This window comes from Neofelis nebulosa, chromosome 4, assembly GCF_028018385.1.
Source record: "Neofelis nebulosa isolate mNeoNeb1 chromosome 4, mNeoNeb1.pri, whole genome shotgun sequence".
Lineage (NCBI taxonomy): Eukaryota > Metazoa > Chordata > Mammalia > Carnivora > Felidae > Neofelis > Neofelis nebulosa.
In genome coordinates this window covers 92,137,474-93,206,600 of record NC_080785.1, presented here as the reverse complement: position 1 = coordinate 93,206,600, position 1,069,127 = coordinate 92,137,474, and the positions used below count along the sequence as shown (strand labels likewise).

The window sequence follows — 1,069,127 nt, the reverse complement described above, 5'->3', positions numbered from 1 at the left end:
AATAAAACTTTATTTCCAATAACAGGTGCGTTTTGTGCTGATCTCAGCCTACCCAAGGTGATGCTATCAGCTAGAAATGCCAGGGGCAAGAGATAATCCATTTCGGGGAACTGAAATTAATCACCTGAAAGTAATTTAAGGAGTGTCTCTTTAAGAAGAAAGTAATTGCCTGAAAGTTTTTTAAGAAATGTGTCATCATGATGCTCAGTGGGGCCAGCTGCCAGGGGGTGGGAACCTGGGTGGAAGTTCCAAACAATATTATGTTGGAGAGCCTACTGTTGATTCTCCCGAGAGGCACCCTGGTCAGAGCCAATAATGTCTGGTGATCCAAGGGAACAAGAATAAACTTAGTAAGGAAAGAGATGATCTGTTTTGAAGGAGTTCCGGGGGGGGGGGGGGTGCCAAAAGGAGTCCTGTGTAAGTATCCCTGATTGTGATGCTGTGTCTGGAAGCCCAGCGGAAAGGGGTGGTAGTTAATGAAATCAATCTGCCAGTAGGAGTGTGTGTGTCTCCTGGGGAAAATCCCCCTCTGGATCGCCTCCGCTGTTTGGTTTGGGAGCAGAGAATGCACTTGTTTGTCATAACCTTGGCTGCCAGACTGGGGAGTCCCCTCACTTGAGCCCAAGATGTTGAGGTACAAATTCCCTGATGACTCGGGGGTTGTGTGGGCCCATTCTCCACGTTAATGGGAAGGGTCGGTACCCTGAGAAGCCTGGAACAGGCAGAGGGTAGAGGGAGGGAGTCTGCAATGTTGAAAATGGTACCTAGCGTAAAGCAGTTAGTGTGTGTGGAAGCTGGAGTAGCAATGGTAGGGACTCTGCTAATTACATCCCTGTCTGGTCACCCCAGATCCGTGGTCTTGTATAAGGAACCTGTCCCCTAGTCATTGGCCCAAACAACCCATAAGGAATCTGTGAAAATGTGAAGCAATGAAAGCCCCCCTATTATAGCCTCCTTAAGGGCCTATAAGTTCTGCCAGATGGGCTGAGCTGGGAGTGCCCTTCTCCCCTGGAGAGATGCCTGAGGCCGGGCATAATGCCCTAGCTCTCCACCCAGCTGCATAGAGTACAATGGTGGTGGTGGTGGTGGTGAAGAACACCAATTCTTGCCCACCTCGGACCATTGGTCCCAAGGGCCTCCCCAAGTAGACAAAGGAGGAGGAAGCTGGGGTCACTGCTATCACTTCCTCAGCCTCTCGTGCAAGGGGCTGAGCATGGGGGAAGCCACATTTTCCTAAAATTTGGAAAGGCCTTTGACATTAGGTTTAGCCCTCTCTGAAGGTACCGTTTCTATTTTACCAAAGAGGCATCTCTAACCCTGTTTATTATAGGAATTATAGGAATTATAACAGTAGAGGCCAGTTAGGGCCTTGGTTTCTATGAGAACCCAATAGGGTACCAAAAGCTGGTGCCCAAGGGGAATGTTTTGGCCTGGAGTTAGGTGCTTAGTCCAAAATACCATAGGAAGCCAGGTGGACTCCTATTTGCTCCAGAGACCCCAGGAGGCATGGTCAGGTGAGGCCAAGAACTCAAGTCAGAATGGAGGGAGAACAGGGGAATTAAGCAGAGGGAGGTGGGGGGGAGGGGCTTCCAAAGTGCCCCAGTGGAAGATGGCTGACTTGGATGGGCTTGCACATGTAGGGCAAACAATAAGCAAAACATGAAGGGGGATGTGTTGCCTCCAGAACATGAGAAGACCAAGTATGGGTTGTACCTGAGTGTAGTGGATGGTATAATGGTGAATAATTGATGTTTTACCATTGGGGGAATTTCTCAGCCCTTGGAGGACCAGAAACTTGGCTGGTGAGGTGGGGCCTTAGATCTTGTGAGGGGCGGTTGTCCAGCTGCATTGGTGGAGATGGTCTGTGAAGGTGTGCAAATCTGGTCGGACCACTTCTTCCGAGGGACCCCCCCAGCATAATGTCATCAGTGTAATGCCAAAAGCCATACTTTCCAATTGTAAGGTATTTAAATCCTGGTGGCAGAGGTTATAGGCAATGCAGGGTTGTCTAAATATCCCATTGGGAGCTGCATGTTTGCTGAGCCCCTTCCAAAGTGAAAACAGCTGAGCCTGGATTCCTCCACAGCAAGAGCAGAGCAGAACATATTAGCTAGGTCAATGACCTCAAAGTACTCTCCTTGGGTCCATTGTATGTCCTCCATCAATTCCATGATATTAGGAATTGGAGCCGCAATCAGGGGAACCTGAGCCTTGAAGTTTCAATAGTCAATAGTGAGGCACCGTCACCAGTGGCTGGTTTAAGTATCTGCCAAATGGGGTATTCGATGACTCCTGTCTCCAGCATATCATTAACGACAGACATTCGGTGCCCTGTTTAAGTGAGTACCGGGGAGGGTTTTCCATCCTGACCTGAGGAGGAAGAGTCAACAGTGTCTGTTTGGTGAGTCCCACCAGGAAGGCCAAGAACTTGGGCTTGTTCCATGTGGAATGATGTCACATCAGTGCATCCATGCCTACAATAGGGTAAGAAAGAGCCAGGGGCCACCACCAGAAGAAGTGGTTTGAGATGAGTGGACCTAATAGTTACATCTAAATGGGTTATACACCTTTGATTGTCTTACTGGCGATGCCCTGTGGGTAGAAGGGCTTCCCTTTGGGGAATTTTGAGGGATTGCCCTGAATGACAGTGACTTGGGCCCTGGTGTCTGAAAGGGCCAAAAAGAATGGTGTATTTTTATTGCCCCAGTGGACCATCAGAGTGGTATAGGGGTGATTGTCACAGGATGTGAGACAAGCCCAGGAGCTGCCAGTTTCCTTGGGTAGGGCTTAGGTGACTTCCCCACTGGGGAAGGGGACAGAGGGAGTAGTGCAGACAGGCTGGCGGTGGGTCCAGGGGGCTGTGTAGCAAGAGGACAGAAGGGACAGTGGCTGGGAGAATGCTGGTTTTAGGGCCTAGAGTTTAGAGACTAGCTATGCAGAGACGAAGTGGCCAGGATCCCTAAGCTTTCATAATTCCCCATTGTGGTTGGTCTGTGCGTTCCCATAAGGGCGAAAACTAGGTTGGGAGAGAGTAGGGAACTCTTTCCATTGACAAAGACCCCCCTGGGGCAGTGGGCATGGAGTGGGAGTCTGAAGTGTCTGGGTGTGCGGGTGGGGACCTCTTCCATGTCTAGCAACCATGTCCACACCTTCCAGTGCCTTTTGGATGGTTTCTACCATCCCAATAAAATGTAGTAGCATTGCCCTATAACTGGGGGGTATAGAAAGAATTCTCTGGACTTGGGGTCAGATGGAACCTCTCCAGGGTTGGAAATGAAGAAGAGGTCATTTGGGTCACTGGTCATGGAAACCACAGACCCATCGGAGCATACCAATTTTGCATTGGAGATAGATCTCATCTAATGTATTCCACTGAATATAAGCCTTAGCAGGGATCACAGAGATTGTAGGATGTGCACAGTCCCAGGCAATAAATACCCAGATAAGGAAAAGGAGGGCCCGGGTATAAGGGTATGAATATCGGAGGCTCTAGCAGCCTTTGCCTTCCCTTCCCTCTCCTCCTTCTCTTCACTGGGACCCTCAATATCCTTTGGTGTCAGGGACCACCTCCTGAGGTATGTTTCTTGGTTCTGGCCCATTCAGGGGAAAGTCGAGGGGTCTAGGATCTTTGATATCTTGGAGGAGAATGAGCATATCACCTGGGTGGATCTTTGAGAAGTTTCTGGATTTTAGGGTCTTTAGAGATCCTGGCCAGTTAACCTGTAACACTTCTGGGTCTGGTCTAAAAACCCAAGGTAGACAACTGGCTCCCTACTCTCCTTCCTACTGCACAAAATCTTTAAGAAAGGTGTGAATTTCAGTTAAGGTATGGTTTTCAATCTCTGTTTCTATTTCTTGATTTTCTCCTGTTTAATTTTATGTGTTACTGGAAAAATATATGGATGTCACTGTGAGCCCTCCTCATAGGCAGCTTCTTCCCTTGCCAGGTTGTCCCAAGAGACCTCTCTGAGCCTGGGGTCTGCCTCGACTAGCATGATATGCACAGGGTCTTTGGGAGAAGCCCCTGGGCTTCTGGAGCTTAATGCCAGAGCCGTGGCATCTTGGTACACAGGCAATGTGTAATTGCCCAGGGAGCCTTATGGGGTTTGCCATTTAGCAAGGAGCTGGTATATCCCTCATAGTTCTCAGAAGACACTGGAACCAGGTGCTTAGGACACTTTCATTTGCCCATTCGTGTTGTAGCAATATCATGCCAAGGATTGACTGCAAGATCCCATCAGGTCAGGGTCAAGGGGCAATAGCAGGAAGTTGAAGGATTTTTGGCCTCCATATTTGCCCTCTGGTGGTGTCGCTGGCTTCCTGTTGCAAGGCTATTTCGCTCTTCTGGGGTAGGACACATAGTCCAGGCACGATCCACGGATCTAGTAGTCTCCGAGAGAGGTCTCCCAGCCGGCTCACCTGTGGGAAAATCCTCCCCTGGGCCTTTAGCCCAGAGCCTGTCTTTGTGTGGTGACAATAGCCTTGTGATCCAGGCCACCCTTCTTAGCCCTCCTCAAGGAACTGAGGACCCCGCATACAAAATGGTCAGTTAGGGCCTTTGTAATTAGTGGTCTAATCATCATGCTAGATCATGTGACCTTGATCCTGTGGCTCCAAACTATTAGGACAGCAGCGATATTTCTGCAACGGATACAGCAGGCGACACACAACAGAGTCAATGTGCCGAAGCACATAGCAGCGTGACAGACCTCCAGAAAGCAGAGTTTCCTTCCCAGAGTTCCCCACCTGGGTTAGCCAGTTAGCTTGGCAGTTGCAGCTAACGAGCACTTCCCTTAGTTCCTTGCAAGGGTAGTTCCGCATTCCTGCTGACCACGCCTATTGTCTTGGGTCAGTCTCGGCCAATCCATAGTGATGCTCTGCCTAGAAATGCCTGGGACGCTCGCCTGGGCATATGATGAGCCCCTACAGGCATTTCCACCAGAGCCAATCTTGTGGCTGGACTGGCCCTTGCGGTTTTTATTAGGACCGCAAAATGCGTCTCCACAACAGCCATCGTGGAACTTTGGAAAGACCAGGCTTATCGCTCACAAGTCCTGGAGAATACACAGCTTATCCAGGGCCACACAGGGAGATCAAGGGGGGAGAGAGAGAGCATAGACCCGGGGTTTTGCTTTTCCTGGGGCCGAGGTTGGCATACCTAGGGTTTCAAGGGGTCACTACCGGTAAATTGAAAACCTAAAAGTAGGAATGAAATCTCAAGAAAGGAAAAGCAAGTGGCCAGATGGTCCGGTATCTAAACCAGCCAGAGCTCTCTAAGAAAGAAACTTCACGGGCACGAGGGCCTGGCTCTCTATCTGGCACTGTGTTTACTTGGGATGGATATCTTTGGAGTGGAGATCCCAGCGATGGATTGAAAACTTCATGTCTGGCATTTGCGTTACAATCAAAGCCAGTCATCAGGTGCTTACACCGCAGGGTGACTGGCCCCGATTTGCTAACTTCTGTACGCCTTTAAAAGATGATCCAAATTTCCTGCCATAGCCCCTCCCTCCTTCTCTTCCCCTGTGCTCCAGCCACACTGGCCCCCTGTCTTTTCCTCCGCCTACCTTTTCTCTGGGCCTTCCTGCCCCAGAGCCTTTGTATTTGCTGTTCCCTTTGCCTGGAAGCTCTTCCTCCAGATCTCTGAGCGGTTCGCTCTCATTCTGTGGGCTGCGGCAGAAAAGAGTACCTTCTCTCCGTTCTACACTGGTAAATGCTAATGCCGCATCTCTGATGCACAAACCATCACTTGTTTTGTTTTTTTAATAGCATGACCACAGTCCAAAATCATGCGTGTATTGATTAAGTTACTTGCTGAGTGTCTGCAGTCCCCAGGTAGAGTCCTAGGAGGGCAGAGACTCCTGTATCCTCTCATTCATTCACAAATACTTACTCAGTGCCTAGGATGTAGCAGATGATGCTCTAGGCTCAAAGTGGATAATAAACATTGGTTGAGTGAATTGAGGAAAGAATGTGTGACTACTACCATTTCCAGAGTCTTCCTGGAGGCCTCACTGGGGTAGGCATGCGGCCATCTACCCACACACTTCAGCATTTCCAAAGCAATGCCTTTATGTCGCCATCACCCTGATGATGGACATCCGAGCTCTCTGTTGACTTTGGAACATGTGCCTGCATCTGACCGCCAGAGCCCCTTGTGAAGATACATGACCACCACGCAGGCTGGGACTTTCACATTCCCACTCGGGCTCGGGAAGCCCCAGGAGGCCATGAGCGCCTGCTCGACTCTGGCCATGCGAGGACTGGAAAGTCTCCGGCCGTGGGAAGACTGGTCCTCTGCTAACCTGGGAACTTCTCTCTTCCAGATGATTACGATTTTCCTTCCTCCTCCTCCCAGACAGCAGAGCTCGTGGCTTCGGGTACTGCTTTGCACTCCTTGGTGTCACTGATGAAAGCGACAAACCTCCTTCCCCGGATCGCCAGGGCAAACCTAGATGTCCCTCCCGTGGCAGCATCACTCACTTCTCACCACACCTGATTGTGGCTTTCCCTTCGGTCCCATTCTTCTCTGTCTTCTCTGGCTAAAAGAAAAAAAAAAAAAAGGCAATAATCCCCTAAATAGTAAAGATGTAATTTTATAGACTATTGCTGGATACTTTGTACAAGGAAAGAGGCATGGGGCCACTTTTCACAGGAACGTGGTGATCCCATGTATTTTCAGAATAAGGCACTGCAGCCTTATTGAGGATAAGTGAGGATACAGAGATATCAAAATAATCGATGCTGGGGGCACCCGGATGGCTCAGTAGGTTAAGCTTCCATCTTTGGCTCAAGTTGTGATCTCATGGTCCATGGGTTTGAGCTTTCCCCTCTCTCTCTCCCCCTTCCCTACTTGTGCCCCCCCCATAAATTAAAAAATAAAAATAATCAATGCAAATCAAAGTAGCAGCAGCTACTTTCAGTGGACACCTGCTTAGGGAGGAGGGACGGGGGCTGGGGGGTGATATGGGCTGAGAGTATGGGGTCTTCAGCTGGGACGGGATGTAGGGTTTGAGGTCTCTCTCACGGCTTCCTCATCTGCATGTCTCTGTAAACACACAAGGGCTGAATCCTGTCACTGAGGTTACCTTAGCAGTCCCATTTTATTTACGATGAGCTACGGGACGGGGATGCTCATGGGGCAGGTGCATCCAGGCACCAGTGAGAAGACCCCACTCATCCCCAGAGCTGCGGGGAAATGCCAAAGCAGGAGGGGGGCTGCCGCAGCCTCCGCTTTCCTTTCTGGCCACGTCCAGAAATGGAGAAGTGGGGCAGGAAGCGGTGTTATGGGTCTGAACACAATTGAAAATGCCCAGTGCAAAATCAGAAATAAAAGAAAATGCTTGACCTGTTATGGACTGAATTATGTCTCCCCCGAATTCTGATGCTGAAGCCCGACCCCCAATGTGATTGTTTTTAGAGGCAGACGTTTATAGAGGTAATTAAGATTAAACGTGGTCATGAGGGTGGTGCCCTGATCCACTAGGATTGGTGCCCTTACTGGAAGAGACAGACGGCAGAGCTTCCTTCCCACCTCCACCCCGTGTGAGGACACAGAGAGAAGCGGGGAAGCCAGGAAGAAGGATCTCACCAGGAACCAATCTGACTGGCCCCTTGATCTGGGACTTCCAGAGTTGTGAGGAAATAAATTTCTGTTGTTTAAGCCACCCAGTCTGTGCCATTTTCCCATGGCAGACTGAGCTAAGAGATAACCATTTGCAAATTTCTTCATATTTTTTCACACTTTGTCACCCAAACGCAAACGATCTTTGTGGTGGTTTCCTACTCTATACGCATTTTCAGCATTTAATCCTCTTGAGTTAGTAAGAATGTTTTGGGTTAAAATGAGGACAGAGAAGAAAAGAACTAACCCACCTTCAGTGCCTATTAAATGCCAGGTACTCTACGCAGCAAGACATATACATCACTCCCACTTAATATTCACCTCGGTCCTGTGAGGCAGCACTGCTTTTCTTTCCAGAGATCTCTCAGCTGGAGGAGAGATCTAGCGTGTGAACTCAAGTATGGCTGACTCCAAAATACGAGCCCCTCCGCCCCTCCTTAAATTTTTTTCTCCTTGCACCTAAACTACATAAAATAAAACTCCAATGTTTAAAGTAGGAGGAGAATAGGGCTAGGGATGGAGGTGTGTCCAGTTGTAAATGACCAGTGGTTAAAAATGAAGAGAAATCCTGTTTTTAAAGGTCAATCCAAAGGTTCTAAGAGAGAGAGAGAGAGTCCCGGTTGCCTGGGTACCTGGGTGTGGGCTGTCCACCCAGGTGTGGACCCACATCTCCCTCCTTTCAGGTCTGAGCATAGAGGGCACACTTCAGGATGGCCAGTTCTGAAGAAGAATCCAGCTCTCCTGGTTGTGAGGCTGCCTAATGCTCTGGAAGACAGAACCACAGCTTCCTTGACTTGCCCCACACTTGTAAGTGCTCCATAGAGTCCCTTAAACAGTGTTGGAACTCAGAGGTTGTCAGTGGCATGTCATGATTATTATTTGCCATGGAGATGGGAAGGACACAATAGGAAATGAATATGAACTTCCTGCCTAACTGCTTACCAGCTCCACTCTGGAGACCAAGTTCACAGGCAGACAACAGCTTTGGGATCTCAGCCCTCTACTTTGCTCAGCCAAGCTTAATCTTACCTCTATCTTAAGTGAGCAAGAGGAGGAAGAAAGGGCATATTGGGAGGTCTGGATTTGCTGCTCTGCATAAGAATGGATCCTGCCCTCAAGCAATTTTTGTATCGATGGGAGCATGGCCAGTGTCCAGTGAGACAATGTCCAGTGGATAGACAGACAGAGACAGAAACAGACTTCACTGTGGGCTGAAGCAGAGGAGTTCCAGAAGAGGACCTTGGAAGATGAATGGAATTTGGAAGGGATGAGGATGGGAAGAGGCAGGGGTAGTCAGAACGCTGGCCCCCAAAGATGCCCACGTCCTAATCCCTGGAACTATGTTATGTTACGTGGTTAGGAGGACTTGGCAAATGTGATTAAGTTGAGGATCTTGAGATGGGGAGATAATCTTGGATTTTCGAGTGGGCCAAATATAATCACAGCATCCTTTTAGGAGGGAGGCAGGAGGGTCAGATGAGGAGTAGATGTGCCAACAGAAGCAAGAGATTTGAGTGAAATGAGCAAGGGGGCACAGAATGTGGGTAGCCTCTCAATGCTGAAAATGACAAGGACATGGAGTCTCCAGAGTCTCCAGAAGGCGCCTGGCCAGCTAATACTTAGACGTTAGCCTGACGACCCTGACCCTGAACTTGCGAACTCCTAACTGTAAGATGATCCATTTGTGTTCTTTTAAGCCACCAAATTTATGGTAATTTGCTATGGCAGTGACAGGAAACAAATATAGGGGGCCATTCAACTTGGAAAAATAGTCAGATTGACAAACCCGAAAGGCAGTGACTTGTGAGTGATGATAAAACCCCGCTCCCAATACTGGGGTTACAGAGAAGGATGAAGTAAGATAGATGCTAAGGTGTGTGAGTTTGCCAAGGCACTGAGTACCACCAACCGAGCAGCTTACACAACAGAAATTTATCGTCTCATGGCTCTAGGAACTAGAAGTCCAAGGTCAAGGTATTGGCAGACCCATGCTTTTTTCCGAATGTGTTCCGGGCCTCTCTCCCAGCTTCTCATGGGCCCTTGGCTTGCTGCAACATAACTCTGGTCTTCATGAGGTGTTCCCCCTGGGCGTACCCCTCCATATATCCCAATCTCTCCTTTTTATAAGGACACCAGTCACACTGTTTCAGGGCCCCACCCTGAATTGAAACCTCGCCAACGCCAACACCTCCTAAAGCTTCTGCCGCATGCTAGCTATTCCTTAACGAAAGGAATGCAAGGAAGTCCCTGCCTTCAAGGACTCGACATGTGCACCTTGGCTTATAGTACCTTGAAGTGGCATCAAACTCCACATGGTCTCAGGTTTGAGACTAGAGAGTTCCTAGGTCATCCAAGTGATGACAAATCTTGTGCCAGGACAAGGTGAACAATCATGCTGGGACTGAGAAAGGGAATCAAGAGATTCGGGGAAGGGTGCCAACCAGCGTTGGGGGCCCTTGCCACGGTGCAATGCTTAGCCCCTTCGAAGAGCTTGGAGTTTTCTGCCAATGTTGTTCCGAACTGTATGGTCATTCCCTCTGCTGTTTACTGACTTCACTCCGAACTGATTATTGAACATGACCCCTTGGCTCTTATCACCAACAGTGCCTTCTGAAAGTGGAAATTCAGAGCAGTCGGGAAGAGCTGCCATAAAAAGACAGAATTGGACTCCAGGGAGTGTTGAGCTCAAACACACTGAGTGATACAGGAGGCCATGGGCATGAGGGAGAAGTTTCTCTCTGTGGCCAGGACAGAGCAGGAAAAATAACCAAAGAATCAGCGCAGATGGGAAAACAAGTAGGAGAGGCTTCGAGAGCCACGCACAAGCAGGTAAGTGGAAAATGAGAAAGGGACGCATTTGCCCTGAGAAAGGGACTCAGCCTGCCTGCCCTGCCCGACTTGGGATGTGAAGCAAGGCTGGCCAGTCGTCCAAAGCTTCTTGAGCCTATGATCTCACTGGGCTCGTTCCGCCTTCACAGAGCGCCGTCACCCGTGTGAGGCCAAAGCCAGCTTGCCTTCATTACTTCTACCCCCACTGCTCCCTTGCTTTATCATTTCTTATCAGGGGAATTAAAGAAGTCATGATTTCTGTCATTTTATTTTATTTTATTTTATTTTATTTTATTTTATTTTATTTTATTTATTATTTTATTTTTGAGAGAGAGGGAGCATGAGCAGAGGAGAGGGGCAGAGGGAAAGAGAGAGAAGCCCAAGCAGGTTCCATGCAGTGAGCACAGAGCCCAACACGGGGCTCCTTCTCATGAACCGTGAGATCATGACCTGAGCTGAAATCAAGAGTTGGACACTCAACCAACCGAGCCACCCAGGCACCCCTGTCATTTTATTTTAAAAATAGATTAGTTCTTATTGCTTTAGCGCCCCCCCCCCTCCGCCCTCCAAATAAAAAATAAAAATAGGAGCGCCTGGGTGGCCCAGTCAGTTAAGTGCCTGACTCGTAAGCTCAGCTCAGGTCATGATCTCAGAGTTTGTGAGTTCGAGCCCCACATCGGGCTCTGCACCGATGGTGCGGAAACTGCTTGGGATTCTGTCTCTCCCTTTCTCTGCCCCTCCCCAGCTTGTGTTCTCTCTCTCTGTCATTCTCTCTCTCTCAAAATAAATAAATAAACTTAAAAAAATTCAAATAGGTTGATAGCCAATTGTTAAATACTTACAAGGCCACGTGGTTGACAGGTGCTTGCTCGGAGGACAAGAGAAGCCTTCATTCCACAGATGTGGAGTGCCCATCATGTGCCAGGCACTGTCTTGGGCACTGGGCATGCAAGGACGAACAAGACACAGTCCATGTCCTCAAGCAATGTACAGACTGGTGTGAAGGCATGGGGGGGTGGGGGGTCATCCATAATCACAACTGCTCCATAGACAAAGTGCAGCATAGACAAATTATCCACGCACCCTGTGGGGAAAGCCAGTCCAGACTGGAGAGTGAGGAAGTGTCCTGGAAGAGGTGCTGAGACCTGAGTGGCATTAAATAGATCATGGGTGTCTTCGTCCGTTCGGGCCGCGATCACAAAATACCAGAGACTGGGTGACTTATAAACAACAAATTAATTTTTCACACATCTGCGGGTTGGAAGTCTGAGATCAGGGCACCTGCACGGTCAGCTTCTGGTGAAAACCGTCTTCCCGATTGCAAACTGCCAGGTTTCTGTGTCTACATGCGTTGGAAGGGGCCAGGGATCTCTGTGAGGTCTCCTACTGATGGGCACGAATCCCATTCACGAAGGTTCTAGCTTTATGACAGAAGCACTTCCCAAAAGCCCCACCTCCTAATACTATCGTTTTGGGGTTAGGATTTCAACATATGCATTTGGGGGGAACTCAGAGATTCAAACCACAGCAAGAGGTTAACGAACGTTTTCTGGAAAGGGCCAGAGAGCAACTGCCTTGGGTTTTGCGGGTGATATGTTTTCTTTCCCGACTTCTGACCTCCGTCACTGCATCTGCAGACAGTGTGTGAGCCAATCAGCATGGCTGTTTCCATCGAGCTTTATCCGTGAACACTAAAATGTGTATTTCATACCATTGTCTTGTTCCACAAGTGATTCTTCTTTTATGATTCATCTTTTGATGTGTCATCCCTCTTTTGATGTTTTCACGTTTTTATTTATTTTCAAATGTTTATTTATTTTCAGAGAGAGAGAGAGAGTGAGCACAAGTGGGGGAGGGGCAGAGAGAGAGAGAGAGAGAGAGACAGAAAATCCCAAGCAGGCTGGGTTCTGTCTGCCCAGGGCCCGATGTAGAGCTTGAACTCACAAACTGTGAGCTCATGACCTGAGCTGAAATCAAGATTCAGACGCTCAGCCTCGCAACCTGAGCCACCCAGGTGCTCCCTATGTTTTTTAATCCTAAAAATGTGAAAGCCAGTCTTAACTCACAGGCCATTACAAACGCGGCAGGTGGGACAGGGCCCGTGGTGTGGGGATCGCCAGCACCTGACCCAGATGAGGAAGTGAGCACAGCACTTACGTGAAGAGGAGACAGCTCCTGACAAGGCGCGGAGGCACATCCAGGACCCCGCAAGCTGTGGTTAAGATTAATTTTTTAAAACGGTAAAAGTGATGACTCTCCTACAAATGTAAAACAAGAATGTGCCAGAGATTAACTCGTTAATTAGGGAACTAGTCAAATGTTAAGTCAGGAAAATTTCCTTAAAAAAAAAAAAAAAATATATATATATATATATATATATATATATATATATATATATGGCATCAGAAATGCTGAAATCAGTTGGTCAATATCTACAAGCAAGAAGCAGTTGTATCCTCACAGGGCACACTTTGCATCTCTATGGACAAAACAATCATTTTCATCACTATCAGTGTTCGAAGACTTAAAGTTGCAAAATAGCTCAACGACCATGAAAGACAAAGGTAATCCAGAAGGATATATTATTACCGGGGACACCAGCAATTTTTTTCCTCATTTCAAAGACTTTCACCATTTTTCTTGGCACAGTTCAGTGCGATTGGAGGGAAGGGCTCTGGAGGATTGGTTCTTTTCTTTTTTTTTTTCCCTTCCCAGAACATTCGAGAACCAGCTGACTTTAATTTAGAATGTTTGGCTATTGACGTTCAGGTTTAAGGCACGTGAAAGTCAGGATATTTACCCAGGATAGGCGTCAACAACCTGGTCTTCACTACTTTCCTTCCTCTGCTTCTTGGTTATATCCGTTCACTTCAGAAGAATTAAGGGCAGTGTTGCTGTTGGTGTCACCATGGGCAAGTTGCTTTGTTGTGCCTCAGTTTCCCCATTTGCAAAATGAGAATAACTGAGCACTGACCTCACAGGGTTGATGTGGGATTTAAGTGATAGAGTGTGCCTCATTCTCCCACAAAACGCTCCCATTTCTCTGGACTCACTGAAACCTTGAAGCGTTCCCGTGTGAAACTGTGCCACCAAGTCACCACACGGAAGGATGAACTAAAAGAAACGCCATCCACCGTGGGTGTTAGGGCAGGAAAGATGAAGGACGGCTGTGAACCAGAGTGTGGCATTATCTGAGTAGTCTAACTCCCTGGATTTTAGTTTCCTCATCTTGAGAGCAAAGAGAACTTCAATTATCCAGCAGTCTGTGTGAACAATGTTTGCATAGAAATGACCCAGCTTGTACACAGTAATCGACGACTGAAAATTTGGTATATTTCAACATTTTCCTGTAAGTATTGAAATGCGTTTTAAAATTCTGATAGGATGGGGTGCCTGGGTGGCTCAGCCGGTAGAGCGTCTGACTTGGGCTCACAGTCCATGAGTTCGAGCCCCGCGTCGGGCTCTGTGCTGACAGCCCAGAGCCTGGAGTTGCTTTGGATTCTGTGTCTCCCTCTCTCTCTGCCCTTCCCCCAGTGGTGCGCTCGCGTTCTCTCTCTCTCTCTCTCTCTCTCTCTCTCTCTCTCTCTCTCTCATAAATGAACATTAAAAGAATAAAATAAAATTCTGATAGGAAATATAAAAACTCTTCAGTGGACTTGAGTCCCCTGGAATGCTCTTGAATGCCCTGTGAACTCCATCTACCTCAGTCTGGTAACTGGAACATCCCAGGGCAGATTCTGAGGTGGGAGTCCCCAGGATTACCTCAGGCCCAGGTCCCTGAAGGCTTAACTTAAGGATCTTCTCATCTTCCTCCATAAGGAAAGGAACCTGGAAAGTTGCTTAGAAAAGAAACCAAAGGGTAAATCTATCTTCTCTCCAGGTGCCCATGGCTCTCTGCCTGAGGTCACCCTGAGGTAACACGGGGTGGTTGACATCAGTCCTGTCAGGGAGGGTTTTGCGGCTTCCTCACTGCCTGAGGACTTTGTAGGCAGGCCCACACCCTTCTGTTCTTTCAGGGTTTGGGCAACATGTGTCAGCTCTGTTAAGCATGTGATCTGAGCTTCTTTCAGATCCACTGAATCTTATTAAAGGCTCATTCGCTGTCTGATGTCTCCTGAGATTTGGTAATCCTCCGCATGTCCCATCAGGGCTTGTAAGCCTCCTTGTGCCCAGTGAAGACTTCTGAGCCCTTGTGAAATCTTGAGTCAGGGCACACCTGGGTAGGTGCTCAGCCCCGCGGAGTGGAGGCCACCACTGGACAAGGCTCATCCAGGAACTTCTTCCCAGGCTGCCTTCCAAGGAAATACCCTGTTCTAGAGCTTTGAAATGTTCACTCCCCTCACCTTTATTTTCACTGTATGATTCCATTTACAGGAAACATCCTGAGTAGGCAAATTTATGGGGATAAGAAAGTAGACTAGTGGTTGCTTGGGGGCTGAGGGAAGGGTTAGAGGAAGAACGGGGGGCTGACAGCTAATGGGTATGGAGTACCTTTGTGGTGGGGAAAAAATACTCCAAAATTAGATTGTGGTGATGGTTGTACAACTTTGTGATATGTTTGAAAACCATGAGTTGTACACGTTAAATGGGTGAATTGTAACACATATGAAGAAAGTTGTTCTTGTTTTTCTTTTTACTTTATATTCTTTTTTTTTTTTAAGTTTTAGTTTTAATTCCTGTTAGTTGACATACAGTGTTATATTAGTTTCAGGTGATTCAACACCTCCATACAACACCCTGTGCCCATCACAACAAATGCACTCCTTAATTCCCATCACCTGTTTCACCCCCCCCCCCCCACCTACCTCCCCTCTGGTAACCATCAGTTTGTTCTCTATGTACTTAAGAGTCTGTTTCTTGGTTTGTCTCTCTCTCTTTCCCTTTTCTTATTTGTTTTCTCTCTTAAATTCCACCTATGAGTGAAATCGTGGTATTTGTCTTCCTCTGACTGACTTATTTCGCTGAGCATGATACTCGCAAGGTCCCTCTCTGTCCTTACAAATGGCAAGATTTCATTCTTTTTTATGGCTGAATAATATTCCATTTTTTATATATACCATATCTTCTTTATCCATTCATCAACTGATGGATACTTGGGCTGCTTCCATATCATGTCTAATGTAAATCATGCTGCTATAAACAGTGGAGGGCATGTATCCTTTTGAATTAGTGTTCTTATATTCTTTGGGTAAATACCTAGTAGTGCAATTGCTGTATCATAGGTAGGTAGTACTATTTTTAACTTCTTGAGGAAACTCCATATTGTTTTCTACAGAGGCTGCACCAGTTTGCATTCCCACCAACAGTGTGCAAGGGTTCCTTTTTCTCCACATCCTCTCTAACACCTGTTGTTTCTTGTGTTGTTGAGTTTAGCCATTCGGACGGGTGTGAAGTGATATCTCATTGTGGTTGTCATTTGCATTTCCCTAAGAGTAAGTGACAATCTTTTCATGTGTCTGTTGGCCATTGGGATGTCTTCTTTGGAAAAATGTCTGTTGATGTCTTCTGCCCATTTTTTAATTGGATTCTTTGGTTTTTGGTATTGAGTTGTAGAAGTTCTTCATAAATTTGTATCCTGTGACTTGACTAAATTTGTTTATCAGTTCTAGCAGTTTCTTGGTGGAATCTTTCGGGTTTTCTACATATAGTATCATGTCATATGTGAAGAGTGAAAGTTTTACTTTTTCCTTACCACTTTGGATATCTTTTATTTCTTTTTGTTGTCTGACTGCTATGGGTAGGGCTTCCAGTACTATGGTTAGGTTGAATAGAAGTGGCGAGAGTAGACATCTTTGTCTTGTTCCTGACCTTAGGGGGAAAGCTCTCGGTTTTTCCTCACTCAGGATGATGCTCGCTGTGAGTTTTTCATAGATGGCCTTTGTTATGTTGAGGTGTGTTTCCTCCAAACCTACTTTGTTGATGGTTTTAATCATGAATGGCTGTTGTGCTTGTTGTCAAATGCTTCTTCTGCATCTGTTGAAATGATCATATGGTTCCTTTCCTTTATCTTATTGATGTGATGTACCGTGCTGATTGATTTGTAAATACTGAACCACACTTGCAACGCAGAAATAAATCCCACTTGATCATGGTGAATGAGTTTTTGAAGGTATTGTTGAATTCGGTTTTCTAGCATTTTTTTAATGTATTGTTGAATTTGGTTTCCTAGTATTTTATTGAGGATTTTTACATTTATGTTCATCAGGGATATTGGCCTGTAATTCTCCTTTTTAATGGTGCCTTCATCTGGTTTTGGTATCAGGATAATGCTGGCCTTATTGAATGAATTTGGAACTTTTCCTTTCTTTTCTATTTTTTTGAATAGTTTGAGAGAAATAGGTATTAACTTTTCTTTAAATGTTTGGTAGAATTTACCTGTGAAGCCATCTGGTCCTGGACTTTTACTTTTTGGGATTTGTTTGATTACTGATTCAATTTCTTTGCTGATTATCAGTCTGCTCAAATTTTCTATTTCTTCCTGTTTTGCTTTTGGTAGTCTAAATTCTGGGAATTTAGTAGTCTAAATTCTGGGAATAAATTCTGGGAATTTATCCATTTCTTCCAGGTTGTCCAATTTGCTGGCATATGGTTTTTCAGAATATTCTCTGATAATTGTTTGTATTTCTGTGAATTTGGTTGTTATTTCTGCTCTCTCATTTGTGGTTTTATTTATCTGAGTCCTATCTCGTTTTTTCTTGATAATTTTGGCTAGACGTTTATCAATTTTATTGATTTTTTTCAAAGAACCAGCTCCTGATTTCATTCATCTGTCCTATTGTTTTTTGGGTTTTTGTTTTCATTTTTGTTTTTAGTTTCTATATCTAATCTTTACCATTTTCTTTCTTCTCCTAGTTTTAAGTTTGGTTTATTGTTCTTTTTCTAGCTCCTGTTGGTGTAAAGTTGGGTTTTTGTGTTTTTTTTTTGACATTTCTCTCCCTCTTGAGATAGGCCTGTCTTGTTATAATTTTCCCTCTTAGAATTGCTTTTGCTGCATCCCAAAGGTTTTGGACCATGTGTTTTCATTTTCATTTATTTCCATGTACTTTTACATTGTTTTTAATTTCCTGGTTGACCCATTATTGTTTTGTGGCATGTTATTTAATCTTCATGCATTTGTAGTCTTTCCAGATTGTTTCCTGTGGTCATAGTGTTGTGGTCAGAAAAGATACACCGTATGACTCCATCTTCTTGAATTTGTTGAGGCTGGTTTTGCGGGCTAATGTGTGATCCGTTCTGGAGAATGTTCTGTGTGAACTTGAAAGCTGCTTTAGTATGGAATGTTTGAATACATCTGTTAATCCTTCTGTTGCAGTGCGTCCTTGAAAACCATTGTTTCCTCGTTGATACTGTTGAGATGATTTGTCCATTCATGTAAGTGATGTGCTAAAGTCCCCTGCTATTATTCTGTTATTACCACTACTCCCACATTTAACTTGAGTTCAAATGAATACATTGAATGATGCACCTAAAACAAGTGGATTTATGGTATGTAAAGTATACCTCATGAAATTTGCCAGTTTTGTAGGTTTTCTAAGGAAATAGGGCTAAGATTCCACATTGCTGAGTTGGGACTTGCTCCTGCCCTTCAGCCTGCCCTACCTCTATTTCTTTTTTTTTTAATTTTTTTTTTTTTTTTTTTTAGACAGAGAAAGAGAGAGACAAAATGCAAGCAAGGAGAGGCAGAGAGAGAGAAAGACACAGAATTTGAAGCAGGCTCCACGACCTGAGCTGTCAGCACAGAGCCCAATGCGGGGCTCGAACTCACAAACCATGATATCATGACATGAGCCGAAGTCAGTCGCCCAACCGACTGAGCCACCCAAGCACCCCCCTACCTCTATATCTAAGAGAAATAAGAGAAAGAGAGGAGATATCTGGGAAGATGTTTACCAAAAAATTTTAGGCTTTCACCATGTTCAAGTAGGATTTATTCCAGGGATGCCAGAGGGTTCACTATTTGCAAATCAATCAACATGATACATCATATTAACAAAAGAAAGGATAAAAACTATATGATCATCTCAATAGATGCAGAAAAAGCAATTGACAAAGTACAACATCCATTCATGATAAAAGATCTCAACAAAGCAGGTTCAGAGGAAACATATCTCAACATAATAAAGGCCATTTGTGAAAAAGCCACAGCTAACCACATACCCTGTAGGGAAAACTGGCAGCTGTTCCTGTAAGATCAGGAACAAGACAAGGATGTCCACTCTCTCCACCTCCATTCAACATAGTACCGGCACCCCTAGCTACTGCACTCAAACAAGAAGAAGAAATAAGAGGCATCCCGAGTGATAAAGTAAAACTGTCACTATTTATAGATGACGTGATACTATATGTAGAAAACCCTGCAGACGCCACCAAAACATAAATAGAATTGATAAATTAATTCAGTAAATTTGCAAGGTACAAATTAATGTACAGAAATCTGTTGAGTTTCTTCACACTAATAAAGCAGTAGCAGAAGGAAAAGCCAAGAAAACAATCCCATTTAGGATCGCACCAAAAGAACAAAATACCTAGGAATAAACTTAACCAAAGGAGTGAAAGACCTGCGCTCTGAAAACTATAAAAGTGACAGAGACTGAAGATGAACAGAAACAAATGGAGAGGTGCTCCATGCTCACCGGGAGAACTAATATTGTTAAAATGTCTTGACAACCCAAAGCAATCTACAGAGTTAATGCAATCCCCATCAAAATTCCAACGTTTTTCACAAAACTAGAACAAATAATACCAAAATTTGTATGGAAGCACAAAAGACCCCGAATAGGCAAAGCAATCTTGAGAGATGAGAGCAAAGCTGGTGCTATCACAGTCCCAGATTTCAAGATTTACTGCAAAGCTGTAGTCATCACAAACAGTATGTACTGACACAAAACTAGACACATCGACCAATGGACTAAAATAGAAAGCCCAGAAATAAACCCATGCTTATATGGTCAATTAATCTGGGACAAGGCAGGCAAGACTATGCAATGGGGGAAAAGACAGTCTCTTCAGCAAATGGTGCTGGGAAAAGAAACAGGCCACTTCCTTACACTGTACACAAAAATAGACTCAAAATGGATTCAAGAACTAATATGTGAGACTTGAAACCATAAAGGTCCTAAAAGAAAACATAGACAGTTCTTTGACATCAGCTGTAGAAACAGTTTTCTAGATCTATCTCCTCCTCAGCCAAATGAAACCAAAGCAAAAATAGACTATTGGCACTACATCAAAATAAGAAGCTTTTGCACAGTGAAGGAAACCACCCACAAAACAAGATGGCAGCCTACTGAATGAGAGAAGATATTTGCAAATGAAACATTCAATAAGGGGCAAGTATCAAACAACACCAAAAAACCAATAATCTAATTGAAAATGGGCACGAGGACTGAATAGACATTTTTCCAAAGAAGAGATACCAATGGCCAGTAGACACATGAAAAGATACTCAACATCACTCACTCATCATCAGGGCAGGGCAAATGAAAACCACAATAAGATATCACCTCACACATGTCAAAATGGCGAAAATCAAAAACACGAGAAACAACAAATGTTGGCAAGGATGTGGAGAAAAAGAAATTCTCTCTCGCAATATTGGTGGGAATGCAAACTGGGATGGCCTCTATGGAAAACAGTATGGAAGTTCCTCAAATAGTTAAAAATAGAACTACCCTATAATCCAGCAATTCCATTACTGGGTATTAACAAAACAGTAACTTGAAAAGATACATGTGCCCCTATGTTTATAGCAGCTTTATTTATAGTAGCCAAATTAAGGAAGCAACTCAAGTGTCTATCGATAGATGAATAGACTAAGAAGACATATTGTAATATCACTCTGTCATTAAAAAGAGTGAAATCTTGCCATTTCCAACAACATGGACAAAACTAAAGGGTATAATGCTAAGTGAAGTAAGTCAGAGAGAGAGAAACACCATATGATTTCACTCATATGTGGAACTTAAGAAACAAAACAAATAAAGAGACAAACCCACTTTTTTTTTTTAAAGCACACTCTTAAATTTAGAGAACAAACTGGTGGGGGTGGTAGGTCAGAGAAGGGGGAAGTAGGGGATGGGGATTAAGAGCACACTTAGGACGAGCACTGAATGTACAGAACTGTTGAATGACCATGTTGTACAAGGGAAGCTAATATAACACAGTGTGTTAATCACACTTCCAAAAAGTTAATTAAAAAAAATAGTGTGAATAATGTGATGACTTGAAAAAAATCTAGGCTTTCAGGTGATTTTTTGTTTTCTATTTCATAATTCTTTTTCTTTTAATTTTTTTTAACATTTATTTATTTTTGAGACAGAGAGAGACAGAGCATGAACGGGGGAGGGCCAGAGAGAGAGGGAGGCACAGAATCTGAAACAGGCTCCAGGCTCTGAGCTGTCAGCACAGAGCCCGACACGGGGCTCGAACTCACGGACCGCAAGATCATGACCTGAGCCGAAGTCGGACGCTTAACCGACTGAGCCACCCAGGCGCCCCTTTCATAATTCTTTATATTGTCTGATATGGGGTAAATGAGTATATACCATTTTTTTTTTTAGGAAAAGCAGCAAAGCTGTTTTCTTTTTTGGAAAAGAGAACATCCAAAGCCGAGATCTTTGTTAAAGAAAATCTGAGACTGCTTCTGATGAACTAAGAGACTTGACCTTTTGGTTCAGTGGGCAAATTAGCATTCTTGACAGTCCCTCCTGGCTGACAACACTCTAGCCCTAGCCATAATCCTAAGAGGTGTACAATTCAGCCATTCTGAGATGAAGGCAGATATCCTAAGAACACAGCATCAATTTTTCAGGAAAGTGATCCATGGTCCCCAGTTATTTGAAAGCAAGTTTCTGAAATCTGAATGATATTGTCATTTTAATTTCATTATAAAACTGGAGATACATAGTATCCAGGGAAAACCCTTGAGATATAATAAAATCGCCCAAGAATGCAGCAAGCCTTTTAAATTTACATATTTCAAAAAGAAAAAAAAAGACATTTTTATGGAATCCGAATGTTTACAGTAAGCTTCAAATATGCATAGATGTTTAGGTCTAGGGCTTTGTGTTTTGCACAGTAAGATAAAGGACTACAGAGGGAAATAGATTAATAAAACCAGTCAAAAGCACAAACTGAGAAGTCCCTCCATTTCACTCAACCCCCCTACTGAAGTTTCTGCCTAAAACCAATGTCACTCCTGGGTCTCCTACCACCTGCTGCTTTGTGGCAGTTGATGGTTTATAGCAAGACATGAGCCAAGTCAATTCAGCAGATTCTGACTACAAAAGCTTCCTCTGTGCTTAGTCCTGAAATGGAAAAGATGTGATTCTAGTCTTCTAGGATTTGCTTTCCAGGACGTCAGAAGTGAACAAATAATCTGGCCTCTAGGGAACATATTAAAAGCAAATGGAATCAATTTATTTATTTATTTTAAGTTTATCTATTTATTTTGAGAGAGAGCAGGGGAAGAGCAGAGAGAGGGAGAGAGACAGAATCCTAAGCAGGTTTCATACTCTTTGGGCAGAGTATAGGGCTTGAACCCACGAACCCGTGAGATCATGACCTGAGCTGAAATCAAGAGTTGGACGTTCAACCAACTGAAGTGACCCTAACAACAATTTAAAATATAGCAATAAATACACAGGATTAAACAACAGATAAGAAACTTTGGTAAAACGCTTCTAAAAGTGCTTAAAGGTCTATAAAATTAATGTTTGAAGAATGTTCAATCTATTCCTTCACTAGTCAATATCGTATAAAGAAACGAATACCAGGGCGCCTGGGTGGCTCAGTCGATTGAGCGTCTGACTTCGGCTCAGCTCGTGGTCTCACGGTTTGTGGGTTTGAGCCCCGCATCGGGCTCTGTGCTGATGGCTCAGAGCCTGGAGCCTGCTTCGGATTCTGGGTCTGCCTCTCTCTCTGCCCCTCCCCGACTCATGCTCTGTCTCTCTCTCAAAGATAAATAATAAACATTTTTTTAAATTAAAAAAAAAAAAAAAAAAAAAAAAAAAACACGTACAGCCTAGCTCTGGCGCAGGCGGTGTGGAAAGCGGCGCTGGGGCCAGGCTGTAAATCCATTTTGTTCCGCCAGCTAAGAAGCTCGGATCCTGTTAAGTGAAAGGGAGCCAGTGTACGTTTGTAAGCAAAGAAGCGACAAGTATAAATCTGTGTTCTCTGGTGACAGTGAGGAAGAAGCAAGGATAAAACTTAGGCCACAGAGACTGCCAGAAATGATGACAGCCCCAACGAAGCCGCTGATGGAAGGCTATAGAAGAAAAAATAAGCGGAGTAAAACAGCTGACTTATCAGCATTTGGAAACTGGGGGAGTTCCTTCATAAAATTATTTGCAGTCTCATCCCGGGAAGAGCGAAGTTAAGAGTCAAACCGAAAATGTAATGTTTTACAGTGTGTTCTATGTTGAGTCACTGAGGTAGACATAACTTTGTTTTGGTCATCCAAACCTGGCCACGAAATATTAAGTTGAATATGGTCTTCCTAAGCAAAATGAAATAGTTCAGTCAGTAGTATTTAGCCTTCTTCCCCCCAGCACCCCCGTCCCCCAGCACCATACTTGAGAAGATCTTAGTAAAACCAGTGGAACGTATGACCTGCTGAATGACAATCCAGGGGGGACTGAACGGTGGGAAACAGGGGCTGTTCCGAATAGACCAGAACAGGAAGGAAGCCCTGGGAGGACTGAGCTTTTAAGTCTTCCCATTGATGACGCTCTGAGATCCAGTCTGAGCCCCACATGTGCCCTCTGAAAGGACATGACGGTGTCCCAGCCCAGCAAAACCAAGGCCTGAGGGAAGTTAATAATACTGCCCTGACCACCAGCCACGTCTATGCTTAGGGGAAAACCATGGGAACTTCCAGGGGAAGCAGCAGCAGACTTCCCTCTTTGTCACTGGACCCCATCAGGTAAGTGTAGGGAGGCCAGGCTCAGAGATTCGGATTTTCTGTCTCAGGGCAATGGGAGAGGGAGAGATTAAGCACAGCTGAGGCTTGGCTTGAACAAAGAGACCCGAGAAAGATGCCATTAACGGAGAAGTTACGAAAATGAGGAAGATGGAAAGGTTTGAATAACAGAAGACGTCGACCGTGAACGGTGAGCGTCATGTTTGAGGTCCTGGCGGTCCATGGTTTCTCTTTGACGAATGGCAATAATATAAATCAGTGAAACACGTTAGTCAATTTTGTCCACATGTTGCATTTCTGGAGGAATAAGCTTACTACTTATATTGAAGGAGACAAAATATTCCACGGACTGTTGCTCGCTCTTTCTCTGTAAGTTTTATCACACATGGATTCTCCTCTCCGGACCACCAGAGTCCTGGGGTCTGAAGGCCAAGTTGGGCAACAGACTATACAAGTTAGTGAATAATAAAAACGTCTGCATTTATCAGCAACTCTCTTCCAGGTTGAGATCTGCTTTGTAAAGCATTATGATTGCAAGTAGTAAGTGAAACGGGCTTGAATATGCCCACAGCTTTCATCTAAAGGAATTTAGAGCTGCTCTCACAGGCAAGCCATTGCTAGAGAGAGTGGGGCAGCTGCCTTTGATTGTCTGAGTGTTTCTCCTTAATTTCACACTGTGGGAGGCGCTAAGGGGAGCCTGGAACTTAGTTACAAATTTGGTAGAAATGTTGCATTTGTTGCTGCTAACCCTGATCCACACAACTCCGGGTCACTGTTTTCAGAATTCTGGCACATCAATGAAAGATATTTGCTGTAAAAGTGAGCTCGTTCCCTCTGTACACAAGGGGTGTGTGTGTGTGTGTGTGTGTGTGTGTGTGCGCGCGCGCATGTGTGTGCGCATGTGAAAGTCAAAACCTAAGGCAAGTAACTTCACGACTCACCTTTTATGGCAGGTTCTAGAATACCTCTCATCTTTTCTTCCCTCCCCACAGGTGCCTCGGGGAAGACGTTTTCTGCTTAAATTGACTCTCACTTTCAGGTGTGCCTTTACACGCCCCGTTTGTTGCCTGGGCCTCTCAACACAGCCTCACAAATCCCGGTAAGTCTCGCCTTCTGTCTCACTGACAACTTGGTGTTTTTTGGGTTTTTTGGATTAAGTGAAGGAATCAGCAAATTCAGAATTTGTTGGGTACATGGGGAGCCAGCATAGAGCATATATCAGAGAGTGATTATCATTACTTTCACATGAACGACAAATAATCAGGTAACGTTTATACAGAAGACATGTATACACAAGACAATATCCAATGGGAAAAAGTGGTGCTTCGTGCACAGTGCAGCCCGTGACTTGAGCTTTTCTGCTCCTTGGAGGAAGCTTCCATGGATGTAATGTTCAGCAGCACAATTTAAATTGTGTATTAGGCGAATACCTGTTTTATCACGGTGCTGTAACTTGTGACAATGGGGGGCAAGTTCCAATTCTATGGAGCCACCCATATCTTCAAAATATACTGTTAATATCTTAGGTATGTATAAATCAGAAGCTTTAAGGGAAAACCTGGGGTCTGCTGGCATGGAAAGAAAGAGCTTTCTCGCTTCGCGTTCTGTGTTCCTCACTGCGATGCAATTTAGGCGACGCAATTTAGGCGACACAGTTGAAATCTCTAATGATTCCTGATGTAACATGGGGGAAAAGAAAGCACGAACTCGATGGATGAGGGAAAGTTACGTGTAAGATTTCCATGAGAACGGTCATGTGTAAATGTGTAAAATAACCCATTCGAAGTGTGCCAGAAAAATAATTAAGGACTGATATCAATATATAGATTATAATGTCCCCCAGTGTTGGAGATTACTGTACAATTTGCAGAAGGAAGGCTACAGGCGGGCTGTTTACCAGACACTGGCTGCACGTGTGGGTCGAGCACCGTGTTGGGAAGCTTGACAGTAAATCTCTCTCATGTCTGCATCTGTTTCCTCCACATTTTGACGACAAAATAAGAAACTCTTTGACAAGATGTCGGCTTGAGCACAGCCTGCAGGTGAGGACAGATGAGGTAATGTTCGTAGTCAGTAAATTAAAATCGATCAGCAGTGCTGGGAAATTAGTTACTGTCAGTTTCACATCCTTGACTGTTGATTGTGATACTGGGTAAGGTTTAAGGCCACTATCCTGTAGCAGCATCTATGAAACAATTAGCAAAATGCAATCACAGCCTTTGTAAGTATATTTTCATGCTCCTTGTCCAAATGAGGGGTGATACTCTGCTTATTCATCCCAATTCCTTTTACAAATGCCACGTAAGCTCACCAATGGGTTTAGCAAGAAAATGTTTTCAGGTAGCCCCTGTGAAGCTTTGCAACATTCAGTCCTGGCACACCAACCAGAAAAGCAGCACTAATTAGATGGCAAGCCTGGTGAAGGAGGGTGTAGAGAAGATGACCGCTGAACCTACACATGTGTTGTGTGTGTAGACGTGGGTTTTACAGTGACTGGGCGATTTCAGAAAGCAGAATTTGTAAATGTCGCCAGACTATGTACTCCAATACCCCTCAAATTTGGGACTTAGATCATCTAAAATGGGAAGCAGAAAACTGGGAGCAAGACCAGAGCCGTGCAACTTATGGAAATGGAATGCGGGGTGACAAGGCCCCGGCTAAGGGCACTGTTGGTAATTCTTCCTTAAGGGGATGGGGCTGCTCTGTGCATTGTAGGAAACTCTTTAGAGCATCCCTGGTCTGCCCACTAGATGTCAGTAGACCCACCTCCTCTACGTGACAGCCACAACTGTCCCCAGACTTGGTGTTCTCTGTGGAGCAAACGAACACTTTGAGAACCATTGCGTGGGTGACAAGTAGGAAAGCTGATACGGGCATTTCCAGTGTAATTACAGGGATCAGCCATAATCCACCTTCACTGAGAAGGAAGGGGATTCTATTTCGGGAGATAGAAGGAATTAACTGGTAACAGGATGCCAAGAACCCACTTGCAAAGTGACATAGGGAAGTAAGAAAATGAAGGATGATTTCAGTCACCCTTTACCACATTTTATTGGACACTTCAGGGAGAATAATTTTAGTAGCCTAAATTAACCAGAATTAATTCACCTCTTCATTGCCCGTGCCTCATGGATTTCAGAGATAGCTGGATCAAAGGATTTGAAACCCCAGTGTTGCCACCACTTGGGTGGAGGAAAGAAAGCTGGGGACTCCAGCTCATTTTCTACCCATCATGCCTCTGTGCCCTATAGAATCCCATATGTGAATGCTTCGGCCCCAGGCCAGCTCTTCTGTCCTGAAAGCTGTAAATCCTTCACAGAATATGATTCAGGATTGGTTCCCTAAGGATCGTTCTAGATCAGTTCTAAATGGAGACAAGGACCGAGAATGGATGAGCTCCCTTAGAGTTTCTTCCAGCTGTGACATGAAGACGAATTTAGAAGTGCGGAGGAATGATTACACCTATAGCCCTATTTATCTCCCAGGTGCCTCCTATCACAATATTTAACTCTTCAGGTTTAAAGACACCCTTAGATTCACACTGGGACTCTGGAAAGCAAAGAAATGTGGAAGTGGGGAAAAAGTCAGGAACTAGAAGCCACAGAATAAGGCTGTGGGGAAAGAAGCAGGAGAAAGATGAGCCCCGGTGAACACCCAGGATTGGGAATTGACATGAGGATTATGAAACCAAGGCCAAAGCAGCCCCAGCAGGGACGGGCCCCTCCAGGGCACAGTCAAGGCCTTCAGGTCAGGACAGATGAGGTGAAGGTGGTGGAAGATCCAGTAATAAAAATCAAGCTACAATATGCTACACATGCATTTAAAGTCAAGGTCAGACAGTGATGTATTTTTTTTTAATTTTTTTTAATGTTTATTTATTTTTGAGACAGAGACACAGCATGAACAGGGGAGGGGCAGAGAGAGAGGGAGACACAGAATCTGAAACAGGCTCCAGGCTCTGAGCTGTCGGCACAGAGCCCGACGCGGGGCTCGAACTCACGGACCGTGAGATCATGACCTGAGCGAAGTCGGACGCTCAACCGACCGAGCCACCCAGGCGCCCCTAAAAAATTTTTAAATGTTTATTTATTTTTGAGACAATGAGAGAGACAGAGTGCAAGCAGCGGAGGGGCAGACAGAGGGAGACACAGAATCCGAAACGGGCTGCAGGCTCTGAGCTGTCAGCACAGAGCCCGCCGCAGGGCTCGAACTCATTAACTGTGAGATCATGACCTGAGCTGAAGTCGGATGCCTAACTGACTGAGCCACTCAGGCGCCCCTATAAGCAAATATTTTTAAAGAGGAGTCATGAAAAAAAAATCTTCCCAGGTGCTTCTAAGGTGCCACCAGGGCTGTGACGGCGCTCAGCCCACAGGAGAATTATCGAGAAGCTCAATGATTGTGTCATTCATGCCTTCACTGAGAAACTGGTGATACTCCTTGAGCTAGTATTAATAAGAGAGTATCAATTATTACTAAAAGAAGTATCTATTCTAGTCTAGTTTGGGTTCCTCTTCTAGTGCTCCTCCTCCTCTTTTTTTAAAAATATTTATTTAGAGAGAGAGAGAGAGAGAGAGGGAGGGTGAGCGTGTGAGTGGGGGACAGGGAGAGAGGGGGAGAGAGAGGATGCCAAGCAGGCTCCATGCTGTCAGCACAGATCCCGACGCAGGGCTCGATCTCATGAACCCCGAGATCATGAGCCGAAATCATGAGCCAAGTTCAAGAGTTGGATGCTTAACCGACTGAGCCACCCAGGCGCACCACCCCACTTCCTTTTTTTCAGGGCAAGTCACTCTTGAACTCGGCCGATGCATGCTGGGAAACTCACTGTCTTGTATCATGATCTTTGCTGTAGCTTGAAGATAATTCTAGGACTGAGAAAATTCCCAGAAGTCTATTTTCATCACAGATATGTGATGAACTGTGATACTAAGAAAGTTTGTCCCCCCGAATGCCCTGAAAAAGGCACTCCTTTCATGCAATCTTTTGTTCTGTGATCAGCATGGTAGTTCTGCCTCTTTCTCTCTACACCTGGGTCCTTAGAATTGTGCAGTCTACATCCCTCCCACCTTCCCCGAAGGAAGGAGATTTTTGCCCATGGTCTGTAGTTGGAAACAGTCTTTCAGTTTGGAATATGCCTTGGGAATGGTCCCCGCTGGAGAGAAACAGGGATGCCTATGATATTGCCAGTGTAACTTCTTCGATTGCCTTCAACCCAGAGGCCAGATCATCTCAAGTCCTGAATTGTAGGTCATTCACATACATCAGAATCTCACTGAATTCGGTCTCTTGGGTTATAGAAAATATTTTCAAACTTTGCTTATATTGCCCATTCTTATTAAAAGAATAACTAAGCTGTTAGTCTTTCTGGGCAACATCAGGCTGGGACAGGCGGTTCATGTTGTCCAAAGTGTAGCCGAGTGAATGACCAAAGCCACATGCTCTGACTGTGGAAAAGGCGACAAGAAAGCGCCACCTAGAAAAAGTGCTCAGGTGACCCGTACAGAATGGACTTTCTGAAGGCTCCATTCTGGATTCTCCTGTGGGTCTTAACAAGGTTCTGTATACAGTCATCAGCCCAAAACTGCAGACTTTTATAAGAGAGAGAAAGAGAGCTCATTTTCAGTTCGAGATGCTGCAGGGGGCCCACTGCTTCTCAGTGAGTCATTTCGTTGTGATGTTAGGCGTCACATTGTAGCCCAGGCTGCATGCGCTAAGAACTTGGATCGCAGAACGAAATTCACCTAAGATCAGGCATTTAAAAAAAAAAAAAAAGACTTCATAAGGAGGATGGTGTTTGAGTTTAGGAGAGTGGCATTCAAGGCAAAGGAAACAGCATGAGAAGAGGGTTCAGAGAGAGGTGATGTGCCAGTGGAGTGCCAGGCACGTCAGATTAGAGGGACTTGGAACGTGAAGGAGGGAGGAAAACACAGGATTCGCTAGGAAAAGCCTCGAAGGATTGAATGGCAAAAATAATTCTCACCTGTAAATACATGGAAAAGCATTTTTGTACTCACTACTATCCAAATAAAAACATTAAAATAATAATGAGGAGGACTGATGAATGGATAAGATGTGGGGGGTGTGTGTGTGTGTATACATACACACACACAACGGACATTACTTGGCCATCAAAAAGAATGGAATCTTGTCATTTGCAACAACGGGGATGGAACTAGAGTGTATTATGCTAAGCAATATAAGTCAGTGAGAGTAAGACAAGTATGATTTCACTCATGTGGAATTTAAGAAACAAAACAGACGAACATAGGGGAAGGGAAGGAAAAATAAGATTAAAAACAAGGAGGCAAATCATGAGAGACTCTTAAATACGAACTAAGGTTGCTGGAGGGGAGGTGGGTGCAGGGATGGGCTATGTGGGTGATGGGCATTAAGGAGGGCACTTGTCAGGATGAACACTGGGTGTTTATATGTAAGTGATGAATCACTGGGTTCTATTCCTGAAATCAATACTACACTATATGATAACTCAAATGAATTTAAATAAATAATAATGATGATGAGATGTAACGTTTTGTTCTTTAAATTGACAAAGCTTTAAAAATTCCTAATACTCAGTGTTGGAAAGGGCTCAAGTCAGCAGCTGTTCTCATAGGCTGCTGGTAAGTGTGTACATTGGGATGAAATTTGCACATGGCAGTAACATCAACAGCTTTACACACACACACACACACACACACACACACACACACACAGTATGCATATATGCATATGTATGTACTCTTTATATGCATGCATATATGTTTGTATACACTCAGACACCCAAACACACACATGCTCTTTGAGCCATTATTTCCACCCCATTTAATTTATCCTGGGGAATAATTAAGGATGTGAAGAAAGAATTAGCAAAATTATTTACTACAGGAAAATATTAAAAACAAAGTACACATCAACCAATAGGGTATTTATTAAATAAATTCTAGTCCCTGCATTCAGATGAAGATAATTTAAGATACTGGTGCAAAAGAGTATTTTACCTTCTTTCCACCCAACCCCTAAGGGGCATATATACTCCTGTCGATATTAGGCTTCCCCACACAGTGACTTGGGGGGCCCTCTATCTAGAAGGAATCTACAAAGGGGACACAAATTTGGCCTGTGGAAGCCCCCATGTGATCCTGATGTCCCTCACTAGGTTGAATACTACTGATGTAAAATTATATTTGTTGGTACAGAGAGATGTCTGGGATGCATTGATTAAAACAAGCATACAGTATGATATCATTTCTGAGAAATACTTTTATGCAAGGGGAACAGTATGGAAGAATGTATACCAAGATACTAACCACTTTTCCCTCGGTGGTAGTCCTACAGATAATATTTCCTTCACTTTGCCTGTCTGATTTTTCTATTTCTTCAATAATGACTACAGACTAATTGCATAATGAAACATTTTTTCTAAATAATAAGAGGACAAAAATCGATTAAAATAAAAATTTGCAGGGGGCACCTAGGTGGCTCAGTTGGTTAAGCACCTGGCACTTGATCTCAGCTCAGGTCTTGATCTCGTGAGTTCGGGCCCCACATTGGGCTCCATGCTGGGGGTGGAACGTACTTAAAAATAAATAAATTAAATAAATACATACATACATACATAAATACATAAATACATGAAGTTAAAATATGCACAGGAAATTATATTTGTTTCACATTATTTCCTACAAACTATTGCATTCTCTGATTTCAAAAAATGGCAAATATTGGTAAAAATGTTATATACCACTCTTATTTTGAAGGAATTGGGGACTATAGATACTTTGTGTCTTCTTACTCAAGAATCATCAGACAAATTTTCAAATCGTTGAAAATCGATGGCAATTATTGATTCTATCAGCGGCTGACTTTCACCTCCCTTTTTTTTTTTTACCTAGAAAAATTGAATTTAATCATTTCCTGACAGAAGGATGCAATTTCCCCTGACCTTTCTTTTACACCTTGGTGAGTATTAGTCGTCAAAATCCATTTTCCGCTTGTATTGAATTGCTCTAAAATATTCAGTAAAAATATTTTAAAACCTATCCACCTCTTTTTTCTGTACTACTATATATTTTCATGGTTTTTGTGCCGTATCATTGTGTCAAGCGACTAGACATGTCAACTCCCACACGTTTACTATCCACACATAGCTGTTTCGATCCTCTTTCGTGGAATATAGTATTATCAGCAGATAATTAAGTAAATTTACTAAAGAAAGTAGACATAGTTTCAGATTCTTAATTTAAAAACATAATGCATTTTAATTTCTTTTTAATTTTTTTTTTATTTTTATTTTTAAGAGGGAGAGAGACACTGAGAGTGTGAGTTGGGGAGGGGCAGAGAGAGAGGGAGACACAGAATCCAAAGCAGGCTCCAGGCTCTAGGCTCTGAGCTGTCAGCACAGAGCCTGACATGCGGCTCGAACCCATAAACCACGAGATCATGAGCTGAGCCGAAGTCGACGCTCAACCGACTGAGCCACCCAGGTGCCCCAATGCATTTTAATTTTTAAGCATAAATCTGTTTTGAATGTAGCACTTGTCCCAGTAACAAGACACAATTGCTTGTGAAGAATTTACAGACAAAATTCCCTCTGACTAAGCAGCGGCTCTTTGCTAAACCCTCCATGCGTCTGCTGTCTTTAATAAGCTGAGAATAATTTACATTAGTCATCGAGAGGATGTTTCCAACAATTACTCTCTTTGATCCTGACTTTTCAATAACCGCCCTGCTTCTGGTTCCTAAGTACTAACTAAATTGCTTAGAATCTTCTCTCCAAAGATTCATGCTGAGTTTCTTCATGGCAGCAAACTTTAAGAATCTCATTTTCTAATTTTGCAATTCCCAAGCCCTGAGGCAATCTCCCCGTTAGATTTGCTGGTGATGGAGGAAAGAAGAATACTTCGAAATAGAAAATGCTCATTTGTTCTCTGCTGAAAATTCTCTGCCACCGAGAGGTGAGCCGCAAGCCAGTGGGAGCAGAGACTGGTGACACATTGTCCCCTAGGACAATGAAGCTTAGATCTGGCCTCAGATGGCCAGAGAAGAGTTGTTGCAATCTATATCTGCCTTGGATGCTCTCTTTGGAACTAAACTAGTGTTCAAAATCAGAAGCAGCTACTGAGAATCGCTGAATCTCCATTAGGATAACTTCCTCACACTTTGCCAAAATTCTAAGCCATTGCACAGTGGCTCAGAGATTCCCTCCTCATTCAGGAGACCCTTCTCTCAGGATGAAAGAGCTTCAAAACTAAATTCACCTGGGCAGAACAAAGTCCTCACTGCAGTAGATCCTGAGTTTCTAAATGTAAACTTACTCTGATCTAGCCCAAATCTCTAGGGTCGCCTATGGTCAAACTACCACATCATGGTTACCATAATATATTACCATATATGGTTAATCCCATATCATCGGTTGAACATTTTCTGGTTTGTAGTTCAACCATAGGCATTTATATGAAAACTGGAGCCTATTGAAACACTTTGTCTTGCATTCTGACTAAGGAAGGTTAGGGAAAAGAATCCTAAAATGTGCATTGGCCCCAGGTTTTGGGAACTGGACACGAAGTACAAACCTTATCTAACATTCATTCTTTGTAAGTTTTCTTGCCCTTAATAAATAATGTGTGTTTGTGCATGTGTGTATATATGTGTGTTTACAGCCTCTAGAACTCTGAAGTGATCTCTAAAGTCTATGAAAACATCTCCTGGGTTTAAGAACATGAGAACGATATGCCAAGTTAGAGATTATATAATAATGGTTATTTCTACAAAATGATCCCTCACTTTACAGAACTTTTGCTGTACCTTTTCTTTAAATGACCAGGTCTCCTAAGTTGGTGTTTACTAAGATCATATCTTCAAGTTGTATGTCGTCTTTGAAGAATGCATTGATTCTCTAAAGACACAAGCATCTTTATTTTCTGAACCAATTCCAACTTGTTGCTGATGTGATAATCTGGCAGTTGAAAACTTCAACCCAGGAAGGGTACTGCTAAGGCTATCTGTGTTCAGGCATGAAGCTTTAACTGCTTAGGTTTCCAGCCACTTTGGGCCAAGTATTTGAGGCCAGAAATTCATATTTGCATTTAGAAAATTACATGAATAATAGTTCAATTTCCCTAAGTCCTGGGATACTTTTGTTTCTGAAAAGTACACATCTGATCAAAACAAGTTAGGCCAAGTCGGGTTATAAAAACATGTTAGATCTCTAAGGCAGCAATTCCAATAAAAGAATTCAGGATGGAACTTGTCTAGAAGAATAAATCCCTGGAAGGGAAGTCTTAGCTAATCCACACATAGCATTAGCAGAGATTTTTATACCTGACTTGTTTTAAAAAGCCTCCGCCTACAGGAGCCCAAACTTCTGATTAGTTATTTATCTTACAGGTCAAGTCTAGGAAATAAAAGGAGATCTGGGTTTGGATTGTTGGGTGAATAAAAGGAAAAATCCATGTTAAGCAACTAGGACCATTTATTATACAATGAAATGAAAGTGTAGATGGAGCTCACTTTCATCACATATCTGTCTTCAAGGAGAAAGCAGAGCTGTCCCTTTGTTCTGGAATGATGGTAATTTTGCAATGAGAGTGAAGACCGAAAATTCCTTGTCCAAACAGGTATTTGGCAACCTGCGTGGAAGGAGACATTACGTATCATATTCTTAGCTGTAGAACTATGATCTGTTAATGCCTGATGATAATCACAAAATGACCAGATGAATAGAATAGTTCATGTGGGGACTGTGCACATAAGAGAAAAAATATTACTTTTCAGTGGCTTATGGTTTTGGAGGGCACGTTGAAGGAAAGAGATCCATTAAATGTGAAAGAAGACCACAAAAAATTCTTAGAGTTTTACCATTGAGAAAGCTGGAGAAAAACAAGCTTCTTCCACAGTTGGGAGTAATTTTCCATCTTCTGCCCATCCCCCTCACTCCTGTCTGCTGGAATCCGCTGTGCTTGGCATAAGTCTTCATGTCTCAAGGGTAAAGTATATAAGAACAGGTAGAGCGGGCTGTGTGTGTGTGTGTGTGATGTTGGTGGGGGATTTACTTGGTTCACCATCTAGAGGCCAATGGGGTAATTTTGAAGGGATAGAGGAATCTTTGGGTTGTTCACTTTTTATTTTGAGATTACCGCAGGTTCTCATGTAGTTGTAGGAAATAATACAGAGAGATTCCCATATACCTTTCACCCAGTTTCCCTGGATGGTAACATCTTGCATGACAATAGTGCAATATCCCAATCAGGAAACTGACATTGTTATAGTCCTTGACCTTCTTCGGATTGCACCAGTTTTACATGCACGTGTGTGTGTGTATTTAATTCTATACAATTTTATTCATGTGGTCATCATCAAAATTAAAATCCTGAACAGCTCCATTACCCTCCAGGAGCCCTACTACTACCCTTTTATATCCGCACCTTCATCCCTACCTCCTAATCCCTGGCAGCCACAAATCTGTTCTCCATTTCTAAAATTTTGTCATTCAAGAAATGGGGTCATGTAGTGTATAACCATTTAAGATTGATTTTTTTCTGGGCTCCTGGGTGGCTCAGTTGGTTAAGCATCTGACTTAAGCTCAAGTCATGATCTTGTGGTCCATGAATTCAAGCCCCGCATCGGGCTCTGTACTTTCAGATTCTGTGTCTCCCTCTCTCTATGTCCCTCCTCTGCTTGCACTCTGTCTCTCTGTGTCTTTGTCTCTCTCCTTCTCTCTCTCTCAAAAATAAATAAAACATTTAAAAAATTTTAAAGATTGGGTTTTTTCCACTCAGTGTAATTCACAAGGTTTTAATTTTGATGAGGTCCAATTTACCAATTTTTCCCTTTTATGGATCATGTTCTTGTTGTCAATCCTGAAATTCTTCACCCCGTCCAAAGTCTCAAAGACTTGCTCCTATGTGTTATAAGAGTTTTATAGCTTTACAGTTTTATATTTTACATTGAAGTCCATGACCCATTTTGTGTTAATATTTGTGTAAGGTGTGAGGTTTCGGTTATGGTTCATTTTTTTTTGTCTATGGATTTCCAGTTACTTGAAAGTAACCTTTCTCCATGAACCTGCCTTTGCACCTCAGAACGAGTTGGGCATATTTGTGTGGGTCTGGGACTCCCGAGGGGGCACGATCTGTTCCGTGGTGAATCTGAACCCAACAATCCAGGTTTTAAAGGAGGTCAATTGAATCTATGTGTTTTAAGAGAAAGTTATTTCCCAAGGATTTCTTAAATTCTCCAGTTGAGTTTGTACTGGTTAGAACAATAGGTAGAAGAGGCCACATTGAGATTTTCTTTCCTCAGGTCTGTGCATTAGTCTTTGTTATTTGCCCTAAGATGACACATAGAGAATTTCTAGTATATGGGGCTATCTTGGATCAGGCTTCCTAGATGCAGAGCCTGATGCATGGGTTTGTGTTATTGAGGGAGGGCTCTGAGCAGTAAGAGACTAAGGAAAGTGGAGACAGGATGTGGTCCCAGCTAGAGTCTGGCTTCAATCCCTCCCCCCCCATCCAAAATGTTCTGAGCATAAATTGCACCACACAGTTGATCCCAGGCTGAGGCAATGGTGCCACAGTCTTTTGAACTGTGTCCCCATCAGTCACTGGCTATGGACTGGCCCAGGTGGGGACGTGAATGCAGAAGGTATCACCTCCCAGGCTGAGAGATTTCCATTAGGCCAAGGGCACCAACAGCATCCACAACTGGATGGTCTTAATGATCAAGAAAACTGGCTTTAAAAATAAATGGGCTATTAACTTCCCAACTTAACCAGTTGCTTCTTTAAGCCTTCTGCTACCCTTAGACTGCCTTCTAAGTAGCTGTGTCTGTTATGTTCAAGGGTTGCTCAGTTTCACGAAAGCCCAAGATAAATGTCACAGGAGTGCCTGTCATCCTACCACTGGCGATCTCCTGGTGGGTCGCAGCGCACAGCTCACGGCTTCTTCTACCTGCGGGCTGGATGGACCCCAGAAATACTGCATCCTCAGCTACCTTGAGGTGGGTTGGTCCTTTGTTTATTTGTTGGGACATTATTGAGTCGATGACATAGATTTTTCCAAGCATGGCGGGGGCCAGCCAGGCAACATAAAAGGAGGACACATCACTCTTTCCTGAATATCAGAGGCACAGGTGATTCAATTCCTAGTCCAAGAAACCTTGATTAATCAGAAAATAGGGAAGATCTGCCACATCTATTTCTTGTTACCTTTAGAATTGGACAGAAGAGCCTCTTTGGTTCCGTCTTCGAAGGGAAGTACTCTAAAATGTACTATTCTACTTAGCCACAGGAGGAACTCGCAGGGAGTGAATTCAATTGACCCAGCAGTGAAGAGGGACGATCCCTCAGGGTCTCAAGGCCGTTATACTGAATGTGGGTTCTCACTGTCCTGCGTTAGGTGGGGGATGGGGGGGGTGTGAACTTTGAATTGATTGCATGCCAGCCTCACAAAACCACTTGGAAATTGTCTTGTCTAAAAACCGTAAGATCCCAGTGTCAACAGATTTGGGGGCCTTTTTTCTTTCCCTTAAAGACCAGTTTTAGAAAAGGATCAGCTGCTTTATAGTTTTTTTCTTCTCCGTGCTCGGGGACCTGAACAAGCATCCAAGGTCATTTGAGTATCATACCTGCTGAAAAGCCCAAGGCAATCACGTCAACCCCTTAAACGAGAGGATGTGCAGGCGGGAAGTTGGACGGAAGCCCGATGTTAGAGGCCCAGGCTTTTCCACGTATTGTTCATTTAAAGCAACTCCTCGAGGTCTCTGGGAAATGCTTTGGATTCTAATTGGTTTCTAGTAAAAGAGGATGATTATAAATAAGTGAAGACAATACCTGAGGGCTTAGCACTGTTCTAAGTTTGGGAAGTACTTGTGTAAGAAAGCAACTTCTCTGTGTGTGCAAGGAAATGACACTGTAGACGTTTTGTTCAACTCTAGGCCAGGTGGGATGTGGCACCCTACAAGTGACTTTCCAATTCCGGGTCCTCTGGACAAAGAAACGTTTCTAAACTCTAATATTAGATACTTTCCAACACTGGCATTGCCCTTCTAGTTCTTAAACCACTGACATTTGCGTACTGTTGTCCCAGCCAACTCATGACCTACTCTGGCAATGATTAGGAGTTAATATTCCTGACTTCACCACCCAAAATAGAAGTAAATCAAACTTCAAGGTTTCTTTTGTCTCAAGAATCCCAGAAATCTTAAACTCCTAGACCTGGGGGAAAAAAATCTCAAGATATCTTCAGGCTGACAAAGTGTTACAGGTAGGGCTGTAAGTCTCAGTCTACTTAAACATTTGCGTGTCATGAAGGAGGACTTGTTTCCCCATGATTATCTAAAAAATTGCTACCAAGCAACACATTCTCCTCGGAAGCTTCAAATCAACATTGACCCGTAGTGTTACCCAAGTTGGGACTTCCACATCTCATCATCACAAACAAGCATCCCCAGTCAGGCTCACCAAAGACTATGCTTCTAAGATATTGACAGTAAAGCGTTTCCCCCAGTAATTTCCATAGTAATACTGGACATCTTTTGAAGGCTTGACACCTTTTGGTGGAATCGTAAAGCTTCTGCTCCTCTTTTAGGGGCAAGTCTGGGGCAAGCCTCCCCATATGCAGAACAGATCTCACTTCCATTGCTCCTTAATTTTGAAAGGGCATTTTTTTTTCGGGTATAAGACTTATGGTGGCCAGTGTTTCTAAAAAGATTATATGGATCTCTTGAAAGTCTGGTCTACTTTGACAGACTCTAGCTGAAATAGTTCTCAAAATCACCATGCATTCATTTGGCAAATTTTATCCAGCCTCTACAATGTGTGAGACACTGTTCTAGGTCAGGAGGATGTGGCCTTATACAAAACAAAGTCCCATGGGGCACCTGGGTGGCTCTGTTGGTTGGACGGCCAACTTCAGCTCCAGTCATGATCTCATAGCTCGTGCGTTTGAGCCCCCCATCGGGCTCTGTACTGACAGCTCAGAGCCTGGAGCCTGCTTCGGATTCTGTGTCTCCCTCTCTCTCTGCCCCTGCCCTGCTCATGCTCTGTCTCTGTCTCTCAAAAATAAATAAACGTTAAGAAAACATTTAAAAAAAACAACAAAGTCCCACCCTCATTGGACTTAAATTCTAATGATGGAGACAGACAATAACCCAACAACTATATAATATAGTCTCAAGTGGTGATAATGGCTTACAAGGTATTATAAAGCAGGGTAAGGCATAGAGAGTGGTAGAGGCCATAAGGAGGTGGTGATATTTTAAGTAGAAGTCTCTCTGAGAGGATGGCCTTTAAACAGAGACCCAGAAGAAGGGAAGGAGCAAGAGATAGGAATATTTGAGGGTTGGAGGAGAGGGAAGCAGAGAATAGCTCGTGTCAAGATGGCAAGGCAATAGAGTTCCCGGTGAACTCAGGGACGAGCAAGGAGTGAGTGTAGCTAGAATTGAGTGAATCAAGGGAAGACTCGTGGAAGGAAAGGCAAAGAGATGGTCCTGGTCAGGTTGTATAGCCCTTGTAAGTAACGATCCGGACGTCAAATCGGTTTGCTGAACACCTACCGGTGCATCTGTTATAGTCAACTTCCAGTATGGAGGATTATAATAAACAGTCCCCACTTCCTGGAAGTTTTGCAAAAATGCTCCTCCGGGGTCCCGCAAGTAGTAGTAGCCAGGAACAACTGTGAAAGCCATTGGAAGTCCTTTGGGAGTCTTTGGGGATTTCCTTGGGGGCTTTAAGTAAGTACAGCCACAAATGGGTGCATTAAACTAGGCAAACTCAAAGGCCACTCTTGGCTGTTGCAACCTTGGAAAGTCCATTCCAAGTAAAGTAATTCCAATTCACTAAGACCTTCCGGTCTGGAAGACAAGAGGGCAGGCCTCTCTGTTACAAGTATAATGAGAATCTTTTACAACATCCACATGGCGGTGATGGAGAGGTTTTGGTCATGGAAATTTTCTACCAAAAACTATGTCTGAGAGAGAAAAAAAAGGATGGTTGCAGATAACCTGGTGGCCGAGTGTTGCATTAGTTTCTTGTCAAATATTTGTTTTTGACTACAGAAAGTAATCCCTACTCGAAGAACATATCCTGATTACTTCTCTACGGTTTAACATAACCTCCAGGTCATCTGCCTCTTGTGCAAGACAAAAATTATTTCCGCATAAGTTTGCATTTTTGCCCCCAATGTACAAATTCATAAAATTTCTAGGTCCTAATTTTTATTTTGTCTGTTATTGTATTTAAGCACCTATTGATGGAAAAATTAATGTCCTGTTATTTCCTCTGCTTTTTATTTTTAGCCAGATTGAAAGACAAATATAGTAAGTACAGCTTGTTTTCAAATTGATATCAACAATAAGTAATTATGGGTCTTTATTTTTTACTGAAATGATGGTCTTTTCCAGGGGGAACAAAAATGTTTCATCTGTGACTCCAGATCTCCCTATGACCCATACACGCGATCCCAGAGCCACACCATTGAGAATGTCATTACAAGTTTTGAACCAGGGAGAGACAAGAAATGGTGGCAAGCTGAAAATGGTATGACCGAGTTCCTTTCCAGATTATCCATTTCTTTACGTTTTTAATCCAATATCTTTCTGTACGATCTTAACAATTTCACAGCAAGGAGTTATACTGGAATGGAAAAGTATCCCCTAGCACTGTTAAAGCCTGTATAAGAACAAACTTTATTTTCATTTCAGGAGAGATTATTTTCCTTCAGAGAAATCCAAGTGTATTTTAAGCACATAACCCTGAAAGCTTCACGCATTAACCCTAATACGAAACACACTCCTGTAAATGGAATTAACACCGCCAGGGGAAATCTGAGAGTTTCCACCCTGTACTTTGTCCCTCGGCAACACATGCAGGAGAGAGGAAAAGAGCATTTCATTTCTTGCTGCAAGCCAAATATTTTCATATAAAAATTGAATTGAAAGGATAGTTGGCTACTGGCTGACGTTCTTTTCTGCCTGGATTTATGCCCTCCTCTGCTCATGAACAATTGTGATTTTGAAACTCGCATCGGCCCTGACCATCCATATTTCCTAGGTGCCCTGATCAGGTCCCAACTGGGGATGCCTCCAAACTCAGGCGTGGGCCTTACGTGCTTGAATGAATGTAGGCTGACTCACCCATGACAGCTCCCCTTCAGCACCAATCTGGAACCCTTACCCCACAAGATGATTCCCTTTGTTGCATCTCTATATGTTGTACCTGGGCTACAATCCCTCTATTCTCTTCAGATGCCTAAACCTATTTCCCTCAGGGGGTCCTAGACCATTAGGGAAGTGTGGGAATTGTCAGAATATATAGGATCATAACATATGAGGCAAGCAGAATATGAGGCTATTTTCCTATGCCTTCCATTGGACAAGCACGATTGGTGTATCTACTAAAATGCCAATTCATGTTGGATCCTAATCCTGAATCTCTAGTTGGGCCCTCCTTAGTGCATGTATGCGATGCCTTTGCAGGAGCCACCTGCCTTCGCTCAGGCCATTTTTGCTTAGCAGCAGTTTTAACCCACATGTCCAGCATTTGCTGCACATAGGCTCACAGGAGCGCCCCTCCACCAAAGCGGATCGCATAAAACAAGGGTTCTCAGCCAAGAACTTTTGAGAGGGGAAAGGCGATCTCCTTTCCAGAAAGGGTGAGGGACCCTTGACCCAGAGCCAGGAATGGGGCTCCCCTCTCAGCGGCGAACCCTCCCAAGTGATGCACCCACAAAAAAAAAATGCCTCCGGTTCATGCAGCCCGGTTACTGACTGCTCTCAGAGCTGCTGTCCAGTATGGGAGGGAGCCCAACGCCACATGCGCTACTGGGCACTTAAAACACGGCTAACCCATGGGGCGCCTGGGTGGCTCAGTCGGTTGAGCGTCTGACTTCAGCTCAGGTCACGATCTCGCGGTCCGTGAGTTCGAGCCCCGCGTCAGGCTCTGGGCTGATGGCTCAGAGCCTGGAGCCTGCTTCCGATTCTGTGTCTCCCTCTCTCTCTGCCCCTCCCCCATTCATGCTCTGTCTCTCTCTGTCTCAAAAATAAATAAACATTTAAAAAAAATTAAAAAAAAAAACACGGCTAACCCACACTGAGATGTGACATCAGTATAAAACCATTCCAGGTTTCTAAGACTTACTTTGGAAAAAAAAAAAAAACAGGCATTGGTAGTAGCAAAATAAAACATTAGTAATTTTTTAAAATATTGAGTACATGTTGAAATGAGATGGTTTTTGGTATATGGGGTTAAAAATATTAAAAGTCGTTTCACCTGCTTGCTTTTATGTCTTTTAAATGTGGCTGCTAGGAAATTTGAAATGACACAGGTGGCTCGTATTCTGTTCCTATGGGACAGTGCCGCTCTAGAGCGATCGGGGCTTCCTCGTGTCCAGCTTGGAGCCGGTCTTGCACATCCAGGCTGGAGGTGAATGGCAGCTAACTCTCTCAGGATAGGACTTTCTTCTCCTCAGCCCCAGAGGAGCTGCAGATTCTCACTCCCAGGGGAATATTCCAGGCTGTGTCTTACGCTAAGTGACAATAGAACTAGTCCGAGTGGTTATCAAGCAGATGCTGGAAGAAAAGGATGCTTCGATGTTTACCATGCACCGGTTTCCCAGCACACCTTTACGCACGTGCACAGTCAGGTTGTTCAAGGAAATGTTCAAGTTCAAGGAAATGAGCTCCCTCCCCGCCAAGTGGTGGCACTTGCTGCTTAGGACCTATGGGAAATGGGCGAACTTCCTTGGTGGTAGGTAACACTGCCACACAGTGGCCGTGTGCACCGCCACCATAACATGCATGTGGGCACAGTCCGAGTAAAACCTGTACCGCTCTCAGATAGACCTTCTCCTGGGTGTGCAGTGTTCTGGGAAACCACTGTAAAAGACGAGGAAAGAGTGTTGATCCCCAGCCATGTAGTTTCACACGTTTTTATTTTTTACAGACAAGCCACAGTGAAGGATTAAATAGGGGTAAATAGGGGTCTCTCAAAATCACTGATTCCTTCTTTCTGGATTTTTCTTCAGGTCTTGATCATGTCAGCATCAGATTGGACCTAGAGGCGTTATTTCAGTTCAGCCACCTTATTCTGACTTTTAAGGTACAGATGTGTGGGCTTGTCACCCCTTTTATCTACCTACCAAGTGCTGGGCTTACCCGGGATTTCACTTCCTTGCTTCTGGGTAGAGCACAAAATCTCTACTCGAACTTTGTGCAGAATTTGACTCTTTGTTCCTGAGTGGAAAACAAAACAAGTAAAAACTCTACTGCTCATTAATTAATAACTTATATGGTTAACAGAAAAAGGAAGGAAGGAAGGAAGGAAGGAAGGAAGGAAGGAAGGAAGGAAGGAAGGAAAGAAGGAAGGAAGGAAATCTTACAAGATACAGCAAAGAGGAAAATTCCAAAGCCTAGGGTGAGAGGGACCACAAGAGCTAGAAAAATGATTTTCAGGAGAAAAAAAAAAAGCAGAAACTGGACATTATTTTGGGAACCATGGAAAGATTGTGATCAAAAGAGGCAGAAAAATGAAAGAGTCTTTACTAAGGATAGTTAGGTGCCAGAGAAATCCTGTGCTGTAGTTATTCTCAAATATTTCATCAAAATTCTAATTTTGTTGTCAGCCCGGAAGCTGAGTTACAGTAAAAAAATAAATAAAATGAAAAATGAAAAAAATCCCACAAGTCTTTGGCCTCAAAGAGCTCACAGTCTAGTCAAGGATACAAACATATATAGAAATTTAAAATCATAATACAAAATTGTCAGTGCGGGAACCGACATACAATCACAATGCTGATAGTTTCCTTGATGAGGCTAACACTGCTGTAAGAAATCAGAAAAAGCTTCACGGTAGATTCTGGAGGATGTGTAAGAGTTTGCCAGAGAAAAGGGTTCTTCTAGTCAAAGAAAACCACATACAAATTGCTGTAACATATCAGTTACACTGACTTTTTAAAAATTGATATGCTCTCCTTTGATGAATAATTCACACAGCCCATACACAGTTTTCAAATGGAACCAGATTCGAGGCAAAGTATGTGCTCGTGATTGCTCGCCCACCGACTGGAAAGAGATTTCTGTGTGTTCATTGCATAACGGATTTCAAGAGATACAAATAAAGTTTGAAAAACTGAGATTTGGGAATACAAATATTCAGTCTGCAGTGGATAATGAAATCTGCCTTTGCGAAGCATTACAAGTTTCCCTCCCGTTTTCCTAGACTTTTCGGCCTGCTGCAATGTTAGTCGAACGCTCCACAGACTATGGACACACCTGGAAAGTGCTCAAATATTTTGCAAAAGACTGTGCTGCTTCCTTTCCCAATATCACTTCTGGCCAGGCCCAGGGAGTGGGAGACCTTGTCTGTGACTCCAAATATTCGGATATTGAACCCTCATCTGGTGGAGAGGTAGCATTTCCTTTCTTGGATTTCTCAGATAGAGGTTACACCATTTTTTTTTTCTAATGCGGTTCATTTAAATGAAAACAATTTAGGTAGTGTTTACTGAAATATAACTTGAGTTCTGTTACTTTTGTTTTAGAGAAAGAGAGCGTGAGCAGGAGAAAGGGGTGGGGGGGGAGAGAAAGAGAGAGAGAGAGAGAGTGGGGAGAGAGAGAATTTCAAGCAGGCTCCACACTCAGCACAGAGTCCGACATGGGGCTCAATCCCACGACCCTGGGATCATGACCTGAGCCGAAGTCAAGAGTCAGACGCTCAACTGACTGAGCCACCCATGGGCCTCTAGCTGTTGGTTTTTAAAGCAAGAACGTGTTTAAATTGAAATGAGTCCTGAATTAATTTCAAACTCAGATAAATAGTAAGCATCTTACAAGCAATACTCCTGCATGAGAGATTACATCTCTCATTACATCACCTGCTGAGGGTGAGTGGGGACTAAGACCCAGCCTGGGCACTAGGACACAGGACACCCAGAGGGAGGAGCATCTGTTTCTAGCCCTTGCTACATAGCTGTGTTATCTCATGGCTGTGTGCCATAGCTGTGTTATCTCATGCTCTGTAAACCACCACCCAGGCGGGATCTGCCAGGACCTTCCTCTGAGCAAAGCGGGTGACATGCAGAAGGGCAGGGTAGGAGCGGGGTTGGGAGGTATGACTCTTATCAGGCAGAGTGAAAGGGTTGGTGGCAGAAGGTGTCTCTGGAATCCCTGGCCAGATCCAGTTGATGACCTACTGGATTGTGACCCCGTCCTTCCCTCCCAGCCCCAGTGCTATCACCTACATGGACCATGGGGGCATAAAGAACCAGAATGACTAAGACGTTTGATTCATTTCCACGTTGGCCCTTTTATTCACAAAAGAACCCAAATAATAATCTGTATCCTACGCCAGCTGGGAGGCAATGGCTCAGCCTTTTCGTGAGGTCAGGATCTCTTCTTTAAGAGTATACTCTTTAAGAGTTACTCTTTAAGAGTAACAGGGCGCCCAGGTGGCTCCGTTGGTCGAGCATTCAACTTTTGATTTCAGCTCAGGTCTTGATCACAGGGTCATGAGTTCGGGCCCTCTGTTGGGCTCCATGCTGGGTGTGAAGCCTACTTAAAAAAAAAAAAAGTATATTTCACAATGCTGTTTTGGGTGAAATGCTATACATTTACCTGCATTTGTTTTGCAGGTCGTTTTAAAGGTTTTGGATCCCAGGTTTGAAATAGAAAACCCCTACAGCCCCTACATCCAGGGTATGAGATACTCTCTATTCTTGCACAAATTCTTTTTCTAAAATTCTGTGTTGGGGGCATCCCTTTTCATTGCATGTCCATAGCCCATGAAGTGTGCTTTCCTTTGCTGTTATCATTTCTCCAGACCTTGTGACATTAACAAACCTGAGGATCAACTTCACCAAACTCCACACCCTGGGGGACACCTTGCTTGGAAGGAGGGAAAACGGTTCTCTGGATAACTACTACTACGCTCTGTCCAACATGGTGGTTGGGGGCAGCTGTTTTTGCCACGGCCACGCTAGCCAATGCATCCCCATGCAGAAAGTGCGGGGAGATGTTTTCAGCCCTCCTGGAATGGTAAGTCACTGATCGATCCCAGAGGGCAGCTGGCTCTCTTCCCTTTCCTTCGCAGCACTGGTGCCAAACGTGGATCAGAGCCTCTCCATGGGGATCCATAGTCGAAGTGACAGCTCTGTGTTGGGGCAGGGATCATTCAACCCGCAGTTCTGCGGGCTCCGCCCCAGATGACTCCATGAGCAGCATTTCTCATCTGTGAGCTCAGGGTAGCCCGTCGTGCTCCCTTCTTGTTTATTTGCTTTTTAGGGAATGGAGCTTTAGTGGTGAGGACCCTGTTTCGCGTGCATTCTCCCACAAAAAGTTCTCGAAGGTCTCTCGTGCGAGAGAGGGTGTACTCCACGCCGGGGTGTCCGAGGGATGCCTGCCGCTGTAGAAATTGTCACTCCAAGTAGCACTCTTGTGCCGGGAATGGCTGTTCCTGGTGTTGATCTCTTCCATCCCTGGGACGAGTCTTAAAAGAGCGATGCGGTGGAAGAAATGCCTGTTTGCGCAGAGTCCTGAGGGTGTGTCTACTACATAATTTTAAACTATGAGCCACAAGCAGACAAGGCTGGATGCCGAAACTCTGCACCTTCCCTGTCAGCCAGCTCCTATTTCCCTGGAAGTACAAGTTTCTGTCTTTGAACTTGGGTATACAGTGCATTTTGTGGACAAACCGAGAGAATCATACGCTTTGCTCCAGGTTCTTTCTGTTTTCTAATTCCCTCTTTCCCTTAACCACCCTTCCCCCCCCTTCTCTCTCTCTCTCTCTCTCTCTCTCTCTCTCTCTCTCTCTCTCTCCCCCTCCCTCCCTCCCTCCCTCCCTCCCTCCCCCTCCCTGTCTTTCCCTCTCTCTGCCCCCCGATCCTGTCTCTCATTGTGTGTTGCCCTGAAACTAGAATTCAGAAATGCCAAAAAAAATGTAGATGGTTCCCGAACATCTTAAACTTTTTCCAAACGTGGAAGTTGGTTAAGCAGATAATAGAAGGTAGACAAGGAAAAGCTAAGACCCGAAGAGGCATCTGGCGTGGTATTGCCTTTTCCACCTTGAGAACCCCAGTCCTCAGAGTAAAGCCCTCTTTTCACACCACGCAGGTTCACGGCCGGTGTGTCTGTCAGCACAATACAGATGGCCCGAACTGTGAGAGGTGCAAGCGCTTCTTCCAGGACGTTCCGTGGAGGCCGGCAGCAGGCCTCCAGGACAGCGTGTGCAGAGGTATGTGGGGAAGGTTCTCAGCCTGTGTCCTTAAGCTCGAACAACATCGAGTTCATTTCAGTGGAGCTGTGGGCATCAGAGGCCGCAAACTTGTGGCTCCCAGCTCCAATCGTGGGATATCCTAATGTGTCCCATTACCTCCCATAGAAGAATACCAACTTCTCAGACCCTCACACCACAAAAGGCACGTTAATTCACAAAACGAAACCATCCGCGTGTTGTGTGGTCCCTTCCCTGAGGAGGGGCAGAGCCAGGTAACGGCAACATCAGTGGGGACTAGATTTGGTACAGAGATCCCTACCCTTTTCCTGAAGAATCACCCATTCCATGAACGGAGCCTTAAACACATGTCAGAGGATAGGAGAGGTGAGGACTGGGACAAACTTTGACAGGCTATTGTAGCTTTTATAAAATATTTAGGCTAATAAGGTAGAGGGTTCTTTGGCAATGCGTTTGCTGCCTCTGAATTTTGAGGAAAGTCCATACAAACTTGTTACTCAGCTTCTTTTCCCAGACTGGGGGAATATGGGATTGGGGCAGTGAGAGGTGAGTGGAAGAGGTCTCTAAAAAACATCCCACCCAGGGGAGTCCCAGTGTGCGAGACCCAGCAAAACAGAGCCTAAGATTTTGCTGTTTACAGGGAAACCCCAACAAGGCACACAGCACAGACTTCACCACCAAGGCAAACAATAAAGTTCTCCAAGCAATAAAGCTGCACTCTAGGGCTCCCAGATCACCCAAATGATTTACTTTTGTTTACCTGATTGTAAAAAATATAGATAGATAGATAGATAGATAGATAGATAGATAGATAGATGTGAGCAGAATCAGAGTACTATCAGTGTGTGTGTGTGTGTGTGTGTATTCTGTGTGTGTATATATATATATATATATATATATATACACACACACATATATATACACAGAATAAGAGTACTAGAAAGATCCTTCGAAAGCACCTGCTTTAATCCTCATGTACTTGGTATATTTCTAACAAGTCGGCGGAGCACTGAGGCTGCAGTGATTTGTGCCCAAACAGCTGCCTGGTGGTCCCCCAGACCTTGGCCAGTCTCTCCTAACCCCTCTCCTTCCTCAGCTTGTCGCTGCAACGGCCACTCGGACCGCTGTCACTTCGACATGACCGTGTACCTGGAGAGCGGCGGCCGCAGCGGGGGTGTGTGCGAGGACTGCCAACACCACACGGAGGGACAGCACTGTGACCGCTGCAGACCCCTCTTCTACAGGGACCCGCTCAGGGCCATGTCCGATCCTTACGCGTGCATCCGTGAGTCCCCGGCCTCTGGCCTGTCTCTTCCACACGTGTGAGGCCGACGGAGAGGTCTCGCTTGGGCTGCAGGCACCTCCCGCCCCCACTCGGTTTAGCAGCATTTAGGGGCCTGGGGGGGGGGGGGCAGTCTGAAAAGGCACTCGGTTCTGAGAGCTTTCCTTTCTCACGACAGGTTGGGCCAAATAATCCGGGTCCATCCCGCAGCCCCGTGTGGGTGGCCGACACTGGTGAATCAGGAAACTATTCCGGATTCAGCCAGCGGAGGGGGGGGGGGGTGGTTCAGGAGGTGCTGCAGACACCTGAGTGTCCTGTGGGTCCCCTGGGGGAAGTAGCTGAGCATGGGAGACCCGACTCACTCTGGCCCGCTCCACTTCGGATGTTTCAACTTTGCCACGGTGCCAAAGCAATGGGCATTTAGTAGAAACCTGCTTAGAATTTTGAACTCGGATCTTTTCCCAGGCCAACCCATACGCAGATGATCCTCTTTCCCAATGCTGGGCCAGGTAGCTAGGGACAGTTCCCAGTCAGACCCCTGGTCAGGAGCCTCAGCAACCCATACGCTTGCAACCATTCTGGGGGCGCCTGGGTGGCTCAGTTGGTTAAGCTTCCAACTTCCGCTCAGGTCGTGATCTCGCAGGGTTCGTGGCTTCAAGCCCCGCATCGGGCTCTGTGCTGACAGCTCAGGACCTGGAACGTGCTTCAAAGTCTGTGTCTCCCTCTCTCTCTGCCCCTCCCCCACTCATACTCTGTCTCTCTCTCTCTCTCTCAAAAATAAACATTTGGGGAAAAAAATCACTTAAAAAAACCAACCATTCTGGGCCCACACAACAAGTTTTCACTATCAGTGCAGTATTCAGGAAATTACACGAGACATTCAACACTTTACTGTAAGACAGGCTGTGTGTAGGAAGATTTTGCCCAACTGTCAGCCAGCGTAAGTGTTGTCAGCGAGATTAAGGTAGCCGAGGCTGAGCTGTGATGTTCGGTAGGTTAGATGTATTAAGTATATTTTTGACTTAGGAAATTATCAGCTTCCGATGGGTTTATCAGAGTCTCGCCTTAAGGAGAAGGTCTGTAGTGAAATGGGCTACATTTGACCAGCTGTAGACAATTCATCTTTGCTGAGAAGACACATAAGCTAACGATTACCATCTTTGTTTTAATCTTTAAAAATCTTTCTTCTTGTCTTTAATCTCAGCTGTTGAAAATGGAATGTTTTGTGCATATAAAAATAACAGAGAATACTGTAATAATATGCCCACCAGCAATTGTGTCAAAATGTAATGTCTTACCCCAGGGCAACTTCAGGACCTTAATAACACATGATGGCAATACAGGTGACTCAGGTACCCCACTGTTACCTTCCTTTCTGGGGATAAACTCTCATATAACTGGCAATTACCAGTACAGTGCTGGCTTTTACACTTTTACATGTTCTTGTCTACAAACAACGTATGTTGGCATGTTTTCAAGCTTTACATAGATGATACTACGCTGTATGTATCCTTGATTATTTCACCCAACGTTGTTTTTGAGATTTGTCCATACCAGGTAGCTCTAATTCTCCAATTTTAAGATCTATGTGTAATGTCTGTATAGAACTCTTTCTTCCTATAGATATGACAGAATCTATTTGGCCATTTTTCTTTTGATCCCCCCCAAAGCATTCTTGTATGTGTGGCCTTGTGCAAGTGCACAAAACCTCTCCCTAAGAGTCCTACCAAGAAGTGGGACTAATGGATCATGGGGTATGAACTTCTTCTAGGTGATTAGATGGTACCACATTGTTCCCTAAGTGGGGGTACCAGTTAGCACCCACACCAGCAGTGGTTGAGTACTCTCATTGCTCTATACCCTGGCCAGCACTTGGTTTTTTCACACTTCGATTTTTGCTGATGAAAACCTGTCTCATCATTATTTAAAATTGAATTTCCCTGGAGGAATGAGACCAGAGTGAGGCAAGGGAATGACCCAGATCCCAACATTTCAGGTAGCACACTCTCTCAGAGTGATGTAAGTGCGAGGTTATCACCTGCCATTTGCATTAACCAGACAGGGAGCACCTCCTTAAATTTTGGCCCTAGGCATCTTGCTGGTCTCAACTCTGGTCCCAGCACTACTGTGGATTATCTCATAGATAAACTTGATTTCAAGTACTGAGCACGGGTAACTACTGGATGTAAGATCTCACTCTACTTGCAGACTGACAAGCAGCTTGTTATTGTTTCGTGGATGCTGGCAGAAGACACGAAACTCCCCGGTTAGAGACAAAGGACTTTAGTACTCATGGCACAGGAAGTAACAAGATGTTTATATTAGTGTGTGTTCCCATGTCTCCAAGCCCTTAGTCCCATGGGGCATCTCAAAGGATGCCAGGTGGATCCCACATACAAATGAGTCTGTGTCACAGCCCAGGGACACAGCGCTTGGAGCATTCATTGCTTTTACAGCAAGGAGAAGCGTGCTTGTTCTTTGTCCAGGGGAAGACGTGACCTCATCCCTGAAAGTAGCTTGCTGACAACGCAACCTTGGGAAAGGGCTGGGTGAAGAGCCATCTTGCATTGCCGGGACACTGAGTAAAAATTGCGCGGGTACCCAAGACCCATGGAATGTTGCCTCTCCCCATACCCAGAAATCCTGCTTCTTACTCTCTGTCACCAGTCTATTATTATATGGGGGGGGGGGGGGTTTGCTATAAAACTACAACTTCCAACTTTATGCGATCATCATACTTAAAATGAAGTCCTATACAGAAGTAATTCAGTAGCCACCAGAATGTATACAACATCCTAGATTTCAAACTTTAAATCCTCACAGCGTAGAAAAGGCATAAATGAAGTTTTTGTTCAGATTGCGGAGTGGGCGCCTGACAACATAAAAGTTTACCTTTTGTGATCTGTTTAAAATTTAGACAAAGAACTGAATGCTCAGAAAAAAACAATTTCTTTAAATCAGTGTCCTAAGTGTCCTACTTTGTCACCAGAATCTATATTCCGCCCCCCCACACACACACACATACCTTTTATTAATGTTTTAAACGCTATGCATTTATAAAAGAAAAAGGAATTGCTCTCTGAGGTGGAATCAGGGGAAAATATAATGTTCCGAAGGTTATCTAACCTAGGAATCTGGAAAGAGACTGCAAGTAACCAAGTCAGATATTCACATTAACCAACGTCTTGTTCCTTAAGAACCACTTAGTATCCGGGTGCCTGGGTGGCTCAGTTGGTTAAGTGTCTGACTCTTGGTTTCAACTCGGGTCAAGATCTCGTGGTTTGTGGGTTCAAGCCCCACATCGGGCTCTGTGCTGGCCGTGCAGAGCCTGCTTGGGATTCTCTCTCTCCCTCTCTCTCTGCCCCTCCTGCTCGCTCGCTCTCTCGAAATAAATGAATAAACTTTAAAAAAAAAAAAAAAGAGCCACTTGATGGCACTTCTAAAGGAAACTGAGTCAAGAAAACTGGTACCCAGATGTAAAATTAAGAGGCTATTCTATATATACAAGGAGGTTTTTTTTTTAAAGTAAAGACAAATGAGCCTGTAAAAACAATCTTCAAGAGACTCCCCAGTTTCCCTAAACGCATGTTTGTGTGTGTGGAAGTCTGTGTATACAAATGGCATTTATTAAGACTGACTAGCAGTCTCCTATAAATTTTCTCTAAATTGTCCTCGTTTGCGCCTAAATATTTACATGATCAGATTCCAGGCATAGGGGTTGACTAATCTTAAGTCTGCTGTGATTAAAACACAGCCAAATGTGATACAGGGGAAAAACAACAACAACAACAACAACAAAAAAGATTTGGTAGATTCAACTGCCGATAATAAGAGTTTGCTGGAGTTAAGTTGTGTGATGCCAAGAAGTTTTATTGGACTTCTAAGGCCATGACTTAGGGTTATTTCAAAGTAAAATTACTACCCATTCACCCACATCCCTTCCCTAAAGGCTACTTCAGTGCGTAATTAAATTATACTCTGGAACTCAGGGCTGACCCTTTGGAGTGTCTTTCAGATAAAGTTGACATTTTTCCTTTTGGCTACTTCTAAAATGACTCCAGCTTGTTCCTTCCTTTCTAGAAGCAACTGTATTTAATTAGAAGAAAATTCTGGTTTTTCCAAACTAAGCCAGACCGAATGCTGTTTTTCCATAATAAGATTTCATTACCAGTCACAATCCAATAACAATTGAAAATCGAAAGATTCTGTCAGACAACCGAGTGTTTGCTTCAATAAACCAAACAACTGGTGGGAGTAGGTTTTTTCCATCAAACTCTCTAACCTGAACGGTTGTTATATAAACCTACATAACATGGCTTTAGATATGAGGAGTTTGTTTTTATGAATCCAAAGTAAACAGGTATAAATGCGAACATAACTATTTCTTAGAATCAGGATATTCTTTTTTGAGAGAGAGAGGGAGCATGAGCAGGGGAGGGGCAAAGGGAGGGAGAGAGAGAATCCCAAGCTGACAGCGCAGAGCCCGATGTGGGGCTGGAACTCACAAACCGTGTGATCATGACCTGAGCCAAAATCAAGGGTCAGACGCTTAACCAACTGAGCCACCCAAGCGCCCGAGGATAGTCATTTTTTAATCTTTATTTATTGCATTCCTTAAAAGTGGCGTCCCTTGGAAACACAGCACCAAGTGGTCATCTGATGTCCACCAACAGACCTGTCCTCTCTACCAGAGCCGCAGTAGTCAATACTACTGCCCCAGCCTCTCCCGGGTACCACCCCTCAACACTGAGGGGCGTTGGGCCCCTCGAACTATCAGAGAGTTCTTCCTTGTATCACATCAAGCTCTGCCTTTGATAACTTCTCCCCTCTGGAATTATTCACAGCATCAGCATCCCTTTTCATATTTGACTCCTTTCTTGAGTTATTCCAGTTTCTGCTGAAAAGAAAAAGGGTGGCCGGTGCTTCTGCTGCTCCTTGGCTACAGGTGATCGTTTATCTCATTTTGCAGAATCTCTTCATCCAAGCTTTTGCCCTGCCAGCAGATTTCCAAAAAGAAAACAGTGGTATAAGCCTTTCTTGCTCTTCTTCCCCTTTCTTTCTTATACATGCTCCTTCCATGAAGAACTAAAGAATGATCACACTTATCTTTATTTTTCTGTGAGGGGGGGGAAGGGCAGACATACTTTCTTAACCACATTTCGGAGTTTTGATAGACATGTGATTTTTTTTCTCTGTCTCACATCTGTATTTGTATATTTCATTACAGCACCCCACTCCTACTTGCCTCTAGACATTATTCTCACCTTTGGAGTCTTATTTTCTTTCTTTAATCTTTTATTGAAGTGAAATGGACATAACATAAAACTGACCATTTTGCGATGAACAGTTTCCTACCACAAAGCTGTGCGATCAGCACCTCTACCTAGCTCTAAAACATTTTCATCACCCCCCAAATTAATCTATTCTTCACACGCAGTTTTCCTAATAGCAGTCTTCCTCTGATCCTCTTACTTTAGAATCACTTAAAAGTCTCTCTCTCTCTCCCCCTTCCTCCCTCCTCTCTCTCGATAGATAGATAGATAATAGATAGATACAGATGGAATTGTGCAACATTTTCCAAGGCCGGAGATCTGGGAGACATTTCTAAACAGTCCTCGCCCACTGGTCTAGTTGTTTAAACATATTTAATTATTTAAACAAAATAAAGTACTATAGCATGAGTTAACGGCTATGTTTATATCTCAGGTTTCCCACAATTTGCAATTAAGATAATGCATGTCTGTGTCCCCAGCTTGTGAATGTGACCCGGACGGGACCTTATCGGGTGGCATTTGTGTGAGCCACTCTGATCCTGCTTTGGGGTCTGTGGCCGGCCAGTGCTTGTGCAAGGAGAACGTGGAAGGAGCCAAGTGTGACCAGTGCAAGCCCAACCACCACGGACTGAGCGCGGCTGACCCCCTGGGCTGTCAGCGTAAGTCGGCAGCGGCCGGACGGCCAGCCCGAATGCATTTTAAAGCTTGGGGCCCTCAATTTCGGTCATTGTAAATACCCAAGAGTATTGCCGGCCTCTGGGTTTTTAAAGGTGATTCAAGACCTTCCGCAGATTTTAGTTAAATTAATGGAGACTTTTTTTTCTTGGCGATTAGCTGAGTTTATCATAAGGAACCAGCAGGGGGCGCTCACATTTCCCCGCTGCAGCAAACATGAGAAAATGCCAAGAAATTTAATGCCGAGTTGCAAAACCTTTCTAAAAATGGTCTCGACTTGGACTCCCTTATACAAATTCGTGAAGTTACATTACGCATTTATGCATAGATTGATAACTTCTTAAGTAGATTTCAAGGGGTGGTTTCTTTTCTTTTTCCTTTTTTTTTTTTTTTCAATTACTTTTCTCCTTTGTTCTCACACCTCTCCTAAATTGGTCCTATGTTCTCTGACAAAGAGAAGAACAAAATTAAAGAGCCAAGGGAGGGGTTGTGAGGAAACAAAGAAATTCAGAGTTTTCTGGGGCCAAATGGGAGACCTTTGCTTCTAGGATCATAAAAACTCTTAGCTGCCTGGGGTCTCATAGAACTGTAGATTCCTCAGGGAATCCGGGTAAATAATTTCCCTCTGTCATGCTCTGTGTTCTTGCCCATATAAGGAACTGTGGATTGTTTGCATGTTTAGAGAGAAGCATGCTGAATCCTTCCTTCTCCTGGAATTTAATGGCAACATTAAATCCCAGGACAATGGATCATATAGTCAGACCAATTCTCATCACACCTCTCAGTACTCCAAGTGTTTCCCCTGGGTCAGCCCTGACCTGATGTCCTCCTAGAATAGGCCAAATATTGTTTTCTGTTTTCTTTTCTTTTCTAATAGCTTTAGTAAGGTATAATTCACATGTCATACAATTCACCCTTTGAAGTACAAGTCCGTGACTTCTAGCATATTCAGAGTTGTGTGACTATCACTACAATCAATTTGAGGACATTTTCATTACCCCCAAAAGAAACCCTGTACCCTACTTCTGGCTATATACCCAAAAGATTGGAAACAGGGGCTTGAAGAGGGATTTGTACACCCATGTTCATAGCAACATCATTCACAGTATCCCCAAAGTGGAAGCGACCCACATGTCCATCCATGGATGAATGGGCAAACAAAATGTGGTACATACGTGGGGGAGGAAGGAGTTGGAAGAGATGGTGTTTAATGGGCACAGAGTTTCAGTTTTGCAAGATGAAGAGTCCTGGAGATTGGTTGCACAACTGTGGGGCTGTATTTAAAACCGTCGGTGTTATGTTAAATGTATTTTACCATGAGAAAAAAAAAGCAACCCCCTGGCCTTTAGCTCCCACCTCCCTAACCCCTCTTAGGCAAGCACTAACCTACTTTCTGTCTCTCTAGATTTACCCCTTGTGGATATTTTGTACAAATGAGATCATCCACTATGTGGTCTTTTGTGACTGGCTTCTTTCACTAGCATGAGGTTTTCAAGGTGCATCCATGTTGCAGTATGTGTCAGTATTTTATTCCTTTTTTATGGGTGAATAATATTCCATTGTGTGGCTACTCCACATCGAATGCGTCCATTCATCAGCTGACAGACATTTGGGTTGTTTCCATGAACACTGGTTTGTCCCACAGGGGAAATGTGTATGTTGCTCTGGGAGCGTAATTTCTTCACAGGACTCAGGACTCAGGATAACTCGGGATAATGGTGCCAGATGCTCCAGCCTACATGACTTCTACTTCTACTCTCTAATTACCATCCAGTAGCACCGCATGAGGGCTCTGGAAATGTCTGGCACTAGATTTCCCACACAGAGTTGTATGCCATACAAGAACCGTGAGGCCAGGCAGACGATAGACTTGGCAGGGCTGGATGTCGGGTGTTCTTGTGGCCACGCGTTTTGCTCAGCGTGAGCTATTAAGGACAAGGGTGGGGAAATAGAATAATTGTGTTTGCTCTGCTTGCAGCCTGCAACTGTAACCCTCTTGGGAGTCTGCCTCTCTCAGCCTGTGATGTGGAGACTGGCCAATGTGCATGCCAGTCATTTGCCACCGGACCACACTGTGAAGAGTGCACTGTATGTATTTGCGTAGGATTTCCCTTTCATGTGGTCGTGTAGATTTCTGCCGCCATTGCCCGGAGGACACTTGGTCTCGTTAATTTCTTTCCTTGTGCGGATGTATTTCGGTCCTCCCCGGTAAAAGTATTTACAGGACAGAAATCAGCAAACACTAACCCTTCTACAGAGAGCTAGCTGGTTGTTAAACATTTACCAGCACACCGACTTTTCCCAGATTGCGCCAAATGGACCCAGGCACTGATGTCAGAAGTTTTATCCACTGTTCTCCCCAACGTACCAAGCAGTAGAATATGACAATTTATCTGCTCCCTTTTTTCAGCCCACCAGATTGTGGAGCCTTTTCTTCTGTCTCTTGCGTATAGTCTCTTTATCACCCCTACCACCCTTTGCCTAGAAATATTTTGGACGAGCTCATTTAAAAAAAAAACAAAAAACAAAAAAACAAACCCGCAGGTTTAAATGGACTGTAGATTCCTGTGGGAAATAAACTCCTGGATTGTTCTAGACTCCAAACATGTGAGCATGTATGTCTAAAATTAGTAAACTAAAGCCTTTTTTACGCCATAAGAAATGTGTCATGCAGTTAGGGAGTCCAAATCCAACTTTTCCCTTTGTTCTCCAATCCTGGCAGCCCACCATGACATTTTAGAAAGAAAAAACCCCAAACTCAACCTAGTAAAAGAACAGTGACCTTGATGTGTCTGAACAAATGTAGCTGCTAAATAAGAAACATATGCCTATTACAACATCGTTCTGTGCTAATATTTTAAGTCATTTTACTGGAAATATATGAGGCCGGGGCACAGGAGGATGGGGAAAGAAGGCGAGAAGGTACCTTGAAGAGGGAACTCTGGGAGACGGGGCAGGTAACCTGGACATGTTATGGAGGAAAGTGAGCCACGCCAGCTCCACGGCTGTGTGTGGGCAACACGAAGGATGCCGGGCTGGTTGGCAGGATTGACGAAGATGCCGCGTCAGATGATTCTGGAGAGACCTTAGACTCAGGCTGACTTTGTTGGTTCGCAGTTTGACAGCCACTGTATATATAGGTCACTGGATTGTGTTTGCAGGAGGAAAATCCCTGAGCAGGGGCCACAGTGGTGGAGGGGGTGGGGGGAGGGGCGGGGCAGAAGAGGGTTGCCCATTGTGGCTGCACCCACATGTCCACCAGGTACCCCACCTCGTCCTCCGTCCGGCGGTGCCCCAGATCTGCTCTGAGCCCCATGTGCCAGCACCCCTGGCCTAGAGGGAGTTTTCACAACCACATCCTTGGCGAAGTCTGTCGTTGCACATTGTTTCTGCCCAGACTGAAGTTGGGTTTCAAGAAAGATACCAAAAGTCTTTTGCTGTGTTTTGTAACAAATTCTGTCAGGCTTTAATGTTTAAAATCAATCTTTCTGAGTAAAATCAGGCGGAAAGTTCTATCAAGATAACAACAACAACAACAACAAAAATAGAGACATAACAAACCCGTTTCAAATGAGAGTGCCGTGCCTATTAAGACCTTGATTTTGTCTGAGCATGTTAAATTGAGGTTTGAAAGGGAAGTCGTTTTTGGAGCGTTTTATAGTAAATGTTATCAGATTTAAGAAATAGTTGTTTGTATCTCCCCAGCTGCTTATATCAAATAAAGGTCAAGATGTTGCAATGAAGAAAAGTCTTGAACAAAACGGACTCTCTCCTGCAGAGTTTGTTATGACAAAACAGCTTACTTACAAACATAAGAGCCTGCTAAACTGTGATATGCAAATAAGATCTCAAAATCAACTTGAATTTTTTTTTTACCCCCAAACATTTTAAGACTGAGGAAGTAAAACCCCCTTAAAAACCCCTTGGGATTTTTGTGGTGAGAGAATCTACTGGCTTTACAAAAGCAGTTGCAAATAGGCTAGTTGAAGACCTTCTCCCCAGACTGGCCTTAAATAACTCACCGTGAGGCTAAATTGGTGTGGTCAGAGGAACTGTGTAGTTTTCACCATATTTTTTAAAAATTTATTTTGAGAGAGACCGTGAGTGAACGAGTGCTGGGAAGGGGCAGAGAGAGGGAAAGAATCCCAAGCAGACTGCACTGTCAGCACAGAGCCCAGTGCGGCCCTTGAACTCCCGAACTGTGAGATCATGACCTGAACTAAAATCAAGAGTCGGACACTTAACCAACTGGATCCATCCAGGCCCCCCTGCATTTTTTTTTTTTTTTAAAGAGAGAGCAAGTAGGGGAGATGGGCAGAAGGAGAGAGAATCTTAAGCAGCCTCCACACTCAGGGCAGAGCCTGACACAGGGCTCGATTCCATAACCCTGGGATCATAACCTGAGCCAAGATCAAGAGTCAGACGCTCAACCGACTTAACCACCCAGGTGCCCCCACTGCATTTTTGCTTGGAATAGTATTCAGGCAACCTGCCTGTCCCCTTCATTCCAAGTCCCAGGAATAGGAGAGATGTGTCCTCCAAGGTCATTACCAAGTACACAGGCAGGAAAGGTGACTGTGTGATTGCCCAGGCTGTGTGGCTATTTGACGTGTGTCGACTGAACTGTACTGATTTTAATATTTACCCTTCAGAGCAGTACGTATCTTCATAGCTGGATTTAGCTGAGCATTTTCTCTTTATAGGTTGGATACTGGGGACTGGAAAATCAGCTCCATGGATGTTCTCCCTGTGATTGTGACATTGGAGGTGCTTATTCCAACGTGTAAGTCACTAAATGAATGACACAGTTCTGTGGCTATAGTCTCCACTCACGTTTCCACATTTTATTCTGACCGGCTTCTAGTCATCGGTGATGGACTTTATTCCATGACAAGCAAAGGGTGTTGAAAAGCAATGATCCTGAGACATTAACTACAGCCCAAATGATTTATTTTGCTCGAAATATTTCCAAGGAAGAGATCAACAGTCCCATTGCTTAGGTAACCCACAGGTGGTGGGATAGATGCCGTGTGTGACTTGACCTGCCTAAAACACCAACTTTTTGCCACCCTATAAGGAGAGGTCCTATATACTCCTTTTTGCAGCGTTTAGAGCAGAATCAGAGGAAAGAGGTGGCTACTTGGGTTCCATGGATCTGGATTTGCTTTTCAAGACCAGACATGTAGAGCCCATGGCCTCCTAACATCCTCCTCAAGACCATTGATTGATCGATTCAAGGAGCGGGTCCAAACTCAGAAGGAATTTAGCTCAGCACCTCCATGCCTCCGTTTTATCCCTCCCCGCTCTCCATCTGTGCATGATGGGTTTGTTTCTCCCCAGGTGCTCCCCCAAGGATGGCCAGTGTGAATGCCGCCCGCACATCACTGGCCGCAGCTGCACTGAATCAGCCCCCGGCTACTTCTTTGCTCCTTTGAATTTCTATCTCTATGAGGCAGAGGAAGCCACCCCTCTCCAAGGACTTGCACCTTTGGTTCGTATTTCATTTGGTCTCCTTCCAGACTTGATTTGATGGGGCGGCGGTAAATACATATAGCACACCCTTGAGATCATGGATAAGGTACCTGGAAAAGAATGGTTTGGCCACCCGTGCCAATCAGAACAGAGTTTACTTAGCATGGAACTGAAGGTTATAGAAACTCTGGAGGCCAGAGCCTGCATTTTACGTGATCTTTATATTACAAGTCTAGCGCAGAGCCTGGCACGTAAGTGGGAATTGGTTGAGGCTGTGGTCAAATGGACCTGACTTTTGCTCTTTCAATGTGGCTGTCTGCTAACACGTGTTCATTGAGTATCTACTTCTCTGCCTTCCCCACGACACTATAAACCACAAGATGGACAGATAGATGTGTATGCCGTTCACCACTGTTGCCCTAGCATCCGCCACAGTGTCTGAGCCACAGCGGGAACCTCACAGACCTCTGCTAATGATGAGCAAATAAGGTTCAAAACGGAAGTATACGATGTCCTCCTGAAGCTGATCATAGACTAGTCGTTCTCACTGATGTTCACTGGTGTGGGTGAGGGCAATTGTCACTCGGTGCCCTACTTCATTCCCTCCAAGTCAGGGTCCTGTGGGATATTTTCCCTAAAAACGTATTTCTTTAAAGCCTTGTTAGAGGAGCAGACACACACGTGTGGAACGATTAGAGAAGTTAGACTCCCATGACACTCTCAAGCATGTGACCCCAGCCACAGGCAGGAATGTGGCAGGGGAAAAGGGGATGTGCGGTGAAAGTCTTCAAGAGAGAAGGCATGTAAAAGTCGGTTCTGAAGACAGGGTTTGGATAGAAAACGGGAACTCGTCCAGGTTCCAGCAACTAAGTCGTTTCCTGAGATCTTTTCTTTATCTGGACACCATTGATGGGAGGGATGAAAATGCCCCTTAGGAGGCTTGGAATGTTCTCTTCTGCTGACTGGAATCGGGGGGAGGGGCGGGAGGCTTTCACTGTCCCTACTTAAACTTACAACCATGGTGGGTGGGATCAAAATGAAACTTTCTATGTCTGCATTCTTCTTCATGATTTTTAATTTTGTACCTTTATGATGGTGACTTAAGAAAACACTTTGGTAAGATAATATTGGTATTTATATTTAGGCTGTAACTATCGTAAAATAATAGAAGATATGTATTGGTCCCTACCCCTGGTTCCTGGTAAAGAGCTCCTAAATCCTTTGGAATTTTCTGGTGGATAAGGATGTCTTTTGTCCTAATTGTGTGACTTGATGGGCTTCTAGATGGGGCCTGGCCTGGTCACCAGAAAGACCAAGCTTTGATTAGAAGCTTAGAATTTTCCATCCTCCCCACCCCATTCTCTGTGAAGGGAAGGGGAACTAGAGATTGAGTTAATGAATGACCATGCCTATATGATAAAGACTCCATAAAAATCTCCAACATATAGGGTTCAGAGAGCTTCCAGGTTGGTGAACACATCCATGTGCGAGGAGGGTGGTGCACCCCAACTCCAGGGGCCAGAAGCTCCTGATAGAGAACCCTCCCAGTCATAACTCTTCATCTGGTAGTTTGTATCCTTTATAGAATTCTTTATTATATAATAAACCACCAAACATAAGTGTTTCCCTGAGTTTTGTTCTAGCAAATTATCGAGCCCAAGGAAGGGGTCATGGGAATCCCAGTTTATAGCTGGTTGGTCAGAAGTACTGGGAACAACCTGGATTTTCCATTGGCATCTGAAGGTGGGGTTGCGGGGACAGTCTGGTGGGACTGAGCTCTCAACCTGTGGCATCTGACACAAAGTCCAGGGAGATGGTGTCGGGACTGAATTAAATTACAGGACACTCAGCTGGTGTCTGAGACTTGGCGAGCATGGGAATAAACCACACACTGGTGTCCAAAGTGTTGTGAGCATAGTAACAGTGTGACAGTAGAGGGGCCACACGAGAGTGTCTTTCCTATACAGCTCTAAATATAATTGTTCCCACTATTTTAGGTAAGAAAACACAAAGCAGCTGTAATATCTAGAGTAGACGGACTGATCCTTAACGTATATTCCCTGTGCGCCATGCCGTAGCTGCTGAGAAGCAGTTAAGGAGAATGTGCTAATGTGCTAATACAGCTCCAAACCATGAGTGTAGTCCGACGTGAAGCCTTACTCCTCTCTCCATGGTTTAAAGATCAAGGACAGAGAATGGGCTTAAAGGGCCAGGAAAATTGTGCAGAGGATCAGAAAGTAGTATCTATGACAATTCAAGCTGGGACTGATGTTGTGTTTAAAATACAGCACGAATAATTTCCTCTCCACTAAAAAGATGATCCTTAATTGTAGTAGGAAGAGTTTAAGCTAGACCCTCTTTGTGCATTCATTCAACAAATATGTATTGTGTGCTTACTATGCTCTTGCTTTTGATATTAATAAAACTTCCAGGGCCACCTGACAGGCTCAGTCAGTGGAGCATGAGACTCTTGATCTCAGGGTCAGGAGTTCGAGTCCCATGTTGGGAGTAGAGGTCACTTAAAAGAAGAAAAAAAACAACTTCCACTTAGAGCTCTGTCCTTTGCACTTTATATACTTTACCTCATTTGACTTCCCGAACAACCTATCACCTTTAATTTCCAGATTAGGGAGACATTAGAGAAGTTACCTAACTTGCCCAAAGTCACACAGCTGGTGGGCAGTGGACCCTGGATTGAAACCCGGGTGCATCTGGTTCCAAAGCTCTTGCTCTTAACCCATCAATAGGTGCCACCCACATGCATAACGTTGAGCTCCAGGCTAAGGGCAGCATAGAAAGCAATTAGTCACGGTCTCTGCCCTCCAGGAATTTTTAGCTATAGCTAATGCACTTACATAGATACCTCAGGATGGGGGCAGAGACATATGACAAGAAGGGTCCATATGTGCCGTGTGTTAAGATTTCAGAGCCAAAAGTGATACTTTATGAACAGGCTTAAGGCACAGAATAATGTGGCCTGAGACTTGAAAGCAATAAGCGTTCCAGTTGGTGGCCTCAGTGAGAAGACAGTCCAGCCAGGAAAAGTTATAAATCATGGCTCAGAGGGGAGACAGGGTAGGTATATTCCCAGGTAGAACAGGAAGTTTATATAGGGAAGAAGTATTGGAAAAGAACAATAGATCCTCCTATTAAAGAGCCTATATTTTACTTTTTGGGCAATGAGAACTCGCTGACGCTTTCTGAGCCAGAGACTGACCTGACGAAGACTGTCCTCAGTGTTCCTGTAAGTGCGGTCTAGTCGCAGGGAGGTCTGGGATGGAGGGAGAGCTTTCTGCTGTAGTCCTGGCAGGCATAAGGAAGGAATAAGGAAAAAGTTAAGAGGTAGCAGAGAGAGGAGAAGGTATGGAGATGATGTGAACAAAAAGGATGTGAACCCAAGACCATGACTTAGGAGTAACTCTTTGAATACTCAAATCGGAGAATGAAGAAAAAGGACGGTTAACTTTCTTGGCGGGTCTTCAAAAGATGTGTGTGGGTATGTGTGTATCTTAATTTTTTCAGGCTGCTGTAACAAAAGCACCACGGACTAGGTGGCTTATAAACAACGTAAATTTATTTCTCACAGTCCTAGAAGCCAGGAAGTCCAAAATCAAGGCACCAGCAGATTCATGTCTGGAGAAAGCCTGCTTCCTGGTTCGTAGATGGCCGTCTTCTCACTGAGTCCTCACACGGCAGAGGGGCAAAGGAGCTCTTTCATAAGGACACTGATCCCATTCCTGGGGTGTGCTCTCATGACCCAATCACCCCGGAAAGGCCCCACCTTTAATCACCACCACTGTGGGAATTAGCCTTCTCTATGTGGATTTTGCAGGGACACAAACATTCGGTCTATGGCAACATCCTTGCTACTCACATGTGGTCTATGGACCAGCAAGACTGCATCACCTATGAGTTCACTGGACTTAAAGAGTCTCAGGTCCTGCCCCAGACCTACTGAATCAAGTCTACGTGTTAACAGGATCCCTCAGTGATTCATAGGCAACTTGGGAAGCACTGGTTTGTTTTCTTATAGAAACTACCTGTGGTCACAAAACTTAACATTGATTGGATTTAGCATAGTGTGGAATTTGATACAGTGTAGTATAAAGCTAATTCCATAATAGGCTTTCTGCATAAAATCAATAAAATGGTTTCTAATTTTGTGTTGGACGCATGGACATAATCCAGCGTGGCCTGTCTGAGGTTCCTCATCGCAGAGGTCAGGCAGCTGGACAGAGAGTGTGGCTGAGAATCACTAAAATAAGCGAGTTCCTGAAGCGGGCCTCCGCTGACCCGAGGGCTGCATGCTCTTGACGAACAAGTAGGGCACCTGTGAAATGAAAAACTCTTGTTTGTAAAACCAATAACGAAACATCAACCAAGGAAACACCCACGTCCAGAGGACCGCGAAAATCTGGAAATGAGCAATTGGCGATTCCGACTGGGTCCCCGTTGAGGGGGATGGTATGAAAGGGAAGCCCGTGAGACCAGGATTTTAAGGAAATGGGAGCCACAGGAATGCAATTCCTCTGCTTCATTTGGGAGGTGGCTCTCCTGGTATAACCTCTCACGGGACCCTGCGAGGTCAAATCCCACAAACTGTGAGAACTGCCAGGAATTGACCTCGAGAGTGTCCACAATGACAATAGCTACTGAAACTGCATCTCTACACCATGTCTGCTGTTGATTTTCTACAACTTTCTTCTTGAGATCTCACGTTAAAACATAGCATCTGCACTTTTTTTTTTTTTAACACCACGAAACTAGGAGATAAGCATAAATGTTTTCCCAGGTTCGAATGTCACCAGCACAGCATCGTTCAAAAAGAAAACCCGAGACGTCATAGGACTACCAAAATTTTCTCATTTTCACGGAGAAAGAGGAATTATAAAGTGCTTCACGACTCCTTCCTGAGGCTATGAAATGAAGATCGTGATTACCTTTTAAGTTATCAGATAACCCGAAACGCTTGCACTGTGGTAGAATTGGAACTTCTGTGGGTTACTGACGCTGTAATTTCTTTTCTTTTTAAGATAGCAGCAACAGCTTTGCCTACGTGTGATGTGTACTTCCAGCAACAAGGGAGTGATTTCATAGTTGACAACGGCACGATAATACTGAAGAGAAATCAGAAGCAGAGTGTACATGCTGACGAGCAAAGTGAGGTAAACCACTTCTCCATGGCCGTCGTCTGTCCTGCCTGAAACAAACAATCCGGTAATGTGCTCAGAACCGTGTGGGGCCCTTGTGAGTACTCAGTCCCTGTAAGCTGCCAGTGTCCTCGAGGATGGGATGGAGGAAAGGAGGGCACAAGCTCAAAGTAATTAGAGCTTCTGGGCAGAATCCCAGTAGCTTTCTTTGTTTCAAGACAGAAGTTTCTGGAAGGCTGGATTCTGGAGTCAGAGTCAGGTATTGCAAATTCACAAGTTTTTGTCATTTTAGGGACATAAGGAGAGCTGAGGAACGGCTCTCCCCCTAGTTGGAAGGAAGAAGACATGCTGATATCCCTGGGGGTGGTGCATGGCGTCGCCATGTCTAGAATCTGAGACAGTGGAAGCTGGTCAGTGCTAGTGTGGGTGCAGGATGATGCCACCTCCACGGGACCCTGCTCCAATGGCTTCAGAAGGCCAGAGGAGACCTGAGGACCTTGTAGCCAGCCAACTATATTAGTTTGGATAATAGTCATCCAACTCTATTAGTCAAAGTTGGGGATGCCTTGGGTCCATTCCTTCCTTCATTCAGTACCCTGGGATCTTCACTGAGTTTCCCACATGCGTATGCATGAAGGGGCATGCTGGAAAGCCAATGAAATCAGGGCTCACAAACCCTGAGTCAGTTCCTTAAACATAAGAGACCTCCTTGAGTGAATGAAACGGTTGAATCAATGGCAACAAGAATATGTCAGCACGAATGAAGTCTGCCCTTAAGATCGTTGTTGTGGAAATGAGCCATGTACACAAACCACTAATGGTGGCTGGGTGGGGTAAGTATCATAGAAGAGGTACACATGACACGGACTTCAGATTCAGGAGAACTACCTCTAGGTGAGAGAATCAGAGAAGGCTTCCTGGCTGGTGTTCCTCGTCCCCAGGTCCATGCACACCAGTCATGGCGGCCTTGCTCTTTCATCCGCCTGTTCCTGTGCCCACACCATATGCCCAGGAAGCCTTCTCTGACTCTCTGGGCTTCTCATTGTAAGTCCATCTGAAAGATAAGAGTGGGAAATGAGTCACTACTCCCATCTCCTGGCTCTCTATAAACAGATAAGCGAACCTGAAATTTTACTGTGCGGAAGCACTGACTAGAGGGATCATTTAGAAAGCAGGTTCCAGGTTCTTACCCTCAAGATCCAAATCAGAGAGTCTGGGACTGGTCAAGAAATCTGCATGTTTGCCACGCACCCCAAAGTGATTCTGATACAGGTGGCCCATGACTGTTCTTTGAGAAACACAGCTCTAAATATCCACAAACTACTCTCCTGACTCTTGTCTGAAATGACCACCTCTGTACTATTTCTTGATTTGTAAAACTTCTACTCATCCCTTACAACCCAATGCAGATTTATCTTCCTACTCCAACATCTGGACATAGTTCGTTGTTTCCATCTCTGGGGTCACACAGATCTGTAATCTTCAAACTGGGGGTCCTGCCTGTTAGTAAGTAGGTTATGAAATCAATTGGCTGGGCCCAGCTTAGTACAACAGAGGAATACAAAACAAGGGCATATTTTCTTGGTGAAAACTTTGTTTCGGTTTGTATAAATGTGTATGGGTTCCCTGGAAACAGACATTGCAACAGAGATGTGGGTGCATGTGCCTTACGGAGGGGAAGGAACACTCATCAGGAGAAGTCTGTAGGGGAGGGAGGGCAGGAGGCTCGGGAGGGGAAAGTGAGGCAAGGATGAAGTCTGGGATAGATGTAGCCTTGGCCTGATCCCTTGCGAAGGTTGGAAGCATAAATGGCACAACAGAATTGTCCCCCATTGAGGGTCAAGGGCAGGCCTGTTATGTCCATCAGCCTGTCATGGTTGTGGGCTCCCAGGGCAGATGCTGGCAAGCTCCCAGGTGAGGTGACTCCGATCCAAGGGCAGTTCTCAAGAGAGGGGAGCTGTGTCACAGCAGCTGGTGGCTGGAGAGTGTGGCCCAGCCGAGGGGACCCGGCAGCGCACTCACAGCGAGGGCTGGCGTCTGCTCTTTGCATGCTCAGCCCCACATGCCGGGCCCTTTGTTCAAAACTTAGGGAAAAAGAACATTGAAGGCACTGAAACATATAGCATCTTACTTTCTTCCATAGTCTCTTGACTTCCCGGTGTTCTTTTATTTGCCATCTAATGTCGTTTGAAGTAAAGAAATATTAAAAATATAAATTACTGGCACGAATGGTACCATGCATCTTTATATCGTGCAATTTTCACTGCAAACATAAGGGCGTTTGGCTCATGTAAAATCACTGAAATTACACGGGTTGTATTTTGTAGTTATAAATGCATATGTATTCTGGCCTTCCCAGGACAATGGAATGTGCAAAACGAACACAACTGTTTCTGTTTCACTCCTCGGTATGTGTCCTACCAACACTCCCTACCTTCAGCATACTAACCAGTAAGGGAGGGCTGCAAGAAAGACAGCCAGAAGTCGCCCTATCTTTCTTTCCTTCTGGTCATCCTTTGGTGTATGCAACTGGCTAATACAGGGAAGCAGCATGAATAACGTCTTTCTCAGAATGCCTTTGCCTTCTTTCTGCTTCCAAAGCAAGTTCTGGCTGGAACAGAAAAAGCCTGGCTTCTTGGAGCTGTCGGCACCCTGCTTACTCAGGCATCAACATAACCCACTTACCTTAGATGCACTCTTAGTTTCACTGAACACGTGCGCATAGTAGGTCCACTGGGATGCTGTGTTCACCGGCATCGTGTGCACTATTTGCAAATGGAGGCAAGGAAGCACACACATAGGGGGCATGTCTCTTCTCATATGCACGCGCCATTGTCCCAAGAGACTTCACTCACAAAACAATTTCAAACATAACATTATTATCTCAAGATGGTGATGGCAGAGCATTAAACCAAACATGGGGTCCCTTCTGAGTGTGGGACCCTCTGGAAGTACACGTTTGCACGCCCATGAAGCTGACCCAGCCCATCTGCCCGTTACATTAAGTTCATTCCATGCACGCACGGGCTTTCCAGGATTCTCCCGGGCCACAATTCCTGGGGAGATTTACAAAAGGAGAATCGTGAGACAAAGGCAGCCTCTGGCTGCCACAATTAGTCCCAAAGGTGGTAACCGATACTCACTGTCTCCCTCCTTCCTTGCCACCCATTCTAGATTCCCTTCATGCTCAACTAGCACTTCTGCGGGTTGGGATGACCTAAACCTTCATCCTTCCACGACTGAGCCCCTGGTTTCCATGGTCTTCTCAGGCTACATGTAGGGGAACACCACAGGTGTCTTAGTGGGCCACCTCAGTGCCACGCATATTCCTCATATCCTGATTAAATAGGATCAGCCCTTCCGGTTATGTCAATTTCGTCCCAGGCCTCCTGGTCTACAGGCATGAGAAGCCCTGGTGGCCATGCAGCAGCCATATCTTTAAGGTTAGTGGAATTCTTTGTTCCTGGCCAAGAATCGAGACATCTAGACCCACAGAGCCTAAAGTTGCAAGCACAAGAAGCCCAAATTCCCTTGGTCACCACCTGTGACAGTGAGCTTGGCCACTCCTACTAGATTTCCAAACCCATGTCTTCTACCCATTGGGAGCACAGCATCACATAAAGGCCATTGCCATCATTAAGGAGCAAATGACATCCTGAAGAATACTGTCCCATCTCACAGGGTGTCGTTCCCAAGCTAGTGAAGCTGATGCATTTTTTCGGGGTCCCATCCCACTGCCATCTGAGGTTAACATCTTCTGGATGGCACGGTTTGTGTAGAGCAATGGATCGCAAAGTCACATGACCACTGCGATCCTTCTTTTGCTGTGAAGTGGGTCCCTTGAGCTGAGGACGGGTGATGTGGTCTTCTGACAGAGGCCATAGAGTATCTGATTCACACCGTGGGAGACCACACGACATTGGCTTGGACCAAGGGACCCACTTCACTATCCTTTAATATAGGAAATCAGTGTGACATTTTGTGGCACATCTAGATGGTTCAAACCCCTTTGGTCTATCCTGTTACAGAGAGTGGGAGAATGAACAGTCTTGGGGCAAGACTGAATATACATTACCCGAGAGAAGACAGCCTGCTGCTTCTCCTTCTTCTCTGTGTTTCTGGAGAACACATTTTGCATTTCCATAGCTCCATATCCTGGGTGAGGGTGGTGGAAATCTGCTCTGGTAAAGATGCTCCCTCAGGCACGACAGCCACAGATGGGACTACAAGCTGGTTAAGTCTGTATTAAGCGTATGATGGGGACATGATGGGAACCACCATCGAATCCTGAGAGTGGCGCTTGGAGAATGTCTCAGATTTGTAGTACTGTTTTTCATTTACTATCTTGACTTGGTGGAGAGAAAGTGGTTGCAAATGGATGTTTCACAAGCTTTTACTTGGCATTTCCTACTAGAAGAGCTCTTACCTTTCCTTCCAGGTCAAAGAATCAATGCCCACTGCTAAGCAGATCCATTCCAATTATATAGTCAGGAATTGGAGGAAATAATCAAGGGACGGTTCAGTAAATCTGTGAACCCATTGTAAAAAGGACTTAGGCCAGGACTCCATATATTACCTGACCCTCAGATGCCCTTCTTCTAACAAGGGGACCATGATGGCATTTTGGGTACCTGATTTACACTTGCCATGGTGTTCAAGAATCTTTCTTCATGGGGATCTGGTCTCTTATTCAGTCACTGGGTTCTGGATCCAAGAAATGGCTCAGGTCTAGGAACTTGACAGAACATCACGTCTTTCCATTGGGGCAGCTGACCTCAGCCTTTTGCTAATTCATATCTGACCGCTTTTAATAATATATGTTAAGCAATACTTTTGTTGTCTTCTCGTCTGTGTTGCTCCTGGGAATACCATGTTCTATTAGTCATCTCCATTGAAGATTCCTATGGGTCAGGCCCCCTTGTCTCCTTCTCTAACCTTGCTGCCCCCTATAATAATTATGCCCATCTTGTTTTTGAGAGTTAAGTGCTACCCAGTCTTCGATAGTCTGGGATCCTGTCCTCCACATTGATACCAAAGAGCTCTGTTTCCCAGTGATAGATCCTACCAGCCTACAGAGGACACCCGACACTCAGCTTTTCAGTGATGCTGTTGCCCTTCTCACCAGTTCATTGCTTCTTGTCCCAATAAATAAGGTGTCCTCCAGGCCTTCAAAGAACATAATTGGCTGGTGGGTTTCCTGGTCCTGTATCTTAGATCCATTCTAGAATGCCTGCTACTCTGAGCCTTGTATCCCTTCCTCCACAGTCTGCTATGGCCATTCTGGAACCTCCACTCCCTCTCCTTAGGACCACAGCTTTTGCCAAGCTTCCAAGAGCTACTCCAGCCAATATATTGGACCCATCTCCCAAGGCTCCAGAGCTCTTGCCAGGCTATTAAATCCCATATTACTGGTGATCCCAAATCGACAAACTCTCTCTATCCAGTTTCATGTTCTGCCTCCTTATTCTAACAACCTCAGGACGCAGACCCATTCTCTCTCAGTTGCTACCTGTACGGGTTAGCCAAGTCCCTCTCAGAGATCTAGCACTTTCCCAGTCAGGTCATGCTGAAACTTGACTCTAATTATCAGGCACGTGGTCGGGGGGGTAGGATAAGCAGATCCTCAGGAAGGTACACGTTTTCTTCCAAGACAGCTGCATCATTTGAGGTTTCCACGTCATCCTCAAATGTGGCAGGGGGGTGGAGTGGAGGGGCTCTACTCCAGTAAGAGTGGGTGGATTACGTCTATGGTCCACGAGCGCTCAGGAGAGCCTCAGAGTTCAAGGTTCCCACGTGCATCACCCATGTCTTAAGGTCCCTCTTCTTCCCCGTGAAGGGCCTGACTTGGGCATAGGTGACTTACCTAGGCTGAGAATGCAGGCTTCTCCGAAGTTCTGCAAGTCTTAACAATGAGGTCCTGTGCCTGGTCGTCAACTCTTCCTGCCATCTGCCTAAAGGAGATGAGGCTCTTTAAATCCCCCCAGGGAGGCCCTCTGACTCTCACACTCGGCTTTAAACTGGTGATTGATTGCCCTGAGCCCATCCTCCCTTGTCACAGCATCAGTGGCATTCAACAACTCCCACCTATTTCCACAGTCCTTATAATTGCTGTTCCCCCATATCTCTCAATGCCAGAAACATGGCTGCAGTCGGTGGCTCCCCTCCTGCCTTTATCCTGTCCCAGTTCTCCACAGCTGACAGCTTTAGCAATTGCTCTGCTGCCACATCCCAGGGATCATCAGGACATGTTGCACACGGGGGTCCCCGTTGCCAGCTGAACCGAAAACGCTCCTCCTCCCAAATTGCATCTGGGAGTCTGCTTTTGGGTAAACTGGCTGGCACCAACTGTCTCAGGTCAAGTGCCCTAGAAACAGAGCCCAAGACTGGATTCAGGTGCATGTGATCCAGTAAGGAAGTGTTATTCAGGAAAGCTCTGTAAGGGAGTGAAGGAAACAAGAGGAGGGAGTAAGATGTAGTCTCAGGTGAAACCAACATTGGATTGATCCATGAAGGAGCTCAGAGGCATAAACCGCAGGCAAGGTTGTCCCCTCTGCTGGGAAGACAGGGTCAGCTTTTTATAGCTCTGATCAAGAAGCCACTGGCTGTGAGCTACCCTCGGGGACAGGGGTGGGGGGGGGAGGGGTTGGGGAGGAGGTATGGGAGGGCAATTCTCTAGAGAAGGAGGCAACCGTGAGCTCCTAGAAGCCACACACACAGCAACTGCGGGTGGTGGTGCACCAACCAGGTAAAGGGGATCCCCGAGGGGCATCTAGTGTCTACTGCATTTGTGAGAGTGTTTCTGAAATGTTTGAAAGACATTGCATGTAGACAAGTTTACACAGATATCTGCTGAAACCTAATCTGACGATATAGTTTCTTATTTACGTTTTGGTCTGCAGTGCAAGGTTCTAATCTCCTCCGTGGCCAGGACTGTGTCCTATTCATCTTTGCATTCCTAATGCAGGGGTTGGCGTTGAATGGTTGCTCAATAAACACTCACCAAATGAGGACTGGTTTGGGGTAGATCGCAGAGCAACTTGAATCCCAGGCTAAGTCATATGGGCGTGATTCCATTGGCAGTTGGGTAAGAGTGTGAAACGCTTATTGGCAGCTGTGCGTCATGTGGGTTGGATTAGGGAAGGGGTAGAGAGAACGGCCAAGGCACTGTTGTAGTGAGACAGGCAAAATGCAACAAGAGGCAGAATTCTGGTGGATGCTGTGAGCATGGGGAGACAGATGCAAAAGTCATTAAAGTATTATCTCCAGGTTCCAGATGGCCCCAGGCTGACATCCAGGAGAGACCATCCGGGATGCAACCCAACGTGTTACGCGTTTCATACTTCTGTGCCTCCAAGCAGATAGAAGAGCATTTCTCGTGTCTGCATGGAAGAAACATCCAAAAAAAATAAATAAATCCATGTGGGTTTTCTCACTGTCGTGCATAATGAGGCAAAGTCCACGAAGGAAGCATGGGAATATTTTCTATCCTTCCTCATTTTGGCCAGAATCCCACAGTCGTATCTGAGAAAACCCCAGGTCACCAGCGTGGAATGTGTCCAATTCATTAGCACGTGGGGTACTTAAGTTTAAAGTGGTTTCCAGTGACACGGCTTGGAAATCAATCACTCTATACGGTAACATATGTTCCAAAGCTGCGGATTCAGCACATCTCAGATGCCTTCTGGATCGTATCCTGGCTGGAATAATTTATCTGTGACTCAGATGGATCATGTACACATCAGGAAATATGTACTTTTTTTTTTTTTCCTGAACTCTTTTTTTTCCTGCTAGGACTCGACTCTAGCAAAGCTGAGTGCATTCTTCTCCAATTTTAGGGCTCAGTGACTTTTGGCCAGGTGCCTGCTGTTCACGGTGTTTTCCGAGAACCAGTTCCTGGAAGCCCTACTGCGTGGACTGGACCTGGATTCGCCCGGGTTCTCCCTGGGGCTGGCTTGAGATTTGCCGTCGACCACATTGCCCTTCCCATGGACTTCACCATCGCCATTCGCTATGAGATTCAGGTATCCGACTTCTTCTTCAAGGGTAAAACCTGCCTGAGGTAGTACATTTTCAAACAAAGACTTTCCATTCCGGTCTTGCTAGATACGGTCGGTCGTCAGAAAATGATTTGCAAAAAAAAAGAAAAAAGAAAAAACCACACCAAAAAAAAACACACACACACACACACACAAAAACACAAAAAACAGAACATCTGGAGGGCATTATAAATCAAAGGGTTTCCTAATGATATTAAAACAACACACTAAGCCAGAGGCATGTGTGCTCTATTCCATGGAGAGAGGCTAGAGCGGGGTTATATACTGAAGGTACAAGGTCTGAGGAAGTGGTGATGGAATGTTTGTATAAGAACAATAAAAAACTAAAATAACACAAATTCTGCCCTCCTTGGGCTTTTTTCTAAGAACTTCACAGGCTCACCTGTGTGAAGAGATTCTGACTCCTAGGGATACAGAAGAGGCGTTTATTTGCACTTGGCTTTTACCCTGAAACAAGAGCAAAACTAAAAGCAGGCTGCACCTCGTGGCTTCCCTGGCCTTCCCCCCGCCCCCGGCCCCACCACCACCCTGTCCCCCTCCCCACTGCCTTTTGAGAAATATCTAAGACAGAAAAGAAACCAAATTAGAAAAACACTTGATCTAGAGCAGTGGTTCCTCACTTTTTCTTCGCAGAATCTTTTCAATGATAATCTGACACCCCACAGACCATCTGCCCCAAAAAGTATTTTGTGAGGCTGGGGGTGGTCTCAGGGTCCCCAGAGTCCCTCCAGGGACCACACTCTGGAAGTGCTCATTGTGTGTTACACGACCAAAGCTGCTGACCCGCTTTGAAATTCTTGATATGACATAATTCTCTGTTTCTCACTGATAAACAAAAGCCAAGGGACTTGAGTGAACTCGGACCTGGTGAGTATAAGAAGTCATTAAAAATATAAGGTACAAATTTTTCCATAGAACACATCTCTGACATCTTTATTTTTTTAATTTTTTGGTTTGATTTTTATTTATTTATTTTGAGAGAGAGGGCATGGAGCTTGGGGTGGGGGGGAGGGGCAGAGAGAGGAGGAGAGAGAGAATCCTGAGCAGGCTCTGCACGGCCAGCACAGAGCCCAGGGCAGGGCTCAGTCTTACAACCCACGAGATCATGACCTGAGCTGAAATCAAGAGTCAGACGCTCAACTGACCGAGCCACCCAGACGCCCCTCTGACATCTTTAAAAAGCATTTCTAGGGTGGCTGGAAATGCCCGGGTGGCTCCGTCGGTTAAGAGTCGACTCTTGGTTTAGGCTCAGGTCATGATCTCATGGCTCCTAGATTCGAGCCCCACATGAGGCTCTGCACTGACAGTGTGGAGCCTGCTCAGGATTCTCTCTCTCCCTTTCTTTTTCTGTCCCTCCCCCTTTTGCATGTGTGTGTGCTCTCTCTCTCTCTCTCTCTCTCTCTCTCTCTCAAATTAAATAAACTTAAAAAAAAAAAAGCATTTCCAAATTGCATGGCTTTCAGAATATAGCTAATTATTATATGCTATAAATATCTATACATATTTAGATACATATAAATAGGTTTAGTAATATATTTATTTTAGTAATAAATGTAAAATAAGAAAATTTATGTAATAATATATTTATATAATATTTAAATTTTTAAATGTTTACTTATTTTTCAGAGAGAGAGACAGAATTGCCAGCAGGGGAGGGACAGAGAGAGAGGGAGACACAGAATCCGAAGCAGGCTCCAGGCTCCGAGCTGTCAGCACAGAGCCCCACGCACGGCTCGAACTCACAAACAGCGAGACCATGGTCTGAGCCAAAGTCGGACGCTTCACCGACTGAGCCATCTAGGCACCCCTAATATTTACATGATAAGATGAAAAACAGTATATATCTTTTTGTGAAGGATTTGAAATTTTCATTTTTGTTCAGTGATCCAGGGACAGGATGAATCAATGGACTTTGGGGGAGACAGACGTTAAAGACCAGCCCTGTCCAGAGCACCAGAGTCTTTCGAGCCTATGAACTAGAGCTATGGCTGGAAACAACATTCTGTCTACCCAAACCGCCATTCAGCTGCCAGCGTGTTAGACCTGATGGCCAACCGCTAAGACTTCTCTCAGCTCTAAAGTTTCCTGTTCTGAGGGGGTCATGGGTTATAGATTTGATGGCAAGGGCTGTCCGTTAGGCATGTGTTGTGTATACGTCCTCACGAAAACATGCTTTTATGTCACGCCCGTGTAGCCCGCAGCCGACTGGGCTGTCCAGATCCTGGTTAACCCCCTCGGAAAGAGCGAGCACTGTCCACGTGAGACTCCATGGCCACGACCTCAGTCCTTCCCTTTACCGGCGACTTCCAGGTATGCTTGGGACCTGTCCTCAAACACAGAAGCCTTCTTAGAATTTTAGGCCTCTATCAATAATTTGTTGCAAAGAGCTCAGCAGGAGAAGAGGTGTATTCAAGGAGACTGTGACACTTATTAAGCGCTTGCTGTGTTACACTAAGCTTCACGTTTAAGATCATATCTTGCTGACGACTCAGCGAGGAAGACTTTCTCTTCGTCAGGCGAGGAGGAAATTCAGAGTGAGAATACCTGGAGACCTGCCCCAGCCTCGGAGCTGGTGTATAACAGAACCAGGATTCCAGCCCAGATCTCCTGATTCTCGGTCTCGAACGTTCCTTTCCCATTCCCCAGATGGCCTTGAGAGGTGAGAAAGTGAAACGCTCCAAGAGTAGGAATAAAATACTCAGCTGGCAGTACCTCAACAGCTGAGAGTCTCCAGGGTAAAAAGCTGCTTATTTGGAGGCCACTAATTTTACATCGGAGATTTGTGGCAAACTAAAATGGAGACCCTGTTGAGAGCATGGGAGACAGGAGGAAGGACTTCCGTTTCCATCCTTTTCCCAAAGCACTTATGACAACACGTGGCTGATGGTTCCCAAGGCTTTGCTACTTGGCACAATCCTATGGAAGAGCCACAGAGAACCTGAGTGTGATTTTGCTTTCCACTCAACCCACCCGAGGTGGTCTAGACCTGGCCTCTGCTCTGAGGCAGAACCCACTTCAACGCTGGGAGAAGCAGCTATGGCCGCTTAGGTTATATAACTGTACTTTTGTCACTGAATTTCTGCTTTATTTCTCTTAATACAGAATCGTGCTGCTTCCCACGCCCATCTGTTTAGAACCAGATGTACAATATTCCATCGACGTCTATTTTTCCCAGCCTTTGGAAGGAGGGGCCCACGCTCATTCACACATCCTGGTTGATTCAGTAAGTATCACGAAGTGACGTGGGTGCTGCCTTCTAAACTGAGCCCCATGATAATTCTACTTGCAGACTCGATGGTAAAATGTTTCTTTAGAAGTATAAATGAAGTGGTTGCGTTATAAGAAAAAAATCACGCGGTCTCTATAAACGTCACCAGCACTGAGTGCAAACCTTACGGCACAGCACGTGTCAGCAACGGTTTGCAGTGTCTTGCATAGTCTATTAGTCTTCACGACAGTCTGTGAGGTAGCTACGGTCATTGTCCCTAGTTTACAGACGACAGAAATGAGGCACGGGGTCACAGAGCTAGTGAGCGAAGAGTCAGGAATGACAGCCAGGCTCCCTGGTGCCAGAGCCCCTGCTCTGAGCCACCACAGCGTGCTGGCACCACGGAAAGTTCCGGGAGACATTCTCCCACGTTCACGGTCACCATCTTGGAAGCTCCGCTTTATGTGCGACCGTGCTGTCATATTGTCGTCATCAGGGTGCTCATGTAAGTATGTACACAGGTGTTTTTCAGTTCACATTGTATCACGAGCGTTTTCTTATGGTGTTTCTGTAGTCTTCTTATTTTTCGGAACGATGCACAATATTTCCTCGAATGACTTCTTTCAATGTCTTTCCCCCACAGAGTTGGGCCATAGATGTTTCTTCCAATCCCTTCATTCTGTCCCCAGCTTCGGGCCCAAGGTAGACACTTGGCAGAGTTTGGGCACTGACAAAATTTAAGCTTTCTTTTACCTATCTATTCCCTACTTGCCAAGGTTTTCTGACTCTTGAAATAACCTGTCAAATGAATTTCTGGAAGGTAGTCTCCAATGTACGCTCAGGACGATTGGCAATATGTAAAATTACCAGTTCATCCCACCCACAGGAGAATTGTATAGAATTGTGTGGGATCTCTTAGAAGTAATTTTGTGGATAAAAGCCAAATTATATTTTTTTAATGTTTATTTGTTTTTGAGAGAGAGAGAGAGATACAGAGTGTGAGCGGGGGAGGGTCAGACAGAGAGGGAGACCCAGAATCCGAAGCAGGCTCCAGACTCTGGGCTGTCAGCACAGAACCCGACGCCGGGCTCGAACTCACAAACTGCGAGATCATGACCTCAGCTGAAGTCGGACACTTAACCAACTGAGCCACCCAGGCGCCCCAAAACCAAGTTAATTTGTTACAGTTGCATTTTTAAATATTCGTGAGAATCTTCTAATATCACGATTTCATTGGCAAACTACTGCCCTACAGGGTTTTATTGGCACATGAGCACGGTCATGGTCATTTGTTTATATATTATCTACAGCTGCCTTTAAGCTACAAAGGCAGAGCTGAGTACTTGTCACAGAGAACTCAAGGGCCACAAAGCCAAAAATATTTATTGTCTAGCCTTCTACGGGCAGCTTGACAACCCCTGACTTAGTTGTATGTCCATATTTCATGAGTTGTGTTTTCAATGTTCAATTCTTAACCATCAAACATTTTAAATTTATACCTGGCACTTTGCTACTTTATCATCTACTATGGAATTCAGTATGAGACAGGTGTACCTTGAATTGTATTCAGTAAGTTCAGGTATTGTAACATCAAAAAAAAAAAAAAAACTGTGTAAGATTATTTGACCAGATGTAGGATTGCAAGATTTAGCAAAAAGGAAAAGAAGGAAAGAAAGCAAGCAAGCAAGCAAGAAAGCAAGAAAGAAAGAAGAGAGAAAGAAAAGGGCAGAGAAGGGAGTAAATGATGGTGGGAGGGAGGAGACAAAAAGCACAGTGCCCAGTTAGAGTTGAATATTGTATAAATATGTCCCAAATATTGCTTTCAAATACTATATGAGACATAGTAAAAAATTATCCATTGTTTCTCTGAAATTCAATTCCACCTGGGTGATTTGTATTTAATCTGGTGACCTTCACCAAAGATGGTCTAAATCCTGCACCTGGAGGGCCACGGGAGATTGCAGTGAGGTTCTGCCCTGTTACGGTAGAAATGAAGAGGAAAGTTGAAACAAACTCTTGAATGAGGATTTGAATTCTCGTGATTTCCCTCTCCGTGTAAGTCATATTGTCTCCTGAGGAGCTTTATAGAACTGCACTCTTGGACCACCACGTGAGTCACAAAGTAAGAAAATCAAATCCAACAGATTTAATTTAGGGGGAAAAAGCTAAAAGTTGGGAACCCAGGCAGACTAAAGAAAGGGAAAGGAAGACATTAAGTAATTCCCAAATCACAAAGGGATTTTATTATTATAATAATAGCCATGAAACTCAAATTGATAAGAGCCAGGATATGCCTCAGTTTATTTTTTTTAAGTTTATTTATTATTATTATTTTTTTAATTTTTAATGTTTATTCTATTTTTGACAGAGAGAGAGGCAGAGAATGAACAGGGGAGGGGCAGAGAGAGAGGAAGACACAGAATCTGAAGCAGGCTCAAGGCTCCAGGCTCCAAGCTGTCAGCATAGAGCCTGACGCAGGGCTTGAACTCACAGACTGCGAGTTCATGACCCTAGCCGAAGTCGGACGCTTAACCGACTAAGCCACCCAGGTGCCCCAGTTTATTTACTATTGAGAGAGTGAGAGAGAAAGCACGAGTGCACATGTACTAGTGGAGGAGGGGTAGAGAGAGATGGAGACAGAGAAAGAATCCTAAGCAAGCTCTCGTCTGATGTGGGGCTCGAACCCACGAACTGTGAGATCATGACCCGAGCCAAAATCAAGAGTCAGACACTTAACCAACTGAGCCACCCAGGCACCCCAAGATACTTCTCATTTAAAACAAAAAAATTTAAGTTTATTTATTCTGAGAGAGTGTGTGAGCAGGGTAGGGGCAAAGAAATGGGAGAGAGAGAAAATCCCAAGCAGGCTCTGAGATGTCAGCACAGAGCTCAATGTGGGGCTCGAACTCACAAACCATGAGATCATGACCTGAGCTGAAATCAAGAGTCAGACACCTAACTGACTGAGCCACCCAAGTGCTCCGATATTTCTCATTTTAAATCCACATCTTGAACATTTGGAATTTTGTAAATTCCAAAGATGATGGCTTGATGCTGTATTTCATGCATCCATGCAAATTACCCACTCGTCACCTATTCACTGAGCACACATGAGCTGACAATGGGCAGATTCCTGGGGGTGTCAGATGTGGTCCCTGCCCTCAAATAATTCTCAGCCTGATACAGAAGACAGATGTGTAAATGAAGTCATTGCAATGATATTTGCTAGATACATAATATAAATGGATAATTTGAAATTAACTCAAAAACATTTGATCAGTTTTCAAACACGCCTTCTCTTACGTATAGCTATGAAATCCACGAAACCTGCATGAAAAGCAGGAGAGCAGCCTGATCTCTGCAAACTGCCAGAACCTCAGAAGAGATGCTAGATCCCTGTTTCAGGTCAGATTCCCCAGAAGCCGAAGCTGAGCCAGGGACTCAAGTGCACCTGATTTATTGAGGGCATGCTCATGGGAGAAGAGGAGCAAAGGGACAGGGGAAGGAACCGAGCAAGGATGGGATCTGCACTGAAGTGCAGCTGATCCCACAGGGAGCTCTGGAGCATAATTGTGCCACCGAGTTGGTCCCACCTGGAGGCAACAGGGTGGGCCTGTGTGCGTCCACCTCATCCACCTCACCCGGCTCATGAGTGCATGAACTTCTGGACAAGTGGCTGAGTCCAAGTTTCTGGGAAAAAGGACAGCTGTGAGCCTTCAGCAGCCAATGCCACAGCAGCTGGTGAACGGGAAGATCCGGGCAGGGCACCCACAGTGACCCTTATAGTCCCTGACCCAGGATGTCCAGTAGGAGAAAGTCCATGCGCATTCTATGATTACAGACTAATGCAGTTACTTCCATACCACTGATTTCGCTGCTCTGGGAAGATGTTTGACTGCCTAAGACCTAGCCCGTTCAACGTCCCTTCTTCTCTGCAGCCAGATTAACACTTGCATCTAATGCTTTACCAAGAAGCCCGGACGAAAGCTTTGTTCAATCCCGGATGTTCCTCCTGCACAAATAGCTTTTGTTTGGGGAGCATCGTGAGACAGTTACAGATTTCCTTCACTCACCCTGATTACATGATATATGCTTCCGTAAAAATGTGTTTAGAGACAAAAGCTGTATTAGACATTCTAGACTATAACACTGTCATTCTTTTAAACCATGGGATGGACTGCACTTGGTCAACAAAGTCTTTACAAGCTTCTAGGAGAAGAAGGGAGTCAAGACATTTCAAAATCCTATAATTTGACAGGGACTCTTATCATCTGGTCCATCTGCTTTGGTGCCAGGAATGGCCTCCTCTAAGCTGCCTCCAACCAAGAACTGTAGGTAGTTAGTCCCCGGTTGGATGCCCTCGTCCCCAATCCTAGCCTCTGGCTTCTTTCTGCGGGACTCTTCACTTGGTTTGTGTTTGGAGAATGTAGTCATTTTAGTATCCACTTGAAGGTACCACGCTAGACATGTCTAAGTACTTCTCTACTGAGCAAACATTTATGAAGTGTTTACTGTAAATCAGACACTATGGTAGGCACAGGTGTGACTAAGACCAGCACCTGCCCGGACATGCTGGGCTCACTCTCTAAAGGAGAGATGCAGACGATCACACGGGAAATGGCAACGTGGCAGAGGAGCCACTACGAGCTGGGACAGGTCACTGAATGGAAAAGCTCATTGTGACTCCAGCAGTGATTCTCAACATCCCCTGACCCAACCTCCTCTTTTTTTGTTTTTAGTTTATTTGTTTATTTTGAGAGAGCGTGCACGCACAAACTGGGAAAGGACAGAGAGAGGGGGAGAGAGAGAGAATCCCAAGCAGGCCCTGCACTGTCAGCACAGAGCCCGATGTGGGGCTCGATCTCACGAACCGTGAGGTCATGACCTGAGCTGAAATCAAGAGTCAGATGCATAACCGACTGAGCCACCCAGTCGCCCCTTCCCAACCCATTTGTACTTTATGACAAATATTTTGTAACCCTCCACCAATTTAAAATGCAATTCATAGGTGTTATAGCCTACACTTTCCAAATAACATCAATGTGATGTGCAAATACAAAGAGACCTAAAAGGAGAGTAATTTATAGAGAAACACTATGTATTTCAATATGTATGTGCACAGGCATGAATATGCAGAAGACATAATGAGGCAGGGACATGCTCATATGTGCAGAATCACCCTACACGAGACAGCCATGAAAGCAGGTGTGTTACAAACATGTGTAACATGTTTGTTTAAAACATAGAGCAGGGCTTTCAACTCAGAATTGTAAACAAGGATTTCTCCTTCATGGATTTTTGGTGAGACATTCGAACGCTATAGGAGCCATGCGATGAATTTCTTATTTGTCAATATGTCTGGGGTTTCTGATCCCCACTCACTAAAAGCCAGTTAACACACCTCATTCCAATGGCCATGACAACCAAAACCACCCCCTGGAATTTCCAAAATGCCCCCTTAGGGGGCAGCACCTCCCAAACAGAACCACTGAGCCAAGAGGTTGGGGGATAACAGAATGAAAAGAGATCGAATTTAGATTTTATCCTGAGGCAATAGGAAGCCACTGAAGGTTTTAAGGAGGGGTTATCTGAAGAAACTGGCTTTTAAGGAATCACTGTGACTGCAAGGTAGGAAATTGATGGGGGAAAGGAGTAAGAGTGGAAGATGGGACGTCTGTTGGTCTGCCACCATGGCGATCCAGATGGCCTCAATTAGAGCAGCGATGGGGGAATGAAGACACATTTAAGAGGTTAGATGGATCGAGCCTGTGATTGACTCGATGTTGGGGGAACATGGGATGGGTGGGGAGTGTTGATGACCAAGAGGCAAGTATCAAAGATGATCTTTTTGAGGTGCCTAAGTGACTCAGTCATTTGAACATCTGACTCCTGATTTTGGCTCACGTCATGATCTCACTGTTCGTGAGTTTGAGCCCCACATCAGGCTCTGTCTTAATAGCAAGGAGTCTGCTTGGGATTCTCTCTCTCTCTCTCTCTCTCTCTCTCTCTCTCTCTCTCTGCCCATCCCCCACTCATGCTCTCTCTCTTACTCTCAAAATAAGTAAACTTAAAAAAAAGATGACCTCCAGTTTTCTACACCGAGTACATTGGCAGATGGTGACATTATTTCCTACCAATAGGAAAGGAAAGTGGGTTTCAGGTGTGTTGGTTTGCAGTGCCTGTGGGACAACCAATAAGCCTGTCTGTGCAGATCTAGAGCCCATAATTGAGATGTGGGCAAGAGACCTAGATCCAGATGTCAACAATGTATTGATGGTAACCAAAGCAACATCATTGTCAAGGTCACCTAGGAAGAGGATGTGGAGTAAGAAGGGGGCTGATGAGAGAACCTTGAGGATCCCAACATTTAGGGGTGGGTGGGCAGAGAGGTGTTGCATAGGGGAGAGGTAGGAGGAGAAGAGGCAGTGAGGGTGGCCAGGAGACCGTGTTTCGAGAAATTTGACTATCAAGGAATTAGTCAAAGGGCAGAGGTAGGGGGCGGGGGCAGTGGCAGGAGAAATATATGTGATCAAGGAGGTGATTTTACAAATGGGAGAGATTTAAGCACATTGACATGCCGGTTGAAAGGAAACGCTTAACGAAAGCATAACCTACAGAGAAGTTTCGCAAAGGCTGAGGGCAGAGTGGTGGACACCTCTTCCTAAGGGCTGAGCCAGGAATGGGGCGGGGGAAGTACCTGTGAGCTGAGAGTTTGGGACGCAGGAAGTCGGAGGCTCCATTTTCTCTGTGAAGTAAGAGGAGAAAGAGACAGTGCAGGGAGGGTGAGGATAGAGTTTTGAGGAGTGGAGACGCTGTGAAATAGGCATCCAGGGTTGAGGTTCCACTTGCTGGGGTGTCAAAGGACAGAGAAGGACTGGGGGCGAGGGTCTGGGGGGTGCTGAAAGAGGGTCAAAGTAAAGGATCATGGGAAAGAGGTTCAGAATGGACAAAGGAAGAAGGCCAGGGGAGATACCCAGTTCACTCTTTTAACCTGACCTGGTGAATTAAACCTTAATGTCAGTGCTGCTTTTTCTACCAGTTGTTCAGAATGACCAACTTGTGATCAGTTCCACTGTACCAACGTGTTCTCCGCTGCATCATCCAAGCCATTCAAAAACATTTTAGGGGCACCTGGGTGGCCCAGTCAGTTAAGCGTCCGACTTCAGCTCAGGTCATGATCTCGTGGTTTGTGCGTTCGTGTCCCGCATCGGGCTTACTGCTGTTGGCGCGGAGCCCACTTGGGATTCTGTCCCTCTCCCTCTGTCTTTCTGCCCCTTCCCCACTTGTACATGCTCGCTCTCTCAAAATAAAAAAAAAAAAAAGCTTTAAAAAATGTAAATGGTAGTAGGTTATAACTTAGATAAAATCTTCTCAAGAAATATAACTGTATGGCTTTTCTTCACATCAAACTACAGACAAGTCATCTTTGAGAAGACGCTTAGAACAATGCACTTGTCCCTCTAACCGCTGTATGGTCTAAGCCAGAAATTCCCAAAATGCATCTGTGAAATATTGGGTTTATGGGATGTTAGTGTTATTTGAATATAGGAGCAAGTGGTTACGTAAGTATGGAAACACAGAGTTTAAAAGTAGCTTTCTTGTAGGACTTCTCAGAGCATTAGTGTGTTAATCTACACTGTGACTCTCCAAGAGGCAGCCAGTTTGATGTAGAACTGTTCATATGTAATTGAAAAGAACAAAACTTTAAAAGGAGAGTTTTGTGGAATTAGAGTTCCCCAGTGACACAATGGGATGCACTGAGCCATAATTTCTGAATTTATCACACATCGCCTAGTTAAGAGTCTTTGAAACCTAAGACAAATTTATTAGCAAGCTAATAATATATTAAGGAGGGTTAAAAAAAAAAAAGTCCCATTTTCTTTGTCCTAAGTCAATAGATGTGCCTATTTGAAGATTTCTTAAATAAAATGAAAATCTTAAAATCTTGTTTTAAAGTATTTTCTCATAGGTCTCATTGTTTTTATAAGTAGAATCTTGAACGGGAGACCATTATGAATGTATGTTTTCCTTTCGTATTATTTCCAAAGCTTAGTCTGATTCCCCAGATCAATTCACTGGAGAATTTCTGCAGCAAGCAGGATTTGGATGAATATCACCTGCACAACTGTGTTGAAATTGCCTTGAAAACAGGACCTCAGATGCTCCCGGGTGCGTGTGAAAGGCTTATAGTGAGCATGTCTGCCAGGCTAAACAATGGGGCAGTAGGTGAGTAGTGGCTTAATGGGCTCTCCCGATGTGCTGCTTTTTGGGACGTGAATGAATGGATTTAATTCATTTTAGCATCTAGTCCAAATGATCAGTGTCAATACCAATTGCCCAATGATTAGGTACGCAGAGCAGTCTCTTGATGTGTCAGAATCACAACGCACAGTACAGTAAATGTACAAAAAAAGGAGCCTGGCAGCGGCCCTGGGCAGTTCAGTCGGTCAAGCGTCTGACTCTTCATTTCGGCTCAGGTCACGGTCTCTCGGTTTGTGAGATCAAACCCCACGTCGGGCTCCGCGCTGACAGCGCAGAGCCTGCTTAGGATCCTCTCTCTCTCCCCCTCTCTCTGCCCCTCCCCCACTCGCATTCTCTACCCCCGCCAAATAAATAAAGACAAACATTTTTAAAAATTTTTAAAAATTAAAATTAAAAAGGAAACTTGCAGTAGTGTTGGGATGCTAGATTCCTGGAAGAATGCTCCAAAAGTACTTATTCAGAATCCTGGAATTTCAGGGTTGGAAGGAACTCTAAACAACTTCTTTCATCCTGCATCCTTTATTAAACCTTCATTTAATAAACAAGGCTATTGGGGTCCCAAAACACTAGGTAACTTGTCCGTTTCACTAAGCTCTAGAGCAGTATTTCTCACCCTTTGCACTTTTGAAATTTGGGGCTGGATAATGCTTTGTTGTGGAGGGGAGGTCAGCATGGAAGGCTGTTCTGTGCATTATGGGATGTTTAGCAGCCTACCTACGTGCTACTCACCTGATACCAGGAGAACCTTCCCCCAGGTGCAATGTTCAAAAAAGTCTCCAAACTTTGTCATATGTTCCCTGAGGGAGCGAAATCTCCCCCCAGTTGAGAAACACTCGTATAGAGTGAGAGTTGCAATGAAAGCCTGGGGTTCCTGAATTCTGAGCAAAGGTTTTTCCCATTACCCGGCAGGACTCTGCCTTCAGGATGCCTACCATCTCGTGAAACATATAGAATAAGGGAAATCAAACAAATAGTCCAGCACCAACATGGATCATCAGGAATTGAAGTAATTGGAAATAATAATAATTATATTGGGACTATTATGAAAACAACTTATTTTAAGCCTTTCATTAACTTACTGAGTAACATTTATTGTTAAGATCTGTTTATTACGTAATGTTTACTGAGGACTTCCTACATGCCACACAGTTCTAAAGACTTCACAGGCATTATTGTCTTTAGTCGTTATAATCCCCTGGGGTAGATCCTGTATTCTCCCCATTTAACAGATGAGGGAGTTAAGGATTAGAGAAGTATCTAATGAAAGAGAGGTGAACTAAAGCTCCCACAAGGACCAGGTGCACCCCTGTCACTTCCCGCACCTCTAATTGTCCCCTTTGTCTCCCCACAGCCTGCAATTGTCACCCCCAGGGCTCGGTGGGGCCCAACTGCAGCCGGCTTGGGGGCCAGTGCCAGTGTAAGCCCCACGTGGCCGGGCGCTGCTGTGACAGGTGCTCCACAGGAAGCTACGGTTTAGGACATCATGGCTGTCACCGTACGTAGCAAAAACACCGTGGGGGGAAAGACATGCATGGGCACAACCTTGGAGTTTTGAAGGCAGGAAAACCAGAGGGGGAAATGAAAAGAGGGCATAGGGATTGGGAATTTGGCCACACGACTTAGGCTGTCTGTCCGTGTAGATCAAGAGTACAGAAAACTTTTCCATCGTATTTCATTCCTCCATTTGGTGGGTGCCAATGTGTACAGAGCTCCGTTAGGAATCGTGAGTGATGATGAAAACATGGCCTGTGATTCTCCCAGTCCAGGGAGGATGTGGGAGCACCAGGAAATGAGTTGGCTGTGCCCAACCAGCTTTAGGATCTGGCACAGACGCCCCGTGGCTGGCCAGGCTAAGACAACGATGACATTGGGAAGTCAAGAAAGGGGACAAGACTGTCACCTAGATATTACCTTCTGTGGTGCTGGGGTCACAAACAGCCATGGAACTCATTCTATAATCTCCCCAACAATCAGGGTTTAGACGGGTCTTTGTCCATACATGGTGACACATTCTCATGGGCGTCATGTTCAGGGTATATAGTTCTCTGTTCATGCTGTAAACCAATAGTGAAAATACTGTCCCCCACAGAAACCTATCATAGGAACCATGTTCCTAAGGTAAAGGAGCATATATTTTCAGTCATGGTTCAGAAAGATAGTGCACCTGCAACTGGCTGTTCAGCACACAGTGCTTAGGTCCGTTATTACTACCCCCTTCCCCGCTCCCTTTCTTAAAAAAAAAAAGTGCTTGAGATACACAAAGGGGTATACACAAAGGAGCAAACGTGTCTTCCATATCCCGTTTTTGTATAGGGAAGATTGGCTCAAAGGATCCACTTTGTCAGAAAGGGATTGAGCCTTTCTGATTGAGCCCAGGAAAAAGAAAAAAATCCAACCATCTTGAGAAAGGTGTCATTTTTTATAATCTTGAAGTTTTGACTCACGTGATAAATGGAAGCTTAGGTCATTAAAAACACACTACTTGTTGGGCGCCTGGGTGGCTCCGTCAGTTAAGCATCCAACTCTTGATTTCAGCTCCAGTCATGATCTCACGGTTCATGAGTTGGAGCCCCACCTTGGGCTCTGCGCTGACAGCACAGAGCCTGCTTGGGATCCTCTGTCTCCTTCTCTCTCTCTTTCAAAAGTAAATAAACAAACGTTAAAAAAAAAAAAAAAAAGCATGTTCCTTGTTCAGGTCCTCTGTATAAATATATGTGCTGATGAGACCCAATGGCTCACAGCATCCTGTTCATTGGGTGAATCAGTGAATTATTTAATAAACATTGACCTGGTACTAGGTATATGCCAGGTTCTCAGACTCTTTATTTACCTGATTGGGATGCTACAGTAATTTCAGGACTACAAAATCAGGACCATAACTCAATTCGCCAGCACACCACGTGCCCCCACCCAACATGTTCTCTTTCTTTATCTAGCATGTCACTGCCACCCTCAAGGCTCAAAGAGCGCTGTATGTGACCAGATAACGGGACAGTGCGCCTGCCAGGGGGAGGTGGCTGGCCTCCAATGTGATCGGTGCCTGGCAGGCTACTTTGGATTTCCCAACTGCCGCCCTTGCCTTTGTAATGGTTTCGCTGAACTTTGTGATCCAGAGACAGGGTCATGCTTCAATTGCGGGGGTTTTACAACAGGAAGAAACTGTGAAAGGTATGGAATTCAGATGCACTTTGATTTTTAGTTTTGTTTCTTTTGTTCTGGTCTCACAACACTGTCTGAAGGACCGCTGAGTAGATTCTCAATAGTATTTAAGCGTAGAATGATCTCTGGGTGGGGGATGGCCGAAACAGAGTATCAGTCCTGGTGTCCTTCAGAATCTTGTTATGAGATAGACGTTGTCTGATTAAATAAAAGCTAGGCATTTATTTGCCTGACACCTTGCTTTTTATGTCCCTGAAATATGACATGTAAATTAACTGCTACTATATTGAGTTTAATGGCAATACCTTGGGACTTTTATATCGAGTTTAATGACTATATCTTGGGACTTTCAATATAAATTTAAAAAATCACTTTGGGGCACCTGGGTGGCTCAGTTGGTTGAGCGTCCGACTTCAGCTCAGGTCATGATCTCGCAGTTCGTAAGTTCGAGCCCCACATCGGGCTCTGTGCTGACAGCTCAGAGCCTGGAGCCTGCTTCAGATTCTGTATCTCCCCCTCTCTCTCCGCCCCACCCCTCCTTGTGCTCTGTCTCTCTCTGTCTTTCAAAAATGAATAAACATAAAAAAAATTTTAATAAATAAAAATTAAAAACTCACTTCACAGAGCAAGCAAGCATCTTCTAAAATGTTGACTTTTGAGAGTTGCACTGTCCTCAAGCATGGCAAATCCACATCGGCTAATGTGAGTTTTTCCTGTGAACACTTGGTAAAAACAAATTGTCTCGACAGGTGCATTGATGGTTACTATGGGGATCCTCCTTCAGGACGCTCCTGCCGTCCTTGCCCGTGTCCGGATGTTCCCTCGAGTAATCAGTATTTTGCTCATTCCTGTTATCAGGATCCTTGGAGCTCAGATGTGATCTGCAATTGTCTTCAAGGTTATGCAGGTACACAGTATAGTTCATGATGGTGTTTTTCTTCCATCCCATACTGCTATCTCAAAACATGATTCCATGCTTGTAATTTATCTGCCTCGAATAGTTGGGGGGTACCGAATATGAGTTAATAGCAAGAAGACACAATTTGGGGAGTGCCTAGGTAGCTTAGTCGGTTGAACATCTGACCCTTGATTTCAGCTCAGGTCACGATCTCATGGTCCTGGGATTGAGCCTGGCATCCAGCTCCCTGCTGAGTATGGGCTTCAGCTTGGGATATTCTCTCTCTCTCTCTCTCTCTCTCTCTCTCTCTCTCTCTCTCTCTCTCTCTCTGCCTCTCTCCTTCTCCCTCCTTCTGCCCCTCTCTCTTGCTCTCTCTCTCTCTAAAAAAAGAAGGCACAATTTAGTACACTGATGCTTTACTGAACAAAGAATTTGAATGTTTCAAAAACCAACGACAATTAAAAGCTCATTCCTCTGAGCTATAACTTTTTAAATAATGTTCTGGAAAACTGACCAAATGAGTTCAAATCAAATTGATTTCTTTCAAATAAAATCATCACATGTTAAGTAAGATACATATGTGATTAAGTAACATGTATGTCTTATACAACATCTAACATAAGCAATTAAAAATTAAGAAATTTTAATCAAATGCTTTCTTTATATAATTCCAACCAATCCATTTGGCTGATATTTCAAAGATATAACTTCTTTTTTTCAGACGTCTCGAAGCACTGATTTGGGCATCGCACAGACACTGTAGAAGTCAATTCAATATTTTTGTCTGTCTCTCTACCAAACATTTTATTTTGAAGAGTTTAAGCATGAGTGTGTGCGTGTGTGTGTGTGTGTGTGTGTGTGTGTGTGTGATGCAAACAAGGAAAAAAACATAAAAGCCACTTGACTTAATCATATTTTGAAACTATGGTGCCGAAGTTTTCTTCAATGATAATTACCGTGATGATAATAAATTATATGGCTAATTTTGTCTTATTTGCTGCCTATGTCTCTACATGATTCTGATCTCGTCCATGTACATTTTGGCTTGGTTGGTCAGTTTTTAAGAACTCAGGCCATGACTGGGCAACAAGAGAATTCCTAACTAGGATGACCCAAAATGAGGGGAGCAGACCCAGAGTTGAGGCACCTAACTGACTACCATTGCCCGGTGGTTGGAAAGGTAACAGGGATGGTTTCCCCAGACAGCGCTTGATAAAGACACCCTCCAGGGTTCGTACATCAACAAAACCAGTGTCACCATCTTCACTGCTAGACACACATCTCAGGGCGCTGCACGTTCACCTCCAGGACCAGAACAGGGGCTCAGATTAGCTTTGGGTCCCAAGGCGCACTCGGGTCACCCCCATTATATAAGGATCCAGGGATCCCTGTGCCCACCACTCTGTGGTTTTTGAAGAAAGACTAGAATGCACTCTTGCATTCTTCACTAGGGACTTCTTAGTTCTGAACAACCATTTTACTCTCTGAATGGATAAGAAATTAAAATGAATGTTTTGCTTTAATTCAGAACACGTTTTCTTCTTCATCTCCAGTGTGTGACCTCCCGTTATCCCTAAAAGCGCCTAATTATTCATTATTCTCTATAACAGTCTCCATCCCTGCTCCCCCAACACACACACACACACACACACACACACACACCTCTCTTCTTACTCCCTTTGCCTCTCTCCTTCTTTCAGGTAAGCAGTGTGGCGAATGCTCTGCGGGTTTCTATGGAAATCCCAGAATTTCAGGAGCACCTTGCCGGCCATGTGCGTGCAATAACAACATCGATGTGACTGATCCAGAGTCCTGCAGCCGGGTAACAGGGGAGTGCCTTCGATGTCTGCACGACACTCAGGGACCCAACTGCCAGTTCTGCAAACCAGGTCACTTTGGATCGGCCATCAATCAGACCTGCAGAAGTAAGTCTGCTGGGCTTCCGGCAAGGTGGGGGAGGGTGGGGCTATGGCAGTGAAGTGTGGCCCACTGTGCACTGTGCCAGAATCACCTGGGGACTGGGCTGGGATATTAACAGGCAGATTCCTAGACTACCTCAGACCCACTGAATTGAATCTCCAGGAATCTGCCCTGGAACTAGTTCATCCAGTGTCTTTAATGTATAAATTCAAGAATCACTGATGAAGAAGAGGGCAAGGATTTGATTCTGTGATTTAAAAAAGAAGGCGGGAGGGGCGCCTGGGTGGCTCAGTCGGTTAAGCGTCCGACTTCGGCTCAGGTCATGGTCTCACGGTCCGTGAGTTCGAGCCCCGCGTCGGGCTCTGTGCTGACAGCTCAGAGCCTGGAGCCTGTTTCAGATTCTATGTCTCCCTCTCTCTCTCTGACCCTCCCCCATTCATGCTCTGTCTCTCTCTATCTCGAAAATAAATAAACGTTAAAAAAAATTTTTTTTAAATAAAAAAAAAGGGGGGGATGCCTAGGTGGCTCAGTCAGTTCGGCCCAGGTCATGATCCCACGCTTTGTGGGTTCGAGCCCCACATCGGGCTCTGTGCTGACAGCTCAGAGCCTGGAGTCTGCTTCAGATTCTGTGTCTCCCTCTATCTCTGTCCCTGCTTATTCTCTCTCTGTGTCCCTGTTTATTCTCTCTCTGTCTCTGTCTCTCTCTCTCTCTCTGAAAAATAAACATTAAAATTTTTTTAAAAACTACTTGTTTTTAGGAGATATTTAACTGTGTCAGTGGACCCAAGTCAGTTTAATAGACTGTTTATTTTCAGATCATGAATAGCATGAGGAAAAAGCAAGGTTTTCAGTCATCCTAATTGTGAGCTCTTAGAACACAATTGGCCAAACCACATGAAATTGCTATTTGGGGAGACCAAAGAGAGTTGAATGGATTCAGCTTACTTAGATTCTTTGATAAATCTGAAATATTGCCAGGTGTTTCTGCCTTGAGCCCTTTGGAGGAATGATACGTCCAGGTCTGAAAAGCTGTCTGTACGGTTTGTTGAAAGCCAGTGTTACTGCCGAATTTACCTCCAGCAATGGCTCTGTTGTCCCAGGGTGTTCCTGCCATCCTTCCGGTGTGACTCCTGCTGCGTGTCCCCCTGGTCAGGGAGCTTGCCTCTGTGACCCCAACACTGGCACATGTCCTTGTCTCCCCAACATCACAGGCCAGACCTGTGACCGTTGTGCTGACGGATACTGGAATCTTGTCCCTGGCAGAGGATGTCAGCCATGCAACTGCGACCCCCGGACCTCTCACAGTGGCCACTGTGACCAGGCAAGACATTTGGAACTTACCAGGGTGCTGGAGTGGGAAGTGATGGGGAGACGTGGTTTCCAAATTTGTAAACGATGCTTTCTTTATGGACTGTTGCTAGTTAGTGTTTTTAAACAGGATTGGCCTTCTATGGGGAGAGATGCATTTATCAAGGAATGGAAAGGACTAAAAAAGAGAATGAGGGTCTCAAGGTTAAGTTTTGCCCGCTTCAGTTTTCTCCACACCTCTCTGTGACTGGGGAAGTTGGATTCACACGCAGCGAAATACAGACGACCTTTTCTTTTTCCCTGTATCATATGTATAATCCTAGGGAAGCTCCAAGAAATTGATCATTGGTCAGAATTATTTATCAGAATGAAAATCAACAGGTGCTTCCAGAGCCCACAGTTCCATTTTCAAAACCTGAGCTGTCGGGACGCCTGGACATCTGACTTGAACATCTGACTCTTGGTTTCAGCTCAGGTCGTGATCCCAGGGTCATGGGATCAAGCCCCGCATCAGGCTCTGTGCTGAGCCCGGAGCTTGCTTGTGATTCTCTCTCTGTCTCCCTCTGCCCCTCTACCCCACTCATGCTCTTTCTCTCTCTCTCAATTAAAAAAAATAATAATTAAAAAAACAATTGAGCTGTCGTTCCCTACCCTTCACCAGTTGGTTTACATATGGGTAAAATAAGATGTCCTCTTTACTTACCAGACCAGCATTAATTGTTCCTGAAGAATGCAGGGTAATACACTAGGAGCAAATCCACATTGCTTAACATGTGATTAATGCTACTTAACTGCACATGTGATCTTTAGTCAATAAAACAATGAGCATACAATTTTTTTAAGTTTATTTAGTGAGACAGAGAGAGAGAGAGAGAGAGAGAGAGATATCAAGTGGTGGAGGGGCAGAGAGAGAATCCCAAGCAGGTTCCACACTGTCAGCATGGAATCCAACGTGGGGCTCAAATTCATGAACCATGAGATCATGACCTGAGCTGAAATCAAAAGGTGGACGCTCAATCGACTGAGCCACCCAGGTACCCTGAGCATGTTTAAAATTAGTATGACATTATCTATTTATGGAAAAACACTATTCATGCCATGATTAGGGCTTGGGGCTTAATATATTCTTTGAGATACTTTTCACATTAATAGAGATTGGAGGGAAGGATGAAACAGTGACAAGAAATTTAGAGTGAACCCACAATATAGGGACCAGGGTATAATTGGAATCAGAATGCCAATTTTAGAAGCTGGAGTTTTCCCAACTAATAATAATCATAATGATAACCATGGCTCATCTCCAATTTCGCCTCTGCTGTTCAACTTATTCAAAGGTCAAGTCTAATGCAAGTAAACCTTTGAAGGGTAGTTCTCATACACAGACTGTGTTTTCCTTTCTCTTTTTTTCTTTATCTTTCTCTCCCACCCTCCTGCTCCAACCCACACCCACACATTCACCATGCCCTTTTTTTCCTTAATAAATTGTTTGTTTTAAAATAGATTTACAGAAAGGCCGTGAAGATAGTACAGAGAAGATGTACCCCACACGAGGTTTCCTCTATTTTTAACATCTTACATTAGTATGGTAGATTTACCACAATCAGTGAACTAATATTGATACATTATCATTAACTAATGTCCGTAATTTATGCAGGTTTCCTGAGTTTTATCCCTAACATTCCTTTTCTGTTCCAAGATCCCATCCAGAACATCACATGACACTTAATCGTTCATGTAGCCTCAGCTCCTCTTTGTCATGATGATTCTCAGGCTCTCCTTATTTTTCTTGAATATAATTTATTGTCAAATTGGTTTCCAAACAACACCCAGTGCTCATCCCAACAGGTGCCCTCCTCAATGCCCATCACCCACTTTCCCCTCTCCCCCACCCTCCATCGATGAAGCTCTCCTTAGTTTTGATGAGCTTAACAATTTTGAGGAGAATTTTGTAAAATGTTCCTCTATTCAAATTTACCTGGTGTTTTTCTCGTGATTAGACTTGGATTATGGGTTTGAGGATGAGGCCCACGGAGAGAAAATGTGATGCTCATCACATCCTATCAGGACTCGACACTGTGTGCATGTCTTATCACTGTAGACGCAAATCTCGATCACCTGGCTGAAGTAATGTTTGTCATGTTTCTCTGCTGTAAAGTTACTCTTTTTCCTCCTTTCCATACTATGCTCTTTGGAAGAAAGTCACCATGCACTGTCTATGCTTGAGGAGTGGGGAGTTTCATACTCCTGCCTTGAGGGCAGAGTGTCTCCGTAAATTACTTGGAATTCTTCTGCACAAGAGATTTATCCATCATCCCCCCTTTCTTCATTTGTTATTTTTTAACATCCATATGGAGTCATGGGTATTTATATTATACTTCAAGTTATAATCCAATACTGCTTTATTTTGCTGTTCAGGTTATTCCAGCTTTGGTCATTGGGAGCTATTTCATTTAGTTTCTGCATCCCTTTTACCCTATCATTGTTGGGTTTGGGTTTTTTTAAAGCCCTTTCTGCCTGACAAGATACTCAAAACTCATCTGATGTGTTTCCTGCCCCCATCCTAGAATCAGCCATTTCTTTTTTTTTTTTTTAACGTCTTATTTGTTTTTGAGACAGAGAGACAGAGCATGAATGGGGGAGGGTCAGAGAGAGAGGGAGACACAGAATCTGAAATAGGCTCCAGGCTCTGAGCCGTCACCACAAGCACAGAGCCTGACGCGGGGCTCGAACTCACAGACAGCGAGATCATGACCTGAGCCAAAGTCGGCTGCTTAACTGACTGAGCCACCCAGGCGCCCCAAGAATCAGCCATTTCTTAAGGGAGTGCTGGTTCCTTTTATTGGAGAGTGGTATCTGACTACTAGATGACCACACCTGTCTCATATCCCCCTCCACTCCTCACACCTGCAGCCAGCAATCATGAAACAAAATGGTAGCTCTCCCCATGACTTCTTGGCTTCCTAATTCAAGAGGAACTCCCAATGTTCATGACATCACTGTCTGGCATGCTTCTTAGACCTTTTAGGAAGTATATTTGCAACAGCACTCGACAAAGACCACAGTTCAGTCATGGAGGCTAAGGGAAGCTCAAGGTGAAAGTCAGATGGCATTGGTTTAACCAAAAAGTCCTCTTATGACAAGGGTATTTGGGATTGTCTGGTCCATTGGGGATTCCTTGGGGAAGGTTGCTCTTTAAATTTTTTTTTAATGTTTATTTATTTTTGAGAGAGAGAGAGACAGCGTGTGAGCAGGGGAGGGGCAGAGAGAGAGGGAGACATAGAATCTGAAGCAGGCTCCAGGCTCCCAGCGGTCAGCGCAGAGCTCGACGTGGGGCTCAAACCCACATACTGCAAGGTCATGACCTGAGCCGAAGTTGGACGAAGTTGGATATATAACCAACTGAGCCACCCAGGCGCCCCGGAAGGTTGCTCTTTAAAATCAGGGAACACTTTTAATGGAGTATAGAAGAGACAGGTAGATATTTCGATTTCCAGCTGTTTAAACAACCACTGATAAATGTCTCTATGTCAACCAGTAAAGCATCCCTAGTGCCTTATTACAGAGAGATCCAAATGCGCCATCCAATACTTTCATCAACAGTTTAGATGGAGTTGGAGAAACATGCTTCTCAAATATTATCAAATTTGCAGATATTGCAAAGTGGGATGCCAATGTGATAAAGCCAGAACAAGAGGCAAGATATCCCGACGGGCTGTCCCGTTGGCTGCAAAGAAGAAGATGAAATGTTACCAGGATAAAAGTGAAGTTTTGCAATTGGGTTTTTAAAATCCATTGCATAAATACAGGGTGGGAGTAATAGCTTGGCACCAGCTTGCATGAAAAACATCTGAGGATTTTCGCTCTGTGCTTCAGCTGAGCCAGCAGTGTGGCCAGGCTGCCAAAGAGACAATGTCCATTCAGGCTGGAGTAGTGGGAATGCCAGGCCCAAGTTCAGGGCAGTCATTATCCCACTGTCCCCTGTGCGGGTCAGGCAGCTGTAGGAACATTGCTGTTCTCCCTGAGAACCACGTTTTAAACGTCATATTGACATACAGACTGGTGTGTGTCCAAAGGAAGACGGCCCGGAGAGTGGATAGAACCATTGCTATTCTGTGATGAAGGCTTGAAGGAATTATGGGTAGTCAGCCTGAAGAGAAGAAGCAAATGCAAATTGAGAGCAGCCATCTCTAGCTGGGAGAAGGGCCGTAAGGAGAGGAAGTGGGAGACCGCTTGTTTTGCGCGATTCCATAAGACAGGACACTGAGTGATGGGAGCAAGTTACGAAGGAACAGATTCTGCGTCAGAAATCATCGTGTGAGAAATGTGCGAGAAATCTCACTGTGTGAGAAATCATTGTGCGACAGTTAAGAACAACCAGAAGAATGACAGGCCTCCGGGACAGTAGGCTCCCCATAACTCCTTACATTTGAGCAGAAGCTCATGGGAACCCCAAAGATGGGTAGAAGCTTGGTAGATCCAGCCATTTTATAAATTGAGCGACTTACAGAGTTGTTTAAGCAGATTTATTTGCTCAAGAATAACCTAGGACCGTGACAATAATGATTTGCTTCTGTATTTTTCTACGGTTAATTTTCTAACCTCCTCCATTTTCAGAAAAGCTGGTCAAGGATCCAGTTGGGAGGATGCACAAAAAAAATCAGACCTCTCCCCAAAACACAGTTCATAGCTATCATTAAATGACTGGGGTGCCTGTGTGGCTCAGTTGGTTGAGGGTCCGACTTCGGCTCAGGTCACAATCTCACGGTTTGTGGGTTCGAGCCCCGCATCAGGCTCTGTGCTGACCACTCAGAACCTGGAGCCTGCTTCAGATTCTGTGCCTCCCTCTCTCTCTGCCCCTCCCCCACTCGTGCTCTCTCTTTCTCTCTCTCAAAAATAAATAAACATTAAAATATTTTTTTTAATGATTAAGCCTCAATTGCAAAAAAATGTTGTTTTGTTGAGCAAAACACGAACCCAGTTGGGAGAAACCCCATCGCACATGCCGTAATGGAATCACGATTTGCCAGATTAATTGATGAATGTCAGTCCAGGTCCGTGGCCTCTCTGTGTTAGGAGTGAACTCCCATAACACTGTAAAGGAAAAGAATGCGGACCGTTTCCCATTATGTGTTTTGTTTTCATTTACATCTGTGTATATTTCCCAGTTTGGGGCCACCTGTCCTTGAACAGCTGGAAGCAGGCGGTATATTCAGGGGCCCTGAGCCAAAACACATTAGCTCCTGATCCTTGGTGTTGTCGAGGGTGGTTGCTGGCCGTGGGAACCATCATCTTTCCTCTGCCTGTGCACAGCTGTATGTTCTAAATCACTGGAGGGAAAACTGTTTTGTATTAAAATGCATTATTTTTTTTAGATCGCAAAGCTTGTCAATTCCTCACCCATGACTGTTCTCACAGCTTACAGGCCAGTGTCCGTGTAAATTAGGCTATGATGGGAAACACTGCAGTGAGTGCAAGGAAAATTATTATGGTGATCCACTGGGACGATGCCTTCGTAAGTATGGGTAATTCTAAAAACATGAGGACTGTCAACCTGGTCCTTCCATGGGTATGCTATGAACCAGCTGAATTTTAAATGTCTTTATTTGATAGAAAATTCACAAACTTTAATCTTAGTTTTGAAAGTAATATTTTTTGTAGCCTTATAAAAATATTTTTTTTCTCCTGTACTAAAACTTTGTGCTAAGGGCACCTGGGTGGCTCAGTAGGTCGAGCATCCGACTCTTGATTTCGGCTCAGGTCATGATCCCAGGGTCGTGGGATCAAGCCCCGCATCGGCTCCACACTGAGTGTGGAGCCTGCTTGAGATTCTTTTTCCCTCTGCCCCTCCCCTGCTTGTGGTCTCTTTCTCTCTCTAAAATTAAAAAAAAAAAAAAAGTAAAAAAGTAAATGAAACTTTAGGCTAGATTAAATGTTAGTCTATATTAAAAGTTGAAGCCTGTATTGCAATTTTTCAGTCACTAAAACAGAACAGACCTCAGAGGTCATGACTTGTAGCCAGTTTTCTGCTATTCGGAAGCATGTTGACAAAAACAGTTTCTCGATGGAAGGACAGGAAGCCAGCAGCCTGTGCGCTTCATAGGAAGCCAGCAGAGGGGGTGTTTCCTCGCCTTGGATCTCATACCTCTGGGCCTTTCACATACTCACTGATGATTTATTTTAAGATACGCATCGCATGCCTCTAAGTCATGACCAGTAAGGCAAGGCCCCCCCCCCCAGCCCCCCGATCTCCCGGAGTTTGTGTTCTAGTGCCCTTTGTCCCTTGTCTTAGCACTGATTGTGGGATTTAGAGCAGCACCATCCCGAGGAACTTTCTGCAGAGATGGAAATGGTCCGGTGGGCACTACCCAGCACAGGAGCCACCAGCCTGTGTGCTGGTGGGTGCTTGCAATGTGGCTGGTGCAAATGAGGGACAGAACTGCGTGTGTCATTCATTTAAATTCCAGTAGCCACCTGTGGTAAGTGGCTACCATATTGGACAGAACAGATTAAAAACAATTTTTTAATGTTTATTTATTTTTGAGAGAGAACAGAGCACGAACGGGGAAGGGGGCAGAAAGAGACGGAGACACAGAATCCGAAACTGGCTCCAGGCTCCGAGCTGTCAGCACAGGCCCCGATGCAGGACTTGAACCCGTGAGACGTGAGATCATGACCTGAGCCAAAGTCGGATGTTTAACCAACTGAGCCACCCCAGGCGCCCCTGGATGGCACAGATTTAGAATATGTGTTGATTCTAGGAGGAGGGATTTTTGAATCTCTAAAGTCTGCTGTTGAAAGAAGTCAATCCAAATAAATATCGGATGTGGTGGGCTTATCACGTGCACCTCTACATAGCCACACGTGGTAACTCTTTCCTCCTTTCTATTCCTTTATAAACATGCTTTTTTTTCTTTAGATTTATTTATTTATTTTGAGAGAGAGAGAGCAGGGGAGAGGCAGAGAGAGCGGGAGAGAAAATCCCAAGCAGGCTCCATGCTGTCAGCCCAGAGCTTGATATGGGGCTTGATCTCACGAACATGAGATCATGCATGACCTGAGCCAAAATCAAGAGTCGGATGCTTAACCGACTGAGACACCTAGGTGCCCCTATAAATGTGCTTTTGTGACCAAAATAAATTGCCTTTATCTCCTTGCCCCATTCAAATACATATGCTCAGCGGTTTCCCGGTCCCACTTAGTTTTCTAAGTGTAATTGCTACATTAAAAACCAGGGAGGAATTTTGGTTCCTGGAAAATCCGTCTAAGCCTCTTCCTCTGTGCCCCTCTAATATTTCAATAATCTTATTTTCTGAAAAGATTTCATCTTTTATAGAGAAAACTTTGCAAATGATCAGCTCAGGCCACAGACCCCCCTGACGCTCCTGGGGAAGGGTAGTTTATAAGAGGAACTTGGGCCTCCAGCTGGTGAAGTTGACCTAGTGTTGCCCCCGAGGGGGTTCCTGCTGAGGCCAAAGTGAACGTGCTGGACAGATGGTATCTAGTTAAGGAGCCTAGCATGTTAATCAGCTTTTATTTGTCATTGACATTTTTACTCAGGCTGTAAAATGCATTTTGTAAGTTTTTAAAATTATTTTTATTTTTTAAGTGTATTTATCTATTTTTTTGAGAGACGGAGAGAGTGAGCAAGGGAGAGGCAGAGAGAGAGAGAATTCCAAGCAAGCTCCGTGCTGCCAGCACAGAGCCCCATGTGGGGTTCAAACTCACGAACCGTGAGATCATGAGCCGAAAACCGAGAGGCCGATGCTTGACCTACTGAGCCACCCAGGTGCCCCAAAAATGCATTTTAAAATCACTTGTTCCTTGCAGTTAGGCTAATGATTCCCTGACCTTTTGGAAATTGCTGTAACTTCCATAGCTCTGTCCCTCCTCCATCTTCCGCCTTTATCAGAAACCTACTCAAATGAAGTACATGCGGCATTAGTTTTGTTTTTTGTGGGTTTTTTTTTAACTAAGACAAAATTAATTTTTCCTTTTCTTTTTTTTTTCAACGTTTTTTTTTTTTTTGTTTTGTTTGTTTTTTTTGTTTTTTTTTATTTATTTTTGGGACAGAGAGAGACATAGCATGAACGGGGGAGGGGCAGAGAGAGAGGGAGACACAGAATCGGAAACAGGCTCCAGGCTCTGAGCCATCAGCCCAGAGCCTGACGCGGGGCTCGAACTCACGGACTGCGAGATCGTGACCTGGCTGAAGTCGGACGCTTAACCGACTGCGCCACCCAGGCGCCCCAATTTTTCCTTTTCTAAAAGGACTTTATTTTTTTGGGGAGCACTTTTAGGTTCATGCCAAAATTGAGAGGAAGGTACAGAGATTTCCCGTATGTCCCCACCACCCCTCCATGCATAGCCTTCCCCATTATCAACATCCCCAAGACAGTGACACATTTGTCACAACTGACGAAACTACAAACCATAACCACCAAAGTCCATAGTTCACTTTACGGTTCACTCTTGGTATTTCCCATCCCGTGCCTTTGGACAAATGTATAAGGACGTGTATCCACCAGTATGGTATCACATGGAATATTTTCACTGCCCTAAAAACCTCTGCCCTCCACCCGTTCTGCTCTCTCCACCCCTCTTCCCACAGCCCATGCCAACCACTAGTCTTTTTACGATCTCCATAGTTTTGCCTTTTCCAGAATGTCTGGTAGTCAGCATCCTACTGTATGTAGCCTTTTCAGATTGATCTATTCCACTAGGTAATATGATGCATTTAAGGTCCCTCCATGTCTTTTCATGGCTGGATAAGCTCGTGTCTTTTTAGCCCTGAAAAATATCCCTTACACCATGGTTCATTTATCTACTCACCTACTGCAGGACATCTTGGTTGCTTCCAAGTTTTGGCAATTATAAACAAAGCTTCTGTAAACACCTGTCTGCAGGTTTTTGTGCAGACGTAAGTTTTCAACTCCTTTGGGTGAATCCGAACGAGCAATATCCCCCCCTTTTTTGAGAATGGACTAATTCACCTTATAGAATGGAAAACAGCATGGGTCCACACACCCAGGCTGGGTTTTACTAAGACAGAGGGTGTTCAGGAGAATTCTGAGAGAGTCTCTGACATGCCTGAGCCACCCGTGGGGGAGTATGTGTCAACCACCAGTAGATCCATGTTACCCGAATTGGTAAAGAAGCCCGAGCATGAACACTTGCACAGTAAAGACGGTCCCTAAGATTTTCCAGATAGAAACCACGAACTAGGGGCGCCTGGGTGGCTCAGTCAGTTAAGCATCCAACGTCAGCCCAGGTCATGGTCTCACGGCTCGTTCGAACCCTGCATCGGGCTCTGTGCTGATGGCTCGGAGCCTGGACCCTGCTTTGGATTCTGTGTCTCCCTCTCTCTCTGCCCCTCCATAGCTCATGCTCACACTGTCTCTCTCTTTGTCAAAAGTAAATAAACTTTAAAGAAAAGAAACCATGAACTGGTTTGTTAGTGGAATGGAAAGAGGGATGCTGTATTTAATGACCATTGCCTGGATCTCTATAATTATACCAATTTTAAATGTTCACCTCAGAAATGGGCATGGGTGTGGAGTGGGGAGGGGTGTGCCTGGGTGGTTCAATCAGTTAAGTGTCTGACTCGATTTCAGCTCAGGTCATGATCTCAAGGTTCATGGGATCGAGCCCCAGGTCGGGCTGTGTGCAGATAGCACAGAGCCTGCTTGGGATTCTCTCTCTCTGTCTCTCTCTCTCTCTCTCTCTGCCCCTCTCCCCACTTGTACATGCGTGCGTGCTCTCTCTAAATAAATAAATAAATAAAAGAAATGGGAACTGGGGACATTCTCGGGAGAGAGGAGTGTACTTTATTCTTGAGCTAGTCCTAAACAAAAGGTCAAGGGACTGACATTCTCTGCTCCTTCTCTCTTGTGTTTTAGCATGTGACTGCAACACAGAAGGTACCCAGAAGCCCGTCTGTGACCAGAACACAGGCATGTGCCGCTGTCGGGAGGGTGTGAGCGGCCCTCGCTGCGATCGTTGCGCCAGAGGTCACGGCCAGGAATTCCCTGCCTGTCTTCCGTGTCACCAGTGCTTTGATCAGTGGGACCGTGCTGCTTCTTCCCTCTCCAAAGCAGTGCAAGGGTTAATTGGGCTGGCTGCTAACAGGGAAGATAAAACAGAGACCCTGCTTGTCTGTGAGGCGGACTTCAAAGGCCTCAGAGAGAACATGTCTGAAATAGAAAGGATTTTAAAACATCCTGTTTTCTCATCTGGGGAATTCTTAAAAGCCAAGGATTATCAAGACTCTGTTCGGTAAGATTTGTGCATAAGCAATAGATAGCCAAGTTCCCGATTTACCTGAACTCCTTTTGAACTTTAACAGCTTTCAGCTGAGAAACATACCTATGTGGACGCTAGGGAAATAATTCAGTTAATAACCAGGCTGGCGATCATGGCTGTCTGTCTCTTTCTTACCTAGTTAGGATTACACGTGATCTTTCCAGATGCCATTGATTATAACAAAAAGGCAATCGTTAAGAGCTTGCTTTGGGAAAGCCCAAACCCAGCAGAGCTGAAAGATGCAAAATTGGCAATAGGGTAGTTTATAATACAAATATATTTTTTTCAGTCATGCACATGGGAAGATTTGCTAAATCTTCCCAAATTCTTCAGTTGTCGAGAAACGCCTACATTAATGCAAAGTCCTGTAATAAGTATGACAATTTCCTCCAAATGCATAGTCATTTTTATTAGATGTCGTTGATTCCTTTTTTTCATTCGTCAAACATTTCCGGAAATTATGGGCCAGGGGTCAGCAAACCGCAGGCAAAATCCAACATATCCCCTAGTTGTGTAAATGAAGTTTCACTGGAATGCACCCGAGTCCATTTGTCGCCATATCCTCTGTGGCTGCTTTCCCAGGACCATGGCAGAGTAGAGTAGTTGTGACAGAGACTAATGGCCCCCAAGGCTTAAAATGTTTACTATCTGGACCTTTGCAGAAAAAAGTTTGCCAAGTGCTCTGGGCATAACCGGAATGCATTGGATATAGTTTCTGCCCTTTCCTGAGCATATAGTCTACTAAGAAACCAAAAAGATTGTGCTTATATAGCAAACTATCCCCCGCCCCCCACAGAAGGTCCTGGATTGAGGAAGAGTTGAAGCTGAAGAGTTTTGTGTTATATAAAACACAGGTGGAAGTAAAAGGCCATTCATTATCACCAGGCACAAATCCCAGAAGTAGATGGTAATTGCTTAAAAGTTAACACAGGGAAGAGGGCAGGCGCCTGGGTGGCTCCGTCTGTTAAGTATCCAGCTCAGGTCACGATCTCACCGATCTCACCATTTGTGGGATTGAGCTCCACTCCACGTCCGGCTCTGTGCTGACAGTGTGGAACTTGCTCGGGGTTTGCAGGAGTTCTGCTCTCCCTCTCTCTCTATACCTCCCCCATTCACACATGTGCATGTGCACTCTCTCAAAACAAAGTGGTAGAAGGAAGAAGATACAGTCCCCCCAGACAGTTCAGAGGAAGGGCCATGCAGCTAAGGGGCCCAGGGAAGTCACGTGGCCAGGTCAAGCTGGCAGGTGAGAACCGGCACATCCAGAGTCTTGTAAGGACCGTTGTCCCACGGGATTAGGGCCCTGGGTCCCCAGATCTCCCCACTTTTCAAGAGATGTCAGACATCCAGATTTTTATGGACATATACCCACTTTAAAATATAGCCAGCTCACCCAACAGTGCTTTTAAAACGCACCGTATAGGGGCGCCTGGTTGGCTCAGTTGGTTAAGCGTCCGACTTCGGCTCAGGTCATGATCTCACAGTTTGTGAGTTCAAGCCCCGCGTCGGGCTCTGTGCTGACAGCTCAGAGCCTGGAGCCTGTTTCAGATTCTGTGTCTCCCTCTCTATCTCTGCCCCTCCCCTGCTCACGCTCTGTCTCAAAAATAAATAAACATTAAATAATAATCATAATAAAAAGTACCGTATAGGCTAAATAAATGTGTCTTGAGAATGCACTTTGCCCACGGACCACCGGTTTGTGGTTATAGCAAATGGCAAACGAAGTGGAACCGAGGAAGCAGAATGAGCCAATCCACAGTGCACATACTGAACAGAGACTACAAGAACCCCCCTCCCCCGCCCCACCCCAGGAAAGCAGAAGAGAGCAAGAGAAGCAGGAGTGCCAGGGCCAGGCCTGGAGTGATGAGGAAATCAGTGAGCACTGAGCCGCTTCTGCCAGAAACCAGCATGCCTGCCCTCTCTTGCTCTGCCTGCTGAGCTCCTATTCCTCGTTAGCAACCACCAAAACACCACCTCCTCCTGGACGCCTTCCGTGATTTCTTCAGAAAAAGACATACGTTTCCTTCTCCATCCTTCCACCTCTTTGTACTTCATTGGCCATTGCCTCGCGGAGGGACCCCCAACAGCAGAGGCCACCCTCTCCCAGCTGATGTTCTCCAGGCTGGGTTTAGTTGTACAGCAGAGGTCGGCTGGGCAAATTGCAAAGGAAGGGGGAGGGGAGGACAGGGAACCCAGGGCGTCATGGGTATAGATTCCATGACTGAAATCACTTACTGCTGTGTGGCCGTGGACAAGTTATTTAGCTTCTCCAACCTTCTGTTTCTTCATCAACAAAAAGGGGATACAGTCTCTATTTCAAGGTTTCTTGTGAGAATTACTCAGACAAGCCACTTAGCTCGATGTCTGATGCATTATAAGTGCTTCAAGAGTACTAATTATAATAACAGTAACTACATTGTATTGCACTGTTGTTATTGTTGTTATTATTATTATTATTATTATTAGCCTGGTGAACTGTAGTCCTGACAGTTGGCCCCCGAAGGAAAAGTCTGTAAATTAGAAGGGAGAGTTAGAGCAGAAAATGCTCGGAAACGTTAGTTAATGCTTGGCACTTCCACGGAGATAAATTAGCGCCGTGGATTCATATTGTAATTTTCCTCAACTGTGCTTTTCAAGATTTGCACTGAATTTCCTGATCACGAGGGATGTATAGCAATTATTCACTTGAACCCACTGTGGGTGCTGAACCCAGTCAATTGAAGTGGAACCAAGATGTGTGCCATTGAGAAGAAGGTGAGGAGAATGAATGTACCGAGGATACTCACAATAAGGAAACCTCCTTGTCACTCATGGGAATTAAAAATTAAGACCTTTGGGTGGCTTAGTCAGTTAAGCATAGAGTCTTGATTTCAGCTCAGTCATGATCTCACAGTTCAGGAGTTTGAGCCCCACATCGGGCTCTGCATTGACAGCACAGAGCCTGCTTGGGATTCTCTCTCTCTCTCTCTCTCTCTCCCTCTTTCTCTCTGCACGCCCCCCTCAAAACAAATAAATGTAAAAAATAAAAGTTGAGACCTTGTACAGAAGTGGTACTAGAAGGAACCTGGCTGCAAGCAAGATTTATTCTAAAGAAAGAACTGGTTTTTACCGCAGGCGGGGTGAGGACTTCTGTGTTGAAAACTGAATATAGGGGCGCCTGGGTGGCGCAGTCGGTTAAGCGTCCGACTTCAGCCAGGTCACGATCTCGCGGTCCGTGAGTTCGAGCCCCGCGTCAGGCTCTGGGCTGATGGCTCAGAGCCTGGAGCCTGTTTCCGATTCTGTGTCTCCCTCTCTCTCTGCCCCTCCCCCGTTCATGCTCTGTCTCTCTCTGTCCCAAAAATAAATAAAAAACGTTGAAAAAAAAATTAAACTTGTTTAAAAAAAAAAAAAACTGAATGTAGATTGGATCTCATTGATTTAAATGAACTATGTCTGAATACCTGTTTTTGAAAACCCAAAGCAAAGGGAGGCAGAAAGAGTATAAACAGTTGAAATTGAAAGATTCAAAGCCTTTGTTCTACTAGACCTTGTATGCTGATCTTATTTTGAGTGAGTGATGAAACAGTCCAGGCAGCTGAATTGGCAACAAAGAGGTAAACCATAAACAGAGCTATAAGCTGTCAAACAACACATCAGGGAAGAGGGATGCATTCTAACAATGAGGCTACCTAATAACGAGGGCAATTTTTAGGTGTTTTTCACTGATCTATCAAAAGTAACACAAGCTTTGCTACGTTTACTCTCATTTTGCCTCTAGGGAACAAATCATGCAGCTAAGCCTGCAACTGAAAGCAGTACATGAGTTTCAAGATCTGAAAGAAACAATGGTAAGAATGAAGAAGGAGGCAGACCTCTTACTTGAAGATCTTCGGAAAGAAATTGATTTGCGCTCCCGGGCCCATACTGCAAACATCATGGGTAAGAGAGAAAATGCACATCAACGTTTATGGACAAAGGTTGATGAAATCCATAGTGCATTCCATTAGTGAATCACCCTGTGCTCATTGCCATAGTGTCTGAGCACTTTAGGACGTGAAAACACACCCATTAAAGGTATTATTTGCACATGAGTATTTTGACTTTGTAAACCTGGCAGAGCTTGGGTAGCATTTGCTGAAAATAATGAGTAGAGCTAACAATGTGTGATACTCCATTTCCAGCAACCCGAAAGGCAAAGGCGTATGAGGCCAAAAGGACTTCAGCAAACGTTTCTCGTAAGACCTTTGTAGAGATTTGGAGTCTTGTAATGTACTAAAAGTCCTTAATTCATCTTATGCTGTTAAAATGAACGGGAACCACGCCAGAGCCAAGACTGACTTGGAGTCAAAATGGAACACAAAAGCAAAACTTGGATTAGTTCATGTCCTGATCTCTGATGAGATCCCCGTTTTACATCTAGAAGCAGATAACTTGTCACTACCGGGAGAGGCAGCCCTGAACATCCGCTCCCCTAACCCACCTAATGGAGAGGCAAAGAGAAAATGTGCACGAAGCACGTCTCAAGGCAAAGTCGTCGGGAGCGTCTCCTTACCCTGTGTGCATGCTCCAGGTTTTCATCTGATCTCCACCTGAAAGAGAATCATGACCCTCATGGAAGGTCTAAATTTAGTGAAGTAACTAGGGATGGTGCTCAATAAACTCTCTGAAGAGTAAGGGATTTGGTCTGATTCCTATCTGGAAGAAGGTGCCCATTGAGAGGATTGAAAATGCATCAGTGGATTGCTGGGACACGTACACTCTGGCGAGGGCGGGGGTGGGGGGGGAGGGCGTGCATTGGGCGGGGGGTGGGGGGGTGGATATTTCCCAACTCAGGAAAGCTGTTGTAAAAGGCAGGCAACTCACGATCATCTCACCCTGTTGCAAAGCAAGCAGGCCAAGCCCCAGCACCTCAAGCCTGAGCCCTGTGGGAGTTCCCAGAGGCTGCCCCCAGAGTGGAGGGGGTGCCAGCTTTAGAACTAGACCCTGATGTTCCAAAACCAACTTGTCCCTCCACAGACATCAGTGATGCCCAGAAAGTCTTGGCTCTTCCCTCAGAGTCAAAGGAACAAACTGTGAGACTCAGAGAAAGGACATTTCAACTGTCGCCATCCAGATTGCCGCCTCAGAACTGATGGCACGAAAGATCTGGACCGGCATCTAGGAATCCACACGCAGACACAGAGAGAGAGTGTAGATTAGTCTGTGAGGACAGTGTCCATCTCAGGGGAAACTGAAGGCTGCTCAGCCCCTCCCAGTGTCCCCCAGAGTCAGGGCTCTGTGCCTTGTGGTCACCTGCCCAGGACCCGGCCAGCGGAGCGGCCTCTGTCCGGAACATGCCAGATAAAGGCCGTCTGGACCTTTTTTATACTGTGGACTCCTGGCAATTTTATGAAGCTTATGGACCCTTCCCAGAATGTTTTGAAATGTAGTAAAATCACCCTGAGCTCTATTTCAGTACAATTTCAAAAAGAAAATGCCTCCGCGGTCACCGGAGCCAAATAGGAGAATACTGCCCCCAGGTTAATCCTCTCAAGCTCACAATCCAGCAGCAATTCCTGAAGCTTCCTCGGGACACCTGACGGTGTGCAGGGCAGTAGAGATGGGTCAGGGAGAAGGGCGAGTTCTTGCCCCGAGTTACTCCGGTCTAGTGGGGAGGACAGGCATGGAAGCAGCCCCAAACAGCGACAAGACTGTATTACAGCATCTTCAAGCCACGCTGGGAACAGAGCAGGGGGAACAGAATTAATTCTCGCTGGGTTTACTGGGAAAGGCTCTGGGAAGTAGGCGACCTCTGACTTGGAGTTCACAAATGAAGATAAAGTTTGCCAGAGAAATAAAGGCAGAAAAGCATCTCAAGCAATAGGAAGGTGTGGTTGTCTCATGCCCAAATTATAGTTGTGTAGGGGGTCAAGATCAGGACCCTGCCCTTCAACATTCCTAAAATAAAGAGTTATAATTTCAAGTCCTGCTACACTGTCCTTTGCAGTAAAACGTACCATATCCCTTTCATGAATTTGTATTTTACGGTAAGTATGGAAAATACAGGGACGTGCTTAAGAACATAGTTTCTGGAATCAAACCACCTGGCTTCACATCCTGACGTTCTCTCTTACTATCAGCGAGACCTCAGACAAATAACTTACCTCATCAGAGCCTCATCTTCTCACTTGTAACATGGTGGGGGGGGGGGGGTTAACACCAGTGCGACCTCACAGTGTTCTGTGAAGAGGAAGAAAGAACACTGACAGGAAGTGCAGGCACGTAGAAAGGACTCCACCACGAGAGCTGTTGCCATCGGCCTCAACGTCAGGGGTCAAAGTGAAGTTTCGTTAGGAGACAGCCTCACCTGTTTGTTGACATATTGCTTGTGGCCGTTTCACTCTACAGTGGCAGAGGTGAAAAGTTGTGACAGACACGCGGTGGCCAGCAAGCCTAAAACATTTATTCCCTGGCCCTTTCCGGGACAAATTCGGCAACTCCTGTTCCATATGGTTAGGTAAACCGGGTTGGTTTCTCATGTCAGGGTTAGGTACTAATTAATACATAGCTAATGCATTTGTGGAACACTTAACGGAGTGTTCTCGTATCATTTCACTTAATCCTCACAAATTACCATCAAACAAACACAATCTAAGCAGTTGACTGATTTGCTCCAGGACAGACTCAGACGGTAAAGGGTAAAGCCAACACTCACACCCATGTCTGCAAGATCAACCTCAGTGCTGTGTACCTATTCTATGGATATCTGTTTCACTATCTCTTATCCTTCCCCATTGGGTGGAAATTCAAGGAAGAGGATGGCAAATTTTTGTATTGACCTTTGAGACCAAGCCCATGGTCAAACTGTGGAAGGACGGTCTTGATAACCAGCATATAATTGCATTTGTCTTTGCAAAATTTATCTGACCTCAATTTGCATTAATATAGATCCCTCAGAGACTATCAAGAAGCATTATCAGAGGTCATCATCTGCTGAAAAGAAAATTACTGAAACCACTTCTATCATAAAAAACTCTGAAAAAACCAGGAATGACTTACATAGCATGTTTGATATGCTAAGCTCAAAAGAAAACTTGTCATTGGAAAAATTAAAGCAGATTACAGTCCCGGATATCCAAATACTGATTGAAAAGGTAAATATTCATGATGGTGTCGTAAAAGTGTTTGTAGTTTCTATTTGGTATACAGATCTCTTCAGTTGTATGTCCCCGTCTTACATTTTATTTTCTTATTTATGTTTTATAAGTGTGTAAATATAAATAACATATATACGCTCTGTTCTATAAGATAGAAACAATATAAATACATTTATTTATATTTTACTTTTTATATCCTAGGTCAAAGTTTGAGAAAATTCAGAGTAAGACTGTGGCTTGATTTTAGTGTTTTATCTTTACTTATATTATTTGCTATTTCCACAATGGTACAGATTATGATCATTTCCTCCTCCCACTCTACTATAAGTAAAAGGTAATTTTTATTTTAAAAAAAATGAAATTAGTGAGAAATGCTAGATATTTGACTGTTTCCCCCCAAAACTCTCAGCGTAAAAATGGCATTGATTGACACAATGCTGATAACAAAAGATTCAGATATTTAGGTACCTAGAAACATTTACTGGGTTGTATCCATGAACCACTGCTGAAGAAATACATATGCACAGAGCAGTGCTTTGCCTCAGTGACCCAGGTGGCATTAGAAGAAACTCTGCCAATATGTTGCTTTTCAACATAAATCATTTCTCCTGTGAGGTGTGTGGGGTAACAGGGGACATGCCGTGCATGCTTCCGTCCTGTGGGGACCCCAGCTGCCGTGGCTCCTGGACCCTCTCCGGCCATGCCCTCCAGCAAGCTCAGGAAGCAGAGTCTGTGATTCATAATTTGAGCGACCAGGTTCAAGGTTGGAAGAATCAGGTAAATATGTCTTCTCTTGTTCCACTTGTAAAGCTGTAGCAGTCAAAAGAGAAAAGCAAACTGTTTGAAATTTTTAAAACTGCCATTTAAGGGAAAGGACAGCTTCTAAATATTAGGTGTTCATATGCTTGGAAAGATAGGATTAAAAAGACAGATGAGTGTGGATGTAAATGTACATTTAGAAGTACATGTGAATATTGATGTATTTTCTATTATATATGTATTATCTGTACATGTGTAAATATATTTTTTATGTATGTGTGTATATTGTGTGTGTGTGACAAAGAAGTATATGCTTGTAGGACATAGACCTGTGTGGAGTTTTCTCTTTTATAGCAAATACTACGTAGAAATGTGAAGACTTCTAGCTTTAAAGTTTTGAAAACTATAGATCCCTCAAGGTAAAGAAAAAATTTTATAAATTCAAGGGTATATTTGAAATTCTACTAAATATGCAAATTTTAATGTTCGAGGTTCATTTGAAACCCTTTTTTAAATGTTTATTTGAGAGAGCACACAAGCAGGGGAGGGGCAGAGAGAGAAGAGAGAGAGTGAGTCCCAAGCTGGCTCCTTACTGTCAGCACAGAGCCCGACGTGGGACTCAGTCTCACAGTCCTCAAGATCATGGCCTGAGCCGAGATCAAGTGTCTGACACTTAACCAACCGAGACACCCAGGCAGCCCTGGAATTTAATTTTAGAAAATATTTTACTTTATTTAAAAACTTTTTTTTTAATGTTTACTTATTCTTGAGAGAGAGTGTGTGTGTGTGAGTGGGGGAGGGGCAGAGAGAGAGGGAGACACAGAATCCAAAGCAGGCTCCAGGCTCTGAGCTGTCGGCACAGAGCCAAACGCGGGGCTCGAACTCATGGACTGTGAGATTATGACTTGAGCCAAAGTCAGATGCTTAACCGACTGAGCCACCCAGGTGTCCCCAAAAATATTTTAATAGGAATACACCCTTGGGCCTTGTACTCCTTCCCATGTTGAGAGATATGATGCAATCGTTTTAATATTTAAGTACCTGATAATTGAGTCTCTAATAATTTTAAATGTTTTCATTTATTTTTCCAGTCGTGTTGGTAAATGAGAGTAATATTTAATTGCTTAGTTTTCTTTAGGTTTCTTTTTGTGAATGCATTATGTTCATCTTGAAATGATGAATGCAATTTTAGGTATTCTGTGAGTACATTGGATTGATCTTGTAAACAAGATGACGATGTGTGGCCTCATTTGGTCCGTTTTTGACGATATACATAGTCTTTGATGAAGAGAAAAATCAAAGAGCTGAATTTTTTTTTATAATATAAGTTAAATATTATACCAGTTAGCATTCCTGTTTGTAAGCAACAGACACCAGCTTCTGAAAAACAAAAAAAAGGAAGTGAACACAATTACTTCTGGGTCTCAGAATCGACAGAAGGACAGAGGAGCAAGCTTGAGAATGGACTGAGAGCCAAGGCTAAGCTGTGTGTGTGTGTGTGTGTGTGTGTGTGTGTGTGAGATGAGTGTGCATACACACACATACACGTGCGCTTGCACGTACGCGCGCACGCACACACACACACACACACACACACAGAACAACAGTCTCCTTCTTGAGCCTCACCTGCATGAACCTGAGCCCCAGCTGACCCTAAGCCCTTGCTCCACATGCTCCAGAATCCCAAGTTCTGGAACAAGCCTCCGATGAGCCAAGCCGGAGGATATCCCTGCACATCCTAAATGTTGAAAATTTGTATTTACATAGTCTAATTCTGCATTGCTATATAGTTTTCACTTATTGCTGTTCCTCATTCTTTAACAAATGTTCACTGAGTACCTATTATGTGCGAGACATTTATCTAGGTGTTGGGAACACAGCAGTGAACTAACAAATACAAATCCTGGTGCTGCATCCTGGTGGTTAAAATAATCTTCAATTGTTTAATGTAATTATTACACCTTACTTAAATTATTACACCTTAATTAAACTATTACACCTTACTGCCCCTTCTCAAAAACACAGAAATCTTACCCCGTTTATATAAGCCCTGTGTTCAGCTTTTACTTTTAAAAGATAGCCCCTGAGGGCACCTGGGTGGCTCAGTCAGTTAAGTGTCCATCTTTGGCTCAGGTCGTGATCTCACAGTTCATGGGTTCAAGCCCCGCATCAGGCTCTGTGCTGACAGCTTGGAGCCTGGATCTTGCTTTGGATTCTGTGTCTCCCTCTCTCTCTGCCACCCTCCCATTCGTGCCTGTCTCTCTCAAAAATAAATAAACATTAAAAAAAAATAATTAAAAAAAAAGATAGCCCTTGAAGTGTGTTTTAGCAGAATCTGGCTTAATCAGCACATCCATGGAGAACTGAAAAGGATTGGGGCAGGGGTTTTGTGTTGATAAAATGGTGTGCTATTTTCCTCTTGATTAGAAGGGGGAAGAGTGCCAGAAAAGATTGTAAGAGAATTCTCAGGAGTGAATTGTGACAGGAGATGGATTGCAGAGAGATGTTTTAAGAGTGAAGTAATTTAGCAGTCTCTTTCTTTCTGAAAACAGCATCGACTAATCCACACAGATTCCATCTCTATACTTTGGTGTTTTCCCATCCAGAGCATTTATTTCTGGAATTCTCATTTTACTCCTATGCATTCTTTCTTACTGTTAACCATTTTATTTATTTACTTTTATTGAGATATAATTGACACATAACATTGTATTAGTTTTAGGTGTATGACATATGGTTTGATAGATGTATATATTGCAAAACGATTAACACAGTAACTCTGATTGACATCCAACACCTCATATAGTTACATATTTTTCTCCTGATGGGAACTTTTAAGATCCCTCTTAGCAACAGCTGACCATTTCAAGGTTTTCAAAGTTCTAGAGAATTAAGGAATAGCTCTCCACAAAGTGAAGATACATATCTTTTTTAATCATGGAAATATTTCTTTTCTCTTTCATCATTTGCCAATGACTGCAATTAAATCCTTTTCCACAAAAATCCAACAGCTCACATTAAGCTGGCTCCTTTTGTGGGGAAATAAAGGGAGATTTTTTTTTCCTAATTGTGTTTGATCCTAATTAGCCCTACTTCTGTCACAATTAATTTATTCAGTACAGCTCAGCTTACTGGTGATATTGTCCTATTGCCTTCTGTTGTTTTTTTGTTTTTGTTTTTTTCCCCTTTCTCTAATTTGTTGGAATCTCAAGAAAAGCCCAGGACCTTTCTCAAATCACATAATTAAGAATTTGCACTTCTGGGGGGCAAGCCTTTTAGACCTATCATTTCTCCACCAAGTGTACAAAGTGTTTGGGATTTTTCTTTGTAGCCTGCTCTGAGTTCAAACTCATTTATTAAAAGGAGGAATGCTTTCTTTTTAGCTTTTAAAGAAAGTACGTTATTTGAACTTGAGGAGTGTTGAGAAGAGTAACTATTTGAACTTACCTAAAAGAAAATGCTCAGTTTATTAAGCATAATGGCCACTGAAAGGAGTCCTAAGTGATTTGCTGATGATATAGAATGCAAAAGTCTCATGAAAACAGCATTTGAGTTTTACATTTGTGTCAGACAAAGTCATTAGTACTAGGTCAATATTGTTTTCAAATAATAATGTTGCTCACTAGTAATGTTTTCAGAGAAAAATCACATTATTTTTTTTTTAAGATTTTATTTTGTAAGTAACCCCTACATCCAACCTGAGGCTTGAACTCACAACCCTAGGATCAAGGGTTCTGGGCTCTACCAACTGAGCCAGCCAGGCGCCACCAGATAAATTCATGTTATTAAGAAAACATGATAATGAAAACAAATAATACCACCTTTTATTTTATTTTTATTTTTTTTTCAATATATGAAATTTATTGTCAAATTGGTTTCCATAAAAGGAATCCTTTAAAATAAATCTTTTGTTTCATTATCTAGACTTCTATTTTGTTTTTAGGGGCGCCTGGGTGGCTCAGTCGGTTGGGCGGCCAACTTCGGCTCAGGTCATGATCTTGCGGTCTGTGAGTTCGAGCCCCGCGTCGGGCTCTGTGCTGACAGCTCAGAGCCTAGAGCCTGCTTCATATTCTGTGTCTCCCTCTCTCTGACCCTCCCCTGTTCATGCTCTGTCTCTCCCTGTCTCAAAAATAAATAAACGTTAAAAAAATAAAATAAAATCTTTTGTTTCATTATCTAGACTTCTATTTTGTTTTTAGTGAATTTCATTTGGGTCAGCTAAGTAATTAAACGTTACACAATGTGCAGAACTGTTGTATTTTTTCCCTTGTTGCTCTTTCCTTATTCCAGCTCAAAAATGTAAGCAAACTGGCAGAAGTCTCCAAAACCAATGCCTTACAGCTGAGTGAGAAACTGAGGAATATGAAAAACCAAAGTCAATCTGAAGAAGAAAAAATGAGTCTTTTAATCAAACAACTGAAAAAGTTTTTGTCAGGTAATAATATATATATATATATATATATATATATATATATATATGTATATGGGGACTAGTTTTTGGTTTCTTTTCCTTTTCCTTTTTTTTTTTTTAATTTAATGTATACTCAAACAGCACAACCAATTCCAAATTACATTTAGTGGGAATGAAATGCATAAGTCAGAAACATGATGTACTCCTTGATTTAAAATTTCTTAGTGAAAATAATCCCAAAATAGTACCTCTGCACCAAAAACATATGGCTCTCTGTATAAGAGCAATTTAGTAATACAAAATTTTTAAAAATCTAGTATTTAGTTAAAATTTCAAGCAACAAACTCGGTGTTTAAAGTTATATGTTTTATTAAAGAAAAAAGTCTACTGTAATGATTCTGTCAGATTCCCTAATGCTAGGAAAATCTGACATGATTTTCTCTGCTGGCAGACTGTATTAGATCTGTTATGGACTATTTTCCAAGTTTCATAATGGTTCTCTGTGATTGACCAAAAGGAACTATTTGTGACTCATTATTTTTATAATTATGATTTTTATCCCTCATTGTACCTTATTTGGGGAGAAGTGTATTTTATTTTATTTTTTAGGAGATTATTTTAAACTATAGAGAATTATTAGTTGAAGGTAAAAAATCTCATGGTACAACTGAAAATTGACCTAAAACCTCGCACTCTGCAAGTAATGCAGTTCGGATACAACTCTACACAGAATTAATCTTAAGAGGCTTTCTATCACCATCTTCCAGATTCAATAATTTAATGCACCTCACGTGAATTAACTGACAACTGGGATGTCTGTTACAATCTTTGCAACCACTTTGTTCATCTGTTTAATATTTGTAAGAGACCCCTGTGACCAATTATTTTTTTCATCTCAGTGTTTCTAGATATTGGATTAGCAGCTCTAGTCCTGATTTTCGAAATAAGAACAAAATTAGGCAGTACAAATAATCGGTGAAAATAATCAAAATAATCCGTAAAAATAAATGGGGGTGCGATGGTCCCCTGGATGATCGTTCAAAAACAAATTTGCCGTGAGTTAGCTAGATGGACTGCTATTGACCAGACACAGATCCAGGAACTGGTGGGATTCAGGAATGCGTTAGCTATTTCTACAGACACGGGTCAATCCAGGCACGAAAACCAAAACTAAACCGAACTGCCAGACCCATAGTGTGACAATGGTGCACTAATACACCTCTGGGCCCCAGTGACGGTTCTGAAGGCAAGTTCAACTGCCTTCCACCTCATTCCCTGGGTCATAGAGCCTACTTCCTTACCAGTGGTATTTCTCATCGCTGCTGAATACATTTCTAATTTTAAAAAAAAGTTTAATTACGCTAAGGAAATGAAAAACAAAACTGTGTCCAGATTATTACAACAAAAATTAGGCAAAGGGAGAAATCCTATTCCATGAAAGAAACTTCCCTGATCTGGGCCCCAAGACCCTTGGTCACTGGGAAGCAATACCCTTCACTCACCGATTTCTTCTCTCTTTTCCATAAAACCCAAATGAGAGTATTATTAAATTGCATGGTGCCTACACTATTTAGCTATTCTTGACCCTTTTAATATTTTCCTTGTGGTCTGAATTCCCTATTAATGAAGTCCCATATGAAAATTTTGAATTTATCCTCTCATGATAAATGCTAATAAATGTTTGATGACAGATATGTGGTTCAACGAAATTCACTTACTAGAACTTTTTTTTATAAAAGGAAATACTATTTCTTACAAGAGCCAGCTCCCCGAGTACAGTACATTCTGTTTAAAGTATGATTTGAATTTATTCACCAAATTGTTGCTTTTTTTTTTCCAAAAGCATGACAGGAAGTAAAACATTCCTTTTATATTAGACAAAACAGCTAAAGCAAAAATGATTACCAAATGGATATATACTCATGTCGTGTCACTCAAAAGCTAAAAGCTGTCTGTGGTGCCCACTGTCTCCAGAAGAAAGTCCACGTTCCTTAGCCTCACATTGAGAGGTTCCTGTGTCCTGCTCCCAGCCCTTGGGGACTTCCGGTCCCTCCCACCCCCATTTAGACTCCACTCTCCTGCCAACAGTGATCTGATCATTGCTCCCAAGCTTTGGCTTTGGCGGTTCCCTCAATTTAGAATGCTTTGACCCCTGCCTTCGCCCCACATTTCCCTGAGTATAATCTCGCTGTCCTCCAGGCTCAGTTTATGTGCCTTTTTAAGGTTCTTCCTGAAATATTTTCCCCTCCCTCTGGGCCGCATATCATTTCATCTTATATTTATTGCTTCTGTTCGTATGTGATCGGTATTTGTATGGAACAGCTTAGATTCCCCCACTTGATGGTAAACCCCTTGAGGATTAGAGCTCCAACTCCCAATGTGGGATGTAGCATTCTGCCTCAGTAAGGAGCCAGAGAGTCACAAAGAGCTGTCATCCCGAACCCTAATGGCCGATCTTCTGCTGCACTTCTCAGGGAAGGCCAATTTTATTGTAATGAAAAGCAGGGCATGGGTGCATGTAACAGTTTCTTTATAATATGTTATTCATCCGGTACTTGCCTCTGTACTGTCACATCGCCTTCTCAAAATAGGACTTCGGTGGTGTCCAGTTATAGAGATGGGCAACCATTGTGTGCCTTTTTAAGGTCATGGAGAATTAGAATCGAGTTTTGTTGAGTCCAAACCTGGTGCTTCCCCGATACCTCATTCACTGTATTTGAATCTTCTCTTTTTAAGTTTATTTATTTTTGAGGAAGTGTGAGCAGGGGAGGGGCAGAGAGAGAGGAGAACAGAGGATCCAAAGTGGGCTCTGTGCTGACAGCAGACAGCCTGATGCGGGGCTCAAACTCACAAACCATGAGATCATGACTTGAGCCATAGTTGGATGCGTAGCCAACTGATCCACCGAGGCACCCCCACTGTATCTGAATCTTAATGACAGGCATCTGAACATTTTAATTGCTTTTGAATCGGTGCTTAAATAGTTCTTGGGAGGATGTTTTGCGGAACATACACAGTATTCCAAGTCTGTAGTTTTTCATTTTTCCAACAATCATTTGTGCAGTGTGTATTCAGAGAGAAGGGGAAACTGAGGATGAAGAAGAATCCATGGGGACATAGGCACTCTAATCCCTCTATTCTAGGGACACATAATCAAGTGCAAGTACATTTGACTTAGAGTTCGTTGTGCTTGTATTTATAAGATTCAGTGTTGAATAAGGAGACACAATGACCTAAAACCCACCTTCTTATTTAAGAGGAAAATGTGCCTCCGGAGGACATAGAGAAGGTTGCAAATCGTGTACTTGACATCCATCTACCAATAGCATCACAAAATCTAACCCGTGAACTTGACAAGATACGAAAACTGACGCAGCTCTGTGAGGACAACGGAACAGATGCGGGCAGGCTAAATAAAGCGGCAGACGAAGCCCGAAAGGTTTTGGTGAAAGCAAAAGGAGCTGAGTAAGTACAACATTAATAATCCCATTCCTGCTCTCACAGACCATCTGCTAAAAGACCATCTGCAAAATATTTGCGTGAGGAGTTACTTAACGTCCAAATGAAATTACCCTCCAGTAGTTCAATGCCCACAGTGAGGGCTAAGCCCTTTGCAGGTGTCTCAGGAAGCTGGGCAATTGGGAGGCAATGGGCGAGCATACATATTTTCAATTTGCCTTTCATAGAGTCGGAATGCCCTTCCAGTGATCTGGTACCTCTTCATGCCAATAAATGTCACAGACTAGTTATATGCCAGTATCTTAACAAGTGGTGGGAATATCGGTGTATTTTCCCTTTCTTGTTTACCTATGTCCGGGACTTTCTAAATTTACCATAATAGACAGTACCTTGAAGATCTAAATTTTTTTTTAAAAAGACCACACTAAAAAGATATGGTGGCGAGGGATAGAAGAAAGGAACACTAGTGCCCAGGAGTAACACAGGAGTAAAATTAGAGAGGACGCAGAATCAATTAACTCTTGCTTCCCCTTGTCCTTTTTGACTTCGCCAAGTGAAAAGGAAAAGACCTCTTGATGTTTTTATGAGCGTGGGGTGCTGTGGGTCAGAGTCATGGAGTCACTTGGACAGTGGCGACATCATCAGTATCCACCACCATTTTTGGGTGCCCCGCAGTTGAGCCCTGAGCTGCCTTCACTGTCTCCACACCCACTTGTGTAAATGAAGTGTACCAGACTCAGGTGTAAGCCCAGCCCCTTCCAGGGTTAATATTTAAAACTAGGAAGATTAAGTAACTGCAGTATAATCACTTGGCTATTAAAAATGATGCTGAGGAAGATTCTTGATAACATGCAGAGATTCTTGGAGTATAATGCTATTGCTTTTAAGAAGAAGAGAAGAGCTTATACACTGAAGAGGACCTCCATCATGAAAGGAAAAAAAATGTAGGATAAAAATACTGGACTACGCTGCTATCTTAAAAGGTGGTAGGATTAGTGGTAAATTTTTCCCTTCCTGATATAATTTTTTCTTTGTTTTGTGTTTCTACCTCCTCCTCCTCCTCCACCCCTCCCTCCTCCCCTCTCTCCTCCCCCTCTCTCCCTCCTCCCCTCCGTCCTCTCCTCCTCCTCCTTCTTCTTCTTCCTCCTTCTTCTTCTTTCTTCTTTCTTCTTCTTCTTCTTCTTCTTCTTCTTCTTCTTCTTCTTCTTCTAATTTTTCATATTTTCTAAATTTAATAAGCAGTTACATTGAAAACCTAAAGGAAAAAGAGGGGCGCCTTGGTGGCTCAGTCAGTTGAGCATCTGACTCTTGATTTCGGCTCAGGTCATGATCCCAGGGTCATGGGCTCAAGTCCCATGTTGGGCTCTGCACTGAGTGTGAAGCCTGCTTAAGATTCAATCTCTCTCTCTCTCTCTCTCTCTGTCCCCTCCCCCCCACATGTGTGCACGCTCTGCTTCTCTCTCTAAAATCTGAAGGAAAAAGAATATAATAAAAAGATACGGTGGTCAGGGAGTGTTAGGAGAACTTTCCTGAGCCCCTCCAGTAACTGTAGAGAAAGAAGTTATAGAAAGGGAAGTCTACATATTGTATGGTTCAACCAAAGGACATTCTGGAAAAGGCAAAACTGTGGAGACAGTGAAAAAGATGAGTAGTTGCCAGGGGTTGAGGGGAGGAATGAAAAAAAAAGGTGGAGCAGAGAGAAATTTTAGGACCGTAAAAATATGCCGTACGACACTATAATGATGAATACGTGGCATTGTGCGTTTGTCCAAACTCACAGAATGGACACCACCAGGAGTGAGCCCCAATGTAAACTATGGACTTCAGTGTCTATGATGTGTCCATGTGGGTTCGTCAATGCTAACAAATGTACCAGCCTGGCAGGGATGTTGATAACTGGGGAGGCTGTGCCCGCGGGGGGGTGGGGGAGAGGGGCAGGGGGCATAAGGGACCTCTCTGGACCTTCTGCTTAATTTTGCTGTGAACCCAAAACTGTTTTAAAAAAATAGCCTTTTTAAAAAAGTGAGTGAGAGATTCCACTAGGAGAGGTGGGGTTGCATGGGGAAGGCGGATGTTTTGCAAGTCAGTTTTTCTTGCTGTTCCACACGCACTTGTGATTCTGCCTCTGCAAAGGTCTATCTGATATTCCACTCGCTTGGTACATTCTTCCCAAGGTACTTCTGAGCCCACAGATCTAAGTATCTGCTGACTGTTGACTAGAGGTGAGCTTATTTCTGTAAAACAGACTATCACTTGGAATGCTTGTGATTTTAACCTCTGACTGGGCCCCTGGAAGCTAGGATGTCAGTGAAGCTTAAATAAACCTGAATAAACACAGCCTGAAAACGTAGGGGTTTTAGTTCTCTTTGCTGTCTGTGGAGTCTCTTGACTATCCCACCCCCACTCCGGTGAGGATTTAGAGAGTAGTGCTTAAGTTTGACAAACCAGGGAACTGGAATCGGCTGAGGAGAGTTATTTTGTTCAAAGCTGGGCAGTGAGAGTCCTCAAGCCTCTCTGGTTATGACAGATCAAGAAGGAACAAGGCCTGTGTCATTGATTTCCATATCTGCCGAAATCCGTATCTATTTGATATGTGTATATGTGCATTCTTATTGGCATGTAAAGATACCTATTTCTCAAAATAAAGATTTCCGCACTTTGCCTTGCTTAAGAGTAATTTAAATTTACTTTATAAATAATTCAGCCAAGTTTTTCCGTTGAGTCCAATGAACTCCTAAGGTGAAATAAATGAATAATTGTATATTTATCTAATCTGACACATTAATATCTTACCTTAGAAAAGCAGCAAATGTTCTATTAAATCTTGACAAAACGCTGAATAGATTGCAACAAGTTCAAACCACCCAAGGACGGATAAATTCTGCCATCACACAGCTGACTGCAGAGATAACAAAAATTAAAAAGAACACTGTGCAGGTATTTCTGTACCCTCTTTGAAACTAACCTGAAAAAAATTTTGAATGTGGACACAGCATGGTTTTTTTTTTTTGTGCCAGTGTGATGCTTGCCCTAACCCATCTGATAGGATGATTTTAGGATAAAATAAAATGATGGTGGCTTTATGCATTTAATTGATGTTCTTTTTTTTAAATGTTTTATTTTCAAGAGAGAGAGAGAGCGTGAGCTGGGGAGGGACAGAAAGAGAAGGACAGAGGATCTGACATGGGCTCTGTGCTGAGAGTAGAGAGCCCAGTGCAGGGCTTGAACTCACAAACCGTGAGATCATGACCTGAGCCGAAGTCAGATGCTCAACCAACTGAGCCACCCAGGCGCCCCAATGTTTTATGGAGCTCTCACAGTATCACTTCATTCATTCTTGACCCCTCCCGGGGGAAGAAGCAGGTGCTACTGTCTGCTTATAAATGAGGAAACTGAGACTTAGGGAGGTTAAGTGACCTGCCTAAGGTCACGCAGCTTATTAAAGGTAGATTTGAGGCCGGAGTTTAATCCCTTCTGATTCCAGGGAAAGCCATAGACTTGTGAAAGCTCATGAGGCAAAGAAATAAAGCTAATTGTTGCCAGGGTTTTGTAACTCCCAGGTTTTGCATGAGAGCTCATCAGACTATCCTAAGACTGAAAGAATATCTTACCCTAAAGAAAGTGTCCCGTCCAGAGCACGGGACAGGGTGCAAAGCCATGGTTTAACCCACAGAATGGATCCGGGAGAGGAACCTAGCAGTGGAGGACAGGACAGGACCTAGTCCCAAGGTGTGTGAAGTGTCTTCCTCCAAGTCTCCACTCTCCAGTCTATTCCCTTCTCCATAGAATGCTGGTTCCTCGGTCTCTGTTCTGCAGCCAGGCTTTATAGGTAAATACATGCAATTTGAAAAGAAAAGCAGAAACAGACAGAACAGGAAGCAGTGCACCAGGAAGTAAAAGGGTTGGATATGAACCCGTTGCAAATATTGGGCAGCAGAGAAACCAAAGAAGGGCTCCAGGATTTCCCCTTCGAGGCATATACTCTAGAACAGGGGATGGCGAAATAGAGCCCACGGGCCAAATGGGCTCACTAACTGTTGTTTTTTTGTTTTGTTTTGTTTTGTTTTTTTTATCCCAAATCATGAAGTCTTAGTGGAATACAGCCACACACTGTCGGTGGCTGCTTCTGTGCTACAGTGGCACAGAGTTGCATAGTTGTAATAAAGACTTTATGAACGACAGAGCACAACAACATTTACTACCTGGTCCTTTACGGAAACAGTCCGTAGACTTGTACTCTAGAAAAATTTCCTCGTGTGTCCAAGGGCACAACAAGGGACTTCTATTTCTACAAATATGGTGCACCCGGGACCCCAAGGAGCCCTCCTAGTAGAAAAATACCCAAAATGTTGCATAGGATTTTTTTTAATTTTAATACACAGCTGAATTAGTAAGAAATGGATGAACTCTTCAGAGGCCAACAGTGACAGGGAAGTCTGACGCCAGAGAGGTAATAAAGCATGAACCTGACAGCGAGCAGAGTGTATCTGCCAACCCCTGGTGCATGAGAGCTGTTGGTCTTAATGCTCACCAGGCAGAAGAGACAGAAAACAAAGCCCATTCAAGGAGAGAATAAGACCCCAAATGGAAAGGCAAAATTCTCAGTGAAATGTTAAACCCCTCCCCCCAACACACACACACACCCTGGGAGGGCAGCCCCAGTAAGACACTGGGGCTGTAGGGAAGGAAAGTCTTGACTAAGAATTTCTACCCCCAAGCTGGCTTTCACAGGAATTTGAGGGTCAGATTCACACTACCTGTGTGGCCCCCCACAACCTAAGCTGAAAATGTCCCTTAAGGTGGTCCTGGGCTGCCCTCAGATGCCTGGCAGAGACAAACAAGGGAATTCACCTTAAAACAAAGACTCAAAAAAAATTCTCCCCAAACACATAAAAGAACAAATTGCCTGCCTCAAGCAAGAGTCATCAGAAATAGTAAACAACAGAATCAGAACACAAGAGACTGGGGATATACCATCATTGGATACAGAATACAAAATCATAATGTTTATTATGCTTGGGAAAATCAAAGAAGGCATGAAAGGACGACCAAAGAATGAGATACAAGAGATAACAGGGGCGTCTGGGCGGCTCAGTCGGTTGAGCATCCAACTCTTAATTTTTAATTTCGGCTTAGGTCATGATCCCAGGGTCGTGGGATTGAGCCCCGGGCTGAGCATGAAGCCTGCGTAAGACTCTCTCTCTTCCCCTCTCCCCGACTCATGCTCTCTCACTCTAAAAAAATAAATAAATAAAAAGGATATAACAGATGACCAGTCAGATTTGACTTCTATATATGACAAATGTAGTCACGGAAATAAGAAACAAGTATAAGATGTTCATTATTGTTTGTAAGGGGGAAAAAAAATTAGAAGCCACCTGCAATAAATAACCGGAGAATAGGAATATCAATTGTATATCCGAACAATGGAATGCTTTAAATTGCTAAAACGGAATAAACAAGAGCTATGCAAACTAGCCAAGATGAAGTATACAAGCATAACTTTGAATTAAAAATTTAAGGTGCAGAAAGAGACAGTGTCATTTATTTGCATACAGTAAAAAAAAAAAAAAAGAAATACCGCAGGTGTTAAAAATACCGACTTTGTAATAGTAAAAAAGCATGTAGAAATACACGGGGTGACGCATGTTAGATTCAGGAGAGTGGTTCCCTTTAGGGGGACAGAAGGGATGGGATGAGGGTCTTCACTCACTGGCAAGCGCTTTATTCTTAAACGGGCTGGAAAGTGCGTAGATACGGGTCATATTTGCTTTCACACCCACGCGTATGTCTAGGAATATTTTATTACAACTTTCTTTTGGGTGGAACTGAAAAACTGAAGGAATGATTTACTTTCCCTTCACACCTAGCTTATTTTCTGAAGGGCATAATTAGATCATTTGTTTTTGTGTGGTTTGTTACACGAAGAGACTTTCTCCTTTCTGGTCTTTCAATCGACAACAGGCTGAAAAGGAAGCCAAGGACACCGAGAACAAGCTGGACTCAGCAAAGCAGCAGTCGGTGCTGGAAGCTGGACTCTCCCAGCTGCGGACCACGTTGCAAAGGAACAGGGGGCGAGCGGCCCGCGTGAGAGCTCAGGCTGCATCGGCCCAACGCCAAGCTGGGGGCCTTGAACAGGTCAGTGGCCCCACCAGTGCCACCAAGAGCAGACAGTGCTTCTTTGAAGGATAATCCTTTAACCCCACCTCATGGTGCCATTTGTCAGCAGTTCCCTTAGTGCTGGACCCTGCTCGGTGGTGTGTGTTAGTCGGGATTCCCATGGGCATGAAGGCTCTTCTGTAACGGAGGGCTGTCTCCGGGGAAGACAAACGTCCTTTGACCATCCTAGGAGTGTTTCCTCCCCCTCATCTACTCCTCCTAGTACTTCTAGTGGTTTCCTGGTCTATTTTTTCCCTCCCTTCCAAACATTCACAGTCTGTGCCGTGGGTCTATCTTGGGCGTATTTACCCTTTACTCTAGATAAATCACATAACCTATAATGAAAACAAGTGAAAGTCACCTGCCAAAGAGAATAGATCATGTTACAAAAGTCAGAGTGAGTTAATTAAACAGTTGTGGAAAATACCCTACTAATCTAGTTTGCTGAAAGAAACTATCAACTCATTTTCTTAGCAGGATATCTCTGGTTGGCTGCATTAATAGAGTAGCTTACACAAAGGAAAGATGTTCAAGTGTTTTTACAATTAGTCGGTTCTCTTGCTTTTAATTTCTAATGGGCAGGGTCACTCCCCCCTCGCCCCGCCCCCCACTTGGGACTTGAGCACACTTTCTATGAACAGAAGTGGAGAAAGGTACTTCCCGCCCACCCCCTCCCCATCTCCATGGGGCCTTCCTGGCCTTCACTCATCTATTTAACATTCTAGACTGTCAGCCACGCGGGCTGACCCCAGAGATGTCCATTCTAACACTGAGGGAGCTCTGGACACTAACACATATATACTTCGCTTCCTGCCTCATTTCTCTCTTACCTATTTGCCAGCCAAATAACGTATCGTTGCTACTAAATCTTTGCCACTAACTCTGCCCTTCATCCTGTACAGGCAGCTGTCTGATCCAGCTGAACCAAAGATTTGTCAAAGGCAGGATTGCGTCAGTTCTGTCCTCTGTATCTCCCACCTTAGCTAGTTTAGCACAAACAATCGGTGCTTCCTAAATCATTGCCTTAACATGGAATTAACATTGCTATTTTGTAACCAAGCAGTTTTATGTTTAATTAGCTAAAGCTGAGGATTTTTTTTCAGTCTAAAAAAAAAAACATTGCAAATAAAAGCCCTGTTGGAAATATCAGGGTGACTCCAGCATATTGATCAGATCATGGTTTCCGCTTGCACCTTTTGTGAACGGTATCAGGCAACTATCACACCCGTATACACGCTTTATAAATATTTTCTGGTGATGGGAGCGTTTCTCTGTTATAGGAGTTTGCAGAGCTAAACAACCAATATGCTGTTCTGCAGCATAAGACAAGTGCCACAGGACTGACAAAGGTAACATTAGATAAAGTGGAACAGCTGAAAGAGGCGGCAGAAAAACTGGCCACAGATACAGAAGACAAGATAAGAAGAATAGCAGGTATTTCTTCCTTTTTTGTAGCTTTCTGGAGGTCTAAGTGGCAGGTGAAATTGTCTATATTTAAAGTGTACACTGTGACAATATGATGGGCATATATGTTGTAAAATGATCGCCACAATTACGTTAATCAACAGCAGCCCACATACTTTTTATGGTAAGAATGTTTAACATCTACTCCTATATGCAATAGAATATTATTAACTAGACAGCGCCGCACTGACCATGCGATCCCCAGACTTTTTCATCTTAAAACTGAACCCTTTTACCAAGCTCTCCCCATTTCCCCAACCCACCAGACCCTGGCAGCCACCATTCTCTCTGCTTCTAGGAGTTCAACTTTTTTTTTTTTTTTTTTTGGATTCCACATGAATCTATGAGTGAGATCATATAGTATTTGTCTTTCTCTCTCCAGCTTATTTTCACTTAGCATAATGTCCTCCGGGTTCATCTATGTTGTTGCAAATGGCAGAATTTCCTCCTTTTTTTATGGCTGAATTACACACACACACACACACACACACACACACACACACACATTTTCTTCATTCATTGATGGACACTCAGGTTGTTTCCATAGTTTATTTATTGTGAATAATGCTGCAGGGAACATGGGAATGCAGATATCCTCTTTGAGATATGGATTTCATTTCCTTCAGAGAGATACCCAGAAAGGGGATTGCTGGATTATATGGGAGTTCTCTCTATTCTATCACATGCTCCACCACTGTGACAATAACAGAGTGCCGCACTTCCCTGGTAGAATGTATACCAATTGATCATGACACAGTTCAACCACATATGAGTCCACTGAGGAAAGGAAGGAGGAATGGGGTCAGTGCCTTGGGGACCGCAGTGTAACAAGCCACTTACATGGTTTTACTTCAAAGGGTATCATCGAGCCTGCATTTCTGTGTTCATCAGAACAAACTGGCATGGCCTTTGGTCAACCTGAAATGCCCTTTTCCGAACCCACTGTTTCTCAACCCAGGGTGATTTTATCTCCTTCCCTGGGGACAAAAACGTCTGAAAACATTTCTGCTTGTCACACCTAGGGGGTTCCACCGGCATCTAGTGGATGGGGGCCGGGGGCACAGGTAATCATTCCATGATGCACAGGACAGCCCCACAGTGAACAATTATTTTACCCAGAGAATCAGTAGTGTGGATATTGAGAAACTTGAAACACCCCGTCCTAACCTATGCTTCCTATTTCTCCTCTCATGCAAATAACTGTTTTGGAGTCCATGTGATCTAGACCCCAAGGCACTGGTCATCCTACAGAGATCTGTAGGCAGCATTCCAGAAGGAATCATAGTCCAGACAAGGATTTTGATCAAAAATGGACATTCAGATGCGCACAAAGTGTAGTAAATACAGAATGCATACAGTCAGAAAGTTCATCAGAATCTTCTTCCCCTACAACTTGTACTCATGGTTTTTCTAGGCAGTCATCATGCCCTTAACTGCTTCTAAATCATCAAGAAATACCAAATGATGAGTGGTCTAGTTTCACTTTTGGTTGTATTTGTATTGTCTCCAAAACTTTAAAGTGAATCATATTCATTTGGAATGTAAATAACTCTCAAAATATTCAAACAACCAAGACTCCTCCTGTATAATGCTTCTTTGTTATAAAATGAGTCTTTGGCCTTAGAATCACTTATATTCCCACTATGACAGGGAACAAAATGAGAACACACCATTGGTGTGGGCCAAAGTCAGGAAAAATACATCCCACCCTGTTACCATTCATTATCTCTGGGGAGGGGGAGAGTAAAGAGGAAAATGCTACTTTTTCTATTAATGTAATTGTTTATATAATTTACATCTTTTACATTTATGTAATTTACACAGTTTTCACTTTCCATATTTTCCTAACAATTTTGAGAAGAAATTAACTAGGAAAGAGTCAAAAAGACAGAGCGGTTTTTATTGTGCCCTCCATAAGCAATACCATGAAAATCAGTTGCTGTTATTCACACAACTTCGTCCTTACTGTAGGAGCAAAAACGTGGGGAGAACATTTTCTGTCTTGTGTTTTATGTTGAGGCCCAAACTGTTTCCACGTATTCCCATAGCCTCAAACTCTCAACAGTTTTTGAAATTCGCTTGGAAGAGAAGTTAGGGGCCTTCTAAGAGAAGTCTAAAATAACACACTCCACTTTCTTGGCTCTGTTTTGAGAGCTGTTTTGACAGCTCAACAAGGTAGGAAAAGAAGACATTGGTTTGGCCACCTTCCTGATTCTGCCACTCGAGAAGGGTCTGAACCCCAACAGCTGTGCTCTGGTCGTACCTGTTAGGAAGAAGTGCCCATGGGACCCCAGAAGGGAGCCCTTATTTACGTTGGCAGGGTCAAGGTTGAGTGAGAATGGACCCCAGTCCACAGCCAGGGTCCCTTTATAGTCCTTTGGGTCATTCAGGGTCCCAGCGAAAAATAGGAAGCACACCTGGATAGAATTCTGGATCATATATATATACATATATATATATATATATATATATACACACATACATATGTATATATGTACATATTCTATATGTATGTGTATATATATATGTGTGTATATATATATATATATATATATATATATATATATTAATGTTTATTTCTGAGAGAGAGAGAGAGAGAGAGAGAGACAGAGCATGAGTGGGGGAAGGGCAGAGAGAGAGGGAGACACAGAATCTGAAGCAGGCTCCAGGTTCTGTCTGAGCCGTCAGCACAGAGCCTGACACAGGGCTCAAAGCCACGAACTGCAAGACCATGACCTGAGCTGAAATCGGATGCTTAACTGACTGAGCCACCCAGATGCCCCTGGATCGCATACTTATAAACAGAGTGGGCTCTGTTATCTATTTGTTGTGTAACAAAGCACTCCCAAATGTAAGGGCTTAACACAGCAGCCGTGCATTATTTTTCTGTGGCTTTCTGGGTGGCTGTTCTGTGGGTCTGTCCTGAGTTCTTCAAGCAGGTGCTCTCAGCTCCTGGGTCAGCTGGCTGGTCTGCCCGGGGCCGGGCTTGACTGAGATGCTGGACCGTTTTCTCCAGGGTCTTTTATCCCAGGCTGCCTTACGGCTGCTTGTATTGAATTCCATGAGAATGAGCACAGAAACTGCAAGGCCCCTGTGGTCCTGTACGTTTCTTTCCCTTCATACTGGTCAAAACAACATGCGGTGCTGGACCTGGTTTGAGGGGGGAGGGCAGATAGCCTCTACTTCTTGATAGGAGGAACTCTAAAAACCACCCAGGAATTCAGAGAATCTAGTAAGGGTGTGGAGGTACCTGGTGACAGGCAGCAATGAGAAGCCATCAGTGTCCCTGGGCCTGAAGGGGCAGGGGAAGCAGGAGGGCCAGAGCCCTGAAGTAGCTCTATGAAGGCTGGAGCCAGAGGCGGGGGGGCCACCTTTGCAGGCTGGGCGGACAGATGCATAAACTGCCTGCTTCTCCACGGGGACTGTCTGCTCGCCCGGCCCTCCCCCTACCATCACTTCCCAGAACTGTCCAGGGGCCAAGTGTGAATGAGACCCAGAGATCAAGGGAGCTGGATGATGTCACCCACTGAGGCCAGCTTTCCAGGACAGAGCAGGATGGAGAATGGATGTGGTCAGGCAAACGAGGAGTAACCCGCATAGCCTCACTCACTTATGTGGCGGAAACAGAGGGGGCTTTTCTCCTTTTAGAACAAGTCCCCTTCCAGTGCTGGATCTCCTTTTCATTCCCAAGTGACCTGTATTTAAGTTTCTAGAGACAGAATGCTCGCCACCTTCCATAACAGCTCTTTCTTTGAACAGCTGCGACTGCTAGAAAGTTCTTTATAAATCAGACAAAATCTTCCTTCCTGGAACTTTCACCTGCTGGTTTCATTCTGTTTCCTTAGGATGACAAAAAACACCCACATTTCAGATGTCTTCAGCACTCTGGTTCCTTCCTCTAGACACACGCTCCAGGCTAGTGTGACAATTCCCCCAGGCCACCCGATCACCCAGGTGTGATCTGTCCAGGTGAAGCAAGACATTTATTTTCCTTCTTTAAGAAGTTCCTCATCAGGGGCACTTGGGTGGTTCAGTCAGTTGAGCACCTGACTTCGGCTCAGGTCACGATCTCATGGTTTGTGAGTTCCAGCCCCATTTGGGGCTCTGTGCTGACAGCTCAGAACCTGGGGTCTGCTTCCGATTCTCTGTCTCCCTCGCTCTCTGCCCTCCCCCACTCACCCTCTGTCTGTCTCACTCTCGAAAATAAACATTAAAATTAAAAAAAAAGTGAAGTTAAAACAGCAAGAACAAACATTTGGAAATATGCACCAAATCCAATCAAGGCTCATCATTTGTCTTTTCATTTCTAATGAATTCTAACTCGCTTTAGACTGACATTGATAAATGCCATTAGATAGAAACTACTTTTTAGACAAAAATATCAACTTTTCTGCCCTGATTTGTGTGAAAACCTCAAGAAGTCTGGTGAAAATAAACGTTTTGTCCGTGGAATCAAAACGCAAAGCTAAATACATCTTTAAGAGACCCGTAAATCCCTGTGTAAGGTATAAGGCAGGTATCCAGATTCCAAACCAGACCAAAACCAAATACATCCTGTACTTCATTTTCTTGTTTCAGATTTAGAAAAGAAGATCCAAGATTTGAATCTGAGTAGACAAGAAAAAGCTGACCAACTGAAAGAGTTGGAAGATCAAGTTGTTGCCATTAAAAATGAGATTGTTGAGCGAGAAAATAAATACGCTGCTTGCTACAGTTAGGCAGAGGGGAAGTACGAAGTCACCTGTGCCTTCCTTTCTGGCTTCTGACAAGTAAACCTGAGGAGCTGTGCTGAACGTGAGAAACAGAAATGGTCAGTCCTGCCTGCCTCCCTGTCCCGAGCCCGGTCCTTGCCAGAGATCTGAGCTGGGCCCAGGCAATGCTGTTCCGCATGGAATAGAAAGGGGGAAGCAGAGAAATCGCCTCTGGCTTGAGAAACCTTTCCTCTTGCCTTCCTTTCTCTTTCATAACCTAAAAATAATTTGTTACATATGGCAAGCACAAATCTAAATAAGTATTCTATTTACTAATCATCATTTCAGTCAAGCGAAACTAAATGTGAAATGACTTGCTAGGGGCTGGGGGACAAGGGGAAAAGTGTTACTACTAATCAGTGGGCATAAAGTTCCAGTGAAGCAACGTGAATACGTTCTAGAGTTCTGCCTTACATTACACGTAAGTCAAGGATAACGTATTGCACACTTACAAGTGTGTTAAGAAGGTAGATCTCACGGTGCCTGCATGGCTCAGTCAGTTGGGCATCCAACTCTTGATTTCAGCTCAGGTCATGATCTCATGGTTTGTGAGATCCAGTCCCACGTCAGGCTACCCATTAGCAGTGTGGAGCCTGCTTGGGATTCTCTCTCTCCCTCTCCCTCTCTGCTTTTTCTCTGCTTGTGCTCTCTCTCTCACTCTCGAAATAAATAAATAAACTTAAAAAAAAAAAGGTAGATCTCATATTAAATGTTCTTACCACAATAAAGTAAAATAAATTTAAGCAAATGAAGTTAAAATAAGTCAATGTCTCTAACACTAGAATGGAATAAATTTGGATGGCATGTGTTAGCTTGTCCTGTATTTGATTTTTATTTGGATTTGCGCTATGTACGAAACTATCACTCTATCGTGAGTAAAATGCATAGAATTCAAAATGTAATTAAAAAAAATTTTTTTTTACATTTATTTATTTTTGAGAGACAGAGAGAGACAGAGCGCAAGCAGGGGAGGGACAGAGAGAGAGGGAGACATAGAATCCAAAGCAGGCTCCAGGCTCTGAGCTGTCAGCACAGAGCCCAAAGCAGGGCTCGAACCCATGAACCGTGAGATCATGACCTGAGCCGAAGTCAGATGCCTAACCGACCGAGCCACCCGGGCGCCCCCAAAATGTAATTTTTATACCCGCTTCCCTATATATCCATTCTCTCAACCAAAGAATTCCGCCCTCCCCAAATGGCACTGGAACAAGATTCAAAAAGATAAATATTGAACTACTTTTCATAATTTGTCTGTAAGCATTTTTGCTGCAAAATCTGATTTTTGAAAGAGTAGCAATCCTGCTGTTATTGTTTGGTATGAAAGACCGGGTTGTCTCATTTCCAATTAGGTCTATGAGTCCACATTAACTTGTTTTGCATGTCTGCTATATAACAGAGCACAGTGCTTCTATTTGTGAAAGTTGTCCTTCAGCAGGGTTATTTTAAGGGAATCTAGCCCCTCATTTTTGCATAAGAAATAATGGACACTGACACTGCCATATGAAAGAGGAAAGCAGCTGGAACCATGTCCCTTAAAGACTGACTCATAAAAACTGGATTTAAACATTTAACGAAGGGGGCTTTAGGATTACACAGAATTATGACATTTCTTAAAACATAGATTATTTAGGAAAATTGCAGTTTCCCTGGAGATCCTGAAGAATGGAATGACATTTTTCTACCGGAAAGACCCCCCAGAAATCTCTCTTGAAACATGATTGTAATGTTCTTACACTTTTGGAAACTTCTACGAAAACAAATGACACACGGAGTTGAACACTAGACTGTCACAATGTCTACGTTGTTTGCTCCAACATACAGAGTGGAACACACTCCAGCTTTCCCACCAGGACACTGACTTCCACCTTTGAACAGGTGGTTGACTTTCCAAGCATGGGTATCTGTTTGCAACAGCAACATTCAACCGTTTTACCTTTTTAGTGGTTGGAGACTATGCAAGTACCAGCCAGAGAGTGTGGAAAGGGTTGAAGAGGAAGGAGTTTCTGTCTTCTGACCAGGAGGCTATTGAAGTCACCCCGGGCAGCAAATTCCCCAGCGCTGAGGAAAGCATGGGAATCAAGTGCAAGGGCAAGATAAACCCACCATCTCTCCTCCAGGCCTCCGGGGATGAGGGATCCCGGTTGGAGGAGGTTAGGAAGTATGTGATGTATTTTGGAAAGACTGTAATCAAAAAGTGGTTATGCTTTCTAAACTTTGGTGTTTAATAAGCCTTGGTTATCTTAAAAAAAATGGGCATATGCAAAAAATCTTCTTCCTGAGATAAATCATTTGTAACTTGTACCGTTTGCTGTATTGGTTGTTCAAGAAGTGACCCAGGCAAAGATTCGGTGAAACGGTATCTTTTATACGTTGCAGAGTCATCTGAAAATGTGTGGCAAGATCTACTGTAAGACTTAGTTGAACCTGCATATTAAGAAAATAATCTTGGGGCGCCCGGGAGGCTCAGTCAGTTAAGCGTCCGACTTCAGCTCAGGTCACGATCTCACGGTCCGTGAGTTCGAGCCCCGCGTCGGCTGATGGCCCAGAGCCTGGAGCCTGCTTCCGATTCTGTGTCTCCCTCTCTCTCTGCTCCTCCCCCATTCATGCTATGTCTCTCTCTGTCTCAAAAATAAATAAACATTAAAAAAAATTTTGAAAAAAAAAAGAAAATAATCTTAAACAGAGGGGCAGAAAAGCTTTGTGAATAATTTGTTATAACACTCCTTATATTAAAAATGCGAAGAATCCAAATAACCAACAATAAAAGACCAGTTAAATATTATGATTTTACCAGTCTGGTTCTTGGATGCAAACATTGAAAACCAACACGAGCTCATCATGCAGGAAACGGCTTTATTTAAACGTAATCTAACAGCACATAAAATGGGAGAAATGGCTGGAGAGACTGCAACCAAGGACAATTATGCCTCGGGAACACGTCTGAGATCACACTCCCAGAAATCCCGGGTGAGGATGCTAATGCTGTCCCTACTAGACACTCTAACCATCTAGTTAATTCTCCACTGTCTTGCATCTTGCATCTTGCATCACTCTCTCATGACTCAACATCCCTGGGAACACTTTCCAGCCTGAGCCTCTTCATGTGCCCTGGCCACCGGAGAGAAGAGAGAATGTCCGCCTCCTTTAGCTTGGGTAGTAGGAGGGGGGTTTCGCCTCCACCAGTCTCTGGAATCTTCCAAGGTAGGAAGTATTTTGATGCCAAGCATCAAAAAATTATAAATTTCCATTATAATCTGACTCTTCCTAATATCACGATGCATTCTTCATCCCCCTTTTGATTCTAAAACCAAAACAAATGCTTCCAGGGGCACCTGGGTGGCTCAATCAGTTAAGCATCCAACTTCCGCTCAGGTCATGATCTCTTGGTTCATGAGTTCGAGCCCTGCGTCTGGCTCTGTGCTTACAGCTCGGAGCCTGGAGCCTGCTTCGGATTCTGTGTCTCCCTCTGTCTCTGCCCCTCCCTTGCTCTCTCTCTCTCTCTCTCTCAAAAATAAACATTAAAAAAAATTTAAAAACACAGATTGAGATTGCAAACTTCGTCTCTGTGACTCCTCAAGAGGATGTATTAGGATTGATGGTTTTCTTCCCTTGCTACTCATTCCACGTTCCCTCTGCCTTCAGCAAGCATCTCTTTGCCAGTTAGAGTGACCCAAACCTCCTTTCCTGAGGATTCTGTCTTTGAAGGTCCTTCAAGTACAGGGGTAGAGTGCTCTTACATTTTGCCCTTGGATGTGGCAGGACTGGATTGTGGAGATTGTAGTCACACGCCTCTAGGCTGCCACTGTGTAACAGCAGCCCTTTAAGAGTTGAGATCAAGTACCCCAATCCAAAGCATAATTCCCCCCCTTTTTAGCCTGTTTATCCTCTAGCATGAGGACCCAGAAATAGCCGGGTATTGGCGTGTTTTCCAATTGAATGGTGCAACTATTGTGTCGTCTAGTAAGAACGTACTTCCTTAGAGACCAGAAGCCAAAGTCAGGTATAGGAAGTAACATTTGGCCTGCGAGTCATTTGGATGTAACTGTGAACAGTGTCACACAGACTTTCACTCTCTGTTGGTTTTAGATCCATGTATACTGCATAGGAGAAGGCTCCATCAGCTTTCATGGAAGCAGGCATGGCTCTGTCTGGCATCTGCATGAATACATTTTCTTTTTTTTTTTTAAGTTTATTTATTTATTTTGAGATGGGGGTGCTGTGAGAGAGGGGGAGGGGCAGAGAGAGAGGAGAGAGAATCCCAAGCAGGGTCTGCACTGTCAGTGCAGAGCCCGATGTGGGGCTCAAACTCACAAACTGCGAGATCATGACCTGAGCCGAACGAAGTTGGATGCTCAACTGACTGAGCCACCCCAACATGATATACATTTTCTTTGCTTTGGTTACAATTTTTCTAATTGTTTCCTAAACTTGAGTTGACTGAATGCTACATCTACCCAGCACTGGGAAGTCTCTTGAGGTGTGTGAGGGACCAGTAGAGAGAAGTCTAGATGAATTCTGTGCATCTCAGAGCAGGGGTTGAGTGAAGGGCAGGAGACAGCCAAGACGGAGACCGAGAGTAGTGGCCGGGCTTATAGAGACTGGGACCGGCAAGACCCAATAACAGGGCAGCAGACAGGATCTAAGACTCTGAATGTGGAAGGGAGAGCAAGATGGTGGACAGCGCACTGGGTAGGTCACACACGGTGTGGGTCAGAGGTCAGAAACATTTGTAAACCAGCTAGTCTCAGCAGAAAATCATTACGGAATGGGAATGCAATCTGGTGCAACCACTCTGGAAAACAGTATGGAAGTTCCTCAAAAAACTAAAAATAGAACTTCCCTACGACCCAGCAATTGCACTACTAGGCATTTATCCAAGGGATACAGGTGTGCTGTTTCAAAGGGACACACGCACCCCAATGTTTATAGCAGCACTATCAACAACAGCCAAAGTATGGAAAGAGCCCAAATGTCCATCGATGGATGAATGGATAAAGAAGATGTGGTGTGTGTGTATACACACACACACACACACACACACACACACAATGGAGTATTACTTGGCAATCAAAAAGAATGAAATCTTGCCATTTGCAACTACGTGGATGGAACCAGAGGGTATTATGTTAAGTGAAATTAGTCAGAGAAAGACACAAATCATATGACTTCACTCATATGAAGACTTTGAGACAAAACAGATGAACATAAGGGAAGGCAAACCAAAATAATATAAAAACAGGGAGGGGGACAAAACAGAAGAGACTCATAAATATGGAGACCAAACTGAGGGTGGCTGGAGGGGTTGTGGGAGGGGGGTGGGCTACATGGGCAAGGGGCACTAAGGAATCTACTCCTGAAATCATTGTTTCAGTATATGCTAACTAATTTGGATGCAAATTTTAAAAAATAAAAAATTAAATTAAAAAAATTAAAAAAAAAATCATTATGAAAGATCAGGACACAGACCACATGAGGCAGCTGCTGTGGTCCATTAAGGAAACCACTCTATCTTCTCCTAAATTAGAAGCCGATCTCAGGTGAAGGGCAGCTCAGGGCCAATAGTTACTTGGAATTAGCCCAAAACACCAAGATGCAAAAGGAAGTGAGGGGAAACCAAAAGCAGATCTTGCCAAGACCAAACAAGCCCGAGGGGGAACAGGCTAGAAATTGCTATTCAATATCCCTTCTCTCCCTTCATTCTTTGGGTAATAGGACTCCTCCACGTTTTAACTGGGTCCACGGCTGCCTAGTTCGAGAAACCGTACTTCTCAACCTCCCTTGCAGTTCAGTGTGACCATGTGACTGAATTCTGGCCAGGAGGATAGTAGGGGAGAGTGTTGTATGCAACCTCAAGGACACAACCTTAAAAGGAAGTTGTTCACCCGCTGCAGTAGGCAGAATAGTGACCCTCAAAATGTGTCCATGTCCTAATCTCCTTAGCCTGTAACTGTTACATCATATGGCAGAGGGAAATTAGGGCTGCAGATGGAGTTGTGGTACTGACAGCTGACCCTGAAATCTGGCAATTAGCCTGGATTATCCAGGTGGGTCCAATGTAATCGTAAGAGTCCTTAAAAGTGGAAGAGGGAGGCGGAAGAGGGAGGCGGAAAAAGGATTCGGCGAGATGTCAGCATCAGGAGGGTTTGGGCTGATGTTGCTGTCCTTCAAGATGGAGGACAGGCACCACGGTGAACGTAAGTGGACCTTAGAAGCTGGAAAAAGCAAGGAAAGGGATTCTTCTCCACTGCCTCCAGAAAAGAGCACAGCTATGCACGCCACACTTTGATTTTAGCCCGGTGAGATGTGTACCAGACGTCTAACCTACAAAAATGTAAGCTAAACATGCCCTTTTAAGCTACTATGTTTGTGGTAACTGGTTCTAGCAGCAACAGGAAACTAATACAGTCTCCATTTCTTTTTCCCCTTCAAGTGGGTTGCAATACGGTGAGCCAGGTATAACCCTGTAGATGAGGATCATACTGGTGGGAAAAAAAGCAAAAGAAACTTAAGTCCCTAATTGACTAGCAGTCAGGGTTCCGGCATGATGCAGAGGGTACAAGCGGGTACCGTTTCATCAGGGAATGGTGGACAAAGATGTGGTCAGAGTGGAGGAAAACCATAAAAGGACAGCATGAGACGGGGGTCATCAGCACACTTGGCCGTGGGTGAGGAAAGATGGTAACAACTGGGAATCAGAGAGCGTGTGTAGGAAGGCCGCTCACCAGGCTCCATGACCCTTGGTAAAGGATGGTGGCCTTTACCACCTGCATGGTGGCCAGTCATGACCACCTTGCAGAGGATGTTGGGGCATAAACACCTGATGCCACCCTCCCCAGTCACAGCCAGTCTCTCGTTAGTGCTTCCTGTTTGCGAAACTAAGATATCAGACTGATGCTGCCCATGTAGACCAGCCTCCTGGGACTTAGGGGAGACACAATGACCATGTGCAGTACAGCTGTCTATGCCTGGCTCCTGTGGGCTACCTGCCAGCTTGAACTTGTACCAGATAGAAAAGCAAACCTCTCCTGTGATGTCACTAGGACCTTGGTCTCTGTGAAACAGCTGAACCAACATCCCCTTTAGGATCTCTGGGACACTCGTGGAGTCCAAACCCTCCCCTGACTGCTACAACAGTCCCCTCTCTGTCCCACAGCATGGGGACAGTGGACTAAATTCTGGAGTGTCCCCTACGTGACTTCTCACGATTCACAGCCTCTCTGAATTTCATGTCCTTATTTCCTGCAGCTGTGAAATGCTAATGACTATACCTGATCTGCCTCCCACGGTCACTCACATGGGAAAGGGCTACAGGAAGAGAAAGGTATTCCTGAAATCCTTCAGGACCTACTTCTGGTCAATCACCCCATGTATGTTACATCTCCCATACTTCTTTCTAGTGGCTCCTAGAGTGAGCGCTGGCTTTCTTGAAAGTCCCATTGTTGTCGGTCCACCAAATCTGATTTTTCCGTGAGGAAAACCTCCCTTCAGCCAAAGTCCTTCTCTTCTCTGGCCTAGCTGAAAACACTTTCTCTGAAATGTCCTCTTACACTACCCGTTCGCTGATAAGCCTTATCTAACCAGATAGCAAGTTCCGTGAGGACACAGAACATATGTTCAGCCACTTCTATAGCCTTTATAGAACTTAGCACAGAGTGAAACATGCTAAATATTTGTGCACTTACGTATTCCATAAATCGACTCCCAATTGTTGCAAATCAGACAGTCCTCGGACCATCCCTGAATGAAAATGTTTTCCGCTGCAACATGAAACTGGCTTACCATGTGGGTTGGCCCCTCTAAAAATGTAACTGAGAACAATGCAAGTCTTTAACTCCATATTTAGAGGGGGAAAATGTCCACTGGGAATTGAGTACATGCATAGGACAAAAGAAATCCTTTTCTCCCATCCCTCCCGCTCTCTGTAACTGACACCCTATAGCAGCTATTGAAAATCCCCTCCTTTCTCTGGAAAAAGTCTCCACCGGAAAAACTCTCCCCCCCCCCCGCCCCCCCCCAAGCAAGGTCCCTGCTCTTTCCTCTCAAATCTGGTTCTTCCCCCCGCATTTGGACACTCTCGCCTTTCCTTGGCCATGGATGTTTGTTTACAAGATTGTTGATATTTTCCAAGCCACAGGGCCATAAATTGGAGTGCACCACTCCCAAATGAAGGTCATGGCCTCACAGACAGGCGACAGCTACAATTCCCAGGCAGAGCTTCCTGAGCCAAAATGAAGGACAGCTTTGCGTTGCATTCAATTAGGCTTTGTATAGAAAAAGCGACTGCTAAGTGGCTAAGCAGAAAGCCTTAACACATTTGAAAACATTTTTATGTGTTCATAAAACATATCTTTATACAACATAAAGGTTTATATATTTATGTATATTTAAGATTTATGCAAAGTTTATGTAAAGACAGCTACAATTCTTAGGTTCCTCAGTAATCCTTAGCCATTCAACAAACTAGTTGAATCAAACCCTCCTGTGTGCAAACCCTCACACATACATACCCATTCTTCTTCCTCCCTTGCCAACAATCCCCGCCCCCCCCCGCAAAATAAACCTGAACAGAAGGTTTTTTTCATCACTTTATATTCCTCACTGAAAGTTCTTTGCCAGCCCTGAATCTCCTGCTTCAGAGAAGTGACAAACTTTGGTGACCAAAGTTTTCACAGGCTCTTTCCATTATAAGCATTAAAGCTTTTAGGAACAGAGATGCCTGCTTACAATTTACCAGAAGACTGCTCCGTTTGTTCTCTCCTGTTTCCTTCCCTCAAGGTTCTGTTTCTTCTCTTGAGAGAGAGAGAAAGAGAGCAAGAGAGCACGCGAGTGAGCATTCTTTTTCCCTCTCCCTCCAACATAAAGCAGATGAAGGATGACTTCTCTTAACACCTGCTCATCTATCAGCATCTAGCTTTTCTCTTCTGGGAAAGAGCTTGAAACTACATATAATCTTTAGTTTTACTCGTTAAATGCTCTGAGTGGCCATTCTAGAGGGCTCCTTGTGCCCTACCAACCTGTCTGACTCAGCCTGCTAACTGAACAAACTTTGACACAAAACAGGTTTATCACAGCCTCTAATTAAACATATTAATCAGAATGCACAGGATTTTGAAGATGGTTTTCTTCATGTTCATATAAATTACGTGCTTTTTGTTTTTAAAGGTTAGCTGTTTGATTCATAGCCATGTCTGACGTGACATACCTCCATACTTCTTTGACAAACACGGAAGTCTAGGAAATAGAGGGCTGGCTACACTTCATCTCCCATTTACCAGCTGGTAATAGACTAAGTTTACTGCAAAGTTCTCTTGCTCTCCCTCCCAAGAATTAAAATCTAGTCATTAGTACGGTTACTTGCTTGCAGGGAAGACTTGGAAATAGATCACAAAACATTTACAGTAAAAAAGAAAAATTAAAATCTACCAGTGGAAGGTATTCCCTGTAAAGGACTGTCCAAAAAGTACTACATGGAACTGGGCAAACCCTTAGAGATGCTAGCTACGGACATCTCTCTGGGGCTGTGGCATGTGATCTTCTCTCCAACCTTGCCTCTCCTTCAGGAAAAAGGTTTAGGAAAGCCAAAACGCAAGAGATTTAAAGAATTCCCTCCCCCTCTCCCCTCATTTTCAGAAGAGTACTGAGGTTACTTTAGCTGGGGTCACATAGCTAGTTGACAGAAATGTTAAGGCAGCCGTGATAGAAAACCTATCCCAGGACAATACTCATTCTATTGAACCCTCTTTTTTTTTTTTTTTTTTTTTTTGTTTTTTGTTTTTGAGGGAGAGAGAGGTGGGGAGGGGTTCTGGGGTGGGGTGGAGAGAGAAGGAGATACAGAATCCAAAAACAGGCTCCAGGCTCTGAGCTGTTAGCACAGAGCCCGATGTGGGGTTCAAATCCACGAGCGTTGACATGGTGACTTGAGCCAAAGTCAGACACTCAACCTACTAAGCCACCCAGGCGTCCCTGGACCCTCTCTTTCAAGACCACTTGTTCTTTTAACTGGTCTTAGGCTCTATTAAACAGTCCATCAAATACAGTAGAACATTTTCTTAAAATTGACTACAACTTTTTATATAAATGGCCTTAGAAATTATTTCACCGAAAGTGACTCTGCTAGAAAGAAAACAAAAGTCAAAATGGGTCACCAAATAGAAATATTTTATCATTTTTTTTAAGTTTATTTAGAGAGAGCACAAGCAGGGGAGGGGCAGAGAGGGAGAGACACAGAATCACAAGCAGGCTCCGTGCTCCCAGCACAGGACTTAAACCCACAAACCATGAGATTATGACCTGAGCCGAAGCCAAGAGTTGGACGCTTAACCACTGAGCCACCCAGGTACCCTGAAATACTGTATCCTTAATGTTAGTGAACAAACATGTATCCTCTTGTGGGACTAGTAGGTCTTTTAAGAACAGCCAACTAAAGGAGCATATGGTTGTCCCCAAACATACTCAACAGAATTCTTTTCAGTCCTCAAATCTTCCACGTAGTTTTTAAAAATAGGGCAACAATGTACCTTACAAATAATGAGGTAGGCCAGATTTTAAGTAGTAAGTTGTATTATTTCTACAACTTATTACAATATGTGTGTATTCAACAAAATTCATTTGGTCATGTAGAAAAACAAACCCAACTACTATAGTCCATCTATAGGACATGCAACCAATTTCCAGGACTCTGTAATAACCAAACTCCTACCTAGACTCTTAGCTCTGTGAAAGTGAATATTTAACCCAAGTTGTTGTTTTTTTCCTTGACTCCCCAATGGAGCCTATTAAAAGCATCACTATACTGTGAACTTTCTAGAAAGGAACAGGAATGGAAGTTTCATGGAGCCTGAAAAATCTAACAGCCAAACTAGTGTTTGAGGATTCCAGACATTCGTACCATGGGAAGAAGCTCAAAGCTTGGAAAGGCTGTATAAACATCCCATATCTAAAGATAAACACTTGGGGATCTTTACGACACTGACATTTAGCTTTGTGTTGGCCATACTGCATGAGGACTCACCTAGGAAAGCAAAATACTAATGGAGAAGGTCACGTATTGGGGATTAAAAGAACAATTGCTTTCATCTGGAAAGAAGTCTAAACTTTATTACAGACCAATATAAAAAAGTGAATGTATTTAGATAGGATATGTTTGAAGTGGCAATTTTTCCTTTTTAAGATCCCAGTTCTTTTCTTAGCTCTTCAGACCATACCATCATGCATTCTATACAGCAGATATACAGAGATGGGTATACTAAAATTCCTCCATAACAAATTCCATTTTTCCTCTCCATCCACTTGGGAGGGCAGCTCCAACATGCAGACAACCTGAAGGATTTAAACATTTATAAACATGTGTCTTTGTCAGAAAAAAAAAAATCCACTCTCAACGGTGAACACAGTTTACCATATTTTGTTTGGAGCCTAACAGCAAAGGAGGCAGTTAAGAAGAATTTTAATCCTGGCTACTCTTAACATTGCAAACGCAAATTGACCATAACTGTTTCTACTCTACTCAGACTCAAGTTTGTATCAAATACCTGCATCTTTTAAGGGATAGCAGCAAGATTGATTTGTTTCTCTTCTGTTTTGACTGTGCAGAAGACAGACTTTTCTCTCAGGGATGTGAACATTGCAATACTTTGATCAAGGTTACAGAGTTTATTAAAGTGAACTTCACTTCTGCACATAAAAGGTCACTTTGGAGCAGGCGATCACAGGAAACTCTCCTAATTTTGAAATGATTTTTAGAACAAAGCCTTGACATGTTCATTATGGAGAAAACCCTAAAATAAGGGGAAACTATCATTTAAAATTTGGGGCTGTCTGTAGGCAATTCCTGTATGGTTTCCCTTTTTAATCCCTCAAGAAATATAATGTACATATATTACATTTATTTTTCATAATTGGAGCCTACTTTCTCCCAGTTATGCCCTAAAAATGGGACTGCATCTTTTTAGGGAAATGTCTAGTATTCCATTACAGGGGTCTAGCATAATTAACCTAAATGATCATCAATAGGGGGTTGGTCATTTCCAGTTTTTCTCTTATTTAAAAACAACAGTGTAAACCTCTTTATCTGCATGATTTGGCATATTTTCCCTGAGTCAAAGTTATATATAATTTAATATTTCAGATTGCCCTCTGGAAAGGCACGCGTTTACCTTTCTAGCAATCAGTTCTGTTGGTGCCCTTATGAACCTCGTTACAGGTGACACGGTGAGACCTGGGGATGTTGACTTACCATTCTGTCAACAGAAACGGTGAAAAGTATGGTGCTATATATACATAGTACTAATGTATATTGGGTATGACTCATTCTGGCTGAAGAATTACCTGTGAATTATTTCTCCCCGGAAAGCACACTGGGCGTAGATCCAGGCATTTATTGAATGAACACATTCAACAAATACCTGATGAGCTCTGTGCTCAGTGCTGGGCAAATTCGGATGTTCTCCATGCACTCGCAATTTAGCAAACACAGAAAATCCCCTACGCTAACAATCTGCTTGGTGGATATTCGTCGGATACCAGCGATGTGCTCTGTGCTGGTGCTAGGGATACAGTGCAAGAGATGAGGCGCCTGGCCTCGTGTGTGGCACAGCTGGTCCAGAACAATCTAGAAAGCTCTTTTCCAAGAGGTGTCTGTCCAAGTATTGCATCTGGGCAGTGGAAACTGAGAAGGTTCCACGTGCAAAGTACCATCAGAGCTGGACTTTGAACATAAGTAGAAGCTGTCTTGGCAGAGAAGACCGAGAAGGCATTCCAGGCAGAAGGAACTGGATGAGCCAAAAACCAGGGTTTAGCTTTTGCGAATGGTGAGTATATTCAGGCTACAGCTTGTTGGGGGGTGAGAGGCTGCTAGCTCAGAATGCAGAATTGGGAGTAATTACAAGGGGCCACATTTCGAAGAGCCTGTATTGTGTGCTAAGGCACGTGACCTTTGTACCTGTTTTACAGATGAGGAAACCGAGGCATAGAAATGTGACTTACATGGTCCCAATTTGTTAAGAGCCATGTTGTCTCATTTAGTAAATTCATTGGTGACTAGAAAGAATGGATTTTAATTTCCTAGGTCTTTCTTTGAATTTGTATTGTAAGGTAAAAACCCAGACTTAGCCCAAATTCACCATATGCTGTATTCAAAGTAAAACAGACATTTATATCTAAAACAAACAAACAAACAAAAACCTGGGGTCAAAATTTTTTGGTCTGATTATACCAGCTACAGACATTAGATTATCATTTAAAAAGTTAAAACGTTATTTAACCCCCATCCCAAACATAATGCCCGTACCTTCCCTGAAAGTACCCACCATCTTGCTACGCCTCTTCCTAGAACTTTCTAGAACTTTGCCTATTCATGTATGCATACATGTATATGTGTATAGAAATAGAACATTGTAGTGTTCGTTCTTCATCTTAGACTTTAACGCTTGTTACTCTTCTTGCTAATAGTATACGTATTTAAGACAGCCTTGGCCTTCTCTAAATGTAGAACATATACCATTAGTACATAGCAGTGATTGGCACATAGAAACTACTCAAGAAATGTTAAAGAATGAGACAGAGGTTGCTGCTAAGGCTTAAGGTACTAACCAGGTAGACAACTGGCGCTTCCAAAGTCGAAGGCCACCGACCAGCGACGGTCAGCACTTGGACGAAAAAGTCCTGAGTAGATGACTGAATTATCAGCCCCGTATTCCATGTTTTCCAGATAGGATCACAGAGAAACCATTTACTCAGAGGTTAATAGCAGCATCCCATTTAGCCATCTCGGAAAGGGCAAACACATCCTCCAACTTCTTTGTCTGGCAAACAGCCTGATACGTGAAATAGCACCTAACCCTGGAGTGAGGCCGAGTGCTGGCTTGTTTCTGATGGGATAAAAATGCAGCCACTCGCCTCTGGGTGGGCTGCCCTTCACAAGTCTGATTACCAGCCTTGGCAGCCTCAAGCGTGACGGCCTTGATGAAATAAATACTCTTTCCTGAAGATCGGGCTTATTCTAGAGGGACCGCAGTTGTACAGTCAATTCTTCTAGAAGGCCAAGGGCATCGTGGTGGGGGATAATGAGGCAAGGCTGTGCTACACGACAGAGGTGATGGCTTCTGAACTAGCATTTCCATCACTTCTGACACGTCCTCAGATCAAAGGTTCCATCTTCTCAGGGAAAAGACCGGATTGGGAATCAGGATCCCCTCCGAGTACAAGCCATGGGTAGAGCATTTAACTTGCTAATTAAATCTAGTTTCCCAGATCACCCTAGGTAATAATTAATAACCTAGAACTATGCGATAGGGTTGCAGCAAGAGAGTAGGTTAAACTATCCCTTCAAGCCTCTGGTACAAAGATACTGCCTGAACCTTATTGGGCTCAAAATAGAGGTTAAATAAGTGCTTTTTCATTCCCTAAGCATTTCCTAAGTACCTACTGTATGCCAGGCATGTGACTGGGGACTCCTAGGGAAATGTGGTGAGGACTTTAGGGACTTACTGGGAAGTGAACTGGACATTTCAAATGGAGAAAGACAGAATCTGGATTAAAAAAGTGTAAAGGAAGAGTTAAAAAAAAAAATACAGAATGCCCTTTTCTCCTCATCGGGCTATTGACCAAATTTCAGCATCCTTACAAAGCCAAGGGAAGTAACACCAACTGAAATAAAATTTTCAGAAGAGTCTTTAAAATGTAATTTTAGGGGGCACCTGGGTGGCTCAGTCCATTAAGCATCCAACTTCGGCTCTGGTCATGATCTCTTGGTTCGTGAGTTCGAGCCCCGCGTTGGGCTCTGTGCTGACAGCTCAGAGCCTGGAGCCTGCTTCGGATTCTGTGTCTCCCTCTGTCTTTGCCCCTTTCCTGCTCAGGCTCTGTCTCTCTCCCCTGAAAATAAACATGAAAAAATAATACAGTTTTAGGCAGATTTCCATAAGAGGTGAACTGAGTTTAATTAAAAGTGTTTCTAAAATGCAACTATCAAACTCTCAGTGCTAGCTTCTACTCAATTGGATGTTTGTGATTTTCAAGCAAGCAACCGTTTTAAAACAAAAAGCAGGCCTCAAATTTTGGATGTCGATGTATTTTGTCCAAGCACATAGCTCATCTGAAAATTTTTTTTAAGTATTTATAGAGCAAATAGTTGTGATAATTTCTTAAACTTCCAGTTATACAAATGTTTGTGAATGTAACTATCAAAGTTGACAAAAGCTGACCAGAGAAACAAAAACCTTTACTTTTAAAGGTCTTAAACTGTATTCTATGTGAACGGCAAGTAGTTTTGTTTTTCTTTTTTTTTTTAATTTATTTTTTTAACTTTTATTCAGTTTTGAGAGACTGAGAGAGACAGAGTGCAAACAGGGGGAGGGGCAGAGAGAGAGGGAGGCACTTAATCCGAAGCAGGCTCCAGGCTCTGAGCTGTCAGCTCAGAGCCCGATGCGGGGCTCGGACACACAAATGATGAGATCATGACTTGAGCCGAAGTCGGATGTTTAACCGACTGAGCCATGCAGGCGCCCCTTGTGTTTTTCACATTCTTACTGCCCCTCCTTCTTACACAGGACACTCCTGAATGAAGGTAAAGATATGATATGCCAGAAAAATGAAACTAGTTCATGACTAGTATTCAAGTCTAAAAATGTTTAATTGACTACATCGAGGTTAATCCTGCTATGAATCTAATTTGAAAAAAAAATTTAAGAGCTTTGCCAAGGCTCTTTATCCTTACCTCAAACATTAATCTCTCTCCTACTCATTTTTAAAGTGCCAGGTTAGCAACCAGATGCTAAAATCCATAAACAAAGAATAAATAGCTGAAAATGTGTCCCACTTAGAATGTTTCTACGGCATTCTTGTTAAATATAGACAAACAACTTTGAGACGTTTGGAATTCACAGGCATCTCTGGGTAGAAAGTGCCACCCTACCCCTGCTGGGATCTAAAGTGTCTTCTTGGCCCCCTTGCTGGAGGTGAAGTTCGATGGGTATGCAGCCTTGAGAGAGTCTGTAAAAAGCATGGATGTGACCTTCTTATACCTATTTTGGTGACTACCTTAAAACATTCAAATATAGACTTGGGTACTCATTTGTGACCTTTCTTCTGAGCTCTTTAAGAATAGACAGACGGCTGTTTTTAAGATCGTATTGATAAGGGTCTGCTTGGATGGTGATAAAGTAGGTCATGTTGCAACTGAAAACAAAAACGTCCCAGATCTCAGGCTACAAACAACAAAGCTTCGTAAGTCTGACGCTACATGTCCAGAAAAATGTATTGGCTCGGGGAATGTCCACTGGCTTTAGTCATAGCTGGATCAAGATATTCTAAGGTGGTACTTAAGGATCTTCCCTATTGCTTCTTCTCTGCTCTTCTCTGTGGTCAGCCCCAGTCTCCAGCCGCCACCAGCTCCATCCATATAACTTCAAGTCCAGGGAGAGAGCGCTTTTTCTCTCCCACAAAAATCCCAGAAGTCACCTCACTGGAAAACTTGAGTTGTATACCCATCCCCAACACTGGGTTTGGGTTCCCTGAACCAAACACTGGGAAGAAGAAGAGAAAGGGGTACTGATTAGCCTGGAGCCCATGGAGGGATTAGCCCCATCCAAATTCTGTTGGGCTGACAACATCAAAGGACTAGTCCCCCCAAGAGAGTCTGGGGACTGTTCCCAGACAAAGGGATGTTAATACAAGCCCAAATAGCAGCTTCTATTGTATAGTCCGAGACTGAAAATGCTGTGACGCCCTGCCTGATTCAGGCCTTCCATATTCTAGAAGGTGATGGTATTCCTATGGGCTCCCTTAATGGTCATAAGGAACGGTTATTCAGTTTTAGTCATTCATCCAACAAGCAGATACTTAGTGACTCTGTACACCGAAAACTCTGCCCTTGGATGAGAATACAAATTTCAATAAAACACAGTGCCTGCCCTCAGAGAGCCCCTGAGGGCAAGGGCATTTGACACAAAATTACAAATTACTGTCCCGCATATTATGAGAGGTACTAGATGGAGAAAGTGCCACGTGACATTTGTTCTAAATTTTCCTGGTCATGGAACTTCTTGAGCTCATTTCTGATTCTCACAAAGTACCCTTCAATCTAATTTTCAAAACAGCCCAAATCTAGTATTTTTCATGAGAGCAGAGTTAGGTAGACAGCCAGGTTTTAGAACCTAAAGGTCAAAGCCCAGAATGTGACCTCCTTGTCGTTATGCTGTCAATCCAGGACTTAAAACGAGACCCATAAGTGGCATTTTAAGACTGTGACGGTAACCTTGAAAGCAGTTTTTGCTTTGTTTTTCCAAGCAAATAATCAAGGTCTCGGGGAGACAACTGTTGCACATTCTTTGAGACTGAACGTCCAACAGTTTGCAGTCACATCTGCTATTCAAGATGCTGCAGAACTTTCCAGTAAAAGACTGCCTTGTGCTGAAGCAGGTAGTGCCAGGGGGGTACATGTGTGGAATGAATAAGAGGGTAGGGGTGGTGTCAGCAGGAGTAAAGCCTCAATGAGCTTTACTAGCAAGAGTGATTCATGCCTCCTACATTTGTAACATCAGAGAGGAAGAATTGGTTCATGAGCAAAATTTGGAAGTGTTCCTAAAATGAACTCCAGTCTGGTGATATTTCTTTTGCTACTTGACTAGAAACTCATGTTGGGTAGAAAGTGGACATTTAAGATTTAAAGAAGTTTTTAGAACCTAGAGTCCAGTCTTTATTTACTTCCACTCAAGAAACATTTATTGAGCACCTACAACGTGCCCATGTCATATTAGGCAACGTTTGTGCATAAATCGGTGTTACGCAATACTTGGCCTGGACTCACTGTCTAGTGGAGATAAGGGCATAAACAAATAGTTACAGCGTTATGTCATTTACGCCGGAACAGGCTTTTACAAGGTGCTGGTGGACAGAGTTGGGGGTGGAGAGGGGGTAGAGACAAAGTCTATTTAAGTGGATGCTTCAAAGATGCGTGGTAGTTCACTACACTGATGAGCTCAAGGAGGGTCCATGGGACAGAGAGGCACAGTATTAAGCATGCCCTGTGTTGGGAACTTCAGGAAGCTCACATGGGCAGAGGGAAGCCATTGAAGGCTTTTGAACAAGGGAACGACATGATCAAAGGGGTGCCTCAGAAATCCCTCTGGTGATGTTAGGGAGGATTAGACCAGCGGAAAGGGAGAGTTTGGAATCAAAACGGCAGCCAGGGAGGCTCCTGCAGGGTTCAGACCAGATGCGAGGGCAGACTGAACTAAGGCAGGGTGATGAGGTTGGAGCGAAGGGAACGTGGTGGCTGGTTGCTGGTAAGATAGAAATGACAGGAGCTAGTGATAGGAAGAGGTAAGGAGATGGAAATGTCCAATATGAGTCCCAAGCTGGGCTGGTTTTAAGGAGGATGTGTACAGTCTCTGAAGGGTCCCGGGCTAGGTTTACTGCTCTGTCACCATCTTGAAATCATTAATTTTTGAACAAAGGGTCTCCGTGCTCCTTTTCCTTTTTCACTGGGCCCTGCAAATCATATAGCCAGTCTTGTTCCCAGGCTCGTCTTGAGCTCAGAGGTGGATCATGGGGCCAATAACAGAAATTGGAAACAGAAGAACACATTTTGTTCCCTGAGGGATGGATGGGGAGGTGACTTAGGTTTTGCAGCACATGTACTTATGGGCCATCAAAGCAGAGATATTCAGTAGGCTGTTAGAAACTGGATGTAAATTCCAAACAAGGTAGAAGCTAGAGTTACAGATGTAGGGAGGACCAAGGTGAAAGTGGTGGAGAGGCTGGTCACAGATGAGAATGGTTATAGAAGGAAGAGAAGCTGGAGACAAAACCTTTGGGAGCACCCTATGTTTAAGGGAAAGAGAGAGGAAAGAGAAATGGGAGAGAGCGAGTCAGTCCTATGGTGAAATTTTGGAATGGTGTCCTGGGAGTCAAGGAAGAAAAGTCTCAAGAAGGCCGTGGTCGGGGTGCCTGGGTGGCTCAGTTGGTTAAGCGTCCGACTTCGGCTCAGGTCATGATCTCGCGGTTTGTGAGTTCGAGCCCCGCGTCAGGCTCTGTGCTGACAGCTCAGATTCTGTGTCTCCCCGTCTCTCGGCCCCTCCCCTGCTCATGCTCTGTCTCTGTCTCTCAATAATAAATAAATGTTAAAAAATAAAAATAAAAAATAAAAGAAGCGCGTGGTCATGGGAGATAGACCACAGAGAGTTCCACTAGGGAAAACGGCCATTGCACTTGGCAGTTGGAGGGCCAGCAGTCATCACTGAGACCAGTGGCGGAGATGGGAGTTCTGTTATAATGGGATGAAGGAGAAACCGATTGGAAACACAAGTGCGAACTATCCTTTCAAGCACCTGGGCTAAGAAGTCAAGCGGAATAAAGGAGTAGAGAGTATATAGCATAAAGAAGGGTTTTGGTTTTCTTCCCTTAAGATGGGGAAATGGAGCAGGTTTGCATGTGAGAGCATTGTGCTTAGCCGGTCAGAGGAAGACACATGCTTCCAGGACAAAAGTACGTTCCAGGACAGGGAATGGAGACAAATTCAGCAATGGAGTGGTCAGATGGTGAAGGTGTGTTATATACACTAGCCCCTGCACATACATGTTAAAAAAAACAAAGAAAAAAAAAAAACAACCCCCAAACAAACCACTCAACAAATCTCTTAACTGTCTCAGTAATGTTTACTCCTGAGAATGAGGTGAGAGCCTCAGGGCTGTAGGTAACTCTTTGCAATCTATGAGAAGACACTGACCAGGGAAAATGATCACCACTGAGTAGCAGGGAGGTCTTGTGAAAGAGGCAGGAGTGAATGATGCTTGCAGTACGTACGGATAAAAAACTAATAAGCAACTTTGACCCAGGGTATTAAGAGCTCAACAAGGGGAAAAGCATTTGCCTCTGAATGTTTTTTAATTAAGCTCTGAAGACCCTCCGTTGCAAAATTAAACCCTCACAACAGCACCTGCTTTCTCTTGTGTTTTCAGGGCTGCCCAGCCAGCACCAAGAACCCTGGACGTTAGCTGGAGGCAAAAAAATCTCCAGAGGCTGCAACAGGGCAAGTGCTGATTTAGTGAATAATTAATGCATCACCAAGACCTGAGGCTCCTGCCTTCCTCAGCAGAAAGGAGGTTTATAAACCCATAAAGCAGCTTTACTTTGTGGTCTAATGATTAAACTTTCCCTGGGTCCTGTTTCATTGCAGCTAAGTTTAAAGCTGACCAACTAAACCCTTCTCCCTGGGGTAATTAAAAGCAAGCAAAATCTCCTGCCGGGACTACCAACTAACTGTACTCCCCTTATTCAGGGCACTTTTGCGCAAACCCCAGCTTTGACTCCATCCATCCACTGCTAAGGCAGCAGAATTGGGCCAGTTCACTGGAAGGGCGGCAGTCCCGCCTGCCTGCCTCTCTTCCCGCCCCCCTCCCCAGCCCCCAGGACGTGGGCGAGCTCTGTTTACCCCTTATTCAACCAGACAGGTCGCACACAAGGCCATTAGAAGCCCTCTCTCCCCATAGAGTTCCTCTCTGGAATTGCCCAGGTGGCGCTTTGTGGAGACCCTGAAGGGGGTCTCATTCGTGGTTGAATCAACCCTGTCACGGTGAGATGGGAAACACGCTTCACCAGCAATAGTGTCGTTGGAGAAACGACCTTAATTAGAGCCATCGTCTGGATTTAGGTAAGTAGATTTTTTAAAACAGAATTAAACGGGCAATTCGATGCCGTGGCCACCTCGGTGGCAGGTCCAGAATAAATGTGCGCGCAAAGGAAGCCTAGGGAATAGCAGTTTCGTCGCCTCGCGTGGTGACATTAGAGACGTCGCGTCCAGCCCAAGCTTCGCGATCCTGGATTCGCTTCTTTGTAAGGCAACAAACCTGACAGGTCGACCTTCTTTCTAAAGGGTTAACCCGCCTTTCCCGGGCGCTCGGGGCGGGAGTTTGTGGCCCCGGGTACCCTTTCGTGACTCACCCCTTGCAAATGTAAACGCCCGAGTGCGCGGTAGGTCCCGCCGGGGAGGGGGTGGGGGTGTCTCTCGCCGCGATCCCGACACCTACCTCCGCCACCAGCCCAGACGCCTCCCGCCCCCCCGCGCTCCGGCAGGCGATGCGCACCCCGGGGTGGCCCCGCCGGAGGCCGGGAGAGCCTGACGCCCGCGGCCACCGCAGGCGCGGCCTTAAAACAAAAGAGGCGCCCCGGGAGGGTGGGACCCGGACCTCACCCCCTCCCCCCGGCGGTGGCCGCCCGCCCCCTCAGCCCCTGCTCTGCGTGTGCGCATGAGCGGAGGCGCCTCCCCCGGTTCCTCCCAAGGCTAAACTTTCTAATTCCCTTCTTTGGGCTCGGGGCTGCGGGGAGAGCGCTCGCACCGCCCGGGCAGGAGGACATAGTGGCTGAGCGCTTTTTCCCCTCCGACCCCCCGCTTCCGTGGGAGCGGCAGGAAATGGAAGGGCCCCTCTCCTCTCTCTGAACAGTTGCTCTCTCTTTTTGTGTTTCTTTCCTCCACCTCTCCAGAAGGGAAGACGGGGAAAGCGGGCAGGCGGCTCGGCGGGTGCGTTCTCCCCTCCTCCGCCGTGTCCCCTCGGCTGTGCAGGGACTGGCCATGGGGCTGCTCCAGGTGTTCGCTTTCAGTTTCTTAGGTAATTGCGCCGCGGCGGTGGGGAGAGGAGTGGGCTTGGGAAGAAACCCCACAAGCCGTTGGACCCGGCTTCGCGGGAGCCTGGGGGCGGGGGGCGGGAGAGGGGCTGGGGTGGGAATCGCGCCCCGGGATTAAACGCCAGCGCCCTCCGTGGCGGCTGAGGACTGCGCGCGAGGATCGCCGCGGACCCGCATCCCCGAGGCTGGGTGCCCAGAACTGGGGATCCTGCTCGGGCTTTGCACCTTTGGCGTGTTCACCGTGGGTCTCTCCACTGCGGGGGGCGGGGGGCAGGCTGCCTGGGATGGGCTGGGGGGCTCGCCGCGGGGGGCTCCCCTGGAGCCCTTTTCCCAGCCAAGTGACCAAGCTGAGCACAGGCTTAGTCCTGGGAACTGACTGGGGCCATGTGGCTTCAATTAACCATCGCTGTTTGCCCCCGGATGGCGCCAGAAACAGCTGGGCCGGGTGCTTCCCTGGAATGACGAAGCGTTGAAGCCACTCCAAAGCCACAGGGACTGTTCACTCACCCCTTGCTCGGGAAAGCGGCGTCCCCTACAAGTCCCACCACCTCGCCCCCAACCGAGCGCCCGGGACCCCCAAGCGTGCACGCACACACATCCGTGACCCCACACTCACAGATCTGGCACGCACACTCACGGTTTCACACTGAGGGTCCACAGGCTGCCGCACGCACGAGGTGCATACACTTACCCACCTACTTGCATGCACATAGGCGTTTCGCCTGTCGCCTCCCCGCACACAGGTCCAGGCACAGGCACGTCAAGGTGGCTGGTCTGCACATCTACCTTTTGTGACCAGAGCTGCTTGCCCGGGACGGATGAGGGTCTCCCGGGAATGATATGGGCTGCTGGACAAATTTGACATCGTGTCTCTTTCCAAACCCTCTCCACGTCCTGGCCTCTCCCGCGCTCATCTTTCCATTGTGCCTCTATTCTGTGCATTCTGCTTTCTTCTGAACCTACTCTCTTCCCGCCCCTGCTTGTTCGTTTCGCTTGGGCTCGCTCCCGGCTTGTGCCCTCCTCCCCACCTCCCCTGTCGCCTGCCCTTTCCACAGCCCTGTGCGGAGCCCAAGTGCGCGCTCAAGAACCCGAATTCAGCTACGGCTGCGCGGAGGGCAGCTGCTACCCCGCCACTGGCGACCTTCTCATCGGCCGAGCACAAAAGCTCTCGGTGACCTCGACGTGCGGGCTGCACAAGCCTGAGCCCTACTGTATTGTCAGCCACCTCCAGGTGAGGGCAGAGATCCCAGCCCTAGGCTTTGCGCGCGCGCGCGCCTCCTCCAGTCCAGACCAGAGGGGCTGGGCGCTGGGGACTCCACATCCTGCCAGCTATCCAGATAGGAAGCGCGGCCAGTCGGGGAGTCCCGGGATTAGATGGGCTGCTCGCCCTTTTTTTGCTCCATCCCCGTTTGCACAGTTGCATCCGCCATACATTTCCTGCCGCCTCCACCGCCCGCATAGTCCCTATATGGAAAGTCAGGACCACCCGGACCTGGCCCCTGCCCGGGATCCTGACCCCAGGCCTCCAGAAGTCTCCACTGTTGTTGTTTTGTGATCTGTCCTCCTTGGAAATGTGCATAAGAGATAGTCCATCATCTCTTTCTAAGACTGAGTAGTGATCTTGGGTTTTTCCTAAGTCTTGTGCTTGCGGGAGGGGTATTGTAGCACTGACAGATGTCTTGTGAGGTCACTCTAGCCACTGAACCTAATATTTTCTGGTGTGGTGCTGTTCCCATCTATCCTCCAGTAGATACTTTTTCAAATGCCCTGGTTGCCATGGCACCCTGGTAGAGGAGGACCAAAATGAAATTTCAGGGTGTCCTTTCTAAAAGTAGGCCTAGATCTTAGATTTCTAAAGTCCTATTTTTAAAAAGTCCAAACTAATTTTAAAAGAAGACAAAGCATAAGCTACCTAGAATCAGAAGCCTTTTCCTTGATTTTTTTTTTTTTTTTTAAGCGGATATTTCTGGCCTCAAAAGCAAGCCAAAGGCGGCCTAGTCTCACATGCAGGGCAAGGGCCAGAGGCAATTGCTATAATTTTGGCCCATCCGCCTACCTGTACACCTGCCCTTTGGGAAAAGGATGATGTCCTATGGTTTGCACCACAGATGCCTTAAAATGGAGTCACTTTTCCAAAGCAGAAAGGGAGCCCATTCTGTAGACCTGATAAATTAAACCAGAGGAATGTGGTCAAAGTGGATTCCGCTCATTTGCTTCCAGGTTTATACAGAGATGTCTAGACTGTTTCCTCCTGATTAGAAGGGTGGCTATAATTAACCTTTTTTTTTTTTTAAGTTCTGGTAATTGTTCTCCAGTATTAGTTTTCTTGACTACAAGTTAATGAAGGCCGTTGATGTTACCTTTTCTAATAATAGCATGTAAATTTTACCTAAAATATTATGTTAACATTCACCTCAGAGGCGAGGACATCCTGTAAATGAGTCACCAGATTCTGAGACCGGCTTTGACCAGAATGAGAATTGAACTGTTTGTCTTACAGACCAGCCAGAGCTAAACTCTCTGGTTTACGTGATTAGTCGTGAAAGCGTGGAGTGCTCTCTGTAGATACCAGAGCCGAGAGAAAGGGCCTGGGTGTGCACTTTTCTGAAGCATTTAATGGGTCTGAAAACTGAGGCAGGAATCTTAAGTATTTTGTCCAGTATTTGGTCCCATTGCATTCCTGACTTCTCTCTCTTTGTCTTAGTACATCTCACTAGTCCCTGAATCCTTTGGGGAGGAAGGTGATAACTAATAGCTAAATAAATACAAACATAAGAGTCCAGTCCGTGGGTATTGTCCTCCTCACAATATCACCCCCTGCTTAAATGTTGTTTGTGAGGTGTATGTGGACCTCTGTGGGTGTCCATCTTAGTGCATGTTGGCCTTGTGTGAGTTGGTCTGTTTATAGTGGGTTCACCCCGGCAGGTACCCACTTCCCCAATATCCTGAGTAGTTTGTAGATGTCCCCTACAAGCTGCCACCCTTGATTCACTGCTGGGGCAGCACAGAGGCTCAGAAAACTGGTTCTGTATTTCCCAAAGCTTCTTAAATACATTCGCCTAACACTTGGCCTCTGCATTATGTTGGTTTTAGAAAATCAGGCTGCGTGAGTTGTTTTTTTTTTTTCCTTTCATTTTTCAGTTTGCTTTAAAGCATGTCAGCAAAAATTTTCTAATACCTCTTCCACATCTCGCTTTAAGTGTAAGCTTCTCTAGCTATTATTCATTGAGATGAAGGCTTAGGCCTAGAAATTTCATTTTGATTCAAGTACTAGCTTGTGGAAACAATGCCTTCTTTTACTTTTGACCTTGAATTTACAAGAGTGGAGGAAGTTTTCAGGAGTAATTCATACTCCATGAGTTAAAAAGTGGAAGGCATATTATATGGCATGTAAGTAATTTGGACACATTTATTGTTCTTGAAGCAAGCAGGTTTGATTTTTGTATTCTGGGCTTGATTTTTGGTGTGTGTGTGTGTGTGTGTGTGTGTGTGTGTGTGTGTGTGTGTGATTGCTTCCTACACTCATGAAACTAACTTTGCTTTCAGGAGGACAAAAAATGCTTCATATGCAATTCACAAGATCCTTATCATGAGACCCTCAATCCTGACAGTCATCTCATTGAAAATGTGGTCACTACATTTGCTCCAAACCGCCTTAAGATTTGGTGGCAGTCCGAAAATGGTATGTGGTTGGTGTGGGAACAAGTTCTATAGAGTGAGATTGGTCACCTGGAAGGGGCTCGCAGGCTCCTGGGTATTTGTAATCTCGATTGATTTCTCTGCCCTGTAATTATGGTTTTTGGCAGATTTACTGCCTGAAGCACTAACTTCTCATGGTAAAATCTGATCCTCCTTCCTGAAGCATGCACTTTCTATAAGAAAGCAGTCTTTCATGCTGGACCAAAGGGATATTTCCTGGTCCTTCCCCTGAGGGGAGCCTTTACGGGGGCAGGGTGTATCGGGAGGATGGGGCTGGGGTGGGGGGAGACCCTGCGCTATTTCAGGCCCTTAATCTTCCCCAAAATAGAGCATCTTTCTTTGGGATCGACCCCAAAAGAAAGGGCAGAATCAGCCCCCACTTCTACCAACACCTTCCTTCCATCTCGAGAAAATTCAGTAATAGTACTGTGAAGCAACACTAAATCTAAATTTTCAATGACTCTGTCAACATGGATATGACCCCAACTCAATTCCTTTAGTGAGTATGGGAATTCAGCCCTTTTTCCTTCCTTTGCCTTTTGGGTTTGGGTTTAGTAAATTCATTAAACTTGATGTTACTTCACTGGGAAACTAAGCCCAAATTAGTTTTGCATTTGTTTCAAACTTGAAGACTGAACTTTAGGAAATAAAGGTAGAGTTCTTGTGTCTCTTAATTAACAGTGGATCATTAGATCTTTCAAAAGAGTATGAGAATTTTGGCTGTCAAAGAAGTGAACCTAGGGATGGTCATAGAAAGCATCGACTGTGCAAGATCTTTTTATTATATGCCCTACACCTGGGACATTTTCAGATGTTTGCCGTCATTTAACATTCTGTAAAGAGGAACTCCCTTAATAGACTTCTTTGTCATTAATTATGAAGTTATACATGCTTTCTAGAAAACTGTTGGTTTCTAGGGAGGATTGATTATAGGTCAGCCATGGGACTGCATCGGTTACCAGACTGAGACAGGCTGGTCCTTAGAAAGCATGTAGATTAGAGCCTTATCAATTCTTTTAGGAGGTTATCTTGGTTCAGTGTGAAGGAGAAGGTTCTATAAATCTGTACCTAAGTCACAGAGGACTTCTGAAATAGCATAGAGCTTATTCCAAACAGGGAGCGGGAGCATGTCCTGACTGCCCACATTTTTCCAGTGAAATGAAAAGACAATTAGAAGGATGCCTCTAAAAAAATTAAAAGTAAAAGTAAAAAAAAGGATGCCTCAACATTAGTATCAAGTTGATAGACAGTAAAGTTGTTCATCATGTGCTGTCATTCTAGAGAACGGTTTTTCTTGGTTATGTCAGGACTTCATCAATTTCTGCAACTTTGAATTTGTTGGACGAGAGAGTCCCAAATGTCAGAAGGAAGGGATCTTCAAGTAGAGGGGCTTGTGTTGTCTGTCACAAGAGATCAGATGATGTTGGGCTGGAGTTTGGTCTTCCGAAAGTCAGACTGATGAGTACTGTCCCCTCCGTGTTGTCTGATAACTCACCGTTGGGGATGTTCTTTATGGATGTGAGTTTATCCATTTTCTGTGGGTTTTGTCCAGTGTCCTGGTGGCATTAAATTATCGGTGCTCAGGCATAGAAACAGGGTTGGCGTGTACAGCTACTTTTCACTTACCCTTCCTAACGATCTATTTCTAGGTTGGACAGAAGTCAAATACTCTGTAGAAGAATGATCTGGTTTCTTTGTGGATTTTTCTTCCCATATTGAAACACACATGCGCGGGCGCTCGTGTGCGCGCGCGCGCACACACACACACACACACAAACTTTACTGCTTTTATCAGGTTATAAATCTAAAGTGGAATGTGCTTTTAGTGTACCCATTGTAGCATATTTTCTTCCATTGCAGAAATGGTACTGGTCCTGTTGGTACTTTACATTATCTTTTGTTATCTCTTCATTTTGAACAAATCTTGCAGGTTTTTAAAAGCCTGGGAGAGAAGAGCTGCGTAGTTGCTTAGCTAACATTTCACTCAGAAATGTCCAGAGTAGGTTTATAAGACGGTTCTTTTTAATAAGTTAGATAAGGTTAGTTAGTATGATTATAATGTTTTTCTTTAACATTCCAACTAACTCATATCCGTTTCAGTGACCACCCCCACCCCCCACAATTGCCTTGGCGGTTTTCCAGTGGGAGAGTTTATTTCAAAAGTCCTACTGATTTCCTGAAACTACACCAGCCTGTGACATGATTCATTCTGACACATTCCTGTCTTCCTGCAGTTAAGACTTCTTAGGCTCTAGAAGGTGGACCCCCAAAGTGCTCTCAAGCACAGGAAACGGGGGAAATGCTCTCCTTTAGCAAACAGGTGGGCTTGAGGGCCCAAGATGAGAGAGGGGGTCGTTTCTATCTCTGGAATTCCAGTGGTCTTTTCTGTGTGGCGGGACTGACCGACCCTCAGGGGACGTCGCAAAGGCTCATTTGTTTGTTCAGGCTTTCCCCTGAAAGGGAAGACGCTAGTATTTGTTCTGGGCTAGTTTATTCATTTGGCCGATTCTTTGTCTCTGGCATTGTTTTTCGGTTGTGGCGATGCATCCAAAGGCTTCCCCATCAGGGATACCTCTTTCTAAATGGGAGTATAAGTAACAGACGCGGTAGGCTCTGATTTTCTTTGCTGCTGCATAAAAAAAGGAATATTTGTGTCCCCCCACCCCACCCCGCCAGGAGGATTAAGTCCCCTGCTTTAGGCTGCAAACTGAACCCCTGCTGTGCACAGGAAGCGGACCCCTTCCTTCCCCCTTGGAGAGTCCCTTGGCTTAGATTTGGGAAGATGTTTTACTTTGTCCTAAGCAGAAGCTGTCTGTCTTGACAGCAACTCCAGGCTTCCCGCCAGGTGTCTTGTTCCGGTGAGCAGAGTCCATATGTGGAGCTCCAGAATGAGTTGAGGAAAACTGAAGGTTCATTCTGGCCCGGGCCTCCCCACCTAAGCCAAGACCAAGGGGTCTTGTCTTCAGCTCACTGTCAGAGCGCCGAGAGGGGTTCTGTGCGGGGCGTAAAGAGAATTCAAGAAAAATACTCCCGACCGTTCACAGATGTTCCTGTTTTCCTTACTATTTCCTTTTTGAATTTTGAAAAAATCTCCTATAGGCGTGGAAAACGTAACTATCCAACTGGATCTGGAAGCAGAATTCCATTTTACTCATCTCATAATGACTTTCAAGGTAAGGAATTCATAACTTTCTTGCAAATGACACGTTGAGAGCGCTGTGTAATTCCCTTTTCGGTATGGGATGTCTGTTGTGAGTTGGCCTCAGTGGGAACTTAAATATTATTGTTGCCATCAATTGGGATAATTGATCAGCTTTTTAAAGATGGACGTGAATAACCGTGTTTAACAAATACTCAATCTTCGTGGCAAGAAGGAGAGAGAGAGCCACTATTCTAAGGTAATTCAACTGTAAACTTTTAATTAGATCTCGTTTTATTTCCCCACGGAGAGAGGCAGCTTTGACTCTCTCCCAAACCACAATAAAACATCTGGAGAGTAAATCCCTGATCCCTTGTGTTGATGTTTTAATGCTGAGCTTGGTAACTGAAAAGGAAGTATATTATCTTTAGTTTTCAAGGTTTTGCAAAATTTGTGGGAACAGTTTTACAGTTCCTTAAGAAATGTGTATGCCTTCTTAAATGTGCATTTTTCGCATCCTTTTTCTTTTAGAGATGTAAAATGACTCCAGGGCTAGGGAATTTCTCTGTACAAAGTCCCTTTGTTTCTTCATAAGCAGCTGCCTGGAAATGACCGACTTCACATGGCTTAAAGTACATGTTGATGCACATAAAACCCATAATTTACTTATGGCTTCTCAGATTAAAATCACTTTTGAGTGGGCTTGGGTTGGAGTTGGGGGCCTTATCTGTACCCCGTCAGGTTAGCAAAAGGTGCCAGGGAAAGATTTAGCATGTGGGCAGGTAGCCACGAAAGTCCCACCGTGTCCTCCACCAAAGCCTGGGAGGCCAAGAGCACAGGTGGGCGTGGAAGTCCGAATATGACAGGAAGGATGTAGACTGCTGGTTCCCAGGCCTGAGCCCCTCTCCTCAGTCCCCCGCCCAGAAGTGCTGTTGCTGCTGGGGAGGAAGGTTTATACTGTGACATCGGATACTGGCGGAGAGGGTAGGGGGCTTTCCCTAGGCAACTCGACACTATGCCCCCTCCCGTCATTGACCATGCCCTCTGCTTGGTGGTTAGAAGCAAAACTCAACCACGCATGAGGATGTTGCCTTCATGTTATGTGACACCTAAAAATACACAAAACTATCATTATTCATGTTGATGGTCCTAGCTTTTCCTTTGGAAAGGGCGTCTGTTCACATACGTGGGAAGTTCTGAGTTTGCTTACATCCAAGTCCTTTGGGTACACACTCTGTCATTACTCATCCAGCTGAGTACAGTGGGCCATCGATGAAATTCTGCACACAAATGCTGAAGATAAAACAGGAGGCAGGGGGACTGAACTCAGACAAGAAGAATAGGTACAGGTTGTCAGACTGTAGTTAGAGAGAATTCAACCTCTGGGCTTTAGATCCTGTGCAAAAAGCAACATCTTATGGGGTTGGACAGACTTGGAGATAAATCCCCATCCTGCCCCTTATTGGCACATGTGGCCAGAACTTTGGCTTCCTCTTTGGAAGGGAGAGTGGGAAGAATAAGGTCACCTACATTCGAGGGCCATGTGACCTTGCCCTCTGCTCTGGAATAGGCATAATCTTGCCACCTGGCACATAATGGGAATATGATCGCTCTTCTCTCTGCTGATGCTTGGCAGGTAGTGATTGCTCTACAAATATTTACTGAATGAATACATGCATAAAGGAATTCAACTGTCTTCTGTTTGTAAGAAACTGCCCCGGGGGGTGAACGACACTTGCAGATAACTTACATCACGAATGTGCTAAGAGCTCTAGCAGAAGTTCAGACGATGTGCGGTAGGAGCACCGAGGACGGGGAGAGTAATCTTAGCCTGGGATAAAGCAGAAAGCTTCATCAGGAGCGGTCTGGGACTGTATGTGACCTGGGCCAGGAAGGGTGAGCAGGATCTCAGTGGGAGGAGGTGGAAGAAAAGCCGTTCTTGGCAGAGGAAACCGTCTGAGAGCAAAGCTCTGGTGGTGGACAGTTCAGGCAGAGTTTGTTCAGCGTAGATTAGCCTTGAGCTCAGGGCAGTGAGGGGGAAAGGGAAGTAAGGTTACATACAATCAGAAAGTCCCCGGCTCCTGGCTGAGGGGTGTTAATTATATAGGAAACAGGGAGCCACTGACAAGGAAATGAGACTGGATTTCAGGAAGATGGCCAAGGCGAAATACAGAGGAGGGGGTGGGACAGTGAGAACTGACGGTGCGTGGGGAGGCCCTTGTTGAGGTCTGTGCTAACGGGGGGCTCACCTGAGAGGGTGCTGGTGTTAATGCAGAGCCGGGCCTGATTCTCAAGTAGGAGGGAACCACCCCAGCAACCCAGGTGTCCTGGAAGTATTACCAGAAAAGCTTTTGCAAATCACGTATATGCCCTTGCTGCCAGCTCTGTTACCTGCCACTGATAATGCCTTTGAGAATCATTGCCCACTTTCCATGGGAGTCGTCAGTTGGACCCTCTGGGATCAAAGGTTCAGCCACAGGGGCGCCTGGGTGGCTCAGTGGGTTAAGCATCCAACTTTGGCTGGTTAAGCGTCATGATCTCACGGCTCATGAGTTGGAGCCCCGCGTCGGGCTCTGTGCGGACAGTTCGGAGCCTGGAGCCTGCTTCAGATTCTGTGTCTCCCTCTCTGTCCATCCCCTGCTTGCACTCTGCCTCCCTCTCCCTCTCTCAAAAATAAATAAACATTAAAAATTAAAAAAAAAAAAAAAAAGTTCAGCCCCGAATCGGGGGAAGATGAGAAGCAGAGCAGTGGAAGGGAGAGCAGGAAAGGGGTGAATCCAAGATCACTTGGATGTCCAAGCTGAGCAGGCGGGAGGGTGGTGATAGAGTGACAGTAGCGAGACGGGGGTGGGGGGGGGTGGGAGTTGTGAAGAACACCACCCGTGGAGTGGCCGTGGAGATGGCTGCTTGCTAAGTGGACTGGGTTTTCATGGGCTAGTGAAGCTCATGTAACGTATACATGGTTTGCTTTTGTAGGCAGCCAGATGTTTCCAGAATCGTAGCACTTCTGCTTAGTAGACATTCAGAGGTGGCAGGGCGCCTGGGTGCCTCAGTTGGTTGAGTGCCTGACTTTGGCTCAGGTCATGATCTCGCGGTTAGTGAGTTCGAGCCCCGGGTCAGGCTCACTGCTGTCAGCACAAAGCCTGTTTGGGATCCTCTGTCTTCTCTCTCTCTGCCTCTACCCTGCTCGCACTCGCTCTCTCTCTCAAAAATAAATAACATTAAAAAAAAATTAAAGGGGCACCTGGGTGGCTCAGTCAGTTAAGCGTCGGACTTCAGCTCAGGTCACGATCTCCCAGTTCGTGAGTTCAAGCCCCGTGTCGGGCTCTGGGCTGACAGCTCAGAGCCTGGAGCCTGCTTCGGATTCTGTGTCTTCCCTTCTCTCTGCACCTCCCCTGCTCAAACTCTGTCTCCTTCTCTCTCTCTTTCTCTCTCAAAAATAAACATTAAAAAAATTATAAAAAATTAAACAAACATTAAAAAAATCAGAGGTAGCCATGCACCAGTATAAGTCCTGAGCACGTTGGAGACTCAGGGAAGAGTGGGAAGGGCCTCCATTCTCTACATAGAAGTGTTGTCCTGGTTTCCAACAGCTCTGGAAATCCACAGGAAATTGGATAATTCTTCAGTGACCCTTTGGGACTCAGGAGTTTCCAGAAGGGAGGGAGAGAAAGCACAGCCAGAACTGCCTGTAAGGCTTTTCCTCTCTGCTCTCTTGTGACACAGAGACATTAGGCTAGTCTGTCCCCAGATGTCACCACCCAGGAGGCAGGTCTCATGGTGAGTTTGTCTTGGCTGACTTAGTGATTAGGGTATTTTTTCCCCCCTTACTTTCAAATTCTTCATCTCATGCTCTGGAGTTTAATAAAGTATCCTTTTCTTCTATTCCTGAATAAGTAAAAAAGTAAAAATTCAAGTACCTAGTAAGTAAGTCAAAGAGTCTGTCAAAACATGACCTTTCATTTTCTTAACCCTTGTCTCCTTTTTGTTTTTTTAACGTTTATTTATTTTTGAAGGAGAGAGAGAGAGACAGAGCATGAGCTAGGGAGGGGCAGAGAGAGAGGGAGACACAGAATCCCAAGCAGGCTCCAGGCTCTGAGCTGTCAGCACAGAGCCCGACACAGGGCTCAAACTCACGAACCGGGAGATCATGACCTGAGCTGAAGTCGGACGCTTATCCAGCTGAGCCACGCAGGCGCCCCACCCTTGTCTCCTTTTATCAGTGAAGAAGACCATCAGGATTATTAAGGAAGGCAAAGTATGTCTGGGGATATACGAGTTTCACCATTAGTGATCACCCCGATTTCTCTCCAACATTGGTTTTAACTCGGAGGTGAGCATGTGTCCGGGATGGGTTTGTTCAGCCGGCTCACCTGGCCTGTTCTCCCTCCGCCATAATGTGCCATCCATCTCCCAGGTGCACGTACCCCCTTCTGTGGCATCGAGGCCTGTGCCCAATGGTAGTGCTCATTCTGCTTCATCTCTTATTTCCAGCTCACCCCCTCCACCACACCCTCCGAAATCTCTGTCCTGCCTGTTTCCAGGATTCTTGTCTTTTTACTCTTTCCTCTCTGACTTCCGTTTGTCAGCCTGCTATTATGCTATCAGCCAGTGAGGCAGAAAGATGGGTTTGGGCCAAGTTCAACGTGGACTGGGATCTAAGCTCTGCCTTTAGGTAGCAGGTCAGTTAAGGTGTCTGAGCCTCTTTCCTCTACTGTAGGAAAAGTGTGTCGTGAGGGTATATTAGTCTCCGAGGGTGGCCATAACAAAGCACCACAGACTCAGTGGCTTAAACAACAGAAATGTATTGTCTCATGGCTCTGGAGGCTTGATGTCTAAGACTGAACTGTGGGCAGAATTGGTTTCTCCTGTGGCCTCAGTCTTTCCTTGGTGTGTAGATGGCTGTCTTTATCTTCACATGGTCTTGTCTTGTACATTTCCATCTCCTAATTCCTTCTCCTTAGAAGGACACCAGTCACATGGGATTTAGGTGGACTCTAAGCCCTCATTTTACTTTTTTTTTTTTTTAATATATTTTTTTTTACATTTATTCATTTTTGAGAGACAGAGCACGAGCGGGGGAGGGGCAGAGAGAGAGAGGGAGACACAGAATGAGAAGCAGGCTCCAGGCTCTGAGCTGTCCGCACAGAGTCCAATGCGACGCTTGAACTCACGAGCTGTGAGATCATGACCTGAGTCGAAGTCGGATGGCTAACCGACTGAGCCACCCAGGCGCCCCTCATTTTACTTTAATTAATCCTTCAGAGAGCCTGTCTCCAAATATAATCACATTCTGAGATCTTGGGGGTTAAGTCTTCAACATAAGAAGTTGGGGGGACGCCGTTCGGCCCATAACAGAAGGTTATGACATAATGGAATTAAAGCTCCAGGCACCACTCTCCTTTGTCTAGTCCTGTGTGGATGCATTTTCTGGAGCAATGATTGCAGCTCCTTCATCTTGCCCTTTGCTCTCTGGGAGGACATTCTACCCTCTATATTTGGAGGTGTCAAGTGTTTTATGCCAACAGTGATTTCCAGATCCACGGTTCAAGCTCTGTTCACGCAGCTGGGTGCCAGACCACTGTTTCCAGTTGTCTGTCCAGTGGGTGTCCCCTCACATGTAGCTAGTCCAAAACCAAATGGCTTCTTTCTCTTCTGTGGCTTTGCTCTTAACCACAGTTGCCCCCGCTACTCAAACTCAAGCACCCGTGGTTCTTTCCTCTCCATCCCTTTCCACTGAAACCAAATTGATCGCCAAGTGCAATTCTTTATATTTGGCTAAATTCACTAAGTTTTCAGACGGTTGATTGCATCCTTTCCATCCACCCATACTGTAATGCTTGAGTTAAGACCTTCGTCTTTTTTTTCTCTCAGTTGGTTTCCTTGTCTCTTGTTTTTTGTTTGGTTTTGTTTTGTTTTTCCATGTCTGATAGCTGTGCCACGGGGTTATTTTTCTGACGTGTAGTCTGATCATTTCATTCTGCCCACTTAAGTCTTCTGGTGTTCCCCTTTCATGGTGTAAAAATAAAGGAAACCCCTTAGCGTGGCGAGCAAATTCCTTACTTCCCTGCCCTAGTCAAACTCTTCTGTCACGTGTAGCCACCTTCACTCCCTGCCTGGAAAACACCTACCCTTTTAGGATCCAGTCTGATGCCGTCTTCTCTCTGAAGCATTCCCTGGCTTGTGTGTGTGTGTGTGTGTGTGTGTGTGTGTGTGTGTGTGTGTGTGTGTAGGTGGTAAAATGTACCTAACACAAAATTTGCCATTTTAACCATTTTTAAGTATCCAATTCAGTAGCATTAGGTGTATATGTTGCACAGTGTTGTGCAACCACTTCCACTATCTGTTTCCAGAACATTTTCATCACCCCAGATACAAACTCTACCCTACTCTACTCTACTCTATTAAGCAATAACTCCCCGTTGGCCCCTCCCCCCCGCCGGTAACCTTTAACTTGTTGTCTCTATGTGCTTTCCTATTCAAGACATTTCCTTGTAAGTGGAATCCTATACTGTCTTTCCTTTTGTCTGGCTTCTTTCACTTAGTGTAATGTCTTTAGGGTTTATCCATGACGTAGGAAGGACTAGAATTTCTTTTTTATGGCTGAGTAATATCCTTTCGTATGTGTATACCGTGTTTGGCTTATCCATTCATCTTTGATGGATACTTGGGTTGTTTCTGCCTTTTGGCCATTGTGAATTGTGCTGCTACGAACATTCGTGTACAAGCACCCATCTGAGTCCCTGTTTTCAGTTCTTGGGGTGATGGAATAGCCAGGAGTGGAATTATAGGCTTCCCCAGCTTCTTGAGTTAGTCATTCCTTCCTCTCGTTTTCCCTGAGCGCACTGCATGAGGCTCTACTCTGGTGTTTCGTGTTGTAAATGATTTATACCTATATCTACACTTCATTGGGCCGTCTATAGCATGTGGACCACCGCGCGGTAGTGAGCAGGTGTCTGTGTGCAACTGCTGAATGAATGAAGACCAAACACTCAAACTAGCCAATCCAATTATGGGTGGTGACTGACTAGACCAAAGCTTGTTTACTGTAGGGTCCTGGTTATAATCCACTCCTAAAGAGAAACAGTTTACTAATCTCTCTCAGGGTGGGAGAAAGCGCAACATTTCAAGGCTAGACCCTTTCCTACAGGAGGAGTCTCCATGGAACAGCCTGAAGTATTTGAAATCCAGCCACAGTCTGAAATACCAACCCCACGCTGTCAGCATTTGTGCTGCACAGTGGAGTGATACCTTTGTCTGAGATTTCTTGAGAAATGCAGATCACCAATGCAAAACATCAAATGAGCCTTTTCTGCCCTGCCTTTAGACATTCCGTCCGGCCGCGATGCTGATAGAACGATCGTCTGACTTCGGGAAAACCTGGGGTGTGTACAGATACTTTGCCTATGACTGTGAGGGCTCATTTCCAGGCATTTCAACTGGGCCCATGAAAAAAGTGGATGATATAATCTGTGATTCCCGCTATTCTGACATTGAACCCTCGACGGAAGGAGAGGTCTGTTTGCTGTTTTTGTTTTACATTCTATTTACAAATCCTTTTTGATCGTTGCAAAAATACCCATTACTCTTCTGTCTATTTTTAGGTGATATTTCGTGCTTTAGATCCCGCGTTCAGAATAGAGGATCCTTATAGTCCAAGGATACAGAGTAAGCTTGTTTTCACATAGCAGCTTTGATGGAACACCGCAATCACGGAAGAACTCTTACCCAGAGCACTGCTACACAGAATCTAAATATTCAGTGCTAAATCCACCGTCTTTATTTCCTTTTTTTCTTCGCAGTACCCAATCAGAGGCTCTTGAAATTGGCAGGAATCAAAAAGGTTTATGTCCTAAGTACTCAAACAATTATGCTCGTCATAATACCTTATTTATTTTATTGCTCAGTATAATATATATTATATATATATATATACACACACTATATTATATACTATACTATATATTATATATTATATATGTGTACTCTCTATATATACATATACACGTATATGTATATATGTATGTATATATATATAGAATGTACATACATGTACATATGCATGTATATGTATATATAAAATACATATAAACTAGGGTATAGATTAAGCTGTTGTAACAAAGGGTCCCCCCAAAAATACAGTGGTCAAATAACATAGAAGTTTATTTCTCTCTTAGGAAATCATCCAGAGGGATGATACAAGTAGACCTACTTGTATAAAATACAGGATGATGCCCAGTTAAATCTGAATTGAAGATAAATAGCAAGTTATTTTTTAGTATAACCGTATCCCACATAATGCTTGTGACTACTATAAGGATATCCCATGTAATACTTGGGTTGGGGTAACTATGTCCCCTGTGACGTATTTGGGATAGACTTTACTAAAAACACTATTAACTATTTATCTGAAATTCAAATTTAACTGAGCATCTTGTATTTTTATTGCTAAATCTGGTGACCTTAGCAACCCAGTTCCCTTCTGTCTTAGAGTCATTATCCACATGGTTGGGGCTGGACGAACACTACCACGTTATTATCCCAACCTATAAGATGGGAGGAAGAGAGGGGAAAGCGACATGGAAACTGTACGTGGCCCCTATCCATATCCCATTGGCCAAAATTAGCCACATGACCCTACCTCAAGGCACACTGGGAAACCTCTCTAGGTAGGCGGCCATGTGCCCTCTCACACTCTTGCCTAAGGTTCTTACTATCAAAGGAAGAAAAGAGAGTTCTGGGGGAGAATCCGAAGTCTCAGCCATGCTCCGTATGCTGAGTAAGGTGGCGGTTGTCATTTCCATTTAACAGATAAGCAAACTGAGGCTCAGAGAGTTAGAATAACATGCATGTGGTGACATGACCATTTAGTGTCAGGCAGGTCCTGAAGCCATACGTTAGGATTCTAAATTTAGAGTTCTTTCCAGCATTTAACAACCATGCTTCTGCTGTTAAAAAATTACATTTCGATCATCTTCAGAGGCAAAATGTGAACTACTTAAAAGAGTTCAGAGTCCGACAGACCTGGGTTTAAATCCCATTTCTAGCATATCCTAGCTCTGTGACGTGGGGCAAATAACCTGCTTAAACCTGGTTATAGTTGGGTTTTTTTTAGCCTCTGTTTTTTCATCTGTCAGTGGAGATAGTAGTGGTGACCTGAGGGTCATTATGGAGGGAAAAGGAGTTCTGTAAACGACTTTCCAACGTGCCTGACACACGGAAAGTGTTCAGTGAGTCAAAGAAGCTGCTGTTGATGACGGTGCCATCAGCCACGGCCTGGGTCTCACCGTGGACCCAGTCCCCTTCCTCAGAGTGAAGGGATGAGACTCTCTCTCCTGCGGATAAGGTGTAGTCTGCCGAGCAGAGAGGCAGGACCGATTCTTGGTGCTCCTTCCTCACTGAGGATGGCCTTGTTTGGAACCACGGTGCCATGGAACCTCCCAGCATGAAGCATGAAAGAGTAGAAGGGAAAGCGTCCAGGAAATATTGCCAGACAAGTGCTATTTCCCCACTTAAATTAATTTTATGTGTGGCCCAGACTGTCTCTGGATTGTAATTCACTCATTCATTCTATTGTGAAACAAATATTTAATGGCACATCCAGTTCTGGCATTTCGGAGTGAGCTCTGTGAGGCCTGCCCTCCCTGCTCTCCAAATCCAGTTGTGAGAAACGTCCACATGGTCTCCAGGACAAACACCTCATGGGGCCCTAGAGGAACTCGTGGTCTGCTCCTTGTTGGGTGAAATTTGTGGGACTTGGAAAATTGGCTGCCATTATAGTTCCTTGTTTTTCATTGTTAAATGGCCTCAGAAAAATTCAAGAGGCGTCCATTTTAACTGATCACGTTTTCGATTGACCTTGTACTCGCGGGAACAACGTCTCTTTCATCGTCCCTATTGTAGAGAGCTCAGAGACTCTCTTCACAAGTGGTTTTGCCTCAGTATACAACAGCGGTCAATATACAAGGCTTAGTTGTTGTTAACTGTGGTAGGAGAGAGTGGAAGGAGCATATTTGCTCTTCTGAGGCCTTCCACAAAGATCAGTTCAAGGGCTTCTAAATACTCCAGCTGCTCTCCAGCTTTGTTGTCTGGCCTCTTGTCAATAGGCGCTTGTGCTCGTTCTGTGCAGGAGGAAACGTTGGCATTCATAAATTCCATTCAGCTAAGTCGTACCACGGTTTCTCTGTTTTGTGTTTGATTTTTACAAAGAGCCTAAGTTTAATGCATGGACTCATGGACTTTCTCTTTCAACCCACGGCTATTTCTATAGTCTTCATTGTAAGCTCTGCATAGATTTTCAGTAGTTAAAATTGTATCAGGGCTTTGAATATATCTGACGCGTGGGGCCAACACCCCGTGTTCGGTTGTTCCCTGTTGTAACTGATGAGAATGTATCAGCCCAAATGAAAGTAAAGCTTGGGAGAAACCTCAGGCTACACAGGGCATAGGAGGACTGATGGACTCATCGGTGTTTTAGGGTCCACTTAGTAATTGATGAAAGCATTGGTAGAGAAGGTTGAATGGCTTCTGGCTTATCAGGTTACTAATAGAATGTAATTGCTAGCCAGCTTCTGTAGTAAGCATTCATCTATAGACCCAGGAGAGAGAAGAAAAGATCTGAGAAATTGATCTACAAGTAACTTACATTTAGGGGGGAAAAAACAAAAACTTGCCCAACCTCCTGATACTGAGCTCCTTTATCCCTATGCCTCGCTGTGGATGGCAAACTAGGACAAAAAAGTGGGAGACTGTGACATTGTGTAGAAATTTGGTGGAGACCTTCTGTCCCTGGATAGTAGTTATTCCATAGTGTTAAATCTATTTTAGCAACTTGGATTTCATCTTTGTGGTGGGAAATTTCAGAGAGTATTTTCCTCTCCAAAAATAAACACAAAAATGTTTCGTTCTATCTTACAATAATGAAGACAATTGGAGTGTGCCGCTCAACCCCCTCCTACCTGAATAGAACTCTCTGATTTTGAGACCGACGCTAGTTGCTGTGGGCACCGCGTGGAATTGCGATGGTTCAGATTACTCTGTGCCAGTGGGTTCTTGCAGTCCTGCAGCCGTGTTCTTAAATTTCTCTGCTTTTGCGCTTTTTCCTGAAACAGTCTGCAAGCACATCCGTAGCAGAATAGATATTCTTACTAAACTAGTAAGGAGGCAGCAAACCTTCTTTCTTCCAGAGACTCACAGTCTTGATATACTTGTTAAACTTTACTAGCATGGTCATCTAGATCATACAAGGGGGTAACCTTTCCTTTACTTCGGCATTTTTATCTGCCGTGCCTTTCTATAAAGAGAAGAGGTGTTGTATAATTGCAAAACAAGTCTTGCTTGTGTGATCAGACTTTTCATCTTCTTGGTGACCTTTGTAGATCTCTTAAAAATCACCAACTTGAGAATCAAGTTTGTGAAGCTCCACACTCTGGGAGATAACCTTTTGGATTCCCGGATGGAAATCAGGGAAAAGTATTACTATGCAGTTTATGATATGGTGGTTCGAGGAAATTGCTTCTGCTACGGTCATGCCAGCGAATGTGCCCCTGTGGATGGAATCAATGAAGAAGTAGAAGGAATGGTGAGTGAGTGCTGTGGGGGGGCTTTCTCCTTCATACAGATGATTCCGGAAAGCAATTTGAATCTCGTCTTACCTTAAACCTTGCACAATTTCTAGGGGTTTTACTTTTCCAGACTGACTTGGAGCTCTTTCCGCCATTACTGGTGGTTGATGGTTTTCTCTTTGTTAACGTTCTTAGACTGTGAGAATATAAAAGCTTTTCATTTCATGGGCGAAGAACTAGTTTGGGGAAATTGTTGCAGCAAGCTGCTACTACAATAGATATTTTTTTGTAGTCAGTAAGGAGGAAAAAGCTTTCTACGTAGCCAGTGCATCTTCTTTTCCTTTAGGGAAGATTAGACACCACAAACATCCCCATCTTTATGCTACAAGGCATAAAGTGATCCCAGTCCAGAAAACCTGGACATTTGAACCTGGAACCACGAAATATGATTTCGGAATCCATTGGGCTTTGTTTCTTTATATATTTCTTCTAGTTTCATTCTTTTCCCACTTTTATGCCAAATATACGTGTTGTCAAACTACGTACTTCTAAAAATTGGGGGTTTGGATGATTTGCCAAATGGAGAAAGTCGGGGTTATTTTACCAGTCTCTAAGTAAACTGCTAATTCTTATAGACCCACAGGATTTTACAGCTAAACAGGATTTATTCAGCCAATTATCCTTGTAAGAAGAGAGCAGGGATTAAATAGTTCACCAAAGGGCCCTAAGTAAATGGCAGATGGAAATTCAAATCTTACCCTCCTGGACTCTGCCCCAGGATTCCTTCCATTAGACATCGGGCCTCCCTCGTTGAAGAGTGTAAGGCTTCCTTACTTGCCGTTTGCTTTTTCAGAGATCATTAGTCCTCATCAAAGAAGGTCCAGGATTGAGTGTATTCAGCTGCCTGAAACTTCCGCCTTCATTCGCTCCAGTTAGAATATTTGCTACGTAGATAAAGTGGCATTTTCAATGGGGCCTCAAGGGAGGACCTATCCTTGTAATCTCTTGCTACATCTTTCAGGGAATGCTAGGTAGATAATGTTTACTTTGCAGGATAACAAGCCTGGCATGTAGCTAAGTCCTACAGGCCCGTCACTGTCACGGGTCTCTGTACATTATGCTGTTAATTCAGACACTGTAGGGTCCTGTGGCATGTGCTTTGGGTCTGTTTTTCAGTCTGCAGAAAACTAGCTTGTAATGAGATGATTTTAGTCTTTTGCTCACTGCACTCTTGTCAAGGTGAGTCCAGGGCGGACCTGTCTGTCCTGTTCCTGAATTCCATTCTGTAGAAACTAGTGTTAAGGTGAGGTGCCTAAGTACATGCATATTTGGTAGACTGAAAGAATTTATCATTTACGTGCCTCAGGGGCTTAGGCATATCTTGCCAGAGACACGGTGCAAAAGAGTGCATCCTAGGCCCTTCACAAAGCAAAATAATTTATATTTTTTCCCCCAAGATTTTAGATTTCCTTTCTTAAAGAAAAAAAGCAAATGTGAATGTGGCAAATGATTAATATTTTGAATCTCATTTCGGTTGGGGAAAAAAAATGAAGTGCTTTGCCTGAAGTCAAAAACAAAACAAAAGAAGCAGAAAAACCCATTCTGTTCTGTGACTTAGTGGTAAAATTTGCAGTAATGTGAGTTGGTTTCCAGTGGTATGCATACATTTAGTTCTGCATTATAACTTTTGTTGATTTCTCTTATAATAAGTTTCTTTTTGACATAGATTTTTTTTTAACTCTTAAGTACCTAGTTTTTGTGTTTTGTGGGGCTTTTTTTGTTTTTTTGTTTTGTTTTCTAATTTTTAAGTGACCGATTTTATTCATCTGGGTTCTTTGATCCCTACTTCAGTGACATATTTATTGAGTATCCATTATATAATAGGAACTGTTCCTAGAGATGGGAGTTCAAGCCACCAAAAAGACAGAACCCCCTTCAGGGAGGGACAGAATTAAAACAAATCTTCATTGCGCTGAGCTAGAGATTCGGATTAGTAGGAAAGGGGTTTATCGCTTCCACTGATTGTGGAGAAAACCTGGCCATCAGGTTGCATCTCTAACTTTGCTCCTTCCTGTTTGTGTAACTTTCAAGGTTCATGGGCACTGCATGTGCAGGCATAATACCAAGGGCTTAAACTGTGAACTGTGCATGGATTTCTACCACGATTTACCTTGGAGACCCGCTGAAGGTCGAAACAGCAATGCCTGTAAAAGTAAGTCTCTGTCAGAGGGATGTCCAGACTCCAGGACCCATTTTCTGATTAGAGCTACTATAAGAGTACGTGACTTTTGCAAAAGGAAGAAAAGTTAATACCCTTTTGCCAGCGTCACCCAGATACTCTTAGGAAACCAATATCCACTCAGTTCAATCAATACATTAGCATTCAGAGCAGTAGCCAGGGGCTTGGCAGACTTAGAAGTTGGAGATGTTGTCCCTGACACTGTACCTGTCTCAAAGGCAAGAGGAGCGCGAGAGAAAAATGAGAGAAAAATACGGCACGGTAGATCACTAAGGTGTAAGAGTTGTTGGCCCTGTCTCTGTGCCAGTCTGGCTGCAGCCCATGGCATACGTCCGGCCAGCTGGCCAGCCGGGTGGCATTCTCTGGGCAGACATGTAGTTTGAAACACCTCCCCGCCCCCCACAGTGATTGCAATGCCTGCCCCTTCCCCCACTGAGGCCTGTTCTAGAAGTTCAGAAACCAGTGAGGGCTGGAGTGGTCAAGGATTGTTATTAAGTACAACACTTTGATGATAGCTGAGATTGTTGAGGTAAGAAGAAGAAAGGGAGGTGGTGGGGGGCGGGGAGGGAGAGAGGGAGGGGGAGGCAGGAAGGAGTTCAGATAAGGAGAACCGAGCAAAGCCTAAAGCCCCAAGGACATTCTTCTTAGGACCAACGCCGAGTCTGCCCTGGGAGATGATTCCGACATTTAATTCAACAGGTGTGTCAAGGGCAGTTCCCTGCTAGGCACCCAGCGTCTGTCGGTGGATACCTCGCAGCCCCTCTGTACAGGAGGTTGTGTTGCAGGAGGGAGAGGATGAGGCCAGAGTGTAGAGCCCTGTGAGGGCCAATCGAAGTTAGGCTTCGTTGTGAGAAGACAGAGGAGTCCATGTGGGTCACAGAGCAGAGAGTGAAATGATGTGACAGCCGGGTTGGACCAAGGGGGCTGCCCAGTGGGCCAGCAGAGGGTCAGAAGGCCGGCCAGATGGCTGTTGCACAGACCTTAATTCTCACTGAAGAGCCTGGTCACGTGAGCTGGTGGGAATGCGAAGGAAGAGCATCACCTTGACACCACACTCCCCAGAGCTGGCGGCCCAGCCAGGCTTTCCCAGAAGTATCGCCTAGAAGGTCCTCTGGAGGGGTGTGTTCCCACCCTGAGTGGCACCCAGAGGCGTCCTCCACATCGTGGCTACCAGGGGCAGTCCTTTCCCCCAAGTTTTCCACTCTTTGCTTCGTAGCCCGTTCTCTTCCAAAACGGGCAGGTTGTTCAGTTATTTCATAAAGCTTACCCTTGGAAGGCTTCCAGCATGATGTCAGGCGGACATGTCCTTTTCCACGGGCCCCTAAATGTTAGCTGCCTGAACTTCATCCCTGCTTTCCAAAATGAGTTTCTTCCTGGCACTCCCTCCTCCATTGGTAAGTAGATATAAAAAAGGCTTTACTTGACATTGGCCTTGTCACACAGAGTGTAACTGCAATGAACATTCGAGCTCGTGCCACTTTGACATGGCCGTGTACTTGGCCACCGGAAATGTCAGCGGAGGGGTGTGTGATGACTGTCAGCACAACACCATGGGACGCAACTGTGAACAGTGCAAGCCGTTTTACTTCCAGCACCCGGAGAGAGATGTCCGAGACCCTCACCTCTGTGAACGTACGTGGGGGAATTTCATGACGTTTTCCGTCCTCTTTCAATTTGATTTTTTTTTTTTGATGTTTATTCATTTTTGAGAGAGAGGGACAGAGCGTGAGCAGGGGAGGGGTAGAGAGAGAGAGAGGGAGACACAGAATCTGAAGCAGGCTCCAGGCTCTGAGCTGTCAGCACAGAGCCCAGTGTGGGGCTTGAACTCACAAGCTGTCAAATCATAACCTGAGCTGAAGTCGGACACGTAATCAGCTGAGCCACCCAGACGCCCCAGTCACCTTTCAGTTTGAATAGGCTGGTGACCACCATCCTCTCGGGACTCCTGGTATGAGCATGAGACTCCGCTTTATTTTAACTGCTACATAGGATGCTGGCAGCAGAAGCTGCCTGGCACCCTCTCTTCTTTAGTCTATTTCTGTGACCTTCCGAGGGGCCGACGGGAACGTGTGTTTATACAAACACTCACATCATTACCTGGTGCTTTTTATTCTTCTTAGGATGTACCTGTGACCCAGCTGGATCTCAGAATGGGGGAATCTGTGACAGTTACACCGATTTTTCTGCTGGCCTCATTGCCGGCCAGTGTCGGTGTAAATTACACGTGGAAGGAGAACATTGTGAACTCTGCAAAGAGGGCTTCTACGGCTTAAGTGCTGAAGATCCATTTGGTTGTAAATGTAAGCGCATTTGTGAAAAAGTTGGGGTGTTCTCGTGGATGCTGTTCCCGTTTGACTTTGCAGTTCTAAATCCAGACCACCTCTTGGCGCTCACTTGGTTTGTGTTTCTTTGCTTTATTTTATCTTTAATTAAGCTTGTGCCTGCAATCCTCTGGGAACGATTCCTGGCGGGAATCCTTGTGATTCTGAGACTGGTTACTGCTACTGTAAGCGTCTGGTGACAGGACAGCATTGTGACCAGTGTCTGGTAGGTAAATCCTGATTACATGGGATGAGGAGTTCGTGAAGGTGGCAGGTTTTAGTGGAGAATGCCTTTTGCTACTGCAGACCCTACCATCAATCACCCTTATATATAAATGTTAAAAGACACAAGCCATTCACAGAAGAATTGCCAATGAATCTTCGCTGTTAGAATTATAAAAACCACAGCGACATCCCATTTTTATAGACAGAACTGACGAGTTTTTAAAAATGGGGATGCTAACTATTAGAGAGGACATAATGAGGGGCTGGTCCTCTAAGCTGCTGATGGAAATGCACAGTGGTTCATACTTGGCAAAGAAAGCATTTTAGAAATATGTTATCAGTAGCCTGTAGAAATGCACGTACCCTTTGACCCGGTAATCCCCCTTCTGGGAATCTTTCCTAATGAAATGAGCAGAAAATTGGACAGAAATGTATTCGCCAGAAGACTCATTGCATCTTGTACTAATCATAGCCAAAAACCATGGAAGCAACGGTGGGGAAAATAGTAAACTAAATTTGGGGGTTTGTATACAGTGTGATACTCAGCTGCCATTGAAAATGACAGTAACATGAGGAAATGCTTATGCTGGTATTAAAAAATACATAAATAGGATGTGAGTAGTACCTTGACTGTGTAGGAAAAAAATTCATCAAGAAAAACAAAATCTGGGAGGAAATACACTAAAAAGTTCACTGTGGTGATTCTGGGTAGAGTAATTCCGAGAGTAATTTTTTTAATTATTCCATGTTTTATAACGTTGTTATGAATCCCTTTATAATTTGTGAGAGGGGTTCCACTGACCCCAAATTATGTTTATGACCTATAGGCACATTCGCCTATATCCAGATGCTTAAAGTAAATTTCTGGAAGTCTGATTTAAATCAATGGACCTGGTTTTTATGTGTTCATTAGGAAATAGATATTTATTAAGGTGCAGAGAGCTCTTCTCCCCTACATGGATTCTGTTCCATTTCTTTTTATTTCCATCTCCAGTGCTCTCAGGATTCAGTGATTTTCTCCCCTTTCAGTTGTGAAAATACTTGCTTTATGCCATTTGGACACAGATAAATCCTTGAAGAGGTTTGCTTATGAGGTTTTTGACAGGCTGAACTTATGGAAAATTTAAAGCCTGCCAAGTAGTTGCCAAAAGTCTCTTACTGCCAGAGTACTTCTAATGAACAAGATTGGCCTCTTAGCTGCTTGCTCATATTAATAACTGGACAAAGGCTGTTGGCTTGGAAAAGCAGCTGTTCTGATCTGGCGTTACATGATGATGGCCCCAGCAACCTGCAGCTTGGGTTTCTTGAATTCAGAATGTTTATACTCCTTCCCCTTGTAGGCTTTGTGCTTTCACGGTACAAAAGTGCATTTGGTGGATCAACCCAGACACGCCATAACTTGTTCCTTGTTGAGTCTATTGTGTAATTACGGGAACCCACCTTTCAATGTTAAATCTTTTATTCTGCAGCCGGAGCACTGGGGTTTGAGCAATGATTTGGATGGATGTCGACCTTGTGACTGTGACCTTGGAGGGGCTTTAAACAACAGGTGAGTGAAGCTACACTTTCGCTCTGGTGCTCAGTCCCCTCAGTAAGCCCTCCCGACCTCTAGGAGCCGTGGGATGCTCTGTGTCTCTGAAGGAGGCGAAGTGCGTTCCCCTTGACTGTGAGGGGCCGGCCATCGCTTTCACCTGGGGTCTTAGTGTTTGCAAAGATCAGTTGTCCCAAGTTAGCTTTGAAGCCCTCAAGTACGTTTCTGTTTCTTGGCTTTTAATAATGTTGTGGTTAGTTTTGTACTTTACAGTGTTTTTAAAATTTTGGATGGGCGCCTGGGTGGCGCAGTCGGTTAAGCATCCGACTTCAGCCAGGTCACGATCTCGCGCTCCGTGAGTTCGAGCCCCGCGTCAGGCTCTGGGCTGATGGCTCGGAGCCTGGAGCCTGTTTCCGATTCTGTGTCTCCCTCTCTCTCTGCCCCTCCCCCGTTCATGCTCTGTCTCTCTCTGTCCCAAAAATAAATTAAAAAAAAAAAATGTTGAAAAAAAAAAAAAAATTTTGGAAACAATGTATGCCCATCGTTTAAAAGAAAAGCATTCCAACAGCTAAGGCAGATATCCTGCCCTTCCCCTCCCCCACCCCCCATCCGCGGCTGCAAGTGCCACTGTTAGGAGTTTCCCATAGTCGAGAAACTAATAATAGAGCTCAGAATACCTATTAAAAATGGCAATATCTTGTCATCCTTTCATTTCTTCTTAGTTACCTACAAATTTTAGGATTGGTTGTTCTAGCTCTGTGAAGAAAGCTGGTGTTACTTTGATAGGTGTTGCGTTGAATATGTAGATTGCTTTGCATAGTATCGACATTTTCACAACGTTTGTTCTTCCAATCCAGGAGCATGGAATATTTTTCCATTTTTGTGTGTGTGTGTGTTTTCTTCAATTTCTTTCATAAGCTTTCTATAGTTTTCAGTGTATGGATTTTTCACCTCTTTGGTTAGGTTTATTCCTAAGTATCGGATGGTTTTTGGTGCACCTCTCATTTCTTTTTAAATAACATGTTAGATTAAAAAAAATACATTTCAACATGTATTCATGTGCCTCTTTTTAACAGCATATATTCATCTACCTCTTCTTTTTTTCTTGGTATTCTGTCATGGGAAATTGCCACAACTTATTTCCAGTTTTTGTTTTGTATAGATGAGGTTCCCAGCAATGGAACGGCTAAGTCAAGTACATGTGCGTTTTTTATTTTTATAGAGATTGTTAGATTATCCTCCAGATTGTGCTAATATTTTTCCAGCCACCTGGTTACAAAAGCAAATTTTTCCCCAGCCCCACCAGCAGTTGGTATACTCCTTTTTCACCAACCTAAAAGATGGAAAGTGAGAGGCACTTGGCTGGCTCTGTTGGTAGAATGTGTGACTCCTGATCTCAGGGTCGTGAATTTGAGCCCCATGTTGGGTATGGAGCCTACTGTAAAAAATTAACTAATTAAAAAAAAAAACACACACAGAAAATGAACTCCCATTAAAATTTTTTTTTTTTAATGTTTATTTTTGGAAGCGAGAGAGACAGAGCACGAGCAGGGGAAGGGCAGAGAAAGAGGAGACACAGAATCCGAAGCAGGCTCCAGGCCCCGAGCTGTCAGCACAGAGCCCAATGTGGGGCTCGAACTCATGGATCATGAGATCCTGACCTGAGCGGAAGTCAGATGCTTAACTGACTGAGCCACCCAGGGGCCCCAAAGAACTCTCGTTTTGATTTGTGTTAAGAATCTTTTCATTTTCTTCTTCTTTCTGGTTTTAATTTTTTTTCCAACCTCTGAGTCTATTAACGAAAATTGCATGCAATCACTTTTAGTTATCAAGACACGTTGGTATCCCTTGAATAGATGAGGTGAAAGCTCTACCAAAAATTAATCCCTGTACACATTTGGCAAGATGTAGATTTGTAGGAGTTACATGAACCACCTTTGAGTCAAAGAGAATGTTGGCCTCTGTAAGTGGGTCGGACTAAGAACATCTGGTAGAGACAGTGTTAAGTGGCGTCTAAGGGGATAGGCAGATGTTTCCTTGTGGCCTGAATCTCCCCTGAGAGAGCAAGCTGAAGTCATCAAGCAAGCTCCGTGTACTCCCCAAACTAACTGTCTTACAAGACTGTTTCCCAACACTGTCGTAGTCTGCTGGGAAGGAATGGGATTTTAGGCAGCAAGAACATGTTCTGTTTGGCGTCTGCGTTTGGGTTGGTTCCATTCCAGACGCTGCAGTAAACTCAGTACAGCATGTAGCCTCTGGGACTCCAGTGTGAATTTCTGTTCTTAGAAAACCTCCAGAGGGGAGGAAGCAAGGACAGTTCCATAAAAGCAGGGAAGAAAAACTGTTAGTCTGCTTCTGGAATCACATCTCCCCGACTCTCCTTTGTGACTCCCAGAACACCTGCTGATTCCTTTAGTAATTGATTGCTCAATTCAAAGCTGTCATCATTCCTAAAATCCTTCTTGATTAGATGAAAGTGGCCTACATTGTTCTCCAAATGATGTCATGAATTCAAGAGTGTCCTATGTGCCTTTACCCTAAATGGTTTCTGTTACTTACACTCCCTTCCTCTGTTTCTCTATTGCACACACATTTCCTGTCTCTAAACTGCCCACACATGGCCCCTGGCCTGTTCCTTTGCCTCTCCTGCAAGAATTTATAGAACTCAGACACTCTAATCGAGAGTTTATGAAGTAAAAAATTTTAGGGAAGATTTTAAAGCAGGTAATTTGAACTTCCTAGCATGATTGATGAGATACCCTATTTTTTTTTGGCATCACTGATGAAAAAAAAATAAGAGCCTTTTTTTTTTTAACGTTTTATTTTTGAGAGAGGGAGCGAGAGAGACTGAGTGTCAGTGGGGGAAGGGCAGAGAGAGACAGAGGAGACACAGAATCTAAAGCAGGCTGCAGGCTCTGAGCTGTCAGCACAGAGCCCAATGCAGGGCTCGAACTCACGAACTTTGAGATCATGACCTGAGCCAAAGTCGGATGTTTCACTGACTGAGCCACCCAGGCACCCCAAAAATAAGAACCTTTAAATATTTCTCTACCTCTGTGACTCTGCAGTGTTTCGTAGCGATCCTTTTCGAAGTTTGCCCCCATGAGGACTTTCTCTAGGAGCCCCATACAGTGATAGAAGATCCAATTAAGTCTTGGGAAACACCAATTCTGCTAGAAGAATGCTTGGTGCATAGTGGGCACTGAGGAGAGATACTTGCTGGGTGATTGTTTTATTGCAGCCATGCATAAATATCTTCTACCTGGTAATATTCCTTTGCTCTGCCATAGGTACATGGTAGGTAATGGAATAAACGTTGATCAAGAAAAAGAATTTGAGAAACAGAAGATATTTATGAGATAAAAATAAATTATGCACTCTTTTGGACAGGCAGTCTCTGGTTGTGACCCCAAACGTTCCTCAGGTACTTTGGCCAGGAGCAGAATTAAACGTGAAAACCATGTCAAGTGGAAAAATGTTTTGTGTAATGAGTCAAATGGTTTTGTTTGTGTGGAATAAAATTTTAGCAATCCAGGTCGATCACATTGACAGGTAATCTGAATTGTGGAATATTTTAGAGAAGACCCATTTTAAGCAATGTGGCTTAAGCCAGGCTAACGAAGCTTTGCCTAGTAAATAACCTGCTTAATAAATAGGAATGGTTGCTAGGTAAATGCTACTTGCAAGTGTTGGAAAACATTGAAAAATAGAAATGATTTTATAGTATCCTTTAAAATTTATTGCCTCGGTTAAATTTAGAGCTTTGGTGTCTGGCTTGAAGCCCACCACTCTTTTGAAGATTTCTGCTTCCTGAACTGACGACCCCAACCTTCCTTGGATGTTTCAACAACACATTACTTCTGTACTGCTTTTAGCACTTAGTGAATTCTGCTCCGTGTTATCGCTATTTGTATTTTAAAGGCCTCTAGACAGAGATTGGGTCTTTTTTTTTTTTTTTTTTTTTGAGAGAGAGTGAGAGTGTGCATGTGTGAGTGGGGGAGGGGCAGAGAGAGAGGGAGAGTGAGGATCTCAAGCAGGCTCCACGCTCAGTGCCAAGCCCCGTGGGCTCAATCTCCCGAACCATGAGATCATGACCTGAGCCAAAATCAAGAGTTGGACGCTTAACCAACTGAGGCACCCAGGCACCACACAAAGGATTGTGTCTTGTTTGTTTTCTCATCCTTCTCCATACTCAGCATCGGTGGCCTTGTGGATGCCCAATAAGTGAGGAGCTGAAATTCATTATACTTTGAAACCAGAGCAGAAGTTAATCCATGTTTTCGCCCGTGTATTGAGTGATAATGGTATCTCACCAGTTGTTAATTACTGTGGTGGCTGGATGTAAAGAGATTATAGAACACATTTAAGAAACTATCCTCATTGGTTAGGAGGCTGGGAGAGAAGGCCTGGACTGCTGGACCCTGGACTGCTGACTGCTGATCAGTGTGGAATCAGAATTATGGAAGAGATACCAGTGTTGAATAGAGTGGTGGTTCTTATGAATGATGATGTTTTCCCCTTTTTTGTGCCTAATTTCTTAGTAATAGAGAAAAGTTGAAGCTAAACAGTATTGTCTCTGCTCATCGCTATTTAAATGAAATAGAATTTCCCTTCCAGTAGAATTTTTGTAAACAAGTGGCTAATTTCTACATTTATGGGAAATCTGTTTTTAATAATCTAGGCCTTTAGCCACTGGGGAAAAAAAATGGTCTTGTATTAGTTTTCTTTTGCTGGCATCGTAAATTACTGCAACTTCGTGGCCTAAGATAGCATAAGTTTATTATCTTACAGTTCTGTATGTCAGACACGGCCAGCCTTTCTGGAATAAAATCAAGATGTTGGTAGGGCTGTGTTTATGTCTGAAGGCCCTAGGGGAGAATCTGTTTCCTGCTCATTGGAGTTGTTGGCAGAATTCAGTTTGTTTCAGCTATAGGAGGAGATTCCTGATACCCTGCTGGCTGTCAGCGAGGGGCCATTCCCAGCTCCTCGAGGCTGTCCACATCCCTTGACTCACAACTCCCATCTTCAAAGCCAACAACGGTGGGTCAGATCCTCTTCAAATCCCATCTCTCTGACCCACTTCTCTGCCTGCCTTTTCCACTTTTAAGAAATCATGTGATTAGATTCAGCAACTCTGGATAATCTCCCCATCTCAAGATCCTTAACCTCAGTCACATCGGCAACCCCCCTGGTGCCATATGAAATCACCTATCAGCGGATTTGGGGGATAATGATCAGTTATTATTCTTGGGGGGGGAGCCGTTATTTCTGCCTGCCACGGGGGCTGACTTATTTTGTCGTCCATCATTATTCTACCTTACTGATGCAGCAAATGGAATCTAGTTATAGGGAAATTTCGTGGTATGGGGGTCAAGTGTACCATTTCTGCCTGATAGGGTTTTTACTTGAACACAAGAAGGATGATTACATGTAATCTTTTGTCTCACTATGGAGGAGGTAGGATTTGAGCTTCATTTTGGAAAGCTGAGAGAGGTTTGGGAGGTGTGATGGGTGGGCAGGGGGACCTTCCAGCTGGGAGGGGGAAGACAGACAAAGGTCCGGAGATAGAGTGAGTGCAACATATGCTCAAGACCTGGTCTGACCGTGACCGTCTCCACTCACATTCCCCCTCTTTCAGCCTGTCATTCCTGTCCTCTCTTTGCCTGTCAGGATCCCCTGCCACCTTCAGAGCATGGCTTCTATGACGCTCCTTATAGAAGCCTCCTCTATGGACGCACCCTCAACCAGGTGAAGGGTGGCTTCCTCTGCAGCCTATATCTTCACTGTAGCTCTGTGTAGGTACTCAGTGCATTTTGCTTTGCTGCAGTGGTCCCTTGCTTTACAGTTTATCCCCCACCCCACCCCACCCCCAGTTCGACTGGTAGTTCTTCAGGGCAAGAACTATTTTCCTCCCATTTTTCCTTCTCCATATCCTTCAGAAATAATAGACTCGCCAAGGAGGTATAGATGGATTCAGAGGAAAAGTGACAGCGGGCGAAAATGTGAGAGTGTTGGCACCAGGGCCAGTATTGGCTCCATAAGTACTTGTGAAAGAAGGTGAGGGGTCTGGCTCACCGGAAAACGAAGGGTGGCCACCAGAAAGAGTAGCAGTGGTCTTCAGAGGATGGCTGTGGAGGCTGCTGGAAGCCAGGCAGAGGCATCAGGAGTGGTGGGAGGCTGCTAGAGGGACAGGTATGGCACGATGACATGCTGGACGGTGGTTGTGGCAGTGACAGCAAGATGACACTTCTGAGCTGAAAGACCTCTCGAAATAAGACTTGGATATCAAGGATGAAGGACAAGGAAGGTCTGTTTCGCCCCAAGTCAGAAGAATTTTAAATGTGGCAGTAAGAGCAGAGCTGAGGGTAAGTCAGTGTGAGAGGTGACGAGGTGAGTTAGAGATGACAGCAGGATGGCCGTGGTCCCCTTCGTGGCTGGAAATGGACGAGTCGAGCAGAGCTGAGTGAGGGCCAGAACTTAGGTGCATATAGGCAGGTGGAGCCACAAGAATGCATTCACTAGAGGAGTAAGTGTCCAGTGGAGCCAGGCCTGTCGGAGACCACGCTTCACGTCTGTGGGCACAGAGGCACGTGATCGCCAGGGCAGATGTTACGGGAACTCCTTCCATGTGACCGGGTTCTCGTGAGTGGTTTCGTCTTCAGAATTAGGAATCCTGCGTCTGCTCGTCTTTATCCTTCACCGTCATTTGCTTGTTCTCTGGTGATGGCAGGTGAGGAATCGAGTTGTTTTCTTCTTTGGTGGTTCCTGTTTTACACATTCATTCCCTCAGGAAGGAAGGATTTTCTCTTGTCCATATGACGTAATGCCCGATGCCTAAGTTTTTGAAAATGACTCTGTTGGTGGACTGTGCCAGAAGATGGCTAGGTCCCAACTACAGCAAGCATTCCTCCTCTGGGAATTGGCTACAGGAGGTTAAGTACTCATGCCTCTGGGTTAGAAGCCATTCACGTGATCTGCAGGAAGAAGACTTTGCGGGGGGACCATGGCAGGGCCGTTGGGGACATTGGTAATAAGCCTGGAAGCGTTCCGTCTTCCCATGAGTTGTAACTTGCCTTAGGTACTTGGTTTAAAATGCACTTTGGGAGGCACCTGGGTGGCTCAGTCAGTTGAGCATTTGACTTGATAGCAACCCAGGTCACGATCTCATGGTTGGTGGCATCAGGTCCCGCATCCGGCTCTGTGATGACAGCACGGAACCTGCTTAGGATTCTGTCTGTCTCTCTCTCTTCCCCTCCCCCACTTGCACGCATGCACTTTCTCTCAAAAATAATCATTTAAAAAATTAAATAAAATGAACTTTGGGATGAGGAAAAATTTGAACTCTGGGAGTGGGTTTAAAGTAACAATTCCAAACCCCATCTTGACTTCAACAAAGTAAAAAATGGCCACCTATAATTTGGTTTTACCTTGTGCACAAGAGAAAAGAGACATAGCCTGAGAACAAACCGAATATGTTCTAGTCTATCCAGAGGGCTTTATTTGAAACAACATGTCAAATTAAAAAAAAAAAAAAGTTTGGGGTGCCTGTGTGGCTCGGTCAGTTGAGTGTCTGACTCTTGATTTCCCAGGGTCAGGGGAGTAAGCCCATGTCATGCTCCACGCTGAGTGTGGAGCCTGCTTGGGATTCTTTCTCTCTCCCTCTCTCTTTGGCCCTCTCCCCTGCTTACACTTTATTTCTCTCTCTCAAAAAAAAAAAAGTTCTATCATTTACATTAAATCTATTTTATTCATATTTTGTATTCAGAATGCCTATCCCTACGCATTCTGTTTGTTCAACCAGTGTTTGAGTGTGATCGGTGTGCAGAGGGCTGCGCCAGGTCCCAGGAGGGGGACAGGGGCGTGACCGAGGTGAAGGAGGCATGGTTCCGCCTTTCAAGCAATCTGCCATCTGGTAGAGGCTCAGATGGATATAGAGAGAAAGTGTCAAGAGAGAAAGTGATAACTGTCTTGACGGTGCAGGTAGAGAAAGCACCATGTGAGAATAGCGGGGGACCAAAGCAGACGCCATGACAGAGACAAACTGGGCTTGGAAAGGCAGGTAGGATTTGAAGACCGGTTCTTGCTTTAATGACCAGTTACTATGTGACACGCTTTGTTGTACGTGTTGTGACTACATCGTTTCTCCTGCAGGGAGGTGGTGGCAGGAAGGAGAAGGTGGTTCATTCTCTGGGGTGGAGAGTGATGGTCAGGAGATGTGACAGCAGGAGTCCTTTGTGAGCTGAATCTTTGAAAAATAGGTGGCTCTCTGCTGGGTGGATAAGACACGAGGGTATTCTCGGCTACCGGAACAACATAAGCCAAGAGAAGGGGTCATGAATCACCCTGTGCGTTGCAGAAATCGTTCATATGGTTGGAGAAGCAAGGGGAGCGGTGGGGCTGGAAAGACAAGGGCCAGGCTATGGAAGGGCCAGCAGGAAGTGATGTGGTCAGTGCATCTTAGGAAGGTCATTTGGGCAGCTTTGCGGGTGGTGGTGGTTTAGCTTGGGAAGTTGGAAGACTGGCAACAAGAACACTGATGGGAAGACCGATTTTACCGTGAGTGAGAGAGCGCAGAAAGGCATAGCCCAGCTGGTGCGAAGAGCGAGACAAAGCGCAAGATCCTAGACCAAGAAATCACATAATTGGGCTCCTCCTTAGTTATGAAAGACTTGAGAGAAGAGCTTCTAGGTTTCTGACTTGGTTGACCTCGTGGCTGGTGGTGTCCTCTCCCCAGTAGAGGACAGGGGAGGGATGGAGTGTTGCCCTTTGTGATCTGTCATTAGCTGCTGGGACAGCTACATTGGAACCATCCTTCTGGGAGTCGGATATTTGTGTCTGAGGCCCAGGAAAGAGAAATCAGACATAAGATACAAGATACCAAGCAAACACATTGGTGATACCTACAGAAAACCTCAATAAGGTGTGAATGGAACACAGTGAAGAAAGGCGAGCAAGATGAAACCAAAAGAACCAGCTCATGGGGAGCCTGAGCTCCAGAGTTTGCAATTAATTCGTAGGCAGTAAATTTTTTTTTGCACGTACTTACTTTCTGAAGGAAATAAGTAAACACTACCTGAACATTTCACCCATTTGATGTTAGTGGGAAATGTAGACGCGTGTCTGGTGGGTTCATCTGCAGATGGGGTGGCACAGCTGACTTGGCTTTGCCCCCCTTTGCAGCTGTTCCCCTGAATCGGGCCAGTGTGCATGCCGACCGCACGTGATCGGGCGTCAGTGCAACGAAGTGGAGTCTGGTTACTACTTCACCACCTTGGATCACTACATCTACGAAGCAGAAGAAGCCAACTTTGGGCCCGTAAGTAGGGGGGTGCTGGGCAGATGGGAAAAGCCATGTTTGGGGAGCAGTAATGGCATATGCACAGTTCATAAGGAGTCCGTATAAAAAGTATTTTTACAGCTCTTGTCAGTGGTGGGATCAGGACCATGCCTTCTTGGAAGCTGTTCTATTTATTTTTAAGCTTATTGATTTATTTTGGGGATGGGGGACGGCCACGAGCAGGGGAGGCGCAGAGAGAAAGAGAATCCAAAACATGCTCTACACTGTCAGCATAGAGCCCAAGGCAGGGCTTGAATCCACGAACCATGAGATCATGACCTGAGCCAAAACCAAGAGTCAGACGCTTAACTGACTGAGCCACCCAGGAACTCCAAGCACAGTCCTATTTCAAGCCAAGTAAATCTGTAACTCACAGAGACTTTGGAACATCATTAATAATGCTTCTGGTAGGTTTTTTGGTGGGGAGGGGTGAGTAGTTGTTTTTCATTGGTCCACTCCTCTACTTATGCTCCAAAGTTCTTGTTGATCTAGTATAGCAAATACTCAGAGAAGACATTGCTTTCTGTTGCTGTCATTAGCCATCCCAAAATTCAGTGGCTTGAATGTACGTCTGGCACTTCAGCTGGGGTGGCCAGAACAGCTGTAGGCTAGCTGGGCCTTTTTTTCCACATGACCCCACCCCCAAGAAGCTGCCTTGAGCTTCCTCACAGCATGGTGGATTCAAGACCATGAGACTTATTACATGGGGTCTGGCGTCAAGGAGGAGGAAAGAGAGAGACACTGCCAGGTCTCTTAAAGACTGGGCTCAGAAGTTTCAGAGGTCCCTTTCTCAAATTCTCTTGGTCAGAAGTCACAAGCCCAGAGTAGATCCGAGGGCAGGGTAACACAGGTTCCAACTGTTGGATGGAGAGCTGAACGCCTATGCAATGCATAGAGAGAATGAAGCACTTTGTCTTTGGAGGCAACTGATCACAGTGGTTCTACGTGATCCTGTGAACACACTCAGATGGGTGCTTGGGGTAACAGAAACTGATCGATTTTTAGTCTCGGTGACCATCAGAATGAACTCCTCTGCAGTGAGCCCTCGTGATGGTATCAAGTTTCTTCGCTTGTACTTGGAGCTTGAAACGAATGCCAGTGAGAAAGGCAAATACATCCACTGGATACTGGACGAGCCTTGTAGAAAATCTGGGAAATGGCTCGTCACTCCTCGGCTTGCTTATGAAAGCATTTGGGACATTCCCCCTCCTTCCTTTAGGCTCATTCCTGATTATATCATAGAAGGTGTCTTCCAGGCCCTCGGAGCCTCATCTCCAGTGTTCCAAGACTACCTCAACCACAAAACCAAAGGGAAACTGATTCCTCTTTATATGTCAAAAACTTACACACTCTACTGAAAAACGTGACTGCAAGAGATGGGTGTAATGCCTATGGTTTGGACCTTTGGGTGACTTCAGATTTCTTTAACTGTCGTATTTATTTGAATTCCATTTCAAGTAAAGCCTAACTACTGCCCCCCCTTGTCCGCAGGGGATCAGCATCGTGGAGCGGCAGTACGTTCAAGACCGGATTCCTTCCTGGACGGGAGCCGGCTTCGTCCGAGTGCCTGAAGGGGCTTATTTGGAGTTTTTCATTGACAACATACCATATTCCATGGAGTATGACATCTTAATTCGCTATGAGCCACAGGTAAACCTTCCATGGACTATCGGGGGTGGTAGAAATCTCTTCTTCTAATGGACACGGTTTTTGTGAAATGTGGAGGTTGCATTAGCGTAGAGGAACCCCTCTGACTTCATACCCCCGTGGAAGTGAGAATGTACATTTTTCTCGAATTAAGCTTCGCAAACTTTTAGTGATTCGTTAGGCGCTCAGCCTTGCTGACGCCTGAGGTGGTGATGTGTGAGACCCCTCCTTGACGTCACAGCCTGCGTAGCCCAGGCTTGGATGCATACCCCACCTTTAGCAAAAGGCTGAAAGTGGAAGGTGCAAGAGCAGAGAGGCAGACAGTCCTGGAAGACAGACAGGCTCACAGCGGCCCAGCTGTGCCAGCGGGTGCCAACACGTCCCATAAAGAATCGGTTCTAGGCCTTAAAACAGAGATGGAATTTTGACATAAAAGGAAGTGAGGAATGGTGTGGCCAGGGGGAGAGCTTTGAGAGTGTGGAAATGCAGCTAGATAAGGGCATAGGATTGGCAAGGATGCTAGGATCAGCAAATGGGCTTGGACACTATATTAATAGGGGTTTGAGCAGGGGATTGTCCTGATCTGAGCTGTGTTTCCAGACCCAGCTGGAAAGAGGATTGGGAATGGCGGGGAGCGTCGGGAGGCTGTGTCTCGTCCTGGTGAGACGAGATTAGGGCTGGAGCTGAGACAAGAGCAGAGGAAATGGTAAAGAGGGAAAGGAAATGCAAGCAAGTGTTTTTCATTTAAACTTGGCAAATGACCGATTGGGAGAGGTCTTTGTAAACAGACAGGCAGCAGCGGCCAGTGTGGATGCTCCTTTGATGGCTTGCTGCTTCTTCTAGCTCCCCGACCGCTGGGAAAAAGCTGTCATCATGGTGCAGCGACCTGGAAAGATCCCAACCAGCAGCCGATGCGGTAATACCATTCCCGATGATGACAACCAGGTGGTGTCCTTATCGCCTGGCTCAAGGTCAGTGTGACACTGGTTTGCAGCTCAGGAGAATGAATATGCAAATTGTTTTTTTGTCCCTGGTATCTTGCCTTGTGTGTTGTCCAGTTAGCATTTCCGAGCCACAGCCAAACATGGGCAATTGCCTTTCTTCCTTGGCAAGGATCTATGTAGATCTTCGACTGATGGACTGATGGATTGGACACTTAAAAGCTGACTTTCTGTTGTTATTTTTCCCTCCCGTTTTGGGGCAGGTATGTCGTCCTTCCGCGCCCCGTGTGCTTTGAGAAGGGTGTGAATTACACGGTGAGGTTAGAGCTGCCTCAGTACACGTCCTCTGACAGCGACCTGGAGAGTCCCTACACGCTTATCGACTCCGTAAGTGGAAGGTCATTTCTGACGTGAAGGTCATGGGGGAAAGGCTGGGCAGAGAGGGTTCATCTATTCCCCCAGAGGATTTGATGGAGGGGTAACATGGAGAGCTTAGGTACAGTCATTCTTTCTTGCTTCCAATGCCACTTTGCTTATTTATTTTACTTTATGTTATTTTATGTTTGTTTTTTTGAGAGAGAGAAAGATCACACACGAGCAGGGGAGGAGGAGTGGGGGTGCGGGGAGAGAAAGAGAGAGAGAGTGAATGAATGAATCTTAACTAGGCTCCACGCCCAGCACAGAGTCCAGCTCCTGTCTTGATCCCACGATCCTGGGATCATGACCTGAGCTGAAATCAAGAGTCTGATGCTCAACCAACTGAGCCACCCAGGCGCCCCTGATTTTAATAAAAACTCTGCTGCCTGGAAAGGATTTACTCAAGCTGATTGTTGATGAAAATAAAAAGTATCTTAAAAATGGCATTGCAAAAGCCATCAGGCTCTGTAAGGTATCTCTAAATTTTTTTCTGGCAAGACTATTTACGAGTGAAGAGGTATTTACTGTATTGAATGAATCTGAGTGTTTTCATTGCCGGAGTCAAAGCATTTGGGGCTTTCACGTGTTGGCTCTTTTCAGTTGACGACACAGACACCACCGTAAGAACGCTCTGCTGTTCCTCTTTCTCCGCAGCTTGTTCTCATGCCGTTTTGTAAATCACTGGATATCTTCACTGTGGGAGGATCAGGGGATGGGTTGGTCACCAACAGTGCCTGGGAAACCTTTCAGAGATACAGATGTCTGGAGAACAGCAGAAGCGTTGTGAAAACACCAATGACCGACGTGTGCAGAAACATAATCTTCAGCATTTCTGCCCTGTTACACCAGACAGGCCTGGGTAGGTATCCCCAACCCCTCTTTCTTGACAGCTAGGAGTACTTGGCACCGCGAGGTGTGTTGGAAGGCATGCCCTCTAGTTCTGTGGCAAGCAGGTGGCAAGCACAAAGGAAGTAGTGTCTCAACTGTGATTTGTCTTTTCTCTTTTTCTTTCCTTTTTTTTTTTTTTTTTTGGAGAATATTTTAGTGATGGGGCACCTGGGTGGCTCAGTCGGTTGAGCATCCGACCCTTGGTTTCGGCACAGGTTAGGGTCTCCTGGTTTGTGAGTTCGAGCCCCACGTCGGGTTCTGTGCTGACGGTGTGGAGCCTGCTTGGGATTCTTTCTCTCTCCCGCTCTCTCTGCCCCTCCCGTGTCTCTCTCTGTCTCTCAAAATAAATAAACAAACTTTAAAGAAAAAAAACCAAAGGAATATTTCAATGATAGAGCACCACTATTTTAGTGATAGATGCAATCGATATTCAGGAAATACACACGGTGACGAGGGGCAAAGCCATGAGGACACTGCATTTCTGTAGGCAGGTGGGGACTTGGGATGGAATCAGGGAGCATCATACTACTGAAGTTTGCTTTTCTCCCTGAAAGGTCATACCGCTCCCAAAGGTCACTGGCTTTTGTCTACAGTCCTGTGCTTATTTGACCTTTGAAGGCAAGGGGAGAAAAACCTTAATGACCTCCTTCCCCTCCTTCCGAGAAAAACTGCTTTTATCTGCCAACTCCATCTCCTGTTGGTTCCTGCCTGCTCATCATAGGGATGACATTGTTTGAAATGGGAATTCTGAATAAGCCAAGGTGGTGAAGGGGAAGGATCAGGGCAAGCCCAAGGAAAGGGGTGGTCCAGTTCACAGCCAGTGTGACTGGCTACATGCATTGCTTTTTTTTATATATATATAATGTTTTAAAATCTTTATTCATTTTTGAGAGAGTGTGTGGGGAGGGGCGGAGGGCAGAGAGAGAGGGAGACACAGAACCCAAAGCAGGCTCCAGGCTCTGAGCCATCAGCACAGAGCCCGACGTCAGGCTCGAACTCACATAACACGAGATCATGACCTGAGCCGAAGTCGGACGCTCAACCGACTGAGCCACCCAGGCGCCCCATGCCACGCTCCTCTCTCTCTCCTGGGGTCGGCTGCTCCGTGTCTCAGGTTCTGACCTCTCTCTTCCCTGCAGCTTGTGAATGTGACCCCCAGGGCTCCTTAAGTTCCGTCTGCGATCCCAATGGAGGCCAGTGCCAGTGCCGGCCCAACGTGGTTGGAAGAACCTGCGACAGATGCGCCCCGGGCACCTTCGGCTTTGGCCCCAGTGGCTGCAAACGTACGTTAATCAGAATTGTCACGTATCCGTTGAGATGACCTGGGAAATACCGAGCTGGGCTTTGTGGCTTTGGAAGGCAGGGCTTCCCTCCGCAAAACCCATCGCCTGAGTCATGAGCGTTCTGAACCGGGCACGGGGGTGCTTCTGTTTGGGGGTGTGTTTGCATTTAAGGAGTTTCTCAAGGCGGTTCCACCCTCGCCTGTTCCTTCAGCTTGTGAGTGCCACCTGCAAGGGTCCGTCAACGCTTTCTGCGACCCCATCACTGGCCAGTGCCACTGCTTCCAGGGGGTGTATGCTCGGCAGTGTGACCGGTGCTTGCCTGGCTACTGGGGCTTCCCCAGCTGCCAGCCCTGCCAGTGTAACGGCCACGCCGACGACTGTGACTCTGCCACCGGGGCGTGCTTGGGCTGCCAGGACTACACCACGGGGCACAACTGTGAAAGGTACGTGCTCACCGCCTCTTTTTTTAGTTTTTTTTTTTTTTAATGTTTATTTATTTTTGAGACAGAGACAGAGCATGAATGGGGGAGGGTCAGAGACAGAGGGAGACACAGAATCCGAAACAGGCTCCAGGCTCTGAGCCGTCAGCACAGAGCCTGATGCGGGGCTTGAACTCATGGACCACGAGATCGTGACCTGAGCTGAAGTCGGACGCTTAACCGACTGAGCCACCCAGGCGCCCCTTTTTTTTTTTAATTTAAATTTTTAATATCTCTAGAGGAGTATAGATGTCTAGAACACGTATAACCAGAAAAGAGTAAACGTGAAGGTCTAACATTTCACATTATCTTACGATGCAAATCACAAAAAGGTTTTATTGTGTCATCATCAGAGATTATAACCACTGCTGGATGTACATATAAGATTATTGCTGCATGAGCATTTTTGGAGTGATCAACTCAGCAGATTTTTAGTAATCCAAAACTTCACAAAATCCCCTTTTTTATTTTTATTAAAAAAAGTTTTTTAATGTTCATTTTTGAGAGAGAGAGCAAGCACAGAGCCCGACACAGGGCTGGAACCCAGGCACCCCAAATCCAGTTTTTTTTTAACCAAGTTAGTTAACGTAGTATAATAATGATTTCAGGAATGAAATTTAGTGGTTCATCACTGACATATAACACCCTGTGCTCATCCCAACAAGTGCCTTCCTCAATACACATCACCTGTTTAGCCTATACCCCTATCGACCTCCCTTCCAGCAGCCTTCACTTTGTTCTCTGTATTCAAGAGTCTCTTATGGTTTGTCTCCCTCTGTTTTTATCTTAGTTTTGCTTCACTTCCCATACGTTCACCTGTTGTGTTTCTTAAATTCCACATTTGAGTGAAAGCATATGTTTATTTTTCTCTGACTAACTTATTTCGACACTGTAGATCCATCCACATTATTGCGAATGGCAAGATTTCATTCTTTTTGATGGCCAACTAGTATTCCATTGTATATAAGTACCACATCTTTATCCATTCGTCAGTTGATAGACATTTGTGCCGTTTCCATACTTTGGCTATTGTCCATACGCTGCTGTAAACATTGGGGTGCATGTGCCCCTTCAAATCAGCATTTTTGCACCCTTTGGATAAATACCTAGTAGTGCAATTGCTGGGGCGTAGGGTTCCCGGCCTCTTGAAAGCGAAGAGAATGAGATCATTTTTGGCTGAGCAAACAGTATCTTAGACCAACACCAGGCAAAAGCTCCGGCAGACTCCAGAAGGTTTCATTTCTGACCACCTCAGTATTTCCTAGGAACTCAGTCCTTTAGCTAGCCCGTAGTTGATTCCTTCTATGCGCTGGGCATTGCGCTGGCACTGCAGAGGCAGCAGAGAACAAAACCATCGTGAGCTGCCCTCCTGGGGTGCCATCCTAGAGGTCAGCACAGACCTGGACGGAAATCCTGTCTCAGCAGATTCTTGCCCAGGACCCGAATTCTGAAATGTTAATGCCTAAATTGGGTCAAGGTAGAAACCAAATCCGAATAGAATTAATCAAATTTTAGACAGCTTTTTGGTTTGAAACACATTATGCAGCTAGAGGTTCTGGGAGACTGTAGAAAATGTGCATCAGTATACCTGTTCTCCAGGTAGCAAATGAATTGAGTAATTTTTATGACTCTAAAGCATACCCCACTGGGTATAGTAAAAGAGGACCTACCTAGAAAGTACCCCTACTAACGGTACAGCCAAGCTCGGTAGATGCGAAGTAATCCACGTGGAAAAATCACATGCTGGTTTACACTGTTCATCACTAAATAAAGGCAGATGTGCTATGAGAACCTGATTTTTCTGGAGTAAATAGTCTTCACCTTTTACCCCAATAGATTTTCTGTCTTTTAACGTCCATCCACACTATCTGGGACTTTTGTTTTTAAAATAGCAACAAATGCTTCAGTCAGTGGGAAAATTGCTCATCGGATGAGAGAGAAATTGTCCATGGAAAGTGAATACGTGATTGACTTATGGCGGAAAGACGTGCCTGGAAGCAAATACACGGTTCCCGGCTCTGTGCTAGAGTAGTTGGTAGTCAAGAATTTGGAGGTTCCGGTAAACTACTCCTTCAAATAAAAGTTACTCCTTCCAAGTACAAAAGTGCCTTGTAAGAAGATAACAAGGAGACAGTTATACAAGTCTTGAAAGGAAGAAATTAATATATTGATGGTGTCGGTTTTTTGCATTAAGTTTTTTGCATTCTTGTTCTTTGGAAGATGGAGAATAAGTTTGAGAAAGACCGACAGATGAGAAACTTAGATTCAAAAGGACAAGGGGGGGCCTGGGTGGATAAGTCAGCTAAGTGTCTGACTTGATTTCAGCTCAGGTAATGATCTTGGGGTTTGTGGGATCAAGCCCTGCCTTAGGCTCTATGCTGACAGTGCGGAGCCTGCTTAGGATTCTTTCTCTCCTTCTCTCTGCCCTCTCCTGCGCTCTCTCTCTCTCTCTTTGTCACTCAAAAATAAACTTTAAAGGGGAGCCTGGGTGGCTCAGTTGGTTAAGCGTCTGACTTCGGCTCAGGTCATGATCTCACGGTCCATGAGTTCGAGCCCTGCATCAGGCTCTGTGCTGACAGCTCAGAGCCTGGAGCCTGCTTCACATTCTGTGTCTCCCTCTCTCTCTGCCCCTCCCCTGCTCATGCTCTGTCTCTCTCTGTCTCAAAAATAAAAAAAAAACATTTTTAAAAACTAAAAAAAAAAAAACTTTAAAAAGGACAAGAGAGTGGGGCGGGGAACACAGGTGGTTACCCGCCCTGCGGGTGTGAAATCCAGCATGCTGGGCAATAAAGTGGGACGAGCATCTGTGAGAAGAGCCTACTTGATATTTGGGACTGTTTTGGGTTTTATTTGTAAAGCGTTTTGTTTCTTTTAGGAAAATGAGGGTGTGGGAGGGGGAAAATTTTTAGCCCTGCGTTTGGATGACAAAGCTTTATTAAAATATCTGGGATTCTGTAAACCAACTTCTCATCTTTCTTTTTTCTTTGCTTTTCTCTTTTCTCTTTTCTTCATTCCAAGAAGATCAGAGTTTCAATCCTGTGAATTTAAGAAGTAGCCCTTGGTTCAGCTCACTCCCAAGGGGGGAAGTGGTGGGAGAGGCAGGAAATGAACACTCAGTTTCTATCATGAGGTAGTTGGATGTATTTCACCTAGAAAAGCCTCATAGAAAACTTTTTCAGAGCCTGTCATGCAAAATTGCTTCACCTCTGCTGACTTTCCCAGCACATAATCTGGGAACATGTTCTTGTATCGTGTCTGTGTCTAATTAAATAGAAGGTTAATTTCCACTAAACAGCTTTGCCTTCTATTTCCTCATCTCCCTCCCTCTGCCCCATTAAAAAAAAAAAAAATTCTGTCTCAAAAGGAAAAGAGCAAAACAAAAACAAGCCATGGAAAACAAAATGAATTGGCAATGTTTAGACCTGAGTTCCAGGCTCAGCTCTGCTTCTAACCTGCTCCATGACCCTGGGGGAGTTAGCTCACCTCTCTGAGTGTCCTGCCGTCGGCAAGTACCATAACCAGGTTGGGTTAGATGATCTCCAAAGTCCCTTCAACCTTTTACGTTACAGGAAGTGAAAAAGTAACCCAATTAATCACTCATGTAGAGAAGCAGCATCACATAGAAGAATTCTTGCTTCAGACAAGTCAGGAGGCTGAATTCAGATCCTGGCTTATCAGTAACTGGCTGTGTAGGCCTTGCGAGTCATTTAAGCTCCATGGATTCCTGATCTGTAAGGAGAGGAGTTGGGAGTTGATAAATGACATCCCTTGTGCATCTCTTGTTTGAAACCACCTGACAGGGGCGCCTGGGTGGCTCAGTCGGTTAAGCGTCCGAGTTCAGCTCAGGTGATGATCTTGCAGTTTGTGAGCTCGAGCCCTGCATCGGGCTCTGTGCTGACAGCTCAAAGCTTGGAACCTGCTTTGGATTCTGTGTCTCCCTGTCCCTCTCCCACTCCCCCACTTGTGCTCTCTGTCTCTCAAAAATGAATAAATGTTAAAAAAATTTTTTTTTTAAACTGAAAAAAAAAAAAAAAAAAAAAAAGAAACCACCTGGAAGGCTCAAGAGTCCTGCTGCTGGAGCGCATCCTTATCAGCTTTGTTACTGGTAAAGGCTGGATTGCAGAACATTCCACCATGGGCTTGCTAACTGATTCCTCACACCTCCGGGGCATCGACAGACGATCACATGCTGTCTTCCCACCCTGCACCCACCCCCTTCTCCAGACCCTTTAATGCAAGGCAGAATGCTCTGGAAGTCAGGCAGCTGGTAGGACAATAGGGTCACGTGAGGAGATGTATCTCTTCTTCTGGGGGCGGGGGAGAAGGGGAAGTGAGTTAGGGTCCTACTGCAGTGACCCTGCAGGTGTTATCCCGAGACCAGCAGCATCAGCATCACGTGGAACTTACTGAGTTAGAAATGAAGGGATGAGCTAGCAAACCGTTTTAGCAAGCCCTCCAAGGGATCCTGATTGGTGTTACCGTTGGAGAACCAGCGCCCTAATGGAAAGTTCTCCAAGTCAAAACATGAGGAATGGGGAGTGAACGTTCCCCAAGCAGAGAACACAGTTTCTAAGACTCCTTCTTGTAACAGGTTTCTTACAACTGTGATTCATGGCCCTCTCTCCTCTGCGACTGATGCAGGTGCTTGGCCGGTTACTATGGCGATCCCATCATTGGGTCAGGAGATCACTGCCGCCCTTGTCCTTGCCCAGATGGTCCCGACAGTGGACGCCAGTTCGCCAATAGCTGCTATCAAGATCCTGTTACTTTACAGCTTGCCTGTGTCTGTAATCCCGGATATGTTGGTAAGTAAGGTACAGACTTTTGGAGGAAAGGATGTGTCATATTTATGAGTCTGGTTGTTGGTAAAGAAAAAAGATGAAGAGGGAACCAATTGAGTTTCATTTTTACGATCCTTAGTTACACCTGAAGGGAAGGTGAAACACAAAAGATGCTCTTTTCCTGTTGGGCATGTGGAGAAGAGAATTCTCGAGTCTCCGTGATGATGTTATAATACAAAACAGGATAGCAAGTTCACTTAAATCCATGAGTGAATCCCTCGGAATAGTTTTCCCTTACTAAGCAGTAGGAAGATTATCTTCCATTTTACTTTTCCACTCCCTTATCCAGGTCCTGGCAGAAGGGTCTCAAGGTAGTGGTGAAGTGGCCAAACAGTGGGCGGAAGGAAGACAATTGCCATCCCCAGATGGCCCCCAGATAATGGAATTGGTCAAAGCTAGATGTGTTCTTTGTGGTTTATTATACTCACCATGATTTGTCAACACTCAAGGAGGACAGTTCCTTGTGAAAATAAGCTCCCTTTCATTTCACCCTTGATGCCACGGTTTCAGATACTAGTTACCCTTATTCTTAGCGGAGAAACATTGGCACACGTGTCAGGATTTCAGGATTTCTTAGGGAAATCTGTCATCATGAGGCACCCCATTTTGCAGGTTGCTCACACAGGAGCGGTGATTTTTTTCCGTTAACGTAATGTTTGCATTAGGAGCTAAGATCAGTGAAGCTTTAGGCTGTTAGGTGGTGATTTAGCTCCGAATCGGCTCCACCTATGGAATGAGAAGCTGAAATGTCCTGTTACAACTCTTGCAGCTGGCCATGTCCCCGCTGTGGCCTCTGAGCCAGGGTGCCGCCATGTTGCAGACTACAAAATTCTTCTTGCCCCTGGCATCTTGTCCCTCCTAAAGACGGGGTCATCCCAGGCTCTGGGAGGAACATAGCACTGCCTGGGGGGGTGCAGGGATGTCGGCGGGGTGGGGGGTGGCTGGACTTTTCAGTCAGCAAGCTGAAGGGGTTGTGCTTGGTCACCAGGCTCCAGATGTGATGACTGTGCCTCAGGCTTCTTTGGCAATCCCTCGGACGTGGGGGGCTCCTGTCAGCCTTGCGAGTGTCATGGCAACATTGACACGACAGACCCGGAAGCCTGTGACAGGGAGACCGGAAGGTGCCTTAAGTGCCTGTACCACACGGAAGGGGACCAGTGCCAGCTCTGCCGACTCGGGTACTATGGGGACGCACTCCGCCAGGACTGTCGAAGTAAGATACGGATTCATCTTGCCCGCTTAGAAGGACTTCTGCCTTCTTCTTCGTCATCGGGGGATAATGACATCTTGAGGTGTTTGTTTCGTTTGGGAAAACCCTTTTAGAGTTTTTCCTCTGACAAAAGAAAGATGAGATTGACTTTTTTTTTTTTTAACATCCTCATTTTCTGGCAAGACTGAAGTCCCAAGATGTAACTCAGTGCCTGAGGGAGGGAACCGGAAAGAAAACTGTGTAGCTGTGTCACCACAATAAGTGCCACCCAGTAGAGTGTATTGATTTTATATTCTGCCCGTGAACTTGCCGATGGGCTGGGGCTCCTAGGTCCTAAATACCTACCGGGGTCCGTACCTTTCCTCGTGTCACTGATGGGGAGAGCCTTCCCGCTTAAGGGGAAGGAAGGGACATCTCTGAAGTGTCTCCAGAACATCTCCTTCCTCTCTTATCAGGAATCAGCCAGCATTTCTTCCTCTGCTGCTGCTGCACAGCCCGGGGCCCCATAGTGTAGACGCCAACATGCGTGGAATGTCGAGGGCCACCGGGACTGGATTCCCCCACCAGCTTAGAGGGCTTCTACCTGCTTTGTCTGACACGTTCATTACCACTGCTCCCTGCCAAGAATTTGAAATCACTAGATATCTCAAGTCCCACAGCAGACTTCTTGTTATTTCCAGTTAAATCCTCAATTTTCAAATGATTTGCCAGCAGCTTGTTAAGTCTGAGTATTTCAGAAATGCTGTTAGGCAAAATGTGTCATGGTGCCCATTCACCTGGAATATGTCGGAAAGGTCTGCGTCATAAGAACTGCGAAAGGACAGCAGTTTTAGTGTTTGGGGGGTTTTTTTGGTTTTGTTTTTTTGTTTTTAATCCCTCCATTCCTTTCCTTACTTGTTTGCATCTCCAGGCCAAAATCTGGAGAGGGAAAATCTTAGCCATGAGAAGGTAGCGAACTTTTGCATCGCACTGGGTGTTTTGTGAATTTTAGGAACTTGATGCATGTGAGTAAATCTGATCCCGCTGTTCCTTTACAGAATGTGTCTGCAATTACCTGGGCACCGTGCAGGACCACTGCAACGGCTCTGACTGCCAGTGTGACAAAACCACTGGTCAGTGCTCATGTCTTCCTAATGTGGTCGGGCAGAACTGTGACCGCTGTGCGCCCAACACCTGGCAGCTGGCCAGCGGGACCGGGTGTGACCCGTGCAGCTGTGATCCTGCTCATTCCTTTGGGCCATCTTGCAATGAGGTGAGGCACTGTGGCCGGGGGTGAGGCTGTCATGGCAGAAGGAAAGGGTCTCACCTGTAGGAGTCCTGCCCGTCGGGTGGCTTGGCCCCAGTTAGAGAAGGGCACCCCCTCCTCACGCTCGCAGCCTCACCTCGGAGCACACGGCTTGGCAAACACAGCGCAGACTGAATATCAGCTCTCACTTGGTGGCTCGTCGGGGATGACCTTTCAGTCCAGGGCCCCCGCTGTGGTGTGGACCCCCATGAGCACGGACAAGGGTGTGCTATATCTCCTCCATACCAGGCTGCTAAATCAGACCCTTTTCTTAGCTGTCCCACCTGAAAGGAAGCCAGTAGCTGTTTCCGGCACTGCAAAAGGTGCTGTTGTTTCCTGATGCACCCTGAGAATGAAGGGCTCCCCGCGGCAGGTGACTCTCTCAGGGTGGCCTAGGTCTTTAGCGGTTTGTGAAGAAACCTGTAAATAAAGCCTAACGTGCTCTGGGCCTTTCCAGCCCGTGGTACAGAACAGCAGGGAGGAGACGCTGGCATGGGGGCCCGAGCACCCAGGAGAGAAGTGAGATTCGCTTCTCCCGTCAGGATGTAGGGGTCTTTTCAGGCTAACAGTCCAGTCCCACCTGCCCTAACCGGCAGCCAAAGAAGAAAACACACGCTGCCTCCCGCCCGGCAGCCCGTGTGACCGAGGTGTGTTTTCTGGCCGCAGTTCACGGGGCAGTGCCAGTGCATGCCCGGGTTCGGAGGCCGCACCTGCAGCGAGTGCCAGGAGCTCTTCTGGGGAGACCCCAACGTGGAGTGCCGAGGTGAGGCCGTGGGCATTCTCGGTTGGCGTTGGATCAGGGCGGAGGGAGCAGACAGGTGTCTCCCCGAGCTTTTTGTCAACTCTAAAGTAGAACACCAGTGCATTTATTTCTGTGCTTCGTTACAAAAGAAACTCGCACTCGTTGTTTGAGAAATGACTGGGGCGCCTGGGTGGCTCAGTCGGTTGAGCGTCCGACGTCGGTTCGGGTCACGATCTCAGGGTTTGTGAGTTCGAGCCCCGCGTCAGGCTCGCTGCTTTCAGCCTGTCAGCACAGACCCCGCTTCAGATCCCCCTCTGTCTCCTCTCCCCCACTTGTCCTCTCCCAAAAAATAAATGACTATTTTAAAAAATAAGAATAAAAATAAAAATCTAACGAACGTAGCCCTATTGAGAGCGTAGGTAGTAAAAGCAGGCCTGCATTCCCCAGGGGGTAACCTTTGTCTCTGCACAAAGCCGTGCACACACCATGAAGACACACAGAATGGCTTTTTTAGGTGCTTTTAACCAAAACGGGCTCATATTAACCATGTATTTCCGCAGACTGACTTTCCCCCCTCTGAACAGTATCTATGGCCAGCTTCCTTACCAGCACACACGGAGTTAAATGCCTGCTCTGGTAAATTCGTCCAATTCCAATGTGTCAAGTGCACTCTGCTGACAGCGAAAGCCATCGGTGTGTGTGCCCCTGTGTGATGTCCCCACCAGTGGGAAGCAGAGGGCAACGTCCTCACATCTTTATGCACAACAAAAGAATAGGTGACAGGCACTCTAGGTCTGTTACATGTGAACAAAAGCCAGATTTTCACGTAGGCTTATGGTAAAACTGAGTACGAGGGAAGACTTGACATTTTCTTGAGAACAAAAACTTGTTGAAATCATGTGAATCGTAAGGGTTGCTTAATTTTCATGCTGTTGCAACTTCGGTTTGGACCTGCCAGATATTTTCAAATGTTTTCAGATCTTAAAGGGAGAGCATTTGTGGAAAGGATTTTAATGGACTGTTTCTATTCTGTTTTCCTATTTTTTCTTTCCTACTTGGGTTTTCTTCCCCATGTTCCACACTTACAAGTATGGAAACTATCTCTGCAGTTTCTTCACTGGTCTTGGATATATTTTCCTTGTTACACGTCTGAAATTCTAGGTCCCTATTGGACTCTAAATAAAAAGTGACCTTTTTGTTTTTTGGATGCGACTATCACAAGAAATGATACAGATGTTCAAGTTAGTGGTTCCCTGAGTATCTCCTATCCAAGGTCAGAAACCGAGATACTAAGTGTTCCTTCAGAGTCTGCCCATCTGTTCCTTAACAAGGGGGGAGAACCGACCCGAACAAATATCAGATGATTTGTTTTTCAACTGAGGCTTGGTCAGAAGGGTTCGTACCAACATCATAGGTTAAGGTCTGTTCCACAGAAGAGATGATCCTTGCAGTGTGGATGGACAAGGCCTTCTCCACGCATCGTTCTTCAGTCCAGATGTCGGTTCCTCATGGGATCTGATTTTCTCACTGCCTTTAGAAGGTCCGTGACATTCAGTGAGCTACTTGCTCTAGGTTGTCTCCCTCAAGTGAAATCCTATTTAAAATACGGTTTCTCCAGGGCCATAATCACTCTTCTCTCAGATCCCTCAATCTCATAAATGCCCCCAGGGCTTGATTTTCTCCAGGTAATGGTTTTATCATGGCTTAGAGCCTGATTCTCCCGGCGTGGGTCATGGGCAAAATAGCATTGGCCGCCGAAGCTTGCTGACCTTTGGCTCTGTCTAAGCTTCGTGCGCCCGAAAAGCCTGTTACCCGGAGCTAGAGTCAATCAGAGAATTGTTCACTTGGTGTGCAGAACTTTACTCCTCACCCTTTCATCTTTAAACTTTTAGCTCTCCATCTGCCAGAGGAATCGTGGCTTATAGGAACAGTGTTCTCTTATTCAGGTCAAAAGTTAGATCCTGTTTTAGAAATTTTGCAAAGAGTGAAGTCCGTGACATCTGCATCCACCGGTTACTTTGTTTTATCCAGCAGAGAGGTCAATCTCGAAAGTGTTGGGACCCAAACAGCTCCTAATCTGCAAAGCTTCCAGAGAGAGAGAGAAAGAAAGACGTTACTTAACAGTGGCTGGGGGCGGGGAGGGGGCTGGTCACCGCATCACAGGGCCTTGTGTGTCCAAGATGGCAGTGCGGCAGGACTAGTGTGATCGGATGAGACAGGGGCAAAAATTTAGCAGCACCTGGAGTTTGGGCTTTGGATGGACTAGACTATCCTCACAAATAGAAATAGGGGGTGGACAAGTTCTAGAAGGGACGGGGTCCAACAATGAGTAGGGACAGGAATAGGTATCGACTAAAATTAGATGGAACCGTGGGGGGAAAATATGTGACCGCTTTTCTCAAATTAGGTAATTAACTGCCAAAGAGTCTTCAGTTTCAAATCTTTTGGTTGGAGCAGGGCACACATTTTGACTTTCTGGTGCCACTTTGTAAATAGCATGCTTATAGGAAGACCCAGGTCATAGCTAAGTTTTCCCCTTATGGAAAAAAATGTGGTTGTGTAAAAGACAAATGAGTTGAGCCTCAAACTTATAACTTGTTGAATGTTCCTATTGTCCAGGCGGGTTGGGGCTCTTGGCCAGTCGTCTGAGTCTGAACAAGCCCACCACTGTGCTGGGGATGGAGAGAATCTCGTCCACCCACCAGCAAATGTGCCGGAGAAAGCCTCAGCTTGGAGCGCCACATTGTGCCCCCTCAGGAGTCAAAGGGTCACATGTGGAATCATTCTGTTGATTCATAGATCGCGAAGGGAGGGCTTCTGGCTTTTGGAAAAGGCCAGTGTCTCTTAAACCAGCGCAAATTGGAAATGTCAGGCATAGGTGAGAGGTTCTGGGTAGTGGCCATGTTCCCATCATGCTTGCTTCTCATTTCAAAGTGTTTTTAATAGAAAAATTAAGTGCATTCCTTTGCTCAGGCATGAGTTTTTAGAACACTTGTGCTCTTAGGCTGGGATTCATTTATAATTACCCACCTTGTACTTTATTTGCTGTGTGACTTGGGAAATCAGACTTAATTTGATTCTTTAGAGAACCACAAATACTCTTGTTAGTTGAGGGAAGCCTCGTCTTCCATGATCCTCAGCACAGCCTGTGTCTTCTGGAGGGTGGGCGAACCAGGGCTCAGTCAGCAAACCCAGCCCCCTGCCTGGACGCGATTGTTTATGTACCGTCTGCGGCTGCCTTCGTGCTACAGAGCCAGAGTTGCGTAGTCGTGACAGAGACCATACTGCCTGCAAAGCCTAAATATTTATTATCTGGGCCTTGAGACAGAAAGCCTGCCAACCCTTTGACCAGCCAGCCAGCTCCTTTCTGCAGGTAAAGTCGCTATTGCCCAATTTTCATCCCCAAACCGAAGTTATGTTAGCAAGACCGAAAAACAGGTGGGGCCGAGGAGGCGGAGAATTTAAAGCGAAATCACATTTAAGAGACTAAAATGTTTAGATGTCCCTTGTGGTGAAATGGAAGTTCCTGGGTAAAGAATCAGCAAACCTTTCGGCATTATAGCAAATCCTGGAGCCCCGTGTTACTTTGAGGCAGGGTGCGAGACAGAAGAAAATAACCCCGTTGCCTGAATTTAGGATAGAGCATTTTCTTTGCTTTTTTTTTTTTTTTTTAATGATTATTTTTGAGAAAGCGCAAGTGGGGAGGTGCAGAGAGGGGGACGGGATCTGAAGCAGGCTCTGTGCTGACGGCAGCGAGCCCAGTGTGGGGCTCAAACTCATGAACTGCGAGACGATGATCTGAGCCCAAGTCGGACGCTCAACCGACTGAGCCCCCGGGCACCCCAGGATGTCGCACTTTCTGTGTCCCAAGGCAGATTTAAGTTTTAGGAAGAAGGCTGGATATGAACACAGTACTGAGCATGGCCGTCCGGTGGGGAGTGGACGCAGCAGAGAAGCGCCAGGCGCTGGCAGGCCGCCTGAGGAAATGGCGCACGTAGAGTAACCTGACGCAAGAGGCAGGAGGAAAGCGGTACGGACCTTTCCGCCTGTCAGAGGAGGCAAGAGCCGCAGGATCTGGAGCCCTTCAGCAAGGGGCCGGGGAGAAGGTTCGCACTGATGGCCATCCGCAGAGAATCTGCGGTGTGTGGAGTGCTTGTGGGGACATTCTGTGCCTGCTCTTGGTTCTATCCTGACAGCAGAGAATCTGTGAGAACACATGTAACCTCCACTTCACAGCTGAGAAATCTTAGGTGCAGAGGGGTTAAGTGAGTTGCCCAGAGACAAAACACAGGTGAGGGCAGATCTGGGCTCTGAAGTCAGGTCCACGTGACCCAGTGTCCCTGTTCTTTGCCTGGGCCTGTGATTCCTGATGAAAGATATTTAGAGAGAGGAGTTCATGTCCTGGTTCAAGGACAAGAATGTAGCAGCGAGGCTGTGGGGGGCGGGGGTGCCCTCAGGAAACCATGGGGAGATTTGGTTTTACCAGACTGTGAAAGCCTTGAACGCTAGGCCACTGGGGACAGACTTTGCTCAGTTGCTGGAGGGCCCCAGAGAAGATAGTTATACCTACTGATAAAGAGACTGAGGTTTCCTGTTCTGACATTGACCTGCCAGTGTGTTCCTCCAGGCCTCAAGATCTATAAAATGGGTGCATTATAGGTCATTTACCTATCTCTTAGAGATCACATTTTTAAATGAGGAGAAAACTTGGGAAAAACAGAGGAGACCTACTGACCACATAACCGAGAATGTATTTACAGAGGAAGGTGGAATTCTTATGGCTCATCAAAATTGATGACAGTCTTGTTTTATTTTATTTTTAATGTTTATTTATTTTGAGAGAGAGAGAGCAGGCAGTGGAGGGGCAGAGAGAGAGGGAGACAGAGAATCCCAAACAGGTGCTACATTGTCAGCACAGAGCCCAGCTCGGGACTTGAACTCACAAACTGTGAGATCATGACCTGAGCCAAAACCAGGAGTCAGACCCTCAACTGCCTGAGCCACCCAGGCACCCTGATGACCATCTTGGTTTTTTTTTTTTTTGTTTTTTTTTTTTTAATTTTTTTTTTTTAACGTTCATTTATTTTTGAGACAGAGACAGAGCATGAACAGGGGAGGGGCAGAGAGAGAGGGAGACACAGAATCCAAAACAGGCTCCAGGCTCTGAGCTGTCAGCACAGAGCCCGACGTGGGGCTCGAACTCACAGACCGCAAGATCTTGACCTGAGCCGAAGTTGGACGCTTAACCGACTGAGCCACCCAGGCGCCCCCCCATCTCGTTTTTAAAATGCTAGTCTTCATCTCTGTGATTTGTTCACCTTAAAGGTGAGGCCACAACTTCTGCTAACCGCTTTCTTCTTCTCTCCAAGAGAAAGTTTTTGGTCCTCTGCCAGAGAATCCCATTTGTTAGAGCAGTGCTGAGCTATAGGTCCACCCGCGCCCCGAGCCCTTCCTCTGAAGAGAGGACACAACCCTTGGCCCTCGTCAGAGATCGCCTGCCTGGTTAGTGTGGGAGTCTTAGACCCCAGCGTATGTGAGCCAGGATTGGAGTGTCTCCTTCACAATTTCGGTGTCCGTGAAGTTGTCAGTGGACAGGTGAGAACCAACCTTGCTGCTTTAGCGGGATGTGCTCTTAGGGTAGGTCCTTTTACGAGGTTGTAAATGTGGGCTTTGTAGTGCTTGCCTCGCATGCGTCCCCAGGAGTCAGGGAGGGAAGCACGCGTCCACAGGAGCTTAGTGGTTTCCCTGCTTCGGTTTGAAATGAAAACCTGATGCATGTAGTCTTCGGGTGCCTTTCCGGGGTTGAAGTTCTCAGTAATGAAACTGCAGTCTGTGAACTCCATCTGTGAAATTTGACTCTTTCCAATCAGAGGAAAGGAATATTGGTCAGTTCAGCTAAACTTGTCCTGTCACTCCACTCCTTAGAGGGCTGGCCTGGACTATGGCCCTATCCCCAGAGAAAGAGGAAAGCCCTCAGGGGAGTGCCTTTTATTTTTATTTTATTTGACTTTATTTTTTTTTTTTAAGTAGGCTGCACGCTGGGCATGGTGCCCTCATTGCTAGGGGGCTTGAACCCACAACCCTGAGATCAAGACCCAAGCTAAGATCAAGAGTCAGATGCGTAACTGACTGAGCCACCCAGGCACCCCTGCACTTGCCTTTTATTTATTTATTTTTATTTAATTTTTTTTTTAACGTTTGTTTATTTTTGAGAGGGAGACAAAGCGCGAGAGGGGGAGGGGCAGAGAGAGAGGGAGACACAGCATCAGAAGCAGGCTCCAGGCTCCGAGGTGTCAGCACAGAGCCCGACACAGGGCTCTAGCTCATGAGCCGTGTGATCGTGGCCTGAGCCTAAGTCTGATGCTTCACCAGCTGAGCCACCCAAGCACCCCTGCACTTGCATTTTAAGTCCTACAGTTTGGGGCCAGGGTCTGTCCCTCAAAGATGCCCACGACAGAATGAGAGCAAGAAGTGCCTTTATCACTGAAGTAAATAAAAAATTATTAGAGAAATTAAAAACTAAATGCAACATGTGCACCCATCCCTTGCCCCAAGCATGAAACCAGTAAAAACCTCTTTAGGACTGAATGAATGTGTGCCTTTGCACTATCTATGGGAAAGAAGGAATTTTCGAAGCAAAGTGAAAGCGTAAGCGCCATCTGCCTCAGGTGTCCCACGCCTGGGAGAGATGACCAATCAGGCACAGGTCTACTGGGCCACCTAGGGCCCCCATGGGTCTACCCATTGGGATGAGCGGGGCAGGAGCAATCCCATTTTTACAGATGGTGTCATGTATTCCTCTTCTTACCCAGGTCGCTAGGTTTGTGCGTCAGCCTACATCGGTCAGCTTCCAAGGTCATGACTCTGCCCCGGCTCCACCCTTTGAAGGATGAACACATCTCTCTCTCTCTCTCTCTCTCTCTCTCTCTCTCTCTCTCTCTCTCTCTCTCTCACACACACACACACGCTCTTGCTCTCTCCCGTCTCCTTCCTCCCTGCCCCTCCCTGCCCCATTCTCTCCCCCTTTGTCACCCCCCACCCCCCCTCTCTCTCTCTTTCTTCTCCCTCCCTCCCTCTGTCTTCCTCTCACCCCTACAAGCACACATTCACATACAAAAAGAAAGCTAGAACAGGTAGCAAAGTAACACCATCCGTCCTCCTCAAAATGGGATCCAGTGACCCTCAGTGTCAGCAGCACCTGACATCCATTAGAAACACAAATTCTCAGGTCCCATCCCAGACCCACTGATTCTGAATCTGGGTCTGGGGAGTTGGGGGAGCAGTCTGCGTTTTTGTGAACCTCCAGGTGATTCTGATGTACAGCCAAGTTTGACAGGCTAGGACTTAGATGACCCATGTAACTTTCAGCTTTCTGAAAGATGGCTGAATTTTACCAAAATGACATGGAAATCCATTCCTAAAACTTAAAGAATGTAAACTCTTCATTATTCAATTTCTTTCCATTCTTCTGATCTCCAAAACTGGTGAAGGCTGTGGTTTCCCACACCTTCCCCGTTGTTTCTCTGGGGTGTCACCTGGTATTCCACTAGAAGATTCGATGGTCAAATGTGTTTGGGATACAACTGGGTAAAAACATGAAACAAGGCTTCTCCTGTAGAATTACTCTGAATCTTCAATACGCTGCTGTTTGTTTGGAATCTTCAACAGGATGATTTTTCCTGAATTTACTGATCATGGAACCCTTCTCTCCGGGAACATCTCCTGGAAATAATGGTGTAGGGAACACATGTAAAGTTATTCATAGCTCATTCAGGCTGCTCCCTGACTCATGGGCATGTTCCCCCCAAAAAACAGGAAAAATGAAACATGCCTGAAATGCCTGGAAAGAAACAATATACTTAATGGGAAAAAAAAAAGTTTAGTTTTGAGAACCCAAGGCACTAATGGAATGCTATGTTTTAAATCCCAAAGGTTGAGGACTAGAATATTCCATAGTTTAAATCTTTGAAAAACTCATGTTATTGGCAAATATACAAAGATAAACACAAGGCCGTGACAGGTTTTCTTTTCCTCCCCTGCCCACAGTGGAAATGCGGTCAGGCAACACTCTGGGCAGGAAACGCCCAGACACTTGCACGGAACACAGAAAGTGATGATGATAAAAATGTTTGAGTGCTTGCAATGAGCTAGATATTCCTCTAAGCGCTTTGGAATTAAGCTGTTAATGAAATCCTGAAAGCGATCCTGTGTGGTAGGTGGGATCCATCGTACCCATGTGGAGGCCGTGACTCCCGTTTCCTCAGCACCCGGAGTTGCATAGCTGTGGTGTGGAGAAGGCAGGACTCGCAGCCAGGCACGCTGACCGCTGCACTGCTCAGGCTTGCCGCTCAAGGACGTGGAGTGGTGTTGGCCAACAAAGGCCGTGAAAGATAAATGATGATAAAAGGCAGAAGGCGGGGCGGGGGGGTGGGGATCAGAAAAATGGGCCACAAACGCATCTCTCTGGGTTTAGAGCATGGAGGTCAGCGAGCAAATCTCAGGACCATCCGTGAAACTGGTTGTGGACGATGTTTGATGAGAAAGTCTTGCAGGGACCAATTGCAGCTAGGGACCCAAATAGATCACAGTATCTGAGAGTATGAATGTGTTGTGTTTTGCCACAGTTGACATCGCATTTTTAGTAGGATGATTTTGTTTTCATGGGGGTGGGGGTGTAAATGTCCCTTGCGTGCCTGTACGGAAAATGAGGTTAGAGCCTCGGTTGGCAGAGACTGTTGAACTCCAGTTGCAGGTTAATCCTGGGCTTGGTGCGGAGGATGGAAAAAATGGTCTAAGATGTACTCCTGCCTTGGGCGCTGGGGTGGCTCAGTGGGTTAAGCGTCCAACTTTGGTTCAGGTCATGATCTCGTGGTCCGTGAGTTTGAGCCCCACATCGGGCTCAGTGCTGACAGCTCAGAGCCTGGAGCCCGCTTCGGATTCTGTGTCTCCCTTTCTCTCTGCTCCTCCCCCACTCGTGCTTGGTCTCTCTCAAAAATAAACATGAAAAAAATTGGGGGCACCTGGGTGGCTCAGTGGGTTAAGCATCTGACTTTGGCTCAGGTCATGATCTCATGGTTTGTGGGTTCAAGTCCCGCATCAGGCTCTGTGCTGACGGCTCAGAGCCTGGAGCCTGCTTTGGATTCTGTGTCTCCCTCTCTCTCTCTGCCCCTTCCCCACTCACTCTCTCTCAAAAAAGAAATAAACATTAAAAAAATTGTTAAAAGAAAATAAAATTTAAGATGTACTCCTGCTCTTGGAGTCTTCGGTCTATTTAGGGAAATAATATATTTGTTTTGGGGGACTTTTGGGGGGTGTTTTTTTTTTCTTTTTTTCTTAATCCCTTACCTTTTCCCAGAGAGGATTTAAGGCCAGAGATGTTTGTACAGGCCTTGTGTTTTTTTAGATAGTATACAAATACTGCAAGCATCAGGTGTTGATACAGAAATAAGTTGGCCCCCTGAGATTTGGGGCTCTAAGCCAGGGGTCAGTAGCACATGCACCGTGATAAGTAATGTCAGCCAAGCTCCACTAGCCAAGATCACCAACGTTAGTTACCCTTTCCCATTTGGTTCTGGCTGAGATGCCAGCCCTACTGGGCCAGTGAGCAGTTGGGGCTGACTGGCTCCCAGGTCCCTTCTCTGACTTCTGACATTTCACGAGCCTGCGGTCTCAGTGCTGGGGCGGGCTGGTCATCACAACGGCAGATGTCCACACGTTACACTTAGTGGAAAGCCTTTAAACTAGATACTTAGGATTCCTAGGACTTTTTTCTCAATTGAGTTTTCTCGTTATCAGGTTCATTGCATTTCATCGCGTAGTCACCAGTTCTGTGACCAGGTAGGGCAAGGTGTGTTAGCAGGTGTTCATGTCGTCAGGATGCCACCGGAATTGCCTGTGCTGCTGGCATCTGGGGGGGTGGGGGGGAGTCAGAGTAAGAGGGAGACAGAGGCAGGCCAGAGGTTAAGAGCGGACGGGAGTTGTAATGTGCTCAACTGGAATCCGGGCCCAGCCATTTCCTTGGTGTGAGACTTGGGGCAGGTCCCCCGTCCCGTCGGGTTATCGTGAGAGTTCGGTGACAGGCACGTAAACCATTTCTGCGCTGCTGGGTACCATGAGTGTCGACTGGAGAAAAATCAATACTGTCGCTGTAAAGGGGTTAGCGGGTGTCAGGGTAACACGTGCTCCAGGAGGCTGGTCTAGTCTCCACCAGAGCCGTTGGTAAACTGCCCGGTTGACGCCTTCCCATTGTAACATGACTGAGGATTCTGAATGCCAGGTCTTGTCGCTGAGGTTCGTGATCTAGGGGATCATACAGCACTGCTCTTTCCCTCCCAGCCTGTGACTGTGACCCCAGGGGCATCGAGACACCACAGTGTGACCAGTCCACCGGCCGGTGCGTCTGCGTGGAGGGTGTCGAGGGCCCGCGCTGTGACAAATGCACACGCGGGTACTCGGGGGTCTTCCCCGACTGCACTCCCTGCCACCAGTGCTTTGCCGTGTGGGATGTGATCGTCGCCGAGTTGACCAATCGGACCCAGAAGTTCCTGGAGAAAGCCAAGGCCCTGAAGATCAGCGGCGTGATTGGGCCTTACCGGGAGACTGTGGACTCGGTGGAGAAGAAAGTCAATGAGATCAGAGACATCCTGGCCCAGAGCCCAGCCACGGAGCCGCTGAAGAACATCGGGGATCTCTTTGAGGAAGCAGAGTAAGTAGTTCCTGAGCCAGAGAAGGCGCCCACGGTAGTGTTTCCACTTGGGGAATAAAGGGCAGACATGCCCGTTGGGTGCCTCCATTGGAAGGTGTGGTTAGTCCCATGAGTGAAAACAGATGCTGGGCACTGGCTTCCCGGCAGCCTTTACTCCGGGCATGGGGCGAGTGAACATTGAGAAAGCATGTTAGAGCCACTGCCCCCCTTTGTAGCCAACGCTCCAAGGGAGTAGAACGGCAGGAGCTTTGAGTTCGGAGACCAAGGATCCGTAACGGAGCCGTAGTTTGGTTACTTGCTGGCTTGAGAACTTGCATGACTCACTTACGCCCGCGTCTGTCTCCTCTCCTGTGGACCAGGGAAGGACAGTACATTGTCTGTACCTTGCAGCAGAAGACTGATCTGTGAAGTGACCGTGTCATTGCCGAACGCACGATGCATACAAGGGGAGGTTTTCTCCTCCCGAGGAGATGGGTTACCCCCGATTTCCAAGCGATCTCCGCAGCTTCACTAGGGCAGTGCTTCCTTCATTTAATTGTAACAAATTCTCTACAGTGAAAAATTCTCTTCTTAGCCCGTCTCTGGGTAACGCTGTCTCTGCATAGTGTTGATTTTGCCAGTGAGAGCAGAGAGAACTGAGTCGTGCTGAACTTCTGGGGGATCATTTTTCTGCATGTTTCCTGCTTCCAGACATTGCAACTGCTTTTCCACAACGGGCCCACCAAACGGGGGAACTCTTTTCTTTTCTTTTCTTTTCTTTTCTTTTCTTTTCTTTTCTTTTCTTTTCTTTTCTTTTCTTTTCTTTCTTTCTTTCTTTCTTTCTTTCTTTTTTAACGTTTATTTTTGAGAGAGCAAGAGACAGCACACCAGCGGGGGAGGGGCAGAGAGAGAGGGAGACACAGAATCTGAACCAGGCTCCAGGCTCTGATCTGTCACAGAGCCCGATGCGGGGCTCAAATCCACGAACTGTGAGATCATGACCTGAGCTGGCTGGACACTCAACCAGCTGAGCCCCCCAGGCGCCCCAAGGGGAACTCTTTCGTAGCTAAATCCTTGTACACTGAGGTGACTCTAAGTTATGACAGAACCATAGTAAGATTTTCTGTTTCATGGGACTTGAATCAGCCTGAGAAGACAGATGGACTTTTCACCTCTGCGCTGTAAACAGCAGCAAGGGAACAGCAGACATGCGCTTAGGCACCTTGTGGGGGGTCCTTCCTAGACCTCCTAGGTTTCAAGTAACGGGTCCTTGATTCCAGGCTGGAGGTCTTGTGTCCGGGACACAGAACGTTCGGAAATGTCTGCTGCAGGGCGATAATGCATTCAGTGAGGGATTTTACCTCATGAAAGAGACGGTGATGCCCTCAGCCTCCTAACACGTAGCAACAAGCTTGAGAAGGCTGTCGGCCGAGTGCAGGCCACTTAGGACCTGATTCTTGGCCTCGGTCTCCTGCACCTAAGGGAGAACAAAACAATCTGGGTGTCCTTTGAGAGCCTGCCAGAAGAGAGGTTACATTCCTGAAATGGCTCTGTTTCTACCCTCACTATTCATCTAATCGGGTAGATTGTAATCGCTCGGAGAAACTGGTTTGATTAATCTTGTGTCAACACAACATCCAAGGACACAGGTCTTAGGATCCAAAGTGGCTGTTATTAAAAAATATACAATGTTAGATTTGATTCCTTTAAAAATTGTAACATTGTAGGAGACCTGGGAAGAAATGAAAGCCTGCTGAGAACCAACACATGAATAAAAGAGCACTGAGAAAAGAAACTATATTATAATTGCTTCAGGAAAAGAAGGTTGAGTTTATAAAATGCAATTTAGCCTACAAATCCTTTTAAGCACTTTTCCTTTGAGTCGGGTCATGATTTTTATCTCCGCTTTAAATAGCATTTTTCTAACAGCCCCCAGCCTTTTGGCCTTTGTACATCTTCCCCATGTTTTATACTGACTCTTACCTCCCTGAGGAGACAGTTATATTCAATTAGGTGACCCAGTAAAGCCCAGAGCTAAGGTCTTCTCAAACATTACGTTCTTTGTGATTATCTATGTACACACACACACACACACAGTATATATAAGTAATATCCAAATAGATGCCTCAGATACAGCTTTGGAGATGTGACAAACGGAAGAGAATGCAGTTGGGTTTAGATTCCACATGAAATGTTGTGAAAGCTAAATGTGTTTCCAAGTCCATTCTGGGAGATAACTACTTTCTTTCTTACGGAAGATAAAAGGGTTGCTTGTCGGTGGACGAGGAGCCTCCTTTGATGGGACCTTGCTAAGGCGGAATGTACGGAGAGCTCATGTGGGTGGCTCTTTGTCTTCCTGGTGGCTGTGGGGCTTCCTCTCTGCATGTCTCATCTTGAAGGGGATCCCTGAGGTTTGGAGAAGAGCCTTTTTGGCAGGTGGCTGGGAGGCACAATTCTACACTGGCGTCAGTTAGGTCTTTTTGAGCTGTGGGGTTGTGTGGGCTTGGAGCCTGCCCACATAGGGGGCAGGAACTCCATGCTCTGGACCTTTGCTCAGAAGACAGCAGGTGTTCGGAATCCCTCTTCCGACGCATCCACCACAACACCGCTGATTGGCGCTTCTAGGCTTTTCTTCCAGGTCTTCGAAGAAAGGAAAATTGGTGGATTTGATACAGCTTCCTAATGTTGAAGAGAATAAAAACTAGTATTTGGAAGCAAATAGTTAACAAAGTACTGAGTTGGTTTGAAGTTACAGAGTAATGGGGACAGTATTTGTAGAAAATGTTAAAAAAAAAATGAGACTTCAGAATTCCCTTTGGTTGCTTTTACTTCTGGAAACTTACCCTTCTCTTTACAGGAAATTAACCAAAGATGTTACAGACAAGATGGCTCAAGTAGAAGTGAAATTGTCTGACACGGCTTCCCAAAGCAACAGCACGGCCAGAGAACTAGATTCTCTACAGACAGAAGCAGAAAGCCTAGACAACACAGTGAAAGAGCTTGCTGAGCAGTTGGAATTTATCAAAAACTCAGATATTCGGGGTGAGCATTTTTTGTGCCAATGTGCAATCCTGGACAACAGGATTTAACCCCCTCTGTCTAAACTTTTACTACAGCACTTTGAGAGTAAAAGTTAATACTTTCTAGTAATTTTATTTTATTTTAATTATTATTATTATTTTTTTTTAGCATTTATTTATTTTTGAGACAGAGACAGAGCATGAACAGGGGAGGGGCAGAGAGACAGGGAGACACAGAATCCGAAACAGGCTCCAGGCTCTGAGCGGTCAGCACAGAGCCCGACGTGGGGCTCGAACTCACGGACCGTGAGATCATGACCTCAGCCGAAGTCGGCCGCTCAACCGACTGAGCCACCCAGGTGCCCCGCTTTCTAGTAATTTTAAGGCTTTTTCTCATTGAGTCTCTGGCACAAGTAAGGATTACAGTCCCCATTTACAAATGTGGGAGCCGGGGCACGGAGAGACAAAGGGAGACGCCATGGAGTGAACAGCAGTCATCGTGTGTGAGAATGGCATCCCTTTCCAGGCTTTTTTCAGTGAATGGTTTAACCTCCTTGTCTTTTCTTGAAAATGGGCTCTCCTGAACAGTTAGGAAATTAAATTGGTACTTTAGCAAATTCTTTTATATTCAAGAATGTTGCCTGTTCAGGGAACAGTTTCTGCAGTGTTAGATAGCACTGACCATCCTATTGTACGCACGATCATTTATTTTTCTGGCTAGGTCCTTAAAGCCAAAACATGCCATGCTGTTTTACATATGTAATACTAGTCATTTGAGTGGATCGAAATAGTCAAATGACCAAGAAAAGATTAAAATACATCTGGACGTGTGATCTGCAGGCTGCCTGACACCACTAGCTATTGAGAAAGAACTGGAAAGTTGCCTGTATGCAGACATGTGCATGATTGACTTGATTTGTCATCCAGATGTTTGGCCAGAAATAGCTGTTAATAGGACAAAGTGTAGCCATTGCTCAGGAGAGGAAAGTTCCAGGTCTTCGTAAAGATTTTGGTCCTTGAGTTTTAAAACAAAACCACACAGTAAACTGAGGGCTGGAAGACACCAGATACGGGCATCCCTTACGGGCACGAGGACGAGAGGTTTAACCGCAGGCCATTTCATTTGATGCCCTAGGCGCCTTGGATAGCATCACCAAGTATTTCCAGATGTCTCTAGAGGCAGAGGAGAGGGTGAACGCCTCCACCACAGATTCCAACAGCACTGTGGACCAGTCGACTCTCACTCGGGACAGAGTAGAAGAGTTGTTGTTGGAACGAGAATCCCAGTTCAGGGAAAAACAAGAGGAACAGGCCCGCCTTCTGGATGAACTGGCAGGCAAACTACAGAGTCTAGACCTTTCAGCCGTTGCCGAGATGGTAAGGTTTTGAGGGTCTGGTCTCCAGGCTCTGATGCAAATTAGGAAGGAAACCCACCCTGTGTTGTCAGTCGTACTGTTCGTTTTGCAAATGAACCAGCAGGAGTGAACCTGGCCTCAGGTCTCTGGACCCCCTATGGGTATCCACCTTCAAGCCAGATAAAAACAAGAGTGGGTGCGGGTGCCTTTCCAACCTTCCCCCACGTCCAGCTAGCTGGTTCCACTGTGATACAAAGAATCAAGACTCCTTTCCCAGACTGTTAAATTGAATCTACGGCCATACCACCCTGAACCCGCCTGATCTCGTCTGATCTCCGAGGCTAAGCAGGGTCGGGCCCGGTTAGTACTTGGATGGGAGACCAGACTGTTAAATTGAATCGGTGACTTCTTATTCAGATTTTAACCTTTTTTAAACTGTAGACATTTTTTTTTCCACATAGTTCTTTATTATTTTTTTTAAGGTTTATTCATTTTCAAGAGACAGCAGGGGAGGGGCAGAGAGGGAGGGAGACACAGAATCCGAAGCAGGCTCCAGGCTCTGAGCTGTCAGCACAGAACCCGACATGGGGCTTGAACTCACAAGCTGCGAGATCATGACCTGAGCCGAGGTCGGACACTTAACCAACTGAGCCACCCAGGTGCTCCCTTTTTCACGTAGTTCTGATTCCAAATGCAAACTCCTTCACAGTGGAGCCATTCAAGAATATTTGGGGGCGGGGGGGGGGGGGGGGGGCTTCTTCAAAAAAATTAAAGGAGCAAAAGAATGTTTTCCCTGGGTGTAAATTAAAAATGTTCCTTTGTTCCAGTAACTTTACCTGGTGAAGATTAACCTTGAGACCAACCTCGAAAGTAGATTCATTTCCCAGAAGCTTTTAAAAAGTAACTCTGGAGCCAAATGAAATTGAGGAGTGAGTTTAATGAAAATCTGGCAGAGGGCCAAAAAAAGCCAAACTCTGCCTGTTTTCTTCCTCTTGCTTCCTTACCGTTTTTTATGGAAGGATACCTATTGGGAGAATTTGGAGCGTATTGTTTATAGACTCAGGCTTGTGCTCTCTTAGCTTAGGAACAGTAGAAAGCAGGAGGCAGGTGGTGCACAGAAGACCATGAACCGTTCAGGCTTCCTTACGATTTGGTTTTAGTGCAAGTCCCCTCCCTCCTGGCCTCCTCACCTTCCCCCCATCTCGCTGTCTCTGAAATTGGCAAAAACACACTGTCATGACTGTATTGTGCCCAACGTAATTGATGCCTACAAGGTGATAGATTATTAAGCATCATAGCATTTAGTGGAAAGAGGGAGTAAGGCGGATCACTCCTGTCGTGGCTTATTAGAAAAATCGAGGCCCAGAGCAACGTGTAGACTTCACAGGGGACAAAGTACATATAGGCGTGAAATGCCAATTCTCTCTTTCCTTCCAGGATTGAGTGCTACATTACAAATTCTAGTGAAAACCAGTAATCACAGATAAAATCTCTGCAAACTAAAATGAAAGCAGCTATCATGCTAAAGGAGGTTTGCTTGTTGCAACAGGTGTCTAGGAAGGGAGGACATGAAGGGTCCCTTGCCTGATCAGGCCATACGATTGGGGGCCCTTCCTGGTACCTGCTTTTCCATTGGGTGAACTGCCCAGGGATGAGCTGGCTTCTGTTCGCTCACTGCAGGTATTTAATTCTCCTATGAGATCTCCCTTTACAGGTTCCATACTGGTATTTCTTGGGTAGAGAGGTTTTTGTCCCTTTGTGTTTTTTGAGTACCTTCAGTTGTTTTTGCATCTGGTTTTTTTCCTGCTTGCAGGGTTGAAATAGAACAGATCTCCTAGGGTGTCGTCAGGTTGTTTTTAGAAGGCCTCCCTGAGGCCTTCTGCTTCTCTTCTTGATTACGGCTCATGTTCTCCTACGGCAATGCAGAATAAACTGTTTTCTGAAGCTTTTAATGTTCTGTAAGCCAGCTACATGAAAGACTATTTTTTTTAAGTATTTATTTTTGAGAGAGAGAGAGCACAAGCGGGGGGGGAGGTGCAGAGAGAGAGAGAAATACAGAATCTGAAGCAGGCTCCCGATGCGGGGCTCGAACCCACAGACCGTGAGATCATGACCTGAGCTGAAGTAGGTAGGACGCTTAACTGACGGAACCAGCCAGGTGCCCCAAAACTATTTGTTAATTTGAGATCTAATGGGATTGTAAGTACCAGAAAATTATTAGTCTAAGGAGTTGACTATTTATTCAAAACCTACCTTATTTCTTAAAAAGAATACCTTCCTTGTTTGGGATTATTACCTGCTTCTCACTGCCTCTTCTCAATATGAGAGGACGGTTCTGCAGTTTGCTCCCTGCTCAGCCTTTCCCATCACACACCAGACTTGTAATTTATCAGTGTGCATGTGCATGCAGTGGCCAGAGGATTATGGGGCGTTGCTTTTTGTAAAAGTGAAATCCACCTTTGCCACTACTATTTTCTGTTTTCCTCTCACGTCTGGAATGTTCTCCCACTTGCCCTGCTCAAACCCCACCAGACAACAAGGACATCCTTCCCCAACTACAGCTGCAGCCGTCAGTAGTCTCTCCTCTGTCTGCTTTCCTCCTTCCTGACAGTACCTGACCTATTCTTGGCTGTTTTATGCACAGTGAGCCTGTCTTCCCAAGATTTGAAGGTACTAAAAGGCCAGATAATGGGCCTTTTATGTCACCCTATTGACCAAAACAGACCAGATGCCAGGTCTAAAGAAGTTTGTCAATACCTCTTGTTTGTGTCAATCCAATGGTCTAGGATCAAGGGGAAGCATTCTTTGGTTCCCATGTTGGGCAGATTTCAACTTGACCCAGCAGATAACATTTGCACACCACATAGCGCCCATATGCTATTCCAGTTCATCAGGGCAGGAGGTATTGATGAAGCATCCTAAGTTTTCATGGCTCCCCTGGCCATGATTCCTGAGCTCTCGGCTCCTCTCTCCATCCTGAACACTATGTTCTCCAGCACCCTTGCTGAGGACCACCTACATGCTCTCTGGGGCCCCCTGGGCCACCCAGGCCCTGCACAGCTGTTGCAGACTCCCTCTCTGAAGGCCCGTGCCTGCCTCTTGGCTCGTTGCAGACCTGTGGGACGCCTCCGGGGGCCTCTTGTTCCGAGACCGAGTGTGGCGGCCCGAACTGCAGGACTGACGAAGGAGAGAAGAAGTGTGGGGGACCCGGCTGCGGCGGCCTGGTCACGGTCGCCCACAGTGCCTGGCAGAAAGCCATGGACTTTGACCGCGATGTCCTGAGCGCCCTGGCCGAGGTGGAGCAGCTCTCCAAGATGGTAATTAGGCCGACGGCCCTGGCGTTTGCTCGCAGTGACCGACTGGAGGAGGATCGGGAGGGGAGAAATCGGTTCTAAATGGTAAAATCAAAAGCGAGTGTCACCATCAAATAGGAAAGTTCAAGTTTTTGTGAGGTCAGGGAAATACACGAGGCGGTTTTGTTCAGAGATGATTTAGGAACGTGCTTTCTCCTCCTCACCGTAATCTGAGATTTACTGACCAGGGGGCCAGGCTTCTGAATACATTCAGCTGTGCTGTAAAAATCTCATCCTGAGCAACGAACTGAGCATTGACTTTTCCAAAGTGACAGAGTTAACTGAAATATTTATATTGATACCCCCCAAAAAATATTTTATAGGCCACCAGATGTTCTGGAGGAGTTAAACACATTAGAACAAATGTTTATACCCTAGCCCTGTCTGTAGAAGACTATCATGTAGCAATCTGTATACTGAGTACTTCCAGCCTCTATGGGGATACACTGCGGTTGAATGAAAAGCCATTTGTTTCTAAAAGCCCGGATTCCAAATGCATAGTTTCTCAGCATCATTTTCTGGACCATTTATAGTATTCTGGTCTGCTTTAGAAAGAGTGAAGCTGTTCCCTGGGTAATTTATTCCTCCTATTTAGGTCTCTGAAGCGAAACTGAGGGCAGACGAGGCAAAACAAAATGCTCAGGATGTTCTACAGAAAACCAATGCCACTAAAGAAAAAGTGGACAAGAGCAATGAGGACCTGAGAAATCTGATCAAGCAAATCCGGAACTTTTTGACCCGTAAGGAGTTATTTTCATTTTACTTTTAGATATTTCTTCCTATCTTGGAATATAAAAACTGGTTTTATTTACTTTTAACTTTTGCCAGGCTTCTATAAGCCATTTTTAAAAAATGTTTATTTTTGAGAGAGAGAAAGAGCACGGGTGCACGAGCAGGGGAGGGGCAGAGAGAGAGGTGGGGACAGAGGATCTGAAGCAGGCTCTGTGCTGAGAACCCAGCGCAGGGCTGGAACCCACAACCCAAACCATGAGACCGTGACCTGAGCTAAAGTTGGACACCTACCTGGCTGAGCCACAGCACCCCTAAAAACTGTTTTCTAAGAGTCTGTGTTTGAGAGACCAGAATTCAGGTCTGCGTTTTAGATAAAATCAATTTCTGCTTGGGAATAAAAAGTAACATTTCCCAAACCAAAACAAAAAAAAGTTCATGTTAAGAAATGTTGGCATTTCTTAAGCTTATGTGCACGTAAGAATCTCTGATGTTGTGCAGACACAGATGGGAAACCCAAGTAGGAAATCGGGAAGTCAAACCCATAGTGTGAGAACTGAATTTGGAATCTGTTCTAGATTACATAGAATGTCACTAGATCCTTAGAATAGTGGCTTATTTTGACATTGCCGGCAAAGCGTTGTAATCCTGTCATTTACAGGATCTTGTATTTATGGTCAGCTCTATCCCTTAGTGTTGTATCTAGAGGAAGAAAATCTCTAGAATTGGTGGTTCAGCGCATGTTTCTGGTCAACCATCTAAGTGTTACCAATAAGGAAGGTTTTGGCTTCTAGTTACACAAAACTTTTAAGTGAAATGGACTTAATAGAGATGCATATTATATCACATAACAAGTTCAGTAGTAGGATAGCTCCATGGTTCTGGGACCCAGGGAGTAAGAATATCAGGCTTGCTGTCAGGCCGGCTCCTCCTGGTTACAAGGTGGCTGCCAAAATTTCAGACTTCACATAAATACTCAATAATATCTAATGGAAGGAGACCCCACCTATTCCCATTGTACCTTTTTTAAAGGGAGGAAATCTTCCCCAGAAGCCGTGAGCAGTCCTCTCCATAATCTCACTGGCCAGAAATGCATCCCATGACGATGCAGAAATGTCACTGGCAAACAGAATGGGATTACCCTAATTGGCATGCCAATCTGCATTTAACTCTTGAGTTGCTAGGTTTACCTTACCTTAGAGGTAGGTGCCTGAACAAAATCAGTATTCTGTTAGCAGGAAAATGGGGAATAAGAAAGGAGCCAGTGATATCCTACGGGTATCTTATGAAACATCCTGTGGAAGCCATCGCTTGATCAAATATTTTCCTGTGCTCAAATCCTTAGGGGGTCCATTTTTGTATTAACAGTGAAAAAGAAAATCAAAAAACCTTCAATCAGTGACCTATTTAAAGCTTAACCTCTTGAGCATTTTTTCAACCACCTTTCACATTTGACATTTGAAATCCTTTGGCTTCTTTGATAATACACAGATTTTCCCCTTTTTGGTAATTTCCAAAATCCAGATCATTTGTACAAGGAATATGGGTTCCTTACATCTGCATTTATAATAGTCTCCTAGCTATTCTTCCAACCCCTAATAAATGTTTTCATTGCCTTTTAGAATCAAGTCCCAGATGTACATCCTGGGGTCCACTCTTTTCTGTAATCGGGACCATTCACTCTGTTTGACTTTCCACATGACATGCTCAGCCCATACAGTCTCTCCATCCAAAGATGTCCCTCTCTCTCCTTCCAAATCCTATTATCCTTCAAAACCTGATCAGTTCCTCATCCTCCACGAAGACTGTCCTGACTTTCTCAGCCTATGGGCAAATTCTAGTAGTTAACTGTTCCATGTGTAACTACTCAACGAGACTATAAGTTCTTAGACTATGTGTATACCTTGATGTCGCCCCAGAATGCTCTTCACCTGGTGGGTGACCAGAAGTGACTGAGTTAACCATCTGTGACTTTCACCTCTTTATGGGGACATCTTTGCTTTTGACAGAGGATAGTGCTGATTTGGACAGCATTGAAGCAGTTGCTAACGAAGTGCTGAAAATGGAAATGCCCAGCACCCCAGAGCAGTTACAGAACTTGACAGAAGACATTCGGGAGCGAGTTGAAAGCCTTTCTCAAGTAGAGGTTATTCTACAGCAGAGTGCTGCTGACATTGCCAGAGCGGAGATGTTGCTAGAAGAAGCTAAAAGAGCCAGGTATCTGAAGACGTTGTGGCATTTAGGGGGTTTATTTTGTGTATCTAGCAGGGAGTAAAAGGGATTTCTTCAACCAGTGAAATTTCTAAGTGTGACCTGTATGAGTCCCTCTGATTGATTCCAAAAAGGCTGTTCTTGGAAAGAAAGGTATTTTTAAATGCCCCGAGAGGAAGTACTTTTTCACATAGATTGTCTCATTCTTTTCCTCAGCAAAAGTGCAACTGATGTTAAAGTCACTGCAGACATGGTCAAGGAGGCTCTGGAGGAAGCAGAAAAGGCCCAGATTGCAGCAGAGAAAGCAATTAAACAAGCAGATGAAGACATCCAGGGAACCCAGAACCTGCTGACTTCGGTAAGATCCTTGCTGTACGTGGGAGAAAACAGGCACATAAACCCTATCAAGGTGCATTTGACAGTTACATGAAAACCATTACAACTAAACACTAAAGGATTCCTCTAATTTACATAAATCTGAACTACTCCCTCAGCACAGATGCTAAAAGTGTTTTTTGGGCGGGGGGGGGAAAGACCCTGAAGACACTGGAACATGAGGGCCCCCTTTACGTTCACCCCTACAAAAAGCCTAAGGAAGATAGTGTATATTTTTGTCTCCTGTTCAAGGACTCTATTTAAAATTTTTTTTTTTTTTAAACGTTTATTTACTTTTGAGACAGAGAGAGACAGAGAGAGACACAGCATGAACAGGGAAGGGTCAGAGAGAGAGAGGGAGACACAGAATCCGAAACAGGCTTCAAGGACTCTATTTAGTAGTATGAAGGATACTATTAATTTCCAAATTTAGTTTTAGAAAACTCATTCTGCTGTAAAGCGGCCCAAAAGTAACCTACATACTTAAGACCAGGATCTCAAAATTGATGAGGTGGGGGGCATCTGAATGGCTTAGTCAGTTAAGCATCTGATATCAGCTCAGGTCATGATCTCACAATCCGTGGCTTTGAGCCCCACATCAAGCTCTCTGCTGACAGCTCAGAGCCTGGAGCCTGCTTCAGATTTTGTCTCTCCCTATCTCACACTCTTTCTCTCTCTCTCCCTCTAAATAAACATTAAAAAAAATTTTTTTTTTAATGGATGGAGGAAAAAGTGGACTCAGGTGATCCTTACACATCTTCTCAGAATATATTTTGAAATTAGATGCTATTAGCCCTTCTCAAGCCAACAACCCATAATGTTTAAAATCTAGGAGGTGGTTTTTCAACCTGCTTTTCTTACCATTGGTTGATACAAACCTGTCTTCCCCTACTCTATTGTTCTTGAGACTCGACAGTTCCTTCAGCCACATTTCCTTCTTAATTTTGAGTAAACAAAAGGCCCTTTCTTCAGGCCACTTGTTCAAATGTAGAAAAAAAATATGACACTTTCCCACCAGACTATGTTCTCTTTGATTATTCTGACTTTTCTATCTCTAGGGTTTTTCAAATTTCTCACTGTGCTGTTATCATTTTAATGAACTTTAATTTAGGTGACTTGATAAAAAAAAAAAATTACTAAGTTTGGAAAAGCCAAATGGGAAATATAGGATTTAATCAAATCATACGTGGGATATTTGGCTTGATGATGTAAGTGAAAACTGGTTTTGTTTTTCTGGGGTCCCTGGGGGACAGGAAGCACTTTAGGTTAAGAATAAGAAAGAAAAAGCAACTCTAAACTATGCTATTAATGAAAGGTTGTCAAAAACTATTCACGCCTTTAAAACTATAGAGCTTATCCTCTAAGAACGATAAGAATACTTTTATGTTAATTAATAGGTGAGCTTTTAGGTTAAGAATCATTTAGCATGAAATACCTACAAATTTTACCATGTATCCACAGTGACTCCTTAGTTTAGTTATGACACTGTTATTATTCAGACCTAATTCTAAGGTGCTCCGTGAAATTGTTTCTTCAGTCATGGGTCAGACTACTTACTTGGGCTAGCTGTTAAAAATTGATGTTCATTGATTATTCTTTGAAAAGCGATCACATGTGGACCCTCACCAGTTACCCAAATAGATTTTCCTAAATGACTTTGAGTATTTATAGGTTCCAGCTGTTGCTTCCCCAGACTACGTGACCTCTCACGGTCCTATAGTAACTTTTCAGTTTTCAGAAACATTCCTGGCCTGCCTTACCTGAAAACACTCAACTTTCCAGGTAGTTGCTGAAGACCCATGACCTCCACTAGAGTTGAATATATTTTAATGTTTATTTTGTGACAGCACACGTGGGAGCAGGGGAGGGGCAGAAAGAGGGGGACAGAGGATCCAAAGCAGGCTCTGTACTGACAGCAGAGAGTTGGCGGGGGGGGGGGGGGGGGGGGGGGGGGGGTCAAACTCATGAACTGTGAGATCATGACCTAAGCAGAGTCAGACACTTAACTGACTGAGCCACCCGGGTGCCCCTTGGAGTTTAATATTTAGGGCTGACAGGAAAAACTAAAGGTGACTTGGGAGTACTCATTTTCCCACCCACAGTAATTTGGAAATTTATGTGGCAATCCTTTTCCTCACATCTGCTTATTTGTGAACATTGTTTGGCCAAAGTTTGCAGGTGTCCTTAAAATGCTTTCTCAACACATCAAGCTGTCTGGGGGTGGTTCAGTGAAGAATTTTACATTTCAGCCTAGATCATCAGAATTAAGAATAAAGATGGGCACTTTATATAAGCTTTCCTGAAATTATATTTTCCTTTTGGTCTAAAGTGAAACGGCAGAGTGGCCTTTTAATCTTCCTGTAAACTCGTATTCATAGCATGTCCTACCGCTTACTGATGGCTTGCTGGGTGACTGACATTGTACTTGTAGATTGAGTCGGAAACAGCGGCTTCGGAGGAGAACTTGCTCAACGCCTCCCAGCGCATCAGCGAGCTTGAGAGGAATGTGGAAGAACTGAAACGGAAGGCTGCCCAGAACTCTGGGGAGGCAGAATATATTGAGAAAGTAGTATACACCATGAAACAAAGTGCGGATGATGTCAAGAAGGTAAGTAAATCCTTGTGACTTCACAGCTGTGTTTTGTAAAGGAGCAATGAGCCTCCTCAACCGCCTTCCCTGGGATTAGTAAGGGATGTGGACCTAAGAGTTACTTATCAGAAACATCCCAAGTGACCGGTTTTGAAACAACGGTCTTTAGAGACACAGATGGAAAGGGTGGGAGTGGATATGGAAGTGTCCAGTAAGTGTCACCTAAGCCCTCATATCCAAACTTGGATAAGGGTGCAGAAAAATGAAAGTAACTTGGGGGCAGGGGGGTCTTTTATTTAACTGTTTGATTTAGAGAGAGAGAATCCCAAGCAAGCTCCACACCGTCAGTGCAGGGCCTGACACAGGGCTCAGTATCACAAACTGTGAGATCATGACCTGAGCTGAAATCAACCGACTGAGCCATGCAGGCGCCCCAGGGGCAGAAGTCTTAAAACCGGCGTACTGAGCTTGTACTTTATGGCATAATTACCTGGCCTTTAAAAGCAAGGTAGAAAAAGCTTAAGGGGTTCATACCAGAACAGCTGGCAGGGAACTAAACCTCACCCCTTCTTCTCGCTGGAAGGTGCTGTATTTTGCAGAGAAGGTCTCCTAGGATTCCCATTTGTCATTAGAAGCCAAGTTATCACTGAAACATGTTTAGTGGGCAAATGTCTCTCTCCAAAGGAACCTTTTAAACTTCTGAGGGGAGCATTCAACCCCTGACATCTGGTTAGGGAAGAGAACCGAACAGCGAGAAAAGTGTTCTGCCATGGTTTGTACTTTCTTGCAGCTCTGAGAGCATAAATCTCTCAAGCAGTCTTTACAGAGCATTTTTGCAAAAATATAGCACTTGATTACAGTAAGAACAAAACCCTGAAATGAAATCCCTCTATCAAATGGCTGTTGTTGGAACCGTGTTCCCCAAAAGCAGCACTTGCAGTGCCTTTTCAGTTTCACAGCTCCTCGCCCACCCCTGTGTGCATGCTAGTCTCCCCTCTCCTTCCTTAACTCTCTACGCACCCGGGTCCAGATCCAGATGGCCCTTGTCTGAGATCTAAATGATTGGATCTCAGCAAATCTACTTTAGAGAAAAATATACTTCTCTACCTCCATATAACTGTCCTATAACATCTCCAGAAAAGTGCTAACCTAAAGGCTTAGCCCTAGAGACCTGCTTACAACTCCAAACGTGAGTTTAAAAACTCATGTTGGTGTTACATTTAATTTCACTGTTGCACAATATTTTCAACATATTTACACTGAATAGCTCAACGCCCGCCCGAGTACGGTTCCAAGCTTGCTCCAATTACACTAGGCTCTTAATGTCCGAGATTACATTTATCACCACTTTGTGTCTCTATGGAACTACAGGCTCTGGATGGTGAAGTTGATGAAAAGTATAAGAAAGTAGAAAAATTAATTGCCCAAAAAACTGAAGAGTCAGCTGATGCCAGAAGAAAAGCTGAAATGCTACAAAATGAAGCAAAAACACTTTTGGCTCAAGCAAACAGCAAGCTGCAGCTCCTGAAAGGTAGGGCTTAGGCTCGTGCTTTCGGGACGTATTTAACAATAAGGACACCCATAAAGTTTCTTCTATTTAAAAGGCGGAAATCAAACGACCACTGTTAGATTGAGGTCAACCGAGAATAAATTGCTCAGACTTTTTTCTTTTTCTCTCCCACAGATTTAGAAAGAAAATATGAGGACAATCAAAAATATTTAGAAGATAAAGCTCAAGAATTAGTAAGACTGGAAGGAGAAGTCCGTTTGCTCCTCAAGGATATAAGCCAGAAAGTTGCTGTTTACAGCACCTGCTTGTAACAAAGGGCTGCAAGGTGGCTGAGGTGACCAAAGTAAAACAGCTACATTTTAAAAACTGACAATGATCTTCAAAACTAAAACTGATTACCTATTTAATGTTTTTAATCACATTTTGTATGGAGTTAAATAAAGTACAGTGCTTTTGTATAAATCTATATTGAGTATTCTTCTTACATTGTTTTACTGATTTAGTGTTCAGGAATCCCTTTAACCAAAAACATTTGCAATGTACAGATGGATTTATAAACAAGCCACTTGCCTCTGGGACCCCGATTTCTGTTTTGTCTGTAAACAGGCTGTAATCTGTCTGCTACATCAATATCCTCCACAAATCTGCCCCTGAAATCACCTCCCTGTGGGACTCCCAAGTGGAGGGGAGGAGAAAGGCTACAGCCTGAACCACCTTCACCATTTCAATGGCTGCTCAGGCAATCCAATCTCTGAAACTCCTCTAAATACTCCTCGGTCTGGGAAAGAGAACAGAAGGCAATTTTTAGAGAATGAGGAGGGTAAATTGTAGCTTTTAAGGGTTAGCAATCCCGGCCCTACTGTAGATGGTGAGGGGAGGGTTTAAACTGTATGCAGCCAGATATAAACATTGTTCCTGCCAGCTGAGCAGGGCACAGTACAAAGGGGTGCTGGAACTGCTCACCTTTATATTCTTTATTAGATTTCACAGACTAAAGATTCTCCACGGCAATCTGCAGGTGAGGCCAAAACAATCACAGGATGACCATTCCACACACTAAAGAAAATAGCGGGAGTACCGCCAGACCTGCGTCAACTTCACAGCCGAGCTAGCTGGGTAACAACAGGCCCCAAGTGGTTTTCTCACACATTCTCATTACAGCAAGGCCATGGCCGTGTACCACTACCAGCCACCCCCACACACAACACAGCTGCGTTTGAAGCTAGGCCCGAACAGAAGCTAAACGGACCTAATTCAAACAATAAGGCAACTTCCTCCCTCAAGGCAATGATGTCAGTTTTCTTTAGGTAGAGATCCCAATTTCTTTAGGTAGAGATCCCAATACCTAGCAAAGTAGTTTCACCTCATCATCTACTAGAGCAACTGTTCTCTTTCCTTAATTTTAAGTACTTTGTTTACTATTCATTCCTTTTCAGTTTAAAGACTCACTTTGAAATCACTCATTTTAATCAGCTCAGTGATTTGGACAACTGAGTCACACCCTTCACAAGCCAAGAAAATATTGAGAACTTAATAAATAAGTGAATATTTAAAATTCGTTTTACACCCACAACTTTGTTCCCACCTTGATATATGTAACCATTTTGTTTCTACAGCTAGGAATTCAAATTAAATTCTACTTCACTCTTCCCTAATTAGAAACTTTTTCCCTAGAGGAGGAGACAGGTTTTGAAGTTTAAATAAGCTGGCACTTCACATAAGATTGGGATTTCAGATTTTAAAGCACAAGAGGTCATTTCCAATAATGGCAAAGTAGCACATATCAGGACAACCCTCCTAATATCAAATGCAAACTCTGGACAAAATATATACATATTTTTAAAAAGTACAGGTCCGGGAAAACAACCAGAAGCAGGCAGAAGGTACAAGGGAGGTGACCAAGAACAGCACTGGGTGTAATTCCCATTTTTAACGGCTTTTCACTTGAGGGTAGGTCCCAGGAAGTGGCAACTTGGGCAGAAGCCAAGTTTTTCTGGTTACAGGATTGGAAGGACTGAATTTAGGGCAATGAGGAGAACTGACATAGGAGGAAGGAACCCCAGAAGAGCACGGCACGATGGGGAGGGCCACCCAACTGCACATATAATCTGCCCGACCTCTGGTTGGCCTGTGCCCCCAGCAAAGACAACAAACTTGGAGTCGGGAGTTTAGCCAAGTTAACTGCCTACTGAAGAAAAATTCCCTAGTTTTCAGAGGTAGGTAACAACCCAGAGCCTTTACAATGTCACATTCATAATGACCACACCACAATCTACGACTACTGGACGTAGGAAGAAAAAGGGGGATGGGACTCATTATGTGTGTGATGCCACTAAAACCCGAAGACTACTGAGCGTTTTCAGTAACAAGATACTGACGGTATCTTACTCCACACAGCTTTCTGCTGATAGATTACATTCTAAATTTTCCTTAGACTATGATCTTTAAATTGCAATCAAGTATCTAGTTTACATATTTCTTCTACTTCAAGATAGTTTCTTTTCCTTTTCAGAATACACTTACCTAAATTTAAGAAGTACTTAATCTGAATACTTAAATTTAGCTAAAATATGCAAAAGCCCATTTAACATTTAATTATTTGAGAAATGGCCATTTTACTTTTTCCTTCAAAGATTTTAAGTAACCTCTACACCCAGTGTGTGTGGGGCTCGAATTCACAACCATGAGGTCGAGAGTCGCATGCTCTATAGACTAAGCCAGCCAGGCGCCCCAAGCAATGGCCATTTTAAACATTAAGTCAACAAATACAAAGAAATAGTCATTTACCCAGCCAAGGACACACTGGAAATCCATAGAAGACAGCAGACTAAATATGCTATGTCTCCAAAAGTCTATGTTCCACATAGAGCTGGAATCACTAACACAGACATAAAGGTAAGGACTTTACAGTTGTCCCCCAGTGTGGTAAAAAGATACATCCGGGCCTCTAAAAGGAACAACAAAGAGAAATAAAAATACACACTAGCAGTAGTCAGAGAAGAACTAGGACCATCTTGGTATCCATTCAAAACAACCAGTAAATGTATATTTAAGACTGTTTATTTCTGGATTTTCATTCCCTGCTGTAATACATGAGTCCTCATTTAATATTTGAATTTCACAGATGTATCTCCTTAATTTGGATAACTAACTACAGACTGTAGACCTCAATGGGTCCTTAAAAATTTAAACATTCTACCTCTAAACCGTAAGAATTTGGGGATTAAATAAAACAAGTGAGAGACCATTTATTTACATTGGTTTGGTTTATACATATTTTAACCTTATTCTAATGACTAACTCTGTTTCCAATATGAAAACCAAGTTTAAAATAACTTGATCACCTTGCATCAAACACAGCTGGTTCACATACCCTACCTCCAGCTCCATCCATGTAAGTAAATCCAACTTTACAATAGCAGAGATTAAAAGCTACATAACATAAATTTAGTGAAGGTGAATTTTTCAGAAACAGCATGAAAATATGGGTTGAAGAAAATGTTCCAGGAAGCTACTATAAGTAGCTTCTTTCTCCAATATTAATGTGCTGAAACAAAATATTAAATTTATTTAAAATAGATGAGATTATTCCATTCCATCCAAACTTACTAAAACCTTCCAAAAGTTTCATAATTCAGTCCTAGAAATTCTTGGAGCTGTGAGCATTTCCTGTTCAGAAATGTGACCTCTACAAAAGCTCCCAGGAGATTTCAGAAAAATAGAATCTTCTATTTTAAAAGTTGATTGATTTGCCAAATGATGCAGCCAGGTTTGCTTCTCTAAATGCTTCTGATAAGGTCTGTAAAGGAAGAAATTTGAAATTACAAAGCAAATTATTTGCAGGTGAGACGAAAATCTAGGTAGGCATTATTCCGTACACTGTTGGTAATTACCGGGTGCGCGTGGCAGACTCTAGCTATATCTTCACAGGATGCTCCGTACTCCAAAGCAAGAGCAGCTTCATTTATCATCTCACCAGCACCCTTGAAAATAATAAACCAAGAAGTCATTTATGCCCCAAGGCAAAAACTACAAGCTAACAAGATTTGCTGTTACAGCAGTTAACCAAAGCCTCAGTCAGGAAAAGCTTCACAGAAAAGGTGGCACAGAAGTTAAGGGCCTAGGCTCTGGAGCCGGCTGTCCTGGATTCAAATCCTACCACTTACTACCTTAAGTGCTCATGCTGTCTGCTTCATTCCATTTATTCACTTCAGAAATGGGAACAGTGACTCCTACCTCCCAGAATTGGGAAAACTAAAGTTACTAAATGTATTCAGAAAAACGTATTCCAGAGTAAGTGCTCGAGGGGCCTATCATCGTGATTACATTGGATACCTTGGGGGAGGCCATACTTCAGATTCAGTGGTAGGAAAGGCTTCTCTTAGAGGCGCCACGTGAGCTGAGACCTTGTAGGAGCCACTCATGCAAAGCCCGGGAGGCCCAGCTCTCCAGACAACAGGTTCTCCAAGCCCAAGGGCTCTAACCTGGCAACACTGGCCTGCTAACAACCTGAGAGAAGGCCCACAAGACAGGAAATCAATGAGCAAAAGGCAACAGTGAGAAGACATGAGGTCAAAGGCAGACAGGACCAGATTTAGTGGGGCCTTGGATATAACAGCCCAAAGCTGAAAAGGGCCACTGGAGGGTGTTAGGCCCAGGGCCTGGTGTAGGTTTTAAAAGGATAACCTTAGTTGCGGTATGGAAAGCTGATGATGTGACAGCCAAGACTGAGTGCTGCCTTATCAGAAACCACACACAAATGTTTGCCGGTAAATAAAAAACTCAGGATGTAAACAGCAGGTGGTTTTAAATTCATCTACACAGCAACGCTTTCCAGAAATCACGATGGGATGTGGGGTCTAGAATACTCACTGGCCCGAGAATATGTGCTCCCAGTACCCTGTCTGTGGATTTCTGTCCCAGAATCTTCACCAGGCCATCTGTGTCAGCATTGGTCTTCGCCCTGCTGTTGGCAGCAAAGGGGAACTTGCCAACTTTGTACTCGATGCCCTGGGAGAGACAGAAAAGGAAAACCTATGTCAACTCTGAAACAACGCATTCCCATTGGTGAAATCATCCGTCATTTGTTCAGAAAATAAGCCCCAAGAAGGCAATTCTTCAGAGTGTGTTGAAGGCAAGACCAAAGCCTCTTGCTAATGAGATACAGTTTGGGTACAAACATAAGCAAATGCAAATGCCAGTCTACCTGGGGATATTTCAAGGGAAATTAAAAAGCTCTGGAATTACTATTTGAATACAGGCAAGTGAATGATCTCCTCTATGCTACTAACAAAGGGAAAAGTATAGAAGCTATAACTTCTACATAATTTCAAAATGCATTAATGCAATAATAAAATGATTCTCAGCCACCAGGGTCATTAACACAGTTCATACGCTATACAGTACAACTACCCTCGCATTCAGAATAACCTCTTCTTTTGGGGCTCCTAGATGGCTCAGTTGGTTAAGCGTCCAACTTTGGCTCAGGTCATGATCTCATGGTGTGAGCTCAAGCCCCGCATCGGGCTTCTTGCTGATAGTGCAGAGGCTGCTTGGGATTCTCTCTCTCTCTCTCTCTCTCTCTCTCTCTCTCTCTCTCTCTCACCCCCTCTCTCTGCCCCTCTCCCACTTGCTTTGCAACCTCTCTCAGAATAAACAAACTTAAAAAAAAAAAAGATAATTACCTCTTCCTTCAACTGTTCTTCTGATTTGCCAACCCAAGCAACTTCAGGGTGCGTGTAAATCACCGATGGGACACAGTTGTAGTCAATGTGCACAGCGCCACCAGCCATTCCTTCAACACAGATAATGCCTTCATCCTCCGCTTTGTGAGCTAGCATCGGACCAGCAACCACATCACCAATAGCATAGATGCTACCGCACAGATGAAAAGAAACATGGTGAACTTCGGCCACCACAGATACTCATCTTCAGTCATGCCGTAGTAATAAAAATAAAAGTCTCTAGTTATTAAATAACCGATAAGTATATAAAATACAGCTCTTCATAGATCTGTGAGTTCAGGTTCTAGTCTTTGGGTAATGAAAAACTTCCGTTAGTTTTGTTTTCACATAGAAGTTTACCATTCTTCCCCAAAGCCAATGGCATGTTTTAAGCATGGCAAAAGTCAGATTTTCAACAGTGTTTGAAATAAATTAAAACATTTTTGAAAATGCAATTAACTATCCAACTTACTTTGGAATTTTAGTTTGGAATCTGGTATTGACTGGAATTCTACCTCTAGGATCTAGTTCAATTCCAAGCTCTTCTAGTCCCAAATTCTGAGTAAAGGGTCGTCGGCCAATGCAAACCAAGAGCACATCACACGTGATGACTTCAGCTTTACCACCAGAAGCGCCTTCAATACTAGACAATGAACAGTGTATGACTATTAAACACACATCAACATAAAAAACTCACAGACTTAGAATTAAGACCAGACATTTCTCAAGTGTTGCCAACAATTCTAACAGGAGTCAGGCAATGAAAAACTGTACATATCCCCTGGAGGTCTATCAATAGTAAGCAATCTAATATTATGGATTTCCACATAGATCTAAAAATACTGAGTTTCACTGAACACTGAGAGTTTAAATACTTCTGAATGTATACTATGAAAAATCACATTACAGTGAGAACACTGGGTTAATTTTCCTAGCATCAACTTAACCATGAATTTCAATGGACTGATTTAATAAGCAATATGGAGTTATACTAAGCAGTAAGATGGCCCTAAGTTCTAACCAAATCTGATTCTGCAAAAGGAGTGTTTTTCTTAAGGATATCATATCAAAACCAAATGTAGCATACTTACGAAACATCAATTTTTCCATCTGACTTCTTGGTAGCACCAGTAACTTTTGTATTCAATTTAAATTTAAATCCTTGTTTTTGAAGGATGCGTTGAAAGTTTTTAGATATCTCCATATCAATTCCAATTCCACCAACATGACCTAAAAACTCAACTGCAGTCACATCGGCACCAAGTCTTTGCCAAACTGAACCCTGTAGAGAATAGTTTTTAAAAGTCATAAAAAAAAAAAAATTAAAGTTTCTATAGTAGATATTTACCAAAGCATTTTAACTTATTGTCAGATATTTTCTTTTATTAATACGTTCCTATTAGAAGCTCTGAGGTTTAAAATTAACCTCAAATTAACCTGTGGTAAACATATTTCATATACTATTCATTCCTTCAACAGTAATTGAGCACCTACTATAATCTAGGCACACATCAGCGAACAACACGTTGCCCCTAGGGATCTTAAACTCTGGTAGGGGAGGCATATGAAGTAAAATTCAGAGGATAATAATGTGCTCTGAGAGAAATAAATGAGGAAACAAAACCAGGACTACTGGAGGAGTAAGCCTGCAATTTTAAACCATGGGGTCATTGGGGAAAGCTTCACTGGGAGTGACGTGTGCACAAAGACTTGAAGAAGAGAGGGAAAGAGCTATACCGGAACTGGTTGGTCCAGAAGGAGGGGAACAAGTGGGAAAGGAGGTCCTGAGGGAGAAGAAAAAGCCTCTTGTTGCTACTAATTACCGATGTTTGTAAACTATTAAACTGGTTTCCTATTTTATTTTCTCAATAGAGACATGTTTACTTTTTAATTCAAATTATAATTTAAACAGAACGCTGGTTTTATTTTAGCAATTATCACTTTGAGTACCTATTTGTGAAATAGGCAAGATGAATATAATTTTACAACATTAAATAAAATATGAAAAACTATGAACATATCCTCTGCAAGAATTTGTATCAAAATTACCTGGTAATTTAAAATTCACCATTAAGAGGTTTTACCTTTCAATTAGGTTTATGCATTCATTTTTAAAAGTTTCAGGAGTTTTTGGAAAGCTGAGTTAACTAAAGCCAATACAGTAACACTAAAAATTCAACCACAAGCATATACAAAAATTAAGCCAAAATGAAGCATGGACCTTAAGGTAAAGCCCAAGATTATAAAACTTATGGAAGATTGAAACGGAAGATGGCAGCATAGGAGGACGCTGGGCTCACCTCCTCCTGCTGATAGCTTATATTCCACCCACATCGGCCTAAAAAACCCAGAAAACCGCCAGAAGACTAGCAAAATGGACTCTCCAGACCTCTCAAGTGTAGACAAGAGGCCCACGGAAGGTTGTTAGGAAGGGCGGAAAGGTGACGCGGACTGGCGGGAGGGAGCCGGGGCAGTGGAGGGGCAGCCCGCCCAGCAAGGCAGGGCCCCCGAAGTCTGGCTTGCAAAAGCAGAGGGGCTGGACCGTGTGAGTTCTGAGAGCCAGCAGGACTTAACATCTGGAATGTTAAAAGTGAACAGCTCTGCTCTTGGAGAGAGGAGAGCGGGAGGGTGAGAGGACAATGGGAGGGAGAGGTGTTGAGCCCTGGAAGGCAGAGCTCAGCTCAGCAGGGAACAAAGGCGCTGGGAAGCGCCATCTCTCTCTCCCATCCCCCACCTGAAATCCCAAAGGGAACCAGTCACCATCACCGAACTTGCTTGCACCTCACAAACACCCAACGCTGTGCTTCTGTGGATCCATCCCTCCAGTGGGTCTGCCTCCCTCCAGGTAATGCAGGGCCCCTCCCACAGGGGACCACCGACAGCAAAGCGAGCTAAGCCTGCCCCTCCCACCCCTGTGCACCTTGCGGATCCACCCTGGCTAATATGCTGGATCCCACTGAAGGAGCACCACAAGCCTGACAGTGTGCAAGTAGCCCAGACAGGGGCCACACCACTCCACAGTGAGTCCTGCCCCTGGGAGAGGGGAAGAGAAGGTACACACCAGTCTGACTGTGGTCCCAGCGGTGGGCTGGGGGCAGATATCGGGTCTGACTGCGGCCCCGCCCGCCAACACAAGTTACTCCAGACAGCACAGGGGAAGTGCCCTGCAATTTGAAGCCACCCTAGGGACTACCCAAAATGATGAAACGGAAGAACTCTCCTCAAAAGAAACTCCAGGAAGTTGCGACAGCTAACAAATTGATCAAAAACGATTTAAGCAATATAACGGAACAAGAATTTAGAATAATAGTCATAAAACTAATCGCTGGGCTTGAAAAAAGCATAGAGGACAGCAGAGAATCTATTGCTACAGAGATCAGGGGACTAAGAAACTGTCATGAGGAGCTAAAAAAATGCTATAAATGAGGTGCAAAATAAAATGGAGGTGACCACAGCATAGATTGAAGAGGCAGAGAAGAGAACAGGTGAATTAGAAAATAAAATTATGGAAAAAGAGGAAGCTGAGAAAAAGATAAAAAAATCCAGGAGTATGAGGGGAGAATTAGAAAACTAAGTGATGCATCAAACGAAACAATATCCGTATAATAGAAATTCCAGAAGAGGAAAAGAGAGAGAAAGGGGTTGAAGGTGTACGTGAACGAATCATAGCAAAGAACTTCCCTGATCCAAGGAAGGAAAAAGGCTTTGAAATCCAAGAGGCACAGAGAACTCCCTTCAGACATAACTTGAATCAATCTTCTGCATGACATATCATAGTGAAACTGACAAAATACAAGGATAAAGAGAAAATTCTGAAAGCAGCTAGGGATAAACAGGCTCTAACTTATAAAGGGAGACCCATAAGACTAGTGGCAGACCTATCTACTGAAACTTGGCAGGCCAGAAAGGAATGGCAGGAAATCTTCAATGTGATGAACAGAAAAAAATAGGCAGCCGAGAATCCTTTATCCAGCAAGTCTGTCATTCAGAACAGAAGGAGAGATAAAGGTATTCCCAAACAAAAACTGAAGGAATTCATCACCACTAAACCAGCCCTACAAAATCCTAAGGGGGATTCTGTGAGTAAAATGTTGCAAGGACCACAAAGTACCAGAGACATCACTACAAGCATGAAACCTACAGACATCACAATGACTCTAAACTCGTATCTTTCAATAATAACACTGAATGTAAACGGACTAAATGCTCTAACCAAAAGACACAGGGTATTAGAATGGATAAAAAAACAAGACACATCTATTCGCTGTCTACAAAAGACTCATTTTAGACTTGAGGACACCTTCAGATTGAAAGTGAGGGGATGGAGAACTATCTATCATGCTACTGGAAGTCAAAAGAAAGCTGGAATAGCCATACTTATATCAAACTAGATTTTAAATTAAAGGCTGAAACAAGAGATGAGGAAGGGCATTATATAATAATTAGAGTGTCTATCCAACAGAAAGAGCTAACAATTATAAATGCCTATGTGCCGAGTATGGGAGCCCCAAAATATATAAAACGATTAATCACAAACATAAGCAACCTTATTGATAAGACTGTGGTAACTGCAGGGGACTTTAACACTCCACTTAGAGCAATGGATAGATCATCTAGACACAGGATCAATAAAGAAACAAGGGCCCTGAACGATACATTGGATCAGATGGACTTGACAGATATATGTAGAATTCTGCATCCCAAAGCAACAGAATATACTTTCTTCTCGAGTGCACATGGAACATTCTCCAAGATAGATCACATACTGGGTCACAAAACAGCCCTTCATAAGTATAAAAGAACTAAAATCATACCATGCACACTTTCAGACCACAATGCTATGAAACTTGAAATCAACCACAGGAAAAAGTCTGGAAAACCTCCAAAAGCATGGGTCAACCCATGAATGGCTCAACTAGGCAATTAGAGAAGAAATTTAAAAATATATGGAAACAAATGAAAATACAACAATCCAAACGCTTTGGGATGCAGCAAAGGCAGTCCTGAGAGGAAAATACATTGCAATCCAGAAACAAGAAAAATCCCAAATACAAAATCTAACAGCACACCTAAAGGAAATAGAAGCAGAACAGCAAAGACACTCCAAACCCAGCAGAAGAAGAGAAATAATAAAGATCAGAGCAGAAATAAACAATATAGACTCTAAAACAACTGTGGGGCAGATCAATGAAACCAAGAGTTGGTTTCTTGAAAAACTAAACAAAATTGATAAACCTCTAGCCAGGCTTCTCAAAAAGAAAAGGGAGATGACCCAAATAGATAAAATCATGAATGAAAATGGAATTATTACAACCAATCCCTCAGAAATACAAGCAATTATCAGGGAATACTATGAAAAATTATATGCCAACAAACTGGACAACCTGGAAGAAATGGACAAATTCCTAAGCACCCACACACTTCCAAAACTCAAACAGGAAGAAACAGAAAGCTTGAACAGACCCATAACCAGCAAACAAATTGAAATCAGTTATCAAAAATCTCCCAACAAATAAGAGTCCAGGACCAGATGGCTTCCCTGGGGAGTTCTATCAGACATTTAAAGCAGAGATAATACCCATCCTTCTCAAGCTTTTCCAAAAAAATTGAAAGGGAAGGAAAACTTCCAGACTCATTCTATGAAGCCAGCATTACTTTGATTCCTAAACCAGAGACCCAGCAAAAAAAGAGAACTACAGGCCAATATCCCTGATGAATATGGATGCAAAAATTCTCAACAAGATACTAGCAAATCGAATTCAACAGCATATAAAAAGAATTATTCACCATGATCAAGTGGGATTCATTCCTGGGCTGCCAGGCTGGTTCAATATTCGCAAATCAATCAATGTGATACATCACATTAATAAAAGAAAAGATAAGAACCATATGATCCTGTCAACCGATGCAGAAAAAGCATTTGACAAAATTCAGCATCCTTTCTTAATAAAAACCCTCGAGAAAGCCGGGATAGAAGGAACATACTTAAATATCATAAAAGCCATTTATGAAAAGCCCACAGCTAACATCATCCTCAACGGGGAAAAACTGAGAGCTTTTTCCCTGAGATCAGGAACACAACAGGGATGCCCACTCTCACCGCTGTTGTTTAACATAGTGCTGGAAGTTCTAGCATCAGCAATCAGACAACAAAAGGAAATCAAAGGCATCCAAATTGGCAAAGATGAAGTCAAGCTTTCGCTTTTTGCAGATGACATGATATTATACATGGAAAATCCGACAGACTCCACCAAAAGTCTGCTAGAACTGATACATGAATTCAGCAAAGTTGCAGGATACAAAATCAATGTACAGAAATCAGTTGCATTCTTATACACTAATAATGAAGCAACAGAAAGACAAATAAAGAAACTGATCCCATTCACAATCGCACCAAGAAGCATAAAATACCTAGGAATAAATCTAACCAAAGATGTAAAAGATCTGTATGCTGAAAACTATAGAAAGCTTATGAAGGTAATTGAAGAAGATATAAAGAAATGGAAAGACATTCCCTGCTCATGGATTGGAAGAATAAATATTATCAAAATGTCAGTACTACCCAAAGCTATCTACACATTCAATGCAATCCCAATCAAAATTGCACCAGTATTCTTCTCAAAACTAGAACAAGCAATCCTAAAATTCATATGGAACCACAAAAGGCCCCGAATAGCCAAAGTAATTTTGAAGAAGACCAAAGCAGGAGGCATCACAATCCCAGACTTTAGCCTCTACTACAAAGCTGTAATCATCAAGACAGCATGGTATTGGCACAAAAACAGACACATAGACCAATGGAATAGAATAGAAACCCCAGAACTAGACCCACAAACGTATGGCCAACTCCTCTTTGACAAAGCAGGAAAGAACATCCAATGGAAAAAAGACAGTCTCTTTAACAAATGGTGCTGGGAGAACTGGACAGCAACATGCAGAAGGTTGAAACTAGACCACTTTCTCACACCATTCACAAAAATAAACTCAAAATGGATAAAGGACCTGAATGTGAGACAGGAAACCATCAAAACCCTAGAGGAGAAAGCAGGAAAAGACCTCTCTGACCTCAGCCGCAGCAATTTCTTACTTGACACATCTCCAAAGGCAAGGGAATTAAAAGCAAAAATGAACTATTAGGACCTCATCAAGATAAAAAGCTTCTGCACAGCAAAGGAAACAATCAACAAAACTAAAAGGCAACTAACGGAATGGGAAAAGACATTTGCAAATGACATATCGGACAAAGGGCTAGTATCCAAAATGTGTAAAGAGCTCACCAAACTCCACACCCAAAAAACAAATAATCCAGTGAAGAAATGGACAGAAAACATGAATAGACACTTCTCTAAAGAAGACATCCAGATGGCCAACAGGCACATGAAAAGATGCTCAACATCGCTCCTCATCAGGGAAATACAAATCAAAACCACACTCGGATATCACCTCACGCCAGTCAGAGTGGCTAAAATGAACAAATCAGGAGACTATAGATGCTGGAGAGGATGTGGAAACGGGAACCCTCTTGCACTGTTGGTGGGAATGCAAACTGGTGCAGCCGCTCTGGAAAACAGTGTGGAGGTTCCCCCCAAAATTAAAAATAGATCTACCCTATGACCCAGCAATAGCACTGCTAGGAATTTACCCAAGGGATACAGGAGTGCTGATGTACAGGGGCACTTGTACCCCCAATGTTTATAGCAGCACTCTCCACGATAGCCAAATTATGGAAAGAGCCTAAATGTCCATCAACTGATGAATGGATAAAGAAATTGTGGTTTATATACACAATGGAGTACTATGTGGCAATGAGAAAGAATGAAGTATGGCCCTTTGTAGCAACGTGGATGGAACTGGAGAGTGTTATGCTAAGTGAAATAAGCCATACAGGGAAAGACAGATACCATGTTTTCACTCTTATGTGGATCCTGAGAAACTTAACAGAAACCCATGGGGGAGGGGAAGAAAAAAAAGAAGAGGTTAGAGAGGGAGGGAGCCAAAGCATAAGAGACTCTTAAAAACTGAGAACTGAGGGTTGATGGGGGGTGGGAGGGAGGGGAGGGTGGGCGATGGGTGTTGAGGAGAGCACCTGTTGCGATGAGCACTGGGTGTTGTATGGAAACCAATATGACAATAAATTTCATATTAAAAAATAATAAATAAACAAATAAAACTTATGGAAGAAAACACAGGAAAGAATCTTTGTAACCCTGAGTGAGGCTCACACACCACCACAAGCACAATCCATGAAAGAAAAAAAAAGATGAAAGATAAAAGAGACGTCAAAATTTAAAACTTCTCTCTAAAAGCTAATATTAAGAATACAGAAAAGGCAGACTGAGAAAAAATATTTGTAAGACAGCTATATGATAAAGAATTTATATTCTTTGCACAAAGATGTCTCAAAATTCAATAAAACAAATTGAAAAAAAAGAAAACATTTAAATGCCAGGAAAGACAATACAGAGATGGCAAGTAAGCACATAAAAAGATGCTCGATGTTACAAGCCACTAGGGAAATGCAAATGAAAACCCGAGACCCCAGAGCACACCTGTTAGAGTGGCTCGAGTCAAGAAAGCAGCGCCAAAATAGCGATAAGGAGGCAGAGCAGCTCACGCTGCCAGCGACTGCACGACAGGGCAGCCGCGCTCCACAGCACAGCTCCTTGGAAGGCTAAACACTGAATTACCGCTTGACCCAACGACTCCACCGCCAGGTACATGTGCAAGAGAAGTGAAAACACGCGTCCAGACAAGAACCTGTACACAGACAGTCACAGCAGTGAAACACGTAGCGTCAAAGTGGAAACAAGCCCTATGTCCATCAACTGATGAATGGATAAACAAAACGTGCTAGGGCCACAGGATGGAATACTTGGCTATAAAGAGTTATCAAGTATGGGGCGCCCGGGTGGCTCAGTCAGTTGAGCGTCCCGACTTCAGCTCAAGTCATGATCTTGCAGTTCGTGGGTTTGAGCCCTGCATTGTGCTCTGTGCTGACAGCTCAGAGCCTAGAGCCTGGAGCCTGCTTTCGATGCTGTGCCCCTCCCTCTCTCTCTCCCTCCCCAACTTGCACTCTGTGTGTGTCTCTAAAATAAACATTAAAACAAAAAAAGTTATCAAGTATATATAAACCTTGAGAACATTATGCTAAGTGAAGAAACCACAGATTTAAATGCCATGAATCCCATTTATACGGAAAGTCCCAAACAGGCAATTTCAGGGTCAGAGAAAGTAGGTTAGCAGTTTCCAGCTCCAGGGAGAAGGGAGGAATGTAGAGTCACTGCCAATGGACACAAGGTTTCTTTCTGAGGTGACGAAAATGCTCTGGAATTAAGACAGTGGTGACAAGTGCACAACTATGTGAACATCCTAAAAAACCACTGAATCGTACACTTTCTTTTTTTTTTTTTTTCCAACGTTTTTTATTTATTTTTGGGACAGAGAGAGACAGAGCATGAACGGGGGAGGGGCAGAGACAGAGGGAGACACAGAATCGGAAACAGGCTCCAGGCTCCGAGCCATCAGCCCAGAGCCTGACGCGGGGCTCGAACTCACGGACCGCGAGATCGTGACCTGGCTGAAGTCGGACGCTTAACCGACTGCGCCACCCAGGCGCCCCTGAATCGTACACTTTCAATGGGTAAAGGATACACAAGACTGTATCGCAATAAAGGTGTTAAAAAAAAACACTTCTTTAAACCTAAATCAGAAAGTAAGAAACAGTAAGAGTATGTCAAATCAATGCTGTACACCTGAAACTAATACTATGTCAATTATACTTCAACAAAAAGAAAAAATAACAACACGTGTGATATATATCCATAAAGGAATACTATTCAGCCACAAAAAAATGAACAAAATCCTGACATTTCCCACAACAGCAAAAAGAAATAGGAAGAACCATGGGAAATAATACACATCATCTTGAAGTCTATAATTCAAAGTAGGGGACAGTGACCATAGCTAGCTAGACAAATGCCTTACTCTTCAGGAAAATCTAAGAATTTCAAAATCCTTAGAGATGGGAAAACTCCAATAGTATCTACCAGTTATTAGACATTAGAGCGTATTGGATGTTTGGTACTGGATTAAGTGTATTACAGGTTACTACTTTACTAAGTCCCAACAATAATCCCGTAAGGCAGAGCTGAAATTCAAATTTGTATCTGATTCTAAAACTTTATACTAAACTGGAACGGGAAAAGGTAATATAGTCTACATATTATATACATATAGACATATGTAAAAGTCTATATACTATACGTATATAGTAAAACATATATAGTCACGTGAGTAATCTTTATGATAAAAAGGTAAATAAGACTACACAGTAAGTTACTTCTAATAAGTTTAAATTAGAAAAAAAAGACATCTGTGAAAACATTCAATATAGTGACACCTAAAACATGAAGATGTTTGAAAAGACCCAAGACTTGTAAAAATACCCCAAAGTACTGAAATGAAAGACAGAAGCATTGCTTCAGATATTATTATACTTAGCAACAAAAGAAAGTAAATCTATATTATTTTCTTCTTGCTCGTTTTATCCACCCATGAGAACAATTTTCAAAGTGGAGTGAATAGAGGAAATACTAAGAAACTAGTCAATTTTTTTAAGTTAACTCTCCAGTCAAATCAGATCATAATGTGATAACAGAGACACTGTCAGTAAACTCTGGGAACTTAATCGGCATAAGGGAAATGTCACAAAGGGTGCCAGACAGGCAATACATTGCCTAAAATTTTGCAAAGTGAAAAGAAAATATTCTGGAAAATAGATTCTGAAATTTATTTCAGAGGTCAATCCCCACTAAATACTAGAAGACATTATTCAACAGCTGGTTTGAAAATCATTAGATACTACCCCAAGTGTTCCAAACAGGTCATGTCAACATTTTTCTGAAGGCTTTTCTGGAGTGGATAATAATGCAGGATATTTTCATCATCAGCAAAGTTGTCAAAAAAGAAAAAAAAAATCTCATATCCTATAGATGTGACAGATCAATGGAGATTCAAATACCTTTATAAGCAGCTTAAAAAGTGTACCGTCAGATGGCTCTCTATACTTCATACTGACATGAATGACACCAGAGATGGATTCATTAACCAATTTAGACAAATCAGATGATAGACCGCATGCCTCAGTCAACAGTCTTCCCAGATCTATTTACCCATGGCAAGAAAAAGCAGGTAAGTGTAAGGATGCAAGAATCAAGAAAGAGGAAAGGACTGGAATAAGGGTACAAGTGAACATTAAAGCAAAGATAAAGGTTCATAATCCTTTATTGAGGTTTATTTATTTATTTTGGTTTAAAAAATCAGAATTCCTCAAGCAAAAGATGTGAAGTTTTCAACTAACTACAAACTCGATAGTCTTTAAAAAAGAAAAATAACTCAACCAATCTTAAAGGACGAAGAAAAGAAGTACATTACATTAAAAGTACATATCAAAAGAAGTTTTCTCCATATCCAGAATATAATGCTTAGTTTTGATTTTTTTTTAAGTTTATTTTGATAGAGAAAGATGGACAGAGAGAATCCCAAGCAGACTCCACTCTCAGTGCAGAGCCCAACATGGGGCTTGATCCCATGTGAGATCATGACCGGAGCTGAAATAAAGAGTTGGACAGACGGTTAACCAACTGAACCACACAGATGCCCCTATTATGCTTAGTTCTAAACACCATTTACAAGTGACCCTGACAGACCAGAGTGGATCAGAAGGATGACAACAAAATAATGGATCCGGTACCTACAAGACCTAGGTAAAAAGCATTAAGGAAAGCAACAGAGATTCAAATATGAATGACACTCAGTCTTTGCCTTCAAGGAGCTTACAGTCTCGTAGTAAAGACAGACATAAACAAATAAATGCAATATACTGTCAATTAGTAGGCGATACAAACGCAGACATACCATACTAAGACTCAAAGACAGAAAGACTTGCACTTTCTCAGAAAAAAGGAAGTCTTCGCTAAAAAAGTAACTTGTAAGGTGACTTTTGAAAAGTATTTATTATATTAGCAAATGTTTACTCAGCAATAATAAAAGCTAACATATGACGACTTATTTCATACCAGCCACTGTGCTGCGTGAAGATGCACAGAAGTGCAGCCACAACCTCCGCCTTCATGCAGTTTATGACTTAACAAAGAGACACAAGTGAACCAGTAGTATCAGTGAACTGAGATCAATTCTGTAACAAGCACAGGGTGCAAGGGAACACTCAGTGAGAGCACTTAAGGGCATGTAGGGCAGTGGAGGAAGGCTCTGAGAGTGCAGGGACCAGGAGAAGGAATACATGTTCTGAACAGAAGGCCTACAGATAAAACAGAGTGCAGCTGGTTCAGAAACTGGTATTTCGCTCTACATGGAACGTAGTTTGAGAGACAGAGTGCCCAGAAATGAGGCTAGAGACGTGAGCCAGTGCCACATCATGCTAGCCTTTCAATAACAGTAAAGATTTTGGATTTATCCTAATGACTATAGTTAGTGAAGGATTTTTAGCAGGGAAGGGACAGGATTACATTTGCGTTATAAAGGACTTCAGCCCCTATGGGAGATTAGATTAGAAACGACACTGGCCTGAACAAGGATAAGCAGATGTGTGAAAAGGCGGCTACATCCATGACATCTAGGTCTCACAGTATCACATTAGGACCCAGTGACTCGGTATGAGGCACGATGGCATCAGAGAAGTCGTGTCATTCCCAAACTTCCTGCTCAAGCCACTAGATGTGCGGTGGTATGACTCACTAAGATGAGAAATACTAACAAAGAAACGGGTTTTGTTTGGTTTTTTGGAGGGTGAAAAGAGGGAAAAGGGGGAGGGAAGAGTTAAGTTATAAACGTACTGAAATGAGTGTCTGTGGGACCTACAAGTAGAGGTGCTAGTTGGCACTTAGATATAAAAGTCCTGAAACGTCCAAGATGGCAGCACAGGAAGACCTTGAATTTACCTCCCACAGACACAAGAAATCCATACCTGCACATACGGCAATCCCTCCTGAAGAGCTGAGAATAGACTGAACAGCTTCCGTACAACAAAGGGTAGAAGGACCACACAGAGGACAAGAGGAGAGCCTGAGACACGGTAATGACAGGAAACTGACCCCAACATTAAAACTGCAGCAGGGAGAGACAGGACTGAGGAGCCAAGTGCAAATTCACCCACCCAGGGTCACAACAAAAAACACAACAATCTTTTAAAGAGCAGAAAGACTCTAGAAGTGGAGAAAACTCATTTACTAACCATACAGCATGGGCCAGACGGTGGGGACTGCTGGAAAGCCCCCCAGAGATGGAGACGCTAAGAGGCACCACTGTTTACGCTCTCCCTTCACCTTGGTAGTGCAGACAGGAGCAGGGTCCAGGCGTTCTAAACGGACTGCTGACTCAGTGGCCCTGGGCTCCTGGCCCACACCTACCATAGCTCCAGCTGTCCAACTAGGGCTGCCCCAGCACAACACAAGAAACCCCCCAGCCTGTGCCCACTACAACTCCATCTCCAGCTGTCCTGCCAAGGCAACTTGGGTGCAAAGCACCCCAGGCATTCTCACCGATCCGGCCAGGGAGCCCCCTGTGGAGTGCTGCAGCTGGCACCCACCCCAGCTCCAGCCATCCCACCAGGGTAGCCCAACACAGAGAACCCCAGGACCTGCCAGACCACATCTGATTCAGCTCCAGCTGTCCTATTAGGGTGGCCCTGGCACAAAACAGCCCAAGATGCCCCAGCCTGTGCCCGCTCCAGCTCCAGCCAGAAAGCCAAAGCCATCAGGAACATGGAGTCTACACAGGGGAAATTCCTATACAAGGCCACTCCTTCAAGAATGGGAGAGGTAGCCCTTTCACCTAATTCACACAAACACAGGAAGTCAGATAAAATGAGGAAACAGAGGAATATGCTCCAATCAAAAGAACAAAAGGAAACAGCAGAAAACAAACTAAAGAAAACAGACAAGCAATCTACGTGATAAAGAGTTCAAAGTAATGGCCATAAAGGCGCCCACAGGACTACAAAGAAGAGTGGATGAACTCAGTAAGGACCTCAACAAAGTGATAGAAAATATGAAAAAGAACCAATCAGAGTTGAAGAACACATTAACTGAAGTGAAAAATACACTAAAGGGAATCAATGGCAGATTAGAGGATGCAGGAGACCAGTTCAGTGATCTGGAAGACCAGATAGTAGAAAGCACCGAAGCTGAACAGCAAAAAAATAAATGACAGGTTAAAGGACCCCTGGGACAACATCAAGCGGAAAAAAATTTACATTATAGGGGTCTGGGAGAAGAAAGAGCAAAGGGCAGAAAACTTATTTGAAGAAATAATAGCTGAAAATTTCTCTAAACAGACATCCATGTCCAGGAAGCAAGAGAGCCCTAAACAAAAATGAACCCAAAGAAGTCCACACTAAGACACATAATCATTAAAATGTCAGAAATTAAAGATAAAGAGAGAACCTTAAAAGCAGCAACAGAAAAGCAACTAGTTACACAGCAGGGAAACCCCCATGAGGCTATCAGCTAATTGATCAGAAGAAACCCTGTAGGTCAGAAGGGAATGGCTGGATATATTCAAAGTGCTAAAAAGACGAAACCTACAACCAAGTATACTCTACCCAGCAAGGTCGCCATTTGGAACTAAAGGCAAGACAAAGAGTTTCCCAGACAAACAAAAGTTAAAGCAGTTCATCACCAATGAACCGGCCTTACAAGAAATGGTAAAAGGACTTCTTTAAGCAAAAAGACCGTACCGAGAAGAAAGCATGACCCAAAAAAATTTCACTCATAAAAACAAACATAGTAGAGGTAGTAGTTCAATCACTTACAAAGAAAGTTAAAAGACTAAAAAGCAGCACATTTATAAATAAAATATTAGTTAAGGGAACTCAATTAGAAAATGTAAAATATAACAACATACACATAAAACATAGAAGTGGGCAGTAAAAATACAGTCCTTTTAGAAGGTGCTCAAACTTAAGTGACCATCAACTTAATACAGGCTGCTATATACTTATTATGTTATATAGTATCATTATAAGTTAGACAGTATCATTATAAGTATCATTATGTTACTTAGAATCCTATATACTTAGGATGTTATCTATGAACCTCATGGTAACCACAAAGCAAAAACCTGTAATAGACACACAAAAATTGAGAGAGAAAGCCAAGCATAACACCAAAGAAAGTCCTCAATCACAAGGAAAAAGAGCAAGAGAACTACAAAAACAATGAGGAAACAAGTAACAAAAGGCACTAAGTACATACCTATCAATAATTACTTTAAATGTAAATAAATGCTCCAATCAAAAGACATGGCTGATGGAACGGATAAAAAAACAAGATCCATCTATATGCTGCCTACAAGAGACTTGCTTCAGAAAATACAGACCAAAAGGGAAGGGATGGAAAAAGATATTCCATGCAAATGGTATCCAAAAAAAGCCAGGGTATCAATACTTACATTATACAAAACATACTTTAAAATAAAAAAAAAAAATTAAAAATAAATAAAATATAAAGACTGTAACAAGAGACAAGGGCACTGCATAATGACAAAGGGATCAATCCAACAAGAGAACGTAACAATTTTAAGTATCTATGCAACCAATATTGGAGCACCTAAATGGATGAACATAAAAACAGACATACACAGAGGAAATGACGTAACACAGTAACAGCAGGGGACACCCAACTTGCATCAATGGAGAAAATCAAGCAGAAAGTCAATAAGGAAACCGTGTCTTTGAACAAGACATCAGACTAGATGGACCTAACAGAACATTCACAACATTCCATCCAAAAGCAACAGAAAACACCTTCTTTTCAAGTGCACATGGAACATTCTCCAGGATATGCCACCAAAAAGGTCTCACCAAATTGAAGATTAAAATCAGGGGCACCTGGGTGGCTCAGTTGGTTAAGCATCCGACTTCAGCTCAGGTATGATCTCACGGTCCGTGAGTTCGAGCCCCGAGTTAGGCTCTGTGCTGACAGCTCAGAGCCTGGAGCCTGCTTCAGATTCTGTGTCTCCCCTAAGCCCCCCTCTCTCTCTCCCCCCCAACTTGTGCTCTCTCTCAAAAAATAAACATGAAAAAAAATAAAAATAATAAAAATTAAAAACAAAAAAAAAGGATTCATCATGATGAAGTTAGATCTATTCTGGAGACGGTTCAGTATCCTCCAATCAATCAATGTGACACGCCACATTAACAAAATGAATGAAGGATGAAAATTGGTATGATCATCTCAACAGATGCAGAAAAAAATTCGGCCAAAATTCAACACGATAAAAACTCTTAACAAAGTAAGTTCAGAAGGACAATACCTCAACGTGATGAAGGCCACATATGACAAATCCACAGATAACATCATACTCAACAGTAAAAACCTGAGAGCTTTTCCACTAAGATCAGGAACACGACAAGATGGCCACTCCCACCACCTTCACCCCAGCCACAGCAACCAGACAAGAAATAAAAGGCATCCAAACTGGTAAGAAAGAAGTAAAACTCACATCTGAGGATGACAGAACACTATACACAGAAAACCCTCAAGACTCCACCCAAAAACCATCAGAAAAAATGGATTCAGCGAAGATGCAGCATATACAAAACCAACATATACAAATTGGTTACACTTCTATACACTAATAACTAAGTGGCAGAAAGAAATTAAGAAAATAATTGCATTTACAATTGCACCAAAAAGAATGAAATACCTAGGAATAAACTTAACTGAGCAGGTGAAAGACATATACTCTGAAAACTTTCAAACACTGATGAAAGACATACCATGCTCAGACTGGAAGAATTAAGATTGTTAAAATGTCCATACTCTCCAAAGCAATCCAAAGGCTCAATGCGATCCTACCAAAATACCAGAAGTAATTTTCACAGAACTAAAACAAATAATCTTAAAATTTGTACGGAACCACAAAAGACCCATAACAGCCAAAGCAATCTTGAGAAATAAAAACAAAGCTGGAAGTAACACAATCCCAGATTTCAAGATATACTACAAAAATACAATAATCGAAAAAGTGTATTAATGGCACAAGAGAGACACACAGACCAATGAACAAACTAGGAAGCCCAGAAATAAACCTATGTTTATATGGTCTATAATAAAGAAAGAAAACTTATGCAATAGGGAAAAGACAGTCTCTTTAATAAATGGTGTCAGGAAAACTGAACAGTCACATGTCAAAGAATGAAACTGGACCACTTTTCTATACCATACACAAAAATAAACTCAAAATGGATTAAAGACCTAATGTAAGACCTGAAACTATAAAATTCCTAGCAGAAAACAGGTAGCAATCTATCAGACATAAGCTTTAGCAACATTTTTCATAGCATATTGCAAATACCATATGATTTCACTTGTATGTGGAATCAAAACAAAACAAAAAAAAGAACTAAACACAACAAAACAAACAACACAGAAAAAGACCCATAAATACAGAGAACTGGTGGTTGCCAGAAGGGAGCGGAGGGGAGTGGCAGAATGGGCAAAAAGTGACAGAGTGGGAGGTACAGGCTTCCAGTTACAGAATGAGTAAGTCCTGGGGATAAACGGTACAGCACAGGAAGTAACAACAGTACTGTCATAGAGTCTTATGGTGTGAGGTGGGGCTGCATCTGTGGTGAGCACAGCATGATATACAGAACTGAGGAGTCACTAGGTTGTACACCTGAAACTAACGTCACACTGTAGGTCGACTACAATTTAAAAAAACAAAGAGCAGACAGCTGAATTTCCTCAGGACTAGAGCTCTGCCAGCAGGGATGAGGGAACAAGGAGGCAAGGGACTCAAGAAGAGTGGCTAAGGCGATGGACTATGGAATCTAAGTGGATCAGGAAAGCAGTCAAGACAGGACGTGCAGAGAGCAAAGACACAGAGGGACCCAAGGACTAGAGCACCTGATAAACCACCTGTGTGCTGAGAAAACCTGAGTAAGAGAGGAAAGAAGGTTATGGTTAGAGAACACAACGTCTGAATTTGTGATTTCACAAGTGAAGCAGTTCTTTGTGCTATCAAGATCCAGCAGCCCTGGGAAAGGATACCTGAAAATGGAGAGAAGAGGTTGCTGGTAATACAGAAAAGTCACCAGATGGACAGGAAGGGAGAACGAGGAAGGCAGAAAAGCATGAAACAGCAAGGTTCTCAGGAGAATTGCAAGCAGTCTGACAAAACTTAAGAGGGATCAAGATAAGGATGGAGAGGGAAGAGCCAGACCACAGAAGTCATATCTGAAAGCTAATTTGCTCAAGATGAGAACTGTCTTCTGAAGGACTGAAGAGCTGTCAGATTTTTTAAACATCCATCCTAGGAAACAGAAAGGGTAGAAGATACAGGGAAGCAGATTTCAAAATAAAAGAGAATGTTCTAATGACTAACGATTATATAAATTGGTTGTCTTAAAAATTAGTAATTCTAGTAATACTAGAAGTGTTTAAGCAAAACTCAATGTTGATCTGCCTACAATGTTGTAAAAAGAATCAAACAGGAGACCATTAAGTTCCTTCCAACTCCATGAAGGCAGTAAGAGAAGAAAAGGCATTACTTACCAATTCTACACCTATTACTCCTGCACCAATGACAACCATCTTTTCTGGAACTTTTTTTAAAGATAAAGCACCTGTAGACGACACTATTGTATCTTCATCAATCTATAACAAAATATATACAATCAAAATGATTTGGAAAAACCTACTGCCTTATAAATGAGCTCACAAAAAATACTAAGACATTCATCTGTTCTGAGGTATCTATGACTTCTATCCTTACATTCAATTCTTTTTAATATAATTTATTGTCAGACTGGCTTCCATACAACATCCAGTGCTCATCCCAACTAGTGCCCTCCTCAGTGCCCATCACCCACTTTCCAAACCTCTCCCCCATCCCTTACAGTCCATTTTAACAAATCCCATTAAAAATGTTCACTTGAAATTTCATCATTCAATATTTCAAAACAAAATGGTCCATTTTAACTACAAAATGAACCCAAGTCTATCTTAATATGAAATGTTCTATTTCTGGTCAAAATCACTGCAAAATAGAGATAGCTTCCCAAAGCTGAGTGTCAACATACGGTATTTCAGTTAGAAATTTTTCATTCAAAGTGCATAAATAGCATGAATAAAGTAGTTTATAAAAGGTCTTCCTGAAGGAAGGTTATAACAGTTGTAAAAAGCATACCGTGATTCCAGGAAAAGGAGTAACTTCTGACCCTGTAGCTATAAGAATGTTCTTTGTATCAATAACTTGAGTGCTGCCATCGGCTTTCATAGCAGTGACCTGATTTTTGCCCGTTATCTTTCCATATCCATTTACGTGAACAACCTTTAATAAAATAATATTTATACATTCACAAAGTTTAAAATGATGTTTGCAATGAAAAAAACATGGGGCGCCTGGGTGCCTCAGTTGGTTGAGGATCCAACTTCGGCTCAGGTCATGATCTCACAGTTTGTGAGTTCGAGCTCCACATCAGGCTTTGTGCTGACAGCTTACTCAGAGAGCCTGGAGCCTGCTCTGGTTTCTGTCTCCCTTTCTCTCTGCCCCTGCCCTGCTCACACTCTGTCTCTGTCTCTCTCAAAAATAAACATTAAAAAAAATTTTTTTAAATAAAAATAAAAAAACATGATTAATGGGGAGGAAAATAAAAGCACTCTATTAAATAATACACCCAGTACAAAATACTTCCTTACTTAATAAGGTTACGCGTAGAGGAGCAAAAAACTTGTTATATACGTCAGGGAATCTATTTCAGGTTAGCACACAGTTTTAAATTAATATCCCCAGCAGGAAAAAAAAGAGATAGGGGTGCCTGTGTGGCTCAGTCAGTTAAATAGCCAACTTCTGTTCAGGTCATGATCTCATGGTTTGTGGGTTCAAGCCCCGTGTCAGGCTCTGTGCTGACAGCTCAGAGCCTGGAGCCTGCTTCAGGTTCCGTGTCCCCCTTCTCCCTCTGCCCCTCCCCCACTCATACTCTGTCTCTCACTCTCTCTCAAAAATAAATATCAAAAAATATATAATACCCCCAAGCATTAAGTTCTAAGGGCATCACTCTATCAGCAGAATGTTTCATATGAACATAAGACAAAGTAGGCATCTGAACATTAAAACACTGACCTTATTCTGTTTGAATAAGTGGGCAATTCCACCAGTTAAAGCTTTTACCGCTGTACTCTTCTGCTCCATCATCTTCTCTAAATTCAAGCGAACTTCAGACACTGTAATTTGTTAAATAAATCTTTAGTCCTTAGCTAAATTCTTGACGCAACGTGATATTTTTCACTAATCAGGTCTGGAAAATTTCAGCTTAATGCTTACAGAACTGTAAAAAAGGCAGTGTTAAAACTTCTCATGTAGTAACTGCTATAATAATTGTAGCTCGCAAACAGGCCAACAGCAACACATCACGGTCAATAAAACTTATCAAACACAGTAAAAAGTCCACCTTTGGGAAAAATGCAGTCCAAAATACACATTACATCCCACGTGGCAACATACTCATTCTCCGAACACATGATGATGATTATAAATCTGGATAGAATTAAATAGAGATGGCAAAGTAAAACATCAGCTGAAATTTTAAATAGGAACAACTTCACAAAACAAAAACAAAAATACTCATCTGAAAACTTTAAATATAGAAACTTAACATAAAAGAGTTTAATCAACTGGATTTAATCCCTCATTTGGGTCGCCTGGGTTGCTCAGTTGGTTAAGCGTCCGACTTCAGCTCAGGTCATGATCTCATGGTTTGTGGGTTCGAGCCCCGCATCAGGCTCCACACTGCAGAGACTGCTTGCAATGCTCTCTCTCCCTCTTTCTGTCTCTGATTCTCTACCACTTGCGTGTACTCTCTCTCTCAAAATAAATAAACTTAAAAAAAAAAAATCCCTCATTTAACTCCTAACTCTGAAGCAACAACATAACAAAGCAGCTCAACTCAACAGAACTTCAAAAGAGGGAGATCTTAGCAATCTGCACATGCAATCAACCCATATCTCAGAGATGAGGAAACAGAGACCCTGAGAGATCTGATTTATGTAGGTCATAGAACTAGAAGAGGAAGCTTGGTCTACGATGCAAGTCTCTTGACTAAACCCTGTTTCTTCTTTCCTAAGTCAGGAAAGTGGGTTTTGATTCTACCTTTCATCTACTTTGATATGTTTGCTTTAATGTGTACATATCACCTCTATATCCACTGGATTGCCTACTACAGCCCATTCTTTCAGAAACTACTACAACAAACGAAAGAAAAATGATTACCCCTCCCTCCATACCCACTGGTATGTTTAAGCTCTTTCTAGAACAGACTACCCTTCTGGATGAATCTGTCAACAATTGGTGAAAAAGGATGAAATGAAAACAGCCCAAAAAGAATGGTGGGAGACAAGATTTACCAAATTAAAATGAAATGCCCTCCTTTTACACTGGGTTACATTCCCCATTCTCTCCTTTGTTCTTGCCACACTACCAACAACCTAAGCAGTCTGTCCATCCTTCCTTCCTTCCTTCCTTCCTTCCTTCCTTCCTTCCCTGCCTAGAGCACTCAGGAATCCAGTGCCAACTCCCCACCTCGAGATCTCCAGGTTTCAGGGAAATTGAAACTGACTCTTCATACACATACACACACACACACACACAGCAGACTTCACACAAAAGTTGTCAAAGGAACAGAAGATGTCATAATAGAAATCTGGATTTAAGCCTTAAGTAAATCTCTATTTTTAATATCTTTTTTTACTCTTTCCTCAATGAAACAAGTATTACTCATTAGACATACAGAAGTCTTTAACTGGAAGAGTCAAGTATGGCTGGTAATATTGCTAAATATGAAAGGTATACTTACTTTCAATTCCCCTAGATGCAAAATCTTTTCCGTGGGCCATATGGTAATAATGAGAGTTATTTAATAAAGCCTAAATAGACAAAATGATGAAATGTTAATAAGACTATATATGATAAAAAAGCACTTAAGAAATGACATCCCCTGCATGCAATAGTACAAAGGACTACAACAATTCAGTTTCTGTTCTTATGTAATTAATCTAAGTCAAATAATGAAACAATGTTCAACAGCAGGACTGAAAAACAAAACACCTTTACTTTCTTTAAAAGCAAAGGAATAGGTACCCTCTTCAGGGGGCAGGTGAAAAGGGCAGTCCTGTCTACATCCAAAAGCACCTAAAAGAATTTACTGCCTATGATCTGTTTCGTTGGTAAAGGAGAACTAAAGAGAAAAATGGAACATAAGAGTCTGTTTGAATGGAAAGGCTAAGGATTCCAAAACAAAGAAGCAATTTCAGGAATGTATGGCAAACCGCTGAAAGCACTGCTTAAGCTTTACCAAGGATAACATGTTTTTTATCAACCTTGGGTTGTTTATTTTTTAGTAACTGTATTAGTCTAATATTCTAGTCTTAACATATCCTTCTAGCTGGTGGCTAATGACAGAAGCCTTTGCACTGTATGAAACACACGTTCACCTTAGAAGGGATACAACCGACATTCAAGCACGTTCCACCAAGCGTTTCATTTTTCTCAACGCAGACTGTCTACAACCAAAGAAAATATTATTTAACGGCACATAACCTGCAGAGTTTCAGTTCACTAAAATTCCCATGTATCTGTCCTAATTCTTGTACAAAATAAGTTTGCATTTGTGAGAATGAAATAGAGTCCTTTAAAATTTATCATCTGAGTAATACTAAATGCAGGCTAACCCAAATGTGAATTATTCTAAGACATTTTTGTTTAACATTACCAAACACATACTTTTAGTTCTATTACTGTTGCTTCCAAAGTGAAGTTAGTAGCCAAACGTGCGAAGCAGTGTGGGGAGTTGGGAATAATGGACTCTGCTATTTCATGAGACTATCACAACTGAATAACACTCTTCACTCGTCTCAGGCCTGAATAGAACTTATAAAGACATTATTTACCACTGTTATTTAGGTGCAAAGTATTTTGTGAATATGATCAAGTCCTTCCAAATAAAAATAAATCAACACCTCGTTTAGTCTAAACTTTACCTTGAAGCCCAACTGGGCAGCTTTAATAGCGGCAACATATCCTCCGGGACCAGATCCTATCACTGTTACATCAGCATCAACTACAATAAAAGCAAATTGATATAAACAGTAAATTGCTTAATATGGACCAAAAATAGTACATTAAAAAAACAAACAAAAAATCTGATACTTTAAACCTCCAAGAAAGTACAAGGAACCAGAATTTTCTACCCAGTACTATTTTATTCCTAGGTACTTAACATTCTTTGATGCTAACTAAAACTGGCATTTTTAAATTTCATATTCTATTTGTTCATTATGACATATGGAAATACAACAGAGTTCTATATCCACTGTATCCACTGACCTTGCTAAATTCCACACCGTTTTACTTAATAACAACAAGACAGGCTTTTAGTGACACTAGAAGACACATCTGCATGAGGGAGAGAACTTTGGAATCTGACATACTTGTCTTCAAATCTCAGCTCTAACATTTATTAGCTGTGTAACCAAGTGACTTAATTTTTCTGTCATAAAAGAAATAACACTACCTTAAATGACTAATGTTAGGATTAAATTTTGTACATCCTTAGAGCTGTCAATAAATTTAAGAATGATATGATTCCAGGTACTGTACTTGAGATACAGGGAGAAAAACCAGCTTCCCTGTAATAGATGGCAAACACGTTTTGGACTTTATTTGAATGCTGATAAATTTCATATAGTTTATAATAACAGGCTAACCAGAACATTAAGTGAACCACTCTGGACATTTACCATATGAAGATAGAAAAGGAAATTAACTTTTATCAGCAGCCTTAGTAATATAATAATTATAATGCAAATGGAAAAGAAGTCCAATTATTCCCACTGTTCTCAAGCCAACTTCAAATAAAAATACACTGGCTTGAAAGAGTTAGGAGACAGTCTCCCTTCTCCTCCGCCTCTACTATCCTTACAACCCCAAGCATTTAGCAGTTTATAACACATTTTCACATCTATTATCCTGTTTGATTCTCGAACTTCTTATGAAGACGGTAAGGCTGGCATATAACTGACATTTCACAGATAAGAAACACTAGGTTCAGAGAGGTCAGTTAACTTGCCCAAGGTCATATAGCAAGTGACTGGCAGAGACAAAATGTAAGCTTTTTGTCTCTATTTCCAATGGTCATCCCATTATTCAACGGTATTCTATTCCTCAATTTCAACTATCATAAACGAAAATCCTAAGAGCAATAATCAAGCTTTATAATTATTAGACATCTAACCTTAGGAGAGTAATTTAACCTGTTTCACTTCACCTTCAGTTTCTCTAACTGCAAAATAAAGGCTACAAAAAAACCTACTTCATAGGGGCATGATACAAAATATGTAAATAGCTTAGCACAATACTTGGAGCGTACATAATAAATATTTGCTATATAGTAGCTATATTCTGACCTCTGAAGATGGCAGTTTTAATTTCTGATCATCCCTCCTCAAGAAAACACCCACCCCTCCAAGGGATGGCAGTGCTAGTATCATCAAAAAACTTCTGCAGGACTGAAAAGAAACACAGAACCCCTGTGTTGAAAGAGAACTAAGAAGTTATCCAACCCACAAAACCTAAGAATCCTTCCTACTGAATAAATAAAAGTACTGATTCTCCTTGGTTATATCAAATGATAATTAGGATTACTCAGTACATGAAAAAAATATATAGCTAGTCCAATACATGAAAAAAGGATCGTTTCAAGTTTCATCGATCCACTTGTGCTCTTTGGCTACGCTGTCTGGTTCCCTGATTCATGTTCAGAATTAAGTACATAATAAAGCGTATATCTATTTTCAAGTTTTGAACCAAATGATGGCCTAAACAATATTCTTTAATTTGGATTCTAATTTTTAATTCACAGTAATGAAACACAAGCTACAAAAAACAGGTTTCTTTGCTGAATTTTTAACATCTTTTCTGATTAAAGTATATGTTAATTAAATAAATTTAAACACAAAATAGCCAAAAATTTTAGTTTCATTTCCCATCGTGCTCTTAGATTTTTTTTTAACTATACAAAATACCAAAACCAATCACCCCTCACTGAAGATATTAGATGTACCGTTCCATCAGAACACCACTAAAGTCCTAGGGAGAACAAAAAAGAAGGGAAAAAGGAAAATTCTCTGAAGATCAGTCAGCTGAGACTATAGGAGGGTGTGATCCAGTAACAAACCTTCAAAAACAAGCCAGTATTTAGGGGATGTCTGCGATTTACTTTTAAATGTGTCAAAAAAGTAAGGTGGACTGATGGGTGGCTAAATGGATGAACAGATACATGACAGTTTAAGTATAGTAAAATGTTAGTAGAAGTATCTATGAATGTTCACTGGAAAATTCTTACAACTTTTCCGAACATTTGTGATTTTTCATAACGAAAGGTTGCAAAGACAAACCAGTTGGCTCTCACCTATACAAAGGCTGCACGCAGGTGAAGAGTTTACAACACACAATTCTGACTCACCACCTCCTTGTCCAAAAGCATTTCTCAATTTGATTCCCACATACACTTTTAAAAACCAGGATACAGACAAATAATTAAATGAAACACACTAAGGAACACTTGATGGTTAATTTTACAAAATTAGCTCTAGCCTTTAAGAGTGAAAAAGAAAAACCAAACAGAACACACAAATCAGTATCATGGGAGAAAGATGACTAAGTTAGAAGTACGGCAGAAGACAGCTACATAGCAATCTGCATTTTAGGTGGCAGTGAAATATCAGGAGAAAGATATCAGGCTGATGCTTTAAAAAATACTGGGATACAATTAGGTGTGATGGACTTCAACAGACATGGCAGTTAATGCCATGAAATGAACTGAAGGAGAAAAAGCAGGAAAAAGTGTTCTACGAATGTTACTTACTATATCACTGTGAGGAAAATAAGTACACCGTGTCATCAAGGCTACCACTGAAATACAGGTGTTGAGTTACAAATAAATGATAATCATCAACAAAGTGCAAGACGTATTTTAAGGAGTCAGTTTGCAATAACATCTACCATTTTGGTAATTTATTCTGTGCCAGGCAGTGAGCTGAGTATTTCATGTCATCTCATTTAAGCCTCCTTATGTCTCTATGACACAATTATCAGACCTCCATTTCACAGGAAGAAACTAAGGCTGAGAGTGACTAGACAACCTGCATAAGGTTGCACAACTAGTAAGTGATGCAGCCAGGGTTCAAAGCAGGTTCCTTCCATTCATAAGCCTCCACTCACTCCTATACCTTTCTGTCCTAATGCCATGCAGAACACTCAGATGACCCCATCATCTCCAGGGCAATCAGGAACTCCAACTAAAATGACAAAAAGCTCCTTCATTAACATAACGAAAGCAACAAGTATTTATGAACACCTACCCAAGAGGAAATCACTACCTTCAGTAACCTGACACTACAGTTAGGGAAAACACGCATGTTTCAAAATATACATAAATCAAGATTATTTTTAAAAATAAAAAAAGGGGTAAGAAAAAACATATCATAAGGCAGGAATTATTAATTACCAAATTCACTAAATGAGTATAAGAGCCAGTTGGCAAGGTTTATTTGTTTTGGGGGGTAGAGGGGTCCTTTTTAAATTATCAACGGCCTTAATCTCCAGTCTATTTTAGTGACCCTTTCATAGTAACATCCTATACTTGTCATCACCCAAAACTGCCCAGCCTCTAAAATCCTGAAATCTATAAGAATTCTTTACTTTCTGATCATTACCCTACAACCTCCCTAATCCATAAAGGAGAAATATAGTAAAAGAAAAAAAGATTTGAAATTGAAAGAAAGAAAGAAAGAAAGAAAGAAAGAAAGAAAGAAAGAAAGAAAGAAAGAAAGAAAGAAAGAAAGAAGAGAAAAGAAAAACTGGTGTTCAAACATGAGCTCTACCCCTTCGTAAATTCTTGGGCAAATATTTAATCTCTCTGGTTTTGATGTAACATAGGAATAATAGTGACAGTAATACCTACATCCCAGGGTTTGAGGTCAAAGATAACAATGCATGTCAACATCCTGGGATGATGCTAGGTGCATACAAGGCACTCAACGGATGTTTCTTCCCTCCTCAGATCCACCTCCCAATCTCACAACCTCCAATCTTCGTAACACCAATGCTACTCCAGTGTTCTCTCCCACTAAAACCCGACCCAGACATTACTCTCTCCTTCTTCATTGGTCTTTTCTTTTTCATTCAACAAACATTTATTGAGCATTAGACACTATTCTAAGGTCTTTGGATACCTATAATGACACAGCCCTGGTTCTTCTAGTCTAATAAGAGAGAAAAAGCAAAAAGCATTACAATAAAAACTCCAATCTGCAGCAAGAATGATCTTTAAAAACAAATATCAGGGCACTGGGTGGCTCAGTCGGTTAAATGTCTGATTTCGGCTCAGGTTATGATCTCATGATTCAAGAGATCAAGCCCAGAATCAGCTTGGCACTAACAGCATGGGTTTCTCTCTCTCCCTCTCCCCTCTTCCCCTGTTGGCATGCGCGTCTGTGCTGTCTCTCAAAAATAAACTTAAAAAAAAAACAACAAAAAACAAATCGTATCAGGCCTCTGCTTAAAACACTCCCAATGACTTCCAACTGTCGTTAAAATAAAGAGTTAGGGTCTTTCATTATCTGCAGAGGTCAACTCTCAATCTTCAACACACTTCAGCCACACTGGCCCTTTTCAAGCTCCTTAAAGGCACTGTGCTCCTTCTCACATCAAAATACGCCCACATGCTGCTCCTTCTACCTGGAACACCTCCTCCCATACCCACTCCCACCCCAACCCTTTTCAGATATCAACATCGTTTCCTTAGAATTCTGTGACCATTCTCCATCGGGACACAGATTTCATAGCTCCCTTATATTTAGCCTATGGGTCTTTACCACAATTTTTTTTTTTAATGTTTGTTTATTTTTGAGAGAGAGAGAGACAGAGTGCAAACAGGGGAGGGCAGAGAGAGAGAGGGAGACACACAAAATCCAAAGCAGGCTTCAGGCTCCGAGCTGTCAGCACAGAGCCCGACCTCACACCTGAGCTGAAGCCGGACTCCTAACTGACTGAGCCATCCAGGCTCTCCGCTTATCACAATTATTGGATGGATGCTTGTCTTGCCCAAATGGACTATAAACTCTATAAAAGCTGCATCTTGGGGGCACCTGGGTGGCTCAGTCGGTTAAGCGTCCAACTTCGGCTAAGATCATGATCTCGTGGTTCGTGAGTTTGAGCCCTGTGACAGGCTGTGCTGACAGCTCAGAGCCTGGAGCCTGCTTCGGATTCTGTGTCTCCCTCTCTCTCTGCCCCTCCTCCATTCATGCTCTGTCTCCATCTCTTTCAAAAATAAATAAACATTAGGGGCGCCTGGGTGGCGCAGTCGGTTAAGCGGCCGACTTCAGCCAGGTCACGATCTCGCGGTCCGTGAGTTCGAGCCCCGTGTCGGGCTCTGTGCTGACAGCTCGGAGCCTGGAGCCTGTTTCCGATTCTGTGTCTCCCTCTCTCTCTGCCCCTCCCCCGTTCATGTTCTGTCTCTCTCTGTCCCAAAAATAAATAAAAAACATTGAAAAAAAAATTTTTTTAAATAAATAAATAAATAAACATTAAAAAAATTTTTTTAATAAAAAAATTTTTTTAAAAAGCTGCATCTTGTCTGGCTTGTTCACTGCATCATCCCAGTCACTAGCACATAGTATATATCCCATAGTTGTTGAACTGAGGAATGAATGTAGCTAATATGAGTGATTAAGTGCTGTGAGTCTACTCCTGTCATGAAACAGAAGGTCCTACCACAATAACACACATCACTCTTCAAATCTTGATGAATTTGGTTCATACAGTTATTCAAACATCTTCCAGATGTTGTAACAGGGACTGTATTATAAGAAATTGTGAACTCCTCCAGGTGCTCTCATCAACAAATACTCAACAGAAGCTGACCAAACAGAACAGAAATTAAAAACGTAGGCCCTAGGAGCGCCTGAGTGGCTCAGTCGGTTAAGCGTCTCACTTCGGCCCAGGTCATATCTCACGGTTCGTGGGTTTGAGCTCCGTGTCAGGCTCTGTGCTGCACAGCACAGAGCCTAGAGCCTGCTTCGGATTCTGTCTCCCTCTTTTTCTGCTCTTCCCCCGCTTGCACGTGCTCTCTCTCAAAAATAAACAAACATTAAAAAGGTTAAAAAAAAAATGTAGGCTCTAGGGTCAGAAGAATTTTCCCAATTCTGTCATTTCTTAGCTGAACCTCTTTTCACTTAGTTCCTCCAGTTATAAAATGGGGAAAATGGAAACACATATCTTACAAGATGGCAACAAGGATTAAAGACTGCTTGAGACACAGTAAGCCCTCAGTGAATCAGTTACTATTACTGTTGTTGTTGCTGGTTACTTACTTTGTACCAGGTACCATACTGGATGGTACCATAGAAAAATTAAAAAACCAAAACCAAAAACAAAAAAAACAAGCCTATTAACTTCCTGTTTTAAATAGCTGAAAAACAAAATATGTGTCATTTACAGAAGCTTCAAAAATATTTTTTAAAAAAGAGGAAAATATCCATAATCCATAGCTTTCATAGCTTCCTTTCAGGGTATATCCTTCTAGTCCTATAATATGTTTCTGACAAGCCCATCAAAATCTTCGCTCAGGATGTCAAAAAGTCATCTTACCATTCTAAACCATGTCAAATAAACACCACACTTAACCTCACCCAGTGGACAGAATTAACTTTTTCTTTCTTTTTTTTTTTTTGATGTTTATTTATTTTTGAGAGATAGAGACAGAGTGTGAGCAGGGAAGGGGCAGAGAGAGAGAGAGAGAGAGAGACAGACAGAGACAGACAGAATCCAAAGCAGGCTCCAGGCTCTGAGCTGTCAGCACAGAGCCCCACATAGAGCTCGAACTAACAAGCCATGAGATCATGACCTGAGCCGAAGTCAGACGCTTAACTGACTGAGCCACCCAGGCGCCCCTAACTTTTTCAATGTAAACATTCAAAAATCATCCCCTGCTCAAAACCCTTCATTGGCTTTCCCACCACTTGGGAATAAAATCCAAACTCCTTCACCTGGCTTCTAAAACCCTCCCACCATGAACTGATCCCCGCCTACCTCTCTGATTTTACATCCTCCAGCCACACCGGCCTTTTCTGCAATGCCTTAAACCTCACAAGCTAGTTCTCACCTCACACCCTTGTCATAGTTGTTTCTGTCTGCCTGAAATAACCTCACTCCCTCCCTTCACTCAGACATCATTTCCTTAGAAAAGTCCTGACAGCCTATCTAAAATAGTCTTTGTTCCTCTCCGTTGCCCGCTTTAATTTTCAATCACTACCCAAAATATTTACCTATTACTTCAGTATTGTCTTTTGTCACCAGACTATTAGTTCCAAAAGTACAGGGCTTTGCCTTGTTCACTGCCTGGAGACACTAGGTGCTCAATAAACATTTAAGTGAATACACAGATGAACAAATGAATTCTATGACCCACTATTTTATTACCAGTTACTCTAATTCTATGACCCGCTATTTTATTACCAGTAACTCTAATATCCACTTACTTTTACATTTAAACACAAAGGAACCATGAAATAATGTGAGGAAAAACTGTTTTACTATGTACTTACTTGGTTGATCAGCATAAGTTCTCAGAGGAACTGCAGAAACTCCCTGTAAGCCATGAGATATTCGATTGAAATGGCCTCTCTGGAAAAGAAAATTGTTCATATGATGTAAAATGTGAATTCTAAACAGTGAACTACTGAAGGTCCATGAAAATGTAATAAATGGAGCAAACTTTATCAAGCACTTATTATTATTAATATATCTTCCATTGCCACATAGAGATTACACATTAATTTCTCCTCTTTCATAACAATTAAACTCTCCACCTCAGCTCACCACACTATCTTTTCATTATGAATATTCAATAAACTATGTCATAGCCCAACAAAAAGTGTTATTCAGTGGCGTGAAGTTTTCAGAAAGTTTCAGAAAGCACGGCTCATTTCTGGCGCCAGGGATCATTTTAATGTCACAGTTAAAGTTCTTAGAGTTCTAACTTAAGTACCCAATAATCTGTATTATTACAATCCTACTTGTAACTGCTGTTCCTAACTCAAACTACCACGTACAACCAATGAAGATGCTCCTGAACAGTTAACTAGGAACAGAAATTAGACAATGTCACTTTGGAAAACGCAGTTACTGACATTCAACAGCTACTCAGGTTTCAGAGACTGCATCACAACCTCCATAAAAATCTCTATGGATGTCTACTCTCTCCTACGCTAAGAACAGGGAGGCACAAAGAAACAAAGCAAATAGCTCCTATCACAGCAGGCAAACGGGAGGCAGTGATGAAACCCACACTAATGCAGTCATGTTCTCTACTCCAAGGTAACTCAAGGCACCTGAGGTCAGGACGGTAGGCCAAAGTGGAGCAGACCAACCAAACGTCAGTCCTGACTTTTAATCCCTGCTCCCCCTCTAACTAAAAATGTAACTCCTAGCATATTACATTAACTCTCAGGAACACAGATTACTCATCCTAGACACAAAGAAGTTTGATCAGCATATGATCTTTAAGGTATCCATCAGCACAGTACTCAGCTACGATCCCACATACGTACAATCTGGCTGTATTCGACACGGAGATGAAATGGGAGAGCTGTCGTAACGAAAGATAACCTGCTGCAAGCCTCTAGGAGGAAAGGCAATGGACACTACCTTAAAGCTGCAAACAATGAAGAGGCCTCTGAGGAATTCTTAGGGTTACCTGCCGGGGCTGACTGCGTCTGGCTGTTTCAAGGAGCAGCCGCAAGGTTACCTGCCCACTGCCACTCTAGGGCTGAGAGTAGGATTCGAGATAAAAGGTAGAACGTATGAAAAGCCAGACCAGACGGGGCAAGTGCTATTTCTACTTCCTCTGCCAACGTGGAGAAGCCTGTGTGCCCAGGGCCCAGGCTTGGGAGTAGACAGTGAGTAACTGCTGGCCGTCACACAACAGGCGGGGCCTCTCCGCCGCCCGGGTCTTTGCTCCGGTCGCGGCCCGGGCAGAGCCTGCTCAGGGGCGGGGCCGCGGGTGGTCCCGGCCCGACCGCCGGCCTCTCTCGCCGCACCAGTTAGGCCGCGTCCGGACTCCGTCAGCAGGCCCTTCTGTGCCTCTGGTTCCGCACGACCCCACCCAGCCGGCCCTCACCTTGGCCAAGGAGCAATACACACGACTCCAGCTCTGCATTTTACCGCTCAACTTTCCTCTCCGCCAATGCTTTCACCTCCGCTAAGCTCCTCTGCCGCCTCGCCAAGGTCTCCCCGCCCTGCGCATGCACAAGAGCAGCTTACGTCATGGATCGGGAGCAGTGCGATTGGCTGGAGCGGTCAGGGCCCACGGGACTAGGCGTTCCTGTCAAGCGCGGGGTCGCACACTGTCGTAAGGCGCCTAGTGCTTTGTGGCAGGGAGGGAGTGCCGTACCATTTTACCGGTGATAGGTAAACGTGGGGGCTCGTAATGTGATCTTATACTTGGAAGACGAGCTAAATTAACAAGGCTGTCGTTTGCTTGGTGCAAGCTGCAGAAAGTAAGGCTTGACGGGTCCTTGATTGTGCTAAGCTGAGGAATCTCAGCACTTTCCAGGCATCGTCTCACTTCACAGGAAGTATATGAAAGATGATGAGTTTTACCACTTCATCGGATGAGGCCTGAGAGGTTAACTATCCCCGAGGTCGCGCAGAGGAAAGATGACTGCTTTATAATTTCTCTCCTCAAATCAAATACTATATAAGGGATGGAACCACAGACTTTGGCATCACCAGCAGCCTACTCTAATTAAGCTAACTGGCAAAACAGAAAACACTATCTTCCTCCTCTGTTAGAGCAAATTAGGATGGGTTGGGTGGGGGATAAGATTTTAGGTTTTTATAAGAGAATGAAAAACATTGTCTTCAAGATTGAGCACAGAGCTCTAAGGTCTGATTCATGCTTTGTGATAACTATATAGTGTGAATGAAACTTAATTCTACATTTCTTGAAAGTTTACTGCCCAGGCACCATGCTGGGGTCTGTGGATTTAAACACCAATTAAAAATTATTCCTTACCTAGCTATACTCGGCTTTAGGGGAGAAGAGAATGCTGTTTAGTCAGTGTTACTGTATACAGGCTGCTAGTTGTCCTCCAACATCCATTTTCCCTGTCCTTTACTCTGTAAATAAGCATTTTGGTCATCTTAGCCATTTTCATGGCTTTAGCACCTGCCTACGTACACTGATAACTTCTAGACACTTATCTCCAGTCTGTACTTCTCTAATCTCTAATTCCATATTTTCAGTTGTCTACAGAGCATGTCCCCCTGGGTGATCCTGTCAGCACCTCAGTTTCAACTATCCAATTTCTTATTTAAACATGCATATTTTCTCCCTTATATTTATGATTAGTGAATATTTCCAAATATCCAGTCATCCCTAGTGAAAATTGTGTAGCCATTCCCAACTCCTTTAATGGGTCACTGTTTTAGTTGACCAGCCCTAGAAGCAGTCCCAGAAATAAGCAGTTGAGTGCAATGAGTTTATTTGAGAACTGATCCAAGCAAGCATTGATAGAGGATGAAAAAGGGATGGGAATGCTTTCAGATACATTAACGAGTAGATTACCACTGTGAACAATTGGTATTCAGACTCACTGGAGACCTCTGGGAGATAATATAGAACATGCTTCAGTTTTCCTATTCAAAATACATCCATCAACTTCCATCAGTCATTAGTTGAGGATTGCTCCCAGGGACTTTAACTCCCCGGCACTTCTGGGTTTCCCCATAGGTGAGCCGAGTGAGCACCAGCAGCCAGAGAAGTCTCTCTAGCAGAGTCTCTAAGAAGGCTTGTAGTTGAATATACAGAGGAAAAGTGAATGCTAAAAGGATACAGGTGAGCCACCAGTAAGGTTGGCAATAATCACCAACTTCTATCAACTCCGAATGTGAGAATGAGAGTGAGAGAAACACTGAAGATGGCTCCAAAATTTCTGCCTTAGATGGCTGGGTGGGTAGTGAAACCATTACAGAAATAGGCAACATGGAAAGAAGGATGACTTTGGGGAGAAGATAATGAGACAACTTCTTTGAATTTCAGATGCCAGCTGGACAATCCATTTGAGATCTTCAATAGTTACTGGAAACAAATGTCTAGAGCTTAAAAACTCTAGACACAGATTTGAAAGTTTGCTGGCATATGGACAGTGATGGACACTTGTAGCATAGATGCATTCTCAAAGGGCCACACTTATCTTTTCTTTTTTTTTAATTTATTTATTTTGAGAGAGAGACAGCATGAGTGGAGGAAGGACAGAGAGAGACACAGAATCCAAAGCAGGCTCCAGGCTCTGAGCACTCAGTATGATACAAGAAGATAGGATTCAGTGGGAGGAGAAGGAAAGATTAGGGCCTAAGGTCACTGGGTGGGGAAGAGTGTCTGACCACAGCAAACCCCCCCAGGCTTAAGGTCCCTCTTAAGAATGTAACAGATCTAGGGCGCCTGGGTGACTCAGTCGGTTAAGCAAGCGACTTCGACTTCAGCTAAGGTCATGACCTCGAGGTTCGTGAGCTTGAGTCCCACGATGGGCTCTGTGCCAACAGCTCAGAACCTGGAGCCTGCTTCAGATTCTGTGTCTCCCTCTCTTTCTGCCCCTCCCCTGCTCACACTGTCTCTCTCTCAAAAATAAATAAAAATTTAAAAATTAAAAAAAAAAAAGTAACAGACCCCACCTACTCCCCCTCAGGTTTCCCTCAGGAATTTGACAAAAGACCTAACTAAAAATAAGTAGTAGACCATAAAATGTATAGCTCACAAGGACTGATATGGCCATAGACCACTCCTCATATAATGGAAATGATCCAATCAGGAAGAGACAGCTCACCTCTCTGCTCTCTAGCTCACCAGCACCTAGAGGTATCAAGCCAATGAGCGTAGGACCTGAGAAGTAAGGAGGGGAAGGGAACAGGGGTGGGGCATGACCAGACCTTATAAAACAAGGACCTCTTGCCTATAATATAGTAGGTGGACATTCACTTTAAAATGTTCCCTCTTGGTAAAGAGGGCTTTCATACTATTCTTCCTTTCTGATCTTATACTCTAGTAAACTTTTGCCTGCCGCTCATTTTGTGTCCCCCTCTTCATTCTTCGAAGTGGCGAGACAATGAATCCCGGGTATTGAGGTAAAAAAAAAAAAAAATCCTGCAGCAATACTTTCGTTATAAAACTGAGAAGTGTGATTCTGAGAAGGGCTACGGTGGTCTAATAGGGGATCTGAACGAGTTGGACAAGTTGGAAGGAATATTGTGAGGTATACTGGACTGACAATTAGGAGACCTAAGTTCTAGACCTAACTGCTCTTCACTTTCCGTGTAATTTAGAAGTCATGTCTTCAGGCCTTGGTTTCCCAAACTTTAAAATGAAGGGCCACAAGCTGCCCTCCAGCTGTAAAGCTATTCCACCAGGTTGCAAGGTCCCCACATAATACAGTAGCTATCTTTATAGTAGATGTTTCTTGCTGTGGGGCTGTTGTTTATTGGAATCCCCTTTTTATGTTTGAAGGACCCACCACAGGGTGAGACCAGACCCTACTAGGAAGCCCTAGTGGCCGCCCCTGTGTCTCCTGGCCTCCAGCAGGTGCAGCAGACACAGAACTTAAGCCGATCCAATGCTCCCACCAGGACTTGAGTTAAGAGGGGTGGCTCAAAGATACAATTTGGGATTCACTCTGCTGGCAGGTGCAGTGACTCCAGTATTGGTGGTCGGTAGTGGCAATGGCGGTGTTATTGGTGGTCGGTAGTGGCAATGGCGGTGTCCTATTCCAGCCCTTCCTAGGGAAAATCTCATCTAGGGCTGTCTAGCTCCCGGCCTCCCTCTCGAAACTCTACATTGGTTCCGTGCTTATCAGCTCGCCTATAAATTCCTTTTTGCAAAAGCGAGCTGGATATTATTTCTGAGATGGCCTGCCATCCAGAATCATGACTGGTACACAACCACGTATTGAAAAACTACTGTGTACAAGACACTTCAAATGAACTTTTCTTTTAAGTCGCATGACACTGCAAGACAGGTGTTATTAATCTCAGTTTTTAGAGACAGTAACGGAAGCACAGAGCGTTTAAATAACAACGCTAAGGTCATGAAGTCAGTAAGCGGCAATTCTCTGCTACATCGTGGTACTAACTGGTAAGGAACAGGGTTCCTTGGCACTTTCTTTCGCCCGTCTGTTGCGAAACGAAACACCTCAAATGGTCTCAGAGTTGCTGCTATACAGCCCTCTCCTTTGGAGATGTTGTGGTTTTATAGAGGAAATAACTGTACTTCATTTCTTAATCATCTACTTTTTCTCCTGAGTAATTTTATTTACGTAGATGATGCTTAAACAGCAACGATAAAATTGTATTCAAATGCTAACCTAAGCTTTCGTGGTTGATTGAGTAGGAAATAATGAGTTACCACCTAGTAAACAGTGTGTAGGTACACAGAAAATAGTCCACCGTTCCTGCTTCAAAATGCTCCTAAATACGAAGATATTAGGCCACTGGTGCTCAGAATTAATAAGTCAGCAAGGACCAAGTGTTGTTTGTTGGGCACCTAACACAGTGCAGAATTTTGTGCAGGACACTGAAAGGAAGACAGGCGCGTTGTCATAAACGTCCCTGATCTCAGAAAGCTGACAATCTAGTTGAGATCAGGCAATGCCTTTACTCCAAAGTCTTTACTCAGAAGTCACTTTCTCGGCGAGGCTTGTCCTGACACCCCTAATCAACACTCTTTCTGCCCTCACACTCATTCTCTGTGCTCTGGCTTTACTTTGTACAAACCCACAGCCCTTACCATCTTCTAGGACACTGTATAATCGTTTCCCGTTTATTTCGTAAAGTTTACGGCTGCCACAGGGATCTAAGCTCCCTGAGATTTGAGATTTCTGTTTTGTTTGCTGATAGACCCCCAAGCCTAGAATAGTGACTTGCACAGAATAGACACTCCAAAACCATTATGACGACATGGAAGTAAGCAGAAAAGGTAAGAGCTACAGAAATTTGGACGTGGAAGGATCAGAATGGGCTGAGCACCCGAGGGAAGTCTTCTGGCAAGATATAATTACTTCAATAGGTCTTTGAAGGTGGGCAGGATGTCGACAGAGAGGAAAACCAAGGAGCCTGTGATATCTGAGGCATGGAGACAACTGGGCAAATAGGAATAAAGGGCAAAAAAAAAATCACAATAATTTACAGCGTGGTGGAGGGAAAATGGCGTAGGCTTTAGGGTCATGAATCCTTCCGTAATTCATTTTGCTTGTGCTCTCCAGCAAATTTGCTAATCTCTCTAAATTGTTTCCTTACCTGTGAAATAGAATGATGCAGCGATGAATCAAGGGAATCTACCCCCAAACCCAAGGGCACACTGTATACACTGTATGTTAGCCAACTTGACAAGAAATTATATTAAAAAAAAAAAAAGAAAAGAAGAAGAATGTTTACATCGAAGCTGGTTAAAAGGATTTTTAAAAATTTAAATAATGCACCTGGTACATAGGAGGTCCTTGGAAAGGGAAATTGTTATCACACTGCTATAACTTGGGACACTTATCAAGAAGATTTGTTGAATTCCCGTGCAAAATACATTTTGAGTCACTCAACTTGCGTTTCTGCAGGTCTGTTTTCCATACAATGGATGAAGGTGGGTGGCCATGAATTCAAAGCATGATTCAAAGCATGAATCTTTAAGGATGTCTAAGAGTGGCTGGGTGACTGGCATTTTACTGTTTATAAAATTCTGCCAGACACACACACTAACACTGGTCTACATAGCGCCCCTGACATGGGTATTATTAATATCATATCAGGGGTTGTTTGTTGTTTTTTTAAGAGTGGGGGGAAGGGGCAGAGAGAGAAGGAGACAGAAAATCTTAAGAGGCTCCACAACCAGTGGGGATTGATCCCACGACCGTGGGATCATGACTTCAGCCGAATTCAAGAGTCAGACGCTCAACCAACTGAGCCACCCAGGCACCCCGGTATCATCATATCTGAAAATAACTTTCTGCTCTAGAGAGATGAAGCTACTTGTCTAAACTCAGAGATCTATGAAGTGATTAAGGCAGGACTCATATCCAGGGTTCCTGATTGCAAGTTCGTCACTCTTTTCATTAAAGACTTCTCTACTTCTAACCACTATTATGGATTTGACCCACACAATTGTATTGTTGATCTGTTCAACCAATTGAAAAATTCCTCATGCTTCTCCAATCTGTAGCTGCTTAGACGTCATCCTCTCTCCCTCTCTCCCTCTCTTTGTGCCTCTCTCTGTCTCTGTCCCTGTTTCTCTCTCACTGAGGCTGAGATAAGAGCCATTGGAGAACTGGAGTGTATCTCTCAAGGCCATCGTCTGCCAGCTTATGAAAGATTTCCTCTTCATAGTTTTTGTTCTCACAGAATTTAAACCCCTTCAAGTGGAAATGGTACTTGAAGGGAGATGAGTCGGAAATACCCATCATCTCATTCAGCGTATTTCATTTAACGTTTCCAGCTAAGGAGTGAGTTCATCCTAGCCATTAAGAAATTGAAAGAAAAAGATTCTAAATGGCCAAACACTTAGGATACAAGGATAAATACACAGTGAGGTGAGAGGATTTTTGCTCTATCCAAGGATTAATAGAGCTAGAAATAATGTGGGAGAAAACCGTGGTGACATGTTAGAAAATGTATTGAACAGGGAGGACCTTGTTCTTGACATGACTGTGTGAACAGGGACAGAGGGGCGGGTTAATGAATGAACTTGATGTAATGGGATTAAACGGAGAGTGTCTGTGGAAATTCGACTACTGTGGAAATGTAGCTTGTCCCTGCGATTAAGCGGGTTTTCTGATACACTGTGCTCAAGAACGTCATTCTCATCTGCACAAATCAGGCATCTTTTTGATTACTATCCACAGGCCAAGTAGGTATTTTCTTCATTTACTTACTAGAATCAAGAAGAAAGATGCTCAGCGTCATCTCTGCCATCCATTCTTCCTGCATCTCTTAAAAAACTGCCAAATTTCCCTGTGCTGATGGTGTTACAACGTATCACGATTTTTCTGAATACTGAATACATTAATTGTTAAGTCAAAACATGCACCCACCTAACATTTTTCTGGAACCATGGGCTGCCAGTTCTTTTAAGTTCATCTTTTTTTGTTTTGGGATTTTGTGTTTATTTCAAGCTTTGATTTAAATTCCGGTTAATTAACAGGCAGTGTAGTATTAGTTTCAGGTGTAGAATTCAGTGATTCATCACTTTCATACAGCACCCAGTGCTTATCGTAACAAGTGCCCTCCTTCATGCCTGTCATCCATCCAACCCATCCCCCACTGACCTCTCCTCCAGCAACCTTCAGTTTGTTCTCTATTGTTAAGAGTCTGTTTTCTGGTTTGCCTCTTTTTTCCCCTCTGTGTTCATCCATTTCCTTTCTTCAATTCCACATGAGTGACATCATATGGTATTTGTCTTTCTCTGACTTATTTCACTTAGCATAATACTCTCTAGCTGCATCTATGTCGTTGCAAATGGCAAGATTTCATTCTTTTTGATGGCTGAGTAATATTCCATTAGAGATTTGATAGAGATACAGATACAGATACAGATACAGGTGATAGAGATAGGTATATCACATCTTCTTTATTCATTCATCAGTCCATGGACATTTGGGCTCTTTCCGTAGTTTGGCCATTGTTGATAATGCTTCTATAAATATCAGAGTGCATGTGTCTCTTTGAATCAGTATTCTTGTATCCTTTGGGTGAATACTTAGTAGTGCAATTTCTGGATTGTAGGGTACTTCTATTTTTAACTTTCTGAGGAGCCTCCATACTGTTTTCCAGAGCGGCTGCCCTCACTTTCCCACCAACAGTACAAGAAGGTTCTCCTTTCTCCACATCCCCATCAACACCTGTTGTTTCTTGTATTGATTTTAGCCATTCTGCCAGGTGTGAGGTGTTATCTCATTGTAGTTTTGATTTGCATTTCCCTGATGATGAGTGGTGCTGACCATCGTTTCATGTGTCTGCTGGCCTAAATCCGTCTTTTAACAAGACAGTAACTCTCTCCTAAAAATGCCATAATTCTATCCCATGATAGCAATTAATCACCAAATCAAGTAGTAGTAGCCGCAGTACATCTAACACTGTATACAATGCTGTGAGCAACAGAAAAACTTGTTATTCTTTTCATTCAATTTCCATGAACAATTTCAAACACATACAAAAGAGACAAAAATCACATACCGAATCCCATCTATCCATCACCAGCTTCAAAATTCTCAAAGTTCATCACCAATATTTTTTCACATATATCACCCTCCACTTCCCTTCTCCTGTTTTGTTTTAAATCAAAACCCGGAGTCAAATCACTTCATTCTGTAGATATTTCAATATGTGTCTCTAAAGGATAAGGATTCTCTAAACAAAAAGATTAAAAGAATAGAACATAAAAATTAACTCGCTGACATCAAATATCAAGTCGCTGTTCAAATTTCCATTTAAGATGTATCGTGAACAGTAGTTCTTACAGAGTTCTTTATATATGTTAGTCACCATGCCAATGCTTGACAAACAGCGTGCAATTTAATCTTCTGCTACATTTTACAGCTAAAAGAACTAAGGCTTAGAGATGTTAAGAAACTTGCTCTGGCCACTGCCTTCACGAGGTGTACAAGAAGAATGAGAGAAGCAACCTGCAGAAGCAGAAAACAACAGTAATTACAATAAATCACTGACCTATATGGATAACAGGGGTTTTAAGGGAGAAATCTGTGTGCTGCCGTAGATTGAAAAAAATCATCCTGGGAAATGTAAGTCTGAGAATCCATAATATAAACCATTAAGGCTTTCTGGGCTCTGGTATGAATGGAAATTCCAAAGGAAAGTCATCTCAAAATACAGATGGAGAGGTGTGTTGCCAGAAATGTCAAGGGCTCACAAATGACCAAAACCTGTCCTGTTGTTTATTGGCTGCAATATATGTTATGACCAACAGGTGGCAGCAGTATGCAACCAGTGTTCGGTGTCATCCTTGATCTAACAAGTAACAACGCTGCGTTCAGTTCTAAATTACTCAAATATATTTCAGATCACTCAGTACTCCCACCACTATCAGTGTGATTCAGGGAACATAGGAGAAAGAAAAGAGCCTGTAGGACAGTGTTTCTCAAAGTTTGTTTCAGAGATACTTTCCCCCCAACCCCCTAAAAACACACTATCATCACTTCGAAGTCTTGCTAAAATGCTAATTTTAAAGACTTAGTATAAAAAAAAAAGTGGGTAAAATAATTCATTAGTAGTATCTTATATTTATTAAATTATAATAGTTTGGATATACACTATTAAGTTTTATTTCTTCTGTTTCTTTTTACTTTTAAAATGTGGCTACTGGGGCGCCTGGGTGGCGCAGTCGGTTAAGCGTCCGACTTCAGCCAGGTCACGATCTCGCGGTCCGTGAGTTCGAGCCCTGCGTCAGGCTCTGGCCTGATGGCCCGGAGCCTGGAGCCTGTTTCCGATTCTGTGTCTCCCTCTCTCTCTGCCCCTCCCCCGTTCATGCTCTGTCTCTCTCTGTCCCAAAAATAAATAAAAAAAAAAAAACGTTGAAAAAAAAAATTAAAAAAAAAAAAATGTGGCTACTAACATTTAAAATTACATGTGTGGGTACACCTGGGTGGCTCAGTTGGTTAAGCATCCGACCCTTGATTTTGACTCGGGTCATCACACACAGTTTGTGAGTTCAAGCCCCGCATCGGGTTCTGCTCTGGCAGAAATCCTGCTTGGATCCTCTCTGCCCCTCCCCAGCTCACTCTTTCTCTCTCTCTCAAAATAAATAAAGTTTAAAAAAAATTTCTAATAAATAAAGTTATGTGTGTGGCTTACATCTGTGTTTTACATTTGTGACTCCCATTGTAAATTTTTTGGACATCTCTGCTCCAAAGGCTAGAAATAGAGCATGTAACTCAAGTCTGGCCAATCAGCATAACACATTCTCAGGGCCACAGTGATTGGTTCAGGGACTTTGGACACAATTAGAAAGGGAAACATGCTTTTGTTCCTTCTAAATGTCCAACCAGCTAAATAGAGGAACTGGAGACATTGCAACTGTCTTGCTCCCATGCAAGGCTCTAATATGAAGCAAGCACTAAGGACTTACAGCTAATAAAAGGAGAAAGATGACATCTTGGTGATTTTTTTTTTTTTTTTTGAGTCTTGGATGAAGCCATGCCTGTATTTAGTTCAAGGGACTTCTCAGCCATAGGAGTTAATACACTCCCTTTTTTGCTTAAACCAGTTTGAGTTAGAAATTCTATCACTTGCAACAGAAAGATTCCTAATAGTTACACCTTTGTATTTGACATTGATATCCTGGGCTTTCCCCACCCTACAAGACCTCTTGAAGTAACCCAAGCAACAACTGGCACATGCTTGAGGTGGAGAGAAAAAAAGGGATTGAGGAAATTATAAAAACACACAACCAAAGGGCTAGTGGCTGACTAGAGATAAGGGATAAAAGAGAGGAAGACGGCAATGACCTTCAGTTTCCGGACTTGGAACACTTCCAATGGTGGTTTGTGGTGATCGTTTTCACCTACCAGGAAGCATATGAGAAGCAACAGATATGATGGAGGAGTGAGGGGCTACATATGCGCTTTCATCTGAGTACTCTCCAAGAACCACAGGATACGGGGATGAGAATGCCTCCCGACCTTTTTTTCCCAGCCACACTACACCACAATCTTTTCTGGCCCTGCCCAAGGGACTACTCCAAAGAGCCCTCTGCCTTCGGAGATCTCTAAACAAGAATTAGCCACCAGTCTCTGTGACGCGGAAAATTCCTTACCCTCAGAGGACATTCAGGAAGCTGAAAATGTTCAGCTGACTCTCCACCCATAGCAGCACCACATAGAGGGCACTACGTGTGGCTACCCAGCTAGTATCTAGCCGGGGATAAGAGGTGGGTCTTGGGGCGGCTGGGTGGCTCAGTCGGTTAAGTGTCTGACTTCAGCTCAGGTCACGATCTCACAGTTTGAGAGTTCGAGCCCTCTGTCGGGTTCTGCACCGACAGTGCGGAGCCTTCTTGGGATTCTCTCTCTCCCTCTGTCTACCCCTCCCCTGCTCGCTTGCACTCTCTCTCTCTCATAAACAAACAAACAAGCATTTTAAAAAAGCCCTTTCCTTATTTCCAGCCCTTTCCTTATTTAGAGGGTGGGTAGTACAGGGATGGTAATCAGCGCCAATAGGGCTGTTTAGCTTGCCTCTGATCATACTCCTATATATTATATATAATATATATTATAAAATAGATGTAAAATTGTATGCATATCCTAGAAGTATGTATGTATGCATTAAAAGGTATTCACCAAAATGCTAACAGTGATAATACCCCTATATCACTCTTTTAAAAAAATCCATTAGAACAAAGATTCAGATATAAAAATTTTTAAAGTATTAGAAGAAATATAGGTGGAATACGTGAAAGTATTCTTGTGCTTTGTGTGATTAAGAAACTAAAATAATACAAGAATAGATTGAATACATGAACCTTTGGAATTTCTAAATGAGATAAATTCCATAAACACCATTAAAAAGCAAATTAAAAGCTAGGAAAAATATTTGCAATGCCCATGACAAAGTTTTAATATTCATAATATTCAAAGGAAAGCCAGAAAACAAAAAACGGAACATTCCAGTGGAACGGTTGGTGAATAACAACTGTGACAAAAAAGGTAACTCACAAAGGACAGAAAACAAATGGTCAGAAACACAGGAACCTCCCACCAAAATATAAACATCATGAAACATGCCACATATCCAAAGTTATTAACTGAGACTTTTTAAGCTCATTTTATTTTTTAATTTTTTTTAATTTTTTTTTAACGTAGATTTATTTTTGAGAGACAGAGCATGAGTGAGGGAGGAGCAGAGAGAGAGAGAGAGGGAAACACAGCATCTGAAGCAGGCTCCAGGCTCCGAGTTGTCAGCACAAGCCAGGGCTTGAACTCACGATCTGTAAGATCATGATCTGAGCCAAAGTCGGATGCTTAACTGACTGAGCCACCCAGGAGCCCCTAAGCTCATTTCAGAATGAACTTATTTAATCTTTAAAACAAGCTGATTATGTTGTTATTATTTATTATTCTTTATATTTAATATAATAATTATATTTGTATTATATTAATACAGTATTTCTATTTAAATATAAAATAATATCAATATTTATATTTAATACATTTTGTATTGTTATCTTTCCCATATTATACACAAGGAAGTTGAGGCTCAGGGAGGTTCACTAACTTGCCCGAGGTCCGACAGGTAGTAAGTGATGGAGCAGGGATTTGAATCCAGATATTCTTGTTCCAGATTCCATCCCTTAATGTCACAGCATATTTAAGTACAGATCACCAAGCAACATCCAATAATACTGCCTCCCTCTCCATGCTAATCTCGTTCCACGATTCCCCCGTTCCATGTTCTCCAGCCACACTGACCTTTCTGATTCACAAGCATGCCAAGACCTTGCCTACCGTGGGATCTTTGCATTGGGCTGATCCGTCCGCCTGAAATACTCTTTCCCCAGCTCCACTTAGGTTGCTGGCTTCATTCATTTATTTATTCATTCTTATGCTCGTTCATAATACATTCAAATCTCTGCCAAGCACTGTTCCAGGCGTTGGGAATACAACAGCAAACAGATCAGAAGAAAATCCTGGTTCTTTTTCATCCATTAAGTCTCAGTACAAATGCTAAGTCTTCCTTGATCACCACTCTAGAGAGACACTATGGATGAGGTCATGAGGACAGAGCCATCATGATGGGATTGGTGCCCTTACAAGAAGATACACCAGAGAGCTTGCTCTCTTTTTCTCCCTCTCTCTCTCTCCTCACCTAGGGAGGACACAGAGGGAAAGTGGCCAGCTACAAGTCAGGAAGAGAGCTTTCACCAGGACCCAACCGCACTGGAAACTTGATCTGAACTATGAGAAAATACATCTCTGTTGTTTAAGCCCCCCAGTCTATGGTAGTTTATTATGGCAGCCCAAGCAGACCAATAAAGACTTTGGTACCAAGAATAAGGTGCTGTTGTAACAAATACCTAAATGTATGCAAGCAGCTCTATAATTGGGCAATGGGTAATGGATGGAAGAGTTTTCAGGTGCGTGCTAGACATGTGGGCATTGATAACATTTCTGGAGAGGTCTCAGACAGAAATGAGGAACACGTTATTGGAAACTGGAGGAAAGGAAGTCTTTGTTATCAAATGGCAAAGAACTTGGCCGAAATGTGCTCCAGTGTTTCATGGAGGGTGACATTTGTGAGTGGTGAAATTGGACAGTTAGATGAGGGGATTTCTAAGCGAAATGTTGAAGAAGCAGCTTTGTGCCTCCTGACTGCTAATAGCGAGATCCAAAAGGAGAAAGATGAATTGAAGAAGGATGTTGTGACTTTCTTTAATTAGCACTTGGGGGTTTTTAATGTTTATTTATTTTTGAGAGAGAGAGACAGAGACAGAGCGTGAGTGAGGGAGGGGCAGAGAGAAAGGGAGACACGGAATCCGAAGCAGACTCCGGGCTCTGAGCTGTCAGCACAGAGCCCGATGCAGGGCTCGAACCCATGTACTGTGAGATCATGACCTAAGCTGAAGCCAGACACTTAACCGACCGAGCCACCCAGGCACCCCTAATCAACATTTGTTAAGCAGAGCCCTTGGGTGTCAGAAGGTGAGCCACAATTCAAGTAAATACTGAAAGGGATAGCACAATAGGTAAGTTTATTGTTCACAGGTCCTGAAGGAGGTACACAGAACATCTTGAGGGGCCACATGGGTAGGTCAAGGCAGGATACAGGTAGTAGAGACCGCAGCAGTACCTGAGACACATGCCTTTATTAGGGCCCTCGGGTAGAGTGCTTTAAAGTTCCTGGGCCAAGACCAGATTGATCGATTCATACCAAAAACATGTAGGTTTTGGTAAGCTTGGATGGGGGGGATCTTATCTAAGATGTGAATAAGGGGAAGGCCCTAGGGTGTGAGGAGAGTGATGAACACAAAGTCACTGGGAGAGTCCTATCAGGAACCTACACTGCTGTGTGACTCTGCAGGCTGTTACCTAGGACCTGTGCTCAGGGAGGGACTAGGGTCGGTTAAAGCCCCTGCATGAGGTTTGGCCACACAGAATGGATGCCAACGAGCAGTATTACAGAGTAGTTTAGCTAAATTCTGAATAATGCAACTGTTAAGCAAAAAAGAAACAGAACTTGAAGATTTGGAAGATTCTCAGCCTATTCATGTTGGAAAAAATGAGAAATCATGTTCTTAAAAAAAAGAAAATACTAAGGATGTGGCTGAACAACCATTTGATAAGATTAACATGAACAGGAACCATGAGTCTAATTATCCATCTCAGCAGAAGCTAGGAATAGAGATGAGATTGTTCTAAAAGAAACTCTGCCAGGTGTGACTAAAGAAAACAGAGAAAATAGGACGGAGCAAAGGAGGGCTGCAAACTTACGTTATTCTTCAAGATAAGGGAAGAATAAAACCAAAGGTGATTCCAAGATCATCTGAGCTGCTGTTCCCACCACAGGGACCAGGGACGTGGCTGCTTCCTCCTTCCAGAGAGTGAGGTCCTGTCAGAGAGCCTAGCAGAGATCCCTGCTGGGTTGCAGGGATAGGAAGATTCTGCAGAGCCAAGGGAGTAATAATACCACCCCAGTGGGACTGCAGGGCGGAGCACTGAACCAAAGAATATTGTTCTCGAGCCTTAAGATCTAAGGAATGTGACTTGCTAAGCTTTGGACTTGCTTGGAACCCATCACTCCTTCCTTCTTTCCTATTTGTCTCTCTGGGAATGGGAACGTTGGGCCTCTAGCCTCCAGAGAGCTGTGAGGAAATAAATTTCGGTTGTTTATTTTTTTTAAGATTTATTTATTTTTGAGTGAGAGACAGAGTGCAAGGGGGAAGGGGCAGAGAGACAGGGCGGGGGGGGGGGGGAGGGGACAGAAGATCCCAAGCAGGCTCTGTGTTGATGGCAGCGAGCCCGATGTGGGGCTCAAACTCATGAGCCATGAGATCATGACCCAAGCCGAAGTCAGATGCTCAACTGACTGAACCACCCAGGTGCCCCTAAATTTCTGTTGTTTAAACCACCTGTTCTGTGGTATTTTGTTATGGCAGCCTGAGCTGACACAGACAAGGGGCCTCCTCACCTTCTCTTTGACACGTCACCCATCACTCATCGCTCTCTGCAATCATGTCGCTTATTTCTTTTTACTCTGCCATTATCAACTCCACTAGGATGGAAACTGTAAGAGGGCAGGGGCCTGGTCTGCTCAATCCTCAGAACCTAGAACAGTGCCTGGTATATAATAGATACTCAATAAATATTTACTGAATTAAGCGATGCGAGATAAGAGCTAAATATCTAGCATCTTTAGTTTTTCAGAATTACCTTTTTAGCTTTTATGAGGTTATAGACTCCACGTATCCACACTGCTTCCACTTATTTTCTTTCCTTCTCCCATTCCTCCCTCTTCTGCTTTCCAGAAAAAAAAAAAAAAACAACTTTAAATAAGATTAACTTGGAGTGGTTCCAACTGGGAAGCAAGAGGAAACAGATGTGACATCCAGAATCACTTCTACCCCTTTACATTTATGTTTGACTTTATTAGGAAAAAAAATCCAGTTCTGCAAATAGTGAACAAAAGCCAAGAGTGAGGAAAAGGCCAAAGATTATAAGTTACGTAAGGTGTAACACAACGTAGTTTTATGTTTACTATAAAGTTCATATTTCCTTAAAATAGGATCAATAAACATTCATCCAACAGCGTAATTCACCTATGATTCTCCTTGTATACACCTAAATACACAAAGGCTTATTATGGAAAAGACAATAATGTTTTTCAAAGAAGAATCCTAAACTTTTTTTTCTTCTTCTGAGTCAATCCTGACCAAAGGGTACTCAAAACAAATGAGAAATTTCCGCACTTTTTCCAGTGAAAGCTGAAGAAGGGGCTTAGAACACAAATGAGCAAACTGTCAGCCCTTGGCCCACACCCAGCCCATAATCCCCAAATCCAAACTTTGAGATTCTTTCCAATCTGCTTTTCTAAGGGAGACTATTGGCTGGTGCTGAGGAGTTCCTGTCCTCTGTGTGTAATGATTGTTGAGCTTTAAAGCCTGACCAGATCTCCCCAGTTTATATTTGCCTTGCACTCAGCCCCCTTCTTTTATGCCTATCATTTCCTTGGCTCTTCTAAGTTTTCAAGTTTGAAATTGCTGCCTTAAAATAGAAATCAACAGGTTCTAGTGGAATGCTATGCTAAAGTCAGGGGAATATTCAGCCAGGACACAGAGGCAGGTTGTATCCATAACGTATGCCCGATGACCTTCCTGACTGGTTAGGACTCGCATAGTACTGATTATTAAACATTTTGAATATAAATAACTTGCCTGAAATCATTCTGGAAAAAAAAACATTTTTAAGTTGGAAATACATGTATTCTTAAGCTGACAGTCATTCAAGTTGGCATGATGAATAATAGTCATGTCAATGAAATATTTTATTATATATTGGAGGCAAAGAAATTAGATGTACAGGCAAGAGTTTAAACCTTGTTCTATTTGGCCCCCCCCAAAAAAAATCAAACTGTGGGTGAATCAAAAATATTAAGTGGAAAAAAATCTGATAATATTCTAAAGTAATTCTCGAGGTTAATCCTGTTCATGCTTATCAAGGTAATAAAAACATTACAGGTTAGGCGCAACTGATAACTCAGTATTGAAATTAGATCTCACAATCGCAAAATATTTGCAGTGATACCCAGTCATCGTACCTGCTTGACTAGGTCTCATTATTGTGAAAAATCCTTAATAATCAATAAATACATACATAAGGAAACTTTACAATGGCAAATGGACTCTGTTTCCGAAGAGGTCTATATTTCACTCGAGTTCGTGTCACTTTCCACCAAGTAACTTGAAGGCATTTCTTTCATTCCAGGATTCTCATTAATACCGTGCTTGGCTCTAACATTGAGAGCGAAGACTTTTGGAGAGATTTAGGAGAAATCTCAACATATGTACACTATGGCACATGTAGTATGATAGGAGGAGAAAAATAGGAGACTGGTGGCTGGCTGGGGTCAGCAGGGACAATGCAGGGATGCAGCCGACAAATCTCTCATCCCCTTCTCTTGAATTCTTCACGGGTCTGACTTCACCTGCTATCTAGAATTCTTGCTCCGGACTCTCTCCCGAGCTCTAGAATCAGGTCCTTTATCATATGGTGGACATTTCTACTTGCACAAGCACATTAAGGAACCAAAGTGTCCAGCAGTTCTCAAACCATGATCTATCTACCATTGTCCCCATCAAAGTATGTTCTACCTATTTAACACCTCCTGCGGGATGTCCCCAAAACACACCATAAGAAGCTTCCACTTTTATTCCCTACCCACCCTAACCTCCCTCTTGGCTCTGCTGTTCCTTCTGTAAATCTCATCTGTCTCAGGGAATGGCAATACCAGCCTTCTGACTTGATGACTCTAGCCCCAACTGTAACTCCAATTCCCCCACCAGCCAGCCCCACTTTAAGCCATGCTATCTCACCTCTTACCTGGCATACTGTAAAAGCCTCCTAATGTTTTCTCTGCCTCCATTCTTGCCCCCTCTTCACTTCACTCACAAACCAGCTCCAAGAGTGACTTTCTTCAAACACAAATTAGATCAGGTTATTCCTCGGCATAAAAATCCTGCTCTGGCTTCCCAGTGTGCTTGGAATAAAATCAGGGTCAAGCTGTTTAGCATGGCCTTGAATGACACCACCATGAACTCCCCACACTTCATTCACGCCTCTCTCCCATTCATTCACCACTCCCTGACCCTGGCTTCCTTTCATTTCCTCGACATGCGACATGCCCGGCTCATTCCTGCCCAAGGCCTTTGCATAGGCTGTGGTCTCTGACTGGAAGTCTCTTTCCCTCCACTATTCCCAGAGCTGGCTCTTCAAGTCTTGGCTTAAAATGACACTTTCCCAGAGGCAGTTTCTCTGGCCCACTCTTATTTTTTTTTTTAATTTTTTTTTTACGTTTATTTATTTTTGAGACAAAGAGAGAGCATGAACAGGGGAGGGTCAGAGAGAGAGGGAGACACAGAATCTGAAACAGGCTCCAGGCTCTGAGCTGTCAGCACAGAGCCCAATGCGGGGCTCGAACTCACGGACTGCGAGATCATGACCTGAGCCGTAGTCGGTTGCCCAACCGACTGAGCCACCCAGGCGCCCCTGGCCCACTCTTATTAAAGTACAATCACCTATTGCACTCTGTCTCAAAACCCGATTTTCTTTCTAGAATTTGTGACAACTTACAATTATCTTATTTGCAGCGTTTGCTTTCTCTCTGTCTTACTCACTAAACCGTAAGTTTGAAGAAGTCTGGGACCTGACCGTCTTATGCGGCTTTTCATCTTCTAACTCCCTAACGTGGTGCCTTGCCCGTAGGAATCACTTATTGAGTTTACATAAATGGGTGAGTGAATAAAAGCCTATTTACTCCTCAGCATCTCCTCCCTTCCCAGGAGACTGCAAAGTCTAGGAGGGTAGCAGGGTGGCAACTCTATCTTGTTATCAAGACTTCTTTCCCCAGAGCCTAGTACTGTGTCTGGCACACGGTGTATACCCAGTAGATATGTGCTGAATTAAAATAAAATGTAGCAGACCAGGGAAAGAGTATGCACGGCAGCACTGGAGAATGAATTAGAAACGGAAGGTCACGCCTTATTACTGAGAAGACACCTCTGTTGGTTTTGTCTTTCCCAGGCATTATGAGGTACTGCCTTGTGAGCATTCCCAGAGCCACAGCAAACCAGCAGACTAACGAGCTCAGGGGAGGCTCCTTGGACATTTATTACAAGGAACCTAGTCTAGAATTTTGTTTTGTTCTGTTTTTACAAAGCTCTCGGTAAAGGGATTTTCCTGCAGAGCTAAAACCAGTGCTGTTTCTAGAACACAGATGCTCCTTCACCATATCAAATGGAACAGTGGAAGCACCAATATCTCTTGGCAACTGTGACAACTACGTCCTTCAACTTTATGGCCCTGTGATGTTTGCCTTCTGTTTTGTAGTCCTGGGAACTCCTCCCAGGCAAGGAGCAAGTTACAACCCTCCCCACCCCCATGCAACGAATCTCTTCGGGTTGGGAGAAGTCTCTGGATATCTTTGCCTGTTTTAACGGTTAAAGTATCCAGTTCAATATATTTCTACAGGTGCACGAAGATGAATGTTCAGAGATCTTCTCTGCGGTGTTGTATGTAATTGCAACCGTCCAAACGTCCACAGTGGGGCTGGGGCGTCCAGACCGCGCCATGCTAAGCCGAGGTGGTAAATCTTTGTTGAAGGTGCCTGCTGATGTCAAGGGAGTCAAAACAAGCTAGTAAGTAAAAACGGCAAGATGAAGAACGATGTTTGTTCTTTTTTCTATAGAAATGGAGTTTGTTCCTCGTTCTATAAAGTATATATCTACCTACATATAGGTACAAAAAATTTCAAGATACTCAAGACACTGTTAACAGTTGTCTCTAGGGGCACCTGGGTGGCTCAGTTAGTTAAGCGGCCGACTTCGGCGCAGCTCATGATCTCGCGGTCCGTGAGTTCGAGCCCCGCGTCAGGCTCTGTGCTGACAGCTCAGAGCCTGGAGCCTGTTTCAGATTCTGTGTCTCCCTCTCTCTGACCTTCCCCTGTTCATGCTCTGTCTCTCCCTGTCTCAAAAATAAATAAAACGCTAAAAAAAAAAAACAACAACAATTGTCTCTAGGGGAAGAAGAAAGATGAAAAGAATATCTACATGTGAATAGATACTCTCATATTATTTAAGTTTTTTTTTACCATCTGCCATATAGTACTTCTTTTTTCAACAAAATGAGTAGTTAATTTTTTTAACTGATAGTTATTGTCTTATGAATTGTAGAAGGCAATTCTTTTTTAAAAAATTTATTTTACTTTTTTTTGTTTTTTTTCTTTCTTTTTTTTTTTTTTTTTTTGAGAAAGAGAGAGCAGGGGAGAGGCAGGGGAAGAGAAGAGAGAGAGAGAATCCCAAGCAGTCTCCATGCTCAGAGCCGAGCCTGACACAGGACTCCATTCCACGACCCTGGGATCACGACCTGAGCCGAAATCAAGAGTCGAACACCTAACCGACTGAACCACCCAGGTGCCTGAAAATTGCTACTTCTTACGAGCATTTGTCTTAGCGCTGCCAGTGCCAGAGTAGTAAGAATGGGCATTTGATAAAAGTTCCGATCCTACTGACAAATTTTAGGAAGGTAAGCCTGGAAGAGGTGAGGAGGCAGATTTATTTAAGAAGCCTGCATTGTAAAACACTTCCCACAACCTAAGCACTGCTCTAAGTGCTTACATAGAGTAACTCAATTAATCCCTATTATAACTTTTTGAAGTAGGAACTATTATCATCCCCAATTTACACATGAGGAAACAGGCACACAGAGATTATGCGAGTCAATTGAGGTTGTATGACTATTGAAGAACAAAGCCAAGATTTAGACCCAGACAGTTTGGCTCCAGAGTCCACGGCATAGTACCATCATGCTATAGCGCCTCAGGGAGGGAGAGGGGGGAGGAGGGCGAGCCAGTTACAAGGCTGATGTAATAATCCGGAGGAAATGGATAGCCTGTATTTAGGAGGTGAAACCAACAGCAAAATAGACTGAAGCTCACTCCCTGATTTCTGGCTTGGGGAACTAGGTAAATTATTAAGCTTTCTACCTGACTTTAGGAAAGCTAGATGTACAAGTTTCAGATCTAGAGGCCAAAAGGAAAAGGAAAAGAGAAATTTTATAAAATAATACTTATGCTCTAAGCATTCTAAATTTTCATTAGATGAGCTATTTTGTTTAATTCTTAAATATTTTAAGTTTATTTATTTTGATAGAGAGAGAGAGAGAGAGAGCATGAGCAGGTGAGGGGCAGAGAGAAGGAAAGAAACATTCCCAAGCAGGCTCTGCACCATCAGCTCAGAGGGTCTTGCCGGGCCGGAACTCACGAACCACGAGATCAAGACCTGAGCCGATACCAAGAGTCAGATGCTTCATCGACTGAGTTCCCCAGGCACCCCTATTTTGTTTAATTCTTGTAATTCTGAGAGGTAGGTATTAAATATGAGGGGACTGAGGTTCAGACAGTTTTAGTAAGGTTACACAATATACTGGACGTTGCTTACTGTTGCCCGGAATCCTGAGAGCAGACTCGTCTTCTTTGGGGGAACCACATATCTCCCACTGCATGTAGTCTTGGTGGGTGCATAATCCCAGGTATCTGCCTCCCAGTATGAGTTGAGAAGCTGTGTCTTTCCGCTTTCCAGCTATTGGTGTAGTCAGGGGTGGGCAGGCTAGGCCAGAGCTGGTTTTGATAACTTACAACTAAGAAATCCTAACCAAAACACACAGTGATTATTGTGCTGTTGTGGGAAAGCCACAGTTCAAACTGAAGTCCATCTGATGGATATCTACTATCCACCTAATGCTTTTCCATGACACCATGCTGTTCCCAAGGTATCTGAGAGCAGGATGTATACACACGGTGATTGTTCACCGAACGTTCAATAGAAGAGACTTTCTGCAAACCGTGAAATGTTTATTCCGCCTAAACTGGTGCAGCCACTCTGGAAAACAATACGGAGGTTCCTCAAAAAATTAAAAATAGAACTACCCTCTGATTCAGTAATTCCACTTTCGGGTATTTATCTGAAGAAAATGGAAACACTCATTGGAAGCGATATCTGCACCTCCAATGTTCCTCACAGCATTACTTACAATAGCCAAGATGTGGAAACGACCTACGTGTCCGTCAACAGAAGAATGGATAAAGAAGCCGTGGTACGGACACGTACACACAAAATGGAAAACTATTCAGCCGTAAAAAAGGGGAAGTTTGCCATTGGCAACGGCATGGATGGAGCTCAAGGGCATCATGCTAAGTGAAATAAGTCAAACAGAGAAAGGCAAATACTAAATGGTTTCATTTATGCATGGGATCTAACAAAAAAAAAAACCACGCTCATAGATACAGAGCATGACTGGTGTTTCCCCAAGCATGAGGGCGGGCAAAATGGGTGAGGGGAATGAAAAGGTACAAACTTGCAGTTTTAAGATAAGTAAGTCATGTGCATGTATATAAGGTATAGAATGGTGAACCACATTGAAACCGTATTACATACTTAAAAGTTGCTAAGAGAGCAGATCTTAAAAGTTCTCATCACAAGAAGAGGAATCTTTATAACTACATGTGATGGATGTTAACTATACTTATTGTGCCGATCCTCTTGCAATATGTACAAATATTGAATACTCGTGTTGTATACCTGAACTAATATAAAGTTCTATGTCAATTAGAGCTCAATAAACAAGTAATAAAAAACTAAAAATTAAAAAATAAAATTAAAGGATTCTTACTTAGGGTGACCGAAGAATTTTGCCAGGCTATTAAATAAAATCAAATTAACCGAGGTGTAATTTACAGATAAAAAATTAATCCTGTGTGGTAAATGATTTTCATATGGTTTTAACAACACGCACCTGTGTAACTGCCATCAAAATCGAGATACAGCGCTCCCTTGTGACTTTGTAGTCAACCCCCACCACCCCAACCCCAACCCCAGCCGCTGGTAAACACTGATCTTTTTTTTTTTTTTTTTTTTTTTTTGTCCCAATAGTTTTCCCTGTTCCAGAATGCCATGTAAGTGGCATTTCACAGTATGTAGGCTTTTGAGTCTGGCTTTTTTCATTCAACACGGTGCATTTGAGAGTCATCCATGCTGTCTCATGATCATTAGTTCGCTCACTTATTGGATACGTTTTATTAAATATTAAATTTGTTACACGGTCAGACAGTTAATAAATACTTGGCAGGCTAGGCACTGTTCCAGGTACTGGTAGGAGAGCAGTGGCTAAGAGAATCTGAGTCTGAGGAGTCCCTGCCTCTGAGGAGCTGATACTCTAGTGTTGGGTAGGAAGGCGGGCCAGCAACAAACACATAAACCAAACTTTTAGGAAATACCAATCAAAACCACAATGAGCTACCTCACACCTGTCAGAGTGGCTCAGATGAACAACTTCGGAAACAACAGATGTTGGCGAGGGTGCGGAGAAAGAGGAAACCTCTTGCACTGCTGGTGGGAATGCAAACCAGTGCAGGCCCTCCGGAAAACAGTGTGGAGCTTCCTCAAAAAATTAAAAATAGAGCTACCCTACTACCCAGCAATTGCACTACTAGGTATTTGTCCAAGGGATATAGGTGTGCTGTTTTCAAAGGGGCACATTCACCCCCATGTTTATAGCAGCGCTATCGACAATAGCCAAAGTATGGAAAGAACCCAAATGTCCCTCGATGGATGAGTAGATAAAGAAGATGTGTTATATGTATACAATGAAGTATTACTCGGCAATCAAAAAGAATGAAATCTTGCCATTTGCAACTACATGGATGGAACTGGAGGGTATTATGCTAAGTGAAATGAGTCAGTCAGAGAAAGACAGATATCATATGATTTCATTCATATGTGGAATTTAAGAAACAGAACAGATGAACACAGGGGAAGGGAAGGAAAAATAAGATAAAAACAGAGAGGGAGACAAACCGTTAGAGACTCTTGAGAACAGAGAACAAACAGGGTTGCTGGAGGGGAGGTGGGTGGGGGATGGGCTAATGGGTGGGGGGCATTGAGGAGGACATGTGTTGGGACGAGCACTGGGTGTTATATGTAAGTGATGAATCACTAAATTCTACTCCTGAAACCATTATTTCACTATATGTTAACTAACTTGGATTTAAATAAAATAAAAAAAAAAAAAACTTTTGGGGCGTCTGGGTGGCTCAGTCAGTTAAGCCTCCAATTCAGCTCAGGTCATGATCTCGCGATTCATGAGTTTCAGCCCCGAGTCGGGCTCTGTGCTGACAGCTCAGAATCTGGAGCCTGCTTCGGATTCCATGTCTCCCTTTCTCTCTGCCCCTCCCCTATTCACGCTCTGCCTCTCTCTCTCTCAAAAATAAATATTTAAAAATATTTTTTAAAAAACTTCTGAAATAATTTCACTTGAAGTGCCTACAACTGCTACAGTGGGGTATGGGATAGAGTGGCAGAGGTGGGCAGGGGCTGCCGATTTACCTAGAATGGTCTTTTAAGTCCCTCTAAGAGATGTGAATTGACGTCCTCATGAGGTGGGGCAGCCAAGCAGAGATCTCGGGAAACTGCAAATGGCAGGAAGGGCAGCAAATGCAAAGGCCCAGAGGGAGACCAAGCTTGGGGTGTATTTGGGGACAGAAGGAAGGCTGCAGGGACTGGAGAGGTGGGCGTCAGGGGGAGCTGTGGGTTAGCTGGAAGAGCTGGTCGGGAGCCTGGTCAGGTGTGGATCTTTTTTTTTTTTCAAGTTTATTTATTTATTTTGAGAGAGAGAGAGAGCGCGCACACGTTGGGGAGGAATGGAGAGACAAGGAGAGAGAGAGAATCCCAAGCAGGCTCCACACTGTCAGCTCAGAGCCCAACGAGGGGCTTGAACTCATGAACCGTGAGATCATGACCTGAGCGAGATCAAGAGTTGGACACTTAACCAACTGAGCCACCCAGGTGCCCCTGTCAGGTGGATCTGGTAGGCCCATTGGAGCATGGGTTTTGTTCTAGTTGTAAGGGGAAGGGTTGGGAGAGTTTTGAACCAGAGAGGGATGTGACATGATTTACTTTTAAACATACCTCTCACGGGGAAGGAAAAAAAAGAGAGGGAGGGAGCCAAACCATGAGAGACTCTTAAAAACTGAGAATAAACTGAGGGTTGATGGGGGGTGGGAGAGACAGGAGGGTGGGTGATGGGCATTGAGGAGAGCACCTGTTGGGATGAGCACTGGGTGTTGTATGGAAACCAATTTGACAATAAATTGCACATTAAAAGAAAAACTAAATAAAAAAATAAACATACCTCTCACTGCTGGGAGGGGAGCAGGGTAAGAGTAGAGGTGGGAGAGGTGTGTCTGCGGACTTTCTCTGTGTTTGAGAAGTAGCTGGCAGTGACTTGAACTAGGATTGGAGCCGGGCAGATGGTGAGACACTCCGTGTAACATAAAATAGGTCAGCGGCTGATCTGTACAGTGCAGGTAAACTAGTCTTGATAATTGAGGTCAATTTATCCCAAATTGGGGGATGTGAATTGAGGTCCTCCTGATGAATCAGTCTCATTTAGATGCTCTGCAGGAGATCACGGGGCTCCAAGCTGCTTGTGTTGCGAGAATGACGGGTAAAGGACTCACAGGCACCGTGGTCCATGTGTACGTACATGACCCCACATTCAAAGGGCTCTCTACGTGGATTGGATTCCAAAGTAGAGAGTTAGGAAGAGACTCATTGCTGAGGTCAAATACCTGGTCAAATCTCCCCACAGCCACACTTGTGAAGCTTTTGGCCCAGAGACAGGAAACATAGAGTCAGAGACATGGTGAGCCACTTACCACAGCGAACTAGTTTAAAAATTCATATTTCCCTGTGGCCTCGGGACATGAAGGCCCATGCAGAAGACACTCAGGCCACTGATCCATATCTGACCACCGTTTTTCCGGCCAAGGCCAGCCTCCCTTGTGATCAACTCAGTTCAGAGGAGAGAGAAGAGTACATCTTCATGCAGTGTTCTGTTCCTTTAGCTGTTCAAAGGCTTCGAGGACCTTGTTTGTTTTGAAACAAGTCACCAGCCTCCTCCAACCACCTCTTCCCGACCTCACAGGACAGCCTGGCAGAAAGTCCGACCTGAGGACCTGAGGAAGCGTCGGACCTGGGCCACCGTCTGTCACAGCCCTGCCCCATCCTTGTCCTGCTTTCTGGTTGCCAGTTTGCTTGTGATTTTAGGGTGAGTTCACATCTGACCCTAGGGCCCTCTGCTCACCTGACTTTCTGTTAAGGTGAGATATGGTTCCAGTGCTGGACAGCAAGGGGGTCCAGAACACAGCCAGCAGCCTTTCAGAGACGGTGAGTCATTTCTATGTTCGTTCAGCCAGGAGGCAGGGGACTGGGGGATGGAAAAAGAAGAGTAAACAGGATTGTCTACAGGCTCCTGTCCTCCTTCTCATCGTGAGCCTGCCCCCAGGGAGATGACATGGCCAAGGCACTGGAAAAAATCTCTGTGGGGCTTAGGAAGACCCCAGAAGAGGATTACCCTTTGAGAAAAAAATGGACCGGGGTGTGTCCACTTAAATAAAGAGGTAAGCTGAGGCAAGCTCAAAGAGATGAGTTTAGTCAGAAATAGCAGGGGGATTGCCATTTGGGACACACAAACAGCAGCAAGCTACAAACAGGTCAGCCGCATGTTTGGGGCGGGCTCTATTTACGCGCGGAAATCGCAAGGGAGTTCAGTTAGAGTCTGTTGAAGTCAAAACAAGAGGACACCAGCTTTGAAAATTCCCTGGGCAGGTAGAACTGGTCCAGTCATACAAACAAAACTCAATTTAGCTCATTTTGTAAGCCCAGCCCGAGCTGGGTCATTTCTTGTTCAGGTCCTGGAAACCACAAGCAAAATCTTTCCAAGGTCAGTAAGAGGCAATCTCTGATTAACTCCCTATCATTTAAGAAAATTCCAATATTTTCAATTTTGTATAAATCAAGCATTTACAGGAAATCAGTCTTTCAGTCAAGTTACGTTTTCCTTTTTTTATTTATTTAAAAAAAATTTTAATGTTTATTTATTTATTTTTTTGAGAGAGAGAGAGAGAGAGAGAGAGAGGGCATGAGCAAGGAGCAGAGAGAGAGGGAGACACAGAATCCAAAGCAGGCTCCAGGCGCCAAGCTGTCAGCACAGAGCCCGACATGGGGCTTGAACTCAAGAGCTGTGAGACCATGACCTGAGCCAGTCAGATGCTTAACCGACTGAGCCATCCAGGAGCCCCTTAAGTTATGTTTTTCTGAGGGCACATGCGTGAGACTTCCCATTTGATATCCTCTGATTCAATCTCAGATTGAAATTCTTCGCCAGGGTGGGAACGGCTTCCCCGACCCTTCACACAGGTACATAGCCATTCTCTCTCTCCAGCCCCAGCTCCTGTACCCACACCATAAAAACAACTGTGCTCAGGGGCGCCGGGTGGCTCAGTCAGTGGAGCGTCTGACTTTGGCTCAGGTCATGATCTCACAGCTCATGAGCTGGAGCCCTGCATCGGGCTCTCTGCTGTCCGCCTGTCAACACAGAGCTCGCTTCGGATCCTCTGTCCCCCTCTTTCTGCCCCTCCCCCAGTTGCATTTTCCCCAAATATATAGTTTAAAAAAAAAAAAAGTGTGGTCTACTATGAGGCATTGCACAATAAAGACTTTCTTCTGAAACCTTTTCATGATATGAGAAGCCTCTCTGAAAGACAAAGGCACTTGCGACTAACAGCGTAACCATGGCTAATCAACTTTCTAGATGTTAAATAGCTTCTAGCTGAGGACAAGCGTGGAACACCAGAGACGTACCCAGAGAAAGAGAGAAGAGAGCCAAGAAGGTGTATTCACTGATGGGAAGGCATCGTCCCAGTGTTTCCTTGGGGTTGCCTGAGCCACACTCTTCAAAAACATCTCGGGAGCATTGCTTGGTATCCATTCATTTATTCATTAAATAAAACTCTTTGTCTTGTGCCTGACAAGATAGCGTATCTCTTGGCACAGAGCAGATGCTCCATGAATGTTAGTTAAGTTATTATCGCGATTGCTTCCAGAAGTGCAGCTGCTGCTACTACCGCATATCATGTTAGACACTGTGCTGCATTCTGGGGACAGAGAGGGGCAAAACCTGTCCTCTGGCCTCAGGGAATTATAGTCTAGAAGAGGGGGCAGGGAGTCGAGCGGCAGGTCAGGACACAGCCTCACCAGTGCTGAGCCACGGTAGACCAGACTTCCACGGGAGTCCAGAGAAGACTGGTGGCCAGGGATGGGTGCTGCTTCTAGACAGAGTCATAACTAAGCGCGGTCTTGAGGAACCAATCGACGCTGGTCGGCGGAACTGTCAGAGTTTGTTTTTTTTTTTTTTTTTTCGACGTTTTTTATTTATTTTTGGGACAGAGAGAGACAGAGCATGAACGGGGAGGGGCAGAGAGAGAGGGAGACACAGAATCGGAAACAGGCTCCAGGCTCCGAGCCATCAGCCCAGAGCTTGACGCGGGGCTCGAACTCACAGACCGCGAGATCGTGACCTGGCTGAAGTCGGACGCTTAACCGACTGCGCCACCCAGGCGCCCCCAGAGTTTTAACTGCGAGCAACAGAAATAGACCGGAGCCGGAAACCGCAGAGCCGTCAGCTGGCAACACAGTCTCTAGGAAGGCCACAGAACCATCGGGAAAAGCAGTGCCGAGGTGATATGAGGCTGTTGGTGGTGTGGCATTGGAGACGGCCCCGGGAAACTGCACGCTGCTGCCATCGCCCCCACCACGGCCAGGAGGGAGTCTTCCCTGCCCCGCCTCTGGGTGGCATTGCTTCCAGAATCCACATCCCAGGTAGGTGCAAGCTGATGCACCAAGATTGGGCTCCCTGCCCACATCTCATGTGCCAGGGTAGTCGGCAAATTGCGTATGGGGTCTTTCTGACTTCTGTAAAAGAAGACACGTGTTAAAGGTGCTATTTCCCAATAGGGTTTATAAGATGAGGAACATCCTCACACATGGGAAGAAGGTTCAGAGGCTGTGGGTCAAAACGTGCTGAATGTTTTCTACAACTGGGTGAAAAGCAGACAGGAAAGGCCATTGAGGCAGAGAAGCCAATATATGCAGAAGCCTAATCTGGGCTGAGGGACAGCATGGCGCTTTTGAAGGACTGGGAACTTCAGTGTGCCTGGAGCATGGGGTGGGAGAGGGAGATGTCCAATGCCAGAGCTGGCACACAGAATCTAGATCAAGGGAAAGCCTGTTATGTTTTATGCCTGCTAAGGAGTTTGGTCTTTACTCTGGGAATGAGGGTATGATAAGGTTCTAAGTTTGGGGGTAGAGGCCAGGGTAATAGAGGTGGGAAAGGGACCGGCAGGGAAGATCAGATTTTTGAAGTCTGAGCTATGTTGGGGTGCCTGGGTGGCTCAGTCAGTTAGGCATCCAACTTCAGCTCGGGTCGTGATCTCCCGGTTCATGAGTTCGAGCCCCTCATTGGGCTCTGTGCTGACAGCTCGGAGCGTGGAGCCTGCTTCCAATTCTGTGCCTCCCTCTCTCTCTGTCTCTCAAAAATAAATAAACATTAAAGAAAATTGAAGTCTGAGCTATGTACTTGAGGGTCTTGCCAGAGAGTCTCTTCTTTATAGTGTTAGACCGGGGATATTTATTTAGCTTTTACGGTCATTTTGCGAACCACAGTCTTTCGTTCTGTCTATGTCATAGGGTATATCCACCTTTCCCAGGTTGCATCTATCACAGAGATTTTTCCTGGGCTGTAAATCCCTTTTACATTTGAGGGAAACATAGATACAGGCAGGAAGAAACTGACCAGGGTTGCAAGGAATTAATTTGTTTAGATCCTGCCCAGTTAAACTTGGCTACAGCTAATTTCCTCAATGGTATAAACACCACGGAGGCGAATCACGAGAAACAGACATCCTTCAGGTCTCCTGGCACAAAGATGTCTGCAGATTTCACAGCATTGATTGGAAGTGTGTTGACATTCTGGTTAATTCGAGGCTGGTGTTCTGATGGCATTTTAGGTTGGTATGGGAATTTCGGAGCAGGAGAGGAATGCCAGGCATCTGGAGCAACTTGGCTCTCTGACTCTCCAGTTGGAAGAAACCCTGAGAAGGAATGATGTCCAGGGTCAGGAAAGCTCTGGTGAGGTGCCAGGAGTTGTTCTTGCTACAGATATTGGTGTCTTCGGCACTGGTGGGAAAAGGCAAAGGGAAAAACCCGTTTCTGTCCTTATGGAAAAAAGAAAGAAAGAAACAGTAATTCAAGGTGGCTCAGTCGGGTGAGCGTCCAGCTTCGGCTCGGGTCATGAGCTCATGGTTTGTGAGCTCGAGCCCCATGTCAGGATCTATGCTGTCAGCTTCAGACTCTCTAACCTCCTTTCTCTGCCCCTCCCTGCCTTGCGTGTGCACACACTCTCTCTCTCTCTCAAAAATGAATAAACATTAAAAAAAATAAACAGTAATTCAAACTTAGTGCAACATGCCTTTCCAGTTCACCACCTGTTCCCTGCATTCCCCATCATGCCTGCCCACAGAACCAATGGCAGCAATCTTTGCAAAATGATACCTTTTCAACAAGCCCTCCTCCCCACTCCCCCACTTCCCTCCCCCGCCCCCCCCCCCCCCCCCCCCCCCCCCGCAGCAGGTCCTTTACCACTGAGGACAGTCCTATTCGTTGATGTCTGGAAATCCTTGGTAGAGTAGATGTGATAGGATCACAGTAGCTGAGGGTGATTCTTTCTTTTTTTTAATTTTTTTAATGTTTATTTATTTTTGAGAGAGAGAGAGAGAGAGAGAGAGACGGAGCATGAATGGAGGAGGGGCAGAGAGAGGGAGACACAGAATCTGAAGTAGGATCCAGGCTCTGAGCTGTCAGCACAGAGCCCGACACAGGGCTTGAACCCACGAACCGTGAGATCATGACCTGAGCCGAAGTCGGACACTCAACCGACTGAGCCACCCAGGCTCCCCAAGGGTGATTCTTACATAGTCCTTCACAGCAAAGGATGCCAGGGATACAAGTGATTTTTGGATCTAGAAAACTTGGTGATTCATTAGTGTGATCTCACAAAAGCTTACAGTGCACACATGCTTTGAGTAACATGGCTCAATCTTTCTGTATGATGGAGGATTTGTGAATTTTAAAAAATTTTTAAAAATTAAACCAGGGTTATGTAAGAGTGGGGAGACTTTTCCCTAGATGAATGTCTTCAGCTCTAATTGAATTATCTGACTAACTAAGTTAAACTAGCTAAGATTTCAAAATGTCAAAATCACTGCTCCCATCATTGTGGGTAAAATGGGACTTAAGGGAATTTCAGTCCCACTATCTGAAAAAAGTTGCAATGACCTTGAGAGAAACATGGCTGATGGCATATTGAATCAGCTTGCATTCAGTTTTGTGGATACAGGCACAGCCACATGAAAGCTGGGTTTTTTGTTGTTGTTCTATTAGAGTAAAAGGCATCCCCTCCTCTGGAATATTCTGGCGTCATTTTGGGGCAATTCAGAGACCACGTCATATATGCATGCTTTTTCACATTATGCAGTTAAAAAATTATTTTTTCTGTATACTTTACATTGAATACTTCAGGAAAGAAAATAAATACAGCGATTTTAAAAGGCAGTCCCCAGACTCAATAGATATCCTTCATAATTACTCCCAATCAATATTTAGAAACGCATAACACGAAGTCAATTAATAAACAAAAATAGGTAAAATAACCATGTAAATAAAAATCTCAGAGGTGGGGAACATACACTATCAGTGAAGTCATTTTGCCACTTTGTTTTTGTTTTTTTTTTCAACACTGTCCACATGTGTTTTAATCACATATCCATCCATCTCAAGAGTTAAATTAGACTGTGGGTGCCCTCATTTAAAACTGAGTCTTGAGGGGGCGCCTGGGTGGCGCAGTCGGTTAAGCGTCCGACTTCAGCCAGGTCACGATCTCGCGGTCCGTGAGTTCGAGCCCCGCGTCAGGCTCTGGGCTGATGGCTCGGAGCCTGGAGCCTGTTTCCGATTCTGTGTCTCCCTCTCTCTCTGCCCCTCCCCCGTTCATGCTCTGTCTCTCTCTGTCCCAAAAATAAATAAAAAACGTTGGAAAAAAATAAAAAATAAAAAAAAATAAAACTGAGTCTTGGGGCACCTGGGTGGCTCAGTTGGTTAAGCAGTTAAACATCCGAACCTTGATTCCTGCTCAGGTCATGAGCTCATACTTGTGAGAATGCGCCTCATTTTGTTCTCTGCACTGAGCATGGAGTCTGCTTAAGATTCTCCTCCACTTGTACCACCCTGTCTCTAATAAATAAAAAAAATTACGATTAAAATTTAAAAATACGGGAATGCAAGCTGGTGCAGCCACTCTGGAAAACAGTATGGAGGTTCCTCAAAAAACTAAAAATAGAACTACCCTACGGCTCAGCAACTCACTACTAGGCATTTATCCAAGGGATACAGGTGTGCGGTTTTGAAGGGACACATGCACCCCCATGTTTATAGCAGCACTATCGACAAGAGCCAAAGTATGGAAGGAGCTCAAATGTCCATCGATGGATGAATGGATACAGAAGATGTGGTATATATATATACAATGGAGTATTACTCGCCAATCCAAAAGAATGAAATCTTGCCATTTGCAACTACGTGGATGGAACTGGAGGGTATTATGCTAAGTGAAATGAGTCAGTCAGAGAAAGACAAAAATCATATGACTTCACTCATATGAGGACTTTAAGAGACAGAACAGATGAACATAAGGGAAGGGAAACAAAAATAATATAAAAATAGGGAGGGGGACAAAACATTAGAGACTCATAAATATGGAGAACAAACTGAGGGCTACGGGAGGGGTTGTGGGAGGCAGGATGGGCTAAATGGGTAGGGGGCATTAAGGAATCTACTCCTGAAATCATTGCTTCACTATATGCTAACCAATTTGGATGTAAATTAAAAAAAAAAAAACTTAACATAAATAAAGTAAAAAAAATTAAAAAATAAAAAGGAAAAGCTTCACAAAAAAATAAGTCTCAATACCAGTGTTCATAGCATAATCCACAATAGCCAAAAGGTGGAAACGGCCCAAGTGTCCATCAACACATGAGGGGACAGACAAAATGTGGTATAACTACACAGTGGAATATATGCAGCCTTAAAAAGCAAGTTCTGACACGTGCTACAACATAGATGAACCCTGAGAACGTGATGCCAAGTAAGACAGGCCAGACACAAAAGGCAAATGTATATAATTCCACATATGTGAGGTACCTAGAGAAGTCAAATCCATAGAGACAGAAACTAGAACATTGGTTGCCAAGGGCTGGGGGACCAGGGGACGGGAGTTAGTGTTTGATGGGCAGTTTGCATTCGAAATGATGAGAGAGAGGATGCTGGAGCTGGATGATGACAATGGCCACATAATGACGGAACGTATTTAATGCCACTGAATTGTATACGTAAAAATGGTTAGGGGCACCTGGGTCGCTCAGTCTGAGTTTCAGACTCTTGATTTTGGTTCAGGTCATGATCTCGTGGTTCATGATCTCTGTGCTCACTTGCGGAGACTGCTTGGGATTCTCTGTCTCTCACCCTCTCTCTCTGCCCCTCCCTCGCTTGCTCTCATTCTCTCTCTCTCTCTCTCAAAATAAATCAATAAACTTAAAAAAAAAAAAAAGGTTAGTGCTAAATCTTTTTTTTTTTTAATTTTTTTCAACGTTTTTTATTTATTTTTGGGACAGAGAGAGACAGAGCATGAACGGGGGAGGGGCAGAGAGAGAGGGGGAGACACAGAATCGGAAACAGGCTCCAGACTCCGAGCCATCAGCCCAGAGCCTGATGCGGGGCTTGAACTCACGGACCACGAGATCGTGACCTGGCTGAAGTCGGACGCTTAACCGACTGCGCCACCCAGGCGCCCCTAGTGCTAAATCTTTTTATGTATACTTTACCACAATTAAAAAAAAATTAAACAAAGCAAATCCAAGTGTCAGGAGAAAAGATTCCCAGCCCACTGGCCCTTTTTTTGTTGTTCCTCAAGACCACCTGGCTTTTTCTTTAAAAGAAATTTTTTTAACATTTATTTATTTTTGAGAGACAGAGAGAGACAGAGTGCAAGCGAGGGAGTGGCAGAGAGAGGGAGACACAGAATCCGAAGCAGGCTCCAGGCTCTGAGCAGTCAGCACAGGGCCGGATGCAGGGCTTGAACTCACAGACTGTGAGACCATACCTGAGCCGAAGTCAGACGCTTAACCGACTGAGTCACCCAGGCACTCCTTTAATTTTTTTAATGTTTATTTTTGAGAGAGAGAAGAGAGAGAGAGAGAGAGAGAGAGAGAGAGAGAGAGAGAGAGAACGAACATGAGTGGGGGAGGAACAGAGAGAAATGGAGACACAGAAACCGAAGCAGGCTCCAGGCTCCGAGCTGTCGGCACAGAGCCCGACCCGGGGCTCGAACCCACAAGCTGTGAGATGGTGACCTGAGCTGAAGTCAGACGCTAACAAGCTTAAACAGCTTAAACAGCCACCCAGGCGCCCTACACCTGGCTTTTTCTTTGTACTCACCCTTCTCTCTTCCTGCGGTGTCTTTACCAGCATTTCCCACAATTGGTTCCTTCCTGACACTCGAATGTCAGCTCAAGTTTCTCCTTCTCCAGTCTATCACTTGATCCCGTTATTTCTTTTTTTTTTTTTTATTTTTTTTTTAAATTTTTTTTTCAATGTTTTTAATTTTATTTTTGGGACAGAGAGACACAGAGCATGAACGGGGGAGGGGCAGAGAGAGAGGGAGACACAGAATCGGAAACAGGCTCCAGGCTCCGAGCCATCAGCCCAGAGCCTGACGCGGGGCTCGAACTCATGGACCGCGAGATCGTGACCTGGCTGAAGTCGGACGCTTAACCGACTGCGCCACCCAGGCGCCCCAATCCCGTTATTTCTTTACTTTTTTGTGATCTGTCTCCCTTCACTAGAATATAAGCTTCCCCCCAGATTCCATCTGTCTTGTTCTCTAGTCCTTGGAACAGAGCCCGACCCTAAATTGGTGCTCAGTAAATATTTGTTGAGTGACTGAGCCTGTGACTCGGGCACATAAAGCATCAGTGCATGTTCTTTATAAACAGAACCTATTTGAAGTCAAGTGCACGGATTCAGGGCTGTGCCTCTATTTTCTGGAGTCTGCATTCTTATGCTCTCTCTCCCTTCCCAGGCTCCCCTCCCAATTTTCCAAACCCTACTTCCAGTTTAATATCATTTAAGTGAGTAATATCAAACCTCTGGACATGGACCCCACCCATGTTAAAGTCCATTTGGTCCACACCCGCCATGCCGCCCTGCCCACGCTGGAGAGGCTGGAGCTCTGGATTGGGGAAGTGATTTGAAAGTTGGCAAAATCAAGCAGCCCAGTGCCTGGGGCCTTGTGGCATGATTCTGGAGTGAAATGAAGAGCAGCTAGTCTCGCTCCCATGTTCTCATTTTATTACTGTCGTCCGCTTGTGCAAGGCTCACTGCCAGCTGTGATAGGCCAAGGAAGCCATTAGGTGAGAAACACCAGAAGCCACCAGAACTGGTCTCCATTTGAGCTTCTGTTCTCACACAATGGTGCCTTCGGCACTACCATTCTTGGGTCTCTGGAACAGCGCCTTACCAAGCATGGCCTGAGAGCTGGGGGCTGGCTACTGCTTCGAAGAGCCCCGTGTCATTGGGAAATATTTTTATCCGGTGAGCTCATGTTTAAGCCTTCAAGTTTCACTGGCAGAAAGTTGCGTTTGTCTCCACCAGCTATTAATCCAAGCGATCACAATCCCCAGGGACCCTGGGCAAGGTCAAAGACAGAGATCTGATCTGCCATTGGTGGTAAACAGTAGGCGAAGTAAGTGGAAGAGAACATTTATTTCTTATAGTAAACCTTTTTCTACCATAGAGGTTTTACCTACCCTCATTTAAGGTACCTGTGATCTTTCCTTCCTTCTCTAACCACAGACTGCACACCCCCTCCAGCCGGTCATGCTGCAAATATAGGTTCCTGTCATGGGGAATATTGGGAAAAATATGAATTCGAATGCGTCACTCTGGGAAAGATGATTCGAGGCACAGATTGGCAGGAGGAATGGACAATGACATCCATATGTGTTTATTACAGTAGTAAAGAATGGTACGTGAGGAAAATAATATGTGTTTCTGGATGATTTTGCCCAAAAGCATGGAACTAATCATGAGTTTATGCACATGTGCCTCTTTCCACAACTGCCCCCCCCCCACCTCCCTGCCTCTTTGTTTTTTCCATGAATCAGGTTGCTATGACTGTCACAGGAACTAGGAACTTCTCCCAAGCTCTGCTAAAGCCGTTGAAAAAAGAAAAACAATCTAATATGCCGGGAATAAAAGCAAGCGCAGCTCATTCCTCATCAACTACTCCAACTGAGCCTTCTCCACATCTGTCAGCTGGGGGATTCCATTCTCTAGCTGCAGTCCACCGAGACTCCTCGAGTGTAATGCCATTACAAGGAATTTAAAAAAAAACCACATCATTGAATTTGGTACAGTTTGAGTGGCCAATGCGTTTGTCTTTGAAGCATTATTTCAAGTGGTTACATTTTTAAGTATTTCAATGATTGGGTTATTTGGATAGTAAATATAAGAAAATTACTCATGTTGGAAAAATTCTGTAATAAAACTAATGGAGTTAAAAATAGTTAATTATGGGTACTTGGGTATTCTGCTGATTTGGGAGCTAATATATAGGCTATAGATACATTCTCTCTCTATATCCTCTCTTCTCTTATTTAGTTCTCTGATTGTATTTTGAATTTACTACTATGGTAGGCAGAATAATGCCCCCTGTATTTACATCTTAATCCCATGAACCTGTGAATATGTGACCTTACGTGGCAGAGGGACTTTACTGACATGATTAAGGTCAAGGAGCTTGAGAGGAGATGATCCTGGATTCCCCAGAGGGGCCCAGTTTCATTGCATGAGTCCTTAAAAGTGGATGAAGAAGGCAGAAAAGTGGGTCAGAGAGACGTGATATGAGAGGACTCTTCTGGCTTTGAAGATGGAGAAGGGAACCATGAGTCAAGGAAAGCGGGCAGGCTTAAGAAGCTGGAAAAGCCAAGAAAGGAGTTGCTTCCCTAGAACCTCCAGGAAAACAACAACAAACAAACAGAGCCTTGTCAACATCTTGATTTTTGCCCAGGACTTTTGACTTACAAAACTGTACGATAATAAATTTATGTTGTTTCAAGCCACTAAGTTTGTGGCAATTTGCACAGCAAAAACAGAAAAGCAATATAGTGGGCAATTTCCAGACATCTTTAGCTGTCAAGTTAGGGAAAAAAGTTGAAAATTTGGAAGCTCTCATTGTACAAAAGAATTCCTCTAAAACTGATGTGTGTGTGTGTGTGTGTGTGTGTGTGTGTGTATGCATGTGTGTTTAATTTTTTTTTTAACATTCATTTATTTTTTGAGAGAGAGGGACAAAGCATGAGCAGGGGAGGGGCAGAGAGACAGGGAGACACAAAATCCGAAGCAGGCTCCAGGCTCTAAGCTGTCAGCACAGAGCCCGACGTGGGGCTCGAACTCACCAACCGCGAGATCATGACCTGAGCAGAAGTCAGATGGTCAACTGAATGAACCACCTAGGTGCCCCAAATTCTTCTGTACCTTTGGTACAAAAATCAGCCAGTCTTGGGGCGCCTGGATAGCTTGGTCGGTTAAGCGTCTGACTTCGGCCCAGGTCATGATCTCGCAGTCTGTGAGTTCGAGCCCCGCGTCAGTCTCTGTGCTGACAGTTCGGAGTCTGGAGCCTGTTTCGGATTCTGTGTCTCCCTCTCTCTCTGCCCCTCCCCTGTTCATGCTCTGCCTCTCTCTGTCTCAAAAGTAAATAAACGTTAAAAAAAAAAAATCAGCCAGTCTTAAATTTCACCTTCCCTTCTCCCTATATATTTACAAAAAGAAGAAAACAATAATAATAATCAGTATCATCAACTGAGGTCTTGCCTGTATCATATACCGCACTAAGCACTACAAATACTACCTCACTTCATGACCACGTTAACCCCGGTGAAGAAAGGGAGGCTCCAAAAGGTGAAGAAAGGTACTCAATATCACACCGTTAGAGGAGGCAGAACAAGGTTGAGACCCAAGTTCCTTTGACTCCAGAGCCTGTAAGTGCATGACCGTAACTCTGAAGTTAGGTCCACTGCCTCTAGCCCCACCTCTGTTATGACGGTGGCAAGACGAGTAGCTCTAACACTGATCCGCTGGGCAAGCTTGCATCGTGGATTTTCCAGGACCATCCTGCTGATTTTAAATATCCTGTCTCATTGTCCTCAAAAGTCACCAAAATGTCCCAGAAATTCTAATTGCTCTTCAAATAGTAAGTAAATGTTATAATAAAATACACAGAATTCCCCCCCCGAACCATTTATCAAATCATATTTCCTTATTCGTTATTCAGAAAATATGGCCCAGTTACTGCTGCGTCCCTCAGATGGGTTACGGTGGTTTGATATCTACTGTATTCATTAAATTCCACCCTGCCCAAATGAGCTTAGTGCAGCACTAAGTGAAAGGTGAGGGAGACCACAATCATAGTCATTTGATATTTAGGGCACCTCATACTGGATGGCAACTCCAGAGACACAATTTAGGACCTAGGGAAGGTATGTAAATTACATCCCAATTAAGCTGACTTTAAAAATAAGCAATAACCTGGGCTGCCTGGGTGGCTCAGTCGGTTAAGTGTCTGACTTTGGCTCAGGTCATGATCTCATGGTTTGTGAGTTCAAGTCCCACATCGGGCTCTGTGCTGACAGCTCTGAGCCTGGGACCCGTTTCAGATTCTGTGTCTCCCTCTCTCTCTGCCCCTCCCCGCCTCACATTCTGTCTCTCTCTCTCAAAAATAAATAAACATTAAAAAGATGTTTTAAATAAGTGATATGCCTTCTTCATAAGGTAAAGGCAAACCCCATTCTTTTTTTTTAATGGTTATTTATTTTTTGAGAGAGAGAGAGAGAGCAAGCAGGGGAAGGGCAGAGAGAGAGAGGGAATGTATTCTGACAGCACGGAGCCTGATGCGGGGCTCAGACCCACAAACCACGAGATCATGACCTGAACCAAAGTTGGACACTTAACCAACTAACCCACCCGGGCGCCCTGAGGCAAACCCCATTCTTGGCTCCTGCAACATAATTTGCATCCATGTGGTCCATACAACAAAGGAACACTGCTGACTTGGGTGTCCTGTACGAAACAGTTGATTGGTGGCCAATCATGTTGTTCCTCACAGACTCGCCACACTGTGCACGCTGGCCTCCCACAACCTTGGACGTGGCTGCCTTCCCACTGCCGCCCCTCTGTGCCCGCTCTTCCCTCAGCGGCTGCTTCCCTGAGTGTCTCCTTCGGATGCTGTGGATCTCTGCTTAAAATGTCACCTCCTCTGAGAAGCTCTCCTTGATTTTCTGGAACCACATCGAATGCCTGCTGTTAGGCTGTCACCATGCCCCACTGGTTTGCTTCACTGACCTTTCCCTTTTTGCTCTCTGCTTATTGACTTGTTTATCACCTGTATTTCCCTGGGGGTGGGAGCCCCGCGAAAGCAGGTTCTGTCGTTGCTTTGTTCACCGTTGTATCCCCAGCACCTCATTCGGTTCCTAGCACAAAGTGGGTGCTATAGACCACATGTTTATGTCCCCTAAAATTCATGGGTCCAATTCTAATCCCCATGGGATGGTAATTAGACGTGGAGCCTTGGGGAGGTAATTAGGTCATGAGAGTGGACAGTCTTTTATAAAAGAGACCTCAGAAAGCTCCCCCACCCCTCGGCCACGTGAGGACGTATGTTGAACTGCACTGAAACCCAGGTTGTGTGAAGAGTATTTGCAAGTACGTTTCTTCTCTGTGTCGAGACGCTTCTGGGGTGATTCCATGGGGTTTGTGGAACCAGGTCGTGTCCACTGTGACCAGAACATCGGGGTGTGCCCCAATACCTTTACCCCGTGCTACCCCAAAGCGCGAACTCAAACACTTCTCAAATATGAATCAGGTTTGATCAATACGTTATGCAAGACCTTCTCCCAGTCAGTGAATTATTAATTAATCAGTTAAAGCTTTTCCTAATGAAGAGGTGATTTAAAAAGGTAATTTCCTACTTAAACCATAGTCCAAGATTCAAATATTGATTTCTTCTTGGGTAATTATAGGCCAAATGTTTAAATGGTAGGTTTATATATTAATTAATTAAGTATTTATCTCCATTAATCAAAAACCGTGTCCGCAGGAACCACCAAATAACATTTCTCCCCCGGGGTTTTCTTAACACACGTGATTCGGTGCATGCACTGGACCCTTCGCACCCGATATTCTCTCTGCCTGGGACAGTCCTCGCCCACAGCCTCATAGCTCACTCCTGTAACGCCCGGGACACCTGCTCAAAGTTCATCATATCGAGAAGTTCATCCCCGACCACCCGATGCAGCAATCTGTCCATCAGCACCCCCCCCCGCCACCGGACTCTGCCTTTCCCTTCCCTCAGTCGTGTTTATTTCCACCTGCCCTACTGAGTATGTGCTTTATCTGTGTGGTTCATGGCAGGCTTCTCTTTGTTAGAATATAAGCACAAGGGGAAGAGAGGGGTTTTTTTTTACTCTTTTACATACGGTTATATCCCCAGGGCCTAGAACGGTGCCTGGAACATCATAGATGATCGATCAATACGTGTTGCATGGATACTCGATAGTTTCATGTCATTTACAGTTTCAGCCACTTCCCTGTTTCCCCTCTGGACAGGACGTGCGTGTTTTCTCAGCTGGTGTCACTGGCACGGGAGAGGTCAGAACTCAGGAGCCGCATGGCGTGAGGGGGAGCTAACATTCCCTGAACTATGTGCACCCACCTGGCGTGTCTCCAAAATTCTCAGCACAAACCCAGCAAGTCCCGGGTGGAGGCAACCTGATGGAAGGACCATTGCCCTGCGTCAGGCGAGGGGCTTATCTCCCTGAACCGCAACGATCCCGACTGTAAAATGGAGTCAGCACTGCCCTGCCTCCCTCATCAAGCCGTGGTGTGGGTGCGGTGAGAACCCTCTCGTCCTCTGTACCCTCCCCCACTCCCGGCCCCCACTCCCTCTTGCCTCACTGCTTACCCTACCCTCTGGGTCCTAGTCAGGTGCAGAAATCTGATAAACTAACCAGAGCTAATGGGTGTTAATGGGTATAAAAAAATGTTTAATGGAGGCTTTAGAAAGCCCTTTGCTTTAATCAGGAAGAACAATTTCAGATTACGCCAAGAAGGGAAGCATTTCAGCTAGAGTGTGTGGGTGGCGGTTAATGGTTTCAGGGCCAATGTTCCCTTCGGCATGCCCTAAATCAGACTTCAAAATGACCCAGGAAGCAATAACTGCAGGCTCGGGAGAATTATTTATTGGAGTCTGCAATTTGGTGAAATGTCCTGAGCACGTGAGCAACATACGTACCTGGTACTCCCTCAACACAAGGCTTCACCCACATAAGGTGTTTGCCTTCGCGGTACATACGTGCATGGTGATGGGTCATGTCCTAGGGTTTACAATCCAGTATTTTCCTGCTGCAGAGCAGCAGATCTCAGGACATCTAGAAAGAGGAGGCCTCCCCTGCCCTCAATAAACTCTGAGTGTCATCGCTAGATAATAGGTGTCCTGTCTCCAACCCTTGGGCACTATCACTACTGTCCTCGTACATCAGAAGGTACGGTGATTAAAATTTAGTCACCAGCTTCTACATTCCTGTCCTTTGTGTCATGTGAACCTTCCCCTTTCCTTCTGGGTGTTTTCCTCCTGCTCCTAAGTTTGAGTCTAGGTTGGTGGTTGATTTATGCTGGAAGGGGAGTGCTGGTGCTGGTGGTGGAGGGGAGCTGTCTGGGACATGGCTGGCTCAGTCAGTAGAGCAATGACTCCTTTTTTTTTTTTTTTTTTTTCTGAGGTGGGAGAGGGGCAGAGAGAGAGAGAGAGAGAGAGAGAGAGAGAGAGAATCTTAAGCAGGCTCCACACCCAGCGCGTCACAGGGAGGGGGAGGTCCCCCAACACGGGGCTCAACCTCATGACCTTGAAATCATGACCTTGAGACCATGACCTGAGCCAAAATCAAGAGTCAGACGCTTAACCGACTGAGCCACCTGGGCGCCCCCAGAGCATACGGCTCTTGATCTCAGGGTTGTAAGTTCGAGCCCTGAGTTGGATGCAGAGATTACTTAAGAATAAAAGCTTTAGAGATAAATTACACACTCCCTCACCATATGTCTGTTACAGTCTCAGAGTCTCTGTGGTGTTGGTTCGGGGTGGGGCTTACCGCATTCTTGGCCGGTTCAGCCTGTGCTTCATAAGGAATGTACCTGATGTGAGTCTGTGATATGGATCTTTGCCCTTTATTAATTCTCTAAAGACCAGTTAGGGCCAAATCTTCCACGACCTCCCTGAGAGAAAGGTTTAGGGAAAAAATGCCTTACCTCCTCTCTGGTCTTCTAAGACTTTACTTGTGGGGGGAAAATATATTTTCAACTATAAACCTCACTCTTCCCAGGCTTTCTGGTGAGCACACACACACAACATGCAGTTTTAATCCACAGAGCCTCAAAACCCAAGTTCTTTCATTCATTCGACAAAAAGGAATTGAGGTGTTCCTATGCACTTGCGAGTAAGAGTGAGTAAGACAGAGTGAAGGTCAGGGAGCCCAGTACAGGACGCAGATTGTCACTGCAGAGAGTAGAGCAGGGTCAGGGGAGGCTCTCCAAAGTACCCCCTCCCCATCACAACCAGTTTCCTCCCCAGTGCCTTTGGGACAGTGTGCTAGGAGGGGTACCTGGGTGGTTCAGTCAGGTAAGCATCGGACTTCAGCTCAGGTCATGATCTCACTGTTTGTGAGTTTGAGCCCCGCTTCAGGCTCTGAGCCCAGGGCCTGCTTCTGATCCTGCAATTTCCTCTTTCTCCTCCCCTCCCCTGCTCGGGCTCTGTCTCTCTCTCAGAAATAAATAAACATTAAAAAAAATTTAGGAGAGTGTGCTGGGACACAGAGGTGTCCCCTACTTTCATTTTTCAAGGCAACACCCATCCCTTCCCTGCAAGTGAGGTGCCCATGCTGACTCATCAATTCGATGAGACCAAAGAAGGAGTCAGGGTACAGAAATATGGGAGATGTGCAAGAAGCATGCTTGACGTTGAATCATTAGTTCAATCCCAGTGGAACTCTGTTCAAATAAAAAATGCACCTGCTGGCTCCAGATGGGCAGCAATCTACACCTGGTGCCACTACATATCACCTGAATTTCCCCTCTTTGCTCCCCCACACCTCCTGCAAGCATCTTTTTCTTTTATTTACCCTCCGATTAGATCTTATCTCTAAATGTGGTGTCAGGATCACGAGTAAAAGCTGATGTGCCCTGCTGAGGTCAAGCCCAAAAGACAAGACTATCTTTGCTTCCTCCCAGCCCTCCCCCTGCCCCCACCACTGACCTCCCTCTCCCAGGTGACCTTGGGATATCACCTGGAGAGAAGCAGAAGCCAACTTTAAGAGAGGAGAGATGCTCCCTTGGCGAAAGTCGTCACAGGACCAGCTGGGTGGTAAAAATACAGGAGTGATTGCATGACACCCCACCATCTCCCACACCAGAGTCTGGACTTGGCAGGTGTTAGCAGCCCTCCTCCCTGGATTATCTCTGGAAAATGCTCTTCAGGAGTCTTCACATCCCTTTGGGAAGCTCAGGCTTCCACATATAAGGTGGAAGAGGTAGATGGTTAGTAGTAACATTTCATCAGTAATCCCAAGCCACTTGACATGTGACCTTGATAGCAATTCATGAACGATAACTCAGAACACGCACGGTACACCCTTTCAAAAGATAACCGGATTCTGATAAAAGCAATGTGATTCACACATTGCTGCATTCACGCCAAACTTGATTTCTCCTTGCACAGTGGAAAACATGTCCCTCCATTCTAGGGTGGACACAAAGTTTTCAGATGAATACAATAGCAACTATGTATATATTGGCTGCTAAACTGGAGACAGAGCCTGGGCGCACCACTTTGTCTCATTTCACCATCTTGTCTCATCTCCCCAGCGACCCTGTACAGTAGGTTCTATGGCTATCACTATTTTCGACATGAGAAAAATGAAGCAAGGAGAAGGGCATGAAAATTGTGCAACTTATACCCCTACTGAGTGTGAATGTGCCCACGTCAGGTAGTGAGACACCTGCACCATGGGCTCATCCCTCCTTTAACTATTTACATAGCATCATCTACATTGGCCGGCACCGGAGGGGATCTGTCTTGGCTTCTTACCATCCCCTGAGCCGGGCAGGAGAGGCAAGTGGGAAATCACGGGAGGGTAGAGGTGATCTAGAAGCTGCAAGAAGTGGAAGGAGGCGTCTTTCGTGCTCTGCTCTTTGCAGGAGCAAAATTGCCGGCCAGAGCTCTCCGTATTCATTCATGGATGTCTCTCCACTCGGGATTTATGCCTGCCCAATATTTGACTTTGGGCTTGCAAGAATTGTGCTAAAATTTTGCTTTTTTTAATTATCAAGCTTTGGTTCCAGGCAGCTAATGAAGTGTATGAAAAGGAAGAGTGTGTCTGTGTGTGTGTGTGTGTGTGTGTGTGTGTGTGTGTGCGTGCACACGCAAGCATGTTTGGTATATACCCGCCCCCTGTTAGTTAAGGGGAAAGGGGCAAAAACACTTGCCTCACTCTTTCACTCCATGTTCTCCACCCAAACCACACTCAAAAGTGTGGACACTGCAGTGACCGTCCAGTTATTGGGCTTTACTGGTATTGACTTTAATTTCCATCCTCTTAGATCTCTCTTCCGGGTTGTCATTTTCATCAACATACTATGCATATACCACCTCTAAATTCCAAAAGTTTTGAGCTTTGGATGCTGTTGCAAAGTTAACCATGAAGACCTTAGACTACTCTTCAGATTTCTTTGGGAAAAAAGCAACCCACTAAAACCCTCCTCCCAGGCGGTGCTCCATCTGGGAGCACACAGGTTTGGCCCAGGGCCAAGTGAGACCAGGCTATGGATGGAGGATCCAAAGAGTCTGGTCCAAGTGGATTTGGATGTGCCCTGATGGAGATAGAGAAGAGAAGTTAGAAGTCGCCATTCTTCTCCCATCTGGGGCATCTGAGGAGTTGAAACAAGGGAAAATGATTCATAGTTTCTGAGTGCCTGCCTCTTAAGTCAAGCCCTGGGCTGGGAGCTTTTACAAATATTTTACAATCTAACTGATACAATTTTATAGCTAATGGCTAACATTATCAAGCACAGTCTTCACTTGCTTTACAAGTATTAACTCGTTTAAGAGTCACAACAATTAGATAAAGCAGATTCTGTTACTATGCATGCTCTAGAACAGAAGGACATAGTCATTAAGAGGTTAAGTGACCTGCCCAAGGTCATGCAGCTGCTCCAGGGCAGAATCAGGACTTAAACCCAGGTCCAGAAACTTGGCTCTTCAACTCTGTGCCAAACCACCTCTCAGGATGAGGGAAATGAAGCTCAGGGAGAGAGAGAGAGAGAGAGAGAGAGAGAGAGAGAGAGAGAGAGAGGTTACCTGGCTCCAGGTCACACAAGTAGAATGGCAGAGCCGAGGCTCACAGCCCAGGTTGGTCTGGCCCCCACTGCATGCTTCCTGCTACACCTCACTGCTGCCTTGATCCTGTGGTCACTAGAAATATTTCATTCTACCCTTTAGGAGCAAATTCAGATAAACCGCTTCCTTTTCTGTTTCTCTGTTCTTCTCCTCTCTCCTTGCTTTCTTCTCTCCTTTTCTCTTCCTCTCCTACCTCTTTCCGTGCCTTGTTTTCCCTCCTTCTTTCCCCCTCCCTTGCTCATGCCTCAGGTCTGCCAGTAACACTCAGAAAAGGCAACGAAGGTGCATGAGGTTACTGAGGCCTGACCTCGTTAATTTAAACATGACGTGTATAGCTTGAGAGCAATTGCCAATATGACCGGAAGCCTGTTAATGACTGAAAAATTAAACGCTTATCTCAAGAAATGTCGACATGATGAATTGGTTCAATTGTTGTGACAGAGGGGGATTTTTCTTTTCATTATGGTCAGCCTATTGACCAATTCAATCAGATCATTAAGTGCTCGCTGGATTAATTGTTTAATGATTTGGTCAAAAGTTCGGTTTTTATAGGAGTCCAGGTTAACCAAATTACACAGCCTTATCCTCAGGCCAGATCCCAGCAAGCCGGCAGGCATAGACATACAGGCTGCTGACCAAGTTCCCAGTTTGTTAGCCTGGGGACAACTCGAGTTTCTAAGATGCCCAAAAGTCTTTCGAAAAAAGGCAATTTACAGAAATCATCAACACCTCCGGGACTCCAGAATACTCACTCATGTCTACAGCCCTTTCGGTACATCACACAGTTTGTATTTCTTCTCCCATTCAATTAACTAGTACCATATAGGGCTCTGACCTCGATCCTTTTCTCTTGTCTCTGCCTGTTCATTCCCTTTCATGCCTTCAAATCCCATCTCTTGTTGATGACCTCCAGATCTGCGCCTCTAGACTCAACCCATGTTTCTCACCACCTTCCTGAAGTCTCTACTTGGCCATCCCTCAGGCACCTGAAATTCAACAGAACTAACTCTCTAGACCATTCCCCTGTACAATTCTGTGAGGGATATTTCTCTGCCTCACCAGCTAAAATCCTCAGTGCACCCATAAGTCCTCCCTCTCTTACGCTCCACAGTCAGTGGTATCTCCGGGGTCTGTCAGCTTGTAAACGAAGACGCTGTCTCCCAAATATCCCCATGTTTCTATCTCTGTTCTTACTGCCTTAGTCTCTCATCTCTCACAGGATTCTGCCACAGCCTACCATTATTTGCTCCCCTGTTTGTTTTCCCTCGTAGACTCTGAGCTGGTCCGCTATTCATGTTGCTGTGGAACCTCATTTGCCACAAGTCAGTCATCCCCATATTTTCATCAGTTTCCTGTCAGTTACAGAAGAAGGGGTAAGAACAGGCAAGGCCGTTCAAAGTCTGGTCACAGTTGGATTCTCTCTCTTCTTAATTCCCCCCATTCTTCATCTACCAGCTCAACCCAGATGTTCCAGTTCCCTGAACCTACCATGCTCCGGGGGCCCCATGTCTTTACACACACTGCTGCTTCCCCCAACATGGCCTCCCCATGCACCAGCCTTGGCCACTCCCTGGAAAACAGTTGCTTACCTTTTAAATCCTGCGTCAACGTCCCTTCCCTTGCAACACTTTCCCAGACAGCTCTTTCCTCTGCAAGCATACACCACCTTTGTTCTTTTTTTTTTTTTTAATTTTTTAATGTTTATTTATTTTTGAGAGAGAGGACAGACAGAGCATGAGTGGGAGAGGGACAGGGAGAGAGGGAGACACAGAATCTGAAGCAGGCTCCAGGCTCCCAGCTATCAGCACAGAGCCCCACGCGGTGCTCAAATCCACCAACGGTGAGATCATGACCTGAGCTGAAGCCAGCAGCTTAACTGGAGGGAGCCACCCAGGTGCCTCTACACTACCTTGTTTCTTACCTCAATATGTGATACTGTTTTTGCAAGGATTTGTTTATTTGTATCATCCTCTGTGCTAGTTTCCTGTGGCCACTGTAACAAATTACTACAGCCCCCGCCAAACAATAGAAATGTATTCTCTATTAGTTCTGGGGGCTAGAAATCCAAAGTCCGTCACCAGGTAAGATCAAGGTGTCAGCAAAACCACGCACATTCCAGAGGCGATAGGGATGTATGTGTTCCTTGACTCTTCCAGCTTCTGGTGGCTGCAGGCATTCCTTGGTTTGCAGCCACGTCACCCCAATCTCTGCCTCCCACCTTCACATCACTGTTCCCTCCTTGTGAATTGTACAATCTCCCTCTGCTTCCCTTTTATAAGAACGCATGTCATGACACTTAGGGCGTCCCAGATAATCCATGATAATCTCCCCATCTCAAGATCCTTAATCATATCTGCAAAGACCTTTTTTTTCTTTTTCAAATAAGGTAATATTTACAGGTTCTGGGGACTTGGATTTAACATTCTGAGGGTCAACATTCAGCCTACTACCCTGTCCCAACAGATTGGGACCTCCAAAAGGGCAGGGGATGTGACCTAGTCATTTCTCATTCCCGGCAATAATAGGCAGTCAACAAATGTTTGATGAAAGGTCGGGGAATACATTGAATTAAACACTCTCATCTTGCAGATGTTGGCTGTTTAATGTATTCAACAAAGCACTTATTGATTGTGATTATGTGCCAGATGCTGTACTAGACATAAGAAGTACAGCCACAACACAAAACAAATGTGGCTCTGCCCCTCGTGGAGCCTACATTCTGGGAGGGAGTCAAGCATAAAAAAAAAAAAAGGCACATATGAAGAAATACATAATAACACAGTGTTATAAGGGTTAGGCAAGAAAAGAGCAAGGGTCAATGAGAAAGAATAAAGGTGTGGAGATCAGCAAAAGCCTCTCCTGGAAGCAACATAAGCTGAGATTCGAAGAATGAGTAACTGGCAAGTGAGGAATTGGTGGGGCAGGGCCGGGGGCGTGGGGGGACAATTATTCCAGGTAGAGGAGACCATAGATGCACAGGCTCTAAGGCAGCGAAAAGCTTGGTGAGTTCAAGGACAGCAAGAAGTCCAAGAGGCTGAAGTGGGAGGGGCTGGAGCGCGAGGAAGGTTAGCGAAAGGATATTCGTCAAATGTTTTGTTGTGCAGACCCCAGATTTCTCGTTATGCTGAGGAACAATGGCATCGTAAAATGACATGCGAGTGATCCCACAAGAGAATAAAGGGATTGAATATAGAGGCCGGTGCATATCAATATTCGTTGACTGGCCAGAGGAGTAACAGCGAAATATGCCAAATTGGCAGGGGATGGAGTGACAGGAGAGGGTAGTACGTCTGGCTCTATACCCAGGTTTTGGTATATTGCTCACAGGGTTGGTATATTTGCTCACAGGGTTGAGGGAGCCTCAGGGATGAGGGATGGACACAGAGGGGGGTTGGGCGTGGAAGATAATGCTTGCTTGTTTCTAATTCCACGATTTTACCAACTGCTCAAGATCTATTTCAGAAAACTTAAAGAATAATTGTTAGGACAAATACTGAGTTTGGTATTTACTGAGCACATAAAGGAAGGAAGCAAAACAGAAGCAAAATTTAGGACCAGCCTAAGATGTGATTTCGAGTAATCCCTTACTTTACTATCTCTGGCTCGATCATGACAAATGGGGTTAATCTGCCTTTAGTTATTTATTCTTGGTAATGCAAACTAATTTATTGAGCAAATGCCATAAACTCAGATACTATTCTAAACATTCTACATACAGTATCAGATTTTATCCCCTAAAATATCCTTTTAGGTACATATTGCTTACATCTTCATTTTATAGGTGAGAAAGGTAAACCAGAGAGGGTAACTTTACCTGAGCAGTGTGATTCCAGAAGCCTTGTTCTGAAAACCACTTCACGAGACTGTCTACTCCTTACTTACATTTCTGAGATTTAGATTTTATGTTAGTTCCTTTCAGGAAAATTAAGATACATAATAACACATGAGGAAATCTTCTCACTCAAAGACTCATTAAAACCCTCTATTTCAAATTTGTACTAGAATTAAAATATATCAGTGTAAGGGCACCTGGATGGCTCAGTCAGTTAAGTGTCCAGCTTCGGCTCAGGTCATGATCTCACAGTTTGAACCCCATGTCGGGCTCTGTGCTGACAGCTCAGAGCCTGGAGCCTGATTCGGACTCCCTCTCTCTCTCTGCCCCTCCCCCACTCACACTCTATCTCTCTCTCTCTCTCTCAAAAATAATTAAACATTAAAAAAATTTTTTTTAATCAGGGTATAACCCAAAGAATAAAATAAAAGCAGGTGAGTCTATAGTGATATAAATAAACAATTGGATAAATAAATAAATGGAGGAGAAAGACCAACTCTTTCTTAAAGAATATTCCAATTAGTAATATAGAAGGAATGAGGGGGAAAAGAAAATCACCATTTGAACACCAGAGTAATAAGGGCTGTAGGCAAGATCCACCAGTGGATGCTAAAATCAGTGGGTGAAAATTTTAAAAAATTTAAGGTATTTGCATAGTCTCAAATTATCTCCTCCCCAGCAAAAGAAATTATTAACTAAAAGAAGAAAAAAAAATTTCACTTCATACAGGGGTGAAAACTGGCAGACACCATCTTAACCAAGCGATCAAGGTTAACATATCATTGGTCAGAGATAGCTATATCGTGTGGCCTGATATGATACATTAAGAAAGAACATCACTTCTGTGGTATGGTTTCCAATAATACATAATTTCAGTCTAAGCATAAAATCACAGAAACATCAGAAAATATCAGACACACCAAACCAAGGGACATTCTACAAAATAATCAACCAGAACTCTCCAAAAGCGTCAAGGTCATGAAAGACTGAGAAACTCACGGATTGAAGAAAACTGAGGAGACATGACAACAAAATGGGTGTCTTCCTGACCACATCCAGGAACAGTAAAAGGACAATAGTAGAAACATTAGTGAAATCTGAATAGGTTTACAGTTTAGTCTTGTACTGGGTTAGTTACCAGTCTTGTACAGTTTACATGGTCATGTAAGACATTAACTTTAGAGGAAGCTGGGTAAAGTGTCTATAAGAATTCTTGTACTATTTTTGCAACTCGTTATAGTGTTGATAATAATAGTTTTTTTTTTTAAGTTTAAATAATAACAGTCAGCGTCAAATTGAACATCCCAGCAGAACACAAATGGTAGACCAGAGCAGGAATGTATGTATATTCCAGGGCCCGGGCCAGGATTGTATTTCTAAGGACCCTATTTCCAAACGACCCAGCCACAGTCACTCCTCAGTCCATTGACCCATAAAATCCAGTTCATCCAAAAATATATAACCCCACTCTAATCATGAGAAAACACAGTCAAATCCCAACTGAGGAACACTGTACAAAATATCTGACCAATACACCTCAAAACTGAGGGTCATGGTGATGCTTAGTTTTCTGTATCAATTTGGCTAGACTGAAATACTCAGTTATTTAATCAAACACCAATATGGGTGTTGCTGTATTGAGATATGGTCAACATCCACGATCAGTTGACTCATCTTTAATAAAGGAGATTATAATGTGGACAGGGCCTCCTCCAATCAGTTGAGGGCCTTAAAAGGTTTCCCAGAAAAGAAGAAATTCTGCCTCAAAGCTGAAACATCAACTCCTATCTGATTTTTGGAGGGGGTTGTTTGGTTTGTTTTTAGAGAGAGAGTGTGAGCAGGGGAGAGGGGCAAAGGGAGAGAGACTGAGAGAGAATGAGAGAGAAGAGAGAAGGGAGAGAGAGAGAGTGAGAGAGAATCTTAAACAAGCTCCACGCTCAGCGCGAAACCTGATGCAGGGCTTGAGTCCATGACCCTGGGATCATGACCTGAACCGAAATCAAGAGTCAGACGCTCAACTGAGCCAGCCAGGTGCCTCTCCTGCCTGATATTTTAGCTTGCCAGGCTGTTCAACAGATTTTGGACTTCAGACTTGCCAGCCTCCCCAGTCACATCAGCCAATTCCTTAAAATAAATCTCTTTGTGTGTGTGTGTGTATGTGTGTGTGCAGTACATATATTCAATTGGTTCAGTTTCTCTAAAGCACCCTAACTCATACAGTCATTGATATAACATTATATGTTAATTATAGCTCGATTTAAAAAGAGACAGAAGCGGGGAGCCTGGCCAGCTCAGTTGGTGGAGCATCTGACTTCGGCTCAGGTCATGATCTTGCAGTTGAGTTCGTGGGTTCGAGTCCCGTGTCAGGCTTCGGGCTGACAGCTCAGAGCCTGGAGCCTGCTTCAGATTCTGTGTCTCCCTCTCTCTCTGCCCCTCCCCCACTCACACTCTGTCTTTCTCAGTCTCTCTCAAAAATAAACACTAAAAAAAAAATTAAATAAATAAATAAAAATAAAATCTTTAAAAAATTATACAAATAAAGAAGAGAAAAAACCCACGAAGATTCAATAAACAAACAAATACATAAGTGGAAAGTCTGAGAAACCACCACAATCCAAGAGAAGAATCTAAAGAGACATGATAAGCAAATGTCATGTGGTATCCTGGGTGGGACACTGGAACAGAAGAAGGACATTAGGTAAAACTACAGAACTCTGAAGAGAGTACAGACTTGAACTAATAATGTACTAATATTGTTTATGAATCAAAACAAATGTACCACACTAAGTTAAGACGTTAATCCTAGAGGACCTGGGTGTCAGGTATATGGGAACTCTCTGTACTAACTTTGCAATTTTTCTGTAAATCTGAAGCTATTTGAAAATAAAAAACTCAGTTTGAAAAATATAAATGAGGTCCACCCTTTCCAAGGAACCAAAATATAGTTTGAATTCAGACATACCTTCCAAAGGCTATGGCTATCATGCATCCAACAAAAATGAATAAATAGAAAAATATGCAATATGTGGATTTAACATAATAAACAAAAAATCATGGGTTACAGTAATGTTTAGACCTATTTAGGAGTCCACTGAATCAAAGTGACAAGAAAAATTGTTGTGGGGTTTAAGACCCTAAGAATCCTTTCATTTACTGTTTCTGAGTTCTGTCCCTGAGAGAAGGATCTCTCCTCTTTATATCTATTTCTTCGAAGACGCATAATACTGACACAGGGTGTGTGATTAAATGCATCCACAGAATGGTGTGATTTCAGCCCGGGTGAAAGAAAAGCAGAGACAATTTCAAGCCAGTGGTCTCAGGGAGATCCAGAACCCACTAGAAGCTATGGCTGGATAAGGCTCTAACAATGAAGCTCCTACTGACCTCTCAGCCAGGTCTCTGCCCATTTCAGGAGCCAGAAGACAGGAGAGGTGGCAAAGACAGAGACAGAATGTGGCAAAGCAAAGTCCAGAGAGCCTCAGACAAATTAATTATAGTTACACTGACACTGTCATTATCAAATGGCATTTTCTTACCTTTTTTTTAGAATATTACGTGATAAATTTTATAAATGGTTCATAGTTTTATATTTAAAGCCCAGGAGATAAGTAGAAGAAGAATGTTAGCTTTCCATTATGTGAAATAATAAAAATAATAATGTTTGAGATTAGTTGTAGTTAATTCTACTACTGCTGCTCCTCGTTTCGATGCAAAGGCTTCTCTAGAGAGAGACGATAAGAATACTCTTAGCCCGAATAATTTTTTTTCCATCTAGATGAGGCTTTCAGGATCATCTAGTTCCATGCTCAGATTTTGAAGATTAAAATAGGTGACTTACCAGTCTGGGCGCCTGGGTGGCTCAGTCGGTTAAGTGTCTGACTTCAGCTCAGGTCATGATCTTGTGGTTCATGAGTTTGAGCCCCGTGTCAGGCTCTGTGCTGACACCTCGGAGCCTGGAGCTGCTTCAGATTCTGTTTCCTTCTCTCTGTTCCTCCCCCGTTCGTGCTCTGTCTCTCAAAAATAAGGGTTAAAAAAAATTTTTTTTTAAATAGGTGGCTTACCCAAAGTCATAAAACAAGTAAGAAACAAAGGGAAGAGTAAGACCCAGGCCTCTGACTTCCCTCCAGTACTTTTTCATGGCACTCTGCTACCAAAGTCTGGTTCAGCACCCTCCAACAGAAACCCAATGCAAACCACACGTGTAACTTTATTTTCTAATCACCATAGTTTAGAAAGTAAAAAGAAACAGGTGCAATTAATTTTAATGCATTTTATTTAACCCCATGTATTCGGGGTCATTTCAACATAAAATCCATATTTTACAATTATCTGTGAGATAGCTCACATTATTTTTTCTGTTCAGTCTTTAAAATCCAGTGTGTCTTTTATACCTAACAGCACTTACCAATTTAGACACATTTTAAGTGCCCAGTAGCCTCACCTGGCTAGTAGCTCCCATGCCAGAAAGAACAAGTCTAGTGAAATAATGCGTGGGTGGGTGCATTCGAGAATTTTGTGACTGAGGGCAAGCCCTTCATCTGACCAATTGGGGAAGGTTACCCTGTTATCTTTTCCATCCATGGCTTCCTAACTGGAGTTTTCTGCTTCTATCAAAATACAGTGTCCACGTGGAGAAAGTCAATTGGGAAGTTAGCACTGGCAGGTGTTGTCCATGGCTTCCTAACTGGAGTTTTCTGCTTATATCAAAAGACAATGCCCACGTGGAGAAAGTCCATTGGGAAGCAGGCACTGGCAGGTGTTGTCCAACATGTCTTTAGACTGGCTTTCTCAAAGCCCTGTGAAGTTGATGCCGATAGCCTAGATTTTCTCTTCAAACGATCATTACTGACATCATCTTCAGGCCTTCCACACTCGATCAATTCCTTCTCTAAAGTCTGTTCAAGCCGCCATGATGCTGGGCCAAATGTTGAACAAGGGGGGGCTTTCATGCCATCCAAAGCTTCCCCTTAATCCAGCTTTTCCTCTTACCCACACTCCGATAGCTCCTCTTTCCTCCTGAGAACATGTAACAGTCTTCCTATATTCTGCCCACTATAGTCAACCAAGAATCAGAACTTTATTACAATGCAACTGTAAAGGCTGCTAAGTGGAACCATTGCACTGGGCAATTGGGAATTTGTATCTCCTGAGAACAAAAACAAAAATAAGAAATCCTAAGCTAAAGGACTCAAATACCCACTGTGGACTTGCAGGGTTTTGGTGGAAGCAAGTAGAAAGAGCCCTCAGTGTTTCCAAAATGACATTGTATATCAGGGGTCAGCAAACTACAGACCTGGGGCTAAATGTAGCCCACTGCCTTTTTGCCCACATTTTTAACTGGTTGAAAAAAAATCAGAGGAGAAATGTACTTCACGACTAGTGAAAATTATATGAAACTCCAATGTTTGTATTCATAGATAGTTTTAGTGGGACACAGTCATGCTCATTCGTTTGCATACCATCTATATCTGCTTTCAGCTACAACAGCAGGGCTGAGCATTTGCAGTAGAGTCCGGATCACCCACGAAGCCTAAAATATTAACCATCTATCCTTTTACAGAAAAAGGGTGCCAAACGCTGATATAGGTGATTGCCTACATTGTCTCTTTATAGGTATGCATTGTGCGTCTAAAACACTTTTCTGTGAGCTACAGAACAGGTCCATATTAGTTGCAGAATCGTAATTTCATGCCTGTTTTACAGAAGCTTAGGGAATCTGTTAATTGAATAAAGTATGTAAAAATCTGAATTGTCCATTAAAGACTCCCACAATAACCAGACTGCCTTCCCATTATGTGTAGGACGTTTCTACTTAAGGGTGACAGCAGTCTTCTACTGGTCAGCCAAATTAGTATCAAAGATTATAATAGGGGTGCCTGGGTGGCTCAGTCGGTTAAGCGTCCAACATCAGCTGAGGTCATGATCTCGCAGTTCGTGGGTTTGAGCCCTGCGTCAGGCTCTGTGCTGACAGCTCAGAGCCTGGAGCCGTCTTTGGATTCTGTGTCTCCCTCTCTCTCTTCTCTGCCCCTCCCCCACTTGTGCTCTGTCTCTCAAAAATGAATAAACATTGACAAAATTTTTTTTAGTTAAAAAAAAGATTATAATGATGCTGCTCGGGACTCCCTCTCTTGCTTCCCCCTTCCCTCCCTCCCTCTTTTCCTCTCTCCTTTCTTTCCTTCCTTTCTTTCCAGTCTCACTTTTCCATCACTCAAGAAGGGGAGTGACCACTTTTCCACCTGGTAAAGATGTCCCTGTAGACTCAGAGGTCTCATTTTGCACTGTCTGTAAGAATTGGAAAGAACTGACCGAAAAGCAAAGTGCTAACAAAGTGGCTTAACCAGTCACTGAGTAACATTTCCTCACAGTACGAACTGAGGTCCACTTCATCCTGAACATAGACTAACACAGCTAATTTGAGAACAAGGTGTAGCCTGAGCCACAGGAGCATGTCTGTTCACAGGGCAAGTGCTAGACCAAGTGAGTATGTAAATGGGATTTGCAGGCATGTAAAAAACATATGTGCTCACAATAAATATATAATTGTCATTTATGGAACACCTACTGGGTGGCAGGAACTCTGCTAAGTGCTTTATGTAGCTTACCTCATTTTACCTTAACAACCAATCTATGAAGTAGATACTATTGTTTTCTCTGAATAACAGACGAAGAAGCCAAAATTTAGAGATGTTAACCTGCCCAGAGGTATACAAGTAATGGGTAGCGGACCCAGGATCCAATCTGGGATTGTCCATGTCTTGGGATAAACTTACTAGGTGTACGGCTGTACCTTTTCCCCCCACGTACATATTTTCATGTTGTATTCTTTTCTCTCAGATGTATACAATCTTCCATCCAGAGCACCCAAGGCATATCCAGGAGTGGTAGGAGTATGAGTTTGGGATTATTATAACAGGAATGCAGAGAGAGAGCGAGAATGTGCATGCACACGAGACAGAGAGAGACAGAGAGAGAGAGAGAGAGAGAGAATATTCAGCTTCTAACATCCAAAATCAGATTTTCAATTCCTTAGCAAGACAACAGGTTTGAAAGTCAGGTTTTGTCAATAGAGAAAAGGATTTTTCTAAATTCTCCTAGGTCCTCCTTCGCCACATCAAGAACCATGACTGGAGGACTTGATCACAGACTTTCACGAAGGAGAGGTCTCTATAGAGAAAAGCCTGCTCTTTCTCCTCTCAATGGTCTATGGAGAGAAGAGTGGAATCAGAGAGGCAGGAAGACACATGCGTCCCAATCTTCCTTCTGTGTGTTAATGTCCTTTAGAGAATAGTAGTAGAAGATAAGGTGAAGAGAAAGCCTAAATCTGAGGGGCTTCTGCTCTGCTTTCTGCCAAGGACTCTGGGAAGGAACCACCTCATGAACTGCCCTGCACCAACGTAGAGGCAGCCATGTTGGAGTAAATTCAGAATGCAGCATGGTTAGGCAGGAGGAGGGCCTCCCTTCAGTTCTCCTAAGGACTTCTGCTCCCATGTGGGATATTTGGGGTCGGAGGGCAGGAGTGTGTGACAGGAACATGAGTTTAGAGTCTGGTTGAGGACTTTGCCAACAGCGATCATGTCCATCGTGTCCTCAGGCCGACTACAGACCAAGGTGGGGGCCACCTGGGTGGCTCAGTCAGTTAAGCATCCGGCTTAGGCTCAGGTCATGATCTGGCAGTTCGTGGGTTCGAGCCCCGCATTGGGCTCTGTGCTGACAGCTCAGAGCCTGGAGCCTGCTTCGGATTCTGTGTCTCCCTCTCTCTCTGCCCCTCCCCAACTTGAATTCTGTCTTTCTCTCCTTCAAAAATAAATTAAAACACTAAAAAAGCAAAAAGACCAAGATGGGGGTGAGGTGTTCATGAAGAGAAGGGGGACTTAACCAAACCAATGAGAAGACCACCCTCCCACTTCAGCCGCAGACACCCACAGAATACCTAGGGGCCGGTCCAGTCACCCTCAGCCAAGGCCAGTCCAGGATGTGGTTCTGAGGCTCTTACAGTCCTCCACCACAGAGGCTCCAATCACACTCCTCCCACCCTTTCCCCAAAACACTTAGCACTTTCTGGAAGAGGGGGCCAGAAGCTGACAAACTTGAGCACGGTCCCGAAAGAAACAGAGTATTTAACTCTAAAGAGACTGTTCACATTGTTGACTTCAATTATACTATTTAAGCAGAGTAAAATATAACTCTTCCCCACTAACAAATACCATGGGGCAGGGGAGTTATAAAGGATATCATACAGGTTATAGATTAAAAACACTAGTATTTTCTCAGTCAAAATCTGAGCACAGTGTGAGAACATCGGTCCTATCCCAAAGCCTCTGCCGTAAACTCTCACACTCTACTCCTGGCCTTACGTTAACAGTTAAGCTTCGGTCAAAATCTTAGGAAAGTCAAGCGTTTGAACACTCCTCAAGCATGTTTCTTTTTTTCATTTTTTATTTATTTTTTAATGTTCGTTTATTTTTGAGAGAGAGATGGAGAGAGGGAGACGCAGAATCCAAAGCAGGCTCCCAGCTCTGAGCTGTCACCACAGAAGCCCCACGCAGGGCTCAAACCCACGAACCGCAAGATCATGACCTGAGCCAAAGCTGGATGCTTAATTGACTGAGCCACCCAGGTGCCCCTCCTCGAGCATATTTCTGAGCTGACGTGGTGGCAGAGGGTATATCCCATATCACGATAAATAATAATACCTTTCTCATTCAGTGGCTGTGAGAATTAACTGAGGACTTAGAACAGCCTGACAAGAAATGCTGTGTGTTTACAATCATCATTATTACTATTTTGTACATTAACTATTGTTGGCTGACGCCCCGGCATCCGTATGTCCCCTTCTCCGACGATGTAGCAGCCACACAGTGTAAGTGGGATCGAGCCCAACCCCAGCTCCGGGCCTGGGCCCTGAGTACTGAATCAGAGTCATCCCTCCTCTTGTCCCAGTGATTGGTACAAGAGTGGGCAGAGATCCTAAGTTTGGTTCAATCAGAGTGAAAGCTGGCGCATCTATTTGATGTTTGGGGAGGAAAGCCCTCTCTTTCTTTTGTAGAGCGTAGGGAGTGGATTTGTGACCTGAAATTGCAACAGTCAGTTTTGGTACTACGTGATTTAGGGTGTATTAACGGTTCTCAGATTTCCTGATCTAAGATCGTTTGCATCCTTAAAAATTATTGAAAACCAGAAATAGCTTTCATTTATGTGGGTTATATTTATCAGTATTTACTGTACTAGAAATTAAAACTGAGAATTTAAAAACTATTAACTCATTTAAAATGAAAACAAAGAGACCTCTCATATGTTAATATAAAGAAGTATTTTAAATGAAAAATAACTAAAATTTCCCAAACAAAACAAAAATTAGTGAGAGAAGCGGTATTGGTTTTTATATTTTTACAAACTTCTTAATATCTAGCTTAGTAAAAGACAACAGGATTCTCATGTTTGATGTGCTCAAGCTGTTGTGATAAATAAATAAAATCACGAATGAAAGAGGAGAGATCACAGCCAACACTGCAGAAATACAAACAATAATGAGAGAATATTATGAGCAATTATATGCCAATAAAATGGGCAAGCTGGAAGCAATAGACAAATTCCTAGAAACATATAAACTACCAAAACTGAAACAGGAAAAAATAGGAAAATTTGAACAGACACATAACCAGCAAAGAAACGGAATCAGTAATCAAAAATCTCCCAACGGGGCACCTGGATGGCTCAGTCAGGTGAGTGTCCGACTTCAGCTCAGGTCATGATCTCAGGGTTTGTGGGTTCAAGCCCTGCATCGGGCTCTGAGCTGACAGTGCGGAGCCTGGAGCCTGCTTTGGATTCTGTGTCTCCCTCTCTGTCTCTGTGTTTCCCCTGCTCATGTTCTGTTGCTGTCTCTCAAAAGTAAATATATTTTTTAAAAAGCTTGTTTTAAATCTCCCAACAAACAAAAGTCCAGGGCCAGATGGCTTCCCAGGGGAATTCTACTGGCATTTAAAGAGTTAATACCTATTCTTCTCAAACTGTTCCAAAAAATAGAAATGGAAGGACAACTGCAAACTCCTTCTACAAGGCCAGTCACCTTGATTCCAAAACCAGACAAAGACCCCACTAAAAAGGAGAATTATAGGCCAATATCCCTGGTGAACATGGAAGCAAAAATTCTCAATAAGACACCAGCAAATTGAATCCAACCATACATTAAAAGAATTATTCACCACGATCAAGTGAGATTTATTCCTGGGCTGCAGGGACGGTTCAATATTCACAAACTAATCACCGTGACACACCACGTTAATAAAAGAAAGGATAAGAATCATATAATCCTGTCAATAGATGCAGAAAAACCAGTTGACAAAATAGAGCATCCATTTTTGATTAAAAACTCTCAACAAAGTCGGGATACATGGAACATACCTCAACACCAGAAAGGCCATATATGAAAGACCCACAGCTAATATCATCCTCAATGGGGAAAAGCTTTTCCTCTATGACAGGAATAAGACAGGGTTGTCCTCTCTCACCATTACATTTAACATAGTACTGGAAGTCTTAGCCTCAGCAATCAGACAACAAAAAGAGATAAAAGGCATCCAGTTCAGCAAGGAAGAAGTCAAACTTTCACTATTTGCAGACTACATGATACTCCATGTAGGAAACCCAAAAGACTCCACCAAAAAATTTCTAGAACTAATACATCAATTCGGCAAAGTTGCAGAATATAAAATCAATGTACAGAAATCTGTTGCATTTCTATACACCAAAAGTTAAGTCACAGAAAAAGAAATCAAGGAATCAATCCCACTTGCAAATGCACCAAACACAATGAGATATGTAGGAATAAACCTAACAAGAAAAGTGAAAGATCTGTAGTCTAAAAACTATAGAACGTTTATGAAAGAACTTGAAGAGGACACAAAGAAATGGAAAAACATTCCATGCTCATGGATTGGAAGAAAAAACACTGTTAAAATGTCTATATTACCCAAAGCAATCTACACATTTAATGCAATCTCTATCAAAACACCACCAGCATTATTCAGAAAGCTAGAACAAACAATCCTAAAACCTGTATGGAACCACAAAAGACCCCAGATAGTCAAAGCAACCCAAAGCTGGAGGCATCACAATTCCAGATTTCTAACTATATTACAAAGCTGTAGTCATCAAGACAGTCTGGTACTGGCACAAAAACAGACACTAGATCAACGGAACAGAACAGAAAATGCAGAAATGGACCCACAACTATATGGTCAACTAATCTTTGACAAAGCAGGAGAGAATATCCAATGGAAAAAAGTCTCTTTAATAAATGGTGTTGGGAAAACTGGACAACAACATGCTGAAGAATGAACTTGGACCACTTTCTTACACCATACACAAAAATAAACTCAAAATGGATGAAAGACTTAAACGTGAGACAGGAAACCATCAAAATCCTAGAGGGGAATGCAGGCAGCAATTTCTTTGACCTCAGCCAGAGCACCTTCCTACTAGACACATCACTGGAGGCAAGGGAAACAAAAGCAAAAATGAACTATTGGGACTTCATCAAGATACAAATCTTCTGCACAGCAAAGGAAACAAACAACAAAACTAAAAGGTAGCCTATGGAATGGGAGAAGAGAGTTGCAAATAACATATCTTATAAATGGTTAATATTCAAAATCTATAAAGAACTTATGAAACTCAACACCCAAAAAACAAATAATCCAGTAAAGAAACGGGCAAAAGACATGAATAGACACTTCTCCAGAGAAGACATCCAGATGGCCAACCGACACATGAGAAAATGCTCAACATCACTCAGTATCAGGGAAATACAAATCAAAACCATGATGAGATACCACCTCACATCTGTCAGAATGACTAAAATTAGCAACACAAGAAGACACAGGTGTTGGCGAGGATGTGGAGAAAGGGGAACCCTCTTACACTGTTGGTGGGAAAGCAAACTGGTTCAGCCACTCTGGAGAACAGTATGGAAGTTCCTCAAAAAGTTAAAAATAGAACTACCCTATGATTCAGCAACTGCACTACTAGGTATTTGCCGAAAGGATACAAAAATACAGCTTCAAAGGAGTACATGCACCCTGATGTTTATAACAGCATTACAATAATAGCCAAACTATGGAGAGAGTCCAAATGTCCATCCATAAAGAAGATGTGACATATATACAATGGAATATTACTCAATCATTGAAATGAATGAAATCTTGCAACAACATGGATGGAGTTACAGTGTATTATGCCACGCAAAATACGTGCAGTTAGAGAAAGACAAACACCATATATTTTCAACCATATGTGGAATTTAACAAACAAAACAGATGAATATATGGGAAGGGGGATAAAAGAGAGAGGAAAACAAACCATAAGAGACGCTTAAAGATGGAGAACAAAGTGAGGGTTATGGGTGGATGGGAGGTCGGCTAGATGTGTGATGAGTATTAAGGAGGCACTTGTGATGAGCACCAGGTGTTGTATGTAAGTGATGAATCACTGAATTCTACTCCTGAAACCAATACTGCACTGTATGTTAACTAGCATTTAAATAAAAATTTAAAAACAGCAAAGCAGCATCATTAGCTGCTTCTCTGACTCAGCTGTCCTGTCTCCACCTTATAAGGTCCCTGTGATGACACTGGGCCACCCAGATAATCAAAGTAAACTCCCATCTCAAGATCCTTAATCACATTTGCAAAGTCCCTTTTGCATTTCAAGTAATGTGTTCACTGGTTCCAAGAATTAGAATGTGGATATCTTTAAGGGACCATTATTCAGCTTACAACCGTATTATTATAATAGACTTGACCTCAGGGATCTACTAAAAGGGTCTCAGAGACCCCAAGGGTCCTTCTTGGCTGTTCTACAGAGATTCAAACTTGTTTAAACAAAATAGGAGTATTTTCTCCCCCATTTTACAGTTGAGGGATAAGTAATTCAAGGCTGGCATGGTGGTTCCACAGGGTCAGGAATTCAGAATTGTTTCCTCTTATTCCACCTTAATCTGTAGGATTCAAGGTGGTTTGTCTTCAAAAGTGTTGCCTTCATCTACATGATTCAAGATGACTCACTGCCACATCCAAAATCCAATGAGAAGAAGAAAAAGGTGGAAGGAGGACTCTATCTCTAAAAGTCAGGCTTAAAAACTGTTTCCAACCCTTCTGCCCTTACCTGGTTGGCCAGATCTGATCATGTGGTCACACCAGCTGGAAGGGCACTTGGAAAGATAGCTGGGCCATCAGGGATCCAGCTAAAAACACCACTGGAACTGGATAGTCTCTACATCCATTCTCCCAAGGAAAATCCAACCTGATGATGGAAATTACCAACGACAGCACAGCCAAGAAATTCTCAAAGAAATGAAACCAGACCAAACTTTACCTACAGCCTACCTCTGAGCTTTTCAATAGCATGAGCCATTACTTTTTCTTTATGTTGAAACCTATTTGATTTGGGGATTTATTTTGGGGTTATTTGCAGCCAAAAGCTATCTACTTCAGTAACAATATAGTATTTTCCCAACAAAAAAGTGGGAATACAGAGTTTTACAAGTTCATATGCACTAAAGGGACAGTGACACAGATGATTTAAAATTAGAATCATTGCAAAAAAATTGGGAGTGGAGTGGAGAATGGCCATTAGTTTTAATACTAATTTTAGTTGTGACAAAGCCTCCTTATTAGCTAAAAACCCAACAGTAAAAAAACTTTTTTGAGACGCCTTGAGAAGTATGGATTCAAGAGTCTAACTTCTTTACCTGGACAAGCTGTAAGACTGTAATAGAAGATGATATTGTTCGACACAAAATCAAAGATATCTTATGGGGGCTGGCAGAGAGTCTTTAGGGTGTCAGAAACCTTGGCTCTTCTACCTTGTTCTACTTCCCTAGAGCTGTTGCCTATATCCACATGGTCCAAAATAACTCACCACCACATCTGAAATCTTCTCAGCAAGAAAAATAGAAGCAAAATCATTCCCTGGCCCTGTAAGGGCCATGAATTTTAATCAAGGAAATTCATGTATCACTAATCCTTTAGATTTTCCTAGAAGAGGAAGGATAAGGAGAAGAAGAAAATGAAGAAGAAGAAGAAGAAGAAGAAGAAGAAGAAGAAGAAAGAGGAGGAGAGGGAGGAGGGGAAGGAGGAGGAGGAGGAGGAGAAGAAGAAGAAGAAGAAGAAGAAGAAGAAGAAGAAGAAGGGGAAGGGGAGGAGGAAGAGGAGGAGGAAGAGGAGAAGAGGAAGGAAGGCAATCATTTATATAATTTAATTTGAATTTTAAACAATATTTTTTCCTAATGCTGTAAAATAAGCTGGATGGATGGATGAATGGATGGATGATAAAAGACAAAGCGAAGCAAACTTGTTAGAAAATTACATCAAGAGCAAGAAGATACTGATTTTTGTTACATGAACTGGAGGTTTTGCAATGCACACCCTGAAACTCACAATAGATATGGGAATGTCCAATTCATACTCTTGGGTGTCAAACTTTTCCTTTTATAAACACAGGGGGGAATATCTAAGAACTTGAATATGAGGAAATGAGTTACCTCAAACTAACAGGAAAGAAAGGATAAAGACAAAAATGAATATCTGCAGACAGGAAAGGGTTAACCAAGGGGTCTTAGCCTTAATTGCTGAGTCTGGTCTCACCAAATACCTTAATATCAAGAAGAGGGACTAGACAGTCACAAGTTTATTTATGACAACATTGTTTCGAAGAGTGAAAGACAAGCCAATGGGACTTAACACAATTTGAAGATTTTTCAGGGCTCTATAAATGTTTGAAGTAGAAGATAACATTTGGGGGCTGATAACTCACTTAAATTAAATGTAAGGTAATGAACTTTGAGCTAACGATTATGTCTCTAAAGATAACAGCCTGTCCTCTGATCTTGGCTGCCTTTCCTTGCTAGGTTAGCTTCCATCACAGAGTGTGGCGGTAAAAAAAAATTTTTTAGTTTATTTATTTATTTAGAGAAAAAGAGAGAGAGCACAAGCAAGGGAAGGGCAGAGAGAGAGGGAAAGAGAGAGAGAATCCCAAGCGGGCTCCACTCTCTGCACAGAGCCCAGATGCAGGGCTTGATCCCACCAACCGTGAGATCATGACCTGAGCTGAAATCAAGAGTTGGACGCTCAAGCACTCAACCAACTGAACCACCCAGGCACCCCACGATAAAATATTTTTTAATGTTTACTGGCACAAAAGAGAAAAGTCGATGGGAATCCTGTTTTTAATTTTTTTTGGAGATAGAGCAAAACAGCACTAACTGTAATTAGCATTAGTGAATTTGTCAAGAAAACTCCTCCCTTTTCAATAAAGGGAGTCAATTTTTCTTCCCTTTCATACCCACGTGCCCATGATTTATATGTTCTTTTCCTCTATTTCTACAATTTCGATTACATGGTAAAGATTGCAATAAAGCTGGCTATACTTGCCTATTCAATCTCTTCATAATGAATTCAACAAATATCCAGTGATTATAAATAGTAATAACACTAGAACAAGCAGTTCTTAAAATTACAATGGGTTGCATTCCTCAAAAAGGTCTAATAAATCAAAAGATTGTCAATCAAATCTGATTTCCTCATAAGAACAATGCTTCAGTAGCAGAGTTATGTCTGTTTGTAACCAAATGCCTGATGCTATCTATCTATACATATATTTTTAGAAATGACCACAGCCATTCACATCTGATCAATTCGAAATTATATGCCTGTGTACTATTCAATAATACACTTTTCAATACACTTTTCAATGTGTACATAAATCAATGGCCAACACAGTCCAAAAAACCAACTGTACGGATGATATTTATTTGAGAGGGCCTATGAAGAATTTTGTCAAGATGATCAGTGAGGCTCGGAGGGCACTGTTGAGCACTCCTAGGAATGGTTGTGCCTGGGGCTCTGGAGACAGATGGTTCCTGGGAAATGATCTATGTCAAGTGAGGGGAGGTGAGCCCACCGCTCTGCCTCACACACCAGCAGAGGGGGAGGTGGGGAAGAAGAAAGAAGACAGAACCCGAGGGCATAAGTACCTGGTTACACCAGATGGTATCTGCTTTTACCCAGCCGTGGTTGGTTCTTCTGGGAAACTCCTATACAAGGCTTATCTGCTTTGCTTATTTTAGCCACTATTTGCTTCCAGTTCCTCTGTTCGGCATTTGCAGAGGTAGCAATGTCTACCTGTCCTATGAGCACATCCAGAGGAAAAATAGAATTTTTGTCTTGCACCCACCAAATCCTTTAAAAATCTTCAAAGGTCAGTGCTATTTAAACAGATACAGAAGGTAAAAGATTATTATAATTTCTCTTCTTATCTAAATCTATTGATATAATGGAAAATTCTATGCTCTCTCTTGATTAGCTTTGTTTGTTGAAAAACACAGTTGAAGTGGTGGAAGGGGACGTTCATTTTTATTCTGTGTATTTCCATACGATGTAACTCTCTCTATTTTTTTTTTTTTACAATGTGCATGCGTAACTTGTAAAAGTAGAAAGTGAACATGGAAAGGACAATAGACAAATGGATTGATTTGAGTCAAATTAAGGAAAAGTAGAAAAGAAAATGAAATAATATGATAGAGAGAGATATTGATGCAAATTCTTGGGGACTGAGTAGCACATTTGGGGCTTCATCCACTTACCTGCTGTTTTTTACTCAACTTGAATCAATGAGAATTTACAGAAAGGACTCATGGGTGAGAAGGAAAAGGGCTTGACTGTGGGAAAACTTTGCTTGAGGAGTACCCTGAACTGTGCTAGTATGGACCCATGGTAACAGTAATTTTAGATGTTCTTAGTTTGAGAAGCTGCAGGGTGGCTTAAAGGGAACATTCTTGTAGGCAACTAGAAGAATGAGATTTACACCTGAATGAGTAGAGAGAGAGATAGATGCTGATTTTGGAACCATGACTGTAAAGAGAATGAATTCCTCTAAAAGAGTGAATGTAGAGTTAGAAAAGCAGACGAACAGGGGCACCTGGGTGGCTCAGTCGGTTAAGCATCCGACTTCGGCTCAGGTCATGATCTCATGGTTTGTGAGTTTGAGCCCCGCATTGGGCTCTGTGCTGACAGCTCAGAGCCTGAGGCCTGCTTCAGACTGTGTCTCCGTCTCTCTCTGCCCCTCCCTCACTCACATTCTGTCTCTCTGTCTCTCTCTCTCTCAAAAATAAATAAACATTTAAAAAAAAAAAAGTGGAGGAACAAAACAAAGCCGAGGCAACCAGAGGTGATGGCCGATAGAAGAACAAGCCAGAAGGTGACTGCTCTCAGAGATAGAAGAATAAAGAGAACTTACGATCATGGACAAAAGGATAAGAATTCCAAAAAATAAGCAAAAAGTGTAACATGTGACATCAGGAACTAAGAAAATGGCCAAAAAGGACCCCTTTGTTTTGGCATAAAATAAAAATAGATCCATTCAGTCTTATGAGTGTCCAGATGTCCGGAGTCTTGGTGACTCTTACCGTTTCTTGTTGGAAACCTTTACTGTTTACTAGAAAATTCTACCATGATGAAGCTGGTGCGAAACCCTGCCAACTCTTTACAATCCTCCCAAGATGAAGTTGGCTTCCTTCCAAACCATTAAGGAATGTTGGCAATAACGCCCATTGTTGTACTGGGAGTCCCACCTCTGCAATGAAGATGGGGGATGGGAGGGGAGCCTGGAATGGTGAGGTCAGAAGGTTATAATATTATCTTCAAACATATAAAAGGTAATCCTTCAGTCCAATATTGCTATTAAGAAGTCTTATCACACCACCACACATAATAAAACAAACTGGTGTGACAATAAACAATAAAGGAAATGTGACTTAAGCTTGGAATCAGAGTTGTGAGCCCCAGGTGACCGTCTTCAAGTTTGGACAAAATGTACTTCCTGCAAATGTTTCGGCATCACCTCCCACTCCCTCTGTGCACCACGCCCACCCCTGGATTCACCCAGGATGACTTGGCCTCCACGAGGTCACTCTGCTCTAAAGGCTTCCACCCGACTGTGCTCTACGGGATTGCATCTCCTCTTCCCAGTGTGCTTTTTTCTAAACCAAGTCTCAAGTTGAACCAAAATAAAAGACATCAAAAGGTTTAATTTGCTTCTTTTTCTTCTTCTTCTTTTTTTTTTTTTTTTTTGAGAGAGAGAGAGAGCATGGGCTATCTTTTGAGTACATGGGCACATGAGGGCAGGTGCAGAGGGAGAGAGAGAATCTTAAGCAGGCTCCACGCCAAGCTCAAGGCTGATCTCACAACTGTGAGATCATGAGATCATGACCTGAGCCTAAATCCATTCAGTCGCTTAACCAACTTAGCCACCCGCACACTCCTGATTTGCTTCCGATTGCTGATTGCTGCTTTGTTGGAATCTTTTTTCTCCATTCTGAAATTCGAGTTTCCATTCAGTGTCTGGTCTCGACACTAAGAGGGATTAATAGAGATTCATATTAAACTGGGAATTATTTTCTTTGATGGATAGGAATCGTTTGGGGGTCTGTCTTTAGGAATAAACAAACAAACAAATAACTGTCTTATTGCCTAAATCCTGAAGGAAACAGAGAAAGATGCTCTGCATGGGCAAATTGAATCTGTGAAAAAACACCCTGGACTCTATTAGAAAAATCAGTAATGACTGAAAGTCAAGACCTAACAGTTAATCTAGAAGAGTTGAAGTTTTCTAGTTCTCTTCCCGACTGAGAGATTTGCCTCCTGGTGTAATTTCTGCCCATTTTCTCAATGACATCTGGGGATGCACCTTCATTTTGCCAGGAAATTTGTTTTCATGTACTCAGCCAAACACTTAAATGGTCAACTTTGAAGAAAAATCAGGTTACTTAAATAGTTATTTAATACAGTTATTAAATGAGTTATTTAAATGAATAAATATTTAAATGAGTCCGCTAATCGTTATATACAAATGGATATGTTTGACACGTCAATGTAGCCGTGATATTAAATCTATTAGTTCTGCTCTATAATTTTCATATTTCTTGGCTTTTGGGAATCCGATGAGAACTATGGCCACTGAAAAATTCATACTTGCACACTCACACACATGTTTTTACGGAGCGCTAATGGGGTTTCTGAATTCTAACCCAGACAGGCATTTCTGTTACATTCAACTTGGGTTTGATTCATGAAAATTTTATCCGGAGGCTCTTCTAATAGAATTCAGTACATTTCGTAGGCCACGCCATGTTGTAGAAGAGGGTGATACCAGGCTACTAAAATAAAAACACCCATCTCGAAAGTGTTATGAGTCACATGATACCGCATCTGAAACAACTTTGTGGATGGAAACTTCGTGGTTTAGAACATGAACATCAAATGTCTTCGACTTCTCTTTTTTATAAGTGCTCATTTTCTTCTTCAATTAAGCAGATTCTTCCACCATAAATGAAGAATGGGATAAAAAGGATTTATCTCAACCCAAATTTTTAGCTGTTATCAAATTATGATTTTAGTGCAAATTTGAAAGTCTGTTTTCTATTAAAAGAGGGATAGATAATGCTGGTCTTTCATATTCATGTTTTAAATCAATATGCGTATTTATTTGTGTTAGTCACTCAAAAGCCTTTTAGAGCACCGGTGATATTTCCAACACTGTGCCAGGGATAGAAAGATAAATAAATAAGACACATGTGTATTTATTTATTTATTTATTTATTTATTTATTCCATGTTCAGGAAATGGGAAAATGTTGAAAATCCAAGAGAAGTATTTAATTCAAGGCATCATGTCAATTGTGATGATGAAAAGATTATGAAGAAAAGATTTATTTCCTAGGATATGTGTAAATCAGTAACATTTGTTATGTTAAGGCTCAATAGCTGCTAATTTTTTAAGAGTGCTTCTAATTTATAATCATACAATGGCATTAAAAATAGTTAGCTAACGTATCCTCCCAAAGCTTTACACCCTTGAAACTTGAGCTAACCTTTTGAGGAATATTTCTTATTTTGTTGTTTGAGGAAAAACATTTTGCTTTAAAAAAAAAAAAAGGAATAAAACAGGCACTCATCTAATGGCTAAAATTGCACAGATCAATGATACGAAATGTTGGTGAAGATGAGGAGTAACTGGAATTGTCATACATGGACGGTGGGAAGTTAAACTGGTAAAACTACTTTTGTAAAACAAGTTGGTAGTTTCACATAAAGTTAATATATTCCTATGCCATGACCCAGCAATGCTTCTAAGTCATTATCCAATAGAAATTAAAACACGTGTCCAAAAAAGACTTGTACAAGAAAGTTTATAATCACCCCAGACTGGAAACAACCCAAATGTCCATCAACAAGAGAATGTACAAACAAATTTTGGTGCATTCATCCAATGGAATACTATTCAACAATTTAAAAATGGGCAGCTAATACGTGTAGCAACATAGGTGAACCTCAAAAATATCACACAGTGAGGGGCACCTGGGTGGTTCGGTCGGTTGAGCATCTGACTTCAGCTCGGGTCATGATCTCAGGGTTCATGGGTTCAAGCCCCACGTTGGGCTCTGTGCTGACAGCTCACAGCCTGGAGCCTGCTTGGGATTCTGTGTCTCCCTCTCTCTCTCCCCTTCCCCTGCTTGCACTCTGTCTCTCTCTCAAAAATAAATGAACATTAAAAAAAATTTTTTTAGTATTATGCGGTGAGACAGAAGCTACACAGAAAAGAGAACATACTGTATGCCCCATTTACATGAAGTTCTAGAACAGACCAAACTAATCAAAGGCGATAGAAATCAGAACAGAGGTTGCCCCTGGGGGTGGCTGAGATTGACTGAGAAGAGGCATGAAGACATTTTCTGGGGGACTGAAATGTTCCATACTTTGACGGCATGGGTGTTACATGGGATGGCAGGCAGAATATGGCCCCCAAGGACATCCATATCCTAATGCTCCAAACCTGTGAATATGTTATCTTAAGTGGCACAAAGGACTTTGGGAATTAGGAATATGATTGACGTTAAGGGCCTTGAGATGAGGACACTATTTGAGTGGGATCAATCTAATCATATGAGCCCTTAAAAGTAGAGAATCTTTCCCACCTATAGTCAGAAAGAGAAAATGGCAACAAAAGTAAGGGCACAGAAATGTTAACACTGCTGGCTTTGAATATAGAGGAAGGGGTTAAGATCCAAAGTATGTGGAATGTCTGGAGAAACTAGAAAAGGCAAGGAGGTAGATTCTCCTCTAGAGCCCACAGAAAGGAACACAGCTCAATCAACACCTTGATTTTAGTCCAGTGAGTTCTACAGAACTATAAGATAATAAATTTGTGCTGTCTTAAGCTACTAAATTTGTGGTTATTTGTTACAGGATCAATAGAACCTAATACAAGTGGGTATTTGTCAAAACTCACAAAACATACCTTTAAGATTTGTATATTTCGCTGCATGTAAATTACACCTTGAGTGGCTTGAATTGTCCTCCCCCCCCACAAAGATATGTTAAAGTCCTAACTAGGTACTTCAGAATGACCTTATTTGGAAATAAGGCCACTGTCATTAGTAAAAATGAGGTCATACTGAAGTAGGATGGGCCCTTAATCTAAAATGACTAGTCTCCTTATAAAAAGAAGGGAAGACAGAGACACAGTGAGAGCACCAAGCGCTGCCAGAGGCAGGAATCAGGACTACGCAGCTGCCAGCCACAGAACACAGGCTTGTGGCCACCCCCAGAAGCTAGGAGGAGGCAAGGAAGGATTCCACCCAGGGTCTCTCAGGGGACCGAGCCCTGTGACACCTTGCTTTTGGATTTCTGGCCTCCGAAACCGTGGGAGAATAAATTTCTGTTGTTCCAAGTCACTTAGTTGATGGTACTTTGTTATGATCACCCTAGGAAATTCATACCTCAAATTTTAACACAAAAGAAATCTGCAGTAGGAAAAAGAAATGTTAACAATGTTACAGATGCAGTTGAAGCCCTGTCAGTAGGTCTTCCCCGGTAAATTTCCTCCGACTCACCACAAGAGTAACCTCAATCCTTAATTTCTTATCATTCCATTGCTTGCTTTTAGACAGTTGCTATGTGTCTCTGAATCGTATGTATTTTTCATGTTTTTTTAGCTTCATACGAACAGAATCATGTTGCACTTACTTCATAACATTTTTCACTCGATTTCTGCTTACCAGATGAATTCGTGTTATGTGCAGCTCTAATACATTAATTTTCATCACTGTATGCAATTCCATTTTATGAACAAAGAATAATTTCTTTATCCATCATCTTATAATCGGACACTTAGGATATCCACCCCACCACCATTAAAACATTGCTGCTATGAACATTTCCGAACACTTGGCAACATTTCTGAAGGATATGTACTTCAGAGAACCGCCAAGTCTCAAAATACGTGTGCCCTCAACTGGACAAGACAGTGCCAAACTGTTCTCTGAAGTGATTGCCCCGGTTTATATGCACAACAGCAGTATAAGAGTTCCTATTGTTCCACATCCTGGTATCCTTGGCATTTTCAGGCATTGCAGGCAAAAGAGATTTACTACGAAGTAAATGGAGCTTAACTTTCAGAGCCCTTCATTTTCCGGGGGCCCTTTAAAGCCCCACAGCTCATTTCGTATTTGTAATTTTGTATTCTTTTTCTTAAAATGAACTCCACAAATTATATAACCTTCAGGCTCCACCAAATCTAGTTCCACCCCTCCGAATGAAAGGTGTGAAATGTACCTCACCGTGGTTTTGATTTACTTTTCCAGATTACTGGTGAACATCTTTTCATATATTAACTGGCAGTTCAGGTGCCCCGGAAATTGACAGTTCACATGGAGATTTTGCCTTTTGTCTTGTTGACTCGTAGAAGTTCTTTGTATATTCTGGACATGAATCTTTCTGAAGACTTAACTGGGGCAAATATCTTGTCCAGTCTAACAGCTTGTCTTCACTTTTGTTACAGTGAATTTCATTTTTAATTCAAACAAAGTAGGGTTTATTGATACCAAATTCCTTTACGATGTGCACAGTTTTGTGACTTGTTTAAGAAAATATGTCATCCCAAGATTTCGATGGTATTCTTTTTTTTTCTGAAAGTTTAAAAATTTTGCTTTTTACATTTAGGTCTTTCATCAACGTAAAAAATTTTTGTGTGTATGGTGTGAAATTGGGGTCTAAATTGTACTTGTTGCACGTGGATAGCCATCCTGGAGCAGTTCACCTCTTCTCTGCTATAATGCAGCCTCCATCGTATATTAAGTTTTAATATATGTTTCTGGCCTTCCATTCTATTCCATTTGTGTCCCATAGCACAACGAGAGCATGAATTAACAAAGCTTTGTAATACGTCTTTATACCTGACAGAGCGAGTCTTCCCATTTTTTCCTCACCAGAATAGTTTTGACTCTCTTGGCCCTTTTTTGCTTCCATACAAGTTTCAGGACAAGTTCCCCAAGTTCTATGGGGGGAAAACTTTTAGACTGGTATTGCAGTAACATTTAATGTAACAGAGTAATTTGTAATAGGTTAATTTATCTTTGATATTGAGCCTTTGCATTCATGAAGATAGATGGCTGTACATTTTTCTCAAGTTTCCTTTGGTCCCTAGTAATGTTTTGCAATTTTCTCTATAAAAGTCTTATGTGTCTTTGGGTAAAATTTATTCCTACCTGTCCTAATAGCTTTTGTTGCTGTTACCGATGACACGTTTCTTTCTTTACATTTTCTGTTTAGTTATTGTTAGTATGTAGGAATACTTTTGATTCATCTTTGTTCAACTTGTATCCTGTCACCCTCACCAAACTATTGTTTGTTCCAAAATAAATCATTTTTAGTCTGATTCATGGTCTGAGATCCTATCTTTACATGCACTATTTCCTAATTCTTTTAGCAACCAAACCTAAGAACACAGTTTGATCAATGCACAATAGTTCAAAAGCACTATTATATGCTCTAAATGATCCCATATCTAACTCAATTACACAGTTAGTATCTGGTTGAGCCAAGTTTAAAAACACAGGTTACATTGGGGCGCCTGCGTGGCTCCGTCAGTTGGGCATCCGACTTCAGCTCAGGTCATGATCGCAAGGTTTGTGGGTTCGAGCCCCGCGTCGGGCTCTGTGCTGACAGCTCAGAGCCTGGAGCCTGCCTCAAGTTCTGCGTGTCCCTCTCTCTCTGCCCCACCCCCGCTCACATTCTGTCTCTCTCTCAAAAATAAATAAACATTAAAAAGATTTTAAAAAATACAGGTGACATTAATTTAGAACAAACTCTAGTGACTCGTCCAAATTCTTTTGGAATTGTGTTGTGTGGAATATAATTCATCCATTTAACTGTCATTCCACCAGTTCTGTGATAGGTTTATTCTAGCTACTTATTCACAGTAGTGAATAAGACAGTCCAAGGTCCCTGCTTGTATGGAGCTTTCTTTCTAATGAGGGAGGCAACCATTACAAGAAGTCGAAAAACATTTATCTTAAAATTATGATGCTATGTTAGAAAAGTACAGGAAGCTATGGAAGAATACCACTAGAGTAGCTGCTTTAGATTCCGGGATCAAATGGGCTCTCTCTGAGAAACTGAAGCTGAGTAAAGCCAGAGAGGCAGGAAAGAAGAGCTTTTAAGCAAAGGAAACAATGTCTAGAAGGAGGTGGAAAATTCAGGGGACTAAAAGACGCCACTGTGGCTGGAGTGGCGAAAACAATGGAGAGAGCAAGACCAGATGACGTTGGAGAGGTGAGCAGGGGGGGTATCATGCAAGACTTTGGAGGCCTTTCATCTTAAGGATAATTATTAGCTCCTCGAAGAGTCTAGCAGAAAGAGATCACAACTATGGGTGGCAAAGAGACTTGAGAGGACCGAGAGGAAGCAAGGGCAGCGTGGGGCTCTAGCGAGAGAGGGTGGTGGTTCAGGTTAGGGAGACATGTGGAGATGGAAAATGATAGCTCTGTGATACATATTGGAAGTCGATTCATCAGGCCTTGATGATGATAGATTGGCTGGGGGTGGGGAGAGTGCAAGAGAAGAGTGTTTGCAACAGGTTTCTGACGTGAGTTCAGGGGGTGCTCTTTACTGGGAGGGGGAAGATTAGAGATGAAGCGGATTGGGGAGAAAAAAATCAAGTGTTCAGGTTTGGATGTGTCAAGTCTGACATGCCTACGGGGCATCCAAGTGGAGATGATGAGTAGGCAATTAAATATGTGGGTCTGGAGGGCTGGGGTTAGAAATTTGAAAGTCACTAGGACCTCCCTTCTAGACTGACAGGTCAAATGTCAAGGAGGTAACACTTGCAGAGATTTGTTTTTAACTTACATGTGCACCTCTCTGTGTAAATTTCTGCAAACCAATAAAACTCTCTCTCTCTCTCTCTCTCTCTCTCTCTCTCTCTCATGCGCACACACACACACACACATGCACACAGAGTGCAATGAGTGGTATAATCTCACAAGGAACTTGAGGAAACCGTTGTCACCATCCCTTCTGCTGATCGGAGTCTCAAAGGTCAAGACCACATTGGAGTCTTTCCATTGTTGTAAAAGTTAATGAAAGTTAATTATTAAAGCTGACAGAACGGTAATTTCCCCACTGCCTTACATAACCTACATATAGACATCTCCATACATATGGATGCGTTCAGAGCCTATAGACCTAAGTGGATGGACACTTCTGAGAACCTGACAACTTATCTCAGAAATTTTCTGCTGTCGCTGAAGTGATTCACTGAGTGTGTCCCAGGTAGGAACCAAACTTACGATCATTTTACTCCAACTGGTCTGCTATTTCTTGAATATGGTATGTCTTCTGGTCAAAACCTATTTAGAAGTTAGGGTTGCATGAGCAGGAATGAATGATTCCACTAACAATAGGTTTAAAATGTATGCCCAGAGCTCTAGCGTTGTGAAGTAAATATTTGAGTAGACTTTGATTTAACCAAATAAATCGTTGTCTGCATTGTTAAGCTTTAAATAGCCTTTTCAACAATAGTAGAGGTTTTTGCCTTAATTATTCACATAATTCTTTTAACTCCAGACCCAAATCTGACTTTATAGGTAAATCATCTATTCTGAAGTTTGGGAAAGAAAGCAAGCTTTTAGGAATGGTTTTTCTAGGAGATAGAATCAGCTGTTAGAAGGTGTTGAGAAAGACCTTTTGGTCCAGAGGTGAGGGATTTATCTGCTAGACACCCCCAGAAAGTCCAAGAAGGGAAGTAGAGGGAGGAGAAAAGGGAATGAAGCAAGTAGGAGAGAGAGAGAAAAAAAGGGAGAGAGGGAGAGAGAAGGAAATTGTCACTGGAAAGTAGTAGAACGCCATATGCCATGAGTAATGAACTGTGCATGGGTACTTATCCTATGGATTACCAGCCCTAATGAGATAAAATTTCTTTCTTTCTTTAAAATGCCAAGAAAAGGTAACCCAACAGGCTTTAAATATGCAAATGAGAGACTAAGTATTAAATCATGTGACTAAATAATTCTCTTTTCCCAAGTGAAATTGTCATTCAGAGAAACAATGTAGTGAAAGTTAGCCACAAAAAGATGGTCCCTATTGAGAATTTAGGAGACAACTATTTGATTTCAGAAACAAGTCTTTTACAGCGAGTAAATACATACCTAGCGTCTTCCATCTGGATAAATAAATGAGTATGTACATAAATTAACCAATGTATCAGTATCTACTAAATAGCTCGTATTCAACCAAGACACAAAACGGTTCACAAAGTGAGAATGGCCCGTATTTTGTGCATGTGATACTGAGAGTAGAGACATGGGGGGAGGGGCTCTAGGCTCAAGGTCCCCACCTGGAACTCTGTTCTCTGGCCTTGTCTCTCTTCGGAGTTAGGGCAATTGGGTGCCCCACGGCAACACGGCAGCAGGGGGTATGTTTCTGAGAGAATCACTCACAAGTCCTGGCTTCTTGTCCTGGCTCTGTCACTTACTAGCTGTGACAGGTATCTCCTCAGATCTCAATTTCTCCAGCTGTGAATTGGCAATAACAATGTCTACCTTCTGTGCCTACTTCTTAGGATAAATATTCAAGGGCAAAAAGTAAAAGTGCTTGGAAAAACTAAAGCCTTTATAGAAAGTGCAGGGATCCTCTTCATTCTTCTCTCACTTACTGGGTCTGAAACTCCTTGCTATGGCATATTTTAACATTTCTCTAACAACTTAGTTGTACGGCCAACAAAGAAGTTCTTCTGTTCCAGTTTTTGGGTCACTATCCTTTGAACATGGTTTGCTCATATCCTGTTGCTTTCCCATCATCTCTCCCAAACTTATCTGTTCTTTCAGGTTTAACTCAGGACCCACAGTTCCCTCATGAAAACTTCCTCAATTCCAACCCACATTCATGGCCCTTCTTCTTACAACTTGTCATCCGTGCCAATCATTCTGGGCATTCCCCCTGTAAATGCATATAAACTTTGGAGTTTACCATTACCGTCATTTACCATTTCTTCATCTTTTGTCCTCAGTCTAGTTTATGTAAACAAACCTTTTGGGGCAATTACTCTATGTTATAACCTATGCAAAGGGAAATAATGAGTAAGATTTAGGCCCTGCCGCTGGGAAAATGAGGCTAACTAGGGAGAGAAACTTGTAAACAAATCATGACAGTGTAGTACACTATGGTAGAGCAATACATACAAGGTACAAGAAGGAAATGATTAACTCTTTCTCAGGGATTCCATGAAGGCCTTTCCACATCTTCTTATCTTACACAACTACGTTAGGGACAGAGTTCCTGACAAACAATAGGCCGATAAATGCTCGTTGAGGGAAGTGAAGGGACAAATCAATGTTCAGGGACAGCTGACTATTTTTAAGGATGAGTAGGAATTCACCAGGGGTTGGAAGAGAAGAACACACATAAAAGAAACGACATGCATGAAGGCATGGAAGGTATGGTAAATATGGGAGGAGGAGGAGAAGTTGAGAACCCAGTGAGACAGGCCAGAGCCGATACGTAAAGGGCCTTGCACGCCATGCTATGAAGCTTAGATCGGCGCGTGCTTTCAAATATGTTAACATAAAACCAGTGAGAATGGACAACTGGTCACTCGGGATAAATGCAAAGCAGACATGAAGTCATAGAAAAGTTGGTAGCACTAACGTTTTCAGACAGGTTCTGGTAGACTTTTGTTAAACCCAATTTACAACTTGTCTACCCAGTCAATATAAACTCTGTCGTGAGGCCATTAACAATGCAATTAAAGCTAAGAAGTGTGTTGACAACAGCCCTACTTGCAATCCTGACGACAGCCCTACAGGGAAGGTAATGGCGTCCTCTTCCACCACTAGGTAAACAGAAGCTTGGAGGGCTTGCCCCTAGCAACAGGGTTAAGCAGCGGCGAAGCCAGGTGTATTTAGCTGCCAAATCTGTCTCCTACTGCACCTCCTAACTGCCTTGGGTTTGACTTCATTTTCAGCAGGATGGCCAATAATAATAATTGTGACTAAAAATGATTGTTAATAATGTTTAGTGCCTGAACTAATATGAAGCTAAAGTTAGGTTCCTAGAAGATGTTAAAAGGCCACTGTAGGGGTGGCTGGCTGGCTTAGTCGGGAAAGCATGGGACTCTTGACCTTGGGGTCACGAGTTTGAGCCCCATGTTGGGTGTAGAGATTACTTAAACAAATAAACTTTAAAAAATAAAAATATAAAACCGAAAGACCATTATAAATTAAGTAAGTCACAGAAACAAATTTCTCGAGTCAGCAATGCAAGACTCACTATGAGTGAGCAAGAGGTGTATGAATTATCCACGTTATTTTGGCAAAAAACAAAAAACAAAAAACAAAAATTCCAAAATCTTTTCTTTTGGGCATCTTGCCTTGCTTGGGACTCTCTGGGGAAACTGCTCCACATCCTTGGTACCCTCACCGTGATCCATCACCCCTAATTGCTTTCTATGTCACTTTATCTCCTCTCTGCAGGGAAAAACTCTGGCCTCAAAAACAATCTGGAAGTGTCTGTGAGATGCTGATAGCTTTCGAAAGATCATCACTAAGACATAGGGGAAAACAGGAGTGTTTTTCACGTTCTAAGTGATAATGGACCCATCTGTTTCTCCTAAGGAAATAGTTCTAGATTCAGATTTATAATATAGCTTAATTAATTACCCTGCCATGTTTCAAAAGTGACTGAAACACACAGGAGTCACAGCACTTAACCAGAAATTATTGCCTGCCTCAGCCCATGACCCCTTCTGACCTCTCCTCTCAGCACGGATCCGCCCTCCCACCCACCACCCCCAGCCCAGCTACTCCTAATCACCATCTGGCCTTCTCCAGTTCCAGTGCCGCCCTCTCCCTGCTTCCATCTGGTTTGACACCAGCCAGAATGGGGGGCTTTAGGTACCCTTGATTTCTGGTTCGTCTTCAGCTGTAGATTGCGGCTCCTCCTAAGTTGCTCACTGAATCAATTATTCTGCCTGTTCTTCTATATCTCCCTCCTCCCATAAGTATAGCTCTCAAGACACCACTGTATTTCCCATTGTCCAAGGGGCAATTCAGGAAACAGGGCTGCTTCCCCTGGTTTTTCCTGACTGGCGCAGGGGTACCCAGAGATCCTACTGAAGGATGGGATCATTGAGCATCCACTCTGGGCAATAGTGGTACGGGTATCTACCATGATGGGGGGGGGGTGGCAAATACTCTGCATACCTGCCTGCCTCCTGCTTTCAAATCACCACCAAGTAGGGGCCCTTGGGTGGCTCAGTCGGTTGAGCGTCCGACTTCAGCTCAGGTCATGATCTCACGGTCCGTTTGAGCCCCGCATCGGGCTCTGTGCGGACAGCTCAGAGCCTGGAGCCTGTTTTAGATTCTGTGTCTCCCTCTCTCTCTGCCCCTCCCCTGTTCATGCTCTGTCTCTCTCAGTCTCAAAAATAAATAAACGTTAAAAAAAATTAAAAAAACAAATCACCACCAATTAAAGAGAAATACTAGCACTGTTTTAGGAGCATCTGGGTTCAAATGAGCTGTTTCCTAGCAGAAAGGGCAGCGCTCGGAGAGACTAGAACACTTGGATAGATAAATGCTGAGGAGTCGAAAAGTCAAGGCCATTAGACACCTCTCAGCGGAGGGGGCAGGCAGCGCGGAGGTGCTCGGTAACTGGAAGGCAGGCGGTGACACTCAGTGCCTGGCTGCAGGGTGGAGATGGGTGGAACTGGGTGCAGGGTGGGGTTGGGGGGGTAATGCACATGATCATCCTTAATCACTAGAAATATCAAAAAGTTATTCATAAACCAGAATAGTTCAATTAAAAAAACTGAACCTCAGAAATCAAATCCAGGATTAAATTCCTGCTCAGAAAAAAAAAAAAAAAAAAAGCCGAGAAAGACGAGTGTGTATGACTGAGCCTCAGAACCAAGTAGGTCTATACATATGCATATATGTGAGTCTACGTATATGACATATATGTCACAAAGGCCAAAAAATTTAAAATAACACATCATCGGAAAGGAAATAAAAGTGGAAATGTGTACAAACAAGGCTTTGAGTTCTAAAATTATTAGGAGGAAAGATACCTAAGAAAAAATTTCAATCCCCTAAAAGCCACTGACACCCTAGGAAACCCAGAGAGAAATGTGAGGGATGACGATAAATCAGAACATGAAAAGGCATATATTAATATGGGTGTAATCCTGGAGACGAGACCGGAATTGTAATTCTAGGAACCAAGAAAAATTTTTTTCCAAGAATTTCCGAGGCAAGGTAATTTGTTCAGGTGAAAAAACAAACAAAAAAAAAAGTTAAGAAAATTGTTTTCAAATTCCTAACTAATGTAGGTCATACTAAAGAATCCCAGAAACAGGGGCGCCTGGGTGGCGCAGTCGGTTAAGCGTCCGACTTCAGCCAGGTCACGATCTCACGGTCCGTGAGTTCGAGCCCCGCGTCAGGCTCTGGGCTGATGGCTCGGAGCCTGGAGCCTGTTTCCGATTCTGTGTCTCCCTCTCTCTCTGTCCCTCCCCCGTTCATGCTCTGTCTCTGTCCCAAAAAATAAAAAATAAAAATAAACGTTGAAAAAAAAAAAAAAAAAAAAAAAGAATCCCAGAAACGATGAAATGGAGAATGACAGTAATTTATGACTATCTGGACCTTCTCCGGGCAGAATTGCCATCACAGTGGTTGATTCAGTGGCTCACATTGTGTGCTACGTGTGGACCAGGAGGCAGCAGCTTTGGAAGCAAGAATGGCAGCAAAAGAACAAACCACAAGACTGGAATGTGACCCTCAAGGTCTCTTTCTCTAAATTCTGGAAAGATTTCTTTAGCTGCCCTGATGCCTACCCTTGAGTGCTTCCCCTTGTAGTAGGTGCTTGGGGTGAGGAGGAACTTTCCAATGTGGGGCAGGATGGCGGGGTCCAGGCCCTTGATCCAGCTGGAAGTATGACGGAACCCACTCAAGAACCAGCCATGGTCATCCTCCGGCAAGGAAGCTAAGAGAAACGAAGTTATTTCCACCATCGATGTAACTGGAAAAAAAAACAATCAAACTGTGTCTTAGCAGAGAAAAAACATACAGAAGCAAAAGGAAGAAAAAGAAGTACTTTCTTAAGAAAGAGTTGATGACTTTTTCTGGACAACTTGGTGAAAATAGGAGTAAAGTGACAAAATAGTGGAATCTCTCTTTTCTGTCCACGGCAGCATCTGACATATGAAATAAGGGCACAGTGCTGGCGTCTTCTCCATCCTTAGGGTGGCTAGGTGGGATACCTCACAGGATGAAAGCTGTCCTTGAAAGACACTCCAGACAGCGTTTGCAAGAGATCTAAGGTGTCAAGAGTTATTGATGGGGATTAGCTGTGAAGTGTTAACGCCCCAGCTGTATTGTCGGTAATTGGCACAGAAGGACAAAAATCCGTGCCATGCATAGCAATAAGTGAGCCAATTCCATTTCTTGAACATTCTTCTGACAATGAGGAGTAGTGTGTAATTGGTGAGATTTGACACTTGGGGCCTGGGGTGGAGGGATGGGGTGGAGGGGGGGCGGATAGAGAAGAGGCCAGGAAAACAAGCAGCTCGTTTGGAGGGGAGACGTCTCAGAAAGAAGAACAGAGGAGGTCTAACAGTCACAACAAAGCTCAAAAATAACCCAAATTCTGGAGGTCAAGCCAGAAGATGAGGCAGAAGCACTCCACAGTGGTCAGAGAAGATCAATAGAGAGGACTTTAGAGGACACTAGGGAATAGGATGGGGGAGAGAAATGGGTGGTCAAAGACAAGACAGGTGGAACGGAAATTGCGGCCCCGTCTGATTCCCGGTTGTAACTTGAGCTCCGCAAACATGCTGGAAATCCCTTGAGCAGTGAGAGAGCTCCATGCCACAAGGTACGATCTAGTTTGAAATGATCCAATTAATAACTGTGATTGAGGTCAGGGAACAAAATTCTGGAGATTGTGGGTAGTGACACAGAAACAAGGTTACAGGGGAAAATGCTAATGGTAGTTGGAAAGGTTCTCACTCACCTGCACGTTGGACAATAGAGAAGCTGCACATGCTGTAGAAGACACAGCAAAGAAATCTGAAAACGGAAGCTGTGTTTTTGACCCTCCGCTAGCTCTCTTACCCGAGGAAGAGTACTTGGATTTTTGTGGTGAGGAGCATGCTATTATTTTCTCATTAGTAGGAAGAGGACAATAAGAACAAGAAGCGCCTTAAAGGAGTGTGAGGGCCAAATAGGTCAGGTGCATTAAAAAGATTTTGCAAAATTGTCTGAGATAAGAACAACAACAACAGTGAAAAATACAAACATCTTAGGCAGAAAACGCAAATAGCTAGGATATGAACTATCACTTAGCGAAAGTCTGTAGAGTGCCAGGCGCCATGCCAGATGCTCCAGATGTTGTAAAAACATTGTCATATAATCTTCAAAGTTCCCTTGAAACTTGAGTATTATTTTTAAAAAACTTCTAACGTACTTATTTTTGAGAGAGAGAGACAAGGTGGAAGCTGGGGAGGGGCAGAGAGAGAGAGGGAGACACAAAATCCAAAGCAGGCTCCTGGCTGTCATCACAGAGCCCAATGCAGGTCTCAAACCCACGAACCGTGAGATCATGACCTGAGCTGAAGTCAGACGCTTAACTGACTGAGCCACCCAGGTGCCCTGAACCTTGAGTATTATAAGCTCAATGATATAGATGAGGCTCAGAGAGGTTGACAAAGTTGGCCAAAATCTCTTAAAAAGATCTCACTGGTCAATGAAGTAAGCAAGTAATACTTGCTTTGTGCAATAGTTTCCTCAGCTACATGTCGGAAAAACTCTCCTAGAAACAATAGAAAAATAAATGGGCAATATCCTTGAATTTCCCAAAGTTCAAGCATTTCATAGGTATTACAAAAATTCAGATGTATAAAATGGAATAGCCTTGACAGGAAGGCAAGGGGCAATGAATAGACTTTAAATCTCAGCTGTCCCAGGACTCTAATGCCACAACTTTGGAAACGTTCCTAAGGAAAAAAAATTAAATTCCTTTTCTTGATAAGATCACACCTAACAAATAAAAAAAAACAACAACAAAAATGCACTCACTGATTAGTAAACTGAGTCCATTTTTATTGCTTTTTGGTGATCTTTTAAAAATAAATAATAAAAGCCCTTGTTTACTTACCCAAAGGAGCTGCGTCCAGCTCACTGGAGTAAAAAGTGATATCACTGTCGCAAAACACAATCTAGGTCCCTTAATCCTGTCTCTTTTGATCTCAAAAGGTGGTAACATTCAGTTCGGAGATCACTCATCTGTAAATTGCATCACATTATCTCCGAGTTATTTAAGAAGCAAGCCCTGTTTGGTTTCAGGCATTTGAACCTGCTGAAGGCAAGAACAGTTTGCCACACAGTTCCAAAGGTCTCCCACTTACCACGGTCGTCAGAGCAAGCAAAATGATCGAACCCATTGGGAATCAGTACATTGTAGCCAGGCCAGTGTATTCTGCGAATGCTTTTGGGGAAGAACATAAGAAGAAGCAGAGGCATCACAAGACCTTTCTGGATCATCTCAAAGTGTGTTGTAGGTAAGATACTTTTTAAGGTACTGGTATGAGGAATAAGTGAGACACCTTCTCCTTAACTTCTCCAGCTCTCCTTTCTGGCTTTAGCCCATAGCCTCCAGAGTCTTTTTATCTTTGGTGTCCAAACCTCCTACTCCCTGTCAGAGCTGGAAAGGGAATCTCTAAAATGAACATCGTCTCAGCTCTCAACCCCAACTTCCCTATCAGAGGACTAATAAATGAGGGCGGAGGAAAATTCTCCACTGAAACGTTGTAAAATCCAAGCTGAGGATGACACATAAGCTCTATTATGGCCAAAGAGAATCAGCATGTTTTGAAAGAAAGAGAGAAAGAGAGAGAGAGAGAGAGAGGGAGGGAGGGAGAAAGAAAGAAAGAAAGAAAGAAAGAAAGAAAGAAAGAAAGAAAGAAAGAAAGAAAGAAAGAGAAAGAAAGAGGGAGAAAAGGAAAGAAGGAAAGAAAGGAAAAAAATCCTTTGGTAGTGACCAGGAGGCAGTCCATATGGATAAGCAGGCGAATGTTAGTGGGAAAGGTAGTGAACGTGGTCGTTCATTCTTGAATATGGTATCACCTTTATCAATTTTCTTCTACAATTAAGTCCCAACGTTAAAATTTGATAATAATTAACTGAGTATGGTTTTCAATGTTTTCAGCTGTTCCACACAAAAGGCCAAGAGAATCGCCCTGTCTTTGTTCCCCATAGCATCTTGGTTACCAGCCTACCGGATAAAGGAATGGCTACTCAGTGACATTGTTTCCGGAATCAGCACAGGGCTGGTAGCTGTACTGCAAGGTAACTTTTTTAAATTGAGATGTGGGGCGCCTGGGTGCCTCAGTTGGTTAAGTGTCTGACTTCGGCTCAGGTCATGATCTCACAGTTTGTGAGTTCGAGCCCTGCATCAGGCTCTGTGCTGACAGCCCAGAGCCCGGAGCCTGCTTTGGATTCTATGTCTCCCTCTCTCTCTGTCCCTCCCCTGCTCGTGCTCTGTCTCTCAAAAATAAATAAAATGTAAAAAATAAAAATAAAAAAAGATTTAAAAAAAATTGAGATGTAATTTGGGTGCCTGGGTGGCTCAGTCGCTTAAGTGTCCAACTTGGCTCAGGTCATGACCTCACGGTTCGTGAGTTCAAGCCCCACATTGGGCTGTGTTGCTGACAGCTCAGAGCCTGGAGCCTGCTTCGGATTCTGTGTCTCCCTCTCTCTCTGCCCCACCCCTGCTCACACTCTGTCTCTCTCTCTCTCTCTCTCCCTCGCTCTCTCTCTCTCTCTCTCTCTCAACGGTGAATAAAAACATTTACAAAAAATAAAGTAACATTGACACGTAGTTCATATATCATAAAAGTCATCCTTTTAATGTATAAAATTCAGTGTTCTTTGTGTATATTCACAAGGTTGTGCAACCATCATCATTATGCAATTTCAGAACGTTTTTATCACCAGCACCATCCCCAAACCTTCTTGTCCATTAGTAGTCACTTTCCATCCATCCATCCATCCATCCATCTCCCTGGTAACAACTTTCTGTCTCTATTGATTTGCCTATTCTGGGCATTTCATATAAACAGAATCACAGAATTTTTTGTATCTGGCTTCTTCCACTTAACACAATGTTTTCAAGGTTCATCCAGGTGGTAGCATGTGGGGGTAATTCCCCTCTTTCCATGATGACTGCCATCCTATGGTATGGGTATACCACATTTGTTTATCCATTCATCAGTTGATGGACATTTGGGTTGTTTTCATTTTTTGGCTATTATGAATAATGTTGTTATGAACAGTTGTGTGCCAGTTTTGTGTGAACCTATGTGTCAATTCTTTTCGGTATATCCCTAGGAGAATAATTGCTGCCACATGGTAACCCACTAGCCACATACAAGGGTTCAAATTTCTCCACAGCCTTGTGGACACTAGCTAGTATCTGCCTTTCTTGTTTTAGCTATCCGAGTGAGTCTGAAATGGTATCTCATTTACTTTTGATTTTGATTTCCCTGACGGCTAATGATCTCGAACATCTTTACACGGGCTTACTGGCAATTTGTATATCCGTGGAGAAATGAATCTTCTGCACATTTTAAAATTAGGTTATTTTTTGTATTGTTGAGTTGCAAGAGCTATTTATATATTCTGGATATTAGACTCTTATCCAAGATATGGTTTGCAAATAATTTCTCCCATTCTGTGGATTGTCATTTCACTTTCTTGATGGCATACTTTGAAGCACACATTTAATTTTGACAGAGCTCAATTTTATCTGTTTTCAATTTGTTGCTCACGCTGTAGGTGTCATTTATAAGAAAACCATTGCCTCATCCAAGGTTAGGAAGACTTACGCCTATATTTTCTTCTAAGAGTATTATAGTTTGAGCTCCTACATTTACATCGTCAATCACTTTGAGCTAATTAAGTAACTTATTTTTAAGGTTCAGTCTGAAACACTTGAAGGACTTAATGAAGACTTCTATGATTCCCCTTGCATGAAGTAAAGACCCTGATGCTTGTGTATTTATAGGTTTAGCATTTGCTCTGCTGGTCACCATCCCCCCAAGCTACGGACTGTATGCAGCCTTTTTCCCAGTTATAATCTACTTTTTCTTGGGCACTTCTAAACACATATCTGTGGGTAAGTGAATTCTTCGGCTAATTAATGCTCACACTGCTTTTTCTTTGTTGACTCCATTAGCCACGCACGGGATTAATTTCCAATTGTGCATAACCCAGGACGGCAGTCACGGTTTCTTGTAAGAATTGGGACTGGGGGCTGGGGAAGGAGGCCAGAGCTACAGGGAGCAGTCTTTTTATCCGCTACATTATGGTTGAAAGATAATTGTGCCTTAGGGAGGCGTGTATTGACTACAATGCATCCTCTGCTAATTAGGTCCGTTTCCAGTTCTGAGTATGATGGTGGGAGCAGTAGTTGTGAGATTAACCCCGTCGGAGAGTACAGCTGCTCTGGAACTCTCTAATAGCTCGATGAGTAATGATTCATCAGCAGATGAGTATAAGGTGATGGTGGCTGCCACGGTTACAATCCTTTCTGGAATCATTCAGGTGAGCACGTTCTCGTGTGATCTGCCCTCCCCATTATGCTTGCCCTGCCTGGTGCACATCTTTCCGTTCTTTCTCCTTCCTGCCACCCCTCCACTCTTCCCTTTGGACTGTATCCCTCTTTCGAGAAATAAGAAGGGTCCCTCCCCCTAACCAGAAGCAGAAGAGAAGATCCACCTTGCAAAGATGAGTGAATGTGGGTCTAGAGAGAAGGAAAGGTGGGAACAGGGAGGCACCAGTGGCGAGGAGAGAAATGCTTAATGCAGTAAAATACCTGAAATTAATATAGTCACTAAATATAACTATTTGCAAGTAATAGTGACACTGGCATCTTTGGAACTTTTCTCGTTCTAATTCCTCAGGGACTGTAATCTAGCTGGAAGGGTTTGGGGTTTAGCACTTTGAACTGTCCACACCAGACTTTCGGGAAAGCTGTAGAGGATTATGGAGGGGCTAAAGCCTCATTCATGCCCCTGACACCATTGCTAGGGAATAGTGAAAATGTCATGGATTCCTCAAGATGTTGCCTACGTTTATGATTAGTGATATTATTGGCTAAGGCCATTCTTTAAAGAAAAAAAAAGTCAATTTAAACAAGGACATCAGCGGTGTGTCCAACTGACAGACAACACGGCCGGTTCTTTTAAATAAGTTTCTGCATCTAGTGCCTTTGCATGCCCACAGATCCGGCTGCATTCCAAGATGCGAATGGAAAGGCCATCCAGATATCCAAAGGAAGGAGAATCTGTCCATTCCTGTTACTGCAAAATACTGATGCTTTGGGGGAATTAACAACTGTGGCCCCTGGTTAAAACCGAGCACTTCTGAGGTTTAATACACAGTTGTGTCCTTCTTATGAAAGTAACTTGTTGGAAGGAACATGAATGGATGCTCACCCATGAATGCCATAGCAGCTAGAAAGTCACTTAAAATTCCATGGGAAAATTTATGAGCGCTGATTCTAGATAAGCTCTTGCTATGGAAGGTATGTTGGGTGAGTCTTCTAAAGGTACGGCATCTTAAAAGGTGGAGCGGGGAGGAATAAGCCTGCTACTTCTTGGGGTATACTAGACTCACACGCTATGTGAACACTATGTCATGATCTACCTTGCGGGTAGGATACGGGAAGGAAGGGGAGGGAGGCACCCTGAACCCAAGGTGTTCCAGGAGACAAGGACACCTGCTTCAAGACACAGACATACAGGCTGAACCTTTACATTTTGAATCATTTCAGCGGCTGGTGCTTTAGTTTGTTGAGCTGTGTCGGTAATCTACACTAACAAAGGCCTTTGCCCTTCTCTTCCCAGTTGCTCATGGGAGTTCTGCAGATTGGGTTCGTGGTGATCTATCTATCCGAGTCCCTAATCAGTGGCTTCACCACAGCTGCTGCCGTGCACGTTTTGGTTTCTCAGCTCAAGTTTATGCTTCAGCTGAATGTTCCTGCACACACTGATCCATTTTCAATTTTCAAAGTGAGTAGTCCTTTGGCCTAAAAAGTATCGAAGTCTGTGAAATTTACTATCATGTGTCTGGGAGAACTTTCCGGTAATGCCTTCGTCGTGGGGCTTGCCTACAACTTCCAAGAAGTCAACGGGTGGTGATACTTAGTCACATTAGGAAAAAATTAGTGGCAAAGGGGAGAACACTGAATATCAACCACGTCTACCATCCGGTCAATGTGAACAAAGGAAATTAAGTACGAGTGCTCTGAGATTTGACTCTTGAGTATTATTTAAAAGAAAAACTTGAAGTGCCTTATTAAAGGCTTTCCTATTTTGTCCCAAGATTTAAAACTTTCCTCAAAATTTTATTTTGAAAGAAATGTGCTAATTGAACGTTAACGTTTCGCTGTTTCTCAAAGGCAGGTCTTGTTCTTTTAAAATTGAGGTTCTGACTCTTTGATGCATCCCTGTTTATAAAGCAAAAGGACATTAACCAATGTGTAAATAGGGCAGTCGCTCTTTCTTCTACCTGAGGATGTACTGCAGAATGACTGTGTCCTTAGTGCTTCTGATTATTTAAAGCCCAATTTATTTTATTTTATTTTATTTTATTTTTTTAGAGAGAGAGAGAGCAGAGGAGGGGCAGAGAAATAGGAAGAGAGAGAGAATCTTAAGCAGGCTCCCAGTTCAAGGCGGAACCCCACATAGGGCTCTATCTCATGACCGTAGATCATGACCTGAGCGGAAATCAAGAGTTGGACACTTAACTGACTGTGCCACTCAGGCGCCTCTTAGCCCTTCTGATTTTATTTAAGTTCTCTCTTTTTGTCTTGCTGAGTCTAGCTAAATGCTTGCCTGTTTTATTTATCTTTTCCAAAAAATCAGCTTTTGGTTACATCGATCTTTTCTATTGTCCTTTTAGTTCTATTTCATTTATTTCCACTCTGATCTTTGTTATGACCTTGCTTTGATTAACTTTGGGCTTATTAGTTGGGCTTATTAGTTATTGGGAGTTGAGACAGAATTTGCTCCATATTGGAACCAACACTCTCTCACTCCCATCGAGAGCTATTCTAGAAGTGGAATGTTCGAGAAACAATTTGAGATCTATTTTGGGCCTGCTTGAGCTATATGGATCCCATGGATGTGGAATCCAAATGGCCTCAAAAATTAAGATTATGCAGGGGCTCTTGGGTGGCTCAGTCGGTTAAGTGGCTCTTCATTTTGGCTCAGATCATGACCTCACGGTTCATGAGTTCAAGCCCCAAGACAGGCTGACAATGAGAAGCCTGCTTGGAATTCTCTGTCTCTCCCTCTCTCTCTCTGTCCTTCCCCTGCTCATGTGCACACACACAAACTCTCTCTCTCCCTCTCAAAATAAATAAATAAAACTAAAAAAAAAAAAATTAAGATTATGCACAGTGCACAATTAGCTAGGAAATGAATTCCCAAAAGTGACACAGACAGTAAACCAAGAAATGTGAAGGGCTTTGACCTTTTAAAAAAAAAAAAAAAAAAAAAAAAAAAAAAAGGCCAGGAATTAAGGAGACACATGCTACGAAAACTTTTGGGGACCAGAGGTTATTCCCTGGATAGAGCAATGATGATGATTGTGGAATAATGGCCAATGAGACCGAAAAGCGGAGAGACCAGTTGTGAAAATGAAAATTTTGGACACCGGCCAAAGAGCTTCCCAGCAAAAATGCCAAAGCATCCCTAAGCCAGTGTGGTGCCAATACTATGCTAACCTACCTTTCTCCTACCTCCATGCTAGTAGCTACAATTACTGATTCATGGTTACCATGAGCAGAACAGAGGATTGCTATGCCATCTATGTCTGCCTTTTTGCCTCAATGTTTCTTGTAAAGCTGTTTGGAAATAATCAAATGTTGCATCCACACTGTACATTAATATAACACTTGGGGGGAAGCAAAACCAATGAACAAACAAACAAAAAGCAGGATCAGACCTATAAAGACAGAAAAGAAATTGATGGTTGCCAGAGGGGTGGGGCTGGGGGTTTGGGCGGAGTTGGTAAAGGGGAGAGGGAGATACAGTCGAGTTATAAAATGAATGTGTCACGGAAATAAAGGCACAGCATAGGGAATGCAGTCAGTGATCTTGTAATAGAGTTGCATGGTGACAGATGGGAGCTATGCCTGTGATGTGCACAGCATAACGTCTGGAGAGGCCGAATCACTGTATTGTACACCTGAAACTAACATCGTGTGTCCACTGCACTCAAATTTTTAAAAAGTTCACAAAAAAGTAAGAATAAAAAAGGTTTTTAATAAGAAAGAAAAAGTATAGCACTTGGCTGTCTTTCGCTTTTATGATTTTAGGTACTGAATTCCATATTCACACAAATAGAGAAGACTAATATTGCAGACCTTGTGACATCCTTGATTATTCTGCTGATTGTATTTGTGGTTAAAGAAATAAATCAGCGCTACAAAGCCAAACTTCCGGTGCCCATCCCAATTGAACTCATCATGGTAACTGATCATCTTCAGACTTTCTTCCAGAATTCATTAGTCTCCTGTTGTTCTGTTGAAAGCCCTTTGGCATTTGCAGATCAGGAGGTGTTAGTGGGACAGATGCCATCTCTGCATTTTCTGGGTGTAATCTTTAGTACGGCGTTCTCTTCATGCAGAATTAAATGACTTCCTTTTATGATTTTGGGTTCGTTCTCTCCATGTAAGACGTGGCCGGCTCAGAGAGCAAGGTCTCGGAGAGGGTGACAGACCCACGGGAATCAGAGCTGTGGTTCTTAACACTGGTGACACATTAGAATTGCTTCAGGACTTTTGTAAAAAGTAGCAAAGCCTGGGCTTGAGATTCTTATCTAAGCAGACTGTTAGTCATTATCTCATATTTCTAACTTGGGCAATTTGCAACTTTGCAGACTGTGATCGCAACAGGTGTGTCCTATGGCTTTGACTTCAAAAACAGGTTTGAGGTGGCTGTGGTTGGGGAGATGAAAAGAGGGTAAGTGTGTCTTTTATGATCAGTCTCCAAGCACTGATTAGAGAGTGGGCAGTAGCTATGGAGGGCCTCAAGCTGCCAGGCACTAATCCAGCTCAGAACCCTCCCTACCTCTTGGGAGGATGAGGAAGGCACGATACTCTCCTTCTAGGAAGGAGCCGCAGAGGCTCTGCAGTTCTTAATGTCAGAAAGTCTGTCCTCGTGGAAGAATGCACACGCCAGATGAGCAGGGCTTCACACGCAGGTAAAAGGAGAGCAAAGTAAAAAAATAGGAAAATCAAACCTGCTTTTCCTCCCAAAAAAGGAACCAAATGAAGCCAGATTTCCTTGTCCATAAATTACTATAACCAATATGCAGTGTTTTGTTTGAGGTTACTGGGGCCAAGTTCCAACAGTTCAAAAGAGACACAGAAGGAATACCTGTGGCACACTGCTTGAGCAATCCAGATAGGGCACACTCTGTCCTTCCTCGTGATCAAATTCAAAACAAGGCCAGAGCAACAGTTAACGCTGCAGATCAGGACGGGAGGTCCAGTTCATGCCAGGACATTGAAAATGTATTGATTGCATTGTATTTATCGGATTGAGAAGAGGGATCCAGTTTTGGGCTTTCTTCTCTCTGCCCTCTGACCATAACCTCAATGTCTTTCGATTTGCTTCCCAAGGACAAATTGTGTTCCTGTTAAAAAAAAAAAAAAAAAAAAAAGACTTCCCTCCCTCCCCATGCCTAAAGAGTTTTTGAGAATTCCAGGAATCAGCATTCATATGCTTTGTGGACTTTAAAATAACCATTTTTTTAAAAAAAAAGCAAGTATGTGTATTTTAAAGCAAAAATATTTTTATCACCAGAGAGTCATCTGTTACACTTAATGAATTTCAAACACCACTTTTAATTTAAAAGATTTTTAAGCAGGAATTAGTCTGAAACTGAAAGACCATTTCTAGGGTTTCTCTTCACTCTGCAACTTGCAAGTGGTTATACTTTATTTAAAAGTTTTAGAAGACATGAATTACGTAGACAGATGACAGCTATCTAGCTAGATGACAGATAGATAGATGACAGATAATAGATGATAGGTAGGTAGGTAGATAGATGATAGATTAAAATTAAAATAGAATAGAATAAAATTAAAATTAAATTAAAATAGAAAAATTAAAGAGGATTTTTTCATAAGGATTTGGGAAATAAAAGATAAACTTAAGAACACTTAGTTACAGTCTTAGAGGCTTTTCTTAGTGAATAAACCTTGAATGTCGGTGGACCTCTCTCCACAGTGTTTGTGGGGTGGGGGAAGGAATAACTCGCATTTAGGGAGACAGTGTAGCCTGGTAGGCAAGCTCGGCTGTTCTCGAGGCAGAGTGCCTCGGATTTACTTGAGTTATTTTTTGATCTTGGGCAAATAACTAAACTCTATGCCTCAGTGTCCTTGGCTGAAAACACAGGGCTAAAAATAGTAGCTCTCACATTGGCTTCTTGTAAGGATTAAGTGTGTTAATACATGTGACATGCCTAAGTGCCTGGCCTAGAGTAAGCGCTCACACTGCATGACTACTAACTGTTGCTAATTTAGCACTTAAATTAGGTGCTGGGCTCTTTACACTCCATTTTTTTCTGGGTGATAATTGAGTGGGCATTTAATTTTTTTAATTTTTTTTTTAAGAGAAAGAGCGCATGCGTGAGCAGAGGAGGGGGCAGAAGAAGCGATAGAGAGAGAGAGAATCTTAAGCAGACTCCATGCTCAGTGCAGAGTCCAACTCAGGGCTTGACCCCATAACCCTGGGATCAAGGGTCAAAAGCTCAACTGACTAAGCCATCCAGGACCCCGAGTGGGCATTTTAAATTTCTGATAACTGCAAAAAGAATACACCTGGAATACAATGATTATTAATTATTGCTCAGCTGCTGTTAATAAGTATGACACCCCAGAAATGATTTTGTGAAGTCACACCCACTGACTGAAAGAAAGTGATTATCGAAGCAGTAAAGGAGACACAGAGGACATACTCTGATTCCAGAGGGATCTTATAATAATAGCTAACAGGCACTTCGTACCTTACAGTGTGTAAATAGTATTCATGTTCTATTAGTATTCTAATAGTTCTAACAGTATTCATTATTTTACCTGACACCCCCCCCCAAAATTATGAAGTAAATAAAACAAGCATTATTATCTTCCCTTTACAAACGAGGAAACTGGCTCAGGCAAGGGTACGTAGCAGAGCCAGGAACTGAATCCAAGTTTTCAGACTGTAAATCTCCACCACACCACTCTGTCTAAGGTATTTAGAGGCCAGGACACAAGAATAATAGCAGGCCTCTGGTTATTTTGGTATAAAACACAAATCTTCATTGTATCATGGATTTGGGGTTTGTTTTGTAGAAAACAATATTCCAAGCTAACTTTCTGATTCATGGTAGCTGCAGAATTTGTGGTCATGGTACTTCTTCAAGATTAAAGCTGGGGCACCTGGGTGGTTCAGTCGGTTGAGCATCCAACTTCAGCTCATCTCATGGCCATGATCTCACGGCTCGTGAGTTCGAGCCCCACGTCGGTCTCTGTGCTGCGAGGTCAGAGCCTGGAGCCTGCTTCGGATTCTGTGTCTCTCTCTCTCTCTCTCTCTCTCTCTTTCTCTCTCTGCCCCTCCCCCGCTTGTACTCTGTCTCTTAAAAAATAAATGAATAAACATAAAAAAATTTCTTTTGGGGCGCCTGGGTGGCTCAGTCGGTTGAGTGTCCGACTTCAGCTCAGGTCACAATCTTGTGGTCCGTGAGTTAGAGCCCCGCATCAGGCTCTGGGCTGGTGGCCCAGAGCCTGGAGCCTGCTTCCGATTCTGTGTCTCCCTCTCTCTCTGCCCCTCCCCCATTCATGTTCTGTCTGTCTCAAAAATAAATAAATGTTAAAAAAAAAAATTAAAAAAAAATTTCTTTAAAGATTAAGGTTGAAAGTATATTAGCACAGATACTCACAAAATATGAACAGCAAGTAGGAAATTGTCCAATGGATCCAATAAACCTACTTTCATTAAGATTTAGGTCAGAAACAGATGTTGACAGGAGTTGAGCATGTCAGTAAATTGGCGTTGACTTGGAGATACTTGTACCTTTTATAATACAATTAGTAAGTATCACTGAACTGTTCTAAATTTATGAGGTACAAACACAGACGGCTCTTCTCTGAGTTGAACGTTTCCCTGGCCACTACGTCACTATAAATGCCCTTCTCCATCGGGGCTATAGCTGGCTCTAGCAGTTCTGTGGAACCTAGGGCAAAGTCCGAGGCCCATGTGTTTGCGAACAGCTTTTCATGAAAGGTATTGCTATCAATGGAGGGGAGATTTTCTCGCTTCCCTTGTCTTGAACTGTGTTCGTTCAAAGACCTTCATCCATGGATGACTGTTGGAGGGATTATGGGTGATGCTTTTCAATCCAGGGTAACAATACCAGTTGGATCTAAGACATGTTGCATGAAGCTTAGAGGGATACAAAGTGTACCTTATGGGGTGGCTATACTAGCAAAATATCAGATGCACCGTTATCATGGGACTGGATTGACATTCTTGTATCAAAATCGGGCAGCATTGCTTTTCAACAGTAAGATAACAGATTCCAAAGTTTGCGGTGCTGCTAAATTCTTGCTGGCCACACTCCACAGCGAGACAAAACTCAGCCTGGACTGCATTCATTCACTGATTCGCCAGACGATTATTGACGTACGCCATGATGTACGCCATGAAGAATGCTCAGTCCTGGTGATAGAATAATGAAGTAGTCATAGTCCCTGCTTTGTGTCGGGGTAGGGAGTTGGGGAGTGGGGGGTGGGAGGGAGGCATAAGGAAGGGAAGCATCCAGAGCTGGAGAAGCCTGGAGAATGTCAACTAGCCCTGACGTTGGTGGTGAGGGAGGACTTTCTGGAAGGAGGGAGGGAGGGGGATGAGGGGAAGGGTACGGGCAGAAGGAACAGCAAATTCGAAGCTTCCAAGTTAAGAGTACAGGTGATGCCTTTGAGAAACAAACAAAAAAGCTTGGTATTGCTGGAGCATAAATTCTGGTAAATGATAGCGATTGAGCCGGAGTTGGCGGGGGGGAGGGAGGGTTGGGGGCTTTGCTAAAGAACTCGGGCTTTTCCTGAGGGCAAATGGATGCCACTGAAGGCTTATTAGTAGGTTGGTGACATTCAAACTCGGCTCAATTTCCTTTTCAGATTTCAGCCCCCCAGCGCACCCGACATGCAGATTTTCCAGGAGACCATCGGGGATAGCTTCGGCATCGCCATCGTTGGCTTTGTGGTGGCCTTCTCAGTGGCCAGCGTCTATTCCCTCAAGTACGATTACCCGATTGACGGCAATCAGGTAAGTTTACAACCTATGCTGGGGGTCCTTTGGCCACTCTAAGTAATATTCAACGGTGCCACCTCTAAAAAAGATTCTCCTCGTCATTCTCCTGCCAGGAGTTAATAGCCTTGGGATTGAGTAACATATTCAGTGGATCATTCAAAGGCTTTGCCGCGAGTACTGCCCTCTCCAGATCGGGGGTGCAGGAGAGCACTGGAGGCAAAACGCAGGTATTTCAGGGTCTTTGCTGCCAGGGCCCCCTGGCGATTGTGCCGGGGGAAATCCAAGCCAGGGGAGAAGGCAATTCCATGATGAGCATCTTTTCGTCGTTAACAGATTGCTGGGCTTCTCTCTGCTATCATCGTTCTGATTGTCATTGTATCCATTGGATTTCTTCTGGAGCCACTACAAAAGGTAACACCTGTCTGCCTTTGGGTACTCTCTCTCTCTCTGTCTCTCCGCTTTGCGGGAGGAATCCAAGACCCTGGTTCTTCAACTCTGGAAGCACAAACTGAATGGGAAAATGAGCTCGCTGCAGACTCTCAAGCACTCTCCCCATTCAATACTCGTGGGCCAAAAATGCTTATTTTTTTCCACTGGCGGCATTTTATGAATGTTAGGAATGCAAAATGCCCCAGCTACCTTATCTACTCTACTCTCCGGCGTGTCCGTAGCCCCGAATATAACTAATGTTTGGACGGGAAGACACGCTGGCACCGCAGCCTCCATGTGCATTGACGGGAGTGAAGATCTTCCTAAAGGCCCAGGTAGCCGGGCCGCTATCAGCTTCCGGGAGTGGTGCTACCAGCCACACAACCGTCCTTAGGGATCCGCCTGGCAGCTCCCGGAGTTAGTCTGGACTCCAAGCCCGGCACCGTGTGACTGCGGGATGGAAGCGAGCGCCACACACAGGCCTCCCATCCTCACCCTCGTGCTCCTTCGTCCATCTCTGCTGTCATCTTTGAGGGTTTAGGTTCATGCTTTGCAACCTGCGACAGCACCCGGATTTTTAAAAACAGCAGCAGGCCCTGGGAAACAGAGGATCTCTAGGAGACCGACAATGGTAAATGCGTTGCTCTTCGTGGTGGTCATATAATTTTGAGGTGCTCCACGGAGCCCTGGCGCTCAAGTCCTGTAGGCCTACTTTTCTCATCCTGGCCCTGGCACTTATTCTCTGTGTGCTTTGGGGCAAATTACTTAACTTCTCTGAACCTCAAGTGCTCCGTTTGTAAAATAGGGAGGGAAACAGTTACCCACGTCACAGAGTCACTGTGAAAACGAAATGAAATATTGTACATTAAGGACTTAGCCCGGGGCCTGGCACGGGGCAAGCAGGTAATGAATGGCAGCCATTATTATTGATATTATTACCGTCGTATTGTTGTTACTCTATAAACATTATATTACACTTCTGACTACAAAGGGCATAGAGGTAGGACACGGGCCCCCAGTGTTTATTGGTTGGTATCTAGGCCTTTTTCCTTGTTGGTTGGTGGCTGGAAAGTGACGATGGTCCCAGGTTTCTGGACGAACAGTGTGATTGTGCCAAAGAGCCCCACTGGCCAAATCTGTCTTCAAGCATTGCGGAGTACTATTGGCCGAAAAGGTGCCTTCTCCACGAGCTGATTTCCAAAGGAATCAAGAAGTCCCTCAAAGAAATAGAAGAATGTAGATCTCAATAGAAACAAGTGTGCATACAGCCCCCCTCCCCACTGAGAATTCTGCCTTACTGTGCTTTTCCCGTGAATACGCTTGGGCTCTACCTCACGCACATCGAGATAGAGAACCTCAAGAAGTAATTGCCATTTAAAATCCTCTCTCTCTCATGAATAAAGCACACCGAGGACCTGAATCAAAGGCCCTGCTACAAAGGATCCATGTGACATGCTCTGCCATTGTGCGTGCAACATCTGTTTGCTTGGAACAGCTGGCTTGCTTCTCCGTGTCATAGGAAATATGCCAGTAGCTAATGATAAATGTCTCTTGAGTGCTGATTAAGGATCAGCGGACTTCGAAGCCTTTCATCCATGTTTAATGCTTTATATCAACTGCAGTATGGATGCCTGGTTCCCTCTAAGATTATCCCCCTTTTCCTTTCTATGGCTTCTCAGTGCTTTGTAATCTTTATTTTTTGAAAGGGCTCTGTTGTGTAGGTATCTCAATGAAAATTTTTAAAAAATTGTTTCTCTGTGGAATACTGACCAGGTGAGGGGGGAGAGCACATTGTACAGAGTCGGGCAGACCCCTCGCCCAGCCACCGCGGTGGTGACATCTTATGTAGCCACAGTACATTACCAAAACCAGTACAAAACCATACTGCTAACTAGATTACAGGCTCTATTTGGTTTTCACCATTTTTTTAACTGGCAATTTCCCTTTCATGCCACCAAGGCCATTATTTAGAGCCCTAAACAATGGCCTCTGTTCTCACAGTGAGTAAAATTCACTGGTTAGATATTAAGTTCTGAATGTTACTTGTGAAAATCAAAAAACACCTAGACCAGTCAAACTATCTTTGAGATGGGAAAATAAAAGCTGTCGGGCTCTTCTTCACGCACTGCGCCGTGATGGCATAACAGCGGTCGATACACAAATGCCATCGTCCATTCAGAACGAACAGCTTGAATTGGGGGTGGGGGGTGGGTGTTGGGAGCATGTTCTTACCATTGTGTTAAAATCCAAATAAGGAAGAGAGCATAGTTGCCTAGTCCGCATTTTTTTTTTTCTACCAGAACTATCCTAATTCCTGCAAGACAAATGATTTCATTTTGGCACGTGGAGAAGCAGAAGCCCCAGGTGTTGCTGGGGTTAGAGGAGAGTTTACCACCCAGATCATTCTTCGTGAATCTACTAATCAAGTTGTATCAACATCAGGGTTTCTTAAAAGAGGCTGTGTTAATGAGTGGTTAGGGCTGGCTAATATTGGGAAATATTAATTCATTAGCATATCCACTCACTCACCGAATAAGTATCAAAACCCATCCTATGTACATTTGTTTACCAGTCCTGGCGGTCCCGGGGATATAGCAGGGAACAAGACAGACATGGCTTATGCTGTGCCAGAGAGGGTGCCTCAAATCTCGGCTAACCTCAGCTTCCTCTTAACAAATGGCTGAATGCTGATCATCATCAAAGGCTTGAATTACGATTCCAGGTGTGCCAAGCTTCCCAAGGTTTTTGGCTTTTGTTTTTAACAAAAAGCAACCTGCCTCCCCATCACCAAACAGGTTATCTTTGGGAAAAATTATTCAAGGTGTAGGTCTTAAGAGCTGCCTGGCTCTGTCCCAAAGGACAGGCTAGTAAGTGCTTTCATCCCATCCATAGCCTGCAGCCGACACTATGGTGGAGACAAAGCCATGACTGGGAACAGGTCAGAGTCTCAGACCTGGTGCATCTTGATGGCACTGTATACTGGAAAAGGGTGTGTTCTGTGATAGGCTTCGAGGCCCTTTAAAGGACACAACTTATCTACAGCCTTCACCTTTGCTTTGCATGGCTTCTTTGATTATCTTTCAGTACATCTGCTGTTCAATGTTTTTTTGCAGTCTGTCCTGGCAGCGTTAGCACTTGGGAACCTGAAGGGAATGCTGATGCAGTTCACAGAAATACGAAGACTGTGGCAAAAGGATAAATATGATTGTGTGAGTAGAGGCAACGACATTTGAAAGAGGGAGGAATCGGGACGCCGTCCTGATGCTGATGGGAAGTGCGTGTTCGTAGTGTAAGCTAAGTGCAATGTTGTTTCCCTACGTCTGTTCAAATATCTGAGCTTATTTCACTTGCTGCTTTTAAACTGCATACGCTAACGATCATCCTCAAGGATTTTAATTTAAAAGAATGAGCCACTTGCAAGTAGGAAATGCCCATGAAACACTAGTACTCCTGTTCTTCATTAGATCACACGTTCGTTTCCAGAGGATCTGGGAGGAATTTAAATTCTGAACATTCCTCTTGGAAATACTCTAGAAAGGCTCCCCTCGCACTTGGCATGCCTTGTGAGGAGGAGAAGCAGAGTCCATAATTTTATCAGGATCAAAGTCTGGGGCATAAAAAGGTTGTTTACATCTCCTATGGTACTTAACAGGAATAAAGTAATCAGCTACACTTGGTTAACTTTAGTTCCTGATAGATAATTGTTGGGGATCTTAACACCCTTTGGGCAAGCTATGATTCTTGTACAGATAGTAGCCATTGATTAAAACAGCAGGCCACAAGTAAGAAATTAATTTGCTGCCCATTAGTTTGCTGACTGTAACCAACAGGTCCTGTTTCCACGGTGTTACACTCAGTCCTTTCCTTAACTGGCTCAGGGATGGGATTAGAAATGGACCCACTCTCTTCGGACTTGTAAAAATATTTGCATGCGTTTCTGCGGCTCCGAATGAACCCACAGAAATGACCTCTCGAGGCAGGTCCCTTGTCCTGCACACGTCCAGCCTCTGCTTTGACTTTAGAAGCTCATGCTTTCTCAGAGCTCCGGACCTAAGACACTGGACTTGAGTCGGACTAAATTGTGCTGCATGTGTTGTCTTCTCTTTACAGCTGATATGGATCATGACCTTCATCTTTGCCATTGTCCTGGGACTCGGGTTGGGCCTGGCGGCCAGCGTGGCATTCCAGCTCCTGACCATTGTGTTCAGGACCCAGTTGTGAGTGTTTGTCATGCTCTGCATCCTTGCAGACTTCAACCTGCCCTTGGAAGGGGAAAAATACTTGTCACTGATTAAGGGGAATGTAGTTTGGTTAACAGGCATGCTTATCTATCAAGATGGGCCAGTCTGTTCTTCCTCACGTCACTCGCCTCAAGGTGACCCCAGAACGTCAGCCCAGGTCCCACCAGCTGTTGGCGGGCCAATGGGTTTGCCACAAATTCAAAGAAATCATATAAATCATGGAGCCTGTTTGCCCAGCTGTAAACCGAAAGTCATTATCCTCTGAGCAGGTTTCATGTCTTTGCCCTAGCCTTGCTGGACATGGAAATGTGTTCCCACAAAGACTGTGGGATTCTCCACGTCTAGTGGAGGGCTGTTCCTCTTTAGGGGTTGCTAGATTGTGCTCCCACCCGAAAAACAGGGAGCCGGACTAGAGAACTTCTCCAAGTCGCCTCTTGTCTGAAAAGGACACAAAAGCTAGTTAGCATTCTTGATTCTTAACGTCCAGTCCAAACATCTTCCTGATTCTTACATCTCTGCCATACAGTGTCACCACCATGTGGTCACTCAGCCTGTGTTAGGTGACATGGTGTGACAGAAAAACAGGCTTCTTGGTTGCTTTAAGAGTTCTAGAACAGAAGGTGGTATAGTTAACGTTAATACCTGACTGGTGAAATACGTTTATGTTGAAATGTTCCTGCACTCTCTTATTCATTTATGTTTTCACTCATTTCTTGGGGACCCATCAATCATAGAGACAAACCAAGTGGTCACAGGTAAAACATTATGCTTTACCACGTCCTTATCACTACAAATGGGTAACCGCATCTGTCTATTTCACTGAATAACTGTGATATTCGGGATCCAAACAGCAAAAGCATATGGAAGCACTTTGTAGAGTGGGAGGTGGTAAGTGGGAGGCCCTGTTCTAGGAGGCGTGGGAGGGCAACGAGTTGTTTGCCCTCCAGGGTGCCTAATGGCATGATGAATCCCCAGCCTTTTAAATTTTGAAAGTGAGCCGTCTTTGATAGGCTGGGAAAGGTCCGTGTTAACAAACACGCACGAGTGATTCACTTGGTGTTGATTTTCCCCTACAGTCCAAAATGCAGCACACTGGCGAATGTTGGAAGGAGCAACGTCTATAAGAATAAAAAAGATTACTCTGATGTAAGGAAGATTCATTTTTGACTTTGACTTGATGAAAGATATCAATATGAACCCAATGGGCATCATCTCATAGTACTTCTCTGCCTTACAGATGTATGAGCCAGAAGGGGTGAAGATCTTCAGGTGTCCATCTCCCATCTACTTTGCAAACATTCATTTCTTTAAGCAGAAACTTATCGATGCTGTAAGGTTTGAAGTTGTTACATATATATATACTTTTTGTAACTCCACTGAATATCTAGGAGTGAAATGTTTGTTCTGCCAACAGAGGGTTAATGATTTCACATATGTTGACGCCAGATTGTGTTAGTATTTTTCTGTCCCGTGTTCCAGAGCAGGTGAAACTACCTTGTAAGGGGTCCATGCATATGTTGGGAAATAAGGCCCTTTGGATGAGATTCAATACAGAGCCAACTTTTATCCAACTTTGCTATAGAATGAAAGGACGCATCACAGGATTTGGGGTTGCTGGGTTTTCGTAGATAGTAACCTACAGATTTTCCTTAGGCACCAACTTCAGAAACAAGAGAGTACTTATTATTTGACTGTCATTGAAGATATTCAGGATAGCAAGTGAATATTTATGATCTAAATGGAAATGAGTAAATATAACTTACATGAATATTTAACACCAAAGGACAGATGAATGTCCCTGATGGGCTGAAGAGAAGATGACAGAGAAGCAGCCTTTAAGGTTAAGAAACAAAAGATCAGCACTTATTCTCTAACCTGCCTTTTGGTCTGCTCTGTACTTTGCATACAGCTTCTGCCTTAAGCCCTATTATTATTCATTTGGCGTGCATCAAATATTTTCCTACCCAGCTATTTTTTTTTCAAAGATGCTATTATATTGCTCATATGGCTTTTTATATTGTCCTTTTCACTTAATCTTATCTTCCATCTAACTACATTTTTTTGTCAAGGATTTTTTTTTATTACATAATGTGATTCTTCTTCCCTATGACTCTGGAGCTAAATATTGCCACAGAACACATTTACTTTGAAAAGGAGGAAACGAAGGTTGCCCTCAGATCTAATGCTAAAATTATAAAATCATAAAATGATAGATATCGTAAAATACAATCATATAAAGTTTAATAGAATCAAAATTACATAGAAGCAGAGTACTAATTGTCACCATATCCAACAAATAGAAAGTAAATAAAATCCCCCAAGGGTTGCATAAGCCAAACACACACACACAGATTTAAATAGAGTTTAGACCTACTGATGGATAATTTATAACAAACCTGGGGCGGCACAGAGGTTTTTGCATGTTGATAACAGCACACAGCCTGAGCAGACCAGAGTTGGACACAATGTCATCACTGACGTTGTTTGAACCATTTTAAAATTTTATTACAAGTATCTTTATTACGTGCCCCAACCCCAACCCATCCCACTTACAGTTATTAGAATTCTGCGCTATAATATTCAGCAGTATAATATCCAGCACTCTTGTAACACAGCAATGGATTTTTCAGGTTGGCTTTAATCCACTACGAATTCTACGCAAGCGCAACAAAGCTTTGAAGAAAATCCGAAAACTGCAGAAAAAAGGCTTGCTGCAAGCGACACCAGTAAATGTCTTTTTTTTAATGGGAAAAAGTTTTTTTTTTTTTTATATTTAACGGCACGTGGGTTATCATTTCAGCTATGCACTGATTCCTGGAACCAACAGAACCTTAGCCCAGCATTGACTGTGTATGTATACACCTGACAATTTGACCAAATTAGAGCATTTTCTCAAAAACCTTCTAGGCCTCCTTAATTCTCCTAAGGGCTTCTTTAGTCCCGTGAGAATCAGATCTACTTCCTGGAAATGAAACCAGTAAGTTTCTTGACCACATTTCTGGGTGTTATAGCTGAAGGTATATAAAACGTAGTAGTTCAAGGTGTTGGCTCCATTTCTTTAAATGAAATGCTAAGTAACAAGGTCTGTCATGTGTCAATTGATGTCATATCTTTAAATGGCTTCTTTGAGGGTCTCCTTAAAACTGTTGTTTTCCTGGGAATGTGTTTATTCTCCAGAGAAAAGGTCATTGCTTGACCTAACTTTGAATCTGTGCCTCAGAAACCCACTGGTTATTTTTGACATATGCACTGTTTTTCTTGGTCAGAGTTATCATACATATTATTGTCTTCTCTCGCAGAAAGGGATTATATGTACCAATGATGGCTTTAAAGATTCCGACGAAGAGCTGGACAACAATCAGATAGAAGGACTGGATCAACCCATCAATACCACCGACCTGCCTTTCGAGATAGACTGGAATGCCGACCTTCCTCTCAACACTATGGTCCCTAAAATCAGCCTGCATAGCCTCATTCTCGACTTTTCAGCTGTGTCATTTCTTGACATCTCTTCAATGAGAGGTCTCAAAACGGTAATTTCTTTTTTCCTAATAAAAACAACCAATCACTGGCGCCTGAGTGGCTCAGTCAGTTAAGTGGCCGATTTCAGGGCTGGAACTCACGAGCCGTGAGATCATCTCACGGCTTGTGATTTTTTTGGGCTCTGTGCTGACAGCTCAGAGCCTGGAGCCTACTTTGGATTCTCTCTCTCTCTCTCTCTCTCTCTCTGCCTCTCCCCCACCTGCACTCTGTCTCTTTCTCTCTTTCAAAAATAAATAAACATCAAAAAAAAACTTTTTTAAAAATGGGAAAAAAATTCAGTAACCAAAGGTAAAAAGTTCTATTTGTAGAAAGATGCTCCTTTAGGTAATACACACTTAAGTAGAAGTAAATCGTCAGGATTTACATCTCAGGATATTCCATGGAGAGAGAGGGAGTGGGGTGGGGCATGTTTAGTGAGGTCTTTCAAAGAGCATTTCCCAGGAGAGTGGCATATAATTTTGAAGACAACCACACCTACATGTCTAATGTATGCTGAAACTGTCACTAGACATTCCTACCAAATTCTAGTTCTGCAGGACCTTCAGACCCTTTTGGGCACTGGATCTAAGTTGTCCTGAAATACAGAATATTTGAGAAGGTCTTGGACCAAAGTAGAATCGTGGATCCTTTCGTTTTTGTCTTTACCCATTATACACCAAAGAAACTTGAGTTGGCTGTATAAAATCTGCTCCCCGCCGCCCCCACCACTCTGCCAAAAAAGTAGCTATGTGAAAGAAATGATGTCACATGTGATTTAAAAATAGGACTGGAACCTTCCAGTTGTACTCTGTTCTCTTTCCATGGTTCTGTCAGCGTTTCAAAATAAATTAGTTTCCAAAGGAGATGCACAAACAGAAGTAAAGAAAATTTAAGAAATTCCACATTTACCACTCTTTTTCTTGTTTTTTTCCCAGAAATCTGCCTACATAAAAGCTGAGCTAAGATAAGATCTATTAAACATGGGTGAACTGGATACAAAATTAGAAAATGGAATCAATTTTGTTTCCCTCAAGCTTGAAAAAAGAAAAATCTTAACATCACAGAACTCTCACAACTGCTTGCCTTTTATTTTCTTTCTCCGTCTTTGTGTTGGCTTGTTTTAGCTTTCAAGGAGAAACCACACACACACACACACACACTCACACACAAAATCCCAGCAGTTTAGCAGAAAGAACAGGGACTCTATGTTGTGATTTTTTAAAGCCCTAATTGTTAACTCAGAACCTAGTAGAAGTTCGGTGTTCACTGATGATGACAATAATTTATTGATCATCTAAACTGATCAATAGTACAAGCGACTTTTCCTACCTTTATATGACCTTACATCACTACTGGTATTTATTCTTAGCCTAGAGACCTGGAAAACATGACGATTCATTGGTGTTAGATACATCTAGTCACTGTGGGCAGGGACAATGATGTCATTAGGGCTTTGGTTTTTTCTAATTCTGTGTAGCTAGAAAACTCTGGCCAAGGTCATCCCATAAAAGAAACAGCTTTCAAGTTAAATCAGAGTTCATCTTGTGAGTTGAAGCAGAAGATTTCCCTGTTGTCCTTCCCAGCAAGAATGGTGATTTTTAACTTGTTCCTAAGGAAGAGAGTTCCTTCCTTCGGTTTTATTTCCTTCTGTCAGAGTCTCGCTTTTAACTTTAGTTTCTCTTTACAGTATCGTCGTTTTTCAAAATGTAAAAGGTTCTTTAAGCAACACATCCCCCATAAGGTATAATTATGAGAGTTTTCTTTATATTTCTCGCAAGTAACGCTGTTCCCTAAGGAAGATCTATTTTCTTTCTAACAGCTTTTGCAAGAATTTATCAGGATCAACGTAGATGTGTATATTGTTGGAAGTGACGGTAAGTTGTTTGGTTTTTTTGTTCTGACAATCACTTCAGGCTCATAGCGAACTGTCAAGGTAGACAGCCTCTCCAAAGTATAGAGCTTGTTTATAGATCAAGAAGGAAATCCAACATGTAGCCAAACCAACAGAAATCCCCACAGAAATAGCCTCTTCATATTTTAGATGTATTGATATGTAATTAAATCCACTTTACAAGGTGAGGCCTATTTCAATAGGCAGCAGAAGAGTGAAGATACAACCACTTTTAACCCTCATCTTCCTGAGAAAGCAGGCTTGCTTTCTCTCTTCCTCCCCTCCCCTGATTCCTCAGCCCATAATACACTAGTTTGGGGGAAAGCATTTTAAGGAGAGGGGACAAGTGCCCGGGTCCCGAGGGAGGCATGAAATTGGCATCTTCTGTTTTTCCTCTCTACTGGCTCCTGCCCGTAAAATCTATAGATATGTTCTAGTTTCGAGGCTTGCTTATAATTAAAAATACTCCGTTGAGCTCAGTAACCCTTTAATCTACTAAACAATTATACTCCTTCCCCATCATCACAGATCTCTTTGAAAGTGTCTTGTCCTGCTGCCTCAGCTGCCCGGCATCCCTCTCTTAGCCCTGAACTAAGATCATCACCTTCCTGCCCGTTGCGCACCACACAGTCCCATCCAGGCTCTGGAGACCACACTGTGCTCCTGTCTCCTCCCCCTGCAGGCACTACTAGGTCTTGCCAGTGTCGGAAGCTTGCCTGTGAACAGACTTGCCCACCTCCACGCCTTTGTAGCTTCCCTCCTCCATCTTTCTCCAAACCCTGGGCATTCTTGGCAATGGTATCTGCTCTGTCAGGTTTTCCCAGACGCCCATCAAGAAGAAACCATCTTTCCTCTCTCTGAGTTTCCATAGCACGTTTTCTGTACCTGTCTTGCTCGTTCAACAAAACCCCAGGGACCTACTATGCGCGGGTCATGATTTGAAGAACCAAGAAAACGTTCAAGAAAAAACTCTGATCGCTTCCTGTCTTTATTCTTCCACAACACTTTTCTGTTCATTACTATAGGTGTATATACAAGTTCTATCTTCCTTGATGGTGAGTTTCATATGTCTGTCTAAGTTATCTCTTCATCCTCCCCATTACCCAGCCAGGGCTCTGCACATAGTTCACATGAGGTAATCTTTGGTTGAGGGATCTGTACAAACAAGTGCTGGTTAGTGCCTATGGTAAGGGGGTTTCTCAAAGATAACTCGAGAGTTAATGCAGGGTGCCACGGAAGGTGTTTTCTGATGGAACACAGCAGCTTTAAGGAAACAGACTATGGTAAGTAACAGGTCCAGCAATCCAGAACAAGAGCATGTCACTGGTCTATGAGCATATGTTCTATTTTGGCAGAACCCCAATTTTTTATAAGCCACACTCACTGTTCTCGTCATTAGCCAGGGAGAGAATCCACTAGGCTCCCAACTAGAGCAAAAACAGATTGCTTTTCTTCTGAGAAGTACCAAAAGCCTTCCTCATTTCAATCTTTTCCTTCATTCTTTTAACAATGGGGCATTCAATGTATACTTTTACCAGAAAGGTATCCTTTCGGGGCACCTGGCTCAGTGAATTAAGCATCCAACTTCAGCTCGGGTCAAGATCTCACGGTCTGTGAGTTCGAGCCCCACGTTGGGCTCTGTGCTGACCACTCAGAGCCTAGAGCCTGTTCCGGATTCTGTGTCTCCCTCTCTCTCTCCCTTTCTCTCTCTCAAAAATAAAGCTATAAATAAATAAATAAATAAACAAATAATAAAAAAGTATCCTTTTGTTCCAGAAAACACTAAACTAATGGCACACTGGTATCACACCATTGCCATCCCCAAACACCTAACCGAATACAAATGAACTGCACCTTGGCGAGTGGAAGTTCAAATCTGCCGTCTCAGGAAGAAGCCCGTGGCCACACAGGTGCTTCTTCCTGTGATTCTTCCTTTCCTCTCTTTAGATGATTTCATCGAGAAGCTTGTACAGTGTGAATTTTTTGATGATGAAGTCAAGGACTCCATCTTCTTCTTAACAATCCATGATGCTGTTTTGCACATTCTGATGAAGAAGGATTACAGTGCTTCAAAGTTTAATTCCAGTCAGGTACCAGCTCTCTGGTGGTTTTCTTGTTTGTATAAAAACCATCTGTGATTACATTTGCCTTTCTTTTTCGACCTTAAAAAAAAAAAAATGTTCCTAATCCATAATTCCATTCTGGTTTTCTCAGGAAAAACAACCGAAATTTGATTTTACCATAAATACAAATGGAGGATTACGTAATCGAGAATGTCGGGTAAGATTCTTCAACAAGTGTAGCTTTGTCTGGACAACACAACAGCAAAGCTGAAAAGCAGTAAGGCCTCTTCCAGCATGCTGCAGAAAGTCCGGCACTAGTTTGAGCCCCTGTGCTTCTTCCCTAGAAAATGGAAACAATGCCAGTTTTCACAGGGACCTGGGGGGGGGGGGGTAGGAATAAACTCAGACAGGACAAAAAAAGGATAGAAAATAATGATATTAGATCTCTTTTAGTGCAATGTTGATCATATAGAGAGAGATCTCTTTGTTTTTAAAGTACTTACAACTAAAATCTTACTCTAGGCTTGGGGCAGAGAAAGGGATGCTGTTTCCACTTACAGATGAATTAGTGAGGGTGCTGAGAAGCCAATACCCACTTCCTGACTCCCAGATGCACCCAGGAAGTCCCTAGCACAGGGCCCAGTGCAGCAATGAAAGTGAGGTTCCTCTCCTTCCTTATTAGAAAGATTTGTCAAATCACTTAACTGAATAGTTCTATTTCATTTTAGAACATTCATTTCTGGAATATTCAGTCCTTTAAGGAAATGTCTCCAGTTTGGTAAAACCAGAATCACAAGTCAAAATGGGTATCTGCTCCAGGTCAGGTACCTGGTAGTTTACATTCAATATCTCATATCTTACAACAATACGCAAAGAAGATATCTTCATTTCATAAATGAGAAAATTAGGAAGGGCTCAGAGAGCTTAACTAATTTGCTTAAGGTCACACACCAAAGTGAGAGCAACACGATTTGAACCAAGATCTGTCTGATGCCAAGACCTGGGCTCTACTCACCAGGCCATACTGGCTCTATCCTTTGGTGAAAGACTAATGGAATTAGGGTCCTAAGAAAGAATCTAATGATTCTCTTCAAGTATGGGAGGTGGCTGGTGGTGTTTCTCTTATTTGAACAAAGGATTAAGAAGAAAAGAAAAAAAGGAATTTACATTAGAAATGAAGAAGTATATTTCATAAAATAACCCGAGACCATTATTAAAAGTTATGTCAAATAGGGGTGCCTGGGTGGCTCAGTCGGGTAAGCATCCAAATCTCGATTTTGGTTCAGGTCATGACTTCGTGGTTCATGAAATTGAGCCCCACTTCAGGCTCTGTGCTGACAGCATGAAGTCTGCTTGAGACTCTCTTTGCCCCTCCCCTACTCACGTGTGCTTTCTCTCTCTCTCTCAAAAAAAAAAAAAAAAATTATGTCAAATAGAAAAAGGTTCTATGAAAAAGCCATCCCAGGAGCTAGATAGATAGGTCTCAGTGAGAGCCCAGAGCCCAGCGTCCAAGAGCACCAGTCATGTTTCTAACCAGCCATGTTTCTCATGGCTGCATTCTAGAGAAATCCACATGTGGCACTTTGCCTGAGCCCCCTACAAGGAGAGCCTTACTAGAAATCCTCTCCCCAATGGCTGGATTCAGAATTGTTACCAAGTTTTACTTGTTATTCATTTATTTATCTTAATTTTTTTTTTCCATTTATTCAGTTTTGAGAGACAGAGTGCGAGCAGGGGAGGGACAGAGAGTGAGAGCCAGAGAGGGTGGGGCGGTGGGGGTGGTACAGAATCTGAAGCAGGCTCCAGGCTCCGAGCTGTCAGCACAGAGTCTGGCGAGGGGCTCAAAGTCACAAACCATGGGATTATGACCTGAGCCAAAGTTGGCTGCTTAACTGACTGAGCCACCCAGGTGCCCCAACCTGCAACCTGATCAAAGCTTCAGAACTAACTGTCTAGCAGAATGTGGTCAGTACCATCCTGTACCTGTTTCCCATATTAAAACTAACAAACAAAAAATTTAACACCAATTCCCTACCTCTTCACTTAGAGGAAGATAAATAAGGTCATCAGTGGTGATTCACAGAAAAGCTGAAAGCCAGTACACATAGCCCCTTGGGGCTTGTGTGGCCTCTGAAACAGTTGTGAAGGAAATATATTGCTACAACCATTATATTGATGATTAAATTAAATCAGGCCTTTGAAAGATACACATATCACAACATGGTATCCCATGGGTCTATATGAACCAAGTTGCAATGGAAGGTACATGATCATTAAAATTCAAGACGAGGGGCAACTGGGTAGCTCAGCCGGTTAAGTGTCCTACTTCAGCTCAGGTCATGATCTCACAGTTCATGGGTTCAAGCCCCACATCGGGCTCTGTACTGACAGTTTGGAGCCTGGAGCCTGCTTCAGATTCTGTGACTCCCTCTCTCTTTCCACCTCCCCCGATCACACTCTGTCTGTCTCTTTCAAAAATAAATAAAAACATTTTAAATTTTAAAAAATCAAGATGAAAAATTTGTCAATGACTCTGATAAATTCTAGGTCTTAATTTTAATAAAATGGACTGTAAATACAAGATAGGATTATTGAAAGGGATAGAAATTAACAAATCTTTTAAAACAAGAACTTTCTATCTTCTTCCAGGTACCAGTTGAAACAAAATTCTAATCAACACACAACTGGGAAGGACCCTCATCTGACTGTCACATAAAGAACAACCTTATACCCAGAAAGTTATTGATAAGTTCATACATTGTATGAGGAATATTTTTACTCAGCAGAATTATGTTTCAGACTTTGGAACGAGATTGTTCTAGCATCATATATTTTTCACCTATCTAGTATAAAATTTTGTAAATACTCTCAATTTTTTATCTTGTAGATTTCTCAAAGGAAGACAATTTTTTGTTTATATGTATTTTTATAGCACTGACAGATTTCCCTCCAGGTCACTATACCTTCATGCATATGTTTTGCACTGTATTTACACCACTGCTTTGAATCTCGTAATTTATACAGTTCATATTGTATAAATTCATACTATATACAGTTCATACTGTATACAGTTCATGCTGTATACAGTTTATACAGAACTGTATACAGTTCATACTGATATATCTCCATTTAAAAAAAATCCATTGTACAGTGGATATGTCTTGTTTTGTTAAATTTGTTAGCTTTCTGGAATATGCTTGTTGTGGGTCCCCTTGGTAGAGGTCTGGCTGGAAACCTGCCACATGAGAATCGTCTAAAACCTCTGCAGTGATCCTTAATTTTGCCCAGAGTTTGTGATTATCACTGTAGCTTTTTAACGCATTCAACAACCTCCTATCCAGACTTTGACACAATCCTTCTAATGTCATATCTGTAACTATAATAAGCTTTGGAGGCAAGTCCTTTTCTTCCACCTCGTAGTATGCAAATTGTATAAGCTAATGAAGATATAAAATGAAAAGGCAAGAAGGTGAAACACGAACAGAAAACATGATAGGTAAACAGTTCTTTCCAGTCTTAGAGAAAAGAAAAGATGGTAGGACCCAGTTTGACTTTTTCTTCACTGTTGGGCATTATTTGTAACACACAGGGCAGAATAATCACTCTAGAGCTCAATTTGGCTAGAGAATAAGATTCCGCATACATGCTTCTCTGTTTTGCTGGCATTGTTCTCGGTACAAATTTGTATTTATTTTATGTAACAGATAATTTTGTAACTTTGTAAAAAATAACTTTGTCAATGGGGAAATCCCAATTGTTCTAGATCTCGCCTTTGAAGGTTTATTGTCAAAGCTCCCTCCCACTCTTTATTACTGTCTTTACTGAAAGGGCTTGTCTATTAGACTTAAACCAATTACAGTAAGGTAAAACAAAGTTTATTTACATAGCTAGTCTTAAAAACTGGAACGTAAGCACTCTTTGAAGGCACGTTTCTTAAATTTCTGAGTCATGCATACCTTATAGAGCTTCCTGCGCCCTGCAGACTTTAGGGAAACACACACACATTTTAGACATGATTTATATATGATGCATTTGTATAGGATACTCCATGAATGTCAGATTAAGAGCTCTTTCTCTGTAGAGGTCAGGGAATAGGAATTGGAAACATAAGCCCATTTCATCCATCATTTGGGGGTGGGGCCAAAGCCCCACACGGGATCGTGGCTGATGTCTGCATCTTCCCAAGTAAAGGTACTCTTTACACCCTTCTCGCTAACCAAAGAGCCATGGAGCACTCCAAGCATGGTGCCCCCATTTCAGCCTATTCAACCTTAACATCTTAGAGGTTCCCTTATCCCCACCCTTAAATGTTTTTTTCTCCCTAGGCCTCTAAGGTGGATATGCTCTGGGTATACGTGGCACTCGGCCTCTACTTGCCTGCCTAAAAGCAATTATTGAAAATTGGTACAAAAATCTGATCCCTGATTTAGGAAGAGGCCAAGAGATCATGTTGGAAGATAAAAATAAAAGCGACATAAGTCAGAGCAAGACTGAAGGGGAGAAGATACCCAGTACTGCAACCAGGAGACAGAACAGCTTGGGAAGAGACAGACACATTACTGAAATTAAGAAAGCTTGAAGCTAATAACGTGCCAGTTTATCCTTAAAATTTTTTGCCAATAATTATTTAAGAATGCTACACATTCTTATCTAAATGCAGTAGCTTACCACTTAGTGATGCAAATGAGAGGTTTTAAATGCAAGCTTGGCTTTACACTGCATAAAGGACAGACAACAGGAACCTTTAATTCATTTTCTGCCATCTTCACCTGGACGTCTACATGTCAAAACTGATCTACTGACCTTCTCCCCCTAATCTGCTTTCCCGGCATCTTTTCCACCCCAGCTAACGCCAACTCCATCCTTCTAGCTGCTCAGGTTGAAAAATCTGTCAGGATATTCTACTGTCTCTACCCTTAAAATATATCTAGAATCAATTCCTTTCATTCTCCAAATAGACCGCATAAGGTAGGTACTAGGTTTAACCCCATTTTGGGGAAAAACAAAATAAATCAAGGTCCAAGGAGGATAAGTAATTAGTCTGTTATGTAGTTGCAGGTGGGAGAGCCCGAATTCAGTCTAGATGGTCCAACTCCAGAGCCAGGCTCTTAATCATTAGGAAATATTACCTCACAAAACAAATGAACACCTGTCTAAACACCGATCTAGCCTAAGGCAGGACTAAACTCAGGAACAATATAGCTGTGTTCTACAGATTTGTTTCAAAGTCGGTAATTCAGTACTGTACATTGAAAATGTACCCAGAAGAGCTTTTAGGAAACAGGAATGTCCGGAATCAAATAAACTTAATGTTACGCTCGCATTATGGCTGTACATGTATGTGTACTTTTGTAATCCATTTTCCAATGTAATTCCCTTTTTTTCTGGCCACTATCCTTTGGAAAAGAATTTAAGAAGTTTTTTGAGGAAAATTTAGGAATGACTACCAAGAACAATTCCTAGAAGAGTTAAAATGTAAGCTTCTATAGGTCAGTGACCATATCTATTTTGTTCATCAGTGGATACCCATATCTCACATATAGTAAGTGCTTAGTTGATATACATAAATTTATTACATTATAATATATATTTATTATCTTACATATTTATCCTTCCACAAGTACCACCATCATCTCTTGTGTAAATTATTAAAGCCCTCTGACTGGTCTATCTTTACCTTCTTCATCTGTTCCAAACACACAGCCAGAATAATCCTAAAAAGAGCCAGATCATTCCACACCTTTGCTCAGAATCCCAGGATGGCTTCCCAGACCAGAGTAAGGTCAAAGTTTACGATGGCCCAGAAAGCCTGTGATCTCATTCCCTCTGTTATTACCTCTGACCTCCTCTTCCTGCTCATCTCACTCATTCCATTCCCATTTCCTTGCTGGTCCCCAAATATGCCAGGTGCAGCCCCCATTTTAAGACTTTTACAGACTATGTCTGCTTAGAAAAGTCTGCCCCCAGTTACCTACATGGCTAACTCTCACCCACTTCAAATCGTGGGTCAAATGTCATCTCTTCAGGGGATTCTATCCAGACCTAATTAAAACTGCGAACCTCCTTCCACCCCATTATCCTTATTTTTCCTTCATGCCATAGGATTTTATCGTACTCCTAACATGTTAGGTAACTTAATGAAATTTGTTGATCGTCTATCTCTAAAGACTTGTGAACCCCAGGTGCTTAGAATGCTGGCACATACCTGAACGAATGAGTGCATGAGTGAATGATTTATATCCCATATGGTATGTGCTCATGTTTATGAGGTGTCGGTCATGAAGTACTCCCATTTCCCATGAATTAGGATGCTAAACCAGAGCATGGAGCCTACTTAGTTATCAGCTCTGTAACTGATTACTGATAACATACACCAAAATTATAACTACTTATTTCTGGAAGGGAAATATTCATTGCAAGGAGATCTATAGCTTTATTCGTAGCATTAACATATTACGCTTCCCCCAAGAGACTTATTACTTACGTAACTGAAGTGCCAATTTTAAAACAAAAGATTTTAAGTTTTCAAAGTTAACACTTGGAAAGAAAAGTAAAAGGGAGCAGAATCTTTCACTCTGAAGGCAAAAGGAGAACAATTTTAAAGGAAGATTAATAGAAATGGGCTTAATGCAACATGAAGTTAGTGCTTACAACTACTTGGAATAGAAACGGAGTATTCGGAGTACCAGAATCGATTAACATTTCAAAATACCAAATTTTTTAAGACAAGGTCCTGCCCAAGTGTGAGACCTAAACCCATGACCTAGCATTGCTCATTTCAGTTGTGGGATTCTGTACTGCCTAAAAAGTCTTAATTCTTAAAGATAGGGAGATGGGAAAATTAAGCTTTTAACACTAAAATCCTGCCCTCGGAATTGTCTTAGCACTTTTCCCCTCAATGGTAGAAAACTGAAGGGGCATGAATCAAAACAAAAAATGTTTGAAAATCCAAATGTTTTTATTAGTATCACTATCAAGTATTTTCACTGGCTTATCTCTCTGTCCCCTCGAAGTGAAGTATATCCAATATTGCTTTATTAGACTGTGCATATATTGTAATAAGTAAATGCTACTTAGTTTCTAGGCCAAAATTTAACAGATTAGTTACAAACCAGTGAAGAAACACAAATCTACTTTGGTCAAAATAGAGTATGATTATGTAAAACTTCCTCAATTGACATCAATATTTGGTGGCTAATCTAATAATTAGAAAAATATATTTTTTGTTCTTGGTGCTTGTGATTTTTTTCCATGTACAGCTGACCCTTGAACAACAGGGGTTTGAATTGCACGGGTCCACTTACTTATACACGGAGTGTTTTTCTACACAGAACTGTATTTTCTCTTCATTAGAACTTTTAGTAACACCTTTTCTAGCTTCATGGTAAGAATACAGCGTAGGATACATATAAATATATATAAGATGTACTAATCAACTACGTTATCAGGCTATTATTAAAGTTTTCAGTGAGTCAAAAGTTATACATGGATTTTCATCTGTGCAGGGGGGCCAGCACCCCGAATTCTCACGTTGTTCAGGGTCAACTGTACTTATAACATAGGACCTTTCCAAAATTTTCATGACATAGGAAGGACTATAGAACTTTTCAAAAAAAGAGGTATGATACCCTTCCAGTATGTTAGAACAGAAGTCAGCAGCTCTGTATACCTCATAAAGTCACTTAATTGTGAGTTTAAAAATACGTTCAAATGTCTTTTCCATTTACGTCAGTGGTATCTAGTTAGTATTTACACGATGATTTTGAGCAAATGATTTTTACAGGGCAAAACAGATACAGTTTCTTATGGTTTTTGCAACTGATATTTCCCAAATACTAGGTTATATTGTGAACGGGCACGCCACTGAAGAAACACTAACATTCAACTTGCTGGTTTCAATCTCAGCAAAAGTGAAGCTAATTTTACTGTAAAAGTTGTACCGACACAGACACACAGAAAATTTTGCATTCTCCCAAATGTGTCATCAGTAGGTAAAAATCCACCTAGGCAAAATAGTATTTATGCTTCCATTTTATTGTTTTTAAGAATTAAACTGCCACCTCAGTAGTCTTAAGAGCAATATAATGAAACATACATACATTTAATTTAGACTTATGTCCATCATAGCTTCAAAGGCTTCCCTGAAATAAGGCTGGGATTCACATCTTTTTCCTTGAGGAAATAAACACTAACAGTAATTTTGTTATCCTTCTACCCACCAACCCTCATTCAAACAATAACTGGATGAATTCAAGTCTAACGCCATTTAAAAATTTTGTCTGCTACAACACATTCATCTGATCTGCCTCCCTGCATAACACGTATTTTTTAAACCTAACTGAAAATAAATCATTTTTTAAAAAGTCTACAAGAATTCTCTTAAACATGTGGAAGTTTATCATGATACTAATTATTTTGTCCAATACATAGGCTAAGTGGTTTCATACCACATTCGACTCTAGTGAATTTCAATAAAAACAGGAGCGCTCCTCATAAACAGTTGAGAAGCCCTAAAAGGAATTTGGCTATTTTCTTATCACAAGAAACAAAGAATGGTATTGGATTTTCAACAGTAATATTTTAACAGCTCCTAAATAGGGGCATGAAAAGGAATCAAGTTTGCACCAGTCCAAGTACCTACAGTAATATGATAGAAGCACTCACCACCACCAGTTCATACTATTTATTTCACTCCCATGCTCCTAATAACAAGAATTTCTCACTAGATATATTGCATTAACACTGGACTCTCAAATTGCTAGATGTGAAAAATCACTCAACTTTAAAAAAAAAAAAAAAAAAAAAGAAAAAAGCATCTTAGTTATTTCCGGCTGGTCACGGTTGAAATAATCATTCCGCCTATCTCTAACTTCAGCTCTAAGTTCAGAGACGACTCTGCATCTCATTATCCAAGATGAGAAACTGTTTTGCCTGTGTCTGACAGAATCCAATGGTAAATTAGCCATCAGCTCACCCTTTGTCAAAAAGAAATGTTCTAAATGTACGCACTACAAACTATTTAATAAATGACATCTGCATACTACGTTTTTCATTTTTATATTATGCACCATTTTAGGGGGGAGGAAATACTTCACAGGGGTTTACTCAAAGGATATAGGACCATACCCTAAGAATGTTGATTTATACACATGAGTTCCATATAAAATGTAAGTGGTCATCTTAGCTGGACTGTAGCAAGCCCCTATAATGCAAATGCTGACTCTAAAGGCACGTTATAAAGCTCTGAAAATCACAATTTAGTCGTTACTTTTCTCCAATACAAACAAAATCATCTGGTAGTCTTCACTGGTGACTCCATTTTAAAATGTTCCCAGTTTCATACTGCTTAACCCATAAAAGGAACAGGAAATTATAGTCTTAAAATTTCAAGTTAGAGAAAAAAAAACCTTATCACACGGTAATGAAACCTGAGCAATGCAAGTCTGTGATTACAAGAATGTCCCTCATTAATACAATATTCCTCTACGGTGTTCAAATTGTACTTTAAAAACCCAATAAACAAGAACCCACCTAGAGCACAGGATCCAACTCCACCACGAAATGAGGAATTACATAAAGTCTATTCAGCCCTAAATACTTAGTTTGAGACAATGAGCAGAGTAGAACACTTTATCTAGAGAACACAATTTAAACAGTTCTATAAAATAATGTTACGTAAGATTAGTAAATGTGGTGCATCATGTGATTCCAACCATTCAGGAAAAAACGTTAATGAGTAACAGTATCCCCCAATAGCTTGGAGCCTGTAGAGTCAATTACTTTGGCCAGATCTTCCCAAAGAATTCCTAATGCCTTTTAATGTTATGAACATCAATATATCTTAGTACTGGAATTCCAATGTATTTTGGTGCTCCTGAGGCTGCCTAAAAATGAAAAGGCATCCAAGTGAAGTGCATTATATACTTAATATACCTCAAACTTTCAGTGCCTAAAATGTGAAATAATTCTCTACCACTTAACAGTCTGCCTTACAGTAAATTCTAGTAGATTTTTACTTTTAGGATTTTATTGTAACTTTGGGAAATTAGTGGTAAAACATATGGTTTTTAAAAAACAGTATGTGGCTGCACTTAAATTCACATAAAAATAGCATTTTTACAACCATTTTGAAATTTAATCCTTTTACACAGGTTAACAAAATGTATCACAAGAAAAACTGAACACTGGATTGAACAAAAGCACTATTTTTGAAAGTGGAACAATGAAAAAGTCTTCCCAAATTCTTTACAAATGGTCACCTCTGGGTCAATTTACCACACTAGGGGAACAAAGTTGTTAAAATATAGCTGTGCTCAACTGAGCCACTTATCTGCACTACAGTATAGTACTTGAAATCGATCCTAAGGTCAAGATTTAAAACCATTTTTAAGAGACAAGACCCTACGTGTTTTACGGTCACCTCAGGAAGAGGTGCTTCTCCTTCCCAGAACAGTCAAAGCTTAATTAAAAGATTGACTATACATAAGTTTTTGTTGGTTTTTTTCCTCCTCATCATATCTTCAGTTCAAAGCACTATGAATCATTGGTAATACGGTCTATATCTTGTCTGATCTGGATGATGTGGTCCAGGAAGTGGGGTTTGAGAAGGCGGACCCTGCATTCGTGGAGGAGGAGGTGGCCCTCTTGGTGCAGGCCATATACCAGGACTCATTCCTCCTGGTTGTGTAAATGGAGGGCTCAGAGTTCCTTGATCTTCAGTGAACTGGGGTAGAGAGTTAGGATTATAATGGTGAGGAGGGGGTGCAGTTACAGGTGGGCCGCCGTGCTGAGGCGGGGGAGGTCCTGGAGGAGGATGATTCATATAAGGTGGCATCTGGGCAATAATATGTCCAGGGGGAGGGGTTATTGGTGGTGGAGCAGAGGTCATTGGTGGAGGTGGAGCTTGGCTATAAACCAAGTGAGGAGTCCCTGTGGCCTGGGGAGGATGTGGCATTGGATGGCTTATTGGTGGTGGAGGAGGTGGGGGGGGTGCGTAATGTTGCTGTGGAGGCATAATATGATGAGGGTGCGAGACCACTGGTTGGCCCTGATATTCAGGATGGTGGTGAGCAGGTGCTGGGGCAGGAGGTGGTGGTTCTCTAGCACCTGAATTGGAGTCATCCTGAATAGGGACAGTTATTAAATTGCTGTGTTTTCTTGTTGAAATACGAAAGGTTTCCTGACTGACCGAACGAGGAGGAGGTGGAGCCATGGCCAATTCTGCTGGCGGAGCACGGATATCCTCGTGTGGCTGGTTATAGTGCTCGTGTGGCACGTGCTGCAACGGAGGTGGCGGCATCATGATGTGCTGCTTTGGCGGAATATGGCTCATGTGGTGCTTGTCTGGCGGCATTATAAAACGATCAGGGATTTCAGCTGGTGGTGGGGCGATAGGAGGATGGACGTTTTCAAGTGAAGCACGGGGAACAGGTTTTCCAGCTCTCATGTGGCGGTGGTTGATATGCGCCTGTAAGTCTCTCTGAGATAGGTAGGTTCTCTTGCACCCTTGAACAATGCTACACATGAAGAGAGAACCTCGCGTACACTGCTCGATCCGCTGAACGGGATCACTACAGCTGAACGAGAAGGGGAAAAAACGATTTACTAAAAGCAGACCAGAAAAATACTGCACAAACTCTCACAGATATGCCTGTTCTTGAAATCTGTTGTGGGAACTGCAAAAGTTCACAATTACAAGTTGCAGGGACCGTAAGTGAACCTTTAATCACTGCCACTCTGTGGTCTGTTGGCTTCACATTAAGCATCCACCCTTCTACCGACCTTGGAACTCTCCATACAAGTAAAAATTAAAAGTTGTTTATCAAACAAGAGTATGTTTTAAGAAAAGACCTATTGTTCCTAAGACACAGAATTATCTGATTGTCTCAAACAAACTCTATGCTTTGCATCCATTTGCAAAAACAGCCAGAAAGGATGAACCAAAGGTCTGTCATAGTCATGGAATTCAAACTTGTACAGTATTTACGGAGCAACAAGGATTTGCTGAGCAAACAATATGAAGTAAAAGACGCTGCAAGGACTGCAAAAATGTGTAAGATCATCCTCATCGACAGGGTTCTTGACATTAAGCAACGTAAACTATTTAAATTCAAACCCTGACTATCAGGAGTCCCTTAGGGAAGAATTATCAGACAATTTTACTACAAAAAAGTATGACCCCCTCCTTTCTAAACTGTAAGCACTAAATTTAACTCAGCATTTTCTTAATGACTCAGGGTCAAAATTATAACTCTTTCTCACTCACTATATTTAATCCACACTTGCCTTTAGAGTCTTTTGAAATAGTGGAAAGAGGACTGAACCAGGAATCAGAAGAACGGGGACCAAGTGCTGGCTCTGTAATCTTGGAGAAGTCACTTAATCTTTCTGTTTATTTCTTCATCTGCAATATGGGTTAAAATATGTACTCTAACAATGTTTTTTAGTTTTTGTTTTTTATCTACTTTGCCCTACTTAAAAGAATATCCTTGGGATAACTGAAAACAATGAAAGTGGCAGAACCGAATCACTAGTTAAGCAAGGAATCACTACATATGCATGGATATAGGCTATTATCACGGAATATGTGTTTCAGGTCATCTGAGACTATGTTAAATGGCTCTATATTCCTGAGTTTGAGCTGTGTCTCTATTTTCACCCTTGCTGTAAGGCTGGCACTCCTTGAGACTAGCAGGCTTCCCTTTAGTGGCCATTTGGCACAGTTCTCATTTGTTTGCTTCTAATATGCTGTAAACTCAGAAAGGTCTCCACTAACAGGAATGTAAGACACTTTCTTTTGGGTGGTGTTTAAAAGCAACAGTATATAATATTTGTATCAACTTGGGTTGCCATTTCTTCACTTCCTGGTCTGAGTCAGTTGAGCCAGATAGGCTTATGTTCTCAAATAGCTAAGTGCCGACCAGTGAGGTGCTTACTGGAGTTACTTTCAGTATCTTGAAAACTAAATTCCCTTTTCCATATTACCATTAGAACACTTATTGAATCATCCTTTCTCTCTCTCTCCGTGACGCCAATCTTCCTACACCATAAAAAGAAATCATCCCTTATAAGTGTCCATAATTGTGTTATCAACCCATACTACAAATCTTGGGATAGCTTCTGACACAGGTCATAAGGAATCTCAGAAGTCTACAACTGTTCCAAGGAAGTTGGTCTCAAAGCTTTCTCAAGTCTTCTATCAGGGGTTCTAAACTGGTATAAAAAGTTATCCTGGATCTTTCAAGACCATACCGAACTGGATCAGTATCAACCAATACCTCTAGATCTTTATAACTTGTCTGAGCCAATACCATGATGGTGCCCTAAGATATACTCAAGACATAAATAATAAGATTTGCAGGTAGTACATAAGAGCTTATACTTACCTAGTACTTATTATATGCTAGGTACTATAAATATAGATGTATGGACCTACTAGTTTAGTTCTAACAACACAGAGACGTAGATGCTATTTATTAACTCCATTTTACAGATGAAGAAACAATCTGTCACACAGCTAATAAGCGGCAGACTAGGGATCTGAAGCCAGGAATTGTAATTCCAATCGCTGCTTGATACTACCTCTCTAGTGTCCCATCAGAGAAACAAAACAAAACAACCGTTTTGGTTTATAACATTAATTTTGTGATGACACATGTACTTGTTTGGGTTAATGTGAACACTCAGATAATAGCTACCTAGCCTTATCCTAAGGAGAAGGCTAAGGCCAACTCTAGGCTCACAAAGAAAGGTTAGCCATGTCTACATATTTGATATCCTGCTGCTGACTTACATCATACTCTGATCTTCAACCTAGATTACAATTCATTACATCACAAACTTTTATTATTTAAAAATCTACTAATGGGGCGCCTCGGTGGCTCAGTCGGTTGAGTGTCCGACTTCAGCTCAGGTCATGATCTCGCAGTTTGTGGGTTCAAGCCCCGCTTCAGGCTCTGTGCTGACAGCTCAGAACCTGGAGCCTGCTTCAGATTCTGTGTCTCCTTCTCTCTCTGCCCCTTTCCTGCTCGTGCTCGTGCTCTGTCTCTCAAAAATAAATAAAAATGTTAAAAAAAATAAAAATAAAAATAAATCTACTAATAACCTTACCCTGGACACATCTTATCTCCTTTTTTTTCATGTAAAATTGCACAGTCATAGCAAAACACATGCTTGCACGGAATCTGTGAACAGAGACATATTACAGTTAAGCATACTAGAACAACTTAAACTATTTCCATAAAAAATAACTGTAAGCACAGTAACCTGGACATAAAAGGCACCTGAGAATTGCTCACTATGATAAACATTTATTAAGTACTAATTACAGAAAAGCAATAGTTAACCTTTTTTCAGTAACAGAGCCCTTTGAGATATAATGAAATATTTGGCCTTTCCCCCAATAAATATATACGTATGCATCTGCTTACATTTCTCCAAGTATAAATGCTATGAATTTCATCCGTGGTTCCTATAGAGGTAAAGCTCCTGAAGAAGCCCACACTATCCAAAGCAATCTACAGATTCATTGCAGTTTTTCACAGAACACAAAATCCTAACGTTTATATGGAACCACAAAAGACTCCAGATAGTCAAAGCAATCTTAAGAAAGAACAAAGCTAGAGGTACCACAATCCCAGCTTTCAAACTATACTATAAAGCTATAGTGATCAAAACAGTACGGTACTGGCACAAAAACAGACACAGATTAATGAAACCGAATTGAGAGCCCAGAAATAAACCCATGCATATACAGTCAATTAATCTACGACAAAGGAGGTAAGAATAAACAATACGGAAAAGGCAGTCTCTTCAGTAAATGGTGTTGAGAAAACTGAAGAGCTACATGCAAAAGAATGAACTGGAACTGGACCACTTTCTCACACCCAACACAAAATAAACTCAAAATGGATTAAGGACCTACATGTATGACTTGAAACCATAAAATTCCTAAAAGAAAACATACGCAGCAATCTCTTAGTAAACTTAATAACATTTTTCCAGACGTCTCCTCAGGCAAGGAAAACAAAAGCAATGGAAACCATTAACAAAATGAAAAGACAACCTACTGAATGGGAGAAGATATTTGCAAATGATATATTCAATTAGGGCTTAATACCTAAGATATATAAAGAACTCATACAATTCAACACCAAAACCCCCCATGCCCAAATAATCAGATTAAAAAATGGGCAGAGGACCTGAATAAACATTTTTCCAAAGAAGACATACAGGTGGCCAACAGGTACATGAAAAGACGCTCAGTATCACTAACCAGAGAAAAGCAAATCAAAACCACAATGAAGTATCACCTCACATCCGTCTGAATGGTTAGTATCAAAAAGACAAGAGAAAACATGTTGGCCAAGATGTGAGGGAAAACAAGAACCCTCACGCACTGTTGGTTGGAATGTAAATTGCTGCAGCCACTATGGAAAACAGTATGGAAGTTCCTCAAAAAAACTAAAAATTGAAGTACCATACAATTCAGTAATTCCACTTCTGGGAATTTACCTGAGGAAAACAAAAACACTAATTCAAAAAAAGTATATGCACCATTATTGCAGCATATTATAATAGCCAAGAAAAAAAAGATGCAGTACATATACACGATGGAATATTACTTAGCCATAAAAAAGAATGAAATCTTGCCATTTATGACATGGATGAACATAGAGGGTGTTATGCTAAGTAAAGTCAGTCAGGCAGAGAAAGACAAATACCATATGATTTCACTTATATGTGGAACCCAAGAAACAAAACAAACACAACAACAACAACAACAAAAAGAGAAACAGTCATAAATACAGAGAACATACTAGGGCGGGAGGCAAAAGTGAAGGTGATTAAGAGGTACAAACTTCCAGTTATAAAACAGAGAAGTCACAGGGATGAAAAGTACAGCATAGAAAATACAGTCGATTATATTGTAGTAACTTTGTATGCTGAAAGACGGTAACCACACTTATCACGGTGAGCACAGTGTAATGTACATAATTGTCGTATCACTATGTTGTACACCCAAAACTAATTTAATATTATAGATCAACCATACTTCAATAAAAATTTATAAAGTAAAAAGTAAAAAAAAAAAAATTAAAAGAAAACTCCCAAAGAAGAATACCATAACCATGTTCTATCTTATCCTGTTCCTCCTGAAACTGCCAAAGCAGTGAAATAACAAACACCTCCTACATTTAATGTAAGTAGCATTCTTCCCTGGCAGTTAATGAACTTATAAAAATCTAAATATAAATCAGAAGGACACAGTAAAATGATGTTAGACCATTTTAAAACTCATAGTCCATTACTCTTATTTAGCTACGCTACACAGCAAAGCAAGAGGGCCCGATCCATGCCCTCTACCAGGCAGACGTTACTGAATTCAATTTTTTTCAAATACAAATACAAAACTATCTTTTAAAGGAGGATATGTCAAAATTACTATAAAATTACAACTAGAGTTATAATTGTTTTTAATGATTAGAATTCAATTCTATTTGAATTATTAGTATTATTAGTTTTACATTAAAAATTATAGCTTTCGGAAATAAGTAACTGACTTTGTTGTTTAACAAGAAAACAATTTTTCCTTAATAAACCAGAATAAATATCCACTAACATGTATCAAACAGTCCAAAGAAATTCGTTTTCAGAAGTTAGTTAATTTTCAAGCAATTCAAGAATCTGTCAAGATAATTATATTAAATGCATGGTATCCCCAAATTTCCCTTGGCTATTCCATACTTAATTAAAATGTCACAAACTTAGTCATTAAACAGTGATAAACCCACCTACTTAAATTTCAGAATCTCATCTCTACACAAAAGTTTACATTTACTAAAACATTTAATTTAGTTATACTTACCATTCGCCCATAGATTTTAATAGGCAATCCACACTTGTCACAGAAGTGAACTGGCGTATCATCCTTTTCACCTAAGATGTTTATCTGTTGAATGATATAATTAAAATTTTCTTTTTAAGCATCTCTAAAAATTGTACTTATAATTTTTGCAATGAATTGGTTAGTATTTTATAAAAGTTGTTAATACAATTAGGAAATAAAGGTTTCTTGGCATAATTCCCACATATTCCCACATATTCCACATGATTAGCTGTGCCCCCATTAGTTTCTTTTTTCTAATGTTTACGGTTATTGATTTTACTTGACTTTACTGAAAATTATTTCAAATTATTTTTGAAAATAGTGGAAATAGGGCATTAATAAACAGATGATTTGAGTGTGCTTAAAAAAAGCGTAATAGCTGTAATAAAAGTTCATACCATTCTTTAAGTATTCTGATTATTCTAATAAAGTATTTAAAGTATTTTGCTGTTCTGGGGCGCCTGGGTGGCTCGGTCAGTTGAGCACCTGACTTTGGCTCAGGTCGTGATCTTGTGGTCTGTGAGTTCGAGCCCCGTGTGGGGCTTTGTACTGACAGCTCGAAGCCTGGAGCCTCTTTCAGATTCTGTGTCTCTTTCTCTCTCTGTCCCCACCCCTCCACTCTCTGTCTCTGTCTCAAAAATAAATAAACATTAAAGAAAATATTTTTTTATATAATAAAATATTTTGCTGTTCTAATAAACTTTTTTATTTTTAGTTTTACCTGGAAGTCCCAAAAAAGGTGTCCAGGAAATCTTCGCTGATTTCCAAACAGTTCGCCACCTTTACAGTCATACCGTTCTTCTTCATTATAATCAAATCCTTCTGAGAAAAGAAAGTGTTCTGAGAAAAGAAACTTTTCAAATCCTAAATTTCATTTTGGAAGTACATGTACATGGCACCACAGACCTGTTCACCCAAAAGCCCATCTGATGCCTTTCAAAGCTCTTCTAAGGACAAGATAATCAAGACTAGTTTAAGTCATTATAACATCAGCTAGAAATGATCTTGGCAACCATCTACTCCAACTCTCTTATTTTATAATTGGGAATACTGCAGTATGGAGACCTATAGTAACTCAATACATAGATTAAGTGGGAGAGCCAGGAACAGACTTCAGAACACTTCACTCCCATTCAAGTGCTCTTATTAATTCACCAAACTCTCTCTAGTATAAACCTTTACTAATTACCATCGTCACACTTGCCGCACAAACTTTTAAGATACTGATCACTTACTGTAATCTACCTACAAAAGTGGTATCATGCTGCAAGAGGCTGATTTTATTGCCAAAAGCATACAATGAAAATATAAAGAATTCTGCAGGTTTTTCTTCTTACAACTAAGCAAATTAGGTATCCTCTCCTTCAGTCTTAAAACTGAAACTGATTTTAGAAATAAGAACATATTCATACTTCATCTTTTCAATTAAAACCTCTCTCTGGTTGATCACCCAAACAGCAGAAGCCATATCATATCTAGTCACAAGTATCCTCCTCTCCACTATATGTATCAATAAAATTATGAAGATCATATGGGCTCAATTTCTCTGACCTTGATGGTAAGCATCTCATCTCATACAAAAGAAGAGAAAACCAATGGACAGTCCAATGGTAATTCTTGGTAGAATCCAATTACCTAAAGTAAAGGTGAGAAGGCAAATCTATCCCTCCAAAATGCCAGGCTTCTCATGACTCTTTACGCCCTAGAACTGGTCAACAGTGTAGACCAAGCGCACAAGTTTTAACTTTACCCACGTGGCTAAATTACAGTACCTGTGTATGGATGTACATATGGACATACACACAAATACAGGGAAGCAAGACTTTCCCAGTGCACTAATCATCTCCAATACAAAGTATACAGTTCAAGGAGTATTCTTAAAAGTTACAAATGAGTGACCCTCGCCTCTTGTATGGCCCATTTATACCTTATAAAAAGCTTCTGTCATCTAAAATTCAAAATAAGGAAGATCAGTTCTTCTTATCTAAAATGCTGAGTTATTGTGTTGAACAACAGCCAACAAAATGAGGAGCACAGTAATCATTTTTCAAAGTTGTTCAACCTGCACTCCCACCATTAAAGTATACATGTATAATTGTATAATACCATATTAGTACCCACATCTCCCTATTTTGATCTGCCTAGAAAAAACACCAATCACTTATTATTTTTTACCTGAATTAGTTGAATCAAAAGTAATCAAAAGTTATCTCCAGCCTCAGTTTGTTCTCTTAAAAGAGAAATTGGTAATAGTAGTTCCCTCTAGAAAGGGGTGTAAGCTTAGGGGATGAGAGGGGAGGGAATGAGGGGATATCTGAGAGGAAAAAGAAAGAAGGGGGATTTTAGCTTTTTTGCCTTGTTTGGATTATGATAACAAGAATGTACTTGCACGTTACTGTGTACTTTTTAAAAATTATTAAAAGAAACAAAAAGATCAAAGAAAGGGCACCCTACGTTATGAAGAGTGCAGCAATCGCCCTAAGTTACTACCACCACGATTTAGAACATGTGACTTCAAATGAACTTGGAGAGATACCCTACAATAAAAGGAACCATAAAATGAGGTATAATTAAAACATTTTGATTCCAAAAAGAAAAATAGATAGATTGCTGGAATAGAAGGGAAAAACTAGAAATTGACATAAATACTTTAGGCCTTTAATGTAGGATAATAGTGGGATTCTTATTCAGCACAGAAAAGACAGATTATTCAATGGTTAAGACAAACAGCTAGCTGTTTTAGAGAAAAAATAAATAGAGCCAGACTCCACTTTTTTCTTTTTAAATAACCAAATACACGTCCATAAATGTCCCACAGCAGGGATCAGCTAACTTTTTCTGTAGAAAGCTAGATTAGTAAATATTTTAGGCTGTGTAGGCCATATGGTCTCTTGCAATTACTCAACTATGCCATTATAGTGTGAAAGCAGTCATAAACAGTACTTAAATGAATGGGCATGGCTGTGTTCCAAAAAAACTTTACAAAAACAGGGCTGGATTTGGTCCACAGGCCATAGTTTGCTGACCCTATACTAACGGGTAAAATGGGAAAATTATTTTCTGTTCATGAAATAGAAAAAAGGCCCTTCTAAGAATTTTATAAAACCCAGAAGTCATAACAGAAGACTGGATTGGATATCTGATGACACAAAATCTTCAAACTTCACCACAATAAAAATTGGATATATAAAGTGCAAAAGGCAAATGGTGAATATACACAATATGTGACAAAGAGCCAATTTAATAATTTGTAAAGAACTCAGAAAAATCAAGAGAAAGACTACAATACAGAAAAAAATGGTTAAAAGATATGAACAGGTAGACCCTAGGCAAAAGAAATAACCGATACTATGTAAAGATATCCACATAACTCCATTCATAATTAAAGAAATGTGTATCAAAATGAAATTTTTAAAGGTTAATAGTCCCAATATTAGTGTGTGGGAATATAAATGGATTTTTTTTTCAGAGCCATTTGACAATATCTGTTAAATTCTAAGATGTACAGATGGATACCATCAAGCTGTAAAATACCCAAATTCATGCAAAGTTTAAATTAGACACCAAGCATACATGCTAAGCTATATGTACAAGGATATTTCCTGCATTGTTTTTAACAGCAAAAAAAAATCAGAAAAATTCTCGATACATTATAGTATATCTATAAATGAAGTACCTAAGCCTATTTTCTTAAATGACTACAACTGTACACACTGATAAGGCAAAATTTTAATTGCCATCTTACATGAAAAAAGGGCAGTTATATATTAAAAAGTTACTATAAAAAAGTTGTAAAAGAAATTATTTTGGTACAGGATTGTCAAGGTAGGGAGACAAATTTCACTTTTAATATTTTGCTCTCTGAAATGTTATTTAGGTTTTGTTTTTTTTTTTTTTTTTAATGATAGGCAGTGTTACTTTCAATAACAAAAGAAAAACCAAAAATATTATACAGCAAGAGAAAAGTGCATGAAAAATGAAACAGTAAGATAAAAAGATCTTAAATAAATAAGACCAGATGGAATATTTGGTGGAATCAGATACAATAGACTTTTGGATCTGTCAGTTTAAACAAATTACCTTCATCACCAGGTGGAGCCTTTGCAGGCATCCTGTTTATAGTCCTTGGAGTTCGAGGTGCAGTTTTGGCTTTGTTCCCTTGTTTGGAGATGAGCTTTATAGGAATTCGTCTTCGAACATCAAGACCACCCAATGATCCAGAACTATTAGTGCCTTGTAACTCATTGTCTACGTCAGAAAAAAAAAAAAAAAAAAAAAAAAAGTTGTAATTTCTTTCAGTTTTCCTTTTTGAAGATTATTCTGCTACAGGTATTAAAGTAACATATCCAACATTATCAAGGGCTGAATATGTGGGCTCTGATTTTAAATATTATATTATATATGTTTAAGCATTAATTTTCTCTATACTAGATAAACCCTTAAAGCAATGTTTTTTGAGATGGAACCCTTTAAAGAGTTGGCAAAAACTACAGAACCTCTCTCTAAAAGTAGACAATAGGGGCGCCTGGGTGGCGCAGTCGGTTAAGCGTCCGACTTCAGCCAGGTCACGATCTCGCGGTCCGTGAGTTCGAGCCCCGCGTCAGGCATCTGGGCTGGTGGCTCGGAGCCTGGAGCCTGTTTCGGATTCTGTGTCTCCCTCTCTCTCTGCCCCTCCCCCGTTCATGCTCTGTCTCTCTGTCCCAAAAATAAATAAAAAACGTTGGAAAAAAAAAATAAATAAAAAAAAAAAAAAAGTAGACAATAAAAATTTCCATGATTCCAGAAGAGTTTACAAAAACATAAAACCTTTGTAAGCCCAAGAACTTCTATCTTGAACTATAAGAGATTTTTAAAAAAAATAAATAAATAAAAGGAAGGAGGAAAAGAAAGAAAACCATCCACATCAACAAGCACACAAAACACTTGTTAAGTTAGAAAAGTGAATCTACATCAGGACAATCAATAAAACAAACAAAAAACTAACAGTGACAATAGCAAAATTAAAAAAGTAATGCAGGGGCGCCTGGGTGGCTCAGTCGGTTAAGCGTCCGACTTCAGCTCAGGTCACGATCTCGCGGTCCGTGAGTTCGGGCCCGCGTCGGGCTCTGGGCTGATGGCTCAGAGCCTGGAGCCTGCTTCCGATTCTGTGTCTCCCTCTCTCTCTGCCCCTCCCCTGTTCATGCTCTGTCTCTCTCTGTCTCAAAAATAAATAAAAACGTTAAAAAAAATTTAAAAAAAAAATAAAAAATAAAAAAATAAAAAAGTAATGCATTGAAAATGAAATTAGTTTTAAGGAAAGTGATTATTCCCTTAAGTGTAAAATAGCTTTTCTAAAAAGTATTCAGGAATGGTAAAGATTATTACACTATTTAGTAGCAGAAGCACACAATGATGTATTTGGGCTATAACCTTTATAGATATATACATGTGAGTGTGTTATTCTAAGCTGCATCGTAATGGAAAAATAGAGTTTAGAAGGATGCAAGGTTTCTGTAATTCAACTAGATCTAAACAAGGGACACTTTCTAAGGCCCTCCTTGTTATTAGCTATTAACTCATTTCCCATGAGTAACAGGAGGATTATTTCATAGAACTGACTCCATTTGAAGGTTAATAGTCCCCTTTTTTTTAAGTCTATGACAAAATATTATAATACAGAAAATATTCACTTTTACCCACCAAAGGCACAAAGGGAAATGTCCCAAAATAGGAAATGCAAATAATTTTCAAAAATAGTAACATTTTAAATATGACATACTGAATGAACTGTCCCTGCAGGAGATAGTGCAACCAAGATTGATAGGCCCACTGTCCACATTACATTCAGTAAAGCCAAATCTGAAAGCAGTAACCTAGTACTAATGACCTCCTCTCCAATGCTACTAGGTTTACAGACACATGTTAAATTCACATCAGTTTGCACTCTTCCTGAACAATTATTTTTTTAATTCAAAATAATTTTAATTCAAAATAATAATTTAATTCTTAATGATTAATTTAAATATCTTTCAGTCTACTTTCTACTATTACTTTTACAATAGCTAATCCTCAAAGAAAAAATTCATGGAAAGGAAGCATATGGGTAGCTAAAATCTTGAGTTAGGATAAACCCAACTGGATCAACTTTCAGCACTTCACCAAATGTATTAAACCAAGCTGAGTAATGTATTTCATCTGCTTTCTTCTAGTTACTTATGTAAAAGTACCTACAAGCAATGTAATAGCCAAAGGATGGATATGACAGAATCTTTTTTTTTGCTCAAAATGTATTCCTGATTTTTCAATAAATGAACAAAGCAAGCTGATGTAGACAGTTGACAGTTCAATGCTTTCCTTCTGATATTAGGACTCAATGGTTTTACAACTAGGTGAATGACCAAAATACCAACACTTCATCACTGCAAATCCTTTCCCTCCACCTTGAGCAGTTGAGATCACAACAGTTGCTTGCTTAGCCTACCACGACTTTCAGGAGTCCTCTGCCCTTTAACACCTTGCCACCTACCTCTCAGATTGCAAGTCCATAAACAAAGTACAGCATTCAATAGTGATATCATTCTGAGTTTGTCTTTTTTTTTTTAATTAAAAAATCAGAAAATACAGCACAATTTCTTTTTGAATATGTCAACTAAAAACATAAAGCCCATGGATATTGTTACACAAAAAAAGAGAACTGAAGACATAACTAGTCATTTATTTTTATTTTTTAAAGACTGTAAGTAATCTACATCCCACATGGGGCTCGAACTTACAACCCCAAGACTGAGTCGCAGGCTCTACAAACTGGGCCAGCCAGGAGCCCCTATAACTGGCCATTTAAGGTGAATCCACTTTAAAAAGGAGTAACACTTTTATATTATAGTTTTTTAAAGATTTATTTAGAATTTTATCCTGAATTAAAGGAACCAAGAAATATTTTATAAAATTTAGATTGCAGTTACAACTAAGTGCTAATTCTTAAAATGACCAAAGAATGAATCGAGTGCTAACTGGGCATTTCCTGGAGTAGTTTTTCTGGCAAAATTCTATTAGAACCCTAGAGGATAGCCTTCATTTTATGTTTGACTTTTCAGCATGATCATAAAATCAGTCACTTTTGCATAATATTCAAGGGTTTTATCAATTTCCCCAAGAGCCAGCCTCTCTTAATCCTTTGACATTAAAATCTTTCTCTTAAAATACCTACCCTGTCATAACATCCTCAATCAACTGGCTGACTGGAATTTCCTCATTGGCCAAGGATTTTATTTGTGATTCAAATAGTTATCAAATTCATGTTTATGAATCCCAAAAAAAACCTGAATCTTTTGCAAGGTTTGTAATCACAATCAATATACAGTATTTGACACTGTTTCCTGATATGAAGCAAAGATAATGACTTATAAAGAAATTAAACGAAGAGACAAAGGGCTGTCAGTACAGCATGTGACTCTTGATCTACATTGTAAGCTTGAGCCCCATGTTGGGTGTAGACATTACTCGAGACAAAATCTTAAAAAATAAAAAAAATAAAAAAAAAAAGAATAGAAAATATCTAGCAGGGATATCTTGAGTAGGAACTAATTTTTTTAAATGGTCAGCTCATTTGTGAATATTTTCATGTCAGGATGACTCTTACTTTCTCTGGCAATATTTTAACTTAGAGAACTAGGATAATAAATACTCAAGACACACACCCAGCGATACTACAACTTCTTAACGTAACATCCTGTAAACTGTGGAACAGGCTTAACTACCAATTCTAGTAATAGGCTCTAATGAGAAGTATTTTGCTAAAGTTGCACATTTGTTACTCTAACACCAAGGTCCCAGAGTTTCAATTCTACAAAATTTCCAAATACTAGAGATTCTTACAGCCTGATTCTAGGCCCTCTGTATTCTCATTCCTTGAGTGATCTCATCCATCCTTAAAATATTAACTCTCTGGTACTAAATCTCAAGTATGTATTTTTCAGCCCACATCTTTCCTCTGATTTCCACCTGACAACTTCCCTTGTATGTCCCAATACACAGCTCTACTTGGCAGCCCAAAATTTTGTTCCCAAATTCCCAGGTCTCACCTCTACCCCTTTTTTAAAAAATGTGTTTTCCCCAAATCAGTAATGGGCACTACCTAGGTGATCAAACCAGAAACCCAGGCATCTCTCCTTTCTCTCACAAAGCTCATATTTGAGTTCTACCACCAAAATACTGAATTTGTCCACTCCCCTTCTACTAAACCAAGCCACTTAACTAAGTCGAGTCTCTCTTCTGGTCTACTGCGATCACCTCCTAAATCGTCTATTTTCTATTATTTTTGTCTCCCTCTTTTACACCATCTCCATGAACAAGCTATTGTATTTTTAAAAGAAATTATGTTCCTCCTCCACTTCTGTTCAATGGCTTCGCACAGCACTTAGAATCAAATCTTTATCATGGACTTCAAAGTCTTGTAGGACCTGACTCCTGCCTTCCTTTTCAATCTCAGGGTTCCTTCCGTCTTGCTAACTAAGCTGCAGCTAACTGATCTTCTTTAAGTTTTCCTTCCTCAGAGTCTTTGTATTTGCTAGAAATGCTTTCCTCCTGATCAGTTCCATGACTGGATTCTTCTCATGCATCAGATCTCAACTTATAAATTCTACTTTTACAGAAAGACCTTCCCTGACCACTCTCTCTGAAGCCTCCTCCTATTAGTCTTTACCACAGAACCCGTTTATTTTCTTCAAAGCACTCACCATGATCTGTAATTTTAGGTTTTAAAAACCAAACAAACAAAAACAAAAGCCCTGTTTATGGTGTCTTCCCCAACAGAATGTAATCTCCATGAGGTCAGGGATTCAGACCGTCTTGCTTACCATTGCACCATTCCATCTCCAGACCTACAGGTATCTGGCATATATTACATTGACTAACACTCACTAAAACCATATAGATATAATTTTACATCTATATGTAGAAAACTAAGTAGGTATTTGATGACTGAGAACACCCTAACCAATGCTTAATACAAGAAATATCCTTTTTTTCCTACTTATGATATGGCTGACATAACTATACGGAACACTAACTAACTCCAAGTGCACTCTCATTCAATATCCAAAAACCACAAAGAAGAAAAAGCCAAACAAGACGTAACGAAGAGCGGAGTCATTCTTACTTGGACACAGAGACGAGAATATCTTGATTTTAAGCTCTCCTTTGTAAACGCCCCCAAATGATGGGTAAGGACCACAGCCGTAGCGCGGGGCATGCTTTGGGCTCAGGCAGAATAGCCGCTCCGAGTATGATTCCGAAAACCATATCCGACTCCCTTCTCCCACCTCTAATCCGTGAAGGACCGGAGAGACAATAACGACCGGCAGTGACCACCGCAGCACCCGCCCAAAACTGACTGAGACAGCAGGAAGTCTCTAACCCACTCCCGCGCATCGACACCCAGCGTAACAAGGCTTCCCCGACTCCAAAACTGGAATCTACCCGCCAGTCCCCCAAACTGAGAGCAGAGCACCCGGGACGAGGAAAAAAGGAGCAGAGCTCTCTCCTCCCCACGAGGCCCCCGCCTCCCACCGTCTGGGCTGGGAGCTCAGCAGAACCAGAGAAGTGGCTGTTGCCGGCACCGAGGCGGTAGGTACCGCACCGGAGGGTAGGCCGGGACGCAGCAGGCCCTTGCCGGGCACAGGGAGGGGTCTGTGAGATTTCCTTCTCACCGCCAGACCCCAGTGCTGTAGGGCGAGCGTATCCCCTCTCTGCCCGCTGGGCAGCAAGTCCCAGGCCGGCCAAGGGGGCATGGAACCGGGACCCCCACTGCCTCCGCCTCCTTACCAGTGTGATCCATGATTCGGCTCGCAGGGCACAGTGGGAGCGGAAGTCAACCGCGCCGGAGTCGCAGAGAGCGCGTGCGCGCTACCTTCCGGAGCCCGGGAGGCGGAAGTGCGACCAAGTTGCCTCGGCTTTGGCCTCCGAAAGCTTCCTTCTCTCGTCTACTACCCAACTCCGGTGAGGGAGTCAGGCATAGTTCGGGGAGAGAAAGGACACGCGAAGAGCTTCCAGGTCGAGGTTACTAAGACTCTTCCTCACGTGCTTCACGAGAAAGTAGCCTTTAACTGTGGAAAGGCGACCGACGGGAACGGGGGAGGAGGAGAGCGGTAGCAGCCGGAGGCATAAGCTCGCGGCAGGTAAGGCGGCCGCCCGCCCCCCGGGGAGCGCTGCCTTCTGGGACTTGTAGTGCGCTGGGGCCCCGGGGCCGGCCAGACTCACTGCGCAGGCTCGGCCGTTGGGCTGGCCCCACCCCGGCGGGCGGAGTAACGGTTTGGAATCCCCCGGAGTGCGCGAGCGCTGGTCTCCTGCACCCAGGGTAGGGAAAGTGTAAACACGCGCGCTCCGGAAGGCGTCCTCCAGTGGGAGGTTGCCCAGGGCATGGTCGAGCTACGAGAGAAGAGAAAGGCTCTCTGCGTATTGTCTAAATTTTGCTTTGTCCTGACCAGCTACGCAGAGCCAACTTGGTATATACCCCCGTTCCCACTAATTAAGTTTCTGATCGTTGAAACACAAAATGCTTGACTAGCACTCGTTTGTGTGTTTTGTTTTGTTTTAGAGCAAACGGTTGTGGCGCTGGGAGCCCCCCCGACCACCTAAGGACTGGGCTTAGGGCCGGGTGGCGGGTGAGTGCCCCGCAGCTGCCGCTTCCTCGGGGGACACCGGCTGTAAAGTGCGACGCGGAGCCGGGGGACGGGACGGACGCGGCGTGAGGTGGAGGGAGCGGCAGGGCTGGCCGGAAGGGAGAGGTTGAAAAGGAAAGGCCTAAAATGAGGAAGAGAGAGTTAGCACAACAGGCAGTACCTAGTTCCAGTTCTTGGTCCCCGGGGGTTGTGGCTGCGGCTGCCTTCATCGTCCTCAACCAAAACAAAGGAAAGTACCACAGAGTGGTTCCTGGGGACCTTCAGTGCGGTCTCCACCTCGCCGACTTGGCTCATTTGTGTCCACTCCCTTCTCCAGCCCTCTACACTTGATGCTCTCGGATGAGTAGAAAGGAGCACAATTAGTAGAAAACACGAGCTTGGGAGCCTAGGGATTTGGGTTCTATTCCTGTCGTCCCCTGGTGACGACATCAGTACCTTGGGTTGTTCACGCTTTCGGTGCCAGAGTTCCTGGATCAATAGGAGATTACTATATTGCCCTCTGACAGACGTTGTCACGGTGCCGAATTCTGGATTAAGTATGTGCAGCGATGCGTTGTATCTGTAGTTAGGCAGTAACAGCTTGGAGTCATAAAGATCAGCACTATGAGTGCTCTGTGCTGATCTGGGGCGTGTTGTACTGGGGTCTTTAAAAAGACTGCCCCGCTACACCTGAAGCTTTATGAACAAGTTTTTAGGTACAATTACAACCAAGGACCATTGTGAATCAGAATCACCCCTGCTTTTGTTTACATGTAGATTTCTGTATTAGTAAGTGGTTTCCAAGATGCTTTCAATTGCTGGGCTTATTTTTTGTTTTGGAGGTTTGGAGGAAGGAAGCTTAACCATACCTTCCCACTTCTCTAAATACAGTGCTGATACGATGGGTCATTTCTCACCTATTTGAGGTATAGAAGAAGGTAGTTTTCAGTACTCCTGTATCCCTTGGATAAATTCCAAGGGATACAGGAGTACTGAGAAACGTAACAGAAACCCATGGGGGAGGGGAAGGGAAAAAAAAAAAAAAAGAGGTTAGAGTGGGAGAGAGCCAAAGCATAAGAGACTGTTAAAAACTGAGAACAAACTGAGGGTTGATGGGGGGTGGGAGGGAGGGCAGGGTGGGTGATGGGTATTGAGGAGGGCACCTTTTGGGATGAGCACTGGGTGTTGTATGGAAACCAATTTGACAGTAAATTTCATATATTAAAAAATAAATAAATAAATAAATAAATAAATAAAAAAAAGAAGGTAGTTTTCACCTAGGAAGCGCTCTTTTTATTTTTTTCTCTCATATTTAGCCTGTCAGCCATACTTCAGATTAATGCAAATCCAGGTTCATAATGATATTATTCGTGTCTGCTGATGCTCATGTTTAAAGAATTAGAGCAAAAAAAGCATATTTAAGAATTAGAGCAAAAAAGAGGCTTCAAAGTATATTTTACATAGTTTAGTCTGTAAATCAGAAGTTGTGTCTGCATTCTTATGGTGCATGAAGTTATGAAAATTTACTGACAGGACACTCTTTTATTAGATTTCCTGTTGATAAAATGTTAGGTAAAGATCTGTCGAATTATTTGACATGTGTTGCTTTCATGCATTGCTTGCAGCATCTGTGTTCTATATTCATTACCCCCTTAGCTGTAGCTGCCTCATTTTACCAGGGCAGTAGCAGTGTGACAAATTTATCTCTTCACATAAACCGATAAGTGAAACTGTACTTACACTTTTATTACTGCCCTCTGGTATCCATTGCTGGTGATCTCTGTGCTATAACCAGTCACAATTTCTTTAAAAGCTGACATTCTTTTTTTTTTTTTTTTTAAGTTTACTTATTTATTTATTTATTTTGAGAGAGACAGCGTGAGTGGGGGAGGAAGAGAGAGAGAATCCCAAGTAGGCTTCGTGCTGCCAGCTGAGAGCCCAACCGCAGGGCTTGAACCCACAAAACTGTAAGTTCGTGACCTGAGCCGAAACCAAGAGGCTCAACTGAGCCACCCAGATGCCCCTAAAAGTCGACATTCTTATTAGTATCCCCTCCATGTGCCTTCTATGTAATAATCTATCATTATGTTGATTGTTACTTAATCAGCTTTTATAAAATGGAGAACATTAAATAAAAATAAAATTAGCATGATTTGAAACAACAAAAAAAACTGACATTCATATTCATTTTGTAGCATGGTGTTGCCCTAAGGTTTATAAAAACAAAACATCATAGTAATGGGTGATCTAAAGCACTGAGGTGCGGATATTCATCTTACGGACAAACTGTCTGCCAGCCCATCATTTATAAGCTGATGTTTTTAAGATGTTTTAATAGCCTGTCATTTATATAGCACTTAGTTTATGCTAAGAGAAAAGTACAGTGGGTAGCAGAGAGCTTGTTTCCCAGGAGCTTGTCTGAGACTCCTCAATACCAGGTCAGGATGTCTCCTTAATGCTCTTTCAGTAATACCACCCTGTTGTGCCTAACACTGCAAAGGGCAAGAACTGTATTAAAGGTCCCTACAACGACTACACTGGCTAGCATTTATAGAAATAATTAAAAACATATAATTTAAGTGTTTTGAGGGAATGCAGTGCTGCATACATTCAGAGAAAATAATGAGCAGTAGGACCAAGGGTAGTTAGGTAGACTCTGGAGGGATTTAAGCTGAGCCTTGATGAATGAGGAGGATTTGGAGAGTAGGACAGCAATAAGAGGCATATGAAACAGGTGAGAGCGAGGGCACAGATAGAGAATTATTGTAACTTCTGTAGAGGACAGCGATCAGCTTGACTTGTGTTGTTGGTCCTCGTTTCAGAGTACTGAAAAAGAAAATTAGGTGTGCTTATGCAGAACCTTGAGAAGTAAGATTCCAGAGTAACAGTTAAGAAAGCACACCTAGGCTGGCTGGCTCAGTTGGTGGAGCATGTGACTCTTGATCTTGGGGTCATGAGTTCAAGTCCCACCTGTGGTGTGGCGTTTACTTAATTTTTTTTAATTGAAAAAAAAAGGCACATAAACAAAACCTAACATGGTATATCATTCATATAAGCAACATAGTTCAGCAAGATACATTTGAAAACAATGAGCAGAACTTAAATTTTTTGGGGGGGCGGGGTGGGCAGGGGAGTGAATCAATACTATTGCCTGTAAGAGAAGAACAGTTCACTAGGGCGCCTGGCTGGCTTGCTTGGTGGAGCATGCAGCTCTTGATCTCAAAGTTGTAGGTTTGAGACCCATACTGGGCGTAGAGATTCCTTAAAAACAAAATCTTAAAGAGAGAGAACGGTTGACCAAGTAGCCAGCCAGAGACTCCTGTGATGTCCAAATTGCTAGTAAGTATGAATGGACTGTTAGCAAGAGAAGAACTGATCAGGATAGTGTCCACTATACATCAACAAGTTGGATCAGCAGAAGTAGACGGGAAAGGCAGTAGAACATAGTGATTGGCTAGATGAACTTGAGCGTTAACAACCGGGGGTTCTAAGTCCAGAGCCGTCATTTCCCAGCTGTGAGACTTTACGCAGATTACCTAATCTTTGTGGCTGATTTCCTTCCTTTGTGGAATGGGAATGATGATAACACCTATCTTTCGAGTTGTGAAAACTAAATGTTTTGACCTATCTGGAGCACTTAGTACCTCCTGGCACACAGTAGGCCGTCACGAAATAGTAGTTCTTATTACCGGGGTAGTTAGCTAGAGACATTGCTTCTTGAGGTGATAGTAAAGATTAAATGAGACAATACTTAGCATACCAGCTGACACATTATTAAATGAATATTAAATGTTAGCTACAATTTTATTCTTACCTATTAAAATGGTTGGCGATAGGTTTCAGAGATAGAGTTCCTAGGGCAAATTTGCACCTATCAGCATACTGATACACACACAAAGCAAAACGGATGTTTAGCTAAGACTCTGACTTCTCTATATTGGAAGCAGTTTAATTAAATCGGGTTAGTAACCTTAATTCTAGCCCCACACAGTCCCAGCTTCCTCCTCTCCCTACGGGCTCTTGGAACTGAACCCTAAATACCATATTACCCCAGGCAAGCCTTATCAAATATGGCAGCTGGCTTTCCAAACACCATCAAAAACTGAGCAAGAGACAGATTCAGGGAATAAGAAGGAAGTAAAGACTAACAAGGACTAAATATTGCTGATTGAAGGCATTTCCCCACTGTCATTCTGGAAATATATATACCCATTCAGAGAGGAGTACTTTAATCTAAAGAAGTCCTGCAGCCTCTCTCTTCTGAGAAGGCACATTTTGTACTCGGTAACCTTTGAGCTAGAGGGACCTACTCCTCCCTCCAGAGCCTCTGCTAAGAGATAATTGCCTTTTGTCCTCTACATTTCTGTTCAACTTACTCTTGAAAGAATGCTTAGGATATTAACACTGCTTGATAGCTGTGCCATGTTTTTAAGCAAGCAGTCTGTGATAACTTTCCTAGACTTGAGAAAGCTGTCATCTCAGGGTTCCCTGACCCTAAGCCCAGCTGCCACTCCATCCCAGTTAGAAAAGGATTTCAGGTTTCCCTGGTATACATGGTTTGTAAATAGGCCCTGTTACTGTTTAAACAAGAGTCTGTCACTATCAGAAATGTACTTTACATCATAGCACAGTACATAAACAAACTCACCTGCATATCACACATGTAAATGTTATAAGTAACTATATGCAGTTCCCTGTGCTGTTTGTTTTCTCTTCTGTCCCTTTAAAAAAAAAAAAAATGCTGGTTATGACTCACTAAAATGTCTAAAAGTGCACTAATGACTTGGAATTTAAGTTGGAAACCACTGCTTTATAGCTCCCATGGTGTTTTGAAGAATTTATGCTATTCTAGAAACGTCTGAGAGGAAGGATAAATCTTAACCCCAGGAGGACTTAATTCTTGTGTGGCTGTGCAGAGTGGTGAGGAGGAAGAAGATAGATATCCAAGACCAAAGAATGCCAGGAAGCTCAAGAACAAGGCTATTGGGAATTTCTTTCCTGTAACTGGTAATAGCTACCTCCTCAGAACTGGGCCTCCCCGTGAACAAAAACAATTTCATGACAGTAGATTTAACACCCACTTATATATACCTCAGTTGAGGAAAACGCCGGGCGTAGATTTAGAATTCTTACTCCTACCTTAAAACCTACCTACCCATCAAGGTTCTTGCTCGTATGCCACTTTCTTCATCAAGCCTTCTCTGACATTCTTGCCACAGGTAATATATATAGTAGAGAAAGTGAATGAGCTTTGGAATCAGGCAGAATTGGGTCCAAATCTCAACTCTCCCTGTGTGATACTGGACAACTACTTAACCTCAATGTCGGTGTCACCGAAATGGGGATAATGATCATTTTTCTTGCAGAATTGTTTTGAAGATCAAAGGAGATAACATCTATGAAGGCTCTTTATGTTGCCTTTACTCGCCAGACAACAGGCCTTCTCTAAGTGTTCATTTCCTTCATTCCTCTTGGTAATTACCGTCTCTTCAAAACATCCAGGAACTGTGTTTCTCCTAAGACCTCACTCTGCTTCATACTATAGCAGCAGGCATATTTTATCTACCCTCCAGGGACAGGCTCCTTGAGGATAGGGTCCATCGGTTATCTATATTTGCACATAATACACAGTATTTAGCAGAAGGCACTTACGAAATATTTTTTGACTTACCAAAGAATATCATCAAAGATAGTGTGGCCCTGTCAAAAAAAAAAAAAAAAAAAAAACACCAAACATTTAGAAGTTCTGCACACAAATGTGGCAAACAACTAGATAAAAGCTTACAGTATAAAATATGATAGGAGGGCACTGACCAGTAGGATTGTCAAGAATTAGTGACAGCTTATTATGACTGTATTCAGAGTTCATTCAATAAAATGAACAGAGAACACTAATGCCAGAAGACAACAGCCTAGGTCTTCAAACATGAAGAAACTCAAACAGCACTACATGCCTGAGTTTTTCCTGAGTGACAAAAAAACTATGTGTGTGTGTTATAATATACATATCAACATATACAACCATGAAGTCTGGCCAATTAGGAGGGAAATTAAAACTAAGAAAGTGAATAATTTTGGTAAATAATTTATTCAACAAGTATTTATTTGGGTCAGACGCTCTTCTAGCTGCTTTGAATATATCAGTGAACATGGGGCACCTGGCTGGCTCAGTCAGCGGAGCGTGTGACGCTTGATCTTGAGGTTGGGGATTTGAGCCCCACACTGGATGTCGAGATGACTTAAAAGTAAACTCTTTAATTAAAAAAAAGGAATCTATCAGTGAACAAAGTAAGTAAGCCTACTTGCCTGTGTGAAACCCAATTCCAAGTGAAATAGGAATTAATGATTTGAATATGTATCTTCACCAATACTGAGCAACTATGGAAATTATGGTTACAGAATAGAATACGAATGTTATAAACCTGAGCAAAATAAACATAACTGAAAAATTGTGAAGAGGTCACAGAAAGCATGTGAATACTAGTTTTCATGAATTGTCTACTTTAACTGTCTAAAATTGAAAAGTAGTTAAAAATATTAAGCCTAACAACTCCCAACTTCTGACAGCTTTTCAGAATTTCCTTTCTTAACCTAGAAAAAGCTTTTAGAACACAACACCCTTCACGTTAAAGGAAAAAGTTTTCTACTTCATGTTCTTTTGTTGCATCAATTTCAAGTAAAATTCATTAAAAGTAGAATATTTTCATTAAAAATGGCATCTATCATAGAGCAGTCAGGGTCTAACCAGAAACTGCTTCGAGTATTTTCAGTGAGGGAATTTAGTGCAAGGAATTGATTATACAGGTAAAGGAAAATCTAAGAAGCTAAATACGACCAATGAGATAATCTGGTGATTAGCACAAGAGCCAGAAGCCACCGAGGGTAGGCTGAGGGGACAAGGGGAGAAAGCAGCGTTACCTGAATCGTAGAGAGCTAGAAAAAACACAGCCGCTGTCAAGAATAGAGCCCTCACTTCCCTCTTTCTTGTGCCCTCTAGTCTCCCAACAGTCTTTCATTAATTGACCCCAGCCAGATGTTAGCCAACGTAGGAGCCCGGGATATGCAGCCTGGTAGGGTCAAAACCCCTGTGCTGATAGAGAGGGCAAGGAACAGCCACACAGGCCCTGCATTGAATATAGAGTACCATGTTATTTTTATAAAAGTATTGCTACCTATCTCCCTGTAGAGATGTATAGATAGCTACACGTGCTGTTTACCTAGTAGCAATAACACTTATTTATGGATAGACTGATTTTGAGTGATTCTGGCAACTTCATATTTTTCTGCACTGAGAATTTTTTTAGGTTGGATTTTTAAAAATTTTCATCCACATTTTGATGAGCTGAACCATCAATGAACATTGGTTTAAAACTATGGTAAATTTAGGCAGAGTTCTAGAATTATGTGTTTTCCAGTATTCTCACCATGTAATAATATGTCAGTTTCTGCAACTGATCAGCTTTTTTTTTTAATGTTTATTTATTTATTTAGAGTGGGAGAGAGAGTGTGTGCACGAGCAGGGGAGGGGCAGAAAGAGAGAGGAGGAGGAGAGAGAATCTCAAGCAGGCTCTGCACTGCCAGCACAGAGCCCCAAGCAGGGCTCGAATCCATGAACCACGAGATCATGAGCTGAGCTGCAACCAAGAGTCAGAGACTTGACTGAGCCACCCAGGCATCTCAACTGATAAGCTTTCAGATTCTACTCAGGTGAGAAGCCTAAATTAAATCTGAGGCCAGTTAAGTATGCATTGTATTTTTGTAACAGAATTTCCCCCATTTCACTGGCAAATATTTTTGTATATCCCAAAGAGTTAACATAGCCACAAAGCTATTATCACATTGTCTCTTCAAAAAGTCAGTGTCGGGGCGCCTGGGTGGCGCAGTCGGTTAAGCGTCCGATTTCAGCCAGGTCACGATCTCGCGGTCCGTGAGTTCGAGCCCCGCGTCGGGCTCTGGGCTGATGGCTCAGAGCCTGGAGCCTGCTTCTGATTCTGTGTCTCCCTCTCTCTCTGCCCCTCCCCCGTTCATGCTCTGTCTCTCTCTGTCCCAAAAATAAATAAAAAACATTGAAAAAAAAATTTAAAAAAAAAAAAAAAGTCAGTGTCGGACGCCTGGGTGGCGCAGTCGGTTGAGCGTCCGACTTCAGCCAGGTCACGATCTCGCGGTCCGTGGGTTCGAGCCTCGCGTCGGGCTCTGGGCTGATGGCTCGGAGCCTGGAGCCTGTTTCCGATTCTGTGTCTCCCTCTCTCTCTGCCCCTCCCCCGTTCGTGCTCTGTCTCTCTCTGTCCCAAAAATAAATTAAAAACGTTGAAAAAAAAATTTTTTTTAAAAAGTCAGTGTCGGGGCGCCTGGGTGGCGCAGTCGGTTAAGCGTCCGACTTCAGCCAGGTCACGATCTCGCGGTCCGTGAGTTCGAGCCCCGCGTCAGGCTCTGGGCTGATGGCTCGGAGCCTGGAGCCTGTTTCCGATTCTGTGTCTCCCTCTCTCTCTGCCCCTCCCCCGTTCATGCTCTGTCTCTCTCTGTCCCAAAAATAAATAAAAAACGTTGAAAAAAAAATTAAAAAAAAAAAAATAAAAAAAATAAAAAGTCAGTGTCATGGGGGGAAAAATGTGTAGGAGGGCTTTTCAGATTAACGAGACTAAAGAGCTGAACCAACTAAATGCAATGCTTAAAGCTTCATTTGATCCAGTGGAACTAGAATGTATTATGCTAAGCAAAATAAGTCAGAGAAAGACAAATATCATATGATTTCAATCATATGTGGAATTTAAGAAAAAAAAACAGATGAACAAGGGGAAGAGAAGGAAAAATAAGACAAAAACAGAGAGGGAAGCAAACCATAAAACTCTTAATACAGAGAACCAACTGAGGGTTGCTAGAGGGGAGGTAGGTGGAGCGATTAAATAGGTGATGGGCATTAAGGAAGACACTTGTGATGAGCACTGGTTGTTCTATGTAAGTGATGAATCACTAATTCTACTCCTGAAGCCATTATTATACTATATGTTAACTAACTGGGATTTAAATTAAAAAAAAATTTTTTTTTAAGTCTTCATTTGATCCAAATTCAGAGGGGAACAGGTATAAAAGATATTGGGGAAATTTCAATATGACTTGGCTGAAAGATGACATAAGGGAATTATTTTCTTAAGTGTAATAATGATGTTTTGGTTAGGAGATGTATGCTGACAGGGATAGGATACCATGATGTCCACAAGTTACTTTGAAAAGAAGTATGTAGCTAGGTAGGCATGTAGACGTATAGATATGGCAAATGTGGTAATTAATGAATCTAAGCAGGGATATACTGTTGTGTTCTTTCAACTTTTCTGGTGTTTAAAATACTATATAATGAAAAGTTAGAAAAAAATGAGACAGACTCATTTGCAATAAAAACAAATGTAAGCAATAAAAGCAATTAAAATAATATCTGGTGTTAGGGACTGAATGTTTGTATTCCCCACCCCAGATTCAAATGTTGAAGCTCTAACCCCCCAGTGTGTTGGTGTTTGGAAGTAAAGCCTTTGGGAGGTGATTAGGTTAGATGAGGTCATGAGAGTGGGGCCCTTATAATGGGATCAGTATCTTTACAAGAAGAGTCCTCAGAGAGTGTGTTCCTTCCCTCGTCACACACATACACCAGTGAAAGGCGATGTGAGCCCACAGTGACAGGGAAGCCAGGAAGAGGGCTCTCACCAGGGCCTGACCATGCTGGCATGCTGATCTCAGACTTCCAGACCAGTGAGGAAATAAATTTCTGTTGTTTAAGCCAGCCAGTCTGCCGTATTTTGTTACGGCAGCCCCAGCTGACGAGTGTAGATTTAGGTATCAGGACGTGGGTGCTGCTGTAACAGATACCTAAACGTGCAGAAGTGGCTTTGGCAGCTTTAGAAGAGCTTTGAAGTGCACAGTAGACACATGGACGCTAAGGGCAGTTCTGGTGAGGTCGCAGACAAATGAACGTGTTATTGGAGGAATATGTTTACAGGAGAAAAGGCAATCCTTTGTAAAGTGACAGTTTGGCTAGACTGTGGTTGGGTGTTTCGTAGAAGGTGGAACTTGCAAGTGATGAGACCGGGTATTTAGCTCAGGAGATCCCCAAGCAGCTATGAAAGGAGCAGCTCACTTCTTCCTGACTGCTCCTAGTGACGTGCAAAATGAGAGAGATGGAGTCATTAGGCAAAAGGGAACCGGAAAAGGAAGATTTGGGAAGCTCTCAGCCTGTTCGTGTTGCGTAAAATGAGAACTGGTTTTGAAGTGATCACTAAAGGTGTGGCTGAACAGCCGTTAGATACAGATCATCGGTACAACAGTTTATGGACTTAGCCGTCTCAACAGAAGCCACACGTAGAGATGGGATTGTACCAGCAGAGGCTCTGCTGGCGTGAGCGGAAGGGAAGGGAGAAGACAAGATGGAATGAGGGGTGGCTGTCGGGCTTCTTAGATTTACAGCACGAGACCATGGAGCCATTTGGCCGTGGATGTGTGTGCTGTCCTTCAAGAACAGGGAAGAAGGACCGCATGGGATTTCAGAGATCATTAAGGCTGCTACTCCACAGGCGAGGCCTCGTTTTCAAAGGGCGGGACCGCTCAGCAGTGCTGCGTGGACAGTGCAGTCACGGAGAGCCACGTGGGCAGGGCTGCTCCATGGCGGGGGGGGGGGGGGGGGGGATACGGTGGCACTGCCACCTCAGTGGACCTGGAGGGCGGGCAGAGCATTGAGCCAAAGTCGATTATTCTCCAGCTTTCTTTTTTTTTTTTTTAATTTTTTTTTTTTTTAACACTTACTTATTTTTGAGACAGAGAGAGACAGAGCATGAACACGGGAGGGTCAGAGAGAGAGGGCGACACAGAATCTGAAACAGGCTCCAGGCTCTGAGCGGTCAGCACAGAGCCCGACGCGGGGCTCGAACTCACAGACCATGAGATCATGACCTGAGCCGAAGTCGGCCGCTTAACAGACTGAGCCACCCAGGCGCCCCGATTATTCTCCAGCTTTAAGAGCTAATGGAGTTCACCTTGCTAAGTTTTGGGCTTGCTTGAGACCCATCACCCTTTCCTTCTTTCCTGTTTCTCCCTCTGGAAATGGGAATGTCTGTCCTCTGCCCGTCCCCCATTGTGTTTTGGAAGCGCGTGACTTGTCTGGTTTCCCGTGTTCACAGCCAGAGGGGAATTTCACCTCAGGATGAATCCTATCTAGAGGCTCATGCCTACCTGATCTAGATGATATTTGGATGCAACTCTGGGCTTTAGACTTCAGAGCTGACAGAATGAGGCAGGACTTGAGAGTTGTTGGGATGGAATAAATGTATTTTGCATGTGACAAGGATGTGGATTTTGGTGGTCCAGTGGCAGAATGTTATGGACTGAATATCTGTGCCCTCTCCAAAGTCATACTGAACTCCTATCCTCCAGTGCAATGGTGTTTGGAGGTGGGGCCTTTGAAGGGTAGTTAGGATTAGATTGAGGTCCTGCGGGTAGGGCCCTGGTGATGGGATTAGTACCCTTATATGAAGAGACAGCAGAGAACTTGCTCTCTTTCTCTCCTGGTACACGCACTCAGAGCAGGAAAGAGAGCTCTCACCGGAACCCAACCAACCTGCACCCAGTTCTCAGACCTCTAGCGTCCAGAACTGTGAGGAAATGAATTCTGCTGTGTAAGCCATAGTGTTTTATCATGGCAGCCCCAGCTGACTAAGACATCTGGGAATGACCTAACTTTTCCGAGTTACACAGAAAAGCCCTGACGGCACCATAAGGTCCGCTCCACAGAAAAAGTCCTCATGAGTGCATCGGACTTCTCACTGAGATGCTAGAGAGTGATACACTCTTCCCTTGTCAGGAATAGACACCAGGTTGTCAGCGTCTGAGCTTTCTGATTTGATGTGTGGGGAGGGAGAATATCCATCCTTCTTCACCCTACTTTAGTTGTCCCACTTGCTGTGAATATTTGCTTCTCTCTCATGATGAAAGGCAATAAAAATGATGGCTTGGTCTGCCTGCATCGTGGACACCAGAGGAATTTAGGACACAGAAGAATGAATCCTGTCTGCCCAGTGGCCCATGCGGGACGTTTCTTTGGCCCCTTCTTAATGCCTCAAGGGACACCTGAGCTACTTCCTTGGAATGTGTTAGTACCTAACGAAGTACTACGTACCTAAGTCTTCAGCCACCTCCTAGGTGCTACCCCACACCATCAACATCACCTCCCAATATATACACACATTGTACTGAAATCTCTCATTAATAGAATTTACTCGGTGTTTTGGCTCAGTTGTTAAGGGCTTGGACTCGGGAATTGTAGCTCTGCCATTTACTTCCTGAGAGGCAACTCTCAAGTTTTCCTTGTCTCAGTTTCTGTATTTTGCAAAATGGGAATAGTTGTTCCCTCCTCTTAGTTTTGTTTTGGAGATTAAATGAGCCGATGAATTTAAATAGATTAGCATCACCTCTCACACCATGCCTAACAAACAATAGAAAACTTACCGAGAGTGTTTGGGCCTCCCAGGTGGCTCAGTTAAGCTTCTGACTCTTGATCTCAGCTCAGGTCTTGATCTCAGGATTGTGAGTTCAAGCCTGCATTGGGCTCTGCACCGGATGTGGAGCCCTACATTCAAAAAACAAAAAACAAAAACAAAACAAAACTTGGTGTTAGCCACCTTCATCTTCATCACTACCTTTGCCAGGTAGATAAAAATCCTAGACTCTAAGCTGTTTAGGAGATGATGTCCACTAGGTGGCACCAACCACAGGTAAATAAAATCTCCCACATAACACTATTTCGTAAGTTCGGAAGTCCCGTGAGGAGACCAATAAAACTGTAGTGGTGATAAGGCGATGTACATATATAGATGTAAATGCAGTTTGGCCCCCAAACTAAGTGTTTGACTCATAATGATGTCCTGAAGCAATTGTCTAAAACCAGTACAAGTCAAATCGTTTTGGTTTGATTCCCTGACCGCAGGAGATTCTGATGCTGGGGATCAGCAGAGAAACTTTGAAAAACCCTCCTATTCTGTTTCCAGGTACAGCAGAGTGACGCTTGGTCAGGTTTAGGCAACAACTGGGTCTTTGGTTTTGCAGACCTCTGTTCCTCCAACTCTTGTTCTGCTGAGGTGGCATGATCGGAGGACCCTGCGGAAGGCCAGAGACTGCGCTGTGGGAGGGACCTTCTGCAAGGACAGAGAAGGGAAACAACAGAAATGACATGGGGACAGAAACTTGATTGGAAGTACGGAAGTGTTCAAATGGGGTTTTAGCAGATTTTTCTATGTGATAAGGAATATCAGTAGTGCTTTTGCAATGAGATCTGCTTTTCTGACATCTGAGAAAATGACCTCAAGGTACAGCAAGAACAAAATGGCCTGTACATTTGAGTTACAACACTTTTTTACTTTCTTGTCATTCTTTTCTGTTATCCCTAAGCCTTCAAATAAAATGTTTCAGATTTCTTAGTTATATTTTGGGGAAAAAAGGGAGAGGTTTGTCCATCTTTGGAATTTTTAGACCAGTTGGAACTGAGATACAGAAGTAGGGTGCTAAGAGTTTGTGAGATGTGAGGGCACTCCATGAGGATCCTCACCTGTACTCAGAGACAGCAGATAAAAGCCTGGAATCCCTACAGTTCCACGGGATGCAAGAGTTTGTCAATTGGGTATCAAAGAGCAGGACAATCCCAGACAACTGGCCATGGTAATACACTAGGCCAGTGGAAAACCTCGGGGCTGCAGGTGGATCCAGAACAGGGAGGAGTTGACAGATGACACATAAGTGGGCAGAAGTGAAGAGGGTCTGTAAACAAATGTGGAACCAAATTAAATTGGGGAAGAGGGCAAGTTGAAAAGAGCAGTTTGGAAAGGTCGCGCTTCAGCTCTTTGCGTTTGGAAAGATGATAGAGGCCACTGGCGGGCCCCCAACCCATCCTTCGTTTCTGTCCCAGGGGAAAGGGAATTCCTGGTTCTATACATGCCAGATCTCCTCTTGTCCACACATCATCAGCTGTCATTTCTAAGCCCCCTCAGTTCTTTCTTTGCTGGCTCTGTTCTCTACATATACAAAAGATGTTAAAGTCTCTACCTTTTTTTAAATTTTTTTTAACGTTTATTTTTTGAGACAGAGAGAGACAGAGCATGAATGGGGGAGGGTCAGAGAGAGAGGGAGACAGGATCCGAAACAGGCTCCAGGCTCTGAACTGTCAGCACAGAGCCTGACACAGGGCTCAAAGCCACGGACCACGAGATCATGACCTGAGCCGAAGTCGGATGCTTAACTGACTGAGCCACCCAGGTGCCCCATTAAAGTCTCTACCTTTTAAAACAAAACAAAATCTCTTGTTTTACCGTCTTGTTTTCTTCCCTTTGCTGCCAGCCTCTAGAAAGAGCAGTCTCCCCGGTTCCACTTACTGTTCCTTCCCTGCACTGTGGCCATTTTGCCAACACCTGACTGCAAATGCTCCCTCTGAGATTACCAGTGAACTTCATGTCAAAATCACCGGGGAGTTTTCAGCCTGAATCTAACTAAGCTATCCACAATACTTGCAACTTTGTTTATTTATTGTATAAATAATGAAATAATGTATGTTATATAATTATACATATTATAGCATAAATAAAATAATTTATGTAAGATTGTGTAAATACAACTTCAGTAATTATTGAGCACCTACTATGTGTTTGGCACCATTCTAGGCCCTGTGATGTATAGATAGACGAGGTCCTGTCTCAAGGGGGTACCCAGGTTGTAACATCATAGTTGTCTGTCCCGGGGCCATGTCGAGGGGGATGGTGAGCCCATGACTTTGAGGTGCCAAACTTTGACTAACTCCTCTGCTTGCTTCACAATCTGAATTTCAGACTGCTTGCTCAAATGTTATTTTCATCATATCGACAACTCTCTTATCAACACACTATCATACAATTGGTGAAAATGTGATACTTTGGAAGGAAATAACCACCACTTACGCTTGCCAATCCACATCCCTTCCCCCAGCTTAGCTTTCCTGTATCTTCCAGTAGCTTGCTTTGTGTTGGGGCTGGGGACTCACAGTATACATTATACATCTAATTAATAATTAGAATTGTAAATGCTGTAGCATTGCTTGGCCTTTTCTAAGATCAAGTGTTGAATTGTAAATGCTGCGAAGGAAACAGCAGGGCAGTGTGACGTGAAGCGCTGCTATAATCTGAATGTTCAAGGCCCCCCCCCCCCCCCCCCGCCAAATTCATATGTTGAAATCCTAACCCCCAAGGTGACGGTGTTAGGAGATGGGACCTTTGGGAAGCGACAAGGTCTGAGGGCAGAGCCCTCACGAATAGGAATAGTGCCCTTAATACAAGACCCCACAAAGATCCCTTGCCCCCGTCCACCATGTAAACACACAATGAAAAGCCACTAAAGCACGTTAAGTGCTAACAGCTCTAATTCAACGGAGAGACAGGAGTGGAGATACGGAAGGGGTAGGGATCCATCGCCCTGGTCGGAGGATTTTGCTCTGACAAGTTCAGAAGAAAGACACGTACCCTTTCAAGCCCTTTCCCCTTAGGTGTAACAACGTCACTCTTGATTCTTCCCTTCTGCGGTTGTTTCTTGTCTCCTTTTCAGACCCCTCTTTAATTTTGGTCGGCGGCAGGGTTCTGTCCACAACTGTCTGAATTGTCCTCTGCATCCTCCTTAGATCATCTTCTCCCCAACCACACCAGCCTAGACCCCTGTCCTGGACTTCCCACTCTCAGACCCAAATATACATAGATATTTTTTAAATCTCCCAAACTCTTTTTCATTTGTTTATTTTTGTTTCTTTTGAGAGGGAGATACAGAGCAAGCAGGGAGGGGCAGAGAGAGAGGGAGACAGAATCCCAAGCAGGCTCTGCCCCATTAGCACAGAGCCGATGCGGGACTCAAACTCGTGAACCATGAGATCATGACCTGAGCAGGAATCAAGAGCCAGACATCCCACTGAGTGAGCCACCCAGGCGCCCCAAAAATCTCCCCAAATTCCATCCCTAGCCCAGGTCTGTCCTCTGACATTTTCTTTTAGCTGCTTATTTGACACCCACTTGGATAGAGGCATCTTGAATTTAATGTGTCCAATATTGGAATTTTTCAGTCATCCCTACACACACACACACACACACACACACACACACACACAACACAGCACTGACAGGGAGGGAGGGGGAACGTGCTCATTGATGGCCCATGTTTCAACTCGCTTCATAACCTGTACCCCATTCCTTTTTTTTAAAGTAATGTCTACACCCACAATAGGGCTCAAACTCATGACCCCAAGATCAAGACTCACATGCTCTACCAACTGAGCCAGCCAGGAGCCCCTTTTTTAATGTACCCCATTCTTTGATACAAACTTTGGAAGTTTTTTCATTCTTTTTTTTTTTATTTTTTAATGTTTATTTTTGACGGAGAGAGAGAGAGAGAGACAGAGAGACAGAGCATGAGCGGGGGAGGGGCAGAGAGAGAGAGGGAGACGCAGAATCGGAAACAGGCTCCAGGCTCTGAGCTGTCAGCACAGAGCCCGGCGCGGGGCTCGAACTCACAGAGTGCAAGATCATGACCTAAGCTGAGGTCAGACGCTCAACCAACTGAGCCACCCAGGTGCCCCAGAAGTTTTTTCATTCTTATGTAAAGTATCATAGTGACAGCACTAGTGCTTTACCAATAAGTGTACTTCTAGCTCTCCTTGCTTTCCTAGACATTTGGGAGAATTATATTTATCCACCTCTTTGAAGGGAGACTGGGTGATGGCAGTTACTCTGACCACCGGAATATGAGGGGAAATTACACATCTCACATGTGGGTGGAAATATTTAGGAACAGGTGCACAATTTCTCTTTGCTGTTTTTCTTTCTCTTTTTCTTTTTTTTTTTTTTCCCCTTTCTTTGTCCCAAAGTTATCATGTGTTGAGATACAGATCCCTAAGATCAAAGCAGCCTGGAATGCTGAGCCATCACGTGCAGGAAAATTGCCCAGAGAGTCATTTGGACCTGTAGCAAACTTGGAGCAAGGAAAAAAACAAAAACGAAAACAAAAAAATCTCTGTTATATAAGTCACCGAGTTTTTTTGCTGTTTTAAGTTCTGAGGTGTGTGCATGTTGTGTGTGTTGTTTAGGTTACGGCTGGATAATCGAACTTATCCTGATGATATAAAGGCTACGCAAATGCATGTTGCAGACAAATCTCTTCCAGCCCCTGCTTCCAATTCGCTAACCACCCCTAAGCCACTCCTAATAGAAATTCTGCAACTGTCCGTGCCCCCAAACTGTCCCTCTTCACCTCTCTCCAATATCATTTATCATCACCATCCACTTAGTTGCAGGGATTATCTTAATGCCTCCCCCTTCTTCACTCCCACAGTCTGATCACCGAGTTTCTTGAAGTGTGTCTGAAATTTATTCTGGACATCTGCAGTAGCCTTCCTGTTCCTGCTCCCGGTCTTGGGATATATATGATACTGTCAAACTCAGAAGTTAATAAAAGGTCTGCAGTAAAACTGCCTCACACCCTTGTCCCTCAGCCGCCTAGTTTCTCTGCCTATCGGTAACCCGAATGACCAGATCCTTGTGGATCCCTTCAGATACAGCTGCACATAGAAACAAGTCAATATATCTCTCAGAGTAATCTTCCGGAAACACAAAACTGACCATCCCCCAGTTTAAAACCTTTAAGTGCTTTCCCATTACAGCTTCTTGAAGGCTTAGGACCCTACATTAGCAGTCCTCTCAGTCCTGCTGACCTCTCAATTCCAGACAACCATCTTCTCTGTTGAAATCATTCCCGCCTAGGGGCGCCTGGGTGGCGCAGTCGGTTAAGCGTCCGACTTCAGCCAGGTCACGATCTCGCGGTCCGTGAGTTCGAGCCCCGCGTCAGGCTCTGGGCTGATAGCCTGGAGCCTGTTTCCGATTCTGTGTCTCCCTCTCTCTCTGCCCCTCCCCCGTTCATGCTCTGTCTCTCTCTGTCCCAAAATAAAAAAAAAAAAAAAAAAGAAATCATTCCCGCCTCTGGACTCAGGCTGTTCCTCTGCTGGGATGGTTTCCCCACAGATCCATACACACTCATTCTTTCCTTACACGTTACTCCTCAGAGAGTGCACAGCCTTCCCACCCCTGTTCTTCTCCATTGCAGAAGTCCCTCCATTTGTTGCCTCCAAGCTTCTACCACAAGTAGTCACCATATATTTGACACCATATGTTTACTTGTGTATTGACCCTCTCTCAATTTAGAGTCTAAGTTCCGTGAGGGGAGAAATTGTGTCTGTTCTGTTTGGTTCACCATCACTATCTACCCAGCTTCTAGTTCTGTGCACGTCACAACATAGGTGCACAATAAACACTTGATGAATGCATGAATGAATGCGTGAATGGATGAATAAGGAACTAATGGGAAGACTAGTGTCCTGATAAAAAGGCAAATGAAACCAAAAAAAGAAACTACCCTCAACTACTTAAGTAGGCAGATTTGGTCTCCGTCTTGTTTCTTCCCCAACTATAGACTTTAGATTTTTATCCTGAGCTTCCTCACTGTATGGTTGGCTGTGTCTCTGGTTAGGCCAACCTCCCAATACGGAAAAGAGAAGGTAAGGGAGAGAAGAGCAAAAAAACATCACTCCCAAAGGGTCAGAGCCTCGAGCTTTCTGGGAAGAAGTGGCAGCAGGCACAGAGCTCTTTGCCAGACCTTGTATTTTGTCAGGGACGTTTAATAAGTGGTTTAAACAGAAATATGAAGCCAACACTTCTCCCTTTGTTTTAGAGACCAGAAGTTCTTTTTTTTTTTTTTTTCCTTTTTAACAAGCGAGCAACGCCAAAAAAGACAGTGACTCCCACACAGAAACGGCAACACGTTTGTAAGGAACGTTGACTCCACAGTCTCCAATCAGTATCCGCTTCTGCCTTAAATGTTTTAATATGGCACATGTTTTCCTAATCATAAAAGTAATGAGGCATGACTTTTATGATTACATTTAGTCATTATTGATAACAGAATGCTCGAGTTGCCTTCAGGATAAACGAGAGAAATAAAAATCACATCCCTGAACAAGCTTTTTAAGTCACAAAAGCTAATTAATGAGTCTGCTTTCATCTGTTACTCTCTCCTTGGAAACTAAACAACAAAGCTGCATTCACCTCTACTTTAATTTCACCTTCGGAATTTATCTCTAGGTGTCCAGGTCAGCTGATTGGATTAGCTAGGTAATGTGACCCAGCCATTTGGCCTTTATCTCTTACCAGAGCAGAGGATAAAAATCCAAGCTCCTTAATGTGCTATACAAGGCCCCTCATAACCGGGCCCAGTTCCCCGCCCCACCCCACCCTCACTGCCCACCGCTTCCTTCCCTTACATTTAGTGGAGAAAGGTCACAGGCTCACGGGCATGTTCTGATGGTGCAGATGTCTCGTGTGCACTTGAACACTTCTGTGCCGGGGTATAGAGGAACGCTCAGGCCTCCTTTTATGTATGGCACAGAGTCGAGGGAATGCGTTCCATGATTCTGCTGCGTGAGACTCACCACCCATAGACTGATGAGTGAGGAAGTGAATTCACCTGGAATGGATGGGGTTGGCTGCTTTGATCAACACGCAGGGCTCAGAACCCGTCTTCAGCTATGTGACAGTGCCACCTAGTTCACAGGCGTTCTGAAGAGAGCTGCAGTGAACCCAGCGCATCTCCCACAGATTCATGTGTTGAAACCATAATCCCAAAGTGATGGTATTTGGAAGTGGGCCTTTGGGAGATAATTAAGCCAGGAGAGTGGAGGCCTCACCATGGGATCAGCGTCCTTACAAGAAGAGGCCAGAGAGCTAGCCGGGTGAGGACAGAGCAAGATGGCAACACTCTGTAAACCAGGAAGAGGGCGCTCACCGAGAACCTGCCCATGCTGGCTCGCTGATCTCAGACTTCCAGCTTCCAGAACTCTGAGAAATCCATGTTTGTTGTTTAAGCCACCCAGCGTATGGCAGCCTGCACAAAGACAAGCCATACCTGGTCTCCCTCCCGAAGAGTCAGTCCCCACCAACTTGTCGCACTGGTTGGTCAGGGATTTGTACCATTCTTTGACATCTAAAGCTGACCTGCAGATGCTCCTGCTGTGAGGTGTAGACTTCCATGACTGGGGGCGGTAATGAGTAAAAATGAAAAAAAAAATGCAAACAAATTCTAAAATAGAATATGAGGGGGCCAACTTCTCTGGGCTGTGGGAAGTGCAATTATCAGAGATACCCCTTCTAAAGAAGGATTCAGGGGGCGCCTGGGTGGCTCAGTCGGTTAAGTGTCTGACTTCGGCTCAGGTCGAGATCTCACTGTTCATGGGTTGAGCCCCGGGTGAGGCTCTGTGCTGACAGCTCGGAGCCTGGAGCCTGCTTTGGATTCTGTGTCTCCCTCTCTCTCTCTCTCTCTCTGCCCCCTCCCCACTCAGGTTTTGTCTCTCACTCTCTCAAAAATGAACATTAAAAAATAAGTAAAATAAAAAATAATAAAATAAAACAATGACTCAGGATGCTCTTGTTCCGCCTTAAGTCTGAGGGTGGTGTAACGTGAAGAGGTGTATCTGCGATTGGAGTGCTTTCTAAAATGGGCCCTCAGAAGGGGTCTTGTCCTGAAGATACAGTTAAACATCTCAATAGTGATGGTGGTTACCTGAAACTATACAGGGGATAAAGTTGCATAGAGGTACACGCACACACACACACACACAAATGAGTATGTATAACTGGTGGAATGTGAATAAACTCTATGGTTTGTCCCAGTGTCAATGTCATTAGTTTTATATTATACTTACTATATTTAGGCAAGATGTTAACACTGGGGGAGGCTGGGTGAAGGGTACCTGGCCACACATTTACTTGCAAATTCGTGTGAATCTATAATTATTTCAAAAAGTGTTTTGTTTGGGTTTGGTTTTTTTGGTTTTTGTTTTTGTTTTTTTTTGGTTTTGTTTGTTTGTTTGAGTTGGGCAGGGGGTACTCAGAACACTGGAGCACTTGATCTAAAACAGTGCATTGCGGATGGCCTTTAAGCTAGATCCGATGCAGAGGCAGTTCCTGTGTGTCCAGACCCAAAGGTGTCCCTGAAGAAAAGGATGTGGGCAGATTCAAAATGAGTATGGAGTCTAGGAGGGCCTTCCGCTCCCGGAACCTCTGTGTGCGTCCACGTGAATACCCAGCCCCTTTTCTGGGGACCTGGAGGGTGAGCGGGCAAATGGGGAGGGGAGCTGTGGTGGGCCCCAGAAATAGGCCTGCAAGCCCAGGAAACTCTGAACAGCTGCACACTAATCCGACTGCCGGTCCCAAACCATACTGGCCTTGTTCAGCACCACCGCAGCTGAATTCAGCCTTCCAACAGTGTCGATCAGGCACCTGCTGTGCACCTGGCACTCTTCACTCCTTGCCTCACACCATATACAAAAATCCAACTCCAGATATAGTGTCCATCTAAATGTAAGAAGTCAAAGGTTTTATTGGAAAATATTTTCATTATCTTAGGCACAGAGTTCCTAAGCTATATTCAAAAAAAAAAAAAGTTAACTATTAAGGGGGAAAAATGATAAGTTGAACTACATTAAAATTAAAAAGGCATATTGGGGCATCTGGGTGGCTCAGTCGGTTAACTGTCCGACTTCAGCTCAGGTCATGATCTCACGGTTCATGAGTTCAAGCCCCACATCCGACTCTGTGCTGACAGCTCAGAGCCTGGAGCCTGCTTCAGATTCTGTGTCTCCCCCTCTCTCTCTCTCTGCCCCTCCCCTGCTTGTGCTCTGTCTCTGTCTCTCTCAAAAATAAACATGTAAAAAAAATTCTTTTTAATTAAAAGGCACGATTAAGAATGAAAAGCCGATCCACAGAATACATTGTGGGGCCGCAAGCGAATTGTCGAGAAGGAATTCTTGAGGCATTTTCAGTGCAAAAAGGTGTTTTTATCGTAGCACAGGGACAGGGCCTGTGGGCAGAAAGCTGCACTGGGATTGTGAGGAGTGACTGATAATATACCTTAGTTAGTGGGGGTTAGGGATAGTGTAAGCCAGTAAGGAATTTGGAAGCAAGGCTTCCAGGACCTTAAGGGGCTAGCTGCTGTTAAGATAAGGTTATTTAATACTGCCTAGTAAGTCACTAGTCAAGAGACCCTTCAAATGCGTACCAGTGGGCCATATATTTGAAGGATGATTGCTAACATATCTTGGTGGGGGGAGGGTTTACAGTTATCAGAGGGAAGTCACACCAGAGCAAAGCTAGAGTGGTAAAACATTAAAGGAAGTCCTTGAGGGAGCTGTAGGGATACTCGAATCTGCATGCTTCAGGAATCCTGCCTGGAGACTACGAGCCACAGCAAAGTCCTGCTTTGCCCTTTATGCTCCCATCAAATGGAATAAGATATATGCACTACATATTTCTGCCTGCTAGGAAGAACGAGTTTCCTCCGCCCTTCCAGATCCTTCCAGCTGGACTAAGAATCGAATCGATGCAAGACAAATCAACAGGAGAAAATAAAAATTAACTTCGTACATACAGGGAGTCCACACAGACACGGAGAGGCAAAAAGAGGTACCTGTGACATTCCGAACTAAGGAGAACTGGGTAGGGGGTCTGGTGCTTCAAGGGGACAGAATACAATTCACAGGAAGATGAAAAAGAGTAAATGTTTGTGAAGTGTTTGTGGGGCCACTCAGAAACAATGGGACATACAGTTGATCGAACAGCTGCTAAGTTTCTCACTGTCTACCCTACCTAGTTCATATCATAATACAATTATCCCTGGTGATACCTCTCTTCCTAGAGTAGGTCTTCTATCTCAATTCTTTTTGGGCTGTTGTGGGGCAGGTAAAGGAGCTTCTCCCGAATCTTCTGGGTTTTGATTGCTTTTAACTCAAAGATAATCTTCATGCCAAAGTGGCCCATTCTGAAGCAGCCTGCCCTTGGCCCCTACACAACAAAGAGTTTGTGTTCTAGGTGTGCTGTTTCAAAGGGGCACATACACCCCAATGTTTACAGCAGCTCTAGCGACAATAGCCAAAGTATGGAAGGAGCCCAATGTCCATTGACAGATGAATGGATAAAAAAGGTGTGGTATACACACACACACACACACACACACACACACACACAATGGAATATTACTCGGCAACCAAAAAGAATGAAATCTTGCCATTTGCAACAGCATGGATGGAACTTGAGGGTATTATGCTACACGAAATTAGAGAAAGACAAACATCGTATGACTTCACTCATATGTGGAATTTAAGATACAAAACAGATGAACATAGGGAAGGGAAGCAAATATATATATATAAACAAAGAGGGGGAGAAAGCATAAGAGACTCTTAAATACAGAGAACAAACGGGGTTGCTGGAGGGGTTGTGGTTGGGGGGCTGGGCTAAATGGGCAAGGGGCATTAAGGAAGATATTTGTTGGGATGAGCACTGGGTGTTATACATAGGGGATGAATCACTGGAATCTTCTCCTGAAATCATTATTGCACTATAGGCTAACTAACTTGGATGTAAATTAAAAAATAAATAAGTAAATAAAATTTAAAAAAAAGAAAGGATTTGTATCCTCCCTATGTAAACTCTTACAAGGCCATTCGAAAAAGGCAGATGATTGAAAAGAGAAATTGGCAAAGGGCTTGGGCTGATGATTCACAAAAGGGGATATTTAAATAATAATAAACATCTGAGAAGGCATTCAACTTCTTTAGTCATCAGCAACATGCAAATGTGGAGAAGACACAAACCAAGTGTTGACAAAAGCATGTGGCAACTGGAACTCTTAATGTCCCAGCTGATACAAGCATGCATTGGTGCAAGGCTTTGGGAAACAGTCTGCTGTAGATGTTAGATGAGTCCACTGCATTATCTACTGAAGCAAAACATGCATACACGGCCCCGCCACCCCATCCCCCGGCATATACTTCACTGAATTGTGCGTGCATGTTCACACACACACACACACACACAAAAATGAACGAGAATATCCATGAGAGCCAAAAAATGATGACACACACGTCCACAAACAGTAGGATGGATAAATAAGTGGTAGTAAATTCAGACAACAGAACACAGCAGTGAGAATGAATGAATGATTGCTATACGCAGTGACATGGATGAATCGCTCGTAATGTCGAATAGGGGGAGACACAAAAGAGAAGGGGAAAAAAAGAAACCAGCTTGTTTGATTCCTTGTTTGATTTGCTTGAAGTTCAAAAAACAAGTTGTAGAGGCCGCTTTTAGGCAAACAGGTTTGAGCAGTAATAGAATGCAGAGAGGGCCACAGCGACTACCTGGCTGAACAGACAGGACAATCGGGTGACCCACCCAGAAATACCCTTAATTCCTAACTGACCAGTGGACTACTTACAACCAGGCACAGGTACCAAAAAAGGGAAAGTTCCATAAGTCAGCATACTTTGTCATCTTCCCCCTTTCAAAACACCCCCCACCCACTCCCTCCTTGCAGACAGCCTCCCCCCTGCTGTCCTGCCCACCACTCCCTTGTGGTGTATTCCATAAACTTCTATTTCCTTTGGGCTGCCTTGGGTGAATCCTTTCAGTGCTCAGGCCGCAGGCTGAGCATGATTGTCACCTGACATTTGGGGGCCCCCCATCCAATCGGACAGACACCACACAAGTGTTAGTAGTTAGCCCTTAGGGCAGTTACTGGGAAGGGGCATGAGAGGGTTTCTGGGCTGCTGGTTATGGACCTAGATGGTGATTATACCGGTGTCCTTGCTTTGTGAAAATTCCAAGGGGTACATTATACTTTGTATCCTTTCGACATATATGTTGTAGAAACGTGAAAAGTTTGCTTAAAATAATCAACATTGCACAAAATAAGAATCACTTGGGTAAGAATTACAAGAATTAACTGAGGTTATTTATAACATTGTTTATTGCGTTGGTAAGTCTTTCCTAAAAGACACTGCACATAAACAGAACTGGAGCCATCAAGAATACATCAAAATGAGGGGTGATAAAAGTGATGGCAAACTTAAAAGGTAGCATTTTTATAAGATGTAATAGTTTTGTTCAGAAAGGACACATCGGAGTAGTTTCAAAGGCAACTTTACATTTAATAAAAAATATGTGCAAATATTTCCAAATGTACACAATTTGATTTTTTTATTTGTTATAGACATTCACATACAACACTGGAATCTTATCCTATAGGTTAAAAAAAAACATAACAAAAGACAACCTTAATTTCAAGTAAAATTTTCATTGACAACACAAATTTAAAAGTATGGTTACTATTCACAACATGCACAGAAAAGACAGCATCCCTAGAGTGTCCTTGGGAAACAAGTCAGATAGAATGTGGTCTTACGAGTGGGACCCAAGATTTTACAAAACTCTAGCCTTCTTGTAAAATTTAAGTTTGGTATGTCCTTCAACTAATGAGCAAAAGGGCAGTGCATATTTCCTCAATTGAACAGAGACATTCATCCATTTTTTGCAAGACTGTTATATTCAATCTTATAAGATTTGTCACTTTTATAGGCAGGTATTGATGTGGAAATGAGATAATATTATAATCCTGTTTAGGGTATTCCCAAAAGAGACATCATTCTAAATCAGTGGAGGACAGTACAACCCATGAGCGTGAAAGAATATTGCAACATCCCAATCCATTGCAACTCACTTGAATTCCAATACACAGAAGCAGAACGTGTGGGAGTTAGGGGAGATGATGGGGCCACCTTTAGGTAACCAGTGTGGTGTGATCACTGAAAATAATTCTTCCGAAGTAGATAACTTGTTTCTGATTGTATTTAAGAAGAAAAACGGGGAGAAGACACACTGCCTTTGAATAGCCAAACACATTTGAGAATTTCACACGTTTTGTGCCAGAGGTACAATGTAACTCTCAACCAGGCAAAACACCGTCTCAGTTGGGGACCTGACTATTTCTTTTCCCCTCAAATTTAAGTACAACTTCATTCATTCCAGTGTGAAATGTATGGTAATAGTCCTTGGGACTAAAGCCTATGTATTATATATAATACCTAGAAAATTGTTGGCACTCAGAAAAGATTAAAAATAAAAGACGCAAAATGTTCTGGTTTAAAATACGGATTTTTACGAACCTATGTATTTTCTGGATGTCTGGGTGGCTCAGTCAGTTAAGTGTCCGACTCTTGGTTTCAGCTCAGGTCATGATCTCACGGTTTCGTGAGTTCGAGCCCCACATTAGGCTTTGTGCTGACAGAGCAGAGCCTGCTTGGGATTCTCTCTCTCCCCGTCTCTTTGCCCCTCCCTCACTTGCTCTCACACACTCTCTCTCCCTCTCTCTCAAAAATAAATATATAAACTTTTAAAAAAACTATATATTTTCTATGTATATAGTCCAAACAAGTTTTTTTTTCTTTTGATATTGAGCTCATTTAGAATGTTCCATCTTTAAAAACTCATTTAAAATTTGTTTTATATTTATTTATTTTTGAAAGACAGAGTAAGACAAAGTGAGACTGGGGGAGGGGCAGAGAGAGAGGGAGACACAGGATTGGAAACAGGCTCCAGGCTCTGAGCTGTCAGCACAGAGCCTGACGCGGGGCTCGAACCCACAGACTGTGAGATCATGACCTGAGCCGAAGTCGGACGCTCAACCGACTGAGCCACCCAGGCGCCCCTTTAAAAACTCATTTTAAACATAGATTTATAATCAGGCTGTTCACTTTTTATTTATTTATTTTTGTTTGTGTTTGGAAAAGTGGTCAGAATTCTGTTAAAGATCACTTGCTTTACATCTTCCTAAAATTTTAGAGAAAAATATCAACTCAGTCTTATAAATGTATCAAAATTAGGGTTTTTTTGTTCAAAATAACACAATTTTTGCATTAGATTTTAAGTAGAACATACCTCTATAGACCTGTACACAGTGATCATTTCTATAAACTCAGGTAAATTAAAGCTGCATGTTTAAGCTAGAGATAGTCTGTCATACATTGTATTTGATCTTAACTGTGATCCATGATTATTATCATATCAAATATGATTTCTACAAGCCACAATAATCTCATTGCTTCACTTCTCTGAATCAGTGTTTCTAAAAATAGATCAGCCTGTTTCTGAAACTTTTATTATTATTTTTTTTAATGTTTATTTATTCTTGAGACAGAGACAGAGCGTGAGCGGGGGAGGGGGAGAGAGCAAGGGAGACACAGAATCCGAAGCAGGCTCCAGGCTCTGAGCTGTCAGCACAGAGCCCGACACGGGGCTCAAACCCACGAACTGTGAGATCATGACCTAAGCCGAAGTCAGATGCTTAGCCGACTGAGCCACCCAGGCACCCCTAAAATAGATCAGCCTGTTTCTGAACCTTTTAAGTGACCCTTTTTTTAAAAATCTGGTCACATATAATAACACTGATTATTGAGTACTAAATTTGCATTTTAAAAACTTTGTTGATGTATTCACTAAAAGTGGTTTTTGAAGACCTTTATTGACGAATGCATTAATGATTAAACTTCTTTATTTATTCAGTGCCACCATACACTGTGATCGATGCAGCTCATGGGAATCGAGGTCAGTCAGAAATTGATTTTTTCTTAGGATAATCCTTCCCGACTCACCTGACCACAGAGACTGTTGGGGCACACTTACCCCGACTAAACAGGGGTACACCAGTCCCCACTAGAGCACTGTTAGCAAATCTGATATGAAGGAACAGCAGCATAACATCAGCAGATCCTGGACATTGCTAAATCACCTGGATAATCTTCACCGTTTTGCTCATTGTAGAGGTAAGCTATTTACTTTATAAATCAAGCCTTAAAAATAAATCTTAGTCGTTCTCTTTCATTGGCTAAGAAGTTAAAAAAAAAAAGATTTTTTTAAAAAAAATCGAATGGAAAGAGAATGAGTGTCTCAAGTCCAAAGAAATAGTCCATGCAGAAAATGTTTGCATAGAATTACGTTGGTGGGTAAATTCTGCCTTGCAGTCCCGGCTTATAGCAACCTCCTGAGCCCACTTTCAGGAAGCAAGGCTACGCATAGCCTGTGGAAACAAAGGGGAAATGAAATGTTCATACAAATGAATTCTCCTTTGGTCTACATTATCTCTGTGTTTTACAAACAGGATTTCATAGTTTGGGTTACTCACGTCTACTCATCCTAGGTGTGCATGGGGTAAAAACTTAATTTTGTACCTCATTACTCTCCACTTGGATTTCTTTAGAAACAGTAAGTACTGTTTATTGAGCACTTACTATGTACAAGAGACTAGTATTCCTTTGCATGCATCCTTTAATTTGTACAACTCTGTTATACTGTTTCTATTTCACATGAAGGAACTAAAATGAAGACTCGGCAAGTAATTTTCCCTGGGCTACACAGCCGGTGAGTAGCAGATTTGGGACTAGCACACAAATCTGTCTCGTTCTAAAGCTCATACTTTTAAAACCACTCCACTGTACTCCTTTGCTAGCTACAGGTACCCTACCTGAATCCATTACCTGAATAAAGATGCCGTTAGTTTATAGGGCAATCCAACAAAACTTCTGTAATGTGGCAACTTCCTAACTTCCAATTTTGATGAGTGTTTACTCCACTAAGTCAGCCTTATAACCATAATCACAAACTGCTAAAGCCGGAAGTACTTCTAAGCTCAAGAATGACATCCCCAGGCACCTGGGTGGCTCAGTCAGTTAAGCATCTGACTTGATTTCAGCCAAGGTCTTGATCTCAGGGTCATGAGTTCAAGCCCCATGTTGGGCTAAGAATGACATTCTTAGACTCACTAAGCTGGTGGACTAAGGAGGTAGGACCTCTGATTTTCACCCTAGCAATGTATTTTCTCCACAAAAATCTCCGCCTGTCCTCCACACTACCTGATTTTACCATAGGGGTTCGAATGTTGAGAACAACATGTTTATCAAGATCTGGAATAAGGCAGAGAAGGCAAGCTGATCAGATTTGCATATGACGCCAGTAGGATGGAGAGATCGTATGCAGGTGAGGAGTTCAGAATTCGAAACTATCCACAAACTAGAACCAACAAGATGTAGTCTGGCAAAAATATGTGTAACCCTGCTTTAGGGTCAAAACTCAATTACATAAATATAAATGGGGAGCCTAGCTGGGCCATAGTTTGTGTAAAATGCCCAAGTTTGTTGTTGGCCCCTTGCTCAATAGTAGCCAAGATTTTGATGTGGGTGCAATGAAAATAAACACATTTTAAAGTCACAGTAATAGACATATCTTGACAAGATCAAGGTAGATTGTGGTTGCATAATCTCCATGCTGACCTGACTCCATCTGGGATCTTATGTCCCCTTTTTGACTAGAGAAGCATTGACAAATTTTGTGCCTGAGGAATAAAGGGAACTGGAGGAATCTAGCCTGAAGTAGAGTCTGATGGAACATGAGAGCTACCGTCAAATATATAAGGGCTGTTCAGTGGGAGGGTTTGTGTTGCTACAGAAGGCAGATCTCAGTCCACTGGGTAGTTACTAAAGAAAGGCTGCATCTAGTTTTGTAAGCAAAACTAACACTTGGAGACATCCAACCATGTAACAAACTCCCTTGAAAAGCTACCAGTTGCCAATATCTGGAAATGTTCACACAAAAGCTAAGTCAACATCCTTGGGGATGGACTAGGAGGGATCTCTGCACAGGGCTAGTATGTGGATGTCTTGATATTCCAAGACATCTTTCAACCTTAAAGTTTCTATGCTCTTCCTTTGTGGGCCCCATCTTACTTGATGGTGGAACCATAGAGTTCAGTCAGATACTACGCTTTGGTCAAGGTTCTTAGGAAGAGTCTGATGTCCCAAGAGCATGAGAAATACATGGCATCAGTCTTGAATGGAGTGTCCTCTTTACCATTGTCAGTCAGATAAAGAAAGGGTCCTGTGCCTCACATACTTCTCTTGAAGCTTATGAAACTCCCTGGCCTCAGGTAGGAAAGGAAGAGGATGTATGGGGAGGCTTAGGTAGAAAATCAGGACCAGTGTGCTGGCTGCTTCTAGTCACTGATCATGCCTACATACCTGGGGCAAAGGGTCCCTAAGTACTTAATGCCTCCAAGGGATAATTCTTGTTTTCCACCATTTTCCCCTTTCTATGAAGCCATCCTTCTGGTATTTTTTCTTAATTATTTTCCCTGAATTGTTTTAATCAGACGTAGTCACTATTTGTGTTATTCCGTTGATTCAAGATTTAATCCAAATTATTTTCTTTGAAAGAAACTAATGACCATACCTCATCCTGGACATCAAGTTCTTCTTCAATCAGCTCTGCTTCCATTAATTCAAGAGGATCTTTACAGTCTTGGATGAGTGTAATCTTGACCAAGAGAACAGAGAATATTTGTTGGAACGATAATGACATCAGCCCATCAGCCCACCTGATACCCCACAGAAAATTATCTGAGGCTTTGCTGGTGTTTCTCATCTATGATCTACATACCACAAAATCCTTCACAGCTTTCTGTTCTTCTGCATTTCCCACCTTAGAATTTTTCCCCATACTATTTTTTCACATTCAAGTGTGAACTGGCACCTTTCTCCACTGTCTCACCTCCTTTTCAGTTCTCTTCTCCAACCTCTGAAGTGTGTACCTCTTAAGAGTCACCCTGTCTGCCTAAATGACTCAGGACTCAGTCGTGTTTTTCTTTCAATGGCTGAGCTGAGAGCACTTAGTACACCCTCGAGTATACAGCGAATGCCCAGCGGAGGGCTTGTGACTGATGACAATGAACAGTCCCCCGCTGAACTGGATGGAGATTTTACTGGAGGTGGAAGACCAGAGTGTATGGACCCAGTTGGTTTTGGGGGAAAGTTCTGCTTTTTAGCAGTAACGTGCAATTTAACCTTCCACACAGAGGAAACCAATAGCAATTTGGGCTTTGTTTTATGTGTGAAGAAGGATATTTCTAAAGCAACTCCAAACGCATACCCAGGCAAGAGTGATGTTTCAAAGTGCTTTTCAGCTACTTTCCACCTCAGACATAAATAACCCAATTCTCTTTGCTCGTGCAGAAATGCATCAGGGACTTGTTGTCCTCTGTTGCGGATGGTCATGACATAATGGGAAAGTTAGAGGCTGGGTGTAACCACAAGTTGAGGCTATCCTGGGATAATCCCTGTGATGGTCAAATAAAGGGACAGGGAGAGGGTCATATCACTGCATCCGCAATCTCCATAATATGCAAGTTACACTTCCTGAAGGAAAGGAAAGTACCACAGGCAAGATTTATCATCATTTGCTAGACATCTACCACATATGGGACTTTGTGCTAGACACTGAAGTCACATAGAAGTAGAAGGTTCCTGGTATAATGGGTCACCAGTAGCGCTCATCCTCCTATCCAGTGACCTGGTAGGTGTATGATAGAAGCACTCATTTATATGCAGTCTAACATTTGTTCAGGGTCAAAAAATCCATCTCAGCCACTCTCAGTGCCTCCCTGATGGCAGACAAGATGGAGTCTAGCCCTGGGAGGGGCATGCTTGGTTAGTGGTTTCTGTGATACTCCTGGCCTGAGAGCTTGAATCAGAAGTAGGGTATAAACAAATAACAAAATAACCATTTTCAGGTTGAGAAAGAATTTGACACCTCAGGTCTAGATACTTTTAAGTGAGGTGCTTTTTTTGTTTTGTTTTGTTTGTTTGTTTTTTAGATGTTTTGGATGATCCTGCTTTGGTTTTGTTACCTGTGAGTTAGAGGATTTTAAGTTAGAAAGTAGAGGAAAGTTTATGAGTTTTCTAAGATGAGCATCTTGCATGTAGCTTGCTTTCCTTTTCTTCTTTTTTTTTTTTTTGAGATTTGTGATTTTACTACTTTTTTTTTTTTTTTTGTATGTAAGATCCATACCTTGGTATTTAGTGCTAATATCCACCCCCCACCCCCCAGCATTAAGAGGCCTCTCCACTAACAAGAGCTAAAAAAAATAATGCACTATTGTTTTCTAAGCTAGTTTTACTTCAAACATTAACTTCCAATATACAATAAAAACTTGCTCATCTGAATTTTAGAAAAGAAGGAAGCAATTAAAAATATAGTACATTGTGTCACTGGAATAATTACTATTGTTGCCATTTTATAAGTGTTTGTTTTAATTTTTCAAATTCACTGTCAGAGGGTCCATGAGAGAAGAGGTTCTTGGGCCAGGCCCAGTGACTCAGCCTAGTGACCCAGCCTGGAATGCTTGGCTGTCCGGAGTATGTGTCAGGATAGTTGACAAAATAAGGAAGCTCATGGGAAACCAGGGTCTATTCCATTTTCTGGGAAATTATTAACTCTGGGCTGACTCATGACTTTTCTTTTTTTCTTTTTCAAAGATCACTTATGACCTAAAGGATTCTATTTAAAGACATTTATCACTGAGGTTTTCCAGATGGCTGAAAATTTAAATTATATATACAATTGTGCATTTGTACACCCATATCACAGAAAATGTAAGATTCGCCACCTATATTCTAAAAAGACATTATTACAGTGAATGCCTACTTGTATTAGTAAGCTCACACGTTGTAAAATAAGTATGCACCAGGTACTACCAGGTGCCTTCCTACAAACTATCTTATTTAGTCATCCTATTAACCCCGTGAGGTAAATGTTTTTACTCCCATTTTACTGATGAAAAAATGAGGCCCTGAGAAATCAGGCAGATGGCCCCAAATCCTACTAGACTGTGATTCAAGTGTCGATTTGTGAAAATCTTTTGCTCTTTACAGAAATCATCATAGTTTAGGAAAGATACTTATGTAGAAAGCTTAAATGTTTACCGTTTCTAAAATGGAATCTTGAACCTCTTGGGATTTAACCTGGTTCTGTAGATGGAGGACAGCATCATGGACCGTCAAAAAGAATATGTCCTTTCTAATGTTATCATTAAAGAAACCACATTTCTCCAGTTTTTCTATCATATGATCTTCAAAAGAAAGAGATGATGTTCAGTCTCTAGCAAAACAACACATGTTCGTAACATCAACCGACACTAAATTTTGTCAGCCGCTCCTTTTCATTTTGTTCCCCTCATTTTCAAAATGTGACCCTGCTCTAAACTGACTGAGTTTCTTTTCCAGAAGCACAGGGAATGGTTATGCCATAACTGGTTGTGGGAGACAGCCTCGACTCACGAGCACGTGGTTTTGCCAGGGTACCCGTCCTCAGGCTGCCATGATGAGCCTGGCTGTTAATGACGCACAGCTGTGCCATTCTCTGAAGAACTTTCCTTGGTCACTGGTTTACACCCCAACCTTGGGTGGCCTACAGCCTTTTACTGACTGATATGAGGGTAAAAATGCTGGCCCCCTTACCTCAAGGAAGGGTAAACTTCTGATGCTTTTCCTGCTTTGTGTTCCTTTCAAACTCAGGCTAAGGTAGACTTCTAAAACAATGTCTTTGTCCAGCCTCTTTCCCTGCCCTATGCTGCCTCCAGCAGTCCTGCATGAATTTCTCATGTATACTCTCAATAAGTCACTTGCCCAAGAATCTTTATCTCAGGGCCTATTTCTAGAGAACTCAGTCTGAGCACTAGCATTTTCCTATACACATACACTCGTACATGGAGAGACACAGACTCAGACCCTAGAGGAGCCTCTGCTTCTAAAGAACCTAAGTCATCCCTACGGTAAATTCTCTCCATTGGCCCTGTACTGTTATCAGGACATACATTTCCATGGATTACCAGCTCTACTGCACAGATTGGAAGTAATATTTTTCCAGGTTTCAAAAAGGCCCTCCGAGTAATTGCATAATGGGTAGAGTTTTTGTCTGTGGCACTGAAAAATTTTGGAAATTGATAGCTGTAATGGCTGTGCAACACTGTGACTGTACTTAGTGCCACTGACTTAATTGTCCACATGAGCATGACCAAAATGGCAAATTTTATGCTATACATCTTTTACCACAATAAAAAATAGTTTGAAAAAAAGGCTCTTTGGACATCATGTACCCACACTCCCAAGGTAGAAGAAAGGGCTCAGCAGAAAGTCTTATAGGTAGATATGTTTGTGCATGCATTTACCTTGAAGCGATGCAAAGTACACATTTACATCAATTCTTTGAAATTCTTTGACAATCTAAAAATTTAAAAAAGAATTTGTAACAATGAGTGACTTCATCTGCCCATAATTCAGTAGCATTCAATTACTCGTTCAGGAGAAACTTGAACACTTTCATGGTTAATCAGGACTTTAAGGAAAGTTGATTACTGGAGGAAAGTCCATTATTAGAAAACCACAGAAGTTTTCAACCTACAGTGATGGTATGATTAGGGATGAAAAGACCATCTCAAGAGGTGGTAAATCCAGTGCACAACAGCACAGGGCTCAACAGCACAGAGGCGATTAAAGAATGTTTGCGGAAGAAAGGAAAGAGGGGCATACAGGAAGCTTCCTAACATAGTCCCTGCTGATTAGAGACAAGAGCATACATTTGTATCTTGCAATGGAAGATACAGGCGTATGGATATGTGGCCATTGGATTCCAAATGTAAAACTGACCTAAAAAGGTCTCTGTATTTTGACTGTATCAATGTGAATATCCTAATTGTGATTTCTGTTCTATGGCATTGCAAGATGTTCCCAGGGGGAGAAACTGGATAAGGGTTTCATAGGATCTCTCTGCATTATTTCTTTTTTTTTTTTTAATTTTTTTCAACGTTTTTTATTTATTTTTGGGACAGAGAGAGACAGAGCATGAACGGGGGAGGGGCAGAGAGAGAGGGAGACACAGAATCGGAAACAGGCTCCAGGCTCCGAGCCATCAGCCCGGAGCCTGACGCGGGGCTCGAACTCACGGACCGCGAGATCGTGACCTGGCTGAAGTCGGACGCTTAACCGACTGCGCCACCCAGGCGCCCCTCTGCATTATTTCTTAAAACTCCATGTGAATCCACAATTATCTCAAAATAAAAAATTTAATTAAAAAACTCAAGATACAGGCAAAGGCAATATTGGGAAATAAGAACAAAGCTGGAGGTATCATAATCCAGGATTTTGAGATATGCTACGAATCTCTAGTAATCAAAACAGTATGGTACAGGCACAAAAATAGGCATATAGATGAATGCCTATTTCATTCATATAGAAGAAATATGTATATGTATTCATATAGAAGAATACAAGATAGAGCCCAGAAATAACCCCACACTTAAATGGTCATTTTTTTAATGTTTGTTTATTTTTGAGAGAGAGAGAGAGAGAGACAGAGTGCAAGTGGGGGAGGGGCAGAGAGAAGAGGGAGACACAGAATCTGAAACAGGCTCCAGGCTCTGAGCTGTCAGCACAGAGCCCGACGCGGGGCTCGAACCCACAGACCGCGAGATCATGACCTGAGCTGAAGTCGGACGCTTAACCAACTCAACCACCCAGGTTACCAACACACTTATGTGGTCAGTTAACCTATGGCAAAAGAGGCAAGAATATACAATGGGGAAAAGACAGTCTCTTCAACAAATGTTGTTGGGAAAACTGGACAGCTACATGCAAAAGAATGAAACTGGATCCTACCTTACACCATACACACAGAAAAACTCAAAACCCAGCAACCTACTCAACGGGAGAAGATATTCATAAATAATACACCCAATAAAGGGTTAATATCCAAAATAGAGAAAGAACTTATACAACTCAATACCCAAAACCCCAAATAATCTGATTAAAAATGGGCAGAGGACCGGAATAGATGTTTTTCCAAAGAAGACCTACAAATGGCCAACAGACACATGAAAAGATGCTCAACATCACTCATCATGTGAAATGCAAATCAAAACCACAATGAGATATCACCTTCCACCTGTCAGAATGGTTAATATCAAAAAGACAAAAATTAACAAGCATTGAAAAAACTGTGGAGGAAAAGGAACCCTTGTGTACTGTTGACAGTGATATAAATTGGTGCAGGCAGCTACTGTGAAAAACAGTATAGAGGTTCCTAAAAAAATGAAAAATAGAAATAACAAATGATCTGATAATTCCACTACTGGGTATTTACCCAAAGAAAATGAAAACACTTGTTCAAAAAGATATACGCACCCCTCTGTTTATTGAACATTATTTACAATAGCCAAGATATGGAAGCAACCCAAGGGTCCATCAATAGATGAATGGGTAAAGAAGCGGTGTACACACACACACACACACACACACACACACACACACACTAGAATATTACTCAGCCATAAAAAAAAAATGAGATCTTGCCATTTGCAACAACATAGATGGACAAAGAGCCATGTGAAAAGATGCTCAACATCACTCATAATGCTAAGTGAAATAAGTCAGAGAAAGACAAATACCATACGATTTCACTCATACGTGGAATTTAAGAAACAAAGCAAATGAGCCAAGAAACAAAAAAAACCCAGAGTCTTAAATGCAGAGAACAAACTGGTGGGTTGCCAGAGGGGAGAAGGGTGAATAAAGGAAATTAAGAGTACCCTTATTGTGGTGAGCACTAAATAATGTATAGAATTTGTTGAATCATTATATTATTCATCTGAAACTAATGTTATACTGTATGTTAATTATATTTCAGTAAAAATTTAAAATTAAAAACAAAAAATCAAGACATGAGAACTATGGGCAATAATAAAAGAGAACTTCACATTTTAAGGGAAAAAAAATCAAGACCTCTGTATGGAGATATAAATAAATAGGTGTGGGTGTGGGAAATATCCTGGTATTAGATAAGTTAGTACTCTCCCCAAAAGTAATTCATTAAACCCTTTGCCCAATACAATCTACAATGGATCTGAACCAAAGACGAGAGTAAAGTGCACAGTAAAGAATAAGATTTATGTTTTCATTTATGTTCTCAAATGAGCATTATAATAGCCACGTTTTCTAAAAGAACTGGAATAGAACCTGTCAGTGTGTGTGTGTGTGTGTGTGTTTAGAGAGAGCACAAGCAAGGAAGAGGGACAGTGGGGACAGAAAGAGAATCCCAAGTAGGCTCCACACTCAGCATGGAGCCCAATGTGGAGCTTGATCCCACGACCCTGGGAATCACAACCTGAGCCAAAATCAAGAGTCAGATGCTCAACTGAGCCACCAGGTGCCCTGCAACTGTCAGCATATTCTTGAACTCTTCTGTCAAGTATAATCACTTTTTCTGCCTAACCTGCCTACTATCCACCCGGTGGAATCATTTCCTGCCCTTGCAGAGGTAGCCAGGAAGCCCTAACTAGGCTAAACCTCAGTAAGGGTTTCATTTCCGAAGTTTTTAAATAGACTTTAAACATTTTTAAATTTTAATTCCAGTGTAGTTAACATATCAGTTCCAGGTGTACAAAACAGGGATTCAGCAGTTCCATATATGCCTCAGTGCTCATCAAGAGAAGTGTACTCTTAATCCCCTTCACCTATTGGGGTCATTTCCATGTTATTACATCTGATTGTCAGTACCTTGACCCTGCTTTTGTCTCCAACCCTCTTACTACAACCTGCAGCTTCACCTAAACTTGACACTTGCAGTCAAGTTGACCCTAATTAGTCTGTTTTGGAGCACTTCACATGGTTGTCTTTATTTTATTTTTTTAATGTTTATTTATTTTTGAGAGAGAGAGACAGACAGACAGAGTGTGAGCGGGGGAAGGGCAGAGAGAGAGGGAGACATGGAATCAGAGGCAGGCTCTAGGCTCTGAGCTGTCAGCACAGAGGCCAACGCGGGGCTCAAACTCATGAACTGTGAGATCATGACCTGAGCTGAAATTGGTCCCATGACCCAGGAGCCCCCATTTTTTCTTCTTTTAAATATTCCATTTTCTATACTCAAAAAAATAAAACCTAATAAATATTAATATTTGCTGAGATACTTCTAAACATTCTTTCTTTATATATACATAGCATATATATATATTATATATTAGCTTTTTTATTAGCTACATATATAATATGTCCATATATATAAACCTATTTAATCTTCATAACAACCCCATGAAGTAGGTACCATCATTACTCCCATATTGCAGATTAAGAAATTGAGGTACAGACAGATTAAGCAACCTGTCCATGGACACACTGTGAGTAAGTGGGAGAGCCGGGATTCAACCACATGTCTGGCCTCGCAGTCTATGCTTTAAAATACTACACTGTGTTGCAAAAGCATTCCTCTAGAAAAATTACAGATCCGACAATCACCCTTTTGCAAGACCAGGTACCCCGTATCATGGTACTATGGCCAAAGCTCCAAATCTGTCATTCAAAGCACCAAAACCTTACCATTCGCAATGATCTCACTCCAACAACATCCAAGAAAGACACAGCTCCACAATCAAGCACGAGGCTGTGGATTGGCACTTTGGGAACATTCACTTTGACCGGAAGCTCAGAGTTCCAATCCACTTGAATCTCTATTTCCTTGGTTGGGATATCAAGGTCTTCTGGGTCTTCAACATCTTCATCAGGCTCAAAAGCATCATTTGATGAACCAGCATCCCTTATAATGCCATTCTAAACAAAGAAAACACTGCCAACTTAGTTGCCAATGACAGGGACACCTTGCAATAATGCATCTCAAATTACTTAAAAGTCCTATACACTTTTCCTTGGCGAGCAAAACATCAAAGGGATGAACTCTTAAGGAATGAGATTTACCTCAGTCCAAACTGTGATGTTCCCTAAGAAGAAAAATGGAAGAGCAGAGGAGCCAGGAAACTCTTGATTTCTGGAAGATTGTGGAACTTGGCCAAGAGATACATAGGCAGGAGAGTCTGAATAAAAGGTAATAGATCTAAAAGTTTATGAACTTAGCTGCCTTCTGTTGTGAGCATTTTTCTGGCATTGAATTAGCATTTATTTTGTTCCCTTCAGTAAAAATAAGGTTTATTTCTCTATGGGAAAAAGTATCACACTCTGTGTTTCCAGAGAGTTCTGCTGATTTTTTAATTCTCTCCCATTCCCTCTTGTCTACAAGAATAACTGTCGTCCAACATACATTGTCAACTGCCTGAACACATCTGGGTACCAAAGCAAATAAATCTAACTTTCAACTGTCTAACTGCTTTCATTTTCACATGAGAAGGAAAGGGATTTAACAAGAAAAAGAAAGATGTCGCCTCACCTTTGTTGCCCTTAATTGTCCTTTTTTGATGAGTTTCTGTATTGTCCTCAGTGCTTTCAGTCTCTTATTATACACTCTAATGGCATCAAATCCAACCTTTGGAAAGAAATGTCAAGTTACTTAAAACATCTGGTTCCTAATGCTCATTAACGGTAATTGTTATCTGGAAAGGCGATTTCCCAAGTGGTATTATTCCTTGAGACATCCTGCCAAAAAAGAAATTCTGAGGTCTAGTGGAGGTCTCCAGTATCACCCCTACCCCACCTAGCCAGAGACTCAGGGAAGACAGTCTCATATTAAAGGCTCTAAAAGAGTAAAATACAAACAAACAAACAAAGCAAAAAAAAAAAACAAAAACAAACAAAAACACCACACAGAATAACCTCTTTAGCTTTAAGTCTGTGTTAACAAATTTCCTTGACATCACAGAGCCCTTTTGCTATTGCAAAATCTATGACCATTCCCTTGAACCAGTTTGCTCTGGAACTCACTTAAGAAAAACACTGATATAGGGGTAAACCTCAGCTTCAAAGCTTGGCATGCCATTCTAGGCCAGAATTTCTGGCTTACATATTCCACTTACACTTTCTACTCTTTACTCCAACTGGGCAAACACCCTCCCTGCCCAAATACATGTCCTTACCTCTGACTCTCAGCTCACATAGTTTCCAAACACCTGACATAATCTTATGTGATTAGCCCAACTCACATGGATTTCTCCCTTCTCTGAACTCTTCACATTTACTGTCTAAACTACTGTTTTGGTCTTCCATAGTTATTGCTACCTGGATTTTAACGTATGGTATTTCTGGGTCCTTACCTGTTGCCAAACAGATTGTAAGTTACTTAGATGTTATAATTCTTAAAGCCCCATACAAACGGAATAGGGTGTAGGGTCTTGTCCAGTTTGAGGCAATAAATACCCGTAGAATGAATGAAGTCTCAAAGGAGGTTATAAACCAAATTTCTAGGGATAAAATACTCACTGTGGACTTGATACATTTTTTAAAACCATCAACGTTGCCGTAAAAAATGGGACTGGAAAATCTAAGAATCTTCACTCCTTCAGGTTCTTCAATCTGGCATTAAGAAAACAAAATGTGTGAAGTTAAATAATTTCAGCCTTCAAATATTTAATTAAATTTCTGGCTTTTCGGCTAGGAGCCAAGTTACAATTACTCTGAGGGGCTGGACGACAGCACTCACTTCTCCCTGAACAGGGTCTGTCTCCACTTAGGAGGCAATAGGTTATTCAAACTACTGGAACTTTACAGTCCCATAGAAGATCAAGTTAGGAAGGGCCTTCGTAAGCAATTATTCAACACTCTGATTTCCAGATGGAGAAACTGAGGCTGAGAATGAGGACGTGATTTGCCTCAGGTTCATACCACGGAACCCCAATTTGTTCTTTGGCTAAAATTCTTTAAAAAAAAAAAAAAAAAAAAAAAAGGAGTGTTGGAGCACCAAGGTGGCTCAGTGGGTTAAGCATCCAACTCTTGATTTCGGCTTAGGTCATGATCTCATTGTTTGTGAGTTCGAGCCCTGCATCAGGCTCTGTGCCAGGGAGCCTGCTTGGGACTCTCTCTCTCTCTTTCCCTCTCTTTTTGCCCCTCCCCCTCTTGCTCTCTCTCTCTCAAAATAAATATATAAACTTAGAAAAAAAGAAGGAACAAGAAAAAAGGTAGTAAACTGAGGGGATGTGCAAGAATGGAGGCCAACAATGTCGGTTGCTTGCTCTCACCCTGACACATGGTGGCCAGACCAAAAGTAGATCTTGCGAAATCCTAGACTTTTCTAGTCTTTAGGAATCATAGCAATTTCAGTCCGAGCCCCTGAGGTGAGAAAACAGGTGTTGGGAGGCTGAGTGATGTGGACAGAGTCTCCCCAAAGTGGAGCCTGGAACTGCAAACCCCAAACTCAGCCCATGATTCCCTGAGCCAAAAGATTCTCTACCATCATTGTTTAGCTCTTGGCAGTGCCGAGAAAGATGTGGAAATAAATTAAGTAGCAGCTAATGGAATTCCAGATTCTGTGTCCAACACTTTTTTACGCTAAATTGGTTTTTTTCTTGATTTTCTTTCTCTGCTTTTTCATCGCCGTTTCCCCTGGTGACCGCTAAGCTACTTCAAGGAACACAAGCCTATAAGTGGGATGTGTCTTTTCTTTATGTTTTCACTTCCAATATTATATGTCATTTCTTCCAATTCCAAGATTGGAGCAAAATGTCTAATCAGAGAGCTTAAAAGTCTTGTGTTAGCATTAAATGAAGATAATCTTACAGGGATTTCAGATGATTTCATGGGGGGTAAGGATTACATAGCAGAGAAATAGAATTTTGATGCAACTTCTGGAAATAATTAAACTGCTTATTTTTTAAAATTCCTTTTACAATGGTTTTACATTAAAAGGACATTCAGGGGTGCCTGGGTGGCTCAGTCAGTTAAGCGTCCAACTCCAGCTCAGGCCATGATCTCATGGGTTCGTGAGTTTGAGTCCCACATTGGGCTTTCTGCTGTCAGCACAAAGCTGGCTTCAGATCCTCTGTGCCCCTGTCCCCATCCCCCGCCCCTTCCCATGCTCTCTCTCTAAAATAAATAAACATTAAAAAACAAACAAACATTCAAACTAGCATGGACACAATTCATACAAACCATGGATAGCAGAGAGCACATTAGGTCAAAGTTTTCATGACACCCCCAGTGAACTTCTAAACTTTCCTGGAAGAAGCCTCCCCCTTTAGCTACCTTGTACCTAACACACTGAAAGAGAAATATGCTACCCCCTGAAAATCCAGGCTAGCAACCCAAGGGCAGCAACTGTCTCACAAAGGCACTTACATTTTTGTAATTCTTGGTACTTTTGTAAATGTCTGTGCTAGGAATGCTTCCAAGGCTGTTCCATGAGGGACTAAAAGAAGAAAAATTAGGTCAGGATTTTGTGGAACAGGCATACTTTGGAATAAAAAATGACAAGACATCACAGATCCGAAAGTGCCCATCATTCTTGGCTCTTTATTGCATTGTGTGTCCTTGTTAGCGATCACATCTTCCTGCAGCTAATTCTGAAATGAACACCTGGTGTTTGCGTGGGTCCTTGGAGAAGGAGGATTTTCCTGAGGGCTGAGAGAAGTCATGAACATCCCACTCCCCTGTGTACAACTCTTTAGAGGCCAAGCAAAGAGCTTTCACACATGTTAAGTTTTATCTAGGAGCCGCCAAACTTCTGGAAGGTCAGCAGTACTGTCCTCATTTTTATGGTTGAGTAAGCTGAGGTTCAGATAAGGCCAAAAAGGCCCTGGAGGTAAGGTTAGGTTAGGTTATCTTTAACCCAGGGGCCCTCAGTGCCTGGCACAGTGCCTGGAACTTACTCGGGAGTTAGAACAACTGTCTGATGAAATATGGCAAGTCTGCGGTGATCAGACTAGTCTCAATTTCTAGAAATGGGAGCCTGGGAGAGCCAGCAGTACATCCTTCCCATCAACCAGACTGTTCACTTCCTGTTCCTGGTACCATCAAATAACTTCCGTGATTCTTCAGGTGTGACTAGGGACAGGTGCTAAACATAATTCCCGAAGAAAGAGTGTCTGTTTGTGTGCCCTCTGGATCAGCCGTATAATTACTGGAAATGAAATATTGCGGAGGATACAATTTTTGGTTGGCGAAAAGCCTAGTTACCAAATCAGTGGCCAAAACGTACCACTGCTTTCTCCTCAGCTTACTGGGCTGTGCCAAATTTTCAGAGTGTTCATAAGCTATAGAGCCTCTCTCTACAAACCTTTCTCTCCCAACCACACCCATGCAAGGCAAAGCACACACTGTGGCATACAGACCATGAGAAGAAACATCTTCCAAGGACAGGTTCTGAGTTACTTCCCAGCAGCAAATTGGGTACTTTGGGAGCTTGTGAACTCTCCTGGGCCCTTGGGGAACCAGTTAAGAGTGCTGAGGCAGTGAACATAAGCTTTGGGGAAGACTCCAACGTGCCAGGGTAGGGAAGAAGTAGGAGAAGGAGAATTGGCCAGTGGAACAACAAGGGTGGGCTTATGCTAAGTTGAAGGTGTCTCAGCTGATGTTTTTCCAGATTCTTTTAACCTTCATGGCCCAAGCACAGGCAGAGAAGAGGCCAGAACTCTGGAAAGATCACAGAAGTTTTGAGGCAGAAACCTGGCTCTGCTTGCCTCTCTGTTCAGACAATTTCATAAACACAGAAGAGCACATACCAAAAGCCTCTTAAGAGTCAAAACAAAGGGTGCCTGGTGGCTCAGTCGGTTAAGTGTCCAACTTTGGCTCAGGTCATGATCTCATGGTTCGAGAGTTTGAGCCCCACATCGGACCCTATGCTGACAGCTCAGAGCCTGGAGCCTGCTTTGGATTCTCTGTCTCCCTCTTTCTCTCTTTGCCCCTCCCCAACTTGTGCGTTTGCTCTCTCTCTCTCTCTCTCAAAAATAAACATTAAAAAAAAAAAGAGTGAAAACAAAACCAACAAAAAACCATACACCTTCCGGCTCTCTCACAGATTGTTTTCCATGACATCAAGCCATGTCTTTGCTCTTTTCACTCTGTATATGACCTAATTACGTCTATTTCACATAATAATGTGGTTTCTTGGGTACATGTTTTCTTTGGCAGACTGAATGAAATCGGGCTACAGTCAACGCTTTTAAAATCTTCTGTTCTGAGTTATTAGCTTCAGGAGAAAATGAGCTATAATACACTTAGTGGCTATCTTGTCCCAAGCCAGTATGTGCCCCACAGACTGCATCTCATTTGCAGAAGGAACCACAGAGCCACGTCAGTCCTTACTGAGTCACGCATCTTTTATTCTTACTGTGACCGGAAGGAGAAGGCAGCAGTAGAGCATGTGACTAAATGCACAGATTTAGGGGTGAGATACATCCGGGTTCAAGCCCTGACTCTGCAACTTACTAGCTGTGTGATCTTAGGGAAGGTTCTTAACCTTTCGGAGCTTTGATTTTCTTTTCTGTAGAATGAGAATTAAAAAACCTATTCATGGGATTGTCCCAAAGACTAAATATGATCATGTGTGCCAAGCACTATAGGCTTAATTCACAGAAACCCTCAATACATAGTGACTATTATGAAAGGGAGTGGTTTCCCTATATTTTATTAGAATGGTATAAGAAATCTCAGGGTGTAGGGAGCCAGGGTGGCTCAGTCGGTTGAGCATCCGACTCTTGGTTTCTGCTCAGGTCATGATCTCACAGTTTGTGACTTTGAGCCCCACATCAGGCTCCGTGCTGTCGGATCGGAGCCTGGGAGCCTCTCTCTCCCTCTCTCTCTGGCCCTCCCCCGCTTGTACTCTTTCTCAAATAAATAAACTTAAAAAAAAAAAAAAAGAGATCTCAGGGCATGTTGTCTTCTTTTGGGGAAATCTGGGTCTTACATTACTCACAATTGAACTCTCAGGACCACAGTCAGTAATCCAAACATGAGCCCAGCTAGTAAACCGAGGTCCAGCCCCAGAATGATGGACGCTATGCACGTAAACACCCAGATAACCTAGGACAAAACAGAAATGGAAAGAACCTCGTTAATCTGTCAGGGACCATCAGGTGAGACACTACCTGTAAAAACAAGAAGATCAATTGTCCATGAACAAATTCCGCTTTTTAAAAATATTCTTACTTCATTTCATGTTTCAATGGAAGTAGAAACTGATGTTTCCAACAAAGACCAATTGTCCCATTTCAATGTTTTGTTTTTAATTTAAGTTTTGAATAGGGAATATATTAACGTGGTTCAAAATGGAAGTAATATTAAAAAGGTGTACAGTAGAAAACCTTGCTTCCGACCCTCTCCCCTCTTCACCTGTCCAACACCCTCACTTGTGTTCACATTTCCATGTGTCTGTGTGCATGTACATGTGCACACTTTTCACCAGTAGTTTTTGCAAGTACAAGCAAATACGACTGCATAGCATTATTTTATGTTCCCACATTTCTTAAATATTTTATTTATTTTTTTAATTTTTAGAAAATGTTTATTTATTTATTTTGAGAGAGAGAGAGAGAGAGCACAAACAGGGTAGGGGCAGAGAGACAGGGAGAGAACCCCAAGCAGCCTCAGTGCTGTCAAGGCAGAGCCCAGCGTGGGGCTATATCCCACAAACCGTTGAGATCATGACCTGAGCCAAAATCAAGAGTTGGAGGCTCAGGGTGCCTGGGTGGCTCAGTTGGTTAAGCATCCATCTTCGGCTCAGGTCATGATCTCACGGTCTGGGAGTTCAAGTTCTGTGTCAGGCTCTGTGCTGACAGCTCAGAGCCTGGAGCCCGCTTGGATTCGGTGTCTCCCTCCCCCTCTCTCTCTTTCTCTCTCTCTGCCCCAACCCCACTTGTGCTCTCTCTCTCTCTAAAAAATAAATAAACATTAAAAAAAAGAGTTGGAGGTTTAACCGACTGAGCCACCCAGGCACCCAGTTAGCTTCTGGCTTTTATGGTTCCTCAGAACAGTTCTGAAGGTTACTTAGGTCAGAGTTAAACTCAGTAAGGGTTTTGTATTTTGGTTTTGCTTTGTTTGAGTTTCGTTTGTCCTTCTATATTACAGAGGGGTTTATTTTTATTATTTTTATTTATTTTTATTTTTTCATTTTTATTATTATTTTTTAGAAAGCTCATTTCTTTTTATTATTTTTTTAATGTGTTTATTTGGTCTGGTGTTTAATGTGTTTATGTGGGATTCTTCCTAGATGGAAATACATCTTCCCAGGGATACAGGACCTTCCCAAAGCTTGATTCACCTGGCAGGCTTTGGCTTATCCATCCAATTCTAATTTCTGCTCTGGGAGTCCCACAGCGCAGGTGAGATTGAGGAGAGAAGGGGACACAGTGATGCGGCAGGAAGCACATAAGAAACAAACATTTCAGACAAAAATGGGCAGCCAGTGACTTACTGCATCGATCTTATTCTGTCTCCACAGACGAGGAATGTCACACACCTGCATAAACATCCCTTTCAGGTTGGCGATTACAACAGCTGCCAAGACCGACTGTCAAGAGGGACAGGGAAGGCTGTGTTATTCAGGGGAATGGTCTTCCATGTGAGGATTTGTAAATCTCCTGTTATTTCTCTGGTGACAGAGCAGTGAAGAGAAATTATGCAATCGGGCTGTTGGGAAGCAGGGTTATACCTTCTGCAAGGGTTCCAGCAGCTTCCCCAGGGCAACAATGGCGACCATCACAACCCCAGCCGAGATGATGCCGGCAATCTGAAAGACACACACCTGCCATGAACGGGGTCCATCCCTCTCCCTCGTGTCTTCCAGCTTGCTGGATGTGTGCAGGAGAGCCTGGCCGTGGGTGCACCCCCCTGCCTCCCCCCTTCTGCTCAGTACTGTTGAGACAAATGAGAATTATTTCTTACGACTCTACACAACTGAAGGAAAAACGGGAAACATATATATGGTAGCTCTGGCAGGGAAATTAAAGAAAACATGAAGCCTGAGCTTGCTAAGGGAAAGCCAGCTGGGCCTGGATGTATTAACTTGTAATTATTTGCCATAGCGGGAAACATGGACCTCTCCCCTGCCACAACAACAGATCGTGAATGTTCTTGGGCAATAAATTCCCAAGGCACACATCTAATTCCTCCTCATTACTGAAGCAGTAGTCATAATAGCAGTTATTCTGATAACACATCGTACGGACGGCACCGATTTGCACAGAAGTCTCAGAGAAAATAAGTGTACCGGCCCTTCTGCAAATTCAAAATGCTACAGGAGCATAATGAGAAGTGGGACCATACCCCCTGCCTCCTCCAACAGTCCCTGGGCGCAGGCTCAAGAGTTTTGCCCCCCAGCAGCCCAAGTGATGATGGGGCAACAGCAGGGGTTAAAGGACCTTCAGAAACTTTACCTTCGCTGGCAAAACAAAGCTCTCCTAAGATCCATAAATAGTTAGGAGAGGCTGAGGGGGTGGGGCTATTCTCTGGTTTGGTTAGCTGACCAATGAACTCTCTGCTGAGACAGCTGGCACCTGGCCGAGGTGAAGACCAGAAGCTCTGAAACAAAGGAGAAAAGGAGACAGGGCACCAGAAGCAAAGCCACGAGAGAAGAAGCAACAGGGAGGATTGTACCGGGCGCAGGGGGCCGCCTGGTACCAGAGGTGTGAGCTGAAAGAGACAGATAAAGCCAACATACGTAGGAGATCTGAAAACCACAGGAAATTTCATAGCCACCGTCTTTCCACCTGGCAGACTGATCATTCAGGTTCCCACCGTGGTTACCTCAGCCTAAGGCAACATCATGCAAATGATGGGCTGTGCACATCCGGATGCTTTGTACATTCAGAGCCCTCTGTTAGGCTCTTTGCTGCCCATTAGCACCACGGCTCCAGGATGCCCGTGCCTTGGTGGTTTTCCCTCACCTCTCTAAGCAGAGCAGCTGATGTCCTCCCTTCTTCCCTCCCTTCCTTTCTTTCTTCCATACAATCGCTTAGCAAACATTGTTGTCTATCATGAGCCACTTGCACCTTGCCGTGGATGTAGGGCTCTATGAATTGTTAAAGGAAAGGGAGATCTGGGGACAGAGATGACAGCCCATGTCGAGGGGAATGGCCACCCACTCGCCAAATATATGCAACACAAAGCTGCCAATTATGGGGACCGGGACAAATTTTGGTCGCTATATTAAAATCTGCGAGGGGTCCATTACATGTACTCACTCTATCAGGCTGGTTTGTGGGAGGTGCTGTACATTTTATATCTATGAGCACATTCAGTCGCTAGAAAATTAATTATTCTGTTACAAGTGAGAAGGTAATCGGAGCTGAGGGAAGTTTGCAATCAGAATTACTTTTTAGTGAGTCAGCAGGAGTCCGATGGGGGTGAAAGAAACAACAGGTTGCAATGTTCAGCTCTTCTACAATCTGAGGATGTGCTGCAGACAGTTAACGGTCACTAACCCTCATTATTCCATTCCTTCATTCAGGAAGTATTCGCCGGGGTGTTTCTTTTGCGTCAGGGCACAGTATATGCATCACAGGTACCACGATGCTTTTCCTATCGTGAGGAGTTAATGACGGGAACACTAAGCGTCTACAGGTATGTGCCAGCACCTTACAAACATGGCGTGTGTTTGTTTTTAAATCCTCACAACATCCCTATGAGGGGGATACGATTAATCCTCCCATTTTATAGATGCTGAAAACTGAGGTCCCAACATCAGAGAAAACATGAGAAGCCACACAACGAGGGAAGAGCTGCCAGTGTGTGTGTTTGTGAGTCCCTGGATTGTAGTCCAGGCTATTAGACTTTTAACCCTGAACTTAGTATACATTTCAGTAATTAAAGAGCAAGTCACATCTGTGCTTGCTTCGTTCTTCACTACTGAAATCCTGGCATCCTTCATTCCTAAATATAATACCTGCCAGTGTGTTACGGCAGGTGTCAGCTTACCAGAACACCATTACCCCCAGACCTCTGCCAAGGCATCACTTTACACGGGCATTCTTCCTGGGGCGGCTGGCCCGTGCCTCCTTGGAGGCTGGAGGGCAACAGCAGGAGAGTGGACCTCACCACTTGGGGACCTGCCCGCACCCGCATGCTGCCATGGGAGTCTGTCAATGCCCCAGCTCAGGTGAAAGCCGCAGGGACCCGCGTGCTGACAGCCGCCTGAACACGGGGGCAGCTCTGGAGTCCCCTCCGGCCTCTTCCCCGGGGACCTCAGAGCACGGCTCTGCCTCTTGGCAAGGGCTGCGCTGTCTTACCTGCTCCCTCAGAGCGAGAAGTGTTCGCATCCCCAAGCCCCCGAAAAAGGAAACTCAATTATTAAAAGCAAAATTTTAGGGGCACCGGATGGCTAAGTCGGTTGAGCGTCCGACTTCGACTCAGGTTGACCTCACAGCTCATGAGTTTGAGCCCCACCTCCAGCTCACTACTGTCAGCACAGAGCCCACTTCAGATCCTCTCTTTGCCCTCCCCCACTTACACTCTCTCAAATATAAATAAACATTTTTTTTTAAAAAAAAAGCAAAATTCTGAAAATTAAAATTAAATTTTGTTCCGCTGGAGCCAAGAAACTGGTAGAGGCTCATTCTTCCAAACCCGGCACAGAGATCCATTATAAATGGAAAGGGAGCATCATGTGTGCCTGGGGGGGAACAAAGCTCCCCCTGGGCCACCGCAGGGAGTCACTAATTTTCTCAGCCCATCTCTTTTATAAAACCCTGTCTGAAGACCGTGTGTGTTAAGGGTACTGCCTTTGGATTTGTTGTTCTCCTTTATAGCCTCATTACACTTTTTACTCTTAAATAATAGCTGTGTGTGGGGAGGGGAAAGCCCTCCAGGCATGGCAGAAACACCACCCCTGAGCCTATCCATGCCCCCATCCACTTATTTGGGCCTCTCTGACCCCATTTCCTGCTAGAAAAGAGAGTCTTTGAGAACGGCTCCTGAGCTTTCTGGCCTATGGAAGGCAGGGTTATTCAGGGATTTGGGGTCACTTTGTGAAGGCGACAACTTAAACCCACGTTCCGAACTTCAGGAACACAAGTTGTACTCCAGAAGAAATGCCGAAATGTTACGACAACAATACTCTTGGCCAACAAACTTGTTCTGTGGGCCCAAAGGCCTCTGGAGGAAGTTCCTGATCCTTGTAAAGGAAATGTAGACAGACACTTTTGATTTTCCTGAAAATATAATACCTCCTAAGCCATGACGTGCTTTCACTAGGCCTTCTTTATCCCCAGATAACAAATAGATAAAAATCAGTATTTTTCATTACTGATTCCTTGTCAGTTGTTTTTTTGTCCCTGGACAAGCAGGTAAGTATAGCTTTCTGCCAGCTGAGCAGTGACACAAAGAGATTAATTTGAGAATTTGTGCTTTAGGGAACCATAAATGTGAAGAAGATTTGGGCGGGGAGCCGGATCAAGGAGGCACAAACCTATGTATCCAAGGTAATCCCCTTGCTGACTTCTCCTGCCAGCCTTCCTGAGAGCCACTTCCCCGGCTCATCCCTTGCAGGAGACACAAGCCACCACGCCGCTGTTCCATACCTGTGTCTTTCCCCCTGTGCTCTCCTGGACGGCGGTGCGGGACAAGGCTGTGGTGGCCACAAAACAAGAGAAGAATCCCGAGAAGATGTTGCTGATCCCAAAGGCAATGAATTCCTAAGGCAGAGACCGGGTGGCAGTGATGCGAACACATACAATCTTTGCAAGACCCTCGCCAACTGTGTAAGGAAGAATAATAAGAAAGCAAACTCCCCAGACCACCTGTCTGGTAGCCCCAATTTAATCTTTACCGTTAAAGGTGCTTGGAGGTCTTGAAAGGCATTCAGGACTTGGGGCTCCACAGAGTCTAAGAGAGGCCTCACGGCTCTCAATCATTTTTAAGGTTGCTAAGGAATAGTCACTGGTTAAAATGCTGACTTCCCTTCCCGGCGAGTGGTTTATCTGTAGCTCTCGCAGAAAGCATTCTTCTGTTCGCACATAAAGCGTTTCTTCTGTGGTTGGATGTTTGCTGGGAAGCATATTATGACTAGGATGGCCATGATTCTGCCTGACCACTAATCATTGAGCTGCTGTGACTGCTATGCTGTGTTTTCAAAAACAAACCACACTGACAGATTTGTGAGCAATCTAAAACCGGCTCATTTTGCAATGAACGTAGCATATGCCTACAAAAAAGGTTTGTGTGTATTAATTGCAATGAGCCACCTCAATTTAAGGTGGTCACAACTCCCATCGATGGGGTTTGTTGCATTGTTTTGCTATACTATAGGTGCCATTAAATAAAATATACCAGGGGAGCCCGGACTACATGAAGAAATCTTAGGCTGACCCAACACGTTAGCTTTGAATGTTATTTATGACCTGACTAAATTAACTCTTAAAGTTCGGGTTACTTCAACTTCTTAAAAAGGAAAGAGATACAACATGCCTGTTTCCAATTAATTTCGAATTCGCATGCTTAAGAGAGAAACCCTAGCTTGATAAGGGCTAGTGAGAGGGACCAATCCCTTCTTTAGCAGACAACAGAATCTACCCTGTTTATGCTTTTTTCTTGTCTTCAGCCCTACAAAAGTGATTCAGCACACGGGGGACCATACCTGGTTCCCGTCGATGGTGTAATCATACTTGATGGCGTATACTTTTCCTACAGACACTGCAATAGCATAGGCCACCACGGCGATGGAAAATGATGCAGCCAACATCTCGGAAAACAAGCTCACAGGTGGAAGTACAGGAGGCAAAAACCTAGAGAGTTTTTAAACGAAAACTGCAGTGAGCATTTGACCATAATTCTCTGTTCCTACCTCGCCAGATGCTATATCCACCCAACCCCCAAGTCAGACGCAAAAGGGCAGGATCCTAAGGACAAAAAGCAGGAGACAAGTAAGTGGTGGCATTGCTTTTACAATTTTTAGTTAGAAGCTGGTGCTATCTCACTGGCTGACTTCTCTGCCCCTCTTTGAGAGCTTACAAACGCTGCCTTATCCAGACCTCTGACATGAATAAGCCTGTCGTTATGGATCCTATAATATCACACAATGCCATGCCATGCCATTTCACACATTAGTGTTTCCCCTTACACACTTTTATCTTAAAGGTCTTTGAATTTAAAAGATAGTCTGGCCATAAAATAAGATTTTCCCCATACGAAGAGATGTCAGGTCTATTAAAGAGACAAACAATATAAGATGCTGAAAGACCTACGTAGAAAATCCATATCTTGGGATGCCTGGGTGTCTCAGTCAGTTAAGTGTCCAACTCTTGATTTCGGCTCAGGGAATGATCCCAGCGTTATGGAATTGAGCCCCATATAGATAGGGCTCTGCACTGAGCATGAAGCCTGTCTAAGATTCTCTCCCTCCCTCCATCCCTCTCTCTCTCTCTTTCTCTCTCTCTCTCTCTCTCTCTCCCTCTACCCTTCCCCCCTGCTCTCTTAAAAAAAGAAAAATTAAAGGGGCACTTGGGTGGCTCAGTCAGTTGAGGATCCAACTTTGGCTCAGGTCATGATCTCACAGTTCATGGGTTCAAGCCCTACACCAGGCTCTGTGGTGACAGCTCAGAGCCTGGAGCTTGTTTCAGATTCTGTCTCCCTCTTTCTCTTTGCCCTTCCCTGTTCATGCTGTCTCTCTCTCTCAAAAATAAACATTAAAATTTTTTTTAATTTAAAAAATTAAAAAAAAAAAGATTTTCCATATCTTAAGAGCTATGATATTTAAAATCTTCTTGAGTCCAGAAAAGATTAAATTTATGTAGTTATCAGAATGATCCATCATCACAATGACTAAGACTTCTCAATGACTGTGGGGTTGAATGACTACTGTTTGACAAACTAGAGCTATTCTACAAACCATGTAAAGAAATAAACTTAGGGGTGCCTGGCTGGCTCAATCCATAGAGCATGTGACTCTTAATCTTAGGATCATGAGTTCAAGCCCCATGTTGGGCGTAAAAGCCTATTTGAAAAGAAGGAAGGTAGGAAAGAAAGAAAGAAAGAAAGAAAGAAAGAAAGAAAGAAAGAAAGAAAGAAAGAAAGAAAGAAAGAAAGAAAAAACAAAGAAAGAAAGCTATAAGTTTATAATGATACAGTTGTCCCCAAATATGAATATTGGGAGAATGACTTTCATGTACCTATATCTTGATGACTATCCATAGAGTATATATCCAGAAGTCCCTAAGCCAAAAACCTTCAAAACAAACAAACAAACAAACAAACAAACAAACAAAACCCACTAAAAAAATCTCCGTCACCTAGCTCACTTATGTCTGAGTTTCCTTTAAAAACATTTTTTTAATGTTTATTTTTGAGAGAGACACACACAGAGTGTGAGCAGGGGAGGGGCAGAGAGAGCGAGACACAGAATCTGAAGCAGGCACCAGGCTCTGAGTGGTCAGCACAGAGCCCAATGCAGTGCTCAAACCCAAGAGCTGTGAGATCATGACCTGAACCGAAGTTGGACACTTAACCGACTGAGCCACCCAGGTGACCCCTGAGTTTCCTTTAATAGGGAACTACATTCCCCCCCTCTAATTTAGAGGGAAGTGCTAAAACAGAATCTCCAATTCCAGATCCTTCTACCAGGTCCTTGATTCCCCAAGGTCACAATGTTCAGGGACTTGAAATCAAAGAACCCGAATGCTGGCTCCATCACTCTGTAAGTAACTCTCTGACTTTGGGCATATTATTTAAACTTACAAAGTCCCAGTTTCTTTAGCTATCAAATGGGAACTATATACTCTTCTCATAAGGTTATTGGAAGGAGTAAAGGAAGTATGGTATGTGTAAGTAATTAGTACCTACGAACATAGTGGGTACTCAGTAAATGTGGGGAGATCCTAAATCTGCCATGCACCTGCCATGCTTTTGTAGTGCCTTACAGGATCTTAGCAGTGGCAATTTTCTGCCCCAAGTCACTCACTTGGGGCCCTGGTTGGACATCTTCTACTGACTTCTTGAGTAGTCTTTCCCCTAGCTCCTGCCCCCTTCGGTGGCCCTGTTGGGCTGCAGCAAACTACACCAGGTGGTCTGTCAGAGGAGTCAACATGACTCAACCCAAGGGTCAAGGGGGTTAGAGAGATCCACTTCAGGAGGACAGCAGTCAGGAAAGCCCTGGACAGGGCCAGAAAGGAGGACTGAGGGCAGCAAAAATGAGTTCCTCAAACCTATTCATGGAACATGCATTTATGGCACAGGGCATTTGCTGTGGACCGCCTCTAAGTGTTACATCTTAGGAAGCCTGACAAAAAGGATCCATAAAATATATGTCTTATGTAGTTGTTTTATAACCACTCAAATCATGAAAATATTGTAAGACCGCAAATGGCCACATTACATCTTTTATCACAAAATGTCTTCCAGCATCAGGATTCATTACCAAAACATTGGTCATAAGAATCATTTGATGAAACACCTTTGGAAAGTAATTAAAAAAAAAAATGGGTGGTGGGGAGCACCTGGGTGGCTCAGTCGATTAAGCGTCCAACTCTTTTTTTTTTTTAATTTTTTTTAAAGTTTTCATTTATTTTTGAGACAGAGAGAGACAGAGCATGAATGGGGGAGGGTCAGAGAGAGAGGGAGACACAGAATCTGAAACAGGCTCCAGGCTCTGAGCTGTCAGCACAGAGCCCGACGCGGGGCTCGAACTCACGGACCGTGAGATCATGACCTGAGCCGAAGTCGGACGCTTAACCGACTGAGCCACCCAGGCGCCCCAAGTGTCCAACTCTTGATTTCGGCTCAGGGTCCTGATCTCGAGGTTTGTGAGTTCGAGCCCCACGGATCCTCTGTCCCCCCCCTTTCTCTGCCCCTCCCCCACTCATTCTCATTCTCTTTCTCTCACTCACTCGTTCTCTCTCTCAAAATAAATAATAAGAAAAGGAAACTAGTACTTGTTGCCTATCTAAAAGTAAGACTGGTCATAATTGCTAGAAGTTAGTGTTTCCAATCTAATAAACCTTTGGGCCTCCTTTTTAATGCCATATGATAAAATTACAGCAAAGTGTACTGGGCCATTCAGTGCATCTTCTGAGAGATCTTGTTGGCATAGCAGAATAAGTTCGAGTTAAGAATTCAGCAGTGGGCATTGCCCTTTTTTTATAGGAGCCCCCGCCCCCTGCCCTCTGTCACCCATCTAGACGGTGACAGAAGTGGACAAAGGAACTCTGCTCTTTACTCTTCTAACTCACCGAACTACCAAACATATATAAACCTTCCCTTGAAGATAATGAGTTTTATTCATGGGAACAAGTGACATAATTATTATTTAAGACTGATTAAACTAAATGGTAGAGAAGTTAAACCAGATGTCCCTTATTCCTTAAACAGATTGTTCTCAGTGTAATAAACGTTACTAACCATGATTCTATTTATATCATATTGCAATTCTACATATGAGCTTAAATCAGGAGTCTGGTGGTAACTGTACATGTCCTGCCATATTTTAAGAAAATGAAGAAAAGGACAGAGGGTATGGGAGCTGCTTTGAAACAAATGGCTTAAACTTTATCGACACACACACTGACAGTTTGCACAACTGGGTGTTTCTTTAAGATCACACACAAAGAAGACTATTGAGGGAGCACCAATGAAATGAGGCTTATAATAAAAGGTTTCCTTTAAATAGAAAATTCTGACTTAATATATTAGTATTGCCTAAGAGGAAGTCCGCACTTACCCCCGTGGGATGGATTTAACAATGCCAGCATTGTAATTTTTTTCCAGGTTGGCTCCATATGAAATGGCTGTAGCAATTATTGTCTGAAAATAAAACAAAAGAGATTTAAAAAAAAACTCCATGTTTTAACAACTCCTTTTTTATTTTTATTTTTTGTCTCCTCATTGGGAAGTCTTCCCTGTTGGCTTCTTTCTTTCTTTCCTTCTTTCTTTGTTTCTTTGTTTCTTTCTTTCTTTCTTTCTTTCTTTCTTTCTTTCTTTCTTTCTTTCTTTTATCCAAGTATAATTAACATATGGTGTTATATTAGTTTCAGGTGTACAATATCATGGTTCAACTTTTCTATACTTTACATCGTGCTCGTCAAGATAAGAGAGCTCTTGTTTTCCCCTTTATCGATTTTACCCATCCCCCCCCACCACCTCCCTTCTGGCAACCACCAGTTTGTTCTCTGTATTTAAGATTCCAGGGTTTTTTTTGTTTGTTTGCTTTTTCTTTGTTTGTTCATTTGTTTTGTTTCTTAAATTCCACATAGTATTTGTCTTTCTCTGACTGACTTATTTCACTTAGCTTATACTCTCTAGCTCCATCCATGTTGTTGCAAATGGCAGGATCTCATTCTTTTTCATGACTCAGTAATATTCCATTGTCATATATACATATATTACTTGATATGTAGATATATAGATATACATACTACAATATCATATATATGTTATGACTTCTTTCTTGTCAAACCGATTAATGCTGAATTTTCTAATTACATGTTTTACTTACCACAATTACTTCTATAGGAATAGGGACTGGAATTTTGTGCTTAAATCGATCATTTACTTCCTTAACTGCCATACAGATGATAATGGTGATTAATCCAGCAATAAAATCAGCAAGATTGGTGTGGCCAATATTTTGAAAAATCTCAATCAGAGTCTGTAAAAAGAAAATAATTTTATATTCTTCCCATGTGAAAAATCATATCATCATCGAAAGCACTTAAGAATTTCACATAAAATCATAAAAATGTGTTGGCTAACACAGAGACCATTAAAAACAGCCAGTATTTGATATATATGTACCAAGTTATTAGTGATGGTTAATTGGAGTGGTAAAACCATTTGCATTTTTTACAATAAAATGAGATGTTTTAAAAGAAAAAAATCATTATATGTTGAATTTTATTTGCATAAAAGTTTTAATGTTTATTGACTTATTTTGAGAGGGAGAGAGAGAGAGAGAGAGAGAGAGAGAGAGAGAGAGAGAGAGAATCCCAAACAGGCTCCATGCAGGGCTCGAACTTACAAACTGTGAGATCATGACCTGAGCCAAAATCCAGAGTCAGACGCTTAACCGACTGAGCCACCCAGGTGCCCCACTTGCAGAAAAGTTTTTAAAGTTTATGTCTTAAAATGGTTTTACAGGGGCTATTAAGTGACCTAATTTCACAATGTTGATGTGGTATTATTGAGACTAAAAACTGATAAACCCAAAAGTCCCAATTAGCCAGTATTTTAGCTAAAACTCTTCCCAAACCTGAATTATATGGGTGGTAATAAAAATACCTGAATACTTCATATGTAGATACATAGGGATTGATCCATTCTTCATGGCAAAGAAAAGCTACTGAATTGATATATAGTTCAAATATAATTTTTTTGGAAATTAATTTGGTACTTAGTTGAAACTTGAACTGAAATGACTTTAAAAACACAACTCTTTCCAAGTGCACAGATAAGCCACCTCAAGAAAAAGCTAGTTAACTCCAAGAAAAAGCTAGTTTTGTTTTGTAAATAGGAGGTTTCTGGGAATCAAGGAAGATTAGCAAGGGAGAATCCCAGGGAAGAACACTAATACCTTTGTTCCGGCAGCTTCAGTTTTATAGAAGGCATGACTTAGGAAGGTATTCTTTAATTCTTTGAGACAAATAATCTCTCAGTGAAGGTTACTCTTTTCGAATGGTCCTTTTATAGGTATATTTTATATGAAAATAAAGGAATGGAGCATCTGATCATTTATAACGTATTTGTTACTTAATTTTATAGGTAAGCTATATTTAAAATAATTATAATGACAATCCAGTAACAATTATGTATAATAAACATTAAGTGATCTAACAGTCATTTTGCTAGCAACTCCAACTCTCAGGAGAACATTCAAGAGTAAGGAAACGAGGGGAGACGCTTTCATGCCGGCAAAATACGTCCACCAAGTCCTTGAATGAGAGTTCAAGCAGGAAGCCCCTTGGACTTTCACTCAGAGTATTTTTGCTCTTGCTTTAAACCCAATACCAACAAATTCACGTTGCCTTCCAGAGTCAGTGAAAATTGCTAGAGGCAGATACACTGATAGCAAACGATGAAGCCAGTGATAGCCCGGTGAAAAAGAGAAAATGGAGGAGTACCACAAGCAGACACAATAACTCAGGAATTTAGGGCATCTGTCCTAGGAGCTAACAGTCCTACATGCCTCAGAGTCATGATGGTATTGCGTCTGGCCCTTCACATCATCAACTTTCTTTCTTCTTCTTTTTTTATTCTCAAGTTAGCTAACATACAGTGTAGTCTTGGCTTCAGGAGTAGAATCCAGTGATTCATCACTGACGTATAACACCCAGTGCTCATCCCAACAAGTGCCCTCCTTAATGCCCATCACCCATTCAGCCCATCCCCTCCACCTATCTCCCCTCCAGCAACCCTCTGTTTGTTCTCTGTATTTACGAGTCTCCTATGGTTTGCCTCTTTCTCTGTTTATATCTTATTTTTCCTTCCCTTCCCCTATGATCACCTGTTAAGTTTCTCAAGTTCCACATCATCAATTTTCTGATGACAAGCCTCATTAATTCATAAGCTAGATACAATATTTCACTTAACTGTCTACACAATAAAGGTTTACTTTCAACTCAAGAGGGGAAAATTCAAACTTAAAAACAATCAGATAACTACCCCAGTCATAGAAACATTTTCACCTTACAAAAATTATCACTCTTGGATTCCCATTTAATCTATGAGAGTCACTTAGATCTTTGAATAAAAAGCACTTCTAGTGTATTAAAAATGTAATATGAGTCACAAAAAACAAAATCAGTTTATATTATACAATTGCGTTAAACAAGCATATAAATATATGAGTTGCATATATATGAGTTATTTCTTCCAAAAAATTCTTCAATAAAAAGTTTAGTCTACATGGAAATAAAATTCACCCAAATAAACTGAAGTAGTCAGATTGTATTCAAAGACAATAGAAACGAGACTCTAAGAAAGTACTAAAAATTAGCTCTAATTTAGATTACTATGGAAATACTTATTAAATTTGTTTAAAAGGTGGATACACATATAAATCCATCTTTCAACCTAATATTCTGAATAGTTCAAATCATAATAATAATCATTTCTGTGATGGAAAATATTATACTATTTTCCTACCATGCTCAGAGAATTTTAGGACCATTTCACTTAGATAATTTCTTCCTTCTTTGCCTAGCATTACCTTGGGGTATGAAGCCAGAAGAAAAAAATATATACTTGATATTACATATGAAGAAGTTTGTCAGTTAACTTTTGGTGCGAAATTTATTTTTAATTCATCTTTAGAAATATAACAAACCCGTCATAATCACCCCCTTGTAGTCAGGTATTTCCTCCTACCAGAAACAACTTTTGCTCATATGTAGATCAACCCTTAGAGCTTCAAGTGTTCTTTCCTTATTATAATGGCTTGATTTTTATAAAATGGAACAGATTCAGAATAGTGAATCTGCTCAAGCTTAATGGTGGCTTTCAACACCTTCATCATCTGGGCAGAACTTTTCAGTGTGGTCTTTCTCCTCATTAGAGGAATAAAGGAGGAGGTAGGTATCACTTTAGTAAGCAAGCAGAAACTCTTCCTTTGTCTATTGAGACAAGCCTTTCAAAGTGAATGGTAGGAAAACATACTCTTTTTTTTTTTATATACAGTTGTTCAAAGTTTATTTATTTTGAGAGAGAAAGAGAGAGAGAGAGAATGTATGCAAGCAGGGGAGGGGCAGAAAGAGAGGGAGAAAGAGAATCCTAAGCAGGCTCTGTGCAGTCTCCATGCTGTTAGTGGAGAGCCTGAGGCAGGGCTCCATCTCAGGAACTGTGAGATCCTGACCTAAGCTGAAATCAAGATTCAGCTGCTCAACTGACTGAGCCACCCAGGAGCCCCAATATACTCACTCTTAAATGTGCTATGTGATTTGCTTACACAATTGAGTAGCTACATAGTGGGATGAGAAGTATTATTAATTCTGAATTCCACCAGCATCCTTTCATTCCCCCTTCTGCATCCTATATTCAGTGTCTCTGGCATTTGCTAATTAAAGTTTTAGTTTTTCATACTGTCCCAATATTTCCTCCTCCAATTCTTTGAATTAATCATCTTATTTCTTGGGAGGAGTTGGGGAAGGGAAACAATCCAAAGTACAACCTTATAACAAAAGGGATGTTAAGTTACTACATGCCAAGGAAATTATCTTACAACAATCTTCCAAATTTTCCTGGATGGAATCCATGACTACTCTGCATTTGTTGAAGGGTTCTTTCACAAATGATTGCTGCCAGTAATGTCATAAGTGAAATTGTCTGTTCAGGTACTGAGTGGTTCATTCAACTGTTATGCAACCCTTTCCAAATCTGCTGATCCTTTCTTTTCAGAAGAGCAAGCTTAGAGACATGATCACACAGGGAAGATTGAGATATATTCATCCAACTTGACTGGCCTGGAGGAATTCTCTCAAAATTCTATGATATACTCTAACCTGAGACTTCAAGAATAATGTTCAACAGAACATAAGTCACATAATAATCATGTCTGGTTTAAAAACAATTTTTGACCTTATTCTAGTATGTCTTGGTACTTTTGTCCATGTCTCAAAGTGGGGTCATTTGCAACAAGCTTCATCTTAAACGTAGTCCTAGGAAAGACACAAAGAAATGGAAAGACGTACCATGTTTGTGGGTTGGAAGAACGAATACTGTTAAAATGTCTGTACTACCCAAAGCCATATATATACATTTAATGCAATCCCTAACAAAATGCCAACAGTATTTTTCACAGAACTGGAACAAAACAATCCTAAAATTTGTATGGAACCACAAAAGACCCTGAATAGCCAAGGCAATCTTGAAAAGGGAAGAAAAAACTGTAGGTATCACAATACGGGGACTTTATACTATAAAACTATAGTAATCAAGACAACATGGTACTGGGGCACCTGGGTGGCTCAGTGAAGCATCTGACTTTTGATCTCAGCTCAGGTCTTGATCTCAGGGTCGTGTGTTCAAGTACCAGCATGGTACTGGAATAAAAACAGACACATAGAGCAGTGGAACAGAATAGGAAACCCAGAAATAAACCCACAATTAAACGATCAATTAATCTTTGTCTAAGTAGAAAGGAATCTACGATGAGAAAAACAGTCTCTTCAACAAATGGTGTTTGGAAAACCGGACAGCAACATGCAAAAAATGAAACTGGGCCTCTTTCTTATACCATATATAAAAATAAATTCAAAATGGATGAAAGACCTAAATGGGAGACTTGAAACCATAAAAGTACTAGAAGAGAACACAGGCAGTAATTTCTGACATCAGCCATAGCCACATTTTTCTAAATGTCTCCTGAAGTGAGGGAAATAAAAGCAAAAATAAAGTATTGGGACTACAAAAAAAAAAAAAAGTTTCTGCACAGCAAATGAAACAATCAACAGAAATGAAAGACAACCTACTAAATGAGAAGATATTTGCAAATGACATATCCAATAAAGCATTAGTACCCAAAATATATAAATTTAAAATATGAGCAGAATTTAAAATTTAATTTAAAAATGGGCAGAAGACATGAACAGACATTTCTCCAAAGAAGATACATATTAAGATGCTCAATATCACTCATCATCAGGGAAATGCAAATCAAAACCACAGTGAGATATCACCTCACACCTGTTAGAATGACTAAGATCAAAGAAGAAACAACAAATGTTGGCAAGGATGTGGAGAAAAAGGAACTCTCATGCACTGTTGGTTGGAATGCAAACTGGTGCAGCCACTGTGGAAAACAATATGGAGTTTCCCCTGAAAGTTAAAAATAGTATTACCCTATGATACAGTAATCACACTACTGGGTATTTACCCAAAAACCCCCACAAAAACACTAATTCAAAGGGATACATGCACCCCTGTGTTTATAGTCGCATTATTTACAATAGCCAAATTATGGAAGCAGCCCAAGTGTCCATGGACTGATGAATGGATAAAGAAGAGTTGGTATATATACATACAATGGATTGTTACTCAGCCATTAAAAAGAATGAAATCTTGCCATTTGCAATGACATGAATGGAGCTAGAGAGAATAATGCTGAGCAAAATACGTTAGAGAAAGACAAATACCATGATTTCCCTCATATGTGGAATTTAAGAAACAAAACAGATGAGCAAAGGTCAAAAAAGAGAGAGACAAACCAAGAAACACATTCTTAGCTGTACAGAACAAACTTACGGTTACAAGAGGGGATGCGGGTGGGGGGATGGGTAAAATAGGAGCTGGGGACTAAGGAGTGCACTTGTCATGATGAGCACGGGGCCATGTATAGATTATTGAATCACTACATTGTACACCTGAAACTAATATAACACTGTGTGTTAACTACACTGGAATTAAAATAAAAACTTAAAAAATAAAACGTAAAACATAGTCCTAGGAGACAGGAAGAACTATTTCATTCTCCTGTTGGCGAGGTCCCCCAGTGGCCAGGGAACCAGGTTAACCGTCAGCCTGAGCCTCCTGTGATCTGTGTGGAGGCAGGCCAAGCAATGTTCACGAAGAAGTGAGTACACTCAGTAAGGGGTCTCTTGGTGGATTCAGGGGTCAGTGGATTCGTATAGGGAGAAACTAGTTCCTAGCACATAGGAGGTGGTCAATAAATATTTATTGAATAGATGAACTGTATGAATGACAATGAAGGAATAAATGAATGAACAGCAGGCAGGAAATGTGGGAACGCAAGGAAAAGCAAGATGTGCCAGGGACTGCAAATGCGAGGGAGCCTGTCAGAGAAAGGGACTCAGAAGCTTTCAAAATGAACCAAGGACCTGGTTGCAAAAAAAGCAACGATGACAAAAATAATCCTGTGTAACAAAAAACAGCCTGTGTTAACAGTCTGGGTCCTTGAGAAGCGAACACTAAGCTCCAGGAGGTCTAATCACCATAAAAATAATGATAACAGTAATAACAACAACAATATTGGTAATAATAATAATAATAATTTACTGAACTCTTCCTAAGAGCCAGGTATTGTGCTAAGTGTTTTACACAGATTTTCCTTTATTCCTTACAACACTAAGAGGCAGCTACTATTATTATTCCCATTTTACATCTGAGGACACTGAGGTGTATAGGATGTTAAATTTAACATGCCCCAAATCATGGGTAGTAATCGTGGGTAGTAAGTAGGCAGTGGAACCAAGATTCCAGCTCAAGTCTACTGAAGTTCAAAGTCCCTGGTTTTTTAAAAAATTTGTTTAATGTTTATTTATTTTTGAAAGAGAGAGAGAGAGAGAGCGCGCATGGGAGGGGTAGAAAGAGAGGGAGACACAGAATCTGAAGCAGGCTCCAGGTTCTGAGCTGTCAGCACAGAGCCCAACGCGGGGCTTGAGCTCAAGAGCTGTGAGATCATGACCTGAGCCGAAGTCAGCCGCCCAACCCCCAACCGACTGAGCCACCCAGGCACCCCCAATAGTCCCTGATTAATCACTGGGTTTTACTATCTCCTCTACCTACTCCCACTGCTTAGCACAGTACCCGGCTTATAATAGGCACTCGGCAGTATTGGTTGAATGTATAGAAAACATGGGATTATGACACTGTTGTGAAATTGAGCAAATTCCTGACCACATCACTAATTTTTTGCATATGAACGCATGGCCTTACATTGTTTTAGAAGCTAATACATGGGTCAGTAAAGGACTGAAACCCCATTCTCAAGGCTAGCACATTTATTTGGCATAGTATCATCCTCCCCAAGCTAGAATGACATCATGTTACTATCATTATCATTTTTCAAGCATCAATAGCATGCTTTATATAGAACACAGATTTAGATCCAAGAACTTTTTCAAATCTAATTAGTGTGATCTACATCCTTCTTTTGCATCTCTTTTGCATGTTGATCACCTCCGATTCTGATGTTCCTTTTCATCTATAATTGCTGAGACATTTACATTATGCATTTTATGGACTCTCACAGTTAAAAAGGGCTTTAGAGCTACAGCTCCAGTCATTTCATTTTACAAATAAAAAAAGAAGCCTTGAAATGTGAAATAATAATTTCAACCTAACTACTTTTTTTGAGTACTTGTTAATGTGTCAGCCTCTGGGCCAAGTGCTTCTCTTACACCCTTATTTAACTTAATTATGAATACAGATATTATTACTAATTCTATTTGGCAGAGAAGGAAACTGAGGTATGGTGATTTGCTCATATAATTAATATATACCAGAGTCAGGATATTAATCCAGGATCCAGCTCTAAACATGAGCTTTCAGCCACTATCCCCCATGATGTGTCTAAGGCCACTCAACTTATCAGAGGCCACTTGGAAACTGGAACTCAAGTCTGTGGCATCCCACACCAGACTTCACTTCACTATACCACTTTATTTTCCTTCATATTTTTAAGTGCAGTGACACTTGTGGAACCATTTTGACCAGTTGAGAACGATGCTTTGTAAAATCTGCCGTCTTCAATGTTACTCCTGATTCTATTGCTTTCTTTCAGAGAAGAATGTTTTCAATGGCTTCCCAAAGTATGGCATGGAGGAACATATGCTCTCCAGACTCAGGGTACAGAGGAAAAGAACAGATTTTTCTCCGTGAGCCATCTCCAGAGTAAAAAGCCACACTTACATAGATAATGGAGAGAACGCCATTATAGTTTTTGGTCGAAACGTTGAGAACGATCTTCAGCTGTGAGACGAGCACTTGGAAGGCAGCAGCTGTTGTGAATCCGCCAACCAAAGGATCTGCCAAGTACCTCACTATGAATCCGATCTGCAAAGCTCCAAATATCAACTAGTATGAGAAGGAAAGAAGTTAAAGTTTGCCTGGAAGAAGGACCAATTCTCTTGAACTATTAACAAATTAAACCCAACACCATTTGGGGTGTCTGGGTGGCTCAGTTGGTTGAGCATCCGACGTCCACTTAGGTCATGATCTCATGGTCGTGAGTTCGAGCCCCACATTAGGCTCTGAGCTGACATCTCAGAGCCTGGAGCCTGCTTCCAATTCTGTGTGTCTCTCTCTCTCTGCCCCTCCCCACTCACGCTCTGTTTCTCTCTCACACACAAATAAATAAACATTAAAAAAAAAAATAAAAATAAACTCAACACCAGTTAAAACTCTGGTAACCTGCTGATAACACACAAATACTTGTAGGAAGCAAATCTGGATTTCCCAATGCCCCTCCTCTACCCTAAAATTTGAAAACTGTGTAACATGAACCTTGAAGTGTTTCTGGATATGTAATGTGTAAAAGCAAAAATCATAGGACTTATTCCTCTGACTTTCAGATCCCATGGCTCTGCTCACTAGGACACTTTTTGCTCCTTTGTGCATTCTGTATACTTCCCTTCCCTCATTCTCATTACAATCACACATGGGGCACCTGGGTGGTTCAGTCAGTTGAGCTTCTGACTTGGGCTCAGGTCATGATCTCATGGTTCGTGAGCTTGAGCACCGTGTTGGGCTCTGTGCTGACAGCTCAGAACCCGCTTTGGATTCTCTGTCCCCCTCTCTTTGCCTCTCTCTCTCTCTCAAAAATAAATATTAAAAAAAATTTTTTAATTAAAAAAAATAGAATCACACATGTTCTTCTGATTTTTTTTCTGTCTCTAACTTTGATAATACCTGAGCCCTAATCAGGGGGTCTTGCTGACTATTTCAGCATCTGACCTAAAACAGTAGAAGTTAAAAAATAACTTGGGGGGGGTGTCCAATAAATCGCTCTGTTGTGCTTTTAAATGAATCTTTAAGTCCACATGCTTTACACTCAGTAATTTCAAATAAAAATCATGCCAATTTACATTTTACTTGTCATCCCATTACCTGTATGATGCCAACCAGAAGAGTAAGGGTGCTTGCAATCAATACTCTTGTTGTGTCTCTAGCCTCAGAGTCTATCACGGTGGCATTGAACGCAGTGCCATTACTGCTGGATATGCGAAAGTGTTCGTCGGGGGCCATGCTCAGAACAACAGATCCCACCATTAAACTGACCACAGGGAAAGGCCCTGGGGAAGAAAGGCTCTATCAGTTAGTAATTATTCATCATACATGTTTAGGTTCAACAATATGTCTACATAGGATTAGAAAAATGTGTGAAATTATTAGCTGTGGTTGGGAAAATATTGCTTCTTCACAAAAGAAGCCCCAAAACACACGCTTCAAGGCATTCGTGACCCAGAAATGAGCAAGAGAGACATGTAGATAGGCAATTGTAAAATAGCATTCCGGATGCTTTGTGAATACTCAGGGGGGTTGTCTAACCAGTCTTTGTGGGGTCTTCGTGTGAACTGGGGTAGGGGTGGGGGAGTTTCCTGGCAGAGGTGGTCAACAAGCTGGATCCTTATTTGTTTCATCTTATTCCATATAAGCTCATTCCCTAGAGCATCCGGTGTCCTGATCCCTGCGGAGCTGAGTACCTTGATCCATTATCACAGGGTCCCAATTAGGGTAAAGAAACAGCAAAGAGAGTACATTGTTTCTCTTTTTCTCTTTTCAAAACAAATTATTTTTTTCATATCAAATGCCAGTCTAGAAGATTCTATGTTTTAAAAGTATTCCTTTTCTCCCATTCACTCCTGATGTTTTTATCCATGATGATGATCCTATCCTTTCATCATGGAAGGCTTTAACAGTTGGGAGGGCTCAGTACCAAAATCCAGTAACCTGGAGTGTCTAAATGGATAGAATACCAAAGAGAAAAAAAACAGCTTCTATGTTCCTCACACTGTCAAGCATTTGATACTGATAGATTCTCCCAGGTGAGGAAGTGTTCTCAATCAATAACCTCTTCCTGATCTCCTTCCATAGACAAGGCAATATGCTAGACACTGGGGACAATACAACTAAGGACAAGGATATGGGTTGGAGATACAATAGATGGTTGTATATGTTTCAAGAGGACTGTCCAGGTAGACATGTCTAGCCAGCAGATGGATGTAGGCGCAAAATTATCTCAAGTATAAATGTCAAAGTCACAAAATAGCATTAAGACATTCATTTACTAGAACATTCTAGCAAAAGAGAATTCAAATTTTAGGAACAGCAGAAAATAAGCCTATTTTGAGCCATACCAAGAAGGAAAGCCAAGCTTAGTTTCTAAATAGTTTTGGCACAACTTTGCTGGTCTTCCAGTATTAGTGACTTAAAATGAGTATAGTTTTTAATGAAATGATGAATATGGATTTGATGAACATTATTTAGTAAATGACAAGTTAGTCTAGTAAAACAGGAGGTTTGAAGACCTCTTGAAGATATTTTTTCCTTGTCATTTTCTATTTTGGAAGAGAACACTTTCTAAATATGGAGTCAAATTTATTACATTAAGAAAATGAAAATATGCTAGAATTTGAAGGTAGGCTGCCATTTTGACCAATCTCTCAATTTTCTCCTCTTTATAAAAAAAAAAAGTTAAGTATAAACTTAATACTGAAGAAATGGTACTTTGAAAGCTAAGAACCACTGTGTCATTGAATAGGAAAAGCAGGCAAAGCACTGAAGGCCTATTTTCCCGGAAAACATTATTAACAAAGATATGGAAGCATAATACACATACTAGAGCCGAAACACGTTAAATGTGAATAAATATAATTGTAGTATATGCTTATAATTACCAACTGAGATGTGTCTTGATGTTCCAAAGATAAAATATGTTAGGATAGGGAAAAAAGCAGAGTAGAGACCATATCCGACAGGAACGGCAGCCAGGAGAGCATACGCCATGCCTGAAAGTACATCCAAAATGATTAAATTCACCAACAAAAGTTATGGTATTATTTCTACTGTGCAAAGAAAGACCTTTTCAAAGATAGGCCCACTTTGCAGCTTGCCCAGAGTGGTCTCCTTATGTCTGAGGCCTCCTACAGTCTGGGGCTATGCAAGGAGGCCTCCTACAGTCTGAGGCTATGCAAGGATGCAGAACACGGTCTAAATCAGCTGAAATGATGATGGTGTCCACACATCGCCTGTGTAAATAAATTGAATTGACAGGTAATCCAAATTACCCAGTGATCAGACGAGTGGAAAAAAGAAGTCAAAGCAGTTGGTTAAAATTTTTATCAATTCATTCAGGGAAATACAAATCAAAACCACACTGAGATACCACCTCACGCCAGTCAGGGTGGCTACAATGAACAAATCGGGAAACAACAGATGTTGGTGAGGATGCGGAGAAAGGGGAACCCTTTAGCGCTGTTGGTCCCCTTTTGCGCAGCTGGTGGGAATGCAAACCGGTGCAGGCCCTCTGGAAAACAGTATGGAGGTTCCTCAAAATATTAAAAATAGAACTACCCAACGGTCCAGCAATTGCACTACTAGGTGTTTATCCAAAAGACACAAAAGTGCTGATTCAAAGGGGCACGTGCACCCCAATGTTTATATCAGCACTATCAACAAGAGCCAACTTATAGAAAGAGCCCAAAGGTCCCTTGACTGATGAATGGATAAAGAAGATGTGGTGTGTGTGTGTGTATATATATATATATATATATATATAGAGAGAGAGAGAGAGAGAGAGAGAGAGAGAATTACTTGGCAATCAAAAAGAATGAAATCTTACCATTTGCAACAGCATGGAGGGAACTAGAATGTATTAGGCTAAGCGAAATAAGTCAGTCAGAGAAAGACAAATATCATATGATTTTACTCATATGTGTAATTTAAGACACAAAACAGATGAACATTGGGGAAGGGAAGGAAAAATAAGATAAAAACAGAGAGGGAAACAAGCCATAAGAGACTCTTTAATTTAGAGAACAGAGGGTTGCCGGAGGGTTGTTGGGTGGGGGGAAGGGCTAAATGGGTGATGGGCCTTAACGAGGGCATTTGTTGGGATGAGCCCTGGGTATTGTATGTAAGTGATGAATCACTGAATTCTACTCCTGAAACATTATTACACTATATGTTAACTAACTTGGATTTAACTAAAATAAAAAAATTTTGTAATTTCATCAATTAGGTCCAAAGGCTCAGAGCAATTTTGCACATAGATATTTTGTGTGAATGCAGTGTTTCTCTGTGTTCAGAGGGACATAAGCATTGTTGCACTGCCCTTTCCACCTTTCTTGTTAACAGAAGTTAGGTCAAAACAAAGAAAAATATGGCAATTATACACAGCAGCAGGCAAGAAAACTCTGCGAGGTTTCCTCCGCTAAGCTGTCTGTCCCAAGAAGGCTCTGGGCCCATGTATTGCGGTATGGAGAAATCTCAACTCTTCTGTGTTCATGGGAATTGGAAGACCATGATGATGAGTTCTTTTCCCTGGTTAAGTACTTCTTAGGTAGTCAGCACATCTTACTTAAATTACTTTCTCACATTTCACTCACTTACAGTGAGAGAAAATCAAGCCCTTTGATCCCTGAGCCCTTAACAAAGGATTACATTTAGAGCAGTTAAAAAAACAAAAGTCGAAAACAACCTAAATATCCTGGCTCACAACTGCCCCACGTTAGCTACTGAATGAATGTCTCAAAATGGAAAGGTTAACTAAATTATACTTTGCATACTGTAATTCTATCACATGAAATTGATGTGATATGTAGAAATACATTTCCTAACATGGAGATATGTAAAGAACAAAGAAAAAGCGAAGAAAAAGCAGGATTTAAAATAGCGGTAAGCATACCTGCTCCCTCTTTTATAAAAGTAAACATGCATGTTGCATGCACAAAAAAATTCTCAAAAGATTTTAAATAATATACTAAGTCATTTCGATATTCAAAGACTATATAATATAATAAATACCCATGTATTCACCATCTGGCTTAAGAAATAAATTGCTAGGGGCGCCTGGGTGGCGCAGTCGGTTAAGCGTCCGACTTCAGCCAGGTCACGATCTCGCGGTCCGTGAGTTCGAGCCCCGCGTCGGGCTCTGGGCTGATGGCTCAGAGCTTGGAGCCTGTTTCCAATTCTGTGTCTCCCTCTCTCTCTGCCCCTCCCCCGTTCATGCTCTGTCTCTCTCTGTCCCAAAAATAAATAAAAAATGTTGAAAAAAAAATTTTTTAAAAAAAAAAAGAAATAAATTGCTAGTGGGGCACCTGGCTGGCTCAGCTGGTACAGGGAATGACTCTTGATCTCAGGGTTGCGGGTTTGAGCCCCACATTGGGTGCAGAGATTACTTAAAATCTTGAGAGAAAGAAAGAAAGAAAGAAAGAAAGAAAGAAAGAAAGAAAGAAAGAAAGGAAGGAAGGGAGATATCGCCAGTAAAGTTACAACTGTATATACTTTTCCTCCATCACATCCTCCTTCCTCCCTCTATCCCTTGAAGGCAACCACTATCCAGAATGTAGTGCTTATCATTCTGGCATTTCTTTATTCTTTTACATAGATATGCATTTGTGTGTCTAGTAGGACATTTACTAAAATATTAATGGGTTTTCTACATGGTAGGATCAAAGGAGACTTATAGTTTGTGGAAGAGGTATTTTTTTCATGTTCTTTATATGTATTTTCTAGTTTCCTACAATAAACATTCACGCATTCATTCAACAACTATTGATTATGTACCTACCATGTGCCAGCACTATTCTAGGTCTGGGAGTGGACAAAAGAAAGTCTCTGCCCTTACAGAATTTGCATTCTAGAATAATCTGTATGCAATCATTTTAATACATGAATTACAGCAAGAAATGGCAATAATCACTCATCCCAAGAAAATGGAGTAGAATGGTGGCTCCACAAAGGGAAGAAGGAGCAGGAGATAAAAACAACCTACTTTCTATGACTTTTTCCAAGTCTTTCTCAAGCTTCACTTCCCTACACTGGGCTCTGCAGTATTTACAGGCCTGACAAAATAGGGACTTTTTCTGTTTTCATACAGTGTCCTACTTAGGGACAACCGCTACCCAAATATATTGTAATCAGCTTTATTACAAAGGAATTTGGTGCAACAATTTTGAAATCACACCATTTGTAAAGAAATCGAAGCCATCGGTTTAAGCTGTGGAATCTCTGTGCTGGCGGCCCTCATGTGCAGGATGATGGCCTATGCCGACAATGGTGGTACTAACAAATGTTTGCAAGCATCTAGAAGGCAAAGTAGAAACTGGAGAGCAGTCTCCCCATAGTTGGGAATGAAGGTAGCCCTAAAATGCCTGCATTGATCTTTTGCTGGCTGGTGAGAATTTTTTTTATAACAAAAGTCAAAAAGATCCCATTATCCTTCTCAACAAGCGGTTTCTCAGTAAGTTGAGCCTGACCTCTCTGATGAGTTACTCTCCCACTCCTCGGCCATCCAGCCAGTGATGTGTCACGGACCGAGCCACCACTAGACACAATGGCACCCCCTCTGAAATTTGTTTTGAGTTCTCTCTCCCAAAAAACATCCTAGGCTTTCAGCTCACCTACTCCAGAATCGTTGTTGCAACATTTCTGTGTCCTCATCTGTGTCCTCATGAGGCTTCAAAATCCACTCTCTCCCTCTCTTTGGTGCCCTCCTGTCTTCTCTTGCCTCCTGTCCATGTAATTTTGCAAACACTCCGAACTCCCTTGCTTCTCTCTCTCACCTTCCCTTTTCTTGTCTCGTAAAACCCCAGTCTGGTTGAATCCAAACATCCACCTTTTGGGAGACATTTGAGCATTTGAGTGGCTAGAGAAGCTGGACCAGAGACCAGATAATTTGCTGACCCATCTCAAGGGAGCTATGTGAACAGGAGCCCCACGTGGGGACTCCGGACTGCCTGGCGGCCCAACTCCACATCCTTGTTCTGAGCAAGACTCAAACCTCCCAAAGTTTCCTCAAACTGCTGCCCTCCCCCTTCTGCACACAGACATGGTTCAGACATGAATCTCAGACTCCACCCAAAACACAGAATCCGTAAAGAGATGCTCTGAATTTGCTTTTCACCATAATTTCAAACCCCTCTATACTTGCACCATTTTTTCTTTCTTCCTCTAAAAATGGAGGAGATCTCCCCCTTGTCTTTAAGGAGCAACCCTCCTACTTCTGTCCTTGAGCCCCATTCACATTCACCCCTTCTCACCACTTTCAGTTTCTCCTCCACCTGTTGGGCCATCAATGCCTTTCTCTACAAGGATATTCCCACTAGTTCCCAAATATGTTCTAGTATCTCTTCAAGGAAAAGAAAATGAAATCTTCCCTCATTCTACCTCCATCTCTTTACCTCTCTAGAGTTGCAGCTATTTTTCTACTCTGGGTCACAGCAAACCTTAAAAGCATTGCCTTTGTCCCACCTTTAAGCTCTCCCCTGAAGAGTATTTGACACTATTGCCCCTCTGTCCTTTTTTTTCTTTTTTTAACGTTTATTCATTTTTGAGAGACAGAGAAAGACAGAGCACAAGTGGGGGAAGGGCAGAGAGAGAGGGAGACACAGAATCTGAAGCAGGCTCCAGGCTCCGGGCTGTCAGCACAGAGCCCGATGTGGGGCTCGAACCCACGAATCATGAGATCATGACCTGAGCCGAAGTCGGACGCTCAACTGACTGAGCCACCCAGGTGCCCCTGCCCCTCTGTCCTTTTAAAAACAACCTCCCCTCTTGGCTTCTGACCCCACATCTCTCCAATTCTTTCTCTCCAACCTCCTGAGCCTCCTTATGTTTCCTTGTGGCCCCACCCCCCTTATCTTTCTGACCTCTGGATGGTCCAGCCATCTTCTCTTCCATCTGCCCCTTCTCCCTGGGTTGTCTCAGGCATTCCCACTCTTTTATATTTTTTTAAAGTTGATTTATCTATTTATTTTGAGAGAGAGAGAGAGAGAGAGAGAGGCAGAGAGAGAGAGAATCCCAAGCAGGCTCCCCACCCCTGCAGCAGTCAGCACAGAGCCTGAACCCCACAAACCGTGAGACCATGACCCAAGCTGAAATCAAGAAATTAAGGGATGGAGGTTAAACCCACTGAGCCACCCAGGTGCCCCGCCTCTATTTTAAAGATCACCTCTACAGCAATGCTTTCCTGATTTTTCTGTCTAGCTCAGACGTCTCCTCTGCTCTTCACACTTGAAGTAGCTCCAACTCAATATTTAGCATTTCCACTTAGAGATCTCACCTACATCCCAAACTTAGCATGTCCAAAAGGACACTCTTCACTTTCCATCCCAAACTGCTCCTCAGCCAGCCTTTGCCATTGTAATAAGTGACATAACCATCTACCCAGTTGCTCAAGCCAACAACCTTGGAGCCACCTGTGATTTTCATCACACTAAATCCATCAGTAGACATCAGCGACTGCTGCTCCAAAATATATTTCAAATCTGTGTGGATCTCTCCATCTCCTGCCGATCTGGTTCCAGCTGACACACCTGTCCTCCAGGCTGGGAGGGGTGAGGCAAGCCAGGTGCCTGAGGCACAATACTTAAGGAAGCCTTCTGAGAGTCAGTGCCTCACTGTCTCATCCTAATCCCAGCCCTGCCCAACCTTATCTCATTCAGTTCACCAGCCGCCACCCCTCACGGCACCCACCCACACTAGAATTCTTGAAAATACTGAACTCCTTTTGGCCTTGGGCCTTTGTTTGGTAAACTCCCCCTTCTGCTCTTGTCATGGCAGTCTCTTCATCCTCTGGGTCTCTGACTGAATTTCACCTAATCAGTAAGGACTTCCTTGACCATTCTATCTAAAACAAACACTCCAGCGGCACCTGGGTGGCTGAGTTGGTAGAGTATCCAACTCTTGATTTCAACTCAGGTCAGAATCTCAGGGTCATGGGATCGGGCCCCGCGTCTGAGTGGGGAGCATGCTTAAGATTCTCTCTCTCCCTCTGTCCCTCTTCTCCACTTGTTCTCTCTCTCAAAATAAAGAAATAAACACTCCCTCTTCAAAGTAATCCTTATTACAGAGTCCAACACAATGGGTTAAATCTATCGCAATCTGTAATTACTTTTCTTTTTATCTTTTTATTTATTTAATTAATCCCTCTGTCTACATTCAAAAGGAACTCCATGAAGTCAGTATCTGTGCCTGTCAATAAACCATTTAATCCTCATGGCTGAACACCTGGCATCCAGAATTGGTTTTTAAATGTCATTAAGTGAAGGATGAATGAATGCATGAATGAACCAGGTTAGCCTCCCAAAAATCTCACCTTACAATGATAATTTTATAAAAATAAAGAAGATTTAATGGATTTCTCGTCTATGGAAAAGGAGTTAATAATAGTTTTTGTGAGGATTAAATAAGATAATTGGCCAAAGCCAGCCTAGTGTCTGGTACTTGATAGACAAAATTAAAAGTAGGGTTAATTCTTACAAGATACTTATCTATGAAAATTTGGGAGATATGGAAGTTGAAATATCATTTTTTGTATATAAAGATGATTCATTATCAGAAATGCAATTCAGTCCTCCTTTACCAAATGTTGCCATCTATTTTGTGCCAGCCTCCGTGCCAGGCACCAGCTACACAAACATTAACTTGATGGTCCCTGTCCCCCAGGAGTCACACAGAATTGCTCCGTCACAGCTGTTAAGAGTCCACAGTGCACATGCTCACGTGGCATCACCTAACTATGTACTGCCCAGCCCTACCTCCTCTCCCATCCTCCTTTGTGATTGAAAACATGGTTGGTCAGGACGGGGCTCCACATGAGGGACACAGAACATCCTCCTCTGTGGAAATCTACCTGTCCTGCTCTGAGTAATCTTGAGAGCTTTATGGGCAAAGGTTGGTTCATGACATTGCTCAACGACTATTACTAACTTCTGAAATAGTCCATTTTCAAGCCATCTTTCTACACACATCCCTATCCCATTCTACTTCTCATTATTCGGCAATCTCAGACTTAACCTTCCCAGAAGTTCTACTCTGACAGCTCAACCTCTAGGAAGCCATTCCCAATCCCCTAAGGCTGGGTTGTGAGCCTCTGTGCATGGTCACTTCTTAGGCCTTGTTGCCCTTGTCACAGCTCTTATTGAATGGTTATTATCCACTTTCCTATTGGACCATGAGCTCCTTGAAAGCAGGTGGTACACCTCATTCATGTCAGCATACCTAGGACCTGGAGCATATGAGGTGCCCTAAAAAATTATAATAAATAAATGATACTTCTGTTTCCATGGTCCAGGACTTTGTAGAGTTGGGGGGATAGCAGAAGCAAGGCAACGGGGATGGGGGCCGAGAAGAATGCCCATACTGCTATTCACCAACTATGCAACAGATTTCCAAGATGTTCATGGAAATATAGTATGAAGCCAGTTTAAAAACAAAACAAAACACCTCTGTTGAGACATTTTGCCAGAGATTAAAATAAGGTGATGGATTAAAAAAAGGAAGGAGGACAGAAAGAATGTTTATATATAACACTCCAGGCTAAAACACTTCCTTCACTTTCCCTTAAGCCATTAAAAAATTTTGTTTAATGTTTTACTTATTTTTGAGAGAAAGAGAGACAGAGCACAAGTGGGGGACGGCCAGAGAGAGAGGGAGACACAGAATCCGATGCAGACTCCAGGCTCTGAGCTGTTAGCACAGAGCCTGACGCAGGGGTTGAACCCACAAACCATGAGATGCTGAGCTGAAGCCGGACGCTTAACTGACTGAGCCACCCAGGTGCCCCCCCTTAAGCCACTTTCAAATTGCAGGTCAAGGCCCATGTGTGGGATGCAAAATAAATTAATGGACTGCAATCATCATTTAAAAAATATAAGCAGAATAGAACAGGACAGAATAAAAACTATCAGAACACATCACTTGTGGTGGGAGTAAATAACTATTTCACAAAACTTGAGATATGTGTGTGTGCAGATCACGATGTAATGTATATTTCTTACTGTAAGTTGTGGTCAATAGAGATTGGGAAGCTACTGCTTAGATGCTAGGACTCTAGTTGAAGCCATGCGGCTAGAGAAGCAGCAGGGTTTCCCAGGAAGAGAACTCTAAGGAAGAGGAGAAAAGAAGCAAATCTATCCACTAAGGGGCTCTAGAGGAAAGACGAAGATCTCGAAGGGTAAGCAAACATTGGGTACAGACCCCTGGGAGTCAGGAGGGAGTTACGAACTGCTGCTGGAGACTGTAACTCTCGATCACATGGGAGCCAATTCACCAACACTTACCTTGCAGGGTGCCCACCAGGCCAGTACTAACTCCCGAGATGATGTCACTAAGCAGCCATTCCTTGATTCGGTACTTGGGGAGCCAGTCCAGGATGGGCAAGAGATTCTTCAACACAGCCAGGCCTCTCTTTCTCGAACAACTGTCAAAGGGCAAGAAAATGGAGTTTCTAGTCCCATCTCTGTCATTACCAACAGCAAAGCACAACGTTTGAGCTGGACCCCGCTGATCTTTACAACCGTTTAGAAAAAGAGTAAGACTTGCATGGAAAATACTAAGCTTCAAGCGCTTACCATGCTTTTGCCAAGAACTCTATCTACTCTTTTAAATGCACTGTGCTAGAAAACACAGGATTAAGTGTCCCCTCCCCTCTCCCACCTTTGTAATCCTCTGAGAAAATATCCCTACACAAGGGCCCATTTTCTAGACCAGCCACAGATAGATCAATGTGGAGTCTCTAAGTGGAGATTAATTTTCAGACTTCTAACCCAGGCGCCTCTACTACTTGTTTGTCTTTAAAGAAAAACAAACATGCTCTGTTTATTTTGGCGATGCAAGCTCGGAGCCAGTGTATACAAAAATCTTAACATGATAAATGTATACATTTTGCTGTACCTCGCTACTTAGTATTTTTTTTTAATTCAGCATGCCATAGACAAAAGAAAACAAATATTAAGAGTGTATGGACACTTAACAGGAACCCATGGGGGAGGGGAAGGAAAAAAAAAGAGAGAGAGATTAGAGTGGGAGAGAGCCAAAGCATAAGAGACTCTTAAAAACTGAGAACAAACTGAGAGCTGATGGGGGGTGGGAGGGAGGGAAGGGTGGGTGATGGGTGTTGAGGAGGGCACCTGTTGGGATGAGCACTGGGCATTGTATGGAAACCTATTTGACAATAAATTTCATATATTAAAAAAAATAAAAGAGCGTATGGACATTATTAGACTCTTCATTCAACTAAATTATTTCAATTATATTTATGAGACAATTGGAAATTTTGATGTTCTCCATATTAAGGAATCATTTTTTAGGTGTGATAAGGGAATTGTGGTTATTTTTTCTAAAGAGTTTTTAGAGATATATACTGAAATATATACAGACAAAAAGATACACTCTGTGGGATCAGCTTCAAAAAAAATGGAGTGGAGGCAAGTGGGTGGAAATAGAGCTTGGTTGTTGAAGCTGGGTGGTGGGTAAAAAAAGGAAGGGGGGGCTTCATTATACTACTTTGTCTACTTTTATATGTGCTTATGTTCTGTAATAATTTTTTTTTAATTTTTTAACATTTATTTTTGAGAGACAGAGAGAGACAGAGCAGGAGCAGGGGGAGGGGCAGAGAGAGAGGGAGACACAGAATCTGAAGCAGGCTGCAGGCTCTGAGCAAGCTGTCAGCACAGAGCCTGATGCGGGGCTCGAACCCACAAACTGTAAGATCATGACCTGAGCCGAAGTCGGATGCTCAACGGACTGAGACACCCAGGCACCCCTGTAATAAAAGATTTTTAAAAAGAAAGAGAATCTGGCAGTAGCTGACAGTTCTAGTTTTTGTGGTGATATCTAATTATGGATGGCCTGTTTGGGTTTAGAAAGTGATGGAGGTCTCCCTGGGGGTCCCACTGCCTGACAGGAAAGAACTTGGAGCACGCTGTGCTCTCCTGGGTTCCTTCCGTGTCTCCGAGTGGCATCCTGCATAGAGGAGCTTGGGGCTTTCAAGGACTCCTGGTCAGGTGATGGCTTTACCCATCATCTCTTTTTAATCGAGCCCCTTTCTTCACTGTTCTCAGCCTGGCCTTCACAAGAAGACCATAGGAACCCTGTGTACCCCCAAGCGCACTTCAGGTGTCTCCAAGAGAGGAGGGAGGGAGGGAGGGAGGGAGGGAGGGAGGGAGGGAGGGAGAGAGAGAGAGAGAGAGAGAGAGAGAGAGAGAGAGAGAGAGAGAGAGATGGAGCTCTCGGAACACACTCTCCCCAGAGAGGAGTTTCCGGGACTAGGGTCCATCCGGGCCGAGAATGATGGAGCCACCCTGCGACCAGGCAGGACAGCAATGCGGACGGTAGAAGCCGGGGCAACCCGGCAGGGCTGCGCGACATCCCACGCCCGGTCCGCGCGCCCACACGCCCGGCCCGCCGCGGCCGCTACCTGCAGCCCTTGGCCAGACTCTCCCGCAGCGTCTTGCGCTCCTGCAGGCGCCGCTCGTACTGCTGCTGGAAGGCGAGCTCGCTGTAGACCGGCCGCGACACCACGTAGCTGCAGCTGTACTCGGGGAGCGGTGGCGGCTCCAATCTGCTGCCGGGCGCTTCCATGACCTGCGAGGCGGATGGCGAAGAGGAGGGACGAGATGGAGCGGGGAAGGAGGGAGAGGAGGCGAAGAGGAAGGGACTGGAAAAGGCGACCGCCCGTTAGCTGTCGCCCGGCCCCACCTGTTGCAGCCGATCCCGGAGCGCCCGGTCCGCGCTCTGCCGTCCTGGGCGCTCCGGGCCGCCACCCCCGGGCGCGCACCACCCGCCTGCAGGGGGGCACGTGAGGACCTTCGGGTCCCGTCGCTTGCACCTGCCGCCCGGGGCTCGCAGACTCTGAAGGAAGTGAGGCCGGCCTTGGGGTCTTCCGGAGCCCGACCCAGTCCCCACCCGCGGGCAGCCAGGGCGCTGTCCGCGTCCTGAAATCTCCCCAAACCCGGGCTGGATCCGAAGCGTGTGCGGGGCTGGAAGGGGACTCTGTGAGCGCTCCTCTCTGGTCGCACCCGACCCAGGGCACGTCCCCAGGCGCGCACCTGGAGAGAAGCACTGGCCCCCGGGCCGGGCGTGGAAACCCTAGGCCACGTTCCCCGGGTCCTGAGGCTGCGTGCACTGCAGGCAAATTCCAGCAGCAGGTCGCCGTTCTCCCGGGGGCAGAACTTTAGGGAGGTGGGGCAGACCTCTTGCCTGTTTTCCTAGCTCCCTTCTCGCTCTCAGCTTCTCAGAAAGAAGGCTGTACTGCCCCCTGCCCGCCCGCTCCGTGCCCCCACGCTAGTCCCTTCCGCAGCTAGCGCTGCCTCCCGGGAGTGGAGCCAGAGCCGAGTCAGGCCAGCTCACCTGTTTCGGCTGGTGCCCCGCCCGCAATGCCCCCGGGACAGCCGCTCCGGTGCCTTTATAGCGCTCACAGAAGGCAGGGAGACGTTTTTTATTTATGGAGCAACAGAGACACCTTAGTCGAAAAGAGGAACACAAAGGCAGCGGTCTTTCCCCACCTATCTATCCTACCGGGAAAGAAATGCTACTCCTCCTGCCCTGTTCTTTCCTTTTCCCGAAGTGGGAGGCCAAGAATCCTACTGGTTGTCACCAGGATCCTCACTCACCTCCCAATTACTAACGCGGGCTGCGAGGTCAGGGGCGGGATAGGGAAACTTGTTACAGGAGAGCAGAGCCCTGCGTGGAAAACAGGACTGCTGGGAGCCTTGACCTTGGCTCCTACGTTGTGTGAATCAAGAAGCACCACAGTCTGGCACACAGCTCTCCTACTGCCCTGGGGTGGAGAGGAGGAAAAGAGCAGTGGCCAGTTTTGTATTTAATAAATGCTCTGTATTTCTAGAAAGTGTTTCTTCAGAAGTAGTGAGTGGCTGATGGTTGTAGAGGGTTCACAACTTAATCATACATTTTAGATACATTGTGTACACTCTTTTCTCTCTGTGTGTGCCCGTGTGCGTTACATTTCACAATCAAAATCAGGTGTCCAGGTGGCTCACTTTCTTACCCTGTCAACTGTTCGGTTCTATCTTTCTTCTCAGTCATCTGGGCAATCAGGGAAGGAATCAGCTGGACTAGACAGGAATGGAGACTAGAAAGAAGTGAGGGGAATAGGATCTACCCTACCTCAGCAGGCTTCTGTCTTCTGCTGGAATGAATCTTGCTAAAACTGACTAATGCAGGTGTAGATGAAAGATGGGAGAGTTTAGCAAACAGGTGGATTCTCGCCCTATCATCAGTATTCTGGAGTAAATGCAGAAGAGACTCCAAAACTATGGACCTTCTGGACACCAGCCTGCAGTTACCTACCTAGCTGGAAAATACAGACCATGACAATTCTTTAAGCTCCAGGAAACAGAACTCCTCTTGGGAGAACCCTAGTGTAAATTCCCTGTAATTGTATCCTACGAGGTCTGAGCATGTGCATTTTTCCTAATAAATGAATGAGTCAACAGCTTTCAACAGATTTCAGAAACTTACTTGACCCTTAAATAAGGTTAAAGGACACCTGGCTGGCTCAGTCAGAAGAACATGCAACTCTGAATCTCAGGGTCCTGAGTTCAAGTCCCACCCTGGGTGTAGAGATTACCGAAAATAAATAAGATTTATTTAAGATTACTTAATTACTTAAGATTACTTAAATTACTTAAAATAGAATAAAATAAAGGCAAGAACCATTGCAGAAAGGAACCAAAAATAAAAATCCAGGTTGTGAACTTGAGAATTCTATCCATTTGCAAGGGAGGTTTTGCTTATATAGTTGATCCTTGAACAACAGAGGTTTGAACTGCACAGGACCACCTACCTGTAAGTGGATTTTTTCCTCGTAAGTACAGTACTGTACTGTAAATGTGTTATCTCTTCTTTATGATTTTCCTAATAACATTTTCTTTTCTCTACCTTACTTTATTGTAAGAATGCAGTATATACTACATAAATCACACAAAATATGTGTCCATAGACATTCATGTTGCCCGTAGGTAAGGCTTCCAATCAAGAGTAGGCTGTCAGCAGTTAAGTTTCTGAGAAATCAAAAGTTACTGGAGGATTTTTGATTCCACGCGGCTGGAAACACTTAACACTCATGTTGTTCAAGGACCAACTGTATATAACAGTGGTTCTTAACTAAGGGCTATTTTACCCCTCAGGGAACATTTGGCAATGTCTGGAGACATTTTTGTTGTCACACCTGGGGGCATGCTACTGAGATCTAGTGGATGGAGGCCAGGGATATTAAACATCCTATGATAGGGTTTGCTGTCCCTCTTAGGTTCTGTATAATATTCAAAATATACATCTATTAATAACTTGCCACACATACTAAACATGTACTAAAAATCTCTCCCCATATATATGTATATTCGTGTGTATATACAGAGAGAGAGAGAGTGCGCAGGCATTTTCTGTAAGTAACATATTATTGGATGTGTAACTCAACTACACTGACACAGAGGCAAGTATTTATCTTCAAGTAGATTCTGACTGTTTCCATTCTATACACCCTCACACATAGCTTTAAGCACCAGGTAAAACACTGTCTTCTGCATGAACATTCCTTGATGCTTTCAGTCAGAATTAATCCAGTCCCTTTTCTGAATTCTCTTGGCCCCTTATCTGATTTTCTCTTAAGATGTCTTTCACTATCTACCTTAGTATAGTATCATAATTCTGTTTTCATACAAGTCTTATCTCCCTCACTAGACCAAAACTTTTTTTTTGTCAGGCCAAAACTTCTTGAAGGCAAGCACTATGCCTCCCTCAACCATTATTACCTTTTATAATGTTTTCTAAACAGATATACTTAGAACCCAAACACATTTCTTTTATTTATTTATTTATTTATTTATTTTATTATTATTTTTTTAATGTTTATTTATCTTGAGGGAGAGAGAGACAGAGTGTGAGCAGGGAAGGGGCAGAGAGCAAGGGAGACACAGAATCTGAATAAGGCTCCAGGCTCTGAGCTGTCAGCACAGAGCTGGATGCGGGCTTGAACCCATGAACTGTGAGATCATGAGCTGAACCGAAGTCAGACGCTTAACCCACTGAGCCACTCTGACGTCCCTGGTCTATAACTTCTTTAAAGACTTAAGTCTATGTCACCAATATCTTCTAGGGTGCCTAGAATTTCAAAGCATCAACTCATATCATTGTTTCCACAGTAACTCACCTAGATGATTCACAATTCTTAATTGAATTAATTTGGAGATTTTACACAAATATAAATATAGCCCATATCGCATCCCAGAATTTCTGCTCCCAGTTACTTGCTATTTTGAACACTTTTAGTCTGGGACAGTCAGCTCTGTGGACCACTTGTATCAGAGCTTAGTGGTGGTTTTGGCAGTGGTGGTAGTGATTCAAAGGAACAACAAAGTGGGGTAGAGGTTTCAGAAGGACAGAGGAGAAAATAGACTATCAAGTAACACTAGAAGACAAGGGTTTAGTAACCTTCTTTAGAGAAGAGATTTATTCTCTGAACTGCATCTTTCTATGTAAGAATTTGGTTTAATAATCACACAGGGGCGCCTGGGTGGCTCAGTCGGTTAAGCGTCTGACTCTTGATTTGGGCTCAGGTCATGATGCCAGGGTCATGAGATCAAGAGCCCCATGTCAGGCTCTGCACTGAGTGTGGAGCCTGCTTAAGATTGTCTCTGTCCCTCTACACCACCCTCCCCCTATAAATAAATAAAAAACAAAACAAAAATAAATTAAACATAATCATCACACCATAATAAGTGTTGCATATACCTGGATAAAGATATTACTTTCTTCTGTTAAATCCCTTTTCTAAGGAAGAAACAAATGGTGCATGGACAGAATAGCCTCTCCTTTACAGATTTCTATAAAAGTAGAGAATTGCATTTCTCATAGGTCTGAATTTGGCTGTCTTTTAAAAACAGAGAAGAGTAGGATGTGATAACAGCTTGCTCTCCCTGTCCAATTTACTTGTTACATTAAACACCTCAAATTACTCACGTAGGCTTTACAAATCAAGTTTCACCTGGTTCACATAGAGGTGGGTGGTTCTTATTTATCAGAATTTAATCGTTTCTAGAACTTTTTTCCAAAGAGATAATGTGTCACTTCAAAATAAATGTCAATGTTATTGTTACTTTCCAGCACTTATTTAGCCGTTAATGCTGATTTAAAACGCATTTCAGGGTGCCTGGGTGGCTCAGTCGGTTGAGCGGCCGACTGCGGCTCAGGTCACGATCTTGCAGTTCATGAGTTCGAACCCTGAGTTGGGCTCTGTGCTGTCAGCTCATAGCCTGGAGCCTGCTTCAGATTCCTCTCTCTGCCCCTCCCCTGCTCCCTCTCTCTCTCTCTCTCTCTCTCTCTCAAAACTAAATAAACATCAAAAAAAAGTTTAATGCATTTCTTATTTATCATTTAGGCATTTGGAGTGTAAGACAAACCCCATTATTGAATCTACACATGCATTCATTCAAGAATTTATTCAGCATTTATTAGTGCTGGCCATGGCCATAATGATAAAGAAGCATGGACACAGGTCTCCTATCTGTGGGATGCAGCAGATATCATATGGTCACAAAATGTATACACTATTTCACTGATTCTAAAATGCACATTTTCCACGTGTTATCAGGACTCATCTTCCAACTGATGGTATGCTAGAGCTCAATTAACAGCAATTTGGGGGGGGGGGTTCCTTTTTTTTTTTTTTTTTTTTTTTTTACTCTTCTCTGATTTAGAGGGCAGATTTGTGGTATAAATTTTTACTTCCTTCTTTGCGGACAACTTAAAAGTTCCCTAATACAAGAACTACAAACTAATGGAAATGTGCAAACAATGCCCAAAAACTCTGTTTTCAAAAGCAACCTAGATTCCGATGTTTATCATCATCTACCTTTGAATAGTAATGTGTGTAGCCTATTCATTATTTTTTTCGGTAGAACTGAATGGAGTCACTTCTGTTTGGAGGCAGCATTTGGAAATCACTGTTGTCTATATTTCAAACAGAAACATTGTTCACGTTTTAGGCTGGTGTTGATGATCAGTAGAAACTCTGAAAAATCAGCTCCCTTGGGAGAGTGGTCATTTTGGCTGGGAAAATCAACTCTAATCCTGAGCTTTTATTTTCCTTTTACTTGCTAACTTTCTCAAGACAATAGACGTTAAATTTCTGCCATTTTTATACACAAAAAGAACTTCAACTTTCTCTCACCTTTTCTGAACAACTGATTGGGCTTCTTTTCAGTAACCATATAATGTCATATTCAATTGTTCTCTGTTTCCTGTATGTTACTTTTTTCCCTCTCCAGATATAAGATACGCTCTTTGAAGACAGAAAAAATATCTTATATGTCTTCTGTGGTATTAAAAAATAAGACATGCCTGTAAGTGGACAAGTTAAAAAATACATTAAATTAGCAAATAGCGATCACTTCTTATCTCATTACCTAGATAATCACTGTCAACCTTTCTGATATTTCCTGCTTATCTTTTTTTTCCCTATCTGTAAATAAGATTATATAATACCAGTCTTCTTTGTATCGCTACACAATACCTTGGCAAATCATGGCAATGTAATAGTTACTGAAGAAATACTTGTTAAGTTATTGATTGCTTGATCTTTAATGATGGAATATTGAGAAATTGTCAGGTAGGAATGAAAATAACTTAAAAAACTGAGAATCCATCCTTTAAAAAAATCGCTAAAAAAGCATTCTTTCTAAAACTGTGTGGCTGTGCATTCCAATTTAAAACAACTCTCAATGTTAATAAAAATTCATTTGTATATAGTTCAATAATGTCTCAGTAGAGGAAGCACCACATTCTTGAATATGACTCCAAATTTGGCATGTGGTTTGGAAATTTGTCTCTCACTAGCATGAAATAATAGCATAGTTTTCTAAGCTAAAACAATTTGAGTTTCTTATTATTTAAATGTATTTAGCTTTTAATTTTTGTTTGTTTATTTATTTGTGAGAGAGAAAGAGCACAAGCAGGGGAGGGGCAGAATGAGCGGGAGACACAGAATCCAAAGCAGGCTCCAGGATCCGAGCTGTCAGCACAGAGCCTGACATGGGGCTTGAACCCACGAACGGTGAGACCATGACATGAGCCGAAGACAGACGCTTAACCAACTGAGCCACCCAGGTGCTCCTAAATGTGTTTAGCTTTTAAAGTTAACCTTGCATATCTGTGGTTTGTCAGTGGAGGGAGAAAAGGGAAACTTGTGGAATGTTTCAAGTAAATGGTGATGTGCACTGTTGTCATGAGTTGGATGTTTAGGTACTTCATTCATTCATTCATTCATTCATTCATTCATCCATACACCTCTTTATTCATTCAGTGAGTATTTATTGAACCCCCTACTTGTATTAGACCCCATCTTAAGTGTTAGGGAAACAGCAGTGAGCAGGTTTGACAAAGTTCCTGCCCTCAAAGGACTTAAGACTCCCGTGGGGGACAGTGACTGTAAGCGAATCAGTAAATCAGGTAATCTTCCGTTATGATGAAATCTATGGGAGTAATAAACAGAATGATGTCACGTGGAATTCCTGGTGGGGAAAATGCAATGAACCAAGAGCAGGAGGATTGCTTTGAATGGGGTGGAGAGATCTGAATTGTGAGGAGACAGCCTTCCTGGAAAAGGGAACCACAAATGCAAAAACCCTGAGTCAGGAAAGAGCACGCTGTGCTTGAGAAACGAAAAGGAAGGCATTGTGGCTGAAGTCGAGATAAGGCAGATCTAGAGATAGCAAACTGGGAACCCTCCGTAGGTATGGAGCAATTAAAACCAGGCGTTTAGGGAGGGGGTAGGAGGTGCACAGATAAAAAGCCCAGCACCAAACCCTTGAGAGGTCATAAAGGAGAATGAAAGGCCTCTTTTCTTCTGTAAAATGCAGATAATCCTTGAACTCAGGTGGAGGTGAGGGTTGGGGGGTAGTCTTTGGAGAACTATTTTCTGAATAAAGTTTTGTTGGTAGCTATGTTTGTACTCTTATTTCTTTGGTAGCTGTGTTTTAAATGACATGTATAAAGGGGGAAAAGTTAATATTTAGAATTTATTCAATGGTTTCTAGTCATTGCACATACGATTAATAACTTAATTTTTGGGGGACTGGTGGTGCCTCTGCGCTCAGTAAGTTTTCCTCAGTCGTTAAGGTAACTCGTACAAAGCTGAGCAGAAATTGATCTGGACAATGACACCAATTGCTTTTGGTGGAAAACAACAACCTATCATCTGAGACAGTTTATCTTTCTCTTTTCCTTTTTTCTTTTTGGCTGGCTGATAGCTACTTTGCTTTATTAAGAAGGTGCTTTTTAAAATCATTTATCCCTCCTCTATTGAATTCTAAATTAGTGACACCACCATCCTAGAATCTATGAATTCTTCATTTAAAAGCAAATCTTAGGGGCGCCTGGGTGGCTCAGTCGGTAAGCGTCCGACTTCAGCTCAGATGATCTCACGGTTTGTGGGTTTGAGTCCCATATTGGGCTCTATGCTGACAGCTCAGAGCCTGGAGCTGCTTCGGATTCTGTGTCTCCCTCTCCTCTCTGCCCCTCCCCCACTTACACTCTGTCTCTCTTTCAAAAATAAATAAACATTAAAAAAAAAAAGCAAATCTTAAATGTCAACGGGGAGAGAAAGCCTATCACCCCTAAAGGGACAGATTGGTGCAATGCATAGGAGAGGAAGCTGAGGGAGGGTGAAGAGAAAGAAACAGAGGACTGGACCAGGAAGAGAGACCAGGATGGAAAATCATGGCGACATTTCCACTGGTTGCACAAAATTACCCAGTGTGTTCTGACTTGAAAGCTGACTTAACAAGTAACTGCTTTTGAGCATAAGGATTACCTTGAGGTGGATATTATCATTCCCATTTCATAGATAATTACACACAGAAAAGTTAAGTAATTTGTCCAAGGTCACCCAGTTTGGCTGAGCTGGAATATATAAACCTAAGCAGTTTGGCTCCAAAGCCCACCTTCTTAATTTCACCTTTTTAAAAAAAAATTTTTTTTTAGTGTTTATTCATTTATTTTAAGAGAGAGCACAAGAGGGCTGGTAGCGGAGGGGCCAAGAGAGAGGGAGAGAGAGAATTCCAAGCAGGCTCCGAGATGTCTGCACAGAGTCCTCCGCAGGGCTCGATCCCACGAATCATGAGATCATGACCTGAGCTGAAATCAAGAGTCAGACGCTTAACCGACTGACCCACTCAGGCGCCCCCCTAACTTCCACCTTCTTAAATTAAGCTCTCCAGGGCTTTGGCAACGTCAGATCTCCTCATCCCTATATATAGAATTTCTAGTCCTATCTTCTTCCCCCATCCCAGTCTTCATGGTTCCTGTGCTAAGTTTCAGCTTTTAACTCTTCTCTTTTGATATAATATTTTAAAGCATGATAAACACAGACAATAAAATACTATGGGATAGTAACAAAGTGGGTCAATATACATGGACATGGAAGGAAACCCAAAATGTACTATAGATGCAAAAAAGACAAAGTTCAAAAAGTGCATATAGCATGCTCATGGTTGTATAAACGAATGGAATATACATTTGCATAGGATATTAATCAGAGCCTTAGCAAGAAAAAGATAAGACACTATGATAGAGTTAATAAAGAGACTATATATAAAAGTGTAGGCAGGTCAGGGAAACCAACCAGGCAATGGTGAAACATTTCAGGGCTAGCCTGGGGACCTGTCAGCTGTCTACTGTCTGAGAAGACAACTGTCAGCAATCCCAGCCCAAGGGAAGAGGGGGCGGGAGCTTCGAGCACAACCCAGAGCCTGGAGAGGGCCTGCCCAATAAGAACGGGGGCCCTTGATAGAGGCATGGAAGCACTGCTAATTCCAGGCCCAACAGGGAAGGAGCAGGGGGAGTAAATATCCGGACTTCTCCCTTTCCTACCTCTCATCTTCTGCTGGTTGGATCTTCCCCACCCCTCCGTTTTTCTGTTGTCCAAAGCCTACTGGAAGAAGCCAGACAGCTAAGGAGCCAGACGGCTTGTTCGTTGCTCACAAGGTCAGTCCTCTGGGCACAGAGCAAAGTGGAGAAAGAATAGTGAGGGGTGAATTGACAATATCTCTGCATATAAGCATAGAGAATGTCTCAAGAGATTCATCAGAAACTAGGTTCTGATGGAAGCAAGAGACTTTTTAAAAATACATTTTATTTTTAGAAAAGTTTCTGATTTTCTAAATGTTTAGAAATGTTTAGTTTCTCCATTTTCTAAATGGAGAGGATAGTATGGGAAGTTCTCATATTTCCCCTGGCCAGTTTTTCCTATTAGCACCCTAAATTTGTAGAGTATATCTGCTGCAATTAAAAAGCCAATATTGATACATTATTTAACTAAAGTCAATAGTTAGTTCAGATTTCCTTGGTTTTTACCAAACATTCATTTTCTGTTCCAGGATACCACATTACCTTTAGTCTTCTTTTTTTTTGTTTTTTTTTTTATTTATTTTTGGGACAGAGAGAGACAGAGCATGAACGGGGGAGGGGCAGAGAGAGAGGGAGGCACAGAAGTGGAAACAGGCTCCAGGCTCTGAGCCATCAGCCCAGAGCCTGACGCGGGGCTCGAACTCACGGACCGCGAGATCGTGACCTGGCTGAAGTCGGACGCTTAACCGACTGCGCCACCCAGGCGCCCCACCTTTAGTCTTCTTATCTTCTTGGGCTCCTCTTGGCTTTGACAGTTTCTCAGACTTCCTTTGTTTTTGATGACCTTGACAGTTTTGAGAAGTATGGCCTAAGTATTTTGTAGGATGCTTCTGAACTGGAATTTATCTGATTTTTCTTATACTTAGACTGGTGTTATGATTTTTTGGGAGGAAAACCATGCAGGCCAGGAGCCATTTTTATCATATCACATCAAGGATAGACAGTATCAATATAACTTATCATTGTTGATACAGTGTTGACCTTGATCAGCTGGATAAGTTAGTGTTTGTTAGGTTTCTCCACTTTCAAGTGACTCTATCTTCACCCTACCCCCTTTCTATCACTGCACTCTTTGGAAAGAAGTCACTATATGTAGCCCACACTTAAGGAGTTAACCCCCATTTCCTTGAGGGTGGAGTATCTACATAGATAGATTACTTGGAATTCTTTTGTAAGAGAAATTTTGTCACCCCCTCATTTATTCATGTATTCAGTTATTTATTTATGTCTGTATGGGATCATGACTATTTTATACTTTGTATTAGAATCTAATACTACTTTATTTTGTTGATCAAATTATTCCAGCTTTGGCCTTGAAAGCTCTTTCATTTGGCTCCTTGTGCCCCTCTGACATGTCCCCACTGATGCAGGGTGGTTTTATGTTTTTGGAGCACTTCCTTGCTTTCTGGAATTGCAAGATGCTCCAGGCTTTTTTTTTTTTTTTTTAAGATTTTATTTTTAAGTAATCTGTACACCCAACATGGGGTTCAAATTCACAACCCCAAGATCAAGAGTCACATACTTTATCGATTGAGCCAGTCAGGTGCCTGTCTAGGCTGATCTTGTATATTTCCTGTATCGGTCCTTAAATCTGCCATTTCTCTAAGGAACCTTGCCCAGTTCCTTTTATTGGGGAACACTATTAGAAAATAAGATGTAAGCAACAGGTGTGCTCATTGCTGCTGGGATGTCATTGTTGATGGAGCAAAGAAATATATGTATGTATGATGAAGTAATATGTAACATTTTTTATATTATAAAAATATTATTTATATAAACATATCTAGAGTACTTTTATATGTAACCATCTGTATCTCTGTTTAGTTAAACATAAGTTCATACTCATGAAGAGACTTTTTATTGTACACTATTTTGAACTTTTTGAGGTTTTTAAAAATTGTATCAACATGGTAGTTTGTCAATCATTTTAAAAAGAAATAATATGCTGTTTGAAATGTCCTAGTGGTGAGATAAATTGTGTGTGTGTGTGTGTGTGTGTGTGTGTGTGTGTGTGTGTGTATTTAAAAACCTTATTAGTTGTGGATTACCAGATGAATAAGTTCTATCGAAAAGGTGAATATATATAAAAATTTTGTGAATCAATCTTTTAAAAATATATTAGGGAAAAACATATTAGGGGAACTGGGTGATTAAAATAATTCATGTGAGTTATTCTTTCATAAAAAATGATCTTCCTATGAATTTGTATGTTGCATGAGTACTTCGACACAGTCAAAATGGAACTAATTACCTTCTTTCAATGCCATTCTTGAATACGCTGCTCTTCCTGAATTTTCCATCTTGGTAAATGGCATCCCATCCATCTAGTTGCTCAAGGCAGGAACTTAGGAGACTTCCTTGATTCTGTCTTCTTTGTTGCCTCTGATGTCACCCTATTGTCAAGTCTACTTTTTAAACATTTTTTAAAGTTTATTTATTTATTTATTTTGAGAGAGAGACAGAAAGTCATCAGGGGACGGGGAGAGAGAGAGAGAGATAGAATCCCAAGCAGGCTCTATGCTGTCAGCACAGAGCCTAATGCGGGGCTCGAACTCATGAACTGTGAAATCATGACCTGAGTTGGAGTCAAGAGTTGGACGCTTAACTGACTGTGCCACCCAGGAGCCACTCAAGCCTACTTTTTAAATAACCCTCCAGTTCATCCACTTCTCTCTATCTCCACTGCTATTGCCTGGGTTTAGGCCGGGATTATCCCCAGGGCAATAGCCCCCTAATGGTTCTCCCTGTTTCTCTTCTTGCTCTATTCACAAGTTATTCTTCAAACTAGCCAAAAACAGTTGTAAAAATGTAAATCTGGTCAGGTTCATCCTTAGCTTAAAATTTCTCCAAATGACTCTCCATTGCGTTCTTCTATGCACCCATGGTACTGATTGAGCTCTCTCTGCCTTGGAGGCTTGTTTCTTCCTCGGCTTGGGACTCCTTCCCCTCTTGACCATCCCTAGCTTCTGTCTTGGTTTCCTTGCCCCCTTTGTGGAGGCTTCCCTAGTAGCCGAAGGCCAGGGTCAATGTTTTTCCTACCCAGGTTTTAGCACTCTTAATATGCATGCACTTACCACACTGAAGGGTGCTTGTCTCAATCTGCTATTCAGATTCCATATGATCTTTAGGATTATATGTGAATAGTACCTAATTCATAATGTTGATGTGAGAATTAAATGCAGTTCCTGGCACATAGTAAGCCCTTGATAAACGTTAGCTATTATGATTGAGTTTTGGAGTCTGGAGAGTAGTTTGAGTTAGGTCTTGGTATATTTTGAGCTTCATTTCAAAAAAAGGTACGTGAATGTATGTATATATGTTATTTGATGTTGCCAGGAATAGCTAATTTTATCCGTCAAAAATTTCTTCCTAGCACGCTCTTTTGAGTCATGGATTTTGGCTTTTAAGTAAGCTAAAGGTTGCTAATTGGGAGAACGGCCAGAAAAACTTCTCCTCAGCTTTTGAATCACATGTTGAACAAATCTGGCATCACAAGCATCAAGCTGCCTTCTGTTTCTAATCATTTTTCTTTCTAATTTAGTTTCTCCCACCAAAAGGGATTATAATTGATTTTCACCACAGAGTCCATGGAAGATGTCACAAGATGTAAAGGCAATTATTTTCAAGTAGATGGAACCCATATTTGTGAGCGTCCCCACTGGCTCTGTCCCAAATGCTAAATAGTAACAAGACTTTCCTGGATTGAGATGGTGTGTTGCTGATCTGAGGCAACTGGCAAAAGTCTTGGCTAAGAGACTATTCTTCTTTCTTTTCACCTACCCCTCTGACATTCTTTAAAACAACAACAACAACAACAACAACAACCAAGAAAAAAAAACAAGAAAAAAAAGGCAAGTAGCAGCATCTTATTTATGAAAGCCTCTCTAAGAGCATACTGGTCAGTGGTCTGGCCCATGAAGGCTTGAATCCAGGTCCTATCTCAAAATAGACTTCCCTTAGAGAAAAGCACTCACCTTCCTAAATTACATGTTTCCTTCCTTTCATCTCTTTGCTTCCCAATATCTCCCCTCCTTCCCTTTCTCTAACTTGCAGACAACAACCTCCCTCCTCTAGAGTTCCCACATTTGACTCTTTCCACCATTCTTACTGTTGCCTAAACCTAGGCATTTGTTTCTGCTTTGAAACTCCCATAAAAGGAGGGCAATCTGAAATGACTTTTTGCCAACACAAAATCCAATATATTGTAAAGTAATAAACATTTACAAAAAGAGGAAAACTGCAGCTACAGCAAAGAACAAAAATCAGGGGCAATGCCGTTCACTCCTCCTCTGTGTCTCCCCCAAATCAACACATCAAGCCTTCTCTAGGAAGCCTCACCAGCATCTGCCTTTGGTTGAATGCTCCTTCTTCCTTGGAGATCTCACTATACTTTTATTCTGAGCAACATTTGACATCATCTTGTAGTCGTGCCAATTCCTTCTGTGTGTGTGTGTGTGTGTGTGTGTTGAACTCCCAGTAGAAATAAGTTTCTTGTGGGCTGAAGCTTATCTCTGAGATTCTGGGCAAGTTTCCTAACCAATTGCACAAGTATAAGGAAGTAATAATCATTTATCACATTGTTGTGATAATTAAGTACAGTGAGAGAAGTTTCTAGACCACACTAAAGTATTCAATGGTTAGTTTCTTTGTTTTTCTTCTTTGGTTTTGTGGTCTCCTCCATGGTGACCATTGCTGTCCAATGGGAAAGGATACACAGCACTGACTCAGCACTGGATTCTGGATTTGAGTCCTATTTGCTAGGGAATTCTGGAAACATATTTCATCTCTCCATGTGTCATTTTCCTTGCTGGCAAATTGGGGATAATAATGGTATTTACTTCATAGGGTTCCTGCAATAATTAAATGAGGAGTAGGTAAGGCAATTAGAACCTAGCACATGGTGAGTACTCAGCAAATGTTGGCTGTTATTATTAGCACAATGCTCAGTGTAGAGTAGGCGCCTAAAAAATACTTAGGATGAATTGGAAAAAAATTCATAGCACAGTCCTTTTAACAAACAGATCAGCTGGGGTAACCTTCGTCGCTACCCAATGGTTGTCTACTTTTCTATTTAGTTTGCCAATTTATCTTACACCTGGGCCTTGTAAACCATTTGGGGGACCAGTTCAAATTGCATTCAGGTCATAAAAATCAAAAATCGTTTGGAAGACAAAAGCCAGAAGGAATTAGTAAGTGGAATTATAATCAAATAGGAAAGGTGTTCAACGTGGGTGAATGAGAGATTCCCACTGGTATACATCTTATTTAAAATCTTAATTAGAGTTCTGGAAAAAGCAAAGTCATATGCTAATGTAATGTTAATATAATTACGTTGGGGACAAATGGAAATGCTAATACGGGCTGAGGACCACTATAAAGAAATCTAAATAAAGGCTTTTTTTCTTCTAAAGAGCTCGTAATGTATTACAAACAATGTCACTAATCTGAATCTAAGTATTTCCATAAAAGTAGAATAGGATTGTGCATTCAGTAATATTGCTTTCTTTTTAAAAAGTGTTTTTAGGGGCGCCTGGGTGGCGCAGTCGGTTAAGCGTCCGACTTCAGCCAGGTCACGATCTCGCGGTCCGTGAGTTCGAGCCCCGCGTCGGGCTCTGGGCTGATGGCTCGGAGCCTGGAGCCTGTTTCCGATTCTGTGTCTCCCTCTCTCTCTGCCCCTCCCCCGTTCATGCTCTGTCTCTCTCTGTCCCAAAAATAAATTAAAAAAAAAAAAAAAAAAGTGTTTTTAATTGTATCTGTGTTACAATGGGAGGAATCACCTAAGTTTACAGGGGAATAAGATAAATAGAAATCCTCAGTCCTTTCTGCCAGGTTCCCTTTCCCAAAGGCGACCACTTTTCAGATCCCGTAACTGATTCTTTGATGTGTACGTCCACATCTCTACATCATATGCATGCATTTCCATTTATTTTTTTCAGTTTTCTTACCAGATGGGATGAGGAGTTAGCTCTTTCCTGTGTTCCCACTACTGCCAAACCCCTGCGTACTACGTTTCTCCACCTCCTGAGATGGGGTCATACTTTTGGTTTGAATCATAGTGATATTCACATTATTAGAATTTTATTTTCTATTCACAAAGGAGCTATGTGGTAAGCTTTTTATTTCCTGGGACTTCCCCCCGCTCCCTACCCCAGCGTTCCCTTAGTTTCAGTTGTCTTGGTTTTTTGTTTGTTTCTTTATCTTGCGTTATTTGTTTGGTTTGCTATGACCACTAATGCACATCACTGTGTAACCCCAACCCTCCTCCAGCATAATGGAAGTCTTCTTTCAATATGCACATCACGTCAAGTATTTGATTAACTTCATCTTGAAAAAGCCTCTCCCACGGTCATCTGAACTGCTTCACAGTCAGAAATCTGCCTTCCCCATCATCCTGTGCATTCCCTCTGCCTGTCCCCTGCGCACATCTTTTCCTGCCTCCTAACTTCCTCTCTGTTGGTGTATTCATCCTTTAGATGGAGCACATCCTCTATCCACCAGCTTCCTGACGAAGGGTGTGTGGGAGGGAAAATTTTTGAGAACTTGCAAGCCCGAAAATGTCTTTATTCTTTGCTCATACTTGATTTATAACATGATTGAGTTCAGGATTCTGGGTTGGAAATGACTTTCCCTCACAATTTTGAAAGCATTGCTTCATTGTCTTCCGTCTCCCAGAGTTCCTTTGGAGAAATCTGAAATCGCTTAACCTTTATGCTGTTAAATAACAAAAATTAGACAGTAAATTCTGAAGATCTAGTTGACTTTATTGATTCACGATTTGGGCAGTATCCCATCTTAGCAAGTAGAAGGGAGATCCAAGGGGCTACAGGAAAGGAAAGGTTTTCAAAGTTAGAGAGGGAGCAGATAAAAGGAAATTAGCAAAGAATCCATTGTTTTAGGCAAGGTTGCCCTCCTAAGGGGACATGAGGGGGTCTATCAGTAAATTTCCTCATGCTGATGTGCAATTCCCATGTTAACTGGTTAAAGGCTACATTTCTAGGGTTTGAAACCGTAGTTAGGCTAGGTATTAAGTCTTAGTTTACAGACTTGGGACTTAACCTAAGTTAACCATTTTGGACCTATGGTTTTCTTGTAAATGGTGTGTTGTGCTTTTTTGCTGGAAATTTGTAGAATCTTCTCTTTGAACTAAGTTCTGTGGTGTGGGTCTATTTTTGGGCACTGTGCTAGGAATTTGGTGGGCCCTCTTTCTACTTTTCCCTAAGGACTTTTATTTACTTTCTCAAAGAAATTTTTGATAGCTTCCAATTCTGATTTCACAGGTGTACTGAAATAAGAACCCATGGCTTTCCTCTGAAGACATTAAGGGTTTAGTTGTTATTTAAATTTTTTAAAAATGTTTATTAATTTTTTGAGAGACAGACAGACAGAGTGTGAATGGGGGAGGGGCAGAGAGAGGGAGACACAGAATCTGAAGCAGGCTCCAGGCTCTGACCTGTCAGCACAGAGGCCCGATGTGGGCCTTGAACTCACAAGCTGTGAGATCATGACCTGAGCTAAAGTTGGGCACTTAACCAAGTCACCCTGGCGCCCCTGTTATTTTTTAAATGTACATTTCTTCTTCCTGCACAGTTTCTATTTTCAACATAGGTTTTTTGTTGTTTTTTTTCTGTTTTTTGGTCTCTATGTTTTCATATTAGGGGCTCAGATCTTCTTGTGCTTGATTGCCTGCCCTTACTTAAAAGTTGGGGTCTCCAGAGCACCCTGGGAGCTCTGAGTGTGTGTGATATCCTGTAGGGCGAGCTGGATGGCTGTTTGGTGGGGAACCCCTAATGTTGTCACCCTTGTCAGCATCATTAGGTCTTTATCTTGGGCTGGATAGATTCCCATCTAGAGAAAGACTTGTCTTCTGCCTGGAAGACATTGGCTGCTATCAATCTGGGTCGAGCAAGTTCTGCAAGTTAGCATGCATACATCATTTACTAACTCCTCTGTTTTCTGTGTATTACAAAGACATTCTGCTGGCTCCTCTTTAAAGATGAAAACTGTGTTCTGCTGGGGCGAGGGAGGGTAATCACCAAGGAGTGTGCAAGAAGAGGGGGCCATCTAGAGACCTGCCATCCTTTGTCAGAAGGAGCTGGCCAATTTCCTGAGCCTTGATTATTCTGCAGTTTAGGTAGAATCTGTTCTCAGCTCTTCCCTCTGAGGAAACCACTCTTCATCAGTTCTGGTAAGGCAGCCTTACTTGCTCATCGGTTCTGTAGTTTTTAAAAAGTTTCTTCGCGTGCTCACTTTATCCCTGTAGGTTTATGCTTTAAAAAGCCCCCGTCTACTACAGTTTCAGTGCAGTTGAGGAGAGAGTAAAAGCATGTGTTCGATAGCTATCTTTTTGCCATTCTGCTTTCTTTAGGTGAAAATCCTACATCTGATATTTTCTAGTGTTTGGAGAATTTTGCAGTTGCCTTCAATTGGAGGAAAACCAAAGGCAGCATTTGGGCATGCCGAGCTTAGAGTTCCAGCTTCCTTTCAATTCTGAAATGTACAATTGTGTTTTGGCTTCCCTCATGGATCATCTAACTAAAAATAAAAATTCTTAGGGCACTTGGGTGGCTCAGTCGGTTAGGTGTCTGACTCTTGGTTTCAGCTCAGGTCATGATCTTGATGTTCGTGGGTTCAAGCCCTGTGTGGGGCTCCACGTTGACAGTGCGGGTCCTGTTCTGGGTTTTCTCTCTCTGTCTCTCTCTCTCTTCCCCTCCCCAGCTCCTGCACTCTCAAAATAAATAAATGGACTTTGAAAAAAAAAAAAAAGAAAAAAAAATTATCCAAATTGAGAACCAATAAAAAGTTATGAGAATCTGATTGCAAAAAATATTTTCAAAAGTACTTGGCACTCACGGGGCACCTGACTGGCTCAGTTGGTAGAGCATACAACTCTTGATATTGGGGTCATGAGTTTGAGCTCCATGTTGGGCACAGAGATAACTTTAAACAAAAAAAGGACTAGGCACTCAAATAATTTCCTATATTCTAATCCCCAGAAACAGTAAATATGTAAAGTCATGTGGCAAAGAGGAATTAAGGTAGCAGATGAAATTAAATTAGCAAATCAATTGACTTTATGATGAAGGAATTATCCTGGATTACCTGGGTGGACACAATACAAGGGCTCTCCTCTCTCTCTCTTTTTTTCTTAAGTAGGCTCCACACCCAATGCGGGGCTTGAACTCACAACCCAGAGATCAAGAGTCGCACATTCTACAGACTGGGCCAGCCAGGCACCTTTAGTCACAAAGGTTCTTAAATAGAAAGAAGGAGGCAGAAGGTCAATGTCAGAGTAATGTGGTATGAGAGAGACTGACTGAAAGTCTCAAAGACATTGCTGGCTTTGAAGGTGGAGGAAGGGGACCACGAGCTAAGGATACAGGCAACAAAGCCATGCAAATTTGGAGAAGGCAAGGAAACAGATTCTCCTGTAGACTCCCCCAAGAAGGGAGCAGCCTTGCTGATGCTGAGTTTAGTCCCATCACACTCATCTCAGACTTCTAACCCCCCAAATTGTAGATAGTACATTTGTGTGGCTGTAAGTCACTTAATTTGTGATGATGTGTTACAGCGGTAACAAGAAACTAACATGTCTACTATAAAATAAGTGATTGTGATTTACATTCCTTTATGAAGTCCTCATATTTCTCTTTGAAGTTTTCAGTAAACTGATTACATTAAATTTGCCCTCCCACTTCTTACCTAGAGGTAGATTTATACGGAGTTAATGAAGTTTAACTTCTGGGTCTTTTAAGGTACATAGGAGTCCTCGGAATGCTCACATTACATAATGTTTCTAGGTAGGAACTGGGGTGCATCCAGGAAGCATTCTGGATAAATCACCCAGAGACCTTAGAAGAAGGGGGGTCTGGATTTCCAAGGTTCAAGCAATTTGTTGTGATTGCCGTTCTCCATCTGAATAAATTCTCATGTTCAACCTAATTTGTCTCTGATTTTATATTCTTTTTCTTATAGAGAATATCCCAAATTGTATCAGCTCCAGGCACCACCCCCTCAAATCCTAGATTTACCTGTGTCTTTGTCTTTTTATTACTTATTTTAAAAAGTTTATTTATGGGGCGCCTGGGTGGCTTAGCTGGTTAAGCGTCCGACTCTTGATTTCAGCTCAGGTCATGATCTCAAGGTTCATAAGTTCAAGCCCCATGTTGGGCTCTGTGCTGACAATACGGAGCCTGCTTGGGATTTTCTGTCCCCCCTCTCTCTCTGCTTTTCTTTCAAAAATAAATAAACATTAAAAAAAGAGTTTATTTTGGAGCGCCTGGGTGGCTTGGTCGGTTAAGCATCCGACTTCGGCTCAGGTCATGATCTCATGGTCCGTGAGTTCGAGCCCTGCATCGGGCTCTGTGCTGACAGCTCAGAGCCTGGAGCCTGTTTCAGATTCTGTGTCTCCCTCTCTCTCTGCCCCTCCCCTGTTCATGCTCTGTCTCTCTCTGTCTCAAAAATAAATAAACATTAAAAAAAAATTAAAAAAAAAAAGTTTGTTTTGAGAGAGAGTGGGGGGAGGGGCAGAGAGCGAGAGAGACAGGGAGAATCCCAAACAGGCTCCACACCATCAGTGTGGAGCCTGATGCAGGGCTTGAACTCATGAACCTGCAAGATCATGACCTGAACTGAAATCAAGAGTCAGACACTTCACGAACTAAGGCACAAAGGTGCCCAGGTCTTTTTCTTTTTAAGAAGACTCAAAAACATATCTCTCTCTCTCTCTCTCTCTCTCTCTCTCTCTCTCTCTCTCTCTCTCTCTCACACACACACACACACACACACACACACACACACTTTAATTAGTGGGAAAAGAAAGAACTGCAGGGGGCGCCTGGGTGGCGCAGTCGGTTAAGCGTCCGACTTCAGCCAGGTCACGATCTCGCGGTCCGTGAGTTCGAGCCCCGCGTCGGGCTCTGGGCTGATGGCTGGGAGCCTGGAGCCTGTTTCCGATTCTGTGTCTCCCTCTCTCTCTGCGCCTCCCCCGTTCATGCTCTGTCTCTCTCTGTCTCCAAAAAATAAATAAAAAACGTTTTAAAAAAAAAAAAAGAAAGAACTGCAGTTAAGGTTCAGGTGGCTAATAAAGCCCCCACACCAGGGCCTTCCACATCAAATCCGCCAATGGGATCTGAAGGGAAATATGTTAGTGCCCAGGAAGAGGGGCTTACTAATGTTTTAAGAGAGTTGGTCAAAACTGTAGCTGGTTCTGTCATGATCTTAAGATAACAGGGCACACTCTAAAGAGAAGGAATGGGAAGAGTCATCTGGAGAGAATCTGAAGCATTAGAACTGAAAGGAATTCAATCCAAATAAACAAACATTTATTGCATTCCTCAGCAGACGGGCAGCATGCTTTGTCTGGGGCAGCAGGAGGATGGCTGCCTCCAGTTTTTAGGACAAGGCATCATTCTACACTGCCCCATGGCACATTGTCATATGTAGAGCAAGGGCATTTGCTTTTTTTTTTTTTTAATGCTTTATTTATTTTGAGAGGGAGAGAGGGAGAGCACAAGTGGGCCAGAGGCAGAGAGAGGGGGAGAGAGAAAATCTCAAGCAGGCTCTGCACTGTCAGTGTAGAGCCTGACTCAGGGCTCAAACTCATGGATCATGCGATCATGACCTGAGCCAAAGTCGGACGGTCAACCGACTGAACCAGCCAGGCAATTTACCTATGGGTACAAGTTTTTGTATGATGTTCAGAGTAGCTTATTGCCAGAAAAAGTTCTTTCTGTGCATCACCTCCCTTAGTTCTCTCTGCAAGTCCAGGAGGCAGAGTCTTGTTGTCACTTTAAAGGTGGAGAGATTGAGAGTCCAAGTGGGAACAAAGGAGATGAATTTGATCCCAGGTAGTCCATGCACGCAGTCATGATGCTCTAATCTTCCACCAGTATACATGCTCATGAAGTGACCAACAACAGTGGTAAGTTAAATGCTCTGTGTCATGGATGGTGGGTGTCATCCCCATGTCAGGCCCTCACACTGTGTGCTTAGGGCATGGTCCCACCACTGACACTCGTTGCCTGGGTCAGTAATTCTCTCTTTTTAAGTGAACTCTACCCCCGCCGTGGGGCTCAAACTCAGGACCTCGAGTTCAAGAGTCGTGTGCTGTACCAACTGAGCCAGCCAGGTGGCCCAAGTCAGCGATCTGCAGTGGTAGAAGTGGTGGACTGGGCATCTGAGGATGACTTTATGTGGCTTGAAAAATCCCTGCCTCCTCTGGTGTTGTTTATGTGACCTACTAAAGGTCCGATTGGAGAGTCCTGTTGTAGAAGAATACTTGCTGATGTGGGGGAGAGGGGATTAAAGCAGGTCACAGAATAGTATGTATGGTATAATTTCATTTTTGTCAACATTTATACGCGTTTGTTAAGACCATTAACCAAACTGCTAACTGGAATGCTTATGCTTTCTCTATTTGCCATCTATCTGGTTTCAAGAGAAAATAAGCAAACTTAAATGCAAACACTTTTTCAGGAAGTGAACAAACCCCCTGTGGAGGGTTATTTCAGAAAGTCATTGACTAAGAACTGGCGGTTGAAGTTCTTCGTGTTCCAGGAAATCGGCAACCCTTGGAAGAAGTGAGAGGGAAATTCTTTACCACAGGTGGTGCTTCAGGGAGAACAAAGATTTCTGGAGAAGCAATACACTTTCTGGAGCAATCCGGCTAACCAGGAAGGCATCTAGTTTGGGGGCAGGGGGCTGGTGGTGCAAAGCCCAAACTTCAGCTAGGCTCTTTGCTCAAATGTAGGAAAAGGAGCACTCACACTCAAGTTCTGTAGGAACTTAGACCCTTCCCAGTTTCTATAATTATAGTCCAAGCTCTTGGGCACTACGTGTGTGTACATGATGTAACAGAATGCTCTTGTGTTTATGTGCTGCTTGTTCACCTTGTGGCAAGAGCCACAGCAGAGACAAGAGAGAAGAGGCCGGAGGTCTGCTTCTCTGGTAAACTGTTGTGGAGTGGGACACACACATGTTGTGGGGGACACACTGCATGTTGCTGGTGATGATGATTAAGGTAAATATAAAAAGCTGAACATGCAGAGCAAGTAGAGAATATGATTTAACATCATGACGCTAACCTAAAAGGCAAGTAGGAAAGAGAAAGAAAAAAGCTCATGGTTTTGTGCTGTTTATGACAAACAACTTTTGACTTTTTTTTTAATTTGTTTTTTAATGTTTACTTATTTTTGAGAGACAGAGTACGAGAAGGGGAGGGGCAGAGAGAGAGGGAGACACAAAGTCTGAAACAGGCTGAGCCGTCAGCGCAGAGCCCGATGTGGGGCTTCAACTTACAAGCCATGAGACCAAGATGGGAGCCGAAGTCAGACGCTTAACCAACTGAGCCATCCAGGCGCCCCAAATTTTGGCTTTTTATCCATGACTAGGCCTTCAAGAGAGGACAACACGTTGAAAATACCTGATGTGATTTATTTATCCCACTATTTATTGAGCCGCAACTCAGGGGAGGTGTGGTGCTCAGGGACACATGTCAGGGACACAACATCCTTCTCCCTTGTCACTTTAGCTTGCGTGGCCTCAAGCTCATGCTCTAAGATGGCGACAGCTGTGTTTCATGTAGCAGGGAAGAGGAAGGAAAAAAAAAGAAGAGATTGATATCACGTGACATTCCTATTTCTACCTACAAGGAGGCTGGAAAATATCGTCCATGCTTGGTGGCTGTGTGTAAAAATATCGGGATGAAAGAATGGACACTGGGGCACAAGCAATGCTCCCTGCCACAAGCATCTATTGGCGGGCATCTCAGCCTTGGTAACATGACGCTTTGGGTCAGGTACTTTTGTGTATGCATGTTGGCCATCCTGTGCACTGTGGAGTGGGCTCAGCAGCATCCCAGGCCTCTACTTGCCAGGAGCATTCCCCGAGTTGTGACAACCAATATCTTGAAACTGCTAAATGTCCCTGGTAACATCTTTCCTGCTCCCTGTTGAGAAACACTGTTCCGTGGTGCACAGGAACTATGTTTGTCACTGTGCAGGAGACAAAACCAAACCAAAAGTGAAATAATTTCAGACGGTGATAAGAGCTATGATGAAAATAAAATCAGGCCGAGACAGATAGGGTTGGAATGCAGGATGTACGGTGTATGCAAAAGCCCTGAAAGAACAGAACTCGGCTTGTCATAAGAAGAATCAGAATGCAGGTATGGTTGGAAGGGAATGGGGAGCCTGGTGAGTCTCACGAGTCCAGTCTTCCATGTGATGGGAAGGGACTGGAAGACTTTAAGCAGGGAAGGACATGATTTACAAGAGCATGCAGTAGGAGAGCAGTAAGAGAATGCAGGGAGACCAGTAGGATCTGCCAGAGTGGTCCAGGGGAGGAAAGAGGGGCTTGGTGTGGTAGTGGAAACCACAGGAAATAAAATTGTCAGAGAAGAAGAACAGAAAGAGTGGGTGGCCATGGCAATCTTTGATTGACCCAAATAGCTACTGGGGAAACCAAGTGGTGTAAAACGGTGTCTATTTCCCACACGTTGTGAAATTCAGTCCAGCACAGGACAGATTTGTGCTGTCTGTTCCTGCATTAGTTTCCTACGGCTGTTGTAACAAGTTACCACAAACTTGGTGGCTGAACATAAATTTTATTGTCTCATAGTTCTGGAAACCAGAAGTCCAAAATCACTGGTGTCTGCAGGGTCATGTTCCTTCAGGAGGCTCTGGGGAACATGTGTTCCTTGCCTCTTCCAGCTCTGGTGGCTGTAGCACTTCAAACTCTGCCTGTGTGGTGGCAGTGACTTCTCCTCTGTGTGGTAATAGTTTCCTTGTCTCTTTCTTGTTAGGATATCTGTGGCTGTATTTAGGGCCCACCCAGATATTCAGGACAATCTCTCCACCTCAAGATCTTTAATCACATTGTTCACCATGTACTCACTTTTGCCATAGAAGAGAGTCTTTCCAGCTTCCAGGGGTTAGGACATGGATAATTTCTGGGGGGCTGTTTTTCAGTTCTGCAGTGCTAGAAATCACTTTGGCTATAGGGAGGAACACTAATAAGGTCATATTTGTTTAGCAACTAAGCACCGATGCGATATAATAAAATGTTTAGTAAACTGATTAGAGAAAGAAATGCCAAACAAACAAACAAAAAAAAGAAAATTGAATTTTTCTAAGTGGAGTTTCAAGAATTCTAGAAAAGGTAGGCCAAAGGATGTAAAAGTTCAGAAGAGCTTCCTGGACTTTAGACATATTCATTCTAGATATTAAACTCAGTGTTTATGAGGACTGTTATATTTATACAGTATAAAGTGGGTGTCTGAATGCAAGGTGCATCCCGGGGGCCTTGTTAGTAGTGCTGGGCACAGGCTGTCCAGCTGTGGTGGGGCATAGCTGGGGGGCGGGCACGGCCAGAAGACGGTGGACAATGGAATGGGAATGCAGAACCAGACCAACGCACAGAGATAGAGCACGACAACAGGGGCAGATGCGTGCAATCGGTTGTGGGTGGGAGGTCCCAGGAGGAAGCGGGAGTGTCACTTTAAGCAAGCAGAGACCAGCACTGGAATCGGAAGCATGGGTCTTTAGAGGTCCAGGCAGGCTGGTGGCATCAGGTAGTTAAACTCTAGGCTCTAGACTGGTGTTCAGGGTAACGCAGTTACTAGTACTAAGCCCAAGGTAGAGCCAGGCAGGCAACCAGGATGACTCACGCCAAAGTCTAGGGTGCTTGCTTAGAACTTCTTAAGCACTACTTCCTGCAGTCCAGAACCTCCACGGAATACTGTTTGTTTATAACAATAGAATTTGTTAAACTCCATGGGTGGTAAGGAGAGTAATAGGAACTAACAAGCATAGCTTGAGAGGCAGTTCATTATGGTGACTCTGGAGCCAAACTTCCTGGTTCAAATCCTGGCTAATACTAACGGCAATATTTTGTTTAGCAAATTTTAATCAATTTGTGTATAAACGCTAGAATAGTATTTGGGGAACTGGATTAGACTCAGATCCTGGCCCTGAATCTAACTATCCATGCTACTTTGGGGAAACTGCTCAAACTTTTAAGGCCTCAGGGTGCAGGTTTCTAAAATTGAGAGGGTTGTTAAGATTACTGAAATGTACACTTTAAGTGCTTTCTGGCAATCTTCCAAATCCTCATGCTCTTCAAAGGGTGCCCAGGCTTTTCTTGCTTTAAAGCCTGAAAAATTACTATGTAATCCTGACCTAAAACATTATTATTCCCATTGTGGAGTTGAGGAAATGGAAGTCTAGCGAGTTTGAATAATTTGTTTAAAATCACACAGCTAAATTAGTGGTAAGGTTGGGATTCAATTTCAGTTTTGCCAATTCTACAGCTGTGTATTTCCTACTTCTCTGTTATTTTGTCATTTGCCTTGATTCCTGTGTGGAAGCCAGGTCACAAATGCTCGGTACCTTCATATTTACCCACTCTGCCATTTCCAAGGCGATACTCTGAATTGTCATTTATTCAGCTCCCTCCCACTGAAGCATCCCCTTCTCTGTTACTCATGGTGCTGTCAGACCATCTGGTCTAAGTCCATCGCTCACTCCTGGTAAATGTCTCCTACATGTCTGTGTTCCAGCAGTAGCTCCTGACTTCTATCTGAAATAAAATTCTAATGTATTCGCTCATTTCACCTATGTTACAATGAAAAAAATTAAGTATGCATGAAGTTGGTGCTAAAATGATAATAAACAACAAAGGATGAAATAAGTATCAGGAAAGTAAAAACTCCAGTCATTATTTTCCATTCCATTATTTATATTTAGGTCTTTATGAGACAAGGAAGATGATTTTCATGTCTAAACACTGGAACAACCTAAATCATTTTAATATAACTACAGTCGTTATCATGTTCTAAAGGAGATTCTAAAGGAATATGAATGGAAAAATGGTACTTAATATTTAGCTTTCAGAATACAGATACATCTCAGAGAAACTGTGACCCCAGTGTATGTATATTTGAGGTAATATTTGTATACTTAGTAACTCTCACAGCGATGGGAAACATTGCTCTTTGGATATGCTCTACATTAGCTTTCTAAGTCAAGAATTCCACATTGTCGTAAAATAATTTTAAGTTCAGTGTATGGCAGTTATGCAAATAGATGTAAACTTCATTATCAGATGAATTTTAAAAAGGTATAATGCCTACTTATTATGTGGTATTAACACAAATGTCAACGGAAACAGTCCAACAGATATAGAAGCACAGTAACAAAAATATAATTATCAATATAGCTGTTTTACAAGAGTAAACTATAGTATCATCAGACTTATAAAAAAGAACAACAACTAAGGTCATTGTTTTCATTTTTTTGCTCTTCATGACTCTTCCCCATATATATAATGGCTAATTCTGATCATTTGTCCTTATTTAATCTATGAACAAATCTGCTGATACTGAATACTATTTTCAAATACATCAGCATTATCGTCATCTGATTAAATAGATTATTATTACTGAAAACACATCACAGCTTTTAAGGCTATTAATGATTTCATCAACTTAAAAATCAATTTGGGAAGTAACTGGCTATAAATTTTTCTTTTTATTAGTAAACAGTCACCATATAACCAGTGTTCCTCTCAATATCTTACTAGGGTGCTAAACACGCTTATATTTTACAGAAGAGCTGGAATATAGACTTGACGATGTATCTGAAACATCATCAACTATTGTGACAACACCGTTAGGATAACAGGCTATATGTGGCATTAACAAAATTATTGGCTGGTCATAAACGGTACCTTTTACTGAACTGAATTTTAAATTGTTCTACAGGCCAACACGATAACAAATTTGTCATCTTCACATGGTGTGTCGCCATCGTCTTTCAAAGTTCACAGGCCTTTCTTACTGTCTTTCCCCAAGCGATTCTGCAAGAAAAAAAATGACTCAAGTAGCTACAGCCAAGAGTGAAAAACAGATTCATTGATATGACAAGGAGTTTTTAAAAAAATTCTCTTTTCTGTGTATGGTTATTAATTATGAGAATAATCAAATATGAAAATAGGGATTGAGAACATTTCAAACTTAAACTACAAAGTTTGTGGGTTTTACTTGAAAAAGGGGGAAAAATAACATTCTTGATCAATTCATTTGTTTCCTTGCCTTAATCTACTTTGCTTTTGTTTCACAGGTTATACCAGGAAAACAAAATTTCTAAAATTCCCCTCTTACCAACTCAATTAAGATTTTTGGCAAGGAAAGAATGAGGGGAAACAAAAACCCCAGATGGGATGGCCTTTTGTGTGTGTGTGTGTTTGTTATGCAGATATTTGCCCATAGAATTGAGTTCTCAAATTATACTCTTTGCTGATCAGAGATAACTATAAAATATCATTTAAAACTGGAAGAAAATGGGATCGAAATTAACCTTTAGAAATCATTTGCGCTCGGGGCGCCTGGGTGGCGCAGTCGGTTAAGCGTCCGACTTCAGCCAGGTCACGATCTCGCGGTCCGTGAGTTCGAGCCCCGCGTCAGGCTCTGGGCTGATGGCTCGGAGCCTGGAGCCTGTTTCTGATTCTGTGTCTCCCTCTCTCTCTGCCCCTCCCCCGTTCATGCTCTGTCTCTCTCTGTCCCAAAAATAAATAAAAAATGTTGAAAAAAAAAAAAAATTTAAAAAAGAAATCATTTGCGCTCAAGAAAGCAAAGTCTACACTGAGGAAAAAAAAACCTCATCAAATGGAGTTGTAGCATTATTGCTCGTACATGAGAAGTTCATCTAGCTCTTGTTCAGGCTGAGTATTAATGCTTTCAGAGCAACTTTAGTAACATTAACATTACGCAACCAAATCAGGATTAGAGGAAGTATTTTGAATGATAAGGTACCACTTTCACATGTTTATATATATCTTACCACTTCAGATAAAAATCACAGCTTTAACTACTGAATGGGAGAAGATATTTGCAAATGATGTATCTGATAAGAGGTTAATAACTAAAATATATAAAGAACTTATGCGGGGCACCTGGGTGGCTCAGTCGGTTTAGCGTCAGACTTTGGCTCAGGTCATGATCTCATGGTCTGTGAGTTTGAGCCCCGCGTTGGGCTCTCTGCTATCAGCCCAGAGCCGGCTTCAGATCCTCTGTTCCCCTCTCTCTCTGCCCCTCCCCTACTCATGGGCTGTCTCTCTCTCAAAAATAACACCAAACTTCAACACCAATAAAACTAAACTCAATACCAAAAAAACTAAATAACCTGATTAAAAATGGGTGGAGAACCTGAACATTTTTCCAAAGAAGACCTACAAATGGCCAACAGACACATGAAAAGATGCTCAACATCACTCATTATCAGGGAAATGCAAATCAAAACCACTATGAGATATCACTTTACACCTGTCGGAATGATTAAAATAAAAACTACAATAAATAACAAGTGTTGTCAAGGAAGTAGAGTTAAAAGAGACCCCATGCACTGTTGGTAGAAAAATAAACTGGTACTCTGAAAACAGTACAGAGGCTCCTCAAAAAAACTAAAAATAGAAGTACTTTATGACCTAGTATTCCATTACTGGGTATTTACCCAAAGAACAAAAACACTAATTCAGAAAGATATATGCACCCCCATGTTTACTGTATTATTTACAATAGCTAAGATACATAAACAACCCAAATGTCCATCCACAGATGAAAGGATAAAGAAGATGTCGTGTGTGTATGTGTGTGTGTGTGTGTGTGTGTGTGTATTACTCAGCCATAAAAAAGAAGGGAATCTTGCCATTTCCTACAACATGGGTAGATCTAGAGTGTAATACTAAGCAAAATAAGACAGACAGGGAAAGACAAATACCATATGATTTCACTCATATGTGGAATTTGAGAAACAAAACAAATGAACAAAGTAAAAAAGAGACAAACAAAAATAGAGTCTTAAATACAGAGAACAATTGCCAGAGGGGAAGCGGGTGAGGGACGGGTGAAAGAGGTGAAGGGATTAAGAGTACACTTGTGATGAGCACCGAAAACTGTACAGATTGTTGAATCATTATATATCTAAGACGAATATAACACTGTATGCTAATTATACTTCAATTTAAAAAAAGGAGATAATCTTGTGTTTATCCAAAATTAAAGTGGACATAAAGATAAAAGTCACAGCTTTAATGGAGCTGTTATTCAGGACAAGTTCCTTAAGTGAGGGTGACTCTCCAAAATGAAATTTGAAAACTGCCAGATGCTGATGGGTTTGTGTTGCCCATAATCCTTAGTTAGTTTTGCTTTTCCTTTTCTAGAAGAGAGACACGGCAAACAAGGAAAGGCAAAGACTTTGTATTGACGAGATTGTTTTCTAATATTTATTTAGTATTTGTATCAGGGAAGAGACCAGATTTAAAATGGATTTAAATTATGCAAAGTGGAATCTGTTTATGCTAAGGAAACCAGCTTTCCCCCTTCCACTTTTATTTCTATAATAGTTTAAGTCATTTTATGATTATTTTATTTAAAGTAAATCAACTGTGTAATACTGAGAAGGCTAAATTTCCCAAGAACTTGAAGATATAATTCAATTATTAAGGTTGGTTTGACAACAGAAGTATAATTCACAAATGACAATTTGATACAGCTTTTTACTATAGATGGCCTACAGCAATCATTTTGCTTCTCAAGTAGCGTTAAGAAGGTAAATATAAAAGTGTAAGAGTCACTTTAAAGAAAATGGGAGTCATTTAATGACACTTAAATCTCAGAATCTTCTACAAGTTCTCATACCGGACAATGGAGGGTGAGTGGGGAAAAAAAACGTGTCCAATCAAGAGGCAACTACTAGTGTCTTGTAGGGCTATAGAGCTTTTCTTGTTTAAAAACATTTAAAGTGCCTTAGACAGGGTCTGGTTTAATGCTCACGTATTATAACCCTCATTTAAGAAACGAAGAAGTCAAGGTGCTGGATGCCAAGTCATCCCCCCGGGGTTTACAGAACTGCCAAAGTATGGGGCTGAGAGCGTTCTTTCTTTTTTAAATTCAAACAGGTATTTATTATGGGAAGCTGGTTTTACAGGTGGTGAAAGAGTAGATGCATTGGAACAGTGTGGTAAGACACCTCAGGGATTAGCACAAAACCACCATTCTTTGGGCTAGAGGGACAAGCAGGGAGAGCCGGTTCTGGATCCCAGGAGCTAGGGCCACCATGTGGCAGCTGCCCAGTGGGTACCAGGACCATGGGAAAAGATGGTGCTGCTGCTGCAGATGCTCCTGAAACAAAGCAGTGGGAAGTCCCCAGCACTGCCCCTCCTGCCTTCAGTCCCCTGCTAGTGCCTCCCACTGCTGAACCTGCCCAGAAGACAGCATGGGAGCTTGGGAAATGTGGCTCTCTGAGATTGAGTAGAGTGGAAGTGGGAAGACAATAGATCCAAGAGCAGAGTCTAGTGACCAACACAGGGAGTTCTTAATGATGGGGCAACTGGAGAAAAATTACTGGGTTTTGGATTTTATTTTTTTAAAGTTTATTTATTTTGAGAGAGAGAGAGTGCAATCAGGGTAGGGGCAGAGAGAGAGAGAGAGGGAGAGAAAGAGAATCCCAAGCAGGCTCCATGCTGTCAGAACAGAGCCTGACATGAACCATGAGGCCATGATCTGAGCCAAAACCAAGAGCTGGATGCTGAACTGACAGCCACCCCGATGCCCCCAAGGTTTCATGATTTTGAATTCAACTTTGAATCCTATCAATTTCTAGTTCAGTGACTTTAGGTACATTATATAACATCTCTGGGACTTGTTTTCCTCACCCACAAGATAGGGTATTAAAATATTTTAATTTAGTGGGCTGTGATTAAAGTAAACAGAATAATATATGAACCCACTAACTAAGTGCTTGGTCTAGAGCATATCCTCAGTAAATGTCATTCATTAAATATTTCAAAAATAAAAGAAGAAATTGGATCAAGACCTTAAATGCACTAGTGCACAAGGCCTAACTCTCAGCATGGCACCTGGCATATCCAGGATGGGTCATTTTTCAAAGAAATGGGAATAAAAACTACTTTCTTGGGAAGGAATTAGAGAAACTATTTAACATCTGTTAACAAGAATATATCAGCTCCAAGAAGAAGGAATTTGGGGAGGGGAAAGAAAATGGGTTGTCACATATACTCTTCAGGGATTAAGAGAAGCATGAGCTGTTACCACGATGGGACATTCAGCAATCACCACTGGCCATAACAAAATGAGAGAATATTCCTGCTTCTCTTTTCTCCATTCAGGGATCTAAACATTTCTGAAATTCTGGCAAAGTCCACTGGTGGGGATATGCATCCTTTTGACCTTACAAATGGGAGGGGAAAAAAAAGTTCCATTTCTAGGCAAAAGGCTTCTGAAGTGTTCTTCCATTTTCCATGGCAGATCTTGAAGGATGCCCTGAAGAAATACTCATCATGCCATGGTGAAGTCAGCAATTTTCAGGACCCGTGTTTTAGAGATGGGGAAAAGGTGGTCTTGCTGAGAATCTAACCATCTACTTTAGGCCATGTGAGCTGGGCTCTCCGTATCCTGGGTTTGAAGCACACAGGGGATACCTTTCTCTGGAATACCCTAATGTCAAAAGTTAGTTAAATCAAACATGCAACTCAATTAGGGATACCAGATGGTAAATGTGCTCTGGTTTCCTTCTTGATTGGCTCTAAATCAAGGCCAAAGTGGCTGGTTGAGAATAAGTCAGTTTCAGCAAAACTTCTACAGAGTAATGTATACTGATGATGATACTTATAATAAGTATCATTTCTTGAGTGTCTCCTATCAGCCAGGCACAGTGCTAAGTACCCTACACATTCTATTTAATTCTTGCCACAACCCATTGGGCCAGGTGTTACTATTATCCTGGTTTCATAAGTGAAGAAAAGTAAGCTGTAGAGGTGTATCCTAACATGCTTGGGATCATGTAGTATGAGAGTTAGAGTCATTCCAGGTCTGTCTGACTCTAAGGCCTATGGGTATAGCACCTGCTTGCCTTTTGCCAGGCAGAGTGATGGACCCTGGAGATTCAATGACCATGAAGAGGCAGTGAAGTGAGTCCTGGGACCAGGGGTTCTTCTACAGTGAAGTAACTGCACAGCTGTAATTGCTAAAAAACCCCGATTGAGGGGCACCTGGGTGGTGCAGGTGGTTAAGTGTCCGACTCTTGATCTCGGCTCAGGTCAGGATCTCACGGTTCGTGAGTTTGAGCCCCCATATCGGGCTCTGTGTGAAGGTATGGAGCCTAGTTGGGATTCTGTCTCTCCTTCTCTCTCTGCCCCTCCCCTGCTTGTGCTCTCAAAAAAAAAAAAAAAAAAAAAGACCTGATTGAAAGGTACAAAAAGCTGCCAAATTCTTAGGATAAGCCCATCCTGAAAGCAGGAGGGACAGGAAGGACCAGGGCTGCCTCGGGAATGGCGTCTCCCCTGAACTCTCTGACATGCAGTCAGAGAGTGGCTGGGAAATCAGTTCAGAGTAGGGCCTGGCAAACCAAGAGGGAAGGGACAGGCAAGCTTAGCCTGGATGAGTGCAGGGCAGAGACTCTTGCTGGACTGGAGGGGAAGAGAAAAAGAACTATTGCCCTGGACTCTGTGACTTTAACAACAAAAAGGTTTTTTCCATTTCTATCTTTTAAATCCACATTGGAGGTTAATCACGGATTTGAATGCCATAGGTTTTGACCTCAGATGTTTAAACAAAACACTGGGATAGAAGGAGTAGCGAGTAGTCGTGAAGATGAGCCTTCAATTTTTTACCTTATTTTGGCACGAATAGAGCAAACATTGCCAACAGCAAAACTGAATGTTTATAGAACCAGCTTGTTTTTCGATGCTGCCATTTTTGTGGCTCAGTTCTTGTGCTTACAATTCCACTAAAACTAGAATGCAATCAGTTAGCATGTCAGTAATTCTCTATGTGATGACTGTCTTGTGTTTTCAGGCGATATCCTCATCTTCACCCCCTTGGTAAAAATCTGGATTCCTTCATCATTTTTAAAAAGGCAGGACAGGGGCAACTGGGTGGCTCAGTCAGTTGAGTGTCCAACTTTGGCTCAGGTCATGATCTCATGGTTCATGGGTTCAAGCCCCGCATCAGGCTCTGTGCTGACAGCTTGGAGCCTGGAACCTGCTTTGGATTCTGTGTCTCCCTCTCTCTCTGCCCCTCCCCTACTTATATGCTCTGTCTCTTGGCCATCTCTCAAAAATGAATAAATGTTAAAAAAAAATTTTTTTTAAGGCCAGGATTGAATACATCCTCTTGATTTGGGAAGGGCAGATGACCCAAATGGTTGATTTAGTGATTACTATTTCAAAAAACTTAGGTCCATAAAGTAGATGTCACCCACCTGAAGTTCTGAGTGTTCTTTCAGAAGTCGATCGTATTCTTTTGAAAGTCGCTCTGATTGCATTTTCATTGTCATCACATCATTCTGTGCCTTAGAAAGGGCTAGAAAACATGGAATAGAATTTAAAAATTTTTACTTTGAAATATTTTTAAGTTTACAGAAAAGTTGCAAGACTTAAATAGAAAACTCCTTTGTAGCTCTTACTCAAGTTCACCAACTGTTAAGATGCAATACATTTGTTACTGTATTCTCTCACCACACATGCACAACTGTTTTCTTGAATCATTTAAGAGTAAGTTATAGACATCATGCCCCTTTACTCCTTAATACTTCATTGTGTATTTTTTGGGGCACCTGGGTGGCTCAGTCGGTTAAGTGTCTGACTTTGGCTAAGGTCATGATCTCAGTTTGTGAGTTTGAGCCCTGCATCAGGCTCTGTGCTAACAGCTTGGAGCCTGGAACCTGCTTCAGATTCTGTGTTTCCCTCTCTCTCTGCTCCTCCCCCGCTCATGCTCTGTCTCTCTCTCCTTCAAAAATAAACATTAAAAAAATTTTAAAAATAAAAATAAAAAAAAATATACTTCATTGTGTATTTCTTAAGAACAAAGCTATTCTGTAACATAATCAGAGCATAGTTAGCAAATTAGGAAATTTAACATCAGTACTTTTTATCTAATCTGCCATTCATATTCCAATCTTGGCTACTGTCCCAATTATGGGTTTTTTACTATTTTTTTTTTGAGTCTAGATCCAGCCCTAGATCAAAGATTAGCATTAAGTTGTCACGTTTCTTTGGTTTCCTTTAATCTAGAATAGTTCCTCAGCCTTCCCCCTGCATTCTTCTTCCCTTTCGTAACACTGACATTTTATTTATTTTTTTTTTTTTTATTTTTTTTTTTTTTCAACGTTTTTTATTTAGTTTTTGGGACAGAGAGAGACAGAGCATGAACGGGGGAGGGGCAGAGAGAGAGGGAGACACAGAATCGGAAACAGGCTCCAGGCTCCGAGCCATCAGCCCAGAGCCCGACGCGGGGCTCGAACTCACGGACCGCGAGATCGTGACCTGGCTGAAGTCGGACGCTTAACCGACTGCGCCACCCAGGCGCCCCAACACTGACATTTTAAATAAAGGCCACTTTTTTTTTTTTTTGAAAGAGACAGAGAGCATTGGGGAGGGACAAAGGGAGAGGGGAGACAGAGGATGTGAAGTAGGCTCTGTGTTGACAGCAGAGACCCTGACACGGGGCTCGAACTCACAAACCATGAGATCATGACCTGAGCTGAAGTTAGATGCTTGACTGACTGAGCCACCAAGACACCCTCAGGCCACTTTTTTCTTAAATGGAATGTTTTTCATTTTGGTTTTGTCTGATGTTTCCTCATGATTAAATTCAGGTTATGCATCTTAACTTACATACAAATGATGCTGACTGTCTCTCAAGGTATCACATCCAGAGACCCATCTGCCTCTCACTGGTTTTTCTATTTATACTTATTTTCTTCTTTGTAAACTAAGAAGCAGTGTGTGGGAAGAAAAGACTATGTAAGTATCTTGCTCCTTATGAAAACTATCCCCTCATAGTTAGCACCCATTGAAAATTCTTGCCTAAACCAACCTTTATTGTGATGGTAGCACACTGGTGATTTTCCAACTTCACTATCTCATCCACATTTACCAGTCAGCATTCTACTCTAAAGAAGGGCCTTCCATTATCCATCCACCCATCCATCCATCCATCCATCCATCCATCCATCCTAAGTATGAACACATAGGTTATGTTTTCAACAGTTTATAATTCATAACTGCACTAGCCAGATATGGCTAGTGGGAAGGCTGTCAAGCTGGCTCTTATGTCCTCTCACTATGTCCCTATCATTTTTTGAGTACCCTAGTTTCTTGCATAAGATGTTCCAGTCTTACCCTAACTGTTTCCTGATTCATCCTAGACTCAAGCATTATAGTACAGAATTTATTAGAATGGACTGCTTTTGAAAAAACTGAGAGGGGGATATTTTATTATACTAAGGGATGAACAGCCCATTTTCCTTAAAAGCAAAGACAATCACTTTCTTATATAAAATTGAAAAATTTAGGGGTGTGGGACACTTAAAGGCTTTACCTCAAGATGATACACAAAAATGGATCTATATTAGCCTCTGTCTACCAAGGAGGTATAGTGTAAGACAGCAGTTAAAAATAAGTTAAAAATAAGCAGTTAACTTCTAAGATAGAAGTTAAACATACATACACACACACACACACACACACACACACACACACACACTAACTTAGCACATTGTAGAGAAGGTAATGAGTAAATGTGTAGAAAGGAAGAGTAGCACAAGATGGACTGGATAAATTCTGGGAATCCTGAACTAACTCTACTCTACATACAATTCTGCATATGTAGTCTTTAGAAGTTCTGAATTTGTAAACATTTTAGGGTAGAAGTTTAAGTAAAAGAAAGTGGGATTTATAAATGTAAGAGTCATTTTTCTGGCACAGTTGAATGAAATTATAGGTTCTATTTATAAACAATCTGTTTCCTCTTCCTCTTGAAAAGCCATCATATGGGCATTTTTATATATAAGTATATAAGTCACTTTCAACTAAAGTGGCTTTTGTATTGGCACTTTCTAAGACAATGTTGTCAAATTAAACTTCTTGTGTTGTAGAACATTTAGTGGACAATACAGATGTAGAACATCTGTGCTAATATGGCAGCCACTAGCTATATGTGGCTATTAAGCACTTTAAATGTGGCTAGTGCAACTGAAGAATTTAATTTTAAATTATACTTAATTTTAATTAAATTTTGATTTAAACAGCCATGTGTAGCTAGTGGGTAGCCATATGGGATAGCTCTACATTATAATTTCTTTCATGATATTTTTATAGATCCATAACTAAGTTAGACATTAAAGGCTAAATTTAACAAATTTAATGTTGTCACTTGGTAAGGGTAGAGGTTAGGTATGGAAGAGAGATCTTTGATAGTGGTTAGATTTCACTGGAACCACAGTCACAACATGAAGGTTTTCATATTAGTCTTTAATTTGGGTTCTATAAGGCATTTCCTAGAACCTACTTGAAAATATGAAACACAGTGTTAACTTCAAGACCTTACCATAAATGTTTAAAAGCCTGGATTTCTGGTGTATAAAAAGCAAAGAAGATTCTACAACTTAATAATGTCTTACTAGCCTACAATGATGGTCCAAGACGGGTCCAAGAGGGTCCAAGATGGTAGGAAAGGAAGACCCTGAGCTTACCTTCTCCCGTGGACAGTAAATCTATAGCCACATGTGGAATAATCCCCTCTGAAGGGGGTCTTGGATGAACAGGATGAACAGAGCCTCTACAACAGGGGATAGTACTGAGAAGAAGCAGAGATACAGTCTCACTAAGGAAAGAACCATATTCTTTTTTTAAATATATATATTTTTAATATTTTATTTATTTTTGAGACAGAAAGAGAGGGAAAGAGAACACATGTGAGCAGGGAGGGACAGAGAGAGAGGGGGCCAGAGGATCCGAAGCGGGCTCTGCACTGACAGCTTCGGGGATAACAGCAGAGAGCCCGAAGTGGGGCTTAAACTCACCAACCGTGAGATCATGACCTGAGCGAAGTCGGAAGCTCAAAAGACTGAGCTACTCAGGCACCCTGAAAACCACATTCTAGGAATGGCATTCTATGATACAGAAGGATCACAAAAGCATTGAACTTTTCCGTGAGGGGCAAGAGATTTGAGTTCCACATCAGGTACCCAAACCCTTAGATCCTGCACAGAAGAGATGGGCCTCCAAAACACCTGGCTTTGAAAAGCAATAAGGAATACGCCTAGGAAAACTAGAATTGCAGAGGGAAAAAAAACCCACTCTTAGAGTTCACATGTAGACTTACTTGACCCCAACATAAACACAAAAACACTGGATCAAAATTACATAGACTACAGGTGAAGGGGACCCACTTACTAATCTTGGAGCGCCTGCTGGAGAGACAAAAGGCAGCTAGGCGTCTGCTTGGGGACTTAAGACACTGGTGGCAGCCATTTTTGCTGTCTTGTTCTGCTGTACTGATTCCGGCCCCGGCGGATGCCATGTGGGAATCATCCCTGCATACTGCAAATGCCAGAGGGTGCCTACCGCTGGTGTCTTGACTACTAGCACATTTGTAGCAGTCAAGGCCAGGTGTATAGCCAGCTGGACTGGGAGCCAGACCCACTTACGAGTGTGCACACAACCGTTCTGCCCTGTCACATCAGGAGGGCACATGCAGCCCACACGGGAGACCTGCTTCTGGTGACCAGAGGAGATTAGGCTTCTTGGCTCCACAGGATATCTCCTACATAAGGCCACTCCTTTAACACTGGGAAATGTGTGTCGTGATGGGCACTGGGTATTGTAGTGTTGAATCGCTGGATTCTACACCTGAAACTTATATTTCACTGTATGCTAACTGACTAGAATTTAAATAAAAACTTAAAAAATAAAAAGAAAAAAAAAGATTGGGAACTGTAGCTGAACTACTGAACACCTAAAAACAAATACAGAGCTAGGCCAAATGAAAAGACACAGAAATGTGTTCCAAACAAAAGAGCAAGGCAAACCTCAGAGAAAAGAACTAAATGAAAGGGAATTAAGCAATAAAAGTGATAAAGAGTTCAAAATAATGGCCACAAAGATGATTATCAAATTTGGGAGAAGACTAGATGAACACACAGTAAGACCTTCAACAAAGGGAAAATATAAGAAAGTACCAATCAAATATAAAGAATACAATAACAGAATAAAAAAATACACTAGAGGGGATAAACTGAAGATTTGATGATACAGAAGAACAGATCAGTGATCTGGGTAGTGAAAGTCACCCAAACTGAACAGAAAGAGAAAGAAAGAAAGAAAGGAAGGAAGGAAGGAAGGAAGGAAGGAAGGAAGGGAAGGAAAAGAAAAAAAAGGAATTTAAAAATAAAGGCACTTTAAGGGACCACTGGACAACATCGAGTACTCACATTTACATTACAGGGGTTCTAGAAGGAGAAGGGAAAGAGAAAGGGGCATAAAACATATTTAAAGAAATCACTGCTGAAAAATTCCCTAAGCTAAGGAAGGAAATACATGCCCAGGTCTAAAAAGCAAGGCTCCTAAACAGATGAACTCAGAAGAGATCTACACCAAGACAAATTATAATTACAATGTCAAAAACTAAAAAATCTTAAAAGTAGCAAGAGAAAAGCAATTAGTTGCATATAAGGGAATCCCCATGAGGCAATTAGCTAATTTTTTTTTTAGATTTTTTTTAAAGTTTATTTATTTTTGAGAGAGACAGAGACAGAGCTTGAGCGGGAGACGGGCAGAGAGAGAGGGAGACACAGAATCTGAAGCAGGCTCCAGGCTCTGAGCTGTCAGCACAGAGTCTGACACGACATGGGGCTCAAACCCACAGACCACGAGATCATGACCTGAGCTGAAGTCGGATGCCTGACTGAGCCACCCAGGAGCACCCCCCCGCCCCCGCTTTAAAAAAATTTTTTTTTAATGTTTATTTATTTTTGAGAGAGACAGAGACAGAGCTTGAGTGGGGGAAGGGGCAGAGAGAGCGAGGGAGGGCAATGAGCTAATTTTTCAACAGAAACTTTACAGGCTGGCAGGGAGTGGCACAATATATTCACAGTGCTGAAAGGAAAAAACTTATAACCAAGAATACTCTAATCGGCAATGTTATCATTCAGAATTAAAGGCGAGATAAAAAGTTTTCCAACCAAACAAAAGTTAAAGGTTTACCACTACTAAACCAGCCTTTACAAAAAAATATCAAAAGGTCTTCTTTAAGAGGAAAAGAAAAGGCCATAACTAGAAATAAAAAAATATATACGAAAGAAAAAAAAATCTCCCTGGTAAAGGCAAACATATGGTGAAGGTTCAGCCATGTATAAAGCTGGTATGAAGGTTAAAAGACAAAAGTAGTAAATAAGCTATATCTATAATTAGTTAAGGATACACAAAACAAAAAGATGTACAACATGATGTAAAAAACATAAAACGTCAGGAGTGGGGACAGTAAAAATGTAGTGTTTTTAGAATTTGTTCAAGCTTAAGTGCTCATCAATTTAAAATAAACTGCTATATACACAGGTTGTTATATATGAATCTCATGGTAACCACAAATCAAAAACCTTTATTAGATACACAAAAAATAAAGAGAAAGGAATCCAAACATAACACTAAAAAAGTTACCATATCACAAGGGAAAAGAGCAATAAGAAGGGAATAGAGAACTACAAAACAACTGTTAAACAATTTTTAAAATGGCAGTAAGTAAGCTGGGGCTCCTGGGTGGCTTAGTCGGTTGAGCGTCTGACTTTGGCTCAGGTCATGATCTCGCGGTTTGTGAGTTCTAGCCTCGTCTTAGGCTCTGTGCTGACAGCTCAGAGCCTGGCCTGCTTCTGATTCCTGTGTCTCCCTATCTCTCTGCTCCTCCCCTCTTCACGTTCTCTGTCTCTGTCTGTCTCTTTCAAAAAAAAAATGAAAACAATAATTACTTAAAATTATTTTTAATGTTTATTTTTGAAAAGAAAGCTGGGCTAAGCAATACTTCTATCAGACAAACTAGACTTAAAACAAAGGCTGTAATAAGAGAGAGTATTACATAAAGATAAAGGGATCAATTAGAGAAGGAATTATAATATTTCTAAATATTTATGCACCTAACGTAGAAGCACCAAGATATATAAAGCAAATATTAACAAATGCAAAGAGAGAAACTGAAACTAACACTAGTAGGGGACTTTAGCATCCACTTACATCAATGGATAGATCACCCAGACAGAAAATTAATAAGGAAATATTGGCTTTAAATAACACATTAGATCAGATGAACTTAATATATACAGAGCATTCCATCTAAAAACAGCAGAATACACATTATTTTCAAGTATACACAAAACACCCTCCAGGACAGATCACATGTTAGGCCACAAAATAAGTCTCAATCAATTAAGACTGAAATCGTATCTAACAAGAGATGAAGAAGGGCATTATATAATAATTACAGGGTCTATCCATCAAGAAGAACTAACAATTATAAATGTCTATGCACCGAATATGGGAGCCCCCAAATATATAAAACAATTACTCACAAACATAAGCAACCTTATTGACAAGAATGTGGTAATTGCAGGGGGACTTTAATACCCCACTTACAACAATGGATAGATCATTTAGACACATGGTCAATAAAGAAACAAGGGCCCTGAAGGATACATTGGATCAGATGGACTTGACAGATATATTTAGAACTCTGCATCCCAAAGCAACAGAATATACTTTCTTCTCGAGTGCACATGGAACATTCTCCAAGATAGATCACATTCTGGGTCACAAAACAGACCTTCATAAGTATACAAGAATTGAGATCATACCATGCATACTTTTGGACCACAATGCTATGAAGCTTGAAATCAACCACAGGAAAAAGTCTGGAAAACCTCCGAAAGCGTGGAGGTTAAAGAACACCCTACTAAAGAATGAATGGGTCAACCAGGCAATTAGAGAAGAAATTAAAAAATATATGGAAACAAATGAAAATGAAAATACAACAATCCAAACGCTTTGGGATGCAGCGAAGGCAGTCCTGAGAGGAAAATATATTGCAATCCAGGCCTATCTCAAGAAACAAGAAAAATCCCAAATATAAAATCTAATAGCACACCTAAAGGAAATAGAAGCAGAGCAGCAAAGACACCCCAAACCCAGCAGAAGAAGAGAAATAATAAGGATCAGAGCAGAAATAAACAATATAGAATCTAAAAACACTGTAGAGCAGATCAATGAAACCAAGAGTTGGTTTCTTGAAAAAATAAACAAAATTGATAAACCTCTAGCCAGGCTTCTCAAAAAGGGTGATGACCCAAATAGATAAAATCATGAATGAAAATGGAATTATTACAACCAATCCCTCAGAAACACAAGCAATTATCAGGGAATACTATGAAAAATTATATGCCAACAAACTGGACAACCTGGAAGAAATGGACAAATTCCTAAACACCCACACACCTCCCAAACTCAAACTGGAGGAAATAGAAAGCTTGAACAGACCCATAACCAGCGAAGAAATTGAATCAGTTATCAAAAATCTCCCAACAAATAAGAGTCCAGGACCAGATGGCTTCCCTGGGGAATTCTACCAGACATTTAAAGCAGAGATAATACCTATCCTTCTCAAGCTATTCCAAAAAATAGAAAGGGAAGGAAAACTTCCAGACTCATTCTATGAAGCCAGTATTACTTTGATTCCTAAACCAGACAGAGACCCAGTAAAAAAAGAGAACTACAGGCCAATATCCCTGATGAATATGGATGCAAAAATTCTCAATAAGATACTAGCAAATCGAATTCAACAGCTTATAAAAAGAATTATTCACCATGATCAAGTGGGATTCATTCTTGGGATGCAGGGCTGGTTCAACATTTGCAAATCAATCAATGTGATACATCACATTAATAAAAGAAAAGATAAGAACCATATGATCCTGTTAATCGATGCAGAAAAAGCATTTGACAAAATTCAGCATCCTTTCTTAATAAAAACCCTCGAGAAAGTCGGGATGAAGGAACATACTTAAATAACATAAAAGCCATTTATGAAAAGCCCACAGCTAATATCATCCTCAATGGGGAAAAACTGAGAGCTTTCCTCCTGAGATCAGGAACACGACAGGGATGTCCACTCCCACCGCTTTTGTTTAACATAGTGTTGGAAGTGCTAGCATCAGCAATCAGACAACAAAAGGAAATCAAAGGCATCAAAATTGGCAAAGATGAAGTCAAGCTTTCGCTTTTTGCAGATGACATGATATTATACATGGAAAATCCGATAGACTCCACCAAAAGTCTGCTAGAAGTGATACATGAATTCAGCAAAGTTGCAGGATACAAAATCAATGTACAGAAATCAGTTGCATTCTTATACATTAATAATGAAGCAACAGAAAGACAAATAAAGAAACTGATCCCGTTCACAATTGCACCAAGAAGCATAAAATACCTAGGAATAAATCTAACCAAAGATGTAAAAGATCTGTATGCTGAAAACTATAGAAAGCTTATGAAGGAAATTGAAGATATAAAGAAATGGAAAAACATTCCGTGCTCATGGGTTGGAAGAATAAATATTGTTAAAATGTCAATATTACCCAAAGCTATATACACATTCAATGCAATCCCAATCAAAATTGCACCAGCATTCTTCTCGAAGCTAGAACAAGCAATCCTACAATTCATACGGAACTACAAAAGGACCCGAATAGCCAAGGTAATTTTGAAGAAGACCAAATAAGGAGGCATCACAATCCCAGACTTCAGCCTCTACTACAAAGCTGTCATCATCAAGACAGCATGGTATTGGCACAAAAACAGACACATAGACCAATGGAATAGAATAGAAACCCCAGAACTAGACCCACAAACGTATGGCCAACTCATCTTTGACAAAGCAGGAAAGAATATCCAATGGAAAACAGTCTCTTTAACAAATGGTGCTGGGAGAATTGGACAGCAACATGCAAAAGAGTGAAACTAGACCACTTTCTTACACCATTCACAAAAATAAACTCAAAATGGATAAAGGACTTGAATGTGAGACAGGAAACCAACAAAACCCTAGAGGAGAAAGCAGGAAAAGACCTCTCTGACCTCAGCTGCAGCAATTTCTTATTTGACACATCTCCAAAGGCAAGGGAATTAAAAGCAAAAATGAACTATTGGAAGATAAAAAGCTTCTGCACAGCAAAGGAAACAATCAACAAAACTAAAAGGCAACCAATGGAATGGGAAAAGATATTTGCAAATGACATATCAGACAAAGGGCTAGTATCCAAAATCTATAAAGAGCTCACCAAACTCCACACCCAAAAAACAAATAATCCAGTGGAGAAATGGGCAGAACACATGAACAGACACTTCTCTAAAGAAGACATCCAGATGGCCAACAGGCACATGAAAAGATGCTCAACAGCGCTCCTTATCAGGGAAATACAAATCAAAGCCACATTCAGACATCACCTCATGCCAGTCAGAGTGGCCAAAATGAACATATAAGGAGACTATAGATGCTGGAGAGGATGTGGAAAACGGGAACCCTCTTGCACTGTTGGTGGGAATGCAAACTGGTGCAGCCACTCTGGAAAACAGTGTGGAGGTTCCCCCCAAAATTAAAAATAGACCTACCCTATGACCCAGCAGTAGCACTGCTAGGAATTTACCCAAGGGATACAGGAGTACTGATGCATAGGGGCACTTGTACCCCAATGTTTATAGCAGCACTCTCAACAATAGCCAAATTATGGAAAGAGCCTAAATGTCCATCAGTGATGAATGGATAAAGAAATTGTGGTTTATATACACAATGGAGTACTACGTGGCAATGAGAAAGAATGAAATATGGCCCTTTGTAGCAACGTGGATGGAACTGGAGAGTGTGATGCTAAGTGAAATAAGCCATACAGAGAAAGACAGATACCATATGGTTTCACTCTTATGTGGATCCTGAGAAACTTAACAGAAACCCATGGGGGAGGGGAAGGGGAAAAAAAAAAAAAGAGGTTAGAGTGGAAGAGAGCCAAAGCATAAGAGACTCTTAAAAACTGAGAACAAACTGAGGGTTGATGGGGGGTGGGAGGGAGGGGAGGGGAGGTGATGGGTATTGAAGAGGGCATCTTTTGGGATGAGCACTGGGTGTTGTATGGAAACCAATTTGACAATAAATTTCATATACTAAAAAAAAAAAGACTGAAATCGTATCAAGAATCTTTTCTTGGGTGCCTGGGTGACTCAGTCGGTTGGGTGTCTGACTTTGGCTCAGGTCATGATCTCATGGTCTGTGAGTTCGAGCCCCACATTGGACTCTGTGCTGACATCTCAGAGCCTGGAGCTTGCTTTGCATTCTGTGTCTCCCTTTCTCTCTGCTCTTCCCCTGCTGGCTCACTGTCTCAAAAATAAATAAACATTAAAAAAAAAAAAAAAAAGAAACGTTTCTGACCACAATGGTATGAAAGTAGAACTCCATTACAAGAAAAAAACCTGGAAAAAACACAAACAAATGGAAGTTAAATAATGTGCTACTAAACTACTAACAGGTCAATTAAAAAAATCAGAGGAAATAAAAAAAATACTTTGAGACAAATAAAAAGGGAAATACAGTGTTCTAAGATCTACAGGATGCAGCAAAAGCAATTCTAACAGGGAAGTTTATAGTGATACAGGCCTACCTCAAAAAAAAAAAAAAACCAAGAAAAATCTCAAATAAACAATCGAATCTTACACCTAAGAGAACTAGAAAAAGCAGAACAAACACTGCCCAAAATTAGTAGAAGGAAGGAAATAATAAATATTAGAGTGCAATTTGTGAAAGAGAGACTAAATAAACAATAGAAAAGATCTATGAAACTAAGAGCTGGTTCTTTGAAAAGATAAACAGAATTAATAACCTGTACCCAGATTCATCAAGAAAAAGTGAGAGAAGATTCAAATAAAACCAAAAATGAAAGAAAAGTTACAATCAGTACTACAGAAATACCAAGGACTATAAAAGAATACTATTAAAAATTATGTGCCAACAAATTGGCCAGCCTAGAAGAAATGGATAAATTTTTATAAACATATAATCTTCCATGACTGAATCAGAAACAAATAGAAAATCTGAATAGACCAATTACTAGTAGTAAAATTAGAGTAATAAAACTCCCAACAAACTAAAATCCAGGACCAGACAGCCTCACACGTGATTTCCATCAAACATTTAAAGAAGAGTTAATCCCTAATCCTCCTCAAACTATTCCAAAATAACATAACATAAAAATGAAGAGGACAGAAAACTACCAAATTCATCCTATGAGGCTAGTATTACCCTGATACCAGAATCAAAGACACTACAAAAAAAGAAAACTATAGGCTAATATTCTTAGTAAGTACAGGTGGAAAAATACTCAACAAAATATTAGCAAACTGCATCAATACTTTAAATGATCAGACACCATGACCCAGTAGGATTTATTCTAGGGATGCAAGGATGGTTCAATACCTGAAATCAATCAATGTGATACACCACATTAACAAAATGAAGGCTAAAAATCATATTATCATCTCAAAATATGGGAAAAAAGCATTTGACAAAATTCAGCATCCATTTATGATAAAACTTTCAACAAAGTGGATATAAAGAAAATGTATCTCAACATAATAAAGATCATACATGACAACCCCAGAGCTAACATCACACTCAACAGTGAAAAGCTGTTTCCTTCTAAGATCAGGAACATGACAAGGATGCCCACTCTCACCACTTTTATTCAACATAATATTGGAAATCCTGGCCACAACAATTAAGCAGAAACCCATTTCTTTCTCCCTTCCTCTCTTCTTTCCTCCTTCCTTTCCCTCCTTTTGTCCTCTCTCTCTTCCCTCCTTCCTTCCTTTCTCACTCCCACTCTCTCTCTCTTCCTTCCTTCCTTTTCTTCTTGTTCTTTTCTTTCTTTCCTTCCCTCTCTTTCTTTCTTTCTTAGAGAGAGAGAAAACACGACTGGGGGAGAGTGACAGAGGGGAAGAGAGAGATCTTAAGCAGGCTCCACACTCAGTGAGGAGCCTGATACAGGGCTCAATCCCACCACCCTGGGATCATGACCTGAGCTGAAATCAAGAGTCACTCAAATGATTGAGCTGCCCAGGTGCCCCAAGAAATGGCATTCAAATTGGAAATGAGAAGTAAAACTGTCACTATTTGCAGATGATATGATACTATATATAGAAAACATTAAAGCCTCCAAGAAAAAACTATACATAGAACTACCATATGATCTAGTAATTCCACTTTTAGGTATTTAGCCAAAGAAAATGAAAACACTATTTTGAAAAGACATATGCACCCTTATGTTCATGGCAGTATTATTTATAATAGCCCAAATTTGGAAGCAACCTAATGTCCATCAATAGACTAATGGATAAAGAAAATGTGGTATGTATACACACACAGACACACACACACACACACACACACACACAATGGAACATTACACAGTTATAAGAATGAAATGTAGCCATGTGTGATAACACAGATGGATCTAGAGGGTATTATGCTAAGTAAAACAAATTAGACATAAAAAGAAAAATACCATATAATTTCATTTACAGGTAGAATCTAAAAAGCAAATGAACAAACAAAACAAAAACAGATACAGAGAACATACTGAGGGTTGCCAGAGGGATGGGGATGTGGGGGAGATGGACAAAATAATTGAAGGGGATTAAGAGGTACAATCTTCCAGTTATAAAGAAGACATGGGGATTAATGTACAGCATAGGGAATACAGTCAATAATACTGTAACAACTTTGTATGGTGGTAGATGGTACCTAGACTTATTGTGGTGACATTTTATAATGCATATAAGTATCAGTTTATTGTATTATACATCTGAAACTAATACAATACTGTCTGTCAATTATTCTTAAAAACCAAGAATGTTGGCCAGGAACTTGTATTGAATAGGAGTTAGTCCTAATGTTAAAAATGATTTGTACTTCTGATGCATAGGGGCACTTGTACCCCAATGTTTATAGCAGCACTCTCAACAATAGCCAAATTATGGAAAGAGCCTAAATGTCCATCCACTGATGAATGGATAAAGAAATTGTGGTTTATATACACAACGGAGTACTATGTGGCAATGAGAAAGAATGAAATATGGCCCTTTGCAGCAACGTGGATGGAACTGGAGAGTGTGATGCTAAGTGAAATAAGCCATACAGAGAAAGACAGATACCATATGGTTTCACTCTTATGTGGATCCTGAGAAACTTAACAGAAACCCATGGGGGAGGGGAAGGAAAAAAAAAAAAAAGAGGTTAGAGTGGAAGAGAGCCAAAGCATAAGAGACTCTTAAAAACTGAAAACAAACTGAGGGTTGATGGGGGGTGGGAGGGAGGGGAGGGTAGGTGATGGGTATTGAGGAGGGCACCTTTGGGGATGAGCACTGGGTGTTGTATGGAAACCAATATGACAATAAACTTCATATATTGAAAAAAAATGATTTGTACTTAAATTTCTTACATGAGTAAATTACTCAGGAAATTCAATAAATCTTAGACATCAACTCATTAGTTACCTAAAGAGATCATTTTTCTCATGAATTTTTAGGAGACAGAATCAATCAGGTGGTCCTACACATCTGTAAAAGAAGCTGAAAAACCGATTTTCAGCCTATCTAGAAGTTTCTCCTGATCACTACAGGGATGAAGGTATGACAAATCAAATGCAGGCAAATCCTGTTTTTTTTGGCACTTATCAAGCCAAGGCATGAACTGTGTTTCCTATGTTGTTTTGTATTTCAGTAGATGTAAATAAGCTGTCTTATTAATATTAATAAACTGTCTTATTTAATTCACTCCAATTAAGAGAGGCTGTTATTGTCTAGGATCCTTCTGGACTGTTTCCCAGTCCTTTCTCTATCTCTTGTTTTATAAAAATTACAATATTCTGTTTTGGATGCCTTCTACCTCCTTCTGGAACTGCCTTCGTGACTAAGGGATTATATAAACTTGTTATCTGACATTTGCATTTGCTTATTTCATCTTGAACTATTTTATTCAGGAAGCAGCATTTATAGGAAAGACATTATTAAACAAGGAAGCTTGAGGTGATACAGCTAAGTCACTATTTCAATTTTCTCATCTGCAAAAATGAGTTGCTATCACTTGCTGGTGGCTTTCTGGAAATGTGGAGATATTTCATGAGAATACTGGCCAGATTCAGTTAGAAACGTGGTTATGTCCTAGTCACTAGGAACTTTCTGAGGCATATGCATTTGTTATTAATATAGAGAATAACCCCAATTAATGTTATAGTGACATGTAGTAAGCCAAAATGCTGTGTAAAATATTTGTGTAAAAGGACCAGTAAGTAGGCCAAAAATATTTGTGGTTTTACAAAATGCTAAACTTACATTTATGGAGCTATTTGCAGAGTGGGAGAAGCTGGTGAGACAAATACACTGTGTAGATGTATCACTATGATTTTTACCTGAGATTAACAGGAACTACTAGCTAAGCTCTGCCAGGAAATCGAAAACAATTTTTAGAGGCATTAACAGGACAGCTAAAGTTGGCTGTTGTACAACAGCAACAAGGATTGCACCAGAGGAAACCATTTTTAATTTGAAAATTTTCCACACATTCAGTGTTGGTTTCTTTTCAGTTTACTTGGTTTTATTTCTGAGACCTTGAGAGTGTGATATATTAGAGTTGTTTAATACTTAATTTTCACAGGTACTATTCTTTTACCAGTGATCAATGACTGGACCGTTAATCTATTATAATGCCTGCAAGATACTAGGAAACCAGACACACAAACTTTGGTTCAGTAAGAAACATAAACTGTGTGTGTGTGTGCTTTTAAGTTTATTTATTCTGAGAGAGAGAGAGAGAGCGAGCGAGAGAGCGCACAAGTGTGTGAGGGATGGGCAGAGGGAGAAAGACAGAGAGAATCCCAAGTAGGCTCTGTGCCCTCAGCACACAGCCTGATGGGGGGCTTGATCTCACGAATCATGAGATGATGACCTGAGCTGAAACCAAGAATTAGATGCTTAACCGACTGAGCCACCCAGGCGCTCCAGTGGTTTAAATTTTATTACTTTTTTTTTTTTCGTACATGCCTATATTGTCAGATATATGTAGGTCAGGTCTGTTTTATTCATCACTTCAATTGTCACCCACTCTCTTTTAAGCTTACTTACATCTGCTAAGCTTTTTGATTCTACTTTCTTTATAGCTCATCAGTCCATCCACTCTATCTCCATCACCACTGCCCTCATCTTTGGTGTATTATTTCTTCTAATATTTATTTCTTTGAGAAGAGCACGTGGGCAGGGGAGGTGCAGAGAGAGGGACAGGGAAAGAACCCCAGGCAGACCCTGAGCTGTCAGCACATGGGGAAACCAAGAGTTGGATGCTTAACAGACTGTGCCACCCAGGTGCCCCCCTCATCTCTAGTTTAGATTCCTGAAATGGATTCCTCACTTAGTTCCCTGGCTACTCGCATTCACTGGCCACAGTATTGTCAAAGTGATTGCTCCTCTGCCTAAGAACCCTCCAACAGTGCCCCCCGGTTGTAAACACATAAACATGAGGGCCTTCATGATGGATCCTAGGCCTACTGTTCCCCTCACCACTGCTGACATCTTATTTTATGCTCCAGCCATCACACTGGGCAACTTGTATTTCAAAAGTGCCATAGTCTTTTAGTTACATGCTGCTCATTTTGTTCAAACATCCGTGCTCATCTCCCTTCACCTCCCTGCCTCACTCATTTGCTCCCATTTCCTCTGGCTAACTAACATGTATCCTTCAAAATGTCAAGAAATTGTCCTTAGTTGGTTAAGCATCTGACTTTGGCTCAGGTCAGGATTTAGAGGTTCGTGAGTTTGAGCCCCACATCGGGCTGTCTGCTGTCAGCACAGAAGCTGCTTCAGATGCTCTGTTCCCCTCTCTTTCTGCCCTTCCGCCGCTTGTGCACTCTCTTTCTCTCAAAAATAAATAAACGTTAAAAAAATAAAAGAAAAGAAACTGTCCTTAATCTCCACTGTTGGCTCTACTTCACCCTGAGCTCACCTTCAGCATAGCACCCACCATGCTGGGGTGCAGCTATTTCCCCTAGAGTGTGGCCTGCTCAAGAAACAGAGCAGTGTCTTATCTCTGTTCTGAGCACCTAGCACAGTGCTTAGCACATGGAAGGTGCTTAAAATATGTTCCTTGAAGGAAGTCTAAGCTTTAAGCATCTGAAAAATTCACTTGTGTGGAACCAGTTCATTTCCTGAGATTGTGATAAATGTCAGGTAAACAATGAGGTGCCACTTTATTCACCTGACCGGAATCTTGGTTCCAACTAAAAACAATTCTATCTTTAATAAAAGAAAACAAAACATTCATTCCAATGATGGAATGAGTAAGTCACGGGGATGAAAAACACAGCATAGGAAATATAGTCACTGGTACTGTAATAGTACTGTATGGTGAACCGATCAGTGGTAGCTACACTTGTGGTAACACAGCATAAGGTACAGAGTTGTCGAATCACTATGCTGTACACGTGAAACCAATGTGACATTGTGTGTCCACTATACTTCAATTAAAAAAATCTTCAAGAGAGCTGGAGTCACAAAGCAAACAGACCATTTAAAAATATTTTGATAAAAATATAATCATGTTACAAATATCTCATGCTAACTGAAAATTAAAAACAAAAACCAAACAGTATTACAGAATCCAGTTCAATTAAAAGAAACAAACAACCTAAAACACTGACTCTAAAAATGAGGCTGGATATTGCAAGATCAGCCTGGAGCATCTTGTAGTGTCCAATAACAAGGAAGTACTCAAAAAACAAACCCAAGACAAAACAAATCCACAATAATGGATGGGGATATGTCAAAGGGATGCGGAAGCCAAATAAAAGAGCTCTCAATGGCCAGAGAGCTAGAACAACTTGAGCAATAAAAATAAATAATAAAGCAGTGTTAAATTACATTCCAAAGTATAAAATGAATACCCCTAACTCCATACTGGCATAAATAAAAGAAGAAATTAACAAATAAGGGTAAACACAAATCTGTGCAGGAGAATTCCAAATATATGTAGATACTCCACCCTCAAGGAAGGTAGCCGTTTCTTAAGGGTGGGCTGTGAACAGTGACTTCCTTCCAAAAAATACACTATAGATAGAGGGAATAAAAAGGGTGACTTTACAGTAGAGAACCCTGACAAATACCACCAAAGCCAGGTGATCAAGGTCAACACCAACAGTGATAAATCATGTTGGTATGTATTCTTAATGTAATGTGATGAAAATGGCACTTTACTTCTGTGACTTCCACCTCAAATCCCATAACCCTAGTCTAATCATGAGAAAAACATCAGATAAATGCCAACAGAGAAACATTGTATCAGTACTGGTTCATTAATTCTATATATGTACCACATTAACATATACCATCAATAATAGAGGAAACTGAGCGTGGGGTATATGGGAATTCTCTACACTTTTTTTTTTTGTAAATCTAAACTATTGTTTTTAAAAGTTTATTTACTTATTTTGGAGGGGGGGTGCAGAGAGAGAGGGAGGGAGAGAGAATCCCAAGCAAGTTCTGCATTGTCAGCGCAGAGCCCGACGCGGGGTTCAAACCCACAAACTGTGAGCCGAAACCAAGAGTCTGACACTCAGTTGATTGAGCCACCCAGGTACTCCAAATCTAAATTGTTTTAACATAAAAAATTTATTTAGGGGGCATCTGGGTGGCTCAGTTGGTTAAACGTCCAACTCTTGATTTCAGTTCAGGTCGTTATCTCACAGACTGTGGGTTTGAGCCCTGTGTTGGGCTCCATGCTGATGGTGCAGACCCTGTTCTGGATTCTTTCTCTCCGCTCCCTGCCTCTCAAAAATGAATAAAATTTTAAAAATATATTTAAAAAAAGTACAATGGGAATACAACACAACAAAACACGATGCATACAGGATCGGATAGAACATTCATTATTCATTATCAAATCTTTTGATGTTTTTCAATTATGTATTATGTATTATAGTATGTATTAAAAAAGACAAATGGCAAGTACCAAGTGATGATATTTTAAAAACTTAGTGAGCATGGAGAAGGTGAGTAATGGAAAAACAGATATTCTAGTAAAGAAACATGGGCTTAATACATTAAATATTTAGAATTCGGGTTCATAAGAAGAGTTGCTATGCAATCATGTATCAGGGTCATTATGTACAATAAATATAGAAGGGCAGTGAGCATTAAGCTCCTTAACAGTGATGGCAAATCTTTCCTGTTTCATCAAGAATAGGAGGAATAAATGGGGTACCTGGGTGGCTCAGTCGGTTGAGCGTCCGACTTCATCTCAGGTCATGATCTCGTGATTTATGGGTTCAAGCCCTGTGTCGGTCTCTGTGCTGACAGCTTGGAGCCTGGAGCTTGCTTTGGATTCTGTGTCTCCCTCTCTCTCTGCCCCTCCCATGCTCATGCTCTGTCTCTCTCTGTCTCTCAATAATAAATAAATGTTAAAAAAAAAAAAAAAGAATAGGAGGAACAAAGACGATGTTTCTTTTTGTCTCTAACTGCTGAGATTCCGGTTGTTTGTGACATAAAAGATGAAGTTGTTACAGAGATGAAACTGTCCCAAGACAAGGGAGTTACCCACGCATCTGTTCCTTCAAAAACTCACTAGGCATGAGGCATTTTTGTGAATGCTGAGGATACAGGGAAAAGATAGTTAGGGTCTCTGTTCTCACAAAACCCATTTTCTAATCTGGGAGGAAGACACACAATACACAGATCGATGAAGCGCTAAGTGTCATGCAGAAGTTAAGACAGAGGGATGGCACAGTGACTGCTTGTACAGTCACATTAGACTGGGCAGTCAGGAAGAATCCCTTCTTAAAGAGGTGGAATTTAAGCTTCTATCAATTCTGTCTGCCTGAGAGAACCTCTAAGTAATGACACCCCAGTAGTAACGGGCACATCCATGATCCAGATCTTATTTTCCAAATACCATTCTCCACTTAGAGGAACCAAGGCTCATTGGAGAAATGATTGATTCAAGGGCTGGAGGAGGAAAAGTATAAGGTGAGCTTGGAATATTTCTTTTAATACCAGAAAGAAAGTGCTTACGTCATGGGGACATGACAAGATGACACGAGGCCCAACTTGAGACAGTCTGCCAAAATCAGAGACAATCTGAACAAAAAGCATAATGCTCATAATGGGTTGTGACCCACCAAATGTATTAAACAAATACCTAGAGGATAAAGGAAGATTCCTCCTTATAACAGGGTGGCATCTCACAAATGTAGAAGGAATAAGGGAATTAGAAAATCAACGTTTGGAAAATATCCAAACGAGTGAGAGAATGCTACCAAGAAAGTGAGAGGAAAGGATGATGCAAATGTGAAGTGTTACCATTGGGTAACTGAGTGTGGGGTATAGAGGAATGTGCCCATCTATTCTTGCATCTTCCCTGTGAGTTTGAAATTATGCCTGAATAAAAAGTTCAAAGGAAAATAAGAAATTGAGTTATGAGTAGAGCAAGAAAAATGGGGCAGTAACTGGAGGAATATGTGATGAAGGGAAGTTTCTGTTTTTATTTTTTTGGGTAGGATATCCCAGAGGATGCTTGTAGGATGACACGAATTGGTGCTTGAATAACAGCAGAAACAAAGCCCTTGAGATTGGGACCCCTAGCACTACATGAGGGATGGAAACTGAATGTACTAGAACCCAAGGACAGGCATAAAGCTTGAGCCCAGCTGCAGGAGGATAGCAGTTTGATGGTGAGAAGATGAAGTTTTTGTCTGATTAATTCTTTGTGCTAATGAAATGGGGTGAACTTAGAATTTCAAAGTGAGAGGAGATCTGATAGTTTTGGGAGAGTGGAAAGGAGATTTTATATAAATGTAATAGGACTGCCAAGTAGTGTCGAGGGCCCCTTAGAATTTAGTGACCATTTATTTAAAGCAAGAAGTTGGTCCCTTCAGCAATGCTGATATGTTTGGGTGCAGGTGCCAAACAGGTGAATATTTGCTTATTACCAGGGTTAGGTCCTTGAGGGACCAGGGAGCAGAGAGCAGTGAAGGAGTAAGGAGATGAAGGAGATGAGTAGTTAGCAAGAACAGAATTAGGATAAGCTAAACTGGATAAGGGGGGGAAGAGAGGGCACCAAAGTCAGTGTTTGGAACACATGATGCATGCTGCGGACAGAGTTGATTTAGACGTACCCTGTTTCTTCACAGCACTCAGAATCTAGTAAGAAAGGTAAACGAATAAAAATATAATTTCTACAGAGCATGCTGTTAAATAAGCAACTATGCAGCAATACGGAAGCCCACAAGGTGGCCACTCGATCCAGCTGCAAAGGCGTCTCAGGGAGGCTTCTTAGACATGGCAACGTTGGAGCTGAAGGATGAGCACAGCTACCAGTGGGAATGAAGGAAGAAGGACGGAGACCCGCAGGCTTGGGCAAAGGTGAAAAGCAATGACACACCACTGTAAGGAGATCTATCAACTACGATATTTAATGAAGTAGGAGTATAAAATTTAGATTGGACAAGCCTGGGGGGACAACGCTGGAGATGATGGTGGGAGCCAGATCACAGAAGATTATGTGTGCCATCCTGGAGAGCTATAAAGGTGGTAGGAACCAAGAAAGAGTTTTAAATAGTTCAGAGGCATAGAATCTGATCTCCAGTGCCAAAAAACTACTCTGGTGGCAATATGATGAAGGCACACTAAAGGTATAAAGACTACGTGGGGACATGATTTAAAAGACTGCTCACTCTGCAAGAGGAGGATTAAGACATTTTTGGAATGGAAACAAAGCTGCACAACTAATTATATCATACAGTAAACATTAATAAATAAAGCCAAATATAGATCCATTTTTCTCCTGCAAAGAACAAAGAGGAAATGAATGATTACTTTGCATATACTACTGCCTGCCCATACATTCTGGGCTACTGGGAATATTAATGAGGTTCATGGAAAAGTGTTTTCGTGTTTTAGGAAACACGTGGACTTAGGGCATGTTAATACTTATGAAGATTACTGGTCCTCTGGACCAGGGAACTGATAAATAGACTTTCTAATTTCATAAATCAAATCAGCCCCACTGCATGTGCTGTTGGCAAAAGGAACATCAGTACGTGCATAAAGACTTCCTCCATTAATCTTAGTTAGGTGCTAATATGTTTAAGAAAACAATTATGGATCTGTTAGTTAGCAAAGGATAATTATAAACGATATTAATATGCTGGCTTTCCACTTAAAAAGCAGGATGTACATTGTAGGCAAGGCACTGTGTAAGTAGAGATTATGCAAACTGCTATGGAAAGGGTACGCTTTATAAAGCAATTTCATGTGTAAGCAGAGGCAATGCATGAAATCTAGAAGAAATGTCAACCTATCATATAGGAGAGTTGAAGGAGTCAACAATTTGCTTTGACTATAAACAGAGAACTAGCTTTACTATACATATGTATCTGTACTTTCTTAAATTATCTCATTAATATTCAACTAGCATTGATATGCACACCAAATTTTATAACAATATTGACAGCAGAAACAATTTTTTTTCTGCATCAGTTTTTTTGTCTCATTTACACTGGAAAAGGTACTCTTCTTTATTTGAAGACCTTAAGGACAGGTTGCCAAACTATTTCTATAAAGGGCCAGATAGTAAATATTTTTTTCTGTGCCATGTAGACTCTGTCTAGTCTACTCAACTCTGTAGTCATAGAAAATATGTGTACAAATAAGCGTGGCTTTGTTCCAGTACAATTTAATTTATAAAAGCAAGGCAGCAGGCAGGATTTGGCCCATAGTTTGCCAGCCCTTGTCCTAAAACAACACTTGTAAGTTTTATCAGTTTCTCTTAAACCATAAATTTACTCAGAAGAACTATAAAATAAAGTTTCAGAACATGAGAGGAGGGCCCAAATCATACCAAAAATTTTAAGAAGTCTCCTAAAAAGTTTCCTATTTTAACTCTATCAATTTTCCTTATAGAAAGAACAAAGGCTATCCTTTCCAGAAAAGGAGTGTTTCAAGGAGATTTAATTTTAGGAAGAAAAGGGTTTTTTCTTCCTTTAATTTTCCAGATTATTTTCCTTCCCGATTGCTCTGATCCAGGAACCTGAAGAGGGATAATTTGGAGAAGATGACAAATTTAATTTTGGAGGTTGATCTGAGACTCCGGGTGGATTTTCACATGGAGATGCCCTCATCAGACTACCCTCTAATGCAAAACTCTTGCTCCAGCTTCGGAAGCAAAAAGAAATCCATCTCCTTGGTGTTCATCACTCAGAAATACTGGGTATTTAAAATACGTGGGCCCAAGTGATATCTTTCCAAGATACCCACAGAAAAGAACAGTGCTATTAATTTACTTTGGTTTTGTAAACCAACCTCAGATCTGATTAGTAAATGAACAGCTCAAACATCTACCATCGCGTGTTATAGCACTGATCAGGCTCTGAAAGGTCTTTTACTCCTTTTCAGTTTAGAAGCTCATAAAAGATTTTATCTTCAATTTGATTGCCTTTTCATTATGATATATCAGAAAGGCAATATTACATGGATTTGGAAAGTAAGAGTCAGAAAAATTATCCCTTAACTTGAGTAAAATGCTTTAAATTAGGTTTCACAAAATTTTTTAGGTTGAAAATTAAGGAATAAACTTTTCTTTTTCGCTTCAGTCATTCCCTATTTCACTTGGAAACTCTTCTGACAGAAATAATAACAAAAACAACAGTAATAATGGTAAAGCCTAGTGATTTGAACACAGACCAGGCACTGGGCTGTGTGCTTTATATGCAGTGACTCCATGAAGAACTACAGCTTAGAGTAAGTACCTTCCCGAAGGTCACAGAGAGGCTAATACACAAAAGCTGGTCTCAAACAAAGCCTGAGTAACTTTAAACTCCGCACTTCCAAATATTACACACTTTCGGCATCTTTAAACAAACTGTGCAAGAGAATTCTTTAAAAAAAACACTTACACATTTAAGAGTTATTTTATTCTTTCTTCCCTATCTAAATCTTTGTCTACAAAGTATTTGGTACAAGACTATTTCTGGCTCTACATTGTCTTGCTAAAACTCTGCTGCTGCCTCTATGCCTACTTGAGAACAAATGCTGGATCTGTAAGCATGGTACTCACGGACCCCAGACCTTATCTCAGATTCCTTGCCAGCCTCATTACTCTTGCCACAAGCCTGGCCATAAACCATCTGCTCAGGCTCCGTGGCCTCTCATCCTTGGATTGTGTGCATTCCTGAGGCTAGGGGAAGACACAGCTCATCTCTGCTTCTGAAATCCCACTCATCTTTGAGACCAAGCTCAAATGACATACTCCCCCATGCATTTTTCCTCACCTCTGCCAGTGAGAATGAAGCACTCTCTCCTCTGTGCTACAACAGCCCTTTGTGTTAAACTCCCCTCAGTTCGGTTATCCCCTTGCCTCACCTTCTTGTTACCAGTTATCTACCTTTCTCACTAGATATCCTTGAAGACTGGGATAACAATGTATCCACCTTGGTGTCCCTCACAGCATCCAGCACAATACTTTGTAGGCAGCAGGTATGAGTAAAAGTTCATAGATGAAACTGAGCAAAAACTCCATCTTGCTAAAATCCTCTTAATATGTAACCCTTAGGAACATGTGGCCAACTGCAGAATCTCAAATCCTGGGAAGCGATCCCATAAAAACTGTTGAGTATTTGGTTCATGTAGGTTGTGAGGACATTCTATGAAGCAGAAGAATATCCTATGAATCTAGTGTAGAGGGCAAAGGGAGTTCTGGGAAAATCATTTGAAGATTTCCTGAAATACAAACCTTCAGAAGTGTTGGGAATATAAAATTGACCCCAACAGCAATCTCTTGTCAATAACTGAGAAGAAGTTTTCAAATTTGGAAGAAAAGATGAAACTGTGGAAATCCGTGAGGTAGTCCTGGGAGAGAGGAGGGAGCATGGCTGAACAAGAGCCTCTGCTTCCCAAGCTTCAGATTCCTCATATATCCTAACTTCTGCCAACTCACATTAGCCATACACTTCTCATATACTCTGTTCCTTCTTGCAATTTCAAAATATCTTTCAAAGATATTTAAAAATTTTAGAAGAATACACTTAGAATTTGTATTAGTAATATCTTCGTGGCCATCAGTAGGCTTAATATTATTAACACACACTGCAAAGCAGAGGTATCTGACTGGAATCCAGGGAATCTTTACTACTAGTTAAATGACTGAGAATTAAATGGTCGGAAGTGAATTGTTATCAGGTAGAACCTCTGATGATTCCTCTGATGACTATTCTCAGCTTAATCCTCAAAAGTTGGAGGTACCAGCATTCTGTGTTCAGACCTCTTCCTTCTCACTCAATACAGTCTTCCTTGACATTCCCGTTAACTCCTTGATTTAACTATCAGAGTTATCCATATGTATGATGGCTTAGATTCTAGCTTGAGAGGACCTTTCTTCCCAGCTTCCAATTTGTATTTCCAACTGTTCTTCGGGCATTTTCACTAGGATACCCATTTATAACCAAACTTATCTGCTTTCCCTCTCTCCAAATAAAAGAAAGAACCCCACATCTCTTTTGGTTTTGATCTAGGTTAATAGTATTACCTACCTAGTCAACCAAATTAGAAACGAGGGGTTGTCTTAAATTCCTAGTTTCTCTCATTTCCCAAATCTTGTTGGTTCTGTCTCCTAAAATCTCTCTCATGATGAAATTTTATAACCCTGGGGAAAGAAAGATTCCACAAGTTTCCAGAAGGCAAAACAAAATGAAACAGGCCATATATAAAAAGACTGGGATGACTCTGGCCATGTCAACAGAAACAACAGAATCAAGAAGGTAATGGAGCACTGCATTCAAATTTCTGAGGTTCAACATTTTTCAACCAAGGGTGAGGCTAAAATAATGATAGTTATTTCAGAAAATAATTATTTTCAGACATTCATGGCTTCAAATTGTTTATCTTTCATGTACTCTACTAGATGATATGTTCTACCAAAAGGAGAGAGAACATAAAAAATGGAAGGCATGGAATCCTGGAAAGAGGGTATCAACACAGGAAAAAGGCAAAGGGGTCCTCATGACGATGATGAATGATAGATATATAATCATAATAATGTAATAAAAATTATGATATGCTTATATGGGAGTGATGGGGGATGGACGTGTGTCTAAGGAATTGGGAAAGATGTAAGGGCTGAGTGCTTCTCTTCCACGTAAGAGAGTCAAAGATAAAATCCCACACACCGAAAGATCAAAAAATAGCTACCTAAACATTGCATTTAGAAATCTGGAGGTGAATATCAGAAGAAATCGCTAAATGAGTTGAATGTAGCTGTTTCTGGAGATGGGTCTCAGGGAAGTGCTGTTTTTCATTGTAAGGCTTGTAGTACTTTTGACTTTTAGGATTTATGTATATGGACATTCTGATAAAAGAAAAAAAGAAAAAAAATTCAGTACCCCGTTTAAGCCTTATAGAGACTTTGTGTTATAATTCCCTAAGGAAAGACGCTCGGAGAGAAAAGCTCTAAAGATCTACTCTCATTTTTTATTTCCTTAATATTTATAATGAAAAGAATGTAATGCTTTCTTTACTTAAATCATTTCTCCTTTCCAGCAGTTTGATTATTCCATATCCGTGTTCTAGGAGATGTTCTAAACAAACAGCCACACTATAACCTAGTGAGAAATAGTTATGTCCCACCCAAGAGGGTTAAGATTTGTAGCTCCTTTCCATACAACACACTTGGGCTATGAGCTAATGGGTGTATAAAACATGCCAGGCCCTGTCCTAATGATTCTAAGCCTACACGAAGCATTTTTCTCCTGTGAGGAATATGGCTTAATTAACCACCTGCTGAACTTCAGTTTGGGAGAAAGGTAACTTACGGTGAAAAGCTTTCTCGAATGAAAAATAAATACAATTTGAAGGGTCAAAAAGCCACAATGAAAACAGTTCTTGATGGTCACTTTTGCTTAATTACATTATTTGGAGATAACACAGACATTAAAGGTTAACAAGCCTGTTCCCTAACAGAAGAGAAAACTGTGGCCTAAAAAGGGTCAGTGACTTGACCAGAATGATCTCATGTATTTTCAGGTTTTGTACTGTGACCCAGGTCACTTAGTAAAGGTTACACAACTCCTAATATGTAGTATCTATTCCCAAAGTAGAGAATAAAGTCAATCGATTAGATAATTTAAGCTAAAAACTGAATGCCTTAGATTACCTGGATATTTGGGAAAAACAGTTTTGGGGTTTTTTTGACCCTTTCCACTATACAAGTAAAAGAAATTCATTACAGAAAATAATTTCAACTGCAGAAAAAAAAATTCTTTGTATATGCCAAAGATAACTGCTATTAATAGTTTGGTACACTTTTTTTTTTTTTTTTTTTTTGCTTACTTAATGTACTATTAGTTACATATTGCCTATTGTCACACCCATCATACAAACTGTACCATTATTTTTTAATATGGACTTTTCTTCAGTTATTAAGAGAAGGGAAGGAGATGGCAAAGAGGCAGAAACTTCCAGATGTGTAAGGAGAGGAGAAAAGTTTGAATTTCTCATTCAAATCATAAAAACTCATTAAAATAAAGCAAAAAATATGACCAAAACTAACAATTTTTTAAAGTATTAACTTTAAAATTAGATGGTGCCTCTGATATAGCTGCAAATTAAAGACAGTTGATGCTCACAAAAATTTTCAACTGTAAAACATGCTTATGTTGGACTTTGACAACTTATTTTTAGATAGATAGATGGCTCAAATAATTCATCTGTAAGGAAGTGGAAAGCCCTCAGTTTTAAATCTGTATAAAAAGCTTACGTCTTGGGGGATCTGGGTGGCTCAGTCGGTTAAGCGTCCGACTTTGGCTCAGGTCATGATCCCACAGTTCGTGAGTTCGAGCCCCGCCTTGGGCTCTGTGCTGACAGCTCGGAGCCTGGAGCCTGCTTCAGATTCTGTGTCTCCCTCTCTCTGCCCCTTCCCTGTCATGCTCTGTCTCTCAAAAATGAATGTTAAAAAAAAAAAAAAGTTGAAAAAAAAAAGCTTATGTCTTATTTTATGTTAAACGATCTCACAATAAATAATTGAAAAGTTCTTTAAAAAATTTTTTGATGGAATGAAAGAGGAAGGAAGAAAAGAAGGAGGGAAGGAATGAGGAGGGAGGGAGGATAAAGCCAGGGTCAAAAAATTTGCTCTAATCACTTTTTTGTCTTTTCTTCTTTTTTTCCCTTTATGCAGGAGATACAGGCTACTATTCAATCTCTACTGTAAGATTGGTGGCTCTGAGCACTCCTTTTAAAATGCAGCATGCTAGGAATACAGTCCTGCTCATAAAGGAATGAGGAGACATTTCCACATGAAACTTTTGTGGAAAATCACTTTCTTTTTTTAAAGTAAGCTCTATGCCCAATGTGGGCTTGAACTCATGACCCTGCTGTCAAGAGTCACATGCTTTACTGACTGAGCCAGCCAGGTGCCCCAAAACTCAACCGCTTTTAAAATCATATCTAACATTTACCATTGCCTGAATGTATGCAATGATTGAACAGCATGTTTCATCTTGTTATAAGAATACATACCGACAAGGTGTTTATTAATAAGAATAAATGCCAAGAAGGTATTTATTTGTAAGAATAAAAACCAGTAGCTATCTTGGGAAACTCTTTTGAAGTCAATCTCCTCAGACATCATAAAGTTTTCCATCACATACAAGATCTATTTTTATTATGAGAGCTTGTTTTTTTTTCTTTCTAATTTTGAGAGCTTTGTAAATTCTTCAAAGCTTAAGTTCTCATTTTTCATGGCAGTGCCCTTTCCCAATTATTCCACATACTGGGATATCAGAGTTATTGTTAAACAGATCATTAAAAATGACAGATCGGGTCCTTACACCTGACTAAGTTAGTCCTGAATATAAATTAGGTGCTTTGGGACATGCATGCTCTCTTTTGGATGACTAGGGCCGTGTTACTGCACTGAAGCACAGACAATTTACTAACTCCGGCCCAAATCTGAGCTGGTGATTAAAAACTGATGGAGTGTTTGGCACTACTAATAGAATATTCTTACCACTGCTTTTGGAACACCACTTTTCCAACTTGAGGCTAACCAGTTTAAATAAACACTTATATTTACGCTTTATCTCCACTAGTATACTTTGGAGAAAATGTTTCACTTGGATTAAACAAACACCAAGGGTAAGAAAATTCACATTGAAAATACTCTATTTGCCTCCATCAAAAGACAAACCACATTGCTTTTCTACTCAATTTTCAAATATAAAAAAAGAACTCTCTGAAACATTTCTTAAGCACTGTCAGCCTTAATACCCTCAATGTGAGAAATCAATGGCTATGTTTGAATGGTACCTGGTACAAAGCATTGTGCTAGTGAATTCATCTGAATCTTGCACTATTAATTTATGTAATTTCTTAGCTCTTGCTTTAATGAATTCGACTGGAATACGTCAAGAGACCATAGCCAAAGATATATCTCTTTCAGAAATGGAACTTTGATCTTCTCAAGGTCATTAATACTGTGTGTAAAATAATAATTTTGGGTAGATAAAATGTGTTCATAAAATATTACACATCTTGCAGAAACCTAACAGGACGTGCTCAAGCAGGTAAAATCTGCTTTGACCTCGACTCCGATTACTTTGAAAGTAGGTTTGCAGTCTACACTTTAAACACAGAATTCTGCTGGTATCTCTTGCTATCAGATTATAAACACAACGCCTATATTATCAGAGTTCAGCTGCTTCAAACATCTGAATTGTCTGTTGAAGAAGTCCCGAGTTTCTTCACATTACTTTAAAATAATATTAGGTGTAGAGTTATAACTCAGACTTATGCAGACTTACACAAAATTCAAAATATCTCAGAGTTGGGATTTTCAAAGGAAAAGGAAAAAGAAACTAAACTCGCCAAAGAGAGGTGTAGCAGAGCAAATACCCTATTGTCTGTCTTTTACTTTTGTACCACCCTTTTTACATTATGCCAGGGCAGGTATGAAAAAAAGCAAGATTTTGAAACAATTTTTTTTTTACTCTAATTAAAGGTATTTTGGAAATAGTTCCTTGCATTCTTCAAAAGGATTAGCAGCAGCAATATTTTATGCTGGGTAAAAAAAAAAAAAAGAATACTGCTTCTCTTCTTAAATGTCTAATACAGATGGTAGGTGATTACTACATTTATATTCATATAAATGTTAAAACTTCTTGATCATGTTCCAAATCTTTTGTAATGACAGAAGAGAGAACAACACCAACAAGGAATTTGGGGCTATACTATACCAACCACATAATACATTACCTTTGTCTAGAAGAGTAACCGATTTTTTAACTTACTGCCTCTAAAGAAATCTTTTTTCACTCTAAATAAGAAGTAGGAAAGTGATTAAAGAATTTTATATCATATGAAATATCCTATGGATTTTGGTTTTGTTTTGTTTTGTTTTTACAGAATAAGCTTTTATCTCTGGGCTTTTCATATCAAATTCAAATACATCTTGATAAAGTAAACTCTATCCAAATATTGTAAACGTATAATCAATAAAAGCAAGTTATATTATAAAAAAAGCTTTTACTAAGCCAAGATCTTTTTAAAAAAATATAAACTTACAAATGGTATAAAGCAGGTCCTTCATTCAGTCACTGAACATTTTTTTAATTTACCTCCCACATAAAGTAGTGGAAGAGATTTGAGATCAGAGAAGGTCTATGCACTGATCATTATTTTAACTCTGGCTGGCTGAGAGGTCCCCCATTGTCTGGACAACATCAACGAATATCTGTTATATGCAAGCATGCTGTCCAGGGGTCAAGCCACAAATTTTTATTCAGAGTTTCCTGGGATGACATTGGACTTGGGGTACCTACTTCTCTATGTTATGTGGCTACAAGAAATAACAATTTTTTCTTTGACAAAGAAAAAGAAAATACTGTCAAAATTATTTCTCAAAGACCAAAAAACAGCAGGAACAGCTGCCTTCCCAAGTCCTGACTGCAATGTATTTTGGAATAAGCCATTCAAACTGGCAGCTGGCATCCCAGATTGCTGTTGACTCTATACTATCCATCTCTTTTCAAGGAATGCTTTCCTTATATCTGGCAGGTAGGAAATATCACGGTATGAGATAAGCAATAGATTTTCCTGTAACCAAAACTGTCCTCATGCGATTGCTTCTTTCAAAGGAGCAACATACTATAATGGAAAAATGTGACTCATTTTCCAAAAATGTATTGACAAGCAACTTTTCCAGAACAGAGCTCTTTCACTAAGGCAGGAACATCTGTATTTACAACACAGATCTGAAACACCTACATGTTTTTCTGTATAACAGAGTATGTTTCTCTTGGCTGAAACCATGTTTTATCTTCATATTTGAGCAGGAACTTATAAATAGGTCACTCTTAGTCTTTTCTTCAGAAGAACACTGAGCCATTAGTTTTGTTTTAGGAAAAACAGTGAAGTTTAACAGCATAAGATATCATGCTACTCTTTCCACTTTTACACACGCGCACAAAGTTACCATCTGAAGTCTTGTTTAATTCAGTTTTCAGTTTTTCCTGGTCTTCTATTAGTTTTTTATTTTCTGCTTCCAAAATGTGTTCCTCTTCATTGACATAGTTTTTCAAGAGCTATCAGAAAAGAGAGTTATAGAAAGAAGTAAGCTTATATGGCAACAATGAGGTATTATTTCAGGACATAGGCTGAATAACGTATTTAAAATTATTGGTCTTTATTTTATTCTTTATCCTTTAAGTATTTTATAATTTTATACGATATACTTTTGCAGAAACTTGATATTTGGCAAAAAAACAAAAAAATATTTCTTCTTGCTAAGGTTGAATCTCTGAAATGAAAATAAGGATTTCTGGTTGGGCTATAATTAAATTATATTTTCAAAAAGTACTTAGGTAAATAATGTGATGCCTTTTCTTCCATTATGTGTGTGATGTAAATCTAAGGGAAAAAAACCAGTTCTGAGTATATTAATTGGTAAACCATTATGTTCCAATTACAGAGCTGTCTACTCAGACTATTTTTATGTAGACCCATCTGTAAAAAAAAAAAAAAAAAAGAAAAAAAAAAAAGAAAAAAGAGTATAATGTCAGGAGGATGGATAAGCGTAAGATGACAAGGCCAGCTCTATGCCTGGAAAATTTTACCAAATTTTGAATAGTCATTGAACAGTCCCCAAATTACTTTTATTAATCTTTTACAATGCTCTATTTTGAAATCTATGCTGGTTTTTAAAATGTTTATTATCTGGTTGTAGATTTTCTTTTTTAGGCAAGAAAAATTAAGATCTGAATATTAAAATATTTCAGAATTCTGTATATCTAGAAGGAAACCACCATTGTCAATAGAATTAAGAAGCTGAATTATCTTAAAGAAATTAAAAAAAAAATTAAGTTACCACGAAAGGTAAATTAGGTTAATGGTTGAAAAATAAAATACTTACACATTGGCATGGGTTATTTAAAGTGGAAGTAACTTGATACTGACAGCTTCCACAGTCAGGTAAAAAAGCAGCTTAGGACAATTTTTTTTTAATGTTTATTTTTTAATAATTTATTTATTTTTTAATTTACTTCCAAGTTAGTTAGCATATGGTACAACAATGATTTCAGGAGTAGATTCCTTAATGCCCCTTACCCATTTAGCCTATCCCACAACCCCTCCTTCCAGCAACCCTGTTTGTTCTCTGTATTTACGAGTCTCTTATGTTTTGTCCCCCTCCCTGTTTTTATATTATTTTTGCTTCCCTTCCCTTATGTTCATCTGTTCTGTGTCTTAAAGTCCTCATATGAGTGAAGTCATATGATATCTGTCTTTCTCTGACTAATTTCGCTTAGCATAATACCCTCTAGTTCCACCCACATAGGTGCAAATGGCAAGATTGCATTCTTTCTGATTGCTGAGAAATACTCCATTGTAAATATATACCACATCTTCTTTATCCATTCATCTGGACATTTGGGTTCTCTCTACAGTGTGGCTATTGTTGACAGTGCTGCTATAAACACTGGGGTGCATGTGCCCCTTCGAAATAGCATACCTGTAGCCCGTGGATAAATACCTAGTAGTGCAATTGCTGGGTCGTAGGGTAGTTCTATTTTTAATTTTTTGAGGAACCTCCATACTGTCTTCCAGAATGGCTGCACCAGTTTGCATTCCCACCAGGAGTGCAAAAGTTTGGATGTCTTTTCTTTCTTTTATGTTGTCTGATTGCTGAGGCTAAGGCTTCCAATACTATGTTGAATAACAGAAGTGAGAGTGGACATCCCTAAGGTCAGGAAAGCTCTCAGTTTTTATCCATTGAGGATGACATTAGCGGTAGTATTTTTTTTTTTTTTTTTTTGAGAGAGAGAGAGAGTGCGAGAAAGGGAGGGGCAGAAAGGGAGGGAGACACAGAATCCGAAGGAGGCTTCGGGCTCCGAGCTGTCAGCACAAAGCCCAATGCGGGGCTCGAACTCACAAAACTAGAGATCACAACCTGAGTTGAGATCAAGAGTCGGACGTTTAACTGACTGCACCACCCCGGCGCCCCAGCTTAGGACAATTTTAGACAAAGTGACAGAAAAGAATTTCTACTGCAAGGTGATTCCTTTTCTCATGTAAGCAATAAACGAAACTCACCAAGTTCTACTGAGCATGGGCCACATGCAAATACATTACAATTTTTACAACTAGATGATATAAGGGATAAAAATGTGAGAAAAACATGGACTCTGCTCTCACCTAACTTCAATCTAATGGAGTGGATGAGACAAGAACATAAAAATGGTAGCACAAGATCAAATACAGTATCATTGTGTTATAACAGATATTAGGCAGCTCAGAAGAACAAAAGCTCTAATATTGTTAGGAGACAAAAAACTAAAGTATATACTTAAGGAACTGCCTATCTTCAAAATTAAAAAAAATTTTTTTAAAGAGCAGAAACAAGAATTTTTTCAAATCTCTATAAATTTGTTGCCACTTCAAGTTCAAAATAATCCTAGCTGTTATTTCACTGATTTCAGTTCACACAGTCTTCAGTGATTACCCAAATTGGAAGAGAACCACTGAGTTGCAGGAATGTTTACACTGACTGCTTGAATTATTATGCCATTGACTTGGAAAAGGTGGATTTGTGTTGGTCTTGTAAATAAGCTTTCATTATTGCACCTGCAAACTTGTCTAAATTTATTATGTGTGACTTGATGCTGGAGAAAGACCAAGAGCCCTGGAACTGAAATTCAATAGCTAGCCACTGGCTACAACCCTGCATGTGCTCACTGTCCACCTACCTTATACCACCTTGGCAAGGGCTGGACAAAAAACTAGTAAGAAATAAAACTCCATCACTGTTGTCATTTTAAAGCAGTTAAATTAAAAGTTCATTGGTCTTTCATAACTGTTTCACTTAATGAACTGAATGTCAGAACAGAAAGGGGTCTCAGGCACCATCTGCAAGTCATTTTATAAGAGAGTAACAAAAAGTCACAAAACAATGTGGTTAAGGGTGTGGATTCTAGAGCCACTCTGCCTGGATTCAAATCTTGCTTTTGTGGTTTATTAGCTGAATGGTTTTGTGCAAGTCATTTAACACTATGCTTCCGCTTCCTCGTGTATAAAATGCAGATAATAACAGCACCAACCTCGTGGGGTTGTTGCGAGAATTGACACGTTCCTGTGAAGCATATGAAGCAGTGCCCAGCAGAATGCTAGCTGCTATTTATAACCCTGAAGCTCAGAACATACAAGGTGGCTTGCTCCAGACCACAATGCTAATTATTGGTAGAGTTAGGACTGGTACCTAAGTGTCTTGGATCTCAGGATAAAGTGCCTTCCATTCGATAAGGTGTCTCTGACACGGAATAAAGAATTGTTTCACTAATTTTATCTTTTCTGAGCTAGTATTTCAAAATCTACACGAAGTATCTTAAAACAGAAGTTATCTTTCATATTTTGACCTCTGGCTTTTCTTGGTCAATTAGTTACACTCTGGGCACTGACAGTATTGATGTACAACTCACAAATTTTCTCCCTCACATGTACTAGGTTTAGCTCAGCAAATCTGTACATCTCAGATGATCTAGGGCCATTGACTGGGTCAAGATACACAGGAAGCAGGAAACCAGGACAGCATGGAATCAAAGGAGAGGAAAACAAAAAACAAATAAGCAAACAAAAACAAAAAAAAAGAAAAGGGAGAAATTGTGGGAGAATCAAAGAATCTGTAGTCATTAAGTAAATTTCCTTGCAAAGCTAACTCATTGTGAAAACAATTCCAAAACAAGAGTTCCAAAAATGGTTTGAGAAAGGTTACTTTTTTTTGAAGGACAAGACTACTTTAAGGATGTTAATTATGGTGTATTTCAACATACTAGAACCCAAACTACACAAAAATGCTTTCCATTTTCTTAGAGCTGAAGAGTAAAACAACTAAAGAGTAAGAGGAAAAAGGCAGTGTTCTGTTGGTAGTTAGAACTCATAACTCTAACATGATGGGCACAATTTTAAATCAAGATAGGTACACAGTAAGTTTACAAATACAAGGCTGTGTGCTTTTGAGTTTAGCCATTATGTATTAATCAAAGCTTTGAGGGTTTTGTTTTTATTTTTGCCACTGTGAAGTGAGATCAAAGGATGGAAAATGAAGCAAGTAATATTGAGATACAAAATGAGGCTGATTTTGCTACTGAAACATTCTAAAAAAGCAAAAATGACTTATTGTTTGCTTTTGAATACAGAAATACCAAGAGCTTGATTTCCCAAAACTATATTTACTACAAAGGGAAATTTACAAGACATCTATGGACCAATGCCTTTTCAAAACAGAATAAAACAAAGTAAAAAAAACTGGTGCTCATTCTCTAAAAGTTTCCTTAAAAGATGCTGGTTTCAACCCCCTGCCCCAAAGAAACCTCCTTCAGTGCTGTTTTATATGAAAAAAGGTCTTTCTTTACCTTTTGTCTGTAGTGGAAAATAAGGCAGACAGCACTAGAAATAAAACATGGGTTCTAAATAGGTGATCATTATACTGTAGCATCAAACACAGTTTTTTTTGCAGTGAGTTCTGCCTTACCTATAGGTTCTGGAAAGCCTTGTGTCGTATTATGTATTGGCTTGTTCGTTTAGAATAGATACAAGGTGGTTCTTATAGTTCTTTCTATAGGAGGCTAGGCTTTAAGATTAAGTATTTTAATTCTCTACTGTTAAATCAACACTTTTTACATAAATATAACTTGGTATAATACATAATTGACTATTTGCATTTCATTAATTTACAATAGGAAAATCATCTTGTTGGATTATTTTAGGAATGTTTTTCAAGAAAATTTGTTTCACTTCTGAATGGTTCCATTGGCACTTTTTTCTAAGAAATACAATTAACAAAACTTACAGAGCTTAAGATGAACTACAAACATTCAAGCTATGAGATCTGACTCCTAAATTTTACACTTAACAAAAAAAATACCTCAAATAATTTTGTAGCTATCATTTATTTATTCATTTATTTTATTTAATAGCGAAAATATTAGTACCTAATATACACTCTCCCTGAATGGCAGGGCAATTACAACATAGGGTTCTCAAAGTAGTAGTATCAGCAGCATGGCCAAATTAAAGATTTTAAATACTATATGCAGGGGCACCTGGGTGGCTCAGTCGGTTAGGTGTCCGACTTCAGCTCAGGTCATGATCTTGTGGTTCGTGAGTTTGAGCCCCACGTCGGGCTCTATGCTGACAGCTCGGAGCCTGGACCTGTTTCAGAATCTGTGACTCCCTCTCTCTGTCCCCTCCCCAGCTCATGCTCTGTCTCTGTCTCTCAAAAAATAAGTAAACATTAAAAAAAAATACTATATGCAGTGATCAATCTTAGCATAAACTACTTTCCTCTGCTTCCTACGTAATGAACATTTATTTAAAACAAAACAAATTTTAAAAATGGCTTAAAAAATAATTTAACTGAAAAGGAAATGGCAACATAGAGACTTATAAAGATTTGCTTTAGGTTATAAACTAAAATTAATGGTAATAAAGGAATTAAAAACCATATTCCCAGAATATTTTTTTTTTCGATTATAGGAAACAGGTTCAATGGTGTTAATCTACAATAGAGGGAAACTGAGAACAAACAAATCTAAAGGATAATAAGACACTTTTGAAACAATCATTTTATAGAACAGTATTGCTATTTATGGTAATTTTTGCTTACAAATTATAAAAATGCTCTTTTTGATACTGAAAAATAATATACCTTGGGAAAACCAACAACATTTACACATATTAAAATTTTTTTTTATGTTTATTTATTTATTTATTTATTTATTTATTTATTTTCAACTTTTTTAAATTTATTTTTGGGACAGAGAGAGACAGAGCATGAACGGGGGAGGGGCAGAGAGAGAGGGAGACACAGAATCGGAAACAGGCTCCAGGCTCCGAGCCATCAGCCCAGAGCCCGATGCGGGGCTCGAACTCACGAACCGTGAGATCGTGACCTGGCTGAAGTCGGACGCTTAACCGACTGCGCCACCCAGGCACCCCTATGTTTATTTATTTTTAAGAGTGACAGAGACAGAGTGTGAGCAAGGGAGGGGCAAAGAGAGAGGGAGACACAGAATCCAAAGCAGGCCCCAAGCTCTGAGCTGTCAGCACAGAGCCTGACGCGGGGCTCAAGCTCACATAACGTGAGATCATTACGTCCAAAGTCGGATGCTCAACTGACTGAGCCACCCAGGTGTCCCCGTTTACACACGTTTTAAAAAAGCAAACTTAAAATAAATACCTGTTTTAGTCTTTCATTCTCTTCCATGAATTTTTTGGCAGCCTCATTAGTATTTTCTGCTTGAGTTTTAAGTACTCCTTTGTTTGACAGTTCTATAGCCAGCTGAGTAATAAGGGTAACCAGACGTCTCAACACACTAAACAAAACAAAACAAAACAAATCAGATTAATGTATAACTAGATTAGTCATTAGGAATTGCAATTTAAGATAAAAAGTCATTGTCAAATGATTCTCCTTTAGGTATGGATATGGTGGAGGGAGATGTTTAAGGAGGACATGTTTCTTTTTCCTTCCTTCCTTCCTCCTTTCCTTTCTCTCTCTCTTTGTAAATCCAAGTCTTTCTGTCAGAACAAGGCTGTGTCTCATTCCTTTGTAGTCTGTTACAAGACTAGCACCTGGAAGATCAGTTCAGCAGTACTTGTTCATTATCTTCTTTTTAGAGGCCATGAGGAGTAGAAACAGAATTTTATTTTACATTTTTATTTATTTTAGAGAGACAGAGCACAAGTGGGGGAGGGGCAGAGAGAGAATGAGACACAGAATCTGAAGCAGGCTCCAGGCTCCGAGCTGTTAGCACAGAGTCTGGTGTGGGGCTTGAACTCACAAACTTTGAGATCATGACCTGAGCTGAAGTTGGACACTTAACTGACTGAGCCACCCAGACGTCCCGAAACAGAATTTTAGACAGTGTGGCAGGTCAGTAAGTCCCGAAACACAATTTTAGACAGTGTGGCAGGTCAGTAAGTGAAGTCGTTTTTGCTCTTTTGGTTCTTTTTTTCCCCTACCACCTCAAAATCTGCTATTTAAAGAGCATTGTGTGAGGTTGGCCAAGCCTAAAAACTGGTCATTCACATTTGTTTATGGGTAACTTCCATTGTTAGAAATTAATATCTTCAAATATTCATTCAACAGGTATTTCCTTTGCTAGTAGGTATTAGGAACTGCTAAGTGTTAAACACTATGCTATGCACTGGGGACATAGCAGCAAATGAGACAAAGTCTTTCAAGGAGTTTGGGTTCTAGTTGGTGAGGCAAGAGTTACAACGGTATTCAATTGCAAACATGAATGATACTCAAAAGAGCACACAGCAGAAACTACCTGCTTTGGGGGCAATGATGGTCACACAAACGGCTTCTCTGTGAAAGGGGCTGAAGGATGAACAGAAATTAGCCAGGGAAGAGCAGGGAGTTCTGAGAGAAGGAAAAGCAGGTGTGAAGACCTTGAAGCAGGAAGAAGTTAGGTACTCAATAAATATTTGTTGCAAGAATGAATGAAAGAACAGTGACGGGCAGTGTGGGTAGAAGTGATGTAAATGTCAGAGAACAGTATGAGACAAGGGGCCAGATCATGAAGGGCCTTCTGCACCCATCTAGCCTACAAGTCATAATGGCTGTTGGTTATTTGGGTATATCATCGGCTTTCTTTTATGGAGATGTCAGTATACTAAACAGTGTAGAAAAAAAGATCTGTGAGTAGGAAAAATGAGTTAGAGAAACATAAATCATGTTCTAAAATTGTGCTTTTTAAAAACTTACAGCCAGAAAAATAATGAAAATCCAGAAATGTAAAGATTCCTTTGAGACCTAAAAAGTTTCATTTGTGCATGTTCATAGGCACCAGGTTTACTGCTTAAGCCTTTTTCAATGGCAGGTATAGAGGAGTATTTCCTTACTTCTCTCACAGCATCTATTAGAGAAAAAGGAAAAAAAAACATTACTTTTAGTTTTTAATAATATAAAATTGCTATTAAAATGGAAAGCAGTTTTGGAGTGCCTGGGTGGCTCATTTGATTAAGCATTTGACCCGTGATTTCGGCTCAGGTCATGATCGCAGGACTACATGGTCTAGCCCCATGTTGGGCTCCAAGCTGAGCGTGGAGCCTGCTTAAGATTCTATCTCTCCCTCTCTCTCTGCCCGTGCTCCCTTCTCTCTCTTTCTAAAATAAAATTAAAAAAAAAAAAAAAGAAGGAAACAAGTTTGAAAATAACTGAACTTTTAAATAATGGACTTTTTGGACAGGTTCTCTTTTCGTCTTTTCCTCTACAACACCTGGGAGGACACATGCTCAAAAGAGATGTTCTGTAAATGGATGCTAGTGGCAAACTTTGTAACAAGTTTTTTTGTTTTTGTTTTTGTTTTTACTATTCATCTGGGACTTATTATCATTGTACTGTCTCTCATCTCCAGCTACACTGCAAACTGTTATCCTTCACTCTTTCTATCCCTAATAGGCTGAATAAAATTCAACCTGTTGATGATAGTATATAGGTCATCTTCCATTGCAATCAATGGCAAGAGACTATCCTATTTTCCATTCTGTATTAGCATTTTATTATATCTATTATTTCTTTAATATCATCAAATCATTATGGTAATTATTAAAGTAATATTAAGTCACTTAAATTAATATTATTAAAGTAACATTGATATTATTAATATATTATTACTCATCAAGGTACCTGGGTGTCTCAGGCAGTTAAGTGTCTGACTTTGGCTCAGGTCATGATCTCACAGGTTGAGAGTTCGAGCCCCGCATCAGGCTCTCCGTTGTCAGCATGGAGCCCACTTGGGATCCTCTGTCTCCCTCTTTCTCTGCCCCTCCCCTGCACTCTCTCTCTCAGATAAACTTAAAAAAAATATATTATAACTTGTTAATACTAGTAATATTAATATGACTTCACTGAGATTTTAGAAATATTTGGCTACATTGACATTATATATATGGGTATATATATGTGTGTGTACATACACACACATATATATACCCATACATATATATACATATACCCATATATACATATATATACCCGTATATATACTTTTGTTTTAGTTTATTTTCAATTATAGAGTTTGCCTTTCTCTAGCTTCATAAAATTTAAAGTTTTTTCCTTCAAATTCTGGAACAGTTTAAGCAGAATTAATAACATCTGCTTTTTGAAAGTGGTAGAATTTCTCACAAAATTATCTGGTTTTATTCTTCTCTGAAGGAGGTAGCTTTTTTATAACTTTCTATAATTCTTCTATGGAAAATTGGTCTGCTTAAATTTTCTGTATCTCCTAGCATTCATCTGACAAGTTATATTTCTCTACAAAATTACCCACTTCGTGTAGGCTTTCAGATTTATTTGCATAGAAGTGTACAAAATAGTCTCTTAAATTATCCTTAAGAAATTTTCTTAGACAGGGTGCCTGGGTGGCTCGGTCAGTTAAGCATCTAACTCTTGATTTTGGCTCAGATCATGATCTCATGGTTTGTGAGACTGAGCCCTATGTCAGGTTCTGTGCTGGGCATGGAACCTGTTTGGGATTCTCTCTCTCCCTCTCTCTTTGCTCCTTCCCCGTGTGTGCTCCCTCTCTCAAAATAAATAAACTTAAAACAATTTTTTTCTTGGTCTTAATGGCCATTTCCCCTTTTCATTCCTCAGACTTCGCAATAATATACAAAGAACATATCAACAACCACTACAAAATAACTAAAAAACCCACCAATTAGTATTTTATTAAATAAAAAATAGTTTTTTTATTAAAAAACATTTTTTTAATGTTTATTCATTTTTGTAAGTGAAAGCGAGAGAGATAGAGTGTGAGCAGGGGAGGGGCAGAGAGAGAGGGAGATACAGTCTCTGAAGCAGGCTCCAGGCTTTGAGCTGTCAGCACAGAGCCGGATGTGGGGCTCGAACTCATGAACTGTGAGATCATGACCTGAGCCTAAGTTGGACGCTTAACCGACTGAGCCACCCAGGCACCCCCTTTGGCTTTTTTTTTTTAAGTTTATTTATTTAGTTTGAAAAAGAGCAAGCAGCAGAGGGGAAGAGAATGAGCGAGATAGGGAGAATCCTAAGCAGGCTCTGCCCTGCCAGTGTGGAGCCCAACGTGGGTCTTGAACCCACAAACCATGAGGTCATGACCTGAGCTGAAATCAAGAATCAGACGCTCAACCGATTGAGCCACCCAGGCGCCTCAAAGCTTCTTTGGCTTTTAAATGAAAATAATATTTCTGGATCTATTATGCAGAAATGCTGAAAATTAATCAATAATATCAAAGAAGTTTATAAATACAAATGGTCCTACAAACCCACCTGTAGAATAAAATCACCTGTAGAAAAGGAGACTGTGTGTGAAAAATGAAGTAAGGGCAACGATAGGGGCAGGGTGTAATACGTAGTCAATTTTCTATAAACCACGTGGAGATAGCCTTGTTTGGATCACTTGTGGAAACTTTCAAAACTGGGATGCATTTCTGCTGACACTAAACATATTCCAGGGTTTCCTGCTTCCTTTCTGCCTATTCCCACCCCTTAAAACACACATAAACACATTCAGTTAATACAGGCTCTAGGATGAAACCTGGTAATGATTACCTTATTAGAGAAACAAACAACAGGAAAAGTGAGATAAAATTGAAAGTAAAGTAATAAATTATACTTGAGCAATCTACTGGTTTTACATTATACTTTTGTCATTCTAGTGGCTAAGAACACTGGACTATATACTTAACATACGCTAATACATTTAAACCTTTAAACACCTCAGTGAAGCAGGTGTGATTACCCTATTCTGAGATGGAAACACTGAGGTTTAAAGGGTAAGTCCTGATCTACCTGCCTTTACCATCTATGGTCAAAGCTTCTGCATTAACCATCCTTGATGTCCCTATTCTCTGAGAATTAATTACCCATCCTACCCATGGATGTAGGGTCTAGTCAGTGGTCATGGTTCTGTGATTTGTGACTCCTATCCTTATTCCTTATAACTGAAATTCAGACTCAGAAGTGCCTAATTAATCCTTGCATATTTCTGGAGTGATGACATTTGGCAGCTATGTGGTGCCCACTTTCTGGTTTGGGAATAGAGCATCAGAGTCCATGGAGATAAGGAAGAATGAAGTAGACCCACAGAATAATGCAGGGCACGAAAGAGACACTTGAGTTCCTAGGACTAATCCCTCCCTGGAATCTGGCTTCCTTCCTTCCCTGAGCTGCTCTAAAACAACCCTGCATTTTATTCTAAGTTCCCCTTTCTTGCTCAAGTGAGGTCTGTTCATTTCTGATATATGTAACCAAAAGAACCTTAGAGTACCATTCTCCTTCCTTATATGGATATGTGGCAGCTTTTAGTAGAAATTCTTGTGATAACTTTACAGTTAAAAGATCACAATACCAGAGCCAGTAGGAGCTGCAGAAATAGTTGCCTTTTCTCTCTCTGTTCTACAAATGGATAAACGAGACTCAGAGAGATGACGTGCCAAAAGGCAAACAGCTGGTGGCAGAGTTGGGACCTGTTTTCCTTACTTTCCTTTGCTTGTTTTTTGTGGTTGTTGTTTTTTTATTAATTTTTTTAATGTTTATTTTTGAGAAATAGAGAGGAAGAGAGAGGGAGACAGAGGATCTGAAGCAGGCTCTGTGCTGAGAGCCGAGAGGTTGATGCAGGGCTTGAACTCAGGAACTGTGAGATCATGACCTGAGCTGAAATCAGACACTAAGCCGACTGAGCCACCTACGCGGCCCTGTCCTTTACTTGTTTAATGTTACTTCTTACGTGGCTGGAGATTTTTTTTTTTTTTTTTTTTTTTTTTTTTTTTTTAACGTTTATTTATATTTGAGAGACAGAGACAGAGCACGAGTGGGGAAGGGGCAGAGAGAGAGAGACAAAGAATCCGAAGCAGACTCCAGGCTCCAAGCTGTCAGCATAGAGCCCGACGCAGGGCTTAAACTCACAGACTATGAGATCATGACCTGAGTTGAAGTTGGACGCTCAACCAACTGAGCCATCCAGGAGCCCCTGACTGGAGATTTTCTTGATAACAATAGCATACCATGGAACAAATAATGACATTTTGAAATAATGCATGAACCCATTCACATCCTGATACAGTCATCTACTCATACCTTCTCACACCAGCTGTTCCTCATTTTATGAGAAGGAATTCATTTCAGAGGTTGGTGGTATGGAACATGGGAAACATTTCTTCATAAAACAGTGACATATATGGCAGTTAACCCAGGATGGCCCCTGTACAACCCACTATATATCAATAGCAACATTAACTTAGTTAATTAAAAACCCAGTGAATTCATTAACTAAAAAAACCCTTAGAGTTAAGCTTAGTCAAAAGAGGAATTCAGTACTTACCTAGAAATAGAACAATCAATAGGACTATAATAGTAAGGAAAGCCTTGTTCCAGAAAGTTGCAATTTTACCCCAGACATTAAATGAAAAAATTTTCTGCCATCTGTAAAGTAATACAATTACATTAGGTATAAAAAAAATCAAAAGATTCTGAAATGCTTTGCAAATATTCAATTAACATTTTGGTAACTGTATAGTGAGTGAAAAGAATTACAGAAATTTAATTTTTCATGTCATATCAGAGATTTACCAATTCTCTCATATGACATAAGAGCGTCTCGTGAAACAACTCAAGTTTAATGATAATCTGACATTATCTTCTGTCTGGTGGCTTAAATCTTCTGAAGCGAAAATAGCTAGATTTTAAAGTAAAGATACATGATCAAAACCTTAAAAAGGAATTCTTATAGTAATATGCTATATTGCTGATAGAAGTTATCACTTTGTATCTTTTTGCTAATCAGGATAATAACTCAGAAATAACAAAGGCCTATTGGTCTAATAATCAGCAGCATTTCAGGAGGAAGGGGTCCAACTCTGCATTATTTATTTTTACATAGTATACTTCTAACATCTACTCCAAGTAAAAGAACTCTCTATTTTTACAAGGGAACTAAAAATGTCATTGAGATGTTACATACATAAAGTGCAAAGAAGTTGAAATAGATTAATAGATTAATGAAGTTTTACATATGTATATACTCATGATTACCACTCAGATCAAGATGTGAACACGGGAAACAAAATGGTGGGAAAAAAGTCTAGATGGATTGAATGGCACAAAGACACAGAGGTAAGAAAGTATGGATTATAAATGACAAAGATGAAACCAATCCACCACACAATTGGGAAGGTAACAAACTTTGTACAGGGCATTTTATTTATTTTATTTTTTAAAGTTTATTCATTTTGAGAGGCTGGGAGGGAGCTCGAGCAGGGGAGGGGCAGAGAAAGAGAGGGAAAGAGAGAGAGAATCCCTAACAGGTTCCATACTGTCAGCACAGAGCCTGACATGGGGCTCGAACTCCCGAAACCAAGAGTCAGATGCTTAGCTGACTAAGCCCCCCAGGTGTCCCTGTACAAGGGCATTTTAAATGAATAACAGATGAACGAAGTCCAAAGGAGACATATGAAAGTAATAAGCACCTAAATAAGGTTCAAACACTAACAACCTAAAAAAAAGTTTTACTTCAAGATTATGACAAATTATTGGCTAATAACTTTCGAGAACAACCCTAAGTAGTAACTCGAAGTTGCAAGGAGAGGGAGACTGACATAGGTGAAGGAGGTCCTTCTGTCTCTATGCTTCCAATGCCAGAGACGCTATTCAAATTTTTCATTACAAAAAATTTTATATTTTTAGAAAAAGAACGTAAGTGGCAATACCTTCATCTAAGACCCACTGTAAATTCACATTTTAGGGGCCAGTATAGAAAGGAACACAAAAGAGAACTCCTACAGGGAGCAACTAGCAGTCTCTACTGAGACTCACTTCAAGGAAAACTGATAATAGCTATTATATTTTGAGTCCTTACCATACTATGGTTCTAAGCACTTGTATGTATTTTAGCTCATTTTATCACCACGACCACTATATGAGGTGGATACCAGTATTACCTCTATTTGACAGATGGGGAAACTGGCCAGAGATGGTAAATAATTTGCATAGGGTCATACAGTAACATGCAGAGCTGAAATACACACTCAGGCAGTCTGACTTCTAAGCATGTGTCTTTAACCAGTGGGTTCAGTGAGAAAATGATAGCCTAAATTAAATAAAATTGAATCCTTCTCTTTGACAACTATGGTGATAAATGCATAAAAGATGTGGATACACACAGTAAGGACTGTGTGTATATTGTAAATGAGTTGTGTACACATATATTTTCTTATGTATATTTGTACATGAGTATATAATCTGTGTACTTACATACACATCTATCCAAGAGCTACTTGAAAAAGACAGGAAAATAACTATATTTGGCAGGAAGAAAAATATCCATATTCTATGGATTTTTTTTACATTTATTTATTTTTGAGAGACAGAGCACAAGTTGGGGGGTGGGGAGGGTGCAGAGAGAGAATAAGACACAGAATCCAAAGCAGGCTTCAGGCTCTGAGCTGTCAGCACAGAGCCCGACTCGCGGCTGGAACTCACAAACCCTGAGATCATGACCTGAACTGAAGTCGGACTCTTAACTGACTGAGCCACCCAGGCACCCCACTATGGATCATTTTCATGGAAAAAACATTAATGGACAAAATATATATATATATTTTTGGAAATGCTTAAGCCTTATTTATAAATAACATCTTTCTTTCTTTTGAATACAGGACTCTCTTGTTGGACCTACCACCAAAAAGCTAACAGGGTGTTATAGAGATTTCAAACCAACAGGATAAGCAGTAGAGTAGAAAAAGCACCAGGCTGAAAGCCAGATTCTTGTCTAGAGTCAGCCACAGATCAGCTAGATGACCTTAGACTACTTTCCCTATATAAGAATAAGTGGGTTGGATAAAATGATCTCTAATGCTCCTTCCTACAGTGTGATTCAATTTTTTTTCTTTAGTAAGGAAGAAAAAAGTGATGGCATAGCTCATAGGCAAGAACAGGAGTAGAAATCTAGGTAGGTAAGAAGCAAGTTAATGGGGCGCCTGGGTGGCTTGGTCGGTTGAGCGTCCGACTTCAGCTCAGGTCATGATCTCACGGGCCGTGAGTTCGAGCCCCGCATCGGGCTCTGTGCTGACAGCTCAGAGCCTGGAGCCTGTTTCCGATTCTGTGTCTCCCTCTCTCTCTGCCCCTCCCCTGTTCATGCTCTGTCTCTCTCTGTCTCAAAAATAAATAAAAACGTTAAAAAAAATTTCTTATAAAAAGAAGCAAGTTAAGAGTTGTAAAGACCACCTGGACCCTGAGCCAAAGTAAAAACTTACGTAAGTCTCTTCCAGTCATGGGTTCTCACTAAACTTCTCTCTAGGATCTCATTTATGAAAGATTTTCTTTTATGCCAGGAGCATGAACAAAGGTGTTGCAACATTTTTATTACAAGTGTATTTCACCATCCATACTAATCAACTTTCTGGATCTAAAACTGAACTCATATGGTAGCTACACTTGTGGTGAGCACAGCATAGTTATAGAGAAGTCAAATCACTACTCTGTATACCTGAAACTAATGTAACATTGTGTGTCAACTTTCCAACCTCCCCCCCCCCCCCCAAATAAATAGGAGGATGATTGCAGGGGAAAAGTCAGCCAATGCTTCAATTGAAATACTTTTACTCTACTTACAGACCTTTCAAAGTTCCTTACTAACGAATTAAGGCTAATGTATGTATGGTTATGGTACGTTCCATATTCAGCACTTTAAATATATATTAATTCTGTCTACGGAAAAAAGCAGTAAAACATTAATGAAACTATTTTTGGGTTGCATAAGGCCAAAACGAAGAATCATTTACTGGCATAAGTCTCTACATTGTTTTTCGTTCCACTGCCCGAATGAAACATTTCTGCACCCATTTGGTGCTGTAAACATTTATCCATTTCCCTTTTTTGAGTTCACTGTTCCAAGTCAGGGCAATAAAAAAGGTTAAGTCTGATGACAGGTATTAAGAGCACAACCACTGCTATATTGTATCTGTAACCAAGAGAGTCAAGAGGACTGGGCCCTTTTCCTTTTAGAAGCAAGCGGAGACAGTTAATTCGTTTGTACACATAATAATATTTATATAACGTGATATTTTAACATCATTAGATATTACCTAAAATTTGTGAGTTTAAAGAGCACCTTGGATATAATCAGCATTCAAAACTTTTTAATCCTAAGGAAACTTTTTTCATATCACTCGTAACAGTCTAAAGTAGCTAATCATATGCTTATTGTACTTATTGTAACTTATTGCAACAATTTGCAGGTTTCCTACCTCTGAGGAGGAATAAAAGGAAGACAGAAGATTAAAATAAGTCCTATTTCAGCATAAAGAAAGGTTGCAACTGCCACCCACTGGAGTGTCATTTTTTTTCCTCTTCACACCTAAATAGAGAAACACTTATTTTACTTTACTGCCTTTTAGAGAAAAACTTGATTAAAGCCCTGGGGCGTAATGTTTTCGTCCAGGGGGGCAGACGGGGCCGGTCCCTCCTCTAACCCGTGGCACCTGGCCTTAACCCCCAGTGGGAGGGGCAGGGCAGGGGTCAAGGGTGGGCCCAGAGGTCCGCGTCTCCACTTCCCCTGCGAGCTGTGCGGAACCGGCCTGCACCGCACAGAGGACGTGCTGGCCCGCCACCCTCGCAGCGACAGAAGCCTAACGCCACCCTCCACTAACGCCCGCGCCTAGGCGCCCTCCTTCTCCGCGAACGCGCCGCGGGCACGGCCTGCTCCCGTGGTCCAACCGCGGAGGGCGCTGCGCGACCCCGCGCGGCCTGGCGCTCCTCCCCGCCGCGGGGACCGCGGCCCCCCGGAAGCCCGTCCGGCCTTACCCCGCCTGCGGCCCGCCTGGCTCCCCGCGCTGCTCCGCGCCACCGACGCGCGGGACGTCAGACGCCGCGGCGGGGCGGAGGTTGGGGGGGAGGGGAGCGGGGCCGGGGAGAGCGCCCCACCCCCTCCTCGTCTGCCCCCGCCCCCGCTCGGCCGGCTCCGGAGCCCAGCCCCCCAGCCCCGAACCTGGGGGCCCGCACCCCCCCGGCGTCGCTGGCGGCGCGAGGACGACGATTAGCAATAATTGTTTTGTAATTGATGGTGGAGTTGGAGGGTGACACACTTTTCGGGCGCATGCTTGGGGTTCCCGAGTCAACTTCTTGAGAGCCGACCTTAAATTTCTAATAAAGTGTGGTTTGGTTGGGAGGGGTTGCGGTTAATCGACGTTTTCTGAAAGGGCTTCGTGGGGTCCACGAAGGAATGGCTCCGGGGCGGCAGGGTTTGATGGAGTGATGCAATTCAGTGAACGTGTTTGAAAGGCATTCCTTTCCTGTTCTGTCTCTTGGGGTAGAAACAGTTTTATTGTCCGGAATTAAGCTCTAGTTAAATGGGAGGGCGAGGATTGGGTGGTTGTGCAGTATTTTTTTCTGAGAACGTGGAAGAAAATGCAGCTTCGAAACATATTTTCCTGCTCTTGTCCATAGGCTGGGAAGAGACTCTAGGGAGATATTTGGGACTGATAGGAATAGAAAACAGTGTGTGGGTGCATTCCTTCAGTTACTATTTTCCAGGTTTCCAAATTCCGTGAATAACAATTATTAACCGTTTTCATCATTGACATCAGGAATTGACAGTATTATCCTTCTGGACAGAATTATTTTGGGACTATTAAATGATGTAAATAGATAATTACAGAATATAAAAATACACTTACTTTTTAAATTTTTTAAATGTTTATTTATTTTGAGGGAGGGCTGCACACACTAGTGGAGGAGGGGCAAAGAGAGAATCCCAAGCAGGCTCCACACTGCCCACACCTTGGTGGGGAGGGGAGGAGAGTTGAGAGTCCTTGGAAGCCAACGGCTGGACCACCCAGGCGCCCCTAAAAATACATTTAAGTGGGTGCTTTTTCTTATCACAAGTATACTTGATCACACGGAAAAGAAAAAGACAACAGTAAATTAACTATAGGGAAGGGCTTTGTTTTGTTTTTTTACATCAATCGTGTTTAGAACTCGATGCTCTTCCACACTGGTTCCTTTGAAAGCCTGTGCACCTTATTCTATGCTCCTGTGCTCACACCACTAGTATAACTAACTTTAATTTGTAAACATAAAAATTACTAACTTAGACTATAGCTCCCTATTTCCTTATATACTACTTACATCAAATAAAAAAGCCAATTATCTTAAAAAAGATGTTAACTGAAAAAAGGAAAGCATAGAATGTGTCCCCCAAAATATGGCAACACAGTGCTTATTTTAAAATGGATTCATTTAATATTCTCAAAGTCTTGAACTAAGCAGTCTTAGATAGACACAGTTACCAGATTTTCATGTTTGTGTATAGACCAATATCTTAATTATGGAACTATTTTATTTTAACCTGAGAAACTTAATTCTTACAGTAGCACATTCACCAATAACAAAATTCTATTAGTAACACTACCACACAATGGAACTTAAAAATTAAAACTATTACAGGGGTGCCTGGGTGGCTCAGTTGGTTAATCCTAAGATGTCGGCTCAGGTCATGATCTCCCAGTTAGTGGGTTCCAGCCGGGTATGGGCTCTATGCTGACAGCTCAGAGCCTGGAACCTACTTTGGATTCTGTGTCTCCCTCTCTCTGCCCCCCCAGCCCCCAATAAATAAACATTAAAAAAATTTTAAATTATTACAAAAAAATAAAAATTATTATCATCTGCTGGGGGTATAAAAATAACATCATAAAGAAATAAGTACCCCCCCCCAAACCGTATGAAAATTAGGTTTTTAAACTAAAAATTAAATTCTTGGGGCATCTGGTTGGCTCAGTTGGTTAAGAGTTGACTCTTGATTTCGGCTCAGGTCTTGATGTCAGGGTTGGTGAGACTGAGTCCCGTGTGGGGCTCTGTGCTGAGAGCAAGGAGCCTGCTTGGGATTTTCTCCCTCCCTCTCTCTGTCCTCCCCCATGGGTGTGCACACACATGCTCTCAAATAAACTTAAAAAACTTTTAAATTCTCTAAGAAATATTTCAAATATATAATCATTTCCAGATTGGTTACCAAATTTTTTATACATAAGATGTGGGGGACTAAAACTAATTTTATCATGTTAAGTGCAGGTGTATTTACCAAGCTCTCTATCTTCTAAGGATCTAGAAGACTTGAAATGTAACAAAGTTAATGTCATTTAAAGAGTTTCATGGGGGGCACCTTGGTGGCGCAGTCGGTTAAGCGTCCGACTTCAGCCAGGTCACGATCTCGCGGTCCGTGAGTTCGAGCCCCGCGTCAGGCTCTGGGCTGATGGCTCGGAGCCTGGAGCCTGTTTCCGATTCTGTGTCTCCCTCTCTCTCTGCCCCTCCCCCGTTCATGCTCTGTCTCTCTCTGTCCCAAAAATAAATAAAAAACGTTGAAAAAAAAATTTTAAGTTTCATGGATCTTAGTTTTAAATTATAGAAAACATCACATGTAATTAAACTCAATTACACAATTTAAAAACAATACCAGTGCGTCATTCATGAATTAGGAAGTTCCAGTTTGATTTTCCAATTTGAATTTTGTTTTTTAATATTTATTTATTGAGAGAGAAAGAGAGGGAGAGAGCATGAGTGAGGGAGGACAGAGAGAGACACACACAGAATCCCAAGCAGGCTCCAGGCTCTGAGCTGTCAACACAGAGCCCTACACAGGGCTCAAACTCAAGAGCTGTGAGATCATGACCTGAGCTGAAGCTGGATGCTTGATCGACTGAGCCACCCAGATGCCCCTCCAATTTGAAAGTAATTCTATACTGAATTTATTACTTCTTTTCATTTTATATAGAAGTTGGTATTTGTTCTGTCACTTCTTTGCACTTATTATTTCCACTAAAATATACTTCATGTTAATTTATAGACACTATAGGAGTCATACTTTTAGTATTAAAATAAAAAGTTTTATTTATTTAAAAATATTAAAAACACAATTCCTGCAGGAAAAAAAATTCTGAGTTTTTTTTTTAATTCATGATAGGATTCAGAGCAATTATTTGTCAGTGGTTGAAAGGATGACTAGGATGTCTGAACCTGGGGTCTTCTTTAAAATTAAGTTTTGGTTCCACCCTATAGATCTATCGAATCACACTCTCTTAGGATGGGTCTAAGACTGACTTAGTATATATTATTTTAATATATATAAATTATTTCAATTTAGGAAGTCCAATCAAATCCCATAATGGTCTGTAAGGTAATCTAAGACTGCTGATGTGCTTGACAAAGCGTTAAATACTCTTTTTTCCTGCCTTGAGGTTATCTTTTCCATCATGTACATTAAATGTTGATGGAAACACATATAAGGAGTTCCAAGTTCAAGAGCGATGTCAACCCAGTCCCAGATGCATTTCAGTGGGGTTTCTTCATATCCAGCAAACATGGCCGGGTTTGCTAAGAGTCCTCTTGCAACCATCACACCTATGAATTAAAGCACATCACATTTGTCCACACATGAAGAACTCATGGTTATGAGGTCAAACCTAACGAAACAAACTGAGAATACTGAAAAATAAAGTATTATTACAAGGTTTCTCAATACCCGTATATTAGTCTAATTAAATTATAAAACAATTTTATGTTTGTAAGTCAAGAACGTTTGAACGTGCTTATAAGAAATAAAAAAAATCTTTTTTAAGACTTTTATATTAAATGATTAGTCTCTAGGGTTTTTTTTTTGGGGGGGTGGTTAATCCGGATTGTCATAAATTGGGTATGCTTAAAGTTAGGTTTTTCTGCATTCTCCCGTCTAGCAATAGTTATCACAGGCCTTGGTATGCCAATAATTTAAGGGGGTAATAAAACTATGTCATTGTATGTGCCTTTGGCTCCTATAACAACTTAGTGTTCACTAATTCTCATTTCGATTCCAGATGTTCTATTTTATTAATAGGCTATCTTCCAGATAGCCTTAACTGGTCACTCATTGGATATGATGGTGGCAGAAAAGTAACTGACTTAATTTACCCCAGTTAAAACAATCTACTGTTTCTAAGTAGAAGAGTTAATAAATGATTTAGCGTAAATCAGTACAACAGGAAAATATGGCTCCATTTTATGGGCCCAGCATGCTTCTGCTGTGCGATTCTGCTAATACGGCTCCATTTTAAAGACAAATAATGAAAACTCACATTAACATTACTCTCCTATGCCTACTTTTTTTTTTTGTAATTAAAAGACAAAAAGCTCAGGTACTTATTTCTTACCATCTGTCCCAGTAATATGCCACACATTTTCTGCTTCTTTTAAGCTTCTGATATCTCCATTAGCAATTACAGGTATAGACATATTTTCCTTAATTATTTTAATGGCCTCATAGTGAACTGGCTGATGTCTTTCTTCAACAGTTCTTCCATGGACTGTAATCCAAGAAACTCCTGTTGCTTCAGCCTTTCGACAAAGATCTACAGTTCTTGTAAGGTCATCATGGATCCTATAATTTCAAAATTAAATCAGTCTATTCACAGCACACAAATCTTAATGCTAAAACTAATACACTAGATAAAAGATTTCATCTGATACATTATTTAGTTAGCTTTGTTATATTATCACTACCTGCTACTATTAGAAAGGCTTTGTTCAGAGATCAGTTCCCACTTTAGACCTCAAATTTAGCTATTTCACTATTGGCAACAATAGGATGACAAATAAATTTTACCTTACCTACTCCTTCCCCCTTTTAGCTTTGATAACTGAAAAAGTCATCCAAGACTGTCATGGAGGAATTGGAAGATGGTACCCTAATATCTGCTGTGTATGCTCCAAACCACAAGTGGGAGAATAGAATACATTATTATGAAATGTTCTTAACTTTTCACCAAAAGACTGATTCCTGCCTTATTTTCTTTTCATTGTGAAATTTTCGTGCAAATATTATTACTGTTTTTTCTATTCTTGGTACCAGGAATGTTTCTTAGCATTATTAATTAAGCAGTATGTGAAAAAAATTGACGGTTTCTTCTAAGGGAAAGTTTTTAATAATAAAGGGAAGTTTTATTTTCTATTAAAAAATACAAAAAGGAAGTTGTTCTCTTTATAAATAAAAATTAAGGTACACATTCATTTACTAAATGCCCTGTTTCAACACTTCCATACATAAACTACCAATTTATTAAGGATGGATACCCCTATACTCTTAGACAAAAGGAATATATTTTTATTTTCTAAGTAATGGACTATCTTGTTAATAGTTTGAAATATTGTCTTTACCTTATTTTAATAGATACTGAAAATCTGGGATTTTCCACTTGATTTCTTACTTGTTTCACCATATCTCGAACAACCTCTGGCTTGTTTATTAAGCAAGCTCCATAACCTTCTGCCATTGCCCACCTTTATAAAGCAGACACATCAAATGAACTGTAAATAGCTGGAAGAGAAGACAGAATTCTAAAAGTACTGTAAATGCATCTATTTCTCTACCTTAGCAACCTGGAATGGAATCAGATTTTTATAATTCATAGATCCAACATTTTAAAGTGGATCAATATGAGATAAGGAAAGCATGTTCCCAGATCAAAAAGTACTTAGGAAAAATGGTTTTCATTGGCAAGTGAGAAAATTAAATTAAAATTCATTCAACCAAAACAGACTTAGGTATTTGTAATTAATTGCAATTACTTCAGATTTTTAAAATTCCAAATTTGATGTTTATTATACATAACAAGACATTTTATTAATCTTAATAATAGAAAGATATTTTTGGCTGACAGCATTCCAGTACCACTAAACAGCTTATTTAACTCTCCTAATGAGTATACAAATATGTCTAATCTGGTTTGGATTATGATGTACTTAAAACCTTGATTTTATTCTTTGGACATATTTTGAATCATTGACAGATAGTCTAATACAGTGCCAAGAACACAGGGATATTGTTGTCAAATTAAGCATCGCATCAATACCCAGTTAGACTCAACCAAATAACTATGGTATAGAAAGGAAAGGTAATTATAAAAAGGTATTCTTATAGAGCAAATTAATTAGGAGAAAACAAGTGGTCATCTCTCAAATCATAGAATCATAGTTTCTTGTTTGACATGGCAGTAAAAATTCATGTTAGGGAGGACCATAAATGGTCAAGTCTTATATAACTACTTATGGATGATGTTTGAGGCAGACCTACACATAGAAAAAATTCTAGTGTGAGGTGACACAAAACTTATCAAAGGTCTATATATTGTTTAAGGCATCAGAAAATACCTTTGCATATATATGTTCCTAAATTATCTTCCTTTATTTTTTCTTCTTATTTGGAGCTCAAGTGCTTTAACTCTATTTTCTTTACTTTCTAATTCTTGGAAAATTGGAGACATAGTTTACCATGTTCACATAGTTTTTCTCTAATTTTTTTTGAAAATTCTTCCAACTTCTTTGAGCTTTACCTCTGAGGGCAACCACAGTTAATGTCTATTCCATTGGCATAAGGGCAGACTATACGAGCAGCATCAGATAAAAGTCTTGCATCATTAGCAGCAAACTGAACAATCAATGGGCAATCACCTGATAAAACAAATAGCTCAACATTAAAATTCACAGAAATGTGCACACGCATGCACACACACACACACCACCAAACTCTTCATGTTTGTACGGAATAACGTAACTACATTTAGCCTAAAAAGCATCTGTTGAAACAAGAGAGCATTAAACTAATTTTAAACATTTTAAATTAAAAGTAATTTACATTTAGTACAAATTCAAACAGTATAAAATTTGATAAAATGAAAACTATAACACTCTTGACAAACATCCCATTTCCAAAGGTGAGAATTAGTTAATTGTATTCCAGAACAATTTTATGTATACCTGTAAAATTTAAACAAACGTGAACATGCTATACACATTTCTATGCCTACTTTTTTTTAATCCCCTAATGTATCTGGGAGCTGTACTTAGACCTATTTTCTTTTTTTTTTTTTTTTTTTTTTTTAATTTTTTTTTTTCAACATTTTTTATTTATTTTTGGGACAGAGAGAGACAGAGCATGAACGGGGGAGGGGCAGAGAGAGAGGGAGACACAGAATCGGAAACAGGCTCCAGGCTCCGAGCCATCAGCCCCGAGCCTGACGCGGGGCTCGAACTCACGGACCGCGAGATCGTGACCTGGCTGAAGTCGGACGCTTAACCGACTGCGCCACCCAGGCGCCCCTTCTTTTTTTTTTTTTATTTTATTTTATTTTATTTATTTATTTTTTTTTTTCCTATTTTCTTTTTAGTAGCATATTCTTCTGTATGGATGAACCATACAGTGTTCTTCTAGATTGTTTTTCATTTGTGGCTTTTGCAAACAATGCTATGATGAGAACCTATTACATACATGCTACTCTGAGTATATTCATCGGGTAAATTCCCATGAATGTAACTGCTGGATAGGCATCTAACATTTTGATAGACATTACAAAGTTTTCTTTCAAAAGAGTTTAACAATATAGATGCACAATGCTATGGATGAAAGTTCTTGTTTCCTTACAAACATAGTCTACATTGTATATCCAACAGTGTGTATTTTTATTTGTAGGCTCTTTCTCCATAGTCTTTGTCTATTTTTCTACGCGTAATTTTTCTTTTCATTGTTCCTCATTTTCTTTAAAAAATTTTTTTTGGTTTATTTATTTATGAGAGAGAGAGAGAGAGACATCATGAGTGGGGGAGGGGCACAGAGAGAGGGAGACAAAGAATCCAAAGGAGGCTCCAGGCTCTGAGCTGTCAGCACAAAGTCCGATGCAGGGCTCGAACTCACAAACCATGAGATCATGACCTGAGCTGAAGTTGGATGCTTAACTGAACTGACTGAACCACCAAGGTGCCCCTTTTGCTCCTCATTTTTCAATTATTCTTTTATAAAACAAAAGAAATCAGCTCTAAAATTATGAGTATCTATTGTAAAAATTATAAATATCTTCCCCAGGTTTTGGTTTGTCTGAGTACGTGCATGCTCCTTTCTTACATATAAAAGTTTACGTTTTAATATAGCAAATGTGTTAGATCTTTTCCTAGGTTTTAAAGGACATATTTTTATCATCTTTTTTTGGGTTAGTGTTATAAACTCTGCATAAATGTATTTTAATTTTTCTAAAGTTCTTTTGAGGACTACCTATATGAGATTCACTGAGTGTTTGACAAAATGCAGATTTCTGAGCGTCACCCTTGTTCCACTGATTTGGAATTTTTTTTTTTTTAACATTTATTTTTGAGATACAGAGAGAGACAGAGCATGAGTGGGGACCTAACTGACTGATCCACGCAGGCGCCGCCCACTGATTTGGAATTTCTATAGCAATTCACTGATTTACAGGACTATTACAAGATAGGAGAATTTGCTTTTCCCTGAGGATATAGGATGTTTTTCTTTTTATAACTCAGAGAGAGTTACAGAATTTCAATTTAATAATTGTTTATTGGTCTAATATATTTTCAACACAGGGCTAGAAGCTAAGGATACAAATCAATGAGAGATAATTTCAGACTTCATGGAGCCCATAGTCTAGTGGATGAGATACAGGCCTACAAAGAGGAAATTGTAATACAGTAGGATTAAGTACAACACAAAGTCTGTATTTAACAGAGGACAAGAGTGGAGGGTGATCAGGCAAGCTGCTTGGCCAAAAACTTTGAGAGCTGGATTAAGAAGCATGTAGTGTCGTTTGCCAGACAGCTCTGGATCTGGGGGACAGGCATGGCTGAGAAAAGGATATTCTAGGCAGAGAAGTATGAGAGGATGGGGCATATTCAGGGACTTAAGTTAGTATTTTTAAAGAATAAAGTTGGTGGGATGTGGAGAGAAACTAATGGAACATAAAGCTGCAAAGGTGTATTCAGAGGCTGGATCATGTGGAACGTTATACATTATTCACAGGTGTCAGGATTTTTTTTTAAAGTAATCTCTACCCACCTAACCTGGGGCTCAGACTCACCACCCTGAGATCAGGAGTCCATACTCTACCAATAGGGCCAAACACCCTGACAGGCACTGGAATTTTACTCTTTAGGTCACTGGTTGTTAATCTTTACTCAGGATCACCTGGAGGGCTTTTTAAAAAAGATTGCTGGACCACATACCCAGAATTTCTGATTCAGTGGGCCTGGGGCTTTTCTTTTCTTTCTTTCTTTATTCTTCTTTCTTTCCTTCCTTTTCTTTTTTTTTCTTTTCTTCTCTCTCTCTCTCTCTTTCTTTAAGTAGGCTCCACGCTGGAGCTTGAACTCATGACCCTGAGATCAAGACCTGAGCTGACACCAAGAGCTGAAAGCTCAGTAGACTGAACCACCCAGGTACCCCGGAAATTTCTATTTCTAACAAGTTTCCAAATGATGCTGATGCTGCTGGTGTGGGCCATTACCCTTTGAGAACCACTGCTTTAGGCCACTGAGAGGTCTAAGAAGGATTTTAAGCAGGATAGAGATGTGATCAAATTTACATTCTTTTTTTTTTAAATTTTTTTTTTTTTAACGTTTATTTATTTTTGAGACAGAGAGAGACAGAGCACGAACGGGGGAGGGTCAGAGAGAGAGGGAGACACAGAATCTGAAACAGGCTCTAGGCTCTGAGCAGTCAGCACAGAGCCCAACGTGGGGCTCGAACTCACATACCGCGAGATCGTGACCTGAGCCGAAGTCGGACGCTTAACCAACTGAGCCACCCAGGCGCCCCTCAAATTTACATTCTACAAAGGTCACTTTGGGCTATTTGGAGGATGGTTTGGAATGGGGCAAGACTGAAGGCAGTGAAATAGGAACCTAATAGCTCAATTGAGAGAATGGGGCCCTAAGGAAGGCTGACCTCACACTTAGATATATTGTCCATAGTTTACAAGACACTGAATAAAAACATACTTAAAAAACTAAAAGATTTAAAAATAAAATCTCTGAATTGTGTTGTTTCTGATTAGACAAGATTTTTTACTTTTTAAGTCTTATAAAGTCAGCAAACTCTGGGTTTCACATACCTTGGTTTTTTTTTTTTTAATTTTTTTTTTAACGTTTATTTATTTTTGAGACAGAGAGAGACAGAGTATGAACGGGGGAGGGGCAGAGAGAGAGGGAGACACAGAACCAGAAGCAGGCTCCAGGCTCTGAGCCATCAGCCCAGAGCCCGAAGCGGGGCTCGAACTCACGGACCGCGAGATCGTGACCTGAGCTGAAGTCGGACGCTCAACCGACTGAGCCACCCAAGCACCCCTCCCCCAACCCTTCTTTTTTTTTTTTTAATTTTTTTTTAACGTTTTATTTATTTTTGAGACAGAGAAAGAGCATGAACGGGGGAGGGGCAGAGAGAGAGGGAGACACAGAATCGGAAACAGGCTCCAGGCTCCGAGCCATCAGCCCAGAGCCCGATGCGGGGCTCGAACTCATGGACCGCGAGATTGTGACCTGAGCTGAAGTCGGACGCTTAACCGACTGAACCACCCAGGCGCCCCCACATACCTTGGTTTGTAGTAAATTCGCTGTCTCTGGCTTTTATAGATCTGACAAAATCAGCAGCAACTATCATTGGTGTATAACACAGATCACAACTGTATCTTCTTACTAGTGTTCTAAAAGCCAACCTGTGAGCATACAAGACTATAATTAGGCATTTTGAAAACACCATAATCATATGTACGCCCAAATTTAATTTAATTATTAAATATTTATTAGAAGAAAGTTCTGCCTTTAAAGGATAGAATAGATATACTTTTCCCTATTCTTGCTGTGAAAAAGAAAGCCGAAGTTGGAGTCATTTGCCCCCCATGACAGCAAACCAAAACTTACAGTTTCAACGTATCCCAGGAATGTGACCTTTTAAAAGTTAACCTGAAATTGCTTGATCAGCAATAGTAAGGTAATCTCTATGATAAACAAACAAACAAACAATGCTGTTGTTCCCTTTCCCACTCAAAGATTGGCCTGAACCAAACCTTTCTCTTCTTTTGCTAATAACTTCTTGTTCCACCCTCCTTCCCGTAAAAACCTCCAATTTAGTACAACTCCATGGAGCACCTCCTACTTGTTAAGTGAGATGCTGTCTGATTCATGAACTGCTTAATAAAGCCAGTGAGAGCTTCACATTTACTCAGTTGAAATTTTTTTTAACACTGCTCAGTATATTATATATAAAACAAATATTAGAAAACTCCGAAAGGTGGAGAGAAGACAGCAGACAGGCTAATAACCATGGGACCTGAGGAAAAAGAGTGGTAAGTTCTCTGGGTTTCCTTTTGGCCTCAAATATCCCAGATTTGGACTTGAAGAAGCTGGCAACCTGGAAATACCAACGAGTGCAGACAAAAAGAGCCCCACACGCCTGGGTGGCGCAGTCGGTTACGCATCCGACTTCAGCCAGGTCATGATCTCGCGGTCCGTGAGTTCGAGCCCCGCGTCGGGCTCTGGGCTGATGGCTCGGAGCCTGGAGCCTGTTTCCGATTCTGTGTCTCCCTCTCTCTCTCTGACCCTCCCCCGTTCATGCTCTGTCTCTCTCTGTCCCAAAAATAAATTAAAAAAAAAAAAAAAAAAAAAAAAAAAAAAAGAGCCCCACAAAAGTCAGCTCTCTCTAACCAAAGGACTAGGAAATGGGGAAGCCTAGCAAGACAGAACAATTTTAGAGAATGATGGCTCTACCCCAGCCAAACACCAGAGACAAAGCCGGGGCCCCACCTCTAGAAGCAAAGGTTGAGCGGAGAGCTTAGACTTTTACCTCTCCAAGGCTGTGCAGTAAAATGCTCCAACACCCCTCCTTCCATAGTGTGTCAGAGAAGGCCAGGTAGGGAGCTGGACTTTAATACTTTCTGGCAGGTAACTTTAACTTTCTCCCTTCCCAGTCTCAAGTAGTATCAAAGGATGCTTAGTGAAGGGGCTATGCCTTTCAACGTAGCAGAGCAGTTATCAAGCTCCCCCCTCCACGGTGAGCTAGAACTCTGACACCACCCCTCAACCTCAGCAATAATGACACTTTGTCCCCAGAGTGTCAAAGGAGACCAAATAGGGAATCTGGACTTCTACTTTCATACCACAGTAATGAGGTAGTGCTTTCTTATTCCTTTCCTGCTATAGTGATGTCGGGGAAAAAAAAAAAGTTAAAACAGAAGGTTCAATATTCAGAATCAATCTATATAATCTATCACATTAAAAGGCTAAAAGAAAAATCACATGATTATATCAATCAATGCAGAAAAAGCATTTGACAAAATAATATTCATGATTAAAAAAAAAACCCTCAGGAAAACAGGAATAGAAAGGCACTTTCTCAACTTGATAAAGAGCATCCACAAAACCTCCTACTGCTAGCATACTTAAAGGTGAAAAATAGAACAAATATCCTCTTGATCAAGAACAAGGCAGGGGCACCTGGGTGGCTCAGTCGATTAAGCATCTGACTTTGGCTCAGGTTGTAATTTCGCAGTTTGTGAGTTCAAGTCCCGTATTGGGCTCTGCTGACAGCTCAGAGCCTGGAGCCTGCTTTGGATTCTGTGTCTCCCTCTCTCTCTCTCTCTGCCCCTCCCCTGCTCATGCTCGGTCTTTCTCTCAAAAATAAATAAACAAGAAAAAAAAAATTAAAAAAATTCTTCTGGGAATTCCAGCAAGATATTTTGTAGATAAAGACAAGATCATACTGAAATTTATTTGGAAAGGCAAAGGAACTAGAATAACTAAAACAATATTGAGGAAGATATATAAATGGGAGGAATTAGTCTACCCAACTTTTATTAATTAAATGGCTACAGTAATCAAGATTGTGTAGTATTGGTGGAGAAACAGACACATAGATCATAGAATAGAATAGGGAATGCAGATAAAAAACACATGACTTTTTTTTTTTTTTTTTCAAATTTGAGAGAGCAAGAGAGGAGAGAGAGAGAGAATCCTAAGCAGGCTCCATCTCATGCTCAGTGTGGAAGCGGACATGGGGCTTGATTTCACAACCCTGGGATGATGACCTGAGCCAAAATCAAGAGAAGGAGGCTCAAATGACTAAGCCACCCAGATGCTCCTGCCCAGATGATTTTTGACAAAGATGCAAAAAAAATTTAATACTGGAAAGAAAGCCTTTCGCCAAATGTTGCTGAAGCAATTAGACATCCACAGGCAAAGAAACAAAACAAAAAATACCCCAAAAAACTCAACAAAACAACCCTAAACCTAAGCCTCACACTTATAAAAAATTAAGTAAAAATTGAATATGGACTTAAATGTAAAACAAAAAAACAAGACTCTGGGGAAAAAAACTAGGAGAAAATCTTTTGTATCAAGAGCTACACAAAGTTTTCTTACATTTGACATCAAAAGCACAATTTTCAAAAGGAAAAACTGATAAGTTAGACTAAATTATTAAAAAAAAAAACTTTTGCTCTGCAAAAGACTCTGTTAAGAGGACGAAAAGACAAGCTACATACTGGAAGAAAATATTTGCAAATCACGTATCTGACACAGTAACAGTATCTAGAATATATAGATAACTCTCAAACCTCAGTAGTAAACAAAAACTCAACAACAAAAACCTGATAGAAAAATGGACAAAAGTCTTGAGTAGACATTTCTCCGAAGAAGATATATATATATATATATATATATATATATATATATGGCCAATAATCACATGAAAAAGTGCTAAACATCATTAGGGAAATATAAAACTATGGTAGGATACCACTTCACATCCATTAGGATGGCTACAGTAAAAATAAATAAATGATATAAGAATTGGTGAGGATGTTGAGGAATCAGAATTCTTATATACTGCTGGTGGGAATGTAAAAATGAAAAACAATACAGCAGTTCCTTAAAAAACTGAAAATAGAATTGTCATATGATCCAGCACTCTCTTCTGGGCATATACCCAAAAGAACTGAAAGACATATTTATACATCCATGTTCATAGCAATATTATTTGCAATAGTCAAAAGATGGAAGCAACCCAAAATGCATCAATGCATATATAAAATGTAGTATATGCATACAATGGAATTGCATTCATCCTTAAAAAAAGAACGAAATTCTGATATATGCCAACATGGATGAACCTTTAGGATATTATGCTAAGTGCGATAAGCCAGTCTCAGAAAAAGAACTATTGTATGATTCCACTTATATGAGGTACCTAGAGTAGTCAAATTCAAAGAGAGATAAAGTAGAATGATGGTTGCCAGGGGATGGGGGGGGGGAGCGGGTGGGGGAAATAAAGAGCTATTGTTTACTGGATGTAGAGTTTCAGTTTTTTTAAATGAAGAGTTTTATGACAATGTGTATGCATTTAATATCACTGAATTGTAAACTTATAAATGTTTAAAATGGTAAATTTTAAGTTGAATTTACCACAATTGAAAAAAATTTTAAAGACTGACTCAGTAGTAAAAAAGCAAACAATCCTATCAGACCATTGGCCAAAGACATAAAGAAACATTTCTTTACCAATATACAGATGGTAAGTCAACACAGGAAAACATTTTCAACATCACTACCTGTAAGGGAAATGGATATTAAAACCATAGTGAGATATCACTACACACCTATCAGATGGCTAAAATAAAAAGTATGGTGAGGATTATTAAAAGTTGGTGAGGATGAGGAAAAACTAGATCCCTCATACGCTGTTGGTGGAAGTGTGAAACAGGATAGACACTCTGGAAAATTTGGCAGTTTCTTAAAAAACTAAACATATAGTTACCCCATGAGCCCAGCAATGTAGTTGTAGGGATTTGTCTCAGACATAAAGTCTTATATTCAAACAAAAACCTCTGCATGAATGTTTATATTTACTTAATATTCTTTTATCTAATATTCACTATATGTTTATAGGTGGGAGTTACAAGCACTATCTTTATCTATAGATATAAAAAGTGAGGTTTGAAGGGGTTAATTGTTTACTTGGGGCCCCACACATAACAGGTAAACGATAACACCAGCACCCAAGCCTAGATCATGATTTCAAAGCTAGGTGTTTGATGATCCTAATGTGGTGGGGTGGTCTTAACTTTAAAAGTCAGAGCATAAGAAGGAAATCAAATCTTAGTTCTTTAACCATTTAATAATACTTACTTTGAATACCGAACCATTGGAGCACAGACTTTCACCAGCTGCCCAGAATGAAACATTTCTATTGGATCTTTTTTTCTTTCTTGACATATTGTGTTTCGTATGCAGTCACTCTTCATGAATATAGATTTGTCTCAAATCTGAAAGACAGTTTGCATAGAGAAAAATTACTTTCATTAGATGAATTCCCATCATTTTAACAATTTCAGCTGCCAAGAATATATATTTTTCGTCAGGCTTGTGGGCTCAGGAATCTTTTTAGCTTCTTTTCACACTATCAAATAGGATACTACAGAATCCTGTCTCTGTAAGTCACTGACAGTTTTTAGTACACTATGAAATCATCACGTTTATATATTCAGTACAAATTATGCTTGTTCGTGTCAAACACTAACAATTTCAAGTTCTATACTTAACACACTAAAGTAACATTTTCTGCTCAAATTAATAAATGCTCAAGATGTGGAAAAATACCATGGTTTTTCGTGTAACATTTTAAATTTCCCATGTTGCTTTGTTTGGTATTACAAACCAGAAAAAAATTTAATTTGAATAATTTCATATGTATATGCCTGGCACTTTGAAATACCTTGTTTTATACGGGAAAGCTAAATGGCATTAACTGAACAACTTTAAGTAGTGTTTCAAAAGATTTACTGGTCTGTTTGAGGTTTATTCTTATTCACAAATCCTATTCTGAATCAGAAGGCAAACCAACCTTTACTAAAAAAAATTAAATGTGGTATCATCTAGCCAAAATTTCAATTATAATCAGATAATTCCATAGTAAATCACTTTTATACCCAAAGAGGTACAAGTGATTAAATTAGGTAGTTCATAAGTGTTTCTAAAGTTGTTATATCTAAAATCCTATCATTATATAGTGTTGGATGCTTTCCATATTTCAGTTTCTGGCCTTAATTACTTAGCAACAGATATGGGCAAACTTTAGGAAGGCCTAATTGCTCAACCAGAAAATATAGCTAATCCAGAAAATATTGTTATAATCTAAATAATTTCAGGTTTTTTAAATGTGTATTTATTTTTGTGTGTGTGTGTGTGAGAGAGAGAGAGAGAGAGAGCGAGCAGGAGGTGGGGGGGAAGGGCAGAGAGCAAGGGAGACACTGAATCTGAAGCAGGCTCCAGGCTCTGAGCTGTCAGCACAGAGTCCAATGCAGGGCTTGAACCCACAAACTGCGAGATCATGACCTGAACCAAAGTCAGATGCTCAACTGACTGAGCCACCCAGGTGCCCCTCAATTTCTTGAGGTAGAATGTATAGTTAAAATAAACTACTTTTACTGATCACTGCTGAGTCTGACTTAACAAAGTTACTAGCTTATCTCTTTTTTAAAAATAAAAATTATGATTAGAATGTAGGCCCACACACACAGGTAAAACATAAGCAACAAAAAGGCAGTTCCTTTTTATGAACATCTTCTCTCTTGCATTTCATATCCAGGTTATGCCACCCCTGCTCATTCAAGTCAGAAACCTGGGGCTTATCATCCTTTGCTTCTTCATCTCCCACAAGTGTGTCAACCAGGTAGTACTTTCAATTAAATCTTGAGCATATCTTCACTGCCCAGTCTGTGTACTTATAGTCTCCCATCTTGATAACTCTGATAATCTCCTCTGAATCCCAGATAGAGTTGATCTTACTTACCCACTGCACCCTAGGCTCTCCTGTTATCATAGGCACTTGTAATTACTTTTTATTTATTTTGAGAGAGAGAGCGAGAGAGCGTGAGCGAGGGGCAGAGTGAGATGGAGAGAGAGAATCTCAAGCAGACACTATGCTGTCAGTACAGAGTCTGACCTGGGGATTTATTTCATGAACTGTGAGACCATGACCTGAGCCAAAATCAAGAGTTGGATCCTTAACCAACTGAGCCACCCAGGGGCCCCAGCACTTGTAATTACTTTTATAGAGCATAGTATTAACACGTCAGTTTCTTCTCCAGTTTTTGAGGGCATGGGCATGTATTGATTCATTTAACAAATATTAAGCTCCTGCTACGTGCTGGGAAAATAAATGAAAATACATTTCCTGTGTCCTTAAAAATGTATGACATACTTACACAAAATAACAGTTCTGATACATAACGCTTAGACACAATTTAACTGTTGTGGGAATAATTGTCTAGAGAAAGCAGGGGAATCACCAACAGTGGCAGAGGGAAAACTTGAGCTGACATATGTGGGAGATGGGGGATTGTCCTGTTATAGAGAGCAACACACATAGAACCACAGAGGCTTGAAAATGCTTGATGTTTTCAGTGAACCATTAGTAGTCGTGTTATTTGATCAGACTAGAGAGGAAGTGAGGTTTAGATAATCATGGGCCTTATATTCCTTTATCTTAATATTTTTTTAAATTTTATACTGTAGGGTCTTGTTTCTAAACCATTTTTCCACCTCTACGGGTGATTTTTCGTATGTGCTCAACATGTTAATATGTGCATGAGATACTTCCATACACAGCAATTATTTTTTTACAGGCTGTACGTCTCTCCTTGTATTATTTGTCAATGAAACATTTTAACAGGAAAATGCCATGATTTCTGATTTAGAAAGATTTCACTGGATGGGGTAGGGCTTTTGGCAAAATATGAGAAAGGAGGCTATTGTAGTAAACCAGGACAAATGCATAATGAATGTCTGACCTGGGACTCTAGGAATAAGAAAAGAGAACACACTCAGGAGCTATTTAGAAATAAAAATAAACTGGCAAGATAGTTAGGAGGTGGAAATCACTTCAGGACAGTGAATGTTACATAGTATGAGAGAATTCTAGGATGATGTGTACAATTTGGCTTTTGAGGCTAGATGGATGGCAATTCCAATTAATGAGACAGAAAACCAGAAGGAGGAATAGGTTTTAGCAGGGAAACACGAGTTCATATTTGGGCACACTGAACTTGAGGTGCTCATGGGATTTCCAGATGGTGATACCTCAAAACTTTATACAGATATAGCTCAGGAAAAAGCTAGGGATATAGACTGAGGGTGGTAAACCTTTAGGTGATAAGTTAAAACTAAAAACATAGACAAAATACTTGAGGGTGTCGTATCTTGCAAGAAATCCTTAGAAGCACCAACATTTAAGTAAAAGATAAAAAGAATAATGCAAAAGGAGACAGAGAGATGAATTCTGGAGCTGGCAAGAATAAACCTGAAGAGTGATATTCAAAAACTGAAGAGAGGGGAGAGTACTAAGGAGGGTGGGGATAAGCATCTTAAACATCACAGAAAAGTAAAGCCTAAAAACCATCTAATAGGAGCTAAAGTCATTAGTGACTTTAGCAAGAACAATTTCATTCTCACTCATACTTGGTAGTTCCAGCACATGGCACAAAGACCTCCTTCACTACTTGCTGAATGAATAAACCAGTAGTTTTCAACCTTGGTTGTACATTAGAGTAATCTGGGGAGGTTTTTAAAAAATTTCTTTAATGTTTATTTATTTTTGAGAAAGAGAGAGAGAGAGGGCACAAGCAGGGGAAGGGCAGAGGGAGAGACACAGAATCCGAAGCAGGCTCCATCCAGGCACTGAGCTGTCAGCACAGAGCCCGAGTAGGGCTTGAACTCATGAACTGTAAGGTCATGACCAGACCTGGAGTCAGAAGCTTAACCAAGTGAGCCACCCAGATGCTCCTATCTGGGGAGCTTTTAAGAATCAGGATGCTCATACCATACCCCAGATCAATTAGATGTGAATCTCTGGGCTTAGGATGCAGGTATAAGTGGGTTTTTAAAGCTCTCCAGGTGATTTCAATGTGTAGTTATCTCAATAAACAAATCCATAAACTACAAAGCACCCGATACAATTGTTCACAGGGGTTTCTGCTTTACTTATGAGCTCCTTTGGGACAGCATAGGAATGGGTCTTGTTTGTAAACTCATGCAGGTGTGTATAGGCGGGACTCAAAACTCTTCCCTTAATGAACGAGTATTATGTAACTTTTCTAGAATCTTCCAACGTAAAAGCCAAGGAAAGAAAAAGAACTCATAATTCAAAGAGAATACTTATTCATCAACATTAAAGAATACTTAAAAATTTTGTGTATTATGGATAATGAAATTTAATGTGAGTCTGAGCACCCTGCCCTTGACAATTCATGTGACCTCCATTCAGAACCAACAATTCTAGTCAGACCGTGACTGAGACGAAAAACATCAGGGAAAAACCTGAGACAACGAGAAAACATAAGGCAGTATATTAAGAGACTTGCTCACCTGGGTGGTTATGAGTATTAAACGCACAAAGTATTGTTATAGCACCTTTTTGAAATACTGTTAGAATCGAGAGAATCATGTAGCTCTGGAATTAGGAAAAACTGGTTCCCTGTGTACAGAGAAAGTTATATTCGTCTTTTTATGTAGAAATGCATAACCTTCTTGCACAAGTGTGGTTGGCCTATTATCAGTATTCATCTTGGGAGAAATCTAAATGAATAATGCAGATATATTAGCAGAGAAGATAACGGGAATTAACTTAATCTGACAACTTCAATACTGATAGTTAAGATTTGGAAAATCCATCAGTTTGCAACAGGAAAAAGTTTGGTATCACTCATAGCATGTGGCTGAAACGGAGAGGAAGAGGAAGAAAAGCTTAAGTTCACGGGAGGGCAGAAACGGAGTCTGTCTTTTCTTGGCTCAGTCTTCCTTCTTCACCGACCTTTGGCTTTTCCTAACTCCTCACTACTCATTTCAGGCAAGCTTCCTTCCTAAGCTTTCCCTCCAGCCTTTACCCCAGGACAGCGCGCCAAGCCGTGTGACACATAAGGCTAGGGAGTTATTAACTCCCCCAGCTGTGCTTGTAGAGTGCAAGAGAAACTCCCAGAAACCTCCGCTCTTCTGTCCAGCCTCCACCGAGAGGCCCTGGTTGTTAGGTTAAATACTTGCATACGCTACAGCAAGGTTCCGGAGCCCACCTTTTCTTCAACCGGGGGAACGATGCCAGCCCCAGGAGTGCGACGAGAGAAGGCGCGCGGCGCCAACCCCGCAGCCTCGGCTTCCCTCGCGCGCCGGGCCTTGGGTGCCCGCCAGCTCCGGGACCCACGCTGCTCCCAGCCGGTGTTCGTCCAGCTGCGGCCGCTTAGCTGATTCTCCAAGCCAGCCAAGAGCCGCTGGCCGGGCGGAGCGGGCGCAGACGTTGTGCGTCATCACCTGGGAGGGGCGGGCCGGCAGCTGACGCCATCACCCCGGCACCTGCCAACATGGAAGGTGGTGACGGCGGCGTCGCTGTGGCTGGCCAAGGGGTTCTGAGCTCTGGGGCGGCGGCAGCGACAGTCCGGGAGCTTTTGCAGGACGGTAAGGAGTCTGGGTCTCGCTGGGTGGTGGGGCTAGGGGACTGTCCTGCTCCGCATCTGGGCCCGGGTGGTGGACTCAACCCGTCGCTTTGCAGAAAGTTTTCCGGTCTCGACGTGACCACTCCCCCCCGCCCGGCCCCCTGGCGTCTGGGTGGTATAGCCTCGAAAACCTGTGTTTCCACAGACTTGCTGTCCCCTTCCCTTCCGGGTGTCTAAGGGACTCCTGGTTTCTGGTTGCTTCTCATTTCAACTCTACCCTTCATGAGCCCGAGGTTTCCCTGAAGTCCTGGGACCCTGCCGTACTCCGGTGACCCAGGTTGATAGCTACTGGCTGCTGCCGCAATTCTTGATAAAAGGAGGAAGCGTTGGATCCCAGGAAAAGTGAAAGACCTAGAACAGATAGAGGACAGCTTTTAATGTCAGAGGGCCTCCTTTTTAAGTAGTGTCGGAAGCATCCTTTAACAAATTCTTGGATGACACAGGTGGCTCACTTGCAGGCTTGTTTTTTACAAGGCATTTGTCCATAACCATACACGGGGGAGAGTTCAGAGCATTAGTTCAGGCTGGGATTAACCATATGTATTGAATATAGAAATTCATTGATAGTTTTGGACAGGAGAAGACCCCGGGAAATATAGTGCGTTTGAGAGGCACATTAAATTGTTTTAATTCAGTTAACACGCCGCAAGTTTCTTACTCTTTAGAATAAAATTCAAATGTCTAAGACCCTTCCTCATCTGTTCTTACTTTTCTTCCCTAATGGCCTTCACGTTCTACCCTGTATTAAAATAATTTGTATATTTATCCTCTTCTACAGCATTGTAGAACCACTTTTTATATTCCACCGTGTTAGAAACAGTACCTTTCATACAGTAGGTGCAAAATAAGTATTTTTAATTGAACATCACAATAAGCCAAAGTAGGTTATAAACGAATGAACAGCCTAAATTATTGTTTTTCTCTGCGTGTTGTATATTTTATTATTGTCCTTAATTACTTCTGAAAATTTATATACTTTTGTCAAAACTTACTAAGGAGGTGGTTTTCTGAATTAGGATGTGTTAGATTCTCTAGGTTAGGATCTCTGTCCAATACATCATTGTATCTTAAATTCCGTTCAACCACGTTTTGAACTTCTAACATACGTGCAATTCCCCCCCTCAAGCAGCTTACCATTTTAGTAGGGGAAATAGTCTTGTAAAGCTATAAAGTTAAGCATTATAATGTAGTGTTTTTAGGGTAGCAGAATTGTGTATAAAGTCAAACAATGCAGAAGAGGAGGATAACTGGGAGTGGTTAGGGGAGTGTCAGGAAAGGCTTTCTAGATGGAATTGGTTTTGAAGTATAAATAGAACTTCGCCAGGTGAAGTGGAAGAAACAACACATATCAGGCATAGGTATATATTTCAGTAGGATGCATTCTGGAATTGTAATCAGTTTTTAAAGGGTAAATAGTCCTTAATTTTGCCTTCTGTATTGTCCTATTTAGTTATTTTTTCCATCTTCCACAGTGATTATTTAAATCTTACCCTTTCAAACCTCTTCTTTCAAGTTCAGCAAATGTCTTTAAACTTCCCTGAACGAAAGATCATCCATCAGATGTGAGCTTCCTCCATTTCTTGCCATTAAACCTAACCTTGTAACTGTCCTTTCTTTTCCCCTTGTATTTCCAATTACAGTACAAGTGGAATTTCTGCTTCTGAGGACAGTCCTCCCTCCTGTGCTCTGGATTTTTTTCCCTGTCTCTTCAAAGACCCAGTCACCCTCATTCTATGCTATTGAAATCTCTTTGCCAAGGTCTCTGATTACCTCCTTGTGAATATAGCAAATGGACACTTTGGTCCTATCTTACTTAAAAACTTTTAAAAAGGGTTTGACTCTTTTCTTTAAATACTTGTCATGTGACTTGTGAGTTCTATGCTTTAAAAAAAATTCCTAATTCTTTAAGGGTTCTTTTTTCCAGGTTCATTTAGTTGCTTGTCTTCTTCAATGTGCTCCTAATTCAGTGGTTCACTCCACCCATTCTCTTCAACATTACTAAAACATTAAACATTTTCTGTCCATAACAGTGCTTGATTATGTAAAGAATCTGCCAGTGGTAGAGGATAAGATTGATAGGATTGGTGAGCAGATGCAAAATTTGAATAATTTCTGGGGTGTTTCTGATGTGCCTCCTGTAGGAATGAGATAGCTATAAAAGAGAAGCATTATATGACTTTTCTCCTGAAGGATAAGTCCAGTAGCCAGTACTCAGCTTTTGTTGTATTTTATGTTTTTAAGGTCTTTGACACTACTTTCCACTTTCTCTAAACCATCCTTTGCCATTCTTCCTTGTTTTTCTTTCTCTTTGAATGCTCCTTAGTCCCTTTGATTGCTTTCATTTTCTCCATCTACTTCCAAATTTTTGGTGTTTTCCTGGCTTCTAACTCAGTCTTCTCCATTTCCCTTTTTTTGTGCATTCTAAAATTTATTCTAAACCATCTGGGTTTTTTTTTTTTTTCATGGTTTCAGAATTAATATGGATGCATACAAATACACATGATTCTTATTTCTCAGCTATAGAATTATTGTCTACTGGACATTTCTATCTTGATGGTGAACAGGCATGACTAGTTTTACATACAAAAAGTTAAATATGAACAAATAGTTCAGGTGCTATATGTGAAAAAGTGAAAGTACTTTTTTTTTTTTACCCCTTTAATCTTCACATTAATTGTATGTGGTTAGTTAGATTTGTGCTTGTTTCCCATATAGATTGTGAGTTCCTTGAAGGCAGTAATATGTTCATTTTTATCTTTACACAAAGATGGCTAGTGGTCCAGCTTAATGCACAGCTGAATTCCGTATGTCAGTTACTTGGCCGAGAATCTTGGGAATCATCCTTTTACTTCTTGCTCTGCCTAATCACCCGTCTTCAGCTTGTCACTAAGTCTCACACATTATAGTGTCTGAATATTTGTCAAATTAGTCACTTTATTGACGTTTTTATTGCCATTGTCTTAGGCCTTCATCATGTCTCTTGGGCTGTTAACACAGCATCTTACTGGCCTCTGTAACTCTAATAGAGCATGTGTTACTCATGTAATACCTGAGTGAGCTGGTAAACCAGCTTTCTGGTAAAGAGGGGAAGCCCTGGTTTTGTAGTGTATGCCAATTTCCATGGTATAAATACTCTCACCATGGTCAGTTTTCAGATACCTGTGATGTCTGCTGGCTCACACAATTCCTGAAAATTTAATAATTGGCTCTTAAAGGGGCCGGTCTGAGCCAGCTCCAGTACACTGCTGTGTGACTAATCCCTTTCAATCACCCTCCATACTGCTGCTGGAAACTAAAACAGAGCTGACAGTGCTCTTTCTTATCTTTTACCTCATGGGATATGGTCTGAACATTTTAGAGATGTTACCAGTCTTTTTTAACTGCCCCCAACCTTCCTTTGGAACCTTGACTCTCTCATTCTTTCCCACCATGTGCTCGAGACACACTGAAGTCAGCATTCCCCTTATTTCTCAAAATACGCTGTGGCATTTGCTGACTCTAAACCGTCACTCTTTATCGGAGTAGCTTTCTCCACTTTGCTGCCTAGCAGGATCCTTAATTCTGAAAACTACTTGGCAAACTGGAAGGAAATGGGGTTCCCAGAATTAAGGCAAAAGTATAAGTTTTTCTTTGAGAGTAGTCAAGAAAGAGTCATTGCTTTTTGCAGAATAATACTTCCAACTGAAATATAAAGTCATTCCTTCTACCAGAATCCAACCACGTATAACGCATTGTTCAGACTCTAAGGATGCGGTAGTAAACAAAACAAAGCCCTTGCCCTCATGGAGCATACGTTAGAGTGGAAATAGACAATTGAAGCTTTCTTGTAAGGACTCTGTTCTTTTGGTTAATTTTATAATCTCTGTCAGGGTAGTCTTATATCCACTATATGAGTGGAAGACAGCAGTTTTATATCTACATTGAGCTTACTTCTACATAATTATTTTTGACTCCTAATTATTTCCAGTTTTGAGTTTCACTACAGAAAGATACCTTCTTAACAGCTAGTATCACTTCTTTTTCCTGTTGATGAAGCATTTGTTTTGAATATAGTCTCTTTTTCCATTTACTTATTTTGCTCATAAATCCTTAATTTCAGTGATACCTGTAAGTTTGTATTTGCCAATTTCTATTAAAATTCCAGATCCACTGTATTATGATAATATTTGTGCATAGATTTAGAGATATCGGAGGCCATAAATATCAAATGTGGTAAATTTTCCTGTTGTCGTTGTTGGTGACCTTGTTTTCTTGCATTAAAGGCTGTAGTTTGTAGTTAATTTTTAATCTTCTACTTCATATTTTCCTTCCAACTCCCTGATAAAAGTTAACTTTTAGCAGTGTAATGTCGTGGTTCAGAGTGTGGGCTGTGCAACTAGACTGCCCGGATACAAATCTCAGACAAGTTGGACAAGTTGCATGCCCCTTCTTTACCTGTCTCTTCGTCTGTGAAATGAGGGAAATGATGGTTTCAACAGGGTTGTGTGAGGATTGAATGAGTTAACATGTTTAAAGTGCTGAGGTCATTGTATGGCACAGTATGCTCTCCACCAGTATTTCCACTCTCTTCTGTTGTTGCTTCCCCCTCCTCATTTACAACAGAAGCGTTTACACCAATTCTTGGTGTGTGTTATCTGTGGGTGTAATTGTTCTGTTGTCTAATATCCGTGCTTTAGTGCGGTATAATTAATAAAGACTTTTCCTTATTTTTTCCCCTAGAGTGTTACAGTGATTTTTTAAATGAAGACTTTGATGTGAAGACTTATACTTCCCAGTCTATTCATCAAGCTGTAATTGCTGAACAACTAGCAAAACTTGCCCAAGGAATCAGTCAGTTGGATAAAGAACTACACTTACAGGTATTTCCAATCTTCTGGATCATTCAGCCAAAAGTGATAATTTATCATTTTGTAATCTTTTTATTTAATCTAACTGCATATTTAAATGAACAGATGTATGATGTAACCAGTGTGGCTTCTTTTTTGAAGCATGTGTTTGAAAAGTTTTCTGTAAACTACTTTTTGTTAGTTGAAAAACCAACATATCCCCCTCTCCAAAAGCTTTTGTTCCTACTTTGTTTTCACCACCTTAACTGATGTGCAATGAATATAGGTGGGCAAAAATAGGAAGCATTTGATAAAAATAATAGAAAATGGAATTATGGGAGTAGAACAGTGTGAGTAGGAAAAATTGGGTGTTCACATAGTTCCCACTTTATGAACACAAAGTGTACCATTATGCTGAAATTACAGAAAGGTGATAAACTTCTGGTAGATAAAACACAAAATGGGGAATTAGGAGATAGGTTCTAATCTCAGGAGATAGGTTCCCTTTTAGATCACTTAATGTCTTTGAGTTTTGCTTTAAAAAAAATTTTTTTTTTTTTTTAATGTTTGTTTATTTTTGAGAGAGAGACACAGAGCGTGAGTTGGGGAGGGGCGCAGAGAGAGAGAGAGAGAGAGACGCAGAATCTGAAGCAGGCTCCAGGCTCTGAGCTCTCAGCACAGAGCCCGACACAGGGCTCTAACCCATGAGAGATCATGACCTGAGCTGGAGTCAGATGCTCAGCCGACTGAGCTGCCAAGGTGCCCCATGAGTTTTGTTTTTAAAAAGAAAATCTATTAAATGGGTTGGAATGAATAAGGAGGAAGAGATTCTAGTAGATCTTGAAGGTTCCTTTCTCTTTTACAATTCTGTAATTTTTATAGGGGGTTTATGGTATACTGCCTAGTTGTTGGTTTTTGTTTGTTGAGTAGGCACTTAATAAATATTTAAATGAATGAGCAAGTACGTGAATAAATGGACTGTTTACCAGGAAACTTAGATCTCGTGTAGCATGAAACATGTTCATTTAAATTTTTTGTGTTGTACTTTATCAATTAAGAGTAGTTAGGACTACTCAGGACTGAGATGACTTTTTTTTTTTTTTAAATTTTTTTTTTTTTTTTCAACGTTTATTTATTTTTGGGACAGAGAGAGACAGAGCATGAATGGGGGAGGGACAGAGAGAGAGGGAGACACAGAATCGGAAACAGGGTCCAGGCTCCGAGCCATCAGCCCAGAGCCCGACGCGGGGCTCGAACTCACGGACCGTGAGATCGTGACCTGGCTGAAGTCGGACGCTTAACCGACTGCGCCACCCAGGCGCCCCAGGACTGAGATGACTTTTAAGGTCATTTTAACTTTGATTATATAATTGGAGTTCAAAATTTATTGACAAATATTTATAAAACACTTTTTTAAAACATTTATTCATTTTTGAAAGGCAGAGAGAGACAGAGTGCAAATGGGGGAGGGGCAGAGAGAGAGAGAGAGAGAGAGAGGGAGACACAGAAACAGAAGCAGGCTCCAGGCTCTGAGCTATCAGCACAGAGCCTGACTCGGGGCTCGAACTCACAGACCGCGAGATCATGACCTGAGCCGAAGTTGGCCACTTAACCAACTGAGCCACCCAGGCGCCCCTATAAAACACTTTAAATTGTCAGGATTTGCATTAGGCTGTGGAGACAGAAAAGTGAACATATTTCTCAGCTCTCCAAAGACTCACAGACCAGTAGCAGATACAGACAGAAACAGTAACAGGCAAATGATGCCTGTTTTGTTTCGAGTAGTACAAAGCTTTCATAAAAGCAGGGGAGAATGCACTTAACTCCGCCTAGAGTTCTCAGGGATGGCTTTTTGTAAGAGTGCCTGAAATTCTTCTTTTTTGTGGTTGGTACTTTCTTTTCTCCCCACATTTTTATTTAAATTCCAATTAGTTAACATACAGTGTAATATTAGTTTCAGGTGTAGAATTTAGTGATTCATCAGTTACATACAACACCCAGTGCTCATCACAGGTACACTCATTAATACCCATCACCTGTTTAGCCCATCCCCCCACCCTCTTCCCTTCCAGGAAGTCTCAGTTTTTTCTCTCTAGTTAAGAGTCTGTTTCCTGGTTTGCCTCTCTTCCCCCCTTCCCCCCATGTTCATCTGTTTTGTTCCTTAAATTCCACATATGAGTGACATCATATGGTATTTGTCTTTCTCTGACTGACTTGGTTCGCTTGGCATAATACTGTCTGGCTCCATCCACATAGTTGCAAATGGCAAGATTTCATTCTTCTTGTGGCTGAGTGATATGGTTGGTATTTTCTTTGTTCCTTGCTTGTAGTACCTTCTCTGCAGGAATCAACAAAAAACTAAAAATGTATTTAACATCTCTTAGAGGGGGCAGGTTACACTGATAGTAGTTTGGGATATGAAGTAGAATACTAGTATGACATCTGAACCTGCTGTAATTGTTTTTCTGCAGAAGAAAATTAGGATAATTCTAACTAAACCCATAAAATTTAAAATACCACTGAGATGATTAAACTAACAGTAGATGTGGTGAAGTACGTACTCGTTGGGGCTTAGGATAGGACACAGAAACCACTCTAGTTATGTAAAGCAGGAAAATGTTTAATACGGAGAATTAGACGATTATGAAATCAGCCGGTGGACTGAGTTGAAGGATCTACCTTCATAGATGCAATGCAAAGGCCTGGCACTCCCATGCCAGTGCTAAAATTCCACCTGTAGGTATCTGGTGATGAAATTTTGGAATGATTGATGTGGCTATTCCAAATGTCTCTAAATTTTCAGGTCTCAGGACCTTGCTTATTACTAGCTGAAACAGTAACAGGAAAGTAGCTTTCCTTTCTTTTCTGTCTCTCAGCTCTCTTGGAAATTCATCCAGCTGGTGGCAGAGGAGTTTCTGAAAGTATAGTATTTTTCACACAGGAAAAAGAAGAGCGGAGAATTAAAATTAGTCTTGTTAGGATGGACGACACATTGATGGCCCTATCAGTGGACTGGGGGAAAATTCAGACATATTCTGGCAATCTTAAGAGATGTAGGAGACCGAAAGTAATTTCAGAAGCATGTGATAGAAAGGGACATGATAGAAAACAGTGATAACTGAAGCAGGACAAAATGGAGGACAATATAGGGGTTCCAGTGAATGAATTTTTGCTGACTAGGAGCTTCAGTTTACAGCCTTCTTATGGAACTTCTTATTCATTGGAATTGAAAAGGTACAAAATGGTAAGGATTCTTGCATTATTCTAGAGATGAAGGATTTCTTAATGTTTCGAGGAATCTCTTGCATGTGGCTTTTAACTCTTAACCTTTTTGGTTTTTTCATGTGATGGTTCACACTGCCTTAAATTTCATAAAAATATCAGTCATGTGCAAGGAAGAGGGTTTTCTGTGACCTTCGGAAACTGAAAGCAGAGAGGTGTTCAGGGATAGGTGGGTAGTGACTCCGCGTTATCTTTTCCGATTAGAATGTGGTCTTGGGGCACCTGGGTGGCTCAGTCGGTTAAGCGTCCGACTTTAGCTCAGGTCATGATCTTGCGGTCTGTGAGTTCAAGCCCTGTGTCAGGCTCTGTGCTGACAGCTCAGATTCAGATTCTGTGTTTCCCTCTCTCTCTCTCTCTCGCACTGAGAGAGAGAGGCTGGCTCGCACTATGTCTTTCTCTGTCTCTTGAAAAATGAATAAACATTAAAAAAAATTTTTTTTTAAATTAAAAAAAGAATGTGGTCTTGATGATGCTGAATTAAGTTCAAGAATTAAGAGAACCTTAAAAAAAAAAACAACCGAAACTAAGAGAACCTAATGTTTGAAAACATTCTTTACAGGGAAAGCATATAATAGCATGGCAAGAATAGGTTTTGTTTTGTTTTGTTTTTCAATTTTGGCACAGCTCTATTTGTACTTCCCATTAGGAAAGAAAAGGACTGGTGAAAAGGTTGTGTCTTTTTGGCTTTGTATCAAACTATAAGCATGTTTGTGTGTCTGCTAATAACTCCTTTCAAACACTCCTTTTAATCTGTACTTTATTCTTTTGGGTTAGTGTTTGGGCCTTCCTATATGAAGGGAGACCTTTAATTCTACATTGTGGTTACAAAGAAAAATACCTAATACTTAGAGCAAATTCTTGATTTTCAGGTTGTTGCAAGACATGAAGATTTATTAGCACAAGCAACTGGGATTGAGTCTTTGGAAGGTATGTTTCCATTAAGTACTATAAATTAGATTGAGCTAGACCAGGGGTTAGCAAACTTTTATTGTTAAGGGTCGGATAGTAAATGTTTGAGACTTTGCAGGCCATACCCCCTCTGTTGCAACTACTGAACTCTGCTCTTCCGGAGTGAGAGCAGCCAGATAATATGAAAATGAATGTGGCGTGTTCCAACAAAACTTTAATAAAACTTTGCTGACCTCGGAGTTAAACTGAGTTCAAAACCTTGCTTTGGCACTTAATAAATGTGTGACCATGGACAAGTTATTTCACCTTTGTGTGGTTCACTTTTATCCATAAAGGAGGAGTATTAATATGTACCTACATGGTGTTATTTTGAGGATGAAGTGAGTTAGAAAAATGCTTAGAACAATTCCTGGCACATATTTAGTGCCTCTAATAAAATTAACAGTTAGAAAATTGTTAATTAACAAAAACATCAATACCACCAGAGTAAGTAATAGTAGAAGTAGGCTTGAATGCTTTCCTTATATTTGGCTTTCTTTGAAACTCTTTTCAGTGCAGGCATAATAGAATAATAATAACAGGGAATTTTTATTTTTATAAGTCTTACTATTTTTGATTGGCCAAGTCTTTTGTGAATTTTCCTCCTCTCTTGATTGAATTAAACTACATCTTATAAATATGGAATTTTCCTTAAATTTGTTTATTTAAGTAATCTCCACATTTAGCATAAAACTCAAACTCACGATCCCAAGATCAAGAGTCCCAGGTGCACAAAGTATGGAATGTTTTATTGTCATAAAGTATGGAACGTTTTACATTGTCACTCGTGATTAGTATTATTAATCATTGCACATCAAAAGAAAACTAGGTGATTTTCCCTATGTTGATTGAACTCTTGAGGAGGAAGGATATGTTTTTTTGTGATACAATATTTAATGCTTCCCCCAGTGCTGCTTATGAACTCAGAGGTATTCACTTACTGTCAGTAGGTACATTGTTTCCCAGACGTCATGATGAAGAACTTAGTATTTGGGGGAATAATAGTTTGTTGCTTGAATATTTAAGATAGATATCAGACTATGTTCTTGGGAAAGCCAAGAAGCTCTAAGTACTGACCACTTACTATTAGAAATTATTTTTAATCTCATTTTAGGTGTTTCTGGAAGCAAGTAAATAATATCCTGTATTAATGGTGATTTTTAAAAAATAAGTGGTAAATGATTTTTTTCATTTGTAAAACCCGTAAGAATGGCATGGTAGTACACTGATTGTGAGTCTGTATAGGTGTAGATGAATCCTGTCAGCAGAAGTACTTCTTTTTCTTATATTCTTATATGCATTTTGGTCCATAATGTGCTTGTTTTCCCCAAAAAGCTTTTCAGTGATTATAGCATTTAAAATATACTGTTAGACTGAGTTAGAATGACTGTCCATTAGATGAGTGTTTGAAGTACAAAGGCAGCCTTCTTGGAGTTCCTGTGGTAATCTAAGAATCTTCTCCAGATTATTTGAACATAAAACGTCAAAGTCTAAATTAGTATTCATTTTGGCATGATGTGTATTTCTAAACACCTATTAGAATGTTGAGATGCTGAAAAGTATGATATGTTTTGGAAAACAAGTGTTATACCAACTTCTACTTCATCTAATTTTTCCCCCAAATATTGAAGATTTTTGCCACCTAAGTAGTTTGGAATTACATTTATTGAACCTATTTTATTAAAAGTCCCCTCTTATTCATTTTTCATTCGTTTAATCATTTATTTTTTTATTAAACTTTTTTTTTTTTAACATTTATTCATTTTTTTGAGAGACCAAGACAAAGCATGAGCAGGGGAGGGGCAGAGAGAGAGGGAGACATAGAATCTGAAGCAGGCACTAGGCTCTGAGCTTGACAACTCAGAACCTGATGCGGGGCTTGAACTCACAAACCATGAGATCATGACCTGAACTGAAGTCGGCTGCTTAACCAGCTGAGCCACCCAGGTGCCCCTCATTTATTCATTGAAATATTAGTTGAGAATTTGCTAGGTTCCAGACAGCTCTGACAGAGTCTTTGTTCTTATGGAATTTAGAAGTATATTTAATTAACCCTATTTTATTAAAAAGAGATACCCTCATTCCCTCATTCATTTGTCCACTCAAACAGTAATTTAGAACTTGTTTAGGTACCAGGCACCTGTGAACAACAGACAAAGTCACTGTTCTTATGGGACTTATGTTCTAATGTGGAGAAGCGGACAAAGAAAATAGACAAATTCAGATAATTGTAAGTCCTACAAAGAAAATAAATGGATGACGGTATGGAGGAAGGGGAGTCCCTTATTAGGATGGTCAGGGGGCGCCTCGGTGGCTTGGTCGGTTAAGCGTCCGACTTCGTCTCAGGTCATGATCTCACGGTCCATGGGTTCGAGCCCCGCGTCAGGCTCTGTGCTGACAGCTCAGAGCCTGGAGCCTGTTTCAGATTCTGTGTCTCCCTCTCTCTCTGCCCCTCCCCTGTTCATGCTCTGTCTCTCTCTGTCTCAAAAATAAATAAACTTTAAAAAAAAAAAAAAAAAAAAAAAAGGATGGTCAGGGAAGGCCCTTTTGAGAGTATGATGTTTGAACCGAGCCTTGAATGATAGAAACAACCACCACATACAAATCTGGGGAGAAGAGTGTTGAAAGTTGAGAGAGGAATAAATGGGGAGGTAGGAATGAGCTTGGGATGTACGAGGGGCAGAGAGAAGGCCCGTATGAGTGGAGTTTAATGAGTGGGGAAGAGAATCGTACGTGAGGTTCTTAGAAAGGAATTTTGATTTTCGTTTTAAGTGCAGTAGTAAACCATTGGAGGGTTTTTATTAGGGACATGATGTAATGAGATTAATGCTATAAAAGTTTTCTCTGGTGGTTCTATAGGAAAGTAACAGTAAAATCAGGGGTACCAATTTAGAAGGTGCTAGAAGAGTAGAGTTGATGGCGCATTGGATTAGAGTGGTAGATGGAAAGACAGGGAAGTGGGTGGGATAAAATGGGGGCAGAGCTGATAGAATTTATTGATGGGAGATGAAAGGGCTGAGGGAAAGAAGTCACCAAGTTTGATTCCTTATTTTTTAGTCTGAAAAATTGGATAGATGATGGTATGGGTAACTGAGCTGGGTTAGAATGGAGAAGATTGTGACTTTGATAGGGTGGGGAGGGCAGAAGTTATCCTGGACGTCTTAAATTTGACATAAGAAAGTTGAGGGGCAGGTGTGTGTGTGTGTGTGTGTGTGTGTGTGTGTGTGTGTGTGTGTATACACATAACTGTGTATATGTGTGTGTATATTTGCATATATATATTTGTGTATGTGTATGTATATGCATGTATACATCTGTATACATATATATGTGTGCACACACATGCAGATAGAAAATCTCTGTAGACATTTGTACATATGTATGGATATGTGTGTATAAAATCGGTATTTTATTGAATAGATAGTATTTAAAACATTGGGGTTGGGTGAATTCCCTAAGAGATACATAGATAGAGAAGAGAAAATGAGGATTAAATCTTGGAGTAGAACTCAAACAGAGGAGGAGTAGGAGCAGCTAATGTAATAAGAAGAAACCTAGGGAGTGTGATGACTTGGAAGCCTAGAGAAAAGAAATGTTTTAGGGAGGGAGTGGTTTAACTGTGTTGTGAATTTCTGGGGCGCCTGGGTGGCTCAGTCGGTTAAGCATCCGACTTTGGCTCAGGTCATGATGTCACTGCTTGTGAGTTCGAGCCCCGCGTTGGGCTCTGTGCTTACAGCTCAGAGCCTGGAACCTGCTTCGGATTCTGTGTCCCGCTCTCTCTCTGCCCCTCCCTCGCTCATGTTCTGTCTGTCTCTCTCTCTACAATAAATAAAACATTAAAAAAAAAAACTGTTGTGAATTTCTGAGAATTGGGACAAGATAAAGACAGAACTGACAATAGAATTTGGCATGTTGGAGATTTCTGGTGACCTTGATAAGATGTGTTTTGGTCGAGTATTATGAAAGTCTGTTGGAGAGTGGGTGGTGGAGAGAATAAGGAAGTGTTGATAACAAGGGCAGCTTATTCCTGGAGGTGTAAGATCAGTAAGACAGAAAACCAGCGGACAAATGAGAGTCCTCGGGTCCAGATGGGATTCTGTTGGACCGAACCATATTAAAGCATATTTGTATGCTGGTAATGCTTATTCTAGTATTACTTCATCTAATACATGACAGCATTCTGTACTTAAGTTTATTTAGAATATTATGTTTCAAAACTAAACGTAGAAACTGAGTTTTAAAGAATGGAGTTCAAAATAATTAAAACTGTAATATTGAAAAGCTTATTTTTAGGTCCATAAAGTAGTAAAATTTAAGATCCTTCTTCATGAAAATATTTCTACAGTTTTGTTAAAAAGTTCTTTATTACTTTGTGTATATTGAGAGTTAAAGGCAATGCTGTCCTTGCTGTCCATGTGTATTATTTATCTAGTTTATAATTAATTTAACAAATATTGCCATCGGAAGTAGTCTGCATTAGGCTCAGGTCATGCAGTACTGAATGAAAAGTATACTTTCCCTAATGCCCAGGAATTTATAGTTAGTAAAACATTAAACAGATATACAGCCGGATATATAATTACCTAATGTGATTAGTGCCATGAAGGAAATGTATGCTGTAGAAGAAAATAACGAGAGAATCTAAGTTAGATGGGGGATCTTTTAGTACTTGTGCCTGTTAGGGCGAGGTTTGACAAACAGTAGTGTTTATCCAGTAGGAACTTGAGGGTGGGGTTGGATGTTGGAGAGAAAGTACACCATTTCCAGATAGTACAGGGCTTTGTAAACCAAGCTGTGGACTTCAGTTTTGACATGGGAGAAAAGGGGAGACCAAGGAAAAGTTTTAACGGAATATTGTATACAATTTGCACCTTTAAAGATCACTTAGTCTTCTTCTTTTGTAGTTATAGATAAAATGCACATTAACACGAAACTTCACCATTTTAAAGTATGTAATTTAGCAGCATTAATTACATTTACGATGTTGTGCAGCCATTACTGTGTAGTTTCAGAACTTTTTCATCACCCCAAGTGGAAAACCCTATGCTCCTTAAACAGTCACTCTGCATTCCTTGTCACACTTATTTAGTGGAATAAGGATTCGAAGGGGGGGAACAGTTAGAGGCTTTAACAATAGTACAGGTAAAAGATACTGATTGGTTGCTTAGGTTATGATGGTGGCAGGAAAAATTGAAATTTTTCTGTATGTATGTATGAATTTTTTTCTTTTAATATAATTCTTTTGCCCTATTGGAGCCCTTGGAACTTTGTAAAGTAATGGAAATTATTGTGTTTTCCTAGGCGTTCTTCAGATGATGCAGACAAGAATTGGCGCTTTACAGGGAGCTGTTGATAGGTACTGTTGCTCATTTTGTAAACAAGTGGAAGGGAAAGAAGTTTAACCATTGATATTTGAAGATGATTTTATTGTTACTCCTCTCTTTATTTTTCCTTTAGGATGAAAGCAAAAATTGTGGAGCCGTACAATAAAATAGTAGCCCGCACTGCACAACTTGCAAGACTTCAGGTGGGTTGTCACTTTTCAGTTTTTAATACTCTGTATTATTGATTTTGTTTATATAAGTGAACACATTTCAAGAGAACGAATTCTGAGGAAATAGGGGAATGTGAGAGAAAAGGGGAGAAATACTAAAGAGCTTTAAAATAAGATAGGCAATTTAAAAAATAAAAACCTATTCAAGTGAATTATTTTCATTCTTAATACTACAGTGTATAATCATTTACTAATTTATTAATATTCACAACTATTTTTTCAGTAGAGAGCAGAAAGAAACCCAGCATTTATGCCAAATGTAAGGAACCCATACCTATAAGTTGTTCTAATAGGAGTGCTTATGTATTATAGGAGAAATTCAGTTTTGGACCAGAATTTTGTTATTTTTATGGCCATTATTTTTCCAGACATTTTTTCTTTTTCTTTTTTTTTTTTTTTAATGTTTTTTTAACACTTATTTATTTTTGAGACAGGGAGAGACAGAGCATGAACAGGGGAGGATCAGAGAGAGGGAGACACAGAATCTGAAACAGGCTCCAGGCTCTGAGCTGTCAGCACAGAGCTCGACGCGGGGCTCGAACTCAAGGACCGAGAGATCATGACCTGAGCCGAAGTTGGCCGCTTAATTGACTGAGCCACCCAGGCGCCCCCCCCCCCCCCCCCAGATAGTTTTTCTATTCCTCCCCTTTCCTTCTGGGATTACAGTTACAAATCTATTAGGTATCTTTGGGATGTCTCACAGACAACTGGATTCTCTGTTCATTTTTTCCCACTCATGTTTACCCCATGTGTTTTGTTTTGGATAATTTCCATTGCTTTGTCTTCATGTTCACTGATTGTTTCTTCTGTACTGTTTGATCGACCCCTAATCTCATTCAGTGTATTTTTCATTTCAGACATTTTTGTTTTAATCTCAAGAAGTTTGATTTGGATCTTTTCTATACTTTCCATTAATCTGCTTAACCTTTTGGACATAATGGAATACTGTTAAAATAACTGTTTTAATGTCTGCTAATTTATAGAATGTGCCAGTCATACCACAGTGCAGTTTTAGAAGATTTCCACCACCACAGAAAGATCCCTCCTGTTTGCCATTGTCTTCTTTCATTTGGACTACTGTAATGGAATATCATAGACTGGGTGGTTTATGAACTATAGAAATTCCTTTCTCACAGTTCTAGAGGCTGGACGTCTGAATCAGGGTACCAGGGTGCTCATGTCCTGGACAGGGCCCTCTTTTGGGCTGCAGATAGTCCTTTTCTTTTCTTTTTCAATTTTTTAGTTTTTTTTTTTTTTTTTTTTTTAATTTTAATGTTTATTTATTATTGAGAGACAGAGAGAGAGCATGAGGATGGGAGGGGCAGAGAGAGGAGGAGACACAGAATCCCAAGCAGGCTCCAGGCTCCGAGCTGTCAGCACAGAGCCCGACACGGGGCTCGAACCCGCAAACCACAAGATCATGACCTGAGTTGAAGCCGGACACTCAACCGACTGAGCCACCCAGGTGCCCCTCTTTTTCAATTTTTTAAATTGTCTTTAATTTTAATTTTAGTATAGTTAACATACAGTGTTCTATTAGTTTCAGGTGTACAGTTGAGTGATTCAACAATTAAATATGTTACTCATCATGATTACATAGTCATTTTCTATTGTATCCTCAAATGGCAGACAAGGCTAGAGAGATCTCTGGGGTCCCTTTTATGAGGACACTAATCCCATTCATGAGGGGTTCACTTTCATGACCTAATCACCTCTCAAAGGCCTCACTTGCTAATATTATCACACTGAGGGGTTAGGATTTCAACACATGAATTTTTTTTTTAATCATTTTGTTTTTTTTCCCACCCATCATGTTAAGTGTACTCTTTAATCCCCATCACCTATTTCTCCCACCCCCCCACCCTCCTCCCCTCTGGTAGCCATCAGTTTGTTCTCTATAGTTAACAGTTATAGTTAGTTCTTGGTTTGCTCTCTCTTTTTGTCCCTTTGCTTGTTTGTTTCTTATATTCCACATATGAGTGAAATCACATGGCATTTGTCTTTCTCTGACTTAGTTCTCTAAACATTATACTCTAGCTCCATCCATGTTGTTGTAAAAGACGAGATTTTAAGTCTATTGCAGCTGTCAGTACTTATTCCCACCCCCCAGTTCTACGGTGTTGCTAATCTATTTTATGTCTCTATTGATTTGCCTTTTCTGGTCATTTCATCTAAATGGAATTATACAAGATATAGTCTTTTGTGTCTGGCTTCATTCACTTTGCATAATGCCTTTGAGGTACGTCTGTGTCCTAGAATGTCAGTAGTTCATTCTTTTTTTTTTTTTTTTTTAATTTTTTTTAATGTCTATGTTTCAGAGAGAGAGTGTAAGCTGGGAGGGGCAGAGAGAGAGAGAGAGAGAGAGAGAGAGAGACATAATCTGAAGTAGGCTCTAGGCTCCAAGCTGTCAGCACAGAGCCCAATGCGGGGCTCAAACTCATGAACCGTGAGATCATGACCTGAGCCAAAGTCGGATGCCCCACCGACTGAGCCACCCAGGTGTCCCCATTCTTTTTTTTTTTTCTTTAACGTTTTATTTATTTTTGAGACAGGGAGAGACAGAGCATGAACAGGGGAGGGTCAGAGAGAGGGAGACACAGAATCTGAAACAGGCTTCAGGCTCTGAGCTGTCAGCACAGAGCCTGACGTGGGGCTCAAACTCACGGACAGCAAGATCATGACCTGAGCCGAAGTCGGCCACTTAACTGACTGAGCCACCCAGGCGCCCCTCCATTCTTTTTTTTTTAATTGCCGAATTCTGTTCTATTTTATGGAGCTAGCACATTTTCTTTATCTACTCACCAGTTGATGGATATTTGGATTGTTTCTCATTACTGGCTTTTGAATAATGCTACTATGAACATTTGCTTACGTGTATTTGTGTGGACCTGTGCTTTCATTTCTCTTAGGTAGGTTTCTAAAAATGGAATTGATGGGTTGTATGGGAAGTTTAATTTTTTAAAGAACTGCCATGTTGTTTTCCAAAGTGCCTATACTATTTTATATTCCCATCAGCAATATATGAGGGTTCCAGTGTCGACACATCCTTTTTTTAAATTATTTTTTTACTGTTTGTTTATTTTTGGAGAGTGAGAGCACGTGTGAGTGGGTGAGGAGCAGAGAGACAAGGGGACAGAGGATCTGAAGTAGGCTCTGTGCTGACAGCAGAGAGTCCCATGCGGGGATCGAACTTAGGAACCATAAGATCATGACTTGAGTCCAAGTCAGGCGCTTAACTAACTGAGCCACCCAGGCAGGCATCCTCCAGTGTCTACACATCATTACCAACACTTGTTATTTTCTCTTCTTTGATTATGGGCTTTCTAGTAGCCCACGAATACAGTGGTATTTCATTATAATTTTAGTTTACATTTCTTAAATGATGATTTGGGTATCTTTTCATGTGCTTATTAGTCATTAGTATATCTTTAATTTATTCAGTCTATAATATCTTTTAGGCATTTTAAAATTGGATTGTTTATCTTGTTAAGTTACAGGTTTTTTTTGTTGAAGAATAGTTGATGCACAATGTTTCATTACTTTCAGGTGTACAACATAGTGATTCAACAACTCTATACATTATGCTGTGCTCACTACAAGGGCAGCTGCCATCTGTCACAATACAATGCTATTACAGTACCACTAACTATATTCTCTATGCTGTACCTTTCATCCCTGTGACTTAGTCCATTACAGGAAGCCTGTACCTCCCACTCCCGTGTACCCATTTTGCCCATACCCCCAGCCCTCTCTTCTCTGGCAACCGTCAGTGTTTTCTCTGTATTTATGGGTCTCTTTCTGATTTTTCTGTTTCTTCATTTGGTTTTTTAGATTCCACATATAATTGAAATCATATGATACTTGTCTTTCTCTGTTTGAATTATTTCACTTAACATACTACCCTCTAGGTCTATCCAACTTGTTACCAATGTCAGGATCTCATTCCTTTTTATGGCTGCATAATATCTGTGTGTGTATGTATGCACACTACCTCTTCTTTATTCATCTATCGATGGACACTTGGCTATTGAAAATGATGCTCCAGTGAACATGGGGTGAATATATTTGAAGTAGTGTTTTGTTTTCTTTGGAAAAATACCCAGTTAGGAGCTTTTCTTTTATATATTATGATACCATATGTGATTTGCCAATATTTTTTTTCCCCAGTGTATGACTTATAAATATTTCTACCAGTCTGTGACTTGACTTTTATTTTTAAGTGATGTCTTTTGAAACAGAAAAATTATAAATTTTGATCAGGTCCAAATTATCAAATTTTCTTTTATGGATTGCTGGCACCATTTCTTGAAAACAGCTTTTCTTTCCCTGTTCAGTTTTTTTGTTGCCTTCATAATACTTAATTGACTTTGTATGTGTGGGATTATTTCTGGACTCTTTACTCTCCTCAGTTGATCTAGTTTTTTGCCTTTATATTAATTGTACACTATCTTGATCACTAAAGCTTTTTAGTAAGTCTTCTATCAGCCAAATGATCTTGAAAAAAGGATACCATTTTAGTATCTGCAATCCCATCTGAACTTTAGAATCAGCTCAATTTCTACTAAAAAGCTGTTTATGATTTTAAAAATTTTTAAGTTATTTTTAATGTTTATTTTTGAGAGACAGAGTGAGAGTGGAGGAGGGGCAGAGAAAGAGGGAGACACAGAGTTTGAAGCAGGCTCCAGGCTCTGGGCTGTCAGCACAGAGCCCGACATGGGGCTCGAACCTGCAGACTATGAGATCATGACCTGAGCCGAAGTCGAATGCTTAACCAACTGAGCCGCCCAGGCGCCCCTGTTTAGGATATTTTTAAATATATTTTTTTAAGTTTATTTATTTTTGAGAGAGAGAGAGAGAAAGAGCAGGGGAAGGGCAGAGAGAAAGGGAGACACAGAATCCCAAGCAAGCTCCATGCTGTCAGCGAGTCCCCAATGTGGGGCTCATCTCATGAACCATGAGATCATGACTTGAGCTGATGTCAAGACTCTGACACTTAACCAACTGAACCACCCAAGTGCCCCTAAAAAGATGGCTAGGATTTTGACTGGAAATGTATTATATCTGTAGGTCAGTTTGGGGAGAATTGATGTATTAACAATATTGCATCTTCCATGTCATGAATATGGTATATCTACATGTACGTAGGTCTTGTTTAATTTCAGCCTCACATTTTGGTTTCAGTTTTGTTAAACTTATCTTTAAATATTTGTTTTTGTGGGGAGCCTGGGTGGCTCAGTCGGTTAAGCATCTGGGTTTGGCTCAGGTCGTGATGTCGCGTTTCCGTGAGTTCAAGCCCCACATCGGGCTGTCTGCTATCGGTGTAGAGCCTGCTTCAGATCCTGTGTCTCCTCTCTCTGCCCTTCCCCTGCATTTTCTTTCTCGTTCTCAAAAATAGACAGACATAAAAAAAAAAAATAGGGGCACCTGGGTGGCTCAGTCAGTTAAGTTTTCGACTTTGGCTCAGGTCATGATCTCACAGTTCATAGGTTTGAGCCCTGTATTGGGTTCTGTGCTGGCAGGTCACAGCCTGGAGCCTGCTTTGGATTCTGTGTCTCCCTCTCTCTCTGCCTCTCCCCCACTCATGCTCTGTCTCTGCCTCTCTGTCTCTCTCAAAAACAAACATTAAAAAAAATTTGGTTTTGTTACTATACTAAATTATATTTTTTAAAAATTCTATTTTTCTGTTCATTGCCATTTTATATAGAACAGGTGTTTGAAAATTGCATAAAGAAGGTTTTTTTAAAAAAAATATGTTCTTTTTATATTGTTAGTAGACATAGTATGACTTAATGGCAATATTGTTTGAAAGAACATAAATAAGATAATGATGGATTGATAACTGAGGAGCCCTGATCTTCCAGTAAGCCATGGGAACATCTCATGTGAGAGATACTGTGTTAGTTATGGCAGAGAATACAAAGAAGGGTGAGGAAGTACTTTTCAAAAAGTTTACATCATGGTTAAAGGAAATAAGATAACCCTACACAATGACCTAATAAAATACTAATTACATAAATGCCAAAATAAAGAAACAAGTATTTAGAGTACAAAGAAATTATATGCAGTTGGATTGCTTTATGATGTGTTTAATGCTTAAGAAATGGTATTTGAGATGGGCTTAGGAGCAGTAGGTTGTTGACAGCTTTGAAGTAAATCTTTAAGAATGAATGGATTGATGAGAGTTTTAAAGGATAGGATTTGAGTAGGCTAAGATGAGAGTAAGGAATTATAGTCAGAAAGAAGAATATAACAAATGCATGGGAGGTGGAGGCATGCAGGGCATATCCAGAGAATGGCAATGAAAGTGTGCATTAAAAGGATTAACTCAAGCCATTTCCCCTTGTCCTTCTTACATATTACTTATATCTGTCAGCCTCCTTCACTAAAGACAGACCTGGCTCAGTTATCTTTTCAGTGAAAGCCTTTACATGATAGTTTCTAGCTTTAGTACCCATAGTAATCCACCCATCCATCCATCATTCTGTCCTCACTCTTCTTTGACTTTCTTAACTCCAGTTATGATCTTCATCGACCCCCATGACTGTACAGTTCACCTCTGAAATCTTAAACTCTTACATTCCATTTTCTGTTTTACACCTCCCCTGATTTTCCAGCTTTCTCAGTACCTTACCCCAAACTCATAGTTTTTTATAGCTTTATTGAGCTATAATTCACCTAAGTGTGGAACTAAATTTTCTCCACTTCCTACCCCCTAACTCTCCAAATTTGATGTGTAACTGTACATTTCTTTGTCTTCCTAATATTGCTTCTTTCTAAATCTTACTCAAGCTTTTCATTAAGCTATATATAAACTATAGTTACTTTTTTTTTTTTTTTTTTTGTCTGAAATTATCTTTAATTTTTGCAGGTAAGTTAGAGTTGCTGTCCAGGAAACATTTTTTCTTTAAGTTCATTTATTTTGATAGAGAAAGTGCGAGCAGGGGAGGGGCAGAGAGAGGGGGAGAGAAAGAATGCCAAGCAGGCTCCATGCTGTCAGCACAGAGCCCGACACGGGACCCCATCTCATGACCGGGTGATCATGACCTGAGCTGAAATCAAGAGTTGGACACTTAATTGGCCAAGCCACCCAGGCACCCCATCTTAATCATTTTTAAGTGTACTGCTAACCATATTCATATTGTTGTGTAACAGACCTCCAGAACTTTCTCATCTTACAAAACTGAAACTCTTTATGCCCTAAGTGTGAATTTCTCTTTCTCCCTCCTGTCTTCCTTATTGGCACCTACCTTTCTGCTTTCTGTCTCTATGATTTTGACTATTTAGCTATTTCATATAAGCAGAGCATATAGTATTTGTCCTTTTGGTTTATTTCATTTAGCATAATATCCTTGAGGTTCACCTGTATTTGAGTACACGTACTAAAGAAGGATTTCCTTCTTTAAGACTGCATAATATTCTATTGTATGGATATACCACATTTTCTTTTTTCATGAATCCATTGAAGCAACAGTAGGGTTGCTTCCCCTCTTGGCTGTTATGAAGAGTGCTGCAGTGAACATGGGTGTGCAAATATCTCTTGAGATCCATCCTGCTTTGAGTTGCTTGGGAGATACCAGATCATATGGGTAATTCTATTTTTAAATTTTTTGGATCCTCCATACTGTTTTCATTAGTGGCTGAAACCATTCTGCATTCCCACCAGTAGTGCCCAAGGTTTCCAACTTTTCTACATCTTTGTCAGCGCTTGTTATTTTCTGTTCTTTTGATATCAGCCATGCTAGTGGGTAAGAGGTGATATCTCTTAGTGGTTTTGATTTGTATTTCTCCTATGAGTGATGTTGAGCATCTTTCCATATGCTTGTTGGCCTAGGTATATCCTAGGAATGGGATTGCTAGGGCTATAGGATTTTTTATCTTTAGCTTTATTATGTAAAGTCCAACTATTTTCCCACATAATTCTGTCCTGCACACTGACAGTATAGAGTTGGTATTAGTTTGTATCATTGCCAACATTTATTGTTGTCAGACTTGCTAATTTTTGCCAATGTTTCGGTGCATTTTTCAGGGAATTAATTACTAAAGAGGCTGAATACCTGAGATGTGTCCTCTATTGTATGTTTCAAATATCCCTTTGTGTTTTTTTTTTCTTTATTGATAATATCTGGATGGATAGAAGTAAAATTTACCATTTTTTTCTTTTAGGGTTAGTGTTTTTCTGTCTTGATTAAGAGAACATTCCCTACCCTGGGGTCATGAAGATCTTCTATATTGCTCTGTGTCCTATGTTTTGGTATTTAATATACCTGAAATTATTTCTAAGTTTATGTCTTTCTGAAATGTCTAATCTGTTGTTACTTCCATCCTGTGTTTTCTATTTTACATAATGTATTTTTTAATCTCTAATGTTTTTGTCTTTTTATATCTTTCCTTTCTATAATGAAGTTTGTTTTCTTTTGAACATACAGAGTATATTAAAATATTTTTTTTAATATTTATTCATTCTGAGAGATAGTGGGGGAGAGAGAATCTTAAGCAGGCTTCTCACCCAGCGCAGAGCCTGACATGGGGCTTGATCTCAGGACCATGAAATCATGACCTGAGCTGAAATCAGGACTCAGCCACCAAGGTGCCCTGAACATATAGGTATATTTAGAATAGGTATTTTAGTATTTCAGTCTTCATTATTTCTTCATCAATCATTATTGATTGACCTTTCTTCTTGTTATGGGTTTTATTTTTTCACTTATTCACTTGCCTGGTAAGTGAGAACTGGTTTTAATTCTTTGTTAGAGCAGGTCCAGAGCAGCTTTTAGTCTGGGACTAGTTTATATGTTAGCCCTAATTATTCACTGCTAGGTCCTAATGCTGTGGGCTCTGTGAAGTGTTTCAGTAATTCTTTCCCTGAGTTTCCTCCTACATATGTACATGTTGGTGCTTGAGTCCGTCCTTCTGCAGATATCCACAACCTCTCCTTCCTGTCCAGTTTCTGTCCATAAACTCTAGCCTTTTTGGTTCTCCTGAAGTCACATCTCTGTTTTCTCATTGTAGAGAGACCGTCATGTTGTTTCTCTTTCCTTTCCCTTTGCTGGGGCCTGAAAATTGTCTCTCAGCAGTAAACTAGGGTAGTTAAGTTCATTTTCTTCTTCTTTTTTTCTTTTTCTAAACCATTTTCTTTTTTCTTCTTTTGAGAGAGAGGGTGAGCTGGGAAAGGGGGGGGGGGGCGGGGAGGAGGACAGAGGCTCCAAAGCGGGCTCTGTACTGACAGGCTGACAGCAGCAATCCCGATGTGGGTCTCCAACTCATGAACCATGAGATCGTGACCTGACCTGAAGTCAGACACTCAACTGACTGAACCACCAAGGTACCCCTAAAAGATTTTATTTTTAAGTAATTTCTGTATCCAACATGGGGTTCAAACCCACAACCTCTGGATCAAGAGTCACATGCTGCACTGACTGAGCCAGCCATCTGTCCCAAGTTCATTCATTTTGTTAATCCTGGGGATGATAGTTCTGTGCTGTCTGTTCAGTGTCTGGAAACGATTTCATGCATTTTGTTCAGCATTCTAGTTGTTCACCATGGGAGTGTAAATCCAGCCTGTCATCCCATCATGTTAGAAGTTACTTTCAGTTTTAAAAACTGAGTTGTAGGTCATATGCTATAAAATTTACCACTTTAAACTGTATTTTTAAGCGTAAAATGAGTAGTTTTTACTGTAGTCACAGGGTTGTGCAATCAGCACATCTAACGTCAAAAGATTTTCATTACCCCAAAGAAAAACTTGATGCCCATTAGTAGTCACTCCCTCTTACTTATTCCCCCACCAACTTTCTAATATGCCGTATGTCTCTATGGAGTTGCCTGTGGTGGACATTTCATACAAATGTATCATACATTGTGTGGCATTTTTTTTGTCTGGCTTCTTTCATTCAGCATAATGCTTTCAAGGTTCCTCTTGTAGTATGTTTCAATACTTCTTTCCTTTTTATGACCAAATAATACTACATTGTATGGATATACTGCATTTTTGTTTATCCATTCAATTTGTTTTCCTGTTGCTTGATGAATATTTGGGTTATTTCCGCTTTTTGACTATGATGAGTAACAGCTGTTATGAATATTTTTGTACGAGTTTTGTGTGGAAATTTTTCAATTATCTTGGGTGTTTACTTGAGAATATTTATGCTAGGTCATACGCTAATTCTGTTTAACATTTTGATGTATGAAATTAATATGGTACAAACTTAAACTTATACAGTAATATATGTCAATTATATCTCAGTCTCTGGAAAAAGAGACTTTTTTGAAGAATGCCAGACTGTTTTCCAAAGCAGCTGTACCATTTTCTATTCTTACCAGCAATGTATGAAAGTTTCAATTTCTTTATTTCTTGCCAATACTTCTATAGCCATCTGATTGGGTATGGAGTGGTACCTTGTTTTGATTTGAATTTCCCTACTGACTAAAGATATTGAGCATCTTTTATTGTGCCTATTGGCCATTTTTAAAATCATCTTATTTATTTTTATACAGTGTTATATTAGTTTCAGGTATACATTATAGTGATTGAACAACTCCATACATTAACTGGTGCTCATCACAACAAGTGCACTCGTTAATCCCCATGGTCTGTTTAACCCATCCTCCCACCTCCACCCCCTCTGGTAACCATCAGTGTTGGTGGGAATGCAAACAGGTACAGCCACTGTTGAAAACAGTATGGAGAATTCTTAAGAAATTAAAAATAGAATTAACCCTACAATTCAGCAATTGCACTACTGGGTATTTACCCAAAGAATACAAAAATGTTAATTCAGAGGGATACCTGCACTCCTGTGTTTTTAGTAACATTATTTGCGATAGCCAGGATATGGCTGTCCGTATCCTGAAAATGTCCATCAATTGGTGAATATATAAAGAAGATATGGGGGTGCCTGGGTGGCTCAGTTGGTTAAGCATCCGACTTTGGCTCAGGTCATGATCTCATAATTTGTGAGTTGGAGCCCTGCGTCGGGCTCTGTGCTGACAGCTCAGGGCCTGGAGCCTGCTTCACATTCTGTCTCTGTCTCCCTCTCTCTCTGCCCCTCTACCACTTGTAGGTTGTAGTTTTCTAAGATTAGCAAATGTTCTCAGATTAAAAGCAGATTTGCTTCTTTTCTCTCTGGATTCTCCTGTGCTTCACTTTAACTTGGTATTCCTATTTGTAGTCTCATTTTAAGATGCTTTTCAGACATTTTTACATGGCATATAACATTTTTAGTTGTTTTCAGTGGTAAGCTAACAATCGAGTCTGCCATACTGAAAATAGAAAACTCCCATGTTTCATCTTTTTTTTTTTTTTTAATTTATTTTGAGAGAGAGAAAGAGCAGGGAAGGGGCAGAGAGAGAGAGAGAGAGAGAGAGAGAGCGAGCACGCATGCATGAATCCCAAGCAGGCTCTGCACTTTCAGCACAGAGCCCGATGTGAGTCTTGAACTCATGAACCATGAGATCATGACCTGAGCTGAAGTTGGATGTTTAACCCACTGAGCTCCCCAGGTGCTCCTCATCTTTTTTAATAAAGCAAACATCAGGGGCACCTGGGTGGCTCATTCGATGTGCCCCCTTGTGCCCCCTCGTGCCCCCCTGCTCGCATTCTTTAAAAATAAGTAAACTTTAAGAAACAAAACAAACAAATATCAGATTATTTTATTCTCCTGATAAAATTATTCACTGGTTTCTTAACAAGAAATAGAATGAAGTGTCAATCCTTAATATGGCATGTAAGCCCCTTCATGCTTGCCTTCATCAGTTTTGCCTTTTGCTAGAATTTTTCTCATTCATTCCTTTGCACATTTTCTTTCTTCTCTAACTCAGAATATTCTTGTCATTCACTACATTCTCACTGATGTGTCATTCTTTTGTGAGGACCTCTCCTGCCTTTCTTCTGGCAAGGCAGAATATTTCTCATTTTTTTGTTCCTTTAGTATCCTATGCATACTTCCATTATAGTTTTTTTCTGCATACCTTTTACTTTCCTCATACTCTTCTGCAAGACTGAGCTCCTTAAGGGCTGTGATATATGTGTTAATATTTGAATCTCTAGCCTTAGCATAGTGTTATTTATATACCAGACATTTAAATATTTAAGAAATGAGTAAAATGATTTTTTCCTTAGTCTGTGCTCCAGCTGTAATATTTTTTCTAAGTACATAGCATATGTTACTGAACAAAACATGTATGGTACTAAAAAATTTTTTTTTAATGTACTGCTACATCTGTCCTGTAACAACTTGAAAAATAGAGCATGTGAAAAGAGTGTGGATGTGTTAGTCTTTTTCATATAGAGAAGAGATACTTTAAGGTTATTTCAGTGATAGCTACTTAGAGCATGTGGGGCAGCGAGGATGCATGGGAACCTGTCCTAACAGCCAGAGGAATCCTGGCATGGTGGGGCCTGCGTGCACAGTGAGATATAGCTTTGCCTATAATAGCATGCTAACATTTACACATTTCTGTGACTCAGGCTCTGTGCGTTTGCAGCTATCTGCTACTTTTTTCTTGCTGCCACTGTGGGTTAACTCTCATCCTCCTTTTCACTGGCTCATTGTTTCTTCTCACTCTAGCTGCTTTTGTCTCAGGGTTTCTGCTTATTGCCACTTTCCTAAAGTGAACGGTGACTGCCAATAATAATTTTGGGCAGTTCTCGTTCACAACAATGCCACTAGTGACAGACCTGATGTGGTTTCTATTGACCTAACACTGTTTCCCTGAATCTAATCAGTTACGGCTAAAGTCACAAGGTCATGTGACCTGAAATTTGGTGAACGTTGTGTAAGGACCTGCCCAAGCTACTTTCCTGAAGGAGTAGGGGTACTACCAGTACCCCGAGCACTCTTAAGAGTTCTGTCCTGTGAGTTCATGTTTTACTTGAATGTTAAAATATATGTCAGAACAATACTTCCTCATAGTTAAGTTGGAATTTAAATATCGCTTTTTAGGATAACTTTCTCATTTTGGACTCAAAATCATGGCATGTTTAGGGAAATTTTTTTTCTTATGAAGGAAAAGACTAACATGTAAGGATGGTAGATATATGTGTAATTTTAGGCAATGAATTAAAATTTAATTTTTCTATTAAAATCCTTGCTTTTGACTCCAGATCTTAAACCTGTCAGAATCATGCATTTCTTTTTTTCCCCTGTGGTTAATACACTCTTTGGGCAGTAAGTTTTAAGAACCTATTTATGTTTGCCTCTTAGCTAGCTATAAGTGATAAAGAAAATTTCATGTTTATGCAGGATTTTATAATTAATGAAAACTTTAAAGTATTCTGAATCATTGGACTGTTACAATAATTGTGTTTAGAAGTTACATATCTCAGGGTGCATGGGTGGCTCAGTCGGTTAAGTGCCCAACTTCTGCTCAGGTCATAATCTTACGGTTGGTGAGTTAGGGGCCTGCATTGAGCTCTGTGCTGATAGTTCAGAGCCTGGAGCCTGCTTCAGATTCTGTGTCTCCCTTTCTCTCTGTCTGTCCCTTGCTCTCTCTCTGTCTCTCTCTCTCTGTCTCTCTCTCTCTCTCTCTCTCTCAAAGATAAATAAACATTAAAAAATTAAAAAAAAAGTTGTATATCTCATCATTTTATGGACAAATAAACCGAGGTTCTGAAAGTTACTTGCTGGAGCCAGTGTGCAGCAGTGTTAAGACTGTGAAAGAAGATTTCGTTCTCTAAATTTAGTATTCTTTGCTTTTGATTCTGTAGAATACATAAAAAAGCTAGATAATCTAGTTCCTGTGTTCCAGAAGCTAGCTGGAGGTAAAAATCAAGAACAAACTCAGCTTTGTAAGTACAGATGAAGTGTAGTGGACTAGGAGTTAGGAGGCCTGACTGCTAGTCTTCATCACCCAGCCACATGATAGTAAGTGAACTTTAGTGTCTTTTGACCCCAGCTTTATTGAGATATAATTGACATATAACACTGTGTAAGTTTAAAGTGTATAACGTGATGATTTGATAACATGCATATGTTGTGAGATGATTACCACAATAAGGTTGGCTAACCCATCCTTTACCTCAGGTGATTACCATTTTTGTTGTGGTAGTAATGGTGGTGCATTTTTTTTATGATGAAAGTTTAGAGTGGATCTATACATTCTCTTCCAGCTCTAAAATACAGAATTCTTTCATAATGTTTTTATTTTTTATTTTATTTCTTTTAATCTAGATTTTTTTTTTTAATGTTTATATTTTGAGAGAGAGACAGAGTGTGAGCAGGGGAAGGGCAGAGAGAGAGAGGGAGACACAGAATCTGAAGCAGGCTCCTGGCTCTGAGCTGTCAGCACAGAGCCGGATGCAGGCCTCAAACCCATGAACCGTGAGATCATGACCTGAGCCAAAGTTGGACGCTTAACCGACTGAGCCACCCAGGCACCCCGAATGTTTTTATTTTTTATGGTTACAGAAGCATGAGAGGTCAGGATTTTTTGTGTTTGAGATAAACACTTTAGGGGTGCCTGGGTGGCTCAGTCGGTTAAGTGCTGACTTGGGCTCAAGTCATGATCTGAACAGTTCGTGAGTTCGAGCCCTGCATCGGCTCTGTGCAGACAGCTCAGAGCCTGGAGCCTGCTTCTGATCCTGTGTCTCCTCTCTCTCTCTGCCCCTGCTCCACTCGCCCTCTGTCTCTCTCAAAAATAAACATAAAAAATTTAAAAAATGAGATAAACACTTTATTTTTATTGTTGTTATTAAATATTAGCCCTAATTTTCTGCACCCTTACTGTAGAAAATACTATACAAGAGGGACAACTAAGTTGAATACCTTTGGCCAAAATATTACAAAGGAAGAAAGGAAGGGAAAGTAAAGAAAAATACTCTATGTACATTTTGGTATCTTTATTTCCAGTATTTAATTTTTCTGGGATTAACTCATATGCAGGCTTACCTTAGGAAGGAAATTCATCTTAGAAATTTGTTGTCTTTAGAACTATTTTGAAGTCTGGGGTGCCTGGGTGGCTCAGTTGAGCATATGACTCTTAAATTTGGCTCTGGTCATGATCCCAGGGTCATAGGATTGGGCCCAGGTCAGGCTCTGCACTGGACATGGAGCCTGCTTGGGATTCTCCCTCCCTCCCTCCCTTCTCTCTCTCTCTCTCTCTCTCTCTCTCTCTCTCTCTCTCTGTCTCTCTGTCTCTCTGTCTCTCTGTCTCTCTCTGTCTCCGTCTCTGTCTCCCCCTCCCATCTTTCTCCCCCCTTCCCCCACCTTGTGCACTCTCTCTCTAAAATAAAAAATAAATTGTGCTCGCTTCGGCAGCACATATACTAAAATAAAAAATAAATAAATAAAAACTATTTTGAAATGTAAGCCCTCTTTGGAAGCTTATTATGTTTTAACCATTTTCTGTTCACTTTGGTCATTTCTGTTTTGAACATTGGGGAAACTTTAATGTTCCTGTTTAATCCTTTTATTCCTTGAGCTCCTAATTCATTTAAATGCATGTGGTATAAGAAAGCAACAAAGAAAGAGCTACAAAGTTGTTTCTGCCTTGAACATAAAATCACTATGATTGTTCTGTCAATTAGGAGAAAATACTTTTACTTACATTTAATTCCCTTTGCTTTTTATCCCCATTTCACTCTTTACAGAAGCCTTTTCTTTCTCCAAACAGAGGCTTCTGACTTCATCTGTATACATAAATACATGAGTTGAATTTAATTATCACCCCAAGAATCATCCATCTTAGCTCATTTTAGTAACATTGTTAGCTTATGAACTGCTTCAGAGTTTTTCAGAAAGAAATTTTGAAGAGCTTATTATCTCTTACATAGAGTATTTAAATTTTTAAAATTTTAAAATTATATAAGAAAATGAGTTTTTTTAACTTTCAGTATGACAGCTTTGTTGAGATATAATTCACATGCCTATTATATAACATTTTTATCTTTTCAATTTATTTTTTTAACTTTTTATCATTTTACTTTTTAATTTTTTAAGTCATACACATATATTAGCTTTTCACTGGAAAGTTTTTAATTAAAATTTTTAACTTTGAAATTATATAAGTAAGAAAGTTTAAGAAAATGTTCAAACTAAGAAGGAAGAAATCATCTGACAAACATTTTCTCTGTGTGCTTATGTTTTATCGGTACATGGTTTTCATATACTTCAGTAGGGTCCTGTTAAAAATTTAATCTGCTTGTATAGATGATGACTTGTTTAACTGGCTGTGTAATTATCTGCCAAAAAAGTGAATATGCCAGGAAGGAAGGAAGAGGGAAGATAACAGCAACATAAAATGCCAGTGTCCCCAAATACTGTAAAAACAGCAGCTACTAGAGCAAAACTAAAAAACGTGTGCTGTGGGAGTGTTTTTGTGTTAGTTCTAGATCTAGCCTCCAGGGGGCGCAGCAGCTTCTGTTTCTGCTTGGGGAAAGCCAGTAAGACATCCCACTACAGGAGACCACTGTGCTGAGAGGCAGCTGGAGGCAAACATGCAGAGACGATAGGTACAGAAGCCTAAGACGTCAGACATTTGAGTGAAGCCTTCTAGTACTCTCCAAACCAGCCTCATTGCTAGCTGGGTGCAGCGACTGAGTAATCCCAGCTGATACCACATGCAGCATTTGAACCCTGCCTAAATTCCTGACCCACAGAATTGTGAGACATAAGAAATCATTTTAAACCACTAAGTTTTGAACTGGTTTTTGGTGCAGTGATAGGTAATTGGTAGACCTGCCAAACTGATTTTCAAGTATAGAGATAGCCATCCACATACAAATGCAGGGAAGATTGTTCCCCTCTTTCCTTAGGAATCTGATAGTGTGTTTGAGACAATCAGAATGACTAGAGAAATACCAACGTAAGACAGGTGATGAGCATAGGAGCTAATATTAAATGAAGGCTATTAATGGGAGTATAGTATGTCATGGCTGTATGTTTTGATAAATAAAAATTGTAAGAAAAAATGTAGGGAGCGCATGTGCAAAGCAGGTTTTAAGAACGGTCTTCAGCTATCATATTTGTATCGTTGGTTGTGTATTGAGATAATGTTTTCTGTATGTTGTGCAGCAAAGCAAATGGATAATGTTAAATTATTCTAATTCTGTTATGTCTTACATCTTTGAGAGCTAGAAGTATCTGTGTGGAAGAAATAATGTACAGATGTAAGTTAGAAGATCAAGCAAATGCCCTGTGCTCCTGATTTAAAAAAAAATTTTTTTTTTACTGTTTATTTTTTTGAGAGAGCACGAGCAGGGGAGGGGCAGAGAGAGAGGGAGACACAGAATCTGAAGCAGGCTCCAGGTTCTGAGCTGTCAGCACAGAGCCTGATGCAGGGCTCAAACCCACAAACTGTGAGATCATGACCTGAGCCGAAGTCAGACGTTTAACTGACTGAACCACCCAGGCGCCCCATTAATTGGAATTATCAGTATAAATTCATGAGGGATTTTAATTTTATTTTTATATATACATTATGTATGTACATATTTTTGTACATAGATATGTATAATATTAATCTGAGAATGTTTTATGTATATTATGGAATAAAGCAATGAATATGTGATGTTTTGATTGTCACATTTCCTATCTATGTCTGCTGAAAAGTCACAGAAATGAGCAAGTTTAGTTTCCAGGATGTGTTCTTGAAAAGCTGTTGACCTCTAAAGGAAACCAGGGCTTCCTTGATAAATCTTTGATTCCAGGTGGGGTTGAAATACATAAAATGATTCTGGAATATTTTTGTACTGTATATCAAGCTATCAACCAGGGCGCCTGGGTGGCTCAGTCGGTAAGCACCCGACTTCAGCTCAGGTCATGATCTCATGGTTCGTGAGTTCAAGCCCCACATCAGGCTCTGTGCTGACAGCTCAGAGGCTGGAGCCTACTTCAGATTCTGTGTCTCCCTGTCTGTCTGCTCCTCCCCCACTCACACTCTGTCTCCCTCTCAAAAATAAACAAACATTAAAAAAAAATTTTAAAAAAGCTATCAACCACTGCTAACATGAATCATAATGAAAGGATTTTGCAAAGCCTCTGGGGTGACCAACTATACTAGTTTTAGCACAGAAAATCCAGGGTTCTGGGAAACTTCTGTCTCAGGCAAATTGGTACAATTGGTCAGCCTGAGAGGCTCGCAGTGGCCACAGAGGGACAAAGCGAGCCTCTGCAAGGATAAAAGCTACAGTGGATTGGTATCCTTTATTATGGTTAAATCTCTGTGTTCATATTGATAGCTGAAATAAACAAACACCCCACTAATTGTTCATCTTTGGTGGGTATAGGGAAAGTAATCTTTTTTTTTAAACAATTGATAATTTATTAAAAAGTTGATTTAAGCATCTGCAATAGTGACTTCAGCCTCAACTCCTGGCTCAACACTGATGGAGATAATCTGTTTAACAATCTCAGAAGGACTGTGCAAATCAATGACTTGCCTCATTATTTCAATGACCCCAAGTCTTAGAATCTTTACCACAGGGAGTTTTTCTTGCAGTGATTTTGAGTCTTGGTAGGTATCCAAACTGTCCTTTCACTTTGAGATTCTTTTCCTTTGTGCCTCTGACGAAGTCAGCACATAACTTCTCCAAAGATTGCATGTTGTGCCTGGTTAGCAGGCTCCAGGCTCCAAGCTGTCAGCTTGGAGCTGATGAGGGGCTCGAACTCACAAACTGCAAGATCATGACCTGAGCTGAAGTCTGACTCTCAACTGACTGAGCCACTCAGGTACCCCTAGTGTAATTCTAATTGGGCAAATTGCCACCTCTGGTTCCCCGGGTGTCTTCCTGGTGTCTTTAAAAGTCATGGCTGTGGTGTGGCTTCTTGGCCTACTTGTTCCTTGGCAAGAATGAACAGCAGTGAGGCAGGAGCAGGAGTGGGGCCTCCAGAGCTCTGCTGGAGTTGTGATCCTGTCCTCCTCAAAGAGCAGGGAAGCAGTCTAATTTTGAAAACTGATAAAGCACGAGAAAGAATCAAGTATTTATTTTTATTTTTTTGTATGAACAGTACCACCAGGTAAACAAATAGTAGGTGGGGTAAAGTTAGAAATTTTATATGCTAATAAATAAAGACAAAATGATGGATTTGGAATAATCTCTATGTTTTAATGGATTTTCACATTGAATATCACTGACTGCTAACAACACAGAGAAAAATCCTACACGTGTTGCACATGCACCACTACGTAAGGAATGATTTTGCCTAAGATATTACGGTTGAGCTTGATGAAGCTGCCTACATCCAACTACTGATGTACGGGAAATATGGAAGACAGAAGAACGTGTTAAACTGTTCTCAACAAAACCCAGTCTGTGGGAAAATGTATAGGACAGATGATTGAATATATTTAGCAGATTGCAAAGAAAAAAATAAGATGGTGAGGGAACCTATATAGATTTTAAAAAAGGGCAAGTTTAAACTATAGCATATAAACTAGTGTATAGATAAATATACTTCAGTAATAAAAGCACAAAGAAAAGCAAGGAAGTGATTATCCAAAAAGCCAGAGTAGTGATTTCTCTTGGCTGGGATGGGAGAGTAGAAGGCAATGGATGGAAGGCGTCATGATTGGGATAGGGTACCTAGAGGGCTTCTGTAGTCGTTTCCATGGTTCTGTCTTCTGATCTGCATGGTGGTTCCAGGTTCATTTAGCTGTAATTTCTGTGTATGGTTTTCTGTGTTTGTAATATCTGTATTTATTTTAAGGACTATTTTATAGAGCAGTTGCAGGTTCACAGCAAAAGCAAGAGGAACAGGGCTCCTGGGTGGCTCATTTGGTTAAGTGTCTGACTCTCGATTTCAGCTCAGGTCGTGATCTCACAGTTGGTGAGATTGAGCCCCCTGTCAGGCTCTATGCTGACAGCCCGGAACCTGCTTGGGTTCCCTCTCTCACTGCCCCTCCTCTGCTTGTGTACGCTTTCTCACTCTCTCAAATAAATACAGTTAAAAAAAAAAAAAAAAAAAAGAGGAAGATAGAGGTATCTCCTATATCCCCTGCCCCTAAACATGCATGCCTCCACCTTAATCACCATTTGTTAAATGGTGTACCATTTGGTACATTTGTTAAAATTGTTGAACCTATAGTGACATATCATTATCTCCCAGAGTCCATAATTTATATCTGGGTTCACTCTTGGTGTACATTCAGTGAGTTTGAATAAGTGTATAGTGACATATATCCATCATTATAGTGTTTATACAGAGCATTTTCAGTGCCCTAAAAATCTTGTGTACTCTGTGTAGTCATTCTTCTAAACTTTGGCAGCCACTGATCTTTTTCTTTTCTCCATAGTTTTGCCTTTTACAGAATTTTAGGTAGTTGAAATGATACTAATACTTACAGCCTTTTTAGATTAGCTTCTTTCACTTAACTGATATGACATTACTCTATGTCTTTTCATGGCTTGATATCTCAATTCTTTTTAGTGCTGATAATATGTTGGTATTGTATTTGATTATAAAAGTCCCACATAAAAAATAAGGAAGGGAAATTGTCTGGAGTGGAGGCAACTATATTAGGAAATGCTGACAGTTGATGCCTTATAGATTATCTAAGACTTCTTGACTGAGGATTTTATTAAATGCTGTTGTGAGAAGATTCAACATAATCTGTTAGTAGAGAGCCATTGAAGTTTATTAAAAAGGGGACTGGAGTGCTGAAAACTGTTTCTAAGAAGCTAAATCTAGCAGGATGGATTTCAGTTAAGAGACTGGAAAGCTAGTTGGTAGACCACATTGTGAAGGTGAAGGTGGTAAAGATTTGGATTAGGTGATGCTTGTAGGACCAGAGGTAATGTAACTTTTGGGTTTTGCAACAGAAGAATGGTCAATAAGAGTTGGTGACAGATTAAGTATGGTTAAAAATAAAAGCATTAGAAATAAGCTCAAAGATTTCATGTGTGAGGGCATATCCTTTATGGGATAGGTACTGGGGGATTCTAGGTGATTAGACTAAAGTAAGATCTGGTATTTCTCCTCATGAAGTATTTGGAATCCCAGAGGAATGATTATTAGGGATACTGCATTCCAGATGGTTCATTTAAAAATGCTCTTCTGACAAGCAAGAAAAAACTGATAAGTGGTTGTTTTTGGTAAGTGCATATTTGGGACATAGAGATAAGAAGGTGACTTTTTAAATTTTCTTTTGCATCTTGAATTATGTGCTTATATTACTTATTCAGAATATAAATAAAATTTAATTAAAAGATAAAGATGCGCAAATCTTCCAGTTTCTAGGGACACATTTTATTTTTTTAATGTTTATCTTTGAGGGAGAAGGTGTGCCTGTATGCATGCACAGAAGTGAGTGCAGGAGGGGCTGAGAGAGATGTGGGCACAGAGGATCCCAAGCAGGCTCTGTGCTGTCAGCACAGAGCCCAACACAGGGCTCGAACTCAGGAAATGTGAGATCATGACCTGACCTGATGTTGGAGGCTTACTGAGCTACCCAGGGGCCCCCAGGGACATTCTTATTTGGCATTCTTTTATCATTATAATTACTTCAGACTAAAGTTACTGAGAAAAGCATTCAGGTAAACAGGTTTAATAATTGGTTGCCTTTGACTTACATGTTTGTAAGCATTATGCTTTTGATTATATGTTTGTGTGTCTCTGTATGTTGTGTGGGTATGTGTGTGGTTCTGGGTGTGTGTGTTTCATTGAGAAAACAGTGTTTATACTGGAGTCTCAGCTGTTTTCCTAGTGCTTTTAATTCTTATTGCTTCCAGTTAAGATTTTCCTCCTTAGATGGGAGATGTTCTTCTCAACCAGCTTGAGGGTCATAAAGATGGTGGTGATGCGGCAGCATAGACTGTCTCTCTTCATTATCGCTACTGATGCTAAAGGTCACTACATATCTACTATTCCATCAGTCTTCCCTCTCCTGTCTCTCCCTTGGGCAATTGCTCTGGAGCCAGCTTCTGTAATAAAGTATCCTGAAATACTTGGGTCTTCATTTCATGTCTTAGTCTTTTGGTTATGTAAAGACCCAGCATTAGGTCTGGTAATGAAAAAGAAATAGTAAGTGAATGTATATGTATATGATAGTTTTTTGTTTTGTTTTGTTTTAATAACTCTCTTTTATAATTTGTTATTAGTGATTTAAAAAAACATTAGAAAATTCAAGTAGGGCATACTTATTCTTTAAGATCTGGTGAAATTGGGAAAGGTTATGTTTGTTCCCCTATGGACCTAGAAAAGAGAAACCAGGATGAAAACAATAAGAGGCAGTAGTAGGAAGCTAAGCAGTCCTAGCACAGTGGCTATCAACCTTGGTTGCACATTGGATATTAAAAATACTGAGGGGGTGCTGGGTAGCTCAGTCTGTTAGGTGTCTGACTTTTGATTTAGGCTGGGATCCTGATCTCATGGTTCTTGGGATGGAGCCCCACGTCCTCGCTGACAGCATGAGCCTGCTTGGATTCTCTCTCTCTTCCCCTTACCCACTCATGCTCACTCACTCTCTCAAAATAAATAAACTTTAAAAAAAAAAATACAGGTGGTGCACCTGGCTGGCTCAGTTGGTTAAGCGTCTGACTTCAGCTCAGGTCATGATCTCACAGTTCGTGAGCTCGAGCCCCGCGTTGGGCTCTGTGCTGACAGCTTGGAGCCTGGAGCCTGCTTCAAATTCTGTGTCTTCCCCCCCGCCCCCGCCCCCGCCCCCGTTTCTCCCCAGCTCATGGTCTGTCTCTCCTTCTCTCAAAAATAAACATTAAAAAAAATTAAAAAAAAAAATACAGGTGCTCAGTATGCACCTCTAGAGATTCTGATTTAATTGGCCAGGGCTATGGCCTTGGTTTTGGAATTTTTTGAATTTGAATTTAATATGAAGACTGAGAACCACTGGCCTGGAGACTAAAACTGCTCAAGGATCCAGAAAAGAGTTCCCGAGTTTTATAGCACCTCATTCCCCATTCTCTTCTTATGGGGTAAATTGGGAGTTTTATTTTAAAATGATGCTTTCTAAGCCTTGTGAGTTTTTAGGTTTCTGATGGATAGGAAACAAAAGACATGAATGAATCTTTAGCATATGGAAAGAATGGAAAGAGTCACATGATAATAGTAATAAAACTTAATGGATTGACTATACTCACTCAACATTGTGATATTTGTGCAGGTTGCCTGTGATTTGCTTCGGAGAATAGTTCGCATCCTGTATCTCACTAAGAGACTCCAAGGACAACTGCAGGGGGGAAGCAGAGAGATAACAAAAGCTGCTCAGAGTCTTAATGAACTTGGTAAGTTCTTTTTTGATTAAAAAGTTAGTAGAGTTTTTAAGATTTTTCAGTCACTTGATTTGTTGACTAGTGTCACCCGTAACAAATATTATTGAACAAATTTATTTAATTATCCATATACAACTTTGTCACACTTTTCAAAATGAGTGAGTAAAATTAGTTGATTTCTTAGAAATGCGGCTTAGTTTTTTAATTCTTGTATGGTAAAATTGGCCTTTTTTTTTTTTTTTTTTTGGTATACAGGCATGTGAATTTTAATACATGTATAGATTCATGTAACCGCCAGCACAGTCATGATATAGAATAAATTCCATCACCCCCAAAATTCCCTCATGCTATCCCTTTACAGTCATACCTGCCCCCTCTCCCTTTGGCAACCATTGATTAGTTTTCCATCAGTTTAGTTTTCTTTTTAGGAGAATGTTAAATAAATGGGATTATAAAGTATGTGACATTTTAGGGGCGCCTGGGTGGCTCAGTCGGTTGGGCGTCCTACTTCGGCTCATGTCATGATCTCATGGTCCATGAGTTCAAGCCCTGCATCGAGCTCGGTGCTGTCAGTTGAGAGCCTGGAGCCTACTTCACATTCTGTGTCTCCCTCTGTCTCTGCCCCTCCCCCCACTCACTTTCTGTCAAAAAATGAATAAATATTAAAAAAAAATTAAAAAAAACAGTAAAGTATGTGACATTTTGAGGCTAGTGTTTTGTACTCAGCATAATACCCCTGAGATTCATCCAAGTTTTTGTATATACCATAGTTTGTATCTTGGTGTTTGTTGGAATATCACTGTGTGGTTGTACCACAGTTGGTTGGTTGACAGATTGAAGGAAATTTATGTTGTTTCTAGTTTTTGGTAATGATGAATAAAGCTACTATAAACATTTGTGTACAGGTTTTCATGTGAACTTAATTTTCATTTCTGTAGAATAAATGCTGTTTTTTAGGTGACAGATCCTGTGTTGGCATTATGCCTAGAAAATTTATTGAATTCATTTCTTCATATGCTCATTCTTTTCTCAGGCATTTAGAACAGACTCTTGACATTCAAGGGTTTAACATTCATGGTTTGGACTGTTAACAAGCTGCAAGGTCCATGATGATATAGTTCATAATATTTTAGGCAAATTTTTGAATAGGTACTGAGTATATGTAGAACTCACACCTGCATTTTAATGAGGCTTTGTCATTTTCTTCTTTTCATTGGGCACCCAGTAATTTTTCTGAAGTGGATGTGTTTAGTGATTTTGTACCTTTGTAGGTTCAGAGGTCTTTGATGATATCCAATTCAGATATCAAGAGTCTACTTACTGTTGGTGGTATGCTTTGAAAATAATATCAGAAAGATAGGCATTACATGTTATTTTTGAAATCTTCTATCTTTGATATTTCAATTGCATAGTCATGTTGTAATGCTTATTCCATATTTTTTACAAAACAAATATAACATTCTTCATACTTCAACATTTCAATTTTCAATGCCTGAATACATTGTTTAGGTGCATCATTAGAAATATAGTTAACTTGTGATTTAATATGCTTGGAATACATTGTTTAAAAAGTTAATGTTTATTAAAATTAAATTTTTTTTTAAAGTTTTTAAATTCCAGTTAACATAGTGTTAAATTAGTTTCGGGTATATGGTACAGTGATTTAACATCCGTATATCACTTGGTGCTCATCATGACAAGTGCTCCTTAATCCCCATCACCTATTACCTCTTCCTGCGTCCCCCACTTCTTCTCTGATAACCATCAGTTTGTTCTCAATAGTTAAGAGTCTATTAAAAAGTTAATTTTTAAGCAATTAGTAACGCTTGGGTATTTTTTTTCCACAGTATGTGCTAAATGTAGGAGTGTAAAAATCCTAGTATCAGCTTTTATTTTTGCTTTATCACATTTAATTTTTTTGTTCCAAAAATAATCTGTAGGATAATAGAATCATTAAAAACAGGCACAAATTAGTTCAAGGTTTATTATGTATATTTGTCATCACTGACACTGTTCCATTATAAAAAATTGCTAGATTTTGATTATGATTATCATTTTTTCTAGAAACAACAGATGCTGTAATACAAATGGTGATGGATTCTTTTTAAAAAAATAGACATGAGTATCAATCATAATGTTCTGAGTTGGTTCGATGTAGAGCATAAACCCATTATCCTTCCAATGAGGCATTGGCTTTACCCAAAGTTTTATAAATATTAAATGATGAGCATTTGTTAAGAAAGTATTGTTCATGGTGGAATTCTCTCAAAATGGGTTGTGTTAATTTAAATTTTTTTTAAAGCTTTGCTGATTATGTACCATTCAGAATTTGCAAAGGCATCATCTTTTCATCATTCACCACTGTGGCTCAGTCTTGGCCAACCCTGGCATTGATAATAAGGAGAAGCCAAGAGGAAGATAAAGTTTCTACATTTGGAACTAGTATTTTAATGAAAGTAATAACTTGGCAATCAGTATTACAGTTACGCATATATACTAAGTGATATTTTATGATTGGAACATCTCTGAAATTATTATTGTCTGTATCAGTATGGTTCTGATTCTTATTAGAAAGAATAAAATGATGAAAAGTAGCAGTGTTTACAGGCCATTGAAATTAACTTAAAACTAATCTCTTAAAAGGTCTTGGGGGGTGAATTGCAGAGACCAGATGAAATTCATTGTCATCTGGAAATTCTTTGTATTTTGAGGGACTAGAGGGAATGTGGAGTGACTGCTAATGGATACAGATTTCTCTTTGTGGTGATGAAAGTGTCCTGGAATTAAACAGTGGTTGTTGCACAACCTCATCAATATGCAGAAAAGCCTCTGAATTGTGGACTTTAAAAGGCTGGATTTTTATGGTTTGTGAATTACATATCAATTTAAAAAGTATATTCTGGAACCTGGGGACAGTTATACTAGTACTTCTTCTTTTTCTAAATTGAGGTCTAAGTGACATACAACCAACTGCATGCATTGAAAATGTGCAATTTGGTAAGTTTTGACAGGAAACATCACCAGGATCAAGGTAATGAACATAACTATCACTGTCAAAAGTTTCCTCATGCCCCTTGGCAGTTGTTCCTCAGGCATTTATTGAACTTCTTTCTGTCACTATAGATTACTTGGCACTTCAGAGAATTTTATATAAATGAAATCATAGCTTGTGTTTTTGTGGCTTCTTTCAGTGAGCTTAACTTTGAGATTTATGTATGTTGTTGTATATATCAATAGCTCATTCCTTTTTATTTCTGAGTAGAATTACCTCGTATAGCTATCCCATAGTTGGTTTATCCATTCACCTGGTGATGGGAAATTTGGGTTGTTTCTAGTTTTTGGCTATTAGAAATCAAGCTGCCATAAACATTCATATATAGAACTCTTTGTATGGACGTATGCTTTCAGTTCTCTTTGATAAATACGTAGGAGCGGAGTGGCTAGATCATATGCGTTTAACTGTTTAAGAAATTTTTCAAAGTAGTTGTAAAATTTTACATTCCTACAAGTAGTGTGTGAAAATTCTGCTTCCTCCACATGCCAACACTTGTTACAGTAAGTCTTGTTATTTTTAGCCATTCTGATTGGTATGTAGTGGTACCTTGTTTTGAGTTTACAAAAAGTTTGCTAGAACTATTAAAGGAGTTTAGCAAGATCTCAGGATACAAGATTATTATAAAAATTAGTTTTATTTCCATATAATTTACTGTTAAGCAATTAGAAATTGAAATTCAAAAAATGGCACTTATAATAGCATCAAAAGTATGAAACACTTAGGTTGAATTTGACAAAAGATTCCTATGACCTATATAGACTGAGAACTAGAAAATGTTGTGAACATTAAAAGAAGACCTAAATTAATAAAGTAACCCTGTCCGTGCAATGAAAGACTTAATACTGTTTATTAAGGATGTCCATTTTCCCTAAATTGATCTACATGAATCCAGTATGATTATCATCTGAATTCCAGCAAGCTTTTATTTAGAAATTGACAAGCCGATTTTAAAAATCATATGGAAATGCAAAGGATCCAGATAGACAAAGTTTTTAAAAGACGACAAAGTTGGAGAATAAATCCTACCTGATGTGAATACTTCTTACAAAAATTTATCGTAAACAAGACAAAACAATAGACAAATAGATCAGTAGAACAAAGTAGGTGAGCCAGAAATAGACCCAAACTCCTATGAACAACAGAAGAGGTAATCTTTTCAATAGATGGTGTTGGCACAATTGGATATCCGTATGCAAAACAGTGAACTTGTATTCCTACCTCACTTCATATAAAACAAATTAACTGAAGATGGATCACAGCCCTAAATGTAAAACGTAAAGCTATAGAAAACTTAGAAGGAAACGCAAGAGAACATTTTTGTGACTTTGAATTAGAAAATGATTTCTTAGATATATCACTCAAAGCACAATTCACACACACAAAAACTGATAAATTAGATTTTATCAAAATTTACAACTTTTGTTCTTTGAATGATACTGTTTGAAAAATGGAAAGGCAAGCCATTGACAAGGAGAAAATACATGCAAAATATGTACTTGATCAAGGACTCATGTCCAGAATATATAGCAAACTCTTGAACGATGGTAGGAACACAGACAATGCGATTAAAAAATAGGTGAAAGATTTGTACAGACACTTCACCAAAAAAGATACGTGGATGGCAGCTAGGCATATAAGGTTCTCAATATCATTAGGCATTAGAGAAATTAAAATTATGTTAGTGTCTTGCTGACAGAGAATAAGCAGAATGATTTTAGTGCAGATATACTTGTAACTTTTCATGCAGACTATTATCTAATGGTTTAAAAAACTACTTAATACAGGTTTCAGGATTAAATTGTATCATATTGAATTATGGCTTCTCTTCAAGAAGAGTCTTTGGACTAGATGCAAATTTAGACGGGCCTTACTACAAATTCGTGACATTTTTTGGAACATGAGTGAAATAAGATACTTAAAAGCGTATTTTTGATACTGTTACCAACTTTTTAAAAATTGTTGTTAGCCCATCAAAGCAGGGTCTCTACATAATTCATAAGCTTGATATCTTTTCAGAATTAAAAAAAAAAGTGTTTATTTTGAGAGAGTGAGCTAGCAGGGGAGAGACAGAGAGGGAGAGAGAGAATCCCAAGCAGGCTCTGCACTGCCAGCACAGAGCCTGATGTGGAGCTTGATCCCGTGATCTTGAGATCATGACCTGAGCTGAAGTCGTAGGCCTAACTGACTAAGCCACCCGAGCAGCCCTTTTCAGAATTTTTTGAGCAGTTTGGGAAGCTATCATTGTGAGGCAGAGGAAGGCACCTTTTTAAAAATTAGTGTTTGAAATCACTTAAGTTTAGAACTATTGAAAAGGTTCTTGTAATATCAGTACAGTGAGATCAGGTTGAATAACAGGTTTCCTTATTCTGTGGAATGCATTTGTACTTTTTCAATGTTGAATTGAAGCTATAGCGGTGAAACCGGAAAGTGCTCAACATTAGCACTTTCTAGTTTCTCCTTGGGAATATTAATGAGGTCGTCTACCCATGATATAAACATCTTGACCTATCAATTATAAGGTCATTGGTGAGGAATCTAGTGTACTCTTCCCTTTAGTGTTATCAAATGTTAAAATTCTGCTGGATACTATTAGATTAGAATATTTAAATGTAGAGAGAACATGGAAGATGTAATCTATATTATTTTGAATTTAGGTAAATGGTTCTTTTCTTGTATACTAGTTTACTTGGACTTGTTGAGAAAGTTTGAACCTAGTTCCTCTCTACTTGTGTTTTCATTTTGATTCCTTACATTTTATTTCTCCTTATTTGTATTCGATCCTTGCTTTTGAAAGTTAAAAAAAAAAAGAATCTCTTTATTATCTTAAGATTTACTGCACGTTTTTGAGAGTTATGACTACCAAGAGCCAGTATTTACCTTGTGAAGTTACCACCATTCAGGGTTTATTTCTTTCTCACTTTTTCTGGCTTAGAAACTTTATTTTGCCAACAGTGAGAGTTGAATTAATGATTGTTATGGATATTTTATTGTCTGACTTGTTTTAAAGGAGGTATTAATTTGACTTACAAAAATACATAAGAAGAACAAACAACAGATCAGAAACAATAAAAAGGGATGGTCCTTAGGGGTTCCTATAATAGCCCAGTTTTTGTGAGTCTTCGTTTGAGGCAGAGACGATTCATGATTTCTCCTGCTCCTCCTCCCATCGATAGGCATTCTTTTCACAGCTTTTGGGAAGAAATGGAACATGGGATTCATACATGGGTAGGGGTGATTGGAGCTCTCACAAACTTTAAAGACAACTTGTCTTTTTAAAATGTTCTTGATTCTGCAAATCCCAATTAAAGCTCATCTTTCCCTTCAAAGTAACCAAGTTCACAATAGACTGGTTTATAATCCAGAACACTCTTCATTAATTAGCAATGAGATATGTGCTATTCTTTTGGCTGAACACATATAATTTTCTCCCTGGACATATTAAATGGAAAAATAAATTTGTAATCACAAACTTGTTGGTAGAATTGGAGTTAGGTCAAGGGAAGCTGGTTGTATGGTTAAGATATTAAGATATTTATCACAAAGTGTGATAAGCCTGATGCTTATTACATCTTCACATTAATAATGTGCTTTACTTTACCTGGAGTGCTGAATAAGTCTTGGGTCATGGGGAACCCTCTGTTTGGTCACTGCCAATCTCTTGACTCTTGTTTTTATTTCTTCTTTTATGCTTCATGTTGTTGACTTTCCCTATTTATTTTATACAGTTTTATCCAAGTAGGACACCATAAAATTGATTAGGTTTTTGTTTCCAATTAAAACTCTGTCTCAATGCTGAGTACAGTTATATTCCAGATATGAATTGGGAGTTTGAGTGTTCCCTAAAATTCAGTCATGCATTTGGTCTCTTGAATTTTAGAATGATTTTGTACTAATCCCACTTACTAAAATGAACTTGTTAGTATTTAGATACTTCAGATTTATGGGTTAATATAAACTTTGTATCTTTTTATAGTATCAATGCTCTCTAAACAGAAATATAATGTCTCCTCATTTGTTCCAGTCTATATTTTCAAAGTTTTTTAGTTTTAAAAATGATATATGTACACCCTATATATTGTGTCTTATGATAACTCTTTCTAGGTAGTTATATTTTTTTTACTACCTAATTGTTTTTTACTTATCCTACATAAAGGGATTGAAGGGGAAAAAATTTACATAAAAAAGTAAGCAGGGGCTCCTGGGTGGCTCATTCAGTTCAGTGTCCAACTCTTGATTTCGGCTTAGGTCATGATCTCGTGGTTCATGAGTTCAAGCCCTGTGTCAGGCTCTGCGCTGCCAATGAGGAGCCTGATTGGGATTCTCTTTCTCTCCCTCTCTCTCTCTGCCCCTTCCCTACTCTCTGTCTCTGTCTCTGTCTCTCTCAAAAAACAAATGAAAAAACCAGACTAGAATTTCATGGATCCTCTCTAGTCTTTTTTGTGAAATCATGGCTTATAATTTATTTATTTATCAATTAGGTTTCAATACACATAAACCCTGTAGCTTGTTAGGAACCTGGTAAAAAAAAAAATGAGTAAATGTAGTTTTTCTGTTTGGGAAGTTTAATTTATGCACTTATATGAAACTAAGCATAAAACATGATTATGATGATGATGATATTGTTATTGTTATCATCCATGGAAGAAACCAGTCTTTTCTCTTTACAGCCTTCTCGTTTTGGCTCATCTGCATCTTCCATGAAATAATAAGATAAAAGCTCCAGTTAATCTCTCAATATAAGACTTAGATAAATTCATTAATTCATTAAGCCAGTATTTATTGAATGCCTACTAAGTGTACCATGTGTTATTCTTGATATTAAACATACACCAATGAACAAAACATAAACTCCTCTGCCTTTTATAAGAATTTATATTTTAGTGGTTCCTAAGGTCCCACACTTGTTATATCTGTAAAAATCTGATTCCAAAGCCTTACTCACTAGTGCTCTACTCCTTTCCTCAAACTCTATAGCAGCATTTAATTACTTTACGAAAGGCATTGCTGCCATTGGTAGGTCTCTCAGGGTCCTTTCAAAAGAAAAAAAAAAGGATACAACATATTTAAGATACACCGTGTTTAGGGCGTCTGGGTGGCTCAGTGGGTTGAGTGTCCCAACTCTTGATTATGGCTCAAGTCATGATTCCAAGGTTGTGGGATCTGGTCCTGCTTAGGGCTCCATGCCCTGAGTGTGGAGCCTGTGTAAGATTCTGTCTCCTCCCTCTGCTCCTCTCTATTGCACGCTCACTCTCTCAATCTCTAAAAGATAAAAAAAAAAAAAAAAAAAAAAAAAAATGCCGTGTTTATGTAATGAATGTATTTTATGTTGTGATTGTTGGTTAACTCATGTTAGTGACATCTGTATTAAAGCTTTATTGAGTTATCTTTTAAAGATTTTTAAAAAAGTATAAGAAAGCATTAAGTTGTAATTAAACAGTTGGATATGGTAGAAATTAATTTTTATTGCTTATGGTCTGTTTTCTGAGTTTCATAATTTTGTGGCTAAGCTGTGATACATTAATATCACATTGTGTGGTACATTAATACCACAGAAGCTGTGAAACATTAATACCAAAAAAAATTTTTTTTTAATGTTTATTTTTGAGACAGAGAGAGACAGAGCATGAGTTGGGCAGGGGCAGAGAGAGAGGGAGACACAGAATCTGAAACAGGCTCAGGCTCTGAGCTGTCAGCACAGAGCCCAACGTGGGGTTCGAATCCTCAGGCTGTGAGGTGATCTGAGCCGAAGTCGGACGCCCAACTGACTGAGTTGCCCAGGCGCCCCCATTTTTAATGTAGAAGGAAAAGATTATAGAAGTTTGTTTCATCCAGTACTGTTCTTATTGTAACTGTGATATTTACCCAATCTAGTAAGACTGTACTTACAGGTACACATTTCTGATTTATGCACAGGGGAGACAAGTATGATTTATATAACCTTTGCCACATAATAGGTGACCAATAAATACTGAACTGGTGAATATTTCTTGAGATATCTACAAGATGATGTAGTTGGTGACAACTTTGGAAAATTTTATTATTTCAAGCTTATTAAAATTATCTTCTGGTAGGAAAATTTGTACATCTGCCATATAACTTAAGTATTAAATTAGGTCTCAGGTGACTTCTTAAATGCATTTCATACATGTATAGGTTTTTTGTGACAGCTTCAACATGGAGAATTCAGTATACATTTTTCACCTTACATTGTAATCACCTGTGATGATAAACATTTTCAGAAGTTAGATTTAGATGGTCTCTAAATTACTTACATATGTGACTGGCTGGATTCAGCTACCACCAGGTGGGGGTGATGCTGTGCTCAAATCCAAATGTTCAGAATAATGGACTTCTGCTTAGGTATGGGTTTGTCTGTTGAAGAGATAAGCATCTTAAAATTATACATAATCCCTCTTTTTGTTAACTAATGGAATTTAATGTTACCAAAGTTTATATTTGACAGATGATACCACACAGCATCTATGATCCTATTTTATTGGTTTTATCTTTTATCACACAGTATCAAGGAAGTTGGATTATATACAGACAAAATAAGCAACTTACTTTTTGTAAACTTCAGAGTATTTTCATACATTTCAAAGTTACAGTAGCATTTCTAGGTGTATGTTTTATTCTATATGGTCAGTTAATGCTTATGGAAGCTCTGTATTATACCTTACTATTTGTCATCTCTTGCTGTAACATTTATGAGTGTTTGAGAATGATTTATTTAGTGTAAGATTGTTCAGACTGGTAATGTGTCAAATTTTTAAATTTCTTGGTTCTAAGGTTTTTTGTTTTTTTGTTTTTTTTCCATTTGGATGCTTAGCCCAATAGTTCTCAACCTCTTTTCTGTTCCAGTATTTATATCATTAATAATTTTGTTTTAAAAATCAAAATATATTTTAAATGAATATGAATAGTGCCTCAGAAATACAAGTTTATTATTTTATTAACTTTTTTTTTTTTTACTGATTATTTTATTGACTGTTTCTTAAAAATGGTATTAGCCTACTTCCTAGTGAATTGTATTTGAGCCTTAAAGTCTGATATTTGATGGGAAGATTAGGTGGGATGTTCTTCTTTTTATCACCATTGTATTTCATTACTTTATCTAGAAAAAATCCTAGAGCTGTATGAAACATCTTTTTATCAGTGTTTGGTTTGGTAAATTAAAATTATCTATAGGCTAAGTTAAAAAGGGTTTGATGTAAATTTCATTGTAGGTATACTTACAGAGTTTTGCATTTTAATACTATGTAAACAACAAGGCAGGGAGGCAGGAATGATACTCTGAGAGACCTGTTCAGTAAAACAGGATGCAGTTTCATTCATTTGTTATAATTTCTGTGTTACAGACTCAAAATCTGTTGCAGTGAATCAGAAATAGGTTTTCTACCGTATCTAAATGGAAGATAATGCTGATAATATAGTTTTATTATCACAGGTAGGAGTATGTTCAGTGGTCAGTGGTGATCTGCATTTACATATTAATACTTAAAATTAATGTATCAATATATTAAAATAATTCCACTTTGGGAAAAAATCCTGATATCATTCTATCTGGCAAGCCATTCTCTAAAATCCAGTTTGTTTATTCCATATAATAACTCACAATGGCAAAGTTAGTTAGCTAGGGATATATCTTATGGCTAATTTATTCTGGTAGGTACAATGACATGATCCTCAGAATGAGGTTGTACATGGAGATTCATGAAGTTTTTCTATAGCACTTAGAGGGATTGGTAACATCTGTTTTGAAAAATCTCCGTGTCTAAATTATATGGTCTTACGTGTCTGGAGATCCGGTTTTTTAACTTCTCAGGTTTATCCAGAGCTGCTGTTTGAGGAAAATGCTGAATTTGTCAACAACCATTCCTGAACACCTCCTTCATCTGTTTCAGGAAAGAATGATTGGATAGGATCTTTATTTTTCAAAAACAGTATGCTAACTCTTACATTTTAATTTGGTTTCCAAAACATATGGATCTATACTCAGTGTAATGAGTGTCTACTCATTATTGATTGTCTTCCCAAATCCTTTCTCCCCCTCTTCTTCCTTCCTGGCAGATTCCAAGTTTTGTGTTTTCATGTTAGTAACCCTGGGTTCAGGGAAGTTGGTCATGGTAGTTTCATTCTTTCTTGTAATTGTTTAGACATATGATCTCCCCTGGGCTAAGGAGATTTGAGGGAAGTGAACTGGGAAGTTCCAAACTCTTTGAAAAGGTTTTCTTTGCAAATAAATGCTGACAAAAAGAATAGGTGGTGACTAGATACTATCCCTGTATCTAAACTTTGACTTTGAGACCTACTACTTGCCTATTTGCAACAAATAAACACTGATCTCTTTACCATTTCATCTAGTTCTCTCATTTCACACACTTCTTTCTTTCTTTCTTTCTTTCTTTCTTTCTTTCTTTCTTTCTTTCTTTCTTTCTTTCTTTCTTTCTTTTTTCCTTTCCTTTCCTTTCCTTTCCTTTCCTTTCCTTTCCTTTCCTTTCCTTTCCTTTCCTTTCCTTTCCTTTCCTTTCCTTTCCTTTCCTGGATTTTAATACACTTTATATTGGTATGGTTTTTATAACCTGTATGTCCATCATATAATCTCATCAGATTATCTCCTTTTTTTCATTTCTCTTCTTCTCTCATTATTTCTCCCTTCATGTCCTCCATTTTCCATTTTTCCCTCTTTCTAATCTTTGCAACCCCCTCCGTCCTCTTCCTCCTTTTTTTTTTTTAAAGAACATTTTTGTTGTGCCTTAAGCATAGTCCCTTACTTTCCAAGTGGAGCTGGACTAATGATGGATTTGAATTGAAGAACTAGAAGAACTTGGGCACCAGAGTTATTAAATTGAGAGTGGGGTGGGTATTCCTAATTTGGGAAATATCAAGAAATGGATGGATTTAAATTCATTTATAAAAAATCAACTCTTTTTGTATATGATTTATATGCAATAAAATGCACCCATTTGAACTGTACACTATGATGGGCTGTGACATGTGTATGGTACCATCACTACTGCAGTCAAGATACACAACATTTTCATCACCCTGAAAAGTTGTCTGGTGCCTCTTTAAGTCAGTCTGCCCACTTCCAACACAACTTTTGGTTACTAGAGATTTCATTTTGCCCTTTCTTGAATTTCATATACTTGTAGTCATATATATACTCCTTTGATGAGTAGTATTCCACTGCATGGATATGCCACAATATGTTTATCCATTCACCTTTTGATGCGTATTTGGCTGGTTTTCGTCTTTTGACTATTGTGAATAAAGTTCTTATGAACGTTTATTTTCAAGGCTCTTGGGTACATACTTGAGTGGAATTCCTGACTTATCAGTATTATGATTAACTTCTTTTTTTTTTTTTTTTTCATTTTTTTTTTTTCCAACGTTTTTTTAATTTATTTTTGGGACAGAGAGAGACAGAGCACGAACGGGGGAGGGGCAGAGAGAGAGGGAGACACAGAATCGGAAACAGGCTCCAGGCTCCGAGCCATCAGGCCAGAGCCTGACGCGGGGCTCGAACTCACGGACCGCGAGATCGTGACCTGGCTGAAGTCGGACGCTTAACCGACTGCGCCACCCAGGCGCCCCTATGATTAACTTCTTAAGATTTGCTACACTATTTTCCAGAATGGTTGTACAGTGTGCATTTTCACTAGCAGTGCATGAGAGTCCCATTTGCTTTACATCCTTCAGTGGATGTCATTATGAATCCTTTTAATTTTAGACAGTCTAATAGATTTGTAGCGGTATCTCTTTGTGATTTGAATTTGCATTTATGTGATTACTAATGATTTTGAGTATTTTTGTGTTTATTTCCCATTTTATTTACCTTAATTCTTAGAATTTTTAATGTTTTATTTATTTTTGAGAGAGAGAGTGCATGTGTGCAAGTGGGGGAGGGACAGAGAGAGGGAGACAGAGGATCCAAAGTGGGCTCTGTGCGGACAGCAGCAAGCCCGATGTGGCACTTGAACTTGTGAACCATGAGATCATGACCTGAGATGAAGTCTGATGCTCCACCAACTGAGCCAACCCAGGTGCTCCTACCTTATCTTTGAAGTGTCTGTCTAGATCTCTTGCCCTTGTTTTATCTGTATTTTTTTTCTTTTTCAAATTTTTATTTAAATTCTAGTTAATACACAGTGCAATATTGATTTCAGGAGTAGAATTCAGTGATTCATCACTTAACATTCAGTGTGCAGTGCTCATCATAACAAGTGCCTCCTTAATACCCATCACCCACCCACCTCCCTTCATCAACCCTCAGTTCTCTAAGAGTCTCTCATGGTTTGTTTCCCTCTCTTCCCCGCCCCCCATATGTTCATTTGTTTTGTTTCTTGAATTCTACATGAGTAAAATCATGTGGTATTTGTCTTTCTCTGACTGACTTATTTCACTTAGCATAATACACTCTAGCTCCATCCTTGTCATTGCAAATGGCAAGATTTCATTCTTTTTGATGGCTGAGTAATATTCTATTGTGTATATTTACACCACATCTTCTTTTTTTTTTTTCTTTTTTTTTTTCTTTTTTTTTTATTTTTTATTTATTTATTTATTTATTTATTTATTTTTTAATATATGAAATTTACTGTCAAATTGGTTTCCATACAACACCCAGTGCTCATCCCAAAAGGTGCCCTCCTCAATACCCATCACCCACCCTGCCCTCCCTCCCACCCCCCATCAATCCTCAGTTTGTTCTCAGTTTTTAACAGTCTCTTATGCTTTGGCTCTCTCCCACTCCAACCTCTTTTTTTTTTTTTTTTCCCTTCCCCTCCCCCATGGGTTTCTGTTACGTTTCTCAGGATCCACATAAGAGTGAAACCATATGGTATCTGTCTTTCTCTGTATGGCTTATTTCACTTAGCATCACACTCTCCAGTTCCATCCACGTTGCTACAAAAGGCCATATTTCATTTTTTCTCATTGCCACGTAGTATTCCATTGTGTATATAAACCACAATTTCTTTATCCATTCATCAGTTGATGGACATTTAGGCTCTTTCCATAATTTGGCTATTGTTGAGAGTGCTGCTATAAACATTGGGGTACAAGTGCCCCTATGCATCAGTACTCCTGTATCCCTTGGATAAATTCCTAGCAGTGCTATTGCTGGGTCATAGGGTAGGTCTATTTTTAATTTTCTGAGGAACCTCCACACTGCTTTCCAGAGCGGCTGCACCAATTTGCATTCCCACCAACAGTGCAAGAGGGTTCCCGTCTCTCCACATCCTCTCCAGCATCTATAGTCTCCTGATTTCTTCATTTTGGCCACTCTGACTGGCATGAGGTGGTATCTGAGTGTGGTTTTGATTTGTATTTCCCTGATGAGGAGCGACGTTGAACATCTTTTCATGTGCCTGTTGGCCATCCGGATGTCTTCTTTAGAGAAGTGTCTATTCATGTTTTCTGCCCATTTCTTCACTGGGTTATTTGTTTTTCGGGTGTGGAGTTTGATGAGCTCTTTATAGATTTTGGATACTAGCCCTTTGTCCGATGTGTCATTTGCAAATATCTTTTCCCATTCCGTTGGTTGCCTTTTAGTTTTGTTGGTTGTTTCCTTTGCTGTGCAGAAGCTTTTTATCTTCATAAGGTCCCAGTAATTCACTTTTGCTTTTAATTCCCTTGCCTTTGGGGATGTGCCGAGTAAGAGATTGCTACGGCTGAGGTCAGAGAGGTCTTTTCCTGCTTTCTCCTCTAAGGTTTTGATGGTTTCCTGTCTCACATTCAGGTCCTTTATCCATTTTGAGTTTATTTTTGTGAATGGTGTGAGAAAGTGGTCTAGTTTCAACCTTCTGCATGTTGCTGTCCAGTTCTCCCAGCACCATTTGTTAAAGAGACTGTCTTTTTTCCATTGGATGTTCTTTCCTGCTTTGTCAAAAATGAGTTGGCCATACGTTTGTGGGTCTAGTTCTGGGGTTTCTATTCGATTCCATTGGTCTATGTGTCTGTTTTTATGCCAATACCATGCTGTCTTGTTGATGACAGCTTTGTAGTAGAGGCTAAAGTCTGGGATTGTGATGCCTCCTGCTTTGGTCTTCTTCTTCAAAATTACTTTGGCTATTCGGGGCCTTTTGTGGTTCCATATGAATTTTAGGATTGCTTGTTCTAGTTTCAAGAAGAATGCTGGTGCAATTTTGATTGGGATTGCATTGAATGTATAGATAGCTTTGGGTAGTATTGACATTTTGACAATATTTATTCTTCCAATCCATGAGCAGGGAATGTCTTTCCATTTCTTTATATCTTCTTCAATTACCTGCATAAGCTTTCTATAGTTTTCAGCATACAGATCTTTTACATCTTTGGTTAGATTTATTCCTAGGTATTTTATGCTTCTTGGTGCAATTGTGAATGGGATCAGTTTCTTTATTTGTCTTTCTGTTGCTTCATTGTTAGTGTATAAGAATGCAACTGATTTCTGTACATTGATTTTGTATCCTGCAACTTTGCTGAATTCATGTATCAGTTCTAGCAGACTTTTGGTGGAGTCTATCGGATTTTCCATGTATAATATCATGTCATCTGCAAAAAGCGAAAGCTTGACTTCATCTTTGCCAATTTGGATGCCTTTGATTTCCTTTTGTTGTCTGATTGCTGATGCTAGAACTTCCAGCACTATATTAAACAACAGCGGTGAGAGTGGGCATCCCTGTCGTGTTCCTGATCTCAGGGAAAAAGCTCTCAGTTTTTCCCCATTGAGGATGATGTTAGCTGTGGGCTTTTCATAAATGGCTTTTATGATCTTTAAGTATGTTCCTTCTATCCCGACTTTCTCAAGGGTTTTTATTAAGAAAGGGTGCTGGATTTTGTCAAAGGCCTTTTCTGCATCGATTGACAGGATCATATGGTTCTTCTCTTTTTTTTTGTTAATGTGATGTATCACGTTGATCGATTTGCGAATGTTGAACCAGCCCTGCATCCCAGGAATGAATCCCACTTGATCATGGTGAATAATTCTTTTTATATGCTGTTGAATTCGATTTGCTAGTATCTTATTGAGAATTTTTGCATCCATATTCATCAGGGATATTGGCCTGTAGTTCTCTTTTTTTACTGGGTCTCTGTCTGGTTTAGGAATCAAAGTAATACTGGCTTCATAGAATGAGTCTGGAAGTTTTCCTTCCCTTTCTATTTCTTGGAATAGCTTGAGAAGGATAGGTATTATCTCTGCTTTAAACGTCTGGTAGAACTCCCCTGGGAAGCCATCTGGTCCTGGACTCTTATTTGTTGGGAGATTTTTGATAACCGATTCAATTTCTTCGCTGGTTATGGGTCTGTTCAAGCTTTCTATTTCCTCCTGATTGAGTTTTGGAAGAGTGTGGGTGTTTAGGAATTTGTCCATTTCTTCAAGGTTGTCCAATTTGTTGGCATATAATTTTTCATAGTATTCCCTGATAATTGTTTGTATCTCTGAGGGATTGGTTGTAATAATTCCATTTTCATTCATGATTTTATCTATTTGGGTCATCTCCCTTTTCTTTTTGAGAAGCCTGGCTAGAGGTTTGTCAATTTTGTTTATTTTTTCAAAAAACCAACTCTTGGTTTCGTTGATCTGCTCTACAGTTTTTTTAGATTCTCTATTGTTTATTTCTGCTCTGATCTTTATGATTTCTCTTCTTCTGCTGGGTTTAGGCTGCCTTTGCTGTTCTGCTTCTATTTCCTTTAGGTGTGCTGTTAGATTTTGTATTTGGGATTTTTCTTGTTTCTTGAGATAGGCCTGGATTGCAATGTATTTTCCTCTCAGGACTGCCTTCGCTGCGTCCCAAAGAGTTTGGATTGTTGTATTTTCATTTTCGTTTGTTTCCATATATTTTTTAATTTCTTCTCTAATTGCCTGGTTGACCCACTCATTCGTTAGTAGGGTGTTCTTTAACCTCCATGCTTTTGGAGGTTTTCCAGACTTTTTCCTGTGGTTGATTTCAAGCTTCATAGCATTGTGGTCTGAAAGTATGCATGGTATAATTTCAATTCTTGTAAACTTATGAAGGGCTGTTTTGTGACCCAGTATATGATCTATCTTGGAGAATGTTCCATGTGCACTCGAGAAGAAAGTATAGTCTGTTGCTTTGGGATGCAGAGTTCTAAATATATCTGTCAAGTCCATCTGATCCAATGTATCATTCAGGGCCCTTGTTTCTTTATTGACTGTGTGTCTAGATGATCTATCCATTTCTGTAAGTGGGGTGTTAAAGTCCCCTGCAATGACCACATTCTTATCAATAAGGTTGCTTATGTTTATGAGTAACTGTTTTATATATCTGGGGGCTCCGGTATTTGGCGCATAGACATTTATAATTGTTAGCTCTTCCTGATGGATAGACCCTGTAATTATTATATAATGCCCTTCTTCATCTCTTGTTACAGCCTTTAATTTAAAGTCTAGTTTGTCTGATATAAGTATGGCTACTCCAGCTTTCTTTTGGCTTCCAGTAGCATGATAAATAGTTCTCCATCCCCTCACTCTCAATATAAAGGTGTCCTCAGATCTAAAATGAGTCTCTTGTAGACAGCAGATAGATGGGTCTTGTTTTTTTTTATCCATTCTGATACCCTATGTCTTTTGGTTGGCGCATTTAATCCATTTACATTCAGTGTTATTATAGAAAGATACGGGTTTAGAGTCATTGTGATGTCTGTATGTTTTATGCTTGTAGTGATGTCTCTGGTACTTTGTCTCACAGGATCCCCCTTAGGATCTCTTGTAGGGCTGGTTTCGTGGTGACAAATTCCTTCAGTTTTTGTTTGTTTGGGAAGACCTTTATCTCTCCTTCTATTCTAAATGACAGACTTGCTGGATAAAGGATTCTCGGCTGCATATTTTTTCTGTTTAGCACACTGAAGATATCGTGCCAAGCCTTTCTGGCCTGCCAAGTTTCAAAGGAGAGATCAGTCACGAGTCTTATAGGTCTCCCTTTATATGTGAGGGCACGTTTATCCCTTGCTGCTTTCAGAATTTTCTCTTTATCCTTGTATTTTGCCAGTTTCACTATGATATGTCGTGCAGAAGATCGATTCAAGTTACGTCTGAAGGGAGTTCTCTGTGCCTCTTGGATTTCAATGCCTTTTTCCTTCCCCAGTTCAGGGAAGTTCTCAGCTATAATTTCTTCAAGTACCCCTTCAGCACCTTTCCCTCTCTCTTCCTCCTCTGGGATACCAATTATGCGTATATTATTTCTTTTTAGTGTATCACTTAGTTCTCTAATTTTCCCCTCATACTCCTGGATTTTTTTATCTCTCTTTCTTTCAGCTTCCTCTTTTTCCATAACTTTATCTTCTAGTTCACCTATTCTCTCCTCTGCCTCTTCAATCCGAGCCGTGGTGGTTTCCATTTTGTTTTGCATTTCGTTTAAAGCGTTTTTCAGCTCCTCGTGACTGTTCCTTAGTCCCTTGATCTCTGTAGCAAGAGATTCTCTGCTGTCCTGTATACTGTTTTCAAGCCCAGCGATTAATTTTATGACTATTATTCTAAATTCACTTTCTGTTATATTATTTAAATCCTTTTTGATCAGTTCATTAGCTGTTGTTATTTCCTGGAGATTCTTCTGAGGGGAATTCTTCCGTTTGGTCATTTTGGATAGTCCCTGGAGCGGTGAGGACCTGCAGGGCACTTCCCCCGTGCTGTGGTGTATAACTGGAGTTGGTGGGCGGGGCCGCAGTCCGACCTGATGTCTGCCCCCAGCCCACCGCTGGGGCCACAGTCAGACTGGTGAGTGCCTTCTCTTCCCCTCTCCTAGGGGCGGGATTCACTGTGGGGTGGCGTGGCCCGTCTGGGCTACTTGCACACTGCCAGGCTTGTGGTGCTGGGGATCTGGCGTATTAGCTGGGGTGGGTAGGCAAGGTGCACGGGGGCGGGAGGGGCAGGCTTAGCTCGCTTTTCCTTAGGTGATCCACTTCAGGAGGGGCCCTGTGGCAGCGGGAGGGAGTCAGACCCGGTGCCGGAGGTTTGGCTCCGCAGAAGCACAGAGTTGGGTGTTTGCGCGGAGCGAGCAAGTTCCCTGGCAGGAACTGGTTCTCTTTGGGATTTTGGCTGGGGGATGGGCGGGGGAGATGGCGCTGGCGAGCGCCTTTGTTCCCCGCCAAGCTGAGCTCTGCCGTCCGTCCGGGGGCTCAGCAGCTCTCCCTCCCTTTGTCCTCCAGCCTTCCCGCTTTCTGAGCAGAGCTGTTAACTTATGACCTCCCAGACGCTAAGTCGCGCTTGCTGTCGGAACACAGTCCGTCCGGCCCCTCCGCTTTTTCCAGCCCGACTCGGGGGCTCTGCTTGGCCGGCGAGCCGCCCCTCCGCCCCGGCTCCCTCCCGCCAGTCCGTGGAGTGCGCACCGCCTCGCCGCCCTTCCTACCCTCTTCCGTGGGCCTCTCGTCTGCGCTTGGCTCCGGAGACTCCGTTCTGCTAATCCTCTGGCGGTTTTCTGGGTTCTTTAGGCAGGTGTAGGTGGAATCTCCACATCTTCTTTATTTATTTGTCAGTTGATGGACATTTGTTACCTTTGTTTTAGAGTGGGTATCTGTTGTCTTAATGAGTTGTAAGAAGTCTTTATATATTTTGGATACAAGTCTTATGTCAGATATATACATACATATATATGTGTGTGTGTGTATATATGCACACATACACCCACACATAATGTGTGTTTTCTTCCAATATATGGTTTGCTTTAAATATTCTTAAATTCCTGGTGGTATTTTAGCAGAAAATTTTAATCTTGATGAAGCCCAGTGTATCTTGTTTTGTAGTTTGTACTTTTTGGAGCCCTATCTAAGACGGTCTTTTCTTATCCTATGATGGCAAAGAGTTTTGCCTACATTTTCTTCTGGAAGTTTTATAGTTTTAGTTGTTGCATTAATGTCTGTGATCCATGTCAAGATAATTTTGATATGATTTAAGAAAAACATTGAAGCTCATTTTTTCCCCTAAAGATAAATAGCTGTTCCAGTACCATTTACTGAAAAGACCTTCCTGTTTCTACTAAATTACTTTGGGGCTTGTGTAGAAGATCAGTTGACCCCATATATGTAGGTGCATTTTAGATTCTGTTCTGTTCCATCCATCTTTGTGTATTTCTTTATGCCACATATATTTATATTTTGATTACTATAGCTATTTTTGAATTTGTATTTAAAGTGTATTTCATATAAAGGAATATTGTTGGGTCTTGGCTTTTTGAATTCTCATAATTCCAGTCTCCTTTTGTTTGGAGTGTTTAGTTCATTTATATTTCCATTAATTGTTGATATGGTTGGATTAAGTTTGCCATATTGCTAATGTATTCCATTTTTCATCTTTCTTTTGTTCCTGTTTTTCTTTCATGCTTTTTGTCCTTTTTAAAAAAGCCATTCTCACGTGTACAATTTAGAGTTAAGTACATTCACAGTGTTGTGTCACCTTCAGCACTATTTCTAGAGCCTTTTCATCATCTTAAAAACTCTACAGTCATCAAAGCAATAACTCCCCACTTTCCTTTTCCTCTACTCCTTAGTAACCTCTTTTCTATTTTCTGTCTCTATGAGTCTACATAGTCTAGATAGTTCATATAGATGGAACCATACAGTATTTTTCCTTTGGAGTCTGGCTTACTTGATGTAGCACAATGTTTTCAAGGGTCATCTATGTTCTAGCACATATCAGAGCTTCATTTCATCTTTATGGTTGAATAATGTTGCATTTTATGTATTGTCCATGTTTTGTTTATTCATCTGTTGATGGATACTTGGGTTGTTTCCTCCTTTGTGGAAATAATGTTGTAAATAATGCTGCTGTGAACATTGGTATACCAGTGTCTATTTGAGTCTCTGTTTGTGGTTTTTTTTGGGTGTATACCTAGGTGTTGAATTGCTGGGTCATATGCTAATTCTCTGTTTAACATTTTCAGGATCTGTCAACTATATTCTACAATGGCTGTCCACTTTCCATTCTCACCAACAGTGTACTAGGTTTACAATTTCTTCACATACTTATCAGCACCTATTATTTTCTTTTTCTTTCTTTATTTTTTGGAAACAGTAAAGATCATTTACTTCAGTCACATGTCTGCAATCTGGGCAAGGCTGGGAGGGGGACTTGGGGAGGTCTTATCTCTGCTGCAAGAACATCAGCGGGGGTAGCTTGGATGGGGCAGGAAGATGTGCTTCTTCAGATGGCTCACTCACAAGGCTGATGCTGGTGACCAGCTGTGAATTTAGCCAGGGCTGAGGCCCAGTAACCTAGGGTCCTCTCCACAAGGACCTCACCATCTGGCCTGTGCAGGTATCACAAGGAAAAGAGTGGGGCCAAAAGTTGCCTCTCAGGACCTAACCTCAGAAATCATGTAACACTTATTATTACTTCCTTTCTTTCTCCCTCCTTTCCTCCCTCCCCTTTTCTTTCTTTCTTTCTTTCTTTCTTTCTTTCTTTCTTTCTTTCTTTCTTTCTTTCTTTCTTTCTTTCTTTCTTTCTTTCTTCCTTCCTTCCTTCCTTCCTTCCTTCCTTCCTTCCTTCCTTCCTTCCTTCCTTCCTTTCTTTCTTTCTTTCTTTCTTTCTTTCTTTCTTTCTTTCTTTCTTTCTTTCTTTCTTTCTTAAATAATTGTCACCCTAGTGGGTGTGAAGTAGTATCTCATGGTTTTAATTTGTATTTCTCTAATGACTAATGATGTTGAGCATGTTTTTATGTGCTTATTGGCCATTTGTATATCATATTCGGAAAAATGTCTTTTCAAGTCTTTGCCCAGTTTTTAGATTGGGTGGTTTTTTTGTTTGTTTGTGTGTTCTTGAGTTCTAAATATATTTTGGAAACTAGTCTTTTATTAGATAGTTGGTTAACAAATATTTTGTCCCATTCTATTGGATGTCTTTCCACTCTGTTGATAGTATCATTTGATGCAGAAGGTTTTGTTTTGATGAAGTCCAACTTATCTTTTTTTCTTTTGTTCCCTGTGCTTTTGATGTAATACTTAAGAAACTGTTGCTGTGGTATGATATCACTTACACGTGGAATCTAAAAAACAAAACAAACCGACAAACAAAAACAAGAAGAGAAACTGAACAAACAAGTAGTTACCAGAGGGAGAAGGATGAAGGGATAGGCAAAATAAGTGAAGAGGATTAAGAGGTACAAAATTCCAGTTAAAAAATAAATCACAGGGATGAAAAGTACAGCATGGGGAATATAGTCAACAATATTATAATAACTATAGTTGTGATAAGCATTCTGTAATATATACGATTGTCAAATTACTACATGAAACTAATGTAATGTTATATGTCAATTATACTTGAATTAAAAAGAAGAATCATTGCCAAATCTAGGACATGATTTCACCCTAAAAATTCTGAGTTTAATGTTTAGATTCTTCAGTTTAGATCTTTGATCCATTTTGAGTTAATTTTTATATGTGGTGCAAGGTAGGATCTAGTTTCATGCTTTTGTATGTGATGTTCAGTTTTCCTGCACCCCTTGTCCAAAACACTCTCCTTTCTCCTTTGGATGGACTTGGCATCCTTGTTGAAATTTAATCAGCCACTTATGTGAAGGTTTATTTCTGGGCCGTCTTTTCTGTTCCACTGGTGTATATGTCTGTCATTTTGCTAATACCATATTATTTTGATTACTTTAGGCTTGTAGAAAGTTTTGAATGAGAAGATTGAATTCGCTTTGTTATTTTTGAAAATTGTTTTGGTTATTCACGATCCCTTGAAATTCTGTGTGAATTTTAGGACTGTTTTTTCTATTTCTGTAAAAAGGTACTATTGGGATTTTGATGGGGATGACATTAGATCTTTAGATTACTTTGGGTAGTGTTGTCATATTAAAACACTAAGTTTTCTGATTTATGAAGACAAAACTCTTTCCATTTATTTAGGCTTTTAATTTCTGTTGGAAATCTTTTGTAGTTTCCTGTGTATGAAGCTTTTAACCTCCTTAATTAAATTTGTTCCTAAGTATTTTATTCATTTTGATACAATATAAATGGAATTATTTTCTAATTTTCTTTTTGAATTGTTCATTGCTAGTATATAGAAATACAGCTGCTTTTTGTGTGCTGATTTTGTGTCATGCAACCTTACTGAGTTCATTTTTTAGCTCTCTACATGTGTCTTCTTCAGGATTTTCTGTATAAAAGAACAGAAATCATATTACATCTTCCTTTCCAGTTTGAATTCCTTTTATTTCTTTTTCTTGTCTAATTGCACAGGCCAGAACTTCCTGTACAACGTTGACTAGAAGTGGAGGAAAGCAGGCATTTTTTTTTTTCTGGATCTTAGGGAAAAATGGTCAGTCTTTCATCATTGAGTATGATGTTGGCTGTGGGTTTTTCTTATGTGGCCTTTAATATGCTAAGGATTTTTTTTTTAATTTCTTCTTAATTAAGTGTGTTTATCACAAAAAGATGTTGAATTTTGTCAAATACTTTTTTATGCAAACTGAGGTGATAATGTGATTTCTTTCCTCCATTATGTTAATATAGTGTATTATATTAATTTATTTTTGATTTTTTAATTTTTAAATTTTTACTTATAAATTTATTATTTTAAATGTTTATTTTTAAATTTAAATTTAATTTAAATTTTAGTTAACGTGATGTGCAATATTGGTTTCAGGAATAGAATTCATTGATTCATCACTTACATACAACACTCAGCACTCATCACAACCAGTACCCTCATTAGTACCCATGAACCATCCACCTCATCTTCCACCCACCTTCCTCTGTTAACCCATAGTTTGTTCTCTGTCATTAAGTGTCTCTTGTGGTTTGTTTCACTGTCTTTCTTTTACCAACCACCCCCCTCGCCGCCTTCCCTTATGATTATCTGTTTTGTTTCTTGAATTCCACATATGAATGAAATCACATGGTATTTGTCTTTCTCTGATTGACTTATTTCACCTAGCGTAATACATTCTAGCTCCATCCACATCCTTGCAAGTGGCAAGATTTCATTCTTTTTGATGGCTAATATTCCATTGTACATGTATATACCATATCTTCTTTATACATTCATCATTTGAGGGACATTTGGGCTCTCTCAATAGTTTGTCTATTGTTGATAATGCTGCTATAAACATTAGGGTGCATGTACGCCTTTGAATCTGTATTTTTGTATCCTTCGGGTAAATAATAGTTCAATTTCTGGATCTTAGGGTAGTTCTGTTTTTACTTTCTTGAGGAATCTCTATACTATTCTCCAGAGTGGCTGCACCAGATGGCATTCCCACGAGTAGTACAAGAGGGTTCCCTTTTCTTAGCATCCTTGCCGACACCTTTCGTTTCATGTGTAGTTAATTTTAGTCATTCTAATAGGTGTGAGGTGGTATCTCATCATGCTTTTGATTTGTATTTCTCTGAGGATGAGTGATATTGAGCATCTTTTCACGTGTCCGTTAGCCATCTGGAGGTCTTCTTCAGAAAAGTGTCTATTCATGCCTTCTTCCCATATGTATGTTTTTTAAGTGTTTATTTTTGAGAGAGAGAGCATGCGTGCATGCCAGTGGGGAAGGGGCAAAGAGACAGGGAGACAGAGAATCCAAAGCAGGCTTCAGGCTCAGAGCTGTGAGTGCAGAGCCCAACATGGGGCTCAAATCCACGAACTGAACCGTGAGATTATGATCTGAGCCAAAGTCAGACACTTAACCAGCTGAGCCACCCAGGTACCTCTCTTCTTCCCATTTCTTAACTGGATTATTTGTTTTTTGAGTGTTGAGTTTGTTTTAAAGATTTTAGTTTCGTTGATTGTTTCCCTTGCTGTGCAGAAGCTTTTTATCTTGATGAAGTCCCAAGAGTTCATGTTGCTTTTGTTTCCCGTGCCTTTGGCGACATGTCTGGTAAGAAGTTGCCTTGGCCAAGATCAAAGAGGTTCCTGCCTGTGTTCTCCTCTAGGATTTTAATGGTTTCCTGTTTAATATTCAGGTCTTTCATCCATTTTGAATTTATTTTGTGTATGGTGTGGAAAGTGGTCCAGTTTTATCCTCCTGCATGTCGCCATCCAGTTATCCCAGCACTATTTGTTGAAGAGACTTGTCTTTTTTTCCATTGGATATTCTTTCCTGCTTTTTTGAAGATGAGTTAACCATATAGCTGTGGGTACATTTCTGGGTTTTCTCTTCTGTTCCATTGTTCTGTGTTGTGTGTCTGTTTTTGTGCCATTACCAGACTGTCTTGATGACTAGAGCTTTGTAATATAAACTTGAATTCTGGAATTGTGGTGCTTTCAGTTTTTTATTTTTCAGGATTGCTTTGGCTATTCATGGTCTTTTGTGGTTCTCCACAAATTTTAGGATTGTTTGTTGTAGCTCTGTGAAAAATGCTGGTGGTGTTTTGGTAGGGATTGCATTAAATGTGTAGATTGCTTTGGGTAATATAGACATTTTAAAATAATGTTTGTTCTTCCGATCCATGAGCATGGAATGTTTTTCCATTTCTTTGTATCCACTTGATTTTCTTTTATAAGTGTTCTATAGTTTTCAGAGTATAGATTTTTACCTCTTTAGTTAGCTTCATTCCTAGGTATCTTACTGTTTTTGGTGTAGTTGCAAGTGGGATTGATTCCTTGATCTCTTTTTCTGAGACTTCATTAGTGTATAGAAATGCAACAGATTTCTGCATGTTAATTTAAAAAAAAAATTTTAATGTTTATTTATTTTTGAGAGACAGAGAGAAAAAGTGTGAGCAGGGAGGGGAAGAGAGAGCGGGAGACACAGAATCCAAGGCAGGCTCCAGGCTCTGAGCTGTCAGCACAGAGCCTGATGTGGGGCTCGAACCCACAAATTACAAGATCATGACCTGAGCCAAAGTCACATGCTTAACTGACTGAGCCACCCCGGCGCCTCTGCATGTTGATTTTATATCCTGTGACTTTGCTGAATTCATGTATTAATTCTAGCAATTTTTTGGTGGAGTCTATTGGGTTTTCTACATAGAGAATCATGTCGTCTGCAAATAGTGAAAGTTTGACTTCTTCCTTGCCAAATTGGATGCCTTTTATTTGTTGTCTGATTGCTGAGGCTAAGACTTCCAGTACTACGTTAAATAGTAATGGTGAGAGTGGACATCCTTGTCTTGGCTCTCAGTTTTTCCCCATTGAGGATGGTATTAGCTGTGGGTCTTTCATATATGACCTTTATGATGTTGAGGTATGTTCTGTTTATCCCTACCTTGTTGAAGGTTTTTATCAAGACTGACTGCTGTATTTTGTCAAATATTGATTGATTTTTGTATGTTGAACTATCTTTGCATTACAAAGTTAAATCCCACTAGTCATAGTATATAATCCTTTTAATGTGCTGCTGAATCTGGTTTGCTAGTACATTGTTGAAGATTTTTTGCATCTATATTTATAAGGGATGCCGGCCTATAGTTTTCTTGTACTGTCTTTGTCTGGCTTTGGCATCAGGGTAATGCTAACATATAGAATGAGTTAGGCAGTGTCCCTTCTTCCTCAGTGTTTTGGAAGAGTTTGGGAAGTTTTGGTATTCTTTAATAGTTGCTAGAATTCACCACTGAAGCCTTTTCATCCTGGGCTTTTCTTTATTGTAATTTACTACTTTATTTTGTGTTAATCAAATACTTGGCTGTATTCCATTTTATTTTGTCTGTGGATGTTTTACATTATTTTTGTAGGACTTCCACTAGGGATTACAACATGCCTCTTGAACTAAGCACAGTCTACCATGCGTCAAATCATTTCGGGTGAAATATTAGCTTCTTTGAAGTCACTGCTAAATCCCACATATGAGCTCACTCATTGAGTCCACTTTTATTGACTGCCTTCTTTTCTCCCATGAGTATGGGTCATACACTCATTTCTTTGCATGTGAAGTAATTCTTGAAAAAGTGGATATTGTGGATAATACATTATAGTCATTCTAGATTTTGTTATGTTCTTTGAGGTTTGCTTTTTTGTTGTTGTTTTAGCTGGCAGATAACTTGTCTCAAGCTATAGATTCTTTCCCCTCATACTCGGTTGTCTTTGTCTCTACTTAGTCTTTTAGCTTATGGCTCTTGTGTTTGTATGCTGGTGCTTGATGGATATCCCCTGTACCTCTGTAGTTAGCTGTTATGAAGAATTTTGGCAGAGTTGGTATTAAGATTGTGGGCCTCACCTCTATGTGTTTTTTTTTTCTTTCAGATTTTTTTCCCTAAATTTACAGCTGCTCTCTCAGCTGTAAGCTCTGTCCACTGACACTTCAATCTAATAAGGCCACAGCTTTCTGCTGCTTGAGCTGTGTGCTATTTGGGGGGTGCCAAAAAGGGCAGTAAACGTACATATCTTACCAGTCTTTTAGGGCAGACTCCCCTCTGATATTTGCGTGTCTTACTTGGCATCCCTTTGGATCTTGCCTCTGCATGTGTATTTCAGTGGTGCGCCAGGGATGTGGGTCTTGCTCCTTCTGTGGCTCTGTTGCTTTTAGAATGTCTCTCCTGAAACTTGTGGTGAAAATGTCTGCCCTGATTCCTGTCCTCTGCAACCTCCAGACTGTAAGCCTGTATTTTTCTGCTCCAGGAGCTGTGGATACAGGAATTAGGGGTGTTGGTGGGAGTAATGGTGCTGAGTGCCCTGAGACAAAAAAGCCCAAAGTTGTAATTCTTAACCATTGCATTTCTGTATTTCAAAGGTAAACCTTCTCTAGTCTGTTCCTGTCTATGGTCACTTTTCATTGCCCTCAGATAGTGTGTTTTGAAATCTAGTTTATCTAGATTTAGAAATTATCTTCAGGAAACCATGCCTGACCAACTCATTCTGCCGTTAATGGAAGCTAGACTAATAAGTATTTGCCTGTGTCTCATATGCAAAGTCCATAAAATTGAACAAGTATTTTAAATTTGAATTACCTTGAGAAAACTGTGTAGGTTGAGAATTCTTTTAGTTGCTTTTAGTTTTTAGGTATAATTAGGGGTAATGATAAATGCAGGACCTAAATATTATGTATATGAAATCTCGGGTATTCCAAATAATGAATGGATGCAAGAATGTTTAAGAGAGTCTAAGTAACCCCCAAACTTAGAACAATAAATTTTGGCCAGTCATTTTATCATTACTTTGCCTTTTGGAGTATTAGTAAAAGTTACTACTTTGTTTTGAAAAGATGACCTGTATTGTGGAAATCTTTACTTAAAGCCTGAAGTCAGGTTCATAGGCTCATTATTCTACCAATTTGTTTTCTAAGGTAAATGTTTACTTAGAAGAGCACATAGAAGGATGTCTGGGTGGCTCAGTCAGTTAAGCATCCGACTCTTGATTTTGGCACAGTTCATGAGATCGAGACCTGCATTGGGCTCTGTGCTTGGCGTGGATCCTGCTTAAGAGTCTCTCTCTTCCTCTGCCCCTCCCCCTGCTCATGCTCATTCGCACTCTCAAAAAAAAAAAAAAAAAAAAAAAAGAGCAGATAGAAATTATTCTTTGTCTTTGCCTAAACTAGTTTAAAGTAGCAATACCATTTCTTTAGTCTTTGAATATATTCTTTGAACAAAGAGGGGAGCCCAAAGGTTGAAATAAGTGCTATTTTACAGTGAGAAATTTAGTTTATTCAGCCTTGAGTAAGTTCTGTCCAGATATTTAGATATTTATCCATTTAAAAATAAGTAAGGATTTAGTGATAATAACTATTTAAATAGATGGATTCCCTGATAGTCGTCATGTTTTTGCTCATGAAGGTTGCTCAGCATTTGGAATTCTAATGTGTTTGAGCCTAATAACTTATACAGTTTAGTCAAAGGATAGTGACACACTCTGTGGTTTGGTTCCTGACTTCAAGTCAGAGTAGCTTAAATAAGTATGATGTGGTAGGCAAAGATTTAATGGGCTTCCAAAGACATTCACTTCCTAGTCCCTGGAACCTATGAATGTATTACTTTACATGGCAAAGGGACTTTGCAAATGTGATTAAGGTTATGGACCTTGAGATTGGAAGATTATTCTGGATTATCCAGGTGGGTCCATTCTAAATACATGAGTTCTTAAAAGTAGAACAGGAAGGCCTAAGAGTGGTCAGAGTAATGCAGTAATGGCAGAAGAGGCAGCAGAGATTTGAAGTATGCAAGTACTTAACCAGAGTCGATGGCTTTGAAAATAAAGGAAGGGGGCCATGTGCCAAGACATGGAAATGTCTTCTAAAAGCTGGGAACTGTCCTTAGTTGACAGCCAACAAGGAAGTGAGGACGACCTCAGTCCTACAACCAGAAGGAACTAAATTCTGCCAACAACTTGAATGAGCAAAGAAACATTCTCCCCTAGAGCCTCAAGAAAGGGATGCAGCTATGCCAACACCTTGATTTTATTAGCCCACTGGGACCCACTTTGGATTTCTTTTTTGTTTGTTTGTTTTCTTCTAATATTTATTTATTTTGGGAGAGAGAGAAAGAGAGTAAGTGTGCAAGTGGGGGGAGAGGGAGAGAGAGAGAGGGAGAGAGAATCTCAAGCAGTCTTCATGTTAGTCAGCACAGAGCCTAGCGTGGGTCTTGATCCCATGAACCATGAGATCATGACCTGAGCTGAAGTCAAGCGTCAGATGCTTGGGGTGCCTGGGTGGCTCAGTTGGTTAAGCGTCTGACTTCATCTCAGGTCATGATTTTGTGGTTTGTGGGTTCGAGCCCCACATTGGGCTCTCCACTGTCATTGCAGAGCCCACTTTGGATCCTCTGTCTCCCTTTCTCTCTCTGCCTCTTCCACACACACTCTCTCTCTTGAAAATAAACATTAAAAAAAAAAAAAAAGTCAGATGCTTAACCAACTGAGCCACCCAGGTGTCCTCCACTTTGGATTTCTAACCTCCAGAACTGTAAGATAATAAATTAGTAGTTTTCAAGCCTCTAAGTTTGTGGTAATTGTTATGCAGCAAATAAGAAATTAATAAATATAGCATCTGTACCAAATCAATTATCTGAAAGGAAAGTTACTTGTTCTGTAGGAAAGAGAATGATCTTTAAAAGTCTGCTCTAGGAAGACATTAGAGTCAAAACAAAGTAAAATATGCCCCCACTCACTCACCCACCCACCCGTAGTGTTTTAATGAATCATGTCTTTCCTCATGGAAGAAGAAAGTGCCAGAGTTATATGATTTTTTTTATTGGTAGGGAACAGACAACTTTCTTATATGCAGGTACACAATGTTAACTGGTGGTTTTAAAGTAGGCAGCTGCAGTGGGATCCTGCTTGTAAAATATGCCGCCTACTCTCCTGATATCATGGCTAGTGATACATTTTGTCCCCCTGTTGCTCTTAAAAAACAAGTAATGGCCTCAGGTCCTATTAAAGATTCTTACAGTCAGATAATTTGGGAATTAAAGAAAACTTTTTATTCTAACTAGATTTATATATTTAGCTCTATGCTGGTGCATATGTTTTAAACCCTACTTTGTGCTTATCTTTAAGACTGTTTTAGAGTTATGCAGATTGATAAAGTTCATTCTTGGTCTTTGGGACATACATAGGTTGTTTTTCCCAGATCTGATTACAGATGTGTCGTGGAGTCTGGTTATGAGTCATGGGTAACCCGTCATCTTAATTTCTAACAGATGTAAGAATAATAGGATCTCAATGCATGAGCAGAGTGTTTTCTATAAAGTGTCCTATTACGGTTAGTGGTTCCAAATCATGTTTATTTTAAACTATGTTCTGAGGAGTCCTAGGTATTTGGATGTAGGGATTGTCGAGTTTCTTGACTGATCCCTTAATTTAACTTTATTGAGAGTAATCTGCTTTTATCTTATTTATAAATTTGGGTTTGGTAAAATAATTTGTTTGAAGAAGTTAAATTGCTAAAAGAAGTTTGAAAATTGAAGTCATGCTATTTCTTGGGAGATGTATTAGATCATTGATTGAGTGATCTACAGAATCCAAATCTTTGCTTGGCAGAGACTTGAGGAAGAGTTATATCTTGGGACGGAGTGGAGAGCATAAATGGTTTAAACACATACCTACAGTTTCAAGAGTAATAAAATGGTGTTTTATTGGGATGTGCTGTATGATAACCTGCATCTTCCAGCTTGATCCAGTTACTTTTTGGGGATGGACGGCTATCTACGATGATGATCTCTTCCTTGGAAGATAGAGGAGAGAAGTAACCTCTCTGGGTTTTCTCCAGCTGTGATAATTGCTTGACAGAGGGTTAAGGATCGAGAGAATGTATTTTGCTTGTTTCTTTTGTTTTTAATGTTTGTTTATTTATTTTGAGAGAGAGAGAGAGAGAGAGAGAGAATATCCCAAGTAGGCTCTGTGCTGTCAGCGCAGGGCTCAGTCTCACTGATCTGTGATATCATGACCTGAGCCTAAATCAAGAGTCAGACGCTTAATTGACTGAGTCACCCAGGCGTCCCTTGTTGCTTTCTTTAACAGGTTTGCGGATACTTAAGAATAGTCACCTAATAGATACTTTCCACCTACAACTAAATAATGCAGTTGATATTTTAGAGTGAGCTAATTGTTCAGCAAAAATAAAAACTAAAAGGATTAGTTTAGAAGATTTCTACTGAGGGTAAATGACTTATGAATAAATCTTGTTAAATGGGTACACAGAGGCTATGTAATGTAATAACCAGAATAACAAAATATTCATCAAGTTTTCCTTCATCAAAGTAATACTCACTTTACTAACACTTGAGAGATTTTAAAACCTCATAAAATTATACCATAAAATATCTTAACTGTTCCTGCTATAAAATTAAAAGAACTTAGGCTTTGAAACCATCTAGACATTGGTTTAAATCCCATTTCTATCTGTCGTGATAACTGTGTGAATTTCAACAAGTGAACTTCACTGTTAGGTTTCAAAGGACTGTAGGGTAGATTTAATGAGTCAGAGTTTTTAGATTGCCTTTCACCTTGCTTAGCATATAATAGATCCCCCAAATATTGCTTTCTTCTTATTTTTCTTTCTTTAGAAATGGAAGTAAAGAGCAAATTTGCATGGTATTTTAAAGGTCACGTTGGGTATGAATCTTCATTTGTGGTTGTGTTATGTTGTAACATACAAAAATACTCTTTTTTTTTTTTCAAAAATCACATCATACAATGTACATTTATTGTGCATTTTTTTCTGATAACAAGATATTTAAATATTACTGTAAAGGTTTTCAATTTAGAGATGAGTACTGGAGGAGAATAAAAAACATTTAAGAATGGGTGCCTGGGTAGCTCAGTAGGTTGAGCATCTGACTCTTGATTTTGGTTCAGGTCATGATCCCAGGGTTGTGGGACTGAGCCCTGCCTTGGGCTCCATGCTGAGCACAGAGTCTGCTTAAGATTACCTCAACCCCCCCCCCCCCCCACCTCTCTCCTTCCCTCTGCCCCTCTCCTCTGTGCTCGTTCTGTCTCTCTCTCTCTCTCAAATTAAAAAAATTGAATTGGGCATATTGCATTTTCTGCTGACATTTTTCAAGGCTGTGTGTTTGTATAACTTTGTGGGATATCTCTAATTCTACATTTAACAATACTGAGTGGTTACTACTATTTGGATTTTAGTTATTTTCTTTAAAAATTTTTTTAAATTTTAAGTTATTTTAATTCTAGCTAGTTAACATACAGTATTATATTAGTTTCAGGTATATAATACAGTAACTCAACACTTCCATACAATACCCAGTGCTCATCACATGTGCACTCCTTAATCCCCATCTCCTATTTTACCCATCACCACCATCTCTCCTCTGGGTTTTAGTTATTTTCTTTTATTTATTTATTTAAAAAAATTTTTTTTAACGTTTATTTATTTTTGAGACAGAGAGAGAGCATGAACGGGGGAGGGTCAGAGAGAGAGTGGGACACAGAATCAGAAGCAGGCTCCAGGCTCTGAGCCATCAGCCCAGAGCCCAACGCGGGGCTCGAACTCACGGACCGGGAGGTTGTGACCTGAGCTGAAGTCGGACGCTTAACCGACTGAGCCACCCAGGCGCCCCTAGTTATTTTCTTTTAAATACTATGTTGTTTTGTAAGTCTCCGTGAAGAGTATCTGGTATCTGATGGAAGATATTCTGTGATCAGGGGATGAAAATGAACAGAATTGTGTTTTAGGAAGTGGAAAATGGAAATTGTGAGAGCTTGAGGTAGAGAGACCAGGTCAAAGGCTGACATGGTGGTCTGAGTATTGAGGGCTTACACTATGATGATTGAAAAGTGTAAGTATGTGTATATTTAGATGCCATCACACACTGTCAAATCTAGAAAGATTTTCACTGAGCTTTGGGTTTAAATTAAAATTTTTTTTGCCTGATAAAACATGATTATAGCCTTTTTTTCCAGCTTTATCTCTCCCTGCTTACATATTCATAGTCTGTGCACCAGCCAAATTGAATTGTTCCCTGGTCTGGAGACTCTGTTTTCTTGTTTCTCTGTAATTGCTCATGCTTGCATCTCTGCCTGATATACTGTTGTTGCCCAGAGGCTGTCAAAGTTCATTTCAATTGCTGTTTCCTTTCTGTAGTTTTTCCAGGTACAGTAGTCTCCCCCTCCCTTTTCTGTAGGGGGATACATTCAAGACCCCCAGTGGATGCCCGACACCACAGATAGTACTGAACCCTATATGCACCGTGCCTTTTCCTATACGTACATACCTATGATAAAGTTTAATTTATAAATTAGGCACAGTAAGAGGTTAACAACAATAATTTGAAAAGGGAACAGTTGTAACAACATATGGTAATAAAAATCATGTGAATGTGGTCTCTCTCAAAATACTTTGTTGTCCTGTACCCAGTCTTCTTCCTGTGATGATGAGAGATGATAAAAATGCCTACGTGGTGAGGTGAACGACATGGGCATTGTGATGTGGTGTTAGGCTACTACTGGCCTTCTGGCAGTAGGGGAAAATGAGGATCATCTGCTTCTGGACTACAGTTGACTGTAGCGACTGAAAACATGGAAAGCAAAACTACAGATAAGGGGGTATTACTCTACGTGTGTTCCCTTTCCTTTGTGCCCCATTGCTCTTTGTACTCTTAATTGTACTTAAATGTTGCTTGTGATATTGATATTGACAAACTTGTCTTATCGCCACCACTTTTGTAAGTTTATACAACCCAAACCTTTTATGAAATGTTCAAATTTGGGCAGATGAGGGTTAAGTGCTATTATAATGGGCCATTTAAAAGTGCTTTAATGATTTTTTTAATGCTTCCGAGATAACAGACTTGCTTATGATAGTAATTAGGATTTTATAGTTCTTGCTGCTTGGCAATTTCGTTCAGGCACTTTGTGAATCTGCTTGCTAGATCCTGTGACATATGTTACCAAGTTTTTAGAAACATTTATGTAAGTGGAGAAGTTAGTTGGATTTCATATGAATGGTATTGATAGAATAATACTGTATTTAAAAGTAGAAGCTACTCATACCTTATTTTTTGTATTTAATAACAGTGACGAAATATTTATATGATGTCTTTTATCATGTAGCTGAAAACTCAGCTCTTGTGGCTTTTATTATATCTGTTCTTACTGTACCTTTGAATCATGGGTAGGAAGAAGATGTTTTAATGAGGACGAGATATTTCAGGCAAAGTAGGTTTATCTTCAGTTGATGAAAATTCAGTTCTTTAACTTATCTTTTCAGAATTTGTCAACAGCCACCTCTGTGCAAGAGTGGAGTGTTGTCATGCTGGTCTTTCCCTCAGCCCAGATGGTTATTCATGTTTATGTCTTTGCACTTAACCTTTTTTCTGCCAGTTTTTTTTTTTCTAGAAATTTGATGAAAGAATATTTCAAGACAGTTTTCTGAAGGCTAATTAGTCTATCCATTTCTCTTGATTAGAAAATCTCTGAAAGTTGGGGATTAGGGGGAGGAGAGGAGACCTTTTTTGGTTTTTAAGAACATCTGTCTTATTTTCATTTGGAAGTGCCCCCTCTTTCTCCCAGCCAGTCTGCTTGACCCCTTAGATGTGTGCGAAGTGCTTGATATTCACTGCTTGAATTTTCTAGAGTCCATCCTTAGATTAAGCCAGAATTATATTACTACATTATATTATTGTTTCCTATATAGTTCTTTTTACAGAATTTCCTTGTAGTTTGATGCCTTTATTGTACTATGAGGAAAATTATAATCAGCCTTATTAGACTTCTTGCATTTTCCATAAGATCATTGTGGCCATTAGAAGGACATCAATGACTGTATGAGACTTTGGTTGTCTTTTTTTTTTTTTTTTAATGAGGTTTTGTTTTTTTTTTTTTTTAAGTTTTATTTATTTTTGAGAGAGAGAGGGAGACACTGAGTGAGCACGGGAGGGGCAGAGAAAAATCCCAAAGCAAGCTCTGCACTGTTAGGACAGAGCCCGATGTGGAGCTCGAACTCACGAACAGTGAAATTGTGACTTGAGCCGAAACCAAGAGTTGGAGGTTTAACCGGCCGAGACCCCCAGGCACCCCACTTCAGTTGGCTTTAAAGTTGTAAAGGGGTGCCTGGCTGGCTCAGTTGGAGGAGCGTGTGACTCTTGATCTCAACGTGGTAGATTCGAGCCCCACGTTGGGTGTAGAGGTTACTAAAAAAAAGATAACCTTAAAAAAAAGTTGTAAAAACATTGTTTAAACATTATGTACTTTCTGAGAAGATCCACGAAAGGCAATGCAATTTGGTCTCAATATTAGGAATACTTATCACTTCCACTGAACAGTAAGAGGATTTTTATTTAATTGATGCTAAGAGTCATGTAATCAATCCCTTTTCTCTCTTTATACGATCTTAGAGAAAATTTAGGGACAGTTTTTGACTCATCTCTTGTAAGAATGCAGGACTAAATGATAAGCATTTTGCATTGTATGTTTCATACCAGAGCTAATTTAATTTTTTTCCATTCTTTTAATCTATATTGCTCTGATTTTATTATTTTTTTCATTTAATTGTGTCTAAAATTGTATGTTTTTAAAAGTTGTCTTACAGTCTTCCTCAAATAAGGCAGGATGTAAGGTAGCATTTACCAATTTTGCTTTCCTACCTTCTTAGTAGATTTTTAGTTTTGGGTTATATACTTTTTTGAGGATCTTAATGAATTTGTAGCTCTTTGCTCCAATGAAAAAACACACATTCTTGTACCCATGAATATACCTGTGAATTTCATATATTCATTAATTTTCTAAACTGCAGTCATTGTTTATCTGGAATATATTATTTGGCAAATGTTTTTCTGTAAGGTGGCTATATCTGATCACCTGTACTGTTGTCTTTATATATTTAAATTGTATTCATAGCAGTCCATTTTCATTAACAATAACATGTTATGATTAGTTCTGTGAGTCAGTGAAAATGCTGAAAGGAAGAGTGATAACAGAAGATAATATCAATGTTGTTTGAAAGAATTCTTAGTGAAAAGGTTAATAAGAAATGTTCCTAGGGTTGAGTTTCTTGCAATACCATTTTGAAGTATTTATTATCAATGTCACTTAACTGTTATAAAACAGAATAGGAAATTAAAGTTGTCATAAATTATCAAACAGTAGATGAATGTTCCCTAAATTGTGTTGATGGCACAAAGGAAATTATAATAACAAAAGAAAATGTTTGACTGAAACCATCTAACTTGAGTGACATCTGTTCAAAAGATGCACCAAATATAGTTTTTAGTATTTTCACTGCAATTATTTTAAAAGTAATTTAAATTTTTAATTAATTAATTAATTAACTTATTGCCATTTTTTAAAAAGTAGGCTTCATGCCCAGTATGGGGCTTGAACTCATGACCCTTAGGTCAGGGGTTTCATGCTTTATCAACTGAGCCAGCCATGTGCCCCTTAAAAGTAATTCTTAATCCCGTATGTATAGTGTTACATTTTAATAGAAGTTTTATTTTGAAATGAGAAAAATATGCAAGTATAGTATTTGCCTTTAGGTCAAATTAAGGTAACGTTATAACAGACAGTAGTTGTGTAGTTTTATACTTAACTGGGTATTTTGTATGAATGAAGTAAAAGTAAGTAGCACTTTATAGTGTCCTGTTTCATATTTGGTACAATTTTATCTTCTGAGTGGATGATTTTTAAAGGAAATGTTTTCCCTAGATAAGTTCTTTTAAGGAAGTAAAACATAAGGAAGATAGCCTTGGCTCCAACTCTGGAGGAGAGCAGGCCACCTAACTTCTCTGAGCATGTTTTCTTTTCTTTTTTTTTTCTTTTTTTTTAATTTTATTTTTGGGACAGAGAGAGACAGAGCATGAACGGGGGAGGGGCAGAGAGAGAGGGAGACACAGAATCGGAAACAGGCTCCAGGCTCCGAGCCATCAGCCCAGAGCCTGACGCGGGGCTCGAACTCACGGACCGCGAGATCGTGACCTGGCTGAAGTCGGACGCTTAACCGACTGCGCCACCCAGGCGCCCTGAGCATGTTTTCTTATCCCTAGCAAAAGTGTCAGCAGGACTTCCCTCATTGTATTGTTGTGAGGATTTATAAGAGGAGAATCTAAAGAATTAACACAGCAGCTCATTTATTTAACACATTAAGCATTCAGTAAGTTTGGTTATGATTATGATTATTACTGAAAGGTTTCTCACAGGGAAAACTGAACACTGAGGACTGGGATAGTGTGTGGACTTCTGGAGGGAGAATAAATTTCAGTCCTATTTTGGTTTTCAGTGCTATAGGTCAGCAAGCCTTGTAACAATATACCTAGTATACACCAAACATTGTGCTAGACACTTTTCTAAGCCATTGATATTCATATTTCCATAATTAATTTGCTCCTAACATGAAAATAGTATAGGGGTGATTAACAACTAAATACAGTAAAAAGGAAATGCCTGGGGAAGAGGGGACCAGTTAAGTCATCAGGTCATCAATTCTTGAAGGGCCAGCTAACTGAATGAATGTAGGATTGTGGACAGCCGTGCTTATTCACTTAAGCAACAGCATTTACTGGGTGCCAACAGTGCACTTTCTTGACCATGCTGCACAAATAAACCCTCATCTCTCACTCCCTTACCATGCTTGACTTTCCCTTAGCACTTACCATCATCTGTAAGTTCACTGAAAGCCCAGCTCCATCGGTTCTTATCCCTACAACTAGTATATAGTAAATGCTCAATAAATACTTCTGGAATGAGTGAGTGAATGAATGAACGAATCAATCAATCAATAAAATTTTATTTCTTAGGAAGTGAATGTCCTGCTAGATTATAATATATAGAATTCAAATAAAATTTTATTATTAAATGAAGTAAGCTTAACATTTTTTACTTCAGGAAGGCATTATGGTCTGAGTTCTGAGCTGCTTCTATATTTTCATTGATTAGTTACTTGACTATCTGTCACTTTGATACATAGTCCATCTTCAAGTGTTTAAAGTAGTCATTCTGAAGTTTTAGCACACAAATCACCTGAGAGTACCTATTAAAATTTACAGTGAGAACTGCAACCACAGATATTCTGATTCATAAAGTCTAAGGTGGAGCCCAGAAATTGGAATTTCAAACAAACACTGTAAAAGATTCTGATATAGGTGGGATACATTTTGAAAAATACTCTCCTAAACAAGATACATGGGGTCAGAAATTTAAAAATTGTTCATTTCAGTTTCACTAATATTTACTGATCAGTTAGTATGTATCAGGCACTTATTGGGGAAGTATTATTAAAGGTTACAGTAGTTTATAGACCATTATTATATCATGTATCCACATGTATCATGTGGATTAAAGACAGCTTTTTTTAAAATAATTTTTTTAATGTTTATTTTTGAGGGAAAGAGTGCACACGTGTGAGTGGGGAAGGGAGAGAGAGAGAAGGAGAGAGAGGATCCCAAGTAGGCTCTGGGCTGATAGCAGAGAGCCCGATGTGGGGCTCGAACTCACGAACCACGAGATCATGACCTGAGCCAAAGTTGGACATTTAACCGACTGAGCCACCCAGGTGTCCCAAGACAGTTTTATACAGTTAGGTAGCTACAGTTTGCTAGCATTTTGTTGCTTGTAAGAAGTGATAGTTGGAAAAAATGTAATAGCAAAAGAAAGACTCCAGAATTGGGAAAACGGTTAAAGTGTACACTACGTAAATTTGATTTGTTACATTTTAACCTGTTTTAAGATATTAACAATATTGGGGTGAAACATATATCATTGGTTCTTCTTTACGCAATCAATATACAATATGTGCAATATACAGCATAAGACAATGGGATTGTATGTAATACTAATGGCTCCTGTATATATAAATCTTATGTATTTCTTACTCTTACAGTCTGTGTCTAATGTGGACAAGACTCTCATTTGTTAGCATTAACATTTTAAAATTTTTATGTTAAATTAAAAAATGTTCGTTTTGCATCTATTACTAGTATTGTATGTCCATAGTTGTCTGAGTGGAAAGCAATTATCTGTAATCTTAACAATAAGCTTAACAAGGTTCCCTTGTCCCTTTTACTTTCCACCGTGAAAAATTGCTGGATGTGCTTTGGTAGTCTACCTTGCTTAATGCCTCTCAAAAATATATGACATACTGCTTTCATGTAAGCAGGGTGAGGAAAATGACCTCAATTCCAGATACACTCTGCTCTCCTCCTTTATCTTACCTGATGCTTCAGGGTTTGATAGTGGTAGGAGTTGATATTGGTGGCAGTGACAGGAATGACAGCACTTTTTACCACCTGCTGGTGGAAGTACAAAGCTGTCATGCTTGAAAGCCAAGGATACAGCTTATAGAGGTCTGTTTAAAAAAAAAGTGTGAATAGAAGGGTAGGGATACTTAGGATTATTGCCACACATTATTTTATCATGAGCAGGGGGAGAAATAATTGTGTTTTAAGTTTGCTCAGCTCTTTTTCTCCTGCAAAAAGTGAATATTCTTTAATAAGAGGTGATAGCTTTTAAATTAAGATGAACCCAGTTTTCCATTTATTTCTCCATCTTAGTACCACTCTTTTCCAAACACTTGTGAGTTGTAATGTCCTGATAGTCTACTTTTTCTCATGCAATATGTTGTTATGTTACTAATCTGTCTAGTCTGTTAACTAGGGTTTCTTTTTAAAAAAAAAATTCCTTTCATTGTTCTGAATGCCTTTTACAAAAGGTCAGTCTTCAAATTAGTTTTCTTCTGTGAACTCTAACCCACAATTGTGTATTCACATTTCACTTCTCGAAGAGCTGAGCATCTCCGAGTATTTTAGATCTTTTTCCTGCCTTGTCTAGGTTTAATTATCTCCTTCCCCCCCCCCCCCCACCTTTTATATGGTCTGAGCTCCATTTTCCCCTAACATTTATTATTAGTCATCTCACGCTCAGCTTTCTTGAGTTCACTGCTGTCCCATAGGAGGCTTATGGGAGTACGTACAAGGACACTTTCCTGAGATGTAAAGAAAATAAGTTCCAGAAGTTTTCTTTAGTTTTTTTTTTTATTTCTCCTCTTACTTAGTGAAAAGGGAGAAAAAATACATTATTTTATGTTTTTTTCTTGCTTCTTCTCTCCATTTAGAAAACGTGTCTCAAAATTTGACAGGTTACCTTTCCTTCCTTTTTCAAGATAATCTTGAAAAATGTAGCTTGAAATTATTATAGAAGAGGGTTTATGTATTTGATACTTGTCATTGTCACATTTTAGAAATACTGCTAAATGTTTTTTTAATTAAAAAAATTATTTTTGTGCAGCCATTAACAAAGAATGAAGGAGACATGTATATAATGACTTCGATAGATATTCATAATTAGGAATAAAAGAGCAAAGGATGATTTTTATATTTTCTACTTTATGTACCTTGGCATTGTCCCATTGTTTATAACTGTATAATTAAAAAGTTACTGAAGAAGAAAATATGCATTCATTGGAAAAATGAATAAACCAATATGCAAAATATGAAGTGGATATTTTAAAACATTAGTTAGAAATTTTTATTTTGAATAGTTATAACCAGAACTTTTTAAAAAAGCCTTTATTTATTTATTTATTTGAGAGAGCACATGTGCACATGTGGGCGGAGGAGGGGCAGAGGGGCAGAGAGACTCTCAAGCAGTCTCCACGCCTAGCATAGAGCCCAGTGCAGGGCTTGATCCCACAAACGTGAGATCATGTTGTGAGCCAAAATCAAGAGTCGGGTGCTTAACCTATTGAGCCACCTAGGAGCCCCATAACTAGAACATTCTTGAATGTTACTTATTTTACTTAATTGAATTTTTTTGTCCTGCCAGAAATGTTTTTGTTTTTTTCCTCATTATCCATGTACTTTATGCATAACATAATTTAAAAGTTCTTAGATCATTGAGGAGAGTCTAGTTTCTTATGGTCCTTTTTTGGCCTTCATTTTTAATTCTTTAGTTTCTTATGCCAGTTGTTTTATTAACCAGTGACATACCATACCCTATTGATTCTGTGAAATGTGAAATTGCCTGACACATCTGTGTGCTCCTTTCTTTCCACAGCCACTGCCAGCACTTTTTGCCAGGCCTTTTGTTACCTGCCCCTGCAATGGCTGTGGCTTCCCATCTTCTGTGTCTTTTCCAGCCAACAGTTTGTTTTCTTAGCTTCCTATTTTGTGTCTTACCAATCAACCGTATCTACATATTGCTGATTGATTGATCGATTAATTGATTGATTTGTAGCCCATTTATCATTGTATTATTCCCCTGCTCAGGTATCTCTGCTGGCATTTAAAGCCCTCTTTCTGGCTTTTGGCTCCAGTTTAACTTATCAGATTAACTTCTCACTACTGTATTACTTGTCTTGTAAAGAGAACAATTTAGTCTTTCCAGATATGCTTCAATAGCTTTCCTCAACAGTGCTTTTATTTGTATTGTTCTTAAATCCCACACATTTCCTTTCTTGTTAAGTCTGTTAAGAACTTTACTTTTTTCTAAATAACATTTACTGCATTCTGCCTTTTTGTAGGTATTGCCAGACTTTTAACTACCTTGATTCTATATTAAACTTCCAGGGTAATAGCTTTATTTTATATGAGTATGTGTATCTGTCCTAATGCCCTCTACATTGTAAGGATCCAAGTTTAATTGAATTACAAATTTACAAAGCTTACTTAAACGTATCATCAAAATGTAATGAAACTCAACATTTTATTGACTTTGGAAAATAGTTTTCAAATTACTGTGTTGAATAAAGCCTGAAAAACACCTTTTTTTCTTATCTTTTAGGTTTTCACTTTTCAGTCTAACCTTAGGTAAATAGGAGTTTGGTTTTTAATGCCCAGGGAACTTAGATTTTGCTATCATTTCACGGCAGGGGGTGGGGTGGGGAGGGCTTCAGAAATAGACCACGTACCTAAAACTTGACTTGCCATGGTGAAAAGTACAGAAATACTATGAATGGCATTTTTAAAAAAACATAATAGTAAATTCTTACATTTTCACAATAGGTTTGAACATCTTTTGGGACTAATGCTAGAATAATAACCTCCTGAAACTAGCAAGCAAAAGAGTTCCATATCTTACTGAGCTCATAGTTGGTTAGTTTTTAAAAGAATAGTTTTTATTTAGATAGTTTTGAAGAATTAACCCAGTTAACTATATATAAGTTGATGCCAGTGTCTGTGATTTTTGGCATATGGGTTGAAAAATATTTTATGAAGGGTCCCATGTTGAGTTCACTGTTACCTCTATTGCTTTGGCATTTACAATTTTCATTCTAACATGAAAAATTGGCATTAATGCTTTTTTCCATAAAATTATTAGAAATGCAGTGAAAAACATACACATTTTGATGAGGTCCATCATGAGAAAAATAAAAGTATTTTACCTTTTCATAGAACAAACACCTAATGAAAAAAATTGTCTAAGCTTCTCATTTTCTCATTTAAGCTAAGGTCGGTAGTTGTAAGTGTATTTGCGACTTGTTTTCAAAAGCTGAACCTTTAACATAAATATTATTTTGGTTTACATACTACATACTATTTAACATTAGAAAGCTTTTAGAAGTTGTTTGGTAAGTCTGAATTTTCTTTGTTGTAAATCAGTGGATGTACTTTCGTATACCTGAAAGTTCATTACAGGAGGACAAAAAATGCTTGTTAATTGTCTGCTCTAGTGTCAAGTGTAGAAATAATAACAGTTTAGAAGGCAACATTATAATATTTGCCATTTATTACTTATTTTGTTAGGTTTCTTATTACAGACAACAAGAGGGCATGAAAGCAGTTTAGACAAATATATTTAAAAATATCTTTAACCGCGTTCTTTGGCATGCTTATAGACTTGAAGATTAAAAATATTTAAAACACAAAGGGTTTCTCTTAATATGAAAACTCTAAAAATAGTCTAATTTTTATTAAGATTATAAAATTGGAAACAATTATAATTTATGCTTGGAAGTTTAAGTATAAAATTAGTTTAAAAATTTTTAATGGCTATATTAGGAGATATTCTGTGTCAAATACGTTTACTGAATGAAAAATTTTTTAATATCTTAACAATGAAGAATTTCTCTAGGGTCCCCAAAATGTCTTACTTTCTTATGGTACATTTTGTTAAATTGAAGCATTTCTTTAATTTCATAAAAGTAGAAAACAAGGCAGAAGGACACTGTACCTTTGCCATGATTTGACATGTTAACATTATTATCAGAAAGAAATCTCTTATTAAATTTCCCATGTAACCTCATTGAATTCAAGCTATTGCATGGTGCTCACTTCCCAAGGGTTAAAGTATTCCATAAACTTCATTGGATCAATCTCAATCTCATTTAATTACATAAAAGTTATATATTATTGAATTGTTTGATGTAAAATTTTATTTAAAAATGAAGTGCTGCTTGATTTAATGGATACAGTGGTAAAAGAAATAGAATAAAAAACTGTCCAGTTAATTACTTATAAGGTAGCAACTACTATATTAGCCTATTTTTAAATAATTTATTGCTATTTTCCTGATACAGTCAGTGATGATTAGCACTCATTGACAGATTATTGGATTATAACAGTTGGAAGATATTTATTTGATATGAGATTCCCAAACCTGTTTTAGTAATTTTATATTTTCCAGCATGAATTGAAGAGGGCAGAATAAAGATTAAAGTTAAATTAAGTGGTGTAGAGTAAAAAATTGACAAGGTTTATTGTCGCTTTAATGATTTTAAGGGTGGAAATAGAACTATTGTATTTTGAAACATTTGGAAGCTACTATATATAGTATAGGAACTAGTATAGGAACATTGTGTAAATCATATTACTCTAAAGTTGCCATGTATCTACAGTTAGAAATAGTTGGCTTTGTGAATCTTCTCTACAGTGATACAAAGTTTTTTTCCCCCTTTTATTCAGATTTTAATAGTTCTCTGTTTACTGTTGTATGAATCCAGACCATTTGGCTTAGACTCCAGCAAAGTGAGGAAGAAAGAGGCTGGTGCTTTAGTTTTCTTCCTTCCCTTTATTGTCCCTTTATTTGTATGTTATAGGTATAGTGCCCTTGATCTTAGAAAATAAGTTTCTCTATCTCAGAGTGTATGTACAGGATTGTTTCTTGGTTGTCAGATTTTAAAATCCTGATAAATCCTACAATTTCCTGCATTCAAAAAGCAAGAAAAAGGATGAAGTTTCACATACAGTTCATTATTTTTGATTCATCAAATATTACACCAGGTAGACTATACCAGAAAACTTAATAGAGTGATACAGAAAATCCTGAATTATTTTGATTGCTTGGAGCCCATAATTTTTGTTCTTATGTTAAAGTGCTATTTCACTTGTCATTATATAAATCTATCTATAGTTTGTGGCTTAGAAACAAATACACTTTATAAAAGAAAAGAAAAGAAAAGATACCTGTGTCAGTTACGTTTTAAAGTTATACACTGTTTTAAGGCTATGTATTTATTATTTAGAAAATATGACTTACATGAATATCTTCTGATGGACATAATATTGACAAAATATACACATGATATTACTTTAACAAACTGCCATGCAACAAATACATTGTAATGAAGAAATTGAATATATATGACCTAATCTAATCTTGACATTTACATTGAAAATTTACAACATAACCAATACTTAAAATGTTTTTTTCTTATATTTGGCAGTAATTTCATTTTTTTACAATTTAAATTTAAAACTTCTGAATGTGGGCTTAGTGAAACTTAGATGTTTCCCTAGTCTGTGACAACCTGAGGTACTAAACATTTTTCTCTTATTTCACTATCTTCAAAGGTAAGTTTTTTGTTTCTCTTAGGATCTATCCAAGAATTGTGTATTACAGCATTGTTAGGCATAGGATCAGCTTCCACAATGGAAACAACTCTCTTTTTCATTTTACTTTTCAAGACCTTTTGAAATTTTTGTCTAGTGAATGCATATAATAATGGGTGAAATATAGTTGTTCCATAAGCCATGACTAGAAAACATAACCTTAATTTTACTAAAAGGTCACTTGGGCCTAAACATAAAATGGTGGTATTTAAGACAGAAATTGGTGTCCAGCAGAGAAGAAATGTAGAAATAATCAATAAAGACATCCTGAAGACTCTTTTTTGCCTTTCTCGTCGTTCGCGGTGTCGTTTCACAGCTCGCCGGAGGGCAATTATTACAGAGACCGAAGTTCTTACACCAAAGACTATGTTTCTCCCACCACTGCTTTGTGACATGTCTGTAGTCTCATGTTGTGTGGTTAGAGAAATTGTCTTTTTCTTTCTTGCTTTCTTCTTCTGCCCCGTTGAAAATCTTGTGCCTATTCGAATGTTAAGAGCCTGAAGGATTTTGGTGTATGTGATTAACATCACTATGACAGTGAAAAAGAATATTGGGATCTGTACTAGCAGGTGATAATACATTCCCAGTTCAGTGTAGTATTCATTTGTACTGACACACAAAAGTGTCTTGTTTTCCCACGTATTTCCACTTTGAAGACTGAAAAAATTTACCTCAATAAACGGAATCAGGAAAGAGAAAAATGAAAAAATCCAAATGGATATCATCAGCATTGCAGCTCTGCCCATTGTCAGAATCCGGTTTGCAGGTTTTACAGAGATGTCATACCTGTCCAGAGTGATAGCAAAAACGTTGATTGCTGTTGAGACACTTGCAAAAGATACGCAGGCCTCATGGAAACAGCAGATGAGAGCAGTGTTACTCTCCAGTGAAAGCAGAAGGATGACTATAGTTAGAGGGATACATCCCACACAAATGATGACATCAAGTACATGAAGATTCATTGTAATAATGTTACTGACCGAGTTGATTAAGTTGGATTTCATGCAGTAAAGGACCAACACGGTGAGGTTGCTGCCAAGTCCCAACACAATTTCTAACATAAGAAATCCGGTGAGAGACACTTGAAAGCTTAATGGATAGGAAAGTGGTTGGTACATATTGGTGTTGACGTCATCAGTGTCATCTCGCACTGTAATGTTAGATTCAGACTGCATGTTGATTTCCAGAACGGGAGAAAAACACATTCTTTTGGAGCAGTTGGTGTTTTCCCTAGAAAGTGAAATAGAATAAACTCTTTGATATTTGGCAATTTAAATGACGTATAAAGCATGTGTTCCTTGTTAAAAAAAATCTTTATTGTGTACTTGGTTTAACTTTAAACTTTCTAAACTGTTAACGGCAAAGGTAGAGTTAGGAGACATTAAGGTTGCATTGTTTCGATGTAATAGGAAGTTGGCTTCTCCCTTTGAAGATGACTGTGTGGGGAATACTCCTATATTGTTCAGAATTTCTTAATATTCTAAAAAGATAGTCCTCATTTGGGTTTTTCAAGCTTATTGAGATACAGTATATTTTTGTACAATAAAGCTACCCACTATGCAAAACTAATTTTAGCCCGGTGTTTTAAGATTTCATCTTAAAATGTTGTGAGTAGGTGGGTAATAAACGCTATTTTAATATGTTCTGGCATAATTAGTGTAGGTGTAATTATTCTCGTGAGGTTTCAAATGAACAGGACGAGTGTTCATTTAAAATGATTAATGGCACAGAGCACTAGTTGTTTAAAACCATTTTGTCCATGTTCTTGGTTGAAATTCATTTTCATGAGTCAACAGTGTGCTTGGGGATATTTGGGGTTATTTCCCACAGAAGCAGGCAAATGATAAATATTACATATTTCGTAGTGAAAATGCTCACCAAACTTTATAATGGGCAAACTTAATGTTATACAAATTGGATGAAAAAGGACATTATGTTAAAATATAACACCACAAAACTTGGTAAAAGAGCTGTAAATCACTCCAGTGAATGATTTATTTTGTGACCACACCCTCTCATGTTGTGGAAGGAGGAATTGAAATTTAATATCTTAATAAGAAATAACCATTTTTGGAGTGGTTTAAAAGAATATATCTCTTGATTTTATTTGTTCAAACAGGATTTTTAAAGTAAAATATGAAATTTTAGGGAAAAGGGAGTATCTGAAGCCCATTTTCTGAGGAATCTTTTAAAGTTACACATCCCTGTGAAACCTTTTGTATAAATCACCCAGTGTGTATAATCTTGAGGAAAATTAGAAAAACAACTCTTTTGCTAATTCATTTAAATCTGTATTTTAATGTATAGAGGTTTAGAGTAATTTATAAAAATAATATCTGATTTTCTGGGCTAATAGGTCAGGAGTGAGTATATTCAGTTAAAATATAAAATCAACCAACTATATTTCACATTTCAAGTACAGCATTTTGACTACAAAATCATAATTGAACATAAATTATAAAGGCTATATAATAATTTTCCACATTCATGTTAACCTTTCACGTGATGTAACCTCTGACAAGTTTTAGAATACAGTTTTATTTATGCATATTATTTTAGGGGTGATGTTTCAGAATCACGAATGATAACATTATTAATTACTCTTGAACTTGGTATGAAGTATTACTTAGAGGCATATACTCCAGTAAGTGAAAGTCTTAGCTAGCACTGAAATCCTATAAAAATGGAGACTTCTAAGTGTGCCAAATTTTTGGAACTGACAGATGAAACATCTTTGTCACCTCAGTGACATTTAGAATTAGATAAAGCAGACATGCCAAGTTAGACGGTAATTAGCTATGGTGCATCTCCTCTAGAGCAAGGTTGTTGTCTTTGGTAAGCGGTAAACAGCGTGGTGCATGCATCTTCTGACCTACCTGTTTGCTGTGGCCGTATGGGCCCTTTGGCTCACCACGGCAGGTTTTCACAAAGTGATACATGATGTCATTGACAGATTTTGACATGAATTTTTACCTGACAACAGTGAAGTAGCTGTGTTTTATTTCATGTCTTGTAGAAATTCTTTCATTTTCTCTCCAATACTTCAAACTGCATGAATTGTGACATTTAGTTGGCTGATGGATTTCTAAAGACCAGTACAAACATTTGTATTTGTTTTGCCTTAGAAAGTCACGACCAAGAGAAACTTCCTCAAATGGTAGGAATTATATTTCCCTTTGAGGGAATATGTGATAGTGTCTCTTTATTTTCCAGAATATGTGAAAACAAAAAAGGAAACATACGGTTTCTAGCTTCTAAAATGTATTTAGACATCCTTTTGTTATAAATGTAAATCTGTTTCTATAGCAGTCCTCATTATTTTGAAATGATTTCTTGATCACATAACTTGCTTTATATTCTAAATCCAGTCCATGTTCTTTTGATAAAAACCATCTGCTATTTAATTTGATTTGCTTTCATTAGAAGAGGATACATAGTCATAAAACTTAGATGGGAAAATCCTTTAGTAGTAATATCAGCTGCTGTGAATATCTGAATATTTAGTGCAGAAAAGACGTGGATAAAGCCTCATTTAGCTTGCTGCTAATGTGTGGCATTCTCTTTTTGGCAATCCGTGTCTCATTGTTTCTTCAGGAATCAGCTCCACAATCCTGGTATGTTAAAGTATAAACTCCCCCTTTAAAAAAGCTCACCATTTTGTTTTTAGGCTTTTGCAGTCAAATTGTTTTTCTTTTTATGTCTATTTTATAGAGCTTCTTCTTAGGATGATTACTGTCGATGTCTTGTATCCCGGCAGTAATGTGGACCTGTCTTTTCTGGTTTTAACTCCTTACTGTCTTAAATGCATATGTTAGAAGAATATCCTGCAGTTTATGGTTCAGTCGGCTAGGGAGGTGCTTGATCAGATGCATTCTTCATACTGTCACTTGTAAATACTGAATTAGCTGCCGTGGGCCCTTGTGAAAAAGAAAAAAAGTGGTTAAGAAATAAGGTTCCTAATAATTTCCAATTAACTCAAAGTTACTTTAGTTTTGTTTACTTTAGCACTGTACCCAGTATTTGTTATCAAAGTAAGCAAACTGTATTATTAGAGCCACAACTCATAAATAAATTTAAGGGTTTCTTTAAACGAAATTTTTTCTTTTCCTAACAGAGATTGCAAATACTACGTTATTTGGTAACAGAGGTAACATTATAAATACAACCATGAAAGAAAAGCTGCATTTTTAAAACTAATTTCTGCCCTCATTTTAGAAGCTAACCTGTGTTTTAGGAGATTATGAGCAATTAGCATACACTAAACATACTGTCATTCTCTCATGTCTTTACAATAAATTCAACACTATTTCCTACTGGAAAACATTATAGCTTGTTTAATTATTAGCACCTGGTTTGAATTTTAACTAATTAAAACAGATTCCATGATAAGATAGTAGACATTTCCACTGATGAATTGTTCATGTAGTTGTAATGTAAAAGGTAATGCAAAATGTAACTGCAAATCAAATAATTTTCAATGAACATGCTCAATAATCTTAACCTAAAACTGAATAATAAGTAATAGCTAAGTAGTAAACCTGGTTCTTTTAAGAAATAGAAGCATTTTTGAACACTTGGCAGAAACTGTACCGATGACATTAAGAATATTTTAGTAGGTCTGAAGTGACTTAAAAGCTGATGTCTTCATAGTGAATCAACAAAGAATATTTTTGGTATTTAACATTGCATCCTAAAAAAATTACATTTAAAATGTTATGTCCTAAAAGAAAAAGATCTAGAAAAGACATGTTTAGCAATAAATAGAATTAAGCAAATAAACTCTTAAAATTTAGGTTGACAATTTTCAAAGTAATTTTACCCCACTATGCCAGTTCAAAAGCAGCCGTATACTGTAATAAGGGAACACATCTTACCTCCGCTAAAGGTTTGATAAATTCCTGATGGAGTTGAAGCGTTTCCAGTTTTGATTGATTCATTTTGTTCACTTGTTAGCAGAGGACTTGGGGAAGAGGGTCATAAACATCTCTTCAGAAAAGCCCTTAATGAAAATATGTGTCTGTACTGTGCCATTGTCTCAGCAGTCCTGCTAATGTATGGAACGTGGAGTGCTGCCTAAAGGCTGCTGCAGTCTCTCACTCTTCCTACTGTGGAATCAATAAGCATCTGAAAAACGTAATGAAGTAATTGAACATACTGAAGGCTTCTTGTCTCCAGAGACATTTGGATTCAGTCTTTTAAAAAGGAATGGCACTGCTTTTCAGAGGAAAGCCTGTTCGGGGCAGCTTTTGCAGAGTGACAGCCTACCTTGTCGCCTCTCTCCACTGCAGAGAGATGCAGTGCATTCACTAATTTTGATTGGTCAGTTGTATTGGGCTTAAACTGTGCTTCATATGGATAGCAGGGATTTCTCTCCCCCCCCCCCCCATTTTATATAAGGATGCTTTTTTAAAAGGCTATATTTATAAGTGGTTGTATGCTGATCTTAAATAGACTATGAGTAAATTAGTCTTTTAAAAATGTGTATTCTATTCTGGTTTGTTGTTCACTTATGCCAAACATTAAAAAAAATGCAGCGAGGTGGAGGGGGGGAGAGAAAGCGGTTTTAGGGTATATTCTTTTTGAAGCCTAAATGATTGCTCTGGAGAATATTTGAGTCGTATATATGTTTTTGGTTGAGATTCTTTGTTCTACAAATAGAAAGCCACTGCATCTTTACTGTGAACCACATTGAATTTCAACTAGTTTGTTTGTATTCAAGTCCATCTTCTCTGTATTTCAAATTGTTGTGAACATCTCAAGGTGTTAAATAAACATTGTTACGACTGCAGTATTCATTCAGGTATTCATTCACTCATTCATTCATTCAAAATATTAACGAGATTAGTCCAAGGTGGTTCTACTTTAAATTATTTTTTAAAAATTCTACTGATATTATCATAGTCTCATTGTATAAAGACTTAGTGATGTGTGGTTCTTTTCAGATTACTACTCAGTCTTTACCATCGGTAATCCTTTTATTTAGTAGATACATACTAATCATTCGCTGCAATATTTTAGTTCAACTGGCTATTTCTGTTTTTAACCTGGGCACTTTTAATGGATTGCTATTCCTTAAATATTACATGTAGCCATATGCTAGTGTTACTGGGTAAACATTTCAGTAAAGGAAAAAGGAAGTTAGTTTGTCTTCCTAACTTGTCTTCCTTGTCTTATGTCTTCATAAGTTGAAAATCTAAATTATTTTAAATGGATATGTTGTCAAAAGAACAAAAACATTGGTGTAAGTAATTAACTTAAAATATTACTTTAAAATTAGATTTCTTTTATTTTTGGTTACCTATTCTCAGTATTGAGAAAAATGTTTTTTTTTTAGATTTGAATATATAAAGTGAGTGGATTCTATATCTGTTGACAAAATAGAAGACCTTGCAAATGACTAAATTATTAGGATATTGATAATCACTTATTTCCATTATTTTAGGAATATTAATTATGTTCATTTTTTAAAATGTATGCCAAATTTCTAATTTGTAACTGGAATTATTCCCTTGTTTAAAAAGCATTATACATTTTTGTAATCTTCTTGTACTGTTTAAATTTCACGGGGGGCTGGCTGAGTGGTATATGAATTTTAATTGTATTTGTATAGAAGTTGAGAGTGGAAAATTTTGTTGTGAATTCCTAAAATTTTATGCACAATTTGGGGAGGCAAGGCTTTGGTAATGCGAAGTATTAAAATGTTGTGCTACTTAACTTTTCATGCATTTTGAAAGTTGCCAAAAACGATGTCACTAGAATGCCAGCCACGTTCAAAGATAGCATGCACATGTGTGCACACACGCGTGCGCACACACACACACACACACAATACTACTTCAAGCTTCAAATATCACAGCTTCAAGCTAGAATCAGAGAAAAGATATTAGCATCAATTGAAACTTCAGGTGGGGAAAAGAAATCATTAACGTAGTGAAATACACAGAGTGCTTTTCTGCCAAAGAGTTCAAGTATGCTTGTGTTTATCATCAAGATATCCCTATGGAGTAGAGGAAACCAAGGCACAAAGAAGTTTAATGACTTGAAAAAGTCTAGGTAAGGTAGTAGCAGTGCCAGCGTTAGAACTCTGCTACCTCCGTCCCCCACCCCCGCAAATAGTTGGCCTTCTCTCTGGAAAATTCTGAAGATACTTGGGACTTAGAATTGGATGATCTGGGTTCAGTCACTGCTTATTAGCTGTATGACTTTTGGCAAGTCAAGCATTCTTTGGGACACAATATAGCTTTGATTCTTTCTGTTGAAGTTTATATCTGTGTTTTGTGTAATTCTCTGTAATATAGTATTTCCAAGTTATACTCAAACTATTTTGTAGAAAAAATTCTGGTATCTCTGTAAGAAATAATGGCAGCAAAAAAGCTCAGATTTGGACATTGCTCTTTATTCCCTGTGCAAGTGACTTGTGAATAAGGATACACAAGATATCACAAAAATTACTTTTATTGCACACAATGCTTAGTATAGTTTTTCTTTTAAAAACCACAAATTGGTGATTACAAGGTTCTCTGATTTGTTAGCTGGATAATCTTCACTTCCTTTGTTTTGTTTTTAACAAAGATGAAAATATCTAAACCATTGGATTCAGAATAGATTATGTTATTTTCATGAAAAAATTAGTGTCAAATTACATGTCAGAATTTATAAAGATTCTTATTTACATAGTAACAAATTTTTATACTTGTACGTTTTATACTTGTACATTTTATATTTATATTGGATACTAATTTTGAAAAATTGGTGATTTAAAACCAGATTTTATATTATAAAATAATTTCATAGATTAATTATTAGCTAATTAATAATCTGGAAAAACAGTTTTACCTTGCAAATGATAACTAAGCAATATATATGCATCAAACCCCCAAATGTCTCCATTAAAATTCTTTCCCCAAGTTCTGTTTTTGTTTTTTGTTATAAGTATTTTGATTGCCTAGGAATTTTAATCCCTAAAATTTTCGATATGGGAATCTTTGATTTTTAATTGTATACATTTGTTCCCTTAAGTTTGAACAACTGTGAATGTGAGAGAGTAGTTTGTTATTCACATTTACACTGCACTATTCATGTCCACTCACTCTTACCCAGCTTGTGTCCGGTTCTCATGCTATATTTTTGATGATTCTGAGTTTGTTAGTAAAATAAATAAATAAATAAATAAATAAATAAATAAATAAATAAATAAATAAATAAAAAAATAACTGGGTGAAATATTGAAATTAACCACAACTGAAAAGCGCTTTGAAACTTGTTTGCAAAGTGTATATACAAAAGCAGTTTCTAATGGCTGGAAAATCACATTTTAAATTGTATTGCTTCAAGAGTATTTTTTCAATGAATACTTAACAGAGCTCTCAGCTCGCTCTGATACTAAAGCCCAATGAAGAAAGGATTAATTATTTCAGTTTAAAGCCAATTCAGAAATTTCATTTGGCTCCTCAACTTTAAATTTCTTTCACAACAAATGTTTTACCAGAAAAATAGAAATGGACCATCTGCTGAAACCTCCATCAAGTGGGGAGTAGCCAAGGTAGTAGAGAGTCAAAAACATTGGTGATTCATTATTGGTATGAGAATAATTGAAAACTGATGGTAATGATTCGATGAAGTACATGCATCAGAATTGTATACTCTAACAGAAAAACTCCATGAAATGTTCTTCCCCAACCTTCCCTACTTCACCTAAGTTGGACATTTAAATTTTTTCATTTTTATTTTTTTATTTTTTTATTTTTTTATAAATTTTTTTTTTTCAACGTTTTTTATTTATTTTTGGGACAGAGAGAGACAGAGCATGAGCGGGGGAGGGGCAGAGAGAGAGGGAGACACAGAATCGGAAACAGGCTCCAGGCTCTGAGTTGTCAGCACAGAGCCCGACGCGGGGCTCGAACTCACAGACCGCAAGATCGTGACCTGGCTGAAGTCGGACGCTTAACCGACTGCGCCACCCAGGCGCCACATTTTTATTTTTTACACTATGTATTTTGTAAGTCAACTGTCAGCATCACATATATTATCAAAATAAATACATGGTTTTTGTTTCCATTTTATCATCCAAACCTAGATTTTGGATCCTGTGACTATTAACTACCTTTCTTAAAAAATATTTTAATGGACTTAATTTTCTTATTTTTTTGAGAGAGCATACGTGCACACGTGGACAAGAGGGGGAAGGTCACAGGGAGAGGGAGAGAGAGAGAGAGAGAGAGAGAGAGAGAGAGAATCCCAACTAGGCTCCACACTCAGTGCAGAGCCTGATGCAGGGCTCCATCCCACGACCCTGGGATCATGACCTGAGCCGAAATCAAAAGTCGGATGCTCAACCAACTAAGTCACCCAGGTGCCCCTATTACTACTTTTTGATCTCTGTTTGTTGTCCTAATGTTGGCTTGTTGTTTTGGGGGCCTGGTCCAAGTTGTTACCACTCCTGCCCTCAGTTTTTTGACTTTCTGTTTTCACTGCCTTATATTCCGCTTTACATTCTTAAATTTTATGGACAATTTTTGTTGATGTTTTTCTCTTATGTTTACATCAAAGAATTATACAGTCATGTTTGTGCTTTTTTTTTCCTCATTGGCTTCTCTTCTGTTGTTTCATTTTCTTTGTATAATTCTCCTTTGTAGTTGGTTATGCAGAATCATATTCATTTCTGTGTCCTGAAACCAAGTCAGGTGATGAACTAGATTATATATTTAACAAAGTTATGGCAAGTCCCCTTGTCTGTGCTGTTAATTAGTCCTGTGATCTAGTGGGAGATGTGGAATGATCATCTATGAACTGGTGGTCTGTTCTTGAATTGGTTAGACACATAATGGTTTTGTTTATGTGTAAAGCCAGAGAATGGTAGAGTTCCACTATAGATTCAGTAATTTCAATGTTACTGCTTGGGTATCCATTTGGGAAAATGAATACATTTTCAGAGTTTACTAATAATAGGTAAAGGCTATGCTCACTGGTGACTTTGTGCTATTAAAATAAAGCAATATATCTTCAGTTACTCCTACTTGTAGTTCTCATTTAGGGATCTACTATCTATAAAAAGTTCTGCTGTGGTTTTGATTGAAACTTCAGAGGATATATGGATCAATCTGGGGGAGAATTGACATCTTAATAATGTTGAGTCTTCCAATTTATTGATATGGTGTCTGTTTTTAGATTCATCTTTGATTTAATTTATCAGTGTTTTATAGTATTTAGTTTATAGATCTTACACATATTTTCTTAGATTTGTCACTAATTATTTCACTTTCTTAGTGCTATTGAAGTAGCACCTAACTTTTTGAAACAAAATTCCAATTTTTAAATTTGGTATATAGAAATAGGATTTTTTTGGATATTGAATTTGTATCCTGCAACTTTACTAAACTTCTATTGGGGACTTTTTTAATGAAGTTGATGGTGTTTTCTGTGCAGGCAATTAATATCATCTACAAATAGAGACAATTTACTTATTTTTGAACCATGTATGACTTTTACTTCTTGCCTTACTGCTTAGAACTTCTGGTATTAGATTTGATATGAGTGTGTTGGGAAAGGCACTCTGCCAAGGGCTTTGGCATTGCTGAAGGTCCTAGGATATGCTGGGCATTGCTGGCTCTACCAAGAATGCAAAGGCCTGACTCTTCTTTATCGGGTCCGTTTGTGTTTGAAGCTAGCAACCTTGAAGGATGCAGTAATAAGTCCCCAGGCAAAGAGCAGACTTGCTTCTGCTTGTTATAAAAACGGTAAATTTTTACACTCAGTGTTGTTTGGCTGTGATGCAAACCCACTGTGTACAGAGTACTCACCTAGGGCCCTCTGCCAAGGGACTTGGGTGGGACGGTGAACTGTCACTGACACGATCCTCATACTTACGTCACATGTGATAAAGTCCTTAGCTGGTAACCCAGGCATCTAATGTCTTTTGCCAGCATCCATGACAAGAGCAGACTAACTATATAGCTTGCAAATAGAGTAAAATCCTAAACCCTTCACGATTTTTGACAATTTTGGCAACAAGGATGTGATGTTGACAGAAACATGGCTTCTTGCAGGAAGAGACAAGTGTCCCTGTGGGCCGGTTTAGGGGATAGGAGATCCAGCAGCAAATGCTCCTGTTGAAATGGTAAACCAGTAGATCCTCTGCTGACCTACCTGTTAATGAATATTTAGAGGCTAAGTAGTGAGAAGTTGAATGGAGCTGCCTGAATGGTGCTTTGGTTGGTGCTCACTCTCTAGGCCGGAGGAGGAACGATTGTTATTACGTCAGTAAGGCAGTACACCGCTAGGCCCGAGGCAAAAGGCAGTAGCTGCTGAATCAGGGGTCCTCAGAACGAAAATGAAAGGTGTCAGCACTGAGCATGGGTAGACTGAATACATTCTAACTTTATTGGTTGAGGCCAAGTAGGCCGCTTGAACATAAATGCAAGTCTTGCTTATTGGTGCAGAGTTCCTCTTGTTTTCTGCCCTCTGATTCATCTCTTACCCTTTAATCTCAGCTGCTTCAGATCGAAGCTTGGTGTGGTTGGGAACCTCAAGGATGGGGGAAATTCAAACTTTAATAGCTGTCTTGGATAGAGTGCCCACGCACCATTCTACCTGGTTCTGTGGGGAGAAAGCACACTAGCTGGCGAAGGGCGGGTGGGGGGGGGGTGGATGGCAGGGTGCACAGGGCACAATAAGGACACCCAGGCTCTTGCAGGAGCTGGGAGGGATGAGGGAGGAAGTGGCACTGACCCTGGAGTGAGGACCCAAACAAAAGAGCCTCCTACCACATCAGCCCTCCTCTGCAGGCTAGCCTCCCCCACTACCCCACTGCCGTCTCCTGCCCCTGCTTCTGGTCAGAAAATAATGTCTTCTCCTGGCAGCTATGGCTGTAATCCCTTTTGTGTGTATGTCAGATCCCTTGGTCTATGTTCTTACAGGGGGGAAAGCAGTCAAATTCAAGAAAAGCTAGAGTGTGGGTGCAGTCTCTGGGCCTGTTCAATATACTCTTGTTCTGGCTTCCTCTGCCAAGTGTATATTTGGTATTGCCGTTTTTACTTCTACATGCTTACACTGTGAATGCTTGTAAGTTCACAGGAGATTTTCCCATTTGTGGGCTGCTGCATGTCCCCTCCCTGAGTGATCCATCACAAACAATGGATTATCCCTAGAGGAAAGAAAAGAAAATCACAGCTTTGGTTGAAGACTTTGTGGCTAAGGTATGCAGGCCTTTTCTTAGTACAGCAGTGCCACCTGCCTGACCCAACTACCAAGTGCACCTCTTTTGGAAGGGCCTACTGCTGAGGTCTTCTTAAAACTAAACACCTGAACCGTGCACTCCTTGCGACTCTCTGGCATGATATTGCCGTCTTGGGGGTATGTTATCTCAGACTTGACGGTTAACAAGGGAAGGACCCAAGAGACTGAATTGAGCAAATGAAAATGGTTTGTTTAGAGATGCAGGCAGCCTGGCCTTTGTGTCGTCTTGGTTTTGAATGAAGGGGTGGAAGTGACCCCTTTTGGGAAAAACTTTCATGTTACTCCTGAAATATCTCTCACTACTTGAAGCAAAGTTCCTGGCGTCCGTGGGACCCATGATTCACAGAAGTTCCTATAAATAGGTTGGCCTGGTTCACTGATGGTTCAGCCCAGATACAAGCTGATGGTATCCATTGTACTGCTGCAGCTTTTCAACCAGTGCCAGCTACAGAACACTGAGAGTGGATGTGATCGCTCGACTCCATTCTCAGAGCTCTGACCAGTACACCACTTGATGAACGTTAGAGTGTTTTTACTAAATCTTGGGTTTCTTGGGCTCTTACTGGTAGCCCAGCCTCCAGACGTGCCACTTGAGAGATCAGCAGATCAAAAACATCTCTCTCTGCGGCTGAAAACTATGGAAACAAATTGTGGTTGCCAGTCAGTTTGGGTTACTCAAGCCTGTACCTCCTGGATTGCTGCCATTTCTACTCAGAAATGGCATTCTGCATTCAAAATTGTTTTGAATGTAGCAGCATATCCATCATAATAGACTGGACAACCACTGTGTCCTGGGTTTGGGGAAAGGGGATTTCTCAGTGTTCCTTGCCCCACTTCCACTTGTAGGACTAATTCTTTTTTTATTTATTTTTTATTCTCAAGTTAGTTAACATGTAGTGTAGTTTTGGCTTCAGGAGTAGAACCCAGTGATTCATCACTTACGTATAACATCCAGTGCTCATCCGGAAGAGTGCCCTCCTTAATGCCCATCACCCATTTAACCCAACCCCCCTCACCCCCTGGGTTTGTTCTCTGTGTTTAAGAGTCTATTATGGTTTGCCTCCCTTTCTGTTTTTATCTTATTTTTCCTTCCTTTTTCTTATGTTCATCTGTTAAGTTTCTCAAATTCCACATATGACTGAAATCATATGATAATGTCTTTTTCTGACTGACTTATTTCACTTAGCATAACACCCTCCACGTTGTTGTGAATGGCAAGATTTCATTCTTTTTCATCACTGAGTAATATTCCATCATATATGTATATGTGTGTGTGTATACATATATACGTACACACCCCACATCTTCTTTATCCATTCATCAGTTGATAGAATTTGGGCATTTGGGCTCTTTCCATACTTTGGGTATTGTTGATACTGCTCCTATAAACATTGGGGTGCCCGTGCCCCTTCGAATCAGCATTTTTGTATCTTTGGATAAATTCCTAGTAGTTTCCAAAGAAGACATCCAGATGGCAAACAGACACATGAAAAGATGCTTAACATCACTCATCATCAGGGAAATACAAATCAAAACCACAATGAGATACGACCTGACACTGGTCAGAATGGCTAAAATTAATAACTCAGGAAACAACAGATGTCGGTAAGGGTGTGGAGAAAAGGGAACCCTGTTGCACTGCTGATAGGAATGCAAACTGTGGTGCAGCCGCTCTGGAAAACAGTGTGGAGCCTCCTCAAAAAATTAAAAGTAGAACTACCCTACAACCCAGCAACTGTAAGACTAATTCTTTTTCCTCCCCCAGGGGTAAAGCTTTGTTTTTGTTTTTTGTGTTTTTTTGCTGTTTCCTTCCCCTATCTCTAATGGGTTTTCAACAGTGACCAGAGGGTGATAGGATTTGTTGCACTGCCATGAATGGTTTTAGGCCTTTTCTCCTTCCTTGTATGAGAGAGGGTCTAAAGGATCCAGGTTGGGCTTTATGTCTTGCTGTCAGTGGCTGTTCCTCTTGCCATACTTGGACTAAGAGGGGTGCTTTTCTGGGCCTCTTACTCTGCACCTACTCCTTTTTCTGTGTGCATACCTGCTGAGATTTGTGAAGAACCAGTGGATAGGTATGCCTTCCCTTTTTTTGTTTGTGGTTCTGTATCTCTTGCTAGCACACACTCAGCCTCTAGCACTTCATTAACAATTTTAGCTGAATTATTTTTATTAGTATCTAGTATTGTTTTCCCAGGGAGCTCGTGTCCCGTGTGTCCTTCAAGGCACCTGTTTTTCCTTAGAGCTTGAGTTGGTTGGTTGCCTATAACCTCAGCTCTCCTGGCCGCTATTTACCATGATAATAGCTTAATTTCATGACCCTAGTTGGTTATGGTAGAATACCCTGTAAACTGTTGCTTGATTTTATTTGCAAGTATTTTGGTAAAGTCTTTGTCTGCATGTTCATGAGAGATGTTGATCTGCCATTTTGTTTTATTGTAATGTTTTTGTCTGGTTTTGGAATCATGACAGTGTCGGATTTGTAAAGTGAATTGAAAAATGTTTTCTCTTTTTTTAGTTAAAAACAAATTTGTGTAAGATCAAGACTAGTCTTTCCTCAAATGTTTGGTAAATTCCAAAGAGAAAATATTTGAGCCCAGGAGGTTTTATGTTATTTAAACCTTTTATTTGTAAATTCAAATAACTTAATAGATGATAGCTTCAGATTTTCTATTTTATCGTGTCTGTTTTGATGATAAGTATAGCTTGAATAATTTGTTTATATCATTTAATTTGCCACATTTATTAGCTTTGATTTGTTTTTAACATTTTCTCATTATATTTTAATATGTGTAGGATTGATACTGTATCTCCCTTTCATTACTGATGTTGGATATTTATATCTTTTTTTCTTGATCAGTTTGCCTAAAAGTATATTAATTTTATTAATCTTGAGATAACCAGTATTTGGTTTCATTGTTCTTAGTGAACAATGTTCTTATTATTTCTATTTTACTGATTTCTGCTTTTACCTTTAGTATTTCCTTCCATCTACTACTTTGTTGAAAGTATCTTTAATGTATTTAAATGCCTTTTTATCTAATATGGGCTCAGTACAGTTTTACTTGAATCCCACAAATATGATTATGTTTTATATCACTCAGTTTAGTATGTTCTTTAATTTCCCTTGTATTTCTTTGCTGAAACATGGGTCATGAAAAATTTTTTTCGGAGCACTTGGGTAGCTCAGTCGGTGAAGCCACTGACTCAATTTCAGCTCAGGTCATGATCTTACGGTTCGTGGGTTCGAGCCCTGCATCGGACTCTGCACTGACAGTGTGGAGCCTGCTTGGGGTTCTCTCTCTTCCTCTTTCTCTGCCCCTCCCCTGTTGGCGCGGTGTCTCTCTCTCTCTCTCTCTCTCTTTCTCTCTCTCTTTCACACACACACACACACAAAAGTAAATAAAAACATTTAAAAATTTAAAATTATTTTTTTCAATTTCTAAATATTTGGTAAGTTTTCTAATTTTTTTTGTTACTGATTTCATTCACATTTAATTTCATTAAGAGAATATACATTGTAAAATTACAGTTAAAAAAATTTGTTTAGGTATCTTTAATGGCACAAAATACAGTCTATCTTGGTGAATGTTCTGTGTACCTTTGAAAATAATGTGTTTTCTCCCATTATTGGGCATAGCGTTTTATAAATTTCAAACAGGTCAAGTTGACTGATAATATTGGTCACGTTTTCTCTCGCCATACTGATTTTATGTTTGTTCTATTAGCTTTGTACTGAAAGTAACTTTTTATTGAAAGAGGACTTGTAAAGTTCCCAGATACAATTCTGGATTGGTCTGTTTCTTCTTTGATTTTTTTTTTCCAGTTTTTACATCATGTATATTTATTGGATATATGCACATTTAAGAGTATTATGTATGTCTTTATTCCTGATAATCTTGTTTTGATGTCTCCATTGTCTGATTTCAGTGTAGCTACTACAGGTTTGTTTTGTGGCTTATATCATACATACTTTTTTAATCTTTTATTTTTAACTCTTCTGTATCTTTGTTTTAGAGGTTTGGTTTCTGTAGATTGTGATAATTTGGTTTTGCTTTTTTTCCCATTCTGATATCTGTCTTTTATTTGGAGTACAGAGCATTTCCATTCAATATAGTTTTCCATATCATTAGGCTTACACCCTCCACTTGGCATTTGTTTTGTTTGCTCCATGTATTATGAGCTCATTTTTCTTCCTTTTCTAACTTGTTTGGGATTTTTACTGTTCCATTTTGTTTGGATTTTTAGTAATTAATGAATAAATAAAATAGAATAATAACAAAACGGAGTAGTACATAGTCTACTGACTACCTCTGTTTTTTAGGTTTCTTATTTTATTGATGGTTTTAGGTTTTATGATATACACGTTTAACTTACATAGGCTATTTATAAATTATAGATCACATCATTTATTTCAAAAAATAGTTTTAAAAATATTTCTTTTGAGAGAGAGAAAGCATGTGCATGAGTGGGAGAGAGCAGAGACGGGAGGTGGGTAGAGAGAGAATCCAAAGCAGGCTCCACGCTATCAGCACAGAGAACAACTTGGGGCTCTGTCTCACAAACTGTGAGATCGTGACCTGAGCCTAAATTAGGAGTTGAATACTTCACCAACTGAGCCACCCAAGCGCCCTGATCACATCATTTATGATGGTAGATCCTTATTATCCTATCACTTCCTTTGTCCTTTTTCCATCTTCTGTACTGTTTCTTTTTTAAAGTTTAGTTCTGCTTTATAAACCTCATAATAGATTGTTACTTTTTGTTTTAAGCAGCCAATCATCTTTTAAATAAAAATTTAAGAATAATAATTTATGCATTTACAGTTGACTGTGAACAGTAGTTCACAGTGCTGACCCCATGCAATTGAAAATCTGTGTATAACTTTTTTTTTTTAAAATTTTTTTTTTCAACGCTTTTTATTTATTTTTGGGACAGAGAGAGACAGAGCATGAACGGGGGAGGGGCAGAGAGAGAGGGAGACACAGAATCGGAAACAGGCTCCAGGCTCCGAGCCATCAGCCCAGAGCCTGACGCGGGGCTCGAACTCACAGACCGCGAGATCGTGACCTGGCTGAAGTCGGACGCTTAACCGACTGCGCCACCCAGGCGCCCAAAAAATCTGTGTATAACTTTTAACTCCCCCCAAAACCTAACTACTAATAGCCTATTGTTGACTGGAAGCCTTAGTGATAACATACACAGTCAATTGACACATATTTTGGATGCTATATGTTATACACTGTATTCTTAAATTTTTATTTCTTTTTATGTGGGCTCCATGCCCAGTGTGGGGCTTGAACTCACAACCCTGAGATTTAAGAGTTGCAAGCTCTACCGACTGAGCCAGCCAGATGTCCCAATATATACTGTACTCTTAAAGTAAGCAAGAGAAAATTAAGGACATTGTAAGGGAGAGAAACTACATTTGTAGTACTGTCCTGTATTTAAAAAAAAATCTGGCAGAAGTGGACCCAACCCAGTTCAAACCTGTGTTGTTCAAGGATCAACTGTATTTACAGTGTCTCACACTTTAAATTTATTTATTTATTTATTTATTTACTTACTTACTTACTTACTTACTTATTTTACTTATTTATGTATTTACATTGGAGATTCTGGTATTTTCCTTCAGTTTGAAGAACTCTGACTTTTTTTGTAGTTTAGCGTGTCTGGCAACAAATTATGCTTTGTTTAGAATTATGCTATCATTTAGAAGCTATTTTGTTGTTTTCTGGCATGTGTATTTTCTGGTGAGAAGTCTGGATCATTCTTTGTTCTTTGCTATGTAATGTGTCTTTTTTCTCTGTCCCTTTTTAGGATATTCTTTTTATTTATTCTATCCATAGTTTCATTATGATGTGCTTTGGTGTGTTTTCTTTGTGTTGTTTCCCTTCCTTCTTTGCTTGGGGTTCACAGATATTCTTGGATCTTTGTTGCTGTTGTGCTGCTGCTGTTACTTGTTGGTTTTGGTTTTCTTATCAAATTTGAAAAAAAGAATTCATTCTTCAAATATTTCTTCTTTCTCACATCTTCCCTCTCCTCCTGGGACTCTGATAACATACATTTTAGACTCCTCGTATTGATACACATACCACTGATGCTCAGTTCATTTATTTTTGTAGTTACAGCTTGAGTAGCTTTGGTTTGCTCTGGTTTCAGGTTCTGCAGTCTTTTCTTTTGTGGTTTCTGATCTACCTGGAGCCTTTCCACTGAATTTTTCAGTTCAAATATTTTGTTTTTCACCTCTAAACATTTTATATGATCAATTTTTAGAGTTTCCATTTCTCTTCTCATTGTGTTCATGTTTTCTTTAAGTCTGTGCTCATAGTTATAATAGATATTTTAAGGTCTTTGTCTCTTAATTCCGTTATCTTTTTGCATCTTGGTAGTTCTAATAATTTTTTTGAAGATTTTTTTTAAGTAATTCCTACACCCAACATGGTACTGGAATTTACAACCCCGAGATCAGGAGTCACATGCTTCACTGACTGAGCCAGCCAGGTGCTGCTCTAATAATTTTTGACTGGATACCAGCCATTGTATTGGGTATTGTTGTCGTCCTTTAAAGAATGTTGCACTTTGTTCTGTCAGGCAGTCAAGTTACTTGCGGATCAACTTGATCCCTTTGAGGTTTGTTTTTAAGCTATACAGGGGCATCTTCAGAGGAAACTTACTGTAAGATTAGTTCAGCCCTACCATTAAGGCATGATCCTTCATGGGTATGTACCAAGTGCTCCTGTGCTCAATGGTGTCTCTTCATGTTGGCCTTCAAGCTGGAGCACCTTACGGTGCTCTCATTGTGAACTCAAAATTGATCAGTTTTCAGGCTTTCTGGTTGCTCTTTGCTTGGCCTCTTTGAGTTTCATCATATGCTTTTGTAACAATATTTTTTTGAAGATTCGAGAAACCCTAAATACAAATTTTGGAAGTGTTTCTGTTCTTAGGTTGTTTTTTAATGTTATTTTGACCTACCTTCCCTTCCATTTACTCAGCCTTCTTTGACTCAGATTTGTCCTTTAACCTCATCTAGACCATTATTTATGACTTGCTAGGGTTTTCCCTTATGCTGTCAGGGAACACGTATTTAGGCAGAGAGCCTCAACAATCCTAGAGCTCACTTCGTTTGTTTTCTAGGGAGTCACAGCCTTGCTCTCCTGCTGTCCAGGATCTGAAAATAGTATTATAAGTTTTGTCCACTTTTCTAGTTGCTAGGGTAAGTCCTGCACCCTAGAGTAATTTGGAAGCAGAAGTTCCAAATTTGTTTTAAAAACTAATTATTCTATAATTTCTTGTAGTAATTAATTATGCACTAAATCTTGGTGTTCTTTTTACTGCTGTTTTAAAGTGATTAAAATCTTTGTTTTACTTTTTATGCCTTATTATATTATAGTCTAATAATAGGCTAGTGATATTTTGTGTCCTGGAATTCACATTCTTTGCATTTAAAATATTTGCCCTGGACAATTTTCTTTCATAAGTACCTCTATTACTTTTTTTTCACCCTGTTGGAGAAAAAGATAACAGTGCTGGAAGAAAGATCACACAGCTACGCAGATTAATGCATTTGCAAATTTATGTCTTTTAATCTCTAGTCATTTCCCTTCTGTCACAGGTGTTATTATATTGACCAGGGAGTGGGAAACATTTTCTGTAAGGAGCCAGGGAGTCAATATTTTGGGCTTTGTGTGCCACATAGAGTCCATATTGCATATTCTTCTTTATCTTCTTTTCTGACTCTAAAAATGTAAAAACCAGTCTTAGCTTTCATCTTTGGTCTATAGGCCTTAGTTTAATCACCCTTGACATAGGCCACCACAACTTTCTTCAAGCAGCCTTCCCTTCTCTCCAGTTTATACCAGAAGACCTTAACTTTTACTTTACTGATGAAATGGAGTTTAGAACTTTTTTTTTTTCAACGTTTTTTTTATTTATTTTTGGGACAGAGAGAGACAGAGCATGAACGGGGGAGGGGCAGAGAGAGAGGGAGACACAGAATCGGAAACAGGCTCCAGGCTCCGAGCCATCAGCCCAGAGCCTGACGCGGGGCTCGAACTCACGGACCGCGTGACCTGGCTGAAGTCGGATGCTTAACCGACTGCGCCACCCAGGCGCCCCTGGAGTTTAGAACTTTTGTCATCTTCTTGCTTCCTATGTGGTCCTTCTAAAAGCCTGTCTAGACTTTCCATTATTTGTCTTCCTTTCACTGTGTGTCAAGAGAGGATATATGTACATATATGTATATATATATATATCGCCTTTCTTTTAAGCCTACTATGTGGATTCCTGTTTTTGTCCTCTTCCAAGTTCATTTACAACTTTTTCCATTTTGCTGTATTATTTTTCTTCATTCTTTCAACTGTACTATACCAATGTGTGCTTATTTGCTGTTCTGCCATTTTAAGTTTGGCTTATGACCTCTCAAAATGTTGATTTTTAAGGAAAAGAAAAATCAAATCACCACAACAGTTGATCTTAAGTACTTTCAGTTGCGTTTCAATTGGAAGTGGAAGAAGATTGCTTTTTTAAGCTATAGTAAAAATATATAGGTAAAGGTGTTTTTGTGATACATACTTAAGAGTTAGTTGATCTTGGCCATGTTTTTTTTCCTTAATTTCCCCCCAGTGACAACATAATAAGACTAATGAATTTGAACATCTCAAGGAAAAATGTTCTGTGTTGGGGAGTGATATAGTTCTCTAAAAGGCAAAACATCAAGTACAAGGTTTTTTTTTTTTCTTCTTTCAGGAATCAGACTAAATCTAGGCACATTGTGTTGCAGGCATCACCTCACAAATCTGCCAACGCATGTCCTTTCTGAGCTTCAACACAGCTGCTGTCCCAACCAGTTTTTCTTCTCTTTGATAGTGGTTTGCATTAGTGTTTTGGTTTATGATGGGGAAGGAAAAAATACAAAAGAATCCCTTCCTCATTTTTCTTATGATATTATGGGTTTTAAAAACAATAATATAAGTATCAGTGACTTCTAGATCATTCTCATACTAAGAAATATGAAGGGCATTAGGTGTTTTAAATATAGATGAATCCATTTATATAAAAAATGGACTTTAAGGAATAAGGTTACTTGTAAAGAGTAAAGACACATTAAAAAAACTACATGTTCTTACAACAACTTGTTCTATTCTTTTTTTTTTTTTTTTTGTAACATAGCTATTCCTCCCCCGCTCCCCACACAACAGATTTGTAATGTAAGAATAGAATCATGGTGCAGCCTGCAATTCCCAGAGGTAAAACACACAGTACTAGACTTCCATCTGTAGATTTTACTTTTTAGATTTTATGTATTTTTTGAGTTAAATTAAAATTTGAAATCATTTTAAGCTTTCAAGGACTGTATTTATGTTAGATTGTTCTCTTATAAGAGAAGTGGCTACATCATAGAGCAGTTATTGATGCTCTGTGTTAAGTAGATATTTTGTTAGGTGGTTACCCTTTGATTATTCTTTTGCAGTCCTATATACTACAATTTGGCAGTGCTTTGTGTCTTGAATTTCAATTGCCTGCTTTTGTCTTATTTGATTAGTTTTGTAATGGTCTTTTACTCTTGAATTTTCCTCTCCCTCCCTCTTCTTGTTGGACATACAATGGCATCATTAATGAGTGTTTTATCTATTTAAGTAAATCTCTAAAATTAGTTTTGAATTGGATGTTTTAGATATATAAATATAACTCATAATTATTCAAAGTTGAAGAAAGGTGCTCTGAATGACCCGGGAGTTTTCATATAATAATTTAATGTTCTTAAATGCATGTTTGACTTTATGCTTACATTTGAGTGTATTTGAGCCTATGATAAAAGAACTTTATTGGTATCATAATAACTGTCAAACATTTAAATCCATTGCATCGTAGATGAACTCTTCTTATACTAGTCGAATCAAAATTGTGCTGTGCTATTCTCTTTTTTTAAACATGGGATATAATAAAGATACTTCAATTAAGTTAAAAATACATTTGTTTCCACTAGCTTTGGAAAGGAGACCAGTAAAAGTGTTTTCACAGTGATTTGCATTACCTGGGGAAATTGCTCCCTGAAAACATGAGATGATTTAACATTTTCGGTTTTGACTGTTTTTTATTTGTCTTAGAAGATAACTTGATGGGGTGCCTTGGTGGCTCAGTCAGTTCAGCATCCGACTTTGGTGCAGGTCATGATCTTGCGGTTGGTGGGTTTGAGCCCTCATCGGGCTCTGTGCTGATAGCTCAGATTCTGGAGCCTGCTTTGGATTCTGTGTTTCCCTCTCTCTCTGCCCCTCCCTTGCTCACACTCTGTTTCTCTCTCTCTCTCAAAAATAAACATTAAAAAAAAAATTAAAGGGGCACCTGGGTGACTGAGTCTGTTAAGCATGCTCAGAGCCTAGAGCCTGCTTCGGATTCTGTGTATTCTTCTCTCTCTGTCCCTCCCCTGCTCATGCTCTCTCTCAAAAATAAACATTAAAAAAAATTTTAATTAAAAAAAGATAACTTGATTTGTAGTGATTTATTCATTTGCAGGGACAACAGTATAAACACATGTTGGCATTGCTGATGTTCAGGGAGTCAGTTAGCTATGTGTGAGCCTGGCCCTGCCCACTTTCCCAGTCTTATCTTGATTAGTTCTCTATATTTTCCAGATGTTCATTAATGGCACCATGTAGAATAACTCATAAGAGTCATTTTAAAAACCAGGAAATTCTTAAAATTCCTTATTTATATTTTCTGAATGTACCACATTAGTATGAGAGATTTGAATCTTATATTTTCAGCTGTAATTCTTACTTTTATGTTGTGGAGACATGACTGTTGTTCAGGAGATTTTTTTAAAAGTTTTTTTTTTTAAGTTTATTTTTTTTAAGTTTATTTATTTTTTGAGAGAGGGAGAGAGTGCATGAGCAAGAGCAGGGGAGGGGCAGAGAGAGAGAGGAAGTGAGAGAGAGAATTCCAAGCAAGTTCCTCACTACCAGTGTTGGAGCCCTGCACCAGCTCAAACCCACAAACCCAGAGATCATGACCTGAGGCGAAATGAAGAGTCATACATTTAACCAACTGAGCCACCCAGGTGCCCCTGTTCAAGAGATTATTTTAAATAAAATCAAAATCACCATAGAGAAAACCTCATCACTTGATTAGTCATAGTACATTCTGTGTGTCTGGTGGTACATAAGGTGCTAGGGAAACGATGATAAATAACGAGTTTGTAGTTTGGTAAGGAAAACAGACAAATAAATACCCCATGGTGGTATAGACAAAGTATAGTACTAAGGGTTGAGTATGCGGTACTAAGAAGGGCAGTAATCTGGATGGAGATGATCAGGGAACACTTTCTAGAGGAAGTAAATGAACTGAGATGTAAATGATATTTAGGTATTAGCCAGATTGATTGGGATGGGTGGTGTTTGTTCAGATCGGTGCCAGAGTACCAGATAAAAGAGACAGCTTTTCCTAGAAGTTTGAGGTAGGGAAGACAAAGGAGGAGGACAGAGAAGTGTTGGCTGATGGAGCCAGATAGTAAATGGTGATGCAAGCCATGTTAGAGGATTAGGTTTTACAGGAGGTCAATGATGACTCCAAAAAGGCCTGTAAGTAACATGATCAAACTTACATTGTAGAAAGATCATACTAACTACAATGTCATATGAGCTGGAAAGTTGGGAGCTTAATGAGATGCAGGGAAACTTAGTTTGTTAGACAAGAATTGATGGTGGTTTAGAATTATTGGGGTATTGAGGATTAGAACAAAGTCATAGGATCATTATGAAGGGGAGATAGAAACAGTGAGATTTGGTGAGAGGAGCAGGGCTATCTTGACAAGTGGATAGTAGGGATGCTCCCTGAGTTATAGCTCTTAGGAGCTATGAAGGATGATTGTAAGTATGTGGGGGGACATGTTGAATTAGAGATACTTATTGGACACAAGTGTAGGTATGCAAAAAAACTGTGTATGTGTGTTTGAAATTGAGGAGAAAAAAGGGGCATAAGATGCAGATCTGAAAGTTGCCTTGGCAATTGAATATGGAGAGCTGTGGATTTGGGTCCCCCAAAGGGAGTGGAAATCAGATGGACCCCTGAGAAACTGTGATATGTCAGGGATGGACATAGGAAGAGAAGAGCACAGACATGACTGAGAGGCAATGACTAGAGAGGTGGGAGGGTGTGATGGTAGCAGGGAAAAGAGAGTGTATCAGGGCTGGAGTAGTCAGCGGTGTTACATGCTGCTGAGACTTTAGGTAAGATAAGATTGAAAAGTGGTCTTAGGATATGCTCCCCTTTCCCCCCCAGAAAAGTAGGTGGTGACCTCAGCAAGCATAGGCACTGAGATCAAGCGAACACCAGTGTAAGCACATTTACTTCAAGAAGCAAGTTCAAGTGTCAAGTACAGTTATAAAGCATTTCATGTTTTGTGGGGGAGGGGAGTCAGAATAAAACTAATTGTGGAAAATTATTTAAAAAAATTTTTTAACGTTTATTTAATTTTGAGACAGAGCATGAATGGGGGGAGGGCCAGAGACAGGGAGACACAGAATCCGAAGCAGTCTCCAGGCTTTGAGCTGTCAGCACAGAGCCCGATGTGGGGTTCGAACTCACGGAGCACGAGATCATGACCTGAGCCAAAGTCGGACGCTTAACCGACTGAGCCACCCAGGCGCCCCAATTTTTAAAGACTATCTGCACCTCCCATGCTCGCGTGCTCTCTCTCTGTCTCTCAAAAATAAATAAATGTTTAAAAATTTAAAAAAAGACTATGATTAGAATAATCTGATATTTGAAATTTTATAACTTGAAACTTTAGTTTACAAAGGAGTAAGGGAAATAGGTTTCATAAGTATGGCTTGGATTTGAAATAACTGGCATTTAATCTCAACTCTACTAATTACTAGGACTTCTGTTTTGTAGATAATGATAAATGGTTATTGACAGAATTTAATGAGATAATATATGAAAAAATGTTTAGCATAATGCCTTACAGGTGTGCATGTGTGTATATAAAATGTTGAACGCCTTATATATAATTATACTGGTTAATAATTTCAGAGTAGCTTTTCTTTTGGTATCTTTGTTACCTGTTGTGTAATAAATTACACCTGGAAGGTAAAAGTTTAAAACAATAGACATTTATTAAATCACACTGTTTCTGATGGTATGATAGGAAGAATAATAGTCCATAAAGTTGTTCGTGTTCTGTTTCCCAAAACCTGTGAATATATTACATTATGTAACAAAAGAAACTTGGCAAATATGATTAAGATTGTGAACCATGAGATAGGGAGATTATTCTGGATTATTTGGATAGGCTCAGCCTAGTAAATGAGCCCTTAAAAGTGGAGAGCATCTCCCAGCTGAAATCAGAGGAGATGTGTTGGAAATGCGGCAGTCAGGGGTTCACAGAGGTTCAGAGTGTGAGATGGAGGTAGGGGCTATGAGCCAAGGAATGTGGGCAGCCTCTGGTAGCTGACAGCCAGCAAGGAAATGGACCTCAATCCTACAACTGCAGGGAACTGAGTTTTTCCAGAGACCTGAATGACTCTGGAAGCAGATTATTTCCCAGAGCCTCCAAAGTAATGCAGGTAGCCAGCACCTCAATTTCAAACTTGTGACACCCAGAGCAGAAAATACCAGCTGCATCCAATGTACTTCTCACCTACAGAATTGTGAGATAGTAAGTTTTATTGTATAGAGCCACTAATTTTGTAATTTATGGTAGCAATAGTAAACTATTGTAAAGATTACAGAACTAGAGGCAGGTTAGCTGGGGAGATTTTGATTCAGGGTCTCTCATGAGATTACAGAGAAGCTGTCCGGAAACTGTAGTCATCTGGAGGCTCGACTGGGGCTGAAGGATAACTCAGAGCTCACTCAAGCGGTTGGCTTCAGTTCCTCACCATGAGAGCTTCTTCATAGGGCTGCTTACAACATGACAGGTGACTTCTTCCAGAGTAATTGGTAAGAGGGAGAGAATGAACAAATATGAGAGCATGCAATATGCAAAGTAGAAGCCACAGTGTCTTTTAAAAATCAAATCTTAGATGTGCATATCATCGTGTCTGCCATATTCTGTTGTTCAAACAGACAAATCTTGATAATAGTAAATTACACTGCAGAAGAGTGTGATTATCAGTTGGCAGACAGAGATCATTAGGGGAGGTGAGCTCTCATAGTACTTATGTGCCCAAGATGACCAACTTCCAGTTCTAGATGACCTCATTAGGCATATATAGTCCCAGGTCTGCAGGGTAGTTTTATTATTATTATTATTATCTTTTTAATGTTTGTTTATTTATTTATTTATTTATTCATTTATTTATTTTTGAGAGAGCATGAGCAGGGGTGGGGCAGAGAGAGAGAAAGAGACAGAATCCAAAGCACGCTACAGGCTCTGAGCTGTCAGCGCAGAGCCCCATGTGGGGCTCGAACTCATGGACCGTGAGATCATGACCTGAGCCGGAGTGGGCGTTTAACCCACGGAGCCACCCAGGTGTCCCTGCAGTGTAACTTTATACAGGTTATTTAGCCTCTCTAAAACTGAGGTTATTCCTTCAGAATTGAAATTAGTTGAAATTGATTTCATGTGTCAGTACTAGAAATCAGCTTAAGCTAGCTTAGGCAAACGAGGTATTTCTTAAAAGTCCTGGCACTTAATATTTTAGAATGTGCTGTTTTAAGATTAAGGATGCTAAGGTATTTTTAAAAATTTTTTTTTTAACATTCATTTATTTTTGAGACAGAGAGAGACAGAGCATGAACGGGGGAGGGTCAGAGAGAGGGGGAGACACAGAATCCGAAACAGGCTCCAGGCTCTGAGCTGTCAGCACAGAGCCTGACGCGGGGCTTGAACTCACGAACCACGAGATCATGACCTGAGCCGAAGTCGGCCACTTAACCGACTGAGCCACCCAGGTATCCCGCTAAGGTAGGTTTTGAGAAATTCAAGAATGGTTGAAGGTAGAGACAATGACTGATGTATCTTGGTTTAGAAGACAGTTCTTGAACGAGTCAAATTTGGCCACATCATAGGAACATGACGTCTCCCTCTGCCAATTACATGGACACGAGGGAAGGTTCCTAGAAGGGTTGGTGAGAGTAAGTGGTGCCACAGCTTCAATGGGCACCGTTCTTTGTCTAGTGTGATGAGTGGCAATTGTTATACAGTGTACGGTTGGTGTAGCTATACACAGTGGCTCTGTTTTTTATTCTTGAGAGTTTTAGGACTCATTTCCATAGGTAAGTCTCTTTTGTCTATTGATGTGTCTCGTAGCATGGTGCCTAGCACATAATTACTCAATAAATATTTATTGAATGGATGAATGAGTCAGTGATTGTTGTGGCAATATGACCATTATTCAAATATTTAAATACTCTTCTGCATATCATTCTTTTTAGTCTTCATAATTAATGTTGATTTAGTACTTATTTTGTGATACCAAGAAGCTTCTGTTTGTACTAAAGAGTGAACTAGAGCAATTTTAAAATAATGGAATAAGTGAAGGTATAATTACTGGCTGGCTGATCTCTGATTTATTAAGGTGGTTTTTCAACTCATGTTTGAACAGCTAAATCCATATGGAAGTATTAGTAAACATATTTGCCAACAGCAGTTGTGCACTGGAGAGTTGCATACAATTTATGTAATCTCACCCTAAGTATAAAAAGTTTAATAATCCTAGGTATTTTATGGTTACCATGTAAAACTGGATCTTGAGGGGTCATGCTATTGTCTCAGTTAAATTTTTGGAAATATACTATGTATGGTTTTGAGCACAAAGATAACAATTGCAGATCTACTAGCTGTTTATTTTTCATCCACAAATATTTATTAGCTGTATTTCTAGTTATTAGCGTAAGATTTATAAGTAATTTTTAGGGTATGAATGTCACAAGCCGAAAAGAAGTACTTTTGCTGATTCTTATTATTTTTAATTTACTTTTAGTTCAGTTCTATTCAGTTCTATTAAGTGAAGCTGCTAACTCCAATATTACAGGGGAGGCATTCAGAGTTTAGAGTATTTGAATATTTGGGGTGAGTGAATCTAAAAAAAAAGTATAAAAATAACTTTAATACGCTGATGATTCTAAAAAAGGTATTAATGTGCTATGAAGGTTAAAAAGAAACCATCTGGTTTGAAGAATCTGAACAGGTTTCATGAAATAGGGTGGAGCTGTATGAATAATTCTGAAAAGTAGAGTTGGAGTGAGTGGTGAAAATCCAGGTATCTAATGGATTTTATTTTTGAGCTTGTAACTTTAAAATCCTGAACTATTTGTCCCATGCTGCTTTATATACTGACTTTTTACTTTTAATTATTATCACTGAAAGTGGTGATAAGATGGGCTGGAATAATTTAAATTCTATTAAAAATAAACCTGAATAATTTAGACTCTATTTTAAATACAAAAGTTACGATTAATTTAACTGTACTAGCATGCAACCAGCCAGTTTACCGAGAATAGGAGGACTGTGGTAGCATTGGCCGGACTAAGGGTGGCATAGAATTTACAGACTTATAGAACTGGAAGGGGCAATGAAGATCAGTCATCTTCATTTTCAAGAGTAAGAACCAAGAGCAGAGAGATAAATGAATTGCCTGTTTTTCTACATTTACAGTGATGGAGTTGGTGCTCTATAGAGCCATGTCTTGTAATATTTAGTCCATTAGGACTATTTGAAGTAGTCCCCTAATTCATTTTTGTTAAGGTTACTGAATCTGAAATATTTAATTTGTATGTAATCTGCAGACTCTTACAGACCTATCAGTGTAATATTTCCCCTGCTTCCTGCCTCCCTCAGAGATCTCTTTTATAGTTCACAGATAGAAGATGGCAAAGCACACATGAGACACATAATGTCAGAGAGTGAATGGGATGGATAGGAACATAATTATGCCAATTGGTAAAAGTTCTTCAAGTCCAATGGACATGACAGGAAATTCTAAACCATCTTGAATCTAAGACTAGTCTCTTTAACAAAAAAATTAATTTTGAACTATCAGCAAAGGCAATTACATTTTCAGTTTTTACTAGCAAGATACATTTTAGATCTCTCCTTTCTGGTAGCACTTTATTTTATTAGAGATACCATTTTGTCCAGAGGTAATTTTTTTTAACAGCTTTATTAAGCTTAATTAACATACCATGTAATTTGCCCATTTAAAGGGCACAGTTCACTATTTCTCATTTATGTTCAGAGTTGTGCAGTTGTAGCCACAGTTTAATTTTAGAACTCTGTACCCATTAGCAGTCACTCCCCATTTCCCCACCCCGACCATGCCACCCTATGCAACCACTATTCTACTTTCTTTTTCACGTAAATAGAATAATACAGTATGTGATCTTTTGTGACTGACTCTTTCACTTACTGTGTTCTTTCAGGGTTCAGCAGTATAGTAACATGTATCGGTATTTCATTTTTTTTTTTTAATGTTTATTTGAGAGAGAGAGAGCGAGCGGGGAGGGGCAGAAAGGGAGAGAGAGAGAATCCCAGGCAGTCTCCACATGGTCAGTGCAGAGCCTGATGTGGGGCTTGAACTTACGAACCATGAGATCATGCATGACCTGAGCTGAAGTCAAGAGTTGGAGGCTTAACTGGCTGAGTCACCCAGGTGCACCAATATTTCATTCTTTTTTATTGCCCAGTAATATTTCATGTATGAATACCAAATTTAATTTATTCATCATCTGATGGACATTGGAATTATTTGGGCAAATATTTTCTCTTATTGTGTTGGTTGTCTGAGACTTTTTGTTTTTGTTTTTGTTTTAATTTAAAGATAGTACAATATGAGAAATATAACTTAACCCCTTTTCATGGACTTGCAACAAAGGAAAACCCTTGATATTGCATCTTTTAAAGATACTAGAACTACTCTCAAAATTGGAGAGAGATTAGAAAGTATGAATTGAGGAACTGAAAAGTATAATTGTAAGGTCAGCAATATTATTACGTTCTCCAAACCTTGTGTTTGGATCGTCTTCTCTGTTTCTGGTTTTCCTTTCTCCAGCTTTCAAAATCTCACTATATTTGTGTTCCCTGAAGCACCTTTGTTAGAGCATATTATTGGGCTTCCCATCTACCCAAATGGTCTGTAATTCTAAATCATCTCTGTCTTGATGATGGATTATATGTTATAGTTTTCTCTTTCCTTATTGCCATTTGCAGGGTGGGGGCCAGTGAATTTAATTTAAATAAGTGAGACCATATTTGTGAAGGTAACATTCAGCCTGAGGCATATATGTTAAAGGAAGGGGACAACACTGTTGATGTGCTTTTGGCCTGATGTTTATCTTGAGTCCATGTATAAAAGTATTAGAAACTTTGGATTTTTGGGTGGGGGGGATACCTGAGGGTTATTCATAGCACTTCGATCCATATCCTTTCTACGTACTCCTTTTCTGGAGGCCTGATACCTAGTCCTTGAAATTGTGCAAGATTTCCTTTCCTTATTTATCAGATGCCACATTTACTCAGCTCATGGGTCATAGTTTGGTATAGGAGAAGAGACTTTATTTAACTAACATATAATATGAGCTTATTTTGAGGAATATTTTATATTGTAAAAGTTCACTTAGTTTACTAAATAAATCCCTGATTGATGGAATTTAAAGTGTTTTAGTTAAGTGAATAACTTTGGGCAGTAGGAGAGATTTTTGAGCATTAGTCATTAAAATTTAGCACATATGGTCTAAGTAAATGCCAGAAGAAATACAAGTAATATGCTGTGAAAATTCACAAGATAGATAAATTATTTACAGTTTAGGAGAGTAGATAAAATATTATGTGTAGTTAGCATTAGAGATAGGATTTGTTTGGGAAGTTTAGAAATTGGGAAGGTGCAAAAATTTAGGGTTAGAGGGGGATATTTAGTATTTTAGTTTGACCAAAAGGTAAGCTTTGGATTACTGGTTAAATACAGTAGTTGAATGCATGCTTTTATTTATACTTCTTTAAAATTCATTAAAATGACAATAAAGGGCTAAAAAGATATAAACTGACAAGGACAAAGAATGCAAAAAGAGATACAGCAGATGAGAGAAATTACAGAATTTTGGAATATGGAAAGCAAATAGATGAAGGGCTATTGATATTTTTTAATGTTTATTTTTGAGAGAGAGAACATGTGAGCAGGGAAAGGGCCGGGGGGGGGGGGCGGGGGTTGGTGGTGGAGAAAGGATCTGAAGCGGGCTCCACTCTGACAGCTGAGATACCCATGAAGGGCTTGAACTCAAGAACTGTGAGATCATGATCTGAGCTGAAGTTGGACATTTAACCAACTGAGTCACCCAGGTGCCTTAAGATGATTGATTTATTAAAGTGTAGAAAGTGGAGACATAAAGACCTGCAGAGGGGAAGCCAAGAAGAAGCATGTCACCCCACGGAATTCTGGAAGGCCTCGGAATTAGAAGCATTATAGGCTCTTGAAGATGGGGTAGGGAATAGAACTAAAAGGAAGAAGATAATGTTGAATTTCTTATAAGCTATCACTTAGAACTCTGAGGAAAGCAGTTTTGTTTGGAAAATAGGAGTGTTGACTGGCAGTACTCTGTTTATTAAGTATAAAACACCCCTTAAGATCCATTCAGTTGGTCAATTGAAGGTTAACAGGACAGAGCAGGGAAAATTGTGAAATAGGTGGTTTCACTAAGTCTGGGGAAGATAGAAAATAAGGTAGCATTTTCATACTCCTCTGTTCCCTGTGGGTAGAATCTTTTCTCCTCCATAGTGCCAAAGCCTTCTCAATTTAGCTCTGGGTTTTCTCTTTTGCTTTTCCAAATCTGCTTTGAATGAAGTATTTGCATGGTGAGTCTAGTCTCTAATTGTGTGTTGTGAGACTGTGCACTTGTTAAGGCAGTTCTAGGATCATCCATCATGATAATGGCCTCAGATATATTTTGTTCACTTTTTGTGTTTGTATGATTATGTGTGTGTGTATCTAAGTAATAAGGGAAACTACTCTTCTCTTTCTACTTTTCTACCATATTTTCCTCTCTGTTCCATACTGAGTATATGCATACATGCATACTCCTACTTTGCTTCTTATAGCTGCTAGAAATTTTAATTCTTTTACTGATTTCTGCAAAGAGTTCACAATTAAGACTTACCAGAATAAATCTTCTGGTAATTAATTCATTCAAGAAAGTATTTACTGGGACGCCTGGGTGGCTCAGTGGGTTAAGCATCTGACTTCGGCTGAGGTCATGATTTTGTGGTTTGTGAGTTTGAGCCCCACATCAGGCTCTGTGCTGATAGCTTGGAGCCTGGAGCCTACTTCAGATTTGTGTCTCTCTCTCTCTCTCTCTCTCTCTCTCTCTGTCCCTCCTCTGCTCGTGCTCTGTCTCTCTCTGTCTCTCAAAAATAAATGTTAAAAAAATTTTTTTTAATTAAAAAAAAGAAAGTATTTATTGAAGTTTCTCTATGTCCTAGATAGTGCCCTAAGCACAAGGGATTCAGCAACCAAATTTCTGCTTTCATGGAGATAATGAGAATATTTTATGGAACAGTTTGATAAATGAAATAAATATATAGTACTATTTTTTGATAGTGGCCATCCAGACAGGTGTGAGGTGATAATCTCATTGCACTTCTCTAATGATTAATAATGTTGAACATTGTTTCATATGCTAGCTGGCCATTTGTACACTGTCTTTGGAGAAATGTCTACTCGTCTTTTGCCTATTTTTAGATTGAGTTTTTTTTTTGTTGTTGAGATATAGGAGTTCTTTATATATTTTGAAGAGTAACCCGTTTTCAGCTATATGATTTGCAAATACCTTCTCCCATTCTGTAGATTGCCTTTTCAGTTTGTTGACTGTGTCCTTTGTTGCACAGAAGTTTTTAATTTTGAGGTAGTCCAGTTTTACTTATTTTTACTTCTGGTGCCATGTCCAAGAAATCATTGTCACATCCAATGTCAAGAAGCTTTTTTCTTAGTTTTCTTCCAAGAGTTGCACTTAGATTTTTAATCCATTTTGAGATAACTTTTTTGTATATGGTATAAGGTAAGAGCTCAACTTCATTCTGCATGTAGCTATTCGGTGTTTCAAGTTCCATTTATTGAAAAGTCATATTCTTTCTCCATTAAATGCTCTTGGCACTCCACCCTTGTCAAAAAAACATCTGACAATATATGCAAAGATTTATTTTGGGCTCTCCGTTTTATTCCACTGGCCTGTATGTCTGTCTTTATGCCAGTACTACACTGTTTTGAATAGTGTAACTTTGTAATGAGCTTTTTTAAAAAATGTTTATTTATTTTTGAGAGAGAGAGAGAGAGGCAGAGACAGAGAATGAGTGGGGGAGAGAAGAGAGAGGGAGACACAGAATCCAAAGCGGGGTCCAGGCTCTGAGAACTCACAGACTGTGAGATCATGACCTGAGCCAAAGTTGGACGCTTAACTGACTGAGCCATTCAGGCGCCCCTGTAATAAGTTTTGAAATTAGGAAGTGTGAGACCTCCAACTCTGTTCTTTTTCAAGATTGCTTTAGCTATTCAGGGTCCCTTAAGATTCCCTATGAATTTTGGGATGACTTTTTTTATTTCTGCAAATGTGACATTGGGATTTTGAAAGAGATTGCATTAAATCTGTATTCCTGAGAGTAGTATTTATATCTTCGCAATACTAATTCTTCCAATCAATGAACACTGGATGTTTTTCCATTTATTTATGTCATTTTTAATTTCTTTCATCAGTGTTTTGTTGTTTTCAGAATATAAGTCTTTCATATCCTTGGTTAAGCTAATTTCTAAGTATTTTATTCTTGTTTGAAGCTATTAGAAGTGGGATTTAAAAAATTATTTTCAGATTGTTCATTGTTAATGTACAGAAATGCAGTGATTTTTTGGTGTTAGTTTTGTAATCCTTGCAACTTGGCTGAATTAGTTTATTCTACAGTGTGTGTGTGTGTGTGTGTAATCTTTAGTTTTTTTTACATATAAGATCATATTGTTTGTGAGCAGAGATAATTTTACTTCTTCCTTTCTAATTTAGATGCCTTTTATTCTTTTTTCTTGCCTAATTGTCTTAGCTAGGACTGCCAGTACTATGTGGAATAGAAAAAATAGAAAGTTTTTTTTTTTTTTTGCAGAATTTTTTTACTGCAAAAAAAAATGATGCATCCTTATGTCTTTTTATAGTACAAGGCAGAGTATGTGTAATATAAATGTAATTGGACTTTAGAAATCCTTACTTTTCTTTTGATTTGTTTGAATTGTTACTTAAGGAGAAAAGACTTATTTCCAAGAGGTGGCTTTCTTACAAGGCTGTTTTGATACCTTTTTTGAAGTTGATCCTTGGTTAAAATGAAACTATTGCCTTTTAGTAAATGTATTAAAGTACTCTCCTTCTGGACTGTACTCATATTCTTGTTTCAGTGCCCTAAGATTGTATCCTCAATAGATTAGGTACTTCCAGTTTGTTAATTGTGTGTGTGTGTGTGTGTGTGTGTGTGTGTGTGTGTGTGTGTTGTGTGTTCGTTATATCATTTACTTTTGAATTGCCAAAATGTTTTTTAGCTTGGCATGTTTTATCAGCTTGCATTTTATCTTATCCTAGCTGTGCTTTGTCTAATCTCCTTGGGCTTAATTTTTCAACTGCAGTTAACTAAAAAGCAGCTATTTTTATAGCACATTTTGGTCTCTTCACTTGACATATTTCCTTGATGATTCTTTTCGTACTTAAAATCTAATGCTTAGGCTGAAGTATATTATGGGAGAAATAACTTGATTTCTGAGTCTCTCTGTGAAGTGCTTCAGCAAAACAAGCAAACAGTGGAGTGGGGGTATAGACAAAATAAGATTAGTAAGGTAAAGAGAGTTGTTGAAACTCACAGGAGTCAGGGGGCCCATTATACCATTCTCTGTTTTCTAATGACATTTTTATAATAAAATGTTAAAAAAAAAAAAAAGACCACATAAAATTACTGTCCAAGATAATAAATTTTCAGGCTTTGTTTGGAGGCCAACATTTATTTAAAATATGGCATAATGGGAGGACATTACTTATAATTAACAGTACCTTGATGGTAAGATCATCAGATTTGATAATGCCTCAAATAAAAAGTCTTTCATATACTATATACTCTGTACTTAAGTAAATTTTTCTACTTTATTAATTTGAAAAGTTTCAAACTAGGGAAAACTGGAAAGAATAGTGAAGTGAATACCCTTTTATGTATAACCTACATTTATCAGTTGGAAAATTTGGCTATGTTTGTGTTTTTTGTATGGATGCCCTTACTGATTTTCTCTCTGCCTGGTCTATCAATTATTGAGAAAAAGACCTAGAAATAACTAACTATAACTACAGATTTTCCTGTTTCTTTCATTTTTATTAGTCTTTGCTGCACAAGTATTGAGCTCTGTTACTATGTGCAAACCCACTTAGGATGTATTAGGTGTGTTGGTTTACTATGGCTGTTACAACAAATTCCCACAAATTTGGCGGCCTAACACCAATTTATTTTACAATTCTGGAGGTGAGAAATCTGAAATGCCTGTTATGGAACTAAAATCAAAGTGTTAGCAGGACTAGTTCCTTCTGCAAGCTAACAAGGAGATTCCGTTTCCTTGCCTTTTACAGTTTCTAGAGGCTCTCCTTATTCCTTCGGTCATGGCGGGGCAGCCCATCACCTTTTCCTCCTGGTGGTACCATTCTCACATTGCCTTCTCCTGTAGATGTGACCACATCTGACTACCTCTGGCTCCCTCCTTTAAAGGCATTTGTGATTACATTGGGCTCATCCAGATAATCCAGGGTAATCTCCCCATTTTAAGATGCTTAATTTAACACATTTGCACAGCCCTTTTACCATGCAAAGTAGCATATTTACAGATTGAAGATCAGGATATGGATATTTTTGGAGCATTGTAGATGACAAAACTCCCCAAACTAATCTAAGGATTCAGTGCTATCCTTTCAAAATCCCAACTGGTATTTTTGCAGAAGTTGACAAGATGATCCTAAAATTCATTTTGAAATCAAGTAACACAGAATAACTGAAATAAGTTTGAAAAAGGACAATCAAAATAAACTTGAAAAAGGACAAAATTGGGGAAACTTCCTGATTTCAAAACCTACTACAGGGTTACAGTAATTAAGATAGTCTGTTAGTGGCATAAGGCATATAGATCAATGGAGTACAATTTAAAGTCCAGAAATAAGCTTTCATACTCACAGAGAATTGACTTTTTACTAAGGTGTGAAGACCATTCAATGGGGAATGAATAGTCTTTTTCAACAAATGGTGCTGGGACAAGTGGATATCCATATGCAAACAAATGAATTTGCATCTCTTCCTTAAACCATGCAAAAAAGGCACTCAAAATGTATCATAGACCTAAATATAAGAGCTAACCCAAAAACTCCTAGAAGAAAACATAGGAGTAAATTTTTGTAACTTTGATTTCTTAGGGCACCAGGAGGATAAGTGACAAAAGAAAAAATAAGTTGTATTTCATGAAAATTAAAAACTTTTGTCTATCAAAGGACACCTTTAGGAAAGTGAAAAGCTAAGACACCATCGAGAAAGTAAAAAGACAATCCATAGAATGGGAGATAATATTTGTAAGTCATGTATTTGACAAGATGCTTGTATACAGAATCTATAAAGAATGCCTACCATTAAAAAAAAAAAAAAAAAAAAAAAAGACAACCCAACTAAAAAATGGACAAATAGCTTGAATTCAAAGGAAGGTTTCAAATTTTTCAAATTTCATTCCTTCATTTTTCGAAGGAAGATACACAAGTGGTCAATAAGCATACGAAAAGATGACCAACATTATCAGTCGTTAGAGAAATGCAGATCAGAGCTACAACAAAATGCCACTTGACACCACTTCGACCTCACCGCTACTTCCGAAAGAACTCCGTGCTTATTAACAGTCACTTCCTATGTCTGCTTCTCCCCCACAAACCCGCTGTGCCCCAGCCCCAGGCAGCCATTAATGTACTTTCTGTCTCTAAGGACGTACCTATTCTGGATATTTAATATAAATAGCACAACACAGTTTGTGACTTGCTTCTTTCACTTAGCATAATGTTTTCAGAGTTCATCCCTGATGCATCATGTGTCAATACTTCATTCCTTTTTATTGCCAAATAATATTCCGTCTGTAGATGTACTGTGTTTATCCACTCATCAGTCGATGGACATGTAGGTTGTTTCTACTTTTGGGCTCTGAGAATGCAGCTATGAATCCTCATGCATAAGTTTTTATGTGGACTATGTTTTCATTCCTCTTTGGTATTAAGGGTGGAATTGATGGGGTGTGTGGTAACTTTGTTTAACACTTTGAGGAACTGAAAGTTTAACTAAAATATGATTGTTCCATAAAGATTCTGTATTGTGTAATTTTTATTTATGTTTCTATATATATAGTCAATATATTTTAGGGTAAAATTTTGAATAGTACCTTTAGGAGTATTTCTAGTACTTAGTATCTTTCATTGTACAATTGGTTTGTTATGCGTAATTCTTGCATTTTTTTTTTGTAATACAGAGCAGGTAGGCAAGAAATGCTAATGTGGAATCAACATCATGATTTTAATTTTATTAGCAAAATATCTGATTCCTCTGCTTTAAGCTCAAATAGTTTTTGGTTCCACTTTCCTGACTCCTCTTTACAAGTATAATTCCTTCTTGGTGAAGATTGTATTCAGTAGCTCAAGAGCTCTTAAGCAAAGAGAATACAGAACTTGCTGGTAATGGGCCAGCACATGTTGTATGAACTAAATGGCTCATCCTGCAGCTGCTGTGCATGTGCAACCTTGATTGACTTTAATTCCCAATTAACTCATTTGGTCTATAGCTTCAGGCCTAAATCAGGGGTTGATTGAAGATAGGGAAAAATGACTGTATCAGAGAGAGGACGTATCAGTTTCCTAGGGCTACTGTAACAAATTACCACAAACTGAGTGGTTTAAAACAACGGAGATTTATTCTCTCACAGTTCTGAGGCCAGAAGTCTGAAATCAAGGTATTGGCAGGCCAGTGCTGTCTGTGAAGGCTCCAGGGGAAAGAATCTTTCCTTGCCTCTTCCAGCTTTTGGTGGTTGCTGGAAATCTTTGGTGTTCCTTGGTTTATGGATGCATCTTTGCCTCTTTCTTTATATGGCCTCTTCCCTGTGGGTCTCTGTGTCTCTATATGACATTCTCCTTTCTGTGTGTCCCAGTTTCCTTCATTTCATAAGGACCCCAGTCATTGGATTAAGGCCCACCTTAACTTAATACAACTTGTTTTTTAACTTGATTACGTCTGCAAAGAACCTTTTTCCAAATAAGGTAACATTTACAGGCACTAGGGGTTAAGGCTTTACTATATTGTTTTATGGGACACACATCAATCCATATATGTGTTGTTTCAAAGTATATTTAACTATCAAGTTGTGAAATAATTTGTGCGTGCTGTGTTTTCACACAGAGTTAACATGCAGTGAATTAGGAGAAATGAAAACTAAGAAGGGGCAGGAATTATCAAGCTTGGGCCATTGTCAACTTTGATTTATAGTCTCCGATCTCGAATTCCCTGTTAACTTGGACCCCTCCACTATTCTCTGAGCTCTCTACCCTCAGCCCTGCAGTTGGACTCCAGTGTGATCTATGTACATATAGTCTTGCTTTTGAAGAGAGGTTTTAAGGTGTTGATGGTCAGAATGGATGAAGTTACTTTGAGATGAGAGGAATTACCTTTTATGACCAGGTTTGTCAGGTAGGCCCTTCACTACCTCAGTACAAAACTCAACACCCATTTACCAAGTAATAGTTAGAGATGGTTGGGATATTTTTCTGGGTTCTGACCACTGTCAGATTCTCTAAGTCCTTCAGCTTTCCCCAGCTCTCCAGTTCCTAACTGGAGCTTTCCTTATCTGTCAGTCAGGGTTCCTAGTTGAGGCCAACTAAATCTACTTTAGCTAGTTCAAGCAGAAAAGAATAATGAGATTTTAGAGAGTGCATGAGAAGAACAAAGCTTTAGAAGGCCAGAGAATCAAACTTTGATGTTGAACCTCCAGACAGTTGAAATATTCAGCCACACTTATAGGACTGTTCTGTTAACCTTGTTTGTGTCATTTCCCAAATCCTGTCTTTACAACTTAATTGTGAAATTGGATAAGATAATTAACTGCTCTGTGTATCAGTTTTGTTGTCTGTAAAGTAGAATGGATGGCTAAAGATCTGTTGTATTAAATGATTAATGCACAGGTTTCTGGGGCACCTGGGTGGCTCAGTCAGTTAAGTGTCTTGAACTTCGCCTCAGGTCATGATCTCACAGCTCGTGAGTTCGAGCCCTGTGTCGGGCTCTGTGCTGACAGCTCAGAGCCTGGAGCCTGCTTCTGATTCTGTGTCTCCCTCTCTTTCTCTCTGTCCCTCCCCGTCTCATGCTTTGTCTGTCTCTCTCTCTGTCAAAAATAAATAAACATTAATATCCATTAAAAATGATTAATGTACAGGTTTTTAGTAACACTGGACACATAGTGTATTGATTTGCTGTAACAAAGCACTACAAACGGGGTGGTTTAAACAATAGAAATTTATTATCACAGTAATGGGGCCTGGAAGTCCAAGATGCCAGTGAGGTTGGTTTCTTCTTGGGCTGTGAGGGAAGAATCTGTTCTTTACGTCTCCTTTACTTATGGTGTTTTGCTGGTAATCTTTGTGGTTCCTTGGCTTGTAGAAGCATCTCCCCAATCTCTATCCTCACATGGCGTTCTCTCTGTGTGGGTGGGTGACTGTGTCCAAATTTCCCCTTTTTATAAGGACGCCAGTCATATTGGATTAGGGGCCCCATTTTAAATAATTACATATGAAACTACTCTATTTCTCCGTAAGGCCACATTCTGAGGTGCTGGGAGTTAAGGCTTCAACATATGAATTTGGAGGCGGGGGGGGGGGGACACATTTCAACCCATAACACATAGTAAGTGCTATATGGATGTTTGTTTGCTTGCTGGTTTTTTAATGTTTTTATTTTTGAGAGAGAAAGAGAGCGTAAGAGGGGGAGGGGAAGAGAGAGAGGGAGATGGATGTTAATTGTTGTTATTCTGATAACTAGTTGTATTATGATTGTAATCTTTTTTCTTCAGTGTGTTGCATCTGTATGGATTACAGAATAAATATTATTAGAGTTAACTTTAATTTTGTAAACCTTAGTAATTACCATTAATAACCTCCATGTTGTTTTTTCACAGTAAGGACTCTTTATCCTGTGGGTGTATGATTTTCCTATAGCCATGTATTTCTTGTGTTAGTAGAATTCAGATAGAGAATAAAAATTAATAATGGCAAAAAGTTACTATATCTCATAGATTGGAGAGGAGAGAGAGATTGATTCTGTGATCACAGATGTTTACCTACTGTAGATACTGTTCATACAAGAGCAAGATGCTCTGGAGCTTCCTCATCTTGTATATTACTACATCTTAGTGCTTTATACTATAAAAGTAAGATTCTTTATTGACCGGATATTTAGAGGGGTAAACAAAGGACCTCTATCAGTGGATTTACATGGATTTTGTTTCTTTTAAGTACTGCATCTAAACAGTATGGTGTAATTACTGTATTTTCTTAAGTGTGTTCCATGAGTGCTGGTTCTTACTATATATTATGCAATTTGAGGGAACAAAAACGGGATAAAGAGATTTGGGAAGTATTACGTATTATATGCCTCTTTCGGATTTTTCTACTGCCTATTTGTGGTTTTGAGGAGTACTATAGTAAAGAAACCTATTTTATTTTGTGTTCAACTTGGCATTTCCTAAATTTGTGTATCAAAACGCCTGTTAAAATAGTGCAGTATTTACTACACATTTAATCTTTTTGAGTGCTGGGATCTGAGAGAAACAGTCTCTCTAGTATCTATAACTAGGAATTATTTAATTGTTTTTAGGTATCTGAGAATAAAATCTTTTAATGGATAAGCTTATTGTTAAACCTTTTGGTTCAGGGACTGCCTAGATTATAGTTGTGTTTTCTAGTTTGTCAATGTAATTGTTTTTGAATGTGGGATTGTTGTCTGTTGTCTATAAATGGATAGTACTAGCACATAGGAGGCATTTAAGTGGCTGAAAGAGAAAATCAAAGTTGTACAGATCCTTCTTAACATATTTCGTAAGTAATATGAAGAGGGACAATGATTATGTTGTTGAATAGGCTCTGTAGTTCTGTTTGATGCATTTCTATTGTCCTCTTTCTTCATAAAAAAAACCCCACAGCTTTATTGACGTCTAACTGCTATACAGTAACATGCACATGTTTAAATTGTGCAATTTGATGGGGTGTCTCAGCGGCTCAGTTGAGCACCCGACTCTTTTTTTTTTTTAATTTTTAAAATTTACATCGAGGTTAGTTAGCATATAGTACAATAATGATTTCAGGAGTAGAATCCAGGGATTCATCCCCTATGCATAACACCCGTGCTCATCCCAGCAAGTGTCTTCCTTAATGCCCCTTGCCCATTTGGCCCTCCCCACCCCCCCAAAAAAACTCCTCCAGCAACCCTCTGTTCTCTGTATTTAAGAGTCTCTTAAGTTTTATCTTCCTCCCTCTTTTTATATTATTTTTGCTTCCCTTCACTTATGTTCATTTGTTTTGTATCTTAAATTCTACATGTGAGTGAAGTCATATGATATTTGTTTTTCTCGGACTAATTTTGCCTAGCATAATAAACTCTAGTTCCATCCACGTTGTTGCATATGGCAAAATTTCAGTTTTTTTTATTGGTGAGTAATACTTCATTGTGTGTGTGTGTGTGTGTGTGTGTGTGTGTGTGTGTGTATACCACATCTTCTTTATTAATTTATCTGTTATTGGACATTTGGGCTCTTTCCATACTTTGGCTGTTGTCAATAGCACTGCTATAAACATAGGGGTGCATGTGCCCCTTCGAAACAGTATCGTTTGGATGACTACTTAGTAGTACAATTGCTGGGTCATAGAGTAGTTCTATTTTTAATTTTTTGAGGAACCTCCGTACTGTTTTCCAGAGTGAGCTTCTGACACTAGATTTCGGTTCAGGTCATGATCCCAGCATTGTGGTATTGAGCCCCGCATTGGGCTCTGCGCTGAGCATAGAGCCTGCTTGAGATTCTTTCTCTGTCTCTCTCTCTCTCCCTCCACCCCTCTCCTTGGCTCATGCTTTCCCTCTCTCTCTTTTAAAATAAATAAATAGAAATTAAAAAATGTACATTTTGATAAATTTTGACATGTTTATATGCTGAGAAACCATCAACACAATCAAGATAACATATTCTTCATCTCCAAAAGTTCCCATGTCAGGACTCCCTCCTACTCTCCCTGAAATGCCCTCTCATCCCCAGGGAACTACTGACCTCCATTCTAGTTTGCACTTTCTAAAATTTTATAAATAGAATCCTACAATATGTGCTTTTTTTTTTTTTTTTTTTTTTTTTTTTGGTCTGGCTTCTTTCAGACAGCATGAATATTTAAAAGTCATCTATATTGTTTGTGGTGTAAAGTTATTCATCAGATTCCTTTTAAACCTTTTAATATCTTTGGTTTCTTTAGTGATATCATCTCGCAGTCCTGATATTGGTAATTTGTGTGTGTTCTTTTCTGTTTTTCTTACTCAATACAGCTTAAGGTTTTCAATCGTATTTAATATCTTCTAAAAGAATCTGCTTTTGGTTTTCTAGATATTCTCTACAGTTTTAGATTTCTGCTTTGTTCATTATTTCACTTATTCTGCTTGTTTTGGGTTTTGTTGGTTCTTTCCTAGTTTTTTAAGGTGGAAGCAAAGTTTATCTATTTGAAAACTTTCTTTTTTTCTGATATAGGTCATTAGTGTCATACATTTCCATCTAAGTATTGCTTTGGCTGTATCCTGCAATGCTGTGCTGGTGTTTTCATTTTTATTTAGTATAAAATGTTTTCTCTTTTTAATTTCCTCTTTGATGATTTTTAAAAAAATTTTTTTTTTCAACGTTTTTTATTTATTTTTGGGACAGAGAGAGACAGAGCATGAACGGGGGAGGGGCAGAGAGAGAGGGAGACACAGAATCAGAAACAGGCTCCAGGCTCCGAGCCATCAGCCCAGAGCCTGACGCGGGGCTCAAACTCACGGACCGCGAGATCGTGACCTGGCTGAAGTCGGACGCTTAACCGACTGCGCCACCCAGGCGCCCCTGATGATTTTTTTTAAAGAAGTTACTTTGTTTTGAATATTTAGAATTTAGAGTTTGAGTATTTAGAATTTTTAGGCATCATTATGTTATTGACTTCTAACTATTTCATTCTGTTCAAGACACATACGCAGTATGAACTGAGTCCTTTTAAAATTTATTGAAACTTGATTTAGGCCCAGAATGTTGTCTTATTTGGTAAATAATCCTTGTACACTTGAAAGGAATGTGTTTACTGATGTTGTGTGGAATGTTCTCTAAATATCAGTTGGGTCAAGTTGGCTGATAATCTTGTTCAGGTCTTTCAGGGCTTTGATTTATCCATCATTCTTGTTCTATCAACTCTTGAATGAGAAATGGTATAATCTCTCACTGTATTTTCCAAATGGATCATTTCTCCTTGCAATTCTATCAGTTTCTTCACTGTGTATTTTGAATCTCTTTTATTAGGGGCATAAATGTTTAGGAATGATGATTTTGATGATGTAGCCTTTTTACTACCATGAAATGAGAATAAATGATACCTTCTTTCTTTTTTTTCTTTTTTTTTTTTGCTTTGAAATCTCCTTTAAAAATTATTGTAATCAATCCAGGAGTTTTTGATTAGTATTAGCTTTACATATCTGTTTCTGTCATTACTTTGAACTTGCTGTGTCTTCATGTTTTCAGTGGGGTTTTTTTAGGCTTATACAGTTTGATATTTTTTTTAATGTTTTATCATTTCTGCGTTATAATTGGAATGTTTACAAAATTTAGATTTCATTTCATTACTGGTGTGATTCGGTTTAATGCTACCATCTTGCTAATTGTTTTCAGTTTTGTATCATCTGTTTTGTATCAGTTTTGTTTATGTATCATCTGTTCATTGCATTGCTTCCCTTTTTTTCTGCTTTGTTTTGGAGTATTTTTTTAGGAGACATTTTATTTTGTTGGCTTATTTGCTATAAAGTCTGTGTGTTATTTGTTGCTTTAGGTTTTCTAGTAGGCAACTTTAAATTATCAAAATTTATTTTCCTTGTATTCTAAGAAGAAACTGTGCTTGATAATGATGTGTTCTTCTGTTTATGTATTCATATATTCTGTTTGCTAATATTTTAAAGATTTTGCATCTGTACTTTTGAGAGAGATTATTCTGCAGTTTTACTATTTTTAAAATGTCATTGACTTTTGTATCAGGGTAATCAGATTTGCTAATATTTTGAGAATTTTTGTGTCTGTGCTCTTAAGGGAGAAGTACTTACTGTTCTTTTTTTTTTTTTTGTCTTCTTTTAGAAAGTATTCTTGTGTAGAATTGGATTATTTCTTTTTTCAATGACAGTGAAACACTTGGGCTTATAGATGTCTAATTTAAAATGTGCTGAATACAAATTCAGTTTTTTTTTTAAAGTTTATTCATTTATTTCTAGAGAGAAAATGCAAGCACGGGGAAGGGGCAGAGAGCAGGAGAGAGAGAGAATCCCAATCAAGTTTGCATTGTTAGTGCAGAGCCCAGTGCAGGGGCTCGATCCCACAAAACATGAGATCATGACCTGAGCCAAAATCAAGAGTCAAACACTTAACCGACTGAGCCACCTAGGCGTGCCCAAATTCAGTTTTTTAAGCAGAGATCTGTTCACATCATCTTCTAAGAGTTCTGATAGTTTGTTCTAAGTTGTAGTGTTACTCATAGTATTCCAGTACCCTTTCAATGCTGTGAGGTCTGTAGTGGGTTCTTTTTCACTCCCATTACTGGTAATTTGTTCTCCTTTTTTCTTTGTTGGTCTTACTAGGGCTTTGTTAATTTTATTGACACTTGAAAAGAATTAACTTCTGGTTTGATTGAATTCTGTTATTTTTGTTTTCAATTTCATTGATTTTCTCTTGTTTATTCTGTTCTCCTTTTTTATTTTGCTTTTTTTCCTGGTTTCTTGTGGCAATAGCTTGCATTACTAATTTGAGACCTTTCTTTTTTTCTAATTACACATTAAAAAAAACATTTTGAATTTATTTTTGTGAATGGTGTAAGAAAGTGGTCTAGTTTCATTCTTCTGCATGTTGCTGTCCAGTTCTCCCAGCACCATTTGTTAAAGAGACTGTCTTTTTTCCATTGGTTATTCTTTCCTGCTTTGTCAAAGATCAGTTTACCATACTTTTGTGGGTCCAGTTCTGGAGTCTCTATTCTATTCCATTGTTCTATGTGTCTGTTTTTGTGCCAATACCATGCTGTCTTAATGATTACAGCTTTGTAGTAGAGGCTAAAGTCTGGTATTGTGATGCCTCCCACTTTGGTCTTCTTCTTCAATATTACTTTGGCTATTCGGGGTCTTTTGTGGTTCCATATGAATTTTAGGATTGCTTGTTCTGGCTTCGAGAAGAATGCTGGAGCACTTTTGATTGGGATTGCATTGAATGTGTCGATTGCTTTGGGTAGTATTGATGTTTTAACACTGTTCTTCCAATCCATGAACACGGAATGTTTTTCCATTTCTTTGTATCTTCTTCAATTTCCTTCATAAGCTTTCTATAGTTTTCAGCATACAGATCTTTTACATCTTTGGTTAGATTTATTCCTAGGTATTTTATGCTTTTTGGTGCAATTTTGAATGGGATCAGTTTCTTTATTTGTCTTTCTGTTGCTTCATTATTAGTGTATAAGAATGCAACTGATTTCTGTACATTGATTTTGTATCCTGCAACTTTGCTGAATTCATGTATCACTTCTAGCAGACTTTTGGTGGAGTCTATCGGGTTTTCCATGGCTAATATCATGTCATCTGCAAAAAGTGAAAGCTTGACTTCATCTTTGCCAATTTTGATGCCTTTGATTTCCTTTTGTTGTCTGATTGCTGATGCTAGAACTTCCAACACTATGTTAAACAACAGTGGTGAGAGTGGACATCCCTGTTGTGTTCCTGATCTCAAGGAGAAAGCTCTCAGTTTTTCCCCATTGAGGATGATATTAGCTGTGGGCTTTTCATAAATGGCTTTTATGATCTTTAAGTATGTTCCTTCATCCCAACTTTCTCGAGGGTTTTTATTAAGAAAGGATGCTGAATTTTGTCACATGCCTTTTCTGCACCGATCGACAGGATCATATGGTTCTTATCTTTTCTTTTATTAATGCGATGTATCACATATATTTGTGAATGTTGAACCAGCCCTGGAGCCCAGGAATGAATCCCACTTGATCATGGTGAATAATTCTTTTTATATGCTGTTGAATTTGATTTGCTAGTATCTTGTTGAGAATTTCTGCATCCATATTCATCAGGGATAGAGGCCTGTAGTTCTCTTTTTTTGCTGGGTCTATGTCTGGTTTGGGAATCAAAGTAATGCTGGCTTCATAGAATGAGTCTGGAAGTTTTCCTTCCCTTTCTAATTTTTGGAACAGCTTGAGAAGCATAGGTATTATGCTTTAAGTGTCTGGTAGAATTCCCCAGGGAAGCCATCTGGTCCTGGACTCTTATTTGTTGGGAGATTTTTGATAACTGATTCAATTTCTTCGCTGGTTATGGTTCTGTTCAAGTTTTCTGTTTCTTCCTGTTAGAGTTTTGGAAGTGTGTGGGTGCTTAGGAATTTGTCCATTTCTTCCAGGTTGTCCAGTTTGTTGGCATATAATTTTTTATAGTATTCCCTGTTAATTGCTTGTATTTCTGAGGGATTGGTTGCGTCAAAACCCTAGAAGAGAAAGCAGGAAAAAACCCCTTTGACCTCAGCCGCGGCAATTTCTTACTTGACACATCCCCAAAGGCAAGGGAATTAGAAGCAAAAATGGACTATTGGGACCTCATGAAGAAAATAAGCTTCTGCACAGCAAAGGAAACAATCAACAAAACTAAAAGGCAACTGAAGGAATGGGAAAAGATATTTGCAAATGACATATCAGACAAAGGGCTAGTATCCAAAATGTATAAAGAACTCATCAAACTCCACACCTGAAAAACAAAAGGAGTGAAAACAGTGAAGAAATGGGCAGAAAACATGAATAGACACTTCTCTAAAGAAGACATCCGGATGGCCAACAGGCACATGAAAAGATGCTCAATGTCACTCCTCATCAGGGAAATACAAATCAAAACCACACCTATACCACCTCACGCTGGTCAGAGTGGCTGAAATAAACAAATCATCATACAGCATACAGCATATTGAACTTAAGAGTATTTGTTTTTTAAGGCCCTTCTCTCTCCCTCCATGAGACTATAGGTGCTGGTGAGGATGTGGAGAAACGGGAACCCTCTTGCACTGTTGGTGGGAATGCAAACTGGTGCAGCCACTCTGGAAAACAGTGTGGAGGTTCCAAAAAATTAAAAATAGATCTACCCTATGACCCAGCAGTAGCACTGCTAGGAATTTACCCAAGGGATACAGGAGTGCTGATGCATAGGGGCACTTGTACCCCAATGTTTATAGCAGCACTCTCAACAATAGCCAAATTATGGAAAGAGCCTGAATGTCCATCAACTGATGAATGGATAAAGGAATTGTGGTTTATATACACAGTGGAATACTACTTGGCAATGAGAAAGAATGAAATATGGCCTTTTGTAGCAACTTGGATGGAACTGGAGAGTGTGATGCTAAGTGAAATAAGTCATATAGAGAAAGACAGATACCGTATGTTTTCACTCTTATGTGGATCCTGAGAAACTTCACAGAAGACCATGGGGGAGGAGAAAGGGAAAAGAAAAAAGTTAGGGAGGGAGCCAAACCATAAGAGACTCTTGAAAACAGAACAAACTGAGGGTTGATGGGGCGTGCGAGGGAGGGGAGGGTGAGTGATGGGCATTGAGGAGGGCACCTGTTGGGATGAGCACTGGGTGTTGTATGGAAACCAATTTGACAATAAATTTCATATTTAAAAAAAATAAAAAATAAAAAAAAATTTTAAAAACCCACACATTCAGTGTTATTAACTGCTGCCTTAGTTGAATCCCAAAGATTTTGCTGTTGTATTTTCATTATCATTCATTTCAATATATTGTGAAAAAAACCTCCTTTGAGATCCTTTGAGCTAGTTATCATTTAGAAATGTGTTCTTTAGGGGCACTTGGCTGGCTTAGTCGGTAGACCATGTGACTCTTGTTCTTGGGGTTGTGAATTCAAGCCCCATGTAGGGTGTGGAGATAACTTAAAAAAAAAAACAAAAAAAGAAAAAAACCTTTAGAAATGTGTTAATTTACAAATGTTTGGAAAATTTACAGTTGTTTTTCTGTTATTCTTAGTTTGATACCATTATGATCAAAGAGCATACTTTGTGTGATTTCAGTTTGTTTTATGACCCAGGACATGCTCTTATTTAACATTCCACGTGTAGTTGAATAGAATATGTGTTCTCTTTTTGTTGTGAAGAGTGCTCTGTAGATGTCAATTAGATCCCCTTGGTCTTTGGAGGTGGTGGTTTTGTTGTTGTTGTTGTTGTTGGTTTGTTTTTAATATCCTTGCTTATTTTATCTAGTGCTTCTTCATTTGTTAAGGGAGGGATAGTGACACTTCTGCTTAGGTACCTAATGGAAGGTAGTCACTAACTAAAACACCTGACCTATCTTCCTGGAGGGCAACAAAGGAGGTTTTGTATAAATCCATGTTTTAGAAATTTGGGGGGAGGAGGGGGGGAAACAACAACTGTGCCCAGAGGAAAGATAGAAAATACACTGTTGGGTTTTTTTTTTTGGCACTAGGCAAGTTTTTGTGCTAGCTGAAACAGATGAGTAACCCTTAGGAAAGAAAAACTAATCCTTTTTTTAAAATGAGGTTTTTCCCAATCTTACAATGAGAGCTGGGGGCGGGGAAGGGAAAAGGAAAAGTTTGATGCTAAATTTTCATAAAGCTTTGAGGAGCAAGAAAGATCAACATACCCTGAGAACTGCTTTGGACTGGAAATACAAAGATTCAGCCCAAAGAGCTCACTTAAACCTGATGATAGTCTGTGCATAATATTACCAATAAGATCAATTAAGGCTTGGTTAGAAAAGTACAAATTTTAACATTATTTTTATTATTTGTAATACTGAACTTAAGAGTATTTGTTTTTTAAGGCCCTTCTCTCTCCCTCCATGGAAAAAAAAAAGGTTAGCAGTTAATACCCCATTTATAAAAATAGTAACTTAGTTGCATGTAGTTCTTGATTTTTTACAAAATATTGTTCATGCATATTATCTCATTTGATCCATACAAGCCTGCAAGATTTGTAACACAGGATTTTTCATCTTTACTCTAGGAGTCTTAGAGAGGTTAAGTGATTTTTCTCAGGTCATAGAATTGAATAAAGTTCAGGTGTTCTCATTCCTAGTTGATTGTTTCCTATCATACTCTTCCTTTGAAAGGATGTGCCTGCTGGGGCGCCTGGGTGACTCAGTCAGTTGAGTGTCCGACTTTGGCTCAGGTCTTAATTTCATGGTTCTTGATTTTGAGCCCTGCGTCAGGCTCTGTGCTGATGGCTCGGGGCCTGGAGTCTGCTTTGGATTCTGTGTCTCCCTCTCTCTCTGCTCCTCCCCTGCTCACACTCTGTCTCTCTCTCAAAAATAAAGATTAAAAAGAAAAATTGAAAGGATGTGCCTGCTATCTCTAATACTAGTAGAATATTGACTTTAATTAAAAGATTTTTATTTGACTTTATAAGTGTTCCCATGATCATGGATTATTTCATTTTACATAAAGATAAATTTAAAATATAACAGGGTCTAATTTTCAAACAATGGCTTAATTATTAATATTCTCATATAAACTTGTCTTTTAATATCCTTTGATTATTTACCAATTGAGAACTATAAATTCTTTATATTTTTCTTTCTTTTTTTTTTTTAACATTTATTTATTTTTGAGACAGAGAGAGACAGAGCATGAATGGGGGAGGGGCAGAGAGAGAGAGGGAGACACAGAATCGGAAGCAGGCTCCAGGGTCTGAGCCATCAGCCCAGAGCCCGACGCGGGGCTCGAACTCACGGACCGTGAGATCGTGACCTGAGCTGAATTCGGACGCTAAACCGACTGAGCCACCCAGGCGCCCCTAAATTCTTTATATTTTTAATGGTAACTTTTATGTGTTTGCTTTCAAATTTTTCTCCATTCTCTTTTTCTTTTGATTTTATTGTGTTTTATTAGGAAAATTGGAAATTGTATATATTAATAGTTGTGAAATTTCTTTAATGATTCATTTGGCTAATTTCTCCCATCGTTGAAATAAGTATTATATTTCGTTTAAAAATTTTTTTCTATGATGAGTTTATAATATTGAGAAGATTTTATTAGTTTTTCCTATTATGTTACGGTTGTCATACACTAAAATTTTTTACATTTTACCCATGTTATTTCTGTATTCTTTTTTTTTAAAGTTTTTATTTATTTATTTATTTATTTATTTATTTATTTATTTATTTATTTATTTTGAGAGAGAGAGAGGGAGAGAACGAGTGGGGGAGGGGCAGAGTGAGAGGGAGCAAGAGAATCCCAAGCAGATTCTGCTCTGTCAGTGCAGAGCCTAATTTGGGACATGAACTCATGAACTGTGAGATCATGACCTGAGCTGAAATCAAGAGTTGGATGCTTAACAGACTGAGCCACCCAGGAGTCCCTTTATTCCTTATGTCATCATTTCTACTTTTGTACAAATACACATTACTTTGTTCTAATTTTGCTTTATAATTTTATTATGTTTTCATTTATATTATACATTACCAAAATTACTCTGCAATTATACAAAAACATTTTTCTTTAAAATATTTTTCCTAAAGGCATGTTTTGCCCTCAGATTGAACATAGCTGCTTAAATATGATTAAAATCTGTTGTATAGGAAAATAAAACACTTTTTATGTGTAGAGTAAGAACATGAAAATCAAAATTTGTATGTAGTTGTCTTTGCTGGAGTTTCGTTGGAATTTTTGATTTCTACTTTCTCTCTAGCTTTTTGTGTTTTGTAATGTTTCTTTAGTGAAAAAAAATTTTTTTTAAATGAACAGAGAGGAGGCACCTGGCTAGCTCAGTCTATAGAGCATGTGACTCTTTTTTTTTTTTTTTTTAATGTTTTATTTATTTTTGAGTGAGAGAGAGAGATAAAGAGTGTGTGCACATGCGCTCGAGTGAGAGAGGGGCAGAAAGAAAGTGAGACACAGAATCCCAAGCAGGCTCCAGGCTCTGAGCTGTCAGCACAGAGCCTGACACAGGGCTGGAACCCACAAACCGTGAGATCATGGCCTGAGCCAAAGCCTGACACTTAACCGACTGAGCCAACCCAGGCGCCCCCTAGAGCATGTAACTCTTGATCTCAGGGTTGTTAGTTCAAGCCCCATGTTCTACATAGAACTTACTTAGAAAAAAACAACCGCCAAAAAAGAAAAAAGGAAAAAAAAAAAAAACCCAGTCAACCAAACAAAATGAACAGAGATAGGGGTGAGAGAGTCTGTGTGTCTGGACTATCTCAGATTGGTTGCAAATAGCAAATAAAGATCCTGTGATAATATTATTATTATCATTATTGATTTGAGTACCTTCAGTAATTAGAAGTCCAGATCTAATTGTTGATTGGGTAAATTAATTCTATCAGTACTGTAACCCTGCTGCATCCATGTTGTTTGGTGGTGTTTTATGGCTGTTGTTTGCATGGTTTTAATTTAAATTTGTTTGTTTAGCTCAGTATTCTCTAGTAATGGTGTTCTTTATGTAACATAAAATATGGTAGCAAAGAAGATTGATGTTCCATAATGAATTAAAGTGAGCCTTTGTGATAAACCCTTACCTTGATTTAAAAATAAAATATGACTTAATTTGATTTAAAGACACAGTTTTTATACAACGGATTTTAAAATGACAGCTTTCCTCTTCAGATTATTACTCACCAGTTTGCCAGATAATCCTTTATATATCACTGCTTTGCTTTTTGTAAAAGACACACTTTAGTCTGAAGTTTATAAATAATCAGGGCTATGTAGAAGAATCAAAAGTAGAACTTTTTAGATCGTATAATTGTATGATTGTATTCTGAAAATAGCCTTAAGTAATATATAAATAACTAAAAATAATTAAACCAGGAAGATACTCATAGCAAATATGATGGATAAACAGTGAATACTAATATATAATTAATACAGGGCAATATAAGAAAAAGATAAGGGAGTAAAATTATTTAGAGATTCTCAAAAAGAAATACAGCTAGTAAAAAAATAGTTATTTAGCTTCATCATTTAAAAATCCTATCAAACCATCCATAAGAACATACTTCTTCTAGCAGCATATAAAATGTTGAAAACAGAGATAATATCCAGTGCTATCTATGGTTAAGTGACTCTTGTAGGTTACTGAAAAAAAAATGTACAAAGTAGTAGAGTCATTTTGTAAACTAGTTTGATAATTTGTATCAATAATCTTAAAAGTATAACTTTGAGTCAATTCTTTCTTTATTTCCCAAGGGAATAATTCTAGATATTACAGATTTTATATTTATGATAAATAATTACTCCATCCTAGGTAAATGGTTAAATAATTTTTGGTTCATTTATTTGGTGAAATATTGGTCAGGTATCAAAAATTGCTATTTATAAGGACTATAATAGGATGGGGTGAATGCTTATAACATTAAGTTAATAAAGAACACATGGTAAACAAGTGTTAATTACAAATAAAAATAAGAACTCATGGGCATATTAAAAAAGAAACAACTCATGGGCATATTAAAAAAGAGGATAAGGGGCGCCTGGGTGGCTCAGTCGGTTAAGTGTCCGACTTCAGCTCAGGTCACGATCTCACGGTCCATGAGTTCGAGCCCCGCGTCGGGCTCTGGGCTGATGGCTCAGAGCCTGGAGCCTGCTTCCGATCCTGTGTCTCCCTCTCTCTCTGCCCCTTCCCCGTTCATGCTCTGTCTCTCTCTGTCTCAAAAATAAATAAACGTTAAAAAAAAAATTTAAAAAGGAGGATAAGATTTTAAAGGAATATAGTAGACTTTAATTTTCAATTTTAAGCCCAACCAGGATTTTAAGTATTTTAGGAACATCTGAAGGTTGCTTGAAATTTCTCGGAGGCACATATCTGAATTGTGCTCTTTGCAAAGTTGGTGTGTAGGAGGGAGTCACTTGCATTGGTAAGTGACTATAGCCAGCTGCCCAGTTCCTGTATGTCAGTTTTTGCTTTTTTTTTGCTGTTTCTCAGATAAACATCCAGGGGGAGGATGTATGCTATTTTGGTGCTACTTGAGAATTTGAAGATTCTTAAATTTCTCATACATGATCATATATATTCCAATGATCCACTTGGCTCTTGTGGCCTCTATGTTGTGAGGTTATATAATTACCCACCTTTTGAAATGTTTTTCCAGTTTCCAAAAAATCTTTCATGAGCATATTTTTAAAAGGAAAATACAAGACTTTATCCAGTTACCAGTTACTAATCCAAGCATTAAACTCTTCACATACAGTATCTTTTGTTTTTCTTACAGTGTCGCATCTTCTGTTAATCCCATCCAGACTTTGTCCTTTTTATCTCTAGAACTTCAGTTTTTTTATTACCTGATCCATGTCTTTACTAACATGTTCATTCTTTTCTCCTTTTGAACATATGAAATACAGTTATAACTGTTGTGATGTCCTTTTTTATAATACCGTAATCTGTGCCAGTGCTTCATACTTATTTAATATTTGATGGAAAAATATAAAAGGCAAAACCACATTTTTAATCTGTGTAGGCTATACCAATACTTCCCACCAAGTTTAAGAATTAGAATATTATAAGCATGTTGTATTCCCTGTCTCTCCTAACTTTTCTAAATGTTGTTAATGTTTGTATGTGTTCCTAAATCATATATTGCATAATCTTGCATGTCTTCATATAAATCACCTCTTGCTGTGTGTATTTTTCTAAAACTTCTTCTTCCTTAATAATATGTACTGATGTACACATCAATATTGATGTGTATACCCATCATTATTTATTTTTACTCCTCTACAGTAGTATTTTGAGTGAATGCTATGTTATACTTATCTCTTCTCCCGTTGATGGTCATTTTGGTTGTTGTCATCTTTGTTTTCTTTTCAACAATGCTGTTGGGAACGTTGTACAGGTCTTCCATTTGTACATACATAAGAATTTCTCTGGGTTATGTGCCTACAAACTATATATTTTGGTCATACAGTATTTGTATGGAATCTTATTAGATTATCCCATAAGCAGAATCATTGATTTAAAGGATAAGAATTCTCTTATTCTCTTAGGCTAGCCACCTTATTTTAATTCTTTAAATTATTTTTCTTTATTTCCCATTTACTCTTTAATTTAGTTTTATTTGTTATGAAAATTATACGTGCGTAACGTACTCAAATAGTTGTACAAGATTTGTTATTAAAATGCAGCAATCCGCTGCCCCATTTACTTTTCCCCAGAGACAGCCATTCTAACATTTTTGCTGATTCCTTTGGTATTTACATCCATATCTCTAACTAATCTGCCCATATTTCTACTGGTTAATTTGTTAAAAGCTTCTTTGGCTTCCTACAAAGAAGCATGAAGATTTAGCCTCTTTCATTTCTCCTGATTTTGAGCACCATCCCAGCTTTACACATGAACTCTTCCCCCATCTCTTTTTTTCCAAATCAATAATTTAGTGCTAACATTGTTATGAATAGTAAATGCAGAGCCGAATCATGTACCAAACTGTAATTACCCTTCTTTTTGTTTCTTTTAAACAAAGGAGGATGGTGGTAGAGGAAGAGGCAGTAAGGATTTTGGAATCAATAAGGAGGATTTGTGTTGCAAAATAGAAAGAGAAATTGTTAGCTAACAGGAAGCCATAGATTCCGTGAGTGGGAGAGGAACATGAGAACATTTATTCTGCCAGCCATGTGTAGTACCGATTAGAACACTGAAAGCCTGTTAAAATGACAAGCATATAACTTAGTAACAAATAATTTTTATGCCACTGAGATATTGGGTTAATCTTAAAACCAAAGAAATAAAAAGAAATGGGCAGTCCCAGGAAATAATATACGAATCAGTCACTGAAATCAAGTGACTGCCTGGGGTCAAAGCATATGAAGGTTGTTCTAAAGTTTTAGTATTTTAGACCAGGACAATGATAGTAGGGGAAACTAGAATTTATTTTTTAGTACCTTAAATATCAAAGAGTTGTGTACATTTGACAAAAAAATTGTTTATGTTTATATTACCCATCCTCTTGCTATGTGTCAGGTGTTTTGGTTGAATTCCTTTTTCTCTAATATTAGGCTAAATTTATCTCAGTTTAATTAAACAAAGGATGAGCATTATCATTTCTTTTCTGTCAAAATTAGTCTAATTGTTTCCTCACATGTGAAGGGATGATAAATATGTTAAATCCAAATGATCACTTTAGTTTCCTCATACATATTTTCATGCATGAATTCCAATAGGTATCAGTATTAAGTGGCTAGAAAGAGAATTCTGGCTGTGTAGTCCACATTTATTAAGGTTCACTTGTTAAACTGTGTTTAATGCTGGCATATTTCAAAATTTGGCATTTTAGCACCTTTTATATATTTTTAAAATTTTCCTCTTTTTATTAAACCAGAATATGAGTTTTTTTTTTTAATGCTGTCATTGTTATAATCTGGCTTAATTTAATTCCATGAACAGTTAATTCTGATGTGATTTTTACATCTTTATCCTTTCAACGAGCAAATTCGAAGACTGTAGGAGGAATACTATATATCCTTTGAGTGTAAGGTTTTCATTCTGAGGCTTCTGGGATTGTCCTGGATTGATCTAGTGAAAAGATTCAAGTCACACCTAGATTTGAATTGTTCTTTGCTGCCTAGTAGCCAGCTGAATTTCTTAATAATTTAATAATTTTAGCAAGGTTGTTTAGAATGTCACAAAAAATGTATGCATACATGAAAATAATAAAAAGACATTTTGTGTCCAATTTAATGCCCCCTACATATTATGTGTTGAAAAATTATAGTTATTTTTATTGGAACCATCTTCATCTTTTTGTCCTTGGCTCCAGTCCCTAGATGTGCTTTACAAAGAGCAGATGTAAAAAGATTTGAAACACTGATAGTGATTGTGTGCAACAGTTAATCAGGAGGGGAGAATTTAGTGTAATTTCTCTATTCTCCTGGGTAGGTGGATGGGGGGTGTTGCTACATTTTTTAACCTGTTGTCTCCACCCCCCCCCCCCATCACCCCAACCCCCGTCATTTGTACACTTACCTCTTTTGTGGAGTAATCGGTCAGGAAAATAATAGGGCTTTTGCTCCCTCCCAGCCAATAGAATCCTTTGTATTACAAATGTAGCATGTATTTTGGTTACTTTTTAGAACAGCTCTAAATGTAGTGTGGATAAGCAGGGGATGGGGCAGTGGGAGAGGGAGGTGGTTAGATAATGTGTTGTTTACCTTAAAAAGGTGTTGGAATTAATAATTTATATTCTTTATCCCTTACTAGATGGTAGACTTTGCAAAGATATACAGTGTATTTACTTTTTCTTTTTGTTCCCACAACACCTGGCATAATACATTTTATCTTTATCTTTCAGTGGTTATAACTTTGTGCTTTTTCTTCCTGTCATAGAGTTTGATACTTTGGGTCAGAATTTAGGTCTGATTCATTTCTGTGGTGTTTGTGACTAATAAATGTTTGATACCCAAATAAATGGTTTGAATGAATGATTTGAATTGTCTCCAGAGTGACAGATCAGCATTCACAAGAATAAAGCACCGTTTGGTTTTGTCTCTAGAGACATGTAACTGGAAGGAACCTTAGGGTTTATGTAGTCTAGCTTTTCATTTTTCAAATAAAGTAACTGGTACCAAAGATTGCAAGACTTAGATTCAAAACCATATATGGCAGAAATAGAATTAGAATCCAGCTATATCTCTTACTCATAGTGTCCTTTCCTTTATTTATTTATTTATTTATTTATTTATTTATTTATTTTTCTAGTATATGAAATTTATTGTCAAATGGGTTTCCATACAACACCCACTGCTCATCCCAAAAGGTGCCCTCCTCAATGCCCATCACCCACCCTCCCCTCCCTCCCACCCCCCATCAACCCTCGGTTTGTTCTCAGTTTTTAAGAGTCTCTTATGCTTTGGCTCTCTCCCACTCTAACCTCTTTTTTTTTTTTTTTTTTTTTTTCTTTTTTCCTTCCCCTCCCCCATGGGTTTCTGTTAAGTTTCTCAGGATCCACATAAGAGTGAAAACATAGGGTATCTGTCTTTCTCTGTATGGCTTATTTCACTTAGCATCACACTCTCCAGTTCCATCCATGTTGCTACAAAGGGCCATATTTCGTTCTTTCTCATTGCCATGTAGTACTCCATTGTGTATATAAACCACAATTCTTTATCCATTCATCAGTTGATGGACATTTAGGCTCTTTCCATAATTTGGCTATTGTCGAGAGTGCTGCTATAAACATTGGGGTACAAGTGCCCCTCTGCATCAGTGCTCCTGTATCCCTTGGGTAAATTCCTAGCAGTGCTATTGCTGGGTCATAGGGTAGGTCTATTTTTAATTTTCTGAGGAACCTCCACACTGCTTTCCAGAGTGGCTGCACCAATTTGCATTCCCACCAACAGTGCAAGAGGGTTCCCGTTTCTCCACATCCTCTCCAGCATCTATAGTCTCCTGATTTGTTCATTTTGGACACTCTGACTGGCATGAGGTGATATCTGAGTGTGGTTTTGATTTGTATTTCCCTGATAAGGAGCAACGTTGAGCATCTTTTCATGTGCCTGTTGGCCATCCGGATGTCTTCTTTAGAGAAGTGTCTATTCATGTTTTCTGCCCATTTCTTCACGGGGTTATTTGTTTTTCGGGTGCGGAGTTTGGTGAGCTCTTTATAGATTTTGGATACTAGCCCTTTGTCCGATATGTCATTTGCGAATATCTTTTCCCATTCCGTTGGTTGCCTTTTAGTTTTGTTGGTTGTTTCCTTTGCTGTGCAGAAGCTTTTTATCTTCATGAGGTCCCAGTAGTTCATTTTTGCTTTTAATTTCCTTGCCTTTGGGGATGTGTCGAGTAAGAGATTGCTACGGCTGAGGTCAGAGAGGTCTTTTCCTGCTTTCTCCTCTAGGGTTTTGATGGTTTCCTGTCTCACATTCAGGTCCTTTATCCATTTTGAGTTTATTTTTGTGAATGGTGTGAGAAAGTGGTCTAGTTTCACTCTTCTGCATGTTGCTGTCCAGTTCTCCCAGCACCATTTGTTAAAGAGACTGTCTTTTTTCCATTGGATGTTCTTTCCTGCTTTGTCAAAGATGAGTTGGCCATACGTTTGTGGGTCTAGTTCTGGGGTTTCTATTCTATTCCATTGGTCTATGTGTCTGTTTTTGTGCCATCCTTTTTTTTTTTTGTAAACTTAATTATGATATTTTTCTTCCCTAGATAACAGAAAAAATGCACACTGATAACCAGCTTGAAAAGAAAATAATACTTATATTCTATTGTTTGTATGTCTGTAGATTTTTAATTGACTTTTTCATGTTTTTAATGTTTGTTTATTTTTGAGAGAGAGAGAATATGAGACAGCGAGCATGAGTGGGGAGGGGCAGAGAGAGAGAGGGAGAGAGAGAATCCCAAGTAGGCTCTGTGCTTAAAACACAGACGTGAGGCTTGATCCTATCAACTGTAAGATTATGACCTGAGCGAGATCATGACCTGAGCCAAACTCATGACCTTGAGTTAGACATTGAATAGACTGAGCCACTTAGGTGCCCCTCTATGTCTGTAGTTTGATTGTGTATTGTCTAGTAAGAATTTTTAGGGTAAACCTAGCATTTCCTTGTTGATCATTATCATGACTGGGGTCAAATAGAGTTTCCTCAAAATTCTCTGAAAATTTTTAAAAATAAAAAATCAGAGTAGAAACATTTTATAATTATAATCCACCCTACATTTACACCTTAGATTGATATATAAAGTACTTTGGCATTTATTAGCTTATTTTGATTCTGATGATAGTCTTAAAAGTTATGTAGGGCATGACTTGTATATTGTTGGCATTTTACAGATGAAAAAATTGAGGCTCAATGAAGCTATGTCGTGTGACTGTGATCACCTAGTGAGTAAATTAGGAGGCAGATTCCTAAGCCCATAAATGTTTAAAGGTTTTTAAGACCCTATACACTGTGGTAAGCCAAAGTTTCTTTAGATATACACATTAAAAAAAAATGCTCATGGTTGAGGTCTGATTAGCAATAACCACTATTCAGCTGTCCTTTTATTTCATTTCCTTTTGTCATCTTGTGTAGAACTAACTGTATATCCCGTGTTCAATCAGTAGATATTTGAGTGCTGCTAAGTGGTTAGTTAGCATTGTACTGGATGCTTTAATGTAATTTGTCCTAGGTAGTACATATGACTCTAAGTGAAAAATGATAGTTTGTAGGTGCTAGGAATATATTTTAATAAGACTTTAAAATTCAGTTCCAATTAAGAGTATTTAGTGAAAAACACATTTGATATTCTGTTGAGTAACTAGAAAACAAAGTAATACTCTATCTAAAGCAATTCAATTTTTTAGAAATAATTTATTTTGTTAAAATAGAAAATAGAGTTTTATGGGGTGCCTGGGTGGCTCAGTCAGTTAAGTGTCCGACTCTTGATGTCAGCTCAGGTCATGATCTCACTGTTCTTGAGACTGAGCGCACATCTGCCTCCACACTGATAGCGCACAGCCTGCTTGAGATTCTCTCCCCCTCTCTCTTCCCCTCCCCCATGCACGCACATGTGCACACTCTCAAAAATAAACTTAAAAAAATTGAAAATAGAGTTTTAGAACTGTGTCTAAGCTCCTTAATGAAATCTTGACCTTAAATTTTAGCACTTTAGTTACCTTAGATATGTCCAAGATTGAGTCAAAAAATAAAGGGCGCCTGGGTGGCTCAGTCGGTTAAGCGTCTGACTTTGGCACAGGTCATGATCTCATAGTTTACGAGTTTGAACCCCAAGTCGGGCACTGTGCTGACAGCTTGGAGCCTGGAGCCTGCTTCAGATTCTTTGGCCCCCCTCTCCCTCTGCCCCTCCCCCACTCGTGCTCACGCTGTCTCTCAAAAATAAATAAACGTTAAAAAAATTTAAAAAATATATAAATAATTTTCTCAAATTCTAAGTATGCAGAGACAACTATTAACATCTTGGTAGAGATCTTTTCATGCTTCTTGCTCTGTATATGTAATTCTATAAGTAGAATATAATTTTATAAATATAATATGTCTGATTCTATAAAGAGTTAATTGTGTAAATTTTTTTATTCAGTGATAGGAAAATACTTCAATGTAAGTTGCTATTAGGTCTGCGATAATCATATAAACCTGCAGCATTGTAAGTGCTGGTTTGCTAAATTATTTTTATGATTTATTAATTTTTCAAATGGTGGATATTTGTTTCAAATATTTTGTTACTATAGAAAAACATTTAAAGCTGTCTTACAGCTTGAGAAATTTCTAAGATTATCAGGATGTTTCTTTATAATTAAATTTGACACTAATTTTTATGTAATGTGTTGACATTATTTAGAATTTACTATAATCATAATTTCTACTCTTTTTTTAGTATATGTGCTGCCGAAGCGAGCACCATAATTTCTACTCTTGCTTTACCAACTCATTCTTAACTTAGAACATTTTGCTTCAGAGTAAAGTTTTTTTATTTAAAAAATAGAAAATGTTTGGGTAACTGTATTTTTTTTTTAAATATAGATTTTGAAAGTGAATAGTGTTCAGCAAATCTATAATATTTTGAAGAAGTGAGACATGATATTTCAATACCTTGATATTCAATATTGAAATACTTAGATGTGTGTGTATGTTTTTAATAGATTACCTTTCTCAAGGAATCGATCTTTCTGGAATAGAAGTAATAGAAAATGATCTACTTTTTATTGCAAGAGCTCGACTTGAAGTGGAAAATCAAGCTAAGCGCCTACTGGAACAGGGTGTGGAGACCCAGGTAATGAAAGTAATACCACTTTTTTAATGTGAAAAATATGTCATAGAATTGATGAAAATTTGATTTTGAGGTTAAAAAACTAATCTGTGTCCTCATCCCTGAGGAACTGTGTCTACAGCTTGCATTGGAGAATAGGGTCTAAAGTAAGTACAGGGAAAATGTATTTATTAATACCTATTTATTTCATTCTAAAAATAGACTAAGATTTCTGGTATGTAATATATATGAGATATAGTTTCTGTAATGTATATATGTAGATAGAGAGTTAATACCTGTTGAATATGCTTATTTTGTCTGAGGAACTGTTACGTAATTAAGCCTTTCAGCAACCCAGTAAGGTAGGTATTACTATTTCCATTTTACAAATGAGGAAACTGAGAGCTTAAATAATTTGTCCAAGATCACACAGCTAACACATGGTATTGTTTGGAACATAGACCACTCTAACCCCAGAACCTTGCACCATTAATAGTCAATGTGCTATAGTTAAGAAAAAAATAAAAAGTACTTTGACTTGAGATTTCTCCGAAGGTGTCATTTTCCTGATGCTTAATGTTCTGAAACCCAAAGGTATTGATGTAGTTGAATCAGCAAATTAGATGTAAATCTCATTCGTTCTACATTTGTATTGCATTGCACCCAGACGTTTTCTCCATTTGTATTGGATCCAAATACAATTATTAGTGTCTGTTTTTTATTCACATCTTTTAAACCAGGAATTTGTTTTGTGCATTTATATTGTACAAAAATAATCTTATAAAGATTCTTTAAGTAGTCTCTAAGTCAGAAAGGTACTTATTTGACTTCTGATTCTTCATTTATAATTCAAAAAGCGTAACTGGATGTCTGTTACCGTTTTAAATAAATTTTTTATTATCTGCATAATGAAAAGTGAACAAATGATCTATACATACAGAATGAAATGCCACATACACATAAGGAGTGAAGTAGCACAGTGTGAACACATCTATGCAATACAGACCCAGGGCAAGAAGTAGGAAATTCCCTGTGCTCCTGGTCACTGCTCTCCTTTCCCAGAAGCCACCATGATTGCAGCTTCTAATACTGGAGCTTGGTTTTACCTCCTGTCAGTTGTTCTAACTTCAGATCTGTGAAGATAACACAGTTCTACTATTAAAAAATAAGGTACTTGTGTACATCAAATTAGAGAAGATACCTTTTCAAAGAAATATTCAGGGAATTCCAAGTCAACTTTGATTTAAGGTGACTATTTGTATAGAAAATTGATGTCGCCTGGCTCATTTAGTTGTGAGAAAGGTAGCAATTAACTTTTCAGAAAGTGCAGTATCACAAGCCTTTTGTATTCATCTAATGTCCATATTGTCACTACCTCAGAGATTTCAAGTTTTATATATAACTACTGTTTAAAATTTTTCCTGTGAAGTTCTATTGCTATATATGTATGTGTGTGTATATGCTTATATCTTTAATTTATGCAACCCTTAATATTTTATTATATTTCAGAGTTGTGGGAATGAAAGCAAAAATGGTTGAAAAGAAGCATTACTAAAGTTTGTTGAACAAAAATATTTTGCAGTAGGGGTGGGTGATTTTAACATGTTACAAAGGAATGGCTACTTAAAAAACAAACAAACAAAATTAAACAAAGGAATGGCTACTTTTAAAGGTTTATTTTTTACCATAGGCTCATATATTTTAAAAGCAGGAAAGTCTTTTCTAGGATAATTGTTCCTAATTAAACTTGATTTTAGATATGTTATTGTTTTGTGTACATTGTGCAGTTGTTGAATTTGACTTTCCATCAGTTTTTAAATCATATTAAAATTAAAGTAGAAGTGATAAAATTTTAGGAAATTAATATCCTTAAATGTTAGCAGAGTTATGTATTTGGATTGTATACAGTTAGTCAAAAGATGATTAAAGTAGATAGATAACTTGTTATTTAGCTAATGGCCTATGTCTAATCAATAAGATTAAGTTAGAAAGATAAGGAAGAAAAAAATACATAAAAATACTGTGTGTCTACACAAGTAGATGTGGAACGATCTGCGTGGATCTGAGGAGAACAGGGACCAGGGAGCTATAATTTTGTATGTCTCTGTGTGGTTTGGAGGGGGGCAGATTCTGCTCAATGGATGGGAATATCGTCTCCCTGTTAGGCTGTATGGATTATGTTAGCAGAGTTTGTCGTTTGCTGGTATCATCCAACTTGTTTGTCTTGTTTAGATTCCATAAGTATAAAGTAACTAACCTGAATATAATTGGGCTTCGTACATAATTTTCATAAAGGGAGAAAATGTACTGATCTGCCAGTAGTAACATTCTGGTTCATTTTGCAATTTATACAATATTTCTCATGTGTAAATTGACACTGGTGTTTATAACCTCATTTATTTTTGAATTCAGTCATGTGTGTGTGTCTCTCTCTCGGACCTGAGTCCTCTGGGTTATTTTTACAGTGTTAGCTTTCTGGCTTGGCAGAGCTCAGAAGATTAAACCCTCATCAATAATGATGCTACTGAGATAATGTTTCTTGGGAAGCAGGGTGTCTCAGTGGAAGGAGTCTGTTTGGAACCCCCCCTCCTTTCCTTTTAGAAAGCAACAAGACAGAGGTATCATCCAGCTGTGTCAGCAGGCAGTTCAGGAATTCAGAAAGAAACTAACCTTTATTGAATGCATATTCTTTGCCAGGATTTGTGTTAGTCACTTTACATTTGTTATTTCAGTCACGGTAACAAATGTGTGAGGAAGATGCAATTATCCACTTTTGATAGTTAAGGAAACAAAACCCTGGAAAGGTTAGGAAATTAGCTGAAGATTACACAGCTAGCAAGTGATAGAGACATAGTCTGGAATGCCTGCTTTCCACCTTGCTTTATTAAGAGCAAGCAGTTTATTCTAATTTTGTTAAATAATCGTATTTTAAATTATTTGACAATTTGTGAAGCAGTTTATATTGAAAAAGGAATTTTTATAGCCTAAAAATTTCTTTGGGAAGTCTCCATGTGATGACTAATTAAACCAGTTCTTCTGTATTCTTCAGAATTTTTATGTTTCTCTGGCCAACTTTATTTTCCTATTATCTGACATTAGTGTTTCAGGCCATCAGTCTTCCCCACCTCACCCCATTCTACAGTTTACCTTGAGCAGATGCCCTTAATTTCTACTTTGTACAGGCACCTTTTGCACCACCTGTGGTGTGGGTACTGTTTCTTAGGAACCTTATCTCCTCGTATTTCCAGCTCTCCTTTCTGTTATTATCCTCTCCCTTGTGCTCTTTTCCTTGTCATCAGCATTTCAACACGAATGCTTGCTGCCAGTGTCCCCTGTGTTCTCTGCTCTTGAGGGTCACACACTTGTTTTTAGTCCTTCACGTGCTTGCCTGCCTGCCTGCCTTCTTTAGGGCTTTCATGTTCCTTTTATGCCTGGAATACTCCTTCCACTTCCCATTAAAACAGATGCTGCAGCTTATATCTATTTTATTCTCAAATCTTATTCTCCCATTTGTCAGACATCATTGAAATAGTTAAACATACCATTAATATTTATTGTAAATAGACTAAAAGAATGGCAGCATTTTAATTTGAAGTACTACTGCATTCATGAAATATTGCTCACTTACTGGTTTATAAGCTTATAAACAGAGATTTTCAACAAATAAGGAACTTGAAAAATTACATGTCACCGATCGCATTTAATAATCAACTTCTGACATTGGGTTTCTCAAAAATGTTGGTGACATTTTTTTGAGTATGTAGTTGATGGCTACCATTTTCAGTCTCAGTTAATTGTAAAACTTAACTTTATTAAAAGAAAGTTAGTGCATTTTCTTTTCCAAAACCAAAATGTTCATAAAGATAGATAATTTTGCTTTGATCATTACTGTTTTTTCTAGTTAATTGCTTAAATGTGCTGTTTTCATTTGTAGATTTTAAATAGCTTTGTAGGATCATAAAGACTCTACTACAGTAGTTAAAAGTTTCTGTTTTTGAAGCTTAAACTAAATGGCTACTTAGATAATACTGAGAAACCGTTGTGTCTTCCTACATGAAAAATACGGAAGTAGACTGCCCTCACAAAAGCCGTATTATTTCTATATGGAAAAGATGCATAGTGGTATCACTACCATTTTCTTCACTAAAGGTTTGGAAGGATTGATGACGTGATGTGCATCCTCTGGTGAAGCATACCATATCAGCACAATACAAAAAAATATTCTTTACTTCACGTGGCCGTCTTTGTCACAAGTGTGGGGCTACACATGGCCTCCATCTACAGCTCTTCGTTGACTCCTATTTCTCTCTCTTTGCTACTGATCCTTAGAATCTTTCACTGACAGAAGCCAGACAAAGAAAGAGAACCTTATGATATTTTCAGGATTGCAACAGATTCATTACCTCAAGCTGTAACTAGCTTTCAAAAATAGGTGACAGAGATTTTGATCTGGACGAGTTCCTGCATCACCATAGATACCAGGCCTCCACAGTGAAACGATGACATTTTAATTAGAAAGACGGCTTTAACTTGTGAATTAGAAGCTTTCTCAGTAAACAAGTGCAGGACTTTCTGAGGGTCTAGGATGGGGGAAGATGTTGTACTTGCTTGTCTTTAAAAGTCATCAGGGAGAGGGTCTCTGTGATCTGTTCTTTCACAGCTCAGTACTTGGCTATAATCTCCCTATGGTAATTGTTGTCAGTGCTAGGAAGAAAATGTCTGTGAACCTGCCTTTTCCCTGGGGCAGAAAACCTCCTTGATCCTTGATCAAGCCCAGGATTCTGGTGCTTACCAGTTGACAGCTAAAAGTAGATCACAACAGCATGATCTTGACAGACTTTCTAAGATGACAGTGTAGAATTAAAGTTGAGTAGATAAATGTCTACATAGCACACAGTAAGTGCTTATATTGTGAACTTTGTGCTTTTGTAAAAAGAATTTTGTAAAATTCTCCGTGCTTCTAGCATAGAGAGGGTACCAATTCAAGTGCATTGTGTTCAAGATCTATAGAAGTTAAACATTTCCTAAGCTTCAAAAACACTGGCAAAGTTGAACAATGAAAACATGACTCTTTTTGTAGCTAATTATGGTAGTTTAGTATGCAACACTTCTTTTGTGATCTTTTTCTTCTTTATGAGCCTGGCAAACACCAATAGTAGACTCAGTGTCAGTTAATTTGTCAAGCTGATAATCTGCTTTCAGAGGTCTACTTTTCTTTCCTTGGCTGCTGGAAGTTTTCCTGGCTGGTCCCATGAATTGTAGGACAGATCTCACCTTTTGCATGTTTTGTCCCAATGTAGTTTTTGTTATTTTTCCATTTGCTAAGTATAGAGTGTCAATAATTTTTCAACTCTTGTTGAAGCATTATTTTATTTATTTTTAAAATTGAATTGACATACCATATCCTATTAATTTCATCTGTACATCATAGTGATTCAGTATTTTTAAATGTTATGAAATGGTCACCGTGAGTGTAGTTACTGTGACCATACAAAGTTATTACAGTGTTACTGACTATATTTCCTATGCTGTACATTACATCCCCATGACTTCATTATTTTATAACTGGGAGTTTATACTTCTTGATCTCCTTCACCTACTTCACCTGCCCCTCAATCCCTCTCTCATCTGGTAACCAACAGTTTGTTTCCTGCATCTGTAAAACTGTTTCTGTTTTGTTTTGTTTTTTTTAGGTTCCACATATAAGTGAAACCATGTGGTATTTGTTTTTCTGTTTCTGACATTTCACATAAGGTCCATCCATGTTGTAAAAAATGGCAAGAATTTTTTTTTTAGCTTTTTATTTTATTTATTTTGTTAAAGTAAGCTCTATGCCCAATGTGGAGGTGGAACTCCTGACCCCAAAGTGCTGTTCTGACTAAGCCAGTCGGGCACCTCAGATTTCATTCTTTTTTATGGCTATTCCATCATATATATATACCACATCTTTTTAATGTGTTCCTCTCAGTGGACACTTAGATTCCTGTTGTATCTTGGCTGTTGCAAATAACGCTACAGTGAACATAAGGGTGCGTATTTCTCTTCAAAGTATTTTTACAGTGGAGAACAGAGTCTGAAGTTTGAGGTCAGCACGTGGTGGTCCTCCTGCAAGTAAGCAGGGCAGAGACCTGGGAGTGGACCTTGAGGCCTGAGGATCCCTTGGGTTGCACAGGAGAAGTATTTCCCCTGCTTGGAGTGCATTTGGTAGAGGTGGTACAGCTCTCTGTGGGCAAAAGACCTGGTGAGCACCATCAAGCTACCACATTCACCAGTATGGGAACAAAGACACCTGCTAAGTACAGCAAACCCTGGTGTTGGTTGTGTGTTGCAATTCACCATAAACTCTGAACTGCTGCTGCTTTGCCTGCAGCATGAGTATTTCCTGGGACAAGCAGACCCTGGCCACAGTGCTGCGACACTGTGGGTCTATATAGATGCCCAGAAGATCACTGTGGGTCTGAACTGCAGGGGTCTGAAGTATGGGGTTTTGAAACATAGCTGGACCTGAGATAAAATCCCAGAGAGAGGTGCCGCCTGGTAGACAGACAGCTCGGAACCAGAGAAGGCAGGGAGCTGTCAGAAACAGGAGACACCGGAGGGGTGACTTATTGCATGTCTGTGAGGGCGTGAACTTCCTGCTCTGGAGACAAGAGCAGGGTGAAGCCATTTTCTCCATTAGCCCACCAACACTGATCAACCCCCACTAGGCTAAACAGCACCACCAAGTGGAGAATGGCGCTGTTACACCAGCCCCCACCCCCTGCCATGCCCTCCAGGCACATCTCCACTAGGGCAAGTCTGCCTTAGAATCAGAGCAGCAGGCCCCTCCCCCAGAAGACCAGCTGGAATCACTTCCAGGAGTTTAATCCACTGGCCACAGACTGCTGCAAACTTTCAGCTCTAGGGGAAACTGGATCTAACTTCATTTGGGTTATTTTTGTTGTTGTTCATTTGTTCATTTTTGGTGTTGGCTTCTGTTTTTGTTGTTGTTCTTTTGTTCTTGGATACAGAAAAAGCAACTTATTTTATTAAAAAAAATTTTTTTTCTCTCTTCTTTTTCTCTTTTCACTTTTTTCTATCAAGCTTCTCTTGACAAGCAGACCAAAACACACCTAGGATCCACCTTCCTTTAATTGAATAAAAAAATATTTTTTTTAAGTTTATTTATTTTGAGAGAGAGCGCAGTAGGGGAGGAGCAGAGAGAGATGGGGACAGAGAATCCAAAGCAGTCTTTGGTGCTGACAGCAGAGAGCCTGATGAACCATGAAATCATGACATGAGCTGAAGTCAGATGCTTACCCCACTGAGCCACCCAGGTGCCTCAGTTTTTTTTTTTTTTAATTTTAATTTTTATTTCATTCTATTATTATTATTACTGCTTTTTCTTTTTCACTTAAAATGACAAGATGGAGAAATTCACCTCAAAGGAAAGAAAAGGAAGAAATGATGGCCAAGGATTTAATCAATGCAGATATAAGTGAGATGTCTGAACTAGAATTGAGAACAGTGATTATAAGAATACTAGCTGGGCTTGAAAAAAGCTTAGAAGGCACCAGAGAATCCCTTTCTGTAGAGATAAAAGGACAAAAATCTAGTCAGGCTGAAATTAAAAATGCTTTAATTGAAATTCAAACCCAAATGGAGGCCATAAACACAAGGATGGATGAGGCAGAGGAAGAAATTAGCAGTAGAGAAGATACAATTATGGAGAATAATGAAGCTGAAAAGGAGGGAAACAAAATTCAGGGATCAGGAAGGAGGACTTAAGAAAGTCAGAGATTTATTAAAACATAATAACATTTGTATCATAGGAGTCCCAGAAGATGAAGATAGAGAAAAAGGGGCAGAAGGTTTATGTGAGCAAATTATAGCTGAAAACTTCCTTAATATGGGGAAGACACATCAAAATCTGGAAAGCACAGAGAACTCCCATTAAATTCAACAAAAGCTAGCCATCACCAAGACATATCATAGTCAAACTCACAAAATACACAGGCAAGGAAAAAGTCCTGAAAGCAAGGGAAAAAAAAAGTTCTTTTCTACAAGGGAAAACAAATCAAGTTTGCACCTGATTTGTCCACAGAACCTTGGCAGACCAGAAAGGAGTACCAAGATATATTCATCGTGCTGAATAGGAAAAATATGCAGCCAAGATTACTGTATCCAGCAAGACTGTCATTCGAAATAGAAGGAGAGAGAAAGAGCTTCCCAGGCAAACAAAAACTAGAGAAGTTTCTGGCCACTAAACCAGCCCTACAAGAAATTTTAAGGGGTATTCTTTGAGAGGAGGGAAAAAAAACCCCATAAGCAACAAAGACTAGAAAGGACAAGAGACCATAACCAGAAACACCAGCTCCACAGGTAACAGTGGCACTAAATTCGTATCTTTCAGTAATCACTCTGAATGTGAATGGACTAAATGCTCCAATCAAAAGACATGGGGTATCAGAATGGATGAAAAAAACAAGATCTACCTATATGCTGCCTAAAAGAGACTCATTTTTGACCTAAAGACACCTACAGATTAAAGTCGAAGGGATGGAGAACCATTTATCATGCTCAGGGACATCAAAGGAAAGCTGGAGTAGCCAGCCATACTTATATCAGACAAACTAGATTTGAAAACAGGATCTGTAATAAGAGATGAAGAAGGGCATTATATCATAATTGAGCGTTCTCTCCATCAAGAAGATCTAAAAATTGTAAATGTTTATGCTCCAACTTGGAAGTGCCCAAATATATATATCAATTAATAACAAACATAAGGAAACTCATTGATAATCATACAATAATAGTAGGGGATTTAACACCTCACTTAAAACAATGGACAGATCACTTAAGCTGAAAATCAACGAGGAAACAACAGCTTTGAATGACACACTAGACCAGATGGACTTAACAGTTATTTTCAGAACATTTCATCCTAAAGCAGAATACACATTCTTCTCAGGTACACATGGAACATTCTCCAGAATAGATCATATTACTAGGTCACAAATCATCCCTCAGGTGGTACAAAAAGATCAAGATCATGTCATACATATTTTCACATCACAACGATTGAAGTCAACTGCAAGAAAAAAAAATTGGAAAGCCCTCAAATACATGGAGGTAAAAGACTATTCTACTAAAGAATTAATGGGTTAGCCAGGAAATTAAAGAAGAAATAAAAAAATATACGGAAGCAAATGAAAATGAAAACATGACAGTCCAAACCTTTTGGGATGCAGCAAGGTTAGTCCTAAGAGGGAAGTATATTGCAATTTAGGCTGCTATAAAGAACTAAGAAAGGTTCCCAAAACACAGCCTAACTTTACCTAAAGGAGCTAGGAAAGGAATAGCAAATACACCCTAAAGCCAGCAGAAGAAGGGAAATAATAAAGATAAGAGCAAAAATGATATAGAAACAAACAAACAAACAAAACCCAGTAGAACAGATCAACAAAACTAAGAGCTGATTCTTTGAAAGAATTAGCAAAATGGATAAATCCCTAGCCAGACTTACCAAAAAGAAAAGAGGAAGGACCTAAATAGACAAAAATTATGAATGATAAAGGAGACATTATAACCAGTACCACAAAAAGAGACAATTATGAGAGAATACCGTGAAGAATTATATGCCAACAAACTGGGCAATCTGGAAGAGATGGACAAATCCCTAGATACTTCCGTACTACCAAAACTCAAATGGGAAGAAATAGAATATTCGAACAGACCAATAACCAGCAAAGAAATTGAATCAGTAATTAAAAATCTCCCAACAAGCAAGAGTCCTGGGCTAGATGGCTTCCCAAGGGAATTTCCTCAGACATTTAAAGAAGAGTTAATACCTATTCTTCTCAAGCTGTTCCAAAAAATAGGAGTAGAAGGAAGACTTCCAAACTCATTCTATGAAGCCAGCATTACCTTAATTCCAAAACCAGAGAGCCTAGTAAACAAAATTACAAGCCAGTATCCCTGATGAACATGGATGCAGAAATTCTCAAGATATTAGCAAATCAAATTCAACAGTACATTAAAAGAATTATTCACCATGATCAAGTGGGGTTTATTCCTGGGCTGCAGAACTGGTTGAATATTCACAAATCAATCAAGATGAATACACTACATTAATAAAAGATAAGAACCATATGATACTTTCCATAGATGCAGAAAAAACATTCGACAAAATACAGCATCCATTCTTGATAAAAACTCTCAATAAAGTAGGCATGGATTGAACATACCTCAACATCATAAAGACCATATACAAAAGAGCCACAGCTAATATCTTCAATGAGGAAAATCTGTGAGCCTTTCCCTATGGTCAGGAACAAGACAAGGACGTCCTCTCTCACTGTTACTGTTTAGCATAGTACTAGAAGTCTTTAGACTCAGACATTAGGCAACAAAAAGAAATAAAAGGCATCCATATTGTCAAGGAAGAAGTCAAACTTTCACTGTTTGCAGATGACATGATACTTTAGGTAGAAAACCTGAAAGACTCCACCAAAAAAATTGATAGAACTAATACATGAGTTCAGCAAAGTCACAGCATATAAAATCAACATGCAGAAATTTCTATACACTAATAAAGCAGCAGAAAAAGAAATGAAGGAATCAGTCCCATTTGCAATGGCATTAAAAACAGTAAGATACCTAGGAATAAAGCTAATTGAAGATCTATAAACTGAAACTATAGAAAACTATGAACTATAGAACACTTATGAAAGAAATTGAAGAGGACACAAAGAAATGGAAAAGTATTCCATGCTTATGGATTGGATGAACAAACATTATTAAAATGTCCATACTGTCCAAAGTAATCTACACATTTAGTGTAATCCCTATCAAAATACCACCACCTTTTTCACAGAGCTAGCACAAACAATCCTAAAATTTGTATGGAAACACAAAAGACCCCAAATAGCCGAAGCAATCCTTGAAAAGAAAAAACTGAAGTCCTGACTATTCTGCATTTCAAGCTATATTACAAAGCTGTAGTCATCACGACAATATGGTTCTGGCACAAAAACAGACACATAGATGGGTGGACATAACAGAAAACCCAGAAATAGACCCACAACTATATGGTCTGCTCATCTTTGACAAAGCAGAAAATGACATCCCATAGAAAAAGGGCAGTCTCTTCAACAAATGGTGCTGGGAAAATTGGATGGTGACATGCAGAAGAGTGAACCTGGACTACTTGTTACACCATACACAAAAATAAACTCAAAATGGATGAAAGACTTAAATGTAAATAGGAAGCCATCAAAATCCTAGAGGAGAAAACAGGCAACAACCTCTTTGACCTTGGTGGCAACTTCTTACCTGACATGTCTCCAGAAGCCAGGGAAACAAAATAAAAAAATAAACTCTTGGGACCTCATCAAGGTAAAAAGCTTCTGCACAGCAGAGGAAACAATCAGCAAAACTAAAAGGCAACCGACGGAATGGGCAAAGACATTTGCAAATGAGAGATAAAGGGTTAGTATCAAAATCTATAAATAACTTATCAAACTCAACAGCCAAAAAACAAATAGCCCAGTTAAAAAATGGGAAGAAAACATGAATAGACCGTTTTCCAAAGAAGACATCCAGTTGGCTAACAGAAACATGGAAAGATGCTCAACATCAGTCATCATCTGGAAATACAGATCAAAACCACACTGAGATACCACCTGACACCTGTCAGAATGGCTAAAATTAACAACAACACAAGAAACAACAGGTGTTGGTAAGGATGCCAAGAAAGGGGAACCCTCATGTACTTTTGGTGGGAATGCAAACTGGTGCAGCTACTATGGAGAACTGTATGGAGATTTCTCAAGAAACTAAAAATAGAACTATGCTGTGATCCAGCAATTGCACTCTTAGGTATTTACCCAAAGGATATAAAAATACAGAATAAAAGGGGTACATGCACCCCAATGTTTATAGCAGCATTATCAACAGTAGCCACACTGTGGAGAGAACCCAAATGTCCATTGACTGATGAATGGATAAAGAAGATGTGGTGTGTGTGTGCACGTGCGCGCACAATGGAATATTATTCAGCCATCAAAAAGAATGCAATCTTGTCATTTGCAATGATGTGGATGGAACTAGAGTGTATTATGCTAAGTGAAATAAGTCAATTGGAGAAAGACAAGTACCATTTTGTTTCACACATGTGGAATTGAAGCAAAACAGATGAACATATGGGAAGAAGAGGGGAAAAAGAAGAGAGGAAAACAAACCACAAGAGACTCTTAGTGACAGAGGGAGGTGGGTGGCAGCTGGGCTAGATGGTGATGGGAATTAAGGAGTGCACTTGTTGTGATGAGCTCTGGGTGTTGTATGTAAGTAGTGAAACACTGGATTCTATATTAAAAAACTGAATATAAGAAAAAGAACCAATCACAGCAACCAAAAAATAAAATCAAAAGCTTAAAAAAAAAATTAGTGTTTTTATTTTCTTCGGATAACTACCCAGAAGTAGAACTGCTAGATCATATAGTAGTTCTATTTTTAACTTGTTGAGGAACTTCCTTACTGCACTCCCAAACCATTTTTCTTGACACAAAATAAACAACTTCAGGGAGGTAGGTGATATGAGTGAAGGGAATCAAAGGTTTAAACTTCAATTTATAAAATAAATGAGTCTTAAAAAAAAAAAAGAGGTTAGAGAGGGAGAGAGCCAAGCATAAGAGACTCTCAAAACTGAGAACAAACTGAGGGTCGATGGAGGGTGGGAGGGAGGAGAGGGTGGGTGATGGGTGTTGAGGAGGGCACCTTTTGGGATGAGCACTGGGTGTTGTATGGAAACCAATTTGAAATTAAATTCATATTTAAAAAAATAAAATAAATGAGCCTTGCATACGTAATGTACAACATGGTAACTACAGTTAATATCACTGTATTGTGTGTTTGAAAGTTGCTGAGAGAGTAAGTAGATCTTAATAGTGCTTATCACAAGAAAAAATTCTCTCAACTGTGGTGATGGCGTTAAGACTTACTGTTGTGATCATTCTGCAGTGTACACAAATATCAATCATTATGTTGTACATGTGAAATTAATACAATAAGTCAATGATACCTTGGGGCGCCTCAGTAGCTCAGTTGGTTAAGCATCCGGCTTCAGCTCAGGTCACGATCTCGTGGTTTGTGAGTTCAAGCATCATGTCAGGTTCTGTGCTGACAGCTCAGAGCCTGGAGCGGCTTTTGATTCTCTGACTCCCTCTCTCTCTCTGCCCCTCCCCTGCTTACACTCCGTCTCCCTCTGTCTTAGAAAATAGATAAATGTTTAAAAAAAAAAAAAGTCAATGATACCTCAATTAGAAAAGAAACAATTTGAAAGAATGATTATAATATGAGCTCTTCAGGTTACACAGAGCTAAAGGTTTCAGGTATTTCCTTTACCGGTGGCCTCGATAAATAATTTGCCATATATCCCCTCCAAATATTTGTTTGTTTGCTCCTATCACTGTTAGCTTTCCTTAAATTTAGTGGAAACCTGGCATGGGTATATTTACACTTAATTAAATAAGCTAATGACATGTATAAATAATAATTTCAAAAGTTACTCTTAACAGTTTCTCTTTAAGGATATACTGTTAATAATAGCAATGTTATTAATTTGTACTGATGTGGTGTTTTAGAACTTAAAAAGATATTTTAAACTGATCAACTAAATGTTTTCCCAAAGCTTAGTCTTATTTAGCTTGTGCTAACTGTTTTATCCTTAAATTTGAATGGAAATTAATTTGAGCTCTTAATTAAACACTCTAAATCAGGGGTTGGTAGTATGGTAGTATGTTTTTTGTTTGGCTCAGGTGCTAAGAATTATTTTTATATGGTTGGAAAAAAACAAAGAAGAACATACAGTTGAGACCTTATATGGCCTGGAAAGCCTGAAATATTTACTGTTGAGCCCTTTAAAGAAAAAGTATGCTGATTGCTGCTTTAGTTTTATTTTCTTTACGGTGGATGCATTAATATCTCCCTTCCACCCACCACCTTTTTCTCTTTTGCAGTATTTCAATCGTTATATGGTACTGCTCTATGTTCTTGTTTTATGCTGAATGTAAAGTAGCATTGTTCTTTTTGTTTCTATATTATACAGTGATGGTATTTTCTTGTCCTTTCATATATTCTCTTGTCATGAACAACCTACAGTAACATTGGTTGCTTTGTTTTGAAATTTAATTCTATTGCTGTCTTGTAGTGTAGATTCACTCTAATTCAGTCTAATTAACTGTCTGCTTCCAGCCTTAGGGTCTTTGGCATTATAGCTTTCCATAGTTTTCCAGTTCACTGAATGGCATTTCATTTTCATTCTCCCCTGTGATTTAGCATCTGACTAAATTTTCATTGTCCTTCATACAGAATCTGTCACTGTTCTTTGGTTAAAATTTGTGTAATTGTTTTATGTTTCTCAAAAACACAGAACTTTTTATTTGGGCAATTCTTCTTTGTATGACTTTATCTAATTTAAACAATTTAATACTGGCTTTTTATTATAGTAGTAAACACTGAAATTTTTATTTTGTAATTCAGAAGAAAAGACCCAGGCAACCACTTTGGGTCACTATAAGATTAGTTTGCATCTTCTAAACTTCTAGTTTGAAGTCATACCTGTGCTTTCTCATGTCTGGTTCTGTTGTTCACCATAATTATTTTGAGATTGATCCATGTTATATGCATTGATGGTTTGGTCCTTTTTTTTTTTTTTTTTTTTTTTTTTGCTGATTAGTAGTCCAGTTTATTGAAGGACATTTATTTGTTCACTTATTGATGAGTATTTGGGTTATTTCCATTTTCAGGTTAGGGTTAATAAAGCTGCCGTGGGTCAAGTACAAGTCTTTGTGTCAGTGTAGGTTTTCATTTCTCTTGGGTGAATACCAAATGCAAAGAATTTGGGGGTTTTGGAAAGAATAATGTTTACTTTTTAAAGAGACTAGCGAGTTTCCAAAGTGGTTCATCGTTTTACCTTCCCATATTAGCTTAGAATTCTTCCAGGTCCTCACCAAAATTCGATGTTGGCAGTCTTTTTAATTTTAGCCATTTCAATAGGTGGGGGTAGTAGATTCTCATTGTAGTTTTGTTTTGCCCTTTCCTAATTGCTGATGTGACCTGCTTTTCAAATACCTAATACATAGGGTCGTGGCTTGGTATTTAAAGTTTACTTTCTTCTTCTCCTCACTGTTGTGTGAGAATTCTTAATGTATTCTGGATACAAGTCTTTTGCTGTATATGTGTATTGTAAATATTTTTTCCCATTCTAAGGCTTTCCTTTTTTCTTTTAGCATTGTTACTGACGTGTAAGTTAACATACTATAACATTCATGCATTTAAGCATACAGTTTGATGGGTTTCAGTAAATTGTATACAGTTGTGCAACCATCTCATAACTCAGTTTTTTAGCAAACTGTTACCACCACAAACCGTTCCCTCATGCCTGTTTGCAGTCAGTGCCTTCTTCCCCCTCCCCAAATCCAGGCAATCCCTGATCTTCTTTCTGTGTCTACAGATTTCACTTTTTCTAAGATTTCATACAAATGGAACAATACAGCATGTAGTCTCATGCAGTACCTTCTTTCATCTAGTATAGTGTTATTTTTAGGTTCATCTTTGTTCTTGCATGCATGAGTGGCCCTTTAAATGCTGAGTAGTATTCCATTCTGTGGATATGGTGGTCTCTGTTAACCTATCTGTAGGTTGGATTGGTTACGTGTTTTAGCTATTAAGATTCATGCTGCCTTTGTCCCCCATTGATACCTTTTGAACAGCACAATTTTTAAAATTTTGATGAAGATTTATCCATATTTTTGTTTGCTTATTATATAAGAAATTTCTATCTACCCTAGAGTTAGAAAGCTTTCTTCCTGTGTTTTTTTTTTTAGGAGTTGATGATTTTATCTTTGTTTTACATATAGTATAAGGTTCATTTTTTTCCATAGAGATATTCAGTTGTTTGAGCACCTTTTGTTGAAAGAGATCTATTTTCTCCCTTGATTGAATTACTTCATGGTAAATTTGTAGATATTTTGGCACCTTGAGAATATTTAGTTCCCTGTCAATCTTTGTCCTAATGGTTTTAACATCTCTTGATGATTTTCGTCTACATGATTTTATATTTTTAATTGGAGATTGTGAAAGAGTGATTTTCTATTTTGTTATTCCTCTGTATCTATTAGCTGTGATTCATTTGTAAAGAAGAACTTGCACTCATCAACTAAGGATATTTGGTTACCCTTAACTGCAGTTTCTTTTTATAATGATGGATAAATATTTAAATTTTATGCTTTCGTTATCAATTTACAAAGTAATGAGTTGCTATAATAGCCACCTCCACTGGTAGCAAATATGGCATGAGTTTGTTCTCCTTCATTTTTTTTAAAGTACTCTTACGGACTCATGTATTTTTATAAATTGTGGTGCTGAGTGAGACCGCTAGAGCTGTGACACCAAGCCAGACTAACAGTGGCTTAAAAATAGGGATTTGTCTGGATGTGGGTGGTACTAACATTGTTTCAGCTGTTCAGTAAGGATTCAGCTCACCCATTCTGTCATCCTTGTGTCCTCTTGCTTGTCACATCATGGTCTCCCACCCCTCAGCATTATGCCCATGTTTAACGTGTGGATATGGGGCACTGTCAGCTGCCAGCCAAAAAGCAGTACAAATCCTTGTCAGAATTGCCCCTGTAGACCTGTCTTCGTGACTCATTGGCCAGATCTGGGTCGCATGGTCACTCCAGCTGTCAAGAGGACTATGAAAGCAAGTATCTGGCAGATAAACAGAACTGTCAACATTGGCTTTGGCTGCTCATGAGCCATTGCCTGGGGCAGTGCACGTTGCCAACCCGGGAGAAAATTAGGTTTTTACGTTAGAAACATCGGAGACATTACGTTAAAGAAAGAGGGAATGAATTAGGGGGAATAGCTAGTAATGCCTACCATAAAATCCTTGATAAAGCACAGAATGACTAGAATTATTATGTTGTATTACTCTAAAAAATAAGCCATATTTATACATTTAACTTAAAAATGTAATTAAAAGAATAACATTTGGGCTTGTCATATTAATGTCTCATGATTCCTTTCATTGTCTTATAAATTTCATTTTGTTATTGAACATGTTTTAGTGTCCTTGACATATTACCTACTGTTATTTAATACAATGAGAATGTTATTCTGGGGCACCCTGCTGGCTCATTCAGTGGAGCACGCACCTCTTGATTTCAGGGTCATGAGTTTGAGGCCCACGTTGTGGGTAGAGATTATTTAAAAAAATAAAAAAGAGAATGTTATTCTAAATGCTGACATCATTTAAATAATTTTTAAAATTTTAATGCCAAAGTATGAATTCATGTATTCTTTAGACTTGTTCTGTAATGAAATTTGGAAGTTAAATAACCTTTTTACTCTATATCAGTTATCCTTTGGCATTTCTCCATTGTCTCTGTGTTATCACTTCATTTTGTTAAGAACCTTGCTCTTCCAACCTATGTTCACTTTCATTCTTCTTTTTTTTTTCTCTCCTTTTTCCTTATCTTTCTACAGCTCTTTTATTTTCTGCTTTTCTTCAGAAGAGGGTAGAATAAAGTTGATTTCTGGTTGGTAAGATCATATTGTGGTATTAAATGTCCTTCTTAGTTTTTTAATTTCATTTAGGTTATGCACTGTTGACTGTTGATTGTTAACAGGTTCTGAAATAATCATATTAGCTTATCCAAGAAGTACATAACCAGCATTAATGGGCTGCATGTTACTGAATCAGAAAAGCCACTGGTAGGCTCTAAATCACAACCAAGGTAGCTAATATAATTCTTGCCCTTAAATTACGTATTTAATGTGATTCTCTCTTCCTTTAGTACATGTAATCTCCCGTGGAGCTCCATTAAGCTTTCAGCGTTTTAGGCATGTTGTAGCTCCAGAAAAAGTGTCAGTGTATATATCCCATTAGGGCATATGGACACAGATTATAAATTGCCTTCAGTATTTTGGCAATATATACTTGTTATGTATAGGGTGTTTGTGAGTTTATCAATACTTTTCTTGAAAAACAAGGTATTTGGATTTTTTAAATCCTAAGTTACCATGTATGATTAAGGTACTGAGCTTGTCTTAAATTTACCTGAAAGTCGGCCCTATTTTAATAAATATATCTTCTACTGAGGGAGTGGTTTAAAGAATTACCTGCTTTGTGGTAAAGATTCTTAAATCTGTATCCTTTCTATGCTGTAAAATAAAACTCCAGAAAGCTTTTTATTTTCATTTCTATTTCTTTTTTTATTCAGCAGTAAGGACTAGCTGCATAGTGAAAAACTCGTTCTTTGAAGTTCTGCTTGAACCAACTTTGCATCTTACTCACTGTAATTTCTGTGTCTTTGAGGAAGCCAAGTTCATATCTCCCTTTCCCTCCCCACATCTTTGAATGTGTTTCTGGGGTTCCTTAGTTTTTGTTTTGTGTATGAAATGGCTTCCTAGTTAAACTTTAAGGAAACCGTATAATCCTACACCTCTTCACTAAGTAAAAGTATAATTTCTGGATCTCATGCTTGTCTTTCTAGTTAAAATCAGTTGGAAACAACTAAGACTTTATCATAGAACTTGAGGCCTTATGAACAGAGTCACTTTGTGGAATGGCGTACGGAATTTGTATCCTCTATTTGTCCTTTTCTTTTCTCAGCTCATTGCTTACATCAAATCTAAAGAAAAATTTACCTGCTGAAGAGTTACTTTATTAGGGGAAAGAGTGAAATGTGATTGACTTTGTGATGCAAGGATTATTTGATCCTTTCAGACTTTAAATATATAAGGCCATCATCCACAGTGGAATTCTGGTCTTTGTGCATGTATGTCATTTTTACATTTTCTTTCCAGTTAAATTCTGTCACTCTTTTCTGATTCCAGTTATACTAAGCTTTTAAAGTCATGCTAAACTTTTGACTTAATGCTGTATTTGTGCTCACAAAGATCATCTCATATTAGCTTATAGCTTAGTGAGTGCTGAAATACTTTTTGCTCCTTCATGGAACATTCTTTACAGCAGTCCTGCTATATCTCCCTTCCATGAGCTCAGTGCCAGCTGTTGCTTTGGTTACAGTGTTCCTGTTTGGGCAAGTTTTTCAGGGATCTTAAACAACTATGCTGCTTTTCTGACTGTTCTTGTGAGATTTTATTTTCTTCCCATATAATGCTACTGAGGTGTTGGAAAAGAAAGAAAAAGTCACATCGTGTTTATTTGTTTCTAAAGTAGGAGAAATAATTTTAGTTTAATAAAGGAAATGGTTGTGCCATCTTAAGTGCTTTTGAAGAGGTAGAAATTCATCTTGATCTATTTGTGAAATTATCCTTTCTTCTCTATTACATTGTCTTTCATCTGATTTTACATCACAGTCTATGAAGTTGGGGAAATTTTTTTTGGGTTAAGTGATTTCTTGAAGGTCACAGTGACAGTTTGTAGAAAAATTATTCTTAGAATTGACTGTCTCATTTAGAGAAAAGATACTGTCTAGAAGACGTTGCTACCTTTTCAGCAGAAGCTTATCTCTTACTAGCATGGTATTTTCAAATGTGCTTAAATTAAGTCTGTATGTTTTGAGAGCTCTTAAAATTTACCAGAGAGTATTTCTCACCTGCAAAATTGCTATATCTGGAGACCTTCTGAAGTCAAGTGGCGACAGGATGACCCATGGCAGAGTTTAGAATAGGCATGAAAGAGCCCGAGACCTAAAACTGGCCCACTGTGGGCTTGCCCTCTTGGTGCCTCCATTTCCTTACCTATAAAATGAAGATACTAATATTTGTTTTACCTGTGTTTTTTTTTTAGTTTTAATTTTTTAATTTAACTTTACTTTTTATTTTTTAAAATTACATCCAAATTAGTATAGAGTGAAGCAATGATTTCAGGAGTAGATTCCTTAATGCCCCTTACCCATTTAGCCCATCCCCCCCTCCCACAACCCCTCCAGCAACCCTCAGTTTGTTCTCCATATTTGTGAGTCTCTTTTGTTTTGTCTCCCTCCCTGTTTTTATATTATTTTTGTTTCCCTTCCCTTGTGTTCATCTGTTTTGTCTCTTAAAGTCCTCATATGAGTGAAGTGATATGATTTTTGTCTTTCTCTAATTTCACTTAGCATAATACCCTCCAGTTCCATCCACGTAGTTGCAAATGGCAAGATTTCATTCTTTTTGATTGCCAAGTAATACTCCATTGTGTGTGTGTGTGTGTGTGTGTGTGTGTGTGTGTGTGTGTGTGTGTGTGTATACACATACCACATTTTCTTCATTCATCCATCGATGGACCTTTGGGCTCTTTCCATACTTTGGCTATTGTTGATAGTACTTCTATAAACATGGGGGTGCATGTGTCCCTTTGAAACAGCACACCTGTATCCCTTGGATAAATGCCTAGTAGTGCAATTGCTGGGTCATAGGGTAGTTCTATTTTTAGTTTTTTGAGAAACCTCCATACTGTTTTCCAGAGTAGCTGCACCAGCTTGCATTTCCACCAACAATGCAAAAGATTTTTTAATTTTTTTTTAACATTTATTTATTATTGAGAGACAGACACAGAGCATGAGCGGGAGAGGTACAGAGAGAAACAGAGACACAGAATCCGAAGCAGGCTCCAGGCTCTGAGCTGTCAGCACAGAGCCCGATGCGGGGCTCGAAGCCGCAAACTGTGAGATCACGACTTGAGCCAAAGTTGGACACTTAACCAACTGAGCCACCCAGGCACCCCTGTTCTACCTATGTTTTGATGACAAAATAAAATTAGTGAATGTGAAGGCTCTTGTAAATGTGGAAAATAGTATGGAGATTCCTCAAAAAATTAAAAATACAGGGGCGCCTGGGTGTCTTAGTTGAGTGTCTGACTTTTGATTTTGGTTTAGGCCATGATCCCCGGGTCTTGGGATCAAGCCCTGGGTTGGGCACCATGCACAGCGTGGAGCCTGCTTAAGATTCTCTCTCTCTTTCTTTCTCTCTGTCTCTCTCTCTCTCTCTCTCTCTGTCTCTCTTTCTCTGTCTCTCTTTCTCTGTCTTCCTCTTCCTCCTTCCCCCACTAACCACACACACACACACACACACACACACACACACACACACACACACACACACTCTATATATAAAATAAAAAAAAAATTAAAATAGTATAACCATATGACCCAGTAATTCTATTACTGGGTATTTACTTAACATAATTTGAAAAGATAAATGCACCCCCGTGTCTATTGCAACATTATTTACAATAGATAATATATGGAAGCAACCCAAGTGACTGCACCAGTTTGCAGTTGCAGTCCCACCAACAGTGCACAAGGGTTCCCTTTATCCCCACATCCTTACCAACACTTTTTGTTGCTTGTATTTTTGCTTTTAGCCATTCTGACAGGTGTGAGTGATATCTCATTGTAGTTTTGATTTGTGTTTCCCTGAAGATGAGTGGTGTTGAGTATCCTTTCATGTATCTGTTGCCATCTGTATGTCAATTTTGGAGAAATGTGTTCATGTCTTCTGCCCATTGTTTAATTGGATTATTTGTTTTTGTATGTGTATATTGAGTATAAGATCTTTATATATTTTGGATACTAGCCCCTTATTGGATGTATCATTTGCAAATATATTCTCCCATTTAGTAGGGTGTCTTTTGGTTTTGTTGATTGTTTCCTTCCCTGTGCAGAAGTTTTGGTTTTTTTTTAACTTTTTTAACGTTTTATTTATTTATTTTTGAGAGAGAGGGGGAGGGAGAGAGGGAAAGGGAGACAGCACGAGCAGGGGAGAGGCAGAGAGAGAGGGAGACACAGAATCTGAAGACAGGCTCCAGGCTTTGAGCTGTCAGCACAGAGCCTGATGCGGGGTTCGAACTCTCAAACCCTGAGATCATGACCTGAAGTCAGACGCTTAACTGACTGAGCCACCCAGGTGCCCCCAGAATCTTTTTATTTTGATATAGTACCAGTAGTTTATTTTTGCTTTTGTTTCTGTTGCCTTAGGAGAGGATCTGGAAAAATGTTGTTATAACGAATGTCAAAGAAATTACTGTGTGCGCTCTCTTAGAGGATTTTTATGGTTTCAGGTCTCACATTTAAAAATCCATTTTGAGCTTATTTTTGTGTATGGTGTAAGAAAGTGATCCAGTTTCATTTTCTTTCATGTTGCTGTATAGTATTCCCAGCACTGTTTCTTGAAAAGACTGTTTTTTTTTTTTCCATTGCATTTTTTTGGCTCCTTCATCATAGGTGAATTGACTGAATAATTGTGGGTTTGTTTCAGGGTTCTCTGTTCTGTCGATCTTTGTGTCTATTTTTGTGCCAGTACCATACTGTTTTGGTTACTACAGCTTTGTAGTATAGCTTGAAATCTGAGATTGTGATCTTCTTTTTCAAGATTGTTTTGGCTATTCGGGGTTTTTTGTGGTTCTGTACAAATTTTAGTATTGTTTATTCCAGTTCTGTGAAAAATGCTGTTTGGCATTTTGATAGGGATTGTACTGAATGTGTAGATTGCTTTGGATAGTATGGACAGTTGAACAGTCTTCTCTTACTCCATGAGCATGGAATATCTTTTGTGCATTTGCATGGTTTTCTGTTGCCCTTAACTGTTTGTATTGATTTCCTAAGGCTGCTGTAACAAATTACCACGTACTACGTAGCTTAAAGCAACAGAGATTTATTTTCTCATAATTCTGATGGTTAGGAATCCAAATCAAGGTGTTGGCAGGGCCATGCTCCCTCTGAAGGCTCTGGGGAAGAATCCCTCCCTGCCTCTTCTTAACTTCTCCTGGCTCTAGTCCATCCCTGAATTTCCGTGGCTTGTAATGGCATCACTCTGATCTCTGCCTCTGTTGTCACAAGGCCTCTTTCACTGTGTGTGTCTCTGTGTGACATCAGTCATTGGATTCAGAGCCCACTGCCATCTAGTATGACTTCATCTCAGTGTAACTAATTACATCAGCAAAGATCCTGTCTCCAGATAAGGTCACAGTCTGACGTTTCAGGGGGACATGAATTCGTTGGGGGCAAAGAGGCACTAATTTTAGACATGACACTGTCTAAAATTTAATCTATTTGTAAAACATAAACATTTGGCGGCTCAAGCTGCCACAACAAAAGCCATAGGTCAGGTAGGTAGCTTAAATAACAGAAATTTATTTTCTCACAGTTCTGGATGATGAAAAGTCCAAGATCAGGGTTGAGCACGTTTCAGTTTCCGGTGAGGAGTCTCTTCCTGGCTTGCAGACAGCTGCCTTCTTGCTGAATCCTCTCACATGGCACAGAGACAGAGCGTACAAGCTCTCTGGTATCTTTTATAAGAGCACTAATGCCATCAGGCCAGGGTCCTACCCCCAGGACCTCATCTAACTCTAATTAGCACCCAATAGCCCCATCTCTGAATACCACCACCTTGGGTGTCAGGGCTTCATCTGAATTTGGGCGAGGGGACACAGGCGTTCCAGTCCATGGCAACATGCAAAACTGAAATATGTATTTTATATTAGCCAATATCTTAGAAGCTAATTATTTTTAAAAGCCAATTGTGATTGTTTATATTCAGACATAAAACTTGCTTTTATTGTCTTGGGAAAAAATTAAACAAGATTCGTGTTTATTTAATAATATGAACATTCGTATATTATTTTATTCAATTTAATATCTTTGCCCCCAAATAAACTGTTTTAGGTATGTAAGGTATCTGATTTACATTTTTTCTCCTAATTTGTTATCATTTTCATTTCCTATTATTTACCATAGATTTTTAAATTAAAATACAACTAACAGCAAAGTGCATAAATTATAAGAGTGTAGCTCACTGATTTTTTCACAAAGTGAACAAACATATAACTAAACATTGGGATTAAAATTAAAAAAAGCTAAAACCATTACCAGCATTCCACAAACTTCCCATATGCCCCTTATTTGGCTGATAAATTCCCCCAGGTAATTCTTTTATATCTCCCTAAAATTTGAGAGCTGTTTCTGTAGGCACCTGGATTTGTAGCAGGTGTTTATGTAGATCTCTTACCTATCAGATGTCATATTAGTGGACTTAGTTTCCATCATATGCTCTTATTCACAGGCTTTTGTATGTGCTGTTCCTTTGCTTGGAGGAGTTTTCTTTTTGCTTTCCCCCTCCTCCTGGAAATCTTTTCACATGTCCTTACCTCCATGCCGCTGGACACCTTCCCATGACAGCTTCATTTCAGGTCTTAGCTGAGACTCCTTCCTTTCAGAATCATTTCTGACTCCTCCATTCCTCTTCCCTCCCCAGTTGAGTTAATCACCCCTCTTATGTGTTTTCATTAAACTTTCCATTTCTCCTCTCACTTATCATAGTGCATTCTAATTGCTGCTTTACTTGTCTCTGTCTCCCATCGGACCGTAAATAACGAAAAGTGCAGTACTTGCTTCATTTTTTTTTTATCCCCTGCATCTTGCACATGGTCGGTGTATAGTGGATGATCCACATTGAATGATAACAAAATTACTATGTTTTAGTAGTGCAAAGTGTTCTAAGAGTTCATCTAGTCCAGCCCCCTCATTTGACAGATGAGGGAACTACAAGCCTGAAATTTATTGTTATTAAGGGCTTGGAAAAAGCCTGTGGTCAAAACACATAGTATTTGTCTGTGACGAGAGCGGATGGTAGAGAAAGGACATTAATGTTCAATATCTTTAGGAAATATTCTTCACTTGAATCATAGCTACACAAAATGATTGCATTTTCAATTTTCCTAATGTTCCAATTTCATTCCTGGCTGGAGTATTGTATCATTCCATGTCTGTTCTCTCACTCTCACTGATTCTATTCTTGATTTACTTCCTTTGTGATTTATAGTTTCCAACACTACTGTTTTCATTTTGTATTCAGGTTAGTTTGCCACTCAGGCAAGGTTGCTGTGATGATCCATTTCAAAAATGTTCTCATTTCCCACCAAAGATGTTTGGCACTTTAGACTCAGCATGACTAACAGCTAAGTGCTTTTTTAGCAACAGCCTCTGATCCTCCCCTGCCCACCTCTCTCCTGCTCGTCCGCTCACCCAAATGGTCTCCTTCTTCTGATTGTCCTTTTTTTCTTTTCCCATCTTCTCAGTCTTCCAAACTTGAGTCTTTGAAGAGACTAGGCTCTTCCCTAACTCTTGTCCATTGTAGTCAGTCAGCATCCAGTTTGTTTCCAGTGTTTCAGAATCTCTTGTATCTGTCTTGTTCTTTATATTCTCACTGCACCTCTCTAGTTCAAGCTCTTTTTTCAACTATCATCAAAGCTGATTATTGCATTTCCTCAAACAGTTGTGATTATCTAGAAGACATCAATAACTTTTTTACTACAATCAAAGTAAGATAATTTTTTTACAGAATGCCACTCAGTGTTGCTAGTGACCAGATCCTTTTTTGTCAGCTCAACATTATCTTTTACTGTCTTTTTTTATGCACATCACATTCACGGTAGTAGAATCTGTGTACTGCTCCTTGAACATAGTCTGTAGTTTTCCTCTGTCATTTCTTTGTGTATTATGTTGTTCTTAAAAATAAAATAAAAAAAAACAACTATCTTCAAATGAATATATGGTTCTCATCCTTTGAAGTCTGGCAGTCATCTATTCCAGTGGTTCTCAGATGTTGGTTCCTAGATGGCTGCCAGGCTAACTATATCAGAACAATCTAAAGAGCTTTGAAAAATACAATAACCAGGTGTCATTCTGATCCAATTGAACCACAGTTTTTGGCGTTAAGGTCTTGTTGGCTACATTTTTATAAAAAAGATCTTCAGATAATTTTGGGAATTTCTGTTCATCTATCCTCATAATTTTTAAATTTATGAAGTTGAGATACACAGGAGAGAAAAGAGTTCCTCAGGATTACTCATATTTATTGGGTAACTACTCATTTAAATGATGAGTAAATATGGAGCAGTAAGAATTTCTTGGGAACTGAAACAAAGACCATTGTTAGCATTCTTTTAACTTTTGGAATATTAATAAATGATCTGAGAACCAGCATTTTGTACTACTCATACACTGAGTCCTAAGTATTTTAAATGTGTTATTTCAATAGTCTTTTCATTTGTCATACAAAGATTAGCAAGCCAAATGATAAAAAAAAATTTTTTTAATGTTTTTAATTTATTTTTTGAGAGACAGAGCTCTAGTAGGGGAGGCCAGAGAGACAGGGAGACACAGAATCTGAAGCAAGCTCCAGGCTCTGAGCTGTCAGCACAGAGCCCGACACGGGGCTCAAACCACGAACCGTGAGATCATTACCTGAGCCGAAGTTGGACACTCAACTGACTGAGCTGCCCAAGTGCCCCCAAATGATAAAAATTTTATTTATTCAACTGATAATTCTTAAACACCTAACACCTGTGATAGATGTAACGAGTATTGCAGTGAATAAAACAAACTTGGTGTGTTCCCTTAGGTATCTTAAAATCTGATGAGGAAGGAAATATTAATTATATAAGTAAAATAAGGTTTGATGAGTGATAATTTGCCCAGTGTCACACAGTTACATATATAGCAACGTTGGGTTTTTATCCCAAGACTATCTGCATATAACAGCCCACATTCTTTCCACATTAACTATGATTCCAATAGATCAAGGTAAAGGCAACTAATTCTTGTTGAGCTCTTTATTCTATCTTTAGTGCTAGATGGGTTACAAGGATAATTTCATTTACCTGTAAGGTTGGCGCAGGTGGTGCAGATGAGTAAGCTCAGTCTCAGAAAAATAATTTGCTAAGGTTTTGTCCACTAACTGCACATGTGTGGCTTCTGATCTAGGTCTGACTCCAAAGACCTGTGAAACAGGAATAACAGAATCTCAGAATAGAATCAACAAATCCGATAGTTGGTTATTTGACAAGATTAATACTTTAAATTGGTAAATACTGAAAAAGACTGATGAGAGGGTAGGGGGGGAAAATTTAAAGACACACATTACCAGTATTAAGAATAAAAAAGTTGACCTAATTATACACTTAACAGAAACTAATATGTTTGTAAGAGGACACTAAATATAACTTTATAATAGTAGATTTGAAAATTTAGATAAAATGGAGAAATTTCTGGAGAAACAACTTATTGAAAATAACACTAGGAAAATTAGAATCTGAATAGTTCTATTGACAAGATTGAATTTATCATTATACACCTTCCCTCAAAGAAAACCCCACAGATAGGTTCACTAGTTAATTCATCCAAACATTTAATAAACCAACCAGTGTTGCACAAACTCTAAGAATTGAGAAAAAAGGAAAGAAGGCATACTTACTTGATTATTTCATGAGGCCAGTATAAATTTGATATCAAAACAAGGATATTATGAGGAAGGATATTAACTGTCTGTCTTGACAATCAGTGCAAAAATACTTAAGAAAGTATTAGCAAATGTAATTCAGAGACAGGTAAAAAGGATAATTTATTATTACCACGAGGACTTTAGTCTAGAAGTGCAGTGTAATGTTATCAATAAAGGGAAAAATTGATCATCTCAATATATGCAGAACAAGAATTTAATAAAACTCAGCATCAATCTATGACTTAAAAAGTCCTAGCAGACCTAGCATAGAATTTTTTTTAGTAAATGATATCTGCAAAAATCACAGTATTGAAATATTTAAGGCTTTCTACTTGAGATTAGGAATGATACAAAGATATTACTTGTACCACTTGTATGTAGTAACATACTGAAGATCCTAACCAGGGTAATGAGAGAGAACAATAAAATGTAGAAGGATTGGAAAATGAAGAAATAAAAAATACTCAGAGATAACATGATTATGTATATAGAAAATTGAAAACAATCTCCAGAAAAACTATTAGAATTAATAACTGAACTTTGGTAAATTTCAATGTATAAAAACCTGTTGTATTTTCAGTATACCAGCAACAGAGAAACAAAAAGATTTTTAAATTACCACTTAAGTAGCCAAAAAATATTAAACGTGTAGGAATGATTCAAATGAAAGATATATAATAGCTCTTCAAGAAACTGTAACATTATTAAGAGAAATTAAAGAAAACCTGAGTAAATGAAGAGAACTACCCTTATTCACGGATTGGAGAGTTCATACTTATAAAGATTTCCATTCTTTCTGATTTTACGTATAGATTTATTGTAGTCTCAAAATTTCAGGAGTTTTTCTCTTTGATGGAAACGATGTGCCATTATAAGATTTATGCGGAAGCATCCTGAAGCAAGAATAGCCCGTACACCAAACTGAAGAACAGGGACGGAGGACCACCAGACTTATTCTAGAGCTACGATAATTTCCATAGGTGAACTGACATACAGATAGACAAATGGCACAGAATTGAAGGTCCAGAAACAAACACACATAGATGGAAAGTTGATTTACTGCAAAGGTAGGCTTTGAGAGCAAGGAGGCAAAGATTGTCTTATCCTTGTTTGTTCTTTCAAATAAATTGTGCTGGTTCAGGGGCGCCTGGGTGGCTCAGTCAGTTGGGCGTCCGACTTCTGCTCAGGTCATGATCTTGGGGATCATGAGTTTGAGCCCTGCATCAGGTTCTGTACTGACAGCTCAGAGCCTGGAGCCTGCTTTGTATTCTATGTCTCCCTCTCTCTCTGCTCCTCTCTCTCTCAAAAATAAACATTTAAAAACAAATTGTGCTGGGTCAGTTGGGTATTCATATAGAAAAACATTAATCTTGGCTCTTATACAGGAAGTAATTCCAGGTGGATTATATATCTAAATATTAAAGGTAAAGCGGTAGGGTTTCTGGAGGATAAATCATGAATGAAAGACATCTTCATAAATGTGGGATGGAAAATTTTTAGGATACTAAAAGTGCTAACTATAGGTTGATAAAATGGACTGTATTTAAATGAGGAACTTCTTTTCCTTATAAGACTTCTTAAGAGTGGGAGAACATCTTTGCAATACATATAATCATGAAAGTGATTACATCCAAATATGTAAACAACTTTTACAAATATGTAAAAGATGAAAATAACCAGTGAGAAAAATGGGCAAAAGAGATGAATATGTACTTCACAAAAGCAGCTGTCCAAATGGATAATTTACATGCAAGGAAGGATAACTTCTTAGTCATCACAGAAATGTAAATTAAAACCACCATGAACATTCCAGAGAATAGCTTTAAAAGATGATAATTCTAAATTTTGGTAAGATGGTGAAGCACCCACAACTCATTTATTGCTGCTGGAGTATAAATTGGTACAATGACTTTGGGAAATAGGCAGAATCTGCAAATTCCAAGCATACAAATACCTAGTGATTCAGCATTTCTACTCTTACCCAGCAGAAATGCATATGCATGTATGTTCACTAAAAGCTGTGCACCAGAATGTTGATGGCAGCATTGTTTAAAATACCTAAAAAATGGAATAACTCAAATGTAATCCAGTTGGATATTAGTTGGATAGAGAAAGGTAAATTTCTAATCAACAGCAGTGAGAACAAGGTAACTACTGCTACATGCAACAACATGGATGCATTTTACAAGTAAAAGTTTGACTAAAAGGAGGCAGACACAAAATAATAGCTTATTTATGGTTCCACTTATGTAAAATTCAGAAATAGGCAAAACTAATCAATCGTGTTAGAAGTTATGATAATGATGATATTTGGAGATGTGCATTTGGAACAGTACAAAAGATTCAGAAGTGCTGATACTCGGTTTTATGGTCCAGGTGGTAGTTACAAAGATGTGTTCACTTTGTGATAATTCTTAGAGCTGTGTTTATATAATTTGCACACTCCTTTGTATATATGTTAAAGAATTTTACTTAATTATTATTTTGTAGTGCCCCAACTAACAAACAATATGTTTACATTAAGCTATGAATGTGAATAACTGGCATTAATTGAAAAAGTGGTCACATTAATTGGAAGGCTTAAAATTACAACTAGAATGATTATAAGTAGTATAAATTATAATTATTACAAATAATACCACATCAGATGCTTCTTTAATAGTAAGCTATATATGTTTCTGTTTTGAAAAGTTTTGGGGGTTAATAATTTTTGGAGTGGGAAACGATGAAGACTGGTCCATGTTATTAGCCAGATCGTTCAAGTGAAATATAACTTTAAATGTGTTTCAGTTGCTATACAGTGTATCTTAAAATGTACATTCAGCTGATAACACTGAAACCCTACCATATATTGAGAAGCTATGCTCTTCCGACTCTTTGAGGATAATACAGGCAATAAATACGATTTTACAATATATATTCTACCTTTATAAAGTGAAAATTTCCTTAGAGGTCCCTCAGGTAATGCTTGTTTTTGTATTACACAGACACTCATGTAATGCTAGAGGAAATTTCTTTGCAGCTGCATAATTTTGATCTTTTTTTTTTTAAAACATTTGTTTATGTGATGAGAGAGAGCGCTAGCACAAGCAGGAGAGGGGCAGAGAGGGAGAAAAAGAATTCCAAGCAGGCTCCACGCTGTCAATGCAGAGCCAATGCAGGGCTTGAACTCACAAAGCATGAGAGCATGACCTGAGCCAAAATCAAGAGCTGGATGCTTAACTGACTGAGCCACCCAGGTGCCCCTTGATCTTGATCTCTACTAAAAAATAAAAAAAAAAATATTACCACTCTGGGGAGAATGGAATAAATGGAACTAACAATAACCAAAACATAGCTATACCTCATGTTTTCAGTTAATAATTTTATGTGAATAGCTTATTTTCTCCCATTTTCTTTGGTAGTTCACTGATAGAGAATTGACAGTGTATAAAAGAATTAAATTCTATTATAACTATATGAACAGATTAAATTAATTTTTCCACTAAAATATTTGAAATGATGCCCATTTGCTTCTTTTTCTTGTGGCGGGGAAAAGTCTACAATGGGTATTGCTATTCACCAACCTTGTTTCTTGCTATTTTCTTTAAGCTGATTCTACTTTGCCTGTTTGTGCGTGTGTTATTACAGCATGTTCTATTATTAACACCGGTGTATTTCAGGAGTAACCTTTTGTCTTATTTCTAAACTTAACAGTTTAGAAATTAAGTTAATAAAATAATTTAACTCTTAATATAAGTGCCTCTAATAACAGGCACTGAATCATAAATGAAAGTGGACTTTCAGCTATTTGGATCTGGAGATATATGTTGATGTGAACCATATTCTGGCTTGATGATTCATGTACTTAGTGACAAAGCCAACAACCTGTTAATAATACTATGGACTCAATCTGCTCACAGTATTTTTACTGCCTACTCCTCTCTGCTATAGTCACCCTGCTCTAGTCACTGTCAGGGCCTTCTTGCTGTTTGATTGATTAGCTGCCAAGCATATTTTAGCTCAGCACTTTCGTTGATACCTGTTCAGATCTGTTTTACCCCATATCCTCCTCAGACTCCCTCCCTCATCATAGTCAGGTCTCGGTTTGAAAATCACCTCAGAGATGCATGTAACAGAGTATCAGGTAGTGAAAATTGACTCCTCTGACTTATAACTGGCTTCTCTGACTTCTTCTGTCTGTAATTTCCCCATCATTCTCTATTCTTATTCCCTGATTGATTTTTTTTTTTTTTTGTAGCAGTTATCACTACTTGATACTCTGTTACAGATATATTATTAATATATTTCTTGGTAAAGGGGCTCCTGGGTGGCTCATTCGGTTAAGCTTCCAACTTCGGCTCAGGTCATGATCTTGTGGTTCGGTCTATGCTGAGAGCTCAGAGCCTGGATCCTGCTTTGGATTCTCTCATTCATATTCATTCTCTTTCTTTCTCTCTCTCTCTCTCTCTCTCTCTCTCTCTCTCTCAAAAATAAACATTTAAAAAATTTTTTAAATATATATTTCTTTGCATATATAACCCCTACCCCCCCTTTGTGCATGCATGTTCTCTCTCTCTCTCTTTCAAAAATAAACATTTTTTAAAAATTAAAAAAATATATATTTCTTGGTAAATAGAAGTTCCATGACGGTAGGGACTTAATTGGTTTTGTTTACAACTATATTTCTAGCACCTGGAACCAAGACCTACATAGTAAGCACTGTATAAATATTTCTGGTTAGAATGAATTGAATGAATGAAATATAATGAATAGTGTAAGTCTGCATGGATCTGCCCTCAGTTAACTTGGCAGATATTCTTCAAACGGATGTAGGGTTGTTGTTATTTCCAGCATGGCTCTCTTGATAGGGATTGGTGGTAAATTTTAAATAAGCTCTAATAATATAACAGATTTCTGATCTTGTTATTATCCTTTAAAGGATGAGAAAAAGGGAAAAGGGGAAAATAATATACATAGTATTTAATTTTGTCTTTTATGGAAGAAATCATGACTAAAAATAATATTTGTTCTAAATGGACTCCCTTTGTTCCTGCCTATGATAATTTAAGAATATAATAGTAACTACTCAAGTACCACTTAAAGTTGTAGATTTATATTGATTTTGTTTGTTTTCCTTTTATACCTATTCCCACCCCCCACACCCACCTTTTTAAAGAATCCAACTCAAGTTGGAACAGCTCTTCAGGTTTTCCATAATCTTGGAACTTTGAAGGAAACTATTACCAGCGTTGTGGATGGATATTGTGCTGCTTTAGAAGAACATATCAACAGTGCATTAGACATCAAAGTTCTGACTCAGCCTTCACAGTCAGCTGTGAGAGGTATGGCTATGGTTTATATTTAGCTGCTTTATTTATTTATAACCAAGAAGTCCTTTGAATAGTATGTGAAACACTTAAGTTTCAAAGCAGTCTAATGACTCATATTTTAGTAGACAGAAAATGAGAGAAGAAATTATGTTTCAGAATTTATTTATAACTTTTTTTGTCTAATCAGTGAGTTGAATTGGCCAATTGGTATATTCAGAACTTCTAGAAAAAAAAATCTATAAACTGTGGCTTCACTTAGTTCAGAGGAAACAGATGCAAGAAAAAAAAAAAGGAACATTTTTCTTTCTGAAATCCTTATCCTCACATGTACTTCTTGAGACAGAAAATATTTTTTAAGGAAATGCAATTTCTTCCTTAGCTTTTTGGGCTTTTCCTTTTAATAATTCTGGTGTTCAGGAGCCAAAAAGGTTAACTGTGGAGGTAGAAACTGATAAAACCTTTGGGAACATTACAATGACAGCAAAATGTAAAGAAAACTACTAAACAAAGGTATGAGAGAGGAGTAGCCCTACAATAGCAGTCTGTGACCTTTTTCCTGCCAAGATGTACCTGCTGATGGCATTCAGATCTAACACACCCCTCAAAGGTGGGATAGGAAAAAGTACACATTGTGTGTGGCTTTCACTTACCCAACCAACACATGTCTGCATTTCTTTCCTTCTTTCTTCTCTCCTGTTAATAAGGAGGAGCCGTCCTTGCTCCTGGCAGAAACCGAGTACTCTGCTTTTGCGTTAGATCCCATCTGCCAAGGACATTGCTTTAGCAGATCCCCTCTGCCTGCCATGTAGTCACTTTGCCTTCTTTAAGTCTCTTTCCTGTCATGTACAGTCATCTAGTGTACCTTCTCTTAAAGACAGACACCTCTATCTTGACTGCATTTCTTTTTTCTTCCCTCATTTTATTTCTTCAGACTACAGAAAATCCCCCAAAGTTGTTGTCAGACTTACTGTCTCCAGCTTCTCTCTTTCCATTTTTCTATCGGAGAAGCTATTCTACCATCACAGAGATGTCCTAAAGAATAAATGGAATAATGCATATAGAACTAATAACAGAGTTATTAGGCTAATACTAAAGTTATTAGGCTAATACATACAAGGCTAATACTAAAATATTTACAGTCAGTAATTATGGTTTTTATATTTGCTGTATAAACATAGCCTTAAATAACGCACAATATATGTCACTCATAAATAAGTTGCACTAGATAAAAAGAGATAAAAGAATCTTGGATCTTAAAGGGATTTTTAAAGGTTAGCCCTAGCCTCTGAATAGGCCTGTATTAAAACTATCCCAGAAGGGGAGCTTTGAAAAGAAATTGCTGAAGGAGATTTCACTCTCAGCTTTTCCCAGCAATTATTCTCAGAAAGTTTGATCTCATGTTTAAATTTCCAGGAGCAGTTTAATCTCATTCCCTCTTGTGTTGTCAAGAAAAAGAAAAAAAAAATTAAAGCAATTATTCACATGCTGTCATTCCTAATGTACACCCTTTTTGTTGAAAGAATAAAGAGTTTTAAAGCCTTATTATAATCTGTTGAGAAGTAGATACAGTGGTTTAACGTAGAAACCTTAAGCATCAATTCTTCATTAATTTTTTTAAAGAATAATCACTATTATTTTTAGTTTTTTAAATGTGACATTGACAATATTCATATTAATTTGCTGATCTTGTTGGTCATATTAAGATTATGGAGTAGAATGTCCTTATTTTTTGGAAGTACACATTAAAGCATTCAAGGGTGATAGGGCATCATGTCAATAACTTATTAACAAACAATTCAGGGAAATTTTTTTTAGTATGCTTTCAAATTTTCTATATGTTTTAAGATTTTTCCTCTCAAATATATAAAGTTCAATAATCTTAAGGAAAAATGTTACCTATTATGTGTTGGAAAGGTTTACAATTCAATAAGAAAAAGAGAACTTAAAAAATAAGAATATGATTAGGCAGTTCATAGAACACATCTAATAAACGGGAAAATATGTTAAGCGTCTTTCTAGAGGGTGACCGAACTAATTATTAGGGAAGTACAGATAAAACAAGGATACTGTTTCTCAACCCTGAGACTGGTAAAACCCAAGAATTAAGTGTTGGGTGAGTGCAGAAACTCTCGTTAACACTGATTGTAGGAGAATGAAATGGTTCAGCCACTTGACTCAGTTTTATCAAATTGTTCTCTGAGGTTAAAACCGTATGTACCTTGTGATCTTATAATTTCTCTTATAAGAATTATACCCTAGAGAACCTGTCACGTAGATATAAGAATTTTTTATTGTGCTATTACTTGTAGTAGTGAAAAAGTGAAAACAGTCTTTCCTTCAGTGGAAATAAAGGGCTATCATTGGGTCTCTGTTTTTTAGTGAGCCTGTGCCTTTGTACCTTGAACTGTACAAGTGTACTAATTTTTTTTTCTCCTCCCTTGGGTGGGAGAGAATGACCACAGAGGGACTGGAGTTGGATATTTCCCTTCCCTGGTCAGTTAGGTTCTGATAACACTCCAGAAGTTTAGGTTGTGGTTAACCAGCTTCCCCTTAGGGCAGGCCTTGTTAAGAATAGAGTCCTCTGGTATATTTCAAGATGGTTTCCTTTTTCCTCCTCCTGCTGGAGGCACTGGGTGATTTTTCTCCCATATTTACTGTGGGAAACTATTTGGGTTTCTGGATGCAAATCTCACAATATTGTGGGCCCCCCTGACTGACTACCCCTGGAGCTTTTAATTTTCACAATTGACCACTTTGAGTCTGTAGCAATTCATCAGTTACACTTCACGTTTTCCTTCCCTAGCACTGGCTCCCACTGTTTTCTGCTAGCAAGGCTATGTTCTGATACATGGAGACTTCCCGTATTCGCCTGTCTCTCTGATCTTGGGGGCAAGTGGTTTGCCATGTGTCCTCCCTTCTCTTACAGGTCCAAGAAGAATTTTTCAGTCTTTTAGGCTTTTCATTTGTTGTTAGGACAGAGTGGCAACGTACAAGCTCCTTACAGTTGAACCAAGAAATGGAAGTTGTTAACTCAGATTTTTACCCCCTGTAACTTACTTGTTTTTAGTTTGATGTTGTTAAAAGTAAGACAGCTGGCCCAAAATGGAGTCACTTATGCTAAACCCCATGCCACCAAACTGAGACGTAACTTAATTAACAGTTTCAGCCTTTCAGCCCTTCCTGGAAATTGAATCCTAAGTCAGTCAGTCAGTCAGGAATCACCTAATCAGTACTAGTGAGGTAATCTGTCCTACTGTCCTCTAAAGGAAAGTGACCTTGCCATAACCAGTTTGCCTCTTTTATCTAGTATAACTTCTTTGTTCCTGTTCCCTTCTGCCTATAAAAGTCTCTCATTTTGAATAGCTCCTCAGAGTTCCTTTCTATCTGCTAGATTGCCTGCTGCCTGATTGATGAATTGTTGAATAAAGCCAGTAAGATCTTTAAATTTTACTCAGTTGAATTTTATTTTTTAACAATGTCCATATGGGTCTTTATTTATCTTTGAAGTTTAGTAATTTATTTAGGATGTATCTTGGCATTGAATGCTCTGTATCTTTTTTTTTTTTTTTTGAGTTAGAATATGTTTTCTTTTATAGGTACATTTGAATATTTTTCTTTTCCATTTGTTCTTTTCAGGAACTTTATATACATGTCACATCTTCTTTGTTTTCCATTTCTAATATATTGTCCATAATTATTATATTTTATATCTTTGTACTTTATTCCATTTTGTATCATGTCCATTTGTTCATTTTCCCATTTCTGATTGTGTTTTCACCCTTGATCATTATATTGTTATTTCTAATGTGATCTTAATGTCTGTTATATATTTACAATGAGAATGTTCCCTATAATTGCTTTGAGACAGTAGAAGATCAAGTAACCCTTCCTGTTGTTTCCTTTGGGAATTTCTTTGGCAACATGTGTTCCTTTCCTTTCCCCATCTTCCCTCCCTCTCAATTTGTGTTAGGTCCTATATTGTCTGTTTCTCATTCTTACTCATCTTTGAAAGATACCAGCTGTTTGTTGAAGAATAGTATAGGGGTGGTTGTAGGGAGAAACTAGGACAGTCTACAACTTGGATGAAGTTTGTTGTCTAAGTATTCACCAATTTGTTACTTCTTCTATCTTTGGGATACATTTTTCTCAAATTTTGGGTCATTCTAGAGAGCTTAGTGTGAATCGTGGTAAAGCCATTTAAGCAATTTTTGTGTGGAAACCTCATATTCTCTGCTTTTCTTTCCTCTTTCACCTCATGTTACCTTTGATAATCTCCCCCAACTAGAGGACTAACTATTATAAAGTGTAAATATCATTTTATTATGGTTTCTTCTTCCATTTTTCTTTGTTGCCATTCTGCAACATTAAACATTTTATTAGCTTCTTCCCTGGCTCATTCATGTCTCTCCATTTCAGCTCTAAGCAAAGAATCATTGAATAGTCCATCTAAATTTTTATAATTAATTTTAAGGGTAGTTTGGTTTTTGCTAATGGTCCAAGATGAGAGCTATCTGATTCCTTTTTCATTTTGATTTATCCACATCATGTGGCATACATAATCTCAAGTTTGAAGTTTTAGTTGATTCCTTGTTTGGGGTGGGTTTTTGTTGTTGTTGGTGGTATTGTTGTTGTTTAAGTGTATTTTTTTTTTGTTCTTATTTTCATTGGCTTTCCAGGAAAAAGAGTAGGAAAATGATTTTACTCTGCCATCAATAACTAGAAATCACTCTTAAGTATTTTTAAGTAACTCTTGGTTTTTTCTATCACTTTAATAAAACCTAGTTTATGACACTGTTTTTGTTCTTGATTCTCCTAAAGCTAACTGATAATGGCATCAATTTTTCTGTTTTAATTATTCTTTCTCCTCTTTATATAGCTTTTCTATGTTCAGTTGATTATTTTTATCATATTAATGTCTTCAATAGGATGTATTTAGCTTATGAGGATAAAAATTTTAAATAAGTCATTCTCTACCTTACTTACCTTTAAGTAAGTAAGGAACATGAGGCCTCTGGAACTAGTTGAACCAATATCTGGCTATATTTACTTTAAGAAAGTAGTGGGTTGATGTGTCCCATAATTCATTATAACAAAACTGAACTATGCATATTCCAGGAATTCGATCAGTATTTTCCAGTGTTCACAAAGGTACTCTATACCCTTTCTTCATTGTGAGGAGTTTGTTCTTTATATGACTTGTGAGATAATTGCACATCGTTAACTTATTTCCTCTCTATTCTCTGTACACTTCTCCTTAGTAGTGAGGACAACACTGCAAATAATTTTAAAAATTAGTTAGACTTAGATTTCAAACACAAATTACTCATATTTTTAAAGCCAGTATCTCTGTCATAGGTATTTTTCTCTTTTATTGCTTCCTAATATTCTCACACTAAAAAGTAATAGCATCTCTTTGCTAAGGGTACATGTAACTCTTTTCTAAACTTAGAATTATTGGGGCACCTGGGTGGCTCAGTCAGTTAAGCAACCAACTTGGGCTCAGAGGGTTGTGATCTCACAGTTAGTGAGTTCGAGCCCCGCATCGGGCTCTGTGCTGACAGCTCAGAGCCTGGAGCCTGCTTCGGATTCTGTGTCTCCCTCTCTCTCTGCTCCTCCCCTACTTGCCCTCTGTCTCTCAAAAATAAACCAACCTTAAAAAATTAAAAAAAAAAAAATAAACCTAGAATTGTTGAAAAACTATAAGGAAGCAGCTTATAAACATAGCCTCTGGTTTTCTTGATTTCTTGCCCCCCCCCTTTTTTTTGAGAGAGAGAGAGAGAGAAAGAGAGGAGAGAGAGCATGTGTTGGGGAGGGGCAGAGAGAGCGGGAGAGAGAATCCTAAGCAGACTCCACACCCAGCACCAACCCTGACATTAGGGCTCACTCACACAACTGTGATGATTGTGACTCAACAGTGAAATTATGACCCAACCTTGAGATCATGACTGGAGTTTAAATCAGGAGTCCATGCTTAACTGACTGAACCACCCAGGTGTCCATCTTGCCCTCTTTAAAACAGGATAAACTATTCACTCATGGGCTCTTCTGCATGGCTTTCAAGCTTAATTTGGATTGGAATTGATACTTTTCAATTTGAGACTAAGATTGCTTTTTTTTTTTATGTTGAAACATTTTAAATCTGCACAAATAGCTGTGTATATGTATTACATACAAGAACATTCTTAGACATCACTTTCAAGAAATTTAACATTGATACATTAATATTATTTAATGTTTAATCCATATTCAACATTTTTCACTTGTTCCCCAAAATATTCTTTATAATAGTTTTTCCCCCAGCTTGAACCAATCAGGGATTATGCTTTTCTGTTAGTTATCTTGTGTCTTTACTCTCCTTTAATCAAAACAACCCCATTGCCTTTTTTGTCTTTTATGGCATTAACATGGTTGGAGATCCCCATAATTTGAATTTATCTGGATTTATCTGATTGTCTCTTTATGGGTATATTCAGAGTAAACAAGCTAGTAAGGTAATGTTGTGTATTTACCATTAACATCGTATCTGTAACCACCAAAATTATGTCTGTCTCATTACTGCTGATGCTAAATGAAATCATCTCATTACTGTGGTGTATGCCAGATAGCTCCTTATAAGATTGCTTTCTTTTCTTTGTGATTAGTAATTTGTGGTACATACTTTGAGACCATGTGAATATCCTGTTTTTCATTAACATTTCCTGCAGTGTTTTAGTATCCAATGATTATCTTTCCCTCAATTAATTACTTTACTAGTAGTTGCCAATGATTTTTTTTTCTATTACTCCACTGCATTTATTAAGTGACATTCTTCGGTAAAGAGAAATTTCCATCCTTTTTGTTTTTTTTTTAAGTTTTTATTTAAATTCCATTTAGTTAACATAGAATGTAATATTAGTTTCATAATGGACTGCCATACGGTACCTGGTGCTCATCACAGTAAGTGCGTCCTTTTTAAACATTTCAGTTTTCACTATGAATTCACAAATTGTTTTCAATCAGTATTTTATGATCCATTTTCATCCCTATTATTTTGGATGGTCAAAAGTTCCCTAATTCATTTTGGGGAAACCCCTTCCAGTCAAGGTCCTATGTCCTTTGACAAATCTCCATTTGTCTTTGAACACTTCTTTGCTCTCTGGCACAGTTGTACCACACATATCTTCTGTTTTCACTGCTCCAAATGTGGAATCACCCTTTTCTTCAGTGAGCCATGGTTTATTTTACTGGGGAAGGGGAATGGTGCATGCAAGTCATAATTTGGGCACTTGGTATACTCATTTCTATTTAGGAATCACTGTCTCCTTGCCCTTTCAGTGGACAGAGTCAAGAAATACCTCTAATCCTCATTACATATTTGTATCTTTATTCTGTTTATGGGGAGAACCTTCATTTACACTTTGCAAAATGAACTCAAAGTAATTTCAGGATGGCTACACCAGTATCACATCCAGCAACAAATCCACTAAGTACTGTAAATTCTTTTTGCCTCTAAAATCTATCTCACTAAAGTTAGGGTTCCATAATTAAACATTACTTGAATTAATTGTTTTCCCCTCTGTGGTTGTATTATGAGTTTGATGTATAGTTGGTTTCATTTGTTTCTGTATTTATTTGCATTTTGTTTTAGAGTTTGCTTTTTTCATTCTATTTAAACTTAAATTTATTTTGAAATAGGTAAAACATTTATATGCCTCATAAAGACTCCTACTTCTATCCCTGCTTTCACCTTGTCTCCTACCACTCCCGCCACCACTTGTAGAAAACTATTTTCATTAATTTCTGTTTTGTGTTTTATCTCATGTGTGTGGTGTGCCCGAGTGTGTGATCTTATTTTCCTTCCTTTCTTAAACATTAAAGGTTAGGATGCTTTTTTATATTCCTCATAAGAAATTATTCCTTAAAGAAGGAACTTCTTACTTTTTTTTAAGCTTGGATATGCTTTTTGTATTAACATATTTTCTTTTATTTGAAAAGTTTTATTTTTCATACTTCTTTGTCACTCATAAACAGGGGGACCGGGACGCTCAACTATGCCAACCCCAGGAAACACTGCAGCTTTTCGTGCTTCTCTCTGGACTAATATGGAGAAACTTGTGGATCATATTTGTACTGTTTGTGGACAGGTAAGAATTTTAGAGAGTGGAAAGAACATTAATTATGGATTAATGCCTTGTTGCGCCAAGTTGTGTGACGTTGGTCAGCTATCTTAAAATCCCTGAGCATTCAAAATACCTACATTAGCTGATTATAATATTGATAGAATAACTCTAGCAAAATGCCTCTTTCCTTCCCTTGCTATTTCTAGTACCTAAGCTTTACATTTGTTTCATTTGAAAATACCCAATTGTATACAATCTCCCCCTCTCTGCCTTTTTTAGGTACAACATCTACAAAAAATATTAGCCAAGAAGAGAGATCCTGTTTCTCATATTTGGTTCATTGAAGAAGTAGTTAAGGTATGTTTAGATGAAAATATTTTTTATCTCTTTATTGAAGAATGCAGGGAGAAATGAGCCAGCATTGTTTGTGTTCCTACCTTACAGACTGGCTACATGTCAAATAGCCATAGGAATTGATTTCTCGACAACAACAAACTTTCTTTTTAGTATATGTATAAGCACATTTGTTTATTGAGTAAATACTACCAGTAATGCATTTGATAGGCTAATTTCTGAAATGCATAAACTAATTTCTAATTTTCCATCATATAAATGATTTATTGTAAATGTTTTTAAAAGTTCCACTAGAGAATAAGATGAAAATTTTGGGTAAATAAGAGGTTTAATTGGTGGTTATTATAATGTCTTATAGTCTTTACTGAAAATGGAATGGTAAGATCCATTCGGTTGTTAATTTTTCCTATAAAGCACATTGCTGTATTCATTTTTCATATTCTGAAATTCTCCCTTCTGTTATCCACCAATACACTGGCCTCATGAGCTATAAGAATTCCTTCCATGCATAGAAATCTCTGACTCTACATTTTATTTATTCATCTTGATATGTTTTTGATAAGGAATAATACAGAGGGATTATTCTATTTATCATTTAATCTTGACAGATAAGTGTTCCAAAGAAAAAAATTCTCTAAATTTCCAGTGTTATGGTATAGTGTCCTTTGTAAGTTCAAAATTTAGGCATTTATATATTATGTTACGGATCTCTAAGACCACCCCCAAGTTTGGTTATTTGTTAGAGAATTCACAGCATTCAGCATATAGTTGTGCTTCTGGCTATGATTTATTACAGCGAAAGGATAGGAACCAAAATCAACTTCAAGAAAGGAAAATCAGCAATAGGAAAAAGGCATATAGGATGAAGTCCAGAGGTAACCAACTGAAAGCTTCCAAGGGTCTTCTTTTACAGGAGAGAGATAGGATACCTTTAATTCATCTAGCAACAGCATGCATAAAATGTCCTCTGGGGAAGTTCATCTTGCACGTAGGAGTTCAGGGTTCTCATCAAGAGTCAGTTAGCCTAGCATGTACCAATATTCCAGACTCCTGAAAGAAAAGCAGCTGTTTGGTGTAGACCACATTATTGGTACAAACAGTTTAGGTATAGCGAGCATTCTTAACTGACAACCATGAGGACCCTCTTAAAATCCAAGTCCCAAGTACCAGCCAAGGACCAGCCTTGCAATTAGGCATTTTTAACTATAGCAATCTCAGACCTGCTGTATAAACTCATTTTTGCGTATATGTATACTTATGTTGGTATATGCCTACTTACATTATTCTGCTTCATATTTGGCTTTTAATTGTATGAAAGAAATAATAAGATGCTTTTGTCAATTTGCATAGTAATTAATTTTTTACAATTTTTAAAATTCCACTTAGTGAACATACAGTGTGTCAGCAATTCCATACATCATGTGGTGCTCATCAACAAGTACACTCCTTAATCCCCTTCACCTATTTAACCCATCCCCTCCTCCCACCCGCCTCATTTGTAGTAACCATCAATTTGCTCTCTAGAGTTAAGAGTCTGTTTCTTGGTTTCTCTATCTCTCTCTCTCTCTCTCTTTCCCCTTTGCTTCTTTGTTTTGTTTTTTAAACACGTGAATGAAACCATGCGGTATTTGTCTTTCACTGTGTTATTTTGCTTACCATTATACTCCCTAGGTCCATTCATGTCATTGCAAATGGCAAGATTTCATTCTTTTTTATGGCTGAATAATATTTCATTATATGTGTATGTATATACACATATATGTATACACACACATATATATTATATGTATATATGTTATATGTATATCCATACACTCCACATTTTGTTTATCCATTCATCAGTCAGTGGACATTTGGGCTGCTTCCATAATTTGGCTATTGTAAATAATGTTGCTGTAAACAGATGGGTGTATGTATCCCTTTGAATTAGTGTTTTTTTGTTTTCTTGGGTAAATACCCAGTAGTGTGATTGCCGGATTGTAGGATAATTCAATTTTTAACTTTGAGGAACCTCCATACATTTTCCCGAGTGGCTGCATCAGTTTGTATTCCCTTTAACAGGGCACGAGGTTCCTTTTTGTCCATATCCTCACCAACACCTGATATTTCTCATTGTTGGTTTTAGCCCTTCTGGCAGGTGTGAGGTGATAGTGCATTGTAGTTTTGATTTGCATTTCCCTGATGGTAAAGGACGATGAGCGTCTTTTGATGTGTCTGTTCGCCATTTGTATGACTTCTTTAGAGAAATGTCTGTTCATATCTTCTGCCCATTTTTAAATTGGATTATTTGATTTTTGGGTATTGAGCTTTGTAAGTTCTTTGTAAATTTTGGATACCAACCAGATGTGTCATTTGCAAATATCTTTTCCCTTTCTTAGGTTGCCTTTTAGTTTTAATATTTCCTTCCCTGTGTAGAAGCTTTTTATTTTGATGTAGTCCCCAATAGTTTATTTTTGCTTTTGTTTCCCTGGCCTCAGGGAACCTATCTAGAAAAAGTTGCTACAGCCAATGTCAGAGAAGTTATTGTTTCTGTCTCTTGTAGGATTTTTGTTGTTTCAGGTCTCACATTTAGGTCTTTAATCCATTTTGAATTTATTTTTGCGTATGGGTAAGGAAGTTGTCTGCTTTCATTCTTTTACATGTAGCTGTCTAGTTTTCCCAGCAAGATTTGTTGAAGAAACTATTTTTTCTCTCTGCATTTTCTTTCCTACTTTGTTGAAGATTGACCATATAATTGTGTGTTTATTTCTGGGTTTTGTATTGTTTTCTATTGATCTGTGTATCTGTTTTTGTGCCACTACCATACTGTTTTGATTGCTGCAGCTTTGTTATATAACCTGAAGTCCAAAATTGTGATGCTTCCAGCTTTGTCTGTCTTTTTCAAGATTGCTTTGACTATTTGGGGTCTTCTGTGGTTCTATACAAATTTTAGGATTGTTCTAGTTCTGTGAAAAATGCTGTTGGTATTTTGATAGGGATTGCATTAAATGTATAGATTGTTATGGTAGTATAGGTATTTTAACAATATCTGTTCTTCCATGAGCATGGAATATCTTTCCATTTCTTTGTGTCCTCTTCAGTTCCTTTCATCAGTGTTTTATAGTTTTCAGAGTATAGGTCTTTCACTTCTTTGGTTAGATTTATTCCTAGGTTTCTTATGCTTTTGGGCGCAATTGTAAGTGGGATTGTTTTCTTAATTTCCCTTTCCGCTGATTCATTATTGGTATATAGAAATGCAATAAATTTATGTACATTGATTTTGTATCCTTCAAATTTACAGAGTTTATTTATCAGTTCTAGCAGTTTTGTGGGGTAGTATTTACGTTACCTATATATATAGTATCATGTTGTCTGAAAGTAGTGAAAGTTTGACTTCTTCCTTACCAATTTGGATGCCATTTATATCTTTTCGTTGTCTGATTACTATGGGTAGGACTTCCAGTACTGTGTTGAATAAAAGTGACAAGAGTGGACATCCTTGTCATATTCCTGACCTTCAGGGAAAGGCTCTCAGTTTTTTACCATTGAGGATGATGTTAGCAGTGGGTTTTTCAGATGGCCTTTATTATGTTGAGGTGTGTTCCTTCTAAACCTACTTTGTTAAGGGTTTTTATCATGAATGGATGTTGTACTTTGTCAAGTGCTTTTTCTGCATCTATTTAAATGATAATATCATTCTTATACTTTCTTTTATTGATGTGATGTGTCACATTGATTTATGAATATTGAACCATCCTGGCAACCCAGGAATAAATCACACTTGATTGTGGTGAATGATTTTTTTAATGTATTGTTGGATTCAGTGTGTTAGTATTTTGCTGAGGATTTTTGCATCTATGTTCATCAGAGATATTGGCCTATAGTTTTCTTTTTTAGTGGTGTCTTTATCTGGTTCTGAGATCACGGTAATGTTGGCCTCAGAATGAATTTGGAAGTTTTCCTTCTGTTCTATTTTTTTAAACCATATATATTTTTTAAGTTTATTTATTTATTTTGAGAGAGAGAGAGAGAGACAGCATGAGTAGGGGAGGGGCAGAGAGCAAGGGAGGGGGGAGAGAGAGAGAAAGAGAAAGAGAAAGAGAAAGAGAGAGAATCCCAAGCAGGCTTCACACTGCCAGCACCAATTCCAATGTGGGGCTCCAACTCCTGAAACTGAGATCGTGACCTGAGCCAAAACCAAGAGTTCGACACTTAACCAACTGAGCCAGCCAGGTGCCCCCTTACTTTCTGTTTTTTTAGAGTACTTTGAGAAAAATAAGTATTAACTTTTCTTTAAATACTTGGTAGAATTCGCCTTTGAAGCCCTCTGTTCCTGGACTTTGTTTGTTGGGAATTTTTGGATTATTGAGTCAGTTTCTTCGCAGGTTATTGGTCTGTTCAAGTTTTCTATTTCTTCCAGTTTCAGTTTTGGTAGTTTATATGTTTCTAGGAATTTATCCATTTCTTCTAGGTTGCCCACCTTGGTGGCATATAGTTTTTCATAATATTTTCTTCTAATTGTTTGTATTTCTATGGTGTTGGTTGTTATTTCTCCTCCTTCATTTGTGATTTTTTTTAAGTTTATTTATTAATTTTGAGAAAGAGTGTGAATGGGAGAGGGGCAGAGAGTGCGGGAGAGAGAGAATTCCAAGCAGGCTCCACGCTGTCAGCACATAGCCCAATGCATGGCTCAATTCCACATACTGTGAGATCATGACCTGAGCCGAAATCTAGGGAAGTTGGACGCTTACCACACTGAGCCACCCAGGCTCCCATCTCATTTACGATTTTTAAAATTTGAATTATTTATCTTTTTTTCTTGATAAGTTTGACTAGAGGTTTATCAATTTTACTGATACTTTTCAAAGAACCAGCTCCTGCTTTCATTGATCTGTTTTTTTTGTTGTTTTTTTTTAGTTTCTATATCATTTATTTCTGCTCTAATCTTTATTATTTCCTTCCTTTCACTGGTGTTAGATTTTCTTTGCTGTTCTTTTCCTAGCTCCTTTAGGTGTAAGGTCAGACTGTTTATTTGAGATTTTTCTTGCTTCTTAGTTAGGCCTGCATTGCTTTATACTTACCTCTTAGAACTGCTTTTGCTACATCTCAGAGGTTTTGTATCATTGTATTTTCATTTTCATTTGTTTCCATGTACATTTTTATTCTTTTATTTTCAGGCTGACCCATTTATTCTGTAGTAATCTGTTATTTAGCCTCAATGTATTTGTGTACTTTCCAGATTTTTTCTTGTGGTTGATTTCTAGTTTCCTATTTTTGTGGTCAGAAAAGTTGCCTCGTATGACTTGACTGTGAATTTGTTGAGGCTAGTTTTGTGGGCTGATAGGTGATCAATTCTGGAGAAGGTTCCATGGGCTCTTGAAAAGAATCTGTATTCTGCTTGAGGATGGAATGCTCTGAATATGTCTGTTAAATCCATCTGGTCCAGTTTGTCATTTAAAGCCATTGTTTATTTGTTGATTTTGTTTAAGTAATCTGTTGATGTAAGGGGAGTGTTAAAGTCCCCTACTGTTATGGGGCACCTGGGTGACTCAGTCAGTTGAGCGTCTGACTTTAGCTCAGGTCATGACCTCACAGTTTGTGAGTTCAAGCCCCGTGATGGGCTCTGTGACGACAGCTCAGCAGCACCTGGAGCCTGCTTCGGATTCTGTGTCTCCCCCTCTCTCTGCCCCTCCCCTGCTCGCATTCTGTCTCTTTCTCTCTCCCTTAAAAATAAACATTAACAAAAAATTTTAAGTCCCCTACTATTATTATATTATTATAAATTATGTTATTAACTGTTTTATGTATTTGGATGCATAAATATGTACAGTGTTTTATCTTCTTGTGGGATTGACTGCTTTATGATTATCTACTGTCTTTGTCTCTTGTTACAGTCTTCATTTTAAAGTCTATGTTGTCTGACATAGGTATTGCTACTCCATCTTTTTTTTTGGCATCCGTTTGCATGCTTGATGTTTATCCATCCTCTCCCTTTAAATCTGCAGGCGTCTTTCTTTCTAAAGGAGTTTCGTGTAGGTAGCATATAGATGGGTCTTGTTTTTTTTATCCATTCTGTCACTCTCTGTCTTGATGAGAGCATTCAGTCCATTTACATTCAAAGTAATTATTGATACATATGTATGTATTACCATTTTTACCTGTTTTGTGGTTGTTTGTGGAGACTTTCCTCTGATCCTTTCTTGTCTTTCATAATTTGATTGTTTTCTTTAGTGATTTTTTGGATTTCTTTCTCTTTAGTCTTTGCATATTTATTTGTGGTTTTTTGATTTGTGGTTACCATTGGGTTTGTATGTAACATATTCTGTATATAGCAGTCTATATTAAGTTGATGGTTATTTAAGTTTGAACCCTTCTTTTACTTCTCCCCACATTTTAGGTATATGTTGTCATATTTCACATTCTTGTATTTTGTGAGCTCCTTGACTGATAATTGACAAATTTATTTTTATTTTTGTGTTTTCTATCTTCATACTGTCACTTTGGTCTCTCCTTTTTACTGATAGAACCTCCTTTATTATTTTTTGCATTTTTTTTTTTTTTTTGAGAGAGAGAGAGAGAGAGAGAGAGAGAGAGAGAGAGAGAGAGAGAGAGAGAGAGAGAGAACTGAAGTAGAGTAGGGGCAGAGAGGGAGAGAGAGAATTCCAAACAGGCTCCACTCTGTCAGGGCAGAGCCCAGCACAGAGCTTGATCCCATGAACCATGAGATCATGACCTGAGCCAAAATCAATAGTCAGATACCTAACCAACTCAGCCACTCAGGTGCCCCTAGAGTCCCTTTTAATATTTCTGCTTTGCTTTGCTGGTTTAGCAGTCATGGACTCTGTGAGTTTTTGTTTGTCTGACAAAATCTTTATCTCTCTTTGTATTCTGAATGATAGCCTTGCTGGATAGAATATTCTTGGCTGCAGGTTTTATCCATTCAGTACATTGACTATGTCACACCATTCCCTTCTTGCTTGGAAAGTTTGTGCTGAAAAGCCCCTGGTAGCTTTAGGGAGTTTCCCTTTTATGTAACTGTTCTTTTCCTTTAAAAATTTTTTCTTTACTATATTTTGCCATTTTAACTGTAATATGTCTTGGTGTGGATCTTTTTGTTGATTTTGTTGGAGGTTCTCTATGCCTACTGGTTCTGGATATTTGTTTGCTTCCCTAGATTAGGGTAGTTTTCAGCTATTGTCTCTTCAAATAAACTTAATGCCTCGTTTTCTTTGTTGTTGTCTTCTAGGACTCCTTATAATGTGAATGTTACTATCTTAGAGTCACTGAGTTCCCTAAGTCTACTCTTATTTTCCATTATTCTTTTTTCTGTGTTCAGCTTGATTACTTTCCATTACTCTGTCTTCTAGGTCATTGATTTGTTCCTCTGCTTCTTCTAGCATGCTGTTCATTCCATCATGTGTGTTTCTCACTGCATTTATTGAGCCCTTTATCTTTGCTATGGTATTCCATATCTCTGTGTTCAGGGTCTCACTTAGGTCTTCCACTCTTATCTCAAGTCTAGTAAGTATCCTTATGATACTTACTTTAAATTCTCTATCAGGCATGTTACTTATATCTGTTTTTCCTAGATCTCTGGCCATTGTCTTGTCCTGGATTTTTCATTTGGGTTCAATTTCCCTGTCTTCTCCTTTTGTCTTAAGTCTCTGTGCCTATTTCTCTGTGTTAGGAAAGTCACTTATGTCTCCTGTCCTTGAAGGTAATGGCCTCATGAAGAAGAAGTCCAACAGTGCCCTGCTGTGTAGCTTTCTTGTTTCCTAGGGCTTGGTACTTCTGGGAGTGTGTCCAATGTGTACTCTGTGTGATCAGCTATTGTGTCCTAGCTGCCTTTTCTTTCATGCCAGTCATCTGCAGAGGCTGTCTTTGTGTGTTATGGGCTGTGTTTGGCCCCTGGCCTGAATGTGGCGCATTTTAACTGTGTTCTGGTCTGCTTTTGAAATGAGACCTGTTGGCACTGCTGCTGGAAGCAAGGCCCTGCAAAATTCCCAGGTTGGGAGACATGGTGTTTAAGGGGTTTGGACTGGTCTTCTGGGGGAGAGGGCCTGCTGGGACTGAGGCAAGTGTGACTGGGAGGAGCAGTTCCACTGGCGCATCATGGGGGCATGGCTTGGTGCAAGCAAGTTAGGTAGGGAGTGTGGGTATTGTGCTGCTTCCCCTAGGTGGCTCTGTGCTTATGCTGAGGTTGCTGGAGGGAAATGGTCCCAGCTGTTGCCTTTGTTCTTGATGGGTTCTCTCCCTGAATGCTACCTTTCTAGGACATGCTTTGAGATGAATGCTGCCTTTCTAGGACATGCTTTGAGATGAACAGATAATCTCCCTACTCGTACCCCTGGTGCTCTTCAGATCGCTGTTTCCATGCTGTATGTTCACAGGTTGTTTGCCTGCCTTCTTTCCAAGAGCAGCCCCAGTGCCTCTGTGCTGTCCCCAAGCCATACCTGCTGATCTTTAGTACTCCAGGTTAAGTCCTGCTGGTCGCAAAACTCATGAAATTCAGCCCCTCTCGCTTTCCAAACCAATTGTTATTGGGGATTCATTTTCCCTCTATGCTCCTCCTGTGTGCTAGTGTCTCTCACCCTTCTCTACAGTGGTGGCTCCCTTTCCACCTTAGTGGCCACGATTGGTTTTTCTCCCAAACTGTGTCTCCACACTTCCTACTTTCTTCAAGTGGCCTCTTCTCTTCTTTAGTTGTAGAGTTTGTTTCGCCAGTCTACAGGTCAATTTCTCAGATATTTAGGATGATTTGATAGTTATCTATTTGTATTCATGGGACTAGGAGAGCCTAGGGTCATCCTACTCTGTCACCAGCTTCCCCTCTCTTGTATAGCTATTAAGTCTTTACATTTACTGGTGGAATGGATAACTAATATCAGTCCTTAATGTTTACAGGCAAGCAAATGCACATGCAGTGTTACCATTCATCTTATTCAATCATTATATTAACTCATGAAATTTTTCACTGAATTAAAAATAAAAACCAGTAAAGATTGATCTTTGTTTCTTAGGCTATTTAAAAATGTAGTCCTATACAACACACATATTTATATATAAATTTTGATGTAAATTTCCAGTTTAGTTGATCTTTGTTCTTTTACGGCAATGTTTATGAAAAAAATTTAAGTCCTTCTTGGAATTCAGTGTACTCATGTATATTCAAAACAGATCGGTCTTTTGTGCAAAGCCCAAAATAACTTGATCTTAAATACTTGGAATTTCCAGAGCCAGAGAAAAGTAACAAAACAGAACAAAACCCCTCAAAAATATCCATCACATATTGCAGATAAAGCACATAACTATCACTATATTTACCATAATTTGTTTAGTCTTTTTCTTTATTACAAAGCTATGAACAAATATTTTTGCTAATTACATAATACCACGTAAGGACATAATTATTCTAATGAAAATAATTATTGTTGGCAACAGAATCTTTGTAGAAAGTGTAGGATTTCTAGGATAATTGGAGTCCCCAAATAATGACCCTTCAAATCTTCAGAGAAGTTTAAACTTTTGAGTAGGTGATGATATATATCTGGTGTTTTGGGTCATTGAAGAATGATACCTGGACCCAAATCTCTAAACCTTTGTGTAATCTCTTTTTGAGGACAAGGTTATGAACAGACAGTTCTTTTTAACACTACTAGTTTTTGCAATTCCAAGATTTTTAAGAAGAATGTGTCTTGGTATTGAAAGTTCTTTCTAATTTAATGGTTTTAGCCTTTCTAACCTGTGAATATATGTATTAAAAATAAAATTTGTAAATAATTCAAGATGAAACAGTATTAGAATTATGCTATATGCTTTCTACAGTATCTGTTTGGAAATTAATGCTTTTTTCCTCAGGAAGATTATTTCTAGCAAAGTTAAGTTGGAATCTACCTAGAACACTTTTTAAAAATTTTTATGTTCAAATATTTATAAGTAATAGTCTATATTTTGAAATTTATTGAAGGTTAAATTGATAGTTTCTCTTTGGTTTATAATATGGAATAGTTCATACTATACTCAGCCCATTTATATCACCTTTACATCTTTTTGATGTATTTTTATATCATGAGTTTAAAATGAAACTGGACCAATTATATTAGGTATAACAATCTTAGGAATATAATTTAAATGTAGAGGCTTTTTGAAAGCTATTCCTTGATAAGATAACTAATTCTGCTGCTGCTTAATTTATTAAGACAAACTTATTTTCAGTCTATTGTATAATTTGAAAGGCATATTCATACCTATCAATTTTGGTATCTTTTAACAGCAGTGAAGAGTTCTAGTGTCACTATATAATCATCAACACTGTATATATCATTCTGATAAAGTGAGTGTAGCAAATTATTGACAGATTATTCAGAATCCACACAGTGGAAAACAGGTTGTAGATTCTCATCTGCAGAATGAAGCCAGTTTATTTGTATGTGAGAAAGTAGATAGGATACTTTCATTTTCTAAGCCAGGAATTTTTATCATCGAACAAAGTCTTGTAATCATGTGTGTAGGATGTATTAGGCTAAATTTGGAATGTGTTCAGAGCTTTCAGCAGCTATAGTACTAATGAGAATTTTAACTGTGAAAAAGAATGCGTTTTATTCTTTTAGAAATATGAAATGATTTGGTGATAAGATTAAAGATTCAAAAATTTTAGGACATTCAAACATGAAATATTTTAATGTTTTGAGAAAAATGCTTACTTAACTCATCTGTCTGTGACATCTTAATTTGATTAAAAAAGTAAGTAGCAATAAGCCAGAGTCTAAGTCAGATATCATCAGTAAATACTCTCATCCATAAAGGGTAGAAGGTTTTTGCTTTTATTATTTTGGGGACCAAATCTTCTGAAGAGTCCTCTCACTACAATAAAAATAAATTCTAGGTAAATTGGAGAGGTATAACATGCAATGCACTTTTGGGCCTGCAAAAGATAAGAGAATCTCTGAGGGGCAAAGATGCATATACAGATATACTTATGCATATACAGAAGCAGATAAAATAGTTGAAACTTAATGGGGATTTGTGAGCTATAAGTCATTGGAAAAGCCAGAGTTGGCCTCAAGTCAGATGCCCATGTCAGTGACGGGATCAGTCCAGTAGGCTCTGGGGCTCTAAAATGAACCTATCAGAGTTGCATTAATCTAAGACCTGTGTGGGTGACTAACATGGTTCTCTGTTGGTAACAGTATCTCACTCCCACAAGAAACAAATGCACATCCTCTGTAGAGAAGAGCATTTTTCGTTTTAGCCATCAGAATTGAGCACATAGTAACGTGAGCCAAGTAAGAGCTCATAGTAAAAAAGGCACCAACCGTATAAATAAACAAGAATCTATGATTGAAAGACAGTCAGTCAGTAGGAAAAAATGAAGGCAATGAAAAACAGATCTTAGACTCCTATCAGACTTCTGAAGGACACTATGCACTTCATAGTTAGAATTATCTGAAAAAGAATCTAAAATACCTGTTTATGATATATTTAAAGAATACAGAATGGAATAAAAAATGAGAAACAAAAGACTCTTAAAAAATGACCAGTTCTTTAAAAAGAACCAAACGGAACATTTAGGAATTTAAAATAAAATCATTGAAATAAAAATGCAGATAGATTAAACAGATATTGCATAAAGTCAAAGAATAAATTGGAGGGAGGCTTACAGAATTGATGAATTTATCCAGAATGCAGCATAAATTAAAAATATGGGAAATGTGAGAGGTTAAAAATTATGGAGGATTAAATGAGGTTTTAATATAAGGTTGTAATTGGAAAAGGAAAGCTGGCAAACTAAAAAAGAAAAACCATATGATTATCTCAGTACATGAAGGAAAAGCATTTGACAGAATCCAACATCTGTTCCTGATAAGAACTCTTAGCAAACTAGGAATAGAAAAGAGCTTTCTCAACCTGAAAAAAGGCATTTAGGAACAAGGAACAGGTAAAATCGTACTTAATCATGAGGACTGAATGCTTCTCTCCTAAAATCAGGGAGAAGGCAAGGTTTTCTTTCTGTTCTCACTGCTTCTATTTAATGTTGTCCTAGCTAGTGGAATAGAAGAAGAAATAAAAGATTTCCAGTTTGGAAAGGAAAAAGTAAAATGGTCTCTGTTTACAGATGACATGATCATCTATGTAGAAAATTTGATGGGATCTTTAAATAAATAATAAAAAGCTACCAGAACTAGTAAGTCACTTAGTACAAGATTACAGAATATAGATCAATACAAAAAAGTCAATTGTATTTCTATATATTGGCAATGTACAATTGAGAACTGAAAATAATTCCATATGTAGTTGCATCAAAGAATATGAAATACTTAGGAATAAATCTGTTAAAAGATGAATATCATCTGTATACTGAAAACTGTAAAAATTGCTGAAATTAAAACCTAATTAAACGAAGAGAGATACCTTATTTATGGGTTGGTAGATTCACTGTTGTTAAGACATCCATTCTTGCCAAATAGATCTATAATCCCAACAGATGTTTTGGAGAAATTGACAGGCTGAATCTAAAATTCAAATAGAAGTACAAAGGCCATGGGATACCCAACACAGCTTTGAAAACGAAAAGCCGAATTGAAAGGCTTAGCATTATCTGATTTCAGGACTTAGAAAACTACCTTATTCAAGAAAGTGTGGTGTTGTTGTAAAGTCAGAGACCCTAGATCCACTGATGCAGAATAGAAAGTCCAAAAATAAACTCACGTGTATATGCAGAACTGATTTTCAAAACAAGTTTCAAAGACAATTCAGTGGTGACACAGTAGTCTTTTTAACAAGTAACACTGGAACATTTGGGTGCCGAAATGTAAGACTTAAAATTCTAAAACTGATTGGAGGAAGAAAATAAAACTTTGTGACCTTGGGATTGGCAAAGATTTCTTCAATGCAACACCACAAGCTTGATCCATAAAAGAAAAAAAAACCCGCAACCCTGATATTTTATTTCATTTTTATTTTTGTTTATTTTTTATTTTTTCCAACCCTGATATTTGAGACTTAATCAAGATGAAGAATTCCTGCTCTGCAAATCACTTCATTAAGAGAATACAAGACAAGGTATAGACTGGGAGAAAATATTTGCAAATCATATATCGAATAAAGGATTTATGTCTAAAAAGAACTCTCAGAACTCACAAAGCAACTTGTCAGTTTTTAGACTGGGACAAAAGCCAGACACTTGGTAGATAGATGTCAAATAAGCACATACCTAAAATTTTAAAGGCTGGCAGTGCCAAGTGTTGGTGCTGGTGAGGTTATAGAGTGACTGGAATTCTTATATGCTGCTGATGGGAAACGTAAACTTGTACAACCACTTTGGAAGACAGTTTGGCAGATTCTTGAAAAGTTAAACATACACTTGGTATGTGACTCCTCAGTGTACCCCCATGTATTAATCCTAGAGACGTGAAAGAGTGTATCCACGAAAGACTTGCATACCAATGTTTGCTAGCAGCTTTTTATTTAATAGCTGATAACCTTGAATAACCCAAGTATCCATAACATGTTAATGGATAAACCATGGTAAAGCCACATAACGGAATATAATCAGCCACAAAAAGAAATGAACTACTGATACATGTGAAAACATGAATTAATCTCAAATTTATGTTGAATGGACGACCCCACAGAGAAAAGGATATATTCTACAATTCTGTGTAAAGGCAGTCTTTGCTTTACATGGGATTATATTTACTAAAATGTATGCAGGTTCGAACCTATGTCCTTGCTTTGTATGTGCATGAGTTTTTGTTAACACTGTACCATGCAAAACAAGGACTTCTTGGAATATAAAATTCTGGAAAATACAACTATTCTATTGTGATGGAAACCCATCAGTGGTTATATAAGGAAGAGGTACGGTGGAGGAGGTTGGGGAGCCACAAAAGGGAGAAATTATAAGGGGGCAAAAGTTATTAATAGACTGTTAACTAAGAAGATATGCAAGTGGATAATGATGTACATAAAACCTCAAGATAAGTCATAAGGAAAATGCAAATCCAAACTACAGTGAGATTCCACTGCACAACCAGTGGAATCAAAATGACTACCATTAACAAGTGTTGGTGAAGATGTGGAGAAACTGTAACACTCATGTATTGCTGGTGGAAATGTCAAATAGTGTTGTGCCTTTGGAAAGCATTTTGTCCGTTCCTCAGTATACACTCACCATATGATTCAACAGTTCCATTCCTAGATACTTACCAAGAGAAATGAAAACCTGTGTCCACAAAGAGGGTCTATACACAAATGTTTCTGGCAGCCTTATTCACAATAACCAAAACTGGAAAAAAATCTAAATGTCCATCACCTGGTCAATGGATGAACAAAATGTAGTATATTTATACAATGCAGAACTATCCCACAATAAGAGGGAACAAAATACTTATATATCAAACTACATGGATAAACCTTCAAAACATAAGTGAAAGTGGTCAAACTCAAAATGTGGGATTTTGTTTATATGAAATTTCTGTAAAAGCAAAACTATAGATAGAAGACAGATAAATGATAGTCACTGGGTGCTAGAGCAGGGTTTGGTGTGTGTATGATAAAGAGGGAGCTTCTGTGATGACAGGATTATTCTAAAACTGAATTGTGTTGATGGTTCACAACTGTAAATTCACTGAAAGTCATGTATCTGATTAAGGGCTGGTATTCAGAATATATACATTGTATAGGATACAATATGTATTTTGTATTGCACCAACTCAAAACAAGGTAACAAAATAAAATCAGTGTTATTTGAAGAAATTGCTGGTTCTGGGCCTAGAGCTAAGAAAATTGAAGGTGAACATGGAATATCTTGTGCTAGAAAGTAAAGAAATGCTCCAAAACTGATCATCAAAACAAGTAAGGTCAGTAGTGGATTTTAACCTATTGGGTAAAATAAAAATTCAGAGGTCCATATATCAGGCTAGACAGACAGATGATGGACTGACAAATGAAAAGGGAAAGCTCTTCCTTACGATGGACTGCCAGTTAAGGAAGATAGAACAATGAAATTTAAAAGGTAACTGGTATTTTTTTACTTATTTTGAGAGAGAGAGAGAGTGTGAGAGAGAGAGCAAGTGGGGAAGGGGAAGGGGAAAGAGAGAGAGAGAGAGAGAGAGAGAGAGAGAGAGAGAGAGAGAGAGAGAATCCCAAGCAGGTTCCATACCACCAGTGCAGTGGGGCTCAACCTCACAAACCAATTATGACCTGAGCCAAAGTCAGATGCTTAGCCAACTGAGCCACCCAGGTGTCCCCAAAAGATAACTGTTTTGCAGCTATTATAGTCAAATTTGATCCAGACAATAATCATCAGTGGATGCTAAATCTAGGAGAAGGGGACTTTGATAAGGAGCAATATATTTACATGATATTAAACTGTCTCCCAGTAATTACTAATTCCAAAAGGAAAGGTAGTAACTATACAGTAGAAGAATCAAACAGCACTTTAACTGCATAATCAAAATTAAAACCCCCATTACCTTGCAGATATACATGATATGCTGAGAACAGATTATTCATGTTGTATTCAAGACAAAAATGCCTAACCTGAGTCTAATTATGTGGAAACAAGATAAATCCAAATTTGGGACATTCTGTAAGATAACTAGTCTTCACTGCTTAAAAATACCAGTGATATAAAACACAAAGATTGAAGAGTAGTTCCATAGTATGAAAGACTTTATGTAAAGACATATGACAGCTAACTGTAAAATATATGATGCTGGTCTAATTCCTGTTCCAGAAAAAAAACAGTGCTATAAAAAACATTGGACAGTTCATGAAATTGGAATATGAAAGGTATATTAGATATATATGTAACAAGGTTAAAAATCCCAAGTTTGATAACTGTATTATGGTTATCTAGAAGAATGTTTTTATATCAGGAAGTCACTTAATTATTTAGTTGTACAGAGCTCTGATGTGTACAACTTACTCTCAGATGTTTGAGAGAGAGAAGGAGGAAAGGAGAGGGAGAGAGTGATGGTGATAAAGCAAATGTGGCTCAATGTTGGTAATCAAGTGGTGAATTGGAGTGAACTGTAGAAATGGGGGTGGGGGTTATTCCTGCAACTTTTCCTCTAAGTGTAAAATTTTTCTATACGTTCATAATTAAAGTTTAAGGGAAAAAAGATACCATGAAAAATTATATGCCAACTAATTTTAAAAGGCAGGTGAAACGGACACATTTCTAGAAAAATAGAACTTTTCCAAAATTGTTAAAGTAAGATTAGACACTATGCATAGTCCTTTAACCTTCAAAGAAATTGAATTGCTAGTTCAAAGTCTTTCCACCAAGAAACCAGTAGTCTCATGGTTTTTCAAGCAACTTCTACCAAAAGTTCAAGGAACAGGTCGTTTTGCTGCTGTTGTTGTTTTCTTAGAGAAGAAGAAAACTCCCTCACTCATTATGAGACTAAAATGACCTTTATACCAAAACCAGTTCAGGATTACAGGAAAGGAAAATTACAGTCCAATCATGCTGAGGCATGTAATATTAAAGAATCTTAAAATATTAGCACACCAAGCACAGCAGTAAGTAAAAAAGATACAACTATCTCAGAAGTACAGAAAGAATTAATGATGATAAAAAGTGCCAGCCAACTAAGAGAAAGGAAGTTTCTTAAATTGATAAAGGATATCTAATAAAACTGTTAACAGTCATTGTTCTCATTGATAAAATGTGAAAAGCATTACCTTTACAGTCATGGAAAAGGCCAGATGCCCACTATCCTTGCTTCTCCTCAACATTGTCCTGGAGGGGCCGACCTAACATAATAAGAGAAAAGAAAGAAAAAGAAAAGAGAAAGGAAGGAAGAAGAGAGAGAGATGGGGGGAGGGGGAGAAAGAAAGAAAGAAAATAAGAGTTCAAATATGCCAGAGGAATTCATTCCTATTGCTTTTCTGCACATTTAAACAAATATTAGACCTATCCGAATCATCAGAAAGCTGCATGACTATCTCTGGAGAATTGAGCTAGTCTATGACTGCCTATAGTTTAAGATTGATACGTTCATTGTGGTTCCAACTTTTAGGCTGTTCTTTCCCTCTCTCTCTTCTTTTGTCTTTCTCTCTGTACTATTTGCTTATAAACTTTTTCGTACTGTGTATCAAATGCTTGCCTTCGAGAGTCCTGGACATGAACACAACTCTGTATTTTGTACTGATTAGGGTCATCTGTAATACCTCTTGTCAACCACATTTAACAATGTCGGGGTGGGGGGGAAGTTCTCTCCAAACTTTTTTCCTAATTTGAGTGAATAAACTCTTTATATTTCTATCCTCTCTCTGATGTAATTATTACTTGTTTGTATAATAATAAATGTTAAAATACCCAAAATGTGTAAGTTCTGTGCGACACACTAATCATTTTTGGCCAAAGTGGTAATGCTAGACCCTTTTTCTATGTTAAACAATTAGAACATTGCTGAGTATTTAAATTGTTTTCACCTTTCATGCAGATGGGTTAGAATCCTGTTCATGCAGTTGATAGTAGCTGTAGTGAATAGATATATGTGAGCAGAAGTCAAGTAAAAATGCGAATGCTTTGAAAGTGCTTAAACACCCTTAAAGTCACTCTAGCTCTTTTCTTTTAAATTTTGCTCTCCATTTCCTGTGGAATGCTTAAATAAAATTTCTAATTCACGTTTGACCTATGAAAGGAGATACTATCTGATACTGAAATGAGCATATTTACAAAATGTAACTGAATGCTTTGCTGGGCACTGGGATAAAAAGTTCAGTAAAGTAACATAGTCCTTGCCTTTAGATGACTTCTTTCCTCACTGGTTTTGCTTTCTAGTCATAGTTGTTCTGTTCAAGGGACTTATTTGTTATGATATTCTGTGGAATACTAACAGAAAATATCCTTTAATAGTTTATAGTGGTACAGTATTAAAGTATCTGAAGAAGGAAAGCTTATTGTAGGAAGACCTAAAGAAGAATTCTTTTTTTTTTTTTTTTTTTTTTTTTTTAATTTATGGTCAAATTGGCTAACATACAGTGTGTAAAGTGTGCTCTTGATTTTGGGGTAGATTCTCGTGGTTCATCGTTACATACAACACCCAGTGCTCATCCCAACAAGTACCCATCTCAATGCCCATTACCTATTTTCCCCTCTCCCCCACCCCCCATCCACCCTCAGTTTGTATTTAAGAGTCTCTTACGGTTCGCCTTCCTCCCTCTTTTTTTGTAACTATATTTTCCCCTTCCCTTCCTCCCTGGTCTTCTGTTAAGTTTCTCAAGATCCACATATGAGTGAAAACATATGATATCTGTCCTTCTCTGACTGACTTACTTCATTCAGCATAATACCTTCCAGTTCCATTCACATTGCTGCAAATGGCATGATTTCATTCTTTCTCATTGCCAAGTAGTATTCCATTGTATATATAAACCATGTCTTCTTTATCTATTCATCAATTGATGGACATTTAAACTCTTTCTATAATTTGGCTATTGTTGAAAGCACTGCTATAAACATTGGGGTGCATGTGCCCCTATGCATCAGCACTCCTGTATCCCCTAGATAAATTCCTAGTAGTGTTATTACTGGGTTGTAGGGTAGTTCTATTTTTAAATTTTTGAGGAACCTCCATACTGTTTTCCAGAGCAGCTGCACCAGTTTGCATTCCCATCAGCAGTGCAAGAGGGTTTCCGTTTCTCCACATCCTCACCAGCATCTGTAGTTTCCTGAGTTGTTCATTGTAGCCACTCTGACTGGCGTGAGGTGATATCTCAGTGTGGTTTTGATTTGTATTTCCCTGATGATGAGTGACCTTGAGCATCTTTTCATGTGTCTGTTAGCCATGTGGATGTCTTCTTTGGAAAAGTATCTATTCATGTCTTCTGCCCATTGCTTCACTGGATTATTTGTTTTTGGGGTGTTGAGTTTGGTTAAGTTCTTTATCGATTTTGGATACTAGCCCTTTATCCAATATGTCATTTGCAAATATCTTTGCCCATTCCGTCAGTTGCCCTTTAGTTTTGTTGATTGTTTCCTTTGCAGTGCAGAAGCTTTTTATCTTGATAAGGTCCCAATAGTTCATTTTTGTTTTTAATTCCCTTGCCTTTGGAGATGTGTCAAGGAAGAAATTGCTGTGGCTGAGGTCAAAGAGGTTGTTGCCGGTTTTCTCCTCTAGGGTTTTGATAGTTTCCTGTCTCACATTTAGGTCTTTCATTCATTTTGAGTTTATTTTTGTGTATGGTATAAGAAAGTGGTCTAGTTTCAAACTTCTGCATGTTGCTGTCCCAGCACCATTTGCTTATAGAGACTGTCTTTTTTCCATTGGATGCTTTTTCCTGCTTTGTCAGAGATTAGTTGGCCATACGTTTGTGGGTCCAATTCTGGGTTCTGTATTCTATTCCATTGGTTCATGTGTCTGTTTTTGTGCCAATAATATACTGTCTTGATGACTACAGCTTTGTAATGGAAGCTAAAGTCTGGGTTGTGATGCTTCCCACTTTGGTTTTCTTTTTCAATATTACTTGAGCTATTCAGGGTCTTTTGTAATTCCGTAGAAATTTTAGGATTGTTTGTTCTAACTTTGAGAAGAATGCTGGTGCAATTTTGATTGGGATTGCACTGAATGTGTAGATTGCTTTGGGTAGTATTGACATTTTGACAGTATTGATTCTTCCCATCCAAGGAAAGACATCCATAATAGGTTTGTTTTTGGTGAGCAAAATTGATACTGAGATTCCTATAGAAGAACTGAACTTTCTGTCAGAGTAATAGGCTTCACTAACCAGCAACCGATTCGTTTTTTCCTTTTACTTCCTCACAACTCTGTATAGCAATATTAGTTTGCATTAGGGATTTTTAGGTATTAAAACTACTTAAGTGCAAATGAAAGATGTTAACAGTTCTCTCAAGTAACTATGCAGGACTACTTTAGTTATGCATAATGTATACTCCTGTATTCTTTTACAAAAAGAAATGCTAAATGCCTGAATGTATCAGGCACCTTGTTCAAATAGCAGTCTGATGCTGAAATGAAATGTAGTTATTTTCTTTTTAGCAATCCAATTAGTTAAGATGTGACATACAATAATTTTTAATTTTTTAAGGAAAGTCCATAGTATTTTTCATAGTGACTGGTCCATCTTACATTCCCATCAATAGTGCATGAGGGCTCCAGTTCCTCCACACCCTCATCAACAGTTATTATCTTCTTTGGTTTTTTATTTATTTTTATTTATTATTAATTTATTTTTGAGATAGAGAGAATGAGAGTGGGGGAGAGGCAGAGAGAGAGGGAGACACAGAATACAAAGCAGGCTTCAGGCTCTGAGCTGTCAGCACACAACTCCATGCAGGGCTTGAACTCACAAACTCAAGGTCATGACTTGAGCTGAAGTTGGACACTTAACCAACTGAGCCACCCAAGTGCCACTATTTTCTTTGTTTTGATCATGGCCATCCTAACAGGTATGAGGTAACAACTCATTATGTTTAATTTGCACTTCCCATTTCCTAATGATTAGTGATATTGATCTTTTCATATGCTTGTTGACTATATTATCTTCTTTGTTGAAATGTCTAGTCAAGTTCTTTACACATTTTGTTTTAATAGAGTTATTTGTTTTTTGTTGTTGTAGGAGTGTTTTGGTTTTTTTAAGTAAACTGTGCCTAATGTGGAGCTTCACATCTCAACCCCAAGATCTAGGGTTGCTTGCTTTACCAACTGGACCAGTTGGTTTTTAATCTCTTATTAGATAATATGGCCAGAAAGTATTTTCTCCATTCTGTATGTTGCCTTTTCTTTCTGTTGATTATTTGCTTTGTCACACAGAAGTTTGGAAGTTTAACGTAGTTCCATCTGCGTAGTTTTGCTGCTGATGACTGTAATTTTGATGTTATGTCTACCAAATCCAATAATATGAAGCTTTCCCCCTATGTTTTCTTTTACAAGTTTTGTAACTTTAGGTCTTATATTTAGGGCTTTACTTCGTTTTGAATTTTTATATATGGTGTAAGGAAATGGTCCAGTTTCTTTCTTTTGCATATGGATATCCAGTTTTTTCAACATCATTGGTTTAAGAAACCATCCTTTCCCCATTGATCTCCCTTGTCAGAGATCGTACAACTGTGTAGATGAAGATTTATTTCTGGGCTGTCTATTCTGTTCCACTTATTTGTATGTTTGTCTTTGTGCTAGTATCATATTGGTTTTGATTGCTCTAACTTTGTAATATGTTTTGAAGTCAAGAAGTCTGAGACCTCCAGTTCTGTTTTTCTTTCTAAAGATTGTTTGGGCTATTTGGGATCCCTTGAGATTCCTTATGAATTTTAAATGTTTTTTTTCCATTTCTGCAAAAAATTTCTTTGGGATTTTGATAGTGATTGCATTGAAGCTGTAGGTTGCTTGGGTAGTATGGACGTTTTAACAGTATTAAGTCCTCTAATCCAGGAACACCAGATAACTTTCTGCTTATTTGTGTCATCTTTAATTTCTTTCAGCACTGTTTCCCCTCCATGGTTAAGTTTGTCCTAAGTATTTTACTCTTTTTTTGGTGCTATTTTAAGTGGGATTACCATCATGATCTCCTCTTCAGGTTGTTTATTGTTAGTGTGTAGAAATGTACCTGGTATTTGTGTGTTGGTTCTGTATTCTGCAACTTTGATGATTTCTTTTGGCAGGTTTTGTTATTACCTTTTGAAAAAAATTACTATATATATATACACATATATATATATATATATATATGTATATATATATATACATATATATATATTTAATTTATATCTAAGTTAACATATAGGGTAATAATGATTTCAGGAATAGAATTTAGTGATTTATGACTTACATATAACACCCAGTGCTCATCCCAGCAAGTGGCCTCCTTAATGCTCCTTGTCCATTTAGCCCTTCCCCCCACCCAGAACCCCTCCAGCAACCCTCAGTTTGTTCTCTGTATTTAAGAGTTTCTTATGGTTTGTCTCCCTCCCTCTTTTTATATTATTTTTGCTTCCCTTGCTTTATGTTCATCTGTTTTGTATCTTAAATTCCACGTATGAGTGAGGTCATATGGCACTTGTTTTTCTCTGACTGACTTATTTCACTTAGTGTAACAGACTCTAGTTCTATCCATGTTGTTGCAAATGGCAAAATTTCATTTTTTTTGATTGCCAAGTAATATTCCAGTGTGTGTGTGTGTGTGTGTGTGTGTGTGTGTGTGTGTACACACACACCACATCTTTATTCATTCATCAGTCAATGGACATTTGGGCTCTTTCCATACTTGGGCTATTGTTAAAGTGCTGGTATAAACATTATGATGCCTGTGATCCTTCAATATTTATCTTTTGGATAAATACCTACTAGTACAGTTGCTGGGTCATAGGGTAGTTCTATTTTTAATTTTTTGAGAAATCTCCATACTGTTTTCTATAGGGCCTGCACCAGTTTGCATTCCCACCAGCAGTGCAAAAGAGTTCCTCTTTCTTCATATCCTCGCCAATATCTGTTGTTGCCCGAGCTGTTAATTTTAGCCATTCTGACAGGTGTGAGGTGGTCTCTCATTGCAGTTTTGATTTGTATTTCCCTGATGATGGGTGATGTTGAGCATCTTTCCATGGTGTCTGTTAGCCATGTGGATGTCTTCTTTGGAAAAGTGTCTTTTCATGTCTTTTGCCCATTTCTTCAATGGATTATTTGTTTTTTGGGTGTTTAATTTGATAAGTTCTTTATAGATTTTGGATACTAACCCTTTATCCCATATGTCACTTGCAAGTATCTTCTCTCATTCTGTCGGTTGCCTTTTAGTTTTGTTGGTGATTCCTTTGCAGTGCAGAAGCTTTTTATCTTGATGAGGTCCCAGTAGTTGATTTTTACTTTTGTTTCCCTTGCCTCTTTGACCTGGCCCAGGTTAAAGAGGTTGTTGCCTGTTTTCTCCTCTAAGATTTTGATGGCTTCCTTTCTCACATTTAGGTCTTTCATCCATTTTTAGTGTATTTTTGTGTATGGTCTAAGAAAGTGGTCCAGTTTCATTTTTCTGCATGTCACTGTCCAGTTTTCCCAGCACCATTTGCTGAAGAGACTTTTTTCTGTTAGATATTCTTTCCTGCTTTGTCAAAGATTAGTTGACCATATGTTTGTGGGTCCATTTCTGGGTTCTCTGTTCTGTCCCGTTTATCTATGTGACTGTTCTTGTGCCAGTACCATACTGTCTTGATGATTACGGCTTTGTAATACAGCTTGACGTCCAGAATTGTGATGCCTCCAGCTTTGGTTTTCTTTTTCAGGATTGCTTTGACTGTTCAGGGTCTTTTCTGGTTTCATTCACATTTTAGGAATGTTTATTCTAGCTCTGTGAAGAATGCTGGTGTTTTTTGATAAGGATTGCATTGAATATGTAGATTGCTTTGGGCAGTATTGACGTTTTAACAATATTCTTCCAATCCATGAGCATGGAATGTTTTTCCTTTTTTTCTGTGTCTTCTTCAATGTCTTTCATAAGCTTTCTATAGTTTTCAGTGTATAGATTTTTCACTTCTTTGGTTAGGTTTATTCCTAGGTATTTTATAGTTTTGGGTGCAGCTGTAAATGGGATCAGTTCTTTGATTTCTCTTTCTGCTGCTTCATTACTGGTGTAAAGAAATGTAACCAATTTCTGTACATTGATTTTATATCCTGCAACTTTGCTGAATTCATGTATCAGTTCTAGTAGTTTTTTGGTGGCATTTTTTTTTGGGTTTTCCACATAGAGTATCATGTCATCTGTGAAGAGTGAGAGTTTGACTTCCATGCCAGTTTGCATGTGTTTTATTTCTTTGTGTTGTCTGGTTGCTGAGGCTAGGACTTCCAACACTGTGTTAAATAATAGTGGTGAGAGTGGACATCCTTGTTTTGTTCTTGACCTTAGGGGGAAAGCTCTCAGATTTTCCCCATTGAGGATGATCTTGGCAGTGGGTCTTTCATATATGGCTTTTATGATCTTGAGGTATGATCCTTCTATCCCTACTTTCTTGAGGGTTTTCATCAAGAAAGGATGCTGTATTTTGTCAGATGCTTTCTTTGCATCTACTGAGAGGATCATGTGGTTCTTATCCTTTCTTTTATTATTGTGATGTATCATAATGATTGATTTATGGATATTGAACCATTAATAGTTGGGTTTTTTTTTAATGGACTCTTCAGGGTGTTATACATACAGGGTCATGTACATTCCACTTTTCTCTTGCCTCTCAAGGGAGAAGCTGCAAGATGGAATTTTCCTCCCAGTTCTGAGCTGTGTTAGCTTCAGAGAAGAACTGGCATGATTGAAACAAAATGACTTTTTGTGCCATTTCAAGGCTTCTGTTCTTGGCTTTGATCTCATGTGTGGTACTGTGACTTCTTAACTGGTTTTTGGTACTGTACTTCTTAACTAGTAGAGGACTTTTGGACCATATATTGCTATTAAGTCAGTGTTTTTGTGGGTGAGGAAGAGATGAGTCTTCCTATTCTACCATTTGATGTCACTGAATCTCTTGGTTTTTAAAAATAACACTGGCATGAGTTTTTCTATTCTTGCTTTTCTGCTTTTGGAAGAAGGAAATAGGCAAATATTGCCTTAATCTTTAGTAGATACAAAGATGGGAAAGAAATAGAAAATAAGAGCTAGATACTTGAAAAGTAATTTCATATAGTACATTACTTAATTTACTATTTCTGTTGACTAGAGAGGATTTAACCATGGCATGTTAATCTGATATTTTAAGGCAAGCATTATATTATTTCACTTTAATTTATATTTCTCTCTTTTATTTAACAACAGACACTAAAGATCTTTAAGGATCTGAATTTCAGTATTAATCCGTGTTTAAGTATATTGTTAAGATGCATGCTTTTGTGTATATGTACATGTCTGTGAGAAAAAAATGAATGTGAATGTTTGGATATTCATAGTCATATTGGTACTAATTTAAGTGACTATAAAAGAATTTAGGCATTTGTTTACATTTTGGGGGAGGGAAGGATACATAAATAACACCACAACTGAAGTCCATAGTAAAATATATATTTTCTTACAGTATAATTTGTCTAAGACATAATAAACTTTATAATAAAACTTTTAAAGAGACCTGATTTTAAAAGATCTAATGAAATTGTTTTTTGGTAGAGTCTGAAAAGTTTTCAGTTATTTATTTTAGATTATATTTCTGTGAAAACAAATTTTTGCATTGAGAGGAGCCCTTTAACTATAGGAACATATATATCTTTTATGGAATCTCATTATTTCCTCAAAGTGAAGAAGAAATGAAATGGAAGTTTTTAGTAGCTCTTTAAATAGTTGTGTCAGCACAGCATACATTTATTAGCAAACAATTACTTTTTGTTAAGATTATAGTAAAATATTTCAGAATATTAGGAAAATGGAGTATGTCTAAGTTCTTTGTTAAATTGTTACTGAATACCTGCCATATTCCATATTCCAGGTACTGTGTTAGGGATCGGATAGGATTCTGTTTATTAGAATGAACAGAATAGAATCAGGTACTAGTTAGCGAAATACACATTAAGCAAACAATTGTATAAATGATCATTTATGGTTTTGTGATAGCTTACAAAAAGACTTTCAGGGTCTATGAAAATACGTAATGTGGTCTCCTTAAATGAATTTTAAAAAGCTTAGATGTTACTGGTAAGTTGGCTCAGTGAAAGGGAGAAGTATGCAAAAAGAATGAAACATAGTTTTCAGGAATCGATAGAAGTCCAGTATAGCTGGAGGGGGAAGAGCATTTCATAATGTGGTTAGAGTGCCTAGAAGAGATTTATGTGCTATTTTACAGATTTTAAACTTTTATTTTAAGCCCAAGTGACATGATTCATACTTGTAGGTTTTTAAATTTTTTTACAGATTTTTAGAAATTTATTTATTTTGAAAGAGAGAGTGTGAGCAGGGAATGGTGGGGGGGAGGGAGGAAAGGAGGGGGAGGGAATCCCAAGCAGGTTATGCAGGGTCAGTGCAGAGCCTGACATGGGCCTCAAACTCATGAACCATGAGGTCATAACTTGAGCCAAAATCGGATGCTTACCCAACTGGGTCACCCAGGTGCCCCTCATATATGGTTTTTAATTTTGATCTTAATTGCACCGTGGGGTATAGATTAGAGGGAGCCAACTCTAGTGAAAGGTGGCCTGTTGCCCGAATTCAGAAGGATATAATGAGGGTTGTATTAGTTTCCTAGGACCGCTGTAATAAAGTTCCACAAACTGAATGGCTTAACAACAACAACAACAAAAATTGGTTTTCTCACACCTGGGGGCTAGAAGTCTGATATCGTGATGTTTGGCAGAGTTGGTTCCATCTGAGAGCCTTTGGGGAAGGACCTCTTTTTGTTCCAGGCCTCTCATTTTGGCATATAAATGGCCATCCTTTTCCTGTGTCTTCAGATCGTCTTCCTTCTGTGTCTTCCTGTGTTCAGATATCCTCTTCTTATAAAGATACCAGTTGTATTGGATGAGGGTCCATCCTAATGACCCCATTTAACTTAATTCTTTAAATGCATTGTCTCCCAGTATGGTCACATTCTGAGGTATGGGATGCTTAGGACTCCAGCATAAGAATTTTATGGAGAAATAATTCAGCCTGTAACAATGATTAATGTTGATGGTGGTGAAGATGGAGAGAAATGGGCTGACTTGAGAATTATTTAGGTGATAAAACCGGTACATCTTAGTAATAGATTAGAAATGGTAAGATGACACCAAACATTCTGGTTTGACAAGGGTTCTGAGAGATAGGAGTGATTTCATTTAGGAGCATAAACTGAGAAGCATATTTAAGAGGAAAGATGATGAGCTCTGTATTCAGGTGTTCATGTGATATCCAAATGAAGATGTCAGGTAGGCAATTTATATGTGGAACTGAAGCTCAGAAGAGAGACCTGGGCTAGAGACATAAATTTGAGAGACATCAGCTCATACATGGCAGTCAAAGCCATGGTAATGGATGAAAATGGCTACAGAGAGAAAAGACCTGTACCTAGACCAGAGTCCAAAGAAAATTCACCTTATAAAATTCATATAGAACCCTATTTTCCTAAGTGGTATAAGCAGTGCAACATGGAAAAATATAGTTATAATTTCTACCCATGCGTTTAAAAGATCTTATCCTTTAAACGGTTTCATATATTTTATATCATGTATATCTTAATACTGTAGTACTGGTGTAATTTTAAATAAGGAAACATATTTTCCAGTACATATCAAAAAATATTTTCCATTCAGTGAATTTGGGAAACACAGTAACAGAGGAGGCAATAAGGAGTATCTTAGATGAAACCAAAGAGAATATGGCAGCAGAAACCAAGGGACCAGTTTTAAGGAAAGGACGATTCATAGTAGATATATTTGAAATTTTAAATGCCAGTAAACTATGCGTTCTCAATGAGGGCAATATTGATCCCAAGAGGAAGAAATAGTTCTGTTTTATTTTGTTTTGTTTTGTTTTGTTTTGTTTTGTTTTGTTTTGTTATATGGGGAATGGGGAGGCACAAAAAAACCTTAGATACTATAATGGCTTGTGGCCTCTAGAGTTCAACCCTGCCCTACAAAATCTTATTCCTTAGTATTTAATTTCTCTTATTAGTGAGTAACTAAATTAAATTTAATTTAATAAGTACATTATACTTATATAAGCATAATATATGCATTATATATTTGTATGCAGTTATTTAGCCTTCTCCTTGGAGGATGATAAAGAAAAAAAGTTGAGAAATACTGCAATAAACTGTATAGAAAGGGCTTTTAAAACCCTTTTTCACTGTAGTTTAGTGATACTCTCTAGGGCAGAGTGTGGGATTTGAGTTTGAAGAGGAACTTGCAATTTTTTGCTGTATGTATTTCAGTATTGAATATTTTACACCAAGAATTTATTCTTCTGTTGAGAATGAGTCAGATTATCTAATTACCCCTCCAAAACATTAAAAAGAATGAAGAAGTCACCATACTTAATCCTTTCACCCAGAGATCATCTCTGTTAACGTTTTGTATATAGTCTTTCTGTTTAACTGTATATTTTATGTCAGGTCCTATCTGTTCGTCTTCAAAAGGTATCTGAAATCTGACTACTTTTCACTGTCTCCCACTACTACTTTAGTCTAATCCCCTATTTGTAAAAACAAAAAGATTGTACCAAAAATATTGTTCTTTTTCTCTGAACAATGTGCATATAAAAGCCAACATTTTGACTTCAACTGAAATTGTTTTGTTTGTGTAGGCTTTCTCATTTTGCTGTGTGGTGTTCATCTTGAAGTCCCTGTTGAATTTGTGTCTGTCTTTCCTAATCGACGCAGTAAATATTTCTCCCTGAAGGCTATTTTCCAGTAGAAGAATTTTTTTTTCTTTGCCTTGTATTTGCTTCACCAAATCCAGAAGATGCTTTGAATCCAGAAGATGATTAAGAACTAATTTAAACTTCATATATATTTGGTTTCTTTGATCAAGTCTGTAGGTTTTCTTATTCACAACATGATCACTCTACAGAGATCTCTGGCTCAGAATTTTTGCTAAATCTTTTACTTTCTCTTCTTTTTTGATCTTAATGCCCTCTGCTTCCTTCTGACTTTCTCTCAGTAAGCACACCAACTTGTGAACTCTGCATGTGCACTGATCATCACTCTGTTTTTGTCTCAAAGATTGAGTTGGATTGTATCTTTTTTTTTCCTCAGACTTATCTCTCAACTTTTGTTTTATATTCTACATCTTACCCTCTTCTAGAACATTCTCTTGACTTCTCCCATGGCAGCCTTTCTTGGCTACTTCCTCAAGGCCCTATCATTTTTTTTTTTAATTTTTTTTTTCAACGTTTTTTATTTATTTTTGGGACAGAGAGAGACAGAGCATGAACGGGGGAGGGGCAGAGAGAGAGGGAGACACAGAATCGGAAACAGGCTCCAGGCTCCGAGCCATCAGCCCAGAGCCTGACGCGGGGCTCGAACTCACGGACCGCGAGATCGTGACCTGGCTGAAGTCGGACGCTTAACCGACTGCGCCACCCAGGCGCCCCAAGGCCCTATCATTTAAAACCAAAATTAAAATGAAATCCTTCGTTCTGTATCTCCATCTAAGTATTTTTTTTTTCCTTTCATGCCTGGGTTTAGTAAGCTACTTTATGTGTCTACTTTCTTATTTCCGTTTCGCTCAAACCCACTGAAATCAAGGGGCACCTGGGTGGCTCAGTTGGTTAAGCTTCCGACTTCAGCTCAGGTCATGATCTTCCGGTTCGTGAGTTCGAGCCCCTCATTGGGCTCTGTGCTAACAGCTCAGAGCCTGGAACCTATTTCTGATTCTGTGTCTCCCTCTTTCTCTGCCCCTCCCCCTGCTCTGTCTCTCTCCCAAAAATAAATAAGCATAAAAATTTTTTTAATAAAAATAAAACAAACAAACACTGAAATCAAGCTTCTGCATTCAAACAGTTCTTCCTAAATTCATTCTGGTGACCCAACTACTCAATCCTTCTTCTCAGTTCACTCCTCCAAGGTAATAACTGCTTCTTCTGCTTAATGCTTTCCTCCTTCACAGATACTGTATCTCTTCAGAATCCTTCACTGACTCTTCTTCCTGCACCTACCCCTCCTTTTGAAATGTTTTATTTGTAAAATTTCAAGCATACACCAAAGTAGAGAGCCAAAGTACAGGACAGTGACTGGCAAATCATCCAGCTTCAGCAATTACTAACTTGTGACCAGTCTTTTTTTTTTTTTTTTTTTTGGTAACTGTATGCACCTACTCTTTTCTCTCCATTCTGGATTATTTGTTCTGCCAGCCTTCAAATAATATTGTTCTTCTGGGTCCTGTCCTCAACATTTTTTCCTTCTATGCTACCTGCAATCAGTAGAAAAGCTCACACATGCTAACAGTTTCTACAACCTCCAAATGCTGATAACACCTAAGTCTATTTCCTCAGCTTAGATCTTGTTCTTAAGCAAGAGATTTTTTACTAGCTTACATAGTCTTCACTTGGATGCTCCACAGGTTCTAGAAGCAGAAATCTAAATGAGCTAATCTTTCTTTGCTCACCTGCTGCCCCTTCTAAAATTCCATTTTGTTTGATCAATCTCCCATCTTCCTAGTCCTCTAGAAATATATCTAGTTCTAGTCCTTCATAAATATATTTGATTGCTCATCAAGCCCCATCACTTTTCCTGCTGCCATGGTAAACTCCTTTTCACCTGTATTTTTTCAGCAAATTCATAACTGATCTTCCCTGCAGGCTTGCCACCATCCCACATACTGTTCATTATTATCAGAGTGATTTACCTAAAACACAAGTTTAATCATGGTATGCTCTCATTAAAATCCTTAAATATTTCACTGGTATCTATATGATAAATTAAGACACTTCTTGATCTGATTCTTATCTTCCTTACCACTTCCATTTATCCTGAATGCTCCAAATGCATTCAGAGAATAGAGGATGCTTTTCCTGGGGTGCCTGGCTGGCTCAGTTGGAAGAGCATGGGACTCTTGATCTCGCGGTTGTGAGTTTGAGCCCCATCCTGGGTATAGAGATTACTTAACAATTTTTAAATCTTCAGAAAAAATTCTTTTCACATCTTTATGCTCTGTGCATCCTTCTTTCTGGAATGCTCTCTTCTCATCTCTTCTTGCCATCTGTATGGTGAATTCCAATCTTCCTTGGAGTCTAGTCCAAGATATCCTGACTCTTCATTAAAGTAAATTCTATAAATTGTTATTTTGCCTGTTGCTTACATAGCTTATAAGCTCAGAAAGATGAAGGACCTGCCCAAGGTTACAGAGCCAATAAATGGCATACCTTGGTATAAATCAAGAGCCCATACCCTTTTACTACAACTAATGCGAGAACATTTGTTTGAAGGTTTAGACCTTATAACTGTGTGCAATAAGATTCTATCAAATACATTTTAGCAAGAAAATCCATGGTAGGTTCCATGTTATAAAGATAAAGTGAATAATATCTGCTTTGAAATCAGTTTTGTTCAAGTATTGTCATTCTGAGTTTCTCTCTGTATATTTATTTAATGAGGTCAAAATTAATGACAAAAGCAGTCAAAGACCAAGCTGTAATTATAAATAACAGATTCATCCAAGCATAAATATTTTAGAATTCCTGTATATTATATATGTGTGTGTGTGTGTATATATATAATTATGATATATAATATATATTTTTGGTATTTTTATATATTTTTATATATATTTATATATATATATTTTATATATTTTTGGTATATATATAATATTATATTACATATATTATATATAATGTATAATATATATAATATAATAATAATATAATATTATATATATTATTAATATATATTATATATATATATATATATATTTAATTTTTTTTAAGTAGGTTCCATGCCCATCATGGGGCTTGAAGTCATGAACCTGAGATTAAGAGTCGCATGCATCATTGACTGAGATGGCCAGGCACCCTTTTATTATTTATGTGTTTAAAATACATCTGAATTTTGTTTTATTTTCAGCTTATTGGTCTCAGCCAAAGATCTGTCATTCTTTTTGAAATTTGAGAATTGTAATATTATTTCTATTTATAACTAAGAAATAGGCCAAGAGTTGTTTTAAGTTGCAGACATTTCCCAAAATTGATCTGATAACATGATTGCATTAAAATTAATGAAAGTGCTATGGTCTGAATGTTTGTGTACCCCTAAAAGTCATATTTGAAATCCTACCCCTCTGGTGATTCTCTTAGCAGGGGGTGCCTTTAGGGGGTGATTAGGTCATGAGGGTAGATAGAGCCTTCATAGTAAAAGAAACCCCAGAGAGTTAGCTCCTCTCTTCTACCATGTCAGGTTACAGTGAAAACATAGCCATTTGTAAGGAACAAGGTCTTCACTCTGACACCAAATCTGCCAGGACTTTGGTCTTGGACTTCCCGCCTCTAGAACTGTGAGAAAAACATTTGTGGTGTTTGTAAGTCACCCCATTTATGGTATTTTTGTTACAGCAGCCCAAATGGACGAAAAAAGTAAGATGGTATTGGATGTAGGTTGTAAATAGATTAATATCAAATACCTTTCAGTGGCAGTCTAGTTGAATTATTGCAATCTAGTAGAATTAATTTTGTTTCAACATACTTAGGAGCAATTATGTAACATGCTAATTCGATTTGAAAGTGTAAATAAAATGATTTTAAAAAATTTTTTAATGTTTATTTTTGAAAGAGAGAGAGGCAGACTACAAGTGGGGGAGGGGCAGAGAGAGAGGGAGAGACAGAATTGGAAGCAGGTTCCAGTCTCTGAGCTGTCAGCACAGAGCCCAGAACAGGGCTTGAACCCACGAACCGTGAGATCATGACCTGAGCCCAAGTCAGACGTTTAACTGACTGAGCCAACCAGACTCCCCAATAAAATGATTTTTTATGTATCTTTATATTTTCCTATTTTTTGCAGGTAGTTATATTTTTAATATATTGTGGCTTTGACAATAAAATTGTTGATAATTCTTTGATAAATAAAATTAACATCTCTTTATATTTTGGCAGAATTGTATAATATATGTGTATATATGTACATCACATACATATACAGAAGTATATATACACATATATACAAATCTCTTTGTTGTAATATCCTATCCTCAAACCTACATTTTCATTATTATCTCCTACAATTTTCCCATTCTTCTGAATCCACCTCATCTTCTTTCATCTTTTTAAAGCACTTTTCTTGTCCTTTATTGTTCCAACAATTGCTAATGCTTTTTAGTATACATCTTTGGTAACTGACTGTAGTTTTAGTATGACAAGTCCTAAGAATTGACTGATTAATTGATTGATTTTTTTTTTTCCCCAACAGTCGTGTAAGTGTTGTCCAGGGAAACAGAATCAATAAGAGATACACACACACACACACACACACACACACACACTCACTCACTCACACTGACACACTCAAACACACACAGAAAGAGAAAGATTTCATTATAAAGACATGACTAACACCATTTTGGAGGCTGGTAAGTCCTAACATCTCAGTCAGTAAGCTGAAGACCCAGGAGAACTGATGGTGTAGGTACACTCTGAATCCAAAGGCTTAAGACTGAGGAGAGCCAATAGTATAGTTCTGGCCCAAAGGTCTGCAGGCTCAAGACCCAGGAAGAGCCACTCTTTCAGTTTGAGTCATAAAGCAGGAAAAAAGAAAAAAAAAAAAAAAACTGATATTCCACCTTGAAGAAAGACAGAAGGAATTCTGTCTTAGCCTTTTCTCATCTCCTCAGGCCTTCAACTGTTTGGATGAGGCCCACCCACATTAGAGAGGGCATTCACTGAGTCTACGCATTCAACTGTTAAACTCATCCAGAAACACCCTGAAAGACAACCAGAATTATGTTGACCAAGTACCTAGGGTACCCAGTAGCCAGTCAAGGTGACTCATAAAATTAACCACCACAACAATAGTAGATACTATTATGTGGCAGTCACTGGAGATACTAAAGAGACATATTAGTTATTTTGATTATGTGTTACAAATAGAGTTAGCAATATTTACAGGTATTCATATAATGCCTACTATGCCAGGGACTATTTTAAGCACTTCATCATAATTAACCCATTTAATCTTCATGATAAATGTATGAAATGGGTTTCCATTTTGTAGATGAGGATACTGACGTATAGAGAAATTAAGTAACTTATCCACAGTCACAGTCAGTGTTAGAGTCACGATTTTAACCTCATTATTCTGGCTCCAGAGTTCCTCTTCTTAATCACTACTCTGTTCCTTTACTTACATAGTGAAATCTCTTATGATGGGGAATATGGGATGCTATAGAAGTTTATAACAGAGTGTGTCAAACCTAGGGGAACCAAGAGATGAGATACCTAAACTGAATTCTGAAGAAGGTGCAGGTTTTAAAAGGTGATAACTAAGAGAGACTGAAAAAGAGCCTTCAAGAACCTGAAAGAATTTGAGTATGGTTGAATCTTTGACCTCAGTGGTGTGAAACAAGAAATAGGCTGAGAAAACCCAAGGCATAATGGCTTTGTAAGTCAAGTTAAGGGAGAATAATACTTTTAATGTATCAAACAGACCTTAGATCAAATCTCGGTTCTGTTACTTTCTGTTTCATTGTAAGCAGGTCACCATATCTTATTGAGCTTTTGTTTTCTCTCTGGAAAGGGACTAAGATAGCCTTCTTATGAGACTTTAAATAAATATTTCAATATCCCTCTTTCAGTAAATATTTATTGTGTGTCTTTTATGTCTGGGTGACATTCTCAGTGCCGAAATTGCAGTGGTAAAACAGACAAAAAGGCTGTGTCAAGGAGTTAGAATTTTCTTGTTTATTTTACAATTCTCTAAAGCCTTGAAAATGTTCTGCTCTTTCTAGAAATCGATTTCAATAATTCTAAGATTATTTCTCTCAAAGGAATTTATGGCTAATTGTAGCAATGACAACATATCTGAAAGAAATGCAAGAGAAGTCTAGGGGAGATAAAAGCAAGCAAAAATAATCCACAGAACAAATACAGAAAACAAAGGAAATACAAAGAAAGCATAAAATGAAATGATAAAAGCAAGAACAACCTATTAGGTAAACATACTTGGTTTATATTTTCTTACTAAAAAACAAAAATTATATTTAACAATAAAATACATGTTATTTATAAGAGCCACATCAAAAGCTAACAGCATAGAATAAAAACAAATTGAGAAACATTTCTCAAGTGAAAGCAATAGTGACAGTATTAACTTCAGGTAAAAACAAAACAAACAGTGGAATACAGAATAAAAGGGTCACACAGATTTTCCATTACTAGTCTCTTCAACAAACCATGCTGAGAAAAACTGGATATCCATGTGCAAAAGAAAAAAAATGGGACCTTGACCTTTGACCATATACAAAAATTAATTCAAAATGAATTAAAGTCCTAAATGTAAAACCTAAATAAAACCCCTGAAAGAAAACATAGGGGGGAAGCTTCGTAAAATTGGATTTGGCAATGATTTTGTGCATAAGACACCCAAATCACAGGCAGCAAAAGCAAAAATAGACCAGTGGGACTATATCACACTTCAAAACTTGTGTGACAAAGGAAACAATCAACAGAGTGAAAATGCAACATCCAGAATAGGAGAAAATACTTGTAAGCCATATATCAGATAAGGGATTGATGTCCAGAACATATAAAGAATTCGCACAACTGCACAACAACAAAACTCTGTTTAAAAAATGTGTGAAGGACTTGAATAGACATTCTCCAAAGATTGCATACAAATAGCCAACAAGCATATAAAAAGATGTTCTGCATCACTGATCATCAGGAAATGCAAATCAAAATAATGAGATATCATATTGTACTCATTAGAAAACAGTATTAATGAGGATGTGGAGAAATTGGAACCCCTGTGCACCATTGATGGAAATGTAAAATGGTACAGCTGCTGAGAAAAATAGTACGGAAAGTTCCTCAGAAATTTAAAAATAGAATTACCATATGATCTAGCAATCTGACTTCTGAAAATGTATATCCAGAAAAACTGAAAACAGGATCTTGAAGAGGTATCTGCTCACCTGTGTTCATTGCAGCCTTATTCATAATAGCCAAGTGATAGAAGCAATCTTAGTGTCCATCCACGGATGAATAAAGAGAATCTCTGTCACACACACACACACACACTCACACACTCACACGAATATTATTCAGCCTTAAAAAAGAAGGAAGCCCTGTCACATGCTACAACATGGATAAAACTTGAGGACATTATGTAAATAAAACAATCATAAAAGACCCATGATTCCACTTAATATGAGGTATACTAAAGTAGTTACATGCTTAGAAAATTAAAGTCGATTGTTGGTTGCTAGGGGCTGGGGGTAGAGAGGAAAGGGGAATTCAACCGGTATAGCATTTCAGTTTGGCAAAATGAAAAAGTTCTAGATGCAGTTATTACTGCTCTACACTTAAAAACAGTTAAGAGTAAATCTGTTTTTTACCACAATTTTATGTATTGTTTTCTATGAATTTTTAAAAAATAAGGACTGGGTATTAAGTATTTTAACAAATTAAAGGGTATTAATTGCCTTGAATTCACTTAGCTAAATTATTCTGTAGATTTCCTTATTAGAGACATTGAGCTATTAATAGATTTCCTAATATTAAATGATGCATTGCAGACCTCAATCCACTTATTTAGATAATTCAAATAATTGTTTTAGTAATCTATTGAAATCAATTTGCTTTCATATCTGAGAATTTCATATTTGTATTTAAAAAAAATTTTTTTTAATGTTTATTTGAGAGAGAGGCAGAGTATGAGTAAGGGAGGAGCAGAGAGAGAGGGAGACACAGAATCCAAAGGAGGCTCTTGGCTATGAGCTGTCAGCACAGAGCCCAAAACGGGGCTCGAACTCATAAACTGTGAGATCATGACCTGAGCCGAAGTCGGATGCTTAACTGACTGACCCACCCAGGCACCCCTTGTATTTGTATTCTTAAGTAAGATTGACCTAAATTTTCTTTCCTAGGGGTACGTATATGTGTGTAGAAGTAGATCTATAATCATCAGGTTTTCTTTAGAGGAAAAGCTTTCAGTTTTTCACCATTTTGCTGTTCTGTCTGGGCTTTTCATATATGGCCTTTATTATGTTGAGGTAATTTTCTGTTCCTAGGTTTTTTAGTGATTTTTATCATGAAAGTCTATTGAATTTTGTCACATGTTTTAGTGTGCATCAGTTGAGATGATCACATGCCTATGTCCTTCATTCTGTTTATGTCTTGTGTTATAAAAGTTTTTTATATAAAAACATTTAAAGTGCATAATATACGATACACATACTACATAATATGCATATTACATAAAATCTTAGGAATCTGAATATATTTTCTGATCATTATGTAAGAAATGAACAATTAGTTGGTTTGCTTTTTTTATGATACACAGTACACAGTTGAATTCAAAGCAAATTCACATTAAAAAAGAAACCAATGTTGAACACCAAAATGTATGTAGGTACAAAAGTGAGAAATCGGTACTTTTCATTTGGTAACTTTTTTTAAGTTTAAATTTTTTTTTTTTCAACGTTTATTTATTTTTGGGACAGAGAGAGACAGAGCATGAACGGGGGAGGGACAGAGAGAGAGGGAGACACAGAATCGGAAACAGGCTCCAGGCTCTGAGCCATCAGCCCAGAGCCTGACGCGGGGCTCGAACTCACGGACCGCGAGATCGTGACCTGGCTGAAGTCGGACGCTTAACTGACTGCGCCACCCAGGCGCCCCACTTTTTTTAAGTTTATATCTTTGCAAACTGGAATTGTATTTGTTGCAAGTACAAAACTAAAATAGAATTAAAGAGTTTTCTCATTTTGTAGGACATATTTGAATATTAGGTATATTTTATTTTTGTTATTAGGGCTAACCATATGAATTGCATTTTTGTACTTCGGAATTAGAATATTGGCAACTTGATATCATACACCACACCTATAGAAATACCTTAAAAGTACTTGGCGAAATTTCTAGAAGTGTGATCTGTTTTAAGAGTATTAAAGTACTTTGTCTCATTTTAACAAATTATACTTGAACTAATGTTTCTCTTTTTAGTAATTACTTTCTAAAACATTTATTCGAAGTTGAGTGAAGTATTGTGCGGAGTAGTAGTAATTCCCGTGACTTAAAAAAACTTCTTTAACTATCTATCTATACTTTAGGCAGTACTCTCTTGTAATTGGTGAATCCTTTTCTGGGGTGGGGGGCCATTCCTGGTCTAAGCTTGCTTTCTTCATCATTTTGTTATGGTCACACAGTTATCTTCTATATCTATAAGGAAGATGGTAATATAATTGTAATAATAAATAACTAAATTCATTGTGGGCTTATTATATGTCAGGGACTGTCCAAACACTTTACTTTTATAAACTTTTTTAACCCTTATTATAATAATACTGCAATGAAATGTAGGTACTGTTGTCATCACCGTTTGGCAGCAGCTAGAAGGAGGCTCAGAATGATGAAACTTGCCCAGGCTCATATAGCCAGTAAGTAGCAGAGAAGGATGATGGCTCACAACTTGAACATGAGACATGATTTGAGTCAGATATATGTTCCTGTTTAGTTACCTACTAATGCCATTGTTTGATAGTTAGATGGTTTAGAAAATTCCACTTAAATACATTTGGAATAAAAAATACATTTGGAATAAATGTTTAATGTCATATCTTCTTCTCCATTACAATATTTTTTAAGTTTATTTATTTTGAGAGACAGAGAGAGCAGAGGAGGGGCAGAGAGAGAGGGAGAGAGAGAATCCCAGGCAGGCTCCATGCTGTCAGCACAGAGCCCCCTGTGGGGCTCGAACTCACGGACCGTGAGATCATGACCTGAGTGAAACCAAGAGTCAGATGCTTAACTGACTGAACCACCCAGGCCCCGCTCCATTACAATTTTTAATAATTAATGAATACATCCCTTTTTTTGGGTCACAGGATGGACAATCTGAAATTTTGTACACTTTTTGGAATTCAGTTACTCAAGCACTTTCTTCTCAGTTTCGTGTGGCAACAGATTGTAAGTATGCTATTTATTGTACAATTTCATTTCAGCATTTTCCACTTCAAAATTTAATGTCTAGAAGTTTTGCTTTATTGGTTTATAAAACATGTTTGTAAAACTCATTGACTAATTGTCATTTCTTATGCTAGCCATATATTCAGATTTATAAGCAATAAGTTAATTTCTTAATATTTTTTATAATTAGTATGTGGATTAAAAGTCTCCAGAAGAATGAGTGAATTCTCCATAATTCAAACAAAGAGGAACTCTGAAGTTTTCCCGTGTAAAGGGTATAAAGCAATTAATGTTGAAGAATTTATTTGATGCTTATAGAATTATTTTCTAACTAAAAGATACCAAAATGCTAAGACTTCATAGTTATTTTATTATTAAAAATGAGGATTTGATGAGTGAACAGATGAAATACCTTCATCATGAATTTAAAGTTGGTTATTCAAACATGATCCCCAAAATTTGTTATTTATTTATTTATTTATTTATTTATTTATTTATTTATTTATATTTTTTGATCATGAAATAATGGCACTGCCTAATCACTGAATGTAAAAAGGGTTTTGGAGTTTCTGTGTAAATTTTTATTTACAAATGTTATGAAAGTACCTAGTAGATGTTAACATTGTTTAGTCACCGGCAAGCCAGAGTTGAATAAACCACACTACTTTGCTTCTCTACTTCTGTTTCTGAGGAACTATGCGGCAAGGCAGTCACCACAGGGGAGGTCTTCATTCGTGTGTGCCCAAATAGAACTTACGCAAAGCGTGTATTTAGGACTGATTGACTCCCTTTACTTTTACAAATTACACTATTCAGAGAATGCTGTGTGTCTCCCTGTGTTAGGTATCTATTTCGGTCAACTTTTTTGAGATATAACTTATATACAGTAAAAGTCACCAATTGTAAGAAAATTCTATGTATTTTGACAGTCGTTTCTATCCTTTTACCCACCACGACAATTAAGATACGAAACACTCCATCACCCCACAAGTTTCCCTCATGTACTTTTGTAATCACCTAACTCCCACCTCTTGGCTCCTGGCAACTGATGATCAGCTGTCTGTCAGTAAAAGCTTTTCCTAGACTTTTGTAAAACTAGTATCATATAGGCTATGTTCTTTCATATCAGCATAATTATTGTAAGATTCATCCATGTTGTTGTACATATCAATAGTCCCTTTTATTGCTAATTAATATTACAGTATATATATTATAGAACTATTTGTTTATCCATTCCCCAATTGGGAGACAACTAGATTGTTGCAGTTTGGGGTTATTATGAATAAAGCTACTGCTATTGTTCACGTAGAAGGTTTTTGTAGACCTATGTCTTCTTTCTTGGGTAAATATATGAGTGTAATTGTCTGATCATTTTATAAGTATATGTTTAACTTTGTAAATGACTGCTAAGCTATTTTCCAGTATGGATGTACCATTTTACATTCCCATCAACAATGTTTGGTAATTCCAGTTGCTCTATATCCTTATCAATCCATGATATTATCAGTCATTTTTTATATTGGTCATACTTGTGAATGTATAGTGGATTTTCATTGTGGTTTTAACTTCCACTAGCTTAAAGACTTAATGATGACCATATTTTCACATGCTCATTAGGTATCTGTATAGCTTCTTTGCTCACGTGTTTGTCAAAATTATTGGCTTTTAAAAAAATTGTTGGATTTTTATTTTTTAGTTATTGCTTATTCTCTTACTAAGTATTAAGAGAGCTTTATATATTCTAGATTCAAAGTCCTTTCTCAGATGTATGTTTTGCAAATATATTTCCTTTGTGATTTGCCTTTTCATTTTCTTAACAGTGTCTTCCACATGATAAAAGTTAATTTTGATAAAGTCCAACTTACCCATTTTTCTTTTATAATTTCTGGGGTTTTTGTTTTGTTTTGTTTTATTTCTTGACTTAAGAAATCTTTGTCTAACCCAAGACCAGAAATACTTGCCCCTGTATTTTTGTCTGGAAGGTTTACTAAGTTCTTTTGAAGTTAATTTTTTGCATATGGTATGAGATAAGGGTAAAGGGTATTTCTTTGAATATAGATCGGGAAGATCATATTCTGCCTACTGACTGACCTGGCACTCTTGCAGAAAAATCACGTGGTTATATATGTGTAAGACTATTTCTGGAGTCTGTTTTTTCCTTTTTTTTTTTTTTTTTTTTTTTTTGGTATATCTGTGTTTGTAATCACTAATGTGTAATTTTTTCTATTTTATCTAATTTATCAAAGTAATTTTTTTTACTCTAGGCCCTTTGCATTTTTATATATATTTCAGAATCAAGCTGTTGTTTCTATAAAAATGTTTCCTGAGATTTTGAGTAGGATTACATAATGAATCTACAGATCATTTTGTGATGAATTCATGTCTTTTGATCCATGAGTGTGATCTATCTTCCCACTGATCTAGGTCTTTTATATTTTCTCTTTATCAATGCTATATAGTTTTTAGTGTGCTTGTCTAGCACATCTTTTCTTTTTAAATTTTTTTTTCAACATTTTTTATTTATTTTTGGGACAGAGAGAGACAGAGCATGAACGGGGGAGGGGCAGAGAGAGAGGGAGACACAGAATCGGAAACAGGCTCCAGGCTCCGAGCCATCAGCCCAGAGCCTGACGCGGGGCTCGAACTCACGGACCGCGAGATCGTGACCTGGCTGAAGTCGGACGCTTAACCGACTGCGCCACCCAGGCGCCCCTAGCACATCTTTTCTTAAACGTAGTACTATTTCATACATTTTGATGCTATTGTAAATTGTGTTTTTAAAATCTTACTTTCAACTGTTCATTATTAGAATATAGAAATACAATTTGATAAAAATAAGTGTAAGTATTTGGGTGTGTTTAATATTGATCCTTAGTTTTCTTAATGTCTTTTTCTAGTGTGGGTATCAGGGTAATGCTAACCTCAGAGAACAAATTAAGAAGTATTTCATCCTCTTGAGTTTTATCAAGCAGTTTATGTAAAATTGGCATTATTTCTTCTTTAAATGTTTGGTAGAATTTACCAAGGAAGTCATCTGGGTCTGGAATTTTCTTTGTAGGAAGGTTTTAAGTACAAATTCAACTTCTTTCTTAGATAAGGGATTATTCCATTTATTTCTTCTTGGGTAAGCTTTGGTAGTTTATGTCTTTTCAGAGAACTTTTCCAGTTCATTGAAATTTTCGAATTTATTGGCATAAAGTTGCATATAACGCTTCTTTATTACCCTTTGAATGTATGTGCAATCTGATGTGATGTTCAATACCTCATCCCTGATACCATTAGTTTCTTCTTTTTTTCCTAATAATTACATCTAGAGGTTTATTGATTTTATTTATCTTCTCAGAAACCAACATTCGGTTTCATTGATTTTTCTGTTTTCTACTTTCACTTTCACTGATTTCTGCTCTTGTTTTTACTATTTATATTGGCTTTGCTTTGGATTTGATTTTCTCATTTTCTTGTTTATTAAGGTTAAGTTTAGATTATTGATTCAAACCTTCCTTTTCTAATTTGAGTGTTTATGCTGCATATTTCTCCATAAGCAGTATTTTAGCTGCCTGCCACCTTATTATCTTTCCAAACACAGAACAGTTAAGAATAGTGAAGAAGCATCTATATATCTATACCTTTGATTCAGTAATTGTTAAGTTTACCTACTAAATGAGCATTTTGAGGCTGACATGTTTGTTTGAATTTTAAAATTTATGAATTATTTTAGGAGGTGGTTTTTTCAAATAATCAGATGTATTATTATGTAAATGTAGCCTTTCAATAGTTTCTCATACCATGTATGAAAGTAGTGGGTTTTTATGAAAACAATTATCACCATGAAGTTTTCTTTAATATTTAACTTTTCACATTATAAGCTGCTTATGTTTAATGGAATACATTTACTAATATAGCAGTAAGAAAATGCAAAGGTATAAATACACCTACAAAATAGGTAAGCATAATTACAAAATTCATGAAAACCTCAGTTTTTAGGTAAAATCAAAGAAAAAAATGTAAAAAGCTGTTGCAAGGTATGTTTTTTGGCATTTATTAAAAGTGTACTTAGTCACCTAAAAATGTTTTGAAGTCTTAGAGTTGTTATAGTCAGTATTTTATTTCTGTAGTGCATAAATTCAGTTTCTATTTTGAATATTTCTTCTCTCAGTGACTGGAATTTATCAAAGAAAATAGCCTTTAGCATACTTGGACAGATTTCAAACCTTCAACCAATTGCACCTTCCAATATTGTTTATTATTGGTTGATTTAATGTATTTTTGGTAGAAATGGTGTAAGGTAAACTTTATTCCGATAAATCACATTAGATATTAAGAGTAGAGGTTGAGCTACAAAGGAAATGTTCTTATCTGTTAATTCATTCATCTCTGTTGCTTCTGGATCTGATTGAATTTTCTTGTGGATAGTTTTTTCCTACTTTTCTGCATATTACGTAGTATTTGATTGGGTTCCAGATATGAATTTTACATTGTTTGGTACTGGATACTTTGTCTTCCTTAAATATTCTTGTTCTTAGATACCGTCAAGTTACTTAGAAACAATTTGGTTTTTTTGAAACTTGCTTTTAAGATTTATTAGAAAAACCTGAGCAGTGTTTAATCTAGACCTAATTATTTTCCACTACTGAGGTAATACTTTTCTTAGTACTCTACCTACTCTGAATTACAAGGTTTTCCAGACTGGCTGTCAAGAACAGGCATTCTTCCCAGTCTTGTGTGAGTAACAGGTATATTCTTTCTAATCCTGCATGGTTTCTTCCCCCCAGACTCTGGAACTTTTCTCACACACATATGCTGAGTAGTGTTTTGCTGAGTACTCAGCATGGGCCATTTGCAGATCTCTGTAGTTAATCTTTTTGTGCACCTGTCTTCTCTCTGGTATTCTGTCCCATGAATTCTAGTTGCTTTAGTTTTCCTGGTCTTGGGGAAGGCAGGGGTAGAGGAGTCTCTTTCCCTTTCTGGTGCCATAGTCTAGAAGCCCCTGGTAGGAAATAAGCTGTTGTTGCCAAAGTGATAGGTTCTTTCCCTACTCAGTACCTTTTGCCAAATAGCCAAATAACAAAACAGTATTTGATGGCAAGCACATAATTTATTCAGTGGCCAGAGAATGGAGAAGGGGGGCTCATGCTCTAAAGGCACCTTTTCTCCAGTTTGGTCTCAAGGTCAGGGTTTTATGGAGTTAGGGTAATTAAGGGGCTGGTAAAGTTGACAGAGGGGTTTTTCCTGGGAAGGGAGAGGAGCCTTCGGAATCAAGAGTACCACCTCTTTTCTTCCCCTAACTGGACACAGTCGGATCTGTGATGGGCTGTTAGGTGTGTTTTTGTTATTACATACAGTTCTATGATGATGATCCCGAGGTCATCTGGAGGGTTAGCTAGCACATCAGACCAGTTGAAAACTGGCCTTGACAAGGGAATTAAAAGCAAAAATGAACTATTGGGACCTCATGAACATAAAAAGCTTCTGCACTGCAAAGGAAACAATCAACAAAACTAAAAGGCAACCAATGGAATGGGAAAAGATATTTGCAAATGACCTATCGGACAAAGGGCTAGTATCCAAAATCTATAAAGAGCTCACCAAACTCCACACCCAAAAAACAAATAACCCAGTGAAGAAATGGGCAGAACACATGAATAGACACTTCTCTAAAGAAGACATCCAGATGGCCAACAGGCACATGAAAAGATGCTCAACATCGCTCCTCATCAGGGAAATACAAATCAAAACCACACTCAGATATCACCTCATGCCAGTCAGAGTGGCCAAAATGAACACATCAGGAGACTATAGATGCTGGCGAGGATGTGGAGAAACGGGAACCCTCTTGCACTGTTGGTGGGAATGCAAACTGGTGCAGCCACTCTGGAAAACAGTGCAGAAGTTCCTCAAAAAATTAAAAATAGACCTACCCTATGACCCAGCAGTAGCACTGCTAGGAATTTACCCAAGGGATACAGGAGTACTGATGCATAGGGGCACTTGTACCCCAATGTTTATAGCAGCACTCTCAACAATAGCCAAATTGTGGAAAAAGCCTAAATATCCATCAACCGATGAATGGATAAAGAAATTGTGGTTTATATACACAATGGAGTACTACAGGGCAATGAGAAAGAATCAAATATGGCCCTTTGTAGCAACGTGGATGGAACTGGAGAGTGTGATGCTAAGTGAAATAAGCCATACAGAGAAAGACAGATATCATATGTTTTCACTCTTATGTGGATCCTGAGAAACTTAACAGAAACCCATGGGGGAGGGGAAGAAAAAAAAAAGGTTAGAGTGGGAGAGAGCCAAAGCATAAAAGACTCTTAAAAACTGAGAACAGAGGGTTGATGGGGGGTGGGAGGGAGAGGAGGGGAGGTGATGGGTATTGAAGAGGGCATCTTTTGGGATGAGCACTGGGTGTTGTATGGAAACTAATTTGACAAAAAATTTCATATAATAAAAAAATCAATAAAAAAAAAAAAAAAGAAAACTGGCCTTGAGGGCTTGTTTGGAATTTGTGGCTTCTGGCATTTGGCCTTAGCTTCTGGTGGCAAGCAGCACCTCTGAGCAGGGCTAGAAAACTGAGTTACTGTGACTTGTTAGCGAGTCCCCAGTGATGGAGATGACTGGGATGGTCATAGAGTTCACCTCTTTTATTTCCTGTCTCTCAAGGATCGCTGTATTTTATTGCATGATGTCTTTTTAAATTTTTTTTTTTACGTTTATTTATTTTTGAGACAGAGAGAGACAGAGCATGAATGGGGGAGGGGCAGAGAGAGAGGGAGACACAGAATCGGAAACAGGCTCCAGGCTCCGAGCCATCAGCCCAGAGCCCGACGCGGGGCTCGAACTCACAGACCGTGAGATCGTGACCTGAGCTGAAGTCGGACGTTCAACCGACTGAGCCACCCAGGCGCCCCTTGCATGATGTCTTTTAACGCATGGTGTTTTAAAAACCACTATTTCATATATTTTGTCTGTTGTTTTCTTGGTGGTTTCAGACAGGAAGTTAATTCTGGTCACGGTTACTCTACCTTGACCAGAAATAGAAGTACCTCATCTAGTTCTGAGAGCAGTGATTAAAAGTAGATTTCAAAATATTATATGTTATGTGTGTGTTTAATGGTTCTGTCATTTACTTCTCTTTGGTCATCTGCTTTCTCATTGCCCTTAACTAAGCATTACAAGCCCCTGGTGTTCTTTTTTTTTTTTTTTTTTCCTCTTTTATTTTTTAAAATAAGCCCCTGGTGTTCTTTAAGTACTCTCCTTTTTCCCATGCTGCTCCCTCTCAGTGACTGGCCTTGTCTCCTGGGTCATCAAAACATCTCATGTCATTAGGAAACTCTTTTAATATCCTGGACCTTCTCTCCAAAGAAAAACCTTATTTTCTCCCTGGGGGTCTCTGAGTGTGAGGAAACTGTCCTGTTTACTGATGGCCACCTGCCTGCTCCGTTTACCCTTTCCTCTCAGCAACACCATTCATAGGTCTCTTGGTTCTGTCTTCCATTTCTCCTCTTCTTTTGACTTCTACCCCTCAGATGGGAAACCTATCTAAGTTGCTCTAATTTAGTATAAACGAAAACAAAAGTAGAGAGTTCCTCTTTACTTACTATTTCATTTCTCCTCTTTTATTCAGACTTCTCAAAAGAGTAGTTTGCATTGTTTTCTCTTCATTTTCATACCGTTGACTTCTCAACTAGGTGTACTATGGCTGTCCTCCACCATCCTATTGAAATTGTTCTCATTAAAGTAAGCAGTGATCTACCCTCTTAATCACCAAATCCAGGAGACGTGTTTTCAGTTCTCACATTATGGGACCTATCTAGCTTGTGCAGTCGAAGGAGCTACTGAAAGGAAGTATAGTATTTTTAGGCAGAAAAGTCCATTAATACTTCACATTCAGAATAGTTTGTTACTTCTGATAGCATTATTCCTTTAATAACTTCCTTTGGGAGAACTCAAAAGTTGTTTGTAAAGCACCTTCCATTTATATAGCACATACAGTCCCTAAAGTGCACTGTAGTACTTCTTAACATTACAGACAGGCAGTATTAAGGAATGCAACCATCTGCAGAGTTGAAGCTTATACAGAATGTAACAGATTGTCTAAGTAAGTAATATTTTGGCAGAAAATATCTAAAGGGAAATTTTCCTAGTTAGCAACATGTTCTTTCTGATTTATAAATGTTGTTCATGCTTAGTAAGAAGAAGTTATAGGTATAATAAAATATAATATAAGACAGTGAATTTACTTTATTAAAAAGGAAAGGGGCTTGAACTTGTCACCTTGAAAATTCAAAATAGCTTCTGTAGGAAATCTGCTGCTTTAATTATCTATGGGTGAAAGTTATTTCCAAAATAACTTCTAAACTTTATGTCTGTTACTTTTCCGTTGTAGTTTCTAGGTAATAGTTGTTCACCAACCTGTTGGGTTATGATATATGTGTTTTTTTTAAGTCTCAGTAGAAACAAGCAAAATAAACATTACCATTTTAAACTCTTTGAAATTAAAACATAATTCTTCTTTGTTATCTGATGATTTTCCCAGAATGTCTCATTTCCCTTTGCTTTATTTTTCTTCATAGTTCTTATCCCTTGCTAATATACACATATTATTTATTTATCATGTCTGGATCTCCTTCCCCCCATTAGAATGTAATCTCCATAAGATGCAAAATACTGTTTTGATCATGGCAGTATTTTCAATGGCCAAAAAAGTACCTGGCGCACAGTAGGACATCAGTAAATCCTTGTTGACTGGAAGGAAGACAGGAAAAGAGGAAGGAATCAAGGAAGAATAAATGCCAGTGTCCTCTTTAAAAAGCTTAAGAACATAACAAAAACTATTTTTTGAAATATGTTTGAAATATTCTGGCAAGTGACTCTTTTTAAAAACATTTAAACCCTTTGTGCAGTATTATTCCCTCAAAACTCTTAAGCAACTCAGGGAGATGATTCATACAATTAAGGGAGCTACATGGTATATATCTGTAGTGCTTTGGAAAACAAAGTGTGAGTAAGAGTAACACTGAGGAGATATCTATATTTTAAGATTTAGAAGCTTGAATACTTGAAATGTATGCTAAAATTCATTTTCTTCACCTTTTTAAAAATACAGTGATAAATCAGGAATCTAGATGTCCTGAGAAATAGGGAGATAAGCGACCTGTATGAATTATGAGTACTTTTCTTTATTGTAGATTTTTTAAATGTTAGAATGATGTGAATATTAAATGAGATCTTTATTGTGATAGATTTCTTAAAAGTTAATGTATAACTTTATACACACACACACACACACACTGAGGAGATACATCTCACACCCTCATGTAAAGTACCTTGTAGAATAAAAAAATTTTGTTTTAATGTTTATTTATTTTTGAGAGAGAGAGTATGAGTGGGAGAGGGGCAGAAAGAAAGAGAGAGAGAGAGATACACAGAATCAGAAGCAGGATCCAGTCTCTGAGCTGTCAGTACAGAGCCCGACACAGGGCTTGAACCCATGAACTGTGAGATGATGACCTGAGCTGAAGTTGGACATATATCCAACTGCGCCACCCGGGTGCCCCAGTACCTTGTAGGATTTTGAGCCCTACAACTGAAGCATGCTTTCAGTGTAGAGTTCTAATGAGCTAATACAAGGGACCATCCTAAACACCCTGTGTTTAGTACATAAAGACGAAAACTTGGAGTTTGCCCAAAAAGAGGAATAGTTCGTTGTTGAGAGTTTGAGAGGAGGAAGTTCTGAAAGTTTATATAACCTGGAGGGAGGTGAATCTTAGCCATCAAATAAGTTTTTGGAGACTTCCTTTGCAAGGACAAGTTTGATCATGTAATTCTCTAATAAAAATCTTTTATTGGTATATATATATCAAATCATTATATTGTATACCTTGAACTAACACAATGTTGTAAGGCAGTTACATCTCAAACTGAAAAAAAATAAATTTAAGAAGATTACAAAATTTTCATTGGTTCCTGTTATTTTTTTTAAAAAATCGTTTATCATATAACACTCATAAAGAAAAAGTGTGAGTATCATAAGTGTACACCTAAATGAATTTTTCATATCTTAATATTGCTATGTAACCAAGAACAGCATCCAGATCAAGAAACAGGGTATTACCTAAACCAGAAGGTCCCCTCAACGTCTCCTAGTTTCTGCCTGCCCTTCTCCTAACAGTATTCATTTCTAATGACATAGATTTTTAAAAAATTATTATTTTATACAGATAAAATTAGCTGGTTTGTATTCTAGTGTTTGCTGTCTGATGTCTCTTGCTCAGCATGTTGCTAAGGTCCTCTATCTTGTTGCATGCACCCGTAGGTTGTTTTCAATGTCTTCAAATGTTCCATTCTGTGAATATATTATAAAATATTTATCCACCATATTATTGGTGGGCATTTGGGTGGTTTCCCATTTTTGAGCTATTTTAAGTAATGCTACTATTACAATGCTGTCCTTTTTTTTATTGGGAATAAACCTGGGAACAGAAAATAGTTAGGTGGAGTAGACAGAATAAAAGGCCTCATAGAGATTTGCATGTTTTATCTTACATGGCAAAAGAGATTTTGCAGATGTGATTTAAGAATCTTGGGTTGGAAAGACTGTCCTGGATCATCCAGGTGGGCCCACGATATTCACAGAGGCTCAAAAGGGTAAGGGTGGGGGGACGGGGGGGGGGGTGGGCAGGAGAGTCAGAGGAGGAGGTGTGATCATTGGAACAGAAGTCAAAGTGACACAACTGGGGACCTCAGGCCAAGCAGTACAGGCAGGTGGGAAAGTCCGGGAAAAACAACTTTAGAACAGTCAGAAGGAACATAGAAGGAACAGTCAGAAGGTGCTAGAGAACTTGATTTTGGCTTAGACCAAATTTGTACTTCTGACCTCCAGGTCTGCAGGATAATACATTTATGTTGTTTTAAGCCCCCAAATTTGTGTTAATATGTTACAACAGCTATGGAAACGAATACGGGACATAATAGAATTTACACATGGTCAGCTTTAAGAGTTACTGCCAAAGAGTTTTCAAATGTTGTACCAAATTAACCTCTCACTGGCAACACTTCCGTGCTTCTGCTTTTCCCCATATCCTTGACGTTTGAATTGTCTGGTTTTTTTTTTCCCTTTAACCATTCTGGTGGACATTTAGTCAAATCATGTTGCAGTTTTAATTTTATTTCTTTAGTGATAAATGATACTCATTTTTTCCATGTATTTATATGCCATGTAGATATGCTCTTTTGCAAAGCTTCTATTCATTTCTATAGAATTCTTTCGTACTGATTCACAAGATTTTATTTACATATTCTGAATTATTTTTATTAGTTTCTTTTCTCCCCCTTTGGCAGTCTATTTGCACATATGTAGGCTAATCATTTCAATTCATTCTAGGATTGGGTTGGATTGGGGTAATTGCAGTTTTAATAATACTCAGTCTGTCCCTAATTCTTCCTTTTTCTTGAGCTTGCTTCTCCCAGGCTTTTAATTGAGAGGTTAGAGGCTCTTTGTCTCCTCAGCCCTGAAATATTGAGTCTGATCTAGCACTGCCATTTGGATGTTTCCAGACAAATCTCTAACCTTTCACCTCATGAAACTTCAGAATCTGGTGAATGTCTTCCTGGGAAGGAAGAACTACCTATGTGGCGTGTTCTCTCCCCTCAGCTGGTCTTGGTTTCCTACGGTATGTTTCCACAAATATGAAGGATATTTTACCTGTACTCTCTGAAGTTTTAGACCTAGTTCCTCAGCTCCCCTTGCAACTCCATAACTCAGTAAATTTTCTGTGGGACACTAGGGTTGAGGGTCCTTAAGTTTCAAAATTTTTACTCCAGTCCCATGAACCACTAAAAACTCTGCTAGTTTGTTCTCCAGCAGAGCTTCTCTGCTTGGGCCAGGCTTGAGTTTATTAAAATATATATGGCTTCTTTAATGGAACCTTGGTGTGCCTCCACTCTTCTTTCCCTTTTACTCCCAGGGTACTTTCCCAACATGACTTTTCTGGTCCCTTCTTATCTCTTCACTCATTTTTTTTTCCTTTCTAATATTTTATCTCTGTACTGGAGCTTTAATTTGTGAAGGAATCACCCTCTTTCTTCTCAGTATTTACAAATACCTGAAACACATGTGTATATCCTTCCCTTCACCTGGATAACTCACATTCATCGTTCCAATCTCAGTTTAGAGATGAAGTGTTCCCTGATGTCTCCCTCCCCATACACTTGTTCAGATATGAGTATGACACCCTCTGTCTGCTCCTGTAAAGCACTTTTTAGGTCCCCTTTAGTACTTATCCCGCTGTATTATAATGGCTCAATTTGTTGGTTGGATAAATGTGACCCACTAGTTACCGAAATGAATCAAGTGCTCAGAATTGAAGGGTAGAGTGAGATAAAAGGAGCTCAGAGAAAAAAAATCCCCAGTTTACCTCACATATCTGGGTAAATTCCAAATGGATCAAAGAATTAAATATAAAATGTGAAATCACTCAAGGGATGGAAGAAAACATAAGTGAGTAAGCTAGGAATAGGGAAAGCTTCTAACTGATTGAACATTCAGAAGCAATTATGAAATGATTGAAAGTTTGATTATATTAAAGTTTTTACATGACGGAAAAAGCCTTACACAAAATAAAAAGATGACAAACTTGAGAAACATTTTATAACTTACAAAAAAATATAATATAAAATAATATATGTATGATATATAGTAATATAAAAAGCTGCTAAAAGGAGAAGTCAGAGGCCAATAACCCTCAAGAAAAAAAAACGTAGATACCTCTTATTTGGAAAAGATGCTCAGTGTCCCCCATGAATTGAGAAATGCAAAGTGAAAGTACATAGAGATGCCATTTCTCATCTGTCAAGTTAGCAAAAAGTCAAAAAAGTTTAAAACCACATTCTGTTGACAAGACTGTGGGGCAACAGTCACTCCTCACACAGTGTGACTTCAAATACAAACCTTATGGAGGAGAGTTCGTGAGTGTCTAACAACAGATAAACCTTTGCTTCTTTACCCCGCAGTTCTACTTCTAAGGACCTATTCCATAGATGCACTAGCAAAACTATGAAAAGATGTTCACAAGACTGTTCATTGAATCATTATTTGGAATAGAACAAAACTGGAATAGCCCAAATGTTCCTCACAAGGGGATTAAACAAAGTGTGGTGCATCTATAGATTGGAATGCCATGTAGCTTTTGAAAAAGGAAGAGGAAGAGGCAAAAAAAAAAAAAAAAAAGACTGAAGAATATCTCCAAGATATATTAAGTTAAAAAAAAGTGAAAAGATACGTGTGCAGTGTGCTATTGTTTACCTAAGAAAGGGAGTGGTGTAAATATACCGTTTTGCTTATTTTTTAAGAAATGGAAGGATAAGTCATAAAATCCAGAAAAATGATTACCAGTAGTAGGAGAGGGGATGTGTGAAGAATGCATTGGAGAGACCAAGGATAAAAGCTAGACTTCTTTGAATATACTTGATTGTGTAGATTTAACTTTGAAGTCATATGAATATTTTATGTAGTTCTAAAATGGAATGAAAGTGAAAGGAGAAATTACTAAAAATCAAAAGTAAAATGGAAAATCTTAATGCAAATGTTTGTCCAGGACATGGAGAGGCACTCTTTCATTTGACTTTTTACTTTACTCTTTTGACAGCTTTGTAGTAATTTGTTTTTTAGCCTTATTGGTATATATTTAAAGGGCAGCAAGAACGTCCCCCCAAAACCCATGAACTCTTTTCAGTAATCATGTTACTGATAGTTTATTAATGATTAATTATTAATCATGGTTACTGATGGTATTATTACCATTATTCTCAGACTGTTGTGTGTGCTCAGTGGAATGGATATTTGGTTGCTGTGAAGAAAGCTGAAAACTGGAAACGTTTATAGGGAAATGGAGGATAAGAAGTTGAAAGGAGTTTTTTTCCTTTTGGTGACCTTTATTTTTTTCTGTGAGATAATGGGGGCAGTCATCTTCATATTGTAAGTGGATTCAAGATTAGCTAGTTAGGTTGGAGGAGAATATGTATGCTTTATATTCCTGCTAAAAGGGATGGTTGGGGGATAGAACGCATACCCCGTTGATAGATTCTATAACTTTGTGTTGCTGTTATTATGTAAAAAAAACAAAACCAAAAGCAAACAACTAACAAACCTCCTAGGGACCATAGCCAGATATAGCCAGACAATTATTCTACCCTAATTATATGGATATATAGTTTGCACAAGGGGATAACCTCAGGTGGTTGTTTTTGTTTTTTTAAGTCTCATTCTCCAAAACTTAAATGTTTTAGGCTTTGGTCAGATTTTCCATCCAAAGCTTGCATTTTAATCTCAAAGAGAGTTTCTCTGAGTTTTATAAAAGTCTGAGTAGGAGAGAATATTTACAAATGATATATCTAGTAAGGGGTTACTATCCAATATTTAAAAAGAACTCATACAACTCAGCACCAAAAAACAAACAAACAAAAAAAAACCCAAACCAAAAACAAATAATCTGATTAAACATGGGCAGAGGACCTGGATAGACATTTTTCCATAGAAGACATACCAACAGGTACATGAAAAGATGCTCAGCATCACTAATCATCAGGGAAATGCACTGATGCATTTCCACAGTGAGCTATCACCTCACATCTGTCAGAATGGCTAGAATCAAAAAGGCAAGAAATGACAAGTGATTAGGATGTGGAGAAAAAGGAACCTTTGTAACATTGTTGGGAATGGAAATTGGTGCAGCCACTATGGAAAATCTTAGGTTCCTCAAAAAAACTAAAAATAGAACTGTCATATGATCTGGCAATTCTACTTCTGGGTATTTATCTAGGATTTTTAAAGATATCTTTTGGTTACTAATTTCTAATCTAGAACATACTTTGTATAACTGGAAACTTTTTACATTTATTCAGACTCTTTTATGGCATCAGATATTGTTGACTTGGTAAATGACTGATGTGCACGGCATAATGTGTGCTTTGCTCTTTTGGGTGAGGTATTCTATAAGTGTCAACTAAGTAAACTTTGGATGTTTGAGTTTTCTGTATGCTTATTGATTTTCTGGGTACTTGGTTTTTTCAATTCTTCAGAGAGAAGAAATTGAAATCTTCAATTATAATTGTTGATTGGTCTGTTTTCTTATAGATTAGATTTCAAAATATATGCTTCATATATCAAATGCAGTAAACAGTTTAGGAGGAAAATTATTCTTTAAATAATTTTTACTAGCATTAATTAAAATTACTTCTTAAGTAAATTTTACTAGCCTTATTTTGAAAAGCCTCATTAGAATATATCTTTGGTTTGTCCTATGGTATAGGCTGTTTGTAGCATTACTATATACAAAAGAAAATTTATTTGCTACATTTTATTGTTTATCTTATCCATGTTCTTGTTTTGCTTGGCAGCGTCTATGTTTTTGAAACAGGCATTTGAAGGAGAATACCCTAAATTGTTACGTCTTTATAATGACTTATGGAAGCGTCTCCAACAATACAGCCAAAATATTCAAGGAAAGTTTAATGCAGGTGGAACTGCAGACGTCTGCGTTGACCTACAACACATTGGAGATGATGCACAAGACATATTCATAACAAAGAAGCCAAATTATGAGTACGTTTATTTGATCAAACCTATTTGTTGTCATGATAAGGATTTTATCTACAGTTTTTATTATAAACTAGAAATTGAGGATGTGCTAATCTTCTAAATATTTGTAATGATCATTATTTATATGTATACCTTAGAAGACTGCAACTCTTCAGTGAGAAGTCAGGCTTCATCCTTAATTGAGCAGCCTGGTTCCTAACTGGAATCTGATGTAAAGTATAGCACCCAGTAGGGTAGGTAGAAGCTAGGAGACGAGCAGATGTGGTCACTGTCTTTTAAATGATAATATACCTCTAATTGCATCAGATAGTATCATTATTGATGCACCAGTGGCATCAACATGATCTAAAAGGAACTGGTATGTTCAAGAGGGAAATAAATCGTATGCTGAGATAGCTTCTCAGTCTGGTAAGAAAAAACTGAGTATAGTCACATTTACACTTGAAATCTCTTAGCTCCACTCATAAAGTACAGTATATTTAGGCACCATATTTAGGCATCATATTTAGGCACCACTCTGGAAAACAGTATACCATCTCAGTAAGTTTAAACCAGCCAGATTTTCTCCTAAATTGAATTATATTATTTTCAGATTTCTATTTGAATGGCAAACTGGCTTGTACATTTTCTTCAAACACTAGAATCATTTGTTTTGACAAGGCTGCTCAGGTAACAGCAAATTCTTATCACCCACCTTGTAAAAAAAAAAAAGTTGGGTAGATTTAAATGTTTCTCTTTCAATTTTTATTTTTCTAAATACTTAAATTGTGTCCACTGTAGTAAGAAGTTCTGACTGAGGAAATATAGGATGTAGAAGTTTTCATTAGCAAGACAAATGGCAGGACTCTAGGCTGGAAAGATAGAATGAGACTATACTCTTTTCTTCAGTAATTCATTTATGCTAAACATGGAGACTAGATAAGAATTAAAGGAAGAGGAGACAAGAAAACTGACCTCATATCTGTTGATCTACAAAGATATAAAATAAGTTTTTTTAAGTATAAAAAAATAGAATATATATAGTATTATGCTATTTTTGTCTTAGTTTTATTTTTAAGTCTTTATTCGTGTACCAAAAAAGACCTGAAAGTATATACAACAAATGGTGATAGTGGTTTATCTCCTGGAGGTAGAATTTTTGTTTTGTATTTTGTGCTTTTCTTTAAAATTAAAAAGGGATGGAAGTAAGGCTGTAAATTCAAAGGAGAGAAAAAAATCAGAGAGGAAAAACATTCTGTGTTTTGACTAATGGGGTCGCACTGTCACCCTTTGGAGGTCAAATTCAATAAAGTAGTTGGTGCAGGGGAGAAGGTATCCATATACTAAAAAGCCAAAAAATCATGAGGGTAGTAAGGAAACAGATACATTGGGTTATAAATATTCTTTTGAGAAGTAAGGTAGAGAAGAAAACATGAATTTGACCATGTTAACTGAGCTAAAGGAAAGTTCTTGTCTTTTGTTTTTAATGATAGAGGGAGTGTTGACAGTGTTTCTAAATAGAAGTAGCCAGTGGAGAGGGAAAGAGATAGGAGATGCAAGAATGGAGAGAGGTAATGAATGGGACAGGGGCCTAAAAAATTAGAGTAAGGACACAAATAGCCAGGTTAGCATTTTTATCATTCACTATTCATGCTCAATTTTGGGTAGTGGTAATTTGCTGTGAAGAAAATAGAATAAGATGATGCGATAGAGTGCCATATATAGGGTGACCAGGGACGAGCTCTATGAGTAGGTGACATTTGACCTGAGATCTGCATAATGTGAAGGAATCAGCCATGGAAGATTTGGAGTAAGATATTTGCAGGCAGAGAGAACAGCAAATTTAGAGTCCTTGAGGATCAAGGTGGAGAGATTGAGGAGTAGAAAGCTAGAACACAGTGAGCAAGAAGGAGAGGGGTACAACATGGGGTTAGAGAGGAAGGGAAGTGTAAGACCATGTAGGACCACAGGCTATGGTATGGATTCAAATACAGTGGAAATCATTGCTTTTAAAAGAGGAATAATGTGAATTGATAAACCTTTTAAAATTACCACTCTGGCTTCTATGTGGACAGCTTGGAGGGGAGGTGTTACCACAGAGAAGGAAAAGTAGAAAATGGGAGCTATTTTGTTTGACTGGACAAGGAATGATAATGGCTTGGATTAGGATGAGAGGAAGAGATGGAGAGAATTGGTCAGATTGATTCAAGATATTCGAGGGCAGGCCAATAGAACTTGCTGGTAGATTGGATCTGAGAAGAAAAGAAGAATCAAGGATACTTGGATAAGTAAGTCTGAAGTGATAAAGTTGTTAGGAGATGTTAAAAAGGTAGTTGAATGTGAATCATATTTGGGAGTCATCATTTTGTAGATTTTTAAGATCAAGGGATTAGAGGAGATTCTATAGGAAAAGATGTATATAAAGAGAAAAAAGAACCCTGGCCCAAGATAGGCACTCCAGAGTTGAGCAGAAGAGTGGCAACCTGCAAAGGGGACACTAAGAGAAAAATGGTGAGATGACAGGAACCCCAAGGAATGAGTTCATTTAAGTTGGAGGAGGACTTGTTCACTGTGTCACACGCTATTGAGAAGTTGACCTCTTGATATGGCAAAGTAAGGCTGTTTGAGGTCTAGGTATGGAATGGTGGGTACAAAAGTATTGTTAGAATGGATGAAAGACAAAATGGGAGAAGATTGACTTCTGGGGCGACAGCACCATCTACTCCACTGACCTACCCCCGGTGAAACTGGTGAAAACTGCAAACAGTTTTTTTTGGTTTTTTTGTTTTTTTTTAATTCTCTGGAAAGGGTACTAAAGAAAAATCAACTACTCAAGAAAATCTATGGGAGTACCTGGGTGGCTTAGTTGTTTAAGTGTCCCACTCTTGATTTTGGCTCAGGTTGCAATCTCACATTTGCAGGTTTGAGCCCCACGTTGGGCTCTGTTCTCAGTGCAGAGCCTGCTTATGATTCTCTCTTTCTCCCTCTCTGCCTCCCCCTCCCCCACAAAATTCTGTGAACATTCAGTGAGAATTTTGTAAGAGCGTGTGATGTTTGAAACAAGAATGTTTCCTGCCTTCATCCTCCCTCCTCCCTGCTCAGCAAGGCATAGACTCCTCTCCAGACTGCAGCAGCCAAGAGCAAAGGGCTCCCTCTCCCCACAGCTTCAACAGGAGAGCTTTATTCCTGGGAGGAGCAGAACCTCAGTGTTTCTCATTCTTCCCTCAGCTCTCTGTAGCTGAGGCTAAGTCTCAAGCAGATGAGATCAGTAGGTGGGTGCTTCCTTATAGTGAACTACCCTCACTGAAGGAGTGCAGTCTCTATCTTGTTGGACTCCCTGAAAATACTGGGGCCCCAATAAATCTTCCCCTGGCTTTTAAAATAGTGGTTCCATATCAGGAAAGGCAAACTGAGAGGCCCTCAGGCTGCTGCCCACTTACCCCTAACCCCTGCCAAGTTCCTCCAGTGAGGTGTCACTTAGAAGCTCACCATTTTCTCCATCTCTAGCTCCAGAACTCTGGCACAAAAATTCTCCTGGGGGAAGAAACAAGCAGCTAAAAAGCTAGCTCCTAATCTCCTTCCAAAGTAACTGACATTATTTGCAACTTGAGGACATTTTCAAAAACAGTGGAGGTTGTGGTGAGGGGCAGGGGGAGGATATTCATGGCTCTAATGAAGATGCAGATTATACTATAGGCCAGCTAGCTCATAAGAGAGATCTGTGGAATAAGAAAACTGGAAAGAGCTCTTGGAGGTCAGATTATCAAACATGACCTCAGAAATTATTCTATCAAAGGAGCTACGATTAGATGGGATTCGTTTGGAAAGGAGTTTATGGTCCACAGCATTGTTAAAAACAGTAGAGCAATCTGTGGCCACTGAGTGTGGTCAGGGAAAGAGAGGAAACAGAACTCTGTTAAGACCACTGTTACCCCTGGGTGACTATGCGCATCCTCAAAGCTCTGCCCCTCTGTGGTGCAACATCAAAGGTTTTGCACTGTAAGGGAGAAAGAAACTTCACAAAAATAATCCAGACAGTCACTAAACATGCAAATAACAATAACAAGCCTCAGAGGTGTAGCGATCTAGTACCCAGAGTTGCAATAATATATTATTATCAGAAATGTGCAGTTTGTAACAAAAATTATGAGGCATACAAAGGAACATAACAGCGTGACCCAGAGACTGGCTGTGAGAGTGACCAAACATTAGATTTAATATAATAAGACTTCACATTAGCCATAGAAAATTGTTGACAGAACTAAAGGAAAATATGATTAAGTAAAGGACTATATGATGGCAATGTTGCCATAGAGAATAGAGAATATCCATAAAAAGATGAAAATTATTAAAAAAATCAAAAAGAAGGGCTGGAATTGAATAGTTTAGTAATTGAAATTTAAAAAATCACTAGAGGGATTCAACAATAGATTTGAATTGACATTAAAAAGAACTAGCCATGGGGTGACTGGGTGGCTCAGTTGGGTAAGCATCTGACTCTTGACTTCAGCTCAGGTCATGATCTCACACTCATGAGATCAAGCACCATGTGGGGTTCTGCACTGCTTGGGATTCTCTCTCTCTCCCTTTCTCTCTCGGCCTCTCCACCTCTGAAAGGAAGGGAAGGGGAGGGGAGGGGAGGGGAGGGGAGGGGAGGGAGGGAGGGAGGGAGGGAGGAAGGAAGGAAGGAAGGAAGGAAGGAAGGAAGGAAGGAAGGAAGAAAGAAAGAAAGAAAGAAAGAAAGACAGGAGGGAGGGAGGGAGGGAGGAGGGAGGAAAAAGGAACGAAGTACTAATACCTGCTACAACATGGATGAAACTCGAAGACATTCTGCTGAGTGAAAGAAGCCAGTCACAAAAATCATATACTGTATGATCCCATTCATATGAAAGTCTAGAATAGCAAATTATGGAGATAAAAACTAGTATTAGTAGTTGGTTAGGATTGGGGTTGGAGTAAGGGGTTAAAGGGGCTATAATTGAAGAGTATAGTTTCTTTTTGAGGTGATGAAAATGTTCTAAAACTGAGTATGGTGATGGTTGTGCCTATCTGTGGCTATCCGAAAAATTGTACACTTTAAAATTGGTTTGAATTGTACACTTTAAAAATGGTTGAATGTGGGGGCACCCATGTGGCTCAGTCAGTTGGGCATCCGACTTTGGCTGAGGTCATGACCTCACGGTTTGTGAGTTCAAGCCCTGTGTCGGGCTCTGTGCCAACACCTCAGAGCCTGGAGCCTGCTTCAGATTCTGTGTCTCCGTCTCTCTTTGCCCTTCCCCTGCTCATGCTCTCTTTCTCGCTCAAGAATAAATAAACATTTAAAAAAAAATTTTAAAAACGGTTGAATATGAATTCCAAATGTGAATTATCTTTCAGTTTTTTAAAAAGCAGTTTTTTAAAGAATGGGAAAGGAGGAAGTAGATGCAGTTCTTCAAAGAAGTTTAGATAGAAAAAGGAGTAAAGCTACTTTATTCTTTGACATAATAGGAAAATCACAGAGGATAGATACAGTTACAAAAGAAAGAAAAAAGCTAGGGAAGTCCAAGGTGATGAAGGCTATTGCCAGTGGTTTGGTCTTAGAATAAAGTAGCAGCAAATGGTCACCTATAGAGAGCAGGGGCTGCTAGTGCGGAATTTCAAGTTAATACCTTGCGCTTTAGGTCTCTTGAAAGTAAGGGGTTAGCATAAATGTATAATAGATACAATTTTCTTTTTCTCTGCAAAATGTGGGTAGCATAGCAGCAGGTACAGAAATCATCTAAATAAGATATTCTTAGAGCTTTGAAAGGAAGATGAATTAGAAAAATCAAGATGCTAATGAGAGTACCTTGAAATGGTTAGCTGCGGATAGAGGGTAGACTGGTGAATATCATGATGGAGTAGGAGAGTCAGAAAAGGTTCCATAGCATTGATTGCAGTAAGGTCTAAGAGCAAGTTCTTTTGAGTAAAATCTCGCTCCTTTATTGACATAAAAAGCCTGGCATGATATTTTCCATCTATTTTCTGTTTGACTTCATTTTGTACCACTCTCCTATCACTGAGGTGCTTGCTTCTCTAAGTTTTTAGCCAACAAAGCCAGGTGTGGCCCCTCCTCAGGGCCTTTGCACTTCCTGTTTTCTTTGCATGGAAATCTCCATCGCTTTGCTCGCTCTTTTCCTTCAGATGTGCTCAGCAAACCTTTTGCCTTATCCTGTACAATATAGGATGAAAAAAAATGAGAAAGTCATCTAAACACATTGTTTCTGGCTTACTTTATTTTTCTCTTAAAACTTATAACTCATATTCCATATTTAAATCATTTAAAATTTTGTATTTTTCTGAGTATCTTATTAGCAATGTTAAGCTTCTCATTTAGTGAGCGGTAAGAGGACAGGGAATTTTAATTGACTTTACTACTATATTTCCCACATCTAGGAAGTATCTGGCAAATCGGAGAGACTTAATAGTATAGAGGGAAGGAGATGGGGAAAGTTGAGGGTGTGAAAAGTTGTCTTCAAGGTTGGAGAGCAAGAAGTAGAGCAGTTCAAAAGGATGACTCAAATATGGAAGCTTCATAGTAAAGCTAAAATAAAAGTAGACTTCTAATACAAGATAGGTTTCAGGAAAGTTATCAGTTTCGACGTTGTAGTCACCAAGAATCTTCACTGCAATTCGGAGACCAGGAAGAGTGTTAGTACTTATAATTCAGAACTGAAATGTCTGCAGAAGAGGAAAGAGGCTTCTTAAGGTCAGTAAATGACAGGAGCAAAAACAGAACACATTTAAGTAGATGGTGTGGACTTCAATAGAGGATTGCCTCTGGCAGATTTAGACACTAGTTCCTCCCTGTTCCATTGTGTTCTATCTTCACCTATTACAGAAAACACTATAGTTAGCACTCTACCTGCACATTTCTTCACTGCCTTGTAAAGTGCTTTTAATCTACATCTTCCCAGCACTTAACAAGGGCCTGGGACATGGTATTCTCAGCAAATATGTGCTGAGGGAAATACTTGTTGAATGAGAAATGTTTTAAGAGATAACTATGGAATTATGATGTACGAGCCAAGAGCATTGTGACCTCTAGGGCTTGTTAGTTGGCCAGAAAGGGTGGGAAGGGAGAAATCCAGTTTTCCTAAATTACATGAAGGAGCAGGTCAGATGTTTTCAAGGTTAACACTTAGAATGAAGGGAGATTTGTTTAAAAAAATAAATAAATATGGGGCGCCTGGGTGGCTCAGTCGGTTAAGCGGCCGACTTCAGCTCAGGTCATGATCTCGCGGTCCGTGAGTTCGAGCCCCGCGTTGGGCTCTGTGCTGACAGCTCAGAGCCTGGAGCCTGTTTCAGATGTCTCCCTCTCTCTGACCCTCCCCTGTTCATGCTCTGTCTCTCCCTGTCTCAAAAATAAATAAAACGTTAAAAAAAAAATTAAAAAAAAAATAAAGACAATGGAAGGACTGGTAGAAGGGTTATAAACAAGGGCCATGTAAGGAGATGCAGAGTTAATTATAGGAATAAGAAAGCAAATGGAAATAATGGTTATAGACATTTGATAATAATTGTCAAAGGAAAAATAAAGACCCAATAGTTGGACTGCTAAATGAAAATGCAAATAATTTAAGACATGGGAAGATGAAAGAGGAAAGAAGGACGTTCTGGTTTGTGAGAAATATTATAAAACAATTAGCTTAGAACCCCAATTGGGAGTATTTATGTGACTGTAGGACTTTGACAAACACTTTTTATTTTGTCCTCGTTCTGTTAGTTTGGCATGGGAAGGCTGATAAAAGCCTAGACCCTGTGAACTTCCCTCTCAGTGAGCTCCCTGGGAAATGGCAGCTGTGGCACAAAGGGTCAAGTGAGTGGAGCAGGTTTCTACACACCTGGCTCTCTCGTGAGGCTTTCAGACTCTCTAGAATCTGGATTTCCTCCACAAAGGCATAGCCCCATTAGAATTAAAAAGATTTTACATTGTTATTCTCTTAGTTTCAAATGATGGTACAAATACAGTAGATACCAATATAAATTGTATTACATTTATATGTAGGACTTATGTATAGGTTAAGATGTTTAGTTCTTAACACATGTTTAGTCATGAAATGTATTTGTAAATATTTAAATTTTAAAAATTTTTCCTTTTTGTTCATAGAGAGTTACATTTTATATAGAGGATAGATTTTTAAGAAAGGCATTCACACTCCAATACAGTAGCATTTAGTTTTATATAATCTGAATTCATTTTTAATACATTTTGTTCCCACAGCCCCGAAAAGGCTTTGAAAGACTCACTGCAACCCTATGAAGCTGCTTATTTATCAAAATCTTTATCTCGACTCTTTGATCCGATCAACTTGGTTTTTCCCCCTGGTGGTCGCAATCCTCCTTCTGCAGATGAACTTGAAGGTATAATTAAAACTATAGCAAGGTACGGATTTTTATGTAATGACATGCTATAAAATGCCTGCCACATTTGTTAGTGATGTTTTAATTTACTTCAAATTATTCAAGTAATTAGTCCTGCAATTAAATCAAGGGGTTTGCAGTGAATCAGTGCACATACAGAAAGTACTTAAGATTCCAATTAATAAAACCCTTTAAATACAGTCTAAAAATAGCTTATAATTATTCTGTATCTTGTCAAGGATGAAAAGTAAACCTAATTTTTATGCCATAGTAAATATCCAGTGTTACACAGTAAAATAGCATAAAAATAATTTTACAAATTGATAAACTAAAGTATAGAGCTTAATGTTTTTTATCTTAAGTCCATAAAGTACTTCATGCACAGGATATTACAATCTTGATTAGCCTACCTGTGTGTGTGGCTATTTTGAGCTTCCTAAGTAAACATGACAGCTTTTGAAATGCTCAAAAGGTGAGGTATCCTGGTAGAGGTGCTACCTGAATGCTTGCAGACGATATAATTGTACTGGTGCCTTAGACATTTACAGTTACCCAGATTCATCTGCAGTTAAGACTGTCTCAGCTCCTATCATAACTAACAAGTTGTCCTAACAGGAGGTCTGTACATTTGTAGATGAACATTTTGAGAAATAAAATAGTAGTTCAGACAATATAGGATCAAAGTATAGAACTGTCTAGATGGTGTTAGACTACACATTTGAAGGTGGCGATTCTGAGGCATGTGAGAGTAAGACTAAGAAGCCACCGGTATAATGTCCACAAGCATATATCCAGCTGCAAGTGTACCTTACCTACGCAGTGTCTAAATTGCTCTGCATCTTGATCTTAAATCTTTTCACAATTATCATGACTTTTCCAAAGTCCTAATTCTAGATTGTTTTTACCCTCAGGTCTCTGTTAGGTCTCTGTTAATCTTTTTGGTTTGGTAGTGACAACAGTAGTCTTGGATTCAACCTGATCTTTTGACCTATTTATGAAAATATTAAAGGGGCATCTCTCCCATTCCTCTGGACAGTTTGACAGTGCTGTAATCAAATACAACATGGAGCTCGAAGAAGCATGGTTATGCCCAGTATTCAGTAGAACTTAAAAGTCACCATTAATAATGTCTCACTGTTTATAAAGTACATTTTTATGGCACACAATATACACTAGTGTTGTTTCAAAGTCTTTCACTTTCTTCATAAAGAGAATCTGTTAAGTGCCAAGATTTGTTTGCTACTTCAGACACAATAATTATCTTTTCCTGCTTTCTACCTATATATGGGGTTTTGTGCAGTTTTGAACTCCTAGTATTTTTCCATGGTCTTGGTAAATACTTTTTTTTTTTTTTTTTTGGCATTCAGCTCAAACATCTCAATCCATTGTTAAAGTTGAAAATAAATATGACAAGGAAACACTTCAAGAATCCAAATTTTAAATTTTCAAATTAGGGGGTGCCTGGGTGACTAAGTCAATTGAGTGTGTGACTCTTGATTTTGGCTCAAAATCCCAGGGTTGTGGGGTTGAGCCCTGCATTGGGCTCCACACTGAGCATGGAGCCTGTTTAGGATTCTCTTTCTCTCTCCCTCCTCCCCCTTTCCCTAGGGCTCGCTCTCGCTCTCTCTCTCTCTCTCTCTCTCTCTCTCTCAAATAAAAGATAAATAAATAAAATAAAATTTCACATTCTATCTTTGTTATGCTTTTAATGTATTTAAAAAGCTACTCTACAAAATAGCATGAATTGGCATAATTTCTACAGAAACTGAACATCTTTATGTATCATGTGTAATTTATATTTTTAGCCTCTGTCCTTCCAAGGTCATCATTTCCATTCAAAAGCTGTCATTTCCTTGCAGATGTCTGTGATATGCAGTGTCTCTAATTGCACTTATCAGTATTAACAAGAGTGCTACTTTAAAAATCTGTACACAATTTACTCTCTTAATCACAGCCTGAACCCACACATGATGTGCTTTTATTAATGAGAAACTGGTCATTAACCAAACCATCTCAAAGCACTTTTTCTTAATGCTGAATTTAGAAAGAAAAATGAAACAATGCAACCAATTCTTGGAAGCAGTCAGTGAAGTCTATAAAAAGAATCACCACATTGCTTATTGGGTTTAAGTTTATATGTTGTCCTTTACTTTGTTGATGAACTATGTTGCTAACAATTAAAGTCTGTTTTTGTTTTCTCCAGTGAACTAAATGTAGCTGCTGTAGACGCAGACCTCACAATAGCTGTGTCTAAAAACGTGGCAAAGACCATCCAGTTATACGGTGTAAAATCGGAGCAGCTTGTAAGTGATATATATCCCTTCTGGAAACTTTAATGATTTTGCTTAAAATTGCTAATTATACTTGCCTAAGTATAAATATTGAATTGACTGAATATTAATTTACTGGTGTTTTTACTTTAGTGAAATTTTGAAACTTTCTGATGAATTTGAACCAAAGAAAAGTTGGATCTGGTAAAAAGTGATCCTCCTACCATTGTTATACTTTTACAGTGCAAGAAAGTTTTATAAGGTTTTAAAAACAAAACGAAACAAAACAAATGCCTGTACTGGGGTGCCTGGATGGCTCAGTCAGTTAAGCATCAGAGTCTTGGTTTCAGCCCAGGTCATGATCTCACAGTCCGTGGGATCAAGCCCCGCGTTGGGCTCTGTGCTGACAGCATGGAGCCTGCTTGGGATTCTCTCTCTCTCTGCCCTTCCCCCACTCACACTGTCTCTCGGTCTTTCTCTGAAACATTTTTTAAAAATGCCTGTACTACCTTATAGTCTAATTATATATATATGTATGTGTGTGTGTGTATATATATATATATATATATATATATTTTTTTTTTTTTTTTTTTTTTTTTTTTTTTTTTTTTAATATAATTATCTCAGATTGATCAAAATTCCCCTCTGGTGTGACTGCTCACCCAGATACCATTCTTGCAGTTACCTATTGTGAAAGTGACTTGAACTGTTAAAAAAAATGATCAGAGGAAGTGAACTGCTTAAAACTGTAATAAAAAATGTTGATTTACTTTTGAAAAGTTTTAACCATAGAGCGTGGAAGTTTAACCCTAAAATAATTTTGTTTGAAAGATTATTTTATTTGTATTTAAAATAATAGATACATATATCCACACAAAAACGTGCGCAAATGTTCACAGCAGCATCATTCACAGTAGCCAAAAAGTCTAAAGAACCAAGAATGAAAAAGAATGACGTATTGATATACACCATCACAGTGATAAACCTTTCATTACGCTAAATGAAAGAAGCCAGACATAACATATTACATATTGTGTGACTGCATTTATGTGAAATGTACAGAATAAACATAGAGACAGAGGGTAGATTAGTGGTTGCCTGGGGCTAGTGGGGGGCTGGGGTTAGTGAGAATGGGGCATGACTAATTCTAGGATTTCTTTTTGAGGCGTTAAAAATGTTTTAGAATTAGATCATGGTGATCATTGCACAACTCAGTGAATATACTAAAATCCACTAAACTTTAAATAGGTGTATGCAAAATACATATCTCAATAAAGCTTTTTGTTAAATTTAAAAAAAAATAAAATAAAATAAAATAATAGCTAAATTACTGAATCATGATCCTAATTCTATGCATTAATGTTTTAAAGTTAAGTACACATATTTAACTAGTATATATGTATGCTAACTGAAATCCAAATATTAAGGCTTTAATATATTTTCATCTGTGTTGATTGATTAATTTTAAGGAATGTGCCAGAATCTCTATGGTCTTTACAGAGGTGACCAACCATGTTTTCAGTTTAGCCTCTGATTGCTCCCAAATCAAACATCATAAAATGAAGTAATCTGATTTTACCTATATGCTTGTAGTTCTAGTTGGTTCTGGAATGATATTTCGGGTACATTGGTAGCAAATTGAACTGAAAGAATTTGCATAAAATGATGGTTGGTGGTAACGATCATAAGGCTTCTTTCAGTTCCAACGGATGGCCAGATTTTGTTTGCATATTAATGTGCTATTTTCCATTCAGTTGTTCTTATAGCCTTGATAAGCAATTTAGGAGCATCTTTTTAAAACTTTATTGAAAACTGGTCCTACAGAGACCATGGAAGCTCTTTATAGGTAATTAGTTGACTAATTTTTCTCTCAAACTTTTTAAATAGAAGCTTTATTATGATATTCATTGCTTTAAAAAACATTTGCTGCTATAAATGAAATTCAGTATTACATCCAATAGAGTTTGTTATAGTTACTGAAAATGTCAGGAAAAAAAATCATTCGATGGTCCCACCTGAGGACAGCATGATAAGGAAGAGCCAGCATATGTATAGAAAATACTTTTCATTTCTGCTGCAGCAGGGGGCAGTGGTATTGTAACATGTGACTTCAGTTAAGGTGATAACGGTAAAGGCTTTGACAAAATTAAAATACATCAACAGACATTTGACTGTGATACTGTTGGTCAGATAGTCTGTGACCCTGATTACTCAGGCCTGCCAAACCTACAATGCTGAAGGCTAACCAGAAAATCATTTTCAACTTTGATTTTAGTGCAGAAAGAAAACCTAAACATTAATAAGAGTACAAAAAGCATCATATGCTTTATTTTTAAAATATTAATTAAGGACTTAGGTAACATTTTAGTATATATCTCTTATTTTTGGCTAGTAGTACTATTTCTGTTACTTCTTTATCTTAAGTTTGATGTTTTTTATTCTTTGATCTTGCCATATTCCTATTCTTTTAGAATTATTTCTCTGAAAACATTTAGAGGAAAATAGCCAGCATTAAGTCTTCAGTGGGAGAAAGACTTGAAACAGAATTTGAATTAGAATATCTACTTTATCTGTAAATGGAAATGTTGGCTTGAAATATGGCATGATATTTCTGTAAATGGAGGATTCTTTTTATAGATGAAAAATTTAAGTCCACAAGGTTGAAAAGTGACAGAAATCAGATCCTTAATGGAATGTTCAAGTAGTGTGATGAAGGAAAGCTAGAATTTTTGAGACAAACATGCTTTCAAAAAGGGGGACTTGAAAATATACAACTTAAAATGTAGAATGAGCTGCTTTCCTGAATCCTAAATTTATTTCCCTAAAGGTCAGTTGTGCAAGTTTGTTGGCTATCAGAATGTTTTAGTATACTTAACTACAGCTTGAATTCCTATCAGGAGGAAAGCTCATAAAAGGATTTCTCAAGTTGATCCTTAATGTGGACCATCTTTGTGGTCATCTCAGTCATTCTGTGTAGTTAGATAAATTCTTCCACATGCTTAACAGCTATGTTATTTGTTTTCAACCTCTTTATTTTAATATTCTAGGACACAGTAGAGTATAACATAATAAATTGTATGTATATACTACATATATAGTACATATATGTGCATATAATAATCTGGAATTGTTTTATCATTACACATGTGTTATTTTTTCTAAGGTTTTCTGTTATTAATCACAGTGTTATGTGTCATATAAACCTAAACCTCTGTAGGGACTAATTCTTAGATTCGTTTTTATGACTCTTACATGGTACCAGAGAATTCATTTCTTGAGGTTAGAGAAAGGCCATAAAAATAACGACAGTTACTAAACATTTATAGTGGCTTGGATTATGCCAAGCCATTTATATGTATTATCTTATTTACTTCACAGTAATCCTATGTAATGGAAGTAGCGATACCTGCCACTACAAAATGTGGAAATTAAGGCTGAGAAAAGTTAATAGCATGCCTGATACAGACTGGTAAAAGTAGAATGCCGGCCAACAAGTGTTGAAACTAGCATTTAAACTCAGATTTGACTCTAGACCAAGCTTTCAAGCTGCATTGTATCTCAACACAAATACATCTTTGTTTTTTATTTAAGAAATGTGAAATTGTTTTTGTGATTTACTTATTTACTTATTCACTTAATTACTTTACAATATGACATAGAGATCTAAATCTAATATATGCATGATATATATTATTTATATACTATAGTTTATTTAACTTGTGTTCTTAGTGGATAGTGTTTTGATCCCTAACAAAATGATACAAACTGGGTGACTTATAACCAAGATAAATAATGTCAATTAAAGAGGCCCCTGAGTGGCTCAGTCTGTTAAGCCTCTGACTTTGGCTCAGGTCATGATCTCACAGCTCATGAGTTCAAGCCCTGCATCGGGCTCTATGCTGACAGCTCAGAGCCTGGAGCCTGCTTCAGAATCTGTGTCTCTCTCTCCTTCTCTGTGCCCCTCCCCTGCTAGTGTGCACGCACGTGCTGTCAAAAATAAACTTAAAAAAAATTTTTTTTAAATAATGTCAATTATAAACAACATTCATTTGTTTCTCACAATTCTGAGGCCTGGAAAGTCCAAGATCAAGGCACTAGCCGATTTGGTGTCTGGTGAGACACCTTTGCTAGCTCACTGATGGCTGTCTTTTCATTGTAACGTCACAGGGAAGAGGGCTTTTTAAAGCCTTTTTTATAAGGGCACTAATCCCTCTTGTGACATAATCACCTCCCAAAGGCCCCCCTTCCTTGCGTGTTAGATTTCAACATATAAGTCAGGAATGGGGTGAGTGGGAAGGATACAAACATTCAGAGCATAGCAGATATTTAGATGGTTTAGTAATTTAGTTTAGAAAAAACAGGGATTTAACCTTGAATTCTCACATGTGAGTTATAACCAAGAAGGGTTTACTTCCTCTAGTATGTATTTAATTTAGTATGTAATGTGAATATCAGCTTCATGGGTACCCTTTTGTAAAAAGGAGATCACTGGTTTTTTAGACTGTCTTTATTTAAAAGTTCTTATTCATTCGTCTTGACTGACAGTAGTTGTAAAGTTGTAAGTAATTTACTAAGCAGAAAAAAAAATTACTGAGTAGAATTTATGTTCAAAATACATACCTATAGATGTATATATCACATTTTAGGATTGAACTGAACAAATTGATTATTTAATGGTTATGTATTGGTAATTTATATGGTTCTGAAATGTGACCTTTAGAAGAAAATGTCATTAGACCTCGCAAGTTTGAGTCAATGTTTTCCTTGTCCTCTATATATTAAAATTAAAATATTACTATAAAGAAGTTATTGTGCCTTTATAAACCTTTATAGGCTTGTAAACTTGTGATGTCAAAATTAGAGGCAGATATACTAAAAAGTAGTCCTTTTAAAAGGTAAGCTGTAAGGACATTTTCCAACAGTAACCATTATCTGATGGTTTCAGGGAATGACATCTAGAATCTTGGGGTAAATGTCAAGTGTTGTAAACTGTGAGAAAGTAGATTGGCATTTAATTAGGTTGCAGACCATTTAAATGGAAACAGTAATAGGAATGACATTTAAGGGGAGGTTTCAACTTTAATGCAGGTCAGTAGCTGTGTATGAGGTCAGTAGTTTTAGATGGCAGTAGGGTTTTGGGTTTTTTTTTGTTTTTTTTGTTTTTTGTTTTTTGTTTTTTTTTAAACACTTTGTAAATATACCCTTTATTCTTTGTGTGATTTCATAAGCAATTTGGAGACTTGACATTCCTATAGTGGAAGAAAACCTACATGTGTGATATTTAAATGATGGTACAGAAACATGAGTTCAACTTTTTTAGCTTTAAAAGGATTATTTAATGCAGATTTAAATGTCATCTACCTGGATACTGCTCCATATAATATCATATGATAATATTCTATATTCTTAACATTAAAATAATAAAAAGTTTTAAAAATATGTAATCACTTGGGAGAATTTTTATATTATGTACAAATAGACAAAATGTATCAGTAGATTCTTTTGACCCAAATGCACTTTAGCTATAATACAAACACACTGAGCCCTTTAGGTTACCTACCCTCTCGATTCATAGACAGCCTTCTACTCTTTCTTACCTCCATTCTTGCATTTAACTATTTTAGGATCACTCCTTCTTTCCGTTGAGATCACTTTCTGACTTGCTTCCCAGACTTGTGAGAGCTTGATTTTCTGCAGGCTGTGCCAGGTCCGTAGTAAATGGTCATGCTGGTTTAGAATTCAGGGGGACACCTGCGTGACTCAGTCAGGTAAGCGTCCGACTTCGGCTCAGGTCATGATCTCACAGTTCGTGGGTTTGAGCCATGTGTCAGGCGGTGTGCTGACAGCTTGCTCAGAGCCTGGAGCCTGCTTCATCCTGTGTCTCCTTCTCTCTCTGCCCCTCCCCTGCTTGTGCTCTGTCTCTCAAAAATAAATAAATGTTAAAAAAAAAAAAAAATTTTCAGTAGGCACAACCAAGCAATTGCACTACTAGGTATTTATCCAAGGGATACAGGTGTGCTGTTTCGAAGGGGCACATGCACCCCAATGTTTATAGCAGCACTATCGTCAATAGCCAAAGTAGGGAAAGAGCCCAAATATCCACCAATGGCTGAATGGATAAAGATGTGGGGTGTGTGTATGTGTGTGTGTGTGTGTGTGTGTGTGTGTGTGTGTGTGTGTATACACACACACACACACACACACAATGGAGTATTACTCAGCAATCAAAAAGAATGAAATCTTGCCATTTGCAATTACATGGATGAAACCAGAGGGTATTATGCTAAGTGAAATTAGTCAGAGAAAGACAAATATCATATGACTTCACTCATCTGAGGACTTTGAGACACAAAACGGATGAACCTAAGGGAAGGGAAGCAAAAATAATATAAAAACAGGGAGGGGGACAAAACATAAGAGAATCTTAAATATAGAGAAGAAACACAGGGTTGCTGGAGGGAGGGGTTGTGGTAGGGGGATGGGCTAAATGGGTAAGGGGCATTTAGGAATCTACTCCTGAAATCATTGCACCATATGCTAACTAACTTGGATGTAAATTTTAAAAAATAATTAATTAATTAAAAAAAGATTCAGTAGGCCATAGTGAAGACTTAGGAAAAGGTCAGAAATGGTTATTATCGTTAGGAAGTATTTTCAGAAGAAAGTGAGAAGTGCAAATTTGTTGGTTAAAGTCTGCAAAGTCTTTATTATCTGTTGTAATGAGAACATTGCATAATAGACAACCACAACACCTGAATGGCATTCAGTAAGCATTTATTGCTCATACTTGAGGGGCAGCTAGGTGACTTTACCTTGGTTGGGTTTGCTCACAGCCGGCTGGCAGCTGATCGAGGCTGCCTTCAACTATAGTTGAATACTCTGTTCTGCATGTCTCTGTGCCTGCAGCAGGCTCTCCTGGGCTTGATCCCATGAGGAAGGCAGAAGTACAAGAGAGAAATTATTCCCCAAGGTCTGGCTTACCAAAACCACCCAACCACTTGCGACATCTGTCACCCCATTGATCGCCAGGGTTGATTCGGCTGATCTGGCTGGCTAGGCGGGTGTCCCCTTCCTCCCTCACCGCTCCATGTGCGTCCCTCCCGAAGCTGCGCGCTCGGTCGAAGAGGACGACCTTCCCCGATAGAGGAGGACCGTTCTTCGGTCAAGGGTATACGAGTAGCTGCGCTCCCCTGCTAGAACCTCCAAACAAGCTCTCAAAACCACCCAACCACAGTGCAATATGAAATTGCAAAGGATGTGGATGGAAAGAGGGATGAAGGATTGGGACTAATCATGCCATCTGTCACAAAGTCAAATTAGGAACATGGCAATAGCAACAACAAAAAAAAGCTCATGAAATTTTCTTTTTGAATCTTGTCAGTGCGCTTTAAATTTTTAAAAATATCTAGGGGTACCTGGGTGGCTCAGTCGGTTAAAGGATCCGACTCTTGATCTCAGCTCAGGTCATGATCTTGGTTCAGGTCATGGTCTCATGAATCATGAGATCGAGCCCTGCATTGGGCTCTGCACGGCTTTGGATTCTCTCTACCTCTTTCTCTGCCCCTCCCCACTCATGCTGTCTCTCTCTCTCAAAATAAATATAAACTTAAAAAAAAAGCAGAAAATAGGGGCACCTGGGAGGCTCAATCAGTTAAGTGTCCGACTTCGGCTCAGGTCATGATCTCACGGTCCATGAGTTCGAGCCCCGCGTTGGGCTCTGTGCTGACAGCTCACAGCCTGGAGCCTGCTTAGGATTCTGTGTCTCCCTCTCTCTCTGCCCCTCCACTGCTCATGTTCTGTCTCTCTCACTGTCTCTCAAAAATAAATAAACATTAAAAAAATGTTTAAAGCAGAATATACAAGTATTTATTTACATATGTATTTATTTTGAGCTATAAAAAATGGAGTTGAAAATCTGCATATAACTTTTGACTCCCTAAAAACTTAAAAAACTTAACTACTAATAACCTACTGACTAATAACCTACCCTAATTGACCAGATCCTTAGTCATACAACATAAGTCAATGTTTATGTTATGTTAAACATAAACATATAAATAAATAACATAGTCAATTAACACATTTTGAATGTTATATATACATATACTATATTCTTTAAGAATAAAGTAAACTAGAGAAAATGAAATGTTGTTAAGAAAATCATAAGGAAGAGAAGATACACTTACAGTACTGTATTTATCAGAAAAAAAATATATGTGTAAGTGGACCCGCACAGTTCAAACCCATACCATTCTAGGGTAAACTATATCAGTTTTAGGTGCACAGACACTTGCCTCTCCTGTGGTTAGAACTTTTAAGATTTATTCTCTTAGCAACTTTCAAATGTACAATACAGTATTGTTAACTATAGTCCCCCTACTTTATATTTCTAGGACTTATTTATCTTATAATAGGAATTTTGTATTCTTTGGACTATTTTCACCCATTTTGTCCCCACCCCTGCCTCTAGTAATCACCAATCTGTTCTTTGTATCTATGATAACACAGTATTGATTCTCTGTCTTGTTTATTTTACTTAGCATAATGCTCATAAGGTCTATCCATGTTGTTACAAATGGCAGGATTTCCTTCCTTTTTAATGGCTGAATAGTATTGCATTGCATATATATGTGATCTCTTTCTCTCTCTCTTTCTCTCTCTCTCTCTTTCTCTCTCTCTCTCTCTCTCTCACATGTTCTTTATCCATTCATGAATGGATACTTAGGTTGTTTCTATGTCTTGGCGAGTGTAAATCATGCTACGATGAACATAGGAGTGCAGATATCTTTTCAAGATAATGATTTTATTTTCTTGGAGTAAATACTCCAAGAAGTAGAATTGCAGGATCCATATGATAGTTCTATTTTTAATTTTTTGAGAAACTTCCAGAAAGTTTTCCATAATTTATATTGCCACAACAGTGCCCAAAGGTTGCCTTTTCTTCCACATCCTCACCAACACTTGTTATTCTTTGTCTTTTTGATACCAGCCACTCTAACAGGTATGAGGTATGATATCTCATTGTGGTTTTGATGTGTATTTCTATGATGATTAGTGATGTTGAGCACCTTTTAATATCCTGTTGACCATCTAAGTGCTGTCCTCAGAAAAATGTCTCTTCAGATCTAATCTCTAATCAGATTTTTTCTTTTCTGCTGTTGGGTTGTATGAATTCTTTATATATTTAGGATAATAACCTCTTATGATACATGATTGGCAAATATTTTCTCCTATGTGTATATTAAATTTTTATGGCATCCAATATCAGTTTCTTAGCCAGAAAATAGAAATTTATCACTATCATAATTAACTTAATGATTTTAACTAATGTTACTATTACTTTAAAAACTCATGAGCCTTTCTCTGTGTACTTCATTTGATGATATATATTTTGACCCCTTATCAAATTTTCTAGTCTTTATTGCCCTAAACATTTTTTCATTACTACAGTATATAATATCCAAATAAATATTTTTCCTCTTGTGTTTTTTCTTTCTTTTGTTACAAAATATATTTATTTTTTCCTTAATTTCAAAATGTGGTGTGTCTTCAGTCTCTGAACAATAGAATTTTCCATACTACAGGAAATAAAAGTAGTAGAGACTTGAAAAGAAATTAGGCAATTGAATCTTGCTTCATAATTTTTCACTGCCATGTTAGCACTTCGATACCATGAAGATTTTTAAAACATATTACTCACTTTTTCAGGGTGTTCTTGCTGACAGGATTAGTCTGAATTACCCGGTCCATTTTTACTCAAATTAGAAGTTTTAGCACTGTAGAGCTTTTACATCTTTTCAAGCATATTAATGATCAAAAAGAGCTTTTATTCTTATCCCTGTTCCAGGGTATTTGAGTGTATTTTAATTCCCTAATGTATGCTTCAAAATTATTCTTTTTGAAAATGTTTCTGGGAGAGAAAGTTGTCAGCATTTAGTCAAGGTAAGGCTTTGATTCATTCACTCAGCGCACCCTCCTTCCTACCCAGCACACTCAGACATACAGACACACATGGAGTAAAGATAGCCTTACTCACAAATAAGATACAAAGAAAACCTACCTTAACCTCTTAAGGCTGCTATAGGTACCAGCTAGGGGGATACGAGGCAAGATTGCCTGGTAAATGGAACTAAGGTCAAAACACAGTCAGGAATGGGATCTGCAGTATTCCAATGCGATGGGATTTCTGAGCCACCAGCCCAGGTCTGATTGTGAAATGGAGAGCTGTGGTGACTATGGCAGAGAGGGAGGCATGGTTGAAAGGACAACTCTAAACCCCCAAACACTAGGGACAATCAGAGAGAGGAAGGGGAAAAGACACATAAACACTCCCTTTAAAAATTAGGATGCAAACTGAAGTTTGCTGCATTTGAATGCAAAAGAACTCATTTACATCTTAGAAAAATTGATGTTTTTTTAAATTATCCTTTAATTTATCAAGCACATAACACACTTGTGGGCAACTTTTTACTCAACTCGTTAGTAGGAAGTTGTGCCACTTTAGAATATTTTCTAAGACATACCTAAAAAGGTGTATTTGGAAAGTGTTCTGTGTTAGAAATCAAAAAAATCTTTTTTGTCCTTCTTGGACACTTATCTTTATATCACTTTTCAGTATCTTAGGATAGGAATTGTTAATCTAGGAGGTCTGTGAAGAAATTACAGGACATCTGTGAATCTCAGGAAATTATCAAATATTATTATGACGTGTGAATTTTTTCGGGGAAAATTTCACATATTTCAAAAAAGTCTATAATCCCTCCTTCTGAAATAACTGAAAAGTATCTAGAAAATCTCCCAAGTATTTGTTTTTCACAAACTATATAATGTCTTAATAGGGGGAAAGAAAGAGGGATGGATATAGGCTACTTAGGGTAGAATGAATGATTTCTAGAAAAGATGATGAGGACCTTACAAGAATAGGCAGCAGAAATGATCGTTTATGACAAAGTTTGTGTAGGTGTGATGGCTACTTCCTGTTTGTGATAAGAGTCAATCTTCCCTGGTTGATAAAACTTTTAGGCAGAGAACTTTGTGATGGTTGAGTTCCTTTTGGAGGATGTGCTTTTGGGCAGATGACAGCGAGTTCAGAGAAAGCCAGTCTGCTTGTATTTGCTATTTTTCAGTGACTTCAACCTGAAATAATATACAAGAGCAGCATATTTTGGAGTGGCATGTCCCAAACTCTTTCACACTCAAGTTATACAAAAATCAACTATTTATGTTTGCCAGCTACAAACAGAAAATAGAATTTTTAAAAAACACTATTTATAATGGCATCAGAAAATAACATGTTTCTATGAATAGTTTGAGAAAACATGGGCAAGACTACACTGAAAACTGTAAGTCATATTGAGAGAAATTAAAGAAATAAATGACGGCACATACTCTATTCATAGATTGGACGACTCAGTGTCGTAAACGTGTCAGTTCTTCCAAAACTGATCTGTAGGTTCAGTGTAACAATATGCTTTTTACCAATGCAGACATATTTGTTCTGATAGCAAGATCCATTAGAAACCTGCAGTAATGGTGATGATGATGTATTAGCACAAGGTTAGAGAAACAGCCCACAAGTATACTGTCACTTCTTGTGCGACAGAGATGGCAGTGGACAGCAGTGGGGAAAGGGTGGTCTTTTTGGTAAGTGATGATGAGTTATTTTGATAGTCTTGTGGAAAAAGAAGAAAGTTGGCCCTCACCAAAGACAAAAATCAATTTTAGGTAGAATTTAGATCTAAATATGAAAGGGAAATCTAATAGAAATACCTACACATGTACACCATGAGATGTGTTTAGCAGCATTTTTTTGTAAGAGCCTCAAAATGGAAACAACCCAAATGCCCATCCAGAGAACACTACATAAATTCTGAGATATTCATCAGTGGAATGCTGTACGATATTGAAAAAGAAGGAGACTACAGCTTACATACAGTCCTACATGGATGAATCTCACAAACGTAATGTTAAACAAAATATAAATATATATATATATTTATTATATATGAAATAATATGTCCCAAATGATTATATAAAGAAATCACTTTATAGGAGGAAGGAGATGATTGAGTTTTTGGAGTGCTGATAATGTTTAAGCTTTTTGTCTGTGTTTACGAGAGTTTTTGATTTGTAATCATTCATTTATCTGTACACTGGTTTTATTTATTTACCTACTTATTTATTTAATATGAAATTTATTGTCAAATTGGTTTCCATACAACACTCAGTGCTCATCCCAACAGGTGCCCTCCTCAATACCTATCACCCACCCTCCCCTCCCTTGCACTCCCCATCAACCCTCAGGTTGTTCTCACTTTCAAGAGCCTCTTATAGTTTGGCTCCCTCCCTGTCTAACTTTTTTTTTTTTCCTTCTCCTCCCCCATGGTCTTCTGTTAAGTTTCTCAGGATCCACATAAGAGTGAAAACATATGGTATCTGTCTTTCTCTGTGTGACTTATTTCACTTAGCATAACACTCTCCAGTTCCATCCAAGTTGCTACAAAAGGCCATATTTCATTCTTTCTCATTGCCACATAGCATTCTATTGTGTATATAAACCACAATTTCTTTATCCATTCATCAGTTGATGGACATTTAGCCTCTCCGTAATTTGGCTATTGTTGACAGTGCTGCTATAAACTTTGGGGTACAAGTGCCCCTCTGCATCAGCACTCCTGTATCCCTTGGGTAAATTCCTAGCAGTGCTATTGCTGGGTCATAGGGTAGATCTATTTCTAATTTTTTGAGGAACCTCCACACTGTTTTCCAGAGCGGCTGCACCAGTTTGCATTCCCACCAACAGTGCAAGAGGGTTCCCGTTTCTCCACATCCTCTCCAGCATCTATAGTCTCCTGACTTGTTCATTTTAGCCACTCTGACTGGCATGAGGTAGTATCTCGGTGTGGTTTTGATTTGTATTTCCCTGATGAGGAGCGACGCTGAGCATCTTTTCATATGCCTGTTGGCCATCTGGATGTCTTCTTCAGAGAAGTGTCTATTCATGTTTACTGCCCATTTCTTCACTGGATTATTTGTTTTTTGGGTGTGGAGTTTGGTGAGTTCTTTATACATTTTGGATACTAGCCCTTTGTCCGATATGTCATTTGCAAATATCTTTTCCCATTCCGTTGGTTGCCTTTTAGTTTTGTTGATTGTTTCCTTTGCAGTGCAGAAGCTTTTTATCTTCATGAGATCGCAGGATACAAAATCAATGTACAGAAATCAGTTGCATTCTTATACACTAACAATGATGCAACAGAAAGACAAAGAAACTGATTCCATTCACAACTGCACCAAGAATCATAAAATACCTAGGAATAAATCTAACCAAAGATGTAAAAGATCTGTATGCTGAAAACTATAGAAAGCTTATGAAGGAAATTGAAGAAGATACAAAGAAATGGAAAAACATTCTGTGCTCATGGATTGGAAGAATAAATAGTGTTAAAATATCAATACTACGCAAAGCAATCGACACATGCAGTGCAATCCCAATCAAAATTGCACCAGCATTCTTCTCGAAGCTAGAACAAGCAATCCTAAAATTTGTATGGAACCACAAAAGACCCCAAACAGCCAAAGTAATATTGAAGAAGAAGACCAAAGCGGGAGGCATCACAATCCCAGACTTTAGCCTCTACTACAAAGCTGTAATCACCAAGACAGCATGGTATTGGCACAAAAAGACACATAGACCAATGGAATAGAATAGAGACTCCAGAATTGGACCCACAAAAGTATGGCCAACTAATCTTTGACAAAGCAGGAAAGAATATCCAATGGAAAAAAGACAGTCTATTTAACAAATGGTGCTGGAAGAACTGGATAGCAACATGCAGTAGAATGAAACTAGACCACTTTCTTACACCATTCACAAAAATAAACTCAAAATGGATAAAGGACCTGAATGTGAGACAGGAAACCACCAAAATCCTAGAGGAGAAAGCAGGAAAAAACCTCTCTGACCTTAGCCGCAGCAATGTTTTCCTTGACACCTTTCCAAAGGCAAAGGAATTAAAAGCAAAAATGTATACTGATTGTTTTTAAACATTTCTATCTTGATTTTATATTTCAATTAAAAATACTTATAAAGTACTGTAAAGGTAGGTGTATAGGTGGCACATGGGTGTATCCTAGCTTTATAGGAGATTAATCGTTCAGTCTAGGACTTGAAAGAATATGGAGGCTTTTATTAGTTATAGTGAACCTCTAAATATTTAATAAATGAATCTTAGGAAAAAAGTGAAAAAGGACTGAGATCAGGAAAAGTAGAAGTGCTTGTTTTTCTTCCCTAGTTCACCAACCACCCACCTCTCCCCAGTTTAAACATTTAAGAACTTGCTAAAATAAACTAACCAAAACTAAATATAATATGCTGTACATTGGAAGTTTGGAGAAAATAAAGGGTGTGTGTGTGTGTGTGTGTGTGTGTGTGTGTGTGTGTGTGTAAGTGTGTAAAAGACATCTTGGGTGTAGATGTCGTATTTTTACTTTTGTAAAAGAAAACATATGTGACTACTCTCTTTGCTGAGAACCCTGTTTAGTTGGGAAATTGAATTTCTAACTGTAATCATTCTGATAGCCTTCAAAGATTGACAGTAATGACAAGGAATATTGAGCTCTGGGGAATTCAAACCCCTTTCATTTTTCTCTCAAGAATCTATGGAGAACGCTTCAAGAAAATATTGATAGTTTGAGAGGTTAGTTCCAAATTAGTGAGGAAAGTAATGAGGGAAATAATTGGTAGTGCTTTGAAGACTTCTATGTGCTAATTTGGAAAACTCCCTAAGACATGATATCAGGCTGGAAAAAGAAGGTGAAAATAGAACATTTAGTAGTCCCACCTGTAAGTAAAACAGATAATAAAAATAAATGTCGTTTTAAGCTTTTTCTTTTTTCTTTCTCTCTTTCTCTCTTTTCTTTCTTTCCTGGAAGGTCACCGCAAGAAACTGTTAGTGTATAACTCTGAAGAGTGGGACTAAAGATGTGGAGAGAGAACATTTGGTCTTCAGTTTATATTTCTAAGTTAGTTCTGTTTCAGTTTTTACCATATGCAGGTTTTTAACTTGTAGAAATCATTTAATTAGCACCCAGAGGGACTGATCACACTGAGTGGGTTTGAGGAGGCAGGTACAAGTGGCTTAAAAGCCAACAGAAGTCCTGTAGCTGTTGAAGGAGTTTGTGTTCTGGACTCTGTTCTACATAAAGTGGCACCTTCAACCCAGAGCCTCTAGTTCTAAAGCACCCTGCTTCTTCAGCCTGGCTTCTGTGCCTGTATTCCAGAATACTGAGAGACCTAGAGACTTACTCTCCTGGAATTCCTGTGACCCAATCTAATAATCCATGAAACTCTGTGACCTTAACTCTAGATGACGCCAGCCCTTGAAGAATATAGTAGGAAGTTTGGCCTTCACTGTGAGAGAGACAGAAGCCAGCCATTTCATGGTTGTACACAAAAGGAGGAAATCTAACTCAAAAGGAAGGATTGAAATGCAAGAAGTCATAGCAGGAGCAATTGGTAAACGTGTAGGTAAACTCAAGCCTTAATTGCATAAAACAAGAAGTAATAGTGACTAATTTGGGACATATATAACTAGATAGAATGAAAATATTAGTCCACATTAAAGTTTGAAATGAGAAGGGGTAATGAATTTTAAAGCATTCTAAAATGCTTTTATTATTCAGGAAGATTATAAAACTGGAGATATTTTGAGTTACATTGAATATGAATTTTAACAATTTAATTATGACCACTGAGAGTAGAAATAGAATATATAACTTCTAAGTGAACTGATGGAAAAATTGATAAAAGAGAAAAGTGTTAGTTCAATAAAAGGCTCAGAAATGAACAGAATAAAAGGAAGCAAAAAATCCTATGAGAAGTACATAGTAAGATGAATTTCAATCATTGATCACAATAAATGTAACTAAACTGGCCACTGACATTTCTCAATTTGGGTGGAATCGATAACTAAATTTAGCTTTTGTGTGACCCATGTAAAAACACACGCAATGTGGGTCCAAGGAGTGAATGGTCAAGAAAGAATTCTTGAGACGTTTGTGGTGGAAAAAGGTGCTTTTATTATATCACCGGGACAGGACCTAGGAGTGCTGTATGAAGAAGGGGATGTACAGTATTAGATCATAAATGTTGTTTTTGAATCTTTACTGATAAAACTACTTTAGCAAGATTTCTCTGGTGCTTATCATTCAGCTCAATATTAACTCTCAGTAGGATGTATAGGCAGTCATGAGATCCTTTAAGAATGTAGCAACCAGGGGTGCCTGGGTGGCTCAGTTGGTCAGGTGTCCAACTTCGGCTCAGGTCATGATCTCATGGTTCATGAGTTTGAGCCCCGTGTTGGGCTCTGTGCCAACAGCTTGGAGCCTGGAGCCTGCTTCAGATTCTGTCTCCATCTCTCTGCTCCTCCCCTGCTCGTGCGCGCACGTGTGTGTGTGTGTGTGTGTATGTGTGCATATATACATACATATGTGTATATATGTATGTATATATGTATATATATATGTACATACAGCACATATATATATATATGTACATATAGCATATTTACATACACACACACACACACACACACACACAGCAAAAAAGAATGTAGCAACCAGGGGCGCCTGGGTGGCTCAGTTGGTTGAGCGTCCGACTTCAACTCAGATCATGATCTCCTGGTCTGTGAGTTCCAGCCCCGTGTCGGGCTGTGTGCTGACAGCTCAGAGCCTGGAGCTGCTTCGGATTCTGTGTCTCCTCCTCCTCTCTCTGCCATTTCCCTGCTTGTGCTCTTTCTCTCTCTCTCTCTCTTTCTTTCTCAAAAATAATTAAGTGTTAAAAAAATAAAATGAAAAGAATGTAGCAACCAGTACATGTTTGATCCTTATCAGTACTACGCAGGCCATAGGTCAGCCTTCTGGGCTAAAGGTAAACATTTTCCTATTTCTATCCCTCATCAATAAGAACATGTAAAGGATGAAAGTAAAGGAATGGAGAAAAAATATTTCAGGCCAATACTAATTAGATAAGAACTGATGAAAATAACTGTAACCACATCAGACAAAATATATTCTGAAGCAAAACACCATTATTAGGGATGGGGGGGGCGTGTCATAAAATGAGAAAAAGAACAATTTACCCGGAAGGTATAAGAATTATGATACACCTTATAACTCTGCTTCGGCCTAATAAATAACATTATCTTTGTGCATATAATTTTATTATTTTCTTAAGATACATTTCTGATAGTGGGATAAGTAAGGATATAGCAGCTTTAAGGCTGTTGGAATATATTGCTCATTAGCATCTCTTGACCTAGAAAACATTTGGATGAATACACTTAGAATCATTGGACCATATGTCCAAAACAACTACTGTTACATAGATCAGGGATTACAAATCAGTTTCTCCCCAGGTCTAAAGAGATTGGTAGTTGCTGCCTGGAGCACTGTGTTGTTAGACCATAACAGGGCCCCTTGATTACTGATGTCTTCTATATGTGTGGGAGGGGAGGAGACAGTCTGAGAGCCAGATATTTGCTCTTTATAGTTTTCATTAAAATAATAACAGTGATAATACTTTGCCTTTTTGTATGTACTCTTTGCTGTGTACCCCCAAATTGGATAGAAAGCATGTATTAGATCAGAAGATCTTAAGTTAATATAGACTTCTTATTAAAAATTAATTTGGTAATTATAATGCAGTCATGGTCACCACTTTCAGAAAAATAAGTACAGTTAAAACCTTGGATTGCAAGTAACTTGTTCTGCAAGTGTTCTGCAAGACAGGCAAACATTTCTAATAAGTTTTAACTTGAAAAATGAGCGATGTCTTGCAGTATGAATAGTATATGATGCTGAATGTCACATGATCACACCTGAGCCAATGGTTCTTGCTTGAAATGCACTTTGATATATGAGTGCTTTGGATTACAAGCATGTTTCCAGAATGAATTATGTTTGCAAACCAAGGTTTTACTGTATAGACATCAATCTCTAAATATAGGTTTATCAGAACCTGTCAAAGCTTTTTTTTCTAAGTTTATTTATTTATTTTGAGAGCAAGAGCATGCACATGCAAGTGCAAGCAGGGCAGGGGCAGAGAAAGGGACAGAGAGAATCCAAAGCAGGCTCCATGCTGTTAGCACAGAGCCTGATGCAAGGCTCAATCCCATGAATCAGGAGATCATGACCTGAGCCAAAACCAAGAGTCAGATGTTCAGCCGACTGAGCCACCCAGGTGCCCCAGAACCTTTCAAAGGTTTCGTTAAAAATATCTGCCATAAGTATATAAGTATATATGTAAGTATAAAAATGTTTTGACTTATTTTCATTTGGGGAAGCATTTTAGATTAGTACACACATTTTACACTGTTCTCTAAACTTACAGAATTCTAATACATACCTTTTTCTCATTTGTTTTATGTATGCTTGCCAAGAAATATTTAGAAGAATTATGCACAAATATACATAAAAAGGAGTTATCCTGTAGTCTTGACATTACTTTAGCAGTAATGGAAATTATAAATAAAGTACAAGTGGTATTTCCATAACATCTGGAAAGTAACCTTACCTTTCATAATTCATAACAAATCATTTATCTTATTATTCTTTTTAGACATTCTTCTGAGTCACCAACTTGATAATTCCCCAAGAGTAATTTTCAGTAGATTCAATGAATAGAAATTTAAAGCTGTTATCCAGTTCACCTCATGAAGTATCAGTTTTACTTCTACCCCTCAGCTGTGATGTTAGGGAAATCTTGGTCATTTTTTCTGTAAGCTAACAAATACATAAAAACATTCTTCATGTTAACTGTATAGTTTATCATTGTGTCTTGTGCACTGAATTCACACAATGTTCCTAGTGAGCAGATGTATGAATTATAATTTCTGAAAAGTTTTTTCTTCAGGTAATTAAAAATGAATAATATATCCTCTCATTTGTGCATAGGAACTATTTGGTTATTAAGGATTTGTTTAGCCTTTGGATTCCATGTGTGCGTGCATGTGTGTGTGAGAGAGAGATTTTTAAAACTCAAATGCAACTCTTGATTTCTGACATCTTTCCAGACTGTATTAGATAGTGTAACATGATTCACCAGTATGTATGCTTCTCATAGTTAAGAATGTGGTTCTCTTATGGTTCCCACCTTTCTGGTCCCCTAGTTCCTTATGCTTTACAGCCAAAAGCTGTGTTTCTGCACCTCCATACAAGTTGTATTCATCTCAAATAAGGTAGACTTTGAAAAGGCAACAAGAAACCATTACTCTGGCCCTTCAGTCATTCAACAGATACCTAATGAACACCTTCTGCATTAAGAGGCCTTGCTGAACATGTACTTGAATTAGTGAAAAGTCAGTTTTAAGGAGTTGAAGTGAAGGAAGTAGCTTAAAACACCGAAAGTCAAAATGGCTCAAGATGGGTAGAAAATTTAGAAATGGAGAATGCCTTCTCTATGTAAAATGCATGTTTTCCACAAACCAAAAGGAGCCAATATTTACTCTGTAACTCCAGGCAGCTTCATTGGCTTTTCATTTGGATTCCTCAGTCCTAACATGTGCCTTTCATCCTTAGCCAGTGCAGACATAGGGTAGAGCTTGGAGGCTTGATGGCAGGAGAAAGGACCAAGCGAAGACATGTGAGAAGAAAATTAGAACAAGACATAAAATTGGAGATAAAAATGGAGCATACTTTGCTATCAGCTGTAGTATCTGTTCTGTGTTACGTATGGAGAAGCTAAAGGCACAAGTTAGTTACTCAGCTAGCAAGCGTTTCGAGGCAAGTCTGTTTAGATTTGAGTCAAGGATTATATTATTCCAGACATTCTGGGAGCAATAAGAGAATGGATAAAACAAACTGATCAGTTCATGCAGTGGAATACTACACAGCAATAAAAAGGAACAAACACAAGTGAAAACCAGAAACTATGCTGAGTGAAAGAAACTTTGCACACACATACATGCACAAAAAACTTTATATAAAGATACAGAATAGGCAAAACTAATCAGTGCAGTAAAGTCAGAGGTAATAAGTATACTAATGTCTACAAGTTATTTTGAGATACATCAAAAATACAAAACTATTAAACATCCAACTCTTGATTTTGGCTCAGGTCACGATCTCATGGTTTGTGGGATCAGGCCCTACGCTGACAGTGCAGAGCCTGCTTGGAAGTGTCTCGGTCCCTCCCCCACTCCCACTGTGTGTGTGTCTCTCTAAATAAATAAACTTAAAAAAAATACAAAATGGATCTATGTACGGATAGCATAAGCAAGTATTATAAAATGTTAATTATAGAATCTAGGCAGTATATGGGTATTCAGTGTACAAGTCTTTCAAGTGTTCATAATAAAATGTCAGGAAAATTTAATTGTGTATGACTTTTAGTGGTTTTGAAAACAGTATGTATAAGCAAAAGTACATTCTTTATCCCAAGAAGAACAGCACAGTGGCAGCAGGGGCTCATAAAAGACTGAATAATCTGTGAAACATTGTCTTTGGAGCTCATTAAAAATACCCTCCCGTATGGTCTCTGAATGCAGTCCTCCTTAAAGCCAAGGCTAATTGAATCACAATAGTGGATGCCTCTCCAGGGTAGGGTGGGAGTTGACTGGGAAGTGGAATGAAGGAAACTTCTAGAGTGATAATATCACACAAGTAAAACCATTTACCACATCTCATTGAATTGTGCACTTAAGGTCCGCATTTCATTATACATAAGTTTTTCCTCAAAAGGAAAAAAAAAGCTGTAAGTGAATACTGAATTCTAGCTAATTATCCACATGCTTGAGTGTTGATGTCTGAAAATTATTTGAAATGAATGAAAAATATCAAATGTGTTGAAGGATAGATATGTGATATAAAGCAAATTAAAGAATGTTAATAGGTTATCTGTATATGAGTGTTCACTGTATAGTTATTTTAACCTTAAATGGAAGAGAAGGAGCTAAGAACCCAGCGTATTGGAAGGATCATCTGTATAAATATTGGATTAATCAAGAGTTACTACAGGAATAAGTACCCCTACTACCCAGATCTTGATCTCTAACACCACCTTCACTAAAATGAACCGCATCTCCTTGGAGACATAGCACATTCCACATAAAAGTATTGGATTGACATAAATTTATGAAGTCGATAACTCGGATTTTGTAGTGAAGTGTCCATCTTATGAAGTACTCACTGAAATATTTAGGGGCAAAGGGCTATAATATAATGTATGTATGATTCAGGAAAAGAATTATATGTTGTATGTAAGAGAAAATACAAACAATAAATCAAATGGGATGAAATGTTAATAAGTAAATCTGGGTAAAGTGTCTAAGAGTACTCCTTATGTTTGTAACATTTTGTAAATTTGAAATTATTTCCCCAAAACAATTATGACAGGAGTGGTGTTCGAGAGGGACGAAGTGATCTACCGAGCTCAGGTGTTGGGCTCACTGTATTTTGTGCTGTGAGACCAAGATAAGCAGTGGATTATCTTAAATTTCCAATCTTCTAGTGTTCTATTTTCACTTTGATATTTGAATTTTGTTCCTTGTTTTTGGCACAGTGATATTTCATCTTTAGTTCTTTTATATCATTAGAGTTTCGCTCTTCCAAATATAATGTTTTCTTTGCAGAACTTTGTAAGTCTCTAACTTAGCTGTCTTGTCTTAGTCTTCATTTTTACAAGGCTCAGGGCATCTAGCAGATAACTCTTAAAGTTGGGGATTTTTCTTTCTATACTTCTTAAAAAAGTTTTATTACAATATAATTCACCCATTTAAAGTGTACAATTCAGTGGTTTTTTGTATATTCACAATCAAATTTAGAACATTTTCTTACCCCAACAAGAAACCTCCTACCCATCAGCAGTCATTTCATGTTTACCCTTCTTTCCTCATCCCCTTATTACTAATCTACTTTTTATCTCTAGGTATTTCATGTAAATGTAATCATTCCATATGTGGCCTTTTGTGACTGGCTTCTTTTAGTTCAAATGTTTGCAAGGTTCATCCATGTTTTAGCAGGTATCAGAGCTTCATTCTTTTTTTTTTTTTTTTTTTTTTGCTTAGTAATGTTCCTTGTATGAATATACTACGTCTTATTTATCCATTTATTAGTTGACATTTGCGTTTTCAATTTTGGTCTATTACACTATGGAACAATGTTGCTATGAACATTTGTATACATGTTTTTATATGAACATGCGTTTTTGTTTTGGACGCCCAACTGACTGAGCCACCAAGGCACCCCAAGATTGGATTTTTAAAAATTGTATAGCTAGGGGCTCTTGGATAGCTCAGTCGGAAGAGCATGTAACTCTTGATCTCTGGGATGTGAGTTCGAGCCCCATGTTGGGTTTAGAGATTGCTTAAAGATAAAATCTTTAAAAAAAATTGTATAGCTGGAACTCATAACTTTTAAATGCCCTTTGCAGATGGATATATATTTAGCATCTGACACCCTGAGTCTGCCATAACCACTGATGCCACTAACCACTGCCACTTTATTGTCCAATTTTAGAGTTCAACTTGATTGCAAGTTGGTGACCAGGTCCATGAGGAATGGCAAAAGAAATTGGAGCTCTTTAACTTGATGTCAAAAAGCCCCATGTTGACTTAGTAGCCATTGTCATGGGTTGTAACATTAACAAAGGAATATTCCCTTCATTTTAATTGCAAATTTTCATATTTTTAAATATTTTATTATCATAAGTAGGAATTGATAAAATGGGCATTGAGTTTAATTTTTTTAAATGTTTGTGTGTGTGTGTTCGTCATAGGAAAGTAGAAAGCAAAATAGTATTTCTTTCTCCCAGATTTTATTTGGCTCACTCTAAAAGAAGATACTCTTAGTTTCAGCTCTCCTAAAAGGCCAGTTTTTCGTATGTTGAGATCTGCATACACATTTACAGAGTTTACTTAGATCATTTTTTATTTGTCCTACTCAGATTTAATTCACCTTTAAGAAACCATCATTACAGAGGACTGGATGAAAATCTGATCAATATGAAAATAGTTTATATGTAGATTATTTTCTTAGATCAAGCTGTAAGAATTCTAGATTAACTCTGTAAAGCATTACATGTCCTAAAACTCATATGTTCAGAAGTAAATTAAAGGGGAGAGGAGTGAAGGGGTGCCTGAGTGGCTCAGTCTGTTGAGTATCTGACTTTGGCTCAGTTGATGACCTCATGGCTTGTGGGTTTGAGCCCCGTGTAGGGCTCTGTGCTGATAGCTCCAAGCATGGAGCCTCCTTTAGATTCTGTGTCTCCCTCTCTCTCTGCCCCTCCCCTGCTCATGCTCTCTCTCTCTCTCTCTCTCAAAAATAAATATAAACATTAAAAAATTATTTTTAAAAGGTGAGGAGTAAAAAGTTCTTAATACCACTTGTACTGACTGTCCATATACAGTATAATCTTAACTATCTTTCTTTTTTTTGAAAGAATTTAATCTATAAAAATGAAAGTAAAACCCTCTCTTCACCACCCATTTCAGAGCATATTATGATGGCTGCCAGATGTACATAGGATGTAGGTTTATTTTTCTTCGTTCCTCCTTCCCTCCCTTCATTTACTTTTTTTTTTTCCTTTTGATGGCTTATTTCTGAGTTTTTGAGTAGAAAGACTATTGGCAGCTGCCAGAATTTATGTCCTAGGAGTGCTATGCTGATGTATGAAAATAACAGCACACACTGGGCTTTTAGGTCACATATGCCTCCGGGGTCCATCAGCTCTGAAGTGATGGAGGGTGTTCTTCTTGGGCACAATGATTGGGTTTCCTCTCTCTAGAGGTTCCTGGTTGTGCCTAAAGTCTCCAATGTTCGATCTGAAGTTACCAGTTAACATTTTTTTGTTTTTTGTTTTGGTCAGGGGACATGAGCTTCTTCCCAGTTATAAATGAACTGCCATTTTGGTAATTTCTATTTGTGTTGAATTCTTACAGCTGTCCACACAAGGAGATGCAAGTCAGGTGATTGGGCCTCTTACAGAAGGGCAGAGAAGAAATGTGGCAGTAGTGAATTCACTGTATAAGTTGCACCAATCAGTAACAAAGGTAACCTTTATTTTATTTTAATTAAGTTCTTTTAATTTCAACTTCTTTCTGTTTGCCTCAAATAGACAACGAATTATTATTTAATTTTTTTGCAAAAGAATGCAATGAAAACGTGGTGAGTGTGAAATAAGCTGTGGAATGAACTCTTTTTAAACAGTTATTGACTCTGGCCTTTATCATTTGTGTGACTTTTTGTTTATATACTTGGTTTAAAGCATAAGAACTCTAGATCATCAGGCTTGGTTGGTATAATCAAGTTTATTGAGCAAATGATTTAAGGGTAAATCATACTATTTCATACCTATTAAAAAGCATAATTTGATATCATGTGGGTGGTAGTAAATTATAGCAAAGCTAATGACAGAATGAGAACTCTTAATCCCTCCAACATGTTGGAAAGGTTCTATCTTTGCCCCAAAATAGGGGGAACGAGCTGCCTAAACAGTGCATTTTTATGGTATAATAACTGATGGCTACTTGAAAATAGAAGATGGATTTTTTTTTTTTGCTGTTGTGTTGCTGATGTAATTTTTATGATGAACTTTAATTTGTTGGTGACCATATATTATTTCTAAGATGAACTGTATTTATAATTACCAGGAAAGCTACACTTTGAATCCAATCTTTGACTTTTGAGTAGCTTGTGTTTATTCTCTATAAACCATTTCCAAAATATTTAGCAAGTAGAGAGAGAAATAGAGGACCTGAAGAAGGCTAAAGATTAGATGACATTCTTGAAAACATGACCTTTAATTTGAGCTTTAATATGCTAAATTGTATTTTAGAATAATTAACAAGTCCTTTTATCAATTAGGAGTTTACAAAAAAGTGTATGTCACACATTAAGCAGAATATATTTTAAAGGTTTATTAACAAACCTCAGAAGAGGAAGTAAAAAACAAAAGTAAATAAAAAATATAAATGATGTATTTTCCATTCCCTTTATTATTACTCCAATTAGACTGCAATCAATGAAAGAATGTTATTTATTTAGGCTGATGTAAATGCCTTTCTTGATACTTTCAGAATGTTCATAATATTTGTATTGATTTCTAAAAAGAAATTGTTTGACATTTGTATTTTATTTTTATTTTTTTAATGCTTATTTATTTTTGAGAGGAAGAAAGACAGAGTGTGAGCAGGGGCAGGGGAGGGGCAGAGAGAGAGGGAGACACACAGAACTCGATGGGCTCCAGGCTCCGTGCTATCAGCACAGAGCCAGACACGGGGCTTGAACTCACGAACTGTGAGATCATGAACTGAGCTGAAGTAGGACGCTTAACCAACTGAGCCACCCAGGCGCCCCTGACATTTGTATTTGAAAGACCTGTTGAAAATTATAGTTAGCCTGGAGAAAAGTGATTTTTTTAAAGAAGTATGTAAATACGGCCCTTTTCAAGTTACAGTATTATAACTAAAGCCTGTCTAAAGTGAATAAAGGAAAGCCAACTCTTAACATTCTTAATCTTTTGATTATTTGAAGTATACAGTACGTTTGCTTTATACAGGAAAGTATTGTTCAGCCTGCCTTAACTAGTAAATACTAAGAAATTTTTAAAACATGTAGGAGATATAATGTGAAGTTATGATACTGTTTTATGTGTCTGTAGAAACAGCTTTATTATGTTAATGATCAAAATTAATATTTATAAAAATAAATGACTTAAGCACAACTATAACTGGATCAAAACCTTGTTCTAGGTGGTTTCCAGTCAGAGCTCATTCCCACCAGCAGCCGAACAAACTATAATCTCAGCCCTAAAGGTAAAAGAATTTAATCTTTGACTCTACAGATCACAGTGGGTTTTAGGATTTGTTTGGATGAGTGGGAGAGTGTCACATTTTAAAAATAATTCAGAATCCTCTACCAAAAGTAGCTGCTGATAATTATCCTAAAGAGAAGGCATACATGTGTGTTTATATTTTCTAGGTCTTAAAAATAGACCCTGTTGGTGTCTACAGATTGTGTTCTACTTATGATAATTTTATCATAAGCAAGAGAAGCAAGAGTCTTCAGGTACTCACTATATCTCAGGGCACTACAGCCTAGTATTATCCCAGTAAAGCATTGAGTCCCTACTAGGGTGATTTTGTCCTCTAGGGAACATTTAACCATGTTTAGAGACATTTTTGATTGTTATGACTGGGAGTGGAGTGCTCTTGGCATCTAGTGCAGGGATGCTGTTCAGCATCTTGCAGTGCATAAGAGAGCCCTGACAACAAGGAATTACTGGGCCCAAAATGTCAATAGTGCCAAGGTTGAGAGACTCTAATGTGTATGCGAAAGGTGTGAAATCAGGGTAAATTCCCATTTTTAACATACTAACATAAATATACCCAGGAAGTTTAATAAAAAATAATGGTCGTACAAGATTCAGAGCCATATGTAGCTGACACTAGGTAACTCTTTAAACAAGGAAATCATTCATTTTTATGATAGTAATAGATACCCTGTATTTAGTACTTGCTCCTTGCCAGTCACATGCAATATATTGAAATATCGCAACTGTTCAAGTTATATATTATTGTCCCTATTTTATACAACTTGGAATAGCTTGCTCAAAGTCCTAATGCTGGTAAATCCAGACCTCACTGACCCAGAGAGTTGTGTTTGCTTGCCATCATCATTCATTTGTTTACTAAATATGTTTTTGGTATTTACTAAGTAACACTGTGTAGCAAAGACTCAGGAGCCAAACTACTAGTATATGAATCCTATCTCAGCTATTTAACTAGCTGTATGACCTCAGACAAGTTAATAAGTTTACTCTTGCCTTAGTTTCTGCATCTGTAAGGTGTACAATATAACTGCACAAAGGTAATAGATGTCAACTGTCAGGTTAGATTTAGGTTGCTTAGATAGAGATAAAAGAGAGAGAGAGACAGAGACAGGCACTACCAGTGAATTCCAAGGACAAATACTTTTATTTAGGGAGTAAGATGCTACAAAGAAACAACACTGTTGAACAACAGTTCAACAGCAAACTTCAGTTTGCTGAGGAAGAGATTTAGAGGATGTTGTCACAAATCCTAAGGGAGAAGGTAATTTCTGAGGTCAAAATGCTGTCCACAGGTGACATGGATGGGGATTTTACAGGCCCCAAAACTTGAGGACACTAAATTCATATATGAGGGTAGGAGAAGACAGTCTTTTCCCCCAGCACAGTGAAAGCACACTTGGATGTTTCTCTGTATTCTTTCTGTTCCCCCAGTGTGCCCATCTCATTATGATGAAGTATTATTAGAGCCACCATCCTAAAATAATTGTTTTTATTAAGAGTTGTCCAAAAAGGGGCACCTGGATGGGTCAGTCAGTTAAGCTTCTGATTTCGGCTCAGGTCATGATCTCACAATTTGTGAGTTTGAGTCCCACATCGGGTTCTGTGCTAACAGTGCAGAGTCTACTTGGGATTCTCTCTCTCTCCCACTCTCTGTCTCTGCCTCTCCCCTACTCTCTCTCACACACACACTCAAAATAAATAAAACTTAAAAAAATGTAAAAAAAAAAAAAAGAGTTGTCCAAGAAAAGAATTGTCCAAGTTACTGATGGTCATAAAAATACCATAAAATCAAGCCAATAGGAAAACCCAAAAGGTCTTAACATTCTTGCTTCCAGGCAGGGAATTCACAGTCTCCTTTTCTGTGGTTCCACATTTTTTCTTTGTCTTCTAGAAGTAGCTATCAGACATATTTTGATTGCTACCCAAGATAGGAAATCGATTTTAATTTGTGACCCCATACACAATATATAAGCATTTATAAATATGTACAACCTATATAATTGCATGTATGTAAGATATACATCTGTATTTCTGTAATTGAAACAAAAGTTTCACAGAACAATATTTTCCTTATTTTGGGTGATACATGCTTTTGTTTTCTATGCTCCTCTATTACTTTTTTTTTTAATGTTTATTTATTTATTTTGAGAGAGAGAAAGCACGAGTAGGGGAAGGGAATGTAGAGAGAGAGAGAGAGGGAGGGAGAGACAGTCCCAAGCAGGCTCCACGCTCAGTGTGGAGCCTGATGCAGGGCTTGATCTCACAACCCGAGCTGATATCAAGAGTTAGACACTTAACCAGCTGAGCCACCCAGGCACCCCTCATCTATTACTTTTTAAAATATTCTGATAGTGATTTTTTGACCCCTAATGATCACAACTCATGGTTAGAGAAAGTCCACTCTGTAGGTTAAGACAGAGTGCCTACACTTTGCCTGATCATAAAAGTCTCCCGACAGAGTCAAACTAGAAATTCTTCAGATTGTAATTCAGTGTCGGATGTACTCTGAATCTGCATTTTTAACATATAACAAAGGTAGTTCCTGTTGTTAGTCCCTGTAGGCTGAGAGTTGAGGCCAGTGCAGGCAAGATTGCCCTGACCTCCGGCTACAGCCCTTGCTCTGAGGCTTGCTCACCAGAGCCAACAGCTCACGTAGCTGGGCAGTTTGGTGACGACTCACCAGTGTGGTCCTTGAGAATTGGGTAAGAAGACTGGCAGGTGGTTCAAGTGGCCCTGCCAATTAAAGACTTAATTGCATATGTTAACAGAACTCAATGAAACCATTTTGACGTTGCTTTTTAAATTAAATCATAAAAACTGTTATGACATATTAAGTAAAAAACAAAACCCTCTCACTTAAGGAAAAAAAAAGAGAACCTTGAATTTCCTAAAATTGTAGGAGATTTAGTACAAATTTACTTTGAGTTAGGGGTAGAATGGTAGGAGGTATAAATAATTGTATCCCAAGAACCAAAAACCTATATGCTTTTATTATTTTATAGAGAAAATACTAAATATATGTTTCACTTGCTAAAATTATACAGAAGGGTACATAACAGTTTTTTCTTCTCTACCTTGTTGAGATTTTATCTGAAATTAAATGTTATTTTAGGCTTGAGGTTTAACATCTGATAATTATCTACTTTGTCATGGATGGCATAATTAAAATTAATGAGAGTCATTTTATTATACTCACCTCAGCTGTTAAGTAGTTAAATACCTTGGCTCAATAATTCTGATCCATTTATTACTGGGATTGTTTCATATAGTGATTGTATTGCTAAGTTTAAACATGGTAGTTTTTCCTTTCTCCCTTACTGTGTGGGTTTATGTTCTGTATGAGAGAATAATCCAGATTGCTGAGGCTTCTATATTTTTGTAATCTTAGCTATTTTAGGTAAATCTTTGAAAAATGTATGACACACTTCCCTGCTTTGTAAAGAATTTGTGAGATATAATCTATTCTCCTTTCTCCATTTCCTCTGATAGTCGTTAATCCTCTACTGTTCCTGTTTTGTATTTCCCATAAGTGGGAAGCCTCATGTAGCCAGAATGAACATTTTCTTTGTAAACCATCATGTCGTATACAGGTGGATGCCTGTTTTCCATGCCTTGTTTCACTGGCTAGGAACTCTGGTACAGGGTTGACTACAACTGGTGAGAGTGGACCTTGGTGAGCATTTTCCTGACTTGGGGGAAAGCACTCCATCTGTATTCTAGTGTTTTAAGTATGGTGTTAGATGGCCTTTATCAGGTTAAGCAAGTTCCTTTCTATTCCTAGTTTACTGAAACTTTTAAAAAATATAAATGGCATTTCATCAAATAGTTTTTTCTCTATTGAAATAATCATATTGTTTTACACCTTTATTCTGTTAATACAATACAGAAGTTGATTTTCAAATGTCAAACCCACCTTAGTTATGATGTATTACCCTTTTTATATATTCCTGAATTTGATATGCTTAATTTTTGTTAACAATGTTTGCATCTATAATCATAAGAGATATTGGTATATAGTTTTCTTGTAATTCTTTGTCTGATTTTGGTATCAAAACTGGCCTCATTAATTAGGTTTGGAACTATTTCCTCCTGTTCTGTCATCTGAAAGAATTTGTGTTATTTTCTTCTCACATGCTTAATAGAATTCACCAGTGAAGCCATCTGGGCCTGTAGTTTTCTTTGTAGGAAGTTTAGAACTACAAATTTGACTTGTTTAGTAGGGAAAAGGCTATTTGAGTTACTCGTTTCTTCTTGAATGAGCTTTGATACTTTGTGACTTTCAAGGTATTTGTCTATTCATCTAAGTTACCTGATTTGTCAGAATAATGCTGTACATGATATTCTCTTACTGTCCTTTTAATGTCTTTGGGGCCTCTAGTGATAGCCTTTTAAAAAATTTTTTTGATTAATATTTGTGTTCTCTTTTCTTCTTCATCAGTTTAGCTATGGGTTTGTCAGTTTTATTGATCTTTTCAGGGAGCCAACTGTTGACTTTCTTGATTTTCTCTCTTTCTTTTTCATTGATTTCTGCTTTTGCCTTTTTTATTTACTTCCACTTGGGATTTTCTCGGCCTTTTTAAAAAAAATATGCCTTATACCATTGATTTTTAGACCTTTTCCCTTCCCAAATAAATTTAACAAGTTGTAAATTTCCCTCTAAGTAACTTTGGTTTTGACATGTTGTGCTTTTATCCTCATTAAGTTTGAAATATTTTCAGATTTCCTTTGCAGTTTCTTCTTTGATTCATGAGTTATTTAAAAGTGTTTTTTTTTAAATTCCAATTATTTGTGGTTTTCCTAGATATCTTATTTTTTCATACAATTCTGTTATCATCAGAAACCATACTCTGTATGATTCCAGGTCTTTAAAGTTTTGAGTCTTGTTTTACGGCCTAGCATGTGTTGTGGTCTGTCTTGGTAAATGAGCCATGTGGTTTGACAAAAAAGTCTACTCTGCAGTTGTTGACTATATTGTTCTATAAATATCACTTAAGTCAAGGTAGTGGGAATATATTTAGTGATGTGTTCAGATATTCTGTATCTCTACTGATATTTTATATAATGGTTCTATCAACTGCTGAAAGACAGAAGTTAGTTTTCTACTATGATTGTGGACCTTTTAATTCTGTCAATTCTTGACACCTCAATTTTGAAGCTATTTACTACTTCTGCTGAAGCTGTGTCTCATACATATTTACAATTGTTATGCCTTCCTGATGAACTGATGTTTTCGTCATTGTGAAATAGCCCTCTTTAGCTTTGCTAATACTTACTGTCATGCATTTTGTTTCATGTGATATTAATTTGGCTACTCCAACCTTTTTATGCTTAATGTTTACATGGTATATCTTCTGTCCACTTATTTTCAATTCCTGTGTGTCTTTATTTTTAAAGTACATCTCCTATAAACAGTATATAGTTGTCTTTTTGTCTGTTCTGGTAATCTCTGTCTTTTAATGGGAGTGTTTAGTCCATTAACATTATATAATCATTAACAAGTTTTTATTTTGATATATATAGTTTTGTTTTTTATCCCATTTGTTTGGCTTTTTTTACTTTTTTCTTTTCCTCCTTTTGTTTTTTCTTTTGGATTCTTTGAAAAATTTCTTGAATTCCATTTTAATTAATTTATTAGATTTTTGTATATACCTCTTCATGCGATTTTTTTTTTTAGTGGTTCTTCTGGGGATTACCCTATAAATCCTTAAGTTTTCATAGTCTTCATAGAGGTAATTTTGCACCATGTTATGTAAAATATAGAAACCTCTTATTTATGGAAGTACATTTACATCTACATGCATGTAGTGCAATTTGTTTTTAGTTTACAATATCCATTTTTGTGGGGCGCCTGGATGACTCTATTGGTTAAGCATCCAACTCTTGATTTTGGCTCAGGTCATGATCTCAGGTCATGGGATTTAGCCCCACATCGGGCTCCATGCTGAGCATGGAGCCTGCTTGAGACTGTCTGTCTCCCTCTCTCTCTGCCCCTCTGCTGCTTGCACTTTCTCTCTCTCTCAAAATAAATAAGTAAACATTTTTTAAAAATAAATAATAAAATATCCATTTGGTTCTTTTTTTACACATTCAGTCACTCTGCTGAGGTTTCCTAATATTTATTGTGAGCATTTCTTTCTTTACCTCACCGAGGTTCCTGCCTAATAATTGTAGAATCTGGATCATCTCAGGGATGGCAGCTGTGAATTATCTTTTACCTTGAAAATTGATAACATTTTCTAGCTTTTTGTATATGTAGTGATTTTTTAATATATCCTGGATATTGTGAATGTTAATGTTGTGTAGACTCAGTATTTTTTTTTACATTGCTCCTGAGTGTTGATGTTACTTTAGCGATTAATCAGCTTGACTGGGCTCTAACTGTACACTGTCGGGTACCTGCAGCTGGCCATGCCTTAGACCTCAATCCACTGAAGCCTTGTTGGCAGCCATTTTTTGTTTGCTTTGCCCAGGCACGATTGATGAGTCAGCTGAAGACTAGTGCTGAGTTTAAATATAGAATTAGCCATTCTTCTCTGGCTCTCTCCCATCTGAGGTTCCTCTCTCACTTTCTAATAGCCCTGGTTGAACCAGGGCCCCTTTCCATTGCTCTTTTGGCCTAAAAGACTGCAGGATTTGTTTTCTTTTTTTTTTTTTACTTTCAGAGTTTTAGCCCCCCAGCCTTGCCACTATCATGACGATAGACACTCTTTGAGCCAAGTCACAGAAAATGGAAAACTCACTCTCCTCTGATTGCTTGCTCTAGATTTCCACACCCTTCTAAAAATGCCTGCTTTTTTCCCATCTCTACGACTCTACAGTAGGTTTTTTGTTGGTTTGTTTTCCATAATTGGTTGTAGGAGGATCTGTAGTTAGACACTTCACTCTCTCATACCAGAGTCTTCTTTCTTGAACTCTTATTCAGTCATTTCTACCATACTCTAAAATCTCTTCCTACTTCTCTGCCCTAAGTGGGCAAAGCATAACCAAAAGCTCAGTGGAGTCACCTGTGTGTAGGAAATCCCAGCTCTTCTACTTGCTCACTTCAGGACAGTCTCCTTAACTTCACTTTAGTTTCCCCATCTATAAATTACTTTAGATTCATCACCTATGAGTTAGAGATTTTAATATTCTTAAAGGAATAATTGAATTTAAAGTAGAACTATAATATGTGAGGCATATACCATAGTTCTCAGCACATAATCTATACTAAATAAATAATCTTTCCCCTTTTAGTCCTTCAAGGACTCCTCTTCTTCTGAAAGACCTCAAAATGGCATTTAGCCTTACTCTGCAAACCATCCTCTGGTATCTCATTGACTCTTTTGGCTTCATCTTCCCTCTTAGAAGCCAAAGACTACCAAATCTAGTCACATGTGTCAAGAACTACAAATGTAAATATTTTAGTTCTTCCTGGATAGCCCATGTGAATTTCCTATAAGTCCTTCAAACTCACATCCAAATCTGAACTCATCATTTCTTCTCTCCATCCCCAAATCAACCTGCTGCTTCTGCACTCACACATTCAGTTAATAATATCACCAAATCATTAATCACAGTATCTCCAGCCTTTCTCCTCATATCTATTCCTGTTGCCTCTGATTTTGTTTGGACACTCACCATTTTGCATCGAGACTACTACTGCCTTTAGTCTGTTTACCCAGTCTGCCATCCAATGTGATTTTTCCCACATTCAGATCTTTAAACCACATTTTCTCATTGCTTAAAACCCATCATTGGTTTCCCATTCCCTTCAGGGCAAATTCCCAACTCCTTAGCAGCCTACAGAGTATATCTGCTGAGTCTATTTCCACATGGGCAGGCACCTCACACCCTGTCTGTATTGAACGCTGTGCAGTTGAGTGCATCATCTTTCCCAGGCAACCATACCTTTAACGTGTACTCTCTCAGCCCACCTCTGAAATTTGGTGTAGGCAGTACCTTCTGTCTTTCAGATCATGTCAGCTTAAGTGAGGTTTCTCCCATGATCCCATAGCACCCTATAGAGCATTACTATGGCTAGAAATTATCTGCTGTCACTAGATTGTCAACTCCTTGAGGGCAAACTCTGTGCTCTTGCTCAGGCATTTGCTCTGTCTCTCCTTGCCTCCCTGTCTCTCTTAATCCCCATGTACTGTTTACTTTTACCAGAGATTAAGGGCTAGAGATGATATTTAGGAATTTAATAGATACGGGTCCTGTTTAACCTTTTCTGATTTATTTCTATTGTTTGTATGAGCCAAAGCCATCCGTCTTCATTGTGTGTAGTCACCAGTGAGGCATACATAATATACTTACATTTTAGATTTTAAGTGTGTACTGAGGCCCAGTTAATATTTTCACACTAAAAACCCATAACTAAGGCCAAGGGTCTTCCATAATATAACCAGTGATTATACCTCAGTGTAGAACAGTTTTCAATGTGAGCATTATTGACATTTTACACCAGGTAGTTCTTTGTTGTGGGAGATTGTCCTGTGCAGTGGAGGCTGTTGAGCAGTGTCTCTGTCTTCCACCCACTAGATGCCGTGGCAAACACCTTGCCCGGCCCAGTTGTGACAACAGAAATAAGAAGTAACACGCCCAGGCCAGAGGCTCAAGTACAGGATGTTTGTGAGAAGTAAGGATAAAGATTGGGAAGGGAGATGATACCCAGTACCAAAAGCACTCCTGCCAAACAGGAACCTACTCCCAGAAAGGCCTAACTGTCCTGCCCTACAAGAAATACCACATATTTATTATGCTCACTCTGCTTGAGAGCATGCCATGTTGTTCCAGTTGTGTCTGCACTGACAAGAGTCCCTCTGGGTCTTGCCTCACTCTTTTCAGAAACTTGGCACAGTGTGTTTATTTGATCTTTATAAGGGCCACTCTTCAGGGCTCATGTGACCATGAAACTTCTTGAACATTTGAGAGGAGTTGGAGAGTTGAAATGTTCAGTGCCATGTTCCACATATTTTCAGCTTTAAAGATCATTCACAACAGCAGTTGGGAGAGGAACAGACTTCTGTTGAGTTATTGCAGTTAAACTGTATATAGCCGGAATTCGATGTAAAACCTTTGAGTCAAAGTGCTTCTCCCATCTCAGATTTCTGTATGTTGGTCTTTAATTTTGCCTGTCCTTCCTTTTTCTTTTTAGACGATCCATGTTCTTATGGGAAGTGCTGTGCACCCCTTACTGACTTCCGTGGGAGATGCTATAGAGGCCATAATCATCACCATGCATCAGGAAGATTTTTCTGGGTAAGCACTTCCAACCACAATTTCAGTAACCTTTGCTACATTTGTCTTTCATTGACCCACCTCCACCCTTCTTCCCGAAGTCTCTTTCCACACAGGGCTTGTTCCTCTCATGGCGGGCGTGGCCTCCAGCCTCACACTGTTTTATCCATTGTGAGTGCCATTAGCTGATTAAAATTTTTCAATTCTTGTTTGCATCATTGCTCTCCTGCCTTTGAAACATAGAATCATTAACATCTATGGGACTCAGCATGATTCAGGACTTCTGGCAGTTGGTACATCTTCTCTTTCCAAGTTCATCTTTATCCTTACTTCTCGCAAGCACCCTGTACTTGAACTGTGGCATAGGCATGTTATTTCTTGTATAAAACGTCCCTCCTCTGCCACTACGCTGGTCTGAGTCCTGCTCTGGCTTTGAAGGCACGCTGCATCTCAGCTCCCTGCAAGAATGATTTTCCTTTCTCAGAATTTTGTGGCAATTCAATCTGGTCGTGTCACACCTGGCCATCAACGCTTGGGTAGTATTCCACAGCTGTTTCACAAGAGTACTTCTTATCTATGTCATAGTTGTCTTGAGAATAAGAATCATAGTCCTAACCCAGTGTTTACTGAAATCGTTTTAAGGAGAGTAAAATGGCCAGGACATTATTTATAGAGAGTTTGGAATAGTTATTTGCACATGCTTAGAGTGATTTTTTAACGTTTATTCATTTTTCGAGAGACAGCGAGAGTGTGAGTGGGGGAGGGGCGGAGAGAGAAGGAGGCACAGAATCCGAAGCAGCTCCAGGCTCTGAACTGACACCACAGAGCCGGACACGGAGCTCGAACTCACAAACTGTGAGATCATGACCTGAGCCGAAGTGGGACGTTTAGCCAACTGAGCCACCCAGGTGCCCCGTGATTTTTTTTTTTTAAACTTAACCGCTCTAGACCTAAATATTCAAATATTAATATGTAGATATGTGTTTTATATTCCTAGTTCATAGTTACTATTTTTGAATTTTCCTATTTCTATTTATATTCATGTTGTTTAAATATCTACTTTATTACATGTTCAGCCACTGGTCTAGCTGTTTATAGAAAATTGTATGAGTTCTACACTGTCCTTTAATTTTTCAAATCACTTCTTTCATTTGCAGAGTATTTTTTAAAAATTTTTTAAATGTTTATTAATTTTTGAGAGAGACAGAGAGTGAGCGGGGGAGGGGCAGAGAGAGAAAGAGAGGGAGGGAGGGAGACACAGAATCGAAAGCAGGCTCCAGGCTCTAAGCTGTCAGCACACAGCCTGATGCGGGGCTCGAACTCACGAACCATGGGATCATGACCTGAGCTGAAGTCAGACGCTGAAGTGACCAAGCAACCCAGGTGCCCCTACACAGTATCTTTTGAAGGGTGAAAAGGTCAATCTCTGTTTTTAATAATGACATGAAGCACAGAAGGGTGAAGTGGATTATAGGCAAAAGACTATAATATTTGGAGATAGCACAAAACTGTTGATTTAGCAGTATTTGGAAAGAAATGAATTTTGTTCAAAGGTGATCTGAAATGTTCCAGTTAGACTGATTATCAATGCCTCTGAAAAGGAAACAAAAATGAAGGCTCATTCTGTAAGAGCAATCAGATAATACTTCAGCAGCTGTGTTGGCGAGCCACAGCTAGTGCCTGTTGATAATGGATTAGACATTAAAAGCTGGCTGTCCCAATAGCTACATCCTTACTAGTTTGCTTAAATGCTAAGGAGCCAGATTACCACTGATAGGTTGCCATGAGTACGAAGCATTATTTTAATGTGTATGACACTGTCCTTAATTTGTTTTCTCAATTACCCCATCAAATGGCTTTTGATGGTTCCATTTCAGCCCTCTCTCTATATATGGCAGACATTTGAGAGTCCACTGATAGTCGTTTTCCACATGCGTCCTTGTAGGAGTGTGGAACACTGTTTCATGGTGCGTTTAAAATTGTTGCGCCATGACAGTAATTTTCTCACTTTCTAGAACTTTGTTATTAGTAATTGTCATGTCATTCCATATATGAAATGTTTGGCTTATATGAAACATAAGGTAAGGTTAGATTAAATTGTTCAAGAAGGAGAATTCACTTTTATTGTAGGGCCAGCCCCCAGGAGTCACAGTTGGAAAAATAATAGTGACCATCTGCCCTTTGAAGCCCTCTATACCTATTTTAGGTACAAGGAATAAAGCAGGTTAACCTTGTCAGCCAGCCTTATGTGGAGTGTGGTGGGTTACAGAATCCCTCTGCTATTTAAAAAGTAATGCTCAACCTGGTTTCCTGGTATTTGAAATGTATTTAATAGGACCAGTGTCTTTCTTTCCAAATTAGATAAAGCTTTAAACATAAATGTCTGATTGACATAGTACATTGACTGAAATTCTTTTATTTAGTGTAAAATGGCTCCTGTCCAGTTATAGCTTTGCATGGGGAAGGAAGACAGTAAAAGTAGGAAGACTCTAGATCCTGAAGCGATGGATGTGCACCTCTGACGGGGGCAGAGCACACACACGCACCAAAAGTCTTGGTGACATGAGGATGAACGTCTGCCACTTCTCAGGCGTGCATTCGGTCTACCCTCGACTCGTGCGTGCAGCTCTCACTGTGAAGGCCCTTCAACTTCTGCACAACGTACTCTTGCACTCTATCAGTTGCAAATCTCTTACCAAAAGCTTTGGGGTAATTGGGAAAACTGAGCTTCAGCAATGGCCAAGCCAGTTTTGCATTCTAGTAAATTTCAGTCAGGCTTCTAATCCACACTGAGAACTGATAATACCTATTTCAAAATTTTGTCCGATGGATCATTTTACTTACATTGACACGTGCTTAAGGAACTTGTTTTAGTATTTTATTTTCTAATCCTCATGGAAATAATTTCAATTAACTAGATTAAAATTCTTGAAATACTCCTCTGGAGGAGTACTAAGATAACAGCAGTGCTTTTGATAAAGCACAAGAAACTATGAAAGAGATTGGTGTCCTTGTTTTTTTCCAACCTTGACTTTTGAACTGAATGCAGATAGGCCATGCAGTGTCTGAATCTGGCAAACCCATACCCCACGTGAAGATTGCCCTCACTTACTGAGGCCGTCTCTGCACTCGTACCCAAGCAGCCCTCCACCGTGTGACACTGCACGCGGCAGCATTCCACTGTGCCCCCCAGTGGCCTCGCCTCAGGACATTCTGTCTTATAACCAAACAAAATCTCTTCCTGCCAGAACTTAAGACTGGTTTCTCTATTTCTGTCTACTTCTAGAAATAGAAGACCTTTGGTTAGTATCCTCTGATAATAACCATTCATTGCTGTCTTTGAAGATAATGAAGTTCACCTCATTCTCTTGCTCTGGGCACTTGAGTCATATCTGTTGTTCTCTAGACCGTTGCCACTCTTTCTACGTCATTCTCAGAATATGGGAACACTCATTTTTTGAAGAAGATTCAGCACTTTGTAGCCAATGATCTCATTGGTTAGCTAATTAATATCAGGTGATTTCTAATTTGGGTATAATTTCTTTCCTATAAATATTTCACATTCTTTTAATATATTCCTTAAAGAGCAATTATAAACATTTATAAATTATAAATAGTATTTCATGGAGCATCAGCTGGCATCATCTGTTGATCCAAATTAAAGCCTTTGCAAACCTCATCATCTGGGAGGAAAAAATTGCATACCATGTGTATTGTTACATAACCAACTTCACAGTCAGAAATCTACTATTCGGCTGATCAGACTAAATAGCACAGGAGCAGAAATATCTTTGCCAAGAGTTTGTTTGGGGCAGGCAGTGTTTTCTGCCCTTACAAAGTGTAAAATGCTATTTCAGGCTTCATTATTGATTTATTCACTAACCAGGCAAAACTATGAGTGGATGGAGATTTGTAAAGCTGCGAAGGACCTTGAGAGGTCAGAGAGTGCATAAGGCACTGTGTGAATCATCCAAGACAGATGGTTGTCCGTTTCATTCTTAATAATCTCTAGGTAAATGGATTCTAAGATTTCTTCAGTAATCTTCCTAGCATCTTAAAACGGCTTTTATAATTTAAATGTTGTTTTATGCTCTTTAACTCTTAGGAAAAATAAACAATACCTTTTTTACCATTGAGGGAAAAAATTCCATAAGACTGAAATAGCAGGTGACGGGTTGGCGGGGCAGGGGTGGGGAGCGGCAGGCAAAAGTTAAATACTGACTGTTAGTGCATTGCCTGTTTTCTCCCTTTTGCAGGTCTTTATCCAGCTCAGGAAAGCCTGATGTTCCTTGTTCTCTGTACATGAAGGAGCTTCAAGGTTTCATTGCTAGAGTTATGAGTGACTACTTTAACCACTTTGAATGCTTGGATTTTGTCTTTGACAACACGGAAGCTATTGCCCAAAGAGCAATTGAACTTTTTATTCGCAATGCCAGTCTCATAAGACTTCTTGGTGAAGGTGGGAAGGTACGACTTGCGGCTGATTTTGCTCAGGTAAATTGATGCATAGCTACAAAGGGGGAAATGTTTCAGCCTCTATATTACCTATTTATTGAAAGACTGAGTATGTGTTCTTTTACTGCTTTAAAGAGTTGAAGCTTTAATAAAGAAAAATAAATTCATTTAAACTGAATTGGTAAAAAAAAAAAAAAAAAAAAGAGAGAGAGAGAGAAGAGTTTAGACACTTTCATGCCAGATATTTTTTCTTTATTTAATAAAAGAGTCATCACTCGTATTTGACATTTCAAAGTTAAGGTGAAGTGGTTCATTCCACATTACAGAAACATGTCCCATTTTTCTGTAATGTAGGGCTTTCTTATTATTATCCCATGAGATCAATGTTGATAAGAGTAATTAATTTTGCTGGAAAATAATATAGGCAATGAACTATAAAGGTGCTGGCTGTTGGCATGTAAAGAGAAAAAGCTCCCAGCATGTCTGTAATCCTCTAGTGGCCAGCTCAGTATTCCAAGACAATGTTCTAATTCACTTAGATGCACACTGGACCATCTAGATAAAGGGTCTGATTATTTGGTCTCTTTCTGTTGAACAGAGTACCTTTCTTGTGTATGGCCAGGTTTGAAATCATTCCAGGCTCTCAAACCATGATCACCTCTTATAGAAAGGGTTTTTTCCTTTTTCCTTTAGACAGATTTTTTGGAAGCCTTTCAACAATATCAGAGGCAGAGAAGAAACCTCTCAAACATATAGTTAAAAGATTCAGAAACAGATCATTCATATTTACATAGTATGTCAAAGGTGAACTCATTTTTTTTCTTTTTTTTTTTTTAATTTTTTTTAATGTTTTATTTATTCTTGAGGGAGAGAGAGACAGAGCATGAGCGGGGATGGGGCACAGAGAGAGGGAGACACAGAATCCGAAGCAGGCTCCAGGCTCTGAGCTGTCAGCACAGAGCCTGACGCGGGGCTCAAACCCACGAACCGTGAGATCATGACCTGAGCCGAAGTCGGACGCCCCACCGACTGAGCCACCCAGGCGCCCCAAAGGCAAACTCATTTTTCAAGCCTCTCCAAGCTGTTAACTTTACTAGTCTAAATAGTTATTCAGATGGATTGTTCATAGTTTGCCAGATCCCCCCTGCTTATAAAGATAGTCAAATTTTAATGTCCTTATTTATCCCTGTGTGTATCTGGGGACAAGTCTGGGTTCACTATTCCCTTGCTGAGAAGATGTGGTGCACTACTTGTGAGGGGGGGGGGGTGATTGTCAGACACTCCCTTGTACCTGATAGAGGCACAAAAGGGACCCAGGTACATTACCTCACATTTCAAGAGCCAGACTCTTTGCATACGAATTGGGCCAGGATTAGTCATTTTCATCTCCACATGATTTGGAGACCACCAGACCATAGTAAAGAACCTTCTTTGGGGAATAGGCCTTTAGTGGCGTAGGCATAGAAACAGAAGTTAAATGTTACCATTCGTGTTGCTCCTTTGACCTTTTTCCATTTTCATCAGCTTCGTTCTCATGCCCTTGCACACTTTGTTTTGTTGTTACAGGTTAACACTCTGTCTTAAGGATCGTACATAAGCAGTGTGTTACTTGTCCCTTACTGGCTCCAGGCCGCTGGCTGGACTGAGGGCACAGTCTTGTTAGAAACACCCTGAGCTCTACTCAAATGGGTGTCTGTTCTCTTTCCCCCTTTCCTCCAGAATTTTGTTTTTTCTGTTCCTGTCCTCTTGGCTCCCTGGGGCTCCCTCCCCCACCGGTTTATTTGCATTCTGCTCCAGCTGGTCCTTGAGTCACTTTCCTGGAGGCAGCACTGCAATCAGAGTGGCCAGGAGCAGAGAGAGACAGCAGAGACGGCCAGGATGAGGGCGCTGCCTGCTGCGCCGCAGGCTTTTCGTTGCTGATTTTTATGTGATGTTCCCTTATGAGTCTTGAAAGATGGAGAGCATTGTCCTGTGACCCTTGCTGCCACACCCAGCACCTGCTCCAAATGCAAGGCAGCGGGGGGCGGGTTGACTCCCACCTTCCAGAAACCGCATCATTCACAATTTTATTTAGCATTTCTTCTTCCTTAAGACATGTCGCCCAGTAAACCAAACCTTTTCTCAGCTCCCTTCCCTTAAGATCAGTGAAACTCATTAGTCCTCATTACTAACTAAGGCTCCAGGACAGCCTCTCTTTTCCATTTCTTAAATATAGAAGCAGCAGCATCTACTCAGCGTGAGGTCTGTTTCCCTGACTCCTTTGTTCCCTCCCGGACTGTGCATGTGTCCCCACTTCAGAGCATCCTGCCACCCAGCTTGCATACAGTCCCCACCCTGTGGGCTGTGGGCACAGGAGAGACGGGAGGAAGCCCTATCAGAGTTAATCACGTTGTGCCTAGTAGCCTTGGCTAGTGATATCCAGCTACACCCCCGTTTACAAAAATTACAGCGAGTTGGGGGGTTTAATTTGACCTGGTTTCTTGCCACACCTGCAGTTGTACGGTGCTGCGCCTCAGCTTTCTGGATCGTATTTGATCAGACGTGTCTTCCTCAGAGAGTCAAAACACTTAGAAGGCATTACCCTGACATTTGTATTCATGGCTGGCATCAGCTGGGGACTGGAAAGCCTTTTGACTGCCTCGTTATTGAAAGTTCTATCAGTTTGTATTCAAAATGAAACAAAGCCATCAAGGCCACTGGAATCAAGAATGCACAAATCCTCTCTGGGTTTTAAAAGTGTTCTTGTGATAAAAGTGCCCACTCTTCTGGCATTAAAAAAAAAAAAAAAAAAAAAAAAGAGAAGAAGCTCAGGAAGAGACCCATAGGAGTAGGTTAGGGACTGCTGCCTAGCTGTCATTCAGTCTGCTTGCAAAGACAGATGATGGTATGTCTTAAAGATTTCTTTAGGAATCCTAACCTGTCCCCTCTGGCACTGTTGCACAGGTGAGAGGGGGAGTAGTTGCCCAGTGCCATCTGGAGGGTTTGTGGTGAGGGAAGTACCCGACATGCAGCCTCCTTAGGAATCAGGTCATGGGCATGAGGTGGTTTCCTACAGGTAATTAATTCCCTGCTGTGACCACATGCTCTCTGTGTCTACAATAATCACACAGCAGTTCTAAAACACTAAGCTTGTTCAAGGCCATTGGTGTCTGCTGACTCAGAATCTCTCCAGGGATTTGTCTACACTGCCCTTTGAAACACACTTCCCTCTGCCCCTCAATATCTTTTCTACCCTGAGGGAGGGGATGGCTAGTGGAATTGGCATTAAATTATTTACTCAGTGGTCCTCCTAGCAGTTTCTATTTATAGGTCTTCTGGTGCCTTTTAAATATACATATGCATATACATATACATACACATATACATATACACATATATATACATATATACATATATATGTGTGTGTGTGTGTATATATATACATATATATATACATGTATATATATATATACATGTATATATGTATATACGTATATACATATATACATGTATATATATATGTACATATATATAGTTTTTTGGCCTGAAAATATAAATTTAGAAAAGAAAACAAAATTATCAAGATTTCCATTCCAGTTGCCTTTTCCCCTGAGCAGTGTCAGGCAGGAGAGCGGTAGGAATATCCACAGATGCCCTGTGGTTAACCAAATGTCTGCAGTGGGTATGGAGCGGCTCTGTAATTAGTTCACCGTGCCTGCAGCTGACCGCTCTCCTCCTTCGAACCAGGGAGGGGGGAGAGAGAGGCGTTTGAACATGCCATTTGTGCATCCACAGCTAATTGCAGAGTCACCTCCTCTAAAAGGAACACTCCTGCCCTTTAGAAACATGGCCTTTATTGTTTAATGGAATTCTGGCAGAAGAAAATGGTTTTCAGTAGCCTAGAGGTCCTTTGTTTATTTTAAACATTTAACATTTTGAAATTGTCCCATGGCATAGAAATCTCCTGTATCATCATAGATTACACAGCAACTCAAGGTCTTATTCTCTTATATTGTAATTTTTCCCTAGCTACTTAAATTTGCTTTAACATTCCATCCTGCACAAGTGCTAAGGCAAAGGTTTTTTGGTTTAATCTTTGAAGATGGTGGAGCCCAGTAGGGTAATTGAAAAAAATGACAAAAATGTTTCATGAAAAATACTTCATGTAATCTCAGTGTGTAAAAACCATCACGCGCACGCACACACACACACAAACACACACACGTATATGATTGGAATTACCAAATCAGAGATACATGATAATAGCACTTTTACTTTGTGCTCAGTGTAAAATAAATGCCACATCCTGAAGGAAACCAGTAATTCCATCAAGTGAAGAAACTAAACAGGTCCCAAGGACCCACTGTCTTGTTTGAGAACACTGGCTTCAACCTGCTCTGTTTTGCTTTGTTGGCAAGAATCCTGACTTTCTTAAACCATGAGCTTCTCCCTTTTCATTTACTTAATTTTCTGTATTTTAGAGAGTTTTCTAACCATGTTAAGGTTTCCCTCTAGGACATAGGGGGGCATATTCTGTGTCTTCTATATGTTAGGAGAGAAATTTCACCTGCTCCACCCAGAAATTCCACTAGTTCCCCTCAGAACCATCTCCAGGAAGCTGCCCTCCACTTCCCCCATGACAGTCAGTTCATACATTTGGTATCACACTTGTTATTTTGCTTAGTAATAATCATGTGTATGTATATATGTATATGCAGTATATGTATGTGTATGTATATGCACATACAGCTTTTTATGATTTTGATGAGTAATAATTATATTGTTTAAAGATGGGGCGCTTAGGTGGCTTAATTGGTTAAGCATCCGACTCTTGACTTCAGCTGAGGTCATGATCTCACAGTTTGTGAGATCGAGCCCTGTGTTGGGCTCTACGCTCACTGTGCAGAGCCTGCTTGGGGTTCTCTCTCTTCTTCTCTCTCTGCCCCTCCTCCACTCATTCACTTTGTCTCTCTTAAAATAAAAGTATACACCAGTCCTTTATGATAGATAGATAATCTTCACTAAATTTGAAAGAGGTCCCTGAAGGCAAGATAGTCTAATTTATCTTCTCATTCCAATGTCTAACTTGGTGCCTGGCAATTAATAGGGAATCAAAAATATTTCTCAGATGAGTGATTGTTTAGGTCTCCATGGTCTTGCAGTAGGGAAGATTTGAGCAATATTTTAGAAGGATGACCAGCAGGACAGAAGCTCTACTTTCCATTCCTGTGTTTTTCTTCAAGGAAGATGCTCCATAATTTTTTTCAGACATTTTCTAAACTATTCTTTACCAGGGTTCTGTTGGTAGCTAGAGAGGAAAAACGGTTTACTATCTGAGATCCACATATGCGAAAACTTTGCACTTGCTAGATAAAGAACAAATAGCCTACATCTCCCTTTAATGACAAGTAAAATGTCTTGTCAAAGGAGGAAAATAAAGTGAAACCAGTAGTTCTTGAGTCAGGAAGCAAATTAACTTGCTAATAATGTGAAAGGGGGAAAGTTAAAAAAAATGCCAGTAATAATTGCTGCCATTGAACAAGCACCTACTGCATGATCACTCATATTGCTTTGTGGAATTCTCTATTTTATCTGTATACTTCTGTCCATTAGTGCTGTCTCCATTTGACAGATGGGAACCTGGAAAAAGTGAAGTCCGGGGCCACACGGTAGTCATTGTAGATTTGGAATTTGTTGTAGTTGTGCTTCCTCCAGAGTTAGGGCTTTTAATCACGTGGGCCAGCTTGGTGAGAAGTGTCATTATTTATACTTAATACAGAAACGCTTGTGATGCCTACTTAAAGTAAGGCATGCAGTCCTAAAAACCTTCCCTTCTTCAATTTTTCAGTGGAGAAAAGATCTAAACCTCCTCCTTTTACATAACCAAAAAAATGTTCTTCTGTTTTCTTGAAGGAATTGTGTCATGTTACATTTCTTTAGTAAATGCAAAAGTTATCTAAGTTCTTGCCTTTTATTAAATTTTATTGAATTTCAAATTTTCCTCACAGTCCAGGTAAAATTAAGTTTACTGCAAACTACAACTTTCTGTGATCCAGGTGTGTGTGTCCCCAGTTCAAAATAGGATTCTGACATATTCTGACAAAACTATGGAGTATCTTTTAATGTTTCAGATGGAGTTGGCTGTGAGTCCATTCTGCAGAAGAGTATCTGATTTAGGAAAGTCCTATCGGATGCTGAGGTCATTCAGGTGAGACCTAGCTCTTTTATTGCTGTTGATATATCCAGATTCTATTAACAGATAAATCCTTTCCCGCTGTTCATGTTGAAAAATACGGAATTGCCAATATTCAACCATTTTATGACCTACAGCAATGGCAATTTCATATGGTTTATCTTAAAAGTTATTATTCAGGATGTGAGGGCGATCTGGCTGCGACATCTGTCACCCCATTGATCGCCAGGGTTGATTCGGCTGATCTGGCTGGCTAGGTGGGTGTCCCCTTCCTCCCTCACCGCTCCATATGCGTCCCTCCCGAAGCTGCGCGCTCGGTCGAAGAGGACGACCTTCCCCAATAGAGGAGGACCGTTCTTCGGTCAAGGGTATACGAGTAGCTGCGCTCCCCTGCTGGAACCTCCAAACAAGCTCTCAAGGTCCATTTGTAGGAGAACGTAGGGTAGTCAAGCTTCCAAGATTCCAGACACATCCAAATGAGGCGCTGCACGTGGCAGTCTGCCTTTCTTTAAAAAAAAAAAAAAAAAAAAAAAAAAGTTATTATTCAAACCAGAAACCCATAGAGAATTATGTGCAGTGATTGTGTGTGTGTGTGCATGCATGTGTGTGACTTTTTAGTTAAAATTCATAAGACCGAGCTGATAAATTTTATTATGTTCTTTCTAGGGAGGATTTTTTTTTTTTTACTCCTCATTCTTACAGAAATACATTGAGTAGTAATACCAGGCAGTTAATAATTATATAGGCATCTTTTTCTGAAGTTTTCATTTGTTCATATATCATTTTCAATCTAACCTACCTCTGAAAAGGTCAGAGGTTAGACTCCATAGCAAAACTATTAAATAGAATATTAAAAGAGTTTAGTGGTAAGATGTAGGGAGTAACTAGAAAGATGGGCTAATGCAGTTGAGCACAAATTTATGATTGAACTTCCTAGAGACCAGTTCAAAAAGAAAAACAGTTACTTCGAATCTACTACCTAAGAATATACTAATTTATGGGAAAATCCTTTGCAGTGCTGGATGCTGAGTTAGGCCTTCCACCACTTCAGACTGTAAGGAACACCGAATAGCTTAACAGCTATGGCTGTTTATTCAATAAGCTGAATAACATCATAGCACACATAGAAAATATATACGTTCAAAAAGACGACCAACCCTGTGGGCCGAGGGGACCAAATATAAATACCCATTTTGTGACCACAGCATTCTAGAGGGGAAACCTGATAAAACTGTCTGGAATATCCAAGACCATAATGGTCTTTGAATGTTTCTTTATAAAGGTAAGTGAAGAGATTCCAGGCATGCAGTTTGCTAAAAACTGACTCAGAACTAGAAACCAGGGTAATCAATAAGAAGTATGGCCTTTAAATGATTTCTTCACTGTCTTATGCCATCCACGCTTTTGATAGTAGAAAATTCAGGCGTGATGTCACTTGAAATGTAAGAATCCAAGGTTGTTGATTGAGAGCCCTGTGCTTTTTCTTGCCTATTTGTAATTGGCCAAGATTTCTTTTTAATGCCAAAACAAGAACCTGAGTTATTTTCCTCAAATGTGCCTTTTACAGTGTTGGGTTTTAAAAAAACTTAAAGTGGGATCACAGGTGTTTTCAGATACCTTCTTTGGATCTGCTCAGACCTTTTAAAAAGTATTTAAATATTTTGTTGAAGTCTTAGGGTTTGACATTACCAAACATGGACAGGTCAAAAGATTAAAGGGTCCTGAGGTCACTGATCCACCAGTCATCTGCCTGTATCATAAAAATAATCTGTGAAGACTCCTGTGAAGTCACTGAGTTATATGGTAACCCAGCAATTCCAGGGGTAATAAGACACTGCCCCAAGTTACAGAATCAACTAGTATGCGGGAGGTCATTAACCACCTAGCTATTGACAAAAGTGTGGGAAAGCTGTCATTTGGGATTTGCCATATTAAGATGAGGCTATTATTTTTGGTAGTCCCGGCCACATGTTTATTGCATGTGTATGAATTAAAATAGTGTTTATCTTTCTATGGGCTGAGGCAAGATAGCTTTTACCCATGTGCTTTTAAATTGTATCACAGTGTGGGATACAAGTTCTGAGGGTTTCGCATGAAACCAGTTCTGTTGTCAGTCATGTAAGATGGGAATTTTCTGGCAACTCTCCCAATTCTCTCATGAGAAAACGAACCTCTAAAGGAGCATTTAAAGTTAGAGTGGTGACACCATCTAGTACCAATTTATGGATTAAAAAATTGATATTGATCAACGTATAATTTAAAAAAATGTTTTTTATAGCTAGCTTCTCTGATGGGGCAATGGTCAGTCAGGATGGGCATCAAACTTTGACCATGACTCATAGTAAGAGGTATTTTATATTGCAATCTGGCATACACTTGCACGCAAACACACTCAGACCCATACACACACATGCACACCCACATAGGTGTGGTGTAACAATAATTACTCTTCTCATTCTCTGACATTTCTAGTTTGGTTATTTTATCCCACTACATTGGTTTCATGACCTGCTAATAGTTTGCATCAGCAGTCTCTCACCTTCCTCACAGGGCCTCAACTCTTGAATTTCAGCTGCTAGTGGCAGGGGCAGAATTGTTCCTTTCTGCACTTGTGAGGATCTGTGTCCTTCTCTCCTGGAGTTCTCCTGCCCCTGAGCTTCCTCTTGCAGAGGACTCCTTAGCACCAAGGTCTTGGCACATAATGTTAAGAGAACAATTAGTGTATGTATATATACACACACACATATATATCCATTGCCTATGGAGCATGCTCTGTAACTTGAATTTAGTGAAAACTTCTAACACAGATTTTTATATACCAATTTATTCCTGCAGTTACATTGAATCTACGAAACCTGTTGACTTGAATTTAGCACTTTCTCAGTTGTTTGATAGGACTTGGATGACCATTTGAGAAAGATTTTAGGATGAACTGGATCAGGAAATAAAAATGAAAGCATGGTATATTCTGGGGTTCAAATCTAGCTCTAGTCTGCAAAGAATGTTTTAGGGCCCATCCTTTGGGAAGAGAGACACCAGTACATGCCATTTACCTCTGTCTGTAAACATTGTTGGGAAAGCCCTGGTTTCTTTACTGTTGTCATAGGAAGAGAATGACTTAAGTAAAGCTTACCTGTGTGGAGGGTCCTACACAGTCTTTCCCTAGAGAGGAGAGATTCAGTACCGAGTAATCTTTGTTCCAGTATCCCTAATGTCAGCCCTCTGTTTGCCTCTCTGAAAACATGTGTTAGATGTCTGTCTTTTCTCCACAATTAGTCCTGAGCAATTGGAATGGAAGGGCCCGCTCTTGTTAATTCTGTCATCTGTGCTGGGAGTTGTGATGAGGGGCCATGTACATGACTGACCTTGACTCTCATTCATGGGTCTCCTCCCATGAGTCACCAGTTCAGTCGGAACCAGTTCAGTGGCAGTCAGTGGAGGTTGGCCAAATAATCTGCCACACTAATAGGATCAAATATATGCCGCCATTAACAATTCACAGTGTTGGTTAGTAGCTAATAATATGAGAAAAAACTTTGTAATGCATCACAAAATGAAAAAAAAAACAGGCTAGTAAACAGTATATATGATATAATCCCTGCTATTTTTAAAATAATAAGTATGTATGGAGAGGAAAAGTCAAGAAGGATAAACAACATTTTTTTGATGGATTGTCACTGGTGAGTTTCCCTTTAGAGGTTTTCTATATTTTTCATGGTTTTTGCCTTGGTGGTTCTATATTTGTAGTTAGAAAAGCCAGTAAATATATTTTAAAGTCCCTCTTGTAGTGTTATTCCCACTTAAAAATAACAAAGAAGCTAAAAAATGATATAAAATACTGTAAAACATCATGTAAGGAGGAGAGCGGGGTGAGAAAAATAGGCGGCCTTGCAACGAAAAGCCAGGTTGGCCTACATCTGAATCAGAGGTGGTGGCTACAGGAGAGGGCGGCAGGCCCCGTGCAATGGCCTTTTTGCGAGGGAGAGTGACAGTGCCAGCCAGACCCCCAGTGCAGCACCCCTCACCCAACACACACACACACACCCGCACACACACGCGCGCGCCCTTATGGATTTTCCCCCGTGATGGATGCCATCTGCTGCAGGGTGCTTGCTTCTTGACAGTAACAGTAGTGGACTGTTGAATTACGCCAGCAAACTTCTTGCATACATTTACATTTTACTGTCTCCTTTAGAGTTTCCCAGGCAGCGGGAATTTTTTCTTCCCCAGGACAGAATGACGCCTCAGGAAGCTGCTGACATTAGGGATTTGCCCTTGGGTGATTTGTGTTTCCACTCGAGACACATCCTTGTCCATCCCTCTGCAGCAGGGCATTGTCCCCTAAGTGGGGTTTACAAGGGTGGTTACCCTAGCTCCACTTGGCCAGGGGCCTGAAAGCACTCTCAGTGCAGATCTTAGTGAGGCAAGGGACAGAAGCGGGACCTCGTGCTTTTACCAGCTCAGAGACACAGACCCAGGCCCCAACACCTTTGCTTTGGAGGGCACAGTGTCGCCCCTGGATTATGTCCACGGCGTGCTCCGCCAGAAGCCACCAGGAGACAGGCTGCCATGAGGGACCTGTTGGCCTGAGGGGCTGGAGAAGAAGGAAACCATCAGTAACCTTGGAGTATAGAATTCCCATCAGCTGGTTTCACCTGTAGGCGTGGTGAGAGTTTGCTGTGTCTACAGTTTGTCCTGCTGGTTGGAATTCTCCCCTCCACGCCCACATGTTTGTAGAATGAAAGCTTCCATTTTTAGCACCAGGACCCCCAAATGTGTTCTTTTCTTTTCACTTGTGAATCTGGGGTTCTTAATCCATCCCATGAAGTAACTACTTCCCCAGGGTTTCCGGATTCTTTACTCCAAGTTTCAGATTTCAACATTGTAGCCAGAAGGCAGCCACATCCTGGGCTGGATTTGGTTTGCTGTTTGCCAATACTTTGGCAGTGCTGGGAGCACGCTGGTAAATGTGGAGGGATGGGTATTTCGCTGATTATCGTTTTTATTGCGGTCCGTATTTGACCACTGACTGCGTGTTCAGGCTGTGTGCTAAGTGTTTCACTGATACTCCACCATTTGACCTTCACAATGACACAAGTCAGGAGTGACTCCCAGGACGCCTTGATGCTGGGGCTGCTTGTCTGAAAGTCCTGTGGGAATTCCAGATCTGCCTTCCAGACCCAGGGCTGCCTGATCCCCAACTGTGCTTGTAACCACTACACCCCAGAGCTTATTCCAGAAGTTCCCATTTGTTTTTACTCTGATTCTAGAATAGCATCCGAATGCATATACAAATCATCCAGGAAAATGTCAGTTTCAGGTGAATCTAAACTCCTCGCTTTAGTGGTGACCTCTTGTTATGAATGCTGCATCTCACTGTCGTCTGCTGTGTACAGGCTTCTAGGACATGCCCGAAGAACGTTGAGCCAAATGTGCACTTTTATTTCTGGAGGGTGTCTTCCTGAAACCCTGCCTCCTTTCCCGCCTGGGCTGCTGGGGTTCATGACATCTAGATCCTAAGAAAGGAAGCTAAGAGTTCTCTAACCTCTTTATTTTGAGTCTTGACCCACCTGCAACCCTCAGCCTCCTGCTTTGTTCTCTCCTGGGACCCCCATGGCCCCTTCTGCCACAGCACCCTGACCCCTCCTGCAGGCCTCCACCATCCTCTTCCCCTCTCCAGAAGGCCAGACCCTCGTGTGCCCTGTGCAGGGGGAAGAGTGTTCCCTCCCCTCCACTCTCATTTCTCTGCTGTTTCCAGATGTCATTGCGTGTTCTCAGTGGTCTTGCCACCTTCCCAGGCCCCTGAGCAAAAGGAAGTTTGCAGTGAGGGGTGGCAGGTGGCATGGGCTGCTGCCGATGTTGCATGTGGATGCGGGACCAGCAGTGTCCCTTCACTTCATCACTGGCCTCCACGGATGACCAGCAGCCCCCCAGCTGGAAGTCCTTTCGGGGTGGAGACCCCCTACTGGAAAGACTGCTTCTTCTAATGGGACCTAATACTTCTGATTAATGAGGACTGCCTACTGTCTGTAAAGTTTAACCTTGAAAAGTGCTGCTCTGTTTAGCGTGTTCTCTAAGAATGATGCTGTGGCATTTGGGGTAACTGCGTTTTATAACACCTTAATTAATTTCCTTTTGTTCCTCATGTCACCTCAGATGGTGATTTATTTTTTAACTTGCCAGTGTTTCAGATTCCACCTGGAGTCAGGGAGAAGGGAAGTTCTCATGCTGTGTTCATTCAGACTCTTAAGCACCATGAGTAAAATGTCTGCCTTTGATGTGTACAGGTAATTATGTCAGTGATGCATAGTGTGGAATCAGATCCAGTGTGGCAGTCCTTGTAGTGGCTAGAGTGGGAGATTGGGTCTTGGCAGAAAAATAACTGCTGAGATTCACAGCCACAGAGGGGCAGGTGATGAACAGACGGGCTCGTGCAAGCCGGTTCTCACCATGCCTGGTTACAAAGGTACATCAGCCGGCAACCACCGAGTGGGTCACCTGCGAGCCTCCCTCCGTGCTGTCCTCATGCCCTTCCACCCCGGTATCGTCCTCAGTGTGCATCAAGAACAGATTGAAGGGGGGGGCACCTGGGTGGCTCAGTCAGTTGCACGTCCGACTTCAGCTCAGGTCAGGATCTCACAGTTCCTGGGTTCAAGCCCTGCGTCGGCCTCTGTGCTGACAGCTCAGAGCCTGGAGCCTGCCTCAGATTCTGTGTCTCCCTCTCTCTCTCTGCCCCTCCCCCACCCAACTCTGTCTCTCTCTCAAAAATAAATAAACATTAAAAAAAATAAAAAATAGATTGAAGAAATTAAAAAACAGTATTCAAACCATGAAAGCAATTTAATTGCTGTAGCTACGTTTCATATTTGACTTTAAACCCCCTGGGGTAAAAGAGAATCCCATTCAGCTATGTAATTGTCATTTTCAGGAGGAAGGAAATACATGAATTTTAAGAGAATTCTCTGTGCTCATTGATACAGAATTGTAAATCACCTATACCTGGGACATCATATATGGAGCACTGAGAGACGCGGGGACCAAAATTCTCGGTCGTCGTCCTGTAATAGAGGCAGAAAGGATTCTGTATGGCTGCTCTTCCCTATGTCAAGGCCTGTCACACAGGACTGGTCCCCAGGGTCTCCTTCTGTCACGAACCTGGGTTCAAGGTGAATCCTGCCAAAATCAGATGGCACGGGCAGAGTGAGCTTTCCCGGGGCAAGGGGAGAGCCTCATAGGACCAGAGAGGCAGGGAGTGAGGGGAAGGCGTGTGTTCTCCTGTCTCTCTGTGTCCCTCACAGCAGCTGTCAGACATGCCAGACCTGCAGGATGAGCCTATGACCCAGTGCAAGGACCCCTCCCCACAGCTCACACAGGAGCGGCCTTGCCACTGGCACAGCAAAGCAGACCGCATGGCCACCAGCTGGTTTTGGAGTTGCAGAGAGCTTTCTGGGAATGTCGGCCACTCCTGGGGACTTTGGCTGGGAGCTGTCTTTGCTGCTGGAACAGTAGGGCTCCAGCCTGCAGGAAGCGGGACTGGGCACAGCCTCATCCCCGTGCCGGCCCAGAGTCAGTGTCCCCTCATTGCCCTGCAGCAACATAAGGTCAAGCCGGGTGAAAATATTGCTGTGAGAGACTGTGTGATACGGCTGAAGTACACAGGTGACTGGAGGTCCGCTTTGACCCAGAGAGAACGTGGGGGCCCTTAAGAAATAATGGTGTGTCCTTCAAATGGTGTCCTGTAAACATTGGTTTTCTCAGGGTTTTCTGTAGAAGTTGTTGACAATTGAAATTGTGCTTTTACCAGGGCTCTCTGTTCCCCGCTAAGTCTGCCTGCTCTAAAAACATGTTGAGTAGTTGCTATAGTTGATATCCTAAAAGAGTCTGCATGGAAAAACTAAGAGCCAGGATATCTGTATTTGAATCCTTAGTCTTCCCTTTTCTAGCTTTTACATGGTCTCTCCACCCCTCAGTTTTCCCTACCTGTAGAATGGGGGTAGAGCAGTACCTCCCTCATAGGGTTGTTTGCCGGAATGTTCGAAGTGCTGGAATGTTGAAGCCTGGCACACTGTGAACGCCGCGTGTGGCAGGTGTTGCTGTGGTAGTGTTCAAACCTGGGAGCTCCCTCCCAGATGGAGACATTCACACAAGGACTTACCGGGATGCCTACAGACAAAACCAAACTTCCCTCGGTGACCGTTTCATACCTTCTCAGGAGCTTGGCTCTGCATGCAGTTCTGCAGCGTGGGGCCCCGTGAGAGCATTTGGGCCTGGAGGATGTTCACGGCAGGTGTGCTGTGGGCTCAGTGTGGCCCCCGGAGGGCCTGGGCTGGAACTTTATGGATTGTTGGTGATGGTCAGCACAAGCGGACTGAAACGTTTCCACAATGACTATGGAAAAGAAATTAAGGAGAATGTTACTTGATAAAATGCTTGAAATTAGAAAACTCCCTACCCGAGATAGATTTCATTTTCAGAATAGTTAATACAAAGACGTTCCAATAATAATCTGGATCCATTGAGAACCGGCTGCCTGTTGAGAGCACTCGTGACTCTGACATCAAACCTGGACATGGATGTGAGGAAGAAGCCGGTCTTCTTGGTCCTGCGGGCCTCCCGTGTGGATTGGGGGTAATTAGGATGGGGTGAGGCAAGAGCCCAGGACACAGAGCTGTGTCACACACTTTGGAATCATTTCTGCTCTGCCGGGAGGTGCCACTGCCCTCTTCCCTCTTGAGATTCAGCCCCTACAGAGGGGCCTGTCCACCTCCTGTCCGTCAGAGCCCACGGCCAATGAGAGGTCAATAAAAGTTTCTGATTACTCTTGCCAGCCTTTTGATTGGTGGTGATTGGTGGTGGGGTAGATTTGCCCGTGCATTCGTTTGGTGTTTTGGAAGGGAGCTGGCATAAATCTTGACGGAATGTTCAGAAGGTAATAATTTAGTACATGTGGGGTATCATTGCCCTTTGAGAGCTGTGTAGACCATGTTTGCATTTACCCATGCTAGGTTATAGCCCAAAGAGGGATTTTTATTTAAAGTGAAAGCTGGAAGTTTTGATCAAGATAAGTATCTGTTGGTTATAACTGTTTGAAGGCTTTACTGCTGCTTTGATTTCAGACTATTAATCAGATGAGCTCTAAAAGGGGAATTTGCTGAGCTACCTTGAAGTCAAGTTATACCCATAGGCCAGGGGAGGCCAGCCTGCCAGAGTGTAGGTTAGGGGTGTGTGTGTGTGCGCGCGCGTGTCTCTCTCTCTCTCTCTCTCTCTCTCTCTCTCTCTCTCTCTCTCTCTCTCTTTTTAGGCTGAATTGGGGGTGGTGGTTAAGAATGGCTAAGAATTAGCCAGTTTAGGACGAATGCTATTATTCATTCTCCCGCTCTTAGCTATTATAACTACTATGCTATTCTTCTAACGTGCTATTAAGATTCTTCTACCAAATCACCTCTTTCAGTATTGAACAAGGTGAAATAACTTTTGCTTTTTCTTCTCTTAGACCCCTGATCTTCCAGAAGAATGAACATGTGGCCACTAGTCCTGCATTGGGGGATGTTATTCCATTCAGCATCATTATTCAGTTTTTGTTCACCAGAGCACCCCCTGAGCTGAAATCCCCTTTTCAGGTAATAAAGTAAAGCCAGAACTCTCTTGTGAGTTCTCCCTCCTAAGTCTATAAATACAGAGCCCCAGTCACTGAATGGGTTCCTGGCCTTCTCTTGCATTCCTCAGTCATGGATCTCTGCCTTAGCAGTGACAGATTGCCCACTGCTCAGCGCCCACTCTCAGCAATGGAGAAATTACCCTGGGGAAGCCAGAGTTCACCCTTTAAATATAATGACACAGGTAATTGATTCATAAAGCTTTTTTGATGGAGGCACAATTTCCTCTGCTGACCCACCTTCAACTGACAAATCGAAAAGTTTCCTTGGAGGTCAGGAAGGTGCACCAAAGGCTTGCCGCCTTCCTGCGGGCAGGTGTTCGGGTAATTTCACATTGGGAATCCTTGAGCAGCACTTGCTGTCCTTGACGGACACTGTGTGAACACCCTGTCTCTGCCTGTGTTCCCACCCTGCAGAGGGCAGAATGGTCCCATGCGCGCTTCTCCCAGTGGCTGGATGACCATCCATCTGAAAAGGACAGGCTCCTCCTTATCAGGTAAGGCCATGCGCCCCTGGGACACCTGCCTGTTCCAGCTCGGGGCGGGTGGGGAGGGGTGGCGGGCAGGGTTGCAGAGGGGAAGGAGGCCAGGCAGTGCTTGGGGCACTCAGTGGCACCGCCTTGCAGCAGGCCGCCTGCGAGCATAGGCACTTGTGTGTGGGACACCCTGCGGTTGCAGCTGTTGGGCACAACGTGCTTTGCTGTCTGTGTCTTTCACTTCCACATCTTCACATCGCCTGTTGTGCTGTCCCCTGACCGGTATAGCCCTAAGAGCTGTGCGCCCTGGTTTTGAAAACCCATGTCCCCAGTGAAAAGCCCCAGAGCCCCATTTTCTGCTTCATTGTCATGTGTTGCGGTCACTGAATCGGTGGAGCAGAGATATGAGTAAACTTTTAAAAGTAACCGAACGCGATCCAGTTATTAGCAGAAAACAAGGACAAACCCAGCGGCCGTCCGGTCAGCCTTGGCCCAGACGCCCGGGTGCGGGGCGGCCGCAGGAACCGCACACATCAGGCGGCTCTCCCTCAGCGTTCTCCCCTGAAAGTACTCTCTCCCAAGTCACAGGCCTTCCAGTCACCAAGTCCAAACGGTGCTGTGCTTGCCTTCTCGCTCTGTAGCTTTAGAGTTGAGTCAACGCCACTTCCTTCTGGAAATGCCACACTGACTGAACAGTTCACTATGTGCCAGGCCCTGAGGACACAAAGCAGACCAAGAGAAGCCCTTCCCTCCAGAGTTTCTGTGACACCTCTGTCATCTGCTTCCGTTCTAATCTGTCTGGTCGTTTTTGGTTTTTTTTCTCCCTCAGTTTCATTTGCAGAATTGACTTCTGTCCGCTCTTCAAATGGCATCATCTCCCCCAACTTGTGCCTGGCTCTTTTTCTTTCACATTCCGTGTGTGCTTTGGTCCCCAGGTGAGCTCACCTAGACCCCGAGTCTAGTGATCTCCTCTGTCCTCATGGCTCCCAGGCCTGTGACTCACCTTGATTGTCTGGGACCTCAGGCCAGCAGCCTGGCCATCACATCACTCACAGTCCCACACAGTTCTCAAGCCCAAAGTGTTAAAAATAAATCCTCTTTCGTCTCAAATCTGCTCATTTCTCCCAGACTCTCCGTCTCGGTTGGGGTGTCACCGTTACCTTCTGGCCACTCTAGAAAACCTTTGCAACATCATTCAGCTCCTCTGTCACCCTCATTCTCCAAATCTCAGTCAGTCGTACTTTTTAAATAGCTCTGGAAACATTCTCCTCTCTCCTGGGGTGTCCTAACACTGTCAGTCTGGGGACCACCACACCGAGCAAGCTTGAGCCTCAGTGCAGAGTAAGGAGCCGGGTTCCCCAGAGCCAGAGTGGGGCTAATGCGGTAAGGTGGTTCTCAACCACACTCGCGTGGCAGATCCCTTTACAGAGCACTGGAAAAGCCTGGTGACCAGGCCACACCCTCAGCTACCTCCAAATCTGCAGGGCTGGGACCTGGGAAAGGCAGTTCCACAGCACAGCTGACACTGGGACCCACCGTCCTGGTGAGAGACCCTGCCAGGCAGGCAGCTGTGAAGGGCCGATGAGAAACATGAGCCCCTTGGATTCTGGGAGGGGCATTTGGGGCTCAGAGCCAGGGGCGGAGAGCCCCTGGCCCTCCAGAGCCTATGTGAATAGGGAGCAGATTATCCTGGGCGCCCGCTCTTCTTCCTTGCTCGTCTGTGACTCTCCTCACCCGTGAGGATGCCACATGAGTCTCCCATGGGTTCCTGTGGCCCGTCAGAGCTGCCCTCGGTCGGGACTCTAGAGTGGAAGAGACTTGGCCTGGGCCTAACTCAGATTTGCTGCATCTTTGTGGATTTTAACCCCCGAGTCTCAAAGACTTGCTCAGCCGTGGCACACAGGGTAACAGAGGATCCGGGATTCAGTTAATTGAACAGGGCCCATTTTTGTCTTCTTAGCAAGTTGGAATGAGTTCATCCATGACAGTTGTCCTGCTGTGGGTACATCACAAATCTGTTTTGTTTTGCTTCTCTTTAAAATGTCTCCTGAGTGATTTCATCGGTAGTGCTGTTGCTAAGCCTATATTTAGCAACTGAAAATCATGCTCAGAAATACTGTCATGCTTTTTAAATAAGGCCCATCCATCACTCTGCACATGTCTGATATCAGAACCTTCAAGCCCCAGGCAGAAAACTGAGCCCTCCTTGGGGGATTCCAAAACACCATGCTCCTGCTACAGTCCAGGCTGCTGGCAAGGAGGGAAGCTTTGTCCTAGAGAATGTTCTCTCTTATCTGTTACTGCAAAACTAATTTAGTGCCTGCATACTGAAGCACCACTGGGTGAACTCCTTTCCCCTTTGGATAAACCCAGGGTGACTATTGCTCTTTAAGTGTCAGTAGATTCGTTCTGACTTTTGGGGCAGACCTTGCCGCGTGCCCCTGCACTCCCCCTGGCACACTGTGTTAAGTTGTCATAAATAGGCCAAGTCAAGGAGAGTTACTGCTGCTCAGTAAGTGGCAAATAATGAACTCTCTTCCGCCTTCCTTTCTGCTTCCTTTTGACACCAGAGCTTTCTCTAGAGCATGAGTGGATATTGGTCACATTCATTTTAAAATCAGACTAATCACTGACTCCTGGGGCCAAGCGGTGTAAGCGGGAGAAAACTGTTCGTCCTCTGCCCCCACCAGGCAGGTGCTGCGGACATGTGCGCCCCCAGGGACATAGGTGACAGCTGCAGGGGAGCGCCTGTGGCTCTATGGGTGTTGAGTGAGGACTGGCTCCTCAGTGCTGCAGAACTCTGGATTCCTGCAGCCCAGCAGCACCTCTTCCGCTCATAGCCCTGCCCTCCTCTGCTCTTCCTCTGTCTGTCTGCGTTGAACACCTGTTTTACAGTGTCGGAAACATTTACGAGCCCTATTTGCCTATCGGACCTTTTATCTGTGCATTTATGACACAGTTGTCGGTGCCAGATGCGTCCCGAACCCTTTGCCCTCCTGCCTGTCAGGGCCTGCAGGCTGAGAACTGTTCTGACTCCTGTGCGCTTCTGCAGAACGGCGGGGTCCCTGTTGATGAGAGTTACGTTCGGTCTCTTCTCCCGGTATCCCTGCGGCTCTAGGCACCTTCAGTTCTGGGGACTGGGTGCCCAAGACGGGACCAACAGGGAGGATGGAGCCCAGGGGAGGCAGGGACTTCCCTGCCTGGGAAGGCACATAGTAGATCTGGGAGCCATGTATGTATTTCAGTATGAAGCACACTGATAATTCATGCCTGACAGAAACGAATTTTGTGTTCCATAAAGACCTCTACTTGAGCAGTGTTGCCATGTTACCACAAACCATTCCTCTACTAATTGTGCAATTCCTGAACGACTTTTTTCTTTCAATAAGGGTAACTTTAACCATCTGCTTATTTTGATTACAAACGCGAGTTGAGACTAACTCTTACATAATGCCTGGCCTGACTTCCAAGAAAGCTGAGGTTGTGCTCAAGCGAATGAAGTTATTTAATAATTGCTTGAAAATCTTGTGCTGATTTTACGTGGGAGGGTAGCTTGAATCTGTTTTTCTCCCCGTAGTTCTGATGGTGTTTTTCATGAATACCAAAAAACCAAACTCATTTCTGAACTTTCTCCTACATATTGTGTAGTTTACATAATGTCTTATCCTTTTGATGCAAATGGGACTGCTAAGTGGATTTTTGGTTCATTTATTAGATAAAATGGATCTAATTCATTCACTACAGACTGATTGCAGTCTCTGCACATTTCAGTGCATTAATTTGTTAGACTGATATTTATACACCATTGTCTCAAAGACAGTTGGAGCCCTTGGGGGATTTCTCTTCTATGTATGAATCTGCAGGGGCTACGTTTTGGGAGTGGGGTGATTGCCCAGGATGCCATAGCAACTTGAAAAGTATTACTAAAAGCAGTAAGTTTTTTCATAAGGAAATAGTTTCATTAAGGTTCAGCTCTGACATGAACTAAGGCATCTCACAAAACATTATTTTCTAAGAGCATTAAATTCCATTTTTCATGTCTGTGCTGCTTTTGAGGATCTTACAATCACGTTTCTCCTTTATTCACTTTCTTCTGCACACTTGTCATTACTTTTCATTAGGGATTATCTTCCTGTATTTCTAATTCATTTTTTTAAAATTCATTGATCATGCATTTGTCAAGCACTAGGTCCTGGGGCTGCACAAAGAAACAAAACAGCCCCAACCCTCCAAACTAAGTTACATTCTTTAGAGGGAAACTCACCATGGAACAGATACTTGCAGCATAATAGATACTCAAGTACAAAGTGATGACGCCCTGACGGAAGTGTGAACCTGCTGGGTTATGTGGAGACCCTCAGGCTGTCTGGAAGCCTGGCGGGGAGAACAGTGAGCACTGTTAGAAAGGTCCCTCCGTGTTCCTGGAAGAGTGCCAGGTGCTTCCCAGCACTGTCTTCCCATTCCCATAGCTGCATGGTGTAGGTGTCCTTCCCAGTTGGCAGACGAGTAGACAGGCTCGAAAGGTGGCCCGGATCACATGGTGAGGCAGTGGGGCCGAGCCTGATAAACCAGCTGTGCTTCCTAAGGAAGGGCCTGCCGCTCCCTCCGCATAGCTGATCTACGGTGGCCACACCCCGAACAGAGCCTGCGATGCGGGCTCCCACGAAGCCACAACCGTTGATGCAGAAGTCCTGGACCTTTCCACAAATTCTCGTGACTCCCAAGTGGTTTCTTCTGTGCTGCCAGGAGTTAGGCTGTATCAAAAAGAAGGCCTGAGTACTGGCCCCTAGGAAAGGGCTCTGCAGGGACAGCACAGAAGGACATTCCAAGCATTCAGAAGATGACGGAGAAAGGTGTCTCAGGAAGGAGAGAGTCAGCGTGGTCGGAGAGAAACCAGCCCTTTTGCAGCCTTGCCTTGTTAGGCAGAGACCACTTTTTTCAGTGATACTCGCACAGACGTCCCGGCTCTCTCCGGGTCGACATCACGGTTGGGGTGAGAGTCATGAATGGGGTGAAACTGCTCTGTATGTGTGTAGGTAACACAAACAATGGAAACTGATGATTTGAAGGTCTTTTTAGGCCACAGCAAACTATCTAGAACCCAGTAGTAGCACAGGCAGGGTCGGGGGAGGTGGATGATGAAGCTGGTGCTCGGTGGGTTGTGAATTCATCGTGTGACAGGCACCGTGCATCAGAGCCACCAGCAGGGGCTGAGACCCCGCCTCTGAGGCGACAGCAGTAATTGGTGCCCACCTGGCAGGATTCAAAACAGAAGCAAAGGGGAGAGGAGGGACTTGGGTGTGGAAATCTGTAAGGTGGATTAAAGGAGGACTTTAGATAGAGACCTTTGGAGATGATGGGGCCCTTTGTTGAAATAGGGGAAGGTGAGCAGAACACTACCCTAAGGGAGTTTTATCACCCAAATCTCTTTTCTTTTTTGGTAGACTTCGTTTTTGATAGCAGGTTTAGGCTCCCAGCAATAGTAGAGGGGGTTCAGAGAGTTCCCATCCACCTTCAGCCTCCCCCGTTAACATCGTCCCCCATGGGTGGTCCGTTGTTCTAGTCGATGAACCCACCTTAACACATCATCGTCACCCAGAGCCCCTAGTTTTCATTAGGGTTCTCTCTCGGCGTTGTACATTCTGGGGGACTGCCTGTGTGATAGGCAAGTTTGAAGGGTACCTGAAAGAAATCAGATCATGCTGCCCAAAACACAGATGGAAACAAGTCAGGAGGGAGGTCACGGTGGAAATAAGAGACTGGGCACTCAGTTATGCATTGCAGCGAGGGCTGTGACGTGGCTGGCGGGGTGGAGGGCACTATAGAACCAGCGCTAATCAACACATCTGAGCAAGAGGCAGTCTGCTCAGTGTTTGGGAGCAAAAAAACCAGTTAAGAATCACAGAGTAGGTGGGACTTGAGACTGAGTATGTGGGCTGAGTAATGGTATTATTAACTTATATCTTCATAGAAACACTCTAATCTCCATGTGAAACTTCAAGAAAACAGTACGATTATGACAAAATTATTATACTTGTAAATAGACTAATAAAAAATTTTAAACCATTTTCTTTAGCTCCAATTAAACATCTAACACTTAAACCATCTGGCTCAGAGATTGGAAAAATTTCTCCATAAAGGTCCAGAGAGTAGATATTTTAGGCTTTGCAGGCCATATGGCCTCTGCCTTGACAAGTCCTGTCAGCCATTGTGGTGTGAAAGCCACCAGAGAGTAGATGAGCAAGCAGAGCACTGCACTTGGCCTCTGGACTCCCAGATCGAATTCAGGAGAACATCATAAATTTTAACTGGCCGGGACCACATACTCCTCATCACCCAATTTGCCAAAAAATCCGAGCCCAAGAGCTATACAACCCGTGGGTTCATACTCTCCTCAAATACAGGAATATAACATGCCTTCCAGGGTTCCCTGTGTGGGGAAGAGCCCCGGACCCCAGTGCTCCCCAGTGGGCCTTTCCACGGTGTGGGGCTCCCCCTTGTGAGCTCTGTGAACAAGCGCAAGCTGCAGGAGACTCTTCCCAAGTCTAACAGAGAAGGGAAAGTGAGAACATCGGCGACCAGAGACCCCGTGACCACTGAGCACAATGCGGACCCAGAAATGTTCCTATTTCCACATTCGCCATAGTGAGAGTAAATTTTTGAAGGCTGTTGGCCACCTAGCCTGTGGAGCTGGGCATAGCAATTCCAGAAAAGGGCTTGTTTTAAATATCGGTACCCTCTAAGTGGTTTTATCTTTTATGTCATTTTTTGACATTGTTTTCATTTTTGTTTTCAGGGGAGCTTTGGAAGCCTACGTTCAGTCAGTAAGAAGTAGAGAAGGCAAAGAATTTGCACCAGTTTATCCCATAATGGTTCAGCTGCTTCAAAAAGCTATGTCTGCTCTTCATGAATAACTTGAAGTATTTCTTACTCTTTGTCGTATGCTGACCCGATTCAAGGTTGGCAGCTAACCTAAATAACATGTTCTAGAGAACAGCTCCCATCCACTGTTTTAAGAATGTAATTGACCTCTCCATATTTCCTATAGACCTTCTGCCTTACCTGGTTAGCCCTTCTACCTTAAGTAGCATAAAATGTCAAAATAGGTTTGTCATCACCAACCTTCGAACTCCATGGGCTTGATTTTTCCAGAAAGACATCCAACTCTTTTTTCCACCCCCCTCCTTCCAGGCTTTTTCTATGAGACCAGCTGAAATTTCTTTCCCATTACGTAGATTCCCCCTGCACGTGTACACACATCCTAAGTCCTCACTGCTTTTTAAGGGCTCTGATCAAGTTACGTAAGTACCCTGCCACTCCCCACTTACCTTCGTCCTCACTAGATCAATGTGTGGCCCTAGAATCACGGTGGAAGCTTTAGAAAATCCTGATGCCCGATTTGTACCCCAGATGGAACACATCTGAGGGTAGGAGCCAGGCATGAATATTTTTTGAAAACATGCCCAGTGGCTTCCAACATGCAACGAAGTCTGGGAACCACAGGCATACCCCAAAGCGAAGACGTAGGGTTAACTTGTTTAGGTATGTCCTAGTGTATCTTTAATAAAGACAGAGCCATGCTGTCTTTATACTCCGTGTGTTATTTTATTAAAAGACTGTGGGGCCTGTTTCACTTTGTAAGATGTTGAGTTAAAAATAATCTTTAGTCTACAAAGATTCTTACAAATAGGTCATGTAGGTCCTTGTTTTTCTATTATCCTTGCTCTATTACTAACATTTTGTTTTTAATGCTTAAAAACCCCATCAGCAACTTCTGAATATATTTTCCATGCCCTGAACCTGTTATTGTGACCACTCAAATTCAGTCAAGTTCAATCAGCAGAAGTCAGAGATAAACAATTTTTTTTCCATTTTATTTGAAATAATATACAAGAATATAGTGTGCAAAATTTAGGGGCAACATCATGAAGAGGTGTAATGAACTGAAATCGATTTTACAGCTGTGATTCCTAACCAGAAACACCACTTGGTAAGTAACGTGAAAAGCCATGATTGTAGCTCAGAGCAAAAGCAGCGTCTCGCCCAGGGACTTGCTCTCACCTCAGACAGCTGGAGGAAAAGTAAAGTGCACGTGTTGCACTGCAGTAAGTGCAAAGTCTGCCCCCACCATAAAGATACGATGACAAAGAAGATATTTAAGATACGTGGCTGAGGAGATACAGAACACAAAGTTAAAAAATACAACGATGTCAACTGTTAATAGCACCATTACAGTGACTATATCCCAATGCTATTAACTAACTTGACCTTGGCCCAGGCTTGGCCTCCGCTGGAAATGACGGATGGGTGCCGCCACCTGGTGCAAGACTCCGCACGCCCGGGGTAGCGGCAGCAGGCGGCTCTCACGTTGGGACACCGACGCTATCCACCCACCACGTGTGCCGGCAGCCGCTTGGCACTGGCCGGACTAGAGCTCCCGTGTTTGGCACGGCCCAGCGTGTGGTGGCTGCTCAGGGAGAGGCCTGTTCCCAGCTCTGTTTCATCCCGTTATGTATACAATACAGATTAATAAGCAGTAAGGAGCCAATGTATAAACAGCAGTTACATATTTTTAAATTCCCCTTTTGTACAATTTAAAATAAAACATGTATACACTCTCCTCTCTTTCTACTGTACTTTAGCACCACAGGATATCAATTTTCAAGCCTATATTACCTGATAGACATATACGAAGTTTGGAAGAAAAATAAGGCAATTTGGTTTACAATGTTGATAGTTTTAGCTTACTTAATGCTCTAATGGAGAAAGCAAATCCTCACTCATTATTAAATCATTTCAAGACTCATTGCTATCGGTATCTTATGGTCACACGAATTCAGGACGAATGGTGACACCTTGATCTTCTTAAGCCCTTCCATGGACAGTCAGTGTTTATGTAACTACAGACTTCAGAACGAGCGTCGTGGCTTAATGCTGTTGTGAGCCCTGTGTAGAGAAAATTAGAACTCGGTGAATGTGTATAAATCGATATCTAGTAATTCTACAAATGAGAACTAAGAGAACAGAATGTTTATAAGCTTCCTGTTTAAAAAATATCACTTTCTCAAAGGGGATGATTTTTTAAGTTTGCTAATACCCGATGACTAAGCATCTAGAAAATGTATGACAACGGCAAGAAGAGACGGATTAGGAGGAGCAGAAAAGAAAGGGGATCCAGGCTAAGTCCTACCACACAGAAGTCTAAGGTAATGAAGAACTTCACAAACCCAGTTCAGCCACCCTCTTGTGCTGGAGTCTGACTACCATCTACTTGTTTACAAGAGGTTCTTGAAAAACGTGTGAGTGTGAACTACATGTTACTATTAAAAGACCTAGGCAGAATGAACTGAAGACCTCCTCGACCAGCCCTCCTGCTGCAAAGGACTATCTTCCCTTTGTTTTTGTTATTTTTTAAACTTTATTTGGGAGCGAGAGTACGAGCAGGGGAGAGGCAGAGTATGCACTGACAGCATGGAGCCCAACATGGGGCTCGATCTCACACATCGTGAGATCATGACCTGCGCCGAAATCAAGAGTCGGGCACTTAACCAACTGATCTAAAAATACAACTTAAAAGATGCTAGTCTAGTCAAGGAAATGTTCTAAGAATCAAGTCCATCCGAGGTTGATTATGGTATGAACTCATTTACAAGAGTCTTCCTTTCTTCTCCTTCCTGAGGTTTTTAATCCAGAAATTCTGTGCAAACGTCAGAAGGCCCCATGAAGGTTAATGTGCCCCACGCTCCTTAGCCCCTGCCCAATCAAGAAAGGCTGTGGAGACATGCCACCCCAAGATTAGAGAGATTTCTAATAGTGTGATACTGAGTTAGTAACACCCATCTTTCAACCCAACTAGAAATACTACCATTCCAAAATTATTTTTCCACCTTAATATTTCTGCCTAAACACACTTCTTAAGCATGTCTGAGAGTTCTACTTTCCATACTAAAAGAGTAGATGGCACTTAGTGATTAAAAAAAAGCAGCCTGCCTTACATGGTGGTATAAACACATTATTAGGTTGTGAAGTGTAAAAAGGCTGAAAAACAGCCTCAACACCACCTTTTAAAGGTCATAACAACTGCTGCAACATGCCAGTATAGTTATGGGGAGAAGTCAAGATCTTTTTGAGCAACTAGTTGTTGAAACATACTGAATTGGTTCTTTTCCTTTTCCAACAGTCAGGATTTAAACGTTTTTGTTCTTCAGCCAAAGCCTTTGCTTCTAATGTATACATCCTTCTCTCTTCATTCTTCATTTTCTTCCACCTATCACCAAGGATCACACTTATGGCTCTGTAAAATAAATATTGACACAATGCTGAAGGCAAGCGTTTCTCGTAAGACGCATGTATGTCAAGTGCTGCTACTTCAGGAAGATATAGAAAGTTAAAAGAAGGCAAAAATCTTGTCCAACAGAGAGAAGGGAAAAGGCCAAGACTACGGTAGTCATTTCCAGTAAAATCTCAAGTCCTATGGGCCCATTCATCATAATCTTGGCAGTTATAAAGCTTCCTGGAATACTGCCAGTATTTTCCAATTGTCCAGAGGCATCTAAAATGGCTAAATATTCAGTGTCCTACAGAGCTTAAAGAGAAAAAGTTAAATTATTTCAAAGAAATGGTTTAAATTACCATTGGAACTATCCTAGTATATTGGTTCCTTAAAGATGCTAAGGTATTAAGGCAGTGTTCAGTATCAGCAGCATGAAGTATTATAAGCTATTCTTGCTGTTTGCACCCATAACCCATCAAACAGTTATGACCAAAGTCCCATTCGTTCATGCAACCATAGTAAAAATGTGGTGGGCATTAACTCTGCACAGCTTACCATTTACCCTCCTAAGACAACACCACATAAATCCTAGGTGATACTCGTACTTGAGAAAATCGGATTAACTCAAAGGGAAAGAAGTCAAACTGGATAAAACACTTCATGACTAATCTGAAGCTGTTTCCTATTTATATTTGTTAATCTGCTCCCAAACCTAGCAGAAAATAGTCTCATCCAGAACATGCAGACAGAAACCATTTTCCTTCTGTGAAGAGCTTTTAACCATTAATTTCATGACACAAAACAAAAGGCGGTACATGCTGTGTGAAGTATATACGAGGGATTTTAGTGACTGATGGGGAAGCTAGAGGCAGGCATCTGAACTTCAGAAGAATAGTAACCACAGCTCCACTACTTAACAAGAAATTAAATATGCACTAGATACGTACGTACATTTTCCAGTAAGTGGATGCAATTAAATACTATTATCTTCCTTTAGAATAAAAACCAGTTTTTACAGTCTTTGGGTTAAAGGTACCACATAATGGTCAACACATTTACTAGTTAAACTGGTAAAAAATATTTAGGTATCATCAATTCCCAAATCACAAGTGCATTTGGTTGGAGAAGTTTCTGTTTTTTTTAAAATGTAAATACTTAAAAATGAATAAGCTCATAGGAACAGTTTAGTGGTTGCCAGAGGCTAGGGGTGGGGGCTGGACGAAATGGGAGAAGGGGGTCAAAAGGTACAAACTTCCGGTTATAAACAAGGAAGGCCCCGGGGACGAGGTAAAGTGCACAGGTGTACTGTATGGTACTTTCGAAAGTTGTGAAGAGTAGCTCTTAAAAGTTCTCTTTATGTGAAAAATCTGTAACGGTGTGGTGATAGATGTTAAGTAGATGTTGTGTGGAGAGGATTTTACGGAATCTACAAATATCACATTATGCTGACTTGAAACTGTCAATTCCCTCTCCATCTTGTGCTCATGAGACATTTGGACTCGAATTCAAAAACTCAATTGTTTTATGTGGATAATCACATGACTTTGCTCATGCCATCAAGGTTAATGGGAGACAGCAGTTTTGATGGTCAGGAAACTAAGGAGATTGGAAGAAGTCATTTCTATGCTTTGAGAGGAAGTGAGCGCTAAAGGACTCAGATGAGCGAGGAGTACAAACAAGCAGGGCAGAAAGGACCAGTGTGGATTTCATCCGTGGGCTATCACTGATGCCACCTGTATGTTTAGTCTCTGGCAGTTTGTAGTAACTACTATGAGTGTCAAAAAGACTACACACCGCCAATGCCTGCATCTTCCACAGTATGACACAGGTGTAGAGGAGGGACACTTGGGATCTGACACGAGAAACTTTTTCTATAAAGATAGGACAGTCAGAACTGTGTCTTCCAACAGGCAAATGACAATGTTATTTTAGAAGGCAGACCCTTACCCACCCAGGTGACCGAATTATCCCTCTAGGTATCATAAAATAGTTACCCATGAAGCTAACTTTTGAAAGTCAACCTAAGAAAACAAGAATTCGATCAAAAAAGCTACTAAGCGAGAAGTTTACTTAACTCCCAGTTCCTGTGAACTGCACAGAAGAGTTCACTATTAGATTCACAAATAGAATTTTTACCTGTTATCTTTCCCTGGATACATCTGAGTATATTCAACTCTGTATTTTTTGGCAAAAAGCATGAAGGCATTCATTGGTCTTTTGCACTTGTTAGGAGAAGTGGCACTTGCAGTCCCTGAGCTGTGGTTTTTGTCGGCTTTAGCGTACAAAGAACTGGGAGAGAGCTGTGATGACCCCGATGAGCCACAGGTCTTACTAAGTCCAGATCTTGCAAAGTCCTGGCCTCCAGGCCCCCCACAAGACAAAGATGCACGACGCTGACGAGCCATACTGCTTAACACGTAGACTGCGGAAGAATCCATAGGTGTGAAGTCATAGCTAAAAAAAAAAAAAAAAATTAACATGGTTTTAATTCGATTTGATTATCTGATTTACAAAAACTGAAAACACTTTTTTTTCCCCTGTACGACGTTTAACCACCTTCACCACTGACAGTTGCTTATAAGATGAAAGCTTATATATGCACTAATTATTTTTTTTAATCTGCACAGAGTATAAAAGTTAAAGATTTCAAGCCCCCCAAAAGAAAATCCACGCACTTTATTTATAGCAAGTACCTCCTCCAGATCCCCCACAACCCACTTAATTACTACTTTAGATTCACTTTTTGAAAAATTTGATAATCTGATTTCTTGGCCTACAGAAGCCTACAGCTAGAAAACTAAATTGGATGGCAGGCGTAAACAAGGCCTAGGACTAGTTGCTATGCAAGACCGAGTGTTGGGGAAGGACAGTCCAGAGTGACTGACTACAACTAAAAGAACTTAAAATTTTTTGTTGTTTAGGTCAAAACAATCAAACATACATCAATCTCCCCTGAAGGCCATCCATTATAACACAGCTTAGTAACAAGAGTAAAACCTCACATTGATCAGGCAAAGCCCTATTCAGTATATGTTCAGTTTACACAGGCACGGAAATAAGCTATCCATATTACCTTATCTTCCCCACAAGCTTCATTATCCTCTCTTTGTATAAAGAAACAAGCTAAGAAAGAAAAAGTATTATTCAGCCAAGGCCATGCAGCTACTAGATCCAGACCCAGATTTGTCCACCTCCAAAGCCCGAGGTTTCCTCACCAAAACCATGGTCCTCCACCTTGCCACTGGCTAACGTCAGGGTGAACACACAATAGATTAACTGAAAATATTACCTGAGAAGTAGAGCTGGTGTAGACAACAGCCTAAAGATTACACCGGTCAAAAGATTTCTTTTTGTTCCAACTGTGTTCACGCCTACTGCTTCTACTTTTTATCTTAACAGAAAGCCTTTTATTCTAAATCCAACCCCTACTTCTCTCCCTGAAACAAATTCTGATAATACATGAAAACAGGTTGATACTAACTACAGAAACAGTATCTACCTAAAGGTAAAGCAATAGGAGATTATGAATTATTCCAGAAACAGATGGAGAGAACTAAGTGCATGAAGCCCATGCCAGTCACCACACACAAAAATGACTTCTACCAATTATCGACCACACAACATGTGGGTTTTTTTTAAAGGTATTACATGAAATAAATATGATGCCAAAATCATCTAATCAATATTCAGCAGTCAGGATTATGTCAAAGAAACAGTTTTTGCTATCTCGATCCCCTCCCATATATAATTTAGAAAAACAAAACTAAACAAACATTATAAATGAATTGACACAAAATTATTAATCTCCACTGAAGTATTTATTTACAACTTGAAATACCAAGATTTAAATAGAAGCAAGCTAATTACTGAAATCTGAAAACTCTACCATCTAGTGGTACAAATGTAACTCTTCTATTTCCATTATGGATACAACTTAAAAGTAGTTGGAAATATTCAATCACAGAATTCAGATTTTGATATGACTATAGCATTAAAATATTACACAGAATGTCTAAAACAAAGCTTTACCTTTGCCACACTCAATTCTTTCTCCTTGGGATGCCCAAGTGACTTAGTTGAGCATCTGACTCTTGGTTTTAGCTAAGTTCAAGCCCTATGTCAGGTTCCATGCTGACAACACAGAGCCTGTTTGAGATCCTCTTTCTCCCTCTCTCTGCCCCACTCACACACTCTCTCTCTCTCAAAATAAACAATACACTTTAAAAAAAATTTTTTTTTAAAGTCTCTACCAGTAGTTCCTGAAACGTGCCTTGTTTCATGCCTCCACTTTTTCTCCCTGCCATTCCTTAAGCTTAAATACCCTTTCCCACATTCACTAATGTTTATTCTTTTTTCTATTTTTTTAAAGTATATTTATTTTTGAAGTGGGAGGGGGGGTGGAGAGGAAGGGAGGGAGTGGGCTCAAACAGGGGAGGGGCAGAGAGAAAAGAGAGATTCCCAAGCAGGCTGAGATGTCAGTGCAGAGCCCCGTGCAGGGCTCGATCCCACAAACTGAGATCATGACCTGAGTCAAGATCAAGAGTTGGGAGGCTTAACCGACCAAACCATCCAGGTGCCCCCCTAATTTCTATTTTTTTTTTTTTAATTTTTTTTTTAACGTTATTTATTTTTGAGACAGAGCATGAACAGGGGAGGAGCAGAGAGAGAGGGAGACACAGAATCTGAAACAGGCTCCAGGCTCTGAGCTGTCAGCACAGAGCTCGACGCGGGGCTCGAACTCACGGACCGTGAGATCATGATCTGAGCCGAAGTCGGACGCTTAACCAACCAAGCCACCCAGGTGCCCCCTAATTTCTATTCTTAAAAGAAAAACTCCACAGCAGTGTTGTGTCTATTAACCATAGTCATAGACACTCACTTTAATCCTCCCTTCAACATTATCCTTGTACAGATCTTGTACAGATTTTTTTTTTTTTTTTTAACAGAGCCATGGAAAAGTTCATTGATTTATCCCAGCTTCCACAACAAATCCGCAAAGCTAGGATCTGAATCCACGCATCCTAGCTCCAGAGCACCTACCAGGCCACATCTCTCAATCAGCACACACCACACCGTACACATTTACTAATCCATTTCCTTCTCTAGACTGGAAGCAAAGAAGCAGGCCCATGTCTTAACAGATTCTAAATCCCCACGCCCAACACATACACTAGGCTCTCAAATTCAAATATCTGATGACTAATGAAGAGGTGAAAAAAGTTCTGCAGAACATAATAATGTAAAATTTTAATTGGGTTCAGACCCCACCTCTTCCACCTACTAGTAGTATGACTTGGACAGAGTAAATAAACATCTAGCCTCAGTATACTTATCTCTAAAATGAACTGAACACATGCCATGTAGTGTGGCTGAGCTGACAGAACAGTGTCTACAAAACTCAGGGCAGAGGCTGGCACATAGCAAGTATTCATTGGGGTATATATTATTACTGTAGAAATAGCCAAGATTGATAGAACACAAAATTTGGAGTCTCGAAAGGATACAGACTTGAATCTTGGTTCTGATACAAATGGCTGTTTCTGGTTCCTTAAGCACCGTCCCCTCCCCCACCGCCGGTAAAGTGAGGCTATAATCTCATAGGATTGTGACGATTAAGTATGTTAACACATGTACAGCACCTGGTACACAGTGGACACTCAGGAGTTAAATTCTATCACTTGAACAGAAATGCTAAATTCACAAAGTCAGAAGTGACAGTCTGAAGCCTGCCTGATGCCCAGAAGACTGGCCTCAATTGTGTCTGGAATGGGCTTCTTCAAATCATACTCTCATTTAAAGCCTCCTTTCTACCAACGAACTATAAATTGTGTTTAAAAGCTCATCTATGGCTGACTTCTGGTCCTTACCAAGGTAAAATCTAATCAGATGTCCTTCCCTGTACAGCAGGACCCAGGAGCTGCCCCCAAATCCCCAGACTGTCCCTGGGAACCGATTCTGGGGTTCCCTTTTGGACAAGTGTTTCTTCCTGCCTTCCTTCCCTTTCTGGCCCTCCTTATACCAGACAGCACTTCCCTTAACCTGCCAAGTCACAATCTAATCCACAATGAAAATTCAGTCAATTTCATGCTTCTCAACTCTGTCATGCTCTTTTCTCCTGGATGAAACTGCCCATTTTCCACTCCTTAATGGGGAGCAGAAAGTCACTCCACAGGAAAATGAGACCAATGTCCAAGGTCATCTTAGGGGTGACTGCTATTCAGTATGACCAACTGATGAGAACCTACCGTCTTGGAAAAAGAATTAGGTTAGTGTTGTTTTTGCTTAAAAAAGGTTTTTCACTATGCAAAACTTAGTATGTAAAAAATGTATTTAACTTTTATGTTAGTTATAAAGTGTACAAAGGAGTGAACCCACAACCTAATTAAGAAATAGACTATTTCTACTCTAAATAGTTCCACATTTGCCACCCCCAGAGATAACCACTCTCCTGAATGGTTTATCATCCCCTTACTTTTTTCAATATTTTATTATAAAAATAATACATTATTCATAAAGAGAACATATAAACACTATAGTGTTAATAGCATTATATTAATCTATAGTAGCATTAATTAGGTTAACATATCCATTGTATCAACATGTAATATGTAAACATTCTGTTATGTGGCACCTGTAACACAGCGGGCCAGACTGCTATCCTGAGGGTATCCTTAAAAGGCTGGCCCTGGACTAGCATCTGGAATTGCGATTTTTAGAAGGTTCTCTTTATTCCCACCCTGGTAAGAGTAGCTCACTGTGCCTCAATTGTGTGTACAAACAACATGGCTAGCCCTAAACACCTGCTTTCCTTTTGGAAGTCTGGAATTTGAGTACACGCAAGGCAGAGGCAGCCTGTGCGACCAGCTCCCAGTAAAAACCCTAGTGCTAAGTGTGTAACAGCTTCCCCGGCAGATGCCAGTTCATCCCTATTGTTACAACTCACTGCTGAGAGAAATAAGGGTGCTGTGCGATTGCGCTGGGAGGAGTCCTGGAGGCCCGGCTTCCTCTACACTTCACCCCACGTGCCTTTCCTTTTCAGGATTTTGCTTCATATCCTTTCACTAGAAGAAATCCTAGGCAGGAGTGTGACTACATACTGAATCCTATGAGTCCTCCTGGTATATCACTGAACCCAGGGGTTGTCTTGGGGATCCCCAGCATAACTGTGTAATGTATGCTATATACATTAAGTAAAAATTATATAAATGTAATTAGATTTGTAATTTTATTAGATCTATTTCCAAAGAATACACACACAAAAAATGGAATTCTACCATGTATTTCTGAGGCTAATTTTACTTAACATTATTTCTAAAATTGATCCATGTTTCAAAACATATGGCTGTGGCTCATTCATTTTCCACTTAATGTTGTATTGTTTCCACGTTGTGCGATCCTGAGCAACACAGCCACGATGACCTAACTTATACATCTCCTTCTGCGTGTCTGTAAGGATTTACTTCTCTAGGGCACACACACACACAGGAATGGAATTGTTGATACTCAGTGTTCTAAGATAAAGCCATATTAGGGGCACCTGGGTGGCTTGGTCAGTCAGGTGTCTGACCCTTGATGTCTTGGTATCAGCTCAGGTCATGATCTCACAGTTCATGGGATTGAGCTCTTGGTCGGTCTCTGAACTGACAGCACAGAGCCTGCTTGGGATTCTCTCTGTTCCTCTCTCTCTCTCTCTCTCTCTCAATAAGGAAAAAAAAAAAAAAAGATCAAATTATCTTCCAAAGTTTTTCTATCTTTAGAATATTCTCACCAAAACATACGAGGTATCACTGACCTACATCCTAAGAGTACTTAAAAGTATCAGACCTCAAAACCACCTCATTTCTCTTGAATTTGTAAAAAGAACAGAGTGTGTGAGGGATGTAACCAAATAACATTTAGATTGCAATCTGCAGACGTTTACTGAGCATAAAGCCTGTGCCAGGGCCTGTGCTAGGTGCTTTTTTAAAATAACAGCCTCACATATCCTTTCAAAATAAAAATATATTAACCTTACGTTTTATTACATTAAATTAATGAAATAAATAAAACCTATAGGCCAGCAGGTATTCTGGATTCTCTTAATGCCTATGAACTTAATAATTATCTTAAAGAGGGACTCTGGGGTGGCTCAGTGGGTTGGGCATCTGACTTCGGCTCAGGTCATGACCTCACAGCTGGTGAGTTCGAGACCCGAGTCAGGCTCTGTGCTGACAGCTCGGGAGCTTGGAGCCTGCTTCGGATTCTGTGTCTCTGTCTCTCTCTGCCCCTGCCCCGCTTGCGCTCTCTCTCTTAAAAATAAACATTAGCAATTATCTTAAAAAATGAGTTTTAAAATTCCAGATACCTATAAACAGACTTTCTCTGGATACCTTCTGGGAGTAGGGGAATAACTGCCCCGGTTGAGCCAGGCCTGCGGGGTTTCCAGGAATGCGGGCCTCTCAGTGCTGAGACCAGAACAAACTGAGATAGCTCATCAACCCCCTCGAGCATCAGGACACAGGGGTACTTGTTCTGTTCTACCACATACTAGCAAGAGGATGTCCAAAAAACTCACTTCCCTCTTTAAGATTTTCCAAATGTCAAGTGTTTTTGCTATTTTTACTATTTGTTAATTCATGCTACTAATGCCCTTGGTTGAAATGAATTATTAAAGATACAATTATGGAAAGAAAAGGACAGTTAAGTACAAAAAAACACTACTAAGAGACTTAAGGACTGGTTAAAACAGCTAACCAGATACAGCAGTTTTCTATATATATATATAGAATAACTATCAAAGTTGATCCGTTTAGTTCCTGGTCACGTAACATGTGGTATTTTTTCTAATCTAATACCAAATGTTTATGAACTCATGGTTTTCCTGCGTGATGACTATGTGTAAAGCTCCCCTGGAACTATTACTTTGTTAGTTCAATTACCGAATATGTTTTCATTTAATCATATTGCTCTAAGTAGTCCTTTTATAATCTTCAAACCTTTGAGGTTTAGCCTCCTAAATTTCTGACTTTGCAACCATTAGAGAGGTTAAAGGTAAACGTTAACAACAGGAAAAGAATCCAATAATACCTTTTAAATGTATCAAAAACACCTGAATCATCAAAATTAATGGCATCGGGGTGTCCGGGAGGTAGACATACATCACCAATATGGATCTCACAACATGGAATGCCATGCTGTACCACAGTCAGGCTTGGATAAAACGATGACCAACCTAAAATCAAATCAAACAGCAGTTACATAAAGGATAGGGATTGACAGAAGGGACCCTAATTATTTATTCTACAATAGGCCCTTCACTTCTGAACCTTGAAAATAGGTTACTACTTAAGTCTCAGCAGATTTTTAACATGTCCTGTATCTTTGCCACAAAATAAGTCCCAAGTATTTCCTTTAAGCAGTGCGAAGCTCTCCAAAACTTGTTGGATTCGGCGTTTTATTAATATACAGATTCTATCAATCAACACCTCCATCAATTTACAAGACAGTAATAATCGGTGTCAATGACCAAGACCACAAAACAGCCTCTGAATTATTTTTAACATGGTGTTAGTGTAATAAATCTTGAAAAGTGATTTCAGTGCAATTACCAGAATATCACATTCCCCCAAATGATACCAAGATAACAGAGAGCTGCTTATATAGTAAGCTACCTGAATGTACGAGTTCATACCCAGAGGAAGTGCAGCCCCACCTAACGACTGCTAAGACCCTAAAGCACCATTAGGAGTTATTATAAACCCCTTCTATGGTAGTTCTGTGTAGTTTGAAAGAAGTTTGCCCTTCAAGTTTTTTTCTTAATTATCAAAGAATTATACCACAAGACATCTTTCCAGATTTAAGAAGTTTTCTTTAAAAAGTTACTATAAATTCAAATTGACACCCTACCTTTATTTTTAACATAGAAAGGGTGGTCCAGCTTACACTCTACAGTAAGCAAGCCATCTTCTACTGTACCAGGATCAAAAGTCAACTTCAGTACAGACTCGCCAAATGATACACTTTCTTCATGTGATAACAACTTTAGACCATCAGAACCATAGCCCTGAAAATACATGCACAGAGTGAACAAACAATATTTAATTCAACACATAATGAAGTTCCTATTATGTGTAAGAGTCTGTAGAAAAAATAAAATACACAAGACAGGATCCCTGTCTTTAGGGTCCTTGCTTTCCACCCAGTAGTGAAGAAAGGCACGTATATAAATCACTGCAATGCCAAACAGACTGGCACAAGCACTTTCACTGAAATGTAACAATGCTAATGCACTTGATACAGGGAGGTGTTAACTCAGAGAGGGGAGGCAGGGTTCAGTTCCCACTGGAACGGGGATTTAAAAGAATGAAACCCAGAAGGTAGAAGAACATGCCTCATGCCAGGGACAGGCGAAACCAGCCTTCTCTGGAGAGTGCTGAGTATTTGCTAAAAATACCAGGGGGTTCAGAGGTGCGGCAAAGACGACTAAAAAGGAGGGCCAGTTAGTAAGCAAAGGAGTCTAAAGAACAGGTGAAGTGCTTAAACTTTCCTTTGAGAGGGCACTGGAAGTCAATGCAAGTATTTTCACTAACCACTGTCAACTTTAAGATGATTAAAGTCTGCAGAATAAAAGGTGCCTCTAGTATTCAATTTATTTGAAGATATGATGAGAGAAACCCATCACAGTCTTAAACGGACAAGTGCCATGGTGGTAGAAAAGGGCTAAATTTTAATCCAACTGATATTTTATTGAGCAGTTGGCACACACCAGGGGCTAGGTTCTGAAAACACATTAACAACCATGATCCCTACCCTTAAAGTCACAGAAAAAACAAGGAGACCGACATGCCACCAGCTAGCTATTGTGTCCGATCCTTATGACACTAGTGCATGAAAGAGGTAGAGAGAGAGAAGGAGGACTGCACAACACCTCTAAGGAAAGAGAAGTGACCACTGAGTATGAAGGTGGGGAGGGGAACACTCAACTTCTTGGTTTTCAATCTGTCAATCAAGAAGGCTAACAATACCTTTAAAAGAAGGGAGAAGAAGTAGGCCAGGAAGGGGAAGAAAAGGTGAGTCCAGGCTTGGTTATACTAATAAACTGAGTAGGAAGAACTGACTGTGACTCATGCAGGTGTCCAACATGCAGGTGGAGGCCACAGCCATGTTATCTGTAACTACATTACGGGATCTTCTCATTCCTAGAGCTACAAGGTGTCAAAACTGATCCAATCTATTTTCAGATCAGGGAGCCCACACACAGTGGGGTCAACAATCTTCCCAACATTAGTCACACAGACAATTGCTAGAAGAACCAGAAAGACAATTCAGGTTTCCTGACTCCAAGACCAGAGACTCAACAGTTAGTAACAACAGCAGGATCAAAACAGGAATTTTAAACAAGCACACTTCACATGCCCAATTCCTCTGCCTACAGTGGAGATGGAGAAATTAAAAGATTGCAAAGATTAAGATTTTAAAGGCACTAACGGACACTTATCCTAACTACTGCTTCTGCTTATCAACTTAAAAATGCCAATGTTTTATGGGATCATTTAAAAAGTAACTTCATATAATCAACTCTCAATTATCCATTTGGGAATTAACCACTTTGTACATTACATAAGATAAAAGCCTTGGTTCATTTGTTCATTGTATTTTTTTTTAATGTTTATTTTTGAGAGAGAGAGAGAGAGAGACAGAGTACAGTGTGACAGGGGAGAGGGGCAGAGAGAGAGGGAGTCACAGAATCTAAAGCAGGCTTCAGGCTCTGAGCAAGCTATCAGCACAGAGCCTGACACAGGACTCAAACCCACAAACTGTGAGATCATGACCTGAGCTGAAATTGGACACTTAATCGACTGACCCACCCAGGAACCCCCGTTCATTTCATTTCTCCCAACGTAAAATGTATAAAAAGAGCTAAGGAATACATCATTTTCCCATCTCAGAAAGCATAATTACAAAGGTGAACCTAAAGACACTGCTGCCCTCCATCCAGCTAAGCAATAACACAGTCACAAAACTTCCACCTAAAACGTAAGGTGTCACTTAAATACGAAAGTAAATGGAGGATACTCCTAAAGATTAATAATAAGCCTATGTTTTCTCACGAAAGACTTGGGAAGAGTTTTACAAATTTTAAATCAACCTTGTGAGTGCCCACTTGGAGATCTTCTTCATTAACGCAGCCTTCAGTTCTAGCAAAATCTTCAACATCCTGCCATTCCTTTTTGCTTCCCTTATGAAAGCACAGTCGTGTGCCTAAAGTTTGAGTAGAAAAGCAAATATTAGCTATCTGACTAGCATGCTACATAAGTAAGCTGCAAAAATTCAAGTTGTTTTTTTACCTTTCAAAAAACAGTGCCAAGCAGTTGAAGGCCAGGAATTGCACCATCCCAAATCATCATCATCTGAGAGGGAGGACATGCAGAAAATGCCAGATTCTGACTCACTATTTGCCTATGGAGAAAAATATCAGAAACTTTTTTATTTTGTAACATATTTTGTTAATATCTGTCTTTATCCCAAGGCTTCAGGCTCTCTCCTCATTAGTGGATAACTTAAAACACCTGTAAACTTAGGAAAAAATATGCCTCTGAAAACTGAAGTTTCTGGAAGTTTTAGTTAAATGCATGTTCCCAGTGGTAACAAACTTTGCTAACAGTGAACAGAGCTGTATGTAAAATATAATCCAGATCACCAGCAGAGCGATGAGACAATTTCCCATCTGCACGTGCTTCAAAAGGACTTCACAGAAAAGGAAAGTTAACATATTTCACTGCTGTGCAAACTTCGTAACAGTTTCATCTCATGAATAAACTCACCCTTTCATGTCTGACTGGGGTTTCCTCCTTCCAGTGATGGTGAGGGAAGGCTGGCTCACTCTTAGAAGAGGACACCGGTGGAGGGCGCGCATAGGAATGTAAACTTTTGCTAGTAGCTATGATGTGTACAGGAGATGATCTAAAATAAGGAAGCAGTTTTAACCATAAAGCATAGGTCCTTAAAGCAAATCTTTCCTTTTGATGAAAAGAACTTCATATTCATAATACCAATGTTATCACATAGAAGACACCTACAGAAAACACTAAAGACATCAAGATTTCATTTGTAGTCTGCAGTTCCTTAGCTTCTTACCCAAGCCCTCTTCACACATTTCAAATACTGTTCTTTTTTTTCATATTTATCCATGTATTTTAAATTCAAAGTTACTTTCACCTATTCACCCATTTTTGTATCAGCAAGTACATACAAACGTAACAAATAATGTGCAGGTTCCCTGTCCACTTCTCTCTTCTACTTTGCTGCAGTCAGTATGAACACGGCATCTCAGCCTAACATGACCAACACTTCGAAGCCTCCATCTACCAACCACCTGTCACTGTGCAGATACAACGAACTACCTGAAGCTACAATGCTTAAACTTATTCTAGCAGGAAGCAGCCTAAATGGAACTTCCTGTAACTGGACACTACTTCCTATTTCCTGATACAGGCTTGTCAAAAACCATCTACTCATAAGGCTAGTTATCTTCCCACAGGATCACCTTTGATAAAGAGTCAACTGTTCCCAGGAGGAGTAACACTAAAAGCAGCACTCCCAGTCAGGGCGCCCAGCATGTGCACTGTGCTCTGGAAAGCAGCAGAGAGGAAGACTGCAGGTCTAGGAGACCAACCAGCCCAATGGTCCCCAATCAGGACAGTTCTCAGAGATGCAAAATAGGAATCTGGTGCTTAACAGAAAAAAGTATATGCATGTCTGGACTAACCCTCTTTTAAAAAGGGGGAGAAATATCTTCCTTTCCGATTCTTCCCTTACTCCCTGAGAAACTGTGTTAGCCCCTCAATTTTTATTTTACCCTTATTAACACTTTTTCATTATATCTTTGCAGAAGTTACTCTGGAATAAGAGTCCGTAAAACTATACTTTGCCTTCATGCTACTATCACTTCTTAAAAACCCCTCAAATTTCTAAGTGTTTTAGCACATTCTCCAGTCAATTTTGGATTTCAAACGACAAATACTTAATGATTCATCTTTGCTCCAGTTCTTCCTTTTATTAAAACATTTATATCTTCATGGAGTATTAAAGAATGGCCAAACTGCTAAAAATTCCTTAAGTATATCCTGCCTTCATGACTAATAAAAGAAAATGGGGTTATCAGTTCTTCTGTTGAACCATTTAAAGAGAACTAACAATGCAATGTTCTGAAATGTATATGGCCTAAATGTTCTGTAAAAATTAACATGCCACACGTGTCTAAAATACCAACAGCATCTCTCCATCCCTCTATCTATGCAGGGGTAATGTAAACTTTACCTGTCCTCAACCCCTTGGTACTGTACAGTGACAACTTCAGACATCCAAAGCTCAACAAGTAACACGGTTTAACACGCTACAAGAAGGAGCACGAACAGCCACTGACAGTGTTAGAAGGCAGGAGAGACAGCAGTGAGAGCCTCTCGGTCTTGTTCCCTAGGAGGCAGGGAAGCATAGAAAATGCTGGAGAGAGGAGTGCCTGGGTGGCTCAGTCAGTTAAAAGTCCGACTTCGGCTCAGGTCATGATCTCACAGTTCGTGGATTTGAGCCCTGCATCAGGCTCTGTGCTGACAGCTCGGAGCCTGGAGCCTGCTTCGGATTCTGTGTCTTCCTCTCTCTGCCCCTCCCCTGCTCGTCTCTGTCTCTCTCTCAAAAATAAATAAACATAGAAAGAAAAGAAAAGAAAAGAAAAGAAAAGAAAAGAAAAGAAAAGAAAAGAAAAGAGAAGAGAAGAGAAGAGAAGAGAAGAGAAGAGAAGAGAAGAGAAAAGAAAAGAAAGAAAATGCTACAGAGAATAAATTTTTATCTTAAGGAAAATATTCCTTCTTTACTTATGTTTTTATTTATATCGATTACCTACCTTAAAGGTTTGCTCAACTTTCCATGAACTATATTAATTCTAAGTTTGCTATTTAAAAAAGAAGTGTTATCTCTAAACTAGAAAAAGACAGCCCAATGGGAAGATCAGGGTCTGTTTTTATAACTGCCAACAAATTTTTAGCTTTTTGACTATTTTTTTCTTTCTAGGAAATTTTCATGGAACTAAACTGAAAAATTTAGTTAACTACATTGAATTTGCCCTAATCAAGACCAATATCCTGCCAAACAGGGGGGAAAAGAAAACACAGCAAAATTTAATGGGTTACAAGAAAGCCAGAGCTTCACACATGAAAAGTTTATGTCTTAGCAAAGAATTACAGTAAGTTAGAAGCATTACCAAAATTCAGTTATTCCTACATCATCTTGTATAGACTATGGTCTTGTCTACCCATGTGAGTACAAATCTGGGCACTTCTCTCCCCTGCAAACTATTGTGTTTATCTAGGTCGTTTTACATAAATAACTTTATAACTTTAGGGATAACTAGTGAAATATTATCCACTTAGGTCTCTCTAGGAATTTTAGTTTGAAGCTTCCATAATTTCATAGCACAGCAACTCATTTGTGGAAACTCTAGTCCTCTGGTCTGGGTATACGAAACAGTGGTTTTTACCAATGGGAGTCCACTTTTATTAAATTCAAGATTTTAATATTAGCAATTTTAGTTTCCACAAACCAGTAAATAACGTAAGCTCACATATACTGTGGAAGAAAATATACCTAGATCAAATGGAACCAAATTCAAGGTTGATAAAATTTTTAAATAGAATGTTTATTATAGGGGCACCTGGGTGGGTCAACTCAGTTAAGTGTCCAACTTTGGCTCAGGTCATGATCTTACTGTTCCTGAGTTCGAGCCCCAAGTCAGGCTCTATGCTGACAGCTCAGAGCCTGGAGCCTGCTTATGGATTCCCCCACTCCCCATCTCTCTCTCTGCTCCTTCCCTGCTTGTGCTCTCTCTCTCTTAAAAATAAACATAAAAAAATTGTTTTTAATGTTTATTATAACTATGGTCCTTTAGACAAGTATAATTTTCATTTCTCTAACCATAAATATATAATAAAAGTATTTCTTGGTGTAGTTTACTTTTTGAGGACTTTAAAACATTTACTAAAACTTTTTAACTCATATCACTTTTTTCTTAATGTTTATTTATTTTTGAGAGAGAGAGAACGAGAGACAGAAAGAAAGGGAAAGAGAGGATACAAAGCAAGCTGCACACTGTCAGTGCAGAGCCCAACAAGGGGCGTGAACTCATGAGCCTGATCATGACCTGAACAGAAGTCAGGTGCTAAACCGACTGAGCCACCCAGGTGCTTCTCATAGTACTTTTATCTACTTCTCAAAATATGAAACCATGATATTAGGTGAAATATCTCTGCAATCATTATAAAACAATGAGCTCAATTCCAAGGACTTTACTTAAATTCTAATTTCAGTAAACCATTCATCAGATGGTTAGTAACATTATTACTTTTAAAACTAGAAAAAAAGTAAGTAACTCTTTGCAATGATACAAGTTTTCGATAAAAATACAGCCAGCACTCCCACCTGTTGTAGAATGAGCACTGCATAAGTGGACTTTGCGGACTGGTGGCGATATTTGCTAATTCGGTTAGCCAATCCACCTCATTTTCACTGTAAGTATTTTCTGATATGTCTGAGGTATTCTGGTTCCAAGATGGTCTTGGATACTCTTGATGTGAAACATCTGAACTTAGCTGGTATATGGCAGATTGGGTAGGATCACTTTGAACTGCCTGAAGTTCAGGAAGGTCATCTGCAAATAAACACACTCAAAGTTATAAAAAAGACATTACTAACACAGGGAACAATATTCTAATTACAGCTAAAAGAAGTCCTTAAATGTGGCTAATAAATTTTGTGAGAAGTATAAATTTGAAATGTTTTCTTGAATGAAACAAGTTTCATTAAAAAATGTCATTGAGGGGCACCTGGGTGGCTCAGTCGGTTGAGCGTCCGACTTCGGCTCAGGTCACGATCTCGCAGTATGTGAGTTCGAGCCCCGCGTCGGGCTCTGTGCTGACTGCTCAGAGCCTGGGGCCTCTTTCAGATTCTGTGTCTCCCTCTCTCTCTGACCCTCCCCCGTTCATGCTCTGTCTCTCTCTGTCTCAAAAATAAATAAACGTTAAAAAAATTTAAAAAAAAAAAAAATGTCATTGAAAAATGACACCTTATACATTCAAGGGTCAACACAGCCTGATGGAAAAATAGACTTAATGAATATAAATGTATTAATGACTTGTAATTACCACAACTGTTCACAGACCGTAAAAACGAGGTATGTGTTTTGATTTTTTTTTTACAACTTACCTGGAATTAATCCATATACCCCGAAGACATTTTTAAAATTTTTTTTTTTTTTCAACGTTTATTTTATTTTTTGGGACAGAGAGAGACAGAGCATGAACGGGGGAGGGACAGAGAGAGAGGGAGACACAGAATCGGAAACAGGCTCCAGGCTCTGAGCCATCAGCCCAGAGCCTGACGCGGGGCTCGAACTCACAGACCGTGAGATCGTGACCTGGCTGAAGTCGGACGCTTAACCGACTGCGCCACCCAGGCGCCCCCCCGAAGACATTTTTATGTTAACATGTTTAAGGAGGAAAAAGGCATTTTATGTGTACATATATATACTTATTCATATACTTCATTACCCAGTTATAGAAAATTACTGCAATATTGAGAACAATTTTCAGAGATGAGATTAACATCATATTATAAGGTTTAGGTACTACTTATTCAACTTTATGCTAAATTATTTGTTTTGACTGAGGAGTTCTAAACTCAGTAATATCTGTTGGTTATTTTTTCCTAAAAGTGTGTTCCCAAGGCCCATGTACACGCCCATGTACATGCCACAGCTGTGAACACCAAGACTGAATTCTAAAAAAATTGCATTAAAAAAAAAGAAAAAGGAGGGGAGAAAAAGCATCTTGCAGGCCTTAAAAAATTCTTTATGAAACACACACCTACAACAAACTACAGGTCCCGGGGTCCCTTCAATATATCAGTCAGGAAACTCTTCTAGTGTTGGGAGTCCTTCTAAACTGTTACGAAGAACATATGTGCATACAATTCCTATTCAGGCAGACGACTCAGAACAGCCTACTAAAGCTGAGATGTCTTACTTAGAAGTACTGATTCAGGATATCCACTCAGAAAACCAACTCGAAGCCCTCCCCCTTTCGCTGAGCAGCCAGAAAAGATCGCAGCAACTTAAGAAACCCCCCTGTAACTCTCTCGGTGATGTAGCGATGTCCCTTCCCTTGCAGCCGACAACGTTCTTGACCATCACTTCTTTATTTGTGGTGTGTCACGAGCTCATCTGTCTTTCCAGTTCAGGAAATTAACTACTTTCAAACTGAAGTAACGAGGAGTGGTACGAGTTTTTGACAACCCTGGGCCCTGACTTCTGACTTCCTCCCGACACTAAACTGTAACAGTGAAGCATCAACCGCTGAATAAACTGGTGTTCCTCGCTCACCAGCACCGGCAACCCCTTGGCGTTCAAGCAGTTTATGTCCCAAGACCTTGAGGATCTCCCAATTCCCAAAGAGCATCTCCTCTGGCTCAGCACGTGACACAGTTACAGCTTCTCAAGGGTTTTGTGAACACAGAAGAAAACCGCGTATTGAACGCAGCCGAAGCCACGCAGAACGACGACAGGGCAGCAGGCTCAGGTCACTCACTAGCTGTTTACTCGTCAACACCAGCCTCACAGCACCACCATCCCAAATCCTACCTCACCAAACCCGTGCACTTCTGCAGGCCGCACCTCACGGGTGTAGCGTGGCAGCAGTGATAAGCGCGAGGGTCAGACTTCGAGTTCCAAGCGTCTGCTGTGATGTCCCCACCAGAGCAACAAACCAACCAGCTCACAGGAACGTTTCAAAAGGAACATGAGCCACATGCAGGATTTCCCGGAGGTGTTTAACACCCACCTTTTACCCACCGCAGCAGATCTGCCCAACTTTTACCCACCAAAGCAGTTTCGTTTGGTAATTTGTAAATGAGGCTCTATGATAACCATAAACAGCCCAAAGTTACGTTGGTCTTAAATAATATCTTATGAGCAATAACAAGAGTACACTGAAAACTCCTAAGGTACAAAAACTTCAGGGACTTGTAAGCAGTTGAAGGCAGGTGGAGAAGCTGGCTAACCATAAAAGTATGAATCTCAGATTCCTACAATGCTTTAAATTTTGTTTACCAAGCTCCATGTGCTCATCACAGGAGTTGTATCCAGGCGAGGATGGCAAGTTCTCAGTACACTGAAGCAACTCCAGTGAACTCCAGTGAGTCATTCATTCCTGAAGGTCTCTTGTCCATCACCAGCAGGAGTTTCTGTACTGCATTAGGCATCTGATTTGTCTTCACTTCCCACACCATGTTATGGTGCTCCGACTTCAAATAAAAATAACATAGAAAAAAATGTCACGTCGTGTGATCTGGAGATTGCAGAAGGATAAAATCCATCAGAGACGCCTAATGTTGCATCTTTCACTTAATCATACATTGCATTCTGTATCCCCCTCAAGTCCCTCACACCAGGCAGATTCCCGGAGTTCTTGGGCTACGACCATGTAGTCAGCACTAAATTACACCCAGATCCCAAAGGATCTGAATTTATAAAAGTCTTTTCTCTAAAAAAGGATACTAGCACCATTATACATACTTTTACTTGTTTAATCTGGTAGCTCTGAGACCCAAAGAGAGACCAACAAAACCACTTTTTCAACTTGTATCTTCAAATTTAAAAGAAAACACACTTTCCTCAATTAAATTAAAAAAGACTGAAGAAATATTCTATTTCTTTTTCATTTTCTGAAAATTCTATTTCAATTTTTCTATTTGCCAACTGTGTGGTTTCCTCATCTCTGAAAATAAACAGATTTAATACACTTAAAACGGCATTCTCTGAAGGACCTTTAAGAAACAATTTCTTAAAATGCCCGTATGTTATACTTCTCAAAAAAATGAAAATGCTATGTTTTGTTTTCTTTTGTTTGTTTATTTTGAGAGAGCCAGAGAGCCCGCAAGCGGGGGAGGGGCAGAAGAAGGGAGGGAGAGGAAGAATCCCAAGCAGCCTCCACACAGTCAGTGCACAGAACCCAATGTGGGGCTCGAACTCATGAAACTGGGAGATCATGGATGGCCTAAACCAGAATCAAGAGTCAGACGCTTAACCAACTGAGCCACCCAGGCACCCCAAAATACTATGTTTTCTTATGAAAATGTGGTACCTAGTCATAATAAAGATACCTATCCTTCCGAATCACTTATTTCTAGAAAGATGAATAATAATCATGGTAAATTTAAGCAAATAGTAAATCTACATCTTAAGCCCACAAAGTGATCACAAGGAAGAAAACAACACAGGCTAATATACCTAAATAATTTCCACCGACTAAATTTTGTTATGAAAGTAAAATGTGGTTATACCTTTGACACTCTGAATTTGGACAGTGATCAAATTCGTTATTTAACAGGGGTGACAGCAGCAGGAAGATTTCCCGATATTTCAAAGATTTACTCCAAATCTCATTCAAAAAAAAAAAAAAAGCTCTAATGTGCTAAGACGAAATACACACACAAAAATCTATTAAGTTTTTCCTCACAATAAGACAATAAAATATACTGCAATTTAAAGTCACTAAAAGTCTGGTACCCCAGCCTAGGCTGATCAAAAATGCTGTGAAAACATGTTAACTGCTTAGTATTTATACCAGAGCTTTCTAAACCATAACATACTCACCAAGAAACACTAGTAACACTGGCAAATTTTCTTCTACAAAGGCTTTTTCATAATCTTTTTACTACAAAGTAAATTTTCCTAACTATAAAATACACTAATGGGGGGGGTGGTGCGGGGAGAGGGAAAAATGAAACAAGGCATTAAAAAAAAAAAAAAAAAGGAACAGTGACTTCTAATCCCACCAACCAGATTTAGATACTGCTGACATTTTTCATGCATATACCTATCATCATAGATTTTATTTTCCTTCATACTCTGTATTATTTATAATTGACACCTTTTCCTTTAGCATAAGTTTATAAGCATTTTCTTGTGTCACTAATTTTTCTTACACATCTATTTTAAATAGTTATATAATATACATCACAAAGATACACCAAAATTTCCTTATCCCTCCTACTGCTGAACATGCTGTTCCCAGTTTCTTCATTCTTAAGTAACAGTTTACATTCTTTTTTTAAAAAAATATCTGCTTGTATCAGATTACTTTAGATTTCCAGAGACACATTAGTAGGTGAATGGCAATTAAACATCTTAAGGTTCCTGACACGTAGCCAAACTGCCTGTTGCTGTACTTTTTTTCTAACATTCTACTTCAGGTGCTTTCTGCCTGAACTCCTCAAAGATGACCCAGATCCTGGGCACTGCTCTAGAGCCTTACTCAACACTAAGATGTTCTACAGAGTAGTGAAAAGGGCACTGGGTTAGATGTAAAGAATCATGGGTTTCGATTCCAGCTTGAACCCTTACTAAATACATGACCCGAGTGACTGAGCTTCTCACTAGTTTGGTATCTTCATCTGGAAAACAGAACTAATGCTAGCTGCTCAACCTTCCTGCTAGAGCAATTGTGAGGATGAGCTAAAACAAAGTGAGTAGAAGAAATGTAAAATGACTTCTTCACAAAATGTTTTATCCCTAGACCGACACAGGCAACACTATACATACTCCGGGCACTTATGTCTTAAACAGAACAGTTACTGGGATGCCTGGGTGGCTCAGTCAGTTAAACATCTGACTTCGGCTCAGGTCATGAACTCACGGTTTATGGGTTCAAGCCTCGCATCAGGCTCTATGCAGACAGCTCAGAGCCTGGAGCCTGCTTAGGATTCCCGGTCTCCCTCTTTCTCTGCCCCTCCCCCACTCACGCTGTCTCTCTCTCTCTCTCTCTCAAAAATAAACATTAAAAAGTTTAAAAAAAAAGAAAGAAAAAAAAAAAAAAAGAATAGTTACTGAAAACGGTATAACGACATGAGACCAGACAGCTAGTTATTCAGCTTCAGCAAGTCTGGAGCCTGCTTCCAATTCTATGTCTCCCTCCCTCTCTGCCCCTCCCCTGCTCGCACTCTGTGTCTCTTCCTCTCAAATGAATAAACATAAAAAAATTTTTTTAATTAAAAAAACATAAGATGCCCAAAACATTTGCAAGAAGTGAACACTTTTTCAGCTCAGTATAATCTATTATGTACTAATTAATCACAGTCTTATTATATAGTTAACAGCAAAACTGCTGAGGTACAACAAAAAATCTACAAAATTAGTGGCTACACAAGAGATGCAGTTAGTAACACAATTTGATTTCTCAGGCATAACTGGCCAAATCATTATTCTGAACCTCCACTTCTCACTGAAAAAATCAAGCACACTTTAAGCTTGATCAGTGACTCTCAATCACGTGATTATGTGTCCTTCAAAGAAAATGATGACCAGGATCCACCTCCAGAGAATATGATTTATTTGGTCTGGGGTAACCCTGTGCGCTGCTTTTTGTTTTCTTTCCAAACAACATCAGGTGCACTGTGAAAACCAGTGGACTAAAAATGATTGCCAAATTCCTTTTTATTTAAATATACATATTTATTCATTTAATACACACTATGTACAAGGCACTATACGAGTTGCAATGTTGGACCTCAATGATGAATAATTTATCTTGAATCTCAATAATCTGTGCTTTAGTGGAAAGAAATAAGCAAATGACCACAGTTCTACAGAGCAGGGCTTGGCTATGAATGGGTAAAATGGAAAGAAGGAAAATCTTCCAATGAGAGAAACTCACATAAGCAAACTTGCAGAAGGTGCAAGTAATGGATGAAATCAAAACAACACAGAATCCAGGATCACCAGAAGGTAGGACGGCCTTGTGTGTCTTGTGGTCATGGATACTAAGGCTGTAAAGGTAGACTGAGTCAGAATCTTCAATCCTAGTTTAGGAAAATTAGTTTCTTTGGTTTTTGTACATGAGAGTAATAAGGGCTCTGAAATTAGGCTACCTGAGTTTATGTATCAAATTTACTATTTATTGGCTATGTGTCCTGGGCAATCTATTTAAAATCTTTATGCCCTATTTGTAAAATGGAAATAATAAGAACACCTACATAGGTTACTGTAAAAACTCAGTGAGCTAACAAATGTAAAAAGCTTACAGAAGTTCCTAACACAGAGCAAACTCTCAATGCACAGTGGCTAGTAATTATTATAAGCGATTATCAGACACTGGAGAACCACTAAAGATTTTTGAACAGAGATCTGACATGATCAGAACTATAAACTGAGTCTGTGAAAAAAAATCATTCTGGGGGCGCCTGGGTGGCTCAGTCGGTTAAGTGTCTGACTCCTGGTTTCAGTTCAGGTCACAATCTCATGGTTCCGTGGGTTCCAGCCCTACGTCGGGCTCTGCGCTGGCAGCACAGAGCCTGCTTGGGATTCTCTGTCTCCCTCTCTCTACCCTCTCCCATTCGCTGTCTCTCTCTCTCACAAAAATAAAAAATGTTTTAAATAATAAAAAAAATGATACTTAAACATGATACGAGTATGCAGAAACATCCATAACAAATACTGAAAGGAAAATGTATTAAAAACAGTGTATTCACATTTTTAATTTGTCTGTCAGCCACCTGCTCCCAGCTTCCTTTGCAAGAGTTCTCAGAAAACTGGTAGTATCCGTGCAGATTCCTTACTGAGTAATGCCCAAGACATGAGAGGAACTAGTCATTCTGAGTTCTCTGGACAGCGAATATTAAGTTTGGATGGCAGATCTGAAGTCTTCTCATAGAAACCTTTCCAACTTCCTAAGTGTACACGGCACAACTAAACCTATCTTATGATGACTCAAACTCCTTACGAACAGCTGCTGCACTATGCTTCACATGAGGATGTGATCTGCAGGCCAGCCCCAGCTGCAGTCTTCAACTTGAACATGTTCTCATTTTACCTTGATCAGGAAGTTCAGAGGTCACACTACACACGTGTATCTCCTCAGAGCCATCTCCAGTGTGTGCAGCAGAGCTGCTCTGGGCCCCAGGGAGCATCCGTCTTGTGCTCCCCTTCCCTTTGCACAGCTTTCTGGCTTTCTCCTCCTTCCAGGATAGATTTTCTCCTCCCCATCAGCAGGCCCTGCACTGTCCCCACTCACCATGTGCAGCACACTAACACCTTCTGCAACCTCTACCATTTCTCTAGCCGCTAGTCCTAGCTCTCTAACAACATCCCCTCACAATATTCCTTACAGGAAGCTGGGAAAGGATATTTCAATTTCAAAACAGAGCTACTCATCAATAACAAAAGGGACCAATTAATTACTGAATTTGCATTCCCTGCATTTGCACCTTTCATGACTCCAGGCTATCAAAAGTTCAGTCAACTGACTTCGGTCAGGTCATGTCACGGTTCCTGAGTTCCAGTCCCACATCAGGCTGTCTGCTGTCAGCTCAGGGCCTGTTTCTGATCCTCTTTCTCTCTGCCCCTCCCCACTCCCCCCTCTCTAAAATAAACATTAAAAAAGAGAAAGTTTGGTCTTGAGATAATGGAAGTGATGCTTCTGCAAGTCTACTGCATGGTAAATGGGAGTCTAGAGCTAAGTCAACAAACTGCAGGTTCCCTCTTGCTTGCCATGTACTGTGGGGCTGGCCGCTTAAATGCGGCCTCCCAGCCCCTACACTGATCTCATTGGGCTACTGGGAGAATTAAACAATGTACATGAAAACAGGTGCCTGGGTGGCTAAGTCAGTTAAGCGTCAGACTCCTGGTTTCAGCTCAGGTCATAACCTCATGGTTCATGGGATCGAGCCCCACGTCAGACTCTGTGCCGACAGTAGGGTGCCTGCTTGGGATTCTCTCTCCTTCTCTCTCTGCTCCCTCTCCTGGTTGAACACACACGCACTCTCTCAAAAAATAAACAAATAAATAAACTTTAAGAATAAAATACCTGAAAACAAAATTCAAATCCCTATACCAATATAAATTTTTGTCTCAGACTTTTCTCCGTCAAACTATTTGGGGGAAGCAAGGCCCCTGATACAGTAAAAGAATACTAGAAGACTCCATACTCAAAAATTCTCCCCCACATAAATTACGCCAATTAGACATTCATTTTGATAAACAAGCTCCTCTTTCAAATATCTCCTGGTAGAGCTAACCCTATTGTTCATTCATGCTTTTGCATACTGCTCTGGTATTATAGGATTTGACATAGCTTGCCTTGTATTTTGACTTAACTCGGCAACTAGACCAGAGATTCTCAAAAGGGAAGAGTAAAATTCTCCAGCAGCTGTGCTTTGAAATGTCATGTCCAATATTACAAATTTTTATCGGGTGGGGATGGGAACGGTCTCATTGCCTTTGTTTTGTAAACTTTGGTAAATAAATATCCACAAAATCTCAGAAACAGGACAGGTGGAAAGGACCAGAAATAGCTAAATCTCCGTGAATGGACAAGAAGGAAATTAGGTTTTACAAATGCCAATCTACTATGTACAGAGCATTTGACATACTTCCTCTGACTTCATAAAAACCTCAAAACAGCTCTGTGAACAAAGTTATTCTTATGGATGAGGAAAACAGCACTCTGACGACTGAATGTGACTACCTTCTTTTTGAAAAGAACTGAGAAAAGAGAGAAAAGGCACTGACCCAACAGAGATTAGACTCCTACTTTCAAATGCCTATTCTTCCCTGAATCTTTATCCTTTCCACCCGCAAGGATATCGCAGAATGCGTTTCTGTATGTCCTTCCCTAATCGGAAAGGACTTCCATACCAAGCTCAAATTCTAAGGTGGGCGGGGATGAAGAGAAGGTAATTGCAATTAACTTATATCTCTAAAGTGAAGAACTGAGGTATTTAAAATGGATTACAGTAGTTTCCCCCTATTCGAGGTTTCACTCTTGTGATTTCAGTTATCCAAGGTCAACCGAGTCTGGAAACAATCTTCCTTCTGACCTACAGTCAGAAGGTCAATGGCAGCCAAACTAAGTCACAATGCCTAGGTCATGCACCTCACATCATCTCACCACACAGGCATTTTATCAGCTCACATCATCACAAGAAGAGTGAGTACAGGACAATAAGGTATTTTGAGAAAGACCACATTCACACAACTTTTATTACAGTGTATTGTTATATTTGTTCTCTTATTAGCTAGTATTAATACCTCACTAATTTATAAACCCTCATAAGAAAAAACAGCAGTACTTTCCCTCGTTTCAGTCATCCACAGGGGGTCTCGGAACATACCCTCCCACACACCCACAAGTACCGAGGGATAAGCTACTGTAGCTTAGTCTAGGACACCGAACAGACTACCCCAACATCCTTGTTAGCAAGCTAAAACAAAAGACAATAGCAAAAAAACAAAAAAACAAAAACAAAAAACGGGAGGGGGAATGAAAGTACTAGGAATACATTACAAGTGTAGATCATTATCAATAGTTAAGCAACAGAAAAGTATTTACAAATGTTAAAAGTATTCTAATTCTTAAAAGGCAATTTTAATTCAAAACCACTGTTGGGAGTCATCCGTTACTGCTCGTTAGTGGGAAATAAATCTACGGCACTTCGTCGGGAATTGATGGTAGGACTCCCAACACTTCCTAGCAGACCCAACTCCCTACCACCCTCCTCCGGTCTTAGCCTAAGTGGCAGCCTGAGCTAAAGACTGGAGTACTGCCTTGTCGTCAGTGCTGCTTTTAAAAACGATTCTTGGTGAAAACTCCTGAAGAACGAACTCTTAGGCAGTGTAGAACGCACAGCTTGAGTGAAATCCCCTATACAGAGTGAAGGGCTTAAGGAAGCTACAAAAACCGGGCCCCCACTGTCGATTTCGCCCGGATTCTTTTTTGTTTTGTTTTAATCTGCCTGGGGCAGCAGCATAGGTTGGAAGGCGGAGACTGGAATCGCCTGCCAAGCCTGGGCTCTCGGTCACAGAGGCAGCGCCTCCCGGTTCACGCCAAGTCCATCCCCCACCTTCTTTCGCCATTCATGGCCTTCCCCTCCCCTCCCCCCATCATGTGACCGCAGCCTGGACTCCAGGCTTGTTTTTCCCCTCAGCTCAGCCGCACCGCGCAGGCGCCTCGGAGCCCATTCATTCGAAATGCGTAACAATGAGCCCCGGGGCCCAGCGGCTCCGCGAGCTTCCCAGCTCTGCCCGAGCCCCTCTCGGCCCCCCGTGGAGGCGGCGCCTCATTGGGGTCCCCCACCCCCGGCCGGCCACCCACTCGGGACCAACCTCCGACCCTCCGCCCACACTCGCGGAGTTGAAGTCAAACTTTCCTGGGCAGCCCCGGCGCCGCGTCGGCCCCTTCCCCCGCCCAGGCCCGCCCCATCTCCGCACCCGGCCGGGCCACCCACCGCGCAACCGGGCCCAGAGCGCCGACCTCGCCGACTCCTCCCAGCCCCCGCCCCAGAGACCCCCCTCGGGCCGCGCCGCCGCGAAGCCCAGGTGAGCTCGCGGGAGGTGCCGGTCCGGTGGGTTCGCCGCGGGCAGTTACCGGACGGTTAATTGCTTCCACTGTGAGGGCAGCCCTTCGCACAAGAGGAGCGCAGACCAGAGCTCGCCCGGCCGCCCGGTCCCCTCGGGATTCTGCCCCTCCCTTCCCCACCCCCACCCCTTCCCGAACTGAAAGACAACAAACCAGCCGCGGAGTGAGGGCAGCCTCGGCGCGGGCCGCCCTGGACACGACAACACCGCCAGCCGCTTGTATATCCCCTCTCCGACTGACGCCGGTCTCCCTGGCGCGCCTTACTACTCCCGTCGCCTCTCTCATTCCTCCACCGAAACTTTCCTACTTACCAAACCCGTCGCCATTACCAAGTCTTTCAAGCTTCGTCTTCCCCCTCCCTCAACCCCCCGGGGGCTGAGCCTTCGCCCCGCTCTTTCGCCCTCTTATTGGTCCACGGAACTGCCATTCGATCATTCCCCTTTCCCATTGGGTGATACCGTGGTCCGTCTCGGGAGGCGGGCTTGTATTGACTTTTGTGTTGTGTTTACTGGAGAAGACGGCGTGTCAATCACTAGAGTGAGCGCTTCGGATTGGATTGCTGCCGAGACTTCGGGGACCTAAGCCAAACTTTGCCCCCGAAATGGATTGTGGGATTCGTAGTCTCAGCCTTGCTCTGTTCTTCTGGGAAACTGCAGGCGAGAGAAACTAGTTGGACTACGTATCCCAGAAGGGCGTGCACAGCGCTGTCTTGATAGTAAACAAGAGTCATAGGGACACGTGTATCAGCTCGTTTGTTTTGGTGTCTGGGACAAAAGGGAGGGGGCGGAGGAAGCGAGTGTTTTAAAGCTTTGGCCTCTTCTCTTCCTCTGGGCCTCTCCTAGCACTCGGAGAGCCCCAGTCTCTCGCAGCACCCATTTCGGGCCATAAACAGGCAGAGTCGCTCGCTGCTCAAAGTTTGGCAGGAGGCCAAGGTATTGTTTTGGTGCGAGGGGAAGGAGATGACTGCACAGGCGGAAGCAGTGCAGCCTCGCGAGGGACCAAGCCACCCACAAATCACAGCCCCAGGCATTATGGGGATAATAAAGGTGGTATCGGGCTCCAATGGGAAGAACTAGAATTTCTTTATCACGACCCTTTCCTGGCCACCCCCCGGAGAGCAACTTGAGAGGGTTTCTTTGCCAGCTCTGATCAGTTCACCCAAGATTTGTTGAATGCTGGCTGTATGCCAGGCACTGAAAGGCTTGGGGACTAACAGAGAAAAGTTCAGGGTCTGGAGAATTTATAAAGCTGTAAGGGGGTGGACGATTACTATTGACTTAGAAATTGAGGCAACCCAAAGCGGTATTTTCCATGTTGGCCAGCTTGCTCGTTAAGGTAATAGAGGCGTAACGTGTGACCTAAACTGAATTTGTGAATCATCCAAGTTTCCCTGGTAAGTTTTTGTTAACCAACCAGTGTTTTCCTCCAGACGACTTCCCATTGATGAAAGAAAAATGTCTTTCCACTTCGTTGCCACTAGGAGTTCCTCCTTAAGTTACTAATACTCTGACTCATCAGAGGAGGATGGCTTCCCTGGCTTTATAGTCAACTTCACTTTAAACATGGCTGGCCATCACAGTCCACGGAGTCTATAATTGTTTTTACCATTAACATTCAAAAGGCATTATTAAGTTTTTTTTTCTTTGAACTTTTAGTGTTTAATCATTTAAGCTATGCTTCAGGTTTTATATCTTTAGATCACTGTATGCATGCTTAGAATTAAGAGGAAAACTTACATTAGTTAGAAATCTATAAAGTCAAACCACTGAAAAGAGCCCTTAACCATAACTGATTATTCCTTTAAACACTACCCCCCCTACATTTCTTGAAGTTTTTTTTTTTTTTTAATTTTTTAATGTTTATTCTTGAGAGAAAGAAGAGGGGAGGGGGTGGGGCAGAGAGAGGGAGACACAGAGTCCAAAGCAGGCTCCACACTCAGAGCTCTCAGCACAAAGCCCAATATGGGGCTCAAAGTCACAAACCACAAGATCATGACCTGATCTGAAGTCAGAAGTTTAACCAACTGAGCCACCCAGGCACCCTGCATTTCTCGAATTTTTAAATCTGCCTGAAAGCCACAATGAATCAAGAAATCCCAAATAATTCTCATGGTGAAAAAAGTTTTACAGTTCTTTTAGGGGTTCCCTGTTGGAAGCCTTGAAATGAAATTATTTTAAAATAGTTCTGTCTACCCTATGATCAAAGATTTATGTTCTTGTATTCACAAATAGTAACTTTTTTTCCTAAAAATAATTGAGGGCCAGCAAAACACCTAAATTTTTCACTGAGAAGAAAGGACAGGGTTTGAACTTATTATCTTTCAGAGATAATAGAGGGATCCAAAAAAGAACTAGACTGTGACCCTGCCTTTTTCTTTTTTCTTCCTTTTTTTCTCCTTGCAGTGGAGGGTTGCTGTACCTCTGCAGTGTTTCATTTTTTGACAAAAAGAGAAATCGTGGAATTTACCTAATCGTTTAAAATTAAAATTTGAAGTATTTATGTCTTACTCCCACAAGGAAACTGAAAATCAGCTTTCCTTCCCCCCAAAACGAGCTTTGAAAAGCCTGAGCCACTCCTTACCCCTATGTGTTGCATAAACCATGAGGTCTGTTTTTAGCTGAACCTTACCTTATTTTAAAAGGTTTTCTATCCAATGGGGCACCTGGGTGGCTCAGTTGGTTAAGTGGCTCAGTTGGTTATGACTGTTGACTTCAGCTCAGGTCATGATCTTGTGGTTTGTGAGACTGAGCCTAGCATTTTGCTCAGTGCTCAGAACTGAGCTTGCTTGGGATTCTCTCTGCCCCTCCCCTGCTCATGCTTTCTGTCTCTCTCTCAAAATAAATTAAATAAATAAATGGTTTTCTATCTGAAAGTTCTTACCAAAAGCTTTACTGGAGATGTTTTTATCAGTGAACACAGTGATGGGAAGAATAATTTCAACTTCAGATCAAGATTTTTTACATTATTATAAATAATTACCTTTTAATAGTTCTGTAAAGTTTTTTTTTTCATTCACTCATGCAGAAATACTTAGTTCCTATTATTTGCTGACCACTTTGCCAATTGATGAGCCTACAAAGATTGAAATATTTTCACATACTTTCATTTTTGTCTAAGTCACTGGGGACTAAAATTCTGACATTTCAGTCACAACTGATTAAATATCAGTATTAGAATCTCTACAGCTCTGGAGCACCTGCAGGGCTCAGTCAGTTAAGTGTCCAACTCTGGATCTCTCAGCTCAGGTCTTGATCTCAGGGTCATGAGTTCAAGCCCAGTGTTGGGCTCTCCACTGAGCATAAAGCCTACTTAAAAAAAAATCTCTACACCTTTAAAGTGAATAATTAGTTCTGTCTTTTGACTTTCCTGGGAAGCTAAATGACCACAGTAGTACCTCATATATATTTAACAGGAACATCATCATTAATTCTTGGTGTCTAGTAAAACCAACCAACTCATAACCCAGAACAAAGATCAAAGTAAAAAAACTAGTAAGATCTTGAAAATATATGTAAATTCTACTCTTTCACTAAAACAGATACAATTAAAGAACACATAATAAACTATGCCAAGAAGTGGTCATTTAAAATCAAAATGTATTTCCAGCAGTTTGTAAAATACTTGTTTTCATAAAAAAAACATGAAGTGCTGATTTGTTAAGATTTATCTTTTTTTTTACTACCTTTAACCATAACTTTATTACCTAAAGTAGTATTATAAGGTAGTAGTACCACTTTACTACCTAATTTAAGAATTTAACAACGTATTTGCCTCAATTCCACTACATTTGGCACACCAATGACTACTTTGCTGGACTAAGAAAGATTAAGTTCAAGTACAGGGCATTGTTTACATATTGAGAATATCGCTGTTCAAATTGTTAAAAAGGAAATGAACATTTAGAAGGCTCAAAACACTTACATGAATCGACAGTTGAGCAAAATCACCTCCCACCAAGGCTATTTTATAATCAAGTGTTGACTATCTCATGCATTTTATTGAATACTGTCCTAAAAGTGAGAAACAGAATGGCTGTTACTGTATGGTTTGTGGACCCTCATAACCAGATGTGGGTGACTGGGAGCTGTGGCTGGCTGCCCTACCCAGGGTCATGAGAGAGGATCTCCCTGCACACTGCTAGCCTGCGAAAAGATCAGAATTCAAAGTACAGTTTCTACTGAGTGCACATTGCTTTTGCACCATCATATAGTCAAAAAATTGTGAGTCAAACCACATGGGACCATCTGTACTAAAACTAGGAAGTGGAACACATGTATGATCTAAAATAGTGCCCCAAATTTTCAGATAGTTTCTCTCTTGGTAGATTATTTAAACTCTTAGAAATAGTCTTCCAGGGGCGCCTGGGTGGCTCAGTCGGTTAAGCGTCCGACTTCGGCTCAGGTCAGGATCTCGCGGTCCGTGAGCTCGAGCCCCGCGTCGGGCTCTGGGCTGGTGGCTCAGAGCCTGGAGCCTGCTTCCGATTCTGTCTCTCCCTCTCTCTCTGCCCCTCCCCCATTCATGCTCTGTCTCTCTGTCTCAAAAATAAATAAAGGTCAAAAAAATTAAAAAAAAAAAAAAAGAAATAGTCTTCCATATCCACTATACACTAAAACAAATTAATTTTAGGGGTGCCTGGGTAGCTCAGTCGGTTGAGCATCTAACTCTTGATTTCGGCTCATGTCATGATCCCAGGGTCATGGGATCAAGTTCCACGTTGGGCTCTATGCTGAGCGTGGAGCCTGCTTAAGATTCTTTCCTCCTCCCCCAATGTGTGAGCTTTCTTTCTCTCAAAAAAAAAAAAAAAAAAAATAATAATAATAATGTTATAATTCCAAGTATTCAGGTACACTCAAATTGTAAGGAAATGCCTAGGAGCCTATGAGTGCCATTTTAGAAAGGAGTAGTATGTCTGTTGTGCTTGTAATTCTTGATTCAACTATGAGTTTAAATTATACTCAGATGACCATAAAGCAAGACCTTTCTTCAGTGTAAGTGAATGTCTCAACACTATTGCCTTTAGGAGGAAGAACTAAGGAGAAAAGGAGAACTGAAGAATGATTGTTGGCTGGGACGGGGGTGGGGGGGGGTGGGGGGGGGGAGGTTGGTTGGGAGGAGACAACATGGCTCAATCGGTAGAGCATGCGATTCTTGATCTCAGCGTTGTGGGTTTAAGCCCCAGGTTGGGTGTAGAGATTACCTAAAATCTTCTTAAAAAATGATTGTTGGGTTTCTAGGCTGGATAGGACTTGTGGGTGAGTATTGATTGCTGAGGCGGGGAATGTTGGAAAGAATGGACTTGGGAACTGGGAGGAGAAAAGAATGGATGCAACTTTAGATAATGAGCTGCCGTACAGGCAAGAAATTTAGGTAAAACTGCTGAACCTGTGTGGGGTTTAGGAGATCCAAGTCAAGAAAAATAAACTTGAGTGTCTTCAGGACACAGGAGACTACCCTTTGTGGCCTCAGTTGCCCTCAGTTCTTGTTAAGTTGTCCAATTTGGTTTTAATGAGAATGTGAACATTTAGAGAAGGCAACAATTTCAACTTAATCCTACTTCCTATTTATAAAATTTAGAAGCAGAAATATGAAGGTTTTTGTCTTTCAAATGACTTCTCATGTGTTTGAGATCATTCTTGTTATCTGAACTAACACAAAACTCCCATGTATTTTCTCCTCATGTCTGTTACCCTAGGCCCTCATCTATGTGTTTTCTTTTTGTTGCCAGTCGTAAGAACCTCGTTTTAGAGGCAAGCCCGATAAGAAGCAATTAAAACCACAAGTCTTATCACACTGTGCCACACTTCATATTTTTGCTTCCATTGGTCACCCTCCAACATATACATCACCTCCTCCTTCCCCCGCCACTATCTCATATGCATCTTGCTGTCTGAGCTCTCAATCAGTAGATGCCTGCTGAACCAGGGAACGAGAAGTTAGGAGGAAACAAGTAGCACAAATCTTAGTATAGCAGATTATGTGTTACACTGTATGCCCTGTGTGGTTTTGAACACTGACTGAACAAGCTTCCGTGTGCTGTGTCCTTGCTCTACACATGCATCGTTATTATAAGAGGGCAGGTCTCACCTGCTTACAAGATAAGTGCAATTCCCACTCATTCCGTCTCCCTCCGTGCCAGTCACACGTAGGCATACAAAATTTGTCTTATCTACTTCCATTCCTTCAAGTTACACAGCCTATCACAACATGCTGTAGTAATAAACATGTGGAAGCTATTTAAGTTCAGCTAATTTAAGGACAAATTACAAGAAAAAGATTTGCCAAAGAGGTCTCTGTAGTGAGCATCTCTCCTAAAATAATTGCTTGGCTTTAAAACATGACATTTGTATACATTTCAAGAATAGAGGCATCTGGAAAGGAGAGGCCTAACAGAGGCTGTGGCGTTCTGGGGAGACATGTTTCTCCTCTCGCTCCTCAGCGGGATCTAGGTGGGTTTCCAATTAGGACAAAGACCGAAAACCAGCAATCAGAAGCAACTTTATCCAAGATTTTTGACCATAGTTACTGCTCATAAACTCAAGGGTTCTACTTGAACTTTTTTTTTTTTTGGATGTTGAACAGAAAACACTTAAAAGAGTTTCACTTCTAGGTTATTGCTTTTGTCATCTGAGTCCATTTCCAGCTCATACTTTAAGCTTTTGCTGGCCTCTGGAAAAAAAAAAACTCATTTTCCGTTTTTGCAGTTAAGAGTAAAATTTCATTTACTTACTATAACAACTCCGTTCTAATTGATACTAACACATTTCACGTATATACATTTTGCAGTATGTCTTGGGGGGTTTGGGGAGGGGGGTGTGATGGCAATGCTCAGGTTGTGGTTAAACCACAACGTAGAGAAGCCACCTACCTAGTAAGTGTCCTTTTTTGGATACTTTTTGATGGTGCAGACAGTTCCTTCCACAGCATACATCATGTTTTCCTAAATGTAAATGTTACATGCATCTTCAGGATTTCCTAGCAATTTTAGGCTTTATGTATTTACAGCATAAAAAAAGAACAGAAAAACCCAGATCTGTTGGTCAAATAAAGTTTTCCTCTCAAGCATCGTACTACACCTGTGCTGCAAATTTGATGCAAATTTCTCCATAGGTTCAATATAGGAAAGCCTAGGAGACCAAGAATTGCACAGGAAACCAAGAGATGTCAGCTGTCTGGGAGTTCCGCTATGGACTCACCAGGTAACTGATTTGGGCAAAGTCACTGATTCTCCTCACTTACACAGACTGAATTGATTTAAGCTCCCATAGTTATTGTTGGGCACATAAGACTTCTGCAAATACCTGGTATACTTTACTGTTTATGCTTCCATAACTCGTTATACTTTTAAGGTTTTTTTTTTTTTTTTTTAAAGTACCTATTAAGACTAACAACCATAGAGTTTCAGTTGCCCAACCAGTTTTGCTGCCTTTAAAAACATCCTGGAAGAGGTAAGGTGGTCTCCTATTCCAATCTGTTTGGGTCAAAATTCTGATATTCAACATCAGGCTGTATGTACTTCATACTCTCTTAATTTCAGAAGCCAGCATTCTTGATTATTCTATTTCTCCCTTATGTGTTAAGAATTCCATTTCTCCCTTAGGTACTAACATTTTATTTAGATTTTAGAATTCCTTCTTCAGTCATTTAACAAAGCCATGGCTTATCCAGATGTATTACTTACCCCTCTGGGATTACACATGGTTAACTTTAAGTGCCAAAGGTCATCTAGTCCTTGTTATAAGTATAACATTTCCTGGGGTGCCCGGGTGGCTCAGCCGGTTAAGTGTCCAACGTGGGTGGACTCAGGTCATGATCTCACAGCTGGTGAGTTCGAGCCCCGAGTATGGCTCTGTGCTGACAGCTCAGAGCCTGGAGCCTGCTTTGGACTGTGTGTCTCCCTCGTGCTGTCTCTCTCTGTCTCTCTCTCAAAAATAAATAAACATTAAAAAAAATTAAAAGAAAATATAACATTTCTTGAGAAAATTAGGAAAACTAGATCAGTATCTTCAAGATGCTTTAGAAAGGACTCAGCACTTAATCTTACATATTTCAATAAAGTCCAGAGTCCTTCACTTCGTGTCCTGTGGCTCCCCTGCACATTTCTACACACCTTAAATGGTCCACTCCTTTCTAACAGTAAGCCAAATACATTCACCCAACATGTATCACAGGTAGCGTTTGCAAAAATATATGCACCAAGCCCTAGTTCATCATGACCTGCAGAAAACACACACCATAAAACAAACAGGGAGAAGCACTTGTGTTAACAGAATGTTCTTCCAGAGTATTTCTTAGTTGCACATGCTGGATCCTTGAATGAAACTTCAACAGAGAATTTCCAAGTAGTAAAATATCTTGGCTGGTGACTGAATAATGACATCCACATCCACAAGTGAAACTTAAGGTATTTTAATTAGACACTTTGACATATAAATTCCCTATTAGCCAGGTTTATTTCGTTAACCAAAATGGCCCAATGGTCTGCAGCAGACCATAATTGTTTATATGTTTATATCACATATGACTGATAGTTAAAATTTGTGAAAAACCTATTGCTATAAAGAGCCAGGTTTCCTGGTTGCATTACGCCCGGGCTGGGGGGGGGGGGGGGGGTTCCCATTGGCCACATCTCAGTCAGGCTTTCACATAGTGCAGTATGCACGACGGAAGTACCAGTAAAGAAATTAGTGAAAAACAAACAAACAAAACAAAAAAAAAAAACTTCATTAAAAACATTTTATTATAAAAGTGTGCTTTATTATAAGGTAAATTTAAATATAACCAACAATACTGAAAATAATGTAACTGGCATTTACAGCCTTGGTCAGAATTCTCTATTAAACAGGCATTTGTTTGCTATTCCATGAACAGTTAACAATCAGCTTATGCAACAAGGTATCTTGAAAAAGTGGATAAAGAATACAGAATGATGAACCAGGAATTTGGGTGGGTTCTTTGCGTTTTTTTTTTTTTTTCTTGTCTAACAGACATGACTTTTAAAATAAAATCTGAAGTAGAAAAGAAGTCATCTTCATGTAGTAAGCTCTCTTCCTACATTAAGGTTTGCAAAATCGTTAATCAGTGTTCTAAAATGGGGTTGAAGTTATACTTTACATATTGTTTACATATACATGACCCAATGAACCTATTTTAGCCATATTTTCATTATATCAGACCATAAACATTCTCTAATAACACCACACTATAACAGCCACAGAATATTTTTACCCAGGTATATGTTTTTTTAAAACCTGTTTCCCCAAAATGAAATTGCTCATTTAAAAGTGAACAACTGGTTAGAATTAAGCTCTCCAAACACTGTGGTCATGTGAGCCTAGAAATCACGTTAAGAATAATACTGCTTTGGTTGAGTGGAATTTAATTCATCTTATATAGCAGAATAATAAGCATATCAATTATCAATGAAAATTTATACAACTGAGTTCATCCTGCACATTTGAGTCTACGTTAATGCAAATGGCAAGGTCTAATGGTACATCTGGACTGGGCAGAAATTCCTTTTATCTTTATGTATGGTTTATAAAAATTTATTTCTACCACCATAAAGGAAACCCAAGGGAACAGATGTCTGCAGAGGACTGTGTTATGTATGCCTAGTGAAGAACTGAGAAATATCCCGTGGGCGTGTAGATAAGGACTCCAAAATATTTTTGGTATAGGACAGTTCCCCCCCCCCAACATATGTAGTATCTTCAGCTTCTATAAGACAAGTTTAAATAGCTTTAAAAAAAACTGTGACATTAAATGTCGAACTCAAATTTTTTAAGAGTACAGAGAACTATACAATGAAAAAAGGAAGTAGATATATGTTTTATGAGGAAACTGTGTTAATGATCTCTCCTCTAAAAAAGACTCTTCCCTATTATCATAATGACTACATTGCCCGTCCTTAAAACCACTGGAACATGTAGGTTACTGACGTTAGGCCAAAGAAGTCAAAACGTACTTTATTGCAAAAATATAAAAGGTTTTAAAATTGCATATGATGTTTTATGCCATAGTCCAAGGCCAGCACATAACTTATCAAGCCAGAAAAACTTGAAAACAAAAATGATTAAAATTGTACTTACTATATATATAGCGAGTTGTAAAAAGAATGTGATGCCATGCTGTAGAGCATGGTTCACTGCCAAGTTCCCTTTTACATGGGCATAGTCACTAACACAGCAATCCGAGGGAGTCCACATGAACACATGTTGCCCATGGTAACACCCTTCAATTATCTTCTTGCACACAGATACTTTCAATATATTACAATCATTTGAATAAACCTCTCACTGAGATCATAATTTTGTGGAGTACAAAGTCATTTCATCAGTATGTCAATATTGTTTTGATCTATTCTTTAGAAAGTGATGTTAAAGCCTATAGAGTATTAAATCACTACTCTGCTTACTGATACGTTGTAAATGTAAAAAAAGGAAAAAACCTGAAATCACAGAAAATGCTTGGCATCTACACAAACACATTCTCAGTGGACTAACCACTACTGTGTAATTTTGTCACTATAGGTCTTGTTCCATACTTTTGCTTCATGCAGTGGGTTCAACAATATCCATGTTAGTTCCAAACAGGGCAACTAATTGTTCTTCGTAAGTGGCAATGTTCCTTTTCATAATTTCCATGCAAGGTCCCAAAAGCCTTTCAAATGCTTGCACATCCATGGCTAAGAGAAGGAGAGGAGAGAAGAAAAAGAAATGTAACATTCTTTGCAAATCTGAAAAATTGCAAAGTCATTTAGGATACCCATTCTGCATGTGTCAGGAATGCAATGGTTATTTTTATTTTTTTTAATGTTTTATTTTGAGAGAGAGAGGGAGAGGGAGAGAGAGAGAGAGGGAAGGAGAGAGATGGAGCATGAGCAGGGGAAGGGCAGAGGGAGAGGGAGAGGGAGAGACAGAATCCGAAGCAGGCTCCAGGCTCTGAGCTGTCAGCAGGGCTTGAACCCATAAACTGTAAGATATGACCCAAGTCAAAGTCAGACTCTTAACCGACTTAGCCACCCAGGTGACGCTGCATTGGTATTTTTAGATAAATATCAAATATAAGAAAAGGGCACAAGGATAAAAATGTTCCACTTCAGAAAATAAACAGCCAGTGTTCCCTTGACAATGGGATTGTGCAATGCTAGGTTGCTGGGAGGCTCCTGGTCTCGGGTAAGAAAAAAACAAGGGACTATAATGGCGAAGTCTGGTAATTCTAAAAACCTGTTGTTGTTGTTGTTGTTTTTTAAAATTTATTTTTGAGAGAGTGAGTGAGAGCAAGGGGCAGAGAGAGAGGCAGACAGAGAATCCCAAAAGGCTCCATGCTGTCAGTGCAGAGCCCGATGTGGGGGTCACACTCACAAACTGTGAGATCTTGACCTGAGCCGAAATTAAGAGTCAGACACTTAACCGACTGAGCCACCCAGACCCCCCTAAAAAATAGTTCACCACCTCAGTAACATGAACTGTCCTCAAAGGTGGCAAGGCCTTTTTTTCTTCTACTGTTCTTCCTTCTCGGGGCTTACTTACAACGCTATGCTGTAAAGACCTGGTGTTACCTTGTGTAACGTTTACTCTCTTATACTATCGCCTAGCCAATTCAAAACAGCAGCCAGAATGCTCTTCTCCACTTGTAAGTATATGCTGTATGTCACTTTCCTGGTCTGTCTCATGCATTTTTAAAAACTCAATTTATAATATACTCGTAGAAACTATGATCACACTCTCTACTGTAGAAGTGCAAATTTTTATTAAAACTTTTTTTTTCTTTTGCCTTTCAAATTTGCAAAGGTACAAGAGACATTGTTCACAAGAGCGGAGGGAGTGGACACTCTTGCACTGCCAGTAGCACGTACATCAGCACAGGTCAAGAGGGCTGGGAGTATACAGTGAACTCTGTAAAAAGAAAGCCTACTCCCGAGAACCATTTCTAAGGAAAAATCCTATACATGGAAAAGTAGTCTGTGCGCACAGACACAAAACCTGCTCCCCCCCGAAAAAATATGGAGCCCAAACCCCCAAAATCGCCAGTGGAGACCAATTAACTCATAATGTGGATGTTTACCTAACAGAATGTTACAATTTGATAAAATGAGAAATAAAATAAGAGCGTAAGGTACAGTAAATGAAAAACAACGGTTTACAACACTTTAAAAACAGAAAACCCATGCAAATAAAAAAGATGAGGAATTATATGAGGATGTGGAAATCACTGGGGGTTGGTAGTGGTGGTAAGGGATTTTCCTACTTCTCTGTATTTCTCAAATTTTCTTTAATGAGAATAAATCTGTTATAGGAAAAAAATAATGGGATTTCACTCACTTCACTTCACCTTTACTCTTTCTAACTAATGTCTATACTCAGGAAAATTACCTGTCAGTTTCTCACTACCTTCTTTTTCATCCAGGTGTAACACTTGAGCCCTTTAAAAAGGGGTTCCTCTAGGAAGTTGATTCTGAAGGGACCCTCAGATCTTAAGAACACTAAAGCTGGGGTGCCTGGGTGGCTCAGTCGGTTAAGCATCTGACTTCGGCTGAGGTCATGAACTCATGGTTTGTTAAGTTTGAGCCCTGCGTTGGGCTCTGTGCTGACAGCTCAGAGCCTAGACCCTGCTTGAGATCCTGTGTCTCCCTCTCTCTCTGCCCCTCCCCCCACTCACACTCTGTCTCTGTCTCTGTCTCTCTCTCTCTCAAAATAAACATAAAAAAAAGAACATTGAAGCCAAGTTTATTCTACTGAACCGTGAATAAGAACACAGAGTGGCTAATTACTGTTGAATCAATTTTTCTTAAAATGTCATCTACATGGACTCCTGAATTCCATTTTTCACCATTAAAGTAAGTGCTTTCTCATATATGGATCTCAGATACAGACAGACGTCTTCCATTTGAGGACAGCATCTCTGCTGCTAGGAAATAAGAAGTTGAACAATAAAGAAGATTTTGCTGCATTCTGACAAACCTGAAACCATGGTTTCCTGGGACCAGGACGAGGAAGTACTCCCAAAGAGCTTCCAGCTTTGCCCAGAGACCTTAATGTATGCTATAAAAATACTATTCTGGCTTTTTTTTTGAGGAACACAAACTTTATTTGAAAAACTAGACATAAAACTCCATACTCAGAATTCTTTACTAAAACAAGATGCCATTTCACACCTATATGAAAGAAGAAAACAGGAGAAAATAGGTATGTGAAAAATTTTAAAGAAAAAACTAAGGGCGGGGTGCCTGGGTGGCTCAGTCAGTTAAGCATCTGACTCGTGACTTCGGCTCAGGTCATGATCTCAGTTTATGAGATCGAGCCCCCCAACAGGCTCTGAGTTGACAGTGTGAAACCTGCTTGGGATTCTCTCTCCCCTCCCTCTCCCCCACTTCCCCCACCCCGTGGGTGCATGCTCTTGCTCTCTCAAAATTAAACCATTTTTTTAAAAAGAATTATTTTAGGGGTGCCTGAGTGGCTCAGCACCAAACTTCAGCTCAGGTCATGATCTTACGGTTTGTGGGTTCGAGGCCCCTGGAGCCTGCTTCGGATTCTGTGTCTCCCTCTCTCTCTATCCCTCCCCCACACTCTCTCTCTCTCTCTCTCTCTCTCTCTCAAAAATAAACATCAAAAAAAATTTTTTTAATATTTTAATTAAAAAAAAAAAACAAGGGCCTCCCACAAATCGATTTCATAATGCAATGAGTCCTTACTTTGTTCTCTCTAGTGGGGACTGTGAAACGTGTGAACCCAGTAAGACCATCAGTACAGCAACATGAATACATAAAAGGCAGACCGAATAGCTTCCACCCGGAGGAGCACATACAGTGCTGTGACTCCTACCTAAACATTTGACGGTCCCGATGGCGTGCGCCGAAGCTGCTCGGGGTTTGTTAGTGACCAGAGCAAGTTCTCCAAAGTACTGTCCCCGGGAACACCGAGCAATTTCTACTGCGTCATTCTCTTCCACCTCGGATTTGCCCTGACAAGGGAAGTAAGAGCATGCGCTTTGACTCAGCTTATGAAAACCGAGCTAACCTTAGTCTAAAGCGTCAGAAAGGAAACCTATGGTGTTCCTTGCTCCCCATGGGTGTTTGGGACTTGCCAACACTTACCTTCCTTTTCATAGTGATTTTCACTTCACCAGATTCTACAATGAAAAAAGAATCTGCCAGATCTCCCTGTAAGAAAGAAACAAGCACCGAGGGTAAAAATGCAAATTCGGGTGACAACAATCCCCTTGCCTCTCAAGCCCCGAAAAGTGAAGATGGTTGTGCCGGACAAGTGAAGCTCCATAGGAAGAGACTCTGTCTAAATTGAAAGGCTGTGCTCGACAACCACAAGTAATGAGCTCATTTGTAAAATTAATAAACTTCCTACCACAGCCTTTCTTGCTAAAACTAGCCAAAAAACAAAACAAAACAAAACAAAACAAAACAAAACAAAACAAAACCATGGCAAATGCTGAAGTAAAAATTTGGCCCCAACTCCAGCCTGGATGACCACGTCCACAGTCAGAAATGGCAGCGCTGGGGGCGCCTGGGTGGCTCAGTCACTTAAGTGTGCATCCGACTTGGTTCTGGCTCAGATCATAATCTCACAGTTTGTGGGATCGAGTCTCCTGTGAGGCTCTGTGCTGACCATGTGGATCCTGTTTGGGATTCTCTCCCTCCCTCTATGCCCCTCCCCCACCCTCTCAAAATAAATAAACATAAAAAAAAGAGAGAGAGAGAGAGAGAAAGAAATGGCAGCACCATTTCCTAGTAGTACCTCCCGCTCTGCCGGCCGCTCCTACGCTCTGGGAGAAGCACTCAGATGCACACCCTGCATCACCCTCTGATAACAAGCAATTAGCACCAGTGGCCCAAAGGGGAGAAACTCTCAAAGAGGAGAAAGCAACCAGGCTCATCAGGAAGCAATCCACGTTGGCCCTGTCTCTTTAGCCACATTCCACACCACCTGGGGGGGGGGGGGGGAGCCTAAAAAAGGCTTCTGAAAGTGTTGCCGTTTCTAACTACACACCTGCTTTTTCCTGCTTTTGGGTTTTGAGTGAACTGAGTGTTGATTTCTGATGATACCTTCCTATTTAAATAGTGTAATACAGAAAATAACAGATCCTGACTTTTCTGAGCTTCTCAAAGAGATTCTAGAGAAACTTTGGTTTTTCGAAATTCCTTAGTACATAAAATGTAAGAAATACAGTATCAGCTTACACATTTTTGTCTAGGTTTATGTAATATAGACATGAATGTTTTATAAACACTTAAAAGACAACTAATATCTACAAAGATCTTTAGTAAACCCTAAGTATAATATATAATCTCTCATCAGAGCTTCATGTTAAATTTTCAAGTATTTTAAATAAAAATAGGTCTAGAGACTACTGTGTTACTTTTTTTTAACATTTTATTTTTAACTAATCTCTACACTCAGTATGGGACTCGAACTCACAACCCCCAAGATCAAGAATCGCACACTCTACCGACTGAGCCAGCCAGGCATTTTTTTTTTTTAATTTTTTTAACGTTTATTCATTTTTTGAGAGACAGAGTGTGAGCGAGGGAGGGGCAGAGAGAGAGGGAGACACAGAATCCAAAGCAGGCTCCAGGCCCCAAGCTGTCAGCATAGAACCCAACGCAGGGCTCGAACCTACAAACCGTGAGATCATGACCTGAGCCGAAGTCAGACGCTCAACCTACAGAGCCACCCAGGTGCCCCTAGGCATTTTTTTAAAAAAAACGTGCTCTAGGGGCACCTGGGTGGTTCTGTTGGTTAAGCCTCCAACTCTTGATTTCGGCTCAGTTCATGATCTCAGGGGTGGGATTGAGCCCCACATTGGTCCTGCTTGGGATATTCTCATTCTCTCTCTCTCTCTCTCTCTCTCTCTCTCTCTCTCTCTCCCTCTGAGCCACTCCCCAACTTGTGTGCACTCTCTCTAAAATAAAAAAGAAAAGAAAGAAAAGAAAAGAAAAGAAAAGAAAAGAAAAGAAAAGAAAAGAAAAGAAAAGAAAACTGCGCTCAAAACGATGTAAAAGTGGTGAAACAGGGTCTATGGATCGTACCACTGTCAGTTCCTTAGGTGTGACATTGAACTGTAGTGATACAAGACGCACCGTCAGACAGTGGGGGAGAAGGGCATGAGACCTCTCTGACTTTTGCAACTTACCACAAATCTGTAATTATTACAAAATAAAAGGCTAAAAAAGTCATTTCAAAAGTGCTCTGTACTTTGTTATTTTTCACCTTTGTAGAACCTTCGCCTTGTTCTCTAATTTGACTCCACTTCTCTCCAATCCCTGACTAATCTGTGTATACATGCATATGTATGATAGTAGAGAGAGAGCGATTTACTTATTTTCCTTCTAAAAAATTATTCTTTTCTCAAGTCTCACAGACCTTGAATCTTGTTTCACATATATCAAGAGACAGTATTCTTTATTTTTTATTTTTTTAAAGTAGACTCCGTGCCCAACGTGGGGCCCAAATTCACGACCCTGAGATCAAGAGTCCCATGCTCTACTGACTGAACCAGCCAGGCACCCCAGAAGAGACAATATTTTAGATAAAGATTATAATATGGTATCAATATCTGGATACAAATATTACAGAATCTTTTAAAATCTGTTTAAATCATTCACTCAATACTTCAAAACTGTAACTAGGAAATACAAGTTAATACAAGATCTGTAGCTGTGTCTGTGAACTTCAACTGTTTTCATAAATCCTACTTCTCCGCAGCTCTATTGTAACCAAGGTTACAACTGGGATCTTAGAAAAGCTTTAGGGGTTAAACAGCACATTGGCCCCAATTTAGTGCCTGGAAACCTAAAAAGTACAGGGTGCAGTGTGTTCCCTTCTTGATTAATTTTATCAGGGAGCAGCCCCAGGAGGTCTCATCATGAACTCATCGTGCAAAACTCTGCAATAACTCCCAGTGCACCTACTGGGTCCTTACTATCTCAAGGAATACCCACCTGTTTTTTCTGATCATTAACAACATCTTATTGTTTAGATATATTTGAATTTCATGTCACATACAAATAATAAAATTATCCAGAAATCCATGTGATGATTTAATACATGTTCATCGGGACTTAATTATATAAACAAAAATATTCAGATAGCTTAATGGCTATAAATTAAACCACTTTTAACAGGTCATTTGGTGGAACTAATAATCATTTAATCCATCACTGCATACTAATTATAGACACATATGAAAAATTGGTCAAGATCTGCCACATGTTAAGAACCTTTCGGAATATAACCCTAAGGTGAACTACCTAAAAAGGACTATACCTGAGCAATGATTTGTTCTCCATCGTTGTATACTTTGGTGCCTATGACATCTACCACTTTCAGGCGTTCAGAAACCTTAAAAAAAAAAAAAGATAATATCACACAGATGATCTGGGTAATCCTATTTCAGAAGTTAAAAACTGGTAGCCTTTAAGCCAAATAAACCCAGCAGTGTGTGTGTGTGTGTGTGTGTGTGTGTGTGTGTGTGTGTGTGTTGGATTAATGAACTGCCAGCATTTTAAAATAGATTTCTCATAAAAATCTTAATTTTCAGCTTCTCTTGAAAAATCAGGAAGGAGACTCACAACACCCGGCCCACATTTGCACATGGCACCAGCTACAAGCTGTGGGAGACTAGCTGCTGATCTTGAGCTGGAGCACTTGTCGTCCAGCTTGACCCAAATCCCATCCTGGCTTCGTTTTCTCCTTTATGTTACTGTCCAAATCTGAAGGCATCTGGATTTCCAGCCCCTGATCTCCTTTCATTTAAAAGAGATGCTGCTACATATTAACAGCTGCCTCATACACATTCTGTCATGCAGCCAGAACCTCTACCAGGCATGTATTGACAACCCAGCCGAAGGAGATTTCAGTACAAGAGTCAGTATGAATCCCAAGGCTTCTGGCCAAGGTGCAGTAAGATGGGGAAGACATGGGGGAGGAGGTCGAGGATGCACTAGGTTTGCGATATCTATTAGACATCTTAGGGCATAGGTCAAATATGCGGTTGGATAAATATATCGGCCATTTGAGGGAGGGACCTTGCCTAGTGATGTCAATTTCAGGAGGCATCAACATATAGGCAGTATTTACAGCCAGGGGATATGACAAGCTCACTAAGTGCGTAAGTGTAGCCAGAAAACAGAAGAGACCCTGGAAGGCCAATGAGGACACACCGTTTTGACAAGCTGTCCCTATAAAGGCACAACTAGTGCTACTGCCTACATTTATATATTATTTTCAGTTTGTTTTTATTTTTTTTAGTTTTTATTGAAATTCCAGTTAGTTAACATGTAGCGTAATATTTGTTTCAGGTGCACAATACAGTGACTCAACACTTCCAGACAACACTCGATGCTCATCACAAGTGTCCTCCTTAACCCCTGTCACCTATTTTTACCCATACCCCCACCCTCTGGTAACTATCGGCTTGTTCTCAACTATATAGTTAAGTTAACTATATAGTTCTCAACTACATAGTTATATGTTTCTTGGTTTCTCTCTCTCTTTACTTCCCCCCGCCCCCACTGCTCATTTGTTTTGTTTCTTAAATTCCACATGAGAGAAATCATATGCTATTTGTCTTTCTGATTTATTTCACTTAGCATTATACTCTCTCTAGCTCCATCCACATCATTGCAAATGGCAAGATTTCATTCTTTTTTTGTGGCATTCATTTCATTCATTCAAAAAAAGATTTCATTCTTTTTTTGTATATGTCCCACATCTTCTATATCCATTCATCAGTGGATGGACACATGGGCTGTTTCCATAATTTGGCTATTGTAGATAAAGCTGCTTTAAACACTGGGATGTATGTAACCCTTTGAATAAGTATTTTTGTTTTCTTTGGGTAAATACTAATTAGGTCTGCTTTTAGATAAAACCCACATATAAATATGTTATAGATACTCACAGAAGTCTATTACTTGTAAAACTAAGCAAAATAAAACAAATGCAGTCATAGGTAGTAAAAGAAATACCAAGTTATACAAACACCACAATTTAATTTTTTCAACTAAAAATGTGGATACATTTTTATTCAAAGAACCTTTTCTATGGAACAAAATATTCCAAACATTTTAAAGCAAAATAAAACAAAAGCATATACATATACTTACTTCCAAAGATTTAAGGAATGGCAGTGACTCAATAAAGCTTTCATACATTTTTCTCTTTTTGGCATTATTTTTTACAATTATTCTCCTGAAGGTTACCCTGTCCTAAAGGCAAAACAGCAGATACAAATACAGTTACAAGACAGATTTTATTAGGAAAAAAGTTTGAAGAGGTAGTTTCATTCTATTCCCTATAAGGAACAAACAATAACTGAAGACCTTGAAATAAAAGGTTACCATTATCCTTTTCAGATTTTTTATTTCTTTAACCATAAAATATACACCCATATAAAATATTACTTTCATTTTTTTAAAGGAAACATGAGTTTCCTTTAATTCAGAACAGATCTGGTCAACGTGTAATTGGGACAAACCACAAGGTGGCACCATTGCACCATTTAAAAAAAGGCAATAGGACCATCTTGGTTTTCCTCCAAGCTTTATTGAGATCCAAAGGATCTATAATACTGCGTAAGTTTAAGGTATATAACTTGTTGATTTGATACACTTATATACCTTGTGAAATGATTACCACAGAGAGTTAGTTAATACTACCTCACATAATAATTACCCTTTTCTTTTTTGTAAGGACCACATTTAAGACTTCTCTTAGCAACAATACAATGTTGTTAACCATAATTATCATGCTGTTCATTCAATCCCCAGAACTCATTCACCTTGTAAATGCAAATCTGTACCCTTTGACCAACATCCCCCCCACCCCACCCCGTCTCCAGAAGCCACCACTGTGTGTCTCTGACTGAGTTCAGGATAGCACAAGTTCTTTTACTGTGGATGACAGCCCAAGAGTGTCACAAAATCGTTTCAGTGGAACATACCAGCATTTTTTTAAATTGAGGTATAAGTGACCTACAAAACTGAATTTGTTTAGGGAGTACAATACAATGATTGGTATTCATATATATTGAGAAATGATCACAGTAAGTCTAGTTAACTTTCATCACCATACATAGTTACGAATTCTTTTTTTCCAGTAGAGAACTTTTAAGATCTACCCTCTTAGCAACTTTCAAATATACAATGCAGTATTATGAGCTACAGTGGCCATGGTGTACATGACATCCCAGGTTGTATGAATTTTATAACTGGAAGTCTGTTCCTTTTGACCCCCTTCATCCATGACCAGCATTTTTATAAAAAATAAAGAATAGAAAATCTCAGCATGCACATCTGTTAGTAAAGTGTTATTTAGGGGGATTTATTTCAGTTATACACAAAGACACACATACACATGCACTGGTTGTGAGATTTCCTAATGTGTTTCTTGATGTGGGCTGCAGAAAAAAAATACATGAAAAACACTATTAGAAATTTTTTTTTAATGTTTGTTTATTTTTGAGAGAGAGAGAGAGAGACTGGAAGAGGGGCAGAGAGAGAGGGAGACACAGAATCTGAAGCAGGATCCAGGCTCTGAGCTGTCAGCACAGAGAGCGACACGGGCCTGAAACCAACAAACTGTGAGATCATGACCTGTGAGATCATGAGAGTCAGACACTTAACCAACTGAGCCAACCAGGCACCCCCAAAATTTTTTTAATCATAAGGCAACTATGAGACCTTAAAAAATCATGTATGCTAGGTTGTCATATCCACAGTGTGTCAGAGTTTTTCTTTTTTAAAAAAATGTGCACAGAGAAACTATGACTTTCTTGACTGTCAGAGCTGAATGCCAGTGTTTATCATTCTCAGGGCCCTAAAACGTTCCTCTGTTTACACTACTTAACCTCAAAGATACAGAACTCAATTAAGGAACTAGGGAAAATTTTAAAGATAATAAACAGCTCAAAAAATGGTTTTCCTACAAACTACTTTGAAAAATTTCTACAAAACATTATTCATAACAGTTCATAGTAAAGAGTCCCCATAATTAGTCATTCACTGATAATCAATTATACCATTTTAATATAAAATAAAATGGAGTTATGTTCATTAATTATTAAATTACTGCACTGACATAGTAAGGCTGAATTTAATTGAACTGGTAGGACGGGAAAAAATGAGAGTGTGGAGAGCATAAGTCTCTAGGAAAGCAAAGCAAACATCCTGTTCCCCCATTTAGTTTATTACAATTTTACAAGAGCTGTAATTTGGAGCTGCAATCCTAATAACTATTTTTAAAAGAGAAAAATTTGCAAGGTAATTAGTAAATTTACTAAAATAATTTCCAAGCTTGGGTCTGCATGAGAATCAGCTCTAGCGTTAACAACAACAACAACAACAACAACAACAACAACAACAACAACAAAGGTTTCTCAGATCCCAGACTTGAATGACTCAAACAGTGTCTGCATGTAGGGCTCAATAATCTATAGTTCATAAAAGCTCCCCAAGTGATTCTGATACATAATCAGTTTGGGAACCGACTGCAACACTGTTTAAAGGACAGAGTTAATTGCAAAACAGAGAAGACTAGAAATAGTTTAGTGATTTAGAGACGAACCACAAAGTAGTGTACATCTCGGGAAAAATTTTATTAGTGGCCCACCTCTTCACACCCACTGTGACATATAATTAAAATCCAGAAATGCCCACTTCAAAAGTTTTCACCCTAGCCACATCAATCATGGCCTCCCGAATCATGGGCAGGGTCATGCACATCAGTTAATCCCCTAAGGCGAAGAGTCCTATTTACAAAGTCAGACGAGTCCACAAAGGACTTTTCTGTTGGGATGTGCTTATCTTTATACCTGCACATATATGGCAGAGCTCCAATCCGTTGCCCTTAAAGAAAAGTATCTTTTGGGGCGCCTGGGTGGCGCAGTCGGTTAAGCGTCCGACTTCAGCCAGGTCACGATCTCGCGGTCCGTGAGTTCGAGCCCCGCGTCAGGCTCTGGGCCGATGGCTCGGAGCCTGGAGCCTGTTTCCGATTCTGTGTCTCCCTCTCTCTCTGCCCCTCCCCCGTTCATGCTCTGTCTCTCTCTGTCCCAAAAATAAATAAAAAAAAAACGTTGAAAAAAAAAAAATTAAAAAAAAAAAAAGAAAAGTATCTTTTCTACTCGACTTTCTCTGAAAAGGGGCTAGTTTTATAAGTTGCTCTTCAAAAACCAGGTTTGAAATATTAAGTGATATGTTCACTATCCTAATCTTTAAAAAGTCACTGTGGTCATGCACATACCCAAAGGTGACCATCACAAACTGCCCACTTTAATAACATCAAAAATGAGTAAAAATCTCTGAAAATGCTTGATCCTTCTTGATGGCCTGAGTATCACACACTGGGAAATGCTGGACCTCCATACATAGTTTAAGGTGCACCAGGATACTTAACCAACGGAGCCTCCCAGGTGCCCCTGGAATAAATACATTTTTTTTTTTTAATGTTTATTTTTGAGACAGAGAGAGACACAGCATGAATGGGGGAGGGGTAGAGAGAGAGGGAAACACAGAATCGGAAGCAGGCTCCAGGCTCTGAGCCATCAGCCCAGAGCCCGACGCGGGGCTCGAACTCACGGACCGCGAGATCATGACCTGAGCCGAAGTCGGATGCTTAACCGACTGAGCCACCCAGGCGCCCCTGGAATAAATACATTTTTAACTGGTGCCTTCCTTAATGAAACAGCTCACAGCAGACTGTGGGTTCAGCCCACCATTCTGATGACAGGCAAACACTTCCTATGGACCTAGCCTGGTCTGGTCAGGAGTTTCTACTTAGCTGGCTTTGGGTGTTCAAATCTTTAATAGTCCCTGAAACACTTCAGATGACAATGAGTTTCCTCCCGTGTGAAACAATTCCCATTTTTCTTGTACATCTGAAAATGAGACCCATCACATCTTTACTATGTAAACAATAACTGCCTGATTCTCATAAGAGGAAATACAGTATGTACTGTTTCTTTGAGCAAGACATTTTTATCAACTGAATTTACTTCACAGTTAAATGCTGAGACGTCACCGAGTAATGTGCTACTTCTGTAAAGCTATAGTCCTTGGGTACCAGATCCTAACAGACTTCCAATTTCTCAACCTCTCTTCCTTCCACAAAAGGATTCCTGAGCGAATATATCTGTGTTGAAACTACAGGGTGGGCTGTTTTCAACAATTTAAAAGGAAAATACAAGTATCACAAACATGCCCTTAAATCAGCGCTACTTAAATAGTGTGTTCTGGGCACAGCAGCACTGGGGTGCCCTGGGAGCTTATGAGTAACACAAAATCACAGGCCTCATTCCAGACCTAGTGAACCAGAATCTACATTTTAACTATGTTCCCAGGTAAGCACACTGGAGTCTGAGAAGCACCATCTTAAACAGTCTTCTAGAATCGGCTACTCTGCACCCTGATACCACGTATAAAAAGACCCTCCCTTCCCACCTCACCCAAGTGTCTTTAAACTGACTTTTAAGCCTTATACAAATATCACTATTAACAAATTCATTTTAAAAGCCCAGGACCCAACTCTACAGAGTCTGATTAAATTAGTCTATAGTGCGGCCTCAGCAAGGATTTGTTTTAACCACCCCCTGCCCCCGCCTCCTGCAAAGTAATTCTCATGTGTGTGAGAAGCACTGACATCAAGTACTCTCTCTCTACCCAGCTGCTTTTCAATGCCAGGTTGTTACCAATTTATAGCACACCAAGAGAATCTGTTTATGGAGGATTCTCAAATGCTCTCAGGCACCAGAGTCACATGGTGGGTTTGCTCAAGCACGGATCACTGGGCCCCATCTCCAGAGCTTCTGAGTCAGTGGGCCCGAATTGGTAAGTGGGACCCCCCAGAATTTGCATTTCTAGCAAGTACCCAAGTGATACAGATGCTACTGGGTGGGGGGGGGGGGCGCCACACTTTGGGAAGCACAGATAATATAACACCACGGAAAGCTATCTGAGAACACAACACTGAAGGCTCTGTGCATTTGCCTGGGTGGCTGGTTTTTAAGAGCATTTTGGATCTGAGTATCCTTCCCAGGGCCAGGAGGCTATGCTCCTGACTTGATCAGGGAAAGAACGTGAAGATTTAACTCAGCACAGTCTCAGCACAGACCCAACAGTTCAGCATCCACTATATAACAAATACCCTGATGGCTGATGAGGATGGCAAAGAAATCCAGCTATTAGAACTAAAATAATTCCATCTACCTGGCTTCCATCATAACAACATTGACAAATAACATCGTGGTCATGTAAATATTTCACTCACCAAACCCCACAGAGCACCCGGAGAGGTAGCAGTGATCGTAGCTGCTCTGGGCGTATTGTACATTAAGGCCAGTTCACCGAAACTCCCACGATTGTCGTAGTTACCAACACACCTTCCGACACCATCGCATTTCACATAAATATCAAACGTTCCTCTGTTGGACATATGAAAAGTAAGAGGTAAAAATAATTCAAGCAAAATCTCATTACTATCAAACATAATTTCAGAGAAGAGCCCTGTGCAAGAAAAATCCCATTTCCAGCTTCCCTTTCTCCTCTGTTGGTTGACAAGGAATAAAAGGGCATCAGTATGTGCCAGAGACAACATCTGTGCCAGACAAGCAGGAAGACACCATCACCTAGATGAGGGTAAGGACCATACATGGGTCTGTGGTGGGAAAAGAGACTAAACAATAAAAGTTTACAATAATAAAATAAATGATGAAAATAGAAGACTACAACCAAATAGTGTATGTGTAGGCATCCTTCTGAAGGAATGTATATGAAACAAAGCTGTCTGTATTTATCTCTGAGCATTAAGAATAGTGAAAGATTCTAGAATGTTCACTACCTAATTAAAGAGGTTCTAATTAAATACATGAACATGTATTACTTCTGAAATGAGAGGAAAATACTTTCCTTTTTTAAAATGTTGATTAATTTTGAGGGGGGCAGGCAGGGGGCGGTGGGCAGAGAGAAACTCCCAAGCAGGCTCTGCACTGTCAGCATGGAGCCCGACCCCGGGCTTGAACTCACAAACCGTGAGATCATGACCTGAGCTGAAATCAAGAATCAGACACTCAACCAACTGAGCCACCCATGCGGTCCAGAAGAAAATAACTTAAAAAAAAAAAAAACATACAGCTCTAACAATTTGGTCAGCACCACTGTACAACACTTACAAGGGTCCTTTATAATCTAAGGGGGGGCCAGCAAAGCATGGCCCACAGACTGGCTGCCTGCTTTCATGAATCAAGTTTTACTGGAACACAGACACACGGGTTTGTTTACGGCTTATTGATCGCTGATATATACTGCCACAACAGAGCTGAGTAGTTGTGACGGAGACCACATGGCCTACAAAGCCTAAAAAATTTACTGGAGCTCTTTACATCACTTGGCCCTTTACTGTAGACTGACACCCCAATCTAAAGCAAAAAGTGGTAGAAATTCAGACTATCTGATTCTAGTCTTTCTGTAGGTCTTTTTATTCTGTGCTTATCTTTTATTTGGGTTCTTATTCTAGGCAAGTAACACTCAGTCTGCATGGCACTGTGCTACATATTTGACAGATCCTCTCTCTATATAACTGCATTCTTCTTGTGGAGGACTGTCTTTCCACACACTGTATTTTATCAGAGAACACGGCTTCAAGGCTGGCCGAAACACCAGGAGGGCGGCTGGCAGAAGTTCTTTGCCTTTATCGTGTTGGTTAAACCCTTAACAAAAACAAAAAAGAGAGAGCTTTGAAGATTAGGAAAGGATTATGAATGATAAGGATACAACAAAAGCAAAAACAAAACAATGTTAGAAACTAGACAAAGATACTAATAAGAGACTAACTGGCTTGTATATTCATGGACAAAATGGCTTTTCAAGGATACCTTCTAAAATTTGTTTCATGACTGTTTTTCAAGTACAGATTACTTCTTCTCTTGGCACTATCTACACTTGCACTAAACACGTTCTCTACATTTCCTCCTTTGAACAGAATAAAATACACAACAAATGTGCTGATGAGAAGTAAAATAACTGTCACCTGCGATCACGTCAGTCTATAATCTGTACTGCCTTTTCATATAGATTTCTTCCCTGATAACATGAGGGGTCAGGCAGTGTGAAGCCGTGGAAAGACCACAGACAGTGGCCAAGAGACCTGGATGCTGGGCTGGCTGACTTTAACTGACTACTGTCACTTCCCTGTGCCTGGGAGTTTTCACCTGACAAATGGGTGATGAGGAGCTAACCAAAAAGGGAAATGTAAGGGAGTTTTTGACCACATTTGGGTTTCTCATATACCCCTACAGTTAAATACACTTTAGGGGCGCCTGGGTGGCTCAGTCAGTTAAGCGGCCGACTTTGGCTCAGGTCACAATCTCGCGGTCCATGAATTCGAGCCCCGCGTCGGGCTCTGGGCTGATGGCTCAGAGCCTGGAGCCTGCTTCCGATTCTGTGTCTCCTGCTCTCTCTGCCCCTCCCCCGTTCATGCTCTGTCTCTCTCTGTCTCAAAAATAAATAAACGTTAAAAAAATAAAATAAAATAAAATAAAAGCTGAGGGAATTTCTGAGGTGTTTCACTGATGACGGCTGTTAATGACACGAAGATCAAGACTTTAATTTACGTATGGGATAAATGGGTCTGTTCTAAAATCGGAGAGCTCACCCTAGCCCTGGCTACCATCTTGCCAACAGCTCTACAGGTCACTGAGGCATTAGGGATGAGGGAATGGAGGAGTCAGCGAGCACCCTCGATGTGGAGAGCATGCTCGATCACTGATGTAGGAGGGCCGAGTCAAGAAACAAGGCCTGTGCAGACACATGGCTGCGATTTTCTGCAAGGTTCTGAGTTGAGCACAACTCTACTCAGAGCAGCAAATACAACCCAGTGAACTGGCAGGGAGAAGTCCTGTGTTGCACCTGGAATGGGAGGGGCAGGGGATGCCAATGGTCTCATAAACACTTTATCATCGCTTTCCAAAAGCGAAGACCTCAAGACTCAGTTCAGACTGCTCCGCCATTAACAGTTTAGGGCTCTTACCTAATTGTCACTTAAAGCACATGGTTCGCTGATCACGTAAAGCACCACTTAAGTTTTCTGAAATTACATTTTCGGTACGAACACATGCCTTCTCACTGAAATAAAATAATTTCTTTACAGTGCTTTAAAATCACTTCTCTATAATGCTTTTAATGCACAAGAATGCAGAACAATTTCTGGAAAGAGCATTAACTACTCTCTCCTACCATGGGCGTGTTTTACTTTAGAGTTCATTAAAAAAAAAAAGAAGAACCTTTTAAAAAACATAACAGAGGTTGAGTTATAGGATTCGACACCCCCAAGGCCGTGCTCTGCTTCCGTCCTAACTATAACAGGCGTCCTCTCCAGCAGAAGTTAATAAATGAGGTAGCTCGCAGGAAATGACTGGGATTTATAGATTTCACAAACCAATATCATCAGTTCTTCTATAAACTATGCCTTCTTCCGTGCTCTAAGGTGATTTCACCACACGTATTCACAGCAGGTTTCTGGTGCCTGTTATGTAGTACTAAGAATAAAGAGGTAACAGCAATGATCAAATATTAATTTGCCAGTCATTAGGAGAACTGCTGAGATTTTACACGAGAGGTTCATTACATTGCATCAGTGAAGTTACGCGAGACTTACCGATCGATCACGTAGAAGTTGTCACCATCATCGCCTTGATCAATTACATGTTCCCCTTCTTTGACCAATTTTTCAAACATGGCATCTAACACTTGAGACATCTGCTCCTATTTTTTTTTAAAGAAAAGATACAATCCTTATGTTTATCTGTAATATGTTCTCTTGACTAACCATAATCAGCTTTATATTTCTGTGAACAAGCTCAAAGAAATCGAAATGCCATCACTGCCACTAAGTGTTACAAAACACACACACACACACACACATACAGTCCTCCTTACCACATACAAATAAGAAGATTATATATTTCCTCTTATATTCAGTGCCTGAATGAAAGTAATTATTGGCTACTTCAGAATATTTCAGTGCAAAGATCACGAATATACTGAAAAATGAACCACCAAACCACCATATACCTTAACTGTGAAATATAATCTGGGCAATTAAAATACCTAGGTTAGTAAAGAACTATTGCAAATGTGTTTCCAAGATCCTTGTTTTTAAAACTTTCCTATATTAGTCATCACTAGAATTTATATAGAGATTACCTAAATAACTTACTGAATTCAAATTCTAACTCCAATCCTTTTTGGTTTAGCACCAAAACCAAAATAGAACGGAACAGAAAAACAACAAAAGCAAAACCAAAAATGACTGTGGCAAATTTTTTATCACTCTTCTTTGTCACTAAGGTTCTCCTCAAGAAGCAACCTTTCGCCTCGCTAGGACAGATTTATTAAAACAGAAGCCAGAAACCTCAAACTATTCTTCAACTATTAAAACTATATAAAATTTTTATTCTGCTAAAGCATGGTTGACAAGGCTTAAGGATAAACTTCAGCTAGTGAGAATAAACTAGGTGAAGAAATCTTTCCTCAGAATAAAGGAATAATTTGAAGACCCTAGAATACACAAAAGAGCTCAGTGTTTCTCAAACTATGTTCTGTGGTACCCAGGGATTTAGTGGAGGCACTTCAGTGATTGAGTCTGTAAGCAGTTGATTTAATTGCATCCTTAAAGTGTATTTTAGCCATTAAATATTAAAACTAATGGCAATCAAAATGTTCAGATGAATTATATATACAAAATGTTTTTATGAGGTAAAATTTCCCATAAAATTATCCATGGTTAAGTGAACAATTCAGTGGCCACAAAAAGTTGTGCAACCATCACTTCTTAGTTCCAAAACATTTTCATTGCTCCCCAAAACCCTGTGCCCACCAAGCAGTCACTTGCTATTCTCCCCTCCCACTAGCTCCTGGCAACACCTACTTGTTTTCTGTCTCCATGGATTCACCTAATCTGGATATTTCATATAATGCAATCATACAACATATGACCTTATCCATCGACTATTTCACTTAGTGTACGTAAGTAAGGTTTTCAAGGTCTGTCCTTGTTCTAGGTCTATCATACTTCATTCCTCCTTATGGATGGATGATACCCCACTGTAAATATGCCATAATGTTTATCCACTCATCCATCAGTGAACACTTGGATTGTTGACACGTTGGGCATGAATATTGAACATTCATATTCAAGTATTTGTTTGAATATCTATGTTGATTCTTCTGGGTTATACCCAGGAGTGGAGCTGCTGAATTCTATGGTAATTCTATGTTTAACTTTTTGAGAAACTGCCAAGCTGTTTTCCACAGTGCCTAAACCAGTTTCTTTCCCACCAGCAATGTACTAGGGTTTCTGTTTCTCCACATCCTCACCAACACTTGTTATTTTCCCTTAAAAAAAAAAAAATTACCCACCCTAGTGAGGCTGCGCTGGTATTTCATTGAGGTTTTGACTGACATTTCCCCAATGACTGGCCATGTTGAGGATTTTTTCACGTGCTTATTGGTCACTTGTAAATCTTTTTTGGAGAAATGTCTATTCAAGTATTTTACCCAGTTTTAAGTTAGGTTGTTGTTTGGTTGTTGGATTGTAAGAGTTTTTTTTATAGATTTTGGAGATCATGCCCTTATATATATGATTTGCAAATATTTTCTATTTAGCAGAATGTCTTTCATTTTTTTTTGATAATGTCCTTTGATGTACAAAATTTTTATTTTTTATGAAGTCCAATTTCTTTCTTTTCATATTCCTGTTTTTGGTGTCTCCCTAAATCCAAGGTCATGAACACTTACCCTTGTGTTTTCTTCAAAGAGTTTTTATAGTTTGGGAGCTTACATTTAAGGTCTTGGATCCACTTTGACTTAATCTTTGTGTACAGTGTAAAGGAGGTGTCCAACCTGGTTCTTCTGTGTGTGGATGTCCAGTTGTCTCAGCACCATTTGCTGAAGAGACTGTTCTTTTCCCCATTGAATGGTCTTGGCACTCTTGTCAAAATCAAATGGACATCAGATCAAATGTATCAATCAAAACTATAGGGTTTGTTTGTAGACTCTCCATTCTACTCCTTGGTTCTATGTGTCTGCCCAAGCCGGTAGCACATTATTTTTATTATTGGAGCTCTGTAGTAAAATTTTTGAAACTGGCAAGTGTGAGTCCTGAACTTTGCTCTTCTTTTTCAATGTTATTTTGATGATGTGGGTCCTCCTTTGTTATACAATTTTAATAAATCAGACAACAGTAAAATGTTAATGTGTTTTCTTGATATGGCTTTATAATATATAAATGTTACCAATTTAAACTTTTATAAATAGTGATACAAATAATTTTTTAAAAGAATATGGAACTTCCATAAATATAGATTATTGTCCAGTAAAAAGAAGAACTGGGCAGAACGCTGTGGGAAGTTTGCTGCCAACAAAATTTAAAAACCATACACTGATCTTTTTACCTCTTTGCTTAGGTTTATTCCTAGGTATCTTACAGTTTTTGGTGCAACTATAAATGGGATCAATTCCTTGATTTCTCTTTCTGCTGCTTCAGTATTGGCATAATGAAATGCAACATATTTCTGTACATTGATTTTATATCCTACAACTTTGATGAATTCATATATCAGTTCTAGTAATTTTTGGTGGAGTCTTCGGGGTTTTCTACCTAAAGGATCATGGTGTCTGAGAGTAGTCAAAGTTTGACCTCTTTCTTGCTGATTTAAATGCCTTTTATTTCTTTTTGTTGTCTGAATGCCAAGGCTAGGACTTCCATTGTTAAATAACAATGGTGAGAGTGAACATTCCTGTCTTGTTCTTGACCACAGAGGAAAAGCTCTCAGTTTTTCCCCATTGAGGATGATATTAGCTGTGGGTCTTTAATATTTGCATCAAAATCCTAGAGAACACAGGCAGCAACCTCTTTGACCTTGGCCATAGCAACTTCTTTCTAACACATTGCCAGAGGCAAGGAAAACAAAAGCAAAAATTATCTACTGGGACTTCATCAATATAAAAAGCTTCTGCACAGCATAGGAAGCAATCAACAAAACTAAAAGGCAGCCTATGGAATGGGAGAAGATATTTGCAAATGGCATATCAGATAAAGAGTTAGTATCTAAAATCTATAAAGAACTTATTAAACTGAACACCCAAAAAACAAATAATACGGTTAAAAAATGGGCATAAGATATGAACTGACAGTTTTTCAAAGAAGACATCCAGATGGCTAACAGACACAAAGAAAGATGTTCAACATCACTCATCATCAGGGAAATACAAAATCAAAACACAATGAGATACCACTTGACACCTGTCAGAAAGGCTAAAATTAACAAATGTTGCCAAGGATGTGGAGAAAGAGGAACCTTCTTACACTGTTGGTGGGAATGCAAACTGGTGCAGCCATTGTGGAAAACAGTATGGAGGTTCCTCAAAAAGTTAAAGATAGAACTACCCTAAGACCCAGTAATTGCACTACTAGGTATTACCCAAAGGATACAAAAATACAAATTTGAAGGAGCACATGCAACCCAATGTTTATAGCAGCAGCATTATCAACAATAGCTAAATTATGGAAGGAACCCAAATGTCCATCAACTAATGAATGGATAAAGAAGATGTGGTAAGTATGTATGTGTGTGTGTGTGTGTGTATACACACACACACACAATGGAATATTACTTCACCATCAAAAAGAATGAAATCATACCATTTGCAATGATGTGGATGGAGCTAGTATTATGCTAAGTGAAATAAGTCAGTCAGAGAAAGACAAATACCATATGATTTCACTCACATGTGGAATTTAAGAAACAAAACAGGGGCGCCTGGGTGGCTCAGTCAGTTAAGCTTCCAACTCTTGGTTTTGGCTCAGTCATGATCTTATAGCTCATGAGTTCAAGCCCCACACTGGGTTCTGTGCTGACAGTGGAGAGCCTGCTTGGGATTTTCTGTCTCCCTCTCTCTCTGTCCCTCTTCTACTCTCTCTCTCTCCCTCAAAATAAATAAACTTATAATAATAATATTAACAACAGAAGGAAAAAAAGAGCGGGGAGTGGGGAAACAAACCATAAGAGACTCTTAAATATAGAGAACAAACTAAGGGTTGCTGGAGGGAAGTTGGCGGGGGTTGGGGGGGGATGGGCTAAATGGTTGATGGGCATTAAGGAAGGCACTTGTGATGAGCACTGAGTGTCATATGTAAGTAATGAATTACTAAATTCTATTCCTGAAACCAATTTTACCATATTAACTAACTAGAATTTAAATTAAAACTTGAAAAATACAAAAACAAAACAATGTACTGATCTATACATAGTATAACCCTAAAGAAATACCATGAGAACACTAAAAGAACATGGCTCCTGAGAAGCTGGGCTGCTGGAAGGCAGGGGTGGAAGGGGGATTTCCTTCCCTTGACTATTCTTTTATTCTTTTTTTAAATAAACGTTATTATTTTGAGAGAGAGAGAGAGAGAGAGAGAGAGAGAGAGAGAGAGAGGAAGAGAGGTACATATGTGCAAGTGTGTGAGGGAGGGGCAGAGAGAGAGAACCCCAAGCAGGCTCCGTTCTGTCAGTGCAGAAACCAATGTACAGTTCGATCTCAGGAACCGCAAGATTTGAGAGACAGAGAGAGAGCAGGGGAAGGGTGGAGACAGGGAGACACAGAATCTGAAGCAGGCTCCAGGCTCTGAGCTGCGAGCACAGAGCCTGGCACGGGGCTCGAACCCATGGACTGTGAGATCATGGCCTGAGCCCAAGTCAGAAGCTCAACAGATTAAGCCACCCAGGTGCACCTAAAATTTTTAATTAATAAAAAAGCCAAATTCTCCATTGAAACAGAGAACATACTACTGCATCTTCACGTGGGCTAAGAAAAGCTTCTGGAGGAATGATAGAGGTGGTCTGCAGGAAATGGTTTTCATCTCCCCACCCCCCAGTTCCTGTGTGAGTGCTGGCACCTATGTGGGAAAGAGCAGCCCCTGTGGAAGATGAAGCCAATGTGGCAGTAAAACAGTGCTGTCTTGATGTGGTGCTAATTGGCCTCACAGGGACCATTTTATCCAAATGAGTTCATCAACCAGGCAACATATGGTCACCTATCAAAGTTACGAAGTTTGAGTAAATGGTTTACTAATATTTTGTTTTGCTTACTATTTATATTCCAAGTCTTTTAGGCCCGATGGAGAGGGAATATCAGCCTTATTGATTAGCTCTTTCTCTAAATGTCAAATGGGAGAGAAAGATGAAATACATTTTTTTTTTTGCTCACCTTGGAATGAGCTGCATGTTAGAACATTATAAAGCTTAGGAATTCACATACCGATAGAAAAGTAATTCCTGGTAAAATACAGAACAATCATTTCTTCTAAAACTTCTCAATGTGACAGGTGTCTGTTCTAATCAATCAAAATGCACTTTCCCCATCATTATGCACAGAGTGAAAAGAACTTAGGAAATATTTAATATGCAGAGGTTTTCCCAGTGACTGACAACCACAGTAGGAAATCCACAGCTTATTCTTTGGAACACAGACCCATGACTGTGCTTGGTGAAAGGTCTCTGACTCACTTCAAAAATAACAATTTACTCTCCATTAATGAAAGAACCTATCAGAGAGCCTAGGAAAATTATTTCAGTTTGTCTCAAATTAGAAATATTGCAGAAGAAAAATGGCCTACTGAGTCGAGCACTGAAATATTCATGAAAAGGATATCTTCAAAGAGATTCATAATTACAAATGCTGTGCTCAATGTATGCATACACAGCACTCCCAGGAAAAAAACGTTCAGAGGCCAAGGAGGTGCAAGATTTCCAAGCTACACAATGACTTCAGGGAATTGAGATGAGATGCTAGATACAAAGCCTAGATCATTCTTCTTATAAGTGAGTAATTACTGCCCCCCCTTTTCTCCTCCAAATTTTCCCATTTCAGAAAAAGGTACCAGCTCACGGTCATTCCAGCGGAGACACTGGGAAGAAGACGTCCTAGACCCTGTGCATCAGGTCACAAATCATCCAGTCCCTAAAAAGTGCCAGCTTCTGCTAATCCTGAATATTTTATGAAACCACCCCTCTTCCCTAAGTCCCTTTTCCCACTTTTCTACCCGCTACCCTGCCACCACAGTGACGTCACACACATTCGATTACTACTTTTGCTGCTTAAAGTATTTCAAGTGTGACTTCCCACTGCCTTCAACAGGCAGCCAACGCTGCAGGGTGGAGGTCAAGAACAGTCCTTTATGACACACCACGTGTGCGCGCGCGCGCACACACACACACACACACACACACACACCCTATGCTCCCTCCACTGGGTGCCCTCTGCTCCAGGCTCCAGTGAGAACACTCCCTTTTCTTCCCCTGCCAAGTTCCTACTCTACTCATTTTCTGAGGCTCCGCTCAGGTGGCCTCCCCAGCTTCCTGAAACCTCAGGGGGCTGAGAGACCCTCACCCTCTCACAGTGTCCTGACTACATTACAGCATTTCCCATGTTTTACCAAATTGCTTGGTGTGGGTATTTGGATCCCCCATCAAATCGTAAGTTCCAAGAGGACAAGAACCAGGCATTTCTGTGGCATCCAACACTTTATACAGGTTTTGGAGCACAGTATGTGGGCACGGCAACAAACTGAAGGGCGCTGTTTTATAAGCAGGTTATAGGAGCCAAATATGTCCTTCAATGTAAATGCATTTGGGTTACTGTAAAAAAAATGTGTATCATGAGAAACCAGAACACTGTTCAAGACCACAAGCTTAACCTAAAATCTTCAAACTGTCATGTTTGGGGAGGTTTTTTTAATTCCAGGTGGTAATCTGTTGAGAAACATACATTTTTACTCATCTATATTTTGCATCATTCCCAGAAAGATCTGAGATAGTAGGGAAATAAATCAAGACAGTTCAGGCTCAAATTAAAAAAAAATCTTTTGGAAGCAACTATGTAAATACATTTGCTTCTTCCCTATAAAATATTCAATAATGGTAATTCATGAATTTGCTAATTTTGTGAAGCGGCTTTTTCTTGTTTTTTTTCCCTCCCCTATGAACTGGCCTTTGAAAAATATATACATATTGAAGACTTTCATCAAAGAAGCAAAAGAAGGCTACAAAAAAATTACTGTTTATAAAAATAATCACTTTAATTAAATAAAGATGCTCCTTGCCAGAATCTACTAGTAATAGCTTTTAAAAAATTATTTTAAATGCAATTTAATTATTCTATTTATTAAAAAAATTTTTTTAGATTTTTTTTAAACATTTATTTATTTTTGAGAGACAGAGCATGAGCAGGGGAGGGACAGAGAGAAAGCGAGACACAGAATATGGAAGCAGGCTTCAGGCTCCGAGCTGTCAGCACCAAGCCCGACACGGGGATCGAACTCACGAATTGCGAGATCATGACCTAGGCCAAAGTTGGATGCTCAACCGACCGAGCCACCCAGGTGCCCGTATTTAAAATTTTTTTTAATGTTTATTTATTTATTATTGGGAGAGAAAGAGAGACAGAGCATGGGCGGGGGAGGAGCAGAGAGAGAGGGAGACACAGAATCTGAAGTGGGCTCTAGGCTCTGAGCTGTCAGAACAGAGCCCGACACAGGGCTCGAACCCACAAACCATGGGATCATGACCTGAGCTGAAGTCAGACGCTTAACCTACTGAGCCACCCAGGTACCCCAAATTTAATTATTTTAAATGCACTTTTTACAGGGCTTTAAAAGAGTTAAAGCTGAAATGGCAAGAAAAATCAATTTAGAGGACAGAACAGAATAGGAAGCATTCCTGGAAAACATGCCTAACAGCTATTTCACTCCCATCTGTTTATCACTTCGTGTACAGGCACCTGAATAGCAATGTCTAGTCATTGCTGATGCATTAAAATGTGGGTTCAATTCAATAGGAAAGTATGCAAACAAAATAACAGGCGGGAGTGCCAAAAACCTGAACTAGAGCATTTTTACATCTGGCCCTAGTCCCTGCTCCTGGAAGCATAGCTGTGGGCCAGGAGCATCAGCCTCACCTGGGAGCTAGTGAGAAATGCAGTCTCTCAGGCTCCATGACAGACCTACTGAACGAGACCCTGCATTTTTCACCAGATCCTCTGATGATTTACAGGCGCAGCAGAGCGTGAGAAGCACTGTTTTCGGTGAGCTCTGAAATCCTCCCATGTAAAGTTCTAGTTGAAAAATAATCTGTTTAGCTGAAGGGAAAAACTGAGGATTAATTTTACAGCTGTCTTCCACATGTACCTGAAGGGCAAGAGTTAAATACTAAATTAGTTTAATTCCAATGCCCACCCCCATACACACACAAAGTTGTATCTTTCCACTGGTAATTATTTGGACTCGCACTGGTGGACGATCAATAGAAATCACATAGTTTAGGAGTGACTGGGTGGCTCAGTCGGTTGAGCATCCGACTTCAGCTCAGGTCATGACCTATCTCATGGTTTGTGGGTTCAAGCCCCACGTCAGGCGATGTGCTGACAGCTCAGAGCCTGAAGCCTGTTTCAGATTCTGTGTCTCCCTCTCTCTGCCTCTCCCCCGCTTGCACTCTCTCTCTCAAAATTAAACATTAAAAAAAATAAAGAAATTACATAGTTTAAGTATCTTTTATTTCACAGAATCATTATCATTCTAGATAAATGAAATATGTGATTATTTGGAAGCCCATCAAAATTTCACAAATTCCCGTTAGTCACTTATTCTATCTGTAATTTAATACTACAAGAAAATGTTTCCATTTCTAAACTGAATTCCTATATTTTTCTATCTTAATTTCATTTCTTAATTTTTCATTATTAAACAACCAACACCCCCATTTAGAGCTCACAGTTTTGCAAACTCAGAATTCTAGAGGACCTGAGTCAAATTGGACAAGAACTTGTAATGTGTGGTCCTAAAACAACATCTCCAAAGTCACAAAGTATAATCTGTGTTCCTGGAGGATGTGAAGACACATATGTGGTACTAGAAAAAAAGAATCTTTTTTTTAAATGTTTATTTATTTTTGAGAGAGAGAGAGAGAGAGAGAGAGAGGGAGAGAGAGAGAGAGAGAGAGAGAGAGAGAGAGACAGCAAGTGCAAGTGGAGGAGTGGCAGAGAAAGAGGGAGACAGAGGATCTGAAGTGGGCTCCGTGCTGACAGCAGAGAGCCCGATGTGGGGCTCGAACCCACGAACCGTGAGATCATGACTTGAGCCGAAGGCAGACATGTAAGCGACCTAGCCACCCAGGTACCGCAAAACAAAGGATTTTTTAAAAATGTTGCAGGTGTCATATGACCCAGTATAGAAGATTTGGTATAATGCAGTCCCTTCCTCTTTATAAAAATGGCCTTCAGAAGACCTTATCTTTAAAAGAGTAGGTGTTAGTTTAATGCTTTCTTCTCCAGGACATCAATCTGAAAACTATAAAATGCTGCGTTTGACCAACAAAGAAAAGTTGAGGTAAGCTACAAGAGTTGACTCATTTTCCACATTTGGATCATGGCAGCAGGATCATGGCAACCCAAAGGACCACAGAGCAGTGGAGACATAATCTGTGATGAAGGAAAAGAACAATTAAGTCAGAATTCAGGGCAAAACACTGAAAGAAGGTATTCTAGAAAATCACCCAGAACCAAAGACCAGAGATTTCGAAATCCTTACCAAAAAAAAAAAAAAAAAAAGAAAAGAAAAGAAAGAAAGAAAGAAAGAAAGAAAGAAAGAAAGAAAGAAATCCCCCTCCTTTGAGGCCAAGTAAAATGTTACCTTTAAAATACGTATAACAGACAAGTTACACATTAAAATGTAATTACTATTACTAGCTGGTAAGAGAGGCAATCCACCACGGGCCCTGCACCATCCTGCACGTTCCTACTGGCTGTACAAAGAATGCAAGGTCCTACCTTCTCTTCATCTGGGCCATTTCTCAGGGGAATGTTTGTAACAAGTAACCTCGAGGGATGAGATAATGTCTTCCCCAGACAAGGTGCAGGCAGGCCTGTGAACTCCTAGCTGTGACAACAGAGCACCTCCGAAGCCTGGGGTTGCTCTCCTAGAACACAACCCCACTGTACACGCAGGCATCCACGGTGGGGCCTTTACATCATCCTGGGTGATGTTAGCTTGTAAAGAGGGTAAAATCTAAGACCCAACCCAGTTCTTCACTCTGACACTGGGAAAAAAAAAACCCATTTCTGGTTAGTGAGATTTGTCTTACCGGATCCAGGTTCTTAAATAGCAGAATGTCTTTGCAAGCCTCTTGCAATCGATTCCTTTGATCATCAGTTTTGGGATGTATAATCTAAAAGGATACCAAATTAACAAACAATTAGTCTACTCATCTTACTCGTAAGGGGTGAAATTTCCTAGCAGGATGTTTGAGGGAAGAATGGTCAGTGTTGAGGTTCACTTTAGGTGGCCAGACCTCAGCTAGCAGCTCACTAAGAAAGGGAAAGTAACAGAGCTGATATCTGGGAAGTGGTGCACATTCATCAATTCAGCACTGGAATGGTTTTCAAGAGTGTTTCCCCCAGATTAGCATATTCATTTGGTAAAAGTCTGTGATTGGCTCATCACTAAAGACTCCAAAGCTCCCAGCCAGTAGGAACACACAAAATGGCAGCAGGTCAAAACAGCTACATTGAAGATCTGCAGGCTGCCTTCATTCTGTTTTAATATTCTCTCAATAGCCTTCAATACTGTTTCACACTCTACCACTGAGTGCAATAGTCTTTCAGGATGTTGATCTTCCCTTTGAAACTTGATTGCCTCTAGAAGCTAATTAATTCTTACAAGTATATTGCATTAGATGTTAGATACATTTTTATGCACAATGTACCTAACTACCCGGACCAAAGAGTGATTTTCCCAAGGGACCAAGTCAATGCATGCCACCATGCCTAGGGAGTGTGGATTTGAGGAAAAATGAATCCAACAGTCCTGGTGTGCTCAGTTTAGAATGAGCTCAAAGAAAACCAGTGAGGTATATTCTTCCTAAACTGTCATTCCAGAAGGGGGAAGACCAACAGAATGCCCTCTGGAAGTGTGGCCTGTCAACTCTCCAGAGTCCCTTTTGACTAGCAGAAGCCTCAACCAACTTGAACCAAAAGGCCCACTCTTTTGTGAACACTGGTAGTTTGTAACTATAAAATGAGTAGAGAGGCAAGAGACAGTCCTAAACACAGCAGGCATGGCATCATCCTGGACCCCGACACACCACCTTTTCCTATTCTAATGCTCCAAGAGTGGCTATGGCAGCTGATGAGCAGGTGTCCCAGCCCTTCTGCCACTGGCCCTGCCATCAGCACAGCCACAACCAGGCAGGGGTGAGTTCTGTGCCCATGAATATACCAAAACTCACAATGGGAAATCAGAATCAGTGCTTCAGGCCAATCTCAGGTGGCTAAAAATTGATGAAAATCATAGGCCCAAGAGGAATAAAGGATATTTACAGTTATTCAGGCCTTCCTCGTTTTATTTTCACCTTATTGTGCTTCACAGGTGTGTTTACAAATTGAAGGTGTGTGGTGACCCTGTGTTGAGCAAGTCTGTTGGCACCATTTTTCCAACAGCATTTGCTCACTTTGTCTCTTTGGGTTACATTTTGGTAATTCTTGGAATACTTCAAACCTTTTCATTATTACTGTATTTGTTGCGGTGATCTGAGATCAGTTATTAGGATGTGCTGAAAGCTCAGATGATGGTTAGCATTTTTTTGCAAGAAAGTATATAATTAAATAAGACATAGATGTTGTTGTTTTAGACATAATGCTACTGTACATTTAACAGACTGCAACAGAGTGTAAACATAACTTCTTTCTGTGCTGGGAAACCAAAAAGTTCATTTGAGTGGCTTTGCTGTAATACAGGCTTTATTTCGGTAGTCTGAAACTGAACTCACAGTATCTCCAAGGTATGCCTGTCTGTGTAGCATTTATATACTCCTCAAAAGAGTATTAGCCAGTGGGAGAGGAAGTCATTGCATTTTTTCCCATATGGGTAAGATATAAGCAAACTTCACCTCAAACTAGATTCTAAGATGACATATGGACACAGAAAAAGCAGACCCTGGTGCCAACTAACTCACTGCTTACAACACAAGAAATTTTTTAAATCTGGGCATTAAAAAAATTCATGCCAACCAAAATTCCTATCTTCCTACTTCAAATAAGGAAGGCTAACACAATAAAACAGTCACCTCTCACTTCACAAAATCCAACTAGATCTTCAACACTGAAACAATCATAAAATGTCTGCCTGCTGAGAAGCTCTGTCCTCAGAGAGAAAAAGTCAGGGACACCATGGCACCCTTGCTGAAATAACTTTCTAGGCCCAAGATGGAGGGATTCCTGCCCAGGGAGCAACGTCAGCAAACCACAATTTAAATAGCTTTCGTGTTCCCGTAAATACTCTGCTGCACCAGAAACATAGCATGGCCAGTAGCCAACCCCCAAAGCCATGCCACCCCGGGCTCTATACTTGTTTCCTTGTTCCTTATTCCTTGTCCTACAAAAGCTTCCTGCCTTCCACCCCATCTTGAAGTTCCCTGGACCCTTGGGAACGGAGACCACCTCCTTCATGAAGTGCTGAGGTGTGACTGTATTACCCAAATTGTCTTCTTTAATCTTTCTTAGCACCACCTTGCACTTGATTTACTCTTGTAATGAATTTAAGTCTTTTGCCCCAACCATTCACTCTGTACGGAACCCCTCACACAACAGCAGTTTCCTTTTCTCTCTCTCCTACTACCTCCATTCTTATGAATTAACACTTCTAATTTTTTTAATGTTTATTTATATTGAGAGAGAGAGAGAGAGAGAGAGAGCAGGGGAGGGGCAGAGACAGAGGGAGACACAGAATCTGAAGCAGGCTCCAGGCTCTGAGCTGTCAGCACAGAGCCCTATGTGGGGCTTGAACCCATGAACTACAAGATCGTGACCTAAGCCAAAGTCAGACGCCTACCAGATTGAGCCACCCAGATGCCCCAAGAACTAACACTTTTAAATCTTGGTTCTTAATCCTGCCACCACAGCTACTGTCTACTGCTTTCCTTTCTCCCTCTGTCCCCTCTCCCCACCATCACTCCTCTGTACCCAGAGTCTTTTTTATCTTTTACAACAGATCCTGAATTAAAATCCTGCTCTATGCTCTGGAAAGCAGTCAGAAATCTGGTGAATCTTTGAGACTCTGGGTGCCTCCACCCTGTAACCAACTGCTCAAAAGATGCTCTCCTGCTTCTAAAGACTCTGTGTTTCTTTTGGGTTTGGTGTGATCCTACATGTAAGATCTGCATATGGAAAACTAAGGCTTCAGCAATACACCCAACTGTGACTTCTTCTTACTAGCAGCCACTTTATTTTTTAATTAAAATTTATTTCTGATTTCCAGATAAAAATCTTATTTTTTAAACAAATAATTATAAAACAAAAAACCAAATAATTATATAGCATTTATTATGTGCCAGGCACTGGTTTCAGGGCTTTAAAAATAATAACTCATTTTATCCTAGTAACTGACCCCATGAAGCAGGTAGCAATTCATGCTAGGTAAAATAAGCCGACAGAAGAAGAAAACTACTGTATGATCTCCTATATTAAAATGAACTTGTCCCAAGTAATTTCTTCAATGTCAGAAAGTTCAGAGCTGCAGAGCTATGATTCATCCTAGGGAGGCTGGCTACAAAATTTATTCTCTAAACCAGGGTCAGCAAACTATGGCCTGAAGGCCAAATTCGTTTTGCATGGCCCCTAAGCTAAGAATGATTGGGATAAATAAAAATCAGAAGAATTCATACTTCCTGATACATCAAAATTAGATACAATTCAAATTCAAGTGTTCAGGGGCACCTGGGTGGCTCAGTCGGTTGGGCGGCCGACTTCGGCTCAGGTCATGATCTCACGGTCTGTGAGTTCGAGCCCCGCGTCGGGCTCTGTGCTGACAGCTCAGAGCCTGGAGCCTGTTTCAGATTCTGTGTCTCCCTCTCTCTGACCCTCCCCTGTTCATGCTCTCTCTCTGTCTCAAAAATAAATAAACGTTAAAAAAATTAAAAAAAAAAATTCAAGTGTTCATAAATACGGTTTTTTGGTTTTTTCTTTAAATAAGCTCTACACCTAACATGGGGCTCAAACTCATGACCCCAAGATTGAGAGTCACGTGCTCTACTAACTGAGCCAGGCAGGCACCCCCAAAGATAAAGTTTTAATGGAACACAGACACATTCATCCATTTATGTAGTGTCTATGGCTGTTTTCAAGCTACAAGAGCAGAGCAAGTAGCTTTGACAGAAACTGTATGGCCTCCAAAGCCTAAAATATTTATTATGTGAAAACAGTATATTTTTCAGAAAAAAAAGGTTTACAGAAAACGTTTGTCAACTTATCTAAATCTTGGGTGTCTTTCAACTAAATAATCAGAAAAACAATTCATAAAAAAAAATTACGTAGATGTTTTCTTTAAACAAAACACTACAAATCTATTTTGGTAAAGCAAGAGATATCTGTACAAGATATTTTTCTATTTGTCCAGTCCATTCTCCACACAGAGCTGAAGGTAACGTTTAAAAAATTTAAATCTGAACACCTAGATGGATTCCATCACATTTACTGGGTATTAACTCTCCCTCCCTCCTCCCCCAGCCTCACCTGAACCACTGTGGCCACACCTGCCTTGGCTGGGAACTATCACCTGCTCCCTGCTGAGACTCTGAGATCAACCCAAAAGGGGCTTCAGGGCTTTTGAGCAAGACTCTCCCCAGTCTCACATCAAAGAGGCCTTCTGCAACCACTCCATTTAATTAGGGTCCTTGTCAAGTGGAGTTGGTTTTGTTTTCATTACTAGACCCTGCTTCACTATCCTTTTAGTGCTCACACTTTGCAACTGTTCATTAATTTACTGGCTTGTTGTCTAATTCTGCTAGGAGACTCTAAGCCCCAAGATGGCAGGGATTTGTCCATGGTGCTCAGCAAGGAACATCCTAGCACCCCACCAGATATACAGAAGGCACCCCCCCACCCTCCAAATTCTGTGGAGTAACAGAACAAAGAAATGTTCCACTGTTTTTTAAAAATTTTTATTGGGGCGCCTGGGTGGCGCAGTCGGTTAAGCGTCCGACTTCAGCCAGGTCACGATCTCGCGGTCCGTGAGTTCGAGCCCCGCGTCAGGCTCTGGGCCGATGGCTCGGAGCCTGGAGCCTGTTTCCGATTCTGTGTCTTCCTCTCTCTCTGCCCCTCCCCCGTTCATGCCCTGTCTCTCTCTGTCCCAAAAATAAATAAAAAATGTTGAAAAAAAAAAAATTAAAAAAAAAAAAAAAAAAATTTTTATTTAAGTAATCTCTGTACCCAATGTGGAGTTTGAACTTGTGACCCCAAAATCAAGAGTTGCATGCTCTGCTAGAAATGATCTACTCTTAAACTTACCAGCTCTTCTCTACCAGAAGGGCTACATGTTAGATGTACATAAAACTTGTATATTTTCATTTTTTTAAGTATTTAAAAAAATTTTTTTAATGTTTATTTATTTTGAGAGAGAGAGACAGAGAGAGAGAGACAGACAGAGTGCAAGCAGGGGAGGGGAAGAGAAGAGAGACAGAGGGAGACACAGAATCTGAGGCAGGCTCCAGGCTCTGAGGTGTCAGCACAGAGCCCGACGCGGGGCTCAAACCCATGAACTCTGAGATCATGACCTGAGCCGAAGTCGGAAGCTTAACCAACTGAGCCACCCAGGCACCCCGATATTTTCATTTTTTTAAAGTAATCTCTATACCCAATGTGGGGCTCAAACTCACAACCAAGATCAAGAGCCACACGCTCTACCTACTCAGCCAGCCAGGCACCCCTGTGTTTTCATTCATTAAAGGTAAAATCTAATTTGTGATTTTGCAACATCAATCTTAAGTGTTTAAATTTTCTTTGAATTCATATCAGAATAAATACTCATTTATACTAATCTGAGATTTAAGCATCTGCTGCATAGTCTGTGAAATAATACAAAACGTTCAAATGAAATGGTACCTTATCAAAATATACTATATATTTTCTTTACATTTTCCAATACCTGCTTAGAGCCAATTAATTTTGAAATCTGTCATAATCATTTCCAAGTACTATGGTGCAGTTTGCCTTGTAGTATCTAAGACTGGAAAAACAGTGCAGTTTTTAGTAACACGTTTAAAGAACAGTCATTCTCTCCTAATGGAGAGAATCTGAAGCGCCTTATAATTATAACAAGTTAATTACCAATACACTGTTAAAAGTAATATCAAGGGTGTTACAGGGGATAACTCTAGCGGTAAACCCCCACCCATCGAGATTCCTCCTTCTCTAGGAACTGCCTTCACTTAAAAGTGGTGGCCAGGGGCGCCTGGGTGGTGCAGTCAGTTAAGCGTCCGACTTCAGCCAGGTCACTATCTCGCGGTCCGTGAGTTCGAGCCCCACGTCGGGCTCTGGGCTGATGGCTCGGAGCCTGGAGCCTGTTTCCGATTCTGTGTCTCCCTCTCTCTGCCCCTCCCCCGTTCATGCTCTGTCTGTCTCTCTCTGTCCCAAAAATAAATAAAAAACGTTGAAAAAAAAAAATTAAAAAAAAAAAAAAAAGTGGTGGCCAGTAGCTAAGTCTGCACCTCTTGTCCCTGGCCCCCTAGCTGGGTCCGTGAGAAACTCTCCTAGGGAAACTGGGTCTTTAAACTGAGAGACACAGCATAAAAGCAATTGGTAGCCAAGTCCCTTTCCAGAACAGTAGTCTTAAGTCCTGAATCACTGCTATGGAGAGACCCCAGAGGTGGCCTGGCTCCTGTCTACCAGCTACAGCTTCGGTTTTTTGGGTTTTTTAATTCTTTCTGGAATTCTATGAGATTTCCAAGAATATATCCAATAAATTTCCCCAATATATATATTTTTTTAATTTTTATCTCAATGTGATTGGGTTTTTTAATGTAGCCAAATGAATCTTAACTGGTACCACCCCTCCCAAATAAGACTGTTAGGAATTAAGTGGAGTGTGACCCAGCCAACCACTTTACCTATCACAGATCAAATGGTAGCTATGAACAAGCGTAAAGATGTGTGTCCTCTTCAAAGTCACCCATTATCGTTTCTGCTAGATACATAAATCAAGTACACGACGGGGAAGGCCTGGTTTTTCCACCTACATGAAGTGCTAACAATATGCCACACATTAGTAATGATACCTTAATCCTAAGAAAACACAATTTCAGGCCAGAATTTATAGACATTATCAAATTAATTTGAGTTCTGGTAGCAAACCGTGAGCTCCCCCCATGCTGGTGCTGGGAATCCCCACAGGTACAAGAATGAGATGGGATTTTCTTCAAGACCTTCTGTGTAACAGAGGCTCCTTGATCTTTCTACCCCTGGATTTTACATATATTTCAGGGAGCTTAATGATGTAATGACTTAGGGATATACTATTTGCTTTTCCATATTAAAACTCAATCTTATTTAAGTATTGTCAGAGCTACAGAAATAAATTTTTATTTCTTGAGGCCAAACAACAAATGGAGCTTTTGCCAAGTAAGTATGAAACAAAGACAGGAAGGAAGGAAGGAAGGAAGGAAGGAAGGAAGGAAGGAAGGAAGGAAGGAAGGAAGGAAGGAAAGAAAATCATTACTTTCCATTTTCCAGGCAGAGCAATCTCCTTATATTTAGCTTACTTTTTACTAAATAAATAAAAGGTGAAGGGAGTGAAGGGACATAGCTTAAAAACTGCTTCAAACAAAACTGGACAAATTCTTACAAATAACATTACAGCCTTCAAGAAATCAGTTTCTGAGCAATCTGTTAAGACTCATAATAGATTTTTAAAAGTAAGAACTTTTAAACTGACACATTAGATGTAATTTTACTGTGATTTTGTTTGTTTCAGATAAGCTTCTGTTGTTATAAACTAGTAGGAACAAAAAGGCTTTCCCCTGTATTTTTCTTTACTAGAAATACTATCAGAAAAAATAGCATTAAGACTATGAGAAAGATAGCTAAAAAACATTTTCCATCACCAGGCCGTATTTTTGCAAAAAGAAATGAAACCACAACTGGTGTTTATGCTCATCTTTCCTTTTACCCAAACAAAAAGACTCTTTTTGGAAAAAAGTAATTCTATAGAACTTGAAGTAGAAGTAAAGCATCCAAGAGAAAACTAGGAAAAAGAAACAGTCAAAATACTTGCATTATGCCTTCTGTTGATCTATATGCCTGTTAACATCTTTTATTATTATATTCCTGATCCAATACAGGAGTATAATTTAAAATTAACTTATTAATTACATACCCTGGACTCTGCATCATCTTCTTCTTCATCAGGATTATAAGCTTCGGCACATACTATAAAAATAAAAATGGACATTTGACGTTTTTATCAAGAAACATACTACAATAAATATACCTTAAAAAAATAAATGAACAAAAAGAGAACCATGGTATAAAACAGCATTAATTCATTTCAGCCAGGGCAAGCAGTCTACACCCCAAAACCAATTTCTTATTTCAATTTATAAAAAATTGATTAAAATATAAAACAGTACTTTATTTTTTTTAATTTTTTTTTAAATTTTTTAATGTTTATTTATTTATTTTTTTTTGAGAGAGAGACAGAGCGTGAGCAGGGGAGGGGCAGAGAGGGAGACACAGACTCTGAAGCAGGCTCCAGGCTCAGCACTGTCAGCACAGAGCCCGACGTGGAGCTCAAACCCACGAACTGATAAAACAGTACTTTAAGACAATGACAATTGCTTTCTACTTTCTGTTACTCAAAGAAACATAGCTTCACCTGTTCCACCTTCATTTCCAAGCTCTAGAAATGCACAAGATTTAAAAATTCCTCAAAGAGACACCAAAAAAAGTCTAAGTCTGCTATGAGATGATCAACTTAATTGTACAGTTACGAGTATCTACCCTAAATTACTCATAACCCAGTCTTCCAAGGGCAAATATGATTAACGTACTCATATTCCTCTCTAGTTTTTATTCTGAGTTGAGTTCATACTGTATATTCAGTTAATAGCTTGCTTTTTTCATTTAACACTGTAAGAATTACATATGCCATTAGGAACATTTTGCAAAAATTGTTTTAAAGACTGCTAATTATCATAAACTAACATTAACCACTCCCATAATGCTAGACACTTAGCTGGCTTCTATTAAAAGAAGCTTGCAGGGCGCCTGGGTGGCTCAGTCGGTTGGGTGGGTGACTTCGGCTCAGATCATGATCTCGCGGTCCATGAGTTCGAGCCCCGCGTCGGGCTCTGTGCTGACCTCTCAGAGCCTGGAGCCTGTTTCACATTCTGTGTCTCTCTCTCTCTCTGACCCTCCCCCATTCATGCTCTCTCTCTGCCTCAAAATTAAATAAACGTTAAAAAAAATTAAAAAAAAATAAAAGAAGCTTGCAATAAACATCTTCATGCATAAATATTTGTCTACATTTCAGATTATGCTATGGGAATTATTCCCAAATGTAATTTTTGGGGGCTAACAGGTATGACAATTTTTTAAGGCATACTTATTACCAAGCTTCCTTCCAGAGGGACTGTACCCATCTGCTGTCCCACAAAGAAGTGTAAGACTTCTCTAAACTATACAACAGAATTGGACGTTACTGCTTAAAATCCTGCCAATTTAGATGAAAAAATTATTTAAAATTTTAAAAATTATTTTGAATTTTAGGGGCACCTGTGTGGCTCAGTCAGTTAAGTATCTGACTCTGGATTTTGGCTCAGGTCATGATCTCAGTTTGTGAGATACAGCACCGTGTTGGGCTCTGCACCGACAGCATGGAGCCTGCTTGGGATTCTCTCTCTCCTTTCCCTCGGCCCCTTCCTCCTCTCTCAAAATAAATAAATAAAAATTTATAAGTAAATAAACAAATATTATTTTGCATTTTAAACTATGTTCAAATGTTTATAAGCTGACTATATTTCTACCTTTGTCTTTATATATGAGGAATTTCTGTACGCATTTGGTTTTCTTTTTGATTTACACCAGTTTCTTAACACCACTGACCTATTTCTCACAGTCATTTTATCCAGTGTGCTTTTTAACTACAATTACAAAGTTTTCACAGGCTAGGCATATTTATTTATTTTTAATGTAATGAGATCAAGGAAGAAAATTCCTCTATACGATTTAAACTCAACATTAAACATCCCCAAAATACCACTGGTTTTGAGCCTAGAAACTCCTTCTTTATTTACAAATCTAAAGATTTATCTCTCTTGCACTTTTTTATTTTTTTTTTAATTTTTTTTAACGTTTATTTATTTTTGAGATAGAGAGCATGAACGGGGGAGAGTCAGAGAGAGAGAGGGAGACACAGAATCCGAAACAGGCTCCAGGCTCTGAGCTGTCAGCACAGAGCCCGACGCGGGGCTTGAACTCACGAACCGTGAGATCATGACCTGAGCCGAAGTCGGACGCTTAACCGACTGAGCCACCCAGGTGCCCCTCTTGCACTTTTTTAAAAGTAGATCTTTTTACATTTGCCCTTTAATTCATGTGGACCTTTATTCTGCTGTAGACGGGAGAAATTTAAAGAACAGAGGTTCAGTGAGCAGCTGACAAATGTCTTTCCAGAGGCCTCAGGAGTCTATCATCATTAGTACTACTACTGCCCTTATTATTAAAAAATTTTTTTCCCAATATTTATTTATTTTTGAGAGAGAGAGAGAGACAGTAGGGGAAGGATTGACAGAGAGGGAGACACAGAATCCGAAGCAGGCTCCAGGCTCCGAGCTGTCAGCACGGAGCCCGATGTAGGGCTCGAATCCACTAACTGTGAGATCATAACCTGAGCCTAAGTCTGATGCTTAACCGACTGAGCCACCCAGGCACCCCAACCGCCCTTATTATTATAAAACCTAACATGTGCTTTCTTTTCTCCAGGCATTACTCTATATACACCTTGGGCAGTGAGTGAATGATTTGTAACCAGGACCAGTTCTGTCCCCAGAGGACATCTGGCAATGTCTGGAGATACTCTGATTGTCACAACTGGGGGGTGCTTAGGGGGAAGCTGCAGGCTACTGAGGGACGCCAAAGATACCAATAAACAAGCCACAACGCATGGGGCAGCTCCCCTTCCCCACAACCCACAATCACCTGGCTCAAGCTGTCAACATGCTGTGGGTGAGAAACCCTGACTTAGTGTATATTTTCTCATTCAATCTCACAACAACCCTAAGGTAGGTTTTCTATCACCAATTGACAGATGAAAGGCTAGGGCACTAAGAGTTTATGTATCTTGGCCCAGATCACATATTTTAGTTCAACAGGACCAATACCTGATCACAGCATTCATTGTCTGGCTGACCCCAGAGCCCTTGTTCTTAACTAATATTCTTCTCTGCACTTGACTCTGGTGAACTCACCAGCCTAATGCATGGACTTCAACCTTCTGTCTCAGAAACTGAACAGAAGCGGGGGCCTGTCTCTCAGGGGCAAGCTCCCATTAAAACACCTCACTGATGCGTATCGCCAGAACACCAATTTAGTAACTCACCCCTGAATCAAGTATGGAGTCAGCATGACCAGCTCTCTCCCTGCAGGAAGACCATGGAAGAAGCCAAATCACAATTAAAAGGCTGCTCGATGAGAAAGAACTAGAGGCAGAGAGTGTGTCTAATAAAATGAATGTTTAGTGGCATCAGTCTGGGACAGCTTGAGGCTTCCACAGACACCATACAGATGGTCCTGCTCTTGTGGCCTACACACTTTAATCCTGTTGGCTGCAACTCTTCCAAAAGCATGAGGACATCTACTTCTAAAGCTTGGCTCTGTAACCTTGTTTTCATAGATGACCAATCCCACAAGCAGGACTGCTACATAATAAGCAGGACTCAATGCAAAATGAAAACACAGACCTGTTTTCCAAAATTAAGAATTTCAGGAGGGCAACAACAGAACATTAGACCAAACTCGGGGCCCTTTTAAATATGGGGCCCATGTGGTCAGCACTGCTAATGGGATCACATATTCAATGAGCTGGTATAGTAGGTAAATCCTTTAGTGTTGATCTTAAATTTTAATGCATAGAGGGCAATCTTAATTCTCTAATCTCTAAATTCCAATCCCCTAACCTCTGACAAAAATTATGAGTAAGAATCTACTATATTTCTAAATAGCTTATTAATTGTCCCAATATTATTTGTTATTTAACACCCTTCTAATTTGTGATATCTACAGCATTGCTTATTTGTTTCTTGGCTGCCCACTTCCTTGAACTATTTACTGTGCCAATATTACAAGGATTTAGTTCTTGGCATTTATGTGCAACTGTTTCACTACATTACAGTTCATCTCCCTCCTCCTACAGCCAAATCAAAACACAGCACATGCAGTCTTGTACACTGTCATGGTGTTTTCCATCCCCCAAATCTTTACTTATGCTGTTTCCTGGGACTGGAACTCCTTTCCAAGCCATCCTTTCTCTCCAGCCCCAACTAAAAAGTTAGACAAGAGGCACCCTCCTTAGAGCTAGTTTAGGGAAACCCATTGTGCACTCCCTTTGCCCTGACCCAATACCATGGGCAGAGATCACAGTTTTCACTTAACACTCTGTACTCTCCCAAAGGTGTTACTATCTGCTCCCCCTTGAGGCTGGGACTTACAGCCCATCAGGAGCTAAGTGTGCGCTCCTGTTCCCTCCCTAGTTCCCTAGCATGGACCTGGCATGCCACCTGGCTCAAGGCATACTTTTTTGAATAAATGACTGATTAATGAACAAACAAGCTTGCAAGGTCTTTGAGGGCAGAGATGATACCTTGTTTAAGTATCTCCTAATATTCTACCTGCATTATAGACTCTCCGACACAAGTAGAATAAATGAATGAATAAAAAGTTGTCCTTCATGGGGCGCCTGGGTGGCTCAGTTGGTTAAGCGTCTGACTTCAGTTCAGGTCATGACCTCACAGTTTGTGAGTTCAAGCCCCCCGTTGGGCTCTGTGCTGACAGCTCAGAGCCTGGAACTTGCTTTGGATTCTGTGTCTCCCTCTCTGTCTGCCCCTCCCCTGCTCACACTCTGTCTTTCTTTGTCTCTCAACAATAAATGTTTAAAAAAAGTTGTCCTTCTTTGCTAAAATGTCTAACACCATTTGTCCAAGAAATGGAAACAGAAAGAAATGAGAACTTTTATCTGTTCACCAAGGGGCCTGGCACAGAGATTAGAAGCTCAGGAAATATATGTACAAGGAATGAATGGATGAAGGCTCTGTACCTGAAGGACCCTCAAACCAAAGCCTCCAGCTACTATGAGCTATTTTGTATTCTTTGGAAAATGTATTTACCTTATCCCTCCTGGGAGATCTGAAATTGGGCCTGAAACTATATATTCTCTTCTTTGTGTGGCAATTACACAGTAGGAAGGGCCAGAGCCTTATTCTTTAAGTGAACCCTATATTGAGGCTTTCCTGCTATATTCACATTATCTATTTGGACATCTAGAATGGTCTAAGAATTTAAGTTGATTCCCACATTGTACTGTGATATGCATGTATTACATAGCCAGTCACCTGTCATAGTTCGCAGGACAGAATAGGAAAGTGGGAACTATATTGACTCTGTCCCTTCTGGGGCTTGGCCCTCAATCTTCTCATGTAAGACACACACACACACACACACACACACACACACACACACACGTCTGCACACAGTTAACCCGTGAACAATGAAGGGGTTAGGGAAGACAACCCCCATGCTGTTGAAAATCCACATATAACCTTTTTTTAAAGTAGACTTCATGCCCAGCACGGAGCCCAACATAGGACTTGAACTCACAACCCTGAGACCAAGATCGAGAGTTGGATGCTCAACCAACTGAGCCACCCAAGTGCCCCTAAAAAATCCACATATAACTTTGACTCTCTGAAAACTTTACAAGTAGCCTACAGTTGATTGGAAGCCTTACTGGTAACATACACAGTTGATTAACCCACATTTGTATGTTATATGTGTTAGAAACTGTATTCTTATAACAAAGAAGGCTAGAAAGAAGAAAATGTTATTAAGAAAATCTTAAGGAACAGAAAATACATTTACAGTACTGTGATGCTGTACCAGGCTTACTGAAAAAAATCCATATATAAGTGGATCTGAACAGTTCACACCTGTGTTATTCAAGGATCAACTGCAGTGACAGCCAAGGTTAAGGGATTTTTTTTCCCATCATGACACCAAATACATGTTGTTTCTCCCAACAGCACTCCTCCGACTCTCTGATACCAACTGGATTGTCTACCAATCCAATTCAATTGATACTATCTACCTGAAGTTAGTGTCAGATGCCACAAGTCAAAGGGCTCAGTCTTGCAGGACCAACCCCACTTCAGATGCTGATCTCGATTCCCAGGCCACTAACCAGTTATAAATTGAGGGTTCTCATGACCACTCTGGTTTCATAATTCACTAGAATGAATCACAGAACTCAGGAAAGTGCCTTCCTTACTCTTACTGGTTTATTATAAAGGGAACAACTCAAGAACAGCCAATGGAAGAGATTCACAGGGCAAGGTATGGGGGAGGGGCAGAATCTCCAAATGCTCTCTGGGTATGCCACCCTCCCAGCACTCTGATGTGTTCACCAATCTGGAAGCTCTCAACCCTGTCATCTACAGTTTCTTCTTCTTCTTTTTTTTTTTCCTTTAATGTTTATTTTGAGAGAGAGAGAGAGAGAGAGAGAGAGAGAGAGAGAGAGAGAGAGAATCCCAAGCAGGCTCCCTACTGTAAGCACAGAGCCCAACGTGGGGCTTGATCCCACAAACTGTGAGATCATGACCTGAGCCAAAACCAAGAGTTGGATGCTTAACCAACGAAGCCACCCAGGCGCTCCTTGTCATCTAGGGTTTTACTACACAGGCACAATTAATTAAATCACTGGCCGCCGGTGATTAACTCCATCTCCAGTCTCCTTCCCCTTCCCAGAGGTTGGGGTTAGGGCAGAAAAGTTCCAAGCTTCTAACCAAAGTTTGTTCTTTCTGGCAACCAGCCCCCATTCTCAAGCTATCGAGAAGCCCCTCAGCCAAGAGTCACTGCGTAGCAAATAAATTCCTATCACTCAGGAGATTCTAAGGGTTTGAGGATCTCTGTGCCAGGGACTCAGGACAAAGACCAAGTACCCTTCTTATTCTACTGCACAAGGGATTACAGCACCTCCCAGGGGTTTTCACCCAGTGTCCACTGTACTTTGTTGGAAACGTATACAAATTTGTTCAAACAGCTCTGCATCAGACTAGTTTATATAACCCGTGCTAGCTTGCTGCCTAACAAAGCATATAGGAGCCGGCCTGAACTCCGTGAGCCACTACACTGGGCCTCAGCACCTGGCACAGAGCCCTGTGCACAGTACACCCTCAATAGATATTTGTCAAAGAAGGAAAAAGCAAATGTGGCCTGTACAGAGAAACTGCATGGTTTAAAGGCATTTAACCTAGAAAAAAATCGATTCCTGTAAAATACATTAACGTTCACTTTTCCAGTGTTCTCAGTACAGTAAGATTTTAGCATATGTATTTAAATGATAATCAGCTTAAAATAAAGCTCTGATAAAAAGCACAGGTGCATTAGACAACAGAGTTCTGCTGCAATATGGTTGAACTTAGCTTATTGAAGTGGAAATGCCCTCCTACAAAGGGAAAAAAATTACCCTTACAAATACTAGTAAAAAGCAAGATTAGTTGGGGGAGAGCACAAAAAAACTACTCTTTTTGTGTGTGTGTGGGGTAAAGCACATATATATACACAATACACAAACAGATATACAGTACATGAGTGGTATTAAAATTTCATTATGGAGGTGGGAGGGATGAGGGAAAGGAGCCTAAAAAGACTTTGGGGGAGAGACAAAAATAATAAAAAAGCACCTGGATAAGATGCACTATTTCCAGCCAAATAAAGGCAGAGTGACAGTCAACGGACTCTCCCCCTCCCCCATCCACATTTCTGCCCTGGTAGGGGTAGTGTCCATCTGCTCTGACACATCAGTGAAGATCCTAACTTTGAATTCACAGAGCAAAGGCATTTGGACACATCTAACAATGGAGAAGCTCACATTTTGATCCCAAATCATGTTCAAGCAAAAGAACCCATCGGAATTTTTTTTTTAATTTTTTAAGTTCATTTTTTACTTATTTTGAGAGAGCAAGAGAGTGACCGAGTGAGCACATGGGAGGGGCAGAGAGAGGGAGAGAGAGAGAATTCCAAGCCAGCTCCACACTGTCAGCACAGAGCTGGATGCAGGGCTCAAACCCATGAACCGTGAGCTCATGAGTCGGACACTTAACCAACTTGAGCCACCCAGGCGCCCCTCCATTGGAATTCTTATTTATCATTAAAAAATATTTTGGGGGCACCTGGGTGGCTCCGTTGGTTAAGCGCTGGACTTCAGCTCAGGTCATGATCTCCCAGCTTGTGAGTTCAAGCCCTGCATCGGGCTCTGCACTGACAGCTCAGAGCCTGGAGCCTGCTTCGAACTGTGTCTCCCTCTCTCTCTGCCCCTCCCCTGCTCATGCTCTGTCTCTGTCTCAAAAATAAATAAACATTTTAAAAAATTTAAAAAAATTTTAATTGTGGAATTTGAGAGATGATGCAGAGGAAAAGAATGCTGTAGAAGCACAGGGGAAAACGAGTGAGCAGCTGCTTGGAGGACAGAGGAGGCTTCACAGAGAAAGAAGCCCCCTGGCAGTCAACAGGCAGTGGGAAGAAGTGGGAGAAAAGAGGAAACTGTTTGGTTCGGTGTGGCATTTCTAGCACTTAAAACAGTAGCTGGCACACAGTCAATGGGAACAAAGATGAGTGAGGAATAGGCATTTTAGTGGTGAGAAAAGTATGATTTTCTTTTGATCTTAGACCTAGTGAAACTGCATCTGCCAGGGTAGGCTGGCTTATACTACAGTAACAAGCATTCCCAAAACGGAGTGACTGAAAACAAAAGTTTCCTTCTTACTCACAGGATATGTCCATGGATATGGCCATATCCATGTCCCGTGGGTACTTTGCTCCCTGTCGTCTTTGTTGAAGGCTGCAGGCCGACAGAGCCTCCACCATTTGGAATGTCACCGGTCCCCAAGGCAGTGGCAAACTGCTCACTGGCTCCTGGTTCAAGACCAGCACCCCAAAACATGGCATCTTATTTGGACTGCGTTTAGCCAAAGAAGTCTGACAAAACGGCATGAGCAAGAAGATCTCTCTGACCTCCCCCACATCGCCCTTTTCCCCTGAAATCTCCCAGGTGAAAAATACCTTTCCTGTACCAGGAGGAAGGGAGACACCCATCCTTATGAAAGACAAGGAAGTTAGGGCCAAGAAGGCTGTATAAACAACCCTTGTTGGGACACCAGGGTGGATCATTCAGTTAATAGACTGACTTTGGCTCAGATCATGATCTCTGGGTTTTTCAGTTCAGCCCCGCGATGGGCTCTGTGCTGACAGCTCAGGGCCTGGAGCCTGCTTCAGATTCTGTCTCCCTCTCTCTCTGCTCCTCCCCTGCTTGCGTGCTCTCTCTCTCTCTCTCTCAAAAATAAGTAAATATTTAAAAAAAATTTTTTAAATAAAAAAAACCCTTGCTACCTCTTGACCATTTACTACTCAGAGCCCAAACCCCTTTGTGTCTTGTCAATACTTTACAAACTTACTGTCTCCTCAAAGATAGAAAAGCTTCCTGCTCTAGTCACTTGCCTGGGTCTTCGTTTTCTTGTGAAGGACCCCACATATGTGTAAACATTCAATGAAATGTATGTAAGTTCTCCTATTAATCCTATGTCAGTTTCTTAGGCCCAGCCAGAGCCCCAAAGAGGGTACAGGAGAATTTTTCCTCCCCTACACTCCTAAAGCTTCTGCCTGAAGTGATACATGTCACTTCTGCCAAGAAGGAATATATAATCACAGTTCACAGGGCAAGTGACATGGACATTCCTAAGTTCAGGAGAGAGGGACCTGCATCTCACCACATGCTCAGAGGAGAGAAAACAGAATATTATGAAGAGCCCTAATGAGCAGAGAAACCAGCTACTGGCCCTAAGCCCAAGGTTTCCTCTCTCATCCTATCGCTTAGAAGGGGAACGGTGAGAGTACTGAAATCAACTTCACAGTTTACTTAAAAACAAGGTTAAAAGTTCTTAGTTTAAAGATCTACAGACTAGGGGTACCTGGGTGGCTTAGTCAGCTAAGTGTCCAACTTCAGCTCAAGTCATGATCTCATGGTTCGTGAGTTTGAGCCCTGAGTCAGGGGTTGTGCTGACGGCTCAGAGCCTGGAGCTTGCTTTGGATTCTGTGTCTCCCCCTCTCTCTCTGCCCATCCCTGCTTGTGTTCTCTCTCTCTCAAAAATAAATAAATAAACATTAAAAAAAAATCTACACACTAAGGCTCATAAACTCTGAACAGAATCATTACGATTCTGCCTTCCAAGTATTAATTGAACAGTCATTTAACATAATATTTCAGTGTTTCTTGCATCAAAATATTAAAAGTTATTATAATCTACCATTACTGCCTAAATTTCAGCTACAAAGACAGCAATATAAATATTGTTGCACCTATCTTGCAGAAATGTTGGCAGGCTTCATTAAATAGTACATAAGTGAGTATTTAATTCCCAGATCAGCTATGTTCATGTCGGCAAAATCTTACTATAGAACTTTTAGCCAAGATGTATAACTGTATAACCTTGTCTTGCTGAAGTGAGAGAAACAGTTTTTTTTTTAAATATGAAATTTATTGTCAAATTGGTTTCCATACAACACCCAGTGCTCATCCCAACAGGTGCCCTCCTCAATGCCCATCACCCATCCTCCCCTCCCTCCTACTCCCCATCAACCCTCAGTTTTTGTTTTTGTTTTTTTATTTATTTTTTAATATATGAAATTTACTGTCAAATTGGTTTCCATACAACACCCAGTGCTCATCCCAAAAGGTGCCCTCCTCAATACCCATCACCCACCCTGCCCTCCCTCCCACCCCCCATCAACCCTCAGTTTGTTCTCAGTTTTTAACAGTCTCTTATGCTTTGGCTCTCTCCCACTCTAACCTCTTTTTTTTTTTTTTTCCCTTCCCCTCCCCCATGGGTTTCTGTTACGTTTCTCAGGATCCACATAAGAGTGAAACCATATGGTATCTGTCTTTCTCTGTATGGCTTATTTCACTTAGCATCAAACTCTCCAGTTCCATCCACGTTGCTACAAAAGGCCATATTTCATTCTTTCTCATTGCCACGTAGTATTCCATTGTGTATATAAACCACAATTTCTTTATCCATTCATCAGTTGATGGACATTTAGGCTCTTTCCATAATTTGGCGATTGTTGAGAGTGCTGCTATAAACATTGGGGTACAAGTGCCCCTATGCATCAGTACTCCTGTATCCCTTGGATAAATTCCTAGCAGTGCTATTGCTGGGTCATAGCATCAACCCTCAGTTTATTCTCAGTTTTTAAGAGTCTCTTATGGTTTGGCTCCCTCCCTAACTTTTTTTTTCCTTCCCCTCCCCCACGGTCTTCTGTTAAGTTTCTCAGGATCCACGTAAGAGTGAAAACATATGGTATCTGGAGAGAAACAGTTTCTACCTAATCTTGTTGTTTTACCTCTCCCCAAGGTTATGGATATGGCTTTAAGAATCAACCCTTCCCAGACCACCTTCAGGTTCTCTGTAAAATTCTGTCATAAACCTTCATTCAAATAGGTTCCTAAATCATCTCCCACATACAATTACCAATTCTAAAAGAATGTCTATAAATTTTTTCCTGTTATTTCCACTATACAACAGTCTACTGTCACATAAATAAGCATTTTAGCTACCACACATTTCATTCAATTGCCCTGATTCATTGTTTTTGCTGCCCTTTCAACAAGGGAGATATTTACAGTAGGACTTCATAACTTACAAATTCATTTCTATGTTTTTGTTTCTAAAAACTGTTCTCCCCCATCTGTATACCACCTACTTTAAATGACTATAAATCAGGAACAAGTCACACCTTGCAAATAAACCATCATGCTCAGTGTCACTGAGATACAGAAATGACCAGCAATAGAGAGCTTCATACAAATGAGAATTTGCTCATCATCTGCTATTTTCCTATTATTAAAGCTATGGAAACCAAAACCTCCTTTAATCTATTCCCAAAAAAATGTATGAATTTTTTTTCAAAACTGCCTCCTAAGCAAAAACAAAGTCCTGTCAGAACTCACGTACATATGCTAAGTGAATTTTTATTCTAGAGATGGGCTCCAAAGTATCTTAAAACTTTAGTTATCAAGTATGTGGATTCAATCATTGGATCTACCCCCAACCCACTTCCTTTTCACCACATGCTCTTCACATACGCGTTCAGTCCCTGAAACCATCACCTCTTTTGATAATTAACTTGTTTATAAGAAGTAGGACACAAGAGGACAAGGCATTCAATAGGTTTATAAAAAGAATCACATCAAGATGGTAGGTTTCTCAACATTGTACACAGTACCACTATTCATACACTAAGCTCAGAGAATAGAGGAGTACCACGTGAGCTCCCACTCCCTCTCACGTGAAACAGTGGTCCCCCATACTTACTAATGCTCCTTTCATCAGTTAAGGATATAAGAAAACTTAACAATGTGCAAGATCCAAGATATGGCAAGGGTATGTAATCAAAGGGCCCAATACGTGGGTATTTTCCAAATAATACATTCCAAGTAAATTTTCTTTAACAGAAAGAATAAAAACTTATAAATGACCAAGAATAAGGTGAAGAGATACCACAAAAAGGGCCTGAAGAATAATTTTGAGAATATTTTGATAACCATCAACATTTTAAAGCCCACGTATGTGTTTACTACTTTTAAGTTGGTTTTTTAGTTTTTTTGTTTGTTTTTTGAGAGAGAGCATACATGCACAAGCAGGGGAGAGCAGAGAGAGAGAGGGAGAGAGAGAATCCCAAGCAGCCTCCACACTGTCAGCGCAGAGCCAGATGCAGGGCTCGAACCCACAAACCATGAGATCGTGACCTAAGCTGAAATCAAGAGTCAGATGCTTAACCAACTGAGCCAGCCAGGTGCCCCTGAGTGTGTTTACTGTTAATCACCATAATTCTTCAATGATATGCTCCAGAACTACCGAGTAGCAGACAACAAGTAGGTCCATTTGTTGTAGAGGATAGTACTATAATAGAAATTATATTTGTGTTTTGCTGAAATAGTCTAAGGAGGATTTGAGCATTATATTTGATAAATATTATGGGTTTTCAGAAATTAACAGCCAAGGAGAAATCAAAAAAGAATTTTCATACTTTGATTAAAAGTCAACAAACAGCTTCCCAAGAGCACAAAAGCTCAGTTCTTGGAATTTTGTTTTGGTCTGAGACCTTGGATCACAGTAAAGTAACATGAATATAAATGCTAGCTGATAATGAATGATATACTCTTATTTACCAAAACACAATTCTGTCCTTCAGATGTAGTAGAGCTGGGGCAACTTAAAGCTTCTGAATAATTTAATTTGTTTACTGTTTTTGAGACTAATGCTGCTTAACATGTACCTATGAAAAAATTATAGGAATAGAAACACTACAGGGATTCTTCTCATAATTAATAAATTTTCAGGACCAGAATCATTTGATCAGATGGCTCTAGGATGTGAATTTGGGATTAAATATAGCCAGAATTATTGGAAAAGAGTTTGGTCAATTTCCAGCTTCCAGGTTTAGTAATAAAACTACCAAAAGTAAGCATTAGGGGAACACCCTTCAATTCAAGCCTATGTGATTATCAGAAGTATAATAAGAATTTCAATGCTATTTTAGAAAAATATGACCAAATTGTAACAAAACAGTACATATCAATATCCAAAGACTTAAAATATATTACGATACATATTCACAAGTAAATGCAATTCAGTCTAGCTTATTCATTATTTAAAGCCAAAAGAAATAAATCCTTATAATAGCTTAATAGGACTTTCCTCCTGAAGAAAAGAAAATTTCCATTTCTATTTTATTAAGGGAAGCTTTAGAAAACTGTCAAGATCTGTGAGATGATAAATGACAATGAATTTAAATTAATTTTTAATTAAAAAGAAAAATTATACAAAGACAAAATGAGAAATACAAAAATAAGATAAAATAGCAATTACACATTTAAAATCTAAAATTAGCAAAGTTATTTGTTTTGTTTTTTTTTTAATAAAATCCAGTTTTAGAGACGATGCCTATTTTAGAATGAGCTCTTTTATATACTGCTGGTGAAACTCTAAACTGGGGGTAGGGCTGGATGAAAGAGTCAGTTTGAAAATATTAGGTCTTGAAAATGCTCATATCAACTTCAACAAGTGCTTTTCAAGTAATCTGAAGAGATGACAGATCAAAATAGAAGAAATATGAACTTCAACAATAAACAATAAATTAATGATATCTATATATATACTACTGATATACTACGAGTCCATTTAAAAATTAAATTTTATAGGAGTATATAATGATACAAGAAATGGTCACTAAATCTTAGTAGTTTTATTTATTTATTTATTTTTAAAGTAAGCTTCAAGGGGCGCCTGAGTGGCTCAGTCAGTTAAGCGTCCAGCTTAGGTCAGTAGGTTAAGCATCCGGCATAGGTTGAGCGTTGGGCTCAGGTCATGATCTCACAGTTTGTGAGTTTGAGCCCTGCATCGGGCTCTGTGCTGATAGCTCGGAGCCTGGAGCCTGCTTCAGATTTTGCATCTCCCTCTCTCTCTCTCTCTACCCCTCCTCCACTTGTGCTTTCTATCAAAAAATGAATAAATGTAAAAAAAAATTTTTTTAAGTAAGCTTCAAGACTGGTACACAGTTTGGGGCACTGGGTGGTTCGGTTGGTTAAGCGTTCAACTTTGGCTCAGACATGATCTCTCAGTTTGTGAGTTCAAGCCCTGCATGGGGCTTTGTGCTGACAGATCGGAGCGTGGAGCCTGCTTCGGATTCTGTGTCTCGCTCTCCCTCTGCGCCTCCCTGACTTGTGCTCTGTCTCTCAAAAATAAATAAACATTAAAAAAAAAAAAAGAACCAAATGAAATTCTCGAGTTGAAAAACCTAATAGCTGAGACAGAAAATTCACTAGATGGGCTCACCAAGTTTGACTTGGCAAGAGAAAGAACCAAGAAACTTGGAAGACAGAGCAACAGAAATTACTCAATCTGTAAAACAGACTTAAAAAATGAATAAATAAAAGACAGCCTCAGAGACCTATGAGACAACATCAAGTATGCTAACCTACACATAATGGCAGGTCCAAAATAAGAGAGAAAGGGGCAGAAAAAAATAGGAAGAAATAATAGCCCCCCAATTCCTAAATTTTATGAAAAACATTAACTACCCAAAAATCTCAATGAAACTTAGCCTAGAATAAACACACACCAAAAAATCTATACCTAGACACATTTTAGTACAGTGTTTAAAAATCAAAAACAAAGAAAATCCTCAAAACTGCAAAAAAAATTTATCATATACCAGGGAATAATAAAATAATAGTTAACCTCTCATCAGAAACAATAAAGATCAGAAGGCATTGATGCCATATTCAAACTGCCAAAAGAAACTGTTTCACGAAGAATTCCATACCCAGCAAAACTATCCTTTAAAAATGAAGATAACATGAATTCATTCTCAGGTGAACAAAGACTGAGAATATTTGTTGCTAGCAGATGTGCCCTATAAGAAATACTAAAGGAAGTCCTTCAGGCTAAAAGGATATGTCAGCAGATGCTAACTCAAATTGGCAGGAAGAAATGAAGAGGGTTGGAAATGGTTAATATGTGAGTAAATATACAAGACTGTATAAATACACTTTTGCTGTTTTTTCTCTTAATTTTTACTTTAAAAGACAAGATGGCATAAACCAATAACTATAAAACTGCATTACTGGATTTCTAACATACACAATGCATATGTCAATAACAGCACAATAACGGCAAACCGTAAGAGACTCTTAAAAACAGAGAACAAACTGAGGGTTGCTGGAGGGTGTTGGGTGGGGGATGGGCTAAGTGGGTGATGGGCATTAAGGAGGGCGCTTGTTGGGATGAGCACTGGGTGTTATATGTAAGTGATGAATCCCTAAATTCTACTCCTGAAACCATTATTATACTATATGTTAATGTGTACTTAAGTTAAATATCAATCAATCAATCAGTAGGAAAAAAAAATAACAGAACAATGGGCTGATGGTCTAACTACTTCCTCCTAGTCCATGTATCTTGGTAAGGCCATCTGATGATTACATGTGGCTATCCCCAGAAAGAGACCACCTCTTCTCAGTATGTTCCTGGGTAATGACCAAGGTGAAAGAGGTAAGGAGGATAATATAGAGCCATTTTGAAACTTCAGGATCCCAACCTGACCATTCCGGGGCATGATGTATCTGTTTCCCACAACATATAAAGCCCAAACTCTTACCAAAGCCCATAAATTCTAACCTTATTAGAATATTCACTATTATTTCAACCTACTATCATTTCATGTGGTTTGCTCAACTAGAAATTCATTTCTTCCATGCCCACCTCTCATAAGCCTACTCTTCCCTCAAAACTCTCCACAAATGCCACCTCCTCCCTGCCACTTTCCCTAAACACACAAGTTAGGATTAAATGCTCCCTTCTGTATAAGAAAACAGAACGCACCTTTATTTATGTCTTAATTTCAGTGGAATCACACATTGTGTGGGGGCTGATGAGGGAGCATAAGGCAGGCTAAGAGCAAAGTACAAGCTAGCACACTCCCTCCCCCCAGGTGGGATATGTGTTATATTTCTCAGACACTCCTGGCTCCCCCAAACCAAAGTAAACAAATGGTTAACTGATAGAACTCACAGTCATGCAGGACATGAGTTTCTATCAGTTTACAAATATCTTAGTGAATTACAAGAAACAGGCAATCTTATCAATAGCCTAATCTCCAGAAACCTATAGACTCAGTTTCCTGGAGCCCCAACATCATCCTTCCATTGAGATATGGGGAACAAAAGCAAGAAGGAAAAGGCAGGTAAAATTAAATTTCCTTATAACCTGCAGCCCACTGACAGAACTTGAGGCAGGCAAAGTAAAACATTTCTCCAGGAACTCCCTACTGTCTTAATGTTAATGCTTTTCCAGAGGGAAAAAACTATCTTAAAATGATAATAGCAAGGTCTCAGGTGCCTTAGGAGTCCTCTTTAGCATATCAAAGTCTTCCCATTTGACTTTACCTCCCCAGTTCCAAGGAATAAAACCATGGAATAAAACCATCATTCTTCACAACGCTGGTGTAGCTCTTCCTACCCACAGGTCCTGTGCCCATGCTTTAATAAAATCACTTTTTTGAACTGAAGATGTCTTCAAGAATTCTTGGGGCGCCTGGGTGGCTCAGTTGGCTAAGCGTCCGACTTCAGCTCAGGTCACGATCTCGCAGTTCGTGGGTTCGAGCCCCGCGTCAGGCTCTGTGCTGACAGCTCAGAGCCTGGAGCCTGTTTCAGATTCTGTGTCTCCCTCTCTCTCTGACCCACCCCGTTCATGCTCTATCTCTCTCTGTCTCAAAAATAAATAAAAGTTAAAAAAAAAAAAGAATTCTTTCTTGGCCGTCAGCTCCAAAACCCATGAACCCCATCATCACCCCAAAATCTCATCGGGGCTAAATTCTAAATACAATGTAAGACACAAAAATCTCCCAACAGTCAATATTATTCTTGAAAATCCGACATGAGGCCACTGCTGAAGATGGTCATACTGTCCCACAGTAAGTCCACACAGTGGGGCTTTCCCTCTAGCATTAAAACTGACTGCTTTTTCTTCTGCTGAGCACTACAAGTTGTTGCTGGCTGACATTCAGAAGCCGTTGTATGGAAAATTAATACCTTTAAACCCTAGAAATGCTTATACCCAGAGGCATGCAGGAACTGAGATTCACATCTCCCCCTCACCCACTGATGGCACAAACTCCAGTGGAATGTCTACATGCTCCTTTGAGCTCCTGCTCTGCAGAATGTGTATAGTGGAATCAGAGTGGAATTCACCATGACCCAACTCCGCTGTGCTGGCCTCCAACTGGCTCATTGGGATGAGGGACAGAAGCAGAAAAATGTTCACCTTTAGCCTAGTAAGGCAGACCTACAGCCTGCATAATACTGATAAGGTTCAAATACATACTGGTTGCTACATTCTTAAACGGTCGTCGTATGATTGCCTGTACATCTCACCGATACTTAATAACAAGCTGAGTGATAACCACCAGAGAAATCTCACCAAAGTAGTTTTATGAGCATAAATTCAAAGAAACATTTATGATCTGATACTCCCCTACCCCCCTCCCCCTTGAGCACTAAACATATAACCACTAGCTTCATACAGCAGCAAAAGGGAAGTTCTTTCTGGCCACAGGCCCTGTCTCCGTAGTATAATGGAAGCACCTGTTTGCTTTTGAAAAGGTCTCAGGAATTCTTTCTTGATCATTGGCTCTGGACCCCACATCAATGGGTCCAAGGTCATGGGTACATGGCCAGGTCCTCCAGGGGCTAGGTTTACAAAAGTAAATCTTCACCTCTAGCAACCTCACAGTATGCACAGAACACTGCCTTGCAAACAGTGAACAATAAATGCATTTTAATTTAAGCAAAGTGACAGCACAACTAACGAGATATGAAGCCAATCCCTTCCAAAGTTACCAGAGTGTAAACAGTTCAAAAACAAATGTTTCTGCACAAAAAAAGCTGTCCCCTCACAAATTAAAAACCCTTGCAGGTCTAGGAGAAAAAAAAACCCGATTTTTAAATTCAGTAATTTTGCTTAATTGGAGGGAACCAGGTGGTTGGCTATTCTACTGTTCTGAAGAAAAATAACATCAAAAAACATTTGTAAGAAGAAAATTACAGTGACCTTTAGCCTCCCACATTATCTCTTTGAAAAACTTGTGGCATAAATGTAGGGTATTATTTCTTCTTTGGGGCTTTTTTCCTTTAGTAGCTAGATGAACTGATATGCAAGATAATAGTTCCATTCTTTTGAAAAGAAGCGATGTTTGTCTGGTATTGTTAGTTATTGTCATTCTACGTGTAAAGTATCATGCTATGGTAAAACGGTAATGTTTTTCAACAGAAAAAGACACATCCGAGTGGGTCACCTGCAGTCTCACAGGTAGGTGGTGAAACAAGTCACCAGAGCTTCCCACACACAGGGCTCAGGGATTGGCAACTACCTCTGATTTGCAAATATGCAGAGTTCCGCTGCAGATGTCCCCTCAGGCTGGAGGGGAAGCTCAGGGGGCCAACAGAGAAGCTGCCTTGGACCAAGAAAGACACCAGATTCTTCAGGGCAGCCGGTCTGACCTAATAATCAGCTACCAGACAGGATTCTAATAATCCAAAATGGGTCAGCTGAAATTAGTCCCAAGTGAGATCAGGTCTTCTTAGCCCTGTGTCATAGCAGATCCCAGTGGGGCAAATGGGACAACTTCTAGATCAAGCCAAGATGGGTGGGCTAATTAATCAGAACCTTCTCCTAGGATGTGGGGTTGAATCACAAAGAATGCCAGGTCAGTCTCTTTCCTGGTGCCTGTTGCTGTAAAGTGTGGAGCTGTGTTTCCTGTCCCCACCACATGGAGAAAGTGGCCTACAGCAAGAGAGAATCACAGCATACAGATGGACAGATTCCTAACAGTTCTGGCTCCCCTTAAGGCCCAGCTACCTTCTTGCCCTCCCTGGAGGCTTAATGATTTTGTGAGCACCCCACCCCCACCGCTATTTCAGTAAACCTTCCATTTTCACTCGGTTGAATTCCATGTGCTTTTCAGTTGCTGACAAGCAAGGAAACATCAGAAATTAAGAAGCCCAGTTTAAAAAGATCAGGACAAAGAAAACAAGATAACAAAGGTCCAACCAATTGCCAAAACTAAGAGTAATACCATAGAGAAGTCACTGATAAGAAAGTAGCTTTTGCAAAATACCAAGTTCAAATTCTAGAGACTATTCAATGAAATTCTCACAAAAGGAAATGATAATCTAAGTCAGGGAGGGACCATATGTGGCTCTAACAGAAAGACCCATGCTTGTTGATCTAGGATACTAATCAGAGAATATAAATAATAAAGGCAGTCTGCAAAACTGAAATTATTGTCTTTCACCAAATTTTGCTGTCATGGCAGAACAAAGCTGGCCTTAGGTCTTTAGTTGTAAGTTGCATGGATTTCAGAAGCACAGGTTGGTATGTTTTTAAATGGCTTTAGCGTTTTTATGAAAATGATACATGCACCCTACAAACAGCCCATTTTTTAACTATTAAACTTTTGTTTTACCATATACAAGATGCCTTCAGCTTGAGCAAAACTAACACACACAACATCATTCTTACTTATTGACTATTCATTTGTAAAGCTGTGCATGGTATTCATGATGCTGTAAGCATGAAGTAGGGTCCCTGCACTCTATAGCCTGGTTAGGGAGATTAATTCATCTCTTTAGGCAGAAATATAAATTATTATGTGTGATTATGCATAAGTAACTAATTTACAGGGTGGGGAAAGAGCACAGGACTCAGACAGACCAAAGCACATCCCAGCTCTACCATTTTTTTCCTGCCACTTATTAACTGCTTGACCCCTGTACATCACTAAGTATTATTCAATGCAATTTTTCTCATCTGTAAAATGTGTCTGTTAGGTCCTACCTCATAGAATTGCTGTGATTAAATAAATAAAAGCCACCTGTATAGGAGTTACAAGAAGAGAAAACCTTGAACGATACATTGATATATTTACCTTAGGCTATCAAAAGAACATCAGGATGAAGTAGAATAAACATTCAAACTTGCCTATGAATGAGAATAAGCTCCAGGCCTCTGCACACAGATCCCCCTCTAAGCCCTGCCACCCTGTTCTTCCTAGGTCTGTAACTATTTTCTACTAGCCCTCATACAAACCTTCCCATTCAACCAAACTGTGGCTGCCTACTGTATACTTAACATTCTCTGATTTAAAATATGTCATGTAATCCTCTCACCAACTTTTTGAGTAAGGTACTGTTATTACCCATTGTACATACAAGGAAACCGAGATCTCTCAGCCCCTCTGCAGTGCAGTCAAAGTGTGAACCCAACAAGTTTCCCTCTGGCTGCATGCTTTTCAGCACAGACTCTCTTAGGGGTTAATGCTCCACGAGTGGGGTGTCATCCTGAATGAGAATCTATCACGTGACTTGGTTCTCCCATGAGTAGACACATGAGACCTGTTTACCTGGGGAAGAAGGCCTCTCCCAAGTGACATCAGAGCCAAGACATGGAAGATACATTTGAATCATGGTAAACGTCTCTGGTTGGGATTAGCAGCCGCTTTAACCAACAGTTCCTAAGTAGACCATTCCTAGATCTGATTCCTAATTATTCACCAAAATCAGGAAAAGCACTTTCAACAATGTTCTCTGAAATACACCTAAAATTCAGAGTTTGATTCTGTGCTACAAAATATGTTGTGACTTGTACTAAAATAATAGTTGGTATGTGTTAATTATATCTCAAGAACAAAATAATGTTAGGATGAAGCAGAGTTCATCCTAGGAATATACGAATAAGTCAATATCAGACAATCTATTAACATACCAGCATATCATTATGTTAAAAGAGAAAAACCAAATAATTATATGAGTGCTATGAAGGCATTTGGCAATAATGCTGCTAGCAAACATACTATATATTCTTACTATACTTTAGGAAAATGTGTTAAGCATTTTACACTGATAATCTATTTCATTAATCACTTAACAATATCCTATGAGTTAAGTACACTTACCAGCACATTTTACAGATAATGAAGTTAAAAGACATGAAATAACCCTCTCAAGGTTAAACAACTAGTGAGTGGCAAAGACCAAATGTGAACACAAAGCCATCTGACCTCTGAGCTCACTTATCAAATCAGTAAGGGGAAAAAAAGTGAACAGGCACTTCACTACAAAAAAATACAAATGGTCAACAGTAATGAAAAGATGCTAAGCCTCACTCATAAATTTAAAAAACTGCCAACTAAAACGTAACTGACCTATGAAGTTGATAAACATTGAAAAACTCTGTAATACTAAGTGTTCTCACTCTATGTTAAACCTAAGATGAGAGTATAAATTAGTATGCTATTTCAGAGCACAATTTGACAATGCCTCTACAAATTTCACATGCTCATACTGTTGACTAAGCAATTTCACTTTTAGAAATACCTCCTATAGGAGCACCTGGGTGGCTCGGTTGAGTGACGGACTCTTGGTTTTGGCTCAGGTCAGGATTTCATGGTTCAGGGGCTCGAGCCCTGTGTCGGTATCTCTAGGTCAGGCTCTCCGTGTTGGGCTCTGCGAGGACGGCACGCAATCTGCTTGGGATTCTGTCTCCTTCTCTCTCTGCCCCTCCCCCACTGGCACACGTGTGCGGGCCCACGTGCGTGCGCGCGCATGCGCGCGCTCTCAAAAATAAATAAACATAAAAAAAGAAAAGACATCCTATAGATTTACTGGCACAATTATACAAAACTACAAGCGCCTGAAATTTAAACTCCCTTGTTATATGCCTTATAATGCATCCATATAATGGAATACCATTCAGGCATTAAAATAAGAATGAGGGGGGCGCCTGGGTGGCACAGTCGGTTAAGCGTCCGACTTCAGCCAGGTCACGATCTCGCGGTCCGTGAGTTCGAGCCCCGCGTCAGGCTCTGGGCTGATGGCTCGGAGCCTGGAGCCTGTTTCCGATTCTGTGTCTCCCTCTCTCTCTGCCCCTCCCCCGTTCATGCTCTGTCTCTCTCTGTCCCAAAAATAAATAAAAAACGTTGGAAAAAAAAAAAAAAAAAAAGAATGAGGGGGGGCGCCTGGGTGTCTCAGTCGGTTAAGCATCCGACTTGACTTCGGCTCAGGTCATGGTCTAGCAGTTCGTGGGTTCCAGCCCCATGTCGGGCTCTGTGCTGACAACTCGGAGCCTAGAGCCTGGTGCCTGCTTCAGATTCTGTGTCTCCTCTCTCTGCCCTCCCATGCTCATGCTCTGTCTCTCACTGCCTCTCAATAATAAATAAATGTTTAAAAAAAAAAAAAAGAATGAGGCACCTCTAGATGTAAGGACATGAAAAGTAGTCCAAAATATACTGTTGGGTGAAAAAGACCACATGGAAAGTTGGATATCATTGTAATTCCAACTAAATATGCTTGTGCATAAAAACATCCAGGAAAGTAAAACTCTTAACTACGGTGATGACCAGGGTGAGGATTGGAAAAATGGGAGAAAAAAAGCACAAAATACTTTCATTTTATACCCTTTTGTAACTATTTGACTTCTACCATGAGCATGCAACCATTTTATCATAAAAAAATCTTTAAATGATATAAGAAGTATATGTGCACACTGATCATGGCTATAAAAATGCAGATACTGATTCACAAAGAGTGTGTTTTAGAAAAATTTTAATAGTTGAACTTATCAACATATACTAGGAAATATAACCTTATCATTAAAAAAGGCCAAAAAAAAAAAAAAAAAGATCCTGACTTCTTGTTGCTAAAGATACAGGAGAGCTAGAAATTATTTCCAACAAAAATGGAGAAAATTAGCAAAACAGGACCTCTTGCCCCGACCCTCCATCCGTGTCTACCTTCTCCCTTCGAAGTCACACCTCACAAATCACCACATCTCACATTCTGCTTTTATGGTGCACTGGTCTCACAGGTTTCCAGCGTGTACAAAAAGATATAACTAGATCTTTTTATTGTTGATAGGAGCCATAATTGCAAAGGAGCATAGTATTTAACACAATTCTGCAAACCAAGCAAACATGACTTGTTCAGTTCATAACATCTTCCTTAGGGAAACACCTTCCTTCCTTGCCCTTTTGTCTGATTCCTGGTCATCTGAAAGATATGTAGATGGTAGTCATTACAGTATAAATTAAATGATTTTTCCCAACAGTAAAGGTTTTCTCCCTTTCTCCAGGAAGAAACAAAGCAAATAATAAACATGACTAAATGGCAAGCAAGTCACTTGTAGAAATGCACTTAGCTCCACATATACACAAATAGTATTATGGCTTACAATATTTCTAGGTACTTATCCATTAATTTGGGTGGCAACGTAGTATTTTTGGATTTCCACTAGGAACGGAAAAGGGATAAGAGATTTAGATCAGAATTAATCTGAATTGGAATGTCAAGGGGCAGAGGCAGAGCACAAGTCATACCAGAAATTGCTTATTATACATTTTGCACAAGGATCCCTTCAGGAAAGAGTGTTATTTCCTGCAGTCGGTTTTAATAAATGGTAGGTACTACCACATCACATGCCACACTGGTTCAGGGTGAGAATTTTCTAATAAAACTTTTCTGATACTTAAAAAAAAGAAAAGAAATCTCAATCGCTCAAATTGACAGCTACAAGCATGAGAATATAAATTATTTTGTAATTTTAGTCACAGGAAATTTGAATGATGAACTGATTAAAATGTAGGACTATCTGGGATATTAAACAATAATGATTTAAATGTTTCATCTGTAAGAGTATGCGTAGAAAAACAATGCTGGCACTAGAAATTAACAGGAGCACCTGGGTGGCTCAGTTGGTTAAGCATCTCTTGATTTTGGCTCAGGTTTGTGCTGACAGTGTGGATCCTGCTTGGAATTCTCTGTCTCCCTCTCTCTCTCTGTTATCCCCCTACTCATGTACATGTGTGGCTCTAAGTAAATAAATAAATTTTTTTAAAAAAGAAGGTGCTCTAAAACAATTACTTTTTCTCTACTTTGTTGGAATTAGTGTATAAAATATTTAATACAATTTCAAAATTCAGGATGAAAATTAGACCAGGAAAACATAGCTAGAACTCCCATTTAACAAAAGAATTAAAAACGAGGTGATTCCACTTTTTAAAAATTTTTTTTAAGTTTTTTAATGTTTATTTTTGAGAGAGAGAAAGAGAGACAGAGCGTGAGCGGGAGAGGGGCAGTGAGAGAGGGAGACACAGAATCCGAAGCAGGCTCCAGGCTCGGAGCTGTCAGCACAGAGCCCAACAGCAGCTCTGGAATCCAAGAACCGCTAGATCATGACCTGAGCCAAAGTCAGACACTCAACCGACTGAACGACCCAGGCGCCCCTAGGTGATTCCACTTTAGACAATAAAGTCGTATCATTAAAAAAAAAAAAAAAAGAGCATGACCTTGGGCATGTTGAATGCTTTGTGACTCAGTTTCCACACGTGTAAAAAGGAGACAGTAAGAAAACTTTTTGAAGCTGGTGGTAGTGATTCTCGTAGGTTACCGCAGGGAAAGCCACGTTGAGCAACAGAGACTGGCACACAGCAGACCCTGCGCACATTTTTGGCATCACCATCATCCTCTACTTTCACAAAGGAAACCACCAAGGTTCATAACCAGAATCACTGATCCTTATTCACACTTTTGAGCCACTTGCCTTGTTAGAGGAATTCACTCCTGGACAAAAATGAGGGGAAGAAAGCTCTGGGAATTATGAAACTTCATGAAAAACATTTGGGACTGTGAAAAACAAGACAACAGGCCCAGAATGGAGTCACATATGCTAAGCCCCATGTCACCAAACTGAGACTTGATTACAGTTCCAAGCTCTCCCAGAAATGAGTCTTAAACCAATCAGAAGTCACCTAATCAGCACTAGTGAGGCAAACCCCACCATTCCCTAAAAGAAAGTAATCTTGGAATAACCCACTTTTTTGCCTCACATAACTTCCTTTTTCCACTTCTGCCTATAAGTATTTAATTTTGTACAGCTCCTCAGAGCTCCTTTCTATCTGCTAGACTGGATGCTGCCCAATTTGAACCGATTTTTGCTCAAATAAATTCTTAAAATTTTTAATATGCCTCAGTTTAGCTTTTAACAGGACTCACAGGCTGCCTTCAAAACATATAATGATCATTCGGGCGCCTGGGTGGCTCAGTCGGTTGAGCGTCCGACTTCAGCTCAGGTCATGATCTTGCGGTTCGTGGGTTCGAGAGCCGCCGCTGGGCTCTGTGCTGACAGCTCAGAGCCTGGAGCCTGCTTTGGACTCTGTGTCTCCCTCTCTCTCTGCCCCTCCCCCACTCATGCTCTGTCTCTCTCTCTCTCTCTCAAAAATAAACATTAGAAAAAAACCAAAACCATATAAGTATCGCTGCCTCAAAATCTGTCCAGAATGGGACATACATTGTGACTCTGTCCAGGGTGGGACGTTGTACAGTGTGTGACTCCATCCAGGGTGGGATGTGGTAGATGTGACCCTGTCCAGGGTGGGACAGACAGTGTGCCTCTCCTACAGCTATGTAACAACCATCCAAGAGACTTTAGTCCCTCCAACCAGACTCCCTTCTTTTTTAAAAAAATTTTTTTTCCAATGTTTTTTATTTATTTTTTGGGACAGAGAGAGACAGAGCATGAACGGGGGAGGGGCAGAGAGAGAGGGAGACACAGAATCGGAAACAGGCTCCAGGCTCCGAGCCATCAGCCCAGAGCCTGATGCGGGGCTCGAACTCACGGACCGCGAGATCGTGACCTGGCTGAAGTCGGACGCTTAACCGACTGCGCCACCCAGGCACCCCCAGACTCCCTTCTAAAGAGATGATTTTACTACAGAAAAATTTTACTTTCATTTAACTCTGAACTTAATTGCCTATGTGATACAATACTAAGGTTTACTTTTTAATCAGTAAAAATGTAATTCTGGATTGTAAGCATTCCCATTACTCTAACTCCAAGAATACCCATCAGTCTAAGAAATATAAACTGCCCCTTTCATGTAAATGTACTGAAGAAAGAAAATCAACACTCTAAAAGGGCCAAAAAATTTGAATAAAGTGAAATGATCACATAAAAAGGTAATGTGAAAGTAGCAGTTTATTTTTATTTATTTATTTAGTTTTTAATCTTTAAAAATTTTTTTAACATTTATTCATTTTTGAGAGTGAGAAAGACAGAGCGTGAGCAGGGGAGGGGCAGAGAGAGAGGGAGACACAGAATCTGAAGCAGCTCCAGGTTCTGAGTTGTCAGCACAGGGCCCGACGCGGGGCTTGAACTCACGGACTGTGAGATCATGACCTGAGCCAAAGTCGGACGCTTAACCGACTGAGCCACCCAGGCACCACTTTAAATTTTTTTGATGTTTATTTTTGAGAGAGAGAGAGAAAGAGAGAGAGAGAGAGAGAGAATGAGTGGGGGAGGGACAGAGAGAAATGGAGACACGGAATCCAAAGCAGGCTCCAGGCTCTGAGCTGTCAGCACAGAGCCCAACATGGGGCTCAAATTCACAAACCGCGAGATCATGACCTGAGCCGAAGTCGGACGCTCAACTGTCTGAGCCACCCAGGCGTCCCTATTTACTTTTTTTAAAGTTTATTTTCCTTAGTAATCTTTACCCCCAACATGCGGTTCAAACTCACGACCCTGAGATCAAGAGTCGCATGCTCCTCTAACTGAGCCAGGCAGGTGCCCCAAAAGTAGCAGGTGATTTTTAGAAAGCCACCAGAGTACTTACTGTAGATCACCACCCAGCAGCTGATGGAAACTCAGCTCTGAAAAAGACCTTGCAGCATAAAGCCACATGCCTTTTTTGGAAAACCTTGCGACTGTACCCTGTTACTTTATGTTCTGCAATAAGCATATTAAACAATCTACATCTGTTTTTAAATTTTTTTAATGTTTATTTTATTTTTGAGAGAAAGAGCCTGACATGGGGCTCGAACCCACAAAGTGCGAGATCACAACCTAAGCCAAAATTGGCACTTAACAGATTGAACCACCCGGGCACCCCTATCTATGTCTGTTTTCGAATGGGATCTACAACTTGGAATTCTGTTTTAAAACACCTAAGGAGAGGGACAGTTCTACCTTTTCTGATGGAGGTCAATAAAGATAATATTGGCAATTCCTTGAAACAGGTCTAACAACAGTTATTTAAACTATTTGGTTGTTCATACAGAAGGCTCCTCCTTTGTATCATTTTTTAAATTTTTTTAATGTTTATTTTTGAGACAGAGAGAGAGAGGGAGGCACAGAATCTGAAGCAGGCTCCAGGCTCTGTGCTTTGAGCACAGAGCCTGATGCAGGGCTTGAACACACCAATCATGAGATCATGACCTGAGCCAAAGTTGGATGCTTAACTGACTGAGGCATGCAGGCGCCCCTCTTTTCTACCATTCTAAAAACAATATATCTTCAATCTGTATTTTAATCTTTTGGCAGTTTAGCTATATTGTCTTAGTAAAAAAACAACTATGAAATCAATGTTCTCTGGTTTTAGCAATTCAAGGCCAAAGATGATAAAAGAAAGAGAAGATCCGGATTCACTTTCCGGTTTTAGGTTGTGTCATTAGTTTTTGAAATATCAGAAAACATGATCAAATGATTAGCTAATATAAAATGCACGGCTGGGCACCGAGAGAGTCAGTCTCCACACTTCACAGTAATACTTTCTAGCAATCAGCTCCTCAAATCAGCTGGTCCCTTCTGATGATGGGGTGGGGGAACCTGCATTTATATACAGCTGATTAAAATTAAAAGTTAAAATTCAAAAGGCAGATCAATTTATCTTCAAAGTAACAGTCTAAGAATACAGCTTAGGATCTAGGGGTGACTAAAGTTGTTTTTCCGATTTTAACTAAAAGCTAAAGAATGTTGCATCTGAGAGAAATCTTTCCCATCTCTCCCAAATATTGATACAATGTTATGTCAATCTAAGGTTGCAGTAGGAGATTTGGCTGTAGAAGAGTCACAGAATTATGTACTCTGGCCAATTAAAATGAAGTGGGATAAATTATAGGAGAAAACAACAGGGATACTAGTATTACAGTATTTTTGCTAGAGTAAAATTTGATAAATTGAGCCTAATGATACCTAAAGGTTTATTTAGCACTCACTAGGAGTCAGGCATTGTGCTTTAAAAAAAAAATGAAAGAGCTTTGCCGGCATTCTCTTCATGTATTACAACCCAGTTTTAATGAAGGTGTTTTATGTTGCCCAAGGTCACACTGCTAGTAAGTGGTGCAACCAAGGTCCTAAACTATGTCTGTCTACCTCAGGCCCAGTGCCAAACACATCCTAGGCCCTCTTTGAATATCTGAGCAAGAAATGACAGAACGGGGGCACCTGGATGGCTCAATCTGTTAAGCGTCTGACTCTTGATCTCAGCTCAGGTCTTGATCTCAGGGTTGTGAGTTCAATACCCATGTTGAGCTCTGTGCTAGGCATGAAGCCTACTTAAAAAAAAAAGAGAGAGAGAGAGAAAGAAATGACAGAATGACCTCAAATCCAAGCTCTTCACTTCTATACCATATTACCTGTTGTAATTAAGGTAAATATCAGACAGTGAAAGTGCTCTCATTGGGAACCTGATGGAGACAGCCTTAAAGAAAGTTTAAACAAGCATCCATAACGAATAAATTACGACCTGAAGATCCTTGATCCAAACACGCCCTCTGTGCTCTGTTACCTTGGTCACCCACAATGTGCAAGACTCCAGACAACCACCTTCTCCCCAGTTTCGTCTCTACACTCCTTTAAGCCTCCCCCATTGGACTGTACCATCTTCAGGTCCGGGAGCATTTGCTGCTGTACCCGATGTCTAGCAATGGTAACTGTACAGTGCCTGGCAACAGTAACTGCTGACCTGGGGATTTCTCCCATCCATTCCCACCCTCCTTTCCAACACTGTCCTCACACCCTCAAGTGCTTTTACAAAGCATTCCCAACATATCCCCCCTCAGCTGAAACCTGGCTCTTCCCCCAAGAACACCACCTCACTTAGAAAGCCCCACTCCCTGCACAAAGCAGAACCCCAACAGACAGTAAGGGACTCTCATGCCCCCCCCCCCACCAAGCGGGCATCCACATGGCTAACTGGTACTCCCAGGCCAATGTGGGGGGCTCTTCTGAGATTCACGGGTTCAGGCGCCCCTCCTGATTGGTATCTGGCTCTGCTTTTTCTACTCCAGTTTTGCCCATCCTCAAGTGTTTTGAGCTTCAGTCTCAACCATAACCACACCTATATTGGTCCCTCCCTTAGGAATCTTAAACCTCATTGTGCATGTCTGGCCAAATCTTTCCATCCTGCTACATATGGCTCCCGCTTCCTCACATCTCACCCTGCTTTTTCTTTGACTTCATCTACAAATGCCCTCTCCTCTCAATTCATTAATTGTGAACAACAAACCGCAGCATCAAATGATGTGTAAACACAAATGACGTGTGTAAACACATGTAACAGGAGCATTGAGTACCTACCCTACCTACAGGTGACATCCAGAAAGAAATAATGCTGAGGGGTAGGGGACACAGTTGGGGGAGGAGTTATAGGAAAGCCAGAGAAGGGGAGCCTCTGGAGTTTCAGATGAACAGGTGAACAGGCGGGTGCCAGGTACAGGCAGCGACATGTGTCCCCGTGGCCTGGGGCAGGGCCCCACCATTCCACCACTCCAAAGAGCACTGTTCACACTCAGGCAGTTCTCACAAAATGCCAAAGGAGTAAAAAAAAGGTTTTTGGTTTTGATAATCAGTGATTTTTGAGTAAATGTGCACTTTTCCTTCATAAAAACATTTTGGGAGAACACTCCTATCTCCTACAGAGCTCACCGAGGTCATGGCCCCCGAAGCCAGCAGTCCACAGGGAAGGGAACACAGAGTGGGGTGTTTAGGGTCTATTATGGCATTTGATGCTGCAGTGGCAAGTTTACCCTATTTTACAAAAGTACTGGCCTGCAATGGACTGGGGGCAGGGAGACTCATCCTCCCTCCACACAAAGAGTTTGGGGAGCAGTGACCTAACCTCTGATCACAATCAGAGAATGCTTTGCATTCTACCTACTCATGTCTGTTCTACAAGGCAGCTTGCAGTGAACCAGGACACATGAGAGACCCAATGGGCTACAAAGGCTTCCCAAGCCATCTGCCAAGTCCCTCTATATCTGCTGGTGTGAAGACAGACCACCCTGGGAGCAGAAAGAAACCCTGCCCTGCCCCCGCCCCCCTGCCCTGAACTGCAGATCATGTTTCTTACTACTGCCTTCCTTTCTCCCTTCCCTGGAGGGTGCAAGGAGGATTTTGAAGAAAATGCAATTAAGTTCAAGAGATACAGACTTTCTCATTGGCCTTGAGATGTCTATCGGCATGCCTGGGCCTAACCAAAAAGAACCAGAGATTCAACACTGCCCATGGATCCCACCGGGCTCTCTTTACCACAGCATGCTAAGGTATGCGAGCACATGGCATGCTTAAGAAGTGTCAGTAAATCAGTACTGCTGGAGCAGGGAGGAGGACAGGGGAGAGGCCGTGAAGAGACAGGAGCAGTACTTCCACTGCTCACTTGGTTTTATTCGTAACGCATCACAGGTGAGAATCCATTTCAACATTGGTCTGGGCACAGGAAGGTAACAGGTGCACAAAGTGGCTTAACAGGACTTCCACCCCACTGGAGGGAGAAGCCTAGACAAAGAGCCCAGGTGTGGGGGGGGGGGGCAGAGGTCGGGGGGGTGCTGTGCTCCGGCATCTCAGAGAACTCTCTAGGTCCACTTTCCACCCCCTCATTTCACTCCCCCTTGCCCACTGCTGCCCCTCTGGTTTCATCCCGCTGCCTCAGTTGAACCGTCTGCCTCTTGATTTCAGCCTTGCCCCTAGGTGTCACCTTTCCAACGAATTCTCCATGTCAAGCTTTGCAGTCCACAAGCTATTCTGACTTACCTTCACATCCAGTCCAGACTCCGGGAAGCCCTGTCTATCCAGAAGACACATCTGGACCATAGGCTCATACTGTGAAACCAAACTGGAGAGAATACTGTGTTGTGTTTTTCATGGATTATCTACTGTTTTCATCACTACGATAATCTTGTGAGATGTGTATTATCCCGTTTTATACCCGGAGAAACTGAGCCTTAATAAGGGGATGAAGCCCCCTGCCCCTCCTCCCCCCGCCACACTTTTTAAAAAAATGTTTATTATTTATTTTTGAGAGAGAGACAGAGCACAGGTGGGGGAGGGTTAGAGAGAGGAGACACAGAATTCAAGGCAGGCACCAGGCTCCGAGCTGTCAGCACAGAGCCCGATGCGGGGCTGGAACCCACAAACCGTGATATCATGACCCGAGTAGAAGTCGGATGATTAACTGAGCTACCCGGGCACCCCCCACCCCCACCACCACACACACACTTTTAATAAGTGGATATGTGAGTAGCAAAGCTGGTATTTCAACCCAGGTCCCCCTGAATCCAGAGCCTATACTGCCTCTTCTGATAAGAGAGACACTAAATTTTGAAGGAATGGTGAGTTAAACACAGAAATAAATCCTGGCCTTAAGCCCCTGCTGTCCACAGCCTTAGGCAGCTGTTTACTCCACGCCACAAGGTACTTGCTGCCGGAGTAAGAAGAGAGCACCATATGAGGAGAAAGGACTTTATGATAAAAACAGGCAGCTCTTGGGGCGCCTGGGTGGCGCAGTCGGTTAAGCCTCCGACTTCAGCCAGGTCACGATCTCGCGGTCCGTGAGTTCGAGCCCCGCGTCAGGCTCTGGGCTGATGGCTCGGAGCCTGGAGCCTGTTTCCGATTCTGTGTCTCCCTCTCTCTCTGCCCCTCCCCCGTTCATGCTTTGTCTCTCTCTGTCCCAAAAATAAATAAAAAACGTTGAAAAAAAAAAACAGGCAGCTCTTAGTGACAATGCACAGATACTCCCCTTGTTCTCCTGTTGAAACTCATGTTATAAGCTCTAGCGACCAGCATCCTTCCTGTGAGCTGTGCCCTGGAAGAACTGTATGTTTTCTCCCTTTCCCTTTGTGGCTATTACGGTATTTACCACCCGCAGTCACAGCCAGCTTCCCTGCTAAGGCTGTGAACTTCCGAAGGGCCGCATCATACTCTTCTTGCATCCCTACCACTATGCCTGGCACACAGGAGGGACGCAGTAGATGTCTGCAGAATGAATTAGTGAATTAATTAAAGCAGCATCCTCCTTGTATGCATTATGTAGTGTTGGTGATTAGCAAGCTTGAAATGAGCTTCCAAAATTCAGTTCAAAAATAAAGTATTAATGTAGATATATCCACTCCAGCAAATTAGTTGGACAACATGAGAATGACCTCTTGAAAAAAAAATACGGGGGTTAAAAGCTCTCATCACAGAACTTGAAAGAAAGAAAACAATGAACACCAAAGCCACACAGTATTTCTACAACAAAACAAAAGGAAGCATATGTTCCCTAAATCAAGGAAACATATGTCCCCTGAATTGGATTCAATAAAAGATCTGAACTTTAGCTATTTCACTACTTTCCTGAGGACTAATCATTTTCTGTTTTTGGTGATTTTACTGAGTTTTTAATATATCATTTTACACAGTGGGTGTGTGAAATTTAAAGACTTTAATTTCACCTCTGAATTACTCTAAATGCCAACATAGAGAAAATTATAAAACTTTAGCTCTGTTAAAAATACACTACAAAATTCAATGCTCTTATGATGGCTAAAAATTGAAAAGTGGCTAATTATCTACATGAGAAAAGAAAATTACCAAATTCATAATTTGGAATTCCATTTTCACTTCTCTTATAAGAAATAATTATGTATTACAGCAAGTAATGCTCAACGGTATCTGTGAAAGCGGTACTAAATAAAGCAGTACTCGATGCAAACGCTTCACGGTCACCAACGGGGCACTGTGACCAGACAGTAGACATGCCCATGTGAGCTAAGACTTCACAACTGGTGATACAGGGAACAGTTTCATTGGTATGGATAACCTCCAGAACTGCAAAAAGAAAGAAAAAAAGAAAGAAAAAAAGAAAGAAAGCAAGAAAGCAGATTTCAAAAATTTCAGGGAGTCAGTTTGTAAAAGATCAGAAAAACGGAGTCATGACAGTTAAAAGCAACATAAAATCCTTGATAAGCTTGGTTGTCCTTTATACAGGAAGAGAGGAAATACCAAGACAACTGAGGACACTGGACTCTATATATTAGATAACAGCATTGTACCAAGGTTAAATTCCTTGAGTGTAGTATTATTCAGAACAATGACCTTGTTCTTAGGAGATACACATGAAGTATTCATAATTCCTAAAAGGTTCAGTAAAAAAACAAAGTGTGGGTATGAGTGTGTGTATGAAAGGAAGGAGAAGGGTCAAATAGGAACAAGTGGGAAATCTAGAGAAAAATGTTCACTGAACTATTCTTCAAACTCTTCTATAGGCTTGACTTTTTTCAAAGTAAAATCCTGGGGTTAAACAAAATCAGAGAGAGGTCTGACTTCATACTGCAAGGCACTATCTCAAGAGTAAAGAGAAATTTCTTTTTTTTCTTTTTTCTTCAATTCAGCGACAAACCCACAGAGGAAAACCATTAAAATCTTTTTAAAAGCCATAATGTGAAAACAGTAAAAAGAGATGACCCATATTAAGGAATGATATCCAATAGTGCTGTGACACCCCAAGGCTTATTTATGACAGGCTAGGGCACAGTTCCGAGGGTTTTATTGTTTTGTTTTGTTTTGTTTTAAACTATGTGCAGAAAAGACAGTTGACCGCTAACATTTTTGACAGCCTAGACACTCCACTTTATAAAAACCATCTAGCTTAACCATCATAACAAGCCTGACTATAGCTGTTATGATCCCAAACTGAAAGAAAATGAAAAGAAAAAAGTAAAACTCAAGGTGGTAAATAATTTACATGCAAATTCAAACAGTAAACAGGTGATCTGAACTCAAGTCTGTGAAATCCCACACTCTAGAGTCTTTCTCATATAATATACTAAATGAACAACAATGCAACAGGACTGCTGTCTGTGTAAAGTTTTACTCTTCAAATGACTGTGTCTACTGCTACCATTAATTTTTAATAATGAGAATAAACGGTATATTGCCATTTTTCCACCAAGAAGAAAAATCTTCCAAAATACTCCAGTCAATGTTAATGCCATCAAAATTCTAAAATAGATTATGTGTATTTTATGTTAATTTTATGTATGTTACATATAATCACGTAATAGCTCATGTTATTATAAAATAGATTATGTATGACTTCTGTGTACTTAAAAAAAGATGTCCCAATAAGAAGTGATGATGAAGAGCAGAAATGGGTTAAAAAAAAGAACAAAAGTAGGATTTCTTTTGCTCGAAACTAGGATCACAGGGTACTGCTTAAAAATAAGGCTATGGGTAATCATGTTACATCATACAAATATATCAAATCAACACATCTTACACCTTAATTTTTTTGTTTTGGTTTATTTTGAGAGAGAGCACAAGTACAAGTGGGGGAGGAGCAGAGAGACAGCGAGAGAGAATCCCAAGCAAGCTCCACACTGTCAGTGCACAGCCTGACGTGGACTCAATTCCTGAGATCATGACCTGAGCCAAAATCAAGAGCCAGACACTCAACCAACCGAGCCACCCATGTGCCACAACACACTGTACACCTTAAATACACACACGTTATATGTCGACTGTATCTCAATAAAAATAAAAATTTTTTAAAATGATAAAATTAAGGTTATGGGGTGCTTGTCAGGAAGATATCAAAGATATGTTTCATTTGGATTTTGGAAGACACCTGACAGTTCCAGTCATGTTTCGCAGAACTGAACCAATCGAACACCCATCTGGGTTCCCATTAATCATCCCATACTGTACTCCTTTCATTCCCGCACCTAGTGGAAAACCAGCTTATGAAGCCGTGAAACCTCTACACGCTCTTAAGACTCTAGGAATTTTGTTAGAAAATTGCTAGGTGATACAGATTCCTTCTACGTATAGAAATAAAAACCGACAGGTTTGTAGGCAGGCACTAAAAACACATGAAGAGAGTAGAGCAGAAACAGTGTTGTTTAAGGTGCAAAAACGATCCTAAATAATTTTTTTAATGTTTATCTATTTTTGAAAGAGAGAGAGAGAGAGAGACAGAGCACGAGCGGGGGAGGAGCAGAGAGAGAGGGAGACACAGAATCCGAAGCAGGCTCCAGGCTCTGAGCTGTCAGCACAGAGCCCGACGCAGAGCTCAATACTCATGAACGAGATCAAGACCTGAGCCAAAGCTGGACACTCAACTGACTGAGCCACCCAGGAGCCCCAAAATGATCCTAAATGATGTATTTGTTAAATACTTTTTTAACGTAAACATCACCTCATCCTCATGAACTATAATAAATGAAAAAGACACAAAAAGGAGAAATGTTCTATTCCAATTACTCAGGTTGAAATATTCATTTTTGAAAGATGGAGTATGAATAGCAAAAGCCAAAACCTCAAAGATTTAGAGAACTCAGCCACAAGTTGAGAAATACACTGTAACATATTCTCTGTTTTCACTCAATCAACAGCGACTGATTACCTAGCAATACCCATAGCATGTTATATCATGTTACTGTTGTGATTGTTATTTAAAAATATGAATAAGAAAAAAACTCAATCGCATAAGCTTCTGGTTGATTTTACCTGACTTATTTTTTTTCGAAATTAAAGGTCTTACATAAGTTTTATAGTTTATTTCTGAAAAGAAAATTTATTTCTGAAATAAAACTCCATCAGAAAAAGATATCCTAAGAATTATTGTTAATGACCAAGTATGAAGTTCTACATTTTAAGTAGACATTTATTATTTTCAGGAAATGATACTTTAAAAGAAACTGACATATATCTCTACTACTAAATTAAGTTACTTTGAGCCACTAAATTAACAAAGAGAACTACAGAATTTCCTCCTCGGGATGGCTTAAGACTGTTCGAATATTCTTCTTTCCTGGAATAGTTTTAGACAAACTTCTATAAAAAAATTAGAAAGTCAAATAAATTACAGACATGTAGATGATTAACAGGTCCCATTCCTTTTTTTCCTTCTTATAGCACTGCTCTTTTTACCTAAGGTAGTAAATACAATTTTATTTTCCTTGCCTGAAAGATTGAAGATGTACATAAAATGCTTAGCACAGGGGGTCTCCAAAAGCTGGTCCTCTTTTCCTTCCATGTCAAGATTCATTCTCATAATGAGTTTCAGCATGTTATATTACTAGGGTAACAATTTTTACTCCTTTTGAGGCTTATTGCTGTACATAGTACAACCCTTAAGCTTGACATCATCCTGTTTGTTTTTCTTTAAGTCAGATTGTTTCCTGACATTTCCTATTGCCCATGATTCTAGGAATAAGCACAACGTTTGACTTTAATGAGTGTTTCTTTGCTGGCATTCCACCTTCTCTACATTTCCAACCAAGTCTTCCCAAGATACACCGGACACAGACTTAGTGGTGGTAGAGATACGAAAATAATGGTGCTTCAAAATTTACCTACATGCTAGAGCCCCTGATTTATCAGTTGATGATAAGTATACTGTACAACGAACACTAACGCAACTTGCCCAGATATAAATGTCTCATATCACACAGTTTGAGACAGAAAAGGGGACAATTTAATCTAAAACTCCTAAACTATGTGGCTGTGGAAAGAATTTTACAAGACAAGGTACCACACTACAGATTCCATCTTATTGCTCCTCTCTTTTGCCACCACTGCTCATAAAAGACCACATCCCTGCCCTGGAGCACCTTCACACTTGATGGCTCTACTCTGGGATAACATCTGATGCCTTGCTGACATAAAGCCTAATTCCTCACTCCACAAAAGCCATTACAATCCGCTCTTTGTTTGCAACATTTAAAATAAGTATGTCTTGGGGCGCCTGGGTGGCGCAGTCGGTTAAGCGTCCGACTTCAGCCAGGTCACGATCTCGCGGTCCGTGAGTTCGAGCCCCGCGTCAGGCTCTGGGCTGATGGCTCGGAGCCTGGAGCCTGTTTCCGATTCTGTGTCTCCCTCTCTCTCTGCCCCTCCCCCGGTCATGCTCTGTCTCTCTCTGTCCCAAAAATAAATAAAAAACGTTGAAAAAAAATTAAAAAAAAAAAATAAAAAAATAAAAATAAAATAAAATAAGTATGTCTTCAGCATACAAAAAGCTCAGGAGGATGAAGTAGATACTATCCCCACACAGCACATCTACTTAATCCCTGCCTCTTTCCTCACAGATTTGGTCACTACAGAATAAGAATAAATTGTACCAGTAATTGCCGGCAGATAAAAAATAAAACTTAACCTTAAAACACCTTTAATAATACAGCACAGATGGAAATGAGGTGATTTTATGAAATAAATTACTCATCTGTGTTATGTAAATGTCAAAAATGATGTGTCTGAAACGTCTATCTTATGTTTTTCAACAACAACAAAAAAATTCTAGTCATATTTAAAAGAAAGAGTAATTTTCTCAAATCAAACCTAGCAGTGTCATTTGTCTTCAGAGAAGGCACTCCACGAAAGTAACTTTTCCAAATAGTTGATCCGCTTCAATGCCCAAACTCACTTTACTTAAACCATTTTGGACAGAAATGTTCTCAACTGTGTCCAGTATTCCCTACCAATGCAGGTAGTGCACCGTACCAAGAATCTAATTCAAGCACTCGTGAGTGGCGAAGGTCTATCACTGTGACTAGGCATTCGGTTCCTATGATATCTCTAAGACAGCAAGAGCCTCAGGGGCATTAACAAATGTAAAGCAATTAGCTCCTATTCCAAGTGGCCTCAGGATGACAAGTTCTCCCACCCGTATTTTCAGTTATCCTGTCCCTTCTTAAAAACTCTCATCCACCACTGTTTCTAGGGTGTCCTTTACCCATCTTCTAAATCACTGCTTCTGAACTGTGGCTGGGACATCAGCTAACCATGTAGACAATAACTGATCAAGAGCAGGAATAAAACTGGGGTGAGGGTCTCCATTTAAAAAGGTGCATTGGGGGTCTCCCCACACAATGAGAAGACGGCAACCTGTGTGACTTTGACTGGAAAGAAGGAGAGATCCTGATGTTCCTCAGTGCCACCAGGATGATGAAGAACCACAGATCTATCACTGTGGAGCAACATACAGGCAACAACTTCATGTTTAGTAAAGTGGCCAATGCAATTCTTTTCTTCTGTCTGGATTTTCGTATGGGCCTGCTTTACATCACACTTCGCATAGTGTTCCTGATGATGTGCAAGCCCCCCCCCCCGCCACCCCAGCCGGATATGGGCCCTGAGTATATCAAGTACTTCAATGACAAAACCATTGATGAAGAGCTGGAGTGGAAAAGGAGGGTCACCTAGATTGTGGAGTTCTTTGCCAATTGGTCTAATGACTGCCAGTCGTTTGCTCCTATCTATGCTTACCTCTCCCTCAAGTATAACTGTACAGGGCTAAATTTGGGGAAGGTGGACGTTGGACGCTACACTGATGTTAGTACACGGTACAAAGTGAGCATGTCGCCCCTTGCCAAGCAGCTCCCTACTCTGATCCTGTTCCAAGGTGGCAAGGAGGTCATGCAGAGGCCACAGATTGACAAAAAAGGATGAGCTGTCTCTTGCACCTTCTGAGGAGAATGTGATCCAAGAATTCAACTTGAATGAGCTGTATCAAAGGGCCAAGAAGCTATCAAAGGCTGGAGATCACATCCTTGAGGAGCAGCCTGTGGCCCCAACCAACACGGAAGCACCAGACAGGAAAGCAAGAAGGACAAATAGAATCCCTGCCTTGTCAGTGCTTCCTCACCTTTGAGGTCCTGCCCCTTCCTTAACCACAGGCCCTGCCTGAGGCCTGGGCCTTTTATTTATGTTTTCCCTTTGGCTCTGCCTCAGTTAGGCAGGGTGCTGCTTCTGATTTTAAGGAGGCTTTCAGGGAATTGACAGGAACCCTCAGGGAAGGCCTCCACTGCTGTGGCCAACTTTCACTGGAAAGAGGGAGAGATCTCTGATGATGGGAGGAGGAAATGCTTGCTTTCCAAGCTTGGGTCAGAGTATCAGCTGCTGTCCACCACTCACATGTCTCCATCGGGCAGTGTTTTCATCCTTCCTCTTAGTGGACCTGCACAGTCTGCCTAGATTATATTAAACCTAACAGAAAATGCCTAGGTATGGAGTCTGCACTAGGATTTTCCCCTCAAGGATCCTTACTTCTTTAGGCATTTCTGGCTTGGTCTGTGGCCTTCATTAATAAGGCTAACTTTGTCACTGGTCCCCAGGAGAAACCTTTAACCACTGAATTTACTCATTGGAGATAGTTTTGAATAATCCCCCTAATTTTTGGAGTTTGGGAGGAAAAGGCATAGGTTTAAGACGTTCCTTTGTTTGGTGGGGCTCAGGAGAAAGCCCTTGGGCAGGTATGAGGTTTCACTTAGTCTCCTACTTCCAACAACCAGTTGATGGTTTTCAATAATAAAGAGACTGGGATTTCCTTTAAAAAAAAAAAAAAAAAGGTGCATTAGCTCCAATGCACCATCTGATTATAAGTTTAAACACTGAGAGGACATTTCCAATTATTTCCTAGTTCTTGATTACATCACATGGTTGTTTTCAGGGAAAATGACCGACAAATAAATCATTACTCCACAGTAATTATTCTCACCATACCTTCTTGTCCAATACCACTATTATTAGTTAAGAAATGTCACCATTAATAAGTAAAATCACAATACAGGCTGGCTTACCTGACGCGCGCCTTGTGAATCGGTTTATTACCGGAGCTAAAAGGAAAAAACAAAACAATATGATTACAGATTATTATACATATTATTACATAAGTTAATAGAGGAAAAATAAGAATAAATAATGCAAAAGGAAGTGTCACAAATATATGAAAATTAAATGTTTAAATTCACTAGTAGCCAAGAAATTAAAATTAAAATTTCACCTGTTAAATTAGTCTCCCACAAAACACTTTAAATTTTAAAAAATCCCAAGTTTTGGATGGCTGAAACTACTTGACTAGGGATCTCTATGTAAATCTACATAATATCTTTGGAAACAACTTGGCAATCACATCAAGACCATGCAGGGTTTGTGTGTGTCTCCACTTTTAGAGATTTATCTAACAGAAATACTACTAGGGAAAGAAAAATCAATATGTCTTATAAAAGGAGATTTCAAAATACAGGAAACAAGCCTAGCCAACAGAGTCTCTTTCTAAAACAGAGTTGGGGGGCCACAGAGGAGGAGGAAACTATGCACGACCTCATCAGAAAAACCCTGACCTTTAAGGAAAAAAACCCTTTCAGCCAGCTGCAAGCCCTCAGCTGGGCGTGAACTTCCTCCTCATAGGGACACCAGAATTCACCTCACTCTTCACTTCAAAAGGAACCAATGCAGTTGAACAAGCTCAACCCCTTATCTGCATATTAAACCAACCAATCCCAGGTAATTTAGTTTCAATCCCTGTGCTGCACAGAGGACCTGAAGGAGAACTATACCCTTGGCCCTCTGACTCATAGCTCTACCCTGTCCTTTGACCTCCTTGGATCCAGCAACAACCTAGGATTCGGGTTTCTCCCAGAATCTGTGCTTCCTGAATTGTAATTCTAATTAGCCCAAATAAATATCTGTCTGCTTAAACCTTCAGTGGATTCTTTCTTGGTTGACAGGAGACTTCTATGTAGCAGCATCACTTTCACAATGAAAAAAAAAAAGAGAAGACAAAATGAAAAATGCTCATTTACACTGAAATCATTATGAAGTGAAGCACAGTATATCTTTGGTATTCTCAGATTTAATATTTATAGTTCTGATCATTTCTGTGCAGCCCAGAGGTCAAAGCCTCCAAAACAGCATACTAAAGGGTGGTCTGTGGACGTGCATCTCTCACCTGGGAAGCCTATGATGGGCCCACTGCCCAGACTCAACTCAGGCCTGTTGTTTCCTCCTGCTTTTGCTAACTAACAGTTATGTCAAGAAGTGAGGTTTTCAAGAACTTTATTTCTTGAGATAAGCAGGTAAGGTTAAGGTTCATATTATACACAGAAAGGACATCATGTCCACAGTATATTTCGTGGCAAATGTCATTATATGCTATAATACTTTTTAATACTTCAAAACAGTAATTATAAAAATTGTTTACACTATGGAAATAGGTCAGGTTAAAAAAGAAGACAAAGAAAGGAGTACCCAGAGGGGCTCAGTCAGTTAAGAGTCCAACCCTTGGTTTCAGCTCAGGTCATGATCTCTCTGGGCTGCAGCACCCATTCTCTCTCTCTCTGCCCCTCCCCCACTCACTCATGCTCTCTCTCAAAATAAATAAATAAACTCAAAAAAAATTCCTTAAAAAGACAAGAATTTTATCTGCACCGTGGTTATACTCCATGAAAAATGTGGATGCATAGGAACTTGTACTAGAACAAAACTGTGTCAAATGTTTTACAGGAACCCTTGCAACAACTGTATTAAATATCAGCGTGGCCATATTACTGATGAGGACATTTTTACAGTAAAGCTCAGAGATACTCATTTGCTTTAGATCACAAAGCCACTCTGTGGCAGAGCTGGAGAATGTGAACCGAGGCACATCTAGCAGCAAAATGCTGCCTCAGAGAAAAGAGAAAGCAAAACTGCTAACTCCTGAAATCACACAATAATAGGTAAATATTTCCTTCCATGTGGATTCCCACTGTTACTAAGGATTAATTTTTTTTTCAAAGTTTAAATTTTTTAAATGTTTATTTATTTTTGAGAGGGAGAGACCGAGCATGAGCAGGGGAGGGACAGAGAGAGAGACAGGGAGATACAGAATTGGAAACAGGCTCCAGGCTCTGAGCTGTCAGCACAGAGCCCGACACAGGTCTTGAACCCACAAACCATGAGATCATAACCTGAGCCGAAGTCGGGCACTTAACTGACTGAGCCACCCAGGCGCCCCAGGATTAATTCTGTGAAACAATTCACAAGCCCTATGATTAAAATACTACAGTTTACAGAAAATTCTATCTTTCCAGCTGATCAAGGGAGATAAAGTTACCATTATGTATATACCACAATAATTTAACCATATATTTGCAAAGTGACAAATTACTTCTATTAAAAAACATTTCATCGGGTAAACTGAATGTTATGTATATTTACCACATAAAGGAAAAAGTTTTCTTAGACACTTTCAAACCCCTTTTTCACATCACCTTCAGAACCTAGTCTAGATTTCGAAAGCCTCCCTGGCAAACTCCAAGGACAGAGAACCGAGAGAGTGCAAAACATTTCCACCCCAGGAATGCTGAGAAGAGATAGTGCAGGCAAACAAAGACATGAGGAAGGCAAAAAAACCTATCTCAGCCTTGCAGCAAAAATAGAGTAGACATTCCCCTCTTGCTCTCTCCAGGCTCTTGAGACAATGAAATCACAGCACTAGTAGTTTCTGATCTGAAATGTTGGGAAGTCTTTGTTCTCTTGGGATCCCTTAGGTTTCTACATCTTTCTGAAGTGTTTAAGGCAGAGATTTGCAACACAAGTGCCATCACCATCTAGAAAGTGTATTCTAATTTTGTGGAGGCATTTTTTTCCAATTGTCAAAGTAATTCAGAGGACGTCCTTGGCATCTGGTGGACAATGCAGAACCAACAACTGTCCTGAATCTCACCACTCTGTCCTGCACTGCTTTCAAGTATCCCACTGGATATTCAGATTGGCAAAAAAAGTCAACTTATAACCATCAGAACCTCGATCATTCCAATGTTTACATATAAACACCATTATTTTACACAGTTTTAATATACATTACATTTGCCACAACTACCCCATAAATCAAAAAGATTTTGTAGGATTTGTTTGCATTTTGGTTTTTTTTTTTGGAATTTTACTAATAGACATTCATCATTTCAAAAAATCATGTCATTGGGATGCCTGGGTAGCTCAGTCTGTTAAGCATCATCAGACTCTTGATTTTGGCTCAGGTCATGAACTCACGGTTTGTGAGATTCAGCCCTGCATCGGGCTCTACTCGGACTGCATGGAGCCTGCTTGGGATTCTCTCTCTCTCTCTCTCTCTCTCTCTCTCTCTCTCTCTCTCTCCCCTGCTCACACACACTCTCTCTCTCTCTCAAGATAAAGAAATAAACATTTAAAAAAAAATCATGTCATTGCAGCAATGCCACTTCAGGTATCTGAGTCACCAGTACTAAATGACCACGTACATACTGAAGTCCACACCTGCTGGTATACATTTTACTTACTATGGATTACTTTCCTTTATTTCTCCTTTATATTTTTGCTAGAAATTGTATCAATTTTTAAATTGTGAGTAGACAAGTTATATGACTATCATTTCTACCTCCCAATAGTGAATGGGACATGGTATCGGGGCAATTAAGGAGATGAGAGCACCAGGCAAGTGATATGTAGTAGTCAAGGTAAACACTGGGTTCTGACAACAATTACCAAGAACTCAATCCCTTATATCCATATCCTTCCATACCCGTTTGCAGGGACGAAGCACAAGTGTTTCTTGCACAGTTTTGGCCAACTGATCGCAACCTCAGGGCGCCTGGGTAGCTCCGTGGGTTGAGCATCCAACTTCAGGAGCTCAGGTCATGATCTTGTGGTTTGTGAGTTCAAGCTCCACATCAGACTCTGGATCCTCTGTCCCCCTCTTTCTCTGCCCCTTCCCCACTCATGCGTGCTCTCTCAAAAGTAAACATTAAGAAAAAAAAACTAATAGTAATCTCCACAATCTCTCTAGATTTTTTAGTCTAGCTACCAGAATGAGGAAGAAGGTTGTGATTCAGGATGGGAGTCTTGCTGTGAAGAAAGCAATGTACATCTGGGCCCAGTGTGCCTGTGTTCTCTCTCAGGAACTAGGTACAGAGAAGGGGAGTAGGAGGGAGGTGAGGAAGGACACTGCCAATATCTGGTTAACTCTTTCAACGAGGGCTGCCACACAAGGGCAGGGTAACCAACTGGATGTCAGGAGGCCTGCCCTAACTGGGGCCACGCCCCAACACCTTCCGTGACACCTGGGATGGATAGTGTAACTTTGACTTCAATCTCAACTTCTAAAATATGAAAAATAAGACCTGCCGGCTTCCTTTCACAGGGGGTTTTAAGAAAGAATTTTAAAAGAACTTCAGAGGGGTGCCTCCGTGGCTCAGTCGGATAAGCGCCCGACTTCGGTTCAGGCCATGATCTCATGGTTTGTGGGTTCGAGCCCCATATTGGGCACTGTGCTGACAGCTCAGGGCCTGGAGCCTGCTTCAAATTCTGTGTCTCCCTCTCTGTCTGCCCCTTCCCCACTCGCACTCTGTCTCTGTCTCTCAAAAATGAATAAACACTAAAAAAAAATTTTTTTAAGAACTTCAGAAAAGAATTAAAAAAACTGAAACAAAGAACTTAAAAAAAGAAAACATCTTTGAAAATGCCTGTAAATTCTAAATTCCTATTCAAATATAAGAAACTGATGTTTATTTACTGTGAGTAACTATGACCAATTTTAATATTACCATTTTTCGAAACATAGTAAGTAGACAGCAGTATAAACTCACAAAAGAAAAGGTTAACAGATGATGTTTCCAAATATGACAAGTCAAATTAAGTTTTCCCAGACTCCTGGTTTCCATCTTCAGATTTTCCTATTCTGTGGATGCTCTGTGTGCATTTACTTACACACACACACACACACACACAATACTGTAGACTAGAAGAATACAAAAGGAAAAAAATAGGAAATGTATCATCTGTCTGAAAAAGCAAGCAAATATGATTTACAAAACTCCTAGCATTTTTTTTTGAGAGAGAGCAAGTGCATGTGAATGGGGGAGAATCCCATAGAGAGACAATCCCAAACAGGCTCAGCACACAGTCCGACACAGGGCTCGATCCCATGACTGCAGGATCATGACCTGAGCCAAAATCAAGAGTCAGACACTCAAACAACTGAGCTACCCACGCATCACCAACTCCTAACACTTCTAAGGGATATTCTCTATGATCTTAGTGAATGCTCAAAGAAAAATATGGCAATATTCATATAGGTTTGACTTTCTCCCAACTGCCATTCCAGTGGAATACTGAAGAGTCCTATGTTCCTGTATCTACAAGCTTGTCTAACCAGTGATCTCCTCCATTCCCAGACTATATTCCACTGGATTAGTCTTAATTCCTCTGCTCTCAGGAGACCCAGAAGTATAACTGATTCGAGCCTTCTTTAATCTCAGAGTGTCCTTACAAGAAAATTGCTCTATTACTTGAGGTAACCTGAATGAGTCTCTCTATTCCTGGCAGGGAAAACAGCTTCCCACACCTGTGACTCAAGCTCAACTGGTGCCAGCAGCAGCTGCTTATCTCCTCACCTCTTCAAGGCTCATGGTCAAAGCCAAAGCTTTGAGACAAAAGGCGCTAAGTAAACACCCACAGGGCAGGAATCAATAAACTCTGCGAAGTAAACAGAACAAGTCTCCTTGTCCCACTCATTTTACTGCTTTACGGAATGTGGATGCAGGGCACTGGACACACAAAAGCCCCTGTCCCTGAAGAGCTTGACCAAGTCCAGTCGTATTTTCAAATAAAATGACTTAAGGATTTACACCATGCCAAGCAGCTACCCAACCAAAAAATTCAGGTAAATTCCACAGAAGATTTTTAAATAAACTTAAATTCTTTAAGTTTTTAAGTATGATCCAATGAGTTTGGTCTTCAAAAAATGAAAGCCAGATTGACAGAAGTGCATAGTTTACATCTCTGAGCATACGACTGTGAAGGAGGCGCCAAGTTAAAGAAATAAGAGCTCTGGGGCGCCTGGGTGGTTCGCTAATGGTGATGGGTTCAAACAATGTAATGGAACACATTGTAGCAATTTAAATAATTTATTGTTGGGGCACCTGGGTGGCTCAGTAGGTTAAACATCCGACTTCAGCTCAGGTCATGATTTCACAGTTTGTGGGTTTAAGCCCCGTGTCGGGCTCTGTGATGACAGCACAGAGCCTGGAGCCTGCTTCGGATTCTGTGTCTCCCTTTCTCTCTGCCCCTCCCCAACTCGGGCACCTCATGTTCTCTCTCTCTCACACGAAAATAAACATTAAAAAAAAGGAGAAGAAGAAAGAGCCCTGAGTTGTGTCTATGATCATTAAATACACACACACACACACACACACACACACACACACACACACAAAATCACACTGTCTATATTGGAGCCACATTAGCAAAATGGAGCTTTTGCAGAAAAGTGTTCATATACCCTGAAATGAGATGTACACAGTAGTCTCGGAATCAACTAAATAATTAGCATCCCTATTCTCCTATTAGCTGCCTTTTCTAGCAATACACACTTTCTGAATCTGTTAACTGTCTAAATAAAAGATTCTGGAAATTATGTAAATTGAGACCATGTTAGCTAATTATTTTTGACACAGTAAACACTTAGCTCAAAATGAATTAATTTATCTTATGCTTGTGTTTCAAAAATTAAAAGTGAAGTCAGCCTTACCCTTGAACCGAGCAAGAATTAACTTTTTTAAGAAAGACTGACAGCAAAAAAGCAAATAAACAACAAAACCTGAATATTTTGCGAATTAACCTAACAGACACAATTTCAAACTTTCTTACACATGTTTAATTCCTGACACTGAGAAGGACCACTTATTTTCTATATTTTGTCAAAGGATGATGAGATGAGCCCCCGGTCACATTTGCAAATCCTCAGAGATACTCTTACTTGCTGCTGTCCTGTGAGCCTCTGAGTTGGTTTCCAAGAACACCGGTGCCCACGAACCCACTGGGATTAGGCCTTTAAAGGGGCTCCTGGGTACACTTGGAGGGGACTCTCCAAAGCTTCCCAGTCTTGGGTCTCCAGGAGACACAGATTATGAGCCATGTGCCCTCCAAGTACTTGCGATCAGACATGATGGGAACTGTTGGAGGGGCAGGCATTTGGGGAACCAATTTTCTTCTTCCTTTCTGATTACACAATGTGAGATCAGGTGTCCAACTCACCTGGACATATGGAGCTTGGCTGGAGGCAGGGCAGAGGAGGATGAAAGACAGACACTTGAGCTTTTAGAAAGTGCCAGCTTGAAGGACCACTAAAAAGATGTACATTTTTGTTCTTTCTATTCATACACCAAACTCCTCAAAATATAACTGATATTTTTAAACACCAAGACGATAAACTATAACTATTACACCAGGAAAAGAAACCACTCCTACTTACTTTTGCTTATGAATGAACTTGATTCTCAACTTTTTAATTCATGACAACTTTACCCAAAATGTCCTCTTAGGAGCAGAAAATAACCTTAGGAGAGTCCTAAGGCTGCTAAGCTCATAAATTTACACACAGAACTGAGGCACTGACAATGCCGAGAGAAAGGTTCCCAAACACCTTTAGGATTCTAAAATGTGGGCTCAGAAGAGAAGATATAGGGAAAGGCCATTGTCAAAACTACATAAATTTAATCTCCACTTCTGTGTGTACTGAAACTGTCTCTTCTAAATGTACTTGATTAAATACATGCAAAGGGGATCTTTGTGGAGACTAATGGTCTGTTGGTAAGAGTGAACAATCTAGGGGCACCAGGGTAGCTTAGTTGGTTAAGCACCCAGCTCTTGGTTTCAGCTCAGGTCATGATCTCACAGTTCATGAGTGTGAGCCTTGTGTCGGGCTCTTCACTGAGAGTGCAGAGCCTGCTTGGGATTCTCTCTTTCCCTCTCTCTCTCTGCTCCTCCCTTGCTCATGCATGCTTTTTCTCTCTCTCGCTCTCTCTCTAAAAATAAATAAACTTTTAAAAAAAATTTTTTTAAAAAGTGAACAATCCAGACTAGTTACCAGGAAAAACCCAAAGCTACAAGAGTTCAAAGTGTCACACAACCATAAAGTCACACACACACACACACACACACACACACAAACCAGACTCAGAAAGGGGTAATTAAGAAAAATACAATGAAGACAAACTGAGAAAATAATCAGGGATTATGATCAAGGCTGTCTAGTAATAAAGGTACAAAAAGCTACATTCAAACCCTCCCCCATGACTTCACAGAGTGAACATGGCCCTGCTATTCCTGTATTTGGCTTGGAGGTCACCACCGAAGCCTCTCGGTGAACACCCAGTGGAAAGCGGCCCCTCCAGTTCCTTTCTAGAGCTCCTCCCAGCGCTCAAAGTGCTATCTCAAGGCATCGAGTGTATTGTGTTTATTGTCAGCTTCCTCCCCCAGTAGTCTGCAAGCTCTGTGAGCAGAAGGTCCTTCCTTGTGTGTCTGCTTCACTACTGTATCCCCAATGTCTAAAACACCGTTGGAAATAAATTAGGTTCAACAAATACCAAATGAATAGTGCCAATGGAAGTTAACATAACAGGTGGGCTTCCTGACACCTAACCATTATATGGACAAATTTAAGTGCTATTCATACAAGTATTAAACGTGTAAAACCTGGGGGCGCCTGGGTGGCTCAGTTGGTTAGGTGTCTGACTCTTCATTTTGGCTCAGGATATCATCTCACAGTTCATGAGTTCAAGCCCCACATTGGGCTCTGTGCTGACAGTGCTGAGCCTGCTTGGGATTCTCTAGTCTTCCTCTTTCTCTGCCCCTCCTCTGCTCTCTCTGTTTCTCAAAAATAAAAAAATAAACTGAAAAAAAAATTGTGAAACCTGTAAGTTAAAATACAGGATTGGCTGAAAATACAAAATAGACTTAAAAACAATAGAGCTTAACTAACCTTTAGCTTTTTGTACAAGGAGCAAAAAGCAATCCCATTTATGCCTCATAATTATGAAAACGTAACCCAGATGTTAGTGTCCGACAGAAATAATGAAAAAATTCACAAGATAATCAGTGTAGAAAACACTGGCACTTTTTAATTAAAATGTGGAAAACAACTTCAAGAGCATCCATGTTTCCAATTAAAAAAAAATCACGATGAAACTGACATACAGGGAAATGCACAATTTGATGAATTTTGACAAATGTATACATGTATGCACCCAACACTCCAATCAAGATACAAACATTTTGCCTAGCTGGTTCCGTCGATAATGTGCAATTCTTTAACTCGGAACTGTAAGTTTGAGCCACACACTGGGTGTAGAGAGTACTTAAAAGTAAAATCTTAAAAAAAAAAAAAAAGATAAACATTTCCAGGCACCATGAGCCCCTTTACACAGTCAATCCTCACTACCCCATAGGGAGCTACTATTAGAATTTCTATCACCACAGTTTAGCTTTGCCTGGCTTTGAATTTCATCTGTTTCATATAAACGTGAGGTTCAGGGGGCGCCTGGGTGGCTCAGTCAGTTAAGCGGCTGACTTTTTTTTTAAATTTTTTTAATGTTTTGTATTTATTATTGAAGGAGAGGGAGAGACAGAGCATGAGTGGGGGAGGAGCAGAGAGAGAGGGAAACACAGAATCCAAAACAGGCTCCAGGCTCTGAGCTGTCAGCACAGAGCCCAACACGGGGCTCGAACTCACGAACTGGGAGATCATGACCCAAGCCAAAATCGGACGCTTAACCGACTGAGCCACCCAGGCGCCCCTAGCGGCTGACTCTTGATTTGGGCTCAGGTCATGATCTCTCTGTTGTGAGATGGAGCCCTGTGGCTCACGCTAAGCATGGGTGGAGCCTGCTTGAGATTCTCTCTCTCCCTCTCCCCTGCTTGCACACACAGTCTCTCTAAAAACAAAACAAAACAAAAAAACAAAAACACACACAACAAAACAAAAAAACCCAAAAACCTGAGAGTCATTCTAGCTGTTGAAAGGGTCAATAGTTTGTTCTTTTTTTATTGCTGATGGTATTCCACTGTATAAATACATTATAATTTGTTTACCCATTCTCTTGTTGATGGGCATTTGGGTTGTTTCCAGTTTGGGTTATTCTGAATAGTGTCTATAAATATTTATATACAATCCTTTTCGTGAACATATGTGTTTATTTCTCTTGAGTAAATGCCTAGTGTGGATTGCTGGGTTATAGGTGGGAAATGTTTAACTTTATAAAACCCCACATTTTTCCTAGGTGTACCATTTTACATTCTCACAGGCAAAATAAGAGAGTTCTTCTAGTTACTCCACATCTTTACCAATGTAGCCATTCTTCTGTGTATTGTGGCTTTTAATGTTTATTTATTTTGAGAGTGTGTGCGAATGTGAGCACATGGGCAGGAGCAGAGAGAGAGAGAGAGAGAGAGAGAGGGAGAGAGAAAGGGAGAGAGAATCTCAAGCAGGCTCAGTGCAGCCAGGACAGAGCCAACATGGAGCTCAAACCCACAAACTGCAAGATCATGACCTGAGCTGAAACCAAGAGTTGGATGCCTAGCCACGCAGGCACCCCAGTGTTGTGTTGTGGTTTTAACTTTCATATCCTTAATAACTAAAAATCCCAAGCACCATCCTATGTGCTTATTGGCCATCCCGATGTCTTCTTTATTAAACTGGCCAAGTCTTTTAACTCGGTTTGATTAGGGGCTTCTCATTATTGAGTTTTACAGTTCCTTTTATATATTTTCAGTAATGACAGAATATGTACTAGACAAAAAATCCTAGTTATAAGAACAAAAGTGATAAGTTACTTAGAAATAAAACTAAGAAGAGATAGGAAAATCCTTTTTGGAGAAAACTGGATAAATGGAGATGTATCATGTTCGTGTAGAGTAAGACTCAATATCATTAAAATGTCTTTTCTCTCCAAAATTTTTTATAAATCAAGTACAATTCCAATAAAACTCCCAAATGAAGTTTTTCACAAAATTTAAAAAGCTTCTCCTAAAAGATATATGGAATAATAAAAACCTATGAATAAATAATTCTGAACAAAGATAAGGTGGGAGTTACTTACCATACATCAAGACCATGGAAAGTCATATTAACTCAGAGATATTGATGAACAAATAGAAAAACCATCAGAAAAGAATAAAGATGTTAAGTACATTCACGTTTATATGTTTCTTTTATTTATTATTTTTTTAAGAGAGAGAGAGAGGGTGCAAGTGAGTGAGGGACAGAGAGAGAGAGAGAGAGAGAGAATCCCACAAGGGGAAGGGGGAGGGAGAGGGAGAGAAGTGGGGCTCACCCGAAACAGGGGTCACGCTTACCCAAAGCAAGGGTGTTCACCAGATGCGGGGCTTATGCTCACACTATGCGGGGCTCAAGCTCACCCAAAGTGGAGCTCGAATTCACCTGATGTGGAACTTGAACTCACGACGCATGAGATCATGAACTAAGCCGAAGTCAGATGCTTAACCTACTGAACCACCCATGAGCCCCCATTCACACATATATAGAAAATTGATATTCAAAAATCAGTGGGGAAAAAAGTCAATAAATGATGCATTTTTTAAAATTTTATTTTATTTTTAGGTAATGTCTACACCCAATATGGGGCTTGAACCCACAACCCCAAGATTAAGAGCTACATGTCGCTTTGACCAAGCCAGCTAGGTGCCCCTATGATGTGTATTTTAAAAAATGCAATGAAATTCCCATCCCAAACCATACAGAGAAATAAATTATCACTGTATTAAATCCTTAGGTATGAAACTCAACTTAAAATTTAGGAATTAAGAAGCTTAAAATCAAGAAAGTGCTCAACCAAAATTACCATAAACAACATGAAAAGACAGGCTCAAGACTGTGAGATTTTTCTAATGCATGTTACCCAACAAAGGATTAGTAACCAGAATGAGGAGAAAGAGGAGGATGAGGACGGGGAGGAGGAGGAGGAGGAGGAGGATGGGGAGGAGGAGGAGGGAGAGGAGGAAGAGGAAAATGGAAAGAAAAGAAGGAAGAAGGAAAGAAATCTTCCTATAAATCAGGAAGAAAAATACAATTAGCAGGATGAGAAAAATAGCACAGAATAAAAAAATTTTCCACAGAAGAGAAACTACAAACATAGTCCATGAACATAATAAAAAGATGCCCAGTGTTACTAGTAATCAGGAAAAAGCAAATTTAATTCACAATGAGATTTTAACATCCATCCTGCTGGCAAAGCTTGTTCAAATCTGATAACATATGTTATCTTGAATGTGGAGGACCAGGAACTCTTCCCCTCTGCTGAAAAATAAAGTGGTGTAAACACAACAGTCTGAGGTGTGGTTAAAGCTGTGCACCCCATACAACCAGCCTTTCCACACTTAAGTATCTACCTACAGCAGCAGTCCTCAAACCTTTTGGTCTCAAAACCTCTTTCCACTCTTAAAAATTATTTGCTTTAATAGGTTATATCCACTGATAATTGTTGTATTAGAAATTAAAATTGATAAATTTAAAAAATATTTAAAACTACCAACAACAAAACAATTACATGTTATTATAAATAACGTATTTTTATGGAAAATAACTATTTTCCAAAACAAAACAAAATTCAGTAAAAAGAATGACTCTGTTTTACATTTTTGCAAATCTAACAGAGGACAATTAGGTTCTCATATCAGCTTCTACCTTCAGATGTTTTATATCATACATCATGTACCCTTTGAAAAACTCTACTATACACTTACAACAGAATGAGGGGGGGCGGGTAAAAAGCAAAGAACACTATTATTATTATAGTTTTCACCCCACAGACTCCCTGAAAAGGTCTAAAATTGGGAGGGGAATGATTCTTCAAGGGGTCCCAGAACACACTTTGAAAACCACCTTTAAAAACTCTAGTATATGTGCATAACACACATATACACACACAATGTTCACTACAGCACTGTAATGACAACAAATTAGAAACACCCAAAGTTATTTATCAAAGACTAGATAAAGCATCTATTTACACAAAGGTATACTACATAGCAGTATAAATAAAAAATAAAAGTAAAATTTAAAAAATAATGAACTTGGGGCACCTGGGTGACTCAGTCATTAAGCATCTGACTTTGGCCTCAGGTCATGATCTCATCGTTCTTGAGTTGGAACCCAGAGTTGGGCTCTGTGCTGACAGCTCAGAGCCTGTTGCGGATTCTGTGTGTCCCTCTCTCTCTGCACCTTCCCCGCTCATGCTCTGCCTCTTTGTCTCTCAAAAATAAATGTTAAAAACAATTTTTTTAAAAAATGAACTAAAGCTACACAAATCAATATAACATCATCTCAAAAACTATTCTCAAAAATACAGTGGAAAATTATAATTTACATAAATGAAACTTTTATAAGTGGCGCAATTTATACAGACTTTGAAAATATGCAAAATAGCACTATTTCTAAGCTATGAATAAATGCCTATGTAGTAACAGTGCAAAAACATGCATAGAAAATATAAATGCTAAATTTATCACAGTGGTGGAGATCTATGGGGATCTATAGTTAAGAAAACGGGATAAGAAAGGAGTACACAAGGGACTTCTATCACACGTGTTTTCTTAAAAGAAAAAGCCTCAGGAAAAAAAAAAAAGCCTCACGTGTATAATTGTTAAAATTTGTTGAAGCTAGAAGATGACTTAGGTGAGTGTTCCCTACTTAGTCTCTGTTCTTTTCGGTACATTGGAAATCTCTCACAATTTGAAAAAAGGAAAAAATGTTCGCTCTACTTAATTTTGGCAGAAAAAAATCTCTCAAATATGTTCTGACACTTTCAGAGCAACCAGATTAGTTCATGTTCTATTTTTTTAACGTTATTATCTCTGACTTACAAAAACTGTATATATATTTAAGGTGTACAACTTGATGTTTTGATGTATGTATACATTGTGAAAAGATCACCACAATCAAGCTAAATAACTTCTCAATCACCTCTACGTAGTTATTTACCACCGTGTGTGTCAAAATTTAACCTAACATCTATACTCTCAGCAAACTTCAAGCATACAATACGGTACAGTATTTATCATCACTGCTGCACAGCTGATCTCCAGAACTCATTCATCTTTCATTAACTGAAACTTCATACCCTTTTAATGCTAAACATTCTCTTAAAATATTTTACATAAAATCCCCTTTTTACAAATGAGTTTTTGTTAGAATTCAAACACTGAAATGCCTTTGGGATTCTTTTTAAGGGATTACAAGGAAATTATTTTAAGGACTTATTATGAATCAAAAGTCCTAATATTGCCTTATCGATAAACTGTCATTAGTGACAGTCTAATAGGAAATCAAAGACCTGTGAACAATGCCACGTATCCAAAAAGACGGTCTTTTTTTTTTCTCCTAAAAATATATTAAGCTAGCAATGTGCAATGAGCAAGTATAGAATTATGGGTTTTCAGAATAAAACCGCATTTTAATGGAAAACTTAGGAAGGCAGAAATTTGTCCCACCGTGAGCTTACTTTCATAAATATTATGACATGAGGAAATGGCAACAAGCTGCCAATGTAATATAACTATTTTTTCCCAATTAATTTATATTTTAGGCACATATTCATATTTTTACTACAGGCATCTGCCTCATTTAAATCAAGTGACTATTTTCAATACTTTTACCTACATTTTCCTAAGATGTTTTAAAATGACTTGTGAAAACTTAAATGAAACTATAAACTTGGGAGAAGTTTACACAAATTTATTTATTCTACCAGTTAAACACGGGTTCTCAAAGGAGGAGATGGTGTGAAAATAAAGCAAAGCTTTATGCCATTGCTTTTTTTTACTTTTTTTTTCTTTTTTTTTTTTAGATTGGACTATTTACCTTACATGTCAAATAGAATTAAAGTGCTTGAGATTTAAAGGAGCATGGCGTTTTTAAAGTCTGAAACACTTCGCTAAACGATCTAAAGCCTTTACTTTTATATTTTTCACTAACAACTTTTTTCTAAAAGTACTATTACTATACTGCTTTGAAAGCGATCTTTAGTTTCTCACATTTCCAATCAAACTTCATTTTTAAAACTGTCCTGTTCTCACTGACTTCTAAATGTCGCCTGTTCTTTCTGTCACTCTCCCTCCAACAAATGTGCATGTAATACTTTACTGTATGTCAAACACTGTTAACTCATTCGGTTCTTACAACAACCCTCTCTGGTGAGTACTATCATTATTCCCATTCCATAGATGAGAAAACTGAGTCACAGATGGCAAAGGAACTTGCTCAAGGTGCCAAAAGTTATTAATGGCAGAGCCAGCCATTTGGATTCAAATCCAAACTCCATGACAAAGTAAGTCATGTTTTTTGTTTAATTTCCATTGTTTCTGATTTTTCATGTCACTAAGTTTTCAGCAACTAAAAGCAATCTGTTTTCCATAAACTACTGGATTTAAGAAATGTGAGAGGTGCCTGGGTGGCTCAGTTGGTTAAGCATCTGACAGCTCAGGCTCAAGCCATGATCTCGCAGTTCGTGGGTTCGAGCCCTGCGTCGGGCTCCGTGCTGACAGCTCAGACCCTGGAGCCTGCTTCGGATTCTGTCTCCCTCTCTCTCTGCCCCTCCACTGGTGCTCGGTCTCTGTGTTTCTCTTTCAAAAATAAACATTAAAAAAAAAGAAAAGAAATGTGAGGCAAAGCAAAGGGGGCTCTCCTGACCATGTTTATTACATTAGTGGAGGGGGAAAAGTGACAAGGTAGTGCAGGCAATAACTGAGGCAGAAAATAAACATTTTAAGACAAAATTATTTGGAGGCGCCTAAAGAACAAGTAAGTGGAGGTGGCTGGTAAGCAGGCTGGCAGACACATCAATCTGAATCTCAAAGAAAGGGAATGGGTGTGCTGGTGCCTGAGGAAAAGCTGGAGGGCAAAGGAGCTTTGGGGGTAGGCAAGATTCAGGCTTGAAGGAGGAATGATAAGGAAGGGGGGAGAGATAAGAAAAGGACAAAGCAGGTTCAGGGCCACAGACTAGTTTCGGATTTGGCATGGAGCTCCTGTAAGCAGAAGCAGTGACACAGAAGTCTGGGTGGGTCAGAATGTGTCCTCAATTAGAAAGCTATTAGAAATCCTTACCGGCAAGAAAAGCCTGTATGCCTGTGCTCTCTGCATTTTGCAGAGTGACCAAATATCAGCCTGAAAGAATATGGCCTCATCTTTAAATGAAGTATAAACCTTCATAGCGGAAGGCAGGCTATGAAATGAAAACATTTTAAAGTGCATTAATGTAAAGGATTATTAGGAGACTATCTTACGGGTGTCTGAGTGGTTTAGTCTGCTAAGCCTCCAACTCTTAGTTTTGGCTCAGGTCATGATCTCACAGTTACTTGAGTTTGAGCCTTACATTTGGCCTGCTTGAGTTGGGAGCCTCTTTCCCTCTCTCTCTGCCCTCCCCCCTCCCCCAAATAAACTTTAAAAAAAAATAAAGAAGGCTATTTAAAAAAATATTTTTTTAATGTTTATTTACTTTTGAGAGAGAGAGAGAGAGCGAGTGGGGGAGGTGCAGAGAGAAGGAGACAAAGAATCCGAAACAGGCTCCAGGCTCTAAGCTGTCAGCACAGAGCCAGACACGGGGCTCGAACTCACCGACCGCAAGATCATGACCTGAGCTAAAGTCGGACGCTTAACCAACCAACAGAGCCACCCAGGTGCTCCAAAAGAAGACGATTTTAAATGTTTACATGCCTTAAGAAAGTTTCAATCACATAAGAAGTACACATTTATGGACATTTACTATTCAAGTGAGGTTAATTTAAGATACACTGGAGCACCTACTATGGGCAGGAAAGCTTTGGGGAGAGAGAGCATATTTCTACATATTCCCGCCTGCCTGTGGCAAGGGCAGCTCACAACTGCAAAGCTTACTGAGATGCAAGGCATATTCATCTGCCATTCCGATAGCATTAATGTCAACCAGAGAATCTTGCACTTGCAAAGATTATTTGTGGGGTGAAATGTAAGTTAACCTCTGGAGAAAGGGTGGGATTTGGCAGAAAGTTAAGGAAAGAGGACTGGGCACTAAGAACCAAGAAAATAACTCATAGAATACTTGGCTATATCAGTTTTGTGCTGTATCGTATGCCTCTAAAGGTTGTGGTGGTGTTTTTCTTTTCTTTATTTATTTTGGGAGTGGAGGTGCAAGTGAGCGAGGGGCAGAGAGAAAGAGAATCTCACAAGGGGCAGAGAGAGAGAGAGAGAGAGAGAGAAAAGTGGGCTTCACCTAAAGCAGGGCTCACGGTTTTTTTTTTTTTTTTCTTTTTATCTGAAGCGGGGCTTGAACTCCTAAACCATGAGATCATGACCTGAGCCAAAGTCAGATGCTTAATGACAGACAGCCACCTAGGCACCCTGGTGTTTTGCTTTTAAAGGCTGTGCTTTATTTACTACTTACTGGATAGAAACAAAAGAATTTCCTTTCTTTCATGTCTTTTTACAGTTAAAATTTATTTAATAGGTAATATAAGTATATCATAAACATTTTTTCAGTTACAAAAAAGGAGATATTGAAAAGTCTCTCTCCTGACCAACTGTCATCTCCAGAGATTTCCCTCCTGAGATACTCTTTGAAACTGCATTTCTTTAAACTGTTTAAACTTTGATTTTCTTTTAGTTCTGACACGTCCATGATTTAGTGATGCTGAACTAAAGACCTATAATAGAATGCTTCTCTTTGTCACATCCCCAAAATTTGCACAAAGAATGCAAGTACTCTACAATCTATGTTGGACTTCAAGAGGCAGACAGGACTACAAGTTAGAAAAAAAAAAAAGCCTGGATCTTATTTCCTTCTCATAAGATAGGATTTTCTTCGTTATTTTACCACACTTCCGTTGAGTCAAACAATTAACTTATCTAATGAATGTCTATTAAAATACACACACAAACACACACACACACACAAGCCCCTACTACCTACAGGTCCTTTATAATGTAGGAGCTTAAATCAGGAAAGCAAAGTTGATCACAGCCACCTTATACATTAACAGACTATATCAAGTTAAGTTTTGGTCTCCAAAATAGTTCACACACACCAAGAAGAACATAAGGCAATCCTTCAGCTTAAAGAAAAAAAATTAGGACTTGTTTACAATTACTTTTTACTTCTCCCTTTCAAAGTTTATATCGTAGGGTGATTTGTCATGTATAAAATAAGTTAATATGTTGGTATCTGCATAGCATTTATAAAGGCATATGTTGGGAGTTCATACTCAAATACATTCTCCTAGTGATGGTATATAATAAAGAAGTTTTAAGAATTAGGGGGCGCCTGGGTGGCTTAGCCGGTTGGGTGTCCAACTTGGGCTCAGGTCATGATCTCACAGTTCTTGGGTTGGAGACCCACAATTGGGCTCTGTGCTGACAGCTCGAAGCCTGGAGCCTGCTTCAGATCCTGTGTCCCCTCTCTCTCTGCTCTTCCCCTGCTTGCACTCTGTCTCTTGCTCTCTCAAAAATGAATAAAAAACATTAATAAAAAAATAAACAGGGGCGCCTGGGTGGCGCAGTCGGTTAAGCATCCGACTTCAGCCAGGTCACGATCTCGCGGTCCGTGAGTTCGAGCCCCGCGTCGGGCTCTGGGCTGATGGCTCGGAGCCTGGAGCCTGTTTCCGATTCTGCGTCTCCCTCTCTCTCTGCCCCTCCCCCGTTCATGCTCTGTCTCTCTCTGTCCCAAAAATAAATAAAAAACGTTGAAAAAAAAAAAAAAGTAAATATTTTGTCAAGTTTGTAAAAGTATATGAAGTGCTAATTTTAATGGGATACACAGAGAAAACAACTGTTAAAGGGACAGATCAACACTTGGCCAGACTATATATATCTAGAGTTAAAAGTAGATAGCTTATTTTTTGGTATGTGGTTCTTTTCAACCATATTCCTGCTATCAGAGTTATTGAAAATTAGGTGCACCATGGTTAAGGAGATGGGCTCTGAACTCACAGTGTCAAGTTCAAATCCTGACTCCATCACTTACTTTGGAGAGGCCTAAATGGCACATGGATAAATGGTCTTGCTGTCTGGCACTTCAGCAGCCAAAAATGTTAACAATTATAATTAAATAAAAAGAGCATCATTTAACAAACATTAGCTTTAGTAACTGAAATGAAACAGCTGAGTCACTTTTTAATTCAGCATAACTTTTTGGAAAGATGTTTTTTGGTCTCAACTGAAATGTATCTAAACAAATGGAAGCTTTTGCCTTCTTTTTTATCAAAAAACAAAAACAAAAACAAAAACAAAAAACCTCAATATCACTCCCATGAGCTATTTTGTCTTGGAACAGCTAATATAAGTTAAACAATGTCAGTCCCTAGCCAAACAGATATGGGAATAACTGTATACAGTATATCTTCTTGGCTTCATTTTTATGTGGAACATGTGTTTATATTTTGACCTTTTGTCTTTTTTTTTTTTTTAATGCAGAACCATTTTTAAACATCAGCAACTGGAATGATTTTTTTTAAGTTTCCAAACATATTAAGTTACACATGGCAATGCCTATTGCTGAAACATTTATAAATGTTACACCAACTGTGTTTACAGTTCCGATTTTTTTTAGATTGTTTTGTTTTCATATAAGCCATGACCTGAAAAATTTAGCTCAAATTCTTTCCACAAAATAATTACATAATGGAACAGTCTGAGTCATTTTGAATTTCCGAAACACAAAACTTGCTCCCATAAGATAAAGACAGTGGTGAGTATCATAGTGGGGTTTTTATGACTAACTCTACAATAACTAAAAGGTATTGATAAGACTGGAAGGACTATAAGAACATGGTGATTAGAACTCATCCAACTGAGAAAAATCACTGCACTCTTTTTTATTTCCCATTGCCTATCCTTAAGCAATTGACATAAAAATAAAGTCTAAAAGTAATTTCGCTGTAGTGAAAAAAAAATCAAAGAACAAAAAATTTGGTAATTCTGAAGACAAAAGTACAAAAATACTTCTCTTTAGCCTTGCCTCTTAAACCTTATCTATCACCTTGATGGAAGAAACAATTTATAACATGTAAGTTAATATAAATAGCACATAAAATATAAGGAATAGTTCTATGAAAAAGAAGACCAAAATCAACCAAACTGGGGTTAAGGAAATTATTACGCTGTCAGTGCAGAGCCTGATGCGGGGCTCAAACTCCTGAACTGTGTGTGACTTGATGACCTGAGCCAAAGTAGGATGCTTAACTGACTGAGCCACCCATGAGCCCCCACAAAAGGATTGTTTCTTCAGAAGTCCAGAGATGGTCAACTTAAGAGAATAATCATTTCTTTTCTAAGACCAAAAAAAAAAAAAAAAGGAAGGAGTTGGCACTCAATCGATATTTCTACAGTGAGTAAATCAGAGAATGAGTACAGCATCCTACCTTCCAATTTGCATACGTTCCTTCTCCTAACAGGTCACCCCCAGGTCCCAGCCCCTTTCTGGTATCAAATGACTGTGGACACCACTCAGGCTCTGTGGTCAGTCACTCAATCTCCTTCACTGAACCCCAACCTCTCTACCAAAGGCCTTCTCTAACTGCTAGTACTCCCATTACATGACTTTCTAAATGGATCACAAAGAAGCCTCCCACTGAGGAATTCAAAGGTCTCTTGTCAGTATTTACACAGTTGAAAAAGAAACACATTTGGTTTTCTTGAGGCAGCCAGGAACAAAATCTTGACAGCTGGAAATTTACTGGAACCCACAGGGCTGGGATTTACAAATATATTTCAAGGGATTCGGAACTATATTTCAATAATAATAACCATTAAATATTTACTCCATCCTACCAAGACACAGCACATCCCTATGTGCAACCTCAAATGGAAAGCTTAGAACTCTCTTATGTTAAATAATGGTTGACCAGTTGGATTTTTAAGACATGGAGACAAATTAAAGTATTCTTCAATTTTTGTTCCGGTGTTTTCCTTTTGTGCTCTCTTCAGACAAAGTACAAATTAGTCAAAGAACCTTACACAAATCCCAACTGATTTTACTCTGCTCTTTCTCCCTCCCACCCTCCCTTTTCCCTGAGCCTAAAGTAACAGATGGGTAAGAGTTTGAGAAAAGACACTATTTCAAGTACTTTGATTTCCCAATTTCAATCTCCAAAGCATTCACTTATTACTACTATTAAAATGAATAATGTTTTACCTGTTCTACTCTAAAAATCACCATCTAAACTCAAAATATTTTTTAATTTAAAATCTTCTCTATTATTGTTTTCTGCTCATAACTAAAATAATAGCATAAATATTTTAGCCATTGTCATGAATGATGTAATTTCCATTTCAGGAGGATTTAAAGCTACCATATAAATTTAAAACTTACCATGTAAATTTCTAATAGCCAAAGGCAATAAAGTCTCATTAATTTAAAAGTCTGGAGCTCTTAGCTACAAATTATGAGTTGAAAGAATGTGGGTTTTATTACTGCACAACATAACTTCACATTAAATCCCAAGTGGAACTGCCACGTAAGCTCATTTCCTACTTCATTTCTCTAAAAAGTGTAAACACTAGATTCATTTCCACAAAATACAATTAAATTGCTATTCTGCAAGAAGTTTACACTCCTGTAAGATTTCATGTTAATGAGGTCATTTGTCTTACATGGAAAACAATGCTTGCTATGTGCACTGTCCTGAGGGACCTTATAAATATTAATCCATTTATCCTCTAACAACCTTATGAGGTGAGTACTACTACTGTGATTATATGTCAGTATGCTTAGCACAGGGCTTCAGATGTGAAAGAAAGTAAGTGTTGTCTGACTTTCATGAACATTTTCAAACGAATTAAATGTATTGAAGAGGTTGATGAAGAACTAACAATTGGCTGCTTTGTCTCGTAATCATCTCTAGCGGCCACAGAGAGCAAGCTCTAAATAAGGACACAGAGATAAAAGTGAGCCTAATACATCAGCCAAAGCAACAATTCATTAAACCTATGATTACTCTCTACATGTTCCCACTGTCAATTAGGCCAAGAAGTCAATAGGTGGAAGTGTTTTTTTTTACTCCCAGGATGAGCATGGTGAAGAACACTTTCACAGAAGGTTCTTAGGAAGCCCATACATGTACGTATAAATTTGTTCTCTTAATCTCGTCCCACCACTCCGTGCTCCAATATTTTCTGTGATGTTAAGGATCTCTTATAAATTCCCCATACTCCCCTTAAATTGTAAAAAAAAAAATCATAGGTAGATACGATTCTCCAATAAGGATTTGACATAGGCCAGAGTTAAGAGGATTTAGTCATAGTTTTTACATGGTGAATTTCTATTTATATATCTTGACATGCTTGCTTTATAAGATATTCTATATTTTTGGCTTGTGTACCCACTTTGAACTCTAGATTTTTCTTCTAAAATATGGAAAATTAGTCCTCTATATTTTGTATACAGTTTATTTTTTTTCCAGCTTGATCTTCATGTACCCATAAGTAATTTAATTTTCTTCTGACCACTTGTCAATTTATAGGGATAATTTGGAATTTTATTTACTTCATTTTATAATTTCAGCAACTTCACTGAAGAAATTATTGAGCAACATAAGACCTCACAGTGATGCCTACGTGAAACCATTGATTATCATAGATTCTACTCCAAGCTGGTACTGATCCAACTCTTTGGCCTACTGTAAACCCTTTTAATATATTCTTAGCCTGGGGATACTACCCTTTCAGAAGCAACATGTCATGCTTGAGGTGCTTTCTGCAGCATGGGGAAGAGGGAGGCAGTCTCCATCATAGCTTCTTTAAGGACTTAAGACTTCCCTGGAAGGGTTATTGCCATATGCCATTATCATTCTAACACCTGAAGGTTGCCCTTTTATCCAGAATTGAAAGCAAAATGAAAGTAACACAAGTAATAAAATTAAGAAAACAGGACGGGAATGGGAGAGCTACCAGCAGAGAAAGGGATCCTTCAGATCCCCAGGAAAGAAGACCACCTTCACCCATCTGACCATTTGGCCTACTGCTATCAACGGCCAGGCTACCAGACTCTGACTCACTTCTTTGTTTCAACCACCACACTGAGGTCAAAGTCATATGTTCGATCCCTACCTGAGTCAAATGGGAAGCCACCTCACTGTCAAAAATGTGCCCAACCTCTCATAAATATCATCACTTGTCCTAAAGGGATTCATGAGAGTCGGTATGAACCAATCCATGCAAATTCATCACCATTACTGGAAAAATAACCAGGAAAACCTGATCCATGAGTCAGTCCATTGTATAAATTTCATTTAGGAAGAACTCTCTGATGGTCTTGGGGCAGATAGATGTTGAGTAAGAAACCAGGCTCTGCCACTTAACTAGTTCCATGTGTAATCTTGGACACGTTCATTTATCAGAGCCTTATAGATAAAACACATCAAGGGTCTCAAGTAGAATCTGACACAAAAGGGATGTTCACGTGATGTTGGCCCCAGCTCCTCTTAACTTTTAACCTGGGAGTTAAGAGAAGGATGGAGCCAGGTCCACCAGTGTTCCAACCCTGGTTCTGCAACACATTAGCTGTGAAACACTGGGCAAGTGGCGGCCTCATCTTTCTCATAAAGCTGGGATAATGAATCAAAGTATTCAGATAATGCCTGGCACACAGCAAATGCCAATAAGCGGTAGCTACTTCTGTAAATGTTAGCAAGACAAAGACATTATTACCATCGCTATCTGTTGATCAGTGTTTCTCACAGTGTGGTCAGGGAACTATGGATATAAGAATGACCCAGACGGTCTGTTTAAAAAAAAAAAAAAAGATCCCAACCTATTCAAAAGCTCTCCTAGAGTAGTGCCAGGTAATATTCATTTCTGAATCAAACTTCCTTGAGATGTATACTAAAATTTAAGAATGAGCGACCCAGTTGGTCTTGTGCTGGGTCACAGTAAATTAAGACTCGCCAGCTAGTACTTATTCTTTACTATGCTAGGAGAATTGCCCGGTACCTGATGTTTTATATTTTGGAAATTCTTTGGAACTAAACATTAAACTGATAGGCTCACTCCTGTTGTTTTTTCTTCCCCCCAATGGTACTATTTTGACTTTTTCCCCCACTCCAGCCAGGGGAAGGCAAACTATGGCCTTGGTCTGTGGCCAATTTTCTACAACCCCAACAACCAGAGCAGATGTATATTTAAAATGTTGTTGAAAGAAAGAAAGAAAGAAAGAAAGAAAGAAAGAAAGAAAGAAAGAAAGAAAGAAAGAAAGAAAGAAAGAAAGAAAGAAAGAAAACATATTCAATGGAGACATTGTGTTGCTCAGGGCATCTAAAATATTTACCGTCTAGCCCTTTACAAAAAGGTTTGTCAACCCCTGGTAGTCTACATATATTTTTTTTAACTGCAGATCTCACACAATTTACATGCATTAAAAATAGTAATAATAAGGGAGAATTAATTAAAATAGAAGATATTCTAGTAGATATATTCTAGTGCACCTAATAGAGGCAAGTACCACTGCCAAAGTTTTTGTTATACACATATGCGTGTGTGTGTTTATCAGATAATGATCAAATTGAATTTGGCTGTAGTCAAAAAGTAATTTTAAAGTCCTTGAGGGCAGGGGTGGGAAATAAATATGCAATCGGTTAACGAGCATTCATTAAAACTCACACAGATTAATTTTTACAATAAAGGTGCCTTGGAGAACATAAAAAATCATATAAAATGATCCCTGCTGCTTAGAAGTTAATGGCTTATTCATTACAAAATGGTAATAAAATCAGTTTTGTGTACCATATACACTGTTATAAGGAGAAAATGGAATCATCAATGCAAAGTATTTCAAAAGTATCATACTAGAAAATATTTTAGTTATATTAATATATCATCTCAAACATATGCAGGTTTTTTTCTTACCACCTCCTTAATTCCTAGTTTCCTCCAATCTGGGAAATGAGTCTTTTTTTTTTTTTCCTTTGTGTGTGCATGTGTTATGTATGTGTGTTTGCATGCATGTGTCAGGAGAATAAAAGAAAATGCTTCTGCCCTTTCTGTGTCATCCATTATTGGCTTCTTCTCAATTTAAAATATGCTTTCTTTTACCTTTCTCTTGTTTCTAGCAAGAAAAGCACTTGATTAAATTCTTATGCAAAAAGAACAATAAAGACTATGATCATCTTATCCCTAGCCATACTACAAAGTCCAAAATTAAAATTGTTAAGGTAACAATTTTTCTTCTTGTCTTCATAGGACACAAATTTCCAGGGTATTTGTGATTGTTTCAGGCAAGCTAAATATACATTAATTTTATAACACATTTGGACAAATTTGCAAAGGAAAGAAACACCTTCCTAGGAACATACTCCAGGAAATAACACTTTAAAAGGTTTTCATTCTACAGAATACACTGCAGACACACAAACCACAAGCAGTGTAAATAAATACACACTGGTGCAATGCTGAAATGCAAGTCTCTTACACCACAAAGAGAAAACACTTCCACACCACGGTATTTCAGCTTGGGATGCCATAAAGACGGGATTTAGGCATGTGGTGTAAATACAGGAGGCTGTAAATGTGTGTGTGTGTGTGTGTGTGTGTGTGTGTGTGTGTGTGTGTGTGTGTTAGGAAAAGAGGGTTGTAAGCAGAAGGGGTGGGACTTGTCAGGAGCAGCTATTTGAGAAAATTCCTTTTTCTTTCCCATTCATTCTTTCCAGCTTGTGTCTGGCACAGTCCTTACAATTACTCACTGGCTTTTCATTCTAAAGACAACCAACAAGCTTTCAGAACTTCCTACAGTGTTTTTCACATACTTTGTTTTTTTAAAAGGCACCAAATCATTGAATATTTGTTTTAAATAAAAAGTAAACCATTAGCCCGGTTCCTCATTCCAAAGACCCCATGAGTTGCCGGCTAAACAGGATCCTTTGTTGTGTATCCAAAAATAACACAACGCGGTATTGGTAAATTGGGAAACAACAGATCACTCCGTTTCCAAGAATGTCAAAGTTATTACCATAAATTTCGATCTGCCCCAGTGAGTCCAATTCCATGCTCCTTTCAGGGAACATGCGGTCCCAACGGCAGCAAAGCCAATCCAATTGAATACCCCTCGCCTTTTCTCTTTGGACACCCCATTAATAAATATAAGGGCTGCAAGAGGATGCCAAGTGGGCCGGTTTCCTCTACGCACAATGGTATCCGTACAGCGAAATCTCTCCAACCACAGTGAAAGTTGTCTTTCAGATGCCCACCCCACACCGGCCGTCCAGTGCCAGAGAGCCCAGGACGAGAGGGGGCAGCTGGGCAGAGAGCCGTCACCTTTCAGCTCCCCACCTCCCGAGGAGGGGACGAGGGGGAGGGCACGACACGAAAGCAGAGTAGGAAGGTGGGCGAGTGGGAGAGACAGAAATGGATGCTGAGGGGGTGGGCGAGATGGAAGGTAGGTTAGGTGGAGAACGCGGGGAGAGGCGGGTGTGCAGAGCTGCGGGATTCTAGAGCAGAGTCGGGGAACGGCGCGGGCGAGCGGGGGCGCGCAGGGGGTCGGGTCCTCACCGTTGAACGCCCCGGCGTCCGCGGCCTCCTCCTCCTCCTCCTCCTCCCCGTTCTCGGAGTCGGTGTGCATGGGCTCCTCCGCGAAGTTGACCCCCTTGCTGGGGGTACCGCCCCCGGCGGCGGCGCCCGCGTCCCCCCAGGTCCTGCCCTCATGGCCGAAGCGCGCGGCGCCTTTGCGCTCGTTCTCCTGCTGCAGGCGCGTGAAGTGCTGCAGCGCGAACTCCAGCAGGTCCGCGGGCTGGTGCCTCAGCACCTCCACCGTGAAGCCTTGCAGCAGCTCCGTCAGTCCCGCGGGGATCTCGATGCTCATCCTGCCTGCCGGGCGGCGGGCGCCTGGGCACCGCCCTCGCCGCCTCCCCGGACCAGCCTGCGGCCCCGCGGCCGCCGAGAGAGCGCGGACGGCACTAGCGGCGCTACCCGCTGCGAGCGCGGCGCTCTGGGCCCCGGCGGCCCGGCTGGCCCGGCCCGCGGCTCCCGGCGCGCGGTTGCTCCGTCCGGCGGCGGCGGCTGAGCGAGCGCGGCCCCGGGAGGGCTGGCAGCATCTCCGGCTCCTCCCGCTCCCGCCGCCGCTGCTCCTCTCCCCCCGCCCGGGCCGCCCCGCCCCCGCCGCGCCCGCGCCCGCGCCCGCGCCCGCGCCCGCGCCGCGCCGCGCCGCGCGGGAGGGGGCGTCGGAGCGCGCCCACGTGACCCCCGGAAACCATGGCAACCTCCGCCGGCGGGCGCCGCGCACCGCCGCTGGGAAGGTTGCGGTGCGGAAGACTCCGGCTGGCGGCGGCGGGGTGATGGGGCGACGCTGCTGGGCGCGCGCTGGGCGCGGAGTCCTGTCAGCACGGCCGCAGGTGGCCCCCGGGTTGCACCTCCCCGTCCACCTGTCCTCGCTCCGGTGCGGACGGGCCTCTCGGCCGAATTCCACAAGTCCTTCAGCACCAGGAACCGCGCAGAGCTGCTGCCACGCGAATTGCCCCGAAACTTCAGCCTCCACCTCGGTAGCGGCATTTTATTTTCCTCCGGGAATCTACTTTCATTAATAAGTGTTGGCAGTGTCTTTTGCTTTATAGTCATATGTGCTACTGGTTGTCTTTTGGACGAAGAAATAATACCCCATCCTTGTGACACCTTTCTTTCTCTTTTGCTGCATTTTATCCAGCCTTCCTCCATACATCCTGTTTATGTTTTGTTTTACTGACAGTAGTAAATTGTCCACTCGATGCATTTTACTGCTATTTATGAAGACAAATGCACCATTTATTGTGAGGCCCTTGTGAAAGTTAGTCGATGCCCTTCAAACAGGGTAGTGAAACATTATGAGTAAAATGTCATGGTCAGGGCAGATAGTCCTAAAGAAAAAAAAAAAAGCTTTGCTTGATGAGGCTCCTATTATTTATTTTAAACCTTTCCCTTAACTTTGAGTGATTTTAATTATATCTCCAAAATAGGCTACTTGATATAAAGAGAAATAGAACTAGAAGGGTGTACATTTAAAGTAGAAGTCCTTGACTCTGAAATGAGGCTTAATTCTGCAAATGTTTATAATTTTGAATAATAAAAATGCTTTTTGCCAATTAAATGGTTTTTTAAAAAGCATACTTCATTTTCTACAATGGCCATAATACTGTAAATAAATATTTCAAGGGCAAGTTCAGTTATTCTGATTTATCTTTCCACTCACAAAAAAAGAGTAAATACATGACTCAGAAAATTCGAAGTCTAGAAATCAAGATATAGCAAACTAGTTCCTTTTATAAAAATTCACCTTGATATGAACCCTTTGTTTATAAACCAACTTGTAAGCATTCATGAGTGAATGTATTTCTCTTTCTGTTCCTTTTCTACCTCATAATAGCATGTTGCTTTTAAACATAGTAAAGTACTTCTAATTGTGTTGAGCATTTTAAGTGGTAAGCTTTTATAAAATACCATGATCCTCATAGAGAACAATATTAGTCAAACTCTTAACCGTGTAAGCATTATATAAGCCATATATGCACTATATTCCTAGATCCAGTAATTAAGATGAATTTGCATCATCTGCCTTCATTTATGATGTTTTTATTAAGATTAGCATTGCTTGCAAGTGGCAGAAAATGCAAAATACAGTAGCTTAAGCAATATAGAAGCTTATTTCTCTATAATGTAAATGTAAGCAGTTCAGGGCTGGTATGGTGGTTCCATGAACTTCAGGTACCCAGGCTCCTTCTAGCTCATTGCTCTGTAATCCTCAGTTTCTGGTTTAAAATTAATGCTGTATCTCCAGTCATCTCATTCATATTTGAAAGAAAAGGCATTTTACTCCCTCCCCCACCTACACACACACACACACACACACACACACACACACACACACACACACACAGATACACGCATACCCCTCTACGAACGCTTCCAGTAAGTTGAATACACCAATTCCTCTTATACCCTCTTGGCCAGAGCTTAGTCAAGATGGCTACACCCATGGCATGATGGAATGCATTTTCCAAAGGTGACTCCAAAAATATCTCCAGTCCCTGTGCTCTTCTACAGTGTGACCTTGCCACTGCCCCATCAAGAGTTGAAGTCTTAATTCGGCTCTTCTTGAATCTGGATGGGGTTTTTACTGCTTTCAAAGAAGTCATCCCAGCATAACAGAAGTAGCCAGAAGTAGACAGACGCCCTGCCCAAATTCCTGAGCCACAGAATCTGGGAGTAGAATAAAAAGGTTGTTATTATAAAAAGGCTTAAACCTCTAAGTTTTGGGAGAATTTGTAGCACAGTAATAGGACTGAAACACGTAGCTATATGGAAAGCTTGGGAATGTGAGCTTTATTTTGAGCAGTCATGTGCCAAGCAAACATTCGGAAGCTGAGAACCAGTTCTGGGGACAATAACCAGCGGCTGCCACTGTGGATAACACTCTTTCCCCCAGGAATGACAGAAGGAAAGAGCACTCCTTATCCATTTACAAGAACCCTATTTCAAAGTAGCATCCTACATTTTGTGTTTCAAAGTAGTTTTTGTTATGTTGGTTTTGGTTTGGTTTTTGTAGATTTACTATATGAGGCTTGGTAGATGCCTCTGTCATCAACCACAATGCCAGGGTCATGTGGCTGTCATTTCTTTAGGGGTATAGAAATGATCCAGGCATGAAATGCATAATTGGATTAGATGACCTATATGGTCTCTCCCATTCTGGGATGTTCTACAATAGTATAATATTAAAAGAAGACATGTTGGATTAAAACGTCTTTGCAAACAGCTCTCTGATCATTTTTATTTGCATCAATTTTTAAACCAGAAACCATGACCTGAAAAATTAAAGCTGGATCCTGGTAGTCCTATTATGTTAATTTTGTTCTCAGAACAAACGTTCACTTCTAAACTCCTATTCTGGCTTTTATTCCCTACCACATAACCGTTCGGGTAATATTCTGTGATTTCCTTTGCTTTCATTTTCAGAATATTTCCTTCTGAACCTTGGAGTGCAGTGATGGTGGCTTATGGGAACTATTTATCTTTGAATTCTTTAAAAGAACATCACTGAAATTGATTCTTTGGTGGTTGATTTACAAAGCAATTTTCACTAGTTTCTAAGAGCAGCAAAAGCAATTGCCAAAGAACTCTGAGAGTTCAGCATCGAAATGAAATGAGAATGCTACCAAATTTGTTTTCACACATGGAAAATTAAATAGATACCGGACAGAGACATCAATTTTTTTATATGGAGCTGCCAACACAAGACAACAGCCTAGATAAGCCATAGTTTGGGCAAGCTTTGCAATGGATAATCATAGCTATGACCAATCAGACAGCATTTCTTACCCACAGTTAATATGTCTCTGATCATGCCTCATTGGTGCAAGAAATATATACCCACTCAAGACAAAAAGACCAACTGGGGTACACAGGGGCTGTGCTTAAACAGAGCTCGCAGTAGCCATCACTCTCAGTTTTGTATACCTTTAGCAGTTCAGCACTGGCTACAGTTTTGGTGTTTCCAATTCCTATTCTGAAGAGAGGGAATCCAGTTGGTTTGGTCTTGACCATCCAGTGGATTGGCTGGCCTTGAGTGAGAGGTTCTCTCCTGATTCAGTCAGTATGGCCAGTGGGGTGCAGGATAAGAAAGGGGTCGGGGAGTATAAATACATGGTGAGACCTGACTCTTCAGAAACAAAAAGTCCCAAACATAGGCACTGACAGTAGGATAGGCAACCGTCACAATTTACCTACTACCAGATGGCCACCTCATAGCCTGGAAATCTTATAAGACTAAATAAAAGGATTGATCTCTACATGCAGCTTTGTACTCCCAGATTGTCAGATTCAGTAGGTCTGAAGTGGGGCCTGAGAGTTTGTATTTCTGTCAAAGTCCCAGGTGATGCATATGCTGCAGGTCTGGGGACCACACTTGGAGATCCACAATGCTAGATTCCCCAGCAGAGAGTTTATGCTCATACTGAGAAGACAATTCCCTGGAGAAACTTTTTTGCTTAACATCAAAGCATAAGTTTTTCTTTGGTTAAATGAGGACTTAATGCAACTTTATTTTTGTGCTCTCCTTGAAGGAGTCTTATACAGTTAAAGAGATTCTCAAAAGCCACAGAGAATATGTCCTTAAATGTTACATGTCGTAAATAGAATATGGATTTCCTATTAAGGGCTAGGTCAGGCTCACAAGTTTATCTCTGCTTCCTGAAGCCCCACTGAAACCATGGCCAAAGGAATGGGGAAGATAAAAACAAAATTATAAACTCATAAGGACAAAAGAACAAGAGAAATATAATAAAAATTAAAAATAATACTAAACAATTTTAAATTATGTAGACTTAAAAAGTAAGGGGATTTTGACCTATACTATCACATAGATGAAACTTGAGGACCATGTGCTAAGTGAATTAAACCAGTCAAAAAAGACAAAACCTGTATAAATCCACTTAGATGCTAAGTCCCTAGTATAGTCAGATCCATAGAAACAGAAAGTGGAATGGTGGCTGCTGGGAGCTGAGGGGAGGGGGAAGTGGGAAGCTGTTTAATGGGTGAAGAGTTTCAGTTTTGCAAGATGAAAAACGTCTGAGGTTGGTTGCACAAGAATGTGAGTAGACGTCACACTACTGAACTATAGACTAAAAATGGTTAAGATGGGAAACTTGGTTACATGCATTTTAGAAATTAAAATTTTTTTAATTGTTTAATTTTTAAGAAATGAATGGGAAAAGAAACAAGAGCAGATGAGAGTTGTCTACTAAAATTTTGGAACTAACTTAGCAAACTGTATAATACTGGAACACAAGCTTGGGCGAGGGCTCAGGGAGAGGAAGCCAGTGAGAAGCGAGACAACATTCATATCACAGAGCACAGAAGCTGGAGACACTGGGTGCCTTTGAAAGGGAATAAGGAGTGAGGACTCATGAAATGTTTGTAGAAGGAGCTGACAACACTGTCCACCCTCTGGCCCTCCCCTGCCCTATGTAGACCATCAAGTGTGCTCCTTCATTCCAGCAGGAGGCAGAGGGCGTGACTTGAGGTCTGCACAGCTGACTGTGGGGATAAGATGCTGTACCAAGAAGGGGAATGATTCTAATTTGGTGATTCTGATTTTGATCAGTGGCCTCTTTCCCCCACTGGACTCCCAAAATTCTGAGAACTAAATGTACCTAACAGGCAGGAAGTCGGAGGATTCCTCTTTAGGCGACTGGCCAGCTCAGGAAGCAAGACCTACAGATGCTGACATTTGTGGGCCCAACTCTCTGTCTTTTCACCCCATTTTGAGGTTCACCAGTCAATACCCACCACCACCCCCCACACCTCATAAACGTGAATTCAGGTAGGGATCATCAGGTTTCCAAAAAAAAAACTTTTAAGTATGAAAGACTATAACCAAAATAAATGAACTAAAAAATAAACTCAGAGAAGTAAAGACTGTGGTAAACAGAAGAAAAATCCTAAAACCATTGTAATATCCTCAGATATACAGTAAAAACAATAATAATTGTTAACATTTATTTGTCAGATACTATTCAGAACACTTTGTATCTGTCAACTCATTCAATGTTCAGGAGAACCCTATGATGTATGTATATTATTACATTGCAGATGAATAAGCCAAGACACAGAGAGACTAAGTAATTTGTTCAAGATCACACAACTTACAGATGGTATTGGGATAGGACCCCAGGCAGTCGGGCTCCATAGCCAATATTCTATATTTGAAAGGAATAAGAACTCCTAGAAATTAAAACCGTGAGAGCAAAAATGCAATCAAGATAATACGTTCAAAATTAAAGTGAGGGGATTTATCAGAAAATAAAAGAAAAATCTAGAAGATGAAAGAGAAAAATAAGAAAATTAGAGAATTGACTCAGGAAGTTCAACATCCAATAATAGTTCAAGAAAGAAATCAATGATAAATGGAGAAAATCATTAAATCATACAGGAATTTTTCCCAGAATTGAAGGATGTGAATTTCTAGACCGGAGGGGCCCATGAGCAGGCCCATAGGACAATAAATAAAAACACTCTCACCAGGCCTATAGTACTGAAATTTAGGTATTTCAGAACAGTTATACATAAACAGAAGAGTATAAAAGCTCAGAATATCATCCAGCTTCTTAACAGCAACACTGAAGGCTAGAACACAATGGAACAATACCTTCCAAGTGCTGAAGGAGTTATTTCCAACCCAGAATTCTGTATCCAGCAAATTAAAGATAGAATAAGGATATTTTCAGACATGTCAAGTTTTATGTAATACAGACTCCCATTACCCTTGATCAAGAATTCAAATAAGTTTTATGAAAACAAGGCAATAGCCTGATGAATAGGGATATAGAGGATCCAGTAAGGGGAAGGGAACCAACATAAGCCCCCAACTCCACATCAGCCAGCCTGCTTGCACCTATACTCACATACTCTACCTTCTGCCTATTGACTCAGACGTCCACACTCTGTTTACCTGTGCTCCATCCTGTTCCCTGTGACCAACGCCAGGAAATTGCTTCTACAATTGCCACCACTCTCCTGAGTCATCAATGTTTCCCTTTCAACTGAGCCTCTTAGTGGCAAACAGACTCTAGGAGACCCCTGACTCTCCCCACCCCTGTTAGTCAAACCCTGTAGAATCCCCTCCCTTGAGTGTGAGTGGTCCTTGTTCCTTGTTCCTTCTAGCCAATAAAATATGGCAAGAGTGAAGGGATTTTGCATATGAATTAAGGTCCCAAAGCAGTTGATTTTGAGTTAGTCAAGAAGTTTATCCAGGGCTTGATGTAATCAGCCAAAGACCCTGTAGAGAGAGAGAGAGAGTGGGGCCTCCCTGAGGGCAGAGAGTTTCCTTGCTGGCTTGAGGAAGTTCAGGAAGTAAACAGCCATGCTGAGGAAGCCCATGGGAGATGTTTTCTTCAGTTTACCATTGTTTCCTGCTGCTTCTCTTACCTCCCTGACCACATCTACTCATTCTTCTTTACTGGATATGCCTCATCCCTCCTGTTTCTAAATGTTGAAACCTCCCAATATTTCCCTTCCCCACCCTGACTCCGCAGGTGACCTCATCAAGCCCATTGGCTTTAAATACCATTTATATGTGCATGATTCTCAAATGTATGCTTCTAGCCTAACCTGTCTCTGAACTCAATACTTCTATGTCCAACTGCCTTGAGGGGTTTAAAAGATACCTGGGGTGTCTGAGTGGCTCAGCTGGGTAAGCATCCAACTCTGGGTTTGGATTCCAGCTCAGGTCATGAATTCATGGGTTTGTGAGCTTGAGCCCTGTGTTGGGCTCTGCGCTGACAGTGTGGAGGCTGCTTGGGATTCTCTCTCTCTCTTTCTGCCTCTCCCCTGCACTCGCTCTCTCTCTCTCTCTCTCTTTCTCTCTCTCTCAAAATAAATAAACTTGAAAAAATAAAAATAAAGGAAATGTACCCCAGCTCAGCATATCCAATGCTGACATCCTTATTACTAGTTCTGCTCTGTCAACAGCACCGAGAACAATGCCTAGAACATAGTGGGCAGTCAGTATTTATGGAGTCAAAAGAAGAAAGGAGGGGGAAAAGAAAGAAGTTGTGGCGGGAGAGCAATGCATGCGGAGGAAAGACTAAGGGAATTCTTAGGATTGTCGTGAACAAGGACCTGGGGGAGCAGCTATCCAGCAGGTCTGGAGATGAGCTGGGTCCAAATGAAGCAGGAAATCAAAGACATACAGAAGGAAGTCCCCAAGGTAAGAGAAAGGCACTGATCAATTATCTCATGTGTTTGATTATATTGAGGAAAACACCACCTCTGGCAGAGAGTTTGGGAAATGAATACACGATAGTTTCAGAGAAAACCAGACAAAGAAAAGAGCACAAATCACTCCAGGGATAACAGAAGGTTGAACAAGAAAGGAAATAAAATCAAAGAACACCAAGTGGCTCAGCCATGAGCAGGATTTATGTAGTCATAACAATGAAAACAATGAGAACTGATACAACCATAAAGTGTGGCCTGAACAAATTAGGCAGAAAAAGAGCAAGGGAACAATGTGTGTCTGTGTCTGCATCTGTGTTGTGGGAGCATGGACTAAATCCTGACATTCCATAACAGGAAGTCAACAGAAATGTTGAAATCAGAGAATCCAGAAATAGTAACGTATATATAAAACTTAGAAATATGTTACTAAATAGCGAAAGAAATCGCTTAAATAATCGAAAGTCATTGCTTCCAGTTAATGGAAATGATATATACACATATTTGTTAAAGACTCTGAATTTCTACAACAGGTATTAAGTTATCAGAGTCCCCGTGTTTCATGCAACTCTTCCTTTATTTCTGGCTTCAGAAATAAACCCATGGCTAAGATTTTCTAGTTCTTTTTTAATGGCTGTCTAGTGGGGAGTCCCAAGCCTGCATCTTCAAGTTCTATGAATTTTAGAAATCAGTTGCGCTTATGACAGTTGGCCACTTTTTACAGGAAGGACCCTCACGGTATTCGTTTGCTAAATATCCTATTTGTTGTCCCACTTAGTGGGATGTTTATGAAACTTTCTTTTCTAATAATCTTGTTCTCCTTCAGTTATTTTCCACTTCTCCTTGTTTCTGTCCAATGTAGTTACTCCATTGTCACTTGTGAAATTCAAGAACCAAGGTTCCCAGGTGTAGAATTCTCTTGCTAATCTTCATCCCAATGGAATAGAATGTCCCATTTTTGCCTTCAATCCTTTTAGAGCTAATAGAGCTAATGGATGCTTTCTTTGAAGAACAGTTTACCCTTTACCCTGCGTCAGGGTCATTGTATCATGTTTGTTGAACTGTATGGCTGAGTAAATTTTGTTTGGACTTCTTGCAAACAGAAACAAATTGCACATGTATCAAAGCAGAAGGGGGTATTGGGGTGTTTAAACTACATTTTATTTACCATTTTAAAGGTAGAGCGTCTACATTTCCAACTCTCTTTTACAGCACAGGTTCTAGAATTTGTAAAAATCACATGTAAGTCAGGCCCAGGTAGCAAACATAGAGATAGGCATCATTCTTAGTAGACTCGGGGTCATGTAGATCTTGTTGTGCACAAATGTTTTTGTTCATGACCAGCCCTTGGTGTTGTCCCCCTGCAGATGACTCCAAAATGATTTATATTTTCAGTTCAGTCATCTCTCTTCACCGCCAAACCCATAGCTCCATTTGCCTGCTGCTCAAAGATTCTGCCTGGTGATGTTGCCAACACCTCAAATTCAATCACCAAACTTCTCAGAAACAGAAATTAAGCTCTTTCCCCTCAGTGTTGTTCTTCCCACTCTGTTCTCGGGTTTTGCAAATGGCATCATAACACCTTCTAGTCACTGACTTAGACGCAAAGCCACTGCTGACCTCTGCCTCTCACATTCCCAAGTGGATTCTTGTCAAATCCTGTTGATTCTATTTCCATGGTGACTTGCTGACATTTGTCCTCTCCCTGCCATTCCTAATGTCACTGTCTGTCTTAGTCTGCTCAGGCCACCATAACAAAATAGCATGGACTGCGTGGCTTGAACAATAGAAGTCTAGCTCCTCATAGTTCTGAAGGCTGGAGGTCAGATCAGGATACCAGCATGTTCCAGTTCTGCCGAGGGCTCTCTTCCTGGCTTGTAGATGGCTCCCTTCTCACCAAGTCTCATGTGGCTGGCCTTTCCTCAACCTGTACACTTGGAAAGACTGATGCCTCTCCTTTTTCTTTCTTTCTTTCTTTCTTTCTTTCTTTCTTTCTTTCTTTCTTTCTTTCTTTCTTTCTTTCTTTCTTTCTTTCTTTCTTATTTATTTATTCAGAGAGAGAGAGAACCAATGAGGGAGGGGCAGAGAGAGGGAAAGAGGATCTGAAGTGAGCTCTGTGCTGATAGCAGAGAGCCCAATATGGGGCTCAAATTCATGAACTGTGAGATCAGGACCTGAAGTCGGATGCTTAACCAACTGAGCCACCCAGGTGCCCCTCTCCTTTTTCTTATAAGACCACCAGTCCTATTGGATTAGGACCCCACCCTTATGACCTCATCTAACCTTAGTATCCTACCCAAAACTCTATCTCCAAGTGCAGTCACACCAGGTATTTGGGCTTCAACATACAAATTTTGGGGTGAGACATTTCAGTCCATAACACTGTATGAGGCTGGGTTTTCATCACTTCTTGCTGGACTTTTCTCTTCTAATTAACCCCCTTGTCTCCAATCTTTCCCACTTGTAGTTAACACATTATTTTGAGAAATCTTTTCTAGGTACATTGCTGTTTATGTCACTTTCTTTTTAAAAATTTTTAAAAATGTTTATTCAGTTTTTTTAAGGGAGAGAAAGAGAGAAAGTGAGCAGGGGAGGGGCAGAGAGAGAGGGAGGCACAGAATTCAAAGCAGGCTCCAGGGTCCAAGCTGTCAGCGCAGAGCCTGAAGCAGGGCTCGAACCTGAGCACTGTGAGATTATGACCTGAGTGCAAGTCAGATGCTTAACTGTATGTCAGTTTCTGCTAAAAATGAACAAACAAATGAAAACCCCGAATAAAACAAAACAAAAAAACTTCCAATAGCTTTTGTTTCCTAAAGAATAAAGACAAACCTCATTATCATGAAATTGAAGGATGTTGATAATCTAATTCCAGCCGAATTTCCCAGCTCTAATTCAAAGTCCCCATCTTACCATTAATACCACAACCAAGCTGAAACCCTTTGCCTTTCTGTTTATTTGTTTGTTTATTTACTTATTTATTTTTAAGAGACAGAGTATGGGTGGGTCAGGGGCAGAGGGGGTGGTTAGAGGATCTGAAGCAGGTTCTGTGCTGACAGAGAGCCTGATGTGGGGCTCGAACTCACAAATGTGATACCATGACCTGAGCCAAAGTTGGACACTTAACCGACTGAGCCACCCAGGTGCCCCACACTTTGCCTTTCTCTTAACATGTATTTCAATTCCCTGCCCCCAAACCTTCGCTTACTATGTTTGCCCCACTTGGAAACATTTTCCCCATTCAAAAATCCTACCTCTTGGTCAAATGCTGCCACCTTCTAATGAACACTTCTTTGATCCCTTGGCCAGAAGTAATCACTCCCTATTTTGTGCGTCATTTTGTACTTATAACTTTTTTATTTTATTTGTGGAATTTTGTGGTTCCCCCTCTGGAAAATAACCTGCTGGAAAAAATGGGTAAGGGCCTGGCTTGCATAGAGTACAGCAGAATGCTGGCAGAAACTAACACCTGCAGACATTCAGTGAATATTTTTTAATATGAACCATGAATCTATTATTGGGAATTCTAATATTTCGTAGTCAAATTGACATGAGATAGTATTTAGATGAGTGATTTTCAAGCTATGCTAAATGGAGCCATATTCTATTCCATACCTCAGGCTTTGACAAAATATTTTTATTTGAAGAAAGGGTTTTGTTGCCAAATACTTTAAACCATTGATCTTATTCAACTCCTTCATTTTGTAAATGAGAAAAATGAGGCCAGATGGAGATTTAAAAAAAATGACATTCCCAAGGTTTCCCAACTATTTAGTAGCAGAAACAGAGTCAGCAAGATATATATAAACTGTATCAGTTGGAAAGATGTATTTGTAGAGCAGCTTAGCGACCTAGTCTTTTAAGACATTACCCTGCTGATGGGAAAAGCAAGATAACATCTGAAATGAATCACAGTAACTCAGTGAGGGCACTTAAGGTTAAATCTTGTAAAATCATTTCTTCCAGGCACTGTTTGGTACTTCAAGACTATGAAAGATTTTGTCTTCTCAGGAAATGTGTTGTTCACCATGGAGCTAGTAGAATAAACCAGTTGTCTTAAAAAGTTGGACACAAGCTACAAATCACATAAACTCTACAAAATGTAAGTATTAAGCAAAGATTTGGGCATATGGTATTCCCCATGATTTCTCAGGGACTTTGTATAAGTAGATCATGCCATCATTAGAATATCAAATGCACTGCTTCTCTAGGCTTGCATGTATGATAATGTAAATGTTGTAATGTCATTTCTAGCTATTCCTTAGTTCTTGATTTTTTTTTCATTGACATTTCTTTTAAACCAGGCCCTAAATTCACAAGCTTTCCAAAAAATGGGAAAGGATTAAAAGGAACATGGAAAGCTACCAAAAGTATTGTTTTTACTGCAATGTGACTTTACAGCTTAATAGCAGCACAGACTGACAAGGCTTATCTATGTATTTAAATAGAACCTGCCACTTAAAGAACTAAGGGCTCTGTGAAGCATGCCTTTTTTGGCATGTGATAATCCAGAGAGGATGGAAAACTATTGGCAAGAGAGTTCATCATCAATAAGAATAATAATATGTTCCGGATGCTACTTCCTGAGCCAATTATGTGTTTAGATTTGATTTCCTATTTTTGGAGCACAGCCCAATGAATCAAAAATATTAATGCTGAGAGTTGCACTAAGCAAAATGAATAAGAATAAGCCTTAAAGATATTTGAAATGCAACCATCTTCCAGGATTAAAAAATATGGAAAGTTACCTGTTTGCCGTAGATTAAGGAACATATTTCCTTTAGTTACTGGGGGTGGCTATCTGAGAGTAAATTCTCCCATGGAGTCGACATTATTTATAGTACCTATTCTGGGCAAAGGCACCGTGCTTAGAGTCACAGTTACACAAAGGGACAATTAGGATAGAAGTAAAATGTTCCCGTCTTTATATTCTGGTTGGGGAGACCGACGTTAAACAAATAAATAGAAAACAAATTACGCAATTATGAAGAAATATAGGATGGTCAGAGAAAGTATAAACTAGGAGACCTGATTAAATTGAAGGTGAATGGAAATGCATCCTCTTTGTTTACTGCCGGTTACTTATATTGGGTATAGACACCCCATCTTTTGCTACTAAACAGAGCTAGAGAATGTTAGCTGCTGGGCTGCCAGAGCAAGAGCAGCTGATACCATTATGCAGATCCCTGGCTCAGAGCCAAAGCTCCAGAGACAGCAGTTGGCAAAATGTAGCCATTTTCCATAGGACTACCTCCTTTAAAACACAGTCTCTCCACAGTGTGCAGTGCGGGGTCCTCCCCAGCCAGCTTTACTATCTAACTGCCAGAGCCTCTGATTCTCATGGAAAGTGGGACAGACAGGTTAGCGCTAGTCATAATAAAAACACTTGACAATCTATTTTTTCTTTTTTTTTTTCAACTTTGAAGCTGCCAATGATTTAGTCATAAAACTTCATAAATATTTTTAACTGAAAACAATTTTTCCAGCTGATATAAAAAGAGAGAAAACTTGAAACATTCACAATCATAATAACATTTATCGAAAGACAATCTTTTCTCCTTTCATGATTTACATTTTATATTTATATGTTAATGAATTTCTATTCATTTGTATGGTTCAGATTTATTGTTAATATAACAGAAACCTGAATTTAAATATCCTCAACTCTTCATGCATTTTTGTTGTTGTTGTGCATTTTTATTTCTACTCATTTAGAGAGGACTTTTTTCCCAAGGCCTGGATGCACTATTTCTTTTTTTAATGTTTATTTATTTTTGAAGGAGAGAAAGAGAGAGAGAGAGAGAGAGAGAGAGGGAGACAAAGCGTGAGCAGGGAGGGGCAGAGAGAGAGAGGGAGACACAGAATCCAAAGCAGGCTCCAGGCTCTGAGCTGTCAGCACAGAGCCAGATGCAGGGCTCGAACCCACGAACCGTGAGATCATGACCTAAGCCAAAGTCGGATGCTCAACTGACTGAGCCACCCAGTCGCCCCTTGGACTCACTATTTTATGTCAAATCATTCCTTGAAAATCGAACTTATTTATGTGTCTTGTGTTCAGTATCCTTGGTCATAACCTCCTGATTGCTCTACCTGCTTTCTACTTCCTACTTTGTATTTAAGCAATATTTCTCCGAACAAAAGAATTCTGTTAACCTTCTGTTCTCCACTTATGACTTTCAGAAAACTTTGTTCTTCGGCTCTTCATAAAAAATTATTTCTGATTATCCATCTGTCTACAGTCATAGACCCCAAGCACCTAGGATTTCATCATTATTTTCATCAGCCATCAAATTTCTATAGAGAGCTACCCCATATTCCTTTGATTCAAGGCCAGTCTCCCTTGATTGGTTAGTCTCTTTCACTCATACTGTCTTGTCTTGTCTTTTTTTTTTTTTTTTTTTTTTTTTTTTAAAGTAGTCTCCACGCCCAGCATGGGACTTGAACTCACAACGCTGAGATCAAGAGTTGCATGCTCTACTGACCAAGCCAGCCAGGTGCCCCATCTTTTCCTCATACTTTCTAAGTTTGAGTTCACGGACATCCCTTTTTGCCCCCACCCCCATTTTCTCCATTCTGTCTAGAAGCAATTTCTCTTTCTTCCAGTAACTGGTTAGTTACCCAATCCTTTTCAGTTGCAGAAAAGTTGAACATATCCCTTTAAAATATGCATTTATCATTTCATGTCCTACCCCTAATGAATGTTCCTTCTCTTTTTTGGAAGTTGTAGGAGGAAGATTACAGTGTTCACATGCAGCATGAACTACAATAAAACCAGACAAAAGGAGCCCCAAATGCTTAATCCTGTGTTCAAATCCCAAACTATCTCTAACTAGGTTTGAGTCACTTTGCCTTTGTGGATCCCAGCTTTTTCTATAAAATGATGGAATTGATACTAGATAATGTCTAAGGTTCTCTTTAAGTCTAGAGTTCTGTGATTCTATAGATTTCTCCATAGAAACACTTCACATGCTATACGATGTACATACTTGTTAAAGTTTTAAACTCTATACGAAAGCAACTCTGTCTAATATTCTTTTTATTTAATGTCTCTTCCAGTTATTGTCTTTCATCCTTTCTCCTTTTAAACACATAACTCTTAAAATTCTAATGAAGATACTTCTTCCTTTGTCATTCTTTTTGTAGTTTTTCTTCTTTTCTGTCTCCATTGCTCTGTAGTTGTTTACACTGAATCTAGACCTGCATGTTTGTTACAAAATGAAAACAGAATCCATCTGGTCTTGTCATCATTATAATAATATGTGGACTTAAATCTGCTGCACAGTTTTTAAAAATAATATTTTAAATAATAATACACGAGATTATTTGAAAAACAAGAACGCATAAAGAAAAAATTAGAATTGCCCCACACTCCCAATATTCAGAGATAACAGCTGTTATTTTTTTGAAGAAATTTGGCATCACATTTTATATTATTTTCTCTTGATCCTTCGATGCACAAAACAGATTGCCTCCACCATTTCTAATTCTGCCCTCTTTATTTATACAGCTTTACTTTTCCCTAAACAGTAGATTTCTAATCTTTAGTAACCCTCTACTTTCACTGATTATGCACAGAAATTTTTGCTTATTAATGTTTCATTGGCATTTTCCCATGCGGTGTATTTTCAGTTTCTATTGTTATGCATATTGCAGAGGGTTGCATGAATATTCTTGCCTTATTTCAAGCTTTATCCATAATGTATTGGAATTCTGATCACATTTTCCTAGCGTTTTTATATATTTCACACGGTTAGAAGGCAACCCATATGCTGGCTCTATTTTTAAGCGATTTATGCCTCATTGTATTGACGACTGTTTCCTGAGACAAAGGCAGCTCTTCAGGCCCTTTTTGGTCACCCTGTTACTGGTTTGAACATACTGGAAAGTCAAGTCTATCATCTTCTTATTTGTAGCATAATTTTAGACCAGAGTTATGATTCTGTCACTTGCTACCACTATAACCTTTGCAATGAAATTATGAAAAATTTTAATCTGAATCCAAAAGTGTTGAGGACCTCCAATTACTGCTATTCTTTTGCTAGCTTCCTTAAATGAGATAGTCAAAAGCACTGGTGTCATGGATTTTATTATTTCCCTTTTCTCCAGAATCAAACCAAATATATCTGCCAAAGGCTGATTTTGACAGTAGGGGAATTATTTGCAAATGTAATGGTAAGCCAATCTGTTCCAGTAACTCTCTTTTCCCTCCTGAACTTTATTATGCTTTCCAGCTCTCAGACGGTTGCCTGTGCCACGTAAAATCCAGTCTCCCATTAGGAAAATAAACCGTGCAATCCCAGAGCATTAGACAGAGTCCTGTTTCACCCCCTAAGACTTGCATAATCATAAGAGGCTCTCTTTTCAGAGCTGGACCGTGTGGATGGTCACCCCTAGGAGTCTCAGTGTCACTCACAAGATATTGCAGACTTCCTTCTCTGGGGAAAACAAACAGCATGAGGTAAACTCTGCTACTCGTTTCCTCTTTTCTTTTTACAGACACTTGTTTATTTGCTTACTTGCTTATTTACTTTCTCACTTTGCTAGCTAGCTATGCAGCTGTCTATCCAACCATGGACCCTTTTCTCCTTATCTGACTTATGTGGGTTAGAATGTCTCACCATGAAACTTGCCTGAGTCAGTGCCTCCTTCACGTTTCATCCACTTGCTTGCTTGTGTCTTTTTTTTTTATTAAAGATTTTTTAATGTTTATTTATTTGGGGGGGGGAGGGGCAGAGAGAAGGAGAGACACAGAATCCCAAGCAGGCTCCACACCGTCAGTGCAGATTCCAAGGAGGGGCTTGAGCTCACAAACCTCAAGATCATGACCTGAGCCGAAATCAGACTCGGTTGCTTAACCGACTGAGCCACCAGGTGCCCCAACATGTCTTTAATTTCAGTGATTTCTTCTCCTCCTCGATTGATTCCCACTCTATTGGCTGCCTCCTTGGTGTCACACACAGATTCCCCCCCACAACCCTGCCCGGCCCCAATCTGCCGGCCTCCTCCTTGCCATTCTGTATCAAGATCTGATGTCGTTCCTCAATCTTACATATGCTGGTTCAGGCATTTCACTCCCCTGCTCTTCCGATTCCAAGCATGAAGCACAGCTACTCTCTTACCATACATCCTTGTTTTTTGGAAGCAAATTATTCCCTTTTATACTACACCATTCAAAAAAATTCTACTTCTTTTTTTTCTTTTATCAAAGTAGAGATGGCACACAATGTTACATTCATTGATGGTGATGGACACCTCGGCCTTGTGCTATGCTCACTGCAGTGTTCAGTTTTACTTTTCATGATATCTGTGCGTCTTTAGTTTTGCTTTCCTCCTTTAATGTTTGTCTGTTGTTGAACCTGAGAAGATGAAAGCTGAATGGAAAAGGAATCAAGGATTACAAAAGAAATAATCCACATTTAGGATGAATGACATCCACCATGTATCAGAAGCAGCAGTTAGGGGCCTTTCAGCAGAAGGGTTAGAAAACCGCTCATTCTATATTAGATGTAACATAAAGCCACCGAAACAGAGGTTCACAGGGAAGCATTTACGCGTAGCAAGGAGAGCTTGTGTAGGGGGCACCTGGCTGGCTCTGTCGGAAGAGCATGAGATTCTTGATCTCACAGGTCAGGAGTACAAGGCCCAGGTTGGGTGTAGAGGTTACTTAAATAACTACCTAACTTGTGTCTTTTGTGAAGGCCCAAACCGTAGAATTGACAAGATAGACAACTGATCTTCAATGAGATTAAAGCTTGTTGAGATGGGTTATGACTGTAACTTTGGTTATTTTATGGGGCCTTACTAGTCTCTGATAGCCATTCCCTCCCCAAATATTAAAATTGAACTAGCAGAATTTCTGTTGGCCTCCAGGCTCCCAGATCTTCCTACAAAGACTGTCACAAGAATTTTAGATAGAAGGATCAACTCTCAGTGCTTGGAGGCAGTTTTAGAGGAAAAAGAAGATGATAGAAAACAATAATGAAGAAAAGGTCTTTCTATATACATACATATATGTTTATTTGATATTAGTTGGATACACTCTCTTGGTTTCAGAGATCAATGCCATAAAAAGTACTCATATTCTCCCACAAAATCTTGTTCCACCATCATTAATAGAATATTGGGCTTATGCAGACCATGATCTGACCTGAGTGGCACGTTATAAGATTTTAAACTATGAAATTTTTTTGTATTCATTTAGAAACCATGATATGCTATGCTTCAAATATGTTGATTTGGCAACTCCCCAAATCATCAGCCTTCTATGTTTTATGTAGTTGTTCTCTGAACAATTTTTGGCTGTGGTACATGAGAATATTTTACAAGCAGTGTTTTTTTCTGCCTATTCTTTCTCCCTTCTTTCTCTTTTTCTGCCTTCCTTCCTCTTCCTTTTTTATTAGTAAACTATTGCTGTATAACAAATTACCTTCAAGCTTAGCAGTTTAAAACAACGAACATTTATTATTTCATAGTTTCTCTAGGTTAGGAATTCAGGAGAAGCTTAGAGGGGTGGTTCTGCATCTGGATTGAAGTCAAGCTGTTATCTAGGGGCTATAATCATGTTAAGGCTGGGCCGGGGCTGGACAATCTGCTTCCAAGGTGGTGTACTTGAAGGGCTATTGACAGTTGGTCTTAGTTCCTCTCCATAGGATTGCTTGAGTTGCCACACAACATGGCAGCTGGCTTCCCCCAGAGCAAGTGTCCAAGGGAGAGAGCAAGGAGGAAGTCACATTTCCTTTTATGACCTAGTCTTGGAAATGATACACCATCTCTTCCATCATAGTTTGTTGGTTAGAAGCGAGTCAGTAAATCCAATGTGTACTCGAGAGGAATCTAGTTTTACCTCTTGAATGGAGAATTATCAAAGAGATTGTGGACATATTTTGAAATCATCACACCTACCTCCTTCTTTCTCTCTTCCTTGGAATTTTTGTTTGATTAAATAAAACTGTAGGACATCCATGTTGCTTTCTTCTTCAAGGAATCGAAATAATATCCCCAGGGGAAACCGAGTAGCGGAGGACTGGCAACCAGAAAGCCAAATTTACTCTCAATTCTGTAGGTAAGGGACTTTGATTATGAGTGAGCCACTGAACCTTACTTGCCTCAATTTTATGCATTGTTTAGAAGCTTGACACTCTTGGGGCGCCTGGGTGGCGCAGTCGGTTAAGCGTCCGACTTCAGCCAGGTCACGATCTCGCGGTCTGTGAGTTCGAGCCCCGCGTCAGGCTCTGGGCTGATGGCTCGGAGCCTGGAGCCTGTTTCCAATTCTGTGTGTCTCCCTCTCTCTCTGCCCCTTCCCCGTTCATGCTCTGTCTCTCTCTGTCCCAAAAATAAATAAAAACCGTTGAAAAAAAATAAATAATTGTCTAGAAGCTTGACACTCTTTAAGGTTCTTTTTAAGCTCATTTAAGTTCATTCTTTTAAGCTCATTTACTTCATTCATTTATTTTTCAGGAAAGTAATACCTAACATTTGTTCTTTCACAACCCCAAAGATTAAATTCGTAGTTCTTTGGGTCTCTATCACTACGTAATTAGTTGGCTACATATTTGTGCTCCAGCCTTTAACTCCCATTGGTAATATATGGGTTTCCAGTCAACCCCAATCTATATCAGGGTCCCAACAGGAAAGAGATGGCATGTCCAAAGGAGAAAATTAGGAAAGTTTAATAAAGAGATTGTTACAATGGTGTGGGCAGGATTTAGGGAGACCAACAAGGCACAGTGAATTATCTTGGGACTAGCAATGCTGGGGAACTGTTTCCACCCCAAGGCCCAAAAGGGGAAAAGGATGAGAGCTATTACCAAAACTCAGGAATGGAGAGGACCTTCCTAACAAGACCTGTGATCATTGGTCTAGAGAAGTAGCCTATTTGCAGTGACCCCATAAGGAGAGAGCTGAGGGATCAAATACCTGACCCTCATTTTCCTCCTCCCCTCTGATCTCTGATGTCCCATTCATTGGCCAAACCCAACTTAACTGGCTAAGAGTAGATCTAACAAATGGAAAATAGGCAGAACATCCCCAAAAGAAAGTTAAAATTACACTTTGAACATGAAAATAGGAATAATTAAAATATTGTTGGTAAAATCAGACCTACATAGGAAAATCCCAACAGATTTTAATGCCCAGATATTAATCTGGATAATCTGCATATCACCATGGGAATGGGGGCAAGACTTGATTGTTGATTATATGTAAGAAAGATTACAGTTAGTTAATTATATTATCCCATGTCTGGAGAATGAATGTGTCCCTAAAAGTAAGGGAGTCTATAAAAGGGATATTGAGAAAGATAGAATAGGGCAGATTCTCTAGCAGTGGCCAGAGGGATGGTGCCCTGACCCATGAACACCAATATCTACTGTGAGGCAGGTCTTGACTGAAGAGTGTAGGTGACCATATGGGGTTACCACTGCCTGGTGACACTGGGCATTAAGATCATCCAGCTTACCACCCCCCGCGCCCCCCCCCCCGCCCTTTGCTGTGATCCATTCTCTTCGAGTAATCTTGTGATGGTAATCTGTCTATTATGAAAGAGTATACACTTCAGAGAGTACAAATATTCAAATCATTTCTATTTATTTTTATTACTGTAAGTCAATAAATTGACCTTCTGGTGCTTATATTTTTTCCTATGTCATCACTTCAGTCAGCCTGGCTAGGGAGTGTCCATCCCCAAGAGATGGAATTAGGCATTGGAGCAGATCATGTTTCTGTACCTACAAAGCCCAGAGATTGGGGAAACACCCTGCATGAAAATGAAGGTACCCTGGGAGGGCCTGCCATGTGCACTTACCCATGTTGGCATTTATCTCAGTTTATTGTAATTTATAATTGCTTGTTTCATTGTTTGTTGCTGGGCTGTAAGCAAGGTTGATCTTGTTTTCTGATTTATTGCCAGAAAACAAGATTAATAGCTATTTATGGAAATGAATGAATGAATGAATGAATGAACTTGTCAAGAATGAACTTAAGTATATGGATCTTTCCCAAAGTCACCTAACTGAAAATTTTCTTTAAACTTCAGCACCTTAAATTGTGTAGCTTATCTGGACTCTCCCTCGATTCTTGGTTTCCTCATTGAGCATCCTTCTTTCATCTTTCATGATTCCTCATTTGGAGCAGAATCCTAATCCCTTTTACTCTCTGACTCTCTCTCTCTCTCTGTCTCTCTCTCTCTCCCTCTCTCTCTCTCTCTGTCTCTGTCTCTCTTCCTCTCTCTCTCTCTCTCTCTCTCTCTCTCTCTCTATATATATATATATATATATATTTCAACTTGTGCATTAACCTTTGCTATTCAGCTTCACCACAATGCTTTCACACCAACCTGCTTTCATCATAGTTTCTTTTTTCTTTCCTTTTTTAAAAGAAAAAAAATTTTTAAGAGTTGTTTTGTTTTTTGTTTTTTTTTAACATCCAAATTAGCATGTAGTGCAACAACGATTTTAGGAGTAGATTCCTTAATGCCCCCTATCCATTTAACCCATCCCCCCCCCACACCCCCTCCAGTAACCCTCAGTTTGTTCTCCATATTTAAGAGTCTCTTCTGTTTTGTCCCCCTCCCTGTTTTTATATTATTTTTGCTTCCCTTCCTTTATGTTCATCTGTTTTGTATCTTAAAGTCTTCATATGAGTGAAATCGTATGATATTTGTCTTTCACTGACTGACAAATTTCACTTAGCATAATACCCTCTAGTTCCATCCATGTAGTTGCAAATGGCAAGATTTCATTCTTTTTGATTGCCGAGTAATACTCCATTGTATATCTATACCATATCTTCTTTATCCATTCATCCATCAATGGACCAAAAAAAAAAATTTTTAGTGTTTATTTTTGAGAGAGAGACAGAGACAGAGTGCAAGTGAGGGAGGGGTAGAGGAAGAGGGAGACACTGAATCTGAAGCAGGCTCTAGGCACTGAGCTGTCAGCACAGAGGCTGACACGAGGCTCAAATTCATGAACCGTGAGATCATGACCTGAGCCAAAGTCTAAGGCTTAACCAACTGAGCCACCCAGGTGCCCCACTTTCCGTTTTTTGGTTTTTGCTTTTTTTTTTGGTAAGTGGGAGTTCAAAATTCCTGTTTTTTATTAGTTTTTCCTCTTTGCTCCCATTTGTCTTTCCATTTCTGTTCCTTCCCCCTTAATATCACTGCCTTAAGTTGTCTTTCCCATACTCCCACCCCTTGCCTTGTTCTGTTTACTCCTGCATCCGCATCAAGTGAGGCACAATTTTCCTCTTGTGTCTCACAGTCTATAAGTTCCTGGTTATGGCTGTTGCCAAGTGCTCCTTTGCCTAACTGCTCTTTTCTGGCTCTGATACATTATACCTTATATGCCAGTTGGTTTTTTTTTTTTTTGGTGGGAGGGGTGGGTTTTTTTTTTAGGTCCACGTGGCGGTTCCAATCTCATATGCCATTTTTAAAAAGTTCTAGGGAAGTGGGGGGATGGGCAAAATGGGTGAAAGGAAGCAGGAGGTACAGGCTTCCAATTATGAAATGAGTAAGTCACGAGGATGAAAGGTACAGCACAGGGAATATAGTCAGTGATACGGTGATAGGGTTGTATGGTGACAGATGGTAGGTAGGCTTGTGAGCATAGCATAAGAGCAAAGCATAGCATAACATAAGGTGTAGACTTGTTGAGGCATTCTGTTGTACACCTGAAACTCTGTAACACTGTATGTGTCTACTACATTTCAATAAAAAAGAGAAAAACGTTCTATACTGCAAATTTTCAAGGACACCTAAAAGTAGGGAGAATAATAGAATCCCTATTACCTAGCTTCAACAATTACTGACATTTGCCAGTTTTGTTTCTAGATGTGACTTTCTAGGATTATATATGACGGAGCTCTACCTCCAGCAGGCGCGCACGATACAGATATGTTTGGATGCCCTCTGGAGCCACAGAATGTCCAGTGGAGCTCACTGCTCACTGCCCTGCTTGCCCTCACATGCTCTGAACAAACCTAGGTAGTTCTCAGTGTGCTGTTGATACCATTTGTGGCCTTCTCTCTCCCCTCTCCTACACTGTGAGCTCTTTAAGGTTGGGAGTTTCATCCTCTTCCTTATCTCCCGGCACCTGGCACATAATGCCTGACACTTAGTGGCTCTTAACTTAAAGTCCTGGGGGCACCTGGGCGGCTCAGTAGCTTGAGTGTTGACTTGGCTCAGGTTACAATCTCACGATTCATGTGTTCAAACGGCTCATCAGGCTCTGTGCTGACAGCTCAGAGCCTGCTTCAGATTCTGTGTCTGCCCTTCTCTCTCTGCCCTTCCCTGCTCACACACTGTCTCTCTCAAAAATAAACATTAATTTTTTTTTAATTAAAAAAAGTTCTGGAAAGAATGAATGAAAAAATATATTGCAATGACTCACCTATTTCAAATAAAATATTCAGGTATCCTGGTCACTTCGGGACAGTGGTCTGCTCTCCCTTCTTCTGTTTCCAGCTTTTTTTCTCTGAGACAATGCAGTTTTTCATTCAGTTGATTCAGGCTACGTGTTTTGATGCCAGTTTCTACATTTCTACAATATGTGCATTGTATCTATCAGCCGTTCTCCTTCTAAATAATATGAATGCCAACATTTATGTACACTTATGTGCTGGGCACTGTACAAAGTTCTCTGCAAATGTTATCTTTGTCAATCCTGAATCACAAGAGCCCCTGAACTAGAAAATGTTATCATGCTTAATTACCAGATGAGGAAGCCTTGGTCCAGAGAGAATATGGAATATGTCAAGGTCATACCACCAATGAGGGGAGGAGTCTGTACTTAAACCTGGATTCCAGAACTTGAGCATCTAACTGCTGTGCCACACTACCATGGCTGCGTCTTTATCTTTGGTTGGCTTAGTGCTATTTGTGTCCAGTCAACACTAAGTCTTTCTCTGTGGATACTGTGTCCAAAATAAATAAGAAATCGCTCTGCTCCTAAAGCTTGATTCTTGCTCTTTTCTGCCCTCTCACCCTTGGCAACTGAATCACTGCAGAAATGCCTCTTGAAGTCTTCCCCAGTGGCTTCCTAATCTGAATTCCCACACAACATCCTCATGCAGACACTTGTTGACCACTTTTCATCTGACGCTGATGACAAATCATCCTCTGGATGGCTTCAACCATCGACTTGCCTTTCCTTCAGGAACCGAAGAAGTCTTTCTTCTCCTGCGGAAGTGCAGGCCCACACTAACAGGACACTTCTCTTGTCTTTTCTCTTTGCTTGTTCCTGAATTTTACTTTAGCCTTTTTCTTATATCATCACTTTAGTCAACATGGGCTTCAAATCCCCCCTTCCTTGGCTTGCTTACCATCATAGTCATGTCTGTGATCACTGGAGGGGGCATATATTTTTCTGTGCTCAGTATCGCTTTGGGGCATCACCCTTCACACCCATCCCTCTTGATCTGTATGTTCTGGTGGTACTGGCCTTCCTCCTGGCTCTAGGGCTGAGTGCATGAACCAGGCCTGGCCAATCAATTCTAAATTACTCCAACCATAGTAATTGCACCAGGATGAGCACATGACTGATGGTGTTGAATCCTTCAAGAGATCTTGGACTATTGATCAAGAGTCATTGTCTCCCGAGATTGTAGATACTCGGGATGATAGAAGCCTGAAACCGCTGGTGGCCATCTCTGTCATGTGTAGAAAGAGCATGCTTAAGAATGGCATCTTCAGGGGTGCCTGGGTGGCTCAGTTGGTAAGCGTCTGACTCTTGGTTTCGGCTCAAGTCATGATCTCACGGCTTCATGGTTTTGAGCCCTGCCCTGGGCTCTGTGCTGGCAGTGCAGAGCTGCTTGGAATTCTCTCTCCATATCACTCTGCCCTACCCCATTCATGCTGTCTCTGTCTCTCTCTCAGGAAAAAAAAAAAAAAAAGGAATGGTGTCTTCGTGGAGAATACAGTATCAGAAAATGAAGAGGTACATATTCCTGACCCCATAGTTGAAAGCCTGAATCAAACCAGGCCTAAAGTCACCTCCACCTCTGAACATGATAACCATCAGCAGGAAAACCTTCTACAGAGTATCTCTATACTATTATTAGGATAAAGAGAACACCTACCCTTCATTAATTGTAAATACTATGTTTGACTGGGTGTTGAGGGAGGAGGCAGCTATAAGAGCAGGAAGTTTGAAACCTCGCCCTGAGTGGGCCTTAGGGGTTCTGTAAAAGTTCCTTAGGGGACACCATGGAAACCAGAAAGCAGGGCTAAGAATAGCTCTGTATTTGTTTTATATATTGGGCTTCAAAATAAGGTTTCTGAAGAAAGGCTCTGTTGCTAACAAAAGCAAAAACAAAAATCCTTTGAAAATTGATGCACTGTTTATGTTAGTTCTCCTAGAAACCCAGGTTCTCCTATTCTCTGGATGCTGCTTTGCACCCTGCTTTGGCTGAACTTATACGCCCCCCCCTTCCCCCCCCTCCCCCCCGTCTACACAATCACTGAGTTGTGTGTCATGCTTTTTGTCCCTCCCCATCTCAGTAGTGATCAATCAGGCATTTCCTCCACATACTCTTCTCTCCTTTCTCCTGGGTAACAGCAAATTCAGATGTTCAACAAAATTCCAAGTCAGCAAATATTTAGTGAGGGCAAAGTAGTGCTGTGTGCGGTGTTTTGTAACATTCATGAATTCTTTCAACGCCCTGAGGGATGGGTAGCTATTTACATTTGTGTTGAATGAATGAGGTGAACTGATCATCTCAAAAGGACACAGGGCAAATTGTTGGTAGAGCTAGAAATAGTACAAACACTAACTGTAGGCAGGTATAATAGAAGGAGCCTGAAGTTGGGGAACAGACAGACTTGGAGTTGAATCCTGGTTTGTGACATACTTATTTTTGGAACTTGAGCAAATTATTCAAGCTCCCTGAGCCTCCGTTCTCTACCCATGAGATGTAATATCCTCTACCTTCTAATGACATATGTGGATTGTATTAAATAATGTGTGAAACATATTAGCATGAAATTGGCTCAGGAACTGTTAGTTTCCTTTCACCCCACCAGGAAATACGGGTGTTCCTCCATCCAGGATGATTTTCACGTAAAAGAGGCCTGTGTTGTGTAACTCCCTTTTTGTACCGTTTTCCATTGAGATGCTCATGCATGTAGGACATATTGTACTATAAGTCATAATATTTAGTCATTTCACTGTCGATAATACCCTTGTTGGCCAGAAGAGAGCAAAGGCCTGTTACTATGAATTTGCAACACCAAGATTCTGGGAGGAAAGAATCAACACCAAATGGCAGACTTTCAACAAATTGCAACTTCTCTCCAGCTGTCAGAGCCCAGCTATCATTTACTGAATCAGCGATCACATATTTAGGCCTAATGACCACTAGGCACTGTTTGAGGGGCTGGAGCCCATTGTAATGGAAACAAGACAGACTAGTCTGTGAAAATGACGGAAATGGATATGGATGGCCTGTCTGCTCTGCCCTCCTGCCCTTCAAGGCCCTTATATTTGCTGCAATAGCTTAGGATGGGAGCAGCAAATTGTATTTTTGTACAGCTGAGCTAAGAATAATTTTTACATTTTTAAAGAGATCCTGTATAGCCTGCAAAGCCTAAAATGTTTGCCATCTGGCCCTTCAAAGAAAATATTTGCTGACTCCTGGTTTAGAGTCACCTTATAATTCTTCCATCAAGATCAGAATAAAGAGTTTCATGGTATAATTACTAGGGTATTTTTTATTAATAATTTGTTATTATATAAAGCATTATTAAGAATTATTTATTATGGGGGCTCCTGGGTGGCTCAGTCAGTTAAGCATCCGACTTCAGCTCAGGTCATGATCTCGCGGTCCGTGAGTTCGAGCCCTGCATCGGGCTCTGTGCTGATGGCTCAGAGCCTGGAGCCTGTTTCAGATTCTGTGTCTCCCTCTCTCTGACCCTCCCCTGTTCATGCTCTGTCTCTCCCTGTCTCAAAAATAAATAAATGTTAAAAAAAAATTAAAAGAATTATTTATTATGATTGTTAAGCAGTATTTTTAAAATATTGTTTATTTTTGAGAGAGAGAGGAGTGTGATTGGGAGAGGGGCAGAGGGAGACACAGCATCGAAAGCAGGCTGCAGGCTCCAAGCTGTCAGCACAGCCATAAGATCATGACCTGAGCTGAAGTGAGATGCTTAACCAATTGAGCCACTCAGGTGCCCCTGATTGTTAAACAGTATTAAAGGATAGAAAGCGATGGGTAGTGAGAAGGTAGATTTTTATATCAATTTTGCAAGAAAGTACAGTAAAATCTTGGTTTGTAAGCATAATCCATTTCAGAAACATGTTTGTAATGCAAAGCACTTGTATAGCAAAGCAAGTTTCAGGAACCATTGGCTCAGTTGTGATCATGTAACATTCAGCATCACGTACTACTCGTATTGCAAGACATCGCTCATTTATTGAATTAAAATTTATTAGAAATGTTTGCTCATCTTGTGGAACACTCACAGAACAAGTTACTTGCAACCAAAGGTTTTCCTGTAATTCTCTTTTGTTAGGTCATTTGACTATCACTTTGTTTTCCTAGACTATAACCTCCACATAAAAGGTGGACCTTCCCTATACAGCTTTCCTGGGGTTTTCCAATGTTTTTTCCCTGTACCAAAAACAGAAGTTGAGAAGATGACGTGGGGAAGGATCATCATTCCCCTGTGACAATGGGGAAGGAAGGAGAAAAGTTACTTCATTGTCACTCCAGCCCTTTGACAATTAAAAAATCTTCACCTTTCCATTTAAGTATGCCCTGCATTTCTTGCCTGTGCCACATTTATTTAAAATGGAACAGCCTTCCTTGTACTTGTCTAGATGTTTCTTAACACTTTCTCTTTCATGCTCACATATTTCCCTTCCCTTGCTGCTTTCCCTGTCTTCTCCTACGTGGGCAAAGTGAGAGTCACTGGCTAGTGCACTCTTAGCGTTGACTTTCTGTTGACTTTCACCTCGAAGGGTAATTCAGAGCCTGGGAGTGGCACCCTCTTCTTCCTCCTGTAAAATGCTTCCAGGTAACAAGACTGTCGGTGCCCACCCAAAGCTTGTGTAGGCCCCCCTGGTGTCAATCCTCATATAGAAGAGCCCATGACAAACCAAGCTCACAGGGCACATGATGTGGAAGCTTCCAGCTCTAGGCACAAGTGTCCTGGGTTGGGTGTTAACAGTCCAGTTTCAGCTCTTCTTCCTCTGCTTCATCTTGTTGAATCTGGGCCAGTTACTTAGCTTTTGAATGCTTAAATTCTCACATCTGTAACATTAAGATAATGCCGACTCTCATTTCAGCTTCTGGGAATAGAATTAAACTGTATATGGACATTGATGTTCCCATAGTAACAGTCGCGTAAGGTATCTAGCCTGCCACCAGAGGCAATAAATTATTTATGATAAGTACTTGTAAAAACTCCTAACTGTCACTGTAATAAAAGATTCTTACAGGAAATCCTGGGGATATACTTTCACATTAATTTGCATTCATTATTTCAGGAAGAGTTCACTCTGCTCCCAACTAACAAATTCTAAACTCCCAGAATCAAATCAATTAGCACAGGCTGGAGCTGCTGAATTCAAAAGCAGAACAGAGTCCTCCCGTGGCCCCTGTGAGGGGAAGGAAGAGACTGACTTCCTGGGGCTATTTATTAAAACCTGGGAGGAGTCAGTGGGTGTGGCTTCTCGGGGAGAGACAGCTCCAGCTTGGGGCTGCATAAAGAAAACAAGAATGATAGCTATAGCTCTACAAAAAAAAAAAACCAAATGTATTATAATATTATTAGCGTTGTTATTATTATTGGGGAAATTTTAAATGTACAATAAAACACAAACAAAAATGTAATAATAATCCCTCATCCTCATTCAGAGATAACCATTAACATTTTCGTTTGTAGCCTTCCTACCTTTCTTTATATTTATATTTTTACAAATATTGTTTGGTAGCCTGCTTCTTATATTTGTGAACATGTGTCCAAGTTATTAAATATTCTTTTCAGAACATAATTGGCTGGAAATGCACCATAGGGATGTATCACAATTCACAATTGGTCAACATTTAGGTTGTATCCTGACTTGTCTTTTAATTAAACTTGATTCATATTTAGCCTGAGATCTCGCATTAATTTAGCTGACAGATTTAGACCTACAAATATTTTGAACCATCCATAATACTTCCATTGCTAACAACACCCTCTTCCTTCCCAATGGTTTTGCTATTAGCCCATAGTGCAAATACACCCAAACTCCCCTTCAAAAACAAATTTCTGTGAAATTCTGTGAAATTTTTATTTTTCCATATTCTTTGGACCTTGCATGTGGATCTTTTGCCTAAAACGTGATCTTCTTTCTTAATTTTATTGAAAATATCTTTTTTTCTTTCTTAATTCTACAATGGTGAACTACAATAGTGATCTTCATTTTAATTTCAAATTTGTCCTTATTATTCTCTTTTGATAATATTATTTGACTTGCTTTTCCCACGAAGGTTTTATTCTTTCACCCAGATCTCAAACTTTTTAGTATCAAGATTCCTTTACAAATTCATTGAGGACCCCAAAGAGCTTTTGGTTATGTAAGTTATATCTATTGCTGTTTGCCATATTAGAAATTAAAACTGAGAAATTTAAGAAATACTTTCATATTTCATTTTACAGTAATGATAGAAGCCTATAATGTATTAACATAAATACATATTTTATGACAGATAACTGTATTTTGCCAAGCGAAATCCAGTGAGAAGAATGGTATTGTTTTACATTTTGCAAATCTCTTTAAATGTCTAGCCTGACAAAAGGCAGTTGGATTCAACAATCTGCTTCTGCATTGACACCATTGCCATGTGTTGTTTTTATTGAAGTTCATGTACTTCAGGAAGAGTTCAGGGAAATACAGGGAGAAAACCCTGCCTCACACAGATACGTGGTTGGAAAAGGAAGGACCTGGCTGGCCCTCTGCAAGATCTCTGGGCTTACAGTGATCCTTTCTCAGCCTACATGTTAGGAACCACTGACTATAAGTGCTGGACAGCCTTTTTATGCTTCGGTTTCCTTTTTGTAAAAATATGGTGGTAATAACAGCATTTCAAAGTGTTCTGAAATTATAATGTGAAAACTGCTACAGTGACAGGCAGAAATCTACACCTGTTCATAAAATAGGAAAACTCTTCTCTTGTTTGGGAGATATGTAGCTATCCAAAGTAACATGGTTACTAAAGGAATAGATATTTCCAATAGGTATGTAGGTTTCACATTCCACCACGGCAACCAAAAACTAGGAATTTTCAAAAGAAAATTTTAAAGTGTCTTATGTAGTTTTGGTAAAGAAACATTTTTCAGGAGGGTAAGATATGAATTCTGGCTCAATTTCAAAGTGGAGATCTATTTCTCTGAAACCCATTGCATAGTTATCTTGGCATTCTTTGATCTAGAAAATGTGCTCATGTGTTTTGTTTTAGCTTAGGTCAAGGGTAGAACTAATCCCTATTGGACATTTTAAAGCCAGAATATATGGAGAACAAACAGAGGGTTACTGGAGGGGGTGTGGGAGGAGGGATGGGCTAAATGGGTAAGGGGCATTAAGGAATCTACTCCTGAAATCATTGTTGCACTATATGCTAAATAATTTGGATGTAAATGAAAAAAAATTAAAGAAAAAAAATAATAAAGCCAGAATGTAAGTTTTTCATGGCAGACCTCATAATGGGTTCTGTGTACTGCAACAGATCCAGTATGAGCTAGACTGATTGTAATATACATATTTGGCAGTGGGCTTGCTTGCAGGTACCCTGTGCAGCTGAAATGTGGGGATAACTCCCAGGGCTGGTTTACAGCAGTAGACATTCCGTTTCAACTGACACAGTGACTCAGCCTGGGAAGGTGAGATTTGAGGGGCAGGATGGCACAGAACCCTCTGTCCTTTACCCCCACCCAGAGGTCCAGTGGATTGTCCAGCCCCCAGGAGAACCACTCACTGATCTGGCGGTTGCTTCGATGGCCATGTTTGGGGTGGGGCCCAGATGTTTTCCTCTGATCTACCCCCAATTCTGGATTGTATCTCAACGTAGCATCTCCTGTTGTTGAACAGTGGTTGCAGCCCGGATTTCAGAGAGCTCGAGTTGCGTCTGCATTTGGCAAATGGAGATAATGGGCTGGGTGAGGACAAAAGTGAGAAAGGATAGGAAAGTGTTTTGAAAATACTTTTAAGTGCAACCATTGTCGGGGGCGCCCGTGTGGCTCCGTTGGTTGAGTGTCCGACTCTTGATCTCAGCTCAGGGCTTGATCTCAGGGTCTTGATCTCAGGGTCATGAGTTCAAGCCCTGCATTGGGCCCCCACATGGGGCATGAAGCGTACTTAAAAAAAAAAAAGAAAAAAAAAAGTGCAAGAATTGTTATTATTGCTCTTAAACCAGTAAACTGAGAAACCAGCCTAGTGTGAGGAGCTGTGGTGAAGAGAGACACCAGGCTTGAGGGGGTTCTTTCATTTGCTTCTAGCAGGTGAGGGAAAGAACTTGCCAGATCCTTCCCAGATCTTGTTATGCTAATCCTCCTGTCTATGGAGTTCCTGAAGTTGTTAATTTAATATTGGCTAACCAGCCACTTGTTGATTCCCCCAATCCTCCCTTAAGTCACAAAAGAAGGTATGGTCTGGTACTGAATATTTTTATGTCCCTAAATAATCATTTGTTCTGTCACTGCAAAAATGATTGCACCCTTCATTACCAATGACTTTATTTTTCAAGTCTTTTCTACTTCTTTGACATCTGAAAGTAGCTGATAACATCATGGAATATAGTCATTGTGAGAATATAGCACATAGTTCAGTGTGCATGTCCAGTGTTTTAAAAATCCTCTATTAATTAATTTTCAGTTTAAAGTAGGCAGAACCTTGGCACGGAATGGATTTTTGAATTTAGAAATTGGTTCTTGAGTGAAATCTTAACTTCTTTGTGTTTAATTAGACTTCAATTGCTGCACTTAAAAAAGGTCACCTAAATTTGGAAAAGACAACCGATTCTAATTGTGACAATCTCACACTTGCTGAATTTTGTCAGAAAGGTTAAAGCACTTTTTTCCATTTACTAAGTAACATTTCTACATACTCCCACCACACTGGCACACCAAAAACTCTTGGCTTCTAAGGAAATGAGGCAATCGTATTTGAATGGATTAGGCTTTGAATTCTTGTGACCAGAGGTTCATCAGCTCCTCGTATGCAAACATTTTAGACTATATGCACCAAATTTTCTTTGCTGCAATAATGGAACTGTGTTTCCATTGGGTCTAATAGACCCATACCAAATGGGTCTATTAGAGGTGTTGCTGGTTGCCTAAGAAAGTGTGTGCAAAGCACTTAGAGTTTCCTGAGATAGCTGGAAATAAATTAAAGTGACTTTACTTCTAGAGAACCAGGGTAAGATAAACTGAGTGACTGAGGGAGAGGGTTCAGTAGGAATACAGGTAGAGGACCTTGGAAGAAGGAGCTCTGAAAAACCTGCCCTGGGGTTGCAGAAGTTTCTCCAGTTGCCATGGTTACTGTGTCAATAAGAACTACTAGGCTACATAGCATCATCCAGTTTTGGGGTTCCATGGAAAATGGAGCTATGTTCTTAAGCTGATGGCTGAGCACTGGACAAAAAGCTCCAGATTCCTGGGAACCATGTCAACTTAGTTTATATATAAGTATTGGCCAAAATATTTTAGCCAAAAACATCTCACATAGACTACTATCCAAGCATCAGTTGGATTATCATTATTATTATTTTAACTCCTGACTATATATAAAGAGCCAAGGATTTTTTTCCCCAGCTTTATTAAGATAAAATTAACATGTACCGTTATATGTTTAAGGTGTATGATATGATGATTTGATGTATGTATGAATTGCAAAATGATTACTGTAATAAAGTTGGTTAATATATCCATCATCTTACATAGTTACCCTTATTTTCCTCTGGTTTTATTGAGGTATAACTAACACATAGCAGTGTGTACTTTTTTTTTTAATATATGAAATTTATTGTCAAATTGGTTTCCATACAACACCCAGTGCTCATCCCAAAAGATGCCTTCTTCAATGCCCATCACCTACCCTCCCCCCGCCCCACCCTCCATCAATCCTCAGTTCTCAGTTTTCAAGAGTCTCTTCTGGGGGCGCCTGGGTAGCTCAGTCAGTTAAGTGTCCGACTTCAGCTCAGGTCACGATCTCGTGGTCCGTGAGTTTGAGCCCCGGTCGGGCTCTGGGCTGATGGCACAGAGCCTGGAGTCTGCTTCCGATTCTGTGTCTCCGTCTATCTCTGCCCCTCCCCCGTTCATGCTCTGTCTCTCTCTGTCTCAAAACTAAATAAACTTAAAAAGAAAAAAAAAGAGTCTCTTATGCTTTGGCTCTCTCCCACTCTAACCTCTTTTTTTTAATTTCCTTCCCCTCCCCCATTGGTTTCTGTTAAGTTTCTCAGGATCCACATAAGAGTGAAAACATATGGTATCTGTCTTTCTCTGTATGGCTTATTTCACTTAGCATCACACTCTGCAGTTCCATCCACGTTGCTACAAAGGGCCATATTTCATTCTTTCTCATTGTCACGTAGTACTCCATTGTGTATATAAACCACACTTTCTTTATCCATTCATCAGTTGATGGACATTTAGGTTTTTTCCACAATTTGGCTATTGTTGAGAGTGCTGCTATAAACATTGGGGTACAAGTGCCCCTCTGCATCAGCACTCCTGTATCCCGTGGGTAAATTCCTAGCAGTGCTACTGCTGGGTCATAGGGTAGGTCTATTTTTAATTTTCTGAGGAACCTCCACACTGTCTTCCAGAGCGGCTGCATCAGTTTGCATTCCCACCAACAGTGCAAGAGGGTTCCTGTTTCTCCACATCCTCGCCAGCATCTATAGTCTCCTGATGTGTTCATTTTGGCCACTCTGACTGGCGTGAGGTGATATCTGAGTGTGGTTTTGATTTGTATTTCCTTGATGAGGAGCGATGTTGAGCATCTTTTCATGTGCCTGTTGGCCATCTGGATGTCTTCTTTAGAGAAGTGTCTATTCATGTTTTCTGCCCATTTCTTCACTGGATTATTTGTTTTTCGGGTGTGGAGTGAGCTTCTTTTTCGGGTGTGGAGTGAGCTCTTTATAGATTTTGGATACTAGCCCTTTGTCCTATATGTCATTTGCAAATATCTTTTCCCATTCCGTTGGCTGCCTTTTAATTTTGTTGATTGTTTCCTTTGCTGTGCAGAAGCTTTTTATCTTCATGAGGTCCCAATAGTTCATTTTTGCTTTTAATTCCCTTGCCTTTGGAGATGTGTCAAGTAAGAAATTGCTACGGCTGAGGTCAGAGAGGTCTTTTCCTGCTGTCTCCTCTAGTGTTTTGATGGTTTTCTGTCTCACATTTAGGTCTTTATCCATTTTGAGTTTGTTTTTGTGAATGGTGTAAGAAAGTGGTCTAGTTTCAACCTTCTGAATGTTGCTGTCCAGTTCTCCCAGCTCCATTTGTTAAAGAGACTGTCTGTTTTCCATTGGATGTTCTTTCCTGCTTTGTCAATGAGTTGGCCATACTTTTGTGGGTCTAGTTCCAGGGTTTCTATTCTGTTCCATTGGCCTATGTGTCTGTTTTTGTGCCAATACCATGCTGTCTTGATGATTACAGCTTTGTAGTAGAGGCTAAAGTCTGGGATTGTGATGCCTCCTGCTTTGGTCTTCTTCAAAATTACTTTGGCTATTCGGGGCCTTTTGTGGTTCCGTAAGAATTTTAGGATTGCTTGTTCTAGGTTTGAGAAGAATGCTGGTGCAATTTTGATTGGGATTGCATTGAATGTGTAGATAGCTTTGGGTAGTATTGACATTTGAACAATATTTATTCTTCCAACCCATGAGCACGGAGTGTTTTTCCATTTCTTTATATCTTCTTCAATTTCCTTCATAAGCTTTCTATAGTTTTCAGCATACAGATCTTTTACATCTTTGGTCAGGTTTATTCCTAGGTATTTTATGCTTCTTGGTGCCATTGTGAATGGGATCCGTTTCTTTATTGTCTTTCTGTTGCTTCATTATTAGTGTTTTTTTTTTTTTTTTAATTTTTTTTTTCAACGTTTTTTATTTATTTTTGGGACAGAGAGAGACAGAGCATGAACGGGGGAGGGGCAGAGAGAGAGAGGGAGACACAGAATCGGAAACAGGCTCCAGGCTCCGAGCCATCAGCCCAGAGCCTGACGCGGGGCTCGAACTCACGGACCGCGAGATCGTGACCTGGCTGAAGTCGGACGCTTAACCGACTGCGCCACCCAGGCGCCCCTATTATTAGTGTTTAAGAATGCAACTGATTTCTGTACATTGATTTTGTATCCTGCGACTTTGCTGAATTCATGTATCAGTTCTAGCAGACTTTTGTTGCAGTCTGTCGGGTTTTCCA

At 40.5% G+C, this 1,069,127-nt stretch overlaps 13 protein-coding genes, 6 long non-coding RNA genes, 1 other non-coding gene and 2 pseudogenes across 40 annotated transcripts; 9 read left to right on the top strand and 13 right to left on the bottom strand.

Moving 5' to 3' along the window:
* Positions 1-24,335: 24,335 nt before the first annotated feature.
* LAMB4 (laminin subunit beta 4) lies at positions 24,336-131,978 on the top strand. 2 transcript variants are annotated; one of them, XM_058725390.1, is made up of 36 exons: positions 24,336-24,471; positions 25,375-25,414; positions 31,268-31,334; positions 36,214-36,371; positions 39,774-39,909; positions 42,395-42,468; positions 43,588-43,776; positions 44,999-45,062; positions 45,187-45,401; positions 46,476-46,596; positions 47,693-47,881; positions 53,631-53,810; positions 55,805-55,914; positions 58,530-58,609; positions 59,167-59,317; positions 64,332-64,463; positions 72,284-72,469; positions 74,700-74,815; positions 75,608-75,728; positions 83,762-83,939; positions 85,327-85,470; positions 86,912-87,143; positions 87,884-88,041; positions 89,733-89,957; positions 91,053-91,273; positions 96,676-96,772; positions 101,157-101,532; positions 105,317-105,477; positions 108,466-108,671; positions 109,290-109,451; positions 113,724-113,868; positions 117,102-117,309; positions 120,102-120,240; positions 123,268-123,441; positions 124,743-124,896; positions 129,505-131,978. In XM_058725390.1, exons 3-36 carry the CDS (start codon positions 31,301-31,303, stop codon positions 129,642-129,644), a joined length of 5,376 nt encoding a protein of 1,791 aa, XP_058581373.1. In that variant the 5' UTR covers positions 24,336-24,471; positions 25,375-25,414; positions 31,268-31,300; the 3' UTR covers positions 129,645-131,978. The 2 variants fall into 2 exon arrangements, with proteins under 2 accessions (XP_058581373.1, XP_058581371.1); XM_058725388.1 differs by lacking the exon at positions 25,375-25,414.
* On the bottom strand, positions 105,410-150,847 carry LOC131509551 (uncharacterized). Its single transcript, XR_009260569.1, has 4 exons — positions 150,701-150,847; positions 120,097-120,202; positions 107,682-110,813; positions 105,410-106,127 (listed from the first exon to the last, which is right to left on the bottom strand). It is a non-coding gene; the product is annotated as an uncharacterized LOC131509551 (long non-coding RNA).
* A 110-nt stretch (positions 150,848-150,957) lies between these two features.
* LAMB1 (laminin subunit beta 1) lies at positions 150,958-225,376 on the top strand. The gene is made up of 33 exons (XM_058725387.1): positions 150,958-151,279; positions 152,351-152,526; positions 154,842-154,977; positions 158,094-158,167; positions 165,461-165,649; positions 165,738-165,801; positions 169,512-169,714; positions 171,789-171,909; positions 173,380-173,568; positions 174,057-174,236; positions 174,371-174,483; positions 175,952-176,031; positions 185,194-185,329; positions 186,842-187,000; positions 187,841-187,968; positions 188,202-188,325; positions 189,010-189,214; positions 190,383-190,526; positions 190,738-190,969; positions 195,647-195,810; positions 196,835-197,059; positions 198,094-198,308; positions 199,008-199,104; positions 209,419-209,788; positions 212,625-212,809; positions 213,923-214,164; positions 217,256-217,459; positions 218,091-218,235; positions 220,234-220,441; positions 220,652-220,793; positions 223,242-223,418; positions 224,772-224,931; positions 225,085-225,376. Exons 1-33 carry the CDS (start codon positions 151,243-151,245, stop codon positions 225,219-225,221), a joined length of 5,361 nt encoding a protein of 1,786 aa, XP_058581370.1. The 5' UTR covers positions 150,958-151,242; the 3' UTR covers positions 225,222-225,376.
* A 2,576-nt stretch (positions 225,377-227,952) lies between these two features.
* DLD (dihydrolipoamide dehydrogenase) lies at positions 227,953-263,029 on the bottom strand. The gene is made up of 14 exons (XM_058725391.1): positions 262,894-263,029; positions 261,320-261,398; positions 253,694-253,773; positions 253,148-253,216; positions 252,511-252,580; positions 250,782-250,882; positions 249,846-249,989; positions 249,212-249,313; positions 231,725-231,915; positions 231,106-231,276; positions 230,595-230,784; positions 229,783-229,920; positions 228,804-228,893; positions 227,953-228,709 (listed from the first exon to the last, which is right to left on the bottom strand). The coding sequence occupies exons 1-14, from the start codon at positions 262,930-262,932 to the stop codon at positions 228,644-228,646; spliced, it is 1,530 nt and encodes a 509-aa protein (XP_058581374.1). The 5' UTR covers positions 262,933-263,029; the 3' UTR covers positions 227,953-228,643.
* Positions 263,030-327,938: 64,909 nt separating this feature from the next.
* On the top strand, positions 327,939-375,067 carry SLC26A3 (solute carrier family 26 member 3). 3 transcript variants are annotated; one of them, XM_058725380.1, is made up of 21 exons: positions 327,939-328,112; positions 345,582-345,796; positions 346,444-346,583; positions 348,301-348,411; positions 348,667-348,839; positions 350,144-350,308; positions 352,621-352,773; positions 353,184-353,266; positions 357,466-357,613; positions 357,712-357,825; positions 357,932-358,009; positions 361,141-361,236; positions 362,138-362,244; positions 363,345-363,414; positions 363,506-363,598; positions 364,899-364,994; positions 365,568-365,801; positions 367,610-367,664; positions 369,629-369,771; positions 369,896-369,961; positions 372,394-375,067. In XM_058725380.1, the coding sequence occupies exons 2-21, from the start codon at positions 345,666-345,668 to the stop codon at positions 372,415-372,417; spliced, it is 2,280 nt and encodes a 759-aa protein (XP_058581363.1). In that variant the 5' UTR covers positions 327,939-328,112; positions 345,582-345,665; the 3' UTR covers positions 372,418-375,067. The 3 variants fall into 3 exon arrangements, with proteins under 3 accessions (XP_058581363.1, XP_058581362.1, XP_058581361.1); XM_058725379.1 differs by lacking the exon at positions 327,939-328,112 and adding an exon at positions 337,409-337,521 and having other exon boundaries at positions 369,896-369,957; positions 372,390-375,067; XM_058725378.1 differs by lacking the exon at positions 327,939-328,112 and adding an exon at positions 337,409-337,521.
* A 2,690-nt stretch (positions 375,068-377,757) lies between these two features.
* On the bottom strand, positions 377,758-397,613 carry CBLL1 (Cbl proto-oncogene like 1). 5 transcript variants are annotated; one of them, XM_058725381.1, is made up of 6 exons: positions 397,451-397,613; positions 390,713-390,880; positions 387,354-387,454; positions 386,612-386,695; positions 383,854-383,927; positions 377,758-381,320 (listed from the first exon to the last, which is right to left on the bottom strand). In XM_058725381.1, exons 1-6 carry the CDS (start codon positions 397,497-397,499, stop codon positions 380,285-380,287), a joined length of 1,512 nt encoding a protein of 503 aa, XP_058581364.1. In that variant the 5' UTR covers positions 397,500-397,613; the 3' UTR covers positions 377,758-380,284. The 5 variants fall into 5 exon arrangements, with proteins under 5 accessions (XP_058581364.1, XP_058581365.1, XP_058581366.1 ...); XM_058725382.1 differs by having other exon boundaries at positions 387,354-387,451; XM_058725383.1 differs by lacking the exon at positions 397,451-397,613 and adding an exon at positions 396,434-396,571.
* LOC131509545 (uncharacterized) lies at positions 396,103-410,729 on the top strand. The gene is made up of 3 exons (XR_009260566.1): positions 396,103-396,235; positions 396,461-396,786; positions 410,353-410,729. It is a non-coding gene; the product is annotated as an uncharacterized LOC131509545 (long non-coding RNA).
* On the top strand, positions 397,768-400,270 carry LOC131509546 (uncharacterized). The gene is made up of 2 exons (XR_009260567.1): positions 397,768-398,207; positions 398,536-400,270. It is a non-coding gene; the product is annotated as an uncharacterized LOC131509546 (long non-coding RNA).
* On the top strand, positions 404,984-406,312 carry LOC131509547 (uncharacterized). The gene is made up of 2 exons (XR_009260568.1): positions 404,984-405,127; positions 405,861-406,312. It is a non-coding gene; the product is annotated as an uncharacterized LOC131509547 (long non-coding RNA).
* An 11,408-nt stretch (positions 410,730-422,137) lies between the features above and the next one.
* Positions 422,138-475,993, bottom strand: SLC26A4 (solute carrier family 26 member 4). 4 transcript variants are annotated; one of them, XM_058728765.1, is made up of 21 exons: positions 475,784-475,993; positions 474,852-475,018; positions 472,714-472,853; positions 464,326-464,436; positions 462,536-462,720; positions 461,339-461,503; positions 453,195-453,347; positions 452,421-452,503; positions 448,347-448,494; positions 447,292-447,405; positions 443,427-443,504; positions 443,190-443,285; positions 441,693-441,799; positions 439,118-439,187; positions 437,267-437,359; positions 436,281-436,376; positions 435,440-435,670; positions 431,242-431,296; positions 429,998-430,143; positions 427,470-427,553; positions 422,138-425,265 (listed from the first exon to the last, which is right to left on the bottom strand). In XM_058728765.1, the coding sequence occupies exons 2-21, from the start codon at positions 475,013-475,015 to the stop codon at positions 425,242-425,244; spliced, it is 2,343 nt and encodes a 780-aa protein (XP_058584748.1). In that variant the 5' UTR covers positions 475,016-475,018; positions 475,784-475,993; the 3' UTR covers positions 422,138-425,241. The 4 variants fall into 4 exon arrangements, with proteins under 4 accessions (XP_058584748.1, XP_058584749.1, XP_058584750.1 ...); XM_058728766.1 differs by lacking the exon at positions 475,784-475,993 and adding an exon at positions 475,483-475,713; XM_058728767.1 differs by lacking the exon at positions 475,784-475,993 and adding an exon at positions 475,133-475,324.
* LOC131511010 (uncharacterized) lies at positions 422,138-669,074 on the bottom strand. The gene is made up of 2 exons (XR_009261298.1): positions 668,888-669,074; positions 422,138-424,376 (listed from the first exon to the last, which is right to left on the bottom strand). It is a non-coding gene; the product is annotated as an uncharacterized LOC131511010 (long non-coding RNA).
* On the bottom strand, positions 501,071-556,788 carry LOC131511001 (B-cell receptor-associated protein 29). The gene is made up of 8 exons (XM_058728777.1): positions 556,665-556,788; positions 556,109-556,218; positions 552,187-552,287; positions 547,590-547,740; positions 546,054-546,189; positions 539,799-539,907; positions 508,633-508,733; positions 501,071-502,210 (listed from the first exon to the last, which is right to left on the bottom strand). The coding sequence occupies exons 2-8, from the start codon at positions 556,198-556,200 to the stop codon at positions 502,175-502,177; spliced, it is 726 nt and encodes a 241-aa protein (XP_058584760.1). The 5' UTR covers positions 556,201-556,218; positions 556,665-556,788; the 3' UTR covers positions 501,071-502,174.
* On the bottom strand, positions 536,497-536,628 carry LOC131511262 (small nucleolar RNA U109). Its single transcript, XR_009261455.1, has one exon. It is a non-coding gene; the product is annotated as a small nucleolar RNA U109 (small nucleolar RNA).
* DUS4L (dihydrouridine synthase 4 like) lies at positions 559,717-576,983 on the bottom strand. The gene is made up of 7 exons (XM_058728776.1): positions 576,779-576,983; positions 571,842-571,978; positions 567,255-567,376; positions 563,216-563,333; positions 562,041-562,163; positions 561,038-561,264; positions 559,717-560,252 (listed from the first exon to the last, which is right to left on the bottom strand). Exons 2-7 carry the CDS (start codon positions 571,955-571,957, stop codon positions 560,005-560,007), a joined length of 954 nt encoding a protein of 317 aa, XP_058584759.1. The 5' UTR covers positions 571,958-571,978; positions 576,779-576,983; the 3' UTR covers positions 559,717-560,004.
* On the top strand, positions 577,016-913,286 carry COG5 (component of oligomeric golgi complex 5). 3 transcript variants are annotated; one of them, XM_058728763.1, is made up of 23 exons: positions 577,016-577,157; positions 581,915-582,054; positions 586,173-586,230; positions 591,553-591,607; positions 591,709-591,778; positions 614,858-614,978; positions 721,214-721,344; positions 753,746-753,911; positions 761,910-762,022; positions 762,278-762,355; positions 800,761-800,842; positions 816,248-816,452; positions 824,671-824,832; positions 827,014-827,113; positions 851,017-851,127; positions 852,829-852,891; positions 862,045-862,148; positions 866,384-866,621; positions 872,693-872,769; positions 882,248-882,374; positions 882,827-882,906; positions 889,682-889,844; positions 911,418-913,286. In XM_058728763.1, the coding sequence occupies exons 1-22, from the start codon at positions 577,064-577,066 to the stop codon at positions 889,797-889,799; spliced, it is 2,493 nt and encodes an 830-aa protein (XP_058584746.1). In that variant the 5' UTR covers positions 577,016-577,063; the 3' UTR covers positions 889,800-889,844; positions 911,418-913,286. The 3 variants fall into 3 exon arrangements, with proteins under 3 accessions (XP_058584746.1, XP_058584747.1, XP_058584745.1); XM_058728764.1 differs by lacking the exon at positions 911,418-913,286 and adding an exon at positions 898,105-900,850; XM_058728762.1 differs by lacking the exon at positions 911,418-913,286 and having other exon boundaries at positions 889,682-891,505.
* LOC131511007 (small ribosomal subunit protein uS10-like) lies at positions 610,064-610,549 on the bottom strand (annotated as a pseudogene).
* On the bottom strand, positions 659,680-665,387 carry GPR22 (G protein-coupled receptor 22). Of its 3 annotated transcripts, none has more exons than XM_058728772.1 (3): positions 664,971-665,387; positions 662,973-664,013; positions 659,680-661,326 (listed from the first exon to the last, which is right to left on the bottom strand). In XM_058728772.1, exon 3 carries the CDS (start codon positions 661,299-661,301, stop codon positions 660,000-660,002), a length of 1,302 nt encoding a protein of 433 aa, XP_058584755.1. In that variant the 5' UTR covers positions 661,302-661,326; positions 662,973-664,013; positions 664,971-665,387; the 3' UTR covers positions 659,680-659,999. The 3 variants fall into 3 exon arrangements, with proteins under 3 accessions (XP_058584755.1, XP_058584754.1, XP_058584756.1); XM_058728771.1 differs by having other exon boundaries at positions 663,070-664,013; XM_058728773.1 differs by having other exon boundaries at positions 663,750-664,013.
* Positions 821,181-823,420, bottom strand: LOC131511008 (uncharacterized). Its single transcript, XR_009261294.1, has 3 exons — positions 823,312-823,420; positions 822,256-822,618; positions 821,181-821,321 (listed from the first exon to the last, which is right to left on the bottom strand). It is a non-coding gene; the product is annotated as an uncharacterized LOC131511008 (long non-coding RNA).
* HBP1 (HMG-box transcription factor 1) lies at positions 890,732-921,318 on the bottom strand. The gene is given in 12 exon segments (XM_058728770.1): positions 890,732-891,831; positions 893,038-893,179; positions 895,295-895,612; positions 902,225-902,369; positions 903,044-903,200; positions 905,286-905,398; positions 905,485-905,596; positions 905,962-906,100; positions 909,608-909,836; positions 912,291-912,378; positions 912,380-912,484; positions 920,904-921,318. Coding segments are annotated over 12 exon segments (1,581 nt in total). The 5' UTR covers positions 920,919-921,318; the 3' UTR covers positions 890,732-891,813.
* LOC131511003 (uncharacterized) lies at positions 918,505-938,383 on the top strand. 6 transcript variants are annotated; one of them, XR_009261291.1, is made up of 3 exons: positions 919,909-920,552; positions 933,669-933,779; positions 938,146-938,383. XR_009261291.1 is itself a non-coding variant. In XM_058728778.1 (2 exons), the coding sequence occupies exons 1-2, from the start codon at positions 920,205-920,207 to the stop codon at positions 938,227-938,229; spliced, it is 432 nt and encodes a 143-aa protein (XP_058584761.1). In that variant the 5' UTR covers positions 919,909-920,204; the 3' UTR covers positions 938,230-938,383. The 6 variants fall into 6 exon arrangements, 2 of the variants coding, with proteins under 2 accessions (XP_058584761.1, XP_058584763.1); XR_009261290.1 differs by lacking the exon at positions 938,146-938,383 and adding an exon at positions 934,300-934,416; XR_009261292.1 differs by lacking the exons at positions 919,909-920,552; positions 933,669-933,779; positions 938,146-938,383 and adding exons at positions 918,505-919,183; positions 932,385-932,788.
* On the bottom strand, positions 929,312-1,034,058 carry PRKAR2B (protein kinase cAMP-dependent type II regulatory subunit beta). 2 transcript variants are annotated; one of them, XM_058728774.1, is made up of 11 exons: positions 1,033,544-1,034,053; positions 1,007,022-1,007,057; positions 966,849-966,901; positions 958,789-958,872; positions 948,252-948,358; positions 944,868-945,021; positions 939,713-939,814; positions 937,872-937,946; positions 934,688-934,753; positions 934,416-934,554; positions 929,312-931,276 (listed from the first exon to the last, which is right to left on the bottom strand). In XM_058728774.1, the coding sequence occupies exons 1-11, from the start codon at positions 1,033,851-1,033,853 to the stop codon at positions 931,143-931,145; spliced, it is 1,260 nt and encodes a 419-aa protein (XP_058584757.1). In that variant the 5' UTR covers positions 1,033,854-1,034,053; the 3' UTR covers positions 929,312-931,142. The 2 variants fall into 2 exon arrangements, with proteins under 2 accessions (XP_058584757.1, XP_058584758.1); XM_058728775.1 differs by lacking the exon at positions 939,713-939,814 and having other exon boundaries at positions 1,033,544-1,034,058.
* Positions 1,005,304-1,006,699, top strand: LOC131511004 (thioredoxin-related transmembrane protein 2-like; annotated as a pseudogene).
* Positions 1,034,059-1,069,127: the final 35,069 nt, after the last annotated feature.

Bases quoted from the DNA above. Each gene is read 5' to 3' on its own strand.
- DLD (XM_058725391.1), bottom strand. From the start codon at position 262,932: ATGCAGAGCTGGAGTCGTGTGTATTGCTCCTTGGCCAAG. The intron at 250,883-252,510 runs GTAAGTATACCT...AACAAATTACAG, and splicing joins TGCATCTAGGGGAATTGAAA to TGTCTGAAGTTCGCTTGAAT. The intron at 249,314-249,845 runs GTATGCTTTTTA...ATTTTGTTATAG, and splicing joins CTCCTTTTCCTGGAATCACG to ATTGATGAAGATACAATAGT.
- SLC26A3 (XM_058725380.1), top strand. From the start codon at position 345,666: ATGATCGAACCCATTGGGAATCAGTACATTGTAGCCAGGCCAGTGTAT. The intron at 346,584-348,300 runs GTAACTTTTTTA...GTGTATTTATAG, and splicing joins GCTGGTAGCTGTACTGCAAG to GTTTAGCATTTGCTCTGCTG. The intron at 361,237-362,137 runs GTGAGTAGAGGC...TTCTCTTTACAG, and splicing joins AAAAGGATAAATATGATTGT to CTGATATGGATCATGACCTT.
- SLC26A4 (XM_058728765.1), bottom strand. From the start codon at position 475,015: ATGGAAGCGCCCGGCAGCAGATTGGAGCCGCCACCGCTCCCCGAGTAC. The intron at 464,437-472,713 runs GTAAGTGTTGGT...ATGTACTTTCAG, and splicing joins CCTGGTGGGCACCCTGCAAG to GCATGGCGTATGCTCTCCTG. The intron at 437,360-439,117 runs GTAAGTGCCTTT...TCTTAATGCCAG, and splicing joins GTACCAAGAATTACAAAAAT to ATTGAAGAACCTGAAGGAGT.
- LOC131511001 (XM_058728777.1), bottom strand. From the start codon at position 556,200: ATGACACTCCAGTGGGTGGCAGTTGCAACCTTTCTTTATGCTGAAATA. The intron at 539,908-546,053 runs GTATTTATTTTA...CTTTTCTGATAG, and splicing joins AGAATGAAAGACTAAAACAG to CTCTTGAAAAACTATGTCAA. The intron at 502,211-508,632 runs GTGGGTGACATC...TTTTTCTTGCAG, and splicing joins AAGAACACTCAGAACTTCAG to AATCGCTTGGGGAAAGACAG.
- COG5 (XM_058728763.1), top strand. From the start codon at position 577,064: ATGGAAGGTGGTGACGGCGGCGTCGCTGTGGCTGGCCAAGGGGTTCTG. The intron at 591,779-614,857 runs GTGGGTTGTCAC...ATATTTGTGCAG, and splicing joins CACAACTTGCAAGACTTCAG to GTTGCCTGTGATTTGCTTCG. The intron at 721,345-753,745 runs GTAATGAAAGTA...ACCTTTTTAAAG, and splicing joins AACAGGGTGTGGAGACCCAG to AATCCAACTCAAGTTGGAAC.
- CBLL1 (XM_058725381.1), bottom strand. From the start codon at position 397,499: ATGAAGGCAGCCGCAGCCACAACCCCCGGGGACCAAGAACTGGAACTA. The intron at 390,881-397,450 runs GTACTGCCTGTT...TTTCTGACGTAG, and splicing joins GGACCAAGAACTGGAACTAG to ACAATGAGTTACAAGGCACT. The intron at 381,321-383,853 runs GTAAGGTTATTA...CTTCTCGTTCAG, and splicing joins GGAGATAAGATGTGTCCAGG to CTGTAGTGATCCCGTTCAGC.
- LAMB4 (XM_058725388.1), top strand. From the start codon at position 31,301: ATGCAATTTCCCCTGACCTTTCTTTTACACCTTG. The intron at 109,452-113,723 runs GTAAATATGTCT...TCCTTATTCCAG, and splicing joins TTCAAGGTTGGAAGAATCAG to CTCAAAAATGTAAGCAAACT. The intron at 124,897-129,504 runs GTATTTCTTCCT...TTCTTGTTTCAG, and splicing joins CAAGATAAGAAGAATAGCAG to ATTTAGAAAAGAAGATCCAA.
- LOC131511003 (XM_058728778.1), top strand. From the start codon at position 920,205: ATGCGTAACAATGAGCCCCGGGGCCCAGCGGCTCCGCGAGCTTCCCAG. The intron at 920,553-938,145 runs GTGAGCTCGCGG...CTTAATTTTCAG, and splicing joins CGCGCCGCCGCGAAGCCCAG to CTTCTCTTGAAAAATCAGGA.
- DUS4L (XM_058728776.1), bottom strand. From the start codon at position 571,957: ATGAAGAGTGACTGCATACGAAACACAATATGTCAAGAAAGAAAAAAA. The intron at 561,265-562,040 runs GTAAAGACAATA...TTGAAATTATAG, and splicing joins TCAGTATCTATTAAAATAAG to GATCCATGATGACCTTACAA. The intron at 560,253-561,037 runs GTAAGAAATAAG...TTTAATTCATAG, and splicing joins GCATATTACTGGGACAGATG to GTGTGATGGTTGCAAGAGGA.
- PRKAR2B (XM_058728774.1), bottom strand. From the start codon at position 1,033,853: ATGAGCATCGAGATCCCCGCGGGACTGACGGAGCTGCTGCAAGGCTTC. The intron at 958,873-966,848 runs GTATGTAATTAA...GTATCCTTTTAG, and splicing joins AAGATGATGCAGAGTCCAGG to ATTATACATCCCAAAACTGA. The intron at 945,022-948,251 runs GTAAGTCTCGCG...TATGTCCAACAG, and splicing joins AACTTCTACGTGATCGATCG to AGGAACGTTTGATATTTATG.
- GPR22 (XM_058728772.1), bottom strand. From the start codon at position 661,301: ATGTGTTTTTCTCCCGTTCTGGAAATCAACATGCAGTCTGAATCTAAC.
- LAMB1 (XM_058725387.1), top strand. From the start codon at position 151,243: ATGGGGCTGCTCCAGGTGTTCGCTTTCAGTTTCTTAG. The intron at 195,811-196,834 runs GTAAGTAAGGTA...CTTGGTCACCAG, and splicing joins CTGTAATCCCGGATATGTTG to GCTCCAGATGTGATGACTGT. The intron at 209,789-212,624 runs GTAAGTAGTTCC...TTCTCTTTACAG, and splicing joins GATCTCTTTGAGGAAGCAGA to GAAATTAACCAAAGATGTTA.